The sequence below is a fragment of the Schistocerca nitens genome, chromosome 1, assembly GCF_023898315.1.
Source record: "Schistocerca nitens isolate TAMUIC-IGC-003100 chromosome 1, iqSchNite1.1, whole genome shotgun sequence".
Taxonomy (NCBI): domain Eukaryota; kingdom Metazoa; phylum Arthropoda; class Insecta; order Orthoptera; family Acrididae; genus Schistocerca; species Schistocerca nitens.
Window position 1 is genome coordinate 1,177,476,282 of NC_064614.1, and position 1,153,433 is coordinate 1,178,629,714.

A 1,153,433-nucleotide genomic window follows, 5' to 3' on the forward strand; every position below is an offset into this window, starting at 1 on the left:
CTGTACAAGCAATGATCACACGCACGGCACAGCGGACACACCAGGAACCGCGGTGTTGGCCGTCGAATGGCGCTAGCTGCGCAGCATTTGTGCACCGCCGCCGTCAGTGTCAGCCAGTTTGCCGTGGCATACGGAGCTCCATCGCAGTCTTTAACACTGGTAGCATGCCGCGACAGCGTGGACGTGAACCGTATGTGCAGTTGACGGACTTTGAGCGAGGGCGTATAGTGGGCATGCGGGAGGCCGGGTGGACGTACCGCCGAATTGCTCAACACGTGGGGCGTGAGGTCTCCACAGTACATCGATGTTGTCGCCAGTGGTCGGCGGAAGGTGCACGTGCCCGTCGACCTGGGACCGGACCGCAGCGACGCACGGATGCACGCCAAGACCGGAGGATCATACGCAGTGCCGTAGGGGACCGCACCGCCACTTCCCAGCAAATTAGGGACACTGTTGCTCCTGGGGTATCGGCGAGGACCATTCGCAACCGTCTCCATGAAGCTGGGCTACGGTCCCGCACACCGTTAGGCCGTCTTCCGCTCACGCCCCAACATCGTGCAGCCCGCCTCCAGTGGTGTCGCGACAGGCGTGAATGGAGGGACGAATGGAGACGTGTCGTCTTCAGCGATGAGAGTCGCTTCTGCCTTGGTGCCAATGATGGTCGTATGCGTGTTTGGCGCCGTGCAGGTGAGCGCCACAATCAGGACTGCATACGACCGAGGCACACAGGGCCAACACCCGGCATCATGGTGTGGGGAGCGATCTCCTACACTGGCCGTACACCACTGGTGATAGTCGAGGGGACACTGAATAGTGCACGGTACATCCAAACCGTCATCGAACCCATTCCTAGACCGGCAAGGGAACTTGCTGTTCCAACAGGACAATGCACGTCCGCATGTATCCCGTGCCACCCAACGTGCTCTAGAAGGTGTAAGTCAACTACCCTGGCCAGCAAGATCTCCGGATCTGTCCCCCATTGAGCATGTTTGGGACTGGATGAAGCGTCGTCTCACGCGGTCTGCACGTCCAGCACGAACGCTGGTCCAACTGAGGCGCCAGGTGGAAATGGCATGGCAAGCCATTCCACAGGACTACATCCAGCATCTCTACGATCGTCTCCATGGGAGAATAGCAGCCTGCATTGCTGCGAAAGGTGGATATACACTGTACCAGTGCCGACATTGTGCATGCTCTGTTGCCTGTGTCTATGTGCCTGTGGTTCTGTCAGTGTGATCATGTGATGTATCTGACCCCAGGAATGTGTCAATAAAGTTTCCCCTTCCTGGGACAATGAATTCACGGTGTTCTTATTTCAATTTCCAGGAGTGTATATAAACGATTTGGGAGACAATCTGAGCAGCCGTCTTCCGTTGTTTGTAGATGACGCTGTCGTTTATCGACTAGTAAAGTCATCAGAAGATGAAAACAAACTGAAAAACGATTTAGAAAAGGTATCTGAATGGTGCGAAAAGTGGCAGTTGACACTAAACAACGAAAAGTGTGAGGTCATCCACATGAGTACTAAAAGGAACTCGTTAAACTTCGGTTACACGATAAATCAGTCTAATCTAAAAGCCGTAAATTCAACTAAATACCTAGGTATTACAATTACTAACAACTTAAATTGGAAAGAACACATAGAAAATGTTGTTGGGAAGGCTAACTAAAGGCTGCGTTTTATTGGCAGGACATTTAGAAAATGTAACAGACCTACTAAGGAGACTGCCTACTCTACGCTTGTCCGTCCTCTTTTAGAATACTGCTGCACGGTGTGGGATCCTTACCAGGTAGGACTGATGGAGTACATCGAAAAAGTTCAAAGAAAGGCAGCACGTTTTGTATTATCGCGAAATATGGGAGAGAGTGTTACAGAAATGATACAGGATTTGGGCCAGAAATCATTAAAAGAAAGGCGTTTTTCGTTGCGACGGAATCTTCTCACGAAATTCCAATAACCAACTTTCTCCTCTAAATGCGTAAATATTTTGTTGATACCGACCTACATAGGGCGAAACGATCACCACGATAAAATAAGGGAAATCAGAGCTCGTACGGAAAGATATAGGTGTTCATTCTTTGTGCGTGCTATACGAGATTGGAATAATAGAGAATTGTGAACGTCGTTCGATGAACCCTCTGCCAGGCACTTAAATGTGATTTGCAGAGTATCCATGTAGATATAGATGTAGATCGTAGGATGTGATGGTAGAATATTGTGTCTTGTTCCTCCAGGATGGTAAAAACCACTACAAAAGAAACCTCATTCTTGGAATGTGCTACAACCCAATGGAGTTGATGCTATTAAGGCAAAGCATCACTCCTGAGAGACTACTTGTAGCACCTGCTACACTTCCATTTTATTAGGGCTACCAAGGCAAGCAGAGCCCTGTGTGAGTGGAGGTTTACTTCTCTAGCACTTGTTGGGAACAAAATGGTTATTACTACTGGAATTCTAAAAGATCTCCCCCCATCCAAAAAGTTTTAGAAGCAATAATTGCTAGTGATTCAAAACAGCACTCTACTCTTTAAGACAGCTACATTACAGTAAGTATCTAAGCTTTTAAGCTCCAAAAATTGTTATCTACACTACAGTTACTGATAGATAACACCTATAACTTTTGCAAATGTGGCGGTTACCTGCCATAATATAGTGTCTAATTATTCCAATGAATCAGAGAAAGAATGGTCAAAATTGAGTGTTACTGACGTGAAGAAGACTGTAAAGAATGTGACTGTGCCAGTAGCAAAAACATCAGAATTTATTTTAATGTTTAACTCTCTGATACTATCTTTGTATGTCATAATTGTGTTTATCTACCTCAAAGTTAGTGAGTCATAAGATGAAAATGTAGCATCTATATTTTTAAATGATAAATAAATTTAAAAGAATGTGAATTCTCTCTGTTAGCAAAGTGTTGCACCATGTGCTCAGATATTGTTTTATTAATTACTGATGTTCATCAATCTTAGAAAAGAAACAAATGATTTTTAGGCGCATATTTACTGCTGATGAGAGAGTATGGGATGGCTAGAGGACAAATGTAAGGATGTAGAGGCTTATCTCACTAGGGGTAAGATAGATACTGCCTACAGGAAAATTAAAGAGACCTTTGGAGATAAGAGAACCACTTGTATGAACATCAAGAGCTCAGATGGAAACCCAGTTCTAAGCAAAGAAGGGAAAGCAGAAAGGTGGAAGGAGTATATAGAGGGTCTATACAAGGGCGATGTACTTGAGGACAATATTATGGAAATGGAAGAGGATGTAGATGAAGATGAAATGGGAGATACGATACTGCGTGAAGAGTTTGACAGAGCACTGAAAGGCCTGAGTCGAAACAAGGCCCCCGGAGTAGACAACATTCCATTGGAACTACTGACGGCCTTGGGAGAGCCAGTCCTGACAAAACTCTACCATCTGGTGAGCAAGATGTATGAAACAGGCGAAATACCCTCAGACTTCAAGAAGAATATAATAATTCCAATCCCAAAGAAATCAGGTGTTGACAGATGTGAGAATTACCGAACAATCAGTTTAATAAGCCACAGCTGCAAAATACTAACACGAATTCTTTACAGACGAATGGAAAAACTAGTAGAAGCCGACGTCGGGGAAGATCAGTTTGGATTCCGTGGAAATACTGGAACACGTGAGGCAATACTGACCTTACGACTTATCTTAGAAGAAAGATTAAGGAAAGGCAAACCTACGTTTCTAGCATTTGTAGACTTAGAGAAAGCTTTTGACAATGTTGACTGGAACACTCTCTTTCAAATTCTAAAGGTGGCAGGGGTAAAATACAGGGAGCGAAAGGCTATTTACAATTTGTACAGAAAGCAGGTGGCAGTTATAAGAGTCGAGGGGTATGTATGAAAGGGAAGCAGTGGTTGGGAAGGGAGTAAGACAGGGTTGTAGCCTCTCCCCGATGTTATTCAATCTGTATATTGAGCAAGCAGTAAAGGAAACAAAAGAAAAATTCGGAGTAGGTATTAAAATCCATGGAGAAGGAATAAAATCTTTGAGGTTCGCCAATGACATTGTAATTCTGTCAGAGACAGCAAAGGACTTGAAAGAGCAGTTGAACGGAATGGATGCTGTCTTGAAGGGAGGATATAAGATGAACATCAACAAAAGCAAAACGAGGATTATGGAATGTAGTCGAATCAAGTCGGGTGATGTTGAGGGTGTTAGATTAGGAAATGAGACACTTAAAGTAGTAAAGGAGTTTTGCTATTTGGGGAGCAAAATAACTGATGATGGTCGAAGTAGAGAGGATATAAAATGTAGACTGGCAATGGCAAGGAAAGCGTTTCTGAAGAAGAGAGATTTGTTAACATCGAGTATAGATTTAAGTGTCAGGAAGTCTTTTCTGAAAGTATTTGTATGGAGTGTAGCCATGTATGGAAGTGAAACATGGACGATACATAGTTTGGACAAGAAGAGAATAGAAGCTTTCGAAATGTGGTTCTACAGAAGAATGCTGAAGATTAGATGGGTAGATCACATAACTAATGAGGAGGTACTGAATAGGATTGGGGAGAAGAGGAGTTTGTGGCACAACTTGACCAGAAGAAGGGATCGGTTGGTAGGACATGTTCTGAGGCATCAAGGGATCACCAATTTAGTATTGGAGGGCAGCGTGGAGGGTAAAAATCGTAGGGGGGGACCAAGAGATGCATACACTATGCAGATTCAGAAGGATGTAGGTTGCAGTAGGTACTGGGAGATGAAGAAGCTTGCACAGGATAGAGTAGCATGGAGAGCTGCATCAAACCAGTCTCAGGACTGAAGACCACAACAACAACAACGAGAGAGTACTGTAAATATCTCAGCATTACATTAACTGATGTCACACATTTCATCTGTTGCAACAGTATTGTAGTCTGCTAAAAACAGCCTCAGCAAAACCATCATGCTCAGTCTGAATGCCAGACAGCTTGGTTATTTTCTTTTCCTTAAATTCATAAGAAATGGCTATGGCCCATATGTGATGATACACATCTAAAATCATAAAAGATTCTCATTTAGGCGTATATTTGATTATCATTTACAATCACATTCCACATGTTAAATATCTGAGGTGAAGCCACAACCCCTTTACATTTGAGATTATTCCTTTTCAATGCAGCAAGCTTTTAACTGGGTTAGTTAACTTGTTCTCAAATACTTGTCGCTAATTCTAATGTAGTTAAAATTCTGTTTCAGATTTTGGGTATAGTAGTCTCTGAAGACAAAAAAAGAGACACATCATGAAGTAATAATCTGAACAGAACAAAAATCGGTAGATGTGATGGGTATGTACTGACATGCAACTGATTACAATTTCAGAAAAACTGGATGATTTATTCAAGAGAAAGAGATTCACAAATTAAGCAAGTCAATAATGCATTGGTCCACCTCTGGCCCTTATGCAACCAGTTATCAGGCTTGACATTGTTTGATGGAGATGTAGGATGTCCTGCGAGGGATATCGTGCTAAAATCTGTTCAATTGGCCTGTTAGAGCATCAAAATCCTGAGCTAGTTAAAGGGCCACGCCTGTAATGCTCCAAGCATTATCAGTTGACCTTGCTGCCCAAGGTAGGGTTTGGCATGCATGAATACAAACAGTAGAAACTCGCGCCATGTGCAGGCGGGCATTATCTTGCTGAAATGTAAGTCTAGGGTGGTTTGCCATGGTAGGCAACAAAATGGGGCATAAAATATCATCAGCTTACTGCTGTGAGTGACAACCAAAGGGGTCCTACTATGAAATGAAATGGCTACCCAGACCATCACTCCTGGTTGTCAGGCTGTACAGTATGTGGTAAGAAGATTAGTATCCTCCCAACAAAAAAATGTTCAAATGTGTGTGAAGTCGTATGGGACTTAACTGCTAAGGTTATCAGTCCCTAAGCTTACACAATACTTAACCTAAATTATACTAAGGACAAACACACACACCTATGACCGAGGGAGGACTCGAACCTCTGCCGGGACCAGCCGCATATCCTACCACCGTCCAGGATGTCTCCAGACATATCTTTGCTGGTCATAAGTGCTTAATTCGAAGAAGGACTCATCACTGAATACAATTCCACTCTAGTAAATGACATTCCAGTCGCTAGCACTGCATGAAGCTGTTATAGCAAACCATTTCAGTAATGCCAGGAAGGTAGAAAAGAAATTCCACTAACTTGAGTAAATTTGAGATTTGCACACGATTCTTGGAGAAATCATTTCAATCCATCTTTGATTTGCAGAGTGTCATTAGCATTAGCTGTCCAGCTGCTGATTTTCTCACTGATAACAAACTGCTTCACACAGACAAGCTGATATAAATCAAATAAATATCTAATTCGGGATAAATCGATTCATAATTGTTAAATCTGGGACAGATTTACAAAAATCGCGACTGTCCCGAAAATAACAGGGCAAATGGTCACCTTATCTCAAGTATGTATGGACAGTTGCCCAAGGGCTGCATGTGGCTCATCATTGATCTGATGGTGATCTTCCACTCACTCTTCATTCTTGCAATTTTGTTTTTTTACTCGTGTTTCATTCCCTCCCGAAATGGAGAGTATGGGCCGTTGTAGAAGCTAGTTCTTTTGAGCCCTTTCTAGCAGGCATTCGGACATGGGGATCCCAATTCGCAATAATAGCGTGCTTCGTTGCACAATGTGTGTGAACTTGCAGCCCTTACATAGTCACAGTAAGGGATTTGTGACCCACAGTACTAGCAAGGGTGAACACACCCTAACTTAGTAGGCCTACCTCTGCCTGATTCGTTATGATTAACTGAAGTTAGGTTTGATTTTGAATTAGCAAACCTATTTCAACATATGTTTGTTTCTACTTACATTTTATTCAGCAATCACTAATATGAACAGACAGAGGGAGTTGCTATTGGGAGCTCATTGTCATCTATTATTGCCAGTTTGTTTGTGGAAAATTTCGAGGGAAGTGCCTTGGAGTCAGCTGCATTGAAGCCTACGTATTTTTTGAGATATTTAGGTGACACTTGATGTTTGGCTGCATGGAAGTGAGACTTTAAATGGCTGTTTAGAACATTGTAACTCAATACAATCCAATATTCGCTTCATGAAGGAGGTGGAAAGGGATGGTGTCTTCCCTTCCTTTATTTATTGATTAGCTGGAAGTTTGGTGGATGTTGGGACATGCTGTTGCACGGTGGTATGATCTATTATGGGGCAGTAGCTTTTTGAGTTTTGGGTGTGTTAAGATTCATATCGCTGCCCCACTTTTCGATTTGCTACTCTGCTCTGAAGATCACACAATACTGGTATCCGAAGTATTTCACGCTTACTTAAACAGGTTCTTTTCTCACTTAGCAGTCGAATTATGGGCAACAATTATTTTATGAACTCGTGAAGGAAATCTCATCTGAGCAATTAAAATGCAATATCTCATTTGCTTAGTTGACTTGGTCACTGAGTCAACCAGAAATCACTACCAAATGCTGCATCTTAAATGCTCAAGTGGGTATACATGATGATCTGCTGCGAAAGGTACTGGTCTAGCGCAACAGCCATCTAGTGGTAGAACGGGCGAAAATTAGCAGACCAATAAGCCGGTATTACACTATCAAATTTCTTTGTCAAAGTTGATATGTAAAATATTTATGTCAAAGAAATTTGTCTCATCTCGTCACTTGGAGTACAAGTATCGCTGCAACATTCTGTCATCCGTAGTGTGTTTATAAACATGGCTGCGAAATTCAATTGGTGTGTACTGCCAACTACAAAATTAATAGAAATGTATGTAGCTGATGAGGTGCTTTACAATGTGACCCACCCTGAGTACAAAAATAGATTAAGAAGATTGGAGAACTACAAAAATATTGCGGAGCTCATTAGCCATGAGATACGGCCGGGTTGCAAGGTGGAAGATATAAAAAAGAAAATTAATGGCCACCGCTCAAGCTACTCCCATGAGAAAGCTCAGCAGCTCGTGACACATCCCTTGGTCATGACAGGATCCATTACAGTATGCTATGGCACCTCACAAGGCGCAACAAAGAAATCCTCCTCACACTTTTTAATGCCATTTGGAGGTCAGGTCACTTTCCTGACTCGTGGCGTGAGGCAGTTTTAATTCCTTTTTTAAAACCTGGGAAAGACCGCACGAGCCCGAGTAGCTACCGTACTGTTGCCCTCACTAGTTGCATGGGAAAGACCTTGTAGCGGATGGTCAGCCGCCGCCTTGTCTCGATGTTAGAATCCCGCCAACTCCTTAGTCGCTCCCAGTGTGGGTTCAGGAGGTTTCGTTCCACCTTCGATAACCTTGCCCTCCTGGAGGCGGCTATACAACAAGCTTTCCTACGCCATCATCACCTTCTAGGTGTATTTTTCGACATCGAGAAGGCCTACGATACCACTTGGAGGCGTCTCATCCTGGAGCAGCTTCACGAATGGGGTTTTCGTGGTTGTCTTCCTCTTTTTATTCAGTCTTTCCTCTCGCCACGATATTTTAGATACCGAATTGGTGACGTCCTGTCTGATCGTTTTGAGCAGGAGGACGGTGTCCCTCAGGGTAGCGTTTTAAGTGTGACTCTCTTTACCATCGCTATTAATAGCATTACCTCCATAGCGAAAAGTCCTGTCCAGTGTTCCTTGTTTGTGGATGATGTCTCTTTGTTTTGCTCTTCTTCAAGCCTTGCAACGACAATGCGTCAGTTGCAACTAACTCTTAGACGTTTGGATGACTGACGCAGAAGAGTGGTTTTAAGTTTTCCACCGAGAAGCCCGTATGTGTTCTTTTTCACGATTCTCGCTCGATTTTAACCTTTCCTGAGTTGAGGATGAGGGACCCTATCCTTACTTTTAAAGACACGGTGAGATTTCTGGGGCTATTTTTGACTCGAAACTTACGTGGTTACCTCATCTTAAAGACCTGAAACGTCGGTCACTTAAGGCTTTAAGTATTTTAAAATGTCTTAGTCACAGTACATGGGGAGCTGACAGGACTTGTCTGCTCCAATTTTACAGGGCGTTTGTGCGATCTTGGCTCGATTATGGGTGCACGGTGTATGGCTCTGCGAGGCCGTCTTACTTAAAGATGTTGGACGTAGTGCACCGTGAAGGGCTTCAGTTGGCCACTGGGGCATTCCGAACTAGCCCTATACCAAGCCTCTGGCTGGTGAACCGCCACTTCATATGCGGCGACGGCTACTTACGGTGCGCCTGGCGTATGAAACTTTGTCCACACCATGGACACCTGCATACCATACCATTGCTCCGCATCCTCTGGCACGGATATTTCATAACCGGCAACGTGCGCCGCAGCCCTATGGGATTCGCGCGCAGGGTTGCCTCACTGCGATGTCTATGGCTGGTCTTCATGTTTTACGTCGCGGTTGGAGCAGATTTCCATCTTGGCTCCTCCGGAGGCCCAAACTTATTTTAGGTTTGCCTAATTTTAAGAAAGACAGCACACCAGATTTTAGATTCCAATCTCTGTTTTTTAACATTTTAGATGTGCATCACGGTTTCACCGCCGTTTACACTGATGGCTCCAAACAGGAGAATTTCCTTGGCTGTTCTGTGGTGTTCCCTAATCATGTTACCCGGCTTCACCTCCCGTTTTCGCAGCGGAGCTCCACATGATCCTGAAGGCACTAGAGCAGATGAATCGTGTTTGGGGCGATCGATTTCTTCTCTGCTCCGATTCTCTTAGTGCTTCACAATCACTGCAGAATCTGTACCCAACTGAGGGGATAGTCCAGCTGATATATGACCAACTGTACTTGCTCCAACGGCGGGGTATGGAGGTGTCCTTCTGCTGGGTGCCTGGTCATGTAGGAATATGGGCCAATGAACAGGCTGATCGGGCTGCCAAGGAGGCCTGCAGAGAGCAGGATGTGGTCGAGTGTCCTATTCCCTTGCTGTCTGTCATCTCTGCACTCCATAGGAAGGGCATGGAGTTGTGGGAGGAAGAATAGCTGGCTGTGACGGCCAATAAACTGCGGTTGGTGAAGTCAACAACTCGGCCGTGGCGTTCCTCCTGCTGGTTGCTCAGGCGGGAAGAAGTGACCCTCACACGTCTTCAGATCCAGCACTGTCCTCTCACACATAGCTTTTTCTTACGGCGGGAGGATCCTCCGTTTTGTGATGCTTGTGTTGTGCACATCTCTGTCTGGCACATTTTAACAGACTGCATTTTAAACCGTGATGCAAGGGCAGAAACACAAGTTGATGGGGATCTGCCTTGTGTTTTAGCTAAAGATGAGACGTGTGTGACTAGGGTTTTAAAGTTTTGTGATGTGTCTGGAGTCTGGCCTAAACTTTTAGGCTGGAGGTTTTAGTGTATTGCAGAGTGGCTGACTCCTCCCTTTTTTCCTTGCAGTCAGCCAGCCACTTCCATCTGCTACAGTGGTTTAGCTCTCTCTACCACTTTCTTCCTGTGTTGTCCATGTTTTACTGCTGACGCCATGCTTCGTCCCACACTTTGGTGTGGGTAGGCACATATTTTTCAAAGCTTGTTACCCGTGTTTTATGTTCTGTTTTATCTCACTGTTCTGAGTATTTTCTTGACACCTGTCTCACTATGTTACCAAGCGGGCGCTGAAGACCTTGCTGCAGTGTGCCCAAAAAACCCTCTACTACTACTACTACTACTACTACAGCTCACAGTATAGGTCACAACCAGTTACAAATACTTTTTAGATCTTTCACCTAGCCCATAAGCAGACCTAATTTTCTAAGTATGTTTCACAAATCCCATATTACAACTGCAGTCTTTTACTACAGAGGCACACTGAATGTTCACTTTAATGAAATCCTCCTGCTTACCAGAGACAGATATTACCTCTTTTCCATGGTAAGTGTAAGATAGACACTCAATTTTAATATGTTTCAACACAATATCCTAATTCTACAAGATGACATCCTGTAATGGAAGTCACTTGATTTCATGTCCTTGGAAGGTGAAAGGCCTGATGGTAAACTCTTCGTATTTATCTACATTATGCTATAAACCAAAATGTATCTACTTTTGCACTGCAGGAAGCAAAAAATTAGGTGAAAAAGTTGTCAAAGTCTTGTCTCCATTTTTTGCTCCAAAATTTCATTGAAAAGCCTAAAACTGCCCTAACACACAATTTTCAGATTTATTTTTCAAATCTTCATGTCTCCTTTGATTAAAATCAAAGGCAAAAATGTAGCCTTTAAGGTCTGCAGTACACCACAGTTGCAATCATGTTGTGCATTGTATTGTTTCATCTAGCTTCTTCTTTTGAAGAAAATCATTTCTCCACATTCTGTTAATTATGGTCTCAGACAGTTTACTACTTTTGGGAGAGTTTTCATGTAAGCAGTTGTTTATCCCTTGTTTCTTAAATTTGTCTACAGTTTTAGGTAAACTGAGTTCGAGCTCCACTGCCACACATTCTATCAAAATTCTTTCAAAAATTAGTTTTCCAAAGTCTTGATAAAACCTAAACCTGCAGGATTATTAGCATCATTTGGATCAGTATCATCATTCTCATCATCACCTACTTCCATAAGATCATTATCATCTGGCAAATTTGTTGGAAGAGCTGCAACAATTCCATCATCAATTAGTGTTGCCATTGCCCAAAAAATGGTCGTTCTCTTTCGGGCTACATTTTAAATAATGAAAACCATGCCAAGAGTAAAAGGAACCTGATACTTGTGCAGCTAGATCGATAAACGAATTAAAAGATAGTGTAAAATATCAGAGAAAGGGGCAACCACGCTTGTGTGGCAGTACATGTAAAATACTCATATAGCCAAAAAGTACTCTAAACTACCACACAGTTTTCGGCTTATTTCCTATACAAAAACTACAGATAATAAAAGAGCTGCACAAGAAGACAATAGGACTAACGTTCACAAATGTATGCTAGTAAACACAAAAATCGCTAACAATTCTGTGACAGCAAACAAAACAAAAATGGCCTCCCAAAGTAAATCTTCAGCCATCACCAAAGATTATATAAACATACTCTTTGACTAGCAAACATGATGTAGAAGGCTGTGAAGTGTTTCCAACTCAACATAAACACCTGAAAGGCTGCAATATTCTCAGCAGTTGGCCAACACTGGAACCAATGCAGAGCCGCACGCCTGGTCCTGATTGCAGAGCCACAATCGGCACTTCACCAAGGGACAGGTTGCCTCTTCCGGTGGCCTGTGGAATGGATGCTGCAGCGGCGTAGTGGACCATTGTGGTAATATGATCCACCCACACCTCAACATTTGCACAATGTTCGAACTGGGACAACTGGCTATAAAGTGTCCAGTTGGCTCCACTGAGCACCCATCTTTGTGGTCTCCTTTTGGAGCCCACGCCATCTGGCAGGTGAATCCTGATTGGGAAATGATCACTGCCATGCAAGTCAGCAACCACTTCATACTGAGCACTGGCGGCAAGAGCTGGAGAGCAAAGCGAGAGATCAATGGCAGAGAACGACCCAGTCGCTGTGCAGAAATGAGTGCTCTGTCCTCCTTTGAGCAAGTAGGCACAGGATGACAGGAGAAGCCTCTCAATTGCTCGATCCCTGGGGCAGGTAATTGCAGAGCCTCAAAGCACATTGTGGGCATTAAAATCACCACAAATAATGAATGGCTAGGGGAGCTGTGTAGGAAGGTCGGTGAGGGCCGCTTCATCAAGTGCATCATGTGGGGGTAAGTAAAGCGAACATACAGTCAATGGATGACACATGTGCACGGACACAGCGACAGCCTGTTGAGTCGTCGTAAGTGAGAGAGGCGAGGAGTGCTACTCTGTCCTGACGAAAATACCTACACCTCCTGTAGCTCTCTCTCCACGCAGGTCGTCCTTTTTGTGGAGCATATAGCTTCGTAGCTCAGGGGAGTATGATGGATGAAAATAAGTCTCTTGAAGACACAGACACAGTGGTCTACCCTGAGAGAGTAGCCGAAGTTCCTCCACATGCGTCCTCAACCCTTGCATGTTCCACTGAAGGATGGGAGCTAACTATGATGGGGCTAGCACCTTTATCCTGTCTCTCTGACGGGGCGGGGAGACTGCAGCAGGTGGAGGGGCAGGCGTGGGGCGAAATGATTGCCCCACACATACGTCGTATTCCATCAACTCTGGGGAAGAGTCAGACGAAGCCTCACATAAAACAACATCCACATGGTCAGACGGTTTACCACGGGATTTGTCCCGCTGTTGCTGCTGTACAGGAGCTTTCTGCGGTTTGGTGGGCTTTAGGGGAGCCGACGTGGGAGTGGTAATGGCTATACTGGGCTTCGGAACAGCCTCAGCTGTTGGAGGCGCCAGGGGCTGGCCCAAGTTCGCCACTGTAGCTTTGTCTGCTGTTCGAGTAGGGGCTACAGGCTCTGAAACACTCGCTGCGTTGCAAGTGCACTGACATCTGCAGTGTTAGTGCCAACACTCACCACCTCTGTATGTGTTGAGGCATCGGTCATTGGAGTAGGCTTCTGAACCATGGATGCAAAAGATGTAGCAAATATGGGAGGTTGCATCGACTTCTAGATCTTTTTGGCCTCACCATAGGGAATACATTTGGTTGTTTTTATTTCCTGGACTTTGCGTTCCTCTATAAATATTCAGTAGTCCCTACTCCAAGCAGGGTGGTTTCCAGATCAATTGATACATTTGGCTAGAGAGGAGCAACCAACTCCTTCATGAGCAGCCTTACCACAGTTGCCACAAGTCGCTTCGCTTTTACATCCTAAGGTGGTATGCCCAAAACGATGGCATTTAAAACAGCGCATCGGGGTCAGGAAATAAGGCCTCACACTAAGGCAAAGGAAGCCAGCTTTAACATGTTCAGGAAGTTTCGTGCTACTGAAGGTCAGAATAAAGGAGTCAGATTTGACACGATTGCCATCAACCCTCTTTATGATATGTTGGACATCAATGATATCTTCTGGAGCCCACTCATGTTGCAGTTCTTCTTTGGGAATGTCAACTAGATCCCGGCATGTCATAACACCTTTGCTATAATTCAAAGTGCTGTGCAGTTCAGTGTCTATGGCATACTCTCCAAGGCATTTAACAGATTGGAGGTCAGTTGCTTGCTGGGAAGTGGAAGTTTCCACTAGCAAGGTCCCATTACGTAAGCACTTCACCGATTTTAAGGAACCACAGATTCCCTCCAAACCCTTTTGTGTATAGAAGGGCAAAGCCTTCTCGATACTATCCTCCTTCCGTTTCACAATGAGAGACACATTCTGATTACCAGAATGCATTATGTTACCAAAGAATGGACTTGTCAGTGGGACTGACTGCATGAGCCCTCTTAGGAGACTGGGTGTTAAAACCTTCCAGCGGCCCACCCTTTCCGCTGGGAGGAAGAATAGAGGATTTCGAAGGATCCATCTCAGTCCCACGAGCAGCTAAGGAACTAGAAGTCCACCTAGACAGAGCCCCATGTGCCTAATTAAGTCTTATACAACTGAGGTGAGGCAGGTTCCCCAGAGGTTCCCTGCTAACGACTGTTCCACCTCAACAGCCATGCATCTCATCAGCGCGCAGCACACCTTGAGATTGAGGGGTTGTTTATAGAGGTTTATTCCATCCTCGCGATCCGGGCGGTCAAGCCAAGATCCCCATTCCCTGAGACACACAACGTTCCACTGCTGCGCCGCACGGTGGTCGCTGAAGTATGCCCAGAGCTTACGGTGAATGGGGAATGGCGGCACTTACCAGTCCCCAGCTCAGGAACCCCGGCGTCGCCAAGCCTGTACTCGGTACCTGAATGCCGAGCCCCTGGGGTCACTGTGAGCTGTGTAGAAGGATTCCACTTCTGGAGTTTAGGAGAATTGTTGATCAGGGATTGATGGGACAGATGAATGCAAAGTATATCAGTCCTAAAGGTACAAGCCAAGTTCAGACAGATATCAATGCATGCAGCAAAAGGAAAAAAAATTAGTTCCAAAGGATGTAAAATTAGGAAAGAAAGGTGTTAATTTTGTTATTGTTGCAACTGTTGCAGTAAATAGAGGAAGATTTGATGTCTATAGTAAAAGAAAGGTTCAATCTGGATCAAACTCAAAATTTTTATTTTGCAGAATATCTCTCTGTTACAATGAAAATAAAAATATTTTTGGTGAACTCCATTTAGTAACTGTGTGAATACCTTCCTAATTTTCACTGATTTGTAGCCTTAGTGCATACTAATATTTTGGATTCGTTACTTAGGAAAAGCGCTGTGCTGAGCCCTATTGTTTGGCAAGCCACTCAAGGGCCAGACGGTACTCAGAAGCACCACCTTCGAAAAACGGTAAAAAAATTAAAATTCTGAAAAAAATTCATTGTTGTTTTGTTACTCTTTACTGCTGCTCTCCATGAAGAACTGGGAAATTTATGTAGTTTTGATATTTCAGGCAACAAAGGTTTAAAGTTTCCTAAAAAAGACTGATTTACAGAACAGTGTCGCTTACTAAAGCGTTCACAGCAATCAGGAATAATTTGCGTACTTTCGCATTTGACACTTAATATGAAAATTAGAGTACGAAAATACGCTTCACGATAAGAATTATTTCCTGAAATGTGTTATGTATAAAATAAATTAAATAATAATAGTAATTGACAAAAGGAAATCTTTTTATATAAAAGACACTAAACCACTTCTTTTTATGGACTACGGGTCGGAAGCGCTGCTTAACACGTCTTTACATGAAGGCAACATAAGAAAACTTGCAGCAGCAAACGAGAATTGTCTTTGGCGGAAACGCTAGGTGCACGACCACAAACAACATTCTATCAGACTCGGTTCCCATTTGTAGTTATCTGCTCAAGGGCTGCTGGTTGTTGGTTTTTCAGTGAACCATCGATGGAAGTTTGCGTATTCTTTGCTTAACACTAGCAGTGCACAAATCTTTTGTCTGCTTTCTTTTCTACTTTTGTTGTTGTTGTTACTGTTAATGACATGAGTTGCATGAACGATGCAGTGGTCTGAAGAGAACGTAATATTGTTGATAAAAGAATATACAAGATATGTTTTTTAGTAAGTATCGTAACAGTAATAAAACAAGCAGGCTCCTCTTAGCAATTTTATTTTTACGTGAAATCCTGTACTTGAACCTTCTTTTCGACATAATGCCCACCAATATTCGGCGTGTTTGCGTTTGATTGTGTGTATTTGAAATGGCTCCTCAGACTGAGCATCCCGCCAACTGTGAACTACGCGCTGTGATTTCTTTTCTTAGCGCTAAATACGAAAAAGTGGCTGAAATTCATTGGCAGATGAATGAAGTGTATGGAGGAAACATTATGAACAATGGGATGGTGCGGAAATGGGAGAGAGCTTTTAAAGAAAGCATGATGAGAAATGAAGTGTGCGACCTTCAGTTATTACTGACCATTTTGTGCAGAAAAATGACGAAAAAGTGAGACAGAAAAGACACTTTACGATTTTGACGTTATATGATGAGTTTCTTTGTGTCAAAAAGTGGGCTTCATGCAGTTGTTGCCTAAGCAGGCGTAGATTTTCATGAGGATGGTATTCAAAAGGTGGTTGTACGATATGATAAGTGCGTTAATACTGGTGGCAATTACATATAAAAGTAGGTTAAGGTACAGGTTTTCCTGCAATAATAAAATTATTAAGAAAAGTCAAATTGTTTACTTTATATTTCAAAAGGTACTTACTTAAAAAGTACATTTTGTAGGTATATGATCCTGAAATCTAAGAGATACACGGCACAAACACCAAAAGAAAAGAAATCTGATTTGCAGAAAACTGCTGAAGCACTCAAAGGTCCTAGTATTGATGTGAGAAAGACTATCATTAGATGTTTGCATCAGATGCGAATCGAGTGAATAAGCACAGCTTCGTAATTCCTTTTAGCAAAAAGGAAAAGTATGATAAATTTTCCTGAAAACAATAGGTTATGCTGGTCACAATTTAAAAAATATATACAATCCTGGAAATTGAAATAAGAACACCGTGAATTCATTGTCCCAGGAAGGGGAAACTTTATTGACACATTCCTGGGGTCAGATACATCACATATCACACTGACAGAACCACAGGCACATAGACACAGGCAACAGAGCATGCACAATGTCGGCACTAGTACAGTGTATATCCACCTTTCGCAGCAATGCAGGCTGCTATTCTCCCATGGAGACGATCGTAGAGATGCTGGATGTAGTCCTGTGGAACGGCTTGCCATGCCATTTCCACCTGGCGCCTCAGTTGGACCAGCGTTCGTGCTGGACGTGCAGACCGCGTGAGACGACGCTTCATCCAGTCCCAAACATGCTCAATGGGGGACAGATCCGGAGATCTTGCTGGCCAGGGTAGTTGACTTACACCTTCTAGAGCACGTTGGGTGGCACGGGATACATGCGGACGTGCATTGTCCTGTTGGAACAGCAAGTTCCCTTGCCGGTCTAGGAATGGGTTCGATGACGGTTTGGATGTACCGTGCACTATTCAGTGTCCCCTCGACTATCACCAGTGGTGTACGGCCAGTGTAGGAGATCGCTCCCCACACCATGATGCTGGGTGTTGGCCCTGTGTGCCTCGGTCGTATGCAGTCCTGATTGTGGCGCTCACCTGCACGGCGCCAAACACGCATACGACCATCATTGGCACCAAGGCAGAAGCGACTCTCATCGCTGAAGACGACACGTCTCCATTCGTCCCTCCATTCACGCCTGTCGCGACACCACTGGAGGCGGGCTGCACGATGTTGGGGCGTGAGCGGAAGACGGCCTAACGGTGTGCGGGACCGTAGCCCAGCTTCATGGAGACGGTTGCGAATGGTCCTCGCCGATACCCCAGGAGCAACAGTGTCCCTAATTTGCTGGGAAGTGGCGGTGCGGTCCCCTACGGCACTGCGTAGGATCCTCCGGTCTTGGCGTGCATCCGTGCGTCGCTGCGGTCCGGTCCCAGGTCGACGGGCACGTGCACCTTCCGCCGACCACTGGCGACAACATCGATGTACTGTGGAGACCTCACGCCCCACGTGTTGAGCAATTCGGCGGTACGTCCACCCGGCCTCCCGCATGCCCACTATACGCCCTCGCTCAAAGTCCGTCAACTGCACATACGGTTCACGTCCACGCTGTCGCGGCATGCTACCAGTGTTAAAGACTGCGATGGAGCTCCGTATGCCACGGCAAACTGGCTGACACTGACGGCGGCGGTGCACAAATGCTGCGCAGCTAGCGCCATTCGACGGCCAACACCGCGGTTCCTGGTGTGTCCGCTGTGCCGTGCGTGTGATCATTGCTTGTACAGCCCTCTCGCAGTGTCCGGAGCAAGTATGGTGGGTCTGACACACCAGTGTCAATGTGTTCTTTTTTCCATTTCCAGGAGTGTATAAAAACCTGTAATTGCCATTGCTTATATTATGGTATCTGAAATTACTTGGCTGAGGCAGCACTGTTATGTCAAAGATTTTTGATGATATATTTGCTGTATAACAAACTATGTAGCAGATTTTATCAAGAAGGCTATGTAACAGGTCGAAGTTATATTTCACATTTCATTGATTACGTTTTATGTATGTTTGTTTGGTTTGTGGGGCGCTCAACTGTGCGGTCATCAACGATCCTTTTATTGACATTATCATCCTTATATATATTTAAAAATCTCTGAGGTGCTTTGGAAGTGTCATGGTGGATATGAGAAACTATCTGATATAAAGCAGCCACTGTAATGTGAAATAATCAATGACATAAACATCTCTGGTTGTTAATAAACAAAGTGTAAATACTGGCCTTTCTTCCAGCTATGTTGGTCATCCGCATTTAGTGTTCTAAATTTAAATTTCCTCCTCGGTTTGTAATCACAAGCAAGTGGAAAGCAACAACTGACACATGTGCAAAGTTTTGGACTAATGTTAGGGAAAGCTGGAGACGTAATTCAGTGTTAAGGGCACTAGATGCATGCATTTCACATTTACATACAGATTAAGACACCTAAATTTTTCCTTTCTTCATCAAGTTGTATGTGTCTGTTCTTCACTAACAAGGGGAGGCCATGAAGTTGGAATCACAGATTTACTTCAAATTTTGTTCCATTCACTCAATTCTTATTTAATACAGAGGGCATATAACCCTCTGACAGAGCACACTGAGCTACTGTGCTTGTACCACTTGATGACAGTGACTCCATACCGCCGGCACCTTCGTACAGATTCATTGGTTGTATAATACATGTGTACAACTTCTCTTGCAATGTTCCCGGATTTTCTGGAATAGTGCACCTTACTGCTTCCACATTACATAGTTTTAATAATCTGCTAAAAGTGTACAAAGTTTGAAGTACAACTACGATACCATTGTCATGGTCTCCCCTTCTAAGTTTATAATGTGCTGTACGGAATATAAGTTAAAAAACTCAATTGCAACAATGGTACTGCTAAAAACAGCACACATACTATACTTTGATGTTTGTTCCCTCATCTTCTCTTCCGTTCAGAAATGCTTATTAACACATACAAGTGTGCACCAGTGAAACTCCAGTGCTTGGATTGTGAATGTGCATTCAGTTCTGTTTGTTTTTGTGTAAATCTTCACTAAGGGAGGATTACATGCCGAAATCCCATCCATAATATGGCAAATATTCGATTAAAGAATGTTAAAAAATAATGTGTTTGTAAGAAAACATACTATGTATCTCACATGCAACAGTTATATGTTACTGGTTTCTGCAATCTTCATTTTTATGGAAGGTGATTTCTTCTGTGTAATATGTAACCACTGTCAGAAGCAGATGTAGAAGCTTATACAGAAAAAGTACAATTTAGTCAGAAGGGAGAAGAATATCTTAACAAATCTGAAAAAATTTCAGCCAGAGATGCAGAGAAAATTTTATTACAGCTAAAAAACAAAAATTTGGCAGATTGGAATGGCATACCTACCAAAGCAGTTAAAGCATTTGATAGGATAACAGTTCATTCCCTTTGCTCAATAATTAGTAAATCACTTACAGAAGGCCACTTTCCAAATGCCTTGTAGTATGCAGAGGTAAAGCTTTTGTTTAAAAAAGACTCAAGAGATGATGTGGGGAACTACTGCCAAATCTGTACTATTCTAATATTTGTCAAAAATATTTGAAAAAGTGATGTTAATGCAAATTTAAAAAAAAATTATAGAAAAATCGAACAGCAGCGAATCAATATGGCTTTCAGAAAGGCAGAAGCACATCAGAGGCCATTCATGAGTTTGCAAAAAACATCTGTTCCCTCTTAGGTCACAAAAAGTTGCAGGATTATTCTGCAACCTCACAAAAACATTTGATTGTGTAAACCATTATTTGCTCCTGTATTAAAATGGGAAGTTACAGTAATGGGAATTGTGGTCCACTGCGATGTAGGTCACATCTCACAACAGAAAACAAAAAGTAGTTACATCATAAAGCAAGGGGAAGTCATTCTCTGAATTGATGATTATTTCATAAGACACTTCACAAGGTTTGGGCGCTAATGACCGTAGCAGTTATGCGCCCTAAAACCATAACAAAAAAAAAAAAAAACTTCACAAGGTCCAATTCTGCTCCAGTTTTATTTCTGTTTCATGTAAACAATTTACCCCTAAATATAAATTCACAAGATGTTTTATTCGCTGATGATACTTCTGACAAAAGCAATGACTCAGAACAATTTCTCTCAACTGTAACAAATGTACCAGTTTTAGAAAACTGGTTCCAACTAAATGGATTAAATTGGATATTGGAAAATCACATTTACTGTAGTTTAAAACTATAAAAGCTAACCTAAATGAAACCTACATTAATCACTAAAACCAAGAACTGAAAGAAGTAGGCTGTATAATTTTTAGGAATGCATCTGGACCAAAATTTATCCTTGTCTTCACACAAAATTACAACTGGATGAACCTAATTTTTTTGTCAATTTTTGAATATTTCCAGTTTCAATTAGAGGCTTATACTGAGGTATGTTATAACACAGTTTTGCTATTACAGTGCACCTGCTATTATACTTAGTTTTTATCTCTGTATAATTTCACATTGTACGAATGCATTACTTCTTACTAAAACCATTTTTTGCTTTCTTCTAACAAATTAATAATTGTCGTTAGTTTAGACTTCTTGAGTGGTAAGAGCCGATCTGTTATAATTACTTGAGAGGAGGTGAATTTCTTACACAAGATCGCTAGTAAACATCCTATAATGTAGATTACCAGTTTTGGTAAGCTTAGTTATCTTCAGAGCTATGAATGCATTCATACAATGTGAAATTATACAGAGATAAAATTAAGGAAAACTGGAGGTGCATTGCTATAGCAAAATGATGTGACACAGATCTCGATAGAAGGTTATTACGTGTTTCCTATACCAGATGTACAGATGTACCAGATGTAAAAATTAAAAAATTACTAGACAAATCGAACCCTCCTGGCTTTTGCTTGTGCAAACTCTTTCACATGATCTGTGTAATTTAAGTCGTCTGGAAGCTCGTGCTCAATCGATATTGTTGCAAGATCATTCAAACGAGTTTGGCCCATCGTTGATCAGAGGTATGTCTTTATCAATTTCAGTTTTGAGAAACTCCTCTCTCCACTTGCAACTGTCACTGGGAGTGTTAGGAGAATTCTCAGAGAAATGTTAACATTAGGGCAAAAATTATATCTTCCTGTTAACTTCAGAGTCTCTTTTGCACCTATTCCAGGTTTCAACAACGTTGAAAGCACTTTTAGTTCTTCCCTCAACTCCAGTGCATCAATGTCGCTTGTGTCATGGTGTTGCAAAAGCGCTGCGAGTTTTCTACACTTTGTGTCCTGGCTGTCAAGAGGTGAATTCTTCATCTCACTGATGTAGAGAAAATCAAAATAATTACAATGAGATTTCAGTTGATTGAATCTCTCATCCAAAGATGTGGTTACTATATCTAAAAGATAATAGTAGAATTCAATCTTGTAACGTTTTGTTGGTTCATCTACTGTCTCATCCCTTCCTTCATAGGTAAAGTGTATTGGCTTCTTACTTCGTCGCCGGGAAACACTTATCCGTGGTAACGTTAGATCTTCTAGCTCTAATTCTGTAGCCAATTCTTTGGAATCCGTCAAGAAAGACACAAACTTTTCTTCTGTTCTGCAGGTCTCAAAATATGCTTTCGTTTTTTCAAGCATTTCCATGGCCTCAGAAACATTTATGTCAATGGTCTGGAGGGCCTTACTGACTACACTGATGTGAAGCAGAACGTCGTACCAGATCACCAGAGAAGTGAGAAAGGTGTAATTTTTTATTTGATTCGCAAGTGACGTTGCTTCGTGAGCGGTCACGTCATCGAATTCTTCTGATATATGAACCTGTGCATCATAAACTCCTCCAATATGAAACCTCATGGGAGTAAGTGCATCGATGCGACTTTCCCACCTAGTATCGCTCAGTGGCTTGAGCGACAGGTTAGGCAGATACTTCTCCAAGACATCCCAACGTCGAACGGAGGACGAGAAGAAGTCATACAAGCTTTCCACTGTCGAAAACATGGAAACAGCATATTTAGAAGACATAGCGGCATCGCTTACAACAAGATTCAATGAGTGACTGCTACATGGTACATAAAATGCTCTCTTGTTCATATCTGAAATTATTTTCTGGAGACCAGACTTCTTTCCTTTCATGTTTGCTCCATTGTCGTACCCTTGCCCTCTCATATTACACAAAAGGATTTTTTATCTTCCAAGAACTTGAGTACGACCTGCGTCAAAGTGGACCTTGAAGAATCGGCCACAGGAAGAAATACCAAGAAATGCTCCAGAATCCGGACATCGTATATCCTGTCGAGTCTTGTCTCCTGGACGAAACGTACCACAACTGTCATCTGCTCATCTTTTGAAATATCTGGTGTGCAGTACACAATTATACTGTAATACTTTGCAGATTTCATCATTAATAGAATGTTGTTAGTTATAGATGATCCAATAAGATGAATTATTTCATTCTGTGTTTCTTTTCCAAGGTAATGATGACCCTTTTTCTCACCTTGCTTTGTTCTGTGCAGGTGCTCCATCATCACAGTGTCGAACTTTCCGAATAATTCAACGAGTTTCAAGAAGTTTCCGTTGTCAGGCTGAAAGAGTGTATCTGTACTTCCTCTCAAAGGCAGACATGGCCGACCCAGGAAAAGAATTATTGCTATCAAACGCTGAAGAATATTTTACCAATGTTCGCTTTCAGTATTCATAATCCTTTGATGATGGGCGTCGACAGTTCGTGACTTTTTCAGTCCCTCGGAAAACACGAAGCACTTTTCATGTGAATGCAAATCCTCGGTAGACTTCCCGTGACTTTCGAGATACGAAGCAAGGTGCCGCCAGTCGCTTATATCGTTCTTTGCAAGTTTTACTGTAGATGACGAAAAAAGTTTGCAACAAAAGCAGAACACAGCATCCTTGCTCTTTGAGTACACCAACCAATGTCTGTCTCCTTCTTATAACGTCTTCAAAGAATAGCTGTAGTGCACAGGGCTGAAACGCCGGTTGTCTACGTTTTTAGGACATTCTTCACCTTGCTTAATGCGCTCGGGAGGACCTCGCATGACCAAATGTCGTTCGAATGCAGTCGGTAATAATTTCCGGCCATCTTCCGGGATCTGAGTCAATTGTGTCCTCCAGTTTAGGCTCGCCTTCAATCCCTTCTCCGGTGGTGAGTACCTCGGCTGATGTTCCTCCGGTATTTTCCGAATCGGGTCGCCTAATTTCAGTTCTGCCTGATGTTTCAATCTCAGAGGTTTCGTCACAAAGCAGGTATTGAGTCCTGACGAGGTCTGTTCAACATATTGTGGATGACCCACCGTCAGCATTGTTACTGTGTGCGGTGGTCGCAGTACTGTGTTCGTCAACTTTCTGGTCATGTCCTGAAGATAAAGATGTAGCTGCAGTAGCTCCACTAGTTTCTGTACTTTCAGGATCTATTTTTCCACCCTCGCTGCTGCTAGGTCGTACTCTCTTTGGCTTGAAATATCTTTGTAGTGCATCCTTTTGCTTCTTATCGTCATCTTCCTTCAGCGCCCGTCTTTTCCTATATTCACTGACAGACAGTATTTTTCTATTGTCGGACATATTTCGATCAAGCCTGTAAAGAACGATTACGTGAAACTAACTGTTGATGTCACTGTATTAACTTTATTTGCAACACACTTCGCAGACAGTGTCCTGATATTCCACTGCACGTAAACGGAAAATTATATTACTGTAGGATACATTGTTCAGGAGATGAAGTCATAAGAATTGAGCCGCATGAAATTGAATTTCAGGTCGAATTTCACTACAGACGCAGGTGAAACGGTCAAAGAGTGGGGTGGAAGACAATGGAGAGAGGAAGAATAACGAGAGGGAGTAACATAACAATGCAAAAAATACACACCTGGGCATGGACAGGTACTAATGCTAGTCGAAATATATTAACTTACTGCACTGCGGTTGTTCATTTCAAAGAACTGACATTCGACATCTGTCGTAATTTTCATGTGTCACTTCTTTCGTCTCTGATTAGGGAATAAGAGGTAAGAAATTATTCATCGCCGTATCACTTCACTTTTCTTCGCTTTATTTTCATTCTAGCTATTGGGACGACGCGTGCTTCTTTGCCGACTTGCCATTTTTTGCAGATCATAGATCATAAGAAAAATCAATTTTCCTATTCTGCAATCTTGAAGGAGAAAAATTCTAACTTACGAGTAACGTGCATGCGCAATACTATATAAAAAGCATCTACCTATTACATCCCAAGCTGCAAGAAATTGGAACGCACCAATCCTTCTGTTCTTATGAAACGCAATGAAAGTGCTTTTGACCAATCTTGACTCCCTCGGCCAACTACCGAAATGAATTCTGTAGTTTTCGTTGTAGAGAACGCAACACTACCAATTGCCTGGAAAGGCGAAGTGGTGACGCGGCACTGCCAGGAACTAGGTCACGTGACGAGGTACAGCGAGGCTACGGTTAAACTAGCACCCAAGAAGAAGAAGAAGCAAGAAGCTCACAATTAGTATGTAACCGATGATATGGATAAATGTATTATCAGGCAGCAATTTCTATGGCATTTCGAACAATAGAAGGAAATACGAACTTTGCGAAAACTGCACAACTTTTGTCAGACAGAAATGTGCTTCAAAGCTAGCAAGGAAACCCTTAGAAGCAATGTTGTATCTATGGATTTTCGCTTTAGAAGGTGCCAAAATTAACTTTTTGTTTTGTGCGGACGAGAGGGCATTGTTTCCAAAAGACCATACTTTCTCAGGTATTCATCAGAATCAAAGCGACCAGTAGTTTACTAAGATGAAACATGGATTCACACGCATTATACAGTAAATAAATGTTGGCACACTGATTGTGTGCGAGTAGTACTGTCAAACAAAAGTGCCGGTCAGAGTTTAATTGTTGTTCATGCAGGCGGAGACAGATGTTTCATGGCTCAAAAACCAAAACGTCTGACTATCACTCAGAAAGGGATAGCAAAAATTTTCAAAAATACGTCGAAACCCCTCCCCATGAACCATGGACCTTGCCGTTGGTGGGGTGGCTTGCGTGCCTGAGCGATACAGATGGCCATACCATAGGTCCAACCACAACGGAGGGGTATCTGTTGAGCGGCCAGACAAACGTGTGGTTCCTGAAGAGGGGCAGCAGCCTTTCAGTAGTTGTAGGGGCAACAGTCTGGATGATTGACTGATCTGGCTTTGTAACACTAACCAAAACGGCCTTGCTGTGCTGGTACTGCGAACAGCTGAAAGCAAGGGGAAACTACAGCTGTAATTTTTCCCGAGGGCATGCAGCTTTACTGTATGGTTAAATGATGGTGGCATACTCTTGGGTAAAATATTCCAGAGGTAAAGTAGTCCCACATTTGGATCTCCGGACGGGGACTACCCAAGAGGACGTCGTTATCAGGAGAAAGAAAACTGGCGTTCTACAGATTGGAGTGTGGGATGTCAGATCCCTTAATTGGGTAGGTAGGTTAGAAAATTTAAAAAGGAAAGTGGGTAGGTTAACGTTAGATATTGTGGGAATTAGTGAAGTTCGGTGGCAGCCTATATAAGCGAGAAACCGTAGCAGCCCCGACAGTCAATGAGCTCCTGACGACGATGCCGGAGATGGTTATCAAAATCTCGAGGATTTTATTCGAACTGACGTAGCTTGTAAACTGAGAACGTTTTATTCATGTATGCCATCACAAAAGACTCTGGGGCACAAGAAGTACATGAACACACCAGCAACATCTCTCAGAACCAATTGTCAATTTTCTGACCGGTACTGGCCGCCACATGACAGTCTTGCAGTGACATGGCTGCAGTGAAGGACACAGTAGTGAGTGTTATCAAACATGAGAATTTGGCGAATCCTTATGTATATTTTGGCTTTAACCTTGACATGCCGATGCATCATCATCTCATCCCTCACATACCTGGCAATGTTTTAGAACACAATGAAAGCTTTCCACTGTCAAGGCCTTCGTCAACAATAGACGACAGACACACACACACACACACACATGCGCAAGCGCGCGCGCGCAAACGCAACTCGCATGCACAACTGCAGTCTCAGGCAGCTTGTTTCAGTACCCTGAGATTGCTGTTGTGTGTGCTAGTTGCGTATGCGCTCGCGCGCGTGCGTTTGTGTGTGTATGTGTGTCTGTTGCCTATTGTTGACGAAGGCCATAATGGCCGAAAGCTTTAATTCTGAGAGTCTTTTTTTTGTGCCTATCTGCAACTCAGCACCTCCACTACATGGTGAGTAGCAACTTTCCTTTCCATAAGTGTTACATTCCATTCTGTATTTTCCATTGTTTAATGTCTCTGTATGTATGTATTTTTGCTAGCAGATATATGTCGATGTTTTGAAATGATGTTTCAGTTCCCAGTACTTTATCTCACAAAACTGATATGCAGGGTGCATCGATTCATGAGGTTGTCTCCATACCCATACACATCCATTCACTCGATGCAATTTGAAACGAGACTCGTCCTACCAGGAAACATGTTTCCAGTCATCAACTGTCCAATGGCGGTGTTGATGGTCCCAGGTGAGGTGTAAAGCTATGTGTCGTGAAGTCATCAAAGGTACACGAGCTCTGAAAGCCCATATCGATGATGTTTCATTGAATGGTTGGCAGGCTGACACTTGTTGATGGCCCAGCACCGAAATCTGCAGCAATTTGTGGAAGGGTTGCATTTCTGTCAAGTTGAACGATTCTCTTCAGTTGTCGTTCGTCCCGTTCTTGCAGGATCTTTTTCCAGCCACATCGATGTTGAAGATTTGATGTTTTACTGGATTCCTGATATTCATGGTACACTCTTGAAACAGTCTTATGGGAAAATCCCACTTCATCGCTACCTCGGAGATGCTGTGTCCCATCACTCATGCGCTGACCATAACACCACATTCAAACTCACTTAAATCTTGATAAGCTGCCATTATAATAGGAGTCACCGATTTAACAACTACGCCAGTCACTTGTTGTCTTAGATAGACGTTGCTGACTGCAGCACCGTATTCTGGCTGTCCACATATCTCTGTATTTGAATATGCATGCCTATACAAGTTTCTTTGGCGCTTCAATGAATTTGTATCACAGCTGGTATCTCATAACCTCACTTTCATTGTTCAGTATGAAGGATACCCGTCCTATTCGCAATGAGGGTTTCAAGAAGTATAAAGGAAGTTGCGAATTTGATAAATATAGTCAACATTTGTAGTATTGCTGTAACCATATTCTTTGTAAGTCTTTTCTTGAGACCACATATGTTGGTCAGAGGGGTTGTTTCTTCTGAAGAGAGTAGCAGCCTGTGTTAGACAATCTGGCTTTGTACCTGGTTACAAAAGGATAGAAGCTGGCCTGCCGTGTAGTGGAGGCAACATTATTTAAAAAAGGATTTTGGAGGAAATGGGATGATACGAATGCAAGAATGACAAAAGCCAATTTTTGGAGGTAATCCAACCTCTTTATATTTGTTCAAATGGCTCTGAGCACTATAGGACTAAACATCTGAGGTCATCAGCCCCCTATAACTTAGAACTACTTAAACCTAACTAATCTAAGGACATCACATACATCCATACCCGAGGCAGGATTCGAACCTGCGACTGTAGCGGTCGCGTGGTTCCAGACTGAAGCACCTAGAACTGCTCGGCAACATCGGCCGGCTTTATATTTGCAATTGTGTAGTTTTTTATTGTTAGATCATTGTATACAGTTAGGAAGTTTGCTGTAGAAATTTTACAGTGAAGCACATCAATTTGTCTGGTAGTTGAAACAAGTGTCAAGGAAGGTAACAGTACACAAGACAGTTATTAGGAATTATTTTTGTTAACATGTCTAGGTGTGAAACTTTATGAAAAACTGTACTGTTGTTAAGGCCTAATGAAGCATAGTTATACTTGGAATCTTGGTTCTCATTTTTCAGTCATTATGTTAAGTCCCTCATTTTTCATTCCTTACTTTCATGACTGTGTTTCCATACTCGCATTGCACATCGTGAGTTTTATATTCAAAAGCATTTTTATGGAAATTGGTAAGATTCTGTCATGTATTGCACATCACAAGCACAAAAAATGAAATTTGATTTTTGACAGTCTCATTATTATCTTCATAGTGGCAGGTTACAGTGCAAGCAAGCCATCTGTGCAAACAGATATGCTAATAAATGTAATTATCATCAAAGCTCATGTCCAAGGTACAGGGATTGTCAAAGTGTTTTTGGGAAAATATCAGTATCGTTTCTAAGTAGTAATACCAGTAAAAAAACTTCATTAAAGTACTATTTTACGAATTTTCAAGTAGTTTGATCAGAAAGTCAGATGTATTAATTTTTATATTCATTTTTGTGTAATTATAATGACAGTTCTAGTGTAGTTATTGTTTACAACAATAAGATAAAAATTAGCTATATTCTGGGCCAACATTTTAAGTGAGTGATTTGTTTTGCAGTCAGATAGCATATGTAAAGTTAATTGAAAACCGATTGTGCTCTCACACACGAAGTATCTGATGTATTGACTAGTCTGGATTTCGTATCATATAGTGTGAGCTCAAGATATTTCCATTCAAAATAAAATTTTAACACAGTTCTGTTCCATACAATGATATTTACATGTATTGATATCAGAATATGTTTTATATATTTTTCAGATACCAACGAGACACTTACAAACATGAGTATGAATATGTCGCTTGAGGCTTTCCTGACGGACTTGTTGTATATATGGTTCTCGGGCGAGACGTCGGATGTCATAGTGAAAACTCCACAATATTTCGTCAGCGCAACTGGCCGACATCTTCAGGTGTGACGAACACACTGGTAAGGCAGGACCAGGGCCCCCTATTTATGCCAGTTTTAGGCAGGAAGTGCGCATGCGTGGAGGCGCCAAATTCGATGGCCAATAGCGACGATATCAACTGATAGCTGGAAGGACAGTAACGCCACCTACAGGATGAAGAACCAAATACTTCGGCGCACACGCGGAGGCTCCCGCGCTGCTCTGCGCTGCCATCGGCCGTCTCAGCGACCTCTGTCGGAAGCCGCAAGCGCGGAGGCTGCCGCTGTTACTCTGCGCCGCCATCGGCCGCCCCAGCGACCTCTTTAGAAGACGCAAGCAAAAATGCGCGTCCACGTAGGCGCCTTGATTGTCCTCCCGTTGTCAACAGAATATTTATGTTGCTGGCGAATCGTTGTCCGTCTTATGACCAATAGTACTCCTCTCTGCTCGAAGCGACTTCAATATGACCAGTGCTGGATACCAAGCTGTACTAAGCTGCAAGCCCGTGTCTCTGTTTACAAGATTCGTCGAGCTACGTATTTCCACTGCTTCCTTAATAACACTGTCCCGGTACGAACTCGTTGATGCGAGAATTTTTGTATGTTGATAATTCATAGAATGGCCTGTACTGAGACAATGCTCGGCCACCGCAGATTTTTCTGGTTGCTCCAGACGAGTGTAGTGTCGGTGTTCAGTGCATCTCTCTTCTACAGTGCGACAAGTTTGTCTGATGTACGACATGCTGCAGCCACAAGGAATCTCGTAAACACCGGGTCTTCTTAGGCCAAGGCTGTCCTTAGATGAGCTACTCCATCTGCGTACCATTTTCCAACAAAATGGATACTCCGAACGGGAGATTCGCGGTGCCTTACAACCGAAGCAGGTTACCCAACGTGAGGAAGTGGAAGAAGGCGAAGAACAAAGGGGAATGGTCATCTTGCCATACATCGGCGGTGTCTCTTCAAAAATAGGAAGATTATTGAAGAGGCATAAAGTTAAATGTGTTTTTCGTCCGCCAGCAAAACTAAGAGCTCTCTTGGGCTCGTCTAAGGACAGCCTTGGCCTAAGAAGACCCGGTGTTTACGAGATTAGCACTCTTAAAGTTGCAACACTTTAACCAGACAGCCGTTGGTGTATCTTCCAGTGGCCAGCTGCAGGTTTGTTATACACTCAGTGGCAAAGGTATTTCCACAGCTGGGAACATCTGACACCCACATTTTCCAGCCTCCTTATACCCTCATTCAGTCTGTAACAAGTTTGCTAAATGATTTACATCAAGAAATAAGACAGTCTATTCATACACCTTTGATCTATTTATTCTTATAAACTAACTGTTGATCGATGCATAACGCAACACACTTTTATTTCACTTGTGATCACTGCCATGTAACTTTTGGCATTTTACAGGCTGTAGGCCAATTCACATTAGCTGTAATCTCACATCACATGAGAATATTCCACAGAGCATTTCAAATGGCGGCATTCACACAGGCCATAATGTCACATCATCTGAAGGTTTCTTGGGAAGAAAATTTTGTCTGTGGCGTCGACTGCTAACATCAGAAGTTAAACTATTTTTAAAACACTCACACATTTCATATTACTGGATTTTGTCCTTTTGTTTCTTATTAATCTCTATTTTATTATTGTGCTTTGCTTTTGTGATAAATTTCGGATGTTCCATGACGACTTTGATATTTTCTTCATTGAGTGTTCTTCCACCAGTAAGATCAGATATCTGAAAGCGAAATTTTATTTTAGGTTTTATAGTAATATAACGCAGTGACGCCCACACTGTATATGAATAGGAACATAAATTGATGCTGCAATTTTAGTTAAATAACACTTTCACAGAAAACATCAGCTCTTATGAAGAAGAAATATACAGTTGGGTTGGGTTGGTCTGTTTGGGGGAGGAGACCAGATATGAGGTCATCGGTCGCATTGGATTAGGGAAAGATGGGGAAGGTAGTCAGCCGTGCCCTTTCAAAGGAACCATCCCAGCATTTACCTAGAGCGATTTAGGGAAATCACCAAAAACCTAAATCAGGATGGCCGGACATGGAATTGAACCATCATCCTCCCGAATGCGAGTCCAGTGTGCTAGCCACTGCACCACCTTGCTTTGTAGTATATAGTTGTTTATGATGTTATTAGTTATGTAAAAAAAATAATTGATAAGGTAAGCAAGCTCTAGTAATTCTCCTGTAAATATTGTTTGGTGTGTATACATATTTGCTAACAAATAAACGTCTTTGTTTTAAAATACAATATTATTTCTCTCCTCAGCAGTTTTCCATACAAAATTTATCAAGAACATCCATTATGAAGTTTCTCATTAATAAAGTTTTTTATCTTTGTCATTTCCTGAAGTCCTTTTTGTGTAATGGACAGTAAGTCATAACGTAACTTTCATCATTTGGTGTTGTAAATTGACATGACGTGACCTGACATCCATTGTGTATACAACCTGATGCGATGACATGATGTGACATGATGGCCAGTCTGAACTGGCATTCTGACTTGGTCTTATGACACATAGCGCCTGTGGTGAGGTTCTTGTTGCAAAAAATCACAATGTTGTTGTTAGTGTTCCATGTGGTGTTATAGCTTTCCTCATGGCTGTGTCCTGCTTTTTAATCAAAGACATAATAAGAGACATAAAATTTAAATATATTTCTTTATTCATTCTGAGTTAATTATGCCAACGATAAGGATATATCTTCAGTTCACTGAGTAAGTACTGTGGAACAAGATTTTCCTTCCTCTACCCACTCTTTCACCCAAAATCAAATTTTATGTTTTTTTTCTTTTTCTTTTGTAATACAAGTAAATAGGCTGCCAAAGCAGTGCATCGTCATGTGAGCTCAACATTTCCAGTGAGAAGGGAAAACGTTGGAAGATAGGCAGAGATATCATTTTGCATAATATCAGATTGAGGTTACTCGCTGAATTTCAGCTTCATGTTTGTTAAAACTTATGACATAATTTCTACCCACTACAGAAGGCAGAAAACATACAGGATGTTCAAATGAGTTATGCTATTTGTGCACCAAAATAGCTCATGATAGTTGAAGTAAAGAGGACTGACAACAGCAAGAACAATGTTTCAGAAGAACACAAGTTTCTTAACATAAATTATACATTTCAGTGTGAAAGGATTATTCTACAGTGTATGGAACTGAAATGTGGAGAATAGTAGCTCTTGAAATACAGTGATACAGAAAAATGGTGAAGATTAGGTCTGTAGATAGAATAACCAAATAGGACAGGAAATAGAACTGTTGGGAATAGAAACTTTGGCACAATTTGTGTAAAAGAAGGAATACATGAATGGGATATGTCCTGAGGCATGAAGAAATAGTTAATTACTTACCGAAGGGAAGTGTGAGAGGTTAAAATTGTACAAGGAGACCAATACATAACTACAGCAAACAGTTTCATGTGGATGTAGACTATGGATAGAATAGAAGTTTAATGTCTGATAACATATAGTGTCAAGTCATTGTCTTCATGTGCAGTGGACTCACCAAAATAAAAAAGAAATTATTTACAGTTTTTCTAAAGATGTATTTAATAAAATATGTTGCAATGAATACATAATTGAGACACAACTGATTATTTAAAAAAAAATAACGAACTGTAACATACTATTCTGCTCAAATTATCAGATCATCCTTCATGAATGCTTCAGTTCTTCATGGTTCCTATGAAGATATTAACAGGTATCCACAAGGATAGGCTAGTTAGAGATTAGATTAGATTAATACTTATTCCATAGATCATGAATACGACACTTCGTAATGATGTGGAACGTGTCAGGTTAATAAAAGATGCCTGTACAAGATATTACATTACACAAAATATTGCAGGACACTAATGTTTAAGTTGGTTTTTTCCCCTCCCTTAATTTATATCTAAAAATTCAGCCAATGAGTAGAAGGAGTTATCATCTAGAAATTCTTTTAATTTATTTTTAAATGTTGGTTGGCTATGTCAGGCTTTTGATGCTGTTTGGCAGGTGACCAAAGACTTTTGTGGCAGCATAATTTACCCCTTTCTGTGCCAAAGTCAGATTTAACCCTGTGTGGTGAAGATCATCCTTTCTCCTGGTGTTATAGCTATGCACACTGCTATTACTTTTGAACTGCGTTGGATTATTGACAACAAATTTCATAAGTGAATATATATACTGTGAGGTTACTGTGAGGATCCCTAGATCCTTAAATAGATGTCTGCAGGATGACCATGGGTGGGCACCAGCAATTATTCTGATTACACGTTCTTGAGCAATGAATACTTTTCTACTCAACGATGAATTACCCCAGAATATGATGCCATACGAAAGCAGTAAATGAAAGTAGGCATAGTAAGCTAATTTACTGAGATTCTTATCATTAAAATTTGCAATAACCCTAATAGCATACGTAGCTGAAGTCAGACGTTTCAGCAGACCATCAATGTGTTGCTTCCAGTTTAACCTCTCATCAATGGACACACCTAAACATTTTGAAAATTCTACCTTAGCTACAGACTTCTGTTCAAAGTCTATATTTATTAATGGAGTTGTGCCATTTACTGTACGGAACTGTATATACTGTGTTTTATCAAAATTTAAAGAGAGTCCATTTGCTGAGAACCACTTAATAATTTTGTGAAAAACATCATTTACAATTACATCACTTAGTTCTTGGTTTTTCGATGTTATACTATACTTGTATCATCAGCAAAATAACTAACTTTGCATCTCCATCAATGTAGAATGGTAAGTCATTAATGTATATCAAGAACAGTAAAGGACCTAAGACCGAACCCTGTGGGACCCCGTACCTGATAGCCCCCCAAGTTTGAGGAAGCAGCTGTTGTTTTAACATTACATGAACCACCTATTTCAACTTTCTGCATTCTTCCAGTTAAGTATGAATTAAACCATTTGTGCACTGTCCCCCTCAAACCATAATGATTTAGCTTATCTAAAAGAATTCCATGATTTACACAATCAAAGGCCTTTGAGAGATCACAAAAAATACCAATGGGTGATGTCCGGTTATTCAGAGCATTTAATATTTGATCAGTGAAAGCGTATAGAGCATTTTCTGTTGAAAAGCCTTTCTGAAAACCAAACTGACATTTTGTTAGTACTTTATTTTTACGAATATGGGAGGCTACTCTTGAATACATTACTTTCTCAAAAATTTTTGATAGAGCTGTCAGAAGAGAGATTGGGCGGTATTTGTTGACATCCGACATATCCCCCTTTTCATGCAATGGTTTTACAATGGCATATTTCAGTCTATCAGGGAACACACCCTGCTCCAAAGAGGTATTACATACGTGGCTGAGAATCCTACTTATCTGTGGGGAACAAGCTTTAAGTACCTTGCTGGAAATGCCATCAATTCCGAAGAGCTTTTACTTTTCAGTGAGTTTATTATTTTACTGATTTCAGAGGGAGTGTTTGGTGGAAATACAGTTGTTTCAAACTGCACAGGTATGGCCTCTTCTATTAGTAGCCTTGCCTCTTCTAGTGAAATCTAGATCCTATTTTCTCCACAACATTTAAAAAATGATTATTGAAAATATTTTCAATTTCTGATTGTTTGTTAGTACAGTTGTCATTCAGTTTTATGGCACTAAAGTCTTCCTGTGCTCTTGGTTGCCCTGTTTCCCTTTCAATAATATTCCAAATTGTTTTAATTTTATTATCAGAGTGACTGATCTCAGACATGATACACATGCTTCTGGACTTTTTAATAACTTTTCTTAGTACTGCACAATAATTTTTAATATATTGAACAATTTCAGGGTCAGTACTCCCTCTTGCTGTTAGATACAGTTCTCTTTTACGGTTGCAAGATATTCTTATTCCTTTAGTTAGCCAAGGTTTTTTTATATGTTTTCTTGGAATTATGTTTAACTATTTTCTTGGGAAAACAATTTTCAAATACCCTTAAAATGTATCATGAAATAAGTTATATTTCAAGTTTGCTTTGGGTTCCTTGTACACTTCATCCCAGTCTAGCTGCTGTAGGCTTTCCCTAAAGTTTGCAATATTTACATTGTTAATTGAACGCACTGCTTTGAAATTCTGATTTGATATACTGCATGGAGCTATGTCATGTACTGTAACTAGCTGTGCACCATGATCTGAAAGACCATTCTCAAGTGGATAAGCATGTCTTGCTGTTCTTTGTTATTCGAGTAGGAAAATCAATGACGGAGCTCAAATTGAAAGAACTGAGTAATACTACAAAGTCATTCTTCCTATTACACTCTTTCAGGGAATCAACATTGAAATCCCCACAAATGATAATTTGCTTCCCCCTGTCTGACAGATAGCACAACAAAGCATCCAAGTTTTCTAGAAATAGCTGGAAATTCTCTGAGGGGGACCTATACACTGTTACAATTATGAAAGTGCCATCATTTTGTTTTAGTTCAGTGGCACATGCTCCCATATGTTGCTCTACACAAAATTTTTTAGCTTCTAAATTTTTTACACTGTGGAAGCTTTTGACATATATGGCAACTCCTCCTCTCATCATATTATCTCTACTTACATGTGCAGCTAATTTTTACCCATTGATGCTAACCTTTTGCATATCAGTGACAATGTGATGCTCAGACAGGCATAGTACATCTATTACATTCTCAGTTTGTATATCTTCTAAACAAAGCAGAAGCTTATCAATTTTATTCTGCAATCCCCCAATATTTTGATGAAATATACTAACATTATTTTTCACTTTACTTTTGGGAGTATCTTGCCTGGCTGAGTTTCCCACTGGACACTGATCTTACACTAAAAAAGAGTTTCCACCATGAGATGTAGTTCCTCCCCCCTTTAAATATCCTGCTATCAGCCCAGCCAATTTACCCTTCCCTTCCTTGTTGAGGTGTAGACCATGTCTAGTATAGTCCCACCTACAGAGTGAATCAACAGGAACCAAACCAATGTGTGACCCTGCACCAGATCCAAGTAGCTGTTCAAACTCCAAATTAACTCTCCTGACAGAAGAGCTCAAATGAGGTCGGTTGTGGCGCTCCAGAACCGACACAATCCCAACACTGGTATGACTTGATGACTAGTGTAGAAAGATGTCCTCCATTTGCAAGAACGATTTTAGGACAGATGTGCATAATTATTGGCCTGTATCATTGATGTCAATGTGTTGTAGAAATATGAAACATTTTTTATGCTCACGAATTACTACGTTTTTGGAGATGAATACCTGCTCTATAAAAACCAACATGGATTCTGCAAACAGAGATCTTGCAAAATTCAGCATGTCTTGTTCCTCCATGAGATACATCGTGCTATACGCAACAGTACTCAGTATTCCTTGACTTTAGAAAGACTATTGATATTGTCCCACACAGTTAGTTAGTGAAAAAAATACATGCTTACCGAGTATCAGGCCAGATTTATGACTGGAGTGAAGACTTCCTTACTAGCGGAACACAACACTTACCTCTTAATAGAACAGTATCGACAGATGTAAAGATTATTTCCAGAGAACCCCAATGAAATTTGAAAGGATCATTAATATTTACAATATAGGCCCTTTATAATTGATCTAGTAGAAAGCGTTGGAAGATTCTTAAAAATGTTCCTGGATGAGATGGTTATCTATAAGGAAGCAGCAACGTCAGAAAACAGTATCGATTTGCAGATCGACCTACAGAGGATTGATGAATGGTGCGGGCTCTGGTAGTTGATCTTGAACGTGATCAAATGTTACATATTGCACGTATTCAGAGAAAGAAACCCTCTACTATACAACTACACTATTGGTAACAGATTGCTGAAAACAGTATCTACCGTAAAATATCTAGAAGTAACTATCCAATGTGACATTAAGTGGAATAACCACATGAAAGAAATGGTAGGAAAAGCAGATGCCAGAGTGAGAATGATAGGTGGAACCTTAAGGATATGTAGCTCTCGACGAAGGAAAGGTTACAAGGGGTTTGTTCGAATGATGTTTCAGTTTTGTTCATTAATCTGGAATCCTTAGCAGGTAAGACTGGAAGAAAAGATAGAGAAGATCTAACTAAGAGCATTGTGTTTTATGAAGGGATCGCTTTCTCGGCGCCAGAGCGTGACAGAATTGTTCAACAAACTCCAAAGGCAGACGCTTCAAAAGAGAGGTTGTGCGTCATGCAGAGGTTTACTATCGAAATTTCGAGAGAGCACTTTCCAGGAATAGTGTGACAACATACATCTCATGAAATGACCACTAAGGGAAGACTCGAGAAATTAGATCTAATAGAGAGGGTTGCTGACAGTTATTCTTCACACGCCTTTTCGAGAATGTAATTGGGAAGGGGGATCAGTTTGGGGTAACGGAAGTACCCTCCGCTACAAACTGATAGGTTGCTAGCGAGTATGATAGAGATGTAGAATTCTCTTAGGACTGACGACCACAACAACAACATGTAATATAAATACTACGCAATCTTAAACTATAGTATATTTACTGTTTGAACTATTTTATTTAGCGTATGGCTAGTTAGTTGATATGACATTGCCAGGAGATACTGCGGAAAGGGTGTCTGCCTGTAATCACTGTTGCTCAATTAGCTCCACCCAGGAGGCAGATGTAGGGTATTTTAAAGTTATACCTATGGACATGAGCACTGATTGCAATAAAAGATGATGATGTTGATGATGTGTTCTGTTACCAAAACTGTGTCCAAAATCTAAATATCTAGATGTTTGAATACTTTCTCAAATTCACTGTGAATAAAACTTGTGATACCTTCTTTACACTCATACTGACATTTCAGATAATTGTAAGAGATCAGAATTTGGTCCGTACGCTTCCCGTTACTAAGTTTTCCATTTCAGTCTCTCAGTATTGACAGTTATATGTTGTTAATATATCAAATCACAAGCTTTTGATATGGCGTTATGTACGTGTGCTTTGTTTCGCTTCTGCTATAGCATAAATGAATATCTCTTTCAAAGGGAGATTAGCTTTGATTATATTTGCGTTTGTGTGATGTCTTTAACTGCGGTATTGGTTAATCTTTGCTACCGGTAACATTTGTAAAACAAAAATGGCGCTATGTTGTGCGAGTAAGTGGTTGTGTATACTAAGTTCACTTCGTTATTTCTTTGTGACGTTTATTGAATAACCAGTCGCGGTTGTAGGAACGTGATTTTGTAAAATGTGTGCAATATCTGCCATATATTGTCGCTGTTGGAAGGTCAACCGTTTTCGTTTTCTAATTCCAGTGTTGTTATGCCATGCAGAAGGTTACCAAGTGTATCTGGGTGTAAACTACAAAAACGTTTAGTGCTTTGTTTGCGTTAAACGTACGAAATTCTGATGATGTTTGTACTGTTGTATGCGTAAATTTTGAAAGCGTTGTGTACTATGTTTACTCTTTGACCGGGTGGTTCCGTACGATGTTTTGAGTAAATGAAATTTGAGTTAGACAAACAAGATAACTGTTCGGAATTTGCTCTATATGACAAGAACCACTGCATGGTTAGAAGTGAATAGACATATTCCTTGAGCACTGTGTAATCGGTCAGGAAAAGTAGCGTTCTATGCGGTCATTCGGGTTACGATATCTGGAAACAGTTACTGCCCTCTGCTCGATGTACTCGTAGCCCTTGCCTGTTCCTTTGCACTCGGTGTCGTGTACCACATATTGTGTTAATGAGTGTTACATGGTAGCGATATGTTTGCATTTTACTTTAAGGATGGAAGATAATTTGTAGGTGTTTTTAAAAGGAAAGTTGAGAATTATTTTCAGTGTCCAGAGGTTTTTGAATTGTTTATTTCTTTGTAGTTTAATAGCTCTTAGGTTGGTGGTTCGTTAGTAAGTCGCTGTACTAGTTTTGCTGCTAATTCTACAATTTCTCTAAATAGGCCCACTTACGTTTACATTACAGTTTCAAATGAAGTTCCAGAACATCCTGTCATATCTCCAGTATCTGGAGCTATATTTGAAAGGCGACTGATAGAAAAGTATGTAGTAGAAAATGGGGTGGATCCAATATCAGGGAAGGAGCTTACGGTTGACATGCTTATTGAGGTGAAAAGTAAGTATATATGCATACTACTGGTGAAACTATTTATGAAATATATGCTGTTACATAGTTATTGTTGACATTTCAGCAACACCAATTGTTAAACCAAAGCCCCCATCCGCTACAAGCATTCCAGCTATCTTAAAGACCTTACAAGATGAATGGGATGCTGTCATGCTTCATAGTTTTACCCAGAGGCAGCAGTTGCAGACAGCTCGACAAGAACTCAGGTATTTATCTCGGTCATTCAGTACAGAAATATTTCTCTTACTGATCATTTCTGAAAGCAGTAGGTTGTGTACCGCTCACACTTCAAGTAGGCCTACATGTTGTCAGTTACCTTTGGTGTTATTAAGATTGTGTTGACTTATTGCTGATAAATAAGGTTTTTTTTTCCCACTAATGTGACTTTTTTGTAGTAAGGGCTGTGACCAACTAGGCATTCTGGCTGCATCAGTATATAAAACAGTGGGTGATTCATTACAGCCTGCACACTAGGTAGCTATGATTTCCACACTGTGGCAGGCATGGGTACACATTGGATTGCACAACAGCCAACTGGCTCTATGCAACCAGTTGTGAGCAGAGTGCTGCGTAGAGAATGTATTTGGCTGCCGTCAGTCTCTGCACACATGTCGAAGCAACCAGACCATGTCTGCATCTTGAAATAAAATTTGTGATGGCTCGCGACTTCTTGTTAGATCTCGGTGAATTTCCTTTTTTGGAGGGACGTACAGTGTGTCTTCGAAAACTAAACATATCTTTCCCACACAAACAGCACACTTCTATCATGGTAATTGCAAATTATTTTAGAACATCCATTGGGTGATGAAAAATTCTCGGTTTAATTACCAGGATGCCAAAAATGCATTGTATATACCGCCTACTCCGAGACACTGGGCTTTAAAAATTCTTTTGTTCATTTGTTAAACTTCTGTCTCCATACGGACACATTAAATTGTCATACATATCAAGTGCAACGTCTCAGACAATGATGTACAGGATTAGTACTCCATTGTTTCATAAGGAGCATCTCTGTCATTCATAAATTTTTATGGGTGAGTTCTCATGCACAATTGATAGCTAAAAATAGACATGTTACTACATCTTCTGTTGTTGTTGTTGTTGTTGTGGTCTTCAGTCCTGAGACTGGTTTGATGCAGCTCTCCATGCTACTCTATGCTGTGCAAGCTTCATCTCCCAGTACCTACTGCAACCTACATCCTTCTGAATCTGCTTGGTGTATTCATCTCTTGGTCTCCCCCTACGATTTTTACCCTCCACACTGCCCTCCAATGCTACATTGGTGATCCCTTGATGCCTCAGAACATGTCCTACCAATCGATCCCTTCTTCTAGTCAAGTTGTGCCACAAACTTCTCTTCTCCCCAATCCTATTCAGTACCTCCTCATTAGTTATGTGATCTACCCATCTAATCTTCAGCATTCTTCTGTAGCACCACATTTCGAAAGCATCTATTCTCTTCTTGTTTAAACTACTTATTGTCCACGTTTCACTTCCATACATGGCTACAATCCATACAAATACTTTCAGAAACGACTTCCTGACACTTAAATCTATACTCGATGTTAACAAATTTCTCTTCTTCAGAAACGCTTTCCTTGCCATTGCCAGTCTACATTTTATATCCTCTCTACTTCGACCAACATCAGTTATTTTGCTGCTCAAATAGCAAAACTCCTTTACTACTTTAAGTGTCTCATTTCCTAATCTAATACTCTCAGCATCTCCCGACTTAATTTGACTACATTCCATTATCCTCGTTTTGCTTTTGTTGATGTTCATCTTATATCCTCCTTTCAAGATGCTATCCCTTCTGTTCAACTGCTCTTCCAAGTCCTTTGCTGTCTCTGACAGAATTACAATGTCATCGGCGAACCTCAAGGTTTTTATTTCTTCTCCATGGATTTTAATACCTACTCCGAATTTTTCTTTCGTTTTCTTCACTGCTTGCTCAATATACAGATTGAATAACATTATTAGAATTGTTATGACACAGTGAATTCCAATGTGAAACAGCAAAATGTGTTAATGTAAAAGAATACACTTGGATTATTATTCCTGAGTACTGGGCATGTCTAAGCATATTCAGTTGCCAATATATCATTCTCTGTTCAAAATTAGATGACGTTAGTTTCTTGTCCACATTTATTATATTGATATTCAGTCCAAAGTCTGATTTACGGCTCTGTGCATGTGTGCACAGTAAGAAGCTTTCCATAGCCAATGTCGAACAAATATTTCTTTACTATCAACAATCAATTTTGACAGACTATGCTATCATCTTCTGGTCTTCAAAAATTTCTTTTGCAAAATATGTTAATTGTGAATTGGAACCTCATACCAGGTTGTCATATTAGTGGATAAAATGCACCACATTATACAAAGGTTTGTCAGAGGTAAATCATGTACAATAAAAAAAACACCTTGTGCTCACGACTGTGGCTATATACATGACACTCATAGGTGATTTTTTACTTCTGAGCATAAGAAAATGCAAACAAGTCTGTTTGTCTTTGTGACTATATGGCTACCTATGTTTAGTTTGAACCAGTTTACTAAAGTCAAGCCTTGGTCCCCCCGTCTACACCCCCCCCCCTCCACTCCAAACATCCAACCATTACAAAATGAATGTTCTTTGGTGTGTTAAGGTGTTTCCCATCAGCATTGTCCTGCTAGTAGATACCATTGCACCGAGAGAAAACTAACTGCATGTAGGGGTGGACATGGTCCTCAATGATAGATGCATACTTGGGTTGATCCATTTTGCCTTTCATAATGATGGATTCAACCAGGGAGTGCTACAAAGACATTCCCCAGGCCATAACACCTCCTCTTACTGCCTGGACTCTTCCAATGATTGTTGCAGAGTGTTTGCTCTAAGATGTACTTGCCAACAGGTTCAATTCAGGGAAGATGATTGAAAAGCTGGTGTAAATAGCCTGTTAGGTTGTAACATCCAGGTAATTTTGCAGTGTTGGAGTTAATCTCTAATGTTTTAGTCGTAATACGTTCTTGAGATATGCAATCTGTCCGGAAGAAAACCTGTGGCAATGAGAGTGTCTCCAACCCACTGGTCTACAAGGCATATGCTGCTGGACCCTCATAGCACATTCACAAGATGTACATCTTTTTGACTCAACGGGTGACATGTGTCACTAAAGCACGAGGTTCAGTGCTTGCTAGTGAGTTCACCTGCTGCTCTCCGTCTTTCAGCTGCTGTCCAGTGAGAAGGGAAGGGGGTCCTTCAACTATAGTGATCACTTCCCCATCTGGCTGCTCCTCCTTGAAATAGCTGTATCCAAAAGGTGACTGTCAAAAAACACTCAGTGGGCGAAACTGCCTGTATTTGAGCACCAATACGTGAAGACTGGATGCAACACAAAGCCACAAAGATGGGCATATTGAAATCTTCAATGCACATTTGAAGAAAACCTGTCCATTGGCAATTGAGAAGTGTTGCTGGGCGACACTGCAAAGATTGAACAACCCAAAGAGAACATGGTGGACTTTGTTTACCAGGGTTAAAGAGCAAAAAGCGGTTACAAAACCCATTAAACACTGGACTGCAAGCACAAGAATGTATGAGTCAGTAGAGAAATTTCAGGCAGAGGTATGGGTGAAACTTCCTGTCTGATAAAAACTGTGTGCCAGACTAGGACTCAAACCATGGACCTTTTCCTTTCACAGTGGTATAATGATTGAGCAACCAAGCACAACTTACGACCCTCTCTTCGCTGCCAACATCTCATCTCCTACCTCCCAAACTTAATAGAAGTTCTCCTTCATATATTGCAGGATGAAAGGAAATAGTGAAGAAATGGCGTGGCCACAGCCTAGAGAATTGTTTGAATTTTAATTTTCACTCTACAATACAGTGGGCTCCGACTTGAAACTTTGTAGCAGATCCAGGATTCAAACCGGGATCCTTTGACATTTGTGGGCAAGTGCTCCACTGACTGAGCTGTGTAAATCAACAACAATTATTAAATAAAAAAAATGCATAGGCTGTATTAAATTTTAACAATATTATGAGGAGGATAGTTCCTACTCACCATATAGCGGAGATCGGAGACACTGAGTTGCAGATAGGAACAACAAAAAGACTGTCAGATGGCCAACAAGATCTTCATCCTTCATAAAAAATAGACAAAACATGCATGCGCCCCCCCCCCCCCCCCACACACACACACAGTCACAGTCATGCAAACGCAACTCGCACACACTTGCTGTTGAAACCAGATTTGCTTCGGCTGTCAGACCGTGGTCATGCACGTGTAAGTTGTGTGTGTATTTATTTCCAACAAAGGCCCTGTTGGCTGAAGGCTCACTTTTTAGTCTTTTTGTTGTATCTATCTGTGACTCGATGTCTCCGCCATATGCTGAGTCGGAACTACCCTTTTTGTAACATTAAGCAATGGAAAAGCCAGGATGGAATGTAACAATATTATGAGAGGAAAGTTAGCATTCACCATATAGCGGAGATGCTGAGTCACAGATAGGCACAACAAAACAATTTTCATACTTAAAGTTTTCGGCCAGTGGCCTTTTTCAACAAGACACACACTCATGCAAACACAGCTCACTCACACGACTACAGTCTCAGGCACTGTGGTATCAGTTGACTGCCCCCAGTTGTGTGTGTGCATGTATGTGTGTGTATTGTTGAAAAAGGCCATTGGCCGAAAGCTTTAAGTGTGAAAATCGTTTTGTTGTGCCTATCTGTGACTCAGCATCTCCGCTATATGGTGAGTGGCAACTTTCCTCTCATAATATTGTTACTTTTCATAATATTATCTGTTGCATTAAATTTTACAAATTCTTCCTCTGTTGTTCAACTATTTTTAAAGATTCTGTCTACGAATGGAGTCAGTTGTATGCATTCCTGAAGTCCACAAATATTACTACTATCTTTTTGTTCTAAAGCTCTATATTCATATTTTTGTTTTGGGTTAAAGATTTGTTCTATGCATCCTCTGCCTTCCTGAAGCTTGCTTGATATCTCCACCTGTAATCTAGATCTATTCTTGTACTCTCTTCAGTTCGAGTTTCAACAGCACCTTGTATCCATTCTCTAGAAGCAATATTACTCTTTAGTTATTCGTATCCCTCTTGTCCCCTTTCATGCATACTGCTGCTACCATCACATTCGTCCATCCTTTTGGTTACTTCTTTGGCCTCCAAATTTGACATGATCTTGCTCATTTCAGCTGCTATCCCATCTTCGGTAGGTATCATATTGTCTGTGCAGTCTCATTCCTGGTTCTTTGTTCTGCTTGAATTCCAGTTTTCTTTGGGTGGTTCAAAGGTCAGCAGGTTGTTTAAGAATTCGGCAATCACACCATTGGACAATTCCCTTTCTTAACAGTTCTCTGCCCCTGCCTCCTGTTAGACATTTTTGAATTTCCTGAGGTCTCAACTGCAGTTTTGATAGGTTTTTGTTGTGTGTTGAAGTTAGCAGTTCATTGACATTAGTCATAACCAGTTGGGTGATAAGGATACGGAAGCAGTGAGAATCGCTGAATGTGATAATTTATTTTGGCAAAAGATATGAATTGGTAACATTTGTTTTCTGTGTGGAGAGCACCAGAATAACTTTTCTCGATCTGCTTATTTTGAATTTTAAGTTTGGTGACCGATTTTCATATTTCTTTGGTGACTGGAGAGAAATAGATGTGCTGACAGACGTGTAGAGCCAGAGGCCTAGGTTAAGTCGGAGTGTGACAATTTTAATGTATGTTGGTGACGCCATTAAATGTGAATGGTGGAAAAAAAATAGGTGTGCTGGCAGATTGATGTGTAGCATAGCCCAAGGTCTAGGCTTGGTTGGAATGTAACAATTTGGTAGTGAGTTGGCAAAACCAACAAATGTGAATGAAAGAAAACTAGATGTGCTGACAGACTGACTGGTATATAGCCTGAGTATTAGGTTAGGTTGGAATGTGATAACTTGCTTGTGGGTGAAGCCAATGAACCTCAACACAAAAAAGCGATTGCCATAATAAAAAAATCTACACTCCAAGTGGCAGCAGGGGAACACATACACAAAAGGATTTAAGTTTTACAAGCTTTCATAGCCAGTGGCTCCTCCCCCTGGCAGAAGAATTGAAGGGGAAGGAAGAGGGATGAGGGAAAAGGACTGGACAGGTTTAGGGAAAGGAATACAGTTTAGTAAAGTCACTCAGAACCCCTGGTCAAGGGAGACTTACTGGACGGGATGAGAAGGAAAGGTGGGAGGGGCGACAGCGAAAAATGTAGGAAAGGTGTAGGAAACTAAAATAGAGTAAAGAAAGGAGTAGTTACTGTGAAGAAATGTTGAGACAGGAGGAATAAATGTAAATTAAGGCCAGCATATATAATTTCTAGGGGCAGATGTGGACTCTGACCACAGTTTATTGGTTATGCACTGTAGATTAAAGCTGAAGAAACTGTAAAAATGTAGGAATTTAAGGAGATGGGACTTGGATAAACTGAAAGAACCAGAAGTTGTAGAGAGTGTCAGAGAGCATTAGTGAGTGATTGACAGGTTCAGGGGAAAAAATGCAGTAGAAGAAAAATGGGTAGCTTTGAGAGATGAAATAGTGAAGGTCGCAGAGGATCAAATAGGGAAAAAGATGAGGGCTAGTAGAAATCCTTGGGTAACAAAAGAGACACTGAATTTAATTGATGAAAGGAGAAAATATAAAAATGCAGTAAATTAAGCAGGTAAAAAGGAATACAAATGTCTCAAAAATGAGGTCGAGGGGGAAGTGCAAAATGGCTAAGCAGGGATGGCTAGAGGACAAATGTAAGGATGTAGATGCATATATCACTAGGGGTAAGATAGATACTGCCTGCAGAAAAATTAAAGAGATCTCTGGAGAAAAGAGAACTACGTATATGAATATCAAGTTCTCAGATGGAAAACCAGTCCTAAGCAAAGAAGGGAAAGCAGAAAGGTGGAAAGGAGTATATAGAGGATCTGTAAAAGGGTGATGTAATTGAGGGCAATATTATGGAAATGGAAGAGGACATAGATGAAGATGAAATGGAAGATACAATAGTACATGAAGAATTTGCCAGAGTACTGAAAGACCTAAGTCAAAACAAGGCCCCGGGAGTAGACAGCACTAGAAAGATGTGGAGTAGGAATTAAAATCCATGGAGAAGAAATTAAAACTTTGAGGTTTGCCTATGACATTGTAATTCTATCAGAAACAGCAAAGGACCTGGAAGAGCAGTTGAATGGAATGAACAGTGTCATGAAAGGAGGGTATAAGAAGGACATCAACAAAAGCAAACCAAGGGTAATGGAATGTAGTCAAACTAAATCAGGTGATACTGATGGAATTAGTTGAGAAATGAGACAATTAAAGTAGAACACGAGTTTTGCTATTTGGGGAGCAAAAGAACTGGTGATGGTTGAAGTAGAGAGGATATCAAATGTAGACTGGCAATGGCAAGGATAGTGTTTCTGAAGAAGAGAAATTTATTAACATCAGGTATAGATTTAAGTGTCAGGAAGTCTTTTTCTGAAAACATTTGTATGGTGTTTAGCCATGTATGGAAGTGAAACATGGACAATAAATAGTTTAGACAAGAAAAGAATAGAAGCTTTCAAAATGTGGTGCTGCAGAAGAATGCAGAAAATTAGATAGGTAGCTCACGTATCTAATGAGGAGGCACTGAATAGAATTAGGGAGAAGAGGAATTGGTGGCACATCTTGACTAGAAGCAGGGGGCAGTTGGTAGGACACATTCTGAGGCATCAAAGGATCACCAGTTTAGTGGTAGAGGGAAGTGTGGAGGGTAAAAATCATAGAGGGAGACGAAGAGATGAATACACTAAGAAGATTCAGAAGGATGTAGGTTTCAGTAGTTACTCGGAGGTGAAGAAGCTTGCACGGGATAAAGTAGCATGGAGAGCTGCATCAAACCAGTCTCTGGACTGAAGACAACAACAACAACAACAAGGCCAGGTGAGTGGCAAGAACCAAGGACATGTTGTAGTGCTAGTTCCCAGTTGCAGAGTTTTGAGAAACTGTTGTCTGGGGGTAAAATTCAGACGACTTTTCTAAGCTGTATCCCTTTCTCTAAACCTCTCCAGTCCTTTTCCTTTACCTCTCTTCCTTCTCCTTCAACTCTTCTGCCAGTACAAGGAGCCACTGGCTCTGAAAGCTTGTAATAAACGAGCATTCTGACTGGCTACTAACAACAGACTCATAATTCATCATACTCATTTGTAACACAATACATGAGTTGGTAACGACATTGGCCTGCAATGCAACAGCTGCCAACACATTGTGTTCACTATTACTGTGGTTATTCCTAAAAGTATCCTCAAACTTGTCCAGGTCCTGTTTTATCCTCTTGTCTTCTCGTCCACTTTATTGTTTTGCCACTGCCTTCCTCATTATTATGAAAACCTCCTATTTTTCTGTGTTGTTCTTGTCACTCCAGTCTCTTCAGACTTTTGCACAGTTCGCTACTATTTCTTCACAGTTCTTGTTCAACCATCTGTGTTGCTTTTTTCTTGTTTTCTTTTCCTCACTGTTCAGCTTTGTGTCTTCCCATTCATTGTTCACTATGATCAAGAGTATACGGACACCCCCAGAAACATACTTTTTCATATTAGGTGCTTTGTGCTGCCTCCTACAGCCAGGTACTCCATATCAGCAACCTCAGTAGCCATTAGACATCGTGATAGAGTAGAATGAGGTGTTCCGCGGAACTCACAGACTTAAATGTGGTCAGGTGATTGGATGTCACTTGTGTCGTACATCTGTACGCGAGATTTCCACATTCCTAAACATCCCTGGTCCACTGTTTCCGATGTGATAGTGAAGTGGAAATGTGAAGGGATACGTACAGCACAAAAGTGTACAAGCTGACTGTGGTGTCACCGCTAGACACCACACTTGCTAGGTGGTAACTTAAATCGGCCGCGGTCCTGTAGTACATGTCGGACCCGCGTGTCGCCACTGTGTAATCGCAATCCTAGCGCCACCACATGGCAGGTCACAAGACACGGACTAGACCTCGCCCCAGTTGTACGGACGACATAGCTTGCGACCAGACGTACGAAGCTTTCCTCTCATTTGCCGAGAGACAGATAGAATAGCCTTCAGCTTAGTCCATAGCTACTACCTAGCAAGGCGCCATTTGTATCAGTGCTTATAGCGTACTAATATTCAAGAGAGATGTATTCCAGCAAGAGAATAAAAGTTAAGTAACATCTACGTACTTTTCTTCTAATTCATTAATAAGTCTCATGTTCCAGAACTTCAAGCCCGTCTGCGTTAGTTTAGCGTGCACCTAGCTACCTCATTGTGTCTAGGCTGTATGGTCTAGACACAACACTGACCTTGTCTGTTGACTGACAGAGACTACCGACAGTTGAAGAGGGTTGCAATGTGTAATAGGCAGACATCTGTCCAGACCATCACACAGGAATTCCAAACTGCATCAGGATCCACTGCAAGTGCTATGACATTTAAGCAGGAGGTGAGAAAACTTGGATTTCATGGTCAAGCAGCTGCTCATAAGTCACACATCACACTGGTAAATGCCTCGCTTTGTGTAAGGAGAGGAAACATTGGACGGTTGAACAGTGGAAAAATGTTGTGTGGAGTGACGATACACAATGTGGCGATCCGATGGCAGGGTGTGGGGATGGTGAATGCCCAGTGAACGTCATCTGCCAGCGTGTGTAGCGCCAACAGTAAAATTCGGAGGCGGTGGTGTTATGGTGTTGTCGTGATTCTCATGGAGGGGGCTTGCACACCTTGTTGTTTTGTGTGGTACTATCACAGCACAGGCCTACATTGATGTTCTAAGCACCTACTTGCGTCCCACTGTTGAAGAGCAATTTGGGGATGGCAGTTGCATGTTTCAACATGATCGGGCACCTGTTCATAATGTATGGCCTGTGGCGGAGTGGTTACATGACAATAACGTACCTGTAATGGACTGGCCTGCACAGAGTCCTGACCTGAATCCTATAGACATTGATACCTCTCCTCAGTGCAGCACTCTTTGAAGAATGGGCTGCCACTCCCCGAGATACCTTTTAGCACCTGACTGAACGTATGCCTGCGAGAGTGGAAGCTGTCATCAACGCTAAGGGTGAGCGAACGCAATACTGAATTGCAGCATTACCAACCGAGGGCACCACAAACTTGTGTCATTTCCAGCCAGGTGTCTGGATACTTTTGATCACATAGTGTATGTTTTGATTCCATCTGTGTACTTTTCTTATTTATGTCTTAATTTCTCTCTGTCTATCTTGATGTTTCTAGTTGCTTTATTTGTCTGTGGCTGTACCCTGTTCTGTATCCAATGACACTTGACATCTGTGAGGTAATGATCAGATTCTACTGTTCTTCCTGGCCTTGATTTTCATGACGTCTTTAATGTTTTTCTGACTGCTACGTGGTAAACCTGGAATTCCCAACTGTTGGAGAATGGGCTTGCCCATTTCTATTTCTCACTTGGCTTGATCCAGAAATATGTTATCATTAATCTCATTTTATGTTCTCAGCACATTACAGTTAACTTTTCCTTGTTTTGTTTGCCCTCCAGGATGCTGAGTACTCCCATACTATTCCCTTATGTTGGTTCTCTTGCAGTTTATGGATTATAATCACCTGTGACGTGAAACTTTGCTTGTCTGTGTGACAGTGTGCTTTTCACAGTGTCATCTAGCTCCTACCAGAAACCGTGGTGATATGTAGTATGTTGTGGGAAGATTTCAGTGGAAAGTATTCTGTGACAGTTGTGAAAATTATGACTTACCAGAAATACAGACTTATTTTGCCTAACAAATAAGTATTTATCAGAATTGCTGCAATTTTCAATGGAGGATCAGTGCTGTTCAACAACACTGAGTGATAGTACCTGCGACTAGTGTCACCTGTGATGAAATTTGCATCTTCCCAAAATAGGATGTGCTCATTATGAGAGATTCACTACAGCATGTGACATCAGGGACCATCCCAACAATATACACTTCGTTCTTTTTTTGCCAGTATTTCTTGTTAGTCTTCTCTGTTTCAACCATTTTGTTGTATTACAAGTGACCAACATCCACACTTCTCTTTTCGTCATACCACTTGATACCAAGCATCTTTTCAGTTGTCTTAAAATCCTTCTCCTCATTTCAATTTCATCTGCAGTTTTGGCATGTTGCACCTATTCTTTCAAACTGTGCCACGTGTGGTTGTCTATGATTTTGTATCCAGAGAAACAGGTCTGGGCTGGAATACCAATTGTCAACATACAGAGTATGTCCCTGTTACAGGTAATGTTCTATTAAACATTGGCACAGGTTTAATTTGTTTATTTTGGGTTTACTCCATCTTCTGTAATATATTCTTCATGGTTGCCTATTTCATAAAATTAACTACTATCCAGACCAACTTGTAAAATCCGGATAAATGTACAACTTCTCCTTTGCAGTGTTTTCAGTGCTAAAGTCTGAAAGAAACTGGAATCCTTCTCAGTTTTATGTATTGACCAACAATATTTCTTCTTTAAACACCACTCTAAGCCTATTTACACATTGAGCTAATTGTCATCAGATAAGTATATTACAATCTTATCACAAATGTTTGAATACAGTTATCTTGTTCAGTGAGAATAACATTTTTTGTGAAGCCAAATGACCAAGAAAGTAAGGCAGACTGACAGTTTTTTAAAAATTCTTTTTTGTCTTCTGTGATGTCACTATTGATGTGAGTGGTGTTCTTCCGTGGTTGCAACACACCTTCAAGCTGTGACATCTAACAACAAGTGGCACACAGCAGGTGAACACAAAAAACTCATTGTCTACCTCTCTCACATGCTGCACCCTTGTACCTTGCATTGCCCGCAAATAATAATAAACCAATTCCTTATTAATATGCTGTCCAAAATGTAACTGCTGATAAAAGTGTTTCTTAAATGTCGCAACATCTTTCATCGCTTAGAAAGACCGAGAGTGTTACCAATCATTTTCTATAAAGTGATATCTTACACCTCAAGTCACATAGTACAAATGTCGTTGTCTCAAATCTGCTGATGGAATAAGTTGTTAAAAGATAATAGACTGTGAAAAACAAGATGCTGATAGGCAATGAAAACCTTGTAACTACATTTTCCTAAATTTTACAGGAGAAGCAAAAATGGTTTCTTAAAAAAAAAATTGTAAAATGATACAGATAATGTTGCTGCTTGTGTAACTATATAGTAGAAGCCTAGTTATTAACAGGTTAGGGAAATCCATGTGCTTTCAAATCTCTCTTTGGTTATGAAGTTAGTGGTACTGGAATCGTGAGGTTTGCACCGATAGACGGAGTTATGAGATTTTCATTGCCTGCCATCGAAGAGACTTCCATCGGTGTAAAGCTTCTGATGCGGATTAAGTGTACTGTGAAATGTCTCACGAATTTTATCAGCAGTATTCCTAATTTCAAACAAACAGTTGCCTTCAGTACTCGCAGACTTATCACTGAAGTGTAGCATTCTCAACAGTAAAATAAAACTCCCTCCAAACATAATACCACTGAAAACTGGAGTGTTCAACAGTATATTTCTGTACTGATCGTCACATATTTTCAACTTTTTTATTAGTGCCTTTAGAAGACAAATAGCAACAAAACAATAAAGTTCCTTAAATCCAGTATCTTTCCACTTTGATTGTCAAGAATGCACAGGTTGTGAAGTATTTTTCCCGCTGTACACACAAAAGTGATTTGTTTCATCTGCATGAACTGGAACATCTTCTAACAGAAATATCATTAAAAAAATGACAGATGATGCAGCCATAACTGTGAACAGCTGTTGGAAGAATGGTGCGGAATTACAGTTCTGCATGTATACATATCTGGAGCATGTAGGTACTTGTGACTCCACCACATAAACTTTTCCTCAGCGGCATAAGATGTTTAACCTTTTGCACACCGCCCGCATCTCGTGGTCGTGCGGTAGCGTTCTCGCTTCCCACGCCCGGGTTCCCGGGTTCGATTCCCGGCGGGGTCAGGGATTTTCTCTGCCTCGTGATGGCTGGGTGTTGTGTGCTGTCCTTAGGTTAGTTAGGTTTAAGTAGTTCTAAGTTCTAGGGGACTTATGACCACAGCAGTTGAGTCCCATAGTGCTCAGAGCCAGCCTTTTGCACACCAAACTAAAAAAAATAACATGGTATACCAAGGGGGCTACCAGAGTACCCCAAAGCAGTATGTATTGTTAGACATGGTAATGTCAAGAATTACAAAAACAAATGTAATCACACACAATATCACAGCAATCAAAAAAGAATAATCCTTTACCATAACGGTGTGATGGGAGAAAAAATTACTTCAGGCATGTTGATAACAAATTATGTAAATTATTAAAATGTTTTTATTCTCTTTTTTCCCCTTTTTTCTTTTTAAAAATGTAGTGTCTGTTGGTAATTACACACTTGCAGTTCGAATCAATAAAATTTTTGCATACTCTTCCATTTTCATATCTGCCTGTTTATTACATATGAAAGAATAGGACTAGCCTCATTTTGTTTTACACTTCCAGTCTTTTTTCCTCAGAAAAAGTTTACAGCATCCAACACTGGCAGTCCCTTGCAGACGTTCCATTGAGTTTGATTGACGTGTCACTGGGCGTGCATCTTCACCAGACAGCAATTACTTCAGTGCTGTTCCCACGTTTGTGGACATTCTGTTCAACTTTACGTGAGGCTTTATAAGTTCTTGTCTTAGATCTAACAAAAAATTTCTTCCTCTGTCATGTGCAAGAGCCTTCCAGTCAGGATTTTTTGTCTTCAAAAATCTATGCCTGTCACTTGGTAGGTAGTCTTTGCAAACATACATGAAAATTGTGCTCTCAGTGGCATTGGTTGAAGGTCAGGTGGGATTTTGGGTTTGTTTTTTCTAAGAGTACTAGTCTAAGATAGCTCTTGTTTCAAGAGCTCCTGTTTAAGCTGAACACTCGTTAAAGAGTTGTCCATTGTAATAATGTATCCAGTTCCTACAGGAGACACAGCTCTTCGTACCTTGATTCTTTTCTGTAGATTCTTCTTTCCCTGTGCATTGCCTTCAGGTTGAAAGCATACGAAGATCCAGTATCGCAGAGGTCCCCAATTTTTATGCCGTATCTAGATGGTTTGGACTTAATGAAAACCTAAATGGGCATTTCCCATGAAAAGCTACCAATTTATCATCCACTGTCAAATGACTACTTGGATGGCAGTGTACACAAGATTCCTGTGCAAAACTTGTAAATAGTTTTGTAAAAGGACGAAATTCTCTCTAGTTGTCACTTCATTGATTCTGCTGTCAGTAAGAAGTTCAGAAAACCTATTTCTCAAGAATGAAACTGGGAATATTTTCCTTTGGTACATGCAGTCTGTGGACCATAAAATAGAAAGTGATTTTCTTTTTAGATTTTAGTACTTCCATAGTTACAAGGTATTCTATGAAACCAAAACATTTCTGTTGTACTTGTTGGGATCCACTTACATTTGTTAGAAGGATGAGTCGCATTCCATAAATTACAAACTGTCTCTGCTTTTTGGGTTGTTATTTTACAGTTTTGTCCACTATTTTATGCAAAAAAACCATATGAAAGTCTCCATAATGAAAGTCACATTCTGGAAATCATTGTGAGAGTGCTAATTTATACAAAGTATCCTTCTGGCACTTGCTTGGTTGGTCTTACATTGATTATACCAATTTTGCTGGTGTATGTAGGTCTCTGCAGCATTTGTATCTCATCAATCACTTTCTCATTGTCTCTCTTTCAAATTGTTTCATCGACATCCATTTCTTCCACATTGTCCTCTGTGTCTATACACACACCTTGCACATCACTATCTTCTGTTTCCGATTCTGCTTCTATTATTTGCATTACTTACTCTAGGTCTCATTCATTGCATAAATCAGATTTCTTCTGTAACTTTAGTTTTTCCTACATGTTTCACAATGCAAAATGCTATAGCAACAGAATTGAAGGAAATGACTAATGGAGAAAAATACTTGATTGAACATTATTACACACAACAGAACATTAAAATTTAAAACATTCATTTCACACTTGTACCAATGTAAGTTTCCACAGTGTGCTTTTATAAGTGTGTATGTATGTGTGTGTGCGTGTTTTTGTTTTTCCCCCACATGGAATCCCAAGTGGGGTACCAAAAGGCTGCAGTAAACATTTCCATTATTATTTACTACAAGGTGTATAACTTTGTTTCTGGCGTTTTCCCCCCAACATTTGAGGCTTTAATGAAACAAATTGGTTACACGTGTACCATTCAAAGTATTTTCCATCGCTGGCCACTACTTTCTCCCATCTTTCGGGCAGTGAGTGTACGAATCCTGCGTCGAAAAAATTGTTCATCTTTTGAAGCGATTAACGAATCTATTCAATTTGTGACTTCTTCATGAGATCGGAACTATTGGTCAGCCAGGCCATGCGTCATTGATCTAAACAGGTGATAGTCAGGGGGAGCAATGCCTGGAGAATATGACGAGTGGGCTAGGGCTTCCCATCCTAATGTTTCCAAGTACGTTTTGACCTCTTTTGCAACATTGGGTCGACCATTGTTATGCTGCAAAATCACTTAATCGTGCCTCTTGCTGTATTGTGGCCATTTGTCTTTTAATGCTCTGCTCAAATGCTTTAATTGCATTCGATAATGAGCAACTGTGATTGTTTCACTTGGGTTTTAACACGCCGAGCAGGTCCCACAAAATGCAGGGCATGATCCTAAGGAGCTGTGAATATTTGCTTAGGCCGTTGACATGGAAGCATGGCCGGGATATCCCCATGATTTTTTTGCGTTTTGGGTTATTATAATGAACCAATTTTTCATCCCCAGTCACAATGCGATGCAGAAAACCCTTCGATTTTTGCCTCTGAAGCAACTGTTCACAAACACACAAATGCCGTTCAACATCTCTTGGTTTCAGCTCACACGGGACCCAAGTTCCTTCTTTCTGAATCATGCCCATAGCCTTGAGACATTTTGAAATGGCTTGCTGTGTCACTCCCACTAATCATTCCATTTCTGCTTGAGTTTGACACGCGACTTCACTCAGCAATGTCTCCAATTCTGCATTTTCGAAAACATTCTCTCTTCCACCATGAAACCACTCACTACACATTCTTCCACTAATAGCGTCCTTACCATAAGTACTTGAGAGCATTATTCCTTACCATAAGTACTTGAGAGCATCATGAGACTCAACCACTGTTTTCTTCATATTGAAACAAAACAGTTAACACCTCCTGCAAATGATGAGAATTAGGCTCGTAAACTGACATTTTCGATCAAGAACTTTTTGATGCAGACATAAATCGACTATTGTTTGAATGAGGTTATGTTGACCGAGGTCCAAGCTAACTACCTGACGTCTGTGATCTAGAATGAAATTTTCACTCTACAGCGGAGTGTGCACTGATAATGAAACTTCCTGGCAGATTAAAACTGTGTGCCGGACCGAGACTCGAACTCGGGACCTTTGCCTTTCGCGGGCAAGTGCTCTACCAACTGAGCTACTCAAGCACGACTCATGCCCTGTCTTCACAGCAGGTACTGGCAGAAGTAAAGCTGTGAGGACGGGGCGTGAGTAGTGCTTGGGTAGCTCAGTTGGTAGAGCACTTGCCCGCGAAAGGCAAATGTCCCGAGTTCGAGTCTTGGTCCAGCACACAGTTTTAATCTGCCAGGAAGTTTCATATCAGTGCACACTCTGCTGCAGAGTGAAAATTTCACTCTGGAAACATCGCCAGGCTGTGGCTAAGCCATGTCTCCACAATATCCTTTCTTTCAGGAGTGCTAGTTCTGCAAGGTTAGCAGGAGAGCTTCTGTAAAGTTTGGAAGGTAGGAGACAAGGTACTGGCAGAAGTAAAGCTGTGAGGACGGGGCATCAGTCGTGCTTGGGTAGCTCAGATGGTAGAGCACTTGCCCGCGAAAGGCAAAGGTCCCGAGTTCGAATCTCGGTCCGGCACACAGTTTTAATCTGCCAGGAAGTTTCAGTGAAATTTTTGCCTGCAAGTTTCCCTGTCTCACACATACCAAATCGGAGTAAATGATTGTTTAGACTGATCTGTTTATCTTGTTCAAATAATTTTTTGATACTGGTATTTAAATTGTTCAGTGTTAGTGCACTTTCATGTTCTCTAGCCGTCAGTTCTTTGTTCTCCATTTGTGTCGCATCTGAAGCTGCTATATTCCATTTTGAAGATGTGTATTATCTTAGAATACTGAAAAGATGAGAAATGGTCACAAGGAGAGAGCTCTTACCCGCTACAATTCTTTAAGCACCCAATATGAGTAACCAGTAGAGAACCTGACAGGAATATGCTGGAAACGAGGAAGGGATTTTGCGCGTGTGTGTGTGTGTGTGTGTGTGTGTGTGTGTGTGTTTTAAGAAGTCAGCCTCTAGCTGTAGCCAAGCCATTCTCCTGTGTGTTCATCTATAGGAGAACCTTTGTGTGGAAGAAGTTGTAGGAAGTTAGCTTTACATCAGTGCTTACTTAATAAACATTGCCTGAAAAAAAGCCAAAAATAGGTTCAAGTTCCGTACAAGTTTACAGCTTTAAGGGGAGCCGGAGGTGGTCAAATCCAAAAAATTACGATTTTTTTTTTTTTGCTACCAAAAATTAATTGGAACATTCCTCTTTAATGTAAACTTTGAATTATTGTTCTACTCGCCCTAAAAGTGGAGTTATTACCATTTTCCCCCACGCCTGCAGAGGAAATGGGCGGCCGCTGAATGCATCTAACACCCTCTCGTGTCTTCCTGGCGAACTGCTTGGGATTTTCTCGGCCTGTTACGCATACAGCGCCTTATGTTACGCGTACAGCGAGTTTGCAAGGGTTGGCTACATTGTTTTCTGTGACAAATATTACCCGTATTTCCTTACAGCTTACTCCTGTTTTCCTCAGAATTTCGAACATCTTGCTCCATTTAATATTGTCGTACACTTTTGTTCTGGTTACGATGCCATGTTTTAGTAACCGTGTTTATAAGAAGAGGAAGCACGTAGGGAAAAGAAAATTAACACTAATACCAAGTTGCGATACTACAATGAATAAGAGCGCGGAACATCGTCTCTTTGCTGTTTACCGTTTCTAATTAGTTCAGTGTTGCGCCTGTTGTTGGTAGTATTATACTTCTTGTGTAAAGCGGGTAATATGCAGTATGTACAAGAATCAGGAGGGAACAATAAAACCAATTTTTCATGACTTAGCACAGCCAGAATTGTTACACAAATGTCTACACGGAAAGACGCAGAATACTAATGAGAGTGTAAACAATTTGATTTGGAAAGTGATTCCTAAAAGGGTGTTTGTAAGCATAAAAACACTGCACTTTGGCATTTATGATGCAATAGCAACCTACAACCAAGGGAACAGTGTGAAGTGTGAAGTTCTGAAGGCATTAGGATTTACAGCTGGGGTGAACACTGTATGAGCACTAAGAAATATTGACAGAGAAAGGATAAGAGGAGCAGAAAGAAGAGAAAGGCATATGAAGTATGATGGAACAACAGGCCAGAAAAGAAGACAGAAGAGGAAGCTTTTGGAGGATGAAGAAGAAGACCCTGATAATCCATCCTATAGTGCAGGAATGTATTGAGAAACTTTGATAGCCATTTCCCGTAAATTAGAATTTTTCGAATATAAGGAACATTTTCTCAAAATCCACTCAAGCTAGAGAGATGAAATTTTTATACAGCACTCCTAGTGGTCAAACTTACATTGTAACACAGCCATTTGGCAATATGTTCAGTAGTTTCATTTCAGTTTAATTATAAAGCAATTATTTGTAAAAAAAAATTGGGTCATTAATAAAAAAAATAATTGGAAGGAAACTAGAAAAGATACTCCAAAATCCCTCTGTCATAACTGCAATACTAAACCACTCTATATGTAAAAAAAATTCAAATTTTTCTATTTGGTAGTTTATTCATAAATGTTCCTCAAACTTAGTGATTTTAACATGGGCAGCATAGGCACCTGCAGCATGGGCAGCATAATGCTCTTTAAATGTCCACTTCAGCATACAGTAATCAGCAGAGTGGTAGTTTCATTGTGGAAGCATGCACACAGTGTGTACTCATTCATGGTGTCTGGCAAGAGATGTCAGTCATTTTTTTTCTATAGAATACAACATAGTATGGACAGCATTAACAAAGAAACATTTTTGAACAATAGTGTCAAGTAACACCAGTTTTATTCTTGTCTTTAGTTGGTAATACAATTGTTGCATTTGTATATCACCTCACATCCATCTCAACATGTTGCAAGGTATATCTAAGTGAATGACAAAGTTAACATGTTAATTGTTTTTGTCAGTTCAGTTAACTGAACATTTTTTTTCCCCTCTAGCAATCAATTACGTGTGTATATTTATTTTCTAGTTATTTCACTTGCATTTTACACTCATCTCACTTATGTTTCAAACACATGTTAATTCATTGTTGAGTTCCCTGGCCTGAAGTTGAATAGCTGTCATATAAATGTCAAGCCATAACAGTTAATTCATATACAATTAAAACCACACCAAAGGAGAGCTAGAAATGAAACGACTGAACTTATTAATCAATTTCTTGCTGCAGCTACACTGACTTATTCTGTTTTACAAACAGGAGAGCAGATCATTTATTGAGCATGTTTGCTTGTAATCTCAGGTCTTTTTATCCACTTCATACAAACAGTAATATTCTGCCTCATTGTTTTATAGTTTTCTCATGTGAATTGTTCTTTTGAAACATTGTCATGCACTCTGATTTTCTTGTTGCAGCCATGCGTTATACCAACATGATGCTGCATGCCGTGTTATAGCGAGACTCACAAAGGAGGTTACTGCTGCTAGAGAGGCTTTGGCAACTTTGAAACCTCAGGCCGGAATCACCACAAATCCAGCAGGCATACCACAACCTGTTAGTATTAGTGTCACTCACATTGAAATTTGTAGATCACTGTCATGAATATTACTATTCAACATTTTTATCTTTTTTGATTGAGAAATAATTTACATTCCAATTTTTGGTTAATTGTGCATAATTGTTTTCCATCTGAATTCCTATATTTCATTGAACAGTATAGAAATTCTGTGTTTAATCGTTTCTCACTGAAGACAAAGCTAGATTGTATTACCATTGTGCCATTGTCAGACACATTTTGTTCTTCACACATCACAAATACTATCAGCATTGTACTTCGTTAAATTTATTCTTCATTTGTTACAGGCCATTGCTGTTGAAGCTGGTGGTGTTGCAAATCAACCAACAGAACAAGCTGGAATGACAGCAGAAGTAATACAGAAACTACAGGATAAGGCAACAGTTCTAACACAGGAACGTAAAAGACGTGGAAGAACAGTTCCTGAGGAACTTGTGTCTCATGATTCTATTCGCACGTTCCATACATTAGCTTCTCATCCAGTAAGAAAATATGTTCATCTTACATTGTACATGCCTGAAACATTCATCAGACATATTTGTTTATTTTTTACATAAATTTTACAATTGCATTCATAGATAACATGATATAGACATAGCAGTGCAGTATAAGTGGTATTGACGTATTATTAAATATATTTGTTTCATAAAAAAATAATATTTCAGACAAATACATTGTCTTCAGAAAAGATGGTGTAAGTGCACTATGTCTAAAATACTTTCCCATTCGTCGGATGGGCAATGAAGTCCCATTCTTTCAAATTTATCACTGATAAATTTATTTCAGTTGTTTTAACTTTTTCTTTTTTATTCAGTTACTATCAACAAACTGCAAGTGGTCTTTCATAATGCTGTATAACCTTTGTCGTGAATCTTTTGTTTTGCTAAATTATGTTTCCTCTTTCAGGGTCTTCATAGTGCTAGCATACCAGGTATACTTTCGCTGGACATTCATAGTGCTGATACTAGTAAAATTTTAACAGGCGGTAATGATCGGAATGCAACCGTTTTTAACAAAGACACCGAACAGGTTGTTGCTATCCTCAAAGGACACACAAAGAAAGTTACAAGAGTTATATATCATCCAGAAGAGGTTAGTTTTTAATACCATAATACTTCCTTTTTGTGCATTTTATTGTGGAACTTTTTCTCATTCACCAGATTCATGATAAATGTTACAATGAAATCATAATTTCTGAGCCAATTTTGGGAGTACAATAGATATGGAATGGAACTTGATGAAGCAGTGGGGGGAAAGCAAAAGACATGACTGATGTCTACCCCTATGAGCCATGACATTTGTAAAAGAAATTGTATAAAGAAATGGGTTAGGTTCACCCAACAACAAGGTCTTCCATTAACATAGTGATTCCAACCTTGTTGTGGTAGATAGTACAGTATAAAGCCATAAAAACATTCAGAAAACACTGTCCTTTTGAGTAATACAACAGAATAATAATGTACCAGTCCTTTTAGAAATACATGGTATGATGGAAGTACTCAGAAGACGGAAGAAAAAATTGTAGAAAATGACACAAATAGTTTAGACGATATAATAGAGATACTAATAGTAGTGTCGAAAGTTATGAAGAATTGGAAAGTTACAGTTTTAGGTGGTATTAATGCAAAATCAATTGAATATGGGGAAAAACATGTATCAGAGTGATTTACATTCACAGTATGTAACAGAAATTGAAAATTTCATCAAAAATTGGAGAAAGCCAAAATAATTACAGAGGTGTAAGTTTTGCTCGTGTGCTCGTACAAGTTATGTATCAGAATTCTTAACACCATAGTGAGAGCAATACCACAGAATATACACACACATAGCTACAAATAGGATTTAGAAAGATCCATCCACTATTCATACAATATTTGTTTTACAGAAGCTCATTGAAAAGCAAAGGGAATTTATTCAGGAAATGCTCTTAGCTTTCAAAGACATTAACACACTGGAAAATGCTTAACAGCAAGTGCCTGCTAGTTAAAGCCAATTTCGGCTTTGTGGTGTATTCATTTCATTGTTCCGTAAAAAATTATAGAAAAATAAGAGATGATAACCAGTCACTCAGTTTACATGGGCAGTATTTCATTCATTTTTTTGCCATTTTATAGCACAGTACTGTAATTGAGACATACTTTGTGTTTGTTGCCTTGTGGGCTATAACAAATTCCCAGTATATGCTTACCAGTTGCATTGAGTTTAGTTCTAACTACCCTGTTAGGAATGTATGTATGAGGAAAGATTTACAATTTAATTATATTTTAATATTGTTTCCAATGATGCTTTTATCTATAAGCTTATTTTGAGTGATTTTATTGTTGGAACAAAACAGATGATAGATAACAAATTGACTCCCACAGGTAGTTAGCAGAGTATTTAAAATCATTTATAAAAAATGTGTTTTCAGAATTGCGGAACAGTTGGCAAAACATAGTTGTGATATTTGCAAATCTTTCCATTGTGTTAGTATTTAGGTACTTTATCTGGCTTAGGGGTCTGCCCTGAGTTCGTTTTTTAATATATATGAATTCATCCAGTTTCAAATCTTTTTTGAAACTTTTTACAAAAAGTTCAAAAAATATATTTTCTTATTTATCAGGACTTGGTGATCACTGCTTCACCTGACACTACAATTAGAGTATGGAATGTACCAACATCACAGACTACTCAGATGCTGAGAGCGCATGATGGGCCAGTAACAGGTCTTTCCCTCCATCCCACTGGAGATTATGTGCTTTCAACTTCTACTGATCAGCACTGGGCATTTTCAGATATTCGATCAGGAAGATTGCTTACAAAAGTAAGTTTTGTTTATTAGAGTACTATCTTGTTATGTTTTGTTGTAGCATAATTAGATATTTGTAAGTGGTTACAAAGCAATCAATTTCTTTTTAATTTTCAAATAATTTAAGATTAATTAAACAATAGTATCATTTCTAACTAATTTCTTAGCAATCTATTTCCTTTACTATACTGTCCATTTTCATACTTTCCTTACACAGTTTGATTTTAGTGTTATTAAGATATGCAAAAACTTTTTGCAAATGACATGATATTGCACTAAAATATATGATGTTTTTCAGGTTGCTGACCAAGGGTCATCAGGTATAGCGCTGACAACAGCACAGTTTCATCCTGATGGTCTTATATTTGGAACAGGAACATCGGATTCACAAGTTAAAATTTGGGACTTGAAAGAACAATCTAATGTGGCAAACTTTCCAGGTAGGGTGTCATTATTTTTACTAGATTGAGAAATTAACATTAGGGTTCGATTTCATGTTTCATGGTATTCATAACTAAAGGTAAATAATGAAGTCTTAACAAGGAAAAAGTTAAGACTTTTTGCTATGAAGACAAGAATGTTTTGTACATTCAAAACACATCATACTTCATGAATGTCAGTTTTGTGTTGCAGGTCATTCTGGACCAATAACAGCTATATCATTCTCGGAAAATGGTTATTACTTAGCTACAGCTGCAGATGATGCTTGTGTAAAACTGTGGGATTTGCGAAAATTGAAGAACTTCAAAACGCTGCAGATGGATGAAGGTTATGAAATACGTGACCTATGCTTTGACCAGAGTGGAACTTATCTTGCTGTTGCAGGAACTGATGTCAGGTATGTGTACTTGACATGTTCAGTAATGTGGGCTGATGTGTATCTAGAGAAGCGATGGGCTGAACACAAAGTGCCAATACAAGAGTAAACTTGAATTTAATCACTGCGTCAGTCATCATCTGGGAATCATTTCAGAAAGGTGACCAGGACTTTGGTGGCCAATATGCCTCCATCTGTTCCTCTAATTACAAACTTAATCTCTTTTTAAATCGTGCAGTGTTCTTCATTATTTATCTTTTTAAATCGTGCAGTGTTCTTCATTATTTATTTGATCTAGCCATCTTCTGGGACATCCAGCAGGTCTTTGATGTACTGTCATTTCCAAGTAATGGCTGGGGTTCTAGTTTCTTGCATCCTTAGCACATGTCCAAACCATTTCAACTCCACAGCATGTATCTTTCCTCCATTGTGCAGGTCAGTTGCATGTCATTCCTAATGCACTCCTCTCTAATTCCGTCTTGTCTTGTCTTTTGCGGAGTGAATCACAAAAATTTCATTTCGCAAGCTTGTATTTCACTGAAGTCTCTTTTTTTTGATAACATACAGGTCTTTGAGCTATATGTCATGGTTGGCAGAAGGTATGATTTGAACATTGTTTGTTTGACTTTTATGGGAACTCTAGATTTTGTATATGGTACAACAATATGGAATCTTTTGATGCTTTGTTTTGGACTTCTAACCTAGCACATTTGTGGTTTGATATAGTTGTTTGAAGATAATGGAACATTTCCACACATTCGTTTCTTTCTCTATGAAGTTTGAGGTTACATTGGCTGGAAGTTCTGCTCAATTTCATTGGTGCCATTTTATTCTTAATCACAGTTAACATAGTGTCAGAACCGAATAAAAGATTTTTGATAATGAATATTTAGAGAGATTGTTTTGGAAGATTGGAGCATTTTGTTTGTGCGTGTATATGTAATATCTATAAACTGTAACAGATAATATTTTTCCTTGTGTTCCAGAGTGTATCTTTGCAAGCAGTGGCAAGAGTTAAAAGTGTTCAATGACCACACAGCTATGGCTACAGGTGTTCGCTTTGGCCGTCACTCGCAGTACATTGCATCTACTAGCATGGACAGAACTCTGAAACTCTATGGGATGTAACTGAAATAAATCAGTAATAACTGGTGAGTTTATATAAGCTTATTTTCCTAATGGAATCCAGTCTCAAGAATTCCTTTCATGCGTAAGCGTATTGCATCTGTAGTCTATTTAAAATTACTTGATATTTCATGCATTGGAGTTGGTTTCCTCCATTCAGAGTGCTGTCATGCCCAAACCATTCTCCATTGCATACTGCTACAATAATTGGTAGTGCATTTATAATTCCTTGCTGGCATTCTTTCTTGATGTGTCTGGATCTCAAATCATGGGTCTAGCACTTTTATTTTGTATTTCATCATACATGATAACCACACACACACATACACACCAGTGCTAATTAAATACACACGTTTCATACAGAGCACTAAGTACTACTGGATACTTCTGCACCAGATGCAATTCATTGTCACATATGCGGTTATCAAAATCTCAGAGATCACCTTAAACATTAGATAACCTTTGCACAACATTGTGTGAAACCCAGTTTTTGAAGGTTGCAATTCATCATTTTGACTGGGTGATCACAGTCAAACATACAACAACATGCCTCAGTGTTTACTTTAGTGCAGTGATTAGCGAATTAACCTACCGTATTGAAGGTTGTAGGTTTGAAGCTCGTGTAATGTCATACTTTTTTTTCATTTGTTTCTGAATCTAATCAAAAGAATTTGACTGTCATTTTTATCCAATTAATTGGTTTAAATATATATTTTTATTTCTAATTCATTGCTATGTCATCTTCATCATCATATTGACTTTTTTGTTTGCTCTTATTTTTCTTCCTATCATTCTTTTTTCATCTGGAATCTGCCTTTGCTATAAACTGCAACCAAGTGTCAGTGAGGACTGCTCATCGGTTGGTAATGTGGCAGCTCGTGTAGCCAGTGAGAGGATAGTTTTAGGTAGCAAATTATAGGAATTACAGTTTGATTCTGGCGCTGAAACTGAACTAACAGTTTCAGCGCTACATTTTACTGATAGAGGTTAGCCTTAAACATGGTGAAAAAAAAAAAAAAAAAGATCATGACTTTAATTCTGCTGTAGATTGTTGGCTGCCATTTTCTTGGATATATTGCACATATGAGGTCATGGATAGGCAAGGACATGATTTTAAATGCAGCGCTACAGAACGCATCTCCTGCTGCAGTTCAGTCATTGTCCACTTAAGGGGAGCCGAAACGATCCATCTCCTCCATGTTAATTTTAGCAAATAGAAGGAACATCTTTTCTAAAACCTTAAAAATATTGCTCTTAAATTTGTACTACATGTTCAGTGACTATTTTTCTACAAAGTTATAATGCCATGTTAAGAAATATTTATTGGTTTTTGTTTTACAATTTTTTTAAACGGATGCTTATTTTTTTCCTCTAAAATTTTGCACTTTTTCTTCTATAACTCTCGAATTATACAATATTTTTACAATTTGTTATAAAAATGAAGGAAAAGAAGTAAACAATATTGTGTATAAATTCCATTTATATACTATCATCAGTTTTTGAGAAAATGTTCCTCAAAGATGAAAATTTTAAAGTTACGGGAAATGGCTTCTAAAGTTCTTTAATACGAGGGCGGTTCAGAAAGTAACCTCCGATTGGTCACAGTGCGGGTTGTGGGGGGAGTAGCGACGCCATCTGTGCGTTCACGCACTCAACAGGTCAGTCGGCATCAAGCCGTGGTCGAGTGAACGTCGTACCTGCGCTAGTTTAGTTTTTGTGGCAGTTTGAAATGTGTCCTGCAATAGAAAACCCCGCCAAATGTGAAGTGCGTGCTGTCATAAGGTTTTTTACAGCCAAAGGATATTCTGCAGCAGCTATTCATCATGAGCTTTGTGCCTTGTACGGACCAAGAGTTATGAGTGAAGGAGTTGTCCGTGAATGGGTACGTTTATTTAAAAGTGGACGAGAAAACGTTCATGATGAAGAGAGGAGTGGTAGACCATCATTGGTGACTGACGAACTCGTTCAGACAGTTGATGCAAAAGTTCGTGAAAATCGACGTTTCTCAATGTCGGAGTTGTCTACTGGTTTTCCACAGATTTCTAAGACTCTCTTGTACGAGATAGTGACAGCAAGATTGGGTTACCGTAAGTTCTGTGCACGATGGGTGCCCAAAATTCTTACCGACCACCACAAAACTCAAAGAATGGCCTCTGCATTAGACTTTCTGTCACGTTATGAGGACGAAGGAGAACCATTGTTAAACAGAATCGTGACCGGTGACGAAACCTGGATTAAGTACGTGAACCCTGAGACAAAAGAACAATCAAAGATGTGGGCACATTCAAATTCGCCTACCAAACCAAGAAAAGCCTCGCAAGATTTTTCTGCCGGAAAACTGATGGCAACGGTGTTTTGGGATGCCAAAGGGGTGTTGTTGGTTGAATTCATGGAACGTGGTATGACCATTAATCAAGACGTGTACTTTGAAACAATAAAAAAGTTACGACGGGCTATACAGAACAAACGCCGTGGTATGCTGACTTCCGGTATCGTTTTTTTGCACGATAACGCCCGTCCTCACTCTGCTCGCAGAACAACGGCCCTTCTTGAGTCCTTCAAGTGGGACGTTATCAACCATCCACCTTACAGCCCAGACCTGGCGCCAAGTGATTATCACCTCTTCATGCATTTGAAGAAATGGCTCGGGTCACAGCAATTTGATGACGACGAAGAGCTCAAAGATGCGGTCACAGGCTGGCTCCAGGCACAAGCGGGTGATTTTTATGCAGAAGGAATTTCAAAGCTTGTGAAGAGATACGATAAGTGCCTCAATCGCTATGGAGACTATGTAGAAAAATAGTGCAAAGATGTAGTTGTAAGATGTATATATTAAAATATTTTTATTTAACTTGGTGTATTTTTTTAAATCAACCGGAGGTTACTTTCTGAACGGCCCTCGTACATTCCTGCCCCATATGATGGATTATCAGCATCCTCTTTTTCCAGAGTTAGTTTCCTTTTCACTGGTCTTTTCTTCCCTTTTGCTGCATGTTGTAGGCTTCTGTCTCTTCTTCCTGCACCTCTTAGTCTTTTTTCATAAATTAGGTGCATTGTGGAAATGGTGGTGTGTCCTGGTTAGAAACCTAAATGCTTCAGCACATCACATTTGATAATGTTTCTTTCGTTGTATGTTGCCATTGTATCATACACTCCAAAATGCAATGTTTTTATCTGTACAAACACTCTTTTTGGGAATCCTAATCCAAATTAAATTATTTACACTTTCATTTGGTTTTTGTGTTTTTCCATGTAAACACTTTTCCAAAAAAACTTGGCTGTGATAAATCTCTGGATATGAGCTTAATTACATCAATTACAGTATTGGGCAAACTGTTTTTATGGGCATATTCCTTTCCTGATTGGTACTTACACCATGAGTCATCACCTGTGGGGTGCAGTGCATGTTGTGGGTGCTCATTTGTTGATGCAGTATGAAAAAAATAATGCCCATATTGCTCTCCTCATATGTGTAATGCTTCTTGTATTTTGCCTAATTGCACACCCATAATACCTCTGCAATCTATCAATTGCTTCATTTAATCTTCCTCTTCCTCCAAGGGTCTTAACCATCACTAAGCTTCTGGGATCCTGTTGGTACACACACCCTTTGGGGTACCAAAGTCGAACTCCATGGATGATAACATTTTCAAGGAAATGTTCCTAGCATGCTGAATTGAACTTACTTGGATACATTCTAAAGTTCCTGCACCCATATGAGACATCCAGCCCCAGCATTTCGCACTTATGTGTCTGTTTCTAGTGCTTGTGGCCACGAAGCGCACGTCAGGTTGTTGCACATCTGTGCAGTAAACAAGGGCAGGATCTTTGCTCGTGGACTCAGTTGCGCACTTGTCATGAAAATGACTTTCCTCCAATCAACATCTGCCCAGGGAACCCACAATTGCTAGTGTATCCATGGCTTGTTCATCAGAAGAGACCTCATTCCGTGGTCCTTTAATCTTATGAGAGCTGTTCTCAGTGAGCCCAGGAAACATGAAGCTCCCCTTAGTTCCCAGATGAGTGACAAAGGAGCATTCTGAGCTGCTCTGACCAATTCTTCATTTTGCAACCGTGTAGAGATTCGTGGTCTTCCAGATAATGGACATCTTGCTACTCATCATTACCTGTACATTGTCTAATTCATCTGCTTGCTGTGGAAGCATCAACACCATAAAGATGTCCTGCCTCAGATCCACTAACACTATTTTCAAAGAGAGCAATTATGTGCTCGTGAACATTCACATGAGCCATTTGGAAGCAGACCTATGACGTATGTCAATCAACTGATACGTCTCTCTTAGCTAAAAACTATAGACACACCAGGTGGTGGTCGAAGTAATTACAAATAAATACATCCATTTTCAATATTTTTACTATGATCATTTATCTGTTTAAAGACTAGACTGTTATAAAATTGAATCTTATGAAAGAATGTGGAACCCAGAAAAGCCTGCAATTGCACAATTTGTAGGGAATTAAGGTTTAAAACTATTACCTGCACATGTCTAAATTTAAAAAAAATTATGGCAATTGTCTCCAGTTAAGATACAAATGCTCGTCCTTTATGTTCTTAAACTGGAGCCTCCTCTCATTGTACATAATGAAAGGACCAGGAAAGTTGAGTGATTTGTGTAGTGGTAATTTGAAAATGACATATTCACAAAAACGAAACCAGCAACATAAAATCACTTTGCGGTTTGATTTGGTTGCAAGACAAAGTAAATTATGAAGTATTGAATAGATAGCTATAAAGTGTACTAACTTTTAACGAAGCCATTTGTAGGGTAGATACCAAATTTCAAAATATACAGGGCATTTGTAATTAAAGCTACAGATTAAAAGTGGTGTAGAAAAAGAACCAGTGCGCGGAACGATGTCAAATTTGAGCAGTACGTTATTGCCACAGAGAAAATGTCATGAGGGGAAAAAAAATTAACGAAAAATTTTACTAGTAGATGGTGCTGTAAGTATCAACACAAATCGTGTCAGCTACAAACAATAGATGAATCGCAATACGACTACTATGGTTTCAGTTGCACATTACACCGTCCATACTGTTCAATGTGCTTGACTGCACAAGTTCGGCAGCCAGCAGTTGTGGCACTGTTAGTTAGGTAAGCCCATCCGCCACGGCAAGGTTGTACCACATCAGATGGGAAAAATTGGTTTTTCATTGTCCTGAGACCAAAAACCACATAAAAAGCAAACTGACATCAGTTCATAATTGTCAAAAGCAAAACCACATCTTTTTCTAGATGTTGCGAGACTGACTCAACAGTTCAATTTGTGGTTCATCGTTTTCTGCCACAAGCTGAAATCCAGAAACAGCACTCTTCCACAACAGATTAGTGTGTCTTGAGGATCACATTCAGAATGTGTTGCACAATGCTTGCCTTCAGTTCAGCTACATTAGAAATTAGAGCACTGAATACAACATCTTTCAGATAACCACCGAGCCAGGAGTCACACAGATTAAGATCAGGTGATATGGATGGCCAGGCTGTAAGGAAATGATGGCTAGTAATTGTAACATGTTTGAAATGCTTCAGCAGCAGCTGCTTCACAGGCTGTGCAGATGGTCCTACCCACACATTCCCGCTGTTGAAGGGTTGGAATGAAGTTGTGCACAAAAGACTCTCATAGTGTTTGTCAGTGACAATACAAGTAAACAACCTGCAGCACTCTTCCCCTCAAACAAAGACATACAATAACAGTACACCACTATTGCAAAATGAAGTGGTACCAGTTGATGTGTATGCGAATTTTCCATTGCTCATACTCAGCAATTCTATGTATCAATATGTCTTTGGAGGTGGAAATAGGCTCCGTCTGTCCATGGAATGGTCCATGGCCATTCATTGACCAATTCCATGTAAGCAAGAATTTCAAGAGTGAACTTGTCTTCGTGGCACATTAACTGGAAGTAACTTCAGAACATGGGTGATTTTGTACGAATAGCAATGCAGGATGTTTAGAAGGATTTTATGTACTGTGCTCACAGGCATGTCCAACATTCAGGCAATTCCTAGTGCAGTGCATGTCTGCATGCCATTGCTTTATTTATTTATTTATTTATTTACATGTCAAGTTCCATAGTACCAAATTGAGGAGCAAATCTCCAAGGTCATGGAATGTGTCAGTACATGAAATTACAAGATAAAAATAATAACAAATAAAAATAAATGTTTATGAACCTGAAAAAGCCAGTCCATATGTTTAAGTAAATGCAATGAAAAAAGACAACAAAAAAATCAGCTTAATTTCTCAAGGAACTCCTTTACAGAATAGGAGTGCCCATGAGGAAACTCTTCAGTTTCGATTTCAAGGTGCGTGGATTACTGCTAAGATTTATTAATTTGAGTTGTAGCTTATTGAAAATGGATGCAGCAGTATGCTGCACACCTTTCTGCACAGGAGTTAAGGAAGTCCGATCCAAAAGCAGGTTTGATTTCTGCTGAGTATTAACTGAGTGAAAGCTGCTTATTTTTGGGAAGAAGCTAATATTGTTAACAAGAAATGACAGTAAACAATATATATATTGAGGGGCCAGTGTCAAAATACCCAGACTAGTGAACACGGGTCAACAAGAGGTTCGTGAACTTAGACCACTTATTGCCCGAACCGCCTGTTTCTGAGCCAAAAATATCCTTTTAGAATGGGGAGAGTTGCACCAAAATATAATACTGAACAACATAAGTGAATGAAAATAAGCAAAGTAGACTAATTTTCATGTCGAACGGTCACTCACTTCAGATACCGTTCGAATACTAAAAATGACCGCATTAAGTCTTTGAACAAGATCCTGAATGTGGGCTTTCCACGGCAGCTTACTATCTATCGGAACACATAGAAATTTGAACTGTTCAGTTTCACTAATCGTATGCCCTTTCTGTGAAATTAAAACGTCAGGTTTTGTTGAATTGTGTGTTGGAAACTGTAAAAACTGAGTCTTCCTGTGATTTAGTGTTATTTTCTACAAGCCATGAACTTATGTTATGAACTGCACTGTTTGAAACTGAGCCAATGTTGCACACAACATCCTTTACTACCAAGCTAGTGTCATCAGCAAACAGAAATATTTGAGAGCTACCCGTAATACTAGAGGGCATATCATTTATATAAATAAGAAACACGGATCCCTGGACCCCCCCTCCCTTCCTCCCCCCCCCTCCCCCCAATTGATTGTACTCCACTCGGACTCCACATCAATCACAGCCATTATCAACATTGTGAATAATGACCTTTTGCTGCCTGTTGCTAAAGTAAGAGGTGAACCAATTGTGAGCTACTCTCCATATTCCGTAATGGTCCAACTTCTGGAGTAATATTTTGTGACCAACACAATCAAATGCCTTCGTTAAATCAAAAAAATATGCCAAGTGTTTGAAACCTTCTGTTTAACACATCCAGAACCTCACAGAGAAAAGAGAATATAGCATTATCAGTTGTTAAACGACTTCTAAAGCTGAACTGTACATTTGATAGCAAATTGTGTGATATAAAATGATCAATTGTCCTTACATACACAGCTTTTCCAGTAACTTTTGCAAACACTGATGAGCTGAAATGCTCTGAAGTTAGAGTTAGGGGACCTATAAACAACAACAATTAGAAGTTTAGTTTCACTAAATTCAACTGTCTCTGCACAACATTCAAATATCTCCAGAATGAGATTTTCACTCTGCAGCGGAGTGTGCGCTGATATGAAACTTCCTGGCAGATTAAAACTGTGTGCCCGACCGAGTCTCGAACTCGGGACCTTTGCCTTTCGCGGGCAAGTGCTCTACCATCTGAGCTACCGAAGCACGACTCACGCCCGGTACTCACAGCTTTACTTCTGCCAGTATCTCGTCTCCTACCTTCCAGACTTTACAGAAGCTCTCCTGCGAACCTTGCAGAACTAGCACTCCTGAAAGAAAGGATACAGCGGAGACATGGCTTAGCCACAGCCTGGGGGATGTTTCCAGAATGAGATTTTCACTCTGCAGCGGAGTGTGCGCTGATATGAAACTTGTGAGTACCGGGCGTGAGTCGTGCTTCGGTAGCTCAGATGGTAGAGCACTTGCCCGCGAAAGGCAAATGTCCCGAGTTCGAGTCTCGGTCGGGCACACAGTTTTAATCTGCCAGGAAGTTTCATATCAGCGCACACTCCGCCGCAGAGTGAAAATCTCATTCTGGAAACATCCCCCAGGCTGTGGCTAAGCCATGTCTCCGCTGTATCCTTTCTTTCAGGAGTGCTAGTTCTGCAAGGTTCGGAGGAGAGCTTCTGTAAAGTTTGGAAGGTAGGAGACGAGATACTGGCAGAAGTAAAGCTGTGAGTACCGGGCGTGAGTCGTGCTTCGGTAGCTCAGATGGTAGAGCACTTGCCCGCGAAAGGCAAAGGTCCCGAGTTCGAGTCTCGGTCGGGCACACAGTTTTAATCTGCCAGGAAGTTTCATTCAAATATCTGTTCAGTACAGTGCCATGATATGTCTATGGACTCAAATGGAGTACTGTTTTCTACGTACATAGCCACTCCCCCACCCCGCAAGGAACGCTTTAAAAAATATCCAGCTAATCTGTATCCAGGTAAAGGAAGCCTCTGAATTGTCAAATTATTTTATTGGTGCTCTGATATACCAATGATTTCAGAGTCAACATCTATAAGCAGTTCACTAACTTTATCTCTAACTCTTATATTTTGATGAAATATGCTAATTCCTGCTCTACTTGGAAACATTACATCCTCAGAAAGTGAGCCCTTAGTTAGAGCGACTTCCTTTAAGCAGGTATACCTCTCAACTGAATTCAGTTTTAAAAAAGGTGCCACTATAACACCAACTACTACAGAAATTTTTCCATGAGTGATCACCACCACCACCCACTACACTGTCACCTATAAGCTTTGCCAGCCTTCCCTTCCCATACCTATTGAGGTGTAGGCCATGCCTAGTGAATCCTGATCGACTGATAGACCCTACTGGCACCACTGAAATGTGGTCATCAGCACCTTCCCCAGTCCCTAAGAGCCGCATCAAGACGAGGCCAATCATGACAGTTGCACGAAATGCACATTAGCGCCACCAGTTTGAGTAGCTATCTTTACCAGGTCATCACCTATATCATATTCCCCGTCCCTATCAAGACTGTTCCCTTCTCCATCCACTATCACTACCTGATACTCCTTTGTAAAATTCCTATGTAACTCCCCTATGCTGTCAGTCACTTGAGCCAACCCTGTACTAGGCTACACAATGCTGGTGACCTGGTACTCACTCCCCAACACTTTCTCCAACTGCTGGCCCACACCTCTACTGTGCAAACTACCTAGCAGCAGAACCTTCTTCTTCCTGTTAGACTTTGCCACTGCCCTAGTCCTCCTAACTGCTGAGGATTGCTGCATGATCTCTACATCTACAGATACACAAGGCTCCTCTCCACTCAACTCTGACAGTTGGTCAAATCTGTTGCATACACTCTAAGTATAAGTGTCTGAATACCTCCTCTTCCTAGCTGCCTTCTTGCCAACTGCCAATTCCCATTCCGTCCTGCAATGCTGTTTCCACATCTTAGACAGATGTTGGATCAAGTGCTTCCCTCTCTCTGCCATATTGCACTTCAAAAGAATCTGTCTTTTCGAATTGTATAGTATTTTCTTGGACCCATAGCAGACATCGGACCACTGCATTTTTTCATACCTTTTAAGTGTCCAGAACCTTTGCAGGGTTGCCGATGCACAGTCAGTGTTCTTGTAAAAGAGCTTTACCAGCAGCTTGTGACCCTTCATGGAGACAGTCATGTTGGATGTCTCATATGCAAACTGAGGAGCAGCCATGTGCCATGTTCTGTTGGTGTGCATATTCTGACACTTACATTGGTCATTGTGTTTATTTTATATTTTTCTGTCAGTAATATGCTGTCCAAATTTGACATCATTCTGAGCAGCATTTTAAAACTGGGACTTTCATTATGTGCACAGTGTATTTTGCTTTAAATATCAAAAAGATGTCATTAACATTTGGAGATTGATAACCCAACTTGGCTTCTGCATAGTTACTATAGCCTCATTAAATTTACTTGTTGCCTGTCACAAATGTCTATAACTTTGCCAGAATTACAGTCAGCTGCCTAATACATTGTTGCATGCTGCGGACAGTGAAATGAGAATGTAGGCAAGATACAGTAATTGAACAATTTGTACAACACTCTACTCGAACACTGCAAGTGTAGTGCCACATAATTATGCTGCACTGGCTGTGGTGGAGAGTTTGTGTGTGATGTTTAGAACTTTGATGAAGAACTTAGTTTCAAAGTGAGAGGTACAAACTATCAAGCAGTTTTAATAAGGTTTGACTGATATGTGTGTAGTAAAAGAGCTAACAATGGGAGGGAGTGTACATGGTATACAGCCCCCATAAAAAGCTTCTAAAGAAATGGCAGCTATTACAGATTAGGTGTACACAGAACATAGAAATACTAAACAGAGAAATGCTAGATTTAGCATCTAGGCCGTCAAAAGAGCAATGTATGAAACTGTCAATGACTATCTTAGCAGAATATTATTGAAAAACCTCTCACAAAATCTGAAGAATTTATCATCATGTGTAAAGGCTGTCAGTGGCATGAAAGCTAATACCCAACCACTTACGAATGACATACCGTAATTGAGCATAGCAAAGCAAAAGCAGAAACGTTGAATTCTGTTTTTAATTATTCCTGAACAAAGGAAGACTCGAGTACTACCACAGTTTAATTATAGGTAGTGTCAGTGAAATTGAAAAAATCTAAAGTTGCCGAAATTAAACAATGCTACTGGACCCAGTAGAGCCCTGTGAGATTCTGTACAGGATTTGAAGACAAGTTTGCTCTGATTTAACCACAGGACACCATAGATCCTTCAAATAAAAAACTGTGCTTAGTCTTAGGAAGGAAACATGAGATCTCATCTGTCGGGGCAGCAGAAATAATTAACAAAACTGCTGTCCAATATCATTGACATCCACCTGTTGTAGAATCGTAGAGCATATTCAGAAGTCAAAAGTAATGAGGTATATTGAATAGAACGACCTCCTCCATGCCACCCAGCGGGAATTCCAAAAACAACTGTCATGTAAAACCTGACTCTCACCGTCTTTCTCGTGGCATTCTCAAAACTATGTATCAAGGCAGTGAGATGGATACAGTGCTTCCTGACTTTTGAAGAACCGTGACTTAGTATCACACCAGTGGTAATCAATAAAAGTGTGGTCCTATGAGAGACGAAATGAAATTTGTTACAGGATTGAGAATTTCTTCGTAGGGAGGAAGGCGCATGTTATCGTGGATGGAGAGTCATTGGCATACATAGAAGTAACATAAGGTGTGCCCAGGGAAGTGTACTAGAGGACCCTTGCTGTTCATGTGGCGTGCAACATGAAACCTCAGATTTTTCAAAGATGATGCTGTTATCTATAGCGCAGTAATGATTTAAAAAATCTGCAAAAATATGCAGTCAGATTTTGAGTTTCAAAGTGGCACAAAGATTGCTAACTTACTTTAATGTTCAGAAATGTTAAATTGTGCTCTCCACAACGTGGAAATAAGGAGTAGCAACCTATGACTACAGTATCAATGAATCACAGTCGGAATCAGCTCCTCCAAGTACATGGGTCTAACAATTTTTGGTGATATGAAAGGAGCAATTACATACACTTTGTTGTAGGTACAGCAGGTGGTAGATTTTGGTTAATAGATAAAATGCTGGAAAAGAACAGTTGGTCTGTATAGGAGACTACTAATGAAATACTCCATTTGTCAGAAAAGTTCCAGGACAGGTCTTTTTAAAAAATAGAAAATTGCACGTAACAACTAATGATCCTAGCTCCTATCGAAGTAGTCCCCTTGGCTATCTATACACAGTTTCCAACATTTCTGGAGTTCCTGGAAGCAAGCACGAAATTTTCAACTGCAATGCTTGTAAGCTCATTTGTGACTGCCTATTTGATGTCTGCAGTATCTTGATGAAGTTTTCCTTTCACTTGCCTTTTCACTCGCAGAAACGAGACAAAATCGCGAGGCAAGAGGTCAGGCTAACATGTTGGATGTGGGATGGCAACAACAGAATGTCTGGCTAGATACTCGGAGACTATAAAGCAGTATGGGGTCTTGCCTTACATTGTCATGCAGTCAGAACCAACCCTGAGAATGCCACAAATCATGGCATGCTTGTCGCAAATGTTTCAAGACTTTGATGTAAAGAGTTTCGTTCACTGTTTGACCTGGAGGAACACTTATGGTGAACTAATCCCATACTTTGAAAAAATGTGATCAAAACTATCTTTGTTCTTGATGATTGTCGTTTCACTTTTTTCAAGCTGGTGATCCAGGACTCTGCCATTCAGCACTTTGATGCTTCGTGTGAGGGTCATACTGATAGCACCAACTTTCATGCCCAGCAGTAATCTTAGACAGAAATGTGGGATCACTTCTTGCTCCATCCAGTAGTTCCACAGAAATTCTTTGTCTTTCCTCTTCTGTTGATGGGTTAGAATGTGATTGGATGAGTTTTGCATTAAGTTTCCATTTCCCTAAATCTTTGTGTAAAATTTTATGATGCACACCACAATTCAAATTAAATTCTCTGATATTGCACACAGTTACATGACAGCCTTTTTGCAATAATTGCCTTACATGCTACACGTTTGCATTGGTATGTGCAGTAGACGGGCAACCAGCTCTGGGATCACCTTGCACCGAATCTCTGCCTTTATGGAACCTTTTGTGCACTCGAAAACACGACTTCTTGAAAGTGTTTCGCCTGTATATGCTTGCTTAATCATTGCACATGTTTCACTAAGTGTTTTCTGGCCCTTGACACAGAACGTAATGTTCACCCTTTGTTCACAATCAGCATCCATTGTGTCACCGTAAGTAAAGCACCAAGAACCCAAACAGTGTGTTGCTAAGCACAGCCCTGCCACATAGCGAGTTTATGCAGACACATGGCCAATGTCACACTAACGACACACATATAGCAGGTAATGTAATAACAGTATTTGTGCCTTTTTAGTATTGCAAACTAAGAAATAAAAAAATACTGTCCTGGAACTTTTCTGGCTAAGGGAGTATGTACATTTCCCATCTTAGAATACTGCTGAAGTGTGTGGAACCCATACCAATAGACAACAGGGAATATTTAATGTAAACAAGTAAGGGTGGCGTGTTTGATCTCAGGTTTGTGTGACCCATAGGAGAGTTCTCAGAAATGCTGAAGCACCTGAATTGGCAGACCCTTCTTCAACTATCCTGCAATAGCATATTTACAAAGTTTCAAGCACCAGTATTAAGTCAGGAAGGGAGTAATATACCGCAGGCCTGTGCATTTTGCTTCCATAAGAACAAGCTTAGACTAATTCCAGCATGCAGAACACTTTTAAACAGTCATTCTTAGTGTACTACATACCTGAAAGGAACTGGCATATATATACACATCTATGAATTTAAATAAATAAAAAATACGAGGGGCGTTCAGTAAGTAATGCACCACTTCTTTCCTTGGTCAGTTTCAGTTAAAAAAATGTAAAATTTGCTGTGGGACATTATGATGGAACATTCCTGCTTCAACCCCTATAGTTTCATGAAGTTCCACTGTGTGGTGGCATGATACTTAGCCTTCCAAATGGTGTCTGTAACAGAGATGCATTCCAAGGATTGAGCCGTCATTGAGTTTCCTTTAGCAGAAAACTGTAGCATCAGAGATATTCATAGGCAATTGCAGAATATCTATGGAGACTTGGCAGTGAACAAAAGCATGGTGTGCCGTTGGGCAAGGTGTCCTCATTGCAAGTATGTTGCACAAACTTGTCCGGTCCTCCATGAGCTGGCCAGCCACACACAGCTGTGACTCCTGCACTATTGGGACATGCAGACACTCTCATTTGAGATGACTGTAACAGTTCATCACCACAAAAGTGCGAATGAACTACTACTACTCCATGACAACACAAGGTCTCACAATAGTATGTGCACCTGAGAGCAGCTCAAAAAACTTCATAGGACTTTTCTTTCTCATCCACCCTACAGCCCAGATCTTGCACCTTCAGACTTTCATCTGTTTGGCCTATTGGAGGACACACTGCATCAGAAGTGATGCATGGATGATGGGGAGTTTATTGATGCAGCAAGAAATTGGCTCTGACATCGACCAGTAGAGTGATACCTACCATTGATACCATGTCAGCGTACAGGCCCTCCCAGTAAAGGTGGTGTAAAGCCGTCATGTTTAACAGAGATTATGTTGAAAAATATGGTTTGTAGCCAAAAGAGTTGGGAATAATGCAGTGTATTGGAATCCCAAATAAAACCAACCTGCTTACAGAAAAAAAATGTGTTGCATTACTTCAGTAAAAGAAAATCATTCGGCCCTGGAAAAATCAGATGATGTTAAAATATTGAGAGGAAAAGTGTGTGTAGAAGAGATTGTAGATTTGTTATTACCAGTGCTTTTTCTTGAACATGGAAATTTCAGCTTGAAATATCAACAATGTAGGAGAAAGATAGTTTGCTACTTGCCATAAAGGTGGCACATTAAGTTGCAGACACGCACACCTAAAGGCACTTACACATTAATCAGCTTTTGGCCACAGCCTTCTTCGGAAACACACACACACACACACACACACACACACACACACACACACACACACGATCACCATCTCTAGGAGCTCAGACCAGAATGCAACTGTCACATACAATGAAAGCAGCACTCTGGGGGTGGCAGGGATGTGGAAGGGATAGCAGTGTATGGTTGGTTGGAGGGGGGGGGGGTGAGAAGAGCACTGTCTGGCAGAGAGTGCAGGGACTAGGTTGCCAAAAGTGCGACGTTAAGAGGCTGTGGGGCACGGTTTGCCAACAGTTCGACGTTAAGAGGCTGGGGGGCACAGAGGTGGCAAGAAGGGTTTGGGGGGGGGGGGGGCAAAAAAGGAGAAGAGTGGTGAAAGATGGGTGGGTGCTTTGGCAGAGGGTGGCACACAAGGGAGATAAGAATAGGGCTGTGGTGACAAGAGAGGGGGTTAAAACTATGGGGTAGAGGGTGTGGGGACAGTATGTTACCATAGTTTGAGGCCAGGATAAGCAGAGAATGCACTGTAAGGTTATCTCCCATATGCACAGTTCAGAAAAGCTGGTTATGGAGGGGGGGGGGGATCCAAATGGCTCAGGTAGTGAAGCAGACATTGAAATCAAGCACATTATGTTCAGCTTTGAGTGTTGGTCCACAGGGCAGTCTATTTTGCTCTTGGCAACAGTTGGCGGGGTCATTCATCCTGGTGGACAGGTAGCTGGTACTCGTACCAATATAAAAGGCTATGCAATTATTGCAGCAGAGCTGGTAGATGTTATGGCTGCTTTCACAGATTGCCTCTGATGGGGTAGGACAACTCTGTTGCAGGACTGGGTGGGTGGATTAGGGATGGTAGTGAACCCAGCACTTCCTGTTCCTTCATGTAACAAGCTTATCTTACCCTACCAGAAGCCGAGCCACATGTGAAAACAACCAAGTCATATACCAGGCCTGCTGCAATCATTGCACAGCTTTTTACATTTGTATGATTACCAACCAGGATGAATGGCCACCGCCAAACTGTGGCCAAGAGCAAGACTACCTTAAGGCACAAAATGCAGCTGAACATAACATGCCTGATTTCAATGACTGCTTCACACCCTAAGCCATTTGGATCCTCCCTCCACTACCAACTTTTCTGAACTATGCAGATAGAAGTTATTGTTACAATGCATTTTCTGCTCCTGAAATTATCCCAACTTCAGTGTACGGTAACATACTGTTTCATAGATTCCACGCTCTCTATGTTGTCACCTCAATCTCTTCTCATCTCTCACCCTCTTTGTGCACTGTCCTCTGCCAACGTACCCACCTATCTTTCCCTAATGTTCTCCTTTTTTGCTGCTCCCCCCTCCCCCCCCCCTCTCCCCACCTGCCCACCTCACAGCCTCCTAACGCTGCAACAGTTGGCGAACTAGTCCCTGCACACTCTGCCAGTCATTGATCTTCTCTTCTCCCAACCTGTACACTGCTATCCCTTCCCCTTCCCTGCCTCCTCCAGACTGCTGCTTCCATTCTACATGGCAGTTGCGTTCAAGTCCAAGCTGCCAGTCATGGCGATCATCTCTCTCTCTCTCTGTGTGTGTGTGTGTGTGTGTGTGTGTGTGTGTGTGTGTGTGTGTGTGTGTGTGTGTGTGCACATGTGCTTGTTAATTTGAATGAATATGTGTACTTCTTTTTCTGACGAAGGCTGTGACCAAGAGCTAATGTCTGAGTGTCTTTTAGTTTGTCTGTCTGCAACGTCACATGTTATCTTTATGTTAACTAGCAATCTATCTTTTCCTTGCACTATTAATGTTTTTCTCAGTTATTTTACATTGATATTGTATTATTCTAATATTTATAATTGATACATTTGTACATAAGGAATTACTGTTTAGTGTGTTACAGGTGTACCTGTGTGGATATTCACTTCAACATTTGGAAGCATGACGCTGCAAGTTTGGATATCCTTAGCAATTAAGGACACTTAACATGCTTCCATCATAGAGAAAGTGAGAGAGATTCTGTAGCATATCATGGAAGCACAGAATTTTACAAGCGCATGCCTGCGCTCTTTGTGTGTGTGTGTGTGTGTGTGTGTGTGTGTGTGTGTGTGTGTGTGTGAGAGAGAGAGAGAGAGAGAGAGAGAGAGAGAGATAATGTTGCTTCTTAAGAAATGATCATCCTACTCTTAAAAATCATGACTGTATTATTTGCTATAATAAATAGACTTTTAGCCAACATGTTATATCCAGTACTTCATTGTCCAACATTACATTAAGGACCTTGTAACTCTTACCTGGACATAGTTACAGATAAATAATTGATTTAATATTAGTCAACTTTTTCACAGATAAGGAAACATGAAAAAGACAGCAGGACAATAAAGTCTCACAAATTTTGCTCATAGTGAATGTTGTATATTCACTGGTCATCATGTCTGACAAAGCAACACACCATTATAGTTAAAAGTTTTTCTCCCTGTCACTAACTTTTTTTTTAACTTGACTGATTTATACAATTATGTATGTCTTAGGGCATCTTGCCATAGAATGTCAGTGGAAGGATAAAAGCATGACAAATAAAACCTGTTGCCAGATGAACAGAAAATTTGTGGCTCTCTACAGAAGTAAACAGCATATAACAAAAGTTATTTAAGAGCTACAGTGGTGAGACAGTAGTAAGATGGGCAGCAAAATGTTTGTTAAATATTACATTCCTGTGGCCACTGTTAATGCTTTGGACACAAAAAGTTAAACATTTCTAAATAGAAAAAATTTCGTTTTTATTGTAGCTTCACCATTTTTGTTTCCAAAAACTGAGCATTTTGAAGGATTTTATTTCAAAACCATTTTGTTTTGATGGTTATGAGTGGTAATGTCTCTGTTGTTGAATTTTCTACATAGAGTACTATCTTGAATATTACCACACAATGTTTCCTGGTTAACTTAAAAATAAATACAACTATTGGTTTCTGTAATACAGAAAACCTGACTAATTTTTGTAGTAAGGGGAAGCCTCTTTGTGATCAACCTAACTCAGCCCTCTAACAAACAAGGTAGTACAATGATAAGAGACACAGGAAACCCACTTCAAATTCCTATCTGGTCGGTCTCATTTATATTTTCTATGTTTTTTTTTTTTTCAAATAACTAAAGGAAAATGCTAGGATGGCTCATTTGAAATGGACATGGCTGAACTACTTCCCATTCCTTCCTCCAGTTCAAGCTTGATATGAGGTATGATGAATCATTTATTAAAACATGGTTTTTTCAAATAACTAAAGGAAAATGCTGGGATGGCTCATTTGAAATGGACATGGCTGAACTACTTCCCATTCCTTCCTCCAGTTCAAGCTTGATATCAGGTGTGATGAATCATTTATTAAAACGGTTAACTCTATTATTAGAAATGCAATTGTCACATAAAGGCTCCAGGATTACACATAAACTGGAAATGTTAGATCCAGCTATCTTCGCCAGAGAAAACCAAGCATAAAAAGACAGTAGTATGACAGTCACATATATTTTGCACGTAGTGAAAGGCTGTCGTATCCAAATCTGAGAGGCTTCTACAAACACTTTTAGCCAGTTTGTGTACTGAACTGAAAAAGTCTCTGTTTCAAATGATGATGGCAAAGGGAATTGTATGTAATGATTAGTTTCCAAAAAGTATTGTGTCTGTCTAGAAATTAAGGAAGTATGTGAACTCAGTCTGTAAGAGAAGATTCCTTTGTGTAACACGAATGTTATCTTCTCATGATTATATGGTCTGCTAGGAAATGAACAGTTGATTATGTTAGTTGTTCCTCTTTCAACAGATTGACAACTAAATACTAATATTGATTCCACTAATGACTCAAAATTGTGTACATTAATTGTGGACATATTACAAAATAAATTGTTATGAATGATTTTGCTGTATAGAAAGTTATATTAACTTGAAGATCTTTAATTTGTTTACACTATGATGTAGTTTGTAATAAGATTGTAATGTACTCAGATATATAATGTACATAATTATCATGCCCTAATAAGAAAGTGAATAGTTCTTTGCTGCTTTCTTTGTGATGGACAGGCTAACCATGTGCAGTAGGTTAATGTGGACTACTTTAGAACACATCCTGTACTCGAGGATCATTTCTTGGCATAAATCTGTAGTGGGAACACTACTTGTTGCTAGGGACCTGAAATTTAGAAGTTATTTTTGACAAAATTATCTGTTTTTGGAAAATTTTGAAATGTTTGTAGATGATTATGTGTACAAATATAAAATATTGCCACGCTATGTGCCTGAAGACGAAGCCTTAGTGTGTTGAAACTGAAACTGACTGTTAAAAAATTGTGGTTTGGGAAGCTTTTTAAGGGACATTTGCTTTTGCAAAAACTTCAATAGTGATGAATCTTTTCACTCATTTCAAAATAAGAAATGAAAGCAACAAGCATGCACAACAAAAAGCATTCAATAACAGCTACCCTGCAACTGCCTGCTTAGGTTGGGAGTGTGTAAACAAGATAGTTCGGCACAGACCCCTACCAGTATTTGATGCCACCATAGTTCAAAACACCTGTTATGTTAAAGTGTCCCCATTGTACCAAATTTTGAACTTTAGCAAGCAGACAAAAGTATTTGTTTCTTTGTTTTAAGATGCTAGGTCCCACAGCCAAGACCTAGGTTGCATTATGTCACGTGTATCTTATGCAGACCATTTAACCGCCCACCATTGATGCATCATCTATATATATTGGGCTTTGGTAGATGATGTGCAGTACCAATAAGCAAAAATTGGTTATGTTTTCCATATTTATTTGCATAAAATAAAGCTATAATTCCCTGATAAAATGGCTCATCCTGGTACAGTTAACTAGTAGATGCTATTTCATACCAAATTTTACATTTTGAGGCAGAATTCACATACATATTCTCATTTATTGCAGATGCGAAGTTTTCAGGTCCCCACTTACTGCAGAGAACATTAGAGCTACACCCTGATTAAATCTACAAAATTACTTATTTGTTGTGAATTTCCACATTGTCTACATAACATTTTAATGTGCTCTGGCTGGTTGCTGGATGTACGTATATCTATGATCTGATTCCTTTATGTTCTAATATTAACCTCTTGAAGTCATTGTAGAGGTTATTTTTGTCCCAGTATTGTATTCATGGGTTTTATTATTTTTTGAGGAAAGAAAAATATTGGAAATGATAAAGGAGGTTAATGAATATATGGGGTTGTTCATAAACACCAGAATACTGCACGAAAACTGCAAGGCGTACGGAAAAATGACACACAGCAGTAAATAAAGTGTCTCTCCAAGTTTCTGTTCATATCATGCACCCTGGAGTTATTGCAGAATGCATCACTAGGGGCAGGCACTTCAGAACTTAGTTCCCCACTGTTGCATCAGATTAGTGCGAACCTATAGATAGGCAGTCCAATTAATAGATTTGTAAAGCAGGCTGCTTTTGTTGAGACTTCATTGAACTGCATGTACATGTTGACATTCCATGCACATGTTGATATTCCATCACAATTATTGCCCATATTGAGAACCAATAATGTGAGTTTTAAAAGTTTGGAGAGATGTTCATCGACTGGTATGTGTTTATTTCCTGTGTATCTTGTAGTTTTTGTGCAGTCACCATCTGAATCTCCTGAGGTACTTACAAATAACCCTGTAAATAATATGAAGCAGTTGTTGAAATATGTAGTTTTTTTGAAGAGGTCTTTGCAGATTGTCACAGAATTAACACCATATATGGTTCTTATAACACACTTCTGTATTCTAAAGGTATTGGCTTCTGAGTTGTTTTTACCCAAAACATGATGCCATAACTCATTACTGAGTAGAAACATGCAGAATAAACTAGTTTCTTCATTTTTAACTGTAGCACAGGGTTGCAACTATGGTGACGAGAGCTCTGGGGCAAGTGTCTGTAGTGAAGCCTCCTCCCCTTCACATGCACTCTTTGCCATGAATATGTTTGCTGTCTTCTCATCTGTCACAGTGTGGATAAGAGGTCACATGCATATGCAGAGGCAACATCCATATTCTCAAATTACGGAGTCTTAGATGCAATATTTACTTTGTAGTGCTTAAATGATAACTAAAAGTGTAACAATGATGTTGTATTCACTTCTCTTTTTAAGAGCCTGTAACACCCCTTTATCTTTCCACATGTAGACCACATCCAGAGAGCACTACAGCAAGATGATTTGTAGTATCTCTCACTTCAGTTTTGAGGACTCATCTATTCATTAACAACAGAAGTACACAATGCAACTTGACTTGTATTTTTTACTAGTGCTTATTTGTCACAAAGTGCCATAACATGTCCCACTAAACAAGTGTTTAGAAGTAATGTTTTTAAAAGTATTCACAGTGCACTAGGGACAGTGATTGTTACATTAAAAACAAAAGTGTACCTAACTAAAATAATCGTCTGCAAAAATTCACACAATAGTACTGGAATAGAAGTGACACTGACAGGTACTGCCAGTGGGGATTATTGACACAGCTATAGTTACTTCCTCCCATGCTGACACAAATGAATATGTTCTTCTGTACAGTATGCATCTTGCATCTCTCCAAAGCAGAAATTTTAATATTTTGAAATAGTTTTTTTGGTGTAAAAGGTATATTAAAAAACGTAAAATATGCTGAAATTGCAGAATAGTTAATCACATAATTTCTGAATATTCGGGAGTATTGGTAAATTGTTCCCAAAATCTCAGGAGAGATTGCTATTGAAGTGTTATCCTACTCTCAAACAGTACACAATTCAGATTTTATCTTTTGTATTATACTCAACATTGAATAAGACCCAATGAAGTCTCTCATAGGTGAAAAGTAAAGCATCCGAATTTTTAATGTGAAAACACTCAAAGCTTATTAAATAAAGCCAATGTTATTGATACTCTGTCTTTATTCTTCATGTCTACATATTTATTTCTCGACATAGTCACCTTGGTAATGAATACATTTCTCCCAGTGAGAGACTAGTTTGTTGATATTGTCACTGTAGTATGTTTGACTTTCTTGACAGAGCCACAACCTCACCTTTGCTTGTACACTTCATCACTCTCAAGGTGAAGTCCTCAAAGGTCTTCTTTAAGTTTCTGAAACAGATGAAAATTAAATTGGGGCCAAGACAGGACTGTACGGATGATGCCAGTGGACCCAAGGCAATGGAATGTTAACAAATGTTGCAGCGCTCGTGTGTGGTCTTAAATTCCTGCAGGAGAGGGGAACTCTGTGAATTCGAAACTCGATTACAGCACACTGTTTCTTGTGCACCAATGTCATTATGTTACACATGACCATATAACATGCTACAATAAAGAGCCTTCTGGTGGCAGAGGGCTGCAAATATGTAGATGTGAAGATTGAAGATGTAGAGTGTTAATAATGTTTTTTTTATTCAAAAAGCTTTTAAGAGTTTTCACATAAAAAAGTTCAGAGGCGATACTTTTCAGCACACACCCTTGTATTTTATTGAAGAATTAATACTTAACTTACTCAGCTGGAGGTGCCAATTGTTGATGATCAATTTAACACATTGTATTCCTTTACTGCAGGCAATATGGAGCAAATCTTATGGAGTTGTGTTGCATTCTTAACACTTAATAAATGAATTTCCAACAACCATTACTCTTTTGGAAATGTGTGATTTATTTGTAACTTTATAATTTTTCATTAAGAAAACTTGACTGCAAATGAACTCACTGGGAAATGAAACTGATCTGTTCTGAAACAGTCCTTGTAAAACTAACTAGTGGGGACAATGCCACAGTCCCGTAACCCTGTAGTGGGCTCATGCATTCTTCTTACGTTAGTCGGCATGTGGCGTACGTTGTACGCCGTACCAATCTATCACATAATCTTATCACTTCAATGGATCCATATTTAAGGAGCACCTCATTTATTGCTATATTACTATTATTATTATTTGTTTAACTGACAATCTTTGCTACAAATGCCGTACTTCTAGTAGAATTATGTATAGGGGTCTATAATAATATAAAACTGTGGTAACATATATTGCATATATGTTTTATTGTTTAAATTAAATGGTTTCTTTTGTTAAGATTCACAATTTCCAACTTTATTATATTAAACAACAATGTTGTCATGATATTTTCGTGCTTTGTTTACCTTTTACCAACATTGCAGATTTTTCCCAGTTACTCTGCCTGTCTCCTATGAAAAACGTCTCATTTGCAAGCCCACTGTTACCTTCATTACAGTCATCTTCAGGATCTTATTCCTGCTCACTATGTGCATCATGCTCACTACAGTCAACGGCTTCATCTTGTTCATCAGAACTGCCATCATCATCTAAATACTCTTATTTCAGCATCAGAATCCATATTGGATAACTCATAAAGTTTGTCAGTTCTGACATTTTATATGTCTTTGTACTTTATAGACCACATACATAAAACCCAGACACGAGACAGTAGCTATATTAGTGAATATAGGGAAACTAAACAGAAGAAATTTTCCAGACCGAGATTTTCACTCTGTAGTAGAGTGTGCACTGATATGAAACTTCCTGGCAGGTTAAAACTGTGTACCGTCCCAAGACTTGAACTCAAGACTTTTGCCTTTCGCAGGCAAGTGCTCTATCAACTGAGCTACCCAAGCACAACTAATGGCCTGCCCTCATAGCTTCAATTCTGCCAGTACTTCATCTCCTACCTTCCAAACTTAACAGAAGCTCTCCTGCGAGTTCGCAGTCGCTTTAAGATCTATTCTTGGAATAGAGCGGAAAAGCCTCGTACGAACACGTAATAACACCTAACCGGAGAATATACGTGCTATAACTGAACCAGTGATTCTGACAGGGTTAGTGAAGAGAATAACTTTGACAATGGCAGGAATAGTTACAGAATTAGTGTCAACGATATTGTTTGTTAGAACGATGAAGGAGAAGAAAAGGGGACATCACAGATTATATGGAAGAAAATGATGATTCCAAATTCGTATAGAAATTTTGCACTACTAATTTTTCATCTCATGCTTGAGAAACTGGAGCAAGTGAATTAATTGTGAAACTATTTCCTAACATAAAACTATTTACTTGCACTAGGCCTAACAGGCATTTGATGTTGGTACTTTGTAAATTATGTTCTGTCATGTTATTTATATAAATGACGTACATAAAAATGACCATTTGTGCCAAAACAGTCTCACTTATTTGGCGTGTGTTACCACTGCTGCAATATTAGAAAGGCCTATTTCATTTTATCTAACAGACAGTGAGGCCAGTGGTCTTGCCGTAGTGGTAACACCGGTTCCCGTAAGATCACCGAAGTTAATGCGCTGTCGGGCTGGGCTAGCACTCGGATGGTGACCATCCAGTCTGCCGAGTGCTGTTGGCACGTGGGGTACACGCAGATCTTGTGAGGCAAACTGAGGAGCTATTCGACTGAGAAGTAGCGGCTCCAGTCTCATAAATTGACATACGGCTGGGGGAGCAGTGTGCTGACCACATTCCCCTCCATATCTGCATCCAGTGACGCCTGTGGGCTGAGGATGACATGGCGGACGCTCAGTACCGTTGGGCCTTCCAAGGCCTGTTTGGACAGAGTTTAGTTTAGTTTAACACACAGTGACAAGATAGACATAATCAAATAATAAACCAAACCAGTTTTGGGTACTGTTTCTTATTAGCAGTTTTTTTCAGTATTAGACAATATTTTGATTTTTCATGCAGTAAAACATTTGCCGAACTTTGGTGAATTAATAGGTTCTTTCGCAGAATGGAAAGCACGCCATGTAAAGCTGTAGCAAGATCAGAGACAACTCATTTATTAAGAACTACATCGAGGAAACATTATTCAAATTGTTAGGAGTAAATCCCAAGTACTTTAATAAGATTTCATTTGCCACTGACAAGGCGCTAATGTATGGAAAGCACTGCAATCCTGTCAGCATTATGGACTCATTACACATGTTTTGAACACGGTCCTGAAACACATGTTGGATGACGATTATTTGATAAATGGACTTTGAGTGGTTTATTCCACGGCTTATGATGCTAAAGATACCGTCCATTTCATGAAGAAAACTGGTGACGTGGGTTCGATACAGAAAAGCCTGAAGCAAGAAACGGAGGGTAAGTAGAACAACTTGCTTAGAATGCTACAGTGTGTAGTAAGACAATACGACAAAATCGTGGAACTTTTTCTGGAGAGAGGCGTCTCTGAAAAACGTACTAGTTACGACAACACTGCAAAAGAGCTCGTGACTTAGAGCCATTCAAAGAAGCAATAAGTATGTGGCAAGGCGACAAGTTTCCAACAATTCAGTTTGTTTTGTTATGGGTGCACAAAACGAAAAGTCATTGCAATGCAGGGCCAGAAGATACGAGGTACATAGGTTTAACCCGGGATTGCTCGCGGCTATTGCTGTCGCGCCAAATCTCCCATGTTAGATTTTTTCTAAAAAAAATATTTCTTTACATTTTTTACTGTTGGTTCCATACAGTCACACAATTAGTAAGTAAATTACTTTTTTATTATTACCAAAACATTATAATTACATATAAACATGATGAAACATATATCTTGCTTTAGTTTTAAAAATTCAATATGCAGTGGTTACACACAGTTATCACAACATTTCTCCCAACAGTGTTTCGAAATAACTGTAAGTAAACGTCAAAGATTACCATCACACCCGTGTTACTAATGTGAGTCAGTTCCTGATTCTTGTGACGAAAACACATGGCAAGTAAGAACGCTCGTTGCTGTATGTTCTTTACTAATATAACTGGAAGAAAGAGGGCAACAATGCTGGGTATTTGTATTTCTCTCTCTCTCTCTCTCTCTCTCTCTCTCGCTCTCTCTCTCTCTCTCTCTCTCTCGTTTTTTCTCTTGACCCACTTCTGCTGTAGGCAGGCTGTGAATACCTACAACGCCTTTTATTTTCTCCTTCAAGTGGTGTGTGATGTTAGGAATTTGCGTATGTTTGATCATATGTGCTTTTGTATGCACCATAGGGCCTACTCATTTCTGTTAGGACTCTTCTCCTTAGCATTAAGTCATTCGTATTCATCTTGTATATTATTTGAGCTTTTATCACCCCGATGTTCAGCAAGGTGAAAAACAGCATGAAGGGCCAGCAGTTGCTTATACTTGAAACAGAATTTCCAATTGCAGATGGTCGACAACATCTACGCCACCTTCTGTAAGATTGTAGAATGTAATCACCTCAGATTTATTTGATTCGCCACTGTTAGTAGAATGTATTTTGTTTCTTGTTCGGAAATGTAGTGGACTGACAGGGCAGCCAGTCCACAGTGACGGGTAGCCGAAAGGCACACGTACACACACGCCGACTGGCGTGAAGTCTGAAACAGGATACGTGATGAAAGCTATAAAGAAAAGAACGGAGCTTCTTGTATACTTAACTTTAATTTCTTGTGGTACATTTCTCTTGATAATACAAGTGAGACTCTCTCCAGATAGGGTTAATGGCGCCTTGCTAGGTCGTAGCCATGGACTTAGCTGAAGGCTATTCTAACTGTCTCTCGGCAAATGAGAGAAAGGCTTCGTACGTGTAGTCGCTAGCAATGTCGTCCGTACAACTGGGGCGAGTGCCAGTACGTCTCTTGAGACCTGCCGTGTGGTGGCGCTCGGTCTGCGATCACTGCCAGTGGCGACATGCGGGTCCGACATGTACTAATGGACCGCGGCCGATTTAAAGCTACCACCTAGCAAGTGTGGTGTCTAGCGGTGACACCACAGGAACATATGAACAAAGGAGACAATTGTTACCTGGCTTCTCTCCAGACTCAAAAATGCCGCTGTTCATTGACCTCTTTACAGACAGCAGCTCTGGTGGAATTTCTCTTTTGTCAGTCCATAGAGTACCTACTATTGTGAGTCGATGATTAGTGTACAGTTCGCGAGCGACTGGTATCTATGTAAAATAACTGTCCATCATGTTCCTGCCTCTGTTTTCAGTGGGTAGAAATAGTCGTAACACCACATTCCTTGCACCATTAGGTTCTTGACATGGACCAGCAGGCTGTTTGCCTGCATGTATTTCCATATTCAACATGTAAAAAAATTCTGGCATCACAGAGTGCATATGCTTTTATTCTGTATTTTGGCGGCTTATTGGGAAGGTACTGCATTAATTTGCAACATCCACGGAAAGCTTCCAGCATCTCGTCTATTGTTGTCAACGCTCCTACACTGTAATTCTTGCAGACGTTCACAAACCCGTCGAATATTTCCCTGATCGGTGCCAGATTTTCTGTTTCCTTCCTCTGCGCCCTCGTAGACTTGTCATAAAAAGGAACAGCTTGTAGAAGAGTGTGGAGTCTTCTTCCGCTCATCAATGCAAAAAAAAAAAAAAAGGTGCGGTTTCATCAGTGGACCATACTTCATTGGTTTGCCATTTCACTCCGGCGAGATAGAAAACACCGAGGAAACCAGATAATTCTTCAAAATTTGTCTGTGGGGAGTCTCGAGTACTCGGTGAATAACCTGCTGCCTTTCTGTCTGGCTCTTGGTTTGTGTATTTTACAATGCGGTCAGTTACACTGTCTGGGAAAAAAAAAATTACTTTCCAGCGGTCGAGAACAGTTTTCCAATATTTTGCCTGCCGCTTTACACCTGGAAGCCGTGTCACAATATTCTGACGAGCAGTTTTTGATGGAGGGGCTTTGTTTGAATCATTTTGTTTTCCCATCCTTATCTTGATTACATATCACAATTTGCAGATGTTGGGGCTACTGTAGACACAGTTTCAGAATCACTGTCAGACTGCTCTGTCGCTGTGCAGACAGCACGGTCCGGCGTGCTCGCTGCGTTGCTGTTGCGACCGTTTCAGTAGCAGCTGTGTGTGTTAGTAGGCTGGTGTGTCTTATGACATTCTCGCACTGGCCAATGGAACTCCACTCGCACCACTTTAGTTGTGCTGTACACTGAAGAGCCAAAGAAACTGGTACTTCTGCCTAATGTCGTGTAGGTAGGATGACCAGATGCACTTGTTTAAAAAGGAGGACAAACAGCTTCAAAAAGGAGGACAAAGGAATAAAAAGACACATCAAACGAGTCAACTGCAGATGAGGATACCACCCGTCAACTTTGGACAAGTCACGTGACTGCCGGGAATAACCGGTAAAACTAGTAGTTAATTGTTACTGGTGGTCAGGTGGTGATACCCAGAGCAATATTTTTTTTAATTTTAAATTAAAAACACTGATTGTGGTGACAGTGTGGCATCAATTGTTTTTTTATATTTACGCGTAGTTTTAAGATTTAACAAAAACGGCTGCCTAAATGCCACTCCTGATTGGCTACTTACATCTGACTTGTCCAAAGCTGACGGGTGGTATCCTCATCTGAAGTATTACCCATCAAACATATGTTCAATTTTAATAAATGAGTTTATTATTTATAGACATAACATACATACATTCCTTAACGATTATTGATACTTCTCGGAGGAACCAATTTTTTTGCAGAAGTTTAGGCTTACTTAAGAGATAATTGTAAAATGACACATGAAAATTCTTTTAAATTATATTGGACCATCAACAGACCTTTCACTGATTCAAGGTTTAATCTACTCCTCTCATCAGTCCACTGTGTGGTAATGAGAGAGAATATTCTTTCGGCACTAGCATTATGCCCTGAAGTACTGAAAAAGTATTCAGCAACTGTGAGTGACAGTCATGGTCACAAAAAAACTTTGCCCATTTTTTACTACAAGATAAAGTCCTAAATTCTGGATCATCATTATTCCTTTTTAGAAATTGCCTGAATTGCAGAACTGATCAAAACATTTTGCATTTTCAATTTCAAAGGCTTTACAGTTCTGCAAATACACAAGGCTTTTCTCAGCATCACTGTAGCTAAAAACATTTTTAAGTGACATCCATCTAAAACATGGGAAGTCCTCAAACATACAGAGCCACCGTTTCAAATATTCATGGCATGATTGATAATGTAAAATAGCTTCCTCCGTAAAAAGTTTGACTTCTTTCTCGAAGCCTTTCTCTGTTGCAATTTTCAGGATCTGCTTGACCTTAAGACAAACGAATTTTTCACTTAATCGGTCTTCAAGTGCCTTACATACTGACTCTAAAATGTCACTGACATCAACCACAGAGTTGTCCTTTTCTAATTCCAGAATACTTGTACTGAACAAAGACATCAATGAATGCAAATACCATAAGTAAGCTTCACTCAGCCTGTTCTCAAAAATTGAAACAAAACCTTTGGTGGTTTGCTTTCAGAGAGAAAGTAAGCTTTAAGAGCAGCATACATTTCCAGTAACCTTTCAATGGCCGGAAAAAGAGATACCCACCTAGTCTTCACATGAGACAGGACTTGTTTGTAATTAACTTCAACAAATTCACAGAAAGATTGCAACTGTTGTGTTCTGTATAAATAGAAAAATAATTATGTATTTTTACAATAATACACTCTAAATCAATAGAAAGTCAATCAACTCCATGCTGAATTGTATTGTGTAAAATGTGAGCTGGACATCCCACTCCAATCAAATGCTCATTTTTCAGAGATGTCTTTAATCTGCTGTATGTATTATTGCCTTCCTTGCGGTTAATACCACCAAAGTTTGTGTTTGCATTACCCACCAGTTAATGACACACACTTATTAACAATACCCAAATGCTGTAAAGTTTCTGTAATGTACTCTGCAACTGTCCCAGATGTTTCATTTAGAGTAGATTTTGGCTCCATTACTGTTGTTTTTAAACCATCCTGTTTGTAGTCAAAATATTGTATAACAATCGGAAACATTTTTATATTGCCATGGTTACTTCCATCAGTAGAGACACCAAAACAAGATATGCCACTCAAATCTTCCATTGTTACAGTCAAGGCATGTGGAGAGTAGTCACATTATTTGTAAATAATGTTTGTTGAGTTTTTGTTCTGGCTGAAAAAAACTTTTTAGCATCATCCGAGTCAAAATAAATTGCTTCATTTAATTTTGGCCTACAATCCACTGATCTGTAGCCAAAATGATGCCTAACATTATCTAATCCTAATGCTCTTTCTCCAACAACAACTCTGTGGCTTATAGCTGAAGCAGATTGTTGTTTCTGAAATAATGTCTCTAACCTAGACATTGAACTGGAAGCCTGAAGGTTTTTTTTTTTAATGCTTCTGAGTGGCTATGTGATTTTCAAGATCTTCGCCACCTGTGCAAGAGATTTAACATTTCAGTGACAAAGCAACATGCATTTCGTTTTATAGCGTTCAGGCAACCAATAAGATTGCGTGTTTCTGCCGGTAATTAAAACTAGTTGTCAGTTGTTACTGATGGTCAGGTGGTGGTTAACTGAGCAATATAAAAAAAAATTAAAAACATTGATTGTGGTTTCATTGTGGCGTCAATTGTTTTGGTATGTCAACAACACGGAATTGTTTACGAAGTGAAAAACGTAAGACCATTCACCTCCCTTCACTCGACGCACCACTACCAACATCTACAATTCAAGCAGCAGCTGACGACATGTAAACTGCACTTTAACCTTCCTAATACAAATAAATTGAATGATTATGAAACAATGAAATAAAACCATGACAGTAAATCTGTCGAGTTATTTCTTATCTTTATCGGCCACTGAGACGTACATTCCAGCTCCACATATTTTACATTCCGCTTTGAATTCATTTCTCCCTTTCTTGAAAGCGGGATATTTTCAGGAAAGGACATCAGAAAATGTGCACTTTTGTTTAGGTATAGCCAAATATTTTACATAACTCAATCGGTTAAAAATTACACTCACAAATCACACGAGCACTACAGGAAGCCAAGCCAATACAAAGCAAAGATACGAAACGAAAATTTTAAATAATCCATATTTGCATTTGCTTATAGGTCGATCAACGATATCATCCACGATCCTGGTACCACCTACTAACACCACCTTCGTGCGTGTTTATCACGAAGCCTGTGCCAATAGTTAAAGTATTTTTAAAAAGAGCAATAGAACGGGACGAATTGTAAATTTCACTGTATTACGCTCAACTTTGCGAAAAAGCCGGACACTGTAAAAATCCGCCCAGACCCCGGACAAAGAGCTAAAAAGGAGGACATGTCTAGATGAATCCGGACGTCTGGTCACCCTATGTGTAGGGCTCCATGAGCACGCATAGTGCCGCAGCACGGCGTGGCATGGACTCGACTAGCGTCTGAAGTAGTGCTGGAGGGAATTGACACCATGAATCCTGTAGGGCTGTTCATAAATCCTTAAGATGACATCTACATCTACGTCCGTACTCCGCAAGCCACCTGAGGGTGTGTGGCGGAGGGTACCCTGAGTACCTCTATCGGTTCTCCCTTCTATTCCAGTCTCGTATTGTTCGTGGAAAGAAGGATTGTCGGTATGCATCTGTGTGGGCTCTAATCTCTCTGATTTTATCCTCATGGTCTCTTCGCGAGATATACGTAGGAGGGAGCAATATACTGCTTGACTCTTCAGTGAAGGTATGTTCTCGAAACTTTAACAAAAGCCCGTACCGAGCTACTGAGCGTGTCTCCTGCAGAGTCTTCCACTGGAGTTTATCTATCATCTCCGTAACGCTTTCGCGATTACTAAATGATCCTGTAACGAAGCGCGCTGCTCTCCGTTGGATCTTCTCTATCTCTTCTATCAACCCTATCTGGTACGGATCTCACACTGCTGAGCAGTATTCAAGCAGTGGGCGAACAAGCGTACTGTAACCTACTTCCTTTGTTTTCGGATTGCACTTCCTTAGGATTCTTCCAATGAATCTCAGTCTGGCATCTGCTTTACCGACGATCAACTTTATATGATCATTCCATTTTAAATCACTCCTAATGCGTACTCCCAGATAATTTATGGAATTAACTGCTTCCAGTTGCTGCTATATGGTAGCTAAATGATAAAGGATCTTTCTTTCTATGTATTCGCAGCACATTACACTTGTCTACATTGAGATTCAATTGCCATTCCCTGCACCGTGCGTCAATTCGTTGCAGATCCTCCTGCATTTCAGTACCATTTTCCATTGTTACAACCTCTCGATATACTACAGCATCATCCGCAAAAAGCCTCAGTGAACTTCCGATGTTATCCACAAGGTCATTTATATATATTGTGAACAGCAACGGTCTTACGACACTCCTCTGCGGCACACCTGAAATCACTCGTACTTCGGAAGACTTCTCTCCATTGAGAATGACAAGCTGCGTTCTGTTATCTAGGAACTCTTCAATCCAATCACACAATTGGTCTGATAGTCCATATGCTCTTACTTTGTTCATTAAACGACCGTGGGGAACTGTATCAAACGCCTTGCGGAAGTCAAGAAACACGGCATCTACCTGGAAACCCGTGTCTATGGCCCTCTGAGTCTCGTGGACGAATAGCGCGAGCTGGGTTTCACACGATCGTCTTTTTCGAAACCCATGTTGATCCCTACAGAGTAGATTTCTAGTCTCCAGAAAAGTCATTATACTCGAACATAATACGTGTTCCAATATTCTACAACTGATCGACGCTAGAGATTCTATAGCTCTACACATCTGTTCGACGTCCCTTCTTGAAAACGGGGATGTCCTGTGCCCTTTTCCAATCTTTTGGAACGCTACACTCTTCCAGAGACCTACGGTACACCGCTGCAAGAAGGGGGGCAAGTTCGTTCGCGTACTTTGTGTAAAAGCCCATATCGATGATGTTTCGTTGAATGGTTCGCACGCTGACACTTGCTGTTGGTCCATCATTGTAATCTGCAGGAATTTGCGGAAGGGTTGCACTTCTGTCATGTTGAACGATTCTCTTCAGTCGTTGTTGGTCCCTTTCTTGCAGGATCTTTTTCCGATCGCAGCAATGTTGGAGATTCGATGTTTTACCGGGTTCCTGATATTCACGGTACACTTGTGAAATGATCGTACGGGAAAATCCCCACTTCACCGTTATCTCGGAGATGCTGTGTCCCATCGCTCGTGCGCCGTCTATAACACCACTCTTGATAACCTCTCATTCTAGCAGCAGTAACCGATCTAACAATTACATCAGACTCCTGTTGTCTTGTTGTCGACTGCAGCGCCGCATTCTGGATGTTTACATATCTCTATATTTGAATACGCATGGCTACATCAGTTACTTTCGCGCTTCAGTGGAAAAGTGATGACAATGCAGATTACTTCATCGATGTGAAAAGAGAATATTACGAGAGTTTAGCGGGATCACTCAGCACCAGTCCCGAAAGTGAGTGAACTATGACAAGGTGCCAAACATTGTCAGTATTATTCCCAAGTTTCAGTTGTACTAGCAATGTGAAGAACTCCATGAACAGCTGACAATGTCCTCACTGCTAGCTACAGCTTGCTCCAACCAGCCCTCAGTGGAGCTGCACTTACAGATGTCGATCTAAGAGATGGCGTCAGACCGAAAACAGTTTACTCCATTGAGAAATACAAATGAGTTTCACACTTATCCTGTTCGGCTTGCATTGAAAGTTTATTTTTAAAAAATAAAAAATGTGTGCAAAACAACCTTGTCCAAAATATCAACAGACAGTACGATATTACGCAATGTTGGTCTCAAATGTATCTATATACGGTCGTGTGTCATACACAACTAGAATAGCAAGAATACCACAAAAATGTGGAGATATTACGGCTATTTGAGTAATACGTCGACGCCGTGGAGTAATAAATCAGAATGAAGTTTCACAAGAAATAATTGAATGAAAAACTGTTGAAGCAAGAACAAAACAGAAGAAATGTCGTACAGACAGTGCTGTGTGAGCAAGGACATTATCATGATTGAAACACCAGTCACGGACTGCGATAAATCAAGCCGCTTCTGCCGCAAACTGTTGCGCAGTATTTTCAAAACTTCCAAGTAGAAATCCTGCTTAACAGTTTGACCCTGAATCCTCACGCCCCCTTCTCTCCCGACCGTGCACCGTGTGACATGAAAGGAAAGCATTTTGCTGATGTTGCTGAGATGATGAAAGAAACGACGGAGATGATGTCAAGCAACACAAAAGATGAATTTAAATAATGTTTTGAAAAATGGAATAAAAGATTAGACTGCTTTATTAGAGCAAGTGGAGAGTACTTTGAAAGATATTGCTTAAAATGTGAATAAATAAGTTGAAACAAATAAGTTCAGTTTGTTTATCCCCTCGTTTGCTCATAAATAGAAAGGTAATAAATTGTAGTCGGATTATGTCAGATGATGCAAAGGGAGTTTTGTAGGCGTTACGGAGATTCTACCAGTGATGTTTCGTCTATTTTGCCGGTGTGGAAGCAAGAATGTGTCTCAGTACCGGTAGCTATTCGTCGAAGTGTGCATCAAAGTAAGACCTATCAAGCAAGACTGTGTCCCGGTACCGGTAGCTATTCGCCGGAGTATGTATCAGTCAAAGTAAGACCTATCATACACCTTTGTTCAGCGGTGATTCACATTCACATTCCGCTAAAACGGTGATACAGCAACGCGGCCATACTGCCGAAGTTATACGTCGTGACTACTGTTGACTGTTCCTATCAGACGCATTAGTATTCTCTTCCGTTTCTTCCGCAGCGTGCTGTTGGATTCATTTCAGTGTTAATATTCATCCCAATGTATTAGAGATGAATTTTATTGTCTTGTGGTTGAGTCCTGGGTTTGTTTGAATCGATAACCAGGACGTCCCATACCACTCACGACGCACGTCAAGCAACCAAGATAAATGCGTTTGTGTAACTTGTTTATCCAGTTTTCTGTAAGATTTTAGTTAATTAGTTAAATAACTATTTTATACTTTAAATTATGTAAAACTTGTCCCGCCCGTGAAATGGGGTTTTGACATGCGATTTTTTTTTTTTTTTTGGAGGGGGGGGGGTTCTGGTCAATTAATGAGTTTAATACTTTGTGGAGGTCAATCTCACCCTTTCTTTGCCTGCCTCAGCTTTAGGGAGGGATTTAATTCCTCAAGCTAGCTTTAGGCCAGCGCTGGTCCGTTAGGATACCTTTGATTTGGTTGGTTGGTTGGTTTCGGGGAAGGAGACCAGACAGTGAGGTCATCGGTCTCATCGGATTAGGGAAGGAATTCGGCCGTGCCCTTTCAGAGGAACCATCCCGGCATTTGCCTGGAGTGATTTAGGGAAATCACGGAAAACCTAAATCAGGATGGCCGGACGCGGGACTGAACCGTCGTCCTCCCGAATGCGAGGATACCTTTGATCTTATATACAGTTTTATACAGGGTGTTACAAAAAGGTACGGCCAAACTTTCAGGAAACATTCCTCACGCACGTAGAAAGAAAATATGTTATGTGGGCATGTATCCGGAAACACTTACTTTCCATGTTAGAGCTCATTTTATTACTTCTCTTCAAATCACATTAATCATGGAATGGAAACACACAGCAACAGAACGTACAGCACTTTGTTACAGGAAATGTTCAAAATGTCTTCCGTTAGCGAGGATACATGCATCCACCCTCCTCCGTCGCATGGAATCCCTGATGTGCTGATGCAGCCCTGGAGAATGGCGTATTGTATCACAGCCGTCCACAATACGAGCACGAAGAGTCTCTACATTTGGTACCGGGGTTACGTAGACAAGAGCTTTCGAATGCCCCCATAAATGAAAGTCAAGAGGGTTGAGGTCAGGGGAGCGTGGAGGCAATGGAATTGGTCCGCCTCAACCAATCCATCGGTCACCGAATCTGTTGTTGAGAAGCGTACGAACACTTCGACTGAAATGTGCAGGAGTTCCATCGTGCATGAACAACATGTTGTGTTGTACTTGTAGAGGCACATGTTCTAGCAGCACAGGTTGAGTATCCTGTATGAAATAATGATAACGTGCTTCATTGAGCGTAGGTGGAAGAACATGGGGCCCAATCAAGACATCACCAATAATGCCTGCCCAAACGTTCACAGAAAATCTGTTTTGATGACGTGATTGCACAATTGCGTGCGGGTTCTCGTCAGCCCACACATGTTGATTGTGAAAATTTACAATTTGATCGCGTTGGAATGAAGCCTCATTCGTAAAGGGAACATCTGCACTAAAATGAGAATTGGCATATTGTTGGATGAACCATTCGCAGAAGTGTACCCGTGGACGCCAATCAGCTGCTGATAGTGCCTGCACACGCTGTACATGGTACGGAAACAACTGGTTCTCCCGTAGCACACTCCATACAGTGACGTGGTCAACGTTACCATGTACAGCAGCAACTTCTCTGACGCTGACATTAGGGTTATCGTCAACTGCACGAAGAATTGCCTCGTCCATTGCAGGTGTTCTCGTCGTTCTAGGTCTTCCCCAGTCGCGAGTCGTAGGTTGGACTGTTCCGTGCTCCCTAAGACGCCGATCAATTGCTTCGAACGTCTTCCTGTCGGGACACCTTCGTTCTGGAAATCTGTCTCGATACAAATGTACCGCTACGGTCGCAGGTTCGAATCCTGCCTCGGGCATGGATGTTTGTGATGTCCTTAGGTTAGTTAGGTTTAACTAGTTCTAAGTTCTAGGGGACTAATGACCTCAGCAGTTGAGTCCCATAGTGCTCAGAGCCATTTGAACCATACAAATGTGCCGCGCCACGGCTATTGCCCCGTGCTAATCCATACATCAAATGGGCATCTGCCAACTCCGCATTTCTAAACATTGCACTGACTGCAAAACCACGTTCGTGATGAACACTAAACTGTTGATGCTAAATACTGATGTGCTTGATGCTAGTACTGTAGAGCAATGAATCACATGTCAACACAAGCACCGAAGTCAACATTACCTTCCTTCAATTGGGCCAACTGGCGGTGAATCGAGGAAGTACAGTACATACTGACGAAACTAAAATGAGCTCTAACATGGAAATTAAGCGTTTCCAGACACATGTCCACATAACATCTTTTCTTTATTTGTGTGTGAGGAATGTTTTCTGAAAGTTTGGCCGTACTTTTTTGTAACACCCTGTATAGCTTAGAGAGTAACTTATTGTGGTCGAGTTTATTAAGTGGGCTTCACACGGCCAATGTGATCCCAAAGTGATGGTTTTGAACAGCCATTTGTAACCCCTTGTATATGCTTAATTGTTCAGGGTGAAACAGAGTTGTGTTAGAAGCCTGTTTATATATATTTATGATATTTTTTAATTCATTGTGCTATTTCCTTGATTTAATGTATATGCCCCTTTAAATGGGTGTTCCCCCCCATGAACCATGGACCTTGCCGTTGGTGGGGAGGCTTGCGTGCCTCAGCGATACAGATGGCCGTACCGTAGGTGCAACCACAACGGAGGGGTATCTGTTGAGAGGCCAGACAAGCATGTGGTTCCCGAAGAGGGGCAGCAGCCTTTTCAGTGGTTGCAGGGGCAACATCTGGATGATTGACTGATCTGGCCTTGTAACATTAACCAAAACGGCCTTGCTGTGCTGGTACTGCGAACGGCTGAAAGCAAGGGGAAACTACAGCCGTAACTTTTCCCGAGGACATGCAGCTTTACTGTATGATTAAATGATGATGGCGTCCTCTTGGGTAAAATATTCCGGAGGTAAAATAGTCCCCCATTCGGAACTCCGGGCGGGGACTACTCAAGAGGACGTCGTTATCAGGAGAAAGAAAACTGGCGTTCTACGGATCGGAGCGTGGAATGTCAGATCCCTTAATCGGGCAGGTAGGTTAGAAAATTTTAAAAAGGGAAATGGATAGGTTAAAGTTAGATATAGTGGGAATTAGTGAAGTTCGGTGGCAGGAGGAACAAGACTTTTGGTCAGGTGAATACAGGGTTATAAATACAAAATCAAATAGGGGTAATGCAGGAGTAGGTATAATAATGAATAAAAAAATAGGAGTGCGGGTTAGCTACTACAAACAGCATAGTGAACGCATTATTGTGGCCAAGATAGACACAAAGCCCATGCCTACTACAGTAGTACAAATTTATATGCCAACTAGCTCTGCAGATGATGAACAATTGACAGGAATGGGGGAAAGAAACACAGTAGAAGAAGAATGGGTAGCTCTGAGGGATGAAGTAGTGAAGGCAGCAGAGGATCAAGTAGGTAAAAAGACGAGGGCTAATAGAAATCCTTGGGTAACAGAAGAAATATTGAATTTAATTGATGAAAGGAGAAAATATAAAAATCCAGTAAATGAAGCAGGCAAAAAGGAATACAAACGTCTCAAAAATGAGATCGACAGGAAGTGCAAAATGGCTAAGCAGGGATGGCTAGAGGACAAATGTAAGGATGTAGAGGCTTGTCTCACTAGGGGTAAGATAGATACTGCCTACAGGAAAATTAAAGAGACCTTTGGAGAGAAGAGAACCACTTGTATAAATATCAAGAGCTCAGATGGCAACCAGTTCTTAGCAAAGAAGGGAAAGCAGAAAGGTGGAAGGAGTATATAGAGGGTTTATACAAGGGCAATGTACTTGAGGACAATATTATGGAAATGGAAGAGGATGTAGATGAAGATGAAATGGGAGATAAGATACTGCGTGAAGAGTTTGACAGAGCACTGAAAGATCTGAGTCGAAACAAGGCCCCGGGAGTAGACAACATTCCATTAGAACTACTGATGGCCTTGGGAGAGCCAGTCATGACAAAACTCCACCATCTGGTGAGCAAGATGTATGAGACAGGCGAAATACCCTCAGACTTCAAGAAGAATATAATAATTCCAATCCCAAAGAAAGCAGGTGTTGACAGATGAGAAAATTACCGAACTATCAGTTTAATAAGTCACAGCTGGAAAATACTAACGCGAATTCTTTACAGACGAATGGAAAAACTGGTAGAAGCGGATCTCGGGGAAGATCAGTTTGGATTCCGTAGAAATGTTGGAACACGTGAGGCAATACTAACCTTACGACTTATCTTAGAAGAAAGATTAAGGAAAGGCAAACCTACGTTTCTAGCATTTGTAGACTTAGAGAAAGCTTTTGACAACGTTAACTGGAATACTCTCTTTCAAATTCTGAAGGTGGCAGGGGTAAAACACAAGAAGTGAAAGGCTATTTAGAATTGGTACAGAAACCAGATGGCAGTTATAAGAGTCGAGGGGCATGAAAGGGAAGCAGCGGTTGAGGTGTGAGTGAGACAGGGTTGTAGCCTATCGCCGATGTTATTCAGTGTGTATATTGAGCAAGCAGTAAAGGAAACAAAAGAATAATTCGGAGTCGGAATTATAACACTGCTCAACACTCATTTTCTTGCCAAGGATATTTGTGTGGCTTTAGGATGGGTTAGTGGTGCTGAGGACGAATATAGCAACCATTTATGCAGTTTGGCTCTAGTTTTTGAGATAATGCATGATTTATTCAAAAAATTAGAAAAAATTGCTAATACTGAACTCGAGCGCCACAAACTTCAATGAAAAAAGAAAATAATCTTTATAAATAGCTTCTATGAAAACCTGATAGGCATTTGTCCACGTATAAAACATAATTGAAAAGTTTCTCTATAAGTATATCCTTTTCCGTCCATGACGAACCGCTTCCTGCACGCTTTCCTTTTATAGGTCTCTTCAGAACAGTCACGTTGCAGATTCCAGCAATAATCTGCCATCATATGCCTGTCCCACCTTCCTTTATATCTTTCCTCTATTCCTTTCATATCTTGATGGAACCGCTCTCCTTGTTCCTCACTGAAATCACCTAGATTACGAGGAAATCGATCCAAGTGGCTGCGAAGGAAGTGCAATTTTATGCTCATGTTAGCTCCTAAGTTTTGAAAGTTAGTGAGCATGTTTTTGACCAGTTCCTCGTAATTGGGAGCTTTATGATTGCCCAAAAAGCATTTTACAACAGCGACAAAACTGTTCCAGGCCGATGCTTCAGTGACAGTCATGACACTTGTAAAATTGGTATCGTTGATGAGCCTGCGAATTTGAGGACCATCAAATATTCCTGCCTTAAGTTTTTCACTACTGAGTCCAGGGAACGTATTGCAGATGTATGTGAAGCAATTACCATTTCTGTCTAAAGCTTTGGTGAATTGCTTCATTAGTCCTAACTTAATATGTAATGGTGGAAGAACAATCTTGTCCCTACTAATCAGAGGTTCATTAATGATGTTTGCTTCACCAACAGCCATATGTTCCCTTGGAGGCCATTGTAATCTCCCCACGGAAAATTACCCTACTATCCCACATGCAGATAAAACATGGGTGCTTTGTGTATCCACTTTGTCGTCCAAGCAAGAAGTTCACCATTTTCAAATCAACACAAATCAACCACTGGTGCTGCATATACTGAATTTTCTGCAGAACCATCTTGATGTTAGCATATGCTTCACAAAGTTTTGTTGAGTGGGCAATTGGAATAGATGGGTAACGATTGCCATTGTGTAGGAGAACACATTTTAAACTTCTAGTGGAACTGTCTATGAAGAGACGCCAGTCCTCTGGTCTATATTCCGGCAGCCCCAATTCAAGTAAAAGTCCAGGTATATTGCCGCAATACACTATAACCTCTTCTTGGTTGAAGTATGGAAGAAGGTTTTCTTCTCTCGTCCGGTAAGCTGTTATTTTAACACTTGGATGAAGACAGTTCTTTTCCTTAAGCCTGGATGCTAAGAGTTCTAATGCTTGCTTTGAAAGATTGAGTTCTCGTATCAAGTCACTGAGCTCCTTCTGGTCGAACTGCTGGGGTTGTGTCTCACGTCCTTCGTATTCCGAACCACTACTTGTACATTCCTCGCCGTGCACATCGTCATCTGATGATGTTAGCGTGGGTAATGTTGTGAAGGTTGGTACAGGAACATCGTTGCTGTGCACCACCGGTCTTCTTGCTGACACCAAATCGGGATATTCCCACTTTCGTTTTTTGAACCTATTAAAACCTTTCACATTAACAATGCAAAAATAGCAATCATCTGTATGGTTCTTCTGCTCTCGCCATACCATAGGCACTCCGAAGTTTAAGCTTTTCCTTTTTCGTTTTGTCCACTGCCGTAAGCACTCCACACAGCATTTACAAACTTTATGGGGTTCCCACGCCTTGTCTTGATCTCCAAGTTTAATTCCGAAATATGCCAGATACGCTTCCTTCACAAAAGGAGTGATATTCTTCCTGTTCTTTTGAAGAACGTATTCACCACAAATGTAGCAGAACTCATCTGGATGGTTCACGCAAAGACAGCGTGAAGACTTCATGTTTTCCTAAAACAAAATTGCACAAATACTACATATTATGCAGAACTTTCTTGTATTTGCATGTCAATCACATCCAACAAACATCATTAATTGTATTGTGTGAAATGAATACTCACCTCTTATTTGCTACGTCACGATGAAAAGGTTCTATCTCCTTGAAGCTGCACTGCACATGTGTGTGACTTTCGACCATCGCCATTTTTCTTGTTTACACTGAACGCTACCTATCGGCTGTTGCGGGGATTACCTCGGCCAACAAATGAATGTCGAGTACCGCCGAATTCAAATCTGCACAACCCTCCATATCTTCAACACACGCACTGCACAACAGGACTGAACACATGCTGACAGTGTGATGTTTGCATGATGTAATCCTCAACCACACAGATGCACTTCCTGAGCACAATTGTTTAATAAAGATAGCACAATATCACTAATTAAAAAACAGGTAGCAAATACATTACACCATATATGGACCCTGCAGTCGATATTATCCACATGAAACTCTCATTTCCACAAATAACCTATATCTCAAAAACCAGAGCCAATTTGGAAAAAGTACAAATATACTCGGAATGAGTATCATAACAATATCCCATTTTCGTTCAAACTTCCCTGGCAACGAAAAAAAAAATTATTTTGTAGAGCTGTGTAATCCATGGAGAAGAAATAAAAACTTTGAGGTTTGTCGATGACATTGTAATGCCGTCATAAACAGCAAATGACCTGGAAGAGCAGTTGAACGGAATGGACAGTGTTTTGAAAGGCCGATGTAAGAGGAACATCAACATAAGCAAAACCAGGATAATGGAATGTAGCCTAATTAAATCAGGTGATGTTAAGGGAATCAGATTAGGAAATGAGACACTTAAAGTAGGAAAGGAGTTTTGCTATTTAGGGAGTAAAATAACTGATGATGGTCGAAGTAGAGAGGATATAAAATGTAGACTGGCAATGGCAAGGAAAGCGTTTCTGAAGAAGAGAAATTTGTTAACACCGAGTATAGATCTAAGTGTCAGGAAGTCGTTTCTGAAAGTATTTGTATGGAGTGTAGCCATGTATGGAAGTGAAACATGGACGATAAATAGTTTGGACAAGAAGAGAATAGAAGCTTTCGAAATGTGGTGCTACAGAAGAATGCTGAAGATAAGGTGGGTAGATCACGTAACTAATGAGGAGGTATTGAATAGGATTGGGGAGAAGAGAAGTTTGTGGCACAACTTGACTAGAAGAAGGGATCGGTTGGTAGGACATGTTTTGAGGCATCAAGGGATCACAAATTTAGCATTGGAGGGCAGCGTGGAGGGTAAAAATCGTAGAGGGAGACCAAGAGATGAATACACTAAGCAGATCAGGAGGATGTAGGTACTGGGAGATGAAGAAGCTTGCACAGGATAGAGTAGCATGGAGAGCTGCATCAAACCAGTCTCGGGACTGAGGACCACAACAACAACAATAAATGGGTGTTAGATTTATACTGTCCCATTTAGTGTTCAAGTAAGCCCACTGAAATATCTCAAATTAAACTAACCGATCCGGCTTCCTGTAACACGTGAATTTGCTTAGTTATCCGTGTTCTACGATTTGTCTCGTCGAAAAGTGTTTCAGTGCTATAATGTATACCAGTCAAATCTGAACCACGCTGTTCTCCAGTTTAACTGTTTATTCCCTAATTTTCGTGGAATTTAAATTTTCTAAATTTGCATGCCTTAATCTGTTTTCTGTAAATTGTAATTCTGTAAATTGTGCCCTACCTAATCAACTGCAACACGTGCTTTAACTGACTGTGTTGCAATAAATGCAAACTTAAAGTGAAGTTTGTGGGTGATTCATATTCCCCGGTTCCTCATCCTCAATAATGCTAGAATTGATTTTTTAAATTTAAGCTGTGTTAAGGTTTTCCGGTGAGTTACTGGGAGAAAAGAAAAGGAGGTGCTGTAGTATGCATTTTAGAGCCCATGTTCAATGAACAGTTTTTTCTTGTTTTGGTCCACACTACCTCCTTCCAAAATATGAAAGCAAAGAGCTCGCGGTAAAAAAGCTGTGATTCACAGTATGGAGGATGAACAGGTGTTCATAACTCTTAAGGTATGTATTTTAGAGTGCACCTTTACTGGACGTTTTCCTTGTATTGGTGTAAGGAACTTGTCCTCAAAGCTTTAAAACATCCTATATATATAGAAACGTTTTATTTCTTATAATGTTTTTTATTTAAAGAGCCATAAATTCTAAATCTCAAAAAATGGTTCAAATGGCTCTGAGCACTATGGGACTTAACACCTCAGGTCACCAGTGCCCTAGAACTTAGAACTACTTAAACCCAACTAACCTAAGGACATCACACACATCCATGCCCGAGGCAGGATTCGAACCTGCGACCGTAGCGGTCGTGCGGTTCCAGACTGAAGCGCCTAGAACCGCTTTTTTTTTTTTTTTTAATTTTGTTCGTTATTGGTCGTTGTGTTTGGTCGTTGCGGACGTCGCAAGACATCCTGCTCAAGTTCGGTGGTTGATCCTTCCACTCAGTTTTTTATTACAGAGGCCAACCGGCTCTCTGACCGAACACGCTGAGCTACCGTGCTGGCTAACCGCTCGCCCACCAGCGGGCGGCTCTAAATCTCGCAAGCGGAATTCATTTGCCGAGAACATCGCGATAACTTTTCTGCAGTTTGCTGTCGTAATTTACACAACAAAAACTTTGCAACTGTGGTGTTGCCTGTGCAAACATGGCATGTGGAGGTTAGTGGATCGCAATTCCTTGATACATCACTTCGTTGTCTGTGCTGAATACTAACTCATATTATTGCTCACATAAAATCACACAACAAACTTGTGGATACGCAATAGTGAAGTGACTGCACTTAAAATTAATGTGTACTCGATTTTAACAAGTTTCATAGGTAAATTAAGCGAAAAGTTAACTCCCACCCATACAAGTGACACGTTGTGAAAAAGAGAACTGGGACAAATGCCTGCAATACGTCTACAAAGGTTAGCACACACTCAAAACTAACGGACTCTGAAATAGAACATGTAATGAAGTTGAAGGTATCTTCCACATAGTCAGAGCGGCAAAATGGTATGCAGCAATACAATATAAAACATTTCACAACATAAAAACACCCATTCAAAAATACTGAAGTTCAAACATTACCTTGAGGCTGCTGCTGGACTATAGTAACGTCTGACGAAGAGCTTCTGTGGAAATGTGCAAAAATTACCGCAGTACAAATTTGTTTTCTTTTAGTGTAAATTCTGCTAGCCGGGAGACACAGTAATGCCTTCGCACATCACTGCACCAAAACCATACCGAAGTGAACTTGTGCCCCTGGTAGAACTGCCCCCCCCCCCTCCCTCCATCCCCCAAAGAAAAAATATCTTTCTGCACATATGTACGAAATTTTGTCAATTGTAAGGTGTGTGTAATAAAAATGAAGCCTTATTGAGAAACCAGGTGATCAAAAAGTCAGTATAAATTTGAAAACTGAATAAATCGCGGAATAGTGTAGATAGAGAGGTACAAATTGACACACATGCTTGGAATGACATGGGGTTTTATTAGAACAAAAAATAAAAATAAAAATAAAAAAAATAAAAATACAAAAGTGAAAAAAATGTCCGACAGATGGCGCTTCATCTGATCAGAATAGCAACAATTAGCATAGCAAAGTAAGACGAAGCAAAGATGATGTTCTTTACAGGAAATGCTCAATATGTCCACCATCAATCCTCAACAGTAGCTGTAGTCGAGGAATAATGTTGTGAACAGCACTGTAAAGCATGTACGGAGCTATGGTGAGGCATTGGCGTCGGATGTTGTCTTTCAGCATCCCTAGAGATGTCGTCGATCACGATACACATGCGACTTCAGGTAACCCCAAAGCCAATAATCGCACGGAGTGAGGTCTGGGGACCTGGGAGGCCAAGCATGACGAAAGTGGCGGCTGAGCACAGGATCATCACCAAACGACGCGCACAAGAGATCTTTCACGTGTCTAGCAATATGGGGTGGAGCGCCATCCTGCATAAACATCGTACGTTCCAGCGGGTGTTTATCAGCCAGGCTGGGGATGATGCGATTCTGTAACATATCGGCGTACCTCTCAGACGTCACGGTAGCAGTTACAAAACCAGAATCACGCATTTCTTCGAAGAAGAAAGGCCCTATAACGGTAGTTGTGGTAAATCCAACCCATACCGTGACTTTCTCGTCGTGCAATGGAGTTTCCACGACAGTTCTAGGATTTTCGGTAGCCCAAATTCTGCAGTTGTGGGCGTTGACAGACCCTCGGAGCGTGAAATGAGCTTCGTCGGTCCACAACACGTTACTCAATCAATCGTCATCTTCCACCATCTTTTGAAACGCTCACACCGCAAATGCCCTCCGCTTCACTAAATAGCCAGGTAACAGTTCATGATGCCTATGGATTTTGTACGGATAGCATCGGAGGGTACGCCTCAGTGCCAACGAAACAGTAGTGTATGGAATGCCGGTGCGACGTGCGACTGCACGAGCGCTGACTTCCCCGTGCATAGACGAGCCCGCTACAGTCTTCATTTCTTCCTGAACTGTCTCAGCAGCATTACGCCTTGTGCTCGGTCGGCCACTACGGGGTCTATCGTCTAAACAACCCCTGGCTTCGAGCTTCGAAATCATTCTCGCCACAGCTGCATCTGTCAACGGACCTTTACCCGTTGGAATCCCCTTCCTATGGCGATAGGATCGTAACGCTGAACCAGCACATTCCCGATTCTGATTATACAGCTTCACTAAAAGCGCCTTTTCAGGTAACGTCAACATGCTGCGACTGCTGGCGCATCTGATTCTCTCTCTTTTTTTTTTTTCTTTATTGTAATTTTAATCACCTCATACAAGGCGGGCTGGCAGCAGCTTAATACGCTGCTCTTCAGCCTTATGGGGTACAATAATATGATATAGGTGACACAGACAATACAAAAAATGGCGGGCAAAGAAAGTAGTTACAAAAAACAAAAAACAAGAAGCCGTTCACGTTGGACGATAAAAACACTAACACTTGTTGACACGGCGCACAAAACACGGAGAACGGCGACGGCACATGTGAACAGTTGAGTTGTAACTGCACGAAACACAAAACGAAGCACACACACTAGACACTGATGGCGATGATCTCCGGCGCGCGAATGTTCACTATGCGTGTGCGAGTCCGGACACCACCTCCTCTCTTGGCAGGTCCCCGGACTCGCACACGCATAGTGAACATGCGCGCGCCGGAGATCATCGCTATCAGTGTCTAGTGTGTGTGCTTCGTTTTGTGTTTCGTGCAGTTACAACTCAACTGTTCACATATGCCGTCGCCGTTCTCCGTGTTTTGTGCGCCGTGTCAACAAGTGTTAGTGTTTTTATCGTCCAACGTGAACGGCTTCTTGTTTTTTGTTTTTTGTAACTACTTTCTTTGCCCGCCATTTTTTGTATTGTCTGTGTCACCTATATCATATTATTGTACCCCATAAGGCTGAAGAGCAGCGTATTAAGCTGCTGCCAGCCCGCCTTGTATGAGGTGATTAAAATTACAATAAAGAAAAAAAAATTCACAAAATGTCCGACAGATGGCGCTGGACAGCAAAACGCCAGTGACTGCGCATGACAATCGTGTATAAAAGGAGCTGTAATGAGAGATTCTCTCTCTCATTACAGCTCCTTTTATACACGATTGTCATGCGCAGTCAATGGCGTTTTGCTGTCCAGCGCCATCTGTCGGACATTTTGTGAATTTTTTTTTTTTTTGTTCTGATAAAACCCCATGTCATTCCAGGCATGTGTGTCAATTTTTACCTCTCTATCTACATTATTCCGTGGTTTATTAAGTTTTAAAGTTTATACTGACGTTTTGATCACCCGGTGTATTACTTAAATGAGCTCTGTAGATGAAAAATATTGCACACAACAATTTTAATGTACGAGGGCGGATCAAAAATAAACGGGATTTTATTTTTTATTTAAATTCATTTATTGAAAAACTCAAGGCAATTATAATGTATTTTTCCGCATAGTCTCCTGCTTTGGAAATGCATTTGTCCCAGCGTATGGACAGCTTTTTAGATGCCCTCGTCATAAAATGAACTGGGTCGTATCGCCAGCAAGTTGGACACGAAGTCTTCCACACTCTAGTCAACTTTAAATCGTCACTCTCCTAGAGCTTCTTTAAGCGGTCCGAATAAATGGAAATCGCAGGGCGATGAGTCCGGGCTGTAAGGACGATGATCAAATGTAGTCCAGTGCATTTCCTGTAGCTTGGAGACAGAGCTGCAGTATCGGGTCGCGCATTGTCGTGGAGGAGGATGGATGACCAGTCGAGTCGATTGGTCTTGTCTTTCGCGGCGATATGCGACTCACGACTTGTTCAACAGTTCGCAGTAGTAAGCAGCATTGATTGTGCGTCGCTCATACAAATAATCAATCAGCGAAATGCCTCGCTGATATATACAGGGTGTTTCAAAAATGACCGGTATATTTGAAACGGCAATAGAACCTAAACGAGCAGCGATAGAAATACACCGTTTGTTGCAATATGCTTGGGACAACAGTACATTTTCAGGCGGACAAACTTTCGAAATTACAGTAGTTACAATTTTCAACAACAGATGGCGCTGCAAGTGATGTGAAAGATATAGAAGACAACGCAGTCTGTGGGTGCGCCATTCTGTACGTCGTCTTTCTGCTGTAAGCGTGTGCTTTTCACAACGTGCACGTGTGCTGTAGACAACATGGTTTATTCCTTAGAACAGAGGATTTTTCTGGTGCTGGAATTCCACCGCCTAGAATACAGTGTTGTTGCAACAAGACGAAGTTTTCAACGGAGGTTTAATGTAACCAAAGGACCGAAAAGCGATACAATAAAGGATCTGTTTGAAAAATTTCAACGGACTGGGAACGTGACAGATGAACGTGCTGGAAAGGTAGGGCGACCGCGTACGGCAACCACAGAGGGCAACGCGCAGCTAGTGCAGCAGGTGATCCAACAGCGGCCTCGGGTTTCCGTTCGCCGTGTTGCAGCTGCGGTCCAAATGACGCCAACGTCCACGTATCGTCTCATGCGCCAGAGTTTACACCTCTATCCATACAAAATTCAAACGCGGCAACCCCTCAGCACCGCTACCATTGCTGCACGAGAGACATTCGCTAACGATATAGTGCACAGGATTGATGACGGCGATATGCATGTGGGCAGCATTTGATTTACTGACGAAGCTTATTTTTACCTGGACGGCTTCGTCAATAAACAGAACTGGCGCATATGGGGAACCGAAAAGCCCCATGTTGCAGTCCCATCGTCCCTGCATCCTCAAAAAGTACTGGTCTGGGCCGCCATTTCTTCCAAAGGAATCATTGGCCCATTTTTCAGATCCGAAACGATTACTGCCTCACGCTATCTGGACATTCTTCGTGAATTTGTGGCGGTACAAACTGCCTTAGACGACACTGCGAACACCTCGTGGTTTATGCAAGATGGTGCCTGGCCACATCGCACGGCCGGCGTCTTTCATTTCCTGAATGAATATTTCGATGATCGTGTGATTGCTTTGGGCTATCCGAAACATACAGGAGGCGGCGTGGATTGGCCTCCCTATTCGCCAGACATGAACCCCTGTGACTTCTTTCTGTGGGGACACTTGAAAGACCAGGTGTACCGCCAGAATCCAGAAACAATTGAACAGCTGAAGCAGTACATCTCATCCGCATGTGAAGCCATTCCGCCAGACACGTTGTCAAATGTTTCGGGTAATTTCATTCAGAGACTACGCCATATTATTGCTACGCATGGTGGATATGTGGAAAATATCGTACTATAGAGATTCCCAGACCGCAGCGCCATCTGTTGTTGAAAATTGTAACTACTGTAATTTCGAAAGTTTGTCTGCCTGAAAATGTACTGTTGTCCCAAGCATATTGCAACAAACGGTGTATTTCTATCGCTGCTCGTTTAGTTTTTATTGCCGTTTCAAATATACCGGTCATTTTTGAAACACCCTGTATATGTATATAAACCGATTGAATGAACCATGCCAGCTGAGAGTCGGGTCTTGGCTTTCACTGGTGCTGACTCCCCTTTCCTCCGCCATTCCTTACTGGCTTGTTTGGATTCTGGCGTGTAGTGGTGAACCCATGTTTCGTCGCAGTTGACGATCAGACTCAAAAATGCGCCACCTTCTTCCGCAAACCTTGCTGTAAGCCTCTAACAGACCTCCAAACGTCTCAACTTCAGATTTTCGGTCAAAAGTTTAGGGACCCATCAGGAACACACTTTACGGAACTGTAGGTCGTTTGTGATGATTTTTGACAGCTCCCATAACTGATTCCAACTTTTTCTGCAATTTCTGATACTATCAACCGTCGATCGTCGTCAATAACGTCTTTAACCTCACGACTGTTTGTGTCTGTAATGCTTGTCCGAGGACGGCGTTCGTGTTTGCTGATTTTCCACACGTTCTTGTCCTTCCTTGAACTTGTCATGCCAGGCAAACACACGCGTCCTTGATAATGTCTTATCACAGATTGTGTAGTCAATTTCTGGCAAATTTCCGCCGCTGTGACTCTTTCACGAGCAAGAAATTTGGTAATTATACGTTGCGCAATGGAGGTCAGCACCTGTTGTTCAGACATCCTGAGCGTTACTGACGAAACGGCGGGAAATATCTAACAACACGCTCTTCTCACTTCTATCGGTCCCGCCTAAGCATAGTAGAAGCGCGAGGCCAGTCTCACCAACTGTTGATATTCAGGAACAAAAATCCCGTTTGTATTTTATCCCCCCCCCCTCCTCTCGAATAATTGCAGTAAATAAATTAGAATCTGCATGAACTTTCTAAAAAATTTGAAAGTAAAACAAAATTTATGTCTTATTGCTTGTGGCATGTACTTTACATTATGTTTATAATGGTGAGTAATGAAGAACATATTTTATTCCTTTTTCGTAAAGTATTACAGTGCATAGATTAATAATTTGAAGTAGAAGGAAAGGGGCTATAATAATATTGAAAAAACATTCGTTTCCAAGAACTTTGTTTTCATTATAGTTTTAGTTTCCACTATCTTTCTTTGAGCAAAGCAAACTTATTGATTCTGTCATTGACGTCAGGTTTTGCAGCATTGTCTTATTCTATCGACAAAATATCTGTAGTATCCGACAATCAGCTTCACCTACACTCAACCTTCAGTAGTTTACCATCTTTAATTTGCTGAAACTGTTTTGACAAGTTGTTGCAGCCACCGTAATTCTCAAAAATATCCTCCAAGTTTCTATAAGTGTCTAGTAACACATACTCTGAACAAAAAAGAAAAAAAAAAGCTTTGAAGTAGCCAAAAGTGAATCAGTACAGCGCTTTTCACCAGCTCTTTCTACTGGAATTTGAAAGCTGGTATTTCGTCAGCTATAGTCTGTCCAAAATTACTTCAGGACTGACACTTCGGCATGAGCACGTGGAGGCTTGGAACAGAATTGCAATGTCCCGCACGGAACACACGCGTAATCTTACATTTCATTCATCTAGCTCAGACGGGCAAACTATTCGCTTTATAAACATGGTAATTGCATCAGTATGTTCTGAAAGAGCTACACTTCGTTTTCATTTTAGTTTCATCTGCGGCAGCAAATTATTAAGACGATATTAGGACAGTTAACGAAAGTGCGTTTTCTCATAACGTCACCGAATTTTCGACATGCGGGAAACTTTTTTGTTATTGAAGTAAGGTGAATACATTATGTGAATGAAATATTAAGAATACATCATATTCTCATACGTTCGAAACTAAAACTATAACACGAGATAATTTGAGTTAATACGACGTACAATGGTCCGCTCCCGCGTCAACTACTGATCTGGCGCCCGAACAGTTTCAGAACGAGAAACAGGCCTTATAGGCTTGTGATGAGACTGTTATTAATTTTTCTGGTCCACCTACTTAATTCTAACGCAACCAAAGATAAGATTGAACGTGGTTACCACGATGGGAAAACGTATCTTAAAAACGCCAACCTCTATCGTTTGGAAAGAGCAAAAGCTATACAAAAACAGGGCCTCTGTATTACAGCAGTTATATTGTAAACAGTAATATTTATTTGTGTCATACATACTGAATTCCTGAGATGATCTTCCTGTGAAATTAGCTGCTATTAAGGCCTTTCTATTGAAATTCCAAATCTTACGGCGATATGATTTTGTAGTGTAGGTACTTACAGATGTGAACTGCGCACACCAAACACGTATCGGGATCTGCCTGTGCTCCATGTCTACGTATATAATGGATTAACACTAATGTCGCACTCGTCACTGTGACGGATTCTTAAAGTGTCATTGTCACTTCATTTAATGAAATTCTCATCTCCTCCGCTGCATTTTCCAAAGAGCTTCATTCTGCCTCCCTCACCCTTTCCATGATGTGCTGCGTATGTCTGACGCCTTTCTTCCAATCTTCAGTGGTGGAATTCCTGACAGCTTCTCTTGTGATTGCGTCAACTACAGAGAGTGTAAATCTATGATTATTCCTAGCAACGTAACCCTTAATTTGGGCTCATATTATTTCTGTTGGGTTGAAATGGCAGTGGTAAGGGGACAGCGGCGGCCTTTGTGGCCGAGCGGTTCTAGGCGCTTCAGTCTGGAACCGCGCGACCGCTACGGTCGCAGGTTCGAATCCTGCCTCGGGCATGGATGTGTGTGTTGTCCTTAGGTTAGTTAGGTTTAAGTAGCTCTAAGTTCTAGGGGACTGATGACCTCAGATGTTAAGTCCCATAGTGCTCAGAGCCATTTGAACCATTTTGAAGGGGACAGCCTAATAACTGTATGCTCACGTTTTTTGCCAGTTCGCCTATTTCGTACAGGGGAACTGTGGCTTATGGAGATACATTTTGTTTCCATAAGCTCCACCTTTTTAAGCTCATCACTTACATCGACGTTGTGACGCCGAAGCTAATCAATCATTTCCTCCTTTCGGTTTGCCATGGTAGATGCCTTGTCAACAACTGAATAGCAAGGAGCATTATCTAGTACAATTGTTGACTGTTTTCCAAGATTTGCTGTTAGTGAATATTCGAACAACTTTGTAAATGTGACGTGGTTCATTTCTTCGTGATAATCTCCTGTTTTCTTTGGTTTAAAAAGCAGGAGACTGTTTGGGAGAAATCCCTTCGAGATGCCTGCATGAAAAATAATAGGTCTGCCACCTTTACCAGAAGGTATTGCCGCTGTTGCCTGTAGCTGTGTCGTCTGTCGAGCCCTGCTTGACAACATGAGCAGAACTAACCCATGTTTCGTCAAGCCACACCACTTCGTCGCTATGCTACGGATGTTTCTTACAAATCAGCATCGCCAGGCAGCTATATCCTCCCTCTCCGTCAACAGCTTACAGCCATAGAAATGTCCATAGTGAAAGCCAAGGTTGTGTAAAACTATGGACAAGGATGTCCGACTGCCTTGAAAAGGTCCTGATTCTATAAGTGTGAATAGTAACTCCCTGAGTGTCGGATGTTACTTCCTGAGATAATAATCATAAATATGACGTCGAATCGCATACTCTGCGCACAAATCGATATGGTAATCCGCTTATCGATACGACGGTTTTTTTTTTTTTCGGGGGCGTTAAGTTTCAATTATCCTTCAGTTTTCTTTTCTTTGTCGAACATGTTATTTCCAATCTTCACAACAGTATTTTTGTTTGTATTCAAAGCTGCAGCAGCTCTGTCGATCACTTTGGTAACGGAGAGCAGCGGGCCACTGTTAACTTTTTCATTCTCAAAGTAGACACGAACGCACAAATCATTTTTCTTGACTGCCGTCGAATGGCAATTCTCTGGTCAAGAGAACGACATCGAACTTTTCCACTTACAACTTTTGACGAACCCCGCTGACATCGTTGAGTACCATACAACTAATAACGGATTCAACAAATAACTGTTACAAAGAATAACGGTAACAACAAGTAACGTACAACCGTAAAATGAACTCATAGAAAGTCACAGGACGCTACGACCACACAGGTCAGCAAGCTGACCGCAGCTGAAGCCCATTGCAAGCAGGAAGTGTCGTTTGGGGTAAAGGTTTGGCAACTTCGGGGATTTGCTGCAGGCTGCAAGTAGCGTGGTATTGGCGGAAAGCGGCACGCGCCTGGCGCATGGATTGCCCCCTCTCCCCACTTCTGACGCTTTCACCCTCGCTGTCAATCCACAAGTAATTTTGGACACGCTGTAGCTCAGCTGTATCGATATTTCTGCTATGTATTTGGCACCAAAATTGGTTGCATATTTTTCACAATACGACATAGAGCTTTCATTTAAGGCGTTCCTGGAAGGAAATCAAAGTGAGATGAAATTGTGTGTCATAGGCCCCCTGTGAAATCTGTTTCCCATTTCACTTATTATTCTATCAAATACTGGGACTTTGAAGTACTCTAGCTAAACAGTTCACTCCAGTCCGCAGTTGGCATAAATCAGCGAAAATCGGAACCGTTCCGTCAAATAGTGTATTTGCTTCAGCACCTGTTCACCAACCAATGAGAGTAGGCCTATGAGGTCCTACAACACTGTAGCAAATTAGATGCAAAACTTTATTGTTGAACACGAGTTAGCTGTGAAGGTGGTTGCTGAATAAATCGCAGCTCACCGGTGACATATGGTCATTGTGACGCCTGTTCGATAGGTAGTAGTAATGTCTGTATGACGCTACTTGGACGGGACGGCACTGTGAAAACAGCGTGCGTTTACAATCCCGAATGGGGGGAAAAGCTTCACGAAGGTAGAATATAGGAACACACGAGTCAGGATAATTGATGTACCTGTCGCGGCTAGTTGTTAAATTGCCTTTCTTGTTCTCTTTTTTCTGTCAGTTTGTTCTGCCCATCTTTGCGACCTTGTAGGGAGCCTTCACGCCAAGGCCTCGGTACAGCCGTAAAGCCGAGCGAACGGCCAGAATCGGTTTGCTTAATACCTGTAGGTCTATCACTGTCTCGTGTACTGAGTTTATCGAAAGACAATTATAGCGCGTCACCTGCTCTTGATGCTTTGCGTCATCACTCGCCACATGCATTCCTTTGTGATGTCTATCTTCCTGAATGGATAACATGAGCAAATGATTGTTGATGCCAAGCGTGAATTGCACTTAGCGCGGAATGCGGCCTTCAAAATGCATGCAATGAATCAAAGGCCTTTTCTAGTCGCTTCTCTCCGCAATTACAGAAAGTAAGAAATAAAAGGTGTTTTTTTTTTTTGCCGCATCTATCAGTCTCACGTCAAAGTACAAGTAAACAGCATATCTAACTTGGGAAACAATTTTATCTACCGTACAAATAAAGCCGTTGAGCGTGCTTAGTGGGGACGTTGGCATTAGTAAAGCGTGCATCATAGTAGCACTGTCAGTGATATATTCCGTGTCATCAGAAATTTACGGTACCGTATTTACTGTTACTGCTAACCAGGTGTTACAGAAACAGTACTCACGTGTATCATACTTACCGACAAATTAAGACAGATCTGTTGTTTTTTGTCGATTCCATAAGACACCGGCGCTACTGTTTACAGTTGATCGATTTTTGCACACTTTCGAGCATCTGTAGTGCGTATACACGCTTATTAAAATGTATAACTTTTGGGATACAAGTTCCACATTACCTGTGAAATTTGGTAAACACGTTTCCTGCTAATTTTGTTCTGCTTTCAGGTCCAGATGAGTGCCTTTGATGCATTGTTGCAATACTATCTGCTGAATTATGCTATGCCAGTTGCTATCTTGTTCACCTTGTTCTTCTTCTTACTAAAGAACAAGACCATAAGGAATAAAATTATTTCTATGTTGGCGAATCAGAAGCAAATAAGGTGGTATCTAAAGAAGCGCAAATGTGCATAACACTGCTGTGGATTGACTTGAAAGTTAATAAATAAGACAGAATTGTGGACAAGATGTAACTATTCCTTAAAGCGTTTATTAATGGTTCTGTCAACAGTTGCAGTTATTTATTAGGCGATTAGTTTCGAACCCTTATAGGTTCATTTTCAAGCCTGGCCCACTGAGGCTCCACTGACAGTGCCTGATATTAATAATAGACATTGAGTGGCAACACATACTCTATAAATGTTAGCAGGACGGATGCCACAATCCACAAATCCCTGTTACCCAGTCAAAGTCAAACTGATTTTGACTTAGTAACAGGCGTGTTTGGATTGTTGCACTCACCCAGCTAGAGCATGTGTTGCCACTTAATGCATATTATTAAGATCAAGAGCTGTCAGTGCAGCTTCAGTGAGCTAGGCTTGAAAATGAACCTGTAAGAGTTTGAAGCTAATAAATAAATAATTACAACTGTTGACAGAACCATTAATAAATGCTTTAAGGAATCTAAATGAAGTTGCTGCTCCTTGTTGAAACTGAAGAAACATGTAACTGTGTGGCAGACCTACCTTTGATTTTACTGTGATTCATCTGCAGCTATTTTTAATATAATGATATTTGTACTATGCTAAATAACTGAGAATAGCTACTATATATAATTCTTACATTCACCAACTGTTGTGAAGAATAATGCATCAGTGATTCTCGTTGTTTAGCACAGGAAGTTAAAAAAAATGAGTATGCAGGCTACCTGCTCAGTATCTGACAGAGCATTCTAAAATTGTTAGTTTACTGAAATTTAACACCAGCTGTGCATGTGACTGAAAACTTGATTTTAGTTTAAAGACCTCATGGTTTTGTATATATCTGTCAGTGATACACAATAATGCTGATTCTATTTTTCTGTGAAAGAGTGGTGATCACTGTTTCATCATGGGAATATTTATTTACTAAATTTGTTACATAACTTTTGCTGCTGTGTATTTATTGTCTTTCACATTGTATTATAGTAAATTTTCTTGTTTGTCATCTCGTAACTGATGTTCGAAGGAATTTGAGTCAGTTGTGCATTGTGAAATCTTCTCATTTATGACGGTGTTACCATAATAATTTCTCAGGGCTTGTTAAATCTCAGTGTCCAAATAAACCTTAGAACAGTTTTGTTTCAAGGGATTGCTAAGTATGGTGCCAACAGAGGTATAACCCTCATGGTGGTATGGAGAGAATCTGAATTTCCATTACGTAATTTTCCAAATACACGATGTTGTATAACATAACAGTTCTGTTTATTATTCTTTAGATGATCTGCAAATCACAGCTGGGCATATAAGAATCATAATTTTGTGTGTCGCACTGGCCTGTTCCACGTCTTTCTATTGGACACCCTTTGGTGACTTACATGTCCCTAACCTACCCTAGTTATCCAACCAGGGAAAGGGCACCTACAGTTTAACATGAAATCCTAACCACATGCTGTTTCTGGTAACTCCTCACATCAGTGAGAGGTGAAGATTAGGTTAAAAAGCAGACTGAAAAATAAAAAGACCAACCGGGATTCAATCCCATGATTTGTTTGTTTCCAGTTACCACAAGAACACCAGGCCCAATTACTTGGGAATAATTTGCTCTGGTTAATAATTCGATACTTGATGTAAAAAGATTTCTACCTACAAGGTTCCACTTCCATCATCAGTTGTTGTGTAATGCCCACTGTTTATGCTATTACTAAGTTTTGGTAGTTTTTTTAATACCTTTACGGTCTTTTATTTCTGTTTTGTAACTTTGTTTCGTACAACACAATATCATACTGGAATAAAACTAAAATAAATTGTTGATGGTGAATGTCAGCAGTGATAATAATAATAATAATTATTATTATTATTATTATTATTATACGGAGACTCACTGACTTTTTATATGGCAATGTAAATTATCTCTTACCACTTTACTTAAAACTTACTGTTTCATTTTTTCAAAATACTCTCTTTGAGGTGTGTGCACTGTTACCTCCCTGATAATGGGATGATTTGTAAGCAGAGAAATGAAGTCCTAAGAAAAAAATGCACCTTTATGACTTTGTTTGCTGTTGGGGAAATAAATAAACCGCATGAAAGTATATCTGTGGTAAATGATATTATCATAAATATCTGGTTTCTGAACTTGTTAGAAAGTGCTGTTGGTCTGGATGCTCTGTGTGCAGGAGCACACAACAAGATCGAATGTTTGTCATTTCTTACTGATACTCTCCACAAACTTGTGAAGCTACATCCTAGCAAATCAGTCAGGGAGTACTGTTTACATTCTTGAAGAGTGACTGTAATGTAACATCCACTTGTCAAGAATGAAGGAAATTTCATTATTTTTACTCATACTAGAAAATCTTCAATTCAGTTCAGTCTCTTTATTCACTCATTAACAATATAAATTGTATGAATGTAGTCCACACATAGACAGGACGAGTTGTGATAAAATTTTGTAGGCCTATATTTAACTTGTTTATGAACTTACATGTAAATACAATCATCATACATCAGTAATGTAAATAATTTTACATTTTCTTATTCAGATATTCTCCAATGCTATACAAGTTGAGTGTTATTAAAAATTGTTTTAGCTGTGCTTTCAATTTACGGAATTCTTTAATCTTCTTTATTGTAGTAGGCAATGCACAAAGGTACTTTGGGTCGATAATGTAGTACACTTTTTTTGGTAAAAGGCTTTTTTGTGGGTGTGTGTAAAAATCATCTCTGTTTCTTGTTGCATAGTTATCAACGTGATTGGTCAATGTTGACAATTCCTAATGAGTTTCCAGAAAGCTCACACATTCATAAATGTATAAGCTAGTGAGTGTCATTATTTTAATTTTCCAACATGGCCCTGCCCAGGGAACTCTCATCATTACTCTAATAGTAGTTTTTTGAAGTTTGTTTTGCCGTACTTGTATTTTCCCATAAGATGCACCATATCCAAGCAAACTGTTCATATAAGCATAATAGGCAAAGAACAGTGATTCAATGCTGCAACAGTTCTGAAGCATTCTTAACAAACAACAGCATTTACATACTTTTTTATTCAAAACTTCTACTTATGTCAAGTGCTCATCCACCCATACACCTAGAAATTTTGTGCATGGAGCTTGCACAGTAACATAGTTCCCTGACTCACCTGCTACATGGTTTCTCTTATTTATAGGATATATATATATTTCAGTCCATAATGTTTTTTATGGCTGATTATAAATGCCATAGAAACTGTGTTTTACACAACATGAAAAAAAATTAGTTTCCATGTAGATCTTGACTCCTTATATTGCGCTTAGAGTGAGGTTCTGCACATCACTGCTGAGGCATCGAAGAAGCAACTGTCAGACTCTGAGTAGGAAACTGCAGTAGAAACATACACTATTTGTCATTACTTGCACAAATTATTTGAGTTGTTTCTTGTTGTGAACATGCATTTGCTCTTATGGCTTGTGGACAGCTGTTGTTGTTTGATAATTATTAGAGGAATCAGGTGAAGAAAATATGGCTGTTTATTGATAATGGTAGAAGTATAAGTTACTTCTTTCAATATATTTGATGAATTATGCAGTCAACTAACACACAAACAAGACTGAAAACATTTTGAGCTTTTCGATAATTCCCTCTGTGAAGCTAATTAATACAAACACACATCCACAGCTTTGACCCCTTTTCTTCTATCTGTATTAATTTACTCTCCTCAGACCTGTGTGTCATCTTGTGGACACTGACCTCCACCTCTCTGATGATGCCATAAAAACCTGTGTCCACATCGCACATTAACCACCAATTGTAATTTCATTTTCATAGCTGGCACCCATTCCACACTAAAAAGGGCTCTTCCATGCAGTCTGGCATCTGGTGCAAATATTTACATGTACATTAAGGTAGATAAATAGGAAGTAGAGTCATATCCCAAGGGAGAATTTTAAACAATTAGCTCTGGGCATTAGCACATAGAAGAACTGTAGATGAAGTTTAGAAGAATAATTGGTGAAGCGCTGGATAGGACTGTTGTAGGTCTCTTGTCAAGAAACTTCTAATGAAGCAGCAACTGCTGTGGAATATGTGTAAAACAAAGTGTAGGACTATAGATTACAGTGTCCCAGGAGGAATGGTCAGATCCAGGGATATATTAGGAGCAGTGATTTGAAGTAAAAATAGTCTCGTACACATGGGCTCAAAAATGCGTACTTCATGAGTCATGGCACTTCTTCTTCTTCGATACTGTGACACAAATCTCTCCTACTGCAAGTCTTTGCTTTCCATATTTTGACAGGTGTTAGTATGGACGAAAACAAGAAAAAATGATCAGTAAACATGGACTCTAAAGAGCGTAGCATAAGAACTATGAGCAATTGTTCATCTTGGCTACTGTGAAACACTTCTCTTCTACTGAACGAGTCCTATGTTTACTTGATAGTTTTTCTTGTTTTGGTCCATAGTACCCTCTCCAAAAATATGGAAAGCAAAGAGCTTGCAGTGGAAGAGATTTGTTTCACAGTACCTGAGATGAAAAAGTGCTCATAGTTCTTAAGCTAGGAATTTTTTGCCCTCATTTACTAGACCTATTTGCAGTTAATTATCATACCTGCTATATCCCCGAATATTTCCACTCCTCAGGGAACACCCTATAGAGATGTTAAATGATTACTTTCAACACTCAAAATGCATTCAGTGGCAGTGATGTACTCAAAACACTGTGGTCTGTTTGATCTCACAATGATGTATAAGAATGGAAGGCAGTATTTTTGCCTACCAGTGACTGTCAAAATCAAACAAAAGATGGATCATGGGTCTGTAGAGTTTGGAAGTGCAATTTAGTGTAATATGCCTGTTGTCACTGGTAACATGGTTTGCAATAGAATTTCTGAAAATAATTGTAGAAAAGAAGCAAGTTTGTTGATGGTGAGATCACTGGAGATGGAGCATAAGCTCAGATTGGGGAAGCAAATTGGCACTGTCCATTTTAAAGAACTGTCTCAGCCTTTTGCCTTCAGCAATTTAGAGAATCCACAGCAAATCTAAATATGGATAGCTGTTTGGGGATTTGAAACATGATCCTCCTCAATGAGTTCATAACTCAGTACAAGCAATGTCACTATAAAGTGACAGTTTTTTTCAAATTGAAGCATATTTTGGTCTGTCATTGTATGACAACTGTATTACTGCTTGAAAAACACTGGTGAGCTTGAAAATCCAGACATCATTTCACAGTTTTATGTCTTTCTATTACTCACTGGAAACATGGAACATTATCATCAATGAAACAGTGAATTGGGAAGAGTCTGTAGTAAGCAGTAACAATTTAAATCATTAGTATGTTGGGTTATTTGTGAACAACATTGATGCGCACACCAACATCAATAGGATATGTGCATGACTATGTTCTGACAGGTACAGTAGATGGTTAAAAAGTTTTTGTACAGTCCACTGAACATATTCTATGTGATGTCAGATTATGATTTCATTGTATGTCAGTAATAGTACAATCCATCATGTTTTCTTTCATAATGTGTCAACAGAGAGAATTGAGAGAGTTTGAGCAGTGTGTGATTTTAGGGGCTGGAAAGTTTCAGCATTCTGTGGCAGATTTCATAGGAGTTGTTGTGGTGAAACTCTTAGGAGCAAAGAAATTCACACAGCAAAAGAAACACCAAGGTCTGATTTATTTACTTTAACAGTTACATGTACCCAATTCTGCTATTAGTGATTTTACTGTGGAGTGGAAATTTATTGGAGCCACTGCATCTTCCTTTATACCAGGCAAATGAGTTTAGTGTGTTGTGGAGTGTATATCTGGTATCATTATCATTTCCCTTTTTGTCATTCTATAGATGAATATTGCACTGCAGGAATGAGTATTGGTAAGCCCCTTCATGAACTCTAGTTTCTTGTGATGTCATTTTGTGAAGTGTATATGGGAGGAATTAATATATTGCCTGGATATATGGGGAAGTTAAGCTCTCAGAATTTCAACAGTAAACAACACCACAAGCACAAAACTCCCTTTATAGATTGGCCACTGGAGTTGATGCTTTTGCACTTACTGGATGAACTCATGACAAAACATGCTGTTCTTTGGAAAATATCTATAAACCTCCTGGTAAGAGTCCCAGATGAATGAAAAATACTAAAAAATCGGGTGAACAAGGGTTTTGTAATCTACCTTTTTGGGAGTTAATTAGATTTACTTAGGAGTCTTCCAATTAAGTTCAGTCTGACATCTGCTTTTCCCTACTAAATTTATGTGGTTGTTCTATTTTAGGTCACTCTGGGTGCATACAACTAGGTATTTTACAGTTGTTACTGTTCCCCATGGTTAACTACAAATCATGTAACTGATCAGTAACATGTCTTTCCACTTTACATTTATTTATGTTTAATGTCTATTGCCATTTCCTCTAGCAACAGTCAGTCCTCTGCAGGTCTTCCAGCATTTTGCTGGTTTTGTGGCAGTGGGTCTTTCTTGGAAGCAAGTGTTATCTACACACAGTCTCATGAAGCTTCTGGCATTATCTGCTGGAACCACAAATCCCTGTAATCCCTTAATGAAGTGATGAGTCACAGCACATGATGTTCCACTTGGATGGCTGTGTATGGACCTGGTGAGTGCTCATAAATGATATTTATATGAATGTCTTATGATGACAGTGACGTTTGGTGGAGGTGATATGACTGGAACTGTTTCTCCTGGTTTGGGCTCAGTTTTAGTGTTGGTTGCACACCACATCAGTTCATTCACTGCATAAAATAAAACTATGGATTAATCTGGCATGACTAACATGGAGGGTATGTAGGGTGGTGGATTCCTTACAGAAGTAATGGAAGGAGGAGCACCTTGCAGCAGTAATCTCCTTGATAATGCAGAGTTTGTTAGAGGGCTCAGTAGCCCATCAGTTGGTGTTCCATGTCCAATTGAAGAGAGCTCTTATTTGCACCCACAAATCCCACTTTGGATCATTAAAGAGAATACTGGGTGAATAACTGCTTCTCTGACTAAATGGTTGACCAGTTCATTTCCTGGGATACACACATGACTTAGAACCCAGAGAAAGACAGCTGAGCACACAGTATGTCTAAGGTCAACAAAAAAGTCATGACTAATAGATATCACAAGCTGATAATAGTATATTGACCAATAGCCTGATACTGCTCAGTACGTCATTGCAAATTAAAATACTATCTCCACTTCAGCGAGGAGGGTGTCTACAGGATTAGTCCAGAAGGCACCGATGGTTAGTCTTACCCCATGATGCTGTACTGAATCCAACAACTTCATAGCAAAAGTTGCCACTGGGTTATAAGCCAGTCAACTGTAGTCCAGACAGAATGAGACCAGGGTTTGGTACATTTGGAGAGTAGCATGATCCACACCTCAAGAGGTATGGGCAAGGAAGCATTAACTTTTGAATGCAATTAGTCTTTAGTTGATGAACGTGGGGCAGCCATGTCAGTTTTTTATCAACAATAAATCCCAAAAATTGGGAGTATGAAACAATGTCCAAGTACTGGGACCCAAGCAGATTTCTGGGCCAGGGAGGAACATGGTATGATGATGGAAATGCATGACTCACATTTTCAGGGAGAGAATTGGAAGCCATGGGAAAGGGTCCAAGCTGATGCCCTTTGGATGATGCATTGAAGCTGGCATTCAGCCAAGGCTACAGGTTTGGAGCTGTCAAATGAAAAAGTCATCAATATACTGCACGGGGGTGACTGGTGGTTCGACAAAAGTCGCTAGCCCATCGATGGTGTCGAGGAAGAGCGTAATGCTCATCACAGAGCCCTGTGGGATGCTATTCTCTTGGATCCATAAGGAACTGAGCTAGCTGGGCAGAGTGGCCGAGTGGTTCTAGGCACTTCAGTCTGGAACCACGCAACCGCTACTGTTGCAGGTTCGAATCCTGCCTCGGGCATGGATGTGTGTGACGTTCTTAGGTTAGTTAGGTTTAAGTAGTTCTAAGTTCTAGGTGACTGATGACCTCAGATGTTAAGTCCCATAGTGCTCAGAGCCATTTGAACTGAGCTATGCACCAACTCTAACCCAAAACAATAGATGGGATAAAAATTGATGAATAATAATGGGAAGGGAGCATCGAAAACCCAGCCAAGGAGGGTAAGTGATATGTGATGGTTCCAAGCACTGTCACATGCGTTATTTAGGTTGGGGCTGCCAGTGATAAGTCATTTGTGCATGAGATGTGTGTTTTCTTTGCTTAAGAAGGCTTTGGTTGAAAGCTCCTGTCAGCAACTCAATATGTCATCCGCATGGTGAGTGACAATCTATCCCTTTCCTAATATTGTTGATATTCTAGCCTGTAGTTTCCATTGTATTATTAGGTCAAAAAAGACTACAGTGAAGTTTTGGAATTTAGGGAAAGCCTATCATATAGCTGATTCCAACCTAACCAGATGTTCAGTTGTGGACTGCTCCTTCCAGAAACCACACCGATAAGTGGGAGATAATGCCCTGTGATTTGGAAACTGTGTAATTATTTTGCTACCATCCTTCAAGCAATTTGAAGAGTACATTGGCGAGGCTACTTTGTCAGCAGTGAGGCTAATTTGTCAGTAGTTGTCAATGGACATTAGGATTTTGCCTGGTTTAGGACTGGAACAATTGTACTATCTCACCATGAAGGGAAAACAGCTTCTAGCCCAATATACACTGACTGAAAAAACTAGTACACCCATTTAGAGGTTCAAAATTAACTGGAGGTTTATTGTTGTAACAGTGCATATGGAGTCAATGGAATGATTACATTTACAGATCATTAGTACAAGTGGTTCTGAGGTACCTGGTATCGACCCATGCTGAAACATATACATTGGTACACGGTGTAGCCTCCACCAGCAGCAATGCAGGCACTGACTATGGCATCCACTCAATCATACAGATGATGAATACTGTCCTGGGATATGTTATTCTGTGCCTGCTTGACCTGTCCACAGAGTTCCGTAAGACTTGTTGGTTGATGATTTGCATGAGTGACTTCTCATTCCATCATTTACCACACATGCACGTGGACATATGTCTGGATATTGTGCTGGACAGGGAAGTTGCTGCACATCTTGCAGAGCACGTTGAGTTCAGGGGCAGTGTGTGCATGGCAAGCATTATCCTGCTGGAACAACACATCACCTTCCTTCTGCAAGAACACAAAAGTACAGGTATAACAACATTCTGCACATACTGAGTGCTGGTTAGTATCCCCTCCAGAAACATTTGACATCACCAAATGAGAGGGGCACATTAATGCTGTGCTGTGAGTGGAAGATGGGCTGTATGATCTGCCACTGCTGCCCTTACAATACAGTGATCCTGATGGGCATCTGTGTTGAATAGGTGACCAGAACCTCATCTATGGGGTGTGAGAATGTTCACGTGATCACTGATAGCAGTATCATTGCACAACAGATGCAACATATCCAACTCATGTGGCAGTTCTCAAAAAGGACAATCCTGCCACTCAGAAGGCCACATTTTGACCCTTTCATAGTCATTAATTTGGGTGTAGAAAGCACAAGTGCATCTCCATGGCATGGTTAACCGCTTGCTGAACATGTTGCACCACACTGAGCCTTCTGGCTGTGAGCTTTCTGTATTAAATGATAGACACAGATGGTGCTCTGGTAGCTATGTCACTATGCAGTATGTTGGTGAATGAGGTCAAAACCATTATCAGTACATCCACTATCATGAAGGTAGCATATGTCATCATCGGATCAAAATCAATGTTGTTTTTCTGGGCGTATGAATATTTTTTTCTGGCAATGTAGTTGGAAACCCAGAGTAGATGGAATCTTTGACTAACATTCAGATGTTGGGTCATCTGATTATGAATCAATTCAGGGCCTGGGGGCTGTATTATGAGCCAAGTCAAGAGCCTGAAGCAGCTCCCAAACAGTGAAATGTTCATTATGTAATTTGGGGCGACAAGGGGCGAAGGATAGGGAGATATCTTCAACTTATCATTTGTGTGTTCCAAAGGTAGCCAGATAAGAAGAGGACACTAACACTGTAACAAAGTGGATCATGAGGTGTTCGGCAATAACTGACACATCAGTACAAATAGCACTTTGTAGGAAGATGTCCAGAACAGTGGTTGATCTTTGGTGACCCAAAGACTACATAGTTTGATCTGTTGTATAATGTAAACTTTCACAGTAGGAAATGTCATATACCTTAAAATATTCTGGGTTATCAGAAGAATTTCTTCTTGAAACCTGAAGTTTCAACCCTGTCTGTGGAGCACATCTTTAAATGGGTTTTAGCTTTTTTGAAGGTTTGATGCACACCCTGGCTTGCTACAGACTGAAATAAAATTCCATTTCTACAAGCTCCACATAGAAGCATGATGTCACACATTCTGGAAATCTGAGGGCATTTGGCCATTGTCAGATGTTTTCATCCACTATTGCCATCACGTCATCTACATCTACATTTATACTCCACAAGCCACCCAATGGTGTGTGGCGGAGGGAGACTGGTACAAATCTTCCTCAGCACCGGAAATCAGATACCATTTATGCTGCAGATACCATTTATACTCCAGACCTGAACATCAGTCATGGCTCAGCACATCACAACACGCCATTTAAAGTTGCTGCAAGATGGTTGCCATGACAGCCCACTCCAGAACTGAAAGAGCAACACATCACCATCTTTGTATATTTTTTGCAGCACTTTGAAGCACAAAGTGATGGCTTCTTCAGGAGAATCGGTAACAGGAGATAAAAGTAGAGTATGCTATCATCAACCCTAAACAAAGAGAGCAAGCAAGGAATGGCACCACTCCTCATCACCAAAACCCAGGAAATCTGGGTGCAGCCATCTCCAGTGAAGATTTTGCTGACTCTCTTTTGGAGTGAATGAGGCAGTTTCTTGGAACACTACATTGCTAGGGAAAACGCCATTACCAGTGTCATACTCCAATATGTTAAAAAATCAGTTTCAGCATGCAATAAGATGAAAGTGATGTGAACGTCTGACCACAGATGTCATTTTGCAAGATGACAGGTCAGCCTCATACTGCTTGTACAACATTAGCAACCATAGCTGACCTGCACTGAGATACTCTGTCACACTCACCAGACCTTGGACTGAGTGGTTACCATATGTTTGGATCACTCAAAGGGGAGATGGGGGGCAAGAAATTTCATTCCAATGAAGATATGCAACAGGCAATGCACAGGTTTCACATCCTCCTCCTTCTAATTAAAATAAATACATCTATATATTTAAGGTTTTCATTTGACTATATCATTTGCAACCTTATGAAAGACATGCACGGACATTGGTTTCAGTTGGACAAGGAAGTGCAAAGTGGGTGCCGTTGTCAATCAGTCAGCAGGCAACCATGTTGTACCGAACAGGAACTGATCATTCGTGCCCAGTGGCATAAATGTCTTACGGGTGAGGTGATTACTTTTGAATGGAACCATTCCACTGTCCTATTGTGGTGGATGTTCTGTTGTCATTTGACTGCCCCTGATAGATATGAAAAAGAAATGAGATCTGTCCATAGTCTTCTCCTCATTCTGGCTGTCTGAGGACCACATTAAATCATATCAGCTTCCTTGCTTCAAGTATTTATCCTTGTCCAATATTCTTTCAGTCTCACACTTGATAACCTATTTCACTCTTCTGTGTATGATGATTTTAACTTTGGGTTTAATTCTCTCATGGAGATCTGTGAGAGCCTGAATTTTTTATTTAAAAGTCACCCTGTTGCAATTCTCTGTTTCCTCTATTCTCATTCACCTTTTGGATCTAGCATACTCTGGTTCTCTTGTTCATAATATACACTAGACTCTTGCTAAACCAGCCATTCCTCCCACATTTGGGTGCCAGATTAGCAGGAGTGCTGGACGGTTGAGAGTGTCTAAAATTTAGTATAAACACATAGGGATTGCACTTTATCAAATCAAAAGATACATTCCTTCTTACGGAAAACTTAGTCCTTGAGTGTGTACATGCATATTGGTATCACTTGACATTCAGTATGAAACATGTCCCAAAGTTTTAGTTGTCTCCATGACGATATGTGACGGTAGTATGCTTTATCATACAATGGCTCTACAAGCATTTCATAGGTCCTGCCAAGTTCCTAATTGTTGCATAATGTACTCCAGGAAGACATCTCCAGCTTCAGCAGCAGTTTGAGATATCCTCATATTCTCTCCTCCTATGTCCGCTTCTTTATCAGTTTCATTGTAACTTTCTTGTGAGCTTATGATTACCTCTTTTCTGCTGAAGTTGGGTCATAAATAACTGCCCGTTCGACACTGTTGCCAGCAACAATGGTTTATATCTAATTTCGAATTTCTGCTTGAGGTCCAGCGTAACGTGTTTCCCTTTAGAAGCCATCATAATGATCTGTAAGGAAAGCCACAATTTAAAAGTGTACAGGAATGTTGAACATTATAATTAACTAACAACATTGTTGCAGACAAAATTTCATGGTTTTGCTTAATGAGATGTTGGAACAGCTGAATGACATTTATGTTTATAATATTACAGAACAGTTTAAATATTGTTTCATGACCACATACTTCAAATGGAATGATGAGTGTTTTGGAGAGACTTATGGAATGGCTATTGGGCCCCATAAGCCTGATTTTTTTAATGAAAAAATCTGAAGAACAAGCATTATGAACTGCCAACAAAAAACTGAATATATGATTCTATTATATGGATGATATATCTGTGTTATGGAGAAGTGGCAGAGCGAAATTAGGTCTCTCCCATGAACATGAGAATGAAATTAACCCAAAAATTCAGTTCACTATGGAGGAGGAGGTAGACATCAGATTACATTTATTGATGTGCTAGTCTTCCAAAAAGAAGATAGTAGCTTGGGCCACAGGGTGTAATGAAGACCCATGTACACAGACTGTTACTTAAACTGACGTTAAAATCACCACCCATGACAAAAGCGGGCTTTTATAAAAATGTGGGCTGGTAAAGTGAGAAACATCTGTGAACTAGAGCTGCTTGATGGCAAATTAAAATACTTCACCAGTGCTTTGCTGAAGAATGGAGATTTATCTGCTGAGATAGAGAAGGTGTTAAGACAGACACAAAAAGATCATAGCAGTGTACAGGTATCTGCAGAATCCAAGGTTTCCCCACCATTATGGATAATGATGCTTGCAAACTGCTGGAAAAATCAGGATTTTACAAGATACCGTGTATTTATGGAGCTGTGTACATGGGCACTACAACATGAATAGTTCAAAAACAACTAGAAGAACACAAGGGCAACTGTAGAAGGAGATAAACTGAAGATCAGCTGTTGCAGAACATACATTGCAGCCAAGAGGCCACCAGATTCAAACTGGTAATATGCAGTTAACTGACAGCCATCAGCAGAGACTGTTAAAGGCTACACAGAAAGACCATTGAGACTATTAAATCGCCAAATAATTTAAATTGTAAGGAGGAGGGTGTGAAACCAAGTGATATTTGATTTCGAGTGCTGAAGAAGACATGTACTGGTCTTCACCATGGGCTGAGAGCAATTGCAGATGATAGCAAGCAAAAATGACCAAATACACTTGAGTTTTCAAAACTTGTGATGCCATGCCTCTGCATGGAAGCATATAGAAATGGAATTTTACTTCAGTTAGTAGCAAGCCTGGATGTGCAAAAGATCTTTGAAAATGCTACAAACCCCCCCTGAAGAAGTATACAAATGCCAATTGACTCTTTGATGAGTCCACCAAGGTAACTGGTCCTTCCAGGTAGTGACTAGATCACCAGAAAGTGGTCACTGTCACAAAGATCAACATACAGTGACCATTGTAGCAAAGCCATGAGACTGGGCAAAGAGGTCATAAGATCGATAGCAGAAAAGGTACCAAGAGCAGTGGTAAAGTGTATAGAGTACCATTATGAGGAGGTACACATCAAAATTGGAAACAAGCTGGTCATTCAGAAGCCCCCTACCAGATGAAATGGTACTTCTTCACAGAGGGTGGTGAGCTTTGAAATCCCCAAGTACTCTAACTTGTTATAAATGGTGATTGCTGTGGTCATTTTCACTTGCACTGCTGTTGCCTACAGCATGGTATGGAGAGAATTGCTCACTGAAGACACCTGTGTGAATTACAGACTTCCCCCAACGCTCTTCTAGGGCCATTATGGTTCTTACAGAATGTACAATAACCTTGAAGACTTGGGGAATGATTATTACTGAAGTGCGTTTCTTGGAGAGCAACACAGATTGTAGAGAAGGGAAGTTCCATCAGGTGACAGTAATACCCATTGCAGTTCCATTGGATCATTGTGATGGGTGTGTCCTGATTAGATGTGAAGTGGTCAAGAGGCCACCTTGCACCCTAGTACCACTATCTGTCATTGTTGAGGTGGAGCAACATCAACAAACATTGGTTTGGAATCTGTAGGTGTTGTGGGTGTTGGGGGATGTGGACCTCTGGGGTCACCAGAGTAGCCTTTTTTGGAAATTTCTTCTTCTTTTCTTTCACAGCTTTTGGCAGTCGAGCTTCTTGTGAGGGCTTATCTGCTGTGAGTGTAGAAATGGAAGAAGAGTGGACAGCCCTGGGGCCAAACAGTTTGTGGTTCCTTCAGTCTCTAGCTGGTGTCAGGTCTCTGAACTGTGGATTTACAATGAGAGGGTTCCTGAGAGGGAACCCTGTCATTGGTAGATGCCGGAGGAGGATACTGTTTGTTTAGCTAGGTTTGGGGAGTGTTTCCCGAAGATGGTGCACCACTGAATCCATGAGAAGGGAGGGTCTTCTCCTCCATTGTCAGATTTATTTGGGCAACTACCAGATATTGATTTCAAGGTAGTAAATACAGCAGGTATTGCTGATAACCTGACCACAATAGTGGCAAAAATCAATAACATTGGAACTGGTTACAAATGATCATATTTTTTTTTTTAAGTTTTAAAATAAGAAGATAACCTGTGAGCTTCAGTTCCTGGATTTTGTATTCCCTCAATAAATTAGCACACCTCTGGGATCAGGGAGGGTGGTTGCCCCCACAACTGACACAGACAGATTGTTGTGCACATGGTGAATTTTTGTGGAGCACGTGGCAGTATTCTCCACAAATTGGGTTGTATTTACACCAGGAAGGCATATGCTTGAAGCACTGGCATTTAAAATACTGCATCAGGATTGAGAAATAAAGTTTCACATCAAAGAGGTGATACCTAATTTTGACCGTTTCTGGAAGTGAGTCCTCTTCAGAAGTGAGTACGAATGTGCCAGTGTCTACCTTGTTGTCTGGTGGGCCCCAAAGTACATGACGTACAGAGTGGATCCTTCACATCTCCAAGTGTTTGTAGTACTTCATCCATCTGCAGCATTAGATCCCTGTGAAAACTTAATATCTGTCCCATGTTGATGTTCTTACGGGGCATGATGGTAACAGATACATCACCCAAGTTCTTTACAATAGAGTTACGTCTGGGGCTGGATAGGATTTGCCATCTTATTTAGTATGGAACCACTTCATAGTTTGCTAAGGGAAGAAAGTTCCCCAGATGCATTTTAAATAATCTCCACAGAAAACATTGGTTTAGTAAAGAGGAAAGATTCTCCATCTTTTTCGATGCACTCTAGGAACTGAAAGCAGTTGTCAATAAACGGCCCTTTTAAGGGCCACAAATACTACAAACTTTGATCTTGCCAAAAGCCGAGAAGCGATTCTTCTTAGTGTTGTAGCTCTCTGGGGCACTCTGGGATGCTCTCTGGGTCACCCTGGGAAGCTCAATAGATGTCGAGCACAGTCTGTGATTGGTTGTTGTGTTTTTGGCGCGCGATTCAAATTGCGTTGGAGCAAGTTATCTGGTTTTGTTTCCTTCCCATGGTGTAACCAAGGAAGGAAAGTTCCTAGGGCCTTAATGATTTGCACTGAATTGCAGTCTGTCTGAAGAGACTGCTCAGGCCTCATGGCTGCCAGTTGATAACTTTCGTTGTTTTATGATGTGTAGTATCCACCATGATGCCACCCACTCTGAATGAGGTCTCTTTCCACTTTTGCCACCCAGCCATAATAAAGGCCACCTGGCATGGTGGTCAGTGCATGGAGTTGTAGTGCCCCCAGATGGACAAGTGCCAAGTCCTAGACATTACAGGGAGATGACAGCTCAGGCATCAATAATGCAATCCCATTGTGGACAAGAGGCCACTACTGTACAGGTACCTGACAATTCCCAGCATGGACTGGGAAACACACTGGATATTGGGCACCCTTCCCTACACATCTGCACAATCTGTACAAAATTTTGATAATGTGGAAGTCAAGCCCAAATGTGGGAACTAAATATATGTTAACCAAAATGTGTAGGGTAAAATAAGGGACCCCCCCCCCATAAGCCATGGACCTTGCTGTGGGTGGGGAGGCTTGCGTGCCTCAACGATACAGATAGCCGTAATGAAGGTGCAACCACAACGGAGGGGTATCTGTTGAGAGGCCAGACAAATGTGTGGTTCCTGAAGAGGGGCAGCAGCCTTTTCAGTAGTTGCAGGGGCAACAGTCTGGATGATTGACTGATCTGACCCTGTAACAATAACCAAAACGGCCTTGCTGTTGTGGTACTGCGAACGGCTGAAAGCAAGGGCAAACTACAGCCGTAATTTTTCCTGAGGGCATGCATCTTTACTGTATGATTAAATGATGATGGCGTCCCATTGGGTAAAATATTCCGGAGGTAAAATAGTCCCCCATTCGGATCTCCTTGTGGGGACTACTCAAGAGGACGTCGTTACCAGGAGAAAGAAAACTGGCGTTCTACGGATCGGAGTGTGGAATGTCAGATCCCTTAATCGGGGAGGGAGGTTAGAAAATTTAAAAAGGGGAATGGATAGGTTAAAGTTAGATATAGTGGGAATTAATGAAGTTTGGTGGCAGGAGGAACAAGACTTTTGGGAAGGTGAATACAGGGTTATAAATACAAAATCAAATAGGGGTAATGCAGGAATAGGTTTAATAATGAATTTAAAAAATAGGAATGCGGGTAAGCTATTACAAACAGCATAGTGAATGAATTATTGTGGCCAAGATAGACACGAAGCCCACGCCTACTACAGTAGTGCAAGTTTATATGCCAACTAGCTCTGCAGATGATGAAGAAATTGATGAAATGTATGATGAGATAAAAGAAATTATTCAGGTAGTGAAGGGAGACAAAAATTTAATAGTCATGGGTGACTGGAATTCGACAGCAGGAAAAGGAAGAGAAGGAAACGTAGTAGGTGAATATGGATTGGAGGTAAGAAATGAAAGAGGAAGCCCCCTGGTAGAATTTTACACAGAGCATAACTTAATCATAGCTAACACTTGGTTCAAGAATCATGAAAGAAGGTTGTATACATGGAGGAACCCTGGAGGTAATAGAAGGTTTCAGATAGATTATATAATGGTAAGACAGAGATTTAGGAACCAGATTTTAAATTGTAAGACATTTCCAGGGGAAGATGTGGACTCTGACCACAATCTATTGGTTATGAACTGTAGATTAAAACCGAAGAAACTGCAAAAAGGTGGGAATTTAAGGGGATGGGACCTGGATAAACTGAAAGAACTGGAGGTTGTACAGAGTTTCAGGGAGAGCATAAGGGAACAATTGACAGGAATGGGGGAACGAAATACAGTAGAAGAAGAATGGGTAGCTTTGAGGAATGAAATAGTGAAGGCAGCAGAGGATCAAGTAGGTAAAAAGACGAGGGCTAGTAGAAATCCTTGAGGAACAGAAGAGATACTGAATTTAATTGATGAAAAGAGAAAATACAAAAATGCAGTAAGTGAAATAGGCAAAAAGGAATACAAACGTATAAAAAATGAGATCGACAGGAAGTGCAAAATGGCTAAGCAGGGATAGCTAGAGGACAAATGTAAGGATGTAGAGGCTTATCTCACTAGGGGTAAGATAGATACTGCCTACAGGAAAATTAAAGAGACTTTTGGAGAAAAGAGAACCACTTGTATGAATATCAAGAGCTCAGATGGAAACCCAGTTCTAAACAAAGAAGGGAAAGCAGAAAGGTGGTAGGAGTATGTAGAGGGTCTATACAGGGGCGATGTTCTTGAGGAGAATATTATGGAAATGGAAGAGGAGGTAGATGAAGATGAAATGGGAGATACGATACGGCGTGAAGAGTTTGACAGAGCACTGAAAGACCTAAGTCGAAACAAGGCCCTGGGAGTAGACAACATTCCATTAGAACTACTGACAGCTTTGGGAGAGCCAGTCCTGACTAAACTCTACCATCTGGTGAGCAAGATGTATGAGACAGGGGAAATACCCTCAGACTTCAACAAGAATATAATAATTCCAATCCCAAAGAAAGCAGGTGTTGACAGATGTGAAAATTACTGAACTATCAGTTTAATAAGTCACAGCTGCAAAATACTAATGCGAATTCTTTACAGATGAATGGAAAAACTGGTAGAAGCCAACCTCAGGGAAGATCAGTCTGGATTCCGTAGAAATGTTGGAACACGTGAGGCAATACTGACCCTACGACTTATCTTGGAAGAGAGATTAAGGAAAGGCATACCTACGTTTCTAGCATTTGTAGACTTAGAGAAAGCTTTTGACAATATTGACTGGAATACTCTCTTTCAAATTCTGAAGGTGGCAGGGGTAAAATACAGCTAGCGAAAGGCTATTTACAATTTGTACAGAAACCAGATGGCAGTTATAAGAATTGAGGGGCATGATAGGGAAGCAGTGGTTGGGAAGGGAGTGAGACAGGGTTGTAGCCTCTCCCCGATGCTATTCAATCTGTATATTGAGCAAGCAGTAAAGGAAACAAAAGAAAAATTCGGAGTAGGTATTAAAATCCATGGAGAAGAAATAAAAACTTTGAGGTTCGCCGATGACATTGTAATTCTGTCAGAGTCGGCAAAGGACTTGGAAGAGCAGTTGAACAGAATGGACAGTGTCTTGAAAGGAGGGTATAAGAAGAACATCAACAAAAGCAAAACGAGGATAATGGAGTGTAGTCGAATTAAGTTGGGTGATGCTGAGGGAATTATATTAGGAAATGAGACACTTAAAGTAGTAAAGGAGTTCTGATATTTGGGGAGCAAAATAACTGATGATAGTCGAAGTAGAGAGGATATAAAATGTAGACTGGCAATGGCAAGGAAAGCGTTTCTGAAAAAGAGAAATTTGTTAACATCGAGTATTGATTTAAGTCTCAGGAAGTCGTTTCTGAAAGTATTTGTATGGAGTGTAGCCATGTATGGAAGTGAAACGTGGACGATAAATAGTTTAGACAAGAGCTTTCAAAATGTGGTGCTGCAGAAGAATGCTGAAGGTTAGATGGGTAGATCACATAACTAATGAGGAGGTATTGAATAGAATTGGGGAGAAGAGGAGTTTGTGGCACAACTTGACTAGAAGAAGGGATCGGTTGGTAGGACATGTTCTGAGGCACCAAGGGATCACCAATTTGGTACTGGAGGGCAGAGTGGCGGGTAAACATCGTAGAGGGAGACCAAGAAATGAATACACTAAGCAGATTCAGAAGGATGTAGGCTGCAGTAGGTACTGGGAGATGAAGAAGCTGGCACAGGATAGAGTAGCATGGAGAGCTGCATCAAACCATTCTCAGGACTGAGGACCACAACAACAAAATAAGGGAACAAAGTGGAAAAATTTCAAATAACTTCCGGGAATTCAGCCAGGTAACACTTTCAGCGACCGCCAATATTTCGGCGGGAGAACACCCCGCCATTTTCAAGGCAAACTGCAACGGACAGTCGGCGTACATGCAAATTTAATACCTCGGTTCTCCGACAGAAGCAGGAAAGATAACACACACACACTAAACACTAGTGCCACCAAAGATGACCAAAGTCAGAGCTATCGATAGTGAGACTATGAATTCGCAGGTGAGGCAGCATTGACTCTGTTCCTCTGTTTTTTGACAAGGGAGAGAGCCGGATTCCAAACAGAGTTTAAACAGAAACCTCCATCCCCGTTAACGAGGTTGCTCGCTAATTTAATCTCAACTGCCTCCCTAATGACACTGTCCTAATAGCTGGACGTGCATGCCAATATCTCGGTGTTATTATATAACATGGGGTGACCAGTATCCAAGCAATGTTCGGCAATTGCAGATCTATTTGGCTGCTGTAATCGTGTGTGCCGTTTATGCTCAGTACATCTGTCCTCCACGGTCCTGATAGTTTGACCAATATATGCCATGCCGCAGCTACAGGGAATACGATATACACCCGCCTTACGCAGTCCAAGATCATCCTTAACGGAACTCAAAAGTGCTCTAATTTTAGATGGAGGTCGGAAAACACATTTCACATCGTATTTCCATAAAATACGACCGATCTTATTGGACGTGTTTCCTACGTAAGGCAAAAAGGCAGTAGACTTAGGTGTTGACGCAGAATTATCATCAATCACCCGATGTACAGTTGGTCGATAGCGCAACGCACGTTCAATCTATCACTATAACCATTTTGACGAAATGTAACTTCAAGATGGGACAGCTCAGCTGGCAAAGTCTCAGCGTCAGAAACGACATGTGCCCTGTGTACCAAGGTACGAAGTACCCCTTCACGCTGAGCCGAATGGTGACAACTATTAGCTTGTAAGTACAAGTCGGTGTGAGTACGTTTCCTGTAGACTGCATGTCCCAATGATCCATCATCCTTCCTCCTAACCAACACGTCGAGAAAGGGAAGGCAACCATCCTTTTCCACCTCCATGGTAAAACGAATGTTCGGGTGGATCGAGTTCAGATGTTCTAGAAAGACATTCAAATTCTCCCTACCGTGAGGCCAAACAACGAAGGTATCGTCAATGTATCTAAAGAAACAGGCGGGTTTTAAAGGCGCCGACTCCAATGCACGTTCCTCGAAGTCTTCCATAAATAAATTTGCGATCACAGGAGACAACGGACTACCCATCGCAACTCCATCTGTCTGCTCGTAATACTGGTCATTAAATAAAAAGTAAGTGGATGTCAACACATGCCTAAAGAGATTAGTTAAATCAGCAGCAAACCTGGCTTCAATTAACCGCTACGAATCAGACAGAGGAAAATGAGTGAAGAGAGAGACCACATCGAAACTCACTAAAATATCAGAGTCATTCAGCCTCAGTCCCTCCAAACGACGTAAAAAATCAGCTGAGTTCCTGATATGATGTTCACACCGTCCTACTTGTGGACTCAACAGAAAAGCAAGATGCTTGGATACATGATATGTCGGAGCGCCGATGTTACTCACTATATGATGGAAAGGAACCCCTTCCTTATGAACCTTTGGACGGCCATATAACCTAGGGGGAACGGCACTATAGGTGTTATGCCTCTTGATTGTGTCCTGCGACAAACCACTTTTCTTCAGGAGGCTGTTGGTCTTTCTCTCAACACTTTTCGTGGGGTCAGCATCGATTCTGCGATACGCTGAATCAGATAGTAAACGTTGCATCTTTTGTACATAATCATATTTATTTAAAACAACGGTGGCATTGCCCTTGTCAGCAGGTAAAATAACAATACTGGGATCAACTTTGAGAGAGGGTAAAGCAGCCCTCTCTGCTGCTGTTACATTACTCTTGGGTGGACGAGCCCTAGTCAAAACACGGCATGCCTCCCTCCTAACTTCCTCTGCAGCGTCAGGAGGTAGTTTGCAAACTGCCTGTTCAATTGAACTAATAAAATCAACTACCGGCAAATTCTTCGGAGTGGGTGCAAAATTTAAACCCTTCCCTAGCACGGATAAGGTTGCGTCGTCAAAAGATTTCTCTGTGAGATTTATCACAGAACGTCGAGATATAACATCCGACTCCGCGCAATGAAAACGTTAAAACTTTGCCAAATGCCGGGCAGTAACGGAGTTGTACTCCCAGTCAGCTTGGGTCCATGAGGCACCGTCCAACCAATCCCAAGTGAAATCAGACACTTCAGATGCAACCATTAAATGAAAACGATACAATTCTTTGGAAACAGAATCCAAACGTCGACGAGTAAAACGAATCCTTTCGCGAACAAGAGCCAAGCCAGCACATTGCTTGATACGATTGGCGGCAGGAGAATTAATATGGTGCACAACCTTAGCAAATGTTGGGACATTATTTTCATCACGATCCCTCAATAAAAACGACAAAGCACATTGCAGTCTAACTCGACAGCTACGAAGTTTATCCAACTTACGTAAACACCGATACATTTCCTCCCCGTAGAGGTAAACAATGTGAGACCTGAGTTTCTCCTGGCGTATACAACTTTCAAATAACTTCCGGGAATTCAGCCAGGTAACACTTTCAGCGACCGCCAATATTTCGGCTGGAGAACACCCCACCATTTTCAAGGCAAACTGCAACGGATAGGCGGCGTACATGCAAATTTAATACCTCGGTTCTCCGACAGAAGCAGGAAAGATAACACACACACACTAAACACTAGTGCCACCAAAGATGACCAAAGTCAGAGCTATCGATAGTGAGACTATGAATTCGCAGGTGAGGCAGCATTGACTCTGTTCCTCTGTTTTTTGACAAGGGAGAGAGCCGGATTCCAAACAGAGTTTAAACAGAAACCTCCATCCCTGTTAACGAGGTTGCTCGCTAATTTAATCTCAACTGCCTCCCTAATGACACTGTCCCAATAGCTGGACGTGCATGCCAATATCTCGGTGTTATTATATAACATGGGGTGACCAGTATCCAAGCAATGTTCGGCAATTGCAGATCTATTTGGCTGCTGTAATCGTGTGTGCCGTTTATGCTCAGTACATCTGTCCTCCACGGTCCTGATAGTTTGACCAATATATGCCATGCCACAGCTACAGGGAATACGATATACACCCGCCTTATGCAGTCCAAGATCATCCTTAACGGAACTCAAAAGTGCTCTAATTTTAGATGGAGGTCGGAAAACATATTTCACACCGTATTTCCGTAAAATACGACCGATCTTATTGGACGTGTTTCCTACGTAAGGCAAAAAGGCAGTAGACTTAGGTGTTGACTCAGAATTATCATCAATGACCCGATGTACAGTTGGTCGATAGCACAACGCACGTTCAATCTGTCTATCGCAGCTAGTTGCGGCATGGCATATATTGGTCAAACTATCACGACCGTGGAGGACAGATGTACTGAGCATAAACGGCATACACAATTACAGCAGCCAAATAGATCTGCAATTGCCGAACATTGCTTGGATACTGGTCACCCCATGTTATATAATAACACCGAGATATTGGCATGCACGTCCAGCTATTGGGACAGTGTCATTAGGGAGGCAGTTGAGATTAAATTAGCGAGCAACCTCGTTAACAGGGATGGGGATTTCTGTTTAAACTCTGTTTGGAATCCGGCTCTCTCCCTTGTCAAAAAACAGAGGAACAGAGTCAATGCTACCTCACCTGCGAATTCATAGTCTCACTATCGATAGCTCTGACTTTGGTCATCTTTGGTGGCAGTAGTGTTTAGTGTGTGTGTGTTATCTTTCCTGCTTCTGTCGGAGAACCGAGGTATTAAATTTGCATGTACGCCGCCTGTCCGTTGCAGTTTGCCTTGAAAATGGTGGGGTGTTCTCCCGCCGAAATATCGGCGGTTGCTGAAAGTGTTACCTGGCTGAATTCCCGGAAGTTATTTGAAAGTTGTATACGCCAGGAGAAACTCAGGTCTCAAAGTGGAAAAAGTCAGAATTGATGTCCTATGAGTGAGCTAAATTTTCAGCAGGGAATCTGTCCTAAAGAATAAGTCAGAGAAAAGATATAGCTGGAGAGTAAAATTGCAGCACAGAAAAGGAGTAGTTTGGGATTCCAGACTCATCACGTATGTACTCACAAAAGAGTTGTGAACGCCATGGCAGTTCAATGTGTTGATTGGATAATTCTACCTATGATCAAGTGCTGAAATAAAAACACAGGGAGTTACATGTCTGGCACCTTTGTAATAAGCAGCAGAGAGTGTCAAAATATTGTTGAGCCATAATGTACATTCATAGAATGCTCCACTTTATGAAACAGTGCTTATAAATAAAGCCAAACTAGCACAGTCAACTACTACAAGCTATAAATTAATTTGAGTACTCAGCAATGCAGTTTGGTTATTTGCATGTAATATCATTATTACAGGTTTCCAGTGTTACATCCAATTTAGAGTATTGGAGTGGTGAATAAGAGAGACATCAGCTATCCATAGTGATTGTCTTCATATTTCCTTCAGCTTGACTTTACTGTAACATTACCTACATCAATTTGCAATTAGAATTTCATATACAAAGTGCATTCCATTAAAAAAAAGCTCATGAGAAAAGGTTTTTATTGACAGTAATATTTTACTACATTTCTACTTCATTTCCCTATATAATCACCATTCACATCTGTACACTTTCTATGATGCTGCATGAGCATCACTTTCTATGATGCTGCATGAGCATCACTTTCTATGATGCTGCATGAGCATCTTTACCTTTTGCATTGAGATCTACTGACTGGGAACTGAACCAGTTGGTAATGCCAGTCTTGAGTTCATCATCATTTTGAAGTCATTGCCCACCCAGCCACCCTTTCAAATGCAACAAGAGGAAATAGTTGCTTGGTACAGGGTTGGAACTGTCTGGAGTGTGATCAAAAATTGCCCAACAAAAATCCTGAATCTTGGTTTTTGCATCCGTTTGAAGGCATGCATTGTCTTGGGGGAGGATTGTGCCAGATAACAGTTCCCTTGGTGTCAATTTTGGATTGCGTGTCTCAGTTTGGTTATCATTTTACTGCATACATCGGCTGTATTTGTTGACCCATGGCCCATGAAATCAATGAGAAGGACCCCCTTTTCACCCCAAAAAATGGTAGCCATCATTTTTCAATTCGGGAGCAGAGATTGCTTAAATGGCACCACTGCATAGACTGTTGTTTTGATTCAGTGTTGCTGTAAGGTATCCATGTCTTGTCACCTGTATCACTGTGGGCATAAAAGCTATTTTGCAGTATGCATTCTTTGCTCTTTGTACTGACCAGTGAGCATTTTTGGAAGCCACTTTGCACACAGGTTATGATATCCAAGTCATACAGTGACAGTGTTGTAAATTGAGATTCGAGCAACATTTTGGAATTCTATAGCCAGACCTCCAATCATCAGTCACTGATCACTTCAAAATTTTTGGTTCGCTTGATCAACTTAATGGGAAATAACTATAGGAAAACTTGGAGCAGAAGGCAGATCCCAGAACTACAATGAGATGCAGCCAGACAGCAGATGTTGGTAAGTTTCTGTGTCGTCAGACCACAAGTGCAGAAATCAGGTCACAACCAACGGATATCAGCCACAGCTGGCCATCACTCCTGCTTGATCAGCACCACTCAGCAGCAGCAAGACTTCTGTGACACTGTTGTGTGTATCAATGCCATGGGCCAGCCTTCGAGAAGCTGCTCCAGCTCAATTGACTTCTGCACCATCAACAATTACATCAGACCTTGGTCATTGCCCTGTTACAGATTGTTTGCAATGGTCCACAAATGCAGCCTGTCCATGAATTCAGTGCTGGGAACGAGCAGGGCTATACCAGGTGCCTGCCATATGTCAGTTGGGAAGACTCTCTGTGAACTCTCCTGCCACTGGACCATGAAGGAGGGACCTCTGCCTGTCTGTCCAGCCTGGGCAGGCAACACCATACCATCCACCCACCCCTGCTCCTCACCATTGGTCGAGACTTTGAATCTGTGCAACACCATCACCATGCCACTGAAATGACACAGCCTCATGCATTAGAGAGGTCCTGGTGGCTACCCGTGACCACAGTGCGGTCACATCCTGCCATCTCAGCTTGCCTTACATACCAGAGACATCAGCACAGTGCTCTCTCCCAAGCAACACGTGCACACCGCCTGCCATATGTCAACATCTGCAGCTACAATGCCAGAATATTATGAGAGAGCTCCAGACCACACCAGGCAATAGAGCCAATCAGAAGAATGTCTGAACTGTATGAATTAGTAAAGAACTAATAAAGAGTTGTATTTTTACCAGGACCTGTCTCTGCTGCTGTTCACACCCCCATCTTGACAGAGAACCCAGCCAACACCCAGACAAACTACATCTCTCACCTTTACACAACAATGCCATCCATCTTAAACTGGGCCTGCCACTCCAATGTTCATCATGAACATTTGTGCAGCCATTTTTAAATTCTCAACATCATTTTTGAATTTGCTTGTCACTCATTATTCCAGGTCCATACACTAGACATAACACAATGGATTTCAGCAGCTGAAGATCCTTTTGCCAGCAGGATATACATTTGTCTCGGCCATTGCGATCTGCTCTCGCTGACTGGCAAACAACTACTGAGTCAAACCAATACCGTACAGTAGTTTTCTAGCTTCAGTAGACAGCACTGCATGCACAAAACTTCATTCACGCCTACCATCAATTAAATATTGGCCACCGGATCTTAATTTTGGGACACACCTCATGTTTGGATAAATTTTAGTAACAGTGAAAGTATGCCAATTTTTGAAAATGAAATACAATTACATCTACAGCTAAATGTATACTCCACAAGCCACCTTACGACGTATGGCAGAGAGTACTTTGGATATCACTGTCACTTGCCACCTTCCCTGTGCCAGTCAAGAATGATGTTTGGGAAGAATGACTGTTGGTAAACCTCCATATGAATTCAACCTGATTTTACTTTCTTGACCTTTTTGCAAGATATACGTGTGGAGAATATGTTGTTTGAGTCTTCTTGGAATTTACACTCTCAGATTTTTTGTACTAAACCACACTGTGATGAACATCATCTCTCTTGTAGCATCTGTCATTAAAAAAATCCTTTGACGAAACACACTTGTATTGCACTGCTGGGAAAAGATGCAACACCCTCAAGGACTGCAATCAGTAATACCAGAGTATAATATGTGTACTAAGGGGTCGCAGTGTTAGTGACTCTTTTGACATTGTCATCAGCAATCAGATGGCACTCAGAAAGACTGTTTGTGAATCCTCTGTTTTGGCGTTTCAGGCAGTAACTGTGCTGAATTTAGAGGTGAACAGTGTTTGCAACATTCATTCTGATTCCAGGTTACACCATTGTTCAACCAATGAATATGTACTCCTGTTGAACAGCGTCAGCCATTTGAAAGTGGTCACATTGTGGGCCTGTGGGAAGGTGGATGGACATATCAAAAGATTGCTGTAGATGTTGGGCAAATCGTTTGTGATGTGTATCATTTCTTTCAACAGTGGCCTGTGGAACATTCCCACCCCTGCAGACCAAGTTCTGGACACCTGCTTGGTACAGACATGTGTCAAGCTTGACGCATTGCATGAGCAGTGGTGGCTGACAGAACATCGTCCACGAATGAAATCTGGGCACAACCTGCTACGTCATCAAGGACTATTGGAAACTCTACTTGCAGCAGGATTATGATCGTGTGTGCAGCTGAGCAGGTTTCCACTGAGAACACAACATTGTTAAGCATGGTTACTCTGGTGTCATGCAAGAGTTGACTGCAGAGTGGAACAGCACTCTGTTGTCTTCAGTGATGAGAATAGGTTTCGTCTGTATGTGAATGATGGATGTGCATGTGTTTGGTACAGTCCTGGTGAGCTGCCTATTTCAGTATACATTTGTCCGTGACACATGACACACAGGTCACATCCAAGGCTTCAGGGTGTGTGGAGCCTTTAGTTACAATTTTGTCACATTTGGTGTTTATGCAGGGCAAAGTAACCAGTGCCCACTACACTGCACAGGCTGTTATTCCTGTGCCACTGCTGACCGAGCGAGGTGGCGCAGTGGTTAGACACTGGACTCGCATTCGGGAGGACGACGGTTCAATCCCGCGTCCGGCCATCCTGATTTAGGTTTTCCGTGATTTCCCTAAATCACTCCAGGCAAATGCCGTGATGGTTCCTTTGAAAGGGCACGGCCGAATTCCTTCCCTAATCCGATGAGACCGATGACCTCGCTGTCTGGTCTCCTTCCCCGAAACCAACCAACCAATCCTGTGCCACTGCTATTTCTTTGACAGGAAGGTGATGTACTTTTTCAACAGGACAATACTTTTTCACACACTGCTGTTGCAACACAACGTGGTCTGCATAGTATATGACAACTGTGCTGGTTAACATGATCATTGGATCTCTCACCAATTGAACATGGATGGGACATGATGTTCTCCAGGGCCTGCTGGAACCAATGTTGAATTGCAGCAAAAGGCACAAGATTCTTGGGACACTCTATCGCAGGATGCTATTTGCCAACTTTATGATCATTTGCAAGTGAGAATACATGCAGTGTTACCAACAGAGGGGCCATACACTGTGTATTAATGAGACTGTTTGGGCACCCTTTTTGCTACAAGTGAGTTTCATTTGGTCTGAATTCATTACAATATACTCCTCATATAAAGATGTGAAACAAATACTAACAAAGAGATAGAGGGGCTGGCCAATACTTACCTCAGCTCAGTACAGCCGATAGATACTTTTTGTGTATCTATCGGCTGTACTGAGCTGAGGTAAGTACTGGCCAGCCCCTCTATCTCTTTGTTAGTATTTGTTACCATATACTCCTACAGTGATGAACTACCTGTCACCCTGCTTGTCAGTAAAATGACCTCATCCTTGAAGGTGCTGCATTAATTTTTTCCAACAGTGTATTTGAATCCTGCTCTCTGCTATGTGGCAAGGGCTTCAGACAGAGGAGCAATATTCAAGCATTTGTCAAACAATGGTTGTACAAGAGCCTTCTGTATGGATGGACTACACTTGCTAGAGATTCTTACAATGAATTTTAATCTGGCATCAGCCTTTTTTACCAATACCAGAATGAATATGTCACTATGCTTTTTGGGGTGTATCTGGTTTGAAAGTTCCTGGAAAGTTAAAAAGTGTGCTGAACTGAGAGTCAAACCTGGAACCTTGTCTTTCATTGGCAATGCTCTTATCTGTGAAACTGAGCCTTTATTTGTGCCCGAACAGCTCATGAAACAGAAGTTTTCATGTTTGATTCTTGGTCCAGAATACTGTTTTAATCTCCTAGGAAGCTTCAAAATAGCACACAATCTGCTCCAGAGTGAAAGATACATTCTGGGAACAATCCTCTAGGTTGTGGCTGTCATTTCTCCACAATATTCTTTCCTCCAGGAATGCTAGTCCAACACAGTATGCAGGTGAGATTCTATGATGTTTGGAAAGTAGGAGAGAGCTACTGGCACAAGCGAAGCTGTGAGGGTGGGTCATGCATCATGCCTATATACAATATATCAGGTGTCAGAGCACTGTCAGCAAAAGGAAAGCTTCCAGGTCCAACTGCTGGTCTGGCACATTGTTTTAATCTACAGGAACTTTGCTATGATTCATTTCACATGGGTGTTGCCCTTTAAACGACTCCACATGCATACTGCCAGATTTTTTAATGGTTGTAAATGTTCCCATCAGTTGTTTGCCGATTGTGTAACAAAATAACATTGAGTCATTCAGCTGATTTATCCACAGTGCATTGCATTTATTTGCATCAAATGTCAATTTTCAATCCCTAATCCAGGTTTGTTACTTAAAATCCATCTTGATTGCAAATTTTTTTATTCATATGACCAGTTTCGGTTCATTCAGAACCATCTTCAGATCTGTGAAAATAATGATACTAATTTACTGTTTCACGGAAGCAAATCTTTTTCATCCTATCTAATCAACATCAAATGTACCAGACCGTACCTGATATTTTAGCTACAGGAGTAACCTGTCCAAATCCAGCAACTTTCACATGCTACGTCACATAAAATTGGTTGGCAGACTGCACTTCATTTATATTAATTATAACACTATTACCGACAGGTGACGTCTGGTACATTTGTTACATTCCATTTGCACATACTGTATTCAGTAGATCTTTTTTTATATTAAAAATACTTAATTAAAATATGTAGATGTCAAGGTTAAAATCTGTACTTGTAAAAATTAAAAAACAGTAAAATTATCATTTTTATACGATCTAAAAAGCATAGGGTGATTTATATATCTATGGAGCTGGTGTGAACTTGTTTTCCTCTACGGTCTGCTTCCGTGGTTCCTGCCATTTTGGTGTTGTGCCGCGGTCTGCTCAGTTGTCTGCTGTCCATCGCCGCGGGCAAGAGGGCCGCACAGGAGGGCCCCGTCAACGACGCCAGGCGCTGCACGTGTCTTCCGGCTTCTCCACTGCGCACCATCTCTCATCCCTCGGCCTGGATCTCCACACGCAACAGTTGTCATCTTAGTAGGTCGTCATAAATGCTAAAATAGGCGTTATGATTGAATTCGCTTTGCTCGTTGAGGATTAAATCTGGATCTTTATTTTTGTGGGTGTATATTTCAATCTCATCCAAAATGTTAAGAAACCGTCCCTTATGAGCTCTATGCAGGATGTCTAAATTGTGTTCAATGTTCGTGACTGAGTGCTTTGTCGCAGCCATATGCGCCCCAAAAGCTGTTTTGTTTTGAGAGTAGGTGTGCTCCCTGAATCTGGTTTCAAAGTTCCTACCAGTCTGCCCTATATATTGTTTACAGCAGTCATTACATTTGATCTGATGTACACCTGAATCCTGAAATTTATTCCTACTATTACATATTCTATGCCGGAGCTTCAATTTTAATGTGTTATTTGTTCGGAACCCTATTTTAACGTCGGATTTACGAAAGCATCTTTCAATTTTGTCTGTAATTCTTCCATTGTAAGTGAGAGCTACATATTTTTTCTTGTTGTTCCTCTTAACTGTACTTGACTTCCTTCTATTTGTTCCATTTGCCTCTTCTTTATCTTTATCCGCGGCGCAACACCAAAATGGCGGGAACCACGGAAGCAGACCGTAGAGGAAAACAAGTTCACACCAGCTCCATAGATATATAAATCGCCCTATGCTTTTTAGATCGTATAAAAATGATAATTTTACTGTTTTTTAATTTTTACAAGTACAGATTTTGACATCTACATATTTTAATTAAGTATTTTTAATATAAAAAAAGATCTACTGAATACAGTATGTGCAAATGGAATGTAACAAATGTACCAGACGTCACCTGTCGGTAATAGTGTTATAATTAATATAAATGAAGTGCAGTCTGCCAACCAATTTTATGTGACGTAGCATGTGAAAGTTGCTGGATTTGGACAGGTTACTCCTGTAGCTAAAATATCAGGTACGGTCTGGTACATTTGATGTTGATTAGATAGGATGAAAAAGATTTGCTTCCGTGAAATAGTAAATTAGTATCATTATTTTCACAGATCTGAAGATGGTTCTGAATGAACCGAAACTGGTCATATGAATAAAAAAAATTGCAATCAAGATGGATTTCAAGTAACATTATAAAATCACTGATTGCTGTTATCCCATAAGACATTATGTCTGTTTTTGCAAATGCCTAATCCAGGTATTGATCCTTTGTAGGTCTTGTTGATTTTCACTACAAATGTCTAGTGTTGTGACTTTTCAGTATATGTCAGCCTCATCTGTGAACACTTAAAGGACCTTTCACCATATCCTCTTGCTCATTTATATATTTTGTGAACAGTAATCGACATATTGGGGTAGATGCAAAACATATACATGAAGATTTTTCTCTTTTAAAAATTCAGTGTTACGTTATATTTGCTGTGCATGCTTCAGTCCAATCACAGAGCTAGTCTGCTATTACGTATGCTCATAAATTGTTTATTGTGTGACAGTGGGAAACTATTGAATGCCTTCTATAATGTGCCATCAACTTGGGTGCTGCTATTGACTACCTTTTGGGACATGTATGCAAACAAATTGGGCTGTATTTAACAAGGAGGTGAGAAGATCAGAATTTAATGTCATCAGAGGCAAAGTTCAGTCTGGAATTGAGGAAGGAAATTGTCCCTTTCAAAGAACTGTTCCAGCATATGCAGTTTAGAAAAATAAAGAAAACCTAAATCTGGTTGGCTAGATGGAGATTTGAACCACATCATCCTGAATATGGGGACATATAGTTGTGTGTATAGTTTCGATGATCTGCCAAGAAACAAAACTAATAAATGCATTTTACAAGTCACTTGAAATGTTGTGTCCTCCAACAACCTGTGATAGACTGCTGCTAGAGGATGTCAAGTTCTTTCATATACTTGTCACATATATTTATTCCACCTATACATTTGTCTTTCCTCTGAAGAGCAATTTTAGTTCATTTTCTAATTTCATGATCACTCTAGTATTCTGTGAGATTGAAACTGTAATATGATCATCCTCATTCAAAAAATGGAATTTAGTATTTACCTTCCTCTCTATTACACTCCAGTTCAGAGTTAAGATGATAACTGAGTGATTGACACATATGGTTTTGATCTGTTTAAATAAGACCAGAATTTATTGAGATTTTGTTTCAGATTGATAGATAGAATTTTAGTTTTGAATTCTTTAAAGCTTCATGTGGGGCTCTGATTACTTTTGTTTTGGCTTAATTCAGTTTTTATTTGTCAACAACACGTTGATTACCAGTACATTTAAATCTGTGATGAAGTTCTGTTTGCTTTGAAAGCAATTTTCCAAAATGACTGTTGAACCATGACAGTCTTACCCATTCTCCACAACTCTGCTAATCAGAACTTTGTCCATTTATAGGCATTTAAAGCAATATCACATAAATCCATGTCCCTACCACTTATCCTAATCACTTAAGCCTCCCACTCTACGGATGGCAATTGGAAGAGTCTGCCAGTCTATAGATGGTAATTGGGAATTTGTCCCTAATACTATGACACGATCAGGAACTTTGCACTCAATCTCCTCAAAGTATTCCTAGAAATGTTCCATTATTATGGATCTTGAGGCAGGGGGTCAATAGAAGCACCGAATTACCATGTAAGATCTACCTTTAACACTTACATTCACCTAAATTATTTTGCATTCCAAATTTATAGTAATCTCTCTAGATGTATTATTTATTGCTATAAACGTGCCTTCACCACTAGCATTCAACCTATGTTTGCTACATGAATTCCAAATGGAATTTAAAATTTTGTTCTTGTTTTTCACTTCTGTTTTCAACCAGATTTCAGTTATTAGTATGATATTGGCATTGTTACTGTCTATAAGTGAGACTAACCACAGATACTCTTGCAGTTAACTTATGCAATATTATTTTTTTCTCATTTGAAATGGTGACTCCTATTTACTGCAATTAATGAGGCTTGTAGTCTTACCCACCTGAAAGCAGTTTAAAATCTACATGTGTATGCTGTATATAACCTTACTACACTAGTAGCTGCTCCCTGAGTGTAGTCCTACAATACTCCACTTGATAGCAAATGTCACAGAACTTTCTGGTCCTCCACTCAGCTCCAGACATCATTTTCAGGAATAATGCCACAGGATACTAGCTGATCTTACAACCCACATACGATGTTATCCATCTTCGCCAATTCAGCGAGCCAGTTGTAGGAATCAAGGATGGCTTGTGAACCCAGATGGCAGGTGTCATTTGCAACAACATGAGTTACAATTTTCAGCCAGCTGCACCTAGAGAACTCAGTAATGACATGCAGAGCCACCTCCTCTTCTCAAATGCATCTGCTTGGCAGACATATTGAGTGGATATTGGACTTCCTTGCAGAGCTGGCTGCTGTTTCCCTGAAGAGCTCCATTATCTGCCTAACACTGGAGCTTTCAGTTACCAGCAAACGCACATCCTGTGATCGTTCTTACCTCTCAGATAGATCGACCACAGTCCCAGCATACGAGGTGTGGCTAGAAAAAAACCGGACTAGTACTGGTGAAACAATAAAACGAATGCAATAAGGCTGAAAGTCGCGTGGCTTGTCACGTGACTCTCGCTCCGCCTACTGCTCGAGTTTCATCTGCCTCCTGCACTCAGTCTGCCCGTGGCGTCTGTTTTAAGTAGTTGACGTTTTGTCTGTGCGTCGGAAAATGTTGAGTGTACAGAAAGAACAGCGTGTTAACATCAAATTTTGTTTCAAACTAGGAAAATCTGCAAGTGAAACGTTTGTAATGTTACAACAAGTGTACGGCGATGATTGTTTATCGCGAACACAAGTGTTTGAGTGGTTTAAACGATTTAAAGATGGCTGCGAAGACACCAGTGATGACACTCGCACTGGCAGACCATTGTCAGCAAAAACTGATGCAAACATTGAAAAAATCGGTAAACTTGTTCGACAAGATCGCCGTTTAACAATCAGAGCAGTGTCTGAGTTAACAGGAGTTGACAAGGAAAGTGTTAGGCAGATTCTTCATGAAAGTTTCAACATGAACAAAGTGTGTTCAAAAATGGTTCCAAAGTGTCTCACAATTGAACAGAAGGAACGCCGAAGAATGATTTGTTCTGACATCCTGGAAAACATTGAAAGTGATCCCACCTTCTTACAAAATGTTATTACTTGCGATGAATCATGGTTTTTTACTTACGATCCCGAAACTAAACGCCAATCGATGCATTGGAAAACTCCTGGTTCTCCACGACAAAAAAAGCACGAATGTCAAAATCGAAATTCAAGGCAATGATGATTGTTTTTTTTTTTTAAATCAAAGGGATTGTGCACATTGATTGGGTACCAGAGGGACAAACAGTGAATCAGCATTACTACATTAGCGTCCTGGCTACCCTACGTGAGCGAGTACGGAGAAAACGGAACGATTTGTGGAGAAAAAAGTCATGGATCCTTCACCAAGACAATGCCCCAGCTCACAGTGCGTTGTCAGTGAAGACGTTTTTGGCAAAACACAACATTCCCATCTTAGATCATCCACCCTACTCACCTGATTTGGCCCCCTGTGACTTTTTCTTTTCCCTAAAGTCAACTCAGCTTTGAAAGGAACTAGATTTGAGACTGTTGAAGCAGTAAAAGAAAAAGCGACGGAAGTAATGTATGGACTTACCGAAAATGATCTGCAGCATTGTTATGAACAGTGGAAAATTCGTATGGAGCGGTGTAGAGACCGAGGAGGAGAGTACATTGAAGGAGATAATATGAAATTGTAAATAATTGTAAATAAATCTTTTTTCCAGCATCAGTCCGGTTTTTTTCTAGCCGCACCTCGTATAAGGCATCCCAGCTGCATCAAATTTTCCGTCAGCAAAGGGCAAGATATCACACCTGATTTTAAGGCTTAAGGCAACATTCATGCAGCCAGAACCAACTCTTGCCTTCCGCACGGCGAATTTTGACCTGTCACTGTTCTTCATTCAAACTTAGGTAAATGTGAGCTGTCCAGGTCAGGTGTATTGGAAGGTGCTGCCACATGAGGAATCCCAGGCAATACTAGAGATGCCAAAAGTGCCGGTGCTTTTGATACTGATATCTCAGTGTCTCTACAGACCAGGACAACAGTCTGACACCTCCTGCCCATGGTTGATGCAGATTCGAGCAGTTCCTGGACAGTGATCAAAACCTCCTACATCTTTATACAGTAGGTGCACTCCCTATCACCACTTGCCTGTGTTCCAGTAAACATTAGGAAATACTCTACTAACATAATAAGCAGTCTCTAGATAAGTATAGCTTCTATGCTGCTCCTGACTACTACTCATTTGTGAAGAACTGAAGCACTACTGACTATTTTTAGTGGCTGATAACTCAAACTGGATCAGGAGACAATGGTGTTTAGCACTGGGAAACTACAAGAGTTGTACCAAAGTAAAGTTCCCATGTTTTTTACAAATAGAAAACATTGTTTAATGTTATTAATTTATACATCGTTGACTATTTTTCAAAAGTCTCCATTTTTTTTCGACATACTTATGAAGATGGTGCTCCAGCTTTTGTATTCCAAAGGCGAAGAAATCACCCAACTCATTGAGGAAGCGTGAGACCTCTGCTCAGACTTCATCATCGCTCTTGAAGCATTTCCACGTAAGTGTTCCTTTAGTATGGGGAAGAGGTGAGAATCGCTAGGGGCTAAGTCCGGGCTGTACGGGGAATGGGGCATAAGAGTCCACCCAAATTTCTTCACAAGCTCTTGTGTTTGACAAGCGATGCGGGGTCAAGTGTTGTCATGAAGAAGCGCTACTCCTTCCTTCAGTTGTTCTCTCTGGCAATTCTGAATTGCTCGCCGGAGTTTGGTCAATGTTTCACAATATCTGTCTAAGTTTGTCACCCCAGGTTGCATGAAATCGGTGAGGAGTGCCCCTTTCTGATCACAAAACACAGTTGCCATAACCTTTCCTGCCAACTGCAATTATTTGAACTTCTTTGGTGACGGTGAACCGGAGTGACGCCACTGACGAGATTGTTGTTTTGTTTTGGGGGTGCAATGAAACACCCACATTTCATCTCCTGTGATGATAGAGTCAGACAGCTCCTCCTTGCTGCCTCTCCCCCTCACACTGTTGAAGAAACTTGCGAGCACAGTCAAGGCACTGCTCCTTGTGTCCATCAGTCAGCATCTGGGGAAGCCAGCAAGCACAGACCTTGCGATAACCCAGCGCTTCTGTTAAAGTTCTTTCAATTGTGCCGTGGGAAGCTTCAGGAATGTGTTTGACAAGTTTACGGAGAGTGACCCTCCGATCTTTGAGCAGCTCACTGTTGATCAAATGGGCAATCACATCCAAAACCAGCGGTCTTCCACTCCATTCTTCATCGTGAACTTCTGTGTGACCTTCAGCAAAAGCTCTGCACCATTTGCGGACATGCTAAATGGATATGCACTCTTCACCATAAACATCAGTCAGTTGCCAATGAATCTCCATGGGTGTAACTTCCTTGCATGGAGAAACTGGATTACTGCTCGAACGTCACACTTGATGGGAGCAGTGATTAACACTTCCATCTCTATTGATTGGCGACTCCATGGAGTGTCCTGTGCACCACGACCAGATAATGGATATACTTAGAAGGAGAGACAGCATTGGTCGTATTTTTTTGTTTTATTAACCGCAAAATCGATTTTCGGTCACTTAGTGACCATCCTCAGTGCTGTAATATACAATTTAAATTGGTAGGCACTGATGTCAACAAGCTTAGAGTGATCACATCAGTTTATGCTGTCTCTCCTTCTAAGTACTTCCATCTCTGATGGCTGCCAAGCCAACACTGAGCAATGCAGGGAATTGCAGATAGGTGGGCTCAAGAGTGGGGAACCACTGCGCACAGCACCATCGGATTTAACCTGACACCTTCCCTTGATGGTGTAGCTTATTGGGACCAGGAGGTTTATTTCAGAATTGCATGTAAGTCTCCTTTACTTTAAACCAGTGTTTTACTCTTACTCCTATGCTGGACAGACTTTGACAGATTTTTGCCATTTGGCACTACTAATACTCAGGGAATTCTTCAGAGGCAGTAGACAATAGGTCTTAATAGTAAAAATAAATAACTGCCTAAGACTATAATAGGTTTTTGAAGACACAAAATATCATCATGAAGGGTTCTCTTTCGTTTGTTGCTATTCTATTTTGGGTTTTAAAATCTTTTGTGACAATATTATGAGAAGGAAAGTTGCTACTCATCATATAGCGGAGATACTGAGTCTCAATAGGCACAACAAAAAGACTCACAATTATAGCTTTCGGCTATTAAGCCCTTCGTCAACAATAGACATACACACACATGCACACACACACACACACACACACACACACACACACACAACTCACACACATGACTGCAGTCTCAGGCAACTGAAACCATGCAGCAGGCAGTGCGTGTATGTGTTTGTATGTATGTTTATTGCTGATGAAGGCCTTAATGGCCGAAAGCTATAATTGTGAGAGTCTTTTTTGTTGTGCCTATCACGACTCAGCATCTCTGCCATATGGTGAGTAGCAACTTTCCTTCTCATAATATTGTTACATTCCATCCTGAATTTTCCATTGTTTAAAATATTTTGTTAATGTTACAATAAGTGAGGGACAGAATGGACTGATGTAGAGTGGAATGTCATGAAATTTCTGGATTGAAGCAACATTTACAGCAAGTTACTAGCAAAATAGATTTATGGGAGGAAATGATGAAGAAAATCCCTATAAACAACGACATGGTTGAAAACAAAACTTTGATTATCTGTGATTATTTGGATGCCATGCATGGCCAAAATTTAAAAAAAACTAATGTGGTAAATTTGAACCAAAAGGATAACCTCATGTAACGGTTGTACTTTCAGAAACCATGACGGAGTGTGGCATTCGGAACCAGAGGCATTTTAATTGATGAAAATATCTTTCCTGAAAGTTGAACAAAGAGGTACTAAAGCAATTGATCTGAAGACCACTAACATCACAGATGGCACAGGAGCATTACAGAATGTATATGTTATGGAGACAGGAGAATGCCTGACATTGAACAGTGTGAATATTTGGAAACACGTGTGTTGATGCTGCTTAATTGTTTAAGGAGACCAAACAACTATGGTCATCAGTCTCCTATTGAATCCTCCTGATCTGCCCCCCCCCACACCCCCCCAAACAGAACAAGTGTACCCAAACTGTCTGCATATAGAATAAAAAAATTCTGTGTGCAACTGTGAGGAAGTGTTATAAATGTTTGCATAGTGGGTATCAGAGACGGTACATGGGAACCATCCTGGTGTTAACCTAGTGGGATGTGGAAAACTGCCTAAGAACTAAGTCCAGGCTGGGCAGCACACTGAGTCCTTGTCATCAATCTGCTAGACAGGTTTCATTTGGGGCCAGCGTACCTCCCTGTCCCAGATGTGACTGTGTTAACACACACAGCTCTCCGGGTGGGTAACATGTGTGCCTTCTGAAAACTTCAGTGTTAAAACATATGACAATAACCATGAACTACAAAAGCTTGCAATAAATTAAAGCTATGGAACATGTTCTGCCGGCCGGGGTCGCCGTGCGGCTCTAGGCTCTACAGTCTGGAACCGCAGGATCGCTACGGTCGCGGGTTCGAATCCTGCCTCGGGCATGGATGTGTGTGGTGTCCTTAGGTTAGTTAGGTTTAACTAGTTCTTAGGGGACTGATGACCTCAGAAGTTAAGTCCCATAGTGCTCAGAGCCATTTTTAAACATGTTCCAGGTACAAGTCATACCACTGAAATGGTTGAAGGACTACCCTAGAATATAAAAGAAGGCTTGTGCAGTTGAAAAGGAGAGTATACCAAGAGAAAAAGAGCCAAGAAGTGTATAGGAAGCCCTGTCAGCTAATGATGAAAGCAAATGGCAAGAAGCGATTTCAGAAGAACTGGAAACATAATGCAAAACCGAACATGGACATTTGTATCCAAGACTAACAACACAGAGACAATATGAACAAAATCAGTTTTCAGACATAAATATGATAAGGATGGATGAATTTACAGACACCGAACATTAGTCATGGCTTTAGATAGCGAGGAAAGACTAGGAACTTATTTTGACAGCTGTCAAAGTTCAGTTGTAAAAATGAAAACTATGCATCTACCTATGGCAATAGCAATTAAAGATTTGTAAATTCATCATTTAGATACTGTTGCGGCATATTTGATGACTGATATAAAAGATGAAGTCTATGTGGAACTACGCATGGGTTTCCCAGATACCAGTGACAAACTATAAAGAAAACTGTATGGCATACCAGACCAGGAGGAATGGTACAATGATGTGTGTATCCACAGGCTTGAAATGTGCATCTGCAGGTTTCATAAGTTTGGCAGAAGACACTCAACAAGATCCTGCACAAACAAGTGACTCTGAGATCTGTAGCTGACCCGTGTGCTTACTCTGATCTACAGTGTGAACTCATAGTAACTAGACGTGTGAATGATATAATGTTTTATGGAGAGAGAAATGAAATAAAGAAATGAAAAATATCTTAAGCATTGAATTGGAATTAATGGACCTTGGAATAACACAACATGTACTGTCAAAGTGAGTTATGAGGAAAGATGGAACACTGATTTTAGACTAAACATCACACACAAAAGAAATTTTAAAGGAATTCCAAATGGAAAACTGAAAACCTGTGAAAAAACTTCTCATCGTGAATGTTAAGTTAAAAATGCAACAGATGTAGACAAGCTAAGCAAACAGAATGCATTAAAATACTGAACTGCTATTGACGGTGATTGCAGTGTGGTTCAAGCTGGATTAGCAGAAAATGATGAACAGTTGCACTAAGCACTTCTGAAGCAGAATTAGTTGCACAGGATGAATCCACAAGGGAAATGAAATGGTTGAACACTTTTCTCAGTGAGACTGGTCAAGATTGTTTTCAGTCCAATCACATGAAGGTTTTATCGATAATCAAGGCATCAAGAAACTTGTTGAAAATTGTGAGGTTCAGGAAATAATGGCACATGGATCTAGAGATTTTCTTTGTGCAATAGGAGATGGAACCCAACAACATAAGTTTAGAATATACTGCAAGTGAGGAGAATGTTGCTGACTGTCTGGCAAAAGCAATTGACAACCTGAGGTTGAAAACTCTTTGGGTGTTAATGGGGATCAAGGACCAGAGGATGTGTCATTGATGCATGGATTACCTTTCTTGTGATATCTGAAGTATTCTTGTTATGATATACTATAAAAGGCAGGAACTGTGCATTTGTTTGTGTTCTCTGCTATTTTCATCAGAAGATTAGCAGGCTACACAGCAGAAAAATGCTTCAATAGAACATTAATGCATACTGTAAAATTGCAGTTGCTACAAGCAAGTTACCAAAGATTTCTTGTGTTGAGTGTACACACATAAGTAATCATGTTACAAATAGCCACAACAATAAAAAAGCCACTGATTCATGGATGGGTAGAAAGCTTAGTGTATGACATTTATGGGTGATAGGATGCAAAGCTTTTGTTCTCATGTCCAAACAAAGATGTCCTTCTAAACTATCAACAAGGGCAGATGAAGGCATTGTTATTGGGTACACTCTATATAGCTGTGGATACAAGATCTGGATGTTATAAACAAAACTGGTTGTGGAATGTAGGGACAGTAGTGCAAGGTATTTTTGAACAGAAAATACTCAAATGAAAATAAAGAATAGAAAGAGTTTACTGAACTGTATATGAAGGAGCATTACCATTTCCAAGTATTATGATGAAATCCAAAGTGAAAGAGAAGATCTGAGCACTAAAGGGGAATTTCGTGGTTTCTCAGATCAAGAGGAAAATTTGAAAGAAATGATTTTATTAATTGAAGGCAATTAGGAAAAACTTCACAAAAACAATGCAGGCCAAGAAAGGATATAATAAAAGAAAAAATGGGTTTAAGCAAATGTCATCCAATGACACTTCATTCCAAAGAGAAAGCTTGTATTGAAGAAGCACAAACAAACGTTGTGCAAGAAAGGAACTTTTAACAAAGTCACTGAATCTGAATACTCCTGAATGGCATTATAATAAAATGTTACATAATGGGAATAATTCAAAATGATATTGTGACTGGATCATTTTGACAGGGGAGGATTGTTGAGAGTTAAATTTAAGCAAGTGGATAACAGCTCCTTTATTTATTCCATTTGTGACTGGATTGTGGATTGTCTTGAGAAGACAACGAAGAGTGAAAAATATTTTGTTCTGTTTAAAAGTGTAGTTAGTTTCTCTGCTTTAATTGTGGACATTGTTTTTCTTTCAGTAAATATTAATGTGTGTAGTATGACACTCTATGCTTCTCTGCCAATAGGTTTTAATCAAAAATTTAGGTAACTATTTTTAATTGCACTCTGTTAAATATCCACTACCTGTACAGCTCTGGAGATGGAGTGCCACATGTTACAACACACTTGATCTGGCCAAATCAAATATGGTGAGATTTTATGTCAAAATCTTTTGCACTACTGTGACTCAGACTGCCACCATAAGATCTTACAACAGTTCTGAATGTGCCATGCTGAATTATTTCATTTACAAAAATGAAAGGAATGTTTTTTTTCCCTTCATTGCCTCTAACTCTAATTCGCTTGCTCTCACTGAAAATAACTTATACTCAGGTTTACTTTGTATTGTTCACATGAATGAAACAGACATATTTTTCTTACTGTTTAAATTTTCAAATAACAAATGCTTTTCAAGATATCTACATGAAGAATGAGAGCTTGCACATATATTATAACATGTACCTATTGAAAAAAATCAGCAGTTGTTCCAACAACAGTAGGATAGATGCTACTCAGCACACAGAGGAGGCATTGAGGGGCAGACAGGCACACACAAAGTTTGTTTAAAAGTAGACAAAGCTATTACACTGAACCCTCCCTCAAACACACACACACACACACACACACACACACACACACACTTATAACCACCATTATTCCTGAACACTGAGGTCTGAATGTGCTGAGCAGAGATCTTGGCTCTGGTTGGTAATGTGGGTATAGAAGAGATGTGGGGTGGAGAGGCTTAGGGATTGCTGAGTAATGTTGGGGAAAGCTGCTGTAGTGCTGCCAGTGTGAATGTGGCAGTGACAGGATGGTGGGCTGTTAGGTGCAGCATTGGGTAGTTGAGCTTGGGGGGGGGGGGGATGATGAGAGAAGCAGACTATGCTGGTACAATGGAAGGGATAGCGGGAATGTTTCAAGATGAAGCAGGAGCAGGGAAGGGAATAGATGTAGTCTGCGAAAGGGACTACCATATGTGATACCCCACCCTTCAGAAAAGCTAGTGTTGGTGGGAAGAACTGACTCTAGGTTTATGTAGTGATGCTCACTAATGTATACATGTTTGAAGAAGTACACCATTTAATTCGTTTCAACAAAATTACAGTATAATTTGGTTTTGTGTAACACAGCACTACAAACAAATGCATCCATTGTTTGGTTATGTTGGTTTTTATAATTCTTGCCCTGAGAAAATTCTAGGAAGTTCTTTCACTGTAAAGACATCTTTTGATAGAAAGAGAGTGTAATTTCTGACAGGAACACATAGTTGCATGTATTGCAAATATAATGAATGATAAATGTCTTTTCTATTAATGTTTTTCATATTATGTGAGAATAAAAAAAAAAATTACGGAGAATTTAATAAATACTCATGGCAGGCTATTTCATGGCAATACAGATATTCAAAAATAATGTCGCTGTGGTTGCAGATATACCCACTCAGCAGAATTCACTGTTTCAGGCTTAAAGTAGAATAAAGGGGTTTTGTCAGTGGCTCCAGGTAGTATACAATGGCAAAATCTCACTGGCTAGAGATTGTGATGCTGAGAGTTCTAGAAAATGAATTGAGTGGCAGGTTATCATCCAGGCTACAGATCAGTAAAATGATTGTTAGCCAAGAGAGCAGTGATGACTGACCTGATAATAGTAGTGGTAGACTGGAGACTGAAAGTATGCTGAACTGGGAAAGAATACTACAAATAATAAAGGGTGTCAACTGAAGCAGTGAGAAACATTGAGCATGGATGTGTCATTAAAGACTGTGATCAATCTAGAACAGTAATGAATGAAGGGCAGTTCATGCAAAGAAAATAGAAATCAGAAACAACAACTTTGGTTTAGATTGCTAACATGGTGTACTTCTAAGCTATATAGTTAGTTATTCAAATATTATCTTTGTATTTTCTGGTGACTCAGAATCCAAAGAGGATAACAAAATTTCAGCACCACAAAACTTCAGGTTATAACATGAGTTGTTTATCATAATGAAAAAGAAATTAAGGTTTGTAGCCCAATATTTATAAATAACTTTATTTAAAAGATAAATATAAAATTCCTTAAAGGATTGTATTTTACAATATCCCTTCAAGGTTTATGGTGTATAATGAATTACCCTGAATTACACAACTCCACACATGCTTAATAAATAAACTTACTTTAAAATCAAAGCACATTTCTTTTCATTCAGTTACATTCACTTCGGTAATGTATATAATAACAACATGATACAACAACACAATTTACAAACAATGTCTTACATTTATATAGACAGACTGAGAGGCTTATCCTGAATACAAAACTTCATATTTCAGTAGCCATGTTTCTGTAAGTGTAAAACAAAAGACATACACAAATGGCTTTTAATCTATCTATCCTTGGTATTGATACCTACACTATATATTTCTTTTCAAGAAATTTCACACATACATATTTATGCACACAACTGGCAGTTCTTGAATTGATTTTTTTCTTTTCTGTATTATGAGTGAGATCATGAAACAATACAAGTTGTTTTGTTAAGAACACTAATTCACTAACAAACACACACATGTACTACAAAGTAAAGTTTATGATAAAGACATGCATACACAAACTGTGTAAACACACAACTGTATACAAGTTTCCATTGTTTTATGAGCCAGTAGTAGCTAAGCAAATGTATTCTCATAGGAATGTCACTGAATAAGTGCAAATACAACTCATTTCTATATTCCTTAGCAGATACTGCCACGTAGTACACAGCTAATGAATGTATAACTTAGCAGAGTACTGTCATCATTCCTTTGCTTGACTTTGCAAGTATGAGAATAATATAAAATTTTGCAAACTAACTTACAGATAATACACTAACAAATATGACTAAACAACGGCTTTGACTTCTTGTATGTAAGTTATCATTAATTGACTAGAAAATATTGTAAGAAAATAATGTAAAATGGTTGTGTTTTCATTTTCTGAGAATCGACACCACTGCTGCAAAAAATTTGACTATTTTAATTAAAACCATTTCTTTATACAGATCGCAGCTGTAGTTCATTTACTTGACATACTTTCCGGAATTGCACTTTCACAAGGTTGAAACTATCTTCAAGACGCAGCACTTTAGAAATGCAATTGTTAGTGCATCGTTTCTTGAGTTTCTTTTCACGCCGACTGAATTTATTGAGGTGCTCTGTAAAACGTTAAAAATACTTTTAAATATTAATAAATGTATTTCATGGTACAATACATTAAAAAGCATATGGTAAATGTGGAGACAATGTGGCTATCATGACAGAAATAAAATGTATTTCACTATACATTCATTTCTCTTGTTCACAATATATAGAAGCGGATGACTGGATTCAGCTGTTGAATAACCACCTTCATATCTGTGAGTTTCCATTTGTTATTTAAACAAATCACTTGTTGTACAAATGTAAAATAATGCAAACGGACTATTAAAAAAAACTGTGGACATAGTTCTGTGTTCCTGTCTTCATCTGCCTCCTTGACTATATGACAGCCTTTGACTGTGTTGTTTGGAAAAAGTTGTGGCAGGTGCTTGCAGAATTCAGTGTCCCACAACATTTGACAGCACTAACCAGAAGTCTATACATTAATCACACAGCCGTGAAGACAAGTGTTGGCATGTCTGTTTTCTTCAGTGTTTCAAAAGGTGTCAGAAGGGTTGTGTTCTATCCCCTCAACTATACAACATCTATGCAGAACATGTCATTAGAAATTCCACTAGACAAAGCAGAAAAGAGCAATAACCAACACCAACACTCATATTTTCCATTTTCTTTTATGATTGTGAAACATGGACCCTTAGAGCCAAAGAGTGCATCAGTGCATTTGAGCAACTAAATGTTTTCATGTGCCTTTCTTCTTGTGTCAACCAAAGAATTCTCCAGTTCTTTGGCCATGTTGTGAGAAGAGATACAAAAATCTGGAGAAAATAATCTTGGAAGGGAAGACTGAGGGCAAGAGATCAAGCGGAAGAACAGCGAATAGGTGGATTGATAAAATCAAGAAAATCTTGGACCTACCTCTTCAGCAGCTTCTAAGAGAAGCTGCAGGATGGAGGTGCTCAGTTCTTGGGTCTAGATGCTCAGCAATGAGCACAATGACATGATGTGATGAGACAGATAAAGTAGACTTCAAGCATTATGGAGGAGAAAATGCTTGTAACTGTGGACTACACTATACAAGCTACTGACTTAGACACTCACAGCTTATAAAATATGTATCTAATATAGCAAATGTTTTTTTGTTTAGTTTAATACAATGAAGAAAAGTACAGCACAAGGGCAGAGAGAGGTTTTTCAAAGACTGTTAACAGTCAAAAAATTATTTAATTATTTCATGAAGTAACATGTTTTAAGGTGTGAACCTCACCTTCAGGCTGCAATGACAATACAAGAACATGTAACAAAAGTACACATAGATGTTTCAGTTGTTCTGAACAGTCTTAGCATGGCTGTAGTCATCTTTGTTCTCAAGAAATTGTTTTCTTCTTGTAGTGTGCTGAGTTATCTCCAGTCCTATGGCTCCCTGAATCTTATTTAATCACTGCTTATATACTTGCAAAGAATGTTTAACACATGACATCAGTCAACTCTCCTATGCAGCAGAAACAAGATAACGGTTAAAACAAAGGTTAGCATTAGTACCTCGAGAGAGTGGCTATGTGTGTGCATGTTGTACCTGTGTGAGGAAAGATGTTTCTATATATAACAACAAAAACAATGAGTTATTGATGATATAATGTAAATGGATAGATAAAAGATGTGCTCACCTTGTTGCAGCAGGGGGAACACACACACACACACACACACAAACAAAAATATTTAACTTTTACAATTTTTCGTAGCCAGTGGCTCGTTCTTCTGGCAGAAGTTTTGAAGGGGAAGGAATACAGGTGAAGGAAAAGAACTGGAGAGGTTTAGGGGAACGGATACCTTCTCAACCTGCCCAGTAAGTCTCCCCTGACCTTTGGCTCTGAGTGACTTTTCTAAATGATAGCCCTTTCCCTAAACCTACCAGTCCTTTTCCTTTACCCTCTTTCTTCCCCTTGAGGTCCTCTGCCAGAAGAAAGGGCCACTGGCTCCGAAAGCTTGTAAAAGTTAAATTTTTTTGTGTGTGTGTTTCCCTGCCACCACTTGGTGAGTAGAATTTTTGTCTAGCCATTTACATTATATTCCAGCACATATAAAAAGAGATGAGCCTGTAACAGTGACAGGGGAATATCATTATTCAGCTCTGGATACAAAATACTTACAAACATAATTTTGTCAAGCCTACAACAATATCTGGAAGAAATTATTGATGAGACACAAGCTGGTTTTGAAAGAAATAGTTCAAAAGTGGATAATATTTTCATTTCACAGGTCCTACTTGACAATAAATTTAATTATTCTTATACTTGACAATAAATTTAAATATTCTAAGGATGTGCACATGCTTTTGATAGATTTTAAGAAGGCATTTAACAATATTGACAGAAACTATGTATGGATGCAACAGAATGTGAAATTCCAGACAAATTAATACAGCTGGTGCAAATGTGCATTCAAAATTCAAATTTTAAGTCCAAAACAGTCCACATTACTTCCAGAGTCAAACAGTGGAGATGCTTTGACACCGCCACTTTTCAACCTCATTATGGAGCAGATCATCAGGAAAATAAGGTCATCACAAATTGGAACAAAACTAGAGCGCAGTTTTAACATAGCAGCATATGCAGATGACAGTGTAATCTTTGGGGGAAATGTAGAAGAAATTAATTCATCCACCTCAATATTATACAACAGTTTTCTTGGAACAGCACTATAAACTAATACTAGTAAAACCACACACTTCATTGTCTCACAGCATATTAAAACAAATCATACCTTTAAAACTGTTGCAGAGAAAATCAAAACAGTAACTAAGTTCACTTGTCTTAAAACCTTGCTAACCACAGACAACAATGTCAAAGAAGAAATAAATATTAGAATACAAAAAGCCAATAGATGCTATTTTGCATTACTGCAGATAAGAAAAAGTAAACTTATTTCAAGAAATACAAGAATTCACATATGTAAAACTTTTATCACACCTGTTCAAACATATGCTTGTGACACAAACTGTGACATTGTCACAGATTACAAAAGTGATTTAAGAAGTGTAGAATAAATTTGTTTCATTTCCATAAATTATCACAAAACTTTGACTACCGGTTTTGCTCAGCAATAACCATTTTCAGATCTGTTTTACAACTTGTACTAATATAATGCAGTGATAGTCCATAGTCACAAAATATACACAAAATCAGATTGATATCATCACAGTTGTACATGTGCAATGCTGCTAAGCTGATTTTGTGTATATATTGTGATGATGTCCCTATGGCTGCATTATATTAAGACATGTTATAAAATAGACCTTATGATGGTCATTGCTGACAAACTAGTACCTAGTCTAAGTTTGGTGATCATTGATAGAAAAAAAAGAGATTTCGTTCTGTATGTTTGTGAGACATGGACATTAATAAAATCAGAAGAAGGAATATTAAGACTCTTTGAAAGGAAAGTTTTGAGTAAGATTTTTGGTGGATTGAAGGAAGATCACAATGGAATGGAGAATATTAACAAACAAAGAAGTATATGATAACATGGAGAACCAAAATTAAAGCTTTGTTGAACATGCACTTCAAGCTCCAGAAGAAAGGAAAATCTTATGTACAGGACATCCTCAGGGAAGAAGACGTCTTCAAAGACCAAGACTATGCTACTTCAACAACGTTAAAGAAGCTGTGAAGGTCTTACATATGATGAATTGCAAAATTAAATGCCAAGACAGAACTACTTGGAAAAGCATTGTGAAGTCAGCAGTGAAAAGCTTATGAGTATCTGAAGTGATCACCATGATATTGTGGTGATCACCAGGGTATCTTCTGTCTCTTGCACGTGAATTTATTTTTCAAGGGGGGGGGGGGCGGCTGTCAGTTAGGTTGTTGAAGTGCTTGTCTTGTTGGTAAATGCTGTTTCACATGTCTGATGATTTTGCAGTTGATGACATGACAGAACAACTTCATTTTTCATCAAAAATAGTTACTGGTCATGAGATGTGGTGTTATGGTTATGATCCAGAAACCCAGTGATAATCAAGCTTGTACAATATTGCTTCATGATCAAAAACAAAGAAAGCAAAACTGGTGAGAAACAATACAAAAAACCTTTACTCACTCACTCACTCACTCTCTCTCTCTCTCTCTCTCTGTGTGTGTGTGTGTATGTGTGTGTGTGTGTGTGTGTGTGTGTGTGTGTGTGTGCGTGTGTGTGTGGTTTTTAGTAAAATTGCACAAAATGTACTCACTATATTTGGCCAATAGAGTCATTTTCCTGTACACTAGAATGAAAAGAGAAGCATTCTGGAACCATAGAAGAGGTGAAACAAAACTTGCCAAATATGTGAAAAAGTGTGCAACTGATGTATCTTGCAGAACAATGTGTCAGTACCACACCTATGTTTACAGTAAAGGAACTGTTACTTTTTGGTCTTCTCTCAGGTATCCTGATGCATCATGCATACTTCAAGACTCATCCTCATGTAGAGATTTGAAGAAGATTGTGAATAAATGATTTGAAGAATCCACATGTAGAGCTTTACTACATTTCTGCAAACCAATATGAGATATGCTAAAACTGATCTTCATGTACTTACTTATAGTTGTTGCTCCCAAAGGAATAAACTTGAGTTTTTGTCTCATCTTGGTAAATTCACCACCAGAAACAGTCTGAGTTTCAAAGCTTTCTGCTGCACCATTTCTGACAACCCAGGAATGCAGCTGCACTTCACATTTACTTGGCTCAAGACCTTGAAATGCATACTGAAATATGGAAAAAGTTAATTTTATTCTTGACACATAACACCTGGTTCAACATTTCCTTCACAAGATCAAAATGTCAGTATAGACACAAATGCTTATTTATTTCATTCGTAAGTGGCTTTTATTGCTGTCTTCCTGCCTTTTCCTGAGTATTTTTGCTTTTTGCCTTTGTCTGGCACTTGGAAAAGTATTTCTTTCGTTGCTCACACTTTCTTCATAATTACCTTCCTTGTAATTATATTCATCTGCCCAATTTCTGTGACTGACTTTTTTTTTAGAGATGTCAAAAAGTTGCTATTGTTTGTATTGATTTTATAGAAAATATGACAGAAAATCATGATATATTTTCTGTGTTTCCCCCTTTTTTGGCTACAATGTGTATCAGTTTGAAGAAAAACTTAAATTTAGTCAGCTTATTGAAAGTATTATCTTCCTGAAAATGTTGCACAAGTAGCACAGGTTCTTGTTCACTGCTGTTACATACAAGGTATTTTCTGAATTCTTCCATAATTATGCATACATCAGAGTGAGTTAAATGTACTTAAATGCTGAAATACTTGACCTTAATGTCTATGACTAGGTTGTTTTGGAAATATATCAGGTTTATTTTATTGCAGCCATTCATGGTTTTATTATTTATTTTTGAATTAATACATTTTTCTTTAAATATTTTAATACATTGTGCTTAGGTGTGCTTACCATTATAGGTGTATACATATTGAAAGTTATATTGCTTGTGAAAACAATAAATCCAAATTTCAACTGTGACCTGCTCCAGTACGATACAAGGCAAAAGTTCAGATACCATGTAAATAGTGACAGAACAGCTTTATATGAAAAAAAATGCACTTCATGCTGGGCTTAAGCTAGCCAACACCCTACCAAAAAGTCTCACAACCCTTCCTACTAACAAATTAAAAGATTAGCTAAAAAGAATTCTAATTGAAAACCCTTTTTATTCCATAGACGAGTATTTTACCTGTATGAAAAGTGCTTCATAAGTATGTCAAGCTCATAGTTTTAAGTAACCTACAACTAACATACTGTTGATAAAAACAATATTTGTAATATTGTGATTGTATACTACCAAATGTACGATGCATCAAAATGTAAAATTTATTAATACAAACAAATCTTTAGTTTGTAATTTATAAACTGACGTATTCAGAAGAATAATCTATATGATGTCCTGAAACTGTTTTATTTCTAGGGATTGTATTTGATTATTCGATGTTGAATAAATATTATTATTGTTATTATTATTATTATTAAAACATACATTATGTTTCCATTTTATAGTCTTTTATTTTTTCCATGTCTTAGGCTCTGCATCATAAAACACAATACAACCATTTGGAGAAAAGTCATTCTACCACTTCAGTACTCTTAAAAGAAATAAAAAGGCCTACTAATTTAAAATTTGGTTTAATCACCACAGTACTTTATTAGTTGCAGTCCCTTTTAGGAATTGGTACATTATACAGGGTGAACATTAATAAAAATGACAAGCTGCAGGGACAGATTCCTGACTGGAAATAGAGGAAGAAAGATCCAAAGAACATGTGTCTGGGAATGTGCTGTTGCTACAGTAGATGGCATTGACGAATGATATTTCCTCTGATGACATGCTGTGTGTTCCTTGCGTGTTGCAGGTTGTGTGATTGACACAGTGTACTGTATTCGTGTCAGCAATAAGCCAAGATGGTGTTTGTGTATAGCCAAGCAGGTGGAAACGGTCATTTCTGTCTGTTTGGCTGTATACAAACACCACTTCAGCTTGTTCCTGACATGAATATTAGACCATTCTACTGTTTAAAGTAAACTACATCAATCGTACAGCCTGCAACACACAAGGAACACACACGGAAAGTGGTCGGAGGAACTTTCATTCATCAGCGCCATCTACTGCGGTAACAATGCATTTCTGGACACATGTTCATTGGACCTTTTTTCCTCCAATTCCAATCAGGAATCTCTCCCTGAATTTTGTCAGTTTTATTAATGTTCACCCTGTATAGCTCTCTGACATGTGAGCCAATTTATACAGAGGATATATAGCTTAGAACAGAAAATGGAATATTGTGCCATTGGTCTTTTCATACACCAAGCACTGACAGTTTGCGGGTGATGCTACATCCAAGAAAAAGGTCTACAGCCAAACTGAGATTCAATGCAGACCCATTTGACTGACTTTGACAAAAGTGCTACCAAGCCATACTACATCTCAGTATCTTTTTAATGATAAATAAATCATACTTCTAAATGCAATGATTCTTATTAGAAATGGAGATTTTTCTATGATTCAAAATTACCTGAATAAAATTTGAAAGATTCTTGGTTCCCTGTACCCTGTAGACAGCCAACTCACTTCCCTTTGGCAGGCACTGAGCTGAGCCCACTTCTGAGACATCACCTTGCCGTAATACTGACATTGCTGCAACAGAAATTAATAGGCATTTATTTTATACTTCTACCTCTGCCTGGAAAAGTATTTTACTTATGGACCCTATGTACCAGTTAACAGAAATAAACACATAACATGAAATAATTTCAAGATTGATTCTTATGTTATTATCCAATCTGAGCTACTGTTATGTATACGATTTGTATCATTTTGTTTTTTTCCTTAGTTTTCATTGTTGTTATTATTCATTGGAATCTAAGTTACATTACCAATTTATCAATAATTAATGAATAGCAACTCTCAAAAACAATAAAACTGCATCAGGTTAGTGAAATACATTGCTTCCACTGCAGCCTCTTTTTTTATGATAAATAAATAATACTAAGAAATGCAATAACTGTTATTAGAAATGGAGATTTTCCTGTGACTTAAAATTAGTAACAGGAGGAAGGGCTAGAGAACAGTGACTGATCTTGAGAGGGAATTCAGTAGCTTTTTATTATTCATTATTTTGACTTGGGCTCCACAATTCCTCTGCAAATCAATATACTCTCACTGTGAAAAATCTGACAAATTCATGGCAAACAATGGAAGATCCAGGATGGAATAATGACAGTGATATGAAGAGAATAGACTGTTACTGACCATATAGTGGAGATGCTGAATCACAGACAGGCACAACAAAAAGACTACTAAACAAGTAAGCTTTCAGCCAAAAGGCCTTCTGTTGATGCAGCAACACACACATTCACATAAACACAACTCACACACACATGACCACTGTCTCTGGATGCCAAGGCCAGACTCCAGTGGTGTGTGTGTGTGTGTGTGTGTGTGTGTGTGTGTGTGTGTGTGTGTGTGTGTGTGCGTGTGTGTGAGAGTGAGTGAGTGAGTGAGTGAGTGAGAGAGAGAGAGAGAGAGAGAGAGAGAGAGAGTACTGTAGTGTCATGTTTGTGTTGATAAGAGGAGGAGGAGAGTGAAACCACCCTGTTCCAGCACATAACCTACTCCTCTCAAAGAGCCCCAAGGATGCTGCCAAGCTCAATGCCCTATCTGATGGATGGATCACTGTCAACAGTGTTGCATGTCCTCACTTCATGAAACACTATGGATGAGACTTTAATCCAGGAGAAAAGCATGAAGACTGATGATCAGGGACTTTATACCACCAACCTCTCTGTGCTGTAAAGGCAAACGGAAAATTGTAAATAGTACAGTCACCCATCCAAGTAGTGGCCAAGCCCAATGGTGCTTAACTTTAGTGATCTGACGGAAACCGGTATATCCAGTTGACAACCTGCAACTTTGTGGCACATTAAATACTTCGCATTGTATTGAGTTTTGGATCCTAACCCTTGCCTTTTTTAGACAATCCTCAATGCCTCAAACATATTTCACAGGCTGCCCAAAGCTGAAATGAGTCAGTACGACTCTCCTACATTCCAGACTCCACATGGGTTATTCTGCATATTCTTGTTCAGGAGAACAGATACAGAACAGCCACAGTCTGTAAGTACATTCTGCAAAGAACCTTCCAAATCTCAGTGGAGTGTAAGCTATAATGAAACTTATGGACAGATTAGAAGTGTATATAACCAACTCCTGATTATTGTCTTTCATAATCAATGCTATTATATCTATTGAGCTACCTGAGCTGAGATATCAAAGTTTACCCTGGACTTTTGTGAATAAAGATACTTAAAATGATTGTACTTATGTTTCTCAGACATCTTGTGTCACTGAACATGCAGCTATTTTGTGTGTAACATGCTTGCAAATTCTGATGTCAAGATAAAAAACTGAAAATAAAAGTATCCAATTTTTCTGATGCACCTATCTTACCTGGGACAGGACATGATGCACAGCATTGTCCAAATTGCTTCACAGGCTTTTCACAGGGCAGTTCTTCTCTGGACGGACACTTGAAGCGGCTACACTCAATACTACCAGAGAGGCAATGGCATCGAACACAATCCATTGGACCAAAAGGACCAATTACGGGATGCCAAGAGGAACCATCCACATAATACCTGTAAAATAATATGTCATAATTCCTGTTACATTTAAAATATAAAGCAGATAATAGTGATAAAACAGTTTCATAAGCAGAACCCATGATTTATACCCAAAACATCCTACATGCACCTGGAAATAGCACGTAGTTAATAAAATAAGTATATTCCAGTTCGAGCTGCGGTCGTGTGTGTGAGGTGTGCTTGTGTGAATCAATGTGTGTATGTTCCCTTTTCTGAAGAAGGCTTTGGCTGAAAGCTAAATGTGCAACAGTCTTTTCATTGTGCCTGTCTGCAACTCAACCTGTTATCTTTATGGTGAGTACCAAACTATCTTATTCCTTATATTGTAAATGGGTATATAAGCATTAATTGCTATAATTTGCTAGCAAATAATTCAAATGCTGTTATAATAGTAGTTTCCCTCTACTGTGATGGTTCTTGATTAATTACATTTTGTAAACAATTCTCTTTGCTGAGAATGTACCATATTTTCCCAAGATTGTTATTTAAGTGCAGAATTGGTTTTCAGTGCAAATGTTCATGCTTGCACAGAGTAAGTGTTTATGAATAATGAGAAAGAAAACATTATTGTGTTTCCTTTGTGAATATCAAAGGAAGGAAACAATAATATATTAGTCTAGTGCTTTGGACTTTCTACACACACTGTCTGGTGAAGGCTTTGTACAGCAAATCAAGTCTTTTGTGAATATTTTAAGACTTGGAGGAAGGGGGGTTTGAGCCATGAATTTTTCTTGTTAGGCAAGGGACACTGCACACTCTAGGAGTCTCTTAATATTACCACTATTCATGCAACTGAACAGCTGTGAACTGTTAAGTGCCTTAGCTTGAATAGAAACAGAAAATGATGAGCAGTTAATGTCAACTTGTCTATTGCAAAGGCACTTGTGTCACAATACAGAGAAAGTGCAAAATAAACAACTGACAAGCTTTGAAAGCACTAAGACTGTTGGTGTGTGACTGAATAGTTTATTCTTGTGGCATATTACATGGAATAATAAAATTATAGTTAAACAGGTGTGGAACCATTAGTTAGCTGACAGTTTGGACATCCCAAAATTCCAAGCTCACATCTGAAATTCATTCATGTATCACATTTTGCATATTGTATCAAGAAGGTGAATATTCATTTCTATGGACCAAGTCAAGGTGTACATTAACAAAAGGCAAGCAAATCACAAAAGCTTAATATGCACACTGTATTAACAATAAACAATTGCTGTATTGCTTAATATTATGTATTCATGCTTATGCCAGCTGTCTTTAATCAAGTAAATTAGACAGAAAAGGTGTTACTTTGAATAAAACTTGCTCCCTCCTCAGTAACAGAAAATCTCATATTGTTAGCTCAATATTTACTTGATATGTAAATACCGAGCCCCATTTAAACTTCATTACTACTTGTCATGCTGATTTATAACAAACATTCCTACTTGCCATATATCTAATATAATTTTTCAAGCCTTGCATCTAAATATTAATGGAATATTTGTGTTAAATATAAATACACTTTGTAGAAAGAGTTACTAATTTCCTTTTCAACATATTTAGTTTCCCAGTTTCTTAACTTATGTTATATGGAAGCTTGTTGAATAGCTTTGGACTATAGTATATCACATCATTCAGAACCCTAAACAAGAAGACAAAGTCCTCATTAAAGTTATTTTTGTGTCTTGCATTCCAATTGTGCACATCACAGTTCAGATGACATCTCAGTAAAAAAAAAAATGATTAAGGAGTGAGGGTAAGAATTCCAAAATGAATGGGGCAATAGTACCTGAACAGTATTGTGAAAAGGATAGACTGCTACACACCATACAGAGGAGATGTTGAGTTGCAGATGGACACAACAAAAAGACTACTAAACATGTGGACTTTTGGCCAAAGGCATTCTTCTACAGTAGACAACACACACATTCATGCCAACATAACTCAAACACACATAACTCCTGACTCTGGCCACCAACAACACACACATTCACACAAACATAACTCAGGCACACATGATCACTGTCCCTGGCCACTGAAGCTACTATGAGATGAGTAGCAATCTATCCTTTTCATAATACTGTCATTATTCTGTCCTGGATTTTCCACTGTTAGATCATTCAGTAGGATGTAAGTGGAATAGTGGAATATTTTTGGGTAACAGTGGTTTTAGTCTTCAGTTTATTGAAACACAATGATCACATATATGTACCAGAAGCGTGAGATGAATTATGCAAATGCATCTAGAAATATAATGTTAAGTTTACAGTGACATCACTGACTGTATCCTTCGGTGGCTTTTGCCATTCTGCCTCATATGCATTGTTGTGTCTCTCACTAGTTGATGGGATGTCACGGATCTTGTTCCGATGAAGGTAGTGCCTGCTTACAGAGTGGTCTTGGCACAATATATGAACAGGAAAAAACTTGGCCCCACGTTTCTAAAACAATTTAAGAGATGTACTGTTTTTTCGAACTTCACATTTTCCTGGTACATCACCAATTAAATGAGTACAAGTTGCCATCATCACCCTCTACAAACAAGCTATTGGTTTCATGGAAATGCATCTTCTAACAGCATGTTTCTAATGTGTGGTGGGTATGACAACACATTAAGTAGATCCTGGCTGGCTGCAAAATTATACACTGGCGTGCAGAACTTAAGGACAAAAGTAACTATTGAGTAATGTGTGGCAGCCAAGTAACATAGCTCGATGAAACTTGGACCATACATACAACCAACCATTACAATTCAGTACCAAAGGTAACTGAAAGAAATAAACAATGAGACAAACAGAAATGACACTTTTATTCATCTGTTTCCAAACCTTCGAGGATTTCACTTTGACACTGATGAAACAGTGGAAGGCAGAGGTGAGGTTGTGGCTCCACAAATAAAGTCAGTCATTTTACAGTGATGGTATTGACAAACTGGTCTCTCGTTGTGAGAAATGTGTTCGTCGCCAGGTATGTAGGGATGAAGAATAGAGATGTAGAGTGTTGACAAAGGTTGTTTTATTTAAAAAGGTTTAATAGTTTTCAAAGAAAAAATTCAGAGGTATTACTTTTCTGAACGCCATCGTAAAATGGAAATATGAGCATAGCATTTCATCAGGGCGACATATATAACTGCTGTCAGAAATCACTAGCACTGAAGGATCATCCAACAAACTGTTTACGCAATTTTCAATATGTGTGAATTATGAGCTATTGAGTGTAAATTACCCACCAAATAAATTAAAGCAATAGAGAATCACTTCAGCGAATGGCTGACGGAGCCCATAAATGAACGTAAAGAAACACTTTTTATCCAGTGATTGACTTTTTTTGTACCTCAATATTGTAGTGGTCTCTGAAAAATGCACCCATGCTACACTGTATGTGTGTGCATTTATACACAATCTTGGGAGCTAAATATATTAGCCAAAAGAAGATAATACCATTTTCTGCAAAGAGGTAAGGAAATAAAGAGTGAAATTTAAAGATCACAAAGTTGACCTCTCCAGGCATTAGGATCTAAAACTCTGTGGGGTGTAACAGAGCACCAAATGGAGTCATACAGCTATGAAACCTGTAGTACATCTACATCTGCATACATACTCCACAAGGCACCATACTGTGCTTGATGAAGGGTACCTTATACCACTACTAGTCATTTCTCTTCCTAATCCACTCGCAATCAGAGTGGCAGAAAAACGATTGTCTGTAAGCCTCCATAAGAAACCTAATTTCTCGCACCTTATGTTCATAGTCCTTACGTGAAATGTTAGTTGGCAGCAGTAGGATCATTCTACAGTCAACTTAAATGCTGGTTCCCTAAATTTTCTCAATAGTGTTCCTTGGAAAGAATATGGCCATCCCTCCAGGAATTCCTGTTTGGGTTCCCTAAGCATCTCCGAAATACTTGCATGCTGATAAAACCTATCGGTAACAAATCTAGCAGCCCACCTCTAAATTGCTTCATAGTCTTTCTTTAATCCGACCTAGAATGGATCCAAAACACTCGAGCAGTACTCAAGAATGTGTGGCACTAGTGCTCTAAATGTGGTCTCTCTTACAAATGATTCACACAAATGCTTCCTAAAATTTTCCCAAGAAACTGAAATCAACCATTCATCTTCCTCTCTACAGTTCTTACAGTTGATCTGGCTACATCATAATAGGCTGTTAAAAGCTGATTCTACCAGCCAGATGTGGTTGGTTTTGAGATACTTTCCACATTCATCCAAGCAAACCCTGGAATAAGATAGCAGATGCTCTAGAAAACTCTTCATTTGGCCTATTCATAACTCTCAAACATATGAGGGCCATGTTGAAAATTGTAAAGCAGTCAATTATAATGAATAAGCCACTTTTTGTCTATTTTGGACACAGCACCATTCCACGTGAACACTTAGCCACCCTATTCAGTCTTTGGAGATACCTGCAATAGAAGTTAGATAACAAGCCTTGGCTAAGATCTTCTAACTAACTATTGTTAGATACAGCAGTCTTTTCATTCTAATGGAAGTGCTCCTCTAGATCTTTCTTAGGTTTTTGAGAGCATGAAGAAGTCTCATGCTGGCAGGTAAACTGAACTGGTGGGATGAAACAACAACTGCACCTGTTGTTTGCAAAAATTTAACAGTTGTAGTTGCCGAGAGATGTGGTCTTGTACATTGTCATGGCACAAAATGATCCAGTGTTTGGAAGCTTTAGAGTCCAAGAGGCCTCGACCTGAGATGCAATGCTCCACACGCCATTTCGCTGCAGACAGTCAAGAGGATAGGTAGTCAGATGTCATATCTGGTCATTGTACAAAATTGTGTGACCAGTTTCTTCTCACTGAGGACGCACATTTTCTTCTCTTGTCAGGAGTCCTATATTGGGAAACAATATATTCAATCCAGGTATTTGTGAGATAGAGATTACTTCCCATTGGTTTGAAACATAATATTTGATCAGAAATTCACTGTTTACAATTTGGTTCCTTTAATCCGTTATAGAAAAAAATCGTATGAATAACTGGATGCCTGTCTTCTATTCATTGTTGCCAACTATATCCCAGCACTTGTCTAAAGTGAATTAGGACAACCGTGGTAAACAAATTAAGTTGTCTGTATGAATATCTGGATGTGACTCCTCCAAAATGTGAATTCACTGCCATAATTAATTCACTACTCACTAAAAGACATTTTGTTTGTGGTTCTGAGACACCAACCACCAATCAAGTGCTTCTTCTCGATCCAAAGAGATGGAAACCAGTTGCATGTCAGACTGGGCTGCTGCAAATAGTGTGCTTAAGTTATAGTGGTATATTGTTCCATTCTCCCACTAGGCTCAGTCTGGAATCTAGAAGTTTCCATCTCGGTGGCACATTTGAAATGTAAATAATTTTAAATAAAATGGATGTCCAGCACACTGTGACAGATGCATGACACAAATTGCTTTTACACAGACATTATTATCCCATGACTATGGCGAAAATAATGAGTTTTAATGTATACTGACAGTGTATCACTATTACTAATTCTAAAATAAAGGTTATTCATGAGTTCTTTGTTAGTCTAATACTATGATTCCCTGAAAAGTGTACAAGTAAAGTTGCTAGGCGTGAGATATGTGGTCTCACACTTTTTAAAATGGTGCTGGTATGCTTTAATGCATGTTGTAATGCTCTAGCATAACAGCACAATATTCTTCCAATATTGCTCATTGTGCAATGATTTGTCATGTGTAGGATTTTAACAGCTGTTGAATGTCAACCATAGGAGATTAGCCTTCACAGTACCTACTTGCAGTTGTTTGTCAATATAAAGAAACAAGTTTGGCCATACATGAAAGGATAACAGCAGCATCCTTAGGGATGTTGTATTTTGTTTCTGTCTGCCAGTCTGTGTGGCCAGATGATACTTGTGTGGAATCCTTGCAAATGCCGCAGTTATCTGGAAGAGTGCACACAAGCACTTAGCAGCTTAAGATATGTTTTTTTATGATGACTCATTTCCGTCACAAGAGGACTCAGATAATGCTGTCATGATAATACCACCATGTTGAATAATTCTGTGGTGAAAATTAAGGGCTATGGCTCAGTGGACCTTGAATCTCACCAGTTATTGTAATTATTACTTCAGTAAAGCCTAGATTATACATTGAAGAGACATCGAAATTGGTACACCTGCCCAATATCATGCATGGCCCCTGTGAGCAAGCAGAAGTGCTGCAACACGATGTGGCACGGACTTGAATAATGTCTGAAGTGCGGTAGTGCTGGAGGGAACCGAGACCACGAATCCTGCAGAGCTGTCCATAAATCTGTAAGACTACGACGGGATAGAGATCTCTTCTGAACAGCACGTTGCAAGGCATCCTAGATACGCTCAATAATGTTCCTGTCTGGGGAGTCTGCTGGCCAGTGGAAGAGTTTAAACTCGGAAGAGTGTTCCTGGAGCCATTCTGTAGCAATTGTGGACGTGTGGGCGTCGAATTGGTCCTGCTGGAATTGCCCAAGTCCATCGGAATCCACAATGGACATGAATGGATGCAAGTGCTAAGACAGGATGCTTATGTATGTGTCACATGTTAGAGTCGTATCTAGACGTATCAGGGGTCCCATATCACTCCAGATGCACGTGCCCCACACCATCACACAACCTACACTAGCTTGAACAGCCCCCTGCTGACATGCAGGGTACATGGATTCATGAGGTTGTCTCCATAAGTGTACACGTCCATCCACTCGATACAATTTGAAATGAGACTCGTCTGACTAGGCAACTTGTTTCAAGTCATCAACAGTCCAATGTCGGTGTTGACGGGTCCAAGTGATGTGTAAAGCTTTGTGTCACGCAGTCATCAAGGGCACACGAGTGGGCCTTCAGTTCTGAAAGCCCATACCGATGATGTTTTGTTGAGTGGTTCGCATGCTGACACTTGTTGATGGCTCTGTCATGTCCTGATCACTCGTCTAAAATAGGGTGCCTAGGAAGCTGTTTTTTTGGTTAGCCAGACAACATTTAAGCAAATCTTATTAATGGAGTTTATTACAGTCAATTAAATTGATAATACTTAACTTTGCGTATTTACAAAGATGGGTCCCAAGCAAATGGCAAATAATCACTGTCCTTCGATATATACAATTTCCATGCAAGAAAATGATACTGTTCACAAGTCACAGCTAATGCGTTTATATCATGGTTCCCAGTGCAGCCACGGCTATGCGGAGTGGCGCTTATATTCTCTACATATAGGAGCCACTCCTGTCGTGGTGTTCTAGTCAGTGTACAATTGGCTGGCGTCGTCTCGCAGCCCTCTCTACTGTATTGTTCTAGGTCAGCGTGCCGGCGCTTGATGTTACGCCAGAACAGGCCCAACATTGAAATCTGCAGCAATTTGTGGAAGGGTTGCATTTCTGTCGTGGTGAACGATTCTCTTCAGTCGTCATCGGTCCTGTTCTTACAGGATCTTTTTCCGGCCGGAGCAACGTCGGAGATTTGATGTTTTGCTCAAGTAATACATTAAGTCTGGACGTACATAGAAAGAACTGCTATAGTATAGTACAGAAGATAACTAGAGACATATCAAATGAGGTGGACAGATGTGACAGTTTTATTCAAAGACAACAACTCCACTGAATTCAGAGCGATTCATGACGGGCCCACGGACATTAAAAAAAGGTGGGACATGGTTCTTAATGGAGTATGTGGTCACCATGCATGGCAATTAATGCCCTTCAAACATGCTCCCATGTAGGCTAAAAGGTTGGTAAAGAGTTTTTGTGGTACGGCATTCAGTTCCTGCTGTGCAGCTGACAACTGCTCCTTGATGTATATGAACATGCAGAAATTCGTCTTCGTAGTGGATACAACACATGTCTGATAGGATATAAGTCTTATTTGATATTATTTTCAGCACACTGTTTCACACCGGCATAGTTACATCACACGCACCGCCATGTTGCCTGCTACACTTGGTAGGCATGTAGTGGCAGAGGACTGCAAATACGTATCCATAAAGAATAAAGATGCAGAATGTTAATAAAGTTCGCATTATTTAAAAATCATTGTGAATTTTTACATAAAAATTCGGAGCCATTATTTTTCAGCACACCCTTGTAATTTTTAATTCGTTTTCCTATTTTTTTAGCCGGCCTCTGTGGCCGAGCGGTTCTAGGCGCTTCAGTCTGGAACCGCGCTGCTACTACGGTCGCAGGTTCGAATCCTGCCTCGGGCATGGATGTGTGTGATGTCCATAAGTTAGTTTGGTTTAAGTACTTCTAGGGGACTGAAGACCTCAGATGTTAAGTCCCATAGTGCTTAGAGCCATTTCCTATTTTTGTCTTTGTTGGGACACCTTATCTTTGGGGGCATTGCACCGGTCCTCCCAGTATTGTTAAGCACCTGTTGTTGTCGATGGGTGGTTTCCTTAATTATCAGCGATTCTGTTCCGTGTATCCTCTTACAGTAAACAACATATCGAGATGTGCCGCAGATCTCAACAACAGAAGGGTTTGAGCAGAGGCTCAGGCTCCTGCTTTGCATGCTTGAGCTGCAACTGGCGAGAAACATGAAAAAAAGTGAAATTTAGTAAAAGAGCACAGCACAGCAACGACACCAGTCAGAAAGTAAGCCATCAACAATCATCTGGGTTCTACCAATCCGCAGCAACCAAAACGAAGGTGCGAAATCAACTTCCTGTGGGCGCATTCGGGAGGGCACCTGTTCAAATTCCTGCCCGGTCCTCTAGATTTAGCTATTCCGTGATTTCCCTAATTTGCTTAAGGCAAACACCGACATGGTTCCTCTGAAAGAGCACAGCCAATTTCCATCCTTCTCTAATCGGAGTTTGTGCTCGATGTTGATGGGACATAATACACCAATCTTCTTACCTTTCCATTGTATTTTTGAAGTACACGTTTTCCAAGCACATACTGTCAAAAATAATACACTTTTACAAGAATATCTAACTTATTATGGCCGAATTTCTAAGCTTTGGATGCATTTTCCTCATGAAAATAATTTGCCTTTTAAATCAGCGGTGTCTTATACACGGAATAAATGACGATATGAAACTGCTGCTTCAGTGTACGTTAAAATTTTACAATTTTTCACAAAAGTAACCTGTATTATCATAGCAAGCCAAGAAGAAATTGGCAAAAAGTAAACACTCAATTATTTTAAGCAGATGGTTTCACTTTGGAATATAATTTTAAAATTTATCACAGCATTACCCTTTTTTACCATGGTAACCAACGAATACAAGAAGAAATTAGCGAAACGTAAACAATCGTTTATTGTAAGGTAACTTCACTTTGGAAAACAGTCCAAATAACGAGCAAAAATGGGCCTAGAAATCAATAAATTTTATATGAAACCTACAAGGTCCAATCACATTAATGTGACCACCTGTGAAAAGCCAGAATAACCACCTTTTTACTGTGCGGAACGCCACGACACGTGCGGGAAGAGAATAAGTGAGGCTTTGGAAGGCACCGACAAGGATGTGGAGTGCCGTGGCGAGCTACGTTGGGTTTCTCTCTTGAGGAGCCGGCCGAAGTGGCCGTGCGGTTAAAGGCGCTGCAGTCTGGAACCGCAAGACCGCTACGGTCGCAGGTTCGAATCCTGCCTCGGGCATGGATGTTTGTGATGTCCTTAGGTTAGTTAGGTTTAACTAGTTCTAAGTTCTAGGGGACTAATGACCTCAGCAGTTGAGTCCCATAGTGCTCAGAGCCATTTCTCTTGAGGATACGTGGCGTGAACAGCCCGGTCGAGGAGGTCCCACAGATACTCGATTGCGTTTAAATCTTGGGAGTGTGGTGGCCAGGGGAGTACGATAAACTCGTTTTGGGGCTCTTCAAACCAAGCACGCACGCTGCGAGCCGTGCCACACGTTGCATTGTCTTGCTGGTAGATGCCATCATACCGAGGAAAAACAAACAGCATGTAGGGATAGAAAGGATCCCAACGATAGTTGCGTACTTATGTTGATCTATTGTCGCTTCCGGTATGACGAGATCACCCAAAGAATGCTGCGAAAACATCCCCCCAGACCGTAACGCCCCCTCCTCCACTTGTTTTCAGATGTTTCACGCTGTATACGCCAAACTCCATCAGTCCGATGGAGCATAAAACGTGATTCATCTGGAAAAGCTACCTGTTGCCCCTCAGTGGACGTCCCGTGCGGTACTGGCCTGCAAATTCGAGTCTTCGTCGCCGATAAACTCAGCCAGCATGGGTGCATGAACCACGCAACTACTACGGAGGCCCATACGCAGCAACGTTCGCTGAAAGGTCAATGAGGAGACACTCTTGGTAGCCCCTTGGTTTATCTGGGCAGTCGTCATTCACCCTTGTCATCACGGTGCACTACATTTGCCTCAATGCCAGTTTTGGATTGCGCCATTTTGCCATGCACGGTATACTTTAGCCGCAGCGGCACGGGAACAGTTTACAAACCTAGCCGTTAGAAATACTTCCGCACTTGGCTTGAAAGCCAACGCTCATGCCCTTTCGAACGTCAGATAAATATCTCCGTTTCCGCATTACGACAATGACTGCACTGTTTTCCGCATCCTCCCGACACATTTTATATACTCTCTCTGTGAGTGGTTGCTGCATGTTGACATCAAACATCGGCGATGGTCACATTGATGTGACTCGACCGTGTACATACTGCCCTAGTGGTTTCATTTCGAAGCCACTCATAAAAGCAGTAGTACAAACTCAAATTTACGTTACAATAACTTTAGATATACTTACTTTAATTGTCAATGATCTCCTCTATATGGCTAATATAAAAAAAGACCGCATGTCATAATATCCTGCAATCACGTAGCACAATCTCCGCACCAACTGTCGCTTTGAACGCTATAACTGACTGCTACAATAACGAAATTTCTAGAAGTACGTCAGTGTACCATCAGATGCTCAGTCCTGCAACAGGATAGGTGGTTTCACGCTGAAGGCACTAGTACTTCAAAACAAAATTAATAAAATAGTGGCCGGCCGATGTGGCCGAGCGGTTCTAGGCGCTTCAGTCTGGAACCGCGCGACCGCTACGGTCGCAGGTTCGAATCCTGCCTCGGGCATGGATGTGTGTGATGTCCTTAGGTTAGTTAGGTTTAAGTAGTTCTAAGTTCTAAGGGACTGATGACCTCAGTTGTTAAGTCCCATAGTGCTCAGAGCCATTTGAACCATTTGAGCTAGAGACTGCTGGAATACGAGCTGCTAATATGAAGATTTTTCTCACTGCCAATTCTGATGATCAAATGATACTTGCGCACAAAAGACCTAACACTGGAGCCGTCACTAATCAATGTTGTGCTTCATTTCAGTGTTAAATAATTTATACACACATTATAAATGTTTTGCATCACCTCGGTTCCGAGAGTTCCGGAACCTATACAGAAAATTAGAACAGAGATCAACATAAACATCATTTCCGCTCTTTTATTGCTCATGAAAACCACGCACTGCATGTTGTACCACTATACAGTGATGGTCCAGACTGCTGTACACACTGGTACCTCTAATACCCAGTGGCACGCCCTCTTGCACTGATGCATTCCTGTATTCGTCGTGGCATACTAACAAGGCACTGCTGGTCCCGATTGTCCCACTCCTCAACGGCGATTCGGCGTGGATCCCTCAGAGTGGTTGGTGGATCACGTCGTCCATAAACAGCCTTTTTCAATCTATCCCAGGCATGTTCGATAGGGTTCATGTCTGGAGAACATGCTGGCCACTCTAGTCGAGCGAGTTATCCTGAAGGTTCACAAGATGTGCACGATGGGGGCACGAATTGTCGTCCATGAAGACGAATGCCTCGCCTATATGCTGCCGATACGGTTGCACTATCGGTCGGAGGATGGCATTCACTTATCGTACAGCCGCTACGGCTCCTTCCATGACCACCACCGGCGCACATCGGCCCCACATAACGCCACTCTAAAACGTCAGGGAACCTCCACGTTGCTGCATTCGCTGGACAGTGTGTCTAAGGCGTTCAAACTGACCGGGTTGCCTCCACGTCTCCCACGATTGTGGGCTTGAAGGCATATGCGACACTCATCGGTGAAGATAACGTGATGCCAATCCTAAGCGGACCATTCGGGATGTTGTTGGGTTCATCTGTACCACACTGCATGGTGTCGTGGTTGCAAAGTTGGACTTCGCCATGGACGTCGGGAGTGAAGTTGCGCATCATGCAGCCTATTGCACACAGTTTGAGTCTTAACACGACATCCTGTGGCTGCACGAAAAGCATTGTTCAACATGGTGGCGTTGCTGTCAGGGTTCCTCCGAGACATTTTCTTAGGTAGCGGTCATCCACTACAAAAGTAGCCCCTGAGCGGCCTGAGCGAGGCATGTCATCGACGGTTCCTGTCTCTCTGTATCTCCTCCATGTCCGAACAACATCGCTATGGTTCACTCCGAGACGCCTGGATACTTCCCTTGTTGAGAGCCCTTCCTGGCACAGAGTAACAACCCGGACGCGATCGAACCGCCGTATTGACAGTCTACGTATGGTTGAACTACAGACAACATTCCTGGTGGAATGATTGGAACTGATCAGCTGTCGGACCCCCTCCGTCTAATAGGCCCTGCTCATGCATGGTTCTTTACATCTTTGGGCGGGTTTAGTGACACCTCTGAACAGTCAAAGGGACTGTGTCTGTGACACAATGTCCACAGTCAACGTTTCTCTTCAGGAGTTCTGGGAACCGGGGTGATGCAAAACATTTTTTTTAATGTGTATAGCAGTAAGTGTCATTTGTACATGACCTCTCACGCTACGGTGTATCCCTCGATCTGACACAATACGTATTAATCTTTCTCTCTATGACTCTCAGCGCCGTGGCCGACCAACTCCAGCTTTTCATACTGTGAGGAAAGAATGTCTTGATGGAAAGTATCAAAAAATATAAATAATTTAACACATAACATTCCTGCATCTCTAACTCCTCTTTTTCTAGCTCTACTGTCGTTTACGATTACACAGATGCACTGAACTCAGTGTCGTCTGCTAGCTACAAATCACTAAATAATTCGCATTTCTTTGCGTCAGAATGGTTTCGAAAACCAGCTTTATTGATCAGTTTAACAACTTTTTCCGAGTTTTTCTTTCGTTTCTTTTTTCCGGGCATCAGTGCTCCACTTACCCCATCGTAGTTACGATCCTGGTTTGTTGATTTGTAACCACAAAGTTTCAATAGTTTCGAGTTTCATTTTATAAGAAATTGGGTTTTGTTTGCTCTACCCCTCTTACTACGAAAGTAATACGAGTCGCGCGTCCCTTCCGACGCAACTCTAGTTTATATCGTTACTCCTCTGTTAACCAAATATGCGACCGCAAACAGAGAAATGTTGCTTTATCTCCCTGTTTGAATTTCGATGATGGTTCGTGAAAAGATGTGGTGGCAGCTCTGGTACGTTTTTAGAAACATTTTAAAACGGTCGGTCCTAATTCGTTTCACGTGCGCTATTTCCTCACAAAGTTAGTGCTTGCAGTTGCCGTGCCAATCGGAAACACGTTCGAAGAAGAAATTTTCCAGCAGACTCTCTCGAGTTTATTTGCCCGTGTATCCCTCCCTAGTTCTAGGACGATGTTTGCCTGACCTACACTTTTCAGCAGTATTAGATTACTGCTGCCAGCTACAGGTACTACGTCAGACACGGTATACATACAGCGGAGCGTCTAAACATTTGCCAAAACAAACTTTCGCCATGAGGAAAAAGTGACGTTGATACTCGTCCAGAAACACTTTCCTCTCTGATTTTTCTCTTTTCTGCACCAGTTGACTCAAAAGCTGCAGTGCTAATACCACTCTGAAAGTAGAGTGATTTATGAAATAGATTTGTAGCTGGGAGTTGATATACAGAAGAGTAAAAAGACAGACTAAACGAAACGGAAAGGAAGAAAGACTATGTTTTAACATCCCGTAAACAATACGGTTGACAGGGACGGAGTAAAGGCTCAGATTGGGGAAGGGAATCGGCTGTCCCCTTTTAAAGGAGTCATCCTGGCATTTGCGTAACCAAATTTAGCAAAATCACAGGGAGTCTAAATTCGATGGCCTGACGGGGATTTGAACAGCCGTCCTCTGGAATACGAGACCGGTGTCTTACCATTAAGCCATCTCGCAAAGTGGGAAAGCATCGACAATGGAACAGGTTCACTTCATTAAATGCCGAAAAAACCATTGACTTTTCACTTTTCCACAACAGCTACACATAGAGAGAAACACAAAGCTTACATATTTTTGACTGGGGCAGTGTTAGCCTAGAAACAAATTTAAAAATTTCTTATCCCCTTATATAAGCAAGTTTTGTTTGATGTTTCTCTTGGTTGTAAGGCAAAAGAAGAAGTGGGAATCCCCTTTGAACTGGGAACTTCTTGTCCCGATCCTATTTTGCTGGTGGCCGGTTGACGAGATCCGTGCTTTACAAGCTGAGCCCACTTCCATTCGTCAGCGCCATCTACCGTGGCAACGATTCATTCCCAGACACAAGTTCACTGGACCTTCATCCCTCCATTCCCAGTCGGGCATCCGTACCTGCAGTTTGCTGGTTTTATTAATGGTCGTATTCTGCCTGAAACCACAGTTTTTTAATTTGCTTTTGAAGTGCCAGTGCCTTTAGAAAGAAATCAGCTAACGCTGAATCATGGCAGAGACATCTAGTGGTACACTGACGTACTTCTACGAGTACGAATGTAGGATATTGTAGTAGTATCAGCGCTCAAAGCAACATTCAGCGCTGAGGTTGGCTAAGTGATTGTAGGAGATGGTGACATGGCTACCTTTTTTAGAGCATTGATAGTCCAATTAAGTGTACGTATCTAAATTTATTGTAACGTAAACTTGAGTTTGAGCTACCGCTTTTATGTGTGATTTCGAAATGAGAACAATGGGGCGGTATGTAGTTATGATATTAAATTTATTAAATGTTAGACTCATTTTTGCTTGTTATTTAGGACTATAGTTTGTTTTAGGCATGATGCATTCACGGACGTTTCAAGATGTGGGACTGTGTCTAAGAAAAATGCGAATTTACTTTCACGTATATCACATGAAATAATGAGTGGTTGAGAACTGTATGTCTTAATGTTTCCTCCTTAAACAACTGATTGTTTAGTTTTTCTCAATGTCTTTTTGTATTCGTTGCTTACTATGATAATAAAGGTTCATTTTGCAAAAAGCTTTAAAATTATATTACAGAGTGAAGTCACTTGGTTAAAACAATTAAATGCTTACTTTTTACCAATTTCCTCTTGTACTTGTTGCTTACTATGATACTGAAGTTTGCTTTTGTGAAAAATTTTAAAATTATATTTTTTCATGTTGTTGGGACTCTAAGGGTTAACCTAGAATCAAAAAAGTCTATGGTTCAAGCAAAAGTAGATCCTAGGATTTGTTTCTGCAGCTTATTGCGTCTTTCATCTCTGGTAACGATATCTGTGCATAAGAAAGGCCAAGTTTTAGCTAGGTTCGGGGTCCACGTTAGACTGTAGCGCCCTCTATAAATGGCTGGGTAAGTCAAATCAAAGGTTAGAGGAAAACAAAGGGACACCACCTCCAGCAGGACCATGGATTTAGTGGAGTCGGCAAAAGAAGATACCTGACAGCTGCAGCATGGAGTCTTCGCACGACTACCTCGAGCAATCGTATAACGCGATTTTGTATACATCTCTATGGTTGTGGCTCATTGTTGTCGCAGCTCTACAAAGGGTGTCTCACAACTCATGTTCCACTCTTCTAGAGGTTATAGAGGGGGGGACCATGTCCGGAAAAGATGCAAATACTTCATTCCTATTTAATGTGATTACAACAGCTGTTCGATACGACGACATCAAGTTCGGTGCACACAGTGTATCTGCGCATTAAGTTCGCATAAACTCTGTCCAAAATGCGTGGATACTTCAGTTTAAATAGTATTTTCTTGAAAAATAATAACTCGTTCTCTGCAAATAGACTGTCATTGAATTTAGATAAAACGTTATATGTATTAATCAGTACTGTACTATGCCTGACTACAGCAGTGGAAATAATTAAGGCATGAGGGTAAATCAATAAATGAAACAGATTAACATAAATTCTCAGGTATTTATATTGATAAGAACCTGAACTACAGCTCAAGTGTTACAGACCTTCTGAAATGTCCACACTCGCAACATTTGCGTTATAGTTAATATCAGCTTTTCGTGATGAAAATGCCAAAACCTTTATTTCTTCTGCTTTCATTCCCTGGTGTTTCATGGCACCATCTTCTGCGGTAGTTCGTCAGTGGTGAAAAAAGTCTTTGTTGCATATAGGTGTGTAACAAGGATAATTCGTGGTGTCCTCCAGTCTGGTCCCTCTTGTACACGGCCCATTAAACAGTTGGACATGCTGACAACAGCCTCGCAGCGCATTTACTCCCTTATGAAGTTTGTTGTCAACAATCAGCCACAGTTTGAAAACAAGAGTACCAGTCATAAATACAGTACTAGCAGCAACAAACGGTTTGCACAATCCATCACAGCCTTAGTGTGACACCGAAGGGTGTCAGCTATACACTGACGTGACAATAGTCACGGGGCACCTCCTAATATCGAGTCAGACCTCATGTTGCCGGCTTAGTGTAGCATCTCTACGTGTCATGGACTCAACAAATCGTTGGGAGTCCGCTGCAGAAATATTGAGCCATGCTGCCTCTACAGCCGTCCATAATTGCGAAATTGTCGCCAGTGCATGACTTTGTTCACAAACTGACCTCTCGAATATGCCTCATAAATTTTCGATGGGATTCATGTGGTGCGACCTGGGTCCCCAAATCACTCGCTCGAATTGTCCAGAATGTTCTTCGAACTAATCGTGGACAACGGTGGTCTGGCGACACGACATAGTTGTTTGGGAATATGAATGCACTCCAAGTAACCGAACATAAACATTTCAGGTCAGTGATCGGTTTAGTTGGACGAGAGGACCCAGTCCATTCCATGGAAACTCAGCTCACAGCATTATGGAGCCACCAGCAGCTTGCACAGAGCCTTGTTGACAACGTTGATCCGTGGCTTCTTGGGATCTGTACCACAGTCGAATCTACCATCAGCTCTTACCAACTGAAATCTGCAGTCATCTGACCAGGCCACATAGCTTTCCAGGCTCGAGTCGGTACGGTTACGAGCCCTGGAGAAGCGCTGCCGGCGATTTCGTGCTGTTAGCAAAGGCAGTAGCATCGGTCGTCTGCTGCCACAGCCCATTAACGCCAAATTTCGCCGCACTGTCCCAAGAGATTGTCTCACGCCCCACTTTGATTTCTGCCGTTATTTCACACAGTGTTGCTTGTCTGTTAGCGCTGACAACTCCACTCAAACGTCCCGGTTCTCGGTCGTTAAGTGAAGGCCGTCGACCACTGCGTTGTCCGTGGAGAGAGGCAATGCCTTAAATTTGGTATCCTACGCACACTTTTGACACTATGGATGTCGGAATATTGAAATCCGTAACGATTTTCGAAACGAAATGTCCCATGCGCTTATCTCCAACTACAATTCCGCGCTGAAAGTGGGGTAGTTCCCATTGTGCGCCCATAATCACGTCGGCAATGTTAGCACTTGAATCACCTGAGCACAAATGACTGCTTCGTCAGTGCACCGCTCTTTTATATCCTGTGCACGCGACGCTACCCCCATTTGCGTACATGTATATTGCTATCCCATGAGTTTTGTCAAAAATGGCTCTAAGCACTATGGGACTTAACATGTGAGGTCATCAGTCCCCTAGACTTAGAACTACGTAAACCTAACTAACCTAAGGACATCATACACATCCATGCCCGAGGCAGGATTCGAACCTACGACCGTAGCAGCAGCGCGGTTCCGGACTGAAGCGCCTAGAACCGCCCGGCCACAGCGGCTGGCTGAGATTTGTCAACTCAGTGTGAATATCTTTTGATCACTTTCCCAAAAATGCGAAGAATTTAACACGTAATAAAATCCTACCCTGCTTGACAACTCTTTTTACTCCACAGAAGAATTTCCAAAAAGGTAATAGTATAACAGGGCGCGCGCGCGTGTGTTTGTCTGTGTGTGTGTGTGTGTGTGTGTGTGTGTGTGTTTAAGAGAGAGACACAGAGAACGTAAGTATAAATGACTGGATGAAAAAATAAAAAAAAAGACCATGTAAACTGTCAATATGTTGCCATGTTTTCATTAGCTATAGTTGTAAAAGTGAATTGTTCCACATTATAGAGGGAGGCCGCAATACTATTCATAGGGCACACACATAACTATCATTACTGACTTTCTCCAAATTTATGGAGTACGCAGGACTTGATCAGAAATGAAAGTGGTAGTTGCGGGAGCTTCAGGTGGCCAAAAGTGTACAGTAAGTAGCATTTGACTTCCGGAAAGCGTTTGACTCGGTGCCCCACTGCAGACTCCTAACTAAGGTACGAGCATATGGGATTGGTTCCCAAATATGTGAGTGGCTCGAAGACTTCTTAAGTAATAGAACCCAGTACGTTGTCCTCGATGATGAGTGTTCATCGGAGGTGAGGGTATGATCTGGAGTGTCGGGGTGTAACCTATTCAAATCTTCATTCGGTCATTCCCCTAAAAAGCAGACTGGTTCCTTCGGAAATGCCATGTCCGGTTGCCTGCCCCACGCTTCTCCAACATAACTGAAGCTCGTGTTTCGTCTCTAATGACCCCGTCGACGACGGGCCAATAATCCCCAGTCTTCCTTTCTTCTTCATTCTCATTTTCTTAAGGGCTATCGTAATTATCGTTGTGAATAGAGACCTGCATCTGCAGTCGGTTTGAGCAGCACTCGCTAATGGTGAGGTACTTGATCCTGACGTCACCAGTTCGAATCTTGGCGATGGAAGAAGCAGGATTTGCCTGGGAAGGGAAGACAGTTGGTCACGTCAAGATCTGGAGCATCAGGTTATGGATAAAAGTCCTAGGGTAAACGCCAGTCCACTGTGTCTCACGAAGTGATTTGCTCATGACTTTGGTGATCCATCTGCAGCACTGAGACAAAGTCGTCAGTCCTTCGGGCCGCTCAACATCCTTCCAACCTTAACAGTTAGCTCCACAGGTGCACCTAAGTCACGAAACCCAGATGGTATACCAATCAGGTTCCTCTCAGAGTATGCACACACAATAGCGCCTTTCTCAGCAGTCATATACAACTGCTCACTAGACGAAAGGTCTGTTCCTAAAGACTGGAAAGTAGCACAAGTCACACCAATATTCAAGAAAGGAAATAGGAGTAGCCCATTGAACTACACAAGCCGGCCGGAGTGGCCGAGCGGTTCTAGGCGCTACAGTCTGGAACCGCCCGACCGCTACGGTCGCAGGTTCGAATCCTGCCTCGGACATGGATGTGTGTGATGTCCTTAGGCTAGTTAGGTTTAAGTAGTTCTAAGTTCTAGGGGACTGATGACCTCAGATGTTAAGTCCCATAGTGCTCAGAGCCATTTTTGAACCATTGAACTACAGACCCATATCACTGACCTCAATTTTGCATTACGATTTTGAAACATATACTGTACTCGAACATTATGAGTCACGTTGAAGAAAATGACTTTTTGATACATAACCCACACGGATTCAGAAAATATCGTTCTAGTGCAACACAGTTAGATCTTTATTCCCATGAAGTAATGAGTGCTGTCAACAAGGGATCCCAGATCGATTCCATATTCTTAGATTTCCAGAAGGAATTTGATACTGTTCCTCACAAGCGACTATTAATCAAATTGCGTGCGTATGGAGTATCGTCCCAGTTGTGTGACTGGATTCGTGATTTACTCTCAGAGATGTCACAGTTCGTAATGATAGACGGTAAATCATCGAGTAGAACAGAAGTGATATCTGGCGTTCCGCAAGGTAGTGTCATAGGCCCTCTGCTGTTCCTGATTTACATAAATGATCTAGGTGATAATCTGAGCAGCCCCGTCAGATTGTTTGCAGATGACGCTGTAATTTACCGTCTAGTAAAATCATCAGACGATCAATTCCAATTACAAAATGATCTAGAGAGAATTTCTATATGGTGCGAAAAGTGGCAATTGGCACTAAACAAAGAAAAGTGCGAGGTCATCCATATGGGTACTAAAATAAATGCGATAAATTTTGGATATACGATAAATAACACAAATCTAAGGGCCGCCAATTCGACTAAATATCTGGGAATTACAATTACGAGCAACTTAAATTGGAAAGACCACATAGATAATATTGTGGGGAAGGCAAAACAAAGACTGCGCTTTGTTGGCAGAACACTTAGAAGATGCGAGAAACCCACTAAAGAGACAGCCTACATTATACTTGTCCGTCCTCTGCTGGAATATTGTTGCGCAGTATGGGATCCTTACCAACTAGGATTGACGGAGGACATCGAAAAAGTGCAAAGAAGGGCAGCTCGTTTCGTGTCACCGCGCAATAGGTGTGAGAGTGTCACTGGTATGATACGAGAGTTGGGGTGGCAGTCACTGAAACAAGAGCGGTTTTCTTTGCGGCGAGATCTATTTACGAAATTTCAATCACCAACTTTCTCTTTAGAATGCGAAAATATTTTGTTGACACCCACCTACGTAGGAAGAAATGACATCATTAATCCTGTTTTTTTATTTTTTTTATTGTTCAGTAACAATAGTCTTGAGCTATTTTGGCAGACTGCATTTAAGTGACTGAGTTATATATCGCAAAAAATCACGGTGTTTCAGGATTCTTAATCTTACGACATCAATTTATAAGGGATGCGTTTCGACAGGGCATCAAAGCCTACAAATCACTTAAATGTTATTTACGCCAGTAATACTATTAATCATTTATCACTTGGTTGATAATTTACCAGGGTTTTTATGAGTTTCAGAACATATACCTACCTACATAAAAAGAGAAAAACATGTACGGTGTATTTCTTGACAAAACTTGCTATAAAGTAAATGTTTTTGGTGATACTAAGCTGCTGACACTGCATGTGCGTCCATTGATTGCTGCGGTGGTCGAGTATCTGACCTATTTTTTGCAGCAGTTCTCCGCACCATTTCAAGCCAGTTTTGCTTTTGACAGTATTTTTAAAGTGATGCTAACGCAGGACAGTGTAGTGATACATAATAACCCGATGTATATGGGCTCCTTATGGAACATTAGTACATTATAGTTGCACAAGTCGAAACAATGTAAATGCAACATCGAAGTAGAAGGCGACGAGAATGTCATGATGGTGCATCCACGGGCACAGAGGCTCCACGCGGTACAACAGTGTCTGCGGGGTTGCCTGCGCTACAGGCGCGGCCCGGCGTACAGACGGTGACGCCATTGACGCACTATTTTGCTGCGTCGTGTCGGTCCGACGAGCGGAATTACAGCTTTGCACAGTATTCACCCGCCCGCCGTGTATTTAAGGGGCTGCTTTGACCGACGGAGAGCGAAGTGCAGAGTCGACTTGGAAAGGCAGCGGGTCCACTTCCGGTGCCACGTCCTGCCGGATAGTACAATTAGTGCCAACCGCCCACCTCATCTATCGCTCAGCTAGTGGACTTAGAATTTCTTTGAAGTGTAATTTAACCTGATTAAGACTTTAACACAAGTGACAGCTAACTAAATGCAGTGATGGACGTCGGTGCTCTTCAGAACAGTTTAGCATTTGATACCATGGGAACTGACCACAAATTTCAATTTTTTTCTGAACTTTGACTCAGATTTGATAAACACTTACTGCATGCTCAATACAGCACATAAGATTAATAATAATCTTTAATCATAATAAATGACTCCTTTATGTAGATAAAGTTTTCTTAAATCGGTCTGCAGATCTGTTTAATGACTTCACCACTCAATCTGCTATGCAGTTCATCCGCAAATGCTAATCATTCTTGTTGGAAAATTCTCCCTCAGGTTTGTATAACTGCATCAAAATTCTTATATTCTATTAATTTATCCATTTTATAATGAAGTTTTCAATGCTGCAGTTAAAGGTCAATAGCAAAATTCTAGCTCTTAATGCGACTCATGTTTTAACCTCAAGTTCTGAAGAGATTTCACTTCTCAGCTATACTCCCGAGTAGCTATCCTTCATTTTTTCCTATATTAATTAAGTCTAGTTCTTTGGCGGTTTTCATTAACATGTTCCTAGTAACTCGGTCATATATCTTTTTCGTAAAGTTGTTGATTCGGTTCTTCTTTAAGAACATGAGATTACTGCAGTTATAAATGAGCCACCCTTAGGTCTTCTATAATTCACTGAAAATATTCTGTCGTTAAGGTTAATAACTGGAGAGGTACTTACTTGCCAGTGGAGATGCAGTTTCTGTCTTTGCGTCCACTGGGTGCCGATGGATCACTAAATGTGATGGACGATGACTGCTGGTTATAGCTGAGGGGACCTGCACAAAGTGAAACAATAATCATGTACAGTCGCACTTTCTGTATTCATAATAGTCCACCGAATTTTCTAGGGTGTGGACTCACTTATTAGCCACAGAAAAGTAATTTTACGCAACTTTTCAGCGTCTGCATTCCATGTCTTTCAAAAACACATTCGGTGTATGAGGCAAGCGTAGCTGCCCTATTAAACAGTTCGCTTACGATGTCTACAAGATATCGCCATTGGGCACTCGCAAGGAAATATGGAAAGATTTGGACAAACTTTGAATGGCTACGCTTTTACAACGTGGATACAATCACGATAATGCTTATAACTAAGAGAAATAGTTCCACAGCGTACAAGATAAGAGGTAGACATCTAGAGCACGTCACACTGTTTGAATACTAATCGGTACTATTGTAAAAAGCGATATGAAATCAGACGTATACGTAAAATTAGTAATAGAGGAAACGATAGAAATGAGATTTGCCATTAATTGACAATAAACATACATGGGCATGATGTAAATGCATCCATTATTTCTTATAAATGGATCGAGACACTATAACCACCTTGTATTAGGCACCCCTGCCGTTTTGTGCCTCTGGATCACAGGGTCCCGGGTTCGATGCCCGACCGGATTGGGGATTTTCTCTGCCCGGGGACTGGGTGTTTGTGTTGTCCTCGCCATTTCATCATCATTATCATCATTCGTGGCAGTGGCTGGATTGGATTGTGTAAAAATTGGACTGTGTAAAAATTTGGACGTTGTACGGGCGCTGATGACCGCGCAGTTGAGCGCCCCCACAAACCAAACATCATCATTTTCCTGTCGCTTTGGAGCGCTATAGGCGGTGTGTAGCTGCTATGGCTATCGTGTGGCCCCCTACGGCTGACGTAAGGCATGACAGCAAAGTGGTGTGTATGTGCCAGTCGATTGTATGGAATCAGAGCAGCAAGATGGATCGACGTATAGATATGACAGGATGGCAAGAAGCTTGTGTGCTTGGCCGTGCCCATGACAACTCTGTGAATGAACTTGCCAGATCTGTAGGTGTTTCAGCACGGAGTGCCCAACGTGTCTACAAAGAACTGTGTACAATTTCAAGTCATGCAGCACGGCGTAAGAGCAGTGGTAGTAAAAAGATCTTACCCGACAGGGACTGGGGGCGAGTGTGACGTCTTGTCAATACAGTCGGTTTCTAACCTGACAGGAAACAATAAATGTACGAGGCGTGTGACAAAAGTAACGAGACTGACAACACCGTGAGTGATCTGACAAGCCTGTGTTGTTCTACTTCTAGATGCTCAGTCCGAGTTTCAACTCTGTACATTTCTGAGAGCGCCATCAGTGATGTTTTGTTTTTGTTGTGTGCTAAGAAAATGAAACAGTGTAATTTAGAGCAAGTTACGCCATCAAGTTTTGTATTGAACTTGGAGAATACGCGAATGTGGCCTTTGAAAAGTTGAAGCAGGCCTATGGGGAACTTTCCTTATGAAGAGCACAAGTTTTTCTGTGACACAAATCGATTTTGGAAGACCGAGAACACGTTGAAAGTGAACCTCGCTCAGGCAAACTTTTAACTTCAAAAATCGACAAAAACATCGAACGCATGCGCGCTCTTGTGAGATCACACCAAAGTTTAACAGTAAGAATGATGAGCGGCCTGTTAAACGCCTTCACCATACATCAAATTTTGAGCGAATATTTGCACATGTGAAAGGTTTGTGTCAAAGTAGTGCCGAAAAACCTCACAACTGAGCAGAAGGACAGTCGAAGAAACGTGTGCATTATTCTTCTTAAGAAGACTGCCGGTGACCACGAATAGTTCAGTCGTGTGATCACGGGTGATGAAACCCAGAAGTTTTAATACGATCCTGAGACAGAGCGCCAGAGTGAGGAGTGGCACACTTGAGACATCTCCTCGACCGAAAAAAGCTCGAATGAGCAAGTCAAGGATCAAAACAATGCTGTTTTGGTTTTTTTACACTAGGGGCATCATGCGTAAAGAATTTGTTCCTCCAGGACAGACTATCAGCCAAGTACTTTACAAAGATGTCGTTGAAAGGTTCAGGAAAAAGGTGAATCGAGTGAGATTGAATATTGCAGAGAAGTGGATGCTGCACCATGACAACACCCCATGCACACGGCCACTTCCATCACGGAGTTTCTGACTTCAAAAGTCATTTCTCTAGTTTCAAGGTCCCCATATTCACCTGATCTGGGTCGTTGTGACTTGTTTCTTTTACAGAAATTGAAAGAGGTCTTAAGAGGACGTCATTTTGGGACGCTGGGGAACGCCCAAAAGAATGTGACCGACTTGTTAAAATGTCGTACCAGTTGAAACTTCCAGCACTGCTACCGAGACTGGGAACAACGTCTCCACCGGTATATACATGCGGAAGGAAACTACCTTGAAAGAGGACGATACTGTTGTTTGAAAAAAAATCAGTCTCCTTACTTTTCTCTGCTGGTTTCCGAGAGAACATTATGAAGACAACTGCGTGGAATGCACATTTCAGGACGGGTAACTCTATGTGACGTATAAACAATGGTCTTTTGCGAGGTTGTTGTTGTTGTGACAACAACAACAACAACCTCGCAAAAGACCATTGTTCATACGTCACATAGAGTGGAACGTCTTCAGTGTAACGAATAACACATAATCTGGAGAATAGCGGACTGGAGGAGTGTAATTTAGTCCGAATGCTGGCAATTTTGCCTCTTCTTAAATGATGGAAGGCCTTGAGTGCAACGCCGACCCAATGAGGTGTTTAACGCAAAATGTATGGAGGGTGTAGGTCACGTGGCTCTTTGTTGTTTTGCGTATGCTTTCCGTAGCATGACATTGGCCCAGTAATTTAGGTTACCGTGAACGTGAACGAAGTACTTCGTCTCAAGATGACGTAAGAAACTCGTCGAAACTTTGCGACAACACGACGCCACGACTCGGCTGACAAACCGAGAAGACTTCATCAATAAAATTCGGCCGGAAAGTTTGTATTGTCGTATGTACCAGAATGATTATTTCAAGAATCTTAGTGAGCAAGTGTTGCCCTTTCTCGTATTTATTCATGATGAGTATATTCTGCACACTCCCGTCTTCCAAGATGACAACAATAGCGTTTACGGGCCTTCACGAATACGTTCCAGATTTGACAACCACTGAGATACCCTATCTCTCTTCGACTGGCGCACATAATCACCCACTCTTAATCCCACAGAAAGTGCCAGGGACTATTTGGAGCAGCAGGTAAGTGTTATCAATAAACGTTCCGCAATTTGGTAATTCTACTGGATATAATCATCAATGACAAGCTTCAGCTGGATATGGCATATCTGTAGAAATTAGTGGACCCTCTTCCTCGCCGAATACGAGGGGCGTTTGAAAAGTCCGTGCAAAGTCCGAGAGATGGCACCACTGGTGCGTATCGAGGTCATGTTTAGTTAGTAGTATCTTTGGAAAGAACGCGCACCAATTTTCACCCTTATTGGTCATGTGAATCAAGGAAGGCGACTGATTGTCAAAAAATGGACTAAAAATAATTTCGTGTGGTGATTAAACATTACTTTATGAAAGGCAAAACGCCTCAGGAAACTAAAGAAAAGCTTGATAAAAATTACGGTGACTCTGCACCTTCGATTAGAACAGTTTATAAGTGGTTTCAAAATTTTCGGAGTGGCCATATGGGCACAAGTGATGCTGAACGTTCTGGAGGTTACGACTCCAGAAACCATTGATAAAATCCATGATATGGTGATGGATGACAGAAGAGTTAAGGTGCGTGAGATTGCTAGTGCTGTGGGCATCTCGAATGAACGGGTACATAATATTTTGCATAAACGTTTGGACATGAGAAAGCTATCCACAAGATGGGTTCCGCAATTGCTCACGCTTCACCAAAAACGGAATCGTGTGAGGTGCTGAAAGGATTGTTTGCAGCTGTTCAGGAAGAATTCGCAGGACTTCAAGCGTCGTTTCGTCACTGTGGATGAAACATGGATATATTACTATACCCCTGAGACAAAACAACAATCTAAACAATGGGTTACCAAGGGAGAACTAGCACCAAAAAAGGCGAAGACCATTCCTTCGGCCGGAAAGGTTACGGCGACAGTCTTTTGGGATTCGTAAGGGATAATCTTCATCGACTATCTGGAAAAGTATAAAACTATTAGAGGTGCACATTATTCATCGCTATTGGACCGTTTGAAAACCGAGCAGAAAGAAAAACGCCGGCGATTGGACAGCAAAAAAGTCATTTTCCATCACGACAATGCACCAGCACACACCTCAGCAGTTGTGGTAGCCAAATTAATGGTAATAGGATTCCAACTCGTTTCACATCCCCCCCCCCCATTCTCCAGACTTGGCTCTCTCGGACTACTATTTGTTCCCCAATTGGCAGAAATGGCTGGCGGGACAAAGATTTTATTCAAACGTGGAGTCGATTGCAGCAACTAATAGCTATTTTGCAGACTTGGACAATACCTATTATTCGGAAGGGACCGTCAAATTAGAACAGCGGTGGACGAAGTGTATAAGTCTAAAAGGAGACTATGTCGAAAAATAAAAAAGGTTTACCCCAAACACGTAAGTAGTTTTTATTTTTGCACGGACTTTTCAAACGCCCCTCGTACCCATGTTACAGGCGGTGTTACACAGCGGAAGCGTCATGTCTCCTGGGAGTGACTAATTTTTTGTCCAGTGTGTTAGCCTGACTGGAGCGTAAGGTGGAGGCAGAGGAGGCCTACTCACCGGGACAGACGGGGCAGCAGTGGCTGGCCGTGCTGACGGGGCTGCTGCAGTCCAGCGGCGGACACGTCTGCGTCTCGCAGATCACCACTCCCTCCTGGAACACACCAACAGGCCACTAGTCGACTACAGGCTGCGGCATATTTCCAGTTTGTAATGCTCTAAACGAGTGCGGCACATCGAGCAGAGGGCTTACAGCGTATTAACAGAGGGCTTACAGCGTATTCAACATACACACCCGTCAGGTCTCACCACGTGTCATGAAGCCGTGGGCCATGGCTGGATAAAATAGTGAAGCCTAGCCACAAATGGACACCCTCAAAATTTTACAACGCCTTACAAGCCCGTACAGCGCTACGAATACGCCCCGACTTCCTTACTTTTCTTTCCTATGTGCGCCCTTCGCCATTTGATGAAATTCCCTCCTCTCCTCAAATTCATGGAACATCTTTACTAATCCTATGTATCTCATAACTACGAAGATAAACAAGCCATTTATCCCTCAATCCTCTCCAGTCCCATACTGCTGTTGTTTCTACTGGGTGGTCAGAAAATGTATGAAATGCTTGTAGGGATGTTACAGGGCAGGTTGTACTGAGGTATAAATGTTAAGAAAAAATTCGATACGTTGCGCCGTTTCCGAGTTATTTAGCATTGAAGTTAGCCAATCAGATCATCGCGCGCGTAAATTCAAGTTTCAGCTAACGAGACAAAGCACTCTTTGGGCAACACCGCCCCTGGCAGGCCGCTTGAGTGCGAGCGCGCGACGCCCCGATTGGCTAAATTCTACGCTAAATAACTCGGAAACGGAGCAACATATCGCATTTTTTTCTTAACATTTATGCCTCAGTACAACCTGCCCTGTAACATCCCTACAAGCATTTCACACATTTTCTAACCACCCTGTATACGAACATACGAGGTGCGACAACAAAGTAGTGAGATTTATGTGAAAAAAAAATATTGCTTACCGTTTCAATCAAGTTTAGTGTTGTCTCCTTGAAAGTAGTTCCCTTCTGATTGCATACACTTTTTCCAGAGCTTCTGCCATTGATGGTAACATCTCTAGAACCCATCTTCTGTAATATCCTCCAAGACCCTCGTCACAGCTTTTTGGACATCTTGTCTTGTTTGAAAATGGTGTTCCTTGACCGCCGTTTTGACTCTTGCAAATAGAAAAAAGTAGCACGGAGCGATATCTGGTGAATAAGGAGGGAAATTTGCTTTGAGGTTAAAAATTGCTGTACTGGCAGAGCAGTAGGGGATGGCGCATTATCGTGATGCAGAATCCAATTATCAGCAATGTTGCCACGGACACGAAGAACTCTTTTACGAAGTCTTTCTACAATTTCTTTGTAGTAATATTGGTTAACTGTTTGTCCAGGAGGCACCCACCCTTTATGAACAATTCCCTTGTAATCAAAGAAGCACACAAGCATGCATTTCACTTCCTGGCAGATTAAAACTGTGTGCCGGACCGAGACTCGAACTCGGGACCTTTGCCTTTCGCGGGCAAGTGCTCCACCAACTGAGCTACCCAAGCACGACTCACGCCCCGTCCTCACAGCTCTACTTCTGCCAGTACCTCGCCTCCTACCTTCCAAACTTTACAGAAGCTCTCCTGCGAACCTTGCAGAACTAGCACTCCTTTCCTTCAGGTTGGTGGAAGTGAACCCAGGTTTCGTCCCCAGTAACGATTCTTGCAAGGAAGCCATCACATTATCGTCCAAAGCGCCGAAGAAGTTCTTCACGAGCATCAACACGTCGTTCTTTGATTTCAGGAGTCAGCTGCCGCGGCACCAATCTTGCAGACACTTTGTGAAACTGGAGCACATCATGCACAGTGTGGTGTGCTGACCCATGACTAATCTGTAAACATGGTGCAATGTCATTCAATGTCACTCGCCGGTTTTTCTTCACTATGGCTTCAATTGCTGCAATGTTCTGTGGAGTCACAACTCGTTGTGCCTGACCTGGACGAGGAGCATCTTCCACTGAAGTCACACCGTTTGCGAACTTCCTACTCCATTCGTAGACTTGCTGCTGTGACAAACATGCATCACTGTACTGAACCTTCATTCGTCGATGAATTTCAATAGTTTTCACACCTTCACCTTCACTACGCAAAAACCGAATAACAGAACGCTGTTCTTCCCTGGTGCAAGTCGCAAGTGGGACGGTCATCTTTATACGGATACTGCGACGGTATGTGTGCATCAGCACTATGCTGCCACCTACAGGCCATTCTGCACGCTGTTTGTAGCAGACTTACCAACTTACAGGATAACGGTACGAAATTTCGATTTGTTATTACAAATTTAAGGTTTTCATTTGACTCATCGTCGTCCCTATTCAGAAAAGTTGCCAATACATTCTCCCCAAAATGCAAATTAATGTTCCTTGCATATTAACCTACCTTGTACGTAGTTTTGGTATTGTGGACTTTTTTTCTGGGACACACTTCACATCTCCCAGTAGAAAACCTAGCTTTCTTCAGTTTTGCCTCTTCCAGTGTAGTGGCGGACCTCTCAGCAGATTTGATGAGTGAAGGCAAGGCTTCTGGTGGCGCAGTTTTTTTCCGCAGAGTGCCATCCTTTCCTTCATAGCTTGGTTGAAATATTGGAACCACGTCTGCTGGCTCATCACTGTCTACCTCTTGCCTTGTATCTCTATTACGATCACTCTCTGAAATGTGGTTATTTTCCCTCTCAGACTCTTCTCGTATTTGTTTGCAGAATGTTCTACATGGGATGCCGTGTCTTTACCATATTCAAATCTGCAATTTATTCCCGCAGTTCAGTGGCTAGGGTGCGTACGTTATCAGACGCGCAGGTTGTTTTTTATCGAGGTACTAGAAGACACACTTCTACTCAAAAAGACAATGCATGAAAGTGGAGAACTTATACACGGCGGTGCGTTTGGTTCAAAATTATAAGAGATATCACAGTTGTAGAATTTATTTAACAATGCTAACGCCCTATGTACGTATTATTATACTGGGCGCATTTTGCACCATTAATAGTGTACAAAACAATACATAAACCTACAATGCATACAACGACTATTACATTTCTACATTCCTAGCTTTTATCAATTCTATTAGAAAAGTTATCATTCATTGAACCACTGTAGTTATACACTCACGCTCATAAATTAAGGATAATTGCAGTATGTGGTGCCACACAACGTGGCACTACACAAAACTGGCGCTAATAGCATAGGCACATAGGGCACACACACGACACAGATCCGTAAGTCCACGGTATTGGTGATAAGTTGAGAAAACCGTCCCGAAACACATGTGCTACAAAACGCCACTGTCTCCTGCGCATGTACCCCGACATCAATATGGGATATGACATGCACACGTACACAGGCCGCACAACGGGTTGGCATACTCTGGATCAGGTGCTCGAGCAGCTGCTGGGATATAGCCTCTCATTCTTGTACCAGTGCGTGTCGGAGCTCCTGAAGTGTCGTAGGGGTTTGAAACGTGCAGCAATACGTCGACCGAGAGCAGCCCAGACGTGCTCGATGGGGTTTAGGTCTGGAGAACAGGCAGGCCACTCCATTCGCCTGATATTTTCTGTTTCAAGTTACTCCTCCACGATGGCAGCTCTGTGGGGCTGTGCATCATCATCCACCAGGAGGAAGGTGGGATCCACTGCACCCCTGAAGAGGCAGACATACTGGTGCAAAATGACGTCCCGATACACCTGACCTGTTACACTTCCTCTGTGAAAGATATGCAGGGGTGTACGTGCACCAATCATAATCGCACCCCACACCATCAAATCACGACCTCCATACAGGTCCCTTTAAAGGGCATTAAGGGGTTGGTATCTGGTTCACGCCAGATGAAAACCCGGCGAGAATCACTGTTCAGACTATACCTGGACTCGTCCGTGAACTTAACCTGGGACCACTGTTCCAACGACCATGTACTGTGTTGTTGACACCAGGCTTTACGGGCCCTCCTGCGACCAGGGGTCAGTGGAATGCGCCTTGCAGGTCTCCAGGCGAATAAAGCATGTCTGTTCAGTCGTCTGTAGACTGTGTCTCTGGAGACAACTGTTCCAATGGCTGCGGTAAGGTCTCGAGCAAGGCTACCTGCAGTACTCCGTGGCCGTCTGAGGGCACTGATGGTGAGACATCGGTCTTCTTGTGGTGTTGTACACAGGGAACGTCTGTAGCGCCTGGACACGTTTCCACTCTGCTGGAATCGTTGCCATAATCTTGTCAATATGTGTTCTTTGAGCCATTTTCAACACACGTCTGGAAACATCTGCACACTTACTCTCTGCACCGTACTCTGACATACACCAAGACACCTCTGCCTATGTGGACTGCTGCCAGCGCCACCGTGCGACGACCGTAGGTCAAATGCACCGCATGGTCATACCCCGAGGTGATTTAAACCCGCAAACCGCCCACTACAGCGTTGGTTCACCATGTATCAGCATTATCCTTAATTTATGTGCATGAGTGTAGAATAGGAAATGCAATGCTGATGGCAGTTCCCAAATATGAGCAGCAGATTGAAAGTCAGATGGTATAGAACATAGCATAAGCAGAGCTACTGCACGAATGTGGGCTGCTTGTGTACTATATAAGGTGCACATGCACTCAAGAGGAATGGACATACACTGATGGCCATTTAATATACAACATCATGAAGGCGACCTGTATCAAACATCAAATTCTCGTAAGGTTTATTTCATTCTTGTTTGTGTGCTAACGATTAGCGTTTCAGCACAAAGAAAGGCAAGAGTAATGCCACCTGTAGTGTGTCTGTAAGGAAAGATTACACGGCGGATTTAATCATTCAGAAATCGCATTTGAACGTTGGTTGCTCTTGAGAAGATACCGTTAGGCTTCGCGGAAGAAGTAAAACGTCCACTAGCACGGGTCGTAATTCGGCAACGGAAGGACAGTGCCGTATTGATGATGCAATTTAACGTTCCGCGATACTGCTGCCTGCGTTGGTCGGTATACCATGACCGTTATGTGAATATCGAATTGATAGGTTCAGGAGGGCCATACTCAACGACGTGCAGGATATACGACACTACGTGACTAGCGCCCGAGAGGAGAGATACATTCTGTGCTCGACAATGCGGGATCGTAGAGCCGCAGCGTGTGTCTGCAGTCAGGGATCAGACTTGTTTGTAGCAACGCTGGTAGGAGTCTACAGTGACGTCTGGAGTGCGACGGACTGTCATCACGGTGACTAATATTGCGGATTTCCTTGTTGTAGCAAAGAAAGGTGCGCAGACAGCCGAGCGACAATACCACATCCCCTATACAGACGATTCCCCGTTCTGCGTACAACATCATGGTGGACGCGTCCATATATGGGGACTCCGAGGAGAACGTATGTTGCAAATTGCATTTGTCATCGTTAAAATGGCCCGTCACGTGGCGTCACGATTTGGGATTCCCATGCTAAATTAACGTGATCCATTCCCCCTTTCTGTGTACGTAAGGGACTGATGTGAGTGAGTTTGTGTATGTTTTTCCTTCTGTATATGTTAAAGAACTTTATTATAAACCATCAGTTTTCTGAATGCAGCCACCTTGTCATTCAAGACTGTCCAGTAGCCATTCCCTCAGTGCCGGCCGAAGTGGCCGTGCGGTTAAAGGCGCTGCAGCCTGGAACCGCAAGACCGCTACGGTCGCAGGTTCGAATCCTGCCTCGGGCATGGATGTTTGTGATGTCCTTAGGTTAGTTAGGTTTAACTAGTTCTAAGTTCTAGGGGACTAATGACCTCAGCAGTTGAGTCCCATAGTGCTCAGAGCCATTCCCTCATAAAGTTCTGACAGATGATCCGAGAAACCGTTAAAGATAAAAGACAATTAATGCAAGTAAATATTTCGTCACTGTATGGTCGTGGCGGATCTTAGCGTTTCCATGGCGTTATTTAGCTGTTTTATGCTACGTTGGCTTCAATAAATTAATGAATGTAGGGCCTTGATGTGTTACCTGAAAAGATCAGGATCCTGGAAGACCCTTGCACACGCAGTGAACGACTTACCGCCCACGATGCACTTTTCCCTTTCTTGGTAGCGAGTCTACTCGGATTTGTAAATCGAAGTATACAGAAGAAGCATAGGTCAATTAAATGTCCCACCCTCCTCCTCTCAACTTGTCTTGATTTTTCTTAAGCACTGCTGCCAATATCTCGGGCAACGTCAGAACTGTCTCTCTTGTTCCTTTAAAAACTGATTGTTGTCTAATTAGACTTGTGCTCTACGGTTTGGTGGTTTTGTTACAGCACACGAATCACGCAATAAATGGTAGGATTACCGAGCGCTGCTAGCACAGGTACGGAAATAAACATAAATTAATATGTAAGAGAGAAACTGGGAGCTGACAACGTCTCTTAATTTTTTGTTTGTCTAGAACCGCACATCATCCACTGTTAGTCCAGTGTGTGTTTTATATCCTTACAGAATATAAATTGCATTTCATAAATAATAAAAATTCTTTGATCGCGTAAGTTCTGCGCTTTCATGTAACCAAATTAATCACTCGATGCAACTACAGTTTACATGGAAAAACATAAAAAAATCCATATAATTAGTGTTATTTTGTATTCAGTAGAACGTTCTTCATTATGATCAAAGGCAAGAGTTTACTGTTATTATTGATAAATGTGAAAGTTGTTTATGAATAACAGAAACATGTTTTATGTAAATTCGACGAAGTATTGAAACGAAGTTTGGCATATTTTTGTTTTACGTTTTTTCCAATTTGCCTTTTTTGAGGAAATTGCGTTTTCTAGCACAATATGATAAACTTGTACTGTTTTCTTTACTTTTGCTACAACATCGCTCTGTTTCATGCTATAAATCAACTATTTTTCGAACAAAACATGATTTAAGCATTGACAGTTTCAGTTTCGCTACAAATGCTGTTTACTTTTAAGTAACAGACAGGAGGATAACTACGTACAATGAAAATGTTCCGTATGTTAGGTAGCTCTTTATATATATCCTCACTCAGTTTCTAGACGGTTCACCGCTTCCAGTTTCTAGGGGAATCTAATAAGACACTGATCGCATATGTAAAGAAACCGATCGTTATGAGGTAACGCCTGATAATTATGCAACACACCTAACGTATAGGTAATGCGGGTACGACCTTAGGAAAATTACTGTAGTCTATGCTTACTTACAATAGCCTACGGTACCCGCCGGTAGTTTCACAACTCGACATTTAACAGCTCCGCAAGAAGATAAGAAGAAGTAATGGCAGCAGGCGCTCTTTAAGTGGGCGAACGAGGCAGCGAGGAGTGCAGAGCAGGCGCGGGTACTCACGGTGCACTTGCACTGGACGCACTGGTTGGGCTGGTCGACGCGCAGCCCCGTGCTGTTGGAGGGGAAGCTCTCGCCGTTGCGGTAGGCGCGCTTGTTGTGCACGCAGCCGCCGTCGCCGTCGCGGCCCACGATGGTGCTGGGCGCCGCCGCCATCTCGCCCTCCTCCGCCCCCGCCGGCCGCTGCTGCTCACCCTCCGCCCCCAGGGCCGGCTGCGGCGGCGCGGGCTCCGTCTGCGGCTCGTGTTCTGCCGGGAGATAAAGAGCACAGTGGTAGGGATGGGAGAAAGGTATCGATACTTCGAAATATCGATATACGAGGGGCATTTGAAAAGTCCGCGCAAAGTCCGAGAGATGGCACGACCGGCGCGTATCGAGGTCATATTTAGTTAGTTAGTAGCATCTTTGGAAAGAACGCACACCAAGACACATTGGTCCATGTGTTTGGCACTCGTGCGAATCAAGGAAGTCGAGTGATTGTCAAAAAATGGGCGAAAAAGAATTTCCTGTGGTGATTAAACATTACTTTATTAAAGGCAAAACGCCTCAAGAACTAAAGAGGAGCTTGATAAACATTACGGTGACTCTGCACCTCCGATTAGAACAGTTAATAAGTAGCTACAAAATTTTCGGAGTGGCCATGTGGGCACAAGTGATGCTGAACGATCTGGACGCCCTGTGGAGGTTATGACTCCAGAAATCATTGATAAAATCCATGATACGGTGATGGATGACAGAAGAGTTAAGGTGCGTGAGATTGCTAGTGCTGTGGGCATCTCGAATGAACGGATACATAATAGTTTGCATAAACATTTGGGCATGAGAAAGCTATCCGCAAGATCGGTTGCGCGATTGCTCACGCTTGACCAAAAATGGAATCGTGTGAAGTGTTCCAAGGATGGTTTGCAGCTGTTCAGAAAGAATCTGCAGGACTTTAAGCGTCGTTCCGCCATTGTGGATGAAACATGGATACATTACTATACTCCTGAGACCAAATAACAATGTAAACATTGTGTGACCAAGGGAGAATCTGCACCAAAAAAGGCGAAGACCATTCCTTCGGCTGGAAAGGTTATGGCGACTGTCTTTTGGGATCCGCAGGTGATAACCCTCATCGACTATCTGGAAAAGGGTAAAACTATTACAGGTGCATATTATCCATCGTTAGTGGACCGTTCTAAATCAGAGCTGCAAGAAAAACGCCGACAATTGGACAACAAAAATGTCCTTTTCCATCACGACAATGCAACAGCACACACCTCAGAAGTTGTGGTCGCAAAATTAATGGAAATAGGATTCCAACTCGTTTCACATCCCCCCTACTCTCCAGACTTGGCTCCCTCGGACTACTACTTGTTCCCCAATTTGAAGATAAGGCTGGAGGGACGAAGATTTTATTCAAACGACGAGGTGATTGCAGCAACTACTAGCTATTTTGCACACTTGCACAATTCCTATTATTCGGAAGGGATCAACAAATTAGAACAGCGTTGGACGAAGTGTATAAGTCTAAAAGGAGACTACGTCGTAAAATAAAAATTGTTTACCCGAAACACGTAAGTAGTTTTTATTTTTGCACTGACTGCAGTACCTCGTGTAATCGCAATGGTATCGGTAGATAATCCCAGTACCTATAGTATCTCTGCATCGATTAATCGATATTAGTCACAGAGTATCGAAAATGATACTTTTTATTGTCTGTTTTTCCTTGACTCATAAGCGGTATACGATGTCTGTTAAAAAAATTCCGGAACTTTGTCCACAAAATTTTTCTGCGCTTACCTAAGTTATACACAGCTCCCAACGTCGTTTCCATTTCCGGAAGCGTCTTGGTAGGCCTCTTACTGGATTGCGCGAAGCGCTGTCTGCGAATTTTCTTCTATCTTGTCTATCGTTGCAAATTTTCGCCCTTTCAAAGGGGTTTTCAACTTTGAAAATAAAATGTCCGCAGTGGCCAGCTCTGGAGAGTACGGAGAATGAGGCACCACAGCAATTTCGTTTATTTGTGCAATAGTCACGCACCAACAGGGATGAATGTAAGGGTGCGTTAACGTTATGCAGGAGCCATGAATTGTCTCGCCGCATTTCAGGCCGTTTCTTTCTCACATTTTCTCGCAGGCGTCGCAGCTCGTCCCGATAGTACCATCGATTAACAGTTTGCCCCTGTGGCACGAATTCATGATGAACTGATCCTTCAAAGTCAAACAAAACTATCAGCATGGCTTTGACATTTGACCTGACCTGACGAGCATTTTTTGTTCTGGGAGAACCTTTCCCGACACACTCTGAAAATTGAACCTTGGTCTCAACATCATAACCGTAGACGCACGTCTGATCAGCAGTTACGATTCTCTTAAGGAACATCTCGGTCTCTTTAGCGCGATCCAAAAACTCTTCCCAGATTGCGAGACGAAAGTCTTTCTATATTGAAAATGAAGAAATTCCTCCAGCTGTATTTAAGGTGTCGTTTTTATATTGGAAACTAGTTTCAACGTTGTAACAACGTCATCTTCAGGCCCTATAAAATATACCATATGACGTTGTTACAACGTTGAAACTAGTTGTCAAAATAAAATCGACACCTTAAATACAGATGGAGGAATTTCTTCATTTTTAATATAAACTTATACCAGCTGACGTCCCACTGTTCTCCATTTCAACTATGGATGTACGAAGATTAAAAGTCTTTCTGGTCTTGCCTTATGAGCAGCGGGACGAACTTGGGAGGCAACACGATGCATTCCAAGATGCTGTGTCAGGATTCTATGACATGATCCAACTGAAATGTTAAATTCTTCTGTATTCTCTCGGACAGTCAGTCTTCAAATGACACGCACATAACACCGAGTATGGCTTAACATCTCATCACCGTAGGCTTCCTGCATCGTTTAGTGTGTCTCTGTGAAGGTTTTCTTGAGTTTCACGCAAAATTTAATGCAGACGCGTTGCTTCTCTACCTCTGCCGTCTCGAAATCCGCAAACTATGCGACACAACGTTGTACTCAATACAGCACTTAAAAACAACTGTCAAACGTATAGCAATGAAACTTCAGGCAGTTACACATTAAATACAGGCAAGTACAGGGATGCCAACTACATTTCGCTCAAACGCACCATTGGCACGAAATTACGAATGTTCCGGAATTTTTTGAACAAGCCTCGTAGTTCTCATCGGCAGAATTTTTGCCCATTCCAGCTAGTACCAATATTTTCAATCTAACAGTAAATGTCTTACAATAGGCTTAATTCAATACCATATCCAGTACTGCAAATGAGTACCAGATTTGAACATGAATGTAGCTATACTGCATATTCATGAAAGCTTGTTACTTACGTGTATCATTTCTACCACCGCAAATGATAGGTATGAGGTGCAAAACGTACACATTTGGTGCCAGCACTGTATGGGAATGATGAAAATTGCCACTCCCGGCTCCCAACTATGGGGCAAAACGAGCGCCCTCCTTACCCCCCCCCCCCCCCCTGAATGCCTAGATCAAGAAAAGATATAGACGCACTGTAAAAGTAACGTCGACTCGGAACAAAAGTCACACACAATACTGAGTCTGATATTTAATGAAAAATGGACTATCGTTGTCTGAAATATTTATGGTAAGTACAATATTTCATGCGAAGAACACATAAGAGAAGTGTTTCACTCCCGAGTCTTATCTCGCACAGGGATGGGTCAATAATATCGATGATTCAGGTTATTGATATTTTCTCCTCATAATATCGATGTCTTTTATGAACATCCATACATCAAATGTCAATATATTTAAAAATCTGCCCGTCCGAACTCAGCGGAGGCCGCCAATTCTGCACCACTACCTTACCAACTGTTACCACGTACACGATTACTGACTGTTACTACGAACACGATAAACAGGACAACGGTAGCTGTTCGTGTCTTTACATGGGTGTGCAACAAAAAGATACGGGCGAGAGAATGCTAACTTAGAGTAAGGGTAGAATAGTCTGCCACCACTAAGCGACTGAACTCACGATAATTACAATAACTGCAATTATTACGAAGACCGATGTTGAAAAAAGGAAGGTTCAGGACGAAACGATATGAATGAGAAGGTTCACTGATGACATTGATGTCCTCAGTGAAACGAATGGAATGAACAATCTAATCGGCGGCCGCTGTGGCCGAGCGGTTCTAGGCGCTTCAGTCCGGAACCGCGCAACTGCTACGGTCGCAGGTTCGAATCCTACCACGGGCATGGATGTGTGTGATGTCCTTAAGTTAGTTAGGTTTAAGTAGTTCTAAGTTGTAGGGGACTGATGACCTCAGATGTTAAGTCCCATAGTGTTCAGAGCCATTTGAACCATTTTGAACAAGTACAGAAGACAGAGTGAGGATAAAACAAAGACGTGTGATGCCGTCCGTGGAACGAGATCGCATAGCACGGTTGGCACGTCCCGACGGAACCGCAAGTAAGCATAGTCATTGCCAGACGCAACGACGAAGGAGAGTTGTTGGCGTAGACATGCCTTCGAGAGTATCTGCACGCCACCGCTAGAGGCTTAAAGTCAGAGCGGTGTCGCTCAGCCCCAGTCTACAGTCATCACCGAAGACAACAGCATCGTCTCTCGGTGGAAGGGACTGGGTTCTTTTTTTAGGTTAGAGGGTCTCAGGAAACCACAGAAAGAGCGTCCGTCTAAAAGGGGGCAGGTAAAACACAGTAAGGTAGTTGTAGCAAAAATCGTTATTGTACCCGTAAGTTGTCGTTGCTGTGTTGGGAAAGAACCAGAGCTCCAAGCCATAACAAATGGTTCAAATGGCTCTGAGCACTATGGGACTTAACTTCTGAGGTCATCAGTCCCCTAGAACCTAGAACTACTTAAACCTAAATAACCTAAGGACAGCACACACATCCATGCCCGAGGCAGGATTCGAACCTGAGACCGTAGAGGTCGCGCGGTTCCAGACTGTAGCGCCTAGAACCGCTCGCCCACTCCGGCCGGCCAAGCCATAACAGAAAGCACGTAAGCTCAACCAGTTGTAGGTACGGAATGCTGGCTAAAGCTGGAAATAAGTTCATCAGAATTTTTTTCAAACGACCTAACAGTGTTCAGAAGCAACGAAAAGAACATGCCAAATTTTAAAGAACACAAAATCCCCAAGATTGGCAAAGTTTTCCAGAAGTTCGAAATATAGCGCGTGCTTCAATGCGAGATGCTTTTAATAATTTTCACAACGCAACTCTGTGTCGGAATCTGGCAGAAAACCCAAAGAGATTTTGATCATACATAAAACATACCAGAGGCAAGACGCAATCAATATCTTCACTGCGCGGTAACAGCGATGAAGTCGCTGATGTCAATGCTACTAAAGCAGAGTTATTAAACACGGTTTTCCGAAACTCCTTCACCAAAGAAGACTAAGTGAATACTCTTGAATTCCAGTCAAGAACAACTGCCAAGATGAAATGAAATGTCGTGTGACGAGGGCCTCCCGTCGGGTAGACCGCTCGCCAGGTGCAAGTCTTTCGATTTGACGCCACTTCGGCGACTTGCGCGTCGATGGGGATGAAATGATGATGATTAGGACAACACAACACCCAGTCCCTGAGCGGAGAAAATCTCCGACCCAGCCGGGAATCGAACCCGGGCCCTTTGGATTGACAGTCTGTCGCGCTGACCACTTTTTTATTTTTATTTTTTTTTAATTTTTAATTTTTTTTTTACAGTAAGGAACTGAAAACTAGTAAGTGCACTCGTTGCGTCGAGTTGGGGACGCACATAACTAAAACCATGCTAATAGTTGTAGAAAAAGGCATAAAGAAAGAGAGCAAAGTGCGGGGCGAAGGAAGCCATAAAACAAAACTGAAGGGTGGAATCCATACCACCATTAACCAGTGCTACATCTTGCACCGGATGGGAAAACTAAAACCGCGAAGACTTTTTCGCACCGGGGACAAAAAGAGGAAATGGGGCAAATACTGCTACAGAGTGTGAGGGTTCACAACGAAACTCTCCATCTGCTGTATCATCCAGGTATGACTTCTCGTAATGATGAAAGTAGATCCCACGTTGTACCGTGTAGTGTTCTATCATCGTATTGTAATTTTAGCTTCTCTTACCCGTGATGTTCCAGCTACGTGGAGGGTCGTGGAACGCACTCCACAAAAAAATTGGAAAAATATTGTCGATACTTTGGGTTACGGAGGATCTTGCAATGTCGTTCCTGCAAATAGTTCCAAAAGTCTAAAGTGTCCTTAGTGCCGTCTTGAAACAAATAATGCACTGCATGTTCACGAAGCCACATCATTGCATTAGTTTTAGTGCGTGGGTAATACGTTTCATCCGGGAATAAGATAGTCTTGGGGTCGATATGATTCGGCGTTACCCGAAGGAAGTATGCTGACATTTGCCTCACTAAGTGCCACACTGCCGTAGACTCGCCACAGCTAAGACGGTGTTCGTCGTTGTCTTGAACGCCACAGCTCGTGCACGTGGATGAGTCTACCATGTGGATCGCATGTAGCCTTGATCTGGTCACCTGTTTACCGTTGACAGTGATATACCACATTGCCGTGACGTCAGTGTCCAGTGTTACGTGGTGAATTGTCCTCCACACTACTCGCCAGTTGACGTTCGGGTGCTTCCTCTCCACGACGTTATCGGGTCGTCCACGTTGCAGGACTCTATAAACCGTCTTTGCCGTCGCCAGTTGAGTCGCTGGTATGGCAAGTCGAACGTAACTGAGTTCGAGGTAAAAGACACCGATGTAGAAGAGCGAAGAGGGGACGTGGTGTATCGGCACAGGCGGCAACAGGGAGGGCGGTGCTAGTTCTTCTATTAACAAACTGGTCAGACTGTCCGGACGGCGGTGCCATAGTTTGACTAATGTGCTCACAAATAGGGCGACCGCTCTGTCATAAACGTGATAAAGGCCAAGCCCTCCCCGATCCGGGGGAAGGGTGAGAGTCTCATATTTGATCTTGAAAAGCATTCCTGAACTCACGAAGGACCCAAAAAGCCGCAAGTATACGGCGAGCTAACATCACCGGTATAGGTAACATCTGGGCGATGTGCGGAATGCGTGACGCTAAATGTGTGTTAACATACTGGGTCCGTTGGGCGATGTCCAGGGCTCGTAGGCGGTTGTTGGCAATTCCAGTCCGAACATTTCGTAAAAGCCGTCGAAAGTTGTGAGCAGCGGTGCGTTGTATATCGTCTGTAAAATCAATAACGAGACATTTCAAACTATCTCTGAGCTGTAAGGGGGTGACACTGTTCTCAGACAATCCGACCCCGATGTTCATCGCCACCGATTTTGCGACGTTGATACGACTACCAGTGGCCATGCTATATTTCGCTATCCAATTCAGTGCGCTAGCGGTGTCGTCACCGTTGCGGATGACAATCACCAGGTCTCAGCGTACGCTTTACATCGGAAAGTGTGGCCTCGTAACGTCATACCCGTTAGTCGTTGGCGCAGGCCGCAGAGGAGAGGTTCCATGGCCACAGCGTAAAGGAAAGTGGACAGAGGGCAGCCTTGGCGTATTGATCGAGAAATGGTGAGGGGCTGCGAAGGTCGGCCGTTGACGATCACCTTGGACGTCGCGCCACGGAGTAGTCGCATGACGACAGTGACGAATGGCTGTGGGTACCGCATATGTTGGAGGACCGCTTCCAAATAGTTGTGGTCCACTCAGTCGAAAGCTTGACTAAAATCGTTTGCCGCCAGTGCACCCTTCAGACGACATGCCCTCGCCAGTGAGATCAAGTCACGATATTCACTGAGTGCTGTTTGAATATTATTGTCGCCTCATAATGACGTTTGATCGGGTGAGATAACATTTCGTAGGGTCTGGCGTATCCGCGCCGCCAACAGTCGAGAAAAGATCTTAAAGTCGCAGTTCAATAGCGTCAACGGGCGGTAGTCCTGCAGTCGTGAGCCACCGGACGGTTTGTGAATAGGAATAATCATCCCTTCCACAAGGGCCGCAGGGAGCGGCACGTCCGGGGATAGTAGTTCGCGACAGATGTCCGTCCATCGGGAGGCTAATAAATATTGAAAAGTCCGGTAAAATTCCAAGGGGAGGCCATCAGGACCCGGAGACTTGTTGACAGCTCCTTTTCTAATGGCGTCGATCACTTCTTCTTCTGTAATTTCTTCCATCAAGGCCGCTTCCATTGCCGGGGTGACGGTGCCATAAATCGTCTGAGAGACGTCCTCCAGTGCTGTCGGATCAGGGGTCTGAGCGGAATAGAGCTGGGAATAATGATTGTAGAACGCTGTGTTTATGTCTTGTTGCGTGGTGAGGCGATGACCGTCCTCCGTGTCGATGAAGCGTATCAGCGCTCGTTGGCGTCGTTTACGTTCACGAAGGACGTGGAACATTGACGGGCGTTCGCTAGGTATCCGGTCCTGCGTCCTCGAGCGGATGACTACCCCCTCTAGGTTGCGTCGCATATGAGCGAGGATCTGAGCCTTAGCACGGTGGACCGCCGTTTGTCGTTCCGGAGACGGCGCCATAGCATCGCAGTCGCGCAGGACCCGGAAGTGAAAGTCGAGTGTATGTCTTCGCCAAGTAGCGTGGTCGCGACCGTAGGTTATCAACGTTCGCCTCAGTGCCAGTTTGGCGCACTCCAACCACCAGCAGATCGTTGTGGGATATGCACGGAGGCGATTTTCACACGAATGCCACGTATCCTCAACGGCTTGGCGGCAATCCGGGTACGAAAGGTGAGCGATGTTTAATTTCCACAGGCTGCGGCTTCTCCACACTTGTTGCTGCTGCGGCACTCGGCGCTGACTCCATCGGCTCTGCTGGCTGGGAATCGGCAGCGGCTGTCTGCTTGTGATCCTGTTGTTCTGTGGGGTCGGAGGGGCTGAAGCCGTCACCACGGCGATCTGTTGAGTTTGAAGTTACAGCGGCCTCTGTACCGCCGGTACCGTCGTCGGAATTTCCACAGTCCATGTCAGACGATCGCTGCAAACACTCGTCCGATGGAGCACGTCGCCGTCTTTTGTGTTTTCGCGGGGAACGCTGTTTACGGACGTGTGTTTCAGTATCTGAATGTGGGTGGATTTCTTCAGCTGCTCCGGTGTCTGGAAGAAAAGCCGCTGTCGGCACAACCCGTGGGTCAATGTCCATCCTGGCATCCACGCCCTCTTGCAAGGTCGGTCGGTGATTATATTCAGGTGGGGGCGCCGTTGTAGAGGCCGGATCCTGTACTGCAGAAGCCATTATGGTCTCGCCATCGGGGGCGGCTATCGGACTAATGTCGTCAGCATCGGAAAAGGTTGCTGCCCGTGTAACTTCGGCGTAATTGAGAGGAAGGGTCGTTACCGTAGAAGGAGTCATAGATTCACCTGTCGGGATTTGAGTAAGCCGTCGTCGGAGACAATCCGACCGGACGTGCCCTACTTGGCCACAACCAGAGCAAATGCGTGGCTGACCGCCATACATAATGATCGCCCTACATCCGCCGATGACAAGATATGACGGAACATGTTTGGTCAGTTCAATTTTAATCTGTCGTACCCCGTTAAGAACGGGGTACGTTGTAAAGGTGGTCCATTTTTCGGCCATATGGCTGATCACTCTGCCGTAGGGCTGGAAAGCCGCGGTGACTACGTCCGGTGGTACTTCGAAAGGGAGTTCGAAGACGCGTATCGTACGGAGGCCAAGCCCCGCGTGATCGATAGAGACCGCCCCAATATGGCCATCAGAATGTTTGAATTTAAGATCGTTCGCATGTGCGCTCACGATTCTGTTGCACACCTCGTCACTTACTAGCGTGACGTAGACAACACTGCTCGTGATAGAGAGATGGATACCAATTATGTCTCACGGGACAATTTTAACGTCGTCACGTAGAAAACGTTCCACTTCAAAAGCTCGCGGTCGTGCATGGTCGGGTTGAAAACTGATCTTGATGGTGGTTTGTCTGTATGAATGTGCCATGTTGCGTCGGTAGTGATGGACTCTAAACTAGCGTCAACGCAGTAGTAAACAACTACGGGCACTCGCGACCGCGCGGACGGGACGTAAACAAGACGTCCTCGCCGCAGCGCTGCGGAAAGCAGACTACCACTCAGCTACTGGGGGTGGACAACTGCCAAGATGAGAAACATAGAAGTAGATATCCTCGGTGTACCAAAGCAGCTTAAATCACTTAATAAAGGCAAGGCCTCTAGTCCAGATTGTATACCAGTCAGGTTCCTTTCATAGTATGCTTATACAGTAGCTCCATGCTTAGCAATTATATACAACCACTCGCTCATAGAAAGATCCGTACCAACGATTGGAAAATTGCTCAAGTGACACCAATACCCAAAAAGGGAATTAGGAGTAATCCGCTGAATTACAGGCCCATATCACTAACGTCGATTTGCAGTAGGGTTTTAGAACATATACTGTATTCGAACATTATGCAGTACCTCGAAGAAAACGATTTATTGATAGATAGCCAGCACGGATTCAGAAAACATCGTTCTTGCGAAACACAACTAGCTCTTTATTCTCATGAAGTAATGAGTGCTATCAACAGAGGATGTCAAATTGATTCCACATTTTTCGATTTCCAGAAGGCTTTCGACACACTTATGTCTCTTTAATAATATTAACTTCTCGCTTACAACTTTTTCTCGTATGATTTGTCGTTTTCGAGATATTTAGTTGTCTCAAGTTAAAGCAAACACCGTGTATATTTCAAGCATTATTTCAGTTAGTAATAACATGAAGTTGAAATTTCGGTGACAGTGGGTTGCTAATGCGACAGAGATTGAAAACCTTAATAAAAGATTGGGAATGTACAAAGTATCTATGCGATATTTTTCCTCTATCAGAAGCGAAACTATTACAAGCCATGTCTGATATGACATTCAAACAATGGTTATCGATACCAACTTTGAATAAAATAAATAAAAAATACTATGAGTCGAAGGGAGGTTTGAATTTACTACGAGCAGAAGTAGATTTTTAATGCAATAAAAATTTTACCATAATTATAAATAAAAATCTCAATACTGTGTATGCTCTACAGTATTCATTTACTTTGTTAACCGGTTTCCGACTTAACAAGGCTGTTACACCTACCTGGCAGTCGATTCCTCCGCACATCACGCACGCCGTGCGGGTAGCCGACCCGTCAGGAGTACGTGGGTAAGCTGCTCTCATCAGAGCAGAGATACGAGGGATGTCCAGAAAGTAAGTTCCGATTTGTCGCGAAACGGAAACCAGAGTGAAAACCAGAAACGTTTTATTTGCAACAGTTAGGTACACTTCCAGCTACTTCTCTAAATAGTCGCCGCTCCAACTTCGAGTTTTGTCGTAGTGTTGTATTAACTTTCCTCGTCATATAAAGCAGCCGCCTGTGCTTTCGTCCAGTTATCTGTACTGGTCTGCAGCTCGTCGCCTGTGGAAAAATTTTGTCTTCCTAGCCAGCGGTTCTTGTGAACAGAGATGAGACTCAGGGGGAGCCAATTACGGGCTGTATTGTGGGTGATCAAACACTTCCCATTGGAAACGCTGCAGGAGCGCCTTCGTTGGCCCTGCAGTTTGCGGCCAAGAGTTGGCATGAAGAAGGAACTGCTCTAGTTGTGTTATGTCGGCTGCATGACGCAGGCGAAATCTCTAAGCAGACCCTCATACTTCGCGGGAGACGCTATTCCCTAAGCATCTTTACGTGCTCACTGTTCATTCAAAATAGAAAAGAGCGAAGCGATACGATCGACGGGCATACTAGAGACACTGCCCAACACATCTGTGCAAAGCTTTAGCAGATTTTCCTGGTGCTTTCCATTTCGCGACCGATCGGAACTTACTTTCTGGACAACCCTCGTATTTTCCTTGTACGGCCTGGGCTGGTTTGCATGGAGTTGCACGCCACCTCCACAGCTTCTGGGGACGCCAACATCGCCGATAGGAAGCATGCACATCGCAGCAGAGTGCTCTGTCGGCAAGGCACTATTTTGCTACGCCACTTCGCGTACCCTCGCATATCCATTCGTTATCGACTATTTAGGCCACCGTCGGACAGTACAAAGTTAGTTACGCCAAACACCTCAAGTCGGCAGTACCAGCAGCTCAGTTCCAGTGCTACAAACTGGCAGTATCGTCTCAGCACTCAGGGCCGGCATACAAAAGTTCGTTGCGGTCTTCATTAGCCAGCACGCCAGCCGTCACTTGCCGGCAGCACCGGTCCAGTAACGTCCCAGGTCTCCGTGCTGCTGTTTACCACGTATCTAGGGTTCGTCGTGTAAGAACATGACAGACAACGTCACAAGAGAGCTATTTTTGTTTTATGTAGTTCTGTCGGTATTCGTCTCAGGACATTTTAATTGAGTTTCGTTTTGTTAATAAAGTTATTCTTTTAAAAGTGTACGAGGGCACTTCAAAAGCCATCATCAGACCTTGTCTATCATCGTCGATAGTCGACCGGTACAATACTCGTGAAGGCGCTTAAGTTAAACAGTGAATAAGTATTAAGGGGAACGAACCAGAAAAACATCAAAACTAAACGGCAAAAAACCAGTGCCTACATAGCAATTCAGATTAAGTTGACAATAACATATATTAATTATATTGGACGAGAGAGGTCAAGAACGGTTTGAAGAGGTATTACATACGAAAGACGATACAGAAACAAAGTAGTAGATATAACTGACAACTGTATCAGGCCCCACATGAGTGGACTCCTCCCCTCCCTCTCCATGTTTAACTACTTCCTTCCCTGTCCACACGGTGGCCTACCGCGTACTCTCGTCCCTCACTTCTGTCTGTCACCATTCAGGTCTCCCTCCTCCATCCTAGCACCATCTCCACTTTAAACTGGCCTGACCCTTTTATTTACCCCCACGATCTTCCTTACCTGGCCTAGAGAATTTCCCTAAGCACGCCCGACGATACCTGAATGACACCGTTCCAGAACGTTGGACTGGAAGAGAAGCAGTAGAAGATGAACTTCATCGCCGGTGGCCTCCCAGTTCTACACAGTTCACAGCTTGTGACTTATCTATGGTGTTACGTAAAATACCGTGTTTTTATCCCCCCCCCCCCTCATCTACATCTACATTTACATGGTTACTCTGCAATTCACACTTATGTGCCTGGAAGAGGGTTCATCGAACCATTTTCATACCACTTCCCTATCATTCCACTCTCGAATGGCGCGTGGGAAAAAGGAACACCTGAATCTTTCCGTTCGAGCTCTGATTTCTCTTATTTCATCATGATGATCATTTCTCCCTACGTAGGTGGGTGTCAACAAAACCTTTTCGCATTCGGAGGAGAAAGTTGGTGATTGAAATTTCGTACATCTCGCCGCAAAGAAAACCGTCTTTGTTTCAGTGACTGCCACCCCAACTCGCGTATCATATCAGTGACACTCTCACCCCTATTACGCGGTAACACGAAACGAGCTGCCCTTCTTTCCACTTTTTCGATGTCCTCCGTCAATCCTAGTTGGTAAGGATCCCATACCACGCAGCAATATTCCAGCAGAGGACGGACAAGTGTAATGTAGGCTGTCTCTTTAGTGGGTTTGTCGCATCTTCTAAGTGTTCTGCCAACAAAGCGCAGTCTTTATTTCGCCTACCCCACAATATTATCTATGTGGTCTTTCCTATTTAAGTTTTCGTAATTGTAATTCCTAGGTATTTAGTCGAATTGACAGCCCTTATATTTGTGCTATTTATCGTATACCCAAAATTTATCGGATTTCTTTCAGTATCCATGTGGATAACCTCGTACTTTTCTTTGTTTAGTGCCAATTGCCACTTTTTGCACCATACAGAAATTCTCTCTAGATCATTTTGTAATTGGAATTGATCGTCTGACGATTTTACTAGACGGTAAATTACAGCGTCATCTGCAAACAATCTAAGGGGGCTGCTCAGATTATCACCTAGATCATTTATGTAAATCAGGAACAGCAGACGGCCTATGACACTACCTTGCGGAACGCCAGATATCACTTCTGTTCTGCTCGATGATTTACCGTCTGTCACTACGAACTGTGACCTTTCTGAGAGGAAATCACGAATCCAGTCACAAAACTAAGACGACACTCCATACGCACGCAATTTGATTAATAGTCGCTTGTGAGGAACGGTATCAAATTCCTTCTGGAAATCTAGGAATCTGGAATCGATCTGAGATCCCTTGTCGACAGCACTCATTAGTTCATGGGAATAAAGAGCTAGCTGTGTTGCACAAGAACGATATTTTCTGAATCCGTATTCGTTATGTGTCAATAAGTCATTTTCTTCAAGGTGATTCATAATGTTCGAGTACAGTATATGCTCCAAAATCCTCCTGCGAATTGAGGTCAGTGATATGGGTCTGTAATTCAATGGGTTACTCCCTGTGAATGACACTCTTGAAAGACTGCGACATCGCATTGTTGAAGCTGTGAAATCGATGGCGTGAGACAAGCTGCTTCGTGTGTGGCAGGAAATGAACCACTGTTTTGATATTTGTCGTGTAACACATGGTGTTCACTGAATACATAAAAATATGAACTTTTCTCGTTCCAGAAACGTTGGAATTGTGTTTCTATCTTTTGTAGTCTGGAAGCAATAAATGTTTGAAATCCGTTCCTTCTTTTTGAACTGCCTTGCATTTCATTAACTAGATAATCTTGTTAATTGGTTGGTACGGTGTTTTTTCATTCTTTCCTTGCAACGGCGTGTCGCAAGGTACGAGAGGCCCTCTGGCGGTTAAGTTCCTCTGACCACCTCTCGCCTATGCGGTGTTCTGGCGGATAATCCAACAGAGGGCACTGATTACTTACTACTGTCTGTTTTCATTTATTTGACTTCTTTCCGTATTTGTGTTATTTTCATATACCTCTTTGAACTCTATAAGCTTGTCCTTATGTATATCACTACCCTTTTATCTACAATTCGCCACAAGAGCGTGTCTGAATTGCTGTTACTTACCTATTTTCCTTTAAACAATCTAACTTTAGTCGTGTTTTAATTTATTGCATTTTATTACTGTTATGTCTTATACACCTGATAAGACTAATACAGACTTTACTGATTGTATTCTTCTTTTTATTGATTGAAGAATACGTTTACGCCGACAGTAGTGACATCTGGCGATCTAGTGACACAAACATTTTGTGACTACTGTACTACTGTTTGTTTTGAACAGCAGCGATCTGCGTATAAACACCGCGTCGTGGTCAAGTGCCGGCACGGTAGCTCAGCGTGTTCGGTCAGAGGGGTAGCTGCCCTCTGTAATAAGAAAACTGAGTTAATAGATCAACGACGAACTGAAAACGGATGTCTTTAGCCGGCACGGTAGCTCAGCGTGTTTGGTCAGAGGGTTAGCAGCCCTCTGTAATAAAAAAAACTGAGTTAACCGATCAAAGGCGAACTTAAACGGATGTCTTACGACGTCCGCCCCGAGCACATACAACGAACGAAAACGAACAAAAATGAGAATTAAAAAAAAAGTGGTTACGGTGTTAAACTACGAAGGGAGAGACCCGTGTTCAAACCTCACTCGTGTCCTAGTTTTTTTTTTCAACAAAATTAAGAACTTTCCGTGCAGTCATTGATGTGTCTGGTCGCTGTATGCAGATTTGTGTTTGTGTCGTTGTGTAACGTCCGTTCGAAACAGCAAAATTTAAGGAACGTATCTGTAGACGTACGTACCTTCTATTTGCTCTACACAAGTACCACATGTTACGACTCTTGCGTTCCATTTTGGAAGTTTTGAATCTTGATTTCCTTTGTTATAACGTAGTTCACACCCGTTTATTTATTGTATTCTTTTTCTGTAAAAGGCCTATGCGGCGTCTCGTCTGCTCTCGCTATTCATCAGATGTACTTCTTACCACAGGATTCATATTCTATAACGATTGTATAGTATGACAATTGCCGAGACTACGGAAAGAACAGACAAGCCAGTCCTTAGCAACGTGTGCAACTGCTTTGTTGATGCGACCGTGCAATTGCTGCAGGGCCTGCGCCTTGGTCTGGTAGACAGCATCCTTCACAATGCCGCAAGGAAAGAAATCTAATGGGATTATGTATGAAGACCTTCGAGGGCAAGAGAGTGGATCCTCCTATTCAGCGAACGGGAAATGTGTCTTCCGAAGACTTCCTAAGCGCCGAGACCGTCGACCTGTGGAAATGCACAGTTCCAAAGCGTCCAAATACACAGTCGCGATCAAAAAATGGTTCAATTGACTCTAGGCACTATTGGACTTAACATCTGAGGTCATCAGTCCCATAGACTTAGAACTACTTAAACCTAACTAACCTAAGGACATCACACACATCCATGCCCGAGGCAGGATTTGAACCTGCGACCGCAGCAGCAGCGCGGTTCCGGAATGAAACGCCTAGAAACGCTCGTCCACAGCGGCCGGCAAACAGTCGAGATCAATGACGCCTCGAAACGGCGAGTGTGAGGAAAGTAATGTGACTGACAACACAGTGAGCGACCTGTTGTTTTACTTGTGTAGACCAGTGTGTTCGTCCTTTCCAGAAGCTCACTCCGAGTTTCCGTACAGCCATCACGCGATTTTTGAGAGTGAACAGCGGAATTTAGAGCAACTTTATGCCATCAAGATTTGTGTAAACTCGGGGAATCTATGAGTGTGACCTTTGAAAAGTCAAAACAGGGCTGTGGGGAACATTCCTTATGACGCACAGTGTCACAAATCAGTTTTGGAAGGTCGAGAGCACGCTGAAGATGAACCTTGCTATGATGAGCGTATCAAAGATCAAAACAATGCTGATTTGCTTTTTCCACCTAAACTCGAACAGCATGTCCGCGGTCGCGTTCTCGCTTTCCGAGCACGGGGTCAGGGATTTTAACCTGCCTCGAGATGACTGGGTGTTTGCGTTGTCCTCATTCTTTCATCATCATTCCTGAAAATGGCGAGATTGGGCTGAGCCAAGGTTGGGAATTTGTACGGGTGCTGATAACCGCGCAGTTGAGCGCCCTCAAACAAAACATCATCATCATTATCATCGAACAGCATTAAGAGGCTCTCAGCCTATATTGAAACAGCACCAGAGCATCGAACGAAAGTGGAGATCTTGCCTGAAAGCCCGGTGTAGGTTCTTTAATCAAATGAGCAGATCACCCGGGTTCGAATCCTGGGTTTGGCACAAATTTTCATTCGTCGCTTGAGTCTGCATATACAGGGTGTTACAAAAAGGTACGGCCAAACTTACAGGAAACATTCCTCACACACAAAGAAAGAAAATCTGTTATGTGGACATGTGTCCGGAAACGCTTAATGTCCATTTTAGAGCTCATTTTATTACATCTCTTCAAATCACATTAATCATGGAATGGAAACACACAGCAACAGAACGCACCAGCGTGACTTCAAACGCTTTGTTACAGGAAATGTTCAAAATGTCCTCCGTTAGCGAGGATACATGCATCCACCCTTCGTCGCATGGAATCCCTGATGCGCTGATGCAGCCCTGGAGAATGGCGTATTGTATCACAGCCGTCCACAATACGAGCACGAAGAGTCTCTACATTTGGTACCGGGCTTGCGTAGACAAGAGCTTTCAAATGCCCCCAGAAATGAAAGTCAAGAGGGTTGAGGTCCAGAGAGCGTGGAGGCCATGGAATTGGTCCGTCTCTACGAATCCATCGGTCACCGAATCTGTTGTTGAGAAGCGTACGAACACTTCGACTGAAATGTGCAGGAGCTACATTGTGCATGAACCACACGGTGTGTCGTACTTGTAAAGGCACATGTTCTAGCAGCACAGGTTGAGTATCCCGTATGAAATCATGATAACGTGCTCCATTGAGCGTAGGTGGAAGAACATGGGGCATAATCAAGACATCACCAACAATGCCTGCCCAAACGTTCACAGAAAATCTGTGTTGATGACGTGATTACACAATTGCGTGCGGATTCTCGTCAGCCCACACATGTTGATTGTGAAAATTTACAATTTGATCACGTTGGAATGAAGCCTCATCCGTAAAGAGAACATTTGCACTGAAATGAGGATTGACACATTGTTGGATGAACCATTCGCAGAAGTGTACCCGTGGAGGCCAATCAGCTGCTGATAGTGCCTGCACACGCTGTACATGGTACGGAAACAACTGGTTCTGCCGTAGCACTCTCCATACAGTGACGTGGTCAACGTTACCTTGTACAGCAGCAACTTCTCTGACGCTGACATTAGGGTTATCGTCAACTGCACGAAGAATTGCCTCGTCCATTGCAGGTGTCCTCGTCGTTCTAGGTCTTCCCCAGTCGCGAGTCATAGGCTGGGATGTTCCGTGCTCCCTAAGACGCCGATCAATTGCTTCGAACGTCTTCCTGTTGGGACACCTTCGTTCTGGACATCTGTCTCGATACAAACGTACTGCGCCACGGCTATTGCCCCGTGATAATCCATACATCAAATGGGCATCCGCCAACTCCGCATTTGTAAACATTGCACAGACTGCAAAACCACGTTCGTGATGAACACTAACCTGTTGATGCTACGTACTGATGTGCTTGATGCTAGTACTGTAGAGCAATGAGTCGCATGTCAACACAAGCATCGAAGTCAACATTACCTTCATTCAATTGGGTCAACTGGAGGTGAATCGAGGAAGCACAGTACATACTTCAAATGCTTCAAATGGCTCTGAGCACTATGGGACTTAACATCTGAGGTCATCAGTCCCCTACAACTTAGAACTACTTAAACCTAACTAACCTAAGGACATCACACACATCCATGCCCAAGGCAGGATTCGAACCTGCGACCGTAGCTGTCGCGCGGTTCCGGACTGTAGCGCCTAGAACCGCTCGGCCACCATGGCCGGCCCACACAGTGCTCAGAGCCATTTGAACCATTTGGAATCGGGAGTATTGTGTTGTCAGTATAGAAGCAGTAGCGGCGGAGTGGATCGATCAGGAGAGCTCAGGGACTTCGAACGTGGGCTAGTCACTGGAAGTCGCCTGAGTAACAAATACATCGGGAACATTTCAACCTGCCCAAGCTACCCAAGTCGGCTGCTCCTGATGCGAGTGTGAAATGTAAATGTGAAGCTAAACCATGTACATGCAGAAGTCGTATACTGACGGACAGGGACCCTCGAACATTGTGCGGAGTGGTTGTACGAGGGTGAGTCAAACGAAAAGCTTAAATATTTTTTAAATATTATTTATTGTGCAGAAGTGGTACAAAGCTGTATCACTTTTCAACATAATCTCCCCCACGTACAATGCAAGTCCTCCAGTGCTTACGAAGTGCATAAATTCATGTAGAAAAAATTCTTTTGGTGGTCCGCGCAACCACTCTTGCACCGAGTGGCGTACCTCTTCATCAGAACGAAACTTCTGTCCTCCCACTGCGTCTTTGAGTGGTCCAAACGTATGGAAATCACTTGGGGCAAGGTCTGGTGAGCATGGTGGATGAGGAAGACACTCAAAATGCAGGTCTGTGGTTGTTCCAACTGTTGTACGGGCAGTGTGGGGCCTTGCATTGTCATGTTGCAAAAGGACACCTGCTGACAGCAATTCACGTCGCTTTATTTGATTGCCTTCTGCAGACGATTTTTTAGGAGATCTGTGTATGATGCACTGGTGACAGTGGTCCCCCCCCCCCCCCCCCCTAGGCATGTAATGCTCCAAAATGACGCCTTTTTCGTCCCAAAAGAGAGTCGGCATAACCTTCCCGCTGACGGTTCTGTTCGAAACTTCTTTGGTTTTGGTGTCGAGGAATGGCGCCATTCCTTGCTCGCTCTCTAAGTTTCCGGTTGGTGGAAGTGAACCCAGGTTTCGTCCCCAGTAACGATTCTTGCAAAGAAGCCATTCCCGTCCAAAGCGCCGAAGAAGTTCTTCACAAGCATCAACACGTCGTTCTCTCATTTCAGGGGTCAGCTGCCGTGGCACCCATCTTGCAGACACTTTGTGAAACTGGAGCACATCATGCACAATGTGCTGTGCTGACCCAAGACTAATCTGTTAACATGCTGTCATTTCATTCAGTGTCGCTCGGCGATTTTCCTTCTCTATGGCTTCAACTGCTGCAATGTTCTGTGGAGTCACAACTCGTTGTGCCTGACCTGGACGAGGAGCACCTTCCACTGAAGTCACATCATTTGCGAACTTCCTACTCCATTTGTAGACTTGCTGCTGTAACAAACATACATCACCGTACTGAACCTTCATTCGTTGATGAATTTCAATAGCTTTCACACCTTCACTAAGCAAAAACCGAATAACAGAACGCTGTTCTTATCTGGTGCAAGTCGCAACTATGGTGGCCATCTTTATACTGATACTGCGACGGTATGTGGGCATCTGCACTATGCTGCCACCTACTGGCCATTCTGCACGCTGTTTGTAGCACGCTTGCCAATTTACAGGATAACGGCGCGAAATTTCGATTTGTTATTACAAATTTAAGATTTTCGTTTGACTCACCATCGTAAAAATCGCATGAAATCAACGGAAGGGATCACTCGTGAGCTGCAAAGTGCTACCAGCAGTACTGTCAGCACAACGTCTTTGCGTAGGGAGTTCAAAAGAATGGTCAAGCAGTCCTCACAAGCCACGCATTTCTCTAGTTAATGCTAAGCTGCGTCTGTGACGGAGTAAACATCGACGCCACTGGATTGTGGATGATTGGAAACGAGTGAGATGGAGTGACGAATCATTCTGTACCCTGAGGCACAGTGATGGAAGGGTTTTGGTTCGATGCGTACCTGGAGAACGTTGCCTGCCAACACGTGCAGTGTTAACAGTGGAGTGAGGAGGAGCTAGTGTTATGGAATGAGGGTGCTTTCCGTGGTTAGTTTGTGATCCTCTTATTGTGCTAAAGAAAATGCTAAATGCCGAAGGATATGAACAGATTTAAAGCACTGTTTACAGTGTAAATTAGAGGAAAAGTTGGGAGACTAACAGACGTTGGTTGTTTGTAACATGGCAGAGCACCCTGCCATAAACCAGGCAATGGTTTGTGGACGGAAATATTCCTGAAATGGACTGGCCTACCCATAGATCCGACTGATCCCTACGGAACAACTCTGGGATGAGTTAGGACACCGCTCCGGACCCCAGCGTACAACGTCACTACCTTCTCTGGACTCGCGCCTTGCCATTCCTCCTCCAACATTCAGACACTCCACTGAAAGTGTAACCAGCACAGTGCAAGCTGTCGAAAAGACGAAGGGTGTATGCTCCCGTCATTAATAGCTACTAACACATCTCTGGATACTTTGATCAGATAATGTACAACTAGCGTTGAGGATGTCAAACGCAGAGTTACTGGAAATGTTCTGATCACATAATCCACAGAGGAAAGAGTTCGCTTTCAAGATCAATTCTTGAGTACTGTTCGTCTGTTGGGAACGCCTATCAAGTTGGATTAACCAGAGACACAGCGAAGATACAGAGGAATCTGCACCATCTGCCATAGGTTTCTTTGGTCGGTGTTGGGGCGTCACCGAAATACTCAACAGACTGCAGTGGAAGACATTACAAGGGACTCTAAGTGCACCGCAGAAAGCCTTATTCACAACATTCCGATGGCTGACGCTCCAAAACGAGTCACGAAACATACGAGGGGTGTTTAATAAATAATGCAACTTTTTTCCAGACAGTTTCCGTTGATAAATAAACAATGTGGAATTTTTGTGGGACATCGTGGAATATTCTCGCCTCTGTCCCTACAGTTTCATGAAGTTCCGATAGGTGGCGGGGTGTTCGTCACCACAAAAATGCTAACGAACTTCTCCTTCTCCATGACAACGCAAGGCCTCAGAAAAAGTCGGCGTGCCTAACAGAAGCTTACAAAACTTCATTGGATTCTTCTTCCTGATCCACGCAACAGCACGGATCTTTCACCTTCCGACTTCCATCTGTTTGCCCCAATGAAGGATGCACTCCTCGGGAAGCGGTAAGTGGATGGTGGGGAGGTTACCGACATTGACTCCGACGTCGACCAACAGAATGGTACCATGCAGGCCCTTCCAGTAAGGTGGCGTAACGCCGTCTCATTGAACGAAGATTATATTGAGGAATAGGGTCCTGTTGTCAGAAGAAAATAGTTCAAATGACTCTAAGCACTATGGAACGTAACATCCTAGGTCATCAGTCCCCTAGACTTAGAACTACGTAAACCTAACTAACCTAAGGACATCACACACATCCATGTCCGAGGCAGGATTCGACCGTAGCAGCCGCGTGGTTCCGAACTGAAGCGCATAGAACCGGTCGGCGACAGTTGCCAGAAAAGTGAGGAATAATATGATGTATTGGGATCCTGAATAGAACCAACCTGCATTATTCAGAAAAAAATGTGTTGCAGTACTTACTGAACGCCCCTGAACTTCCTCGATCATACGTCTCGCATAATGAACACGACGGCCTTTCTCCCCGCCTATCGTCCGCGAATGCACTAGGAGGCAATGTACCCTCCGCCACACACCGCACAGTAGCTTTCGGAGTGCAGATGTAGGAGGAGATTTTGGTGAGTCACAAGATTATGTTATCACGCTCCCTGACAGCGAGAGAGGTGACATAGTGGCAGCCCACTGGAATCGTATTCGGGAAAGTTACTGTTTAATTCGTGGTCGGGCCATGCAAATTCGGCTTTACCGTGATTCCGCTATATGTCTGAGGACAAATACCAAGAGGGTTTCTTCGAAAGGGCACGGCCGATTTCCTTTCTTCTATATGTGCACACATACGCCGAAAGGAACGGTACATGTGTGGCGGAGGGTATCCTATATCACTACAAGTCATTTCCTTTCCTGTTTCATTCGCAAATACAGCGAGGGAAAAACGACTGTCTATACGCCTGCGGGGAACCCTAATCTCTCTAACCGTATCCTCGTGGTCCTAGCGCGAAATTTACGTTCACCGTAGTAGATTCGTTCTGTATTAGAATCGTTCTGAAGTCAGCCTCAAATGCCGGTGCTCTTAGTTATGTCAGTAGAGCTTCTCGAAAAGAACATTGCCTCCGTCCACTGATTCCCGTTTGAGTTCCCGAGGCAGAGACAAGGATATCACCAGAGAAGCGTGATAGGACCGCTATCAACGTCTAAATACATAAATGATCTGGTCGACAGGGTAAGCAGAATGAGATTTTCACTCTGCAGAGGAGTGTGCGCTGAATGAAACTCCCTGGCAGATTAAAACTGTGTGCCGGACCGAGACTGGAACTCAGGACCTTTGCCTTTCGCAGGCAAGTGCTCTACCAACTAAGCTACCGAAGCACGACTCACGCCCCGTCCTCACAGCTTCACTTCTGCCAGTATCTCGTCTCCTACCTTCCAAACTTTAGAAAAGCTCTTCTGCGAACCTACGCACACTCCGCTGCAGAGTGAAAATCTCATTATGGAAACATCCCCAGACTGTGGCTAAGCCATGTCTCCGCAATATCCTTTCTTTCAGGAGTGCTAGTCCTGAATGGTTCGCAGTAGAGCTTCTGTAAAGTTTGGATGGTATGAGACGAGATACTGGCAGAAGTGAAGCTGTGAGGAGGGGGCGTGAGTCGTGCTTGGGTAGCCCAGTTGGTAGAGCACTTGTCCACCCGCGAAAGGCAAAGGTCCCGAGTTCGAGTCTCGGTCCGGCATACAATCTGCCAGGAAGTTTCAGGCAAGCAGAAGTCTGCAATTGTTACCTGAAGATGCTGTGGTGTAAGCGAAGGTGTCGGCGTTGAGTAATTGTAGAGAGTAGAAGAAGACAGATCTAACTACCCGTCCCTGAACTGCTTCGGTGTCTTCCTTTAATCTTATCTCGTGCGGACCCCGAACACTCGAACAATACCCAGCAATGGATCGCACTAGCGTCCCATATTCGGTCTCCTTTACAGATGAACCACGCTTCCGTAAAATTCTCGAAGTCGACCACTCGTCTAGCTACTACAATCCTCACATGCTCATTCTCTTTTATACTGTTATGCAACGTTACGCCTAGATATTTAATCGACGTGAGTGTGTCAGACACGTCGCTACCAATGGTTCTGACTCATCTGCATTAATTTACATTTTTCTACATTTAGAGCTAGCAGACATTCAACACAGCAACTACAAATTTTGTCCTCTTGTATCCCCCTACAGTTAACTCAATGCCTACACCCTCGTGTTCACCACAGCATCATCAAGCGCAGATTTCTGCTCACCTTGTCGGCCAGATCAGTTATGTATACAGAGAACAAAAGCGGCCCTATCACTCTTCCTTGACGATCTCCTTGTCTCTCCTGGGCACCCGCCGTCGAGGACAATATATTGCTTTTTTCCATTTTTTCACAATGTGGGGCCACAGTCATAATATATTTCTGTAAAGTCAGTATCGCCATTAGACTGTTTTCTTATTTGCAGTGTTACATTTACACGATCATGATTTCGGCTTCAAAGTGCCATTATCAAGTGTTTTAATGTTATACACTGCCTAAGATGGCATTCTGTTGTATTTAAAGTATTAGACACATTGTCCAAGGATCAATATTTCTGGTAAAAGCCTATTGCTTTCTTTTATCACTGAGTATACCATCTTGACTGAATGACAATTGGCTAAGTGTAAAATTTTAAATACAACAGTATGCTATCTTAGGCACTGTATAACATTAAAACACCTGATAATGGCACTTTGAAGCCGAAATCATGATCATGTAAATGTGACACTGCAAATAAGAAAATAGTCTAATGGCGGTACTGACTTTAAAGACAATATCTTGGGTTCTGTTACTTAAGAAGTCTTCGGGCCACTCACATATCTCTGAACCTATTCCGTATGCTTGTGTCTTCATAAACAGCCTGCAATGGAGCACTGTGTAAAATGCTTTCCGGAAATCTAGAAATATGGAATCTGCCTGTTGTCCTTCATCCATAGTTCGCACAATATCAAGTGAGAAAAGCGTAAGTTGAGTTTCGCGAGAGCGATGCTTTCTAAAACGGTGCTAATTTGTGGACAGAAATTTTCCCCTCTCAAGGAAAATTATTATATTCGAACTGCGAACAAGTTCAAGGACTGCGATTCATTGGCAGAACACTTAGAAGATGCAACAGGTCTACTAAAGAGACTGATAACACCAGGCTCGTCTGCCCTATTCTGGAATATTGCTGATCGGTGTGGGATCCGCATCAAGTCGGACTGACGGATGACATCGAAAAAGTAAAAAGAAGGGCAGCTCGATTTGTATTATCGCAAAATAGGGGAGATAGTGTCACAGACACGTTACGTGAATTGGAGTGGCAATCATTAAAACAAAGGCGTTTTTCGTTGCGACGCGATCTTCTCATGAAATTTCAATCACCAGTTTTTTCCTCCGATTGCGAAAACATTCTGTTGGCACCCACCTACATAGGGAGAAATGATCATCACCATAAAATAAGAGAAATCAGGGCTCGCACAGAAAAATTTAAGTGCTCGTTTTTCCCGCGCGCCGTTCGAGAGTGGAACGGTAGAGAGACAAAAAATGTTCAAATGTGTGTGAAATCTTATGGGACTTAACTGCTAAGGTCATCAGTCCCGAAGCTTACACACTACTTAACGTAAATTATCCTAAGGACAAAAACACACACCCATGCCCTAGGGAGGACTCGAACCTCCGCCGGGTAGAGAGACAGCTTCATTGATCCCTCTGCCAGGCACTTTATTGTGAATAGCAGAGTAATCACGTAGATGTAGATGTAGATGTAGATTCTGCAGCAAACCGATGTTAAGGATAATGGTCTGTAATTCTGCGGGTCCATTTTTTTGTGTACAGTAGTCATCTGCGCTTTTTTCCAGTCGCTTGGGACTTTACACAGGGCGAGAAATACGAATTAAATGCAAGCTAAGTAAGAGGCCAATGCTGTAGAGTACTCTTCGTAAAACTAAACTCCATCAGGATCTGGTGTCTTATTCCTTACCCAGTGTGAAGTTGTTATCCAGCCCTGATGAACTCGCCGTCGACGGGATGTTAAATCCTAGTTTCCTTTCATCCTCCCTTTCGGATCTCTACGTCTTCGATGATACGACAGGTGTAGCTTTACATGCGAGTAAAACAGTGACTTTTTTATCTTTCCCAGTGAGTATTCCCAGTTGTCTGTGTATAGCGTCGATCGCCCACTATCCCGGAACGACGTTCTGCGCACCGCCCCTGTGAACATCGTTTCAGGGGGCGGAAGCGGCTGCCACGTGTTTGGCCCCCGATGAAAATTTGTGTCAACAGCCTTCTTCGGGCCCCATTTCGGCGGCCGACCGCAGACTTACACGTGCTGGGCACCGAAACAAATTGTAGATTAATCCGAGCCGTCAGTATTTGACAGGCCCCGGAAGGGTCTTCATCGGCGCGAGTGCGTTTGTTTTAATTCGTTATCGCAGTCTGGCAATCACGTTTTTCATTAGCGGCGCGTTAATAATGGAATGAGGGGGCGTATCTGGGCGGGAAGCGGGCGCGTGTGTACTCGGGGCTCGACCGCTGCGTTTAGCATAGCAGCACGTGCCGACCACGCTGCCCGCGACACGTGGCAGCGGCCGCAAACCACCACAGCACGGTGCCACCTGTCGGCCGCGTCGCCCCAGGCCTTTCAGAGGTCCACCCTGTTGTTGTAGTTGTTGTGGTCTTCAGTCCAGAGACTGGTTTGGTACAGCTCTCCATGCTACTCTATCCTGTGCAAGCTTCTTCATCTCCCAGTACCTACTGCATCCTCCATCCTTCTGAATCTGCTTAGTGTATTCATCTCTTGGTCTCCCTCTACGATTTTTACCTTCCACGATGCCCTCCAATACTAATCTGGTGATCCCTTGATGCATCAGAACATGTCCTACCAACCGATCCCTTCTGCTAGTCAAGTTGTGCTACAAACCTGATTTAACGAAGGCTTTTGACTGTGTTGACCACAAAATATTACTGCAGAAGTTGGACCATTATGGAGTAAGTGGAGTAGCTTACAATTGGTTCGTCCCTTACTTTAAGAACAGAAAGCAGAAGGTAATTCTCCGCAATATTGAGAGTGGTAGTGATGTTCAGTCCCAATGGGGCACTGTTAAGTGGGGCGTTCACCAAGTGTCGGTGCTGGGGCCACTGCTGTTTCTTATTTATATAAATGATATGCTTTCTAGGATTACAGGTGATTCAAAAATATTTCTGTTTGTTGATGACACCAGCTTGGTAGTGAAGGATATTGTGTGTAACATTGAAACAGTATCAAATAATGTAGTTGATGAAATTAAGTTCGTGGCTTGTGGAAGATAATTTGATGGTAAATCACAGTAAGACTCAGTTTTTACAGTTTCTAACTCACAATTCAACAAGAACCGATATTTTGATCAGACAGAATGGGTACATTATAAGCGAGACGGAACAGTTCAAGTTCCTAGGCGTTCGGATAGATAGTAAGCTGTTGTGGAAAGCCCAAGTTCAGGATCTTGTTCAGAAACTAAATGCTGTTTTATTTACCATTAGAACAGTATCTGAAATAAGTGACAATTCAACACGAAAATTAGTCTACTTCGCATTTTTTCATACGCTTATGTCGTATGGTATTATTTTTTGGGGCAATTCTTCTGATTCAAAAAGGGTATTTTTGGCTCAAAAACGAGCTGTTCGATCTATATGTGGTGTAAATTCAAGAACCTCTTGTCGACCCCTATTCAATAGTCTGGGAATTCTGACATTGCCCTCACAGTATATATTTTCTTGAATGTCGTTTGTTGTTAGCAATATTAGCTTATTCCCCAGAGTTAGCAGTTTTCACTCAGTTAATACTAGGCAGAAATCAAATCTGCATGTGGAATGCTCTTCCTTGACTCTTGTGCAGAAAGGAGTGCCGTATTCTGCTGCATCCGTTTTCAAGAAGCTACCACAAGAACTCAAAAATCTTAGCAGTAGCCCAAACACTTTTAATTCCAAACTGAAGAGTTTCCTCATGGCTCACTCCTTCTATTCTATTGAGGAGCTCCTGGAAGAGCTGAAAAATTAAGCAAATTAAAGTGTTACATCGTTGATTTTCTTTATTTAAACTTACGACTTGTCGCCTGAATATGTTTCTTATATTTCATTTTATCTGTTTCTACTATAGTGTTATAATTTCATGTACTGACTCGTTCCATGACCATGGAGACTTCTCCTTAATTTGGTCCCACGGAAGAACAAATAAATAATTAAAACTCCTCTTCTCCCCAATTATATTCAATACCTCCTCATTAGTTATGTAATCTACCCATCTAATCTTCAGCATTCTTCTGTAGCACCACATTTCGAAACCTTCTCTTCTTTTCCAGACTATTTATCGTCCATGCTTCACTCCCATACATGGCTACACTCCATACAAATACATTCAGAAACGACTTCCTGACACTTAAATCTATACACGATGTTAAGAAATTTCTCTTCTTCAGAAACGCTTTCCTCGTCATTGCCAGTCTACATTTTATATCCTCTTTACTTCGACCATCATCAGTTATTTTGCTCCCAAAATAGCAAAACTCCTTTACTACTTTAAGTGTCTCATTTCCTAATCTAATTCCCTCAGCATCACCCGACTTAATTCGACTACATTCCATTATCCTCGTTCTTCTTTTGTTGATGTTCATCTTATATCCTCCTTTCAAGACACTGTTCATTCCGTTCAACTGCTATCCAAGTCCTTTGCTGCCTATGACAGAATTACACTGTCATCGGCGAAGCTCAAAATTTTTATTTCTTCTCCATGGATTTTAATACCTACACCGATTTTTTCTTTTGTTTACTGCTTGCCCAATATACATCGGGGAGAGGCTACAACCCTGTCTCACTCCCTTCCCAACCACTGCCTCCCTTTCATGTCCCTCGACTCTTATAACTGCCATCTGGTTTCTGTAGAAATTATACACTCCTGGAAATTGAAATAAGAACACCGTGAATTCATTGTCCCAGGAAGGGGAAACTTTATTGACACATTCCTGGGGTCAGATACATCACATTATCACACTGACAGAACCACAGGCACATAGACACAGGCAACAGAGCATGCACAATGTCGGCACTAGTAAAGTGTACATCCACCTTTCGCAGCAATGCAGGCTGCTATTCTCCCATGGAGACGATCGTAGGGATGCTGGATGTAGTCCTGTGGAACGGCTTGCCATGCCATTTCCACCTGGCGCCTCAGCTGGACCAGCGTTCGTGCTGGACGTGCAGACCGCGTGAGACGACGCTTCATCCAGTCCCAAACATGCTCAATGGGGGACAGATCCGGAGATCTTGCTGGCCAGGGTAGTTGACTTACACCTTCTAGAGCACGTTGGGTGGCACGGGATACATGCGGACGTGCATTGTCCTGTTGGAACAGCAAGTTCCCTTGCCGGTCTAGGAATGGTAGAACGATGGGTTCGATGACGGTTTGGATGTACCGTGCACTATTCAGTGTCCCCTCGACGATCACCAGTGGTGTACGGCCAGTGTAGGAGATCGCTCCCCACACCATGATGCCGGGTGTTGGCCCTGTGTGCCTCGGTCGTATGCAGTCCTGATTGTGGCGCTCACCTGCACGGCGCCAAACACGCATACGACCATCATTGGCACCAAGGCAGAAGCGACTCTCATCGCTGAAGACGACACGTCTCCATTCGTCCCTCCATTCACGCCTGTCGCGACACCACTGGAGGCGGGCTGCACGATGTTGGGGCGTGAGCGGAAGACGGCCTAACGGTGTGCGGGACCGTAGCCCAGCTTCATGGAGACGGTTGCGAATGGTCCTCGCCGATACCCCAGGAGCAACAGTGTCCCTAATTTGCTGGGAAGTGGCGGTGCGGTCCCCTACGGCACTGCGTAGGATCCTACGGTCTTGGCGTGCATCCGTGCGTCGCTGCGGTCCGGTCCCAGGTCGACGTCGACGGGCACGTGCACCTTCCGCCGACCACTGGCGACAACATCGATGTACTGTGGAGACCTCACGCCCCACGTGTTGAGCAATTCGGCGGTACGTCCACCCGGCCTTCCGCATGCCCACTATACGCCCTCGCTCAAAGTCCGTCAACTGCACATACGGTTCACGTCCACGCTGTCGCGGCATGCTACCAGTGTTAAATACTGCGATGGAGCTCCGTATGCCACGGCAAAGTGGCTGACACTGACGGCGGCGGTGCACAAATGCTGCGCAGCTAGCGCCATTCGACGGCCAACACCGCGGTTCCTGGTGTGTCCGCTGTGCCGTGCGTGTGATCATTGCTTGTACAGCCCTCTCGCAGTGTCCGGAGCAAGTATGGTGGGTCTGACACACCGGTGTCAATGTGTTCTTTTTTCCATTTCCAGGAGTGTAAATAGCCTTTCGCTCCCTGTATTTTACCCCTGCCACCTTCGGAATTTGAAAAAGAGTATTCCAGTCAACATTATCAATCACTGTCTCTAATTAAATACCACTGCACACTGGGAAACACCGGAAGGCAATGTGCAAATGGTGGAAAAATTTAAATACCTGGGAGAATTTATAACAGGAAGGAACAGGAGCAGGGAGGGAATAATTGAGAGGATAAAGAAGATGTGGTCAGCCTTTTGCATGACGAGAGAGATATACAATAAAAAGAATATATCCACAGAGGCAAAGATAAGCCACTACAAGGCAACGGTGAAGAATGCAGAATTATATACTGCTGAGACGATGACACTAGGAAGAAATAGGGCAGAACAACTAGAGAAAGAACCGAGAAAAATAGTGAGAAAAATACTAGGTCCCAAAAGAGGTGGAGAGATATGGATGCGAAGACCTAGGGAGGAATTGTACCGGTACATGAGAACAATATCTGGGGAAATCAGACTCAAAAGTGCAAGGTTTGCTGGATATGTATTTAGGATGAGTATGGACAGAATGACGAAGAGAGTGTGGGAAACAACAGGGGGGACGAGGGGAAAGACAGGAACCAGGTGGGTTGTTGAACTTCGGAAGGACTGCTTGGAATTGGGGATCAAGGTCGAAGGAAAGGAAAATTGGAGGAACAAGTATACACCGACCAATATGCCGGAGACGCAGCTGGTGCCCGATTTGTGTTGCATTGGGTACAGATCAGGCCAGGACACCAACATGGGATCACTTTAATGCCTCTCAAACCACTGTAGCACGATTCTGACCTTGCAATATGGACAGTTATCCTACTGGAAGCGAGACTTCAAGCATGAAGCGGTACAGGTAATTCGAAGTAACGTTCACGCAGTTCACTGCTGTCATGGTACCTTCGATTACCACCACAGATCGCATGAAAGCCCAACTCGGCGTACCCCACAGCATAATTCTGTCTTCACCGCTATACATCTGTGGCGTGGTCCGTGTTTCGTGCAGCCATTCGCCTGTATAACGCCCTGTAAGGGCCCAACCATCGATCTGGTGTAAAAAGGATTAGATTCATTCGACAGGCGACACGTTTCTGTTGATCAGCGAAGAAAACTCAACGATGCTGTGCAATCATAAATGACGATGCCGTTGGATCAACACATGAAGTAGGGATCGTGTGTTGTGGAGCTCCATGTTCAAAATGGTCTTTGAATGTTGTGCTCCGAAACACTTGTGCCTGCATTGTACGCTGTCGTCATATCTGCTACAGATCGCTACCTGTCCTGGGGGATCCTCCGACGTCTAGGCTGCATGATGAGACGTGGTCGTCCAATAGCATACGGTCCACTCGTTATTTCACCGTCCCCCAACCACTCTCCATAGGTGCTCACGTCAATCTTACGCCAACAGGCGACGAGCTTCGCCGTTTCAGAGATTATTATTTCCAGCCGCTCCGCCACAACAGCTTACATCAGTGGATTTCCGCATTTGCGGCCCGTGTCTTCGTTAAAATGACTGTCTATTCGTCTCTCAAATGGTTCAAATGGCTCTGAGCACTATGGGACTTAACATCTGAGGTCATCAGTCCCCTAAAACTAACAACCACTTAAACCTAACTATCCTAAGGACATCACACACATCTATGCCCGAGGCAGGATTCGAATCTGCGACCGTAGCGGTCGCGTGGTTCCAGGCTGAAGCGCCTAGAACCGCGCGGCCACAGCTGCCGGCTATTCGTCTCTCTTCCGCTTACATTCTTTCCTCAGGCATTCAACCTCGCGTTGAACAATGGTCATAGTGTTTTGGCTCATCGATGTAGAATATCAGTGGCGTCTGTTGCAGGATTTTAGTGCGAGTCATTTATAAGATGTCGTAGACTGAAAAGTTCCAACACCACGACTTGTACAATGCCTGTGGTAGCGCATACTAAAAGAGCAAGTCATACACTAGTTATGAGGATTCTGACCAGTAACGAGACAACTGATCATCACAAGTTGTGTTCAAAATCATCACTGGCAGCGGTAGTACGCGCTCCCCGTCTGATACGAAACGACTGCTGCACACGTGCTAGCATTTCAGCGGAGAGGTACGGGCAGGATGCAGTAATAGGTCGTTGCGTATCATTGGGTGTAGTTCGCATGTCCTGTCAACAGCGTCTTTCACCTTTCCCCAAAGAAAAAAATATACAGCTGTCAAATACTGAGAACGGACCGACGAAGATATTGGTCCTCTGTGTCCAATCCAACGATTTAGAAACAATTCGTGAAGGCATGCTGGAGTACTACTTGCTGAACAGCCATCATGTTGGTACCACAGTTTTCCCCAGGCTGCAGAGGAACGTCATCTAGCATGCGTGGAAGATAGTCTGTCAGGAGGCTGTGATACATGCGCGCCTTCAGTGTCCCGTCTATGAAACTCGAGCCTATGAGCTGATAGTTTACTATCCCACACCACACTTTTATAACCCATGGACGATGCCGTGCCATCTGATCAACCCAACGGGGATTGTCAACAGTCCAATAGTGCATGTTTCGGCGGTTTACCTGGTCATAACTGGGAAACGTGGCTTCATCACTAAACAAGACACATGATACACCTGGAGTATCCTGTCTAAATGCCCATGTACAGAAGTTAACAAGATTCTCATATAGGTTCGGTGCAGCTCTTGACGGAGAGAGATGTGATAAGGACGGAACCTGTGTCGATGTACAATGCATAGGACGCTTGCCTGACTCATGCAACTTCCTCGAGCGATTGCGCGAGAGCTAACGTGCGGGTCAACCGGAACAGCAGCAAGGACATTAATTTTCTCCCTCACTTGCTTCCTTCTGTTACTTTGTCTAGTTGTTAGACTACCACTTTCACGTAACTGGTTGAATAGGTTGACAAATAGTTGCCGCGGTGGTTGACACTTCTCCGCATACGCCGTACAAGAACGCACACATCCATGCCCGAGGCAAGATTCGAACCTGCGACCGTAGCGGTCGCGCGGTTCCAGACTGAAGCGCCTAGAACCGCTCGGCCACCGCGGCCGGCTCAAAGAAGGCTTTGACTCATTGCATCCCATATGCTCCAGATGACGTAGTGCTGCTTTTATTCGTAGTTCAAGATTAATATCTGGACGTAAATTGTAGATGACTGTAAGATTTGTAACTGAAACAGCAACCAGCTACAAGTATCGTTTAACAAGGTTTCTTTGGATCGGATCATGACCGGTTTCGGATTGTTTTACAAATCGATCTTGACGTTTCATTTCGTTTTCTTGCTGGGCTCTCGTTTTGATTCCGTTACTGGTTTGCTGCGCTAGGATAGACAGAAGGTTTTCGTCCACTATTTTTTAAAGTTTACGAAGAGTTTACTTCTTATCACCCCTGTCAATACTTTGTGAATAGGTTTTAAAGTTATTAAAACGAGAAATGTGGTGAAAAGTTACATTTTAATAACTTTAAAACCTTTTCATAAATGCTTCGATAGAGGTCATAAAAAATAAATTTATCGTAAACGTTACCAAATACAGAACAAAAAACTTTATCTATCCTAGTGCAGCCAACCAGTAACGGAATCAAAACGAAGCCCCAGCAAGAAAACAAAACGAAACCTGTAACAATTATCTGATGATCGAGTTTTAAAAAGTCCTAAACCTGTCACTGTATAATCCAAATGATCTTTGTTAAACCAAACGTGTGGCTGATTGCTGTTTTAATTATAAATCTTATAATATTACAGCCACGGTACTCAGCATGTCAATTTTCGACAAAACAGCTTGTTTGGACAAAACAGCCAACACGTCTTAAAGAAATTGTTTTATTCAGTACTCTCTCCAAGTATTACTAGAAAATGTGTTCTTGCAAATAAGAAGTAATTTGCTGTTTGCGCCTGATAGGGCTCCAGTAGATTTTAGTCTCATTGTTCGAGGTGCACTGAATTATGTCTATTACGACAAACTGATAAGTAGAGGTGGGTCAGTTCCATGGCTTGTACATTCTCTTGACCTCAGGCCTTTGGACTTTTATCTCTGGTGACATCTTACGCAGGAAACGAGCTGGCTGCAGACTCTTTTCGTCTACATGTCATGAAAGCCTTGCGAAGCCATTCGACACCGTCATGGAGTATTTGAAATGATGAGATAGTCCAAGGTTTGACGAGTGTATGCGTGTGTGCAAGCAAAAGACGTTCTTACACTCTCCATACACCATAAGAATGTCGACTGTTTCTGCATTAGTAAATCCCATCGTCCATTCCCGACCTAATCCTTGGACTGACACACACTAACTGACTAGCAAGTTGCAGTGTACTCAAGCACACTGTAAGCAAACATAACAACATTGCACCTTTCAGCTGCATAGGTTGAATGCCATAAACAAGTACCTCTGTGAAAAGTATTCAAAATACGATATCTCGCACTACATCTTGCAACAAACACCACTGACATTCTAATTTACCCCACTTTCAGTCTTTTAAAGTTGATGGGCATTGTTCTATTTAAAAAGTGTATGTTTGCATAAAAAATACACTTTCTAAGTATTATTACAACCTGTTTACTGACTAACAATATGAACCCCTGACTACCAATCCATTCTGTGGAAACCACGCATCTTCGATGCAGGTCTTAACGCATCCGTCCTGGGAGTTGAGCATCTCAACGATTTTTCCCTGTTTTCGATATAGATACCGGCAAGATATCGGTTCCAGGAATTCAAAGACCGTATCACAATCGCTACAGTAGTTCGTCGCACCAGCCCGGACATGCAAAAAGAAGCTAGCAGGGCATCTAAGTTTATATACACACATCAAAAAAAGTTTTGCATCACCTCTGTTCCAAGAGTTTCCGAACCTGTACAGAAAATTGGTGCGGTAGCGTTCTCGCTTCCCACGCCCGGGTTCCCGGGTTCGATTCCCGGCGGGGTCAGGGATTTTCTCTGCCTCGTGATGGCTGGGTGTTGTGTGCTGTCCTTAGGTTAGGTTTAAGTAGTTCTAAGTTCTAGGGGACTGATGACCATAGATGTTAAGTCCCATAGTGCTCAGAGCCATTTGAACCATTTGAGCCAGAAATTGGAATAGAGATCAAAGTAAACATCATTTCCGCCTTTTTTTAATGCTCATGAAAACCACACATTGCATGTTGTACCACCATACAGCAAGACCTTCTGAGTTGGTGGTCCAGACTGTTGTAGATACCGGTACCTCTAATACCCAATGGCACGTCCTCTTGCATTGATGCATGCCTATATTCGTCGTGGCATACTATCCACAGGTTCATCAATGCTCTGTTGGTCCAGATTGTCCCACTCCTCAACGCCGATTCGGCGTAGATCCCTCAGAGCGGTTGGGTGTCACGTCGTCCCTAAACAGCCCTTTTCAATCTATCGCAGGCATTTTCTGCAGTCAAGTCGAGCGATGTGGTTATCTTGAAGGAAGTCATTCACAAGATGTGCACGATGGGGGCGCGAATTGTCGTCCATGTAGACGAAAGCCTCGCCAATATGCTGCCGATGTGGTTGCACTATCGGTCGGAGGATGGCATTCACGTATCGTACAGCCGCTACGGCTCCTTCCATGACCACCACCGGCGTACGTTGGCCCCACATAATGCCACCCCAAAACAGCAGGGAACATCGCCATGGACTTCGGGAGGGAGGTTGCTCATCATGCAGCCTATTGCGCACAGTTTGAGTCGTAACACAATGTCCTGTGGCTGCACGAAAAGCATTATTCAACATGGTGGAGTTGCTGCCAGGGTTCCTTCGAGCCATAATCCGTAGATAGCGGTCATCCACTGCACTAGTATCCCTTTGGCGGCCTGAAAGAGGCATGTCATCGACAGTTCCTGTCTCTCTGTATCTCCTCCATGTCCGAACAACATCACCTTGGTTCACTCCGGGACGCCTGGACACTTCCTATGTTGAGAGCCCTTCCTGGCACAAAGTAACAATGCGGACGCGGCAGAACCGCGGTATTGACGTCTAGGCGTGGTTGAACTACAAACACGAGCCTTGTACCTCCTTCCTGGTGGAATGACTGGAACTGATCGGCTGTCGGATCCCCTCCGTCTAATAGGCGCTGCTCATGCATGGTTGTTCACATCTTTGGGCGGCTTTAGTGACATCTCTGAACCGTCAAAGGGACTGTGTCTGTGATACAACATCCGCAGTCAACGTATATCTTCAGATGTTCTGGGAACCGGCGTGATGCAAAAATTTTTTTGATGTGTGTATGTACATATAGAAGATTTAATACGATATTTTTATTTACTAACTAAAACATGACTGCAACTTACATTTTATATTCGTTTATTATGCTTTTGACGGATGATGAATTCAATGTGTGCTCTAATGGCAAAAATATATTTTTTATGAAATATAATCACAATTCAACCATTTCAAATTCTTTTACTTTACTTACACTATAAAACCTTGCTTCTTGCCGAATTTCATGATTCTAGGTCTACGGGAAATACCCTATAGGTTTCGATGAGTATGTTTGCGAGTGTCAAAATAAGTGACATAAATGGCCGAATCTTTTGACTGTACAGATTTAGAAGCTTACATTTTTTTACAGTGCCAAGGGACCATAGACCTTAATATGTGACACAAATTTGAACTTTCTACATTTACCTCTTCCTGAGAAAAAGGATTATTAACAGTCAGACAGACAGACAGCTAGACGGAGGGACGGACAAGAAAGCGATTCTATAAGGATTCCGTTTTGCAGATTGAGGCATGGAACCCTAAAAACTACCATACATGGGCACTGGCGATTTGCGACACCGTGCAAAGCATGTGCGGATTTTTTCCAAACGATTCCTTTCGGTTTGTTTCAGGTGCTAAATAATTACCAGAAGTGAGAACGCAATTTGTGGTGTGGTTTGCGGAAACGAAATCACCCACTGCTGCCCAAAGAAATTTCCGATGTGAATTTCAGAGGGAACTACCACATGTTAAAATGATTACGGGTTGGTAAAATTTGGAAATTTGTGATAAGGCCTTATGAGGCCAGACTGCTGCGGTCATCGGTCCCTAAGCTTACACACTGCTTAATCTAACTTAAAATAAATTAAGGACGACACACACACCCATACGGGCTCGTATGGCAACTTGCTAGCCACTGGAAATGTATACAGTCAGGAAAACGCACATATTAGACAAGATTAGAGACACCTTTCAAAGAAGCGCATCAAAGTCAGTTCGCCGAGCATCACGTGAGCTAGACATTACTCTCTCGACAATTCACAAGTTGTTGCATAGGCTACTTCTCTTGTACACCTGCAAAGTTCCAACTTTACAACCGCTGAAGCGAAACAACTTGCACAAATATTGAGATATTAGAGAGGACGAGGAAAAGCTCTATCTAGGAAATGTTTTCTCTGATGAAAAACCTCCCACGCATGTGGGAAATTTATCGGCACAGTAGTCGTATCTGGGGTTCGGAAAATCCCCACAGTTTTCGGGAACATGTCAGAGACAGCAAGAAGGTGAATGTGTGGTGCACAATGATGAAAGACAGCGAACGTGAACTACTTTCCTTCATTGGGAAAACAGTAACGAGAGCAGTTTTATGTAGACACGCCTTCAGTGAAATGTGATCTTCTAGCAGGTTGGTGCACCTTGCACTGCAGTTTACATAATCGTGACTTCCTAGGCTGCACATTTCCACTGCGATGGATACGACGTGGTGGACCAACAGGACATACATAACCCCTATGAATTTCTTACTCTGTGGTTAGGTGAAACACACTGTGTTTGCCTCGCCTGTAAGTGAACTTGGCGATCATCGTGGATGAAATGTTAATGCAACTGTCTCCATCACCCTACACATGATTGTGCATACATGGGTTGAGATAGTGTATCATCTAGCCTTCTGTGGGAGTCCATGTAGAAATGTGTTCACTCTTGTACAAAAATTTGTCAATAAATTCCTTTTTCCTAGGCAAGAAGTCATATGTAACTCAAACTTATCTAAAGAAGCAAAGCAATTTCGTTAAGTTTTTTAACACACAAACATGGGTTGAGATAGTGTATCATCTAGCCTTTCATGGGAGTCCATGTAGAAATGTATTCATTTTTTGTACAAAACTTTGTCAATAAATTCCTTTTTCCTAGGCAAGAAGTCAAATATAAATCAAACTTATTTAAAGAAGCAAAGAAATTTCGTTAAGTTTTTAACACACAAAGCGAAGTCAGTAAATCCGTATATCCTAGGTAAGTAAATTTAGTGTACGTATTCGCAAAGATAAGATTGCGGCACTTAAATCTGTCACGGACGACAACATACGAAAATACGGGCAGCTATTGGGTCCTAATAAACTAACAGCGCCATCTATTGGTTCTTTGATGTACTATGCCGTCGCTGAGATACACATCCGAACTACTAAACCGAACGGACTCCTAAAACTCTGAATTACGATATAAATTTTCGTGATCGGATTTTGATAAAATAAAACTCATGTGTGTTTCCAAGCTACACTCAAGTTACCTGTGAAAACTCCGTGAAAATTCGTTTAGTAGTTTTGGAAATCAGTATGTACAGACAGACAGACAGACATAAAAGTTTTAGATAAAGCTTCAAATCACGATATTAGCTTTTTTTTTTTCATGAGCACCTTCCACACCAACGGGCTAGGCTACTGTCTGCCAATAGTGCTACTTCGCTTGTTGCTGCATAGATGGGTAGGGGTATTACCCAATGCTTTGCGTCCGTATCTCTTCGCTTGTGTAATTTACTTGTGTCGTCGGGATTTTCTTCCGTGTGTGCGCGTGTGTGTTCATCATCGTCTCCTAGTGTATCATTGCCGTTGCCGTCGCCTTCGTCTTGGTGCACAGTCGCCGCCGCTATAGTCGCTCCACCGCCGTCGCAGCCGCCGCCTCTACATTCGCCATCCCGCCCCTGTCTTCGCCGTCTCTGCCGCCTCCTCATCTGCTGTCATCACCACACCACACCGGTCGTCGATGCTGTTGTCCCCGACGCCCAGTCACCAGCAAGCTCCATCAACCGTCAGTTCCTTGTCTCCCTGTCCCACAATGGACACTCCAGCCACCTCCATAACTGATATACCTCCTCTTCCCCTGCTCCAACTGCCACAACATGGAGCACTTCCTCTGGTCCACCACCCTATGTCCATCCTCCCCTTCCAAGAGTCTCGTTCCCATCTGCAGTCGCTTCCTTCGCCTACGCTACCCAAGACCTCTTCCACATCTTCTACCACATTCTTTGCCTATCCACGAGTCCCAACTTTTCCGACTACTTCCTCTGCAGTTCCAGTTAAAATAACGAGTCACTGAGCTGCTACAGCAATGCCTGAAATTACATTACAATCAACACGTAACCGAACCTACTTGAGCCGACTGGAAAGACGTGCACCACGCCATATCCCACCGTCTCCAGTTCACCAACCCACACTACAACCCAATGTCTTCAAAAAAACCTCCAAAGCACTGACTCTGAGCACTGTAACCCAAAAAGCTAAACAAATCTCGAACCTACTGAACACATGGACACTACTCTCCCTATGCACCTTCTTCCCTTAAATGTTCACACCTTCATTCTGTCCCACCCTGACCCCAATTTCCTAAATGTAAAATACACTCCTGGAAATTGAAATAAGAACACCGTGAATTCATTGTCCCAGGAAGGGGAAACTTTATTGACACATTCCTGGGGTCAGATACATCACATGATCACACTGACAGAACCACAGGCACATAGACACAGGCAACAGAGCATGCACAATGACGGCACTAGTACAGTGTATATCCACCTTTCGCAGCAATGCAGGCTGCTATTCTCCCATGGAGACGATCGTAGAGATGCTGGATGTAGTCCTGTGGAACGGCTTGCCATGCCGTTTCCACCTGGCGCCTCAGTTGGACCAGCGTTCGTGCTGGACGTGCAGACCGCGTGAGACGACGCTTCATCCAGTCCCAAACATGCTCAATGGGGGACAGATCCGGAGATCTTGCTGGCCAGGGTAGTTGACTTACACCTTCTAGAGCACGTTGGGTGGCACGGGATACATGCGGACGTGCATTGTCCTGTTGGAACAGCAAGTTCCCTTGCCGGTCTAGGAATGGAAGAACGATGGGTTCGATGACGGTTTGGATGTACCGTGCACTATTCAGTGTCCCCTCGACGATCACCAGTGGTGTACGGCCAGTGTAGGAGATCGCTCCCCACACCATGATGCCGGGTGTTGGCCCTGTGTGCCTCGGTCGTATGCAGTCCTGATTGTGGCGCTCACCTGTACGGCGCCAAACACGCATACGACCATCATTGGCACCAAGGCAGAAGCGACTCTCATCGCTGAAGACGACACGTCTCCATTCGTCCCTCCATTCACGCCTGTCGCGACACCACTGGAGGCGGGCTGCACGATGTTGGGGCGTGAGCGGAAGACGGCCTAACGGTGTGCGGGACCGTAGCCCAGCTTCATGGAGACGGTTGCGAATGGTCCTCGCCGATACCCCAGGAGCAACAGTGTCCCTAATTTGCTGGGAAGTGGCGGTGCGGTCCCCTACGGCACTGCGTAGGATCCTACGGTCTTGGCGTGCATCCGTACGTCGCTGCGGTCCGGTCCCAGGTCGACGGGCACGTGCACCTTCCGCCGACCACTGGCGACAACATCGATGTACTGTGGAGACCTCACGCCCCACGTGTTGAGCAATTCGGCGGTACGTCCACCCGGCCTCCCGCATGCCCACTATACGCCCTCGCTCAAAGTCCGTCAACTGCGCATACGGTTCACGTCCACGCTGTCGCGGCATGCTACCGGTGTTAAAGACTGCGATGGAGCTCCGTATGCCACGACAAACTGGCTGACACTGACGGCGGCGGTGCACAAATGCTGCGCAGCTAGCGCCATTCGACGGCCAACACCGCGGTTCCTGGTGTGTCCGCTGTGCCGTGCGTGTGATCATTGCTTGTACAGCCCTCTCGCAGTGTCCGGAGCAAGTATGGTGGGTCTGACACACCGGTGTCAATGTGTTCTTTTTTCCATTTCCAGGAGTGTACCTCACCACTGAAATCAGAAACTACATCCCTTAGATTACCATCACTTAAATCATTGCACACGAAGGTTCTGTCCTCATCAAATCCACGAATCCCAACTTCCACTCAGACCTCTTCCTAAAAATTTCACACATTACTTTGGCACTTATGCCTCCCTCACACCTTTCAACACTGGCTCTCCATACAAACGACTCCAACCTCCTCGACATCCCCCCCACTCTCACTGGCATCACAACGAAGGTGGATCGTGAGATCACGGCAGAGGAGAGGGTCTCCAAACTGAATTCCAGTCCTGCTTAGAAATACATGCAGACTGCAGCATCTACAGCGACTGAGGCCCTATCTTCCTTCTGTGAGTCTTCACAGAGTTTTTACCCTCCGTCAATCACCTCCTCACAGGGGGGAGCTTTGATTTACAACTGCCTTCCTACATTTGAACCACACAAATACCTCCGCCAGACCTACTGATAACAAAAAACGCCTTGTTGATAACGATCACCTCACTCATGATTGTAAAAATCCACCCAACTATCATCACTATAATGCCTTCCACTTCCTCAAATAATGTCCAGACTTTGCCTACCCTCCCATTTGCAATACTTGGAATGATACCCACTAGACCTTCTCTGCCAAATGCAAAACCAAACCCCGACCTGTCAAAGCAGAATTATCTGAGCTATCCACGCACGACACACACCCCGTTCTCACAGCTTCACTTCTGCCTGTACCTCGTCCCCTACCTTCCAAACTTTACAGAAGCTCTCCTGCTCGCAGGGGAGCGTGTTTTAATCTGCCAGGAAGTTTCATGTACGTATATTGTTTGTAAATTGCTGTCTATCGGCTATATATGTATGTTATGTTCTGGACACGAGTAAATAAATAAAAAATACGCGAAATTTCGCCGCACTATCCTAACGGTCACTAAGTGAAGGCAATCGTCCACTGCGTAGCCTGTGGTGAGTGGTAATGCCTGAAATGTGGCATTCTCAGAACACTCTTGACACTGTGGATCGGGAATACTGAATTCCCTGACGATTTCCGAAACGGAATGTTCTACGTGTCTAGCTTCAACTACCGTTCCGCGTTCAAAGTCCGTTATATGTCATCGTTCAGCCACAATCGCCCGAGTACAAATGACAGCTCCGCCAATGCCCTGCACTTTTTATACCTTATGTACGCTGTACTACCGACATCTGTAAATGTATGTCGGTGTCCCACGACTTTTGTCACCTCAGTGTGTATTACAGTAACACTAGTGAAGAAGTGCAACTTTCATTCTTGTAACTTGTGTGTGGTGCGATGAGTTGTCTGATTACTACTAATCAAACTGCAACACGTCTAGGGGCAACATGTCTTATGTGTGCTGTGTCAGGTACACCGAAGTAAACGTGCCGTGATAAAAGACATCGTGGAATAAGCAAAAAGTGCATAACAGTTCCTCACTTCTTAACTACTGGCCATTAAAATTGCTACACCAAGAAGAAATGCAGGTGATAAACGGGTATTGATTGGACAAAAATATCACACTAGAACTGACATGTGATTACATTTTCAAGCAATTTCGGTGCATAGATCCTGAGAAATCAATACCCAGAGCAACCACCTCTGGCCGTAATGACGGCCTTGATACGCCTGGGCATTGAGTCAAACAGTGCTTGGATGGTGTGTACAGGTACAGCCGCCCATGCAGCTTCAACACGGTACCACAGTTCATCAAGAGTAGTGACTGGCGTACTGTGACGAGCCAGTTGCTCGGCCACCATTGACCAGACGTTTTCAGTTGGTCAGAGGTCTGGAGAATGTGCTGGCGAGGGCAGCATTCGAACATTTTCTGTATCCAGAAAGGCCCGTACAGGACCTACAACATGCAGTCGTGCATTATCCTGCTGAAATGTAGAGTTTCGCAGGGGTCGAATGAATGGTAGTCGTAACACATCTGAAATGTAACGTCCACTGTTCAAAGTGCCGTCAATGTGAACAAGAGGTGACAGAGACGTGTAATCAATGGCACCCCATACCATCACGCCGGGTGATACGCCAATATGGAGAAGACGAATACACGATTCCAATGTGCGTTCACCGCGATGTCGCCAAACACGGATGCGACCATCATGATGCTGTAAACAGAACCTGAATTCATCCGAAAAAATGATGTTTTGCCATTCGTGCACCCAGGTTCGTCGTTGAGTATACCATCGCAGGCGCTCCTGTCTGTGATGCAGCGTCAAGGGTAACCGCAGCCATGGTCTCCGAGCTGGTAGTCCATGCTGCTGCAAACGTCGTCGAACTGCTCGTGCAGATGGTTGTTGTCTTGAAAACGCCCCCAACTGTTGACTCAGGGATCGAGACGTGGTTGCACGATCCGTTACAGCCATGCGGATAAGATGCCTATCATCTCGGCTGCTAGTGATACGAGGCCGTTGGGATCCAGCACGGTGTTCCGTATTACCCTACTGAACCCACCGATTCCATATTCTGCTAAGAGTCATTGGATCTCGACCAACGCGAGCAGCAATGTCACGATACGGTAAACCGCAATCGCGATAGGCTACAATGCGACCTTTACCAAAGTCGGAAACGTGATGGTAAGCATTTCTCCTCCTTACACGAGGCATCACAACAACGTTTCACCAGGCAACACCGGTGAACTGCTGTTTGTGTATGAGAAATCGGTTGGAAACTTTCCTCATGTCAGCACGTTGTAGGTGTCGCGAACGGCGCCAGCCTTGTGTGAATGCTCTGAAAAGGTAATCATTTGCATATCTCAGCATCTTCTTCCTGTCGGTTAAATTTCGCGTCTGTAGCACGTCATCTTCGTGGTGTAGCAATTTTAATGGCCAGTAGTGTACTATTCAACTGCAACACATCTAGGAACATGTCTTATGTGAGCTATGTCAAGTACACCGAAGTAAACGCTCCGTGATAAAACACATCGTGGAATAGCAAAACGTGCATAACAGTTCCTCACTTCTTATTTCAGCTACAGTACCGTATGTGCAGCACAAGGCCCGCTGGCTGACACGGTGCTGGCGTTAGCTGTAGCACTATCGTGCCGATGCTGCAGAAGTAATGCACTTTCGACATTTCCTCGCTCGCATTTCGTCTTCCCATTTTTAGCGCCCTGCTCCCGGCTTAATATCCACTGCGCGAATTAAATGCGTCCAGCGACTGGATCAGAAATGCCTGCGGCGCAATCGGAATGTTTGCGCACGGCATTCGCGCCTCGTCGGCGCCCTCTGTGGCACGGATAAGTGCTGCGGGTGCATTGTCGCGCCCACGCACTGCATTCTTCTCCTCCCTCCCGCTCCTCCTCCCATTCCTTCTCCCCGCCTCCCTCCGCCCCTCTCAACCTCTCCCCCCCACCCCCCCCCCCCACCCCCCACCACCACGACCACCGCCAAACTCGTACCACCACCTACCACTGCTTCTTAAGCCCGCCAAGTTTAAGTAATTCACGGTCCTACTCGTGAACAAGGCAACAAAAATTTCGTGAACATTGTCCGGGGCTCGCTGGCGAAGCTGCCATTAACAAGATGGGCTCCCCGTTGCGGTCCACGCACTCTGCGACTGACAGGAACGGGGCTAAGAACAAGAGGAGAGGAAATAAGAGGGGGTTGGGAAGGAGAGGGGAGGGGAGTGCCGAGATTTATGAAGGGCGCGCGCCGCGTATCACGGTGCAGTTTGTGAATTACTGCCCCGCGGAAAGGCCGGAGGTATCTGTCTGTCTGCAGCAATTTGGACGAGTCTTATCGCGCAGGGGCTGGAGGCAGGGCGCTCTCGCAGCCCGCGCGGTTCGCCCTGGAGACAGCAACTGGCTGAGATAGCCTCGACTGCTTGCTAACGCCGGAAAGGCCTCTGGAGGCGCTTCTAGCATCTCTCGGACATATCAATATTTCCAGCACTACTACTGAATTCGTCAGTGTTCATCTTACGTGCGCAGGTATCGAGTAAAAGCTTCTCTTAGTATTCCAACCACCTGCAATTTCATTTCCGCGGTGAGAACTGTACAAGGACTGAAAAATTATTTTAAAATACGTAAATCTGTGTGTTCCAACACCCTTCAGTTCTTATCGGTAAAACACAGCATGTTTTTGTTCACAGTCGATGTTCGAAGGTTAACTGATCTAAAGACTACAGGAGCACGGGTCGCTCAAGAAAGAGTAACGGGTAACACGCATTTATGACCAGCAGACGTACAAAAGAGGTATCATTTGGCAAAAAAACATTTGCCTCAAATAATACACCGGATGGTTATACACTACTGGCCATTAAAATTGCTACACCACGAAGATGACGTGCTACAGACGCGAAATTTAACCGACAGGAAGAAGGTGCTGTGATATGCAAATGATTAGCTTTTCAGAGCATTCACACAAGGTTGGCGCCGGTGGCGACACCTACGACATGAGGAAAGTTTCCATCCGATTTCTCATACACAAACAGCAGTTCACCCGCGTTGCCTGGTGAAACGTTGTTGTGATGCCTCGTGTAAGGAGGAGAAATGCGTACCATCACGTTTCCGACTTTGATAAAGGTCGGATTGTAGCCTATCGCGATTGCCGTTTATCGTATCGCGACATTGCTGCTCGCGTTGGTCGAGATCCAATGACTGTTAGCAGAATATGGAAACGGTGGGTTCACGAGGGCAATACGGAACGCCGTGCTGGATCCCAACGGCCTCATATCACTAGCAGTCGAGATGACAGGCATCTTATCCGCATGGCTGTAACGGATCGTGCAGCCACGTCTCGATCCCTGAGTCAACAGTTGGGGGCGTTTTCAAGACAACAACCATCTGCACGAGCAGTTCGACGACGTTTGCAGCAGCGTGGACTATCAGCTCGGAGACCATGGCTGCGGTTACCCTTGACGCTGCATCACAGACAGGAGCGCCTGCGATGGTATACTCAACGACGAACCTGGGTGCACGAATGGCAAAACATCATTTTTTCGGATGAATTCAGGTTCTGTTTACAGCATCATGATGGTCGCATCCGTGTTTGGCGACATCGCGGTGAACGCACATTGGAATCGTGTATTCGTCTTCTCCATATTGGCGTATCACCCGGCGTGATGGTATGGGGTGCCATTGATTACACGTCTCGGTCACCTCTTGTTCACATTGACGGCACTTTGAACAGTGGACGTTACATTTCAGATGTGCTACGACTACCATTCATTCGATCCCTGCGAAACTCTACATTTCAGCAGGATAATGCACGACTGCGTGTTGTAGGTCCTGTACGGGCCTTTCTGGATACAGAAAATGTTCGAATGCTGCCCTCGCCAGCACATTCTCCAGACCTCTGACCAACTGAAAACGTCTGGTCAATGGTTGCCGAGCAACTGGCTCGTCACAATACGCCAGTCACTACTCTTGATGAACTGTGGTACCGTGTTGAAGCTGCATGGGCGGCTGTACCTGTACACACCATCCAAGCACTGTTTGACTCAATGCCCAGGCGTATCAAGGCCGTCATTACGGCCAGAGGTGGTTGTTCTGGGTATTGATTTCTCAGGATCTATGCACCGAAATTGCTTGAAAATGTAATCACATGTCAGTTCTAGTGTGATATTTTTGTGCAATCAATACCCGTTTATCACCTGCATTTCTTCTTGGTGTAGCAATTTTAATGGCCAGTAGTTAAGAAGTGAGGAACTGTTATGCACTTTTTGCTTATTCCACGATGTCTTTTATCACGGCACGTTTACTTCGGTGTACTTGACACAGCACCTCATTTTTTTTCGGGTTAATCCAGGTTCTGTTAACAGCATCATGTTTGGCGACATCGCGGAGAACGCACATTGGAAGCGTCTATTCGTCATCGCCATACTGGCGTATCACCCGGCGTGATGGTATGGGTGCCATTGGTTACATGTCTCGGTCACCTCTTGTTCACATTGACGGCACTTTGCACATTTCAGATGTGTCACGACCCGTGGTTCTACCATTCATTCGATCCCTGTGAAACACTAAATTTCAGCAGGATAATGCACGAATCATGGACCTTGCCGTTGGTGGGGAGGCTTGCGTGCCTCAGCGATACAGATGGCCGTACCGTAGGTGCAACCACAACGGAGGGGTATCTGTTGAGAGGCCAGACAAACATGTGGTTCCTGAAGAGGGGCAGCAGCCTTTTCAGTAGTTGCAGGGGCAACAGTCTGGATGATTGACTGATCTGGCCTTGTAACATTAACCAAAATGGCCTTGCTGTGCTGGTACTGCGAACGGCTGAAAGCAAGGGGAAACTACAGCCGTAATTTTTCCCGATGACATGCAGCTTTACTGTATGATTAAATGACGATGGCGTCCTCTTGGGTAAAATATTCCGGAGGTAAAATAGTCCCCCATTCGGATCTCCGGGCGGGGACTACTCAAGAGGACGTCGTTATCAAGAGAAAGAAAACTGGCATTCTACGGATCGGAGCGTGGAATGTCAGATCCCTTAATCGGGCAGGTAGGTTAGAAAATTTAAAAAGGGAAATGGATAGGTTAAAGTTAGATATAGTGGGAATTAGTGAAGTTCGGTGGCAGGAGGAACAAGACTTTTGGTCAGGTGATTACAGGGTTATAAAATACAAAATCAAATAGGGGTAATGCAGGAGTAGGTTTAATAATGAATAAGAAAATAGGAGTGCGGGTTAGCTACTACAAACAGCATAGTGAACGCATTATTGTGGCCAAGATAGACACAAAGCCCATGCCTACTACAGTAGTACAAGTTTATATGCCAACTAGCTCTGCAGATGATAAAGAAATTGATGAAATGGATGACGAGATAAAATAAATTATTCAGGTAGTGAAGGGAGACGAAAATTTAATAGTCATGGGTGACTGGAATTCGTCAGTAGGAAAAGGGAGAGAAGGAAACATAGTAGGTGAATATGGATTGGGGGGAAGAAATGAAAGAGGAAGCCGCCTCGTAGAATTTTGCACAAGAGCATAACTTAATCATAGCTAACACTTGGTTTAAGAATCATGATAGAAGGTTGTATACATGGAAGAACCCTGGAGATACTAAAAGGTATCAGATAGATTATATAATGGTAAGACAGAGATTTAGGAACCAGGTTTTAAATTGTAAGACATTTGCAGGGGCAGATGTGGATACTGACCACAATCTATTGGTTATGACCTGCAGATTGAAACTGAAGAAACTGCAAAAAGGTGGGAATTTAAGGAGATGGGACCTGGATAAACTGAAAAAACCAGAGGTTGTAGAGAGTTTCAGGGAGAGCATAAGGGAACAATTGACAGGAATGAGGGAAATAAATACAGTAGAAGAAGAATGGGTAGCTCTGAGGGATGAAGTAGTGAAGGCAGCAGAGGATCAAGTAGTTAAAAAGACGAGGGCTAATAGAAATACTTGGGTAACAGAAGAAATATTGAATTTAATTGACGAAAGGAGAAAATATAAAAATGCAGTAAATGAACAGGCAACAAGGAATACAAACGTCTCAAAAATGAGATCGACAGGAAGCGCAAAATGGCTAAGCAGGGATAGCTAGAGGACAAATGTAAGGATGTAGAGGCTTGTCTCACTAGGGGTAAGATAGATACTGCCTATAGGAAAGTTAAAGAGACCTTTGGAGAGAAGAGAACCACTTGTATGAATATCAAGAGCTCAGATGGCAACCCAGTTCTAAGCAAAGAAGGGAAGGCAGAAAGGTGGAAGGAGTATATAGAGGGTTTATACAAGGGCGATGTACTTGAGGACAATATTATGGAAATGGAAGAGGATGTAGATGAAGATGAAATGGGAGATAAGATACTGCGTGAAGAGTTTGACAGAGCACTGAAAGACCTGAGTCGAAACAAGGCCCTGGGAGTAGACAACATTCCATTAGAACTACTGATGGCCTTGGGAGAGCCAGTCCTGACAAAACTCTACCATCTGGTGAGCAAGATGTATGAGACAGGCGAAATACCCACAGACTTCAAGAAGAATATAATAATTCCAATCCCAAAGAAAGCAGGTGTTGACAGATGTGAAAATTACCGAACTATCAGTTTAATAAGTCACAGCTGCAAAATACTAACGCGAATTCTGTACAGACGAATGGAAAAACTGGTAGAAGCGGACCTCGGGGAAGATCAGTTTGGATTCCGTAGAAATGTTGGAACACGTGAGGCAATACTAACCTTACGACTTATCTTAGAAGAAAGATTAAGACTTAGAGAAAGCTTTTGACAACGTTAACTGGAATACTCTCTTTCAAATTCTGAAGGTGGCAGGGGTAAAATACAAGGAGCGAAAGGCTATTTACAATTTGTACAGAAACCAGATGGCAGATATAAGAGTCGAGGGGCATGAAAGGGAAGTAGTGGTTGGGAAAGGAGTGAGACAGGGTTGTAGCCTCTCTCCGATGTTATTCAATCTGTATATTGAGCAAGCAGTAAAGGAAACAAAAGAAAAATTCGGAGTAGGTATTAAAATTCATGGAGAAGAAGTAAAAACTTTGAGGTTCGCCGATGACATTGTAATTCTGTCAGAGACAGCAAAGGACTTGGTAGAGCAGTTGAACGGAATGGACAGTGTCTTGAAAGGAGGATATAAGATGAACATCAACAAAAGCAAAACGAGGATAATGGAATGTAGTCAAATTAAATCGGGTGATCCTGAGGGGATTAGATTAGGAAATGAGACACTTAAAGTAGTAAAGGAGTTTTGCTATTTAGGGAGTAAAATAACTGATGATGGTCGAAGTAGAGAGGATATAAAATGTAGACTGGCAATGGCAAGGAAATCGTTTCTGAAGAAGAGAAATTTGTTAACATCTAGTATAGATTTAAGTGTCAGGAAGTCGTTTCTGAAAGTATTTGTATGGAGTGTAGCCATGTATGGAAGTGAAACATGGACGATAACCAGTTTGGACAAGAAGAGAATAGAAGCTTTCGAAATGTGGTGCTACAAAAAAATGCTGAAGATAAGTTGGGTAGATCACGTAACTAATGAGGAGGTATTGAATAGGATTGGAGAGAAGAGAAGTTTGTGGCACAACTTGACTAAAAGAAGGGATCGGTTAGTAGGACATGTTTTGAGGCAGGGGTCATAATGTTTTGGCTCATCATTGTATGTGGCCGCACGGTTCATGCCACGATTGGTCTGCTAATCCATCATAGGCATCTCCACATCTGAACAGTGATTCAGTAATGAAAATGCAGGGGAAAAATAAAAACTGATTTGCAAATATCACCCGATCACGACGATTGTTATTGCAGACATATGAAAATGGCCACAGGTCGAAACAGGCCAGTAATGTGCTGTAAAAACGTGGTGCACCAAAAGGTCATCTTGCAGAAAGAATTCGACAGCTTACGGCGGATCATATTTCAAAAATTACGTCGAGGCTGTCGCCCCCCACATGAAGAAACTACGGGATCTTTCTTCCACTCAATTGAGAATGTCCTTTAGAATACGAGGTCTTTTCGAAAAGTTCCTGAACACTCGTAATTTCGCGCCAGTGGTGTGTTGGAGCGTAATGTGATTAGAATCCCTGCACACGCTTGTGTTTAATGTGTAACCGGTGGAAGTTTCATTATTGTATGTCTGTTAGTTATTGTTCAGTGATGTATTGAGTAGAAGTTCGCAAATTTCGAGATGGCAGAGTTAGAGGAGCAAAGAGACAGCATTAAATTTTGCGTGAAACTCAAGAAAAACTTTACAGCTGAAGAGTCTCTGCATGAGCCTCTCCATGATTTTGCCATACCACACAGCTTCATCTGTTTGCCTCTGGCACCTCAATTGTTGGTGTAAATGGTCCACTACCCTACATGTGAAGAAGAAAAGCGGAAAGACTGAGCAGTTGAGTGTGTTTGTGGTGGCCACAGTATATATTTAGTTTTAACATTTCATTATGTTATTGGTACTTGTCGGAGCCCCACACGCAAGTTTGATACATCTAAGTGCCATACTTCAATGTATCTTTTCTTTCCTCTTCTTGTCCGATCAGTTGAATGTATGAATGAGAGTGTGCAAGGATTTCAGTGTGTAGATCTCTGGAATGTAGTAGTCTGCCCCTGTGTCAGAACAGCCAACTGTAGGAAACACGTACCAGGTAGCAAAGAGGTTTCTGTTTTGTACGAACCTTTTGTATAGGCTGGCACCACAAGAGGGGTTCTTCTCGCCGCTTCCATACGTAGGAGAGCGAATGCTCGTGGAGTATTCCGTGGGACGCGAGACGTGTGAGATCTACTATCGGTAAGTGTGTATTTCCGGTGAGAAGTTAATGTAGTGTTTTACGTAAGTTTTTCAAAGCTAGTCAAAGTAAATGATTCCTTTCATCGTTCATAGTTTATTATCGGGTGTGGCAAATTTTATTTGCTAATTCGCGAATGTTAAATGCGTTAAAATCCAGGGAGGGTGTAGGCTAAAGTTCAGTTGAACTGTTAATCAAACACGTGGAGCCGTGTTGAGTTTATTGTGATTCAGTTCATTTTGTTTAGTGTCCCTTTCGCGGCAGGATGTATACTGCGTATGATTTCATGACTGAATTTTGTGCAATTCGTCTCACTTGATAACTTTCTTTGTGCACACTTTTGTTTGTGGTGGTCGTGATCTAATGAGAAAGTTTACAGTGCTAAGGCCACAGTGATCTTCCGCTGTAGAATATCTGAATTAATTGTGGTTCTTAATCATGCTTCATTTTTATAGCAATTCATTTTGACAGAAATGTTATTCATTTATCCCGCATGTTAAAATCAAGGGAACAACCCCTCTTGCTACTCACCTGCGCTGTGATGAAGGTTTTTGGTTCTTTTTCTTCCTGTTAGTCTCTCAAGTGCGTGTGAATGCAAGTCTTCGTGATTAAACCATCCTTTGATCATTCCTCTTCCATAGATCATAGACCTTGCAGGGGATGGCTCTCAGCACTATGGAACTTAACATCTTAGATCATCAGTCCCCTAGATTTAGAACTACTTAAACCTCACTAACCTAAGGACATCACACACATCCATGCCCGAGGCAGGATTCGAACCTGCGACCGTAGCAGCAGCGCGGTTCCGGACTGAAGCGCCTAGAACCGCTCGGTCACAGCGGCCGGCACCCTTCCAGGGGACACCAAAGTAAAGCTCTAGGGTTAATTAATATGCGACGTAATAGATTGCAGGCTACAGCAACCATCCTATTACTCGCTATACACGTTCATGTGTGCAATTAAATTTACCGATCTAATAAATGTTCTTTTGCCAGAATTTTTGTTTACGCTATCACTGCTAAAAATTCCACTCCAGCTCTGATGTACGGCACATCCTACTGGACTCCGTTTGCGCGACTGTTGTGTTGAGGCCACACTTTACCCCCCCCCCCCAATTTTCCAGATAAATTGTAAAGATACCCCTTAATTGCAAAGATACCTTTCACAGAGACACACCAAATGATGCAGGAAGCTTGCGGTGATGAGTTCGCTGTTATGAATGATTCACACGGTTTAAAGGTGGCCCGGCGGAAGTTAAAGATGACGCTCGCTCAGGACGCCCTTCGATACCTATCGGCGATGGTCATGTCTCAGTTCATAATGAATTCGTGCCACAGGGACAAACTGTTAATCGATGGTAGTATCGTGACGCGTTGCGACGCCTGCGAGAAAATCCGAGACGGAAACTGCCTGAAACGTGGCGAGACAATTGATGGTTCCCAAAACGGCCTGAAATGTGACGAGACAATTGATGTACATCTACATCTACATGGATACTCTGCAATTCACATTTAAGTGCCTGGCAGAGGGTTGATCGAATCACCTTCACAATTCTCTATTATTCCAATCTCGAATAGCGCGTAAAGAATGAATGAACACCTATATCTTTCCGTACGAGCTCTGATTTCCCTTATTTTATCGTGGTGATCGCTCCGCCCTATGTAGGACGGTGTCAACAAAATATTTTCGCGTTCGGAGGAGAAAGTTGGTGACTGGAATTTCGTAAGAAGATTCCGTCGCAACGAAAAAACGCCTTTCTTTTAATGATTTCCAGTCCAAATCCTGTATCATTTCTGTGACACTCTCTCCCATATTTCGCGATAATACAAAACGTGCTGCCTTTCTTTGAACTTTTTCGATGTACTCCGTCAGTATTACCTGGTAAGGATCCCACACCGCGCAGCAGTATTCTAAAAGAGGACGGACAAGCGTAGTGTAGGCAGTCTCCTTAGTAGGTCTGTTACATTTTCTAAGTGTCCTGCCAATAAAACGCAGTCTTTGGTTAGCCTTCCCCACAACATTTTCTATGTGTTCTTTCCAATTTAAGTTGCTCGTAATTGTAATATCTAGGTATTTAGTTGAATTTACGGCTTTTAGATTAGACTGATTTATCGTGTAACCGAAGTTTAACGAGTTCCGTTTAGTACTCATGTGGATGAGTTCTTGCATGGCGACAACGCACCCCCACATTCATCCCTGTTGGTGTGTGACTGTTGCACAAGAACCGAAGTCACTGGGCTGCCTCACCCTCCGTACTCTCCAGATCTGACCCCTGCGAACTTCCTTTTACGAGGGCTATCCACAAAGTACATTACGTTTTGGAATTAAAAATAAATAAAGTATTGGAATTTTTTTTTGTTATATACAGATGAAAGCCACACTTAAATACTACTTTTCTACATAGTTGTCATTTAAATTAAGGCACTTATCGTAGCGATGGACGAGCTAGGAAATTCCTTCGTCGTAAAATTCGGCCGCCTGTGCCTTCAACCACGTGGTTAATCAGTAACCCGGTAGAAATACGATTTTTGTGGATTTCCTGGAAAGAGGCACTACAATAAACTCTCAAAGGTATTGCCAAACTCTGCACAACCTCAGAAGAACAAGAGCAGGGGAAAGTTGGGCTCAAAGATCTTGCTGATTCACGACAACGCCCGGGCCCACACGGAAAATGCCACTCGTGAACTCGAATCTTTTAAGTGGGAGTTGTTTCCTCATCCGCCGTACAGTCCCGACCTGGCACCGAGCGACTTCCACTTATTCCCAGCAATTGTAATGTCCCCACGGAAAATTACCCTCTACCAAGCAATAATTAATAATTATCAATCAAATCATCCACATTTATTCACTTTTGGAAAGTATCTGATCGGATTTTCTAGTAATATATGCGCCGACAGCTCGTCGACGCCAAGGTATTTTTCTAGTACGTTTATTCTTTGGAAGAATAGAGATACATATATGTATTCTCCATGGTTGTTAGGGAGGAATAACGAGAACAGCTTCGGAAGTATCTGTTGGAAGATTGTCGGGCTGCTAAAAGAAACATATTTGCTCTTCTTCTCGCTAAAGCGAGCTATTAACGTTTGTGCCACTAGCGGGTTATTTGGAGAGAGAGAAAACATGTAAACGCAAATTAAGTAAGACTTGGAATCAACAGAAAACGGAACATGTACTGGAAATGGATTGAATATACAATTTTTCCTCAGAAATAAGGTTTGTGACCCTTTTATTCTAGAGTGAATGACGAATGAGTTCTCTGTCTGAATCATTGATGATTGTCTTGGCCCTGTAATTAGTGGGGAAGTTTCAGTTGTGACGAAGAGAGCCTGCAATCACCGCTATTTTATAAAATCGTCCAAAAAGGCTTCGGACACATCTGAAATTCTAAATCTGTCGTAAAATGAACGAATTGTTCAAACGATCGATTTTCCCAACTGAATGCAGCGCTTAACAATAATAATAGATATAAAGATCTTTTACAGCAAGCCAGCCGCTGAATATTAAGACGAAGGGCTCCACCAGAGATTCTATTGGGCTGAGTTCACGTAATTAAATAATATATTTAAAACTGTATATAGATAAAGGACAGAGAGAGAGAGCGAATGAAATTAGAGAAAATACGCAGAATCCTCCATTAGTATAATTGTTTGTCTGTCTTATCACGGATCAGCCCAAAGATAAAACAGGAGGCCCTTACTTTACTGTACAGGTTTATGTGTGAGAGACATTACACCAAGTTAGCGGCAAGCTGCATTCACATACTTTCATCATTTACAGTATAAATCCAATTATACATTGAAGAAGTGGTTGGCTATGCAGCATTTTGGTGACGACGCACAGCTTCAAGAAGTAACCACATGGTTGAAGGCGCAGGCGGCCGAATTTTACGACGAAGGAATTTCCAAGCTCGTCCATCGCTACGATAAGTGCCTTAATTTAAATGGCAACTACGTAGAAAAGTAGTATTGAAGTGTGGCTTTCATCTGTATATAATAAAAAAATTTCCAATAATTTATTTATTTTTAATTCCAAAACGTAATGTACTTTGTGGATAGCCCTCGTATTTTCAAAGTTCAGAACGCCGTTGAAAGGACGAAGATTTGTAACGATAAACGAGATACTTCGAGTAAAACAGAAGTAATATCCGGCGTCCCCCAAGGAACTGTTATAGGCCCTCTATTGTTCCTGATCTATATTAACGACAAAGGAGACAATCTGAGTAGCTGTCTCAGATTGTTTGCAGATGATGCTGTCATTGACCGTCTTGTAAAGTCATCAGATGATCAAAACGACTTGCAAAATGATTTAGATAAGATATCTGTATGGTGCGAAAAGTGGCAATTGACCCTGAATAAAGAAAAGTGCGAAGTTATTCACATGAGTACTAAAAGAAATCAGCTAAATTTCGATTAAGCGATAAGTCACACAAATCTGAGGGCTGTAAATTCAACTAAATACTTACGGATTACAATTACAAATAAACCTAAATTGGAACGATCACATAGATAATATTGTGGGTAGAGCAAACCAAAGACTGCGATTCATTGGCAGAACACTTAGAAGGTGCAACAGGTCTACCAAAGAGACTGCTTACACTACGCTTGTCCGCCCTATTCTGGAGTGCTGCTGTGCGGTGTGGGATCCGCATCAGGTGGGACTGACGGCTGACATCGAAAAAGTGCAAAGAAGGGAAGCTCGTTTTGTATTATCGCAAAATAGGGGAGATAGTGTCACAGACATGATACGTAAATTGGAGTGGCAATCATTAAAACAAAGGCGTTTTTTGTTGCGACGGGATCTTCTCATGAAATTTCAATCACCATTTTCTCCTCCGGTTGCGAAAATATTCTGTTGGCACCCACGTACATAGGGAGAAATGATCAACACGATAAAATAAGAGAAATCAGGGCTCGCACGGAAAAATTTAAGTGTTCGTTTTTCCCGCGTGCCGTTCGAGAGTGGAACGGTAGAGAGACAGCTTCAAGGTGGTTCACTGAACCCTCTGCCAGGTACTTTATTGTGAATAGCAGAGTAATCACGTAGATGTAGATGCAGATGTAGAAAAGAAAATTCGTAGATGGCGCTTCGTGCGATGCAGCGAGAAGTGTAGCGAGACTGTTTCCGGAAGTGGAAAGCCGTCGGGAGGGAGTATCAATTGTGGAGGGGAGTATTTCGATGTACAGTTACAGCTTGATCCATAGAAGAAAATAATGAAAAGGTATGGATTAAAAATAAATAAAGATAGGAGTGAAGTAATGGTATTTGGAAGAGAGAAAGGGATCAACGGAAATATTACCTGGAATGGAGAACCCCTCCAAGTGGTAGAAAGTTTCACTTATTTAGGGAGTGAAATATCTAGGGATGGAAGAATAAGTAACGAAATTAATAGGAGGTTACAGAAGGGAGGCATTTTCTACCAAACAATAAAACATATGATTTGGAATACGGAAGTTTCAGAAAAAGCAAAACTCTTATGTATAGGAATTATTACTTCCCTATTGCCACCTATGATGGAGAAACATGAAGTATGACAGAAAGGGACTGGAGCAGACTGCAAGCAGGGGAAACGAATTTTCTCAGAGCAGTTACGGGAAAAACAAGAATGGACAGAGTAAGGAATGTAGAGATTAGAAAGGACCTTAAACAAGAAAGTAAGAGAGAAGAAATTGAAAAAAAAGAGATTAAGATGGTATGGACATGTTAAAAGGATGCATGGGCAGAGACTCCCCAAAATTATGAAAGAACTAAAGATGGATGGGAAAAGACCTAAAGGGCGCCCAAGAACACGGTGGAAAATGGGAGTGAGAATATACAGGGTGTTACAAAAAGATACTGCCAAACTTTCAGGAAACATTCCTCACACACAAAGAAAGAAAATATGTTATGTGGACATGTGTCCGGAAACGCTTACTTTCCATGTTAGAGCTCATTTTATTACTTCTCTTCAAATCACATTAATCATGGAATGGAAACACACAGCAACAGAACGTACCAGCGTGACTTCAAACACTTTGTTACAGGAAATGTTCAAAATGTCCTCCGTTAGCGAGGATACATGCATCCACCCTCCGTCGCATGGAATCCCTGATGCGCTGATGCAGCCCTGGAGAATGGCGTATTGTATCACAGCCGTCCACAATACGAGCACGAAGAGTCTCTACTTTGGTACCGGGGCTGCGTAGACAAGAGCTTTCAAATGCCCCCATAAATGAAAGTCAAGAGGGTTGAGGTCAGGAGAGCGTGGAGGCCATGGAATTGGTCCGCCTCTACCAATCCATCGGTCACCGAATCTGTTGTTGAGAAGCGTACGAACACTTCGACTGAAACGTGCAGGAGCTCCATCGTGCATGAACCACATGTTGTGTCGTACTTGTAAAGGCACATGTTCTAGCAGCACAGGTAGAGTATCCCGTATGAATGGCTCTGAGCACTATGGGACTCAACTGCTGTGGTCATAAGTCCCCTAGAACTTAGAACTACTTAAACCTAACTAACCTAAGGACAGTACACAACATCCAGCCATCACGAGGCAGAGAAAATCCCTGACCCCGCCGGGAATCGAACCCGGGAACCCGGGCGTGGGAAGCGAGAACGCTACCACACGACCACGAGATGCGGGCTATCCCGTATGAAATCATGATAACGTGCTCCATTGAGCGTAGGTGGAAGAACATGGGGCCCAATCAAGACATCACCAACAATGCCTGCCCAAACGTTCACAGAAAATCTGTGTTGATGACGTGATTGCACAATTGCGTGTGGATTCTCGTCAGCCCACACATGTTGATTGTGAAAATTTACAATTTGATCACGTTGGAATGAAGCCTCATCCGTAAAGAGAACATTTGCACCGAAATGACGATTGACACATTGTTGGATGAACCATTCGCAGAAGTGTACCCGTGGAGGCCAATCAGCTGCTGATAGTGCCTGCACACGCTGTACATGGTACGGAAACAACTGGCTCTGCCGTAGCACTCTCCATACAGTGACGTGGTCAACGTTATCCTGTACAGCAGCAACTTCTCTGACGCTGACATTTGGGTTATCGTCAACTGCACGAAGAATTGCCTCGTCCATTGCAGGTGTCCTCGTCGTTCTAGGTCCTCCCCAGTCGCGAGTCATAGGCTGGGATGTTCCGTGCTCCCTAAGACGCCGATCAATTGCTTCGAACGTCTTCGTGTCGGGACACCTTCGTTCTGGAAATCTGTCTCGATACAAACGTACCGCGCCACAGCTATTGCCCCGTGCTAATCCATACATCAAATGGGCATCTGCCAACTCCGCATTTGTAAACATTGCACTGACTGCAAAACCACGTTCGTGATGAACACTAACCTGTTGATGCTACGTACTGATGTGCTTGATGCTAGTACTGTAGAGCAATGGGTCGCATGTCAACACAAGCACCGAAGTCAACATTACCTTCCTTCAATTGGGCCAACTGGCGGTGAATCGAGGAAGAACAGTACATACAGACGAAACTAAAATGAGCTCTAACATGGAAATTAAGCGTTTCCGGACGCATGTCCACATAACATCTTTTCTTTATTTGTGTGTGAGGAATGTTTCCTGAACGTTTGGCCGTACCTTTTTGTAACACCTTGTATGTGGAAAGAAGAGGTGTGACCTGGCAGCAAGTGGAGGACGAAAAGTGGTGGGAGGACCGTGCCAAATGGAGAGGACTCGTCAGCACCCAGACCCGGCAGTAGCTGGAGCAGGATTCGGATATAGATAGATAGTATTTCGAGGCAGACCATGCACGATAAGTAAAAGGTACGCGTAGAATAATTTTGTGGACAAAGCTCCGGAATTTTCTGGAGCGACCTCGTATTGGTCTGTAGCTGCCCTCATGTGCGTGAAGGAAACCCTTTGGAGATGTCCAGGGAAGGTGCGGTGAGGGACGACCTGTGGCGGAGCGGCCCACCCGTCTTGCTGGGAGTGCAAGCGGCTCGGGCGAGTCCTCGGCACGTGCCGTCCGCGCGGCCGTGTCGCCTCTCCACGTGGCCGGGCAAATATTTGCCCTACCTGCGGCACACAAGGTCGCGCCGGCGAAATGGCCCGCCGTAACTGCCAGCCCCTCTGCCCGCTGCGAGAACAACCCAACAGCACTTTCCTTCTTCTGCACGGCATCGGCGCTGCCCCACGTGCCGTTCAGTGAAGTACTGACAAGGGAACCTCCCCATCGCAGCCCCCCTCAGATTTAGTTATAGGTTGGCACATTCGATAGGCCTTGACAAACTAAACACAGATCAATCGAGAACTATGAAAAAATAAGCAAAATATACAAACTGAGTAGTCCATGTGCAAGATAAGCAACATCAAGGATAGCGCGAGCTCAGGAGCTCGTGGTTAGCCTGAGCAGTTGCGGAATGAGAGGTCCATGGTTCAAGTCTTTCCTCGGGTGAAAATTTTTACTTACTTTATTTTCGCAAAATTATGATCTGTCCGTTCGTTCAGTGTCGTCTCTGTTCACTGTAATAAGTTTAGTGTCTGTGTTTTGCGACCGCACCGCAAAACAGTGCGATTATTAGACGAAAGGACGTGCCTCTCCAATGGGAACCGAAAACATTTGATCGCAAGGTCATAGGTCAACCGATTCCTCCACAGGAAAACACGTCCGATATATTTTATACGACACTGGCGACGGCATGTGCGTCATATGACAAGAATATGTTGTCGACTCACCTAACTTGTACACTTGGCGAATGGGTAAAAAGATTCTTCTACCTTGCCCGATTTAGGTTTTCTTGTGGATGTGATAATCACTCCCAAAAAAGTGATGAAAACATAAGCGTTTGTCACATGATGAAAACATAAGCGTTTGTCACATAAACTGAAAATTAAAAAGTTAAACTTTTCACCCTACGGAAGTCTTGAACCAAGGACCTCTCGTTCCGCAGCTGCTCACGCTAACCACGAGACCACGGCACCCCTGAGCTTGTTCATTCCTTTTTATTGCCTATCTTGCACATGGACTACTCAGTTTGTATATTTTGCTTATTTTTTCATAGTTCCACACAACTTCTTACTGTTTTCTCGATTGATCTGTGTTTAGTTAGTCAAGGCCTATCGAATGTGCCAACCTATAACTAAATCTGAGGGGGGTGCGATGCGGAGGTTCCCTTGTGAGAACCGCACCGATAAGCAGTCTGCGGCCGTGGTACGCGGTATGCGCAACCTCGATGCAGGACGCGACTACCCGCTCCCGTAAAAGCCGTCCTCACACGGGACGAGGCGGCAAACATGGACGCGCACGGGACGTCGGATCTTACGAGGGACACACGGGTCGAGCTAGTTAACATTATCTGCGCTCTTAGCCTTCTCCAGTGGCCGTTGTCTGCTATATTTGGCTCTCAAAGCACATAGTTTCCTTCCGAAAATGTCCGCCCCCGGTAGCTGTGTAGTCAGTACGACAGAATGTCAATCCTAAGAGCCCGGGTTTGATTCCTGGCTGGGTCGGAGATTTTCTCCGCTCAGGGACTGGGTGTCGTGTTCTCCTAATCCTCATCATTTAATCCCCATCGACGCGCAAGTCGCCGAAGTAGCGTCAAATCGAAAGTCTTGCACGCGGCGAACGGTGTACCCGACGGGAGGCCCTATACACATGATATTTACTTACGAAAATGAACGCAAGTAAGATGGATGCATTAACCCCGTAAGCGACTGTCGAAGAAGATCGAAGAAAATCGCGGAGCAGATTCTGGACTCGTCGATATCATTAACAGCTGACACAGGAACGTTGCATAATGTTGTAGAACGATCTGAGATACATCCTACGTACAATCCGATTAAAATTACTCTACTGTTGACACCTCACGCATTGGAGCTGGATTCCTCCAATCAGAGCGGTCAACCTCACGCCCGAACAATTCCCCGTTGCCAAACTGCCGCAACAATTGGTCAGTTCCCTTCAAATGTCTTGTGTTTGGATCCAGAATCAAGGGTCTGGCACTTCTATTTCGTATTTCATCACACATGATAACTACACCCAAAAAGAACACACACTCACACACACACAACGATGCTAATGAAATACGTATACACGTTTCACACACTCTACTAATCAAACATGACTGGATATTTCCACATAAGACACGATTCAACGACACATGTCCAGTTACTATAATCATAGAGACCAGCTTACATTAGATGAGCTTTGTACTGCATAGCGCGAAGCCGAATTTTTTTTAAGTCGTTGCGACTGGGTCACCAAAGTTATAAATATAAATACTCCACACAGCGATCTACATCTACATCTACATTTATACTCCGCAAGCCACGCAACGGTGTGTGGCGGAGGGCACTGTCATTACCTCCCTTTCCTGTTCCAGTCGCGTATGGTTCGCGGGAAGAACGACTGCCGGAAAGCCTCCGTGCGCTCTCGAATCACTCTAATTTTACATTCATGATCTCCTCCGGACGTATAAGAAGGGGAAAGCAATATATTCGATACCTCATCCAGAAACGCACCCTCTCGAAACCTGGACAGCAAGCTACACCGCGATGCAGAGCGCCTCTGTTGCACAGTCTGCCACTTGAGTTTGCTAAACATCTTCGTAACGCCATCTCGCTTACCAAATAAGTGACGAAACGCGCCGCTATTCTTTGGATCTTCTCTATCTCCTCTATCAACCCGACCTGGTACGGATCCCACACTGATGAGCACTAACCACGTATAGGTCGAACGAGTGTTTTGTAAGCCACCTCCTTTGCTGATGGACTACATTTTCTAAGGACTCTCCCAATGAATCTCAACCTAGCTCCCGCCTTACCAACTATTAATTTTATATGATTATTCCACTTCAAATCGTTCCGCACGCACACTCCCAGATATTTTACAGAAGTGACTGCTACCAGTGTTTGTTCCGCTATCATATAATCATACAATATAGGATCCTTATTTCTATGTATTCGCAATACATTACATTTGTCTATGTTAAGGGTCAGTTGCCACTCCCTGCACCAAGTGCCTATCCGCTGCAGATCTTCCTGCATTTCGCAACAATTTTCTAATGCTGCAACTTCTCTGTATACTACAGCATCATCCGCGAAAAGCCGCATGGAACTTCCGACACTATCCACTAGGTCATTTATATATATTGTGAAAAGCAATGGTCCCATAACACTCCCCTTTGGAATGCCATAGGTTACTTTAACATTTGTAGGCGTCTCTCCATTGAGAACAACATGCTGTGTTCTGTTTGCTAAAAACTCTTCAATCCAGCCACACAGCTGGTCTGATATTCCGTAGGGCCTTACTTTGTTTATCAGGCGACAGTGCGGAACTGTATCGAACGCCTTCCGGAAGTCAAAGAAAATGGCATCTACCTGGGAGCCTGTACCTAATATTTTCTGGGTCTCATGAACAAATAAAGCGACTTGGGTCTCACACGATCGCTGTTTCCGGAATCCATGTTGATTCCTACAGAGTAGATTCTGGATTTCCAGAAATGACATGATACGCGAGCAAAATACATGTTCTAAAATTCTACAACAGATCGACGTCAGAGATATAGGCCTATAGTTTTGCGCATCTGCTCGACGACCCTTCTTGAAAACTGGGACTAGCTGTGCTCTTTTCCAATCATTCGGAACCTTTCGTTCCTCTAGAGACTAGCGGTACACGGCTGTTAGAAGGGGGGCAAGTTCTTTCGCGTACTCTGTGTAGAATCGAATTGGTATCCCGTCAGGTCCAGTGGACTTTCCTCTGTTGAGTGATTTCAGTTGCTTTTCTATTCCTTGAACACTTATTTCGATGTCAGCCATTTTTTCGTTCGTGCGAGGATTTAGAGAAGGAACTGCAGAGCCGTCTTCCTCTGTGAAACAGCTTTGGAAAAAGGTTTTTAGTATTTCAGCTTTACGCGTGTCATCCACTGTTTCAATGCCATTCTGGATATGCTGTTTCGATCCACTTACTGATTTAACGTAAGACCAGAACTTCCTAGGATTTTCTGTCAAGTCGGTACAAAGAATGGTGTAGCGCAGTGGTTAGTGTATCAGTGTGGTACGAGGGTTGCCCAGAAAGTAATGCACCGCAGTTTTTTCTTCAACAATTCTTTATTGAGCACAGTGAGAATTACACATACGATAGAATGGTGTTTTATCTATACATCCTATTTTTCCACGTAATCTCCATCCGGTTCTATGGCCTTCCTTCAGTGCGAAAAAAGGGCGTGTATGCTCTGTCGGCAGCAATCCTTGTTGTGGTGGCGGAGCCAGTGCTTCACTGTGTGAATCACCTCCTCATCGTCCACCAATGAGTCTGTCCGCGCAAATGACAAAATCAGCTTGCTGCAACATATCAGATGTGACAGCCGTGGATGGTCTCCCCGACCGCTGCAAATCGTGGAGCTCCGCCGAACCGCCTTCTGATGACCTCACCTTCCGTGCCCAGTGACTAACTGTACTTCTGTCGACAGCAGATGCTCCATAGACTTTGCGCAAGCGTATGTAGATATTCCCCACAGTTTTCTTCTCTGCAGTGAGAAATTCAATGGCGGCACGTTGCTTGTAACGTACATCACCTACAGACACCATTTTAAAACTGTCCTGCAGCTACGCTATCTGTCGTAAGTGACGGAAACTTGGCGTGCTCATTTAGGAGACTTCAAAAAATACGTACATAACGTTTCTCATTCCTAGCATTGTTCTTGGCTGAGAAAAAAAATTCGGTGCATTACTTTCTGGGCAACCTTCGTACATAGAAAATCGTCGGTTCGAATCTCATCAATTACAACGGATATTTTTTGTTTCTAAATCTAACCAAAACAGTTTGATTATATTATTTTTATTCAATTAATTCATGTGATAGGTTGTACATCGTATATATGAATATATAAAGGAGACTGACATTGTCACGTACGTCTTGTAAATAATTGTTAACGCTTATTGCATGAAAGGTGACGGAGTGTCTTTATTATAAAAACGGCGCAATGAATGATTGCCTATACTAGTAGAGGTTGGAATGCCAGTGGAAATGAAACGGCTGGCGGAACTGAAGCCCTGGGTGGAAGGCCCACACAGGTGTGTTGGTCTTGCTTAAACACAGGAAGTAACAAGGCGGACGTCGTAGCACCTAAGCGATGATTCTAATACTGGATCCCCTACCTCTTCTAAATCCTATTTCTTCTCCTGTCACATCAAAAAAATCTTCCCCCTCATAGAGGCCCTCTCCGCCTATCCGCTCTTTCCTCTGCATTTAACAGTATTTGCAGTGTGGCCCCTAAAAAAATTCGAAAGTTAACATTAAAATGTGAATTCATTCTTGAAATTTTCGATCAATTTTAATTCTGTTTCTGATGTCTGGTCGTTTAAGAAAATGAGGCATGGAAGAGGATTAATGACTAAAAGGTTTGATTCTAAATTTTTGAGAAAAATAGGAGACTCCTCCTTTTCAGGACATCACTTATTGTATTTTCTGCTTGGCTATTAATATATTTCGTGTTATTTCACTTTCATATGTTGGAAAACACATGTCGCTAGTCGAGGTCAATAAAAAATTCATAAATTTCGATAATATTGTATAAATCAATAGAAAACTTCCGCAGTATGACATGCATAACGATACCTGTTACATTACAAAATCGTATGATACCAGTTAAGGGTTCAAGGATTAAAGTGGCCTTCATACGCTCAATACTTATTGCGCAATAATACTGTGGCAATTTATTGTGCGAAAGTGGGAGGCCAGGAATATTTGTGGCCGGGATGAGTCACTTAGAGCTCAGCGTTCGTAGCGAACATGTTGGCGCTCGATAATACAGAACTCGCTGGCACTGCGACTGTAAAATGGTTCAAATGGCTCTGAGCGCTATGGGACGTAACATCTATGGCCATCAGTCCCCTACAACTTGGAACTACTTAAACCTAACTAACCTAAGGACATCACACAACACCCAGTCATCACGAGGCAGAGAAAATCGCTGACCCCGCCGGGAATTGAACCCGGGAACCCGGGCGTGGGAAGCGAGAACGCTACCGCACGACCACGAGCTGCGGACACTGCGACTGTAATCGCTGTGCTAGAAAAAGAAAGATAACAAAATTTGCAGCATTGCCGTATGACCATAGGATTTTTTAAGGATGAACGAGGAATCTTTCAACGAAACGGTGAACTTCGTTACCCTTATGCACACAGAAATAGTATATCATATACTCGCCCGATTTCACTTCCTACAGTGCTGGAAGCGATCTACAAACCTGAAAAGAGCAAGAAACAATATTGTAGAGAACTGGGTAAACAGCCTTGTTATATATTTCTGCAATTCAAAACTAAAGCTTCTAAAACGAACAAATAAGCAACTGCAGTGTTATTTCCCTGGACTTAAATATTTTTGTCGAATGCTTCTATAGCTAATTACTGAGTAAGTATTAAATATGCAACAGAATTCTCCCCTGAATGCATTTCCACAGAAGTTCCTTTTCATCTGCCTTTCCTGATGTACTCATATTAATGTGGCGTCACCATATCAGTTGTTTGCATTTCCGCAAATCACGAAATCCTGACAGCAACTGCCGTGTGTTGCACATTATATCGCGCAATATATTGAACAAACGTCAATATTTTTCAAGTTCTATTGTCTCCTTCAATAGATTGTGCAAACCGTCAACGCCGCTCTCTGAATATCAATATTATTGTGCACAGTATTGCGCAATAAATATTGAGCGTGTTAGGGCCACTACAGTCTGGTATTACGAGACGCAGTTTTTCCAACTGGATATTCATAGCCAAGATTTGTCTGTTCAGCAATTCACGTTTTTCTTTTACATGACGTGAGTATTTGCGTGACTGTGTGTTGACTTATTTTTCCATTAATCACAATACGTTGCAGTTTACTATTCATTTAAAGCTTGATACTGTATGCATACTCGGGAGAACTGTTTATTCCTTAGAACTGTTGTTCTCTCGGAGCGCCGGAAGTTTGATTATTGTAGGAATTACGTGAGAATAGGAGGTCACATGCAGAATTAGGACTCCCAGTAAGACTTTATCTGCTGCATCCGTTGCTATAATCGGGGATTTATACGTTAGGCCCCTATCTATGTACAGTTCACCCAAGTTAGAATAGCAGAACTGGTTCAAAATGGTTCAAATGGCTCTGAGCACTATGGGACTTAACATCTCAGGTCATCAGTCCCCTAGAACTTAGAACTACTTAAACCTAACTAACCTAAGGACATCACACACATCCATGCCCGAGGCAGGATTCGAAGCTGCGATCGTAGCAGTCCCGCGGTTCCGGACTGCAGCGCCCAGAACCGCACGGCCACCGCGGCCGGCAGCAGAACTGGTATCATACAGGGTGTGAGCGCTCGTCAATGCATCATCGGATATTTATAAGTCAAACTCAATCTTCTGGGACATTAAATTCAAGAACCACCACAAGATCTATACGGTAGATGAATTCCACTTGTCATTTCACGAAATTTCTGTTGAATACATAGACAATACAGCGATTTTTTATCGCCGCGGAAAGCGGGGCACTGCAGACAGTACAGTACGTGACGCTGCTTCGGACTTTAAACGCCAGAAGCCAACCAATTTTAATTAGACTTGAACGAATATATCAGAAATACCGAGTAAGCTGTTTAGAGAACGTACCTGAACAGATGCGACAGCAGTCGGCATTCTCTTCCTTGGAACAGTTTACGGGGCACGCTCGGCTTGAACAGTTCATACGTCCGCCCTGTGAACAGAATAAACATTCATTACAAAGAGGGACAGGTGGCAGACCAAATTAAACACTGTCGAAACATGCTTAATACTCTCCTAGTCTAGAAGTGCTTTGGAATCTGTTTGTAAGGCAAGGCCCACTCTATGGTGGTTCAAATGGCTCTAAGCACTATGGGACTTAACATCTGCGGTCATCAGTCCCCTAGACTTAGAACTACTTAAACCTAACTAACCTAAGGACATCACACACATCCATGCCCGAGGCAGGATTCGAGCCTGTGACCGTAGCAGTAGCGCGGTACCGGACTGAAGCGCCTAGAACCAAAGGACAGAAAGACACAATATGTATAATTTACTATGAATGTGTTTAGCGAGGCCAAACCATCACCATTTGAGTAAAAGCACACTCTCGTATACAATGGAGCAGATGATCTCGTTAATGACGTTACTTGCAAAGCACTATCGTAGAGTATTGAACTCCAGTTTACTGAATTTAATTGTTTAAAGGGAGAAAACGGTTTTCGAGTGCCAAGAAGAATGGAACCTTACATCTTCTTTCGAGGGAAGCCATTACACAGAATCCCATCATACACTCCTGGAAATTGAAATAAGAACACCGTGAATTCATTGTCCCAGGAAGGGGAAACTTTATTGACACATTCCTGGGGTCAGATACATCACATGATCACACTGACAGAACCACAGGCACATAGACACAGGCAACAGAGCATGCACAATGTCGGCACTAGTACAGTGTATATCCACCTTTCGCAGCAATGCAGGCTGCTATTCTCCCATGGAGACGATCGTAGAGATGCTGGATGTAGTCCTGTGGAACGGCTTGCCATGCCATTTCCACCTGGCGCCTCAGTTGGACCAGCGTTCGTGCTGGACGTGCAGACCGCGTGAGACGACGCTTCATCCAGTCCCAAACATGCTCAATGGGGGACAGATCCGGAGATCTTGCTGGCCAGGGTAGTTGACTTACACCTTCTAGAGCACGTTGGGTTTCACGGGATACATGCGGACGTGCATTGTCCTGTTGGAACAGCAAGTTCCCTTGCCGGTCTAGGAATGGTAGAACGATGGGTTCGATGACGGTTTGGATGTACCGTGCACTATTCAGTGTCCCCTCGACGATCACCAGTGGTGTACGGCCAGTGTAGGAGATCGCTCCCCACACCATGATGCCGGGTGTTGGCCCTGTGTGCCTCGGTCGTATGCAGTCCTGATTGTGGCGCTCACCTGCACGGCGCCAAACACGCATACGACCATCACTGGCACCAAGGCAGAAGCGACTCTCATCGCTGAAGACGACACGTCTCCATTCGTCCCTCCATTCACGCCTGTCGCGACACCACTGGAGGCGGGCTGCACGATGTTGGGGCGTGAGCGGAAGACGGCCTAACGGTGTGCGGGACCGTAGCCCAGCTTCATGGAGACGGTTGCGAATGGTCCTCGCCGATACCCCAGGAGCAACAGTGTCCCTAATTTGCTGGGAAGTGGCGGTGCGGTCCCCTACGGCACTGCGTAGGATCCTACGGTCTTGGCGTGCATCCGTGCGTCGCTGCGGTCCGGTCCCAGGTCGACGGGCACGTGCACCTTCCGCCGACCACTGGCGACAACATCGATGTACTGTGGAAACCTCACGCCCCACGTGTTGAGCAATTCGGCGGTACGTCCACCCGGCCTCCCGCATGCCCACTATACGCCCTCGCTCAAAGTCCGTCAACTGCACATACGGTTCATGTCCACGCTGTCGCGGCATGCTACCAGTGTTAAAGACTGCGATGGAGCTCCGTATGCCACGGCAAACTGGCTGACACTGACGGCGGCGGTGCACAAATGCTGCGCAGCTAGCGCCATTCGACGGCCAACACCGCGGTTCCTTGTGTGTCCGCTGTGCCGTGCGTGTGATCATTGCTTGTACAGCCCTCTCGCAGTGTCCGGAGCAAGTATGGTGGGTCTGACACACCGGTGTCAATGTGTTCTTTTTTCCATTTCCAGGAGTGTAGTTATAGGACGCTTCCTCTAACTTCTACAGAAAGGCAATATAGCTGTTATTAGGATAAGATCTGACCATAGTAGTTTTCCAACTCAGAATTTATTTATTATATTCTGCCAGCTGTGACTGTGACAGTAATTCACCTGGAGATATTGATCATATTATTTTCGCTTGCTAGAAGTACAACCGACTAAGCGAAGCATTTCTACGTAAACTGAAGAAGACTGACGGCCCTCAACCAGCTCCCATCAAGTATCTCTTATTTACCAACAATAAAAATTACGCCTTGTCCTATTGAATATATTTTGATAGTGAACATTCAATTGCGAGTGTATACTGTTAATGTGCGCCGGCCGGGGTGGCAGAGCGGTACTAGGACTAAAGTCTGGAACCGCGCGACCGCGACGGTCGCAGGTTCGAATCCTGCCTCGGGCATGGATGTGTATGCTGTCCTTAGATTAGCTAGGTTTAAGTATTGCTATGTTCTAGGGGACTCATGACCTCAGAAGTTAAGTCCCATAGTGCTCAGAGCCATTTGAACCATTTGAGCCATTTATTAATGTGTATTGTTTTCATTTCTTTGTGAAGAGCTGCAAACTTTCAATTGTGACAATAGCATGTTAATGTGTACACTGCATGTATGTTATGTTTTAGGTGGAATTTTAGCTGAAATTTACGGTACAAATGGCTCTGAGCACTATGCAACTTAAATTCTGAGGTCATCAGTCGCCTAGAACCTAGAACTAATTAAACCTAACTAACCTAAGGACATCACACACATCCATGCCCGAGGCAGGATTCGAATCTGCGGCCGTAGCGGTCGCTCGACTCCAGACTGTAGCGCCTAGAACCGCACGGCCACTCCGGCCGGCTTTACGGTACATTATATGTACATAATTTGTGGCTTTGTTGGATTGTCGCTCAAGACCACACAATATTTTTAAAACAATGTTGGCTCACTGCAATGATGTCGACTATACTAAAAGCGAAGAACCAAAATTTCATTGGCAGTTACAGGCATGGCTTCCGCATAGAGATAACACGAAACTTAGCTCTCTCGGTTCGTCATGGGATGCACAACGCCAAAGACAACGGCGCCCAGGTACGAACTGGGCACATGAAAAAGTAGCTCCTACACCAATGACAAGTCTAACGCATGCCGAGGAAATAAAAATTACGATGAAAACTTCATAAAGTAATATAAACCGTAAACAGCAGATTTCGGAACTCCTAAAACCACTTAGTTGAGCCACATTTATACTTAGAATCACTGCAAATCTTGGGGAGAGGCAAATCATTAAGTTGAACTATTTTGCACGTTTTCATTCGATAATGTCACGTGGAATATTGTTCTGGGTTTACTCATCTTTAAGAAACAAAGTTTTCATTACTAAAAAACGTGCTGTAAGAATACCATGTGGTGCTCACGCACCCTCACCTTGTAGAGATCTTTTAACCCTTTTAGCTCCTGTGGTTTCTGCCACAGTTTTATTCACTTTTTAAAGCAACTGAATGTCTAGTTTTTGCAAATTTACTCTTGTATTCCAGAGCAAAACAGTGTCGATAAAATAATTGAATATTTACTTCTTTCCAATTACTTCTTCTGTTCGTTGCTTACTATGATAACGAAGATTAATTTTGTCAAAAATTTTAAAATCACGCTACTGCCAATTAAAATTGCTACACCAAGAAGAAATGCAGATGATAAACGGGTATTCATTGGACAAATATACTAGAACTGACATGTGATTACATTTTCAAGCAATTTGGGTGCATAGATCTTGAGAAATCAGTACTCAGAACAACCACCTCTGGCCGTAATAACGGCCTTGATACGCCTGGGCATTGAGTCAACAGAGCTTGGATGGCGTGTGCCCATGCAGCTTCAACGCGATACCACAGTTCATCAAGAGTAGTGACTGGTGTATTGTGACGAGCCAGTTGCTCGGCCACCATTGACGAGACGTTTTCAATTGGTGAGAGATCTGGAGAATGTGCTGGCCAGGGCAGCAGTCGAACATTTTCTGTATCCAGAAAGGCTCGTACAGGACCTGCAACATGCGGTCGTGCATTATCTTGCTGAAATGTAGGGTTTCGCAGGGATCGAATGAGGGGTAGAGCCACGGGTCGTAACACACCTGAAATGTAACGTCCACTGTCGAAAGTGCCGTCAATGAGGTGACCGAGACGTGTAACCAATGGCACCCCATGCCATCACGCCGGGAGATGCGCCAGTATGGCGATGACGAATACAGTAAAAACTCGATTAACCGTCACTTTTTAAACCGTCAGTTTCTGTTAACCGTCACTGCTGTAACAGCATAATAATACTGTAATAACAGAATGCTCTAAGGTGCAGTGACGCGTTCGCTTTGTTTATTTACTCTATTTTAGTGGGAAGTGAATGTACCCGCCCACCGTAGAATGGTACATAAAATATGACCTTCAGTTGACGTGCTAACACATCTCCCCCTTTTTTTGTCTTTGTCTCACTTGTGAGTCAACAATCACCACCGGATCGGTTCCCAGTTGTGGCGAGAAGACTGTAATTATCGAAGTGTATCTAGCGGGCTGTGCCCTGTTACGTGTTTTCCACTTGAATAAGCTTTATTGACTAATATTTTACACTACCGTATTTAGTGCAGGTGTGTGTGATACAATGACTTGATAAAATGTCTGAAAAACGTAAACGTGTTGTTTTAGGACTTAACCAAAAACTTGAAATTATAAAACGCTTAAGAAAGGGCGAAACTGCAAGTGTAGCGCTGATTTATGGTATTGGGAGAACAACAGTTAACGATATAAAACGTGATGCTGATATGATAGAACAACATGTGTCAACAATGCAGAGCATGGATGGAGATGTGTGAACAAGAAAGACAATGAAACCTGGAAAATATGATGAATTTGACACTGCAATGTACCGATGGTTTATACAAGCAAGAAGTCAGGGGATTCCACTTTCAGGGCCTATAATAATGGCCAAGGCTGTTGAAATGAACAACAAATTTGATGGTGACTCGTCTTTTAAAGCAAGTATCGGATGGCTCGACAAGTTTAAATTTCGTCATGGCATTCGCCAACTTGATGTCAGTGGAGAAAAACTCAGCGCGGATAGCTCTGTAATTGCTGAGTTCCGGGAACAATTTAAAGAAAAAATGGCTGAATTGAATCTTGTTAGGGAGCAAGTTTACAATTGTGATGAAACTGGGCTTCATTGGAAGGCTTTACCACAAAAGACATTAGCATCACTCTCTGAAAAAGCTGCTCTAGGTTTCAAAGTACAAAAAGATCGCATCACTGCTATGGTTTGCGTAAATGCGACCGGCAATCATAGGCTACCCCTACTTGTGATTGGTAAATCAATAAAACCTCGTGCATTCAAGAATTTGAATTTGAATGCTCTCCCTGCACAATATTACGCCCAGAAGAGTGCTTGGATGGATCAATCAATTTTTTCTGACTGGTTTCACAAACAATTTGTCCCTCAAGTTAGAGCACATTTGGCTGAAAAAAAGTTGCCACAGAAAGCGCTATTGCTATCAGACAATGCCCCAACGCACCCTACTTGTGAAATGAAAAGTGATGACGGCAGCATAACATGTCTCTTCCTTCCAGCAAACACAACTTCACTTATACAGCCTTTGGATCAGGGAATCGTCGAAAACATGAAACGTCCTTATAGAAAAATATTTATCGAAAGTTTGCTCTCATCTGATGAATCAACATCTGTAAAACAGTTCTGGAGGTCTTACAGTATTAAAAGATGCCATTTTCAATGTTGCCAGTGCATGGAGTGATTTGTCAGTGTCAAAACTCAAGAACGGCTGGAATAAACTTTGGCCTCAACCTAGAGGTGAAGAATCGGAGGAACCTGTGTGTGTGACAGTTGACGAGATGGTCAATTTGTGCAATAATTTACAAATCAGCACAAATTTAACGTCAGAAGAAGTATCAGAGTGGTTAGAGTGTGACAAAGTGGACCGGGGTTTTCAAATTTTGAGTGATGACGAAATTGTTGCCAGTGTAAGTGCCACCAAAGAAGAAGAAGAAGGGGCTGATGAAGACGAGTGTTCAAACCATGAAGAAAAACAAACTATTAGCCATTCAGAGGCCGAAACAATGCTGTCCAAGTGTATAGAATGGTATGAAAGTCAAGAAGAGGCTAATGCAACGCAGGCACTACTGCTCCGAAAAATACGAAATATTTCCGCGGTGAAAGCTCGAACATCAAAAAGGCAGAAGAAATTAACTGACTATTTCCAAGCTAGATAAACTATTTCACCTGTAAGTTTATAGTACAGTACAGTACTGTACATTATTTTGCAACTTTTGTAGCTACTGTATGGATGTTTTTATCATGTAATGCATAGTTTTATTTGCTATTACAATGCTGTTTAATTTGTTTTCGCTCCGAAATATTATTATACTTCTGTGAGAGTGATATGTGTCTATACATAAAATATTTGATTGAGGTTATGTTTTGGAGGAATACAGTGTTTCTGTTATCTGTCTATTCGCTCAACCGTCACGACCACGGTCCCGAAGATGACGGTTAATCGAGTTTCCACTGTACACGCTTCCAGTGTGCGTTCACCGCGATGTCGCCAAACACGGATGCGACCATCATGATGCTGTAAACAGAACCTGGATTCATCCGAAAAAATGACGTTTTGCCCTTCGAGCACCCTGGTTCGGGCCGGCCGAAGTGGCCGTGCGGTTAAAGGCGCTGCAGTCTGGAACCGCAAGACCGCTACGGTCGCAGGTTCGAATCCTGCCTCGGGCATGGATGTTTGTGATGTCCTTAGGTTAGTTAGGTTTAACTAGTTCTAAGTTCTAGGGGACTAATGACCTCAGCAGTTGAGTCCCATAGTGCTCAGAGCCATTTGAACCATTTTTGAACCCTGGTTCGTCGTTGAGTACACCATCGCAGGCGCTCCTTTCTGTGATGCAGCGTCAAGGGTAACTACAGCCATGGTCTCCGAGCTGATAGTCCATGCTGCTGCAAACGCCGTCGAATTGTTCGTGCAGATAGTTGTTGTCTTGGAAACGTCCCCATCTGCTGCCTCAGGGATCGAGACGTTACAGCCACGCGGATAAGATGCCTGTCATCTCGACTGCTAGTGATACGAGGCCGTTGGGATCCAGCACGGCGTTCCGTATTACCCTACTGAACCCACCGATTCCATATCCTGCTAACAGTCACTGGATCTCGACCAACGCGAGCAGCAATGTCGCGATACGATAAACCGCAATCGCGATAGGCTACAATCCGACCTTTATCAAAGTCGGAAACGTGATGGTACGCATTTCTCCTCCTTACACGGGGCATCACAACAACGTTTCACCAGGCAACGCCGGTGATCTGCTGTTTGTGTATGAGAAATCGGTTGGAAACTTTCCTCATGTCAGCGCGTTGTAGGTGTCGCCACCGGCGCCAACCCTGTGTGAATGCTCTGAAAAGCTAATCATTTGCATATCAGAGCAACCTCTTCCTGTCGGTTAAATTTCGCTTCTGTAGCGCGTCATCTTCGTGGTGTAGCAATTTTAATGGCCAGTAGTGTATATTTTTTCATATTGTTAGGACTCAAAGGATTAAGGAGTTGGGAACTTTCGCTACTGGTTACACACTATATTTACTCCCTCGTGATATTTGCCGTAAATAATCCACTGCAGCTGAAAAGAAACAATGATATACGTTAATTGCAATACCAGAAAAAAATTACACTCATTAGTCCACATTAAGGCACTCTTTAGCACACTAAGGATTGCACAATGCAACGAAACTTTTTAATACTTACGCAATGATGCACAGTCCAGTGATCACCTGTCAAAAGCCTGAACAACCAATTTTTGCAGCGCAAGACGTGCAGGAAGAGAGTGAAAGAGGATAGTGGAAGGTACCGAAGGGGATGTGGAGCCATACTGACTCCAGTGTCTGTCCAGCTGTGCTAGGTTTCTCGGTTGAGGACACATGGCGCGAACAACCCGATCGAGGTGGTCCCACAGATTCCAGATAGTGGATTTAAATACGCGGTTTAGCGGCCAGGGGAGTACAGTGAACTAATCCTGGTGCTCTTCGAACCATTGCGAGCTGTGTGACACGTTGCATGTAGGGCTGGACATGGTCCCCAACGATAGATACATACTTGTGTTGGTCCATTGTGCCTTCCAGAATGAGGAGATCACACAGGGAATACCACGAAAACATTGCCCAGACCTCACGCCCCATCCTCCGACCTGGACATTTCTGACGATTGTTGCAGGGCCGTACAAGCCAACGGCCATGTGTCCGGTGGAACATGAAACATGGTTCATCTGAAAAGGACACCTGTCGCTACTCAGTGGACGCCCAATTGCGAAACTGGTGTGCAAATTCCAGATTTCTTCGCAAAATGGTTCAAATGGCTCTGAGCACTATGGGACTTAACTTCTAAGGTAATCAGTCCCCTAGAACTTAGAACTACTTAAACCTAACTAACCTAAGGACATCGCACACATCCATGCCCGAGGCAGGATTCGAACCTGCAACCGTAGCAGTCTCGCGGTTCCGGACTGAAGCACCTAGAACCGCACGGTCCCGACGGCCGGCGGTGCTCTGATGGTGAGTGTCTCCGTAAGCAACGTAGCCGAAGTGTTTGCTATTCCAAGCGGCGCCGTACCGAAGATTACACCTCATCCAGGAAGAAACATCATCCACCAAGTAACAAATGGTTTAAAATGGCTCTGAGCACTATGCGACTTAACATCAGAGGTCATCAGTCCCCTACAACTTAGAACTACTTAAACCTAACTAACCTAAGGACATCACACACATCCATGCCCGAGGCAGGATTCGAACCTGCGACCGTAGCAGTCGCGCGGTTCCGGACTGAAGCGCCTAGAACCGCTCAGCCAACGCGGCCGGCTACCAAGTAACACACATATGCTGAATGATAGTGACAGATAGTCACCGCAGAGGATTATTGCGAAGAAAGAGGTGATAACAGCTACAAAAGTCACTGGAGAACTGAATGCCGCGGTCCGCGGACAGTTTACTAACTTAGGAGTTTCGCAAATGCTTCCACTCCTGGCACAGAAGTCAATGGCCGTTCTCTTTTGGACGTCATATATTTCACTCCGTTTCCGCATTTGAACTACAACTGCACTGTTTTCTGCCTCCTCCCTACACACTCTATACATCCTTCACAGCTAGTACTGCCGCCTGTGAGTAGTTACTGGACGCTAAGAGTCGAACATAAGTGGTGGTCACATTAATGTGACTGGACTGCGCATAAAATGTGTGAAGGGCAGTAAAGTACAATCTGAAAACGATCTAAAAAAAGTTTCCTCTTGGGTTGGATTTCTATTATTGTAATGTTTAAAAGGTGGCTGGCAGAAATTACGAACACACATCTGTTTACTTACTTTTAAAAAAAATCTCTTGTACTGGTCAACATGTAGCCAAATTCAGAAAAAAAATTTGTGATGTCAACATGCGAGAGCGTGTTGAAAAGCAATGCATCCGACTTTACATCTTTATTCTTCGTGCGTACATCTTTGCAGTTCTCTAGCGGATAATATTATCCGAAAAAGTATTTTTAGGAAAAATGTCGAAGCTAGTTGTGTTGTCAAATAACTTAAACATCAAATCAAGAAAATTGAGTTCTCTCTCATCGTTTTGCGTCTCTTTTGTGAAATTCATTTTCTCGCGCATAACACTAGTGCCCTCTCTCGTTAGACGTGTTCCTTAGCGCAAGCTTCAGCAGCTTGACACTAGGATACAGGCAAATTGGTGTTCATATTTTATATTGTATGTAGGTGTTTAGAATGGTTCTGATAGGTTTAATTTCTTAAGACAGAGGGTTTGAACTAGCACAACCCTTAAAATTTTGATACGCATGAGTATGTATCCCTGGGCTTTAATGTGCGCGAGTGTCTCGCGCATAGCACAAGTGCTCTCTCTCGGTGAAACTGTCTGCCCTAGTGCTTCCACACCCTTTTCACGCTAGTTCACATGCTAAGTACTTTTAATACGCCGTGTTCGCATCGACCATCTCCTCATAAGTATGCTGTACAGATGGAGGTGATATTTTAACTACTGACGACGCCTTTGGCACGATTGTTTTATGTATCTCCACTGAAGGACGTGATTTTAGTAAGTGACTAAGAGTTTTTGTGTTTGTAATACTTTGGTAATTTTCATGGTTACTTAAAGCTATAAGTGCTTTTTTCCTTCTATCTCGGTTATGGTGCTAAGTTTTTGCTAATGAAGGTGTCTTCCTGTTCAGGTGTATTTTGCATCTGATGATGGGATATTTAGATATACCGAAACCGTGGTCAAGGATTTCAATAAATCTTTATCCTGTGCAACTGTTTTGCTGTTATTATTTACCGTAGTCGCTGTATTACTCCCCCATCTCTAACCATTACTACTGGAACACCATTTGTTGGCGCCTTGCCTTCGTATATCGTGTAGAGTCTAATATAAGGGGCAATCAGATGCCACTGAGAGACAAGACAGTAACGCCTTCATGAAGCCGGCCGAGGTGGCTGAGCGGTTCTAGGCGCTTCAGTCTGGAACCGCGCGACCGCTACGGTTGCAGGTTCGAATCCTGCCTCGGGCATGGATGTGTGTGATGTCCTTACGTTATTTAGGTTTAAGTAGTTCTAGGGGACTGATGACCTTAGATGTTAAGTCCCATAGTGCTCAGAGCCATTTGAACTAATTGAACCTTCATGAAAAAATGTTTGCTGTTGCCTACGAAACCATGACTGTATCCATGGAAACTGCATGGGGAGAGACCGGGACTGTATGGAAGATGTGTGACGACTTCCCCACGAAACCTCTGTAACTTAGTCAAAACAACCGTGATATCATGTGGGCGTGCCCAGGAATACTGCCACGGTTGTTTCGAATATGCTACAGAAGTTTCTCTGGAAGCCGTTACGCAGCTTCCATATAGTCCCGATTTCTCTCCATGGAACGCTGAAGAAAGACATTCTTGGTCTTCAATTTGCTTCGAACGAAGAGATGGACGCCTGGCTACAGTCATGGTTCCGTAGGTAACCGCAAACAGTTTTTCACGGAAGCATTTCTCGTAGTAGAATAAATGTATTTACAGCTATGGCGATTACTTTTGAAATAATAAACAGTCCACTTACTTTTTACTACCTGTCTCGTTTTCGTTTGACTGCCCCGGAGATGATTGTTATACTGCCACAGATATGATTGTAATCTGTGAGGAAGATTCACGAGTAGTAATGGAACAGTATTCTGGAGGGCCAGACTTGGAATCCCCGACCAACTATTATGTTTTCAGTTGTTTCTCTAAAAGATATAGGGCGAATGCCAAGTGACAGGCCAAGGGGGAATTTCTTCTCGTTTGAATTTAGCGCCAAAGAAACGTTAAACTGCTTCTACTCCTGCCAACAATAAACAGTTGAGTCATTTCTGCCTATTCTTGAATATACAAATTTACTTCCGTGGAGTATAGAGTGGTTCGCTACTTGAGAAGGCCCCATTAAAAACGAGAGATCGTAGGACAATGAAACGTTGTGGAAACACTTGTAAAGACATGCAAATGATAAATAACGAATACACGATTAAAAGGAACACATTTTAATTTCCACATAAGAGGCTAACGTTTGTTAGTTGCGTACTATGTTTACATTTCAGATTAGAAACGATGCTCAGTGTGGCGACCATCTGTATGCACAACAGCCTGGAACCCCACTAGAGTTTGCTCTACAAATGCCCGAAATATCTAAAATGAGATGTTGGCTTCATCCATCACTACGCTCTTTTTCAGTGTCCCATTGATAAACTTTGTCGTTCAGGTAAGTCTGCAGCCAGAAATCACACGGGTTCAAATCTGGTGATCTCGATGGCCACACAGTTTGGAACGGTCGACCAATGATTCTGTTTTATCCAAATGCGTCGCGGAGTAACCGAGTGGTGTTACAAGCAATGTAAATTCGAGATCCATCGTGCAACAAAACAGTTGAGCCCAAAGCACCTCTCTCCCTTATAGGAGGGATAGCAAGTTCGCAAAACAGATCCCGGTTACGTGCGCCGTTCACGCTTCGTGTCCCCGGCCCTTGGGATCCGTGTTCCGTACCAGTATCGGCGCCTAACGCAAGTCATGACGGTACTAACAACGCAAATCCTGCAGCGCACTGTCTGAACATCGTTCCTATGTTGTTGGGTACGAATACGCTAAATCGTTTTCGATCTACAGTGGTTCGAGTAGCGCAAGTGTAATTATAACAACCTTGTACATCATTCAAACGATGAATATGTGTCGTCCTAGAAACCTCGACATACATTTCATCTCGTTGTTGAAGGTGGCATAACATGTCCAGATGTCGATCTGTAACCGAGTGACCTAGTTGTCGAAGCAGTGTGCATAAAAATGGAATCGTCAATTCGGATGGACACCCGAAAATATACCGTCAATCTATCTCGCCGGAAAAATCTTAGGGATCACAGACGGATTTACTCCTCGCCACGAAAGAAGAATGGAAATGAAATGAAACCAAACAGTTGGTAGCGTAATATAAATTATTCCCTGCGGAAGCTGTGCGGTACCCTATGAGTGTCATATTGATGCAACAAAGGTGTTTGTAAGAGGAACGTTGGTTCGTTGCATTTTCTTTACCAGCGATAAACGTTGCTTGAGAAACTTTCGTGCAGCGTAAAATGCGATGAAAAATACTTCACGAAGTGTTAACAGGTATCATCTGTAACGGATGTGGTTGGCATCAGATCTGTTCGGTTACAAAGAAGCGTTCAGTCGGTGCTTTTAGTGACTTTCATAGCCACCGTCGCAGGGATAAAATTGTAGCACCAATTTACGGCCTCACCTACATACGAGAGTGAAAGATTTTGAATGTTGGCGACGTGAGTTTGATAATTTGAGTAAGTGAGGAAACTAGTGTCACATCTACCATCGGACCAATCAAAGAGGGTCGACATGAGTGACTCCCTCCACCCTTCTACTGATGCTATTTACGGCCAATAAAGTTCCACGTCGAGTGTCAGACACCATGCAGCGCCAGTCCAGTAAGTGATTTCTCCCCTCCCACCCACAATTAAAGCTGTTCCCGCCAAGTTAAAAAGGACGGAAAATTAGGATTTAATGTCCTGTAGACGACGCGTCATTGAAGACGGAACACAAGTTCGGATTGCGGAAGGAAACTGGCCACGCCATCTTCAAAGGAAGCCTTCCGGCATTTATCTTAAGCGATTTAGGGAATCTTGGTTAAAGATAAGCCTGGATAGGTCTCATGGGAATGTGAACCGCCGCCTATTTGAATGCGTCGTAAGTACCGCTGTGTCACCTCGCTCTGTCATTAAGATAAAACATTTTTTACTAATTTTTCTCCTTTATCCGCCATAATACCGAAAGGCCTCTATTCCACCCACTACGCATACCGTGCGGAAATTATATCTATGAGAAGCAGCTGCTACAATTGCATTTTCTCCTGCTTATATGTCCTAGTATTCGCCAAGAAGATTAAAACAATTATATACTACAATTTTATTATACGATCTTGGTTGTAAGAGGCAATGAGCATGTTTAATTAGTATAATGTGCTGCTCAAATACTTCAAGGTATTTTATATTTTCCTTTTTAACGGGAATTATATCTATGAGAAGCAGCTGCTAAAATTACATTTTCCCCTGCCTATATGTCCTAGTATTCGCCAAGAAGATTAAAACAGCTCATGAATATCAGAGGTGCTGCCCATCGGTCATACAAACCACACCTAGGCATGAAAATCACATTGCTTAGAAGTAGAAAGTGGAACAGAGGTATTCAAACGGTGAGAAATGCCAAACTCAGGCATGCCCATACATTATCTACAACTACAAATGGGCCCCAAAAGAAGCAGAGACTCAACTGACTTCGTGAGGGTAAAAAACTGCAGCCAAGGAAAATTCTGACTAAAGCATGTCCCTTGCAGTATCGTCAAAAAAGGCCATCATGCATATCAGATCAGCACGTTCTGCATCACTGTCCTAACGGTGAAACTTATTATTGACCCACTTCTGCCCCTACAAGAGATATTTTCAACCGCTCTTTAACAACAAGTGTTTTGCTGAGGCTTGAAAAACAGGGACAAGTTTATCCACTACCTAAAAAGGACGTTGTCACAGCACCCTCTGACTACCGATCTATTTGCTTTCTTCCTGCACTTTCCAAGGCCTTAGAATATGTAGTCCATGACCAGCTAACAAACTGCCTAACTACTAACAACCTACTAGACCATTACCAATCAGGTTCCCGCAAACATCACAGCACAACATCTGCCTTAATAAAAGTAACAGATGACCTGAAGCTTGCCATGGTTACAAAGAGGCGAATATCGTGTCGTTCTCAGGTTTCACGAAAGCCTTTGACACTGTCGACTTCGACATTTTTCTTGCCAAACTTAAAAGTGTAAATTTCTCGTCAAGTGTAGTGCAATGGTTTCGCCCAGACATGGCGTCTCGCCAGCAATACGCCATGCCCGGCACTATGAAGTCACAATGAAGGCAGGTAGTATCAGTCGTCCTTCTGGGATCGGCATTAGATCCTATACTCTTTTCATAGAATGTCAATAGCGCGTCATGTTTTGTCCTACTGCAAACACCACACGTAAACTGATGACCTCCAGTTGCATTCCAAGTGCAAAACCAATAAACCTGAAGACAGATGTCGAGACTATCAATATCGTCCTGCGTGCACTATCAAAATGGACGCAGAATATAGGGCTGAAGTTCAACCCGTCCAAAACCCAGGATGTACTGGTTGGACTTTCTAGACTCATTAGCCGAAAATACCGGGAATTCCTACCACCTTTAACACCAAATGAGACAAATATCAACTTCTCTCCCTCAGCAAAGGGTCTAGGAGAAGTAATAGATGAAATATTAAATTGGACTGAGCATGTAACTGCAATTTGCAAGAAGGCGTCAGCTTCTCTCCATACCCTACAACAATATAAAAAGCTATTCCCTCTTGACCTGAAAAAGAAACTTGTACAAATGCTTATACTTCCAATTATTGATTACAGCGATGTTATCCTGCAAGGTCTTTTCTAGGAAAGCTCATGGCGCCTGGAACTGGTTATGAGTGCCCATGTTCGGTATATCTGTGATGTTCGACTCTTCGATCACATTTCACCACCATATGAACAGCTATACTGGTTGTGTTCAGACAAGTGCACAATTTCCATACCTCCGTCATTATATTAGAGACCTGAATCATCTCCAACTTCAGAAGCCAGTTAATGATGTATCTACTAAAGCAACAATCATGATTACCATTTTCCTTGTATATACACATGACCGCTGCACATCCTTCTTTGCAACCAGATCTTCCTCATTTCCAAGTCTTCTTAGGCGGTTCAATTTCCTTAAACTTTCTTTCCTTAGAACTCGCTATATCAGAAAACATCTATTTTGTACACCTATAAATTCACTATCATTATTGTTATTATTGTCATCTTATTATTATTATTATTATTACCATTATCATTATTAGTGACAGCAGCAGTGGTAGACGTTAAGTCCAGTATTAACTTTGTCAGTTTGTAGTCAGCATTATTTACTCACATCGTCTCAATAGACATTCAGATAATTCCAATACTATTTGTCATATTAAAATTGTTACTTCTTAGGTAAGTATAATGTAAAAAAGTTACTGAATGCTTCGAAGCCTGTTGTGATGTCGTTAGATCAGGTTAAATAAATAAAAGAATGCTCAGTAAATGTAGACCATCAACAAAGGATGTTGCTTAAAAACCCATGTTCGATTAACATTTGAGAAGTTGTCGCCAGTATGGGGTCCGTATGAGATACGACTGGATAGATGAAATAGAGAAGACCCAAAGAAGAGCAGCACGTTTCGTCACACGTTCACATAGCACGCAGGTTCATTTGGTAAGAGTAACGGAGATGATCACCTAACCCCATTGGCAGACACTGCATGCGAGGCGTTCTGCATAACGGTGTGGTTTACAGTTAAATTTCCGAGAGATAGAGTTCCTAGAAGAGTCGACAATTATACTTCTTCCTCCAACGAATTTATCGGGAAAAGACCATGAATATAAAATTAGAGAGATACGACCCCACACGGAGGCTTACCGACAATCATAAACATCCGTGAATGGAATGGGAAAGGGGGAAACTGATAGCAGTACACGAAGTACCCTCCGCCACACACCGCTATGTGGGTTGTGGATTACAGATGTAGACGTGAAACTCAGATACATACTTACAGAGCAACCACAGCGGAACTGCTCCAGTTGACGGCAACGTCTGTCACTGCGTCTCTGGCGAGCAGATGTCCCTAAACTACACTCATGCTCATAAATTAAGGATAATTGCAGAATGTGGTGCCACACAACGTGGCACTACACAAAACTGGCGCTAATAGCATTGGCACATAGGGAACACACACGACACAGATCTATAAGTCCACGGTATTGGTGATAAGTTGAGAAAATCATCCCGAAACACATGTGCTACAAAACGCCATTTTCTGCGCATGTACCCCGACATCAATGTGGGATATGATCTGCATGCACGCGTACACAGGCCGCACAACGGGTTGGCATACTCTAGATCAGGTGGTCGAGCAGCTGCTGGGGTATAGCCTCCCATTCTTGCACCAGTGCCTGTCGGATCCCCTGAAGTCTCCTAGGGGTTTGAAGACGTGTACCGATACGTCAACCGCGAGTATCCCAGACGTGCTCGATGGGGTTTACGTCTGCAGAACAGTCAGGCCACTTCCTTCGCCTGATATGTTTTGTTTCAAGGTACTCCTGCATGATGGCAGCTCGGTGGGGCCGTGTGTTATCATCCATCAGGAGGAAGGTGGGACCCACTGCACCCCTGAAAAGGCGGACATACTAGTGCAAAATGACGTCCCGATACACCTGACCTGGTACAGTTCCTCTGTCAAAGACATGCAGGGGTGTACGTGCACCAATCATAATCTCACCCCACACCATCAAACCACGACCTCCATACAGGTCGCTTTCAAGGACATTAAGAAGTTGGTATCTGGTTCCTGGTTCACGCCAGATGAAAACACGGCGAGAATCACTGTTCAGACTATACCTGGACTCGTTCGTGAACATAACCTGGGAACACTGATAATGACCATGTTCTGTGTTCTTGAGACCAGGCTTTATGGGCTCTCCTGTGACCAGGGGTCAGTGGAATGCACCTTGCAGGTCTCTGGGCGAATAAACCACGTCTGTTCAGTCGTCTGTAGACTGTATGTCTGGAGACAACTGTTCCAGTGGCTCCGGTAAGGTCCCGAGCAGGGCTACCTGCAGTACTCCGTGGCCGTCTGAGGGCACTGATGGTGAGATATCGGTCTTCATGTGGTGTTGTACACTGTGGATTTCCCGTAATGTAGCGCTTGGACACGTCTCCTGTCTGTTGGAATCGTTGCCGTAATCTTGAGATCACACTTTGTGGCACACGGAGGGCCCATGCTACGACCTGCTGTGTTTGACCAGCCTCCAGTCGCCTTCTTATTGTACCCCTCATAACGTCATGAATATGTGTTCTTTGAGCCATTTTCAACACACAGTCACCATTAGCAAGTTTGAAAACGTCTTCACACTTACTCGCTGCACCGTACTCTGACATGAAACAACGCATTTCTGCGTACGTGGACTGCTGCCAGCGCCACCGTGCGACGACCGCAGGTCAGATGCACCGCATGGTCATACCCCGAGGTAATTTGAGACCGCAGCGTTGTTTCACCATGTATCAGCATTATCCTTAATTTATGAGCATGTGTGTACATTAACCATTTATACGAATTCGTTGTACTCGTATCTGTTCTTCTGGACATGTCCGAAAGAACAGACACCACGCATTCACATAACTGATTCGCCACGATGGGCAATGAATCCACAACGTTCAGTGCAGAAGTATATTTACGTTCGATCTCCAGCGGGAAACTAAAATTAGCGATCATCGAGGGCATGGACGGAGACTGCGGGCAGGTATCGCTACGTAGGAATGTGAATCGGGCGGGGAGCGCGCCGATAGAGTCCGCGCATTTGCACTGACCACTGGTTCCGTGTGGCACACTGGATAACACAACTGCCTGTTAAGCAGGAGATTTCGTGTTGGATCCCACTCCGGCGCACATCTTCACTCATCGCCACTGATTCCGCATAAAGTCCCGATGCAGCTGATATCGTCATTTGTTCCTTTCCTTACTCCCTCCCCCCCCCCCTCCCATCCTTCAATTTACATAATTCATTCAACAAAATTAGCCTGTCTCCAGCACACGCTTCACTACTGTGCGCAATCAGTAAGGTCCACTCTTCATGCAGTTACCGCCCTTGTCGTTCGTGTGCCGCCGAACGTTCAGCCACAGTTCGCTCGGTTTGGACAACACAGCTAACGGTGCATTCCCGCTGGATTTGGTGTACTCCAGTGAGGTGCTACAGATCCCGTCTGAAGGTCATACTTGTTCTTTCATTCAGCTGTCTTCCGAGTAGACGCCCTGGCTACCAGTGACTGGACGCTGAGGTCGCATACAGAACGCCTGCTGGCCACGCCTAGAGAGTACCTGTTGGTTTGCGTTCAAACTGAAAGACTTCCTTCCTGGCCAACACAGCTAATGCACAGGACGAAGTGAACGCTTGCTGCATTGTTAATAGTAGTAGTATGGTATTCTGCCTTACAGCAGGTCTTGTCACGGGTTAAGCCTCTTCCACTTTTGTCTGTCCATAGCCAGTCTTTTCATTTCTGAATATTTGTCTCCTTTTATATTGTACAACATTTGATATCTTCTTTTTCCTCTTCCCTTTTTCACTCCACCATTCCTTCTATTCCTTCCGTCAATAAACAGTCCCTCCTCAATGTCCAATCCAGTTCCGTTTTCTCTTTCTGATAACCTTCAACATGTTTCTTTCTTCTCCAACTGTTCTTAATACTTCTTCCTTACTCGGTCTTCCCATTTCACTTTTTCCATTATTTTCCATATCCATATCTGTAGTGCCTCCAGTCTTCTTTCATCTTCCTTCCTCAATGTCCAGGTCTCAGCACCATATAACGCAACGCTCCATATGTAACATTTGGCAAGTCTTTCCTCAGATCTTTGTTTAGTGGTTCACAAAGTAATTTCTGTTTCCTCTTGAATCTTTCTTTTGCCATTGCAATTCTTTTCCTAATTTCTGTTGAGCAATACGTATCATCCATTATTACACTTCCCACATAATTGAAGTTACTCACTTGCTCTATTTCCTCTCCCCCTATTTTCATACGGCGTTTTCTCCCCTTTCCTCCAATTACCATGCTTTTCGTTTTCTTCTTGTTAATCTTCATTCCATATTCTCCCAATTTTGTGTTTAGATCATTTAACAATTGTTCCATCTCTCTTGCACTCTGCCATCACAACCACGTCGTCTGAAAATCTTATACACTCCACTCTCCGACCCCCTACAAGCTCCTCTCCTTCCATGAAAACTTTCACTAATAATTTCCTCCAGATATACATTGAACAGTGTTGGTGATAAACAACAACCTTGCCTTACACCTCTTCCCACTTCTATTTCTTCACTCATCACACCTCCTATTCTTACTCCTGCTCTCTGGTTCAAATACAAATTTCTAATTAGCCGTCTATCCCTCCAGTCAACTCCATGTTTCCTTAGGATTTCCATCAGTTTGTCCCATCTGACACAGTCGAAAGCCTTTTCAAGATCAATGAATACAACATACACCTTCCTTTTCTTCTCCATCTATCACTCTCAGTAGCCCAATGGCAACTCTAGTTCCCACTTCTCGCTTGAAACCACATTGTTCATCTCCTATCACGCAATTCAGCTTTCCATATAGCCTTCTGTTGAGCGTCCTCAGCAAGACTTTGGCTGCATGCGATATCAGGCTCACCTATGTTCCTCACACTTTTTGCTATTCTTTTTCTTTTCTATAGGCATTAAGATACTTTCTGTTAAGTTCTTTGGTCATCTTCCTGTCATGTATATTTGATTACACAATTCAGTCAACTAGCTTTTCCCTTCTTTCTCCAATGACTAACAGTTCCGCAGGAATCTCATCAATTCCCATTGTCGTCCCATTTTTCATCTCCTTCATAGATTCTTCAATCTCACTAGTTAGTATTGCATTTCCTTTGTCATCGTCTGTTATTGCGTCAAAATGAATCACAGGGTTTACGAACAGTATGTTGTAACAGATACAATTTGTACTGCCGAAAATTACTTACTGCTCGTGACACTGCTCTCTTGTATCTAAATATTTATATTTTAATACATTTACTGTTGTGTCTAGAAATCCTGCCTACTCAGTTCGCTAGACAAGCAATCAAACAACTCGTATTAATGAGTTTTATTACAAATAGATATAACATTTAACTTTTGCAATTACACAGATGTGTCGCAAGCGTAGGTCGTCATACGAATTAATCAGTCTTTGCAGTGACCGCTGATCTCTAACTGACAAAAGTCTGTCCTGAACTGCTATCGAAGTGGCTAACGCAAAAGCTGCTACCCAAGTGGGCCGCCACCAGTCGGGCTCGGCGCTTACGTTGTCGTCACGTAGGGGCAGCTGCTGTCGCGTTGTCGTGCTGGAAGGGAGGTCGGTCGGCGTGCGACTGGCTGACCTCTTCTCACAGCCTTCTCCTCTTTGTCGCTCCCGACTGGAGTGCCGGCGCTTCACTATACGCCGTAACATTTACGATATTTGTACTTTAATACATTCACGCAAGCCCAATTTTTTCTTTGTCTCAAGTGCAGCTGATAGAAATCGTGAAAATGTAATCACATGTCACTTCTAGTATAATATATTTGTCCAATGAATACCCGTTTATAATCTGTATTTCTTTCTGGTGTCGCAATTTTAATGGCCATTAGTGTATTTACTGCATGTTCAGCAACTCGGTCTTTGACCTGTCATTTCCCTGTTTACTTTGTGTCACAGTTGTGTCAAACGTTTTCAAGAATTGTCACTGCCTAAGACTTGACAGCAGTAACATACATGACGACGTGCGTACTATGTTATAGGTTAGATTCCTGATCCTATCATATTAATTATCACGTACATCACTGCAGTGGTGGTACATAATATGCCACTGATGAAGGGATATAAAATTGAAGACATGTTATGGCAAATAAACATTTCTAGTGCAGCTCAGCTCAGGGTATACAGATGATATCTTTGAAATAAATCTGAAAGTTGCGGAACACCAAGGACTCAAGATTTAGAATGACAGCTGACATAACAAAATACATGGCAAACCAGCAGTGAGACAAATCGACATTGTTTTCTTGAACAAAACGACGACAGTTCCAATGCTGACAGTAATGTTGCGTATGATGCAGACATAATGGTAGCTGAATCTTGCAGAGCGAAAGGCTGCTAGCTCTACGAACAGACTTTTGGGGAAGAAGTTGGGGCATTTCGAAGATGGACTAGGTGAAGAATAATACAATAAGAAGTATCTTGGGAGCCAGCAAGACGATAATCAATGCAACAGAAACGAAACAGCTACTGTGCGTCGGCCGTATAGGAAGGATTGATAACGACAGGTCGCCAAAACGAATTTGCAAATGGACTCCACACGGATGAAGGAAGGAAGTGAACGCGCTAAGCAAGGACGTGGAAGGAAGGAAGACGTCTGTGGGGCAATGGCGGCCAGAGGTTTACAGAAAGAGGATTAGGCGAAGAGAACTTGGTGGATGATGGGAAACTGGAAGCGACGACTGCTATAATACTCGCGATGTGACAATGAAGCAGTCGCTACAAAAAGCAGTTCCTTGCCACGCAACGGACAGGGTGTTGATGTTGACGAAAAAAAACAAGTGAGTTTTCCTAAGGAAGCGGATAAATGAATGACACAGACTGATTATAGAAACTTGTATTTATCTGGCGGCCCATTCTGTGCGATCAAGATGAAACACTGGCGGTACCACTCCCCCTATAACACGTAATTCTCCAAAACACAAATAATTAAAAGTATAATGAGAACCGACACCGAGTGGTAACTGCTGACTGGTCCCCAGAAGTGCCATCGTTACCGCAATCAATCAACAACTCACGCCAGTCTCGACCCGACACACTCACGTATTATCACGATCTTACCAGGGCAATGACGGTCCGCTTCTTGTAATCTTGCATGTACTCCAGGTTTAGAATAACAATTCGCACATCATTTCACGTTATATACGTCAATCCGTTTGCTCTAACGATCGCTTGTCATTGTGGCATTGCAAATAAACAAGAGTTTTCCTGAGATACGTAACTAAAGGGGAAACGTTCATCAAACTGACACACTTTTAAGAAATGCACGAAATCCACAATTTTAAAGACACGGCAATGAAACTTTCTACTATTCTTTACATGAAATAACACATTACTTGGATTGTACATTTATTTAACTTTTGGAATCGATTTTAAAAATTTTACTTTCAAAAAATAATTTATGCACATTTTTCTCAGGAACTACTCAAGAGATTTCTACAAAATTTTCATTGCTCAATCTCTTTGCGTATAGTAAATTTTAAATATGTGGAGTAGGAGAATTTTAATAATTTTTAATTATAATTCTGCAAGTATAATATAAAATTCATGCAAAATTGCAAGCATTTTGCCCCATATCTCAACTTACACTCAGAACTTCAGAAGTTACTCTTCAGGGAACATTTATAGGGTTTATAGAAATTTAGTGTACAAAATGTACAAAATTTTGTAATTCTAGTCTTCGTTGGTTCTGAGAAAAACGTGCCCAAACCTTAAAAAACATAATTTTCAGGAAATGTTATTTAAAGTTGAACCTAACGTTTCTTCTTATGTCACCTTTTCAGGACGCCACAGATACGTAGCCAAGGTCATCTTTCCATTCAAGACTTTTCTTCTGGTTTCTTGTTTTCAGCCTTCTACCCTTTACCAGGTATTTTCAGCTGTAGAAAGGCGCTGTAAATCTATTTTTCTCAAGTTGTCTTGAGTGGAATTTCCTACCTTAAAGCCAATTCTCTCTAATAGCTTCATCCTCCCTGCGTCCCCATCATTAATTACAAGAACTGTATCATACGTTGCAATTCTGACAACTGTAGCAGATGAAAATGTGATTTTAGGAGATCGATCCATATGAGTGAAATTAGATACTCGTTTGGATTCTCTGTTGTGCCGTGAACACACTTTTATAGAAGTATTTATCTGCATCACAGCCTTCTAGAAGTATTTTCTGCAAGTTTGCTTGAAAGTAATCCACGGAATCGCTGTTCACCGAACAAGTATTTAAGTGCTGCTTCAACAAGTGGGCGTGGCAGGAGAGTCGCGTTACACATGTAATTATTTTTCTGGCACTTAGGATGCGACATCAACATTGAAACGTTGGAAACTTGTTGCCCACGAGTTCTACTAATACATAAAGAATAAACTGAACATTGAAATTTTCGGACAATTTCATGAACGTCCCAGCTTATAAGTTACCAGCTTTTGTTGCTGATTAATAATGAGTTTCATCGCTTCGGCAACTACATCTTTGTCCCTTTCCCGCCGCTGAGAAGTCAACACTCCACTGCCAGCTAGCCACCTGTAGCTGAAGATCCGTCTTACTAGCGTTCTTTAATAACACATCATCAACGGCGATTGACGTCTGTATCTTCTTGTGATTTCTGATAGAATATACAGAATGGAATGAAGATTAGAAAATATGTTAGTTCTGTAACGGGTATGTCACAACGCGTTTCCCCAAACATGTAGAGTACCGTAAACCGGGTATATGTTGACCGCCGCGGCTACTAAGACCACTCATGCAGCAAACGTTCTACAGCTCTCTGCCAGCTCTCAGTTGGGTGTTTAGTATACACTGTTTGGTGGTAAAGTTCCATCAACATACGCTAAATAGCGCCATGTAGTGCCGAATTTCATGCGCAGTAGTTAGCGAACCTGTTGCGACTTATAATTGTATACGAAAAAGTGTGTTAAAATCAGGTTACGCAAAATCCATCGATATCATTTAATTGAAAAGCGATCAGTGTTTTAACCTAAATCATGCATGTTACTCAGTTAATTCTCAAAACAGATATTTTTTGATCACGTATATATATCTGTCACTATATTACGATTTCAGAGGTCATGTGCAAGATACCCTCTTTCGAGGTTACTTTGACCACTGGTCATTGTTGCCCCAGGATTACGGATATACAGTTTATTAAACAGTATTGATGCCAATGACACTGTGGAACTAAGGAATACATACGTTAACCATGGGTATATAGAAGATTGCTCATTAGTAATTGTTAACACGCCTACAACTACAAAAAAGAAATGACGGTCACATATTGTTCAAATTGCAAGACGTTGTGGTTCAGGCAGTGATTCAGGTACAACATATAATGTCAAATATCTCCGGAAACAAGGAATGAAGTTTGTTTCGCCCAGTCTCGATAAATGAAGAACTGATAACCTGAATTCTAACAGCAATGGATGTTTCAAGCGAGGATTTAGGTCTAAAATGGATGGAATGGAAGGTATTATGCTCAGCTAATTTTGGATCTATGTATGGGGTATGGCATACTCCACCTTAGTACCATTCATTATACACACATTAAAAAAAAATGGTTCAAATGGCCCAGAGCACTATGGGACTTAACTGCTGTGGGCATCAGTCCCCTAGAACTTAGAACTACTTAAACCTAACTAACCTAAGGACAGCACACAACAAGGGAAGTGCTAAGGCGTCTCAGAGTGAACCAAAACGATGTTGATCGGACATGGAGGAGATACAGAGAGACAGGAATTGTCGATGACATGCCTCATTCAGGCCACCCAATGGCTACTACTGGAGTGGATGACCGCTATCTACGCATTATGGCTCGGAGTGACCCTGACAGCAACGACAGCTTGTTGAATGATGCTTTTCGTGCAGCCACAGGACGTCGTGTTAAGATTCAAACTCTGCGCAATAGGCTGCATGATGCGCAACTTCACTCCCGACGTCCATGGCGAGGTCCATCTTTGCAACCAAGACACCATGCAGCGCGGTACAGATGGGCCCAACAACATGCCACATGGACCGCTCAGGATTGGCATCACATTCTCTTCACCGATGAGTGTCGCATATGCCTTCAACGAGACAATCGTCGGAGACGTGTTTGGAGGCAACCCGGTCAGGCTGAACGCCTTAGACACATATTCCAGCCAGTGCAGCAAGGTGGAGGTTCCCTGCTGTTTTGGGGTGGCATTATGTGGGGCCGACGTACGCCGCTGGTGGTCATGGAAGGCGTCGTCATACGTGAATGCAATCCTCCGACCGATAGTGGAACCATATCGGCAGCGCGCCCCTATCGAGCAGATCTTGTGAATGACTTCCTTCAGGATAACTACACCTCTCGACTGGAGTGGCCAGCATGTTCTCCAGACATGAACCCTATCGAACATGCCTGGGATATATTGAAAAGGGCTGTTTATGGACGACGTGACCCACCAACCACTCTGAGGGATCTACGTGCGTCGAATCGCCGTTAAGGAGTGGGACAATCTGGACCAACAGTGCCTTGATGAACTTGTGGATAGTATGCCACGACGAATACAGGCATGCATCAAAGCAAGAGGACGTGCTACTGGGAATTAGAGGTACTGGTGTGTACAGCAATCTAGACCATCACCTCTGAAGGTCTCGCTGTATGGTGGTACAACATGCTATGTGTGAGGTTTTCATGAGCAATAAAAAGGACGGAAATGATGTTTAGGTTGATATCTATTCTAATTTTCTGTACAGGCTCCGGAACTCTCGGAAAAGAGGTGATGCAAAAGTTTTTTTGATGTGTGTGTGTTTATAATTTTGATGATGGATCGGACTTTGATTTATGTATCATATTAGGATTTTTTTTCTTTTATGAGGCTTCATGAAGCACTTAAGAAAACTTCAGACCTCTGTATTTATTTCTGGGTGGTCAGAGTTTCACTGCGTTTTTGAAATACTGTCAACAAATGCAAGCCGCGCGGGGTAGTCGCGCGGTCTTGAGCGCCTTGCACGGTCCGCGCGGCTCCCCCCGTCGGAGGTTCGAGTCCTCCCTCGGGCATGGCTGTGTGTGTTGTCCATAGCGTAAGTTAGATTAAATTAGATTACGTAATGCGTAAGCTTGGAGATCGGTGGCCTCAGCAGTTCGATCCCATAAGAGCTTACCACAAATTTCCAACAAATGCAATGTGGTAGCTGACACTTGTGGTGGAGGTATAGGCCGGTCAGTGTATCCCCAAGTCCACGCTAATTTTGACCACCTACTTCTGTTTTCCATTACTTTCTCTGCATTGTAGAAAATGAATTGTAGTAATTAGTACGTGATCCTTTCATACGAGACCCTGTGTCCAAAACACAAATATCACAGAAGTTACAAAACGGTCATGACAATCACTTTTAAATCTGAAAATCGGTCAAATTATACCTGGTTTATGATATATTGTCGGTCAGTAAGCTGATCGTCATAATTCCCTAGGAGGGCTCGTTCACAAACTGTACAGAGGGAGATCCCTCTGGACTACATCTACGTTTATACTCCGCAAGCCACCCAACGGTTTGCGGCGGAGGGCACCTTACGTGCCACTGTCATTACCTCCCAGTCGCGTACGGTTCGCGGGAAGAACGACTGTCGGAAAGCCTCCGTGCGCGCTCGAATCTCTCTAATTTTACATTCGTGATCTCCTCGGGAAGTATAAGTAGGGGGAAGCAATATATTCGATACCTCATCCAGAAACGCACCCTCTCGAAACCTGGACAGCAAGCTACACCGCGATGCAGAGCGCCTCTCTTGCAGAGTCTGCCATTTGAGTTTTCTAAACATCTCCGTAACGCTATCACGCTTACCAAATAACCCGGTGACGAAACGCGCCCCTCTTCTTTGGATCTTCTCTATCTCCTCTATCAACCCGATCTGGTACGGATCCCACACCGATGACCAATACTCAAGCATAGGTCGAACGTTTTGTAAGCCACCTCCTTTGTTGATGGACTACATTGTCTAAGGACTCTCCCAATGAATCTCAACCTGGCTCCCGCCTTACCAACAATTAATTTTTTATGATCATTCCACTTCAAATCGTTCCGTACGCATACTCCCAGATATTTTACAGAAGTAACTGCTACGAGTGTTTGTTCCGCTATCATATAATCATACAATAAAGGATCGTGCTTTCTATGTATTCGCAATACATTACATTTGTCTATGTTAACGGTCAGTTGCCACTCCCTGCACCAAGTGCCTATCCGCTGCAGATCTTCCTGCATTTCGGTGCAATTTTCTAATGCTGCAACTTCTCTGTATACTACAGCATCATCCGCGAAAAGCCGCATAGAACTTCCGACACTATCTACTAGGTCATTTATATATATTGTGAAAAGCAATGGTCCCATAACACTCCCCTGTGGAATGCCATAGGTTACTTTAACATTTGTAGGCGTCTCTCCATTGAGAACAACATGCTGTGTTCTGTTTACTAAAAACTCTTCAATTCAGCCACACAGCTGGTCTGATATTCCGTAAGGCCTTACTTTGTTTACCAGGCGACAGTGCGGAACTGTATCGAACGCCTTCCGGAAGTCAAGGAAAATGGCATCTACCTGGGAGCCTGTATCTAATACACTCCTGGAAATTGAAATAAGAACACCGTGAATTCATTGTCCCAGGAAGGGGAAACTTTATTGACACATTCCTGGGGTCAGATACATCACATGATCACACTGACAGAACCACAGGCACATAGACACAGGCAACAGAGCATGCACAATGTCGGCACTAGTACAGTGTATATCCACCTTTCGCAGCAATGCAGGCTGCTATTCTCCCATGGAGACGATCGTAGAGATGCTGGATGTAGTCCTGTGGAACGGCTTGCCATGCCATTTCCACCTGGCGCCTCAGTTGGACCAGCGTTCGTGCTGGACGTGCAAACCGCGTGAGACGACGCTTCATCCAGTCCCAAACATGCTCAATGGGGGACAGATCCGGAGATCTTGCTGGCCAGGGTAGTTGACTTACACCTTCTAGAGCACGTTGGGTGGCACGGGATACATGCGGACGTGCATTGTCCTGTTGGAACAGCAAGTTCCCTTGCCGGTCTAGGAATGGTAGAACGATGGGTTCGCTGACGGTTTGGATGCACCGTGCACTATTCAGTGTCCCCTCGACGATCACCAGTGGTGTACGGCCAGTGTAGGAGATCGCTCCCCACACCATGATGCCGGGTGTTGGCCCTGTGTGCCTCGGTCGTATGCTGTCCTGATTGTGGCGCTCACCTGCACGGCGCCAAACACGCATACGACCATCATTGGCACCAAGGCAGCAGCGACTCTCATCGCTGAAGACGACACGTCTCCATTCGTCCCTCCATTCACGCCTGTCGCAACACCACTGCAGGCGGGCTGCACGATGTTGGGGCGTGAGCGGAAGACGGCCTAACGGTGTGCGGGACCGTAGCCCAGCTTCATGGAGACGGTTGCGAATGGTCCTCGCCGATACCCCAGGAGCAACAGTGTCCCTAATTTGCTGGGAAGTGGCGGTGCGGTCCCCTACGGCACTGCGTAGGATCCTACGGTCTTGGCGTGCATCCGTGCGTCGCTGCGGTCCGGTCCCAGGTCGACGGGCACGTGCACCTTCCGCCGACCACTGGCGACAACATCGATGTACTGTGGAGACCTCACGCCCCACGTGTTGAGCAATTCGGCGGTACGTCCACCCGGCCTCCCGCATGCCCACTATACGCCCTCGCTCAAAGTCCGTCAACTGCACATACGGTTCACGTCCACGCTGTCGCGGCATGCTACCAGTGTTAAAGACTGCGATGGAGCTCCGTATGCCACGGCAAACTGGCTGGCACTGACGGCGGCGGTGCACAAATGCTGCGCAGCTAGCGCCATTCGACGGCCAACACCGCGGTTCCTGGTGTGTCCGCTGTGCCGTGCGTGTGATGATTGCTTGTACAGCCCTCTCGCAGTGTCCGGAGCAAGTATGGTGGGTCTGACACACCGGTGTCAATGTGTTCTTTTTTCCATTTCCAGGAGTGTATTTTCTGGGTCTCATGAACAAATAAAGCTAGTTAGGTCTCACACGATCGCTATTTCTGGAATCCATGTTGATTCCTACAGAGTAGATTCTGGGTTTCCAGAAACGACATGATACGCGAGCAAAAAACATTGTTCTAAAATTCTACAACAGATCGATGACAGAGATATAGGCCTATAGTTTTTCGCATCTGCTCGACGACCCTTCTTGAAAACTGGAACTACCTGTGCTCTTTTCCAATCATACACTGGTACCCAGGTGCTCTTTGATTCCGTAGTACGACGTGTACAGGCCGTGAAGCCGGAATGCTGAGATTTGAAGGATTCTGTATCATACCATCTCAAACTCATATGTGATGAACAATTCTGAAATCCCAGTCACTTAATTTGTGGTACCGGTTAATTTCAGTCTTGCGATTACAGTTTGCACATACGTCAGCGTATGTTATGTGTGCCCAAGGGGCCGATAGCGAAGCTTTCAATTTGGTACAAGAATATCTCCCCTCGGAGAAACAGTGTGAAGAAAGACGGTTGACTACAAAGGTCAATCCGTCCACTTTGTATACACTGGCAGAAGGCAAAATCAAAAGCGCCTTCTCCTTATCTGCTAATGTTTAGCTTCCGCTGTAGGTCCATTTGGGCGGCCAGATGATACTGTTGAAAATATAAGCTCGCGCGCGGCTCGGCGCGGCCGGCTGTAAATGCGATTACGGCAGTTGTGGGCGGCGGAAAATCTAATTCCGGCTCTCGCCGCCGAGGGCGCTCTCTGCTGCGGGCTTAATTGGATGGAGATCCGCGCTAAGAACCAAGGTGCGCCGCGCCTCCTCTTCTGCCTCGTTCCCCGTCTCTGCGCGCGCACCAAGCGACAGACCAGTTGCGCATGCGCACGCCGCGCACTCGCGACAATGTTACGCGACTTGCGTTATACAGGGTCGTATATTGATAGTGACCGGGCCAAATATCTCAGTAAATAAACATCAAACGAAAAAACTATAAAGAACGAAACTCGTCTAGCTTGAAGGGGGAAACCAGATGGCGCTATGGTTGGCTCTCTAGATGGCGCTGCCCTAGGTCAGACGGATATGAACTGCGTCTTTTAAAATAGGAACCCCCATTTTTATTACATATTCGTGTAGTACGTAAAGAAATATGAATGTTTTAGTTGGACCACTTTTTTCGCTTTGTGATGGATGGCGCTGTAATACTCACACACGTATAAGTATGTAGTATCACGTAACATTCCACCAGTGCGGACGGTATTTGCTTCGTGATACATTACCCGCGTTAAAATGGACCGTTTACCAATTGCGGAAAAGGTCGATATCGTGTTGATGTATGGCTCCTGTGATCAAAATGCCCAACGGGCGTGTGCTATGTATGCTGCTCGGTATCCTGGACGACATCATCCAAGTGTCCGGACCTTTCACCGGATAGCTACGTTATTTAAGGAAACAGGAAGTGTTCACCCACGTGTGAAACGTCAACCACGACCTGCAACAAATGATGATGCCCAAGAAGGTATTTTAGCTGCTGTCACGACTAATCCGCATATCAGTATCAGACAAATTGCGCGAGAATCGGGAATCTCAAAAACGTCGGTGTTGAAAATGCTACGTCAACATCGATTGCACCCCACCAAAGTTCTGTGCACCAGGAATTGCATGGCGTCGACTTTGAACGTCGTGTACACTGGGCACAAGAGAAATTACTTGCACGCGTTCTATTTAGCGACGAAGCGTCATTCACCAACAGCGGTAACGTAAACCGGCATAATATGCACTATTGGGCAACGGAAAATCCACGATGGCTACGACAAGTGGAACATCAGCGACCTTGGCGGGTTAATGTATATGGTGCGGCATTATGGGACGAAGGATAATTGGCCCCCATTTTGTCGACCGCAATCTAAATGGTGCAATGTATGCTGATTTCGTACGTAATGTTCTACCGATGTTACTACAAGATGTTTCACTGCATGACAGAATGGCGATATACTTCCAACATGATGGATGTCCACCACATAGCTCGCGTGCGGTTGAAGCGAAATTGAATGGCATATTTCATGACAGGTGGATTCGTCGTCGAAGCACGTTCACGGGATCTGAAGTCCCCGTATTTCTCTCTGTGGGGTATTGCCAAATGCACTGAGGTTGACGGACATAATTTTGGCTATTTGTTGCATTAATGTGGTATTTACAGGCAATCACGCTGTAACAGCATGCGTTCTCAGAAATGATAAGTTCACAATGTATCAATTGGAACAACCGAAATAAAATGTTCAAACGTACCTACGTTTTGTATTTTAATTTAATAAAACCTATCTGTTACCAACTGTTCGTCTAAAATTGTGAGCCATATGTTTGTGACTATTACAGCGCCATCTATCACAAAGCGAAATAAGTGGTCCAACTAAAACATTCATATTTCTTTACGTACTACACGAATATGTAATAAAAATGGGGGTTCCTATTTTAAAAAACGCAGTTGATGTCCGTTTGACCTATGGCAGCGCCATATAGCGGGCCAACCATAGCGCCATCTTGTTTCCCCCTTCAAGCTAGACAAGTTTCGTTCTTTGTAGTTTTTTCGTTTGACGCTTATTTCGTGAGGTATTTGGCCCGGTCACGATCAATGGACCACCCTGTATACTTTTGACTCCACTGAAGACTACGCGCTCACTGCACTACAACACGTTCGGCACAAAAGAGACATTAGAGTATAACGACTATCTTATTGAAGACGGAGCAAAAGCTCTTACAATGGAGAGACATGTAAGGAAATTTTCGAAGGAACGTTGCTCCTATTTGCCTTAAGCGACTTAGAGAAATCCTAAAAAACCCAAATCTAGATGGCACGCCGGCATTTGAACAAACATCCTCCTTAAAGCAAGTCCCGGGTCTTACCATAGTACAATCTCAGTCTTCGATTTATAGTCAGACCAGAGTGTTCATAAACTGGTAAACTGGTGGTATAACTTTTGAATAATTTCTCACGTCTCTCTGAGGGCTACTCATTCAATGAATGGCTCCCCATGAAGAAGCTTTCCTCCTTATACTTCTACTGAAAAAGGTCACCGAAGGGCGAGGGAAAAGTGAGAACATCCTGTGTACATTATTCAATTGAGGTCTATGTCTGTGTGTGTTTGGGTCGTATGGGCACCCAAAGGCGAGGTCATCAGCGCAGGTCTATGTCACATGCGCTTAATTATATACTAGCACACAATAGTAAATTTTTCAGCTGTCTTCGGATGTCAACATCGTCATTTTACGAGTTGCTTGGCTACGTATACGGTGAGGTAGGAACTTTACATCTAAACCTACTTTGCCTTTTCACCTGAGACTGCAAGGAAAAGGTAACCCTTTTCTTGGATTAATTTTGCGAATCAACGTGTCTTGTGTAGATCTCTTGTTGATGTCCCTGGCAACGAACACATTAGCGCCTCTGGAAATGTTCTGACCTGGGAAAGTTCTACTTGTGTGGCTACAGATGGATGTGTGGGTAGCAAATCTATGTTAAATAATACTTTGGAATGCCGTTACAGAGCATTTATTTATCAACACAGTAAAATAATATACAACTGCGTAACACACAGAGGCAGCTCGTGCAAAATTTTACCACGTGGTCGCCTGTAGTCTTCTGACTTACAGGAGTAGTAATCATAACTAAATTGAATGCATTAATTTTACATACATATTTATCGTTTAACATTGCGAGGAATAAAATGGAGCCCGCATCCCGTGGTCGTGCGGTAGCGTTCTCGCTTCCCACGCACGGGTTCCCGGGTTCGATTCCCGGCGGGGTCAGGGATTTTCTCTGCCTCGTGATGGCTGGGTGTTGTGTGCTGTCCTTAGGTTAGTTAGGTTTAAGTAGTTCTAAGTTCTAGGGGACTTATGACCACAGCAGTTGAGTCCCATAGTGCTCAGAGCCATTTGAACCATTTTTGAATAAAATGGAAAAATACAGTACCAGCAGGAATCGCAGCTGAATGAGAAATTGCCAGTAAGCGCTCTTGACCATTCGGCTACCATGCCAATACTATACACGTAAATCTTTAGAGTGCGTTTTAACTTTTACTACGGCCGACTAAGGCGGAATATTCTAGGAACTTGAAACTGCCATCTATCTGTTTTTATTCACACAGTCTGGGCCAAATCGGTCATCCCACGGCCTCCTGTTGTTAAGTTTACATTTGGAGCAGATCTAACTAACTCTTTAAATCTCACTTTCTACTCCAAAGATCTGCTGGAAAACAGCCATTTTAGCAGATCATGCTAAATTTCCTTCTATACTCGCTTTTTCTACAGCCGTCTACAGCCTTTTGACTTACAAGTGTAGTAATCGAAACCAAACCGAATGTATTAATCATTTAAATTTATAATTAACAGTTGAACACTGCGTGGAATAAAATACAATGAAAAAAACTATGGTATCAGCAGGAATCGGAATTGAGCGAGCGAATTTCCAGTCTGTGTACCTGACCACTCGGTGAGAGCGCTGTTAGGTTGACTGGCCCTCAGATATCCCTCATACTCTACACTTGCAAAATACGTTGCATGCACTTTCAAAGAAAAATACTGGCCTCGTGCTGTGAGCAATGCCGCACCCTTACTGCCGGAAGGGATGACGTCACATCAGAGCATATGCAGTCGTAAATAGCAACAGCCTTTCCCTGAATAGATTGTATCACGGCTGGCCATTATTTCAGCACTCCACACAGGTTTCTAGACTCATGCTCATAAATTAAGGATAATGCTGACAGATGGTGAAACAACGCTCTGGTGGGTGGTTTGCTGGTTTAAATCACCTCGGGTATGACCATGCGGTGCATTTGACCTGCGGTCGTCGCACGGTGGCGCTGGCAGCAGTGCACATACACAGAGGTGTGTTGGTGCATGTCAAGAGTACAGTGCAGCGAGTAAGTGTGGAGAGTTGTCAGACGTGCTAATGGTGACTGTGTGTTGAAAATGGCTCAAAGAACACATATTGATGACGGTATGAGGGGTACTGGATGCTGGTCAAACACAGCAGGTCGTAGCACGGGCTCTCCATGTGTCACAAAGTGTGATCTCAATATTATGGCAACGATTCCAGCAGACAGGAAACGTGTCCAGGCGCTACAGTACGGGACGCCCACACTGTACAACACAACAAGAAGACCGATATCTCACCATCAGTGCCCACAGACGGCCACGGAGTAATGCATGTAGCCTTGCTCGGGACCTTACCGCAGACACTGGAACAGTTGTCTCCACACAGTCTACAGACGACTGAACACACATGATTTATTCGCCCGGAGACCTGCAAGGTGCATTCCACTGACTCCTGGTCACAGAACGCAGTACATGGTCATTGGAACAGTGGTCCCACGTTATGTTCATGGACGAGTCCAGGTATAGTCTGAACAGTGATTCTCGCCGTGTTTTCATCTGGCGTGAATCAGGAACGAGATACCAACCCCTTAATGTCCTTGAAAGGGACCTGTATGGAGGTCGTGGTTTGATGGTGTGGGGTGGGATTATGATTGGTGCACGTACACCCCTGCATGTTTTTGACAGAGGAACTGTAACATGACAGGTGTATCGGGACGTCATTTTGCATCAGTATTTCTGCCTTTTCAGAGGTGCAGTGGGTCTCACCTTCCTCGTGATGGATGATAACGCACGGCCCCACCGAGATGCCATCGTGCAGGAGTACCTTGAAACAGAAGGTATCAGGCGAATGGAGTAGCCTGCCTGTTCGCCAGACCTAAATCCCCTTCGACCTCGTCTGGCATGCTCTCGGTCGACGTATCGCTGCACGCCCTCAAACCCCTAGGACACTTCAGGAGCTCCGACAGGCACTGGTGCTGAAATAGGAGGCTATACCCCAGCAGCTGCTCGACCACCTGATCTAGAGTATGTCAACCCGTTGTGCGGCCTGTGTACGTGTGCATGATGATCATATCCCACATTGATGTCGGGGCACATGAGCAGGAAACAGTGGCGTTTTGTAGCACATGTGTTTCGGGACGGTTTTCTCAACTTATTAGCAGTACCGTGGGCTTACAGATCTGTGTCGTGTGTGTTCCCTATGTGCCTATGCTATTAGCGCCAGTTTTGTGTAGTGCCACGTTGTATGGCACCACATTCTGCAATTATCCTTAATTTATGAGCATGAGTGTAGTTGTCGTGGAGAGAGCGCTACGAAACATTTTTTTTTTCGTTTTATTTTCATATCAGCACGCATTTGAAGATAAATGACTGAGTTTTAGTATGATTTCCGTCTCGCATTCGAAGGGAAATGGTGTAATTTTAGTGCGACTAGCAGATTGCAATCGAAAAGGTATAATTTTAGTGCGACATTTACTGTGCGCTGTAGCACATTAGCACATGATAACTGGCCGCCACTGGTAATACATGTAATTATGTATAATCCTGACAACTGAGGGCGTGACTGACACAGACTTCGATTTGATATTGCGATGCCTGTGTTATTCTGATAAGAATTACACAGGCATTGCAATATCGTATTTATCCTCTGAGACTGGGCAAGCGAGTTTTAAGTAAAGTGTCTCACCTGGACGGGAATATACATAACGAGCACGGGTTGTAGACGCTTGGCTGACGGCATATGGAAGTTCTGGTCTGGCCGTGAGTTGTGCATGGTTAGCCAACTGGTAAGGCGACCACCCGTGATAAAAAACGGGAATCTTGGTCCGACTCTCATTCCAGCACAAATTATGATTGGCGGCATTCCATTCTACACCTGATGGTTGTTCTCATTCGCAGTTGCAAATACATTTAATGACACAGACTTCATGTCCAGGAATGCGTCCTAATGCTGACTGTCTAACTTGGCGCCAACAAGCACCACAAGTAAATTTCGTTCGACATCGGAAGGATCCGTATTTTGTTGTTAGCGTCTCCACTGGGATTTGTTTCTTTTTCCGCTTACTGCACAGCATAATGTAATGATACCAAATGTACTTTAAGACTCATAGATTATCCACAGAATTTAGTATGTTAACCGTGGATTCTAGTAATTAATACGTCTACATCGACATCGTACTCCGCAAGCCAACTAAAGGTGTGTGGCGGAGGGTATTTCTGGTACCACAAACTGATCCCCCCTTCCCTGTCCCACTCACGAATGACGCATGGGACGAATGACTGTCGGTAAGGCTCAGTATTAGCTGTAATTTCTCGAATTTTCTCATCGTGGTCATTTCGCTAGAGGTATGCCGGAGGCAGGAATTAATATATTGTCCAGCTCTTCCCGGAAAGTGCTCTCTTGAAATTCCAGTGGTATATTTCTCCGTGACGCACGACGCCTCTCTTTTAACCTCCGCCACTGGAGGTGGTGCATCTCTACAACGCTCTCATGCGAAGTGAATGATCCAGTGACGAAACGCACCGCGCTTTGTTGTATCTTCTCTGTCTCTTCTGTCAGTCCTACCTGGTAAGATCCCTCATTGATGAATAATACTCAAGGAACAGTCGAACAAACGCGTTGTAAGTCACTTGCTTTGTGGATGAGGTTCCTTTTTTTTTTTGCATAAATTTTAGTCCATATCTACGTATCTACGTGAGGCGAGCATCTCCCGAAGAGCCACATCACGTGACTTCATTTAAATCTCGTGTTAATACACAACATATAGCTTACACCACAGCATTAGAGTTAGTGTATTTATTTTTGCAGTAGCTTTTGTGTACGCAGAGTTTCTAATAAAAGGTAACTGGTGATACATTGCTTGTCAGTAGACAAATTTGTTACCGTTTCAAGAGCTAGCGAATCTTGCAGTATTAGGCTGAAGTGAGTACTTTGTGAGCCGTATCAGCTCCTTTTGCGAGGTGTTATAATCTTTGCTTACTGGCGCAATTCGTTTTTCTGTCACGCCACCGTGTGGCGCTTCGGTCTTCTTGTACGTACTTGGCTCTTTGGTTAGAGGGAGTTAGACGGAGTTTGTTGACGGACGGTGTAGTGAGAGAGAGGAACGCGTGGCGAACAGTGATCGTGTGATTACGGGGCCGTTGGCGGTTGCTCGTCCAAGTGGGTGGTTACTTGTACGGGGTCGCGTTGGTTCAAAAATGGCTCTAAGCACTATGGGACTTAACATCTGAGGTCGCAGTCCCGTAGACTTAGAACTACTTAAACCTAACTAACCTAGGGACATCACACACATCCATGCCCGAGGCAGGATTCGAACCCGCGACCGTAGCAGCAGCGCGGTTCCGGACTGAAGCGCCTAGAACCGCTCGGCCACAACGGCCGGCGGCCGTGTTGGTGTGGAGAGTTGGGATCTACGCTGTTCCGCCCGACTGACTATCTGGATTTGAGAGTGACCGTCTGCTGATATGGGCGTCGTGATCACGTTGATTTTCTCTAGTAACTACCTTATTTCTGAGTAAGGTACATCCATCCTGAGGCTACTAAATTCGCCCCCCTCTCTGCATGAACTACCTTTCTGGATTATATATTTGAGTGCATTCAAACTTTTTCCTATCTGTTGCAATTTGTTCAGCATTTCGGTGATCTTTGTCATTATTGCTTGCGTGTGAAATTAATTTGGCTGTAATATGTTCTAGGGTATCACATATATTAGTGACCACTGAGGTCGAGTATCGAACCGCACCTTCAAGGTGGCAAGTTCCCGTTTGCCCGACTTACTACATCGGGCATGGTCATGATAAGCAAACGCCAGCGGCTCCATGAATATTTGGTCGTTTTTTGTACTCTCGCTGGAAGGCCTTTATGAGATCAAGTTCTTTAAAAAAAAAGAATTTATTGTTAAGTGTTGTATATTTTGTTACTACTGTGATCTCGTGCTAAGGTATTAGCGGTCAAGCGTTTGTTACCACTTCTTAAATTTACTTAAATAAATTTGTTTTTAGGGGTGTTGTTAACAATTGGCTGTTTAACCAAATTAATTATGGCTGAAATGGCTCTGAGCACTATGGGACGTAACATCTGAGGTCATCAGTCTCCTAGAACTTAGAACTAATTAAACCAAACTAACCTAAGGACAGCACACACATCCATGCCCGAGGCAGGATTCGAACCTGCGACCGTAGCAGTCGCGCGGTTCCGGACTGAAGCGCCTAGAACCGCTTGGCCACAAGAGGCCGGCCAAATTAATTATGTTTGGTCATTAGTGTTAAACGATTAATCGCTTAATCACCTTTGTTGTAATTACGTATTCGTTGTAACACTCAAATTTTGGTCAGTGTCTAGGGGCGGGGTTTGCATTTGGTATTCTTGTGCCGGGCCTTGAGAATTTACTTATTTTTTATGCTCAGTCTTGCATGAATTATACGCCTGTTTGTTTGCCCTCGGCTTCCCGAGGTGTTCGTGGCGTTGGAGCCGTTGGTCCCGGCGTGTTATTCCCTACCCGCCGACTCACCTGGCGCGGCTAGTCCACGTCGGCTGTGTTCGTGTGTGCGGCGTGGTGTTGCGCCCCCTGTCTTGCGGTAACCACTGCCTCAGTGGCACGACCTCCTCTCTTGCCACGGTATCTCTCTATAAGTTAAGTTGTTAATCTTTATGGCACTCGCTCTTAAGTTTAAATAAAAGTGTCCGCCACCCTAAACCATCCTAGCCAAGCTTTTCCTCCGCTACCCTGGCCTCGACTTCTTACTGCTTTGATTTGAAGATATTTAAATCCTTTAATTGTAGATCGCTGAGACTGTAAATTTGAAAATCGTTGTTACCTTCCTGTTCCAAAACTGTTAGTTCCCAAACAGCACTCCAAATCTTTTATCGTAACCCTAGACCTATAAATTATAAAATATTGTTGCCTTTCCTGCTTGAAAAATTGCTTACGGCAAAGAGACTCTCCAGATTGGCGAAATACTGAACATGTACATCTCAAAAATTTTGTTACCGTTCCTGTTTGAGAATGTGCTAATGCCTAAGGGGTTTCAGATTGTCAAATGCTGAACTTGTAAAATTTTAAATATTGTTGCCTTCCTGTTTGAAAAGTTGCTAATGTCAAAAAACTCTCCAGTTTTGTGAAATGCTAAACCTCAAAATTTTAAAAAAAGGCGGGATTATCCTTCGGTTTGTAAACTGCTAGCGCCAAAAATGCCCTCAAGTCATTTTAATCGTCATCCTGAACTAGTAAAATTTTTCAAAATAAGGGTCACTTCCCTTGATTCAGTTTACTGTCTAATGAAAATGGTCCTGAGCAGTATGGGCCTTAACATCTGAGGTCATCAGTCCCCTAGAACTTAGAACTACTTAAACCTAACTAACCTAAGGATATCACACACATCCATGCCCGAGGCAGGATTCGAACCTCCGACAGTAACAATCACGCGGTTCTAGACTGAAGCGCCTAGAACCACACGGCCACTCTGGCCGGCACTGTCTAATGAATGGTTCTGAAACTGTTATGGTAATGCTCTCTATTTAATTGTAGAGAAGTCACATTTGCTTGGCTGAAATTTTGCGAGTGCCTAAAGGGCTCTCGAGTTTTATTTTTACGAACGTTGAACTTGTTATCTTACAAAGACATTATTCGCCTTGCAAAAAAAAAAAAATTAAAACTGCTTAAAGGGGTATTTAAACCCCCTTATGTAACTTGTGTTAACTTGCCTTAAACTTCCTGTTCTCTCAGGGCTACTTTACTGTAAGTTTGGTCTTTCTGGTTTGCCGCCCTAAAATCAATGTCAAGGTGTTACTATTGATTTGTGTGTTATTGGTGTTTTAAGTATATCTTGTTGAATAAAGGATTACTAACTACTGTGGAGCAACAAATGGCTTTCCGTAAACACAGCGTGCACTTTCCTCCCGCCCGTTAAGTTGTTGTCGTATGCTGGGGAGTCCAATGAGATCTCACTTCTTTAGCAGATTTCAGTGTTTGCTTATTCTCCTTGTTCATATTTTGCATGCATTCCAAACTCAGAACACTACAGTCAGGACCGGCGGCTGTGGCCGAGCGGTTCGAGGCGCTTCAGTCCGGAACCGTGCTGCTGCCGCTACGGTCGCAGGTTCGAATCCTGCCTCGGGCATGGATGTGTGTGATGTCCTTAGGTTAGTTAGGTTTAAGTAGTTCTAAGTCTAAGGGACTGATGACCTCAGGTGTTAAGTCCCATAGTGCTTAGAGCCATTTGAACCATTTTTTAACCACAGTCAGGTAATTTTCTCTTTTGTACTTTCTCAGTTACTACTCATTGCCTTGTTTGTATTTTTGCCACGTAATTCAGTGTTTTTACACTGCATGATATGGATGGGGACCGTGCTCGTTGCGAGTGGACACAATGGGAATTGGCTGCGTTCTGTAAACGTCTGAAGGCTATGATGGCCAGGGTCGAAATGCCTCTGGCTACTGCTCCAAGCAACGGCGGCATCAGAGCACAGGTGACGACAACTGCGACACCCTCAGTGTTGTTGGAATCCCCTGATGACCAGATTGTCGCTGTGTCTGCCGATATACAACACCTGACGGGTTTTTCATCACTCGAGTGTGAATGGCGGACAGTGGTGGGTTCGCGTCTCACAGGACCAAAGGTGAAAGAGGTAAAGGCCACACGACTAGCTCCATACGCCTTAACAACATGTACGAGGTAATACCCAGTGTTGATAATACCTCTCAGCCAGCATGGGATGCCTCTCTTGTGGAACCAGCGGCCGATTTCCCCGCTCAGTCTGAACAAGTGCAGAGGACGGGTATGTTAGTCATTGGGACTTCCAACATTAGGCGGATAATTGAGCCCCTCTGAGAAACAGCATGCATGGCGAGAAAGAATGACAGTGTGCACTCGTTACGTTTGCTGCTGCGTCTCGTCTCTGATGTGGAGGCGGCTCTGCCAGCGGCTATCTGACGCATTGAGTGCAACCGGCTGCAAATTGTGGCACATCTCGGCACGAATGACGCCTGCCACCTGGGTTCTGAGGCCATGCTCGGTTCCTTTCGGCGGATGGCTGATTTGGTGAAGACAACTAGCATCACACGCAAGGTGCCGGCTAAGCTGACCATTTGTAGCATCGCACCCAGGGTCGATCGCGCTCCTCTGGTTTGGAGACTTGGAGATTCTGCGATGGTACTGGTGCCGAATTTCTCAATCTCCGCTATCGAGTAGAGAATTGTAGGGTTCCCTTTAACAGAGCAGGCGTGCGCTACATGCCGAAAGCTGCTGCTAGGATAGTGGAGTGTTTTTAGGTTAGAGAACCATCCTTTCCTCCCTCCTCAGCCCTTGGGATCAAAGACAAATTGCTTGCCAGAATCAGTTACATCGGCCATAGTGTTTTCAGAGCGTGCTTGTCCTCGTATATTGGGTATAAAAAAGGTTCATGTGACATTAGTGAACTGCAGGAGCAGCCAAGGAAAGATCACAAAATTAGCAGCGCTTGTTGAACGTTATAATGCCCAGATAATATTAGGGACAGATAGTTGGTGGAAACCGGAAGTGAACAGCAACGAAATCCTAAGGTTAGGTTGCAGTATTTATCGTAACTTTTTTTATGTGTGTAGAACCAGATTAACGACTGGATTCCAGACTTCCTTGCAGACAGAACTCAACACGTCGCTCTTAACGGAACAAAATCGACAAATGTAAAGGTAATATCCGGATTATACCAAGGAATATCTCCTGCGCGTGCAGTTTGAGCTGACTGAACGGATGTCACGTAGTATCCAACACACAGTAGAATGAGCAACAGCGGAATCTGGTGCGATAAAACTACGACTTATAAACACTGTGAATAAATAAGTGAACTCTAATAATATTTTATTAGCGTCGAAGACACTTCACAGATACTCATTAGCTATCCTAACACGTGTCACCACTCAGCCGTCTGTAATACTTTCTGCTTGTTTACAGACTAGAATGCATGGAACACTATTTGCAAAATTTGGTTATCTCATGTTAGACACCACTGTACACTATCCTTTTTTTTTTTCGAAGCAAAATAAGTGCGCCGACTTGTTTCCGCCAGCGCGACATGCACATAACTCTTGAGGGACGTGGGAGGGGGCCATAGGGCTGGCTGAGAGGCTAGGGAGGGGCAGGGTACCCATGCCTTCGGTCTAGGTAAACCCTCAGTGAACCGGGTGAGCCCGGAAATTTCCGATAACCGTGAAACTTTCTGTCCGCATATTTCCAGACACCGACTTCGTCGGTCTGTACGTGTGGACAGTTGTCTTGCTGCACACAAGCCTATTTCCTGACACGGGGTGACGCGGCTGTACTACAGTGGTTGGACAAAACTACTGAAATACGGCGAGAATGAAGACTTGGACAGCCAAGCGTGCAGGTTGCGCTGTTGCATTTGGCCACGAACAGCACCTGTACAGCGTCGGCAAGACGTTCCAAGCGTCAGCCGTGGTCAGACCAGTGTTCTGTGTAGTTGTGAGTACATCATGTCGGAGCTAAGTGGATTCGAACTGGGGCAAACTGTTGGAGCTCGTATGATGGGTGGCAGCCGAAGAGTTCAGTGTTTAAAGAGGCATCATATGGAAGATTAACCCTTTCGGTAGCCCGCCCGGTTAGCCGAGCGGTCTAACGCACGGCTTTCCGGAGTGGGAAGGAGCGCCTGGTCCCCGGCACGAATCCGCCCCGGCGGATTTGTGTCGAGGTCCGGTGAGCCGGCCAGTCTCTGGATGGTTTTTAGGCGGTTTTCCATTTGCCTCGGCGAATGCGGACTGGTTACCCTTATTCCGCCCCAGCTGCACTATGTCGGCGATTGCTGCGCAAACAAGTTCTTCACATACGCGTACACCACCATTACTCTACCATGCAATAAAGGGGTTACACTCGTCTGGTGAGAGACGTTCCCTGGGGGGGGGGGGGGGTTCCGCCGGGGACCGAACCGCACAATAACCCTGGGTTCGGTGTGGGGCGGCGGAGGGATGACGTGGACTTCAGTAGTCGTCGTTGGGTTGTGGACCACTGCGGCTGCGGTGGGGGCGGAGCCTCTCCGTCGTTTCTAGGTCCCCGGTTAACATACAACACAATACAACCCTTTCGGCGACGAATTTTTTTTCATGAAAGAAAAAAAAAACCATGGCTTTGCAATCCAGTTCTTCGAATTAAATTATGATTTTTCAGATGTATAAAATATTCCGAGATGTCCCCCGAGGGGGGATACATCACCATCATCAGTTATCTGCTATATTAGCAGGTCCTTCGCCTCTCCATTTTGTGCGATCCATTGCTTCCTTCTTAAGGCTGTATGTCGTATCGTCCATCATGTCAACCAGCATCTGGAATCTCTTCCTTCCTCGCTTCCTTTTCCTTTCTACATAACCTTCTAAAACTGTTTTTATCAGTCCGTCATTCTTTCTTAATATATGCCCAATCCAATTTCTTTTTCTTCTCTTTATTACATCTAGTAACTGTCTTTTCTCTTCCACTCTTCTCAGTACCTCTTCATTTTTTACTCTGTCCATCCAACTTATTCTTTCCATCCTCCGCCATGTCCAGATCTCAAAAGCCTCCAGCCTTTCTCTGTATTTCTTCCTCATAGTCCATGTTTCAGCGCCATATAGAAGAACACTCCATACAAGACATTTTATGAGTCTCTTCCTGAGTTCTCTGTCCAGACCGCTGCAGAAAATTCTCCTTTTCTTATAAAATGCCTCTTTTGCCGTTGCTATCCTTGTTTTAATTTCTGTGGTGCACTTCCAGTCGGTGTCTATCCTGCTTCCAACATAAACAACGTGTCCCCAAATGAGGACATTGTGTTCAAGTGGGTGCAGTATAAGTTGAAAACTTAAAGAATTTAATTTGATTTTAATTCATCAAAATACATAAATTACACAAAGCTTACTTGATGATTATATACATAAACTATGTTTTTATCCTTTTGAAGAATGATAACCCAAGAATTTTTTTTTTCTATCCAGACATAAGTGAATGTTACATTTTACACAATAAAATTTGGTTTTGCCTTTGCAAACCGGTTAGTTGCATCTGTCAAATGATTTGTTGTCACTGGCCACTGGAAGATGCCCAACGTTGTCCAAACGAACATCAGCTTCTGTACCTGGAGACAGTACTGGACTCTCACTAGTGGGACGCTCCCTTTTCCTGGCAGCTGGCTTGTCTATTTTTGTCAGTACTTGGACAACACTTGCCCTAGAGTGAAGCAAATCAAGTGCCTTGTTTTTAGGAACATCTAATTCTGACGCGTTTTTCTTGTACTCATTTACACATGCAATATCAATTGCATGAACAAACATGGCTGTCGAAAATCGTGCTCTGTTTCAAGAGCAGCAAACTGCATGTTGTCTTCGGGTGAAAAGCCCGCTAAATGCCCAACAGGCGTGGCTGCCGTGTCCGGACGCAAAGCACGTGAACAGACATCAATCTGGACATTCAAAGCTACTTTTCACTATGTTACGATTAGAATGGGCATTTTTCTTATTCAGCTTTGGACTGGCTGCGCTGTAACAAATTCGTACGCAACAATAACATTCTCGCTGTCAATGCAATGTCGTTTGTATGGGAAGAGTGTTCGTGATTATCTCACTGTCACTTATGCAGTTAGCGGGCTTTGCGTCTAGGCTACGCAGCTTACAGTATACCGTATGGTATAAAACGTCTAACATTACTTCCATCATTGTCCTCTTGTTCAAAATTATCGACAGGATCATTAGATAGATCGTCAGTTTTAGATGAATTAAGGAGCTCTATAACTTCGTCTATCTTAGACTCGGGGCACTGTGAAATCACCGTAAGATGACTAACATGACAGCGAAATAATGTCCTAAATTTCTATGCTATTATAACCTTTCAATCGCAATTTCCTCATTTGGAGACAAGTACAAAGTTATAAATATGTCACTCACTTTTCGTTCTGAAAGACAACTTTAGTTTTCACCTTCAAGAATTCACCTTACTACGCACAAATAATTTTTTTTTTACCAAAATTCAGAAGATATTAACCGGCTGATGGAAGGTACAAAGATTACTAGGAAGCATCAATGTGACTGTGCGCATCTAGTTTTGTTTTGTGGTACCACAATTTGACAGGAGACGTCGACACCGTTCTCAAATAAACTCTCTGCTTGTGACAATACGAGGACAACAATCACAAGTGGTAAAATTTAACTTATTTTAATATACTAAGCATTTATTATGTACTTTTATGAGAACGCCATGTCCGAAAGGGTTAATACAACATGCCTGGAAAGCGGAAAAACTTCATCCGTCAGATCGCAACGTGGACGAAAGCGTGCGTTGAGTGGTCGTGGTGGACGATCTTCGAAGAGGTTTGTGAAGAAAAACAAGAGGACGAAAGCTGCAGAAGTCACTGAAGAACTGAATGTCTCGCTCACGAAACCTGTCAGATCAAAACAGCTGGAAGAGAGCTCCGTCAGCTGGGAATTGCAGGAACTGGAGTTCCAAAGCCACGTATCAATTATGTAAATGTCCGTAACAGGATAACGTGGTCCCGAAGTTAAAAACCTAGACTATGAAATAATAGAAGAAGGTAATTTGGTCGAATGAGTCTTGTTCCACACTATTTCCAACTTCTGGTCGACTTTACGTCCGAAGGGTGGAACATGGTGAGTGTTCGGTGATGATTTGAACAGTCATATATTGGTATTCAATAGGCCCCGTGTTTACTCTGCAAGATCGCATTGTTGCCAACAATTGTGTGATAGTTTTGGTGATCATGGTAGAATCATAGAATGAAGGCTTTCACGACCGGATGACATAGCTGCTGTATACCTTCCGGGATGTGAGATCGTGGTCCAAGAAACTCTTCTGTTCCTGAGGTTTCGTCCAGGACTGCGCTGGGCATCCTCAGACGCGCTCGCCCGCTGAGTCTTGCCAACTGACTGGTCGGACGTCCGAAAGCGACATATATACTGTAGGAAAAGCGGCGTGGTCCAAGTCGCACGTGATGAACAGAGATAATCCTTGTCAAAGATAAAAAGTAACATCGATTGTCTTGTCGAAGATAAAATTGTCTAGCGATTCTTCAGAGCTACTGTCCATATGTAGCTTTCATTGCCTCCTCTTTCCTACTAATTGAAATTTATAAGCATCAGGGTAGTTTTAATAGGAAAGAGGAGGCAATGAAACTTAGCGACGTACGGACAGTAGCTCTGCAGAATCGCTAGACCATTTTATCTTTGTCAAGACGACAATCGATAGTTAAGATTTATCTTTTACAAGGATTATCTCAGCTAATCACCTGTTACTTCGACTACGCCCCCTTTTCTACGGTATACGTATAGGTTTACCAGCAGTCATGGTAGAATGTTTGTTTCCCAATGGTGCTGCTGTGTTCCAAGACGACAGCGCTTCCTGTTCACACAAATCACGTCGTCCAAGATTGGTTTTTGTTAGCGTGAGAATGAATTGTAGTATCTCTCATGGCCACCACACTCACCAGATTTCAACATTATTAGTCTTTGTGGTCTACTTGTGAGAGAAGGGTGCTTGCCACTTTTTTGAAGGAACAACGGTATAAAATTCCCTTGAAAACAGGACCTCTACTTATTCATTCCGAGAAAACTAGAAGCTGTTTCGAATGTCAATGGTTCCCTCCACGTTAGTAGGCATGGTTATGTTTTGTGGTTTTGGTGTTTACGTATCTTTGTTCATCCACTGTATGTTACAGGGCCGATCGCACAATATGTCTGTCCCCGTAGGTGCTGTCAGAGTGGAATAGTGGACAATGTACAAGTTGTTGAGTATGACCCTCCTGAATCCATCGATTCCATATTGACACAACAGTCGTGCGATCCCAACCTACCAAGCAGCAGCATCATGGGAAGATAAACCGCTGTCTCGATAGACCCCAATCTTTGTCGGTATCCGATATGTGCTAGTACACATTTTTCATTCTTACACGAGGTGTAGCAAGATCCTCTTAGAAACAACGAACATTTGACTGTAGTTTCTGGATATCCAGGCCTGTAGTATCTGCTTCTTGTAGAGCTGTAAAACTACTGTAGGCTATTATCGTAAGTAACTGTAGAGTACGGTAGTGTTTCTACTAGCCTTGGTCACTTAAGATCGTAACTCAATTACCTGTATGTTAGGTGCGTTCGATACCTATCACGCGTTACCTCATTTCGACTGCTTTGTTTGCGTATGCGGTCAGTGCCTTACTAGATTTTGCTAGAAACCAGAAGTGGTGCCGGCCGCTGTGGCCGAGCGGTTCTAAGCGCTTCAGTCCGGAACCGCGTGACTGCTACGGTGGCAGGTTAGAATCCTGCCTCGGGCATGGGTGTGTGTGATGTCCTTAGATTAGTTAGGTTTAAGTAGTTCTAAGTCTAGAGGACTGATAACCTCAGATGTTAAGTCCCATAGTGCTTAGAGCCATTTGAACCATTTTTTGACCCAGAAGTAGTGAACTATGTAGAAACTGAGGATATATAAAGGATCACATGACTTCGGGAAATTTTTTTACATAGTTATCTTCCCATCTGTTTCTTACATAAAATAAGCACTATCGATAGCAAAATTGAAACTGCCATTGTTTAATTGAAGTTTTAATCGAAAACTGTTGATTCGTCACGTAAAACAAGACGGGTGTTATAATAAACTAAAAGGAAATTGAAATATTCATATAGCGTTAAAATACCCGTTCCTAAAGAAAAATAAAATAACAAGGCCGGAAATCTCTTCAATACATCATTGAGCTTATATGAAACATATTTCTGTTGTTCGTGAACAAGTACACATTTTTCAATAGTTACAGGAAACTCTTGCCTTTGATCATAACTAAAAACGTTCTGTTGAGCACGAAATAATACTAATTATATAGACTCTTATATTTTTAACTGTACTTGTGTCAGAAATAATTGGTTTCATTACATTGAAGGTCAGAAGTTGTTTTGGTTGGTAGGAGAGCCAACACCGTGTTACTAGAAGGAGGCCGAAAGGCACGCGTTTTAGCTCACGCAGGCTGGCGTGAGGTCTGGAACAGGACAAGGAAATTAGAATTTAGAAAAAAGGACGTAGCTGGTGGAATACTTAACTTTAATCCATTAATGGTGAACGTCGGTCTTGACGGTACATGAATCAATATCAATAGTAACTGATAATGGCGCCTTGCTAGTTCATAGCAAATGACGTAGCTGAAGGCTATGCTAAACTATCGTCTCGGCAAATGAGAGCGTATTCTGTCAGTGAACCATCGCTAGCAAAGTCGGTTGTACAACTGGGGCTCGTGCTAGGAAGTCTCTCTAGACCTGCCGTGTGGCGGCGTTCGGTCTGCAATCACTGATAGTGGCGACACGCGGGTCCAACGTATACTAACGGACCGCGGCCGATTTAAAGGCTACCACCTAGCAAGTGTGGTGTCTGGCGATGACACCACAGAAGACTCGCGATCAACGAATTTTTTATTACTAATAAAATGCTATTTATATTTTCTGAGGATATAAAATACACAGCAGAGTAACAATGAACGATATGTGGTTCTCATTATGTGCAAATCAAACAAAAACAAAGAGAAGCCTTCCGTTCCCAGTCTCTGTCCCACAAATTCAATTATGTTTCTTTCCCTACCAATGCTACCAGTTCTACAGCAGGTGACCCTGCGATTTAGTAAGTCATTTATGTACTGTACCAAAACTACCGAAGTGCAGTTTCGGTAGAGCGCAACTCAAGCTACGTTCCACTTGCCACTTCGACGTCTGTTGCATGCGACCTTCGTGATGCTTCCGTTTTACGGCGTGCAGTGTATGTTGGCCCCCGTGCTGCCGGCGAGTCGTTGATTGCACCGTAGCGCGTACTAGCAACACCGAGTCAAAGGAAGGCCTCGGCGCTTGTTCGTGACGTCACGTCACGCCAGGTCTGTTGCAGGCATACTGGTAATGGTGGTGTCTCCCTCCCTGACACAGGAAAATGTGAAACTATTGGCGGTAGTTGATCAACACACATTGTTCTGAGAGATTTCTGCAATCAATTAATTGTGCAATTCATTACACTTCTTACCAAATGGTGTACTCCTGAACTTAAATTTCCACCTGTTTTAATGATTGACATACAAAAACAACTTCATGGTCCAGCAGCAACAGAATTCGTGCTTCTTTACCTTATTTGTAAATCTGAGGAAGTTATGTTTGTACTGGGTTGCTTTTACAAGAAACTGTGAACATATTGGTGCTCTTCTTTAGGTATCTTGGTTGGCTATGGGGTGAGGAGCACTGAATGTTAATGAAATATCTTGCGATTGTACACGTTGGGGGAGGGGGTGGGGGACAGAAGAAGAGGCAAGAGAGAGATATTTGTTTTATCAAATAATTTTTTTTTATCTTATAAAGTTTCTCCTTTCAGTTGCAAGAGGGGGAATATTTATCTTTTCTAATGTGCATGTTTAAAAAAGTTTAAGCTCAGCAGTATTTTCGATGTATGAAGCTATTTTGTTTCCTGTTTAGAATTCCTTTCGTTGAAAACGACTGTAATCTAATGACTGGGAACAGTTGGACATTTACACGTGAAAGTTAGTTCACATTTCCAGTGACAATGTCAAACGAAAATAAATAAATAAATAAAAGAAACTAGTTCATTGCAAGGGGGTTGGGGTAAGTTTCGATAACAAAATGGATCAAGTAAATATAGTTACTTGAATGTAAAATTTCCGAAGTTTGCAATGGGGCAAAGCGTCTTCTCATATTGATCTACGTTTGTTTCGTCAGGATTCAGTAATACAGAACTATGATCCTCATTTGTAGCTTTACGATAGTAAGAAAATCTTTCATCTAAATGAAACTGCAGAACCCAAAACAATACCAAACATTTTGTCCAAAAATAAGACATTTATAGTGATAAGCACGCCCAGGCCTTTCTGCCTGCAACAGACCTGGCGTTCGCCGTGCCTAGCTGACGTGACGTCACCAACAAGCGCCGAGGCCTTCCTTTGAGTCGGTGTCTGTACTAGCCGGCGCACTGCACCTGCGGCCGCAGCGGCGGCCACCTGTGGTGCACCGCGACCTGCGCCAGGCGGAGCTGGCGTCGCCCGGTCCCGGCAGGGCGCGGCTGCCGGCGCAGCTGCAGCCAGACAGACTCAGGCGCAGGGACAGCCGGCGACAGACAGAGACAGCAGCCAGACGTGCGCAGGTCAGCGCCGGCTTAGCGCGGCGCGCCATGCGGTGCGCGGAAAGTGAAAGCGGCCTCCGCCGCCGCCGGCGATCATTCGGGCTAATTACGGCACTCACCCTGATGAGGTGCGGCTTTCATCAGCGCGCCGCATAATTACCGGAAGCTGCCGCAGCCGCCGCCGCCGCCGCCGCCGAAATAAACCGACAGCCGGCACCGGCGCGTTTTTTCCTTCCCTTTTTTTGCAGTGCGTTCGCTGCTGCTGCGGCCACTCCTAGGAAGCAAAGGGCGGCTGCAGAGGGCAGGTGGCACTGTTTCACTCTGAGTAATGCTTTGGCCTGGCCTGCCCTCCTCCCACGCAGTCTCTGCGCAGTTCTCGCACTCGCTGCCGCTTCCGTGACGTCGGGGCAATGACACCGGCCTCGTGCGGGGAAGGGGTGACGTTACCCTGGTGTCACTGGCGCACAGCCCACAGCTGCGAGTAAGTCACTTGGGTCTGCACACGCTGTTACTAATGCGTCCCCGTGTTACGCGAATGTGGTTTCAACCGATCCCAGCACCTTCTCTTGTGTGTAAGGTGCCAGGACATGGGCACTTACACGTGAGCTTACCAACATTAGTATTAATAATAAAGCGACTGGCGAGGGCATCATCTACATCTACATCTACATTTATACTCCGCAAGCCACCCAACGGTGTGTGGCGGAGGGCACTTTATGTGCCACTGTCATTACCTCCCATTTCTGTTCCAGTTGCGTATGGTTCGCGGGAAGAACGACTGTCGGAAAGCCTCCGTGAGCGCTCCTCTCTAATTTTACATTCGTGATCTCCTCGGGAGGTATAAGTAGGGGGAAGCAATATATTCGATACCTCATGCAGGCCGGCCGGAGTGGCCGAGCGGTTCTAGGCGCTTCAGTCTGGAACCGCGCGACCGCTACGGTCGCAGGTTCGAATCCTGCCTCGGGCATGGATGTGTGTGTTGTCCTCAGGTTAGTTAGGTTTAAGTAGTTCTAAGTTCTAGGGGACTGATGACCTCAGATGTTAAGTCCCATAGTGCTCAGAGCTATCTGAACCATTTGAACCTCATCCACAAACGCACCCTCTCGAAACCTGGACAGCAAGCTACACCGCGATGCTGAGCGCCTCTCTTGCAGAGTCTGCCACTTGACTTAGCTAAACATCTCCGTAACGCTGTCACGCTTACCAAATAACCCTGTGACGAAACGCGCCGCTTTTCTTTGGATCTTCTCAATCTCCTCCGTCAACCCGATCTGGTACGGATCCCACACTGATGAGCAATACTCAAGTACAGGTCGAACGAGTGTTTTGTAAGCCACCTCCTCTGTTGATGGACTACATTTTCTAAGGACTCTCCCAATGAATCTCAACCTGGTACCCGCTACCAGTGTTTGTTCCGCTATCATATAATCATACAATAAAGGATCATTCTTTCTATGTATTCGCAATACATTACATCAGATCATGACTCTATTGAATTATGATAAATATGAGGCACTCTCGAGCAGTACTCCCTGCATGTCTGCAGGATTGAGCCACTAGCTTAAAGCGTTGGTGAAAAGCGTCGGAAGTTGAGAATTGTGGAATATGAAGTCTGCAGATGGCCGTAGCTCGCCGGGCCGCCGTGGGCGGCAGGTAGCGGTCACCAGAAAAGTGGGACAATACGGCGCTTTTGGGGGTAGCCCGGCATCCGGAGCCACCTGTGCTTGGCAACACGTGGCGAAGACGGGAATTTCATTTGCCTAGGGGCGTTATGACCTACTCGATCATTGGGTAGCTCTCAGAAATGCCGTTGGAGGGATTTCGACGGTGATAGAGCGTTCGACCTTGGCCGAAACAGAGTATTCTTCCGCCGCGTTTTCGTACGTGGGGGGAGACGGGAGACTTGTTGAAAAGTGGATTTCGCTTTCAGCCATCGAGCGGTGCGGACTTGGAGACGGTGTCTTGGCCATCGTCTTCGAAGGGAGATATACGGTCTGTATCGCAGCACTGCACCAACGTGTGTTCCGTGCAGAATTCTGCGGTTAGAGCTCTTTGTGTGCTCAGAAGTGAGATTTTTACCAACGCTTAACCTCTTCCAACAACGTACTTAATATTATTGATCTGGTAGTTATCCTTGTGAGGTGCCGAGTATTTACCAACGCAGCTGCCGGTAATAGGGGGCGTAATTGCAAATTGTTAATGTGCCATTCTCAGGAGTGTGTGGGTGGACAAAGAGATTCACATTTCTTTTTCTTTTTTTTTTGTAAATTTTGGCAGTTGTGGGGAATATCAAATTAAAATTCCCATATTGCAATCGAATTATCGCTTCATTGTAGCATTTACCCTGTCCCAGTAAGCCTTGCACGTACTCTAGTCACTGCACAGCTTGTCCAGACGGGAAGGAAAGAAGGTTTGGAGTCTTCTACGTCAGCGACGAACAAATAAGCTTACATGTGTGTTTGTGTGTGTGTGTGTGGGTGGGAGGGGGGGTAACTGAGAGAGAGGGAGAGAAAAATATTGAAGTTTGGGAGTTTGAGAGTGTTAATTGGAGGATGTGAACCACAGAAATGATTGGGGAACCATAACAGACAAACTTCCGAACACCTTACATTGGGTGATTTTTTTCTTTTCACCATCTACAAACTCTAGAAATTGATCGATGAGAGGATACAGAACAAAAAAGGTCTACTGATCTTACGTCCGGAAACACATGGTTTTCATGCTAGAGACCATTTATCCAATCACATATTTTTATAGAGACTGCGGTCTAATAAGCGCTGTACCGTGCAGTCAGAGTTACAGCATGTGTAGTAAATTGTTTCCATGAGCCTCAAGGCATGCGTGTAGGCGCCGTAGCATGTTCTGTCTCACACGTTCATACCGGCCAGGCTGCATCCGAAGTGTCAAAGGCAGCATGAACACGCTGTTCCATTATCTCCACATCTGGAATGGGCTCTGCATACACGATAATTTGAGATGGCCCCATAACCAGAAATCGCATAGGTTGAGATTCAGTGAGCGAGCAGGCCATGCAGCTGGACCCCACTTGTCCGATCCAAGGACCATTGAAGACACGATTGAGACACGTCCGGACGTTAACGGCGAAGTGGGCTGGAGCTCCATCATGTAGCAGCCACATAACCCTTCGAATCATCATTGGCACTTCTTCCAGCAGGGTAGGCACTGTCACCCGCAAGAAACGCCGATAGCTTCGGCCTGTTAGGCGGCGTGGAAAGAAGACTGGTCCCAAAATACGGTCGCCAATTATCCCGATCCACACATTCTGGCTGCACCGATGCTGATGATTCACTGTCACCATACCATGACTGTTCTGCGTACTATCCCACAGATACTGTTTTGAAAGTTCAAGATATCACACCACGTAGTGGCGACCTCATCTGTGAATAGGATAGGTGATAGAAATCCCGGAATCCTGGCTGCCTGGTGAAGAAACCAGTGCCAAACCTGCTCCCGATGTGAAAGTCTGTCACTAGTAATCCCTGCACACGCTGTAAGTGATAACAGTACTAACTATTGTCATGGAGAATGTTCAACACGGTCGTCTGGCGTACCATGTACTGGAGGGCCAACTGCCTGGTACTGACACAGCGTTCGCCTTCCAAAGTGTTAATCACATTTTCCTTCAAGTCTGGTGTCCGGACATTTCGGGTACGTCCTTCGAGATTCCTGCTTCCTGAAAAGACCGCGTCTCCGACAAACGGCGAAACACTATTCCAAACATAGAATGCTGTGGTTGATGTCGGCGAGCATACAGCAAGGTTGTATAAGGAGACGTATCTCCTGATACAACCTTGCTGTACGCCCCATTGCCATTTGCCTTTCCGTAAGTAACCACCACGTCGGAAAGCTCTCGATTCGAATACAGAATCTTTGTGTACAACGCTGCATCACATCCACAACAAGGTGAATCAGCAAGGAAGTGAATCGGACACACCATTCGCAATTACTATGGCTGGAGAGGACGCTAAGGCATGACGTATGAGAAACAGTACCACCCTCTAGGAGGAAACCATGCAAAATGTAACTGTGGCTGCATGTTACAGCGCGTATTAGAACGCAGTCTCTGTAACAATATAGGGTTGAATAAATGGTCTCTGGCATGGAAATCATGCTTTCCCGGACGTAAGTTCAATAGACCTTTTTTGTTCCGTATGCTGTCTCACAGATACTGTTACGAAAGTTGAAGACATCACACCGCTTAATGATGACCTCGTCTGTGAATAGGCCGACGCGCAGATACATGTGCCTTAATGACTTCCCATAAAGAATTCTCAGCTGTGGTGCGGTCAGGATTTCTTGGTGGCCATTTCAAGGGAGCTGGTGTTGCTGATGAACCACGACCCGTCCTGGGATGCATTCATTTACGAACTCGCGCACTGCAAGAGCGTAGTGAGCAGAAACTCCGTCTTGCAGCAACCATATGCGTTCTGTGAGACCGCTTTCTTCAAGCTGAGGTAGTAACCATGTTTTAACACGTGTAAATAATTTGCACCATTCGCAGTTCCTTTCAAAAAAGTACATGCAGACGTTGAGATGTCATAAATCACTCACTGATCAGTCTGGCCTGGCAACGGAAGACAGCAAAACGAAAGCTGAAATTTTAAATTTAGCATTAGAGAAATCTTTCACGCAGGAGGATCGTACAAACATACCGCCGTTTGAGTCTCGTACAGATTTCCGTATGGAGGACATAGTGATAGACATCCCTGGGGTTGTGAAGCAGCTGATTGGGTTGAAAATAAATAAATCGCCAGGTCCTGATGGGATTCCAATTCGGTTTTACAGAGAGTACTCTACTGAATTGGCTCCTTACTTAGCTTGCATTTTCGCGAATCTCTTGCCCAGCGTAAAGTCCTGAGCGACTGGAAAAAAGCGCAGGTGACGCCTGTATATAAGAAGGGTAGAAGAACGGATCCTCAAAATTACAGACCAATATCCTTAACATCAGTTTGTTGCAGGATTCTCGAACATATTCTCAGTTCGAATATAATGAATTTCCTTGAGACAGAGAAGTTGATGTCCATGGATCAGCACGGCTTTAGAAAGCATCGCTCCTGCGAAACGCAACTCGTCCTTTTTTCACATGATATCTTGCGAACCATTAATGAAGGGTATCAGACGGATGCCATATTCCTTGACTTCCGGAATGCGTTTGACTCGGTGCCCCACTGCAGACTCCTAACTAAGGTACGAGCATATGGGATTGTTTCCCAAGTATGTGAGTGGCTCGAAGACTTCTTAAGTAATAGAACCCAGTACGTTGTCCTCGATGGTGAGTGTTCATCGGAGGTGAGGGTATCATCTGTGTAGTGGACTGACAAGGCAGCCAGTCCACAGTGACGGGTAGCCGAAAGGGCACACGTACACACACGCCGACTGGCGCGAAGTCTGGAACAGGATTCGTAATGAATGTGATAAAGAAAAGAACGTAGCTACTAGAACACTTAACTTTTATATCGTCCTTTGGTATACAGCATTCTTGATGATACAAGTGAGACTATCTTGAGATACATGCAATGGTACAAATGGCGCCTTGCTAGGTTGTAGCCATTAACTTAGCTGAAGGCTATTCTAACTGTCTCTCGGCAAATGAGAGAAAGGCTTCGTCAGTGTAGTCGCTAGCAACGTCGTCGTACAACTGGGGCGAGTGCTAGTACGTCTCTCGAGACCTGCCTTGTGGTGGCGCTCGGTCTGCGATCCTGACAGTGGCGACACGCGGGTCCGACATGTACTAATGGACCGCGGCCGATTTAAGCTACCACCTAGCAAGTGTGGTGTCTGGTGGTGACACCACAATCTGGAGTGCCCCAGGGAAGTGTGGTAGGTCCGCTGTTGTTTTCTATCTGCATAAGTGATCTTTTGGACAGGGTGTATAGCAATGTGCGGCTGTTTGCTGATGATGCTGTGGTGTACGGCATGGTGTCGTCGTTGAGTGACTGTAGGAGGATACGAGATGACTTGGACAGGATTTGTGATTGATGTAAAGAATGGCAGCTAACTCTAAATATAGATAAATGTAAATTAATGCAGATGAATAGGAAAAAGAATCCTGTAATGTTTGAATACTCCATTAGTAGTGTAGCGCTTGACACAGTCACGTCAATTAAATATTTGGGCGTAACACTGCAGAGCGATATGAAGTGGGACAAGCATGTACTGGCAGTTGTGGGGAAGGCGGATAGTCGTCTTCGGTTCATTGGTAGAATTTTGGGACGATGTGGTTCATCTGTAAAGAAGACCGCTTATAAAACACTAATACGACCTATTCTTGAGTTCTGTTCGAGCGTTTGGGATCCCTATCAGGTCGGATTGAGGGAGGTCATAGAAGCAATTCAGAGGCGGGCTGCTAGATTTGTTACTGGTAGGTTTGATCATCACCGGAGTGTTACGGAAATGCTTCAGGAACTCGGGTGGGAGTCTCTAAAGGAAAGGAGGCGTTCTTTTCGTGAATCGATACTGAGGAAATTCAGAGAACCAGCATTTGAGGCTGACTGCAGTACACTTTTACTGCCACCAACTTACATTTCACGGAAAGACCACAAAGCTAAGAGAGATTAGGGCTCGTACAGAGGCATATAGGCAGTCATTTTTCCCTCGTTCTGTTTGGGAGTGGACCAGGGAGAGAAGATGCTAGTTGTGGTACGAGGTACCCTCCGCCACGCACCGTATGCTGGAGTAGATGTAGATTATATGACACTGGTTTCTTCATAACTCGTGTGTGTAATGAGGGTTCTCTTTGGCCCAAGCGACAGAATTTCTAGCTCGTGAGCTGCGATAAATGACACGTTCATCTGAATACATAACCTTGTCATAGTTCACTGTATTTGCAAATTGAGTTAACAAATCACAGAATGCGCAAAACGCGCTCATTCTGGTCAATTCGTTTACGAACGTCGTTCGGAAAGCTCTGACCTTCAGGTCTTCTTCCACGTGATCTTGCGTTGTTGTCCTCGGTATACTGAGTTCTGAAGCATGTTTACGTGTCAGCTGTATAGAAGAGTGTTCAGTCGAAGCAGAGACTCCGGCACATGTTTCTTCTCGTACCTTCTTCCTTCCATTCTGCGGCCTGTCTTTAACAGTGCCAAAAGCGAAAGCACGTCTTTCCTAATCCAGAAGTGGAGCTTTATTAAATCTTTCCTGGAAGGCTTCCATAATCTTTCTCATTGTCTGCCCCGAGTGTTGTCGTTCATGCATCCGCACACTTGTCACCAAGCGCTCCTCAGTTGTGTAACTATGACCGCTCGCATCTGCCACGGCAAAAAAACTAAAACTCGACGTCAACTGCGACTGCGAAACATGTAAACATGAATTCCAACAACTGAAAAAAAGTAACATAGCAACCAACCTGCATAATAACTTCTAGCCCACCCTGTATATGTGTGTCTGTATGTGTATGGGGGGATGGCTAGTAGATGGATCAAAGAAGGTATTTGCAGTATTTCGAGCGTTAAGAGGAGACCTAGAATAAGATCCAAAGGAAGGTGCTTGGATAACATTAGAAAGCACATGAAAGGTACTCATAAAACTTTATCGCCTGGAAAAAATAAAATGACATGTCTGTACTCCTAGTACATATTGAAAACCATGCACCACAAAACCGTAGGACGCCGTTACGGGCGCCAAGACAAAGTGGCGTAGCCAACTGATAAAGTGGAGTATCATATAACAACTATTTCTATGCCATTGAATGGGAAAACGCTGCAGGAAATCATGGTGAAAACAACTCTGCAAAAACGGAAGCTTATCCACCCAGACTATATGGACTCCCAAAGGTACATAAACCACAGGTCCCGTTGAGACCGATTGTGAGTGCCATAGGACCTCCAACACAAGAGGTGGCCAGATATCTCGCCTGCTTTCTGCAACCATATATTGGCAGAACGGACAGTTACATTAAAAACTCGGCGCATTTTCTTGAAACTCTGAGGGAGATTAACGTCAGCTCAAGTGACATTCTTGTGAGCTTCGACGTAGTGTCATTGTTTACCATGGTGCCTGTAAACGAAGCATCTTTATATATAGCAGATATTTTTCCGACTGACATAGTGGCTTTATTTAAACACTGCCTGACGACGACTTATTTCCAGTACAACAACGAGTTTGACGAACACATCGACGGGGTGGCGATGGGAAGCCCTCTCAGCTCAGCTGTTGCCAATTTATTTATGGAGATCTTCGAACGGCGAGCGCTGCAGACTGCCAGTAAGAAGCCAGCTAAATGGTACCGCTATGTTGATGACACATTCGTAGTGTGGACTCAAGGTGGAGAAGAGCTGGACGTCTTCTTGGTGCATCTGAACAGTATTAACCCGAAGACACAGTTTACGATGCTGAAAGAGAGCAACGTTCAACTCAATTTCCTGGATGCGTCGGTAATTAAACGGGTAGATGGGACTCTGGGCCACAAGGTACATAGAAAGAACACTCATACGGATCGATACCTCCACAAGGAATCAAACCATCATCCTAGACAAAAAAGAGGTGTCATGAAAACCTTGGTGGACAGAGCCAACAAAATCTGCGAGCCGACTTACTTACAAGATGAACTAAATCACTTACGGTCAGCCTTCATGAAAAACGGATATACCAGCAAGGAAATTGATCGAGCCCTCCTTCAAAGAAGAAAAGAAGCCAGAAGTCGAGAGCAACAACGGTCACCTACTGGAAAAGTTTTCCTACCGTTCATTAATAAAGTCACGGACCGTATCGGGAAAGTTCTGGCCAAGTATGGGATCGAAACAATCTTCAGACCCACCAAGAAGATTAAGGAATATTTAAGAACTGCAAAAGACGCCCGACACTCCCTAGCAACACCTGGGGTATACAAAATTCCATGCAGTTGTGGACAAGTATATATTGTAACAACAAAAATAAATGTAAACAATCGCTTAGCCGAACATAAAAGGAATTGAAACTTCCTGGCAGATTAAAACTGTGTGCCCGACCGAGACTCGAACTCGGGACCTCTGCCTTTCGCGGGCAAGTGCTCTACCAACTGAGCCACCGAAGCACGACTCACGCCCGGTACTCACAGCTTTACTTCTGCCAGTACCTCGTCTCCTACCTTCCAAACTTTACAGAAGCTCTCCTGCGAACCTTGCAGTTTTAATCTGCCAGGAAGTTTCATATCAGCGCACACTCCGCTGCAGAGTGAAATTCTCATTCTGGAAATAAAAGGAATTGTCGCTTAGGACACATCGAAAAATCGGTCGTAGCTGAGCACGTTTCTCGAGATGGGAACCACGAAATTAAATTTAATGAGACAAGCGTTCTAGCACGAACATCCCATTATCATGTGCGCATGTATAGAGAAGCAATAGAGATTCACAAACACCATAACAATTTTAAATGCCGGCCGAAGTGGCCGCGCGGTTCTGGCGCTGCAGTCTGGAGCCGCGAGACCGCTACGGTTGCAGGTTCGAATCCTGCCTAGGGCATGGATGTGTGTGATGTCCTTAGGTTAGTTAGGTTTAACTAGTTCTAAGTTCTAGGGGACTCATGACCTCAGCAGTTGAGTCCCATAGTGCTCAGAGCCATTTGAACCATTTGAACAATTTTAATAGAAAAGAGGAAGTTTTAAAGTTGGACAAAATAAAGATGTCGACGTTGCGCCAGCAGAATGACAATCGATTACTCTTAATCGAGAATGATGACGCCTTCCAAAGATAGGCATACCGTCGGCATCACGTGACGAATGGTGGTGCCCTCTATGCGCTCTATAAATGGGAAAGTACCTGGAGCCTCAGTGGCAGTAGCCGGACGACCTCAGAAATGTCTCCCGCAGATGGAGACGAAACGTTAGGTGGAAGTTTTATACATCGACCACGGCCTCTCAGCCCGGAAGTTTCAACGGAAGAATCCATGGTGAGTTGGTATACGGGTATGGCAACAATGCACCATTGTAGGGCACACTTACAGTGTCGTCGACCATCGATATCGGCGCTCCAGCCACCGACCACCGCAAAGACGCTGCACGTCCGCACAGTATCGCATGGCGCCTGTCAGGAAGAGGGAATAGCCACGCCCCCAGAGAGTTGCGAGGCGCCACTACCGCCACATGGTACAAGGACAACCTATTTTGACCACCACCACGACAGATCTACGTCCGCCTCCCGTCGTTGTAACCTCGCGCCATCGCACTCTTATCAGTCCTTGTTATAGGGTGTGTTATTTGGCATCAATGGCCATGGGTTCATAGTAACTGAAGTAGACAGTCAGAGTTCATTTTTCTACAGATTTTTCGGCTGCTTCTTGTATTTGGAACTCAAGACATTGAATTGCATATATAATTCCACGTGAAAATATTCAGTCAATGTCGTGGAGAGCGAGAAAACAAAGTGTATTATTTTTTGCTTCAAATAAAGCGTTCTACATTTGGACTTATCCTTTTACTGACTGTTCTCTTTGACCATCTCCGTGTTTGAAAGCAGTTGTCTTGTGACAGCCAGAGCGAGAGGACCAGCAGCAGCGAGTACTGTTTGTATAAAGCGTTTATTTTGCATTTTGTTTACGACCTTCCACTAAGGAAGGGATTCTATTAGTGTTTATCTGCTCTGCATAGTAACTAACAGTTCTTGATAAAACTTTACGTAGTTTTCGTGTTAGATTTCTTAGTGTTTTCTTGATCGTTTAGAACAGAAAGCGCCCTAAAACCGTCTTTTGTTTGTTTCGCGGCCGTTAGCCACTAGTCACTTGAATCAGCAGTTGTCTTGTGACAGCCAGAGCGAGAGCACCAGCAGCAGCGAGTACTGTTTGTATAAAGCGTTTATTTTGCATTTTGTATACGACCTTCCACTAAGGAAGGGATTCTATTTGTGTTTATCTGCTCTGCATAGAAACTAACAGTTCTTGATCGTTAGGAGAGAAATTTATTTTGTACTTATTTGCTGCGCTTAGCTTTTAAATAGTTTTTCTGGGAAAACCTAGCGTAGTTTTCGCGTCTCGTATTTCAGTGAGTGTTTCTTGATTATCAGAGTAGCTCATCAGAAGATTATCTTGGGAATTTGTCACCGTATAGGGTAGGGTAAACATAGTCATGTGTAGGGACTGTGGTTGTTGTGAGCGGACGCAAGGAGAATTGGCCACTCTTCGGGGGCAGGTGGAGGCTTTGTCTGTTAGGCTCATCGAGCTCGAGGCGCAGGCGTCGGCTCGTAGTGGCGTTGGGGCAACTGTGGTGAGACCTATGCCTACTTCGGTGGCCTTGGAATCACATGGAACCCCTGATGTCGCTGCGTCTTCCGGCAGTGAGCATCTTACCGGTCAGCCATCACTCCAGGGTGAATGGCGGACAGTGGTGGGCTCGCGCGTGCCTGGCCGAAAGGCGAAGGTGGGATCTGGCCGCGTGGCAGCTGCCTTACCCCTTTCCAACAGGTACGGGGTGCTTCCTAGTGGTGATGACATCGTTTCCGAGCCACCACAGGATGCCTCGCCTGTTGGGCCAGTGGCCGATTCTCCGGCAAGGTCCCGACAGTCACAGAGGGCGGGCCTATTAGTTATAGGGAGCTCCAACGTTAGGCGGGTTATGGAGCCCCTCAGGAAAATAGCGGGTAGGTCGGGGAAGAATGCCAGTGTGCACTCGGTGTGCTTGCCGGGGGGTCTCGTCCGTAATGTGGAGGAGGCCCTTCCGGCAGCTATTGAACGCACTGGGTGTGACCGGCTGCAGATAGTAGCACATGTCGGAACGAATGACGCCTGCCGCTTGGGTTCTGAGGCCATCCTTGGTTCCTTCCGGCGGCTGGCTGATTTGGTGAAGACAACCAGCATCGCACTCGGAGTGCAAGCTGAGCTTAATATCTGCAGCATAGTGCCCAGAGTCGATCGCGGTCCTCTGGTTTGGAGCCGTGTGGAGGGTCTAAACCAGAGGCTCAGACGACTCTGCGACTATAATGGTTGCAAATTCATCGACCTCCGTTATTGGGTGGAGAACTGTAGGGCCCCCCTAGACAGGTCAGGCGTGCACTACACACCGGAAGCAGCTACTAGGGTAGCAGAGTACGTGTGGCGTGCACACGGGGGTTTTTTAGGTTAGAGGGACCCCCCCCCCCCCCTGGGCGAAACGATAAAATACCTGACGGCTTACCAGAGAGAACATCAGCATCGTTGATAAAGAACGTCCGTCCTCAGAGACCAAAAACAGGAAAAGTTAACGTAATATTGGTAAACTGCAGGAGTATCCAGGGCAAGGTTCCTGAATTAGTATCGCTTATTGAAGGAAATAGTGCGCATATAGTATTAGGAACGGAAAGTTGGTTAAAACCGGAAGTGAACAGTAACGAAATCCTAGACACAGAATGGAATATATACCGCAAGGATAGGATAAACGCCAATGGTGGAGGAGTATTTATAGCAGTAAAGAATTCAATAATATCCAGTGAAGTTATTAGCGAATGCGAATGTGAAATAATCTGGGTTAAGTTAAGTATCAAAGGTGGGTCAGATATGATAGTCGGATGCTTCTATAGACCACCTGCATCAGCAACCGTAGTAGTTGAGCGCCTCAGAGAGAACCTGCAGAACGTCGTGAAGAAGTTTCGTGATCATACTATTGTAATAGGGGGAGACTTCAATCTACCAGGTATAGAATGGGATAGTCACACAATCAGAACTGGAGCCAGGGACAGAGACTCTTGTGACATTATCCTGACTGCCTTGTCCGAGAATTACTTCGAGCAGATAGTTAGAGAACCAACTCGTGAAGCTAACGTTTTAGACCTCATAGCAACAAATAGACCGGAACTTTTCGACTCCGTGAATGTAGAAGAGGGTATCAGTGATCATAAGTCAGTGGTTGCATCAATGACTACAAGTGTAATAAGAAATGCCAAGAAAGGAAGGAAAATATATTTGCTTAACAAGAGTGATAGGGCACAAATCGCAGAATATCTGAGTGACCACCATCAAACGTTCATTTCTGAGGAAGAGGATGTGGAACAAAAATGGAAAAAATTCAGAAACATCGTCCAGTACGCCTTAGATAAGTTCGTACCGACTAAGGTCCAAAGCGAGGGGAAAGATCCACCGTGGTATAACAATCATGTACGAAAGGTACTACGGAAACAAAGAAAGCTTCATCATAGGTTTAAGAGTAGTCGAATCATAGCTGATAAGGAAAAGCTGAACGAAGCGAAAAAGAGCGTAAAGAGAGCAATGAGAGAAGCATTCAACGAATTCGAACATAAAACATTGGCAAACAATCTAAACAAGAACCCTAAAAAGTTTTGGTCATATGTAAAATCGGTAAGCGGATCTAAATCCCCTATTCAGTCACTCGTTGACCACGATGGCACCGAAACAGAGGACGACCGAAGAAAGGCAGAAATACTGAATTCAGTGTTCCGAAACTGTTTCACTGCGGAAAATCGTAACACGGTCCCTGACTTCAGCCGTCGCACGGACGCCAAAATGGAAAATATTGAAATAAACGATATCGGAATTGAAAAACAACTGCTATCACTTAGTAGCGGAAAAGCATCCGGACCAGACGAGATACCCGTAAGATTCTACAGTGATTATGCTAAAGAACTTGCCCCCTTTCTATCAGCAATTTATCGTAGATCTCTGGAAGAACGTAAAGTACCTAGCGACTGGAAGAAAGCGCAGGTCGTTCCCATTTTCAAGAAGGGTCATAAATCAGATGCGAATAATTATAGGCCTATTTCGCTTACGTCAATCTGTTGTAGAATAATGGAACATGTTTTATGTTCTCGTATTATGACGTTCTTAGATAATACAAATCTCCTTCATCATAACCAACATGGATTCCGCAAACAGAGATCATGTGAAACTCAGCTCGCCCTATTTGTCCAAGAAATTCACAGTGCCGTAGACACTGGCGAGCAGATTGATGCCGTATTCCTGGACTTCAGGAAGGCATTTGATACGGTTCCGCACTTACGTTTAGTGAAAAAAATACGAGCTTACGGAATATCGGACCAGGTTTGTGATTGGATTCAGGATTTCCTAGAAGAAAGAACACAACATGTCATTCTTAACGGTTCAAAATCTGCAGATGTAGAGGTAATTTCGGGAGTACCGCAAGGAAGCGTGATAGGACCTTTATTGTTTACAATATACATAAATGACTTAGTTGACAACATCGGTAGCTCCGTGAGGCTATTTGCAGATGACACGGTTGTCTACAAGAAAGTAGCAACATCAGAAGACTCGTACGTACTCCAGGAAGACCTGCAGAGGATTAATGAATGGTGCGACAGCTGGCAGCTTTCCCTAAACGTAGATAAATGTAATATAATGCGCATACATAGGGGCAGAAATCCATTCCAGTACGATTATGCCATAGGTGGTAAATCATTGGAAGCGGTAACGACCGTAAAATACTTAGGAGTTACTATCCGGAGCGATCTGAAGTGGAATGATCACATAAAACAAATAGTGGGAAAAGCAGGCGCCAGGTTGAGATTCATAGGAAGAATTCTAAGAAAATGTGACTCATCGACGAAAGAAGTAGCTTACAAAACGCTTGTTCGTCCGATTCTTGAGTATTGCTCATCAGTATGGGACCCTTACCAGGTTGGATTAATAGAAGAGATAGACATGATCCAGCGAAAAGCAGCGCGATTCGTCATGGGGACATTTAGTCAGCGCGAGAGCGTTACGGAGATGCTGAACAAGCTCCAGTGGCGGACACTTCAAGAAAGGCGTTACGCAATACGGAGAGGTTTATTATCGAAATTACGAGAGAGCACATTCCGGGAAGAGATGGGCAACATATTACTACCGCCCACATATATCTCGCGTAATGATCACAACGAAAAGATCCGAGAAATTAGAGCAAATACGGAGACTTACAAGCAGTCGTTCTTCCCACGCACAATTCGTGAATGGAACAGGGAAGGGGGGATCAGATAGTGGTACAATAAGTACCCTCCGCCACACACCGTAAGGTGGCTCGCGGAGTATAGATGTAGATGTAGATGTAGATCAGCTGTTGAGGAAAATGTATTTCAGCCAGGAGTCCACCGGATTCGACATATCACTCAGGTGCTGGTAGCCACAAGCGAATTCTACGAAAGGCTTACACAGGTGCCACAGAGATCAGTAAACAAGGGTGATACTGTAAAACTGAATGGTATCGAGATTCCGGTACCGAAAAAGATGTGTAGTGTAAATGGATTCACGAACGAAGATGATGCAGGTAGAGGCATGCACACGGATTGTGGGGGTGGTGATGCCAATGTTTTCTCTTTAAAAGAAACCATGTATCCTGTAAATTATGTCTCTCACTTGTTTACGTTGCTAACTACCATCAGCAGCCATGACATCTCGCAACAAATGAAATACAAATTCACTAAATAACTCGCTACGATCACAACACAGCACTCAAACTACTGAACGCTCATTGGCTGTCAGAGAACGCGTGACGTCAGATGCGCAGACCGAGCCTAAACTCGACCACCATCGTTCGTCACTCCACCACGGTGATGGCAACAGTGAACGACGGCAACCGACAACAGGCATTTGCTAGGGATGGCTGTTATAACTGAAACAACATATTTTCGGTTATATCGTTTTTTCATCTCTAGTTTAACATGACTGTTGAAACCGCTCAGAATAATCAGTTTCCGAAGTAACAGATTTTCGTTTTTTTTAGTGCTATTATTTCCAGTAATAAACACAGACATCGAAGAAACATTTAAAAATTCTAAGACTTCCTCAGACTTTTGCATTATAAACACATATCAAAAAAGTGCTTCATCATTGCGGTTCTAGGAGTTGCTGACCCTTTACATAAAAGTGGAATAGAGATATATAAAAACAACATTTCAGCTGTCTTTATTTCTCGTAATAACAAAAACTGCAAGTTGTACAATATAGCAATCTAGACTTTCTGAGTGCAGCATACATCAATACCTCTAATACCTAGTTACAAATCCTCTAGCTCTGATGCATGGGCAGTGTTAGTCCAGACTGACCCACTCCTCAACAGCGATTCGGCGTAGATCTCTCAGATTGGCTGGTGGGTCATCAAGTACAAAAACAGCCCTTTTCAATGTATCCCTGGCATGTTCGACAGGATTCATGTATGGAGTACATGCTGACCATTCGAATCTAGTGATTTCGTTATCATGAACGAACACATTCACAAGATGTGCACAATAAGCGCGAGAATTGTCGTCCATTAAGACGAATCCCTCTCCGAAATGCTACCGGTATGGTTGCACTGTATGTCGGAGTTTGTTATCCCTGTATCGTAGAGCCGTCTCACTGCCAGCAATGACCACCAGTGGCGGACAATGGTCCCACATGAAACGACCCCAAAACATCAGAGAACCACACCACCTTGCTGCACTCGCTGGACAGTGTGTCTTAGACGTTCAGGCTGACCAAAAATATTTACGACGATTGTCTGGTTGAATGCACATGCAAGTCTCGTCTGTGAACAGAACTTGATGCCAATTCTGACGACTACATTCAGCATGTTGTTGGGCCCATCTGTAACGCACTGCATGGAGTCTAGGTGTCAGAGTTTGACCTCGCCAAGGACGTCGGGGGTGAAGTTGCACAACATTCAGCCTTTTTCGCACAGTTCGAGTCGAAACGCGATGTCCCGTGGCAGCACGAGAATCATTATTCAGCATGGTGGCGTTCCTTTCAGGGTTCCTCCGAGCTGAAATTCGCAAGCAGTCGTCATCAGCTGCAGTAGTAGCCTCTAGGCGGCCCGAGCGAGGCCAGTCATCGACAGTTCCTGTATCTCTGAACCTCATCCATGTCCGAACAACATCGCCTTGGTTCAGAGATATCTGTAAACGTTCCTTGATGAGTGGCCTTCCTGACGCAACGTAACAATGCGGATATGACCAAACTTCGGAATCGACCTTCTAGGCATGGCGGAACTGCAAACACACAAGTAGCGTACTTGCTTCCTGGTGTTACGACTGGAACTGATAGGCTGTCTTACCCACTCAGTCGCAAAGGCACTGTGCATGCATGGTTGTTTAGATCTATGTGCCGGGTGAGTGACATCAACGAACAATCTAAGAGACCGTTATTGATGCAATATATACATCAAATGGTTCAAATGGCTCTGAGCACTATGGGACTTAACATCTATGGTCATCAGTCCCCTAGAACTTAGAACTACTTAAACCTAACTAACCTAAGGACATCACACAACACCCAGTCATCACGAGGCAGAGAAAATCCCTGACCACGCCGGGAATCAATATATACACCCATCGTCAGTGTTCAGGGGAATTTAGAACCGAGATGATGCAACACTTTTTTTGATGTGTGTATCTTTCAAGACACCTCGAATCAGAATATCAAATAAAATAGGCAAATAAATGAAGCAACAGCCTTCGGAATGGAAGGTAACCAAATGAAGACTTAGTCCGTATACTATTCTCTGCTTTCCTCAAAAAGTTTTGGTGCGTTGAACACTACGAAAAAAAAAATCGCCAGTATTCCCCTATTGATTCTAATTCTTTGAAACTCTACCCATCATAAAGTCAGTGCTAAAGGGTGAAGTCGACGGTTACAGAAATGTTTTTCGTATTATGTTGTCTGTTTCCAAGGCATACCATGTAGACACATGCAGCAGATCACCCTCTTTCTAATTTTGTTATAAATAATGAATGAATTGTAAAGCTTTTAATTTATTACTGTTGCCACAATTTCCTTTCTCTTTTATTATTTCATAAAAGTGACAGACAAATAATAAGCTTTTCTATGAAATTTGTAACGTTTGTTCTTTTAATTACTTCGAATGAAAAACCCGTTTTGTAGCCAAATATATTTATTCATTTTTATCAGAAATATGAATATAATAGATTTTTATGACAAAACTAAAAATACTCTTTCAAAAAATTTAAATGAAGAATTTAGATACTAGGCAAAGTAGAACATTTACCAACAACAATTACTTGACAATAATTAAAATTTCAGTAATGAATTAATCCATTTGCCACTATGTACTGTCCAATGTGCTCATAAATACTCTTTCTATAATGTATTGACCTGTATGCCGACTCCTTTAATCAGAAACTATATCACTGAAAGACGATACCAATCCTTAAGAAGCCACAAAACTTCCTACCAACGATAAACATTTTTGGGCTACAAATGACAAGCCTGGTATACACCTTCTACTCTGCTCTCAAAAACGAAAATATCACGGCTTCTTGGTAGCAAAGGACAATACATACGTTACTGTCTTTCACTTTTCATGCGTTTGTTGCCCGTTTCTAACTGTTGTCTTTGTTATTAACTTTTCGGTGGCCGCGCCTGTGAAACTCGCACGAGCGGGCGCGCGCAGCGGTGACTGCTGCCTCCAGAAAATCAGCTTTTCCGCTCATGTAGCGACCCTGTTCTCGATGTAAGGTAGGTAAAATCATTAAAAACGAATCGCGATATCGAACTGAGTTATAAATTTGGTTCTTTGGCATATTACAGCAAAAATGGTTCAAATGGCTCTGAGCACTATGCGACTTAACTTCTGAGGTCATCAGTCGCCTAGAACTTAGAACTAATTAAACCTAACTAACCTAAGGACATCACACACATCCATGCCCGAGGCAGGATTCGAACCTGCGACCGTAGCGGTCGTGCGGTTCCAGACTGAAACGCCTAGAACGGCTCGGCCACCCCGGCCGGCTAAAGCAGAAAACAACTGACGTCTAGTGGCTATTAATATAAACTAGACTATGTGTTCGTTTCTTCAATAGCCGAGCCGAGGCGCAGCGATCGATAGTTTGGACAAAATAATAGTTTGTAATACGTATATTCTTTTTGAAACCCTTTGTATTTTCATAAAATATTTCGAAAAATCCCTTCTTGGAGGATGTCTACAGTATAAAATCAAAACCCACTCCGTATTTCAAGTTTCTATCAGAGATTTGCGCTGGCGATGATGAGTCAGTCAGTGAGGACATTGCCTTTCATATACAGGTTGGTCCATTGATCGTCACTTGGCCAAATATCTCACGAAATAAGCGTCAAACGAAAAAACTACAAAGAACGAAACTTGTCTAGCTTGAAGGGGGAAACCAGATGGCGCTATGGTTGGCCTGGTAGATGGCGCTGCCATAGGTCAAAAGGATATCAACTGCGGGTTTTTAAATAGGAACCCCCATTTTTTATTACATATTCGTGTAGTACATAAAGAAATATGAATATTTTAGTTGGACCACTTTTTTCGCTTTGCGATGGATGGCGCTGTAATAATCACAAATATATGGCTCACACTTTTAGACGAACAGTTGGTAACAGGTAGGTTTTTTAAATTAAAATACAGAACGTAGATACGTTTAAATATTTTATTTCGGTTGTTCCAATGTGATACATGTACCTTTGTGAGCTTATCATTTCTGAGAACGCATGCTGTTACAGCGTGATTACCTGTAAATACCACATTAACGCAATAAACGCTCAAAATGATGTCCGTCAACCTCAGTGCATTTGGTAATATGTGTAACGACATTCCTCTCAACAGCGAGTAGTTCGCCTTCCGTAATGTTCGCACATGCACTGACAATGCCCTGACGCATGTTGTCGGGCGTTGTCAGTGGATCGCGATAGCAAATATCCTTCAACTTTCCCCACAAAAAGACATCCGGGGACGTCAGAACCGATGAACGTGCGGGCCATCGTATGATGCTTCGACGACCAATCGACCTGTCATGAAATATGCCATTTAATACCGCATCAACCGCACGCGTGCTATGTGTCGGACATCCAATGTTGGAAGTATATCGCCATTCTGTCATGCGGTGAAACATCTTGTAGTAACATCGGTAGAACATTACGTAGGAAATCAGCATACATTGCAACATTTAGATTGCCATCGATAAAATGGGGGCCAATTATCCTTCCTCCCATAATGCCGCACCATACATTAAACCGCCAAGGTCGCTGATGTTCTACTTGTCGCAGCCACCGTGGATTTTCCGTTGCCCAATAGTGCATATTATGCCAGTTTACGTTACCGCAGTTGGTGAATGACGCTTCGTCGCTAAATAGAACGCGTGCAAAAATCTGTCATCGTCCCGTAATTTCTCTTGTGCCCAGTGGCAGAACTGCACACGACGTTCAAAGTCGTCACCGTGCAATTCCTGGTGCATAGAAATGTGGTACGGGTGCAATCGATGTTGATGTAGCATTCTCAACACCGACGTTTTTGAGATTCCCGATTCTCGCGCAATTTGTCTGATACTGATATGTGGATTAGTCGTGACAGCAGCTAAAACACCTTCCTGGGCATCATCATTTGTTGCAGGTCGTGGTTGACGTTTCACACGTGGGTGAACACTTCCTGTTTCCTTAAATAACGTAACTATCCGGTGAAAGGTCCGGACACTTGGATGATGTCGTCCAGGATACCGAGCTGCATACATAGCACACGCCCGTTGGGCATTTTGATCACAGGAGCCATACAGCAACATGATATCGACCTTTTCCGCAAATGGTAAACGGTCCATTTTAACATGGGTACAGTATCAGGAAGCAAATACCGTCCGCACTGGCGGAATTTTAGGTGATACCACGTACTTACACGTTTGTGACTATTACAGCGCCATCTATCACAAAGCGAAGAAAGTGGTCCAACTAAAATATAAATATTTGTTTCTGTACTACACGAATATATAATAAAAAATGGTGATTCGTATTCAAAAAAACGCAGCTGATATCCGTTTGACCTATGGCAGCGCCATCTAGCGAGCCAACGATAGCGCCATCTGGTTTCCCCCTTGAAGCTAGACAAGTTTCGTTGTTTGTAGTTTATTCGTTTGATGCTTATTTCGTGAGATATTTGGCCTGGTCACTATCAATGGACCACCCTATATAGATTATATTTTCACGTCTAAATTAAGACGATAGAACACCCAGTTCCGTAACAGACTATTTCAGACACTGCTGGTGTCCTCCCGAACTCACTCTGAGCCTGCGAACGAATCCAGAGCAAGACGGCACGAGCGACAGTAGCTGGGGTCGATGCCGCCGTTAAGTGAGTGCATGCCGCATGCCGGCTGTCGAACAGCTGCGGCGGTATTGCAGCCAGAGAGCGGGTGCGGCGCGGATAAATCGCGCGCCTTATATTGGACTGCCCGCAGTGAGCCAGACGGATCGCAGTCGCGACGCGCCGCGCTGGCCGCAATAGAGCGCTCTGTGCCAAGGTCGGCCGGCGCCTGCCCGCCACATCCTTCAGAGCGCGCGTCTCGCTGCCAGCGCGGAAGAAAGTTCCCGATCTGGCACACAGACGACGTCGACAGCGGTCAAATTTTGTTTCCGTCACTTACCAGGCGTACCGGTATTAAATGAGCGTTAAAATACAAATGTGTCGATAGGGAACATTTGTTGTGAACAAGTCTTAATTTTTTTTTTTTGTTTGGTTGGTATGACATTGTGAAAGATATTTAGTATACATCAAGTCATGGAACAAACAACATCATATGTTTTCATCGTGTTAACAATGTCGAATTTTGTACCAGAAAGTGATGATTTGCGGAAAGCATTAATTTTTTGAAACCTTTTGGCAGATTAAAACTGTGTGCTAGGCCGAGACTCGCACTCGGGACTCGCAGGAGAGCTTCTCTAAAGTTTGGAAGGTAGGAGACGAGGTACTGGCAGAAGTACAGCTGTGAAGACGGGGCGTGAGTCGCGCTTGGGTAGCTCAGTTGGTAGAGGACTTGCCCGCGAAAGGCAGAGGTCCCGAGTTCGAGTCTCGGCCTGGCACACATTTTTAATCTGCCAAAAAGTTTCATATCAGCGCACACTCCGCTGCAGAGTGAAAATCTCATTCTGGCATTTACTTTTTGTTTCAATTTGAAACAAAGTGCTGCAGAGTCGCATCGAATGCTTGTCGAGGCAAATGGTGATCATGCTCTATCAGAAGCAAGATGCAAAAGATGGTTTCAACGGTTCAGAAATAATGATTTTGATGTAAGAAATGAAGAACATGGAAGACCACCAAAAAAGCTCGAAGACGCCGAATTGCAAGCAATATTGGATGAAGATGATACTTTGAGTCAGAAGCAAATGGCAGCAATGCTAAATGTTGCACAACCAACAATTTCTCACCGTTTGAAAGCTATATGAAAGATCCAAAAGTGTGGAAAATGGGTGCCACATGAATTGAATGAAAGACAGATGGAAAACCGAAAAACCATTTGTCAAATTTTGCTTCAAAGACATGAAAGAAAATCAATTTTCCATCGAATTGTTACTGGCGATGAAAAATGGATTTATTGTAAGAATCTTAACGGGAAAAATCATGGGTTAATCCTGGACAACCATCAACATCGACTACAAAACCAGATCGATTCGGCAAGAACACAATGCTCTCTGTTTGGTGAGATCAGAAAGCTGTGGTGTATCATGAGCTTCTAAAACTCGGTGAAACTGTGAATATTAATCGCTACAGATCGAAAAAAGACCAGAATGGGTCAGAAGACATGGCAAAGTAATTTTTTTGACACGACAATGCACCTGCACACAAAGGATACAATCAAAACACTTGGCTGGGAGCTGCTACCCTACCCGCCGTATTCACCAGACTTGGCCCCTTCCGATTACCATTTGTTTTCATCAATGGGAACACTTCGATTCCTACCAAGAAGTTGAAAATTGGGTGTCTGATTGGTCTGCTTCACAAGACGAACATTTCTATTGGCGTGGCGTCCACAAATTGCCAGAAAGGTGGTCAAAATGTATAGAAAGCAATGATCAGTACTTTGAATAAAATGTTTTTACTTATCAATTCAAATTTAGTGTTTCATTTTCACAAAAAAACGCTCATTTCACACCGGTACACCTGGTACATGTACACGAGGGCAGCCACATCGTGCCGACGGCTCGCGAGCCGAGTGTGTGTCCAGTGCGAGCTGAGGCTTCGCTCGGACTTCTCATAAGTACTCGGTACAAGCGCCACATTTCGCTTAGTACTGCGGTGTGGCATTTTTCCCTTGGCACAACTCTCTTCAGTTCGGCAGAATCGTGCTGTCAGCGTTGTTTACCCTTCGGTATTTGTCCGTGGTATGAAGGAAGAAATTCATGGTGAAACGATTTGCTGATGAAAACTGCTATCTTCAGTGAAACTTGGGAAGAATAAGAAGATCTGCTGAATGGAATAAACAGTCTGATGAGTATACAGAACATACATTAAAGCCACGGCCGCAAAATACTAACGCGAATTCTTTACAGACGAATGGAAAATCTGGTAGATGCCGACCTCGGGGGAGATCAGTTTGGATTCCGTAGAAATATTGAAACACGTGAGGCAATACTGTCCCTTCGACTTATCTTAGAAGCTAGATTAAGAAAAGGCAAACCTACGTTTCTAGCATTTCTAGACTTAGAGAAAGCTTTTGACCATGTTTACTGGAATACTCTCTTTCAAATTCTGAAGGTGGCAGGGGTAAAATATAGGGAGCGAAAGGCTATTTACAATTTGTACAGAAACCGATGGCAGTTATAAGAGTCGAGGGACATGAAAGGGTAGCAGTGGTTGGGAAGGGAGTGAGACAGGTTTGTAGACTCTCCCAATGTTATTCAATCTGTATACTGAGCAAGCAATAAAGGAAACAAAAGAAAAATTCGGAGTAGGTATTAAAATCCATGGAGAAGAAATAAAAACTTTGAGGTTCGCCGATGACATTGTAATTCTGTCAGAGACAGCAAAGGACTTGGAAGAGCAGTTGAACGGAATGGACAGTGTCTTGAAAGGAGGATATAAGATGAACATCAACAAAAGCAAAACGAGGATAATGGAAGAGTTAACTCGGGTGATGCTGAGGGAATTAGATTAGGGAATGAGACACTTAAAGTAGTAAAGGAGGTTTGCTATTTGGGGAGCAAAATAACTGATGATGGTCGAAGTAGAGAGGATATACAATGTAAACTGAAACAATGGCGACGAAAGCGTTTCTGAAGAAGAGAAATTTGTTAACATCGAGTATAGATTTAAGTGTCAGGAAGTCGTTTCTGAGTGTATTTGTACCGAGTGTAGCCATGTATGGAAGTGAAACATGGACAATAAATAGTTTGGACAAAAAGAGAATAGAAGCTTTCGAAATGTCGTGCTACAGAAGAATGCTGAAGATTAGATGGGTAGATCAGATAACTAATGAGGAGGTATTGAATAGGATTGTAGAGAAGAGAAGTTTGTGGCACAACTTGGCTAGAAGAAGGGATCGATTGGTAGGACATGTTCTGAGGCATCAAGGGATCACCAATTTAGTATTGGAGGGTAGCGTGGAGGGTAAAAATCGTAGAGGGAGACCAAGAGATGAATAAACTAAGCAGATTCAGAAGGATGTAGGCTGCAGTAGGTACTGGGAGATGAAGCAGCTTGCACAGGATAGAGTAGCACGGAGAGCTGCATCAAACCAGTCTCAGGACTGAAGACCACAACAACAACAACATTGACAGAACAACGAAAGACGAAAATAGCAGAAATGAGAACAGCGCGAAAGTTAACAGCAGAATTGGGGACCACGGAATTTAAGGAATTCAGCTACCTAGGCAGCAAAATAAACCATGAGGGACGGTTCATAGAGGGCATAAAAAGCATATTAGCACTGGCAAAAATGGTGTTCCTGGCCAGGAGAAGTCTACTACTATCAAAAAATAAGCCTTAATCTGAAGAACAAAATTCTAAGAATGTATGTTTGAAGCCCAGCATTGTATGGTAGTGAAACATGGAAACCTGAACAGAAAAGAATCGAAGCGTTTGAGATGTGGTGCTACAGACAAATATTCAAAATTATGTGGTCTGACAGGTTAAGGAAAGAGGAGGTTCTCTGCAGAATCGGAGAGGAAAGGAATATGTAGAAAACGCTAACAAGAAGAACGGACAGGATGATAGTACGCCGGCCGAAGTGGCCGTGCGGTTAAAGGCGCTGCAGTCTGGAACCGCAAGACCGCTACGGTCGCAGGTTCGAATCCTGCCTAGGGCATGGATGTTTGTGATGTCCTTAGGTTAGTTAGGTTTAACTAGTTCTAAGTTCTAGGGGACTAATGACCACAGCAGTTGAGTCCCATAGTGCTCAGAGCCATTTGAACCATTTTTGATGATAGTACATCTGATACGACATCTGGGAACAACTTGCGTCGTACTAGAGGGAGCTGTAGAGGGTAGAAACTGTAAAGGAAGAGAGAGACTGGGACACATCCAGTAAGGAACTGAGAACGTACATTGCAGTCACTACGCTGAGATGAAAAGGTAGGCACAGGAGATTGAGGAATAAAAAATGAAAAATAAATAAATAAATAAATAAAAGGACATTCAGAGGCCCAGTGGTTGTTTCCTCAAAAAGAGGCAGTCTAGTGCTCTATTGTTACAATGGGAATGACAGAAGAAAGGAAAGAGAATTATCAATATCTGTTATGCAGTCACATAATCCATAATTTGCTATGAAACGAAATTATAATATCATGCAGTAAGAATTAAAGCCTTTAGTTGACAATGAAAGAGCAAGGAATTACAACAACCGACATCAAGAAGACCCTTGCACTAAATTTTCAGGCACAGAGCACATGCAGAAATTGGTGGTACGAATAGCAAAATTTCTGAAGTAGCACGAATTATTCCGCTGTCAGTTGCAAGAGTTTTCAATGGAACTGAGGGATGAGGAGACTCTCTATACATTATCTATACATTACTGCAAAGTACGTTGGTTAAGTCGAGGGGTATTTCTGGAACGATTTTTCAATTTAAAATCAGATATTGTTGAACTTACGAAGAAAAAAAGGAGTGCAGGAACGAAAATTAGAGCATCCATAATGGATTGCACACCTCGCATTTTAAGTGGACTTGACTGCACGCTGCCCACAGTAAAGACACTGCATACTGAGAAACAACTAATTTCTCATTTGATGGGGATGCAATTAAAATGAAAACCGCATTATAGAACGGACAAATTCTGAAAAACACATTGTCTATTTTCTTAAGCTCTCTGGCGTTAAATAAACGCGAGGTCTGATGTATTCATTGTGACCTTGAATTACAAGGATAATTTCCTATGAGGTGTGACGACACTGCCAGTCCTACATCTGCCTGTTCTTGGACTGTTTTCAAGACCGTTTGCCATTTCAGTTGAAAGCGTCCCCGTGCGTGTGCAGATGTAACTGGCTGATTTGCAATATAATTCCAATTTTAAACTCAAATCCTTTTACATTAAAATTGCCCAAGACACCTATACTGTTTTCTTCAGGTAGAGTTTGCACATCTCCGTAATGAGTAGTGGCAGTGTCGTCCTAACCGCCGTCTGCTTCACGTCTGCTGTGCAGCGAGCTACCTTAATTTAAGTATTAACTGTATTTTTCGTACTTGTCACTTCTTCTTCCGTGTGTTTTTGCTTTTAGGAAGCTTTATTTGTCGAGTGATATTAATAGTGTGCCATAGATTTCGTGTTTGTTTTCAGTCAGAGTCCCTTTAGTCAACCATAGTGCCAGTAGTGCTAGTGTTTGTTTTCAATACAGTCCAGAGACAGGTAGTGCTATTTTCTTTGTTTTCTACAAGAAGTGGCTAGCAATCACAGTTTAGTCAATAGTCAGCCGCCTTTAGTGAATTAGCAGTCTAACTAGACTCTCTTAACTCTCTTCAGTAAGTTGATTCCTTAGGATGGATAGGATGTGTGACTGCTGTGTACGGACGCAAGAGGAGCTGGCCACTGTTCGCGAATTAGCAGTCTAAATAGACTCTCTTAACTCTCTTCAGTAAGTTGATTCCTTAGGATGGATAGGATGTGTGACTGCTATGTACGGACGCAGGAGGAGCTGGCCACTGTTCGCGAACAGCTGAACGTGCTGATGGCCGCGGTCAGCCGTCTTTTCAGGCTGCTGCCTCGGAGTGTAGCGGCAGTGGGGAGTCTGGTGCGTCGCAAGGTACACCCCAGGTGTTACATGCTTCACCCACTGTCCCTGCTGTCGAGACATCTTCGCGGGTACCGGGCGCGGTTGGGCCACCCTCTCCCCTAGGGGAGTGGCGGGTTCAGCGGTGTTCGCGGCGCACGAGGCGGAGGGTAAATGTGGAGGCTGGCCGTGTGGCATCGCCCGCTCTGCCTGTGAGTGGACATGTGGCTGCTCCTTCGGCAAAGTCCGAGCAGGCACACGGGGGGAGGGGTTATTCGTTATTGGGAGCTCCAACGTTAGGCGGGTGATGGAGCTCCTTAGGGAAATAGCGAAAAGGTCGGGGAAGAAGGCCAGTGTTCACTCTGTCTGCTTGCCGGGGGGTCTCATCCGAGATGTGGAGGAGGCCCTACCGGCGGCGATAGAGAGCACTGGGTGCACCCGACTGCAAATTGTTGCTCATGTTGGCACCAATGACTCCTGCCGTCTGGGTTCAGAGGTCATCCTCAGTTCATACAGGCGGTTGGCGGAATTGGTGAAGGCGGAAAGCCTCGCTCGCGGGGTGGAATCAGAGCTATTTGTAGTATCGTTCCCAGAACCGATCGCGGTCCTCTGGTTTGGAGCCGAGTGGAAGGCTTAAACCAGAGGCTCATACGATTCTGCGGAGATCTGGGGTGCAAATTTCTCGACCTCCGCTATCGGGTGGAGAAATGTAGGGTCCCCCTGAATAGGTCAGGCGTGCACTACACGCCGGAAGCGGCTACATGGGTAGCGGAGTATGTGTGGAGTGCTCATGGGTTTTTTTTTAGGTTAGATAATTCCCTCCCTAGGCCCGACAAGACGTCTCCTGAGACGCGGCAAGGTAGGAGTAGGCAAAATGCAACAGGGAATAACAATATTAATGTGCTAATAGTAAACTGCAGGAGCGTCTATAGAAAAGTCCCAGAACTGCTCTCATTAATAAACGGTCACAACGCCCATATAGTACTAGGGACAGAAAGTTAGCTGAAACCAGATGTAAACAGTAATGAAATCCTAAACTCAGATTGGAATGTATACCGCAGAGACAGGCTGGACAGTGAAGGGGGAGGCGTTCAAAAATGGCTCTGAGCACTATGGGACTCAACTGCTGAGGTCATTAGTCCCCTAGGACTTAGAACTAGTTAAACCTAACTAACCTAAGGGCATCACAAACATCCATGCCCGAGGCAGGACTCGAACCTGCGACCGTAGCGGTCTTGCGGTTCCAGACTGCAGCGCCTTTAACCGCACGGCCACTTCGGCCGGCAGGGGGGGGGGGCGTGTTTATAGCGATAAGAAGTGCAATAGTATCGAAGGAAATTGACGGAGATCCGAAATGTGAAATGATTTGGGTGAAGGTCACGATTAAAGCAGGCTCAGACATGGTAATTGGAAGTCTTTATAGGCCCCCTGGCTCAGCAGCTGTTGTGGCTGAGCACCTGAAGGATAATTTGGAAAATATTTCGAGTAGATTTCCCCACCATGTTATAGTTCTGGGTGGAGATTTTAATTTGCCGGATATAGACTGGGAGACTCAAACGTTCATAACGGGTGGCAGGGACAAAGAATCCAGTGAAATTTTTTAAAGTGCTTTATCTGAAAACTACCTTGAGCAGTTAAACAGAGAACCGACTCGTGGCGATAACATATTAGACCTTCTGGTGACAAACAGACCCGAACTTTTTGAAACAGTTAACGCAGAACAGGGAATCAGCGATCATAAAGCGGTTACGGCGTCGATGATTTCAGCCGTAAATAGAAATATTAAAAAAGGTAGGAAGATTTTTCTGTTTAGCAAAAGTGACAAAAAGCAGATTACAGAGTACCTGACGGCTCAACACAAAAGTTTTGTCTCAAGTACAGATAGTGTTGAGGATCAGTGGACAAAGTTCAAAACCATTGTACAATATGCGTTAGATGAGTATGTGCCAAGTAAGATCGTAAGAGATGGAAATGAGCCACCGTGGTACAACAACCGAGTTAGAAAACTGCTGCGGAAGCAAAGGGAACTTCACAGCAAACATAAACATAGCCAAAGCCTTGCAGACAAACAAAAATTACGCGAAGCGAAATGTAGTGTGAGGAGGGCTATGCGAGAGGCGTTCAATGAATTCGAAAGTAAAGTTCTATGTACTGACTTGGCAGAAAATCCTAAGAAATTCTGGTCTTATGTCAAAGCGGTAGGTGGATCAAAACAAAATGTCCAGACACTCTGTGACCAAAATGGTACTAAAACAGAGGATGACAGACTAAAGGCCGAAATACTAAATGTATTTTTCCAAAGCTGTTTCACAGAGGAAGACTGCACTGTAGTTCCTTCTCTAGATTGTCGCACAGATGACAAAATGGTAGATATCGAAATAGACGACAGAGGGATAGAGAAACAATTAAAATCGCTCAAAAGTGGAAAGGCCGCTGGACCTGATGGGATACCAGTTCTATTTTACACAGAGTACGCGAAGGAACTTGCCCCCCTCCTTGCAGCGTGTACCGTAGGTCTCTAGAAGAGCGTAGCGTTCCAAAGGATTGGAAAAAGGCACAGGTCATCCCCGTTTTCAAGAAGGGACGTCGAACAGATGTGCAGAACTATAGACCTATATCTCTAACGTCGATCAGTTGTAGAATTTTGGAACACGTATTATGTTCGAGTATAATGACTTTCCTGGAGACTAGAAATCTACTCTGTATTAATCAGCATGGGTATCGAAAAAGACGGTCGTGTGAAACCCAGCTCGCGCTATTCGTCCACGAGACTCAGAGGGCCATAGACACGGGTTCACAGGTAGATGCCGTGTTTCTTGACTTTCGCAAGGCGTTCGAAACAGTTCCCAACAGTCGTTTAATGAACAAAGTAAGAGCATATGGACTATCAGACCAATTGTGTGATTGGATTGAGGAGTTCCTAGATAACAGAATGCAGCACGTCATTCTCAATAGACAGAAGTCTTCCGAAGTAAGAGTGATGTCAGGTGTGCCACAGGGGAGTGTCATGGGACCGTTGCTGTTCACAATATACATAAATGACCTGGTGGATGACATCGGAAGTTCACTGAGGCTTTTGCAGATGATGCTGTGGTGTATCGAGAGGTTGTAACAATGGAAAATTGTACTGAAATGCAGGAGGATCTGCAGCGAATTGACGCATGGTGCAGGGAATGGCAATTCAATCTCAATGTAGACAAGTGTAATGTGCTGCGAATACATAGAAAGATAGATCCCTTATCATTTAGCTACAAAATAGCAGGTCAGCAACTGGAAGCAGTTAATTCCATAAATTATCTGGGAGTACGCATTAGGAGTGATTTAAAATGGAATGATCATATAAAGTTGATCGTCGGTAAAGCAGATGCCAGACTGAGATTCATTGGAAGAATCCTAAGGAAATGCAATCCGAAAACAAAGGAAGTAGGTTACAGTACGCTTGTTCGCCCGCTGCTGGAATACTGCTCAGCGGTGTGGGATCCGTACCAGATAGGGTTGATAGAAGAGATATAGAAGATCCAACGGAGAGCAGCGCGCTTCGTTACAGGATCATTTAGTAATCGCGAAAGCGTTACGGAGATGATAGATAAACTCCAGTGGAAGACTCTGCAGGAGAGACGCTCAGTAGCTCGGTACGGGTTTTTGTTAAAGTTTCGAGAACATACCTTCACAGAAGAGTCCAGCAGTAAATTTCTCCCTCCTACGTATATCTCGCGAAGAGACCATGAGCATAAAATCAGAGAGATTAGAGCCCACACAGAAGCATACAGACAATCCTTCTTTCCACGAACAATACGAGACTGGAATAGAAGGGAGAACCGATAGAGGTACTCAGGGTACCCTCCGCCACACACCGTCAGGTGGCTTGCAGAATATGGATGTAGATGTAGATGTAGAGGTTACAACAGTGCTACAATATTCCCACCTACACTTGTTTTCGATTATTAGACTACATAATTGACGATTGCGTGGCAACTGGAGTGCGCAAATCTGTAAAATTGTCCGCGTCTGTCCGTATGCCGACATATCGTACCACAGAAAAATTATGTCTTCAACATGGCAACAACAGTTGAACAATACTGAAAAGTTGTTTTGTTGTTGAGGTATGTGAAACCAAGTCGTATGCAGTGCGCCTGAATTGCCATTTAAATGCAGCGCGTTCGGTGCTCCCTCTCTTCAAGCTCAGATAGCAGATCGTTGCAGTGGGGGAAGTGTGCAGCTAGGCTGAGCGCTATGGCTATGTGCCAGGACTCAGCTAACGAGCTGGATTCTTCGCTGCCCTCTATGTATACTCTGCAACCCACATTGTGGTGTGTGGTGCAGAGTACTTCTGGTACAACTGTCACTCTCCCTTTTTCCCGTGCCATTCATGTACGGTGCGTGGGAACAATGACTCTCGGCAAGATCCCATACAGGTGGCTGATCGATAGTAACGAATATGGGGCAGTAGCAGCACAGTAGTGCATAGTAGAAGCGGTAGGTACTCACTTTAAGCTCCCTCGATACTCGCCACTATTGCAGCTGCTCCGGAATCAGACGGCGAGTAACTCGTAGCTAGAATACAACAGTTCATAAGTGAGGGTGACTTGTACTCGTAGTGGAAAGGAAACTGGCGACATGCGATGATACTGCACATGTGATACGTACATGTTTAATGAGCACATTAACTCATCATCACACCATTCTGGCCTTTGCCGTTTTCTTACCCTCTTGCTTACAAACACTGTAGAATAAGAAAATAGACACACTTTTCGTTCACTGAGCATATGCCCAGAAGCAAAATATTTTTGCGCTATAGTCACACTCAGTTTATGAAATTATTTCGTGACTGTTCAGCTATTAAAAAAAAAGGCAAAGACGAAAATACAATGCTGATTATTCCCAAAATAGCTGAAACAAGATGGGTAGTTCGCCTGGTCAATAACAAACAATTATTGAACTTTTTCGGTTTACTCGAGGGAATGCTTTTCTAATTCTGTTATTAAAATTTGTTTTATGTGGCATTTTCCGTTTTAATTTGTTTTTCAACGCGAAATCTGCGATATTTCCGATCCTTCGTCTGTAATTGAGCTTTTTAGCTTTATATCGAATTGAGATAACTTAAATAAGGCGAGGAGCGAAAGAACCACATAAGTTTCTGTAATTTTATCACGCCACTATTCAGAAGCTATAAGAGTTTTGAAAACAAACTTAGACACTCCCATTACAAATGGCTGGACAGTGAAGAACGAGAACTTTAGATAAATCTGGTAACACTGAGCTGGGCACCTCGTTCACCTGAACTTAAATGTCACAAATTGCTAATAAAAACTGACAACTAGTAGCTTGAAATTATTCCAGCGCGAACCATGCCGGCTTATTCCGTATCCAGTAGAACATTCTGACCACCTACCTAAGAACCGGTATGTCCAGCTTTACCACGGATTACAGCGGCGACACATTCTGGCATGGAAGTAATGAGGCCTTGGTAGGTCGCTGGAGGGGGTTGGCAGCACATCTACACACACAGGTCATTTAATTCCCGTAAATTCCGGGGAGGAGGCGATAAGCTCTGACGCCACGTTCAATCACGTCCCAGATGCTTTCGATCGGGTTCAGATCTGGCGAGTTGGGGGGGGGGGGGGGGCAGCAAATCAACTGAAACTCTTCCCTGTGTTCCTCGAACACTCCATCAGACTCCTGGCTTTGCCCAAAAATGTCCTTGCCGTCGGGAAACATGGTCGTCATGAAGAAGTGTGCGTGGTATGCAGTGAGTGTACGGTACTCTTTGGCCGTCATGATGCGCCCATGAATACCCACGTGAATGTTTCTCAGAGCATAATGGAGCCGCCGCCAGCTTGTCTCTGTCCTGGAGCACAGTTGTCAAGGAGATCTTCCCCTGGAATACGACGGAATCGCCCCCCCCCCCCCCCCCATCGGCAGTAACGGGATTCATCAGATCATGCCACTGTGCCAACGTTTAGTGCCGAAGGTCACAGTCGTAGTTGCCGATGTTATGGTGCTAACACAGGCACAAGCATGGGATGTCAGCTGCTGAGACCCATCGTTCGGAGTGTAGGGTGCACTGGTTGTTCAGAGACACTTGTACTCCGCCCAGCATCGAAGTCTGATGTTAGTCCCGCCACGGTTAGACCCTGTCCTGTTTTACGCCCAACGTCTGTAATTAGGGGTGACCGCCCAACACCATGACGTCTGGGTGTGGTTTCACCTTGGTTTCGCCATGTGTCGAAGACAGCACCCAGCAAGTCGTGCATTTTCCGAAATGCTCATGCCGAGCCTCCAGGCCATCACAATCTACCCTCGGTCAGATTCAGATACACCATGTGATCAAAAGTATCCGACACCTGACTGAAAATGACTTACAAGTTCGTGGCGCCCTCCATCGGTAATGCTGGAATTCAATATGGCGTTGGCCCACCCTTACCCTTGATGACAGCTTCCACTCCCGAATGGCCTACATTCAATCTGGTGCTGAAAAGTTTCTTGGGGAATGACGGCCCATTCTTCACATAGTGCTGCACTGAGGAGAGGCATCGATGTCGGTAGGTGAGGCCTGGCACGAAGTCGGCGTTCCAAAACATCCCAAAGGTGTTCTATAGGATTCAGGTCAGGACTCTGTGCAGGCCAGTCCATTACAAGAATGTTATTGTCGTTTAACCACTCCGCCACGGACCGTGCATTATGAACAGGTGTTCGACCGTGTTGAAAGATGTAATCGCCATTCCCGAATTGATCTTCAACAGTGGGAAACAAGAAGGTGCCTAAAAGATCAATATAGGCTTGTGATATGGTAGTGCGTAACACAACACGGGGTGCAAGCCCCCTTCATGAAATCACGACCACACCATAACACCACCGATTCTGAATTTTACTGTTGGCAATAAACATGCTGGCAGATGACGTTCACTGGGCATTCCCCATACCCACACCCTGCCATCGGATCGCCAGTTTGTGTCACTCCACACAACGTTTTTCCACTGTTTAATCGTTCAATGTTTACGCTCCTTACACCAAGCGAGGCGTCGTTTGGCATTTACCGGCGTGATGCGTGGCTTATGAGCAGCCGCTCCAAGTTTTCTCACCTGTCGCCTAACTGTCATAGTACTTACAGTGGATCCTCTCGCTCTTGTTTCCATTCCGGTGTGATGGTCTGGATAGATGTCTGCGTATTACACATTGCAACCCTCTTCAGCTGTCGGCGGTCTCTGTCAATCAACAGACGAGGTCGGCCTGTACGCTTTTGTGCTGTACGTGTCCCTTCACGTTTCCACTTCATTATCAACATCGGAAACAGTGGGGCTAGGGATGTTAAGGATTTTGGAAATGTCGTGTACAGACGTGTGACTCAAGTGACACCCAATCACCTGACCACTTTCTAAGTCCGTGAATTCCACGGAGCGCCCCATTCTGCCCTCTCACGATGTCTAATGACTACTGAGGGCGCTGATATGGAGTACCTGGCAGTAGGTGGCAGCACAATGCACCTAATCTGAAAAAACGTATGTTTTGAGGCTGTCCGGATACTTTTGATCACATAGTGTAAATAACGCGCTTTCCCTATTGTACACGAGCACAGCATGCTCATTCAACTGCGTGCACCGTGCGTGTGTCTGACTAGCAGTCATTCCTCGACAGGCGACGCTACTATCGCCTGGACAGGTTTATATCGATAGTAGGTCGGTAGCCATAATTTCCTAGCTGACCAGTGTATTTCCCGCTTGTTACTATTCGTAGAACGGCATGCTCCTTCGTCATAGCACTGTCAAACGCCAGTCACTCGAGTGTCGAGTATACACAGCGAAAACCCACTGCGCCACGACGTATGTCACCGGCTCCCGCTCCACTGAACCTCGCTGCAGCATGTAAGCGATGTGGCGGCAAGGAGCTCACGAACAATTCCGAATGCTGGAATGCCTGGCACTTGTGTACAGTGTTCTGCCAGACGCTTAGGAAACATGCGAAAATGAGTAACCTTATTCCTCCCGCATTCTGACGGGACATGGACATCATCCCAATTTTCTCCATAGATTCAATACCGGAAGATGAAACAGAAATCCTGGATGGCGAGAAGTATGCTACAATTCAGTTTTGTTATGGGTGCATAAACTGAAAATTCATTGTAACGCGTGACCTGAAGATACAGAGGTTGTAAGGTGCCTCTTACGTGAAGAAGACATTTTTACCACTTTTAATAAATCATTGTCTCTTATTGATGTATTCACGATAGTTAGGAAGTGCTGTAGTCCGTAGCCGGCCATGAGTCGGAGAGCATTTCCCACACTGGCTGGCTAGGTGACGAACCGACCATATGTCGCGCGTAGTAGGGTGTAGAGTTGTGGCGATTCGTGAATGAGTCGTTCATTTGAACGACTCTAAATAAAGAATCGTAAGAATCGAATCGTGATACGGACGAATCGTCGTTCAAAAGAGTCGTAAGAACGATTGCGTGGTTCCGAGTCGTGACGATTCCAAGTTCCAACGATTCGTCGATTCTTAGTACGCTATGCTTCGAAAGCAACTTCCGAATCATGCCGAGTCGTACCGAATGATTACGACCGCCAGGTGGCAGTCAAGTGGCCTAGTGGAGGATGCGTGTGAGCAAAGGAAGCTCGGAACGAACAAACGAAGTTCGTGGGCTGTAATATTACTCGTGAAAACCAGGCTGACACTTGGCGGTGGCTGACGGGAACGAGCGTAAAGGCATTTCCCATTTACTATCCCTATATAGTGCACATGCGCGGATTCGTATCATCCTACCTATTTTTTCCGTGCTCTTTCCAATTCCACAGCACCTTATATTTCACAATAAAGCAACTGTCAGCCCTCACACACTGCAAATTTAGCTTAACTTTTGTTTCGTCGAAATACAAAGCATAGGAATTTTGCTTTTAATTTGTCTGAGAAATTGCTTCTGCCACTACTATTTATGTGAGAAGACGACATTCTTCTAAAGTGTAGGATACAATCGTATACAGCGACATTACTTCACTGCTAATTTGATAATTCTGTTAGTTCCACCAGTGCCGCCACTAAATGGCTGTCGCACTAGACCAATATTACAGAGCCTATATAGAGAGAATGTAGGCTCTCTCTAACCAATACCTTTCTTGGCAGTGTAATACCGTCTTTAAACAAAAGCTTTTTAATTAATTAATAATTTCAAGTTCGAGTATTCGAATGTTATCGTGTTCAGATCTATATTAAATTTTAGTGAAGTAATGTCGCTGTATACGATTGAATCCTATTGTTTAGAAGTATGTCGTCTTCTCACGTAAATAGTAGTGACAGCGTCAAGTTCTCAGACAAATTAAAAGCAAAATACCTGTGCTTTGTATTTAGAAGAAATGTGCTGTGTGGGAGGGCTGTCAGCTGCGTTATGAATTACAAGGGTGATGTGGACTTGGAAAGACATCTTAGCACAGAAAAACTTAGGATGATACGAGCCAAACCACGTCTGCCTCATTGCTAGATTTTGTTACTATAAAACAGACGTCTGTAGTTAGATACGTTCAAGCCACACAACCAAACTGGCATACCACGTAATTTTGCACCACCTTCCGCATAAATCGACTCCTCTTTCCTAGCATACTGAAATAAAACAATAGATGCAATCAAATCAAACGTGACCTTTCAACAATTAAGGCATTAGACGTATAAAACGAGAATCACACTTGTAACGTCATATGCACCTCATAAATAAACTATTTCTGGCAGTTCGATTCTAACTCCATTGACAATGTGCTGCCATCTGTGAGTACGATGTAGAACTTTTTGCATTCCGTAAGAATCGTGCCATCACAGACTAGAATGAATCGTGAACGGATCGTAGGAATCGATTCGCAATGTGAGATTGAATCGTAGGAATCGAATCGGGAAAAAGAATCGTGTTGCCCAACTCTAGTAGGGTGGGGCTCGGCGCTGGACCGTAACAACAAACGTCAGCATGGTAAATATACATGAAGGGAAGTACCGCCATCTGGCGCCAAAGTCACCGATTTTGTTTATTTATATTTAATAATTAAAGTCATTTACAACAACACGAATACTAGGAGGAGCCTCTGGATATTTAAAACTATTTATCATATCTTTGCCTCGTTAAAATTCACACCCTTTCATTAAAAAACGCGTATCTTAGTAAGTACGAACCTGATCGGAAATCCACGAACTGTGACGAAACTAGTAAGAGATACGGACTGCGCGCCAAAGTCGGCAGTCGGCGTTAAGAGCTCTTCCTGTCTTGTTCGATGGTAGCCATGCTCTCGGTTACGAGTAGTTTTTGACATGAGTGTTTTATTATTGATCTAATAATTAGCTTCCACCGACAGAGACATCCAATGCGCCAATGAAGAATCTGCACGAGACGACATTTACGAGAGCTGCACCGCGCACAGGTAGGAGGAAATCCGACGACACGACCCACCAGGGCGGATCAAGGAAGGTCCGACTTACACTCGCAAATTCCGGGTGGAAATGCTGACCAGTCATACTGTACGTCACATATACCACCCTCTACAGACTCGCGGCTAAGCTGAGTAATGACAGTATCAGTTTAGAAGCGAGGGGATCTTGCAAGATACAATTTACTGTTTAATACACGCGCTGCGTGTCCAACAAATGAAAATCGTACTTATCTGTAGAATGAAATTTTCAGTATTAAGTTATTCATATTTTGGCAGTACAGAACTACTATTGTATTATCGTCAACGGACCCTAGATACTATGAGCGCTGAAAGAGTGCCGTGTCGTAGACGTGATAATCGAAATTTGGACGTTGTGCGGAGTAGCAACATTTCTGTGGCGCCCTTCCGGTTATTAAAAAGCATGCCCGTTTCTGATAGAGATGAGTAATTAAATACTGTGCATCAAACTTGTGATGATGTATCACGTGCAGGTAAGCTAGAACAAAGTTTTAACGCGATATCTTACTCTGGTTTTGTGATCTCTGTATTAAAAAAAAAAAATGTAGTCTCCGTTTTCGGAATGAACAGGCTGTGGGCCAAGTCATACTCAATTTACCGACGAGATGGGCTTGTATTGAATCTAAATGGCCAGCGCTGAAATTTTAACGCGATATTGGCTTGGGGTCCTGTTTTCGTGCGTCCCGGGTAAAACATGTGTTTACATGGCGAGTGGCAACAGCTGCGGGAGCACGTTTCCAGACTGAATTTTTTAACCGGAAAAGCTTGGCAAGCATAATTACTTTAAATCTGTGTACACGACAAAATCTACTGATGTTTTCATCAGCGTCCACTTCAATTTCTGCACATTTTGTAACTGGTAAAACATTTAGAGTTATTGATTCTGTCAGTTCCTAATCATCCGGTATATACTGAAAATACTTCCATTTATTTTACCACATTAATACCATAGATGTACAGTTTGTGTATTAGCGGATTTGCTTTATTTCGACGTCTTAGAAACATTCTGGTTGCTCTCTCAGCAGCTTTTTCACTCTCTGGAATCTTTTCCTCGCCCGAAAAAGTATTTTCCTCGTAGGCGTAGTTCTTAAGCTCTGGGAAAAAAGCGAAAGTCGCTTTTTGCAAGACCAGGCCTCGTCTGTGCGATGAACGACTCACAACTTGCCGCAAGGGCGTCGAAAACGGTTGCTGTATGCCGCGCAGAACGAGCGTTCTCGTGTAGTAAACAAATTCGCTGTTTGTTTTGAACAAGCCGACGCAGTTTTGTCACCTCGCAGCAGACGTAAGACTTGATAGTGTACCCTCGAGTCAAAAATACGACAAACTGTGGACATTTCCCGCATCAAAAAGTTGTAGACATGATACTTCGTCGTGAAGTTGGAGTTCTGAAATATTTCCTCGGCGAAATATGAGTGAGGTGTGCCTTCTATATGTTGTCGTTTGTTTTCTTCTGCGTTTGGTCAACTGCCAAAGTTTGTAATTCTTCGAAATGTCACCTCTCATACCGCGCCCGGGTTCCCGGGTTCGATTCCCGGCGGGGTCAGGGATTTTCTCTGCCTCGTGATGACTGGGTGTTGTGTGCTGTTCTTAGGTTAGTTAGGTTTAAGTAGTTCTAAGTTCTAGGGGACTGATGACCATAGATGTTAAGTCCCATAGTGCTCAGAGCCATTTGAACCATTTGAACCATCACCTCTCATAAATTATCTCGTGTTTCGTGAGGCGCAGTAGTGAGCTATTCCGGAGCCAATCGAATTCATCCGCTTTCTTCAGATAGCATTTACGGCAATGTGCGTATCCGATAAACTGTACTCCCTTTAATAGTTCGTTGAAGATCAGTTCTTAACCATTTCGAGAGTGCTCCTGTACTTCAGTGACGGTAAAACTGCTATCGATCGTGATATTTCTTTCCTTCAGTCTTCTAGATGGTTTTATAAGCGAATATGGATGAATTAAGTAATATGCGTTCCACCAAGAATCGTATCATGTGTTAAACACATGTTTTCAGACTGAATTTTATAAACTGAATGGCTGGCAAGCATAAAGACTTTAAATTTGTGTACACATCGAAATGCCTTCTTCCCAGCCACAAACTTTAGATAAATTAGGAAAACCCAAGGTTCAAATGGTTCAAATGGCTCTCAGCACTATGCCACTTAACTTCTGAGGTCATCAGTCGCCTAGAACTTAGAACTAATTAAACCTAACTAACCTAAGGACATCACACACATCTATGCCCGAGGCAGGATTCGAACCTGTGACCGTAGCGGTCGCTCGGTTCCAGACTGTAGCGCCTAGAACCGCACGGCCACTCCGGCCGGCAAAACCTGAGGAATCGGTTTCTCATTATAGTGTTGAAAATGCCAATTTCCTACACCTTCCACTTGTTACGTTTTACGCTTTGTGGTACATCGTTTACATGAGATTCGTTTCGCCACGTATTTGAAGGTTTCACATTTACAGTTCAAACAGTTTTCACTATGATCCCTCCAAGATCCATACACAAGCATTTTCACATGGAGCTCGATCTTCAAACGGTTTACACTGACAGTGAGCCCTACCTAAGAACTAATACCTCAGAGATATGCTCATGGTAATGCTGGTGGTAGAAAAATGGAAACTAATGAGTCACTTAATATAATATTAATTACTGTAATTTGCAGTCTTTTAAGGTACTCATACTTTTAAGATGATCCTGAACTTACTGTTCTACAACAAATATTTTTGTTTGATTTTTCGTATATTATAATTTGTCTAATCCAATCATTGTAATATCTTGCCTGTTATTCAGTATTTCAGTATAATAATTTCAGACCCTCTAACGAAATGTCTGACGTTACGAAACAGATTAATCCGTTCCAACTGATTACAAAACAATGAAAATATTTAGAATGTTATTCTTTTATAAAGGATAAATTTGTTCAAATTTTCGTACAGGACAAGATAATTTCATTTAACTGTGCTTGAAATACAATACAAGACCTAAGTCTTGTGTATAGCGTGACTCAACTGCCACAACCGCTAGGTTTTATGCAACTGGGAATGCCTTCAAATACAGGGTGTTTAAAAAAAGAACTCCCTAGTTTTAAGTATAAATTTAATGGGGAAATTAATGAACAATTACAATAATGAGCACATATTATGAAAGAGAATTCCTTCAAGTTTGGTTTAATGTTAGTAGACGTCAACGTGGGATCCATTTGTTGCCATGCACACGTCGAGACGGTATTCCACTTCTCGCCACATACTCACCAACATTTCAGGTGTAACTGTCAAACGCCATGACGATTCTTTCCTGTAAGTGATTATTGTCTCTGATCTTTTCACTGTTTACAACATTTTTTTATGTGAGACATAAATTTTGAGAGAGTCACGTTGATGCTGAATAACTTCATGTGGATGTTCTACTCCCCCCCCCCCCCCCCCCCCAAATTCTGCAGTTATGACGTTTTAACTGCTCCACTGACATGAAATGTAGCATCATCAGAAAAGAGACTCTTTTTTTTAAAAAATTGACATCATCAATTCTGTGTAGAATGTCAACGGCAAACTCACACCTTTCGATTTTATCAGTAGGTTTTATTTCATGTAAAAGTTGCAATTTGTAGGCACGCAACTTGAGTTTTTTACGCACATAATACACAGTACTTTTAGGCACTCCTAATTGTAGACTACGTCTGGCCAATGACTTCTTGGGGCGCCGAAAGCACGAAACACGGATCTGTTCAACAACATCTTGAGAAGTTCTCGGTCTACCTGGTGATTTTACTTTTAAAACACTACCGGTTTCCTAGAAAGATCTTAGCCAATGATGAATAGTATTTGCTGTAGGTGGTTAACCACCATACTGACGTTGCACTGTTATAACTGGCTCAGTTTTCACAAGCCAAATAATACAGTGCCCTTTCTGTTGCGAAGTGCACGTTGTTGGTGAGTTGGTCTGCACTGCACTGCACTGCACGCACGCATGGCTGGACTGAACTGAGGGACCAGAGGAAAAAAAAAAAAAAAAAAAAAAAAAAAAACAGCATTGGTACCATCTCAAGACCTGCCAACTGCGGGGGAGCCAAACTTGGAGAATTGATGAATCAAACACCACAGAATAGAATAGTGTATGTCACTTTGTACAGATTCTGGGACACATTAAAACTAGGAGGTTATTTTTCAAACACACCGTACTGCAGGCAAGATTTTTATATACTCTCGCTTGTTACGTGCAGACTATTGGTCCTACAGAAAAAATGAATGGGACCTTTTTGTGGCAAATTGCAGTGAAATTTTGTACTAGGGTACGTTTTCGCTAGAGGTTATTGTTTCCGAATTATTCAAGAAAAAGTAACAAAAGAGGCCGCCGAACGAGTTTTTCTTGAATAATTCAAAAACCATGGCACCCAGCAGAATACGTATCCCAGTACAAGATTTAGCTACGTTAACTTTCTTACAAAACGGTCCTGTTTATCTTTTCTGTAGGACTAACACACTATACGTAGCAAGCGAGAGAATATGCAGATATCGCATGTGGTTTTTAAGATGTTGCAGGTTGCATAAAACCCAGTTGTAGGGGGCAGCTGTATCATCTTGTATACAAGGGTCAGTCACATGAAAACAAGACAAATGGAAAATAAAGTAATTAAACAGTTTATTATTTCAAAACTAATCCCCATAACTATTAATATATTTATCCCACTGCAAGACACGACGGTAAATGCCCTCATGGAATAATGCTTGCGACTGCCTACGGAACCGTGACTGTATCCAGGTTCAAATCGCTCTGAGCACTATGGGACTTAACATCTATGGTCATCAGTCCCCTAGAACTTAGAATTACGTAAACCTAACTAACCTAAGGACATCACACAACACCCAGTCATCACGAGGCAGAGGAAATCCCTGACCCCGCCGGGAATCGAACCCGGGAACTCGGGCGCGGGAAGAGAGAACGCTACCGCACGACCACGAGCTGCGGACACTGTATCCAGGACTGCGCCTCTTCGCCCATAGCTAATCGACGGCTACGAATGTCTTCCTTCAGTGCTCAAAAGCATACGGAAATCACATGGAGAGAGGTCGGGACTGTATAGAGTGTAAGGGGTTCCCAGAGAATCTTCAGCAGAGTAGTCGGAACAACCTTGGTAACACGTGGGCAGATATTAGCCTGCAACAGAATGATGCCGTCCATCAACATTCCTGGGTGTTTGGATTTTATGGCGCGCTTCTGTTTTTGCAAAGTGTCCACATACCGCTGCGCTTTAACTGTGGCGCCATGTTCCAATGAGCTGCAACACCCTTTCAGCCAAAGGAAATGATCATCGTAACTTTCCGGAGCTCGCGTCCACGGCTTCCGATTTTTTTGATGGGCTGAATCCATGTGCTTCCATTGTTGGCTTCGATGCTCGCTCTTCAGCTCAAAGTGCTGACATCATTTTTCGTCTCCCGCGACGATCTGGGGCGAGAAACGATATTCTTCATTGTGATACGATTCCAGATGCTGCAGTACATGATCCGCGGTACTTTCGGAACTCCGTGAGAACTGACGTGGATTGTTTTGAGAAGCTGCTGTCGATGATACTGAAAGGAATTCGCACAAGTGGCACAGAACGTGGGAACCAGTTTCACTTTAATTTATGTTCAAACATGCATGTCTTGCTGTGTTTCCATATTTTTCTCCAACTTCTGTAATTCCGTGATAGCAATATAAGAAAACAACAATTACGAGGGGTGTTCAATTAAGTAACGCAACACATTTTCTATCGGCCAATTTTGATTGAAGAAAATGTGGGATTTATTGTGAATGGATGTCTCTGTTGGCAGTGTTGACACACACTGGTCCCCCAGATGGGGCACTCAAGGTTGTGTGAAGGCTGGGTTTCAGCCGCGTAACAGAAGGCCAAAAAGAGCAACGAAGGACCATTTGTGCGGAACTGCTTGCGTCGATGAAATATGGTTTCATCACTTCGAACCGGAAACGAAAACGGCAATATATGGAGCGGCTCCAAACATCCTATCCTCCGAAGAAAATGTTCAATGGCACAATCTCAGCCGGTAAAGTTATGGCGACGATCTTCTAGGACTCTGAAGCGGTAATTCTGTTTGATGTCCTTCCTCTGCTGCAACGATCAACTCTCAAGTGTGTCGTGCTATCTTCAGGAAATTGAAGAAACGACTTCAGCGTGTTCGTTGCCACAAAGGTGCAAATGAACTTCTTTTTCTCCACGACAACGCAATGCCTCACACGAAGCTGCGCACGCGAAAGGAGCACACAAATTTCATTGGACTGTTCGTCCTAATACATCCTACATCCAGGATCTCGGAGCTTCGGACTTCCGTATCTGTTTGGCCCAATGAAGAATGCACTCCGCGGGAGGCAGTACGTGGATGATGCGGAGGTTATTGATACTAAAATGTAGACTTTCACGGCCGGAAATGTCATGTCCATTATAATTATCCGGGCTGTTATGCCGTGGTCGGTTGATGAATTCTGTGTCAATTCCCAACGTTTCGTCCCCGTCTGCGGAGGACATCTTCACGGGGATCTGTAGCTCGATGGAAGGTCAAACACATCCACTGGCTCGCTACTCAGCCAGTAGATGTCCTCCGCAGACGGGGACGAAACATTGGGAATTGACACAGAATTCATCAACCGACCACGGCATAACAGCCCGGATAATTGTAACGGACATGAGGTTATTGATGCAGAACGACGTTGGTTTCGACAACCATCAGCACAGCGGTACCACGCGGGCATACAAGCCTTCCAATGATGTGGCGTAAGGTCGTCGCCTTCAACGGAGATTATGCAGAAAAACAGGGTTTTCAAGCCAAAAGAGTGGGGAATAATATGGTGTATTGTAGCCCCGAGTCAGCCCAACCCACGTCCATAGGGGAAAAAAAGTGCTGAAATAGTTAATGAACGTCCCAAGTAATAAATAAACTCGATCTCTCTCAGACTCTTAAAGGATTAAACAATGACTTATCCTTGCCGTTCGAGTTTTTGCGTCATGAGTATCCCGCTAGTAATCTGAGGAGGTGAACCGATCCGCAGTCCCAGACATGTAAGCTAGGGGCGCTGCAGAAGAGGCGTACGCCTTGTTAGGTGCGTCGTGTAGCACGGGCCAGAAGCACAGCCACTCACCTCGTAGCAGCCGCAGGTGACGCAGAAGACGGTGCCCTGCGACTCCAGCCGCGGGAACCAGCGCTCGCCCAGCTCGTACTCCGCCAGCCCGAACTTGCAGCGCCCGTCTGCAACAGGGAGGGGCGTCACGTAAGGTGAGCAGCGACACAACATGTCAGTCACACAGCAGCAAACTTTCATCTCGCCACAGGCTCGAGCGATGGCGATAGACTGTGGCCGCCTGTTTGGTGTATGGTAACTCAACAGACTGTAATCCGCAGGTTTTGTAGTACAGGGACGAAGTAGTGCCGGAGTACATTTTGTGGCCAGCAAACTAAGCATCAGTGTCTCAGGAGCGTGGGAACACAGAGGCGCGTTTTCTCTGGTGTTTCAGCAGATATTTCCAGTTCCGTTTTACCAACACATAGCTGAATTCAGGCCAAATAAATACTGCCCATCGCCACTTTCCTGCGATGTCTAGTATCGACAGAAAGTGTTGGTTTGTTTCTTGTTACCGGTAACACAACAGCAGAATTTTACGTGCCCATTCGAAATAGCGGTACCAAGTCAGTCTAGTGCGATATTCCTTTTAATCGGCGTACTGGGTGGCCTAGATATGTTGTGAGAGACTTTGAGGGGCTTAGAGAATCTTGAGGAACAACGTCATTATACGCTACTGACCATTAAAACTGCTATACCAAGAAGAAATGCATATCATAAATGGGTATTCATTAGACAAATATATTATACTAGAACTGACATATGATTACATTTTCACGCAATTTGGGTGCATAGATCCTGAGATACCAGTACCCAGAACAACCTCTGGCCGTAATAACGGCCTTGATACTCCTGGGCATTGAGTCAAACAGAGCTTGGATGGCGTGTACAGGTACAGTTACCCATGCAGCTCCAACACGATACCACAGTTCATCAACAGCAGTGACTGGCGTATTGTGACGAGCCAGTTGCCCGGCCACCATTGACCAGACTTTTCAATTGGTGACAGATCTGGAGAATGTGCTGGCCAGGGCAGCAGTCGAACATTTTCTGTATCCAGATAGGCCCGTACAGGACCTGCAACATGCGGTCGTGCATTATCCTGCTGAAATGTAGGGTTTCGCAGGGATCGAATGAGGGGTAGAGCCACGGGTCGTAACACATCTGAAATCTAACGTTCACTGTTCAAAGTGCCGTCAATGCGAACAAGAGGTGACCGAGACGTGTAACCGATGGCACCCCATACCATCACGCCGGGTGATACGCCAGTATGGCGATGACGAATACACGCTTCCAATGTGCGTTCACCGCCGCAATGTCGCCAAACACGGATGCGACCATCATGATGCTGTAAACGGAACCTGGATTCATCCGAAAAAATGACGTTTTGCCATTCGTGCCCCCAGGTTCGTTGTTGAGTACATCATCGCAGGCGCTCCTGTCTGTGATGCAGCGTCGAGGGTAACCGCAGCCACGGTCTCCGAGCTGATAGTCCATGCTGCTGCAAACGTCGTCGAACTGTTCGTGCAGATGGTTGTTGTCTTGCAAATGCCCCCAACTGTTGACTCAGGGATCGAGACGTGGTTGCACGATCCGTTACAGCCATGCGGATAAGATGCCTATCATCTCGACTGCTAGTGATACGAGGCCGTTGGGATCCAGCACGGCGTTCCGTATTACCCTCCTGAACCCACCGATGCCATATCCTGCTAACAGTCATTGGATCTTGACCAACGCAAGCGTCAATGTCGCGATACGATAAACCGCAATCGCGATAGGCTACAATCCGGCCTTTATCAAAGTCGGAAACGTGATGGTATGCATTTCTCGTCCTTACACGAGGCATCACGACAACGTTGCACCAGGCAACGCCGGTCAACTTCCGATTGTGTATGAGAAATCGATTGGAAACTTTGCTCATGTCAGCACGTTGTAGGTGTCGCCACCGGCGCCAACTTTGTGTGAATGCTGTGAAAAGTTAATCATTTGCATATCACAGCATCTTCTTCCGGTCGGTTAAATTTAGCGTCTGTATCACGTCATCTTCGTGGTGTAGCAGTTTTAATGGCCAGTAGTGTAGGTGCCAGTTCCTGCCGCTAGGACCGCCACTTCCGCAGCAAGCGTACTGTAGGCGGAACGTCTCGCAATGTTGTTTGTTATTCAGTGACTGTGACTGATTGCCACGATCGTCAGTGGAGAAGATGGAGCTAGCTGCTGAATAGGAAGGCCTTGTCTCCTATGAATGCCATGCTCTGTTACCTCTGTAGACAACAGTTTCGGACACGAGTTTTCATCCGCAGTTTATGTTTCACTTGTATATCAAGGAAGATTGGTAGTTTTAGAGGGTTCCAGTTTGTCTGAAACCATCGTCCGCAGGGACAACACAGCGTCGCATTCACAGGAGACAAGGCCTTTCTACGCAACAGCTTGCTCCATACTTCCACTGGCGATCGTGGCAGTCAGTCGCGATCACTGAATAAGAAACAATACTGCGAGACGTCTCGCCTACGGTTCGTCAGCGTGCCGAAAGAGCGGCCTAGTCACAGGCGTCGGCGCCTATAACTACCACGTTCTGAGGCGTTGTTGGAAGACGTTTTCGGAAACGGGTTCCTATCCTCGATTTCTTCCTTAAGACACCCTCTACAACCCCCCAAAGTTCCTCACGACATTTCTGGGACAGCCTGTATATTAACAGGCACACTAAAACAGGAAGAATAACCAGTATCCCAGCAGATACACTATGTGATCAGAAGTATCCGGACATCTGGCTGAAAATGACTTACAAGTTCGTAGCGCCCTCCATCGGTAATGCAGGAATTCAATATGGTGTTGGCCCACCTTTAGCCTTGATGACAGCTTCCACTCTCGCCGGCGTACGTTCAGTCAGCTGCTGCCAGGTTTCTTGGGAAATGGCAGCCTATTCTTGACAGTGCTGCACTGAGGAGAGGTATCAATGTCGGTCGGTGATGCTTGGCACTAAGTCTGCGTTCCAAAACATCCGAAAGGTGTTCTATAGGATTCAGGTCAGGACTCTGTGCATGCCAGTCCTTTACAGGAATGTTATTGTCGTTTAACCACTCCGCCACAGGCCGTGCATCATGAACAGGTGTTCGATCGTGATGAAAGATGCAATCACCATCCCCGAATTGCTCTTCAACAGTGGGAAGCAAGAAGGTGCTTAAAACATCAATGCAGACCTGTGCTGCGATAGTACCACGTAACACAACAAGATGTGCAAGCCCCCTGCATGAAAAACATGACCACACCATAACACCAAAGCGTCCGAATTTTACTGTTGGCACTACACACGCTGATAGATGACGTTCACCGGACATTCGCCATACCCACACCCTGCCATCGGATCGCCACATTGTCTACCGTGATTCGTCACTCCACACAACGTTTTACCACTGTTCAATCGTCCAATGCTTACGCTACTTACACCAAGCGAGACGTCGTTTGGCATATACCAGCGTGACGTGTGGCTTATGAGCAGCCGCCCGACCATGAAATCCAAGTTTTCTCACCTCCCACCTGTCATAGTACTTGCAGTGGATCCTGATGCAGTTTGCAATTCCTATGTGATTGTCTGGATAGATGTCTGCCTATTATACATTACGACCCTCTTCAGCTGTCGGCGGTCTCTGCCAGTCAACAGACGGGGTTGCCATATACGCTTTTGTGTTGTACGTGTCCCTTCACGTTTCCACTTCACTATTACATCGGAAACAGTGGACCTAGGGATGTTTAGGAGTGTGGAAATTTCGCGTACAGACGTATGACTCAAGTGACACCCAATCACCTGACCATGTTCGAAGTCTGTGAGTTCCGCGGAGTAGCCCATTCTGCCCTCTCACGATGTCTAATGACTACTGAGGTCGCTGGTATGGAGTACCTGGCAGCAGGTGGCAGCACAATGCGCCTAATATGAGAAACATGTTTTGGAGGGTGTCCGGATACTTTTGATCACATAGTGTACTAGACAGCAGTGCTGCAAGACGGTCTCAGTGCAGGCCAGGAGGGGCACGAGTCGCCACTGGAGTTCAGTTTGCTCTTCGTCTTTTGCTTTCCCTGCTAATTATACAAGGAAAAACGAATATCGCACAGACTAATTCGGAACCGCTCTATCGAATGAGCACGTAAAATTCTGTTTTAACACGACAGTGTGAAAGATCCAGGCTGTACGGAGGATGTTGCAGGGTTTCAAAATCAAATCGTCCGATTGGCAGTGAGATAGTGGGCGTTACCGTGCAACAGGATGATTCGGGCGACTTGACTTTATGGCGCGTCGCAGTTTCTGCGCATTCCCTTCATAGTGCTGCGCACTGATTGTGGTTCCACGTTCGAGGAACTCGACAAGCAGAAGGACCCTGCTGTCCAAGAAGAAGGTCGTCAAGACCTTACCGGAACTTGTGTGAACACCTTTGAAATTCTTTGGCGGGGGAGATGTGGGGTGTCCCCACTGCTGGCTGGCTCTGCCGTTTGCCCTCGGCTGTCGGAACGCTGTGGGACAGAATAATCCTTTTTCACGATAACGCCCATCCCCACACTGTCAAACGGACGAAGACTAGGCGTCAGTAACCTGGTTGGGAAACACTGCAACACCCTCCGTACAGCCCGGATCTTTTACCCTGTGATTTTCACACCCCTAGTGACCTGAAGGAAGACATGAGTGGACATCGGTTTCACTCGAGCGAGGAAGTGCAAGACTGGTTGCGGTTGTGGATCCGCCAGCCGCCCGTAGCCTTCTACAAAACAGGAATTCATCGTCTCGTCTCCCAGTGAGATAAATGTTGTAACGCGTGTGCTGATTACTTTTGATTGAAAGCGTTCCGTTGTCCCGTCGTGGAGGGGGTTCGGTTTTCATTTGATTGCCCCTCATACGAAATTAGTGCTGAACATCTTGTGCGGGTCACATCGTGTAAACATTCAGGAGTAATACTAAGAAGATAATGGAATGGGACGATCACATGAAATCGACATTAGAGAAGGTGAATGGAAGACTTGGATTTGCTGGAGGAATTGTAACAAATCAAACTTGTGGTCAAGACGAGCCCAAGCCTCTGCAATTGCAGTTGTGTTTGACAGCATGCAAACAGCACGCTGAACCTTTGCAAGATCACCACCAGGTACCACAGTAGGAGGTTGGTAATTTATTCCCACCTTGAAGCCAGTTGGACACCAATCCACAAACTGGATGGTTCGCTTTGTCTTAATTGTTGCAATGGCAGCATTTACATCCTTCGGCACAACATCTCCTCTGTACAGCATACAACATGCCATGTACTTTCCATACCTTGGATCACATTTCACCATCTGGTTGGCAGGTTCGAAACAAGCATTGGTTATTTCTGCCACAGAAAGTTGCTCATGGTAAGCCCTTTCTGCAGAGATTACTGGAGCATAGGTAACAAGTGGGAAATGGATACGAGGGTAGGGAACCAAGTTGGTCTGGAATTCTGTCAAGTCCACATTAAGAGCTCCATCAAAGCGAAGAGGTGCCGTGATTGAGGATACAATCTGGCCAATCAGCCTGTTCAGATTGGTGTAAGTCGGCCGTTGAATGTCCAAGTTTCGGCGGCAAATGTCATAGATAGCTTCATTATCACACATGAAAGCACACAGTCTGCACGGGGATGTTAAATGGGAATCATTGGAATAATAACGACGTAATTGTCGAAAAACTCTTTTGAGTAAATTTAGAGAACCTGTTTTTTTTTTAAGAATACTGTGCGACACTGGGGTATTTGTTTTCTGGGAATTGTCTTAAATATTTAAATTGTCATTTTATGCTCTTAACGTGCGTTTTTCTCATAAATTTCCTTGTTTTTAAAAGAAAAACGGAATTGAAATTCAAATAATTTGAAAGCCTTCTACAGCGCTCCATTTGAGTCACGTGATGCCTGTGACGCCACTGGCTAGCACCAGCTCCTCCTGTCGCAGAGCTCATTCGCAGTGATGCCTTGTTTTGGAATTTACGTTTCGGAGTATTGGTTAGAAACTGTGTTTAGTAGTACACTGTACAAATATATGAATGAAAACTCCTAAATATTGTTTTAAATATTCCGAAGAATATAAGAAGATGTGTAAAATGTGGTTGCAACTCGCTCTTATAGATTACAAATGAGGCAGTGGTCACTAGGTGTGTTTCATTCTTGCGAGGATCATTTTGAGGTAAGTACACACTCCTCATAAACACGTTGTCGCTTGTAGCGTAATAGTGTAAGTAGACTGTTTAGGTTTTTATGTTGGTAACGCCACGTAGCGCTCTGTATGAAAATCACTGACTGTGCTGTGTGCAGTCTGTGGCTGGTTGGCATTGTTGCAATATTCGCTATTGTAGTGTTGGGCAGTTGGATGTGAACAGCGCGTAGCGTTTTGCAGTTGGAGGTGAGCCGCCAGCAGTGGTGGATGTGGGAAAGAGAATTTTGAGAGTTCATGACATCCAGTCTTACAAATTTCGTTTTTCTGACGGACACACGTCCAGATCGTCCGCTCTCAAAATTCTGCCATCTCTTTCCCACATCCACCACTGCTGGCGGATGACTTTTGGACACTATTAAGGTAAATACGTTGTTTGATCTCTATGAAAATCTTTCATTTGCTAACTGTACCTATCAGTAGTTAGTGCCTTCAGTAGTTAGAATCTTTTATTTAGCTGGCAGTATTAGCGCTCGCTGTATTGCAGTAGTTCGAGTAACGAAGATTTTTGTGAGGTAAGTGATTCATGAAAGGTATAGATTATTGTTAGTCAGGGTCATTCTTTTGTAGGGATTATTGAAAGTTAGATTGCGTTGCGCTAAAAAAATATTGTGTGTCAGTTTAGTGATGATCAGAGTAAGTAAAGAGAAAAAGGTCTTGAGTACGTTCAGTTTTGCTCAGCTGTTTGAAAATCAAATAACGTAATAGGTTTTCCAGCACTGTCATTTATAGATTTTGGTAAGGGGATGTTTCTATAGGTACCGTGATAAATTTCTAACGTAATGCCCACATGATACGATCCTTATTTGGAGCGAGTGCTTTTTTTCCGCCTTCACATTCTCTTCTCGTGATACCTTATTATCTACCCTTATCTCTATCATATTACAGGTTAATGTATATTTACATTTATTAGCTCCTTTTTACACCCGATCAATTTCGGATGAATCAGTTTAGGGAACTGTATTTCATGCCTCGGTGCAGCTGTTATTCTGAAGAATCTGAGAAACCATTTAACGATTTCCGACCACATTATTCTTCCACAAACAATTCGTTGAAGACAACAAATTACCATTTCTAAATGTCTCCATTGAGCCAGTTGTAAAGCTGTATGATTTTGACAAACAGAAAAATTAATATTGTTTGGAACCCACGTGGAGATGTAATAAGACCAAGGCAAAGTTGGTTCTGCTTAAGCACCTACTTTCAGCAGCAGTTAAGTATTTAGTAGAACATATCCTGCGTTAACTGCATGTTTTATAGACGTAGGGCCCGCATCTCGTGGTCGTGCGGTAGCGTTCTCGCTTCCCACGCCCGGGTTCCCGGGTTCGATTCCCGGCGGGGTCAGGGATTTTCTCTGCCTCGTGATGGCTGGGTGTTGTGTGATGTCCTTAGGTTAGTTAGGTTTAAGTAGTTCTAAGTTCTAGGGGACTGATGACCATAGATGTTAAGTCCCATAGTGCTCAGAGCCCTTTTTTATATAGACGTAGGTTTCCGGTGCTTTACATTAATGACCTGGAGGAACAAAAAACTGCATTGTGTAAAGCTTTTGAAGACAAACACGGAAATGCTTTGTAGTTTCCCCACCAGCGTTATTACGTTGTCTGAAAGTGTGAAAATTGAGAAAAGAGGTACCTAGGAAAATAGTTCTGGGAACAACCACAGCACTTAATCAAAATTATCTTCTGAATGAAAAAGTTTCCATTTTGTTTGACTGTGATCGCTTTCACAAGAAAGCCTTGAAATGACCAGTGATGAATACTGGAACAATGTAAAAGAAGTCATCATCACAGCTGCAAATAATAACCTGCAGAGAGCTAAGAAAGGCAGGAAGAAATACATAATAGTTGGTGAACACAAATTCGAGCGTGTTGAATAGTTAAAATTTCTGGGATCAGTGACAGATGAACAAAATCAGAGACAGGTAGAAATAAAAGCGAGATTGCAAAATGCTAACCGAGCCTATTATGCAAAACAAAATCTCTTAGGGTCCAAACTAAACTAAAATAAAGTTATATAATACAATCATCAGACCAGTTCTAATATATGGGGCAGAAACATGGAGCCTAACGAAAACAGAACACCACCATTTACAAGCGCCTAAGAATAAGCTTTATAGAAAAAAACTTTGGTCCATATTATGACAATGAATCACAATGCTGGAAAAGATGACACAACATAGAAATCCACGAGCTATCACAACAACCAACGATAGTAAACGTAATAAATGCTAGAAGACTGCAATGGGCTGGACATCTGATGAGAAAGTAAGAAGACCAAATTGTGTTAAGAATATTCAGGGAGAATCCATATGGCAAAAGACCAAGGAGGAGACTCAGGAGTACTTGACGCAATGAAATTGACTGCATATGCGAAAGACTGGGAATAAATAACTGGCAAGAGGCAGCACAAGACAGGACCAGCTGGAGAAACCATCGGCACGGGAGCCTCGAGTCCCTTAGAAGCCCACTACTACTAATACTACTACTACTACTACTTTCACAAGTTGTCCTGGAAAACGTTTCCAGCATAGTCCCAGCAAATAATCCAGTCCCAGAGATTACCTCAGTTGTAAGATAATTCTAAGACTTATTGCTGCGTCACAGTGCTTCCGTCCCAGTCGCCATGCAGTACAGTTTTTGCATTTATTATTTCCGGAACGTAAAAATCTGGGTTGTTTTTGAAGAACGAAGAGACCATAAACGCATCGGAAAGTTCCCACTATCAGCGTTTTCAAAATTCGTTTCTACTTGTTACCTAAAAGTTGCAAATGCGTTTTCCGTTACTAACTAAACTGATAGCAGAAAAAGTACGGAAAAAGACAAGCAACTTCAGCTATAATGCACACAGAGCTTCATCTTCCTCGTACGTGTGACGTCGCGAGAGATTCAGCCAATAACAAAACGTTTTCGACCACGTGCCCAAATCTTGACATTTAATGATTTTTTTTAGCATTAATTACATAAAAATAACACATTTTGTGAGAATATTGCCCGAAAATGTTATTTGAATATTATAATCATCCAAAATAACAACATAGGAAAATAGCCTATTACGCTGCTACCATCGTATGGTTTAGGGATCATTAGAATAAGACAAGAGAGATTAGGCCGCTTATAGAGCCATACAGACAGCCGTTCTAATCTCTTTCTATATGCGAATGCATGAGGACACGTCCACTGTACATTGGCCTGTGGACTGTATAAGTAGATGTACAGACGTCCTAGAGGAGGAAACCGCGGATGTTGGTGCAGGGATAAAAATATTCACTTAAGTGTTCGGAAGTGCGCACTGCGGCACAGCAAGCTCCAGCGTTGCACATTGCGAGATGACTAGGCTACGTGGCAGGAAGAATACGGCAGAATGAAGTTCATTACGAAAGCGCTGTGCGGGCAGGGACTTTTTACTTGCCTTTGTGCGGTCGATTTACCCAACTGTAAGGATGAGGGAGTGGGGCCGCCAACAACTTCATTCTCAATTACTAGTGAGCGAGCTACACAAAAGTAGCTGCTAGGCGCTCGTAATGATATTACGCAAGTGAGTTATTTTTGCTACGCTATAGACAGTGCCACGAAGTCGCGCAGACTCCTCGCCTTGATGTAGTTTCTCGTCGACCGAGGCAGTGCAGCGGTTCCATGCATCGGGCTTGCAGTCACCCAAGTCACAGTCCTGTCCTTGCCCTATCCATGCCTGTGTTCCATCTCTGACGGTCTTGTCGTCGACAGGGCTTTAAACCTTAATCTTTCTTCCTTTGGAACTCGATGACCCTGTTTTGCAGGACTTTTTCATATTACCGAGACGGTACAATGTGTCTAATGCGAAAGCAGCACCGCTCCGTAAGCAACACGTTGAGATCTTACTGTTTCCAGCTCGCCCGTCCTTCCCACCAAGTGACGACCGTGGTTAATTTTTTCCGTTTCAGTAGTTGCTTCTTTCTTTTTCTTCTGGCCTGCACCACGTATCTTCACGTGGTCGCCATGTTCACCCTTGCAATACCGTGCATTAATGTCTTCCCCACAAAAAGTTTAAAATACCTAAATTGGTTAACTGTTGTTGACATATTAACAACACACTTCTTACAGAGTTATTGATGTGTTAGTAGGGTCCAGAACATGATAATATCTTTTAGCACATACTTAGCAACATCAAACATTTTCAGCACATACTTAGCAACATCATGGGTGGAGGGCGGTACTTTATGCCCACACCAGAAAAAGTTTAAGAAAATGCAAATTTCGTTAATTGTTGTTGATTTTTTTGAAGAGATATTGATGTAATTAATGTCTTGAATACGAAAATTTAAAATATGACTTTCACTGGGGGAAGTGTTATCTAGTACCGAGTCTTAAATTTTTGGGTTAAGTTTAACTGAAAATTTGAAACATTTATGGAATCACATAGAAGAAATCATTAGAAACAATAATTGTTTTTTTTTTCAAAAGTTTAAAAAGGGGAAAATGGAATTGACTGTTGTCGTCGTCGTGGCCTTCAGTCCAAAGACTGGTTTGATGCGGTTCTCCATGCTACTGTATCCCGTGCAAGCCTCCGAGTAACTACTGCAACCTACATCCTTCTGAATCTGCTTACTGAATTCATCTCTTGGTTTCCCTCTACGATTTTTACCCCTACGCTTCCCTCCAGTACTAAAACGGTGATCCCTTGATGCCTCAGAATGTGTCCTACCAACCGATCCCAGATCTAGTCAGGTTGTGCCAAAAAATTCTTTTCTCCCCAATTCTGTTCAGTGCCTCAGCATTAGTTGCGTGATCCACCCACCTAATGTTCAGAAATCATCTGTAGCACCACTTTCAAAAGCTTCTATTCTCTTTTTGTCTAAACTGTTTATTGTCCATGTTTCACTTCCATACATGGCCGCACTCCATACAAATACCTTCAGAAAAGACCTCCTACCACTTAAATCTACATTCAATGTTAAATAATTTCTCTTCTCCAGAAACGTTTTTCTTACCATTGCCAGTCTAGATTTTATATGCTCTCTACTTCAACCATCATCATTTGGTTTGCTGCCCAAACAGCAAAACTCATCTACTACTTTACATAATCCTCGTTTTGCTTTTGTTGACGTTTATCTTATATCCTCCTTTCAAGACACTGCCCATTCCGTTCAGCTGTCCTTTGTTGTCTCTAACAGAATTACAATGTCATCGGGATGTGGTTAAAAAATGGTTCAAATGGCTCTGAGCACTGGGATTTAACTTCTGAGGTCATCAGTCCCCTAGAACTTAGAACTACTTAAGCCTAACTAACCTAAGGACATCTCACATATCCATGCCCGATTCAGGATTGGAACCTGCGACCGTAGCGGTCGCGCGGTTCCAGACTGTAGCACCTAGAACCGCTCGGCCACCCTGGCCGGCTCATCGGGAAATCTCGAAGTTTTTATTTCTTCTCTCTGGACTTTAATTCCTACGCCAAATTTGTCTTTTGTTTCCTTTACTGCTTGCTCAATATACAGATTGAATAGCATCGGAGATAGGCTACATCTCTGTCCCACTCCCTTCTCAACTGCTCCTTCCCTTACATGACCCTCGACTCTCATAACTGGTTCCTGTACAAATTATAAGTAAGCTTTCGCTCCATATATCTTACTCCGGCCATCTTTAGAATTTGTATTCCAGCCAACATTGTCAAATGCTTTCTCTAACTCTATAAGTGCTATAAGCGTAGGTTTGCCTTTCCTCAACCCATTTTCTATGAGCAGTCGTAGTATTGCGTCGGGTGTTCCTATATTGAATCCAAACTGATCTTCCTCGACGTCGGCTTCTATCAGGTTTTCCATTTTTACGTAAACAATTAGTGACTAGTTTACAATATTTTCCAAAGGTGGACACAAAGTACACCCCCCCCCTCCTTGGTATTGCGAGGGTTAATTATTGGCTCCGGCAATGTTAGTGGTAGAGGGAGGCCGAGTGCCCTTCCTGTTGTCCCTCCCCCCCCCCCCCCTCCTCCCCCGCACTCTTGGGATGGAATTTGTGTACTTCAACTGTCTACGTCTAGTGTTGGCCCTTGTGAAAATATGCCCGTAACTGAAGCGGGATATCGGTATCAACCCGGTATGAACCAAGTCATATGTGGAAACCGCCTAAAAAACCATATCCAGGCTGGTCGCAACACCGGCTCCCGTAGTTAATTATCGCTACGCGGATTCTTTACGGGGACAGAACGCCTAATTCCAGAACCGTCGTGCTAACGCGCGCGGCTAACACTACAATGTGGGATACTCACACACACGTAGGACCAACGACCGAAATCGAAGACATAGGGCACGTTTTCAGAGAGCCAGATAAATGGTGCACACTTAAGCGCATCACTGATGAAATATCAAGAGCCCTTCCCAAGACTTATAAGCACGAGAGCGACAATACACAAGATCACGACCAAATACATAACCTACGCCACAATACGATACATGGGACAACACACATTCAAACACTGAGTTGAAACAGATGAACATACAAAAACACGTGCTGACATGAACGCACCAGTATCACCAGACACCGAGACAAAGTGTATTCCGTCATCCCCATCTCCATCTACAGGCGGTGGGGCCTGGTTGGGATGAGCAGGCCCCAAAATAATAACGTAAACACAGTTAACTCCAGTCTAAAAGCCATAATAAAACTATGTACCCTGCAGGAAATTTTATATGGAACGCATGCCGACATTGTGTAAGTTCCTCGCTATGTCGTCGTTTTTATCTGTTTTCCGTCTTTCCCTTAGTTGCTCTGAATTCCTGGAGATATGTGCCGTCTATGCAACTAAATGAAGACAGTTTGTTTGTTACGATACGCGTTTCGCTTCATTTATTTGGGAAGAATCAGGTCACTGATGACGCTCCCCGCGATGTGTTTCTGTATGAAATCTAGCCCATATTCACATCCCATTCCACAAAAAGTCTATGTATTACAAACACTGTGAATCCACTAACAGTTATCCAACTTAAACTCGTATGCTAATCTAATTTGAATTGAACTGCAACTAGTCAAATATAACTTGTCTTTATATTAAATGCGCAACTGAAGTAAAACAGCCAGCCGGTGTGGCCGTGCGGTTCTAGGCGCTACAGTCTGGAACCGCGCGACCGCTACGGTCACAGGCTCGAATCCTGCCTCGGACATGGATGTGTGTGATGTCCTTAGGTTAGTTAGGTTTAATTGGTTCTAAGTTCTAGGGGACTGATGACCCCAGAAGTCAAGTCCCATAGTGCTCAGAGCCATTTGAACCATTTTGAAGTAAAACCATTATCTGGCCCTAAACAAAATGCCACTTATTTCGCGTCTTAACACTGTTGCTGATTTCTCGGAAGCACGACAGTAAACAGTAAACACGCAGCGTCTAAGCTACATTTCAGTTCTTTAAATAAAGTTTCTAAACAATATCCAAACCGTTGCATAGCACATGTGCAAGATGGTAATGCGCACTGATAAACCTTCTTCAAGCAGTGGGATGGGGACAGTAACTATTCCTACGAAATGATATTCCAAGACAACGATTTTTGAATGATATACTTGTATGGATATGGTGTCTGTTCTTTCGGACATGTCCGAAAGATCAGAGACCATTGATGACCTGCAGCGGTCTAGAACGAAATTAGAATTATATATTAATACCTTCAGCTGCTGACGGGCGTTGATATATATCAACGATGACAGATGAAAATGTGTGCCCCGACCGGGACTCGAACCCGGGATCTCCTGCTTACATGGCAGACGCTTTATCCATCTGAGCCACCGAGGGAACAGAGGATAGTCCGACTGCAGGGACTATCTCTCGCACGCCTCCCGCGAGACGCATATTCTCACCTTATATATCCACACACTACATTCGTAGTGTCCCTACCCAACACACTCATTACTCGTGGAAGATATTCTTACCAAGTCCCGTAAGAGTTCGGGTAATATGTGTGCATCCGCACAGAAGAAGAAGGTCATGGGCGGTATCGCCAGAACTACGAGGGGCGTTCATAAAGTAAGCTCCGATCGGTCGCGAAATGGAAACGACTATGAAAATCCGATAAAGCTTTGCACAGATGTGTTGGGTAGTGTCTCTAGTACAACCCCAGTTACCATCACGTCGCTCTTCTCATTTCTGAGCTCGCAGTGAGTGCGTAAAGATGTCTAGAAAATAGTGTCTGCCGCCAAGTACGAGGGCCTGGTGAGAAATTTCGCCTGAAGCTATGCAGCTAACATTACATAACTGTCGTGCTGTTTCTTCTTCAAGACAATTCTCAGCCGCATTCTGCAGGGGCAATGAAGATGCTCCTGCATCGTTTTCAAATGGAAATGTGAGATTACCCACAATACAGTCCGCAATTGTCTCCCCCTGAGTTTCATCTCTGGTCACATGAACCGCTGTCTTTGAAGACAACATTTTGACACAGACAACGAGGTGTAGGCCAGCGTGGAGAATTGGCGGAAAGCACTGGCGGCTGCCTTCTATGATGAGGCTATTGAAAAGTTGGTACAACGCTATGACAAAAGTCTAAGTCAGAACGGCGACTAAGTAGAGAAGTAGCTGAAAGGTGTAGCTAATTGTTACAAGTAAAACATTTCTGATGTTCACTGTGGTTTCAATTTGGCAATCAATCGGAGCTTACTTTCTGAACAGGCCTCGTATATACTTATATGGGTATGGTGTCTGTTCTTTCTGACATGTCCGGTGCAGATCCTTCCCGCACCACCCCTGTAGTTGCCAGCATTCAGAGAGCCTGCTGCTGATTTGTCATGAGGCATAAAATCTTCAACGTCGGCTTTGATACGCTGGTCTTGTCATATACAAATTGAGTCCCAATTTACTTGATGCAAGAACGCAAAGTACGGTCCTCTTAATCAGTCGCTTCAGAAAGTCAATTGAGACCCAGGAAGGCAACACTCTGACTTTCGGAAAAACATCATCCACACAGTTACGAAGACTGCAAGAGCCGACAAGTGCGAGAATTATGCACAATCAGCCTAGCGGCTCATGCACCCAAGTTGCTGACAAGGCTAGTATATAGAAGAACGGAAAAGAGAATTGTGGATGTGTTAGGTGACGATCAATTTGGCATTAGGAAAGGTAAAGGCACCAGAAAGACAATTCTGACGTTGGGTTGACAATGGAAGCAAGACTGAAGAAAAATCAAGGTATTTTCATAGGATTTGTCAACCCGGAAAAAGTGTTCGCCAATGTAAAATGGCGCAAGATGAAAACAGGGTTAAGCTATAAGGAAAGACGGGTAATGTACAAGATGTTCAAGAAACAGGAGGGAATAATAAGAGTGGAAGACCAAGTACGAAGGGGTCGGATTAAAAACGTTATAAGACGGGGATGTAGTCTTTCGCAGCTACTGTTCAACCTATACACCGAAGAAACAATGAAAGAAATAAAATAAAGATTCAAGAGCGGAATTAAAATTCAGGGCGAAAGCATATTAATCATAGGATTAGCTGGTGACATTGCTATCCTCATTTAAAGTGAAGAAGAATTACAGGATCTGTCGAATGGAATGAACAGTCTAATGAGTACAGAATATGGATTGAGAGTAAACCGAAGAAAGACGGAAGTAATGAGAAGTAGCAGAAATGAGAAGAGAAACTAAACATCACAACTGAGGGTCACGAAGCAGATGAAGCTAAGGAATTCTGCAACCTAGGTAACAAAATAACCCATGACGGACGGAGGAAGGGGGACATCAAAACAGACTGCATGGGCAAAAAGGGCATTCCCGGCTAGGAGAAGCCTACTAGTACCAAACATAGGCCTTAATTTGAGGAATAAATTTCTGAGAACGCAGGTCTGGAGCACAGCATTGTATGGTAGTGAGACAAGGCTTGTGAGAAAACCGTAATAGAAGATAATGGAAGCATTTGAGATGTGGTGTTACAGACGAATGTTGAAAATTAGGTGGACTAATAAGTTAGGGAATAAGGAAGTTCTCCGCAGAATCGGTGAGGAAAGGAAAGGAATATATGGAAAATACTAACAAGGAGAAGAAACAGGAGGGTAGGTCATCAGTTAAGACGTTAGGGAATAACTTCCATGGTACTAGAGGGAGCCGTAGAGGGTGAAAATCGTAGAAGAAGACAGAAATTGGAATGTATCCAGCAAATAATTGGGGACGTAGATTGCAAGTGCTACTCCGCGATGAAGAGGTTGGCACAGGAGAGAAATTCGTGACAGGCCGCATCAAACCAGTCAGTCAGGATCTTATTACACACAAGGGGCCATGTCTGCTTGAACCTCCTATTGATGTATCAACGATTCCTCGAGTGTAGTGTTTAGAGTTCATTTGCATCTACAAAGACCATCCTTCCCATTCACGTTCCGCCAGTCTGACAAACAAGGTAATTTATGACTTCCTCACAAAAAACTACCAGAAGAAACCCAGTTGAACATAAATTGCCGCATTACAATTAGAACATTTTTTGGAGCAATCGTCAGTGACTTCCTGCCTAGTGCTGTCCAATCTACCTGGTACATGGCGGCCAATGACAAGATACCTACTAACGAGAAGCTGCACGAAACTCATCTGGTGACTTCTCCTACCTGAACTACCTGTCAATTTGTAGACACTTCACCGACTCATCTGTGGAACTGCTAAACAAATTACTGATCTTTTATCCAGAAGATTGGCAATCATCGATCGCTCCAATGAGAGGCACACTGACGAGACAGAACTTCTCTGGCCACAGAAGTTAGGCTACCCCCAAAGAAACATCAACGTTGCGACCTGTATGCTAGACCACACCACTGATTACATCATACAGAATCGAACAGCGACTTTCACGAACTACTACTCTTATACTGGATATGAAAATTTCAAAATCAAATCTCACCTGTATTACCCTTCGAAGTATGGGAATGTCAGACATTATGACAGCAAACTGTTGAACTAAGTACTGAGTCGTAAAAGAACTCGAGTAAGCTACGAACAAACGGAGATCGAGAAGAATCTCCTTCATTTCATGGAGTAGCATGAAGCCTTTGGTTTTTAACTGTTTCTTATATACACCGAGAGTACTGTAACGCGCGATTACTGTCGTTTATATTGATTTGTAACATAGGTTTTACAACTTAGAGCATATGGAGAGTCACAAAAATCGGCAATAATTAAAAAAAATGACACCACATTTGTCAATCAATTGTTTCCTGAGGACCCTGGGAGGTATGAAATTGTAGATTGCAGGGCAGTTTCTTTACGATTCTTTTATAACGTACGGATACTTACTGAAGAATGTCTTTTTTTTTCATAACAAAAAACTGCCAGTAGACATCAAAAGACCTTTTTGCAGAAGAAAGTGATATATCTACCCAAAAACGCAAACTTTTGTTCGCTACACTTCCAGTCATATCAGTGAATGTGGAACATAGGAAACCGGTGTGAAATGTAATACCTACATTGTTAAAGTACCAAATTAGCCACCGCACATGTACCTTAAGGGAATACCGCACAGACGTCAACATAAAACGTGAAAAAGCAATAAAACTGTTTCGCAGCTGGGAAAAAGTCAATTCCACAATTGTTGCTACATCTGAGCCGCAAACGACAAGAATCTTAAATACATCCGCATCTGAACCAGAAGTAATTAATTACATGTACAAAAATATTCGTTTATCAGAAACTCGAACCAAGTCTAAGAATGGGCGAATCATCAGACTCCATAAAAAAAGGTTTTACATGTCAAAGGAAGAGCCTATAATAATAAGAATAGGCAATAACAGAAATATATGCTTCTTGTATTTTTCTGGTAGGAGTGAAATATGGGGAGCGAAAGGATATTTCCAATTTGTACAGAAACCAGATGGCGGTTATAAGAGTCGAGGGGCATGAAAGGGAAGCAGTGGTTGGGAAGGGAGTGAGACATGGTTGTAGCCTATCCCCGATGTTATTCAATCTGTATACTGAGCAAGAAGTAAAGGAAACAAAAGAAAAATTTGTTGTAGGAATTAAAGTCCAGGGAGAAGAAATAAAAAATTGATGTTTAATGATGGCGTTATTCTGTCAGAGACAGCGAAGGATCTGACAGAGGAGTTGAACGGAATGGATATTATCTTGAAAGGAGGATATAATAAGATGTACATCAAGGAAAGCGAAACGAGGATAATGGAATGTAGTCGAATTAAATTAGGCGATGTTGAAGGAATTAGATTAGGAAATGAGACACACTTTTGGGAAGCAAAATAACTGATGATGGATGATCGAAGTAGTGTGTGTGTGTGTGTGTGTGTGTGTGTGTGAATTCCTAAGGGACCAAACTGCTGATGTCATCGGCCCCTAGACATACACACTACTTTAACTTATGCTAAGAACCATTCGGAGTTGGAATTAAAATCCATGGAGATGAAATGAAAACTTGGAGATTCGGCGATGACATTGTAATTCTGTCAGAGACAGCAAAGGACCTGGAAGAACAGCTGAACGGGATGGGCAGTGTCTTGAAAGGAGGATATAAGATGAACATCAACAAAAGAAAAACGAGAATAATGGAATGTAGTCGCATTAAATCGGGTGATGCTGCGGAAATTAGGAAATGAGACGCTTAAAGTAGTAAATGAGTTTTGCTATTTGGGGAGCAAAATAACTGATGGTGGTCGAAGTACAGAGTATATAAAACGTAGACTGGCAATGGCAAGGAAAGCGTTTCTGAGGAAGAGAAATTTATTAACATCGAGTATTGATTTAAGTGTCAGGAAGTCGTTTCTGAAAGTATTTGTATGGAGTGTAGCCATGTATGGAAGTGAAACATGGACAATAAATAGTTTGGACAAAAAGAGAATAGAAGCTTTCGAAATGTCGTGCTACAGAAGAATGCTGAAGATTAGATGGGTAGATCAGATAACTAATGAGGAGGTATTGAATAGGATTGTAGAGAAGAGAAGTTTGTGGCACAACTTGACTAGAAGAAGGGATCGATTGGTAGGACATGTTCTGAGGCATCAAGAAATCACCAATTTAGTGCTGGAGGGCAGCGTGGAGGGTAAAAATCGTTGAGGGAGACCAAGAGATGAATACACTAAACAGATTCAGAAGGACGTAGGTTGCAGTAGGTACTTTGACAGGATACAGTTGCATGGAGAGCTGCATCAAACCAGTCTCTGGACTGAAGACCACAACAACAACAACAAAAACAACAAGAACAACACACACACCCATGCCCGAGGGAGGACTCGAACCTCCGGCGGGAGGGGAAATGAAGTAGGGAGGATATAAAATATAGACTGGCAATAACAAGAAAAGCATTTCTGAAGAAGATAAATTTTTTAACGTCGATTATAGATTTAAGTGTCATGAAGTCCTTTCTGAAAGTATTTGTATGGAGTGTAGCCATGTATGGAAGTGAAACATGGATGATAAACAGTTTAGACAAGAAGAGAATAGACGCTTTCGAAATGTGGTGCTACACAAGAACGCTGAAGATTAGATGGATAGATCACGTAACTAATGAGGAGGTACTGAACAGAATTGGGGAGAAGAGAAAGTTATGGTGCAACCTGCCAAAAGAAGGGATCGGTTGGTAGGACACATTCTGAGTCATCAGGGGATCACCAGTTTAGTACTGAAGGGAAACAGGAGGGGGGGGGGGGTAAAATAGAAGAGGGAGACCAAGAGATGAATACAGTAAGCAGATTCAGAGGGATGTAGTCTGCAGGATTTACTCGGAGGTAAAGAGGTTCGCACAGGATAAAGTAGCATGGAAAGGTGTACCAAAATGGTTCAAATGGCTCTGAGCACTATGGGACTTAACTGCTGAGGTCATCATTCCCCTAGAACTTAGAACTACTTAAACCTAACTAACCTAAGGATAACACACACAATCACGCCCTAGGCAGGATTCGAACCCGCGATCGTAGCGGTCGCGCGGCTCCAGACTGTAGCGCCTAGAACCGCTCGGTCACTCCGGCCGGCAGAGGTGTATCAAACCAGTCTTTGGACCGAACAACAACAACATGCCTCTTGCGTATTAAATATGTATTTGTATTCTCTTATTATCAATGGAAATTCGAAGGTATTTCTTTATGAATAAGTTGTAGCTTATGTCACTGAATCAATAAAATTCGGCAGATTTTAGATTTATTTTACGATAATTCATGTCCCTTGGTAATTTAGTGGCGTGCTGCGCTACGTAATCTCTCAGTAACGTCAACCACGTCTAGCCACCAACAGCAAGCGTTTTCGTCGGAGCAGGGTGCGATTTGTGCTTCTAGCAGTGGGAGGGATGTCTTAGGGGGTTAGTAGAATTATATATGTTACTAGCTTGGACCGTGGTGTTACGCATGGTTAAACAGCTATTTATAAATAGATGTTAATGCCGAAACTCACTATTGACACGTATGCGTTATCAGAAAAGCCATCGCTTGTTATATCTTTAAAAGGACATTATAGGTAAAGCTTATTTACAAAATCATCTACATGCGGGTACAGATATACGAGGGGAATTCAAAACGTAGAAGCAGATTTGTGAACAGTTGTACTTATTCTGATGATAGAAAACTGAAACATATTAATAGTGTTAATAGTAAGACTTATTAAAAACTTTCAGTGTTCGGCTCCACAAATTTAAATTATATGTACAGTTTTACTCTAGTGCGTGGGGAATAAACATCCCAGGTTGGGATACATAAACTGAAACCAGAGGAGGGGATGGTCTGATGCAGAGGGGGGGAAATCCCCCCCATCCCCCCCTGCAAATCGCACACTGCGTCGGAGTGGGCCCCACTCCGTCAGGCGGGCGGAGTCGGCTGGCCGGCCGCCACAAAGGTGAAGAGCGGTGCGTTGGTCAGTGACTCAGCTGCAGCGCGGCGCCACATGTGCCGAGCCCGCCACACGCGCACTTCCCGCGGAAATAGCCACGAGGCCGCCCAGACGGCGGCGCGCGCAAACACACACACACAAGCACACCCACGTGCCGCCTGGCTGCACACGTGGCCGCGACTCCTCCGCTGCACTCCTTGCAACCACGGCCGACTTACTACCCGCTGCGCCGGCGCGCCGTTTAAAAACGTAGAGCGCCGTAAAAAGACGGGCGCGGCCCTTGCAGCCTCGGCCCCGGGACGTAAAATGTGGTGCCGTGATGGCTGTGCGCCGCAACCGATTTACTGCCCCCCACCCCCTCCCACCACACCCTTCACCTCCACCCCCGCCCCCATCTCACACCACGTGACGGCCGGTAACGAAGGACACGGCGTCGGAGCGTGCCGTAAAAACTAGAGTGGCGCGTTCGCGACGCTTATTACTTCCCGGCGCTGGCAGCTCTTCGCGTCTGCGGCAAGAATGAACTCGGCTGGCCGTTGCGCTGTCCTATGATTGGCTCCCGCCGTAAAAGCGGTGCCACGGGTTTTACGGAACTGGGGTATATCCGCTCTCACCGCGCACGTGCCGACGGTTATCGGGCTCTCGGGCAGCAGTGAGATTCCTCGGTGAAGCTGCAGAGTACTCGGCAGCGTAGCCAAGGTCGCTCATGCGCGACGGCCATACAGAGCTAACCGTCGGAACTCTTCGCACTGCCGTATCCTCTACGGCAGTGGTTGCCAACCGGGCGGTAATTACCCACTGAGCGATAAAATGTACACTACTGGCCATTAAAAGAAGAGATGCAGATGATAAACGGGTATTCATTGGACAAATATTGCCGCGCGGGATTAGCCGAGCGGTCTCAGGCGCTGCAGTCATGGACTGTGCGGCTGGTCCCGGCGGAGGTTCGAGTCCTCCCTCGGGCATGGGTGTGTGTGTGTTTGTCTTTAGGATAATTTAGGTTAAGTAGTGTGTAACTTTAGGGACTGATGACCTTAGCAGTTAAGTCACATAAGATTTCACACACATTTGATCATTTTTTTGGACAAATATATTATACTAGAACTCACATGTGATTACATTTTCACGCAATTTGGGTGCATAGACCCTTAGAAATCAGTACCCAGAACAACCACCTCTGGCCGTAATAACGGCCTTGATACGCCTCAGTCAAACAGAGCTTGGATGGCGTGTACAGGTACAGCTGCCCATGCAGCTTCAACACGATAAAACAGTTCATCAAGAGTAGTGACTGACGTATTGTGACGAGCCAGTTCCTCGGCCACCATTGACCAGACGAATTCAGTTGGTGAGAGATCTGGAGAATGCGCTGGCCAGGGCAGCAGTCGAACATTTTCTGTATCCAGAAACCCCGTACAGGACCTGCAACATGCGGTCGTGCATTATCCTGCTGAAATGTAGGGTTTCGCTGGAATCAAATGAAGGGTAGAGCCACGGGTCGTAACACATTTGAAATGTAACGTCCACTGTTCAAAGTGCCGTCAGTGCGAACAAAAGGTGACCGAGACGTGTAACCAATGGCACCCCATACCATCACGCCAGGTGATACGCCAGTATGGCGATGCCTAATACACGCTTCCAATGTGCGTTCACCGCGACGTCGCCAAACAATTATGCGACCATCATGATGCTGTAAACAGAACCTGGATTCATCCGAAAAAGTGACGTTATGCCATTTGTGCACCCAGGTTCGTCGTTGAGTACACCATCGCAGGCGCTCCTGTCTGTGATGCAGCGTCAAGGGTAACCGCAGCCATGTCTCCGAGCTGACAGTCCATGCTGCTGCAAACGTGGTCGAACTGTTTGTACAGATGGTTGTTGTCTTGCAAACGTCCCCATGTGTTGACTCAGGGATCGAGACGTGGTTGCACGATTCTTTACAGCCTTGCGGATAAGATACCTGTCATCTCGACTGCTATTGATACGAGGCCGTTGGGATCCAGCATGGCGTTCCGTATCACCCTCCTGAACCCACCGATTCCATATTCTGCTAACAGTCACTGGATCTCGACCAACGCGAGCAGCAATGTCGCGATACGATAAACCGCAATCGCGATAGGCTACAACCCGACTTTTATCAAAGTCGGAAACGTGATGGTACGCATTTCTCCTCCTTACAGCAGGCATCACAACAACGTTTCACCAGGCAACGCCGGTCAACTGCTGTTTGTGTACGAGAAATCGGTTGGGAACTTTCCTCATGTCAGCACGTTGTAGGTGTCGCCACCGGCGCCAACCTTGTGTGAATGCTCTGACAAGCTAATCATTTGCATATCGCAGCATCTTCTTCCTGACAGTTAAATTTCACGTCTGTAGCACATCATCTACGTGGTGTAGCAATTTTAATGGCCAGTACTGTATTTTCCTGAGGGGTAATAACAAAATATTTCAATAACGCTTCGGTCACGAATCTAAATTGTTTTTAAAAGGTCATTACTACTATCACTATTTCGTAAGACAGTAATACTGATTACGTAGGTTAACTTCTTCCTAAACTCAGACTGAACAGGCCTTAGGAGGCTCGGCGGTGCCGACCGACCACCGTGTCATCTTCTGCGGATAAGAGTCATCGGATGCGGATATGGAGGGTCACGTGGTCAGCACACCGCTCTATCGACCGTTGTCAGGTCTCGTGACCGGAACCGCTACTTTTTAGTCAGGTAGCTTCTCAAATGGCCTCACAAGGACTGAGTAGCCCCCGTTTGCCAACAGCGCTCGGCAGACTCGAGTGGTCACCCATCCAAGTGTTAACCAAGCCCAACACTCGGTGATCTGACGAGAACAGATGTTACCAGTGCAGCCTGGCCGTTGCCTTTGATGAAGTAAGTTACCAATAATTAAAACATTTTTTCGAATACCTACAAGCATTAACGCGTGACACAGTGTGTTGGAGTTTACAACTTGTGGGACGAATATATGAACAGCACCTTCCCTATATAGTGGGCCCGATACAGACATACGGGGTGTTCAAAAAGTCTCTCCGCGCGTTTCGTATGCCGCAGTGAATATACCGAAATGAAACTCTGTGAAATACAAGTTATTAATTTATTGAATATTCATTTTTTACTTACAAATTTTCACATTAAATGTTCAAAGTGTCCCCCCTGTTGTGAATACACAATTCAATTCTTCTAATCATGTTTCCAAACACAAGCTGTAACATTTCTTCTGTAACAGAAGCAGTGAAAGTGGATATCGCAATTTTCAATTCATCGATGGATTTCGACGGTTTTTATAGACAGTTGCTTTCGCTGCACCCCAGAAGAAAAAGTCAGGTGGTGTTAGGTCAGGCGATCGTGGAGGTTAAAGTCCCTGTGACATTATGCAATCACCAAAAACATCAGCGAGCAGTGACATTGAAAAGCGAGCTGTATGCGCGGTTGCACCATCTTGAAAATAACCGTTCAGTATTTTCACTTAACACAAGTTCTTCTATGAATGGGTACAGAATATCACTGCAGTATCGTTGTGCGTTTACTGTTTCGTTCAAAAATATGGGACCCACAATCCGACGCCTAGAAATTGCAATACAAACTCCTACTTTTCACAGAATGAAGTGGTTCCTCATGAATACACAATGGATTCGCAGTACTCCACATACGAGAATTTTGCGAGTTCAGGTACCCGGATAAATGAAACCACGCCTCATCACTGAAAAACGTTTCATTAAGAATATCCCTTCCATTTTGTTGAACGAAATTTTTGAACCATTGACAATAATGCAGGCTCTTGGCATGATCAGTATTTTTCAGTTCTTGCACGACTGTCACTTTGTATGGGAGAAGTTATAATTTTTTCCCTTATAGCTGACCGAGCGAGGTGGCGCAGTGGTTAGCACACTGGACTCGCATTCGGGAGGACGACGGTTCAATCCCGTCTCCCGCCATCCTGATTTAGGTTTTCCGTGATTTCCCTCAATCGTTTCAGGCAAATACCGGGATGGTTCCTTTGAAAGGGCACGGCCGATTTCCTTCCCAATCCTTCCCTAACCCGAGCTTGCGCTCCGTCTCTAATGACCTCGTTGTCGACGGGACGTTAAACACTAACCACCACCACCACCACCCTTATAGCTGTGTGGGCCGTTCCGACACTAACATCGATTTCCTGGGCGTGTTTTCTTACTGACTCGTTCGGACTCATGGACATTTTATCGGAAATATCGAGTAATTTATCCTCAGACAAAAAACTGAGACGACCATTTCTCGGTGCATCTGTCACTGAACCCGTACTTCGAAATTTGTTAATCAAATCTCGCGCAGTACCGCGATACGGGATTGTTGTCTCCGGGAAAACTGAATTACATGTTTGGCGAACTGAAACTGTGTACATACCGCCAGCTTTGAATACTTGTTCGACTGCCGGCCGCGGTGGCCGTGCGATTCTGGCGCTGCAGTCCGGAACCGCGGGGCTGTTACGGTCGCAGGTTCGAATCCTGCCTCGGACATGGGTGTGTGTGATGTCCTTAGGTTAGTTAGGTTTAAGTAGTTCTAAGTTCTAGGGGACTGATGAAGTTAAGTCCCATAGTGCTCAGAGCCATTTGAACCATTTGAGCCATTTATTAATGTGTATGGCTCTATAAGCGGCCTAACCTCTCTTGTCTTATTCTAATGATCCCTAAACCATACGATGGTAGCAGCGTAATAGGCTATTTTCCTATGTGATGACTGGGTGTTGTGTGATGTCCTTAGGTTAGTTAGGTTTACGTAGTTCTAAGTTCTAGGGGACTGATGACCTAAGATGTTGAGTCCCATAGTGCTCAGAGCCATTTGAACTTGTTCGACTAAAAATAAACGTTCTTCAATGGTTAACATTTTAACAGTGACAAACGAACAAAAGGAACAAATCTTAAACGTCCACGTCAACACGTAACGACACACACCAACGATACTACTGACACTGGCTGAGATAAACGAAACAGTTGAATGTTGGGAGAGTCGACTTGAAGGGAAGTAACCCAGGCAGGCGAACAATCATAAGGCACGCGCGGCTAACAGTCATACGGCACTGCGGAGAGACTTTTTGAACACCCCGTAGTTTGTAGTAACACTTACGGTAAAATTGAGACATATTCACTACATATGCTTAACTGTCTGATGAAGACGTCTTCTCGGAGTTGTAGTAATTTCCGCAAAAGACCATAAATTGCTGCATTATTCGCTTGACAACAGGAAACTAATTGACACCACAGCATAACAGTAACTACATAATGGCTACTGCAGGGCTTACACTGTATTATTATTACACGTATTATTAGTGGCTGTGGCCAGGCACAAAGCATGAGCTGCCTGAACTCTTGTGCCAGTTCAGAAGTAAAGAGATGCGAACAGTGCGCCGAAGTATGGAGCACACATTTTAATTTGATTGATTTTAAATGGGGGTTTAGGGTGTGGGCGTAGCAAGTGTCGTTAGGGAGAGGAGTTTTGTAACGAGCGTCTGCCATCAATGTGGAGAATTAGCTTTCTTTTCTGAGGAACAGTTTGTCAGTGGCCTTCGCGATGCACTGAGAATTGATTTATCATTCTTTAAAAAAGGTTGTTGGCAATAAGCAGCACTAGTAGTCTCAATGAGTCGTTATTAGTTATCACTTTAATGAAACTCCTACAAAAGCTAAATGTCATTTATAATTTGTTATTTTAAAAATGAAAGTATTCAAAGAAAATTCTTTTTCATCCAAAGGTTTACTTAGGCGCTGACGATGATGGTCGGAGTGGCAGAGGGGGTTACCAGCTACTATTTGATTGCATTCGGTGGTAATGGTCTCAGAAAGGTTGGGAAACAGTGCTCTACAGCAGACATCGGCAACTGTTGTCGAACCGCAGGCCTGATTCACATACCTTCTTAGGATGCGTTCGCAGTAGCACCGAGAACGCTCGTCAGACGCTGCCGCCAGAGGTCGCCCAATAACATCGGCCGACAGCTTGGTCACGATGCATCCGACCTCATTCGTTAGTTTTTTGCGGCGTAGAAGACATAAGGTTAGGTTAGAAACTGTTCTATGTATGAAGTAGTTATATTTTAAGCTCCAGAGGTGGAATGGATACCACGACGCGTCTCTGTGATTGGAAACGAGTGCAGCAATAAGGTGTTTGCTACTAGAAAGACGCCGAATGCATGTAAATCAGCTTCACCTGTCCCGAATAGAGCGTGGCGAGTAGTGTACACACTGTCCTCAGTTACTGGAATTACCAGACAAGTCTTACAAATATATATGTGATGGATGGAAAAACGCTATGCCACAAAGATAAAAACGCTTAACTTTCCTTCTACCACCTGCCATTAGCGTCAGAGGGGGCCGCCACGTTTGACGCTAACATGTCATAATTGATTTTTTTCATATTCTGGAAGTATGAATTAAAAGACGCTGTCAGTCACAAACTTTTTTGTGTTTCATTAAATACAGGATGCATTTCGGACCCTCTGGGTCGATCATCAGGTGTAACTTAATACATGATTTATTTTTGCTCCTGAATGAGGTGAAATGCGTATTCCTGTCATGAAACTGATATTAGATACGAATTTCGTAAGTCAAATGCGGAAAATATGTGCGAAATAGTAGAAAAAAATGAACAGCGTAAACTTACCACATAATCTAAGAAGAGCGTTTTTAACTTTTTAAGATCATCACATATTCTTTTCTACATCTTGTTCATGCATATCACTTCACTCAAGAGGCTCATTTGCTTACACATTTTTATAAATACTTTATAGATGCTGTTGTACATAGCGTGATCAAAGAAGAATTTATTCGTAGTGCAAAAGGTCTTTGATCACACCAAGTACAACAACATCTGTGAAGTGTTTACAAACATGTGCATGCAAATGTGCCTCTTGAGTGAAGTGATGTACAGGAACAGGGTGGAGAAAATAATGTATGATGGTGTTCAAAAGTTAAATCGCTCTTCTTAGATTATGTGGCAGGTTAACACTGTTCATTTTTTCCACCGTTTCGCACATATTTTCCGCATTTGACTTACGAAATTCATAACCTAACATCAAATATTTTCATGGCAGCAATAGGCATTTCACCTCATTCACGAGAAAAATAAATCATGTATTAAGGCAAGTTACACCTAATGATGGACCCACAGGGTCCGAAATGCATCGTGTATTTAACAAAACGCGAAGATTTGTGATGAAGGTGACTCTTAATTCATACTTCCAGTTTGAAGCTGCAAAATGTGGATAAATTGACTTTTCCATATGATTTATAGGCATGTATTACGAAAATAAATAGTTTCGATGATACACCACAGCAAGGATCTCTACAGAAGACGTCGTTGCGAGTGCTGTTTATGCTGTTTATTATGCTACAGTGGTAGCATGAAGGACTTCGCTGTATAAAGATTTTGCCAAAGATGTTATGAGCACATAATGGTTAATTTACGTGATGAAAGTAGATGATATTTGCATTACCTGATGCATGGATAAAATTTGTGTGTCAGTAAGCAAGCACTATTTCATTACTGAAAGGTAGACTTGTGGTTTCACAGCAGATCACTTTACTCTAAAATTGGTGAAAATTAATGCAATACTAGTCAGAAAATTACATTCTTGTAGTAGAAGCTTCAATGCTCTTTAAACAATAACCCGATCGCTTTGAGAAAGGAAGTAACAAGGTTTCGTATTTCGTAGTATTTGTGGTGTAAGAGTAAAAATTAGTCTTCACGGCATCGTAAATAACGTCCAACATTTCACACAAAAACATTGACACTGTACTTTTTAGAACGTGATACAAGCATAATATTGGAAAGATGTAATCGCCAGATGTCAAATATCGAAGTGTCTCCTCTAGCTTTACTTGAGTTAGAACTGCATGTTTAATGTATCGGAATTTTTTTAATAGAGCTGGAAGTACAACTCTACAAGTACTTGAAATAAGCTTTCGTTATCCAAAAATGTTTCGCATATGAGTCTTCGGCTTTACATACTCGAGGTGATTCATGGTGACCTTGAAAAGTAAGATTACAAACATTCTGTTTTGCTGAATTTATTTGAAGATGTGCGGCACCCTCAGCAGACTGGCGTCGGCGAACTGGACACGACAGAAGGAACCTCAGGGTGACGCGGTGTTAGGCCTGGCGCAGTAGTAACTCTACAGCCGCCAGATAACAGGAAGAGAAGCGAACTTTGGCATTCTCTGCGTTTCTTTTAAAGTTTAAACGTATTAAAGAACTGATTTTTTTGCATGTTGTGCTCAGATGCATTTTTATGTATGAAATATATTAATCCATAAAGGACACTGTTGAAAATATAAGGGGGAGAAAATATTGAAACATACCCTTAGAAAAATTTATGAATTACTGTGCTTATAAACCTCTTACATTATTTGATTTTTAAACAGCTGAGAAGAACTGAACGTACTCAGACATTTCTCTCTTTACTTATTCTGATCAACACTAAACTGACATACAATATTTTTAGCACAACGCAATCTGACTTTCAAAAATCCCTACAAAAGAATGGCCCTGACTAACAATAACCTAAACCTTTCATGAATCACTTATCTCACAAAAATCTTCGTTACTCGAATTACTGCAATACAGCGAGCGCCAATACTGCCAGGTAAATAAAAGATTCTAACTACTGAAGGCACTAACTACTGAGAGGTATAGTTATCAAATGAAAGATTTTGATAGAGAACAAACAATGTATTTACTTTAACAGTGTTCAAAAGTCATAATATATATCAGTTAATGACATCCATTCCTACAAATGTACTGTCTCTGATGGACACACGTCCAGATCATCCGCTCTCAAAACTCCGCCATCTCTCTCCCCACATCCACCACTGCTGGCGGCTCACCTCCAACTGCGCAACGCTACGCGCTGTTCACAGTTGACTTGGCCACTGTTTCTATATTTCGATAGTGTACCCATACGTGGAACTGTTTCAGTGTTTCGGAACGGCTGCGGTTCACTGTTTCGAAACAGTGGTGTTTCATTCCGCCCCTGTCTCGGATAACCGGACCAGATTCGATCTCGAGCCAGACACAGAAACTGTATCGTTGTTTCAAAATAAGGCTGTTTCAGTCCACCTGTGCTTGGAACGGACTAATAGTATCGAAACAGTGAAGTTTCATTCCGCTCTGTGTCGGACGAGATTCGGGCTCGACACAGGTACTGAAACACAACATACCACTCCGTGAAACACTTTCAAGAGAGTCGAAATCGTTTTGACAAGCAATAGCATGAAGCTTAAGATATCCGAAAATAAAGCTTCGTTTCTAGATGACTGACCGATTCCGAAATGGCGTAACATTTGCTTTATAAACATTAACCAAACAATAAAACAACGCATACTATTCACATTCAAAATAATAAATATGTGAAAATCATTCAGTTAAATTACTTTTTTTTATAACATACGTTTCTCTGGTCATGTACAATAATCAATTTAAGAAACGCAAGTGAGCCTACAACATTTTGAATAAAAAAAAGCGTAAAGTGACAGTTATTAGACATATACATAAATTTGATGTAGGTATAACGGCAAGCAATCTGTTTGACATTTCATTGATAGTGTAATGGTGAACGGGAAGCGCTGGGAAGCATAGTGAATTTATAGTAACGATTCGATACACCTGAAAGACAAATTTTATTTCTGTTATATTTTGTTATTTATTCGAATTATTTGGCATTATTTGTGAGTCTATAGTCACTGTGCCTATTACCCACAATGATTCCCTTTGTGTGCATGGAAATTATCAAGATGGGTGTATTACCCATACTAACGGAATGTGGGAATCCCAGTGGCATATCCGTGGTTTCTGCAGTTTGCTCCCACCTCCAGTTCCGTTCGTGGTGGTTCTTCTGTCTTCAGCTATGGCTGTCCTCAGCCAATTGAAAAGTATGAAAGTCACACGAAACGAAAGCAGCGCATTTGTTTCAGGAAATACGAAACTGCCAAGACGCCTAAGTGATAGTTTCATACTTTCTGCAATGTGATTAGCGCTCTCGCACCTCATTTATGTTTAGATGGACATACTTATACAGTAAACATTCAACATGATAAAATGTGTAGGTTTATTAGATTACAAAACACAAACTGTTTCACTGTTTCGAAACATCGTTTTGCACTGTTACATTTGTTTCGAAACAGTTACGTGTTTCAGTTTGCCCATCTCTAGTTAACAGCCAACTGCCCAACACTACAATAGCAAATTCCAACAATGCAAACCAGCCAGAGACTGCACACAGCACAGCTAGTGATTTTCTATAGAGCGCTACGTGGCGTTACCAGCATAAAAACCTAAACAGCCTACCTACACAAGGTAGGCGCCGGTGGCGACACCTACAACGTGCTGACACGAGGAAAGTTTCCAACCGATTTCTCATATACAAACAGCAGTTGACCGGCGTTGCCTGGTGAAACGTTGTTGTGATGCCTCGTGCAAGGAGGAGAAATGCGTACCATCACGTTTCCGACTTTGATAAAGGTCGGATTGTAGCCTGTCGCGATTGCGCTTTATCGTTTCGCGACATTGCTGCTCGCGTTGGTCGAGATCCAATTACTGTTAGCAGAATATGGAATCGGTGGCTTCAGAAGGGTAATATGGAACGCCGTGCTGGATCCCAACGGCCTCGTATCACTAGCAGTCGAGATGACAGGCATCTTATCCGCATGGCTGTAACGGATCGTGCAGCCACATCTCGATCCCTGGGTCAACAGATGGGGACGTTTGCAAGACAACAACCATCTGCACGAACAGTTCAACGACGTTTGCAGCAGCGTGGACTATCAGCTCGGAGACCATGGCTGCGGTTACCCTTGACGCTGCATCACAGACAGGAGCGCCTGCGATGGTGTACTCAACGACGAACCTGGGTGCACGAACGGCAACATGTCTTTTTTTTCTGATGGATCAAGGTTCTGTTTACAGCATCATGATGGTTGCATCCGTATTTGGCGACATCGCGGTGAACGCACATTGGAAGCGTGTATTCGTCGTCGCCATACTGGCGTATCACCCGGTGTGATGGTATGGGGTGCTATTGGTTACACGCCTCGGTCACCTCTTGTTCGCATTGACTGCACTTTGAACAGTGGACGTTACATTTCAGATGTGTTACGACCCCGTGGCTGTACCCTTCATTCAATCCCTGTGAAACCCTACATTTCAGCAGGATAATGCACGACCGCATGTTGCAGGTCCTGTACGGGCCTTTCTGGATACAGAAAATGTTCGACTGGCCAGCACATTCCCTAGATCTCTCACCAACTGAAAATGGTGGCCGAGCAACTGGCTGGTCACAATACGCCAGTCACTACTCTTGATAAACTGTGGTATCGTGTTGAAGCTGCATGGACAGCTGTACCTGTACACGCCATCCAAGCTCTGTTTGACTCAATGCCCAGGCGTATCAAGGCCGTTATTACGGCCACAGGTGGTTGCTGTGGGTACTGATTTCTCAGGATTTATGCACCCAAATTGCGTGAAAATGTAATCACATGTCAGTTCTAGTATAATATATTTGTCCAATGAATACCCGTTTATCATCTGCATTTCTTCTTGGTGTAGCAATTTTAATGGCCAGTAGTGTAACATAGTAAGGATGGCTGTGAGTGTTTCATTTCCTTACAATTAGTGAACAGTCGTGGTCCCCCAGACCTCCAGTCAAAAGGATGGACATACAAAAACAAAATTTAATGTTATGCATCTTGTGGAACAACGACTTTATTATTTACTACGAATTGTTTCCCCAAGGTGTAACCGTCACAGCTGACATTTATTGTCAAGAACTGAGAAGTGTTACAGGCGCAATCTAAGAGCAACGACCAGGCAGGCAGTGTGAAGTGATACTGTTCCACGATAACGCCCACCCGCATTCTGCTGGACTGACGGAAAACTCTATACAGGAGTCGGGTTAGGAAGTCATTCCGCGCCAGCTTTATTCACTCGCGCCTGCAGGTTTTTACCTTTTCCGCTCTATCGAACAACTTTCACGAAACTTCCTATCCGGATGAAAATGCGCTCCAAACATGGCTCCACGGAGCTCTTCACCTCAAAACCTCTTGACTTCACAGTCGCGGAATTGAAAAGCTACACCAGCATTGGCAGACTGTTGTCAATAGTGAAGGAAGACACATTACTGATGGCTAAACTCTCGGTTACATGTATCTGTTGTGTTTGTGACGCTACGAACTTATACACCAACGTTATAACTAATTTCTTAAGAATCTTGAAGCTTTCTGAACATAAATTTTGAGCCATTTGTAATTTGCACCAATCTTAATTATAAAATAATTTTTTGAAGTAGGTCTGACGATAGGCAGCTGACCAGAATCCGTTTATATGGAAATAAAGAGAGCGATCTGGAGACTGAATTTGGACACTTTTTTATTTTTGCCCTCCGTCAATAAACGAACAAAACAGAACAGAAAATCGCTAACATTGGCACGAAGTAGTTCTCGCCGCGCCCTGTGGAGTGGCATGAGGAGTAAATTTAGACTAAATCCAGATCCTGGATACCAGCAGCGTATGGAGATAGCAGTCGCAGTCGATGTTCCACGCTGCATAACGAAAGCGGGAGACGGGGGGCGCACGCATACAGCCGTGAGATCACATCCGAGCTACTCACAACAGAAGAAACAAGATGGCTTGACAGCCTTCAACAGTTGCTGCGAAAGAAGCTGTAAGCGATAGCGAGATGTCGGCTGCAGTGCGTAAATAATGAACAAAGTTGTTTCGTTCCCTCTGCTATACACGGACAGCGAGGTCACGCCTCATCACGCCGCTTGCGTGAGAGGCGAATCAGTTGCGATCCGCCTACGCAATTCCCCCCACCACGCAGCACTCCCAACCCTTCCCCCCTCCCAGCCCCCTGCCGCCCACAGTGGAAGACCACAGAGTATCTCGCCGCCCCCTATGCGAAGCGGGCACCCCTGCGCCTACAACTCCGCAACTTCCCGAAGAATGTTCCGGCCAAATGAAACTGAAATTGCCTCTCTCAAGAGATATTAACGATCTCAGGCGGACCCGCAGGCCTAAAAACTTGCTCACGGTATTGACAGTAGGATATCACGCGACAAGGCGAAATGAGCGGGCCCATCTCGAAACGGTCGGAGTTCGCCGATTGAAACAGTGCCTTTGAGCTTTGCCAGTACATCAGTCTGAATACCTCTCGCTGAGATTTCTTCACAAGAGAAAGACAGGAAGACGACGGGTAGGTGTTTGCGTTCATTGATAGAGGGCTTTTGACCAGTCATCCGGACGCCATATAATGGAAATGTCGAAGGCTTAATTAGACTTTATAGATGGATCGAAAAGAAGACTACGACTTAAGATTTGTTCCATAGCGTAGAGCAATGGTTCCCAGTCTTTCTGAGACTATTATTTCTGGATGCAATCAGATATTAGTTGGAACACCCCAACATCAACATTAGCTTCTAACTAAACGTTAGAATGAAAAATAATTTTCTTTGGGAAAAGGATAAATGGTTACTCACTGTAAAGTTGACCTGCTGAGTTGCAGACAGGCACAACGAAAAGACTGTTACACATTATAACATTCGGCCAACGGCTTTTTCAGCAAGGAAATCGGCTTCTCTGCTGCAGAAGGCTGTCGCCGTAATCTGTAACGTGTAACGGTCTTTTCGTTGTGGCTATTTGCTAGTCTTCGAATCATTTTTACAAGTAGCAATCCGTCGTTTTCCTAACATTGTTGATATTCCAACCTGGAGTTTCCAAAGAACTTTCTTTCATACATTCATGTTTAAAATGACGAAAGATAGCCGACATTTAGTTTTTGTTGGTGAGAGTATTGGTACTACTTACATTTAAAAAAATGATGAAGTAATTCTCACTGCGCTGCAAGTGTCACACACAACTCTTCAACTCTTTCCCAGTAAACGAAGCTAACTATCCACTCTGAGGGCACACATTTGATACGAAACAAGCTTTCTCCGCAACCACTCGTCTCCTTAGCGACACTTGTTCACCCACACACTGTTCTTCCATTTCCAGTCAACCAAATTAAAATGTACGGACTGTACTTAAGCTTGCTGTCTGCAGAAATTGGAAGGCTTCACGCTGCCTATGCTTCGCGCCTAAGCACTGACACTAATAATAATAATAATAATAATACAGTGTAAGCGCTACAGCAGTGTAGTAGCCTTTACATACACTACTGGCCATTAAAATTGCCACGAATGTGACGTGCTACAGACGCGAAATTTAACCGACAGGAAGAAGATGCTGTGATATGCAAATGATTAGCTTTTCAGAGCATTCACACAAGGTTGGCGCCGGTGGTGACACCTGCAACGTGCTGACATGAGGAAAGTTTCCAACCAATTACTCACACACAAACTCTAGTTGACCAGCGTTGCCTGGTGAAAAGTTGTTGTGATGCCTCGTGTAAGGAGGAGAAATGCGTACCATCACGTTTCCGACTTTGTTAATGGTCGGATTGTAGCCTGTTGCGATTGCGGTTTATCGTATCGCGACATTGCTGCTCCCATTGATCGAGATCCTATTACTGTTAGCAGAATATGGAATCGGTGGGTTCAGGAGGGTAATACGGAACGCCGTGCTGGATCCCAACGGCCTCGTACCAGTAGCAGTCGAGATGACGGGCATCTTATCCGCATGGCTGTAACGGATCGTGCAGCCACATCTCCATCCCTGAGTCAACAGATGGGGACGTTTGCAAGACAACAACCATCTGCAGGAACAGTTCGACTACGTTTGCAGCAGCATGGACTATCATCTCGGAGACCATGGCTGCGGTTACCCTTGACGCTGCATCACAGACAGGAGCGCCTGCGATGGTGTACTCAACGACGAGCGAGGGTGCACGAATGGCAAAACGTCATTTTTTCGGATGAATCCAGGTTCTATTTACAGCATCATGATGGTCGCATCCGTGTTTGGCGACATCGCGGTGAACGCATATCGGAAGCGTGTATTCGTCATCGCCATACTGGCGTATCACCCGGCCTGATGGTATTGGGTGCGATTGGTTACACGTCTCGGTCACCTCTTGTTCGCATTGACGGCACTTTGAACAGTGAACGTTACATTTCACGTTGCAGGTGCCGTACGGACCTTTGTGGATACAGACAATGTTCGACTGCTACCCTGGCCAGCACATTCTCCAGATCTCTCACCAATTGAAAACGTCTGGTCAATGGTGGCCGAGCAACTGGCTCGTCACAATACGCCAGTCACTACTCTTGATGAACTGTGGTATCGTGTTGAAGCTGCATGGACAGCTGTACCTGTACACGCCATCCAAGCTCTGTATGAGCCAATGGCCAGGCGTATCAAGGCCGTTATTACGGCCAGAGGTGGTTTTCTGGGTACTGATTTCTCGGGATCTATGCACCCAAATTGCGTGAAAATGGAATCACATGTCAATTCTAGTATAATATATTTGTCCAATGAAAACCCGTTTATCATCTGCATTTCTTCTTGGTGTAGCAATTTTATTGTCAGTTAGACCGTCAGCGAGAGCGCATCGCTAGCTCCTGCTACTACTAAGGCGAGTACACCGTTTGCTTCTTACATATTTTACAAACAGCAGCGACTTATTTTCAGTTATCTGTGTAATTACTAGTTTATTTTTGTAATTTCTTGCGTGTTCGAGTGCTTACTAGGTAGAACCTTTTATTTCAATAAGTGTTTTTGTACTTATTTGCTGCGCTTAGCTTTTAAATAGTTTTTCTGGGAAAACCTAGCGTAGTTTTCGCGTCTCGTATTTCAGTGAGTGTTTCTTGATTATCAGAGTAGCTCATCAGAAGATTATCTTGGGAATTTGTCACCGTATAGAGTAGGGTAAACATAGTCATGTGTAGGGACTGTGGTTGTTGTGAGCGGACGCAAGGAGAATTGGCCACTCTTCGGGGACAGGTGGAGGCTTTGTCTGTTAGGCTCATCGAGCTCGAGGCGCAGGCGTCGGCTCGTAGTGGCGTTGGGGCAACTGTGGTGAGACCTATGCCTACTTCGGTGGCCTTGGAATCACATGGAACCCCTGATGTCGCTGCGTCTTCCGGCAGTGAGCATCTTACCGGTCAGCCATCACTCCAGGGTGAATGGCGGACAGTGGTGGGCTCGCGCGTGCCTGGCCGAAAGGCGAAGGTGGGATCTGGCCGCGTGGCGGCTGCCTTACCCCTTTCCAACAGGTACGGGGTGCTTCCTAGTGGTGATGACATCGTTTCCGAGCCACCACAGGATGCCTCGCCTGTTGGGCCAGTGGCCGATTCTCCGGCAAGGTCCCGACAGTCACAGAGGGCGGGCCTATTAGTTATAGGGAGCTCCAACGTTAGGCGGGTTATGGAGCCCCTCAGGAAAATAGCGGGTAGGTCGGGGAAGAATGCCAGTGTGCACTCGGTGTGCTTGCCGGGGGGTCTCGTCCGTAATGTGGAGGAGGCCCTTCCGGCAGCTATTGAACGCACTGGGTGTGACCGGCTGCAGATAGTAGCACATGTCGGAACGAATGACGCCTGCCGCTTGGGTTCTGAGGCCATCCTTGGTTCCTTCCGGCGGCTGGCTGATTTGGTGAAGACAACCAGCATCGCACGCGGAGTGCAAGCTGAGCTTAATATCTGCAGCATAGTGCCCAGAGTCGATCGCGGTCCTCTGGTTTGGAGCCGTGTGGAGGGTCTAAACCAGAGGCTCAGACGACTCTGCGACTATAATGGTTGCAAATTCATCGACCTCCGTTATTGGGTGGAGAACTGTAGGGCCCCCCTAGACAGGTCAGGCGTGCACTACACACCGGAAGCAGCTACTAGGGTAGCAGAGTACGTGTGGCGTGCACACGGGGGTTTTTTAGGTTAGAGGGACCCCCCCTTGGGCGAAACGATAAAATACCTGACGGCTTACCAGAGAGAACATTATCATCGTTGATAAAGAACGTCCGTCCTCAGAGACCAAAAACAGGAAAAGTTAACGTAATATTGGTAAACTGCAGGAGTATCCAGGGCAAGGTTCCTGAATTAGTATCTCTTATTGAAGGAAATAGTGCGCATATAGTATTAGGAACGGAAAGTTGGTTAAAACCGGAAGTGAACAGTAACGAAATCCTAGACACAGAATGGAATATATACCGCAAGGATAGGATAAACGCCAATGGTGGAGGAGTATTTATAGCAGTAAAGAATTCAATAATATCCAGTGAAGTTATTAGCGAATGCGAATGTGAAATAATCTGGGTTAAGTTAAGTATCAAAGGTGGGTCAGATATGATAGTCGGATGCTTCTATAGGCCACCTGCATCAGCAACCGTAGTAGTTGAGCGCCTCAGAGAGAACCTGCAGAACGTCGTGAAGAAGTTTCGTGATCATACTATTGTAATAGGGGGAGACTTCAATCTACCAGGTATAGAATGGGATAGTCACACAATCAGAACTGGAGCCAGGGACAGAGACTCTTGTGACATTATCCTGACTGCCTTGTCCGAGAATTACTTCGAGCAGATAGTTAGAGAACCAACTCGTGAAGCTAACGTTTTAGACCTCATAGCAACAAATAGACCGGAACTTTTCGACTCCGTGAATGTAGAAGAGGGTATCAGTGATCATAAGTCAGTGGTTGCATCAATGACTACAAGTGTAATAAGAAATGCCAAGAAAGGAAGGAAAATCTATTTGCTTAACAAGAGTGATAGGGCACAAATCGCAGAATATCTGAGTGACCACCATCAAACGTTCATTTCTGAGGAAGAGGATGTGGAACAAAAATGGAAAAAATTCAGAAACATCGTCCAGTACGCCTTAGATAAGTTCGTACCGACTAAGGTCCAAAGCGAGGGGAAAGATCCACCGTGGTATAACAATCATGTACGAAAGGTACTACGGAAACAAAGAAAGCTTCACCATAGGTTTAAGAGTAGTCGAATCATAGCTGATAAGGAAAAGCTGAACGAAGCGAAAAAGAGCGTAAAGAGAGCAATGAGAGAAGCATTCAACGAATTCGAACATAAAACATTGGCAAACAATCTAAACAAGAACCCTAAAAAGTTTTGGTCATATGTAAAATCGGTAAGCGGATCTAAATCCCCTATTCAGTCACTCGTTGACCACGATGGCACCGAAACAGAGGACGACCGAAGAAAGGCAGAAATACTGAATTCAGTGTTCCGAAACTGTTTCACTGCGGAAAATCGTAACACGGTCCCTGACTTCAGCCGTCGCACGGACGCCAAAATGGAAAATATTGAAATAAACGATATCGGAATTGAAAAACAACTGCTATCACTTAGTAGCGGAAAAGCATCCGGACCAGACGAGATACCCTTAAGATTCTACAGTGATTATGCTAAAGAACTTGCCCCCTTGCTATCAGCAATTTATCGTAGATCGCTGGAAGAACGTAAAGTACCTAGCGACTGGAAGAAAGCGCAGGTCGTTCCCATTTTCAAGAGGGGTCATAAATCAGATGCGAATAATTATAGGCCTATTTCGCTTACGTCAATCTGTTGTAGAATAATGGAACATGTTTTGTGTTCTCGTATTATGACGTTCTTAGATAATACAAATCTCCTTCATCATAACCAACATGGATTCCGCAAACAGCGATCATGTGAAACCCAGCTCGCCCTATTTGCCCAAGAAATTCACAGTGCCGTAGACACTGGCGAGCAGATTGATGCCGTATTCCTGGACTTCAGGAAGGCATTTGATACGGTTCCGCACTTACGTTTAGTGAAAAAAATACGTGCTTACGGAATATCGGACCAGGTTTGTGATTGGATTCAGGATTTCCTAGAAGAAAGAACACAACATGTCATTCTTAACGGTTCAAAATCTGCAGATGTAGAGGTAATTTCGGGAGTACCGCAAGGAAGCGTGATAGGACCTTTATTGTTTACAATATACATAAATGACTTAGTTGACAACATCGGTAGCTCCGTGAGGCTATTTGCAGATGACACGGTTGTCTACAAGAAAGTAGCAACATCAGAAGACTCGTACGTACTCCAGGAAGACCTGCAGAGGATTAATGAATGGTGCGACAGCTGGCAGCTTTCCCTAAATGTAGATAAATGTAATATAATGCGCATACATAGGGGCAGAAATCCATTCCAGTACGATTATGCCATAGGTGGTAAATCATTGGAAGCGGTAACGACCGTAAAATACTTAGGAGTTACTATCCGGAGCGATCTGAAGTGGAATGATCACATAAAACAAATAGTGGGAAAAGCAGGCGCCAGGTTGAGATTCATAGGAAGAATTCTAAGAAAATGTGACTCATCGACGAAAGAAGTAGCTTACAAAACGCTTGTTCGTCCGATTCTTGAGTATTGCTCATCAGTATGGGACCCTTACCAGGTTGGATTAATAGAAGAGATAGACATGATCCAGCGAAAAGCAGCGCGATTCGTCATGGGGACATTTAGTCAGCGCGAGAGCGTTACGGAGATGCTGAACAAGCTCCAGTGGCAGACACTTCAAGAAAGGCGTTACGCAATACGGAGAGGTTTATTATCGAAATTACGAGAGAGCACATTCCGGGAAGAGATGGGCAACATATTACTACCGCCCACATATATCTCGCGTAATGATCACAACGAAAAGATCCGAGAAATTAGAGCAAATACGGAGACTTACAAGCAGTCGTTCTTCCCACGCACAATTCGTGAATGGAACAGGGAAGGGGGGATCAGATAGTGGTACAATAAGTACCCTCCGCCACACACCGTAAGGTGGCTCGCGGAGTATAGATGTAGATGTAGATGTAGATGTAGTGTAATTTTCTTTGGGAAAATGATAAATGGCTACTCACTGTTAAGTTGACCTGCTGAATTGCAGACAGGCGTAACGAAAAGACTGATACACATTATAACATTCGGCCAACGGCTTCTTCAGCAAGGAAAACGGCTTCTTTTCTGCACAAGGCTTTCGTCGTAATCTGTAACGTGTAACGGTCTTTTCGTTGTGGATATTTGCTACTCTTCGGGTCATTTTTAAGTAGCAATCCGTCGTTTTCCTAATATTGTTGATATTCCAACCTGGAGTTTCCAAAGAACTTTCTTTCACACTTTCATTTTTAAAATGACGAAAGATAGCTGACATTTAGTTTTTGTTGGTGTTTTCTTAAATGACGAACTAATAATGAGTCAGTGAGACCATTGGTACTAATTACTTGTAACAAGCTTTTTTTAAAAAATAATGAAGTAATTCTCAGTACACTGCAAGTGTCACACACAACTCTTCAACTTGGCCGCGCGGTTTGAGGCGTCATGTCATGAACTGCGCGGCCCCTCCCGCCGGATGGAGTCCTCCCTCGGGCATGGGTGTGTGTGTTGTTCTTAGCATAAGTTAGTTAAAGTAGTGTGTAAGTCTAGGGACCGATGACTAAGCAGTTGGTTCCTTCGGACTTCACACATTTGAACATTTTTGAACTCTTCAACTCTTTCCCAGAAAACAATGCTAATTATCCACTCTGAGGGCACACATTTGATACGAAACAAGCTTTCTCCGCATTGCTCGTCTCCCTAGCGACACGTGATTCACCCACACTCTGTTCTTCCATTTCAAGTCAACCAAATTAAAATGTATGGACTGTACTTAAGCCTGCTAAATGCAGAAATTGGAAGGCTTCAGGCTGCCTATGCTTCACGCCTAAGCACTGACACTAATAATAATAATAATAATAATAATAATAATAATAATACAATGTAAGCGCTACAGCAGTGTAGTAGCCTTTACACAGTTACTGTGAATTACACTCTCATAACAAAGGCCATGCGATACCTCCTAATATCATGTCAGACCACCTCCTGCCCAGTGTAGGGCAGAAACTCGACTTGGTATGGATTCAACAAGTCGCTGAAAGTCCCCTGCAGAAATCTTGAGCCAAGCTGCCTCTAATCCTGCCGTAATTACGAAGGTATTGCCAGTGTAGGATTTTGTGCACGAACTGACCTCTCGGTTAAGTCCCATAAAAGTTCGATGGGATTCATGTCTGGCGATCTGGCTGGCCAAATCATTCTATCAAATTGTCCAGAATGAGCTTCAAAACAGTTGCGAATAATTGTGAACCGAAGATGACTGCAGTGGGAGGAGATGCTAAATGATAGGCCGTGGAAGAAAATAAAAGCTTGGAAGAGGACCCGCGAACGACCTGCATAAGCAGAAACGTTTCAGGAAGAAGAAGATAAGTATTAAAGTTAGAAATTGTGCATACGTCTCGGGGCAGCAGAACTCGTGATGCACAAATGACCCAGACTACATTCAGCCAGTGTTTGAGAATGAGAGCTCTTATTGACCTCCAACAAACTGTACGCCGTAATTTCAAATATTCACGAAACTTTTTGGCGGTTATCCCTATAGAAGAGTGAAAGGAAAAACAGTTTACCACGTACTACATTTTCAATGTTCATGCAGTAAAACTTCAGTTTCAGCCATGACGTTGACCTTAGTCTCTGGCGTGATGTACACGTAACTTACGCAAATGTTTTATTCTATGACTCCTGTAACAATTTTACGTTGACAAGTGCCCCTACATGGGGGGCATTCACTAGTGAGCATTTATTCTGAACTACGATATATGTAATCTGGTGGCTATCTAAAGCCATGGCTTGGGATAATACTTGCTTTGTCAATTTTATATATGATAAGAGCCGCTCGGCTACATCTAATCTAACGTACCATCGTGTGATGTAGCAAGGCCCACTCCTTCCTATGAATATATTTTTAGAAATATCGAAACCTAGGTCAAGGGCTAATAAACCTTTGCTTGCAACTGGTTGGCTGATTTTTCAAAAATTTTCAAATTAAGGGACCAAACTGCAGAGGTCATCGGTCTCTAGGCTTACACACTACTTGAGCCAACTTATGCTAAGAACAACACACACACACCCATGCCCGAAGGAGGACTCGAGCCTCCGGCGGGAGTGGTCGCGCAGTCCGTTCATGGCGCCTATAACCGCGCGGCCACGCTGCACGGCGCTGATTTTTCAACCTCTTTTAATTTATTACTTTTTTACTTCTAACTCCATTCGCAACACATTTTACACACAGTATCGGCATAAACCATTGAATGTATCCGAAAATTACATCACTGTACGACATATAGGTGAACAGATAAGACGGCTTAAATATTGACATGCCTGAAAAACTAGCTTTTGCTTGGATCGGAGCGCGTATTACCGAGACTATACTCATCCAGTGTTTGATAACACTAGCCGGTCACTTGTGGTGACTAGTTGTCAAAGTGAAAATGAATTATCTATATCTCGTACATATTAACTAACATATTAACTTCAACAAAATACTTAGACATTACAATTAGAAATAACCTAAATTGGAACGATCACATAGATAATGTTGTGGGTAGAGCAAATCAAAGACCGCGATTCGTTGGCAGAGCACTTAGAAAGTGCAACAGTTCTACTAAAGAGTCTGCTTACACCACGCTTGTCCGCCCTATTCTGGAGTATTGCTGTGCGGTGTGGTTTCCGCATCAGGTGGGACTGACGGATGACGTCGAAAAAGTACAAAGAAGGGCAGCTCGTTTTGTATTATCGCGAAATAGAGGAGATAGTGCCACAGACATGATACGTGAATTGGAGTGGCAATCATTAAAACAAAGACGTTTTCCGTTGCGACGGGATCTTATCATGAAATCTGGCTCACCAGTTTTCTCCTCCGATTGCGAAAACATTCTTTTGGCACCCACCGGTACGTAGGGAGAAATGATCATCACGATAAAATACACTCCTGGAAATGGAAAAAAGAACACATTGACACCGGTGTGTCAGACCCACCATACATGCTCCGGACACTGCGAGAGGGCTGTACAAGCAATGATCACACGCACGGCACAGCGGACACACCAGGAACCGCGGTGTTGGCCGTCGAATGGCGCTAGCTGCGCAGCATTTGTGCACCGCCGCCGTCAGTGTCAGCCAGTTTGCCGTGGCATACGGAGCTCCATCGCAGTCTTTAACACTGGTAGCATGCCGCGACAGCGTGGACGTGAACCGTATGTGAAGTTGACGGACTTTGAGCGAGGGCGTATAGTGGGCATGCGGGAGGCCGGGTGGACGTACCGCCGAATTGCTCAACACGTGGGGCGTGAGGTCTCCACAGTACATCGATGTTGTCGCCAGTGGTCGGCGGAAGGTGCACGTGCCCGTCGACCTGGGACCGGACCGCAGCGACGCACGGATGCACGCCAAGACCGTAGGATCCTACGCAGTGCCGTAGGGGACCGCACCGCCACTTCCCAGCAAATTAGGGACACTGTTGCTCCTGGGGTATCGGCGAGGACCATTCGCAACCGTCTCCATGAAGCTGGGCTACGGTCCCGCCCACCGTTAGGCCGTCGAGCGCTCACGCCCCAACATCGTGCAGCCCGCCTCCAGTGGTGTCGCGACAGGCGTGAATGGAGGGACGAATGGAGACGTGTCGTCTTCAGCGATGAGAGTCGCTTCTGCCTTGGTGCCAATGATGGTCGTATGCGTGTTTGGCGCCGTGCAGGTGAGAGCCACAATCAGGACTGCATACGACCGAGGCACACAGGGCCAACACCCTGCATCATGGTGTGGGGAGCGATCTCCTACACTGGCCGTACACCACTGGTGATCGTCGAGGGGACACTGAATGGTGCACGGTACATCCAAACCGTCATCGAACCCATCGTTCTACCATTCCTAGACCGGCAAGGGAACTTGCTGTTCCAACAGGACAATGCACGTCCGCATGTATCCCGTGCCACCCAACGTGCTCTAGAAGGTGTAAGTCAACTACCCTGGCCAGCAAGATCTCCGGATCTGTCCCCCATTGAGCATGTTTGGGACTGGATGAAGCGTCGTCTCACGCGGTCTGCACGTCCAGCACGAACGCTGGTCCAACTGAGGCGCCAGGTGGAAATGGCATGGCAAGCCGTTCCACAGGACTACATCCAGCATCTCTACGATCGTCTCCATGGGAGAATAGCAGCCTGCATTGCTGCGAAAGGTGGATATACACTGTACTAGTGCCGACATTGTGCATGCTCTGTTGCCTGTGTCTATGTCCCTGTGGTTCTGTCAGTGTGATCATGTGATGTATCTGACCCCAAGAATGTGTCAATAAAGTTTCCCCTTCCTGGGACAATGAATTCACGGTGTTCTTATTTCAATTTCCAGGAGTGTAAGAGAAATCAGGTCTCGCACAGAAAAAGTTAAGTGCTCGTTTTTCTCGCGTGCCGTTCGAGTGTGGAGCGGTAGAGAGACAGCTTGAAGGTGGTTCACTGAACACTCTGGCAGGCACTTTACTGTGAATAACAGAGTAATCATGTAGATGTAGATGTAGATTATAAATGAGGCACTGAGCTCACTGTGTGTGCTACGTCGATCCCAGAACACGGAGGCCAGCTGTTGCAAATATCACCTCATCATTCATCCATAGGGCTCAAAAAAACGCCGCGAAACGTCGACCACCGAAAAAACTGCTCAGTGTCCATCGCCTTAGGGATGCGTCAAGTTACACAGCAGCTCGGATTCTACGAGGTGCTTTAAATACGAAATGCAACACTTTCTTTCTGAGAGCAGGCGGTTTTATTCAGGATTCCAATATACCATATTATTCCGCACTCTTTTGGCTACAAAACCCTATTTTTGAACATAATCTCCGTTCAACGGGACGGTCTTACGCCACCTTACTCAGACCGCCTGTGTGTTCTCACGTACCACTCCACTGGTCGACGTCGGGAGCCAAAGTCGTGCTCCATCAATAACCTCCCATCATCCGCTACCCGGGGAGTGCATCAAACAGTGGGCCACACGGATGGGAGTCGGAAGATACTGGAGCCGGGCTGTAGGGTGGTTGAAGAAGAACAGTTGAGTGAAGTTTCGGGTGAGCTCCTCTCGGATGCGCAGTCTTGTGTGAGGCCTTGCATTGTGACGGAGAAGTTCGTCCGCATATTTGTGGCAAACGAACACGCGGGAAATCGGACAGGTTTGCGCAACCTCGTTGCGATGGCGACAGACGCCACGCCCAACAACTCACCGTGTTTTTGTTCTCTGCCAGGTATTCGTACACATTCTGCAAGCGCCTATGAATATCTGCTGTGCTCTGGTTTTCCGCCAAAAGAAACTGATTGACACGCCTCTGCTTCGAATGCATCTTCGTTGCGTACGCTTTTTGAAGGCTAGGCGTCACCACCTGTCAGAATCTCATGAAAGTATAGGGGATGAAACGGGAATATCCCACGATGCCCCACAACAAATTCCGCATCTTCTCAACCGAAATTGGCCAAGAGAAAAAAGATATATTATTGACTGACTGAACGCCCCTCGTAAAATTAGTAGCAGGGGAGCCCAACTGTAAAATACAAATTCACTGAAAGAATTATGAGAAAGTGCAGTGCAGCGGTATGTGACAGCGCGCACACGATATTAATGCGAGCAGTTTTACGGCGCAAGAAAAGTCAGATATTATGGAATAGCCGGGCAAATGTTATTTCTCAAGCATCGAGCGGTTGTTCCAAGCAAGAGATGCATGATCTGGTTCAAAATATTCCTGTGATGCCGTGAAGCGTGTAAGGTGGCTATAATTTCACACCTTACAAGCGCTCGCCGGCCGAAGTGGCCGTGCGGTTAAAGGCGCTGCAGTCTGGAACCGCAAGACCGCTACGGTCGCAGGTTCGAATCCTGCCTCGGGCATGGATGTTTGTGATGTCCTTAGGTTAGTTAGGTTTAACTAGTTCTAAGTTCTAGGGGACTAATGACCTCAGCAGTTGAGTCCCATAGTGCTCAGAGCCATTTTTCTTACAAGCGCTCATTCACATACTTCGCCGTAAACTACAACCACAATTAGATACCATTTGATAGGTTGTACATCGTATATATGAATATTTAAAGGGGACTGACATTGTCACATACACCTTGTAAATAATTGTTGACGCTTATTGCATGAAAAGTGACGGAGTGTCTTTATTATAAAAATGGCATAATGAATGAGTGCCTATACTAGTAGAGGTTGGAACGCCAGTGGAAATGAAACAGCAGGCGGAACTCATGCTCTGGGTGGAAGGCCGACACATGTTTTGGTCCTGCTTAAACACAGGAAATGGCAAGCCGGACGTCGTAGCACCTAAGTGCTGGAGCACAACAGAGTCGCGATCGGTCGGTTTGCAGCCGAACCGAAAGGATTATACTTCGGAAACTACGAAAATCTTGGACGCAGATGAGAGGAACGAAGAAGCGGCACATCAGAAACCACGCAGGCTGGGTTACTTCCAAGGATTTTTACTCAGAAGCGTACCATTGTACGGGTATAGGTTTTTCCTCGCAAACTTTCCGCGCTGGACAACAAAAGACTAAAATATGTTTCGTCGGCGTTCGGAAGAATCTGTAGAGAGGGAGAATATTCCGTGGTTTTGGGAATATGATTCGTTTCCGGAATTACGATGGTGGGGAGCCGAGCCTTGCTGGGAGGCCAGCGGTGGAGAGGTCTTCCGTTGTGAGCACCCGTGTGTGACAGTCGCTTGATATCAGCTTTGTTGGTAAAGACGGACTTGTTGTCTTTGCTCTCAGAAAAGTTTATAGTTAGAACAGTTAGGAACTGTAGTGTTGCGAACCTATAAGATTCTGGACTTCACCTCCGGGATGAAAGTCGTCATTGACTACGCAGCGTTCAGTAATTGAGAGCACTTCATCTGCCTATACTTACGTTGAGACGTTATCTGAACTCCGTCTTTGCGGCTGGGAGTTGGCGTTTCTCGTCTGTAGAACACAGAGAGGAGAAGACAGTATTAGAGTATATTAGTCAGAGGACCGCCTTTTGCCGTCCTAGTGTTTGAAAGAGTTTATTTGTGTTTGGAGTTCTTCTATCGTTGCAGACGCGTAGGAGAACCATCACTTCGACACAGCGGACGCAGTACATACGGTGATATCGCAAATTGCTTCGGCTTATTAGGACTATAAAAGCTAAGCAGCTGTGATCACGTTAGTTTATTTCCACTGAGGTCCCGCACCACCGTAGATCATCTTTGAAAGTAGTGTCTTTTAGTGTTTGGTACGTAGATGATGTCAGTCAATTAGCGTTATTGATAATAGACCACGCAGTCGTAATAAGGGGCAGAGTTGGGCAATTGATTAGTAATTTTACTTAGGAAATGTAAACTTTGTAATATAAAGGTTTTTTAATCTACAATAAATATATAAGCAGGAACAAAGTTTTGCCTTCATCATTCATTTATGTTTAGATTGTAATTAAGAGATCCTAAGATCTGCTTCAGGGGTAGTCAGACAAGGTCAAATCTTCATTTTAGCGTTTATTATTCTCCGTTGCGCACATTCATTTTACACTCGCTGGGAGTAGCATCTTGGAAGAGAGTCAGTTCGTCTTCAGACATCGTATGTGTTACATCACAGACAAATCGTTTTTGTAGTTTGACAGAACTTTTGCAGGCAAGTATTCAAAAATACGCAACAATTATTGAAAATTTACACTAACGATTAAAACCACGTAATTTATGAAGTAAAAGGGTACGGATACAGTTAGTTCTGTTGTGGAGCCCAAGACGACATGTCGGGCAATTTGGAATACTTGGTATTCCATAAAAACCACCTTCAGTGCGCCTGTGCTCAGGACCAAGATTAGTTTTGCGACTTGTAAAAGTAGGTGGATGTAAAACGAACCACTTCAACCACATAAACAAACAACTGTTTCGTAACTTTGTTTTCAAGTTCATGATCATCACAGGTTTGTTATCGAATCAAAATTTTTTTCTCTTACTGATAAGTACTTCGTTTAAGGTTTTAAATTAAGAGCAATCTCAGAATTTTATTTTCTTTACACAGAATGTATTTTCTCCCAAATTTACATGATTATCTGCATTCTTTACAACCGTGTTCCAAATTTTTCCGATTACTCCATCTTAGTTCGAAATAGATTCGCTGACTGTGAATATACTGGCATCAGCTGTACAGATATAAAAAACTACCCATTAGTGACATGAAAATTTGTGTCAGCCCAGTACTAGATCCCGGATTTCCTGCTTATTAATGCGAGTCCTCGAATCGCTATCCGTGCAACCTCCCCGGACTGATTCAAACTACCATGTGACACTGTCGACATCCGTATGTCTCAGTCCACTAAATTCATCCATTGATGCTCGCGACAGTAGTTGGATTGTCGCAACAGGGAGAGTGAGACTGCGAGGTATCGAGACCACTGTTGTTGTCGTCGAGTAACAGCCCAGGCTTTTTTATATAGAAAAGGAATTCTTTATTTCTTAATCTTTTATTATAGATAATAACCCACTACCTAATATAATTAATGGGTCCTCAAAAATTACAATGAGTTTTTTGCAGCTAGTTTACAACGAACTACGAGTAGTGTTGGTACTAAGCTTGTATTGCTTACATGCATGTCTGAAAGAACAGACAATGCAGGCAGCGAATTTATTTCGAAGTATTTCGTACAGCGGCGGCTCGTCAGAAATGTCAGTTCTTCTAGCCGGCCGGAGTGGCCGAGCGGTTCTAGGCGCTTCAGTCTGGAACCGCGCGACCGCTACGGCCGCAGGTTCGAATCCTGCCTCGGGCAGGATGTGTGTGATGTCCTTAGGTTAGTTAGGTTTAAGTAGTTCTAAGTTCTAGGGGACTGATGACCTGAGTTGTTAAGTCCCATAGTGCTCAGAGCCATTTGAACCATTTTTTTGGTCCCGGCGGGGTTCGAGTCCTCCCTCGGGCATGGGTGTGTGTGTTTGTCCTTAGGATAATTTAGGTTAAGTAGTGTGTAAGCTTAGGGACTGATGACCTTAGCAGTTAAGTCCCATAAGATTTCACACACATCTGCTCTGTGATATAGAAACGACAAGGTCACTGATACCAAATGAAATGGTTTCCAGTTTGCAGCATAGCAAGGGTACGCCGCCTTCAACACGGCTGCGACTAGTACAGTACTATGGTGTTGAAACTGAGATAGCGACTGCTTTCGTTTAGTGCATGGTATTCCGAAGAGGACTACGAACCTGTTACAGTTTCCATTGGATTAAGCCTTGGCGAATAAAGTTGTGACATAATTCCTTGAGAGCCATGCTGCCATCATAAAAATCGACAGCAGTTCCTACGTCAATGCTGAATGATTCGTTTGAAATGAGCAAGTGATCCGTACATTCCAAGCGACCCATTCAGCAGAATGAGTAGGACGTTCTGTCGATATACACGGCGACTGTGTGAATTGGGGCGCCAGGCGGAGTGTGAAGATGTTGATATCCCTCAGTCGTGTGAACACGCTTTCTGCCAGAATGGTCAACTTTAGCCTGTTTTGACTTGAAGCTAAATTAGTAGAATCGAATTTGATCTGGAGGATGGTTGAAATTAAACTTTCGCTGCTTGAGAGGATCCCATGAAAAACGAATGATTGTAGGACAACGAAACTTTGTGGAAACATTTGTAAGGATATTCGGAAGAGAAATAACGAATAAACAGTTGAAAGAAACATATTTTGATTTGCATAACATGAGAGGCAACATTTATTAACTGCGTACATTGTTTATGTTCCAGATATCAAACGTTGCTGAATGTGACACCCATCTGCATCTACAACCTGGAACAGCACTAGAGATACCATATCACAACTGTTCGTAGCACTTTTAGAACGGTGGACCATGGAATGTTCAACTCTCGTGACACAATTCGTGCACTGCTTGAAGATCACAAATTGCGTCCAGAATTCTCAGCCATGGCTAGAGTAACTTCGTCAATGATTTGTGGTAAACTGGCCCGGGAGCAATTCCCTAATCGCCAATTAATTCGAACTTCCAAATCTTATTCTCAACCACGCTGCGAAAGAAGACCTCTTCGCATTTATTTAATGCGTCGAAATTCGAGAAGAGCAGCAGTAGTATTGCAATTCTTTACGAGTAAAGCCTTGCCCACTCCTTCCAGACCCATGTAGACTGTCTACAACTGTAATGCACAGTGATGCTTGTGTTTCAGACCTACGTCGCCGTACCAGTTGCCAATACCGGTCTAGGCGCTACAGTCTGGAGCCGAGCGACCGCTACGGTCGCAGGTTCGAATCCTTCCTCGGACATGATGTGTGTGATGTCCTTAGGTTAGTTAGGTTTAATTAGTTCTAAGTTCTAGGCGACTGATGACCTCAGAAGTTAAGTCGCATAGTGCTCAGAACCATTTGAACCATTTTTGCCAATACCGGCGTCTAACGGCAAGTCATAATACTAATACGAGGGTCACTCCAAAAGAAATGCACACTATTTTTTTTTAAATCCATCTTTTGTTCTGCATGCTTGAAATTTTACGGTGTGTAGATACATCCTTTAGGAACAACATTTTCATTTCTCCACATAATTTCCATCCCTCTCAACTGCCTTACGCCATCTTGGAACCAGCGCCTGTAAACCCACACGGTAAAATTCTTGAACCCTCCTGCTGGAGTCACTGTTTGGCAGCGTGCACAAGGGAGTCATCATCTTCAAATCTTGTTCCACGAAAAAAGTCTTTCAGTTTCCCAAAGAGATGATAGCCACATGGAGCCAGGTCAGGACTGTAAGGCGGGTGTTTCAGTGTTGTCCATCCGGGTTTTGTGACCGCTTCCATGGTTTTTTGACTGACATGTGGCCGTGCATTTTCGTGCAACAGCAAAACATCCTGCTTTTGCCGATGTGGTCGAACACGACTCAGTCGAACTTGAAGTTCCTTCAGTGTTGCCATACATGCATCACAATTTATGGTCGTTCCACTTGGCATGATGTCCACAAGCAAGAGTCCTTCGGAATCGAAAAACACCGTAGCCATAACTTTTCCAGCAGAAGGTGTGGTTTTAAATTTTATTTTTTTTTTCTTGGGTGAATTTGCATGATGCCACTCCATTGATTGCCTCTTCGCCCCTGGTGAAAAATGATGGAGCCATGATTCATCACCTGTCACAATTCTTCCAAGAAATTCATATCCATCATTCTCGTAATGTTCCAAAAGTTCGCTGCATACCGCTTTTCTTGTTTCTTTGTGAGCCACTGTCAACATCCTGGGAACCCACCTGGCAAAAACCTTTTTAACGCCAACACTTTCAGTATTCTGCAAACACTTCCTTCCCCTATCCCAACGTAGCATGACAATTCGTTCACTGTGGTGCGTCTGTCAGCAGTCGCCAATTCGTTAACTCTCTGCACATTGTCTGGAGTGTGTGCAGTATGAGGCATGCCGCTGCGAGGACAGTCCTCAATATTGCCGTGCCCGCTTTCATCACGTAGGCTGCTTGCCAACCGACTAACTGTACTGCGATCGACAGCAGCATCTCCATACACCTTTTTCAACATATTGTGGATGTTTCCCACTGTCTCGTTTTCACAGCACATGAATTCTATGGCAGCACTTTGTTTCTGACGAACGTCAAGTATAGCAGCCATCTTGAAGACATGCTGTGACGGCGCCACTCACGGGAACAGGTTGAACTAAGTTTGAAAACAAGCGGGAAGGATGTATCTACACACTGTAAAACTTTCACACATGCAGAATGAAAACTGTATTTTTACAAAAATAGTGTGCATTTCTTTTGGAGTGAACCTCGTAATAACGCGAACTCTGCGGCGTATAATCATCCCTATAAAGTTTTCCGCCTACACTGGCTCAAGTAGCGAAAATTTTATTATAACCCCCTGTACTTGAGTTTACTTTCCCACAAACGGTCAGCTATAGCAATACTCCTGTCCGCCTCCCAATTTAACCTTTTTTTCCACAGGAAGGAGGCGTCTGGAGCATTGAAAGCTGCTACCGATAAATAAAGACAGAAGAAGCAAGAACGATGGAATCGACATAACACTAACGGGCTAGTAAACGAAAGCAGTACGAGGAAGTTTCGCTATTCGTCTACACTATACTGAAAACCCAAGAAGTGGAAGTTACTCATCGGCAAACGGATCGCGCGGAAACTTCCACGGAGTGTAGAAAACAGGTCACTTGCGGACCTGGTCGAAAGTTTTCAGCGATTTATCTAGAGTTCGTAACTGTTGGAGGCAAGATGTTGCACGTTAGTGAAATATGAAGCCTATATCTCAGGGGTTAGTCAACCGATGAAGGGAGATGCTGGGCCATCCCAACTCCACACAGTTACATTCAGTGGGCCGGAAACGCAAGACCAGTTCAGTCTTGCGTGGATATCATCTCTCCGTAGCGGCCTATCTCAGGCGATCGTAAATATCGACATACACTCACGCGACACTATTTGGTTACCATTACTCTCACTCAATTTATTCCGTTACATTTATGCAGCATGCAACACAAAATAAAGCAGTGTGATCTCACAGCTACGGATATCGAGAGGCACGTCTTCAAGATCTGACGGTCCATATCTGTATCATTAACCAGGTGTACTTGAACGTGCGAAGTAGCAGTCGCGGAATAGCATAAAATCAATATGAAACAAAACAACAGGGCATGAAATACAACAAAATACAGATATAATATCAGAAACAACCAGGAAAAGCACACATACACCACTGGCCATTAAAATTGCTACACCATGAAGATGACGTGCCACAGACGCGAAATTTAACCGACAGGAAGAAGATGCTGTGATATGCAAATGATTAGCTTTTCAGAGCATTCACACAAGGTTGGCGCCGGTGGCAACACCTACAACGTGTTGACATGAGGAAAGTATCCAACCGATTTCTCATACTCAAACAGCAGCTGACCGGCGTTGCCTGGTGAAACGTTGTTGTGATGCCTCATGTAAGGAGGAGAAATGCGTACCATCACGTTTCCGACTTTGATAAAGGTCGGATTGTAGCCTATCGCGATTGCGGTTTATCGTATCACGACATTGCAGCTCGCGTTGGTCGAGATCCAATGACTGTTAGCAGAATATGGAATCGATGGCTTCAGGAGGGTAATACGGAACGCCGTGCTAGATCCCAACGGCCTCGTATCACTAGCAGTCGAGATGACAGGCATCTTCTCCGCATGGCTGTAACGGATCGTGCAGCCGCGTCTCGATCCCTGAGTCAACAGATGGGGACGTTTGCAAGAGAACAACCATCTGCACGAACAGTTCGACGACATTTGCAGCAGCATCGACCATCAGCTCGGAGACCATGGCTGCGGTTACACTTGACGCTGCATCACAGACAGGAGCGCCTGCAATGGTGTACTCAACGACGAACCTGGGTGCATGAATGGCAAAACGTCATTTTTTTCGGATGAATCCAGGTTATGTTTACAGCATCATGATGGTCGCACCCGTGTTTGGCGACATCGCGGTGAACGCACATTGGAAGCGTGTACTCGTCATCGCCATACTGGCGTATCAAAAAAAAAATGTTGTGTGTTTGAAAAACTTATAGGACTTAATTACTAAGGTCATCAGTCCCTAAGCTTACACACTACTTAACCTAAATTATCCTAAGCACAAACATATACACCCATGCCGGAGGGAGGACTCGAACCTCCGCCGAGACCAGCCGCACAGTCCATGACTGCAGCGCCTTACACCGCTCGGCTAATCCCGCGCGGCACTGGCGTATCACCCGGCGTGATGGTATGGGGTGCCATTGGTTACACGTCACGGCCACCACTTGTTCGCATTGACGGCACTTTAAACAGTGGACGTTACATTTAAGATGTATTACGACCCGTGGCTCTACCCTTCATTCGATCCCTGCGAAACCCTAAATTTCAGCAGGATAATGTACGACCGCATGTTGCAGGTCCTGTACGGACCTTTCTGGATACAGAAAATGTTCGACTGCACAGGGCCAGCACATTATCCAGATCTCTCACCAATTGAAAACGTCTGGTCAAGTCAATGGTGGCCGAGCAACTGGCTCGTCACAATACGCCAGTCACTACTCTTGATGAACTGTGGTATCGTGTTGAAGATGCATGGGCAGCTGTGTCACGAGCTCCCGCCACCAACGGCTCTTGTGTTACATGTATACATTGTGTTAGACTAGAGATAATTTATATGGCAAAACAACGTTTGCCGGGTGAGCTATAACATATAAAGATTTTCAGAGGCGGAACGCGCAGTTCGCCGGGTATAGTTAGTAAACTGTATAGGGAGTGAGAAAAGGCTTTGGGGGAAGTCCGGCAGTATCGACCACTATTAGTTCCAGCGTTTCCACGGTAGATCGCGCGGATTTAACAATTGAACCGATACACGGCTCTTCCATGAGCATACAAACATAGCGGCAATTTCGTGTCGAAACGTGTTCGCCAGCATTATGAATAAGGCCAAGCGCACACGCATCGATTTTTATCGTACGTAAAAATATTGTACGATTAAATTGTTTTAGAGGAACAAAGGAGAGCATAGGAACTTCTTTGTTTCACTAAAAGAATTTCATCGTACGATATATTTCCGTACGATAAAAATCGATGCGTGTGCGCTAGGCCTAAATGTCGGTTTGGCGAATTACACGTGCTACGTAGTTAAACTTCTCGGTCCATTGACGTCGATTCAAAGAGGGATATTAGAGTCGTTGCTTTTGATACGTTTTCTTCAATTACCTATTTATCGAATAGTGAAAGGCTATCACCGGTAGACACCTGACGGGGATAACTGATCAAGTGATAATTGATCAATTATCGACTGGGGTTGAAAATTATTAAATTACTAAAATCGCTATTAAAAAATAGGGGTTGGTGGTAGAAGGGTGAAAATTTAGGGTTGCGTGTATTTTGTAATGCCACATCATAAAAAAATAAAGATAAAAAGTTCTTTCCAAAAAATACGAAAAACTTTTTTGGGGTGGACTACCCTTATAACTTAGGGGTATGATAAATAAGTTACTACCGACTCTCAGACCTACCGAATATGCATGTAAAATTTCAACAGAATCGATCGAGCCGTTTCGGGGAAGTATGGCAACTAACACTGTGACACGAGAATTTTATATATTAAGAAAGAAGATAAGATTTCTTGCAACAGCATCCATTTCATTGCCATGTAAGCGATATTTCCGATATTGTTTTCAGGATATCTAACTTTATTGCTGCCTAAGGAGGAAGCATTGTCTCAGAGATGAAAATGATTTTCAAAGGTTCAAATGGCTCTGAGCACTATGGGACTTAACATCTGTGGTCATCAGTCCCCTAGAACTTAGAAATACTTAAATCTAACTAACATAAGGACAGCACACAACACCCAATCATCACGAGGCAGAGAAAATCCCTGACCCCACCGGGAATCGAACCCGGGAACCCGAGCGTGGGAAGCGAGAACGCTACCGCACGACCACGAGCTGAAAATGCTTTTCATACACTTCTCACGAAGTCCTTCCTTAACAATGGTTCATCTGACAATGTCTGGTGCGTTAGAAACCTACAATTAGCTATCAGCAAATGTTTAATGTACAGAAACTGGCACTGTACCCAATTTTTAACATTTGTAAGCTTTGTGGATATCGTAAACTTTCAGTAGAAGCAACTGAAAGTTATCATCTCAGAAAACCCACGCGCAGCGTTATTGACGAGCCTTCTGATACACTGCATCGGAAAACTGTCGCTGCAGCTTACATGTTATCAGGAAAAAGTGCAAGAATATTCTTGCCCGTCATCAGCCGAAATATACATTACATCAAGTGGCCTTCCGCCAGAAATTAATGAAGAAAGTTCTCATCTCTTAAGAAAACTCCCAAGACCGAAAAAAACATCTGCGGACTTGGTGTCTGCTACGCGGCTGACAGCGAAACATTTTGTGTCGTATTTTATAAATAATGAATTCCGCCAACAAAACATGGCTTTATTTTAGACGAAGCGCCTTTAGGGGCGCTTTTTCATGAGCAGGCTTCACGCTTTTCCAGTGGAAGACGCTTACTGTGATGACACTGCGCTGCAGCACAGGGATACAACAAGATGTTGATACGCAGAGGCTGCGGACTGCTGTATAATTATGAGAAAACGCCTCACAAGCCCGTGCTTTCTGTTTTCGTGTGCTGTGCAGCTGAAACAAGGTAACCAAAATCTTTGGAGTCGCGTCGTACACAATCTTGAATACTTTTCGGTACAGAAGAGAATATTTAGCTTCCACGCACTGCGAATCCAGTAGCTCAGTTACAGTTGTTAATACGCATTCTTGATGACTGCGTCCTAGTAGCTTGGAAGTGTGAACTTGTTATGGACTGTGATATATTTCACATGACAATTAATTTTTGTTTATGACGCCATCTTGAAGACCTGAATACAACCAATTTTCCAATCACATCGAGACAACATAGTCATGTAACCATGGTACAGACTGTTGGCTCGATGTGACTTTTTAAGTTGGTCATCATAGACTGAAATTAATTACCTGGCGTAGAATACGGTAGACCGTAAATGGAATAAATATAAAAATTCCTAAATCATTGCGAATTTTGCTGCAACTATGCCTGAACTCTTGATAAAAGAATCAAAGTCTTGTGTTTATTCGCTAGGCTATGTTCAGTAACAGCAAATGTTTCTAGATTTCTGTACAGTGTTCGGCATAGAGCATCAAAGCACAGTGAGTGCATGACATTAATAGTAGAGGAAAAAGTGGCCTTTATCACCCACTATTAAAGCTTTCAGTAGCTCATAAACTTTTTGAATACACCGAATACGAGAATTTTGATAACTTTGTCATCATAATTCTGTAAGTAAAATATAAAGTTCTTGCAGAATTTCAGGCACTTCGCCTCATATCTCAGCTTACACTCAAAATTTCAAAATTTGTTCTTGAGATAACTTTTATTGGGCTTATAGAAATTTCATTATTATATCCTTCATAGAGTCTGAGAAAAAGGTACATAAACTTAAAAAAACTTAATTTTCAGGAAATGAAATTTTGAAGTTCAACCCAACGTTTTCCCTTATGTCACCTCTCCAGATGGCCCCATATTTGTACTCAGGATCCTCTTCCGCTTTGCTTCTCTTCTGGTATCTTGTTTTCTGCCTTCTTTCCTTTACCAGGTCGTCTTCTGATTTTTCGACTGCAGATAGCCTATTCTCTCTAATACCTTCGTCCTCACTACGTTCCTATAATCAAGTACAAGAAATACGTTATTAATTGTAATTCTGCCAACTGTAGCAGATGAAAATATGATTTTGCGGCACCGTTTCCATACGAGTGAATTTAGAGACTCACTTGGATTCCGAATTTTGCCATGAACACTCTTTTTGTTAGAAGTTCAGGATCGGCCGTTGTGAATTTAGGGGTGATGTCCTGAGCCTGTAGATAGACAGGCTAACGTGGCACAGATGATGTGGGAATCTGTAGCCCATACTGCACTTTGTGACCGTGGCATTACTGAATGATGAAAGTATCTAACACTTGCGTAGATCTTCGTCAGTAGCACAAGGAAAGATAATTGTTTCTTTATAAACAAGGCAGCAGATTTGTTATTGTTTCTGAAGTCCCCATATACGATCAAACTTAACTATGCTAGCCAAATAGTTGATCGTGTACGGCGCTGGTTTACGTGTTTCTCAAGCATAGATCGTGTTTGACTTGAGTGCCAGAAATTTTGATTGACGAAAAGTTTGACAAGATGGCGGACGTTATTCGTGACACTATGTCGCCGCAAATGTTTAGTGGAAAACTGTTTTATTACAATTTATCTCGTTATATCGTGAGTTTCCACAGCCATGGAAACTGCGGTCAAGTATAAAAACAAAATAGCACAGATAATTACCAAAATGGTAGAGGTATGGCATCTTTCCGAGCCATATATTACTCCTGAAAAGGTTATGAACAAAATCAGTATTTTACGCATTCATTCAGTCTCAAACAAGCGGAAATGGAATGAAACAAAAGAAATCGAAGTTCTCCGGTTCTTCCACAGACAATGTGGACTATATTTTCCTACCTTGTGATATTTTAATGTACTATGTTAGAGGAATAAGAAGAAGAGAATAAATTTTCGACTAACTCTGTCTTCTTTTTCAATATGAGGGTGAAGGAACGCTAAACAAGGTGTTTGACGTTTCACTGCCCATCCGTAGAAAGTTGATGTAATCATCAGGTTCTGAATGTAACATTTCCATTAATACGTTACCAGTTGTATATTTCTCTCTCATTTTAAATCATTCCCTGTACCAGCGTCTTGTTCCTTCTTCTTTAAACACAGTGCCAGAGTAAGTGTTGTTGTTTTTGCGGTCTTCAGTACGAAGAGTGGTTTGACACAGCTCTCCATGCTACTACAAACACTTTATCTGCATTTGTAGCCATTCCCACTAGTGCCAAATTACAACATACACGAAAAGCTTCTGCTTCAAAAGCAAGGCTAAATTTACAAGCTTTCTTGGTAGGTGTACGGGCTTGATTGCCACATCCGTTACTATATACGAGTGAACTTGAAAGACAAGTTTGCTCCTTTTGGAGGGCCTAACTGAGTTTTAAAAAATTTCATTACGCATTCGAAGAAAGTTGATGTAATCACGGGATTATGACGGTAATATTTCCTACATGGGCAAATCTCTCATTTTAATCCATTCCCTGAACCAGAGTCTTGTTTTTTCTTCTTCTTCTTCTTCTTCGACACATTGCCAAAGTCAATGCCAGGACTGGTTTGTGTGCATTTGTGGCCGTTCTCACTACTGTCATAATACTTACGAAGACGGACAGCTTCTGCTTCAAAGTGAGGTTAAACTGACAAACGTTGTTTGAACGTGTATGGACTTGCTTGGAAAATCCGTGGCTACATAAGAGCAGTTTTGTCAAACACGTTTCATCGTTAACGGGGGACTTAACATATGGAACAGAGTCAGAGATGATCTATAAAACCAAGGAGTATACAGGGTGGTCCATTGATAGTGACCGGGCCAAATATCTCACGAAATAAGCGCCAAACGAAAAAACATTAGGGAACGAAACTCGTCTAGCTTGAAGGGGGAAACCATATGGCGCTATGGTTGGCCGGATAGATGGCGCTGCCATAGGTCAAACGGATATCAACTGCGTTTTTTAAAATAGGAACCCCCATTTTTATTACATATTCGTGTAATACGTAAAGAAACATGAATGTTTTAGTTCGACCACTTTTTTCGCTTTGTGAAAGATGGCGCTGTAACAGTCACAAACATATAGCTCACATTGAAGTGCTCAGGAAAATCTACGAGAATTCTTCAGCTTATGTTAACATCGGCGAATCAACTCAAGAATTCCGCATCATGAGGGGTGTCAAGCAAGGCGATCCCATCTCCCAAAACTGTTCTCTGCTGTATTGGAAATGGCTATGTCAAAACTGAGCTGGGGAGGTAAGGGAATTAGAATTAATGGAAGAAGGCTTACCAACTTGAGATTTGCTGATGATATTGCCTTACTGGCCAAAGACTTCGCAGAGCTCCAAAACTTAGTTACAGATCTTGCATCGGCATGTCAGCTGGTTGGCTTGAACATGAACCTTTCCAAAACAAAAGTAATATCCAACAAATGGGTCCCAGCTGGAGATGTGAAAGTCAAAGACAGTCTACTAGAAGAGGTCAGTGAATATGTCTACCTTGGCCAGATTATAAATATGAAGGGAGACATAAGGCCAGAAATCTATCGACGCATCAAGCTTGGCTGGCAAGCATTTGGGAAGAATTCAAAAGTATTCAGATCAAAAATGCCAGTAAATCTGAAGAAAGCAGTATTTGATCAATGCGTTCTTCCTGTGATGACGTACGGCTACGAGACATGGACACTGAACTCATTTACAAAAGGGAAACTTAGGACAGCACAGAGAGCCATGGAGAGGTCAATGCTGGGCTATACAAGAAAGGACAGGAAAAGAGCAGATGATATCCGGTCTACGACGAAGGTTAAGGACATCTTAGAGAAAGTAGGTTCCTTGAAATGGCAGTGGGCTGGCCACGTTGCAAGAAGAAAAGAAAACAGATGGACGAAGCTAGGAGTGGAGTCCGAGAGAGCACCGGAGGCCTAGCGGAAGACCACCAGACAGATGGGGCCAAGACATTTAGGAGATCGCTGTAACACCTGGCAGAGAACTGCGCAAGACCGTCCCACTTGGAGAAGACTTCTGAAAGCCTACCTGAATCCACGACTCGAAGAGGCCACATCATCTAATGATTAAATTGGCTGATGATGATGATGATGATGATGATGATGATATGGCTCACAATTTTAGACGAAAAGTTGGTAACAGGTAGGTTTTTTAAATTAAAATACAGAACGTAATACGTTTGAACATTTTATTTCGGTTGTTCCAATGTGATACATGAATATTTGTGAACTATCATTTCTTAGAACGCATGCTGTTACAGCGTGATTACTTGTAAATATCACATTAATGCAATAAATGCTCAAAATGATGTCCGTCAACCTCAATGCATTTCGCAGTAGGTGTTACGACATTCCTCTCAACAGCGAGTAGTTCGCCTTCCGTAATGTTCGCACGTGCATTGACAATGCGCTGACGCATGTTGTCAGGCGTTGTCGGTGGATCACTATAGCAAATATCCTTCAACTTTCCACACAGAAAGAAATCCGGGGACGTCAGATCCGGTGAACGTGCGGGCCATGGTATGGTGCTTCGACGACCAATCCACCTGTCATGAAATATGCTATTCAATACCGCTTCAACCGCACGCGAGCTATGTGCCGGACATCCATCATGTAGGAGGTAGATCGCCATTCTGTCATGCAGTGAAACGTATTGTAGTAACATCGGTAGAACATTAGGTAGGAAATCAGCATGCATTGCACCATTTAGATTGCCACCGATAAAATGGGGGCCAGTTATCCTTCCTCCCGTAATTCCGCACCATACATTAACCCGCCAAGGTCGCTGATGTTCCACTTGTCGCAGCCATCGTGGATTTTCCGTTGCCCAATAGTGCATATTATGCCGGTTTACGTTACCGCTGTTGCTGAATGACGCTTCGTCGCTAAATAGAACACGTGCAAAAAATCTGTCATCGTCCCGTAATTTCTCTTGTGCACAGTGGCAGAACTGTACACGACGATCAATGTCGTCGCTATGCAATTCCTGGTGCATAGAAATATGGTACGGGTGCAATCGATGTTGATGTAGCATTCTCAACACCGACGTTTTTGAGATTCCCGATTCTCACGCAATTTGTCTGCTACTGATGTGCGGATTAGCCGAAAACACCTACTTGGGCATCATCATTTGTAGCAGGTCGTGGTTGACGTTTTACGTGTGTCTGAACACTTCTTGTTTCCTTAAATAACGTTACTATCCGGCGAACGGTCCGGACGCTTGGATGATGTCGTCCAGGATACCGAGCGGCATACATAGCACACGCCCGTTGGGCATTTTGATCGCAATAGCCGTACATCAACACGATATCCACCTTTTCCGCAATTGTTAAACGGTCCATTTTAACACAGGTAATGTATAACGAAGCAAATACCGTCCGCACTGACGGAATGTTACGTGATTCTACGTACTTATACGTTTGTGACTATTACAGCGCCATCTATCACAGAGCGAAAAAAGTGGTCCAACCAAAACACATTTCTTTACGTAACACAAATATGTAATAAAAAACGAGGGGTTCATATTAAAAAAAAAAATACGCAGTTGATATCTAGCGGGCCAAACATAGCGCCATCTGGTTTCCCCCTTTAAGCTAGACGGGTTTCGTTCTCTGTAGTTTTTTTCGTTTGATGCTTATTTCGTGAGATATTTGTCCCGGTCACTATCAATGGGCCACCCTGTATACCACAGCCTTCTAGATGCACCCTGTGTAAGTTTGCATGAAAGTAATCCACGTAATCGTTGTTCAGCGAGCTAGTATTGGAGTATTGCTTCAAAAGTGGACCTGGCAGGAAACATTAGGAACTTACTGTTAATGAGTTCTACTAACAAATAAAAAGCAAATTGAAAATTAACATCTTCGGTGAGTTTCATGAACGCAACCCCGTAAGTACGTCGGCAAGGCGTTAAAGCGGCTGGAGCCGCAAGGACACGCATCTCATCATAGGTGTGGCTGCCGGGCCGGGGCGCCAGCGCGGCGCGGTTACGCGTCCGCCCGCCGCTGCCTACTGTATAGAGAGTGTATCCGGGCGCCGGCCTGGCCCCACTTCACTGTGCGCCGGCACCACACAACAGGTCCGCCGCTCTCTCGCGTTACCGCCCCGCCCCGGCCGGCTATCGAACGGCCATGTTTGTTCAAGAAAGCCGCGCGCAACTTTTAAGTGGTTCGGCCTCACTTTCCGAATTTCTGCATGTCTCGGAGGCGCGTCGTTGCTTGGAATTCAAGGTAAATAGCCACCAGTTACAAAACAGCTCTCTCTCTGGTGCGTTCCACACACAGACCGAGTTGCCTCGGTCCATTATGAGCCGTCGATGTCGTAGAATACTACGATTCTGCGTGGAGGAAACCGTTATTTCGCTTCAGTTCGCCGCTGGTAATATTTCGGAAGGCGACATAGTATTTGCTTCTTTGCTGAAATGGAGAATGTGAGGGCGTTTTGAACGAGGGGGAAGTGTTACATTTTCCAGAAAGGGAAAGTGGAGAATGGCACAGAATTTTACATTAGGTAGATTTGTATGTTTTCACTTTCGACTATGCTTGCGGGGACACTTTTCTTTTTCCGAGAGACGTTACAATCACGGAGAAAGTACGGGAAGAATTTTGACACGCTTAGCTACAGTGCAGAAAGAAATGACAGACGGTTACAGCAACGATACGATACAGACATGAGGCATGAAACTGAAAGTCTCCCGAGATTCCAAAAACAAAATAAAATGAATACCACGTCAGCTAAACCTTCTATAATTTATCAGAATATTCTGCAGAAAGGCATGTCAATTCTGCAAAAATCTGACGTTCGTATCAAAGTGGTTTAGGTTTTATAAGAATGGAGGCAGGAGAAACAAGACTTCTGGTCAGGTGAATACACGGTTATAAATACAGAATCAAATAGAGGAAATGCTGCAGCATGTTCAGTAATGAATAAAAAATAGGAGTTCGGGTAAGCTACTACAAACAGCATAGTGAACGCATTATTGTGACCAATATAGACACGAAGCCCACGCCTACTAGGGCTAGTAGAAATCCTTGAGTAACAGAAGAAATATTGAATTTGATTGATGAAAGGAGAAAATATAAAAATGCACTAAATGAAGCAGGCAAAAAGGAATACAAACGTCTCAAAAAATGAGATCGACAGGAAGTGCAAAATCGCTAAGCGGGGATGGCTGGAGGACAAATGTAAGGATGTAGAGGCATATATCACTAGGGATAAGATAGATACTGCCTACAGGAAAATTAGAGACCTTTGGAGAAAAGAGGACCACTTGTATGAATATCAAGGACAAACCCAGTTCTAAGCAAAGAAGGGAAAGCAGAAAGGTGGAAGGAATATATAGAGGGTCTATACAAGGGTGATGTACTTGAGGACAATATTATGGAAATGGAAGACGATGTAGATGAAGATGAAATGGGAGATACGATACTGCGTGAAGAGTTTGACAGACCACTGAAAGACCTGAGTCGAAACAAGGCCCCTGGAGTAGACAACATTCCATTGCAACTACTGACGGCCTTGGGAGAGCCAGTCCTGACAAAACTCAACCATCTGGTGAGCAAGATGTATGATACAGGCGAAATACCCTCAGACTTCAAGAAGAATATAATAATTCCAATCCCAAATAAAGCAGGTGTTGACAAATGTGAAAATTACCGAACTCTCATTTTAATAAGCCATGGCTGCAAAATACTAACGCGAATTCTCTACAGACGAATGGAAAAACGGGTAGAAGTCGACCTCGGGGAAGATCAGTTTGGATTCCGTAGAAACGTTGGAACTCCTGAGAAAATACTAACACCATCTTAGAAGACAAATTAAGGGAAGGCAATCCTACGTTTCTAGCATTTGTAGACTTAGAGAAAGCTTTTGATAATGTTGACCGGAATACTCTTTCAAATTCTGAAGGTGGCTGGGGTAAAATACAGAAAGCGAAAGGCTATTTACAATTTGTACAGAAACCAAATGGCAGTTATAAGAGTCGGTTATTCAATCTGTATAGTAAGCAAGCAGTAAATGAAACAAAAGAAAAATTTGGAGTAGGAACTAAAAGCTATGGAGAAGAAATAAAAACTCTGAGGTTCGCCGATGACATTGTAATTCTATCAGAGACAGCAAAGGACCTGGAAGAGCAGTTGAACGGAATGGACAGTGTCTTGAAAGGAGGATATAAGATGAACATCAACAGAAGCAAAACGAGGATAATGGAATGTAGTCGAATTAAGTCGGGTGATGCTGAGGGAATTAGATTAGGAAATGAGACACTTAAAGTGGGAAAGGAGTTTTGCTGTTTGGGCAGCAAAATAACTGATGATGGTCGAAGTAGAGAGGATATAAAATGTAGACTGGCAATGGCAAGGAAAGCGTTTCTGAAGAAGAGAAAATTGTTAACATCGAGTATAGATTTAAGTGTCAGGAAGTCGTTTCTGAGTGTATTTGTACGGAGTGTAGCCATGTATGGAAGTGAAACATGGACGACAAATCGTTTGGACAAGAAGAGAATAGAAGCTTTCGAAATGTGGTGCTACAGAAGAATGCTGAAGATTAGATGGGTAGATCATATAATGAGGAGGTATTGAATAGGATTATGGAGAAGTCTATGGCACAACCTGACTAGAAGAAGGGATCGGTTGGTAGGACATGTTCTGAGGCATCAGGGGATCACCAACTTAGTATTGGAGGGCAGCGTGGAGGGTAAAAATCGTAGAGGGAGACCAAGAGATGAATACACTAAACAGATACAGATGGATGTAGGTTGCAGTAGGTACTGGGAGATGAAGAAGCTTGCACATGATAGAGTAGCATGGAGAGCTGCATCAAACCAGTCTCAGGACTGAAGACCACAACAACAACAACAACCAGTAAAGGCTTGTCCACCTTGTCCAGACCCATATTGACTGTCTGCAACTGTATTGCACACTGATCCTTGTTACAGACCTACGTTCTACCCGGGGACCAGGTGATTGTATCGTCCTAATCATTTCATCATCATCATCAATCGTGACGTGGGCTAGATTGGACTATGTAAAAAAAATGGACTGTGTAAAAATTGAGACTTTGTACGGGCGCTGATGACCGCGCATTTGAGCGTCCCACAAACCAAACATCGCCATCACCACAATCACCATGAGACCTACGTCGCCGTACCAGCACCGCGGCCTAAGGCAAGTAATGACACTAGCACTACTAGGAACGCAAATCCTGCAGCGCACAGTCTGAACATCATTCCAGAAAGTTGGGTACCCATACGGTAAATATAGTTTTCCGTGCGCACTGGCTCAAGCAGTGATAGTATAATTATAACAAACTTGTACTAAACAAAATAGCGGTAGAGTGTTGAACGAGGAAGTGCCTTATTCTCACCATTACACTGCTGCAGACAGAAAGTAAGCCCTAACCGAGTGGTACACCGAGCCGGATGGGCGAGCGGTAACGCTCGGACTTGGCATTGGGAACGACCTGGGTTCAATTCCCAGTCCGGCAGTCTCGACAGAGGTTTCCGTAGTTACACCAGCAAATGCCGGGACTGTACCCTTTCGATGGCCACAGCCAACATTCTCGATCAATCCTTTCCCTCCCAAAAAATACCGGCACGGTAACTCAGCGTGTTCGGCCAGAGGGTTATCTGCCCTGTTGAAAGGTCTCTGTTGGATTCCTTTCATGCTAATTTCTTAAATCTGTTGTCATTTACGGCATAAATTCCTCTTCTAAATTTACTGTGGCGTTTCTGACTGTCTGAGAGGAGACTGAGCAGTGGAACGTGTTATTTTTACACATAAACAAGAACGATCTGTCACACTACTACACTTGAAAGCACAGTTTATATGTAATTCTTATATGTAATTCATGTCACACAGTCTCATACGGAACCTACATCCGCTTTCTTTTATATACTGTCATCCCTCTTCCCTTCTGTGTGAGAGGATAAATGAGCAAATGTGTTTCTAGTTGCATGCTTGAGGGTAGCAGACAAGCCTGTCTGCTAGAGAACAGTAGGACCAACGTCGGAACAGGTAGCTACGCTTTCTAAAAGCAGAGAGGTTTCTATGCTTAGTATGGTCCTGTCTGTCCCTTGTCATGTTGGTATAGGAAGCTGCCTCTCTGGTCACTTCCGTTGGTATTTGGGAAGCACGCTCGGTAGGAGCGCAGGTCAGTCTGTCCGGGGCGAGCGTCTGAAGTGGTAAGATCTCCGGCTAAGCGCGTGTCTGCTAAGTCCGCAGGACAATGGATTTCTTAAGTTCAGCCTAACTGAAAATTAAACCACCTTTATTTCAGGTTTATCTCTAAAATATCTAATGTTATCGTAAATTGCAACGCAGTGTAATTCGCGTGTGAAGTTCAGAATATCTTCTGGTAGTTGCTTTGTCACTACTTTGTGAGTAAAGTGGAACCACGTGTTGATCAGTAACTCTAACTAAGATCATCAATCTTAAATGCGAATGCTTGTGTGATTATAACGTCTCGTCTTGACAATATTTTTCCACCAGTGTGTGGTAATTCATGACGGACAGGATTGTGCTATGAACATAATTTCTATGGGTGAAAATTGAATCGGTTGGTTGTGGTTAATTTGCTCTTGCATATGTTTCAACGTTCTTCGTGTGTTATTTTATGAACGCAGTGTTGAATGCAGTCTCCCAATCTTGGCTCCATATTTGATGTGTTCCGTAAGATTACAATCACACATTTTCACAATCCTAAATACGGCACCAGCTTAGTTATGAATCGAGTTTAATATCCTGAAATTTCAATGATCAATGTTAAAATACATTTCCAAATATAAACTGATTTATTTCTTTTTATTTAAATTATCTTTTTTATATACATTGTGAGGTGCCGGGGCTAGCAGTGTATTTAACACTAAATTCTTCTAGAATCTACATATGTAAATGATGCTCTAAGCCCCCACTATTCTAACTCCGACTTTTGCTGTTGCACAAGCATTAAAAAAATACGCGAACTGACTCTAATCAACCCTGCCAGTGGAGTAGAAGAGAGTTTGGCACCTGCAATAATTTAATTTGATAAATAAGTTAAATAAACGAAGGTTTCATTGACATAGTGAGGAATGATAGGGTTGCTCTACCGATTAACAGAATGAAAGTTCTGTCCAAAATAACAATACGATTTATTAAGACTAAACACAAAATAATAAACAAAAACACATGAAACATTTACAATACATCAAATTGGCTCAAATTGGATACTCAAACAAACGCTGTGAATGTGAAGTTGTCCCTAAACTAAATTTTGAGGATTATGACGAAGTGGTATGTGGAGCCAATTCCTTGCAACTCAAATCTTAAGAGAAAACACATAGCCAACCCAACATTAATTGCTGCTACCCAAGACAGAACAAAGTTAGAAAAAGACGAACAGGCGCGCTCTGCTGAGCTCTGATTATCACCTAGGAAAATCCCTGTCTGCCGGTGCTGCGGACATACATTACCAATCTGTCTTCTTAACTGCAAGAACACAATTTGGCGTACCGGAGGCGATGGCTGGTTGCTTCGACGTCCTCGACCGAAAGGCGAGAGCCGACTGCCTAGAGCACCCGTACAGGTCGAACACACAACCTTCCCGCCCCCACGACAGTGGCCGTGGTTAAACGTTCCAATCAGCAACTCGAAAACCGGCGGAAAATTCCACTCCATTGCTGGAGCACTACCATTCCACCAATGGAGATTCTTGGCGCCAATTTCTGCGCTGATTTTGCTACGTCACGGAGCTATGCCCTGAGCAAGCCAATCACAGTTACTATTTTGCAGAAAGCGCGGGAATTTTCCCGCCACAACTGCCTGGGTACACAAGTCATTCCCACGCCTCGCTGGTAGCCCGCCAGAAAGTGTTTTCGCTAAGATTCTGCGAAGTAACGGAACCTCTAGCCCAGCCGCTACTTCAGACCCCTCCGGGCGTGTCTTTTGACAATGTCGGCGTCTGCAAAGCATTCACTCGACTTCCTCACACCCGTCGGCTTAACCCTTTCCAGATCAGCGGAGCACGCCTGTCACCGGACCACCCAGGTGACGAGAGACGCTGCGTGGGAAGTCCGCGTGTGAAGGAATAGCAACTTTTCACCGCATACAATTAGAGACGAATATCGTAAGATAGAAATATGAGAGGGGGCTCATGCCACCTCTCAACATATCACCGGTTGTCGTATGACTATTAAAAGATTATAATTAATGTTAGTCTGGTTGGGAATTTGGTAAGCTAGACTGGATACCTGGTGAAACAGTTGCTCAGTAATGCAAGGTTAACTTCCCCAGACAGCTCACAGCTTTAACCTGCTTTTATTGTCTATCAGTACCGCTTTCATAGCAAATTAAAGTAACAGCGTTACACATGGCGACCCTGTTCTGTGATTCCGCTAGACTCTGGAATCTCTGAAACGTTAGATTGCGAGCGTTGTATAATCTTAATTTTTTTCCCTGCAGCACTCAAACAACTTCTGCGTTGTTTCTGAGGAGACTTTCAAAAGATTCACGGCGTTGTGTTGTTTGTCTTGTTTTGTTTTCCATATTTGTGTGTTTTATATGTATGTGTTTTTTTTCTCGCTTGTAAATTGCACTGAGTTCCATCAAAGATATAAATTTGTTTTGCGTGTGAAAAAGTGCGTACTAGGTTGGGTACCTTTCGTGTGACTGTCGTAATTTTTGGTGGATATATTTATTGTGATTAGTGTGTTGCGTACCGGGTATAAATTGAACTAATGCAGACACGTAACCAAGCTAAAAGTAGGCGGTCCAACAACTTAAGCAACATGGACCAAGGGGATAATTTGATTTCGAATATTAACGCGTCGGTCGGTTTCGAAAATGTAATGGGGAATACTTCAGACGAAATGCAAAACGGGACGAATGGGCTCACAGCAGAGCCAGGAATTAATTTGCCCCCTACTAACCAAATTTATTTGGCAGAACTCATGAAAGCCTTATTGCAACAAAATAAAGAAAACGCAGAGAAATCTGAAAAATCGATCCGCGAGCTAGGGGAACAAATGACGCAGAAATCTGAAAAATCGATCCGAGAGCTAGGCGATCAAATGACGCAGAAATCAGAAAAATCGTTCCAAGAACAAAAAGAATCATCCGAAAAATCGATCCGAGAGCTAGGTGAATGACGCAGAAATCTGAAAAATCGTTCCGAGAACAAAAAGAACCATCCGAAAAATCGATCCGAGAGCTAGGCGAACAAATAGACGAAAAACTAATCCAGCAGACAAATAAAGTCGACAAGTCGATGCAGAGAGTGTCCGATGATATCTCACAAAGAATAAACAATCTGGCAAGTGAAATAAAAAGTGATATTATGAAAGAATTAGGCTGTACATTTGAACAAATCGATGATCGTCTGCAAGCCTTAGAACAGGGCAAGCGGAGTCGCGATGCAGAATCGAAAGAGCGCGAAGAACAGCTACTTAGGAATTTCCAAGCGCTGAGAGAAGAATGCCAAAGCGAACACCAGCAGTTACTTTCCAGGGTCCAGGAGGCGGAAACGCATTGTCCCGCGTCCATTAGCAACACAGTAGTGGACAACGGTCGAGCGATTCACGCACTCGAACAGCAAGTAGAACAATTGAAGCAGACTGGGGCGGAGGACAACAGACAAATACATGATAAGATTGCGGCATTAGTGGACATCATAGGCACGATGAAGGTGACGGAAAGCGAGAACAATACTACACCGGTAGCGGCCGCAGAGACCGAAGAAGTGCGTTCGCTTCTTAGATTTCAGAAGGGACAGTTCGAAGTGAACAGGCGGCACAAAGCTGTAACAGGCGAATTACAAGAACGCGTGGCGCATCTGGAAAACCGCATGGCGTGTGATTCCGAACTCGCCAATAGCATTAAAAAGAGCCGTACGAACAGTGCAGAGAGGGACTCCGGCCACGAGGGAGATTGTGACGACAGGGAAGAATGTATTTTAAGGGGCAGACATGAGAAAAATAGAAACATTCAAGGGCCTCGCCGGGAGGAAATGCGGGGATTTGATTTCAAACATTTCCTTACGGTGAGAAAGTTTGAGATATTTCGAAATTCGCAAAAAGGAATACATCCACGAGCATGGCTCGAGCAATTTGAGTTTTGTCTTCCCCCTGACTGGGCAAGTTCACATAAGATAGAATATATGTGTGGCTATTTGGAAGGCGAACCGGCGATTCGCATGAGGTCGGCAGCGCGTCACTGCAACTCCACTCGGGAGTTTCGACAAGCCTTTCTCTCCGCCTGTTGGTCGGAAGCGGCACAAGATAGGGTCAAGCATGGCATAATTATGCTGCCAAATTTGAACCAGTCTGGTTTCGGCAGCCCAGCACGCCTATTCGACCACATGCTGCAGGCGAATCAATTTCTATACGATCCATACGGACCTGCGGAACTAATTAGGATATGCATCACCAAATTACCGATGCACTTGCGCCATGTCATTCTTGCGGGACGATGCAAAGAGGACGTGGAAACGTTTAAGACACTTCTCCAAGAGTTGGAATACAATACAGGAGAATGTCCGCCTAATCAGGCACAAAGTTATTACGGGGCACAGCAGCGCGATCGCAGTCGTGGCCGTAGTACTAATCAACGGCGTGACTGGTCGTCGCGACGCGAACGGAACAATAATCGGGACAGGCCGTATAGAAACTGGGGTAACAGTCGCGAACACAGGTGGAACAACGGAAATGATCGAGGACGTGGACAAGACCGTGAACGCAACAGGTACGACAACCAGAATCGATACTACGATGAACACGGTGGGAATAGGACTATAGGCGGAGCACCTCATGATGTTGAAATTCGGCCGGCTAACCCTAGACATAATCCAGCAAATGGAAATGAACAAAACCGGCAATGACAAACGATCAGCGCAGAAGGCGCCCAATCGGAACAGATGAGCGACATGGCAAATGAGTAGAAAGGACAGTGAGGAGTAGAGAGGACGGTGAAGAGAAACAATTGATTAGTTTACATTTGTGATAAATGCATTTTGAATAATATGTTGGTAAAAATAATGATAAAGATGTTTCTATGTGATTGATTGAAGTGATGTTTGTAGTTTTTTTTCTTTCCTTGTGCAATTAGGATTTAGGTTGGTTCAAAGGTGAAGATAAAAGGTTTCTTTGTGAACGAGTGAAATGCTGTTCATGTTTTTTTTGTGTAAATTGAAAAGAGTCGCTCCTGAGGGAAGCAAGATCTGTGTTGAATTAATGCAAAACTCAGGGGAATATCCGATCTGTGGGTATTATGAGTCTGGCAAACCCAGGTCCCCAGCTGTTAGTAGCCTTGTTTCGATTTTCTGCTTTCAGTGCTACTATCTATCTATTACTATTCTATATCTGTCAGTATAAATGAGGATCTCTTACTATAGTATGGGTGCTGTATGAATATTTTAAGACAGGAGAACTCTGAGAAAGGAATGAGTAAGTTTGGAATCTTGAAAACAGGATGCGATAATACGATTGTTTAGCCATTGGCTTCCCAATATGCGATGATATGTTAATATTGATAATATATGTCTTTTTTGTTCTTTATAGATGAGTATGTAAAGTGCTGTCTGTGGAATTCGTCAGTATATTGATTCCCTTCAAGGTGAAAGAAGAATTGTGGTTTGTGTAATTTACGTGGCCCTGAAATATTATTGTGGTAGTCAAATACGAGCAGTTTTTTCAGCAAATGGAGAATGGAACAGAAATATGGATCCTTTCGGTAGTCTTGATTGATGTTGAGCCAAAGCCTGAAAAATTATTCTGCGTTATACTTGTCCTAGAAAAGTGACGTTTATGTGTTTTGCTGATGCTGTGAGCATTACAGCTTACTGTTTTCGCTGGTGCGGGATGCACTGCAGCCTATATGATTTGTACTGAGGAAATTTTCCCTCTTGAAGGTAGAGGAAGATTAAATAATTTTGATTATGGGACCGAAGGAAAGCTTGGTTTAAGGTAATAAGGATGAAGCAAAACATTTGTCATTTAAACTACAGGAGGATTCGGGTCTTTTGTGTCTGTTGTAAGTTCAATATGTTAAGATGAAACTGTTTTACAGAATAGAGGAGACCACAATTTTGCCATTCATGAGAAATGAATCCAGAATAACCACGACAGGCGAAATAACTGATTTGGAAGCGAAAGGTAACTTAAAGAAGGAACGAAATCGCAGCAAAATGGGTAAGAAAATGTAGTATAACCTGTATGATGCAGATATTTTTACCGTTCTCAGAGTCACCTGCGTGATTGATTCTTGTGATAACGTAATTTTAGATGAAATTATCTTACTGTTTTATGTATAAACATATGAGTATGATTAATGTATAATTGCGAGTCTTTTATCAGGTGTGTGAACTGGTATAAATGTTTTGATTTGCAAATAACCATTGTTCTTTCTACTACGTATGTTTAAGGAACGTTTCTCCATGTTTATCATGTGACAAGACGTATGCGGCGAGCGTCAGGAAGAGGACGAATTAGAACAATGTTGTAGTGGTGTAAACACTTTGTTGAAGTAGCAATGAAGTGGCTTGTTGGATTAACTAGTAGTGGATAGATGTATAATTTTGAGTAATACATGTTTATGGGTAGTTAGTTTGTAGTATAGACAACAGGTGTGCTTGTGTGTGTGTGTGTGTGTAAATAACATGTGAACCCTATGCTGCCCTGACCTATTGACCTATACTTGCATAAGGCATAATCCTATTCATTTTAGTGAATTAATAAGTAGCATTTGATTTATTAAAACACAAGTGAACCACATTAGTGATGTGGATTTAGTTATTATATTGCCAGTTCATTTAATTTTCATTTTTACTGTCAAGTCATTTCACTTTTATTTTTTTTTTATATTGTCAAGTAATTTAACTTTTATTTTTATATTGTCATTCATCTAACTATTTTATTAAAAAAAATTAAGTCTCACTTTTGTTCTTAAAAATTGTGAAAGACAATACTAAGTGGTATTATGTATGACATTTTGTAATCACATAACTATGATGAACAATTTCTGTGAATGCAGTTGAGAACGTGAAAGCGAACTGGCTAAACTCTTACGAGACAGCGGGAGCAGCGAGGAGGACTAGTTGTAAACAGGCGGGTTTCCCAGCAGGACACACTGTCAACCGGGCCACTTCGGGAGCGCGGTCACAACAAAAGAAGGGTACGGGACAAACACTTTCCCTTGCACCCGGAGCTAATGGCCGGCCGCACCAGTGGACCCTTCGTGGGGGCGATGACCTGAGATGGGCGAGCGGTCCACCGCACGGAAATCCATCTGCTGGCAACGCACCACACGCACGCGACCATGACGAGACGGCCGCGGTGAAACGACAGAAGACAGGGGATAAAGGGGCGTGGAGCCCTTTGACGGGTACTGTCCAGAGAAACTTGCAGACGTCAACGACAACTATCAACATTTCTTGGCGGAAGCCCATTGTCAAGCGACAATGTCATGGTTCGGTATTCTCTGGTTGCTAAGGGTGGCACAAAGAAGAGCCATTAAGTGTCATCCTTGCCCAGGAATATCAAACCGGCGAGCCAATTGAGTATAACTCAAGAATGTAACAAGGGGTGTGGAGCCTTTTGACACGTACTGTCCAGAGAAATTGGCAGACTTCAACGACGCCTATCAACATTTCCTGACGGATGCCCACTGTCAAGCGACAGTAAATCATGGTTCGATGTTCTCTGGTCGCTAAGGGTGGCACAAAGAAGAGCCATTAAGTGTCATCCTTGCCCAGGAATATCAAACCGGCGAGCCAATTGAGGATAACTCAAGAATGGAACAGCACAAGGGGCATGGAGCCTTTTGACACATACTGTCCAGAAACTGGCAGACTTCAACGACGCCTATCAACATTTCCTGGCGGATGCCCACTGTCAAGCGACAGTAAATCATAGTTCGATGTTCTCTGGTAGCTAAGGGTGGCACAAAGAAGGGCCATTAAGTGTCATCCTTGCCCAGGAATATCAACCTAGCGTGTCAAACGAGGATACCACACGAATTTGACAACACAAACAGGGAACCAAATCGAGATGTACGTGACACGGGCCACCAAGAGAAACTTCATGAGAGGGCAGAGACGGCGGGATTGCACGCAACAGATGGACAAAAATCCCTACTGACAGCTGCGGCGACGAACCCCCCCCCCCCCCCTCCTATATTGTGCCTCGGAACAGTGGAACTACTGAGTGTGCCAGTGAACAGTGATTATATGGTTCTTAGTCCAATGCATATACGTATGTTGCTGTCAGAGAAACTCTGACTCGTGTGTTTTGCGGGAGTTCGATTTATTGGTGTTTATTAGACTGACTCTTGTATTTTGCAGGTGTTCTATTTATTGTTTTTTTAGAATTTGACTCTTGTATTTTGCAGGTGTTTTATTTATAGGTGTTTTTTTTAGACGTGACTATTGAACTTTCAGAGCTGTTTTATTTATCAATGTTTGTTTTTGTGTGATGTATTAGATTTGTGATATTTTGTTTCGTAAATTCATTCCTGTGGCATTGCTTCGTTTATCAGTCAGATAGCTATTCATTCTCATTGGACTGTGATCGATTAGCCTTTGCATGGGGCATATTTATAGTGAGGAACCCCATAAGGGTAACAATCACATAATTAATTGTATTTTCAGTATAATGACACAGTGCTCATTGTTTGCTAACTAACTGAAATATAGTAGAGTGATTAAATTAGTGACACAAGTTATTTTAATTCTACAAATTATTAGTTTTATAAGATATACAATTTTTTGCGATAATCACTTTGTAAAACATGTTTCCTCTCTTATCTTTTTTTTGCTTTTGCGGATTGTGCATTGTAATGTTCTGTTTTTTAATACTGATGTTATTTTCATGTTATTTTTTTAATTGCTGTGGCACCTTTGCTATTTTCATAAATTTTACTTGTTAATAAACAGTCATAACTTTTCCTTTGATCAGTTGGCTCTTGCAATGAGCAAATACTGGTGAACTCCGTAAGGGTAACAACCAGAAATTGTTTTCATATTAATGACACAGGGACCATTGTTTTTACTTGCTGACCGAATTAGGTCTACACTATCTTTTAAATAGGTGTCACAGATTGTTTTTTTTTTCTCTTTGAAATTGGTAGATTCTAAAAATGTTTGAAATTATTGTGTTTTAGCAAGTAGCTGGTGACGTTTTGCCTTTTCTTTACATTTTTGGTTTAAGTAGGGTGTGAGAAACCTGCTTGGGAATGTCCTAGTATGGCCAGAAAATTCCCTGCACAGTCTTTTCCCGGAGCGTTGGGGTTATGAAAGGTCTCTGTTGGAATCCTTTCATGTTAATTTCTTAAATCTGTTGTCATTTACGGCATAAATTCCTCTTCTAAATTTACTGTGGCGTTTCTGACTGTCTAGGAGGAGACTGAGCAGTGGAACGTGTTATTTTTACACATAAACAAGAACGATCTGTCACACTACTACACTTGAAAGCACAGTTTATATGTAATTCTTATATGTAATTCATGTCACACAGTCTCATACGGAACCTACATCCGCTTTCTTTTATATACTGTCATCCCCCTTCCCTTCTGTGTGAGAGGATGAATGAGCAAATGTGTTTCTAGTTGCATGCTTGAGGGTAGCAGACAAGCCTGTCTGGTAGAGAACAGTAGGACCAACGTCGGAACAGGTAGCTAAGCTTTCTAAAAGCAGAGAGGTTTCTATGCTTAGTATGGTCCTGTCTGTCCCTTGTCATGTTGGTATAGGAAGCTGCCTCTCTGGTCACTTCCGTTGGTATTTGGGAAGCACGCTCGGTAGGAGCGCAGGTCAGTCTGTCCGGGGCGAGCGTCTGAAGTGGTAAGATCTCCGGCTAAGCGCGTGTCTGCTAAGTCCGCAGGACAATGGATTTCTTAAGTTCAGCCTAACTGAAAATTAAACCACCTTCATTTCAGGTTTATCTCTAAAATATCTAATGTTATCGTAAATTGCAACGCAGTGTAATTCGCGTGTGAAGTTCAGAATATCTTCTGGTAGTTGCTTTGTCACTACTTTGTGAGTAAAGTGGAACCACGTGTTGATCAGTAACTCTAACTAAGATCATCAATCTTAATGCGAATGCTTGTGTGATTATAACGTCTCGTCTTGACAATATTTTTCAATATAGCAACTTTTCTTAATGTTCAACCCACGTGGGGTGTACTTTGCGAGACCAATACCACGTGCTTATATAACTGTTTGACCCATCAGGTTAATAGTAAGACGATAGTAACCAGTTCCAGGTTTTTCTTTTGTAAACTGCTTTTCGATCTAATTCATTTTAATTATCAAAATTATTGTGGAGTTACACTCTTTGTGTAAACCAAGTTGACCACGTGAAGCATGTGGTGTAATCATCAAAGTAGCCCTCAGCTATTCTTTTCGGGAAGATTTCACAGAGAGTTAGTATGAATTTAGTATACCAGTGTGTGGTAATTACATGACGGACAGGATTGTGCTACGAACGTAATTTCTTTGGGTGAAAATTGAATCGGTTTGTTGTGGTTAATTTGCTCTTGCATATGTTTCAACGTTCTTCGTGTGTTATTTTATGAATGCAGTGTTGTATGCAGTCTCCCAATCTTGGCTCCATATTTGATGTGTTCCGTAAGATAACAATCTCACATTTTCACAATCCTAAATACGGCACCAGCTTAGTTATGAATCGAGTTTAATATCCTGAAATTTCAATGATCAATGTTAAAATAAATTTCCAAATATAAACTGATTTATTTCTTTTTATTTAAATTCTCTTTTTATATACATATCACCGGTTGTCGTATGACTATTAAAAGATTATAATTAATGTTAGTCTGGTTGGGAATTTGGTAAGCTAGACTGGATACCTGGTGAAACAGTTGCTCAGTAATGCAAGGTTAACTTCCCCAGACAGCTCACAGCTTTAACCTGCTTTTATTGTCTATCAGTACCGCTTTCATAGCAAATTAAAATAACAACATTACACTGTGTAATAAAAAAAAACTGAGTTAATCGATCAACACCGAACTTAAACTGATGTCTTACGACGTCCGCCCCGAGCAGATGCAACGAATAAAAGGGAAAAAAATGAGATTAAAAAAAGTGGTTAGGGCAGATGACTGCCATACAGAGAACCCAGGTTCGATTACCGATACTTTGAAAGATTTTTTCTCCGGCTGAAAGACTGGCACGGGGTGCACTGTGTCTCTTGATGCCAACTGGGGACCTACCTGATTGATAAGAGCCCTTAACGAAGATTTTGTGCATATAAAGTAATGTAGAAGTAATTCGCATTGTTGTCAGCGAAAGTAAAATAGTAGTGATTACGATCTGTTGCTAGTAGTGGCCGAGCGGTTCTAGGCGTTTCAGTCTGGAACCGCGCGACCGCAATGGTCGCAGGTTCGAATTCTGCCTCGGGCATGGATGTGTGTGATGATATCCTTAGGTTAGTTAGGTTTAAGTAGTTCTAAGTTCTAGGGGACTGATGACCTCAGCAGTTAAGTCCCATAGTGCTCAGAGCCATTTTGTTGCTAGTATACTTACCAAAATAGCCTGCAGTGGATGCTGCTGCCAGTTAGTTGCTCGTATGCTCGTCCCATACTCTTGAAGAGTATCCTTCATGATGTAAAAATGTATAGCATTGTTGGTTGGGATATCCGACGAGTGGTTTCAGCCGCCTGTCGGGAAGTCTAGCCTTCCTTTGCACACACTGGCCCCTTTCCGTGCCAATATACGAGGTGCGGCTAGAAAAAAACCGGACTGATGCTGGAAAAAACATTTATTTACAATTATTTACAATTTCATGTTATCTCCTTCAATGTACTCTCCTCCTCGGTCTCTACAACGCTCCATACGAATTTTCCACTGTTCTTAGCAATGCTGCAGATCATTTTCGGAAAGTCCATACATTACTTCCGTCGCTTTTTCTTTTACTGCTTCAACAGTCTCAAATCTAGTTCCTTTCAAAGCTGACTTGACTTTAGGGAAAAGAAAAAAGTCACAGGGGGCCAAATCAGGTGAATAGGGTGGATGATCTAAGATGGGAATGTTGTGTTTTGCAAAAACGTCTTCACTGACAACGCACTGTGTGCTGGGGCATTGTCTTGGTGAAGGATCCATGACTTTTTTCTCCACAAATCGTTCCGTTTTCTCCGTACTCGCTCACGTAGGGTAGCCAGGACGCTAATGTAGTAATGCTGATTCACTGTTTGTCCCTCTGGTACCCAATCAATGTGCACAATCCCTTTGATGTCAGTTTTTGCTGACAATGGTCTGCCAGTGCGAGTGTCATCACTGGTGTCTTCGCGGCCATCTTTAAATCGTTTAAACCACTCAAACACTTGTGTTCGCGATAAACAATCATCGCCGTACACTTGTTGTAACATTACAAACGTTTCACTTGCAGATTTTCCTAGTTTGAAACAAAATTTGATGTTAACACGCTGTTCTTTCAGTACACTCAACATTTTCCGACGCACAGACAAAACGTCAACTACTTAAAACAGACGCCACGGACAGACTGAGTGCAGGAGGCAGATGAAACTCGAGCAGTAGGCGGAGCGAGAGTCACGTGACAGGCCACGCGACTTTCAGCCTTATTGCATTCGTTTTATTGTTTCACCAGTACTAGTCCGGTTTTTTTCTAGCCACACCTCGTAAAGGAGTTATGTCATAGGTGCAGTTGTAGAATGGACGTGGGTGTAACGAATAGTGTATAATGTGGTGTTACGTTTGTGTTGTGTGGTGTGGTGATGATGATGATGAGAGAAGGGGGAGGGTGAAACCTAATATGGCACACAGCCTATTCCTTTCCAACAGCACCAAGGAGGGCGCCGAACTTAACGTCCCCGTCCGACGGACGGAAACTGGGCAGTGTGCGCAATTGAAAATTACAAATGGCACAAGGTGCTGGAATTACAAGTCGTATGACATTGATGGCTGGAAGATCCCTGAAAGTAGGTTTGGCCGCCTTAATGAAAAGATTTTCTCTACGTGTTGAACGGTGTTGGTATGTGTGCTGGCGAAAGCTGTCGCCAGTACACTGATCGACAAAGAGGTTGTGAAAAGATCGATAACAGGCGCTGAATCAAGCGCGCCTATCAGGAGAGAGGCCAAAGACACTCTGGAGCAAAGCGCCACCGCCGCCAACGCCCTCTCGACCGCCAGTATTTAGATCGCCGCCGCGACTGGAGGGTCCCCGTCAGTCAGTCATCCAGCAGACACAGTCAGTCATATCCTCGTTGGCGCCAGTCAGTTTACATTACTGGCTACGAGACTGTAGCGTTTACAGCGAGACTTGTACTTCACCAGCAATGAGGCTAACGGAGGCTATTACGGAAGAGCTTGCACCACAACAACATGCTTAAAGATAAGTAGCTTCTTGTTCTTATAAATAAAGAAACCTGTTAATACATGGGTTCAGTTGTGTTGTAGAATGAGGATACCGGCCACCAAACAACATCCTTTCCATTCTTCCCCTGGTACAAGACTCTACAGTGTCAACGGCGACACAAAAGTATGCATGCAACAGGATGCGCTACGTGTTCCAAAACGCCGCGGATGAAAATGGGATTTTTCCGAGAAATACGTTGGGTTTTACTGGTGGTAAAGCGGTAGTCAAGTGTTCTGGACAGACCTAGGACTAGGGGCCATGTGTATACCCAACAGAAAGATCGGCTTAGTGTCACTAACCAACACTACATTGTCAATTTTTTAATATTACAACCGGTCGCGGTGGCAGAGCGGTTCTAGGCGCTTCAGTCTGGAACCGCGCGACTGCTACATCGCAGGTTCGAATCCTGCCTCGGGTATGGATGTGTGTGATGTCCTTACGTTCGTTAGGTTTGAGTAGTTCTAAGTTCTAGGGGACTGATGGTAAGTCCCATAGTGCTCAGAGCCATTTGAACCATTTGAATATTACACACTTTCTCCAGCTTAGGAAAATGGAGCAAATCGGTTGATTCTTTTTGCATTAGATTTAGTCTACGGTGTGCCTTAAGAGGCTTATGGAAGCACCATTTTGTTCACAGGCGGTTCCTGAAAAAACTCGAAAAGAGCGTTTCTCGCCATTTTTTTCGCCGTCAGCAGCAGTTATCTAAATAACTAACACCATCAAGTAGCTCAAATTTTAGCGATGTATTATCTAGGCATTTATCTAGAATTGACATCTTCCCTCTTCCATGAATGTTTATCCGTTACCGAGAAATATCCTACAAACATGGTCTTTGGGTATCAAAACCGAGTAGCTTATTCCAACATGGCGATGTACAGCAAATGGCTGTAATTTTTACTATCTATTCCTAAGATTACGGCCGGCCGGTGTGGCCGAGCGGTTCTAGGTGCTTCAGTCTGGAACCGCGCGACCGCTACGGCCAAAGGCTCGAATCCTGCCTCGGGCACGGATGTGTGTGATTTCCTTAGGTTAGTTAGGTTTAAGTAGTTCTAAGTTCTAGGGGACTAATGACCTTAGAAGTTAAGTCCCATAGTGCTCAGAGCCATTTGAGCCATTTGAACCTAAGATTACGATCTCGAAAAAACTTGAAAATTTTCTTGATATCGTTATGCGTTTCCCAGATATAGAGGTTCAAAGTTACCCTACTTGTACAGGTAAAGCACGCAAGTAAAATTCGGTTTGAGGCGAAAACGTAGTTTATAAAGTAACGTAGCGTGGAGAAATATGCTATAGAGTGTCTCAGTTTTCGTCAGAAAGGTTCTGGGTACCCCACGTTGTAGTAATGAAGCACATGCAGAGTTTTTGTGCACATAAAATCTGGTCTGATGTGTGAAATTAGTTCTGTGTTATTTTAGTTTCACATAAGCAAACTTTCAAAATTTTACTGAGCCATGAAGTTACAATCCCTGCTCTAGCGGAAAAATGCTCCCATCGGAGCACAAAAAAGGCGAATATGTTCCTGGTTAAGACACCATCTGCCTCAGCCTTTCTTCCTCGTCCTCTTTTTGAAGTTTTTACCGAAAATATTGGCATGCGAACACATTCGCGCTTTTTTTTTAATGCTACGAGAGGAGGAGACAGTGGGAGTAGGGAAAGAGTAGGAAAAGTAATAAACACTGGGAGATAGTAGAAGTGGCTGTGGTATAGAAAGAACAAAGGAGACAATGGCAGTGTGAGAGAGAAACAGGGACGCAGTGGCAATGGAACACAGATGAGAGCAGTAGAATAGCGATAGGAAAAAAGTGGAGTAGACAGTGCAGAGGGCGAGGAATAAAGAGACAGAGAAAGTGGATTGGGTGACAGTCAGTGATAGCGAAAGCAGAGTCTATAACATAATGAGGAAGAGAGAGAGATACTGGTAGTGAGAAGAGACAGTTCCAATGGGAAGGTATGAATGAGTTAGTAGCAGTACGAGAGAGCAAGAGGAAGACAGTGACAATGAAACAAGGTAGTAGTAATAGTTGAACAAAAAATGGTTCAAATGGTTCTGAGCACTATGGGACTTAACATCTGTGGTCATCAGTCCCCTAGAACTTAGAACTACTTAAACCTAACTAACCTAAGGACATCACACACATCCATGCCCGAGGCAGGATTCGAACCTGCGACCGTAGCAGGCGCGCGGTTCCGGACTTCGCGCCTAGAACCGCTAGACCACCGCGGCCGGCAATAGTTGAACAGAACGAAGGAGAGTGAGGCTGTGAGATAGGAGACAGTGACAGACAGACACAAAGAGATAATGACAAGGAGTTGGGATAGTAAGTGAGTGAGAATGGGCAAGTGGATGTGGATGGGGATGAGCGACCCGGAGCGACAGACCGGTGGGTGTGAGTTAAGGGAGCTTGTGGAGGTGAGGCGAGTTGCGTGTTAAAAAGAACGCGAATATCTTCGCATGCCAAAATTTCTAAAGGTGCTGAGGAAGGTAGGAGGAGGCAATTGGAATCCCACTTTTCAGAAGTGTCTTTTAAACAGGAGCAGATTCGTTTTTTTCGTGCTTCGATAGGAGCATTTTTCCACTGGTCTTTCCTTCGTGAAGTCTGTGAGTTGTATCTTTACGTGTTTCTGTCGAGTGTAGATAATTTGGTAAGTGTAGTGTAGTGTTTGCGCCGTTGTTGATTTTGGCAGAAAAGAGAGAAAGTGAAAACCGGTGCCAGCTCACAGCCTACTCCGTTCACCGCGGGGGTCGCCGAGCTTAACGTCGTCATCTCACGGACGCACTGCCACCAACAGTTTCGCATAATCTTACTCCTTGAAAACCAGTACAGAGGTTTGGCATTTAACTCATGACACTGTCGCCAAGTCCAGTCATCACATATTCTGGTGATGAAAATGGCATCTACCAACATGGTTCGTACCTCGGAAGGTGAACTGTTTGATGTGTGTTTTCCCGAAACTGAGGCTCTCTCGAATCGCAAACTCACTATTTAACAGTTAACAACCTGATATTTAATTACTTAGTCAACTGTAGTCTTCAGTTGCAACAATCAGGGTGCTGGTACGTACCCACTGTGAGCTCCTCCCCTGGCCTGTTCAGCTGATGAGTGAAAATATAACGTATTCCAGTGCGTATATTTGTGTATAGAAAGTGCGTTTTGTATTTTGTTTTCCTCATTTTCTTTGTTTTTTTTTTAAACAGAACATTTGACGATGAGTTACTAAGACGTCGAAGCCAGCAAAAATACTATCTGAGTGATCCGAGGCTGAAAAATGCAACAACAGAATTATATTTACCAGACGGATATTATGATTCCCCTAGGTGGTATTCGTAGTCTGTGTATGACACAATAATGCAGTGGGCGGCCATTAAAGCGGACAATTACACAAATCTCGAATGAAGAATCCTGCGGAAAATCTATGGCCCTGTGAAAGAGCTATAGCGTTGGAGAGTAAGATATAACCATGAATTACACCAATTTACACAAGGAAAGATATGGTCAGAGAATACACTGGTAGGATATGTTGAGAAAATGGCAAATGGAGGAAAGGCCGACCAACATGGATAAATAATATGTTGGCCAATTTTACCAAAATGAGGATCGAAGCATGAAGGAGAAAAGCAGAGATCTATTGAAGCAGGTTGTTGCAGGGGCGAGGCTAAGGCGTATCAAGAAAAGGAAGAAGATGAAGAGTAACAAAATCGTCAGTAAGTGTATGAAGTTCTGGTGGACAGAGGTCATAATGCTATACAGAACACAATGGAAAACTTAGGGTGCGTAACATGTGTGAAATTGGTATGTATATAGTTAAGACTCGATTTGAGAGAGATAATGGCACATTGCTCTAACCTAATTGAAACTTTCATAACTAATAATGGTACTCCTTCTATCCGAAATAATACGTGGATGTATCACAATGATCCGGAAACAAAGTATTGGTACATGGAGTGACGTGAAACCTGTTTCCCAAGGCCCAAGAAAGTGGGTACAGAATGTCCTAGAACAAACAGATGTTTGTAGGGGGAGACCGCAGTAGAATATGAAAGCAATACAATTTCCTAACAGCAAAGCGCGACCGCACATCGCTTTGGCAACACATCAGGTGATTGGCAAATTGGATTCGCGTCGTTCTGTATGCACGGCGGGGGACCCTCCTATCACCATTTATTTGGTCAAACGAAGAATACAGTATTATTATGCACCTTAGATGAATGTGCTGTGTAGAGGTAGCTATGAAAATCCACGTCGATGGTAGGCAATGAAAACTTCGTATCTACATCTGTCTTGAAAACTCGTAATTTCCTAATCAGTAACTCCATAAGCAAACACAAATTTGAAAGTGCACCGTTTTCTCTAATCTGTCAATAACTGGGCTTCTACCATGCGTACAGTTAAACACATGTAGCAACTTTCTGTACTACTTTACATTATTTAAGAAACTGGTTTTGCTTCACTTGCAAAGTTTAACAAAATAGATTTACGAGGTTTTCATTGCCTACCATCGAAATATGCTTAGTTCAAAGAGTATTCCAGAATTGGATACAAAGATGGCACAGACACATCGTTTTCGATATATACTTCGCTGAATAGTAACTTTCTCTAGAGTGTTAAAACGAAACCTGTCCCATATTCTTACTGGAGATAGTAATGATCATACAAACGCTTGCTCAGTGTCTTAATGTACAGACTGAGTAACATCGAAGACAGGTTTTAACCTCGTTTCCCTCTTTTCTCCAATACCTACAGCAGCGTTTCTCAACCTTTCAAAGGTGCAGTTTCCAGTTCTGACACAGTCCTGTGCATAATTGCGTTATATCAATGTAAACGCGAGTTTTAATTTTTTATGTCGGAATGTATTTTTATTTTGTCTTCTTTCTGTAACTTAATCAGTGTTTTCATTCATATTTTTTTCTTTTCAAAAAGTTCGCGCCTCTCAGTTAGCGTTCTGTTGTGGCGTCGCATTGGAAGCGGGGGGGGGGGGGGGGGCGCTCCACTGGTTGAGAATCGGACTATGCAGGGATAACATTCTCCAAAGCACGGCTAATTACTCGTACAAGAATTGGCGATACATAGCCCTTGTTAATCTATGCGGTAAAGTGTACGGCACTCTTATCTTTCACTCACAATTCCTCCTCACACAATGACTGGAACTAAACGAAACGTCATGCTTTGTTTGCACGACTGCTCGATGATTTGCATCTCCCTGCAGAGCCAATAAGAAATGAGCAATGAACGCCAACCGTAAATACTTGTCTACGCCACTGGGTACTCACTGTTCTCGCCACAGAAAGGATCCCGTATCTCAGCAACAATTTATTTCCTGACATATGTTTACACGAATTTCTTTATAGTTTTGACCTGCAAAGATGCAATTTAATTCCAGTGCTTCTTTAAATTTCTACATTAGTCGATAAAGAAGCAATGACAATTTTTGTACTCCTTCCCGTACAACTAAATGACATTATTAAATATCCTTTAACTTGAAACCTAAATAGCTTTAGAAGAGCTAACTTTCAACCTTAACAATAGCTTAAACTTTGAGTGAAACACGGTGGCGGTTACCTGTGCCTGACATTTGCAGCCATATTTTTGTTTAGGATAAATGCCAGGTCGCTTCCGTGACGAACTTTGGATTTCCGTGTTGGATGGCCTTTGATCATCTATTTCGGAAATATCAAAGTAACATTTCCCATACACTTCTCTGTTGACGTGTGAGGGACATTGTGGTATCGGAGACGTGTCGTCGTATCACTTCTAATATGCGTGCTCGACGTACAGTGTGTAACCTTGGTCGAAACTGGGTACTTTGGTAAGAATAACGAACTGGCAGTCGAAAAAATTGGGCATACAATACGCCGCTGATGTCGATCCGCTGTTACTCGCGCAGTAGTGCGCCGATAGCAATGTCGTGTGGTTTCATACTCGCAAACAACGATTCAGTGGTGCCTTTTATATCTTCAACCGTACTAATATCTCTCTCCTCTGCAGTAAGGGATATTACGGAGAAACTATCTTAGTCACAGCCTAGGGTTAGTTTGCAGAATAAAACTTTACCTCTGTTGCAGATTTCGCTATTGTGAAAGGTGAGTGACAGACGTCCGCTGTCATCATGTCCATTCTTCTGGTCAGTGCATCCAAATATTACTTTCCTCGTCGATGATGAAGAAAGCCTTCTCATTTCTTACTTTACCAGTCCACTTAATTTTAGGTAACACCACACCCAATACGTTTCGATTACCTCTTTTTCAGATTTTCTCTCAGTCGCTGATTCCTTTGCATTCAAGGCTGTGCTCCAGACGTATACTATCACAAATATCTTTCTTAAATTATAAACTATGTTTGATACTAGTAGGTTTTTAGAGACGAATGCTGTCTTTGTGCTAGTCTACTTCGTCCGACATACGTTACATTGATCCAAAGTAGAATAATTCCTTTATTTCGACTATTAAGTGATCGTCAGTTCTGATGTTAAGTTTATCGCTAATCTCGTTTCTCCTGCTCCTTACTTTCACCTATATTTGGTGTGCTTTCAGATCATATTGTGAGCTCCGTAGATTGTTCATTACATTGCATAAGTCTTTAAATCACCAAATGTTCAAATGTGTGTCAACTCTTATGGGACTTAACTGCTAAGGTCATCAGTCCTTAAGCTTACACACTACTTAACCTAAATTACCCTAAGGACAAACACACACACCCATGCCCGTGGGAGGACTCGAACCTCCGCCGGGGACAAGCCGCGCAGTCTATGACTGCAGCGCCTAGGCCGCTCGGCTAATCCCGCGCGGCTCTAAGTCATCCTCAGTTGGGCTAATGATAGCAGTGTCATCAGCTGATCTTATCACTGACATACGTCCACCGGCGTTGTTTCTTCCGATGTACAGATAGAACATTAAAGAAGAAACACTGCATCCCTGCCATGCGTCATTTTTATCCAAGCGTTGTTCTCTTGCTCACCCTTTCCTATTGTTCTCGGTTAGTCTTCCCATATGGCGTTACGTATTTTTCTGAGAATTACAATCAAGTTGCACTGTTTTATCCTGTCGAACCCTTTTTCTAAGTCGACAAATCCGATGAATGTGTAATTAACTATTTTTTTGTTTAGTCTAGCTTCCACTATCAAGCGCAACGTGAAAGCTGCCACTGAGGTTCCACCGCATTTCCTAAAGCGAAACTGTCCGTTATCTGCCATATCCTCAATTTCGTTTCACTTCTCCATAGTGTTCGCTTGTACCACCATTTCCTGTGGTATGTTTGCAAAATGACCAGTCAAGTGTGTGCCGACCACAACTGGTCACGAGAAGCGTTTGTAGCCGCTTGAAGAGCTACATTACACTGCGGACTGATGGAGGAGAGTTTTCATCGTAGACGACTGCGCTTTATTATTATTTGGCAACACGCCGGAGCGCGTTCGATTATGCTATTTCTGGAAACAGTAATAACTGGAGGTTACCGCAATATCCGAAATGACCAAATAAAGTTAGTAAAAGGAGATGCCACTCTGAGATTCACTAGAGGATTTGTAAGGAAATGTAATTCACTTACAAAGGAATGTCTTACGAAACAGTCGTTCGGACGATTATACAGCACTGTCCGGGAATCTGTGATCGGTACCAGGTTGGGTTACTAGAAGAGACGGAATATCCAAAGAAGGTCTGTACGTTTCGTCACGGGGTCGTTATGTAAGCGTGAGACGGCTACGGAGACGAACGTTAAACTTGGAACGGTCCTCTTCGGCGTGTCTACAGAGCTTGCGAAGCGTTGGGCCTATCGACTCTCACTCGCGACCGCGTCGTGCGATGTGCAATGCAAATTGCGCTACATGTTGCACCACAGACTTCTTTCGAAATGGTTTTTGGCGTGCCCGTATGATTTCTATGCAGTGCTGAACGCATACCATCATGGTAAATAAGGGACACCAGCGTTGCTCTGATCCAGGAGACATGAATAAAATAGAGAATTCTTCTGTACCCCTAATCAAGTCTGCAGAAATACACTTACTTTTTTAAAAATTTTGTACATCTACGAACGACTAAAGTGGTTCCCACGCGCATTAGGGATGTTACAGCGACAGGTGTGCAATGTTCCTCACAAGGCACCTGATAGCTATATAGAAAATGTTAGCCTGATATTTCCTAAATAGATGGTCAAAAGATGTAGGGCGTAGCAAACGCACGTCGCTCAGCATTATTCTGTCTGTGTGTGAAGCCTAACCTCAGGAATTACGGTAGGGATAGGTACAAGAGATTGGTTTTCACTAAGGTCGACGAAGGTTGGTGTATACAATTTGTTACCACTACGTTAGAAAAATCGTCCGGCAGTAAATGCAATGTGCAGTGCGACTAATGGTCATCACCGATTTCGTCAAAATTTATGGTAAATGCTGGACTCGCTCAGAAATGAAAGGGGAGCTCCAGATGCCCAAGCGTTTAGAAAAACTAGCATTTTTGACGCAGGTCTGAAGAAGCATGAGCAATTTTCGTTCGCATAGCTTGCAGGCAGTGGTCGACACAGTAGAAGGAGCACAGAACGCTAATCCGAAGGTCGTGGCATGGGAGAACTTTATTTTTACCTTTTTATTTTCAATTTTTATGTTACGTACACTGATAATAAAATGCTATAACGATCAATTTATTGTATTTATTAACATTTTCATAACAGCAATGAGAAGGAAAGGCGAATGGAAAAACTGGGATTGCAAATAAATTATAAACGCCACATTTTTAATTGTACGATTTAATTACTCTCTTTTCTAGGATAGTTATTTGCAACTTCCCTTGGACGCTATAAGTAAATTCTTTCTTGGAAATTCATTAGCAGTTCCAAATTTTCCTTTACCTTTCCTTTTCCTTTTCAAGCCTTTTATGAAAATATTAATAAATCAACATATTGAACATTATACCGGTTTATTCATAGTATAAGTACCATAAAAATTGAAAATAAAAATAAATATCCCAAGACCCACTGCTAACCGCTGCCTGCAAACTACACTACCAGAAATGGCTCATGCCTCCCCCGACTTGCACCAAAAATGCTGTTGCTTCTAGACACTTGGCCAGCTGGAACTCCCACTCCTATCATTTCTGGCCAAGTCATGCGTATATCATAAACGCGAATCGATGATGACGAGTAGGCGCAGTCCCCTTGTTAGTGCAATCCTTGCGAAGCGTTCAACACACGAGAGTTGGCGCTCGAGGTAGATTGTGGCGAACAGATATATTGGAATCAACATAAAAAAATTAAATTCCTCCTCCTGTGGAGTGCAATACAAGACAGATTTGTAACTCTTCAGGCTTTCCCGGCGATCTAATGACATCTTGGGTTGTCGGGTGTTCTGCCGGATATCAGCGTCGTACTTGCACGATATTTCGGTCACGTAGCTCGTAACCTTCATCAGGTTGGGATCCGGCTCTGGAATTGTTAAAGGAGCAACGGGGCCAGCTGCAACACTACACAAACAGAAGAACCAGAGACATGGAGATGTAAAACGAGCCCCTGACGGACTGCCAGGCGCACCAGACCGAAGATGGAACACCCAGAAGTGGGACTGGTGGGCGCGGACCGCAGAGGGAACATCCGGAGCCGCAGCGGACGAAAAACGGAGCGGCAACGCTCCAATAGGTCGTGGTGAGCGGGCGCGGACCGCAGGGGGAACGCTTGGTACCCCAGACCGTAGATGAAACCCCCAGGAGCGGGTTTGGTGGGCGCGGACCGCAGAAGGAACACCTAGAACCGCAGCGGACCGAAAACGGAGCAGCAGTGCTCCAGCAGGTCGCAGGGAATGGGCGCGGACCACAGAGGAAGCGCCTGCAGCCGTTGGTGGAGGGGGAAGGCCATAGGCATCCAGGTCCACTCGAGGAGCAGTCTCAGGTCGCACCTGATGAAGGTTACGAGCTACGTGACCGAAATATCGTGCAAGTACGACGCTGATATCCGGCAGAACACCCGACAACCCAAGATGTCAAGACAGATTTAATTGTGAATCACCTCTGAAATGGAAAGAAACGTAAGTCCGGTTTTTTTCAGCCAGGGAAGACTATCGTAAATATGCAGTAATTGTCTCAGATTGCACGAACACTACGACGCGCCATGATACCAGAGTTCTGGAAGATCACGCTGTAGAGGCCAAGTCTCCGTGCAGCACGGCGAGGATTGCTCACAGCTCCACGTAGCGTTGAAGGCGAGGACCTAAGATCGGTAGACTGGCTAACGTCGGAGAGCAGGCCGCTGAAGGTTTCAGGAGAGACTGATGACGCGCGGAGCCGTCGGCGTAATTGCCCAGCGAACTCGTCCGTGGACAGTTAGATATGAACTGCCTTTCAGTAACTCCATTGGCCAGCTTTCCTTGCTCGGCATGGCGAGCAGTGTAAGCATAAAAAATCCTGTTCCTGTGGGTAAGAAAAAAAAGGGCCTTATCTATACGCATTGTCCTTGGGTGATGTGGTGCTGATGTCCTGTGTCTGCTGCGAGAAAATTATTCTCGCAGCAGGTCAGGCCAACGACGTGTTATTGGTCTCTGGTGTGGTTGGTGGCCCAAGCCACGGACGAGCCGGCTGCGGGATCGCCATGATCTTTTTATCTGTCCTGCAGGAGCGGGATGCCTGTGTGCTCGTGAAGCAGGCGAAGACGTAGAGCGGTCTTCGGAGCTCAGTTCTGGATCCTTTGCAGCATTGCGACGAGCGAATCCGCGGCCTTTCTCCACGCCAGAGCAGGGTATACCAACACTGCACGCACCAGTGTTAGGCCGGTATTACACTATCAAATTTCTTTGTCAAAGATTTGATCAAAGATGTGATCAAATATTCCGTCCAATACATTTGACAAAGATCTTTGACGTAGCGCTAGAAGGGGTATTACACTGTCATCATATTTTTCGTCAAAGTTCAAGATGGCTGACAACAACTTGTTATTAACCGCAGCAGTTGCACGTACCGCAATTGCATTGTGTGCACATGCGGAAAAGAAATGGGGGAAAAACAGGAACCATACATACGAGGTTGACAGTCTTAAATTCCTGGGATTACAACTTGATAATAAATTCTGTTGGGAGGAGCACACCACAGAAGTGCAGAAAGGGCCTTAACAAATCTGTATTTGCAATTCGAGTGTTAGCAGACATAGGCAACATAAAAATGAAAAAGCTTGCATACTTTGCCTACTTTCATTCCATAATGTCATATGGGATAATATTTTGGGGTAAATCTTCAAGTCAAACAGAAGTTTTCAGAGTCCAAAAGCGTGTAATACGTATTATTTGTGGAGTAAATTCACGGACGTCCTGCAGAAACCTCTTCAAAGAACTGGGTATACTAACTACTGCCTCTCAGTATATTTACTTCTTAATGAAATTTGTCGTAAATAATATATCTCTTTTTCCAACAAACAACTCAGTTCATACATAGAATACCAGGAACAAAAATGATCTGCACAAGGACTTAAAAGCACTTACTTTAGTTCAAAAAGGGGTCCACTACTCAGGAACACTCATCTTCAATAATTTGCCAGCAAACATAAAAAATTTAGTTAGAAATAAAGATAAGTTTAAAAGGAGCCTGTAAGACTTACTACTGGCCAACTCCTTCTACTCCATTGGCGAAATTTTTTAATAGAAACAAATGATGTATTTATTCATACTATTAGTATTGTTATTTCAGCTTAAAAAAATCGACATTTTCCACATCCACGAGGATCTCCTCAGCACGGATCTATGGAACGAAAAACTAATCTAATCTGGGTGAAGCCGTGGGTTTTACGACGACACGATAAAAGCATTCAACAAAACTTGTTACGTGAGCTTACAGTGGAAGACGTCAAGTCGTACATCAATTACTTAAGAATGGATGAGCATACATTTCTGTATGTGCTCAATGAAGTGTATCCTCATATCACAAAGCACAATATTCACTTAAGAAATGCTACATCTTCAGAAGACAGGCTCACTGTAACACTCCGATTCCTTGCTACAGGAGAGGGTTATGTTAGGTTAGGTTAGGTCAGGTCTCCAATCTTCTTAATCTATTTTTGTATTCAGGGTGCCTCACGTTGTAAAGCGCCTCATTAGCTTCATACATCTCTATTAATTTTGTAGTTGTCGGCACACACCAATTGTATTTACCGGCAATGGTTATAAAAACACTACAGACGACAGAACGCTGCAGCGATGCTAGCGCTCCATGTGGTAACATGTCACATTGCAATGAACAGAAGACAAGCGATTTCTTTGATCAAATATACAGCGAGGTCCTAGATTTGATCAAATATTGGACGACATTTGACAAAGTCCCTATTACACTATCAAATATCTTTGACAAAGATATTGGACGAAGATATTGGCCAAAGAAATTTGATAGTGTAATACCGGCCTTAGGTACAGCGTGAAGCCGTTCGTGTTGCGGCGGCAGTCTCGACTGTGGATTCAGCAGCGGGTAAAGAGCGCGAAGGCGCCCTGTCGCTCTGTTTCAGAAGTCTCGGATATGAGGCGCCCAAGAGACTCTTTGGCCTAGGTTGACATCCAGGTACTTCGTCGTCTTCCTGTTTGGGATAGGTACTCCCAGGATTTTGACGGGCGCGAGATCTGGCGGCTGCCTGCTCTTCGCTGCGTTGAATTTCAGCCGCCATTTCGTAGACCGCGAATTCAGAGTGCCGCACCCGAGTTCGAGACGACAGTGCATGCTGTATACAGCAGCGCTGTGTCATCGGCGTAGAGTGCCAATACGACGCGCGCCATCCGCGGTACATCGGCAGTATACAGTGAGTACAGCAGCGGCCGAGAAACGACCCCTGTGGCACCCCCGCTCTTATCTGTCGGTGTGTGGACGTACTATCGCATGACTGACGCAATCGAATGCTCTGGACATATTGAGGAACACTACTAGAAGGTATTCTCTTGTTTCCAGTGTTCTCACCGCCGGCTCTACCAGTCTCAGAAGCTGGTGAGAGGTAGAATGACGGCTACGAAACCCACACTGCTCATCTGGATTAACGCCTTCCTGGGTGACGTGTTCTATCGGCCTTTTCGCTTACAGCGTCTCGAAAAGTATCGAGAGGGGCTGGAGCATGCTGATTGGTCAGTAGCTGGAGACCTGGCGTGGATCTTTGCCGGTCTTCGGGCTGGCCACAAGTTCAGCCTGTTTCCGTAATGCCAGGTAGCTGCCTGTGACTGCCGTTCAGTGGTGCATAAATACTGTGGCAGCTCACGGACACGGGACCTGCTTGCGAGCACGTGACAACGCGGAGGTGAAGTAGTGGACGCGAGAGAAGCGGCGCGGTCATGCACGCGCCTGCTGTTGTCATCAATGAGGGCGCCTCTTGTGGCGGCCCTGGCAAATACTCTGTGGACAACAAACAACCTGTTTGGTTGCTGCCCGGAACACCGACATACATTCGCAGCGAGCGCGGATCAGAGCTTGGCGTGCAGCCGCAACTGCTGGTTGCGGCAGATGACGCCTGAAACTGGGCCACCTGCGAGACATGGGTGTGTGACTGGTTGGCTAGCAGCCGAGGCGTAGCATCATCGGTGAACATTTTAGCGCCATTTAACTGGGTCAAAACCGAAAAAAAAAACTTCGAGTCGAAAACTTTATGGCCTAAGTTTTCTGAGACATAGGGGCGTTCTTTCCGTCGATTGCATGAAACGTGGGTCAAAAATTACAGCCGACACACTGAGGAACGCTCACCAAACTGTGATGTGCTACGGGAAATCGACGGCGAGGGTATCACCTGTCGCTTCACCACTAACGTCCGCATACCACCGCCCATATCAAGGATAACATTCAGCATTTCCGTTGGGAAACCCCACAGGATAAGCCTTGCACCCAGCCATGCCTGCCATTGTTATCTGGTTCATGCACTGTGCCGCAGAGGTCCAACGCAGGGGGGATGAAGAAGTTAGGGCAACGTCACGAAAAGTATTTAGAAGTGGATGGATTTAACGTGAGTTCGATTTGTTGCTCCTATCACCCGTGGTCGCACAGCTCTATAGTAAATATTTTAAGTATGATCAGTAGTAACTATACGACCATTATAACGGTGCACCAGTTAACAGTATCTTTCAGTTAAATCTACTAAAACTCGTACACTTGAAGCCATCTTAATATAAACTCCCAACGAAGATTAAATCATTATAAAAATACTTCTGACTTATACCACTCCTGCTCCAACGGAATGACGAGCGTCGCACTGAAAACCCCACATCGCCGTTCCGCGACTACAAAGCCGAAAGGCGCATATCCCGTGCAGCAGCACAAAAAATGATCATGATATTGTGTCGTAAGAAAATGTAAAAACAGAAGAATGTAATTAAAGATTATCACCTGAACAAGAACTCACAGTCTTGGCTAAGCATGAAAATACGCGGTTCAACCTCGTAATTGGTTCAACAACCATTGAGAACAAACGTACAGCACTTCAGCTTTTGAAACACATACTCCTATTCGTGACAGGTCGAACTCGCAACAACGACTTACTTGGTAGAGTTTCTGCCCCAATTCCACGGAGAATGGCTGTTCTAAAGCCCCCTTTACGACGAAGCGAACGCAAACGAATGTGCAGCAGCGAACTAAAATTCTGCCTGGTGTAAACTCAAATCGTGCTTGCACAAAACCCACTCTGTGCTGCGCGGTTCTCACTCGCAGTTATTCGTTTGTGTCATGCTGATTGTCTTTTCAGTGACCCATCAAAGGCAGTTCGCGTGCCGCTCGCTTCGACGGTAGCTTTGGTGATAAAAGCGATGGAGTGGCTGGAAGATATATCGTTCTGCTGTTGACAGGACAGTACAGACGCCACAGGTACAGTACAGATCAACAGATTAAAGTGCATATACAAATTGACAAAGTGGTAAAATGCCAGTACAGGAACCGAAGAAGAAAATACACTCCCTACTATTTTCCTTTAGGTGAGAAAGGCATAAGGAACGTACAACCTCGGGGAGGAATGTAGTGGGGCTGACACAGCTTGTTGATGATCTGTGTATTCCTTTGAGGCCTTTGGTTCAATTGCAACTGGAAGACGGCGAAAACCGTCTACCTCGCCATACAAAGTTGTACGTTTTGTGCTCCATTTTGCTGTAAGGAATACGAGTTAGGAACTTTACCGCGACAACATTAGCACCAAAAAATAATATACAGCGTGTGCTTCGATATTATTTCTAACACTCTTCCATTTGCTCTAGTGGAAATGCTTATTAGTAGATAGAAGTTAAGGATGGTACGCACGAGCGAACATGCTGCACATTGTCCGCGAATGCACATTCGATTGTGATCGCTTCAGTGTTAAGGGACTCCACGTTTAGGAAACCTGTCATATGAGATGGGAGCAATAGAGTCAACACTGTTGTGTGGAATTAGTAATCTGTAGTCACCTACAGTCGAAAACGAAGGGCGTTGTGCTCTGAAGCGTCCGAGCTACCGGAGGACTTAGCCTGGAGTCAGCAGAGTTGAGAAATGCGCCATAGACGTCATTTTCAAACTCGCCATATATGGCTTGGTTATAATTAAAGTGCAGCTACTCACAGACATCCATTGTGGGCTGTAATTATCGTACGGCGGCGTGGCAGCGAAACTTGGTAGGTATTCTACTGCTTGAATGCGTTCCAGCTCTGGCCACCAGGCGCAAATCTGGCGCTGTGCATGCAAGAAACACATATAGAAATGTTTCCATATGCAGTGCATTAGGAATGCACGTGGTTTCCAAGAAGCCAAGCAAGTGAGAAAGGTATAATACTGATTTTATTATAAACTGCCACTTACACGATTTGTTCAAAATGAGCACAAGAAACGTCCAGGAGACGCCGCATCTATAAAGCGAAGTCACCAACAGTTTGCTCGCATGATTTCCGGTGGAATCTGAGCAACGTGTTACTCGTCCTCAGATCAGGTAGAAGCTGAAGTGTCGCTCCTAAACGCCTGCTTTTAGATATCCGCAAAGACAAAGGTCACATATAGATTCACGTCAGGTGATCTTGCAGGCCATGCATCTAGAAAACCTTTGGAGATAATACGTCCGTGGAAGGCTGCATCACGCAGATCTTTCACTGGGCGAGCGACATGAGGTGCCCCCATCTTGCATGGAACCAGTGATTTCCACACTGTTGCTCTCTTCCTAAGCAGGAACGATTTGCTGCACAAGGAGGTCTCGATAACGTGCAGACACCTGACAGGCCCTCTCGGTGTGCTCTCTTCAAAGAAGAACGGACCGAGAATAAAGCTGCTTCTGAATCCATACCACACAGCTCATACGGCGAGTGCAATGACTCTTCGTGCTGAACACGCGGTTTAACAAAAGTCGGCAGTTCTGCGTGTTCACTGCATCCTGTAGGGTAAAAAGTGCCTCATCACACCATAAAATATTGCCCGACCACATGTCGTCAACTTCGATCAGTGCCAGAAACCGAACAGCAAATTCAGAAAGTTACTGGGGAACATAAGGTTCTAGTTGCCTGGATCTTGTACGAGTAGCAGTATAAAGCAGACCCCATCCATGCTGTTGACCATGGGATGGACAATTCTCGTGACACTGCACGTGCACTAGCACTACCCGGGACACGTGCTGCATGGTCAGTTACAGCAACAACAACCTCGTCGATAACTTCCACAAGGATAGAACGCCTTCAAATGGTTCAAATGGCTCTGAGCACTATGGGACTCAACTGCTGAGGTCATTAGTCCCCTAGAACTTAGAACTAGTTAAACCTAACTAACCTAAGGACATCACAAACATCCATGCCCGAGGCAGGATTCGAACCTGCGACCGTAGCGGTCTTGCGGTTCCAGACTGCAGCGCCTTTAACCGCACGGAGAACGCCTTCCTCTTCCAGGCGACACACCTATCTCATCCATGTTTTCTAATTTCATTATCTTCTTTAAACCATTTAATGACATTGGGTCTCTCCTCAGACCATTCTGCCAGCGATAGTCTCTCAGTGCAGCACTAATTGCTGCCGTTCACATAAAAGTTTCACTACCAGCGCACTGTCTCTCTTCTCGGGAGTCATACTTTTCACTCAAGTTACGGCTCGTCAAATGACAGTGTGGACGTCATACTATCATACCAATAGTGTACAGCGCCAGATCTGAACCTGGTGGCCAAAACTGGAACTAATTTTTTTCCAGCGTTAATTGGTTGCGCTTTAACTTGTTAGCATATCTGCCAACTTTCGTTGGGGTACGATAATTACAGCCAACACCGCACCTCCGTGAGCAGTTAACCACTACCACATAATGTCTAAAAATTATGTTGACATGTATGATCTTTCGACACGTTATCGAGTATGTGACAACAGCACAGGAAAACATGACACGTGGTAGCAGCAAATAATTTTCTTTGCATTTAAGCAGTGATCTCCATTAATATCAACATGTACAAGAATGTATAAACACCCCAGGATGGGCACAAGCTCGAAACCGGTCGTGTGACGAATCAATAACCTTTTGTTGTGACTGATAGCGGAAATTTTTCTACACGGTATTTCTTTACCTTAACCTTCTGTGCTATACTGTAACAGTTCTTTCTATGTATGGTCCCAGTTTCATCGACTTAACGTTACTTCATAGCGACAAATTACGCAAAAGTTAATTTCGTCCTTAAGTTTCGCACAACGATGTATTTAGATGTAGATGCAGAGTCTGACACAATGTGACTACCAAGGCCTCAGATTCAGTTGTAAACGAATATTATCTATAACTGTTTTCTAGAGCGCTGCAAACGCATGCTCGATCTGGTGGTGTGTGAGAGGAAGGGCGAAATTGGAGGCAACAGCTCAAGATGACCAACTGTACCTCAACCCAATGACACAGCCGATTGCGCGGCGCAGCCACGGTATCTCGCACTGCTGACGTGGGTGCGCATAGGCCGCGAGTTAAAGGTGTGCGCAGTCTCGATGCTCTTCCGTAGGCCTCGAGTCGCTTTTTGGCGTAGTTAGCAAATTATATGAATGCGTGCTCTGTTCTTTCGGACAGTACACATTCATATACACTCCTGGAAATGGAAAAAAGAACACATTGACACCGGTGTGTCAGACCCACCATACTAGCTCCGGACACTGCGAGAGGGCTGTACAAGCAATGATTACACGCACGGCATAGCGGACACACCAGGAACCGCGGTGTTGGCCGTCGAATGGCGCTAGCTGCGCAGCATTTGTGCACCGCCGCCGTCAGTGTCAGCCAGTTTGCCGTGGCATACGGAGCTCCATCGCAGTCTTTAACACTGGTAGCATGCCGCGACAGCGTGGACGTGAACCGTATGTGCAGTTGACAGACTTTGAGCGAGGGCGTATAGTGGGCATGCGGGAGGCCGGGTGGACGTACCGCCGAATTGCTCAACACGTGGGGCGTGAGGTCTCCACAGTACATCGATGTTGTCGCCAGTGGTCGGCGGAAGGTGCACGTGCCCGTCGACCTGGGACCGGACCGCAGCGGCGCACGGATGCACGCCAAGACAGTAGGATCCTACGCAGTGCCGTAGGGGACCGCACCGCCACTTCCCAGCAAATTAGGGACACTGCTGCTCCTGGGGTATCGGCGAGGACCATTCGCAACCGTCTCCATGAAGCTGGGCTACGGTCCCGCACACCGTTAGGCCGTCTTCCGCTCACGCCCCAACATCGTGCAGCCCGCCTCCAGTGGTGTCGCGACAGGCGTGAATGGAGGGACGAATGGAGACGTGTCGTCTTCAGCGATGAGAGTCGCTTCTGTCTTGGTGCCAATGATGGTCGTATGCGTGTTTGGCGCCGTGCAGGTGAGCGCCACAATCAGGACTGCATACGACCGAGGCACACAGGGCCAACACCCGGCATCATGGTGTGGGGAGCGATCTCCTACACTGGCCGTACACCACTGGTGATCGTCGAGGGGACACTGAATAGTGCACGGTACATCCAAACCGTCATCGAACCCATCGTTCTACCATACCTAGACCGGCAAGGGAACTTGCTGTTCCAACAGGACAATGCACGTCCGCATGTATCGCGTGCCACCCAACGTGCTCTAGAAGGTGTAAGTCAACTACCCTGGCCAGCAAGATCTCCGGATCTGTCCCCCATTGAGCATGTTTGGGACTGGATGAAGCGTCGTCTCACGCGGTCTGCACGTCCAGCACGAACGCTGGTCCAACTGAGGCGCCAGGTGGAAATGGCATGGCAAGCCGTTCCACAGGACTACATCCAGCATCTCTACGATCGTCTCCATGGGAGAATAGCAGCCTGCATTGCTGCGAAAGGTGGATATACACTGTACTAGTGCCGACATTGTGCATGCTCTGTTGCCTGTGTCTATGTGCCTGTGGTTCTGTCAGTGTGATCATGTGATGTATCTGACCCCAGGAATGTGTCAATAAAGTTTCCCCTTCCTGGGACAATGAATTCACGGTGTTCTTATTTCAATTTCCAGGAGTGTAATTTGACAGGCCTAGCTGGGCAATGGATCCACCTTCTTTAGTGCGGCTGCACAAATATGTGCAACATCCTGCGGGAATCTCAGAGAGCGATAATGGAGGAAATAGACAGGGACTCCGGATAGGTGGCGCTCGATGGGAGTGTGGCTCGGCCGTAAGGCGTGCCGAGGTAGTCCGTGCGGTTGCCATACCGCTGTGTCCCGGGTGGCGCAGCGGTCAACACATCTGCCAAGAAATCAGCAGATCCTGGGTTTGACTACCGGTCCAGTACACATTTTCAGTCGTCGCCGCTGATACCGTGTAACGTACCGATGCAGCTGACAGCAGTGATGCCCTCTGTGGTATCGATAGCTACGATGCCACGGCGTAGGTGCAAGTTCTTAGGTTGGCACTACGACACCTACATCGACGACAGCGCCCTCTAGCCGGCGCTGTGCACCTCTACGAGCGCCGCTCCAGATTCAGCCCAGCTGATTCCGGGGAGACGACCAAGCAACATTGTTTTTATTCCATAGTGGCGAGCCACTACAGGTTTTGACTTTGTACCTTCTAGGCGAAGTTTGATTGATGAACGGCTTCGCACCTACGTGCTCATCTGTACGCAAAGTACAAGAGTTATAACCTAATTGCAGTACCAAGTGTCCTACCTCACCTGCTCCTCCTCGCTTCCTACATTCGGCCTACCAGGCGGGATACAAAACCCTCCCTTTCCTTTCTTCCTCTCTCTACCTTCAGTTTACATATTACATAGCTAGCAGCCATTTTCCTGTAGCCATGTGGAGGGTGCCACGCCCTTGTTAGGTTGCACTCGACGAGCGAGCGGGTCTCTGCACCGCATTGGTAGAGAATAGGTAACGCGTGCCGATCACAAGGCTCCGTCACATAGATGCAGTGCTCTACCATTCTTTCTTGCTTTTAATAGCCATTCAATAAGCATCGATTCCCGGGCTAATGAAGTCTGCATAGAACGCAAAGGATGTCGCTACTCGGTATTACACTGCCCGAAAAGAAAATTAGTACGCCCTTTTAGAAGTTTCCAATTCACTCAGGATCTATTGTTACAACAGTACTTACGGAGTACACGAAAAATTTCATTTACAGATCAACAGCATAACCGGTTCTGAGCTACCACGTAATCGACCCATCCTGAAGCATCCATGTCAGTACGTGGTTTAACTTCCACGGGGTACTGTCAAGGCGCTGACTCCGGCATCCAGTCGATCGTACAGATGACGAATACTGTCCCGGGATACGTCACGCCACGTCTGCTCGAACTGTCCACCTAGTTCTATACGAGTTGTTGATTGGCGAGTCACTCAAAAAAAATGTTCAAATGTGTGTGAAATATTATGGGACTTAACTGCTAATGTCATCAGTCACTAAGCTTATACACTACTTAAACTAAATTATCCTAAGGACAAACACACACACACACACACACACACACACACACACACACACACACACACACACACACACACACACATGCCCGAGGGAAGGCTCGAACCTCCGCCGAGACCAGCCGCACAGGACGAGTCATTCACATCATATTCCACACATGCTCGACTGGAGACAAGTCTGATGATCATGCTGGCCAGGGAAGTTCACGTCTCGCAGGCCGCATGAGTTTCATGAGCAGTATCAGGGTTGCCACAAGTTTCCTAAAGTGAAACGCCCTAATATTTCCCTGATTTCCAGAAAATTTATAGCAGTTCTCCCTGACAAATTTTGAGATCTCAAGGGTGACTTGAATTGGCAAAAAAGTTGGGAAGTTTTGTATTTCTAAACAAGTGAGCGAAAATCTTAAGTACTAACAGCAACATCTTTTATAATGAACTGTTTTTAGGTGGAGAAAGCAAGCCAAATGATATGTGTTTCATTAAGATCAGTGATTTTTATTTCAATGAAACGAAACACATTTAGTGACAAAACTGCGCATTTCCTTGGAGTCGCAAGACAGATTTAAAATACCTTCACTGATTTCAGAAATAACCTCAGAAAAAAGTAGGCCTCTTGAAAGAAAGGTAAAAGGCGGAGAACAGTTGTCTAAACCAACATTATAGTTGACGCGCCAATAAAGTGTTGGTTCTACTATGTACATTTTTGTCAGTTATTATCCACTGTGTTACGTCTGTTATTTTACAAGTATTCTGTGCCCATCTGCTAAGCTGAGTGGTAACCTCTTTACCTACCATGCACCGGGCCCTGGTTCGATTCCCAGCCAGGTTGGAGATTTTCTCCGCCCGCCAACTGGGTGTTCTGTTATCCTCATCATTTCATGATCACTGACAGGAAAGTCGCCCAATGTGGCGTCACCTGCTCGAAGACTTGCAACCTGGCGGCCAGTCGGGGCACACATTTTCAGCTGTCCCTATCGAGGTATATCAACAACACCTGTCGGCAGCTGATGTTTCAATTAATTATCACTTATTGTAGAGAAGCTGCATGGTCATCAATGGAATCTGCTCTTTCGAGAACAGTTACTATCTTCAGATATAGAAACAAGGTGAAAGAGAGTCTTAGCTTTTCGCACCCCACATCACAAGGCCTGGGTTGGAGCCAGTGTGTCTTGGACGAACGCCTTCTTCGAGACAGCGCTCACCAGGTCTATGCTGCAAGCGCAAACGACAATCACTTGCATGCGGGCAGGACGTGCTTTCATCGCTGAAGACCATAGCGCGTCATTCCATTTTCCAAGTGATCCTCTTACAGTACCAGTCGAGCCGTGCACGCTGATGTTTTGTCGTAAGTAGAAGACAGGCTGGAGGGGTGTGTGTATGCCAGCAGTCTCACTGCTAATGACCAGTCCTCAACAGTTGGTGTTGACACATCTGGGCTCACAAGCATTCTCGTCTGTGCAGTGGTAGCTGTACCATCTGCCGCTACTGACCTTACCAATACGACGATCCTGCCAGGCGTCTGTGCTGTGTGGACGTTCGGAATCTCATCTACATGTGTGAGGGTGGTCACGTGAGCACTGATATCAATGTCGTTGCACAACTGATGCAACACGTCCAACTTGTGTGCCGGTTCTCCGAAAGGGCCATCCTGACACTCGGAAGGCCGCAGTTTGATACCTTTCGAACTCGCTCAGTTGATTATAGGAAGCGCGAGTGTGTCTCCGTGGCTTGGTTGCCTGCTTGCTTCACACGTTTGTACCACAATGATCTCTCTAACTGTGAGCATTCCCTGTTAAAGCGTAGACACAGATGGCGTTTTGGTAACTATGCCTGACCCGTGCGTGGCTCGTGTTCATGCCGTTTCTTGCTTGACAGCTTCTCTTTACAGAACTGTCGCCTCGTTTCTTATTCAATTTACTGGCGTCACTAAGTTGCTGGCTTGCCCACCCGTGAGTGACAGCAGCAGCGCGTATCGATAAGCGCACTGTCGTACTATCCATGGAGCGACCGCTAGTATCTCCGGGTCGTCTGAGACCAGTCGGGACGCAGCGCCAGTGAGGTCCGGACAGCCAGTACTCGCCGACCGCTGGCGACACACTTGCACTGTCCAACGGAAGGAGACTGGAACGGGAACGGCCGTTGGTTGGTCGTTCGGTCGGTCGTCTCATCGGGCGAAGTGTATTTGGTCTTATGACCGTTTCTGGGCCTCGTCAGTTGGTCATCTTGCCGGACGTGGGTCGGTTCCTTCCTCGCGCAGAGATGCCGGGTCCCCAATTGGCAAGTGTTCCCTCTGCATGGTTGGGTCGGAGCCGGTGTGTCCGGGTCGCCGTGTCTCCGAGTTCAGAACGGACATCAAGGTAGTCGGGTTGGAGCTGCAGTGAGGTCCGGACAGCCATGACTCGCCCGACCGTTGCCGACACACATAACTTGAGTGGGGACGACCTTGGTTGGTCGTTCCGTCGGTCGTCTCATAGGACGACGAGTATTTGGTCGCCGACCGATTATGGAAACTCTGTGTGTGTCGACTTCTCATTTCTCCTTGTTGTTGCACAGTGACTGGTTTTAGGATTGTCGGAGTTCTCGGTGCAAGTGTTTACGTGCACTGTGTGTAGCTTCGATGCTTTCTACGGAGCAGTTATGAATGCTGTCTGGGGACTGGAGTAGGCAGTCGGTCGGTTGGGACAGAGCAGCGAGTGTGTGTTTCCTCGCCGTGTTGATGCTGTCCGGCACGGCGTGTAGTTCGACAGCCTTTGGTGTTGTTTATATTTTTGAGTGGTTATTGTCCCTTGGCTGTATTTAGACGTAGTGCTGCTGGATCTTCGTCCTCGGCTGATATTTTCCGTTTTCGTGCCGTTCGTCGGTGGAAGGGAACTGATTAGGTTGTTGGTCGGTCTTTCAGCCGTCGCTGGGTCGGGTTGCCATCTGATTACTTATTCTTATTCTTGGCTGCCTATCTCACTCAACCTTACGTTAGAGTTACCTCCTCAGACCGACCCTTGGAACACTTCTGAGCACCATTGTTCTGTTGTTTTTAGATTGTGATTTTTGTCTCAAGTACTGTGCGAGGCCTTCAGCCACCTATTAATTTAGTTTTAATTTTCAAATAAGGCCTTCAGCCGTCTTTAGTTAAAACCTTGAAGATTCTTGTTTGAACTAATTTTTTTTGTAAAAAAAGGGGAATTCTGCTCTATTGCAAATCCTTGTTATCCAGGCCTTAAGCCTTGAGTTGTTCTATGTTCAGTATGTGGCCTTCAGCCGAGCTTTCATGTCACATATTTTTAAGATAAGGCCTTTAGCCGTTTTAAATTCTCTTGTTTAGAACCTTTTTAAATTTTCTTCTCTATTGGAATTTCTTGTTATCCAGGCCTTAAGCCTCAGTTCTTCTGTCTAGTGTGTGGCCTTCAGCCGAGTATTTATCTAAATTTTTTATTAAGTATGGCCTTCAGCCGCATGTATTCCTTCAAGCAAATTTAATAACTTGTGTTCGGGCTTTCAGTCGAATTGTTTTTGAATCCTTTTAAGGGCATGTGTGATTAAGAGTTTTTAGGAAAATAAATTTTGTGTATGTTGTGCAACTAACAGCAACTGATTTGGGCCCCTTGCCACAACCTGATCCGCTCTATCCTGCGAAACCAGATTTCAATGTCACTACGGTATATGTTGGCGGACAACGTTGAAACCATTATCAGTACATCAGCTATCACTCAGGTGGCATACACCATTAGCGTATCAAAATCCATGTCGTCTTTCCAGGTGTACTTTTTTTTCGGCAGTGCAGTTGCCGAAAGCTAGTCATTGTATTCCGCAATCTCGCAGCCTGTGGTTGCTTGTGAAAGGGGCCGCAGAGGCTGCCGAGGAACCGCGTTGTGGAGTCTGTGCCGGTCACTTGTTCTTCTTGCGGCGGACAAGGTCGCGTTCATAAACACAGCACAACAGTGGCGCCCCTCCCACGCTGGGCGGCGAGTTATGGAAGCGCCAGCCAGCCGAGACCTCTCGTAATGGCAGCGGCGTTAATTTGCCGGCGTGGGCCGCGTCGCCCTTAGATCAGCCTGTTATTGCAGCCAGCTAACTGCTTCTCTCTCTCTCTCTCCTCATCCCCGCTCCTTTCCTCGCCTCGCAGTTTTTTTTTTTTCCTCTTTCTCCACCGAGACCGCGGCTCGGATGTCGTGGCCACGTTTTCGAGGCCGTTAAAAAGCGGCTCGGTAGGCATAGCATATCGTTCCCACTTCTCGAACACGTCGCTCGTTTGCTTCGGCCGGACAGCAACCTTAATGAAGGGAGGAGGACGTGGCGCGCCAGTTTAGCAGCGTGCCTAAGTGAGTGGAAAAGCTGCGCGCGGGCCGAGTTACGGCCGCTCTGTGCTCCTGGAGTTTTGTTTCGCTTTCCCGTTCCCCGCTGTGTGATCTGTGGATCCGCCGTAAGTGCCCGGTCACGAGTATCTCCACCAGTAAGGGGTGTGCAAGACATTACGGCGAGCAACCGATGCCAGCACCTTTCTGCATAAGTACCGTTCCGTAGTAAACTCACGAATCACGCTTAAAAAGGAAACTCGCTCACGGATCATGGAATCCTGCGAATATTAAGAAAATCTAGACTGTGTTGGGCCTAACTGTGGTATCAGAGATCGATACCACCCTCACCGGTGTCTCAAGTTGGCAACGGAAACGCACGTTTCCGACAGACGCCGATAGCCGTCCCGCAGGGACCCGGCGGATCCAATAGGGCGCCGCCGCTGCGCTACCCCTTCGGCAATTCAGACTACGAGCGCCCTCTGTTGCTGCGATATAGGATGCCCAGCGATATAGGCAGCTACAAGTGCCATATTCAGTCCCAACCTTCCACAGTCTAGTCTTCGTCATTGTCAGTTCTACTGTGCGTTAGAAGCAAAAGCTTCACACTGCACGATGCTCCTTAGTTTGCTTCTAGTAATACCTAGATTTCATTGCTGTTTCTTACGAGGGGCGTTTGAAAAGTCCGTGCAAAAATAAAAACCACTTACGTGTTTGAGGTAAACCTTTTTCATTCTTCGACATAGTCTCCTTTTAGGCTTATACTCTTCACCCAACGCTGTTCTAATTTGTTCATCCCTTCCGAATAATAGGAATTGTCCAAGTCTGCAAAATAGCTATTAGTTCCTGCAATCACCTCCTCGTTTGAATAAAATCTTTGTCCTGCCAGCCATTTCTTCAAATTCGGGAACAAATAGTAGTTCGAAGGAGCCAAGTCTGGAGAATAGGGCGGATGTGAGACGAGTTGGAATCCTATTTCCAATAATTTTGCGACCACAACTGCTGACGTGCGTGCTGGTGCATTGTCGTGATGGAAAAGGGCTTTTTTGCGGTCGAATCGCCGGCGTTTTTCTTGCAGCTCGGTTTTAAAACGGTCCAGTAACGATGAATAATATGCACCTGTAACAGTTTTAACCTTTTCCAGATAGTCGATGAGGATTATACCTTGCGAATCCCAAAAGACACTCCCCATAACCTTTCCGGCCGAAGGAATGGTCGCCTTTTTTGGTGCAGATTCTCCCGTGGTAACCCACTGTTTAGATTGTTGTTTGGTCTCAGAAGTATAGTAATGTATCTATGTTTCATCCACAGTGGCGAAACGACGCATAAAGCCCTGCGGATTCTTCCTGAACAGCTGCAAACCATCCTTGCAACATTTCACACGATTCCGTTTTTGGTCAAGCGTGAGCAAGCGCGGAGCCCTTCTTGCGGATAGCTTTCTCATGTCCAAATGTTTATGCAAAATATTATGTACCTGTCCATTCGAGATGCCCACAGCACTAGCAATCTCACGCACCTTAACTATTGTCATCCGTCACCATATCATGGATTTTATCAATGATTTCTGGAGTCGTAACCTCCACAGGGAGTCCAGAAAGTTCAGCATCACTTGTGGCCATATGGCCACTCCGAAAATTTTGAAACCACTTATAAACTGTTCTAATCGAAGGTACAGAGTCACCGTAATGTTTATCAAGCTTCTCTTTAGTCTCCTGAGGCCTTTTGCCTTTCATAAAGTAATGTTTAATCACCACACGAAATTCGTTTTCGTTCATTTTTTGACAATCACTCGACTTCCTTGATTCACACGATTGCCAAACACATTGACCAATATGGCTGAAACTTGGTGTGCTTTCTTTCCAAAGATGCTACTAACTAAACATGACTTCGATACGAGCCGGTGGTGCCATCTCTCAGAATTTGCATGGACTTTTCAAACGCTCCTCGTATTTTCTCAAGTTTCTTCGCAACACTTGGAGAAAGCCATAAGTTAAGTAAAATTTCTGTTCAATGTAGTTGTCTGCTAATCCCTTCTGCTCCTGTCCAGCTTTCCTCTGACGACAGCGGCTGCACCACTCAGCAGCCCATCTTCCTTACCACTGCGTATGAAGTAGTACACAACATTAACAGCAACGAGTTACTTTCCTGTTCACTCACAAACTCATGTAAGAATTCAGTGCTTGATTCACGCCCGTAAGTACGATAGAGTACGATGTTTCCGAAGCTGCACGGAAGGGGATGGCTTTCTTTGGGTTCCACTCATTGCAAGAGCTGGTGGGCACCTTACGTGTACCGCCACACACACAGGTCATCATTTCTTGTACAGTCGCCATCTGGAGTGCTAGTGGGCAAGTTAGTCTACTTAATAGCCCTTACTGCAACACTTTTTACTCCTTGGGAAGATAATGAAATATATGGTATTATTTTAAATAAAATATAATTCATTATGAACATGGAAAAAACTGTGGAGTGTACGTGCCTACCAATTACAACCACAAGTATTTTATTCTCAATGCGGACTGTACGATTTTTCTCTTCCCACAGTATGAATTGACCTATGTTTGCAAATGTGATGACAAAACATTTTAGTAACTATCTCTCTCTGTCTCCCTAACTTTAAAAAAAAAATATCAGTTAACATCCTACCAGGGGGTTACAGGTATTGCCTTGGAAGCTGACCCCAGTGTGAGTCCAAGCATCTGCCGAGCACTTATCTGTCCCTAACTGGACTATGCATGCATCTGCTAAGGCTCTGGACGCACGTCCGCCCTATTTAAAAAGGAAAAATACAATATGAAGTGGTACGCATATGTGTAGGTGTGGTGGAGTTGTTACGAACAAATTCACTGATAAGCGAGAATCAGAAGCAACACTACACCTCCAAAGTCGTTATCTTGCACAGAAGTTCATGCTAAAACATAGTGTTATAACTAAAAAAACAACAATTTTCGGATTTTTTCCTTTGGTTTCACTGTGAAATCTTGCTTCTATATGATGGGTGAGTTTGTGAGTATCAAAATATGTGACATGAATGGCCGCATTTCTGATTACATTGACGTCGAACCTAACGTTTATTATAACGCCAAGGGACCATAGACCTTAATATGACATACATTCCTGTTTAATATGTCTACCCGTTCCTGAAAAGAGGGTTTCCAACAGTCGGACAGAGAGACAAGAAAGTCATCCAGTAAGGGTTCCCTTTTTAACGACTGAGATACGGAGCCGTAAAAACCAACACTAATTAAACTGAAAAAGGAAAATCAGACCCGGAAGAAGCGTCAAGAAGCAAAAGACAGATCAGCATAAGTCATTTTTTTTAATTTGTAGAGTTACAAATAGTTTCTGAAATTTTGAAAAGACCCAAAAAAACATCATTAGAGAATGCAAGTGTACCTGCTTATGCTAGTACGTATCCTGTGGATCCTATTCAGCACAGGATAGCCTGGACCTTATCCTACAATCCCGTTACTAAGACTTCACAGGTCGTCACCTATTGTTCCTGGTTCCTACAGCTTTTTACACTACATAGTATTATTAATACTATTATTATTATTATTAATATTATTATAATATTATAATTACTATTATTAACGTTATTAATAGGACTACATAGTATTATTAAAGTTCTTTGAAACAGGAGTAAAAGTTCCGCAAAATTACAATGTTTCTTTTTTCACTGACCTCTGACTGCCAAAATTTGTTAGGGCTGGACACATTCTCTGAAGGATTTGTCTGTTTCGGCATTATAGATAGTAAAAAATTTGCATACTTATCCTAAAATAGTTGAAAAATGTTCCCTAAAAGTAAAAAGAATGTCCCCACATTGTCTGTTGTCATATTGATTGGATGAAACCACCGTACCGTGTTTTTCCTTCTTGTCTACAAGCGACTAAGCAACACCATCCACACAAATAGTTTATTGCGATACATCAGCTTAATTCTTTTTCAAAATTTAGGGACGTGTATACAAGAAGTGTAAACGAGTTACGTGCTGCAGTCGCTACATTCTGTCAGGTACTGTCAGCGCTATACGTGAGTCGGTGTAAGTTGATCCCTGACGCTTGCAGTGGGCTGGGCGCGGCAGCGGCACGAGCCTACCTCAACCAATAACGTAACACGATTTTGTAAACATTCCTATGGCAATGCCTCAGAGTTGTCACAGCTCTTAGACGGCTACTAGTTTCACCTGTAGCCGCTTCGCAGTTGAAATCTGGCAACAGCGCTGCCAGCCTGTTGGGGGGGCCTGTAATGCCATCTCAACTATAGCTTACCGCGCCGACTACACAACTGTGTTGATGTGAGAAGCGCCTACCCGATAGCCGTGCACACAAAAGTGTGAAACGATCCTAAAAGTTAAGTTTTCTTATTTACGAGTCTTTTAACGATCGCACCTCGTCCAAAATGGATCCTCTGCCATGACATTTCACCACGAGTTTTTCGAAACTTAAGTGTGGTGATCTAAGCCCCTTCACTGACGAGGAGAACACGGCATGCTATAACCCGTTATAGCAGAAACTTCGCTCTGAAACAGGAACCGAAATAAGTTCTGCAGATACTCGACCGTTTCTGAGAAAACAACCGTCTGGTTTTCGACATTTAGATACCTCTTAGCGCACATTAGGGGACACAAGGGCGTCGAATTAATTGTAAAATTACATCTGTGTTTCACAAAAAGTGGCATAAATTTACTATACATTAAATGTGTATATGGTATTTTCAGGGATTACAAACCTCATGTTCTCATATCTCATTCTCATATCAATTCTTAATTCTTACATTTATTCTTCTGCTTATTTTTCTGGAAGATTTGGTACATTCCCTTGGATTACAGCGATCGTAGAAACATTCGAAACATAGAAATTCCAGGCATCACGAACATCGCGCGAAGGCAAGTTTGCAACAGTAAAATTTCTTCGTATGAATCTTACTCGGGAAAGAAACGTCGTTCTCGCGGCTGAAGGTTTAATTCGTTGCCAATCATTTCGCGGCAAACAACACGAAACGGATCACTTTTGCGAAAACTGGCACTTGCAGTTGATTATGAATCAAGTACACTGCAGGAATTTCACCGAAAACAATTTAAAATAACCTATCCATTCACCTTTTTATTTTAAAAAAATTCATTCAGCAGACCTACAATGAGTAGAACCGTAAGGACAATGTTATTTCAACTTACATTCCGACCAAGCGACGTGGTGCAGTGGCTAGCACACTGGACTCGCATTCGGGAGGACGACGGTTCAAACGCGCGTCCTTCCATCCTGGTTTAGGTTTCCCGTGATGTCCCTAAATCTATTCAGGCAAATGCCGGGATGGTTCCTTTGCACGGGCACGGCCGATTTCCTTCCCCATGCTTCCCTAATCCGGGCTTGCGCTCATTCTCTAATGACCTCATTGTCGACGTGGCGTTAAACACTCCTCCATACATTCGGAAACAATCGTATAGTAATCTTCTACCGACATGGGTGCATAAACAGGAAAAATAAAAATAAAAGTCATAATAGAGTTTCGAACACGGGGCGAAAAAGTGTAAAGTCGGGATGCTAGCCACTAAGCCGCCACTTCAGTTCAACTACACTCATGCTCATCAATCAAGGATAATTGCAGAATGTGGTGCCACACAACGTGGCACTACATAAAACTGGCGCTAATAGCATAGGCACATAGGGAACACACACGACACAGATCTGTGATAAGTTGAGAAAACCGTCCCGCAATCACATGTGCTACAAAACGCCACTGTTTCCTGCGCATATACCCGCGACATCAATGTGGGATATGATCACCATGCACACGTACACACGCCGTACAACTGGTTGACATACTCTGGATCAGGTGTGCGAGCAGCTGCTGGGCTATAGCCTCCCATTCTTGCACCAGTGCCTGTCGGAACTCCTGAAGTGTCGCAGGGGTTTGAAGACGTGCAGCAATACGTTGACCGAGAGCATCCCAGACATGTTCGATGGGGTTTAGGTCTGGAGAACAGGCAGGCCACTCCATTCGCCTGATACCTTCTGTTCAAGGTACTCCTCAACGATGGCAGCTCGGTGGGGCCGTGTGTTATCACTCATCAGGACGAAGGTGGGATCCACTGCACCTCTGAAAAGGTGGACATATTGGTGCAAAATGACGTCCCGATACAGCTGACCTGTTACAGTTCCTCTGTTAAAGACATGTAGGGGTGTACGTGCACCAATGATAATCCCACCCCACACTATCAAACCACGACCTCCATACAGGTCCCTTTCAAGAACATTATGGGGTTGGTATCTGGTTCCTGATTCACGCCAGATGAAAACCCGGCGAGAATCACCGTTAAGACGATACCTGGACTCGACCAGGAACATAACCTGGGATCACTGTTCCAATGCCAATGTACTGTGTTCTTGACACCAGGCTTTACGGGCTCTCCTGTGACCAGCGGTCAGTGGAATGTACTTTGCAGGTCTCCAGGCGAATAAAGCATGTCTATTCAGTCGACTGTAGACTGTGTGTCTGGAGACAACTGTTCCAGTGGCTGCGGTAAGGTCCCGAGCAAGGCTACCTGCAGTACTCCGTCTGCGGGCACTGATTGTGAGATATCAGTCTTCTTGTGGTGTTGTACACTGTGGACGTCCCGTACTGTAGCGCCTGGACACGTTTCCTGTCTGCTGGAATCGTTGCCATAATCTTGAGATCACATTTTGTAGCACACGGAGGGCCTGTGCTACGACCTGCTGTGTTTGACCAGCCTCCAGTCCCCCTAGTATCCTATCCCTCATAACATCATCAATATGTGTTCTTTGAGCCATTTTCAACACAGTCACCATTAGCCCATCTGAAAACGTCTGCACACTAACTCGCTGCACCTTACTCTGACATGCACCAACACACCTCTGCGTATGTGGACTGCTGCCAGCGCCACCGCGCGACAGCAGGTCAATTCCACCGCATAGTCGTACCTCAAGGTGATATAAGCCCACAAACCGCCCACTAGAGCGTTGTTTCACCATGTATCAGCATTATCCTTAATTTATGAGCATGAGTGTACTTACTGGCTCAAGAGGCACACTTTGACTGTCGTTTTCTCGGAAACGGTCGAATATCTACAGATAAGCCGAGACACGAGTTCGGTTATTTTGACCATTGTTCCACTTGGCGAAGTTCCTGGAAAATTGGGTTATAGCACTTGGCGTGTTTTCATCAGTTACTTTCGAAGTGGCAAACGACTAATTTGCCAAAGTGCGTCGAAATGGTAGGAAGGCAGGGTGCAGTCTTTACTCGCGAGCTCCACGTGGCCCTGGTCATATTCCACAGTGCAAATCTAAGGCTGGATGGTGCCACCTGCACGGTACCGGCGGAAAACTCGGAGAGAGGCACACGGAGCAGCTCGACGCGAGTTTTCAGTCAATCAGGCGTGCCGGTGTCCGGTGACGCTAAAAGCTGTCGCGAGGCACGTGCTGTGCCGCTGCGGCTGACGTCACAATCCCTCTTGAAAGTCGGCCGTCTTCCCCGACGGCGTCGTCCCGCCGACAAGAACGTGCTTTCACTGCCGCCCCAATGGCGCGACGCTGCGGCGCAGGGAGGGCGCGGAAAGCGAAAGGGGTGGATGCGGCAACACGCTTCATTTCCCTCCTGCTCTACTTCCACGTTCAGCGGCGGGGGTTTCGTCTCGATAAAATCTGTTTCAAAACTGCTAGTAATCATCATACCATGTGTACCAATATCTTGCAAATTTATGCCATGTGCTTGGCAAAACCACTGTTAGATATTTTTTTTTTCGACTGACAAACAACTTCTTCTAACTGGTTCGATGTAGCCCCCCACGACTTCCTCCCTGTGCCAATTTCATAGTACCACTTGCACCCAATATTCTCTATTTGTTGCATATACTCCAGTCTCTGTCTTGCCCTGTAGTTTTTACCCTCTACAGCTTGCTCTAGTTATTCCCTGATGTCTTAACACGTCCTACCTCCCTGTCCCATTGCTGATTCCGCAGAGTACCTCTTGATTTCTTATCTTAGTAGTCCACATAATTTTCAACTTGTCCGCGCTCGTGGTCTTGTGGTAGCGTTCTCGCTTCCCGCGCACGGGGTCCCGGGTTTGATCCCCGGCGGGGTGAGGGATTTTCTCCGCCTCGAGATGACTGGATGTTGTGTGTCTTTCATCATCATTTCATTCACTCGCAAGTCGCCGTAGTGGCGTTAAAGAACTTGTGGAGCGGCGGCCGAACCGCCCCGCGAGGGGTCCCGCGGCCACCAATGCCATACGCTCATTATTATTATTTTCAACTTCCTTTTACAGTACCATATCTCAAACGTTTCACTTCTCTTCTTTCCGGTTTTCCACAGTCCGCGTGTCATGTGTTGACGACTTATTGACTTATCCATTATTAAGCTGAGGCTTTTGGAAGCCACATAGAGCACTCCCAAGACAGGAAACCAGAGACAAAATGTAGGTGGCAGGCGCAATTGGTAGCTTTTATGTTGTTGTTGTTGTTGTTGTTGTTGTTGTGCTCTTCAGTCCAGAGACTGGTTTGATGCAGCTCTCCATGCTACTCTATCCTGTGCAAGCTTCTTCATCTCCCAGTTCCTACTGCAACCTACATACTTCTGAATCTGCTTAGTGTATTCATCTCTTGGTCTCCCTCTACGATTTTTACCCTCCACGCTGCCCTCTAATACTAAATTGGTGATCCCTTGATGCTTCAGAACATGCCCTCCAAACGATCCTTTCTTCTAGTCAAGCGGTGCCACAAACTACTCTTCTGCCCAGTTCTGTTCAATATCTCCGCATTAGTTATGTGATCTACCCATCTAATCTTCAGCATTCTTCTGTAGCACCACATTTCGAAAGCATCTATTCTCTTCTTGTTTAAACTACTTATTGTCCACGTTTCACTTACATACATGGCTACAATCCATAAAAATACTTTCAGAAACGACTTCCTGACACTTAAATCTATACTCGATGTTAACAAATTTCTCTTCTTCAGAAACGCTTTCCTTGCCATTGCCAGTCTACATTCTATATTCACTCTACTTCGACCATCATTAGTTATTTTGCTCTCCAAATAGATAAACTCCTTTCCTACTTCAAGTGTCTCATTTCCTAATCTAATTCCCTTAGCATCACCTGATTTAATTAGGCTACATTCCATTATCCTGGTTTTGCTTTTGTTGATGTTCCTCTTACATCTGCCTTTCAAGATACTGTCCATTCCGTTCAACTGCTCTTCCAGGTCCTTTGCTGTTTCTGACGGCATTACAATGTCATCGACAAACCTCAAAGTTTTTATTTCTTCTCCATGGATTATAATTTCGACTCCGAATTTTTCTTTTGTTTCCTTTACTGCTTGCTCAATATACAGACTGAATAACATCGGCGATAGGCTACAACCCTGTCTCACTCCCACCTCAACCGCTGCTTCCCTTTCATGCCCCTCGACTCTTATAACTGCCATCTGGTTTCTGTACCAATTCTAAATAGCCTTTCACTTCCTCTGTTTTACCCCTGCCACCTTCAGAATTTGAAAGAGAGTATTCCAGGCAACCTTGTCAAAATGCTAGAAACGTAGGTTTGCCTTTCCTTAACCTATCTTCTAAGGTACGTCGTAGGGTCAGTATTGCCTCACGTGTTCCAAAATTTCCACGGAATCAAAGAATTCGCGTACTGATTTTGCAGCTTATTAAACTGATAGTTTGGTAATTTTGACATCTGTCAACACCTGCTTTCTTTGGGATTGGAATTATTATATTCTTCTTGAAGTCTTGAGGGTATTTCGCCTGTCTGATACATCTTGCTTACCAGATAGTAGAGTTTTGTCATAGCTGGCCCTCCCAAGGCTATCAGCAGTTCTAATGGAATGTTGTCTACTCCCGGGACCTTTATGTTACAAGAGATAAAAAGTAACGAAAGAATCATGCGAAATGCAGATGCTCCGGGCAGCTGTCCCACGGCAGAAGTTCCAGTTCAGAAAATTAACTGGGAACTACACACTCCGTATAGACGCTGCTGTAAAGTGCCACAGTAGACGGCAGTCGTAAACAGACACGTCTCAGCGTATTCAGGAAGCATGAATATAGCTCCTGGGAATGGCACATGAGTAAAATTAGTGAAATAGGGGCCTCCAGCCGTTAGATGAAAAGTACCTACCCTCAGGGCAGAGCAAAGTGACTAAAAACACTGTGGCTGTTTTCAATACTAGGAAGAACAGTGACGTTTAGCTTTCAACTGAATAAATTTCCTTTAATTTACGTCTATGGTCACAAACTTTTTGTTCAAAGATTACCGGTTTCGGTCTATAATGACCATCTTCAGATCCGTGTTTTATAAAAAGTGTCCTAATGTACTGCAGCCATAGAGGCATCGTCAAATGTTAAATGCAAAATCAGCACCAGCATTGTCAAATATATATAAATAAAAGGAACACCTAAATCTTTCCGTTCGAGCTCTGATTTCTCTTATTTTATTATGATGATCATTTCTCCCTATGTAGGTGGGTGTCAACAAAATATTTTCGCAATCGTATGAGAAAGTTGGTGATTGAAATTTCGTAAATAGATCTCGCTGCAAAGGAAACCGCCTTTGTTTCAGTGACTGCCACTCCAACTCGCGTATCATATCAGTGACACTCTCACGCCTATTGCGCGATAACACGAAACGGGCTGCCCTTCTTTGCATTTTTGCGATGTCCTCCGTCAATCCTACCTGGTAAGGATCCCACGCCGCGCGGAAATATTCCAGCAGAGGATGGATAAGTGTAATGCAGGCTGTCTCTTTAGTGGGTTTGTCGCATATTCTAAGTGTTCTGCCAACAAAACGCAGTCTTTGTTTCGTCGTCCCCACAATATTATGTATGTGGTCTTTCCAATTTAAGTTGCTCGTAATTGTAGTTCCAAGGTATTTAGTCGAATTGACAGCCCTTAGATTTGTTCGATTTGCCGTTTACCCAAAATTTATCGGATTTCTTTTAGTACCCATGTGGATGACCTCGCACTTTTCTTTGTTTTGTGCCAATTGCCACTTTTCGCACCATACAGAAATTCTCTCTAGATCATTTTGTAACTGGAATTGATCGTCTGATGATTTTACAGCGTCATCTGCAAACAATCTAAGGGGGCTGCTCAGATTATCACCTAGACCATTTATGTAAATCAGGAACAGCAGAGGGCCTATGACACTACCTTGCGGAACGCCAAATATCACTTCTGTTCTACTCAATGATTTACCGTCTACCACAACGAACTCTCTCTGAGAGGAAATCAAGAATCTAGTCACATAACTGGGACGAGACTCCATATGCACGCAATTTGATTAATAGTCACTTGTGAAGAACGGTATCAAAAGCCGTCTGGAAATCTAGGAATATGGAATCGATCTGAGATCCCTTGTCGACAGCACTCATTACTTCATGGGAATACAGAGCTAGCTGTGTTGCACAAGAACGATATTTTCTGAATTCGTGTTGGTTATGTATCAATAAGTCAGTTTCTTGAAGGTGATTCATAATGTTATTGGAAGACAATAATTACAGTAATGTCATACGCGATTTATGATGAAAAGGGGAACATGGCTCTAAGAGCGTGTGGTCACAGCGATGCATGCTTTGCGAAGTGCTCCCACCCCGGCCACAAAGCTGGTGACGAGTCCTTGTGATGTTACGTTCCATTTGTGTATGAACATGGTTGACAAATGCTGGAGGGTCGTCAGTGCGTGTGGACTTGCTGCAATGTGTCTCCCCAACGCATCCCACACGTGCTCGATCGGATTTAAGTCGAGGGAACGGCCAGGTAAGTCAATTCGCCATATATACTCTCCTTCAACAAGCTCCTCGACCTGGACTGTTCTATGCGGTTGCGCATCGTCATCCATAAAATGAAGTCGGGGCCGAATGTACCTGTGAAAAGACGCAAACTGGGAAGTAGCACAGTGTCACAATTACTTTGACCAATGAGTGTCCGTGTTCAAAGATATGGAGGTCAGCACGCCCATACATCATGCCTCTCCACAAAGCAGAACCTCGACCACCAAAACGTCAGAGGTGGCATGAGCCCCCTCTCACATTTCTACCTTACTCTGAGTAATTCGATTTGGGGAAGTATAGTCGAGTATGGTAATTACAAGACTAGTATTGAGAACTCAGAAGATATGAATATTTTCCTCTCTAATTGCATGCAGTGAAAAGTTGCTATTTCTTCACATGCGGACTTCCCACGCAGCGTCTCTCGTCACCCGGGTGGTCCGGTGACGGGCGGGTTCTGCTGATCTTGAAAGGGTTATGCTGAGGGGTGTGAGGGAGTCGAGTGGATGCTGTCCAGACGCCGACGACATTGTCATAAGAGTGGGGGCGACACGCCCACACGGGCCTGAAGGAGCGGCTGGGGCTAGAGGTTCCGTTACTTCGCAGAAACTTAGTGAAAACACTTTCTGGCGGGCTACCAGCGAGACGTGGGAATGACTTGTGTTCCCAGGCAGTCTTGGCGGGCAAATTCCCGCGTTTTCTGCAAAATCATAACTGTGATTGGCTTGCTTAGGGGATAGCTCCGTGACGTAGCAAAGTCGGCGCAGAAATTGGCGCCAAGTATCTCCACTGGTGGAATAGTAGTGCTTCGGCAATAGAGTGGAATTTTCCGCCGGTTTTCGAGTTGCTGATTGGCACGTTTAACCACGGCCACTGTCGTGGGGGCTGTAATGTTCTGTGTTCGGCTTGTATGGGTGCTCTAGAGAGAGTCGGCCCTCGCTTTTCGGTCAGAGTAGGATACAAGATTGAGCTCTCGCTGCTCTCGACAGCCTGCCTTCTGTTGGCTGTCTAATATGCTGTCATTTAATTGTAACTGTTTGACGAAGTTGCTGAAGTTTCAACTTCAGCCTAACTTTCCGAGTACAGTTGGCAATTGAGCGTTCTGCGTACAAGCGGCCTATGTTGTCCGTCTTGAGCAGTTTTGGCTAAAGTTGACTGTATCGGAGTTACTGTGTGACTTCGCTTGTTAAAATCAATCACTGTACCGTCAGTGATTGAGTGGCGAGCCTTCTTCGTCTCCCTCAGAGGCGCATTTGTATTGATAGGAAGTCTTCAGTCTGGAACAACCAGACCAGTATAATTTGTTTCGGGCTATACTCGCGACATTATCATCACCACGACTGGACGTCGAAGCAACCAGCCATCGCTTCCGGTACGCCAGATCGTGTCCCTTCAGTTAAGTAAGCTTGGTAATGTATGTCCGCAGCACCGGCAGATTAGGGAATTTTGCTCTGTGATAATCAGAGCTCAGCAGAGCGTGCCTGTTCCCGTCTTTTCTTACGTGGTTCTGTCTTGGGTTTTCGTTGTCTGAGTTCTCATTACTGTAACAGCAATTAATGTTGGGTTGGCTGGGCGTTTCTCTTAAGATTTGAGTTGCAAGGAATTGGCCCCACATACCACTTGGTCACAAACATCACAAGCTAGTGTACGGACAACTTCACCTTCACACTATTTATTTGAGTATCCAATTTGACGTATTGTAAATGTTTCATGTGTTGTGTTTGTTATTTTGAGTTTAGTCATAATAAATCAAATTGTTATTTTGGACAGAACTTTCATTCTGTAGATCGGTAGAGCAACCCTTTCATTTCTCACAACGTTAATGAAACTTATTTATCAAATTAGTTTCTATCAAATTAAATTATTGCAGGTGCCAAACTGTTTTCTACTCCACTTACAGGGTCGATTAGAGCCAGTTTGCGTTTCTTCTTAATCCAAGTGCAACAGCAAAAGTCGGAGTTAGCAAAGAGGGGCTTAGAGTATCATTTCTATATGAAGATTCTAGAAGAATTTAGTGTTAAATACACTGCTAGCCTCGGCACCTCGCAAACGATCATGCATGCATTGTGTGTTCCTAGCCTCCACCATATAAGAACTGTCCAGCAGGCAATGTTCTTACCGACTCAACTATCCTGGGGCTCACAGGTTTACTTCTGCCAGATCCGTCCCATACTTTTCAAACTTCACAAAAGTTCTCCAGCATAGACTTGGGGGGGGGGGGGTGGAGAATTCGCAGAATGATTCACTCTGCGCAAGTTTGGGGGTTTGAGTCCCCGTTTTAATCTGTCAGGAAGTTTCATGACAGCGCACACTCCGTTGCAGAGTGAAAGATTCACTCTGGAAACAATCCCACGGCCAGGGGAGAAGCTATTTCTCCGCAATATCCTTTCTTTTGTGTCCCGCCCAGGCAAACAGCTTTCATACTCAATACTCAATAAATGTGGAATTGTTACAATCACCACAATGAATAGGCGCGTAGAGGTAATGGCGTTTCGTCTGAATCAATTTTAATATCACGATTTATAAAGCGACTCTCTGAGGACCTGGGTTCGTTTCCCAGTATGACCAGGGCGTTTTTCTCGGTGGGATAGCTGGAGCTATGTGCGGTAAGACTCACGATGCAAGTCGAGGATCTACTTGAGTGAGAAATAGCGGCTCCACTGTGAAGAAACAGAAAACTTCCGGGTGAGTGGTGTGCCGAGCCCATGGCTACCACTTCCGAATGACGTCTCTGGCAGATGATGGCACGGCGGTCGGACGGCCCCAATTAGCCCGTTTGAAACAGATTACGGACTTTTGTTTTTTTTATTGATCAATAAACTGTTAACAAACCTGAAGTTGGCAGGCAGCGATGGGAGCTGGCATCGGGAGTCAAGGAATCACAAGAATTAGGTTCGACGATAGCTTCCAGATGGAGCGGAATAGCCGTAAATGGCAGTTCACTGTGTCTGCTGTGTCCTTCGTTCATCTTGCGACAGGAAAGCCAATAGCTGGCAGCCAGCCACAAGCGTTGGCGCACAGAGCTGCTCTGGGTTCGCAAGTAGCACAGGGCGCTGCTAGACAAGTGACTTCATACCTCATTCATTTCTTATGCCTACTGGGACTGATTTTGACACAACATAAACTCCATGTAATCAAACGTCCGAGAAAGGAACGATTTTTGTGTTTTTAATGAAAGAAAATGTTAGACATCTCTAGAGTCACAAGCTAATAGTAAACGTCCAAAATGTACACCGTATTCTTCGACATTTTCTGGAACTGCACATAAAAAGTCGATGTCACCATACGTTCGAAAAACATACAATTTTCAGTTACTAACGAAAGGTTCAATATTCATGTCTCGGTCTTGCTCACAGCTTTAATATACCAGGGAGTGTCATACGTTTCTTTACTGATTAAGACAGAAATTCTTTCCAACTCGGCGTAGGACATTGTTAAAGCGAAGATACGAGGGCTATTCGGAAAGTAAGGAATGATCGGTCGCGAAATGGAAACCAACGGGTAATTACACCTTCCAGTTACTTGCCTACATTTGCAGCTGCGACTTAGACATCTCTCGTAACGTTTTACCAGCTTTCCAATACCCTCGACATAAACGGCAGCCTTCTGTGCTTTCCGACAGTTTTCCACGCTGGGCTACAGTTCACTGTCTATCCCAGAATGTTGTCTCCAAAGGCAATGGTTCATGTAAGCAGAGATGAAAAATCAGAGGGAGCCAAGTCCAGGCTGTATGGTGGGTGATCAAACACTACCCTCATTACCCCTGCAGTATGCGGCTGAAAACTGTGACGAAGAAGGAATTGCACGACAGTTACTTTATGTGGGGTTTCATGAAATCAAGCGAAATCTCTCGGCAAGTACCCGTACTTGGCGGGAGACAATTTTGTAAGCATCTTTACGCCCCCACTGTGCGCTCAGAACTGAGAAGAGCGACTTGACGGTATATGTGGGCACGCTAGGGATACTGCCCAACACATTCATTCCGAACAGCCCTCGTATATTCTTAAGCTAAATTTCGTACCCACAAACCACTGGAAGCAATGTAGCATTGAGCAAAATTAAGATACAAGCAACGACTGGAGGAAGCAATATGAGATCTGGATGATCATTTCATGCAAAGCTGTTTGTTAGTACAAAAGCTAGTTTCGGCGATAAGTTCTCTATCATCAGGATGGTTTTTCATTCTTTTACATTTTCTTGTCTGTACATATCACCAAACTGTTCCATTGTGTATCTTACCACACCCCGCACCATTTGATTGCTCCCAATACGTTTCGTTGTTGCTTTGCAATCATTCTCTTATGAATGACAACATAGTTAATGAGACTGTCTGCTATCGGCTTCAGCCTAGTATCAGGGACGCACGATATTTCACTGACTACTATATCGCTGTTGCAATAAAACTGTATGTTACTGTTCAGAATGGTACCTACTGGAGAACCACTACAAGCCTTCAAAGAGTGCAAAAGAATATCGAAAAGTCGTGCACGTATGAACCACTGGGAAAACTGCTCGTGAGGTACACCTTTCGTTTTTAATTCTAATGAGCGAAACTAGAAATTACACGATAACCTGAAACTCGAGAGGAGTAGAAATTTAGTCCTCTCGAAAGTTACCGATACCGAGTCGCCCTAACTCATGTCTTAAAGATATCAGCAAAGAAAGAGTCAACCCCTATCCCCTATTCCTCTCCCCCCTCCCCGCCCCAGCCCAACACAGACAATAGAGGAAAACTTTAATTTGTGTCAACTGTTACGAGTTACACAAGACGTTTATGAATTTTCAAGGTTTATAGGATTGAACGAATCTCTGAATGCCGATTGTGACAAAACTTTTTATTTGTGAGTTGTGATTCATCTCACCTGATGTACAGAGACACGGAGTTGTGATTCATCTCACCTGATGTACAGAGACACTTAGAACAATTCCGCGAAAAATCTTTAAAAATAAACAGTGCTCTAATGAAAACTGTACACCACAGGTGTTGGAAGCAAATAAATTTGCCGCATCTGTTTGCTTCCACTAAGGGTATGCTGATAAAATAGCTCCATATTTAGCAATTATATAGAACCATTCGCTCACAGAAAGATCCGTACCTAAAGACTGGAAAATTGCTCAAGTCACACCAATACCCAAAAAAGGGAAGTAGGAGTAATCCGCTGAATTACAGGCCTATATCACTAACGTCGATTTGCAGTATGGTTTTGGAACACATACTGTATTCGAACATTATGAAGTACCTCGAAGAAAACGATTTATTGACACACAGTTATCACGGCTTCAGAAAATATCGTTCTTGTGAAACACAACTAGCTCTTTATACTCATGAAGTAATAAGTGCTAGCGACAGGGGATGTCAAATTGATTCCATATTTTTAGATTTCCAGAAGGCTTTCGACAGCGTTCCTCACAAGCGTCTACTAACCAAACTGCGTGCCTATTGAGTATCGCCTCAGTTGTGCGACTGGATTCGTGATTTCCTGTCAGAAAGGTCACAGTTCGTAGTAATAGACGGAAAGTCGTCGAGTAAAACAGAAGTTATATCCGGCGTTCCCCAAGGAAGTGTTATAGGCCCTCTATTGTTCCTGATCTATATTAACGACATAGGAGACAATCTGAGTAGCCGTCTTAGATTGTTTGCAGATGATGCTGCATTTACCGTCTTGTAAAGTCATCAGATGATCAAAACGACTTGCAAAATGATTTAGATAAGATATCTGTATGTTGTGAAAAGTGGCAATTGACACTGAATAAGGAAAAGTGTGAAGTTATTCTCATGGGTGCTAAAAGAAATCAGCTAAATTTCGATTACGCGATAAGTCACACAAATCTGAAGGTTGTAATTTCAACTAAATACTTAGAAATAACTAAATTGGAACGATCACATAGATAATATTGTGGGTAGAGCAAACCAAAGACTGCGATTCATTGGCAGAACACTTAGAAGGTGCAACAGGTCTACTAAGGGACTGCATACACCACGCTTGTCCGCCCTATTCTGAAGTATTTCTGTGCGGTGTGGGATCCTCATCCGGTGGGACTGACGGATGACATCGAAAAAGTACAAAGAAGGGCAGCTCGTTTTGTATTATCGCGAAATAGGGGAGATAGTGCCACAGACGTGATACGTGAATTGGAGTGGCAATCATTAAAACAAAGGCGTTTTTCGTTGCGACGGGACCTTCTCATGAAATTTCAATCAGCAGTTTCGTGTTTACGAAAACATTCTGTTGGCACCTACCTACATGGGGAGAAATGATCATCACGATAAAATGAGAGAAATCAGGGATCGCATAGAAAAAACTAAGTGCTCGTTTTTCCCGCATGCCGTTCGAGAGTGGAACGGTAGAGAGACAGCTTGAAGGCGGTTCATTGAACTCTCTGCCAGGCACTTTATTGTGAATAGCAGAGTAATCACGTAGATATAGTTGTAGATGTAGGGCAGTTGTTGCATACTGGTGGCCAGGACTCTAAACGGCACCACTTTCTGATTGTTCTATACTGCAAATCTTTGGCAGGTATATGAAACTTCTCTTGTCCTTACTGTTAGTTCAAAATAAATTCACAGTAATACTCGGAAAGCAGAATCCTAAGCTACGTTTAGGAACACTTCTATAGTCAGCCACGTCTTCAGGTTACATGTGATAGGGGCCATCTTGCTTAAGTGGTATACATTATTTAAGCATTGCAATGTTCCCTAAGGACATCAAATGCAGTTTCGTATTCGATATGCCTCCCGTTCCGAGCACTGAGAACAGAAGCACCATATGGGGGCGCAAAGTTGCAAGCATCAGCCTCATCACTAGACGCTATACGAGTATGAGTTGACCAAGCACCTTGACAAAAGAGCTGTCAAGAAGAGGCCCTTGAGCTTTTCAGGGGCTGGAACTGGCTTGTGGGCAGGGCTAGGAAGACCAAAGGCCTCTAGAAAAAGAAAGTTCCACTCACCAGATTATTCGAAATTTCATCAGATTCCTACGATCATCTCCTTGTGGACAGCGATAATGACTCTGATATCAACGCTGAAAGGCAACCTAAGCCTTTCTAGATGAAAAGTCCATCCAAGACACGTGCGGGGATGCGTGGGTTGAATGTGTCATACACCATATGTGAGACACACTTACAATGCGCCGGGGCTTAAGGAGCCATTTAAGTTTGCGATTTGTATAAATATATTTTGATTCGATTTTCATGTAAAATGTTTAAATAAACAAGCTGCTGCCTGTAGACTAATATACTGCTTTATAATATTTTACCCAGCTTTATTACAACATTTGAAAAGATTTTTGTGACTGATGTGGGTAGTATCCATATTTGCACACCATTTTCGTGCTATTTTACAAGTTTTTTTTGTGAATATTCGTGCTCGAACAGAAATAACTGACATTAATCACTGTTTTGCTATCACTTAATAAGCTTGTTATGAGTGAAATAATTTACAGCTTTTTCTCTACAAAACACGACTTCGAAGTACGACGTCAGTGGGTTACCATGATGGCGTAATATTTTGGATTACGAAAAAGGTCTAAAAGTAAAATTTTTCTGTGTTTAAAAGTAGCGGCAAGGTGACAAACGAAGTTAAAGATCACATGCTGTATGCCGAAGAAACGGCAACAAAACGCAGAAAATATGCCGGAAACAGCGGCAACGAATGTAAAAACTAAATTGCAACGTAAAGTAAATGGGAATAAAGAACCTAGTTTGGGAATAAAATATAAGAAACAAAAGTTTTGCATCAAGGCGAGCCCACAGTTCCATATTGTGGAGTTACGATGTGATCAGAAATTTCAGCTAATCACGTTTCTTTCCCCTGTTATCGACAATGGAAAGTTTTCCTACCCCAGGCATACTAACAAGCAACGCAAATTTCGACCACATATGCGCCAAACAGTAACTGAAGGACCAATGTTATAAAGGTGAGTTTGGGTACAAATACCACAGGAATGGTAACAAGCAACACGAATTTCGACCGCCAAGGCGTAAAATAGCAACTGAATGATTAATGTTATAAAAGGCGAGTTTAGGTAGAACTTTCAATCAGAAATTAAACCATAAGTATTAGTACCGTTACAATGCGTGGCAGATCCTGCAGGGGGTGCTGTAGAAACGAACCTGTCTCCATGCTTTTCTTTGCGCACTCTCGCGTGAGGGCAAGTTCTTTCAACGATACTTACGCCATCAGAAAATACCGAGAATTCCTTGAACAGTGTTATTTTCATTGGAGAAATTTCGGTTTACGTGGCCGATTCCTCTTTATGAAGGACTCGCGTATTTTTAGAACAGAAATCAGTTCTGAGAAGCTTTTCCCGTACAAAGAACTCGACATGAACGCTGTTAAAGTGTCTGTAAGGAAACTGAGGAAAGACCAGTGATGAAAGCAATGGCCATGTGCAGTCCATTAGTTCTTCGAGAAGGAAATTATGTGGAAGCCCAGTCTGGGAAGTGGGACAGAAGCCTAGCAGAGTTCTTTCCATCTGTCTGCTTGACTTTCGACGACCCTCCCAGTCGCCTTCTTCATGTGCTGCGACCTGTGATAGATATTACGTGTACTTACCGCCTGGAATCCAGCCAGATCTCGAAGTTCTGTAAATGAGGGCGCGACCCCAATAGTACTTCCTAACCTGGTTGTAATCCCGAGTACGCATAACAAACAGAACTCTGAAAAGAGACGGCTTGGTCGTCGTAGAAATATCATGCAGAAAATGGAATCAACAACTCAACTGATCACCTGAAAGCACACTATTTATCCGAATTATTGTCCGCGTGGCACTCACAGACGCTGACTAATCAACTACTGTGATGGAGGACAGGGGAACTACACTGCTATGCATAACTGAAGGATAAGATCGATAAGGTAACATAACAAACTAACAATTCGGTGGGACTCGATAAGGTGACAAAGCGCATCGCCAGAGTTCTCCCAGTCGCGCACAGAAAGCTTTAGGTCACATGGGCCTGGCCCCGCTCCATGAGGCAGTTAGAGGAACGGCAAAAAAGAAAGTGTGTCAATCGGTGAGCAGTTTCAGTGCACTATGCTGATATTCTTCATTACAATACGGCCAGGCATTCAAGGTCACCCAGGGGAACCCCTGTACAACCCATGCACATTTTGGCATGACGTAATACAATTACCAAGATTTTGCCATGATGTCATTATTTCTAACAACACACTCGTTGTAACAGATACACTACGATAGCACACACATGCACTAGTAATGTAGAGATGGTGTAATTAGATATTATCTACCATCTTGTGGTATTTAATATATAATTCTGTAAAACACCATATTTGTTGTTAAATATTTCGCTGCAGTAATTTGTAATAGGAACATACAGGGAAGTAAATCGAATGATTGTCTCCTGACAAGACTGAAGACTGCAGTGTTATGACTGATGGGGGAAAAGTTGCGAAAGTGTCCCAAATTTTTGGATAATGTAGTAACAGTGGACGAAACATGGGTTTCTGAATACGGCCCTGAATCAAAAGGAGAAAATGCAGAGTGGCATATGAAGGTTTTCCCTGAGCCAAAAAAGGCAAGGATGACGAAATACCAGGTGTAGGCGATGCTCATCGTCTTTTTTTTTTTTATTCCAGACGCAATGTCTACTCAGGGACAAATTGTCAGCAGCCAATTTTAGCTGACAGTCCTTGAAAGGCTCTGAAACCAGATACTTCACGTCAGGAAGGAGATCAGTGAAAACTGCCATCTCCATCACGACGACTGTCTTCATTGCTTGCAAGTTCCTGGCAAGGCACGGTGTGACAACGATTCCCCCAGCCATCATGCAGTCCTGATCTAGCACCAGCAGACTTCCATTTGTTTCCTTGAATAAAGAGAAGCTGAAAGGGCCATCATTTCTGGGTGGTAGACGCCATGAAAACCACCGCGACGAGGTGTCTCAAGGAGGTTCCTATCAACGTGTTCCTGGGAGCCTATCGACGCCGGTAGACTCACTGGTGTATTGACGCCCAAGGATGCTATTTTGAAGAATAATACACATTTGTACTTTTATTTTCAATGAATTGTTCTTTACGGATTTATTCAACTTATTTTCTGGGTATACCCTGTACAATTCTTGTACATTTACAAATGAACAATGGAAAATTCGAAAAATGTGGTAAAATATGGTAAGTTAGCGTACTTACATACATATGTCTTCATACATCTCGAATAACGAAATTTGTTTATTTGTAATAATATTAAATTTAATTAATATTTGCACACTGGTCCTCTCCCTAGACCTTACGTAACTGTAACAAATTTAATTTACTATTACTTATAACAAACCCTGAGCCCACATAAATCTGATGGTCCCCTTGCTATGGTGCATTGCTAAAGAACGGAGCCACCCACTCGGGAGCTTTGATCCTATTGGTCTCGGGGAGCTGGGAGTGGTTAGGGGGGGAGAGGATGGGTGGGGGTTATCCCGGAAGAGCTTATCCGTGTAACCCTCTCAAGTTCATTTGTACCTTGTACCAGGAGTATCTTAGGTGCGTGGAGGGAGGGGGGGAGGGAGAGGGGGAGGGGTTTGTGGACAGGGTACCCAGGCTCAAGGCCATTTAGTAAGCCCAATTACCTCATGTGTAACCTAATACCTCCCCTCAAGATCAACTGTAACCTGAAACTGTCAGTGACCTTGAATCTGTGCTCTTATCCCAAAGTGTGTAGGTTGGCCTGGGGTTGGGCAGGTGGAGGATTTAACTTCGCCCAGTTGTCACAGCTGTAACAAGATACCGGAAGTCTTTATCAATGGAATAAACTGGATAAACCATTTCTATGCTCGTACCATGAGTAACCCAAGTTTATTGGCAAGGCCTGGGGGAGGAGGTGGCCTTGAATTTATTACATGATAAGTGTAATTGTTGTCTTCAAAGAGAAGTTCCATTTCTGTTCGTCTCACTGCGTATTTCTTTTAGTTACGTTGTGTACTGCACTGTACTATGGTATAGCAGCTCTTTCTATGTATGGCCCAAGTTTCATCGACTTTTGTTCGCATCAATGTATTACAAACGATACATTTGTTTATTGCGTGCATATATATGCTTGTTTCACGCACCATTTTTTTTTTGATCATCTCATTCCCTCCATTAGTCTCACTGAGAAAATCTGAGAGCTGAAAACAATTCGAATATCGAACATGCCAGCATTTGACCCAGAGAAATTGTAGCCTCACGCGAACAGCTGAGGAGCTGAAACTTCCTGGCAGATTAAAACTGTGTGCCGGACTCGAACTTGGGACCTTTGCCTTTCGCGGGCTACCCAAGCACGACTCACGCCCCGTCCTCACAGCTTTATTTCTGCCAGTACTTCGTCTCCTACCTTCCAAACTTCGCAGAAGAGGTTCTGTAAAGCGTGGAAGGTAGTGGACGAGCGAAGGGCTTCTGTAAAGTTTGGAAGGTAGGAGACGAGCGTAGAGCTTCTGTAAAGTTTGGAAGGTAGGAGACGAGCGAAGAGCTTCTGTAAAGTTTGGAAGGTAGGAGACGAGCGTAGAGTTTCTGTAAATTTTGGAAGGTAGGAGACGAGCGTAGAGCTTCTGTAAAGTTTGGAAGGTAGGAGACGAGTGTAGAGCTTCTGTAAAGTTTGGAAGGTAGGAGACGAGCATAGAGCTTCTGTAAAGTTTGGAAGGTAGGAGACGAGCGAAGAGCTCCTGTAAAGTTTGGAAGGTAGGAGACGAGCGTAGAGCTTCCGTAAAGTTTGGATAGTAGGAGACGAGTGTAGAGCTTCTGTAAAGTTTGCAAGGTAGGAGACGAGCGAAGAGCTTCTGTAAAGTTTGGAAGGTAGGAGACGAGCGTAGAGTTTCTGTAAATTTTGGAAGGTAGGAGACGAGCGTAGAGCTTCTGTAAAGTTTGGAAGGTAGGAGACGAGGTACTGGCAAAAGTAAAGCTGTGAGGACGGGGCATGATTCGTGCGTGGGTAGCTAAGATGGTAGAGCACTTGCCCGCGAAAGGCAAAGGTCCCGAGTTCGAGTCTCGGTCCGGCACACAGTTTTAATCTGCCAGGAAGTTTCATATCAGCGCACACTCCGCTGCAGAGTGAAAATCTCATTCTGGAACTGAGGAGCTATGAAAAAAGTAGCGGCTCGGTTCAAAAGCCAACCAGGAGAGCAGTGGCTTGGATAGTACAGGCCGACTCAGTGACCAGTGGATGTATCTCCACACAGTTATCAGCCATGGGGTTGCTGCTGTTGTACTGTGCCACACGATTGTCCTGTCCACAAGCGCCCACACGTCTGCAAATACACTCTGTGGAGCAGTGCTACTAACGGATTAATCTCCGTTCAGTTAGCTCACGTCTTGATTTGACGAGACACCATCGAAAATGAAACTGATAAAGGTTGAAGTACTACATTTACTGTCCTGAAATTGCTTCTCCGATAAGCATCACAGTCGAGTTACAGCTCTTAGCCTCCACACAGATGTGAAAATGACAAACATACACTTACAGCTAGATCATTATGACCACCTACGTAATTGCCAGTACGTCCACCTTTGGCACGGATAACAGCGGCCATGCGTCGTGGCATGGAACCAATGACGCCTTGGTAGGTCGCTGGAGGGAGTTGGCATCACATCTGCACACACAAGTCACTTAATTCTTGTAAATTCCGTTGGGGGGGGGGGGGGGGCGGCGTGGAGTTCTGACGCCACGTACGATAACATCACAGATGTGTTCGATCAAGTTCAGATCTGGCGAGTTGGGAGGTTACGAACCACAAACACAACCTCACCTCTGCTTGCACCGCTTCATCACTACCAAAGTAATGTCCTTGAAAGTGTTCTTTAAGTGTAGGAAACAGATGAAAATCGGATGGGTGCAAGTCGGGACTGTATGGAGGATGATCGATGATAGTGAAACCAAGGTGTCGGATTGTTGCAGATGTCGCAGCACTCGTGTGTGGTCGGGCATTGTCACGTTGAAGGAGAGAGTGGTCCATGCGTGGATGAACTCTTTGAATTCGGGCTTCGAGATTTCTGAGCGTCTCGCAGTACCTTGCAGAGATCATGGTGGTGCCTTTAGGTACGAATTCCAAATGCACCACACATTGAGCATCCCAAAACACTCTGAGCATGACTTTGCCTGCTGACGGCGTGGTCTTGAATTTTTTTGGCGTCGGTGATCCTTTGTGGGGGAACAAGACATGCTCTGTTGCTTTTGGGGCCAAAATGGTGAACCCAGCTTTCATCACCTCTCACGCTGTTGTGAAGGAAGCCATTACCCGCACATTCAAAACGCAAAAAAATTGCTGACATATGTCCAATCTCCTTAATTTCGTGTAATTGGGCGCTAATGACCTCAGCAGTTGAGCGCCCTTAAACCCAAACAAAAAAAAAAATTTCGTGTAAGAAGTGAACATTAGAGGCACCCACGGGGTACACAGTTTTCTGTACCAGAGTTCTGCCATGATGGCCTGTACGCTCACTCGTGATATGCGGCTGTGTTTTTGGATGATTGTCTCCGATGAGTTCATCAACCCGATTTCGATAGTCTCGTCGGTTGCTGCACGCGGTCGCTCATTCCGAGCTCTATCACACACGTTCGGGTTAGCACCATCGTTTCCTTCATTACGAGCACAAACAACCCAAAGTCGCACATTCTTCCTTGGATTTCAATTGGAATCACGTTTCCTGCAGATAGAAATTCGTCTACAGGACGCTGTTCCTCAAACACGTTGTCGCCGAGCGGTTGTAGACGCTTCAGTCCGGAACCGCGCTGCTGCTCGGACATGGTTGTGAGTGATGTCCTTAGGTTAGTTAGGTTTAAGTAGTTCTAAGTCTAGGGGACTGATGACCTCAGATGTCAAGTCCCATAGTGCTTAGAGCCATTTGAACCATTTTTCTCACACACGGACGTAGTTACGTTACAGACTGCCATGTTAAACGCTAAACGTTGGAGCCCTCTAGCAGCATAGGATTCCAGTTTACTTCAGCGAAGTGGGGAAGTCGACCGAGTAACATGCATGACATGCAATACCTCAACCGATAGTGAGGGCAGAATAAAAAAAATCGGAGGCATTAGTTTTCAGCGCGCCTTCGTAATTGACACTATTTAGCCAAGGCCTGTTTAATTAAACACAGTGTACGAGATGCGCTCAGATCAATGAGTGACTGCTACTTATCAGCCGATCTTTTCACACCGCGGGGCAAATGCTGGGGAAGAAAGTCGACGTAGTTCCAATACACATCGTTACGTTTACGAACTGGTAGGTCTATTGCAACGTAGTGCACAAGAGCTTCGTAAGGCACGCCTATGTTGTGGCGTTCGACTCTGACGTAGCCGTTACGAATAATAATTGCCCCTAAGAAGTCATCGCCAGTAGTGTTCATTCCAATCCTCTACAGCTACACAGTGTGTCGAGGATTCAGAACGTGTCACACGGTTGTTGGCCGTCTGTCCGCCTAAGGGGGACCTAAAAACAATCGATCCGCTTCGCACTATAATAGGCAACGACATGTCTCGATCCCTTCTCTTTGTCATCCGCAACATAAACATGACATCACGTCGTGCACACGTCCATTACAGTGACCTACACTCAACCGACACACCGAAGACAACACCTAGCAAACAGAACACAGTACGTCGTTCTTAACGGAGAGAAATCTTCAAACATAAAAGTAACTTCCGACGTACCTCAAGCTGGTGTTATAAGGCACTGCATTTCACAATGAATGTACATTATTAGGAATGGTGTCTTCTTTCGGACATGTCCAAAGCATTTGATTGTGTGAATCATGACATTATGTTACAGAAATTACAATTCCTACAGAAGAGGAACCAAAATGTTTCCTTATATGGGTCAAGTGATTTAAATAAGTTTGCCGCTTCATCTAACTGGGGTGAAATTACATTAGGTGTTCCACAGGGTTCAATCAAGGGTCCACCTTCCTGGCTGAACCAGGAAGCTGAACTGACACTGTTTGCTGATGATACAAGCATCCACTAAAAGAAAGTCCAATTGAAAATGATACAAATAAGGTCTTTGGAAAAGTCATTAATTGGTTTTCTGCAAATGGGCTTGCTCTAAACTTTGAAAAAACACAGTACATCCAATTATCTGCTGCAAAAAGTATAGTTCCTTCAATAAATATAACCCATCAACAGAAATCAGTAGACAGGGTAGGGCATACTAAGTTTTTGGGTGTACATATAGATGAGAATCTCAATTGGAAAATTCATATTTTGGATCTTCTAAAGCGACTAGGTTCAGCAACTTTTGCAATCAGAATAACAGCCAATTTTGAGAACATAGAAATTAGTAAGCTAACATACTTTGCATACTTTCAATCTCTGATGTCATACGGAATAATATTTTGGGGTAACTCAACACTTAGACAAAAAGTATTCACTGTTCAAAAGAAAGTGGTTAGAATAATGTGTGGGGTTCATAGTCGCACATCCTGTAGGCATCTTTTTAAAAGATGGGAATTCTTACAACAGCCTCACAGTACATTTACTCACTAATGAAATTTGTTCTCAACAACATGGACCAGTTCAAAAACAACAGTGACATTCATGATTATAATACCAGAAAAAAGAAAGACTTACACTACCCTTTACTCAACCAATCTTTGGTGCAGGAAGGGGTAAAATATGATGCTATAAAAATTTTCGAGAAATTACCAGTAATAGTTTCAAACATAAACTGAAACCATATCTCTCTGACAACTCATTCTATACCATAGATCAGTTCTTGAATAGGAATAAATAAATTTATAAATATGGTATATGCATTTTGTGCCATTTAAGGGAATGGGGTAAATAATAGAAATATTAATCTTAACCTCTGTATTATATATTAAAAAGTCTTGTTTCATATGTGCATTTCTTGTGCACTTGATACGTTCCACATCGTAACGGCTACCGTACCGTGCGACTGATCAACGGAACACGCAACTAACTAACTAACTAACATGTATACGCCAGACGGCGGTACGATGTTTCTGTGCGGATGCACAACAGTGTCCGAACCCTTGCAGGAACACAGTCAGGGTCGAGCAAGTGAAGTAATGGATAGGGGGCATTGCTACCGTATGTAGCGTGCTACATACAGGGATCTGGGTCGACGGAGGACGTGCTCGGATGGCGTTGCGGTAAAAGTTGCTTTTACATTGGCACTGGGAACAGTTGCTAGACGCCGTCCCAGAGGTCCTCCGATAACATCGGCGGATACCCTGGTAACAGTACGTCGCATCCCATTCGTCAGGTTTTTTTTCTTTTAGGGGGGTGGTCAAGTAGGTTAGGTTAACATAGGATAAATTCTAAAATGAATTAGGTTTAACAGAGGGGGAGATCGATGCCATGACGTCTCTGTGCTTGGAGGCGAGTGCTGCATTGCGGCTTTAGCTACTGAAAAGACGCCGAATGCATCTGAGTGAGCTACAACTGTCTCGAAAACTACGTGGCAACCCCCGTACACGCTGTCCTCAGTTATCAAAAAGACCAGACAAGTTTTCCGAATATGTGAGAATAGGGGAGAAACGTTCTGTTACACACTCGAGATGATTGATGATGTTCTCGAGAAGTAAGATTACGATCACTCTGTTTTTTCTGTATTTATTTGAAGTTGTGCAGAGATACGTCAATTAACTTCAATGACGCCATTCAGAAACGTGACAAGCATATAGTTTAGAATAAGAACTCAACTTCTAAAGCACTGAAAAGTGGAAACACAAACACCACATTTGCAAACTACCTCACATAACAGTCACCACCCTAGTGGCATAAACAACAAGACGCAGGAGTCATAATTTGTAGATCGCTGTTGCACACCTACCACAACCCAAAAAAGATCTCCTACAGTAACTACACACTGAATTGGCAAATTGTCATTGGGTATCTCCTAATATTGTGTCGGACTATTTTTGCCGGGAGTAGTGCAGCGACTCCACGTGGCATGGAGTCATGCTGCCTCAATAACCGTCCATAAGGCAAGAAAAGGGCACAGGTCATCCCCGTTTTCAAGAAGGGACGTCGAACAGATGTGCGGAACTATAGACCTATATCTCTAACGTCGATCAGTTGTAGAATTTTGGAACACCTATTATGTTCGAGTATAATGACTTTTCTGGAGACTAGAAATCAACTCTGTAGGAATCAGCATGGGTTTCGAAAAAGACGGTCGTGTGAAACCCAGCTCGCGCTATTCGTCCACGAGACTCAGAGGGCCATAGACACGGGTTCACAGGTAGATGCCGTGTTTCTTGACTTCCGCAAGGCGTTCGATACAGTTCCCCACAGTCGTTTAATGAACAAAGTAAGAGCATATGGACTATCAGACCAATTGTGTGATTGCATTGAGGAGTTCCTAGATAACAGAACGCATCATGTCATTCTCAATGGAGAGAAGTCTTCCGAAGTAAGAGTGATTTCAGGTGTGCCGCAGGGGAGTCTCGTAGGACCGTTGCTATTCACAATATACATAAAAGACCTGGTGCATGACATCGGAAGTTCACTGAGGCTTTTTGCAGATGATGCTGTGGTGTATCGAGAGGTTGTAACAATGGAAAATTGTACTGAAATGCAGGAGGATCTGCAGCGAATTGACGCATGGCGCAGGGAATGGCAATTGAATCTCAATGTAGACAGGTGTAATGTGCTGCGAATACACAGAAAGATAGATCCCTTATCATTTAGCTACAAAATAGCAGGTCAGCAACTGGAAGCAGTTAATTCCATAAATTATCTGGGAGTATGCATTAGGAGTGATTTAAAATGGAATGATCATATAAAGTTGATCGTCGGTAAAGCAGATGCCAGACTGAGATTCATTGGAAGAATCCTAAGGAAATGCAATCCGAAAACAAAGGAAGTGGGTTACAGTACGCTTGTTCGCCCACTGCTTGAATACTGCTCAGCAGTGTGGGATCCGTACCAGATAGGGTTGATAGAAGAGATAGAGAAGATCCAACGGAGAGCAGCGCGCTTCGTTACAGGATCATTTAGTAATCGCGAAAGCGTTACGGAGATGATAGATAAACTCCAGTGGAAGACTCTGCAGGAGAGACGCTCAGTAGCTCGGTACGGGCTTTTGTTAAAGTTTCGAGAACATACCTTCACCGAAGAGTCAAGCAGTATATTGCTCCCTCCTACGTATATCTCGCGAAGAGACCATGAGGATAAGATCAGAGAGATTAGAGCCCACACAGAAGCATACCGACAATCCTCCTTTCCACGAACAATACGAGACTGGAATAGAAGGAAGAACCGATAGAGGTACTCAGGGTACCCTCCGCCACACACCGTCAGGTGGCTTGCGGAGTATGGATGTATCCATACCATTCGCTCCAACTGTCCAGAATGTCCATCAAACCAATCGCGATAGTGGCCCGGTAACATGGCGCATTGTCAGCCGCAAAATTCCACGTTTGAAACTTCCTGGCAGATTAAAACTGTCTGCCGGACCGAGACTCGAACTCAGGACTTTTGCCTTTCCGGGGCAAGTGCTCTACCATCCTTTGTTCGCTTTCGGTCGTTGCATCTGCTCGGGCCGGACGTCGTAAGACACCCGTTTTAAGTTCGTCGTTGATCGGTTAACTCACAAGGGAACCTCCCCATCGCACCCCCCTCTGATTTAGTTATAAGTTGGCACAGTGGATAGGCCTTGAAAAACTGAACACAGATCAATCGAGAAAACAGGAAGAAGTTGTGCGGAACTATGAAAAAAATAAGCAAAATATACAAACTGAGTAGTCCGTGCGTAGGATAGGCAACATCAAGGAGAATATGAGCTCAGGAGCACAGTGGTCCCGTGGTTAGTGTGAGTAGCTGCAGAACGAGAGGTCTTTGGTTCAAGTCTTCCCTCCACTGAAAATTTTACTTTCTTTATTTTCGCAAAGTTTTGATCTGTCCATTCGTTCATTGACGTCTCTGTTCACTGTAATAAGTTTAGTGTCTGTGTTTTGCGACCGCACCGCAAAACCGTGCGTTTAGTAGACGAAAGGACGTGCCTGTCCAATGGGAACCGAAAACATTTGATCGCAAGGTCATAGGTCAACCGATTCCTCCACAGGAAAACACGTCTGATATATTCTACACGACACTGGTGACGGCATGTGCGTCACATGACAGGAATATGTTGTCGACCCACCTAACTTGTACACTTAGCGAATGGGTAAAAAAGATTCTTCTACCTTGCCCGATTTAGGTTTTCTTGTGGAAGTGATAATCACTCCCAGAAAAGTGATGAAAACATAAGAGTTTGTCACATAAGCTGAAAATAAAAAATTTAACTTTTCACTCGAGGGAAGACTTGAACCTAGGACCTCTCGTTCCGTAGCAGCTCTCGTTATCCACGGGACCACGGCGCTCCTTAACTCTAATTGTCCTTGATATTGCCTATCTTCGCATGGACTACGCAGTTTGTATATTTTGCTTATTTTTTTTCATAGTTCCACACAACTTCTTCCTGTTTTCTCGATTGATCTGTGTTCAGTTTTTCAAGTTTTTCACTGTGCCAACTTATAACTAAATCTGAGGGGGTGCGATGGGGAGGTTTCCTTGTCATTTTGTTTTATTACAGAGGGCAGCTAACCCCCTGACCGAACACGCTACCATGCCGGCTGTCTGAGCTACCCGAGCACGACTCATGCCCCGTCCTCCCAGCTTTACTTCTGCCAGTACCTCGTCTCCCACTTTCCAAACTTCACAGAAGCTCTCCTGCGAAAATAATTCCATCTTTGTTTGGGAACATGAAGTCCATTAACGGCGGCAAATGGTCTCCAAGCAGTCGAACACAACCTTTTCCTGTCAATGATCGGTCCACGTGGACCAGAGGACCCAGTGCACTCCATGTAAACACAACCCTCACTATTATGGAGTCACCACCAGCTTGCACCGTGCCCTGTTGACTTGGGTCCTTGGTTTCGTGGGATCTGCGCCAGAATCGAAACCTACCATCAGTTCTTACCAACTGAAATCGGGACTCATGTGATCAGGCCATGGTTTTCCAGTCGTCTAGGTTCCAACCGATATGGTGAAGAGCCCAGGAGAGATGCTACAAGCGCTGTCGTGCTGTTAGGAGAGGCAGTCATGTCGGTCATCTACAGTCAACTCATAAACGTCAGATTTCGCCGCACTTACCTAACGGATACGTTCTTCGAACGTCCCAAATTGATTTCTGCGGTTATGTCAAGCAGTGTTGCTTGTTTGTGAGCACAGACATCTCGAAGCAAACGCCGCTGTTTTAGGTCGTTAAGTGAAGGCCGTCTGCCACTGCGATGTCCGTGGTGAGGGGTGCTGCCTGAAATGTGGTATTCTCGGTATACTGTTGGCACTGTGGATCTCGGAATATTGAATTCTCTATTTCTGAAATGTAATGTCCCATTACTGATTTTTTGAGGTTACAATTTATGCCTAAAATATCCAATATAGATTCTGTGTTCTTGTGATGTCCACTAAACCTGCGATTTCAGTCCACAGGTTCTCAACTACATTCTGTTTGTGATATTTTTCATTCTCCGGGTGCCACAAACTCACTCTTTCTTGGAATGAACTTTTCAGCTTCTGACGATATTTCGTGTGTAAAAACGTCGTTCGATCTGACCGAAGTAAACAAACTGATCCGAATTTCACCGAGTGTAGACCGAAGTCTCTACGATCGGACAATGAGATACGCCGCAGTGTGACCGTACATGTGGCGAACTGATTTGAAAAGATCGGCCGTCTTAGGCTGATGTCGGTCATCGGCAGAATCCACCGATATATGGATATGGTGTCTGTTCTTTCGGACATGTCCGACACCATTCCTTTCCTTCTTTCTTTCTTTGTCTGTGCCGCAGTTACTCAGGGTCGGCCATGGTTAATCGGATGTGGCGTGGTAAGTTTAAAGGGTGGCCGGATGCCCTTCCTGCCGACACCCCGTACCCCTCAGGAAGGAATTAGTGTACCCCAGTTGTCTGTGTCTAATGTAAGCCATGGAATAGTGCGAATGTGTTGCAAATGTCTGCGATTCGTGTAACTGATGCGAAACTTGGGGACCAGCCCGGTATGCACCTAGGGGAATGTGGAAAACCGCCTAAAAACCACATCCAGGCTGGCCGGCACATCGACCCGCCGGCCGGATTCGATCCGGGGCCGGCGCGCCTACCCGAGTCCAGTAAGCAGCGCGTTAACGCTTTTTTTCCGCTTTTGTTCGTTGCATCTGTTCGGAGCGGACGTCGTGAGGCATCCATTTAAGTTCGTTGTTGGTCTGTTAACTCAGTTTTTTTTATTACAGAGGGCACGTAACCCTCTGACCGAACACGCTGAGCTACCGTGCCGGCACGCTCTCGGCTACCCTGGCGGGTATGTCCGACACCATATCCATATAAGTATATAGTTCTGGCACTACCGGCTATGATCTTCTTCTTCTGTGCGGATGCACACATATTACCCGACCTCTTACGGGACTTGGTAAGAATGTCTTTCACGACTAATGAGTGTGTTGGGTAGGAACACTACGAATGTAGTGTGTGGACATTTAAGGTGAGAATATGGGTCTCGCGGGAGGCGTGCGCGAGATAGTCTCTGCAGTCGCACTATACTCTGTGCCCTCGGTGGCTCAGATGGACAGAGCGTCTGCCATATAAGCAGGAGATCCCGGGTTCGAGTCCCGGTCGGCGCACACATTTTCACCTGTGCTCGTTGATATATATCAACGCCTGTCAGCAGCTGAAGGTATTAATACACAATTCTAATTCCACCGATATCGGTGCCACTGTGACTGTAGCCTGTGACCGCAGCCTGTAACTGCTGGCGTAAAGCGGGAAATCCGGGTTCGACTGCCCGTCCGGCGCAAATTTTCATCTATCGCTGTCGAATTCGTTCATTGCCACACTGCAGCTAAATGTAAGATTTATTTTCTCATAAATATAAATGCTGGAAGGCTTTTCACGGATGATGCTTTCGTATATACAGGGACGCCGCAACGCTAGAAAAATTTTAGTACTGCTAGCTAGTCTGCGATCCGAATCAGACAGGATTGACAGAGGAAATAGACTATCCAAAGAACAGCAGCACGTTCCGTTACAGGGTCATTTAGCGCATGCGAAGATGGTCAGTCAACATCAGTAGCGGACATTACGAGAGAAGCTTTCTGTATCAAGGTTTGGTTTACTTTTAAAATTTCGACAGCGTACGTTCCCAGAAGACTAAAGCAATATATTGCTTCCTCTTACTCACGTTATCTGGCGAAAATATCATGGGGATACAATAGAGACACGCTAACTCACACAGAGGTTTATCATCAATTGAGGAGTTGAGATAAAAAATAGGGCTTATCATTTTTGGGGTATATGAGTTGTTATTTTCACGCGATTCCGCATTTGTTGGTCCTAAATGGGACGTGTTCAGGGATTTCCCTCCTGTCTAAACCAGTCCTGAAATTTCGTTTCGTGCAGAAAGATGACTTTGCACAGTCTCCATATTGCACGAAAGTACTTGAGAGGTGATGACGGCACTCTAGCGGGATGCAGTTAACACCTGAGAGATTTCAAAATGGCTTTGTAAATCGTCTCTGGAATCATCTGAAGGTTCCATGAATTCGAAAGGAAGAAACGACGCATTGAACTGTGGAATAGAAATGTGATTACACAAAGAAAGTCATGGATTTAGAGCATATCAACTAGAAAGAAAATATTGTTGCTAAAATGGAAACAAATGCATATTACAGGTAAATTGTCATACAATGTTCATTGTTTGTATGCTCTGTGCATATTATAATAGTAGAAGCAAGTTGTGTAGAAACATTATACTGAAATGTGATTATAAATTGGACTGTTACATAACACAAAATGTCTGAGGACACTGTTCAGTGATGATGCATCTCTCTTTCACCCAATAGCAGTGAAATTGTGAAATAAGAATTTCCTCTGGTTAAGACTGGGATAGTCCCTCAATTTCATAATGTGCCGAGGTCGTAAATAGACGTCATTCCTTTGAAACATGAGAAACTATAGGATGTTTCATGCGTGCCTGACATTTTCCCTTTGCAGTTTCGTGAGTATTTTGATAAAGTGACTGGTGGAGAGGAATTCGGAATTGAAATTATGGATAGTGATAGAGAGTGATAAGTTTAGGAACATGCGTGTCTGTCAAAATAAACAGGTTTGTTTAATAAGTTAAAAAAAATGTGGACTTAGCTCCCCCATGTTATAATCCAAGGCATTAAAAAGAGAAGTGACTTCCATTGTATACAGAGGGGTCCAAATAAATGTATCCACTATTTAAAAGTCCATAACTTGCAAACTAATTGACGGAGTTTTCTCAATTTTGGTGAAAGTGTAGCTTAAAGTCCAAATTAAAGATATCACTGTAGGTGTTCGAAATGGTCACCATTAACATTCACACACAAACGATGCCGCCGAACTGCAGCACGAACTACTGACTGCAACGTGTTCAGTTGGATATTTGCACATGAATGTACGATGGATTCTCGAAGTTCATCCAATGTGTGTGCCTTTTGTCGATAAATGACGTCCTTTAGTGTTCCCCACAGGTAAAAGTCCAGAGGAGTTGGGTCTCGGGAACGTGGTGGAAACTCCACAGCACCTCTACGGCCTATGCATCTTCCTGGTACATTTTCTTCGAGATACGCTCTAACACGATTTTGATAATGGGCTGGGGCACCATCTTGTTGAAAGTAAACTGTTCCGTCTCCATACAAGTCTCGGATGGCAGGTAAAATGGATGTCTGAAGCTTCTGAAGGTACACTTCACCGGTAACTGTGCCATCAAAGAAGAATGGCCCAATCAAGCTCCGGCAAGACAACCCACACCACACATTTACTCCTGGCAAATTCAAGGCTTGGTCTACATGGACGTTCGGATTTTCGGCGGCCCAGTAGATGCAATTGTGGCGATTTACTGTACCACTGAGTTTGACCTGTGCCTCATCAGACCACACAATCATCTCTGCAAACTCTTCATCGTTGCGCACCATGTTAGTAAACCACTCGCAGTACTCCATTCTACGACCTGGGTCGTCCTCGTTCATTGCGTGTAGCAATCGTAGGATGTAGCACTTCCACTTTGCTATCTTCAAAATTCGCCGAACACTTGAGCGACTCACTCCAGTTTCACGGGCACACTGTCTTACAGACGTCTGTGGTGAGCGAGTGAATTGTTTTAACACATGACGGGGGTTAGCTGGACTTGTTACAGGTCGTCCAGATCGTTGTTTGTGTACGCCTTTAACACAACCTTCGGCTTCAAATTTCTCGAATGCGACGAATCGTTAAATGTGTTGGTGGCTCTGTTTGATACTCATTTCGCCATTGCCGTTGAACCTCATTAATGTTTTCGTACTTAAAATACCACTTCAAAACTGACTTCCTTTCATCGAATGTAAGCCTTGCGCCAGCCATGTTTACTCGAGTAACTAGGTGCAACTAAGAACAAAACACTCACTATATGGCGACTGTCATCTGACAAAACAAAACAACGCAATACAACGCTTGTGTGGCGATTGCCGGAACTACAAACTATTACACCACCAAAGATGAGACAACTCCGTCAATTAGTTTGCAGTTATGGACTTTTAAACAGTGGATACATTTTTTGGACCGCTCTGTATATATTGTTTAATTACGAATGGTACAGATAATAGGAATGTGTGTGAACATATTGAAATGATTAAAATGAATATTTTTCTTGAAAATATGCAATTTTTTTAGATACACGATATTTATGATAAAATGAGAGTTGTTTCAATCAAAAAGGGGCTATGCCAGTCATTTTCTACTACCATTTTCTGTTATTTGTCGTTATTGTATTGCTACAGATATTGATATAAGATTGTCTTCTTGCTGCTGAGCATGTGGGAGTACCTATAAAATTTAAGAGTAATATTATTCAAGTTTTTTTCAATGTATCTAAATATTACCGTTGAGTTTTGATCCCAACGCCTCAGTTGTTATTCCCGGGTAGCGTTGGCGACTGCAACAGGCAAGAAGGTGAGTGACGGTGGTATACACCCATCACGTGGCTTGCGAAACCGAGATGTAGAAAGGTGTAATCGCGCGCTAAGGAAGTCAACCTCACAAGTAGGCAGCTGAATCTAACTTTCGTGGTCCCGCAGTCGACGGTACCATAAGTATGCATACGTAGATTTGTAGTTAAGCTGACGAGGTCGCACGAAAAGTCATACACCAGGTAAAGAATAATTTCATTATTTGTGAAGAATAACTGCAGATCTATGTATACTCAATAGAATGGTCGCTAATCTCCTACGTGGCTTTATGTCACACCTTTAATACAATAAGTTTCTTATTTTCTTCTGCTTATGGGGCGAATGCCCACACATGGTATCGGATAATGCTGTATGTTTCGGCAGAGGTCTGACACAACAGCCCAGATCAGCCTGAAAGTGGGATACGCATATTCCTCTATCAGTTGAGGTAGTGAAAATATTTTAGTTACGGAAGAGGCGACAATATATTGATGATTCAGAAAAAAATTACCAGAGAAGTGAACTGATTAAGGCAAGCAAGAATAGATTATAGAGCTCTTTAAGAAGTAAGGGCATACGTTACTGTCAGAGAAAGATTAGGATACGTAAAACAACTGGTCTAGGACTTCCTGAGGTTTAAACACATGTGCTTGATACAATACGAACAATATGAGATGGAGAACGGCCCCACAACCATCTGAAGTTTGATGCATTATAGGGGGAAAATGGGTTACTGAAGATGTAATATACATTTACTAAGGATCTTGTGCCGATGGAGGACCGAATATAAAAAAGGCCCTAGCAGCTTGGCCGTGACCTCCGTAACGCATACACGTGTAACCTTTTGACTGGAAACACGTGCGTGACCCCGAATATGGGGAGAATTAGGTCAATGTACACGATTTACAGCCTGCTCTAAATTTCGTGCAGGGCCAACCAAGCTATTAGCTACTAACATTTTAATAGGACGCAAAAAGGTCACGTCTATTTCGTTTGCATTAATTTACATGCCAGATATTCGGCGAGATGTTACTGAAACATGATCGAAAAAAAAAAAGCCTAACGCACTAGAAATGCTAACTGCTGTTGCTTGTTGAATAACGACCCCCATCATGAACTAAAAAACTGCTTTAAGATTTCATACTAGCCGACATAACGTTTTGAGAGTTTTTTGGGAGAAACGCAGCCCCTTCGTGTCTCAGAGTCAAATTTAGGAAATTTAGCACGGTACTAGGAGGGCTGTCCAGAAAGAAGATTCCGATCAGTCGCGAAATAGATACCACTGTGAAATCAGAAATGTTTTATTTCCAGCAGCTAGCTACACCTTCCAGCTACTTCTCTACATAGTCGCCGCTGCGACTTAAGACATTAGTCGTTGCGCTGTACCAAACATTCCAGTACCCACGTCGTAAAAGGCAGCTGCCCCTTTCTACGCTGGTCTGCAGCTCGTTGTCTGCGCCATATTGTTGTCTTCGTAGCCAACGGTTTATGTGTGCGGAGATGCAAATCAAAGGTAGCCAAGTCCGGGCTGTACGATGGGTGATCAAACACTTCCCATACAATACGCTGCAGGAGCGTCTTCATTGCCCGCATTAAGAAGGAAATGCGTGACAGTTACGTTATGTGGGGTTGCACGAAATCAGGCATATTTGAGGCACTGCGCAACACATCTGCAAAAAGCATCGGATTTTCACTACGGTTTCCATTTGGAGACCGATCAGAACTTACTATCTCGACAGTTCTCGTAGAAGAAATCTATTACCATAAAATTACCGAACGTCGAGATATACGTCAATGCTCTACTATAAATTTCATTTTTAACATACTACGGAATGTGATATGCGATGTGTCAGAAAGAACGTCCTTTTCAACCGTATGTTCCAAAGTTTGTGTTTCTTTTTCTTCCGCCTTTTATTTCTGCATTTCTTTAAACAACGTAAACAGACTGCTACACTTGACACGCACTTGTCACAGCTGGAGACTGTAGGCATGTTGCAAAAAGGAAATACAAACTCAAACGTCGAGACGACGGCCACAATTCCTGAAAGCTCACTGGTAAAAAAGAAATATTAGTCACCACCTTAAAATAGCAAATAGGCAACCACAGCTGTGAATAATGATCTTGGCGATGAAGCGGCTTCTTAACGCCAACGTGACCTTAAAATAAGTCACCCGGCGCTTAGGAGCGCTATCGATATTGTGAAACAGGTATCAGTCGGTTATGTGGTGTTTCTTGATGACGCATGTCCGGTCGATTGTACTATATGCAGAGTTGCGCTATACCAAAACTATAGTTCGGTAGCTGTGGTACACTACATAAATGACTGGTAGTGTTGGTTGGAAAATAAACATAAATGAATGTGTAAGAGAGAAAGTGAGAGCCAACAACTTCTCTTTGTATTTTTATTGTTTTGTTTTGCCCATAATTAGAGCCGCATATCATCCATTGTTAATTCATTGTGTATTTTACACACCTATAGAACATGAACTGCATTTTTATAAGTAATAAAAATTAATTGATTCTGTGGTTTCTGCGCTTTTATGTAACCAAAGCAGCTACTTTTGCTGTAAGTATAGTGCAGATGCACAAACATAAAAACTTATGTACAGATAATTATTATTATTATTTTGTACTCAACAGATGTTCATTGCCATGATCCAAGGGAACGGATTCCTGTTACTACTGATAAACACAATAGCTGTTTATGAATAACAGAGACGTGTTTTGTTTAAGATCGACGAGATGTCTGATGTATTTTTGTTTTGTGTTTTACCTTTTTGTTGATGGAACGGTATCTTCTAGCACTATATGATAATATTATTATTGTTATTTTGTACTCAACAGAAGTTCTACATCATGGTCAAAGGGAAGGTTTTTCTGTTATTATTGATAAATGCGATAGCTGTTTATGAATAACAGACATGTTTTATATAACATCGACAGGATGTTTAATATACTTTTGTTTTCCGTTGTTTCTATTTATTTTACCTTTTTCTTGAGGAAATGGTGTTTTCTAGCGCTGCATTGATTTCTTTATTTCCACTAAAAATCCCTTTGTTTCACTTTGCAAATCAACAATTTTCGAATAAAGCCCGAATTCAACATTGACAATTTCACTTTTGCTATAAATAGTGTTTACTTTTAAGTAACAGGCAGGAGAAGAACAATGTAGAATAAAAATGTTCCGTAGGTTACCTCACTCAGTTTCTACACCGTTCACCACTTCCGGTTTTCTAGGGAATTTAGTACTACACTGATCACAAATACCTTGCTACGAATGCGTACGAAAATTGTTCAACTCCTTCTCACTTGTATCACACAGGGCTCAAAGATAATCATTTCTGCGACGGTCAGAAGAAATAAATTGATATAAACCACTTTCTGTTTTCCTGCAGTTACTTCGAGGCACAGCAAAACGGATAACTTCAAAAACTTCTGAAACTGAAGGTGTCCCCTTCCAAGAAGTGCTCCTGGTTTCTTTACGTTATGACGATTCTCAAATAAAAAATCCGTTCTAGTTATCTATGACATTGCAACGTCTATATACGACATTTTTTGTTCTGTCTTGGGTTGGATACGCACTGTTATCTTCCGATGAATAATACCTAATCTCTGTTGAGTTCCTTTTATTTTCTATTTTGTCGGTCAAGTTTCCTTAACTATATGTAATGCATCTGTATCGGAACATTGTAAAATAATTTTAAATTAGCTTCCAAACCTTTTATATTGGATTTCTCTGTATGTATCAAGCTGTAGGCAGTATGGTCCAAGAAATCCTAGCCAAATAATAAAAAAAAAAGTTTTTTGTAACACGTCGTGACATGACATTATCAATTGAATCTCAAAGTTAGCTGCTAGTAGTTTTATTACATTTCGTACTATAGGGTTATTTCTGCTGTATTGCCATAGTCAATAACACCTGAGAATATTACAGTTCGTAAATTTTGTTTTTTTCCGATATTTGTATGTGGAGTTAACTGTATACTTACGTCTAGCCTGGCGAGACGTACATATTGTATCGATGATGAATCATTTTGTCCATTGTCACTGTTTTTATGCTGGTGAAATAAAGGCACGTGGTAATTTCAAATGTTTTTTATTCCAGTCTCTGATCACAATATCAGTTCTTTAGACGATGACCGGTTTCAGTCCGTAATGGCCATCCTCAGATCTTTTTTACACCATGTTCTAAAGTGATAAGGCCATAATGGCATCGTCAAAACGTATAAATATAATCAGCACAGCATCGTCACGTAGATCTAAAATAAGGTGTAGAATAGGCCACATCGTCCACATAGTGATTATTGCAACTGGCTACTCCAAAGGATTGATATTGTGATCAGAGACTGGAATAAAAAACATTTGACAGTGTTGGATCACTGTTTGTGTACGCGATTATGTCCCAGTTGGTGAAACGTGGTGATTTGATTAGTTCAAAGTTCTCAAGAATGTGTGTGTACGTTTTCAGGTACTCAGCGGTATTGTTTGAGTTACAGATAATTTAGTTGTTTATGATCTTTGGTTGTTTATTTTTTTTATTTTTCTACGAAATATTTATGTTTCAAGTCTGTCCGTTTAATACGTCGTGTGGATAACTTTTCATGTTTATATAAATTTCCAATTCTTCCAGTACGTTCATGGCGTGTCCTTTTGGTATTATCTGTAGGATTAAGTGCCATTTCGATTTTGCCGACTCTATAATTTTGGTTTTTCAAATGCATGAAGGGACTCGACTGATTGCCGTCTTTGTATCAGCATGCATCCAAAAAGCCAAAACGATAAACCCGACAAAATCGAAACCGCACTTCAAATCTTCCAGATAATACCAAAAGGTCTTGCCTTGAACACCATGGATGAATTGGAAATTTATGCAAAGATGAAAAGTTATCCACACGACATATTAAACCAACAGACCGACTTCAAAGATAAATATTACCCACAAAATTTTACTGACATTTTGGGACATGAGAACGGGTAAAAAATAATCAACCAAAGATTAATAAAGGACTGAATTATCTTTAATTCAAACAATACCGCTGACTACGCTACAACCACTTTGTACACATACGGTATCATTGAGAACTGTCACCTAGCTGTCAAATTACTAAGTGACTCTTTTACCATTACTAAAACAGCGACATTCATGAATGATGCGATAGGTACGACTCATCGCCGGCCGAAGTGGCCGTGCGGTTAAAGGCGCTGCAGTCTGGAACCGCAAGACCGCTACGGTCGCAGGTTCGAATCCTGCCTCGGGCATGGATGTTTGTGATGTCCTTAGGTTAGTTAGGTTTAACTAGTTCTAAGTTCTAGGGGACTAATGACCTCAGCAGTTGAGTCCCATAGTGCTCAGAGCCATTTGACTCATCACACCAGATGTAAGTATACATGTACATTTAACTCCACGTACAAATATTGAAAAAGTAATTGAAATTTACATACTGTAATATTCGCAAATGTATTTGACAGTGGCAGTACCGCCGAAATAGGAGGAGACTAGTGTCTAACGTCCCGTCAAAAACGAGATCACTAGAGAAGGAGAACAAGCTCGGATTAGGGAAGAATGGATAAGAATGCGGCCGTGTCCTTTCGAAGGAATCTTGCTGGCATTTGCCTTATACGAAAAACCTAAATCAGGATGGCCGGACGCGGGTTTGAACCGTCGTCCTCCCGAATGCGTGACCAGTGTACTAACCACTGTGATACCCCACTCGGTATATTAGGCGTAATACGAGGGGAAGTCGAAAAGTAATGGGACTTTTGAGAAAAGGAATATTTATTCTAATGATAGAACCCTGCACCTCAATGCACAAGTTTCACAAGTTTTTTGATTCCGTCGGAAAAAAAGTTTTTTCGTTGCACCTGTAACCAATTTTGCACTGCATCAATGACTTCTGCAAAGATTGCAAATCTTCTTCCTGTAAAACTCTTGGAGTCAAGTCTGGACTGTATGCCGGGTATTCCAGCAATTGTTTCGGGCGTCCTTTTGGCAGAACGTGGCCGAGCGTTGGCTTGCTGCAGGGTGACACGTTTTCGCAGTTTTCCGCGACGTTTGGATCTGATTGCAGGTTTCAGTCTGGTTCGCGACACATCACAATAGTTCTCACTGTTCACAGCTTCAGGTCTCGGGCTGAAATGAACGGCTACCACACCTTCAATGTTCCGAAATAGTGTTAGCGTAACCTTATCAGCTGATGGCTGACGTTTAAATTTCGTAACTTCTGGTGATGACCATGCTCGTTGACTTAACTTTCCGGTACGTGATGATGCATCCACGTTTCGTCTACAGAAACGATCTGTTGTAACAATCCACTTCCTTCGAGCTGATAACGGGCCAAATGTTTGCGAGAATAAGAGAGGTCCACCCTTCGCACCTTACGCTGCGCTGACAGCTCTTTCCGTACCCGCCTCGCACACACTTTCCAAAAATTCATCCTGTCCTCTAAGATGGAGTACACTGAACCATGACCGATGTGTAAAGTATTGGCAATTTCGTCCAATGTGATACGTCTGTTTTCCACCACCATATCCCCAAACGACTTCCAAATTGTCCCCAGCTGTTGAAGTAAATGGCCTACCCGATCTCTCGTCGTCACATAAAGTTCTTCCCTAGTTGAAGCACTCTATCCATTCGTGGATCTTTATTGGAGATAAAACAGCTGTCACCATACTGCTGTTCCATTCGACGTATAATTACCTCAAGTTTCAACATCTTCTGCAAACAAGAAGCGAATCACGGCCTTCGTTTCCTTCTTGGTACGGGTCGATAATGGAGCTGCCATGTTTCACGATCTGCTACAATTCAACATCTAACGGGGGAATAAGAGCGAAACGTTGTACAGAACTGTTGCAGACGACAATACTTCAGCCCTGGATACTAGCAATGTTACCAAGCCCTACGGCAGTGGTTCCCAATCTTTCTTAGGCTATTATCCCTGCGTGCATTCACACATTAGCTAGTACCCCCGCCATCTGTGGCTCACCGTCCCCCACATTATCACCAACTTTAAGACGTAACTAAATTGTTGAATGAAAGACGTTTCTTGGAATACTTTTATTTTTAAAATGATGAAAGATGAATGATATTTAGTTTACGTGTGTGTGTATATGCATGTGTGTGTGTGTGTGTGTGTGTGTGTGTGTGTGTGTGTGTGTGTGAAAAGAAAGCTAACTATCCACAGTGAGCGTACACACTTGTTACAAAATATGCTAACCCTGTGTTACTCCTGTCCACTGCGGCACTTGCTTGACCTGCACGCTGCAACCCCATTTAAAATCTAACAAGTTCCTTACTTTTGAACTAGCAGAAACTGGACGACTTCAGGATGTTAATGCTTTGTGCCGTACCACCCAAATAATAATAATCATAATAATAATAATAAAACAGTGTATAGAACTATAGTAGCTCTCATGTAGTTACTGCTGTGTAGTGCTGTCAATTAATTCATTTATCTGTTTCGAACCGAGAGATGAAACAATTTCTGAACTACGGCAGGTACTATATACAACTTGGAGAGGACATTCTCGTGAGATATTTAGTATTTGTTACGAACATGTCTCACTTCTAAATTTAGTTTTGTGACTGAAACAGAATCGAATCGTTTAGTTTTCACCCCCCCAGATAATTTCATTTCACCTCTTAGGGGATAATTATCCCCAGGTTGGGAACCGCTGCCCTACATTGAGAAATCGCAGAAGTCACTTTACTTTTTTACTTCCCCTCGTACAATAAAACTAACAGCTCGCCGGCCGTTGTGGCCAAGCGGTTCTAGACGCTTCAGTCCGGAACCGCGCTGCTGCTTCGGTCGCAGGTTCGAATCCTGCCTCGGGCATGGATGTGTGTGATGTCCTTAGGTTGGTTAAGTTTAAGTACTTCTAAGTCTAGGGGACTGATGACCTCAGATATTAAATCCCATAGTGCTCAGAGCCATCTGAACCATTTGATCTGCCGGCCGGTGTGGCCGAGCGGTTCTAGGCAATTCAGTCTGGAATCGCGCGACCGCTACGGTCGCAGGTTTGAATCCTGCCTCTGCTTGGAGGCAGAGCCACCATTTGAACTAATAGCTCTAACTTGAAATACTCAATTCAAAATTTAAACAAAAGTGAAGTTCACAGAACCCCGGAACGTGGTGGATGTTTATCAACATTAGAACACGGCGTAGAACGGATCTGAAGATATGTTAAAAAATGACGAGATTCCTCCAGCTGTACTAAGGTGTTGGTTTTATTGGCAACGGGTTTCGATGTTGTTACATCATCATCTTCAGGCCCATACTTGTTGACAGCAACCGTATGTGTCTAACACTAGTACTCAGTTACACACATACAGTTGCTGTCAACAAGTATTGGCTTGATGATGATGATGTAACAACATCGAAACCAGTTGCCAATAAAACCAACATCTTAGTACAGCTGGAGGAATCTCGTCATTTTTTACAATGAAATGAAAACCCTTAGCTGCTTACAGGCGTTGACATACGTCAACGGGGACAGATGTCAACGCCTGTAAGCAGCTAAGGGTTTTCATTTCATTGTAATTTCATTCTAACGAGCTGCCTGGTCACCGATGGAATCTGTTCTTTCGGACATGTCCGAAAGAACAGATACCATCTTAGTATATATATAGTTAAGGCTCACCGGCCACTTGCCCCTTCTTCTTCTGTGCGAATGCACAAACAGTGCCCGAACTCTTACGGGAATCGGAAACGCGCAGCGAGTAATGAGTATTACGAATGTAGTGCGGGACAATACGTTGAGAATGTGGGTTTCGCGGGATGGGTGGGTTTCGCGGGATGGGTGGGTTTCGCGGGATGGGTGCCAGAGATAAGTCCCTGCAGTCGCACTATTCTCTGTGTCCTCGGTGGCTCAGATGGAGCAGTCGGCTCGCAGCCGTGCTAGCGTGCGGAGCTGCTCCGCGCGCCGTCCGACGCTCCGCTCTCGGCGGTGTTCATTTCCGCGTCGCGGTGTTTGTGTCTATAGAGTCCAGTACTAACGTACACCATGGCGCACTCGTACCGCCGTGCAACGATCAAAGTAACGTTTCAGGCCGAACATCCATGACCCAGAGCTTTCGAAGTCGAACAGTTCATACGTGAGGATCTACGTTTGAACCCCCAGGACGTAATCGGCATACATTTCTCCATCACTGGAAGTGTTGTCTACATCAAGATGTCGACGGAGGAAATTTGCAATGACATAATTCGCCGTCATGCCACTGGACTCAAATTTAAACACTCTGATGGACATATGGGTGCTGTGACAGTCGCCCATGCTGGATTCGGTCTCCGGACATTGCGGGTGTTTGAGCTCCCGTTCGAGGTGCCTCAGGATGTGGTCATTGCCGCTTTCCAAACATATGGCACCGTCTTGGGTCACGTCGCGGAGAAGTGGCAAACATTTACGACCTACCCCCTATTAAATGGCGTCCGGCAAATAAAAATTGAGCTGACGAAACATGTCCCATCGTACCTGCTGATTGGCGGTGTGAGGGCCATCGTCATGTACGATGGACAGCCACGAACGTGCGCAGGATGTGGCCAGGAGGGACATGTACGTTCCGAATGCTTACACCGCCGTTTAATACAGACGCCGTTACGTGAAGAGACCCAGGCTTCGACGGTCACGTCCTTACCCATCACCTACGCCAAGGTTGCACAGGACCCCGTCGTATCAAACTCGATTGCGCCAGCAGCATCGTCAACGCCACCCGCCGCAGCACAACGCGCCGACGACACAAGCAGGGCGTCGCCTACAGTGCTCGCTTCAGGACCGTCCGGGTTGCAGACCGAAACCGATGTTCCTGTTGGAACCATGGACGTCGACCTCGGTGTCTTGCCGACGTCTGCCTTTGTCCAGACGGGTTCGGCGTCAGACGACGGGCGACCACATTCTGATTCAGAAGGCCACATCAGAAAACAGCGGTCGCCTCGCAAACACAGGAAACGACGACGAACGCCTTCCGATGACGCCCTTTCTCAGACGGCCCCGCGAGATGTCGACCTATTGTCTGACGGTGATCCCCAACATTGCGTCCAGTCACGCGATGCAGCAGCAACGCGATGCAGCAGCAACAGCCCCCCCCCCCCCCCCCCCTGTGACGCCTCGACTCCCGGTTCGGGACGTGTCCTCGCCGTTGTCAACGAATGATGACGGCGGTCCCCCTGCCACTCATGTTGCGGAATCCACAACACCCGTTCCGGAAGTACGTGACCGTCACATGTCCACGTCGTCAGCTTCCTGGGCCGATGACGTTGAAGAAGAAGCGGAACAGACTGCCAGCGTGTCTTCACAGGAGTCCACCTCGGCGACACTGGGGCTGGCGCCCCGCCAGTAATTATCACCACTGCGGGACCACCGGCGGGTCTCCACCCGCACGTTCTGCAAATACTGAGGATGGTCGTACACAGCACCGCCACGATGACTCTTGCCACCATTCGTGCCCCCCATAAACTGGCCATGTTCAGAGACACTATTTACTCTGCTGATGTGGATATAGCACTCTTACAAGAGGTGTTTGTGGCTGACTTCCTAGTTCCCACCGGATACAACGCCCATGTTTCCCCCGCATCCGACACCGGTAGCGGCGTCGCCATCCTGCTACGCGACGGACTCCCTGCAGAGGACGTCATCTACCTCCCCACTGCGCGAGGTATGGCCCTCACACTGTTCGGCGTGCGTATTATTAATATCTACGCTCCGTCCGGCACTGGTCGCCGTCATGACCGACAAACTTTTTTTGCCGAAAGCGTCACACCCCTCTTCACCGGTCCGCAGGACGATTTGGTACTCGGTGGGGAATTTAACTCGACACAAGAGCCCGCGGACCAACTCCCACGACATTCCCCTTGTGCATCTCTCTCAGTGGTCATCGACCGTCTACAACTTGTTAACACATGGAAGAAGCTCCAAGGAATTCAACCGGGTTATACATTCTACACCTCTCACTCGTCAAGCCGCATAGATCGCATCTACGTTACCCGCTCCCTTGCTGATGGCACACGTCATGCGGAAGTCTGGCCCTTGGCCTTTTCAGACCATGATGCGTACCTCTGTGACGTCACTCTCGCCCGACAGCTAGTGTGGTATAGTCATGGTCTGTGGAAACTCAATGTCGCTCACCTGACCTCCTCAGACTGTCGCCGTATGGTCGAAGAAGCGTGGGCACGCTGCCACCATCGTCGAGAAGCCTATGACTCCACCTTATCATGGTGGCTCTCCTGTGCAAAGCCGACCCTCAGGAAGACTCTGATGAGTTATGGGAAGGAATTAAAGGCGTGGCAAACTCATACCCTGCACTTCTACTACACCATACTACGTGACTGTACGACGATGCCTTTCTCGCCAGCCCGGCAGTCGATGGTCCATCGCACGAAGGCGCAGATCTCCTTGATCATGCGGCGTCACTTGGAAGGCACTGTAGTCCGTTCTCGAGCTTCTAATCGAATCCCTCAAGAACGTCCGTCGAAGTACCACCTCCTTCAGGAAAGACAGCGACGACGACGAGATCTGATCCAAGACCTCACTGATGTGGAAGGGCGCCGGCACGACACCCAACAAAGCATCGGTCGCACTCTCCATGCTCATTTTTCCGGGCTATACGCAGCCGTACCGCATTCTGCAGCACTGATCACAGAATTCGCTCAGCTTACACTCTTCCGTAGGATGCAGTGCATGGCCTCCAAGACGACGTAACCACAGATGAAGTGGTAGATGCTATCAAGGCGGGTTCCGATAACAGATCACCTGGACCTGACGGTATACCCATCGAATTTTATAAAAGTTTTCACTATTTGTTGGCTTCCACGTGGACGGCAATCGCACAAGAGCTGATGTCACCGATGACAGTGGTCCCAAGCGCCTTTCTAGAAGGCATTATTATCCCCGTACATAAACCGCGCGGGTTATCGAGGGTCCAGGACTATCGACCAATTACTTTGCTCAACAGCGACATGAAAATATTCACACGGCTACTGGCATCGCGACTCAAGAAGGTCGCACGTTACGTCACATCCTGCGACCAGACTTCCCTAGGAGGCGACAACAACATCCGTACGGCCCTTTGCCGTTACAGAGACATGATAGCATTAGCGCATTATCGGCGTCTCCCTGGCGCCTTGGCTTCACTGGACTTTAGCCAGGCTTTCGACCGTGTTGACCACTTCTATTTACGGACAGTTCTTCAGCATATGGGTTTCCTGGCGGTATTGTCACAGTGGTTATGCGCCTGTTGAGTAGTGCAACCTCTAAAATCATGTACAGTGGTCGCCTAACACCGCCCCTGGTCATCGCACGATCTGTGCGGCAAGGCTGCCCTCTTTCCACGATTTTGTATGCTTTCGCCTTGGAACCCCTGTTCCAGGGCATGCGCCAACGTTTGGAAGGCACGGCTGTGCACGGCCACGGTTTTTGTTGTACAGCCTACGCAGACGACATAGTACTATATCTGCGCAGTGAAGATGAAGTACGAGCACCACTGACATGGGTGGCGACTTACGGCAAAGCGTCGGGGAGCTGCCTCAACGTGTCAAAATCCAAGGTCCTGCTCATTGGTGAGGGCTTGCCGGAGAGATGCGCTGCCCCCCTTAGTGTCGCCGCCACCATACGGTGTCTTGGACATGATTTCACAGCAGACCTGCGCCGCTCAGCGACTATCAATGGTAGACGCTTGCTACAGACAATCAGAGCAAATGTCGCAGATCACCGGCTACGAGCTCTCGACGTTATCCAATGCGCGCAATACGTGAACATATATCATGCTTCCCGTATACCACACGTGGCTCAAGTACTACCAGTCCCAAATCTCCTGGCGCGACGACTGTTGATGGCTTTCGGCTCCTTCGTCAGCACGGGGATGTTATTCAAGGTGCAGTATGAATCCCTTGCACTGCCACGAGATGGTGGCGGGGTGGGACTCATCCACGTGCCGACTCGTGTCAAGGCCCTATACGTCAGCTCCCAACTAAAACTTTGGCATCGTTGCCCGCAGAGCCTTACTAGCCTCCTGCTTCACAACTTTGCACCGGCCTCCTTGTCCACCCCAGTACTGGTATCGACCATTCCAACTCCCTTTTATTACATCCAACGATTTTTCCTGGAGTTCAGTTATATCTACCGGTCCTTACCACTTACACGTTTGTACCTCACGAAAACAGTCTCCGAATTGTTACAACAGTGCCGCCCGTCCAACCCCATCGAAGTATCCACAGTACGTGTGGCGACACATATGGAAGGCGATCCATGCGCGTTTTCTTGAATCAGACGTTCAATCAGCGTGGTACATCACCGTGAATGGCAAACAAGTTAACCGAGATCGTCTGCACCGCATCCATCTCGCCGATTCATCCCTCTGCACCCACTGTGGAGTGGATGACACGGATGTCCACCGGTTCCACTGTGGCACAGCGTTCGACGTCTGGACACTTGCGCAGCGAATTTTGGCGTTTCTTACTCGCCAGACACCGGCTCAAATCGACGTCCACATGCTTTTGTACCCCGATGAGACTTTCTACCCCTCCGCCAAAACTCACTCTGTGAACTGGATCTGTGGCCACACGATCCGCTATCTTTTTACTTCTGGCGACAAGTCGACGCTAGGATATTGGACTTATCTCAACGAACAACACTGCGTCCTGATACGCAACCCACGCTATAAGCAATATTTTTCCAATTTCTTACGGAGCACTTTCGATGACCCACCAAGTAGCTGGAACGTCCAAGCCCTGAGAAGCTTAAAACTGTATAAACCGAACCGAACTGAATAGATCTGCTACCCAGAACCCACGCCTACGCCATGAGAAGAAACGTTTGGACGAGCTGGCATGCTGTAGGCGGAGACACTTCAGGAGCTCCTGTAAGAACTGACCTTTAACTACAAGTCGCACGACGACTTTAATTAAAAAAAAAAGAAAGAAAAAGAAAAAAAAGAAAAAAAAGGAACTTTTCCTTATTTATTCCTCATAATTTGTTCTTAAAGGGAAAAAAAAGAACTAAAAAAAAGATGGATAGAACGTCTGCCATGTAAGCAGAGGATCCCGGGTTCGAGTCCTGATCGGGGCACACATTTTCATCTGTTCCCATTGACGTATGTCAACGCCTGTAAGGAGCCAAAGGTTTTCATTTCTTTGTAATTTCATTCTAACGAGCTGCCTGGTCACATGTCCGAAAGAACAGATACCATCTTAGTATATATATCGTCATTTTTTGACATATATTATACGATCTGACGTCCCAAGTCGTCCGTTTCAATTATGGATATACGAAGACCTGAAAATGGTCATTACTGACTGAAAGTGGTCAACGTCGAAGGACATAAAATTGTATCAAAGACTGGGATAAAAAACATTTGGCTGGATGTTTATCTCTGGAAGGCAAATATTAGGCATCATCGTAATTATCGCTATCGTCGAAGGCTGTCCGTCTGCAACAAATAAAACTAAGTCTTTCGGCCAGTTAGTTTCCAACTCTCCTGTTTACGGCGTGCGGTGCTGCATGACAACTGAGTCGTTGCGCGCGAGGATAATTCGCTAATGAGGAACCGAACAGACCGCTCTGCCTTGTGTCCTTGTGTGTGTGTGTGTGTGTGTGTGTGTGTGTGTGACGTGCGCCGGCGACGTCTGGGCGCGGGCGGCTCCGCGACCTGCCTCAATTGCGGCGTCGTTGTGGCGCGGCGGAGGCGCACGTGGGTCGCATGCTGCGGCCGCGCCTCAGGGTCGCCGACCGCTGCCAGACGGCGTCGCCCCCACCCCCGCACCCGCGCCGCGACGCGCGCGAGTCTAAGCGAGCAAAAAGCACCAGCCCTGACGAGCCTGCTGCGACTAGACGGCTCCGCCTCCCCCACTCACCCAGCGGCGATAGAACTCGGCAGGCAATTGTCCGGCGGAGCGCGCGACGGTGGCGCCGCGCCGGCCGCGGCCGCGTTGATAGTTTTCCCTCCGCTGCGCCGCTTGATGAAGAGGTCTCTGCGATAAGGTCGCGCGGCCGTGACTCGCCTGCCGACAAAGCCGACCGAGGCCCCCTGACCTACGCGCCACCTTCGCTTCGCTTCCCTGCCGCCCTTCTCTTATTGCTAACCTCCTTCCGCAGTCGCGGAGACGGCCGCAGATAAAATCCGCTCCGTGCGCTGGCTGCACTTTATCATCCTGATAAGCATTTCTGTTGCTGAGATGAGCACCGAACTGTCGCGTTAAAGTCCTGGCCGACGCCCAAATCTACAAACGACTCGTGTTTTCAACGTCGCAAAGCTACACAGTTTTAGTGCGTTAGGCCGTCGGGACGTTTTTCTCATTGCGAAGCAAGCCAGAAGCGGTATGCGTCGTGGTTGCTGCACGCTCTGAAACGACCAGCTACACCTCACGGAACATAACGTGTTCCCCATAGCGATTTGAGACCGCAGGGCTTTCCAGAGGATTCTGTCGCCTGCATCTGAATGCAAATTGTGGTGTCACCGCCGGACACCACACTTGCTAGGTGGTAGCCTTTAAATTGGCCGCGGTCCGTTAGTACAAGGTGCATTCAAGTTCTAAGGCCTCCGATTTTTTTTCTAATTAACCACTCACCCGAAATCGATGAAACTGGCGTTACTTCTCGACGTAATCGCCCTGCAGACGTACACATTTTTCACAACGCTGACGCCTTGATTCCATGGCAGCGGCGAAGGCTTCTTTAGGAGTCTGTTTTGACCACTGGAAAATCGCTGAGGCAATAGCAGCACGGCTGGTGAATGTGCGACCACGGAGAGTGTCTTTCATTGTTGGAAAAAGCCAAAAGTCACTAGGAGCCAGGTCAGGTGAGTAGGGAGCATGAGGAATCACTTCAAAGTTGTTATCACGAAGAAACTGTTGCTTAACGTTAGCTCGATGTGCCGGTGCGTTTTTTTGGTGAAACAGCACACGTGCAGCCCTTCCCGGACGTTTTTGTTGCAGTGCAGGAAGGAATTTGTTCTTCAAAACATTTTCGTAGGATGCACCTGTTACCGTAGTGCCCTTTGGAACGCAATGGGTAAGGATTACGCCCTCGCTGTCCCAGAACATGGACACCATCATTTTTTCAGCACTGGCGGTTACCCAAAATTTTTTTGGTGGCGGTGAATCTGTGTGCTTCCATTGAGCTGACTGGCGCTTTGTTTCTGGATTCAAACATGGCATCCACGTCTCATCCATTGTCACAACCGACGAAAAGAAAGTCCCATTCATGCTGTCGTTGCGCGTCAACATTGCTTGGCAATATGCCACACGAGCAGCCATGTGGTCGTCCGTCAGCATTAGTGGCACCCACCTGGATGACACTTTTCGCATTTTCAGGTCATCATGCGGGACTGTGTGCACAGAACCCACAGAAAGGCCAACTCTGGAGGCGATCTGTTCAACAGTCATTCGGCGATCCCCCAAAACAATTCTCTCCACTTTCTCGATCATGTCGTCAGACCGGCTTGTGCGAGCCTGAGGTTGTTTCGGTTTGTTGTCACACGATGTTCTGCCTTCATTAAACTGTCGCACCCACGAACGCACTTTCGACACATCCATAACTCCATCACCACATGTCTCCTTCAACTGTCGATGAATTTCAATTGGTTTCATACCACGCAAATTCAGAAAACGAATGATTGCACGCTGTTCAAGTAAGGAAAACGTCGCCATTTTAAGTATTTACAACAGTTCTCATTCTAGCCGCTGGCGGTAAAATTCCATCTGCCGTACGGTGCTGCCATCTCTGGGACGTATTGACAATGAACGCGGCCTCATTTTAAAACAATGCGCATGTTTCTATCTCTTTCCAGTCCGGAGAAAAAAAATCGGAGGCCTTAGAACTTGAATGCACCCCGTATATGTCGGACCCGCATGTCGCCACTATCAGTGATTGCAGACCGAGCGCCGCCACACGGCAGGTCTAGTCTAGAGAGACTCCCTAGCTCTCGCCCCAGTTGGACAGCCGACTTTGCTAGCGATGGTTCACTGTCTACATACGCTCTCATTTGCCGAGACGACAGTTTAGCATAGCCTTTAGCTACGTCAATTGCTACGACCTAGCAAGGCGCCATATTCAGTTACTATTGATATTGATATTGTGAATCATGTACCGTCAAGAGCGATGTGCATCATTAGTGGATTAAAGTTAACTACAAACTAATTACGTCCGCTTTCTGAATTCTAATTCCTTGTCATGTTCCAGACATCACGTCAGTATAGTTCTTCCCTCCTCACGCCAACCTGCATGAGCTAAAACGCGTGAATTTCGGCCTCCTCTAGTAACTCGGTGTTGGCACTTCTGCCAACACTACACAAATCATACAGTTTATGAAAGTGAACGCACATAAAATAACTGTCATAATTCTGTTAGCGATCGTCGAAGAAGAGCGGATAAAAAACCGAAGCAGTTTCTGGACTCGTCGATGGGTTGAACAGACAATTGCTGGTGGAGGAACAATGATTAACAAAATGTACTACAAAGCACTTCTGACAACAATGATAGAGGATGCAGCAGAGAAAAAGCATGTTTAAAACCCTTGTGTCCTGTGACGAGTGGAGGTATTCACCTTGAGCGACCGTTGGCAGACGGCTCAGACAATGTAGTTTCTGTCGCTAGGGAGCGTTGGACCGTACAGCATCGTGTGTTCACAGTCGAGCAGTCATTCAGAAACAATGATTCTATAATCATGGTTCAACGTTCTTTCCGTCGGGATGCAGTCCCAAATCGGAACACTACATTCCGACAGTTTGCAGCGTTTAAAGAACTGGTTCCGTGGCGAAAAAGAAACCACCTGGTGTTTCCCGTTCAGTTCGAACTCCGGAAAACGTAGACAGTCAGAACGGCAGTTTTTGCTAGTCCGAAACGATTCGCTAGGCGACCGGCTGTATCGATGTGCATATGACGACGTTCACTTTATCGCATCTTACATGATATCTCAAATTTCACGCATACCAAAACAATGATTCTCCAGTAGCTAGGTGGTTGGTCGATTCGGGGGTCCCATAGGATTAGGGAAGGATGGGGAAGAAAGTCGACTGTGCCTTTTCACAGGGACCATTCCAGCATTTACCTGAAGCGAATTAGGGCAATCACGGAAAACCTAGGCAACATCACGGGTTTGAACCGTCGTCCTCCCAAATGCGAGTCCAGTGTGCTAGTCACTGCGCAGCTAATCGGATTGAATTTTATGCAGCGCACAGTATTTTGTGGCTCAATGGACGCTATTCCTAGGGAAGATGCAGATGTCGCAATATCCATGAGTGATGAAGCCCATTTTCATCTGGACGGTTATGTTCATGAACAGAACTGATGGTATTGTGCATCCACCTGAACTACACCGAAAACTTCTCCACAGCCCAAAAGTGACGAAATGACGATTTTCCTTGATCAACTCTGCTGCGATATATCAAAGATAGGGATTGTGTTGTACTGTATGGAACTGGGGACCTAGAAGCGACAGAGAGGCTTCGTCCCCGCCGTAGTTCTCAGTGGTTCACTACCCCACAACAGGCTACAGCAGTCCACTCACCCCACCGCCGCCCCACACCGAACCCAGGGTTTTTGTGCGGTTCAGCCCCCCCCCCCCCCCCCACCACCACTACCACCGGGAACGTGTCACACCAGACGAACGTAACCCTAATATTTGCGTAGTAGAGTAATTATGGTGTACGCGTACGTGGAGAAAGTGTTTGCGCAGCAACCGCCGAGGCGGAATAAGGGGAACCAGCCCGCATTCGCCGAGGCAGATGGAAAACCACCATAAAAACCATCCACAAATTGGCCGACACTCCGGACCTCGACACTAATCCGCCGGGCGGAATCGTGGGGCTCGGCACACCTTCCCGTCCGGAAAGCAGTGCGTTAGACCTCGCGTCTAACCAGGCGGGCAAGTTAGGGATTGTTGAATCTTACTTTTTTGAAGAGGGGGGGGGGGGCGGCAGTTACTGTGACACCATCGCGCTACATCTAAACGTTAAACAACTTTCTTTGGCTGTGATTTGAAAGGCGTCGAGTGATCAAGAGAGAAATGTGGTTCCAAAGGATGGTGCCCCAGCTTACACGGGGAGAGAATCCATGGAAGTGGTACGACAAACGTTCCTGGGTCATGTCATTCCACGATATGGCGATGTTCCTTGGCCACCATGCCCACCCGATCTATATATACGTACACTGCTAACGAAAATGTGGAAATGGACGTACGTTACGTTTGCAACCTGTACCTCACTTGAACTACGTGAAGAGGCAATAAGACGACACGTATACAATCTGTATCCCGTACTTCACTATGGGGTACAATTTTTTTTTGTATTTTTTTCGCCTTCGATGCTAATAGTATCGACTGAAAGTTATAGTTTTAATCACAGCAGTGACAATAGTATCCCATTCTTTAGTTGAGCTGTATAGCTATACAGGACATTTGAATCCTGCTCTCCAGTTCACATTTATAGGGAAATCTCATCAATGTTAGATATGTCGTTCTTTTCGAATAGGTCAAATTAAGGACGGGATACAAATTTTAGTTGTGTCGGGTGTTTCGCCTTTAATATTGCTAGTACAGATTCGAAAAAATCGTACTGATACTAGTGCTGGGAAACGAAAGAAGAACGACAGCTGCGAAATTTCTATTACGTACGGTACTGGAGTTCACGAAAACATACGTAATGAACATTTAAACGAACAATATTATTTGGGGAATACTACGCTTCCATGAATATTTGTCTAAGTGACTTTGAAGTGTGGAAATCCGGCGTTTCCCCTTCCCTACAAGAGATTTCACACCTGACCAATAAACCCTCTATGCTATTTGTGCAAGCCCCTGTGGATAATGATCTGAACTCAGTATTGTGATTAACTACGAGATGCTGATAACCCCTTTCCCCTAAATCCCTATATGAAGAAAAACCATATGAAACTACAATAGAACCCTCTGCAACGTGATCTTCAATTAAGCTGACCGAAACCTCCTTCCTTCCTTCGACTGGGTACTACTTTAAACATTACTGGTCACACTCTTGTCCTGAAACTACAGCCCCCCAAACCCATAATCCCACCGGAGGTTCCCCCCTGTTGTACTTCCTTTTGCCCAAATGCGACTCGTCAATTCAGACCATAACACCCGCCCCCCACGGCCCCCTATATTTCATGTATTCCCCACAAACTTCCCTACAAAAAGGGTACCAATCCACAACTGTATGCTTACTCACACGACATTCATTGACACACAGCCACACAGGATATCTCAAACACCAACATTACGTGATTTTCATAATGCCTTTCAAGGCGAGCTTAGATTTTTCGAACCACGTCCCTCGTCTAACGGACCGCCACAACCGATCTTTGCTGCAGCGCCATACGAGTAAGTCGTGAGTACGGCGACGAGATACACTTGTGAGGCGCTCATGTTCGCCGCACTCACGACATCGAACATACTCGGCAACGAGACCACACATTTGTAAAAAACAAATCGTGGCCAACTTGTCTACACCCATAGCCTTTCTCAAATCATCCAGGTTCATCGGAACAGACAAATCCATACCTACAAACGAAAATGAGATACTAAAAATTGTCCTAAAATAAGAAACTAATAGTCCAAATTACCTCAATATCACTAAGAATGAAATTAAGTACCCAATGAAATGCAAACAACCAATTATTTAAATAAATGCACACAAAGAATATTTTGAGCAATATGTAGCGATCTATTTTAAAATCAGATTCAATTATTTTAATGTACAATGATAGCGCTTATCAGGAACACAGAATTGTTTTATTATCTATGGATGAAAGTGAAGAGATTATTATCTACGAGTAATGTATGACGTCATTGGTCAAAGCCGACGGGTTCTATCGCATGCTTCCCTAGACCCGGGTTTCCCAATCAAGTCACAAACAATTAGGGCGGGAATGTAATGTAGGCGATCTAAAGGAACGACGGAAAACAGATAAAAATGACGATCACAAATAATAGATCATAACGCCTGCCACGAGGCTCACATGATTGATTTACTATCGCACGTTCGATGTATCGTTTGGACCCCGAGACTACGATAGGCAATCATTCTTGGAAATTACCTCTAAGCCTTACGTAGCGAATCGCCGTCAGAGTGGCTGCACTGCGTCTACAACATTGCTACTCAGCGAACTGACAAGGGATATCTCGCGGTTCAAGCAGGAATTTCTGTTTAAAATTGTATATACAGACCCATCTCACATTTCTACCCACGCCTGCGACGGCGCGTGGTTGTGTTGTTCTTGATTTGTACACGACAGCGCTTGCCGTCGTGGAGAAACGGGATGGGTGTTAATACGCCTGACAATCAGTTGTTTAGTATACGTGTACCAGTATTGTCATACGTCTGGGGCAAAAATGAAACCATTAAATTTGGAACGTTTTGAATATTGTGGCACTGAGGTTAAGAAGGCGTTATGCAGTGGAAGACGGTTTAGGACAAGATGATTAATGTTTTTGGTGGATCTGATTACTTAGATACGTGAAAATTATTTAACTGCTTCATTGAAGTTATATTGGTTACTGTAGTGGCTGAAGAAAACAACGTTATAGACGATAAGACGTTTATTAGTGTTCAAAAATGGTTCAAATGGCTCTGAGCACTATGGCACTTAACATCTGAGGTCATCAGTCCCCTAGAACTTAGAACTACTTAAACCTAAATAACCTAAGGACATCACACACATCCATGCCCGAGGCTGGATTCGAACCTGCGACCATAGCAGTCGCGCGGTTCCAGACTGAAACGTCTAGAACCGCTCGGCCACCGCGGCATGCCGTGAAGTTGTAATAGTTCCCACTAAGGGCTTCTTCTGCCGCTGTTTCGCTGAACAGTTTCATACCCATAAATTAAAACACAAACTGTTAGGTTGTTGTGTAAGTTCGTAGCGTTTTTGTTTTGCATGTTGCTGACCCAGCTCTTATGGGTTTATTTATTGATTGTCTTTTTTATTTGTTGTTCACTGTGGCTATTTGAGTTTACACACTGTCATCTCGTCATTAGGAGATAGTAAGTAGACTTTTGGACGATAGGAAATGGAGTCGCAAGTAGAGAAATCGCAACATTTCCGACATATTCTTCTGTCTGAGTTCAGTAGAGATGTAACTGTAGCGGAGGCAGCCACAAACATTTGCGCCGTGTTTGGGGATAATGCCACTGTACAGGTTTTCTCGCGTTACGGAGGACAGTCTTGACATTAGCGACTCTCCACGTACAGGAAAGCCTTCGGGGTTTGATACAGATCATTTATATGCATCAATCCACAATGATCCTCATCAGTGTGCTTGAGAACTGGCAAATACGGTGAACTGTGATCATTCCAACGTCGTGCGACATTTACATGCAATGTTGAAGGTTCAAAAATCGGGTGTATGGCTACCACATGTTCTAAGCGAAAGTCACAAAATTCAGCAGGTAGCCATATGTATATCTCTGCTTGTTCGTCACCTATTGGCGCGTGAACAATGCCGACCGTTCCCGTCCTGTATCCTTAGTGGTGACGAGAAATGGTGACTTGATGCTAACATAAGGAGAAGAAAGGAATGGTTGAGCCTCAACAAAGCGGTGACTTCCCGTAAAAGACCTGGGTGCAGGCACAATGGGATACCGGCAATGTGGTCTGCTACGAATTGCTTCCCCGTGGAGTAACCATCACTGCTGAAATTTGTTGTCAACAACTGAAACGTCTTGCAATTCAAGGACGACGATTAGGAAGACTGCGTGAAGTGATGGTACTCCACGATAACGCCCGCCCGCATTCTGTTAGACTGACAGAAAACAATATACAGGAGATGGTTGGTAAGTCATTCCACATCCAGCTTATTCACTTGATTTTGCGCCCTCAGATTATCACTTTTTCCGCTCCCTGTCGAACAACCTTGAAAGACCTTCCTTTCCGGATCAAAATGCAGCCGGCCGCTATGGTCGAGCGGTTCTAGGAGCTTCAGTCCGGAACTGCGCTGCTGCTACGGTCGTAGGTTCGAATCCTGACTCGGGCATGGATGTGTGTGATGTCCTTAGGTTAGTTAGGTTTAAGTAGTTCTCAGTCTAGGGGACTGATGACTTCAGATGTTGAGTTCCATAGTGGTTGGAGCCATTTGAACCATTTGATGAAAATGCGCGCCGAACATGGCTCGACGTGTTCTTCGCCTCAAAACCACGCGATTTCTACCGCGGAATCGAAAAGTTACCCCAGCGTCGGTAGAATGTCGTAAATAGTGGTGGACACTGTATTACACTAGCCGACAGTGAAAACTGGGGTGGAATACACTACGTTTTTCATATTAGGTGCATTGTGATGCCAGCTACTCCATATCAGCGACCACTGTAGTCATTATACATCGTGAGATACTAGAATGGGGCGTTCTGCGGAATTCACGGACTTCGAACGTGGTCAGGTGATTGGATGTCATTTGTGTCATACGTCTGTACACGAGATCTCCACACTCCTATACATCCCTAGGTCCACTGTTTTCGCTGTGAGAGTGTAGTGGAAACGTGAAGGGACACGTACAGCACAAAAGCCTATAGGCTAGCCTCGTCTGTTGACTGACAGAGACCGCCGACAGTTGAAAAGGCTCGTAATGTGTAATAGGCAGATTTCTCTCCAGACGAAAACAGGAATTTCAAACTTCATCAGGATCCACTGCAAGTACTATGACAGTTAGGCGGGAGATGAGAAAACTTGGATTTCATGGTGTAGTGGCTGTTCAAAGCCACATATCATGCCGGTTAATGCCAAACGACGCCTCGCTTGGTGTAAGGAGCGTAAACATTGGACGATTGAACAATGGAAAAACATTCTGTGGAGTGACGAATCACGGTACACAATGTGGCGATCCGATGACAGGGTGTGGGTATGGCGAATGCCCGGCGAAGGTCATCTGCCAGCGTGTGTAGTGCCAACAGTAAAATTCCGAGGCGGTGGTGTTACGGTGTGATCATGTTTTTCATGGAGGGGGCTTGCACCCCTTGCTGTTTTGCGTAGCACTATCACAGCACAGGACTACATTGATGTTTTAAGCACCTTCTTGCTTCCCACAGTTGAAGATTAATTCGGCGATGGCGATTGCATCTTTCAACACGATCGAGCACCTGTTCATAATGCACGACCCTTGGCGGGATGTTTTGGAACGCCGACTTCGTGCTAGGCCTCACCAACCGACAACGATACCTCTCTTCAGCGCCCCACTCCGTGAAAAATGGGCTGCCATTCCCCAGGAACCCTTCCAGTACCTGACTAAACGTATGGTTGCGAGAGTGGAAGCTGTCATCAATGCCAAGGGTGGGCGAACAGCACATTAAATTCCAGCGTTACCGATGGAATGCGCCACGAACCTGTAAGTCATATTCAGCCTGGTGTCTGGATACTGTTGATCACATAGTGTAAATGTGTAGTAACTGTATCGTCCACGGTGATGTCGACAACGTCAATAAAAATCTCTAATTAGCTCTCGTTTCCAAGTTAAACGGTTGTACATTTAATTTTAATTATACTTCATTGGAATTCATCGTCATTCCCTTCCCATATAGGCTTCGAAATCCCTCTGATGGTAGACAGAGTGATGAAGTTTCAGACAATAGCTGTGGGAATTTTGTCGCTATTTTTAACCCGGGCCCGCGGCAACAAGAGGAAGGGGAAGAGCAAGGAAGGAGCAGAACATCTTTCATTGAAGTGTAGTTTCAGTCTGTTGCGAACCCTATTCTGTTTGTGTGCTGGAAGAACGTGTTAGAGCGTGTGCTCATTATAATTCCTGTGATTCAATTTGCCTCGCAAATGTGTCAACAGTGTTGACAATTTTTGCTACACTTGCGGACAGGCTACACTGAAAGCGCAAGGGAGACCAATAGCGCTATACTGTGTATTAAAAAGGCGTGTACTTTGCTGTGAAATCAGGAAGCGGGCCAAGCGCTGGGCTCCTGATGTATGTTGCACATCTTGTATCTCTTCATTCGTGACTGAATCGTGAAAGATCTTCCTTGGACTTTACTGTACTCATGATCTGGTGAGAGCCGTCAAACCGTGTAAATGACTTACTTTTGTATGACAACCGCCGGCCGGTGTGGCCGAGCTGTTCTAGGCGCTTCAGTCTGGAACCGCGCGACCGCTACGGTCGCAGGTTCGAATCCTGCCTCGGGCATGGATGTGTGTGATGTCCTTAGGTTAGTTAGGTTTAAGTAGTTCTAAGTTCTAGGGGACCGATGACCTCACGTGTTAAGTCCCATAGTGCTCAGAGCCATTTTTTTGTATGACAACTCCATTAACATCTGGTATTTCCAAGAAGAAAAATCTTCCTTGACACATCATAACACACCGTCGGCCATGCAACCAGCGCTTCACGGAGACGGACTGTCTGTTCCTTTCCCATCTGATTGTTATGATGACGAGGGCGGTAGTGAAACCTAGTTCTTCGAAATATCCCGGTTTTGTGTAACGGTGAGGGTACAGAGATTCACAAAATAACACTGTGTGAACTTAATGACCTGGCGAGTGATCAGGAATTGCCGAAAGGTAAAGTCGAAGTCTTGGCGTCGAAACTACAACAGCGGAATTGTCTTGATAAGACGGTAAATGTGATCGCCTTCCGTAGCCGCGCCGGCCGCGGTGGTCTAGCTGTTCTAGGCGCGCAGTCCGGAACCGCGCGACTGCTACGGTCGCAGGTTCGAATCCTGCCTCGGGCATGGATGTGTGTGATGTCCTTAGGTTAGTTAGGTTTAAGTAGTTCTAAGTTCTAGGGGACCGATGACCACAGATGTTAAGTCCCATAGTGCTCAGAACCATTTGAACCATTTTTGAACTTCCGTAGCCGCCATATGCCACATTTTTCGAAAGAACTTGGTATTTTTTAGGTATGTACAGGGTCTAATGGCAACTAATGACATAATTATACAAGTGATCAGTGCAGATTGTTCGTAGACTCCTCCAGTATAAGTCTCAAGTGTGTACTACTGCATAATGGTTACCATCGATTCCGATTGGGTATGAAAGAAACTTATGATAAAACGAAACCACTGTTATTGCGATTGAACTATAACAAGTTTAAATGGCAGGTTTCCGGGGATGTGAAAGTCATAGGCATGTTACTCGGGCTACAACACGGCTCCACCAATTCTGTTGCTCCTTGTGCCTCTGAGCACTTCATTATAAAAAGATTGGCCTAAGCGTCGATCACTTTAACAAGGATCTCACAATGTTAAGCACGAAGCGCTTATCGAATCCAAGAACATAATTCTCCCTGCTCTTCATACAACACTGGATCTAATGAAAAGCTTGGTCAAGGCCATGGGCAAAACTGGGGTAGGATTTCTCTGTTTGCGCGAGAAATTTCCACTTCTTTGTGAGGCGGAAATGACAGAGGGGATTTTCGCACGTCCGTAAGATACGCAAACTGTACGAAGATGAGTATTTCCACACCATCCTGACAGGTGACGCACAGTTAGCATGGGATGTCCTTGTTCAAGAGTGAACGAACTTTCTTGTAAATAAGAGGGCATAAAACTATAAGGATCTTGTGACAAATCTGCACTGCTACAACAAACTGGGGTTGCATCATGACCTGAAAGTTTCGTTTCCTAGAGGCCTACTTGGATTTGTTTCCTGATAACTGTGGTGCAATAGCCAACGAACACGGAGAACGTTCCACCAGCAAATTTCAGAAATGAGATGAGAGACCAAAGAACGTGGAGGGCATCTATGTTAGCTGATTACTGCTGGACACTAATCATGGAATCAACAGCAGAAAACTACAAATGCCAGTTAAACGGCTGCGCCTTCTATGACCTTCCGAGGGATAGCACTAAGGTAAATACATGCATAAGCTGGTATAGGCAATAACGTAAAGTTATCATAACTTCAAAACGTGAGCTAATTTTGCGTTTTCATTAACATTTTAGTTACCAGCACACCCGAAAACATAAAGATCCGCTGTTTTCATGCCAGTAACAGAAAAAAAGTAAAATTTTGTTGGAGCGAGTTATTGATGACCAAAACCTCTTCTACGTGCATATGTGTTATTTATTAAACTTAGGGAAGAACGCTACGAGCTTACGCGCCATCCTAATATTTAGATTTCCAGTTCGCAGTTTGATTAATATCAGAAATTTGTCACACTGATATTCGAGGATTTTGAAAGATTGCTTCCCGTCGAGCTTTGGGAAACTTTGCTATTATCTTAGTTCACTGTTTAGAAGGTACATGTTTTGAAAGCGTCACCGCCACAAAGGTCGTCTTAACAAACGCATCTTCATAATTTCCGCTCATAAACTCAGACTTTCTCAACTCCACGATAGATGCGGTGCGGTAGAACAATTTGAAAGTTTTCCCTGTTCACATTAAAACGTTAATCACTCTGTTGTACTCACTTCCGAGGACGCGCACGCTGCACATTTTCGTAATGGGGAAGTCAGTGTGTGTGTGTGTGTGTGTGTGTGTGTGTGTGTGTGTGTGTGAGTTCTTAAGGGACCAAACTGCAGAGGTCATCGGTCCCTAGACTTACACACTACTTAAACTAACTTAAACTAACGTATGCTAAGAACAACACACACACCCATGCCCGAGGGAGGACTCGAACCCCCGGCGGGAGGGGCCACGCAGTCAGTGACATGGCGCCTCTAACCACGCGGCCACACCGCGCGGCGGAAGTCAGTCAGAGCCGGTTGTACCTAGTGAATAGTGTCTATGATCTGCCTTAACTTCGGCGTTCTTACAGAAAAATGTAAATATTACATAATAGTTACTTCCCAGTAGATCAGCCAACGGTGCAATGGCGAAGGTGGCAACATTACAAGATGTTTATAATTACACGGGCAAGCGATGCAAAGTTTTTTTTAATGAAAGTAGGTTTCCTTTTGGTTTTTAGTGTTCTGAATCGTCTTATGGTAGCAGACAAGCCGTATCACTGACCATGTTTTGCCTGGACGGAAGAAAGTTTAGTGCAAAAAACTTGTAAATCCAAAAGAAATTTTATTACCATCCCAACACATTCAGTGTATGTGGAACCAGTATGTAGTAATTACAGAATCAGGTACTCTGAACATTTAAGAGCATTAAAAAAGCGGCAGCACACATTCCATATTTGCAGACCACCTCACTCCAAACAACCACCACCATAGTGAAATAGAAACAGACCTCCAGATCTTAAAACATAGTAACCATCTGTTTCACTTATTAACAATAGAAGAAAATTACCACATCCAAAAAGCTATCACGCAGGACAAAAAAAATCATCAGTGATCAAACAGTACAACAAAACTCTCTCTCTCTCTCTCTCTCTCTCTCTCTCTCTCTCTCTCTCTCACACACACACACACACACACACACACACACACACACACATCGGAACAAATTCTAACTTCGTGACCGCCAATGGAAAACAAGATAGTGGAAGAAATGACTGTCAAGAGTATATCTGAAACATAAATGTGTAGTGAACAACTACGCGTCAGTAAGGCATAGCTGCATAATTCACCAGCGAGCGAGAGAAAACTTAAGTAAACGCTGTTCAGAATACGCAACACAGCCTATAAGTAACAAATAATATCATCAGTTTTCGAAACCAAAGCCTCACGAAATTTTACCTATGTTTACAAGTCACTGTAAACATACAAATAACAAAAAAAAAACACATTTACCAGGCAAATAAAAACAAAGTGCATCTCAAGACAGGTCAACTAAAGAAATAATAAGTGGCAAAAACGGACAGCCGGCCGAAGTGGCCGTGCGGTTAAAGGCGCTGCAGTCTGGAACCGCAAGACCGCTACGGTCGCAGGTTCGAATCCTGCCTCGGGCATGGATGTTTGTGATGTCCTTAGGTTAGTTAGGTTTAACTAGTTCTAAGTTCTAGGGGACTAATGACCTCAGCAGTTGAGTCCCATAGTGCTCAGAGCCATTTGAACCAAAAACGGACATACATTACTAATTTATCGGAATATGTAATTTACTGGCTATATTCTAAACGGAAATACAATCAAGACGTGCCTGTGTTTCAAATTACATGCGGTATTAATTTATACTTATGGCAAATTTTATTAGCAGCCACAGAGAAGACATCATGTAAAAAAAATGGGATGTACAAATAATCTAAATAACAAAATTTAATGAAATTCAGACATCCAAGGTTTCAAATGACTCATCTCAATGCTCTTCCACTTGTGAGACGATGCTTCAGAAATTAATTACAGTATTTCGTTGTTTTCTTTAGTCTATGAAACTGGTGTAAAGCACACGGTCTGTTGAATTGGATTTGTCCATGCAGCATGTTATCCTGTGTTGATAGTTTGATAATTGTAGCGAATGTGAGTGCAGTTGGGATTTTACGAATTTATTACCCTCCTCCCTATGTGTTCAATATATCTCTCCACCTACCGCCACAAGTATTCACCTCGTTCTCATAACGTACCCTTTTCATTTTACTTGCTGCGGCGAAGCAACCTTTATTAAGCAATGTTCACACGTGTAGGATGTAAAAGTTTTCAGTGTTTTAAAAGGCTACTTCGCTTGGTTTACTTTATTCAACAGGCACGAAAACTGCAAGAAATTCGAGTTTTGTCGATACCTAGACGAGGGTGTAGCTAGCCGAGCACTTAGAGTAATTGTCAGAGTCCTCAAGTAAGTAAAGTTTCTTGCAACTGACTTCAAAGTTCTCGGAGGACTACGTGTCAGCAACTGTGCTAATTGCAGTCTCTCTCCAACTTCGGCGGCACGTGGCAACACACCGACCCGGAAATGTCGTCAAGAACTAGGATCTTAAAATGTCTCGTACTGATTACAATAACTAAAATATAACACTGTACACATTATAATTCTTTATATGCGTGAGACTGCGAAACTGAGAGCATAATACATTTGTTCTTACTGACTCATTCACGAACTGAACAATGAAAAATATATTATCCAGTATCACATAAACGCTATTGTTGACTGCACGTCTCTTTCCTGCCTCAACGGTGGGTCAATAAAGTAAAATTGCCTGAAAAACCAAACGGCCAGATTTCTGCATATTTGTACTGAAAGATAAAAAAAGTTGGGGGATTTAGCTGAGCATATTATGGCTCAGCGTTGTAGATCGTGAAAAAAATTTTCATTGCCCCAATGAAGTAGTGTTTATATTCCAGAAGTAAATGAAATTAATATAAAAAAATATCGCTATCCAATAATGGAGGAAAACACTAATTCTTGCCGACTCTTTGGGGTAATTAGAGCTAAGGCTGCTTTCACAACTGCGAGAAACCCGCTGGCATTTCGCGACTGCCCGTGGTTGGACCGCCATGGGACGGGATTGACAGCGCGGCTGAATCGGTGCTTGTGGGCGAGCCAGTTGCGAAATTAATTCTGACGAGGAAATGTCGCTTTCTGCTATGTTGACGCAAAACAAACTGAGATGTCAATGGAAGTATTGTTTCGTCCGATGACAACACCCCGTTAAAAAGTATGTAAAGTGTTTATAAGAAATTAATAGAAAACAATGAAACATGATAAACTTACTTTGCCTCTGATGTCTTATGATGGGTTATGTGTTGCACTAAGGCCACATTTAACAGAGGAAGACACCCAACTGAAGAGTATATATCACAAGAAGAAATCTAACGATTACGCTATGCTAACTGTAAGTAAAACGCTTATTTGTGTATACAGTATCTTAGTAGCGGCCGCTGCTTCGCACACGTAGACTTTATGGTCTGAATAGATTTGTCTCTCTTTTATCTGCCTTTTATGTTGTTCTAAACTTTTCACGTTAACTGAGGCCGTAGAAGCATACGTACTTCTGACAAAACCGATACTCGTAGCTGGAGTCCAAGGTTTTCGTTAATCATTCCTTTTGCGTACTTGTAGTGATGTTTCCATAGAAACTTTCATCTTCTAACTAACACATATTTTTATATCTATCTGAAAAGTGAAATACCAATTTTCATGGATTTAGCTTTTTTTAATATTTTCTTAAAAATTTTCATCCCCTATTTCACCCCTTGGGGACAGAATTACCAAAAACAGTATGTTTTTTAATTTCTAACTGAGAACTACCAATTTTCATAGAAGTGGCTTTAAAATTCATTAGTAGGTCATTAACAATGGAGTTCAAAAAAGATTTTCATCCATAATTTCACTCCCATACTGGTTAAATTATTAAAACTCCTGAAACATGTATTTCTTTATTTCTGACCGAGGAACCAAATACTAGTTTCTGTAGTTCTAGCTCCGAAATAGCCTCAATAGTGATATATTTTCAAAATACCTTTCATCCCCAATTTCACTCCCTTAGAACCATAATTTCGAAAAATGCCTTCTTAAACGACGCCTACGGTATAAGCTCAACACCCTCGCCACATTTCAAGTTTCTATCCTTAGCGGTTTGGGCTGGATGGCGATGAGTGAGTCAGTATTTTGTATATGTCAGTATTTTGTATATGTATATATAGATTTACTAGCTTAGTCTCCGCTGCTTCGCTCGCGTTTGCATACTAATGACATCAAAAATAATTTTATAAACTTATATTAGACCTACAGAAAAATTAATTTATTAATGAGCGGTTTCTATTTCTATGCAATTCTGACAAACCCAATTTGTTGTAGTGACTGTTAAATAGCTTTCTCTGATTTAGTTCACAAATTGCAACACCTTCTAAATATTACATGCTAATTAAAGCTTCTCAACCACGGCCTTATCCGAACGTACTTCTGGGAAAAGAGCTATTCTGGTAACTGGAGGCCAAGGTTTTTCTTAATCTTGCCTTTTACGTTTTTGTGGTGGTATTTCCAGAGAAACTTTGATGTTCTAACACATATTTCTTTGTATCTAACCGAAAGGGGGATATTAATTTTCATAGATTTAGCGTTTTTTCTAATATAAAGAAATACACTCATGCTCATAAATTAAGGATAATGCTGATACATGGTGAAACAACGCTCTGGTGGGCGGTTTGCGAGTTTAAATCACCCCGGGGTATGACCATGCGATGCATTTGACATACGGTTGTCGCATGGTGGCGCTGGCAGCAGTCCACATACGCAGAGGTGTGTTGGTGCATGTCAGAGTACGGTGCAGCGAGTAAGTGTGCAGACGTTTTCAGACGTACTAATGGTGACGGTGTGTTGGAAATGGCTCAAAGAAAACATATTGATGACGTTATGAGGGGTAGAATACTAGAGCGACTGGAGGCTCCTCAAACACAGCAGGGCCCTGCGTGTGCCACAAAGTGTGATCTCAGGATTATGGCAACGATTCCAGCAGACAGGAAACGTGTCCAGACGCTAAAGTACGGAACGTCCATAGTGTACAACACCACAAGAAGACCGATATATCACCATCAGTGACCGCACGCGGCCACAGAGTACTGCAGGTAGCCTGGCTCGGAACCTTACTGCAGCCACCGGAACAGTTGTCTCCAGACACACAGTCTACAGTCGACTGAACAGACATGGTTTATTCGCCCAGAGACCTGCAAGGTGCATTCCACTGACCCATGGTCACAGGAGAGCCCGTAAAGCCTGGTGTCAAGAACACAGTACATGGTCATTGGAACAGTGGTCCCAGGTTATGCTCACAGACAAGTCCAGGTATAGTCTGAACAGTGATTCTTGGCGGGTTTTCATCTGGTGTGAACCAGGAACCAGATACCATCCCCTTAATGTCCTTGAAAGGGACCTGTATGGAGGTCGTGTTTTGATGGTGTGGGGTGGGATCATGATTGGTGCTCGTACACCCCTGCAAGTCTTTGACAGAGGAACTGTAACAGGTCAGCTGTATCGGGATGTCATTTTGTACCAGTATGTCGGTCTTCTCAGGAGAGCAGTGGGTCCCACCTTCCTCCTGATGGATGATAATACACGGCCCCACCGAGCTGCCGTCATGGAGGAGTACCTTGAAACAGAAAATATCAGGCAAATGGAGTGGCCTGCCTGTTCTCCAGACCTAAACCCCATCGAGCACGTCTGGGATGCTCTCGGTGTCGAGGTATCGCTGCACGTCTTCAAACCCCTACGACACTTCAGGAGCTCCGACAGACACTGGTGCAAGAATGGGAGGCTATACCTCAGCAGCTGCTCGACCACCTGATCCAGAGTAGCCAACCCGTTGTGCGTCCTGTGTACGGGTGCATGGTGGTCATATTCCATATTGATGTCGGGGTACATGCGCAGGAAACAGTGGCGTTTTGTAGCACATGTGTTTTGGGACTGTTTTCCCAACTTACCACCAATACCGTGGACTTACAGATCTGTGTCGTGTGTGTTCCCTATGTGCCTATGCTATTAGCGCCAGTTTCGTGTAGTGCCACTTTTCGTGGCACCACATTCTGCAGTTATCCTTAATTTATGAGCGTGAATGTATTTTCTTAAAAATTTTCATCCCCTGTTTCACCCTGGGGAGGGGGGGGGGTTAATTTTCAAAATCACTGAAACACGTGATTTTTATTTCCTATGGAGAAGTCAAATACCAATTTTCATAGATACATCTTCAAAAATACCTTGGTTGTTCTTTAGTAATGATATATTTAAAAAATTTCACTCTCTTTCAAAAGTTTTGAAACATGTATTTCTTTATTCCTGACCGAGAAACTAAATACAAAGTTTCGTAGACCTAACTTTTCGAAAAACATTTCACGTTCTATTTCACCCCCTTAGCGGTGGAATATTTTTTAAAAAAGTCGTTTCTCAAACGGCGCCTACAATATAAGATCAACACCATCTGCAAATTTCAAGTTTCTATCATTAGCCGTTTGAGCTGGGCGATGATGACTCAGAAAGTGAGTTAGGCAGTCGGAACATGGATGCACGCCTATCTTTGTATTGGGAGTTGCTGCTTTGTTTAGGCTCAACGATTCCTTTCTTTTCCTTAGGCTAGCATAAAGGAATCATTTCTTGTCACCACTAATGATACAGGACAGGGATCTTTGGTGTTGTTTACGAGTGAAGAGATGCACACATCGCAACCGCTGATTTTCTGTGATTTTGGCTTAGAGCATGTGGTACCCATGCATCCTATTTTTGAACCTTCCCCCTTGCATGCAAATGTCGCACTATTGTGGAATTTGCAACTTCTCGAGTACACCGACGTGGATCATTAAGCATTAATGGCAAGAGAAGCAACTTTCAACATGGTAACAAGAGCAATGTAGGTTTTACTCAAAATTCACCATTCGTGACGCTTCTCTGAAAGTTACAAATGGTTAATAAGGGAGGCAAAATCAATCGCTGCTTTTGTTACATGTGGAATTCTTTTTAGATCCTCACCAAAGCAGATGTGACAGTAGACCTTTCTTATGGCCACCATGCAAATGTGAGTGTGGGCGGCTCCACAAATAAAGGGTGTAGGCCTGATTTTAAAACGGCACTTCTCATGCGCTCGGCATTTCTCCTACAGCAGCCCGCTCACAGCCGCCACCACTACCGCTCTCCCCACGCTTGGCCTGCCGACTGCCCATCTATAGTCTGTAAAGTCAAGAGTGAGCAGCGATTTTGGTGGGGGAAGTGGCCTTTCCCGGAAGAACCCTGCCACTGGCCTACAGGGCCACCCAACATCTGTTGCCTGTTACCTGTGTAGCGGTGTAGTTCGGCGTGCAGTGATGTACGTCGTTCCTGTTCGTTGGATCTTAGTTGCCAGTATCAGTCAGTTGATTTTGTGTACTCACTGATATACTTCAGTATCCGGATGTGTGGATAATCGCCCTGCACTGCAAGAAAATGTGCAGAATACGAAGAAGAGGTATTTGCGGAGTAACGAGCGTTCGATCGTGTGTTAAGGAGGCGACACGAAAAGAACTGTTGGCTAATATTACCAGTCCCAATCAAAGGACTGCAGTTTATGCAAACGTCAGCCTCGCCACAGTAGGACGCATAAGGAAGGAACGCGAAAACAAGGCGCACGGTTTACTGGAATCGCCGCGAAGGAAAACTAATTTAGGGAGGAAACCCATCGTTACAGACGGTTTCACAAAATCGGTCATTCGACAAACGACGGAGGACTTTTACATAAACCAAAGAATAGTGCCCACATTACGGAAATTACTTACTGCCGTGAAACAAAAAATACATTGCGTGAAATGGGATTCGCCTGGAAATACTTTTCAGACATGTTTACGTAGACAGTGACAAAAAAAAAAACAGTGCGAATCGAACTAATACAACACAGGAAATTATAAATTTCTGGTTACTTCTTAAACACTCTTCGTGTTGCAAGAATTGTTAAGTTTCAATGCAGCCCTTCAAAGAAAACTTTTACCTTTTAGTAGAAACACACAGTAAGAACAAGCCTTAAATTCTACAGATTGATTGCACTTTATCTGGTTCGTCTTACGAATAGAGGAACATACATTCACATGAATAGGCATTCGGTTCTATGTTTGTAGTAGAATCCTGACTTCCGTTAATATTATTATATGTTAATCTTATTTACTCTATAATGTTTCGTTTCGAAGAAGCTATCGTCTTTTTATTCCTTATATTCTTAACGCATTTCTCTAAAAATAAACGGCGTCGCCTCAGATTTAAAGCGCGCGCTGCGGCAGGGACTGCACTACGTTGTGAAACAGCCTGTAGAAGCGCCCTCTGACGTAGCAGGGTAGGCAGAGTGGGGACTCGCTCGCTCGCTCTTCAGTTTGCCGACAGACTATACTGGTCACGTTATTCTGCGCGCTCTCTACTCCGTGTCACTGTCGACTCGGGACACTGAGAATACCAAATTGGGTAAATTCGGAAACTAGTGTGCTCCAGCAGATCACCCATTATTTCAACGATAAAAGGTAGACGACAATCTGACTTCGTAACGCAGAGATGTAACCTCAGGTGTGGTCGGACAGAACGTAGTTTCGCGGTGTGGCTCCGGCCGCGGCGGATGATCGCGGGAAAGGCAGGAGCAGCTGGCCGTGGCGACTGCCATTGCCGAGTCAGCTGTCACACTGTAGACGCGACCGAAAGCGCACCGCAGTTGAGTCGGCGTCGAACGCTGTTACCAGCTCTCATCTATGAAGTGCACACGGTTGCAGGCGAAAACAACAGCCGTCTACAGAGCTCCACCAACACCGAGGCGTTGGTACAGAGACGGTTACAAATTCGGTTAGCGCGATTTGTAGCAGTTGTAAAGTATCTATGTAGAACTGTAAATAGATCCTAGCCAAGGCTCGACATACGTTACGTACCAAGAATAAGGGAGATGTAACCCTTGTCCGCAATTTCTGGCTAAGCCACCTCACAAGGAGAATTATAAATTTAAAAATTACATGGTCGCCACCGACCCAAGCCCTTCCTAACAATTAAGAAAAGACCAAACCGGAAATTATCAGTTTAATTAAATTAAGAATTTAATTATAAGAATGCAATTTTTTAAAAGAAACTAACAAGATAAACTGCGTTGTATGTCGTATATCAATGAGCTTAATTAAATGTGATAATTTCTTAATTTTGAGACAGTACACCGTTCACCTTGATTTTTTTCCATTTTTGTTCATCACAAGCAAGCATATTAACTTAAAAAACCAGGGAATAGAGAATTAATTTGAAAACTGGCATCAATGAGAAAGATAAAGGACGCAATCTTTTACGTAGCACATTTATTTCATTACTGAATTTGATGCACATCCTATGAATACATATGGCTGGTGCCTCCGTAAAAAAGTTTAGCTAAATAATTCGCAAAAAAATTTATAGAATCGCGCAATTAAAAAGGAAAAACATACAAAAGGAAAGTGGAACGCAATAATTCAATCATTCCATCTACATACCAACGACTGTCCGAAAGTAGCAAAGTAACTTCCACATTTTTAATTTCAACCACCATCATCGCCGATTTTTAACAAAATAATTATGCCACATTCCGAAAATACATAACTACACACGCTTCAGTGAAGCTGAAGTACTTAAATATGCCATGAATTTAACTTAGGGGAAGTTCTACTTTGACCTACTTCCTATCAGCAGAAACCCTCTCTAGGAGCTACGAACTGTACTCACCAAGCGCTAGCTGCAGAATGTCCTTTCTCCACCGAGCTTCGCGGAACTACCAGTGCAACGGAAACTACCAGAGGGGCAGGCTTCCGCCACTAACCTGAGAGACAAACCAACCTCAATCTAAAAGGGGTAAACCTTTCTGTCCACGAACTGGGATCCTAAGTTGGTCATCCTGTGCCACCCTCTAAACGAGAAGGAAACATCACCTGCTCCTAGCAGACGACAACCAACTCAGCGTCCTCAACAAAAGAAACCCGTAACCACTCATAAAAACACTCATTCAGTCACATTTACGCACGCATAGGGTAGGGTGAAGGGAAGAACGTAATAAATACAGGTCATGATTTCATAATGAACACACAAAAAAAAAATCAAATATATTTATTAAGGCTTACTTTGATTGCTCAGTCTTTCTGGGAGAGTTAATAAATTAAACCGCAATCAGGCGGTGGACAGAATAAGATGTACAGTACCCAGTGAGATAAGCGTCTTATGAAACAACTCCACAGAGACGTTTCACAGTAGACGCGTGGAACGGCTGCACTCAACCCACTGCAACTGTTAAGGATCTTCTTACAGCGACTAGATTTATAGCAGTTTGCATGTGGAGCGCGATAATTATGGCGATAATTATGTATATTTGATGAGATTCATGTCGGGCTATCAGGGTTGCCAAGACATTCGCTGGAACTGTTCAGAATGTTCTTCAAACCAGTCGCGAACAATTGTGGCCAAGTGACATGGCGCACTGTCATCCATAAAAATTCCATCGTTGTTTGGGAATATTAACTCCATTAATAGCTGCAGATGGTCTCCAAATAGCCGATCCCCTCACCAAAATCAACCAACCAATTGGCCGATCATAACCATTTCCAGTCAATGATCGGTTCAGTTGGACCAGAGGACCGTGTAAAAACGGCCCACACCATGGTGTGGAGCCACCACCAGCTTGAGTACGTAGTGCTGGTTGACAATTTGTACCTATGGCTTCTTGGGGATTGCGCCATACTCGAACTCTTATCATCAGCTCTTATCAACTGAAATCGTGAGTCATCTGTCTAGACCACACTTTCCCATCATCTACTGTCTAACCGATATGGTCCCGAGCCTAGGAGTGGTGCTGCAGGCAATGTCGTACTGTTAGCAAAGGCACTCGCTTCGGTCGTCTGCTGCCATAGCCCATTAATGTCAAATTTCACCGCACTGTCCTAACTGATACGTCCCATTGATTTCTGCGTTTATTTCAGGCAGTGTTTGTGTTTTAGCACTCACAAATCGACACAAACGCCGCAGCACTCGTTCGCTAAATGAAGGCGTTGTCCATGGTGATACGTAATGTCTGAAATATGGTATTCTCCACACACTCGTGACACTGTGGCTCTCGGAATATGGAATTCCCTAACGATTTCCGAGATGAAATTACCGATACGTCTAGCTCCAACTACCGCATTCAAAGTCTGTTAATTCCCTTCGTGCGGCTATAATCACATCGAAAACCTTTTCACATGAATCACCTGGGTACAAATGACAGCTCCTCCAATACCTTTCACCTCGATCTGTATATTGTTCTTCGTAGTCTGGTGGCGCTGGCAGGGTAGCTCAGCGTGTTCGGTCAGAGGGTTAGCTACCCTCTGTAATAAAAAAAACTGAGTGAATGGATCAACAAAGAACCTGAACGGGTGTCATCGGACGTGCGCCACGAACTAATTCATAGGCCAATATAGAGCAAAATGAGAAGCGGGCTAGCGTTGCTGCCTCTGGTTCACGGGGTCTCGGGTTCGATTCCCGACCGGGCTGGGGATTTTCTCCGCCCGGGGACTGGGTGTTTTTATTGTCCTCATCATTTCATCAATATTCATGAGAGTGGCGAGATTCGACTGAGTAAATATTGGGACTTTGTACGGGTGCTAATAACCCCTCAGTTAAGTGGCCCACAAACCAAACGTCATCATCACATATATAACGTTCTACGCTTCACAGAGATAAGGAGTCAAGAGTTTTGGATAATCCTTGGCCTAACGATCATTGGGATACATATGGCGTACTGTAGCTATCATACATTACAGGGCCCAACTTAAAATAGTACACACTTCCTCCAGCCCTGACAAGCTGAGTAAATCTGTCCGTTCATTTATATTAGGCGTCGTCTGGGGTGGGACACAGACGGCTTACAGAAACACAATTTGTTGCTGAGAAAACCCCGAAAGAGTTCTGAAGTTACCAAATTATTTTTTTTAATCAGCATTTTTTCACCAGTAAAACTTTATGACGTACTGTCTCTGTATAATGGGCACTTCACATCTATACAAATAGGCCCACGGCCGTATGCTGTTACAAAAAATGGGGTAAAAAGGGTCTTAACATGCCTCTTGCCCTGTGTGCTACTACAGCTTTGCCTGAATCACATTTTTTTTCATGTTCGCGATATTTCAGGGCCATGAAATCTTGTTCACACTGTTCGATACAAGTGAACTTTAGCGGAAAAGTTACTATTGACTGTAATGGGAGCTTGATTGCACAAACAACAAAGACTCTTTTGCCATTAAAAAAATACATTTTCGAATCCCAAGTTCGAGCAACCGCCACATCAGCTACAGTACACTGGTGTGTACATTCACCGCCAGGCGGCATCCGGTTCGAGTTTCATCAGAGTTCCGCTGGTTGCCGCCAAGCGGCGTTGTAGTTGCGGCCGCCAGTGTGTCTCGTTACAAGCAATTGTTGTGACATCGCTGCTTCGCTTTTCAAAGTTGGCTTTCCGTAATCCTTAACGAGCTCTTGTTTCTGATTGAAAAGAAAAAGACACCGCCAGCCAGCCTGCGGTAGACGGGTGTGCCAGACACGTGTCTGTCTATTGAAGTAATGTTGTTTTGACGCTTTTGCTGTAAAAGCGGGATTAACGATAACCACGCTCTGAAGTAGTTGCTTAGAATCTGAACGTTCAGAGAAGGAACGCAAGTTATTGTTCAAACATTCATTTTTTTTTCTTTCTACATGTGAATGAACGAATGACAAAGTGATCTGTGCTGATTGCTAAACGTTCTATTACATGGACAATATTTCACAAGCTGCAACCTTACATCAACAGACAGTAATTCATGATTATGTTAGTAACATACTGTCAGAATAAGCGGTATCCAGTATTAAAAACTGGCAAGGAACTACTGAAAATGTGTTAAATTTCTATAGGAAGTTTTACGTCATCGTCATTCACTAAACACGCCTTGATGTAGCATCCTCTGTCCCCAGCCAACTTCACTACAATATTATTATTGCATTTAATACCAATTAACAAAAAGTTGCAGCATTGATATATGAGGGACTACTTCTATTCTTTTTTTTTCCTTTTCTGTCTCTCGAAATAAACTATGTATTCTACTCTACAAGTGGCGGAGGCAGACAGTCGCACGTATCTCGACATAAACAGAGCTGAGATCAGATGGTAGAGCACTTGCCCGCGAAAGGCAAAGGTCCCGAGTTCGAGTCTCGGTCCGGCACACAGTTTTAATCTGCCAGGAAGTTTCACATCAGCGCACACTCCGCTGCAGAGTGAAAATCTCACTCTGGAAACATCCCCCAGGCTGTGGCTAAGCCATGTCTCTGCAATATCCTTTCTTCCACGAGTGCTAGTACCGCAAGGTTCGCAGGAGAGCTTCTGTGAAGTCTGGAAGGTAGGAGACGACGTACTGGCGGAAATACAGCTGTGAGGACGGTGCGTGAGTCGTGCTTGGGTAGCTCAGATGGTAGAGCACTTGCCCGCGAAAGGCGAAGGTCCCGTGTTCGAGTCCCGCCGGCACGGTAACTCAGCGTGTTAGGTCAGGGGGTTCGCTGCCCTCTGTAATAAAAAAAACTGAGTTAATGGATCAACGACAAACTGAAACGGGTGTCTCGCGACGTCGACCCCGAGCAGATACTACGAACAAAAAACGAACAAAATGAGATTTTAAAAAAAGTCTCGGTTCGGCGCACAGTTTTAATCTGCCAGGAAGTTTCAATATCAGAATTGTGCTTAGCAGATATTTTGTGCCAGAAGTCGGAAGTGTTTCCTAGCAAATATCTAAAATATAATTTGTCAAATGTGAAACAGAAGATTGTATGAAGTGTCTCTTCTTCCGATAGAAAATCAGTGAAATAAATTGTTTTTTTAAACTTTCAATAGTATTTAGTTTGCCTAGTTATACTTCGACCACCTTATATTGAGAGAATAAATACCCCATGTTTCTAATTATTTACTTAACAAAATGTACGGCAACTAACGACTAGATGGTAAAATTCTGGGTAGATCAACTTAAAACGGCCGTATTGCCTTATATGGAAAAGTAAAATGTTATTCAGCTATAAATCAAATAAGTATTTACAAATAAGTGCACTACTGGCCATTAAAATTGCTACACCACGAAGATGACGTGCTACAGACGTGAAATTTAACTGACAGGAAGAAGATGCTGTGATATGCAAATGATTAGCTTTTCAGAGCATTCACACAAGGTTGGCGCCGGTGGCGACACCTACAACGTGTTGACATGAGGAAAGTTCCCAACCGATTTCTCATACACAAACAGCAGTTGATTTGCCTGGTGAAACGTTGTTGTGATGCCTATTGTAAGGAGAAGAAATGCGTACCGTCACGTTTCCGATTTTGATAAAAGTCGGATTGTAACCTATCGCGATTGCTGTTTATCGTATCGCGACATTGCTGCTCGCGTTGGCCGACATCCAATGACTGTTAGCAGAATATGGAATCGGTGGGTTCTGGAGGGTAATACGGAACGCCGTGCTGGATCCCAACAGCCTCGTACCACTATCAGTCGAGATGACATTCATCTTATCAGCATGGCTGTAGCGGATCGCCGGTGTGGCCAAGCGACCACTACGATCGCAGGTTCGAATCCTGACTCAGGCATGGATGTGTGTGATGTCCTTAGGTTAGTTAGGTTTACGTAGTTCTAAGTTCTAGGGGACTGATGACCTCAGATTTAAGTCCCATAGTACTCACAAGGGAACCTCCCCATCGCACCCCCCTCAGATTTAGTTATAAGTTGGCACAGTGGATAGGCCTTGAAAAACTGAACACAGATCAATCAAGAAAACAGGAAGAAGTTGTGTGTAAGTATGAAAAAATAATCAAAATATACAAACTGAGTAGTCTATGTGCAAGATAGGCAACATCAAGGACAGTGTGAGGTCAGGAGCGCCGTGGTCTCGTGATTAGCGTGAGCAGCTGTGGAACGAGAGGTCCTTGGTTCAAGTCCTCCATCGAGTGAAACGTTAAATTAAATTTTCGCAGTTATGATCTTTCCGTTCGTTCATTGACGTCTCTGTTCACTGTAATAAGTTTAGTATCTGTGTTTTGCGACCGCACCGCAAAACCGTGCGATTAGTAGACGAAAGGACGTGCCTCTCCAATGGGAACCGCAAACATTTGATCGCAAGGTCATAGGTCAACCGATTCCTCCACAGGAAAACACGTCTGATATATTCTATACGACACTGGTGACGGCATGTGCGTCACATGACAGGAATATGTCGTCGACCCACCTAACTTGTACACTTGGCGAATGGGTAAAAAGATTCTTCTACCTTGCCCGATTTAGGTTTTCTTGTGGATGTGATAATCACTCCCAAAAAAGTGATGAAAACATAAGAGTTTGTCACATAAACTGCAACAAATGAATGCAATAGTTTCACAGTCGCTCAGTTTTCCCTGTGCTCTGTCAAAACATACGTTTTTAACGTTTTCAAATTTTACGGTGTGTAGACCGTCAGTCCGCAGCTCGTGGTCTCGCGGTAGCGTTCTCGCTTCCCGAGCACGGGGTCCCGGGTTCGATTCCCGGCGGGGTCAGGGATTTTCTCTGCCTCGTGATGACTGGGTGTTGTGTGTTGTCCTTAGGTTAGTTAGGTTTAAGTAGTTCTAAGTTCTAGGGGACTGATGACCATCGCTGTTAAGTCCCATAGTGCTCAGAGCCATTTGAACCATTTGTAGACCGTCAAATCCTGCATATGTCCAAGCAAATCTGAACATGTCCTGGAATTTTGGAGAGCGAAGTTGATTGTGTGTGTGTGCCTGAACTTTGATAATTGTCTGAAAATAAAAATGTTCAGTCGAGGGAAGATTCCAACCAAGCACCTCTCGCACCACAGCTGCTCATGCTAACCACAAGACCACGGCGCTACTGAGCCAGTGCTCTCCATAAGGTGGCATATCTTCAGCATGGACTACTCAGTTTGTATATTTTGCTTATTTTTTTCATGGTTCCACACAACTTCTTCCTGTTTTCTCTTTTGATCTGTGTTCAGTTTTTCAAGGCCTATCCACTGTGCCAACTTATAACTAAATCTGAGGGGGGTGCGATGGGGAGGTTCCCTTGTCAGAGCCATTTGAACCAGCCATTTTGTAACGGATCGTGCTGCCACGTCTCGATCCCTGAGTCAACAGATGGGGACGTTTGCAAAACAACAACCATCTGCACGAACAGTTCGACGACGTTGGCAGCAGCATGGACTATCAGCTCGGAGACCATGGCTGCGGTTACCCTTGATGCTGCATCACAGACAGAAGCGCCTGCGATGGTGTACTCAGCGACGAACCTGGGTGCACGAAGGGCAAAACGTCATTTTTTCGAATGAATCCGGGTTCTGTTTACAGCATCATGATGGTCGCATCCGTGTTTGGCGACATCGCGGTGAACGCACATTGGAAGCATGCATTCGTCATCGCCATACTGGCGTATTCAGCCGACGTGATGGTATGGGGTACCATTGGTTGCACGTCCCGGTCACCTCTTGTACGCACTGACGTCACTTTGAACAGTGGACGTTACATTTCAGATGTGTTACGACCCGTGGCTCTACCCTTCATTCGATCCCTGCAAAACCCTACATTTCAGCAGGATAATGCACGACCGCATGTTGCAGGTCCTATACGGGCCGTCCTGGATACAGAAAATGTTCGACTGCTGCCCTGGCCAGCACATTCTCCAGATCTCTCACCAACTGAAAAGTCTGGTCTCGTCACAATACGCCAGTCACTACTCTTGATGAACTGTGGTATCGTGTTGAAGCTGCATGGGCAGCTGTACATATACACGCCATCCAAGCTCTGTTTGGCTCAATGCCCAGGTGTATCAAGGCTGTTATTACGGCCAGAGGTGGTTGTTCTGGGTACTGATTTCTCAGGATCTGTGACCCAAATTTCGTGAAAATGTAATCACATGTCAGTTCTAGTATAATATATTTGTCCAAAGAATACCCATTTATCATCTGCATATCGTCTTGGTGTAGCAATTTTAATGGCCAGTAGTGTATTTACTTTGCTTAGTAGGTAGTACTTAAGAATGTATTTTTTTCTGTATCGCTAATGCTCTCAAAATCTGGGTTGAGTGCTGAACGTACATCTCCCCAGGCTTTTCTTCTTGCGTTTCTATCCTTATAAATATCTAAAGTCTTGTCCCATAATACAGGTTTTGATTCAACTAGCGACATCGAAATTTCAGCGTCAATTCTTTCCATAATGTGAAAATAAGCCAGCGACACACATAAACTGAAAACACGGAAAATCGCAACCTGAACCAAAATGAACGCAGTAGAAATAACACTGGGGACAGCTCCCGTACGATTGAAATCGTGTAGTGTGAAAGCGTGCACTTGGTCACGTGGACCACTAAGCCGAGAGTACGGCACGGCTGGCCGCGGTGGCCGAGCGGTTCTAGGCGCTTCATTCTGGAACTGAGCGACCGCTACGTCGCAGGTTGGAATCCTGCCTCGGGCATGGATGTGCGTGATGTCCTTAGGTTAGTTAGGTTTAAGTAGGTCTAAGTTCTAGGGGACTGATGACCTCAGATGTTAAGTCCCATAGTGCTTGGAGCCATTTGAACCATTTAGTACAGCACGGCGCCGTGTGGCGGCAGTGGCACTGGATGGCTGCAACACGACTAAAAATCGTACTCGTGCTGCAACCGTACAGGCTCATGCTCTCCAACAGTCTACTAAGAAAATTTGCCCGTATGGTATTTTTCCGTACGGGAGAAATCGTTTAATGTGCAAGCTGCCTCACCAACTGAAATAGGGACTCATCTGACCTCACCACCGTTCTCCAGTCGTCTAGGGTCCAACCGATACGGACACGAGCCCAAGAGAGGCGCTGCAGGCGATGTCGTGCTGTTATCAAGGGCTCTCACCTCGGTCATCTGCTGCCATAGCCCATTAATAACAAATTACGCCGCACTGTCTTAACGGATACGTTCCTCGTACGTCCCACATTGATTTCGTCGATTATTTCACGCAGTGTTGCTTGTCTGCTAGCACTGTGAACTCTACGTTAACCCCGCTGCTCCTTGTCCGTGGTAAGAGGTAATACCTGAAATGTGGTTCAAATGGCTCTGAGCACTATGGGACTTAACATCTATGGTCGTCAGTCCCCTAGAACTTAGAACTACTTAAATCTAACTAACCTAAGGATAGCACACAACACCCAGTCATCACGAGGCAGAGAAAATCGCTGACCCCGCCGGGAATCGAACCAGGGAACCCGGGTGAAATGTGTCTAGCTCCAATTACGAGGCGTCTTTTTTGAGTAAGTACCGTTTTGAAATAAAAAAAAGACGTGCTAAGATATTTCAATAATTTTATTTTTACATGAAAGCCTGTACCTTGATCTACGCACTGACGCCATTACAGTCTGGTTCTTCCTTGTTTACGCTGTGTACTGTATATGATGCCTCCGATAATAGTGAGTCCCGTGTGAAGTACGGGCTGTTATAAGATTTCTTAGTGCTAACGGCCTGAAAGCGATCGATATTCATCGTCAGATCTGTGCAGTTTACGGAGAAAACATGGAATGGTAAGAAAGTGGGTGAGAGCATTTAAAGATGGCCGCACAAATGTGCACAATGAAGAACGGATTGGGCGTCCTTCGGTCATTAAGTTTGGTGCAGGAAATGGACAATAAGGCGTGAGACAACAGACGCTTTACGATTTCCTCCTTGCGGGATGACTTTCCTAATGTTTGTCGTAGTGTTTTGTATGGCATTGTGACCGAGCACTTGAATTACCAAAAATTGTGCGCACGTTGGGTACCGAAAATGTTGACGGATGTGCACAAAACCAAACGTTTAGATAGTATATTGACTTTCCTTGAGCGGTACCACAACGACGGTGATGATTTCTTAAGCTAAACTGTTACGGGCGATGAAATATGGGTAGCCTACGTCACACCAGAATCAAAGCAGCAGTCCATGGAAGTTGAGCAAGGGCATCGTTTTGCTGTAATACAATGCCCGTCCGCATGTGGCGAATCAGACCAAAGATCTGATCACATCTTCTCGATGGGAAACTCTAGATCATCCTCCATACAGCCCCGATCTTGCGCCCAGTGACTACCATCTGTTCCTGCACATGAAGAAACACCTGGGCGGTCAGCGTCTTCAAGACGATGACGAAGTCAAAACAGTGGAACAGTGGTGATGCAGAGGTTAACTAGTCAGGCGGTAGACTTCTATGAGAAGGGTATTCAAACAATGGTACAACGTTATGACAAGTCCCTGAATATTGACGGAAATTATGTGGAAAAGTAGATTAAGGTACAGGCTTTCATGTAAAAATAAGATGATTGAGATATCTTAGCACATCTTTTTTAATTTTTTAATACTTACTTAAAAAACACGCCTCGTACCATTCCGTGTTCAAAGTCTGTTAACTCCGGTCGTGTGGGAATAATCACGTCGGAAATCTTTTCCCATGAATCACCTCCGTACAAATAGCGGCTCCGCCAATGTACTGCCTTTTTATATGTTGTGTGTACGTGCATATCGCTACCACTCACCTCTGTCTTTATGCTGTGACGTCACCAGCTCCTCGTCAATGTGCGTTTTCACGTCCCATGAGAGGACTGTTTAAGGAGCTGATCGGGCAACTTGAAAGTTAACACATTGTAGACCAGATATCCAAGCGGTTTAGAGCCACTGTTTCCACCTGGGGCGACAGCTCTGTGTCCAGATTTGACACCCTGCATACGCCGGAAATCACTTAAGAATTTAGTCATGTGGTTCATACTGTATGTACTAGATACACAAAAGTAGAATTTACTCTCCTTCCTGGTGTTGCAATTTTAATGACTAGCGGCGCAGAACTGTATTTTACGAACACGGGAGTAAACAGGACAACCATCTCAATGGAAAATCTCTCGATTTCTTCTTTTGCAGCAAAAATGCTGCAGAAGAATCCAGCGAGGGTGGTAGGCCAACACGGAGTCTTTTCTGCGGGTCTGTGCGTGCGATAACTCAGCAGCGCGGCCCGGCCCGGCCCCCGGCCGCTCGCAGCTCGCCGAACGCACTCAGCTTCGCAGGTGCCTCTCCGCTGACCGGGCCCTGCTTCCTCGCCAGATTTATGGCCAACTCTTCCTCCCCCTTGCCGGGAAACTGCTTAAGTCCGGCCGAAAAAAGTTCACCTCTTCTCGCGTCCATAAATATGTCCATCGGGCGCGCCGGCCCGTCGAGGAGTTGTGCCGCTCTCGGAAGCGTTTAACCAACTTGGGCCACGTGCCGCAGATAAATCTATCTGCTTTGTTCGATAAGATGTCGGCTCGGGGGTCGAACACTCGCCTCTCTGGCGTACGAGGCCGTCCCTCGCAACACGCTGAAAACAGCCGGCTCGCAGCTATCAAAGATTTACTGGACCACAGTGGCAAACAGTTTGCCTCTTCCTCGACGTCTGTAGTAACCGCACGAAACCATTCTACGCCAGCGCCCAAAGGCACCGGAAGAGTTACAGAACTAGATAAACTTTATTCATAAGATATTTATCAAATGAAATAACAACTTTACTGTTACCAGCCACTTTTCATTTATTTCCACAACGCGTTTCGAAGACTGAAACCACGGATACTAGAATACATGCGCAGGCGGGCTGTGACGTCACTGTGAACCCTCTCGCCACCACCCTCTGCATTGAAGCTTATAGGCACACGACGTACACATGTTTAACTCATACGCATGTATGAATGTAATAGAGATCTTCAAAGTTTTAGGGTATTATTACTATTATTATTATCATTAAGCTTTATATTAGTTAACTATTTTTTTCTATGGTCGGTGAAATACTAGCGTAAGGCCTCCAAACTACACTATGTGATCAAAAGTATCCGACAAGCTGGTTGCAAATGACTTAAAAGTTCGTGGCGCTCTCCATCGGTAATGCTGGAATTCAATATGGTGTTGGCCCGCCCTTGTGCTTGATGATAGCTTCCACTCTCGCAGGCATACGTTCAATCAGGTGCTGGAAGGTGTCTTGGGGAATCACAGCCCCATTCTTCACGGAGTGCTGCACTGTCGGTCGGTGCGGTCTGGCATGAAGTCGCCGTTCCAAAACATCCCAAAGGTGTGCTATAGGGGTCAGGTCAGGACTCTGTGCAGGCCAGTCCATTACAGGGATGTTGTGTAACATTACAGGGATGTTATTGTTGTGTAACCACTCCGCCGCAGGCTGTGCATTATGAACAGGTGCTCGGCCGTGTTGAAAGATCCAATCGCCAGGTGCTTAAAACATCAATGTAGGCCTGTGCTGTGATACTGCCATGTAACACAACAAGGGATGCAAGCTCCCTCCATGAAAAACACGACCACACCATAACACCACCGCGTCCGAATTTTACCGTTGGCACTACACACACTGGTAGACGACGTTCACAGGGCATTCGCCATACCCACACCCTGTCATCGGATCGCCACATTGTGTACCGTGATTCGTCACTCCATACAACGTTTTTCCACTGTTCAATCGTCCAATATTTACGCTCCTTACACCAAGCGAGGCGTCGTTTGGCATTTACCGGCGTGATGTGTGGCTTATGAGCAGCTGCTCGACCATGAAATCCAAGTTTTCTCACCTCCCACCTAACTGTCATAGTACTTGCAGTGGATTCTGATGCAGTTTGGGATTCCTGTGTGTTGGTCTGCATATATGTCTGCCTATTACACATTACGAGCTTCTTCAACTGTCGCCGGTCTCTTTCAGTCAACACACGAGGTCGACCAGTATGCTTTTGTGCTGTACGTGTCTCTTCACTTTTCCACATCACTATCTCAGCGGAAACAGTGGACCTAGAGATGTTTAGGAGTGTGTAAATCTCGCGTACAGACGTATGACACAAGTGACACTCAATCACTTGACCACGTTCGAAGTCCTTGAGTTCCGCGGAGCGCCCCATTCTGCTCTCTCACGATGTCTAATGACTACTGAGGTCGCTGATATGGAGTACCTGGCAGTAGGTGGCAGCACAATGCACCTAATATGATGGGATGTCCCGATACTTTTGATAATATACTGTACGTCTTTTCCAAATTTTGTTAATAACTTTGATGACGTAAAGCCCACGGCTTCACGCAGGTGTGTTTACTTTTTTCCTACCGCTTCTGTTCCAATGCAGTTGAGGTACAAGCAACTGCAGGGAATAGTACCAAGTTGTTGTCCGCCATCTTGAACTTTGACGAAATATATGACGACAGTGGAATACCCCTTCTTAGCGCCACTTCAAAATTCTTTGTTAAAGAAATTTGACGAATATTTTATCACATTTCTTTGTCAAAGAAATATGATAAGTGTAATACCGGCCTTATCAACTCAATCGAGTTGTTTTGGGCCGCTACATGTGCGGAGGGCCGAACAGAGGAGTACTGGCGTGAGAGCAATTCATCAGCTCACGCGGTACAGTGTTACGATTATCTGCTCATCAGGTTTTATATACAATAGTCTGTACGAAAGAGTTCTTGCCGTGGCGTTGAATGAAATAAAAGCCATCCAATGTAAATACGTTTAATAGCAAAAGCCATGACTAGAGCGCATGCGCGCCACACGAGATTTTCAATATCCTCACGCTCTCTCACGCCCCGGACTTACAAGGGGAGGCCGCCAATTGTGAAATTCGGATTCGATTCATACTGCGCATAATAAAAGCTCATGGCCAGAGGTGTAATGTGGCAAAGCACCAAGATGCACCTCTCAGCCGTTGTCGAGAAAATCGACAGTTAAACGAAACCGTTGCGGTGAAGTACTCTCTACGATTAATAATTTTCTACAGCGTCGTGGCGCAGCGGTAAGCGCTCGGGTTCGTAATCGGAAGGACGCCGGATCGAATCTCGCGCCATATAACTTTTTTTATTATTTGTTTTTTGTAATTCAAATATATATATATATATATATATATAAAATTCCCGGCAATCAGTTGCAACGATTATGCATATAATAAGTTGTTGAAAGTCGTTTGTCGTGGAAAAACTGGCGACTTCGAACATCATTGTTTTCCGCAAACAAAGTTGTATTTCACAAATGTTATTCATTGTCTTCATAATGTTTACCACGTATAGTTAACGGAAGACGTAGAAACGATATTCCGAAACGAATACGTATAGTGTAAGTCAAACGTTCGAATTAGAAGAGAGACCCCACGAACACAAATTTGCTGTGGCAAGTATGAAATATAAACTCCGTTACTCGCTCGTTACACTTGAAGGACAGATGTTGAATGGGCCGAAACGAGCCGCCGCGAAACAGCGTAGTTGCCTGCTAACTTCGAAAGAAGGTAGATGCGGTCCCTAGCGCAACTTATAACATCGTCGAAAATCAATGCGGACGGGAGAGCTTTGGTACACCCAGTTAAACAAATGGAAACATGAAGGCGGTACAATTGGAGAGCGATCCGGGTCCTTCGCATGAAAGTGCTGTGATCGAAGAAGATTCTATACACCGTGAAGTGGCGAAACAACAATTGAAAGATGCGTTGGTGTATTTTGAAAGCCTCCTTCGTAACAGTAATCGCAACAGAACCGTCATCATCATATATATATATATATATATATATATATATATATATATATATATATTGTATATGTATACATTTGAATTACGAAAAACAAATAATAAAAAACAAGTTACATGGCGCGAGATTCGATCCGGCGACCTTCGGATTACGAACCAAAGCGCTTACCGCTGCGCCACGACGCTGTAGAAAATTATGAATCGTAGAGAGTATTTCAACGCAGCGATTTCTTTTAACTGCCGATTTTCTCGACAACGGCTGAGAAGTGCATCTTGGTGCTTTGCCACATTACACCTCTGGCCATGAGCTTTTATTATGCGCAGTATGAATCGAATCTGAATTTCACAATTGGCGGCCTCCCCTTGTTAGTTGGATATTTCTTTAACATTACCATGCTGAATTTTCCCGTTTCTACATCTGAAGTGCGTGATATCTATCAAATTTCGCGCCATTTGCGTAAGAGTTCCGCTAGTGGCGCCACTATGAGGATGCAAATCAAGTTTGCTTTTAATACATGCTGCAACGGTCGTGAGAGTTTGTTACCTTTGAGTTTGGAGGTGATGACTTGGTGTTAGTCAAGAATTCCTTTAAGGTGACAAAGATGCCATTATCAAAATTCTCACTGAGTTTGAACGACGTCGTGTAATAGCGCTACGAGAAACTGGATGTTCCTTCTGCGATACTGCAGAAAGATTTGGCAGGAACGTAGTCATTGTACATGATTGCTGGTAGCGTAGCACTGCCGAGAGGGAAGACCATCGTGTTCGGCTTATGGCTCTGGCGCATCATACTGCATCTGCAGAACAATTTGAACAGCAGTTGGCACCTCAATGACACAACAAACTGCCCTTACAAATCGGTTACTTCAAGGACAGCTCCGCGCATTTCATTGACACGAAACCACAGCCATTTGCGGTCAGTGGTGTCAAACGAGAGCTCATTGGAGCGCAGGGTAGGGATGTACTGAGTTTATGATGAAAGCTGGATCTGCCTTGGTGGCCGTAATGGTCGTGCGGTGGTTACCTGGAGGCCAGGTCTTGAAATTATATACACTCCTGGAAATGGAAAAAAGAACACATTGACACCGGTGTGTCAGACCCACCATACTTGCTCCGGACACTGCGAGAGGGCTGTACAAGCAATGATCACACGCACGGCACAGCGGACACACCAGGAACCGCGGTGTTGGCCGTCGAATGGCGCTAGCTGCGCAGCATTTGTGCACCGCCGCCGTCAGTGGCAGCCAGTTTGCCGTGGCATACGGAGCTCCATCGCAGTCTTTAACACTGGTAGCATGCCGCGACAGCGTGGACGTGAACCGTATGTGCAGTTGACGGACTTTGAGCGAGGGCGTATAGTGGGCATGCGGGAGGCCGGGTGGACGTACCGCCGAATTGCTCAACACGTGGGGCGTGAGGTCTCCACAGTACATCGATGTTGTCGCCAGTGGTCGGCGGAAGGTGCACGTGCCCGTCGACCTGGGACCGGACCGCAGCGACGCACGGATGCACGCCAAGACCGTAGGATCCTACGCAGTGCCGTAGGGGACCGCACCGCCACTTCCCAGCAAATTAGGGACACTGTTGCTCCTGGGGTATCGGCGAGGACCATTCGCAACCGTCTCCATGAAGCTGGGCTACGGTCCCGCACACCGTTAGGCCGTCTTCCGCTCACGCCCCAACATCGTGCAGCTCGCCTCCAGTGGTGTCGCGACAGGCGTGAATGGAGGGACGAATGGAGACGTGTCGTCTTCAGCGATGAGAGTCGCTTCTGCCTTGGTGCCAATGATGGTCGTATGCGTGTTTGGCGCCGTGCAGGTGAGCGCCACAATCAGGACTGCATACGACCGAGGCACACAGGGCCAACACCCGGCATCATGGTGTGGGGAGCGATCTCCTACACTGGCCGTACATCACTGGTGATCGTCGAGGGGACACTGAATAGTGCACGGTACATCCAAACCGTCATCGAACCCATCGTTCTACCATTCCTAGACCGGCAAGGGAACTTGCTGTTCCAACAGGACAATGCACGTCCGCATGTATCCCGTGCCACCCAACGTGCTCTAGAAGGTGTAAGTCAACTACCCTGGCCAGCAAGATCTCCGGATCTGTCCCCCATTGAGCATGTTTGGGACTGGATGAAGCGTCGTCTCACGCGGTCTGCACGTCCAGCACGAACGCTGGTCCAACTGAGGCGCCAGGTGGAAATGGCATGGCAAGCCGTTCCACAGGACTACATCCAGCATCTCTACGATCGTCTCCATGGGAGAAAAGCAGCCTGCATTGCTGCGAAAGGTGGATATACACTGTACTAGTGCCGACATTGTGCATGCTCTGTTGCCTGTGTCTATGTGCCTGTGTGATCATGTGATGTATCTGACCCCAGGAATGTGTCAATAAAGTTTCCCCTTCCTGGGACAATGAATTCACGGTGTTCTTATTTCAATTTCCATATATATATATATATATATATATATATATAACATCGAGTGACAGGCAAAAAATAAACTTGTTTCACAAAAATTGAACAATATCTGCAAGGCTTACACGTGCCTTCGGACTTGCATGTTCCTGACAGCATATCAGAGGCACGAGCAGTGGCTTGCATGCCAAGCGTCTGGCAATGTATGTTCCACTTACGGCAAAGCAGAGACTGAGCCGTTTATCGAGCAGCCAGCAACAAGTGCATTATTCAGATATGCTCGTCCTTATCGAGATGCTAGAGGAGATGGATTTCTCTCAGACAGGGATGCCATCTGTCCCGATAAATCGGGACCGTCACAGTTATGGATCTTCTTGTCCAGACATTCCGACATGACCCAGTTTTGTCACGATTTGGCAAAATACTGTTACGAGCAGGAGTAACTGCACCTATTGGTGAAACACGTAAATGCAGCCTCCGTCAGTTTTATTTATGTTGACTAGGTCGCCTCACTGATGGCGTTGCATGTTGGATATCCTGTATGGACGGTGCAAGCATCCAGTACATCTAGCGCAATCATTCGAGAAAATACCAGACTTCTCCAGTAGTACGGTGCTGGAACTATTTAAGCATTGCCACGCGGAAGAATAGAGCTGTTCCAACTTGGATAGGGATCTGGTGATGCTTTCTAAACGTAATACGAACAACGAGTGCTGGTCATTCAGCAACATTTTTACGAGAGCTGCAAGTAATAAAAAGTACGAAACTAATGAAGCACCTTTTAACTCGTTGCATCCAGAGTTCAAAAATAGACAAAGTAGACTGGAGATCTAAGTATTTTTATTTTATTTTAGAGTGTTTTCTTCTCCTCTGTACCAGCTTGTTGTAAAGCAGCATGGGTGTTTCCAGATGTAAGGGGTGGATGGCTGTAGCTGTGATTTTGGATATGAAGTCAACTACAGCATATCCCACCTGCCCATCAGCACACGATTAATAGCATGCGTTGAACCCCTTTCTCACACCCCACCCCAGTCAAACCAACTAAAACTTGCAGTCATGTTTACAAACACGCTACAGACGTTAAATACCTGTAGCGATGCCAGCGCTACAAGCTGTTACATTTCATATTGCAATGAACAGAAGACGAACGACTTTAATGATCAAATCTACGGTGATGTCCTAGATCTGATCATATTTCTTTGACGAAAGACGAGATACAACAAAGTTCCCTATTACACTATCACATTTCTTTGACATAAATATTTGACATATCAACATTGACAAAGAAATATGATAGTGTAATAATAAAGCCGGCCGATGTGGCCGAGCGGTTCTAGGCGCTTCAGTCTGGAACCGCGCGACCGCTACGGTCGCAGGTTCGAATCCTGCCTCGGGAATGGGTGTGTGTGATGTCCTTAGGTTACTTAGGTTTAAGTAGTTCTAAGTTCTAGGGGACTGATAACCTCAGATGTTAAGTCCCATAGTGCTCAGAGCCATTTGAATAGCGGTCTAACGGGACGGTAGTGAATCGCTTCCTGTTTAGTAGTTAAGTAGGTCTACGTGGACGACGCGACTGCAGAGTGACACCAGACAAGCGTTTGCAATGCGTCTCCAACCAGTTGCCAGAGACTCGGCGCCCACGTTACCATGTGATCTGACTTGCGTCGTATCCTCGAATACGGCTCTGTACTGGTTTAATTGGAAAATGAACGAGGAGTTTGTGAACATTACTTTTCTATGATAAGCCAAAAAAATATCAAAAATGGTTCAAATGGGTCTAAGCACTTTGAGATTAACATCTGAGGTCATCAATCCCAAGGACATCACACACATCCATGCCCGAGGCAGGATTCGAACCTGCGACCGTAGCAGCAGCGCGGTTCCGGACTGAAGCGCTTAGAACCGCTCGGCCACATCGGCCGGCCAAAAAATATCCTGTTTTATAAAACTACATGTTTCCAGGCTACTGTAGGAGAGATTTGACAGAGAAAGAGGGGTGTGAAGTGGGAATACAATTTCATATTACATGTGTCAAGTGGAAACGAACACTGAAAATCCACAAATGGCTCAAATTGCTCTGAGCACTATAGGACTTAAGTTTTCTAAGGTCATCAGTCCCCTAGAACTTAGAACTACTTAAACCTAACTAACCTAAGGATTGTGGTTTCACCGCCAGACACCACACTTGCTAGGTGGTAGCCTTTAAATCGGCCGCGGTCCATTAGTATGCGTCGGACCCGCGTGTCGCCACTGTCAGTGATTGCAGACCGAGCGCCGCCACACAGCAGGTCTAGAGAGACGTCCTAGCACTCGCCCCAGTTGTACAGCAGACTTTGCTAGCGATGATATACTGACAAATACGCTCTCATTTGCCGAGACGATAGTTAGCATAGCCTTCAGCTACGTCATTTGCTACGACCTAGCAAGGCGCCATTACCAGTTTATATTGAGATTATAATTCATGTATCAACAAGAGCGATGTTCTCCAATTGTGGATTAAAGTTAAGTACTTTATTTATTAGACTCAACTCCTTTAATTGTTCCAGACCTCACGCCAGTCTGCGTGAGCTTAAACGCGTGCATTTCGGCCTCCTCTAGCAACACTGTGTTGGCTCTTCTGCCAACACATCAAGGATATCACACATATCCAAGCCCGAGGCAGTATTCGAACTTGCGACCGTAGCGGTCTCGAGGTTCCAGACTGAAGCGCCTAGAACCGCTCGGCCACAACGGCTGGCTAATCCACAAATCTCCGATACATGCAAATGCAGTGGTGTTTACATACAAATGATTTAACGACCCCAAACCACCATCATCACAATTCCGTGTATATGAATCTCAAGGTATTTGGGTTTTCAAAATAAAAGTAACGACGTGTTATGGTGGAGGAAGTCAACTGCGCTGAATCATTGTAGCACTGTTTAGTCGTTCTATAAAAATCTATGAATTTCGATTCTGACTATTGCAGCTCGTTGGCTACCCCGTACATCCTGCATTTTATACATACTACTTCAGATGTACTGATGAATCTAGAACTTCCTTTGCATTCTCATTCGTGTGTAATAACAATAGAGGGCCACATCTTACCCTGAGCTTGAATCTGTGCTCGACATGCCGAGTGTAACAAAAAGACTCGGATGCGACAAACAATACCCCTTCTCCTCTAGCTAGTCGGCAACCTGTTGTCGATGTAGATCGCCTGCCAGTTGCGTTCCATTTCATTCCCTCTGTATGCGGACGACCTTTACTCTCCATGTGGGTTTAGCACTTCTGGAAGAAAGAAATCGGACCACACTGCGATGCAGAGTGAAAATTCGTTCTGGAAATAATCCGTTTGGCTGTGTTTACGTCATTTCTCCGCTATATCCTGAAAGTCCCGATAGGTGTGCAGCAGAACTTGTGTGCGGTTTGAAAGGTAGAAGGGAGGTACTGGCGGCATTAAGGCTGTGACGACCGATCGGGAGTGGGTAGCTCAGTCGGTAAGAGCACCTGCCCTCGAAACGCAAAAGTTACAGGTTAGAGTCCCAGTCTGGTGTAATAGGTTTAATCTGCCACGAACTTTCAAAGATTTAATTTTTATAACATTTTTCAGATTTTTGTTATATTTCAATCACGTCTCTATTTTTAACCATGTGTCTTGTTTTATCTTGGGCATATTTCATTCCTGGGTGGCTTACTGCCTCAATAGATAAAAAAGCAGCCAAGTGCCACACTCCAAATTCAAAAATCTGTGCTTCAGCCCCCAGAAAGTCCCATGATTTTTTCCACCTATCACTCCTTTCATCAGTGACAAAGATTTCTTAATGCGAAAAGTAGCTTACTCCTCTCTAATAGCACAAGGTCGGCATCCGACTGACGGACCGCCAGGAATCACGTACTCGCCTTCGTTCTACGAAGCACTGTCGGTGATCCTGAGATTTAATACAGAGTATTGGCCCAATATGCAGGCGTCCGGAAGGAGGAGGGGCAGAAGAGACCGTTTACCCTCCTACCGCTCCACCGGAATCTGGAGTACCAGAATTCTTCCACGACTTCAAGAAGCGAATGGATAATCATCATTTTCTTTGATATACAGTACCAGGAACGTTCAATAAGTAATGCAACACATTTTTTGAAAGCAGATTGATTTTATTCAGCATTCCAACACACCATATTCTCCCCACTCTATTGGCTTCAAAACGTTGTTTTTCAACATAAACTCCGTTCAATGCGACGGGCTTAGCCACCTTACTGGGACGGCCTGTATGCCGCGTGCTACCAATCTGCTAAGAGACACAGAAGCCAACGTCATGCTGCATCAATAAGCTCCCGATCATCCACACTGCTTTCCGTGGAGTGCATCGTTCATTCGACCAAACAGATGGAAGTCAGAAGGTGCGAGATCCGGGATGCAGGGTGTATGAAGAACAACAGTCCAATGCAGTTTCGTGGGCTCCTATCGGTTGCGCGGACTTGTCATAGAGAACGAGAAGTTCGTTTGCGTTTTTGTGGCAACGAACACGCTGAAGTAGATTCTTCAATTTCCTGAAAGTAGCACAACACACTTCAGAGTTGATCGTTGCATCATGAACGAGGACATCAAACAAAATAACCCATACACAGTCCCAGAAGACAGTCGCCATGACTTTACTGGCTGAGAGCGCAACTTCGAAGTTTTTCTTCGGAGGAGAGGTCGTGTGACGCCACCCCATGGATTGGCGTTTTGTTTCTGGCTCGAAATGATGAACCCATGTTTCATCGCTGTGACGATGTTCGACAAGAAATTGTTTCGATCAGTCTCTAAACGCGGAAGCAATTCTCCACATGCTCCTTATTTCCTGTTAATGATCTTCTGTTAGGCCGTGAGGAACGCAGCTGGTACACAACATTGAGTACCCCAACAAATCGACGAATGCAGCGTGGTATTTGATTGCGCGACCTTGTTGCGATGATGACAGACGCCTCACCCAACGACTCACAGTGCTTTTGTTCACTGCCAAGACTCCCTGCACATTCTGCAAGCGCCTATGTATATCTACGATGTTCTGGTTTTCCACAGAAAGAAACTCAATGACAGCTCTCTGCTTGAAATGAACTTCCGCTACAAACGCGCCGGCCGAGCGGTTGCCGAGCGGTTCTAGGCGCTTCAGTCCGGAACCGCGCTGCTGCTACGGTCGCAGGTTCGAATCCTGCCTCGGGCATGGTTGTGTGTGGTGTCCTTAGGTTAGTTAGGTTTAAGTAGTTCTAAGTTCTAGGCGACTGATGACCTCCGATGTTAAGTCCCAGAGTGCTTAGAGCCATTTGAGCCATTTTTGTGCTACAATCGCCATATTGAAGGTTACGTATATGCTGCCACAGACTGGAACTTCATGAAACTATAAAAGCTGGAATATTTCACGACGTCCCACAACATATTCCGCATTTTTTCAACCGAGAAAAAAGTTTTTTTAATCACTTCTAAAATTCTTGTGAAATACACATCTCGAAACTTATCAACCAATTTATATCAACAGTGGGAAAATTGCTGTCAACAACCATACCACTATGCGATGATCAGGAACTATTGGTAGATACCCATCTTTCCATATCTAGAGAAAATGTACTTGACGAAATTTTTTTCTATCAACCGGCCAAACAGGTTAGCTGGTGTTAACGATCTCAACTAAATGCGCGCATGTATTTAATGAGACTGATGTTTAGATGCGTGGCTTGTATGAATACAAGCTGGTTGGTTGTTTTGGGGGAGGGGCTCAAACAGCGAGGTCATCGGTCCCATCGGCTTACAGAAGGCTGGGGAAGGAAGTCGACCGTGCCCATTCAAAGGAACGATCCCGGAATTTGCCTGAAGCGACTTAGGAAAATCACTGAAAACCTAAATCAGGAAGGCCGAACGCGGGTTTGAACCGTTGTCCTCCCGAATGCGATTCTAGTGTGCTAACTTCTGCGCCACCTGGCTGGTCTGCAAAGCAGAGGATATGTCAGCGATTCACAACGTTCGGACTAAATCATTGTGTCTATTCTTTACTACGGATGTTGCAATCCTTAACGTGGAACATATAGCCGGCCGAAGTGGCCGCGGGGTTCTGGCGCTGCAGTCTGGAACCGCGAGACCGCTACGGTCGCAGGTTCGAATCCTGCCTCGGGCATGGATGTGTGTGATGTCCTTAGGTTAGTTAGGTTTAACTAGTTCTAAGTTCTAGGGGACTACTGACCTCAGCAGTTGAGCCCCATAGTGCTCAGAGCCATTTGAACCAGTTTTTGGGGAACATATATTTAAAAATATTGTTAATCATTGGCACTAAGATTTAACGTCATTAGAAGCACAACAACAGATTTTACTAACGGACAGTAGAACATATGGTGTCGTTTTGAACAACGTCTGACGACGGTGAAGAAAGAGACAAGTCCGGAAAGAATAAAAAAAAGTGTGTGAAATCTTATGGGACTTAACTGCTAAGGTCATCAGTCCCTAAGCTTGCACACTACTTAACCTAAATTATCCTAAGGACAAACACACACACCCGTGCCCGAGGGAAGACTCGAACCTCCGCCGGGACCAGCTGCACAGTCCAGGACCGCAGCGCCTTAGACCGCTCGCCGGAAAGAATCAAACGTGCTTGAGAAATTTATGTGCCTTCGTTGATAGAATACATTTTCCATTGTTATCGTGTTCTAGACATAAAAGTGTGGCGTTACTGCATATCCAAACGTTTGAACCCCTAAGTTGAGTTACCATCTCCAGAGTTAGGACAAGTGCGGAGAATTTCTCCGAACGGGATTAATAGGCCGAGAAGTGATCGTAATTGTTATTCCTACGCAGAACGGAGCAGGCTCTAGCGTTTCGGGTCAGCGGAGACTTTTCACAGTCGGTGCGCCCGCAACTATGCGTGGATCTCGCCGTTCGGAGAAAACTGCGTCGCTCGCCGGCTGCAAGAACGCGTTGAATAAACATCGCTGCGGCGCGGCGTGCGGCCGCAGTGCGTGGCACAGGTAGGGAACGGCATACATTAACTCGCGCTGCGAAGGGAGCACCTGGCTGGCAGTAACCGTTTTTTATGCGCGCCGCGGTTAGCAAAATACAAGTACTGGAAGTAACATGTGAGAATATCGTGAAACATGCAGTCAGTTGCTGCCTAGATCGCGATTCTCAACTGTTCTCTTCTGAAATCTGTTTTTACTTCAAGTAACGACTCTTCAGCGCTGCTGGTGGAGTTACTGCTGAGACGGCAGAGCGCCCTTGTTAGTAGCAACTAGTGACCCGCCCCGGTTTTGCAAGGATAGGAGTAAGTATTCACGGCCGGATGCCTTGTCTGGCATAGTGGTAATCTGTACTTCTGTACACAGACACAACCTGGTTTAACGTTGTTATCAAAAATCTCGAAAAGTTCTTGCCTAGTTTACTCTAGGTTTTTACACGATACTCTAATAAACGTTCGGCCGGACAGAGGCTACACATTTCTTTGATATATATCGTATATAAATACGTATGTCCATCCTATTGTATAAAGACAAGTCGTTGTTTAACGTTGTTACCAAATATAATAATAATAATAATAAATAATATATAATTAATAAGTTAGTTATTTTTTTCTGGAATGTGTAATCAATAGCCGGCCGGAGTGGCCAAGCGGTTCTAGGCGCTACAGTCTGGAACCGCGTGACCGCTGCGGTCGCAGGTTCGAATCCTGCCTCGGGCATGGATGTGTGTGATGTCCTTAGGTTAATTAGGTTTAAGTAGTTCTAAGTTCCAGGGGGCTGATGACCTCAGAAGTTAAGTCCCATAGTGCTCAGAGCCATTTGAACAATTTTTTTGTAATCAGTAATTGATAGGAGGAAAGCTAATAAATGAAAAGTAAAATGAATTTAAATATCTCATTCGCACACACAAATCACTTTCTTAATCTTTTTTACCTTTTTTGTTGATTGAAGTGAAGATCAGTAAACTCTTAACGTGCTGGAAAAACGTTTAGTTTGCGATCTTAAAATCTCAGGGGAACGGAAAATTGTCTTCTCGCCTCGTGAGAAAATTCAGATCAGTTCTAAATTAATTTCGTGGGTATCGCGTTGACAACGTAAGAAAAAATGCAGTAAAGCAAAACCTGTAACATTTTATAAATTGAGGATTGGCAGCCGTTACTATGCAATGAAAGCGGAGATGCCAAATTAAGCAATTATTATTTCACAAAGTACGTTTTTTGTACAGGCATCTGACATCTCGAACAATAATCTCACAGTTTTGAACAAAATAAAGAATTGTGCCGTATTTCTATGAGACACGTAGAAATTACAGTAATCTCAGAAATATATTCCTAGTAAAGTCATTTCGGTAATCGCAATTGCCGATAATAATGACACAACTAAACAAATTCCTAACAGGAATACAGTTTCAGTACATTCGAAACAAAATGGAAGAATATAGGAGTTTGATAGCGTATAATGCTGTCGGAAAGGCGCGCAACTAAAGAGAGTGAAAGAAAAGACTAGCGCGCATTCTTATATAGGACAAAATACAGATGATAATGCTACGCCGTTCTCATTATCCTGGGAGTACATATTCGCTGACTTGCAGCGAAATTAATTGGCACAAAGATTAAATTATATCTTTAACTTTTGATATTTCGACAGGAAAGGAAAATAGTACATTATTACTGGCGGACATAAATATATAAGTAACGATATTATATATATATATATATATATATATATATATATATATATATATATATATATATATATATATATACGTAAGAAAAAGCTGCCAGCAAAAATCTCTAAAAGTTCTTGATTAAGTCAAAATTTTACACGAAATGCCAATAAACCGTCGTATGGACATAGGTAGGAGTAGATGGTGGGCAGAGAGTGGGGGAGGAGGTGATAGAGAGAGAGAGAGAGAGGGGGGGGGGAGGACATTGGACGTATATCCGACTCTCATGCGTATTTAGCAATTGCGAAGTATTTCCGGGTCCGCTAATATTAGGGGAAAGGTTGTTGGCAAAAATCTCGAAATGTTTTTGACCGAACAGTTTGACTTTCACACAGTACTGTAACATACATCGTCGTTTAACTTTTTACACGTTACTCTAGTAAACGTGAAACCGGAAATAGACTACACATTTCCGATTGCCGTCAAATCATCGAAGTTAAGCGCCGTCGGTCTTGGCTTGATCTTGAAGGGTGTTCCCCCCCCCCCCCTCCCCCCATATCTGCATCCAGTGTCGCCTATCGGCTGAGAATGACACGGTGGTCGGTAGGTACCACTGGACCTTCCGAGGCTTGTTCATATAAATATAAGGGAACGGTTATTAGTAAAAATATCGAAGAGATCGTGACCGATTTACTTCATCCGGCGAACTTCGTTACGCCTCAGAAATTCTTTATATGTTATAGCTGACCCGGCAAACGTTGTTTTGCCATATAAATTATCTCTAGTCTATAAGAATAATGTATACGTGTAACACAATTTATACGAGTAACACAATAGACGTTATTGGTGGGAGCTCGTGACACAAACAATAATGATGGCCGAAAACTGTGTGGGGAGTGAGAAAAAGCTTAGGGGGAAGTCTGGCAGTATCGGCCACTATTAGTTCTAGCGTTTCTACGGTAGATCGCGCGGATTTAACAATTGCAGCCGATACACGGCTCGTCCATGAGCATACAAACATAGCGGCAATTTCATGTCGAAATGTGTTCGCCAGCATTATGAATAAGGCCAAGCGCACACGCATCGATTTTTATCGTACGTAAAAATATTGTACGATTAAATTGTTTTAGAGGAACTGAGGAGAGCATGCGAACTCTGTTCCACGAAAAGAACTTGATCGTACGATATAATCTGTACGATAAAAATCGACGCTTGTGCGCTAGGCCTAAATGTTGTTTTGGCGAATGACGCGTGCTACCTAGTTAAACATCTCGGTCTAGTTACGTCGATTCAAAGAGGGATATTCGAGTCGTTGCTTTTGGTACGTTTTCTTCAATTGCACCTGTCGGGGATAACTGATCAAGTGATAACTGATCAGTTATCCACTGGGATTGAAAATTATTAAATAACTAAAATCGCTATTAAAAATAGGGGTTGATGGTAGAAGGGTGAAAATTTATGGTTGCGTTTATTTTGTAATGCCACATCATAAAAAAATTAAAATAAAAAGTTCTGTCCAAAAAATAAGAAAATTTTTTGGGGTGGACCACCCTTACCACTTAGGGGTATGAAAAATAGATTTCGACCGATTCTCAGGCGTACCGAATATGCATGTAAAATTTCATCAGAATCGATCGAGCCATTTCGGAGGAGTATAGCAACTAACACTGTGGCACGAGAATTTTATATATAAGAAAGGTTATGGAAGAAGTACGAAACCCAGTTACAAGCTTATGCACTGTCCAGTCACATCAATGTGAACTCCTGTCAAAGGCCTGAATAACTCCCTTTTGCAGGGCCAGACGTGCAGCAAGAGTCAATAAGGTTCTGGACGGTACCGACAGAGATGTAGAGCCATGACGGCTCCAGTGGCGTGGCCAGCTGCGCTAGGCTTCTAGACCGAGAATCCACGGCGCGAACAGCACGACCAAAATTGGTCCCACAGATTATCGGTTAGGTTTAAATCCGGGAAGTCTGGTTGCATTGTCCTGCTGGTACGATTAAATTGTGCCGAGGAAAAAGAAACTTAATGTAGGAGTAGATATGATCCCCGAGGATTGATGGTTCAAATGGCTCTGAGCACTATGGGACTTAACATCTATGGTCATCAGTCCCCTAGAACTTAGAACTACTTAAACCTAACTAACCTAAGGATATCACACACAACCATGCCCGAGGCAGGATTCGAACCTGCGGCCGTAGCAGCAGCGCGGTTCCGGACTGAAGGATTGATGCGTACTTGTATTGGTCCACTGTGCCTTCCAGAATGACGAGGTAACACAGGAAATGCCACGAAAACATTTCCCGCAGCATAACGCTCCCTCCTAGTTGCAAGCTGTTCGCTTTCAGACGTTCCACGCCATACACGCAAACGGCCATCCGTCCGATGGAGCAAAACACGTGATTCATCTGAAACGGCCACCTGTCGCCACTCAGTGCACATCCGATTGCGGTTGTTGTTGTTGTGGTCTTCAGTCCTGAGACTGGTTTGATGCACTCTCCATGCTACTCTATCCTGTGCAAGCTTCTTCATCTCCCAGTACCTACTGCAACCTACATCCTTCTGAATCTGCTTGGTGTATTCATCTCTTGGTCTCCCTCTACGATTTTTACCCTCCACGCTGCCCTCCAATACTAAATTGGTGATCCCTTGATGCCTCAGAACATGTCCTACCAACCGATCCCTTCTTCTAGTCAAGTTGTGCCACAAACTTCTCTTCTCCCCAATCCTATTCAACACCTCCTCATTAGTTATGTGATCTATCCATCTAATCTTCAGCATTCTTCTGTAGCACCACATTTTGAAAGCTTCTATTCTCTTCTTGTCTAAACTATTTATCGTCCATGTTTCACTTCCATACATGGCTACACTCCATACAAATACTTTCAGAAACGACTTCCTAACACTTAAATCAGTACTAGATGTTAACAGATTTCTCTTCTTCAGAAACGCTTTCCTTCCCATTCCCAGTCTACATTTTATATCCTCTCTACTTCGACCATCATCAGTTATTTTGCTCCCTAAATAGCAAAACTCCTTTACTATTTTAAGCGTCTCATTTCCTAATCTAATTCCCGCAGCATCACCCGACTTAATTCCACTACATTCCATTATCCTCGTTTTACTTTTGTTGATGTTCATCTTATATCCTCCTTTCAAGACACTGTCCATTCCGTTCAACTGCTCTTCCAAGTCCTTTGCTGTCTCTGACAGAATTACAATGTCATCGGCGAACCTCAAAGTTTTTATTTCTTCTCCATGAATTTAAATACCTACTCCGAATTTTTCTTTTGTTTCCTTTACTTCTTGCTCAATATACAGATTGAATAACGTCGGGGAGAGGCTACAACCCTGTCTCAGTCCCTTCCCAACCACTGCTTCCCTTTCATATCCCTCGACTCTTATAACTGCCACCTGGTTTCTGTACAAATTGTAAATAGCCTTACGCTCCCTGTAATTTACCCCTGCCACCTTCAGAATTTGAAAGAGAGTATTCCAGTCAACATTGTCAAAAGCTTTCTCTAAGTCTACAAATGCTAGAAACGTAGGTTTGCCTTTCCTTAATCTAGCTTCTAAGATAAGTCGTAGTGTCAGTATTGCCTCACGTGTTCCAATATTTCTACAGAATCCAAACTGATCTTCCCCTAGGTCGGCTTCTACCAGTTTTTCCATTCGTCTGTAAAGAATTCGCGTTAATATTTTGCAGCTGTGACTTATTAAACCGATAGTTCGGTAATTTTCACATCTGTCAACACCTGCTTTTTTGGGATTGGAATTATTATATTCTTCTTGAAGTCTGAGGGTATTTCGCCTGTCTCAAACATGTTGCTCACCAGATGGTAGAGTTTTGTCAGGACTGGCTCTCCCAAGGCCGTCAGTAGTTCTAATGGAATGTTGTCAACTCCGGGGGCCTTGTTTCGACCGGTTGCGGTATAAAAGTGCGAATTCCAGACGTCGTCGCCGATGAACAGTAGTCAGCATAGGTGAATGAACCAAGAGCCTGCTGCGGCGGTCCGGACATGCCGCTACGTTCCCTGAATGGATGAGTCACCTGGGCGGCCAGTTGCTCCACAGTTGCACGTCTGTTGGCCCGCACACATCTCTGGAGCCGTCGTTCATTCCAGTAGTCTATGGCCCGCGGTTCACCACAGCTGCCTCGGCGCCGGTTTTAGATAGCGCCGTTCTACTATTCACGCTATACCCTAACCATTGTGGCGCGCGAACAGTGTACAGACAGCCGTTTCGGAAATACTTCCATTCTTGGCCCAAAAGCCAATGATCATGCCCTTTGCCGGCTGGAGTGGCCGAGCGGTTCTAGGCGCTACAGCCTGGAACCGCGCGACCGCTGCGGTCGCAGGTTCGAATCCTGCCTCGGGCATGGATGTGTGTAATGTCCTTAGGTTAGTTAGGTTTAAGTAGTTCTAAGTTCTAGGGCACTGATGACCTCAGAAGTTAAGTCCCATAGTGCTCGGAGCCATCATGCCCTTTTGGATGTCAGGTAAATCGCCCCGTCTCCGCATTGCGACAACTATTGCAGTGTTTTCCGCTCGCCCCCCCTCCCCCCCTCAAATGGTTCAAATGGCTCTGAGCACTATGCGACTTAACTTCTGAGGTCATCAGTCGCCTAGAACTTAGAACTACTTAAACCTAACTAACCTAAGGACATCACACACATCCATGCCCAAGGCAGGATTCTAACCTGCGAACGTAGCGGTCGTTCGGCTCCAGACTGAAGCGCCTAGAACCGCACAACCACTCCGGCCGGCGCCCACCCCCACCCCTACCCTCCGCCACTATATATACTCTCCATTGCTAGTGCGCGTTGTCGTCGATGGTGGGCAGTGGTCACATTATTTGACTGGACTGTGCAAATATATCTTTCATATAAACCCAGATTGCTTTATAAAATCTCTGAGTGTCTCAAGATTCCTCTACCCAGCCCTCAAAACCCCCTGTCCATTAGTCTGGTTCCAAACCTGAGGACAAAAAAAGGAACAAGATATTTTAAATCGTGCTTTTAAATGTTTATTTACCCAGAACGACGCTCTTTGCTACTACCATTTCATCGCCGCACGAACTCACAACAATAAACTGAATATTTCTGGTATTCTGATAAAGGCAGAACTGCTGGAAAAGAACGTATAACCGCGCTCTGATAGTATCTGTACTGTGTTTTACGTGGAATCGTCCTCTTTCTTAGCTTGTGTTTATCACGAATGCGCAGTGCTCGGTTAGACGAACAGTCGTACCAGTTTATAAGAATGGGATAACGACGTTTGTAGAAGGTTACACACGTAAACAATTTAAGCTTGAAAATGATGACGATCTATAAGGTTCTATACAAAGTTTAGCACGAATCTAGGAAGCACAGTTCAAAAACCACAGCATGTTCTCCTTGCACACGCACATGTATGCGAACAGATAGATGCCATCAGGCCGAACGAGAGATGGTAAGGGAGGAAGAGGAGGAGGAGAGGGAGAGGGAGGGGTGGAGGAGGGGGAACGGAAAGGGAAGGTGGAAAGGAGGGGGGGGGGGAGTCCTCTGGGTGCAGGCCTCATCTACATCTCCATGGCCGCTCTGCAAATCACACTTATGTGCCTGGCAGAGGGTTCATCGAACCACCTTCATACTAAATCTACACTCGAACAGCGCACAGAAAAAACGAACACCTATATATTTCTGTAAGAGCTCTGATTTCCTTTATTTTATTATGATGATCGTTTTTTGTCGGTGTCAACAAAATAGTTTCGCATTCGGAGGAGAAAGTTGATGACTGAAGTTTCGTGAGAAGATCCCTCCGCAACGAGAAACGCCTTGATCTTAATGATGTCCACCCCAAATGCTATATCAAGTCCGCGACGCTCTATCCTCTATTTTCGACAGTACAAAACGTGCTGCTCTTCTTTGAACTTTCTCGATGTGGTCTGTTAATCCTCTCTGGCAAGAATCCAACACGCGCAGTTGTACTCAAAATGAGAACGGACAAGCGTAGTGTAGGCAGACTGTTTAGTAGATCTGCTGCATCTTCTAAGTGTTCTGCCAATAAATCACAGACTTTAGTCCACTTTCATCACAACATTTTCTGCGTGTTCTTTCCAATATAAGGTGTTCGTAATTGTAATTCCCAGGTATTTAGTTGAATTTATGGTCTTTAGATTTGACCGATTTATCGTGTAACCGACCTTTAACGGATACCTTTTAGCACTCTTGTAGATGACCTCACACTAATCAAAATTTAGGATCAGTTGCCAATTTTTGCACCACATAGATATCTTTTCTAAACCTTTTTGCAATTGGTTTTGATCATTTGATGACTTTACTAGACGACAAACGACAGCATCGTCTGCAAATAAACTAAGGCGGCTGCACAGATTGTCTCCTAAATAGTTTGTATAGATGAGGAACAGCAGAGGCCCAACAATACTACCTTGGGGAACACTAGAAATCATTTTTGTTTTACTCGATGACCTTCCGTCAGGAAGTCTCTGACAGGAAATCATAAATCTAGTCGCATACTAAGACGATATTTCAGAAGCACGTAATTTGATTACAAGCCGCTTGTGAGGTACGGTGTGAAAAGCCTTCTGAAAGTCTAGAAATACGGAATCAGTTTGAAGTCCATTGTAGATTGCATGAAACACTTCGTTTGAGTAAAGAGCTAGTTGTGTTTCACAAGAACGCCCGCATCTCGTGGTCGTGCGGTAGCGTTCTCGCTTCCTACGCCCAGGTTCCCGGGTTCGATTCCCGGCGGGGTCAGAGATTTTCTCTGCCTCGTGATGGCTGGGTGTTGTGTGCTGTCCTTAGGTTAGTTAGGTTTAAGTAGTTCTAAGTTCTAAGGGACTGATGACCATAGATGTTAAGTCCCATAGTGCTCAGAGCCATTTGAACCACAAGAACGATGTTTTCTAATCAGTGTTGACTATGTGTCAATAGACCGTTCTCTTCGAGGTAATTCATAATGTTCGAGCACAATGTGAGTTCTAAAAACCCGCTGCATATCGACGTGAATGGTAGAGCCTGTAAGTTAGTGGATTACTCCTATTGGGTTTCTTGAATACTGGTGTGACCTGTGCAACTTTCCAGTCTGTGGGTACGGATCTTTCGACGAGCGAGCGGTTGTAAATGATTGTGGAGCCATTGCATACTCTGAAAAGATCCTAATTGGTATACAATCTGGACCGGAAGACTTCCTTTAATTATGCAGTAAAATGGAGTACCTGCAGCAGCCCTTACGATGTTATTTATTATATGGCTACCAGTTTGGGTGCTTCAGTACACCATCTTCAGGTCTTAACTGACGCTGAAGAGGTTAACTCCAATCGTATACACGAGTCATCAGTGGCCAACATCTCTGAATTGGTTTTCGGAGACTCCCTGTATTAACGATGCTGTGTCTCCAACCATCAACTGGCAACACATAATCGTTGTTACAGGGAGTCTGCGAAAGCCAGTTCGTAGATGTTGGCCACTGATGAATTGTATATGCGACTGGAGTTAACCCCTTCAGCGTCAGTTAAGACCTGAAGATACCGTACTGAAGCATTGAAGCTGGAAGCCATATAATAGCCATATAATAAATAACATTGGAAGGACAGCTGTAGGTGTTCCATTTCATTACATAAGTGAACGGCCGAAGTCCCTCAAACCTCCAATCAGGAGGTTGGACATATATTCCTTTTATTAAGTGATTTAAGTTGCTTCGCTATTCCGAGGATATGTACACTTCTAAGTTACTCATGGGGTGCCCAAACCTCTAGAGGTTCGCTGATTTCGCGAATATCAAATCGCCACAGTAAAACAAATTTTGTATCATACCATAAATAAAAGAACATTACCTCTGAACCAGCATAACCAGTCTAGCTCTTCCTTTCCACTTCAGTTCCCCAGTTTTGTGACTCATTAAGGCCAGTTGCATACAATTCAGTTTCGTGTTTAATTTTGAATGCATCTTTTTTAGACATCGTGCACTAAAACCACCTTGTGGGGGGAATTGGAAGTGCGCTTTCTTAAATGTTGTTGGAAATCCTATCAAAACATTTCCCCAACAAATACACATGGCAACACGTGCGAACCATCGTTATAATCTGGTAGGTTTGCCAACAACATTCAAAGAAAAGGGGCTTCTGATTCATTCATAAGGTGATTTTACACGGCTAACGAGTATGCATAAAATATTTTGCAGTCAAGAGTAAACATAAAATAAAATATTTCTATTTGTATACAGTTGGCGGTGCACTAAAAGACCACTAAAGTCGAAACAAGGCCCCGGGAGTAGACGAAATTCCGTCAGAACTACTGGTAGCCTTGGGAGAGGCAGTCATGACAAAATTATTCCATCTGGTGTGCAAGATGTATGAGAAAGGCGTAACACCCACAGCCTTCTAGAAGAATGTAATAATTCCACAATTCCACAGAAATCAGGCGCTGACAGGTGTGGAAATTACAGAGTTACCAGTTTAATATGTCGTAGTTGCAAAACATTGATACCCATTTGTTGCAGAAGATTGGAAAAACTAGTAGAAGCCGATCTCAGGGAAGATCAGTTCCCATTTTGGAGATATGGAGGAACACGCCTTACTTTAGAGGATAGCATTTGTAGACTTGGAGAAAGATTTTGACAATGCTCACTGGAATAATGTATTTAAAATTCTCAAGATAGATGGGGTAAAATATAGGGAACTTATACAGAAACCAGACGGCAATTATAAGAATCGACGGGCATGAAAGGGAAGCAGTGGTTGAGAAGGGAGTGAGAAAGGGTTGTAGCCTATCCCCGATGTTATTCAATCTGTACACCGAGTTAGCAGTAAAGAAAATCAAAGAAAAATTTGGAGTAGAAATTAAAGTTCAGCTAAAGAAATAAAAACTTTGAGGTTTCCCGATGAGATTGCAATTCCCCACAGAGAAGGTAAATGACTTGGAAGAGCAATTAAACGGAATGGCCAATGTCTGGAAAGGAGGGTATACGATAAACACCAACAAAAGCAAGACAAGGATAATGGAATGTAGTCGAATTAAACAAGGTGATTCGGAGGAAAGTAGATTAGGAAACGAGACACTTAAAGTAGTCGATGAGTTTTGCTATTTGGGCAGCAGAATAACTGATGATGGCCGAAGTAGAGAGGATATAAATTGCACACTGGCAATAGCAAGAAAAAGCGTTTCTGAATAAGAAAATGGTTCAAATCGATCTGAGGCTCATGGGACTTAACATCTGAGGTCATCAGTCCCTTAGAACTTAGAACTAATGAAACTTAACTAACCTAAGGACATCACACACATCCATCCCCGAGGCAGGATTCGAACCTGCGACCGTAGCAGTCGCGCGGTTCCAGACTGAAGCGCCTAGAACCGCTCGGTCACCAAGGCCGGCTCTGAATAAGAGAAATCTGTTACAATGAGTATAGATTTAAGTGATTGGAAGTTTTTTCTGAAGGTATTTGCTTGGTGTGGTAAAACGTGGGCGATAAATTGTTTAGACAAGAAGGGAACAGAGCCTTTTGTAATATGATGCTACAGAATAATGCTGAAGATTAGATCGGTAGATCACGAAACTAATGAAGCGGATCAGAAGAAAGGATCGGGTGGTAGGACACATTCCGAGTCATCAAGGAATCACAAATTTTGCACTGGAGGGAAGTGTGGGGGAAAAATCGTATAAGCAGACTAAGAAATAAATACAGCAAGTAAATTTAGAAGGAAGTAAATTGCAGTAATTATTCGGAGATGAAGAGGCTTGCACAGGATAGAGTAGCATGGAGAACTGCATTGAACCAGTCTTCGGACTGAAGGCCACAACAACAAGAACACACAGTTGGCTGGAATAAGCGTGAAAATGAGGAAATGATATGCAGGCGGTATATTGGCCGTGCTGATGCTCGGAAGAACAGAGGTAATCTTTTTTGTTTGTTTGTCAGCGGAGCAGCCAACTCACATGGGAACTGTCGTGTTACTCGGTGTGGCATTACGTCTTGGTCAAAGAGACTTGGCCTTCAGAGGTTCCGCACAGAAAATAGGAGATAGAAGTAATGGAAATTTCCTCGGAATATTTGAGCTCTTGAGTCACTCTGATCCACTTCTTGCAAAACACATTAGCGATGTCAGAAACAGACATGAAAACATTTATAAGTGCATTATCTGTCAAATGATTTTCATAATGCCAAAATTTTTAGCGAGGAAGGCGGATTGAGGATTGAGACAGTTGGTTCCCCACTTTTGTGTCACGGTCTCTTAAAGGCGAACATATTCGCCTTTTTGTGCTCCAACAGGAGCGTTTTTCCGCTGCTTCCCTTCTTTTCCCTGCGACAACAGCATATCCAGCTTATACAAAACGAATCCTATAGTTAAGTAAAGTTCTGACAGCTTATTTATGTACTTCGCCACATTTATATACTACGACAGATATAAACAACAAACTAGTACGCATAATATAATATTAACAGAACATTTGCTTTACGTCTTTTCTTAATACTCTGCTCATCGATCGCAGTTCATCGTAAACACCCAGCTTACGATTTGTGTCATGAAAGATTAAAAACGTCATTTAAAACATAGCTTGGTGACCTTAGAACTCTTGCAATGACCCTAGAATCCTTGCCATATGTTTACAACGTCAGCTAAAACTACATTTACGCCTAGGGCTGGATATTACGCGCACATTTTATTGCATTATTACGACAGCTTTGAGCCTTTGTGTTATGATACCGAAAAAAGTTACAGACGTGGCCATCCCCACAACTGGTACTTTTCGTGGGTTTTGGTGATTTTTCTCAGGAACCGCTCAAGAACAAATCATGCTTGTATGTTGTTGTTGTGGTCTTCAGTCCTGAGACTAGTTTGATGCAGCTCTCCATGCTACTCTATCCTGTGCAAGCTTCTTCATCTCCCAGTACCTACTGCAACCTACATCCTTCTGAATCTGCTTAGTGTATTGATCTCTTGGTCTCCCTCTACGATTTTTACCCTCCACGCTGCCCTCCAATGCTAAATTAGTGATCCCTTGATGCCTCAAAACATGCCCTACCAACCGCTCCCTTCTTCTAGTCAAGTTGTGCCACAAACTTCTCTTCTCCCCAATCCTATTCAATACCTCCTCATTAGTTACGTGATCTACCCACCTTATCTTCAGCATTCTTCTGTAGCACCACATTTCGAAAGCTTCTATTCTCTTCTTGTCCAAACTGGTTATCGTCCATGTTTCACTTCCATACATGGCTACACTCCATACAAATACTTTCAGAAACGACTTCCTGACACTTAAATCTATACTCGATGTTAACAAATTTCTCTTCTTGAGAAACGCTTTCCTTGCCATTGCCAGTCTACATTTTATATCCTCTCTACTTCGACCATCATCAGTTATTTTACTCCCTAACTAGCTTTACTACTTTAAGTGTCTCATTTCCTAATCTAATCCCCTCAGCATCACCCGATTTAATTTGACTACATTCCATTATCCTAGTTTTGCTTATGTTGATGTTCATCTTATATCCTCCTTTCAAGACACTGTCCATTCCGTTCAACTGCTCTTCCAAGTCCTTTGCTGTCTCTGACAGAATTACAATGTCATCGGCGAACCTCAAAGTTTTTACTACTTCTCCATGAATTTTAATACCTACTCCGAATTTTTCTTTTGTTTCCTTTACTGCTTGCTCAATATACAGATTGAATAACATCGGGGAGAGGCTACAACCCTGTCTCACTCCTTTCCCAACCACTGCTTCCCTTTCATGCCCCTCGACTCTTATAACTGCCATCTGGTTTCTGTACAAATTGTAAACAGCCTTTCGCTCCTTGTATTTTACCCCTGCCACCTTCAGAATTTGAAAGAGAGTATTCCAGTTAACGTTGTGAAAAGCTTTCTCTAAGTCTACAAATGCTAGAAACGTAGGTTTGCCTTTTCTTAATCTTTCTTCTAAGATAAGTCGTAAGGTTAGTATTGCCTCGCGTGTTACAACATTTCTACGGAATCCAAACTGATCTTCCCCGAGGTCCGCTTCTACCAGTTTTTCCATTCGTCTGTAAAGAATTCGCGTTAGTATTTTGCAGCTGTGACTTATTAAACTGATAGTTCGGTAATTTTCACATCTGTCAACACCTGCTTTCTTTGGGATTGGAATTATTATATTATTATTGAAGTCTGTGGGTATTTCGCCTGTCTCATACATCTTGCTCACCAGATGGTAGAGTTTTGTCATGACTGGCTCTCCCAAGGCCATCAGTAGTTCTAATGGAATATTGTCTACTCCCGGGGCCTTGTTTCGACTCAGGTCTTTCAGTGCTCTGTCGAACTCTTCACGCAGTATCTTATCTCCCATTTCATCTTCATCTACATCCTCTTCCATTTCCATAATATTGTCCTCAAGTACATCGCCCTTGTATAAACCCTCTATATACTCCTTCCACCTTTCTGCCTTCCCTTCTTTGCTTAGAACTGGGTTGCCATCTGAGCTCTTGATATTCATACAAGTGGTTCTCTTCTCTCCAAAGGTCTCTTTAATTTTCCTGTAGGCAGTATCTATCTTACCCCTAGTGAGACAAGCCTCTACATCCTTACATTTGTCCTCTAGCCATCCCTGCTTAGCCATTTTGCACTTCCTGTCGATCTCATTTTTGAGACGTTTGTATTCCTTTTTGCCTGCTTCATTTACTGCATTTTTATATTTTCTCCTTTCATCAATTAAATTCAATATTTCTTCTGTTACCCAAGGATTTCTATTAGCCCTCGTCTTTTTACCTACTTGATCCTCTCCTGCCTTCACTACTTCATCCCTCAAAGCTACCCATTCTTCTTCTACTGTATTTCTTTCCCCCATTCCTGACAATTGTTCCCTTATGCTCTCCCTGAAACTCTCTACAACCTCTGGTTCTTTGAGTTTATCCAGGTCCCATCTCCTTAAATTCCCACCTTTTTGCAGTTTCTTCAGTTTCAATCTGCAGTTCATAACCAATAGATTGTGGTCAGAATCCACATCTGCCCCTGGAAATGTCTTACAATTTAAAACCTGGTTCCTAAATCTCTGTCTTACCATTATATAATCTATCTGATACCTTTTAGTATCTCCAGGATTCTTCCATGTATACAACCTTCTTTTATGATTCTTGAACCAAGTGTTAGCTATGATTAAGTTATGCTCTGTGCAAAATTCTACAAGGCGGCTTTTTCATTTCTTCCCCCCAAATCCATATTCACCTACTATGTTTCCTTCTCTCCCTTTTCCTACTACCGAATTCCAGTCACCCATGACTATTAAATTTTCGTCTCCCTTCACTACCTGAATAATTTCTTTTATCTCGTCATACATTTCATCTATTTCTTCATCATCTGCAGAGCTAGTTGGCATATAAACTTGTACTACTGTAGTAGGCATGGGCTTTGTGTCTATCTTGGCCACAATAATGCGTTCACTATGCTGTTTGTAGTAGCTAACCCGCACTCCTATTTTTTTATTCATTATTAAACCTACTCCTGCATTACCCCTATTTGATTTTGTATTTATAACCCGGTAATCACCAAACCAAAAGTCTTGTTCCTCCTGCCACCGAACTTCACTAATTCCCACTATATCTGACTTTAACCTATCCATTTCCCTTTTTAAATTTTCTAACCTACCTGCCCGATTAAGGGATCTGACATTCCACGCTCCGATCCGTAGAATGCCAGTTTTCTTTCTCCTGATAACGACGTCCTCTTGAGTAGTCCCCGCCCGGAGATCCGAATGGGGGACTATTTTACCTCCGGAATATTTTACTCAAGAGGACGCCATCATCATTTAATCATACAGTAAAGCTGCATGTCCTCGGGAAAAGTTACGGCTGTAGTTTCCCCTTGCTTTCAGCCGTTCGCAGTACCAGCACAGCAAGGCCGTTTTGGTTAATGTTACAAGGCCAGATCAGTCAACCATCCAGACTGTTGCCCTTGCAACTACTGATAAGGCTGCAGCCCCTCGTCAGGAACCACATGTTTGTCTGGCCTCTCAACAGATACCCCTCCGTTGTGGTTGCACCTACGGTACGGCCATCTGTATCGCTGAGGCACGCAAGCCTCCCCACCAACTGCAAGGTCCATGGTTGCTTGTATAAAGTGCTTAAAGTCCGCCCTAGACCACATCTAACGCAAAACAACAAATCGGTTTGTTTAACTTGCCTGGGATGGAGAAAGTGTGTAATTTTAAATTTCGGTACTGTATTTTAGGATACCTACAGTGTGCCTGTTCTTTCGACTGGTCACTAGACCGAGGGATATACAAAATACATTACCCTTCTCTCTGTGACCAACATAACCCGAGGTATTAGCCCCTGAAAAATCGCATTTTCGCGGCGTTTTCGAACTTATTGGTACCGCGCAACGTCGTGCATGGACCAATTACGTTATTGTGAACACATGTTTAATGTTTAATAAGAAATTATATTTATTAAAGTATCATCGTAATGAGTTTTTTTATGTATGTTCAATATTTCTCGAAATTCGTAATTTTTAAATTATGTGAAACCTTTAAAATAACGATAAAATTGCTATATTTGGAGAGGGGGTTTAATCACACACCTTACCCAGGGTCGATTCCTGGCTCTCAGCCGGCCCTGTCACCATTTTAATTTTCGATTGGTGTTTGATAACGTATCCCATTTGCAGCTGACAATATGGATCCAGCCCTACGTATCCAAAATGTCACGTATGTAATTAGCTCGATAAGTATTAAGCTGACAGCATGCCATTAGTTATCGTGTAGTGGTGATGTTCAGTAAGAAGATAGTAATTTCGCCGCAAGGAGTTGATCGGCGAGTAACAGCACGGAAAAGGTATCACTTTACACTGGCAACAATAAATTGGATAAATAATCGAGCCGATTTGCTTGAAACATTTTTGTTTCTCCCCACACACAGTCACCTCTTGTTAAGTGACTGGCGTATTACAAAGAAATAAAACGAACACGTAATATCAGATGTAGGAGGAGTAAATATAGAATGCTGACTTGTTTGAGGAATTATTGGAAGGTTATGAAGAAAAGTGTAGAAGCAATGGGATACGAATAAGTAGTAGGATGGGTGCAGTGGCAAAACAACTCTGCACCCGACCGAGCTGTACTGTATGTGCGACTGCGTCAGTTACAAAGCTAAGACGTCTCCTTGAGAAGTTCGGAGAGGTCTTTTTAAAGAAAGGAGTCAGTAGTATGCGCACATAAATCATTGCAGGGCGACGGTCGAGAGGGAAAGTGCAGCCTGTTGTAAGGCGCTAAGCCATTAACGGAAGAAGTGCCCCGCTGTCTACGTCGGAGACTAATGACATCGCGTTTGGTGCTTGGCTGGGGGCGAAAAGCGCTACGCACAGGCGTGGGCTTCGTAAACAAAAGAAGAAGGGGGGAGGGGGGTGTCTACGTTGCGACCAGACAGCTCTCAGACGTTTTGGACTCGCTCACTGTTCGAGGTTAAGCTAACGGAGTTACTTCGCATCAACACTCTCCTGTTCATGTTAACAATTTTATGTCATCATTTTGTTGCATTAATTTTTTTTTCATACATTCTTTACTAAGTTTTACCACACATTCGTTTAACAAGAAAAAAAAATGTACGCCCCCGGGTGGGCTCGAACCACCAACCTTTCTGTTAACAGCCGAACGCGCTAGCCGATTGCGCCACGGAGGCTGACAGTTGAAATTGTCCCGAACATAAGGTCATAAGGAGACAGCAGACATTAAGGTTAAAAGCTATTCTTGGTTACAGCTTATCCTTTTCTTGAGTTCCTAGTTCCAAATCAACTTGTACTTATACGTTCAATGACTAATTAAACTTGAAACCTATAATCTTATAGCACCTAAAACACTATTTTGACGATGAAGCCTATTTTTACCTATTCTCGCTTTAATATTCTAAAAGGTACCCCCTTCTTCAATGTAACATGGAATTATTATACTATTTTCAAATGATTAGAATTGGTTACAGGAATCAGAGGCGATATTTGAAACAAGAAATCTGTAGCGCATAAAATCCTGGCGAACGGCTTGTTTCCGAAGGGGCTTGAACGGACCTCATATGAAAAAAAGTTGCTATATCCAAACTGGCGTGGATGAAAACACGGCGCTTCTGGCCTTCACAAATGCCGCAACATATCTGGTTGCTGCGTTACAATTGCTTAAAGTATTATACTCTTCGATGTTGCGTTTAACTTAGTAGCACGTGGTATCAAACGCAGAGCAGAGCACGTTAGGGGTAGATTTAGGTAAGGCAAATAAATTAATGTCCACAGTAAAGAAAATTTTGTTAACGCACCATCAAGGATACAGGCATTCAAAGAACAATTTCCAGATGTCGCCTTGCCACCGAACCTATTGTTATTCACTGAGACACGTGGCTAGCATCAGCAGAATACTACAGCAAGCATCTCCCAGCAGTCCAGACCAGAAGACAGCAGAAAATCTACCGGAGCGCCGCCTCTATAACTTTAGCAAAGCAAATAAAGATCCTTCAGTTCAACAGAGGCAGTTACACATTTATAACAAGAATCATTTCCGGAATGGAAGGATCAGGGATACCTATCTACGATAATATTTCTTCACTAGAGGAAGTTAACATGAAAGAAAGTGGTGGGTGAAACGGAAGAGAAAGTACGGACAGAAACAAAAAATGCAAAAGTTTTGCAAAAGTACACCGGCCTAAAGAGCTGCGCGCAGTGGAATACATACTGGTGAAAATCCAGTTCCCCTGAACGCAACAATCCTGGCCAACGTGTGCCCACACACACACACACACACACAAAGGTAAAATGCAAACGAAATTCAATTTTGGCGTCGAGCTCTCTGGTGAACAAATGAACACTGACTGGGCTGGGACACATAACAAACTACAATCACATTGTGTTCTGGTGTAGTGAAAAGTGTTTCACTACGTTATTTGTGGAAAATACTCGTTATAGTTAAGTATGCATCACGACATCTCAGCATGATGCGGAGAATGGAAGTGCTTGCCACACGAAAGCCTAAGTAAATACGAAAATAGGCGCGAAAACATCACGAAAAACTATATTACATTCTAGAAGATACGTTAACTCCCAGCAAAAAACTTTCTCATCAACAATGTTTGGTTGCAGATGACAAGCTACCTGTAGTAATTAACACAAAAGTGATGCAGAAAATTCATACACACCAAATGTAAAGGTATTTACAAAAAGAAACCATCTGTTGTTTGAATTAAAATAGACATAATTTTATAATCATTTAACAAAAATGTTCACATTGCAGACTAAATAAAAAAGAAAACCCACTGATGATGGCACAGCGGTGCCGAAATATGTTTGGGTACTGAAAAAAACGGTGTTTTGCACAACTGGCGGACCTCACATCCAAAATTTGAACTAGCCCCTTTCACACTCGTTGATGTTGAACGTTCTTTCGGCAAATTAATACTGACTCACAAACGCCGCAGGGCAGGTTTAGTTATTTACTGTGAAGCCAACTAAGGTCCCAATGTTTGAAACCACTGGTTTATCTGGCAACTAAGAAATTACAAATTATACGTATTTCAGCATATGGCTGATCTTTTTTATACCGCATTTTTATCGAGAAATATTAGTTTGAGATTAGTTTAAACATTACAGTAGTATGTTTGCTGTGATGTGCAGCTGTCGATATTTTCATTTTCCTTGTTTTTAATTAATAACAGTATGCTCATATGTGACCAATGTGTATTTTGCATTACGTTTAGTTTTACTTTATTGCTTAAATAAGTGGAGGTTACCGCAGTAGACTGGCAATGGCAAGGAAAGCATTTCTGAGGAAGAGAAATTTGTTAACCTCGAGTATAGGTTTAAGTGTCAGGAAGTCGTTTCTGAAAGTATTTGTATGGAGTGTAGCCATGTATGGAAGTGAAACATGGACGATAAATAGTTTGGACAAGAAGAGAATAGAAGCTTTCGAAATGTGGTGTTACAGAAGAATGCTGAAGATTAGATGGGTAGATCACATAACTAATGAGGAGGTATTGAATAGGATTGGGGAGAAGAGAAGTTTGTGGCACAACTTGACTAGAAGAAGGGATCGGTTGGTAGGACATGTTCTGAGGCATCAAGGGATCACAAATTTAGTACTGGAGGGCAGCGTGGAGGGTAAAAATCGTAGAGGGAGACCAAGAGATGAATAAGCAGATTCAGAAGGATGTAGGCTGCAGTAGGTACTGGGAGATGAAGAAGCTTTCACAGGATAGAGTAGCATGGAGAGCTGCATCAAACCAGTCTTAGGACTGAAGACCACAACAACATGTCTCTACTTTAAAAAAAAAAAGAAAAAAACACGCCAGCTGTTTCAGCGTTATAAATCTATTTGTGAACTTTGCTTCAACTCTGTTGCTATTCCTTTACATCAGGGATATAAGCGAAGTTGTGACAAACGAACTGATATGAATAAAAATTTTTAGCAGAGCGTGGTTTCGATCCACGGACCTCTGGGTTATGGGCCCAGCACGCTTCCACTGCGCCACTCTGCTTCTTGCCCATATGCGTCCATATCATTGTATTAGAGGTGCTCACCTGTTAGTTTATTTTCATTTAATTTCTCTTTTATCAGCTAATGAACATAACAATAATATACAAGCTGTAGCAACGAAGCATGTATGATTTAGTCTCAAAATTTGTAACAGCATTATATTTAGTGTTAAATAGAACGAAGTATACAGTAATAGGCGACGCAACGTTAATAAGCTGGACGTTTTCAACAGGAACGTTTAACGTTATGTGTTAAGGAATTCAGAAATAAGTACCACGATTCATGTGGAGATCACATAGTTCGATAGTAGTTGATGTTTCAACGCCACATTCTCCATCTTAACTCGTGAAGTTGACGAAAATCCACTAATTTCCTTGTGTCGCGACTTTGCACATGGCGTAGTTTTCAAGCAAATTTTATTTACGATGTTCCCCTGCGCTATTTATTCACACGAGTTTTGTCGTTAAGTCGTATGTGATTTTATCCTTGTTTCAGACCGGATAAAAAAGCTATGCGCGTCGCAAGAAGAAGGCACAAATAAATACGGCGAATATAACGCAGCACTGGATAAACCCTACCCTTCGTTTCATTCCACCAACGTTTTAAAGGGATGAGAAAGTAGTTGGTGTTATACAAGCAAGCTGACATCCGTGTGCACTACTGGCCCTCAAAAAACGTTATACAGAAAATGCACTGTTCATTTTCCTAATCTTTCTGGCACTCATACAGCATGCGACGAGCATTTACCACATAGTTATGAATAATGTAGAACAAAAGCTGTGCTATTTTTAATATGGTACATTTCTCCTTGGATACAAATAAAAAACGGGGTCTGTGTAACTGTGCATATTTTATGAAGACGGCCCATAATTTGTTTCGAAATTCTTATTTCCACCTACCCAACATTCGTAAAATATGTTCGAACTGTGTAGCATTTCACATAAACAATTACGTACAGATACTGTGAAACATCAGTACATCACAATTCCACGAACTCCAGATTAGAATAGATATCGCGAGAAAACTTAAAAAACAGTTCCGCACAGCAACTGAAGTGCAGTTTGAGATGTTTTCAGTGGTTAATTTCAGGATAAGACAAGAGAAAGATAGTATCGTACACTACGAAGACATTCGTACTTTGGGCGTTCAAATCGCTATTAACGAGGGTACTGCTACACCATAATGAAGCCACATACCACCTATTCACAAGTTGTGCAGCAAAGCGTTACAAAAGGCCTTTTTAACAGATACTACAAGCAAATAAGTCAACTCACGTCCATAGGTTTTATTTGTTGGTACAGACGAGATCAATAAACATAGTCTAGCATAGAATAGGCAACAATATACTTAAGGAGCAATAACTGCAAAAAAAGCACTGAAAAATAAATTCCTTGTAGAAACCATACCTTATTTAGTGTGTAACATAATCTACAAACTGCATGTAGTGGCAGTGAAGTAGTGTAGTGCAGTTGTTCCTTCAACATGACACTTACAATTGTAAGTCTTTGAGCCGCTGGTGGTTTTTCTGTGGCCGCTGCCAACTTATGAAATATTAAGGAGCAGTAGAACTGATATATATTTTGATATACCGTTGTTGAACACGTTAATGTATATAGTAACGTACTTTGGACTACACCAAAAATTTAATCCACGTTACCTCTTTGTGTCACTATTGTCAAATATTTCAGACGTGTATGAGGCAAATCACAGGCGGTTTATCCACAAGTCACATATATACTACAGTCCCGAGCTGCCTGGGACCCTGAATGCAACGCTTATATTGTTTCGCGAGAAAATTAACCGTTAAAAATTTCGAACTGAAAGTAATAATGCTATTTAGAATTATGTGCATATAGTGTGCAGTATTTTTAACCTCCACCGGTAGTGCCGTTGTATTATGTACACCTGGCTTACCACTGTTCAGGGAAAGATAGAGAAAGATAGTATTCCCTCGTAAAATAAGAAGTCGAATGTACCTTGTACGTTCAAATCGCTATTAACGAGGGGACTGCTACACCATAATGAAGCCACATACCACCTATTGACAAGTTGTGCAGCAAAGTGTTATGAAAAAAGGCATTTTTAACAGATACTGTAGGGGAATAAGTCAACTCACCCTCCATCGAGCATCTCGGAATATCGGCCCAGCTATTCCTGGAGACAATAATCTTCTTAACGTTTGCACCTATCCACTCCTTTTTTGCGGCTACTTTTCTTCCCAATGCAATTTAGTAATCAATTGTCTGGCTGGCGTACAGAATATAACGCGCGAGCGCACTAGTTCAGATCTGTTATTGTCACGTTTAGTCTTCCTTAAGCTTTTTTGTTTCTCTTATTTCTGGGGTCCCCCCCATGAACCATGGACCTTGCCGTTGGTGGGGAGGCTTGCGTGCCTCAGCGATACAGATGGCCGTACCGTAGGTGCAACCACAACGGAGCGGTATCTGTTGAGAGGCCAGACAAACATGTGGTTCCTGACGAGGGGCAGCAGCCATTTCAGTAGTTGCAGGGGCAACAGTCTGGATGATTGACTGATCTGGCCTTGTAACATTAACCAAAACGGCCTTGCTGTGCTGGTACTGCGAACGGCTGAAAGCAAGGGGAAACTACAGCCGTAATTTTTCCCGAGGACATGCAGCTCTACTGTATGATTAAATGATGATGGCGTCCTCTTGGGTAAAATATTCCGGAGGTAAAATAGTCCCCCATTCGGATCTCCGGGCGGGGACTACTCAAGAGGACGTCGTTATCAGGAGAAAGAAAACTGGCGTTCTACGGATCGGAGCGTGGAATGTCAGATCACTTAATCGGGCAGGTAGGTTAGAAAATTTAAAAAGGGAAATGGATAGGTTAAAGTCAGATATAGTGGGAATTAGTGAAGTTCGGTGGCAGGAGGAACAAGACTTTTGGTCAGGTGATTACAGGGTTATAAATACAAAATCAAATAGGGGTAATGCAGGAGTAGGTTTAATAATGAATAAAAAAATAGGAGTGCGGGTTAGCTACTACAAACAGCATAGTGAACGCATTATTGTGGCCAAGATAGACACAAAGCCCATGCCTACTACACTAGTACAAGTTTATATGCCAACTAGCTCTGCAGATGATGAAGAAATAGATGAAATGTATGACGAGATAAAAGAAATTATTCAGGTAGTGAAGGGAGACGAAAATTTAATAGTCATGGGTGACTGGAATTCGTCAGTAGGAAAAGGGAGAGAAGGAAACATAGTAGGTGAATATGGATTGGGGTGGAGGAATGAAAGAGGAAGCCGCCTTGTAGAATTTTGCACAGAGAATAACTTAATCATAGCTAACACTTGGTTCAAGAATCATGAAAGGAGGCTGTATACATGGAAGAAGCCAGGAGATACTGACAGGTTTCAGATAGATTATATAATGGTAAGACAGAGATTTAGGAACCAGGTTTTAAATTGTAAGACATTTCCTGGGGCAGATGTGGATTCTGACCACAATCTATTGGTTATGAACTGCAGATTGAAACTGAAGAAACTGCAAAAAGGTGGGAATTTAAGGAGATGGGACCTGGATAAACTGAAAGAACCAGAGGTTGTAGAGAGTTTCAGGGAGAGCATAAGGGAACAATTGACAGGAATGGGGGAAAGAAATACAGTAGAAGAAGAATGGGTAGCTCTGAGGGATGAAGTGGTGAAGGCAGCAGACGATCAAGTAGGTAAAAAGACGAGGGCTAGTAGAAATCCTTGGGTAACAGAAGAAATATTGAATTTAATTGATGAAAGGAGAAAATATAAAAATGCAGTAAATGAAGCAGGCAAAAAGGAATACAAACGTCTCAAAAATGAGATCGACAGGAAGTGCAAAATGGCTAAGCAGGGATGGCTAGAGGACAAATGTAAGGATGTAGAGGCTTGTCTCACTAGGGGTAAGATAGATACTGCCTACAGGAAAATTAAAGAGACCTTTGGAGAGAAGAGAACCACTTCTATGAATATCAAGAGCTCAGATGGCAACCCAGTTCTAAGCAAAGAAGGGAAGGTAGAAAGGTGGAAGGAGTATATAGAGGGTTTATACAAGGGAGATGTACTTGAGGACAATATTATGGAAATGGAAGAGGATGTAGATGAAGACAAAATGGGAGATAAGATACTGCGTGCAGAGTTTGACAGAGCACTGAAAGACCTGAGTCGAAACAAGGCCCCGGGAGTAGACAACATTCCACTAGAACTACTGATGGCCTCGGGAGAGCCAGTCATGACAAAACTCTACCATCTGGTGAGCACGATGTATGAGACAGGCGAAATACCCTCAGACTTCAAGAAGAATATAATAATTCCAATCCCAAAGAAAGCAGGTGTTGACAGATGTGAAAATTACCGAACTATCAGTTTAATAAGTCACAGCTGCAAAATACTAACGCGAATTCTTTACAGACGAATGGTAAAACTGGTAGAAGCTGACCTCGGGGAAGATCAGTTTGGATTCCGTAGGAATGTTGGAACACGAGAGGCAATACTGACCTTACGACTTATCTTGGAAGAAAGATTAAGAAAAGGCAAACCTACGTTTCTAGCATATGTAGACTTAGAGAAAGCTTTTGACAATGTTGACTGGAATACTCTCTTTCAAATTCTGAAGGTGGCAGGGGTAAAATACAGGGAGCGAAAGGCTATTTACAATTTGTACAGAAACCAGATGGCAGTTATAAGAGTCGAGGGCCATGAAAGGGAAGCAGTGGTTGGGAAAGGAGTGAGACAGGGTTGTAGCCTCTCCCCGATGTTATTCAATCTGTATATTGAGCAAGCAGTAAAGGAAACAAAAGAAAAATTCGGAGTAGGTATTAAAATTCATGGAGAAGAAGTAAAAACTTTGAGGTTCGCCGATGACATTGTAATTCTGTCAGAGACAGCAAAGGACTTGGAAGAGCAGTTGAACGGAATGGACAGTGTATTGACAGGAGGATATAAGATGAACATCAACAAAAGCAAAACGAGGATAATGGAATGTAGTCAAATTAAGTCGGGTGATGCTGAGGGAATTAGATTAGGAAATGAGACACTTAAAGTAGTAAAGGAGTTTTGCTATTTAGGGAGTAAAATAACCGATGATGGTCGAAGTAGAGAGGATATAAAATGTAGACTGGCAATGGCAAGGAAAGCGTTTCTCAAGAAGAGAAATTTGTTAACATCGAGTATAGATTTAGGTGTCAGGAAGTCGTTTCTGAAAGTATTTGTATGGAGTGTAGCCATGTATGGAAGTGAGACATGGACGATAACTAGTTTGGACAAGAAGAGAATAGAAGCTTTCGAAATGTGGTGCTACAGAAGAATGCTGAAGATAAGGTGGGTAGATCACGTAACTAATGAGGAGGTATTGAATAGGATTGGAGAGAAGAGAAGTTTGTGGCACAACTTGACTAGAAGAAGGGATCGGTTGGTAGGACATGTTTTGAGGCATCAAGGGATCACAAATTTAGCATTGGAGGGCAGCGTGGAGGGTAAAAATCGTAGAGGGAGACCAAGAGATCAATACACTAAGCAGATTCAGAAGGATGTAGGTTACAGTAGGTACTGGGAGATGAAGAAGCTTGCACAGGATAGAGTAGCATGGAGAGCTGCATCAAACCAGTCTCAGGACTGAAGACCACAACAACAACAACATTTCTGGGGTTAATTAGTAGAATAGTACACATTCGGAATATTTTTATTAGAATGAGCCCGATGAAACTTGAAGATATTACTACTATTCTGCAAGAATCAGCAGAAGAAGAGAATGACGTAAAAGCTCAAAGTCAGTCAACTCGCAATATTGAGGAAAGCGATTCCGACTTGAGCGAGGAAGAAGTAATAAACGCTGACCACGATTCTGAAACTGAAGTTGTGGGTAGTGGTGAAGAGGACGAAGATGAAACAAGCGCTGGAGATTTTTATGTTGGAAGGGATGAAGTTATAAAATGGTAAAAGTCAAGTTTATAAAAATCTTTTGAAATTAAGGAAAAAAGTAATAAGAATGTTATCTTATCCAAGAAGGATATATCTCCAACTGACATATTTTCGAAAATTTTAAATGTAAAGATGATTCTTGCAATTCAGAGTCAAACTAATTTTAAAATCGAAAAATTATGCCCATGTACGCACGGCTCCAAACTTGTACTGATTTAAGCAGAGAAGTATTGGCCACTACTGGTATCTTATTCAAACCATCTTGAAATACAAACGAATGGCAAATGTGAAAGAGGTATGGGTAAACGATAGGACGGGAATGACATTTTTGAGTGTGGCCACAAGTGCTCAAAGGTTTTTATTAACTTTGAGAATTCTTCGATTTGATGAAAGCACCAACCCGACAGGAAAGAAGGAAGCTTGATAAACTTGCTGCCATGAGATATATTTTTGACAGATTTGTTCAAAATGGAAGACAATCTTACAGCATGAGTAATCTGTTACTGATAATAAAATGTTTCATTCGTATCATGGACGCTGTTCGTTTATTCAATACAGTCCATCGAAACCTGTTACATAAGGCGTCAAAACGTATGCTGTGGCAGACGCTAAGGCATTTTATTGTGGAAATTGACCACTAGGCCCATACCCTGTTTCGAATTCGGAAGAAATTGTAAAATATCTTGTTGAGGACATACTCAATACAAACAGAAATTTAACTACTGATGGTCGGTATACTTCGAGCCCCCCCCCCCCCCTCCCCCACTGACCACATACCTTATATCAGAGAGTATTATAATATGTGGCAGTTTATGCACAAACTGTCACATAACCTTTTTTTGTAATTTAATATGCAGATCTCAATAGTCCGTAGTCAAATCGCTTAGGCTTCGTGAAGACTGTAAGCAGTAGTCATTACTGCCCAATGATTGCACGGCTAATTGGTTAATGGTTCAAATGGCTCTGGCAACTATGGGACGTAACATCTGAGGTCATCAGTCCCCTATAACTGAGAACTACTTAAACCTAACTAACCTAAGGACATCACATACATCTTAGACACTGGACTCGCATTCGGGAGGACGACGGTTCAATCCCGCGTCCGGCCATCCTGATTTAGGTTTTCCGTGATTTCCCTAAATCGCTCCAGGCAAATGCCGGGATGGTTCCTTTCAAAGGGCACGGCCGACTTCCTTCCCTAATCCGATGAGACCGATGACCTCGCTGTCTAGTCTCCTTCCCCAAACCAACCAACCAACCAACATCACTTACATCCATGCTCGAGGCAGGATTCGAACCTGCGACCGCAGCGGTCGCGCGCTTCCAGACTGAAGTGCCTAGAACTGCTCGGCCACTCTGGTCGGCCGCACTGCTAATTATTCCATTTCTCCTCTCCTACTGATACGATGAACTTGTTATTTCAGCAGCACTGCATGATCTTTTAGCTGGCTTCCAGAGGGAAAGTGAACAGAAGAGTCATAAAGTTGTTCGGCACTGAAACCCGTTCTTCGTAAAGGAACAGGGTACGGGAAGAAGTCGGCCCTATCCATGCGGATGGAGCATTCGAAAGGCCGAATGGCTCTCCATAGAAGTCGCACTGTACGAGAAGCTGAAAGGAATCCATTTTAGCTAGATAAGAATCCGAAGGTCAGTTGAAAACATGAGTTTTCAAAGTGCACCATAGAGCTCTGAAGTGCCTTGCAGTAATGTTTCTTCAAATTCTACTAAAGTATTTTGTGAGCGGTTCATAGTACTATTTCAGTACAAAGGGCAAGTTCCTTGGATGCAGATATGCAGGGCTTTTGGTTGGTCATAACTGAAAATCTGTCACGTGGTGTGAGAGAATTTCTGTCTGCTTCTCTGTTTCATACCTTACTGGAACAGCGAAGCGTGGCGTTTTTGCAGGGTAGACTGAGAATTACGAATTCCGAAAAACGTAAAAAAATCTTGAAACAGAAACTTGCAAAATAGAAACACTGAAAAAGTAATTCAGTTACATATTTCTTCTAAGATTGAAACTACTACAGAAATTGTTATAAATAAATGCATAAAAATGTTGAACGCCTACACATTAATAAAAATATAACACGTAGTAACTCACCGTTACATCTTTTTATTAATTAGTTCTATGCTTCCTTCCTTTTTCTGGGTGGTTGTTATTACAGGTAATGTAATTCAGCGATCAGGACTACATGACTTTCTCTGCCATTTGGCGTTGTATAGAGACGGTATGGAGGGACATGGGGACAGCACAGTACATTCCCAACTTTCCAAACACTGTAATCGCTGCTCCCCATTCAAGTAGCTCCTCAACTGGCATCTCGAGAGTGAGTGCAGCCCGTTCCAGTCTCCCCACCAAGGAAAAATCCCTGGCAGTACCAGGAACTGAACTCGTGTCCTCCGCACGGCATCATGCACCCAGACCGCTTGGCTATGGAGGTAGACTGGTTGTTACTACAAATACAATGTACTACTCCTTTTTAGCATGCCTTTCAGTATAATATTCTACTTTATGTAACAAATGAACAATACAGTGACTTAGTAAGGGATAGCAGGCACAAAATGGAAATAAATACAGATTGGAGATCCGAGAACACTGATGTCGTTTTGTTACTGGAAATGAATACAACTCCCAGAACTTAAAAAGCGAGAACTACGAATCGAGAACTGAGAAGCAATGAAGCGAGAGTCCAGTCAACGAATGAAACTTAGTGGAAAAAAAAAATTGTGTAGTTGCAAATTTTTGTGTAGTGTTAAGAGCGAGTGTAATGAACTTTGTCAACCAGGGCAACGTGGCCACTTTTTGAAAAAAGATTATATCTTGCACCCTATCAAGCTCCATAAATCACCGGCAGAGGCGCCAATACTTTCATTGCAAAGGGCAAACAATGAACGACAGATTTGGCGCACACTGTAGTTTTGTTGTTGTTGTTTCCTTGTCTTCGTGAGTACCTTTTCACTGATTACATCGTAATGGCAGCGAAAACTCCGCCTATGTTTTGAGTAATCGAAAAACTGCATTGCCACTCGAACACAGGCAAAGAAGTAAGCCTATTTACTTCGCCAACAACACAGGAAAACATACCACAACTTCAAAGTTATGACAAGTTGTATATTGTGTAGCAGAACAGCTGCCAAAACAAGTGGACTATAACATCATGTAAGTTAAAAATAAAAATAGAACCCACTGACGATAGCACAAAAGTGCTGAAACATGTATGGGTGAAACAAAAGAAAAAAGGTGTCTTGCATAAGGCGGAACTTCTCATCCCATTTTCTTAGCAGCACAATCTAATAATGTATAACATTTTGTGGACTTACCTCAGCGTCAAATATAATTTTTCTTCTGCACTTATTACGTTTCTTAGGCATTGTGGCATTATGTCATCTTTAATAAAACTTGAGCACGAAATTAAACTGTCTTTTATTTATACGACAGTAGCTCCTGAAGATATTTTCATCACCTAACAAATGTCTTTTTATCAGTGCTGTGTAACTACCTTCTGCTGTTCTACTTTTATATAAAGGCATTACCAGCTTTCGTCTTTTCCTGGAATGCAACAATAAAATGTCATCGTCTTCCAACAACAGCGCAATAACAGCGGTGGTGTTAACACACATCTCGCATCGCGCAGTTGTTCCCGGCAACTGCATAGCTTGTCTGTCGCGGCGTTGCGCAACGCACCGACTGCAGACGGCAGCGTTGCCATCTGTCTTCTGCAGCCGCGGTCGGTCGCTGTCGCCGTGTACGGACTCGCACCTTTATTGGGGAGAGGCGTCTGCCATCGTTGCAACAAAGTCACGCAAAACTGTCCCATCTCCCGCGTGCCGGCCGGCCACACGCAGCTGTGACTCCTGCAATGTTGGAACGTGCGGACACTCTCATTCGAGGTGATTCACGGATCACAATCAAACACCCTTCTACACAATTGGACGGCTCTGTTGGTAGTGCTAACACACTAGTCCACCTGTTGGGGTACTCAAAGATGTGTACCCTATGGGTTTCTCGCCACCTATCAGAAGAACTTAAAAGAGCAACGAAGAACCATCTGTGCGGAACTGCTTGAGCCTTACGAGGCTGAGCGTTATAGTTTTTTGTCGAACATCGTCACAGGCGATGAAGCTCGGGTTCATCACTTCTAACCGGAATCAAAACGGCAATCCATGAGGTGGCGCCACACCACCACTCCTCCGACGAAAATGTTCAAGGCCGCACCATCAGCCGGTAAAGTCATGGCGATGGTCTTCTTGGACTCTGAAGAGCTTATTCTCTTTGATGTCCTCCTTCAAGGTGCACCGACCATCTGGGATGTGCACTGTGCTAGCCACAGGAAACTGGAGAATCGACTTCAGCTTGTTCGTCGCCACAAAATGCAAACGAACTTCTCCTTCTTCATGACAAGGCTACCGACAAGCCTGCACACTCGAGAAGAGGTCACAAAACTTCACTGGGCTGTTCTTCCTCATCCTGCCCACAGCTCGGATCTCGCAACGTCCGACTTCCATCAGAGTGGCACAATGAAGGAAGCACTCCGCCGGAGGCAGTATGTGGATGGTGGGAGGGTTACTGATGCAGCCAAACTTTGGCTCCGGCGACGACCAGTAGAGTGAGACCATATGATACCATATTGGCATACACGTCTTCATGGTAAAAAGGGAAACGAGTGTTCGGTGTCATTGGCCGGGAGGCCCCTTACGGGGCAGGTCCGGCCGCCTTGGTGCAGGTCTTATTACATTCGACGCCACATTGGGCGACCTGCGCGCTGTATGGGGATGATATGATGACGAAGACAACACGACACCCAGTCCCTGAGCGGAGAAAATCCTCGGGAATCGAACCCGGGCCCCTTAGGACGGCAGTCCGTCACGCTGACCATTTTTTTAAAATCTCATTTTGTTCGCTTTTGTTCGTTGCATCTGTCGTAAGACATCCGTTTAAGTTCGTTGTTAATCGATTAACTCAGTTTTTTATTACAGAGGGCAGTTAAACCCTCCGAACGAACACGCTGAGCTACCGTGCCGGCGTCATTCAGCTATCGGGGCGGACGTCTTCCCAGTAAGGTGGTATAACACCGTCGCAATGAACGAAGATTCTGTTTAAAAACAGGGTATTGTAACCAAAAGAGTTGGGAATCTATGGTGTATTGGAATCCTGAATAAAACCAACGTGTTTTCTGGAAAAAAAATGTGTTGGATTACTTGTTGAACGATCCTCGTATCACTCTTATGGTCAAGATTTTTTGTGATAAATAAAAATGGTTTAACCTTTAACAGACTACACAGTAGACTTTATCAAGTAGCCTGTTTAATAGGTCATACGTATATTTCGCATTTCATTAATCTATTTTATTGACGTTGTCTTCCTTGTACGTACTTTAATAAAATCCGTCAAGTGCTTCGCATGTCACTGCAGGCATCAGAAACTATCTGAGGTACAGGAGCTACTGAAATACAAAAGTCACTAACGTAAATGCGTTTGCTTGCTAATAACTGCAGTGTACATGCTAGTCTTTCTTTAGGTTACGTTGGTCTTCGGTAATTATGAAAGGCGTCTGTCATTCCGCCTCTCATATAATTTTGGTGGCTTTGTCTTGTCGAGGTCGGCAGCGTACTTTTTTTCTCTGCCTGCGTTTGCGAGCATTTTGCACACTCATATTTTCCGTGCCAGGGAGGAAGATCGCGTTGGGAACCTGAATTTGTGTGTCTTTATTCTCACTTTAATTACAGCTGACAGTCAGTACAAGATGTAGTTTTTACCACCTTTCCCAAACATGGGCGTTCGTTTACTTTGAATGACTCTGGGGGGTAGTAACAAATACGTGCCCCTATGCAAATTGAGGTTTAACATTGCAGTACCAGCCTGGCAAGGCAGATGAAGTTATTTTCTAAGCCAGTTCCGGTGCCCTAGAATCGGCAGGACTCTGTTTCGTCAGACCCGATCTCGCGTCCGCAGGCGTGGGGCCACGTGGCTGGCAGATGCAGTCTGGCGGGGGCTTGGTCAATATGGCCCACCAAGTACTGTCGCACTGAGTATGCTGCAGAGGCGAGGAAGTTTAAAGTTTAGAGAGAATTTACCGGTACGTGGACGTGAGTAGTAACTACTGAGTTTTTTATGCGAATTAGATCAATTTCGTGTTAGATTTCTCCGTGACGATGCAGCTCCATCGTTAGGAGCAGTGCGGAATTCTCGCTACTGACGATTTCAGAATCGTTTTTACGTAAGTTCAGATGGAACCTAAATCGCTGTTCGATCCGTTACGAAGCACTTCATGCAACGTGCGTCCAGTTGATTACCACGGTTCTATCCACTGTGTGTCACGATGTGGCTTTGATTGTTCAGTTGGTAATTGAAAGTGGTAAATTCTGCTTTCGAATCTTTGTGTTAGAGAAATTGCGCGCCCATGTTGCGCTCCCTTATCACACTTGTCCTTCCGCTGACAAATGATCTGTACGTTAATATTATCTGACCGTGCGGAACCATAACTTTAGAAATTTACCTATGTGCCATAAAAATGTAGTTTCACGAGTACGCTCCATGTTGTTGTTGTTGTTGTTGTTGTTGTTGTTGTGGTCTTCAGTCCTGAGACTGGTTTCATACAGCTCTCCATGCTACTCTATCCTGTGCAAGCTTCTTCATCTCCCAGTACCTACTGTAACCTACATCCTTCTGAATCTGCTTAGTGTATTCATCTCTTGGTCTCCCTCTACGATTTTTACCCTCCACGCTGCCCTCCAATACTAAATTGGTGATCCCTTGATGCCTCAGAACATGTCCTACCAACCGATCCCTTCTTCTCGTCAAGTTGTGCCACAAACTTCTCTTCTCCCCAATCCTATTCAATACTTCCCCGTTAGTTATGTGGTCTACCCATCTAATCTTCAGCATTCTTCTGTAGCACCACATTTCGAAAGCTTCTATTCTCTTCTTGTCTAAACTATTTATCGTCCATGTTTCACTTCCATACATGGCTACACTCGATACAAATACTTTCAGAAACGACTTCCTAACACTTAAATCAGTACTAGATGTTAACAGATTTCTCTTCTTCAGAAACGCTTTCCTTCCCATTGCCAGTCTACATTTATATCCTCTCTACTTCGACCATCATCAGTTATTTTGCTCCCCAAATAGCAAAACTCCTTTACTACTTTAAGTGTCTCATTTCCTAATCTAATACCCTCAACATCAACCGACTTAATTCGACTACATTCCATTACCCTCGTTTTGCTTTTGTTGATGTTCATCTTATATCCTCCCTTCAAGACACCATCCATTCCGTTCAACTGCTCTTCCAAGTCCTTTGCTGTCTCTGACAGAATTACAATGTCATCGGCGAACCTCAAAGTTTTTATTTCTTCTCCATGGATTTTAATACCTACTCCGAATTTTTCTTTTGTTTCCTTCACTGCTTGCTCAATATACAGATTGAATAACATCGGGGAGAGGCTACAACCCTGTCTTACTCCCTTCCCAACCACTGCTTCACTTTCATGCCCCTCAACTCTTATAACTGCCATTTGGTTTCTATACATATTGTAAGCAGCCTTTCGCTCCCTGTAATTTACCCCTGCCACCTTCAGAATTTGAAAGAGAGTATTGCAGTCAACATTGTCAAAAGCTTTCTCTAAGTCTACAAATGGTAGAAACATAGGTTTGCCTTTCCTTAATCTAGCTTCTAAGATAAGCCGTAGGGTCAGTAATGCCTCACGTGTTCCAATATTTCTACGGAATCCAAACTGATCTTCCCCAAGGTTGGCTTCTACCAGTTTTTCCATTCGTCTGTAAAGAATTCGCGTTAGTATTTTGCAGCCGTGATTTATTAAACTGATAGTTCGGTAATTTTCACATCTGTCAACACCTGCTTTCTTTGGGATTGGAATTATTATATTCTTCTCGAAGTCTGTGGGTATTTCGCCTGTCTCATACATGTTGCTCACCAGATGGTAGAGTTTTGTCAGGACTGGCTCTCCCAAGGCCGTCAGTAGTTCTAATGGAATGTTGTCTACTCCCGGGGCCTTTTTTCGACTCAGGTCTTTCAGTGCTCTGTCGAACTCTTCACGCAGTATCATATCTCCCATTTGTGAAATAAATGTTTGTAACGCAGCTACGTTATTCGTTGAAATTCTTATCAAAGTGCACGCCAGCTCATATCTCCGCGTCCTGCACTTAGTCTTTAACATCCTGTACACTGTGGAAAAGATTACTTAATATGGTATCAATGTGTGATCCCTGATACGTCATTTCGGAGTTTAAAAATTAAAATTCGCTGCGCAGTTCGCTGTTTCGGATGGAGAGTAGGGCTTAAAATCAATTAAAAATTTCATAGAACTTCAGGCGGCGTGGCACTCACGGCCAGATAAATAATGTTAATTACAATGTTTGTGCACAGTTAGCTCTCAGCTACCCAAAGCCTTTGTTATAAGGCAAACTGAACCACTTTTACCAGAAGCGCGAGCCACTTTTAATTAGTGTTTTGCCTTCACATTTTCTCCTCATTTCAAATGAGAAGCCAGCGAAAAGCGTCAACCGACTTACTTCAAAGTCATAGAATAATGCCAAGGAAAGTGTGTGTGCACTCCACTGCACGCCTTTAACGGTTACGTATAAATTCAGATATCTACCCGCCATTTTGCCTACTTCGTCATAAACTGTGCGCTAGCAATGCTAAACAACCTTCTCTGAACATCAAAATTTTGCATCTTGGCTATATGTATGCTTACAGGGTGAATCACCTAAAATTTGCACGAAAACATGGCGAAGATGGGAAGTACTATTGATGAAGGGTTTTCAGAGAGTCTGACAATAGTCAAGGGCTCGAATTTTTAGCCAATAAGCAGATTGTTATACTACTTAGAAAGTGCATTTTTTTTGCAAACATACACTTTTTTAAGTGGAAAAGTGCCCACTGACATCAACAAACTAAAAGTAGGGTAAGTTACAGTAGAATGTCAGCGATGTTCGTTGCAGGATTCCATTTCAAGTCATTTACGAGATTTCGTATTTCGAAAAGTTTCCACATCGAGTACCGTTTGTGTGAATCAACTTGCGTAGTTGCTACGTACGATGTTGTTATGTTTATTTGCAGTGTGCCTGTGTGCTCCTTGAACTTAGAACTGCTTAAGCCTAACTAACCTAAGGACATCACACAACACCCAGTCATCACGAGGCAGAGAAAAATCCCTGACCCCGACGGGAATCGAATCCGGGAACCCGGGCGCGGGAAGTGAGAACGCTACCGCACGACCACGAGCTGCGGACACTTGTCAGTCAGTGTGTGACAGTCCAAGTAGTAGGTCGTGAATGGACGACGGGATTTACGAATGCAGAAAAAATCGACATAGTCGTGGTGTATGGAGAGTGTAGGAAGAATGCAGCCTCTTCTTGTACGGTCTATGCGGCTAGATAGCCCAATAGATCTCAAACATCTCGGCAACGACTTATCGACCTCTTCAACCAGTTGGGTGAAAGTGGTAGTGTAAGCCCACGACTACCTGACAGAAAGAAACAAGTGACGACAGAAGATGGGGAAACTAATGTTCTTTCTGCTGCTGCTGCTGCAGTTGATCCACACGTTAGCTCCCGCACAAACGCTCGAGGAAGCAGCACGAGTCAGGAAAGTGTCTTACGCATTCTCCATCGACGTAGGTTCCATCCCTACCACATCTCTCTCCACCAAGAGCTGGAGAATTATATGTAAACTGAAGGTGGGGGGGGGGGGGGGAGAAAGGAATGGAAGGGGAAGGGAAAGGATTACCAACGTCAGTTGCATCGGGATATTACGTTGTTTTAGTGGAGACGAGTGAAATTATGTACCGGACCGGGATTTGAACCAGGGGTCTCCTGCGCGGTTTGTCTCGGCACGCTTCACAGCCGACCCACATTTCCAACGAGCGCCACCTACCCGCAATCTGTTTCCTCCTATCTACAGTCCCAGTGCAGTCCCTTTCCTTTCTCCCTTCCCCTTCACCTTCAATTCACATATAATGTCCGGGCGCAACCCCGGATCCTCCCGCGGTCAGAAAAGTGGTACCGAATCCTCCCAAGCCCGCTAGGGTCTGAAAAACGATGGGACCGAATCCTCCCGTTTGAAGCAGGTAGCAGTTCCAAACGTTATGAATACTCCAAGCACGCAAAGGAAAGCATATGAAGTTACAGTAGAAGATGTAAAATTTTTTTGCGTGTGTTGTATGTTTAAAAGTTTTATCATTTATCTTATTTAGATATTTATTTCTAGAAACTGGAATCATTTATAGCCTTGATTTCTTCATAAATAAATTATTAAAATAGCAAATCATGATTTCGCAACAAATTCTATCTCAGTGTTCATTTTATGAATTATGGTTACATTTCCAGCAAATCTATCAATCAATCACTCCGTCTTCAGGCCACAGGCGGCCCATCGGGACCATCCGACCGCCGTGTCATCCTCATAAGGACGCGGATAGGAGGGGCGTGTGGTCAGCACACCGCTCTCCCGGTCGTTACGGTGGTTTTCTTTGACCGGAGCCGCTACTATTCGGTCGAGTAGCTCCTCAATTGGCATCACGAGGCTGAGTGCACCCCGAAAAATGGCCCGGATGGTCACCCATCCAAGCAGCAAATTTACGCATATAACAAATTGATAAGCGTCCGATGTCTGAATATAGGAGATGGTTAAGAAAACTTAATTTGAATGGTCTATAGAAACGCAATAGACGGCAAAAAATATTTTTATAATTTCTTCTGCGTGCCTGTTTGTACCTGCATTATGCAAAAGGTAGTGCACGAAGTTGGATGCTCTTTCGACACTTGTATTGTTGCGGGTCTAATGTAAAATCTGGTACATATTTCTTCTTTATAAGCAGCCTAGAAGCAGAGTTATAACAGCTTTACCATAAGATCGTGCGCGGATGCCAGTGTCGTAGCTAGAAGTTGGATAGAGGGTCGGCACTTGGCACCCGCAGACAGCACACCGTTGGGGCACAGGCACAAAATTATTGTGGATTGAACACGATATTGCAAAAAGCAGTTTTTGAAAACCGAAGGTGTTACCTTTCAGAACCAACATATTCCTTCCCTTCCTAATTACTGAAACTGTAAGCTCGCCTGTGGACATGTTCACTCTACTATGGTCTGCCGCGAACTGCCAAGTGGCCGCAGGCAGCTGTGGTCATTAGCGCACACAATGCTCTGTCGCATTGTGCCAGTTTGGGAGGATTCTGTCCAGTTACCTGCTTACCTACCTGGTTTCGGGAGGACTCGGGGCTGCGCCCGCGGTTCCCGCGTGGTGTCCGAAAGAACAGACGCCACGCATTCACTTATGATTTTGAGAATCGAGTTAACTTGCACTAAATGTGCACTAAATCAGGGTACTCCAGATGTATCTTGTTTAGTGATGAAGCCACATTTACCAGTCATGGTCAGGTAAACTGATGAAACAAGCATTATTGGTCTGTTGACAGTTCCCGTTGGCTTCCTCGGGTGGAACATCAGTGTCCATGGAATGTAAACGTGTGGTGTGGGACAGTGAACCATCAGCTCATAGGCTCGTAGTTCACAGACCGAACACTGAACGCACACAAGGTAGCAGCCTCCTAACAGACCATCTTCCACAGACGCTAGAAGACGGTCATCTGTAGACTAAAAGGAACCTGTTTTATCACCATCATGGCTGTCAAGCCCACAATGGCCGGCCCGTTCCCCAGATTTGACGTCTGTAGACTGTTTTATGTGGGGAAAGCTCAAAGACGCTGTTTACAGGGACATACCAGCTATACCCGATGGTGTGCAATGACGTATTACTGCAGCCTGCTCGAACATCACCGCTGAAATGCTAGCACGTGTACAGGAGTCGTTCTATAGCAAACTAGGAGCGTGTATTGCCACTGCTAGTGCCTATTTTGAACACAACCTATGATGGTCAATTGTCTCGTTAGTGGTCACAATCCAATCAACTAGTGGTATGCATTTGTGTTGTTGTTTAGTGTGTGCTAAAGCAGGTGTCGAACAAGTGTCGGTACGATATCTCGTATTGGGGTCCTACAACAGCCGCGCGGAGTGGCCGCGCGGTTTGAGACGCCATGTCACGGATTGCGCGGCTCCTCCCGCCGGAGGTTCGAGTACTCCCTCCTCATAACTTAGTTTAAGTAGTGTGTGAGTCTAGGGACCGATGACCTCAGCAGTTTGCTCCCTTAGGGATTCACACACATTTGAACATTTTGATCCTGCAATAAACACCACTGACACAATTTATACTAGCGTGTTAATGTCACTAGGCATTGTTCCATTTACATAAGTTTATGTTTTCACAAAAATATACTTTCTAAGTATTATTTGAATCAGTTTACTGGCTAACAATATGAGCGTCTTGCTACCAATCCATTCGATGAGAACCGTATATCAATAGCACCTTCCGTTTCTGCAATAGCTGCAGTGCAAGTTTTTGGACATTCTTTGTCCCTAACTTTGTATCCCGCCTGGACAGGCGGTGCGTGGGTCTGCTCCTGTAAACTACTTCTGTAATATAGGCCGAGAGTGAAGGAAGCGAGTAGGAGCAGGAGAGGTGAAGCACCTCGGTACTACATGTAACTTTAATTTTTAATAGAGTCAAAAACACAAGTAAATATCAAATGCATAAATAACTTTGGCTAGTATGAACACGTAGGTGTGAAGCCGTAGTCCATGTATAATCCTGTGAAGTCAGGATGACTGATCTGTATAATCTCAAAACTAACAAATACTCGTTGCTGTCCAAACTTTAACTGAACGTAACTAATACAAAGTCTCAATAGCAAGCTAGCCCACTCGGAAGTAGAAGCGATATTCCCAGGCCGTCGGCTCTTCAAGAAATGGGCCGAAATCAAGACGGCACTCCCTGAGCTCGTCGGCCAGAGGGCGCTGTGGTCGGTGTAGTTAGTCTTCTGTCGTTGTGCCAACTTACGAGAGCGTGCACCTACGTTGTGGCATAGTAACTGTCGACGCCACACTTAGGTAGACCTTCTACACTCCATTCCAACCGTTGTCAACAAATGGCAGAAGTGTCTTCATACGGCAAAACATTCTGGACGGGAGTGAACGCTGTGTGCGGAGCAGGCTGTTTATTGTTTGTTGTGTCGGGGGAATTACATCGTTTACTGTGCTGATACTGTAATACAATTTCATTTAAGTAAGCTGTTCAAGTTATTAGACAGACACTTATGTATTACCAATCGAATATACTTTTAATCGTAGTCATCATAGTTGGATTTTAATGCCTTATCATTCGCTTACGAAAACGACAACAGCTCTTAAGTTCTGTGTCCTTTTTCAGAAACAATGGCTCCATCTAAGCAAATGTGCCTAGAAGGACAAGCCGAAAACGGGTCATGGGAGCGAGCGAAGAAAATCCTAATCGACTGATGACCTTCGTGGAGCACTTCAGGGGGTATTGGAGAAAAAGCAGTCGATACGAAGCTGATAAGATTTCTCCATTCTGAGGAGTATTTTAGAAGACTCTGTAGACCGCAGTGACGATGACAAATACAATATGACCATTTGCAAAATGTGTAGACCGGTTTTACCTTACGATTGTCCGCAGCTCGTGGTCGTGCGGTAGCGTTCTCGCTTCCCGCGACCGGGTTCCCGGGTTCGATTCCCGGCGGGGTCAGGGATTTTCTCTGCCTCGTGATGACTGGGTGTTGTGTGCTGTCCTTAGGTTAGTTAGGTTTAAGTAGTTCTAAGTTCTAGGGGACTGATGACCATAGATGTTAAGTCCCATAGTGCTCAGAGCCATTTGAACCTTACGATTGAACTGGAACTTAAGTTACTTAATTTCGTAATGCAAATGCAGGCAATGGGGTTCGGCCCGAACATTAACGGAGCAATTCACTAACCTCTGTCGCACAATGAAATCAGTGTTTAAGGGAAAATAGACGTCAAGGAACTAAAAGAATAATGACATTTGCGCCACTTTTACAGCTGTCGAAAAAGAATAAAAGTATTTGCGTTCAGTGTTGCATTTGTCTGCGGTGGTTCCGTGAAAGCTGTGAGCCCATCAATTCGCCCGCTGCTGGGATATTTATGTGTAATATGTGCGGAAATGTTAACGACACTGACACTGTTGTCAATGAATGAAAAGAAGTTTAGAGAACTTTAACTATGCAAAAGAAAATTATTACAGAATTGGGTGCATTATCACGAAGTTAAATACTTAGTGTCAGAGAATTAGATATGCAATAATGAAATTAGGCAGCGTGCCCACTTTATTTACTGCATTTTATAACTTCAACAGTTTATCATTTCTTAAATGTTCTTTATAATGTGTGAGTAGAGCAATGTGTTGGTCTCTTACATGTGAAATATTCTATGTCTAGAACGAATACTTGGTTTGCTTTTCCATTTACAAGCCTTAATATCACGAAGCTGGGTATATCCTGAACTCCCCCCCCCCACCCCCTCTCTATGCCAATCGCCTCCTCCCTCCTCTCTTTGTTCTTTGTCCATCTCTTCCTCCTCTTCTCCCTCTTTCTGTGCGTCATCTCCTCCTCCCTCTCTCTATCTCCTTCTCCCCCTTTCTATGTTCTTTTCCTCCGTCCACCCTGTCCCATTACCCATCTCTCTGGTCTTGAAACTTGTTCATTGCTATTGCGAAGGGAACCTTCATTAGGAAATAAAGCCGCTTAAAATGAACGGGTAAAATGCTTGGGATCATTGGCACAAGCGGTATGAGAGACACAACTCTAGCTGCTGGATTTGTGAGGATAGTTGCTTCAGTGAAAGTATTTCACACAGATTAAATCTGCGAATGGGTATGATTACAATGTTTCAAACGATTAAAGCTCCTCTTGTAAGCCGCGCGGGGTTGCCGCGTGGTCTGGGGCGCCTTGTCACGGTTCGTGCGGCTCCTCCCCGTCGGAGTTTCGAGTGCTTCCTCGGGCACGGATGTGTGTGTGTGTGTGTGTGTTGTCTTTCACGTAAGTTAGATTAAGTAGTGTGTAAACCTAGGGACCGATGACCTTAGCAGTTTGGTCCCATAGGAACTTACCACCATCAAATTTCCTCTTATAGAAATAGTAGACAGCCAATCAGTTGCAGACTGGAAGGTTTATTAAAAGTCCTTTACTATGGTTTCAACGTTTATAAGAAACGTCTTCTTCAGAAGGAAATATGGATAACTGGATTACATGTTGTGGCAGAGGTCCGTTAGAATATAGACATGTAGTCCTGTTGTCCATATTTCCCTCTGAACAAAACGTTTTTATAGTAGTTGAAACTGTGGTAAAGGGGATTTAATAAAACTTCCAATTTGCAACTGATTGGCTGTTTACTATATCTATTATAAGCTTTCATTCTTTGGTTGCTGCTCCAGCCATGTACTCGTACAAAATTTATAGTATTACTGCAGTCATAAGACGATAAGCCATAAACAGACCTTCCCTGTTTACTGTTCAACCGATGGTAAGGAAGAAAACAAAACGTCACATTGTTGGGCACGCAATTTTTGTCTGAAAAGTGAGAAACAATTTGTCTAATGGTTAACATGCCATGCTATCGTAGTTGAATGCGTTGTAGTAATAGCAGAGACATCCCTGCAGCGCCTCTCCTGGGGTCATGACCACATCGGTTGGAGCCCACACGACTGGTAGACCGTGATCTGGTCAGATGGGTCCTGATTTCGTTTGGTAAGAACTGACAGCAGGATTAGAGTGTGGCGCAGACCCACGAAGTCATGGACCTAAGTTGTTAACAAGGCACTGTGCAAGCTGGTGGTGGCTCCATAATGCTGTGGGCTATATTGACATGGAATTGACTGGATTTCCTGGTTCAACTGAAGCAACCGTTGACTAGAAATGGTTATTGTCCATTAAATTTCGGGCATACAGGCGTGCAAACAGAATTTCTTTCACTGATATTTCGACCGCGTGTCGTCCGGTTATCCTCAGAGTGAGTCACAAGACTGACGACAAGATGCCAAACGCGGCCTTATATGCTCCACTGCGGCGGTACTGCGCTTGTGGGTCACAGATGCTGGTCGGCGGCAGAGAAATACGCTTACACATGCGCCGCCTGTGGCGAAGGCGTACAGACATTCGAGTTGCTTATCGATGTATGTTCGTCCGCGGTGATACCACGACGATTTCTCTGCAATTTAATTACACCAAGAGGCGGATTCCATGCTTTGCCCAAATTAATACCATTATCTCCATTTATTAAATTATTAGCTAATCTAATCTCTATAGCTTCCTTGAAGGCAGATTCCCAAAAGGAAGAGGTGGATGTTAAAATACTGGATTTGATGGAATGCCCTGAATCAATACCATATTCGGCCACAGCTGACTTGTCTGGCTGTGATAAGCGTGTGTATCTTCGATGCTCCACACATCTCTCATGAACGGTGCGTGTTGTTTGACGTATGTCTGACTTCTCACAATTTCCGCAAGGAATCTGAAACACACCATCTTTACGAAGGAGCAAAGCGTCCTTTACAGAGCCGAGTAAAGCTGCAGTCTTCTTGGGGGACCGGAAGATAACCTTAACACAATGTTTCTGAAGGATACGATCTATCTTCGAGGAAATAGCACCCACATAGGGCAAAAACGCACTTGATCTGAAAGAAATGGTTATGGTCGGTTACTTGGAGACCATTTTGAGCCATTCATGGACTTCATGTTCCCAAACAATGATGGAATTTTTATGGATGACAATGCACCATGCCACCAGGCCACGATTGTACGCGATCGGTTTGAAGAACATTCCGGACAATTGCAGCGAATGATTTGGCCATCCAGATCACCCGACATGAATTCCATCGAACATTTGTGTGGGTCATAATCGAGGGGTCAGTTCGTGCACAACATCCTGCAACGGCAAGACTTCCGCAGTATTACGGAGGACTATGGAGGCAGTATGGCTCAGTATTTCTGCTCGGGGCTTCCAACGACGTGTTGAGTCCATCCCACGTCGAGCTGTTGCACCAGGCCAGCCAAAAGGAGGTCCGACACGGTATTAGGAGTATCCCATAAAACTTCCTGGCAGATTAAAACTGTGTGCCCGACCGAGACTCGAACACGGGACCTTTGCCTTTCGCGGGCAAGTGCTCTGCCATCTGAGCTACCGAAGCACGACTCACGCCCGGTACTCACAGCTTTACTTCTGCCAGTATCTCGTCTCCTGCCTTCCAAACTATACTGGCAGAAGTAGAGCTGTGAGTACCGGGCGTGAGTCGTGCTTCGGTAGCTCAGATGGTAGAGCACTTGCCCGCGAAAGGCAAAGGTCCCGAGTTCGAGTCTCGGTCGAGCACACAATCTGCTAGGAAGGCTCTGAGCACTATGGGACTTAACTTCTGAGGTCATCAGGCCCCTAGAACTTAGAACTACTTAAACCTAACCAACCTAAGGACACCACACACATCCATGCCCGAGGCAGGATTCGAACCTGCGACCGTAGCGGTCACGCGGTTCCAGACTATAGCGTCTAGAACCGCTCGGCCACCCTGGCCGGCAATCTGCCAGGAAGTTTCATATCAGCGCACACTCCGCTGCAGAGTGAAAATCTCATTCTGGAAGTATCCCATAAGTCACCACAGTTTTCCGTCTGCCAAAACACAGTAACGTGGCGTTCGTAGACTATGCTCACTGTTCCTGCTGTATTTGATTTCCTGTAGTGTAAACGCTTGTTCACAGATACAGGCGAATGGTAGAGAAGTGAACTGCCTGCGAATGCTTCCCTTCGCTCCTCTATAAACCAGTCCTTGCGTAGACCCGCGACCGCTTTCAGAGCTGCATTGCGTGGTGTGATGGACGGGACCGACCTTGGGTCTGTAACTCGCAGCTGCCGTGTTGACGAGTTAACGAGCAGAGTGCGGTCAGCTTAGCTTATCAGTCAGGGAGCTCCGCTACGTCACGGGATACACGCGCTGTCGCATTATCGCCGCGATACCAGCCCACACGCATCCTCCGTCTCCGGCGCGCGTTTCCTCCGCTCTTCGCTGCCCCGCGTTGTATGCTAGCCGGGCGGCAAGCAGAACTTCCAACTCCGAAAAAAAAAAAAAATAATCTTAGAATGATACGTAGAAGGGGAAGATGGACAGAGGAGGCAACAAGTCAGTGCAAATGACCTTCAGAATTTTCCCATGTATCGGAACTGTTTTATCAGTATAGCAAACATGCAGTCACTGTTTGTATAGGAAGAAAATGCGAACTAAAAAAAGTGCATTAAATTTGTTTCTGGATAGGTTACGCCTTGTGCAAAAACAAATTTCCTTCTTTTTTTAACCAGACATGTTTCGCCACGAAGTTATAGCATCTTCAACGTGTTTTTACTGGTAGGTTTCCGTAACTCAGCCGGTAAAAGCAGAACCCTTATACACTGAAGAGCCAAAGAAACTGTTACGCCCGCCTAATATCAAAAAAATGGTTCAAATGACTCTGAGCACTATGGGACTTAACTTCTAAGGTCATTAGTCCCCTAGAACTTAGAACTACTTAAACCGAACTAACCTAAGGACATCACACACATCCATGCCCGAGGCAGGATTCGAACCTGCGGCCGTAGCAGTCGCGCGGCTCCAGACTGTAGCGCCTTTAACCGCTTGGCCACTCCGGCCGGCCAACCCGCCTAATGTCGTGTAGGGCCTCCTCGAGCACGCAAAAGTGCCGCAACACGACGTGGCTCGCACTCGACTAATGTCTGGAGTACTGCTGCAGGGAACTGACACCATGAATCCTGCGGGGCTGTCCATAAATCCGTGAGAGTACGGAGTACGGGGAGGGGGGGGGGGGGAGGCAGGAGATCTCTTCTGAACAGCACGATGCAACGATGCAAGGCATCCCAGATATGCTCGATAATGTTCATGTGTGAGGAGTTTGGTGGCCGACATGAGTGTTTAAACTCAGAAGAGTGTTTCTGGAGCCACTGTGTAGCAGTTGTCGATGTGTGGGGTATCCAGTTGTCCTGCTGGAATTGCCCAAGTCCGTCGGAATGCACAATGGCCGTGAATGGATGCCGGTGATCAGACAGGATGCTTACGTACGTGTCACCTGTCAGAGTCGTGTCTTTGCGTATCGGGGTTCATGTATCAATCCAACTGCACACGCCCCGCCCCACATCAATACAGAGCCTCCACCTGCTTGAACAGTCCCCTGCTGACATGCAGGGCCCATGGATTGACGAGGTTGTCTCCATACCCGTACTCGTCCATCCGCTCAATACACTTTGAAACGAGACTCGTCCGACCAGGCAACGTGTTTCCAGTCATCAACAGTACAATGTCAGTGTCGACGGGCCCAGGCGAGGCGTAAAGCTTTGTGAAGTGCAGTCATCAAGAGTACACGAGTGGGTCTTCGGCTCCAAAAGCCCATATCGATGATGTTTCGTTGAATGGTTCGCAACCTGGCGCTTTTTGATGGACCAGCATTGAAATCTACAGCAACTGGCGGAAGGGTTGCACTTCTGTGACGTTGAACGATTCTCTTCAGTCGTCGTTGGTCCCGTTCTTGCAGGATCTTTCCCGGTCGCAGCGATGTCGTAGATTATTTTTACTGGATTCCTGATATTCACGGTACTCTCGTGAAATGGTCGTACTGGAAAATCCCTTCATCGCTATCTCAGACAGGCTGTGTCCCATCGCTCGTGCGCCGGCTATAATACCACGTTCAAACTCACTGAAACCCTGATAACACGCCATTGTACCAGCAGTAACCGATCTAACAGCTGCCCCAGACACTTGATATCTTACATAGGCATTGCCGATCGCAGCGCCTTATTCTGCCTGTTTATATACAATCCTGGAAATGGAAAAAAGAACACATTGACACCGGTGTGTCAGACCCACCGTACTTGCTGCGGACACTGCGAGAGGGCTGTACAAGCAATGATCACACGCACGGCACAGCGGACACACCAGGAACCGCGGTGTTGGCCGTCGAATGGCGCTAGCTGCGCAGCATTTGTGCACCGCCGCCGTCAGTGTCAGCCAGTTTGCCGTGGCATACGGAGCTCCATCGCAGTCTTTAACACTGGTAGCATGCCGCGACAGCGTGGACGTGAACCGTATCTGCAGTTGACGGACTTTGAGCGAGGGCGTATAGTGGGCATGCGGGAGGCCGGGTGGACGTACCGCCGAATTGCTCAACACGTGGGGCGTGAGGTCTCCACAGTACATCGATGTTGTCGCCAGTGGTCGGCGGAAGGTGCACGTGCCCGTCGACCTGGGACCGGACCGCAGCGACGCACGGATGCACGCCAAGACCGTAGGATCCTACGCAGTGCCGTAGGGGACCGCACCGCCACTTCCCAGCAAATTAGGGACACTGTTGCTCCTGGGGTATCGGCGAGGACCATTCGCAACCGTCTCCATGAAGCTGGGCTACGGTCCCGCACACCGTTAGGCCGTCTTCCGCTCACGCCCCAACATCGTGCAGCCCGCCTCCAGTGGTGTCGCGACAGGCGTGAATGGAGGGACGAATGGAGACGTGTCGTCTTCAGCGATGAGAGTCGCTTCTGCCTTGGTGCCAATGATGGTCGTATGCGTGTTTGGCGCCGTGCAGGTGAGCGCCACAATCAGGACTGCATACGACCGAGGCACACAGGGCCAACACCCGGCATCATGGTGTGGGGAGCGATCTCCTACACTGGCCGTACACCACTGGTGATCGTCGAGGGGACACTGAATAGTGCACGGTACATCCAAACCGTCATCGAACCCATCGTTCTACCATTCCTAGACCGGCAAGGGAACTTGCTGTTCCAACAGGACAATGCACGTCCGCATGTATCCCGTGCTACCCAACGTGCTCTAGAAGGTGTAAGTCAACTACCCTGGCCAGCAAGATCTCCGGATCTGTCCCCCATTGAGCATGTTTGGGACTGGATGAAGCGTCGTCTCACGCGGTCTGCACGTCCAGCACGAACGCTGGTCCAACTGAGGCGCCAGGTGGAAATGGCATGGCAAGCCGTTCCACAGGACTACATCCAGCATCTCTACGATCGTCTCCATGGGAGAATAGCAGCCTGCATTGCTGCGAAAGGTGGATACACACTGTACTAGTGCCGACATTGTGCATGCTCTGTTGCCTGTGTCTATGTGCCTGTGGTTCTGTCAGTGTGATCATGTGATGTATCTGACCCCAGGAATGTGTCAATAAAGTTTCCCCTTCCTGGGACAATGAATTCACGTTGTTCTTATTTCAATTTCCAGGAGTGTATATCAACGTGAGTCTATAAAAATCTTTCATTTGCTAACGATGCCTATCAGTTGTTAGTGCCTTCAGTAGTTAGAATCTTTTATTTAGTCGGCAGTATTGGCGCTCGCTGTATTGCAGTAGTTCGAATAACGAATTACTTCAGTGGACTTTTTCTTGGTGAGTTCGCGCAAGAGGCAAGTCACCACTTAGTTGGCCACACCAACCGAAGCTAATTCATTCCTTCACACACCAGCGTCTTCCACTGCCCTCTGTTGCTGTCCTCGTCCTAGTACGCTCCCACGGACTACAGGTCTCCCTTGACTCACTCCATCCTGCCCCATTTTGGTCTACCAGGGAGTCTCGTCCATTGTGACTTCCCTTCAAGCACTTCCTTCGTCATCCTTTCTCCTCTTCTCAGTACATGTGTAAGTAGGCTGTTAAGGTATTTATGTTGGTACCGCCACGTAGCGCTCTGCATTAAAATCACTGACTGCGCTGAGTGCAGTCTGTGGCTGGTTGGACTCATTGTTGGAATATTCGCTGGTGTAGTGTTGGGCAGTTGGATGTGAACAGCGCGTAGCGTTGGGCAGTTGGAGGTGAGCCACCAGCAGTGGTGGATGTGGAGAGAGAGATGCCAGAGTTTTGAGAGGTTACTATAAGCGGACGATCTGGACGTGTGACTGCCAGGAAAGGAAATTTGTAAAGATGGATGTCATGAATTGATAGATATATATATATGATGACTTTTGAACACTATTAAGGTAAATACGAGGCCTGTTCAGAAAGTAAGCTCCGATTGATTGCCAAATTGAAACCACAGTGAACATCAGAAATGTTTTACTTGTAACAATTAGCTACACCTTTCAGCTACTTCTCTACGTAGTCGCCGTTCTGACTTAGACTTTTGTCATAGCGTTGTACCAACTTTTCAATAGCCTCATCAAAGACAGCGGTTCATGTGACCAGAGATGAAACTCAGGGGGAGACAATTGCGGACTGTATTGTGGGTAATCTCACATTTCCATTTGAAAACGATGCAGGAGCATCTTCATTGCCCCTGCAGAATGCGGCTGAGAATTGTCTTGAAGAAGAAACAGCACGACAGTTATGTAATGTTAGCTGCATAGCTTCAGGTGAAATTGCTCACCAGGCCCTCGTACTTGGCGGCAGACACTATTTTCTAGACATCTTTACGCACTCACTGCGAGCTCAGAAATGAGAAGAGCGACGTGATGCTAACTGGGGTTATACTAGAGACACTACCCAACACATCTGTGCAAAGCTTTATCGGATTTTCATAGTCGTTTCCATTTCGCGACCGATCGGAGCTTACTTTCTGAACGCCCCTCGTACATTGTTTGTTCTCTATTAAAATCTTCTATTTGGTAACTATGCCTATCAGTAGTTAGTGCCTTAAGTAGTTAGAATCTTTTATTTAGCTGGCAGTATTGGCGCTCGCTGTATTGCAGTAGTTCGAGTAACGAAGATTTTTGTGAGGCAAGTGATTCATGAAAGATATAGGTTATTGTTAGTCAGGGCCATTCTTCTGTAGGGATTATTGAAAGTCAGATTGCGTTGCGCTAAAAAATATTGTGTGTCGGTTTAGTGATGATCAGAATAAGTAAAGAGAGAACTGTCTGAGTACATACAATTGTACTCAGCTGTCTTTCTATCAAATAACATAGAAGTTTACTAGCACAGTCATTCTTAATTTTTCTGAGGGCATGTCACACATATCCCAACCATTAAGTTCTTCTGCTCTTTATTACAGGTGTCACATCGGGTTCGTTAAAATAGCAGATGGACTTTTGTGTTTCTCCTTCCTCTGAAAATTCCGTTTTCTGACGCAGATCGGAAAATTTTTCTTAATACCCTATTTCCGAAGATCCTAATTTGTCTAAAATCTCGTTTCTACTGTCCGTGAATTCGCAATGTATACTTTGCCATCAGAAGAACGTTCATTTCATTCAATAGGTTAGGCAGTCTCACAGAGTATAGGAATGATATCAGCGGACGTTATTAATGTCGTTTCATCCCAAATTTTAATCCCAGTTTTGAAGCTTCCATTAATTTTATTCACTAATGCTTCGATAAACAGATAAAACAGTAGAGGAGAAAGATTGCGTCCTGCTTTATGCTCTTTTAAATCCACCCATTCACTCCTGGCCCAATATTCTTACACCACTTGACGCTGTCGCACGTATTTTCTAGGTCCTATCAAAGCGTTTATATTTTTCTAAAGTCTTGCTTTCGGTATCAGCAGCAATGCCAGGGCTGCCTTTCTGTGCTTTTAGCACCATTGAAGCCAAACTGATCGTTATCTAACCGGTTTTCAAGTTTCTCTTTTATATTATTCTAGTCTATGACTTTGATGCGTGAGCAGTCAAGCCGGCTGCTCAATAGTTCTCCTATTTTTCTTCCCTCTTCATCTTCAGGATACTGTGATGATAATCTTTTAGTATAATAAATAAAATCGGCATCTTGTGGAACCAAACTGGCCGAACTCTTTGAAGATTACGTTGGGAAATAAGTTTTTCTTTATTGCAAGACTATTTTACGAGGGCTGGAACTTTAACAGTGGCAACTACTTATTTACAACTCGTACAAAATAGATACGTGTTTCAAAGTTTTACTGATCTTCAAAGTAGTCTCCAGCATTGTGTATAACCCGTTGCCAGCGATGTGGAAGTCGTAGGATACTCTTAGCAGTGCCAGTTGTGTTGACAGTTCGAGTGGTCTATTGCCGGACGAATATGTAGCAGTTCTGATGCGAATGCCGTGCAGTGTTTCCTTCAGCTTAGAAATAGAGTTGAACTCACGAGGGCTTAAGTCAGGGGAGTGCAGTAGGTGGTATAGCACTTAGCAGCCCCACCAGTCAAACAAATCAGTAAAAGCTTGCACTGTACGTGCTTGAGCATTGTCCTGCAAAATGATGGTTAGGTCGTGCAGAAAGTCATCACTTCAGTCTCTAAGCTGGTCGTAGGCTGTGTTCCAAAAATGAACAGCATAGAGACAGAAGCGATGACACTTTCTGCAGGACCTGGCCATCATTTTGCAGGACAATGCTCAAGCACGTACAGTGCAAGCTTTTACTGATTTGTTTGACTGGTGGGGCTGCTAAGTGCTATACCACCTACTGCACTCCCCTGACTTAAGCCCTCGTAAGTTCAACTCGATTTCTAAACTGAAGGAAACACTTCACGGCATTCGCTTCAGAAGTGCTACAAATTCGTGGGGCAATAGACCGCGCCGCTCGAACTGTCAACACAACTGGCACTGCTAAGAGTATCCTACGACTTCCACATCGCTGGCAAAGGGTTATAGACAATGCTGGTGACTACTTTGAAGATCAGTAAAACTTTGAAACGGCATCTTTTTACGGGCTGTAAATAAATAGTTGCCACTATTAAACTTCCAACCCTCGTATTAACTACATTTTACGAGTGTACAGCTGATACTGGGTAACTATTTAAGAAGACCAAACAGCTAAGGTCATTAGTGTCCTATTCACCCTCCCCCTCCCTCCGCCCAGCAGTGTACCCAATCTATCTGAGTATAGAGTAAATTCTGTGTGCAAGTGTGAGAACGTATTCTAAATATTTGCGTAGCGTGTATCTAAGGCGGACATGGGAACCAGTCCGGCATTCATGTGGTGGGATATGAGAAACCGCCTGAAAACAACATCCAGGCTGGCCAGCACACCGAGTTCTTGTCAATAATACGCTGGACGGATTCGATCTCCCGCCAGAACACCTTCCCATCGCGGAAACGATCGAGTTAAGACGCTCGGCTACCCGAAAAGATGTAAGAATAGTGAACTTACTATTAGACCCTTTTAATTATTCCATTGTTCCTTGTAACATTCAGTTTCCTGCTATTTTCTGTTTACCGGCTGAGCGTTGTGCTGTAATGGTTTATACCATGCAACAGCATTGCTTGTAGGCTTTTAACAGCGCTCCATCGCTCTACTCTTGTACGATCAACGTGGAGATAAGCGCAATGCGTGGGTGGACCGCGTGCTTTGGGTATTTCGCTGTCAATTAACGACACCCACACGCCGGTCCTTTCTTATCTGCCCTGATTGACGTCAGCATTTGTCGGTAATGTTTGACGACTGCCTAACGCTCGGTGACGTTAATACGAAAGTCCACACACGAAACAAAACTGTTAAGTGCCTGATAAAGGAGGCCCTCTGACAGTGGTCCGCTGTACTGTTGGGCTTTACACGTTACGTGTACATGAGTGGTATCAGACACAATGAGATATACTTCATGTTGATTGTAATGTAATAACATCGACAATATTTGAAGGATACTAAGCCATGTCTAAACCCACTTCGCGAGCCACCTAACATTTTGTGGCGGAGTGTACTTCTGGCGCCTCTGTGAATCTCGCTGTTTCCTGTTCCACTGCAAAATGGTGCGTATGAGCTCTAGTTTTAACGACCGTTGTTAGCTTTCGAGATGTTGGTAGCAGGAAGTACTACATCGTGCAGTCACATTAATGTGATCACCACCTATGTCCGATGTCAAGGTACTGTTACCACTGACACGGTATGACGATAGGTGGCACCACTAACAGTGGAGGGGGGGGGGGGGGCAGGGGACGCGGAAGACAGTGCAGTCGTTGCGAAAACGGAGCGATTTATCTGTCGTCCAAAAGAGCATGATCATTGGTTTTTGAGCATACGGTGGACCAGACACAGCTCAACACTTACCCTCTCCTAAACTTCACATAATCATCTCTGTTGTTCATTACTTCCCACACTGTCTGTTCCTACATATTCCCATTTTCCTGTGTTCCTTACGTTCTTTTATTTTATTGAAATTGCCTGTGTAATCCATATAGACTGTAGTTTCAGTTGTTAAGGCTTTCTTTTAACCGTACTACTTTCCATGTTTAATATCTCTCGTAGTTGTCTTATCAAATATTGTTTTTATTTTACTTGGTTCATTTATTAATGCAAACTGTTACATAGTTCTGAGTGTACTGTTAATGGTTTTCCTGTTTACTCCTTTTGTATTCGTGTATTGTTCAATCTTTTTTACCTCTTAAAATGCAGCATCACCACACTCTCAAAGATTGCATTTAGTGTATGTTGCCACACACTCCTCCATTTTCCTGCATTTATTCATTTCTGTTTATCTTATTCATATTGCTTAAGTTCCTTATATATTCTGTAGTTACACTGATAATTCTTTCTTCTTGTAATTGGTTTTTGTATCACTCTCTATGTTTTACACCACCTGAAGTAGCCTTGTCAAGAAATTTATGTAGCCATGGTTTTCCTATTTTGTGTTAAAGTTTTTTCCGCCCTACTCCGTTTTTATTTATTTTCTGTCCAATTTTTTACTTTTTACATTGCATTACCACCCACTGTCAAAGACATTATTTACTGTATTGGTTGAAAACAGTCTTGGTGGCAATTTTAGTTTTTTATTTTTCAACTATGTGTTTCGCCTTATTTAGGCATCTTCAGGTTGATCTTAATTTGGTATTTCTTGGAACGATCCTTTAGACAGTGTAGCTAAGGGAATACATCAGGCCAACATCGCCTTCGTTAAACTCAGTAAAAACTAGAAATATAGAACAGTAAAAACAGCTTTTCTAGATGGACGCGAGTGACTCCAAGACCTGCATAACGCGTTCCCGTTCACAGGAGCGAGTAACAGAATAAGATGGGGCTCAGGTAGTAAGCATTACTACCTGATCATTAAGATCAACCTGAAGATGCCCAAATAAGGCGAAACGCGTAGCTGAAAAATAAAAAACTAAAATTACAACCAAGACTGTTTTTAACCAATACTGTTAAGCACTGGTTTACTGTATGCCATATATGGATAGGAAGAATTTCTACATTATTTACTGTATGTTTCTGCTTCAGTCTAGACGTGTACCTTCTCTTCCAGTGTTGTTTACAAACATTGTAATTTCTTTGGTGACAATACTCAGTAAATGTCCGAAGATGGCCTTGTAAGCCGAAAACCTGTTAAGGAGTACAACTTTGGTTCCGCCGTTTCTTCCCCAACATTTGAGGCTTTAATGAAACGAATTGGTTACACATTTATCATTCAAAGTATTTTCCATCGCTGGCCACTACTTTCTCCCATCTTTCGGACAGTGTACGAATCCCGCGTCGAAAAAATTTTGATCTTTTGAAGCAATCCACGAATCGGTCCAATTTGTGATTTCTTCATGAGATCGAAAGTGTTGGTCAGCCAGGCCATGGTCCATTGATCTAAACAGGTGATAGGGGGAGCAATGTCTGGAGAATATGGAGGGTGGGGTAGGACTTCCCATTTTTAACGTTTCCATGTACGTTTTGACCTCTTTTGCAACGTGGGGTCGAGCGTTGTCATGCTACAAAATCACTTTATCGTGCCTCTCGCTGTATTGTGGCCGTTTTCCTTTTAATGCTCTGCTCAAACGCATTAATTGCGTTCGATAACAAGCACCTGTGATTGTTTTACTTGTTTTTAACACCTCATAGTACACGACGCCAAGCTGGTCCCACGAAATGCAGAGATGATCTTGGAGCCGTGACTATTAGGTTTGGCAGTGGACGTCGAAGCATGGCCGGGATATCCCCATGATTTTTTGCGTTTAGGGTTATCGTAATTAACCCATGTTTCGTCCCCGGTCACAATGCGGTGCAGAAATCCCCTCCGTTTTTGCCTCTGAAGCAACTGTTCACAAACACAGAAACGCCGTTCAGCGTCTCTTGGCTTCAGCTCACACGGGACCATGTTCCTTCTTTCTTAATCATGCCCATAGACTTGAGACATTTTGAAATGGTTTGCTGTGTCACTCCCACTAATCGAGCCAATTCTTCTTGAGTTTTACGCGAGTCTTCACTCATCAACGTCTCCCAATTGTGCATCTTCGAGAACATTCTCTCTTCCACCACTATGCCGTCTATGACGTTAAAATCACCGTTCTTGAAGCGTTGAAACCACTCACGACACATTCTTTCACTAATATCGTACTTACTATACGTACCTGAGAGCATTCGATGAGACTCAGCCTCTGTTTCCTTCACATTGAAACAAAACAGTAACACCTCCCTCAAATGACGAGAGTTAGGCTCGTAAACTGACATTTTCAATCAAGTACAACTTTATGATGCAGACACAAATCGACTGTTGTTTGAATGAGGTTATGTTGACCGAGGTCCAAGCTAACTGCCTGGCCTCTGCGATCTGTTTTTTTCGACCGCTACTTACCGTCTTCTTCGTTGATCCATTATGGGCCGTGGGACAACGGTTGACAAGTATTTCTTGATGCAATAATTTACCGACAGCCGTATGTATTGTAGAAATTTATTTTATGCACCTCTTATGTGCTACCAGATTCGGAATTACATTAATGCCATCTTCATGTTTGCAAACCGCCTCAGTCTGTGTCGCCTGGCCACCAAGAGCTGTTGCATAACGATTTGATTCACGGATCCAGTTGTATGGCTCCTTCCGTGTATAGCGTTTTTGCGACTATGACGTGTGGGGCCTGAAGAGGGCATCATTGTAATTCCGAAACTAGTAGCACATAAGAGGTTCATAAAATAAATTTCTACAATATCCATCAAGAGCTACTTACCATTTTCGCCACCTATCGGCAAACGGCGGAAGCAAAGTTGTACACCTTTTAATACAGGAGAATAAAAGCATTTATTTCAGAACCAGCTAAGTTTACAAACTGTTCGCGTGTCGCAGTGGCTAAACCACGATGGGAAAATGGCATTATCCAAAACCAGCACCGAGGCAACTATGGATGCCCCCCGGGCCATAGAGAACCGAGCGAGGTGGCGCAGTGGTTAGACACTGGACTCGCCTTCGGGAGGACGACGGTTCAATCCCGCGTCCGGCCATCCTGATTTAGGTTTTCCGTGATTTCCCTAAATCGCTCCAGGCAAATGCCGGGATGGTTCCTTTCAAAGGGCACGGCCGACTTCCTTCCCCGTCCTTCGCTAATCCGATGAGACCGATGACCTCGCTGTCTGGTCTCCTTCCCTGAAACAACCAACCGGGCCATAGATGACAAACATGAGCGATGACTGCTGAGATGTGTATGAGCGAATAGATGTGCAAATGTTGCGGAGATGACCGTCCAGATGAACCAAGGGACTGTCAACAGTGTCTCCTCAACGACCATTCAGCGAACATTGCTTGTAAGGGCCTCTGCAGCTACACTCATGCTCATAAATTAAGGATAATGCCGATACAAAGTAAAACAACGGTCTGGTTGGCGGTTTGCGGGTTTAAGTCACCTCGGGGTATGACCATGCGGTACATTTGACATGCGGTTGTCGCACGGTGCCGCTGGCAGCAGTCGACATACGCCGAGGTGTATTGGTGCATGTCAGAGTACGGTGCAGCGAGTACGTGTGCAGACGTTTTTAGACGTGCTAATGGAGACTGTGTATTGAAAATGGCTCAAAGAACACATATTGATGACGTTATGAGCGGTAGAATACTAGGGCGACTGGAGGCTGGTCAAACACAGCAGGTCGTAACACGGGCCCTCCGTGTGTCACAAAGTGTGATCTCAAGATTATGGCAACGATTCCAGCAGACAGGAGACATGTCCAGGCGCTACAGTACGGGACGTCCACAGTGTACAACACAACAAGAACACCGATATTTCACCATCAGAGCCCGCAGACGGCCACGGAGTACTGCAGGTAGCGTTGCTCGGGACCTTACCGCAGCCACTGGAACAGTTGTCTCTAGACGCCCAATCTACAGACGACTGAACAGACATGATTTATTTGCCCAGAGACCTGCAAGGTACATTCCACTGAACCCTGGACACAGGAGTGCACGTAAAGCCTGGTGTCAAGAACACAGTACATGGTCATTGGAACAGTGGTCCCAGATTATGTTCACGAACGAGTCCAGGTGTAGTCTGAACAGTGATTCTCGCCGGGTTTTCATCTGGCCAGATAAGAACCCCTTAATGTCCTTGAAAGGGACCTGTAAGGAGGTCGTGGGTTGATGGTGTGGGGTGGGATTATGCTTGGTGCACGTACACCCCTGCATGTCTTCCACAGAGGAACTGTAAGAGGTCTGGTGTATCGGGAGGTCATTTTGCACCAGTATGTCCGCCTTTTCAGGGGTGCAGTGGGTCCCACCTTCCTACTGATGGATGATAACTCACGGCCACACCGAGCTGCCATCGTGGAGAAGTTCCTTGAAACAGAAGATATCAGACGAATGGCCTGCCTGTTCTCCATACCTAAAAACCATCTAGCACGTCAGGTGTAACACCAAAAATGCAGGATGCATGACACCTGCTACCGATATATATATATATATATATATATATATATATATATATATATATAATTGTATGTAAATATTTGTATTTTAAAAGCTTTCTGTTTAATAAGTAAGGACATTGCTTCACTGTATGTGTACATTTAGGTAGAAGTCTGTTGACGTTTTATTGTATTTATCTGTGTTTTACTGTGAAACTTATAAGCTCTGGGAAGAAGCCAAAGAAATTGTTATTTGCATCGACTAGCAACGATAATAGCAGTGCTTGTGCGTTGTAAAATCTTTGGGTCGTTGCATAGAGCGCGCGCGACCGGTTCCAGCGATTGTAGTGTGCAGAAGGGTGGTGTTAACGCTCTCGCAGTAGAGAGTACCATTTCGCCGGCATCATGTACACGCGCCGGCCAGATGACTAGAAGCAGGAGGAAGGACAGTGGACGGGCAGAAGATGCTGTATTAATTACGATTGCCCGTCCCCGTAATTAGCCGTGGCCCCACAAGATGCTACTGTCTTCAACAACAGCAGCAGTTCCAGCAACACAGATTCGTCGTCGGCTCCGAGTTTCGACGCACGCACAGCACTGAAGTGAGACTGTTCATTGGTAGAAAGTGTTAACGGCTAACCGAGCAGCACAACTGAATGTCATTTGATTAATGAACTTTATTTAAATAATAATCAGTTAAATTCAGGGCGACTGTGTCCTCATTGCCCCCAGACATTATTACCCAAGCAGTGTCCTTGTTCCCTTTCTTCCTTATATGCTACCCGAAGTTTGAGAATCTATCACTGGAAAAAATCCAAATGTAAATAAAATGCACAAATTGAGAGTGGGGCAGTTATATTTATTTTACATGTAGCTTGGAGCGCATGGCTGTTTGGTTTGGTACGTATTCTAGTATTTAATTCTGTTCAAGTCAGTAAAAAAAGGCTCAGTTGTTCAAACAATAATATGAAATCCAACTTGAACATGGCTGTTTGGTTTGGTACGTATTCTAGTATTTAATTCTGTTGAAGTCAGTAAAAAAGGCTCAGTTGTTCAAACAATAATATGAAATGCAACTTGAAAATTAAGCAACTGCATAGTAAAAAGTGCTTGCCTTTCTCTAAATTTCTTTGATGACGTTATGTTGAGGTCTCTGAAAGTCATTGTTCACGTAACGAAGTTCAATACTAACATACAGTTTAAGTGGATATTTTTCAAATCATTACTCGATTGCCTTTTTCAAAATTTAATGAAAAACTTAACGTAAAAGTGACTTCTCAGTTTACATTATCATTACATACTCACTTAAAATTAGTGTCAAAAAACGTGACAACCTTCAGTTGCCACGCCAGTGTTTAATAATAAATGTTTTTCTTTCCCATCATCTTGTAGAGGATTTTGGATGTAAATCGCCTTAGTGGGCTGGCGACCGTAATTATTTCCTTTTCGTTCATTAGTGTAACTTTTGGATTCATGATCAGTGGTACCCCTTTTCTGTACAGTGTAGTTAGTGAGTGAATGCACAAAATAACTTTCATTTTTCTAAATTGTAGCCCTGTTCGGTTTTACTTTTTTAATTTTAGTAGACTTTTCTATCAGAAAGATCGGCTGTACACTTTCCCCCTACTTATCGGTATTACTTCTTCGGGAAAGAAAGCCTTATCCAATTAGTAAAATTCCATTAGGTATACATGCGATCAATGGTCATATTTTATATCGCAAGCAGGATAGGTCGATTAGTAAGGGGGAGGTTACACTGGGATGCTCTCGGTCGACGTATCGCTGCAAGTCTTCAAACCCCAAGGACACTTCAAGGAGCTCCTACAGGCACTGGTGCAAGAATTGGAGGCTATACCCCAGCAGCTGGTCGACCACCTGATCCAGAGTACTCCAACCCGTTGTGCGGCCTGTATACGTGTGCATGGTAGTCATATCCCATATTGATGTCGGGGTACAAGCGCAGGAAACAGTGGCGTTTTGTGACACATGTGTTTCGGGATAGATTTCTCAAGTTATTACCAACACCGTGGACTTACAGATCTGCGTCGTGTGTGTTCCCTATGTGCCTATGCTATTAGCGCCAGTTTTGTGTAGTGTCACGTTGTGTGGCACCACATTCGGCAGTTATCCTTAATTTATGAGCACGAGTGTATATAGTGTCTGGTTCATGCACCCATGCTGACCGCTGTTCATCGGCTCGAATTTGCACGCCAATGTCGCAACTGGACGCCCACTGAGTGTTTTATGCTCCGCTAGACAGATAAGTGTTGGCGTGATTGGCGTGGAACGTCTGAAAGCAAAGGGTCCAGGCCGGAGAAGTGAGCGTTATGTTCTGGGGGATGTTTTCGAGTCATTCCCTGGGCGGTCTCGTCAGTCTGGAACGCACTTTGTGCTTTTCCTGAGCACGATGGCGTGCAGCAGCAGGACAGTGTAACGTCTCACACAGCGTGCATGCTGGTTTCAAGAGTACCACGATGAGTTTGCCATACTTTCCTGGCCACCAAACTACCCGGATTCAAATCCAATCGAGAATCTTTGGGACCAACTCCTTCGAGCTGTTCGCGTCATGGATTCTCGACCAAGAAAGGTAGCCTAGCTGGCCACGGCACTAGAGCCGGTATGGCCCCAAATCCTTACCTGTACCTTCCAGAACCTCATTGTCTCTCTTCCTGCACGTCCGCGCTGCGAAATGTGGCTACTCGGGCTTTTCATAGGCGCTCACATCAATGGATCTGGACAGTGAATGTTGTCTGAGTGTTCTTGCAAAGCAAGCTCTAGGGACACTTAGAGCAAACCTTTCCGTGGTGGTTGACGCCAACCTTGCAGCACCTGCCACTAGCGTTCAACGATTACCGCCGTTACGCTCCAGAGTTTGTTGTCCACAAGGGATCTCAGATCGATTCCATATTCCTTGATTTCCTCACAAGCGACTATTAATCAAATTGCTTGCATATGGAGTATCGTCTCAGTTGTGTGACTGGATTCGTGATTTCCTCTCAGTGAGGTCACAGTTCGTAGTGATAGACGGATGATGCTGTAGTATATCGAGAGATTGTAACAATGGAAAACGGACGGCGTGGCCGAGCGGTTCTAGGCGCTACAGTCTGGAACCGCACGACCGCTATGGTCGCAAGTTCGAATCCTGCCTCGGGCATAGATGTGTGTGATGTCCTTAAGTTCGTTACGTTTAAATAGTTCTAAGTTCTAGGGGACTCATGACCTCAGAAGTTAAAGTCCCGTAGTGCTCAGAGACATTTGAACCATTTGAACAATGGAAAATTGTACTGAAACGCAGGAGGATCTGCAACGAACTGACGCATGGTGCAGGGAATGGCAACTGAATCTCAATGTAGACAAGTGTAATGTGCTGCGAATACATAGAAAGATCCTTTATCATTTAGCTACAATATACACTCCTGGAAATTGAAATAAGAACACCGTGAATTCATTGCCCCAGGAAGGGGAAACTTCATTGACACATTCCTGGGGTCAGATACATCACATGATCACACTGACAGAACCACAGGCACATAGACACAGGCAACAGAGCATGCACAATGTCGGCACTAGTACAGTGTATATCCACCTTTCGCAGCAATGCAGGCTGCTATTCTCCCATGGAGACGATCGTAGAGATGCTGGATGTAGTCCTGTGGAACGGCTTGCCATGCCATTTCCACCTGGCGCCTCAGTTGGACCAGCGTTCGTGCTGGACGTGCAGACCGCGTGAGACGACGCTTCATCCAGTCCCAAACATGCTCAATGGGGGACAGATCCGGAGATCTTGCTGGCCAGGGTAGTTGACTTACACCTTCTAGAGCACGTTGGGTGGCACGGGATACATGCGGACGTGCATTGTCCTGTTGGAACAGCAAGTTCCCTTGCCGGTCTAGGAATGGTAGAACGATGGGTCCGATGACGGTTTGGATGTACCGTGCACTATTCAGTGTCCCCTCGACGATCACCAGTGGTGTACGGCCAGTGTAGGAGATCGCTCCCCACACCATGATGCCGGGTGTTGGCCCTGTGTGCCTCGGTCGTATGCAGTCCTGATTGTGGCGCTCACCTGCACGGCGCCAAACACGCATACGACCATCATTGGCACCAAGGCAGAAGCGACTCTCATCGCTGAAGACGACACGTCTCCATTCGTCCCTCCATTCACGCCTGTCGCCACACCACTGGAGGCGGGCTGCACGATGTTGGGGCGTGAGCGGAAGACGGCCTAACGGTGTGCGGGACCGTAGCCCAGCTTCATGGAGACGGTTGCGAATGGTCCTCGCCGATACCCCAGGAGCAACAGTGTCCCTAATTTGCTGGGAAGTTGCGGTGCGGTCCCCTACGGCACTGCGTAGGATCCTACGGTCTTGGCGTGCATCCGTGCGTCGCTGCGGTCCGGTCCCAGGTCGACGGGCACGTGCACCTTCCGCCGACCACTGGCGACAACATCGATGTACTGTGGAGACCTCACGCCCCACGTGTTGAGCAATTCGGCGGTACGTCCACCGGCCTCCCGCATGCCCACTATACGCCCTCGCTCAAAGTCCGTCAACTGCACATACGGTTCACGTCCACGCTGTCGCGGCATGCTACCAGTGTTAAAGACTGCGATGGAGCTCCGTATGCCACGGCAAACTGGCTGACACTGACGGCGGCGGTGCACAAATGCTGCGCAGCTAGCGCCATTCGACGGCCAACACCGCGGTTCCTGGTGTGTCCGCTGTGCCGTGCGTGTGATCATTGCTTGTACAGCCCTCTCGCAGTGTCCGGAGCAAGTATGGTGGGTCTGACACACCGGTGTCAATGTGTTCTTTTTTCCATTTCCAGGAGTGTAGAAAGTCAGCAACTGGAAGCAGTAAATTCCATAAATTATCTGAGAGTAGGCATTAGGAGTGATTTAAAATGGAATGACCATATAAAATTATTCGTCGGTAAAGCAGATGCCAGTCTGAGATTCTTTGGAAAAATCCTAAGCAAATGCAGTCCGAAAACAAAGGAACTAGGTTACAGTACACTTTTTCGCCCACTGCTTGAATACTGCTCACCGGTGTGGGATGCGTGCCAGAAGCAGTTAATAGAAGAGATAGAGCAGCGCGCTTCGTTACAGGATCATTTAGTAATCGCGAAAGCGTTACGAAGATGATACATAAACTCCAGTGGAAGACTCTGCAAGAGAGACGCTCAGTAGCTCGGTACGGGCTTTTGCTGAAGTTTCGAGAACATTCCATAACCGAGGAGTCAAGCAGTATATTGCTCCCCCCTACGTATATCTTGCGAAGAGATCATCAGGATAACATCAGAGAGATTAGAGCCTACTCAGAGGCATGCCGACAATCTTTCTTTCCGCGAACATTACGAGACTGGAATAGAAGGCAGAACCGATAGAGGTACTCAAGGTACCCTCCGCCACACACCGTCAGGTGGCTTGCGGAGTATGGATGCAGATGTAGATGTAAATCATCGAAGTGATATTGTAAGTAGGCTGTTTATGTTTTCTTATTGGCAACGTTACGTAGCGCTCTGTATGAAAATCACTGGCTGTGCTGTGTGCATTCTGTGGCTAGTTTGCATTGTTGTCTGCCATTGTAGTGTTGGGCAGCGGGAGCTGGATGTGAACAGCGCGTAGCGTTGCGCAGTTGGAGGTGAGCCGCCAGCAGTGGTGGATGTGGGGAGAGAGATGGCGGAGTTTTGAAATTTGTAAGACTGGATGTCATGAACTGCTGTATATATTATGAGTTTTGATGATATTAAGGTAAATACATTGTTTGTTCTCTATTAAAATCTTTAATTTGCTAACTATCCCTATCAGTAGTTAGTGCCTTCCGTAGTTTGAATCTTTTATTTAGCTGGCAGTAGTGGCGCTCGCTGTATTGCAGTAGTTCGAGTAACCAAGATTTTTGTGAGGTAAGCGATTTGTGAAACGTATAGGTTAATGTTAGTCAGGGCCATTTTTTTGTAGGGATTTTTGAAAGTCAGATTGCGTTGCGCTAAAAATATTGTGTGTCAGTTTAAGCACAGTCTTGTATAATTCTTCTAAGGGGACGTTTCATATGTCGACCCTTAGCCGAGGGTACCTCACTGGAATCTGCTGATTTTTTCTTGTAGTTTGTGTAATTAGTGTAGCTTTTGTTTATTGCTAGCGCGTAATTGTAGAGAGAATCTCCTTGGTAGTTGTAGTTTTTCATTGTTGTACAGTAAAACAGTTGTGGCATGCATGTAGATTTGCAGCAAGTATTTCGCAGCTGCGCTTGCAATTAGCGAGATATTATTTTCAGTGCTACGTTAATGTGTTCTCTTATTTTTGCTCTTCAAATTGTGCTTTTCTGTGTTATCGTGTGAAATATTGTGACAATAATGGCGTGTGAAAAACGTAATACTAGGCTCCGAGGTAAACTGAGAAACCACAGTGAAGACGAAAGCAGTGTGTTAGCGCCACCGAGTAATGAATTAACTAATGTTCAACGTAGTAATTTTGTAATTGTACATAGGGAAATGGAGCGGGCTGCAAACAGTGGTGTAGACAGTGAAACAATTAGTGAACAGGGAAGCATTATCGATCGATCGGTCGGCAACAGCTTGCCTCAGGAATCCGAAATGACAGGACACAATCTTGCAAATACTGTAGATTCAGGTTTTGCGTCCTCACCGTTTTCTCAAATAAGTCAAGACACATTTTCTGCTTTGCAAACTGCGAATATTGTGGTATAGCTACAATGAGACAGCCTTTTCCGTAGCACAGCAATACGTTACAGCACAGTACTTCCTTCATCACGGCAATAAGCGTAATAACTAAGATACCCAAAGCAATCCACTGCGTTTATTACGAGGTAAGTACATTGACTTCAGCAGAACTTTGCTTACAAAGGACGGTAACTACGACACTTCCACACAATTATCTTACAAGACGCACATTTAGCGCTACAGGACACGCATTTGAGTGATTAATTTTGTACTTGGACCATTTATTTTTCAAGATTTTTGAATTACAAAGGTTTTCCATGATACATTTCATTCCATTGCTGTAATCTGTAACACCTGAGGGTATAATTACATTAATCCTCAGGGGGGTACACGCTTACTTTGTGTACCATGTGTTTGGCAAGCACAAGGAGCCCTAGCTAATATGGTATTTGCTTATACAACTTTACACATCGGTACCATATTTTTCTAACACACAAATTACACAGCTATCTGATCATTTAACTGAGAGAGACAAACATTTATTTTACTATATCAGTGACAGATGTTTACGTAATTACACAGTTGGATAAATTCACACTTATGAAATTGTGTTTTGTCTGTACTTTGTGAACTGTTCATATTTTTTCGGAACCATTGTGATGCTATGAGAGCTTTGAATGATGTATTTGGTATAGGATCATGATTTTTAAAGTACGTTTGAGGTAGACGACACTATTGAAATGAGCAGAGAATTTTATTTAGGTTTTGAAATTATTGCAGAAAGCTACGACGTTTTTGAGATTTGACTGAGGTGTTATGATGTTATTTTTACGACGACGATGTGTATTATGCTGCTGAGGTATGTTTATGATCAATAAGATGATAATACCATATATGAGGAATTTGATTATGCTATGTATTTCTCATGATGAAATATTGAAGAAGTGTCGACGAATATGTATATGTATAATGAGGTAAGGAATAATGAGTAGTGGTTAGGGACTCTGATTTGTGGAAAAGGATGTTGGAAACCAAGAATCGTACTTTAGAATTATGAAATGTGTGTACATGTGTGAATGTATCACAATGCCACTGAAAATTTTTTGACACTGTTATATTCATAAGATTTTGTTTCTACACATTTGCAATGCAAATTCTCGACCCGTGAAATTTTGTATATGAGACTGCCACTGTAGTGCAAACTGCTGTTGTAAATATTTCAGTAAGAAAGTTAAGTGACCTTCACGTAATGCATTGTGGGCAGCTGCGCGACAGTCGCCTAGAAAAAAGCCATTAGTGTGTGCCTTTCAGAGGCACAGGTAGAAGAAAAAAGGAGGCCATTATCCTCACTATTGACATTTCTTTGTAGAAAGCATCGCAAATACGACACGCTCAAACTTGAAAACATATGATTACACTGTGGAGCTCGTAATTTATGATGTTTACTAAAATGCCTAATGAAATGATGAGAAACATTTCACATCTATTGCCTTGCTAGTTGAAAGATTGTTTACTGCATTATGAAATGCCATATGGCTAGTGAATGACGTTTCACGCCTTGCTTTGCCTATTTTGTTTAATATCTAGTTTCTAGCTGCACTGCAGCATTGGTTAAAATAAAATTTAATATATGTACTAATATAGATATTTTATGCCTACAGATCCTGTAAAAAATAATTTTATTATCTACTTCCAAGAAAACGAGGGAACATAAATAGACATTTCCCTTCACAGGAATTGCATAAATAATTTTTTTTACGATTTGGTAACTTATCTGCTAGTGTAAGTTCTCTTGATGCATCACTCTAGTGTTAAGATGTGACATAGGTATTACACATGGCCATTTTTACTGTAATATTGTTTCTGCTTGAGCTTTGTCACGTTTAGATATAAGTTATTGCATTTGCTGTTGCCTGCTTTGCCAATTTCTATTTTTTTTGTCATTGCTGTTTGTTTTAATTGTTTTGTGTTGCTGCATTGCCTCGTCCCTTAGTTTAGCATCTGAGCTCAGTAGATTTAAGTTAGCTTAAGAGGGTGTAGACTATAAAAGAGAATGAGTTGTGATGAATTGGAAGAAATGCATTGAGAAGCTATAAGAATATGGTTTGGCCAAAAGAGTATTTTGAAAGAGGATATGAACAAAAAAGTAGGGTTTAGAGACAACAAGTTTAGGTAGGATTTTCTTGGAAATAAATGATTTAAGATAATGGAAAATAAATAATGAGATAAGAAATATGTGAACATATAAATACAGAAAGCATGCTTGGATAGGACGTTTTGGTCAAAACAAATGTTGAAATAAGACGAAAGATCTATGGAATGAAGTTTTGGGTTGGACTGCAGTACCAAATGTTACACTGAAAACGAACCCTGTCCTTTCCATTGTGTTATCCCCGTATGTGTTTGTGTACTCTTGTATATGTGTTTTTCGTGTCTTTATGCGATTAGCTAATAAAAGTTATGTTGTAGAATTTTTCTAATAATATGTTATTTACTTTGTAAAGATGTTTAGACATTATTTATTCTGTTTTGTTTTAATGCTCATGTGTGAAGTTGATGTTTCAAAAGTTATTCTGATCTTTTAGGTATGTACTCATGTCATAATTCCTGTAACAGTGATGTATATTTTATTTCTATTCTTTTGTAAAGCCTGCATTACCACAAATGTTATCTGTATTGTTATGTTCTTTAATGATGTATTTTGCACCTTCGTTATTGTATTCTTATGTTATAAAATTGTAATTGACACCAGTTCATCAAATTAAGTAACTTGTAAGGTACATTTCACTGCACACGTTTCTGTTGGTCATAGTATATGGACAATATGTGAGAAGTAGGGACTGATAGTGTTTGCACATGTGTTAATAATTCAGCAAGGGACTGGATAACAGCATTGCTGGTTCTAAGGACATTTCAAAAAAATTTTTTTTGTGAGTGCACGAGTGGTGGTTCATGGACTTGCTATATTATCCGCAAGACTCTTCAATGGTGATTGTGCACCTGCACAGTCACAACAGATGGCTGCTGGCCATCTCTACAAGGATTACAGTGGGTCTGCATCTTTGATGACCCGCCAATACCATTATTTCTACAAGGACTACAGTGGGTCTACACCTTTGTTGACTCACCAGTACCATTATTTCTACAAGGACTGCAGTGGGTCTGCACCTCTGGTGGCCCACCAATACCGTAATCTCTACCAGGACTACAGTGGGTCTACTCGGTGATGACCTACCTACCAATATTCTTCAAAACGTCGAATGACTCTGCTGTGGGTTTCCTCTGTTGTGGCCCATTACCTGTCTGCATGTCGAGAGTCAGCACTGTCTTTCCGTTGGAAGGACAACACTACTTCTTCAAGACTGCATGGAAATCCACTCCTTCCGTGTGCATTTTCTTTTACTGCTCAGACTTTGAGAAAAACTCTGCAATTTTACTGTCATGAATGATCAGGACTGTCTTTATGGACTGTGATAAAATTTTAGCTTTTGACCAACATTGTATCAACAAGTGTGTGCATTTGATATCTTTGTTATTGTAATTATGAAAAATTTTATCAAATCATTATTGGCCACTGCCCAAAACAATTTGTAAAATTTTTTGTGGGGAGCATGGGGGCTATGTAAGTAGGCTGTTTATGTTTTCTTATTGGCAACGTTACGTAGTACTCTGTATGAAAATCACTGGCTGTGCTGTGTGCAGTCTGTGGCTAGTTTGCATTGTTGTCTGCAATTGTAGTGTTGGGCAGCGGCAGCTGGATGTGAACAGCGCGTAGCGTTGCACAGTTGGAGGTGAGCCGCCAGCAGTGGTGGATGTGGGGAGAGAGATGGCGGAGTTTTGAAATTTGTAAGACTGGATGTCATGAACTGCTATATATATTATGACTATTAAGTGTTGGGCAGCGGCAGCTGGATGTGAATAGCGCGTAGCGTTGCGCAGTTGGAGGTGAGCCGCCAGCAGTGGTGGATGTGGGGAAAGAAATGGCGGAGTTTTGAAATTTGTAAGACTGGATATCATGAACTGCTATATATATTATGAGTTTTGATGATATTAAGGTAAATACATTGTTTGTTCTCTATTAAAATCTTTAATTTGCTAACTATCCCTATCAGTAGTTAGTGCCTTCCGTAGTTTGAATCTTTTATTTAGCTGGCAGTAGTGGCGCTCGCTGTATTGCAGTAGTTCGAGTAACCAAGATTTTTGTGAGGTAAGTGACTTGTGAAACGTGTAGGTTAATGTAAGTCAGGGCCATTTTTTTATAGGGATTTTTGAAAGTCAGATTGCGTTGCGCTAAAAATATTGTGTGTCAGTTTAAGCACAGTCTTGTATAATTCTTCTAAGGGGACATTTCAATATCTGGCGTTCCTCAAGTAGTGTCATAGACCCTCTGCTGTTCCTGATTTACATAAATGATCTAGGTGATAATCTGAGCAGCTCCCTTAGATTGTTTGCAGATGACGCTGTAATTTGCCGTCTAGTCAGATCACCAGACGATCAGTTCCAATTACAAAATGATGTAGAGAGAATTTCTGTATGGTGCGAAAAGTGGCAATTGGCACTAAACAAACAAAAGTGCGAGGTCATCCGCGTGGGTACTAAAAGAAATCCGATCAATTTAATCTAAGGGCTGTCAATTCGACTAGATACCTAGGAACTACAATTGCGAGGAGCTTAAATTGGAAAAACCAGATAGATGATATTATGGGGAAGGCGAAACAAAGACTGCTTAGAAGACGCGATAAACCCAGTAAAGAGACAGCCTACATTCCTCTGCTGGAATATTGCTGTGCGATGTGGGATCTTTACCAGGTAGGATTGACGGAGGACATCGAAAAAGTGCAAAGAAGGGCAGCCCGTTTCGTGTTATCGCGGAATGGGGGTGAGAGTGTCAGTGATATGATACCCGAGTTGGGGTGGCAGTCACCGAAACAAAGGCTGTTTTCTTTGCGGCGAGATCTATTTACCAAATTTCAATCACCAACTTTCTCTTGCGAATGCGAAAATATTTTGTTGTCACCCACCTACGTAGGGAGAAATGATCATCATAATAAAATAAGAGAAATCAGAGCTTGAACGGAAAGATTTAGGTGTTCCTTTTTCCCACGCGGCATTCGAGAGTGGAATGGTAGAGAAGTACTATCAAAATAGTTCGATGAACCCCCTGCCAGGCCCTTAAGTGTGAATTGCAGAGTAACCATGTAGATGTAGATGTAGAAACGAAGACGGCCTGTGTGGCCGAGCGGTTCTAGGTGCTGCAGTTTGGAACCGCGCGACCGCTACGGTCGCAGGTTCGAATCCTGCCTCAGGCATGGATGGGTGTGATGTCCTTAGGTTAGTTAGGTTCGAGTAGTTCTAAGTTCTACGAGACTGATGACCTCAGATGTTAAGTCCCATAGTGCTCAGAGCCATTTGAACCATTTGTAGAAACGAACATTTGCCGGAACTGTGTTTTGGACCTTCTCTACTACCTCTGTTAATGCTGCCTGATGAGGGTCCCACTTTGACGAGCAGTACCTAGAATCAATCTAAAGAGTGTTTTGTGAGCGCCTTATTTCATGGATAAATTACGTTTCCTCACGATACATCTAATGAATCTCAGCCAAGTATCTGGTTATTCCGTTTATGATGCAGCGGACTGTTATTCCCAGATATTTTGGTGTGGATACCGTTTTCAGTGACTTATCTGCAATATTATAAACGCACCGGAATGGGCGTTTCAGGCTGTTTGTGCTTAATCTGTTTGCGGCGCAAAACCCGTGACCGAGCAACTTAGCCCAGCCAACGATGACCAAAAAGTGTCGAATAGCGGGAAAAAATTAGCGCAGTCCGAAATTTTTGAACAGTCGTAGGAGGGCGTGCCGTGAAAAACAAACTAAAAATCCCGACCGGAGGGATGTGAGTGTGGGGACAGGGGACAGTTTCACGGTTATTTCTTCATTTTTTTGTTGAATAACTGCTGATTCTATCGAAGATGTTTCCCAGTACAAAATTAAACTACATTAAATTTCCTACAACAAAAATCCTATTCATTTTTTTCTTGGACTAACAACTGCTGTGATGCTGGGGCTAGGAAAATCGTAAACTGTAAAAAATACTAGTTTAATAGTATGAAATTAATGTTTATTGTAAAATGAAGTAGGTTAGGAACAAATAACAAATGTTTATGCAGTAGAGCCTTATTACGAGGCAAATTATGTTCTGGCGATGGAGATAAGGAAATTGACATTGTGGAATACATATTGACAGCATGTTACACTTGGTACTGGCTGTTCACTGTGGCAGACAGTTAACAGATCCAGCTGTTGAGCTTATTTATGTGCAGCTCACTCTAAAACTGCAATTAGCTACTCACTTAATAAAGTGAAAATAGCTCCACTTTATAAACATGAGCTCGGTGAAGTTTCTTTGTCCACGCACTTAAGAGAACTGGACAGGATATTCTGGGGAGACATAGTCTGTCTGTAAACTGAAAATGGAGCAGAGTCATGGTGAGGGAAATTGCTTTTACCGGAAGAACGCTACAGTTGCCGCACGGTTAGACCGAGTATCAATTTCCGGTCTAGCAGTTCAGTATGCAGAGATTTACTTAGATTCTGTCCTTCGAAGTTTCTTGTGGTACTACAAGGCGAGCCAAAAAGGACTTTACGACTTCGGAATGATATAGAAATGTACTGAGATAACGTACAGAGTCGATAGATGTGTCATTTTGTAGCAAACAGCCTCAGGTTTGATTCACGTAGTCCATCAGTACCCCATTCCACCTCCAGGAGCGTCAGCGTAGTGCACACTTAAAAATGACTACTTTCACTGGTGCTCGCTGATCGTTTTGGTTTCATGAAGCGAACTCTGCAACAACTGTTCGGCGTTAATTTCGCACCAAATACGTGAAAGGATCCCCAAGCAGGCCTACAATTTGCTCTTGGCACAAGAACTTTGTTGAGACGGGTTGTTTGCTGTGACATGATAAATTATCAGGTCGGCCGCGTGTTGATGATTATGTCGGACAGGTTAGGGAGAGCTTTGGTCGCAGTCCACAAAAATCAACGCGGCGTGTGTCTCTAGAAACTGCCATTCCACAAAAGACTGTTTGGCGAATACTGTGTAGACGTTTACACTTGAAACCATACAGATTCGCAATGGCACGGTAGATTAGTGATGCAAATAAGTCCGGCCGAGGGGAATCGTGTGCGGAAATGTGGCATCGGATAGAGGACGACGACGCATTCCTGAACACAATCAGCGATCATTTAATACCAGTGGCATGGTGAACACGCCCACGACAGCACAATATGGGCAGCGAACATCCACGTGCAGCCCTGGAACACATTCATGACAGCACCAAAGTTAATGTGTTTTGTGTCCTCAGCAAATTGAAACGGTACGGCCCTTTCTTCTTCATGCAGAATATTGTCAATGGTATTGTATATCTGGAAATGAAAACTTTTTAATTCCACAGGTCGATGAAGATGACCGAGATGGGATAGTTTATTGCCAGCAAGATGATGCGCCACCTCATTTCTTCACGGAAGTGCGAGGTTTCCTCTATGAGATGCTTCCCAGATCGGTAGGTTGGTCGTGAAGGGCAGTTGCACGGTCACCAGACTTGACGCCATTGGATTTCTTTCTCTGGCGTTTCATTACAGACCGTGTGTATCTACCTCTCCTACCTACACAATAACCAAACTGTTCAAAAAACAGACATCAGGATCACCTTTGCCACCAACAACAACTTAAAAAAGAAACTGATACATGACATGTCACATCCCACAGAGAAACTTAACAAAGCAGGAATTTATAAAATTGCATGCCGTCATTGTGTGGTGTCACCGCCAGACACCACACTTGCTAGGTGGTAGGCTTTAAATCGGCCGCGGTCCGTTAGTATACGTCGGACCCGCGTGTCGCCACTATCAGTGATTGCAGACCGAGCGTCGCCACACGGCAGGTCTAGTCTAGAGAGACTCCCCGACTTCACTAGCGATGGTTCAGTGTCTACATACGCTCTCATTTGCAGAGACGACAGTTTAGTATAGCCTTCAGCTACGTCATTTGCTACGACCTAGCACGACGCCATATTCAGTTATTATAATTACTTCAAGAAAGTATTTTGAACAGATAATATTTTGAATCATGTACCGCCAAGAGCGACGTTCATCATTAATGGATTAAAGTTAAGTATCAAACTAATTACGTCTGCTTTCTGAATTCTCATTCCTTGTCATGTTCCAGACCTCACGTCAGTATAGTCCTTTCCTCCTCACGCCAGCCTGCGTGAGCTAAAACGCGTGCATTTCGGCCTCCACTCGTAACACGGTGTTGGCTCTTCTGCCAACACAAAACATTGCAACAAATATTACATTGGCCAAACGGGAATAAATTTTAAAACCCGCTTTAAAGAACACATTGACTGTTTCAGACTTGGCAGACCGATTAAATCAGCTATAGAGAAACATATAAATGAAACAGGACACAGTGTTACAATAGACAACGGTCTCAAAGTACTACGTAAAAATGGACATCTTGGAAGAAATGGAAATACTCATCCATGGCCACATGGGGAATAACGAGATCCTGGAATGAAATGACAGACTTCAAAAATTGAAATTTCTTTTCCAATTTCACTACTCTTAGAATAAAAAATACATAACATGACAGCCGTTTGGTTCTAGCGCCAGCAATAGCTTAGAAATATGTAAAATAAATAGTTTATATCATGATGTGAGCAATAATATTGTAACAGGTGCCCAATTTGTAATGTATTTCGACAACCTACATCTGGAATACGATAACAAGACATGCAGACGACATGTAAACATCTGACACCACATAGATCGACATATCGATAGTCAAATCGAAACCAGCTGTATTTCGACCGCCATCTTGTCCACTGCACTACAGAACTGTTTGTGATCGTGTTTCCAAGTTACTGCTGTTAGTGACAATTTGTGAACAGTAACCAAGAGAGCCACGGAAACGGAAACACCGCAACACATCACAACGAGACTGCCACGTGAGAAGAAGAAAGTGAGTGACCGTTACAAAATATTTTCGTGCAAACATCAAATGGTTCAAATGGCTCTGAGCACTATGGGACTTAACAGCTTTGGTCATCAGTCCCCTAGAACTTAGAACTACTTAAACCTAACTAACCTAAGGACATCACACACATCCATGCCCGAGGCAGGATTCGAACCTGCGACCGTAGCAGTCGCGCGGTTCCGGACTGAGCGCCTAGAACAGCTAGATAACCGCGGCCGGCTGCAAACATCAGTCCAGCTTCCAAAGTGACATCGCCTCTTACTAAGTTTTCCCTTCTTCCACGGGATGACCACAGCATTTACAAAAAGACTATGTAATATCAGTATGGCCTTATTGTAAAGTTGTTTTTGTAATGCAATTTAGCCTGAAGACGAGGTTTAACTCTCGAAACATGTCGCTAAATAAATAAGTAATACAATAGATGACAAAGTTTGTGACTGGTAGCGCCAAAACCTTTACATATTTCTTGAGACAGTCACGGCCGAAAAATAGTCAAAATGACTTCAAAATAACGGGTTAACATAGGGAAGGCCAGGAGATACACAGTCAAGGGCAAACCGAAGTGATAGATCTTAGGCTTCCGCGTCTAATGCCCTCAAATGATACTCCAAACAAAGCACGTGTGGCATTCCCTTATGTTTTCAGGACGTAGTTCGCGACGTGTTTCGTTTGAGACGCCTATAATCGTTCCTGCTGCAGATAGCGTGAGGTCAGATCAGTGATTTCCTTTCAATTAATCACCATTTGACCTGCAAAATATCTCTGTTGCTTGACCACTACCCCTAGGTGCAATCAGACATCAGCTACTACCCCCCCCCCCCTTTCCCTTGCCTCCACCCCACCGTCTGTTACCCCTCCCCACGTTATCAACAAACTGTAGAATAAAAGGCTTTCATTGGCATACTTTTATTTTTAAAATTATGAAAGACGAATGGAATTTAGTTTGTGTGTGTGTGTGTGTGTGTGTGCGTGTTAGAATGAATGACGAAGGAATTCGTGGTGCATAGCAGCAAGTGCTACCCACAACTCCTTCTCAGCTACGAAAGCTAACTATCCACTGTGAGGGCAGCCACTCGTTACAAAACATACTTACCCTGCATTACTCCTCTCCATTGCGCACTAGCTTGACCTGCACACTGCAACCCCATCTCAGATCAATCAAGTTAAAATGTGTGCACTATACTTACTGTTCATAAATCACTTGATTGGTGCACTCCTTACTTCTGAACTGGCAGGAACTGGAGTCCGACCACAGCCACTAATAGTAACAGTAATAATAATGATAATAATAATACTGCGTGCAGCACTATAGTAGCCCTTATGTAGTTACTGCTGTGTCACGCTGTCAATTAATTCATTTATCTCTTCCGAAGCGAGTAATGAACCAATTTCTGGACTACTGAGGTACTATCTATAACTTGGAGAAGACATTTTATTGAGATTTTAGCATTTGTTATGTATATATCTCACTTTTATCATCGGCTATAAACAGGAAAAAGCGCAACATATGTGTATAGTAAGTGGATTACGTGAAGAACTTGTAACCTCCATAGCATTAATGCCACTAATTCAGAAAAAGTAATTACTGATAAGTTACACAAGCGGTATTAGAGTCTTATAAACTTGTGAAAATAATTTAGTTTAGCAACTTAAACAGAATCGAATCGTTTAGTGTTTACGCCTCCGAAAATTTCATTTTACCTCTCAGGGGGTAATTACTCCCAGATTGAGAACCACTGAGTTAGTTGTGATGTTACTGTACAACGAACGAAGCAAAGTAGATCCAAACTGTGAGATAGAACACCACCTTGCATTTATTACAATTTCCAGATGCCTGCTCAGTCAAGTTTTCACCTGTTCAGTTCTCCTATTGTTACATTACTCGACTAATTGAGTTCTGTAACAAGTTTCAGCTAGTAATAGCGAATACCCTGTTCAAGAATCACAAGAGGAGGAGGTATACTTGGAAAAGGCCGGGAGATACGGGAAGATTTCAATTAGATTACATCATGGTCAGACAGAGATTCCGAAATCAGATACTGGGTTGTAAGGCGTACCCAGGAGCAGATATAGACTCAGATCACAATATAGTAGTGATGAAGAGTAGGCTGAAGTTCAAGACATTAGTCAGGAAGAATCAATACGCAAAGAAGTGGGATACGGAAGTACTAAGGAATGACAAGATACGTTTGAAGTTCTCTAACGCTATAGATACAGCAATAAGGAATAGCGCAATAGGCAGTACAGTTGAAGAGGAATGGATATCTCTAAAAAGGGCCATCACAGAAGTTGGGAAGGAAAACATAGGAACAAAGAAGGTAGCTGCGAATAAACCATGGGTAACAGAAGAAATACTTCAGTTGATTGATGAAAGGAGGAAGTACTAACATGTTCCGGGAAAATCAGGAATACAGAAATACAAGTCGCTGAGGAATGAAATAAATAGGAAGTGCAGGGAAGCTAAGACGAAATGGCTGCAGGAAAAATGTGAAGACATCAAAAAAGAGATGATTGTCGGAAGGACAGACTCAGCATACAGGAAAGTCAAAACAACCTTTGGTGACATTAAAAGCAACGGTGGTAACATTAAGAGTGCAACGGGAATTCCACTGTTAAATGCAGAGGAGAGAGCAGACAGGTGGAAAGAATACATTGAAAGCCTCTATGAGGGTGAAGATTTGTCTGATGTGATAGAAGAAGAAACAGGAGTCGATTTAGAAGAGATAGGGGATCCAGTATTAGAATCGGAATTTAAAAGAGCTTTGGAAGACTTACGGTCAAATAAGGCAGAAGATATAGATAACATTCCATCAGAATTTCTAAAATCATTGGGGGAAGTGGCAACAAAACGACTATTCACGTTGGTGTGTAGAATATATGAGTCTGGTGACATACCATCTGACTTCCGGAAAAGCATGATCCACACAATTCCGAAGACGGAAGAGCTGACAAGTGCAAGAATTATCGCACAATCAGCTTAACAGCTCATGCATCGAAGCTGCTTACAAGAATAATATACAGAAGAATGGAAAAGAAAATTGAGAATGCGCTAGGTGACGATCAGTTTGGCTTTAGGAAAAGTAAAGGGACGAGAGAGGCAATTCTGATGTTACGGCTAATAATGGAAGCAAGGCTAAAGAAAAATCAAGACACTTTCATAGGATTTGTCGACCTGGAAAAAGTGTTCGACAATGTAAAATGGTGCAAGCTGTTCGAGATTCTGAAAAAAAGTAGGGGTAAGCTATAGGGAGAGACGGGTCATATACAATATGTACAACGACCAAGAGGGAATAATAAGAGTGGACGATCAAGAACGAAGTGCTCGTATTAAGAAGGGTGTAAGACCAGGCTGTAGCCTTTCGCCCCTACTCTTCAATCTGTACATCGAGGAAGCAATGATGGAAATAAAAGAAAGGTTCAGGAGTGGAATTAAAATACAAGGTGAAAGGATATCAATGATACGATTCGCTGATGACGTTGCTATCCTGAGTGAAAGTGAAGAAGAATTAAATGATCTTCTGAACGGAATGAACAGTCTAATGAGTACACAGTATGGTTTGAGAGTAAATTGGAGAAAGACGAAGGTAATGAGAAGTAGTAGAAATGAGAACAGCGAGAAACTTAACATCAGGATTGATGGTCACGAAGTCAATGAAGTTAAGGAATTCTGCTACCTAGGCAGTAAAATAACCAATGACGGACGGAGCAAGGAGGACATCAAAAGCAGACTCGCTATGGCAAAAAAGGCATTTCTGGCCAAGAGAAGTCTACTAATATCAAATACCGGCCTTAATTTGAGGAAGAAATTTCTGAGGATGTACGTCTGGAGTACAGCATTGTATGGTAGTGAAACATGGACTGTGGGAAAACCTGAACAGAAGAGAATCGAAGCATTTGAGATGTGGTGCTATAGACGAATGTTGAAAATTAGGTGGACTGATAAGGTAAGGAATGAGGAGGTTCTACGCAGAATCGGAGAGGAAAGGAATATGTGGAAAACACTGATAAGGAGAAGGGACAGGATGATAGGACATCTGCTAAGACATGAGGGAATGACTTCCATGGTACTAGAGGGAGCTGTAGAGAGCAAAAACTGTAGAGGAAGACAGAGATTGGAATACGTCAAGCAAATAATTGAGGACGTAGGTTGCAAGTGCTACTCTGAGATGAAGAGGAAAAAAAAACACATATTTCTCGTGTATTTTTGCTGCTGAGAGCTGCTGTACTCACCAACACTGGCAAGGCTGCAGGCGAGGAAAACTGTGAGGAGAAGTCGGCACAAGCTCACGACCATCGTGCTCCCTGCGAACACAAACACAAACACCCCGCCCATTAGTCAGGCTGTCATTTCTTACCCCTTCAGCAAAAATAATTTTATTATGTAGAAGGCTGTTTCATATGAGAAATGAGACATTTGGCCTACTCGTACAGCTTAATGCGCAGTGAACTCATTTGCGGGCCAGGGAGGTAGGCTAGATAGGGATCGAAACGGCATGTTTAATTAAAGACCAGCCAGATTGTGTTTTCTGTGCGATTTTACACATTTCTCTAAGTAAATGCCAGGACGTTTTCCCACCCCGAAGGTGATTATTATTAACGTTTAAAAACCTCCAAAGCGACGTAGATGATGCTGAGGTATGTAATTTAATACAAGACAATATTCCAGTATTCAAATCAAGAATAGCTGCCAACATGAGTAACGTAGAAGTAAATATCGTCGGAGTAGCGAAGCAACTTAAATCACTTAATAGAAGCAAGTCTTCTGGTCCAGACTATATACCAATTAGCTTCCTTTCGGAGTATGCTGATACATTAGCTCCATACTTAAACAATCATATACAACCGTTCGCTCGACGAAAGATCCGTGCCCAAAGACTGGAAAGTTGCACAGGCCACACCAATATTCAAGAAAGGTAGTATGAGTAATTCACTTAATTACAGGCCCATATCGTTAACGTCGATATGCAGCACGATTTTAGAACATATATTGTGTTCGAACATTATGAATTACCTCGAAGAAAACTGTCTATTGACACACAGTCAGCATGGGTATAGAAAACATTGTTCCTGTGAAACACAACTAGCTCTTTATTCACATGAAGTGTTGAGTGCTATTGACAAGGGATTTCAGATCGATTCCGTATTTCTGGTTTTGCGGAAGGCTTTTGATTGACACTGTACCACACAAGCGGCTCGTATTGAAATTGCGTGCTTATGGAATATCGTCTCAGTTATGTGACTGGATTTGTGATTTCCTGTCAGAGAGGTCACAGTAATTGACGGAAAGTCATCGAGTAAAACAGAAGTGATTTTTGGCGTTCACCAAGGTAGTGTTATAAGCCCTTTGCTGTTCCGTATCTGTATTAACGATTTGGGAGACAATCTGAGCAGCCGTCTTCGGTTGTTTGCAGATGACGCTGTCGTTTATCGACTAATAGTCATCAGAAGATCAAAAGAAGCTGCAAAACGATTTAGAAAAAATATCTGAATGGTGCGAAAAGTGGCAGTTTACCCTGAATAACGAAAAGTGTGAGGTCACCTACATGAGTGCTAAAAGGAACTCGTTAAACTTTGGTTACACGATAAATCAGTCTAATCTAAAAGCCATAAATTCAACTAAATACCTAGGTATTACAATTACGAACAACTTAAGTTGGAAGGAACACATTAAAATGTTGTGGGGAAGGCTAACCAAAGACTGCGTTTTATTGGCAGGACACTTAGAAAATGCAACAGACCTACTAAGGAGACTGCCTACACTACGCTTGTCCGTCCTCTTTTAGATTACTGCTGCGCGGTGTGGGATCCTTACCAGATAGGACTGACGGAGTACTTCGAAAAAGTTCAAAGAAAGGCAGCACATTTTGTATTATCGCGAAATATGGGAGAGAGTGTCACAGAAATGATATAAGGTTTGGGCTGGACATCATTAAAAGAAACGCGTTTTTCGTTGCGACGGAATCTCCTCACGAAATCCCAATCACCAACTTTTTCCTCCGAATGGGAAAATATTTTGTTGACACCGACCTACATAGGCAGGAACAATCACCACCATAAAATAAGGGAAATCAGAGCTCGTACGGAAAGATATGTGTGTTCATTCTTTCCGCGCGCTATGCGAGATCAGAATAATAGAGAATTGTGAAGGTGGTTCGATGAACCCTCTGCCAGGCACTTAAAAGTGATTTGCAGCGTATCCAAGTAGATGTAGACGAAGACACATGGGGCCGCAAATGTCGGGAAATACTCCAAAAATGGATGACAATTGTTGAACGTGTGATGTCACCAGATGACGTACGGGGCCAAAGAGATTCCGGGCCTTGCAACGACTTGTAATGTCACACTAGGAGGCTTCTCCGCCACACTTCGGGAACGTTCAGCTCCGGGCAGTCCACGGGAAATAAATATTTAATGGGAAAGGTACACACTTTAGGTCTTAATTTTGTCATGCGCTATTCCGGACTTGCACGTATTTGAGCGGGCAGCCAGGAATTACTAAATCGTCTGAAATAGTCACTCGCTTCCCGCTGGAGATGGATGCAGGCGCTTGTAAGACATGCGGTGTCACGTGCTGTGACGTAGCCCCACGGCCAGTCACGTGGGTCTCGATGACGTATCTCGCCGCACGTGCAGCTACTGGGCTTGTCCATCCCACTCTGGCCGGTAGTGGGCAGTGCTATGCAGCACTCCGCTAGTCTGCTCTGTTTTCGAACACGTCTTGTAAACGTGATTTGTTATAAAAGTAAAAGTTACAAAATTATTGCTCTCGTTGCAACCAAGCAAAGCTGTTCTTATTTTGTATTTCTTTCCTTTTGTCCCTTCTTTTTACCTACTTTATTTATTAAAGAACACGTATCTCTCTTATTGGTGGCGTTGCTATTGCTTATACTTATTTACTTGTAGCACAATACGAAAAGTCTTTGTTGTACTGTAGATTGCGATAAACCAGTGGCAAATGGAGATTATGTTGAAAAACACGATTTCCTAGGAAAAAGAGTGGAGAATAAAATGGAGCATTGGAATCTTGCATAAAATTAACCCGTTTTTAGGAAGGAAATTACGATTTAGAATAGATATCTCTATGGTGCGAAAATTGGCAACTAACCCTAAATAATGAGAAGTGTGAGGTCATCCACATGCTAAAAGGAATCCGTTAAACTTCGGTTACACGATAAATAAGTCAGATCTAAAGGCCGTTAATTCAACTAAATACCTAGGAATTAAAATTACGAACGAGTTAAATTGGAAAGAACACACAGAAAATGTTATGGAGAAGGCAAACCAAAGACTGCATTTTATTGGCAGGACACTTACGAAATGTAACAGATCTACTAAAGAGACTGCCTTCACTACTCTTGTCCGTCCTCGTTTAGAATACTGCTGCGCGGTCTAGGAACCTTACCAGATAGGATTAACGGAATACATCGAGAAAGCTCATAGAAGAGGAGCACCTTTTGTATTATCGCGAAATAGGGCAGAGAGTGTCACTGACATGATACGGAATTTCGCCGGCCGGAGTGGCCGACCGGTTCTAGCCGCTTCAGTTTGGAACCGCGCGACCGCTACGGTCGCAGGTTCGAATCCTGCCTCGGGCATGGATGTGTGTGATGCCCTTAGGTTAGTTAGGTTTAAGTAGTTCTAAGTTCTAGGGGACTGATGACCTTAGAAGTTAAGTCCATAGTGCTCAGAGCCATTTTAACCGGGATTTCGGTCGGAGATCATTAAAACAAAGGCGTATTTCGTGGTGGCGGAATCTTCTCAAGAATTTCAATCACCAGCTTTCTCCTCCGAATGCGAAAATATTTTTTTGACACCGACCTTCATAGGGAGAAACGACCACCATGATAAAATAAGGGAAATGAGAGCTCTCACGGAAAGATATAGGTGTTCGTTTTTTTCCGCACACTGTTCGAGAGTGGAATAACAGAGACTTACTGTGAAGATGGTTCGATGAATCCTCCACCAGGCACTTAAGTATGATCTGCGGAATAGCCATGTAGATGACACCCCTTGTATATCTTGAGTGACATATGGGATGGACACAGTAAGTCTCAGACACTTCCTTTTTTTTAAGTTGTCGATCGAGCTATCCTGAAAACAGTGCCTTTCATTCCATGAGACGGCCTAAGTCCATCAGACTCTCGCATTGACTGAACCAGCCGGATATAACTCTTCCCTTAACGTAGCTTGCTGGGGGATCGCGGATACTGTAGCCGTGCCAGAAACAGATCCTTGTATGCGTTGACATGCGTCGAGACGTGGACCGCCGTGCTCCGTCAGATATCGCGGAACGCAGGCCGTGTGGTATCGATAGCAACGATGCCACGACATAGTTTCGAAGGTTGGCACTACCACGAGACACCGACGACAGCGCCCTCTAACTGGTGCTGTGCAGCTCTACGAGCATCGGTACAGATTCTCCGCAATTCATAAAGTGCAGACAAAAAATGGTTCAAATTGCTCTGAGCACTATGGGACTCAACATCTTAGGTCATCAGTCCCCTAGAACTTAGAACTAACCTAAGGACATCACACACACCCATGCCCGAGGCAGGATTCGAACCTGCGACCGCAGCAGTCCCGCGGTTCCGGACTGCAGCGCCAGAACCACACAAGTGCAGACAACCAGGACACTTCGCTTCAGCTTTGCTCTACGTACGACGGGTCTAAGACTTCGCATCTGTGCAAAGTTACGTATTCTTTCTTGCACCTGTAAACCAACTTTACTCACTGCAGTACCGACTTAATTTTCCTGCTCCTGCTCCTACCCACGCGCCGCATTCCAGGCGGGATACAAAAGGCCGCGCAAGAGCGGCCGAGGTCCGACTGCTGAGGATCGCGCGAGGGCAAAGGCGTCCTAGCAACTCGGAAGCGGTGCAGCGTGTCATCCGAGAAAGAGTACGAAAGTAACGGCTCGCGATGATCGCAAAATGTGCGTGCAATGTCAGACTTTGGATTTGGTAAGTATAAAATTCTGTCTTAAACAACACAATTTCTTCTTTTTTCAGCCATACATGTGTCGGTGATGCTTTCCCATTTTCAGTGGACTGCCTTTGTTTTTCTGTCGAACAACAAGTAAAACGTTAGTAAGAATATCTGTAGGCTATTTTTTGGAATCGTGGTTATAAGGCCCTATATTCGAAACGTTTTAACAAATTACTTTTGAATGCATTACGGGAACAGCAGTGATCAATGTCTTATAAAGTGATTCTCCAACAGAAAGAGGTTCCTACTCAATGGTCTGAAGATGACCACAGTAGTGGTCGAAACCGGTCACCTTGTTAAAAAGTCGTGATCAAGACTGTTTTTAATAGTAATTATGTTTTAACAAATATACACTGAAGACCTAAAGAAACCGGTACACGTGCCCAATATCGTGTAGGGCCCCCGCGAGCATGCAGAAGTGCCTCACCACGACGTGGTATGGGCTCGACAAATGTTGGAGGGAACTGACACCATGAAACCTGCAGTGTTGTCCATAAACCCGTAAGAGTACGAGGGGGTGAAGATCTCTTCTCCACAGCACGTTCCAAGGCATCCCGGATATGCTCAATAACGTTCATGTCTGGAGAGTTTGTTGGCCAGCGGAAGTGTTTAAACTCAGAAGAGTGTTTATGGAGCCACTCTGTAGCAATTCTGCACGTGTGTGGAGTCGCATTGTCCTGCTGGAATTGACCAAGTCCGTTGGAATGTACAACGGACATCAACGGATGCAGCTGATCAGACAGGATGCTTACGTACGTGTCTCGACGTATCAGGGGTCCCATATCACTCCAACTGCACATGTCCCACACCATTACAAGGCCTTCAACACGTTGAACCGTCTCCTGCTGACATGCAGGGACCACGGATTCATGAGGTTGTGTCCATACCCGTACACGTCCATCCGCTCGATACACTTTGAAACGAGACTCGTCCGACCGGGCAACGTGTTTCCAGTCATGAACAGTCCAATCTCGGTGCTGACGGGCCCGGCCGAGGCGTGAAGCTTTGTGTCGCGCCGTCACCAGGGGTACACGACTGTGCCTTCGGCTCCGACAGCCCATATCGATGATGTTTCGATGAAGGATTCGCACGCACACACTTGTTGATTGCCCAGCACTGAAAACTGCAGCAATTTGCGGAAGGGTCGCACTTCTGTCACGTTGAAATATTCTCTTCAGTCATTGTTGGTCCTGTTCTTGCAGAATCTTTTTCCGGCCGCAGCGATGTTGGAGATTTGATGTTTTACCAGATTCCACATAATCACGGTACACTCGTTAAATGGTTGTACGGGAAAATACCAACTTCATTGCTACCTTGGAGATACTGTGTCCCATCGCTCGTGCGCCGACTGTAACACCACGTCAAACTCACTTAAATCTTGATAACCTGCCATTTGTAGCAGCAGTAACCGATCTAACAACTGCGCCAGACACTCGTTGCCTTACATAGGCGTTGCCGACCGCAGCGCCGTATTCTGCCTGATTACTTATGTCTGTATTTGAATACGCATGCCTATATCAGTTTCTTTGGCGCTTCAGTGCATGTACTTTTATAGGAGACGCTGTTTACGTCACATTCTGTCTACGGCATATATTTTAATGTATTTTGCATTTATTTGCAGTTTTGAGTACTGCGTCCGGTAGGATATTTCCAGATGTTGTTTTTAACGTTGCCAGCCTTGTGCTTTTCCTTATTGTTATAGACGATTTGCACTGGTGTTCAAAATTAAAGCAACAAACCGAAATTTTGCAAAGTTGCCACGGTATAATCAGGTGATAGTAAAGCTACAGTCGCAGGTTCGAATCCTGCCTCGGGCATGGACGTGGGTGATGTCCTTATGTTAGTTAGGTTTAAGTAGTTCTAAGTCTAGGGGACTGATGACCTCAGATGTTAAGTCCCATAGTGCTCAGAGCCAATACAGAATGTAAGCAACTGCAACCTGCATAACGGTAGACAAAAATGTTCTTCGTTTTCTCCAACTTAACAGATATACACACACATTCCGACACCTGGTTAATGGGCATAGTATGGCGTGTGACCACCTCTGGCAGCATACAGGCCTGACAAGGGACAGGGCGTGCTGTGAACGATGTCATCAACCTCATGCTGAGGCAATAAAGCCCGTTCTTCCTGCAGCGCTGCTCGCAAACTTGGAGAATAGTTGGTGATGCAAGCCGTCTCCATAGTGCATTCCATACGTGCTCTATGAGATTCAAATCCAGAAAGCGAGCAGGCCACGCTGGGTGTGTAATATCTTCCGTTTCCGAGAAAACATCAACCACGTGTGCTCTGTGAGGTCGAGCATTATCGTTCGGCAATACGAAGCCTGGGACCACAGCATTACGTTTCAACCGCACATAAGGTCCCAAGATCTCGTCACGATAACTGAAAGCAGTTGAACCTTGCCGAGTTAACCGTACAATTCCCTAAAGAGGTGTTCGAGTGGTCAACGTAATCCCTGTCCTCACCATTAGGGATCATCCTCGATAACAGCTCTTTCCACAATGGTTAGGTCCCGAAATCATGTTCCACGTTCCCTCCAGGTGCGAATCCGTCGAGAATCACTGTCCAGACCAAACTGGGACTCATCTGCGAAAAGAACATTGGCCCACTGTTCGACCAACCAGGTGGCATGGTGACGGCTCCATCCTAGACGTTTCCTCCTCTCAAGACGCATCAGAGGTACACATACAGCGAGTCTCCGACAGTGAAGACCACTCTGCACACATTTTGTGTCGCTACAACACGTACAGTGGATGCTGTGAGGTCAGATGCCACTGAGGTGGCATTGTCGTGCCTTGCGGCCAAATAACGGTTCTCTCTTTCTGATGTTACACGTGGTCGGCCCCGCCCTGGTCTTTGGGATACGTTTTCGATCTGTATAAAATGTCGTCGCATCCGAAAAGTAACAGAACGATTCACGTCAAGCCATCGGACCACAACAGTTTGCGACTGTCCTGATTCCATTCTTCCTATGGCCTGGCAGGCGTCTTCTCTGTGCCATACTGCACCGTCTGTGACTGTGTACACAGCGATTGTGGATGTGGGACTACAAGGCAACGTTGTCATGGTTATCCGTTGACCGGAATGCCATGTTCCGTGCACGACGCGATCGCATGGCCATCTGTTGACAGTTTGTGTGATTGTATCATGAATTAGATACAGGGCGGGGAAATAGCAGTTTGTTCTTTTAATTTTGGACTCTAGTGTATTTTGGGTAGGAGTGTGGGAGTGTGAGCATTAGATATACTGAACACATAAGATCTGTAAAATGTCACCTACTAATGCACATTTGCAGTGTATTTTATGGCGATGGACCACAGCCAATAACAGCTCTCCACACGAGCTAATAATTGAAAAAAATTGTCACGTTGAGAAAAACGTAGGAGAAAGCAAAGAAAAAGAACCGAGCTCTATTTTCTGTTGGTAAAGCACCGTCCAGAGATCCAATTTCTATTAACACAAAACAAAACTGAAACGACTGAGCTATCCAAGCACGACTCACGATCCACCCTCACATTCGCCCAGGTTTTGGCTAATCCGCGACTAGTAGTATGCTTTCTTCCAGGAGTGACACTCAGTAAATTCTGGAGGCTGGGAGACGAGGCACTGGCGGGACTGAGAGCGGGCCAGGAGTCGTGCTTGGATAGCTCTTTACGACATTTGCCAGCGAAAGGCAAAGGTCCCAGGTTCGAGTTCAAATTACCCGTCTGGCACACACCAAACAAGGCGGCGTTTCGTAAACTTTGTAGCATTGTGAACTTGTCAGAGACTTGACGACTTGAAAACGACAACAATATTTTTTAAAAAAAGAAAAAGAACACATTAGAGAAACATTTCACGAGTCTTTGTATGATGCTCGAAATCATCTGCAGAAGCTGTGATAGTCAACGTTAGTCGTGTAAGGGGGATACCGCGTGATATTCCATCAAAAAAATACTCTCTAGCGCTCTTTAGAATTTGTCGATTCTAAATGAAACATAGAGTTTCAAATTCGGCTTCGGCATCTCATTTGCACGTGATTTCGAGCCTCATACAACCGCTCATCAACTGTTTCTCTAATCTTTTACACAAATCATTTCACAAAACTTTTAACTACTTTTTTCCAAATTATTTTTTATTTTCAGGTTTTCCCCAGAAAGTATGAAATATATTTAAATATCAATCGGTATTCTGTTGTTATTAAGAGTGCGGTAAGGGCGGCTGTAGTGGCTAAAATGGCCTCTTCATCTCTTCATTTTATTTTGTTACTGAGTTGTGCAGCGCAGTAGCGAAAATTTAAAACTTTTCGTGACGATGATTTTGTTTATCTCTACGTCTGATGAAAGACATATCACTTGTCTTGCTTCAGACGTAGAGATAAAATCATCGTCACGAAAGGATATACTGTATATATATACAGGGTGTTACAAAAAGGTACGGCCAAACTTCCAGGAAACATTCCTCACACACAAATAAAGAAAATATGTTATGTGACTTGTGTCCCGAAACGTTTACTTTCCATGTTAGAGCTCATTTTATTACTTCTCTTCAAATCACATTAATCATGGAATAGAAACACACAGCAGCAGAACGTACCAGCGTGACTTCAAACTCTTTGTTACAGGAAATGTTCAAAATGTCCTCCGTTAGCGAGGATACATGCATCCACCCTCCGTCGCATGGAATCCCTGATGCGCTGATGCAACCCTGGAGAATGGCGTATTGCATCACAGCCGTCCACAATACGAGCACCAAGAGTGTCTACATTTGGTACCGGGGTTGCGTAGACAAGAGCTTTCAAATGCCCCCATAAATGAGAGTCAAGAGGGTTGAGGTCAGGAGAGCGTGGAGGCCATGGAATTGGTCCGCCTCTACCAATCCATCGGTCACCGAATCTGTTGTTGAGAAGCGTACGAACACTTCGACTGAAATGTACAGGAGCTCCATCGTGCATGAACCACATGTTGTGTCGTACTTGTAAAGGCACATGTTCTAGCAGCAAAGGTAGAGTATCCCACATGAAATCACGGCGGTGAATCGAAGAAGTACAGCACATACTGACGAAACTAAAATGAGCTCTAACATGGAAATTAAGCGTTTCCGGACAGATGTCCACATAACATCTTTTCTTTATTTGTGTGTGAGGAATGTTTCCTGAAAGTTTGGCCGTACCTTTTTGTAACAATCTATATATATATATATATATATATATATATATATATATATATATATATATGATTGTCTAGATTATGTAATGTCGTATTCAGACTGATGTGTCGGCAGCTGGGCCAACACCTTGTAGATCGAAGTGGCTGAAAGTGCACGCTAAACTAACGCAGACGGGCGTGAAGTACTGGAACATGAGACTTATTAATGAATAAGAAGAACAGTACGTAGCTGGAATAATATACTTAACTTTATTCTCTTGTTGGAATACATCTCTTGAATAGTAGTAAGCTATAAGCACTGATACACATGGCGCCTTGCTAGGTAGTAGCTATGGAATAAGCTGAAGGCTATTCTATCAGTCTCTCGGCAAATGAGAGGAAGACTTGGTAGGTCTGGTCGCAAGCTATGTCGTCCGTACAACTCGGGCGAGGTCATGTCCGTGTCTTGTGACCTGCCATGTGGTGGCGCTAGGATTGCGATTACACAGTGGCGACACGCGGGTCCGACATGTACTACAGGACCGCGGCCGATTTAAGTTACCACCTAGCAAGTGTGGTGTCTAGCGGTGACACCACACAGACAACACAACACTTGGAGTAATGGCGTCCAGTCGGGCATTGTGAGCAGTCGCTTGGCCATATATTTTTATAATGTATTTACTTTGTTTCATCACAATTGAATTGCAAATAAGAGAAGAGTGTTTCATAAAATAAGGTTACTAAGGCATTCGTGTATTAACAGCTTGGTAATAGCTATGTTCTCTTATTACAGCTGTATGTTAAGATGTTGTCGAATTATTGAGGAAATCACTACGACAATCATGCGATTATTAAGCTATGCAACAGGCATTGCATGCTGTAAGAAAGGAAAAGATGCCGTTCGCTACAGCAGCCAAACTATTCAGTGTCTGAGGAGACGCGCTCAAGAGAAGAGTTTAAAATAAAAAAAAGAATACCATAATGCTGTTGAAGACAAAAATATTCTTAGTAACTTCAGGTGAGCATTCAACCCTATTTTTGACATGGAAAAAAATGTTATGGGATGTCATAAGTGATTTACGCTTCTTGGAATTTCAGTTTACTGAGCGGAATATTCACCACACAAAGAGAAACAGATCGCAGGCAGAAACTGGGTGACACGGTTTAAGAAGAGACATTCAAGCATTAGCCTCTGAAAATGCGATTACACTTTCCTTTCCTCTGTGTCTCGCCACTTCGCCCTACCTACCGGACAATGATTCCGTTTTACAGACTTAAGCTAATTTTAGTTACTACATAAGGAGAATTGAAATATTAATACAATTATTTTATGGTTATAGAATGTAACAGTTTATACAGATATGTTTTATGTGCGTGTCTGTGACATGATCTCAGATAAAAACGTTTTGCTGAGTCTGGCCAGATTACCCAACTTCTCTATATACAAAGAGAACTCACGGATGTTTCAATTTATGCTGTGAATTGATATTTCAATTTTCCCTTAAATCACGAATTACGTTTTTCTTCATTATCCTGATTACTTCAAAGGCATTACACTTTTTTTCCATACTACACCTCACTATCGTGACTTTGATTTACGTTTGTTCATTTCCTACTCTTCGTTTGATTGTGAAAACTCGGACAACAATTTTCCCTCAAATCACTAATTAATTTTTTCTTAATTAATCTGATTAGTTTCAAACAGTTAAACCTTTTTCCGCAAATCTAAACATCATGCTGGTCTATTTGATAGCTGATTGCACCTTGTTCGTTTGACTAGGGAGATTGCAACGTGAAATCTATTGCGTAATTTTCCCTCAAATCACTAATTTTTTTGTAGTTTTGCTGATTACTTTCAAGGAATTGCTTCTTTTTGTACAAAATTGGACCTCACGATAGTTAGTTTGATGCTACACTTGTCCATTTCCATCTCTTCGTTTGGCTACGAAAGTTCGAACAAAAAGCCGTGGGACTGCTACGGTCGCAGGTTCGAATCCTGCCTCGGGCATGGGCGTGTGTGATGTCCTTAGGTTAGTTAGGTTTAAGTAGTTCTAAGTTCTAGGGGACTTATGACCTAAGATGTTGAGTCCCATAGTGCTCAGAGCCATTTGAACCAAAAAGCCGTGGTTTATTTTCTAGCAAGTCTTGTTTTTGCCCCACTCAAACATTTGACCAAAAAAGTAAGTGGATGCATCTCACCGACATCTCCCATACAATATTTTCGTAATTAACAAAGTAATGTGGACAGCAGAAATTAACAAATAAAGAGCAGCAGTAAAATAAATGACATTAAAGCGCGAAATAACCGAAACACTAACAATTTCATTTTGGTCCCAGTAATTTTTCATTCAATATAAAATACAGTACTTTAGAGAAATCTTTATTAGTTAAAATATCTGCTGTATTGTACTGCCAGAACGTGACGCGGATCACAGCATAAGCAGCTATAAAGGTAAATATTTTTATAAAAACGCTTTGAATATAAAGACTGTCATGTAAGATTTTACTAGTGGTTCGACAGAAAGAAACCCACTGATACCGATGAAACATCACCAAAACATACGTGTGTGAAGAAAGAAAGAAACTGTGTTCTCGACAAGACGGAATATTTTAAACAATATATTTATTGTTGGAACAAATGCGGACACTCGCGGAAAGCGAGTTTTGAAAAAGAAAAATCATCTCAAGTATTAAAAAAAACAATTGAAGAACAGGTTTCCGGCCAGTGTCAATTTGAATAAGTACTTTAGGACTTAGGCCTCGATAAGTAAGATATGTTGATGGCCAAGAAGAATTCCGTAGAAACTCTTCATGCTGCAGACGTTTACGAATTTCGATGTGAATACAGCGACGTCCACATTTGCGAAATATCCATTCTCTCTGTTCAGACTAGCAGCTCCTCGAGAGCCGGGATCATCTGTTTAAACAAAAAGTGCTACTCCGAAGTGGCGAGAGTGGCACAGTTCAGGAATGGCGGGGCGCATCAAATCAGTCGGAAGACTGACGAAACAAAAGAGACATTGTACCCTACATAGCAGAGACCAGAAACGGGGGGAGTACGAGTCTAATGGTGAGTGTTGCTTACACTAGAAATAAAGGCGGCGCTGTTATCGCTGATGCAGTGGCTTCTTTCGTTCCCTCTGTAATCCTGCGAGTATGATGACGTTGGTAACTTATTGAAGCGTGCTTGGGCGAGGCAAGTCGTGACTTGGAACGAACTAGAGTGCACGATCATTCTGTTGTAAAGTCGACTGACGGGGCGAAATAACCGATTGGCGAGATCAGATGGCCTCCAACGAACCTATGTTTTATGGGACTGTCGAAGGTGTAAGACGAGTATTAAGCGTTGCAGTGTATACAGTTGAAAAGGTGCTCCATTTAGAGGAAGAGTGGTCCGAAAAAGTCGATGCTATATTCCATGCTTCAGACAATAAACATATCTGTTCATCAAATGCAAAGAAAATAGTTGTATTCTTGTTTACTGCACCTCCACCATGAGAAAACATATGCACTCCATCAAACTAAAAGCGGGCTCACAATAAGGTCACTGCACTGATCAGCCAGAACATCGAAATGGTTCAAATGGCTCTGAGGTCATCAGTCTCCTAGAACTTAAAACTACTTAAACCTAACTAACCTAAGTACATCACACACATCCATGCCCGAGGCAGGATTCGAACCTGCGACCGTAGCGGTTGCGCGGTTCCGAATTGAAGCGCCTAGAACCGCTCGGCCACCGAGGCCGGCTGACTGATCATTATGACTATCGGCCTACAATCGATATAAATCCCTCCAGGCGATAGCAGGGTCACATGATGAGGAATGATTGCTTGTCGGACACAAGCACGGTGCATGTTGTATCACTGAGCTTGGGGTCTGTGTGTAGACTGGGGAAGGCGCGCGATCTATCTAAATTTGACCGAGCGCGGATTGTGATGGTCGGGAGGTTTGGCGCGAGCATTTCGGGAATTCCACGACTTGTCGGATGTTTGAAGGGTGCTATGGTGAGTGTCTTCGTGGCGAAACACAGGTGAGACCATGTTCAGACGTTCGTGGTGTTTGGCGGCCAGCCCTCATTACATACACTCCTGGAAATTGAAATAAGAACACCGTGAATTCATTGTCGCAGGAAGGGGAAACTTTATTGACACATTCCTGGGGTCAGATACATCACATGATCACACTGACAGAACCACAGGCACATAGACACAGGCAACAGAGCATGCACAATGTCGGCACTAGTACAGTGTATATCCACCTTTCGCAGCAATGCAGGCTGCTATTCTCCCATGGAGACGATCGTAGAGATGCTTGATGTAGTCCTGTGGAACGGCTTGCCATGCCATTTCCACCTGGCGCCGCAGTTGGACCAGCGTTCGTGCTGGACGTGCAGACCGCGTGAGACGACGCTTCATCCAGTCCCAAACATGCTCAATGGGGGACAGATCCGGAGATCTTGCAGGCCAGGGTAGTTGACTTACACCTTCTAGAGCACGTTGGGTGGCACGGGATACATGCGGACGTGCATTGTCCTGTTGGAACAGCAAGTTCCCTTGCCGGTCTAGGAATGGTAGAACAATGGGTTCGATGACGGTTTGGATGTACCGTGCACTATTCAGTGTCCCCTCGACGATCACCAGTGGTGTAGAGCCAGTGTAGGACATCGCTCCCCACACCATGATGCCGGGTGTTGGCCCTGTGTGCCTCGGTCGTATGCAGTCCTGATTGTGGCGCTCACCTGCACGGCGCCAAACACGCATACGACCATCATTGGCACCAAGGCAGAAGCGACTCTCATCGCTGAAGACGACACGTCTCCATTCGTCCCTCCATTCACGCCTGTCGCGACACCACTGGAGGCGGGCTGCACGATGTTGGGGCGTGAGCGGAAGACGGCCTAACGGTGTGCGGGACCGTAGCCCAGCTTCATGGAGACGGTTGCGAATGGTCCTCGCCGATACCCCAGGAGCAACAGTGTCCCTAATTTGCTGGGAAGTGGCGGTGCGGTCCCCTACGGCACTGCGTAGGATCCTACGGTCTTGGCGTGCATCCGTGCGTCGCTGCGGTCCGGTCCCAGGTCGACGGGCACGTGCACCTTCCGCCGACCACTGGCGACAACATCGATGTACTGTGGAGACCTCACGCCCCACGTGTTGAGCAATTCGGCGGTACGTCCACCCGGCCTTCCGCATGCCCACTATACGCCCTCGCTCAAAGTCCGTCAACTGCACATACGGTTCACGTCCACGCTGTCGCGCCATGCTACCAGTGTTAAAGACTGCGATGGAGCTCCGTATGCCACGGCAAACTGGCTGACACTGACGGCGGCGGTGCGCAAATGCTGCGCAGCTAGCGCCATTCGACGGCCAACTCCGCGGTTCCTGGTGTGTCCGCTGTGCCGTGCGTGTGATCATTGCTTGTACAGCCCTCTCGCAGTGTCCGGAGCAAGTATGGTGGGTCTGACACACCGGTGTCAATGTGTTCTTTTTTCCATTTCCAGGAGTGTATATCGGACATCGTAGGCTAGGCAGATTCGTAAAACAGGACAGGCGGTGAATTGTGGCGCAGTTAACATCAGACTTTAATGCTGGGCAGAATACAAGCGTGCCTGAACACACAGTGCGGGAAGACGGGCCGCCGCTGCCGACGATCCATACATATGCCAACGTTAACACCACGGCATCGGCTGAAATGGGCACCTGACCATCGGCACTGGGTATTAGCGGATTGGTAGAGTGTTGCATGGTGTGTTTAACCCTCCCCCCCCCCTTCCCCGATGCCTCCTTCATCATGACGATGGGAGGGCGGGAATGCATCCTCTTCCACGGAAACAACTCCTTGACATCAGTATTGCAGGACGGAGACAAGCTGGCGACGGCTCCATTATGCTCCGGAGAACATTCACGGCCGGCCGTTGTGGCCGATCGGTTCTAGGCGCTTCAGTCCGGAACCGCCCTGCTGCTACGGTCGCAGGTTCGAATCCAGCCTCCGACATGGATGTGTGTGATATCCTTAGATTAATTAGGTTTAAGCAGTCCCATAGTGCTCAGAGCCATTTGAACCAATTTGAACATTCACGTGGGCTTCCATGGCTCCATTGGAGGTCGTCCAAGGCACCATGAAGGCCAAGCAGTGTTGTACAATGGTTGCGCACCACGTATACCCCTTAATAACGATCGTGTTTCGCGATGGCAGTGGCATTTTTCAACAAGATAATGGGCTGTGTCACAAGGCGAGTAGTGTGACGGAGTGGTTCGAGAAGCACGGTGGCGAGTTCCAATTGGTGTGCTGGCCCCCAGATCGCCAGATCTGAACCCGGTCGAACACATGCGAGATGTGATTGAACTTGGCGTCAGAGCTGATCGCTGCCCTCCCTGGAATTAGGTGAATTGTGTGTGATAGCTCCCATGCCACGGTGCGTCACCACTGTCATCCATGCCAAAGTTGGACAAACCGGCGGTTATGTAGGTGGACATAATGCCCTGCCTGATCAGTGTATTATGTCACTGCGACCAAAAGGCGCACAATTTCTGCACTCTTTTGATCATGGCAGTTTGTTTTTATGGGCCAACAGCGGATTTTGTGTATCATTCCTTTTGTAAATTTATTTAATAATTGAAACTTCCTGCCAGATTAAAACTGTGTGCCCGACCGAGACTCGAACTCGGGACCTTTGCCTTTCGTGGGCAAGTGCTCTACCAACTGAGCTACCGAAGCACGACTCACGCCCGGTACTCACAGCTTTATTTCTGCCAGGTTCGCAGGAGAGCTTCTGTAAAGTTTGGAAGGTAGGAGACGAGGTACTGGCAGAAGTACAGCTGTGAGTACCGGGCGTGAGTCGTGCTTCGGTAGCTCAGTTGGTAGAGCACTTGCCCGCGAAAGGCAAAGGTCCCGAGTTCGAGTCTCGGTCGGGCACACGGTTTTAATCTGCCAGGAAGTTTCATATCAGCGCACACTCCGCTGCAGAGTGAAAATCTCATTCTGGAAATATTTTAATAATTAATCACAATTTAGTGAATGTTCTCTAGTACTATCTTCACAGACATGGTGTGTGTCGAAAGTGTGCATATGTCAAGATACTTATTAGACATTCTGTGAAGACATGTCAAATATTAAAATAAGTTAACAAGTCTTCGAAAATTTTTATGCTTATACAGGATGCCCCAGAAATGTTGAGGATATAGAGAGTGTCTTGACCAACAAATCGAGGATATGAACCAGTTTACGGAAATGTCATCCAGTAACGTCAAAGTTGGGACAAAAATGGTCATAGGTCGACGCTAAAACTTATCTCACGGTATAAAGAATTGTTCGAGAGACTAACAGCAGCGTGGGTGGAACGAGCAAACCGTATGAGATAGAAGGAGGCGAGGCCCGTGAGAAAGACAGGCCGCGGCGCGTACGTCACAGCACATGACACTGCAGGTCCGACGAGTGCCAGCAGCCATCTCGGGCGGGGAGCGAGTGACTATTTCAGACGAGTTTAATGATTCTTAACTGCGCATTTAAATGGGACCTCTGATATTAAGTCCCATAGTGCTCAGAGCCATTTTGTTAATGTTGCATTTTCACTTCTGATCTCTTCAAGGTTGACATTCTTGTATGATCTTAAAATGACACGTCACTTCCCGCGTAACGAACTTTGATGTGAAGACTTAATTAGCACCGAAATTGACAAAAAAACAACAACACTGAATTTTTTCAATGGGCATCATATTCGGCATTGACTGTAGAAATTATTTATTTCACTACTGATGTTCTACATCTACATCTACATTTATACTCCGCAAGCCACCCAACGGTGTGTGGCGGAGGGCACTTTACGTGCCACTGTCATTACCTGCCTTTTCTGTTCCAGTCGCGTATGGTTCGCGGGAAGAACGACTGTCGGAAAGCCTCCGTGCGCGCTCGAATCTCTCTAATTTTACATTCGTGATCTCCTCGGGAGGTATAAGTAGGGGGAAGCAATATATTCGATACCTTATCCAATAACGCACCCTCTCGAAACCTGGCGAGCAAGCTACACCGCGATGCAGAGCGCCTCTCTTACAGAGTCTGCCATTTGAGTTTGCTAAACATCTCCGTAACGCTATCACGGTTACCAAATAACCCTGTGATGAAACGCGCTGCTCTTCTTTGGATCTTCTCTATCTCCTCTGTCAACCCAACCTGGTACAGATCCCACACAGATGAACAATACTCAAGTATAGGACGAACGAGCGTTTTGTAAGAGACCTAGTTTGTCGATGGACTACATTTTCTAAGGACCTGGTACCCGCCTTACCAACTATTAATTTTATTTGATCATTCCACTTCAAATCGTTCCGTACGCGTACTCCCAGATATTTTACAGAAGTAACTGCTACCAGTATTTGTTCCGCTATCATATAATCATACAATAAAGGGTCCTTCTTTCTATGTATTCGCAAGACATTACATTTGTCTATGTTAAGGGTCAGTTGCCATTCCCTGCACCAAGTGCCTATCTGCTGCAGATCTTCCTGCATTTCGCTACAATTTTCTAATGCTGCAACTTCTCTGTATACTACAGCATCATCCGCGAAAAGCCGCATGGAACTTCCGACACTATCTACTAGGTCATTTATATATATTGTGAAAAGCAATGGTCCCATAACACTCCCCTGCGGCACGCCAGACGTTACTTTAACGTCTGTCCATTGAGAACAACATGCTGTGTTCTGTTTGCTAAAAACTCTTCAATCCAGCCACACAGCTGGTCTGATATTCCGTAGGCTCTTACTCTGTTTATCAGGCGACAGTGCGGAACTGTATCGAACGCCTTCCGGAAGTCAAGGAAAATAGCATCTACGTGGGAGCCTGTATCTAATATTTTCCGGGTCTCATGAACAAATAATGCGAGTTGGGTCTCACACGATCGCTGTTTCCGGAATCCATGTTGACTCCTACAGAGTAGACTCTGGGTTTCCAAAAACGACATGATACGCGAGCAAAAAACATGTTCTAAAATTCTACAACAGATCGACGTCAGAGATATAGGTCTATAGTTTTGCGCATCTGCTCGACGACCCTTCTTGAAGACTGGGACTGCCTGTGCTCTTTTTCAATCATCTGGAACCTTCCGTTCCTCTAGAGACTTGCGGTACACGACTGTTAGAAGGGGGCAAGTTCTTTCGCGTACTCTGTGTAGAATCGAATTGGTATCCCGTCAGGTCCAGTGGACTTTCCTCTGTTGAGCGATTCCAGTTGCTTTTCTATTCCTTGGACACTTATTTCGATGTCAGCCATTTTTTCGTTTGTGCGAGGATTTAGAGAAGGAACTGCAGTGCGGTCTTCCTCTGTGAAACAGCTTTGGAAAAAGGTGTTTAGTATTTCAGCTTTACGCGTGTCATCCTCTGTTTCAATGCCAGAACTTTCTGGGATTTTCTGTCAAGTCGGTACATAGAATTTTACTTTCAAATTCACTGAACGCTTCACGCACAGCCCTCCTTGCGCTAACTTTGACATCGTTTAGCTTCTGTTTGTCTGAGAGGTTTTGGCTGCGTTTAAACGTGAAGTTCTCTTTGCTTTCGCAGTAGTTTCCTAACTTTGTACCACGGTGGGTTTTTCCCGTCCATCACAGTTTTACTCGGCACGTACCTGTCTAAAACGCATTTTACGATTGCCTTGAACTTTTTCCATAAACACTCAACATTGTCAGTGTCGGAACAGAAAATTTCGTTTTGATCTGCTAGGTAGTCTGAAATCTGCCTTCTATTACTCTTGCTAAACAGATAAACCTTCCTCCCTTTTTTTATATTCCTATTAACTTCCATATTCAGGGATGCTGCAACGGCCTTATGATCACTGATTCCCTGTTTTGCACTTACAGAGTCGAAAAGTTCGGGTCTGTTTGTTATCAGTAGGTCCAAGATATTATCTCCACGAGTCGGTTCTCTGTTTAATTGCTCGAGGTAATTTTCGGATAGTGCACTCAGTATAATGTCACTCGATGCCGTGTCCCTACCACCCGTCCTAAACATCTGAGTGTCCCAGTCAATGTCTGGTAAATTGAAATCTCCACCTAAGACTATAACATGCTGAGAAAATTTATGTGAAATGTATTCCAAATTTTCTCTCAGTTGTTCTGCCACTAATGCTGCTGAGACGGGAGGTCGGTAAAAGGAGCCAGTTATTAACCTAGCTCGGTTGTTGAGTGTAACCTCCACCCATAATAAATCACAGTAACTATCCACTTCTACTTGACTACAGGATAAACTACTACTAACAGCGACAAACACGCCACCACCGGTTGCATGCAATCTCTCCTTTCTAAACACCGTCTGTGCCTTTGTAAAAATTTCGGCTGAATTTATCTCTGGCTTCAGCCAGTTTTCTGTACCTATAACGATTTCAGCTTCGGTGCTTTCTATCAGCGCTTGAAGTTCCGGTACTTTACCAATGCAGCTTCGACAGTTTACAATTACAATACCGATTGCTGCTTGGTCCCCGCATGTCCTGACTTTGCCCCGCACTCTTTGAGGCTGTTGCCGTTTCTGTACTTGCCCGAGGCCATCTAACCTAAAAAAACCGCCCAGTCCACGCCACACAACCCCTGCTACCCGTGTAGCCGCTTGCTGCGTGTAGTGGACCTATCCAGCGGAACCCGAAACCCCACCACCCTATGGCGCAAGTCGAGGAATCTGCAGCCCACACGGTCGCAGAACCGTCTCAGCCTCTGATTCAGACCCTCCACTCGGCTCTGTACCAAAGGTCCGCAGTCAGTCCTGTCGACGATGCTGCAGATGGTGAGCTCTGCTTTCATCCCCCTAGCGAGACTGGCAGTCTTCACCAAATCAGATAGCCGCCGGAAGCCAGAGAGGATTTCCTCCGATCCATAGCGACACACATCATTGGTGCCGACATGAGCGACAACCTGCAGATGGGTGCACCCTGTACCCTTCATGGCATCCGGAAGGATGGGTCATTTCGAGTGATATTGCAAAAGATTTTGCTTCAATAGATGTGTACTTTAAACTCCTCCGACATGTATACCTGTCATCGTCCAAACTAGGCCTTTTTAGCTGTAGAAATATTTTGTAGTACGACCTGAAAACGGCCCAGAGGCCGAAACTGCAACTGTGAAATATATTATTTCTACAGTCAACGGCGAATGTAATGTCCTTCAAAAAATTCCACATGACTGAATCAGGCAAAAAACAACATCGAATCTGGCAAATAACACCGAATCCGACAAACAACACCGAATTTGGCAAAAGACAGAGAATTTGACAAGAAAGCAGCAGCGAATTTGACAACAATATCGATTTTGGCAAAAAGTAACACCGAAATTAGTAAATTGGAAACAAAATCGAATTCGGCAAGAAAAATCTCTGAATTTGAGAAAACAGCACCGAATTTGACAGAAGCAAGATAGAATTTGGTAAAAACTACACTCAATTCGGTAAAATAAAATATCTAATTTGGTAAAAGACACACAATTTTGTAAAAAGAACACTGAATTTAGCAAAAAAATATCAAATTTTGAAAAGCCCGCCGATTGTGGCAAAAAGGTCACAACGAATTTGACAAAAATAAGAACTAATTTTGCAAAAATAACAATGAAGCTAACAAAAAAATAAACACTCACTTCGGCAAAAAAGTAACACCGAATTTGACAAAAAATTACACCGAATTTGGCCGTGAAATGCAACGAGTTTTCCTGTCCATAGCTATGATCAATAGTAAAATGCATTGATGTAGTTCAGTTAAATTACTTCTCCGTCCGGACAGGTCTCGGGAGGCCAAACGGTACCGACTGAGCGCCATGTTATCATCACCCGACAGGCATCATTCGAAAGAGATACGGAGGGGCATGTGGTTTGCTCACCGCTCTCCCGACCGTTGGCAGTTTTCGCGACCACTATCGCTCAACGAAGTAGCTCTTCAATTGGAATTACAAGGGCTGAGTGCACCTGTCTTGCCTATAGCGCTCAGATGACCCGGACGGTCACCCATCCAAGTGCTAGCCAAGCCCGAAGTGATCTGACGGGAACATGTGTTACCACCGCGTCAGAGCCGTTGGCAGTTAAATTAGTAGATCGACTGCAAATAATTTTACGGTGTCTGAAAGGAATCAGGTGATCAGAACAGGTAGCTAATGAAGCACTTGGAGGTCCTAAAACTTGACAATAGCGCTCAGAAGACCAGGACGATCACCCATCCAAGTGCTAGCCAAGCCCGACAGTGATCTGACGGGATCAGATGTTACCATTGCGGCAGAGCCATTGGCAGGTAAATTGGTAGATTGACTGCAAATACACTACTGGCCATTAAAATTGCTACACCACGAACATGACGTGCTACAGACGCGAAATTTAACCGACAGGAAGAAGATTCTGTGATATGCAAATGATTAGCTTTTCAGAGCATTCACACAAGGTTGGCGCCGGTGGCGACGCCTACAACGTGCTGACATGAGGAAAGTTACCAGCCGATTTCTCATACACAAACAGCAGTTGACCGGCGTTGCCTGGTAAACGTTGTTGTGATGCCTCGTGTACGGAGGAGAAATGCGTACCATCACGTTTCCGACTTTGATAGAGGTCGGAGTGTAGCCTGTCGCGATTGTGGTTTATCGTATCGCGACATTGCTGCTCGCGTTGGTCGATATCCAATGACTGTTAGTAGAATATGGAATCGATGGGTTCAGGAGGGTAATACGGAACGCCGTGCTGGATCCCAACGGCCTCGTATCGCTAGCAGTCGAGATGACAGACATCTTATCCGCATGGCTGTAACGGATCGTGAGTCGACAGATGGGGACGTTTGCAAGACAACAACCATCTGCACGAACAGTTCGACGACGTTTGCAGCAGCATGGACTATCAGCTTGGAGACCATGGCTGCGGTTACCCTTGACGCTGCATCACAGACAGGAGCGCCTGCGGTGGTGTGCACACCGGCGAACCTGGTGCACGAATGGCAAAACGTCATTTTCCCGGATGAATCCAGGTTCTGTTTACAGCATCATGATGGTCGCATCCGTGTTTGGCGACATCACGCTCAATGCACATTGGAAGCGTGTATTCGTCATCGCCATACTGGCGCATCACCCGGCGTGATGGTATGGGGTGCCATGTCTAGATCACCTCTTGTTCGCATTGACGGCACTTTGAACAGTGGACGTTACATTTCGGTTGTGTTACGACCCGTGGCTCTACCCTTCATTCGATCCCTGCGAAACCCTACATTTCAGCTGGATAATGCACGACCGCCTGTTGCAGGTCCTGTACTGGCCTTTCTGGATACAGAAAATCTTCGACTGCTGCCCTGACCAGCACATTCTCCAGATCTCTCACCAATTGAAAACGTCTGTTCAATGGTGGCCGAGCAACTGCCTCGTCACAATACGCAGTCACAACTCTTGATGAACTGTGGTATCGTGTTGGATCTGCATAGGCAGCTGTACCTGTACATGCAATCCAAGCTCTGTTTGACTCAATGCCCAGGCGTATCAAGGCCGTTATTACGGCCAGAGTTGGTTGTTCTGGGTCCTGATTTCTCAGGATCTATGCACCCAAATTGCGTGAAAATGTAATCACATGTCAGTTCTAGTATAATATATTTGTCCAATGAATACCCGTTTATCATCTGCATTTCTTCTCGGTGTAGCAATTTTAATGGCCAGTAGTGTAATTTTACGGTATCTGAAAGGTATAGCCGTGATCAGAACCGGCAGTTAATGAAGATTTACTTATCAGCAGCATTTGGAGGACCTAAAATTTGACTTTTTCAGAAGATTTTTTTGATGTGACGCGTTATGAGAAATTACTTTCCCTGACAGTAGGGCTGGCGTCGGAGAGAGGCGTCTGGACGAGCGGCCGGACTCGGGCGCCGGGACCATTGGCCGCAGGCAGTAAGGGCCTGATTCGGCAATAAACTGACCGCTGGTCGCGAATAAAGTATTGGAGCGCGCGCCGGAATCGATACCCGCAGAGAGATGAGGCCGCATTCCCCCGGCTCAAGGACACCGTCACAGACACACTCCTCGCTAGCCATGCCGACACACACACACACACACACACACACACACACACACACTGTCTGTCTGTCTTGTAAGGAGACCACACGGCACTTTTGTATTTTTTCATATGTGTGATATGTGAAGTTCAGAACTAAATACGCTACTGGCCATTAAAATTGCTACACCAAGAAGAAATGCAGATGATAAACGGGTATTCATTGGACAAATATATTATACTAGAACTGACATGTGATTACATTTTCACGCAATTTGGGTGCATAGATCCTGAGAAATCAGCACTCAGAACAACCACCTCTGGCCGTAATAACGGCCTGGATACTCCTGGGCATTGAGTCAAAGAGAGCTTGGATGGCGTGTACACGTTTTCAATTGGTGAGAGATCTGGAGAATGTGCTGGGCAGAGCAGCAGTCGAACATTTTCTGTATCCAGAAAGGCCCGTACAGGACCTGCAACATGCGGTCGTGCATTATCGTGCTGAAATGTAGAGTTTCGCAGGGATCGAATGAAGGGTAGAGCCACGGGTCGTAACACATCTGAAATGTAACGTCCACTATTCAAAGTGCCGTAATTGCGAACAAGCGGTGACTGAGACGTGTAACCAATGGCACCCCATACCATCACGCCGGGTGATATGCCAGTATGGCGATGACGAATACACGCTTACATTGTGCGTTCACTGCGATGTCGCCAAACACGGATGCGACCATTATGATGCTGTAAACAGGACCTGGTTTCATCGGAAAAAATGACGTTTTGCCATTCGTGCACCCAGGTTCGTCGTTGAGTATACCATCGCAGGCGCTCCTGTATGTGATGCAGCGTCAAGGGTAACCGCAGCCACTGTTCGTGCAGATGGTTGTCGTCTAGCAAACGTCCCGATCTGTTGACTCGGGGATCGAGACGTGGCTGCACGATCCGTTATAGCCATGTCATCTCGACTGCTAGTGATACGAGGCCGTTGGGATCCAGCACGGCGTTCCGTATTACCCTCCAGAACCCACCGATTCCATATTCTGCTAACAGTGATTGGATCTCGACCAACGCGAGCAGCAGTGTCGCGATACGATAAACCGCAAGCGCGATAGGCTACAATCCGACCTTTAAAGTCGGAAACGTGATGGTACGCATTTCTCCTCCTTACACGAGGCAACACAACAACGTTTCAGCAGGCAACGCCGGTCAACTGCTGTTTGTGTATGAGAAATCGGTTGGAAACTTTCCTCATGTCAGCACGTTGTAGTTGTCGCCACCGCTCTGAAAAGCTAATCATTTGCATATCACAGCATCTTCTTCCTGTCGGTTAAATCTGGCGTCTGTTGCACGTAATCTTCGTGGTGTAGCAGTTTTAATGGCCAGTAGTGTATCAATCTACACTGAGGTGACGAAAGTCATCGGAGAGCTCTATGCACATATCGCGTACACGAGGTGTAGAAGGTCACTGCATTGAAGAGCTGTAATTGGTACTCAGGTGAGTCACGTGAAAAGGTTCTCGAAGTGATTATGGTCGCACGACAATGCACACGGAATGAGGCAGCTAAACGCGTGCGACATTCTCTTTCGGAAATTGTTAGCGAATTCAATATTTCGAGATACGCACTGTGTAAACTGCCAGGAATACCAAAATTCAGGCAGGGCCTCTCACCATGGACAAAGCAGTGGCCGACGGCCTTCACTTAACGACCGAGAAGAGCTGCGTGTACTGTCTGTGCCCACAGACAAGCAACACTGCGTGTAATAACCGCAGAAATCAATGTGGGACGTACGACGAAGGTATCCATTGGGACAGCGCGGCGAAATTTGGCGTTAATGGGCTGTGGCAGCAGACGACCGGCGTGAGTGCCTTCGCTAACAGCACGACATCGCCTGCAGCGGTTCTCCTGGGCTGGAAACCTCGTCTGTTGGATCTAGACGACAGGAAAACCTTGGCCGGTTCATAGTACTCGTCACTGAATAAAAAGTAAGTGGAAGTGAAAGGTTCGTTAATTCGACACCAAAAATAACGAATCAAAGGAACGCGAGTGAAGAGAGTGGCCACATCAAAACTCCTTAAAATATCAGAGTCATTCCAACGTATACTCTCTAATCGACTTAAGATTTTTTTTTTCCTTTATTGAATTTCAATTCCCCCCGAAGGGGGCGGGCTGGCAGCAGCTTAGTATGCCGCTCTTCAGCCGACAGATTTTGTGACAAAGATCAAGAGAACAAATAATAAAAAACAGGCGATAAAATCGGAGACTTAGAGAGTAACAAGGCGAAAAGAAATCGTGGAACTTAAAACAACAACAGAGGGATGATGATGCTAAGAAAAATACATACGAAGCAGACAGGGAAAACAATAAACAATTAAAAAACACGGCGACAGTCTGGATTCTGTTCGCAAAAGACATAAAATTCACACCGAGCGACAGCATGGTGTCTGTTCGCAACACGAGAAAGACAAACAACACTGAATAGTCACGGGAACACTGCACGAAAAAGTTGACAAATGGAACACCACAGTCGAGAGCAGGTGGGGGGAGACGGGACAGAAGATGGGAAAAAAAGGGGGAAAAGGAGAGTAAAAGCGAAGGGGGGGAACCGGGAAAGGAGCTGATGGAGGATGAGGACCCAGAAGAGAGGTGGAGGGCAGACGTGACAGGGAGTGGGGGAGGCAGAGGAGGGGAATACAAAAGGACTGGGGGGGGAGAAGGGAGGTAGGGAGAGGTGTAGTGGGGAGAAAACAGGATGGAAGGGGGGGGGGAAGAGGGAGCCCAGGGAAAGGACAGAGGAAAGGAGGGGGAGTGAGGATCAGAGTTGATAGGAAGGATAAATGGAGGGAGAGAGGGCATCATCCGGGAGGGGGAATTGACGGAAGCCACCTTGGGAAAGGAGATGGAGGGTGTAGAGATGGAGGGTAGGGGGGACACAACGGTGAAGACGTGGCAGGGGGCGGGGATGGGAGAGGAGAGGAGCAACCAGGGGGTGAGGGGGTTCAAGACGGCAGGAGGTGTAGAGGATGCGGATATGTTCGAGGAATAGGAGCAGATGGGGGAAAGGAATGAGATCATAGAGCATCTGCGTGGGGGACGGGAGGCGGATATGGAAGGCGAGGCGGAGTGCATGACGCTCAAGGATCTGGAGGGACTGATAGAATTTGGGGGGGGCAGATATCCAGGCAGGACTGGCATAACAGAGGATGGGACGGATTAAGGATTTGTAGGTGTGGAGGATGGTAGAGGGGTGCAACCCCCATGTCCGGCCAGAGAGGAGTTTGAGGAGTCGGAGGCGGTTGTGGGCTTTGGATTGGATGGAGCGGAGATGAGGTATCCAGGTGAGGTGACGGTCAATGGTGAGGCCAAGGTAGGTGAGGGTGGGGGTGAGGCGGAATCGACTTAAGAGATCCGACGCGTCCTTAATGCTATGCACATGCCGACCAACTAGTGAGATTAAGAGGGTTCAATGTGTTTCACGACACAGTTATGTATGGGCACCAGTATTATTCGCAATAGTCCTGAGAGGGACCTGTAACATCATAGATTAAGGGTCGACCTGCGACAGCAATCGCACAACCTACGTACGGGCCGCTAGACGTCGCCGCCAGCGCTAAGAGTGCATTGCGATCGCAGGCGCGCGTGTTGCGTACGGGCCGCGAGATGCCGCCACGAGCGGAACCGTATGTAAGTGCCGACGGAGTTCGGCCTGCTCTCATTTTGTCGGCATCTCATTTTTGCCTATTCTCTTATTTGCTTAGTTGCATAGCTCTTATTCGTTTATGGCTCATGTTACTGTCCTCTCTTTCAGCCATTCTGATTGTTTTCATTTACTCCCAATTGAGAAGTGCTCATTTTGGCATTTCACTTTTGCATATTTCTTATTTTGCTAATAGTATGCTTTTCACAGTTGAATTAATTAACATAGTCTCATGTACTGTTTGTTCATTTCAGGCTGTTCATATTTTGATGTACTTTAAATACTGTAATAATTATCGGAAGCATTTCTTCCCTTAAACTTGGGTACAGTATTCTCGATGTAGGATTTGTTCTGACACAGGTGTAAGGTTTTGAATATAAATGATATACGAAACTGTGCTTTAAAAGGAATTCATTTTTTCAGTATGTACTACATCAGACGACAATTTTGTGATATGAGGGAGAAAATTGAGGGGCGAACCCATGGAAATTTGTGAGACACTGAAAGACATGACACTGTAGGCACCAAAAATTTATATAAATATAAAAATAATACGTCACAGACCCTATCATTGTGGATCTTTGGAATGCTATATAACCTACGCAAATAGCACAACAAGAATTAAGACTTTCGATAGCCTCTTCCGACAAAGTTTTTTTCGATACGTTGTTAGTCTTCCATAGCCGGCCGAAGTGGCCGTGCGGTTAAAGGCGCTGCAGTCTAGAACCGCAAGACCGCTACGGTCGCAGGTTCGAATCCTGCCTCGGGCATGGATGTTTGTGATGTCTTTAGGTTAGTTAGGTTTAACTAGTTCTAAGTTCTAGGGGACTAATGACCTCAGCAGTTGAGTCCCATAGTGCTCAGAGCCATTTGATTTGTTAGTCTTCCTCTCAGAGCTTTTTATCGGGTCAGGGATGATCCGAGATACTAAGGTGAAGTTATATTTGATAGTTGTATTTGTTGTCTTGCATGGCAGTAAAGCCTACTTTATGAAGAAAAGAGATTTTAGCCGTCTTTAGGCGGCGGAAATGAAATTTTTACGTGGAGGTGGAGTTTACACTAAGTCGAACAGGATTCCTACTGAAAATATTAGACAAGGACGGAATATTTTCCCAGTAGACGAGACATTAGTAGAACATAGACAAAACTGGAAGGAATCTACGTCTACATCTACATGGATACTGAGCAAATCACATTTAAGTGCTCGGCGGAGGGTTCATCGAACCACCTCCACAATTCTCTATTATTCCAATCTCGTACAGGGCGCGGAAACAACGAACATCTATATCTTTCCGTACGAGCTCTGATTTCCGTTATTTTATTGTGGTGATCGTTTCTCCCTATGTAAGTAAGGTGTCAACAAAATATTTTCGCGTTCGGAGAAGAAAGGAATTTCGTGAGAAAACTTCGCCGTAACGAAAAACGCCTTTCTTTTAATGATGTCCAGCCCAAGTTCTGCGCAATTTCTGAGACACTCTCTCCCATATTTCGCGATAATACAAAATGTGCTGCCATTTTTCGATGTACTCCGTCAGTCCTATCTGGTAAGGTCCTACACCGCACAGCAGTATTCTAAAAGAGGACGGACAAGCGTAGTGTAGGCAGGAGATTTATTACATTTTCTGAGTGTCCTGCCAATAAAACGCAGTCTTTGGTTAGCCTTCCCCACAACATTTTCTGTGTGTTCCTTCCAATTTAAGTTGTTCGTAATTGTAATACCTAGGTATTTAGTTGTATTTACGGCTTTTAGATTACCGAAGTTTAACAAATTCCTTTTAGCACTCATGTGGATGACCTCACACTTTTCGTTATTTAGGGTCAACTGCCAATTTTCGCACCATTCCGATATGTTTTCTAAATCGTTTTGATCTTCTGATGACTTTATTAGACGATAAACGACAGCGTCATCTGCAAACAACCTAAGACGGCTACTCAGATTGTCTCCCAAATCGTTTATATACATAGGTAACAGCAAAGGGCCTATAACACTACCTTTGGGAACGCCAGAAATCACTTCTGTTTTACTCGATGACTTTCCGTCAGTTACTAAGGACTGTGACCTCTCTGAAAGGAAATCACAAATCCAGTCACATAACTGAGGCGATACTCCACAAGCACTCAATTTCACTACAAGCCGCTTGTGTGGTACAGTGTCAAAAGCCTTCCGGAAAACCATACGGAATCGATCTGAAATCCTTTGTCAATAGCACTCAACACTTCATGTGAAAAAGAGCTAGTTGTGTTTCACAGGAACAATGTTTTCTATACCCATGCTGACTGTGTGTCAATAGACAGTTTCCTTCGAGGTAATTAATAATGTTTGAACAGAATATATGTTCCACAACCCTGGTGCATATCGACGTTAACGATATGGGCAGGAATATCTTGAAGGAAAGGAAGAAACAAGTTTTTCAAAGATGGCATTAAAACACGAACCCTAAGGGAGGAGAGACGTACGAGGGGGTATAAATAACCGGAATTATTTTTTTGCATTTTAATGCGCCCGCGCTTGAGATGTGTTGGCAGTACCCGTGAGAGCTGACCTTGAGTGACGTGTTAACATACGCGCCAGTGGCGTGGGGGTACGCAGTTGGAGGGAAGGAGGGAAGCAGGGAGCAGGGAAAGTGTACTGGCGTTTTTGCTATACCATGAGATTTCACGTTCTTCTAGACAAAACTCCATCACAAACATTGGAAATGTTGCGGTAAGCTTACAAAGAGCAAGCCATGGGGAAAAAACAAGTTCTTGAGTGTCATAAACGATTTAAGGAGGGTGAAGATGACCTTGCGGATGCTCCACGCCCCGTAAGGTCCTCAACTTAGAAAAGTGAAACCAGTGTCACCACAACTGATGCCCTGTTGCTTGACACCGTTGTTTATATCGTTAACAAAGACTGCAGAGATTATCAATGTATCCTACGGATCAGCTGAAGACATTGCACGAAATGTTCTAAGATTTCAGCCTCGTTTGTTCAGTGACGAACAGGAGGCTCATCGTGTGATGGCGAGTCAACAACGAAAGGGAAGGCTTCAGCGAGAACCAGATTTTTTGGACAAAGTCATCAGATGCGACGAATCCTGGTTTCGTCATTATGACCCAGAGACAGAACAGTGCCCAATGGAAACATCTTTCAAGTCCAAGACCGAAAAAGGCCAAAGTGCAGCCAAGGGCAGGAAAAGTCATACAGCTGGTCCTCTTAGACAAGCGACGCATTGTGTAAGATTACGTGGTGGATGAGCAACGTACTGTTATTAACGTGACGTATTAAAGGGGCCGCTACGTAGGAAAATTTCAACAAAATGTGTGGTATCGACAACTACGATGCCACAGCGTAGGTGCAACTTCTTAAGTTGGCACTACGACAGACACCGACGACAGCGCACTCTAGCCAGAGCGGGAGATATCTACGAGCTCCGCTCCAGATTCTGCCCATTTCATCAATAGCAGACGGCCTGGTAACATCGCTTCAACCTCAGCTTGTTATTGAGACTATATACTACTTACGACGGGTCGAAGGTCTCGCACCTCAGTGCAAAGTTATGTATTCAGTTAATATTGTGATATACCAAAACCATTTCTAAGAGCAGTACCGAGAGATTTTCACCTTTTCCTGCTCCTACTTACTTCCTACATTCGGCCTACCCTTGAGTTTACAGGAGCAGACGCACGCGCCGCCTTCCAGGCGGGATAAAAAAAAAACCACATCTTGCTCAAACGGGATGGATCCTTCATCTGGATAATGCTCCGGCTCACTATCGCCATCAAGACTCATGAAACTAACACTGAATTAGGCACTGTGATAGTGCCACATCCACCTCATTCACTGGACCTAGAGCCATGTGATTTCCACCTCTTTCCTGCAGTGAAAAAAAAACGAGCTTCACGGTCCTTATTTTCAGAGTGATCGACCGCTAAACAATCAAATTACGGGTGTACTCAGCAGTAATTTCCATTAACTAAATATTTCCGGTAATTTTTTGACACCCTCTTGTAGGGTGGTCAGTTAAAAAATATAACCGAGACCAGAAGAGGTCGCCGGCCACGGTGGCCGAGCGGTTCTAGGCGCTTCAGTCCGGAACCACGCGGCTGATACGGTCGCAGGTTCGAATGCTGCCTCGGGCATGGATGTGTGTGCTGTCCTTAGGTTAGGTTTAAGTAGTTCTAAGTTCTAGGGGATTGATGACCTCAGAAATTAAGTCCTATAGTGCTCAGAGCCATTTGAACCATTTGAACCAAAAACGCCAAAGTGCAGCCAAGTGCAGGAAAAGCCATGCATCTGGTCCTCCCCAACAAGCGACGCATTGTGTAAGATTACGTGGTGGATGAGCAACGTACTGTTATTATTGTGACGTATTCAAGGGGCCGTTAACGAGGAAAATTTCAACAAAAACCACATCTTGCTCAAATGGGATGGATCCTTCATCAGGATAATGCCCCGACTTATCGCACTATCAAGACTCAAGAAACTAACACTGAATTAGGCACTGTGATAGTGCGACTTTCACCTCATTCACCGTATCTAGCGCCATGTGGTTTTCACCTATCTCCTGCAGTGAAAAAACGAGCTTCGGGGTCCTTATTTTCAGAGTGATCGAGCGCTAAACAATCACACTACCGGTGTACTCAATAGTATTTTCCACTAAATAAATATTTACGGTTATTTTTTGACATCCTCTTGAAGGGTGGTCAGTTAAAAAACGTAACCGAGACCAGAGGGTCTTCGTTGATCCATTATGGATCGTGGGACGACGGCTGGCATGAACTTCTTGATGCAATAATTTACCAACAGCCGTGTGTATTGTAGACATTTATTTTATTTTATGAACTTCTATGTGCTACCAGTTTCGGCGTTACATTGATGCCATCTTCAGGCCCCACTCGTCATAGTCGTAAAATCGCTATACACGGAAGGAGCCATATAACTGAACCCGTGAATCAACTGTCTGTGTCGCCTGACCACCAAGAGCTGTTGCAGGGCGATTTGATTCACGGATCCAGTTATATGGCTCCTTCCGTGTATAGCGATTTTACGACTATGACGAGTGGGACCTGAAGATGGCATCAATGTAATGGCGAAACTGGTAGCACATAGAAGTTAATAAAATAAAATAAATCTCTGCAATACATACGGCTGTTGGTAAATTATTGCATCAAGGAGACCAGAGGAGGTTGATAGACATAATCTGTGAGAGGCAGAAGAAGTATTTTGATGGTAGTTATTGACTTAGTCTCGTATGTATCGATGTTTATGAAGCAAACGAAACATCGCTCCGCCTCACATCGAGGCTGTCGTCATGCCCTCATCTAGGCGGGGGCGGCTGTACGCTCGCCGGGTAGCCTGGGGCAGCAGGCTGGCTGCTCCTCGCTCCTGACATTCACCCGATCCAGGGATCGATTTGTACGACACGCGGTACACAATCAGACCACTCGTACGGCTTCCCGCATTCACTGCTCGTCTCTACCCTTTTTGCCGCGTGCTCGCACGTTATTTTTATACGGGGGCCCGGCGGCGCCCGCGCGCCCGCTTCCCGTACGTTTCTTGTTCCGCGACGCGTGTCGTCATCAGGAGGTCAAAATGTTTGGTGCCACAGCGCACGAATTAGAATGGAAGTTTTACAGCAATCGGCCGGCGTCACAACGGGGTTATAACAACGATTCGGACACAGTGGCCAGCATTTCCGGGAGAGGCGGGCATTTCGAGGAAAGGGAATTTAAATTCAGATCCAGCAGCACTGATTCTTCCTCTTATACTTCCTCATTGTTCAAGCAAGAGGTTGGTTTGCAGCCGTGTGCCGTTTCTCTTCACCCGGCCTACGTAGGACTCCCTACGTCACAGATAATCTGCTTCCTGTATGACATACCTAGTCGTACCCGGTGATTCCTTAATGGCTTCCTCTGCTATTGTTCTGATGATGTTACTGCGTGTCTAAATATGTTATTGTGTCGTAAAATATGTCCCACTTAGTCTCTTCTTTGGATGTGAATCCAAAGAGATGTTGTTTCCTGTATTTTTCTCCCATTCCATGGTAACTCTGTCGCCAAAGCTGTACATCCATCTGTAGCACCAATTCGCCAGCGATTCTAACCGTCTTCTTTTATATTTTCCTGTTGTCCAAGTTTCACAAACCTAAACTTTCATGATCTGTTTCCTTACTTCCAGACTGGTCTTCTTCCTGGTGAATAATTCAAATAGTAAATGGATCCGATTAAGAAACAGAACATTGTTAACGGACGAATCTTTACGCTATACAACAAAATACAGTGTACAGTTCTCTTCGAAATTAATACTGGTATTGTCTCCACATCTACACTTATGCTCATAAATTAAGGATAATTCTGATAAATGGTGAAACAACACTCTGGTGAGCGGTTTGCGGGTTTAAATGACCTCGGGGTAAGGCAATGCGGTGCATTTGACCTGCGGTCGTCGTACGGTGGCGCTGGCAGCAGTCCACATACGCAGAGGTGTGTTGGTGCATGTCAGAGTACGGTGCAGCGAGTAAGTGTGCAGACGTTTTCAGACGTGCTAATGGTGACTGTGTGTTGAAAATGACTCAAAGAACTCACATTTATGACGTTATGAGGGGTAGAATGCTAGGGCGACTGGAGGCTGGTCAAACACAGCAGGTCGTAACACGGGCCATCCGTGTTCCACAAAGTGTGATCTCGAGATTATGACAATGATTCCAGCAGACAGGCAACGTGCCCAGGCGCTATAGTACGGGACGTCCACAGTGTACAACACCACAAGAAGACCGATATCTCACCATCAGTGCCCGCAGCCGGTCACGGAGTACTGCAGGTAACCCTACCGCAGCCACTGAAACAGTTGTTTCCAGACACACAGACGACTGAACAGACATGGTTTATTCGCCCCGAGACCTTCAAGGTGCATTCCACTGATCCCTGGTCACAGGAGAGCCAGTAAAGCCTGGTGTCAAGAACACAGTACATCGTGACTGGAACAGTGGTCCCAGGTTATGTTCACGGACAAGTCTAGGTATAGTCTGAACAGTGATTCTCGCCGGGTTTTCATCTGGCGTGAACCAGCAACCAGATACCAACCCCTTAATGTCCTTGAAAGGGACCTATATGGAGGTCGTGGTTTGATGGTGTGCGGTGGGATTATGATTGGTGCACGTACACCCCTGCATGTCTTTTACAGAGGAACTGTAACAGGTCAGGTGTATTGGGACGTCATTTTGCACCATTATGTCCGCCTTTTCAGGGGTGCAGTGGGTCCCAATTACTTGCTGATGGATGATAACGCACGGCCCCACCGAGCTCGCATCGTGGAGGAGTACCTTGAAACAGAAGATATCAGGCGAATGGAGTGGCCTGCCTGTTCTCCAGACCTAAACCCTATCGAGCACGTCTGAGATGCTCTCGGTTGACGTATCGCTGCACGTCTTCAAGCCCCTAGGACACTTCAGGAGCTCCAACAGGCACTGGTGCAAGAATGGGAGGCTATACCGCAGCAGCTGTTCGACCACCTGATTCAGAGTGTGCCAACCCGTTGTACGGCCTTTGTACGTGTGCATGGTGATCATATCCCATATTCATACCAGGTTACATGCACAGGAAACAGTGGCGTTTTGTAGCACATGTGTTTCGGGATGGTTTTCTCAACTTATCACCAATACTGTGGAAGTACATATCTGTGTCGTGTGTGTTCCCCATTTCCCTATGCTATTAGCGCCAGTTTTATGTAGTGCCACGTTGTGTAGCACCACATTCTGAGCGTGAGTGTAGATATTAAAGAGCATCATCGGTTCCTTGTTTCCGGCGTCTGCAGAAAATCGACATTTTCGGCTGCAGTGATACCTAGTGAGTCTTGCCACCAGAGAGCTGATGACGAAAGCACTTTCCGATGCCTATTGCACATGGCTGAAAGTCTACCCACGTATGGACAAACGCACAGCAATGAGAATAAACAGGAAGTTAGGGACTGCGAGTAGCTTCAGGGAGGACAGTGCAATGAGAGTGGAAAAAAAGGAAGAAAACACAGATCAGTCACGTGTTGAGTAACCACCCGGAGCGACCTTAACTGACATGACCACGTAAAAGAAATATCAGGAAAAGAGACGCCAGCTCGAGGTTCATTGGCAGAACCTTAATGAAATGTAATTCAACCACAAAATGTGTAGTTTACAAAATACTCGTTCGACCGAGTGTTGAGCATTACTAATCAATGAAAGAGATGGAAAAGATCCAACGCCGAGCGACGCGTTTCGTCATGGGATCGTTCGTTCGGCGCGAGAGAGTTACGGAGGTGCTCAGCAAAATCCAGTAGAAGGTTTACTGTGAAATGTCGAGAGCAAGCGTCACGAAAAGATTTGGGCAACATATGAATTCCTCCCACATACGTGTCGCATCGAAACAAGTGTTCAGTTCATAGTGTTGTGAAACGTGGGAAGAAAATCGCAAATTGGCATTTACAAGTAGTGTTGTTGTTGTAGTCTTCAGTCCTGAGACTGGTTTGATGCAGCTCTCCATGCTACTCTATCCTGTGCAAGCTTCTTCATCTCCCAGTACCTACTGCAACCTACATCCTTCTGAATCTGCTTAGTGTATTGATCTCTTGGTCTCCCTCTACGATTTTTACCCTCCACGCTGCCCTCCAATGCTAAATTTGTGATCCCTTGATGCCTCAAAACATGTCCTACCAACGGATCCCTTCTTCTAGTCAAGTTGTACCACAAACTTCTCTTCTCCCCAATCCTATTCAATACCTCCTCATTAGTTACGTGATCTACCCACCTTATCTTCAGCATTCTTCTGTAGCACCACATTTCGAAAGCTTCTATTCTCTTCTTGTCCAAACTGGTTATCGTCCATGTTTCACTTCCATACATGGCTACACTCCATACAAATACTTTCAGAAACGACTTCCTGACACTTAAATCTATACTCGATGTTAACAAATTTCTCTTCTTCAGAAACGATTTCCTTGCCATTGCCAGTCTACATTTTATATCCTCTCTACTTCGACCATCATCAGTTATTTTACTCCCTAAATAGCAAAACTCCTTTACTACTTTAAGTGTCTCACTTCCTAATCTAATCCCCTCAGCGTCACCCGATTTAATTAGACTACATTCCATTATCCTCGTTTTGCTTTTGTTGATGTTCATCTTATATCCTCCTTTCAAGACACTGTCCATTCCGTTCAACTGCTCTTCCAAGTCCTTTGCTGTCTCTGACAGAATTACAATGTCATCGGCGAACCTCAAAGTTTTTACTTCTTCTCCATGAATTTTAATACCTACTCCGAATTTTTCTTTTGTTTCCTTTACTGCTTGCTCAATATACAGATTGAATAACATCGGGGAGAGGCTACAACCCTGTCTCACTCCTTTCCCAACTACAGCTTCCCTTTCATGCCCCTCGACTCTTATAACTGCCATCTGGTTTCTGTACAAATTGTAAATAGCCTTTCGCTCCCTGTATTTTACCCCTGCCACCTTCAGAATTTGAAAGAGAGTATTCCAGTTAACGTTGTCAAAAGCTTTCTCTAAGTCTACAAATGCTAGAAACGTAGGTTTGCCTTTTCTTAATCTTTCTTCTAAGATAAGTCGTAAGGTTAGTATTGCCTCACGTGTTCCAACATTTCTACGGAATCCAAACTGATCTTCCCCGAGGTCCGCTTCTACCAGTTTTTCAATTCGTCTGTAAAGAATTCGCGTTAGTATTTTGCAGCTGTGACTTATTAAACTGATAGTTCGGTAATTTTCACATCTGTCAACACCTGCTTTCTTTGGTATTGGAATTATTATATTCTTCTTGAAGTCTGTGGGTATTTCGCCTGTCTCATACATCTTGCTCACCAGATGGTAGAGTTTTGTCAGGACTGGCTCTCCCAAGGCCATCAGTAGTTCTAATGGAATGTTGTCTATTCCCGGGGCCTTAGTTCGACTCAGGTCTTTCAGTGCTCTGTCAAACTCTTCACGCAGTATCTTATCTCCCATTTCATCTTCATCTACATCCTCTTCCATTTCCATAATATTGTCCTCAAGTATATCGCCCTTATATAAACCCTCTATATACTCCTTCCACCTTTCTGCCTTCCCTTCTTTGCTTAGAACTGGGTTGCCATCTGAGCTCTTGATATTCATACAAGTGGTTCTCTTCTCTCCAAAGGTCTCTTTAATTTTCCTGTAGGCAGTATCTATCTTACCCCTAGTGAGACAAGCCTCTACATCCTTACATTTGTCCTCTAGCCATCCCTGCTTAGCCATTTTGCACTTTCTGTCGATCTCATTTTTGAGACGTTTGTATTCCTTTTTGCCTGCTTCATTTACTGCATTTTTATATTTTCTCCTTTCATCAATTAAATTCAATATTTCTTCTGTTACCCAAGGATTTCTATTAGCCCTCTTCTTTTTACCTACTTGATCCTCTGCTGCCTTCACTACTTCATCCCTCAGAGCTACCCATTCTTCTTCTACTGTATTTCTTTCCTCCATTCCTGTCAATTGTTCCCTTATGCTCTCCCTGAAACTCTCTACAACCTCTGGTTCTTTCAGTTTATCCAGGTCCCATCTCCTTAAATTCCCACCTTTTTGCAGTTTCTTCAGTTTCAATCTGCAGTTCATAACCAATAGATTGTGGTCAGAATCCACATCTGCCCCTGGAAATGTCTTACAATTTAAAACCTGGTTCCTAAATCTCTGTCTTACCATTATATAATCTATCTGATACCTATTAGTATCTTCAGGATTCTTCCAGGTATACAACCTTCTTTTATGATTCTTGAACCAAGTGTTAGCTATGATTAAGTTATGCTCTGTGCAAAATTCTACAAGGCGGATTCCTCTTTCATTTCTTCCCCCGAATCCATATTCACCTACTATGTTTCCTTCTCTCCCTTTTCCTACTGACGAATTCCAGTCACCCATGACTATTAAATTTTCGTCTCCCTTCACTACCTGAATAATTTCTTTTATCTCTTCATACATTTCATCAATTTCTTCATCATCTGCAGAGCTAGTTGGCATATAAACTTGTACTACTGTAGTAGGCATGGGCTTTGTGTCTATCTTGGCCACAATAATTCGTTCACTATGCTGTTTGTAGTAGCTAACCCGCACTCCTATTTTTTTATTCATTATTAAACCTACTCCTGCATTACCCCTATTTGATTTTGTATTTATAACCCTGTAATCACCTGACCAAAAGTCTTGTTCCTCCTGCCACCGAACTTCACTAATTCCCAATATATCTAACTTTAACCTATCCATTTCCCTTTTTAAATTTTCTAACCTACCTGCCCGATTAAGGGATCTGACATTCCACGCTCCGATCCGTAGAATGCCAGTTTTCTTTCTCCTGATAACGACGTCCTCTTGAGTAGTCCCCGCCCGGAGATCCGAATGGGGGACTACTTTACCTCCGGAATATTTTACCCAAGAGGACGCCATCATCATTTAATCATACAGTAAAGCTGCATGTCCTCGGGAAAAATTACGGCTGTAGTTTCCCCTTGCTTTCAGCCGTTCGCAGTACCAGCACAGCAAGGCCGTTTTGGTTAATGTTACAAGGCCAGATCAGTCAATCATCCAGACTGTTGCCCCTGCAACTACTGAAAAGGCTGCTGCCCCTCTTCAGGAACCACATGTTTGTCTGGCCTCTCAACAGATACCCCTCCGTTGTGGTTGCACCTACGGTACGGCCATCTGTATCGCTGAGGCACGCAAGCCTCCCCACCAACGGCAAGGTCCATGGTTCATGGGGGAAGTTACAAGTAGAACAACACCAAAAATGCAACAGGAGCGTAATATGCAGGAAATCGTCCACGCAGCCTGCCACTGATGATCCCTTGCAGAAAATAAAGCGAAACGCATATGGCACTAAAATTGTGTTTTATTCAGTTTCTGTCAGACGGTCCGTAAGTAAAAATTATCAGTATACCGCAGTGATTTTAGTAACTATCATAGATAGCAGCCAAGACAGAATTCGATAAAATAGATAGTTAACTTTAACTTTCAAAAAATGGTTCAAATGGCTCTGAGCACTATGGGACTCAACTGCTGAGGTCATTAGTCCCCTAGAACTTAGAACTAGTTAAACCTAACTAACCTAAGGACATCACACACATCCATGCCCGAGGCAGGATTCGAACCTGCGACCGTAGCAGTCTCGCGGTTCCAGACTGCAGCGCCAGAACCGCGCGGCCACTTCGGCCGGCCCTTTAACTTTCAATGTGTTAGGTTAGTTGCAGGACAGGACTTGAATTCCAGTGCTACGCATGTCGCCGCGCTCTAAGTTGAGTATTATGTATGCATTCTTTCAGTAAAGGCTTATTATACGTGTCACGTTGTATTGCTCACATTAGTTGTTTTAGAGATCGCACCCTGTGGGCACATGCATTGCAGGTGGGCAAGCCAGCTACCTTCTACAGCAATGATTATTCTGTCGTAGGGGGTTATCTTCCTCCTACCTTGGATGCTGGACGCTATTTCATGTGGACCACTTGGTAGACAGCCGTGATAATAAACATATGAAACGTAGGTGAGTTACGTGCTAGCACACATTTGGTGTAATAGGGCAGACGTTCTTGTAACCTCTTCTCCTGATGGCTGAACTGTGGTTTGTGGCGCTTTTATGTTGATACTATTTGATCAAGACCTATTCATGTTCTGTCGTTGGAGCTCCCTTAGAAGATTCTTTCTACTCCTACAGAAAAAAATGTACAGTTCCATTAGAAAAAAAAAAAACAAAGTGTCGTAATTCGGCGAGTACGAGGTGCGACAATAAAGTAATGAGACTGTTTTCCTTTGCAAGATGTGGCATTCCTGCAGGCTTGAGTAGGCACAATATCTTTGACCTTGGTCTATAAGCTGCTTCTAGTCCAAGTGGCACATCGATGCAACTGCTCAGTCGTGTAATAAGTTAACACGTATTTGTGTCTCTCGTCCCGGAAATGGAACCGCATAATATTGCGCAATGGAATGCCATTTCTTTTTGCGTTAAATTCGGTGAAAACGCGACGACAACTTACGGTAAATTTCAGGAGGATTTTGGAGAGGAGGTTATTTCAAAAGCTCAAGTTTTGCGTTGGAATAAAGTGTTTAGTGAGGGCAGAACGAATTTTGAAGATGAAGACCGCAGTGGACGACCATCAGCCTCACGGACGGATGTCAACTTGGCCAGTGTGCATGAACTCGTACAATCTAAATGGTACGTCTAATAATAACTGAAGATCTTGGTATGAGAAAAATTTGTGCAAAAATGGTCCCCAAAAATCTCACTACACAACAGCGAGAAACACGGAAAAATGTGGCAGCTGATCTGTTAGAGCAAACGGAAATCAATCCAGAATTGTTGAGCCATGTGATGAAAGTTGTTTTTTTCAATACGATCCAGAGACAAAACGCCAAAATCAAAAGTGAAATGCATGCTTGTGTGCTTCTTTGATTCCAAGGGAATTGTTCATAAAGAGTGGGCGCCTCCTGGACAAACAGTTAACCAACATTACTACAAAGAAATTTTAGGAAAACTTCGTGAAAGAGTTCTTTGTATCCATACCAACATTGCTGATAATTGGATTCTGCATCACGATAATGCGCCATCCCATACTGTTCTGTCTGTACAGCAAATTTTAACCTCAAAACAAATTTCAGTACTACCAAAGCCACGTTATTCACCAGGTAACCCTTCGTGCGACTTTTTTCTACTTCCAAGAGTCAAAACGGCGGTCAAGGGAACCATTTCCAAACAACACAAGATGTCCAAAAAGCTGTGACGAGGTTCTTGGAGGATATTACAGAAGATGATTTCCAGAAATGCTACCATCAATGGCAGAAGCGCTAGAAAAAGTGTGTGCAATCAGAAGGGAGCTACTTTGAAGGAGACAACACTAAACTTGACTAAAATTGTAAGCAACATTTTTTTCACATCAGTCTCATTACTTTATTGTCGCACTTCGTATATACGAGGAAAAATACTAACGCACGTCAGAAAATTCGCCATATTTTCCGGTGAAAACCGCACGTCGATATATTTATTCAGTCTGGGTGTACTTGAGGTAGACTGTCTTAGCTGGCTCACTCTGTGTGTGTCTAACGAAATAAATAATGAGTTGAAAGCGACACAGTCTGGCTGAAGAAAAGCACCGACTGCGAGCTTAAACCAGCAACTGAATGCTCTATCATCTACCCGCATCAGGGTATCGACTGGTGGACGGCTTCAGAGTGTACAGAGCAGTACCAGCAATGATGACGACTCCTAGGCGTCATGTGCGAAGAGCACATGCATGAATGATTCTCTTCCACCAGGCAGCCTACAAAACCCACGTACGGTAACTTAAGATGCTTATTTTTCCTATTTGTTGTCTGGCTATGCTGAGTAGATTTATATTGGACATGCACAATATTTCGTCTCCATTCTTCAAAAATGTGCATCGGGCTGCCAGTTGACGACCACTGGGCCTCTTGTTCAAATATTATGCGTTTTTGGCTCGACAATACGAGTTTTCGTGCGAAATTTTCGTATAGAGGATGTCTCACCTAAGAGTCGTCAGGCACATTTTCTCTGTTGATTTGGCAGATATTTGCAATTTCGCCGTTTTGCAATGCGGTCAGTTCAAGCAAATACTGCTCATCACATCTTCCGCGCGACGTCAAGTGTCGACCTAAAGCATCGGTTTGTTTCCCGTTTGAAAAAACAAAATAATTTTTAAAACGAAATTTTACGTACCCATTCCATAGAGCGGTCACACATTAGTTTAGCGCGATACTTGTTTTGTGGATACGTATTAACAGGCACAGTAAAACACGAAGAATAATCAGTACACTAGCAGCGACTGAGCAGCGCTGCCACTGCATGGCGAAAGCAGACAGCGCGGACCAGGGCAGTGCTCTATAGGTTATTCTTCGACTTTAATATCCCTGTGTAAATAAATATCGATAAATATAGTGCTAGACTAATCTGGGGCCGCTCTGCTTAAAAAGTCATTTTGTTTGTAACGGGAAACTAACCGACACTTTAGATCAACAGTGGATGTTGCATGAGAGACGTGATGACCACTATTTGTCTGGGATGATTACTTATGAAGAGATCATCACGATCGCCAAATATCATTGATTTAGCACGTTGCCAGCTCCAGCAATTGGGTAAAACACCACGCCTTTCAGTTTAATCTTTGTACAATTTATGCGAGACTGGTCTCCCTACGCGCTTTTATGGTATACAGGGTGTTACAAAAAGGTACGGCCAAACTTTCAGGAAACATTCCTCACATACAAAGAAAGGAAATATGTTATGTGGACATGTGTCCGGAAACGCTTACTTTCCATGTTAGAGCTCATTTTAGTTTCGTCAGTATGTACTGTACTTCCTCGATTCACCGCCAGTTGGCCCAATTGAAGGAAGGTAATGTTGACTTCGGTGCTTGTGTTGACATGCGACTCATTGCTCTACAGTACTAGCATCAAGCACATCAGTACGTAGCATCAACAGGTTAGTGTTCATCACGAACGTGGTTTTGCAGTCAGTGCAATGTTTTCAAATGCGGAGTTGGCAGATGCCCATTTGATGTATGGATTATCACGGGGCAATAGCCGTGGCGCGGTACGTTTGTATCGAGACAGATTTCCAGAACGAAGGTGTCCAGAGAGGAAGACGTTCGAAGCAATTGATCGGCGTCTTAGGGAGCACGGAACATCCCAGCCTATGACTCGCGACTGGGGAAGACCTAGAACGACGAGGACACCTGCAATGGACGAGGCAATTCTTCGTGCAGTTGACGATAACACTGATGTCAGCGTCAGTGAATTATGACATGTTGTACGCAGATTAGAATTTGTGGTGACCTCCAGCGAGAACACATTGCTTCTCTTACGGGTAATCGAACTTCATTTTCAGACAGGGCTCAAAGTTACGTTTATTCCATTACACTGTTTATCAGTCGGTATAGTAAGAAGCATACGAAAGTCACAAGGTTATTTTTCTGTTGTAAAAGCAGACACACATTAATATCTAAATTGATAAAGTTATTAGCCATTACTACCCTACAGTTCGAGAAACGATGATATCCATTAAGAGCAGAGAATTGTATACGGGGAAACTGGGTCCAAAAGAAGAGTCATTAGCTGGTAAAAAAGACGTGTTACCCAATGATGTGACTGATATTTCTTCCTTCCCTCGTCTTGCCATCTATTCTGAGCGCTGACTGAGAATTAGACCTTAAGTGAAACTGTTTCGGGAAGACAAACAGCTGTGAATACGTGTGCAGTGATTATGTTGGTAGTTATGAAAGCAGAATGTGCAACCGGCTGACGAAATGTACGATAAATCCGGGATGGATGGCCATGATATTTTCAGAATCCAGTTTCACAGCCTAATACATAAGATCAGCGCGAACCTTTTCGGAAATTACATTTTCAATTCATACAAATTTAAAGGTCGACTTAATTTAAAAAGATATAGCAAATTTCGTACTAGCTCAAACTTCTTACAAAATATGTATCACTCAGTCATCTTACTCAAGTATCAGATGTAGATGGCCAGACATGCAAGGGATAGAGGGCCATCGGACAAAACGCTTTCAAATCAAAGAGAAAATTATTAAAAAACTTTTGACGCTTTAAACATGTTTTATTGAATCTCTTGATGTAAACCATATCTTATAACGAGATGAACTGAAGGTAAATTATAATTTAAACAGAACCTCATTTGTAAAAGGCATTTTACAATTCTTGAATTTTTTAAACTTTTTATTAACTCGTTGGAACACACTAGTTTTATATATAAAATAATGAGAAATTATCTCAGTTATGCAGTTAGTTGAATATAGAACCAATCCCAATTTGTTGTTTACTTTATTAATACTATTTTTAAGGTCTTGTTTTCATGATCCCGAGAAGAGCCGGCCTTTCGAACGTACTTATTTGGATTCTGTTAAAAAATAACGATGCCAGCAATTTTCAATATGTAACACGTTTATGAATGGCCATGTACCCCAATGATGGAATGGCCAGGAGAGACAGCCATAGCGCATCATCAAACATAGTGGACGCAAACTCAAAGAAACCCTACGTACCCGTACGCAGTTAGACGTAACAACTTTAAAACTAAAGTTTTCGTCTCTATTCACAGCCTAAGTTACGTTCAAATCCACAGGTTATGACAATACACATAATTTCATGGTATAGTAAAAATGAAATCATAGAAATTACTTACTTTTAGTTGAAATCATCCGGAGCAGCCACAGTAATTCGCTTTGCTGACTACCAATTGACCGGCAGCGCTGTACAGCGGATTGTGGAATAACTACAGGCGTTGGCATCTCTATCGTATGGCCGTCTATCACGGGTTTATCCTATACTGTCTGATGAAAATTATCCGGACATGTATTTGTGGGCAGTGATATGGGCTGTGTCTACCGGACGCCTATAACCCGGCTTTAGATGTGCTGGAACAGTTTCAGTGAGGTGTCTGCGGGGTGTGAAGGAATGGCAGTCCACTATTACTCAAGAGCGAAGAACTGAGAAGGTAACGATGTTGCATGCTAGGCTCTGGGGCAAAGTAGAGATGCTGTTACATCGCGTGGAGGTCGGAATCCTGGCCAGGGCAGTCCATTTCAGAATCGTAACTGACCTCAGACCGTTGCATCACAGACGATGCCTTACGATAGGGTGCAATGTCACACTGATGCAATCAGTCATCGACTTCGAGCTGTTCCTCTACTGTACACAGTGCACAGTGTGTTCGTATCCTTCAACATCAGCGTTTTCCTAAGCGCAGCGAGGGGACCACAGCGTAACCACGAAACACGCTGTGACGTCTCATGGAAAGCCCTGTAAAAATTAAACTAAACCTATACCAGATGTGAAGTCTAAAGAAAATACAAAACTGAGTGTATTTCTGTCAATGGAAACCGGAGCTAATACGACAGATAATTATAAAACCTACAACTCAGTTAATTATAGAACCTACAACTTTTTAATATTATATTTTTTGAGTTAAAATGTTTATCAACATGTATTTTATTACCAAAGAATAACTATACAACATAAAGACATTCTTTGTAACGGTGCAGTCCGCAGCTCGTGGTCGTGCGGTAGCGTTCTCGCTTCCCACGCCCGGGTTCCCGGGTTCGATTCCCGGCGGGGTCAGGGATTTTCTCTGCCTCGTGATGACTGGGTGTTGTGTGATGTCCTTAGGTTAGTTAGGTTCAAGTAGTTCTAAGTTCTAGGGAACTGATGACCATAGTTAAGTCCCATAGTGCTCAGAGCCATTAAACCATTTTGTAACGGTGCAAATCCTATCTCATTCATGTCAAAAAGACTTGATTCACAGATCTAATCCTATTTTGTCGCTACTGCTGAAGAATTAAGTCGCTCAGCAGCTCTGACGCATCAAGTGTTTGATGTAAGTATTTGCTGTAACAATATGTGCTAAAAAATGAATTTCTCCTCTACTTATTCAAACCCCCCCCCCTTCCTGTGCAAATATTTAAGCGAAAATAATTATTTAGAGTGCGTTTTGTAGAAGATTGTCCATCTGGTTTTCTTTAGTCGTAATGGCGCACAGGCGACCATTACGTGGAATTTAATTATAGTATTAAATATTGTGCTTCACCCTCAAGTTAACATAATAAACAGTTTCAGTATTGATAATAATATTCAAGCATTAATACTTGCAAAAATTATTTTATTGGAAGTTTAACTGCACTAGGCAACAATGCTTAGATTTGCTTCACGATTTTTTTGAGTTTACAATTAAATTTATTTCTCTCAAGTAAATACTTAACCAAACTGAAGCCAGTGTGATAAAAATGAAATTGTTTATCGTGGGTGCAAATCCTTATGCTGCGTAGGTGGTTATATCACCTATCTTTTCGCAACAATTAATTTATCACGAGGTAACAGTAATAATTTCATGCTACTTCTGATTATCTCTGAGCTATCCGCGAGTTTGGATAGCGTACTTAAACCACTGCAAGCAGACCTTTCCCATTTTCACTAATATTTTTGTCTGCGTAGAAAATTTCGCTATCGTCAGCGTATATGTAAGTCGCATTCAAGAGCGTGCAGAATATGCGCGACGCCGGAAACATATGAAAGCCAAGATCGTTTCATTTTAAGACCTCTATTCCAATTAGTAATTTCTACAGAATCTTGCTGTCATCTTCAGATTGGCATTTCACTTTGCGTACACGTTGGCGTACGACTTTTTGACAACAAACTATAAATACACTAAAAAACTCGACATGGTTTGTCATTTATAAAACCGAATGCTTCCAGATGGGTCGTCAAATGAATAAAAAATAAGTGTTCTGGATGTTGTACTTTTACCTTTCATTCATTTGACAACCAATGTGGGAGCATTCTGCTTTATAAATGACGAACCATGTCGAGTTTTTTTAATGTATTTACACTTAGTTCTCAAAAAGTTAACGAAACGTGCATGTGAACATATATGCAAACTGTAATGCCAATCTGAAGATGACAGCACGATTTTGTCGAAACTAGTAATTGTGATAGAGGTCTTAAAATCAAGCGATCTTGGCTATGAACAGCCAAAGAAACTGGTATAAGCATGCGTATTCAAATACAGAGATACGTAAGCGTGCAGAATACGGTGCTGCGGTCACAAAACCTATATAACACATGTTTCTGGTCCAGTTGTTAGATCCGTAACTTCTCTTACAATGGCAAGTTATCGAGATTTTAATGAGTTTGAACGTGGTGTTATAGTCGGCCTAAGAGCGATAAGACACAGCATCTCCGAGGTAGCGATGAAGTGGGGATTTTCTCATACGACCGTATCACGAGTGAACCGTGAATATCAGGAATACGGTAAAACAACACATCTCCGACATTGCTGTGCAAGAACTGGACCAACGACGACTGAAGAGAATCGTTCAACGTCACAAAAGTGCAACCCTTGCTGCAGATTTCAATGGTGGGCCAGCAACAAGTGTCAGCGTGCGAACCATTCAACGAAGCATCATCGTTATGAGCTTTCGGAGCCGAAGGCCCACTCGTGTACCCTTGACGATTGCACGACACAAACCTTTACTCCTTGCTTGGTCCCGTCAACACCGACATTGGACTGTTGATGCCTGGAAACATGTTGACATGTTGCCTGGTCGTATCGAGCGGATGGACGTGTACGGGTATGGAGACAACCTCATGACCCCATGCACCCTGCATGTCACCAGGGGACTGTTCAGGCTCAGCAATGATGTAGGGCGTGTGCAGTTTTAGTGATATGTGGCTCAAACGGCTCTGAGCACTATGGGACTCAACTGCTGTGGTCATCAGTCCCCTGGAACTTAGAACTACTTAAACCTAACTAACCTAAGGACATCACACACACCCATGCCCGAGGCAGGATTCGAACCTGCGACCGTAGCAGCAGCAGCGGCTCCGGACTGGAGCGCCTAGAACCGCTCTGCCACTCCGGCCGGCTTTAGTGATATATCTAGATACGACTGTGACAGGTGACACGTACGTAGGCATCCTGTCCGATCACCTGCATACAGTCCTGTCCATTGTGCATTCCGACTGACTTGGGCAATTACAGCAGGAAAATACAACTCACCACACACCCAGAATTGCTATAGAGTGGCTCCCTATACACTCTTCTGAGTTTAATCACTTCCGCTGACCACCAGACTCCCCAGACATGAACATTATTGAACATATTTGGAATGCCTTGCAACGTGCTGTTCAGAAGAGATGTCCACCCTCTCGTACTCTTACGGATTTATGGACAGCCCCGCAGGATTCATGGTGTCAGTTCCCTCCAGCACTACTTCAGACTACGAGTCAATACCACGTCGTGTTGTGGCACTTCTGCGTGCTCGTGGGGGCCCTACCAGTGTCTTTGGCTCTACAATGTGTGTGTGTGTGTGCGTGTATACTCCAGAGTAGCATCAAATGAACGCCTAGCACTACACCGCCATCCAAGATGCCAGTAAACCATGAAACTGTCACGTGACCGCCGGCCGAAGTGGCCGCGCGGTTCTGGCGCTGCAGTCTGGAACCGCGAGACCGCTACGGTCGCAGGTTCGAATCCTGCCTCGGACATGGATGTGTGTGATGTCCTTAGGTTAGTTAGGTTTAACTAGTTCTAAGTTCTAGGGGACTAATGACCTCAGCAGTTGAGTCCCATAGTGCTCAGAGCCATTTTTGTCACGTGACCTCCCACCACGAGAAACCGCAGGGGGGGGGGGGGGGGGGGTCCGAATTTGTTAGTCCAGGACACAGCGAATAGAAAGCGTACATCATCTGTGTACCATTTGGCGGCCAAATACAGTAAACACGTCTGCGCTGTGGCACAAGGCTGCCGGCAGGGCTTCGACGCTCGTCTGGCATTAGCCCACACAGCACTGCACCTTGCACCATGTGTGTTTTGGATAGCTGGCTGTCGCGCGCCCCGTCTGCTGTTTATCTAACGACGTTGCAGTGCTTCGACACGGCACGCGCCTCGCTGCACTGACGGAGAGCGAGGAAAGAGAAGCATAACTAATTGTGCAGTGAACACATGGTGTGTCGTGTAGCGATCACTCTGTTTTTAAAATAATTGAAAAGCCACGATCGCTTCAATCGTTTATTAGATGACCGGTTTCAGCACTCTGAAGGTGCCATCATCAGATCTGTGAAGGTATAACGTAACAGGTTTGAGGGAGGGCTTACATAACTATATACATTACAATTATTACAGAACGACATACCTGAAACGTGGATTAACATTTATAAAACCATATGGACATCATGGCATATGAGGCAAACCATCTGATAAAATCAGGAGATCCCGGGTTCGAGTCCCGGTCGGGGCACACATTTTCAACTGTCCCCGTTGACTTATATCAACGCCTGTATGCAGCTAGGGGTATTCATTTCATTGTAATTACAAAGACTTACACCAAATGACCGCCTACCCAAGAGGAGGTTCTAGCCACAAGCAATTGCATTTACAGACGGAGCAAAATTCGGAAGAGATGACACAATAAATTACCACAATTCGCGCATGTGGGCACTTCAAATCCTCGAGCAATCGTAGCGGTAAAGTATCAGGATCAATGTATGGGCAGAAATTCTTGGTGACGTACTGACAAGACCATACACTTTACCAAAGAGACTAACAGGTGGTGTGTATTACCAATTTCTGTGCGTTCAATTGGGAGCGCTAGTGGGTTCAAATGGTTCAAATGGCTCTGAGCACTATCGGAGTCAACATCTTAGGTCATAAGTCCCCTAGAACTTAGAACTACTTAAACCTAACTAACCTAAGGACATCACACACACCCATGCCCGAGGCAGGATTCGAACCTGTGACCGTAGCAGTCCTGCGGTTCCGGACTGCAGCGCCAGAACCGCTAGACCACCGCGGCCGGCGAGCGCTAGTGGGAACATTATTAATGCAGGGAACGACTATAGATTATGACGACAAGGCACCATCTCGTTTTCTAGGAATCGTGCGACAATACCTTATCGCAAACCTTTCACGGGCGGTGGGTTGGTCGAAGAGGTGCGCCAGCGGACCTTAATCCTTGGGAAGTCTGGTTATAGGGCATATGAAGTCAGTGCCGTACGCCCAACGCCTCCACAATGTACAGACGTCACAGTGGAGAGTGACCAATGCATGTAATCCAATCCAAATGTAGAAAGGTGTATCTGAAAGAGTGCTTGATTCACTGCGGAGAAAGGCTGAAGGATGTGTCAGGATGCGTGGTAACCACACGCTCAGTGCTTATAGCGTCTACTTTTGCGTAACAGACATTATAATGAGTGGCCCTTATCTCATCAGGTTATGGTTCCTGGGCGCGTCATTACAGGAAATTTTTTCTAGTTTCAGTACTACCTCCTGTAATGATTTGTGATATTTTATTTTTAACACCCTTGTAAGTCCATGTCTGTGAAGTCGAGAGTTGTCGCAGATCGACGACAACGACCTGATACGCTGTATGCATCGAATACGTCTAAGACTTTATTGTACACAGACATAAAGAAATATACTTTTATATACACTTTTTTGTGTGCGATATATTGTCCCGGAATTAAATTACGAGTAGACCGCATCTCCCGATTCAGATCCAGGTTTAGAGACATATCATTTGCTTTTAAGGAAAATTCTGGAAATGTAAATCCATCCCTGAACATTTCCAGCTGTGATTCCCACGGTCCCAGTGCCAGGTCGTCTGATTTTTGGTTTAAAAGACCATAAATATCCCATGGGCGGGAACAGCACGCTGTACTTAGAGAATGAAAATAAAAAATAAATAAATGAGAAAATAAACAACATACATTGAGCATACTTACCGTTTTTACGATAAGACACATGAAAAAAGTTATCATAACTATAATGAACATTAAAATAATTATGAAAACTGTATAAATTTTCAGCTGCCGAGATCGCTGAAATGATTTGTTCATGTAGATGACCAGTTTCGGCAATTCTCTGTTGCCATCTTCGGCTCTGTTGTATTATGAACACTGTGTAAATTTCCAGCTGCCAAGATCGCAACAAAGAATTGATGAAACACGTCATCTATATGGATAAATGATTTTAGCGATCTTGGCAGTTGAACATTTATTCATTGTTCATAATACTACAGATAGCTCCCAAGCTGATAATGTCAAAGTGTATTAAATTAATTGACTGTCTCGACTAAAAGATAAAAATAGTTTCAACGCGATAACTTAACCAAACAAAATAGTAGTAGCTCCACTAAAAATGCACACTGGTCACTGTGAAGCGCTGTCGATGTTGCAGAACTGATACCAATCCGTTATATAGAGCAGTAATATCAGTCAACCTGTAGGCAAGACAGAAAGTCAGAAGTGAGCTGTTGTGTTTGCACATGCCCAAAACCACACAGAGAATGAAGGTTCCCGATTTGCTGGTGTATCAACCTTGACCGTCCAAGCCGGCCCGTGTGGCCGAGCGGTTCTAGGCGCTTCAGTCGGGAACCGCGCTGCTGCTACGGTCGCAGGTTCGAATCCTGCCTCGGGCATGGTTGTTTGTGATGTCCTTAGGTCGGTTAGGTTTAAGTAGTTCTAAGTCTAGGGGACTGATGACCTCAGATGTTAAGTCCCACAGTGCTTAGAGCCATTTGAACCAATTATCTGTCCAACGTCTACCACAGGTGGTCATATAACACCTGTTAAGAACAGCAGTAGTGAAGAGATGCTACTGACCGGGACTCATGACGAGTGTCTCGCCTGTTTCAAGCGAACATTGCGAGGGAAGCTGCATGTGGTGGTATTTGGAGTTGGGCATCACGCAGAAGGCAATATTGCTCACATTAATTTGAATCTCATATGCTAGTTGGCGTGTTCTTCATGATAAACACCTATGTGTTCAAAAATGGCTCTGAGCACTATGGGACTTAACATCTGAGGTCATCAGTCCCCTAGAACTTAGAACTGCTTAAACCTAACTAACCTAAAGACATCACATACATCCATGCCCGAGGCAGGATTCGAACCTGCGACGGTAGCGGTCGCGTGGTTCCAGACTGAAGCGTCTAGAACCGCTCGGCCACACAGGCCGGCTAAACACCTATATGTGAATTGTGTGCAATTATATTAGTCCATAGGACGTAGTCTTGCACTGAAGAAGATCACCCTGTGATTGATATCGATATGTAATAATTAAAAAAAAGGTTTCAAATTTGTAGACAAATGCAGGAGTTTCCCTTGTTTGCAACAATTGCTCACAGTGTCAGCATGTCTTCATTAGGCCAAATAGTAGAGAAAGTGGAAGGTAACTAATGCAGGTATCTAGAGTTCCAACAATTACCAATTTTGCCTTTATTCAAGATTGCACCAAGTTGCCGATGAGACGTTTAGCCTACCGAGTGTGGAGGGTATAATTGAGGCTGGAGGTGGTACTATGATTTTTCCAATTTTTTTTACCATGATTTGAGCTCAGACTTACAGGTTGTTTTGAACATGAACCAAGATGTTTATTTCGACAACAGCTGTTCCCCATGGCTATGCTCACATAGCATTTATTTTGTTACGAGTAGTGAATATGTCAGCTGTTGCACGTGCAATAACGTCAGGTGCCTTAATGTGTCTGCCTGCTCATGTAAGCATAGTTTGTGACCTGCGCCCCGCCCTCCCCCCTTCCAACTGACCCAACCCACGATGCGGTGCGGCACCCATTGAGTCGCTGTCGAGCAATGCGCACAGACGAGTACGGCCAGGGGTGCTCATCTATTATTGTAATTGTTACTTTATGAAGTGGTCAGTTTTCTTCCTCTTGGTTCAAGCTATCTCCATACAAATTTTCATCGAAACCGGATCAGCGGTTTAGTAGTGAAAACATGACAGAAATAGTTAGATACTTTCTCATTAATACACTGAAGCGCCAAAGAAACTCGTATAGGCACGTGTATTCAAATACATAAATACGTAAACAGGTAGAATACGGCGCTGCGGTCGGCAACGCCCATATAAGTATCTGGCGCAGTTGTTAGATCGGTTACTGCTGCTACAATGGCAGGTTATCAAGATTTAAGTGAGTTTGAAGGTGGTGTTACACACGGCACACGACTGATGGGACACAGCATCTCCGAGGTAGCGATGAAGTGGGGATTTTCGCGTACGACCTTTTACCGTGAATATCAGGAATACGGTAAAACGTCCGCAGCTCGTGGTCGTGCGGTAGCGTTCTCGTTTCCCGCGCCCGTGTTCCCGGGTTCGATTCCCGGCGGGGTCAAGGGTTTTCTCTGCCTCGTGATGACTGGGTGTTGTGTGATGTCCTTAGGTTAGTTAGGTTTAAGTATTTCTAAGTTCTAGGGGACTGATGACCATAGATGTTAAGTCCCATAGTGCTCAGAGCCATTTGAATACGGTAAAACATCAAATCTGCGACATCACTGCGGTTGTAAAAAGATCCTGCGAGAACAGGACCAAAGACGACTGAATAAAAATGGTTCAAATGGCTCTGAGCACTATGGGACTTAACTTCTAAGGTCATCAGTCCCCTACAACTTAGAACTACTTAAACCTAACTAATCTAAGGACATCAAACACATCCATGCCCGAGGCAGGATTCGAACCTGCGACCGTAGCGGTCGCGCGGTTCCAGACTGTAGCGCCTAGAACCGCTCGGCCAACCCGGCCGGCAGACGACTGAATAGAATCTTTCATTGTGACAGAAGTGCAACCCTTCCGCGAATTGCTGCAGATTTCAATGCTGGGCTATCAACAAGTGTCAGCGTGCGAACCATTCAACATCATCAATATGGGCTTTTGGAGCTGAGCATGTTGCCTGATCGGACGAGTCTCATTTCAAATAGTATCGAGCGTATGGAGATGTACAGGTATGGAGACGACCTCATGGACCCTGCATGTCAGCAGGGTACTGTTCAAGCTGGCGGAGGCTCTGTAACAGTGTGGCGTGTGCATTTGGAGTGATATGAGACCCCTGATACGTCTAGATACGACTCTGACAGGTGACTCGCACGAAAACATTCTGTCTGATCACCTGCATCCATTCATCTCCACTTTGCACTCCGATGGACTTGGGCAATTCCAGCAGGAAAATGCGACACCCCACACGTCCAGAATTGCTACAGAGTGGCTCCAGGAAGACTCTTCTGAGTTTAAACATTCCCGCTGGTTACCGAACTCTCCAGACATCAATGTTATTGAGCATATCTAGGATGTCTTGAAACATGCTGTTCAGAAGAGATCTCCATTCCTTCGTACCTTAACGGATTTATGGACAGCCCTGCCGGATTCCTGGTGTCAATGCCCCCAGCACTACTTCAGACATTAGTCGAGTCCATGCCACGACGTGTTGCAGCACTTCTGCGTGCTCGTTGGGGCCCTACATGATATTAGTCAGGCGTACCAATTTCTTTGGCTCTTCAGTGCAATATTAGTATGGATAAAATTTTAAATTATAGCATCTTTTTCCCACGGATCCTATTTTTATGAACTAAAGCCCATACATTGCCCTGAGTTATGCTCAAGTTGGCTATAAATTCGTCTTGCAGTTTTGCATATAAGCCTGTTCAAACATACAGACAATTTTATTATTTGTATATGTACATACAGCAGACCAGTCATGTTAGTGGCTGAGCGAGATGGCGCAGTGGTTAGCACACTGGACTCGCATTGGGGAGGACGATGGTTCAATTCCGCGTCCGACCATCCTGAATTAGGTTTCCCGTGATTTGCCTAAATCGCTCCAGGCAAATGTCGGGATGCTTCCTTTGAAAGGGCATGGCCGACTTCCTTCCCCGTCCTTCCCTAATCCGACGAGACCGATGACCTCGCTGTTTGGTCTCTTGCCTCAAACAACCCAACTCATGTTAGTGTGACAACCGCCTGTGTTCGACGTCAACTTACAACAGAGACTCACAGAAGGAGGCTGCAGCACTAGCAGTGTGGGGTATATAAAGTGTGTCGGGGGGACGCGGAAATAGTGCAGCCGTTGTCGTAATGCGGAAACGGAACGATTTATCTGACATCAGAAAGCGCATGGTCGTTGGCCATCGGACCAAGGGTGGAAGCATTTCCGGAACAGCGAAGTTAGCAAACTGTGGGCGTGCCGCCGTGGTTGAAGTATGCTGCGCATCGCGAAATGGCGCTATCCAAAACCAGCGACGAGACAACTGTGATTCACCATGGGCCATAAAAGACAGGGGTGAACGACGGCAGCAGGTATGTATATGGGGGAATAGAGGTGCAACTGTTGAGCAACTGACCGGCCGGGGTGGTCGAGCGGTTCTAGGCGCTACAGTCTTGAACCGCGCGACCGCTACGGTCGTAGGTTCGCATCCTGTCTCGTGCATGGATGTGTGTGATGTCCTTAGGTTAGTTAGGTTTAAGTAGTTCTAAGTTCTAGGGGACTGATGACAGAAGTCAAGTCCCATAGTGCTCACAGCCATTTGAACCATTTTAGAGCAACTGACCGGCCAGATGAACTGTGAAGATGACGTGGAGAAAATCTTTGCCAATAGGCCGAACACAGTGGCCAGACTTTTTAAATTTAAATCTTTAGTTTTTGTAATTTTATTTTTTATTTTCACGCTGAGTACGTGTAGGTTTTCACATATAGGCTACACGTAATAAATAGCCTTTGGGAATTTTTAATCATTGTATTAGCATCGCAAAATAGTGTATGATCATCTCACAGCGAACAAATAACTAATGCTGCGCACTATATGACGCGTAGCACAATGCTTTGTACGAGAGCGCTTTGTTGTGGATATCATAGCACTTGAATGTAATCCGTAATTAGATATGCAGGTAATGCGTAGGCTCTCACAGCACTTACTACTATAATTAGAATAGCATGTCTAGCTAGTAAATTTGTCAGATCATGGCGTTTGAATCTGACGGGTCCCGCAATTCATGGAGGCACTACATGATAAAGCCTGTCCATAAGGCATGTATGACCAGTAGAAATGTTTCAAATTTTGTAAAATACATGCGGATCCGTATTTCAGTATTCCTCCTCTGTAATTTACCGGGGTAAGTATTCCACGATAGGATATGCACTATGATCACAGGACTATAGACCTATATCTCTAACGTCGATCAGTTGTAGAATCTTGGAACACGTATTATGTTCGAGTATAATGACTTTTATGGAGACCAGAAATCTACTCTGTAGGAATCAGCATGCGTTTCGAAAAAGACGGTCGTGTGAAACCCAGCTCGCGCTATTCGTCCGCGAGACTCAGAGGGCCATAGACACGGGTTCCCAGGTAGATGCCGTGTTTCTTGACTTTCGCAAGGCGCTTGATACAGTTCCCCGCAGTCGCTTAATGAACCAAGTAAGAGCATATGGACTATCAGACCAATTGTGTGATTGGATTGAACAGTTCCTAGATAACAGAACGCAGCATGTCATTCTCAATGGAGAGAAGTCTTCCGAAGTAAGAGTGATTTCAGCTGTGCTGCAAGGGAGTGTCATGGGACCGTTGCTGTTCACAATATACATAAATGACCTGGTGGATGACATCGGGAGTTCACTGAGGCTTTTTGCAGATGATGCTGTAGTATATCGAGAGGTTGTAACAATGGAAAATTGTACTGAAATGCAGGAGGATCTGCAACGAATTGACGCATGGTGCAGGGAATGGCAATTCAATCTCAATGTAGACAAGTGTAATGTGCTGCGAATACATAGAAAGATCCTTTATCGTTTAGCTACAATATAGCAGGTCAGCAACTGGAAGCAGTTAATTCCATAAATTATATGGGCGTAGGCATTAGGTGCGACTTAAAATGGAATGACCATTTAAAATTAATCGTCGGTAAAACAGGTGCCAGACTGAGATTAATTGGAAGAATCCTAAGGAAATGCAGTCCGAAAACAAAGGAAGTAGGTTGCAGTACACTTGTTCGCCCACTGCTTGAATACTGCTCACCGGTGTGGGATCCGTACCAGATGGAGTTGATAGAAGAGATAGAGAAGATCCAACGGGGAGCAGCGCGCTTCGTTACAGGATCATTTAGTAATCACGAAAGCATTACGGATATGATAGATAAACTCCAGTGGAAGACTCCACAAGAGAGACGCTCAGTAGCTCAGTACGGGCTTTTGTTAAAGTTTCGAGAACATACCTTCACCGAGGAATCAAGCATTATATTGCTCCCTCCTACGTATATCTCGCGAAGAGACCATAAGGATAAAGTCAGAGAGATTAGAGCCCACACAGAGGCTTACCGACAATCTTTCTTTCCACGAACAATACGAGACTGGAATAGAAGGGAGAACCTGTAAAGGTACTGAAGGTACCCTCCGCCACACACCGTCAGGTGGCTTGCGGAGTATGGATGTAGATGTAGACTAGTGATCGCAATGCGGTCGCGTATGACGAGGTGTCTTAACGATTCTGCGCCTTGAGACGCAGTTCTAGTAGGAGTATGTAAATGTTTTTATACGAAACTTATTGGCTAAACGAACAATATGTATTGTTTGTAAATGTTTTACCCATGTAGACCATTTATATATGTAAACTGTAAACTGTTGGATGAGAAACATCTGTTGGTAGGACGCAAAATTTGTAATGGGGCAACAAATGTGATTTCACTTATTTCTTCATGTTTATTGTATTTGATATTGATTGTGACTGGTTGATAAAGGCGCTCTTACCTATTTCGATGTGTCCATTTGCTGCGGACACTCACCTGAACATGAAACACTTGTCTTATGTTCAAATATGTAAATAGTACGCACGATCCTAGTATTTGTTATTGTCATTCACTACCTGGTGTCACAATTAATAAAGGTGATCCGAAGCGTCTATATTTAAAACGAGACACGCCCATTGGCTGCGGACGCGCGCTCGTACTTGAGCCGGAACACTAGCGCTATCGAAAGTTTCCTGGTGCTTTTGGATGTGTTGTTGACCTCCAGTTTCATTCTGACTTTCAAAATAGGCACATGTTGATTGTGACAGCCACTTGCGAATATTTTATAAAACATATATTGCCATTTTGATGTTTGTTATTAAGAACACGCACTTTCAGTGTAGGTATATCTGAATTTAAAATAATTAATTTCTATTACGTTTGAATTATTCACTGTGATTCCACATTTGTATTCACTATTCACTGACAACTATACTGTTTTTTGTGGCTTCAGTAGGCCAGTCTTGAGAATGAACCAGTTGGTTGGAAACTAGTCGCCAACATATGTACTGCAACTGTATTAGTTAACAAAAGATTTATGAAATAGTTAATTGAGGTTGCTGGTCCTGTGTCAACAAAATGTTGAAACTGAAAAACTTCCTCACTTTAATTGTGGACAACAGCGTTAAGCGAATATTGTCGTCGATATTTGTTCATCCTGAATATTCCATCTTCGATGTGTTGGTTGAATAATAAGAGTATAAGCCAGCTTTCCAGAACTACCTTTGATCTTCTTTTATAATTTTTTCCTTTTGTATATGTTGTATAGTGTTTATTGTCCCATTTCCATATATATATATATATATATATATATATATATATATATATATATATATATATATATATATATATTTCTGGAGGATTTCGAGCCTCTTACAGTTTTCGTTGAGCTAGAAATAACAACTTGAATATTCCTTTTTTTTTTTTTGTTAGAAATATTGTATGACACATCACACGGCCCGTCGCTTGATGCCTTGAGGTATGATTAGAAAGGACATCATCTATCCTGAATTCTTTGATTATGGGGAAAACAAATTTCCTCGATGAGTCGAAGCTTTTATTTGACCGTGAGAGATAGTATCGCTGTATTTCAGTGTAGGTTTCAGAGAGATGTTGATACTCAGGTATGGCATTGACCAGTGAGAGGGGAGTAGAGGTGGTGGTGGTCGTGCTGTTATCAATCGTGATACGTTTGGAAAAAAGAATGCCAGCCGTTGTGGCCGAGCGGTTCTAGGCGCTTCAGTCCGGAACCGCGCTGCTGCTACGGTCGCAAGTTCGATTCCTGCCTCGTGCATGGATGTGTGTGGTGTCCTTAGGTTAGTTAGATTTAAGTAGTTCTAAGTCTAGGGGACTGATGACTGCAGATGTTAAGTCCAATAGTGCTTAGCGCTATTTGAACCGTTTGAAAAAAGAATCCCCTTCACACACTTATTTGAACTGCATTTATGCCATGCCACAGTAAAAATTGCCTAGCACTAAACCTGACAAAGGGAATATTATTTCACCACCTGGGAGACATATCTCTGCTAAACAGGGCTTTGGCTGCTACAGGTGCCTTGACACAGTTGCCAGGCCTTAAGATAGCCGCTGGACCGTGACTCAGCCCAACAGGTGTACACAGGACTCACTTTTAGTGCCTCCGGAAGGACTGTCTGGCGGATGTAAGCGAGCGAATCGCTTGTGAAGAGGCGCTACCAAAGCGATTGGCATGATTAAACTGTAAACCGAAAATAAATAACTTCGTTTCATTATAATTGTTCAATACATACTTTTATTAATTTTAATTGTGAGGTGTGTACACAATTACAGAATATCAGTACGAGAACTTTGCTAAAATAATATTGAACGTATACACTACTGGCCATTAAAACTGCTACACCAAGAAGATATGCAGATGATAAACGGGTATTTATTGGACCAATATATTATATTAGAACTGACATGTGATTACATTTTCACGCAATTTGGGTGCATAGATCCTAAGAAATCAGTACCCAGAACAATCACCTCTGGCCGTAATAACGGCCTTGATACGCCTGGGCATTGAGTCAAACAGAGCTTGGATGGCGTGTACAGGTACAGCTGCCCATGCAGCTTCAACACGATACCACAGTTTATCATGAGTAGTGACTGGCGTATTGTGACGAGCCAGTTGCTCGGCCACCTTTGACCAGACGTTTTCAATTGGTGAGAGATCTGGAGAATGTGCTGGCCAGGGCAGCAGTCGAACATTTTCTGTATCCAGAAAGGCTCGTACAGGACCTGCAACATGCGGTCGTGCATTATCCTACTGAAATGTAGGGTTTCACAGGGATCGAATGAAGAGTAGAACCACGGGTCGTAATACATCTGAAATGTAGCGTCCACTGTTCAAAGTGCCGTCAATGCGAACAAGAGGTGACCGAGACGTGTAACCAGTGGCACCCCATACCATCACGCCGGGTGATACGCCAGTATGGCGATGACGAATACACGCTTCCAATGTGCGTCCACCGCGATGTCGCCAAACACGGATGCGACCATCATGATGCTGTAAACGGAACCTGGATTCGTCCGAAAAAATTACGTTTTGCCATTCGTGCACCCAGGTTCGTCGTTGAGTACACCAACGCAGACGCTCCTGTCTGTGATGCAGCGTCAAGGGTAACCGCAGCCATGGTCTCCGAGCTGGTAGTCTATGCTGCTGCAAACGTCGTCGAACTGTTCGTGTTGATGTTTGTTGTCTTGCAAACGTCCCCATCTGTTGACTCAGGGATCGAGACGTGGCTGCACGATCCGTTACAGCCATGCGGATAAGATGCCTGTCATCTCGACTGCTAGTTATACGAGGCTGTTGGGATCCAGCACGGCGTTCCGTATTACCCTCCTGAACCCACCGATTCCATATTGTGCTAACAGCCATTGGATCTCGACCAACGCGAGCAGCAATGACGCGATACGATAAACCGCAATCGCGATAGGCTACAATCCGACCTTTATCAAAGTCGGAAACGTGATGGTACGCATTTCTCCTCCGTACACGAGGCATCACGACAACGTTTCACCAGGCAACGCCGGTCAACTGCTCTTTGTGTATGAGAAATGGGTTGGAAACTTTCCTCATGTCAGCACGTTGTAGGTGTCGCCACCATCGCGAATCTTGTGTGAATGCTCTGAAAAGCTAATTGTGGTATCACCGCCAGACACCACACTTGCTAGGTGGTAGCCTTTAAATAGTATACGTCGGACCCGCGTGTCGCCACTATCAGAGATTGCAGACCGAGCGCCGCGACACGGCAGGTCTAGAGAGACTTCCTAGCACTCGCCCCAGTTGTACAACCGACTTTGCTAGCGATGGTTCACTGACAAAATACGTTCTCACTTGCCGAGACGATAGTTAGCATAGCCTTCAGCTACGTCATTTGCTAGGACCTAGCAAGGCGCCATGTCCGGTTACTATTGATATTGTAAATAATGTACAGACAAGAGCTACGTTCAACATTAATGGAATACAGTTAAGTATTCCACCAGCTACATCCTTTTTTTCTACTCTAAATTCCTTGTCCTGTTCCAGACCTCACGCCAGCCTGCGTGAGCTAAAACGCGTGCCTTTCGGCTTCCTCTAGAATTCCCGGGTTGGCTCTTCTGCCAATCCACAACACTAATCATTTGCATATCACAGGATCTTCTTCCTGTCGGTTAAATTTGGCGTCTGTAGCACGTCATCTTCGTGGTGTAGCAATTTTAATCGCCAGTAGTGTATTTTGCGAGGTATTTTTTTTTTCTCCTTCAAATATGAGGTCGAGTTGGTGATGCTTCCTTGTGAGTGCGAACCGAGCGTGCTTTCTAGGGGCGCTTAGCGCTACTCGCGCGGCTCACACGTGCGCCTGACGTGCTGGCAGTGTGTGGTTGCGTGTCGGCGGCACTTGGCGAGCTGGTGGAGTGGTGCGGGAGGCGTGAAACGGGCCGCTTGTGGCCGCCGCTGGCCCTGCGGCGCCTCGGCCCGCACCGACGCAGCTCACGTACACCGCGGTAGTACGGCGGGCGGTACGCGGCCGGCACTTGTGCGTGGCGCGCGCCCTCCGCTCCTCCGCAATTGGGACGCAGCCCGGGGGCCCGCGCCGCCTTAAAGCGGATGACGCTGCAGCCAGTCACCGCTCACGCGTCTGCAGCGCTCGCCCACGTACGTGTCCGCGCCGTCTACGTCCCGGATTCTAAAGTGCTTCGCAATGAGACTGCGTTCAGAGAACTCGGATCGAAGAAGGGGGCAGGGGTCACAAAACAGTGTATCTTGGTCGCCGATACAAGTTCCAATTCACGCCTCAGCCCCCTTCTAAACATGCATCACTATTGCAGAGGCTCTCCGATATCGGAATAGCTCCTTAACACTGCCTGTAGCTCAGGGCTACGTGATACACTCTACAGGCCATCAAAATTGCTACACCACGAAGATGACGTGCTGGACAGGTAGAAGATGCTGTGATATGCAAATGATTAGCTTTTCAGAGCATTCACACAATGTTGGCGCCGGTGGCGACACCTACAACGTGCTGACATGAGGAAAGTTTCCAACCGGTTTCTCATACACAAACAGTAGTTGTCCGGCGTTGCCTGCTGAAACGTTGTTGTGATGCCTCGTGTAAGGAGGAGAAATGCGTACCATCACGTTTCCGATTTTGATAAAGGTCGGGATGTAGCCTATCGCGATTGCGGTTTATCGTATCGCGTCATTGCTCCTCGCGTTGGTTGAGATCCAATGACTGTTAGCACAATATGGAATCGGTGGGTTCAGGAGGGTAATACGGAACGCCGTGCTGGATCCCAACAGCCTCGTATAACTAGCAGTCGAGATGACAGGCATCTTATCCGCATGGCTGTAACGGATCGTGCAGCCACGTCTCGATCCCTGAGTCAACAGATGGGGACGTTTGCAAGACAACCATCTGCACGAACAGTTCGACGACGTTTGCAGCAGCATGGACTATCAGCTCGGAGACCATGGCTGCTGTTACCCTTGACGCTGCATCACAGACGGGAGCGCCTGCGATGGTGTACTCAACGATTAACCTGGGTGCACGAATGGCAAAACGCCTTTTTTCGGACGAATCCAGGTTCCGTTTACAGCATCATGATGGTCGCATCCGTGTTTGGCGACAATGCGGTGAACGCACATTGGAAGCGTGCATTCGTCATCGCCATACTGGCGTATCACCCGGCGTGATGGTATAGGGTGCCATTGGTTACACGTCTCGGTCACCTCCTGTTCGCATTGACGGCACTTTGAACAGTGGACGTTACATTTCAGATGTGTTACGACCCGTGGCTCCACCCTCATTCGATCCATACGAAACCCTACATTTCACCAGGATAATGCACGACCGCATATTGCAGGTCCTGTAGGGGCCTTTCTGGATACATAAAATGTTCGACTGCTGCCCTGGCCAGCACATTCTCCAGATCTCTTAGCAATTGAAAACGTCTGGTCAATGGTGGCCGAGCAACTGGCTCGTCACAATACGCCAGTCACTACTCTTGATGAACTGTGGTATCGTGTTGAAGCTGCATGGGCAGCTGTACCTGTACACGCCATCCGAGCTCTGTTTGACTCAATGCCCAGGCGTATCAAGGCCCATTATTACGACCAGAGGTGGTTGTTCTGGGTACTGATTTCTCAGGATCTATTCACCCAAACTGCGTGAAAATGTAATCACATGTCAGTTCTAGTATAATATATTTGTCCAATGAATACCCGTTTATGATCTGCATTTCTTCTTGTTGTAGCAATTTTAATGGCCAGTAGTGCATTAATCATACACAGGCGATGTTAATGAGGTGTATTGCGTCTCACCTATATCTACGATAATAATGTAGGCCAAAGCAATGAATTTAAATTTGTACCAGCAATGGGATTCTGACCCAGGTCGCCTACTTGCCACATAGATGCGCTATCCATTGCACAACACGTGTACTGAAGCCGTACAGCTGCACAGAATACCCTAGTACCTCTCCCTCGCCGACACGAAGTCCAATTCACGCCTGGTAAGCACGTGACCCATGTTCAAATCAGGTGCTAGTACAAGTTTTAATTGATTGCTTCAGTCTAATCATTATTATAGACACAGGTGAGACTCAATATGTCTCAGGAATATCAACTGTGTGCCATTAATATATCACCCATGCCTGAGATCCAAGGAGTATTAATCCATTTCACCCATTACTAAGGTGCTATTACGATATTAGAGCGCCTCTGCAATACTGATGGGAGTTTACAGGAGGAATAGCAATGGGCTCTGGTGTGAACTGGATTTTGTATCGACAAGGGAGATGTACACCGGTGTCCAAAATTAAAGCAAAAAATGGAAATTTTGCAAGGTTGCGTTTGTTTTGCAGCAAAATAGTATAAACAGGTGATAGTAAAGTAGAAACGATATAGAGAGTTCAGACCGTAAACAACTCCAACGTACATAATGGTAGACGTAAACGTTCTTCGTTTTTTTTTTCCAGCTTAACGGATTTACACACACATGGCAATTGGTTAATGTGCTGAGTATGGGGTGTGACCACCTCTGGCAGCAATACAGGCCTGACAACGACGGGGCATGCTGTGAATGATGTCATCAATCTCATGTTGAGACAATAACGCCCATTCTTCCTGCAGCGCTGCTCGCAAGTCTCCGAGAGTGGTTGGTGGATGCTAACGTGATGCAACGCTTGTCCTTAGTCCATCCCTGATGTGCTCTATGGGATTCAAATCGGGAGAGCGAGCAGGCCACGCCATGCATGCAATATCTCCCGTTTCCAAGAAAACATCAGTCACGCGTGCTCTATAAGGTCGAGCATTATCGTCCAGCAATAAGAAGTCTGGGCCCATAGCAGCTCGCAACAACAGCACATGAGGTCCCAAGATCTGGTCACGATACCTGACAGCGGTTAAACCTTGCCGATTGAACCATACAGTTTCATGAAGAGATGTTCGAATGGTCGATATAGTCCCTGTCCACACCATTAGGGATCATCGTCGATATCAGTCTCTTTATACAATGATTAGATCCCGAAATCGTGTTCCACGTTCCCTCCAGATGCGAATGCGTCGAAAATCGTTCTGCAGGGTAAATCTGGACTCTTCTGTGAAAGCAAAATTGCCCCACTGTTCGACCATCCAGGTGGCATTTTGATCACTAGGCGTTCCCTTTGTGAATACACGTCAGAGGTAGATATACAGGGTGATTCAAAAAGAATACCACAACTTTAAAAATGTGTATTTAATGAAAGAAACATAATATAACCTTCTGTTATACATCATTACAAAGAGTATTTAAAAAGGTTTTTTTTCACTCAAAAACAAGTTCAGAGATGTTCAATATGGCCCCCTCCAGACACTCGAGCAATATCAACCCGATACTCCAACTCGTTCCACACTCTCTGTAGCATATCAGGCGTAACAGTTTGGATAGCTGCTGTTATTTCTCGTTTCAAATCATCAATGGTGGCTGGGAGAGGTGGCCGAAACACCATATCCTTAACATACCCCCATAAGAAAAAATCGCAGGGGGTAAGATCAGGGCTTCTTGGAGGCCAGTGATGAAGTGCTCTGTCACGGGCTGCCTGGCGGCCGATCCATCGCCTCGGGTAGTTGACGTTCAGGTAGTTACGGACAGATAAGTGCCAATGTGGTGGCGCTCCATCCTGCTGAAATATGAATTGTTGTGCTTCTTGTTCGAGCTCAGGGAACAGCCAATTCTCTAACATCTCCAGATACTGTAGTCCAGTTACAGCAGCACCTTTGAAGAAGGCCGTCCAGAACTTTTTCCTTTGCAAAAACACCCATTCTATGTAAACTGTTTATACCAACGTTTAATACACCACCTATCAGGAGGTTTAACACCATACTTCGTTCGAAATGCACGCTGAACAACTGTCGTCGATTCACTTCTGTCGTACTCAATAACACAAAAAGCTTTCTGTTGAGCGGTCGCCATCTTAGCATCAACTGACGCTGACGCCTAGTCAACAGCGCCTCAAGCGAACAAATGTACAACTAAATGAAACTTTATAGCTCCCTTAATTCGCCGACAGATAGTGCTTAGCTCTGCCTTTTGTCGTTGCAGAGTTTTAAATTCTTAAAGTTGTGGTATTCTTTTTGAATCACCCTGTACAACAGGTCTTCGACAATAAAGGCCAGCCTTCTGCACACCATTTGCCTCGATACAATACGTTTCCAGTGGATGATGCGAGCTCACATGCCAGTTACTGTGCAGTACTAAGCCGGTACTGTCGTGCTCCTACACCAAAATGACGGTCCTCTCTTCTGAAGTTACACGTGGTCGGCTCCTGCCCTGATCTTTGGGGTACAGTTTCGGTCTCTATAAACCACTGCGAGAAACAACACAAAACGACTCACATTAAGCCATCGGGCCACATCAGTTTACAACTGTCCTGCTTCCATTCCTCCAATGGGCCTCCACCGCAGAGTGTCTGGTGGCATACTGCATCGTCTACGACTGTGTACACAGCTATTCTGGATGAGGGGTTCCGCAACCATCACTACCTCATTTCATAGGTGTCCTAACGTCATCATTGGAATCGATGTCCGTTGACCGGAATGCCATCTTCCGTGCAGGACGCGATTGTAAGGACGTGTGGTTGACAGTTCGTATGATTATATCGTGAGTTAGTCACACGACGGGGAAACAGCGGTTTGTTGCTTTAATTTTGGACACCAGTGTACCTGCGTATTCCGTGCAGCTGTGGTAACGTCGTGCCAGTGTGGGGCAGCAATAGCGCATCTGCCTGTTACGCAGGAGAACATAACAAATTTACAAAACAAAAACCACTTTACAATTGTGTTTTTACCATGCTAGAGCTCCCCAGAATAACAAAATCTGCAACAATAGAGCCACAGTACACTCTTATTATCTACACAAACCAGGCAGTCTGGTATCAACTACACTCCCTAAAAAGTATCAGGACACCTATTAGTGGACATTAATATGAGGTGTGTCCACCCTTCGATTTTATGACGGCTTGAATTCTGCTGGGGACAGTTCAACAGTGAGGTGTCTCTATGTCTGCGGAGGAATGACAGCCTCTTCTTCCTTAAGAGCCGAGAGCAGAGACAATAGTGATTTGGGACGCTGGGACTTGAACTCTGTAGTCTAAGTAAGCATAAAATATTGTAGTTTTGGTAGTGGCTTTGGTCACTTATGGTAGCACCTGTGTTACGTGTAAGCTAGATCAGTTGCATACCTATCAGTCGTTACCTCATAATGATAATTTTCTTTACATTTGTGAACAATGTCTTACTAGATTCCGCTAAAAACTGAGTGAGGATATATAAAGGGCTGGGTAACCTACAGAACATTTTTGTTCTACATAGTTATCCTCCTGTCTGTTACTTAAAAGTGAACAGTATTTGTAGCAAAATTGAAATTATCAATCTTTAATTCAGGTTTTATTCGAAAATCATTGATTTGTAATGTGAAACAGAGGGATGTTCCAGTAAAAATAAAGGAAACAATACAGATTCGAGATACAGCGCTAGAAAAAGCAATTACCTCAGCAGAAAGATAAAATGAAAAACATGCTGAACAAAAACATATCAAACAACGCTTCAATACTTCGCCGAATTTATATAAAACAAGTTTCTGCTGTTCATAAACAACTTTCGCGTTTATCAATAATAATAGAGAACTCTTGCCATTGATTGAGACGAAGAACATTCTATTGAGTACAAAAAATCAATAATTATATATGTACATATAATTTTTTATGTGTGTGCATGTAAACTGGACTTGCATCAGAAGTAATTGCTTTGGTTACATGAAAGCGTAGAACTTACGCGATCAACTAACTTCTATTACTTATAAAATGCAATTTATGTGCTGTAAGGGTATAAAATACACAATGGACCACCACTCATTGGTGGGCGGTTCTAATTACGTACAAAACAGACAACCAAACAAACAAAGAAACAATGAGAAGTCATCAGCGCCCAGTTTATTTCTTACATATTCGTTTATGTTTCTTTCCCTACCAGTGTTCCCAGTAATCCTACTATTTACTATGTCATTGACTTAGCGTACCAAAACTACCAAACCGTACTTTTGGTAGAATGCAACTTTAGTTTTGAGCAAAGTTGACGTTTTGACCAATTTCAATGGGTGTTCCATTTGGTTCTGGTCGCAAATCTGGGCAGGCCAATCCATTTCACGCATGCTGTTGTCCACTATCCATCGTTCCACAGGTACTGCTTTATGACACGGTACATTGCCTTGCTGATACAATCAGTTACCGTCTCAGACGTGTTCTTCTACTGTATGCAGTACACAACGATACAAAATACACACATCAAAAAAGGTTTTGCATCACCCCGGTTCCCAGAACTTTGGATATTTTATCACAGACACAGTCCGTTTGACTGTTCAGAGATATCACTAAACCCGCCAAAAGATGTAAACAACCATGCGTGAGCAGCGCCTATTAGACGGAGGAGGTCCGACAGCCGATCAGTTCTAGTCATTCCACCAGGAAGGAGGTACACGTGTCGTGTTGTTTGTAGTTCAACTATGCCTAGACGGTCAATACCGCGGTTCGATCGCGTCCGGAGGAGGAGGAGGAGATTAGTGTTTTACGTCCCGTCGACAACGAGGTCATTAGAGACGGAGCGCAAGCTCGGGTGAGGGAAGGATGGGGAAGGAAATCGGCCGTGCCCTTTCAAAGGAACCATCCCGGCATTTGCCTGAAGCGATTTAGGGAAATCACGGAAAACCTAAATCAGGATGGCCGGAGACGGGATTGAACCGTCGTCCTCCCGAATGCGAGATCGCGTCCGCATTGTTACTTTGTGCCAGGAAGGGCTCTCAACAAGGGAAGTGTCCAGTTGTCTCGGAGTGAACCAAAGCGATGGTGTTCGAATATGGAGGAGATACAGACAGACAGAAACACTGAATGACAGTAGCAGTCCAAGGGCTACTACTGCAGTGGATGACAGCTACCTAAGGATTATGGCTTGGAGGAACCCTGACAGCAACGCCGCCATGTTGAATACTGCTTTTCGTGCAGCCACAGGACGTCGTGTCACGACTCACACTGTGCTCAATAGGCTGCATGAGGCGCAACTTCACTCCAAACGTCCATGGCGAGGTCCATCTTTACAACCACGACATCATGCAGCGCGGTACAGATGGGCCCAACAGAATGGACTGCACAGGATTGTCATCACGTTCTCTTCACCGATGGGTGTCGCATATGCCTTCAACCATACAAGCGTCAGAGCCGTGTTTGGAGGCAACGCGGTCAGGGTGAACGCCTTAGGCACACTGTCCAGCGAGTGGAGCACGGTGGAGGCTCCCTGCTGTTTTGTGGTGGCATTATGTGGGGCCGACGTACGCCGCTGGTGGTCAAGGAAGGCGCTGTAACGGTTGTACGATACGTGAATGCCATCCTCCGACCGATAGTGCATATATTGGCGAGGCATTCGTCTTCATGGATGACAATTCCCGCCCCCGTCGTGCACATCTTGTGAATGACTTCCTTCAGGATAACGACATCTCTCGACTAGGGTGGCCAGCATGTTCTCCATAGATTGAAAAGGCCTGTTTATGGACGAAGTGACCCGCCAACCACTGAGGAATCTACGCCGAATCACCGTTGATGAATGGGGCAATCTGGACCAACAGTGCCTTGATGGACATGTGGATAGTATGCCATGACAAATACAGGCATGCATCAATACAAGAGGTACCGGTGTGTACAGCAATCTGAACTACACCCTCTGAAGATCTCGCTGTATGTTGGTACAACGTGCAATGTGTGATTTTCATGAGAAATAAAAATGACGGAAATGATGTTTATGTTGATATCTATTCCAAATTTTTGTAGAGATTCCGGAACTCTCGGAACCGAGGTGATGCAAAACTTCTTTTGATGTGTGTAGTTCTTATCCTTGCACGTTTAGCGTTTTCTTAAGCGCAATAAATTGATGACACCATATCCAACAGAAAAGTCATTCATACCGTAACACGACCTCTTCCGTACGTCGCTGTTAGCATCACATATGATGGTAGGTAATATTCTCTGCGCATTTGTCTAATCCAAGTCCTTCTATCGTACTGCCACAGAGGGTAGCGTGGTTCATCACTCCAAATCACTCGCTTCCATTCATCCACTGTCAATACCGACGCTCTTTACACGACCAACCTCGCTTAGTACTGATTACAGAAATGTGTGGCTTATGAGGAGCTGATCGATCACTGTGCCCCGCTATTTTTAACTCACTAGCCACAACCATCGTGCTAGTTGGACTGCTGGTGGTACTTTGTAACTCACGAGTGATTCCTTCCTCTGATGACATGCGATTTTTTACAACCACGCTCCGCAGGGCTCGACCCTACACGCCAGTCAGTACATGAGTCCGCCTCTTCCTTCTCGTCTCCACTTCACAGTCACACCGCCAGCAGACGAATAGGGCAAGTTTAGAAAGTTTGTAATGTCTCTGATGGATTTGTTACTTAGGTGACATCGGATGACTAGTCAGCTTTCGAAGTCACTGAGCTGTGCTGATCGACTCATTCTGCTATTACCGCTTCAGCTTTACATACGGATGGCTGGATTCTTTTAATCAGATACTGTAAGCGCTTGTAACTCTCCTCCCGGAGTTACGGTTGTTGCTCTGCACAATTATACAGGTAGCGTCTTTGACTACTAATCGGAACGTCTAGTCAATGTTTATATTTTAAATAGGAATCGAGTGCAATGAGTTGCGAAAACTCCTGCTATACAGGGTGGTCCATTGACAGTGACCGGGCCAAATATCTCACGAAATAAGCATCAAACGAAAAAACTACAATGAGCGAAACTCGTATAGCTTGAAGGGGGAAACCAGATGGCGCTATGGTTGGCCCGCTAGATGGCGCTGCCACAGGTCAAACGGATATCAACTGCGTTTTTTTTGTTTTTTGTTTTTTTTTTAAATAGGAACCCCCATTTTTTATTACATATTCGTGTATGCCCGTTGGGCATTTTGATCACAATAGCCATACATCAACACGCTATCGACATTTTCCGCAATTGGTAAACGGTCCATTTTAACACGGGTAATGTATCACGAAACAAATACCGTCCGCACTTGCGGAATGTTAAGTGATACCACGTACTTATACGTTTGTGACTGTTACAGCGCCATCTATCACAAAGCGAAAAATGTGGTCCAACTAAAACATTCATATTTCTTTACGTACTACACGAATATGTAATAAAAATGGGGGTTCCTATTTTAGAAAACGCAGTTGATATCCGTTTGACCTATGGCAGCGCCATCTAGCGGGCCAACCATAGCACCATCTGGTTTCCCCCTTCAAGCTAGACAAGTTTCGTTCTTTGTAGATTTTTCGTCTGACGCTTATTCTTTGGCACGGTCACGATCAATGGACCACCCTGTATATAGTCACCCTCTTTCCGGCAACAGATTTCCGAAAGAGGGTGGAGGAGTGAATAGTATTTATGGTACCAACTTGGACTGCGCTTGGGAAACTGCCCTTATTGCAGCGTAAAAAGGTTTAAAAATGTAGGATTCGTTATTTGTAGGAACGTAAGATGAAGAGTGAGTGACTGTGTAGAGTTCAGTGACAGGCTTATTCTCATCACAACCGACCAGTGCCAACAACAAAATCTCAGGCATACATATTCAAGTCACTGGCAGAGGATGAAAAGGTGCAGAGGGTAAACCATAGCTTTGGATTAGTAGTTATGTAGGTAAAGGAAGATTAAAGTCTTATAATAACGGGGTTGAAAACGCCATAGTAGAAGAAGAAGAAGTAGTAGATAGTTATACGAGAATAGGGGCTGTGTTGTAATATGGAGAGAGGAGAAAGACTCCTTGAGGTTTCCAATAATTTTCAGCAATTAGTAGCAAATATGCTGCTAAACAATCACAAGAGGAGTTAGGATACCTGGGCAGAAGACACGAAAGATACCACTTGGATAACAATATGATGAAACAAAGATTCCAAAATCAGATGCTGGATTGGAGGGCGTACCGAGGACAAGGCAGAGACACAGATCACAATTTAGTAATCATGAAGAGTAGACAGAAGTTTAAGAGAATCATCGGGAAGACTCAGCATGTACATAAATAAATGTAACACGGAAGCATTATAAGGCTGTAGATACTGTTATAATGAATACCACAGCAGGCGATTCAGTTGAATGGGCAGCTATAAAAAGAGCAATCAGATAAATTCGACCTGCTGGACATTGTTGGTCCACTTTTCAAACTTAACACGACAGCTGTTCTGTGTGACATCTATTTTGGAAGTCCACGGTAGGTTTCCGGTGGTGTGTGGTACTAGATGTCCACGCACAAATGACGCAGTCTTTACACATACAAGGCAATATCCTGACTGACTCATCTTCGCCCAGCCAAAGCCGCTAAGGACAGAAACTTAAAGTTTGGAGCATGTATGGATCTTGTACTGTAGGCGTCGTTTAAGAAGGGATTTTTCGAAATTCAAACCCTAAGGGGGTGGAATGGGGGATGAAGGACTTTTTTGAAAAAAATGTCGCTGTTTAGACAGTTTTGAAGCTAGACCTACGAAAATTCGTACCTGGTTTCTCGGTCAGAAATTAAGAAATTCGTGTTCCAGCATTTTTGGAAATTTAATCCTATGGAGGTGGAACGTCAGTGGAAGCATTTTTTGAAAACATATCATTATTAAAGAGCTGCTATAGCATTTCAAAGGTGCAATCTATGAACATTTGATTTCTCGGTTACAAATTTAAAAAAAAATGTGTTTCAGAGTTTTTACAAATTGAACGCCTAAGGGAGTGACTAGGGGATGAGATTTCCTATGAAAATATTTTATTATGAAATCTTTCTTAAAGACACATCTATGAAAATTTAAATTTGGCTTCTCAGTTAGATATAAAAAATTTGTGTTTCATTGGTTTTGGAAATTCAACCCCTATGGGAGCGAAACGGGGGTTGAAAGTTTTTATGGAAGTATTTCATTGCGCAAACATTTTTGAAGCCAAATCCATGAAAATTTGTATTTGGTTTTTCTGTCACAAATGAAACATACGCATATTACTGTTTTTTGAACTTCAATCCCTAACGGACTGAAGCAGGGGGTAAAACGTTTTCTGAAAATATTTCATTGCGAAAGAACTTTTAAAGCTAAATCTTTGAAAATTGGTGTCTGGGTTCTCGGTTAGAAATGAAAAAATACGTGTTTCACTGTTTTCGGAAATTCAGTCCCTAATGGGGTGAAAAAGGGTCAGACTGATTCACTGACACGTCATCGCCCAGCCCAAACCGCTAAGGCTAGAAACTTGAAGTTTGGAATGGGTGTGGGTCTTATACTACAGGCATCGTTTAGTAAGGAATTGTCCGAAATTGCTCTCCAAAGGGGGGTGAAATAGGAGACGAAAAGCTTTTTGAAAGTAGGTCGCCTTTAAGGGAAATTTGAAGCTAGAACCACGAAAACTGGTATTTGGTTTCTCAGAAAATAAAAAATACGTGATTCAGCACTTTTGGAAAGGGGTAAAATAGTGGGTGAAAGTATTTTTGGGAAATAAGTAATTACGTAAGAACTGCTAACGGATTTTGAGGCTACAGCTATGCCAATTAGTATTTGACTTGTCGTTTAGAAGAAAAAAAATCGTGTTTCAGTGTGTCCGGTAATTCAACCTCTAAGGGACTGCAATTGGAGATGAATAATTTGTAAGGAAATATTTGGTTACATTAAAAAAATTTGAAAGCTATATTTTTGAAAATTGGTTGGATGTTTTTCTTGTCATACACAAAGAAATATTTGTTAGGGGGTTAAAGTTGCTGTGGAAATATCTCCACATGAACGCGAACGCCACGATAAACAAAAATCACTTTTTGGTCAGTATTACATTCGAAAAAGACCATGTTTACATGGCCTTAATTAGCGTGAAAACCTCAGAACGTGTCGCAATTTGTGAACAACGTAAAAATAATATTAAATAAAAACAAAAAAGTCTTTTCAGGCCACACAGTCTACGGGTGCGAAGCAGTGGGCGGTAAGTTAGTTCCTGAATGGTATGGGTGGTTTGTGGGCGCGCAGGTGGCACCCGATGACCTCGTAGATGTGTTCTTCGGGTCCATTTCAGCGAATCTGGTGGCCACATTCACTCGTGTTTCCACCGATAGTCCGTCACGTTCCACAGATGCTCGCGACACTAGAATCCGAACGGGTCGACCACGTTCGCCGTTTCCGAAATGGTCGTTTCCAGGCGCCAGGCCACGACAAGCTGCCCTTTGTCAAAGGCCCACCTGTAAGTGGATTTCTCCCATCTGCGGCTCGTATCGCGCCTACAATAATTCCTCACTACTACTACTCGCAGCTCCTCTCACATACAGAGTGGGCCAAATAAGAGTGAAGTGGAGAGCGGAGTTCCAGGGTACAAAAAAACAGCAGAGGCAAGGGAACACAGTAGCAACCTATAGCAGGTGTTGAAAGTGACTTTTATTCATCCTTCGGCACTTTTCGACCTTGTCAGCAAGCTGCTGACTGCTGGAAGTCTGCAGTCTCATCCGAAATGTTCTGCTGCAGTGCTTGAATACTACAAGGGTTGTTGTGATACATCTTAGACTTGAGGACTCCCCATGCAAAAGTAATCGCACACTGGCAGATAATGTAATCTGGGTGGCCAGCTAGGGTCGCGAGCAGACTGAAGGTCCAGATGGAAAACTCGTCAGCATGATCGATGTGATATGCCGATCTATTGTGACAGGCGTCTGGTTTATTTAGTAGGACAACTTTTGCTGGTCAACTGCAGCCACGTTCTCTGGTGTGTGGACACGTTTCGGATTGTTTTTTTGACTTGTTCAAAACAGATCGTGTTGACGGACTAAGCTTTGCATTCACTTTGTCGCTATTAAACTCCTAAGCAAATAACTGACCGCACCGTTTCCAAGACTTTGTTGTCACACAACCTTCCACAATGAACACCCGCTGCTCCACTGTGAGAACCATTGTCCCCTTTCCACTGCTCCACTCACACTGACAGAGCCTGCGCTACGCTCTGAAGCGGTGTGGATCACGTGGTGGGCGTACATGTGCTGTGTTCGTCACGGGTTGTGTTTATGTGCTTACATTCACGTCCAACCGTATCCACTCGTCTGGGTCACTCTTTACTTTCCTTGCCGTCTCAAGTGACGGCATTCATCCTAGCATTGCAGTGGTCATAATGTTTCGGCTGATCGGTGTAAGCCACTTAGGAAAGGAATCGACGTAAGTGAGCCGTTCACGGTTCGTGTTCAGGCCATTTATTGTTTGTCATTTTGTAGTACTATACTGCCGCTTCGTTTTCTTATTCCATTTACTGGCGTCACTAACTTCCTGCCTTACTTGCCCGTGAGCGGCAGCAGCAGTGCATATCGATAAGTGCACTGTCGTACCTTCTCTGGAGCGACCAATAGTATTTCCGGGTCGTCGTGTGTCTGGCAGTCAGTTCGGGACGGACCAGCAGTGCAGTCGGGACGCAGCAGCAGTGAAGTCGGGGACGGAGCGCCGGTGAGGCGCCGACAGCCAGTGCTCGCCGACCGCTGGCGACACACATGAACTGTCCGACGGAGGGAGATTGGAGCGGGACGACTGTTGGTCGGTCTTTCGGTCGGTCGTCTCATCGGCCGACGTATATTTGGTCCTTTCACCGTTTGTGGGCCTAGGCAGTTGGTCGGTTGGCGTGGAGCAGCGAGGAAATTCCGCGGCGCTGGCGGCCTCCATATGGTGTCGGAGTGTGCGATGCTGTTCCCATTGCTACGGGCCCGTGGCTCACCGATCTCGGACACGAAAGTTGAGTCTTTACTTAATCTACCAACCAGCCCCAACTGTTCACATTGTGTCGTTTGAATTTTGATGTGGGGACATCCTGTCGCTTGGTCTGTTGACTGTCTGTCGGGTGGGTTGTCGTCAGATCGACAATGGTTGGGCCAACTGCCTGTCTCACCTAAGCGAACGTTAGTGGTTGAATTCAAGGCCGACCCTCGAACATCTGAGCGCCCTTGGGTGTACTGCCTTTTCTTATTTGTTCTTGTTTGTACTTGTATTGCTTCTAGCCGATTCTTTTTAAAATTAAGGTTGTCTTGCACTTTAGGCCTTGAGCCTAATTTAAAACCGAGCGAGGTGGCGCAGTGGTTTGCACACTGGACTCGCATTCGGGAGGACGACGGTTCAATCCCGTCTCCAACCATCCTGATTTAGGTTTTCCGTGATTTCCCAAAATCGTTTCAGGCAAATGCCGGGATGGTTCCTTTGAAAGGGCACGGCCGATTTCCTTCCCAATCCTTCCCTAACCCGAGCTTGCGCTCCGTCTCTAATGATCTCGTTGTCGACGGGACGCTAAACACTAACCACCACCACCACCACCTAATTTAAAGAACTATTTCACATAGGAACTTTGGCATTTTAAAGGTTTTAATGTTGAATTTTAAGTGTTGGGCCTACAGCCGATTTTGAGTTTGAGTTGTTTTGCTCTTAAGGCCTTCATCCTAGCTCAAAGAATTGTTCCACGTAAGGCCTTTGGTATTAAAAAAAATAATATTATGGCGTTTTAAGTGTTAGACCTTCAGACAATTTGAATTTAACTTGTTTGCTCTTCAAGTGTCTGATTCTTTGGGCCTTCAGCCTAACTAATGAACTGTTTTAAGAGAAGGCTTTGCCTTTTCAATTTCTGTTTCGGTTCAGTTTTGCCTAATTAAGAACTGTTTTATTGGTGGCCTTGTTTTTTTTTAATTTAATGTTGTTTAGCCTTAAGTGATGGGCTTTCAGCCGATTTTGAACTCAAATTGTTTGCTCTGAAAATCTCAGCCAAAATAACGAAATGTTGTAAGATAAGCTTGCCTTTTAAATTTATGATTATGCTTGTGTTTTAAGTTTTTGGCCTTCAGCCGTTTTTAAGTTAAAGTGACTTTCAGCTGGTAATTAAGTCTCCTTGTGTGTTTAAAATAAATTATTTTTGAGCTCTTGTAATGTTTGATCAAATAGTAAAAGTTGTATGTTCGAGTGTAACTGGCAGCCCCTTATTTTGGCCCCTTTCCACTATTTAAACTACCTGTCCTGTCCTTCTGGTTAGTCAGGGCGTTACAGTAAGGTGCAAGGAAGATGAAGAGAATAGCGTGCAGGAAAAATATGAATAATTCGAAATCTAAATTGTTGTCAGAAGGTAAAATTCAGCAAACATAAGTCAAAATAACTCCGAGTAGAATTGAAAGCACACGCATCAACGGTTTTTCACCATGGCAGCGGTATTTTCAAGATATTTTTACTTACTGTACTTATTATGAGTGTTTCAGCTCTGAGCACCGTGTTAGCTTGTTTGTTGTTCAGATGGAATGTACATACGTTAGTTTTACGTGTACTGTGTTTAAGGCGCCTCTTTCTGAAATAGGAGCCCATAACGAAAACATCTTCTTTGAGAATTGCCTCTGCTTGTCCGAGATCTTTGACTCTACAAGAAAGAGTGATATCGTCCGCGTAGCAGAAATTTATTGACCTGGTATTGGGGAGGCCGGAGATATACAGGTTGAATAACAGATGACTAAGACGGAGCCCTGTCGTAGACCATTACTTAATTTCCTCTCCTTGCTCACATTTTCTCCCAAATAAACGCGGAAACATCTATCATTTATCATGGCGTTGATGGGAGTTACAGTTTTTCCGCATAAAAACAATCCGAAGCCGAAAAACTGTATCTCTCATCATCTCGGACAAGCGGAGACAATTCTCATAGAAAATATATAGTCGTTATGGGCTTCCATTTTAGAAAGTGATGACTTAAACCCAGTACAAGTAAAACTGGCGTACGTGCATTCCATCTGAACAACAAACAAGTAGCCTAAGCAGCTTGGTGTCACCATTGACCTCACCCTTTCACACAGAAAAGTCTTGAAAATACCGCTGCCAAGATAAAAATTGTGTGGAATGAGATGGGGGGTCTCAACAGATACCTTGCGCACATCATCCATTCCGCTGGTCTTCTCAGCAGCCGAGTACTGCGACCAGGTGTGGCTAAACAGCTGCCACACCAACTTGATCGACGTCCAGTGGTTAATAACGGGGATAATCCGAACAACACCCATTTATTGGCTTACTCTGCTGAACAACATCTATCCACCCGCAATCCGTAGAATCGAGACCTTGGTTAGGGAATACCGCAAGCTACAGGAAAACGTGGAATTACCCATACAGGAATTACCCATCGAGGACGCATGTTGCTCCGTGACACCGACGATGTTACATCTCGTCCGCAGACCCTTTAGAAGGCGCATTGCAGTGTGGATTCAGGAACATGGACACACATTTGAACATCTCATTTAAATCAACTTCCGACCGCCAGAACATCCATCTCCCACCACACAGCCATGTATTATGGTTCAAATGGCTCTGAGCACTATGGAACTTAACATCTGAGGTCATCAGTCCCCTAGAACTTAGAACTACTTCAACCTAACTAATCTAGGGACATCACACACATCCATGCCCGAGGCAGGATTCGAACCTGCAACCGTAGCGGTCACGCGGTTCCAGACTGAAGCACCTAGAACCGCACGGCCACAGCGGACGGCTGCCATGTATTATGTACAGCGTGTGGTATCTGCACCTGAAACTTTGAACGGTTGTAGCTCCCAAACTAAAAGTGATACGAATGTAATTTAAATTGATGTATTCACAGTTGGTGCTACTGATTCCAGTGCATGATAGAGACAACTATTGTTCCATTTGAAAAAAATGCATCTTTTTGCTGTAACTCTTTCGATAATAACACAATAAACTATGTTCATAGCTCCGCAGACAGTGTAACGTTTCTTATGGTGACCTACCGCAATAAATATTTCCGTCGCCTATTACTTCGTAACTTACAGAGGCAAACACTTTTATTGAAACACCCTGTATATGACATTCCTGTGGCCATGGATTGTTTCAAAGTTAAATATTTCGTCTCGCTCAAATTATAATAAAGTGATCCAATATTTTGTATGTACACTCCTGGAAATGGAAAAAAGAACACATTGACACCGGTGTGTCAGACCCACCATACTTGCTCCGGACACTGCGAGAGGGCTGTACAAGCAATGATCACACGCACGGCACAGCGGACACACCAGGAACCGCGGTGTTGGCCGTCGAATGGCGCTAGCTGCGCAGCATTTGTGCACCGCCGCCGTCAGTGTCAGCCAGTTTGCCGTGGCATACGGAGCTCCATCGCAGTCTTTAACACTGGTAGCATGCCGCGACAGCGTGGACGTGAACCGTATGTGCAGTTGACGGACTTTGAGCGAGGGAGTATAGTGGGCATGCGGGAGGCCGGGTGGACGTACCGCCGAATTGCTCAACACGTGGGGCGTGAGGTCTCCACAGTACATCGATGTTGTCGCCAGTGGTCGGCGGAAGGTGCACGTGCCCGTCGACCTGGGACCGGACCGCAGCGACGCACGGATGCACGCCAAGACCGTAGGATCCTACGCAGTGCCGTAGGGGACCGCACCGCCACTTCCCAGCAAATTAGGGACACTGTTGCTCCTGGGGTATCGGCGAGGACCATTCGCAACCGTCTCCATGAAGCTGGGCTACGGTCCCGCACACCGTTAGGCCGTCTTCCGCTCACGCCCCAACATCGTGCAGCCCGCCTCCAGTGGTGTCGCGACAGGCGTGAATGGAGGGACGAATGGAGACGTGTCGTCTTCAGCGATGAGAGTCGCTTCTGCCTTGGTGCCAATGATGGTCGTATGCGTGTTTGGCGCCGTGCAGGTGAGCGCCACAATCAGGACTGCATACGACCGAGGCACACAGGGCCAACACCCGGCATCATGGTGTGGGGAGCGATCTCCTACACTGGCCGTACACCACTGGTGATCGTCGAGGGGACACTGAATAGTGCACGGTACATCCAAACCGTCATCGAACCCATCGTTCTACCATTCCTAGACCGGCAAGGGAACTTGCTGTTCCAACAGGACAATGCACGTCCGCATGTATCCCGTGCCACCCAACGTGCTCTAGAAGGTGTAAGTCAACTACCCTGGCCAGCAAGATCTCCGTATCTGTCCCCCATTGAGCATGTTTGGGACTGGATGAAGCGTCGTCTCACGCGGTCTGCACGTCCAGCACGAACGCTGGTCCAACTGAGGCGCCAGGTGGAAATGGCATGGCAAGCCGTTCCACAGGACTACATCCAGCATCTCTACGATCGTCTCCATGGGAGAATAGCAGCCTGCATTGCTGCGAAAGGTGGATATACACTGTACTAGTGCCGACATTGTGCATGCTCTGTTGCCTGTGTCTACGTGCCTGTGGTTCTGTCAGTGTGATCATGTGATGTATCTGACCCCAGGAATGTGTCAATAAAGTTTCCCCTTCCTGGGACAATGAATTCACGGTGTTCTTATTTCAATTTCCAGGAGTGTATTATAGTATCCAATCGGCCTCCTACAGAAGTCAATCTAAGAACCCACCACTGTGCCGATGAGTGTTGTTTCGTCCGGCGCAGTGGTTCGCATTCACTTAGCCGCGACATAAAGTACTCACAACTACACAGGACACTGTTCTGACCACGGCCGGCACTTGCGACGTACTGAGGACACTGCTCAAATGCTGTTCGTGGTCAGATACAACAGCGCAACCTGCAGGCGTGACTAACATTTGCATTTTTGTTCAAACATGTATTTCTCGTAGTCTTTCCATATTTTTGTCCAATCGCTGGACGTCAGTGGATTTTCCAATTTGCGGCCCGTATCGTCACTAGGAGCATTCCCCACTCACCTTACAACTTACTTCAGCTATATGATATGTGCGATAGGCAATAATGTCTCTATCATAAAAAGCCTCAAGTCCTTCAACTTTAGACACGTTGTCTGCTGGGTACCGTACAATTGCTATGGTCACCCATCCGTTGCCAGCTCTATTCCGGTCATTATTCTGTAGAGTAAAATTAAAAACTGCACGAGCAACATTTGTCACAAGACGGCGTCAGTCGCCGAGCAGCCGCGCGAGCAGCAGCACGTATACACAGAGGTGCCGCGCTGCTACATCTACATCTCCATCTACATCCATACTCCGCAAGCCACCTGACGGTGTGTGGCGGAGGGTACCCTGAGTACCTCTATCGGTTCTCCCTTCTATTCCAGTCTCGTATTGTTCGTGGAAAGAAGGATTGTCGGTATGCTTCTGTGTGGGCTCCAATCTCTCTGATTTTATCCTCATGGTCTCTTCGCGAGATATACGTAGGAGGGAGCAATGTACTGAAGCTATGTTCTCGAAACTTTAACAAAAGCCCGTACCGAGCTACTGAGCGTCTTTCCTGCAGAGTCTTCCACTGGAGTTTATCATCTCCGTAACGCTTTCGCGATTACTAAATGATCCTGTAACGAAGCGCGCTGCTCCCCGTTGGATCTTCTCTATCTCTTCTATCAACCCTATCTGGTACGGATCCCACACTGCTGAGCAGTATTCAAGCAGTGGGCGAACAAGCGTACTGTAACCTACTTCCTTTGTTTTCGGATTGCATTTCCTTAGGATTCTTCCAATGAATCTCAGTCTGGCATCTGCTTTACCGACGATCAACTTTATATGATCATTCCATTTTAAATCACTCCTAATGCGTACTCCCAGATAATTTATGGAATTAACTGCTTCCAGTTGCTGACCTGCTATTTTGTAGCTAAATGTATGGATCTATCTTTCTGTGTATTCGCAGTACATTACACTTGTCTACATTGAGATTGAATTGCCATTCCCTGCACCGTGCGTCAATTCGCTGCAGATCCTCCTGCATTTCAGTACAATTTTCCATTGTTACAACCTCTCGATACACCACAGCATCATCTGCAAAAAGCCTCAGTGAACTTCCGATGTCATCCACAAGGTCATTTATGTATATTGTGAATAGCAACGGTCCTATGACACTCCCCTGTGGCACACCTGAAATCACTCTTACTTCGGATGACTTCTCTCCATTGAGAATGACATGCTGCGTTCTGTTATCTAGGAACTCTTCAGTCCAATCACACAATTTGTGGTGATAGTCCATATGCTCTTACTTTGTTCATTAAACGACTGTGGGGAACTGTATCGAACGCCTTGCGGAAGTCAAGAAACACGGCATCTACCTGGGAACCCGTGTCTATGGCCCTCTGAGTCTCGTGGACGAATAGCGCGAGCTGGGTTTCACACGACCGTCTTTTTCGAAACCCATGCTGATTCCTACGGTGTAGATTTCTAGTCTCCATAAAAGTGATTATACTCGAACATAATACGTGTTCCAAGATTCTACTACGTGAGGAGGAGGCGCTCACGCCAGACAGTTTATAAGGCTATAGACAACATTGAATAGCGTCAATGGGCAGGTGTTTTTGCATGGTCCCTCTGTTTTTTGAGGAGGAGTTTTTAATTTTACTCTACAGAATAATGATGAGAATAGAGCTGGCAACGGATGGGTGACCGTAGCAATTGTACGGTACCCACGTCACGTGCCCGCAAAGCTGCCAGGCGTCATACCGTTTCACGGTGGGCAGCGGTCGTTACATTTAGCTCATTACTGTATGTCGTACGTAGATGCGGATCTTGCTTCCCCGTGTGTGGGTAAGGTTCACAGTCACGTTTCGAGTGGTGAGGGTGGAGTGGAGGCGACACGAAACGCGGCCGGGGGCGAGCTGTTTGTGTGAGTCAGGGGGCGGTATCGGCGTTTCCCGGAACTGGCCCGCCGCATTCCTCGCCTCTGACAAGTGGGCGCTCAAGCTCACGCGCTCCGGCCGGAACGTTGTGCGGCTCTAAAGCAATCGTTTATCTCGTCAGATACGTTTTAGCGCCGGCCCACAGTCGTGTTTTTCGGAAGACGAACCCGACTGAAAGAGACGAAGCGTTTGCCGCCAGTCGATTAAATTCGCCCTCCAAAGGGTCCCCTATTACGTTCTGTCATGAGTCTCCCGTAAATAAGTACAATATACAGTGATATATAAAGGGTTTCCCATTTATCTTGATCACCCTAAATAACTGTTTGTCCAAATGCAAATTACAAAATGTTTCAAGCAAATGTTCTTTAGCCGTCAGGGAGACATCAATCAGCATGATTGCCTTCGTTGTAGCTTTCTTTTCTACTAAGATACGAACAGCGGTATGACTTTTTTATTCAGTAATTCATTTCCTCTCCTAAAGACCTATTCAAAAATGTATCACAGTGTAACATTCACTGAAACACAACGTTATTAATTACATAAGACATCATCGACTTTGAGCCCGGGATCACAAACTCGTCCACTTGCTGGAATTGTCAGAAAACAAATGAAAACCAAGTAGAAACATAACACAAAATTGACGTTGACTCTCCTGTACCATTGCCCAGGAGTACAACATTCAAAGGTGCTCAAAGTGGTGACCCTGGACCAGGGGCGGATCTAGGATTTCGGTCAGGGGGGCGGGAGGCAAATTTTTTGGTACCTGCCTTCCAAAAAATTAATTCCAAATAAAACCATTAATACTCTATACGCTCGCGCGCACACACACACACACACACATAGTTTAATTGTGTATCGATATGTGTTAAGTGTGTTTAATGAAATAACTTACTACATTACCTAAAAAATATTCTTCAAATACGACACGTGCACTTGAAAAACTCTGTGTTTGTCTGCTAATGTAAAATAATCTATAAAAATGCTTAAATCTTCGAAATTAGTTCACCAATTGCTTTCATTTATATTCTTACCGTATGAGAGAATGGATTGTGAATTAATCCACAGACGTAATTTTCGTGTACATTATTACGTTTGGCTAATTAATGTTTGTTCACATTCCGCATCAAAAGTGAGAAGAAAGCCAAAATGGGGGAGAAGCGTTCATCCAGATCGAAAACGTGCAATTGCAGAATAAAAGGGACTGTCTTAGGGTTCTCACTATTTGCAACTAACGAGAATATTTTCAAGTATTCCTTCGTTGTTCATCGATTAATTATCAACACCATCTCTTTGCAAATTGCCACTAGAAACAAAATCTTACATACGCACTGCAGGGAAAGTGCTAAAAAAAGGGACACAGATCATTCATGCCTCAGCGAATATTATCATTTTATTCGTAAGTATAGTTGTTTCTTCTGTAGTTTATTCGCTAAATGGAAGAGGCTTCAAGGTCTCTTTATGAATTGTTACATCAAACTGCGTGCCATTGTTTACATCATCGACTTCAAGTAAACCATACTAGATAGGCCGACGTAATCAGCCCCTAAAGCAGTCGGAAAAAAATGGTCGGTCACGTACCAGGGGTGATGGGGGGGCAATTGCCACCATTGTTCCCTCCCCCCCCCCCCTGGATCCGCCCCTGCCCTTGACACCGATACACTGGCGCACTCGTTGAATGAAAGAATTATTTACCGCTTCCAGTGTTGCCTGCTGAAGAGAATTACAAGCAAGCACGATACGTTCTTCCATGTCCTCTGGAGTTGTTGGAATATCGCGATAGACAACGTGTTTAACGCATGCCCAAAGAAAAAAGTCCAGAGGATTTAAATCAGGAGACCTAGCAGGCCAAATAACTGTTCCTCCTCGACCAATCCATCGGGCAGGATACCTTCGGTTCAGAACACAACGTGGGCGCAAGGTATTATGTGCTGGACATCCATCGTGCTGATACCACATAAGCATTCTGGTTCTAGGTTCAAATGGCTCTGAGCACTATGGGACTTAACATCTGTGGTCATCAGTCCCCTTGAACTTGGAACTACTTAAACCTAACTGACCTAAGGACATCACACACATCCATACCCGAGGCAGAATTCGAACCTGCGACCGTAGCGGTCACGCGGTTCCAGACTGAAGCGCCTAGACCGCTCGGCCACATCGGCCGGCCAGGTTCTAGACGCTACAGTCTGGAACTGCGTGACCACTACTGTCGCAGGTTCGAATCCTGCCTCGGACATGGATGTGTGTGATGTCCTTAGGTTAGTTAGGTTTAAGTAGTTCTACGTTCTAGGGGACTGATGACCTCAGAAGTTAAGTCCCATAGTGCTCAGAACCATTCTGATTCTCAGCGGCACTTCATCCAGAAGAGGAGGAAGAATTCGTCTGTGGAAGTTGGCGTACACTGTGCTGTTGAGACTACCATTGATGAAATAAGGGCCAATAATTTAGTACCAACCAACCCACACCAGACGTTAATTCTCCACTGACGCTGATGTTCCACCTGTCTAAGCCATAATGCATCTTCCTTGTATTTACCTGACCTTTGTTTGAGAAGGAACATTCATCGGTAGATAGAACATTGGAGAAGAAGTTCAGGTTGGCGAGGATTTGCTGCTGTGCCCACTGACAAAACTGTACACGATTCTGGAAATCATTCGCATGCAATTACACTGTGATACATTCTTGAATAGGTCTTTAGGAGGGGAAATGAATTACTGAATCAAAAAGTCATACCGCTGTTCATATCTTAGTAAAAAACAAAGCTACAACGAAGGGAGTCATGCTGATTGATATCCCCCTGACGGCCAAAGAACATTTGCTTGAAACATTTTGTAATTTGCATCTGGACAAACAGTTATTTAGGGTAGTCAAGATAAAGGGGACACCCTGTATATGTGTGTGTCTGTTCTTTAGGGCAAGTCCGAAAGAATTTTTGTTGAAGTGTGTGTAAATACTTCAACAAAAGTTGGGAATATCATAGAGTTTACTGCAAGACTTCTTAAAGTACACCCATTAAGGTCTCACAGTACCTTATTAACAATATAAACATAATTCCTTCTGAAAAAAAGAAGGATTTTGGCTGGTTACAAAAAATCGTCACGAAACAAAGCAGGCTCTCTCCTAACTGTACATCTTGAAAAACAAAAGCAGTGAAAATCTTTATCTCCTGATGATGATTATCAACCTTTAGTAGCGAGTATGTCCTCCAGTAAACGAGTGAGTTCTTACACTCTGTTAGGCGTGCTCTAGATGAGACTGTCAAGTTTATCTTCCGGTATGAGATCCCAACAGCTTCAGTGAGGTCCTGAAGATTGTCAGTTGGATTCGGATTCGGACGCTGTCCAATGGCCGTCTTCAACAGGTCCCGCGCACGCTGCGGACTGTGCTGAACAACGCATTTGGTTGATGTTGCATCTTTGAAGATACTGAGACACTGCTAGAGTAAGGTGCGGTCTTGCGTTGTCATCGACAGGGATGAAGTTGTCACCGACTTCACGTCTGTAGGTTACAATCGTTTATAGCATCTTTTGGAGGTATCGGGGACCAATCAAATTGCCATAGATGGGAGTTAGAGGGATCTGCCGTCCCATCGTCATTGCCTACCGGAACATTACACGTCCACTTGCAAACGGATGGACTTCCTGAACGTATCGGCTTTCCTGGTATTGTCTTGCGTTTCTCCAAACCCTGCTACGTCTAGTGTGAAGTTACAAACCAAATCAGGTCGCGTCAGAAAACATGACTTTACTCCATTCTGGAGTGTCTAATGTTGATACGCAAGAGTCCATGTCCCCAGCTTGGGTCGGTTCCGTGCAAAACTTCTCATTGGTCTTCTGGAACGAAGACCACCCTGGTGCGATCTTCTACGCATTGTTTGGTCTGAGATACGCAACCCTTTTAGCCGGGCGAAGTCAATTTCAACATTTCTGGCAGCTGATGTTGGGCGCGCGCGAGTAGGAGGAAACGATCCAGCATTGGTGGTGTCTTAAGGGGCGACCTCTGCGAGGTCTATCGTTCACATTTCCTGTCTGTCTGTACAGAAATGCCCTGCTTAACCCGCAGGACAGGACAGATAGAATAAATTGTGGAGAGGGGCCAAAGTAAGGGGCTGTCAGTTACACTCTAACATACAATTTTATTATTTGATCAAACATTACAAGAGCCCAAAAATTTTTTTAAACACAGAGCTTTAATCTTTGGGACTTAGCCACTTTAATTTAAAATCGGCTGAAGGCCAATGACTTAAAACGCAAGCATAATCAGAAATCTAAAAGGCAAGCGTAATCTTAAAACAGTTCTTTAGTTAGGCTGAAGTAAACAAGTTAAATTCAAATCGGCTGAAGGCCGAACACTTAAAACTCCAAAACATTAAACTTTAAAAAAACCAAAGTCCTTACTTGAAACAGTTCCTTAATTTAGGCTGAACGCCTTGAGAACAAACAACTGAAACTCAAACCGGCTGAAGGCCGAAGACTTAAAAATTCAATTTTTTTTTAAAATGCCAAATGGCTTACGTGAAACAGTACTTTAAACTAGGCTGAAGGCCTTAAGAATAAAACAACTTTAATTTAAAATACAAAACCGGCTAGAAGCCATACGAGTACCAACAACAAGAACAAATTTTAAAAAAAAGGCAGTACACACAAGGGCGCTCAGATGTTCGAGGTTCGGCCTGTAATTCAAACACTAACGCTCGCTTCGGTGAGACAGACAGTCGGGCCAACCATTCACGATCCGACGACAACCCAACCGACCGACAGTCAGCGGACCCACGACAAGATAACTTCCACTTCACAGAACCAGGGCACAGCAGGGAGTTCAAAGGAACAACACAGAATATATTGGCGCCCACAACCAATCATACACGGAGGTGTCAAACTACACACCGTGCTGGATAGCAAAAACACGACGAGGAAACTACACTGCCAGAAATTTACGTCAACGGTCAGGGCAGGTAACCGGAACGTTAACAGCCACAAGACAGAAGATTCCGTTGGTGCACCAATTCAAATAACCAAATGGAGTGAAACTCCACCGAAGGGTGTCTAGAATTTTCCAACTTGAAAACCACGTTGTCGCTCGCGGGTATATCCCAACAGCCGACAGCGAACTCCAAACGACACAATGTGAACAGTCTTGGCTTGCTGATAGGTTAAATCAGAACTCAACTTTCGTGTCCAGGGTCGGTGAGCCACGGACCTTGTAGCAATGGGAACAGCGCTACACACTCCGACGCCGCGTAGAGACCGCCAGCGGGCCCCGGCCAAAATACGCCCGGCCGAGAATTCCTCACTGCTCCACGCCAACCGACCGACTCCTCAGAGCCAGTACGCCGACAACATTTAAAATAACTTGTCAGTCAAAATCACACAAACTACACACAGTTTCACGAACACTTGCACCAAGAAGTAGACAATGGTAACGGCAGTGACTACAGTAACAGGGACGAATCACGAGTCGGCACACAGAGCCAACCCATAAGTGTTCGCCGGCCCTGTACACGTCGCCGGCAAGAAGGCCGACCGACGACCAACCAAAGTCGTCGCCACTCCAATCATGTGTGTGTCGGCAACCGTCGGGCAAGTCACGGCAGTTCGGACCTCACTGCTGCCGCGCCCCGACTCAACTTGTGCCGTGTGGTAGCTCAAACACTGCCGGGCCCGAACTAACTGCTGGCGCGTTCCGACTGACTGGTCGACACACGACGACCGGGAAGTAGTAGCAGTCGAGCGAAGATAATACGGCAGGCCTTATATCGATAAGCGCTGCTGCTGCCGCTCACGGGCAGACAAAGCAGCATCTCAGTGACACAAGTAACTGAAACTAACATAACGAGGTGGCAGTACGGCAAAAACAGGATGTAAAATAAGAGATGCCACGAACACGAGCCACGCACGGCTCATGTACTTTCTCCGTACCGTAGACGTACCACTTACAAGGGAACCTCCCCATCGCACCCCCCACAGTGGATAGGCCTTGAAAAACTGAACACAGATAAATCGACAAAACAGGAAGACGTTGTGTGGAACCATGAAAAAAATAAGCAAAATATACAAACTGAGTAGTCCATGCTCAAGATATGCAACATTAAGGAGAGTACTGGCTCACTAACTCCGTGGTCCTGTGGTTAGCGTGAGCATCTGTGGTGCGAGAGGTGGTTGGTTCGAATCTTCCCTCGACTGAAAATTTTTATTTTTTATTTTCAGACAATTATCAAAGTTCAGACACACACACACAATCAACTTCGCTCTCCAAAATTCCAGGACATGTTCAGATTTGCTTGGACATATGCAGGATTTGGCGGTCTACACACGGAAAAATTTGAAAACGTTAAAAACGTATGTTTTGACAGAACACAGGGAAAACTGAGCGACTGTGAAACTGTTGCATTCATTTGTTGCAGTTTATGTGACAAACTCTTATGTTTTCATCACTTTTTTTGGAGTGATTATCACATTCACAAGAAAACCTAAATCGGGCAAGGTAGAAGAATCTTTTTACCCATTCGCCAAGTGTACAAGTTAGGTGGGTCTACAACATATTGCTGTCATGTGACGCACATGCCGTCACCAGTGTCGTATACAATATATCAGACGTGTTTTCCTATGGAGGAATCGGTTGACCTATGACCTTGCGATCAAATGTTTGCGGTTCCTATTGGAGAGGCACGTCCTTTCGTCTACTAATCGCACGGTTTTGCGGTGCGGTCGCAAAACACAGATACTAAACTTATTACAGTGAACAGAGACGTCAATGAACGAACGGACAGAACTGCGAAAATAAAGAAATTTAACTTTTCACTCGAGGGAGGACTTGAACCAAGGACTTCTCGTTCCACAGCTGCTCACGCTAACCACGAGACCACGGCGCTCCTGATCTCACACTGTCCTTGATGTTGCCTATCTTGCACATGGACTACTCAGTTTGTATATTTTGCTTATTTTTTCATAGTTCCACACAACTTCTTCCTGTTTTCTTGATTGATCTGTGTTCAGTTTTTCAAGGCCTATCCACTGTGCCAACTTATAACTAAATCTGAGGGCGGTGCGATGGGGAGGTTCCCTTGTTAGAGTAACATGTAACCCGATTGGCAACATCTTGCTGTGTATGACCTGCTGAGAGTCAAGCCACTATCCTAACTCTATGAAAGTGTTCTATGCCTCTTCGTGGCTCGTTACTGCACTGCTGAACACAGACTGAAGGTAGCTGTTGTTGATACCGGACTGATTGCGGTGTGCCGTTACGTCAGCGGTATGTTTACATGGCCGGGAAACGGCCACAATGCATGCCAGTAGTAAACACCGTCCTGTTTATGGCCTCTAACTGGATCATACATTAAGTGCCTAGGTCAATGACACGTCTAGCCTCGTGGATTACGTTTTCCGATAGAACTCCAAATTTTTGTTGAGATATAAATTAAGACAATGAATGCCAATGATCCCTTCAGCGCAGATGCACGCCAAGCACTATTATGGGAATCGGTGAGATGCGGCGAACAACGAGGTTAATGAACAGGGGTGCAACATCAGTAGTGTGTGGTATAAGCTGAGAACCTGGATCTGACGGGGTGTGTGCTAGGATAGTCCCTGCTGCTTTAGTGGCCACAGTGTCCGGATGGCGTAGTGTTCAGCGCTTCTGCCTAGTAAGGAGGAGATCCAGGTTTGAATCCCAGCCTGACAGAAATTTTCAACGTTTCTTATTGACATACACTCATGCTAATAAATTAAGGATAATGCTGATACATGTGAACCAACGCTCTGGTTGGCGGTTTGCTGGTTTAAATTACCTTGGGGTACGACCATGCGTTGCATTTGACCTGCCGTCGTCGCACGGTGGCGCTGGCAGCAGTCCACATATGCAGAGGTGTGTTGATGCATGTCAGAGTACGGTGCAGCGAGTAAGTGTGCAGACGTTTTCAGACGTGCTAATGGTGACTGCGTGTTGAAAATGGCTCAAAGAACATATATTGATGACGTTATGAGGGGTAGAATACTAGGGCGACTGGAGGCTGGTTGAACACAGCAGGTCGTAACACGGGCCCTCCGTGTGCCACAAAGTGTGATCTCAGGATTATGGCAACGATTCCAGCAGACAGGAAACGTGTCCAGGCGCTACAGTAGGGGACGTCCACTGTGTACAACAGTACAAGAAGACCGATATCTCACCATCAGTGCACGCAGGCGGCCACGAAGTATTGCAGGTGGCCTTGCTCGGGACCTTATCGCAGCCATTGGAACAGTTGTCTCCAGACACACAGTCTACAGACGACTGAACATACATGCTTTATTCGCCTGCAAGATGCATTCCACTGACCCCTGGTCACTGGAGAGCTCGTAAAGCCTGGTGTCAAGAACACAGTACATGGTCATTGGAACAGTAGTCCCAGGTTATGTTCACGTACGAGTCCAGTATAGTCTGAACATTGATTCTCGCCGGGTTTTCATCTGGCATGAACCAGGAACCAGATACCAACTCCTTGATGTCCTTGAAAGGGACCTGAATGGAGGTCGTAGTTTGATGGTGTGGGGTGGGATTATGATTGGTGCACGTACAGCCCTGCAAGTCTTTGACAGAGGAACTGTAAGATGCATCGGGACATCATTTTGCACCAGTATGTCCTCCTGTACAGGGGTGCAGTGGGTCCCACCTTCCTCCTGATGGATGATAACGCACGGCCCCACCGAGCTTCCATCGCGGAGGAGTACCTTGAAACAGAAGATATCAAGCGAATGGAGTGGCCTGCCAGTTCTCCAGACCTAAACCCCATCGAGCACGTCTGGGATACTCTCGGTCGACGTATCGCTGCACGTCTTCAAACCGCTAGGACAATTTAGGAGCTCCGAGAGGCAGTGGTGCAAGAATGAGAGGCTATACCCCAGCAGCTGCTCGACCACCTGATCCTGAGTATGTCAACCTGTTGTGCTGCCTGTGTACGTGTGCATGGTGATCATATCCCATATTGATGTCGGAGTACATGCGCAGGAAACAGCGGCGTTTTGTAGTACATGTGTTTCGGGACGGTTTTCTCAACTTATCACCAATACCGTGGACTTACAGATCTGTGTCGTGTGTGTTCCCTATGTGCCTATGCTATTAGCGCCAGTTTTGTGTAGTGCCACAATGTGTGGCACCGCATTCTGCAATTATCCTTAATTTATGAGCATGAATGTAGATTTTAGAGCCTATGGTTACTAGACAATTATGTCTTGTTTTGGTGCGCACTACCCAGTTCCAAAATATGTAAAGCAAAGAGCTTGCAGTAGAAGAGATTTATTTCACAGTGTCGAAGATGAAGTAGTGCTCGTAGCTCTGAAGATACACATTTTAGAGCCCATCTTTACTAGACGTTTTGCTTCGAATGACCGTTCCTTTCACATCCCTCAATTTTGACCGTTCATCGTGGGACATTCTGCGTGTTTGTTAACTTTTCTAGAAAGATATGCTCGCGTCATGATGTACAGCGCCTCTTTTGCAGCGTGTCTCCATGTAGGTTAGGGTTCAAAAATGGTTCAAATGGCTCTGAGCACTATGGGACTCAACTGCTGAGGTCATTAGTCCCCTAGAACTTAGAACTAGTTAAACCTACCTAACCTAAGGACATCACAAACATCCATGCCCGAGGCAGGATTCGAACCTGCGACCGTAGCGGTCTTGCGGTTCCAGACTGCAGCGGTAGGTTAGGGGTTTCGTCCATAGGCGGCTGCATGAAAACCTTCGAAGAGTTACATAATGATGCACGGTGTTATGGAGCAGACTGGAGTAAAGCTCTGCTGTAGGATATTCTGCACTAAAAATATCTGTAGTGACGTTTTCGTCGAAACATCAGCGGTTAGAGACCTACATTACTAAGGCCAATCAAACAATGAGAACATTTCCCTAAGATTTTATGTTCAGTATTCAGCGCTCACCGGAAAAAAAAAATTAGCCAACCCTAGAGATGATGATGTCGTGTGACTAGGGCCTCCCGTCGGGGGAACCGTTCGCCGGGTGCAAGTCTTTCTATTAGACGCCACTTCGGCGACTTGCGCGTCGATGGCGATGAAATGATGATGATTAGGACAACACAACACCCAGTCCCTGAGCGGAGAAAATCGCCGACCCAGCCGGGAATCGAACCCGGGCCCTTAGGATTGACAGTCTGTCGCGCTGACCACTTTTTTTTTTTAAATCTCACTTTGTTCGTTTTCGTTCATTGTATCTACTCTGGGCGGACGTCGAAAGACACCCGTTTCAGTTCGTCATTGATCTATTAACTCAGTTTTTTATTACAGAGGGCAGCTATCCCTCTGACCGAACACGCTGAGCTACCGTGCCGGCACCACTCAGCTACCAGGGGCGGACCCCTAGAGAAGCCGTTATAAGCGTCATTTAATACCGCCCCTGGACTGGGTTCGTTTAGAAAGTGAGACCACAAGTTTGTATAGATGTGTATTGTGTATTGTGCTGAGGACCTAGAAACGACGGAGAGGCTTCGTCCCGCCGTAGGTCACAGCAGTCCATTCACCCCACGTGCGGTTTGGCCCCCAGTGGACCTCACCGGGAACGTCTCATACCAGACGAGTGTAACCTCTAGCACACTGGACTCGCATTCGGGAGGACGACGGTTCAGTCCCGCGTTCCGTGATTTCCCTAAATCGCTCCAGGCAAATGCCGGGATGGTTCCTTTGAAAGAGCACGGCCGACTTCCTTCCCAGTTCTTCCCTAATCCGATGAGACCGATGACCTCGCTGTCTGATCTCCTCCCCCAAGCAACAACAACAACAACAACGGGTGTAACCCCAAATCTTTGCGTGGTACAGTAATTATGGTGCACGCGTACGTGGAGACAGTGTTTTCCCAGCATTTGCAGACATAGTGTTAGGGGAACCAGACCGCATTAGCCGAGGCAGATGGAAAATCGCCTTAAAAACCATCCACAGGCTGGCTGGCACACCGGACCTCGGCACTAATCAAAAAAATGGTTCAAATGGCTCTGAGCACTATGGGACTTAACATCTATAGTCATCAGTCCCCTAGAACTTAGAACTACTTAAACCTAACTAACCTAAAGACAGCACACAACACCCAGCCATCACGAGGCAGACAAAATCCCTGACCCCGCCGGGAATCGAACCCGGGAACCCGGGCGTGGGAAGCGAGAACGCTACCGCACGACCACGAGATGCGGGCTCGGCACTAATCCGCCGGGAGGATTCCCCCCTCGGGGAGCAACACGTTAGACCGCGCGGCTAGCCCGGCGGACTAGTTTGTGTAGGTACGTCGCATCCAGGTTAAGCCACTCGCTGAGGATTTCATAGATCAGTTCCACCAAACTGCGGGGACGCTGATGTCGGAGTTTCTCCCGCTGTTCTGACATGTCCCTCAGATTTTCTATGGGGTTCAAGTTAGGTGATTTTGCAGGTCAGTCACCTCACACATTCTTCCAGTCGGATGAACTTTATTGCTGTCGTCTTACTGTGCTTGTGTGAGCAATGGTGCCTCGTGAGGTGAGCATCTCCAAATGTTCATTGCAGGCAGTTCTCATCACAGTGTTCTCTCGCTAACTCGTAGGGATGAACCTTCATTCACAGCCTGCAGCAATTCCTGTCGATTTTGGATGCGATTTTGATTGACAAGCCGTGAAACGCGCCTCCGGACTCTCTCAACCAGAATCTTTTCCCGATCATAATTCTGACGTCGTGTTTTATGGTCAGTGTGTTACAGCACTGATTGTAGACACGATGAACAGTCCGCTGGTAGACACCAACAAATCCAGCAACTTCACACACCGTATGGCCTTGGACACGGCCAAACACGACTGCCACTTTTTGGCACGTCCTTACATTTACCCATGTTTACATACAATGTCCGCTTGTAGCATGCATGTAAATGTCTCACTGGCCGCTATTGCCTTAGGCCAGTATTACACTATCAAATTTATTTGTCAAAGTTGATATGTCAAAGAAGTTTGATGGTGTAATAGGGCACTTTGTCAAATCTCGTCTGTTGTCAAATAAATTTGATGAAATCTAGGGCCTCGCCGTAGATTTGATCATAAAAGTCGCTTGTCTTCTTTTCACTGCAGTGTGACATGGTACCACGTGGAGCGCTAGCATCGCTGCAGCGTTCTGTAATCTGTAGTCTGTTTATAAACATGGCCTGTAAATACAATTGATTTGTACCGTCAACTACAAAATTAATAGAGATATATGAAGCTGATGAGGCGCTTTACAGCGTGAGGCATCCTGAATACAAAAACAGATTACGAAGATTGGAGAGCTATAAAAATATTGCGAGTGTCATTAGCCGTGAGACACGGTTTTCGGACACAAAATTTGATTTATTTCTTCAGTTAAAACTTCCGGGCTGAGAGGCCGTGGTCGATGTATAAAATTTCCACTTGACATCGTCTCCATCTGCGGGAGACATCATCTGTAGCCGGACGACCTCAGAAGATGTCTCGCGCAGATGGAGACGAAACGTCAGGTGGAAATTTTATACATCGACCACGGCCTCTCAGCCCGGACATTTTAACTGAAGACAAAACCGGCCGTGAAAGCCTACATTGTTTGACTGATTTGTTTATAAAATAGTTCTTAATGCACATAAAGTGTATTGAACATTTATTTACCTTCAGACATTGTTCTTTTAGTGGTTTATAAATTGTTGCACGTATTTCAGGCATTATTTTCGTTAATATGCACTGTGGTATTCTAGTGCTGTACTGTAAGCTAGAGTAACTCTCTCCTGTAAGTCTGTGGGACCGATGACCTCAGATATTAAGTACCATAGTGCTTAGAGCCATTTAACTCTCTCCTGTAGCAAGGAATCGGAGTGTCACAATTAGCCTGTCTTCTGCAGATATAGCAGTTCTTAAGTGAGTATTGTGCTTCGTGATATGAGGATACACTTCACTGAGCACATACTGAAATGTATGCTCATCTATTCTTAAGTAATTTACGTACGACTTGACGTCCACCGCTACAAGCTCACGTAACAAGTTTTGTTGAATGCTTTTGTCATCTCGTCGTAAAACCCACGACTTCACCCAGGAACATTTCCTTCCCCCCCTCCCCCCCCCCGCTTCTCTTTCACATGAGCACACAGTGCAATTGTGGTACACGCAACTGCTGCGATTAATAACAAGTAGCTGTTGTCAGCCATCTTGAACTTTGACGAAAAATATGATGACAGTGAAATACCCCTTTTTTAGCGCCACGTCAAAGATCTTTGTGAAATAAATTTGACGAATATGTGATCATATCTTTGATCAAATCTTTGACAAAGAAATTTGATAGTGTAATACCAGCCTTACGCTCACGTAGAGGTAGCGCCCGTGCGATTGAGCGCGTCTCTCGACCGCTGCGCCATTTGTAAAGGTGTAACTATTCGTCTCTGGGTGGCCAGTTACCTTAGCTTCCGTTTTGTGTGTGTTTGTTCGTTATTCCTTCGTCTGTAATGCAACGTGAGGCTTCAGAAAACTGAGGCTGTTTGTTAAGTGTGGCATAATCGAGTATAATTTTTAGTTCGTTAAACGTTAATTAGTGTTAGGGTTGAATACTTTCGTGCTTCTACTATTTCAGTAAAAAATATAACGATTAGGAAGAAAAAAGCCCAGAGAAACAAGAAGTAGTGAGAATAGAGAACCGTGCAGATAAATACGAAGATTTTTTTAGAAAAGCAAAAAGTTGCAGAAGTAATCTAAAAGGTTCATTTAAGCGATGTGAGGATCCCTGAGTAACAATCAGCGAAATGTGGGAAGGCCTGAACAGAATCGGAGTTTGGTGCAAGAGTAGGCAGTTGATCCTCAATACAAAAAATTTCAACGTACTGCGCATAGCCGTTACTGTATGACTGCCGCGCCGGCCGCAGTGGCCGAGTGGTTCTAGGCGCTTCAGCCTGGAACTGCGCCACTGCTACGGTCGCAGGTTCGAATTCTGCCTCGGGAATGAATGTGTGTGATGTCCTTAGGTTAGTTAGGTTTAAGTAGTTCTAAGTTCTAGGGGACTGATGACCTCAGATGTTAAGTCCCATAGTGCTCAGAGCCATTTGAACCATTTGACTGCCGCGATTGCTGAACAACCACTGACAACAGTTGCATCCAATAAATACGTAGGAACGTTGGTACTGAGCTACTTAAGCTGGAATGACTGTATAAAACTAACAGCAGGAAAGGAAAATACCAGACAGACTTATTGGAAGGCTCCCATCTACGATGCAGGTAACTTACGAAACTCTCGTTCGACCGATACTAGCATATTGCCCGTTAGTTAGGGACCTGTAACAGTCTAACAGATAGCACAGGTAGAAGAAACAGAGACGACTGCAAGAGAAGCAGAGCGTGTCACCACAGATTCGTTTGGCAAGATCAAAACTGTAATATGAGTGAGGTTTTCCATTTACCTTCGAGATGCGCACATAAATAAAAATAATTACAGTTGCGAGCCTTATATTCAGTTGTAACAAAAGAGATGCCAGGAAATAGTCCTATTCGTATTCACCTACACTTATCGGTGCTGTAATCCGCTGCAAGCGCATGAATTGGCAAATTGTTACGCAAAACACACACACGTTTTTACTACGACTATATTGTGTTTCAGCCCTCGTTTCGTTTGCCATGATTTACGACGTCTGCACACGCATTACAAAATTTGATGCTGCCCGGAACACTTCTGTTAATGACTGGCGTAATGGTATGAAGTTAATTACTATGCGTTAAATCGCGGAATTATTGATGCATTATTTGCGGTTCATCATAAAACAGCTGGTACCTCCCCCGTACACACATTCGAGAAACGAATGAAATTAAAAAAAAAAAAAAGTGTGTGTGTAACCGGAAGTGCAACAGTAGCGAGGGAGGTGCTCCGTGAGTAATTAATGTACGCAAAATAGGACATCGTTCCCAATTTACCTCGTGCGCTGTGGATTTATTGAGAGCTCCTCCGTAATTCATTCAAAATTTAGGCGGTCCCCGGGCGGCGGCGGTGGCTGCACGTGCGCTGGTCCGCCAGCCAATCATCGCTGGGGTAGCGCCGCCAGCCACTGTTGCCAACATGACTGCACGCCCGCCGACCTCTGCCAACCCTCCACGCCAAAAACTCTTCCCGTGTCAGTTTCCTCTATCACGCGCCACGCGCAAATTTTATTTCCCCTCCCTTCATCCCTCTTTTTTTTGTGATCGTTTTATTTTCGTCCCGTCACGGTTGCCGGTACGAACGCGTTGGCTACGCACAGTAATTAATTCGCAGACAACAGTAACGCAAACATTGCTCAACGATGATAATAATAATAATAATATTAGGTGAAAGTGTTTCAGCAGCAAATTTACATAAACATAACAGAAGGGGTGAGCGTAATGGGCGTGGGTATAAAAAAAAAATCTCTGCCCGCGAGGACATTTCCGTGCACTGCCCTCTCGCACGTAAACAGAGGGCTCGCTTCTCTCTCTCTCTCTCTCTCTCTCTCTCTCTCTCTCTCACACACACACACGAGCGCGCCCGCGTGCGTGCAGCCTACGCATTGTGTGACCAGTGAAGTGGGGTCACATATTCGCACACGCACACACACACTCACTCACACACTCGCACACACGCACACACACAGTTGATGCTGCCAGCGTCGGAGGCCGTAATATCGTACGTAAATATGCGGGCATGGGAACGCGCAATGCAAAACAGTTACAGAGCGGCTCGGTGTTTCTAAACTCCACACGGCGAGCCGACAGTGGGGAGCAACATAAACAAGCTCTCAGAAGTGGCTGTGTATCTGCTGGAGGGTAATGTGCATGCGGTGGCGCCTGGTCAGGGGAGAATCTGCAAACTGTATTTTCGGAAGGAAATACTAATCTCCGGCCGTTATGCTTCCTAGATGGCGGACCGGACTCGATTGTATCAGATTGCCTCACCGGCTTCGTTCCGGCTTCTGTGGGCAACGTATGCCAAAAATGTGCCAGATAGGGAGTCCCTTTGAAATGGTGGATCTCACTGAGGCTGAACGCGTGTTTGTCTCGGCTTACCAGCCACGGGCGGTAGGACTCTATAAAGTCTAAACCCACTGTACATCGTTTTTCACAAATTTCACCAGATGGTAGGAGAATCGCCTTACAGCACTGTTGTAGTATATTTACAAAGTGAGCTGATATTTTACAATCAGATATCGTCGTTCTATGTCACGCGTTTCTTTCTCAAGTTCTTCATTCACCACATTTTTTGGCAAGTAATTATTTAGTAGTAGCAATATTTTTTTGTTCAAGTAGAATTTTTTATACATCCCAGATGCTTTGCTAAGTGGTTGGCAGTGTTCACCACAGCCCGTCTGTTGTGTACAATCTGTCGAGTCGAAAAAAGAATAACGTAAGAAGAATCTTACGGAATATTACTTCATGAAATCCCTGGTGATTAAAAATGGTATTCAGAGTGACATCAGTGGCTCGACTTTCGCCAACAATAGAGCAAATTCTAACTTGCAGTTGTAGAGCGGAAGTGATTCGGAGGATATTGTGGCTGATTCGGAGGTCCGATTATGATACAGAAAAAGCAAGAAATGGCGGAGAGGTTGTGTTTTTCCACTATCCTGTGTCAGAAATGCGGTCATCATCCACAAAGAACTTCGAATGGAGCAGCTCACCAACGAAGACTACTCGAGAGGTCTACGGTACACAATTTTTTTTAGCTCTAAGAAATATCCTCACTACTGATTCATACCTCGTCTGCAAACATGATGTACCATTTAAAACCATGTCACGTAAACCGTATCTAGACGAAACTATTCGTAACGAAAGCAGTAAAAACCGCCCCATTCTGTCAATATAGCGAATATTTGCTTTATGCAGTTCAAGAAAAACCGAAGCCCAAATAGTGTGCAAGGACCATTTTAAATGTTAGCATTATAAACTACACGGTCCAGTCACATTAATGCGAGCACTGGCCATGTTCGACGTCAACGTTTAGTAACCACTCACAGATTGCAGGTGGCAGCACTAGCATTGGAGGGGATTTTTTTTTTTTTTGGTCATCAGTCTACTGACTGGTTTGATGCGGCCCCCCACGAATTCCTTTCCTGTGCTAACCTCTTCATCTCAGAATAGCACTTGCAACCTACGTCCACAATTATTTGCTTGACGTATTCCAATCTCTGTCTTCCTCTACAGTTTTTGCCCTCTACAGCTCCCTCTAGTACCATGGAAGTCATTCCCTCATGTCTTATAAGATGTCCTATCATCCTGTTCCTTCTCCTTTGTTTTCCACATATTCCTTTCCTCTCCGATTCTGCGTAGAACCTTCCCATTCCTTACCTTATCAGTCCACCTAATTTTCAACATTCGTCTATAGCACCACATCTCAAATGCTTCGATTTTCTTCTGTTCCGGTTTTCCCACAGTCCATGTTTCACTACCATACAATGCTGTACTCCAGACGTACATCCTCAGAAATTTCTTCCTCAAATTAAGGCCGGTATTTGATATTAGTAGACTTCTCTTGGCCAGAAATGCCTTTTTTTGCCATAGCGAGTCTGCTTTTGATGTCCTCCTTGCTCCGTCCGTCATTGGTTATTTTACTGCCTAGGTAGCAGAATTCCTTAACATCATTGACTTCGTGACAATCAATACTGATGCTAAGTTTCTCGCTGTTCTCATTTCTACTACTTCTCATTACCTTCGTCTTTCTCCGATTTACTCTCAAACCATACTGTGTACTCATTAGACTGTTCATTCCGTTCAGAAGATCATTTAATTCTTCTTCACTTTCACTCAGGATAGCAATGTCATCAGCGAATCGTATCATTGATATCCTTTCACTTTGTATTTTAATTCCACTCCTGAACCTTCCTTTTATTTCCATCATTGCTTCCTCGATGTACAGATTGAAGAGCAGGGGAGAAAGGCTACAGCCTTGTCTTACACCCTTCTTAATACGAGCACTTCGTTCTTGATCGTCCACTCTTATTATTCCCTCTTGGTTGTTGTACATATTGTATATGACCCGTCTCTCCCTATAGCTTACCCCTACTTTTTTTCAGAATCTCGAACAGCTTGCACCATTTTACATTGTCGAACACTTTTTCCAGGTCGACAAATCCTATGAAAGTGTCTTGATTTTTCTTTAGCCTTGCTTCCATTACTAGCCGTAACATCAGAACTGCCTCTCTCGTCCCTTTACTTTTCCTAAAGCCAAACTGATCGTCACCTAGCGCATTCTCAATTTTCTTTTCCATTCTTCTGTATATTATTCTTGTAAGCAGCTTCGATGCATGAGCTGTTAAGCTGATTGTGCGATAATTCTCGCGCTTGTCAGCTCTTCCGTCTTCGGAATTGTGTGGATCATACTTTTCCGGAAGTCAGATGGTATGTCGCCAGACTCATATATTCTACACACCAACGTGAATAGTCGTTTTGCTGCCACTTCCCCCAATTATTTTAGAAATTCTGATGGAATGTTATCTATCCCTTCTGCCTTATTTGACCGTAAGTCTTCCAAAGCTCTTTTAAATTCCGATTCTAATACTGGATCCCCTATCTCTTCTAAATCGACTCCTGTTTCTCCTTCTATCACATCAGACAAATCTTCACCCTCATAGAGGCTTTCAATGTATTCTTTCCACCTATCTGTCTCTCCTCTGCATTTAACAGTGGAATTCCCGTTGCACTCTTAATGTTACCACCGTTACATTTAATGTCACCAAAGGTTGTTTTGACTTTCCTGTATGCTGAGTCTGTCCTTCCGACAATCATCTCTTTTTCGACGTCTTCACATTTTTCCTGCAGCCATTTCGTCTTAGCTTCCCTGCACTTCCTACTTATTTCATTCCTCAGCGACTTGTATTTCTGTATTCCTGATTTTCCCGGAACATGTTTGTACTTCCTCCTTTCATCAATCAACTGAAGCATTTCTTCTGTTGCCCAAGGTTTCTTCGCAGCTACCTTCTTTGTACCTATGTTTTCCTTCACAACTTCTGTGATGGCCCTTTTTAGAGATGTCCATTCCTCTTCAACTGTACTGCCTACTGCGCTATTCCTTATTGCTGTATCTATAGCGTTAGAGAACTTCAAACGTATCTTGTCATTCCTTAGTACTTCCGTATCCCACTTCTTTGCGTATTGATTCTTCCTGACTAATGTCTTGATCTTCAGCCTACTCTTCATCACTACTATATTGTGATCTGAGTCTATATCTGCTCCTGGGTACGCCTTACAATCCAGTATCTGATTTCGGAATCTCTGTCTGACCATGATGTAATCTAATTGAAATCTTCCCGTATCTCCCGGCCTTTTCCAAGTATACCTCCTCCTCTTGTGATTCTTGAACAGGGTATTCGCTATTACTAGCTGAAACTTGTTACAGAATTCAATTGGTCTTTCTCCTCTGTCATTCCTTGTCCCAAGCCCATATTCTCCTGTAACCTTTTCTTCTACTCCTTCCCCTACAACTGCATTCCAGTCGCCCATGACTATTAGATTTTCGTCCCCCTTTACATACTGCATTACCCTTTCAATATCCTCATACACCTTCTCTATCTGTTCATCTTCAGCTTGCGACGTCGGCATGTATACCTGAACTATTGTTGTCGGTGTTGGTCTGCTGTCGATTCTGATTAGAACAACCCGATCACTGAACTGTTCACAGTAACACACCCTCTGCCCTACCTTCCTATTCATAACGAATCCTACACCTGTTATACCATTTTCTGCTGCTGTTGATATTACCCGATACTCACCTGACCAGAAATCCTTGTCTTCCTTCCACTTCACTTCACTGACCCCTACTATATCTAGATTGAGCCTTTGCATTTCCCTTTTCAGATTTTCTAGTTTCCCTACTACGTTCAAACTTCTGACATTCCACGCCCCGACTCGTAGAAAGTTATCCTTTCGTTGATTATTCAATCTTTTTCTCATGGTAACCTCCCCCTTGGCAGTCCCCTCCCGGAGATCCGAATGGGGGACGATTCCGGAATCTTTTGCCAATGGAGAGATCATCATGACACTTCTTCAATTACAGGCCACATGTCCTGTGGATACACGTTACGTGTCTTGAATGCAGTGGTTTCCATTGCCTTCTGCATCCTCATGTCGTTGATCATCGCTGATTCTTCCGCCTTTAGGGGAAATTTCCCACCCCTAGGACAAGAGAGTGCCCTGAACCTCTATCCGCTCCTCCGCCCTCTTTGACAAGGCCGTTGGCAGAATGAGGCTGACTTCTTATGCCGGAAGTCTTCGGCCGCCAATGCTGATTATTTATCAAAATTTAGGCAGTGGCGGGGATCGAACCCGGGACCGAAGACGTTTTGTTTAGGAATCAAAGACGCTACCCCCCCCTTTTTTTTTTTTTTTTTAAATCTCATTTTGTTCGTTTCCGTTCGTTGTGTCTGCTCGGGGCGGACGTCGTAAGACATCCGTTTAAGTTCGTTGATGATCGATTAACTCAGTTTTTTTATTACAGAGGGCGCATAACCCTCTCACCGAACACGCTGAGCTACCGTGTCGGCTATTTTTCGCTCGAGGGAGACTTGAACCAAGGACCTCTCGTTCCGCAGTTGACCCCTAGACCATGGGTAGTCCAGTGGGATATACACATAAAAAAAAGCTTTGCATCACCCTGGTTCCAAGAACTCCTGAAGATAGACGTTGACTGTGGATACAGTATCACAGACAGTTCCCTTGACTGTTGAGAGGAACCGTGACAGCAACGCCACCATGTTGAATAATGCTTATCGTGGAGCCACAGAACGTCGTGTCACGATTCAAACTGTGCTCAATAGGCTGCATGAGGCGCAACTTCACTCCATTCATGGCGAGGTCCATCTTTGCAATCACGACACGATGCAGCGCGATTCAGATGGGTCCACCAACATGCCGTATGGACCGCCCAGGACGGGCATCACGTTCTCGTCAGTGTGGCATATGCCGTCAACCAGACAATCGTCGGAGACGCATCTGGAGGCAAGCCGGTCAGGCTGAACGCCATAGACACACTGTCCAGCGAGTGCAGCAAGATGGAGGTTCTCTGTTGTTTTGGGATGGCATTACGTGGGGCCGAAGTACGCCGCTGGTGGTCATGGAAGGTGGCGTAACGGCTGTACGATACGTGAATGCCATCCTCCGACAGATAGTGCAACCATATCGGCAGCATATTGGCGAGGCATTCGTCTTCATGGACGACAATTCGCGCCTTCATCGTGCACATCTTGTGGATTTCCGTGAGGATGAGACTAGAGTAGCCAGCATGTTCCCTATCGAACATGCCTGGGATGGACTGAAAAGGGCTGTTTGTGGGCGACGTGAACTACCAGCCACTCTGAGATTCTACGCCGAATCGCCGTTGAGGGGTGGGACAATCTGGACCAACACTGCCTTGATGAACTTGTGGATAGTATGCCACGACGAATACAGGCATGCATCAATGCAAGAGGACGTGCAACTGGGTATTAGAGGTATTGGTGTGTACAGCAATCTGGAGCACCACCTCTGAAGGTCTCGCTGTATGTTAGTACAACATGCAATGTGTGGTTTTCATGGGCAATAAAAAGGGCGAAAATAATGTTTATGTTGATCTCTATTCCAATTTTCTGTACAGGTTCCGCAACTCTCGGAACAGTGGTGATGCAAAACCTTTTTTGATGTGCGTATAAAGCATGTCGGGGGACGCGGAAAACAGTGTGAAACGGAGCGATTTATCGACTTCCATAAGGGCATGATCGTTGGCTTTCGGACGAAGGCTGGAAGTATTTACGAAATAGCTAAGTCTGTGAACTGTTGGCCTCCCGCCGTGGTTAAAACATACTGTGCATGGCAAAATGACGCTATCCAAAACGGGCGCCGAATCAAATGTATTGCACCGCTGGCTATAAATGACAGGGATGAACGACGGCTGTGTAGATGTCACGGGAGAGCAGACGTACAACTGTTGCGTAATTGAGCGCCCAGATGAACTAGGGGATACTAACAGTGTCTCGTCAGCAAACGTTCAGCGAACGTTGCTGCGTACGGGCCCCCGAAGCATTCGCCTGGTTCATGCCGCGATGACAGCTGTTCATCGGCGACGAACGCTCGAATCTGCCCGACAATATCGTACTGGACGCCCGCTGTGTGGCGACAGTTGGCCTTTTCAGATGAGAGATGGCAGATGGCGGGTCCGGCGCAAAACGCCTGAAAGCAAACACCTGCAACAATCGTCGGACGGGTCCAGGACGGAGGAGGGAGGGCTATGCTCTGGGGAATGTTTTCGCGGCATTCCCTGGGTGATTACGTCATTATGAAAGGCACGGTGGGGCAACACAATTACGCGTCTATACATAGCGCACATGATGAATACCAGGTGTAGAAGTATGAAGCCGGAATTTGGTTGCAATAATTACACGGCTGTTGTTTGAAGCTGATAAACAATATTTTATTCAAAGTAATCTCCATTGCTATTTACACATTTCACCCACCTCTCCAGCAGGCTATGAATGCCACGCCAAAAAATACAGCTCTTATTTTGAAGCGAACTAGTTAGCGAGCCATTTTCGTACATTTTCATACCCACTTAAGCGTTGTTCAGCGAGAGCGTGTCCCAGTGATGTAAATGTCTTGTGACTAGAGCGTCCCGTCGGGTAGACCGTTCGTCGGGTGCAAGTTTTTCGATTTGACTCCCCTTCGGTGACTTGCGCGTCGATGGGGATGAAATGATGATTATTAGGACAACACAACACCCAGTCCCTGAGCGGAGAAAATCTCCGACCCAGCCGGGAATCGAACCCGGACCTTTAGGATTGACATTCTATCGCGCTGACCACTCCGCTATCGGGAGCGGACTGTCCCAGTGATGCAAATAGATAATAACCTGACAGAGCTAAGTCTGGAGAATAAGCCGCATGCCCTAGTATTTCCCAACTGAACGCCTCGATCGCTTCCCTGACCACTTTTGGTGTATGTGATGGGGCATTATCATGGATCAATATGACCTCGTGTTGCCTTTTCTCATATTTCGGTCGTTTTCCACGTAATGCTCGATTTAAATCGATCATTTGCTGTTGGTAGTAATCAGTGTTAACGGTTTCACCAGGTTTTAGCAGCTCATTATAGATGACACCCTTCTGATCCCACCAAACACAGAGTATTGTCTTCTTTCCAAAGCGATTTGGTCTTGTAGTGGATGTCGATGGTTTCTCCGGATTCACCCATGATTTGCGACGCTTAGGATCCATTTTTTATCTCCTGTCACTACTCGATAGAGAAACTACTTTCTCTTGTATCTGGCCAGCAGCATTTCACAAGTGGTCTTTCGATATGCTTTCTGTCTTTCATTCAGTCCACGCCGAACACATTTTTCCACTTTCTGCACCTTTCCCATAGTTTCCAACCGAAAGAGAAACGACTTTCTGTGTCACATTCAATTGTTCCCTGAGTTCCTGTTGAGTTTGAGCACCATCTTCATCCAATGAGGCCTGCAATTCGTTGTCTTCGAACTTTTTCGGTGATTTCCCGCGCTCGTCTCTTCTCGCGTCAAAATCACAAAAAAAAAAAAAAAATGGCTCTGAGCACTATGGGACTCAACTGCTGAGGTCATAAGTCCCCTAGAACTTAGAACTACTTAAACCTAACTAACCTAACGACAACACACACATCCATGCCCCAGGCAGGATTCGAACCTGCTGCCGTAGCGGTCGCGCGGTCCCAGACTGTAGCGCCTAGAAACGCTCGGCCACCAGCGGCCGGCACAAAATCACCACTTTTAAATTTTTCGAACCACTCGAAAAACCGTGTTTTCCCAAGAGCATGTTAGCCGAAAGCTTCGACACGCATGCGATGCTATTCTGCAGCCGTTGCCTTCAAATGATAACAGGAAACCAACGCTGTCCGCAAATCGTAGTTCTTAGGCACGGGTTTGAAACCCCGATACCGATGTATGGAATTCGGGTTACTGTGTGTTGACATTCGTCGTCACGCATTACAGGAAGCAGATGGCGCTGCAGACGCTGTCTCACGGATCCTACACTGACGGCTAGAACTATTTATAGCGAAGTCCCGGTTTCATACACAACTGGCCATTAAAATTGTACACCACGAAGATGACGTGCTTCAGGTGCGAAATTTAACCGACAGGAAGGAGATGCTGTGGTATGCAAATGATTAGTTTTTCAGAGCATTCACACAAGGTTGGCGCCGGTGGTGACACCTACAACGTTTTGACATGAGCAAAGTTTCCAACCGATTTCTCATACACAAACAGCAGCTGACCGGCGTTGCCTGGTGAAACGTTGTTGAGATGCCTCGTGTAAGGAGGAGAAATGCGTACCATCACGTTTCCGACTTTGATAAAGGTCCGATTGTAGCCTTTCGCGATTGCGGTTTATCGTATCGCGACATTGCTGCTCGCGTTGGTCGAGATCCAATGACTCTTAGCAGAATATGGAATCGGTGGGTTCAGGAGGGTAATACGGAACGCCGTGCTGGATCCCAACGGCCTCTTATCACTAGCAGTCGAGATGACAGGCGTCTTATCCGCATGGCTGTAACGGATCGTGCAGCCACGTCTCGATCCCTGAATCAACAGATGGGGACATTTGCAAGACAACAATCATCTGCACGAACAGTTCGACGACGTTTGCAGCAGCATGGACTATCAGCTCGGAGACCATGGCTGCGGTTACCCTCGACGCTGCATCACAGAGAGGAGCGCCTGCGGTGATGTACACACCGGCGAACCTGGTGCACGAATGGCAAAACGTCATTTTCCCGGATGAATCCAGGTTCTGTTTACAGCATCATGATGGTCGCATCCGTGTTTGACGACATCGCGGTGAACGCTCATTGGAAGCGTGTATTCGTCACCCGGCGTGATGTATGGTGTGCCACTGGTTACGCGTCTCGGTCACCTCTTGTTCGCATTGACGGCACTTTGAACAGTGGACGTTACATTTCAGATGTGTTACTACCCGTGGCTCTACCCTTCATTCTATCCCTGCGAAACCCTACATTTCAGAAGGATAATGCACGACCGCATGTTGCATGTCCTGTACGGGGCTTTCTGGATACGGAAAAAAACGTTCGTCTGCTGCCCTGGCCAGCACATTCTACAGATCTCTCACCAACTGAAAACGTTTGGTTCAATGGTGGCCGAGCAACTGGCTCGTCACAATACGCCAGTCACTACTCTTGATGAACTGTGGTATCGTGTTGAAGCTGCATGGGCACGCCATCCAAGCTCTGTTTGACTCAATACCCAGGCTTATCAAGGCCGTTATTACGGCCAGAGGTGGTTGTTCTGGGTACTGATTTCTCAGGATCTATGCACCCAAATTGCGTTTAAATATATTCACATGTCAGTACTAGTATAATATATAGGTCCAATGAATACTCGTTTATCATCTGCATTTCTTCTTGGTTTAGGAATTTTAATGGCCAGTAGTGTACTTCTACACCTGGTATATAGTGGCACATGGGCTAGCCTTCACCACGCAACGGGAGGTCGTTTGCACAGCACGAGGGCGGGCTGAAAAGTAATGCCACCGGATTTTTTATTCTGTCCTCAATGTCGGTCGGGGTATTACATGTCGTGCATATTATTCGGCAGACTTTCCCTTTTCGCTGACACAACTTTCAACCCTCTGCAGCTAGAGGGCTCCAAATTGTAGCGCGTAACATGGCTCCGTCTCATTCAGTATGACACCGCCAGACCACACACGAGACCTGCGACATCAGCAACAATCTGACGCCTCTGGTTCACTGTCATAGATCATCATACAGTCCCGACTTGCCCCACCCGATTTTCATCTGTTTCCGTAAATTAAAGAACACCCGTGTGGACTTCACTTCGATAGTGGTGAAGCAGTGCAAGGAGATCAGATGTTGCGGCTCCATCAACAAAGTCAACCTTTCTACAGCAATTGCGCACGATGATCAAGTCATCAATCATTTATTAAACTGTTCTGATCCTCAGCGCTTCCCTCCCACTCAACACTTTTCTGACCAAACAGTTAGCTTCGCTGCAGAAGCGGAGATCATAAGCCTGATTTCGAAAAGAAAGTTTGGTTAGAGTGTGTCCAGTCCACAGTGGGCTCTCAACAGACGGAGAGTGAGCTCTTATTGTACTGGTTTTAAATTCACAGTTCTTCCACTTTGGCACACCGGACTGGATCCTACGTGGGGAATGCAGTGCGACATACTTCTTCAGCACTTGTAGAAATTGTCTGTAACGTATTTTGTGGTAATTAGCAGAGGCAGCCGATTGAAAGGAACCTCAGCAAACTTAAAGCGGAGGTACCACTTCTGCACAATCGAGCTCTCATTGTGAACTGGTAGTTCTAAAAACTCGTTCTAAACGATCACAAAATAATCCATAATGTCATCAAATATGGTGTGAAGATTACCGTAAAAAGAAGGCAATTAAATAGAGTACCGATATTCTGCTGGGTAGCGTCGTCGACATCTGGGATATTTCGATTGGCGAACATGACCTTGGGACTGTCTAGGTAAATCCACCAGAAACATTCTACGCAACGAGAATGAAGTTGTCCATGGAGTGCACACAACAAGAAATTACCAGAGACTACTGTTATGTTTCACACAAGAGAGTAGGCTGAAATAATTCTGCAAATATACAAACAACGTAGAGAATAAAAGGTTTTGAAACGTGGTGCTACGGAAGAATGCTGAAGATTAGATGGGCAGATCGAGTAACTCCTGAGGAGGTACTGGATCGAATGGAAGAAAAGGACTAAAATAAGGGATCGTTTGACACGACGTGTTTGATAGTCGATGGAAGAGGAGAGGAAGTGGGGGAGCGGGAATTGTAGATGGAGACCATGAAATGAACACAGTAAGCAAGTTCAAGTGGATGTGGACGGCAGTAGATATTCGACCGTGAAGGATAGATTGCCGTGGAAAGCTGAACCAGACTGTTGTAGCGTAGTAAGACAACCACGCCACTTGGAAGTAGCCGAAAGGCACGCGTTAACTCACGCAGGCTAGTAGATAGGTCTGAAACAGGATACGTAATGAATGCTATAAAGAAAAGTACGTAGCTCCTGGAATACTTAACTTTAATCCATCCTTGTGGTACATCGTTCTTGATGATACAAGTGAGACTCTTTAGATACAAGCTATGTAATGCTAATGGCGCCTTGCTAGGTCGTAGCCATGGACTTAGCTGAAGGCTATTCTAACTATCTGCTCGGCAAAGGAGCACGGCTTCGTCAGTGTAGTCGCTAGCAAAGTCGTCCGTACAACTGGGGCGAGTGCTCGTCCGTCTCTCGAGACCTGCCGTGTGGTGGCGCTCGGTCTGCGATCACTGACAGTGGCGACACGCGGGTCCGACATGTACTAATGGACCGCGGCCGATTTAAAGCTACCACCTAGCAAGTGTGGTGTCTGGCGGTGACACCACACAGACCACTCTATGGACTAACGATCGCAACCCAATGGATATACTGCAACACCAGCGGTACACATTTCATAATTGTTGGGCAATATTTTTAATGTCAGTCGTACAGCTGAAGCAAAATCCCAGATGATACAAAAAGCACGTATTCTCATCTAGTTTAAGCTGCTCTCCGTGGAAGTACCTGTCATTCTGGAGGAACTGGATTCAAATCTGTGTCAGACCATCCAGATTCAAGGTCTCGGTCGTTTCCCTATTTCTCCCAAAGCGGAGTCCGCCCCCGGTAGCTGAGTGGTCAGCGCGACAGACTGTCAATCCAAAGGGCCCGGGATCGATTCCCGGCTGGGTCGGAGATTTTCTCCGCTCAGGGACTGGGTGTCGTCCTAATCATCATCATTTCATCCCCATCGACGCGCAAGTCGCCGAAGTGGCGTCAAATCGAAAGACTTGCACCAGGCGAACGGTCTACCCGACGGGAGGCCCTCGTCACACGACATTTCCATTTCCTAAAGCGGACACTGGCGTGACTCCTTGGGAAAGAGAGCAGTCGAGTTCTTGCGTGTATTCGTCAAGCCTAACACTGAACTCCGTTTGTAATGATCTAATCGTCGACGGAACAATGAACCATAACCTTCGTTATTTATCTATGTTATACTGTTATTCGTCGCGTTATACTGGGTGTATCAAAAACAATCATCCGTTATAGTATATCTGTATTTCGGAAACTAATAAACGTGTACAAAGAATTTTGTTTTTTGATGAGCGGGAAACAAAAAATTTTTTTCATGTCTTTTAACATATGTTAAATATGCCCTCCTTGAGATGCACGGCATATGTCAATGCGGTATTCAAATTGTTCCCCTCTGCAGCGAGCACATCTTGAGTTACAGCTTCTACAGCTGATGTTATGCAATGTCTCAGTTCATTCGTGTCGGTTATGAAGGTACATAAACATAGTCTTTTACAAACCCCCACAACAAAACGTCACATACAGTCAGGTCTGGTGACCGTGGATGGCAGTAATGTAAGGCTGAATCATTTGGTCCAATGCGACCGATCCATCGTTCAGTAATCCTTTGATTTAAAAATTGCTGCACTTCCAGATGCCAGTGCGACGGTGCCCCATCCTGTTGGTAAATGAAGTCATTAGAATCAATCTCCAAGTGTGGGAAAAGAAAGTTTTCATGCGTATCAAGATATGTGCTTCGTGTAACTGTTCTCGGCAAAGAAAAATCGACCATACACCTTTTGAAACTTAGCCAACTGTCATTCAGTCGAGATGGTGTACTCAATAATGAAACAAAACAGTAGGCTCCGCCAGAAATATCGACTCATAGACAATGCGTCTAATACTGTATTTTAATACGACATTATGTCGTCTTAGGCAATTTATAACGCTTGAAACACTTGATAATGGCACTTTGAAGCCGAAATCACGATTGTGTAAATGTAAATGTAACAGCCGGCCGGAGTGGCCGTGCGGTTCTAGGCGCTGCAGTCTGGAACCGAGCGACCGCTAGGGTCGCAGGTTCGAATCCTGCCTCGGGCATGGATGTGTGTGATGTCCTTAGGTTAGTTAAGTTTAATTAGTTCTAAGTTCTAGGCGGCTGATGACCTCAGCAGTTAAGTCGCATAGTGCTCAGAGCCATTTGAACCATTTAAATGTAACACTGTAAATAAACAACAGTGTAATGGCGGTACTGACTTTAAAGAAACATGTTTTGTGGCAAAATACTTTGAAAACCAGAAGATGAGAGTAAAGCCTGTCGAAACAGGTTGTTGAAAATAAAGAATTTATGCGATTTTGGCTACAGAAATTTTTAACGAAGGAACAGCGGGGGGAAAAGTTCGTGTAGTCGCAAATTTTGTACAGTGATAGGGGGGGGGGGGTGCAATGAATGAAATAATAAAAATCGTGACCGGTAGGGAATGAGTTTGGAGGAGGGGAGGGTGTGTTTTAACGTCAATTTTTAGGATCTTCCTGACACTCTGGAAAAAAGCTGTTTCTGGCGAAAATGATTCCCGGTACAGAATCGGACAACATTAAATTTTGTATAGAGAAAGGTTCCACAGTATTTGTTTTTGCTCTACGGTTCATAGTTTCTGCGTCGCAGCGGATGAAAATTTCGCAGATTATTATAAATAGTGGGTTACTAGAATAAAATTAATGTATATTGTTAAACAACTGAATTGTTATACCACATCTACGTGCAGTAGAACCATACTAGGGGTGCACTGAATTCTGGGAATGTGACAGAGTGGAAAAGGGATGGTGGATGTGAAACGCTTGAGAGAAAGTAGGTCGCTGGATTGTGTTCATGCACTTGCCTCTTTCATAGGTCTCCAAAACGAAGAGCTAGCAGACAGATAGCCATTCTCTCTACCGCACAACACTACGTCACGAAAAGCAGCTACAAGGTATTTCATAGAATTACACCGACCCTTCCGCAGCTCGCTTCGTGAATCACTGGCAACACAGTGTGAAGACACTGCTGTAGGATGGGGAGAGATTGTTCGTTTTCCACGGTGTGTTAACACTACATTGATTACAGATACGAGCTGCGAAAAAGACAAACACAAGAAAAGCATATGGAACTTTTCTGCGTAAATCTCCACAAACTGTTCTACACTATTACCGAGGAGATGGATGCTTAGTCAGCGTTGTACCGAGAAAGGCAACCCCTCTCCCCCCCCCCCCCCCACCCTAGAGTGATGCTCGGTTTTCAGTTTCAAAACAGACTGTACCTCTGCAGCATTTCCTATCACGTTCTGTCACGTCAGTAGGTAACTTGACTGCTGGTAGGTGTCATCGTGCCGAGAAAAGACAAACCGAATGTAGGGGTACACAACAGTAAAATGCATGCAGCAAAATGACATGGTCATGTGGTTCCTCTTGTGCAGGCACTATGAACCATATGACCATGGAATTTTGCTGTATGCATCTTATTTTTGACGCTCGCAAATAACGCGATAGGTAGAACCTTTTGAAGAAGGGCATTAAGTGCCTGAAACCGGTAAAGAAATCAAATTTCTTTTATGCAACTGGTTGCTTATTACTTCGTTACATACGAGGGGAGTTTGAAAAGTCCGTGCAAAGTCCGATAGATGGCACCACCGGCGCGTATCGAGGTCTTGTTTAGTTAGTAGCATCTTTGGAAAGAACGCACACCAAGTTTCAGCCATATTGGTCTATTTCTTTGTGTTTGGCATAAGTGTGAATCAAGGAAGTCGAGTGATTGTCAAAAAATAGATGAAGAAGAATTTCGTGCGGTGATTAACCATTAATTTATGAAAGGCAAAACGCCTCGGGAGACTAAAGAGAAGCTTGATAAACATTACAGTCGCTCTGCATCTTCGATTAGAACAGTTTATAACTGGTTCCAAAATTTTCGGAGTGGCCATATGGGCACAAGTGATGCTGAACGTTCTGAACGCCCTGTGGAGGTTACGAATCCAGAAATCATTGATAAAATCCATAATATGGTGACAGAAGAGTTAAGATGCGTGAGATTGCTGGTGCTGTGGGCAACTCGAGGAGGAGAGTAGTGTTTAACGTCCCGTCGACAACGAGGTCATTAGAGACGGAGCGCAAGCTCGGGTTAGGGGAGGACGGGGAAGGAAATCGGCCGTGCCCTTTGAAAGGAACCATCCCGGCATTTGCCTGAAAGGATTTAGGAAAATCACGGAAAACCTAAATCAGGATGGCCGGAGACGGGATTGAACCGTCATCCTCCCGAATGCGAGTCCAGTGTGCTAACCACTGCACCACCTCGCTCGGTGGGCAACTCGAATAAACGGGTACACTATATTTTGCATAAACATTTGGACATGAGAAAGCTATCCGCAAGATAGATTCCGCGATTGCTCAAGCTTGACCAAAAACAGAATCGTGTGAAGTGTTGCAAGGATAGTTTTGCAGCTGTTCAGGAAGAATTCGCAGGACTTTAAGCGTTGTTTCGTCATTGTGGATGAAATATGGATACATTACTATACTCCTGAGACCAAATAACAATATAAACAATAGGTTACCAATGGAAAATCTGTACCAAAAAAGGCGAAGACCATTCCTTCGACCGGAAAGGTTATGGCGACTGTCTTTCGGCATTCGCAAGGGATAATCTTCATCGACTATCTGGAAAAGGGTAAAACTATTACAGGTGCATATTATTGATCGTTACTGGACTGTTTGAAAATCGAGCTGCAAGAAAAACGCCGGCGATTGGACCGCAAAAAAGTCCTTTTCCATCACGACAATGCACTAGCACACACCTCAGCAGTTGTGGTCGCAAAATTAATGGAAATACCAGGTGTACCGGTATGAAATGAGCGTTAAGATACAAATGTGTCGATAGGGAACATTTGTTGTGAACGAACCTTAATTGTTTTGTTTGGTTGGTATGACATCTGTCAAAGATATTTAATATACATCAAGTCATGGAACAAACAACATCATATGTTTTCATCGTGTTAACAATGTCGAATTTTGTACCAGAAAGTGATAATTTGCAGAAAGCGTTAATTTTTTTATTTTTCATTTGAAAAAAAGTGCTGCAGAGTCGCATCGAATGCTTGTCGAGGCATATGGTGATCATGCTCTATCAGAAGCAACATGCAAAAGATGGATTCAACGGTTCAGAAATAATGATTTTGATGTAAGAAATGAAGAACGTGGAAGACCACCAAAAAAGTTCGAAGACGCCGAATTGCAAGCAATATTGGGTGAAGATGATACTTTGAGTCAGAAACAAATGACAGCAATGCTAAATGTTGCACAACAAACAATTTCTGACCGTTTGAAAACTATGGGAAAGATCCGAAAGTGTAGAAAATGGGTGCCACATGAATTGAATGAAAGACAGATGGAAAACCGAAAAACCGTTTGTCAAATTTTGCTTCAAAGACATGAAAGAAAATCAATTTTGCATCGAATTGCTACTGGCGATGAAAATTGGATATATTTTAAGAATCCTAAACGGGAAAAATCATGGGTTAATCCGGGACAACCATCAACATCGACTGCAAAACCAGATCGATTCGGCAAGAAGTCAATGCTCTGTGTTTGGTGGGATCAGAAAGGTGTGGTGTATCATGAGCTTCTAAAACCCGGTGGAACTGTGAATACCAATCGCTACAGACAACAAATGATCAATTTGAACTATGCATTGATCGAAAAAAAGACCAGAATGGGCCAGAAGACATGGCAAAGTAATTTTTTTACAAGACAATGCACCTGCTGGTTCAGGATACAATCAAAACACTTGGATGGGAGCTGCTACCCCACCTGCCATATTCACCAAACTTGGCCCCTTCCGACTACCATTTGTTTTCATCAATGGGACACGCCTTGCCTGAGGAACACTTCGATTACTACGAAGAAGTCGTAAATTGGGTGTCTGATTGGTTTGCTTCAAAAGACGAACATTTCAATTGGCGTGGTGTCCACAAATTGCCAGAATGGTGGTCAAAATGAATAGAAAGCAATGGTCAGTACTATGAATAAAATGTTTCTACTTTTCAAATCAAAATTAGTGTTTCATTTTCACACAAAAACGCTCATTTCATACCGGTACACCTGATAGGATTCCAACTCGTTTCACATCCCCCCTATTCTCCAGACTTGGTTCCCTCGGACTACTGTTTGTTCCCCAATTTGAAGAAATGGCTGGCAGTACAAAGATTTTATTCAAACGAGGAGGTGATTGCAGGAACTAATAGCTATTTTGCAGATTTGGAAAGTTCCCATTATTTGGATCAACAAATTAGAACAGCGTTGGACGAAGTGTGTAAGTCTAAAAGGAGACTGTGTCGAAAAATAAAAAAAGGTTTACCCCAAACACGTAAGTAGTTTTTATTTTTGCACAGACTTTTCAAACGCCCCTCGTACGACTACAGTTGCTAAGGATGGATAAAATACTCAAAATATTTGATCTTAGTGCGTTAGATAAAGCTAATATTGCAACAATGTTAAGCTGCCCTTGTCATGACGATATAGCGAAATACAATCTGTTTAATTTTGTAATGTTGTAGCACATTGGCAAAATTTTACGCAAGCTGCCACTGAAGATGGAGAAAGTAACTGGCGAGACCATATCAAGATGATGTACTGGCGACTACGAGTGGCTAATGCCAGTTGGTGAGGAACAGCGGCTGGTCGCTTGTGGTGAGGTATAGTCACGTCAGGTCGATCCTGCAGGGTCGCTTGAAAGAGAGAGACAAGGGACAATTGTACGATGGGCAGTCAGAATGTAATGTCTCCTATTTTTTCTGCTGCATTAAGCTGGCAACGTAGTAATGGTGAATTTGGCGCCCTTCAGCAAACCACCTTCTGCATCCCTCTGCAGTAACAGCTTTCTCTACCAACAGATGGCAGCACTGCGTAAGTTTAGAAAATGGCGGACAATGACATACGTATAAGGTGCAGCGTATTGTGATTGAATTCCTTACTGCACAACGTAAAACGCCCAGCCGTTTTTATGAAGGCTGAATATGGTGTATGGTGGTACGGTGGACATCAGCGCCTTTAGACGGTAGGTTCGTCGCTATAGATAAACAAAGGGCGAAAACAGTGTGCCGAAGCAACACGCAGTTGCCAGCCAGCGACTGCAGCGACTTTACACAACATTTAGTATGTCGACCAAATCATTCGTGACGACCGCCGGGTAACAACTCAGAACTGTGTCGGCATTTGTACATCGGTAAAGGAAGTGTGATGGCCAGTACTTCAGATCATTTGTGTGCGCTGGTACTGAAAATGCATCCAATCTGCTGCTTCGCTTCGTTGCGGTGGGGGATGAAGTTTTTGGCCAGAACTGTGACTGGAGGCAAGACTTGGGTTATATTTTTGAACCTTTGTGCAAGAGGCAGTCGATCGAATGGCATCGCACAACATTGCCGACAAGGAAAGAATTTGATTCACTACGTTTTGATGTGAAGGTTACGGTATCAGTCTTTTGGGGGCGCAAAGGGTCGGTTGTTGGAAACAGGATGACTCTGTCTAATCTTCAAGAAGTTGAAGACGTGGTTTCAGCGAGTTCGTCTACCAAAAATTGCAGCGGATGTTCTTCTTTTTCACCAAAATATAAGACCACACACCCGTCATTTCGCCACTAGCGAAATTGCAAAAAATTGAGTGGTATGTCTTGCCCTATCCACCACACAGCCCTGACCTTGCACAATCATGCTTCCATCGTACGGCCCACACAAAGAAGATCATCGGGCGCATCACTTCGAAGATGAGAAAACCTTAAAAAATTGTGTGCGCCAGTGGCTGTAGAATCAGGACCATGACTTTTACTGCACGGGTTTAGACGCACTTGTTCCAAGATGGAAAAAAAATCTGTGGACAAAGATGGTGAATATATTGAAAAGTGACAACTTAAGCTGGTATCATGCATTTAAGCCATTTACTTTTAAAATAAAAATAAAATTTTAGAAGGCATAGCTTTCTGCCTGACTTGATCCCCTATACACTGAGATTAAATGTGCTTAGTCGGCTTCAATCGTTTCCATAGGGACCAGAGTCGGGCATTGTTCAAAGTAATGGTAAAAGACCAGTGCTGTTGAACACATGTGTAGAAGGACTGTCGCACAACGTCTGTAGCTCTAACAGGCTACTTGCAGTTGTGTTCCGGGATGCTGTGTCGTCAGAAAATTAACATCCAGTGCACAGAGATCTGCCAGACATCAGCAGTGCCGGTATGAAGACTCTGGCCACAGACATATGTGTGCCCCTGCTTTACAGCTGAGGTAACATCTTGTTTTGTGGCATGATGCTTGATTGTAGTTACAGGCTGTCATACATTTGATTATGTTGTCACAATATCCATGAAGATAGTTATGAGTGGAACTGTGTAATAGATTAAGAATACAAGTATGCGTCAAACCATTACTTTTCAAAATAAAAAAAAAGTTCTAGAAGCTGTAAGGCACCGCCTCGTATGAATAATGCGAGGGCGTTTGAAAAGTGCGTGCAAAAATAAAAACTACTTACGTGTTTGGGGAAAACCTTTTTTTTATTTTTCGACATAGTCTGCTTTCAGCCTTATACACTTCGTCTAACGCTGTTCTAGAGATCCCTTCCGAATAATAGGAATTGTACAAGTCTGCAAAATAGCTATTAGTTGCTGCAATCACCTCCTCGTTTGAATAAAATATTTGTACCACCAGCCATTTCTTCACATTGGGGAACAAACAGTAGTCCGAGGGAGCCAAGTCTGTAGAATAGGGGGAATTTGAAACGAGTTTGAATCCTATTTCCATTAATTTTGGGACCACAACTGCTGAGGTGTGTGCTGGTGCATTGTCGTGATGGAAAAGGACAGTTTTGCTGTCCAATCGCCGGCATTTTTCTTGCAACTCGGTTTTCAAACAGTCCAATAATGATGCATAATATGCACCTTTAATAGTTTTACCCTTTTCCAGATAGTCGATGAGGATTATCCCGTGTGAATCCCAAAAGACAGTCGCCATAACTTTTCCGGCCGAAGGACTGGTCTTCGCCTTTTTTGGTACAGATTCTCCCTTGGTAACCCATTGTTTAGATTGTTGATTGGTCTCAGGCGTATAGTAACGTATCCATGTTTCATCCACAGTGACGAAACGACGCTCTAAGTCCTGCGGATTCTTCAGGACTTTGCATCGACTTTTCAAACGTCCCTCGTTTGTCCACTCTAAAGGAGGGAAAAAAAAACCCGACGCGTCACGAGGGAATTACCCGACTGGGACGTACATCGGTAGATGTGTGATGTACATATTGACAGACAAGCAAATTATTACAGTTCCAGAAAAATTGGATGATTTTTTTAAGCGAAGGAGCTTGAAAAACTGAGCAAGTCAATAACATGTTGGTCGACCTCTGACCCTTATGCAAGCAGTTATTTGGCTTGGCACTGATTGACAAGAGTTTTGGATGTCCTCCTGCGGGATGTCGTATCAAATTATGTCCAATTGACTCGTTAGATGGTCAAAATCCTGAGATGGCTGGAGGGCTCTGCCCATAATGTTACTAACGTTCTCAACTGGAGAGAGATTCGGTGACCCTTCTGGCTAAGGTGGGGTTTGGCAAGCACGAAGGCAAGCAGTAGAAACTCTCGTCGTGTGCGGGCGGGCATTATCCTGCTGAAATATGAGCCCGGGGTGGCATTCCACGAAGGGCAACAGAACGGGGCGTAGAATATAGTCGCTGTGCTGTAAGCGTGCCGCGGATCAAAACCAAAGGAGTCCTGCTACGAAAAGAAATGGCGCCCGAGATGATCACTCTTGGATGTCGGGCCGTGTGGCGGGCTATAGTCAAGTTGGTTTTCCACCGCTGTATGGGGCGCTTCGAGACACGTCTTCGCTGGCTACATGGCCTCGTCTTCAAGTGGGACTCATCACTGAAGACATTTGTATTCAGGTCATTGATATTCGAGGCTGAAGACATGTCTGGAGACGCACCAGACAGCGGCTAGGAGGAACCAGTCTGACCATCACCCACCATACGGCCTGACAACCAGGAGTGATGGGATGCCATTTCATTCCATAGCAGGTCTTCTTTGGTTTTCAACCACGGCATCCTTACAGTGCAGCAGTACGTCTACGGTATTCTACGCCGCATTTTGTTTCCCTTCATGGCAAGCCACCCCAGACTTACATTTCAGCAAGATAACGCCCGCCCGCAACACGGCGAGAGTTTCTATTTCTTGTCTTCGTGCCTGCCGAACCCTAGCCTGCTCAGCAAGCTCGCCGGATCTCTCCCCAGTTGAGAACGTTGGGAGCATTAGCGACAGGGACCTCCAAACAACTTGGCGTTTTGACGGTCCAACGCGCCAGTTGGACAGAATTTGGGGCGATATCCCTCAGGAGGACATCTAGAAACTCTGTCAATCAATGCCAAGCCGAATAACTGCTTGTATAAGGGCCAGAGGCGACCAACGCATTAATGACTTGTTCAGTTTGTGAAGGTCTTTCTCTTGAATAAATCTTTCAATTTTTCTGAAATTGTAATCATTTGTTTGTATATATACATCACATCCACCGATTTTCGTAGTACTCGAATAATTCCTTCATGGTGCGTCTTTTCTTTTTATCTTAGAATGTATTCCTGGCATGCATATTTAATTTACAGTAGTAACTACACTCGTGCTCGTAAATTAAGGCTAATGCTGATACATGGTGAAACAACGCTCTGGTGGGCGGTTTGCGGATTTAAATCACCTCGGATTATGACCATGCGGTGCATTTGTCCTGGGGTCGTCGCACGGTGGCGCTGGCAACAGTCCACATACACAGAAGTGTGTTGGTGCATGTCAGAGTACGGTGCAGCGAGTAAGTGTGCAGACGTTTTCAGACGTGCTAATGGTGACTGTGTGTTGAAAATGGCTCAAAGAACATATATTAATGACGTTATGTGGGGTAGAATACTTGGGCGACCGGAGGCTGGTCAAACACAGCAGGTCGTAGCACGGGCCCTCCGTGTGCCACAGACTGTGATCTGAAGATTATGGCAACGATTCCAGCATAAAGGAAACGTGTCCAGGCGCTACAGTACGGGACGTCCACAGTGTACAACACCACAAGAAGTCCGGTATCTCACTATCAGTGTCCGCAGACGGCCACGGAGTACTGCAGGTAGCCTTGCTCGGGACCTTACTGCAGTGACTGGAACAGTTGTCTCCAGACACACAGTCTACAGACGACTGAACAGACATGGTTTATTCGCCCGGAGACCTGCAAGGCACATTCCACTGACTCCTGGTCACAGGCGAGCTCGTAAACCGCGGTATCAAGAACACAGTACATGGTCATTGGAACAGTGGTCCCAGGTTATGTTTACTGATGAGTCCAGGTACAGTCTGAACAGTGATTCTCGCCGGGTTTTCATATGGCGTGAACCAGGAACCAGATACCAATCCCTTAATGTCCTTGAAAGGGACCGTTATGGAGGTCGTGGTTTGATGGTGTGGGGTGGGATTATGACTGGTACATGTACACCCATACATGTTTTTGACAGAGGAACTGTAACAGGTCAGGTTTATCGGGACGTCATTTTGCGCCAATATGTCCGCCCTTTCAGGGTACAGTGGGTCACACCTTCCTACTGATGGATGATAACGCACGGCCACACCGATCTTCCATCGTGGAGGGGTACCTTGAAACAGAAGATATCAGGCGAATGGAGTGGCCTGCCAGTTCTCCAGACCTAAACCCCATCGAGCACGTCTGGGATACTCTCGGTCGACGTATCGCTGCATGTCTTCAAACCCCTAGGACACTTCAGGAGCTCCGACAGGCACTGGTGCAAGAATGGGAGGCTATACTCCAGCAGCTGCTCGACCACCCGATCCAGAGTATGCCAACCCGTTGTGCGGCCTGTGTACGGGTGCATGGTGGTCATATCCCATATTGATGTCGGGGTACATGCGCAGGAAACAGTGGCGTTTTGTAGCACATGTGTTTTGGGACTGTTTTCTCAACTTATCACCAATACCGTGGACTTACAGATCTGTGTCGTGTGTGTGTTCTCTATGTGCCTATGCTATTAGCGCCAGTTCTGTGTAGTGCCACGTTGTGTGGCACCACATTCTGCAATTATTCTTAATTTATGAGCATGAGTGTAGAACATCCTATTACAAATGAAATAAGTTATCAGAAGCAAGGTATTTTGACCTCATGCTCCTATTGAAATACATCAGTTGGTTGAGTAGGTTTTTCCAAACAAGTTTGTCAAAAATTAAGATGTTCAGTGTTCTTATATGACACTTTTCAGGTCTGGCTGATGGGAGCCATCCCCCATAAAAGCTACTGTGTCACTGAAAATAAGAAGTGATTCTGCCTCCAAATACTAGTAAAGCTGTGGATAATTTCTAAAAGATAAACCAAATAATGAACTTCAACCACATGAAGAAATCTGATAAAGTAAATATAAGTAAAAGGATCAGTACGAAAAGGGGAGGATAATTTCAAGCAATTTTGTATAGTAGATGGAAATGTTTTGTCATCGGAGACAAATTTTCTTATGTAGAATTTAGGTTCTGGCGAACAAAGCAGTATTCATCTGAAGCGGTCGATATGGAAGAGGTCGCTTCGTCGTAATCGATCATGGACCTGCGAAAAGTGCGGTGAGTTGAATTGAATTAAATCACAACAACTAATGGAGCGTATAGTTCGTCGATGAAGGAGCTCGGGTAAAAATGCTTCTTCGATTAGCTCTTGAGAATTGTTTCGCTGTCTGCGGTTCTGAACCAAATTACAGTAATTGAAGAGAGGAACACTTCGCTCAAGAGTTGCGTGATTCGTAGAGGTTTGCCTTGCCTTGCCAGAGTGAGAATGTCGCTGAAGTGCGCAGCACACAGCAGCAGGAGGAGGCAGAGGCAACTTGAAAGATGGTGTCCATTGCCAGAGAAAATTAGGTTCCAATACGGGTCAAAATGACTCCTGCCTAACGACCGCGACGGTTAAATTATTGAAATTCGAAATTGCGCAGAGGAGTTGCGACAGTTTTTCTTCCCGCATAACATATGCGAATGTTTCCGGTAGACTATAAAGACAAAGCCGCGGCGGAATGCTACTGACAGACTACACAGAGGAAGCCGTGGCGGGCCTGATCGAATCTGTCAAAGGACTGATGACGATAAGAAAACTTGTACTAACGCTTCCACTCCACGACAAAACGTGCAAAGGCTTACAGAATACAGATGTGAAAAAAAGTGGTTAAAAACTGTCCAAAACGTCTCGCTGTCTCCGAAGAGAGTTCCGCAGCTCTCGTAAGGCTTGTGCAGAGTGTGTGTGTGGGGGGGGAGGAGGGGAGGAGGTGGGGGGGGGGGGGGGAAGGGCGTTACCCAGGAGTGAACTAAAGCGCTCTTCGGGTGCTCTGTACGATTAGTACCCCGCTTGCCTGTCACCCCCACCAATCTTTAAAGAGCCGAATATTCGTGCCAGTTTTTTACTCGTCTCAATGTCCATGACATATGAAGTGCGACACTAAAGTAATGAGACTGGTTTTCTATGCAAGATGTGGCAAGGCTACAGGCTTGCGTAGGCACAATATCTTTGACCTTGGTCTATAAGCTGCTTCTAGTCCAAGCAGCACATCGATGCAGCTGCTCAGTAGTGGGTTGTGCTGTAATAAGTTAACACGTGTTTGTGTCTCTCGTCATAGAAATGGAACCGTATAATACTGCGCAATGGTATGGCATTTCTTTTTGAGTTAAATTAGGTGAAACGCGACGACAACTTACGGTAAGCTTCAGAAGGCTTTTGAAGAGGAGGTTATGTCAAGTTTTTCATTGGCATAAAATGTTTAATGAAGGCAGAACGAATGTTGAAGATGAAGACTGCAGTGGACGACCATTAACCTCACCGACGGATGTCAACTTGGCTAGGGTGCGTGAACTCGTACGATCTGATCGAAGATTATGCGTGAAAATGATTGCAGAAGAACTAAACATCAAGAATTGGGCTGCCGCATTTAAAACAGGGCGTTTCAGCATTAAAGGCGACCTGGAAGAGAATCTCAACTCATAGTTCTGGAAGCCATGGATGCTGTTCATTCCATGATCCTAAAAAGATAGCAGAGATCCTGGCCATGTCCCGAGGACGTGTGAGTCATATTATTCAGGAGATTTTGGACATGAGAGAGCTCTAAGCCAAATGACTTCTGTAATGTCTCATTGTAAACTAAAAGCATGAACCCGAGGTTGCTTCACACTCCATTTTGATCGCCTAGAGCCTTGTGGATTTTGACACAGTGATCCTCCACGTGCAAAGAAGTTCATATCAGAAAGATGGCTACGCGAGTTGCTCGTACGTCTTTTGGGGTAAATGTGGAATCCCACTTACTGGTTGTTCGCAACATTGTAAAACCATCACGAAAAAGTTCTATACAGAACTTCTCGACAAACTGTAGCAACAAATCCTCTCCAAATGTCGAGGAAAGCTGAGAAACGGAAACTTATTTCTACAATGCCCCTCCTCACAAGATGGCCATCACGCAGCAAACATTGTCAGATCTTCCCTTTGAACTCCTCAGACATCCATCGTATTCCCCTGACTAAGCCCACTCAGATTATTGCCTGTTCCAAAACCTCAAGAAATATGTCGAGGGAAACCGATTTTTGAACTGTGGGGGTGCCAGAAAGACTGCGGGTGAGTGGTTTTCAGCACAATCGACATCTTTTTGTTTTAGACGCTTAAAGAAGCTGGCACAAATATGCCATAAATGTGTTGAGCTCAAGGGGGAATATGTAGAATAAATACATTTTTTAAATCCTATAACAGAATTTTTTTTATAAAGCCAAGAACTTGCCAGCATCACGTCAGATACATGCTATGAATGGTTATGATTCTACAAAATTCCATTGGAGTATGCCCAAAGCCACAGTAGAACTCCCATTATACGAACTCCCTAAATAAATGTCGTGTGACTAGGGCCTCCCGTCGGGTAGACCGTTCGCCGGGTGCTAGTCTTTTGAGTTGACGCCACTGCGGCGACTTGCCCGTGGATGGGGATGAAATGCTGATGATTAAGACAACACAACATCCAGTCCTTGAGCGGAGAAAATCTCCGACCCAGCCGGGAATCGAACCCGGGCCCTTAGGATTGACATTCTGTCGCGCTGACCACTCAGCTACCGGGGGCGGACTCCAACTGTCCTGATCACCAGTGATCTGAATCGCTTAGAGAAAAACGAAATTTGTACCGTATGACTAAAACAGTTGTTTTTGTTCGATAGCCGTTACAATATAAAGTACACTGTACGTTTTTTTATCATTCTAAAATCAGTTCGAACCCCGAATGTACTAAAAGACAAGATCTTCCAGTGAAAAACGAATACAGTATGCGCACTGTTGTACACCCATTGTTGTGTTTGTCGAGCCCGTCATTCAGTGTGACCTAGGTTCCGTCTTCCAAGACTTTTGTTTGCTTTTGTGCGTGTGTTTTAAATTATTTTGTGGTATACGTCTTCTGAAAGGAAACACCTTGCCTTATTGTTGGCCACATAAAACAAAAGTCCTTGAACAATTAGCCAAAGGCATGAGTGACAAGCAGGCAGCTGAGATGTTAAGCTGCCAACATCAAAGATTTCAGACACGAAAAAAATAAGTCCTCAGTTTTAAACTTCGTGTCTGTCCTTGAGAAGGAAAATACGACTTCGCCGAGAAAAGTGATGAAAACAACAGAAAACAAAGAGCTTGAAGGGGCCGTACTGCAGTGGTTTTTGCAGCGGTGAGCATTCGGAAACCGTCTTTCAGGCCGAATTTTACCCTAGAAAATCTACAGTTTGTCTTCATTTAAAGCAAAGAAATTTCTGGTCGAGGAATTTAGGGGAAAGTCACGGTATTGGTGAGTTGGATTTAAGTGGTGAAAAATTATCAGCAAGCCCGAAAGTAGCAGAAAATGTTATTGAAAAATTCAAAATTGAAGCAGAATCTTGTGACCCTGAAATTTTATACAACGAAGAAGAGAAAGACATTATTTGGAAGGCTCTGTCTGTAACAACGTTAGCTTCTAAAAAGGAAAGTGCCCGCATCTCGTGGTCGTGCGGTAGCGTTCTCGCTTCCCACGCCCGGGTTCCCGGGTTCGATTCCCGGCGGGGTCAGGGATTTTCTCTGCCTCGTGATGGCTGGGTGTTGTGTGTGATGTCCTTAGGTTAGTTAGGTTTAAGTAGTTCTAAGTTCTAGGGGACTGATGACCATAGATGTTAAGTCCCATAGTGCTCAGAGCCATTTGAACCATTTGAAAAAGGAAAGTAATGCTCTTGGCCATAAGGTTAGTAAAGACCCTGTTACTGTGCTGAACTGTGCTGTAGCGGAAACCACAAAATATATGTTCTGCTGATAGGAAATTCGAAAAACCTCCGGGCTTTGAAAAATGTTAACAAACTTCCCATCTTTTACTAGAATTAACCAAAGGCCTGGATGACTGCTACTGTTCTGGTACGATTCAATTTTCATACATGAAGTAAAAAAACATCAAAAGGCCATAGGGTAAGAAGGTAGTAGTGTGATGTCAATACTGAACAGTGCAACCACCCACCTTACAAAAATGGTTCAAATGGCTCTGAGCACTATGGGACTTAACATCTGAGGTCATCAGTCCCCTAGAACTTAGAACTACTTAAACCTAGTAACCTAAGGACATCATACACATCCCTGCCCGAGGCAGGATTCGAACCTGCGACCGTAGCAGCAGCGCGGCTCCGGACTGGAGCGCCTAGAACCGCACGGCCACCGCGGCCGACCCCCCCCCCCCCTTACAGAAAGCCTTCTTGATAGGGAATATGAACGTTTCTGCCACCAGAAGTAACGAGTTCGCGGCAGCCAGTGAACCGACTGGTTGTCGGAACTGCGAAGCAGCAATATAAAAGACAACTGTTGAGGAATATTTTGAGAGAAGATGGAAAGGAAGAAGGCATTGTGATTCATCACCGAAAACTGAATTTAAAAGGTTGATCTTACATGATGGCATGAAATTTAGTGAAGGCAATTACATTAAAAAGTGCTTGGAATAAACCGAAAGGCATTTCAACCAAGGACGAAGCACAGAAAGATGAAGATGAAAAGAAGAAGCGTCAAAAGGAAAAGGAAGAAAGAGTAGCGACAGGTGACGAAATATCACTCGACAACATTAGAAAGATCATTTTGAAGATTTCTGGATGTTCCGATAGCAGTATATAACATATAGGAGTATGGATTGCTTGTGATTTTTCAGACCAAAAATGGGTCAAATGGCTCTGAGCGCTATGTGACTTAACTTCTGAGGTCATCAGTCGCCTAGAACTTAGAACTACTTAAACCTAACTAACCTAAGGACATCAACACACCCATGCCCGAGGCAGGATTCGAACCTGCGACCGTAGTGGTCGTTTGGTTCCAGACTAGCGCCTAGAACCGCACGGGCAGACCGGCCGGCCTTTTTTTTTCGGAACCTTGATTCCAAATTCTCAGTGACAATGAAATCATTCAAAGTGTGAGAGAATAAAATGATGGTCAGGAGGATGATATTGCCACTGAACATCTGCAACGAACCATACAAATGTCGTCTTGGTTCCTGCTTTCATGCGCTATGGCCGGCCCCAATTGAACAGCTCTCTCAGGAGGATCAGTATGGAGCTAGATCAACTGCTTCGGGCGGCTACTTGGTCAGGCATACGTTTGGTTCCTGTTGATGGTATTGGTAGGTGGGACTTCATAAGACATGGTCTGCATCTCAATAGGAAAGGGAAGGTTAAACTGGCTGGGATGATAGGAAAATCTTTAGGGGGGGGGGGGGCACTGAAACTCATGGGAGTACTTTTTTTAGGCTAAGTTCAGTGTGTGATTATCCTACATTGATTGAAATTAAGCTTAATGGAAAGTTCAGACAGGCAGGTACTAGAGATGTGAAAATATCAAATGATTCTCATAACAGTACAGTGAAAAGTAATGTTAGTATGTCATAAGATTCAAATAAAAACATAGTGAAAAATAATGTTAATATATTGCATCAGAATATCAGGGGATAAAAAAACAAACTAGATGAGCTTCTTGTTTGTTTAGAAGATTTAGTAACTGAGGATGGAATAGATGTACTATGCATGTCTGAACATTATATAGTCACAGGTATGGAAAGGGTAAATGTAGTTGGATGGCTGTGTGTAGGTCCCCATAGGGAAATTTTCAACTATTTTTGAAAAACTTGGAAGTCTTTGTTGTGCTACCTGTCAGACTAAGGAAAGCAAATTATTGTTTGTGGGGACTGAAAGAGTCCGATAGAAAACTTGACCTTGATTATTACTTGTTTTTTTTCAATTTGACATCAGCTATTGGTTTTCCTACTTAGATGGCACAGGAAAGGAGCACACTGACAGATAACGTTTTCATAGACCAAGATTAAATTTAATCAAATAAAAACTTTTCCTATTAAGAATGGTCTGTCTGATCATGATGCACAGCTAGTTACAGTCCTCCAAAATAGTACATTCCATGAACGATTTAACAATTCAATATTTTAGGGAAAGCGAGCAACAGTTACACTGGGATGAGGTGTACAGGGAACATTATGCTAATTTAAAATTTAACCTATTTCATGATACCTTTGTGAGTATATTTGAAAACAGTTTCCTTAAGAAAACAGTGAAATATAATTGTAAGAAACTGTGTAAAAAGCTGGATGACAATATCTTGTAAACAGAAAAGGGAATTGTATCTCGTAGCTAGGAGGAGTAATGATCCCAAAACAGTGAAACATTATAAAAACTACCGCACTGTATTAAGAAAAGCTATCAAAAAGTCCAGAAGTATGTGCATTATGTCTGAGATTAGCGCATCTGATAATAAAATTAAAACAATTTGGAATATTGTGAAAAGGGAAACAGAGAACCAAGAGCCCAGGAAGACTGTATTTCTATCAAACACAATTAAAAGTTTGTTAACAAGAAGTCAGTAGTGGAAAACATTTTTAATAATCATTTTTTAAGTGTTGTAGAGAAAATAGGATCCAGCTATTCATTAGAAAATGCAAGACAGTATATGGAAGAGCAGTACCTATGCAATTTGATAAAAGTGAAGTTTAACCTGCATATCCTACTGATATTAGGAAAATAAAAAATTCACTCAAAAGTACAAGCTCACATGGAATTTTTTTGAAAGACATCGTGTTTACGCCAGTGACTGTTAAACTTTTTATTTCCACTATCGCAATTTCGGCCTTAGGCCGTTATCAGGTGCAGATATTTTGGCTTTAAGCCAAATCAACTTCATACTGTATATTAAGTTGACATGACTTAAAGCCAAAACACCTGCATCCCAGTTATGAAAAGTCACATGGAATTGATGGCATTTCCAACAGGGTACTAAAAGCTTGTTCCCAACAAATAAATAGGAATCTCAGCCACATATGTAGTAGCTCACTGAAACATGGCATTTTTCCAGATAGACTTCAATATGCTATTGTTAAACCATTGCATAAAAAAGGGGATAGATCTGATGCTAACAACTACCATCCAATCTCACTTCTGACAGCTTTATCCAAAATTCTTGAAAAATTAATGTATTCAAGAGTAGCATCACGTATTTGTAAAGATTAAGTACTAACAAAATGTCAATTTGGTTTTCAGAAAGGCTTTTCAACAGAAAATGCTACATATGCTTTCACTGATCAAATATTGAATGCACTGAATAACCGAACAGCACCTATTGGGATATTTTGTGATCTCTCAAAGGCATTTGATTGTGTGAATCGTGAAATTCTTCTAGATAAGCTTAAGTATTGTGGTATGAGTGGGACAGGCAAGAAATCGTTTAATTCATAATTAACTAGAACAATGCAAAAGATTGAAATTAATAGTATAGATAGTCTGCAAAACAAGCAGAGTCCTCTAACTGGTGAGGTATCAAGAATGGTGTCCAACAGGGTTCAGTCTTGGGTCCCTTATTTTTTTAAATGTATATTAACGATTTGCCAATCTTTGTCCATGAAGATGCAAAGTTAGATCTTTTTGCTGATGATACAGGTATAGTAATCACACCCAATAAGCAAGAATCAGCTGGGAAATTGGAAATAATGTCTTTCAGAAAATTATTAAGTGGTTGTCTGCCAATGGACTCTCACGAAAGTTTGAGAAAACACAGTTTATACAGTTCTGTAGAGTAAATGGCATAACACCATTGATAAATATAGTTATGAACGGAAGTCTGTTGCTAAGGTAGAATATTCAAAAATTCTGTGTGTGTGCATTGTTGAGAAACTGAATTGGAAGAAACATATCTATGATCTGCTGAAACGGATAGGTTCAGCTACTTACACTATTAGGGTTATTGCAAATTTTGGTGATAAACATATCAGTAAATTAGCCTACTATGCCAATTTTCATTCACTGCTTTCATGTTGTTGTTGTTGTGGTCTTCAGTCCTGAGACTGGTTTGATGCAGCTCTCCATGCTACCCTATCCTGTGCAAGCTTCTTCATCTCCCAGTACCTACTGCAACCTACATCCTTCTGAATCTGCTTAGTGTATTCATCTCTTGGTCTCCCTCTACGATTTTTACCCTCCACGCTGCCCTCCAATGCTAAATTTGTGATCCCTTGATGCCTTAAAACATGTCCTACCAACCGATCCCTTCTTCTAGTCAAGTTGTGCCACAAACGTCTCTTCTCCCCAATCCTATTCAATACCTCCTCATTAGTTACGTGATCTACCCACCTTATCTTCAGCATTCTTCTGTAGCACCACATTTCGAAAGCTTCTATTCTCTTCTTGTCCAAACTGGTTATCGTCCATGTTTCACTTCCATACATGGCTACACTCCATACTGCTTTCATATGGCATCATATGTTGGGGCAATTCGTGGTTAAGAGAGAAATTATTTATTGCACAAAGGCGTGTAATCAGAATAATAGCTGGAGCCCATACAAGATCACCTCACAGACATTTATTTAAGGAACTCGGGATATTCACAGTACCTTCACAGTACATATATTCACGTATGAAATTTGTCATTAAAAACCCATCCCAGTTCAAAAATAACAGTGAAGTGCATAGCTACAACACTAGAAGAAAAGATGATATTCACTATTCTGGATTAAATCTCACTTTGGCACAGAAAGGGGTGAATTATGCTGCCACAAAAATCTTTGGTCATTTGCCAAATAGTATTAAAAGTCTGACAGATAGCCAGCCAACATTTAAAAGCAAATTAAAAGAATTTCTGAATGACAACTCCTTCTACTCAATAGATGAAATCTTAGATGTGAAGTAGTAACTGCAAATAAAAATAAAAATAAAAATTAGTTAATTAATTATTTTGTGTAAAGAAAACTTATGTTAAAGTGACATGTTTCACATCATTACAGAATGTCGTATACATGATCTATGAAACAAAGATTAATGTATGTATGTATGTGGGACCATCAGCTGGTGAGGCGTTTGGGTGTTTTTGACATTGCGCTAACAAGGATGGAGCGGGACCATTTACAAGTGGTCACCTTCAAGCGGATGCGAGACCTTGCTTCACGAAATCGCTTGAAGACACCTAAACAACGGACTCTTACCGATATATTTAAGAACTAACACTGTGTGTAAGTGGAATACTGTACAAAATCTAAACAATATTATTTTGTAGTAATTAAATTAATATTACAGTAGCAGATGTGATATCCTGTAAGTTCCTATCGCTTTAAAATTGTGTGGCTGTGGACGTCAGTAAATGAGAACTTGGGTTAAATGGCGTTATGAATAACTCGCTATCCTTAATTAATCAGAATTTGATACTTGTGGAGTGTGTGAATATATGAGGAGAAATGTTAAACTAATTAGCTGATTCAATATCTTGCATTCTGCTCTACTCGCTATCTGTTTGTAATACCGTCATTATCACAAACGCTTCTGTTACCACTAACAAGAACAACACTGAAACTTACTGGCTGATTAAAACTGTGCGCTGGACTGGGACACAAACCTTTGTCCTCTGCCTTTCTCGGGAAAGTGCTTTACCGATTGAGCTATCCAGGCACGCTTCTTAAATTCCCCCGTGTTGTGGATAATTCATGTCTCCACAGGGTCCTTTCTTCCAGGAGTGCTAGTCTTTCAAGTTATGGAGGAAAACTTCTTTAAAGTTTGGAAGGTAGGGGATGAAGTACTGGTTGTAGTGAAGCTGTGAGGGGTGGAGGTTAGTGAGTGGTGCTGGGATACCTCAGTTGGTAGAGCTCCGGAAGGCAAAGGATATAGGTACGGGTCCTGGTCTGGCACACAGTCTGAATCTGGCAGGAAGTTTCAGTTCAGCGCACACACCCCGCTGCAGAGTAAAAATTCATACTGGAAGGAACGACACTGATGAAGCATCCTGCCTTGGGAAAATGCTAGTAAATGTTGCTATCCTTCACATATACTCGACAAGCTACTCTACAGTATATGGTGGAGGGTACTTTGTACCACTGCTAGTAGTTACTCTCTGGTGCAAAGGTGGGAAAACAACGTCTGAGTGCCTCTGTACGAAGCCTAATATCTCTTCTTTTGCAATGGCAGTCATTATGCTGGACCAAAGTTAGTAAACCCTTTTTGCCTACCTTTCACTTTTGCATCTCTGTTTGCAGTAACATTTTCTGACCGTTCACTGGTTCCACAGCAACGGTGATTTATGAAGTAGGAGAGTAACTTTACAGCATCAAGTTAAAGCATATAATAGTAATTTCATACCGAATACTTTATGTCAAAATTTTATGAAAACCTAATGAAAACTTTTTTAAAACCACTGACGCCTATCGCCCTTTATTGCGAAAAGGTCACCTTTTGAGCTCAAGGATTTCTTTTTGAGCTCATGAAGAATTACTGTGACGCTCTCACAACGACTGAACTGATGTGTAATGAACCTAGCAACACGCTTCTGAGTTGCATATGTACCTTTAATTCAACCTACTGAGGATCCTAAACAGTTGAAAAGTTCTCAAGAAGCGACCGTTCGCGAATTCCTCTTTATTTGCCATACTTTCCCATAACTCCCCCAATAAATTGCATTGTCCATTCGCCTTCCTTATGACGAACCTTATGTGCTCCAGATATCGGATCATCGTGACTGGGTCAAGCAGCATTCCATTTACAGTTTATCTGGACCTAACATCAGTGTTTCTCCTACCTACCCGCATAAAGATAGATCTATCAACATTTAAAGCAAGCTGTTTTCATCACTCTGTCACTCTCCTGACCCCACAAACTGCAGCCGGTTTTTGGCCTCGTGAGGTAGCCTCATCCACAGCGTTCTGTCCTTCGCATTTTTTCCCCGTCCTCCAAGTACGTGAAGCTCCTTGACCACGTGGCCTCTCCAACTTATTTTCGGTTTGCCTAAAGGTGTGTGTTTTGGTCCCTCCACTATCTGTAGATGTTCCTGGTTCATGTCAGCCTCCTTGTCTTGGCTTCTGCAAGAAGATGTATATATTTATATATCTCCCTGGGTCCCTGTTATTCCTCCTTCTCCATTATCCTCCCAAACAATTGGTCTAAATATCTTTAGCAGGATTTTTTATTAAAAAATTATCGTTTTCTCTCTCTATATGCTTATCTTTGTATCATATTTCTGCCCCATGTAGTAATATACGTGTGTTGGTTGTTCTTTCGGACATGTCTCAAAGGACACATACCATTTTGATCCAGCACCCATTATGAACTAAGACACAAAGGAATTACAGACATTGGCTGCGAGTGGGCATCGATTTAAATCAATGGGAGAAGTTGAAAATTTGTGCGAGACAGGGATTCGAAGTCGGGTCTCCCTCTTACTGGGTAGATGCTCTAACCACTTTAAAAAAAATTATTAATACGATAGAGAATACCAGGAAACCGGTGTTGCGAGAAGGAGGGAGCGGTAAGTTGCCAGATTCTGTAGGGCTATCAACGCATAGTTTTGCGGAGAAGAACATTCCGATGAACAGAGAATAACCGGTTTTAAGAGAGGAAAAGCCTTGGCTCAACTCCTCATTGCAGTAACACGTCGACACTGGGGTGGATTAAGAGAGACACTAGAAAGGGAACTGGAGAAAAATTGTCTGTATTGGAGATTGCGTACAGCTGCACAATGGCTTCACAGCGTTCGTCTTGGCTTGCGGAAAGTATCCCGCGTCCGGAAAGAGGAACAGGTGAGTGGATATGTGATGAGGATATATGGGTAATTAGGGCCACCATCTGATCACTTAGCCATTCGGATACAGTGATCACTGCAGCTGTATGCCCTACCTTGGTACGCTTCTTGTCATATCCAAATTCTCAACTTATCCACACATAACTAATGTAATGCCCCTTGCCCATTGCCCTCATTATTCGCGGCATTTCGTCGATGCCCGTAAGAGTTAGAGCCCGGTGTGCATCCGCACTGAAGAGATCATTGGCCATCCTTGCTTTAATTATATACAAGGTGTTCGGAAATTCCTGTTAAAAACTTCTAGAGCTTGTGGAGGTGAATGAGTACATAATATTCGGAATGTGCGGAAACGTACCGATTACGTTCTACGACAGTTTGAATCCAAATGTTTAACTGACCTACCTCTGCTGGAGGAATTGAATCAGGCGTGACGCAGTAGAATTAGTAGGTAACAATTCGAAAGGGAACGTAACAAAACATCCGCACATTCACTTAAGCACATGCGTTTGTATTAACTTTTAAAAATTACGTTCTTTACGAAAAGTATGCTGGGTTACTACAAATAAATGTGCTTAAGTAATAAATGGACGTTTCGTTATGTTTCTTTTGAAATTATTACCTAATAATGGTGCTCTGTCACCCCTAATTTTTCAAGCAGAGGTGTATAAGTAAGCACCTGAATTGAAACCGTCGTAGAACGGAAACGGTACATTATCGGACATTGGTTTCTATTCAAAATATTATGTACTAAGTCCTCTCTGCAAGCCTTAGAAGTTTGTGACAGAAATTTCTGAACACCCTGTATATATGTGGTGTCTGTTCTTTCAGACATGCTCGAAGAAACAGACACCACATACATACAGGGTGTTCATAAATGAATATCGGGGTTTTAACGCTTTATAATATCTGTTACATTAAACTTAACAGTGATAAATGATATGTCAAATGAAAGAGCTACTCCAACAGTTGTATTTGGCACCAGTGCGCATGCGCAGCGCGGAATGTTTCCGCCGCAATCCGCTAGACAGCGGTAGTAGCGAAGATGGCGACTAGTGAACAGAAAGCGTTTTGTGTTTTGCAGTTTGCAAAAACCGATTCTGTAGTTACTGTGCAACGTGCGTTCTGGCTGAAGTTCGGTTGTGATTCTCCAAGTGATAATAACATTTGTAGATGGTATCATCAATTTGTAGATACTGGCTACCTTTGTAAAGGGAAGAGCAAGAGTTAGTGAAGAGACTGTTGAACGGGTGAGAGAATCGTTCACTCGTAACCCAAAGAAATCAGTCCAGAAGGCTAGTCGTGAATTACAAGTTCCCATGTCGACTGTTTGGAAAGATTTAAGAAAATGCGTACAACTATGTCCTTACTGTTTACAGTTATTACAGGCTCTAAAGCCGACAGACCATGGATTAGTGCCAACTTCGCAAACGAAATGTTGTTTCATGATAATGAAGATTTTCTGGATCATGTTGTCTTCAGTGATGAATCAACTTTTCACAATAGTGGACATGTTAACACTCACTATGTGCGCATCTGGGGCTCAGAAAATCCTCACGAGGTGGTACAAATGCAACGAGATTCCCCTAAAGTGACTGTTTTTTGTACCGTATTCCGGCAGAAAGTTTATGGGCCTTTCTTTTTCGGTGAAACTACTGTAACTGGCACTTCTTACCCTGATACACTACATATGGCTCCTCCCTCATTTGGAAGAATATGGGCCCGGAGAACTTCATTTTCCAGCAAGATGATGCGCCACCTCACTGGCATAGCGAAGTACACGACTGGTTGAACTTCAGTGTATCCAAGTGCCGGATAGGCCGCAAGGGGCCCAATGACAGGGCTTGTTTTGCATGGCCTCCACGTTCACCTGACGTAACGCAATGCTTCATTAAGGATCGTGTGTATGTGCCTTCGCTACCAGCAGACCTCTCTGAATTAAGAAACCAGATTGAAGGAGCTCTTGCTACAATCACTGAAGACACACTTATCAACATTCGGGAAGAACTCGGGTATAGACTTGATGTGTGCTGTGAGACAAATGGTGCTCACATTGAACATTTACAAGGTTCTTGGTAAAACTGTTTGAGTTGCTCTTTCATTTGACGTATCATTTATAACTGTAAGCTTAATATAATAAATATTATAAAGTGTTAAAACCTCGATATTCATTTATAAACACCCTGTACAATTAGGTCTGCGAAATATCTCTTCATTTGGATGCACACCAGGCCAGAACTCTTACAGGAAGCGACGAAATGCCGCGAGTAACGAGGACAATGGGCAAGGGGTTCTACAGTAGTAGCGTGTGGATACGTTGAGAATTTGGGTCTGACGGGAGGCGCGCTAGGGAAGTTAGTGCAGTTGCGATGACCACTGTGCCCGGATGCCTTAGCAGTCAGAGGATCGGCCTAGTAGATAGGAGACCTGGACCCGAATCCCGGTGCGACACAAATTTTCAACTTTCCCCATTGATTTAAATCAATGCCCACTTGCAGCCAACGTCTGTAATTCCTTTGGGTTCTACACAGTAATACGGGTCCGATTATACCAGTAGTTTTATATATCCATAATTCGGTTTCTCTTTAAAAAATTTTTGGTGATCGTAATTTGTTAAGTGAATATGGTGCTCTAGATTCCGCTTTGTTCCTCGCTGCTGTTTCTAGTTTCTCATCTTTTTTGTTGCTTACTATCACCCCAAGATAATTAAACTGGTCTGATGCTTCACACACGTGGCTGTCAACCTGCTGGGTTTCCCTGCCTTTTCTCTTTTAATTTCTTTCTACCCTCATGAATTTTGTTTTCTCGTCATTTATCTCTAAACAAACTTCCTTGAATTTTTTGAATAGCCTTCTTGGCAGCATTTATATGTCTCTATATTTTCAGCAATTAATGCCAGCATATTCACTTCATTCCTACGCTAATTCTCTCTTCTGGATTGCTTGCTGCGTCCAGTGCTTCCTGTGTTATTATGTTGAGTAACAGTGATGTTATTTCATTGTCTCCCCTGTCTCCCGTTTTTATGTGGAAAGCCATGGAATATTCTCTGTCCAAGCCTTCCAGGTTTTACAATATTTGTCATCGTCTTTCGTTTTCCAAACTTTTGTATTTTCTTCCACAATTTTTCTCTGTTTATACTATTGCTGGATTTCTTAAAATCAACAAGCAATGTTGCCACTGTTTTGTTGTATTCCCAGAATTCTAATATGGCTTCTTTTAGTACAAATATCTGATCAGTAGTGGTTCGATTCTTCATAAATCCAGCTTGTTTCTCTTCTGTTACCTCTCCTAAGTACAGGTCCAACGTTTTCTGGAGAATCTCTGAGAAAACACTTTGTAGGCTGTCCCAATTAAGGAGATGCCTCTATAATTTCAGCATTCTTGCTTATCAGCCTTATTGTGAACTGGTAGTATCATTGCTTCTGTCAACTCAATCTGGCATTATTTCTTCATGCTGAATGTCGGTCACGAGTTTGTGTAATTGCTTCGCAATAACTCTGTCGGACCGTGCGTTCAGTGCACAGCACAGCGTGTAGTGCTGTTGTGTTAGAATGAATCGGGAAATAAGATTACTGGCAAAAATGACAAACGATGTAAGAACTAAAAGTTTGGTACACCAGTGGACGATCTCGAAACAGTCGGAATGTTCACTGCTTCACTTACAAAATAAGATATTCGTATATACATATGTCTCTTAAGGAAATGTTTCTCATTTATTTTTTTGAGCATAATTGAAGCTGCCCATTTTGCTACGTCGGGATCAAATGAAACAAGAGCTTTCATGGTTATTGTAATTTTAACACATTTCTTACATTATTGAATACCCATACATGACAACCGGCAGGCGACAATACACGAAGAGACAGTATTTCATACAGCTCTTCTGCTTTTATGATATCGACATGGAGTAAATTAATCCAGTTTTCCTCCCTAGTGCATATTAAGCAATTACAGTGAATCCTAGTCCAGTATGTGAGTAAAGAAATGTGCGGAAGAGCTTACCACACAAGTTGAGCCATGGACGCTATTAATCTCCAATGCTTTCAGAGCGCTTTTAAGTAATCGATACAAAAGTTTCGACAAATGGTTGGAGTTGTTTGGCCATTGCTCATGTCGTTTCCATCGACCCAAATTTTCAAGCCACTGTATCGGTTTTAAAGGTTGGTGTAACAAAATTCTAACGATCTTGCTTGGAAAATAATGTGTAGAATACCTAATGTTTACGTGGCAAAGGAGGTCAAACTGACAAGGGAACCTCCCCATCGCACCCCCCTCAGATTTAGTTATAAGTTGGCACAGTGGATAGGCCTTGAAAAACTGAACACAGATCAATTTAGAAAACAGGAAGAAGTTGTGTGGAACTATGAAAAAATAAGCAAAATATACTAAGTAGTCCATGCGCGACATACGTAACATCAAGGACAATAAGAGCTGCGGAGTGCCGTGGTCCCGTGGTTAACGTGAGCAGCTGCGGACTGAGAGGTCCTTTGTTCAAGTCTTCCCTCGAGTGAAAAGTTTAATTATTTTATTTTCAGTTTATGTGACAAACTCCTAGGTTTTCATCACTTTTTTGGGAGTGATTATCACATCCACAAGGAAACCTAAATCGGGCGAGGTAGAAGAATCTTTTTACCCATTCGCCAAGTGTACAAGTTAGGTGGGTCGACAATATATTCCCGTCATGTGACGCACATGCCGTCACCAGTGTCGTATAGAATATAACAGACGTGTTTTCCTGTGGAGGAATCGGTTGACCTATGACCTTGCCATCAAATGTTTTCGGTTCCCATTGGAGAGGCACGTCCTTTCGTCCACTAATCGCACGGTTTTGCGGTGCGATCGCAAATCACAGACACTAAACTTATTACAGTGAACAGAGACGTCAGTGAACGAACGGACAGATCATAAATTTGCGAAAATAAAGAAAGTAAACTTTTCAGTCGAGGGAAGACTTGAACCAAGGACCTCTCGTTCCACAGCTGCTCACCCTAACCACTTTTCTTTCTTTCTTTCTTTCTTTCTATCTTTTTTTTCCCGCTAACTACGGGACCATGGCGCTTCTGAGCTCACACTATCCTTGATGTTGGCTATCTTGCGCATGGACTACTCAGTTTGTATTTTTGCTTACTTCTTCCTGTTTTCTCGATTGATCTGTGTTCAGTTTGTCAAGGCCTATCCACTGTGCCAACTTATAACTAAATCTGAGGGGGGTGCGATGGGGAGGTTCCCTTGTGAGCTGCGCCGGTGGTCCTGATTTTTCACCTATAGCGCATTTCGAGTCTAGTTTTGTGAACTCTTAAAAGTGCAAAAAAAAAAAAAAAAAAAAAAAAAAAAAAAAAAAAAAAAAAAAAAAAAAAAAAAACAGGAATTTCCCGAATGCCATTACGACGAACTTTCGTTTAAAGAAACCACAATTTTTTCAGTTATCTATATATAAACAACTTACAGCCGCTTACAATACCTATTGTTACCCTTAGGTATGTATGCAGACTTCTGCCGTTTTAGAAAGCTACAAAGAAATTCCACTGGGTGTGTGATAGCGTCAGGTAACGTAAACGAAATTTTGATCCAAATGCAGTAGTGGGGAAAACTGGATTAATAAGCAGAAGAGCTTTTTGTAATCCTCAACCTTCGTATATTGTCGCTTTCCGGTAATCACGTATGGATATTTTGGATAATCGAAGAAGTACACTAGATTAATAGCTTCGCTGGATTAACTGGTATAGTAATCTCTTTCGAGTATTTTACATCTCGTTAATCTACGTAGTAAATTTGCCCTTACTGCAATTACTTAATCTGAAAGTTTCAGACGCTATAAATATGGTAATTATGTTTCATCTTTATGATACAGGGATATTATCACGTATCGGAAGTATTGCTTCGATACCACTGTTTATGTTTATGCTGACATCGTCATTGTGCTGAAGTGCACAGTTCAGGTTAAAATACGAAAAAAACACTGATGAGCGATATTATTATTTTAAAACAGTACGTATATTCGAGAAGCTAGTATTTGTTTTATGTTGGTTGCTTGCCTGTCCATTACCCTGGACTTGCCTGTGCTTTATTTTGGACTGGAGCCGTATTCTACCGACAAGTAATGAACGATGAAGTGAATGTTGAGACACTCGAACTGAACGGTACACAAGCTAAGACAATGCTCTTGCATAGACGCTCTCTGTTCTGAATGAAAGTACACGGCGCTAAGGTGCCCCGCGCCGCGAAGGGGGGGGGGGGGGGGGCAGCTGTACGCTCACCAACAGCCACAGTACCTGTTTCATCTACGGATGTATTACAGCAACTACAATTTATAAACAAGGGAAAATCTGCGGCTATAATAACGGAAAGCTCTTGGAGGAAATAATATTGTAATTTGCCGCATGTGACGGTTTGTAGTAAAAATGTTTGCAAGAACAGGCGGGACGTGCGCTAAAATTTAGGACATATCTGCCACCAATGCGTAGATTCGACCCTGTTAAGCGACGTTTACATGCGAAAGCCGATGACTGGCAGGTTGCGGTGGCCGTCCTACCATTCAAATTTAACACATGTCCCGCCTATTACATGCAACGTTTCGCAGCAAATCATAAAAAGCGTGATGTCACAATCCTAGCTAATATATACAAGAACATAGTTCATTTCAGTCAATATCCGCATCGTTTACTGGCAATAGCGATTTCTAGAGACGAGCCGTTGTCAATAGCCCATAAACATTTATTGTCCGAGATGGCTGTGTCAAAACAAAGTCAACATTTCATTGGCGCTTCGTCTAGAGGACTGTTCTGTACTCAGGATGACGAAATCTGAGCTTGGACGGGGATCGTGTTAGTTTCGCGCTGTGAATGACTAAAGGATTCACTACGTCTGGTAAATATCTATTACCTGTTTTCGCATTCTTCGTTGATACTGAATTGCTGCGTCTCTCTGTTTTCCGGATGCAAAATGCAGTTAGTTAGGGGACGATTCTTTTGTGTGTTGGTTGGAGTGATGGGGGGGCTGAGTGCGGGGGCGAGGTGTCAGGTGTCCCTCCCTGACCCTTGCAGGATTTTCATTACGTACCACATAGGGATATTATCACGTATCGGAAGTATTGCTTCGATACCACTGTTTATGTATATGCTGACATCGTCATTGTGCTGAAGTGCACACAATATTGTCAGTCATACAAAAAAATTTGTCAGGATCGGAAAGTATTTTTATTAACACATAACCGACTTCAGTCCCTTATCCACCATGAGCAACACAAAATTCTTGGCTACCAATATCACGTAAATATGAATAGCTGAGTATCGTAAGCCGCATAGCGCTGCTTACAACGATGTGCTACTCGTAGCGAAGCATTTTATACCGAAATGGCTAATGCTTCTGCTTCACAACGGCCGTACGATTTATCTGGGGCTGGCCGTTGTGGCTGAGCGGTTCTAGGCGCTTCAGTATGGAACCGCGCGACCGCTACGGTCGCAGGTTCGAATCCTGCCTCGGGCATGGATGTGCGTGATGTCCTTAGGTTAGTTAGGTGTAAGTAGTTCTAAGTTCTAGGGGACTGATGACCTCAGATGTTGTGTCCCATAGTACTCAGAGCCATTTGAACCATTTGGTTTATCTGGCGTAGCGGAAATAAATTACATTCACAAATTTTCCTCGTTAATCAGTCTATCTGTTACGGAAAACAGTATCAAAATCCCTACAGTTGCTCGTAAGATTAGCCTTCGCATGCAGCCGTAAAAACGCGGAGGGGACTCAGACATTTATATGTATAGATGACAGTGCATAAGGTGCTGATAACGATAATATCTTAATAAAATGCTCAGCAGTCGAGACAGATATTTACTTATGTATTACAGTCTCTGTCAGTAGTTCTGGAGTGTACAGTCACTTGCAAGAGATTTAAGGAATGTGCTACGGACGATAAAATGAATGGTGAGTGAGTTGAGCAGGAGAGTCTACGAGTCAGGGAGAGTCGCTAGTGCTTTGTTTCCGAAGCGCGCAGCGCCAGATCTGAACGGCGCGCCCCCGCTCAGCGCAGACGCGACGCGCTCGAGCGACGTCGCCGCGGCCGGTGACGTCGGCGCGCGCGGCTGCCGGTGACGTAACTACCTGTCGCTGACGTCACTGCTGCGCGGCTGCGGCGGCGGGGCGGCGAGGCGTCTCGGCGGCGGCGTCGCTGTCGGCGTCGGTGCGGCACTCGGCGCGAGCTGCCCGGAGGCGTCGGTGCGGTGTGGTGTCGCGCCGCGGTCTGAGTGGCGGCGACGCCGCGGCGCCCGCTATATACGCGGCCTGCGACCTGTTGCTGGCCGGGGGCGCATGCGCGCGCCGCACCCCCACCCCCCTCCCTCTGCCCCTCCCCCACCCTCCCCGCCCGGCGACGCCGCCGCTCCAGCGGAGCGCGGGGGTGGCCGTCGAATCTGTGTCACGCGCCCGTCAGTCGCCGCCAGTCGCGCGTCTAATCACCGACGAGTCGGTCGGCGGCACTGCCCAGGCAGCTTCCCACGACACAACGCTTTATCCCGATGAGCCGACTTCGTCAAATAACAATTTTCACCAGTAATCAAGACGATTCTCGGAGTAGCATATGTCTTATACGTTCCATTATTACTGTGTCACCCAACTGCATCGGTTTCCCAAGATCATTCTTTCACGACAAATTACAAAAACACAGCAACAGATTTATTCTCTCAGATGTACTACGAATCGAATGTAATGATGTAGTACTAGTAGTAGTACTAGTAGTGGGACTTATATTCATGTGTTGCCCACTTTTACGAGTATATTGAAATCAAATGATTCAAATGGCTCTGAGCACTATGGGAGTTAACATCTGAGGTCATCAGTCCCCTAGAACTTAGAACTACTTAAACCTAACTAACCTAAGGACATCACACACATCCATGCCCGAGGCAGGATTCGAACCTGCGACCGTAGCGGTAGCGCGGTTCCAGACTGAAGCGCCTAGAGCCGCTCGGCCACACCGGCCGGCGAGTATATTGACATTCTGCGTATTACAATTTAAGAGCAACAAAAATAACCTAATTCTTATCTACATTCATTCACTCATACGTTCTTATAGTTCTAATTTGACAAGAATGGGCTAGTTAGTTGGTCGTGGCCTAATAGCAACAATTTACCTGAATTTAGGGAAAACAGTTCGTCTGTATGGTTAAATGATAATGGAGTTAAAATAGTCCCCGTTCGGATCTCTGGGCGGTCTCTACTCCGGAGGACATCGTAGCAAAGGAAACAAAACTGGCGTTCTAGGGGTCGGAGGATGGAATGTTACAGCCCTCACTCGGGCAGGTAGCTTAGAAAATTGAAAACAGGGAAATGGACAGGCTGATATAGTGTGACTTGCTGAAGTTCCGCAGCTGCAGGAACAGGACTTCTGCTCAGGTGAATACAAGGCCATAAATACAAAATCAAATAGACGTAATGCAGGAATAGATTTCATAATGAGTAAGAAAATAGGAATGTGGGTAAGCTACACCGATTGGATTATTGTAGCCACAATACACACGAAGCCCACATCCACCACAGCAGTCAAGGTTATATGCCAACTACCTCAGTAGATCGTAAAATGTAAATGTCGTGTGATTAGGGCCTTCTGTCGGGTGGACAGTTCGCCAGGTGCAACTGTTTCGATATGACGCCACTTCGGCGACTTGCGCGTCAATGGGGATGAAATGATGATGATGATTAGGACAACACAACACCCAGTCCCTGACCGGAGAAAATCTGCGACACAGCCAGGGCCCTTCGGATTGCCATTCTGTCGCGCTGACCACTCAGATACCCGGGGCGGACAGTAGATGGTGGAAAAGCTGAATAAATATATGAGGAGATAAAAGAAATTATTCACATAGTTAAGTGGGACGAAAATTTAATTGTGATGGGTGACTGGAATTCGATAGTAGGAAAAGGAAGAGAAGGCAAAAAGTAGGTGAATATGGATTGAAAGGAAAGAAAGAGGAAGCTGGCTGGTAGAATTTCGAATAGACCGCAATTTAATCATAGTCAACACTTCGTTTAAGAATCATTAAAGAAGTTTGTGTACATGGAAGAGATCTGTAGACCCAGGAAGGTGTCATACTGATTACCATATACAGTGGTAAGGCAGACATCTCGGAATCAGATTTCAAACTGTCAAACATTTCCAGGGACAGAAATGGTTACTGGTTACGAACTGTAGATTAAAACTGAAGAAATTTCAAAAAGGCAGGAAACTAAGGAGGTGGGACATGGATAAGTTGGATGAATCAGAGGTTGCTCAGAGTTTTAGAGGGAGCATTACCCAACGATTGACGAGAACAGGGAGAGGAATGCAGTATAAGAGATGTGCAGCTTTGAGAGAAGAAATAGTGGAGGCAGCAGAGGATCAAGTAAGTAAAAAGAAAAGACCTACTAGAAATCCCTGAATATCACAGGAGATATTAAACTTAAATTGATGAAAGTAGAAAATATAAAAAAAAGCCAAAAAATAGAAGCAGACGAAACTGAATACAAAAGTTTAAAAATTGAGATTGACAGGAAGTCCAATACGTCTAAGGAGGAATGGCTATATGACAAATGTAAGGATTTGGAAGAATATACCACTAGGGGCAAGATAGATAACGTCTGCAGGAAAAATGGTGGTGGTGGTAGTTGTTGGGATTTTTAAGGGGGACTAAACAGCTAAGGTCATCAGTCCCCGTAGGAAAAATAAAGACACTTTTGGAGAAAACAGTAGCAGCTGTATGAATATCAAGAGCTCAGATGGAAATCCAGTATCAAGCAAAGAAGGGAAACCTGAAAGGTGCAACGAATATACAGACTATCTGTAGAAGGAAGATGAACTTGAAGGCGATATTGTACAAAGGGAAGAGGACATAAATAAAGCTGAGATGGGAAATACGATACTGCGAGAAGAATTTGACAGAACATTCAGAGACCTAAGTCGAAACAAGGATGCTGGAGTAGACGACATTCTGTCAGACCTTCTGATAGCCTTGAGTGAGCCAGTTGTTCAAAAAAATGTGTGTAAAATCTTACGGGACGTAACTGCTAAGATCATCAGTCCCTAAGCTTACACACTACTTAACCTAAATTATCCTAAGGACAAACAAATGGCTGTGAGCATTATGCGACCTAACTTCTGAGGTCATCAGTCGTCTAGAACTTAGAACTAATTAAACCTAACTAACCTAAGGACATCACACACACCCATGCCCGAGAGAGGATTCGAACCTCCGCCGGGACCAGCCGCACAGTCCATGACTGCAGCGCCTTAGACCACTCGGAGAGCCAGTTGTGACAAAACTCTTCCATCTGGTGTACAAGATGTATCAGACACGCCAAACGCCCTCAGACTTCAAGAAGAATGTAATAATTCCAATTCCAAAGAAAGCAGGTGCTGAGAAGTGTGAATGTTACTGAACTATCAGTTTAATAAGTCATGGCTGAAAAATTAGGATAGGAATTCATTACCCGAAGAATGGAAAAATTGGTAGAAGCCAACCTCTGGGAAGATCAGTTTGGATTCCAAAGAAATGTAGGAACATGCGAGGCAATACTGCCACTACGAATCCTCTTCGAAAATAGGTTAAGGACCGGCAAACCTACGTTTATAACATTTGTCGACTTAGGGAAAGCATTTGACAATATTGACTGGAATACTCTCTTTGAAATTCTCAAAGTATTGGAGATAAAATATAGGGAGTGAAAGGTTATTTACAACTTATACAGATACCAGACGGCTTTTATAATAGTCAAGGGGCATGGAAAGGAAGCAGTGGTTGAGAAGGGAGTGGGGCAGGCTTATAGCAGTAAAGGAAATCGCTAGAGACAGCAAAGGACTTAGAAGTGCAGTTGAAAGAAATTGACGGTGTCTTGAGAGGAGGATAACAGATGAATAGGAATAGAAGCAAAACAAGGATAATGTAATGACTTAGAATTAAATTGAGATAATGGCAAAGTTCGATTAGAACACGAGACACTTAAAGTAGCAGATGAATTCTGCTTTTTGGGCAGCAAAATAACTGATGATGGTCGCAGTAGAGAGGATATATAATGTAGACTGGCATTGGCAAGAAAAGCGGTTCTGATGAAGAAACATCGAACACAGATTTAAGTGTCAGGAAGTCTTTTCTGAAGGTATTTGTATGGAGTGTAGGCATATATGAAAGTGGAACATAGAGGATAAACAGTTTAGACAAGAAGACAATAGAAGCTTTTGAAATATCATAACTAATGCGGAGATACTGAACAGAATTGGGGAAAAAAGAAATTTGTGGCACAACTTCAATAAAAGAAGGGATTGGTTGTCACAGCACATACTAAGACATCAAAGGATCACTAGTTTACTACTGGAGGGAAGTTTGGTGTGTGAAATCGTAGAGGGGGATGAATGTAATAAGCAGATTCGGAAGGATGTAGGTTGCAGTAGCTTTTCCAAGATGAAAAGGCTTGCACAGGATAGAGTAGCATGTCGAGCTGCATCAAACCAGCCTTCGGACTAAAGACCACAACAACAATTTAGAGACACCACGAAAAACCTAAATTAGGATGACGGGCGAAGACTGGAGCCTGCGCGCTCCCGAAAACAACGTCAGTCTATTTAAAACAGAAATAACTCATCCCTGGTTTATAATACTGTTTCACAAAGAAGTTCTTTTAACAATGCAAAAGGCTGGTGCTGAACAGTTCATTAATTGCTCACTCCAGTGCACGCACCACACACTGTACTCACATTTCTTTCGTAACGTTACACTACAAACACTATCAGCTGATATCAGGACCGTAGTGACGATGACTGATTTCAGTTTTTGTCTACCTAGGCTGAAAAACTGAGTCACAGTTCCTTTATAACGAGTACGATGCTGAGCTCAGAAACAGGAAAAAATGTTAGTATTACACAATGCATACCTTTAGGAGTAAGTTTCTCAAGAAAAGGAAAAAAAGAAGGAAAAAATCATGGAGTGAAAGTTTTGTAAAATGATATGTGTTTTATTATCGTTTTTATTATTTATTTGTATTACTTTTTACCAAACCCCTACTCTCTGTTATCTACGTAATTCTTCAATCTATGGAATGTATTGCTTAACAGTTACTGTATACTTTAACTGGCGTTTAAAGTACGTATGTTTTAGCAATGACTGTAATCTCCTTGTTCAATTTATTTTACAGTTTTATTCCTCTCTAGAAATTGGTATTTTGAGTTTTATGTTTATTCTTTCTTGAGAATGTGAGGTCAGTCTAGATCTTGCTCGTGGACTGAAGTGTTTGTGGAGTAATCATCAGTGTTTTATTTTTGATGTGCTTAGCTAATTACTAAATGCACCCATATTGTGTGATTCAGAATCCACAGTGTTTTGAAGAAATGTTAACAAGGAGCTCGACCAATATTTTTGGTTATTATTCTTACGGCTCTCGTCTGTAGTTCTGTGCATCTATTTCCCAGACAGGAATTCCATAGTAAAGAAATGGATGTACATATGAGTAGTATGTAGCTAAAAAACACTGTTACAGACTGATGATAGGACTCTAAGGGCATAACATGCTGATGCATTCTGTTTTTGCAAGTATTTTTATCTGTCCACACCACTTCGACTAACAACAAATGTTCATTCCTAGAAATTTTATGTTTTTCATATAGCCTTTAGAGGTGTCACCTACATTTAATTTAACAGCACGTTTTCCCTCTTCAGACTGAAATTCATGTCATCCGTTTGCTTTATATTCAGTATCACTTTAATGCATATTGACCAACTGTAAACTTATTTGTAGCTTCCTCTACAACGTGTTCTCTTGTTCTCCTCAGTGAAAGTGAATGAATATATGGACTTTTTAATTGGTTTACTTTCCCCTGCATAGATCCATTATCGTCTCATCAAAGTACCACTCCCCTCGCTCCCTTCTGTACATCCCACACTATCCTCAAACTCAGGTTCAACTTTCCTATCATTTCCACCCTAATTTACAATCTTCGTACACTACCATATATTTATCGACACAGTCCACTAACCTTACCTCGACACTCAGTCGAAGTTTCAATTGCCGTCTCTCCCAGACACTGTAATCCACCCCAGCCTATCAACTTTCCACACCTACGACACTCAATATCAGGGAGCTCATTCCCCCTTTCCTCTCCATTTTTCCTTTCCACTTTCCTTTTCATATCTCCTGCCCACATTCTAATCTCCTACTCCGTTTCCCACTATCTACCCATCCCCCTACACTCATCTCATGGATGCAACCGAACAGACCAATACGCTGGTTACTCTCACTCTACAGTTCTGTTCGCTAAGATATGTCTGAGTAACTAGTTCTGTCAAATATTTTGAAAATATTGCACAATCTTCTGCAAAAGCCAAGCAGTTTTCGTTAGTTCCATTTGTTTTCCTTCCCAAAATTGTTGGTTCAGTTACGTGATTTTTTTCAGCTCCAAAATGCAGATCCTTACAGTTTTTCATAAAACGCAGTTAACCAGTAAAAATGATAAATCGTCCTCTCATCGAAGACCAGTTTTCATTCAAAATGGCTGGGATATTTCTTCTATAAGTTTAACTTTAGACAGTGTATTTGTTGTAATTCCACAAACGATATTTGCTAACTTTATTTTATCATGTAATTCTCATAATTTTATGCATTGTTTCTTTGTTATAGAATAAAATGTTGCTTTTAGATCAATAAATGATACTACCATAGGTTTGCTGGTTAAAATTCTGTGACGCATTAACATGTTGAAGTTAAAAAAAACTATTCGAAAACGACTCTGAAGCTCTCAATTCCTTTTTATTATTTATATATTACATTTGCTTCTTTTTTAACTTTCTCTGAAAACGAAGACAAGGAAAAATTAGATTTTATATAAATATCAACCATGAAAGTTATATTTTTTATAGTTTTTAAAAACGTTTGTAAATGTCTCTCCTTTTAACTATGTTGCTTCGCCTTTAAGTCCATTACAAAACTTAGGCTGAAGAGCCGGATGTTTTATCGCTGGCAGCCCATCTCCCCACCAATAAGGGACGAGGGGGACGAAAGAACAGTGGACAAGGAAAAAGGATCTTAACGCCGTCTGGTAGGCCGCGTATTTGAGATAACGCATTGTCACGAAATGAAGCTCGTAGTGAAAAATTGCGAGATTATCGAGTATCTGACAAGGGAACCTCCCCATCGCACCCCCCTCAGATTTAGTTATAGGTTGGCACATTCGATAGGCCTTGAAAAACTAAACACAGATCAATCGAGAAAACAGGAAGAAGTTGTGTGGAACTATGAAAAAATAAGCAAAATATACAAACTGACAGTCCATGCGCAAAATAAGCAACATCAAGGATAGCACGAACTCAGGAGCGCCGTGGTCTCGTGGTTGGCGTGAGCAGCTGCGGAATGAGAGGTCCATGGTTCAAGTCTTTCCTCGGGTGAAAATTTTTACTTTATTTTCGCAAAGTTATGATCTGTCCGTTCGTTCATTGACGTCTCTGTTCACTGTAATAAGTTAGTGTCTGTGTTTTGACCGCACCGCAAAACAGTGCGATTAGTAGACGAAAGGACGTGCCTCTCCAATGGGAACCGAAAACATTTGATCGCAAGGTCATAGGTCAACCGATTCCTCCACAGGAAAACACGTCTGATATATTCTATACGACACTGGCGACGGCATGTACGTCACATGACAAGAATATGTTGTCGACTCACCTAACTTGTACACTTGGAGAATGGGTAAAAAGATTCTTCTACCTTGCCCGATTTAGGTTTTCTTGTGGATGTGATAATCACTCCCAAAAAAAGTGATGAAAACATAAGCGTATCTCACATGATGAAAACATAAGCGTTTGTCACATAAACTGAAAATTAAAAAGTTAAACTTCTCACCCTAGGGTAGTCTTGAACCAAGGACCTCTGTAAGAAAGTAGTAATGTAAGAAGACAGTATTGATTTTCAGAATGACCTACGTTGCAGTCTCTGGCCGTTGACCATGAACGTACACAAATGTAACATACTGCGTCTACATAGGCAAAAGAAATCAACTACTCTACGACTACACTATTGACGACAAATTGCTGGGAATAGTATCTACCGTAAAATACGCTACTGACCATTAAAATTGCTACACCAAGAAGAAATGCAGATGATAAACGGGTATTCGTTGGACAAATATATTATACTAGTACTGACATGTGATTACATTTTCACGCAATTTGGGTGCATAGATCCTGAGAAATCAGTACCCAGAACAACCACCTCAGGCCGTAATAACGACCTTGATACGCCTGGGCATTGAGTCAAACAGAGCTTGGATGGCGTGTACAGGTACAGCTGCCCATGCAGCTTCAACACTATACCACATATCATCAAGGGTAGTGACTGGCGTATTGTGACGAGCCAGTTGCTCGGCCACCATTGACCAGACGTTTTCAATTGGTGAGAGATCTCGAGAATGTGCTGGCCAGGGCAGCAGTCGAACATTTTCTTTATCCATCAAGGCCCGTACAGGACCTGCAACATGAGGTCGGGCATTATACTGCTGAAATGTAGAGTTTCGCAGGGATCGAATGAATGGTAGTCGTAACACATCTGAAATGTAACGTCCACTGTTCAAAGTGCCGTCAATGCGAACAAGAGGTGACCGAGATGTGTAACCAATGGCACTCCATACCATCAGGCCGGGTGATACGCCAGTATAGCGATGATGAATACATGCTTCCAATGTGCGTTCACTGCGATGTCACTAAACAAGGATGCGACCATCATGATGCTGTAAACGGAACCTGGATTCGTCCGAAAAAATGTTTTGCCATTCGTGCACCCAGGTTTGTCATTGAGTACACCATCGCAGGCGCTCCTATCTGTGATGCAGCTTCAAGTGTAACCGCAGCCATGGTCTCCGAGCTGATAGACCATTCTGCTGCAAACGTCGTCGAACTGTTCGTGCAGATGATTGTTGTCTTGCAAACGTCCGCATCTGTTGACTCGGGGATCGAGACGTGCCTGCACGATCCGTTACAGCCATGCGGATAAGATGCCTGTCATCTCGACTGGTAGTGATACGAGGCCGTTGTAATCCAGCACGGCGTTCCGTATTATCCTCCTGAACCCACCGATTCCATATTCTGCTAACAGACCAACGCGAGCAGCAATGTCGCGAAACGATAAACCGCAATCGCGATAGGCTACAATCCGACCTTTGTCAAAGATGGAAACGTGATGGTCCGCATTTCTCCTCCTTATACGAGGCATCACAACAACGTTTCACCAGGCAACGCCGGTCAACTGCTGTTTGTGTATGAGAAATCGGTTGGAAACTTTCCTCGTGTCAGCACGTTGTAGATGTCGCCACCGGCGCCAACCTTATGTGAATGTTTTGAAAAGCTAATCATTTGCATATGATAGCATCTTCTTCCTGTCGGTTAAATTTCTCGTCTGTAGCACGTCATCTTCGTGGTGTAGCAATTGTAATGGCTAGTAGTGTATATAGGAGTCACTATCCAGAGCGACCGTAAGTGAAATGATCACGTAAAACAAGTAGGAATGGCGGAAGACAGACTGAGATTCATAGGAAGAGCCTTAAGGAAGGAAGCGGCTTACAAGGCGTTTGGTCGACCGATTCTTGAATAGTGTTCACCATCCTGGGATCCTTACCAGACACGACTGATAGAAGAGACAAAGAAGATCCAACGAAGAGCGGCGCGTTTCGTCACGGGATCGTTCAGTTGGCGCGAGAGTGTTACAGAGATACTGAACAAACTCCTGCAGCAGGCATTACGAGAGAGGCGTTGCGCATCACGGAGAGTTTACCATCGAAACTTCGAGAGAACACTTTGCGGGAAGAGTCGGACAACATATTACTGTCTCCCACGAGAAAATTAGAGGTAATACGGAGGATTACCGACGTCATTCTTCCCACGTACCGTTTGCCAATGGAACAGGGAAGGTGAGATAAGTTAGCGGTACGAGAACTAGCCTCCGCCTCACACCGTTAGGTGGATTACGGAAAATGATGTACAGTGGCCGAATCTGACTTTCTCCGGAGCTTCCAACAGATCTGATTCAAATACGGTGACAGCTTGCACGGGGACGTCCGTCTTCGTAGCTCAGTGGTCAGCACGGTTGGCTGCTATGCGAAGAACTCATGTTCCCTTCCCAGTATCGCGAGGGGTTTTTCTCTTGATGGGAGGACTGGAACTGGGTGCACTCCAGTCTCGTGATCCCAACTGACGAACTACTTGAGGGAGAAATAGCTGCTCCAACTTCAAAGAAGCCGACAGCGGCCAGGAGAGCGGTATGCAGAACCAGCACCTTTCTGCATCCAGTTACTCCGTCGGTAGAAGATGACACTGCGGTCGGTCGGTTCCGACTGGCCTATCAGAGCGAAAACGCGGAGCTTTGTTGCTTGTTTTAGATAAGGACACTATTATTATCATGTTGAGTGTCTTAATATCATCCGAAGGTGCGAGTTGGTCGTCGGCTGTGGAAGCCCATGCCGTGCATTTTCTTCTGTGCAGTCCTGACAAAAACTGGTTCTTGACACCCCACACCAAGTAAGTGGAGATCTTACTTATAGTAGGCCGTCGAACACCACCTACTTTTATCCGTTTGTCAGTCATTTGTGGTACTCCTATGCAGAAATTTACCCATGTGGTTCAAAATGGCTCTAAGCACTATGGGACTTAACATCTGAGGTCATCAGTCCCCTAGACTTAGAACTACTTAAACGTAACTAACCTAAGGACAGGATTCAGGAAGCAGGATTCGAACCTGTGACCTTAGCAGCAGGGCGGTTACCCATGTAAAAATATTATTGTTATGATATTGAGCAACCACTGTAACACTTTTGGACTTGCAAACCTGAGTTATTGCGTAACGTCCGATACTCCATGATACATGTGTCTTAAGCTATCATCCCAAGTTCTGTGGAATTACGTATCGATACTACACCACAGGCGTCGCGAAGTTCGCAATGCAATTGCAGTTTTCCGTCTGACAGCATTACCAATTGCGCAGGATCTGGCGGACCCAATGGAGCACGCCCACTGCACTACTAGCGTCCTTGGCACCGAAATACAGGATGGTCGTTGGCACGACTCAGCCCCACTTGCAGTTGGAGACTCTTTGCTACAACAGCATTGTGTTTTGTACAGTGAGCTTCATCCTAGTTGCTACTGTATGAGCTGGACTCTAATTCTTGCTACGTTATTTGTAATGAGTCTTCGTATGCTTGGAGAAACCATCATCATCATTATTGTTAAGGTGTTGTGCCTGTGGGCAAGTTCCTGATGGTTGGTTCAAATGGCTCTGAGGACTATGCGACTTAACTGCTGAGGTCAGCAGTCGCTTAGAACTTAGAACTTATTAAACCTAACTAACCTAAGGACATCACACACATCCATGCCCGAGGCAGGATTCGAACCTGCGACCGTAGCGGTCGCTCGGCTCCAGACTGTAGCGCCTAGAACCGCACGGCCACTCCGGCAGGCGCAAGTTCCTGATACTGTCATTGACTCTGCCTGATTCTGTTCCGAGCCAACTGCTTCATTGCTATCTTCCTCTATTCACTTCATCCACCACTTACACTCTAATTTTTTCCTTTTCTGTTCCGGGCCGAGCGGTTCTAGGCGCTACAGTCTGGAACCGCGCGACCGCTACGGTCGCAGGTTCGAATCCTGCCTCGGGCATGGATGTGTGTGATGTCCTTAGGTTAGTTATGTTTCAGTAGTTCTAAGTTCTATGGGACTGATGACCTTAGAAGTTAAGTCCCGTAGTGCTCAGAGCCATTTGAACCATTTTTTTCTGTTCCGGTCTTCCACTGTACTTTCGATAGCGGTTGTCACAATCCCTTTTCCTCGTAGTATATGTCACCCAGTTTGCTTTCATTTTTAACCAAATTCCTTTACGCTTTCCTGTAATTCAGTGTCCTTCACTTCATCTACTCATTTGATTTGCTCGATTCTCTTCCAGTCCCTTATCCCGAATGCTTTAGTTTTTTTTTCTTCTCTAGCTTTCACAGCTGTACAGAGAAACACGACACACGAAGAACTTAACCAAACTTTCTTTTAACCTCAGCTCCTGTTTTCTGCCTGGTAAGCGTTTATTATCCAGGAAAGCCTGCTTTTCCACTGTTACTCCACTCACCCAGTTATCAGTTAGCACGTCAGTAGAGTTCTCTTGGTGGGATGACTGGAACTGGGTGTACTCAGTACCGTTATCCCAAGTGAAGAGCTACTTGAGGGAGAAGTAACGGCTCCAACTCTTTACTCTGGGTCAGTAGCGTTCTGGAACCAGTACTGGAACATAAAGATTTTATCTCAAGGCGATAACCCAGAACATGTCAGGTTCACACATGTACCTCTGCAGCAATTGAGAGGCGGGAAATGTGGCGGAGAAAATGAAAGTCATCTTTTCACTTCGAAAGTTGTAGCCCAGGTAAGGAAATACACCAGTTGCATGTGTCAAAAAGATGTGAAACCCTGCCTCCCTTTTCCTCTCTAACTCAACGAGAATAAAGCTTTCTCTCCCTCTTTTATTATAAAACCAACTGCAAGAGCCTCATCATCCTTGTTCTGAATGCAGTAGTGAAAGGATCACCATGAAGTGCTAGCAGAGAACAGCCGCTGCCACTGCTTAGAAGAAGACTGTCACATTTGAATATAAGTAAACTATGTGATCAAAAGTATCCGGACACCTGGCTGAAAATGACTTACAAGTTCGTGGCGCCCTCCATCGGTAAAGCTGGAATTCAAAATGGTGTTGGCACTCCTTTAGCCTTGGTGACAGCTTCCACTCTCGGAGGCATACGTTCAATCAGGTGCTGGAAGGTTTCTTGGGGAATGGTAGCTCATTCTTCACGGAGTGGTGCACTGAGGAGAGGTAGCGATGTCGGTCGGTGAGGCCTGGCAAGAAGTCGGCGTTCCAAAACATCCCAAAGGTGTTCTATAGGATTCAGATCAGGACTCTGCGCAGGCCAGTCCATTACGGGGATGTTATTGTCGCGTAACCACTCCGCCACAGGCCATGCATTACGAACAGGTGCTCGATCGTGTTGAAAGAAACAATCGCCATCCCCGAATTGCTCTTCAACAGTGGGAAGCAAGAAGGTGCTTAAAAGGTCAATGTAGACCGGTGCTGTGATAGTGCGACTCAAAACAACAAGTGGTGCAAGCCCTCTCCATAACAGCACCGCCTCCGAATTTTACTGTTGCCACTATACACGCTGGCAGATGACGTTCACCGCGTATTCGTCATACCCATACCCTGCCGTCGGATCGCCACACTGTGTACCGTGATTCGTCACTCCACACAACGTTTTTCCACTGTTCAATCGTCTAATGTTTACGCTCCTTACACCAAGCGCGGTGTCGTTTGGCATTTACCGGCGTGATGTGTGGCTTATGAGCAGCCGCTCGACCATAAAAATCCGGTTTCTCACCTCCCACTAACTGTCATAGTACTTGCAGTCTATCCTGATTCAGTTTGGAATTCCTGTGCGATGGTCTGGATAGATGTCTGCCTATTTCACATTACGACCCTCTTCAACTGCCGGCGGACTCTCTGAGTCAACAGACGAGGTCGGCCTGTACACTTTTGTGCTGTACGTGTCCCTTCACGTTTCCACTTCACTATCACGTCGGAAACAGTGGATCTAGGGATGTTTAGGAGAGTGGAAATCTCGCGTACAGACGTATGACACGAGTGACACTCAATCCCCTGACCACGTTCTGCTCTCTCACGATGTCTAATGGCTACTGAGGTCGCTGATATGGAGTACCTGGCAGTAGGTGGCAGCACAATGCGCCTAATATGAACAGTCCACAGTCAGTCTTCCAGATTTATCAGCGATGGCTGTCAATGCTTCTTTAACCAGATGAGCCTCAGTTAAGTGGTTTCAGAATACAGCAATTAACCAATACCTATAATTTGACTGCCTGTGGCTCTAAAACATGTGAATGTAGTCCTGGCACCTGATAGCGACTTTTACGGAATAACTGAAGCAGGGAATGTGCAACATCTTGGCACTAGAATACCGTATACGTGATACAAGTGGAACTACCTGTGCATTATGATGGACTTCATGGTGAGTGACTGTGACCCCATCAATACTCCTATTAATGTCCTTGTGTTTGGATGGAAGGTGTCCATAATAAGTATGTACGAAGAAGCAGTGCTGGAATTTTCTTCTGCATTTACATTAGACATTCAAGTGTCGTTAATTTACGTGACCCATAGTGTGCTTTAGTGATCATGACACACAGATTGAGCAGCTGGTGTCCATATGTTAGAGCTGCATGCTATGACGTTATAGGCTATTTATGCAAGCATTGTGTAATTACGACTCGTTTATAAGTGTTTATAAATTCCTGTACTCGTCCAGTGCCAAAGAACGCCAATGTTAATCCAACAGGTGCTGAAGTTATGAACGAAATAATCCTATATGTTATTGCTTCTGTAGGGTTGAATGCTATCCAGACCGAATTTGAGGCGCGTAGGAACTAATTCCTCTTCTTATTATTTGCAAAATTTCACAGAACAGAATGAATGTAAATTTTTCACAATGTACAAATACATATGTGTAAATGAATAACAATATTTCCCACATAATTTCTTCAAGATGTGTAGCCACAGCCCATTGAAGGGAGGAAGAGAAACAACAGAACTTCTATTACAATGGTAACGATTTTTGCAAATACCCACTTGAAAAATACACCTTAAACACTTATCACACTGCAGAAAATACGTACTAAGTCTAGCTGTCACACACTACGGTGTCAATGCCGTCGCTATTGCCGCCACTGCCACCGCCAGTGAAAAATGTTCACCCAAAACTATGCAGTATACATCTGTAATTTACTGCAGTATTACTCTGGTGACGATTCTAATATCTATATATCGGGACTGTACGGAGAAATAAGATTCTTAACATCCGAATATAACCTTATGGTGTGTGGCGAAGAGTACTTTTAAAAGCCATTCTGCACCATTCATGTGAGAAGAATAGCTGTTGGTAAACATCTATAGTTCCTCGCTTTGACCATTTCAGGAGACGTGTGCGAGGAAGTAACATATCAGCGCAACATAGCCTTCTGTGTTTTTTCTCTACTCTAAACCACTCCATACACACAATGTCTCTAATGCAACGGCTGGGGCCTAGGGAGAAAAGTTGGAGGTATTAAAGCGACGACTATATCACAGCTTGACAGGTAAGTTGTATCCTCGCGCGGTAGCGTGGTACAGACTGAAAAACGCAGATGTATCAGGAAAGCTTTCGATGATTGTAATCCACACAGGAATCATTAACTAATTGGCGAAGTGTTTCAATGGCTACTTAGAGAAGCATACTTCCACATAATCTAAGCTTCACAAACACCAATTTCAGCTAGTTGTTTTAATCGCTCGTTCGATCTCCCTGCTACACTCTTTCGCTTGCTGTACATAAGTTAGAAGGTAGCAATATTCGATATTGTTGCCCGTGTCGTCATTTAATGTGAAGGTTCCTTTTCTATATACTTTCTGGATACCAGGTTTCACAAAGTTTTCCCTCCAATGAACAATGGCATGAAACAGATGTTTCAAGCTGATCCACAACTGATAATGTCCATCAGACTCTAACTTTACCTACAGCACAATTTGATTTCCACATATTCTCTAGCAATTTGTTTTTGGATGAGATATATATTTTACTTTAATGATTACGGCGGGGTTGTTGGAGAAACTGATAGAGATGCTGTGAGCGTAAATGCTGCTACTGCCAAAACATACATATAGAGTGCACATGTAATATCAAGTCGTTGAACCACATGTTTCATGTACAGACCTCCAATTATGTGGACCAGAGAAGGGTATGGCACCTTTTAGATCTATCGCCCTTAAAATGTAATTTTGCTATATTACATCTCGGTATAATTTTTCGATGTGTGTTGTATCATTTTAACAATGTCCTGTATTAAGAACAGAATATGTTTTTCCAGTTTTAATATAATATTTATGTCATCTTTGTTGGAGCCTGTATTAATAAACAGCTTTTACGCTACCTCTGTCAGTATCCTTTTTTGAGTAGAGTAATGCTGTGTGTGTGTGTGGGGGGGGGGGGGGGGTACTGCCTCCCAACATTATTGAATGCTCCATTAAAACTATAGTGTACACCCACACGACCACCATTGCTGAATTCCCCAATAAAACTATAGCATATATACACACTATACTGATTCTGATACGGAGTTTGCACACAACAAATAACCATTAAGTCCAGCAGAGTAATAGAAACAGATTTGTAACAATGATTACCAACAAGAGATAGTTTACAATACTGCTGTCAGTCCTCTGTTCTTAAGTAGGGTACTGACGTGTGTGGTACTGCATCCCGTCACTATGGAATCTTCTACTAAAACTGAAGCATATACACATCATTCCGATTTTGAAATACAGTTTGCTTACGATTAGTCGCCAGTACTCCAGCTGAGCAATGGAGTCAGATTTGTAAGAAAGATCATCACCTAAAGGTAGCTTAGAGTAAGCCCTTCATTATCGGTGTTTGGTACTGCTTCCCACCATTACCAAATATTGCATTTAAACTACTCTCTTCCATGGCAGGCATGCCCCCTCAACTCTTCCTCCACTCCCCCTCTCCCGTCGCCCTCTCCATCCACAGCCATCTCTCTCTCTCTCTCCAGCCAGTAAGAACCCGAGGGGCTGAATCAACCCAGTTGGGCTAGTGGGAATTTTACAAAACATGCAAGAAATAGGCTGTTGTGCTTTGTCCCCCTTTGTCAACCCTTGCCCACCCCTTCCCTCCCTTCTCCTCTCCTTCGCTCCAGCCAAATGCAGCCTAGTTTATTTGGAACCATTAAGCATTCACACACACACACACATACACACACGACATTTTCATTTCTGTTTCATGTTCAAAAGTATCCCACTATACTACTGTAGTTGCAGAAATGGCTCTGAGCACTATGGGACTTGACATCTGAGGTCATCAGTGCCCTAGAACTTAGAACTACTTAAACCTAATTAACCTAAGGACATCACACACATCACACACATCCATGCCCGAGGCAGGATTCGAACCTGCGACCGTAACAGTCGCGCGGTTCCAGACTGTAGCGCCTAGAACCGCTAGGCCACCCCGGCCGGCTGTAGAAGCTTCTTCTGGCGCCATGTTGGAAAGTATTCCATCTTTTTAACAAAGAATAACTTGAAGGGTGTAACTTGCAATATTTGGTAGTAATTTCTGGGAGTTTAAAGGTATTCTATCACTCTGACTTTTTTACGCAATATTCATGCAAAAAATTATGTAAAGGGTTTAACTAACAGTATTTCAAAGTACTTTACAGTAGGCTCAAAAGTCTCTGAACATGCTAAATTTTTTGTGGCATAGTCCACCAAAAGTTTTCCTAAAGGGTGTAAATTGCAGTATTCCAAAGTATGTAACAGAATGCTCAAAAGTTTGAATTTTTTCCTTAAATTCAAAAATATTTATCCAAACAATTATGTAAAGGGCATACACTTCTGGGGTAAGCTGATATATTTTTACAGCAAGTTGATACATTTTTGGGTGATTGAGTGACTAATTCATATAGTGCAACAGGTGTTTCAATACAGGTGTTAAAACTATTAAAATATAGAACTGAATGAAAAGTCCAGATTTAGAAATGCAATTGTACTACGAATAAACATTAGAGCAATGGATTTGGATACATAACAGAGTTCCGCCAGGAGATAGTCTACCTTATGACTGTTAGTCGATTGATTAAAGTGAATAGCTTGTACTCTAGCAGAGCAGTGTTATAATAAATGTAACATTGATCTGTATCTATCCTTTTCTCAGTCCTGATTGTCTAGGTGTGTGTAGTCTAGCAATTGTATCTATATGAAAAAATTATAGACTGAATACACTTATTCTCAGCAAACAGTTCAGTAAAGCGTATAATAGGAAATTGTACACATGTTGTAAATTTTAAAACAATAATAATAATAATACGTTATTACATTATTTCATGTTTACAAACTTTTAATAAATTCTCACTTTTCTTCCGCTTTATCGAAACCATTTGTCATATGACAATATTAGTTCAAATAATTGTCTTTATGCACGTAAAAAATTCTACATGCGTTTAATCTCACTAATGTGCAGCTACGCAGTCATCCAACAGGGAACCTACACACACGCGGTATTACATTACATTTCTCACACAGTCACTCAATACATTTTTCATATATTCACTTACTTGATACATTCCGGCAACAGCAAAACAGATAAAACCGCATAATTTCCAATGTTTGTGACACTTTGTTGTTTTAACAATACACAAAGTGTCGTCTCCTGATCCAATAGCTTAACTGCTGTGCCACTAAACATATTTGCTGTTGAAGTGATAGGATGGCTGTGGCTGTTGCTACCACTGCTGTTGACAGTGTTGAGTACGTTGCTGCTGTAGAAATCACTGATGTTGATTTGATATAGCTTGTACTCTATGGTTAATTGATTCTAATTGTATGATAGTGTGTTACACAGGTGCTTCCACATTATTTAACCGAGCAGAATCTTCCTACACTGCAATACGTTCTCTTTCTCAAAGACCACTTCAAACTCAGCATCTGCTGAAATTCAAACCCTGACATTTTGTGGCCCAAGATCTGTCAAATAAAACGTACTTATGAAGAGGAATATTGCACTGGCGACCAGGTGAAATTGTAGGTTTATAAACACATAGTCCCTCCCTATCCCATCTGCTGTCTACAAATCATGGTAGCCCTTGTCATGTGGTGGTGGGGAGGATATGGAGTTGAAATCTGTTTTAATGCTCAGAAACACATTTTAACGTCGCCAAATCCACTTTATATAAAGTTCTCTTTATTTGCTCGAAATGATTTCCAGCGCTTCGCTGTTAAACGTTTTTCCCGACGTGTCTGTTGCTTATGCAGTATAAGCCATATGTAGGGGAGTTTGGCGGTTTCCTATTGATATCGCGTCCCTAGAATGTCTCATATCTCCATTATTAGAGCATATGTAAGTGGTGCCACCCATCTTCTACAGTCTCTACCTACGTTACGATTACTCCCTCTGTATAATACTTTTCCTTTTATTCCTAAATGTATCTGTTGTGTAATCCATCGCCTATCTATCGAGTGTGCCTTTGCCAAAGATTTCTATTACTCCCTAGATATAAACACAGATATCCTGCTACCCATTCGGTACCCAGATTTTACCCATATTTTTCCATATTTTATGTGTTTTCGTATCTTACCCTTTTTTCCATATACTGAGCGTCAATGTACAATAATATCTGTCCTCTAATTGCTTACCCATCTAAGTTTCTTCAACATTCGACAAGACTTTGATTTTCCCCACCAAGCCAGAGAGAATCTACAAAGTCTCTGCGAGACCACTAATTCCTCCTCCTCCAAATGCCAACACAGAAAAAAAGTCTCCATCAACACAATGTTAAGTGCCAAAGTTAACCCATACATACACGAAAAAAGACATACATGTTGGGCTCACTTTAGCTAACTTAAATACAGATTTATGCCTACTGATCCTTACGGAATACCACTCCACGACCACCTAACAACGACGAAACCCATTTGTTCTTCCTCATATGTTAGTAATGCATAGTACGGTCCAGCTATGGCTGTCAAAGCTTGCCGGCCGGTGTGGCCGAGCGGTTCTAGGCACTTCAGTCTGGAACCGCGCGATAGCTACGGTCACAGGTTCGAATCCTGCCTCGGGCATGGACGTGTGATGTCCTTAGGTTAGTTAGGTTTAAGTAGTTCTAGGGGAGTGATGACCTCAGATGTTAAGTCCCATAGTGCTCAGAGCCATTTGCACCATTTGTCAAAGCTTCATACATACTCTAAAGAAACAACATGGAAATAATATTTGGAATACTGCTCAACTGGAGCTTGGATTACGTGGGGGTATGCAGCCATTGGAAAACTTCGCCATTTAGTCAATAATTCCTGTGTGGAATCACATGTGTCGAAAGTATTGCAGATAAATTTGCGTTCTGCTGTGCGTATCGCTATATTGCGTAAAGATGGAATGTACCTGTAAAACGTTACTTTATTAACTTTGCCCTGTCGGATCTGGTCATTGCATTATGGCGTTGTGTGTAATGGAAAGCTTTACTGTTGAGAAAAGATCCAGAAGAGTGTGTTTCGGTGATATGTTACTGCCTCGCACACATAACTCCCAAAATGGTCACAACAGGGAATTATAGTTGTTTACTGACAGCTATTCTTTCCATGCGAGTGTAGCAGGATGGGTGTTAAAGTACTCAACACCACGCCCATTAAGGTAGCGTGCGGATGTTTTGGATCTTATTTCTCTGTACTGTCCCCATGTATACACACTATAATTGTCGCCAGAGTAATCCGTAATATTACTGTAATTTATTATTGTATTTAGAAACATAGTCATTCTTCCGTATTAGTCGAGAATATTTTTTTTCTCTGGGTAAGTGCTAAAAACAATAGGTTACGATAAATTTTGAGAAAGTAAGAGCACTCAAGATGACTGAAAATAATACCACCCAACTGGAGTTGTAGACTTACGAACATATGTATGGATCAGATACACTATGTGATCAAAAGTATACGGACAGCAGGCTGAGAATGACTTATATGTTCGTGGTGTCCTCCACCGGTGGCCCATCCTTAGCCTTGATGACAGCATCCACTCTCGCAGTCATACGTTCAATCGGGTGCTGGAAGGTTTCTTGGGCAATGGCAGCCCGTTCTTCACGGAGTGCTGCACTGAGGAGAGGTGTAGCTGTCGGTCGGTGAGGCCTGGCACGCAGTCGGCATTCCAAAACATCCAAAGGTGTTCTATAGGATTCAGGTCGGGACTCTGTGCAGGCCGTCCGTTACACGGACGTTATTGTCGTGTAAGCACTCCGCCACACACCGTACATTATGCAATCGACATCCCCGAATTGATCTTCAACGGTGGGAAGCAAGAAGGTGTTTAAAACATCAATGTAGACCTCTGCTGTGATAGTGCCACTCGAAAAAACAAGGGGTGCAAGCCCCCTCCATGGAAAAGACGACCACACCATAACACCACCACCTCAGAATTTTACTGTTGGCACTACACACGTTGGCAGATGACGCTCACCGGGCACTCGCCATACTCACACCCTGCCATCGGATCGCAACATTGTGTACCGCGATTCGTCACTCCACACAACGTTTCTCCACTGTTCAATCGTCCAATGTTGACGCTCCTTACACCAAGCAAGGCGTCGTTTGCCATTTACTGGCGTGATGTATGGCTTATGAGCAGCTGCTCGACCATGAAATCCAAGTTTTCTCACCTCCCGCCTAACTGTCATAGTGCTTTCAGTGGATCCTGATACAGTTTGGAATTCCTGTGTGATGATTGTGGACAGGTGTCATCCTATTACACGTTACGACCATATTCAACTGTCGGCGGTCTCTGTCAGGCAACAGACGAGGTCGGCCTGTACGCTTTTGTGCTGTACGTGTCCCTTCACGATTCCACTTCACTATCACATCGGAAACAGTGGACCGAGGGATGCTTAGGAGTGTGGAAATCTCACGTACAGACGTATGACACAAGCGACACCCAATCACCTGATCACGTTCGAAGTCCGTGAGTTTCGCGAAGCGCCCCATTCTGCTATCTCACGATGTCTAATGACTACTGAGGTCGCTGATATGGAGTACCTGGCAGTAGGTGGCAGCACAATGCACCTAATATGAGAAACATATGATTTTGGTGGATGTCCGGATACTTTTGATCACATAGTGCATTTCTCGCTCCCATTTGAAACCCTCTCTACCCAACTCGTCTAGAGTTGTTTGTAATGGAGGGGTTCCACTACGGATCACCCTGTCGCATATGAAATGAAAAATGAGAAAAAAGTCACAGGACCAGTAAAATTGTATTACTTATTTGTGCTTTTGTAGGGATCAGCATAAGAGATGCTTACGACACGATAATACCCTATAAAGCGATTGTGTTTTGCTGCTATACAGGGTGAAGCGAAATTCGCGAACTCGGGCTTCGCAGCGCGACCCCTTATATACCAGCGATAAAAAAAAATGTCTCTCACAAAATTTCGTTTAGTGAGTACATCCGGCAGAAAAAGGACGTTAAAGAGTGGCAATCTGGCAACACTGTATCCACATTTAACGTAACTGCCTCTGACAGCATAATTTACTGTTGATGTACTGTTGGTACAGTGGCTAGAGTTTTGGGTTACCATGCAGAGGTCAATGGTTCGATCCTTGGTTGAGGCATATGTTTTTCATTTGGTAAATGTAGTCCAGGTGGTATGGTACCTGGCATCTTAATCATCAACAGAAATTGCAGCTGGTCCTCTAGAAAACGTTTTTACTTACATACTACAATCGTAGGAATGGAAGATTGGTCAGCTTTGAAAGAAGCTCTTTCCACGTCGTGGGCGTGAATTTATTCACACCACTTCATGTACTAGATGCGAAACCTGTTTTCTTTGTACTCTCCTCCAGTGCTCCCTTAGATTAGTACCAACTATTATTCTTGCCTCGTTCAGGTCCATTACATTTCGTTAGGGCCTTACGTTACCAGCAGGATTAGCAACGTGATTTGCAAATAAAAATTCCGTTACTATTTGTATGTGTTATCACCATGGTCCCTCTAATTGTGGGTATCAACATTGGTAGCTACAGGCTGTTTAGTATTTACCTTAATGTATTATTATTGTTATTCTATAGATGGTACTGTGGAAATATCACGTCTATTACCATTAGGGAAACAGTGTAATTCGAAACTGAACATTTCACAGTTAGCGGTCCCGCAATGAATCATGCAGAACAATATCTGTCAGAGGGGTAACACGTGTTAAGTGGAACACCATGCACGACTGATGGCGTGTTTATACTGTATGCGCCGTCCACCAGACAGGGACTAGTTGCGAGCGTAACGCGCCCGTGACAGGCTCCAATGTACATGCGTACATGTATCAAATTTTCTCATTGTTAACCTCTAAACCGGTGTGGCAGACGTATGGCACACAAAAACGATGAATATGTGTATATGGTTCTGGCCCTTGGTGCATCTGATAACAAGGCTGGTGTTGCCACTCCTGAATATAGTGGTAGATATCCTCGTCGACGCCATCCAGATAAAAATGTGTCTCATCTGGAGCTGCGCCTTCGGGAGTCAGGTTCTCTCCGTCCACCATCGTGTGAGAGAGGTCATCCTCGGACTCGCCATACTCCAGCTACTGAGGAAGCTATTCTGGAGGTCATACACAGAGAACCTCAGCGAAGTGCACGTAGCACAGCAAGGCAGCTGCGTGTCTCGCAATGCACGGTCGTTAACGCGCTACACGAGCATGGGCTGCACCCCTATCATGATGCTTTCATGCAACACCTGCATCCTGCAGATCGCCAACAATGGAAGCAATTCTGTGAATGGATCCAACAACAACAGGAAGCCAAAAATGACTTCGTGAACACCGTAATATGGGTGGATGAAGCAGCATTCACTGATGAGAGTGTCTTCAACATGCATAATGCCCACCATTGGTACGAGGTTAACCTGCACGTCACCCGCGACCGTGGATATCAAGTTCGTTTTGGTATGAACATCTGGGCCGGAATATTGGGCGACAGGTGTTTGGGCCCTACATGTTGTCTGACTGGTTGACTGCACGCAGGTATCATGCTTTCCTCTCAAACTATCTGTCTGATGCACTGCGAGATGTTACAGAGGGTATGGTGCAAGCTCCACACTCTGTAATTAATGTGCGACAGTATTTGGACGGAACATTTTTAGGGAAATGGCTCAGACTTGGAGGTCCAGTTGTATGGCCATCACGTTCACCTAACCTAAATCCCCTGGATTTCTTTCTGTAGGTTCAAATGGCTTTGAGCACTATGAGACTTAACATCTGAGGTCATCAGTCTCCTAGAACTTAGAACTACTTAAACCTAACTAATCTAAGGACATCACACACATCCATGCGCGAGGCAGGATTCGAACCTGCGACCGTAGCGGTCGTGCGGTTCCAGACTGAAGCGCCTACAACTGCCCGGCCACTGTGGCCGGCTCTTCCTGTAGGAACACATGTACGGGCACGTGTACTCTATTCCGCCTAAGAATGTGGAAGAATTGGTAGGACGTGTTCATGCTGCTCTTGTTACTGTGGACGCAGCTTTGCTGCAGAGATGAATGATCCGAAGGGTTGCGCAATGTTTGGACGTGCAGGGAGGTCACTTTGGGCGTCTGTAGTTCTGAGGACAACGTGTTCTGTTGTCAAGGTCATGCAGTCATTAATATGGACATTATTATTGCCACTGGTTGCGAAAGTACGACATCTGAGCGCTCATATTACGTTTAGTATAAATGACAAGTAAATGCTGTGTTACTGTATTGTGCTATCATCTTTAGCATCTCGAAAGTGATATTGATTTTATAGTTATTCTGTCCTATAACAAGTCATTTGTTTCAATTGTCTATTTCTTATTTGTCCAACAACGTATTTGTTATGTTCAGCGTTACATTTAGGATGTGACCTAAGGAAACGGTGTACATTACAGCAGGAAATGTCAGAATGAAATTAGCAAAAAAAAAAAAAAGGGGGGGGGGCGCCCCAACACGGGATCGAAGCCTCGAGCTCCTGCACACTAACCCAAAACTCGTTCCACTGCACCAACTGTACAGTACAAGTAAAATGTGCCGACAGAGACACTTACCGTACACGTGGTTACAGTGTTGCCAGAATGCCACTCTTTAACGTCCTTTTTTCTGCCGGATGTACTAAAAAAAAGCACTCTGTCTTCAGGCCACGGGTGGCCTACCGGGACCATCCGACCGCCGTGTCATCCTCGGTGGAGGATGCGGCTAGGAGGGGCGTGGGGTCAGCATACCGCTCTCCCGGTCGTAAGATGGTATTCTTGACCGAAGTAGCTCCTCAATTGGCATCACGAGACTGAGTGCACCCCGAAAAATGGCGTATGGCGGACTGGATGGTCACCCATCCAAGTGCCGACCACGCCCGACAGCGCTTAACTGCGGTGATCTCTGGGAACCGGTGTAGCCAGATGTACTAATAGCCGGCACGATAGCTCAGCGTGTTCGGTCAGAGAGCTGGTTGGCCTCTGTAATAAAAAAAAACTTAGTGCGCGTATTTCGCTTCACGTTGTATACATAAACAATACAAATGAGGCAGACGCAGCTCGAACCCGTGGCTGCTGCTGGCGGCACCCATTCGTCTCACCGTCCGGTGTAGCTCTGACGTCACGGTGGTGCTGCTGGTCTCCAGCGATGAGAAGTGATCCCTGTGTCACAGTCAAGCATTATTTATATGCCCATGGCTGGTCGTTTTTGAAGAATCACCTGCGGCCAGCTTTGCGAAAGAAGCGGCGACACTTTCTGCGCAACCAATCCATCATTTGGAACGACAATGCGCGGGCGCATACAGCGCAAGCTGTGTCTGCTCTGTTCGGTCGATAGGACTGGGAAGTACTGTACCATTCACCATACTCCCTGGATTTAAGTCCTTGTGACTCTGATTTGATTCCGAAGATGAAGGAACCACTTCGTGGTATTCGCTTCAGAACTGTTCCAGTGATTCGACAGGCAGTAGACCGCTCCATTCGCACCACCAAAAAAAAAAGGTTCTGCTAACACTATACTACGCCTTCCACATCGCTGGCAACAGGTTCTACACAACGCTGGTGACTACTTTGAAGGACAGCAACAGATGCAAATATGTTACTCTTTTGTATGGGATGTGAATAAATTAGTTGCCACTATTTAAGTTCCAACCCTCGTATCTCATGAAAATGCCTTGTGCGAGTTGTAGGCAGTTCTCGTAATATACGAAAAACTGGTTCATTAATCACTTCGTAGCAATAAACGAACTAGCTGACAGTACAACACAACAACAACTTTGAAATGGCTATTACACTGATGTATTATTATTAGTTTCAGTAATCTGATACAAAGCATTGGCAGTGAGCAGTCTTCCAACTTTTGCCATTTCAGAACTAAGGAGTACAACAGTCAAGTGAATTACAAATGATAAGATTAGTGCAGACATTTTAGCTTGGTTGATTTTGGATGGGATGTATGTTAAGGGTGAAGCAAATGTCATTAGGGAGAGAAGTGGACAGAGGAAGCATGTTTTCTAATAAGTTTCTTCTTTTCTGAGAAGGAGCTGTAGGTTGCAGTGAGAGCTGCTTCATCATTCGATAAAAAAAGGCTGTTAGAAATAAGCGGTACCAATTATTTTTCGTCCTTTTAAAAATAAAAGTATTCAGAGAAAATTATTTTTCATTCTAAAATTTAGTTAGCACTAATGTTAGTGACGGTGTGTGTGTGTGTGGGTGGGTGGGGGGTTACGAGCTAATATCTGATGGCACTCAGATGATCCAAGAAAGATTGGACGCAGTCTCTGGTAATCCGTCAAGTGGGACGACAAAACCAGCGACTGTATTTCAATCTAACGTAGTTTATTCTTTTTAAAACATGCTACCAGTTTCGACACCAAATGGTGTCATCTTCAGGTCCCGAACGTAACCTGCCATTCACAACCGCTTTCGTATGCGGAGAACAGAACCGTATGCAGTGGGCCAAAATTAACTGGAATCCATACCTTCCGTGGCAATAACGATCCCATCATGGTCAGACGACAACGATTTAGCGCCTCCAGACTTTCATCTCTTTGGGCCTCCGAAAGATGGATTACGTGGCGAACATTTTCAAGACTCGGATGCTGTTGTCAAAGCTGTAAGGAAGTGGTTAGCCTCAGATAATTCCGATTTTTACAAGCGAGGCATGCAGCATCTGATTCATTGTTAGCAAAAGTGTATAACGAACAGTGGTGACTATGTGGAAAAATGACAGTCTGTAGCTGAAATATTGCTCTATTTAGCTGTACTGTTGTGATTTATTTATTTACAGTAGTTTTCATGAAAAAAATAGGAGGTATTACTTGCGGAACGACCCTAGTACTGCATTAAGTTCAGGTTCCAGATAGGAGTCAAATTTTATTCTAAAGGAGCGATAGTTAAACTTTTTTCACCTACGGCCCGCTTTTGTATCTCTGTTAGTAGTAAAATTTTCTAACTGCCCACCGGTTCCACAGTAATGGAGATGTATAAAATAGGGAAGTAACATGGACTTTGTTAGTGGGGAGGCTTGCGTGCCTCAGCGATACAGATAGCCGTACTGTAGGTGCAACCACAACGGAGGGGTATCTGTTGAGACGCCAGACAAACGTGTGGTTTCTGAAGAGGGGCAGCAGTTAAGGGAGACGAAAATTTAATACTCATGGGGGACTGGAATTCGATAGTAAGAAAAGGAACAGAAGGGAAAGTAGTAGGTGAATATGGACTGGAGGGAACGAATGAAAGAGGAAGCCGCCTGATAGAATTTTGCACAGAGCAAAACTTAACCATAGCTAATACTTGGCTTAAGAATCATGAAAGAAGGTTGTATACGTGGAAGAGGCCGGGAGACACTGGAAAGTTTCAGATTAATTATATAATGGTAAGACAGATTTAGGAACCAGGTATTAAATTGTAAAACATTTCCAGGGGCAGATGTGGACTCTAACCACAATCTATTGGTTATGAACTGTAGATTGAAACTGAAGAAACTACAAAAAGGTACAAATATAAGGAGATGGGACCTGGATAAATTGAAAGAACCAGAGGTTGGAGAGAGTTTCAGAGGGAGCATTAGGGAACGATTGACAAGAACAGGCGAAAGAAATACAGTAGAAGAAGAATGGGTAGCTTTGAGAGATGAAATAGTGAAGGCAGCAGAGAATCAAGTAGATAAAAAGACGGGGGCTAGTAGAAATACTGGGTAACGGAAGAGATATTCAATTCAACTGATGAAAGGAGAAAATATAAAAATGCAGTTAATGAAGCAGGCAAAAAGGAATGCAAACGTCCCAAAAATGAGACCAACTGGAAGTGCAAAATGGCTAAGCAGGGATGGCTAGAGGACAAATATAAGGATGTAGAGGCATATATCACTAGGGCCAAGATGGATGCTGCCTACAGGAAAATTAAAGACATCTTTGGAGAAAAGAGAACCACTTGTATGAATATCAAGAGCTCAGATGGCCAGTCATAAGCAAAGAAGGGAAAGCAGACATGTGGAAGGAGTGCGTAGAGGGTCTACACCAAGGGGAATGCACTTGAGGGCAATATTATGGAAATGGAAGAGGATGTGGTTGAAGATGAAATGGGAGATATGATACTGTGTGAAGAATTTGACAGAGCACTGAGACCTAAGTAGAAACAAGGCCTCAGGAGTAGACAAAATTCTATTAGAACTAGTGATAGCCTTGGGAGAGCCTGCCATGACATAATTCTTCCATATGGTGAACAACATGTATGAGACAGGCGAAATATCTTCACATGTCAAGAAGAATATAATAATTCCAATCCCAAATAAGCAGGTGTTAGCAGATGTGAAAATTACCGAACTATCGATTTAATAAGTCATGGGTGCAAAATACTGACACAAGTTCTTTACAAACGAATGGAAAAACTGGTAGAAGCCGACCTCGTGGAAGATCAGTTTGAATTCCGTAGAAATGTTGGAACACGCGAGGCAATACTGACACTACGACTTATCTTAGAAGGTAGATGAAGGAAGGACAAACCTACTTTTCTAGAATTTGTAGACTTATAGAAAGCTTTTGACATTGTTGACTGGAATATTCTCTTTCAAATTCAGGAAGTGGCAGGAGGAAAATACAGGGAGCGAAAGGTTATTTACAATTTATACAGAAACCAGACGGCAGTTATAAGAGTCGAGGGGTATGAAAGGGAAGCAGTGGTTGAGAGAGGAGTGAGACAGGGTTGTAGCTTACCCCCGATGTTATTCAATCTTTATATTGAGCAAGCAGTAAAGGAAACAAAAGAAAAATCTGGAGTAGGAATTGAAATCCAAGGAGAGAAATAAAAACCTTGAAGTTTGCCGATGACATCGTAATTCTGTCAGAGACAGCAAAGGACCTGGAAGAGCAGTTGAACGGAATAGACAGTGTCTTGAAAGTAGGATATAAAGTGAACATCAACAAAAGCAAAACAAGGATAATGGAATGTTGTTGTTGTTGTTGTGGTCTTCAGTCCTGAGACTGGTTTGATGCAGCTCTCCATGCTACTCTATCCTGTGCAAGCCTCTTCATCTCCCAGTACCTACTGCAACCTACATCCTTCTGAATCTGCTTAGTGTATTCATCTCTTGGTCTCCCTCTACGATTTTTACCCTCCACGCTGCCCTCCAATGCTAAATTTGTGATCCCTTGATGCCTCAAAACATGTCCTACCAACCGATCCCTTCTTCTAGTCAAGTTGTGCCACAAACTTCTCTTCTCCCCAATCCTATTCAATACCTCCTCATTAGTTACGTGATCTACCCACCTTATCTTCAGCATTCTTCTGTAGCACCACATTTCGAAAGCTTCTATTCTCTTCTTGTCCAAACTAGTTATCGTCCATGTTTCACTTCCATACATGGCTACACTCCATACAAATACTTTCAGAAACGACTTCCTGACACTTAAATCTATACTCGATGTTAACAAATTTATCTTCTTCAGAAACGATTTCCTTGCCATTGCCAGTCTACATTTTATATCCTCTCTACTTCGACCACCGTCAGTTATTTTACTCCCTAAATAGCAAAACTCCTTTACTACTTTAAGTGTCTCATTTCCTAATCTAATCCCCTCAGCATCACCCGATTTAATTTGACTACATTCCATTATCGTCGTTTTGCTTTTGTTGATGTTCATCTTATATCCTCCTTTCAAGACACTGTCCATTCCGTTCAACTGGTCTTCCAAGTCCTTTGCTGTCTCTGACAGAATTACAATGTCATCGGCGAACCTCAAAGTTTTTACTTCTTCTCCATGAATTTTAATACCTACTCCGAATTTTTCTTTTGTTTCCTTTACTGCTTGCTCAATATACAGATTGAATAACATCGGGGAGAGGTTACAACCCTGCCTCACTCCTTTCCCAACCACTGCTTCCCTTTCATGCCCCTCGACTCTTATAACTGCCATCTGGTTTCTGTACAAATTGTAAATAGCCTTTCGCTCCTTGTATTTTACCCCTGCCACCTTCAGAATTTGAAAGAGGGTATTCCAGTTAACGTTGTCAAAAGCTTTCTCTAAGTCTACAAATGCTAGAAACGTAGGTTTGCCTTTTCTTAATCTTTCTTCTAAGATAAGTCGTAAGGTTAGTATTGCCTCACGTGTTCCAGCATTTCTATGGAATCCAAACTGATCTTCCCCGAGGTCCGCTTCTAGCAGTTTTTCCATTCGTCTGTAAAGAATTCGCGTTAGTATTTCTTCTTGAAGTCTGTGGGTATTTCGCCTATCTCATACATCTTGCTCACCAGATGGTAGAGTTTTGTCAGGACTGGCTCTCCCAAGGCCGTCAGTAGTTCCAATGGAATGTTGTCTACTCCGGGGGCCTTGTTTCGACTCAGGTCTTTCAGTGCTCTGTCAAACTCTTCACGCAGTATCTTATCTCCCATTTCGTCTTCATCTACATCCGCTTCCATTTCCATAATATTGTCCTCAAGTGCATCGCCCTTGTATAAACCCTCTATATACTCCTTCCACCTTTCTGCCTTCCCTTCTTTGCTTAGAACTGGGTTGCCATCTGAGCTCTTGATATTCATACAAGTGGTTCTCTTCTCTCCAAACGTCTCTTTAATTTTCCTGTAGGCAGTATGTATCTTACCCCTAGTGAGACAAGCCTCTACATCCTTACATTTGTCCTCTAGCCATCCCTGCTTAGCCATTTTGCACTTTCTGTCGATCTCATTTTTGAGACGTTTGTATTCCTTTTTGCCTGCTTCATTTACTGCATTTTTATATTTTCTCCTCCATCAATTAAATTAAATATTTCTTCTGTTACCCAAGGATTTCTATTAGCCCTCGTCTTTTGACCTACTTGATCGTCTGCTGCCTTCACTACTTCATCCCTCAGAGCTACACATTCTTCTCCTACTGTATTTCTTTCCCCCATTCCTGTCAATTGTTCCCTTATGCTCTCCCTGAAACTCTCTACAACCTCTGGTTCTTTCAGTTTATCCAGGTCCCAACTCCTTAAATTCCCACCTTTTTGCAGTTTCTTCAGTTTCAATCTGCAGTTCATAACCAATAGATTGTGGTCAGAATCCACATCTGCTCCTGGAAATGCCTTACAATTTAAAACCTTGTTCCTAAATCTCTGTCTTACCATTATATAATCTATCTGATACCTTTTAGTATCTCCAGGATTCTTCCAGGTATACAACCTTCTTTTATGATTCTTGAACCAAGTGTTAGCTATGATTAAGTTGTGCTCTGTGCAAAATTCTACAAGGCGGCTTCCTCTTTCATTTCTTCCCCCCAACCCATATTCTCCTACTATGTTTCCTTCTCTCCCTTTTCCTACTGACGAATTCCAGTCACCCATGACTATTAAATTTTCGTCTCCCTTCACTACCTGAATAATTTCTTTTATCTCGTCATACATTTCATCTATTTCTCCATCATCTGCAGAGCTAGTTGGCATATAAACTTGTACTACTGTAGTAGGCATGGGCTTTGTGTCTATCTTGGCCACAATAATGCGTTCACTATGCTGTTTGTAGTAGCTAACCCGCACTCCTATTTTTTTATTCATTATTAAACCTACTCCTGCATTACCCCTATTTGATTTTGTATTTATAACCCTGTAATCACCTGACCAAAAGTCTTGTTCCTCCTGCCACCGAACTTCACTAATTCCCACTATATCTAACTTTAACCTATCCATTTCCCTTTTTAAATTTTCTAACCTACCTGCCCGATTAAGGGATCTGACATTCCGCGCTCCGATCCGTAGAATGCCAGTTTTCTTTCTCCTGATAACGACGTCCTCTTGAGTAGTCCCCGCCCGGAGATCCGAATGGGGGACTATTTTACCTCCGGAATATTTTACCCAAGAGGACGCCATCATCATTTAATCATACAGTAAAGATGCATGTCCTCGGGAAAAATGTAGTAGAACTAAATCAGGTGATGCTGAGGGAATTAGATTAGGAAATGAGACACTTAAGGTAGTAGATGAGTTTTACTATTTGGGGTGCAAAATAACTGATGATGGTCGAAGTAGAGAGGATATAAAATGGAGACTGGCAATGGCAAGGAAACCGTTTCTGAAGAAGAGAAATTTGTTAACATCGAGAATAGATTTAAGTATCAGGAAGTCTTTTTTGAAAGTATTTGTATGGAGTGTAGCCATGTATGGAAGCGAAAAATGGACGATAAATAGTTTAGACCAGAAGAGAATGGAAGCTTTTGAGATATGGTGCTCCAGAAGAATGCTGAAGATTAGATGGGTAGATCACGTAACTAATTAGGAAATACTGAATAGAATTGGGGAGAAGAGGAATTTGTGGCACAACTTGACTAGAAGAAGGGATCGGTTGGCAGGACACGTTCTGAGTCATAAAAAAAATGGCTCTGAGCGCTATGGGACTCAACTTCTGAGGTCATCAGTCCCCTAGAATTTAGAACTACTTAAACCTAACTAACCTAAGGACATAACACACCTCCACGCCCGAGGCAGGATTCGCACCTGCGACCGTAGCGGTCGCGCGGTTCCAGACTGTAGCGCCTAGAACCGTTCAGCCACTCCAGCCGGCTCTGAGTCATCAAGGGATCACCAATTTAGTATTGGAGGGAAGCGTGTGGGGATACAATGAGACCAAGAGATGAATACAGTAAGCAGATAGAGGAAAATGTATGTTGCAGCAGTTACTCGGAGATGAAGGGGCTTGCACAGGATAGAGTACCATGGAGAGCTGCGTCAAATCAATCAATGGACTGAAGACCACAACAACAACAACGAACAACAACAACAACAACAACAACGAACAATAACAACAACAACGAACACCATTTTTTCATAAAATTTATAACGCAAGTTACAGCAAGTTGAAGATGTAACAATAACTAATTTCACAGTGCTTTATGACAAAATCTTTTGAAGACTACCTACTGCCCACCATGAAAGCTGGAGTTCCCAGTAGTGGGCGGTGGCGACCAGGTTGTCTACCACGGTTCTGAAGTGCCTTGGTACTCCAGCTCGTCGTATTCCCGACTGCACACGCCTCACGTTCATTGTTCTTCTTTCATTTTGTTGTTTGTCGCCGGCCAGTGTGGCCGAGCAGTTCTAGGCGCTACAGTCTGGAACCGCGCGACCGCTACGGTCGCAGGTTCGAATCCTGCCTCGAGGATGGATGTGTGTGGTGTCCTTAGGTTAGTTAGGTTTAAGTAGTTCTAAGTTCTAGGGGACTGATGACCTCAGCAGTTAAGTCCCATCGTGCTCAGAGCCATTTGAACCATTTGTTGTTTGTCTGGGCCATTTAACAATGCTCAGATGTTATCACAGTTCGTGTGTTCTATGAATTTTAACTCAGGATGGGAAATAATTTAATTAAGAGAGGCTACGAAAGTGGATTACTATAGTAAGAAAATGTTCTTCGTATCAAGTGGTATGGGTGTATTGCGACCCGCGGAACAAAATAGGAGGGTGGGGGGGGGGGAGGGAGTGGGGGGAGGGGGACAGTCTCCCGCATTCCCCATCCAACAGGGACCTGAGCTGAGCAACGGACGTTTTGAGGTATCAAGCTCCAAATGTCCATTGCATGCAGCTGCCTACGCAACGTACGTTCAGAAACTGGTTGAGATAGGACTGAATTCCCGGATTGCAGCAATTCCTGTCGGGTTTGAAACCAATCGTCACTGACAATTGTAACATTTGTCTCCAATTCTTGTTGGTTACGACCATTGTACTTACCCCATACTACACTGCAGCGAAAGGTACACCGTTCCTTGTGGGACATTTAACACATTCTGCACTGATATACCAACAAATCCACCAACGTCACTCACAGTCTGAACGTGGGTACATTGGAACACAATAGCTCGTTTTTGCCATTCTGTCACGTATCCCGTAGATATCGTAATATCCGCACTGATTCCATACAACCGACATACATACACTGCTTCACTGCTGTGGCTTATGGGAGTGGTGGACTGTCAGATTACTGCGTGGTACCAGTTCTGTGCTAATCTATAGAGTCCGCAGCTCGTGGCCGTGCGGTAGCGTTCTCGCTTCCCGCGCCGGAGTTCGCGGGTTCGATTCCCGGCGGGGTTAGGGATTTTCTCTGCCTCGTGATGACTGGGTGTTGTGTGATGTCCTTAGGTTAGTTAGGTTTAAGTAGTTCTAAGTTCTAGGGGACTGATGACCATAGATGTTAAGTCCCATAGCGCTCAGAGCCATTTGAACCTAATCTATAGAGATATACAAGGAGGTGACAAAAACTCGTGGGATAGCAAAATACCCTTACGGAGATGGTAGTGTCACGTACACAAGGCATAAAAGGGCAGTGCATGGCGGGGTTGTCATTTGTACTCATGTGATTCATGTGAAAAGGCTCATGGCCACACGATAGGAGTAAACACACTTTGAATGCGGAATGATGGTCGGAGGTACACTCATGGGACGTGCTATTACGGAAATCGTTAGGAAATTAAATATTGCGAGCTTCACAATGTCAAGAGTGTGCCGAGAATATTAAAGTTCAGGCATTACCTCTCACCACGGAAAACGCAATGGCCGAAGGCCTTCACTTAGTGACCGAGAGCAGCAGTGTTTGTGTAGAGTTGTCAGTGCTAACAGACATGCAACACTGAATGAAATAACAGCAGAAATCAATGTGGGACCTACGAAGAACGTATCGTTTTGGATAAGGCAGGAAAATTTGGCAGCAGACGACCAACGCCATTGTCTTTTCTAACAGCATGACATTTTCTGCAGCGCCTCTGCTGGGCTCGTGGCCATGTCAGGACTCTAGACGACTGGCCTGGTCACAGGAGTCCCGATTTCAGTTGGTAATTGGTTATGATAAGGTTCAAGTGTGACACAGACGCCCATGGAGCCATGGACCCAAGTTATCAAGAAGGCACTGAGCAACCTGGTGGTGTGAGCTGTGTTTACATGGATTGGTCTCTGTACTATGGTAGAACTGAGCCGAACATTGACTGTAAATGTTTATGACTGGCTCTCTGGAGACAATATGCATTCATGTACTTCATCTTCCCAAACAAGGATGGAGTTTTTGTGGATGACAATGCGCCATGTCACCGGCAACAATTCTTTGAAGTTGGCTTTCCTTTTAATAATTTTGTATGGTTAATGGTATTCGTCTTTTATATTATCACAATTGGTTTCTATAATAGATATCAAAATTTAAAAGTCTGCTACATGTATTTTACCTAATGTGTTTTTATCAGGTTATGGTTCTTATATAAATGAAGAATATATATAAGCCCACAGTAGCGACATCTATTAAGCATGTAGGCAAATAGATTTCTAGTAGCTACTGCAATTCAGTAGTTTTGTACAGTAACGTCAGTTGCGACATGACTGTGTGGACGATGTAGCCTATTTTACACACTATTTTAGTTCTATGTGACGATGCTTTGCTGAGTGTGAAACGTCCCCTTTTGAACAATTATATACGACTGTGCTTAAACTGACACACAATATTTTTAGCGCAACGCAGTCTGACTTTCAAAAATCCCTACAAAAGAATGGCCCTGACTAACATTAACCTATACGTTTCACCAATCACTTACCTCACAAAAATCTTGGTTACTCGAACTACTGCAATACAGCAAGCGCCACTACTGCCAGCTAAATAAAAGATTCAAACTACGGAAGGCACTAACTACTGATAGGCATAGTTAGCAAATGAAAGATTTTAATAGAGAACAAACAATGTATTTACCTTAATAGTCATAATATATATCGCACTTCATGATATCCAGTATTACAAATTTCAAAACTCCGCCATCTCTCTCCCCACATCCACCACAGCTGGCGGCTCACCTCCAACTGCGCAACGCTACGCGCTGTTCACATCCAGCTGCCCAACACTACAATGGCTGGCAGACAACAATGCAAACTAGCCGCAGACTGCACACAGCACAGCCAGTGATTTTCATACAGAGCGCTACGTAACGTTGCCAATAAGAAAACATAAACTGCCTACTTACAAGTGTATAAATGTTTTGACGATGCCATTACGGCTTTATCACATTAGGATATGGTGTAGAACAGGTACACTTTACCTTATTTTATCTATACATTTCCAGTTTGTATGAGAGTATATTGTGATATGAAATGCTACACTCCTGGAAATGGAAAAAAGAACACATTGACACCGGTGTGTCAGACCCACCATACTTGCTCCGGACACTGCGAGAGGGCTGTACAAGCAATGATCACATGCACGGCACAGCAGACACACCAGGAACCGCGGTGTTGGCCGTCGAATGGCGCTAGCTGCGCAGCATTTGTGCACCGCCGCCGTCAGTGTCAGCCAGTTTGCCGTTGTATACGGACCTCCATCGCAGTCTTTAACACTGGTAGCATGCCGCGACAGCGTGGACGTGAACCGTATGTGCAGTTGACGGACTTTTGGCGAAGGCGTATAGTGAGCATGCGGGAGGCTGGGTGGACGTACCGCCGAATTGCTCAACACGTGGGGCGTGAGGTCTCCACAGTACATCGATGTTGTCGCCAGTGGTCGGCGGAAGGTGCACGTGCCCGTCGACCTGGGACCGGACCGCAGCGACGCACGGATGCACGCCAAGACCGTAGGATCCTACGCAGTGCCGTAGGGGACCGCACCGCCACTTCCCAGCAAATTAGGGACACTGTTGCTCCTGGGGTATCGGCGAGGACCATTCGCAACCGTCTCCATGAAGCTGGGCTACGGTCCCGCACACCGTTAGGCCGTCTTCCGCTCACGCCCCAACATCGTGCAGCCCGCCTCCAGTGGTGTCGCGACAGGCGTGAATGGAGGGACGAATGGAGACGTGTCGTCTTCAGCGATGAGAGTCGCTTCTGCCTTGGTGCCAATGATGGTCGTATGCGTGTTTGGCGCCGTGCAGGTGAGCGCCACAATCAGGACTGCATACGACCGAGGCACACAGGGCCAACACCCGGCATCATGGTGTGGGGAGCGATCTCCTACACTGGCCGTACACCACTGGTGATCGTCGAGGGGACACTGAATAGTGCACGGTACATCCAAACCGTCATCGAACCCATCGTTCTACCATTCCTAGACCGGCAAGGGAACTTGCTGTTCCAACAGGACAATGCACGTCCGCATGTATCCCGTGCCACCCAACGTGCTCTAGAAGGTGTAAGTCAACTACCCTGGCCAGCAAGATCTCCGGATCTGTCCCCCATTGAGCATGTTTGGGACTGGATGAAGCGTCGTCTCACGCGGTCTGCACGTCCAGCACGAACGCTGGTCCAACTGAGGCGCCAGGTGGAAATGGCATGGCAAGCCGTTCCACAGGACTACATCCAGCATCTCTACGATCGTCTCCATGGGAGAATAGCAGCCTGCATTGCTGCGAAAGGTGGATATACACTGTACTAGTGCCGACATTGTGCATGCTCTGTTGCCTGTGTCTATGTGCCTGTGGTTCTGTCGGTGTGATCATGTGATGTATCTGACCCCAGGAATGTGTCAATAAAGTTTCCCCTTCCTGGGACAATGAATTCACGGTGTTCTTATTTCAATTTCCAGGAGTGTATATTGCTTCTAGAGATAGACTGCCCAACAGGTGTAAAAAAAGTTATATTGTAGATCTGAAGATGGTCATTACTCACTGAAACCGATCATCGTCAAAGGAATTTATATTATGATCAAAGACTGGAATAATAAAACATTTGACAGTATTGGATCACTGTTCATATTCTCGACTATGTCGCAGCTGGTGCCCTAGCTCAATATGTCTGCACAAAGGGAAGAAAAATTTTAGTGTCTGATTCCACAGATAATATCACACAACCGAAAATACATACATTTTAAAACTATGTCGTGACTCCTGTACATTCATAAGAAACATTCATTATTTTACTCTTACGTTAAGAAACAAATACTCCTTTGTGCTTCTCACAACTGATAGGCACATACTTTTAACATCTCGATACAGCTGATACCTGACGCATCGATTTTCAAATCGTTTGCTTAATAAAAGAAAATATAAATCTTTTACCAAATTTGCGTTGTATTGTTACAGTAGAATTTCTTCAGTAATAAAAATAAGCTAAAGTGGCTTCGGAATCTTTAGCATCGTCACCTGTCTTGCGCCATCAGTGCGTTTGGTTCAGCTGATCCCATGCCTAACGAGTAGCCAGGATTCAACATCCGAAGTTATCCTTTGCGCGCAATTCTGTTAAAATTTATTAAGTATTAGGGCCAGTCTTTCTTAGTGGAACATCATCGGATCAGCTGGGCATGACGACTGGTGAAGTAAAATCCGTTAGCCACAACGTAATTGTAACACAACGAAGTAGGCTAATACTGAGCAAGAAGTAGGGCTTTTTTATTTATGTGCATGCTAAGATCTTTACTTGGCTCATCCTTAGAGGTTAATCAAAACCTCCTTTTCAAAGAAGTCGGTCAGCATTGTCTACATGTTTAAAAATTACGTATATAAAATTTTATTAATCACAGAAATCATACCATCCCTTTTCAACTTGAAAATGAATGTAGCGGTTATAAGCGACTGTAACCGTTTAATGCATACCGGTACATCTATAAGAATTTCAGACAATATGAAAGAATGTTGAAATAATACGGGTTCTCTATGAATAGCCTCGATCACACAGACGCCATCTAATGATAATCGATTTCACGCCAGCCGGTACTTCTCCGTCTGTTTTTCAAACTGCCGATGCCATCTTCAAGCTGTCTTAATTCTGTCTCTGACGATACATTCTCTGCATTGTCATGACAGAACGACGATTGTTTATTTATAACACCTGTAAGTTGGTTTTCGCTTATAACACCACTGGCATTCGCTCCCGACTAACCCCGCTTGTGCAACGATCGGAATTTTGGAGTTTATTATACATTTTCTGTTATTCTTACCGATATACCGCCATGCACTGAATAGTTACAACAGTTTTTCGATGCTATATCCATTTACAACTAGCGTATCTGAATCTCCATAAATTTGTGAAGAATACGCGGTGGTCCATTGATCGTGACCGGGCCAAATATCTCACGAAATAAGCGTCAAACGAAACAACTACAAAGAACGAAACTTGTCTAGCTTGAAGGGGGAAACCAGATGGCGCTATGCTTGGCCCGCTAGATGGCGCTGCTATAGGTCAAACAGATATCAACTGCGTTTTTTTAAAAATAGGAATCCCCATTTTTATTACATATTCGTGTAGTACGTAAAGAAATATGAATGTTTTAGTGGGACCACTTTTTTCGCTTTGTGATAGATGGCGCTGTAATAGTCACAAACATATGGCTCACACTTTTAGACGAACAGTTGGTAACAGGTTTTTAAAATTAAAATACGTTTGAACATTTTATTTCGGTTGTTCCAATGTGATACATGTACCTTTGTGAGCTTATCATTTCTGAGAACGCATGCTGTTACAGCGTGATTACCTGTAAATACCACATTAACGCAATAAATGCTCAAAATGATGTCCGTCAACCTCAGTGCATTTGGCAATATGTGTAACGACATTCCTCTAAACAGCGAGTAGTTCGCCTTCCGTAATGTTCGCACATGCATTGGCAATGCGCTGACGAATGTTGTCAGGCGTTGTCGGTCGATAGCAAATATCCTTCAACTTTCCCCACAGAAAGAAATCCGGGGACGTCAGAATCGGTGAACGTGCTTCAACGACCAATCCACCTGTCATGAAACATGCTATTCAATATCACTTCAACCGCACGCGAGCTATGTGCCGGACATCCATCATGTTGGAAGTACATCGCCATTCTGTCATGCAGTGAAACATCTTGTAGTAACATCGGTAGAACATTACGTACGAAATCAGCATACATTATTGCACCATATAGATTGCCATCGATAAAATGGGGGCCAATTATCCTTCCTCCCATAATGCCGCACCATACATTAACCCGCCAAGGTCGCTGATGTTCCATTTGTCGCAGCCATCGTGCATTTTCCGTTGACCAATAGTGCATATAATGCCGGTTTAAGTTACCGCTGTTGGTGAATGATGCTTCGTCGTTAAATAGAACGCGTACAAAAAATCTGTCATCATCCCGTAATTTCTCTTGTGCCCAGTGGCAGAACTGTACACGACGTTCAAAGTCGTCGCCATACAGTTCCTGGTGCATATGGTACGGGTGCAGTCGATGTTGATGTAGCATTCTCAACACCGACGTTTTTGAGATTCCCGATTCTCGCGCAATTGGTCTGCTACTGATGTGCAGATTACACGCGATAGCAGCTAAAACAAGTACTTGGGAATCATCATTTGTTGCAGGTCGTGGTTGACGATTCACATGTGGCTCAACACTTGCTATTTCCTTAAATAACGTTTTAACTATCCGGCGAACGGTCGGGACACTTGGATGATGTCGTCCAGGATAACGAGCAGCATACATAGCACACGCCCGTTGGGCATTTGGATCACAACAGCCATACATCAACACGATGTCGACCTTTTCCGCAATTGGTAAACGGGTAATGTATCACGAATCAAATACCGTCCGCACTTGTGAAATGTTACGTGATGCCTCGTACTAATACGTTGTGACTATTACAGCGCCATCTATCACAAAGCGAAAAAGTGGTCCAACTAAAACATTCATATTTCTTCAGATACTACACGAATATGTAATAAAAATGGGGGTTCCTACTTTTTAAAAAACGCAGTTGATGACCGTTTGACCTATGGCAGCGCCATCTAGCGGGCCAACCATAGCGCCATCTGGTTTCCCCCTTCAAGCTAGACGAGTTGCCTTCTTTGTAGTTTTTTCGCTTGATGCTTTTTTCGTGAGATATTTGGCCCGGTCACTATCAATGAATTACCCTGTATAATTGTAGAAAACACAGGGTGCCCACAATTAAAGTAGAGAGAGATTGACATCTCAAAATTTGAACCGCATGTTATTGACGCAGGGGGAAAACGTTCGAAACAAAACAAAATTAACGAAAATTTGACCAGTGGGTGGCGCTGTAAGTGTTAAGCGTCAGAATATGCACGCCAACAGACGCGCGGCACATGGCTGTCCCTCAGTTTGCGTGCGAGACACCGAACATGATTGCCTCCATGAAGGATCGCGCGCTGCTGGTAAAGCTGTTTAACAAAAACGGTGACTGTGCGCCGTAAGTTCTGCAGAGGTTCCGGACACCGAAGGCTGTGAGCAAAGGCATTTGTCCGATGTCTGCCAAGAGTCTGGAGAAAATGACTACAAAATTCGAGAAGACAAGATTTTTTCAACTGTATTGTGGTAGACTGAGGAAAGCAGCTGATCCGACGCCAGTCGAAGATATGGCCACAGCATTACACGAGGGGTCGAGCGGTGGTGTGAAGACATGCAGTGCGTGGGGAATTGCCCGAACATCGGACATGCACAGGGCATAAAACCCTAAAAACATACCGCACCGCTATTCATACAAAACCAGCAATCTTCAGGAATTGCTTTCTGGTGACCTGTTTGAAAGACAAACGCTCCCTCTGGAATTTCTTGATAGCGTGGAAGTGAACTATGAACGACATAGAAAATTCTGTGGAGAGACTAAGCCCATTTCCATCTCCCATGACACGCCAATACACAGAATTGCAAAATATCGGCAACGTAAAATTCGTACACTCATCAACCGGTACCACTTGATTCTGCAAAGGTGACTGTGTTCCGGGTTTATCGTAGGGCTGTATTTTTCCGAGAAAATAAGTCCTGCGGGTCCTGTTACCTGTACCATCACTGGTAAACGTAAAGAAAGTCTTTTGTGCACCAACGTCATTCCCACCAGCAATGGGGATGTGTGGGTAGGATCCCTTTTATGCAAGGTGGTGCTCCTCCTCACTTTGCACAGGAGTGAAGCGGCTACTGCAGAGGCATTTCGGAAATCCTAGAATTATCAGGAACGATTGACAAGAGTAGTGGCAAGAAATGCAGTAGAAGAAGAGTGGGTAGCTTTGAGAGATGAAATAGTGAAGGCAGCAGAGGGTCAAGTAGGTAAAAAGACGAGGGATAATAGAATCCTTGGGTAACAGAAGAGATACTGAATTTAATTGATGAAAGGAGAAAATGCAAAACTGCAGTAAATGAAGCAGACAAAAAGGAATACAAACGTCTCAAAAATGAGATCGACAGGAAGTGCAAAATGGCTAAGCAGGGATGGCTAGAGGACAAATGTAAGGATGTAGAGGCGTATATCACTACTGCCTAAAGGAAAATTAAAGAGACCTTTGGAGAAAAGAGAACCACATGCATGAATATCAAGAGCTCAGATGGAAACCCAGTTCTAAGCAAAGAAGGGAAAGTAGAAAGGTGGAGGGGGTGTATAGAGGGTCTATACTAGGGCGATGTTCTTGAGGACACTATTATGGAAATGGAAGAGGATGTAGATGAAGATGAAATGGGAGATATGATACTGCGTGAAGAGTTTGACAGAGCACTGAAAGACCTGGGTCGCAACAAAGCTCCGGGAGTAGACAACATTCCATTAGAACTCCTGATAGCCTTGGGAGAGCTAGTCCTGACAAAACTCTGCCATCTGGTGAGCAAGATGTATGAGACAGGCGAAATACCTTCAGACTTCAAGAAGAATATAATAATTCCAATCACAAAGAAAGCAAGTGTTGACAGATGTGAAAATTACAGAACTATCAGTTTAATAAACCACGGCTGGAAAATACAAACACGAATTATTTGCAGACAAATGGAAAAACTGGTAGAAGCCGACCTCGGGGAAGATCAGTTTGGATTCCATAGAATTGTTGGAACACGTGAGGCAATACTGACCCTCGACTTATCTTAGAAAATAGATTAAGGAAAGGTAAACCTACGTTTCTAGCATTTGTAGACTTAGAGATAGCTTTTGACAATGTTGACTGGAATACTCTTTTTCAAATTCTGAAGGTGGCAGGGGTAAAATACAGGGAGCGAAAGGCTATTTACAATTGGTACAGAAACCAGATGGCAGTTATAAGAGTCGAGTGGTATGAAAGGGTAGCAGTGTTTGGGAAGGGAGTGAGACAGGGTTGTAGCCTATCCCTGATCGTACTCAATCTGTTTATTTAGCAAACAATAAAGGAAACAAAAGAAAAATTCGGAGTAGGAATTAAAATCCATGGAGAAGAAATAAAACCTTTGAGGTTCGCCGATGACATTGTAATTCTGTCAGAGACAGCAAAGGACCTGGAAGAGCAGCTGAATGGAATGGACAGTGTCTTGAAAGGAGGATATAAGATGAACATCAACAAAAAAAAACGAGGATAATGGAATGTAGTCGAATTAAATAGGGTGATGCTGAGGGTATTAGATTATGAAATGAGACGCTTAAAGTAGTAAATGAGTTTTGCTATTTGGAAGCAAAATAACTGATGATGGTCGAAGTAGAGAGGATATAAAGTAGACTGGCAATGGCAAGGAAAGAGTGTCTGAAGATGAGTATAGATTTGTCAGGAAGTCTTTTCGGGAAGTATTTGTATGGAGTGTATCCATGTATGGGAGTAAAACGTGGACGATAAATAGTTTAGACAAAAAGAGAACAGAAGCTTTCGAAATGTGGTGCTACAGAAGAATGCTGAAGATTAGATGGGTAGATCACATCACTAATGAGGAGGTATTGAATAGAATTGGGGAGGAGAGAAATTTGTGGCACAACTTGATTAGAAGAAGGGGTCGGTTTGTAGGACATATTCTGAGGCATCAAGGGAATACCAATTTAGTATTGGAGGGCAGTGCGGAGTGTAAAAATCATAGAGGGGGACCCAGAGATGAATACACTAAACGGTTTCAGAAGGATGTAGGTTGCAGCAGGTACTAGGAGATGAAGAAGCTTGCACAGGATAGAGTAGCATGGAGAGCTGCATCAAACCAGTCTCTGGACTGAAGACCACAACAACAACAACAACAACAGTATTATCAGCCCTCATTTCCTTACAGCGTTTATGTCCATGTCACCTGATCTTAATCCGTCTGACTTCGGGCTGTAGGGTTATCTGGTAAATGTTGTTTTCAGTGCTCCAATTACGAGCGTTGCTCAATTGAAAGCACGCATTGCGCAACGCTTGCTGACCCTCGAGATAGTACGATCTGTTATGGAACTTGCTGTTTCTCGATTTCAACTTGTTGCGGAAAATGGTGTACCCCATACTGAACATGTCCTGCGCCAGCCTCACGACAGTTAGAAACCGATGTCATTTTGCATTTTATGCAGTTTTTGGCCCTAAGACAATTAAAAACCGATGGTATTTTGCTTTTCATGCTGTTTTTTCTTTTTTTTTCTTTTATTGATTTTCAATTCCCCCCGAATGGGGCGGGCTGGCAGCAGCTTAGTTCGTTGCTCTACAGCCTACAGACTTTTATCTTAAAAAACGGAAGAAGAAAAGAAACAAGAAAAACAGGCAATAAAACGGTGATGCAAGTGTAAAATGGCGGAAAAATGCGGAAAGTTAAAACAGAAAGCAAAAGGGGTTGGCAACGTTAATAAAAGACACAGGAATCAGACAAGAAACATAGCACACACATAATTAAAAAAAAACACACGGCGACAGTGTGGTTTCTGTTCGCAAGAGATAAAAAGGCACACTCAGCGACAGTATGATGGCCGTTCGCAACACTTCCCAAAAAACACAACACGGAACACCCACTGTAAGACACTCACTGTAGAACACTCAATGTAGAACACTGCACGAAAGTGGCGGCAAAAGATGTCACTCCTGAGCCAAAGGCAGATTGGGGGGGGGGGGGGGACCTGGAGCAGGGGGAAGAACAAGGAGGGAGGAAGGAAAAAAACGAAAAAGGGGGGGGGGGAACCAAGGAGGGAGAGGACTAATAAAGGGGGAGAAGGGCAGACGCGAGAGGGAATGAGAGGAGGCAGAGGAGGGAAATGTAAAAGGACTCGGGGGAGAGAAGGGGGCAAAGAGAGGGGAGGTGGGGAAGAAAGAGGATGGAAGGGGGGGAGAGGGAGCCCGGGAAAAGGACAGAGGAAAGGAGGGGGAGTGAGGATCAGAGTTGATAGGAGAGATAAATGGAGGGAGAGAGGGCATGCTGTTTTTGGCCTCAGGACAAATAAAAACCGATTTTTCCCATCCGATTTAATAGGACCTTGTCGTGGTGGATGCACTTACCTGATTAACAGTGCCACAAGAGTTGGGTGCCGGACTTGTACAGTCATGAACATTGAACAGTAGAGATGGTGTAATGTGCAACTGAAACCATAGCTGCAGATTTGCGATTCAGCTGTCATTTCTAGCCGACACCATTTACGTTAAGGCGCTTACAACGCCATCTACTGCTAAAATTTTCTTTAAATTTAATTTTTGTTCCATAACGTTTCCCCCTACATCAATAACATGTTGAAGTTTTAAGTAATTCTGAGCAGTGGTTCTCGTTCTACAGCATTTCGAACCTGGAACTAATTATGTGTATCCTACCCACAAAGGGCCCAATTATGACAAGGTGCGCCACAGCCTCTCCACGAACTTGCTCTGGCATTATGGAAGTTATCAATAACCTCCCCGCGTAGCCGTGCGGTCTGGGGGGCATTGCCACGGCTCGCGCGGCTCCTCCCGTTGGAGGTTCGAGTCCTCCCTCGGGCATGGGTGTGTGTGTTGTCCTTAGCGTAAGTTAGGTTAAGTTAAATTAAGTAGTGTGTAACCCTAGGGATCGATGACCTCAGCAGTTTGGTCCCATAGGAACTTTCCACAAATTTCCAATTTTCCAATAACTTCCCCATACTATCACACAGTTCTTGAACATTTTGGATGCAATGAATGCGTTATCACATCTATGAGTGGTTAATTTGCGGACTTTCCAAATCATACTTCATTATATCATTCCACAGTCCGCCCCAGGCAGATGAGTGGACAGCGCGACAGAATGTCAATCATAAGGGCCCGGCTTCGATTCCCGGCTGGATCGGAGATTTTCTCTGCTCAGGGACTGGCTGTTGTCTTGTCCTAATCATCATCATTTCATCCCCATCGACGCACATATCGCCGAAGTGGCGTCAAATCGAAAGACTTGCACCCGGCGGACGGTCTACACGACGGGAGGCCCTAGTCACACGACGTTTACATATCATTTCACTGGAAAGCCTGTTGATACAAAAGATTAAAAATGAAATGCAGATTCTCCCTACTGACTACTGTGCTGCTCTATCGCGCTGAGAAGGCTTCATTTTGTTGCACAAAAGTACGTGCAAACCAAGCCAGCACTCCGTAGTTCATGATTGTATGTTGGATAACATAGTGTGAATCGATACTATACTGAGATATGGACAGCCGTTGTTCCATAGCACTGCTTCACCGAAACTGATTCGGCTTAGACCGGCCGTGTGGTTGCAGACGCAGTCGAGCAGCGAAGTCTCATTTGCTGCCAGAAAAAGACGAGCGACGCAGCTTCGGCCGGTAGATGCATTGTGAGCTGTTGAAACCCACAGTTGGCTGGAAGCACAGGCACTGAGCAACGCAGGCAGCATAGGCTCTGTATGACGATAAGCGTAGGGAAGTCTTACCGCAGGATGACTAAACCACAGATGGTGCGGCGGCTCTCGTCCGGACCACAGCCGTGTTCCGTTTCGCTGTCTGAGTGACCAGCTGCCAACACTCACTCCTCACAGAAAAGTTATTTGTTCGATACATGCGTTCCATTTCTGGATCTATTATCGTATGACGCATTTTAGCTCCTGCATGTGCTGAATATCGCCCTGAAATACTGTCGTGTATTTTTGGAATACACTGCACAAATAACATCGAATATTGCTGAACATATTCGTATTGATCTTCACAACTGCAAGGGTGGAGAGGTACTTTATGATCACCTTTTGAAAGTAAGGTAATCTAGTCACTTACTTTGTAGTATAAATACTGAAAAAATCTTACAATTTTAAATATGTCTGTGAGCCAGCAACCGTACAAGAATGCAGCCACCTGGTTGCAACAAGGTTTAACTTGTATGGGTGCCTTCAACAGAAAAACCAAAAACAATTTCCTATAAAATATAAGAAAACCATTAACATAAAGGAAAACCAAGAATAGATGGTTATTATACCGAATCAATTTATGAGATGCCTGTACTCACATGTGGTGACAGTCAAAACAGATTTACGAGCATAATGTTCTCGTCATATAAAATAACTTATAAAAATCTTACTTAAAACCATATAAAAATCACAGACGTTGGAACTGACATAACAATAGTACTTGTCAGTAAAAAATTATAGCGACGTTACGTAGAACAGTGTACGCTGCTAAGTGCGGTACGAGAAAACACTCACTGGAGGTGGCATCAGACTAAGAGGCTTACAGGCGAAAGTTACCCTAATGTGGACACGAAACGAGTCTTGCCATCTACTGACAATCGGAGAAATCAAAAGCTCACATTAATAGAAATATTTTAAGTAGCAGATGAGGACCAATCTCGGAGGTCAACAGCCAATATTATACAAAATAAAAACGTATACAAGACACTGCAATAGAAAATATATATATTTTGTGTGAAAACAAACTACGAGTACAATGTAATAAATGAAAAGGAGACAGAAAGACTGTAATATCCTCGTCACCAGTGTATAGTGTGGCCAGTATCCTCTATCAACAACACAAATGCACCTGTGGATTAATATGCTTCTTTACTTACTTGTACAGGAAACATGTACTAAACTGGAATAGAGTCCATGTGTTGTGGTACAAGCTCATCAGTTATAGCCCTCTTGCAGACAATATCGGTAATCTCGCTATTACAAACTTAAGTCTCTCTGCTAGCCCCACTACAGGCACTAATCTAGTCGCGATGTACTGCCGTAACCTGTGACTGTATTGACAGTCTCCACACTGGATGAGTGAGTCACTGAGTCCTCCGGTCAGCGGCGGCGTCCTAAATACTCTGCTGTCGAGAGGGCGTTGGTGGCATGTTGCTTGTCGGTGTGTCTTTGGCCTCTCTCTGGATAGGTGCACTTGATCCAGCGCCTTATATCGATCTTCGCTCTACATCTTTGCCCACCGGTGTGCTGGCGACAACTTACACCAGCACGAAGATATTTCAGAACTACTCTGAGAAAACTGAGGAGTCAATTTTGGACGTTTCTAAGTAGGGGCTTTCAACCACTGAAGAAATTCTAATTACATAGTTGTGTTGTAACCTCCGCCTTACTAATCAGGCTATCGATATAAAATATGACCGTGGATTGCGTGTATGCCTAATGGATTTTTTATAATTGGATAAGGCTATCTTTCCCGAAGAAGTAATACCGTTAAGTAGGAGGAAAGTGTACAACCGACCCTTCTGATGGAAAGTCTACTAAAAATAAAATTAATTAAACCGAACAGGGCTATGATTTCGAAAATGAAAGTTATTTTGCGCATTCACTCACAAACAACACTGGACAGAAAGGGGCATCACTGATCATGAATCGAGAAGTTACAGTAATGAACGAAAAGGAAGTAATTAACGGTCACCAGCCCACTAGGGCTGATGATGGGAAAGAAAAACATGTAATTTTAAACACTGACGTGGCAACTAAAGGTTGACATTACTTTTAATTTGACATTAATTTTAAGTGAGTACGTAATGATAAAGAAGACTGAGAAGTCACTCTTACGTTATGTTTGGTATTAAATTTTCAAAAAGGCAATCGAGTAATGATTTGAAAATATGCAATTAAACTGTATGTTAGTACTGAACTTCGTTATGTGAACAATGACTTTCAGTGACCTCAGCATAACGCCATCAAAGAAATTTAGAAAAAAAAAACAAGCACTTTTTACTTTGCTGTTATTTATTTTGCAAATTGGATTTCATATTATTGTCTGAACAACTGAGCCTTTTTTACTGACTTGAACAGAATTAAATACTAGAATACATACCAAACCAAACAGCCATGTGCTTCAACCTATATATAAATTAAATAAATCTTCTGCACTCTTAATTTGTGCATTTCTTTAGATTGGAATTTTTTCCAGTGATTTATTCTCAAACTTAAAAAAGGAAATTGCTTCTCTTTAGCCATATACTGAAGCCTCTGTTGTACAACAGTTAATTGAAAGTAGACTGGGGCTAAAATTCTTAAAAGAGAAATTATTCATTAATAAACGGGCTATAACTATTCAATTTGTTTCTTATGACACTCAGTTAGCATATTAGGGAAAAAGGAACAAGAATCCTGCTTGGTAACAATGTCTGGGGGCAATGAGGACACAATCACCCTGAGTTAACTGATTATTATTTAAGTAAATCGTGTCAACCAAATCACATTCAGTTGTGCTGCTGGGTTAGCCGTTAATACTTTCTTCCAATGAACAGTCTTACTTCAATGCTATGCATATGACGAAATTTGGAGCCGACGACGAAACTGTGTTGCTGGAACTGCTGCTGTTGTTGACGACGGTAGCATCTTGTGGAGCCACGGCTAATTATAGGAATGGGCTATCGTAATTAATACAGCCTCTTCCGCCCGTCCACTGTCGATACTCCTGCTCTAGACATATGGCCGGCGAGCGTACATGATGCCGCCGAAATTGGTACTCTCTACTGCGAGAGCGTTAGCACCACACTTCAGCACACTACAAGCTCTGGAACCCGTCTCTCCTCTCTCTGCGCGCTCCCCGCAACAACTGATTTTACTACGCACAAGCATTGCTATTATCGTTGCTAGTCGATGCAAATAACAATTCCTTTTGTTTTTTCACAGAGCTTATAAGTTTGACAGTAAAACACAGATAAATACAACGAAATGTCAACAGACTTCTACCTAAGTGTACACATAAGCTGAAGCAATGCCCTTACTTATTAAAAGAAAGCATTTAAATTACAAATATTTACATACAATTTTTAAAAAAATTATATGTCGGTAGCAGGTGCCATGCATCCTGCATTTTCGGTGTTACAATGTGAAAATTAATTACAATGTCATAAATGAGAAGAAGGGAGGAAGCGATATTTTAGAACTACACTGAGGAAAATGAAGTCAATTTTAGGCATTTCTAAGCAGGGGCTTTAAACCGTTGAAGAAATTTTTATTAAATAGTTGCAACCGTTCATTCACAGCGAAACCACAACTAACAGAAAGGCATTTGAAAATTTTTAATTTTCTAAGAATATGAAGTCTGAAGCCTTTCTTTTCTGTGGGTAAGGTACTGATGTCACAAACTTCTTTAGGCTTACGACCTGTAATTAATAAATGATCGGCAAAGGATGAGTTATATATATTTGTACCTTTTTTTCAAAAATGGCTCTGAGCACTATGGGACTTAACTTCTGAGGTCATCAGTCCCCTAGAACTTACAACTACTTAAACCTAACTAACCTAAGGACATCACACACATCCATGCCCGAGGCAGGATTCGAGCCTGCGACCGCAGTGGTCTCGCGGTTCCAGACTGAAGCGCCTAGAACCGCTCGGCCACACCGGCCGGCGTGTACCTGTTTTACTAAGAGATGTTTTCTAACTCTAACATCAATTGCTCATCATGCCTGTGCTATGTAATAGGCTGGATATGTGCCAGAGCTAATTTTATAGACACCTGAGTTTTGTAAGGGAGAATATGCTGGTTTCCACTTAAGAATAAGTTATTTTTCAAACTGTTGTTAGTGGAAAATGCTACTTTGCAGTCCTATTTGTTGTGGAGGAAACGCAGAATCCTATAAGATACGGGCCCTAAAGATGGTATAGAATTTTTCTTTTCTTTTCATTACGTTCATTATTAGGAGAAGCGCTTAGAGTGGTGATATTACTATTGGTTTTATTTTTGAAAATATTGTCGACTATGGTTGGTTTGTATCCATTAGTGACCAATATAGTTTCAATCAAGCATCGAGGTTTTCGTCAGATAAAGGTCTGGAAGCACTTCTATGGATGGCAGGACGAAAAAAGACTTTTTGTTGTGAGCATGAAGGTGGCTCCAACAGTATAGTAGGCTGCTATTTGATTTTTCTGAAAAATATTGAAAGAATATAAACTTTTGTCAATGTTAAGTCTAAATAATTAATTTTTTCGTGAAACTCGTTACAGATTTTTCAGAGGTGATTAATGCATATTAGACCATCTGCAAATAATCAAAATATCATTCACATGTATGGAGTATGAAAGAAAACCTGTAGTGCCAACTAAAATTTTGTGAAACATTTTTCTTCTAAGGAATTCATGAAAATGTCTGAAAGAATACCAGCTAAGTATTTTGTTGTAAATCTGTTTTCATCTGTCACTACATGTGGGCATAGTCACATCATAAATTTGTTCGGTATAATAATATTGTATTCGTGGTTTTCCTCTACATTAATGGTTTTGCAATCTTTTCTAGGTAATTTTTTGGTTTATCTAATGAAGATACCCACAGTGGGTGTCAAAACAAGGTCAAGTCAAATTCTCTTGCAACCGGCTGGCTGTGTTACAAAAACCATACCGAAAAAAATATTTCTTGTTTTTAATGAATTCTTCTATCACATTTCATAAATATTTTAATTTTTGTGCTTAAACGTAACGCTTCGTAGTACGTCAATTTCCCCAATGAATGTCATATTCAATATTTTGAGATTCAAAAGCACTCCGTCTTCAGGCCACAAGTGGCCCATCGGGACCATCCGACAACCGTATCATCCTCAGTTGAGGATGCGGATAGGAGTGGCGTGTGGTCAGCACACCGCACTCCTGGTCGTTATGATGGTTTTGTTTGACCGGAGCCGCTACTATTCGGTCGAGTAGCTCCTCAATTGGCATCACGAGGCTGAGTGCACCCCGAAAAATGGCAACAGCACATGGCGGCTGGATGGTTACCCATCCAGGTGCCGACCACGCCCGACAGCGCTTATCTTCGGTGATCTCACGGGAACCGGTGTATCCACTGCGGCAAGGCCGTTGCCATATTTTGAGATTCAGGGCCTTACTTATACATTGATGTCTCTTTAAAAGGTATGTTGTGGGTAAAAGTTAACAATTAACGAAATTTCCATTTTTTACATTCCTTTTTATATTGGGCATAAAGTAGACCCATGTTGAAAGTGGCCTGATATTGCTAAGAGATATTTTCAAGTTCTGCACACTGCTTACACATCAGTATCTCTATAAAAGGTAAGTTTGTTGCATACATCAGCAACAATTAACGAATTTGCTTTTTTTAAACTTCATTTAGTGTGGACGTACAGTGTAACCCCCACCAATACGCCCTCGACAGTAAGTGTTATGGGATGTGTATTGATGTTGCCAGAGATAAAAAGAAAGTCCCAGAATCTGTTGGAAACGCAAAAGTGAAGAAGAAAGCTTAGCATGAAGCAGGACGCGAACCCACTTCCTTCGTGTTTCCAACAACGTGACCACAGTAAATATGTGCAACTCTTACCACTAATATCATTCATCTTGGATCATCTGAAGGCTTTTGCCACTGATGTTTCATTAACCGACATCCAATTACAACAAATCGTACAAAGAGTGACATTATTGCGATTAATATTCAGTACGCTATTGCCTTAAAACGGCAAACTGTCACAACACATAACTTACAATACAAACACTGTCAAATACGAGAAATCTAAAATGGCGTCTCCAAGCTTCTTCATTTGTCGACTGCTATATCGAGTTTCGTTTAGGCATTGAGTCGCGCATCATTGACATCTATTCCTGGCAAGCTGAGAGTGACAAGAACGAGACTGAGAGAGTACTTACATGTCTGATAAGCGCAGAAAAATTCTTGTACATGGGTTTGGGTGTGACAGCAAGGGAAATCCGAGGAAACAAAATCGAAATGGAACCCAGCGAAACAATAATGTGATCGTGGGCAACGATTGTTGTTGTTGTTGTTGTTGTTGTTGTTTGTGTGTGTGTGTGTGCGCGCGCGCGCGCGCGTGCGCGGAGGAGTTAGTTCAGCATGTCCACCAGAACTATGGAAAACGTATTTCGGCGCCCTCCATTAGGCAAACGAAGAGATAAAACCTCTGTAGTAGACAGAATTTCCTCAGAAGTTCTGATATCCCTGGGAGAACCAGAAGTGGCAAAACCATTCCTCCTTGTCTACAAGATAGATTAGAAAAGCGAAGTACCTGCAGCCTTCAGGAAGAATGTAATAATTTCTGTTGCAAAGATGGCAGGTACTGATGGACTCGAATATTACCGAACCGTCAATTTAAAGTCATGGCTACAACATACGGATAGGCACTATTTACAAAAGAATGAAAAAACTGTTATAAATCGATTTTGGAGAAGGTCAGAAAAATTAGCAACACACAAGGCCTCATTACTCTCTTGCTGCACCTCTCAAGCTGCAAAAGGTGGTTATTAAGGGTTTTGACAGGTGATCACATTAATGTGATTGAACGGTGTAGATTCCAAGATTCCTTACATTGCCCCACAACTTTTCAATGATAAGACGATCCACTAATAACAAATAAAACCTGGTGCACACCTACGCTTGTTGTTTTCACAGTGACAGCTTTACCTTTGTGCACAGTGGCCAAACTCAACGATCAGATTCCAGGGAATAGAATTGCCATTGCTCTCGCTCGTCTTGTATGGTCAAAGATTTGCTTTATAATGAGCAAATGGGCCCCAACTTTCAAAATATTCTATTTTATTGTCACTGCTTACCTTAGCAAAAAGTTCACGCAAAGCCCTTGAAATGGCGCGATTGCGCTGTGCGTCATCTAAACGAGTCAGGATGCTCTACCTCGGTGGCGGAGGTGTTCGTTCAATATGTCACTGTCTGGCAACATCTACCCGTATGCATAATTGTCCGCGCATGGGAACACCGAATTCGATATGAAGTACAAAAGGATGGTTTTTGATACGTACTTAAAACAAACCTAATGGCTTCTATCCGTGGGTTGGCAAAGGTACTGGAGAGAGAAAGTGCGCAAAGTACTCAGGGGTGATGACAGGAGGAAGTGAGAGGGGGTAAAGAAAGATAAAGAGGAAAAGGGACAGAAAGCGACAGCGAGAGAACTAGATTAATAGAAAATAGAGATGATCATATATAAAGAGTCCTTTGATCAAATCAATGTAACGAGAAACTGTTTGAGTGCTGATGCTGAAGTGAAAAGTAACGGAAAAACCCATATTTAATGAGGGATACGATTTGTCGCCATTGTCCTCTGGCTACGCAAATGCAGCGTTGATGTGTTTGGAGATAATTACTAATTAGTATGACCGTCATAAATGTCAGAGATGTCATTTCTGTCACCATTCATAGATGGCACATGTATCTGTTACCTTTCTCTGACGCAATGCCGTAAATGATTTACCAAAATTGGCTGTACCTAAGCTCATATCTCCGGCCTTGATTTGACATCATTGTACGGGAATTGTGACATTATTAGGATCCACAACTAATATAATACCTAACATCTCATTGATAAAAATGTGAATTTACTAGAAGATAAGGAATTAAGATATTTAAACTTCAGTGTCACATTGCGAGACATAACAATGTAGGAAATATGTGAGTGCTCTAGTATCATTAATGGAGTGAATGAGTGACATTTTAGTCTTTTTGAAATTTATTTCGGGGCACCTTACCTGGTGAATATAAAAATTATAGCATGGGCTCCTTTTAAAAAATTATTATTATTCAGATATGAAACGATACGCCGTTTCAAAATCTGCTGAAGTGTAAAAGAATTTGTCGCTGTTCGTGACAACAGGTAATATTGCGAACAGTTCATCAGACAGGGGTGTAAATTATCTCCTTGTTTTCTCCTCTGCAGCAACAGCTGATCCTTGTAAATAATCTGAAATTCTTCCGATCTGCAGACTTTACGTGTGATGAGTCTAATAATCAAGTTTACAGACGCACCATTTTAAATAATCATGTTTGTTACAACATTGTCAGGACCGACGACAAACGTAGATTCCACCTCAAAATCTGACGAAAGATTGACCTGATGGGTACAAAAATCCGAAACAATTTAAAGTAAATATTGCAATTGTTTAATTTTTATAAACAGATTTTAAGTGAATTATAATTAAAAGTTTTGCATTAAGTTGACAGTTCGGATGGAAAATAATTCTAATTTACAGGTACAAGTTTTTAATTACAAAGGTAACAGTAATTTTTATGTTTACGTAGCGATTTACGACATGTTCAACTTAACAACAATTCAATTACTTCTTTCTTTATTTACAGCTAAACTAATTAATGAAAAGAGTTCCTACCGTATATTGAGAGATAAAATTAAAAATAGAATTTCGTGATATGGGCAAAGCTAATGCGTGTGGCTTGGTTATCAGAAAGTTCGATTTGCTTACATTTCCTAATAATATGCTCACCATGAATTGTATAGTTTTCACATATTAACTTGTTTTTGTAGCTTTGGACACACGAAAAGTTTAAGAACATTTAATAAAAATACATTTGGAGTAATATTACACTGAAACATGACGGTAGTAATGTCTGATAAATTACATTGCGTCACTCATTGTTTGTGTGATTACGTTTTCGCGAATTACAAAAGAGTCAGATAATCTTATTCATTCCTACGACTGTCAGCAATACATTTCAATACGTAGAACATTATTACATAGTCATGATTTCCACAATATTTCCCTAAGATGATTTCTACTCATGTTTGGCTGTTTTGTATTATTACTGTCTTTTGGTATTATTTGCATCTACTGTTACATGTCTTTCTATCAGTATCTAGACATCAGTATTCGGATATGTCTGAAACCAGTTCTTACGTCCCGTCGGAAGTTCGAGCCCTCCCTCGGGCATCAGTGTGTGTGTTGTTCTTAGCATAAGTTACTTTAAGTAGTGTGTAATTCTAGGGACCGATGACCTCAGCAGTTTGGTCCCTTAGAAATTCACACACACAGTTGTTACGCTTCAGACAGTAAGCTATATTTTTCTGATTCCTATCATGTAGTTATTTTTGCACACAGACTTATATTTTACGATGGATCTTGACGTTTACAATTTCGTATTCGTATGTGGTGTAAAAAATTCGACCCCAGTGGTAATATTTTGCTGAAATATTGTGCTACATTGATTTAAAGTAGGGGAGTGCGTTTTACCTTGTTACACTTTTCATAGTTCCGTTTTTAGGTGTTTAATATATTTTCTGATTCAATTTTGGCATGATACCATTCACTTTTTATGTGCTGTAGTTGTTCTGAAATTAAAATAATTACTCCGTAAAATTAAGTTGTTTTTTTTTTTTTTTTTTTTCAAGTGTGAAAATATGTTCCAAGGTGCAACATGCTCATGTTCGTATTAACAAGTGTTCGACAATCGAGAAAATTTTGTTAATACTGTAAACCTATCTGTTACATTATTCCTCTACTACACACACATAACCGGTAAGCGAAATCAAATAGAGCAGAAGTTTTTTTTAAAAAACAGGTTACAAATTAAAAACATTTTGAAACAGAAGCTACTGGAAAGTAACACAAATTTCCATTTTCCAGACAGGTAACATTATTAACAAATTTAACTTGCAAGTACCACATGTTCCATGATAAAAGCACCTTCTTCTGTTGCACTGTACAAGATGGTTCACGAACGACGAAGTATGGCATAACTGTTCACACGTTGTATCAATAGTTTTAAGAATATATACCCCCTTCCTCGCTGTGAAATTATGTACGAGGGTGAGTCAAATGAAAACCTTAAATATTTTTTAAAAATATTATTTATTGTGTAGAAGTGGTACAAATCTGTATTACTTTTCAACATAATCTCCCCCACGCTCAATGCAAGTCCTCCAGCGCTTACAAAGTGCATAAATTCCTTTAGAAAAAAATTCTTTTGGTAGTCCGCTCAACAACTCATGCACCGCGTGGCGTACCTCTTCATCAGAACGGAACTTCTTCCCTCACATTACGTCTTTGAGTGGTCCAGACATATGGAAATCACTTGGGGCAAGGTCTGGCGAGTATGGTGGATGACGAAGACACTCAAAATGCAGGTCTGTGATTGTTGCAACTGTTGTACGGGCAGTGTGGGGCCTTGCATTGTCATGTTGCAAAAGGACACCTGCTGACAGCAATCCACGTCGCTTTGATATGATTGCAGGCCGCAGATGATTTTTTAGCAAATCTTTGTATGATGCACTGGTGTCAGTGGTCCCTCTAGGCATGTAATGCTCCAAAATGACGCGTTTATCGTCCCAAAAGAGAGTCAGCATAACTTTCCCTGCTGATGGTTCTGTTCGAAACTTCTTTGGTTTTGGTGATGAGGAATGGCGCCATTCCTTGCTCGCTCTCTTCGTTTCCGGTTGGTAGAAGTGAACCCAGGTTTCGTCCCCAGTAACGATTCTTGTAAGGAAGCCATCACCTTCTCGTTCAAAGCGCTGAAGAAGTTTTTCACAAGCATCAACACGTCGTTCTCTCATTTCAGGAGTCAGCTGCCGTGGCACCCATCTTGCAGACACTTTGTTTAAATGGAGCACATCATGCACAATGTGGTGTGCTGACCCATGACTAATCTGTAAACACGCTGCATTGTCATTCAGTGTCACTCGGCGGTTTTCCTTCACTATGGCTACAACTGCTGCAATGTTCTGTGGAGTTACAACTCATTGTGCCTGCCCTTCACGAGGAGAATCTTCCACTGAAGTCACACCATTTGCGAACTTCCTACTCCATTCGTAGACTTGCTGCTGTGACAAACATGCATCACCATACTGAACCTTCATTCGTCGATGAATTTCAATAGGTTTCACACCTTCACTACGCAAAAACCAAATAACAGAACGCTGTTCTTCCCTGGTGCAAGTGGGACGGCCATCTTTATACTGATACTGCGACGGTATGTGTGCATCTGCAGTATGCTGCCACCTACAGGCCATTCTGCACGCTGCTTGTAGCACGCTTACCAACTTACAGGATAACGGCGCGAAATTTCGATTTGTTATTACAGATTTAAGGTTTTCATTTGACTCACCCTCGTACCTGAAGAAATAACAATACTTTCCAAATAGCTTAATTATATTATACAGCACTTAAATGTGTAGAATGGAACAGGAGGCCGCGAAACAGAAGGGCTGAAAAAGCATAAATATATATTGCATCACGTTCAGATTTCGTCGAATGGTTTCAAACAGTATCCAGTGGTTCCACCCAGTACACCAGAGGAAATACTGTGGTCGCGATACACCCAAAGGGGTGCGATAACGTTTGATGGAGATCCAGTAGGTCCACCGTATCCTCTTAGAGAAAGGGTGAATCGTCCAGATGGGGGCGGGGGGGGGGGCAGAGGGGTGGTGGGGGGGCTGGAGAGGGGGGCTGTCAGCCTGTCAGCAGTGTCAAAGAATTGTCAAGGAGGTAATCCTGTTGGTCCGGATTGTCGTTTTGGACCGCGAAGTGTTTGGGACCCAACGGGGTGGTGTCAATAGGCGCCCTTTATGTCATCCCATGAGGCCTTTCGTGTTAATACCGAGCGGCAGGTCTGAATTGTTTTCCTCGGCCACACATAACAAAATCGCGCGATTTCAACGCTGGGCTTCGCGGTTCTGAGTTTCATCACAACGCCTTCGAGAGGAGGGGTGAAATGTGGGTAAGAAGGTGTGTGACGGCCTTCCCGCACAAGAGACGTCTTTGTTGGTATTGGGTGGAATTTTGGTGAAAATTCGTGGCAGTGTGACATCACACTTGTATATGACATCCAAGATCAGTTGCACCTAGCCGGCCAGTGTGGCCGTGTGGTTCTAGGCGCTTCAGTCTGGAACCGCGCGACCGCTACGGTCGCAGGTTCGAATCCTGCCTCGGGCATGGATGTGTGTGATGTCCTTAGGTTAGTTAGGTTTAAGTAGTTCTAAGTTCTAGGGGACTGATGACCTTAGATGTTAAGTCCCATAGTGCTCAGAGCCATTTGAACCATTTGAACCAGTTGCACCTATCGCTCTGGCGGCTCTGTGCAATAAATTTTTCGCCCTATATACCTCCAAATCACCTACCATACTGACTGCTACTGTGCGGTATATCAGTAATGATTATAAAAGTTCCTTTATCAAATTATGCAATAAATTGCAAGAAACCGTCGAAATTGCAATATTAACTTCCTTTATTGATGACTAGTTTCGACCATTCTCAAATGATCCACTGAACTATGCAATGCCATCCATTGCAACAGCCATATGACTGTGTATTTTAGTTAAACATGTCATTACGAAGTAGTGGGGTACTGACTTGAATGAAGTTCACTTCTGCACTACATCAGTGTAGAATAGTACAGGAGGTGAATGAAGTCCAGTCCTGCACTACTTTACAACGATGTATTTAACTAAAATAAACAGTCTTGTCGCTGTCCTAATGTCTTCTACTACATAGCTTAGTGGATAATTTGATAATGAGCTTAGGACTCGAAACTAGTCATCAATAAAGAAAATTAATATTGAAACTTCGACGATTTTTTTGCAACTTACTTCAAAATTTTCTAAACTATCCATTTACTGACGTCATGCCTTTGAGAATCCTGGAAATCAGTAAAACTATCCCTGCGCTAGACGAGTTGACTGCCGAAGTGCTCCCCAGTGCACGGTAGTTTTTCTGCATGGCTCAACGGTAATGATGGTTGCAGTCTACCAGCCACTGAGCCACGAAGACACAGTCACTCACTCATTCATTCACACATACACACACACACACACACACACATACACACAGAAAGAAAGAGGGGGAGAGAGAGAGAGACAGAGAAAGAGAGAGAGAGAGAGAGAGAGAGATAAACAAGTTGAGGGGTGGCAGGGCGGGGGAGGGGGGTGTGGAGTAAAAGAATTGTTTTATATTAGATGTGTGAATGTTTGTAATGAGAATTGGATGCGAGAGGGTTGTCTACACTCAGCAATTACGAATCTGGCAGCGTATTATGGTAATCGAATTTTGCTGAGCCATGTGTGTTGTAGTGAAACGGTGTAATAGATGATTTAGCTGGCTCTACCGATCCTTTTTATACAACGCAGAACGTATTCAGATAGCATGCACAAATTTCTTAGTCTCTCGCTCACTACATGCAAAGTATCAGTAATACAGAAAGAATGAACAACACCTAAATTAATAAATTAAAATTTTGTAGTGGGATACGTTTTCGCTAGAGGCCATAGTTTGCGAATTATTGAAGGAAAACGTATAAGGATGAATTTCAAACGCGTTTTTCTTGAATAACTCGAAAACCGAGACCCCCAGAGAATTTTTATCCCATTACAAAATGTAACTACATTAAATTTGCTACAAAAGGTGTCGTGCTCATTTTTTCTGTGAGACTAATAGTTTGCACATAGCAAGAGAGAGAATACGAAAAACTTGCTAGTGATTTTTGAAGGCATTGCGGGTTGCATAAAACTCATTGGTAGGGGCAGTTGAATCCCATATAAGTTACTGCAAGCACACATAATTTTCAAATATTTATCATCGCATAAGCCTATGAGCGACGCAGACTTGGGCTCTGGTACCCCTCTTCAAAGGCAACCAGAATCCGACATCTCCTACCATTGATGATCTGTGGCACAAACTTTATATGGCGTAGAATGACGTACTTGTAGGTGACATCCGAGACCCGTTGGACCTAATGCTTAGCCGGAGGTGGCGGCTCTGAGCAATAATTTTTTCACCATGTATACCCCCAAAATTACCTACAAATTTAATCATGCCTTCTTCTTATTGTACTGTATATACACAATAAGTAAAATTTTATTGTTTAACATCCTTAACATTGTTGGAATTTTAAAAGACATTAGTGTGATTACACGAAATTGAAATGATGATAATGAAAACTAGGCCTAGAAGAATGTTTAAACCTGATAACACAATTTTTTTGTAGATAGCTCAATATCGTAGTGGTAGACAGAAGTTAAACAACAATGGCAGTCATTACATTTTGAATTTATTTTACGCCTGAAGCATTAGTGCAAGTGTTACGGCAGATTTCCACCTTCAGCAGAGAATTCAGCTGTTGAGAAGGTTCTGTCGGATTTGACAGAAGCTTTTTTTTCTAACAGTTTGCAAGACCTCCATTGTGTACGTAAAAATCGATCTTCGTGTGCTTCTTCTGTCAGATCTGATGGGTCTGATTCCATTAGCGGATCTCTCCTCTGGTTGCACTGTTAATTAGTGAAGTTATCCAACGGAATTTGGATAATGCAATTTTGTGTAAGGGACCTAAATACTATATTCCGAGTAGTGTCTTTTTGAAGCCTCCTTCTTTACTCTGACATGAGACTTACTACCTATGAAAGCAAACTCGTAAATTACAAGATATGGAATTTATTTTACGAACAACGTTGGAGTTTCGAAGGACTGAACATTTATGATTAACAATCTCATCTCTGAAACTTCCTGGCAGATTAAAACTGTGTGCCGGACCGAGACTCGAACTCGGGACCTTTGCCTTTCGCCGCCAAGTGTTCTACTGGCAGAAGTAAAGCTGTGAGGACGGGGCGTGAGTCGTGCTTGGGTAGCTCAGTTAGTAGCCGGCACGGTAGCTCATCGTGTTCGGTCAGAGGGTTAGCTGCCCTCTGTAATAAAAAACTGAGTTAATAGAGCAACAACGAACATAAACGGGTGTCTCGCGACGTCCGCACCGAGCAAATACAACGAACGAAAACGAAGAAAATGAGGTTAAAAAAAAAAAAGTTAGTAGAGCACTTGCTCGCGAAAAGCAAAAGTCCCGAGTTCGAGTCTCGCTCAGGCACACAGTTTTAATCTTCCAGGAAGTTTCATATCAGAGCACACTCCGCTGCAGAGTGAAAATCTCATTCTGGAATCTCATCTCTATTAATATGTGGCAGAGTACAGGGCAGTTGAGAGGGCGCTGTAGAAAATTTCATGGGCATTTCTGTAAATTTTGATGTCATGAACGCGTAAGCGTCTTTTTACTGTTTGAAATTATAAGCCCGCAGTGTCATCAAAGATACTGTGTCACCTGGAGGCTTGCTCGGACCATCTCTGCTTCGCAAGATGCGCGGGAGATGATGCGCACTGTTAATCGTGAGATGAGGAGATTCAATAGTCGGCAGTGAAGTTTTATTGGTAGTAGTACGGCATAGGCCGAGCGGTACGGTTGCAGTTATATTCTGAGGAAATGTAACATGTTGATTCACTGATTTCTTATTTGAGATGACGAAAGAGACTGAAGTATTTTGAGAATAATATTTTATTATGATTATTTTGATGAGTACTAAAGAAGATTTATTTTAAGGGTATTGACTTCAGATTTTGTACTTTATTGCAGCAGATTGTAGTTACAAGATATTGGTTCAGGCATCCAGAGCCTTGTGCATAGGGAGAGATAAACGGCCACAGACAATTTTTAATTTGAATTTGAGAGTAGGAATTACTGTGGAACATTTTATGTCATGCTTACGATTTGCATTTTTCAAAAGATCTCATTTAATGTTGAAGACTACTTACGTTTGTTCATTCAAGAACTGTAATTTTTTGTGTATTAATGTTTCATAAGCAAAAAAAAAAGAGAGAGTATATCAATATAGAACTTCTCTAATCAGAAAAGTACTATTTACATTTGATGTTATAATTCATCCCAAGTTATTGTCCGCATCCAAAGTCCATACCAAAATCTGAATTCTCATTTTTGCTTATTCAGGATTGTTACGAACCAAGGATGCTTTGCCTTTTTTTTAAAAAAAAAAAAAAAAAAAAAAGGGAGCGCCTTGTACCAGGCGCATCTCAGTCGTTAGTTGCAGCCCACTAAATGCGACGCGCTTTCAAGATAACATCAGTATCACGGTGTTTCCATTGAGCAACACGTAAACCAAAATTAAACAATAAAAAAGGATCATTGAGTTTTTTTCAGGGCCACTAAATCAGTTTAAAAGTTTAATGATTCACAGTGTTGAATTCGGACAGTATTCATGCTATTACGGATGTTTTAAAGTGACAGGGATCCAGACGGGTACTTTCAAATTAGTTTCTCGCAGTCAGATTTTGCACCCCATTCTCGCAGTCGAAATCTTATTTTCAGAGCTTACGAAGTCTTATGTTGCAAGTTTATAGCTTATATTGTCACAAAAAAAAAAAATCTTTTAATACACGACAACGACCACATTAGTTATGAGGATAATTTTCAGTAGCACTCTAGGCGGCCTGTCACTGCCAATCGTCTGTGTCCCATTTTATATTCTCACCCAAAAGCCTCCCGTCTTCCGTGTACCACAGCCTGTGCGAATCTCACTCCGCTCTCTTTTGTGAGCTCTCTCCGAATCTTACCGTCCTCCGCTTTACTCTGAATCCCCCATCCGCAACTGAGTCCCTATAAATCGCAGACTCCTCCATACTGGTCTACAGCTATTTGCCCTTACGCAAATATTCTATCGAGTCTCTCGCTTTTTTGCGTACATTGGCCAGTTCGTAAAAACTTCTCGCCCAATCCCCTTCAAGAAGTGGAACAGGTCGTCCATATATGACAATGTGCGTCCCCGTCAGCGCATTCTCACCACCGTGAGAAAACAGAGAGGACATAACAGGTTCTGCTCTTTTATCATCGGCTAAGAGAGTCACCCGCGCTGCTACAACGACACAGATGTGAAGTGATTTCGTCAGCTTTCTACAGACATTATCCACGTCTCGAGCCCGTACTCCTGCACGCCGGGAACAACGTTTCTCCGAATTCCCTCCCGCCGCCTGCGTGTTCTTCTGGTACACCTGTGGATGGTCTACGCTTTCCGCAGGCTGGACCGGCAGAAACAGAGGTGGGTTTGCGTTTTTACCTCCAAAGCTTCGTCCGACCGCATTCTCCTATGCACTCGGCGGCCGGGGCCCAGGGACTGGCCATCCACTCGTACAAAAGTCCGTCCTGCCGCTATCTCCCTGCTGTGAGTTCACGAACCGGCCCTGAGAGGACAATGCCTGTGTGCGTCTAAAAGCAGTCACCGTTGCTGTGGTCCTTCGCTGCCTTGCCCTTACCTGCCCTAAACGGCCCAGCGTCCGTCTTTTACTCATGTAGTTATCGAATCCCAATAAAAAACGAGCAATCTTATAGACACTCATATCCAGAAAACACAGAACATCATGAACGATTAGAGATAGGACGTCAGAGACGCCCTGCTAAACCCGCAGGACAGGGCAGGTAGTTTAAATTGTGGAAAGGGCCCAAAATAAGCGGCTCTCACTTACACTCGAACATACATCTTTATTTATTTGACCAAACATTACAAGAGCCAAGAAAATTTTCAAAAAAAAAAAAAACACAGCATTAATTTTTGGAACTTAATTACCGGCTGAATGCGCCATAGAATCTCATGCCTTAAGGGCAAGACCACTTTAATTTAAAATCGGCTGAAAGCCAATTACTTAAAACTCAAAACCAAAATCAGAAATATAAAAGGCAAGAAGGTCTTATCTTAAATCAGTTCTTTCAATTAGACTGAAGGCCCAAACAATCTTACGTCTTAAGGGCAAAACAACCTTAATTTAAAAATCGGCTAGGAGCCATACAATTCAATCAACAAGAACAGTTAAGAAAAGGCAGTACATTCAACGGCACTCAGAAGTTTCCAAGGGTCGGCCTGGAATTCAAACACTAACGCTCGCTTAGGTGAGACAGGCAGTCGGCCCGCCGGCCGCAGTGGCCGAGCGGTTCTAGGCGCTTCAGTCCGGAACCGCGTGACCGCTACGGTCGCAGGTTCGAATCCTGCCTCGGGCACGGATGTGTGTGATGTCCTTAGGTTAGTTAGGTTTAAGTAGTTCTAAGTTCTAGGGGGACTCATGACCTAAGATGTTGAGTCCCATAGTGCTCAGAGCCATTTTTGCAGTCGGCCCAACCATTCTCGATCCGACGACAACCCAACCGACAGACAGTCAACGGACCCACCGACAAGATAACTTCCGCTCCAACCGACCAGCACACCACAGGGAGTTCAATGGAACAACGCAGAAGGTATTGGCGCCCACAATCAATTATACATTGAGCTGTCAAACTACACACCGTGCTGGACAGCGACAACACGATGAGGAAAATACACTGCCTGAATTTAAGTCAACGGCCAGGTAACCGGAACATTAACGGCCACAAGGCAAAAGATGCCGCGGTGCTCTTCAGTTCAAAATAACCAAGTACAGTTAACCTCCACCGGAGGGTGGCTAAAATTTGCCAACTTGAAAACACACGTCGTTGCTCGCGGGAATGTCTCAACAGTCGACAACGAAATCCAAACGACACAATGTGAACAGTCGTGACTTGCTGGTAGATTAAGTCAAAACTCAACTTTCGTTTCCAGGATCGGTGAGCCACGACCTCTTAGCAATGAGAACAGCACCACACACTCCGAGCCGGCCGCCGTGGCCGAAAGGTTCTAGGCGCTTCAGTCCGGAACCGCGCGACTGCTACGGTCGCTGGTTCGTGCATGGATGTGTGTGATGTCCTTAGGAGTTAGGTTTAAGTAGTTTTAAGTTCTAGGGGACTTATGACCTCAGATGTTAAGTCCCATAGTGCTCAGCGCCATTTTAACCATTCGAACCACATACTCCGACCGCGAGTGGACGGCGCCAGCGGCTTCTGCCAAACTACGGGCCGTGGCGATTTCCTCGCTGCTCCACGCCAACCGGCCAACTACTCGCACACAGCACAGCCGGAAACTATAAGCGCCAGGCCAAAGATAGTACAAGGTGTCAATGTCGATACACACCGCTGCTGCCACTCGCGGAGGTAGAGGATAACAGCATAATCGCGATAACCGCGGGAGACTAAACACAGAATAGCAATCAAGGTTTAATCCAACGCATAACATGAGCCAGTCACGGCTCAACGTCCATATTCACGGGACATGTACCTTAGTATGTTGTGCAGAAATGTCGACCCTGGTTCAAGGTCATCTGTAAGGATTTACCTTACTGGTAAAATGTGCGTGAGGCTCTCGTTATCGCTGTATATCTAACGTAATGGATCAGTGTGACTTGTGCAGATGTGCCAAATGCCTCGCAGACGTATGCGCGCACTGTACTCCCAAAGCAGTGATTTTGGCGCATTATTGTTATGAGAGAATGTGATGCATCCATCCCAGAAATTGCACCTCGTGTTGGACCGAGTGTTTCGGCAGTGCAGTGCTTGTGTGCAGGAAGGCCGTAAAACACGATGAGGTGGGCCAGGCCGCATCACCCAGATCCCCTCCCCCCGAGAATATCGACCCCTCATCCGAATGCCATTACAGGACAGATCTGCGTCCTCCTCGGCTCTGGCACAACAGTGGAATTGTGTAACTCATCATATACTATCACGGTTGACAGTCCATATCCTTTTATTTCGCCACGGGTTACGTGTGTGTCGTCCAGTTCTCCGCCTACCTTTGACGAATGTGTAGGAACGTGCTAGACGCAATGGTGTATAGAACGATGCCACTCTGGACAGAAATGGGATCGGATATTGTTTTCGGACGAATGCAGGTTCGGTTTGTTTGAAAACGATGGTCGCTTTTTGATTCGCCGCAGACAAGGGGAGAGGCACCACAGTGACTGCATTTTCACAAGACGTACAGCGTCAACGCAAGGCTTTCAGGTGAGCACAACCAAAAATCACAGTTAATGCGCATCCAGGGCTCTATGACCACTGTGACCTACAATCCGTACAGCTGAATCGGACTTTTCCTGCCGATCTTGCAGAACTGTTTAAATACTGCCTCACAACCACGTATTTCAAATGGAACAAAGAGTTCTATGAAGAGACGCATCATGTCGCTATTGGGAGCCCCTTAAGCCCCGTTATAGCGAACCTTTTTATGGAAAAATTCGAGGAGCAGGCATTGGAAACTGCGGATAAGAAACCGAATACCTGGTTCCGTTACGTAGGCGGTGCGTTTGTCCTGTGGCGGCATGGCAGGGAGGTACTGGATCGTTTTCACAAACATCTGAACGAGATCAAACGGAAAATTCAGTTTAGAAACGAGGAGGAGGCAGGCGGAAGATTACATTTTCCTGATGTGCTAGTTTTCAAGAAAGATGGTAGCTGGGTCACACGGTTTACCGAAAACCCACGCACACAAACCGTTAACTACACCGGGATTCGAACCACCACCCACCACAAAAGTGAGGCATCATAAACACATTGGCGGATAGAGCAAGGAAAATCTGTGAAACAGCTGCTTGACGCAGAATTAAAACATCTCACCAATGCATTGCTTGAGGATGGTTCACTGAGGTGAAAAGAGCGTTAAGACCACCGCGTATAAATTACGCTACTGGCCATTAAAATTGCTACACCAAGAAGAAATTGGACAAATATATTATACTAGAACTGACATGTGATTACATTTTCACGCAACTTGGGTGCATAGATCCTGGGAAATCAGTACCCAGAACAACCACCTCTGGCCGTAATAACAGCCTTGTTACGCTTGGGTATTGAGTCAAACAGAGCTTGGATGGCGTCTACAAGCAAAGCTGCCCATGCAGCTTCAACACGATACCACAGTTGATCAAGAGTAGTAACTGGCGTATTGTGACGAGCCAGTTCCTCGGCCACCACTGACCAGACGTTTTCAATTGATGAGAGATCTGGAGAATGTACTGGCCAGGGCAGCAGTCGAACATTTTCTGTATCCAGAAAGGCCCGTACAGGACTTGCAACATGCGGTCGTGCATTATCCGGCTGAAATGTAGGGTTTCGCAGGGATCGAATAGAGGGTAGAGCCATGGGTCGTAACACATCTGAAATGTAACGTCCACTGTTCAAAGTGACGTCAATGCGAATAATAGGTGACCGAGACGTGCAGCCAATGGCACCCCATACCATCACGCCGGGTGATATGCCAGTATGGCGATGACGAATACGCGCTTCCAATCTGCGTTCACCTCGATGTCGCCAAACACGGATGCGACCATCTTGATGCTGTAAACAGAACCTGGATTCATACGAAAAAATGACGTTTCGCCATTCGTGCACCTAGGTTCGTCGTTGAGTACACCATCGCAGGCGCTCCTGTCTGTGATGCAGCGTCAAAGGAAACCGCAGCCATGGTCTCCGAGGTGATGCAAACGTAGTCGAACTGTTCGTGCAGATGATTGTTGTATTGCAAACGTCCCCATCTGTTGACTCAGGGATCGAGACGTGGCTGCAGGATCCCTTACAGCCATGCGGATAAGATGCCTGTCATCTCGTCTGCTAGTGATATGAGGCCGTTGGGATCCACCACGGACTTCCGTATTACCTTCCTGACCCCACCGATTCCGTATTCTGCTAACAGTCATTGGATCTCGACCAACGCGAGCAGCAATGTCGCGATACGATAAACCGCAATCGCTATAGGCTACAATCCGACCTTTATCAACGTCGGAAACGCGATGGTACGCATTTCTCCTCCTTCCACGAGGCATCACAACAACGTTTCACCAGGCAACGCCGCTCAACTGTTATTTGTGTGTGAGAAATCGGTTGGAAACTTTCCTCACGTCAGCACGTTGTAGGTGTCGCCACCGGCGCCAGCCTTGTGTGAATGCTCTGAAAAGCTAATCATTTGCATATCACAGCATCTTCTTCCTGTCGGTTAAATGTCGCGTTGTAGCACGTCACCTTCGGTGTGTAGCAATTTTAGTGGCCAGTAGTGTATATCGATGCTCAAGCGCCGGTGAAATCGAAAGTTTGCCTGCCATTCATTAAAGACATGACTTACCACTCAGGAAAAATCCTGAAAAAGCTGAACATCGCTTTTATCTGCATATCTACACGGAAGATACAAGATTACCTAAGACTGGCCAAGGATGCTCGCCAACTGCTGGAAAAAGCTGGACTTTACAGGATTCCTTGTAGATGTGGGGAGGTTAAGTGGGTACTACACAAAGAACTGTCAAAAAACGACTCGAAGAGCACAAGGGCAATTGCAGAAGAGGGGGAGACTGACAGATCAGTTGTTGCAGAACATGCCTTATAGCCGGGAGACCACTACATTCATTTTGATAGGACTCGAGTAGCGGCAGCAACAAGCGGATACTATGAAAAACTATACAGAGAGGCCATAGAGGTTGCAAAACATCCCAGGAATTTCAAAAGGAAGGAGGAGGGCGTGAAAATGAATGACATTTGGAGTCCGGTACTGAAGTAGGTGTGTACCAGTCGTTCATCATGGGATGATACCAACGGTGGACGACGGCAGTTGACAACGGCCAATTGCGGTCGCGTATTCAAAACATGTGATGTCACGCCACTGCGCGGAAGCTCGCGGAAGCGGAATTTTTTTGTAGTCAGTAGCGAGCCACGGTCTGAATCGGACATTTAACAAAGCTACGATCGTCCTTGAAAATGTCTTCCGCAGATGGGGACGAAAGGTCGGGTTTTAAAGTGAAATCCATTTGACCACATCGTAACAGCCCAGAACATTTTATTAATTGTGACATTTCCGGCCGAGAAATTTTACATTTTACCGTGTGACCTACGTGAATGACATCCTACGACCCATAGCCATACCCTTTCTTCACGTCACGGCAGACTCCATTTTTCAGCAAGATAACCCACGACCACATGTTGCTGCACGAACCCGTGGTGTCACAGGATGTCAGCCTTTCGCCCTGGGCCGCCAGGTCACCAGACTTGTCAATCGAAAATGTATGGGATATGGTGAAATGACGGGTGCAGTGCTGTGACCCAGTGACAACCACCACAGATGAACTTTGGAACCAGGTGAATTCAGCATGGATGGCTGTACCACAGGACGCCATTCGATGCCATCACGCATGGAACAAGTTATCAGGTCCCATCTCGGACACTGTGCCTACTACTCAACAGGACACATGCTGAACCGAGGTTGCTGAAATGCTAATCGTTTCTGTAGAACATACTAAAGTACACGACCTGTGAATACGAACGTCCTATCTTTAGTCGTTCAAGATGTTCTGTTTTCTCTGAACAGGTGTGTAGTTAGTACTGGCTTTGCAGTTATTGCCACATCTGACAAAATCTGTATACAAATCTTACCTGCTGACCTCACAACTTTACTTTTCATCTGCAGAGGCAGCTGGATGTGTCTCCATTCCATAGAAACTCTCTTTGTTTCAGGTGTGAAATTGTGGACCTATGGCTCATTGGCCGTATTGATGTGGTTTAGGAAATGATTGTGAAGTCCTCAGTTTTACATTTCCGATCATTTGAAGCTAGTTAACAATATTTGCGCCGCTTTCAAATCTTATCAAGAACTGAATGGATGTTTGTGCAGATTTTTATGGAGAGGAAATATGGGACAACAAAACAAAACGAGACCGACGAAAAAAGTAAGTAAACTGTTCATTACCAAAAGTAACCACCTTAACTGTTAATACATTTATCCCACTGTGAGACAAGGTACTCGATGGTTTCATGGAAAAATGTTTACTGTTGCCTATGGAATCGAGACTGTGGACATGGGTGCCCTCTTCGTCCGAAGCAAATCAACAACCACAAATGTCATTCTTCAGGGCTACAAAATTTGGAAACCCCATGGGTAGAGATGGGGACAATATGGAGAATGTGTAACAGCTTCCCTTCCCAGCAGGCCCACATGCAGCATACTCGAAACAACCTTGGCAACATGTGGAGTCGCCCAGATGTTGCGAAGGTTGTTTCAAGTACGCTGCAGAACTTTTGCTGGGAAACGCTTGAACATCCTGTATGCAGACCGCAGATCTCCTCATCCAGTTTCCATATGGAGCCCTGCAGAAAGACAATGCTGGCCGTCGATCTGTTTCGGACGACGAGGTGTACTCCTGGGCACAATCACGCTTCCGTAGGCAACTGGAAACGTTTCTTCACGACGGCACTGACCATCCTGTCTCACAATGGGATAAATGTTTTAACAGTTACAGCGATAACGCTTGAAATAATACACAATTTACTTACTTTTTTTCCATCTGTTTTGTTCTCATTTGCCTGTGTGATCTGGAAAACGTCTGATGTTACTATTAACTTACAAGTTAATTTGTCCATGTATACCCAAACATTGTGCCCACTGCCTGCCGTGATGTTGGATGTCGCCTGGTGGCGTTGCGGGCATGTGCCGCAGTAAGAAAAGTATATAAGCAGAGCAGACACGGACGGGGGATCACGCTAGAGAAGACACGGGCTGCAAATGAGGAAATCCGTTGAGATAAGCGGCTTTGACTAAGGGTAGATTATTATTACGCGAAGCCTGTGAAAGAGTAAATTTGGAAATTTGTTGTAAGGTCTTGTGGGACCAAACTGTTGAGGTCATCGGTCCCTGAGCTTAAGCACCACGTAATCTAACTTAAACTAACTTATTATTTTTTTTTTCATAATGCGGGGCTACAGTCATAATATATAATATAATTCCTTAAAGTCAGTACCGCCATTAGAATATTTTTTATTTGCAGTGTTACATTTACACGATCAAGATTTCGGCTTCAAAGTGCCATTATCAAGTGTTTTCTGAAATCATATTAGACAATAACAGTGAAATATATAACAAGTGATATAACCATAAGAATCCATATTTACAATGCTTACTCACAAGTGGTATACAGTGCCTAAGATGGTATACTGTCGTGTTTAGAATACACTATTAGACAAATTGTCTAAGGGTCGATATTCCTGGTAAATCCTACTGCTTCGTTTTATCACTGAGTATACCATCTTGACTGAATGACAGTTGGCTAAGTGTCAAATTGTCTTGGTCAAAGAAATTCCTATTAGAAGCAGGTTGTAACCTCCCCACAGTAAAATAATATGAATAAAATTCTAATTTAGTGTAACCTCAAAACAGAAAAATTCCTAAACCTCTCAACAGTAAAAAATATAATTATGTCGTTCACATTCAGTATAACCTACCAACAGAAAAATTGCGTAACCTATCAATAATAAAATGTGACTAATCTCTCAATAATAAAAAATGTGACTCACTTATAACCTTTCAATAATCGACTGTCAATTTAACCTGGTAAATTTTGGACGTCAGCAGTGCTGCGTCATGGCCCTGAAAGATCATACTCAATAAACTGAAAATTCTTACCTCAGTCTAGTCGCCGGATAACGCATATATATCTGCTCCTATAAGAAAATTTTCTGGCGCAGCTCACTGCAATGCTGGCCGATAGATTTGTCTTATATAAAAGGAAACAACTGATTTTTCTTTTCAATAATCGGGATGACCAAGGATTGGAGAAATTAGTAAATTCTTTAAATTGAAATGAATGATTGTCGAAAGTTACTTTTTATGAGAAAGATTGTTATTAAGCGATTTTTTTAAACATTTACATGGGACTTAATATAACAATACTACATATGCGCGAGGCTGCTTTTACCTTATCCTACAACGCTCAGGCTCCGCCATCGCTCCACACGACCGGTCCAGCCAACACTGCTCGCTAGCAACTACTTACTCCAACTACCACAGGCAGCGCGTGAGCAATCCACCGAAATTACATCTGCTCGAGTGCGCTAACAACAAATTCCTTAATCATGGACCTCTTACAAGGTGACTTTTTCTTTTAATCTGTGGACTCAGTGTCTGGTAGGTTAGGAAAGATTAGGAGCAATTTATTTTCTTTGGTAGTTGTTATATCTTTGCAGTAGCTGTTTATCTTAGTAGACAATAAAGTTGTCTGCTCATAAACATGAATGAAATGTCGTGTGACGAGGGCCTCCCGTCGGGTAGACCGCTCGCCTGGTGCAAGTCTTTCGATTTGACGCCACTGCGGCGACTTGCGCGTCGATGGGGATGAAATGACGATGATTAGGACAACACAACACCCAGTCCCTGAGCGGAGAAAGTCTCAGCCCAGTCGGGAATCGAACCCGGGCCCTTTGGATTGACAGTCTGCCGCGCTGGCCACTCAGCTACCGGGGGCGGATGTCATAAATATAAACAGTAACAAACCTCTCGATAATATTCGCTGCATCCATAAATTTATGAGCAGACAACTTTATTGTATACTAAGATAAACAGCTACTGCAAAGATATAACAACTACCAAAGAAAATAAATTGCTCCTAACCTTTCCTATCCTATCAGACACTGAGTCCAAAGATTAAAAGAAAAAGTCACCTGCTTCTAATAGGAATTTCTTTGACCAAGACAATTTGACCCTTAGCCAACTGTCATTCAGTCAAGATGGTATACTCAGTGATAGAACAAAGTAGTAGGCTTTACCAGAAATATCGACCCTTAGACAATGTGTATAATAGTGTATTTTAAACACGACAGTATGCCATCTTAGGCACTGTATAACGCTTGTAAGTCAGCATTATAAATGTGGATTCTTATGGTTATATCACTTGTTATGTATTTCACTGTTATTGTCTAACATGCTTTCAGAAAACACTTGATAATGCCACTTTGAAGCCGAAATCATGATCGTGTAAATGTAACACTGGAAATAAAGAACAGTCTAAAAGCGGTACTGACTTTAAATAAATAAACTAACTTACGCTAAGGACGACACACACACCCATGCCCGAGGGAGGACTCGAACCTCCGAGGGGGGGGTAACGGCTCTGACAGCGACAAGACGCCCCAGACCACGCGGCTACACCGCGCAGCTGTGAAAGGGTATCTCGGATATGGCGAAGCTGGTCGAATGTTCACGCGCTATTGTCGTGACCATTTAAGGGAAAAGGAAGAGGGACTGTGAACCTACCACTAGGCGCTAAGTGGTTGGTCATCCACGACTCTTCGCAGAACGTCAGGTTCAGAGGCTTGTGTGCTCTGTACAGTAGTGAGCCGTGCACGGTTCTTGTTCATGCCATTTATTTTTTGTCATCTTCTATTACGGTACTGACGCCTCGTTTTCTTATTCCATTTACTGGCGTCACTAACTTCCTGCCTCACTTGCCGACGAGGGGCAGCAGCGCGTATCGGTAAGTGCACTGTCGTACCACCTCTGGAGCGATCGATGGTATTTCTGGGTCGTCGTGTGTCTGGCAGTCAGTTGGAGACGGACCAGCAGTGTAGCCGGGACGCAGCAGCAGCGAAGTCGGAGCGCCGGTGAGGCGCCGACAGCCAGAGCTCGCCGACCGCTGGCGACACACATGAGCTGTCCGACGGAGGGAGATTGGAGCGGGACGACCGTTGGTTGGTCGTACGGTTGGACGTCTCATCGGCCGATGTGTATTTGGTCCTTTCACCATTTCTGGGCCTGGGCGGTTGGTCGTTGGCGTGGAGCGAGTGCGTGATGCTGTTCCCATTGCTACGACGTCCATGGCTCAGTGATTCTGGACACGAAAGTTGAGTTTTGATTTAATCTACCAGCAAGTCGTGACTGTTCACATTGTGTCGTTTGGATTTCGTTGTCGGCTGTTGGGATATTCCCGCGAGCGACAACCTATGTTTTCAAGTTGGCAAATTTTAGCCACCCTCCAGTGGAGTTTAACATTTTAGAATTGAAGTGCACCATCGGAATCTTCTGCCTTGTGGCCTTAACGTTCCGGTTACCTACCCTGGCCATTGACGTAAATTCAGGCAGTGTATTTTCCTCATCGCGTTGTCGCCGTCCAGCACGGTGTGTAGTTTGACAGCTCATTGTATAATTGGTTGTGGGTGCCAATACCTTCTACGCTGTTCCATTGAACGCCCTGTGGTGTGTTGGTCGAGTGGAGCGGAAGTTATCTTGTCGGTGGGTCCGTTAACTGTCTGTCGATTGGGTTGTCATTGGATCGAGAATGGTTGGGCCGACTGCCTGTCTCACTTAAGTGAGCGTTAGTGTTTGAATTCCAGGCTGACCCTCAGAGACTTCTGAGCGCCGTTGGGTGTACTGCCTTTTCTTATTTGTTCTTGTTGTCTGTATTTGTATGGCGTGTGGCCGATTTTTAAATTAATGTTGTTTTGCTCTTAAGGCGTAAGATGGTTTGGGCCTTCAGCCTAATTAGAGAACTGTTTTAAGATAAGGCCTTCTGCTTTTAAAATAATTCTGATTTTGGTTTGAGTCTTAAGTTATTGGCTTTTAGCCGATTTTAAATTAAGGTGGTCTTGCCCTTAAGGCATGAGATGTATGGCGTATACAGCCAGCTACACTCCTGGAAATTGAAATAAGAACACCGTGAATTCATTGTCCCAGGAAGGGGAAACTTTATTGACACATTCCTGGGGTCAGATACATCACATGATCACACTGACAGAACCACAGGCACATAGACACAGGCAACAGAGCATGCACAATGTCGGCACTAGTACAGTGTATATCCACCTTTCGCAGCAATGCAGGCTGCTATTCTCCCATGGAGACGATCGTAGAGATGCTGGATGTAGTCCTGTGGAACGGCTTGCCATGCCATTTCCACCTGGCGCCTCAGTTGGACCAGCGTTCGTGCTGGACGTGCAGACCGCGTGAGACGACGCTTCATCCAGTCCCAAACATGCTCAATGGGGGACAGATCCGGAGATCTTGCTGGCCAGGGTAGTTGACTTACACCTTCTAGAGCACGTTGGGTGGCACGGGATACATGCGGACGTGCATTGTCCTGTTGGAACAGCAAGTTCCCTTGCCGGTCTAGGAATGGTAGAACGATGGGTTCGATGACGGTTTGGATGTACCGTGCACTATTCAGTGTCCCCTCGACGATCACCAGTGGTGTACGGCCAGTGTAGGAGATCGCTCCCCACACCATGATGCCGGGTGTTGGCCCTGTGTGCCTCGGTCGTATGCAGTCCTGATTGTGGCGCTCACCTGCACGGCGCCAAACACGCATACGACCATCATTGGCACCAAGGCAGAAGCGACTCTCATCGCTGAAGACGACACGTCTCCATTCGTCCCTCCATTCACGCCTGTCGCGACACCACTGGAGGCTGGCTGCACGATGTTGGGGCGTGAGCGGAAGACGGCCTAACGGTGTGCGGGACCGTAGCCCAGCTTCATGGAGACGGTTGCGAATGGTCCTCGCCGATACCCCAGGAGCAACAGTGTCCCTAATTTGCTGGGAAGTGGCGGTGCGGTCCCCTACGGCACTGCGTAGGATCCTACGGTCTTGGCGTGCATCCGTGCGTCGCTGCGGTCCGGTCCCAGGTCGACGGGCACGTGCACCTTCCGCCGACCACTGGCGACAACATCGATGTACTGTGGAGACCTCACGCCCCACGTGTTGAGCAATTCGGCGGTACGTCCACCCGGCCTCCCGCATGCCCACTATACGCCCTCGCTCAAAGTCCGTCAACTGCACATACGGTTCACGTCCACGCTGTCGCGGCATGCTACCAGTGTTAAAGACTGCGATGGAGCTCCGTATGCCACGGCAAACTGGCGGACACTGACGGCGGCGGTGCACAAATGCTGCGCAGCTAGCGCCATTCGACGGCCAACACCGCGGTTCCTGGTGTGTCCGCTGTGCCGTGCGTGTGATCATTGCTTGTACAGCCCTCTCGCAGTGTCCGGAGCAAGTATGGTGGGTCTGAGACACCGGTGTCAATGTGTCCTTTTTTCCATTTCCAGGAGTGTATTACGTTCCAAAAGTTAATGCTGTGTTTCTTTAATTTTCTTGGCTCTTGTCATGTTTCGTCAAATAAATAAGACTGTATGTTCGAGTGTAATTGACAGCCGCTTATTTTGGCCCCTTTCCACAGTTTAAACTACCTCTCCTGTCGCCGGCCTGAGTAGTCGTGCGGTTCTAGGCGCTAGAGTCTGGAGCCGAGCGACCGCTACGGTCGCAGGTTCGAACCCTGCCTCGGGCATGGATGTGTGTGATGTCCTTAGGTTAGTGAGGTTTAATTAGTTCTAAGTTTTAGGCGACTGATGACCTCAGAAGTTAAGTCGCATAGTGCTCAGAGCCATTTGAACCTCTCCTGTCCTGTGGGTTTAGCGGGGCGTCTCAAGTAGTATAGATGATCTGTGGCATCTCTGCCGAAAGAGCGCAATGCTGATGCACGCACATGTGTTTCGGAGCACATCGTTCATGGTATAGTGTCGAACATGGGGCTCTGCAGCAGACCATCCCGAATGTTCACATGTTGACCCAAAGACAGTGGGCATGCGACCATCGGGATTCAACCGTCGATCAATGGAGACGTGTCGACTCTTCGGGTGATCACGTTCTTGCTACACTTGGTCGACGATCGTCACGACCAACGCCGTCATCGAGGTTGACAGCGGCTCGAAAAGTGCAACGCGCCACGGACGCAGCATTAATCTATGGGAGACATTCCCCTGCCTTACATGGGACCTATGGTAGTGATCGGAGACACGCTGACAGCTACGAACCACCTGAATCCCTTCATGCTTGATGTCTTCCCGACAGCGATGTCATGTTTCAGCAGTATAATTGTCCGAGTCTAGGAGCCACAACCGTGCTGCAGTGGTTTGAGGTGCATTATAGTGAACTCACGTTGATATCGCGGCCACCAAATTCGTCTTATGTAAAACCTATGGAACCCATCTGGGTCGCTACCGGGCGAAATCACCGCATACGCAAATCAATGGGCAGATATTTCCGCGAATTACGTCTAGCGCCACATACCTCCACAAACCTACCAAAAAACTATCCCTGATACGCAGAATCAGTAATGTAGTTCGTTCAAAAATTGAACAACCATGTTATTAAGGAGGAGGTCATAATGTTTTGGCTCATCAGTGTGAAATTATGCATTAGCGTTGGCACAAGTCAGTACGTGGTTGTCTTGGAGGATATTCATTCTTAGTAAAAGCGAATCCAACATCCCGTACAATTCGAGGGTGCTCTCTTCCGTCTACAGAGCGACAGCGCGGAGAATAGCCGGTCTGTCAGCTCTTCGCAGAAACCGAGGACGAGCGCTAGCGAGAAAGCAAGCGAGGCGCAGTTTGGGGGGTCCAGCGCGTGTGTGTGTAGCCCACGCGCCCTGCGGGTCTGCTGCCGCTATTATCCTGTTCTGCAAATGGGAGCCCGCTTTTTGCTGCTGGCAACGTCATCGCCAATTGGCGCTGTAGCAGTTTGCCAGAGAAAGACCTAAAGTGTGTTTATCACCAGTTTTTAAGCACAGGTTTATTTGCTTTTTTACTGGCCTTCAGTATATACTAAACTCACCGGGCGAAATATTAGTTATCCTGCTAAGGCGCATACACACTAGATCAATGGAGGGCAACAAACGAGGGAGACTGGATTAGGCCGACCATTCGGCTTCTCATCCACACCAAACGAACGGCTAGGGGCCAAGGGATACGACCATGTGGAATCACAGTTGCCTCTGATAACTTGCCGACGTTGCTCTCGTTTTGTTATCGGTATAAAGTAGCGTTTTAATTATAATTCCTCCCGCACGGGATTAGCCGAGCGGTCTCAGGCGCTGCAGACTGTGCGGCTGGCCCCGGCGGAGGTTCGACTCCTCCCTCGGGCATGGGTGTGTGCGTTTGACCTTAGGATAATTTAGGTTAAGTAGTGTGTAAGCTTAGGGACTGATGACCTTAGCAGTTAAGTCGCATAAGATTTCACACACACACACACACACACAATTATAATTCCACGGTCCGATATTATGACGGAAGAAGAGGATTTAGCACTTGTCATATGAGCAGAATTTATTTCGCTGCAAGGGGCTGATCATCAGAAAATGAAGAAGAAGAAGAAACGACGCTGGTGGTAGACCTCTACATCTACAACTATATCTACATCCACACTCCGCAAGCCACCCGACAGTGTGTGGCGGAGGGTACCTTTAGTACCTCTATCGATTCTCCCTTCTATTCCAGTCTCGTATTGTTCGTGGAAAGATTGTCGGTATGCCTCTGTGTGGGCTCTAATCTCTCTGATTTTGTCCTCATGGTCTCTTCACGAGATATACGCAGGAGGGAGCAATATACTGCTTGAGTACTCGGTGAAGGTATGTTCTCGAAACTTCAACAAAAGCCCGTACCGAGCTACTGAGCGTCTCTCTTGCAGCGTCTTCCACTGGAGTTATCTATCATCTCCGTAACGCTTTCGCGATTACTAAATGACCTTGCAACGAATCGCGCTGCTCTCCGTTGGATCTTCTCTATCTCTTCTATCAACTCTATCTAGTACGGATCCCACACCGGTGAGCAGTATTCAAACACTGAGCGAACAAGTGTACTGTAACATACCTCGTTTGTTTTCGGACAGCATTTCCTTAGGATTCTTCCAATGAATCTCAGTCTGGCATCTGCTTTACCGACGATTAATTTTATTTGGTCATTCCATTTCAAATCACTCCTAATGCCTACTCCCAGATAATTTATGGAATTAACTGCTTCCAGTTGCTGACCTGCTATATTGTAGCTAAATGATAAAGGACCATTCTTTCTATGTATTCGCAGCACATTACACTTGTCTACATTGAGATTGAATTGCCATTCCCTGCACCATGCGTCAATTCGTTGCAGATCCTCCTGCATTTCAGTACAATTTTCCATTGTTACAACCTCTCGATATACTACAGCATAAATCAGCAAAAAGCCTCAGTGAAATGCCGATGTTATCCACAAGGTCATTTATATATATATATTGTGAATAGGAACGGTCCTACGACACTCCCCTGCGGCACACCTGAAATCACTCTTACTTCGGAATTCTCTCCATTGAGAATGACATGCTGCTTTCTGTTATCTAGGAACTCTTCAATCCGATCACACAATTGGTCTGATAGTCCATATGCTCTTACTTTCTTCATTAAACGACTGTGGGGAACTGTATCGAACACTTTGCGGAAGTTAAGAAACACGGCATCTACCTGGGAACCCGTGTCTATGGCCCTCTGAGTCTCGTGGACGAATAGCGCGATCTGGGTTTCACACGATCGTCTTTTTCTGAACCCGTGCTGATTCCTACAGAGTAGATTTCTAGTCTCCAGAAAAGTCATTATACTCGAACATACTACGTGTTCCAAAATTCTACAACTGATCGACGTTAGAGATATAGCTCTATAGTTCTGCACATCTGTTCGATGTCCCTTCTTGAAAACGGAGATGACCTGTGCCCTTTTCCAATCTTTTCTAACGCTACGCTCTTCTAGAGACCTACGGTACACCACTGCAAGAAGGGGGACAAGTTCCTTCGCGTACTCTTTGTAAAATCGAACTGGTATTCCATCAGGTCCAGCGGCCTTTCCTCTTTTGCGCGATTTTAATTGTTTTTCTATCCATCTGTCATCTATTTCGATGTCCACCGTTTTGTCATCTGTACGACATTCTAGAGAAGGAACTACATTCCTGTAAAATACGGGGGGCAGTGTGGTGGGGCAAAATTAATATCTAACTTAAAGCTGAAATGGAATATGGGCTATTTCATAAATTTTTTGCTGATGCAAGTTACATATTTCGAAATAATACAGGAAAATGTAGGCCCTAAAATTTACGAAAATAACACCTCTTTTAGTAGAGACAGCGGAAAGCTAAGAGTCACTCCCAGTTTTGTTTATTTCTCTTTGTCGTTCACGGCGAAAAAATATCTATTTCACACGGTGCATATCACTTTCTAACAGGTGAGTTAGTTCCCTTCAAGCGTCTAGTCTTTCCAGTTCGTTTTTACAATTCCAGTTCGAAGGGGCCCATAAACATCCCCATTCACGACAGAAATCTTTCAACTTTAACGCTCTCACCAAATTCCCGTATTTTTAAACACCATAAATGCAGACCCTTAGCGAGAGCAGGCATTGCCTGCAGAGGAAACAGCAACTGTTGAAATTAAGTTTATTAGTACAGCTCTCTAATTCGACAACTAACTACTGTACTTTCAACTGCAAATTTCAGAGTTTCTGGTGTTGCTCTTGTTAAATTAAAGAGCGAAGCCCGTCAATAGAACTTTCTAAGTGTGACTTGGGGCTGCTTTGAAAAACTTAAATATTCACCCGTTCTGGAGACACAACAAATCGCTACTGCACCAAAGAACATTCGACCAGGTGTCCGCAGTAGGAGAGGGGTCCCATCGCCAACGCTTTGATGTTACCGGCAGCAGGCAGAACCGCAACCAAGGCCAACCGTTTCGTTGGCTCCGATTTGCCGCCCGTACACACTAGGTAAATTTCGCTCAACGAAGCATTGACTTTCGTTGTGCTTCTTTGCCCTAGTATGTACTCGCCTTTACAACAGCACACCGATCGCTTTGGAGCGCTGTAACTGGTGTTAGACTGGTACCAGGCGGTCATGTAGCTTCCATCGATGAAGTAAGAAATGACAGTTTTATTGAATCTGTTTTACAGGGAACTTAGTGCAGTTGTAGATCACGATACTTATTATGGTTGGCGAAATTTGCGATTCTATTTTTTTTCCAGCTATGTTTTAGAAAAAATTGCAAATCTAGTGTTCTAATACAGCCTTTGGAATAGATGTGTTGTATGGAGTTGGGTTGTTTCGGGGAGGAGAACAAACAGCGAGGTCATCAGTCTCATCGGATTAGGGAAGGACAGGAGAGGAAGTCGGCCGTGCCCTATCAAAGGAACCATCCCGGCATTTGCCTGGAGCGATTTAGGGAAATCACGGAAAACCTAAATCAGGATGGCCGGACGCAGGATTGAGCCGTCGTCGATGTGTGATATGGGAAATTTTATTTACTTTTCTTGCTTTTCACTTTTTCTGTAACATTTTGGAACACCATTTTTATCTCAGGATTTAAAGAAGTTAATTGACCTATAAACTGCACACGATGGATCTCAGGCAAGGAGATGGTTTATCTCCTACCTTGTTCAGTTTTGTGCTTGAGAAGATCGTACGTGAGACTTTTAAAAAGAACTTTGAAGGGGTCCAGGTCGAGAGGAAGAACCTGGCATATCTAGCCTATGTAGACATATCTGCTTAATCAACAGCTCTGACGAGGATTTGAAAAACATGAGGACGGCACTGATGAGGACTGCCAGCAAATTTGAGCTCATAAACGAAGCCAAGACGGATTATCTCGTTATGACTCGTCGACAAAGTGAGGACACTGAGAACTGCAATCCTTCGCCCTATTCTGGAGTATTGCTGTGCGGTGTGGGATCCGCATCACGTGGGACTTACGGATGACATCGAAAAACTACAAAGAAGGGCAGCTCGTTTTGTATAACGCGAAATAGGGAAGATAGTGTCACAGATATGAAACGTGAATTGGAGTGGCAATCATTAAAACAAAGGTGATTTTCGTTGTGACGGGATCTTCACATGAAATTTCAATCACCAGTTTTCTCCTCCGATTGCGAAAACATTCTGTTGGCACCCACCTACATAGGGAGAAATGATCATCACGATAAAATAAGAGAAATCAGGGCTCGCACAGAAAAATTGAAGTGCTCGTTTTTCCTGCGTGCCGTTCGAGAGTGGAACGGTAGAGAGACAACATGAAGGTGGTTCATTGAACCCTCTGCCAGGCACTTTATTGTGGATAGCAGAGTAATCACGTAGATGGAGATGTAGATATGAAGTACCTGGGAGCGCTTTTCACGGAGAACTCGTCATACGAAGTAGAGATCAACGCCAGGATACAGGCATGAAACCGACCCCTCTGAAGCTTAACACAACTTTCTCGGTCCAGGTGACTCTCGAGACAGTTCAATATTTGTGTACATAAAACCGTAAACGAACCGGTGGTACTTCATGGCTGTGAGACGTGGAGTATCCGAAAGCAGGACTTTTATAAACTTTTCGTATGTCAGAGGAGACTGCTGCGGATGATCTTTGGTTCGGTGTCGGACCCAAACATTGGTGAATGGGGGATCAGACAACCATGAGCTAGATGAACTGCACCGAGATGCAAACATAACAGGAACCATCAGGAGAATGCGATTACAGTGTGCGGGACATGTGATTCGGTCGGAAGACGACAGTTGGGCGCGGAAACTCCTGGATTTCATTCTCACCGCTAGGAGACTCCCGAATAGATCCATGAAGAGGCCGGGGAATGGACTCCATGAACACCTGCAAAATTCTGTGACACATGTGGACGGAAGGCGGATGGCAGCGATGGGTAGAAGACGATGGAGAAGGAAACTTGTAACACGACGCGGTCCGTTGGGCCTGATGGCGTAAAAGAAGTAAAAGAAAGAAATTGGTACCTGGTGGTAGTCAAGGGAAGGCAGGATTCGGTTAAGATTGTGAACGGGGCCGTAATCAGTTACTGTTGGTTGCCTTTTACAGTTACACACAATTTATTTTAAACCAGTAATTCCAGGATCAAAAATAAATTAAAAATACCACACGTTATTAATGAAGGAACAAACAACAGTGTAAATAATAGTTTTAAGTGAGTTACAATTTAGCAAATCACCATTAAATACAGGTACAACAGTTAATGTTTTAAAGGCAAGCTACTGTGATTTGGGCAGAAGGCCTTACGCGCCAGGAACGGCAACGCTATGAAAATTTTTTGAAACCTGCTGTAAAACAGCAAATACAATAGCAAAAGTTAGTTAAAAAGACAAGCAACTGAGCCAGACGGTGCTCCAGGAATCGACCTCTGAGTAGGTCCGGCAACAAACACTTTCGCGAGTGATGAGACAGGCAGCTAAGAGTTGCATTCACTTCACAAGATGGTAACACAGACTAGTGACAGTCTAACGAATGACTAAGGATAATCTTGCTGAAGCTACCTGACGTCCCATAAACCAAATGCAACGATAAAACGATACGCCAAAGCCGGAACCGGCGGTCTGCACTACGTCCCCAGATCCCCAGAGTAAGAAAAATTACCTCTGGTTGAACTCAACGAATTGTAACAAGTTGAACGCAGTAAATAGTAATAAGAAGTCGAGGAAATCTAATGAGATCCGCCTTCCCCAAGCACTTCACTCGCTGCTCTTCGCCTCGACAACACTACGAGCAGCAACACGAACCCAAGTCACTGGAGAATCGCGAGATGTCACAATGGTGGAGGTTTCTCTACTACAATTGAAATACAGTCATCTTAAGCTTGCTGGATCCGGTTTACGACGAGGTCGTGCACTCTCGTGACGACAGCCCTTCCATCCGGCAGTCCATGCGTGCCACCAGCGGACCCGGCATGTTCTGGCACTGTGTGGACCTGGCTCCTCCTGAGTCCCCAACCGAACAGGCCCACTCACACGACCTGGAAAAACGACTTCGCCCCAAATACAGGGCAACAGTTACTACATATCGATAACCGCCGCTGGTGTCACTAGCAGACAGGCAACGCTTGCGAAACCAAGTGGCGCCGGTCAACACGAGAAGAAGACAAACAACCGCAACCATGACAACTAAACGATACGGTCTGGCATCCAACAGAGGGCGGAAACCTACAAACAGCACCACAGCGAGCCGCAGCACGGCTCAGAAGTACACTACTGGCCATTAAAACTGCTACACCAAGAAGAAATGCAGATGATAAACGGGTATTCATTGGACAAATATATTATACTAGAACTGACATGTAATTACATTTTCACGCAATTTGGGTGCATAGATCCTGAGAAATCAGTACCCAAAACAACCACCTCTGGCCGTAATAACGGTCTTGATACGCCTGGGCATTGAGTCAAACAGAGCTTGGATGGCGTGTACAGGTACAGCTGCCCATGGTGCTTCAACACGATATCACAGTTCATGAAGAGTAGTGACTGGCGTATTGTGACGAGCCAGTTGCTCGGCCACCATTGACCAGACGTTTTCAATTGGTGAGAGATCTGGAGTATGTGCTGGCCAGGGCAGCAGTCGAACATTTTCTGTATCCAGGAAGGCCCGTACAGGACCTGCAACATGCGATCGTGCATTATCCTGCTGAAATGTAGGGTTTCGCAGGGATCGAATGAAGGGTAGAGCCACGGAATCGTAACACATCTGAAATGTGACGTCCACTGTTCAAAGTTCCGTCAATCCGAACAAGAGGTGACCCAGACGTGTAACCAATGGCAACCCATACCATCACGCCGGGTGGTACGCCAGTATGGCGATGACGAATACACGCTTCCAATGCGTTCACCGTGATGTCGCCAAACACGGATGCGACCATCATGATGCTGTAAACAGAACCTGGATTCATCCGAAAAAATGGCGTTTTGCCATTCGTGCACCCAGGTTCGTCGTTGAGTACACCATCGCAGGCGCTCCTGTCTGTGATGCAGCGTCAATAGTAACCGCAGCCACCGTCTCCGAGCTGATAGTCCATGCTGCTGCAAACGTCGTCGAACTGTTCGTGCAGATGGTTGTTGTCTTGCAAACGTCCCCATCTGTTGACTCAGGGATCGAGACGTGGCTGCACGATCCGTTACAGCCATGCGGATAAGATGCCTGTCATCTCGACTGCTAGTGATACGAGGCCGTTGGGATCCAGTACGACGTTTCGTATTACCTTCCTGAACCCACCGATTCCATATTCTGCTAACAGTCATTAGATCTCGACCAACGCGAGCAGCAATGTCGCGATACGATGAACCATAATCTCGATAGGCTACAATCCGACATTTATCAAAGTCGGAAACGTGATGGTACGCATTTCTCGCCGGTCCACTGCTCTTTGTGTATAAGAAATCGGTTGGAAACTTTCCTCGTGTCAGCACATTGTGGGTGTCGCCGCCGGCGCCAACCTTGTGCGAATGCTCTGAGAAGCTAATCATTTGCATGTCACAGCATCTTCTTCCTGTTGGTAAATTTCGCGTCTGTAGCACGTCATGTTCGTGGTGTAGCAATTTTAATGGCCAGTAGTGTATTTGTAACAACGCAATGTGCATATTTGGGGCTAAAAGTTTCTAATAACATTACACCATCATAAACAATCCTGTTGGGAGAACGTCAGCAACTTAGAATTATAGCAGAGGTTGAAAATGCCGCTTCAGTTGTAAGGTTATTTTTATTTTTCAGTAGTTAAAACACGAGGGGTTTCGGGCTCTTACATGCCCGTCATCAGGTGTTATAACTTTGTGCTCTGACCCCGAGCGCCGCGGTGAACGAGTACACGACGCATTATATCACCACCGAGCGCACAGCATATGCTACGCGTTATCAGGACGACGGTAGAAGTTGCAGATATTACGAGAAAGCAGGATGAGTTTCAAACATTTTTTTCTACTCATTGTAAACAAAAATTATTGAACCGGTATTGTGCACTGCAGTTTCCCGATTCATTCAACAAAGCGTTTGTATATCAAATGGTTCAAATGGCTCTGACTACTATGGGACTTAACTGCTGAGGTCATCAGTCCCCTAGAAGTTATAACTACTTAAACCTAACTAACCTAAGGACATCACACACATCCATACCCGAGGCAGGATTTGAACCTGTGACCGCTGCGGTGGCGCAATTCCAGACTGTAGCGCCTAGAACCGCTCGGCCACCCCGGCCGGCGTTTGTATGTCAGTTTGTTCTGATGAAGAAATGCGATTACATTATCCAAAATTTCGATTATACCGTCACAGGTTTGACTTCGTTGATTGAGCCACAACCTCGCCTCTGCTTGCGCCTCTTAGACGTCATGCTTTCAATTGACTGAGCTTCTTCCAGTATCGTGCTGAGTTTATGGTGATGCATTTAGGTATGGAGTATGTATGAGTAGACTAGAGAACACCAGTACATCTTGAGCGTGGCTTTGCCTGCCGATGGTATGATCTTGAACTTTTTTGGCGTCGGTGGCGTCCTCTTGCTGTAGAGGTCAAAACTATGAAGCCAACTTTCATCACGTCTCGCAATATTGTTAGGGAACCCATCACCGTCACGCTCAAAAGACAAAAGAAATTTTTCACAGATGTCCAGTCTACTCTCTCTCTCACGTCATGAGTTGGCAATCGAGGCACGCTTTGTGCACAAAGTTTTCTGCATCGCAGTTTTGCAATGATGGCCTGTACACGCCCTCTAGATAACTCACATATACCTGAGAGAGCTGTGTTATGGTATTCGATGATTTTCCCTGGCGAGTTCATCAACCCGATTCCGATGAGACTCGTCGATTACCGTACGCAACCGACCACTTCCAGCTCTGTCACAGTAGTCACATCATTAATAACAAGTGTATTACTGGCATGCTGAATTCATTCTAAGTGGCCAAAGTAGTTGATTCGAAATTACCCAAATGCATTTTAGCAAACACGAAGTTCGTTTCCCAAAATGTGATAATCGAAAAAGTACATATCTGAAGCTGTTCTTTTATATTAAGCTATCTTCGCAGTACGTTTCATACCGCCAGAACGTGGTTTTTAATATCCCCTGAGCCATATATTTTTTTTCTATTTCAATGTTCGTTCTAACTTTAGAAGGCATATATACAGTTAAATGGCCTCAAGTCCTTGGCATAAATTGCCACACACTCATAACGCACTAAGTCCTTCTTCTCTTTCAAAATGTTTATGAAGTGAAGACAACAGCTGGTCAAATTTACAAACATGTCATAACATACTCGATGTTTCCGAATGAGTCTTTAGTAACTTTTTCCGCAATTTGCATTGCGAGACAGCTCCAATTTTTTTTTTTGAAGTTGCCTCATAAACACACGAAAAATTTTCCTCTCCTGAACTTGAGCTCGTTTTTGTGACAAGTAAACATTCCCCAATTCTCAGTTTCTCCTCAACCTCCTTTAAGTTTGGCTTGTTGATTTTGCCGCTCCCAGCGTTACGATAAATGAGCTGCAGTGAAATTACCTACGTGAACGTATATTCGGCTGTTCTGTAGTGACGTAGGATTGATAACGCAACCTGTTGGCAATGCAGCTGGCTGAATTGGCCTCGTGCATCTGGCCAGGTGGAAACCGAAGGTGGCCTACTTTGAGCACTGTGTTTCAATAAAAGTTTATTTTTCTGTCACATGACCGGTTTCGGACTTGCGCCCATCCTCAGGTATTTAAACATTCATGTACATGTTTATATTGCTGGAGATCACTGTTTCTGGTCACTAAACAGGTTCAAGTTGGACAATTGTAAGTGGTTAGGCAGCATTTGCCGAAAATATTATAGTTACGCTGCGGTGACAGTTTTTCTATTAGTTACACACTTGTTATCATTTTCACGTCCATATTTCAGTTTTATAAAGTTTAGCTGCTTATTTCACTATTACGATGTGCACTAGTTAGTTCTAATTGTCCCACTTGTGTCTGTTTAGTCACCAGCAAATAATTTTTTTGTATTTATACAGTGATCTTCTAACATTCTGCGTGGTGTCTGTTTGTTCTAAGTTGTGTCTCCCTACCACTCGCGCAACGACGCTCTGAGCGTGTTTTTTAGGGAATTCACTAGTTTGAACCTGGGACCTGTTGCTGGTAAGGAGACGCCAGACCACACATGACATGTAGAGTTCAGAAGAGTTCAGTGAGACTAGCGATGATATAATCAAATACTTAATGATTTCAGCGTCAGCTCCACAGCACTAGTTGTAAAAGAATCTTAATACTAACTAAATTTAGTGGAAGGGGTTCAAGGCTTTCCTATTTTTAGTTAGCTCGTCAAATAACCTCGAAAAAGCAGTTAAGTTTACCATTGCAAATTTTATTCTACTCACAAAACATTGTTTATAAATTGCACTATTGATAAAAGGAAATGTTTTAATACAGGATGATAAAAACCAACTGCGTTCAACAAAAATGTGAACGAATATTCCCTGAATGGATTTCCAAGTTCTACAATGGATCGAAGGATGACCTATGCCATATCACATCTCTAATCTAGGTTTAAATTAAGTTTCACAAAAGAGAAAACTATCAAAATGGTCTACAGTGACCCTCAATTATCTTTAATTACTTATCTAACTTGTCGGAAATTACAGTGGCTGATGTGACTTCTCAATAACTATCTAACAGAAAAATCATCGCGTTTCAGGTTTTAACTTCAAGTAGCAAATGTGAATACTACGAAGTTTAATTTACGATCGACACTAGTATTACGTAAAAAGGGGATGTAACAGATGAGATTTCTGCAGTTCTGAGTGAAGCCTTATGCGCTGTTATGCGGCATCGCGTGCATTCATTATCTTGTTGGTGGTTAGGCAGCATCAGGGGCGGCTGGCGGCGCAGCTCCACACACCTCGCCATCTCGGTAGCAACTCTCTTGAACTTATCCTTACTACTGTTTACCGAAGTTGGTTTAAGAAAAAGGTATCTGGCTGTGTTTTCAACTGACCAATAAGTGTCTCAATGTTAACCTTAAGCTCCGCCTATCCAATGGGAAACGTTATACTTTTTGTGGTGGGGCAATGTTTTTAATGTTTGCTACGTAACAGAGACGCATATAGTCTCACACTAAAAATTGCAGCTGGTGCGGCCATTTTAGTGTTATTGTAAGATCTATACTGTTCTTCTGGAGGGCTCTATTTTTTATCATGGGCTGGGGGATGGACCTCTTGGCGGTCGGCCGGCGATGCGGGTGTCCCATTGTCCCGCTCTTATCGTAGGGCCTTCTAGCCTACACAGCTCTGTTCTTGGCTTCTGTTCTCATTTCTCCCATCGGAACTGCGTCTGTTTCACGGTGGGAAGGTATGACATGCATTTAGGCGTTCTTGTGGTAGTCTGTGGTATTCCATTTGCTCACTCGTTGATCGTATTAATTTGGTTAATTTAATGTCAGTATTTACTCGTAGCTATGTGACATATTGCTGGATTTGCTATCCTGTCAGGGTTTTCATGGAAGGTGTTGGATTTGCCTGAGACTTTACAATCTCCATCAATATAAACATGTACATGAATGTATAAACACCTGAGGACGGGGGCAAGTCCAAAACCGGTCGTGTGACAAAGAAATAACCTTTTATTGTGACTGGTAGCGGAAATTTTTCTACAACATATAAAGGAACAGTCATGGAGTTCAACAGCAAGCACTATGGATAAAATTCATTTACTGTGTTTCAGTCCACATGTAATCTTGTGGTTCCACTGCGACAGGTTGAGCTGTTTCAATGGTTTCGGCGAAGATAGCGGCAGGAAGGCGGGAACGAGGCTTTCTACACCTATGCATTTTACGCGCTACAATCCGGAGCCCTCTAGCGGCAGAGGGCTTCCAACTCGCGTTAGCGAAGCGGGAGTCAACCCAACAATATGCATTACATTGCAATACCTCAGTCGATACTGAGTAAAGAATAAGCAAATCGGAGGCGTTACTTTCCAACACGCTCACGTACATCTTCCTGACGTGCATGCAGGGGACATTTCCCTGTTGAGGGGTGACAACGGCAGTGTTGTCACGGTTGTTCGCATACATTGCTGGTTTGACGAATACTGAACAGGGCCTGCTCAGTGACCCGATCTTAATCTGGCTGCAGACATTCGGAACAGCGGCGATCAGCATTCCCATAGTTCGGTAGCCCTGTGGGATCTAGTCGCCAAATTTGTGGCTCCAGTTGGGTATTGATTACCTGAAGAGACTTGTGGGCGCTCTAAGTCACCATAAAGTTACATTTTTTGAAAAAGCATGAATGAATTTTCGTTATGTTACTTTACAAAATCTTGAGTATTTACGTTGTGTACAATAATTGATAAGACAGTTGTAACATTCGGGAGGACGACGGTTCAATCCCGTCTCCGGCCATCCTGATTTAGGTTTTCCGTGATTTCCCTAAATCGTTTCAGGCAAATGCCGGGATTGTTCCTTTGAAAGGGCACGGCCGATTTCCTTCCCAATCCTTCCCTAACCCGAGCTTGCGCTCCGTCTCTAATGACCTCGTTGTCGAAGGGACGTTAAACACTAACCACCACCACCACCACCACCACCACCACAGTTGTAAACGACTTTTTTCTCTTTTTCTTGGTAGTACGACCTCATTCTTTACGAAAAAATGGCATTCTGTGGTGCTGTCTCTGTAAAAAGCGGGAGAGGCGCCTGACGGCTACCAGGCAGAATTATAGTTACGAAATTTGTCACTAGAGGGAATAAAATGCCATAAGTGGGCGATTTAATAACAAAAATTTAAGAGCATAATATACGATCCAGCCACATGTACGTGGCCACCTGTCAAAAGCCTAAATAGCCAACTTTTGCAGCGCGACAAGTGCTGGAAGAGTGCCACTGAGACTGTGGAAGGTACAGACAAGGATGTGGAGCCAGGACGACTCTAGTGCCGCAGGCAGCTGCGCTAGGTTTCTCTCTCGGTAGAGGATCAATGGCGCGAATAGCCCTAGTGGGGTGGTCGCACAGATTCTCGACTGGGTTTTAATCCGGGGGTACGGTGGCCAGCAGAGCACCGTACGCTCATTCTGGTGCTCTTCGAACCACGCACGTACACCGCGAGCTGAGTGACACGTTGCATTATGCTCCTGGTAGATGGCATTGTGTCGAGGAAAAACAAACTGCTTGTAGATGGTCCCCAAAGAAGGTCCCCAAGGATGGTCGCCAAGGAGTAGTAGTAGTAGTATGGTATTCTGCATTACCGCCTTTTCCTCTTTTGTCTGTCTTTTCACTTCTGAATATTTGCCTCCTTTGATATTGTCCAGCATTTGATATCTTTTTTTTTTTCTCTTCCCCTTTTTCCAGCCAGCCGGCCGCGGTTCTGGGCGCTTCAGTCCGGAACCACGCTGCTGCTACGGTCACAGGTTCGAATCCTACCTCGGGCATGGATGTGTGTGATATCCTTAGGTTAGCTAGGATTAAGTAGTTCTAAGTCTAGGGGACTGATGACCTCAGATGTTAAGTCCCATAGTGCGTAGAGCCATTTGAACCGTCTGATTTTTTCCCGCCACCATTCCTTCTATTACCTCCTTCAATAAACAGTCCCTCCTCAACAATGTCCAATCCAGTTCTGTTTTCTCTTTCTGATGACTTTCAGCATGTTTCTTTCTTCTCAAGTGCCGGCCAGGGTGGCCGAGCGGTTCTAGGTATTAATAGTTATGGCGTTTACATTTCAAATAATAAACAGTTGACTTACTTTCCACCTGTTTCGTTACTTACTGATTACTCTTCGACTTATCCTTTGTCGCCGACTCATGCTTCGTTCCTGGAACTGTGCAATTGGCGGTGCACTCGCCACAGCCTGTGCTGTTCTTGGGAGGTTGTTACAGTGTGTTCGATGGTCCATACTTAATTGGATCGAGTATTATGCTGCCATTTGTCTTCCCATTTCTTCATTATGTGGCGTCAAATGTGTTTCCTTAAGTCAGGGAGTGGAATATCTCATCGGAACGTTTCCATCCTCGTTGCTTCTTTCGCTAGTTTGTCAAGTAACTCATTACGTGGAATGCTCATGTGCCTTAGCGTCCAAAGAAAACTAGTGGATATCCCTGTGCTGTGGAGGGCATAATTTGGTAGTGGATGGTAGAGACCAGTCGATGCTTTACCTAGCACCTGTGTGTTTGTAAAACACTCAAACGTTTGCTGCATGTAATGAAATTCCATCGAAGGAAAGTCATTATGTTTTGCAGTGCTCTATGGATGGCGGTTAACTTAAATGGTTTAAATGGCTCTGAGCAGTATGGTACTTAACATCTCAGGTCATCAGTCCCCTAGAATTTAGAACTACTTAAACGTAACTTACCTAAGGACACCACACACATCCATGCCCGAGGCAGGACTCGAATCTGCGACCGTAGCGGTCGCGCGGTTCTGGACTGAAGCGCCTGCAGTACAAATATTGCATTACATACGCATAACCAACTCGTTTATTATCTCTATATCCGTCGGTGTAAAGGAAATTCAAATACGGATATTCTCGGATGACTAAATAAAATTCACAGCTATAAAGTGTTGGGAGCTACATTGTATTGCCGGCCGGTGTGGCCGAGCGGTTCTAGGCGTTTCAGTCTGGAACCGTACGACCACTACGGTCGCAGGTTCGTATCCTGCCTCGGGCATGGATGTGTGTGATGTCCTTAGGTTAGTTAGCTTTAAGTAGTTCTAAGTTCTAGGGGACTGATGACCTCAGAAGTTAAGTCCCATAGTGCTCAGAGCCATTTGAACCATTTTTTTCTTCTCAAGCTCTTCTTAATATTTCTTCATTCCTTACTCGGTCTTCCCATTTCACTTTTTCCATTCTTCTCCAATCTTCTTTCATCTTCCTTCCTCAATCTCCAGGCCTCCGCACCATATAGTGCAACGCTCCAGATGTAACATTTTGTAAGTCTTTTCCTCAGATCCTTGTTTAGTGGTCCACAAAGTAATTTCTGTTTCATCTCGAATCCTTCTTTTTCCATTGTTCTTTTCCCAATTTCTGTTGTGCAATACATATCATCCATTATTACACTTCCCAAGTAATTGAAGTTATTCATTAGCTCTATTTCCTCTCCCCCTATTTTCAAACTGCATTTTCTCCCCTTTCCTCCAATTACCATGTTTTTCGTTTTCTTCTTGCTAATCTTCATTCCATATTCTTCTAATTTTGTGTTTACATCATCTAACATTTGTTCCATCTCTTGCACTCTCTGCCATCACAACCATGTCGTCTGCAAATCTTGTTCACTCTACTCTCCGACTCCTATACAAACTCCTCTCCTTCCATCAAAACTTCCACTAATAATTTCCTCCAGATATATATTGAACAGTGTTGGTGATAAACAACAACCTTGTCTTACACCTCTTCCCAGTTCAGTTTCTTCACTCGTCTTCCCCAGGGATAGATGCATATTTGTGTTGACCTAGTGTGCCTTACAGAATGACGAGGTCACCCAGTAAATGTCAGGAAAACTTTCCCCAGACCAAAACGCTCTCATCTCCGTTTTGGACCCAGCCGACGACTGCTGCAGGGCAGTACAAGCGAACGGCAGTCTGTTTCCAGGAGCATTAAAAGTGATTCCTCTGAAAAGGCCTCCTGCCGCCATTGAATGGACGCCAAGTTGCTGTACTTGCTTGTGAATTTCAGCCTTCGTCGCCGATGAACTGCATTCGCCTTGGGTGCGTGGACCAGGCGCCTGCTGCTGAGGCCCATACGCAGCGACCTCTGCTGTACGGTAGTGGAGGAGACACTGTTGGTAGCCCCTTCGTTCATTTGCGTGGTCAGCTTCACAGCAGTTGCACGTTTATTCACCTGAACTCATCTCCGCAGCCGTCGTTCCCCTTGTCACCTGTGGCCTCGGTTCCGGTTTTGGATAACGCCATTTTGTCGTGCACGATATTCTTTAAGCATGGCGGCACGCGAACAATTTACAAATTTGTTAGCCGTTTCGGAAATAGTTCCACTTTTGACCCAATAGCTAATGTTCCTGCCATTTTCGACATGAGATAAATAGCTCCGTTTCTGCATTACGACGAACTACTGCTCTGTGTGAATTTTCCTGACAGATTAAAACTGTATGCCGGACCGAGACTCGAAACCGGAACCTTTCGCCTTTCGCGGGCAAGTGCTATGCCGACTCAGCTATCCAAGCACGACTCACGACCCGTCCTCACAGCTGTACTTCCGCCAGTACCTCGTCTCGGACATTCGAAACGTCACGGAAGCTCTCCTGCCAAACTTGTAGAACTACCAATCCTAGAAGAAAGGTTTCCCCTGGCTGTGGCTAAGCAATGTCCCCGCAGTATCCTTTCTTCCAGGAGTGGTAATTCTACATGTTTCGTAGGAGAGCTCCCGTAAAGTTTGGAAGGGAGGAGACGAGGTACTGGCGGAAGTAAAGCTGTGAGGACGGGTCGTCAGTTGTGCTTCGTTAGCTCAGATGGTAGAGCACTAGCCCGCGAAAGGCAAAGGTCCCCAGTTCGAGTCTCGGTCGGGCACACAGTTTTAATCTGCCAGGAAGTTTCATATCAGCGCACACTCCGCTGTAGCGTGAAAATTTCATTCTAGAAACATCCCCCAGGCTGTGGCTAAGCCATGTCTCCGCAATATCCTTTCTTCCAGGAGTGCTAGTTCTGCAAGGTTCGCAGGAGAGCTTCTGTAAAGTTTGGAAGGTAGGAGACGAGGTACTGGCGCAAGTATAGCTACGAGGACGGGTCGTGAGTTGCGCTCGGGTAGCTCAGTTGGTGGAGCACTTGCCAGCGAGAGGCAAAGGTCCCGAGTTCGAGTCTCGGTCCGGCACACAGTCTGCCAGGAAGCTTCATACCAGCGCACACTCCGCTGCAGAGTGAAAATTTCATACTGCACTGTTTTTCCGCGTACCCCCGACACGCTTTGTATACCGTATTCTGTTAAAGCTGCTGCCGGTCACGTGTGCGTGGTTATTAAACTTTGACGTCGAACGTGGGCGGCGGTCACATTCATGTGGGTGAACTGCGTATAATACAAATAAAGCATCTGTAGCGCTCGACACACTAGCGCGTGATCGCTGGCGATATCGCCTGCAAGTGACCGCTCGCTTCGACCCCGCCGCACACGAGTGACTTACCAAGCAATTTCAAACACTGCTGCGAATGCCACTTTGTGAAAAAGTTCTGCTGTGGAAAGTGGACTGGTATGTTTAATGTCATTGGCAATTAGTCTCTGCATCTCCAGTGATCTTCCTAAATCGCTCCAGGCAAATGCGGGGATGGTTCCTTTGAAAAGGGCACGGCAGATTTCCTTCCCAGTCCTTTCGGAATCCGAGCTTGCGCTCCGTCTCTAATGACCGCGCTGTCGACAGGACGTTAAACTCTGATTTTCCTACCCAATTCCCACCAACCCCTGAAAAGAAAAGCGAACTCAAATGTTCAAATGTATTAAAGATGTTTAGAGACATAGAGACACTATTATTGTGTGCTGTACTTTTTTTTTTTTTGAGACATCAGTCTTATGACTGGCTTGACAAGGCCCTCTACGAATTCCTCTCCTGTGTCAACCTCTTCATCTCAGCGTAACACTTGCAACCTACTTCCTCAGTTATTTGCTGGATGTATTCCAATCTCTGTCTTCCTCTACAGTTTTTGCCCTCTACAGCTACTTCCAGTACCATGGAACTCATTCCCTGATGTCTTAGCAGATGCCCTGTAATACTTTCCTCTCCGATTCTGCTTAGAACCGCCTCATTTCTTATCTTTTCAGTCCATCTAATTTTCAACAGTCCTCTGTAACAGCACATCTCAAATGCTTCGATTCTCTTCTTTTCCGGGTTTCCCACAGTCCATACCTCATGTGTTGAAACACTCATTGTGTCCGAACTCTTTTTCCACTGTACGCAGTACAGAATGCCATATCCTTCTTCATTTAGGGTTTCTTAAGCGCAATAAGGGGACCACATCATAATCACGAGGAACACCCCCGTTCCTCCTCTGTATCTCACTGGCATGACGTCATTCGACAAACCCAGACCTTTGCGAGAGATGGCCACAAGGCATTGCGTGATTCAATACTTCAGATGACTGATTTCCAGCCACCCACCAGCCAATGGCGTCGCTCTTCACACCACATCAAGCATCGACTAGCATTCAGAAACGCGTAGCTTATGAGAAGCTGCTTCACCATTGTACCCCTTTCTTTTTAACTCCCAACGAACAGTCATGGAGCTCATTGGACTGCTGGCAACACTTTTCATCCACGAATGACTTCTTCCGCTGGCTTAATGCGACTTTTTACAAAGACTCTCCACAGTGCTCGACGATTCCTTTCAACTTTTTTTTTTTTTTGTGAAATCTTATGGGACTTAACTGCGAAGGTCATTAGTCCCTAAGCTTACACACTACTTAATCTAAATTATCCTAAGGACAAACACACACACCCGTGCCTGAGGGAGGACTCGAACCTCCGCCGGGACTAGCCACACAGTCCATGACTGCAGCGTCCTAGACCGCTCGGCTAACCCCGCACGGCCCCTGTCTGCTCATGAGGTCTGGTTGGTGATGGTTTAACTGTGGCTGCTTCTTCGCATTTCCACTTAACAGTCACATGACCAAGAGTCGAATTCATGGATTTGTTACTGGGGTGACACCCAGTGACTATTCCTCGGTCGAATTCGTTGAGCTCTGCTGGCCGATTCTGCCGTTACTGGTCCTCTGCAGAAAACATCGTATGGCCAGCAGTAGAACTAGGGAGCAATGCATGGGGGTCAGACGTGCTGACCACTCAGCTAAAGGGGTGGACCTCTGCTTCTCTACTGGCAACTCACTACTTCTCGCCTCCTTTTATATTGGCGTGTCCGCTTCTTCTGACGTCTAGTGGTCAATTGCGCATTACACAGGGTAGCCGAATACTGTAGATTAGATCAGCTAGAACATTATGACCACCTGCCTAGTAGGCGGTGTGTCCACCTTTGGCACAGATAACAACGGCGACTCGTCGTGGCATGGAAGCAGTGACGGTAGGTCGCCAGAGGGACTCAAAAGTCACCTAATTCCCGTAAATTCCCGGGGATGGAAGTGATGAGCTCTGACGCCACGTTGAATCACATCCCAGATGTCTTCCATCGGTTTCAGATTAGCGAATTGGAGTGGGGGGGGTCATCACATCAATTAACTCGCCACTGTGTTCCTCGAATCACTCCATCACACTCTTGGCCCTTGTGACATGGCGCATGATCTTGTTGAAGTACGCCACTGCTGTCAGGAAACATGATCGACATGAAGGGGTGTACGTGGTCTGCAACTAGTGTACGCTACTCCTCGGCCATCATGGAACATCGTCCGCAGCTCGTGGTCGTGCGGTAGCATTCTCGCTTCCCGCGCCCGGGTTCCCGGGTTCGATTCCCGGCGGGATCAGGGATTTTCTCTGCCTCGTGATGACTGGGTGTTGTGTGATGTCCTTATGTTAGTTAGGTTTAAGTAGTTCTAAGTTCTAGGGGACTGATGACCACAGATGTTAAGTCCCATAGTGCTCAGAGCCATTTGAACCATTTGAACCATGGGACCTTGTACGAGCTCCACTGGACTCTTGGATACCCACGTGAATGTTGACCAGACCATAATGGAGTCTCCGCCAGCTAGTCACTGTCCCAGAGCACAGGTGTCAAGGAGCCGCTCCCCTGGTAGACGACGGATTCGCGTCCTCCCATCGGCATGATGGAGTATCAGCATTCATCAGATCAGGCAGCGCTCTGCCACTGCAACAACGTCCGTTGCCAATAGTCACATGCCCATTTCAGTTGAGGCTGCTGATGTCATGGTGTTAACATTGGCACGTGCGCGAGTCATCAGCTGTGGAGGCCAATCGTTAAGAGTGTTCGGTGCATTGTGTATTCAGACACACTTGTATTCTGCCTAGAGTTAAAATCTGATGTTATTTCCCTATAGAGTTCGCCGCCTGTCCTGTTTTACCAGCCCGCCAGCCTACAACGTTCGATATGTGTAACGAGGGGTGGCCGCCCTACCCCACGACCTCTGGAGTGGTTTCGCTTTGTTTTCGCTTCGTGTTGAAGGCGCTCACCACAGCACTCCTCGAACAATCAATTATTCAAAAACAGTCTTAATCGCATTTATTATTATTATACCGCCGACCGATTTCAACCCGACGTAGGGGTCATCTTCTGGGCGTTTACACCATTGGTCGACTGCTGGTGGTGTCACTCCTGTCTACATAACGGCAGGAAACTGCGTCGGGTTGAAACCGGTTGGCGGCATAATAATAACAAATGCTATTAAGACTGTTTTTGAATAATTGATTAATCATACTAATCGCTGCTTCATCTCCACAACCATGTTTTCCAAAAAAAACTCCTGGAACACTCCACAAGTCGAGCAGTTTCCGAAATGCTCGTGCCGAGCCTCTGGCCCACCACAATCTGCCCTCGGTCAAACTCCGATAGCGCATCACTGATACTACATGCACCGTTCGTACGTCCGACTAACAGTCATTCCTCGCCTGATGACGCTACTATTGCCTGGACGGGTTTACATCGACTGTAGGTGGGTGGTCACAATGTCCTGGCTGACCAGCGTAGATGCAGCTACTAAATATCTCGCCTCTCGACTAAGTTGGTGCCCTAGTGTGAAGGATCGCCGAGGCGCGACAACTTCGAAGTGCAGCGCTGGCCTAGCGAAGCAGCCATCCCAGGGTCCACTTGCACGCGGCGCGTAGCCAGAAAATAGACTAATGGCGGCTGTTGAGAGGGGAATCAATCAAGTCGGCTTCGTCGATGGCGCGACGAAACGGAAAGTGAGTCCGGCGCGCCGCGGGGGCGGTGGGGGCGCCGTGGGGGCGGCGTCTTCTCGCGACGCCCACGCCTTCAGGCAAGCCGTTGCGTCCGCGCCGCTATCCGGCGTCCCATTTTACGACGGTATGTGCGTGTGTCTATATGTGTGTGTGCGTGTGTGTGGAGCGGTATGTGAGACCTTTCGATTCCGCACGACGCAGGAATGAGGCGTCGGGACGCAGCCTGCGGTCTCACGCCCACACAAAATATCCCGCCGTGGCGCGCCTCTACGACAGGGTGAACGGCAGCGACGAGGGGGGGAGCAGTGGTCGGTCCTGCGTGGGAGGCGCGCCTCTTTCATTTGTTATTACGCACTCACCGGCTTTTGTTTTCGCCGTCCGGTCCGCTGCTTGATGGCGCTATGAAGATCTGCGCGAGCATTTCGAAAACAATAGATCCACAAACTCGCTAACCTCTTACTGAGTGTCAAGCCCCCAGAGATTAACCGACACGAGGAAAAGCTTGTAGTAGCTCCGGTTATTTATGCCTGAAAGATTGCGTATCATTTCAATAGTTCTTACCTTCAGTTCCCAGCAGTAGCCTTATGTGTAGTATCAGTTCTACTGATCTTGCTCGGGTTAACCGCGCATAAGAAGCAGCCTATCATAAAAATGCCTGATTGTAGCAACGGATCCGGTACATGAAGTCCTACTGGAGCCATAAATTTGCGATGTGACTGTGTATTCTGACCACTCACTACGATAATAAAAGTTCTGTTCCCAGAACAAAATGAGGCAAAGTATAACCAGTAAGGGAAATGAATAACATAGTTGCTCATGAAGGCTGTGTACACTGGTTCAGTTCAGTATGATAAAGTGCCACATGACGACCTGCTACACACCACCTCTCTTGAGCCGTAATTCATCTGACTGGTTTGATGCGGCCCGTCACGAATTGCTATCCTGTGCTAACCTCTTCGTATTAGAGCAGCGCTTTTGAGCGCAGGTTGTTTTGACTTTTTTTATACGCTGAGTGTCTTTCCAGTGACCATTTCATTTTCGATTTCTGCACATCTTTCCTGGAGCCATTTCGCCTTGGTTGCCCTGCACTTCCTATTTCTTTCAGACCTAAGTGATTTATATTGTGCTATTCCTGTTTTTTCCTGCAATTTTTGTACTTCCATTTTTCTTCCATCAACTGAAGTATTTCATCTGTTACCCAATGTTTCTTCGCTGTTACCTACCTTATACCAATGTTTGCCTCTCCAACATATTCGATTGCCCTTTTTAGAGATGTCCACTGCCCTTCAAATGAACCACTTACTCTGGTGTTCCTTATGGCAGTAGCAACATCCTAATCGAACTTCAATCGCTTCTCGTGATTCCTCAGTAACTTACCATCTCACTTCCTTCCACACTGATACTTTCGTGGCCGGCCGCGGTGGTCTCGCGGTTCTAGGCGCGCAGTCCGGAACCGTGCGACTGCTACGGTCGCAGGTTCGAATCCTGCCTCGGGCATGGCTGTGTGTGATGTCCTTAGGTTAGTTAGGTTTAAGTAGTTCTAAGTTCTAGGGGACTGATGACCACAGCAGTTGAGTCCCATAGTGCTCAGAGCCATTTGAACCATTTGATACTTTCGTACTATCGAACGCTTCTTTTAAACTTCTCCCGACTCTTCATCAGTACTAAATTGTCATCCGAGTCTATATCTGCACCTGGGTACGCCTTGCAATCCAACTTCTGATATCGGAATCTCTGTCTGGCCATGATGTAATTTATCTGGAACCTTCCGTCTTGCCATGGAATTTTCCCGTGTCTCGCGGTCTTTTCCCAGTGGACCTGCTCCACTTGTGATTTCTGAACAGAGTATTCGCTATTAGCATCTGAAATTTATTGCAGAACTCAATTAATCTCTCCTTCCTACTGCTAAGCCCATGTACTCCCGTAACCATTTCTTCTATTCCTTCCCCTACAGCTGCGTTCCAGTCCCTATTATTATCATATTTGCATCTCCCTTTACATACTGAATTATCCGTTCAGTATCCTTATGCACTGGGTGGTTATAACTCAACTTTCTCTATTTAACACGTTATGTCACGGAAAGGAATTACCATACAAGTACCGAACTTGGTGGCATTCATGTCGAGAGTATGGGGTACATAATTCCCACGCGTCACAGTGCCATCGTCCAGTTCCAACTATGGCCACCACGTGCCGCCATGAATCACCGTGATTCATGGCCTCACACACCTCAACAGTCGCAGTGCACTTGCTGACGTGTCAACGCGAGCTCGGTCAAAAGGAGCAGAGCATTATTGGTGAAGCTCTGTTGTCAAAACAACAGTAATGCTGCACCTGCACTTCGAGAATATCACCAGCTGAAAGGATTACGAAAAGGTGTACATCTACGAACATACTCCGCAATCCACCATACGGTGCGTGGCGGAGGGTACCTCGTACCACAACTAGCATCTTCTCTCCCTGTTCCACACCCAAACAGAACGAGGGAAAAATGACTGCCTATATGCCTCTGTACGAGCCCTAATCTCTCTTATCTTTGTGGTCTTTCCTCGAAATGTAAGTTGGCGACAGTAAAATTGTACTGCAGTCAGCCTCAAATGCTGGTTCTCTAAATTTCCTCAGTAGCGATTCACGAAAAGAACGCCTCCTTTCCTCTAGAGATTCCTACCCGAGTTCCTGAAACATTTCTGTAACACTTGCGTGATGATCAAACCTACCAGTAACAAATCTAGCAGCCCGCCTCTGAATTGCTTCTATGTCCTCCCTCCATCCGACCTGATAGGGAACCCAAACGCTCGAGCAGTACTCAAGAATAGGTCGTATTAGTGTTTTATAAGCGGTCTTCTTTACAGATGAACCACATCTTCCCAAAATTCTACCAATGAACCGAAGACGACTATCCGCCTTCCCCGAAACTTCCATTACATGCTTGTCTCACTTCATATCACTCTGCAATGTTACGCCCAAATATTTAATCGACGTGACTGTGTCAAGCGCTACACTACAGATGGAGTATTCAAACATTACAGGATTCTTTTTTCTATTCATCTGCATTAATTTAAGCCGGCCGCGGTGGTCTCGCGGTTCTAGGCGCGCAGTCCGGAACCGTGCGACTGCTACGGTCGCAGGTTCGAATCCTGCCTCGGGCATGGATGTGTGTGATGTCATTAGGTTAGTTAGGTTTAAGTAGTTCTAAGTTCTAGGGGACTGATGACCACAGCAGTTGAGACCCATAGTGCTCAGAGCCATTTGAAGCCATTTTGCATTAATTTACATTTATCTATATTTAGAGTTAGCTGCCATTCTTTACACCAATCACAAATCCTGTCCAAGTCATCTTGTATCCTCCTACAGTCACTCGACGACACCTTCCCGTGCATCACAACATCATCAGCAAACAGCCGCACATTGCTATCCACCCTATCCAAAAGATCATTTATGTAGATAGAAAACAACAGCGGACCTACCACACTTCCCTGGGGCACTCCAGATGATACCCTCACCTCCGATGAAAACTTACCATCGAGGACAACGTACCGGGGTCTATTACTTAAGAAGTCTTCGAGCCATTCACATACTTAGGAACCAATCCCATATGCTCGTATCTTAGGTAGGAGTCTGAAGTGGGGCACCAAGTCAAACGCTTTCCGGAAGTCAAGGAATATGGCATCCGTCAGATACACTTCATCCATGGTTCGCAAGATATCATGTGAAAAAAGGGCGAGTTGCGTTTCGCAGGAGCGATACTTTCTAAAGTCGTGCTGATGCATGGACAGCAACTTCTCTGTCTCAAGGAAATTCATTATATTCAAACTGAGAATATGTTAGACAATCCTGCAACAAACCGATGTTAAGGATATTGGTCTGTAATTTTGAGGATCCTTCCTTCTACCCTTCTTATATGCAGGCGTCACCTGCGCTTTTTCCAGTCGCTCGGGACTTTAAGTTGGGCAAGAGATTCGTGATAAATGCAAGCTAAGTAAGGAGCCAATGCAGTAGAGTACTATCTGTAAAACCGAATTGGAATCCCATCAGGACCTGCCGATTTATTTATTTTCAACCCATTCAGCTGCTTCACAACCCCAGGGATGTCTATCACTATGTCCTCCATACGGGAATCTGTACAAGACTCAAACGGCGGTATGTTTGCACGATCCTCCTGTGTGAAAGATTTCTCAAATGCTAAATTTAAAATTTCAGCTTCCGTTTTGCTGTCTTCCGTTGCCAGGCCAGACTGATCAGTGAGTGACTGGATGGAAGCCTTCGACCCGCTTACCGATTTTACGTAAGACCAGAATTTCCTTGGGTTTTCAGCAAGATCTTTTGCTAAGGTATGACGGTGGTAGTGGTTGACTGCTTCGCGCATCGCTCTTTTTACAGCAGCACGAATCTCTACTAACTTTTGCTTGTCCTCATTCTCCCGATCTTTCTTGTACCGTGAGTGCAACTGCCTTTGCTTCCTGAGCATTCTCCGAATTGCGCTGTTAAACCACGGTGGGTCTTTTCCGTCGATAACCCACTTTTTCGGCACATACTTGTCTAATGCGTGATTTACAATGTGTTTAAAATTTGCCCATAATTCTTCCACGTCCATCGTACCGGAAGTAAATGAAGTCGATTCATTTACTAAGTGTGACGCTAACAACTGCTTATCTGCTCTTTCTAGTAAGAATACTCTCTTAGTCTTCTTGACCGACTTTTTAATTTTCGTAACCATAGTCGTAATGACAACATCATGATCACTAATCCCTGTCTCAACACTGACACAGTCGATGAGGTCTGGTGTGGTCTGTTCGTGGCTACCAAGTCTGAAATATTTCCATTACGCGTTGGCTGTCGATTTAGCTGTTCAAGACAGTTTGCCGATAATGCGTTCAAAAGTAATTCACACGACGACTTGTCCGTACCACCTGTAATGAATCCATATACATCCCAGTCTATACTAGGTAGGTTGAAGTCGCCTCCGACTAATATAGCATGATCCGGGTACTTCTGCGATACAGAATGTAGACTCCCTCTGAATGATTCTAGAACTGTCACGGTGGAACCTGGTGGCCGGTAATAACACCCCACAATTAACTTTATTTCCCCTAGCTCTGTTGAACGTGTCCAGATAACTTCACGATCACACTCTACTTCGACCTCAGTAGACACAATATTTTTGTCAACTGCAATGAAGACACCACCTCCTACGGTGGCTAATCTGTCTTTCCGATACACGTTCCAACCATCACTAAATATTTCAGAACTTCCTATCTCAGGGTTCAGCCAGATCTCAATCCCGAGAATAATTTGCGCGCCACACGCTTCCTGGAGGGCAGTAAATTCAGGAACTTTATTCCGAACACTCGGAAAATTTACTGCTAATATCTTGATAGCTGAAGTGCCTTTACTCTTTCTCCACCAGCTGTGCGGAGTATGACGAAGAAGTTCGAATAAACTGGAGAACTGGGCGTCGTTCCGAGGTGGTTGACGAAATCGCTGTTGCTATGACAGACGACGCTGTGCGCATTTCCCCGATCCTCACAGCCTTACTTCCGCCAGTACCTCACGTATTACCTTCTAAATGTCACAGAAGTTATCCTGCGAAACTTTCAGCACTAAGACTCCTGGAAGAAAGGATTTTTCGGAGACACGGTTAACCACAGCCTCGGGGATGTCTCCAGAATGAGGTTTCTGTCAGTTTCTGCGACCCCTACGCGCCTGCGTCTCTGGTGTGAGCCCACCCCGCCACCACGTCGGAACGGGCCTGGCCCTGGTGGAGAGACGTGAGCCACGCCCCTAAACCGCCCGCGGCTGGCCACAAAGCGGTCGGGTCGCTGTCTGCCGGGTTAAAAGCGCCACTGTGTCCTCTCATCTCACCCGCTGCCGACTTATTCTGAACGCGAATTTTTCTAGCCCCTCGCTCCTAGATTTAGTGCGTCCTACGGCAGTGTGCAAATATAGGGCGTCTGACTCACTGCGCGGCTACAGCGTGTCGTGCGTGCACGCACTGCCCGGTCCTTACCAGTCCTTCGGCGAGGAAATGCTACTGCCCCGCAGTCGATACACTCCTCGCTACACGCGGAAACAAACGCGCTGCTTCGAGGCGTGCTGCTTCGGGTGGCAGGTCCACAAGTGTTATAGTATTGAGGTTATATGATAATTCTTTACCTTGTCCATCTCAGTTGCTGCATTGGGTACAAGTTTCGGGCTGACACGCCCATTCTCAAGCCATACAACTAAAAACTACGAGGCGTGTTTTTTTTAGTAAGTACCGTTTTGAAATTAAAAAAAGACGTGCTAAGAAATCTCAATAATTTTATTTTTACATGAAAGCCTGTACCTTAATCTACTTTTGTACATAATTTCCGTCAGTATTGAGGCACTTGTCATAACGTTGTACCAGTTTTTGAATACCCTCCTCATAGACGTCTGCCGCCTGACTTGTTAACCACTGCATCCCCACTGTTTTGACTTCGTCATCGTCTTGAAGACGCTGACCGCCCAGGTGTTTCTTCAAGTGCAGGAACAGATGGTCGTCACTGGGCGCAAGATCCGGGCTGTACGGAGAATAATCTAGAGTTTCCCATCGAAAAGATGTGATGAGATCTTTGGTCTGATTCTCCACATGCGGACGGGCATTGTCTTGCAGCGAAACGATGCCCTTGCTCAACTTCCATGGACTGTTGCTTCGATTCTGGTGTGACGGAGGCTACCCATGTTTCATCGCCCGTAACAATTTGGCTTAAGAAATCATCACCGTCGTTGTAGTACCGCTCAAGGAAAGTCAATGCACTGTCTAAACGTTTGGTTTTGCGCACATCCGTCAACATTTTCGGTACCTAACGTGCGCACAATTTTCGGTAATTCAAGTGCTCGGTTACAATGGCATACAAAACACTACGAGAAACATTAGGAAAGTCATGCCGCAAGGAGTAAATCGTAAAGCGTCTGTTTTCTCTTACCTTATTGTCCACTCCTGCACCAAACTTTCATTAATGACAGAAAGACGCCCACTCCGTTGTTCATCATGCACATTTGTGCGGCCATCTTTAATGCTCTCACCCACTTTCTTACCATTCCATCACTCATAATGTATTCACCGTTAACTGCACAGATCTCACGATGAATATCGATCGCTTTTAGGTCTTTAGCACTAAGAAATCTTATAACAGGCCCTAATTCACAGTCGGCGGGACTCACGATTATCGGAGGCATCTTAAACACTCAGTACACAACGTAAACAAGGAAGAATCAGACTGTAATGGCGTCAGTGCGTAGATTAAGGTACAGGATTTCATGTAGAAATAAAATTATTAGATATCTTAGCACGTCTTTTTTTTAATTTCAAAACGGCACTTACTTAAAAAACACGCCTCGAGTATATCATGCAACAGTGTTTACACATAGCACGCATGCGCATATTTCAGCTACACTACTTCTACACTTAAAGACACACGTTATTATTAACCATAACTGGTTACACAATATGGTGCAAAAGACACGAATACATTCTGTACAGAAAGTCAAATTTCGAGCAACTCGTACTCTCATTCATAAGTTCAGCTGTGTGTCTACTGTTGCGCCAGAGCGACTCAGCCAAACTGACAAATATAACCTTAAGTAGTCAACAAGACACCGTGGTGAGTGTCGCACTCGTACATACGCGCATGCCCAAATGGCTCCCCATTACTTTGCTACGGTGCTGCCGCGTCCTCTGACATTTATTGACGACATTTTTAAAAAGTAGGAAAATATTAATATTATAATGAATGTAGCAACCACTCGCGGAAACATAATTTATTTATCTTGTTGTAAATCGATTTCTACTCATATCAGTCATCATCGGTGCTAAAATAAGTACAAGAGACAGGACATAAACAACTGCTTTAACAAACGAAAAAATTGACAATAAAACATACACTCCTGGAAATTGAAATAAGAACACCGTGAATTCATTGTCCCAGGAAGGGGAAACTTTATTGACACATCCCTGGGGTCAGATACATCACATGATCACACTGTCAGAACCACAGGCACATAGACACAGGCAACAGAGCATGCACAATGTCGGCACTAGTACAGTGTCTATCCACCTTTCGCAGCAATGCAGGCTGCTATTCTCCCATGGAGACGATCGTAGGGATGCTGGATGTAGTCCTGTGGAACGGCTTGCCATGCCATTTCCACCTGGCGCCTCAGTTGGACCAGCGTTCGTGCTGGACGTGCAGACCGCGTGAGACGACGCTTCATCCAGTCCCAAACATGCTCAATGGGGGACAGATCCGGAGATCTTGCTGGCCAGGGTAGTTGACTTACACCTTCTAGAGCACGTTGGGTGGCACGGGATACATGCGGACGTGCATTGTCCTGTTGGAACAGCAAGTTCCCTTGCCGGTCTAGGAATGGTAGAACGATGGGTTCGATGACGGTTTGGATGTACCGTGCACTATTCAGTGTCCCCTCGACGATCACCAGTGGTGTACGGCGAGTGTAGGAGATCGCTCCCCACACCATGATGCCGGGTGTTGGCCCTGTGTGCCTCGGTCGTATGCAGTCCTGATTGTGGCGCTCACCTGCACGGCGCCAAACACGCATACGACCATCATTGGCACCAAGGCAGAAGCGACTCTCATCGCTGAAGACGACACGTCTCCATTCGTCCCTCCATTCACGCCTGTCGCGACACCACTGGAGGCGGGCTGCACGATGTTGCGGCGTGAGCGGAAGACGGCCTAACGGTGTGCGGGACCGTAGCCCAGCTTCATGGAGACGGTTGCGAATGGTCCTCGCCGATACCGCAGGAGCAACAGTGTCCCTAATTTGCTGGGAAGTGGCGGTGCGGTCCCCTACGGCACTGCGTAGGATCCTACGATCTTGGCGTGCATCCGTGCGTCGCTGCGGTCCGGTCCCAGGTCGACGGGCACGTGCACCTTCCGCCGACCACTGGTGACAACATCGATGTACTGTGGAGACCTCACGCCCCACGTGTTGAGCAATTCGGCGGTACGTCCACCCGGCCTCCCGCATGCCCACTATACGCCCTCGCTCAAAGTCCGTCAACTGCACATACGGTTCACGTCCACGCTGTCGCGGCATGCTACCAATGTTAAAGACTGCGATGGAGCTCCGTATGCCACGGCAAACTGGCTGACACTGACGGCGGCGGTGCACAAATGCTGCGCAGCTAGCGCCATTCGACGGCGAACACCGCGGTTCCTGGTGTGTCCGCTGTGCCGTGCGTGTGGTCATTGCTTGTACAGCCCTCTCGCAGTGTCCGGAGCAAGTATGGTGGGTCTGACACACCGGTGTCAATGTGTTCTTTTTTCCATTTCCAGGAGTGTAGTTACATGAATTACAACATATACAGATGTCTGAAATTAAAATTCAAAGTCATTACATACCATTTTTCTAATCGGTACATGTCATAAGTAGAAATACTGTACTTGGCAGATTTCTATCCTGACACATTTCTTTTGTATTTTGCATAGAGGCCGTTTATTGCAACGTGGCGCCACCTCATGTCGTCTTTTTGTAGTGTTGACCTATGACGTTTCACTTCATGATAAAAATCTGCCAAGGACAATATTTCTACTTATGGCATGTATCGGTTAGAAAAATGGTATGTTATGTCTTTGAATTTTAATTTCAGACATCTGTATATGTTGTAATTGATGTAACTAAGTTTTATTCTCAATTCTTTCGTTTGTTAAAGCAGTTGTTGTTTATGCCTTGTCTCTTGTATTTGTTTTAGCACCGATGATGACTGATATCAGTCGAAACCGATTTGCAACAAGATAAATAAATTATGTTTCCGCGACTGGTTGCTACATTCTTTACAATTTTAAATTCCACGGTCGTTGCACAGAAAGGGAAGCTTATGGAGCCCAACATTCACAAAAATATTAGTTTTACATTACAGGAAATTTTAACAGTTTAGTTTTACAAAATAGCCTAGCATCGAAATAAAAATGTCAATCTTACATCACTAGGGTACACTACCAAAACTTAATACATTCCATCCAGGGAGGAGCCAATGCTAAAATATAAAATATGCATTATTTCCTTTATTGTATGCTATCCATATACCGTATAAAGAAATAAAACAATGTGACAGAATAAGAGAGTTACATCGTTTTCAAATTACGTTTTTTAGGTAACCTTCGGTAACAAATCCCCAGTTACACAATACTTACACAGCACCATTAAAAACATAATATGAAGAGATCATCATCCATGGCGTGGAGGCCGCATTCAAAACCAAAACCTTATTTGTACATTGATCGTACTTGCGTAAAGCCGTAGGTAAAGAAATATATAAAAATTCCGTTGATACATCATTACATAGGACTACATTACAAAGGGCCTGTTACAAATAATACGCGACGTCTCGAAGGGTGCAGGTAAATGGTCACATACCTCCGAATAAGTGTATCAAACGATCATCCATGCGCGCAACCTACGCACGCTAGTAATACAACAATGTATGCCTTCCACTTACAAACGGAATAAGTACCGCTGTCACATACAGCACAGCACCGGGCGAGGTGGCGCCGTGGTTAGCACACAGAACTCGCGGTCGAGAGGACGACGGTTCAAATCCGCGTACGGCGATCCTGATTTATATTTTCCGTGATTTCCCTAAATCGCTTCAGGCAAATGCCGGGATGATTGTACATCTACATCTACATTTATACTCCGCCAGCCACCCAACGGTGTGTGGCGGAGGGCACTTAACGTGCCACTGTCATTACCTCCCTTTCCTGTTCCAGTCACGTATGGTTCGCGGGAAGAACGACTGCCGGAAAGCCTCCGTGACCCAGAACTGTACATTCGTGATCTCCTCGGGAGGTATAAGTAGGGGGAAGCAATATATTCCATACTTCATCCAGAAACGCACCCTCTGGATACCTGGACAGCAGGTTACACCGCGATGCAGAGCGCCTGTCTTGCAGAGTCTGCCACTTGAGAATGCGAAACATCTCCGTAACGCTATCACGCTTACCAAATAACCCTGTGACGAAACGCGCCGGTCTTCTTTGGATCTTCTCTATCTCCTACGTCAACCCGACCTGGTACGGATCCCACACTGATGAGCAATACTCAAGTATAGGTCGAACGAGTGTTTTGTAAGCCGCCTCCTTTGTTGATGGACTACATTTTCTAAGGACTCTCCCAATGAATCTCAACCTGGCACCCGCCTTACCAACAATTAATTTTATATGATCATTCCACTTCAAATCGTTCCGTACGCACTCCCAGATATTTTACAGAAGTAACTGCTACCAGTGTTTGTTCCTTTATCATATAATCATACAATAAAAGATCTTTCTTTCTATGTATTCGCGATACATTAGTCTATGTTAAGGGCCAGTTGCCACTTCCTGCACCAATGGTCCCACAACACTCCCCTGTGGCACGCCAGAGGTTACTTTAACGTCTGTAGACGTCTCTCCATTGAGAACAACATGCTGTGTTCTGTTTGCTAAAAACTCTTCACTCCAGCCACACAGCTGGTCTGATATTCCGTAGGCTCTTACTTTGTTTATCAGGCAACAGTGCGAAACTGTATCGAACGCCTTCCGGAAGTCACGGAAAATGGCATCTACCTGGGAGCCTGTATCTAATATTTTCTGGGTCTCATGAACAAATAAGGCGAGTTGGGTATCACACGATCGCTGTTTCCGGAATCCATGTTGATTTCTACAGAGTAGATTCTGGGTTTCCATAAATGACATGATACGCGAGCAAAAAACATGTTCTAAAATTCTACAACAGATCGATGTCAGAGATGTAGGCCTATAGTTTTGCGCATCTGCTCGACGACCCTTCTTGAAAACTGGGACTACCTGTGCTCTTTTCGAATCATTTGGAACCTTCAGTTCCTCTAGAGACTTGCGGTACACGGCTGTTAGACGTGGGGCAAGTTCTTTCGCGTACCCTGTGTAGAATCGAATTGGTATCCCCTCAGGTCCAGTGGACTTACCTCTGTTGAATGATTTCAGTTGCTTTTCTATTCCTTGGACACTTATTTCGATGTCAGTCCTTTGAAAGGGCTCGGCCGACTTCCTTCCCTAATCCGATGGGACCGGTGAGCTCGCCGCTTGGTCCCCTCCGCCAAAAGAATCAACCAACCACACAGGAGGGCACATTACTCTGACCAGTGCGTACCGTATCATATGATGCCTGGCTTGTGGAATGGAACCTTTATCATCTTTCATACCGTGCGCAACTTTTTTTTATTAAAACAAAATATCCAGGTACATACAAGGTGTTGCGAATAAAACATAAACGTGTTATAAAAAATTTTTAGGTAGGTGTCACATGTGATGACATTTGTTGGCATAACTGCATGTATACATAAATTATATTTTAAAGAATTATCAAACTTCCTCAAGAAATAAACATTTTCCGTGGTCGACGTCTCGGTTTCACATAACTGAAACAACTGCGAAAAACAAGAAAAAAAAACCACTCGTGTGAAGCGCAACTTGCGTTACTCGCGCACTACTCGTTTATTCTACAGACGGCAGCTGCAGTATGTAATCACACTATGTCTGCCGAGGTCAAGTTCGTTGGTAACATGGCAGACAGTGACTGGACATTGTAGGGCTAAGAATGCGAAGTTTTAATTCGAGATCCTGCGTGTACCGTGCAGTCAGTCCTTTCGGCAGAGTGAAGGAAGTCGTGATTCTGAGGAAAGACGGCGGATGTGAGATTCACGTGGACCACGAGTAAAGCAGAGGAAATGAAACGGAGAATTTCAGTTAGCGCTGTGGGTGAAGTGATTTGCGATGAGGAGTTGTTAAAAAAGTAGTTTTTTGCTGAAGAGTGGTTCAAGTGGTTAAAGTAACAAACGCATGTGAATAACAAGAAATAGTTAATGGCGAGCTTCTGGGTGTTCTGCAGAGCTGTTGTTTAAATTTACTGCACAATCATCTTCTTCAGGTGCTGCGAGTTCCGCTATTATGTGTTCTCGCTGCTTGGATCCAACCAGCAGATTGTTACACTTAAGCGGCTTACTCATGCTGAACTAATATGAGAAGAGGAGGAGTTGTTACATATACATGGTGTGTCACTAACTATTGCCACAAAGAATAACTCCGAAAGCATGAAAGGAATTCAAAAGTTTGTGGGACAAAAGTTGCATGGGACAACGGAGTTTGTTGGTTTTTTGTTGCTAGGTGGGGTCGCTTCCGAGATATGAAGGTCAACTTTGTATTTTTTTTTTAAATGGGATGCTATCGTTTGGTACTTATGTTCTGACAGCGGCTAGCGAGACGAATCCAATGATGTGTAACAGAAAGGTCTTTGAAGGTGAACGAGGGTCATAATGGTGGCATGAACGTCCATTTACAGGTGATCGAAGTGATGACCATTGGTACCAATGCAGTGCTACAATCTTGGTATCGCGGACGATGGGTATTCCTTACCACATCGGCACTTATCGAAGCACATACTTTGAAAATTCTCTCTCGCATATCTTCAGGTGTAGTTCGAAGTTCTTTATAAACAATGTCTAGCGATCGAGCCAGCTACGGCACATCTCCTCCGCATCCAACCCAACAATTTGGGAATTGTCTCTGCAACTCGTTTCTAGTCTTTAGCGAAAAATGAGCCGGAGACCTATTGTGTTGATACCACATTCTGGCTGGCTCTGAGCACTATGGGACTTAACATCTGAGGTCATCAGTCCCCTAGAACTTAGAACTACTTAAAGCTAACTAACGTAAGGACATGACACACATCCATGCCCGAGGCAGGATTCGAACCTGCGACCGTAACAGTCGCGCGGTTCCAGTCTGAAGCACCTAGAACCGCTCGGCCACCGTGGTCAGCGATACCACATTCTGTTCCTTGTTCCTAAAGGTATTTCTTCAAATAACAGACCTAATGTTTCTTGCTGGAATGTGGTGTACTTCGTACCATTAACATTTCTTTCGATGAAATAGAGGCCTGTAATTCTCCAGAATCCCACTCCATATTTCATCGATCACGGTTTTTGGTGTGCAACTTGCCGCAACCAACATGGAGTTTCAATTGCCCAGTAATGAATGGTATGTAAATTAACATTTCCATGGTTTGTGAATGTAGCCTTGTCAGTAAGTAAAATCAAATAAATAAATGTGTCATCTCTCTGAATCTGAAGTTGAGCCCATCGGCAGAATTCAGTGCGACGCATACAGTCCATACCAGTTAATTCTTGGTGGGGACTGAGATGGTAAGGATGATATTTTTGGCGATGCAGAACACGAATAACACTACACTGGCTCAAGGCAGATTCTCTTGCGATTTGACGCAAACTAAAACAAGGATCTCGAACCACAGTGGCAAGAGTACCAATATCCGTTTCCTCGTTAGTAACATTCCTTTGTCGGATATGTTTCCAGTGCGTTAAAGATCCAGTTGTTCTCAATTTATCATACACATAATTAAATCTACGACATGTAGGGTGAGTACGTTGTGGATATCTTTGAGCGTATAAATCTCTAGCTCTCACTGAATTTCGTTGGCATTCTCCGTAAATAAGAAGCATATCGACTTGTTCTTCGAAGGAATACATCATTCACATTCGCTTGCCGGCCGGTGTGTCTGAGCGGTTCTAGGGGCTTCAGTCTGGAACCGCTCGACCGCTACGGTCGCAGGTTTGAATCCTGCCTCGGGCATGGATGTGTGTGATGTCCTTAGGTTAGTTAGGTTTAAGTAGTTCTAAGTTCTAGGGGACTGATGACCATAGATGTTAAGTCCCATAGTCCTCAGAGCCATTTGAACCATATTCGCTTGATTCGACGATACTAGTCTTACCGTTCCTGTTAGTGATGTATTGCGAAACCGTCGAATGGTGTTTACATGTCAATGGCACGTTAGATGGATACGCCGTATTCAGCGAATATTTACTATTTGCACGATATACGAGAGAGAATTGTTAGAGCATGTGCTTCGATAAGTGCCGATGTGCCGAGGAATACCACTCAATCCTTGATAAGAAGATTGCAGCACTGCATTGATATCAGTGGTCATCACCTTCTGTAAACAGACGTTCATGCCACCTTTGTGACCTTCGTTGACCTTCAAAGACTTTACTGTTACACGTCGGATACGTCTCGACAGCCGCTATCAGAAAATAAGTACCAAACGATAGAATCCCACTAAAAAAAAAAAAAAAAAAGAAACGTTGACCATATCCCTGACGCGGCCCCACCTAGCAACAAAAATCCGACGTCTTATTATGGACCCCGTTGTCCCATGCAGCTTTTGTCCCACAAACTTGTCAGTTCCTTTCATGCTTTCGGAGTTATTCTTTGTGGCAATAGTTAGTGACTCACCCTGTATTACGAAAGAACACAAGTTCAAGAACATTGAGACAAGTAGACACTTTACAGTAACCCGACTACGGACAAGAAATTTAGATTGAAAGGTTCGACTAATGAAAAACGCAATCCTAATGGAGCGCACCGACACGTCACCAAATCAATCGTTTCCGAACATTATTCAAAACTGAAACAGACCAAGTCTCTGCACATATCATTAGTAAAAGGATTTTTTACCAGAGCACTTACGAAATAAAAATGGAAATGAATTTAAATATTATCATTATTATTCGTAAAAATATAATTAACAAAGAAATGCGTCATTGTATGAAGACGGACGGAAGAACAAAAGTGACAGAGAGAAGGCTGTACGTGCCTCAGGTATTTTTGAGCTGAATAACGAAATTACAGACGGAGTGAAAGGGATACAAGGTATGACTGGATCTTTGGCTGATCACAACAGATTTATTTATTACACAACCAAACCGCCTTCTTCCGGTGCTGCGAGCTTTGCTTACCTGCACTCGCTGTCTGGACTCCATTCAGACTGTGAGCTATTGTTTGTCTCCCGCCGCTGTTTTTTAGCGGAGTTCGATTCTCGACACCCACTACGCCGTTTGATACTACTTTGTTTCTCAGATCCCTCACTGACGTTCGGTGAAACGCAAATTCTCTCAACGTTTCCCAGCTCTGGTGGATGCAATGATCCCGCGAGATCTTAACAAATTGAGTACCTGACTCTAAACCTTGTTTAAACTGAATGCGCCGTCCCTGTTTATTAGGTTTTCTGGCATCTTTGTATCGATAATCGTCTTCGTGTCTTTCCAGCAAGCCGGCTAGGGCTCTCCTCCATTTTGCTGTATTTTGGTATATTTTATGTCTTGATACTTTTTTCCAGTTTTCTCTTCTAGTCTTCAAATCTTCCTTAATCTGATACAGCCATGTTTTTCTAGGTCTCTTCCCATGCACATTTTCATCCAACTATTGTTTTGGCAGGCTGTTATACTTCAACCTCTTCACATATTCATACTACTTGAGCCGTACAGTATTCACAAGAAGAGCACACTCAGTTGGATTTTTGTTATTTTTTATATTTATGATACGTGAAGTTCAGAGCCCAAATATCAATTGCACGGAATTGTTACATGCAACTCTAAAAAATTATCGAGTAAATCGACTTTGAAATTTACCAAGTGCCTTTAATGCCGTGTGCCTTTTATTCAACAGGCGTTGTGACCCCGCAGTACAATGCTTGCCTGCCAAGTGAACAGTTTGGGTTCGATTCATAGCCAATGTAAAGTTTTAAACAAAGATCCACGTTCTACAAACATTTCCGCGAAGCGTAAAATACACAGAGGTCGAAAAAAGCAGGTAAAAAACTGGTAAAAGACTGGTAACCGTTGGTTCGAGTCCCGTTTTCGTCAATCTTAATTTCGTGTTTTTCCATTCGGTTCGTAGAACAACATTTACAAATGAAATTCATCAAACATCTGCTAATTAACACACATGTAACTGAAGTTTTAATGAAACGTGCACGTCTTATCGTTTCTAATTACATATTACACACAAAAATCCAGTTTTCATTGCAAATATAAATTGTCAATTTAACGATCTTTTTGTAAAAGATTGTTAAAGGAGATGGTTTGCATTTAAAAATCATGATCATCATCATTTAAGACGGATTATGCCTTTCAGCGTTCAGTCTGGAGCATAGTCCCCCTTATAAAATTCCTCCATAATCCCCTATTCAGTGCTAACATTGGTGCCTCTTCTGATTTTAAGCCTATTACTTCAAAATCATTCTTAACCGAATCCAGGTACCTTCTCCTTGGTCTGCCTGACTCCTCCTACCCTCTACTGCTGAACCCATGAGTCTCTTGGGTAACCTTGCTTCTCCCATGCGTGTAACATGACCCCACCATCTAAGCCTTTTCGCCCTGATCGCTACATTCCCAGTTTTTCTTTGATTTCCTCATTGTGGACACCCTCCTGCCATTGTTCCCATCTACTAGTACCTGCAATCATCCTAGCTACTTTCATATCCGTAACCTCAACCTTGTTGATAAGGTAACCTGAATCCACCCTGCTTTCGCTCCCATACAGCAAAGTTGGTCGAAAGATTGAACGGTGCACAGATAGTCTTGGTACTGACTTCCTTCTTGCAGAAAAGAGTAGATCGTAGCTGAGCGCTCACTGCATTAGCTTTGCTACACCTCGCTTCCAGTTCTTTCACTATGTTGCCATCCTGTGAAAATACGCATCCTAAGTACTTGAAACCATCCACCTGTTCTTTGTTCCTCCTATTTGGCACTCAATCCGTTTATATCTCTTTCCCACTGACATTACTTTCGTTTTGGAGATGCTAATCTTCATACCATAGTCCTTACATTTCTGATCTAGCTCTGAAATATTACTTTGCAAACTTTCAATCGAATCTGCCATCACAACTAAGTCATCAGCATATGCAAGACTGCTTATTTTCTGTTCACATATCTTAATCTCACCCAGCCAATCTATTGTTTTCAACATATGATCCATAAATAATATGAATAACAGTGGAGACAGGTTACAGCCTTATCTTACCCCTGAAACTACTCTGAACCATGAACTCAATTTACCGTCAACTCTAACTGCTGCCTGACTATCCATGTAAAGACCTTTAATTGCTTGCAAAAGTTTGCCTCCTATTCCATAATCTCGTAGAACAGACAATAGCTTCCTCCTAGGAACCCGGTCATATGCCTTTTCTAGATCTATAAAGCATAGATACAATTCCCTGTTCCACTCATAACACTTCTCCATTATTTGCCGTAAGCTAAAGATCTTGTTCTGACAACCTCTAAGAGGCCTAAACCTACACTGATTTTCATCCAATTGGTCCTCAACTAATACTCGCACTTTCCTTTCAACAATACCTGAGAAGATTTTGCCCACAACGCTGATTAAAGAGATACCTCTGTAGTTGTTACAATCTTTTTTGTTTCCATGTTTAAAGATTGGTGTGATTACTGCTTTTGTCCAGTCTAATGGAACCTGTCCCGACACCCAGGCCATTTCAATTATCCTGTGTAGCCATTTACGACCTGACATTCCACTGTATTTGATGAGTTCCGACTTAATTTCATCCACCCCAGCTGCTTTATTGCACTGCAATCTATTGACCATTTTCTCCACTTCCTCAAATGTGATCCTATTTCCATCATCATTCCTATCCCATTGTACCTCGAAATCTGAAATATTACTGATCGTGTTTTCACCTACGTTGAGCAACTCTTCAAAATATTCTCTCCATCTGACCAAGGAATCCACAGGATTCACCAGCAGTTTTCCTGACCTGTCCAAAATACTTGTCATTCCCTTCTTACCTCCCTTTCGAAGACTGCTAATTACACTCCAGCATGGTTTTCCAGCAGCTTGACCCAAAGTCTCCAACCTGTTTCCAAAGTCTTCCCAAGATTTCTTCTTGGATGCTGCAATTAACTGTTTCGCTTTGTTTCTTTCTTCAACATAACTTTCTCTGTCTACCTGAGTTCTAGTATGTAGCCATTTTTGATACGCCTTCTTTTTCCTTTTACAGGCTGCCTTGACTGTGTCATTCCACCGAGCTGGTTTGCTTCATCCTACCTTTACTCACTACTGTTCCAAGACATTCTTCAGCCACTTCGAGTACTGTGTCCCTGTACCTTGTCCATCCCTTTTCCAATGACTGTAATTGACTACATTCAACTAACTGGTACCTTTCTGAGATCATGTTATCTACTTGTGCCTGATTTCCTTATCCTGAAGTTTCTCCACTCTTATCCTCCTACATGTGGACCTGACCTCCTGCACTTTCGGCCTCACAATCCCAATTTCACTGCAGATTAAATAATGATCAGTGTCATCAAAGAGTCCCCTGAATACACGTGTGTCCCTCACAGCCTTCCTGATCTATTATTATATAGTCAATGACAGATCTGGTTCCCCTGCGTTCCGAAGTATACCGGTGAATGTTTGAAAAAGGAGTTTGTGATTACTAAGCCCATACTGGCACAGAAATCCAAGAGTTGTTCCCCGTTCCTGTTGGCCTCCATATACTCTCCAAATTTACCCATAACCTTTTCATAGCCTTCTGTTCGATTTCCAATCCTGGAATTAAAATCACCCATGAGCAGAACAATGTCATTGTCCTTTAACAACTACATCACTGAGTGCCCCATAAAAACTATCCATCTGATCTTGATCTGTCCCTTCACAATGCGAATATACTGACACAATCCTAATTTTCTTGCTAGGCACTGTCAAATCTATCCACATCAGTCGTTCGTTTACATACCTTATTGCAACTACGCTGGGTTCCATTTCTTTCCTGATGTAAAGCTCTACACCCCATTGTGCTATTCCTGCTTTGACTCCTGACAGGTAGACCTTGTATTCTCCCACTTCCTCTTCTTTCTCACCCCTTACCCGAATGTCACTAACAGCTAAAACGTCCAGCCCCATCTTACTTGCAGCCTCTTCCAGCTCTACCTTTTTCCCAGAGTAGCCCCCATTGATATTAATAGCTCCCCATCTCATTACGTTTGCCAAGTCGTATCTTAGGAGTCCCTGGTTTGTCAGTTAGAGGTGGGACAGCGTCACCTCCAAAGGTCCGAGGCATTTTGCTCTGATTGTTGCCAGCATCATATTTAAAGTACCAGGGAAGCAGGTTGCTAGCCTTACTTGTCCCGAGTCCCATTGAGTGTTACCCCTAACGGTTGAGGGACTAACCGGTGGATTTGGTAGTCTTTGCCGTATGAGCACAAAGGTGACCACGACTCAGAATATGTCCGAGATGTCCAGCCTTATTCCAAAGTAACTGGTATCCCGACTGTCGGGACCACTTACTTGGCCACACATACGTTGCCCGTGGTTCATGAACTAGGACATGACTACAGGAACCCACACCATGAACCACCATGAACCATCATTTAAAAAATGATAAATTAAATATTTTTCATATTTATGTATCTTATTCTTCACGGAAATGATAGCAGAGCATGCATCTTTGTTTAATAATTTTCATCAGCCACCAACCGTACCCAGGGCGCCCACGTGGCAGGCAAGAATTCTACCGTAGAACTACACTGCCTGCCGGAAAACTGACCTTACTTTACGCTCGCAGATTTTAAAAGTCAGTTTTCTCGAGAGTTACAGCTATTTGATTTGTGGAACTGATATTTCAGTTCGCATAAATATCAAAAATTACAAAGACTCAATTGCGGTGTGGTCTTTTTGTCATTCTCTCAGTCATTGACGGATCCACTTGCATCTCTTCTCTGATACCTTCATTCCCAATTTTATCTCTTCTGGTCTTTTTAAGGCAGGTCGATATAAGTTCATTTTGCGTGCTTGTAACTTGCTGAACTAGTGTCTTGTTAATTACATAGCATTCCAAGCTGTGTATCATAATCGGCAGGAGACACATTTTAAACATGTTCTGTTTGGTTCTCATTGGAACTTCCTTGTCCCAGACAACGTTCTACACTTAATGAAAAAAAATTAGATCCCTTTGTTCCCCTGTTGTGTACTTCTTCTTTGGAGTTCCATTCCTTAATATTGTTCTTTCTGGGAACTGAAAGCTTCCACATATTGAGTTTTCTCTCTATCTAGCTTAAGGTTGCCCTGGGCAGGTGTCCCTTTCGTAATCGTTGCTACAATTCTGCTCTTGCTTACTGTCAGCCGGTACTCTAAACTTGGAGTTCCATTCATCTACTCTTGGCTTTTCCTCTAGTTCAATTACTCCCCAAAGAGCTACATCGTCAGCAAAGACTAACACATTGAGATCATCATTTCATATTCTCCTTGATTTCCTTTATAATAATAATAATAATAATAATAACCATGAGTGTAGAACATGTAATGAGGAAAGTGCACTAACCTACTGTAGTCCTCTATCCGTCCTGAACGTCTGATCCACCATTATTCATTTGTACACAACTTTTACAGCATTCATATAGCATTTGCACTTTTCTCATTAGAGAGTTTGAAACAATTAGTGTGTCTAAACACTCTCAAATTTTACCCATTGGTACACCACCATATGCCTTCTCCAAATCCAGGAATACATTTATGAGATCTTTATCCTATTCCCAATACTTTTTCATTCACTGCCTTAGTGCAAATAAGAGCTCTGTTTTTTCTCTGCTGCTTCTGAATCCATGTTGTTCCTCTTAAAACTCGTTTTCTGACAATGATCTTTATATTTTCTCAGTAACCTTTTCCAATATCTTAAGACAGTGTAATTAGAACAGTTTCCCCTGAGTCCTTTCTTGAACAGTGGTATTATAAACACCTTATTCAAGTCATCTGGTACTTTATTTGTTTTCCAAATGAGTCCCAGTGTTCAATGTAGCCATTGTGATTCTTGGATGCCTGCTACCTTGACCATGTCTGCTCTCAACTGATCCGGCCCGGCTGACCTGCCTGCTTTTTTCATCTGCTTTAAGACATCCTCAGTCTCTGTGTAGGTAATAGTTGGTTGTTCCATTTCAGGTTCTGATAAACTGTTTATTTCCTGTCCCTGCTATATTATCTCGTTGCCATTCAGTAATGTTTTGAAGTATTTCTTTTCTAATCCCTTATGAATTCCGGGCTGCATGCCCATTTTTTCTCTCTATTGCTTTTATGTCCTCACTAATCTGATCTTTTGATTTTTACCAATCCGTATAGCCCTTTCTTGTTTCCAATGCTGACCTCCTCTAATCTTTGGGTGAATATTTCTCAACTTCTTTCCTTTTTTAACTCTAAGTTTCTTGTCCGTATATGCCTCTACCACTGCGGATAATTTCTGAACATCTACTCGTTTGATCCCATGGGTTTGTTTTTGTTTCCCTTCATCTTTGTTTTTCTTTGCTATGTTCCGTTCTTTAAGCTGCCCGCTGTCGCCGAGCGGTTCTAGGCGCTTCAGTCTGGAACCACGATGCTGATACGGTCGCAGGTTCGAATCCTGCCTCGGGCATGGATGTGTGTGATGTCCTTAATTAGGTTTAAGTAGTTCTAAGTCTAGGGGACTGATGACCCCGGATGTCAAGTCCCATAGTGGTTACAGCCATTTTGTGTACTGTTCTTTAATTTAGTTTCCTTTACCCGGTAGGTTTACTTGTGTAGTACTTTACCGTTCATTTTACCACAGACTTGTACAGCTTAGTTTACTAATATGGTTTTACAAGTCTCCAACTCTTCATTTGCATTACTTGTCTCAGTAGTTGATAACTTTGCAGTTATCAGACTTTGATACACGTTCTCATTTTCTGATTGCCTTATTCTCCATTCTTTGATCTTAGGCATCTTTCATGAACAGGCTGTGATACTCATTTTCTCTTTCATAACATCTATATGCAGTGTACGATCACTGTCCAATGATTTTGTTGGTATGATTTTTACACCTCTTGGCCGGCCGGAGTGGCCGAGCTGTTCTAGGCGCTTCAGTCTGGAACCGCGCGACCGCTACTGCCGCAGGTTCGAATCCTGCCTCGGACATGGATGTTTGTGATGTCCTTAGGTTAGTTACGTTTAAGTAGTTCTACGTTGTAGGGGACTGATGATCTTAGAAGTTAAGTCCCATAGTGCTCAGAGCCATTTGAACCTTTACACCTCTTGCTCTTCCTCCAGTGTGTTTGTAGGTTATCACATAAACATTAAATGATTTGTTTCTTCCATCCCAGCCATATATGGTGGTTTTATGGATGGCTCTGTTCCCGAAATAAGTGTTATGTACGTACAGCTTATTTCTTACACAGTCTAATAGATGTTCTCTACCAGTATTTCTTCCTCCGTACCAAAGAGCACGCAGCACCTCTTCATATCCATATCTGTCTACTCTAATCAGGGCATGAAAATCATCTATTTTTCCGTATTTGACCTTCCAGTGGGGCACACATCTGTACAATTCTGAAATTAGTGTTACCAATATTTATTCTGGCTTTAATGATTCTGTCAGTGATGTAGGTGACGTCAGTATCCCTATGACGCGCCGGAAGCTCTCCCCCTTTTGCCGTGTTTTGCCATCCGTGCTAGTACAACATATAGCTTGCCTCCCATCCGAATGGCGTGGAAATGGGTAGTTGTGATGTACAGGGTGTTTCAAAAATGACCGGTATATTTGAAACGGCAATAAAAACTAAACGAGCAGCGATAGAAATACACCGTTTGTTGCAATATGCTTGGGACAACAGTACATTTTCAGGCGGACAAACTTTCTAAATTACAGTAGTTACAATTTTCAACAACAGATGGCGCTGCAAGTGATGTGAAAGATATAGAAGACAACGCAGTCTGTGGGTGCGCCATTCTGTACGTCGTCTTTCTGCTGTAAGCGTGTGCTGTTCACAACGTGCACGTGTGCTGTAGACAACATGGTTTATTCCTTAGAACAGAGGATTTTTCTGGTGTTGGAATTCCACCGCCTAGAACACAGTGTTGTTGCAACAATACGAAGTTTTCAACGGAGGTTTAATGTAACCAAAGGACCGAAAAGCGATACAATAAAGGATCTGTTTGAAAAATTTCAACGGACTGGGAACGTGACGGATGAACGTGCTGGAAAGGTAGGGCGACCGCGTACGGCAACCACAGAGGGCAACGCGCAGCTAGTGCAGCAGGTGATCCAACAGCGGCCTCGGGTTTCCGTTCGCCGTGTTGCAGCTGCGGTCCAAATGACGCCAACGTCCACGTATCGTCTCATGCGCCAGAGTTTACACCTCTATCCATACAAAATTCAAACGCGGCAACCCCTCAGCGCCGCTACCATTGCTGCACGAGACACATTCGCTAACGATATAGTGCACAGGATTGATGACGGCGATATGCATGTGGGCAGCATTTGGTTTACTGACGAAGCTTATTTTTACCTGGACGGCTTCGTCAATAAACAGAACTGGCGCATATGGGGAACCGAAAAGCCCCATGTTGCAGTCCCATCGTCCCTGCATCCTCAAAAAGTACTGGTCTGGGCCGCCATTTCTTCCAAAGGAGTCATTGGCCCATTTTTCAGATCCGAAACGATTACTGCATCACGCTATCTGGACATTCTTCGTGAATTTGTGGCGGTACAAACTGCCTTAGACGACACTGCGAACACCTCGTGGGTTATGCAAGATGGTGCGCGGCCACATCGCACGGTCGACGTCTTTAATTTCCTGAATGAATATTTCGATGATCGTGTGATTGCTTTGGGCTATCCGAAACATACAGGAGGCGGCGTGGATTGGCCTCCCTATTCGCCAGACATGAACCCCTGTGACTTCTTTCTGTGGGGACACTTGAAAGACCAGGTGTACCGCCAGAATCCAGAAACAATTGAACAGCTGAAGCAGTACATCTCATCTGCATGTGAAGCCATTCCGCCAGACACGTTGTCAAAGGTTTCGGGTAATTTCATTCAGAGACTACGCCATATTATTGCTACGCATGGTGGATATGTGGAAAATATCGTACTACAGTGTTTCCCAGACCGCAGCGCCATCTGTTGTTGAAAATTGTAACTACTGTAATTTCGAAAGTTTGTCTGCCTGAAAATGTACTGTTGTCCCAAGCATATTGCAACAAACGGTGTATTTCTATCGCTGCTCGTTTAGTTTTTATTGCCGTTTCAAATATACCGGTCATTTTTGAAACACCCTGTATGTGTACAGATAAATATATGATTACAATTTCAGAAGAATTGGATGATTTATTCAAGAGAAAGAGCTTCACAAATTGAACAAGTCAATGACGGGTTGGTCTACCTCTCGGCCTAATGCAAGCAGTTATTCGTCTTGACTTTGATTACAGAATATCGTCTACGTACCGCCCCAGACCACCATTCCTGGTTGTCCAGCCGTATGGAGGGCGACAGTCGGGTTGGTATCCCACCGCTGTCTGGGGCGTTTCCAGACACGTCTTTGGCCTGGAATCTCATCCAATGGAGCAGAATTGTCTTCAGTGATGAGTCCCGCTTCGAAGTCGGCCTCGATGACCAGCGAAGACGTGTCTGGATTTGCCCCGAAAGACAGTGGGATATCAGCCTCACTGTCGCACGCCTACTAGGAGTGGTGGTTTCTACTGCTTATCTTCATGTTTGCTAAACCCTATCTTTGCGAGCAGGGCTGTCGGATCTCTCCCCAGTTGAGAATATTTGGAGCACTACGGGCAGGGGCTTCCAACCAGCTTGGGATATCCGTCCCTTTTGGAGTATTTACTCACTTAGCCTTTGAAGATCCACTTTCTCTAGAAGGCAGTGATATCCTCTTCTGATTAACCCAGGGATGATGAGTTGCCACACTCGCCGTCTCTGCCATTCCGAAGGTCTCCTTTTCTGCTAAAGGTGTCGGTGCGATCTTCGCTCATAACCCTGGGCTTGGGTTCCACTTTATACGCCCTGAAGCTGGGTCCCTGTCTGTATTTAGTCATCCTTTCACACCCTTCTTCTGGCGTGGAGGATGACCACCCCCGCATCCTGACGCTCCAGACAGGAATTGCTCAGGTGGAGGATAAGTAAGGTGGCTCTATCATCCCCGAGCCACGTTAATGGTTGCGTATGATGCCACAGCCACATTTCGATGGACTCCATAATCATGCTTTCCGAGAAACATGGTGTTTGCACCACGATACTGATCTTGTCGTATTTCGTTTCGTGATTATAATCGAGCCAGTGGCTGGCGACAGCTGATCTGCTTTGTTATTGTAGTCGGGTGTGTCGCTGAAGTTCCTTGCCTCTCTCCTGAACTGTGCTGATAGTCTACCCTACTTAAGATATAGTACATTCACACGGAATGAGATACACAATCGGCTTTCGGAGACCTAGATCCTCTTTAACATTACAGAGAACACATGGCCGGACGAAGTGGCCGAGCGGTTCTAGGCGCTTCAGTCTGGAACCGCGCGACCGCTACGGTCGCAGGTTCGAATCCTGCCTCGGGCATGGATGTGTGTGCTGTCCTTAGGTTAGTTAGGTTTAAGTAGTTCTAAGTTCTAGGGGACTGATGATCTCAGATGTTAAGTGCCATAGTGCTCAGAGCCATTTGAACCAAGAGAACACATTTTATCTTTGTTTGCACACTATGACCTTGGTTTCGAGTGCCATGAAGCACGCTCCTTTATACAGAGTGTTATGGATATAAGTGCAGACATTGTGGTCATTGGTACCTTAGTACGTACCCACTTCAGTGTGTCAGTTATTTTTTTCTCTGCGTCTGACTGTCTTCTTGCAAACACGTCACATAATTTACTACTTGATGTTCCCTGAACAGTCATAACGGCACCTCTAAGTAGACTACGCCTGGCAGTATAGATTAACCGTTTTGCGTCCATGCAGCCACACTTCAACACCCGATCTGTTACCCAGGGGAAAATAAGCATTAATGGCTTGCTCTTACCACATGTACTGGAAGTACTAACCAACCTGAAAACATACTACTCCCAATAGCTATAATTATTAGTCTACAAATAAAGTAAATTCTGATGTAATGTTATCAGTACACTGCCATCAGTCATCAGTAGAAATATCGGAATTGATATTAATTTAGAAACTTCGTGTGGCAGCGACTGTGTTAAATTTTTGCCTAGAGAATGAAGCCATGCAAGAACCAAAAATGTCAACTTGACTATAGGCGACCAGAGCGTTCTCGCCTCGTCCAAGAACAGACTTCTAAAGCTCTGTTCGCTGGCCCATCGCCACTAAATTTACCTCTTGTGAACTGCAATCCTATATGCAGAACTCAGTCTACTTCCTTCTGAAAAAGCGAAGTTGACACCGATTTCTTTGTAAGATAGCTACGTTTGGTTAGGCCTTTTTCACAGATCATCTGGGTGAAAACGGTACCTGAAATATCAGAAGTGGACAGCTTAACTGAATGCCGCTGTGTACATTCTTTGTGTGATATTGGTAGGGGCTTTGTCATTGGATTCTGACAACATAACACGTGTGGAACTTTATTAAACAGTAACAAGGTAACAACACCGAAAACAGCTGTCCTACTGCCCCCTGCACCAAATGTAAGAAAACAATGATGCTGAAAGAAATACACAGTTACATTCGAAAGGAAAGTCGCTGTCATTATTCAGCAGCTATAAATGTAAAAATTACTTAAGTTTGCCTCAAAATCGCCCGTTCGTCCACGGTTAAATACGTTTTGGAAGAGGCTTCTTCCTTGAGTAAACAAAATTTTATTCTTTTTCACCCATACATGTTTCGGTGAAGATTCACCAAACTCATTCTGTTCATTTTATTTTCTATCAAGTAACAGACAAAACTTTGTATTATAATGTATACAGATTTGGGATAGTGGTCGCTACCTCTGTGGCACAAAATTGTATACATTAACATACAAATATTTACCTAAGATTCGACAAAAAATAAAATGAACCAAGTGACGATGATGAAACTATACTGAAAAATACGTGGGCGAAAATCAAGAAAATCGTGTTGGTTCAAGGCAGAAACCTCTTCCAAAAGATGTCTATATGAAATCAAAAGTGAACTAAAGTGAGCATTACCCTGAAGATTAATATTATCCGTTGTTATGGAGCGAAAACCACGCATCGATGTCTCCACTAGTACTGGACACCTTTGTGGTGACCTGTCTTACATGCTTAGCCCTGTTTACATTCCACAATTATACAATAAACTGATGCCAGTGCAAAGGTCGGCAGTTTTGCGTCACCATCTTGAGGCCCTCCTTATAGCTTGTAACGACTTTGTTGTTTTGTTTATTCGGGCCCATGGTTCCAGTGACCTATGGCGAACACGTATTGGATAGCTCCTCAGTATGTTTAATGTAAAATGTAATGGGTACCCCACTAGGCCGTATTCCCTGTCCTCTATGGAGGGAGCATTCCTTGCATTATGAATTCATCCACACCACAGGTAACAGCTGGGTCTAAAATCCACGTAATGATTCACCTGCTACGACCTACTGTAATTTCTCAAAGTAGCCCAACTTCCAAAATCACCAAGAAACTGAATGAGATTCTCAGCAGCATATACTAATTTCTAGATGCATGGAATGGAAATGAAGTCCCATGCTTACTGAGTACAAAGTATGTATGAACCAATTAACTGTATAAAGAACATTTAGGTTCTTAAGACAGCCAAGTTCACATAATTTAAAATCACTAACCCCTGCACAAATTTACCTGTCAAGGAAACAATAGAAATAATTGAAAATAATCTGATTATGCACAAGAAGTTGACTTTACCGAAAATATGCAATTTCACTGAATGTCGAAACTAATATTATCCGATAACTACTTTTCTTTTAATAACTAAATGTACCAGCAGAGGGGTGGCTTACCTGTGAGCAGCTGCCTCACCATTTTGCTTAGAATCTAAAATTTATAGATGAAACAGTCAGGTGGTCAACATAGTATAAGTAATACATTATTTGACAGCACAAGAGAAGAAATGAGGACCTTGCAAGAGAAATAAGTAAAATGCATCAGTATATCATCTTCGCTCGAAGGTTTAAATTTCCTGGATCTCTCCACAAGCAGCTTTAGCATCACAAAATTTTAGGTTATACGGGAACCCTAAAAAAGCAGATATCACTATCAAAATACCTCATATCACCCTGACAAGCATAAAAAGGCTTCATGCAGAGCAAAACTCATAAGATTGCTAAAGTTACCAATAGCAACAGCTGACGAAACTGAAGAACTAAACACCATTAAAATAATTGCTAATAGCGACGGCTACAGTCCAGAATTAGTAGATGAGCTAAATATTAAAATAAATTTCCACATAACCGATCACAAAGAGAAACCAACACTAAATTACACCATACAACAGCTAGCAGCAAAATATGTGAGTATGCCATTTTCAGGAAAACTACCGCTTAAAGCAGAATCACAATCAGCTTTAACACAAATAACAAAATAAAGACCAAAATGAACCGTGACATTAAAAATAACAACAAGCTGTAGAATCGGTCCAGAATACACAAACTTAATTGCAATTCATGTTCGAAGATGGCAAACAGGAAGAACTTTCAATATACGATTTCGTCAACACATGCATGCCATTCGTTTAAGAAACCTGAAGCATATAGCTGAAGATGAACATTAGGTGATAGACATAGCACACCACCTAAAAATCTCAGTATGAGAGGTGAAAGGAGGAACCTACGCGTAGAAAGTGAAATTTATTCTCACAAAATTTATGTTGCCAAATGACATTCTAACTGACGCAACAGAGTTACCCAACAAAATTTTTGTAATAAACTTCCATAAGTTACTTATACAACCAATATGCCTCATACTCGTACAATCCTGAAAGGACATAATACAGATAATAATAATAAAAAAAAACATACGTTTCTGTTCTCCTGTGCAGTGTAAGCTTTCCCAATGCAAGTAGTAACTCTGTGTAATGCAAATCATTTACTCTGCCTTTATTCATTCTAAATGTCAGCACAGTATTTCTGTTTCCTAACTGCTCGTTAAATACGTAATATTAATTTTTTGCATAAAATGTGCTATATTACTTTTGTAGTATTCAGTATGATTTAGCCAACTGGTCACTACTGGACGTCTAAGAGAACAGTGCATATCTGTTGCTAAAGTAAAATAACCTTCACTGTTTCATTACCTTGCACTGTAAGGTAATTCAATTTTTTCGTCGAACAGAAGCTCAAACGAAATTTTAAGAATAGCAGTTTTTTAATGTGCACACCCAAATGACTTCAGCTGTACTTACAGGACAGTGTAGCTTTGATTTTCTACGTAATTTTCGATGCAAAGAAATACGTCAGACGGCAACACATCAAATGTGCGCTGCTTTTGTGCATCAGACAAAGAAAAGTGGCCGCACCACATTTAAATGCGGGAAATAGGAGGAACAACAAGCAGAATAGAAAGTAAGTGCATGCAACGATTCGTATATTGTAAATACAGAGGGGTCAAAAAAAATGTATCCACCGTTTAAAAGTCCATAACTGGCAAACTAATTGACGGAGTTGTTTCATCTTTGGTAGTGTAATAGTTTGTAGTTCCGGCAATCGACACACAAGCGTTGTATTGCGTTGTTTTGTTTATCAGATGACAGTCGCCAGATAGTCAGTGTTTTGTTCTTAGTTGCACCTAGTTACTCAAGTAAACATGGCTGGCGCAAGGCTACATTCGATGAAAGGAAGTCAGTTTTGAAGTGGTATTTTAAATACGAAAACATTAATGAGGTTCAACGTCAATGGCGAAATGAGTATCAAACAGAGCCACCGACACGTTTAACGATTCGTCGCATTCGAGACAAATTTGAAGCAGAAGGCTGTGTAAAACAACAATCTGGACGACGTGTAACAGTAACAAGTCTAGCTAACTCCAATCGTGTGTTACAACAATTCACTTGCTCACCGCAGAAGTCTGTGAGACAGTGTGCCCGTGAAACTGGAGTGAGTCGCTCAAGTGTTCGGCGAATTTTGAAGACAGAAAAGTGGAAGTGCTACATCCCACGATTGCTACACGCAATGAACGAGGACGACCCAGATCGTAGAATGGAGTACTGCGAGTGGTTTACTAACATGCTGCACAACGATGATGAGTTTGCAGAGATGATTATGTGGTCTGATGAGGCACAGTTCAAACTCAATGGTACAGTAAATCGCCACAGTTGCATCTACTGGGCCGCCGAAAATCCGAACGTCCATGTAGACAAAGCCGTGAATTTGCCACGAGTATATGAGTGATGTGGGTTGTCTTGCCGGAGCTTGATTGAGCCATTCTTCTTTGACGGCAGAGTTACCGGTGAGGTGTACCTTCAGAAGCTTCAGACATCCATTTTACCTGCCATCCGAGACTTGTAAGGAGACGGAAGCGTTTACTTTCAACAAGGTGGTGCCCCAGCCCACTACCAAAATCGTGTTAGGGCGTATCTCGACGAAAATCTACCAGGAAGATGGATAGGCCATAGCGGTGCTGTGGAGTATCCACCACGTTCCCCAGACCTAACTCCTCTGGACTTTGACCCGTGGGGAACACTAAAGGACGTCGTTTATCGACAAAACCCACGCACTGGATGAACTTCGAGAATCCATCGTACATTCATGTGCAAATATCCAACTGAACACGTTACAGTCAGTAGTTCGTGCTGCAGTTCGGCGGCATCGTTTGTGTGTGGATGTTAATGGTGACCATTTTAAACACCTACAGTATATCTTTAAGTTGGACTGTAAGCTACACTTTCACCAAAAATGAGACAACTCCGTCAATTAGTTTGCAAGTTATGGACTTTTAAACAGTGGGTACATTTTTGGGACCCCTCTGTATAAAACTCGTGAAGTGTAGTAGCTAAACAAATTGTTATTACGAACAAGGCAGCTGCAGCATCCAAAATGCAGTCGACGTGTTAATGTTGTGCTAATGAAGATTTAAATCCGTATTACGCACACTGAAGCTTGGCGAAAAGCCCGGAACGCAAATAGGGTTTCAGAAAAATATCGATGTACAAAAAGTGGCCTGTTGCTGTGTTTCTCAATAAAAATAAATTCCTTGTGGCTTTATTTTCGTGGCTGGCCAGCAGCAGTGTGCGATTTGTGCTTTTACCAGTGGGGGGGGGGGGGGAGGGATGTCATAGGGGGTCAGTATAATTACATATGTTACCCATGGTTAAACAGTTATTTATTTATATATAGATGTTAATGCCGAAACTCACTATTCACGCGTATGCACTATCAGAAAAGCCATCCCTTGTTAATATCTTTAAAAGTACATTATAGGTATAGCTTATTTACAAAATCATCTACATATAGGTATACGACGGGAATTCAAAAAGTAAAGGCACATTCGTGAAAAGCTGCACTTATTCTGATGATAGAAAACTGAAAGATGCGTTATTTTTCTACGTAACCTCCCTGGACTTCAATGCAGTTTTCCAGAATTTTTACGAGTTTTTTTTTATTTCATCAGAAAATACGTTTTTCGGTTGCATCTGTAACCAATTTTGCACCGCAGCAATGACGTCTTCATCACTTTCCAATCTTTTTCCCTGTAGTGCTTCCGTTAAGGGTCCAAACATGTGAAAATCGCTTGGAGCCAGGTCTGTACTGTATGGTGGATGCTCCAGCACCTCGAATCTCAACTCCTTTATTGCATCGGCTGTCCGTTTGGCAGAATGTGGGCGAGCGTTATCTTGCTGCAGGATGACACCTCGTCACAGTTTTCCACGACGTTTGGATCTGATTGTAGGTTTTAGTTTCGTACGCAACACATCACATCCACCATACAATACAGACCTGGCTCTAAAGCCTCGTTTACGCTGGGGCGACGTTTAGCAACATTGTGGCATGCTACGGAAATATAGCGTGCGTCGTCTTGTAGTATGCTACAACAGGCAACATCTTGCGGCGTATGTTGCATGCAGCAGGTTAATTTATACCAAAGCAACAGAGTTTGTGCCACACGTGTGTCGGTCTTGCAGTATAAAGGATGATAAAGTATCGCAGCGGCGGCCTACTTGGAACTTGCACATGCAGCTAACAAGGGAAATGAAAACCAAAGGAAAAGGAAACGATGGTGGAAGAGAAGAGTATTTAAAGAAGGTCCACGAAATAGTATCCTAGGAACTAGAAGCAGATGATGGTGCGTTATTTAGTAATGTGTGCTTTCGTCCCAGGCGCGTTAGTCCGCGCCATACCGTTGCCAAAAGGTGGCCTAACGGTAAATTTTCGCACAGGTACCGGGCCGGTCACCACCCTGTGTCAGGGCCCGGGGTGGGGCCGCCAGCTCACCCAACTCTGCGGTACGACTGCTGCGGTATGACTGCCACACTACTTCCCTCGCAAGCTCGCAAGTAAACGGATGACGCACCTTAGACTAAAGCAACAATGACAACACGAGAATGATGATTTAGTTCTCAATGTTTTGAAATGCTTAACTACTACATAACACTTTTTCAAAATTAATAAGCAAACATATTAATAGTATTAATAGTAAGACTGTATTAAAAACTTTCAGTGTTCGGCTCCACAAATTAAAATTATCTGTAAAGTTTACTCCAGTGCTTGGGAAATAAAGATCCCAGGTTGGGATGCATAAACTAAAGCCAGAGGAGGGGATGGTCTGATGCAGAGGGGGGAAATTCCCCCATCCCCCCCCCCCCCCCTGCAAATCGCACACTGGCCAGCAGAGAGCAGTACGCTTGATATGGTCCCACAGGTCTTCCTCTCCATTCCTACAGCTGATCGAGAGGCAGAGGGCGGGGGACTCCCAAGGGCTGCGCGCGTCGAGCACTACCGCCCCATCCTTTCCCCACCTGTTGTACGGCCCCCCGTGGCTGTCACCCCGCGGGGGGCCTCCAGATCGCTCGACCGGCAAAGCCCCGCTCCCATCACTCCGGCCTCCCCCGAGGATCAAGTGCGTGCCACATGGCCACAATACTCATTGCTTCATTGCCGGTTTAAGTGGTTACGCTTACCAAATTGATAAGGGCATAAATCAGTGAATAAAAAGTTAATAAATTATGTTAACGTGATAGCTAGGTTGTATCGTAAATGTAGAAATAATTACTGCTTGAGGTACACTCATAGGTAATTGACTTAGGTACATCCGCATCGTCGGAGAGAGCACTCCTGCCCCATGGTAACTGTAAAAGTTTCGCAAGTAGTACCCCTGGAAGTATTCGTTTCTGCTACACATTTGAGGACAATACGTTAGTTATTACTACTACTGACACAAAAAAAGAACAGAGAAACAATGAAAGAAATGTCAGACAGAACAATGCAGTGACGAGAGTTGACAAATTGTGCCGGAATGCGACTCGAACCCGAATTTACTGCTTCCTAGAAGGGGTTGTCTCAACCGCTCCAGCCATCCGGACATGGTCCGTGACCGACGTATGACGCGCTGGACGAGTCAGTCAGCGACCATGTCCGGATGGTGAAACACGGATGTTGTGTGGCGGCGATGGCGAGGCATTGCAGAGTCTCTGACCAGAGAGCTATTTGTCGTTCCTAGTCTGCGCTTGACTGCGCGAGAGTGCAGTTCAGTTGCGATGCAGTTGTGGTCGAGTCGCAGTAGTGGCAGTTGCGGTCTAGTTGTGAGAGAGTTCAGTTGCATGTAGGGAGTCGGCAGTTGTGTGTGAGGAGTCGGCGGGCGTCGACATGGCACTCTGGTCAAGATTCAGGACGAGGTATAATTTTTAAATAAGGTAATGAAGCAGCATTGCGCTCATCTGATAATGTAATGTAAATTAACTGTAACTAATTTGTTCAAGAATTGCCCCAATAATAATTCTGTTTTTTAAAGCAACCATTTTTAACAAAGAATCCTTTTTTGAAAAAAAAAAACATTTCCCTTACATTTCCTTAAAGAAAAAATTTACTTAAATTCAAAGAATATTTGCGACGCATTTCCTCCAAGCTATGGCGAAAATAAGAGCAGATGCAGTTTTACTGAGGTAAGAATCTGAGTTTAATTACTGCACAGGGCCTAAGATCGACATTTCGGTCTATTTGCATTTTTATTGTGACTGAGATTTCATTATCATTGAATTGACTTTCATTTTGTGGGGAGCTTACACTTGGGTCAGATTGCTATTAATTTTCATTTAATTGTCATTGTCAATAAATTATTTTATTTGCTGCGAGGTTACACTAAGCTCTATTCCCATTAACATTCAATTATTGTCTTTTTCCAAATTTCTGTGGGGAGGTTACACTTAGCACGATCATTAATTGTCATTTCAAATTATTGTCATCAGAAGAAAAATACCCGGGGAGGTTACAATGGCTAGAGTGGTTTAGGCGACCCCTCCTACGAAACAGTAAATCCGGGTTCGAGTACCGGTCTGGCACAATTTTTCAACTTTCACCATTGCATTACCACAATCTCCTGTGCAGCTGGAAGCCACAAATTCCCACCCATCACTTCCCTTTCTTTCTCCATTTTCTATTTCGTAACCATGAAAGAAAACAACAATTTTGTATGAGTATACATCTACTGTTGACCTCTTAACCAGTTACCCAGCTTCTAGTGCTATTGTGACTACCTAGACTTCCCCGGTTTATTGACTGATGAGATTCTTGTCGGGTCTGCTGCCAGATCATACGATTATCCAGACACAATATTGCAGCGGTCCATCTGGCCACCATCTTCAGGTGAGAATATCGTTTGCTAATCTCGCCCGAACGCTGACCATGTCACAAGCCGCAGAAGAGCAACAGTAGATACCCCAGATATTTCGGTGCTCGTCCTAACGCGAGTGAATGTATAGCCTTCCCCCCTTCCAGTGGTGAAAACTGTTAATGTATATGATGTACGATGAGACAATCAGTTACCCCTGCGTGTCTCATAGAACTGTGTCGGAAACGTTTGAGCACCGACGGTTTCTACCTAAAACCCACATTTCATTATTTTTTTCTTGAAGTACCAGTGCCTTTATGAAACCACGTATGCTATTGTAAGACTGAGACATCTAGTGGTACAATGACGTACTTCTTCGAATGTAGTGAATTGTAGCAGTCACTGAAGAGCATTCAAAGCAACAGTCAGTTCGGAGATTGTGGTACGTGATTCTAGGATTTTTTTTATATAATGGTCATATTGAGGAATTCACTGACTGTGAAAGTAAGTGTATCTAAAGTTATTGTAACTACTACTTTTTTATGAGGGTTTCCGAAATAAAAATACTGGAACATAATGTACTTTTGATACTAATTTACTGAAATGTTACATTGTTGTTTGTTATGTTGGACTATAATTTGGTTTAGGCATTCTGAGTTCATGGAAGTTTCAAGATGTGGGATTGTAACTAGAAAAAAGGCGAAATTGCTTTCGAATATACGTCATGAAATGATGGGTGGTTGAAAACTTTATGCCTTAGTGATTCTAAAGGGAAATCGTCTCCTTAAAACAATTGACTGTATACTTTTCCCCAATTTCTTCTTGTACTCGTTGCTTACTGTGACGATAAAGGATAATTTTGTGAAAAATTTCAAAATTACGAGCATAATACCAAAAGTAAGGTCTCCTATTTTTTATAAGTACAGAACTCTGTTTGTGTGGCAGTTGGTCACACTGTTATGAAGAGTGCTTCACGCGCTGTGTGTAAACATGCGCACGCCGCGCTGTGGCGTTCAATCTCGGCTTAGCAGCCGTTGAGAATGCAGCTCCCGTTGGATGTTACCGCCAAGTGCGAATTGCGCGCAGTTATTCGGTTTTTGAAAGCAAAGGGAACTGCGCAGATTGAAATCCATCGCCAGTTGACGGAAGCGTGTGGCGAGCCGTACATGGATGTCAAAAATCTTTGTATGTGGTGTAGAGAGTTTGCAGCGGGTCGGACCGAAATTCACGACGAACAAAGGAGCGGGAGAACGTCAATTTCTGAGAAGACAGTGTTGAAGGTTGAGCAAAGCATGCGTGAAGATCGGCGGATCGCCCTGGATGATCTCTGCACGTTGGTTCCTGAGGTTTCCCGAAGCACCGCCCACAGAATTTTAACGGAAACATTGAACTACCGGAAGGTGTGCGCAAGATGGGTGCCACGCATGCTGAAAGACTGAGGACCACATGCCGCAACGAGTTGATGCTTCCCGGGCATTTCTTCACCGCCTTGCAACCGAACAGGACAACTTCCTGGACTCAATTGTCACGGGTGACGAAACCTTGGCATACTACTTTACACCTGAGACCAAGCAACAATCACGCCAATGGCGGCGTCCTTCCACGCCAAAGCCGCGGAAATTCAGTCTGCCGGTGAAGTCATGATAACCGTTTTTTGGGTCAGAAAGGGGTACTGTTGGTCAACTTTATGCCTACTGGGACCACAATTAACGTTCACAAGTGCTGTGAGACTCTGAAGAAACTCAAACGGGCAGTTCAGAACCGGAGAAGAGGAATGTTGGGCAAGGGCGTACACACTCTCCATGACAACGCTCGCCCACATATCGCTCGGCAAACCGTTGCTGTCCTGCAACAGGTTCAGTGGAACATAATCACCCACCCACGCTATAGTCCTGACTTGGCGCCCAGTAACTACCACCTGTTCCCTAGGTTAAAAGAACATTTGACCGGAAAACTATTCAGCTCCGACGACGAGGTGAAAGAAGAGTTTCATAACTTTCTGAACGGCTTGGCGGCGTGCTGGTATGACATGGCCATACAAAAACTGCCACAGTGTCTACAAAAATTAATCGACAGAAATGGTGATTATGTCGAAAAATAGCTAAATGTTCAAGCTGTAAACTGATGTCAACCATTGTAGAAATAAACAGGTCTATTAACTTATAAAAAAATAGGTGACCTTACTTTTGGGATTACCCTCGTATATTGCAAAGTGAAATCACTTCCTTAAAATGATTGATTGTTTGCTTTTTTCCAATCTCTTCTTGTATCCTTTGCTTACTATGACGATAAAGGTCAATTTTGTGAAAAATTTTAAAATTATTTTTCTTTTATTATTGAGACTCAAAGTGTTAAAGGAATCAATCGAAGTTAGACTGGTAGACAAGGTTACAGAATTATCTGATATGAAAGAAACAACTATATTTGAATCGGCTGCCAAAGGCATTGACAGAGACACTCGACAGCGATGTACCGTTTCTATTAGTTTTCACCCCTAGGGGTCTGTACCCTCACCTGCTTTAGGGGACCGCAGCGCAGGATTATGGTGCACGAGCTGTCGGTTTTCTGCGGCGCGTAAGTGCTGGCGACCAGAGAATGAATCAGTTCTCGCGAGATTAGCAAACGACGAACTCACCTGAAGCTGGCAGCCATATGGACCGCTGAAACATTATTTCTACGTAATCGTATGATGCGGCAACAGACGCGACAAGAATATCATTTTCTAGTACTATTGCACCTATCCACTATTACTCGCACTTCTGTTATTTCTATCAGTATACTTCTCTCGTGGTGCACCGCCAAAACCGAGGTCCCCAATCCAAGCCTGTGTGATAGGGTTAGAGCAACAGGTACTCGTTTCGATTCCTGGGGGTCTAGGAAATACTCATCGCTAGTATTTGGTCTGCAAAGGTTGGAGAGGTGGTACCGTACAGTTTCTCAACACCATACTTCGCCTCAATATCCCGAATTATATTCCCGACTTCTCCATACTCATAGAGTGAAGACATGTTACACTTAAGAACACATGGTACTACTGAATGATCGAAAAATCGATTTTTTATATAAATTCATTAAATTCCATTGTTATGTAGTAAATTTTAGAATTAAGTCTTGTACGTTGCTATGCCCTCATGATTTCAACTATGGAAAACCATTAGTACTTCGCAAAACAATTGGAAAACATTTGCTCCCAGCGATTCTGATTGGGACATATTTTATATGTTGGTAACAGAGCACGCTTCCAGTACATGTAAATGACATCTTTGCTACTGTTTAGCTTTGCTTTGATGAAGTGTTTTGTTTATGTCATATGGAAAGCTGTTGCCTAACTGCAACAGATATTTGAAGGGATACGGAAAAAAACAAGTAAGTCACTTTCTTTTCGAAACTGAGTTCGGTTAACACTGATCATAGGCATCTGCTGCAAGACTGAAATTGAAAAAAGAAAAACAGGCGAGTCCGGAGACTTAAGCATTCGAAGTTCTGCTGAACCAGGTAAGTCAATTTTTCTGCAAAAAACAAAGCAGGCAACTCAATGGTGATTCAACTGGCCACGAGAGGGCGGAGCAGACAGAATGTTGATGCAATGCCTCACTCAGGTAAATCGAAGTCACGCAAAACCAAAAAAGAAGGTGGGTATCTGCATAGACTTCACGAGAAATGTACTCCTGCAGATGTAACGTCGTTAGCTTTACGCAGCAACTCCCGGTATGTACTTTCAATATCTATCTTCTTGCAACAGGTGAATCTTTTTTTTATTATTATCCCGAACCCATTGCGTAAAAGGTCGCAGTTGAAGTGACATAATTCCTTTTTCACATCGTCACTCATGCGTTGGATGAGGACTATAATGAGCTCCGTTCATCGTGTCCCAGGAGAGTCGGTCAGTATTTTAGGACATGACAGAAAAGATTATTCAAAGCAAAAACGTCTAGTAGACATGGACTCTAAGAGTTATGAGCTCTTGTTCAGAAGGAGAGATGTGTTTCCCATAGCTGAGGTGAACAAGTGCTCGTGGCTCTTAAAGTACGTATTTTAGAGCCCATGTTTCCCGGAACATCACAAATATTTTTTGGTTCATCTGGTGGTCAAAATAAAAACTTCATTGTCTCCCCTTTCATTCATTACGTAACTCTCACCCCCAATTAGAGGCTTGAAGAAAATAAAAGCTACATTCTTTGTGCGTAGCCTTTCGTAATTAAAGTGCGATAAAAATGTTGGATTATGGATCGCAAAGGCACTGATGGAAACACTTGAAGATTTCAAGGAATAATCGAAGCATCCAGATGAAAGCCGTCTTTGTTGATTGTGGTTTGTATTAATCTAGAAATGTAAAAGACTGTTGGGCTCACAATACGCAGCAAAACGTCCTCCCAAATCTCAGCCAATTAAGGTAATATTATCTGAAAGCAGCCACTACAGTATGCTGAAAACTCAAATGACTTATCACGGAGGAATGCAAACTGGCATCATAACGATACCACGGCAATGTCAGCCAATGGATGGGCCCATATCTGCTTGTAATCGAATGTTTATCTTCGGGCTTCCCTACCTAGTGCACGATAGCAAATGGTGCAAATGGCTCTGAGCACTATGGGACTTAACTTCTGAGGTCATCAGTCCCCTAGAACTTAGAACTACTTAAACCTAACTAACCTAAGGACATTACACACATCCATGCCCCAGGCAGGATTCGAACCTGCGACCGTAGCAGTCGCACGGTTCCAGACTGAAGCGCCTAGAACCGCTCGGCCACTCCGGCCGACTGCACGATAGCTTTACAGTTATCTTTTGTTCGCTGTTCCGCTTAATGTCCCGCTGTAGCTGACAGCAGTGATACACTTTCAATTTACATATTACGGAAAAAATTGTTTTGAACATGATGGCCCTGATGAAACATGATACATGGACTGACCACCTAGTAATATATTTAATTAGTGCCCAAGAGTATAGTACTTATCAAATGAATCAGGTTTCCAAATCAAATTAATTTATTAAAAACTGCAGTGAGACAACATTCACATGAACTGTGTCTCAAGATCTGATTGAAGATCAGAATTGGGAAGCATACAAGACGAATAACTGTTTAGCATCAAAGGCAAAGACCGTCGTAAAAGGAAGATGAGTGACTTTACCATCTCGTAAAACATCTTTAGAAATATGAATTTGCGGAATCTGTTCAGTCGAAAAGGTGGTTATCTACATAAAGAAATAAACTGAACGTGCTCACAAAGGCTACACGAAATAATAAGATCGAAACTATTGCTCATTCATAACATCGCGCCGGCCGGATTGGCCGAGCGGCTATAGGCGCTGCAGTCTGGAACCGCGCGACCGCTACGGTCGCAGGTTCGAATCCTGTCTCGGGCATGGATGTGTGTGATGTCTTTAGGTTAGTTAGGTTTAAGTAGTTCTAAGTTCTAGGGGCTGATGACCACATCAGTTAAGTCCCATGTGGTCAAAGCCATTTGAACCATTTGATAACATCGCACCTGCCAATAACTTACGAGTCTCTTCACTCTTTTCCAAAGCTCGTATCATCTTATCAGACTCATCATGTCGTCAGAAGTCACGATATGTTGTTAAGTGTTGCTGGTGGGGAAGTCGGTGCCGCTGAGGGGTGATGCCTGCTGGAGACGAATTCTGTTCTGTCCTGGCACCCGGAGAAATGGTGTGTTCTGTACGGCTCCCGAAGAAAAGGTGTATTCTACACGTTCTCGAGTATAAATCGGTGCGCCAATCAGATCATTTTATAAAATTCTGCCCAATGGCATGGTCATAAATACGAGGGGCGTTCAATAGGTGATGCAGCCCATTTTTTCTCGGCCTATTTCGGATGGAAAAATGCATAATTCGTATTCAGACATCGTGGAACAGTCCCGCTTCAGTTCCTTAGTTTTATGAAGATCCGATACGTTGCCTCCAAAATGGTGACCGTAACGGAGGTGCGCACCAAGCACAGAGCTGTCAGTGAGTTTCTTTTGGCAGAGAATAAGAGCATCATAGATATTCATGAAAGCTTGGAAGATGTCTGCGGAGACTTGAAAGTGAACAAAAGCACGGTGAGTCGTTGGACAGGGATCTGCCATCATTGCAACAAGGTCGCGCAAACCTATCCCATCTCCTGCGTGCCGCCCAGCCGCACACAACTGTGACTTTTGCAATGTTGGAACGTGCGGGTATTCACATTCGGGGTGATCGACGGATCGCAAACCAAACATCTCGTTGCCCAACTGGTCGCCTCCGTTGGTAGTGCTGAAACACTCATCCACCATTTGGGGCACTCAATGGTGTGTGCCCCACGATTCCTTGCCTCTTAACAGAAAACAATAAAGAGTAACGAAGGACAATGTGTGCGGAATTGCTTGCACGTTACGAGACTAATCGCGACAATTTTTTGTCGAACATCGTCATAGGCTGTGAAATATGGGTTCATCACTATGAACCGGAAGCAAAACGGCTATCCATTGAGTAGCGGCACACCACCTCTCCTCCGAAGAAAAAGTTCAAAGCCGCATAAAGTCATGGCAACGGTCTTCTGGGACTCTGAAAGGGTTATTCTGATTGATCACTCATGGTGTAACGATCAACTCTGAAGTCCATTGTGGTACCCTCAGGAAACTGAAGAAACGACTTCAACGTGTTCGTTGCCACAAAAATGCAAACGAACTTCTCTTTCTCCATGACAAAGCAAGGCCTCACACAAGTTTGCGCACCCGAGGGAAGCTAACAAAGCTTCATTGGACTGTTCTTCCTCATCCACCCTACATTCCGGATCTCGAACCCTCCATTTGTTTGGCCCAATGAAGGATGCAATCCGCGGGAAGCAGTCACTGTCACGTTACTTTTAGAACACACGTAGTAGATAAAAGATTTCCTTGTGTGCGATGTTAACCCATGCAAGGGCTGAGAACTCAACAAGTCCTGCTATCGAGTTGCCTCTCTACCCAGTCTGCTGGCTCGACGTTTTGGACTTTCTGGAAGCGAGCAGTCGACTGCTTCGTTCGCCCAAATTATTACTGTTGGCCAGTAGGGAGTCTCGTTCTAAATTTTCAACAGACTGCCTGGGCTGTCCAGTGTGAAGACATGGGCCTCGCTGTTTCTCAAGGTTCTGCGAGGTGCCTCCTAAACTTACACCACTCGATTCTAGGAAGGGCTTTCCAACATCGAAACAAACTTCCGCGCTAGATCAATAAGCTCGACGAGTCTGCCAAACTCAAGTGTTCTGCCGTTCTGGTACCTGGTTTCCTGGGGAGTCTCCCGGACCACACCCAGTGCGAAATACGGTCCGGTGACCGAACGCTGCGCGTGGCGGACTCACTCGGCCGCACCAGACACTGCGGTGCCTTACACTTAAGCTGAAACCGTGTTGTTCGCTCCTGAGGGCTGTGCTGTGTAACACTGCCATTTTTTTCTGGACCTGTCCACTAACGTATTTCAGAGTATGATATGCAAATTCCCTTGATTAAGAAGTCGTTCAGTTATACTGTCCGGTAATTGCAGGTCTGGGTTAGCGTCGGAAGTGGCTCTTTCCATTCCACTGTTTCATTTCTTTATCTGTGCTCTGTAGAACGGTGGAGGTTTCTAAGAGCAGAAAGCTTACAAGCTGGCCGCACGCACTAAGTATCCCTAGAGGAGTTGGCCGTCATAAAAGAGCCTAAGCTAGAGTCGCAGCTTCATGCAGACAGATCGGCATTTGCATCCACTCTCTTCTCGTAGCTCACTCTCCAAGTGGGACCGGGACGCCCGTTTTTTCTTTCGGTAGAAACATAGGATTCTTTGCGGAAGGCTTTTAGAAAGATAAGAAATTTCAAGCCAGTTGTGGCTTCCTAGCGGCCGTGTGGTTTTTCGTTATGAGACTTCGGAATAACGTTTGGTTTAAACTTTCGCAATCCAATTTTCTGATTGGGTCATACTGTTATTTTCTGGAGAGTCCACGCTCTTTTGCTGTGTCTCTGAGTCCCTTTTCATAATTGTGCCATGGAGAGGGAGAGACTTTCTGCCTTCCTGCACACCTAAGAGCGCTGTTGGTTCAACACTGCAAACATCCACAAGAGTAGGAGACCGTTCAACATCTTAACCGAGTGTTACTGGCCGGCGTTCGCGATCTTTGCCGCCATTGGCCAGCGAGTTCCTGCTACGACGAAAAAACAACGGAATTCCAGAGCCGCCAGCAGCAGAACACCTCGCCTTAGGGTTTTTGCAGAGTTAACATTTCTGTTTAGACTTTTCAGAATAAACGTTTATTACTAGGCTTTTGCAGAGTGAAGACTTCAGGTTAGGACAGAAAATAACAGTATGACAGATGAGATGGTGAAAGGTCTCTGTTGGATTCCTTTCATGCTTAATTTCTCAAATTTGTTGTCTTTTATGGAATAAATTCCTCTCCTAAATTTACTGTGGCGTTTCTATCTGGGAGGAGACTGAGTAGTGGAACGTGTTACTTTTACACGTAAACAAGAACGATCTGTCACACTACTACACTTTAAAGCACAGTTTATATGTAATTCTTATATGTAATTCACGTCACACAGTCTCATACGGAACCTACATCCGCTTTCTTTTATATACTGTGTATGATAAGATACTGTCATCCCCCTTCGCTTCTGTGTGAGAGGATGAATGATCAAATGTGTTTGTAGTTGCATGCTTGAGGGTAGCAGACAAGGCTGTCTGCTAGAGAACAGTAGGACCAACGTTGGAACAGGTAGCTACGGTTCCTAAAAGCAAAGAGGTTTCTATTCTTAGTATGGTCCGGTCCGTCCCTTGTCATGTTGGTATAGGAAGCTGCCCCTCTGGCCCCTTCCGTTTTGTCTTTGTGAGCCACCCTCAGAGGAGCACGCTGGGCAGTGGCAGTTGCAGTCCAGTAGTAGCGCAGGGCAGTTGCGGTCTGGCGGTGCGAGCGTCTGAAATGGTAAGATCTCCGGCTAAGCGCGTGTCTGCTAAGTCCGTAGGACAATGGATTTGTTAAGTTCAGCCTAACTGAGGATTTAATCACTTTTATTTCGGGTTTAGCTTTAAAATATCTAAGGTTATCTTTAATTGCAGCGGAGTGTACTTCTCGTGTCCAGTTCAGATTATTTTGCGGTAGTTGCTTAGTTACTACTTTGTGAGTAAAGTGGAACCACGTGTTGATCAGTAACTCTAAGTAAGATCAATCTTAAACGCAAATGCTTGTGTGATTATAACGTGTCGTCTTGACAATATTTTGAATATAGCAACTTTTCTTTATGTTCAACCCACGTGGCGTGTACTTTGTGAGACCAGTACCACGTGCTTATATAACTGTTTGACCCGTCAGGTTAACAGTAAGACGTTAGTAACCAGTTCAAGGTTTTTCTTTTGTCAATTGCTTTTCGATCGAATTTATTTTATTATCAAAATTACTGTGCAGTTATACGCTTTGTGTAAACCAAGTTGATCACGTGAAGCACGTGGTGTAATTCAAAGTAGCCCTCAGCTATTCTTCTTGGGAAGATTTCACAAAGAGTTAATATGAATTTAGTATACCAGTGTGTGGTAATTACATGACGGACAGGATTGTGCTACGAACTTAATTTCTTTGAGCGAAAACTGAATCTGTTGGTTGTGGTTAATTTCTTCTTGTTTATGTTTCAATGTCTTTGTGTGTTGTTTTATGAATCCAGTGTTGTATCCAGTCTCCCAATCTTGGCTCCATATTTTATGTGTTCTGTAAGATTCCAATCTCACATTTTCACAATCGTAAATAAGGCACCAGCTCAGTATAACTCAAGTATAATATGCTGAAATTTCAATGAACAATCTTAAAATAAATTGGCAAATATAAACTGAATTCTTTCTTTTTATTTAAATTCTCCCTTTTATAAATATATATTACCGGTTGTTGTATGACTGTAAAAGATTATAATCAATGTTAGTCTGATTGGTAATGTGGTAAACCCAGACGACATACCCAGTCGTGAAACAGTTGCCCAGTAAACGCACGGTTAACTTCTCCCCAGACAGCTCACAGCTTGTAACCCGCTTTTATTCTACTATTAGCATCCGATCTCAGCATACCAAATTCATAAAGCAATATTACAATGATTCTAGCTGCCTCCACAGTGAAGCATGTACTTGACCAATAAGTACAAAGAGGTGGCTGAATCTGGAACTACAGTCGCTGCTGGTGCCGCCCGATTTAATCGCTCGCTGTGCGACTGGTCAGATGTCTCCGTAGCACGCATGGTGACCGTTTGGATGACAGGACGCGAAGTTGAGGGGGGAATGACAGGGTGACACACGAAAATATTGCTCAAATTCAGGATTTTTTTTCTCCGTATTGGGGTATAGTAGATAAATGTGGTTTCTTGCAATGAATAAAGCATACACTGAAATTTTTATTGAATAAATATTAATATCTTCACTGTGTAATTGGGATTTTCCCGAGGCAACTCTCAAAGGAGGTACATCGACGGTTGTCGCTATAACTCCGGTTTTGGTTATCTGAAACATGAAATTAGAATATCACCCTGATCCTTACAGATTCAATTGTAGTTCATCGTAGGGATTTGAATGAAAAAAATTTTGTGGCGAAATTCTAGATATTTGAAAAAAGTGGCCACTTCTGGATCCTTCTTTAATGGCCGAAAAAATTCTAAATATCAACATAAAAAAAGGCTACGATAAACTGAAGAGAATTCATTTTGAAACTTCCTGGCAGAATAAAATTGTGTGCCCGACCGAGACTCGAACTCAGGACCTTTGCCTTTCGCGGGCAAGTGCTCTACCAACTGAGCTACCGAAGCACGACTCACGCCCGGTACTCACAGCTTTACTTCTGCCAGTATCTCGTCTCCTACCTTCCAAAAACTTTACAGAAGCTCTTCTGCGAACCTTGCAGAACTAGCACTCCTGAAAGAAAAGGATACTACGGAGACATGGCTTAGCCACAGCCTGGGGGATGTTTCCAGAATGAGATTTTCACTCTGCAGCGGAGTGTGCGCTGATATGAAACTTCCTGGCAGATTAAAACTGTGTGCCATCTCATTCTGGAAACATCCCCCAGGCTGTGGCTAAGCCATGTCTCCGTAGTATCCTTTTCTTTCAGTAGTGCTAGTTCTGCAAGGTTCGCAGGAGAGCTTCTGTAAAGTTTGGAAGGTAGGAGACGAGATACTGGCAGAAGTAAAGCTGTGAGTACCGGGCGTGAGCCGTGCTTCGGTAGCCCAGTTGGTAGAGCACTTGCCCGCGAAAGGCAAAGGTCCCGAGTTCGAGTCTCGGTCGGACTCTCAGTTTTAATCTGCCAGGAAGTTTCATATCAGCGCACACTCCGCTGCAGAGTGAAAATCTCATACTAGAGAATTCATTTTGTTTCAAGGTAGACCAAAAATCATTAAAGTCGGATGAAAATTGTTTCGTGGGTTACGACAACCATACCGAAAAACATGGTTTTCAGAAAATCGCGTTTGTAGTTTGACAAGTACGAGGGTTGGATCTTTAATAGTGGCAACTATTTATTTACAGCTCGTACAAAATAGATACGTGTTTTACCGACCTTCAAAGTGTTCACCAACATTGTTTATAACCCGTTGCCAGCGATGTGGAAGTCGTAGGATACTCTTAGCAGTGCCAGTTGTGTTGACAGTTCGAGCGGCGCGGTCTATTTCCTGGCGAATTTGTAACAGCTCTGAAGCGAATGCCGTGAAGTGTTTCTTTCAGTTTAGAAATCGAGTTGAACTTAGAGGGCTTACGTCAGGGGAGTGCAGTAGATGGTACAGCACTTAGCAGCCCCATCAGTCAAACAAATCAGTAACAGCTTGCACTGTACGTACTTGAGCACTGCCCTGCAAAATGATGGTCAGGTCCTGCAGAAAGTGTCATCACTTCTGTCTCTAAGTTGGTCGTAGGCTGTGTTCCAAAAATGAAGAGCATAGAGACAGACGTGATGACACTTTCTACAGGACCTGACCATCAGGTTGCAGGGCAGTGCTCAAGCACGTACAGTGCAACCTGTTAATGATTTGCTTGACTGATGGAGCTACTAGGTGCTATAACACACACTGCACACCCCTGACCTAAGCCCTCGTAAGTTCAACTCGATTTCTAAAATGAAGGAAACACTTCACGGCATTCGCTTCAGGACTGATACAAATTCGTCTCCGGCCGCTGTGGCCGAGCGGTTCTAGGCGCTTCCATCCGGAACCGCGCTCCTGATACGGTCGCAGGTTCGAACCCTGTCTCGGGCATGGATGTGTCTGATGTCCTTAGGTTAGTTAGGTTTACGTAGTTCTAAGTCTAGGCGACTGATGACCTCAGATGTTAAGTCCCATAGTGCTTAGAGCCATGAGCCATTTGAACAAATGGTTCAAATGGCTCTGAGCACTATGGGACTCAACTGCTGAGGTCATAAGTCCCCTAGAACTTAGAACTACTTAAACCTAACTAACCTAAGGACAACACACACATCCATGCCCGAGGCAGGATTCGAACCTGCGACCGTAGCGGTCGCGCGGCTCCAGACTGTAGCGCCAGAACCGCTCGGCCACCAGCGGCCGGCCCATTTGAACAAATTCGTCGGGAAATAGACCTCGCCGATCGAACTGTCAACACTACTGGCACTGCTAAGAGTATCCTACGACTTACACATATCTGGCAACGAGTTATACACAATTCTGGTGACTACTTTGAAGTTCAGTAGAACTTTGAAACACGTATCTATTTTGTACGAGCTGTAAACAAATAGTTGCCACTATTAAAGTATTTATCATATAAAAAAGGGACAACGCTTGTAACTTACGGGATATCATCGATGCCTGGTCCAGAATAATAAAAAATGTTCAAATGTGTGTGAAATCTTATGGGACTTAACTGCTATGGTCATCAGTCACTTAATCTGAATTATCCTAAGAACAAACACACACACCCATGCCCGAGGGAGGACTCGAACCTCCGCCGGGACCAGCCGTACGTACTGAAAGAAAGAAGGAAACAATAACAAAAAAAAAAAAAAAATTTAAAAAAAAGTAACTATTTAATTTTTTTAAAAATTTAATTTAATTTCATTAAATTGGCGCCCAACGTGGGGCTCGAATATGCAGTGGCCACAAAATACCCATGACATAACTAGGGAATTATTGAGTCGAACTTTGTTGGAGAACAATTAATATTTTTTCATGTATTGTATGTATTGCCTAACCAATATTGTGTGGTAATACCTGTATATGATTTTTTGCATGAGAACACTATATACCCAGAGGCAAGCTGAAGAAGAGAGCTCATTATATCAAAAAATTAATTACCTACACAATACCAGGGGGCAGCTGCACCCAAGATAGATCACCAAAAGGTAAAGCTACAGTGTAGTTGTCCTGTGGGTAGTAAAGTAGCCTCAGTGCAGTGTTCTCGGATCATTAGTGGTGTGCTTGTTGTTAGTGTTCTTTTTTAAAAAAAATAACAGGACATTTGAATAGTTAGTCATTGTAGTATATAATAAGTGTGTTTCAACAAATGACCATTTCTTGTGTGATTATGTCAGTGAAACCTGAGTGTTAGGATATTTAGTTCAGATTTTGTTTCTTTTGTTGACTATGGTTAGATTGCGTAGTCAGAAAGATATAAACATGGATAATGAACAACAGTTAGCAAGCAGTGATACCGAGTTAGAAAGTGGGGCACAAAGTATTGTTAGTGGCGTAGTTCAGGAAGTACAATGTGAGAATCTGGGGCAGAAGGGCAAGAAATGTTGCCACTGCCAGCCAGTGATTCAGTTGATAGTAGAAATACTGTACCACCCACAAGCACTAGACACGGACAAGAGAGTGGTGAGGTGTCAGAAGTGCAGTCATTAAGGGTTATGTTCGAGCGCATGCTCAATTTCCAAGCTGAATTTGCACGTATGCAAGCAGAACGCGATAGAGAACGTGATGTTAAACAAGCAGAGCGTGATCGACGCCAGCATGAGAGAGACTTGCATTTAATGCAATCTTTGGAAGCTATGCAAAGTGAGATTGTTAGTTTGAGACAAAACTATTAAACCATACCAAAAGCGGTGCAAGAACTGAGCGAAAGAGTAGATAATATCCAAGTGGCTAACGCCAGTATCGTGGGTGAAATTAGTGTACTGGCTAACAGGATGGAACAATTAGAAATTGACACAAGTCAAGTGATTTATCAGAAAATGCCCGAACAAGTGCACAAAATTGAAAACGAATTTATAAAAAAAAATAGACGAGAAGGTGCACGCCGCGATTGAAGCCAAAGGCGTGGGCTCCAATGCGGAAGTGCAGGACCTAAAAAAGGCAGTGCACACTAACCGTCGTCTTGCGGAGCTGGAAAGCAGCTTACTGCACGGCGACGCACAGGCGCGAGTCACGCCAGCCAGGTCCAACAATGATAGGCGTATAAATACAGCAGTGAAAAATTGCGACTGCGAGACAGAACAGGCAACCAATGTTAGCGAAACAAACAAATGTCACTCCAAAATAGTGATTGAAGAAAGCCTGATTAGAAACCGACAGTTTCAGATCTTTACAACGGAGAAGAAATCTGTTCACCCTGTAGTGTTTATCAAGGAATTTAGAAACATTTTGCCAAGCGTTTGGAGTCATACACAGAAAATACAGTTCGTTATGTCTTACATACAAGGAGATGCTGCATTATGGGCAACCGAAGCAGCTGACAGTTGCGACACATACGAGCAATTTGAAAAGGCATTCTTGGCCAAATATTGGTCAACATGTATTCAGGAGAGATTACGGAAAGAGGTATATAATCCAGAGCCGTATTCTCCACGATTAGGCAATTTGCGAAAATATTTTGAGAAATACATTAATAAGACCCGTTACTGGGACGAGCAGATTTCATCCCGGGATTTGATCAGACTTTTGAAATCACACTTGCCGATACACATAAAGGAAAAACTTATACACGTACCGGAGAACGACATGGAACATTTCTTGTCTGTTCTGGACTCAATTGACCTGATTCAGGAGGATGTTAAGGCAGCCTCTGAACAGGCTAGAAGTAACGGAAACGGTTACAGAAATTGTCGAAATAACACGCCTCCACCAAATAATGGAAACGGCGGAGGTAACAATAGGAGACAAGATTATGTACAAAACGGGAATAGAGGTAGAGACCGGAACGGCAATAGTCCGCCGGTGAATAATGACCGGAAAAGGAGGTCAGAGGACCGATATGAAACAGGCCCACCAAGCAATAGGAGATGGAAAAATGCCAGGGGGCCGTGGAACACTAATACCTATAACGATGCAAACCGAACTTGGCCACAGAACCAGAGGCCCAGTCCGGACCGGCAAAACAGTGAAAGATATGATAATAACCGACCGCCACCACAAAATGCGCCAATTGCGCAACCGTGGCGGCCGACGCAACACAACTTACACATAGTGGAGGTCAGCGACACAGAGCAGCCACACCCAACCACCAGTAATAATCCAACAAACTAGATTCAGCCGAGATACGCTCTCCATCGTCGGCTGAGGTTTGGAGTGAGAGCAGCCCGACACAGAACAAAATATCGAGAATCTGTATCCTCAGGTATAATGACGGGATACAGATGGGACATGAATTAATAACTGAACCACCCACGTGCATAAAGGAGCACAAAGACAAAGTACAAGCGATAATAGAGATCAAAATTAACAATATTGATGTGCAAGCAATCGTAGATACAGGTGCTACTGTCAGTGTCATGGGTATGGACTTATTCAGAGTACTGGGGAAAGAAAAGCGTATGCTGACTTTTCCTGTGAACAATTGCAAAGTCACTGGAGCCATCAGTGCACAGCGACAAATAATTAAACTCCAAGTGCGGGTAGAGAAGCCATAGCGTGCTCATTCCTGGTAGTAAAGGGTTTAAAGGTAGCCTGCATTTTGGGGGTAGATTTTTTGAGAGAAAGGGACGCAGTAATCGACCTTTCTCGGGGAAAATTAAGTTTGATGAACGCGGGTAGGAGGATAGAATTGTCCATGCTCAGATCTGAAGAGGTACCTGTGCCTAATTGTAATGTTATTAATGTAAAATGTAGGAATCAGTGGATACTACATTTAGACAATCATTCTCTAGGACAAAATCTCTATTATCCAGACGTACAAAGTGATCAATTAAAAGCAAATGTGGACGCACTTGTGAACAAAGTATCACAGTCCGAAAATTTGAACTCAATGCAACAGCAGGATTTGGTACAGTTATTATCTAACTATGCAAATGTATTTTCAGAACGAACAGGAATTGTTAACGGATATCAATACAATATTGAGGTGAAGCCTCACAAAACCTACTGTCGAGCCTCATACTCCATTCCTTAGTCCAAGAAGGAAATAGTAGCTATCTCTTAGCAGATACCCAATCAGGGAGAGTACGGGGACTGTATCCGCGTAAGGATGTGAAAATATTCCTACAGTAAATGACTAATAGTCCTATGTGTTATGTGTAAAAAGGTACGCCATTCTTTTGAAAATGAATTAACGTTAATGATGTGTGATCTGTAGAGATAATGTACTAGTGTAGAAGTATTTAGTTATAAGAATATGATTGACATTCTCTTTTGTTTATGAATATTTGTGTTATGTCTTCTTTTAATTAGTGTTAGCTTAAACATGCTCTAAATGTCTGGACAGATAACCTGATTAGTGCAATTATTTGTAGTGTTAAATTGTGACAGAGATCAGTCAGGAGGAACATTTTAGTAGTGATTAGTTTGTGTACCGCATAATATTCTATATGTGTGTCAAACTTGAAATATTTCTTGGTACAATCTTTTCTATATATATATATATATATATATATATATATATATATATATATATATATATATATATATATATGTGTGTGTGTGTGTGTGTGTGTGTGTGTGTGTGTGTAGCTGTCAGATTGACAGATTCGAACCCAGAATAATATCAATAATATGAGACCCTGAGAACTTTATTTTCAAACCAGTGTTATCAAAGAGAATAATGCACCCAGTAGTGACCCGAGGGCACCATGGGAGGCAAACTTATTGCAAATTTAAGTAGCGCAAGGTTACGCACAAAGAAGCTTCAATTGAAGCATGTGCAGATCCAATCAGTAAAAAGGAGCTAACCTGATACAGTCCAAGTTAATTTTAGCCTACAGAGACTACACTGTAGTTACGTAGGACCTTGCAAGTAAAGTGAGACATAATTTCAAAGGAGTTATTGAACAATATGCCTGAATCCGGCTGGAATGCACAAATAAAATCTACTCGAACATAAATATAGATGATTTTTGGGCAAACTAATACGAAATTTTAATATTTGTTACCATGTACGCAAATATCACACACCTTGGTAAAGAGCGAACAAAGAAGTTACGAATGTACTGTTACAAAAATTGCACAACGAACATTGTAAATGAAAAAACTTAAACAAAAGTGCAGTATTGTGTGGCAGAGACAGACAGTGACTGTTAAACCTGCAGCAATATGTCACGAGGTTGTTTTGAGCAAGCAATAAGAAACTGTATCATCGCCGTGTGTGCAAGTGGACAAGGAGCCGATAACGGACGGTGGACCAAGTTAGTGTCAAACTATAACTCTTTGTGTGTCAAGGGACGCTAGGAAAGCGCATTGACTACAGAGATACATTTTGTCCTAAGGTGAAAACTTGCGTGTGACTAATGACAAGTCATGACATGGTGAAAAATATTGTGTGCCCATAAAACGTGTTACTGTGACAATGAAACATTGTGCAAACCAGACTAGTGAAGGCCAACTGAATAATAACTGCTAATAACTGTGTGCGTTTTTTCCCACAGCAGGAAAAATGCCCATAAGGATAGTACACTGTTTGTGAACTTGTTGCATGTTTGCTGGAGCACTGCAAGAAGATGTCACACGGGCGAGCTGATATACAACGCGCATCCGGCTACCTCAGCCATGCAGCGGCCGCAGCAGCCCGTAGCAGACCAGACAGCCACACGCCTCTCCGCGCCGTAGCTATCAACACCGGGGGCGGTGACCTACACGGAGCAGACGCGCCGCGCCGAGCGCCGCTCAACAATCACTCCGCACCGCTCACCAACTTCAGCATTATTGACATATTCCAAAATATTTACACAAACTGCATAACATGTCAATGAACTCCATTTTTGATAAACATTGAACATTTATTATGTATACCCGTAAATTGACAAGAGAAAATGAACACTAACAAGTGTAGGAGATAGATTTGTAACACGTAGGTAGTGGGAACATTATGTGCTAAATGATTTCAAAAAACTAAGTGATATATCCTAGGACAAGTGACCTTGCAGTATATCGCAAAATTAATAATAACGAGTTGTTAATCACACACAAAAAACTTTCGTTGAACTGTATGTGACTGTGATATTATGTAACCGTTGATGACAAACTGCTAAATCAATTCAAAAGAATGACTGTTAAAGAGACAAGATTAATCATGAACCAACTGGGATGGCTGGTCGCCCAAATGGGGGAGCCATGAACATATATAACCCTGGGACTAATTAAAAGAGCCATTCCATAAAAAAATACAGAATTGTAAAGAACATTACTGGCACCATTGTGTCAAAGTATAGAAACTCTTTGCCAAATGCTGCCAGGGGGCAATGTAACGTTCCCTGGCAACACTCACACTATTAATAAACTAAAATTTAATTGTGCTATATACGCCGCTATGAAGCAATTTGTATATACTGTAATTATTTAACAAAAAATATTATTTAATTTTGTGTAAAGGACACTCCTTATTATTGTAATATTTTCTGTAGTAATATTCTCTATGTATTTATGATTGTAATATTTCTATACTCATAATGTAATTGCGAAATGTGTCAATATCTGCGATAACAAAAATGTAAAATTCAGCCACAGAGGAAAATAATGTTGTAAGATTACAAAGAGATGTTAATGGTCAGCAGTAGTATAAAAAGCACCACGTAGTGTGTATTCTTTGTCGTCTTCCTGGAAAGCTGAAAGTGAGAGGAACCTGTGACGTTGCATTTTATGAATGGCTAGACTTTTTTTGTCTGTAGCTAGAGTTAGCCGCCATTAGAGGAGAAATTCAAACTAATGTAAGTTGAATTATTGTTGTGGTCTAAATACATTATAATTTATCAAAAGTGTGTATTATTAATGTAAGCCCGCATCTCGTGGTCGTGCGGTAGCGTTCTCGCTTCCCACGCCCGGGTTCCCGTGTTCGATTCCCGGCGGGGTCAGGGATTTTCTCTGCCTCGTGATGGCTGGGTGTTGTGTGCTGTCCTTAGGTTAGTTAGGTTTAAGTAGTTCTAAGTTCTAGGGGACTGATGACCATAGATGTTAAGTCCCATAGTGCTCAGAGCCATTTAGCCATATTAATGTAAATTAGCTTGCCCATGTCATCTATAATATTTCTTTAAAGGATTTTCAGCATTTTTAGCAATGATCGCTGGTGTTGCTGGGCTGTGCCGCGACCGAACGATTTGCAGCGGCGGCACATTTAAAAAATTGTTCCGCTAAGAAAAATTAACCAAACCCGTAAATCGGGAGCAGATAAAAATTAGCAGTGAATTAAGAAAATGTTTTTCTTTTACAGCGATCCTGAGACTGACGGAATTTATTACTAGTTTCACATTTGAGCATTCATAGACGGATAGTTAACGTTGAAATTTAACAATTTGTTGGTTCTTTCAAATAACTTAAATATATAGTGAAGTGTGTTTTATCAATGATAATTAAACGTCGGCTTGGCAATATTTAACCATTTTCTGCTAATAGAGACAGTCTTGTGTTCCATAGCTAACGCCGGAAAACATTCAGTAAATAAATATTAAAAAAAAACCACTGCATTTAGAAAATGTGTGCCAAGGCCGAATTATGTAAAGGATTTAATTCTCAACTAAATGTTCTTAATCAGTTAATATGAATTCACATAATTTTAAATGCACTTAATTCTGTCTAAATGAATTTTTATTACCACACGTAAATAAGAGGTTCTACAACAAAGTTCGTACTGACTGAAAGAAAGATAAAATAATAAAAAACAATTTTTTTAAAAAAAAGGTAACTATTTATTTTTTTAAATTTTTTTCTAATTTCGTTAAAGACTGTATTTTATTTTTGGAGAGTATCTTCAAAAGAGGCTATTGAAACTTTCGTTCACATTTTGCGTAAAAGCGCCCAAACAACGCTTCAGCAAATCAGCTTGACTCATATCGGTATCAACAGGGAGCGTGAGCGCGGAACCCATTCTCTATCGCCGAGGCGTGCCGTGCACGCTCAGCTTCAAACGCTCACAGAATCGTTAAGTTTTGCAGCTCGTGCATAATGTTTTGGGGAATAATTCTTCAATGTATATACATTCGAATTTCGCAAAAAAATTCGAGATTTTTCGACCGTCACCCTGTCGTTCCCGCTTAAGTTACGCCCTTTAGGAGCCGAGCACACGATTTTAAAGTCACGCATCTAACATGTTGCTTACAGTACGCAATTTGGCTGTTCGCTCCTGTCTTTCCTTGTGATTTCAGTATTTAGCTAACAACTTAAGCAGGCACAGACAGCATCTACGAATTATTAATGTAGCTGTGTTTCATCCTTCCTATCTACCTGTGCCATGGTTACACTCTGGAGTTATAACCCCTTGTCCGTTTCTCAGTGGTTGGTTTTAGCACATCAGTGGGCAATTTTCACGTTTAAAGACAATAAATCTAACTGTTATAGTGACCATTTGTTTTCATTCAAAGCTATAAATTCCCTCATCCCTTCAATACATTTACGTTGTAAGGTGCTAATATTTTTTGTTTACTTATTCTATGATTGAAGACAACTGTATAAGTTGAAACGACATGGTTAATGTCACAATGTTAGTACAAAATTACACGCTTTTTTTTAGCATTTGTAGACTTAGAGAAAGCTTTTGACAACGTTAACTGGAATACACTCTTTCAAATTCTGAAGGTGGCAGGGGTAAAATACAGGGAGCGAAAGGCTATTTACAATTTGTACAGAAACCAGATGGCAGTTATAAGAGTCGAGGGGCATGAAAGGGAAGCAGTGGTTGGGAAAGGAGTGAGACAGGGTTGTAGCCTCTCCCCGATGTTATTCAATCTGTATATTGAGCAAGCAGTAAAGGAAACAAAAGAAAAATTCGGAGTAGGTATTAAAATTCATGGAGAAGAAGTAAAAACTTTGAGGTTCGCCGATGACATTGTAATTCTGTCAGAGACAGCAAAGGACTTGGAAGAGCAGTTGAACGGAATGGACAGTGTCTTGAAAGGAGGATATAAGATGAACACCAATAAAAGCAAAACGAGGATAATGGAATGTAGTCAAATTAAATCGGGTGATGCTGAGGGGATTAGATTAGGAAATGAGACACTTAAAGTAGTAAAGGAGTTTTGCTATTTAGGGAGTAAAATAACTGATGATGGTCGAAGTAGAGAGGATATAAAATGTAGACTGGCAATGGCAAGGAAATCGTTTCTGAAGAAGAGAAATTTGTTAACATCGAGTATAGATTTAAGTGTCAGGAAGTCGTTTCTGAAAGTATTTGTATGGAGTGTAGCCATGTATGGAAGTGAAACGTGGACGATAACCAGTTTGGACAAGAAGAGAATAGAAGCTTTCGAAATGTGGTGCTACAGAAGAATGCTGACGATAAGGTGGGTAGATCACGTAACTAATGAGGAGGTATTGAATAGGATTGGGGAGAAGAGAAGTTTGTGGCACAACTTGACTAGAAGAAGGGATCGGTTGGTAGGACTTGTTTTGAGGCATCAAGGGATCACAAATTTAGCATTGGAGGGCAGCGTGGAGGGTAAAAATCGTAGAGGGAGACCAACAGATCAATACACTAAGCAGATTCAGAAGGATGTAGGTTGCAGTAGGTACTGGGAGATGAAGAAGCTTGCACAGGATAGAGTAGCATGGAGAGCTGCATCAAACCAGTCTCAGGACTGAAGACCACAACAACAACAACACAATTTTTAATGTGACATCGAAAAACAGTTGTCAGGGTTACGCATCTCGTCAACATCAATAAGTGAAATAATCCTAAACACAACAGTATTAAATATTAATTCTCAGAAGGTTACATTTTCCTAAAAATGACAATATTAAAGTTTAACCAGAAGTTTCTTTACAAAATTGTTCCTACACTTACGTTATGATGTTGGTCAGTACTACGAAAATCGTCCGATTCCGGTTCAAAGTTCGGTACTATTTTAGGATGACAATCAAGTCTACGGTGGCTGGTTACTTATGTGACAAATTGAGCAAAAGATAACCCAAGGTCGCTCGAGTTTACAGTGGACGCAAGCTGGTGAACCAACAAGTTTACACCTCTGCACGCAGTATTTACCTTAAGCTGCGATGAGCTGTCGTCAGCTAGGCCGCTCTCTTCCACTGAAATTCCTATAAAACTAATTACAGCTTTGCTGAATTTTCCAGCAGAAACTTTCCCTACGTTTCTTGTTATGCGAGAGAATGTGGCGATGTACACGCGCATGACTGGAACAGCGTGCATACTATAATGCCCTCTCAGTTCTCGCAAGAACAATTAACTAATTGGCTGGTTCGTTTCTCCACAGTTGGAGCTACATGATGCTACAGCTAATTTCTAGCTGGATATCAGCCGCTGTAAACGCAGTGTTCACACAAATCGTACAGAGCGTTATGCACTCCGTTCTGCAATTGACGCCAGTTCAAAGAGGAGTCCCCGAAAATTTTCGTCTTGTCTTACTCATAGCCGAACTGTCTCCCCACCTAGGTTCTTTCGCTCTTCACGTCTCGGCTTTTTTCGACCAATAGGAGCATTCCTCTTATTTTGTAGAAACTCTACCAATCGCAAGGTCCCTACCATTAAATTGCGTCGAAACTTTGGCTCTTTTCTCCTTCCTAGCGCGTTTCCGCCAATCGGACGTTTTGTGCCCGTTCCAGACTCCTAAGTGCGTACATTGACTCTCTCACGTGTTTTCCACTCGCTGGACATGTGATCGTAAATGCGTCACTGGTGTTGTTTCGTATCCATTTGGAATTCCGAAACGCAGTTTTCTAAAAGCTTTCTTTCCTGTCCTCCCTCAGATGGGCCGTTATACTCACTCTCCCCGTCTGAGTCACCTTCTCGGTAGTTGACTTTCCACCTGGAACCCCTTTTAAGTGGTTTCTGTGGTACCCCCTGTAGCTCAGCCTTGCTTCTGCATCGTCCCTCTGAATTCCAAACTAAAACGCCTCTCACTGCTTCTTTCACCTTCCTCTCAAACATGCTCTATAGGAATGGCGTATTAATTACCATCGATTGAATGTCATCTCTTTTTGCATTACATACTGCTAGGCAAATTTGCTCATTACCGCCGAATTAAGTTAGGTGCCATATTCACCTTCCCATTGCGATGTATAAAGCTCTCCCGTAAGGTGCGAATCTGACCATTTATTCAGCCACCTTACAACGTGAGTTGTGTGGCACCCATTTGTTTCACACTTGAGGGGACCACCTCTATTAATATTCATTTAAGTAAGAAAACATTTCCATTGTGTGACAGCACAATGGTTTTCAATTAATTTGCATGACCATTTCGAGTGGTTACTCGCTCTGTTGGCCGCCAAAGTTTGATCCTGTGCCTTATAGGGGTATGCATCCAAGCTATAACCGATGTTCCACAACGGGTCTTCGCTTCGCAGTCCAGAGCAAGATTCACAGGCGGTTTCTCGGTCTGGGACACATCATTCATGAAAGCTTCAGCAACACTGACGTGCAAATACCAGTTTATAGAGAGAGAAGTACGACATTAACTGACTTGCTAATCTCTGCAGTCACTGAATGTGAACATACGTCAAGTAGCTTCAATTGAACCCAAACTAAATAAATTACTGTACATTATGACAATGAAACAAGAGACTTCTGTACATTATGACAATAAAACAAGAGACTTGTCAGTCGAGCAATAAACTGTATAAAATAAATAAAATAAATAAATAAAATATTAATTGTTGTATATTAGTAATAGTGATTGGTTGTAATTAATATTTGCTTATCTGGAACGTGGACGTTTAATTATTTGGTATCAGACGCTTGACAATGGCTTTTTCGTAAATGCAATGTTATTCGTAGTTGACCGTGAAATGTGATTCAAATAATCGGACTTCGTATTTAAATCGTTTCCAAAGACTGCTGCGGTAGGTGCGGACTCAAAATCTAAATCTCAATATTAGAATAATTTGCCAGCCATGTCAATACGTCGTACAGAGGTGACTGTCTACTAAACATAAAAAAGTTTACACAGTTAGTTAAATCAGATATATTCAACGAATAAGCCTACAGTTAAATAATTCTACTTACTTTCATAAATATAAATTCTTTACAGAATCGAGTGCCTAGTAAGATTGCAACTCGCAGTGTTCTTATATAACATCAAATATGGCGGTGTGCCAGTTAATAAAATATACGTGCTTCAGCCTCAGCTATTCTACAAAACCTGTCCCTTCTTAATCAAACATAAGAGTGTCTTAATTGTATTTTGTTTTATCAGCGGCTTAGCGCTGCAGTTCTGTGCCATAGGCTTTATTTATTTGTCAGGGATTAATTATTTAATTAAGATTTCGCGTTTCCGAGGAAACTCACGCACGGCATACAAATGTGCCTTTATAACTGCCATGTGTCAGTATTCTGCATTAACTGTGATAAAATACAAAACAATAAAAGGTATACAAAAGAAATAGGCGAGTAAGAAACACGTGCGAATTTTGACATAATGTCGAGATAAAAAGTATCCTGTGTCCTTAATGGTGACCCGACCATCGGACGGGGGCATCAGGCTCAACGGCCCCTTAGTGCTATTCAGGAGGTGTAGGCTGTGTGCTGATATCGTGTTTCACTCTCTTCCTTCTCTCATTCTCATCCTCCTCCTCCTCATCATCATCATCCGACATAAACATGACACAGCACTATACACTCATTAGTCACCTACACTCAACAGTATCACTTAAGACTTTAAGCGCAAAGACTCCTTACAATCTGCCAACCACCCATGCCTTTCGACTTCGCTTCTCTCAGTGGTCCCTTCATTAGGGTCACCGTTTCCTTGAGGAATTATTGTGGTTAAACTACGGAGGATTTTCTCCGCTACATCTACATCCATACTCTGCAAGTCTCCTGACGGTGTGTGGTGGAGGGTACCTTGAGTACCTCTATCGGTTTTCCCTTCTATTCCAGTCTCGTATTGTTCGGGGAAAGAAGGATTGTCGGTATGCCTCTGTGTGGGCTCTAATCTGATTTTATTCTCAAGGTCTCTTCGAGAGATATACGTAGGAGGGAGCAATATAGTGCTTACCTCCTCGGTGAAGGTATGTTCTCGAAACTTCAACAAAAGCCCGTACCGAGCTACCGAGCGTCTGTCTTGCAGAGTCTTCCACTGGCATTTATTTATCATCTCCGTAACGCTTTCGCGATTACTAAATGATCCTGTAACAAAGCGCGCTGCTCTCCGTTGGATCTTCTCTATCTCTTCTATCAACCCTATCTGGTAGGGATCCCACACCGGTGAGCAGTATTCAAGCAGTGGGCGAACAAGTGTACTGTAACCTACTTCCTTTGTTTTCGAACTGCATTTCCTTAGGATTCTTCCTATGAATCTGTCTGGCATCTGCTTTACCGACGATTAATTTTATATGGCCATTCCATTTTAAATCGCTTCTAATGCCTACTCCCAGATAATTTATGGAATTAACTGCTTCCAGTTGCTGACCTGCTAAATTGTAGCTAAATGATAAGGGATCTTTCTTTCTGTGTATTCGCAGCACATTACGCTTGTCTACATTGAGATTGAATTGCCATTCCCTGCACCATGCGTCAATTCGTTGCAGATCCTCCTGCATTTCCGCACAATTTTCCATTGTTACAACCGCTAGATATACTACAGCATCATCCGCAAAAAGCCTCAGTGAACTTCCGATGTTATCTATAAGGTCATTTATATACGAGGGGCGTTCAGAAAGTAAGCTCCGATCGGTCGCGAAATGGAAACGATATGAAAATCCGATAAAGCTTTGCACAGATGTGTTGGGTAGTGTCTCTAGTATAAACCCAGTTAGCATCACGTCGCTCTTCTCATTTCTGAGCTCGCAGTGAGTGCGTAAAGATGTCTAGAAAATAGTGTCTGCCGCCAAGTACGAGGGCCTGGTGAGAAATTTCGCCTGAAGCTATGCAGCTAACATTACATAACTGTCGTGCTGTTTCTTCTTCAAGACAATTCTCAGCCGCATTCTGCAGGGGCAATGAAGATGCTCCTGCATCGTTTTCAAATGGAAATGTGAGATTACCCACAATACAGTCCGCAATTGTCTCCCCCTGAGTTTCATCTCTGGTCACATGAACCGCTGTCTTTGAAGACAACATTTTGACACAGACAACGAGGTGTAGGCCAGCGTGGAGAATTGGCGGAAAGCACTGGCGGCTGCCTTCTATGATGAGGCTATTGAAAAGTTGGTACAACGCTATGACAAAAGTCTAAGTCAGAACGGCGACTACGTAGAGAAGTAGCTGAAAGGTGTAGCTAATTGTTACAAGTAAAACATTTCTGATGTTCACTGTGGTTTCAATTTGGCAATCAATCGGAGCTTACTTTCTGAACAGGCCTCGTATATTGAGAATAGCAACGGTCCTACGACACTCCCTTGCGGCACACCTGAAATCACTCTTACTTCGGAAGACTTTTCTCCATTGAGAATGACATGCAGCATTCTGTTACCTAGGAAATCTTCAATCCAATCATACAATTGATCTGATAGTCCATATGCTCTTACTTTGTTCATTAAACGACTGTGGTGAACTGTATCAACCGCTTTGCGGAAGTCAAGAAACACGGCATCTAGCTGGAAACCCCTGTTTATGGCCCTCTGAGTCCCGTGGACGAATAGCGCGAGCTGGGTTTCACACGATCGTCTTTTTCGAAACCCATGCTGATTCCTACAGAGTAGATTTCTAGTCTCCAGAAAAGTCATTATACTCGAACATAATATGTGTTCCAAAATTCTACAATTGATCGACGTTAGAGATATAGGTCTATAGTTCTGCACATCTGTTCGACGTCCCTTCTTGAAAACGGGGATGACCTGTGCCGTTTTCCAATCCATTGGAACGCTACGCTCTTCTAGAGACCTATGGTACACCGCTGCAAGAAGGGGGACAAGTTCCTTCGCGTACTCTGTGTAAAATCGAAATGGTATCCCATCCCAGCGGCCTTTCCTCTTTTGAGCGATTGTATTTGTTTTTCTATCCCTCTGTCATGTATTTCGATATCTAACATTTTGTCATATGTGCGACAATCTAGAGAAGGAACTACAGTGCAGTTTTCCTATGTGAAACAGCTTTGGAAAAAGACATTTAGTATTTCGGCCTTTAGTCTGTCATCGTCTGTTTCAGTACCACTTTGGTTACAGAGTGTCTCGACATTTTGTTTTGATCCACATGCCGCTTAACATAAGACCAAAATTTCTTAGGATTTTCTGCCAAGTCAGTACATAGAACTTTACTTTCGAATTCGTTGAACGCCTCTCGCATAGCCCTCCCCACACTCCATTTCGCTTCCCGAAACTCTCTGGTCAACAGCACATGGATGTCGTCAGAGATAATACCAGCAGTCGATGTGGAAGAATACATTGTTACTTATTTATTTAATAATGTCTTTCAAAAATTTAAATTACAGAATCTACCTCATTTTTAAAAGCAGTTTGGTGCTAAAACACATGCCTCAGTGTACTGTGGATTAGCAAAACATAATCGCAGATCAAAAGCTGTTAATCAGACTTGATAAAACAAAATTAAATACTATATGAAGACAAAAAAATCTGCCCCCAACTGTGCTCTCGAGATAGATTGAATAATCTGAGGTACCGATTCGCAACTTGCAATTACGTTACTGGTGTAGGAGAGGTTGTCAGCAGTTACTGATGTGTGGTATTCAGGTGAACCGGATGCCAGACTTTACTCCCAGGATTATAGCTCGTGGTTCTGTTTGCAAATTGAAGTTTGGAATCATCTAAGATCAGGCTGTGTCAAATCTCTGCGAAAATAATGCAAACGATGACTCTTCTGATAATATTTATAGCCCATTGTTGAAAACCTAGCGATTAGGCCTAATGTTCCTCACTGCATTATTTATCTACGTCTACATAAGACTCAGCAAGTCACTTGAAGGTATGTCGCGGAGGGCACTTCCGTTAACTGGTCCCGCCTTCCCTATTCCATTCGCGAATGGTGCGTGGGAAGAATGACTGTCGATAAGCCTCTGCATTAACTCTAATTTCTCGAATTTTCTCGTTGTGGTCATTTCGCAAGACGTACTGCGAGGGAGTAATAGGTCGTCCGACTTTTCCCGGAAGTGTTCAGTCGGAACTTCAGCAGTAAACATCTCCATGACACACAACGCTTCTCTTCTAGCGTCTGCCAACGGAGTTTATTGTTTGTCTTTGTAACGCTCCTAAGCCGACAAAACGATCCCGTGACGAGTCGCATCGCTCTTCGTTGTATCTCCTCTTTGTATCGGTATCCACACACCTGAAGATAGGATTTTAAAATCCCGAAACCGGCCATGGTTTAAATAAATATTAGTGCAACTGAAGCAGATTTCCCTAAATTAGTCATCTTCTTTCAGTCCTAGATGAACAATAAGAATCCGTCGACCAAGCACCTTGTATGCCACTACTTTAATTGATGAATTACATTTTCTTTAAGATAAGATGGAAATGGCAGAAATGAGAATGTTAGGGTGGATGAGTGGGGTGACACGAAAGGATAGACTAAGGAATTAGTACATCAGGGGAACAGTGAAAGTGGGGCCCATAGGGAAGAAGATACAAGAAACTAGTCTAAGATGGCATGGACGTGTGCAGAGAAGAGGGGAGTACTACGTGGGGAGATGAGTTGAAGACCTAGAAATCGAAGGATCAAAGAGAAGAGGGAGACCGAAACTGAGGTGGAAAGACAAGGTAGCAGGAGAGAAAGGATGACTCAGAGAAGAAACACTGGATAGGAATATACGGAAGATAAGGATCCAGCAACGCAAAACTGACCCCACATGACGTGAGAAAAGGCTGAGAAGATGATGATGATTTCCTTAAGATCCTTCCTTCGAATCTCAGTCAGGCATCTGTTTTCCTACTATTTGTTTTATGTAATCATTTAGATCTTCCTGTGCTTGGTCTTCCGACTAGCGAAGTGGATCGATGCGGACGTCATCTAATACTGAATAACACCGAATAGACCTGGACACACAACTTGAGATCCAATACACAAATAATATAAAGCAAAGGGCTCAGTATTGTTCCTTCTATAACGAGGACCCATAACTGTATCTTGATACTCAAAAACTTTACTCTGTGTCAGCAAAGGATATAGACTTCGTACGGATATTTTAGGCATTCGAAATGCTTCGACTGCTCTGCCAGTACATCCACTTGTACATTGTCACAAGATCCGTCAGTATTCCGAAAGGCAGCCGCAACAACGTGGTTCCTTTGGAAGACTTGCTGTCGCTAATATGTGTATGGTTTCCCTGTCTTTCCGAAAAACATATTGTGTTTTTGTAAGCGTTTTGTGTGTTTCAAGTCCCCATTTCAGTCTCCATTTTACTAACCTCTTCCATGCATTTCCAACAAAGGGGCTAAAATGCAATAGGACGATAATCACTGGCTTTAGATACATCTTTTCCTGGTTTGGGTTATAAGCCTGATACTCCTTTCAGAACTATACTTGAGTGTCCACAAAAGGTTGTGAATCCGGTTTATGCCCTGAAATATACCGCCGGACACAGAATTAATAGTGCAATCTGACTTCGAAATTTAAGTTTGGATGTGGAAAATCTTACGCCAAGCGCAAGGAAGCGGAGAGAAAGGTGAAGGTTGCTCGGAACTATAGCACTCAAAACAAGCTTGGCAACACGTGATCGCGCGCCCAAAGCTGAGTGCACCTTCCATCACTAGGATGATTACCACTTAGTACTCAAAGCTAATGTATTATAAGAGGCGATCAAAAAGTTTCCGTTCGAAGGCTACACTAACCTCTAGCCGACATGTCGGTGCTCTAACACTCATATCGGCGTCGCGCTCGCTTGCCCATACACCCTCAACACCCTCAAATGGAAACTTTTTGATCGCCCAAGACACTAATTTTATTGTGCATATAAACGACCAACATGTCCATTACCGTATGACAGGCTTGTCATTCACACACTTAACTGGGCTGTACTGTAAGTTGAACTGAAATTAGTGACACTGTCAAGCATGTTCTCAACACTTAAATCCAGAAAGTAGATTTTCCTTACACAGGGTCTATCATAATTAATAGTGTAAATGCATATATTTGAAAATACACGTTACTAGAAACAGAAAAAGGCCTCAAACATTGGACCTAAAACGCTTATATTAAGAGCTGTGAGCACTTCATCATCTTCAATACTATCAAACAAATTTCTTCTTCTGCAAGCTCTTTGCTTTCCATGTTTTGAGAGGAGGTAATACAGACCGAAACAGGAAAAAGTCCAGTAAACATGGGATACAATATGCATGCCTTGAGCTATGAGCAATTGTTCAATCGAAGGGACGTGTTTCACGGTATCGAAGAAGAGTAAGTGCTCACAGCTCTTAAGCTATGCATTTTAGAGACCTTTTTGCTTAGAATGATGGTTCTTGAAGAATGAGATTTTCACTTTGCAGCGGAGTGTGCGCTGATATGAAACTTCCTGGCAGATTAAAACTGTGTGCCCGACCGAGACTCGAACTCGGGACCTTTGCCTTTCGCGGGCAAAGGCAAAGGTCCCGAGTTCGAGTCTCGGTCGGACACACAGTTTTAATCTGCCAGGAAGTTTCAATGATGGTTCTTGTCATTTGCCCGAATACTGACCGTACCTCCTGGAACAACTTGTGCTTTTGTTATTTTAAGAAATGAAGGCTCATTATATGTTTTCATTTTCTGCACATTAAAGAGAGACAAGTCTAGACTGCATGCTTTTGTGGTAATAGCTAATAAAACAAAATTAATATACTGGGACAGGATTAGCTTGTCAAGCCAATCTTATCAGCTAGAGGAGGCAAAGTAATGCCGGCACCCCAAGGATGGGTAGTGTAGGCTCGTCTCTGACAGCAGCACTGTCACTAGGCGAAGTGTCGCCGTGCCTGAAGCAGGCGGCTCGGTCCCTTCTCATTTGATCATCAAATCACGCAACACCTGCTGCTAGATTTCCCTCCATCAGTAGGTGTTGAGCGGGTCAGCCTACACCACTGGCGGAGCGAGTCCGCTAGCGGCCCCTATTGTAGTCGCCAGCAGAGTTTCCCGTCAAGCATCAAGTGGTATAAATAGTGCGGAGCTTACAAGGGGCAACATGACAAAGAAAATTTTGTATTTTTTTATATTTATGGTAAGTCAATTTCAGAACCAAATTGTCAATGAACAAAAGCAGTTCTATGCAACTCTAAAAAGTTCTCGAGAAAATAGACTTTGAAGTTTTCCGATCGTCTTCAAAATGCTAATGCAAGATCAATTTTTTTTTCGCAAGATGTGGTAGATTGCTGGCCCAACAAGTGTGTGGCACTGGTTCTATTCCCAGTCCTGCAAAAATTTTAAAGAAAGGTGCACGTTCCATGAACATTTCCATGAAGTTTAAAATACAGGGCGCATCAAAGAGAACCATCGTATTTCGCAAGTTTATATTTCTGAAACTAATAAACATATACAATGAATTTTGTTTTTTGATAAACGGGAAACAGAAAAAGTTTTTTTCATGCCTTTTCATAGGTGTTCATTATGCCCCCCTTGAGATGCACGGCATATGTCAGTGCAGTATTCAGATTGTTCCCACACTGCGAGCACGTCTTGATTTGCAGCTTCCGTAGCTGCTGTTGTGCGATGTCTCAGGTCATTCGTCGTTGTTCGTAACAGACGCACATAAAGGAGGCTTTTAAAACCCCAACAAGAAATAATCACATAGAGTCAGGTCCGGTGACCTTGGAGGCTAGTAATGAAGGGCTGGATCGATTGGTCCAGTGCGACCGATCCACCGTTCAGTAATTCTTCGATTTAAAAATTCCCGTTTTCCAGATGCTAGTGTGGCGGTGCCCCATCCAATTGATAAGTGAAGTCGTTCGAATCAGTCTCCAATCAGCCTCCAACTGTGGGAAAAGAAACTTCGCAAGCATGTGGAGATACGTGCTTTCATTCCATCGGGTCGTAATTATGGTCCTTACGGCATTTTGCCTTTACACAAACAACCCTTTCCTCGGAATTGTTCTTGCTATCGTGTAATGCTCTCTGCTGTAGGACGATCCACACCATACCTAGTACGATAGTCACGCTGAACAGTTATAACTGACCCGCACTGCGCAAAACGAAGAACACAAAACGCTTTCTGTTGTCCCGACACCATTTTTACTAGAACTGAAGTGGGCGCACACTGCTGCTACCTATCAGGAACCTGTAAAACTCGAGAGTTCGCTCTTTCTAACAGTACGTTGTTCATGCACATATCTCAAATACCATAATAGTTATGATTTTTTAAATCGGTTGATTCTTTTTGATACACCCTGTGCATAAGGATGAAACAGATTCTAACTTGTAATTTTTTTTTAAATTTAAACAATCTTCTGGAAAAGATCAGTGATTAAGAATGTATATTCGCAATGAAAGTGATTTCTTGTATGCAATGTGTAATTACAAATAAGAAGTACACTTTTCATAAAAATAAAACTTAGATATCTGTTATTTAAAGCGCTTATTAACGATTCTGTCAACAGTTGCAGTATATTGACTTGGTAAGAGATATGTTTGAATTGTGGCGTTCATTCTGCCAACATTTATAAAGTATGTGTTACCATTTTGATGGCCGCGCGGTCTGGGGCGCCATGTCACGGATTGCGCGGCCTGGGCGCCATGTCACGGATTACGCGGCCCCTCCGCCGGAGGTTCGAGTCCTCCCTCGGTCATGGGTGATAAGTTAGTTTAAGCAGTGTGTGAGTCTAGGGACCGATGACCTCAGCAGTTTGGTGCCTTAGGAATTCATACATTCACACACACGCCACTTTGATGTTTATTATTAAGATCAGGCACTGTCAGTGCAACCAACCTCAGCAAGTCAGGTTTGAAAATGAACCTGTACGGTTTGCAACTAGTCGCCTAATATACTGCAAATGTTGACAGACTCGTCAATAATCGCCTTAAGGAAATTAATTAAGTTGCTTGTTCCCTGTCAACAAAACGTTGCAACTGGAGAAATGAAGGCATATGTGTTAGTTAGCATATATTCGACGTATTTTATATTTAAATGACGTATGTATTTGAACTGAACGGAAAGAAACGAATAAATGATGCCCACAATGAGACTCGAACCAGAGATTACCAGTCTCGAGTGACAGTGATTTTTTACCATGTTTATGTATTTCAGACTTCACAGATTTGCTAGTAGTAGCTGGACCTATGTTTAAAATTTTGCATCAACCGGGAATCGGACATAAAACTCCTACGTGGCAGGAGAGCATTCTACCATACAGCCACACAGTCGATTTTCTCAAGAGATTCAAGGAAATATTTTGGGAGATTAATATCTGAGTTCTGAACTCCACGTACCGGAAATATAAACAACTGCGAAACACACACTGCCGTGGGGGGCCCTTGTTAATATCACTGCCCACTAGGATGTAAGCCGCGCTCCGTGACTTAACCTGTAGAGTTCCAGAGAGAGCCACTCAGAGTTCCCGTTCCAGTTCCAGTTCCAGTTGCAGCCGCAGTTATCGCAACTCAGCTGTCCGTAGAAGGAACCACCACTCATTTAATACGCACGACACGGCTAAGCAGTGTCTTCGCTGCGGCAGTGTTACCTGAGGATGGATGTGGGGAGATGTTTGTATGGACGCACGACAGCAAGGTCTTCAGCGCCCGCGCGAAAACAATCCTGTCGCTAAAATACACAAAACAGGAAGATAAAACAGCACGGAAAACAAAGGTAACAAAAATTGGCAAACTATGTGCATAACCGCACAAAAGCACGGAACGACGTATTGCGCCAATATTAAAACATTAACTACACAGGATGAAAGTGCTATAAGGAGCTAAAACAATAGAGCAGATGGAAAGGTGTCATGTATAATTTTGATATCTGAATCGATTGTGAGTGAGCAGCGATGTTGTAAAGCTGTATCGCGGAAGTTCAGTTAGCATCTCTGGCGTGTGCGGAGGCGCAGGAGCAGACAATGTTAAGCCGTGTTAGAGTGAGGAAGCAATGGAAATGTTATGTATATAAACGTAAAGTCTCAATGTATCAAGTGTGTTCGGACATGATTATATCAAGTTTGTAACGGAAACTGATTTGTGAAGGACGAAGTCTAATGGAATGTCAGAGGTAAATATTGTAATGGTTCAAATGGCTCTGAGTACTATGGGACTTAACTTCTAAGGTCATCAGTTCCCTAGAACTTGGAACTAATTAAACCTAACTAACCTAAGGACATCACACACATCCATGCCCGAGGCAGGATTCGAACCTGCGACCGTTGCGGTCGCGCGGTTCCAGACTGTAGCGCCTAGAACCGCTCGGCCTCCCCGGCCGGCAAATATTATAATGATGTTACTTTGTTTTCGCTGTTGCTGCGCCATTTGACTAACTTGTTTAATCTACTGAGAGTTGCTAGATTTGAGAGATAGGAAAATCTAGTGTTTGTATGTTAACAGGTTCATTAAATTTAAAATCAACCAAGTGATCTTTTTCACGGCATAAAAAAAAGACAAAAAAAACCTTTGTGTTGCCATTTATGAGCATATTTCAATTTTTACCAACTTTTCTCTTACAATTTTTAATTAATCATGGAACCAAGTGTGTTCGGTAAATACTTCGATTTGCAGCTAAAAGAGTATTCATTGCACCTCTTGAGTGTCTCTTTGTATATACAGTGGTTTGTAATTTTTAACATCGTGCAGCCCCGTCAGAAACTGTGATAATTAAACTTATAACACGTCAGCCTCAGTTGCAAATAGAAACCAATCTTTACCAAGGTCTCAGCCAAAGTAATATGGCCTTCTTCAGAAGCAAATTTGGAGCCTTAATGTAGCGGCGCGCAAGACAGAACAGTACTGCAACGCGTTATCCATATTTGCGCAGAACAGCGATAAGGGCTAAATATTTTTATTTTTTTAATTTATTTAATCAGGGCCAACTTATGTCATTCAGAGACAGTTTTTGTGACCAGTTTTTCAAAACTAATTTCGCTCAGGAGTGCTAGTTCTGCAAGGTTCGCAGGAGAGCTTCTGTAAAGTTTGGAAGGTAGGAGACGAGATACTGGCGGAAGTAAAGCTGTGAGGACAGGCCGTCAGTCGTGCTTCGGTAGATCAGATGGTAGAGCATTTGCCCGCGAAAGGCAAAGGTCCCGAGTTCGAGTCTCGGTCGGGCACAGAGTTTTAATCTGCCAGGAAGTTTCATATCAGCGCACACTCCGCTGCAGAATGAAAATCTCATTCTGGAAACATCCCCAAGGCTGTGGCTAAGCCATGTCTCCGCAGTATCCTTTCTTTCAGGAGTGCTAGTTCTGCAAGGTTCACAGGAGAGCTTCTGTAAAGTTTGGAAGGTAGGAGACGAGATACTGGCAGATGTAAAGCTGTGAGTACCGGGCGTGAGTCGTGCTTCGGTAGCTCAGATGGTAGAGCACTTGCCCGCGAAAGGCAAAGGTCCCGAGTTCGAGTCTCGGTCGGGCACACAGTTTTAATCTGCCAGGAAGTTTCATATCAGCGCACACTCCGCTGCAGAGTGAAAATCTCATTCTGCTAATTATTATAGATTATATTAGGTCCCGAGTTCGAGTCTCGGTCGGGCACACAGTTTTAATCTGCCAGGAAGTATTATATCAGCGCACACTCCGCTGCAGAGTGAAAATCTCATTCTGCTAATTATTATAGGTTATATTAGCCGACCGGTCTGAGGCATTGCAGTCATGGACTGTGCGGCTGGTCCCGGCGGAGGTTCGAGTCCTCTCTCGGGCATGAGTGTGTGTGTTTGTCCTTAGGTTAATTGAGGTTAAGTAGTGTGTAAGCTTAGGGACTGATGACCTTAGCAGTTATGTGCATGTCAGGATGTGGCTAAGGTGCAAGTGGGATCTAAAAAAGAACAAGTGTTAATTTTTCAACTCCGGTCGGCAAACTGCCTCCCGTTTATTGAGAAAACATTTGCTGATTGACCTAGCCGGGGTACATTATGTGAGTTTAGCGGCCCTAAGGCGCAAACAGATTGAGCCGGGGCTCGAAAAGTGCACGGAGGCAACCGGCCAATGCGTCTGATCTCGTCGGGGGCCTGACAGTAAAAGAGGGCGATCCACACGCCTCGTCCGCGCTGCTCGGCGCGGTGGGCGCTCACACGTGACCTCCTGGACCTTTCTGATTGGCTGCTGTAGGAGCTCTGCCTAGGCAAGCGACGCTTCCCTAAGCGTCACCCCGTCAGCAGAAAGGTTGTTTGTTCATCGAGCACGTGAACAAGACGTGGGATAGCGGCACATACTGGAAAAATCTGATGTGTCGCCAACCCAGGGCCCGTGCGCGGCTTTGTGAAGATCCACTGCCATCCATCGCTCACGCATTTTAAAAAAATTCCCCTTTTCTTTTATTGAAAATAAAGGACTTCCGTGCTCAATCTGTCAGCACCTGTACAGTTAAGTCCCATAAGATTTCACACACATTTGGACATTTCGAAATACTTCCCTTTTCATTATGACAGTTATTATTACAGTGCAGCTTTGGTATCACATAACAACAGTACAAGTTTCATTACGACAGTCCATTTATTATTACAGCTCAGAGCTTACAATCAGTACTTTAGTCATATTTTTTATTATTTAAAGAGAACTTTCACTATTTTTATTTATTTAGAGAACTGTCAAGATGTATATGGCTGGCTGACTGCAAGAAGAAAAGAGGAGGAGCCAGCCACTATGCAACACACTAAAACCTCCGGCCTAAAAGTTTAGGCCAGTGTCCAGACACATTACAAAATTTTTTAATCTTAATCACACTAGTCTTACTATCAGCTTAAACTTCAGGGCAGATTCCCACCGATATTTGCTTCTGCCCTTGCATCACGGTATAAAATGTACTCTGTTAAAATATGGCGGATAGCGATGTGCACGCCACAAGCATCACAAAACGGTGGATCCCCTTGCCAGAGTAAAAAACTATCTTTGAGAGGGCATTACACGATTCTAGGACGTGTGAATCCCACTTCATCCCGCCTTAACGACCGACCGGAGGAACGTCACGGCCGGGTTGTTGACTTCGCCAACCGCAGCTTATTGGCCTTCACAGTCAGCCGTTCCTCCTTCCACAACTGCATGCACTTCCTGTGTAGTGCAGAAACGACAGCCAGCAAGGGAAGAGGACGCAGTGCCACATCCTGTCCTCTGCAGGCCTCCCTGGCAGTCCGATCGGCCTGTTCATTGCCCCATATCCCTACATGACCTGGCGCCCAGCTCGCGGTCTGGTGGCTAGCGTTGCTACCTTTGGATCACGGGGTCCTGGGTTTGATTCCCTCCCGGGTTGGGGATTTTCTCTGTCCGGGACTGGGTGTTTGTGTTGTCCTCGTCATTTCATCATCATGATCATCATTCGTGACAGAGGCTAAATTGGACTCTGAAAAAAATTGCACTGTGAAAAAATTGGGACTTTGTACGGGCGCTGATGACCACGCAGTTGAGCGCCCCACAAACCAAACATCATCATGATCACTCAGCAGAATGACACCTGCTTACCCCACCATTCGAGCAAGTACAGTTGGTCATATAGCAGCCGGACCAACTCCTCAGCTGGGTACAGGTTCTGTAACGATTGTAAGGCACTAAGAGAATCGGAGCAGACAGAAACCGTTTGCCCCGAATACGACGCATCTGCTCCAGTGCCTTCAGGATCGCGTGCAGCTCCGCTCCGAAAACGGTATAATCGTCAGGAAGGCGAATCCTGGTGACATGGTCAGCGAACACTAAAGAGCAGCCAAGGGAATTCCCTTGTTTGGAGCCATCAGTGTAAACGACTGTGAAACCGTAATGAATATCTAAAATGTTAAAAAGCAGATTGGAATGTAAAATCTTGCGTACTATCTTTCTTCAGATTAGTCATGTCTAAAATAAGTCTGGGTCCGCTGGAGGAGTCGAGGTGGAAATCTGCTCCACCTCGACGTAAAACATTAAGACCAGCCACATTCATCTCTAAAAGGCAATCCTGTGCGAAAATCCCATACGACCTCGTTGCTCGTTGCTGGCTATGAAAATGCTGCGCCAGTGGAAGCCGAACAATAGTATGGTATGCGGGTGTGTATGGTGTGGACAGTGTTTTATATACCTGGCGCACAGTAAGTAGCCGTCGCCTGATGTGACGTGGTGGTTCACCAGCCTCTGCACAGAGACTTGCTACTGGCTTTGTCCTGAATACCTCAGTGGCCAGACGAATCCCGTCACGGTGCACAACGTCCAACATCTTTAAGTAAGAAGGCCTCGCAGACCCATACACCGTGCACACATAATCGAGCCGAGATCCCACAAACGCCCTGTAAAACTGGAACAGACAAGTCCTGTCAGCTCCCCATGTACTGTGGCTAAGACATTTTAAAATATTGAGAGCCTTAAGTGGCCGTTTCTTCTGGTCCTTAAGATGTGGCAACCATGTAAGTTTACAGTCAAATATGAAGCCCAGAAACCTCATTGTGTCTTTAAAATTAAGAACAATGCCCCCCCCCCCCCTCCTCAAATCAGGAAGGTTTAAAATGGACGTGGTGTTTCCTGTCTAGACTTAATGTTAGAACAGGACAGGTATACAGTGGTACTATTGTACAATCGTCTCATGATGTGGAGTATTTGAGTTATTGAATAAATGAATGTTTTGGAATTAAAACTTGTAATCATTTCAGTAGCTGTGCTTTATATTTATCCGTGCCGGAAACAGTCTGTTAGGAGTAGCGGCCTGTTCACACAGTCGTATCAGTGACACGTGCAAGAAAAGTTCCAAAATCTAATTTTTGGCAACATGGATATATGGACTACAAAACGGACTTAGTGCAGTTAGACCAGTCTGTGAAATTATCAAGGACTCAGTGATTTAGGACGCCATAGTATCGGGAATATTTAGCTTAACGGATACTTTTAAACAAGTTGCACTTAATTTCCAAACTTTTATGCCCAACCAATTTTTTTCCAGGAAGAAGAAGTTAAAGAAGAGCAATCTGCGATGTGTATATTTTCAAATGGCACACAAAATTGTCGTGGTGATACAAATACTACTAGTTCTCAAAAATGGCTCTGAGCACTATGGGACTCAACTTCTGAGGTCATTAGTCCCCTAGAACTTAGAACTAGTTAAACCTAACTAACCTACGGACATCACAAACATCCATGCCCGAGGCAGGATTCGAACCTGCGACCGTAGCGGTCTTGCGGTTCCAGACTGCAGCGCCTTTAACCGCACGGCCACTTCGGCCGGCACTACTAGTTCTGCAGCCCATCTGTAACAAGGGGAAAAATAACATGAGCAAGAGGAAATCAGGATAGGCTTGCCGACATTCCATTCGTTTGACCAGAAGAAGGAAAAATAGGCGAATTACATCGCACGGATGGAGCAGCATGTTGTGGCTCACAGAAAAACAGATGAAGTAACGCAAAGAGCTGTTTTTTTTCGACTATCTAATCGCTATGCTCCAGGGTCTTACAAAAGACTGTAAATTTGAATGTGAAAACCTTATGTGTCATTTAAAACTTCCTGCGAGATGAAAACAGAGAGAGGGGGAGGTAAAGACGGATAGGGAGAAGGGGACAGAAGGAAATGGAAAGAAAGGTGCGAGCAGGAGGAGATGGACAGAGGAGGGGAAGTGGAGATGGACAGATAGATAAGAGGAAGGCGGACAGAGAGAGAGAGAGGGGGGGGGGGAGAGTGGGTGGACAAAGAGAGAGAAGAGGAGTTGGGGACAGAGGTGGGAGAAGGAGATAGGCAGACAGGGGGAGGAGGGAGAGATGCAGGAGCCCTGTGGAACGTAAAAGGGGGAGTGGGCTGGTGGAAAAGGAAGAGAGGTGGTGATAATATAGAAAGAGGGAGGGGGAGGATGAGATGGATAGAGAGAGGGGAGGAGGACATGGACATAATGGACATGTAGGTGTGGCAGGGTGATATGGTCAGAGAGACACGGTGTGTGTGTGTGTGTGAGTGGGGGGAGGGAGGCAAGAGGTGGACACAGAAAGTCAGGTGCAGCAGATGTATGCGAGCAAAGTCACGGGGAAGAAGGTTGTAGTCAAAATAAACTAAAATCATGTGGCGAGTGTTTCATTGCGCACGATAGGAAAATATCATGTTACAAAGACAGCAAATGTTTACACTGTAATGAAAAGGGGCACAAGGCAGAAACATGCCTACTGTGACCGGGTGTCGGGATGACCTGGAGTGGGCGAGTGATAGTCCAGTGGTCATGGTTTGGGCGTAGCAAAAGAATACAGCCCGTGAAAGTAATTGCTCTTATTGTTTATTATTTATAGTCAATCAGTCTTCTTGGCCACGGGTTATGATCTCTGGGATGTTGGTCAGTACCGCACATACACTGCCACAGAGTGTCTCGGCACTTCGTCCTCGCAGCGCCGTCCTTGCGACGTCTCTTGTCACAGAGCTAGACCTCTGTTTCCGCTCTGGAGCGTGGGAAGATCGAAGGATCCCAGAAATGCAGGGTATCGACGCTTGGTGCAAATAGTGGCATCACGAGGCAGAGAAAATCCCTGACCCCGCCGGGAATCGAACCCGGGAACCCGGGCGTGGGAAGCGAGAACGCTACCGCACGACCACGAGATGCGGGCCGTACTCTCTGGACCCTGCCTTTTATTACACGGCACCTGGGTTGTCCTGGGACGCAATGCTCAAGAAAACAAGGCGCAGCATCGAACTTTTGACTGATGCGGAAATGCTTCTTTTCTTTCACCGCGGGATCCTTGGAGGACTTTGCCAGTGTGTCCATAGACACGCCAAGGCAAATAATCTACGTATGGGTGCGGAGTTTGACGCATCTCTCTATTCAAGTTATATTCGATATTTGGATGTGAGTAACTTATACAGGCACGCCATGATGTACCCACTGCCGGTTGGTGGTTTTCAGTTGGTGCCCGAAAAGAATTAGAGGGATTAGGTGGAAAAATATTGGGTCTGGTGGCTGATTCTGATGTAGGGTATGTGGTGGAGGCAGACCTCATACACCCTGTTAGTTAGCATGAAATGACAAGCTACTTGCCGTTGTGTCCAGAGCAACAAGTTCCGCGAGGAAGCACTATCCCTAAACTGATGACCACTGTTGGACACAAGCAGAGATATGTAATTCATCATTGAATTCTCAAGCAGCGTCTCAGCTTGAGGATGGAGCTAGGTAGAATCACTAAGGCTATTTCCTTCAGTCAGTCCTCCTGCTTGAAAGAGTATATTGAATTAAATACCGAAAAGAGGGCGGTCACGGTAAGTGATTTCGAAAAAGACTTTTACAAATTAATGAGTAATTCCATTTTCGGTAAAACCATGCAGTGAAGGGTGTGTGGACTACAGAAAAGTGGCAGCGGTGAATCAGTTACAAGCTACTAGAGACCTGAGGGTGGTATTAGTCTCTTGGAGCTACATTGGCAGGGAGCCTTTAGTATGCAGTCGCGAAGCAATTTCTGTGTTGCATCGCCAGTTTGAGGGTACGGGGACTACAGAATGTAAGAAACGAACGCGATATTTTGATTAGGACCGATTGAGATGGGCGCTGGGGCATAAGGAACTGCATCGCCAGACCAAATTTTAAGCGGGTCACAATTTTCAATGAGAACCTTGTTGCTGTGGAGATGTCGAAGGTTTCAGTAGGTTTACGAAACCAATCTATTTGCGTATGTGTATACTGGACATCTCCAAACCCCACATGTACAGATTCCTCTATGAGTTTGCTAAAACTCATTTCGTGCAGCCAAAGTTACTTTATTTGGATACAGATAGCTTCGTCTACTGAGTGAAGAACTGCGATCCATATGAAGTAATTAGGTGTCATCGTATAGAGGGTTTATACAAGGGCGATGCACTTGAGGACAATATTATGGAAATGGAAGAGGATGTAGATGAAGATGAAATGGGAGATAAGATACTACGTGAAGAGTTTGACAGAGCACTGAAAGACCCGAGTCGAAACAAGGCCCCGGGAGTAGACAACATTCCATTAGATCTACTGATGGCCTTGGGAGAGCCAGTCATGACAAAACTCTACCATCTGGTGAGCAAGATGTATGAGACAGGCGAAATACCCACAGACTTCAAGAAGAATATAATAATTCCAATCCCAAAGAAAGCAGGTGTTGACAGATGTGAAAATTACCGAACTATCAGTTTAATAAGTCACAGCTGCAAAATACTAACGCGAATTCTTTACAGACGAATGGAAAAACTGGTAGAAGCGGACCTCGGGGAAGATCAGTTTGGATTCCGTAGAAATGTTTGAACACGTGAGGCAATACTAACCTTACGACTTATCTTAGAAGAAAGATTAAGAAAAGGCAAACCTAGTTTCTAGCATTTGTAGACTTAGAGAAAGCTTTTGACAACGTTAACCGGAATACCCTCTTTCAAATTCTGAAGGTGGCAGGGGTAAAATACAAGGAGCGAAAGGCTATTTACAATTTGTACAGAAACCAGATGGCAGTTATAAGAGTCGAGGGGCATGAAAGGGAAGCAGTGGTTGGGAAAGAAGTGAGACAGGGTTGTAGCCTCTCCCCGATGTTATTCAGTCTGTATATTGAGCAAGCAGTAAAGGAAACAAAAGAAAAATCCGGAGTAGGTATTAAAATTCATGGAGAAGAAGTAAAAACTTTGAGGTTCGCCGATGACATTGTAATTCTGTCAGAGACAGCAAAGGACTTGGAAGAGCAGTTGAACGGAATGGACAGTGTCTTGAAAGGAGGATATAAGATGAACATCAACAAAAGCAAAACGAGGATAATGGAATGTAGTCAAATTAAATCGGGTGATGCTGAGGGGATTAGATTAGGAAATGAGACACTTAAAGTAGTAAAGGAGTTTTGCTATTTAGGGAGTACAAGAACTGATGATGGTCGAAGTAGAGAGGATATAAAATGTAGACTGGCAATGGCAAGGAAATCGTTTCTGAAGAAGAGAAATTTGTTAACATCGAGTATAGATTTAAGTGTCAGGAAGTCGTTTCTGAAAGTATTTGTATGGAGTGTAGCCATGTATGGAAGTGAAACATGGACGATAAATAGTTTGGACAAGAAGAGAATAGAAGCTTTCGAAATGTGGTGCTACAGAAGAATGCTGAAGATAAGGTGGGTAGATCACGTAACTAATGAGGAGGTATTGAATAGGATTGGGGAGAAGAGACGTTTGTGGCACAACTTGACTAGAAGAAGGGATCGGTTGGTAGGACATGTTTTGAGGCATCAAGGGATCACAAATTTAGCATTGGAGGGCAGCGTGGAGGGTAAAAATCGCAGAGGGAGACCAAGAGATGAATACACTAAGCAGATTCAGAAGGATGTAGGTTGCAGTAGGTACTGGGAGATGAAGAAGCTTGCACAGGATAGAGTGGCATGGAGAGCTGCATCAAACCAGTCTCAGGACTGAAGACCACAACAACAACAACAACAGGTGTCATCGTAATTAATTCGACACACTGAGATACGCAGAAAAAGAAGGTTATTGGCTCAATGAAATATGAGATGGGTGGATTGCCGATTGTGGAGTTTGTGTGTCTAAGATCCAAAATGTATGCATATCGTACAATAGATGGGGCCATCCAGAGGTGGGCTAAGTTGTTCGACGTGCGGCATCCCGTGTCCTCACAGTCGAAGACTGCTTGCAGTGCCCGTATGGTGGAGTTCGCAGTACTCCACCACAACCTCCACATTTGGTACAGAAAATTAGTATTCTATCGTGAAGTCGCGAGATGTACTCTGTGATGCAATCTAAAGTCGAATTGTCACCTCATGCCGATAAAAGAGCCATTTGTGGTAATGGGATCGAAACCCTCCCGTACCCACACTATTTACTTGAAACGCAAGAGGGGCTGGGGGACTTTGACGATGCGACACTGGCTGAGAGAGAGCTTGTACCTAATAATATGGCTCTTTTATCATAGTTTAAATATTGTATGTGTGATGTATGGCGTGCCTGAATGTGTGAGTGTGGGTGTCTGTGTAAATATATATGCCTGTGTGTGAATGTCTCTCTCTCTCTCTCTCTCTCTCTCTCTCTCTCTCTCTCTCTATATATATATATATATATATATATATATATATATATATATATATATATTCTAAATGACTATATAAACAGAATGTGCTGGGAAAAAATATAAAAAAATTAAAAGTGTGTAATGTACATAAGAGATTTAAGAAATTGAACCAAAATCATCAAAAAAGTTAAAAAATGTAAATGAAGGAAGGAAAATAGTTTACCATATTATTTCTCACTTTTGAACTTAATGTGCCTGTGTGAGTGGATAAGTGCATGTGTATATAGATCAGTTTTTAAGTTTCACCTACCGCTAGCTATCCAAGTCATACTACTTTTAACTGTGAGTTCCACTCAGTTCATTTTAGTGCAGCTATTTGGGATGAACATTTTAGGGCGATCCGTTTCATTGTATTATTAAATTATTTCAGCTGCTTGAGATGTAAAATGTTTAGAGCCACCCAGTTCAAAGTATAAATTAAGTCTTCTGTTTGGGTGGAATTCCACTAGTAATAGTATTAGTGTAAGTGAAACTAGACCTCTGCAATAGCCGTAACCAGTACTGCAATGTAAAGTACAAAAATGTTTCAGTCAGTACCATTATTTTTAAAAATTATGAACTTTAAATTAAAAAAAATTAACAATTACAAGAACTGTGAATTTAAAAGCAGCATTACTTCGTGTACTGTAAAAACAACAAGATTTGTGGATGTAAAGATGTATTACTACTGTGAGTGTTTATGAAACTTCCTGGCACATTAAAACTGTGTACCGGACCGAGACTCGAACTCTGGACCTTTGCCTTTCGCGGGCAAGTGCTCTACCAACTGAGCCACCCAAACACGACTCACGCCCCGTCCTCACAGCTTTACTTCTGCCAGTATCTCGTCTCCTACCTTCCAAACTTTACAGAAGCTCTCCTGCGAACCCTGCAGAACTAGCACTCCCCCAGGCTGTGGCTAAGCCATGTCTCCGCAATATCCTTTCTTTCAGGAGAAACTTGAATGTCGACAACGACGTTCCCACTGCAAGTTGCCATTGTGAAATGGTCTCGGCATGTCACAGCACTTGGTCATTAATACAGCACGCTGCACAACACCCGTAAGTGGGCAATAGTTAATCACACGGTCATGTAGAACCAGAGGATACGCTGCAGTGTGTTCTGGGAAATTTGATGGAGATTCAGATTCGGTAAGTACATCTATCGGTCCTGATTTAATTATCTCATTCTGCTTAGAACAGTCTATCACGATGTTTGGTGCCAGCTCCCTGAATTTCTGTGGACTAAGTAGGCATCCTTCCTCTTCAGTATCTTCATTGTAAGAAGCACGGAATCTTGCATACATGTCAAATGTTACACGGTATACATTCCGATCTCACTGTAGCAGTAAATTGTCATACGAATAGAATTCGGAATTCAAGTAGACTCTGGCATTAATTAAATTACAGTTGTCAAATATTGGAAATCATTTGTTAAATTCCACCTACTCTTGGTCTGGAATGCAAGTATGATGAATCTTGGTGTTTCCAGCTGCACTGAGGTTTTAATAGCCCATGTTTGTCTGCTCACTGTCGGTAGCACCGGATACCGAAAAATCTCCCATGAGCGGAAAGTTAATGGCAGATATGTACCGGTATTCAGAACTTTTAAAAGCTTCAAGCGCTCCTCGTCTGCTACAGTGATGTACGGCATTTTCCATATAATTTTATTAATGATCTGGTTCTCCTCTTGAGCTCCTTGAATGTATGAGTTGCTATCTGTCGTGCTCCGTACCAGAATAATCTCCTGTTTAGCATTCATAATAATTCGCTGCATGTCGTCAAAGTATCCCATTAGCATTTTTAGGGGTATGCATGCAGTAAATCGGCGGTACTCTTCTGCTGTTCTGCACACAAGCTCATCTACGAACCATCCTGCATTTTCTACGGCATTCAAATCTGAGTGTGATGCTGAGACATAAGTTTTGAAGGGTTGATGGTATGCCAACATTACGTGTACGATCAATCTCTATCCCATTAAGTTCATAACGTATTTGCTGGAACAGGAATGGCAAAGCATTACGTGTGAGCCTTTATCCCACTGTGTGACTGCCATCCTTTTTCTTAAAGGATCCATCCAGATAGATGAAACTCTTGCATGGAAGAGTTAAAGCATCTTGATGCTGGATGACAATCCTGATTTCATCGTTCTTCTTAAATGTCGTTGAAGCATAAGGTTTATGCGAAAAGTGTTCCTGGAGTATGATTCGCTCATCATATTCCACTGGGTGAGATATACTGAGCGACGACGTCATTGCGAGGTTTCAATCCTACTGATTTAAGATACTTTTAGTTCACAAGTGTTATCACCTTGCGGTTCTCCTGCGAAGTGCTATGCTGTGCGCTGCGTGCTCTGGTTTTATACCTTACGCCCATCTTGTCGTAGATGTAGTCGTACAATGATTTCCTCACCACGAATGTCAACAAGTTGGTTATTCTGATCCACAATACGCAGCTCCAGACAGTCCAATGTCTGAACTGTCACTGGAAGGTATATAGCGGTGATAAGAGTCTCAACAATCTTATACCCTGTTCCAAATGATGGGAAGAATCCGTAAATTGAATGAACCAATCTATCGTTGAGATATGAGTTCGTTGTAATGTTACACTCAACGCGGATTTTACTGACATGGAGAATATCCACTGTCAGATCAGATTTGTAAAATTTACTGGGATCCGTCTTCAAAACCTGTCCCTTTGTGAAACCCAGTAGTGGACCAAATGAACCTTCCTGCTTAAAGTCAATCGAAGCATTCATCGTCCTTATTTCAGATTTAAGTGTACTGATGTTTGTACGGAGCTCAATCTCTTTTTCAGACTGCTTTAAGACTTAGTTTAAAACGTCAATTCTTTCAATTTCAGAGTGTACGACATTGCATGTAAACGTCGACTGGTGAATGGATGCTTAATACCCAGCCTTATATATCATTCGTCAAAGTCAGAAGGAACATGATGCATATATGACCACACAGGAATGATACAAATTCTTGGTAGCGCCGAAAATTGTAGAACACATGTCTTCTGCCTGTGAAGCATCGTTGTAATTCTTTGGGGGGTTGCACGTCGAGTCGAAATGGTAGACATTATTAGTATTTATTTTTTTAACATATGCTATTCTTCATCTACTTCGCAATCATCAATCCTGATGCTAAATTTCTCAATCTTCTCATTTCCGCTAATTTTCATTACCGTCGCCTTTCTTCGATTTACTCTCAATTTACATTCAGTAGTCAAAATGTTCAAATGGCTCTGAGTACTATGGGACTTCTGAGGTCATCAGTCACCTAGAACTTAGAACTACTTAAACCTAACTAACCTAAGGACATCACACACAACCATGCCCGAGGCAGGATTCGAACCTGCGACCATAGCGGTCGCGCGGTTCCAGACTGTAGCGCCTAGAACCGCTCGGCCACCCCGGCCGGCTTCAGTACTCATTCCTTTCAGCAGATCCTGTAATTCTGCTTCACTTTCACTGAGGATAGGAATATCATCAGCGAGTCTTATAACTGATATGCTTTGACCTTGGATTTTAATTCCACTTTTGAACCTTTCCTACATTTCCGTCATTGCTTCTTCGACGTACAGATTGAAGAGTAGGGGCGAAAGACTGCACTGCTGTCTTACACCCTTTTTAATCCGAGAACTTCGTTCTTGGTCTTCCACTCTTATTATTCCCTGGTACATGTATATTACACATCTCTCTCTATACCTTTCCCTATTTTTCTCAGGATTTTGAACATCTTGCGTCATTTTACGTTGTCGAATGCTTTTTATAGGTTGACAAAGCCTGTGAACGTATTCTGAGTTTCCTGCTTCCATTATCAAACGCAACGTCGAACTGACTCTCCGGTGCCTTTATCTGCCCTAAACCCAAACTGATCGTCATCTAACACGTCCTCCATTTTCTTTTCCGTTCTTCTGTATATTAATCTTGTCAGCAACTTGGCTGCACAGGCTGTTAAGCTGATTGTGCGATAATTCTCGCACTTGGGAGCTGTTGCAGTCTTCTGCATTGTGTGGATGGTATTTTACCGAAAGTTGATAGTACATCGCCAGACACACACATTCTACATACAAAGTGATTAATCATTTTGAATAGTTATTTGATTTTAGAAGTTCTGATGGAATGTCATCTATCCCGTCTGACTTATTTTATTTTAAGTCATCCAAAGCTCTTTTAAATTCTGATTCTAAAACTGGATCCCCCATCTCTTCAGCATCGACTTCTGTTTCTTCTTCTAATACATCAGAGAAATCTTCACCTCCATAGAGGCTTTCAATGTACCCTTTCCATCTATCCGCTCTCTCCTCTGCATTTAAAAGTGGAATTCTCATTGCACTCTCAATATTATCACCATCGTTATCAATGTCACCAAATGTTTCTTCGACTTTTCTGAGTTTTGAGTCAATCTTTCCGACAATCGTTTCGTTTTCGGTTTCATCACATTTTTCATACAGCCATTTCGTCTTAACTTGCTTGCATTTCCTATTTACTTCATTCCTCAGCGACTCCATGAATTTCCCTGAACATTTTTGTACTTCCTTCTTTCATCGCTCAACTGAAGTATTTCTTGTGTTACCTATGGTTTCTTCGCAGTTACCTTCGTTGTACCTATGTCCTTCTTTCGAACTTCTGTCATTGCCCTTTTTAAAGATGTCCATCCCTCCCTAATCGAGTTGCCTATTGAGTTATTCTGTATCGCAGTATCTAAAGCACCAAAGAACTTCATTCCTTAGTACTTCCGTATCCTACTTCTTTGCACATTGGTTCTTCCTGGCTAGCCTCCTGAACTTTGACCTACTCTTCATCATTACTAAATCTGTATCTGCTCCTGGGTACGCCTTACAGTCCAGTATCTGATTTCGGAATCTCTGACTGACCCTGATGTAATCTAACTGAAATCATCCAGTATCTCCCGGGCTTTTCCAAGTACAACTCCAACTCTTGTGGTTCTTGAACAGAGTACTCACTTTTAGTAGCTAAAATTTATTGCAGATCTCAATCAGTCTGTCTCCTCTCTCATTCCTACAACCAAGCCCATATTCTCCCGTAACCTTTTCTTCCAGTGCTTACTCTACAACCGCATTGCAGGCTCCCATGACTATTAGATTTTTATTTCGCTTTACGTACTTAATAATCCTTTCAATATCCTCATATACTTTATCTCTTTATCTTCACCTTGCGACGTCGGCATGTATACCTGAACTATTGTTGTTGGTACTGGTATGCTGTCGATTCCGACCAGAATAACCCTGTCACTGAACTGTTTACAGAAACACACTCTCTGCCCTACCTTCCTATTCATAACGAATCCTACTTCCTTATACCATTCTCTGCTGCTGTTGATATTACCCTACACTCCTTGCCTTTGTTCCATTTCACTTCACTGTGCCCCACTATATTTATATTGACACTTTGCACTTACATTTTCAGATTCTCTAGCTTCTCTACCAAGTTCGAAGTTCTGACATTCAACGCCCTGACGTTATACTTTCGTTGGTTATTCAATCTTGTTCTCATGGTCACCTCCCTCTTGGCAGCCCCTTCATGGAGATCTGAATGTGGAATCTTTTGCCAATGGAGAAATCATCATGACACTTTTTCAACTACAGGTCACATGTCTTTAACAGTGTCTTTAATGCAATGCACTCTCTTACCTGTCAGGGTAGCCGAGAGCGCTACTGTACTGCTTCCTGGACTCAGGTAGGCGAGCCAGCCCCAGATTGAATCCGCCCAGAGGATTAACGACGACAGCCTGGATGTGGTTTTTAGGCGGTTTTCCACATCTCGCTAGGTGAATACTGGGATGGTCCCCATGTTACGCCTCAGTTACACGATTCACAGACACTATCCCAGGGCTTCCACTAGACGCAGACAGCTGGGGTACACTAATTCCGTCCTGGGGGGTTCGGGGTGGCGGAAGGAAGGGCAACCGGCCACCCTCTGCAAGTAACACTGCCAAGTCAATAGTAACATGGCCGACACCGCGTAACGCGACAGAGGCCCCAAGCAAGAAAGAAAGAGATGCAGTAGATTCTATTCCCGTCTTTATCCCCATGCCGTTGATCGTTGGTGATTCTTCGGCCTTTAGGGGCAGTTCACCACCCCAAGGGCAAGAGAGTGCCTTGATCCTCTGTGTGATGCTTCGCCCTCTTTGACAGAGTCGTTGGCATAGTAAGGGTGACTTCTTACGCCGGAAGACTTCGGCCGCCAATGCTGATGATTTTTATTCAGTGGTGGCGGGTTCGAACCCGGGACCGACAACGTTTTTGGTTTACTAATCAAAGATGTTACCGCCTTTTTTTGTACAGAAACCAGATGGCAGTTATAAGAGTCGAGGGGCATGAAAGGGAAGCAGTGGTTGGGAATGGAGTGAGACAGGGTTGTAGCCTCTCCCCGATGTTATTCAGTCTGTATATTGAACAAGCAGTAAAGGAAACAAAAGAAAAATTCGGAGTAGGTATTAAAATTCATGGAGAAGAAGTAAAAACTTTGAGGTTTGCCGATGACATTGTAATTCTGTCAGAGACAGCAAAGGACTTGGAAGAGCAGTTGAACGGAATGGACAGTGTCTTGAAAGAAGGATATAAGATGAACATCAACAAAAGCAAAACGAGGATAATGGAATGTAGTCAAATTAAATCGGGTGATTCTGAGGGAATTAGATTAGGAAATGAGACACTTAAAGTAGTAAAGGAGTTTTGCTATTTAGGGAGTAAAATAACTGATGATGGTCGAAGTAGAGAGGATATAAAATGTAGACTGGCAATGGCAAGGAAATCGTTCTGAAGAAGAGAAATTTGTTAACATCGGGTATAGATTTAAGTGTCAGGAAGTCGTTTCTGAAAGTATTTGTATGGAGTGTAGCCATGTATGGAAGTGAATCATGGACGATAACTAGTTTGGGCAAGAAGAGAATAGAAGCTTTCGAAATGTGGTGCTACAGAAGAATGCTGAAGATAAGGTGGGTAGATCACGTAACTAATGAGGAGGTATTGAATAGGATTGGGGAGAAGAGAAGTTTGTGGCACAACTTGACTAGAAGAAGGGATCGGTTGGTAGGACATGTTTTGAGGCATCAAGGGATCACAAATTTAGCATTGGAGGGCAGTGTGGAGGGTAAAAATCGTAGAGGTAGACCAAGAGATGAATACACTAAGCAGATTCAGAAGGACGTAGGCTGCAGTAGGTACTGGGAGATGAAGAAGATTGCACAGGATAGAGAAGCATGGAGAGCTGCATCACACCAGTCTCAGGACTGAAGACCACAACAACAACCGCCTTTTTTATCTATTTTTGTTCGTTACTGGTCGTTGTATTTGTTCAGGGCAGACGTCTCATGGCAGCTGTCCAAGTTCATCATTGATGCACTCACTCAGCTTTTTAGTACAGAGGGCAGCTAACCCTATGACCGAAAACGCTGAGCTACCGTGCGTGCATCCTTAGACCACGGGTGCTGTTACAAATCGGTTACTTCAAGGACAGCTCCGAGTCAGATGCCCTGTAGTGTGCATTCCACTGACCCCAAACTATCGCCCTTTGTGATTGCAGTGTGTCATGTGAGAGTCCTTGAGGGCAGGTTGGAGGTCTCTTATGTTTTCTTATAAAAGCTGGTTCCACCTCAATGCCAGTGATCACCGCGTGTTGGTTACAAAGAGGGCAGTTGAGGACCTGCAGCAAACCTGTCTGCGTGCTAGACACACTGAACCTACACCTGGAGTTATGGTGTGAGGTGCGATTTCTTATGACAACAGGAGCACTCCCGTGGTTATGCCAAGCATCGTGACTGTAAAGTTGTACGCCAGGCGGTGATTCGACCTGTTGTGGTGCCATTCATGAATAGCATTTCAGCGGGTGTTTTCCATCAGTATTAAGCTTGCCCACACACCGCTCTTGTAACGCAACACGATCTACAGAGTGTCGAAATGTTACCTTGGCTCGCTCCATCACCAGATCTGTCTCCAATCGAGCATATAAGGTGCGAGCTAACACCCTAAAGACGTTCGGACTCACATGCGTTTCCTCTTCGCCGAAATGTCTTGGCTCAAACTCGTCTAGGGGTTGAACCGCACGTGTCGCATTACACGCTCAAAATTAGACACTTGTGACCCTTCAATTAAATTGTCTGGCTGATGGAAAGTTTGCGAAATACAAAATTAATATAACATATAATAACAGTAATAATAATATGGGGAACTAAATTAACGACCCATAAAGGATGTAGGCCACACACTTGCCATTTGGTTAGAATAATGTTTATTCAAAAAGCAAACTAATAGCGGGAGTGGTCGTATTTAGAGTTACTGTTACACTCGAACGCATATCCATATGACACAGTTCGATCATTCACAATCTCATCGCGAAACACAAGGCTGATACTCCACCTCGTCATTTACACGAAAAGTTAGAATTGACACCAGGCGTGCGGCTGCTCACCGCTCAGAGACTAAGTCCCGCGACACCACACAACGCGGAATTTTCTAAGTCGTTTCACTTCCTAGCTGCCTAAAGACCGACTGTCCACTTTCACATCTCAATCCGAACTGTCCACTTTGGGCCGGCCGTGGTGGCCGAGTGGTTCTAGGCGCTTCAGTCTGGAACCGCGCGAACGCTACGGTCACAGGTTCGAATCCTGCCTCGGGCATGGACGTGTGTGATGTCCTTAGGTTAGTTAGGTTTAAGTAGTTCTAAGTTCTAGGGGACTGATGTCCTCAGATGTTAAGTCCCATAGTGCTCAGAGCCATTTGAACCATTTTTTTCTCCACTTTGGTGTCTCCAGCCGGACTGTACTTTGGTGTCTATACCAGAACTGTACTCTCTGCCCGCCCCCGGCCGCTTTTCCCGCGCGCCGAACCTCCTCGCTCAACTGACTAGGGCAGATCCCTTTCCTGAAGCCGTCCATCTGATTCGCTACAGCTTATTCTACATTATTTTACATTTTAACATATTTAAATAAAGCTTGACCACTTTCACGTTCTAAATAATGTAACAATAATATCCATTACATAATACGAGGGTAATCCCAAAAGTAAGGTCTCTTATTTTTTATAAGTACCTGGACCTGTTTATTTCTACAGTGGCTTACATCAGTTTACAGCTTGAACATTTAGCTGTTTTTCGACATAATCACCATTTCTGTCGATGCATTTTTGTAGACGCTGTGGCAGTTTTTGTATGCCATATTATACCATCTCGCCAGCAGGTGATAGTCACTGGGCGCCAAGTCAGGACTATAGGGCTGGTGAGTGATTATGTTCCACTGAAACTGTTGCAGGAGAGCAACGGTTTGCCGAGCGATGTGTGGGCGAGCGTTGTCATGCAGAATGTGTACGCCCTTGCTCAACATTCCTCATCTCCGCTTCTGAATTGCCCGTTTGAGTTTTTTCAGAATCTCACAGTACCTGCCAGCGTTAATTGTGGTCCCAGCGATTCAGCTCCGACGAAGAGGTGAGAGAAGAGATTTATAACTTTCTGAACAGCATGGCGGCATGGGCATACAAAAACTGCCACAGCGTTTACAAAAATGCATCGACAGAAATGGTGATTGTGTCCAAAAATAGCTAAATGTTCAAGCTACAGACTGATGTAAACCATTGTAGAAACAAACAGGTCTATGTACTTATAAAAAATAGGAGACCTTACTTTTGGGATTATCTTCGTAAACGTTAAATTCTTTTACATAAAACCAATACAATATCCTTCTTAACTTTGAATGTCACTACCAGTAGCCTTGCACCAGTGTGCTTTCTGATAAATAAATAAAGAACAGAAATAACTATTATGCACTAAACTTTACAATAAATATTCTATTACCTAATAATTCAATAACGTGTCATGCTGTCATCGTTCAATGTGTTTTGTGTGGAGGAAATGATGATCTGATGCTTAACTGAAAAAACGGATAATTTAAATTTACTATATCTTTTAAACAAATAAAGTTACAACGTTTGTAATTTTAATGATGTTCTTCTATATGAAATGTCGATCGTTAAGATTGATCAAAGCGTTCAGATTTTAGCATTGAGGTCTTTGTTAATTTCACTTTAACAGTAAATCCTAAACTATTATAGATGTGATCAACATTAAAGTTTTATTGAGATCACCAAGAAAATTTATGGAGGATTGCAGATTAAAGTTACTGTGGCTTGATTGCCTGCATTACTATAGTATTAAATAGTTTTCATAAATGTTTCCCTTTATGGCCTATCTTAGGTCAGGCACATTTAACTCCTTGGCCACAAAAGCCTTCTACTGGGTTTTCCTTTGGATAGGTTCTCGTCTGTCTCACTCGCACACTACAGCACTTAGGCGTCAATAGGCCTGTGAGTTTCCCCATCTCGTGGTGAATCTGCGCCCTTTGTAGCACGCGGTCCTGGACGACAGGGTTCGTTTCACTTCCTATAGACTGACTCTTTCGGCCATATACTTAAATGAGAGCGAAATACTGGTTAACTCACAATGGAACAACATCGGACGACAACTCCAGCGTCATGCACAATCGGCATGAACCGTTCATGTATTGATTGGCCAATAGGCATGGAATTCTATCCCACAAACGACATCCTACACTTTGAAACCTTCCCGTCTCCTCTATATCTCTTTTGTAGCGCAACCTTTTCTTCTAAAATAACCCATGAAACCTTTCCTTAGGATTTCTATCTCTTGCTTAATAATAACAAATTAAATCTTCCCTTTGAAATTAATTCTCTTTCTCAGTCTTCGAATACAAATTTAAATGCTGCTTATTAAAAGTGATTTTCTGATCGTGGCCCTCAATCGTTACCTGCAATAACCCAAAACTGTTCCTTACCTTTTTTACTGTTACTGGATCGCCATCTGACTGCTACATCGAACTGCGACATGAATATACTTACTCTGTTTTACTATACTTTATTAGCTGCTGGTGGGCTGTCATAATAGGTGGCTGTATTTATTACCAAAGCTGACGTTATTCTTTAATAGCAAAGCTGACGTTATTCTTTAATTAATTTTACTAACGTTACGTATTTCATAGTTAAACTTTTTCTTGACAACAATAAAATTTTACAAAGTTTTACGTTGATGGTTTTTGGGATGGAATATAATCAGTAATGCAATACTGCTGGCAAAAATTAATTATATTCTGAATGAAATGATTTTACAAACGTTCAAATGGGACTTACTTTTTACAATAATCTTACAACTAGCATTGCGCAAACATACCTTCAGTTGTCCTGAGTTTCTCAAAAAAATAATTCAATAATATTAGTTCCTCTTATGATAATAGTTAGATGATGTCTCTTATAAATCATAGCTGGTGGCTGGCAGGCACACCTCTCCTCTCAACCTCTCGCTTCAGACCTGCTGCCGACTCGCTTCACATCTCGCCTACTACTGACTTCTTACGAACGCAATAATGCTTTCTGGTGCTGACAATCCCTGCTACCATTACAAAATGTATCAATGCGCGGTCTTTCCCGATCTTTTCTTAAAATGTATCCATACGCGGTCTCTCCCGCCCTTTTTAAAATTATATCAATGTGCGGTCTCTCCTGCCAACAATACTTTGGTGCAGACATTCCTAGCTACCACAATTATTTCCAACATGACAAATATTAACTATTCCTACTTAATCCTATTAATAAAATATAAACATCTTTCATAAATTGTGGTTTGACAATAGACAACAGAAATATAGACGCCTTACAACTTGTACAACACAATGCATGTACGTCTACGCGCTAACATTCAACAATGTGGCGATTACCCTGGTTATTAATGTATCATCATTTCACATTTTGAATGGATTATCTTGCAGTTTTATTAACGTGTAATCGTGCAGTGTTAATCACTTGCCGGTGAGGGTGGCCGAGCGGTTCTAGGCGCTACAGTCTGGAACCACGCGACCGCTACGGGTGCAAGTTCGAATCCTGCCTCGGGCATGGATGTGTGTGATGTCCTTAGCTTAGGTAGGTTTAAGTAGATCTAAGTTGTAGGGGACTGATGACCTCAGGAGTTAAGTCCCATAGTGCTCAGAGCCATTTGAACCATTTTTGTTAATCACTTAAGTATGTTACCCAGACAAATGTAATCCCGAAATTTCGTTATTCTACATTAATTATATTTTGTTGTTGCGATTTTTTTTCGTCATTGTTGATATAAATATGACTTGGCAATTTCATATCAGAGTGAAGACCTTTCTGAATGTGAAGAACACCTAACGAACAGCCTTACTAAACTTTATGAGTATTTTGAGACATGGCGACTGAGACCAAATGTTTCTAAAACCGAGGTAAGCCTGTTCCACCTCTCTAATCGCCTTTCATCAGCAAAGATTAGTCCACGGTTCGGCCCTCTTGGCACACTCAGATACAATGAAAGCCCAAAATACCTAGGAGTCACTCTGGACAGAACTTTAACATGCCAAAAGCACCTTTCCAACTTGGCCAAGCAGATACAGACACGAGTGAACCTTCTGAGAAAGATGGCAGGCAGTACATGGGGAGCAACCACATTAGTCCTCCGAGGAGCATCCCTTGCTCTGGTATACTCTGCAGCAGAATACTGTGCACCAGTTTGGCTCCGAAGCGCCTACGTAGCGAAAGTAGACGTCCAACTGAACTCAGTTATGAGAATAATTAGTGGTACAGTCCGGTCTACATCTACTTGCTGTCTACCAGTGCTTTCAGGCATCAGTCCACCAGACCTCCGTCGAAAGGCAGCTCTTTACAACCTCTGTCAGCAAGTTCCTGAAAACAACTCGATCCCTCTTCATGACGATTTGCTATCACTGCTCAGGAAAACTTGTAGACAATCCAACAGTTCCAGTTTCAGGCTTCCACCAACCAAGGGAGGTGTGGGTACAGTTAAACAGATATCAGACCGAAGAGGGTAGGTGCAAATACAACATGCACAAGTGGGGCTTTTCAAGCGACAGTGTGTGTGACTGGTGACACCCAAACAATGAGTCACATTGTGAATGACTGTCCAATCAGACGCTTCCCTGGTGGCATTGAGAAGTTCCATCAAGCACCCAACGAGACACTCCGCTGGATCGAGTCCATCAACATCCAAGTGTAGTCAGAGCCGTTCTAAAACTTGTGTACTATATATAATCTCACATGTTCATTTTTGTATACAGGGTGTTACAAATAGGTACGGCCAAACTTTCAGGAAACATTCCTCACACACAAAGAAAGAAAATATGTCATGTGGACATGTGTCCGGAAACGCTTACTTTCCATGTTAGAGCACATTTTATTACTTCTCTTCAAATCACACTAATCATGGAATGGAAACACACAGCAACAGAACGTACCAGCGTGATTTCAAACACTTTGTTACAGGAAATGTTCAAAATGTCCTCCGTTAGCGAGGATACATGCATCCACCCTCCGTCGCATGGAATCCCTGATGCGCTGATGCAACCCTGGAGAATGGTGTATTGTATCACAGCCGTCCACAATAAGAGCACGAAGAGTCTCTACATTTGGTACCGGGATTGCGTAGACAAGAGCTTTCAAATGCCCCATAAATGAAAGTCAAGAGGGTTGAGGTCAGGAGAGCGTGGAGGCCATGGAATTGGTCCGCCTCTACCAATCCATCGGTCAGCGAATCTGTTGTTGAGAAGCGTACGAACACTTCGACTAAAATGTGCAGGAGCTCCATCGTGCATGAACCACATGTTGTGTCGTACTTGTAAAGGCACATATTCTAGCAGCACAGGTAGAGTATCCTGTATGAAATCATGATAACGTGCTCCATTGAGCGTAGGTGGAAGAACATTGGGCCCAATCAAGACATCACCAACAATGCCTGCCCAAACGTTCACAGAAAATCTGTGTTGATGACGTGATTGCACAATTGCGTGCGGATTCTCGTCAGCCCACATATGTTGATTGTGAAAATTTACAATTTGATCACGTAGGAATGAAGCCTCATCCGTAAATAGAACATATGCACTGAAATGAGGATTGACACATTGTTGGATGAACCATTCGCAGAAGTGTACCCGTGGAGGCCAATCAGCTGCTGACAGTGCCTGCACACGCTGTACATAGTACGGAAACAACTGGTTCTGCCGTAGCACTCTCCATACAGTGACGTGGTCAACGTTACCTTGTACAGCAGCAACTTCTCTGACGCTGACATTAGGGTTATCGTCAACTGCACGAAGAATTGCGTCGTCCATTGCAGGTGTCCTCGTCGTTCTAGGTCTTCCCCAGTCGCGAGTCATAGGCTGGGATGTTCCGTGCTCCCTAAGACGCCGATCAATTGCTTCGAACGTCTTCCTGTCGGGACACCTTCGTTCTGGAAATCTGTCTCGATACAAACGTACCGCGCCACGGCTATTGCCCCGTGATAATCCATACATCAAATGGGCATCTGCCAACTCCGCAGTTGTAAACATTGCACTGACTGCAAAACCACGTTCGTGATGAACACTAACCTGTTGATGCTACGTACTGATGTGCTTGATGCTAGTACTGTAGAGGAATGAGTCGCATGTCAACACAAGCACCGAAGTCAACATTACCTTCCTTCAATTGGGCCAACTGGCGGTGAATCGAGGAAGTACAGTACATACTGACGAAACTAAAATGAGCTCTAACATGGAAATTAAGCGTTTCCGGACACATTTCCACATAACATCTGTTCTTTATTTGTGTGTGAGGAATGTTTCCTGAAAGTTTGGCCGTACCTTTTTGTAACACCCTGTATATTTCTTTGTTTTGCTAAATGTGTATTACTGTATTTGATGCATACGATAAAAATAATAATATAAATATTTTCGTAATTTAGCTACAAACCATCGTTTTCCTTGTGTGTCGTTATGAACAGCAGTTTCCGCGTAGTTCGCCGTCTAGTGGTCTAAACGAGACTTGCGTGTTCTTCGTCACGGGCGTCGGTGGCGGGTCTGCCGTTAGCTCGGCGGCCGGTGTGGCAGGGGCGACCGCGGCGGCGTTTTACGATTGGAAAGCCGGCGTCCACGTGGCGCTCATTAGGCACTTATTTAATAATGGAGCAGGGCGCGGGGCGCAGCGCATATTAAGCCTGCCGGAAGCTGGCTGGCTGGCGGGCGGCGCGTCGTAAAGGCGCTGCCGCAGCGGCGCTGCCGCAGCGGCGCCGCTTCGTGCCGCTGCATTCCCGTGCAAGGGCGCCACTGCACGTGCACCCGTCATGTACGAGGGCCGCACACCGTCCTGCCGAATTCACCGTCGTGTCCACGCGCCGACGGGGCCGAATCAACTCTGGCTATGAAAACCAGCTGCCACCCCCGTCTCGTGTCAGTTGAATAATACGCGACCCGTAATGTTTCCTACGGTTGCGGGGTTATTCTATAGCCAACACGAGGCGTTTATCAAATAAAGTTTGATGTTGTATTCGTCACGTGCACTTGGCATCAAACATACGCTACTTGACAAGAAAATACGGAGCACCCACAACGGAAGGAGGTAACGAAATGGAACCACGGTTTGAGGGAGTATGTGATGCTATCTCAGTCGTTACACAGTCGAGCCAAAATTACAAAGAACTTGGCAGGATGAGCCTACTTATGCCGGCCGCGGTGGCCGTGCGGTTCTAGGTGCTTTAGTCCAAAACCGCGGGACTGCTACGGTCGCAGGTTCGAATTCTGCTTCGGGCTTGGATGTGTGTGATGTCCTTAGGTTAGTTATGTTTAAGTAGTTCTAAGTTCTAGGGGACTTATGACCTAAGCTGTTGAGTCCCATAGTGCTCAGAGCCATTTGAACCATTTTTTTTTTTTTGAGCCTACTTATCAGTAAGACGTTGCACCCGCTCTGGTATGGATGAACGCGGTGATTCAGTTGATAGTGCTGTCACGAAGTGGTTGTATGCTCTTTCAAGCAATTTCAGCCACAACTATTGCAACTGATCCTTGATACCCTCGACATTGGTACTGGAACGGAGTAAGCATCAGAGCTGGTCCCACACATGTAGTACAGCCCACACAGAATACGGTGGCCGATCCGCAGTGACCATATTTGGTCCAAAGCGCTGGGAGTGAACAATCCTTATGAAGATGGTGTCTGTTCTTTCGGAAATGTTCGAAAGAACAGATACCATCTTCATATAGTTAAGGTAAACTGGCCATTGACCTTCTTCTTCTGTGCTGGATGCACACGCATTGCCCGAACTCTTACGGGCATCGATAAGATTGTCTGCCGCGGGTAATGAGTGTAATGGGCAGGGGCACTACGAATGTAGTGTGTGGACGTTAAGTTGGGAATGTGGGTCTCACGGGGAGCGTGCAAAGGATAAATCCCTGCAGTCGAACTATCTACTGTGCCCTTGGTGGCTCAGATGGATGGAGCGTCTGCCATGTAAGCAAGATATCCCGGATTGGCGTCCCAGTCGGGGCACACATTTTCAGCTGTCCCCATTGATGTACAGGGTGATTCAAAAAGAATACAACAACAGTAGCACCTTCGAAGAAAAAGGGACCAAAAACTTTATTGGCTGAAATGGCACAGAAAACGTTCACCTTAGGCGAGTCACGTTCATACTGAGTTGTTTCCCGAGGATTCTCAGTGCCCCATATACAGACATTGTGACGGTTGACTTTCCCGTTAGTGTGGAAAGTTGCTTCATCACTAAACACAATCTTTGAAACGAAAGATTCATCTGTTTCCATTTGAGCAAGGATAAAATCACAGAAATCGATTCTTTTAATCTTATCAGCTGCAGACAGTGCTTGAACCAATTTCAGACGATAAGGTTTCATAACTAACCTTTTTCGTAGGACTCTCCATACAGTTGATTGTGGAATTTGCAGCTCTCTGCTAGCTCTGTGAGTCGATTTTCCTGGGCTGCGAACAAATGCTTGCTGGATGCGTGATACATTTTCATCACTCGTTCTCGGCCGTCCAGAACTTTTCCCTTTACACAAACACCCATTCTCTGTAAACTGTTTATACCAACGTTTAATACACCACCTATCAGGAGGTTTAACACCATACTTCGTTCGAAATGCATGCTGAACAACTGTCGTCGATTCACTTCTGCCGTACTCAAAAACACAAAAACTTTCTGTTGAGCGGTCGCCATCTTAGCATCAACTGACGCTGACGCCTAGTCAACAGCGCCTCAAGCGAACAAATGTACAACTAAATGAAACTTTATAGCTCCCTTAATTCGCCGACAGATAGTGCTTAGCTCTGCCTTTTGTCGTTGCAGAGTTTTAAATTCCTAAAGTTGTGGTATTCTTTTTGAATCGCCCTGTATATCAACGCCTGTCGACAGCGTAGGTTCTTGGTTTCTTTATCATTTCACTTCAATCGTTTGTTCGGAATGGAAGGCCGTCACTGTCCGCCATTTCTTGGCCGGTCGACAATGGCAGAATCGAGGCGCACGCGTTGCAATCGTTCTCAGATTCGGTAAAAAAAAATCATTTTTGCTTTACTTGTAGCTTTATATATCAGCTTCATCATGATGTCCAATTGTTATAGCCCTAGACCTGTCCTAATCGACAACATACTCAGCAGAAAGAAGAGACTGACGATAACGGCAGTGCTTTATCCACCTCAGATAGCACACTGATAACAAATGGGCCCCCGTGCTATATTTTGGTAGGATTTCACAGGTTCTTGCCAGGAAACTAAAATCCAGGAAATGTACTCCAGCTTTTTACACTAGGAATACTGTAGTCCATCTTCTGTTCAACAGTAAAGATAAGGCTCCACCTTTAGAACAGACTGGAATTTATAGAATTTCCTACATTCTCTATGGGATAAAGGAGCTGCAGCCATAAAAGAAAGATTCCGCTGTGCTCTAAATGACTGCCATTCATTTGATATGAAATGTAACCATCATGAACTATGGATGAAGCCCGACCAACAGGCATTATATACATTGATCAAAAATGATAGTGCATTGAGAATGGCTATTTTCTAGCTGAAATCAAGAACTGCCAATAAAATTTAAAAAGAACGACTGATAGCTGAAATCTATTATTTACAAATGAAATGTGATGTTGTCAGTAGAGGAACTAAAAGCAGAAAACTAACATTACTCGAAATTCTGGCCATTAATAAACACCAAGCAAACAATCCTGACCTAGTGCTTAATGACCACACACAGTTCCATTACTCACCCTTACTGAAGTAGCAGCAGGCAGTTATTATTACTCTCACCATTAGATAATAAGCTTACTATAACTCTTCCACATCGATGTTCCATAAACTTCTTTCTCCACTTCCCCTCTTCGCTCCTACTATTCGGCCTGTTCATCTCATTCACCAGTTTGTCCCTATGACATAGTAGCCAGTGCCATTACTCACCTGTGCAACTTATGCTTTCTTGTAGTCTTAATTTTTGAATAGACCGTAACGTAAGATTTGTTTGTTCAGAGTCTCTTTGGATATTACGTTATACTTGTGTTTTGTATCTATATAATCATAAAATGTCGCATATCTTTGTACAACAATTTTTGTACAGCTATGAATTTTCCATTAAGTTGTGAGGACTATTCGTTTAGTATTAAGTTATCTGACGTTGGCATAAGGAGCCGAAAGCCGGTTCATAACTAATTCTGAAACAAATATTATTGTGGAACATTAAGACTAGGTATTCAGTTTTTTAAAACTATTAAAATTCTTCGTCACTTCCCTTGTAATGGTGTCTTCCTTAATAAGTGCATCACGTCATTTGTGCAGCGAAAAAAATAAACCGAAATAAATCGGCGTGTGCAGTCCGTAAGTAGCGCGACTGAACACTTCGTGTGCGACAGGAAGAAATCAAAGAGACACCAATGCTGATCAAAGATTATGTACACCCCTACAGAAATGCTCTGGAGTTCGAATCTCTACACACACAGAATGACAACAGTACTACTATTATTAAAGTGCGTAAATAAAGACTAGTACTGGAACAGGTGTCCATCTTTTTGTTTGAAAAAAAAAAGTTCTTTGCGTCTCCTTTAATCTGTTAATCTGTTTGTTTAAGAAGTTTTCATTTTCCACGCTATGCGGTTCCACTAAATCCACCTTTCTACCCTTATTCTGTGTGCAGGTACTGAGTTCCCCTTCAATTCTCAACAAAGGTTGTACGTTGCTCTCAATATTTTGTTTATTTCTGAAATTTAGCCCAACTTTACAGAACCTAATATCAATTGTAACTGATCTGATTGCAGCTTGACTTTGTATTAAATGCGCGATGGAAGTAAAGTGGTTTCCTGGCCCTAATTAAAATTTCCACTTACTTCGCGTCTTGATAATAATGTTGCAGATTTCTCGAAAGCACAACAGCAAACATATTAGTCACAAACGTATGGCTCACAATTTTAGACGAACAGTTGGTAACAGGTAGGTTTTTTAAATTAAAATACAGAACGTAGGTACGTTTGAACATTTTATGTCGGTTGTTCCAATGTGATACATGTACCTTTGTGAATTTATCATTTCTGAGAACTCATGCTGTTAATTAATGCAATAAATGCTCAAAATGATGTCCGTCAACCTCAGTGCATTTGGCAATATGTGTAACGACATTCCTCTCAACAGCGAGTAGTTCGCCTTCCGTAATGTTCCCACATGCATAGGCAATGCGCTGACGCATGTTTTCAGGCGTTGTCGGTGGATCACGATAGCAAATATCCTTCAACTTTCCCCACAGAAAGAACTCCGGGGACGTCAGATCCGGTGAACGTGCGGGCCATGGTATGGTACTTCGACGACCAATCCATCTGTCACGAAATATGCAATTCAATACCGCTTCAACCACACGCGAGCTATGTGCCGGACATCCATCATGTTGGAAGTACATCGCCATTCTGTCATGCAGTGAAACATTTTGTAGTAACATCGGTAGAACATTACGTAGGAAATCAGCATACATTGTACGATTTTGATTACCATCGATAAAATGGGGGCCAATTATCCTTCCTCTCATAATGCCGCACCATACATTAACCCGCCAAGGTCGCTGATGTTCCACTTGTCGCAGCCATCGTGGATTTTCCGTTGCCCAATAGTGCATATTATGCCGTTTTACGTTACCGCTGTTGGTCAATAACGCTTCGTCGCTAAATGGAATGCGTGCAAAAAATCTGTCATCGTCCCATAATTTCTCTTGTGACCAGTGGCAGAACTGTACACGACGTTCAAAGTGGTCTCCATGCAATTCCTGGTGCACAGAAATATGGTACGGGTGCAATCGTGGTTGTAGCGTTCTCAATACCGACGTTTTTGATATTCCCGATTCTCGCGCAGTTTGTCTGCTATTGATGAGCGGATTAGGCTCGACAGCAGCTAAAACAGCTGCCTGGGCATCATCATTTGTTGCAGGTCGTGGTTGACGTTTCACATGTGGTTGAACACTTCCAGGTTTCTTAAATAACGTAACTATCCGGCGAACGGTCCGGACACTTGGATGATGTCGTCCAGGATACCGAGCAGCATACATAGCACACGCCCGTTGGGCATTTTGATCACAATAGCCATACATCAACATGATATCGACCTTTTCCACGATTGGTAAACGGTCCATTTTAACACGGGTAATGTATCACGAAGCATATACCGTCTGCACTGGCGGAATGTTACGTGATACCACGTACCTATAAGTTTGTGACTATGAGCGGAATAGGCTCGACAGCAGCTAAAACAGCTGCCTGGGCTGCCTGTGACTATTACAGCGCCATCTATCACAAAGCGAAAAAAGTGGTCCAACTAAAACATTCATATTTCTTTACGTACTACAGGAATATGTAATAAAAAATGGGGGTTCCTATTTTAAAAAAACGCAGTTGATATCCGTTTGACCTATGACAGCGCCATCTAGCGGGGCAACCATAGCGCCATTTGGTTTTCCCCTTCAAGCTAGACGAGTTTCGTTGTTTGTAGTTTCTTCGTTTGATGCTTATTTCGTGAGATATTTGGCCCGGTCACTATCAATGGACCACTCTGTATATTTCTTTCACCTTTCAATATACCCATCATACTCATCCTTGCTGTCCATTCTGCATCTAACAGCCACTAACACAAATCCACACAGTACTACTAAATACGTCCATCATCTACCACACTTCAACTAAGAATGTACCTCACTGTGCAGGGGCAAAGACTGGCATGATAAGACCAAAGATTGTTTAACAGTAACGTAACTTGTTCGCTCTCTCTGACGTGCACATGGATAATATATCAAACCAAACGACATGACCACATTACAAGGTGGCTAGTTTCATAGATGTGCATGGATACGGCCGACTTTTCGTAATTATTAAGCCGAAAATCGTTCCTGCGTTCCTTGTACCTCAGCTTGAAGGTAACTGGTATGTCTTTGATTTCTTGTTGACGCACACGAAGTGGTCAGGCGTGCTACTTACATGTTTGCTATGTCGGGTGCGTCTTTCCTGGAGGTATACGGACCGTGCACGCCAACAGCTGTTGCTGGATCACCGTCGATAATCACGTCTTGCATACGCCGTTTCATTTCATTTTATTTTATCAGCTGCATTAATGATGTTGAAACAGATGTTAGGATTACACGGTTACAAGGGAAGTGACCAATAATATTTAATAGTTTTATTTACATTTTTGTGTTTATCGCCTTTGTAAAACTATTGTAGAATGATTCTGGCGACGATGGGTTACTCCTTTCTCGTTGTGAAAAGTTGCTGGTCCTGCAATTTAACATCGATTTTAAGTACCACGACTTCATCTCTGTTATGGATAAAATCAGCCGAATAATTTGATTACCTATGTTTTCGAGGCGCTAATATAAGTTTTACGACGTTGCATTTCAACGAAAACACAGTTTTTTTAGGGAAGTTACATTGTGCAATATTCTCATGCTAAGTGGCGGAGTATATTTGTAGTACAACCTATCAGTTTCCTGATTCATTCGCGAAAGGGGGGCGGAGGAGAAGACCTTTAGTATTTCCAAGTACGAGTTGGAATTAGTTTTTGTCAGATGTAATAGAAGCAGTAGCATTGACTAACGAAAGTTACATGTGTTTTCATGGTAAAGCAGCATCTGTCGCTACCTCCATACATAAACCAAACAGCCTTACCATATTTATTGTCGGTTGCATAGTTAGCAACACATCTGTAAAAAGTATTTAAAACAGTAGATAAATATGATTTAGAAAAGTAGGCGTCAATTGTGATATGACTGTATGGAGATATGAAACTATCTTAGTTTCTCCAAACAGCCGAGCACTACCTCCTAACACAAATGCAATAAGAAAGGCGCAAAACATTTGTCAGACGCACTGCATTTATCCGGAGCGATTTGAGGTTAATCAAAGCCATAATTGTACTTAGGGGCAACGCAAGTGGCGAACTAAGATGTGTCGGGACAATCCTACGGAAGTCCACTACGCCAACTAAGCTCACAAAAGGCTCTTTTGACCTGTTCTTGACCATTATTTGTCTTATTTCTATGATAGATGCTTTCATTGACATTTTTCCAGAAATACAAGGAAGGTACGTCCAAAAAGAAAATTCGTTATTATTCTTATTGTGAATTCTTACTGTATCCTCACAGACATTCCGCTGCATCTCCCACGCAGATGTTGAACTTTCCTGGAAAGTTCCGCGCAATATCGCTGCACCGTAATGCTGGATGAAATGAAGAGGCAAGATGCGCGTAGTACAGGAATTATTCCTCGGTCTTCCTGGAAGCGAATGACGGGGCTAAGTGTTCCTCCCAGTGTGACGCATACGCAAGAGCACTTCCTGCTGCAGTAGTGCATAGTTTCTGCAGATGGCAATAAGCCTGCATTCCTTTCGGAATATCTCCCACATATAGCAGGACACTGAAAGTGTAGTATGTGGTGCACAGGACGGAATGTATTTTGAGGCACGTGGTGTAGAGGAATAAGACAGCATCATTCCTAACAAACGATGATCTGAGAGTAAAAGAACTATGTATTTTATGAAAAGTAGGTATTATGCCCACCGTTACACTATATTTGCTTAGATTATTGTCATTTTAACCACTGTTAGAGGTTGACGCCAAAGAGGTTAACGCATTTGCACAAGCAATAAGCGGCATCCACCGAAAAATAACTTTTAGTATGGAAGTAGAAAAAGAGAAAGCCATTAACTGTCTTGACCTTGCTGTTAAGAAAGTTGATAGTAAACATAAATTTTCGATTTTCAGGAAACCTACATGTACAGATATTATCACCAATACCGTTTCATGCTATCCACCACGATATGAAAAATGATTCACTGGCTCTTTCGTCTGACATTGGCCGACATGAAATACTTAAAGAACTCATTATTTTTAAGCAAATGCAATAGTCAATGGTTTTTCTGTAAATGATGTCATCTGTCCTTGCGATAGGCTAAAGAAACAAAACATAAATCGTAGCAAATGCATCCTTACCCAGACAACACAACAAATAAAGAGAGAATGAAAACCATACCAGCGAAATTTCATGGCAATATGTCCCAGCAAACAGAAAAACGTTTCAGAAAACATAATTTCAGGTGTAATTTTGAAGTTGACAACAGTTTAAAACTGCAAAACGTAAGCTGAAAATGTGCGTATGACACATTTAATATCTCTGGAGTACACTGGATTGATTGTAATAACTTTGGTAAATATTGTATCTGCCAAACCGGCCGCTCTTGTACCGAAAGGTGGTAACATTCTTTAAAAATTAGTTCTATGGTTACGTTGACTGAATGATCTGTGGAATGAGTACTGAAGTCTAATTGTTGTGTTGCGTGTTGTAAGTGCAACTGGTGTGCTTACTCTGTGTTATTGTTAGCAAAACTTTACACGAATTGATTGTGCAATGCAACTCCCAATACCAATGAAGAAACACAATCACTGCAAAATACATTCAACCCCTTAGGCACTGAATCATCTGGTCCTGTTCAAAACTGATAACTTTGCTCCCTGTGCACATAACGAAAAAGTTGTCTTACCTATGGAGCAGCATCGGTGGAACGCAATGTATTCTGGTCTCTCACAAAAATATAAATATGCTAGCTACAGGCTCAGTAGTGTGTAATGTTGGCCATGATACTTTGTAATGCACACGAAATTCTTTTGGCCGATACGCCAACATTTAAGAAAATCTTTAAAAAATATATGACCTGGACAGGGAGGAGGTACTGATTGTGGTGAATTACTAACACAGATTTTTTTTTTTTTTTTTTTTTTTTGGCGGGTGGGGGGGGAAATTATATTGCAAGTTAAGTTTGTCTTTTCAGAAACATCTGACAACTGAAGTTACATTACTCACAACTGATTCACAAACAATGAGATTTAAACAGCAAGTATTACCTAATTTCGTTAATCCAACATAAGTGCAAATCATCAAATTAAATATAGCTCTGTTAACGAATCTTAGAAACATTACAAAGTGAAATATCTAACTAGACTTTTTATCAAAACGGTTTACGTACATTCTGGGGTTATTCAACAATTACAAATTATCAGCCAACTCATCTATACTAACGCGCTGGCAAAAACAGAAATCATAATTATTTAACATCTTTACCTTGCTTGCATGAAGACTTCTGTTTCCAAGTTCAACAATATTGACATACCTAAATTAATCTAACACTTGGTGGCTTCACACAGCACACCACAAAAACTGCCTACTCCATCGTCTTTCCCTCACAGATCTATAACTGTGCGCCCAGCGCTCACTTACTAAAACACTAGAAGTATCTCTGGCTCTGCGATCTTACACAGTCAGCGATTTGAAGCCTATCAAAGACATACATTGTTTATAAAATAATATCCGGGTGCCACATACAAATGTGCCCCAGTAGACTCCTGTCAAGGTTTAAGGAGTATTCACAGCCACGTAATACAACTGCCTTGGGGTTGCATTTATGGTATGTGTATTCTCCACAGGGCTCAAAAAGGCCATGGTGTCAACCTATTGGGAACGCTTCAGGTTTATAAAGGCAAAAAACAAGCCAGAGAGAGTACCTAATACCAGTTTTTCTTTTAACTGCCATTGTTCTGTATTAATGTCAGAATGCCTCTCTTTCGTACGACTTCCCTTGTCGTTATCTAGTACTTACCGCGTCACATATTTGCTTCTTTTATTACGTTCATTGTACTGTTTTCGCGTTTAATTGTCTCTTCTTTGTTTGTGTAATATATTTCATATACAAGATAATCTTATCAAGTGTCTGGTACAACGTTTTATTAATCTTTCCTTGGAACAGCGCATTTCAATGGACGAAACGCCATCTGTCGGTTAACTTCCACCGTCTTTTCCCCTATGCTGCATTCTGGCGGCTATGCCAAGAGAGGACGCCGATAAATCACTTCATTGGTTGCTTTCATCCATTTGGCTTCTTTCTCTTGTTGTTTTATCAATTTTGTATCATATTGCTAACACCGTGAGCTTCTTCTAGTGTATGTTATTATTTTGTCTTGAAATGACAAGAGCGTACCAGAATAACATACTTTCACTTAACCATTTTATTTTTAATTATTTTACATTTAACTTTATTCCTGTTTTTAATTTATTACATTTTATCAATAACTTATACACTTGTTAAGTCCACCACTTATCTAGCGTATTCTTCATCTTATTGCATTCTGCACAATTTTATAATTGACGAATATGTATAGACTTACAGCAGCAACACCAAACGAGCTTACAGCACAAACATAAGTTGTGGCTACTGTCCTGCTGTTTGTTAGGAACAGTAGCGCTATTAATGGAGTGATACCGCCGGCACTGTGGCCTAGATTACCCCATATTATAAATATGTACAACGATGTTAACTTCATCTTTTGTGTATTTTTTGACGATGCCTCAATGGCTTCATTATATTAAGACATGTTTTAAACATGTGTGCTCTCACCTCTCTTCGCCCACATCTAACACCTCCGCAACTCCCATACTATTTGCAAACTAGATTCCAATAATCCCATTGTCTCCCTCTGACCACCAATCCTCGTATGCTGCTGTGCCCTTACATCCCTCAATCGCTCACCTACACACATCCTATCTCAACGAACTTCAACCAACTCCCTCTTCCAGACAATGAGATCCGCCCCCATGTTCACACCTTTTACCAACTTTAACTCTTCCTCTTCACTTAAGGGCTTCTCTTTTCTTTCCCCTCTCCATCCATCCCTATCCATTTCCTCTTGTAAGCACTATCCTCTCCACATACTCTACTCCTCATCATCTGTCTATCCCACTGTGTGTCTTCCCACTTTTCGCCTCACCTCCTACCTATCATCTCCATAGTTTCCCTACCAAACAGTCTCTGCGCCTTACAAACTCCCCAATCCTATGGAACATATTCTCTATCACAATGATACTTCTCAGCCAGTGCAGGTCTTCCAGATTTCAAGTGGAAGTGCAGTGCTTCAGTGTTTTTTATGATAAGAATTTCACTTTCTTTGGATGTGTTTTTAAAATGTATGTATTTCCTTTTTTTAGCTATCAACGTTAGATATTTTATGTAAAATATAAAAACGAGCCCCAAGTTTTGTTTCTCATTCTACAAAAAAAAAAAAATTCGTTTGGTTAAAGAGCGTAATGTTGTCTGGCTGAGAGCCCACCTATAATTATGTATTTATGTTCATTATCAACTGACAGTCCTTGCAATAATCGTTAATTTTCGACAGATCTGCGTTGTAATTAAGTTAAAATATCAGTAAATCGGTTTTTGAATCAATGGGAAATACATTCCAGCAACTTCTGACAATACCTTCATTGCTATATGGATGCCTCCTGCAACATGCACATGTCCAGATCGTAGTAATTTGGCACGGTAATATATAGCAACAGTTCCAGTCTTTTCAACTGCAGTCCAGAACTGGCCTATTGGAGAATCTGTTTCAGACGTTCTTCGTCAACACCTTGTTGACTCATAGTGAGACTGTGTTTAGTCCAGTTTCTGTTTTTGTTTGTACTTCCATACTAAAGGAGTAGGTTAGATATATGTTAACCAATTTTCTTTGCAGCTGTGGCCCACCAATCATTTACTCAAAATGTCGGAGCTCGTCATATTGTAGTTGCAGCGTATGGTAGATCTACTAATTAGATGTGGGACACAGTTGGTAATAGGGACTGTTATCTGACAGTTTCGTCTTTGACAGTATTTCGTGTCCATTGCAATTGTCACATATTCCACCCGGCATACGCCCCAATCCTTCTCCACCTTTCAACTACACTTCGACGGATGAACTGATTTTCAGATAGACGAAAGGCAAAGATCTTCTTGGCCCTGTCGAAAATTTCTTACTACAGTAGTGTAGTTATATCAGGGGACTAGGAAGCTCGTCATTAACTGCCTGTGAGTGAATGCGTAACAAACACTATTCAGCTCCTTTCTATTTATGTTGAATAGACATAGAGGATAATCCTCTTTGCGACTGTTGGAAGAAAGAAGGCCGAAATGTCAATCACATGCTGTTTTCCTGCACTCTCTTCGAAACACTCTAAAACCGCTTACTGCAAAACCCTGTGAAATGGAAGGTGTCCTTTCCAACAAGCACTCCTGCTTTTTTATATCACGAAGGTCATCAAATGTGCAAGACCGATTTTTGTTCTCTATCAGTTTATAACTTGTAGAAATGATCCTCTTTTCTCTGAGGTGGTATTAGCACTAGTTTACAGCTGTGTGAACTACAACCTCTGTTGAGCTCTCGTTTTTGTATTCTAGAAGCTGTGCACCCAGCTTAGCCCAAGTATGTATAAGTATTTATCCCAATCTTCTTTTACTACGACTTCTTGCTTCTCACCATTTCCTCAATACACTTTTCTCTTCACATCTCCTCCATGCACCTCTCTCTGTCCATCTCCTCCATGTGCCTCTCTCTGTCCATCTCGTCCATGCCCCTCTCTCAGTTCATCTCCCCAATGCAACTCTCTCTCTGTCCATCTCCCCCCCACCCCATGCGCCTCTCTCTGTCCATCTCCTCCATGCCCCTCCTTCTGTCCATCTCCCACATGCCCTTCTCTGTCCATCTCCCCCATGCGCCTCTGTCCATCTCCTCCATGCCCCTCTCTCAGTTCATCTCCCCAATGCAAATCTTTCTCTCCATCTCCACCATGCACCTCTGTCTGTCCATCTCCTCCATGCCTCTCTCTCATTTCATCTCCCCAATGCAACTCTCTCCGTCCATGTCCCTCATGCGCCTCTGTCCATCTCCTCCATATGCCTCTCTGTCCATCTCCTCCATGTGCCTCTCTCCGTCCATTTCCTCCATGCCCCTCTCTCTATCCACTTTCCCCATGCGCCTCACTCAGTCCATCTCCCCAATGCACCTACCTCTGTCCATTTCCCCCATGGCCCACTCTCTGTCCATCTCCCCCATGCACCTCTCTCTGTCCATCTCCATGCGCTTGTCCCTGTCCATCTTCTCCATGCCCATCTCCTCAATGCCCCTCTCTCTCTCTCTCCATCTCCTCCATGCACCGCTCTCTGTCCATCTCCTCCATGCCACTTTCTCTGCCCATCTCCCCCATGCGCCTCTCTCTGTCCATTTCCTCCATGCCCCTCCTCCTGTCCATCTCCCCCATGCCCTCTCTCTGTCCATCTCCTCCATGCCCCTCCTTCTGTCCACCTCCCCCATGCCCCTCTCTCTCCCCATCTCCCCCATTCGACTCTGTCATTCCATCTCCTCCATGCCCCCTCTCTCAGTTCATCTCCCCCATGCGACTCTCTGTCCATCTCCCCCATGTGCCTCTCTCTGTCCATCTCCTCCATGTGCCTCTCACTGTCCATCTTCTCCATGCACCTCTCTCTGTCCATCTCCTCCATGCCCCTTCCTCTGTCCATCTCCCCCATGTCCCTCACTCTGTCCACCTCCCCCATCCGATTCTGTCTGTCCATCTACTCCATGCCCCTCTCTCTGTCCATCTCCCCCATGCGCCTCACTCTGTCTATCTCCCCCATGCACCTCACTCTGTCCATCTCTCCCATGCACCTCTCTCTGTCCATCTCCTCCATGCCCCTCTCTCTGTCCATCTCCCCTATGCGCCTCTCTTTGTCCATCTCCCCCATGTGCCTCTCTCTGTCCATTTCCTCCAAGCACCCCTCTATATCCTCCATGCCCCTCTCTCCATCTCCCCCATGCACCACTTCCATCTCGTCCATGCGCCTCTGTCTCCATCTCCCCTATGTGCCTCTCTCTGTCCATCTCCCCCATGGGCCTCTTTCTGTCCATCTCCTCCATGTGCCTCTCTGTCCATCTCCTCCACGCCCCTCTCTGTCCATCTCCTCCATGCCCCGCTCTCAGTCCATCTCCCCCATGCTCCTGTCTGTCCATCTGCTCCATGCCCATCTCTCTGTCCATCTCCTACATGGGCCTCTCTCTGTCCGTCTCCTCTATGCCCCTCACTCTGTCCATCTCCCCCATGCGCCTCTTTCCATCCATCTGCTCCATGTGTCTCTCTCTGTCCATCTCCTCCACACCCCTTTCTCTGTCCTTCTCCTCCATGCCCCGCTCTCAGTCCATCTCCCCCATGCTCCTCTCTCAGTCCATCTCCTCCATGCCCCTCTCTCTATCCATCTCCAATATGGGCCTCTTTCTGTCCATCTCCCCTATGCCCCTCACTCTGTCCATATCCCCCATGCACCTCTGTCTGTCCATCTCCGCCATGCACCTGTCTCTGTCCATCACCTCCTTCACCTCTCTCTGTCCATCTCCTGCATGCCCCTCAATCTGTACATCCTCCCAATGCGCCTATCTCTGTCCATCTCCCCCATGCGTCACTGTCTGTCCATCTCCTCCATGTGCCTCTCTGTCCATCTCCTCCACGCCCCTCTCTCTGTCCATCTCCTCCATGCCCCGCTCTCAGTCCATCTCCCCCATGCTCCTGTCTGTCCATCTGCTCCATGCCCATCTCTCTGTCCATCTCCTACATGGGCCTCTCTCTGTCCGTCTCCTCTATGCCCCTCACTCTGTCCATCTCCCCCATGCGCCTCTTTCCATCCATCTGCTCCATGTGTCTCTCTCTGTCCATCTCCTCCACACCCCTTTCTCTGTCCTTCTCCTCCATGCCCCGCTCTCAGTCCATCTCCCCCATGCTCCTCTCTCAGTCCATCTCCTCCATGCCCCTCTCTCTATCCATCTCCAATATGGGCCTCTTTCTGTCCATCTCCCCTATGCCCCTCACTCTGTCCATATCCCCCATGCACCTCTGTCTGTCCATCTCCGCCATGCACCTGTCTCTGTCCATCACCTCCTTCACCTCTCTCTGTCCATCTCCTGCATGCCCCTCAATCTGTACATCCTCCCAATGCGCCTATCTCTGTCCATCTCCCCCATGCGTCTCTGTCTGTCCATCTCCTCCATGCCCCTCTCTCTGTCTATCTCCCCCATGCGCCTCTCTCTGTCCATCTCCCCCATGTGCCTCTGTCTGTCCATCTCCTCCATGCCCTTCTCTCTGTCCATCTCCCCTCTGCACCTCTCTTTGTCCATCTCCCCCATGCACCTCTCTCTGTCCATCTGCTCCATCCACCTCTCTATATACTCAATGTCCCTCTGTCCATCTCCCCCATGCACCTCTCTCTGTCCATCTCCTCCATGCACCTCTTTCTACCCCATGTGCCTCTCTCTGTCCATCTCCCCCATGCGCATCTTTCAGTCCATCTTCTCTATTCCTCTCTCTCTGTCCATCTCTCCCTTGTGCCTCTCTCTGTTCATCTCCTCCATGCACCTCTCTGTGTCCATCTCCTTCATGTGCCTCTCTCTGTCCATCTCCCCCTTGTGCCAGTCTCTGTCCATCTCCCCCATGCACCTCTGTCCATCTTCTCCATGCACCTCTCTGTCCATCTCCCCCATGCACCTCTCTCTGTCCATCTTCTCCCTGCCCCTCTCGCTGTCCATCTCCTCCATGCCCCTCTCTCTGTCCATCTTCCCCATGCGCCTCTGTCCATCTCCTTCAAGCGCCTCTCTCTGTCTTTCTCCTCGAAGCCCCTCTCCCTGTCTATCTTCTCTGTGCTCCTCTCTCTGTCCATCTTCTACTCTCATTTTTCCCATCCCCTTCTGCTCGCTCTCTATGAGTTCCCTCCTGCCTTTCTTTCTCTCTCCCTCTCTCTCTCTCTCTCTCTCTCTCTCTCTCTCTCTCTTTCTCTGTCAATTTCCTCTTTGTCAATCTGAAGCTTCTATCTGTCAATCTGCGCCTACCCCTCTGTCCATTAGCTCCTTGGTCCATCTACTCCTTCCCATTCCTCCTTTGTCCAACTCCTCCTTCCCCTTTGTGTATCTGCTCCTTCCCTCTTTCCTTCTGCTTCTTTCCCCTATGTCTATCTTCTCCTTTCACCCCTCTCTCTGCTCATTTCCCACTCTCTGTCTTTCCTTCAATCCCTCTCTGCCTGTTTCTTTCTTCACTCTACCTCTGTTTCCTCCTTCACCCCCTCTGTCATCGTCTCTTGTACCCCCTCTGTGTTCAACTTATCGTCACCCCCCAACTCTCTATCTCTTCATGCTCCTCTGTCAGTCTCCTGATGCCCCTTCCTCTATCAATGACTTCATGCACCTCTATCAATCTCTACCTCTTTCAGTCAATCTCTTCATACCTCTCTGTCTGTCAATCTCCACTTCTGCCTCTGTCCATCTACTACACCCCCTGCTTTCTATCTGCTCCTCCTCTTCTGTCCATCTGGCCCTTCCCCTTCTCTGTATCCAATTCCTCCTCCTCCTTTCCATCTCCTCCTCCCTCTCTCTGCATTTATCTTCTTCACTTCCCTTTCTCCGTCCATCATATCCTTCCCCACTCTCTGCCTCCCCTGTCTCTGTGCATCTCCTCTTTCCTTTCTCTATACATCTCCTTCACTCCCCTCCTCTCTGTCCATTTCCCCATATCCCCTATCTGTCCATTTTCTCCCCCTCTCTGGGCCCAATTCCTCCTTTCCCTTAGTGTGTGTCCATCACCTTCTCTTCCTGTCTCTCTTCATGTTGTTACGCTCCAACCTAATAGGAGGCTGGTGTTTCTTACCCTTACAGTACTTCTTTCCAGACTGTAAATAATATTTGTGCCAAAACTGGTTCAAATAGTTCCACAGGTTTAGGATGAGCTTTTTAGCTGTTTACAGACATGTCAAATATATTTCATATATATTTAGCATATATCACATGCATTTGTACATGTATTTCATCTGTATCTCTAGCGAATTTTGCCCTGCAGTTCTGTTTTCACGTAGCTTAATGTTTCTGACATTATATGTCCTGAACTGCTGTACAATAATGTAATTTAGCAGGTACATCCAGTGATATGTGTGACTACTGTCTATGAAATATGCTGTGAATAGAGTTAGTAGTAAAGAAATAGTAAATTAAGAGTCATGCTTCATGTGGCAGTTTTCCCGCACGAACAGTGAGAATGTTATAAGGGATAAACTTTTTCCGTTCGTTATTTTGTAGAGGTCATCAGCACGGAAAAGTTTCTTATAGGTTTAAAATTATGTGTAAAGTTTGCTGCAAGCCTCTAAGGGCTATAATGCTCAAATATCTAATGATTGAATTATGGGTAGTCACGCGTCGTAGGCTACACGCTTTTTCATCCCCACCCTCACCAATTTGATAGGTAGTTGGTTGTCAAAACAACATGGAGAGAGACGGGAAGAGAAGGTGATGCACACACGGAGGGAAAGGAGGAATTGGGCATAAACAGGGGGAGGAGATGATGGACAGAGGGAGAGTACGGGGAAATGTACAGCGATGATTTCCAGACCTGTATACCTGTATCAAGTTCAGTTGAAATCAGTCAAGCGGTTTAGGAGGAGGTGGAACGTACGTACATACACACAAACATACGTACTTAAATTATTAAAATATGTGTGCATTTTGTCTATAGCTGATTTGCCAAAATTCCTTAGCTAAATGTATGGGACATATGGGGAAACTGTAAAATAATTTCAAATCATTGATCAAACTATTTGTATTGTGATTTCTCTGTGTATATGATTTTATATCTGTTGGCAGTGCGGGTCAGTAAGTGGAAGTCAAATAATAAAAAGAAATTAGCCGGTTACGTTTCAATTTTCGTTATTCTCAGTAACCCTGTATTTCCTTTCTCCAGTCTGCCTGTATTTAACACTGAGGAGCTTGGGGTATTCAATAAACGCACAGAGGTGATTTACAAAGGTTGCTCTGTTTGGTCTAATCGAAAAATGACAGCACCTGGCTTTGCTTTCTGATACTGATAATTAATTAAATAGTCACAGACAACAATATTAACTTCTCTGAATGAGTAGAGATTCTTCGACAGCATTCCCATCGTAATTTGGACAGGAACTGAAATTTTATTCACTTACTTTTTTTTCCTTCTCAGAACAGCTGATATACACTTTACGTGGTGGGAGTTTGTTCAAGTGGAAATTAATGTAAAAAATTAAAGCCGTTTTCCCTTTCAACAATATTTTGATAAATGAAACTGTTTTCACCTCATGAGGTGGTTTTCCTCCATGTAGGCGTTTCTGTTGACTTCAAACTTACTGCCTGTATTATAAATTTAGTTACTACTTCGTACTTATCATTTTTTAGTGGTGATTTGCACCCTTATGACTGGTTTGGCGCCCATAGGTAATCGTTCCGTAAAACTCTGTCCGTGGTTTCTATTCTGGTACTTAACATAATTTTCCATACATCACAGAAATACACTCCTGGAAATGGAAAAAAGAACACATTGACACCGGTGTGTCAGACCCACCATACTTGCTCCGGACACTGCGAGAGGGCAGTACAAGCAATGATCACACGCACGGCACAGCGGACACACCAGGAACCGCGGTGTTGGCCGTCGAATGGCGCTAGCTGCGCAGCATTTGTGCACCGCCGCCGTCAGTGTCAGCCAGTTTGCCGTGGCATACGGAGCTCCATCTGGTAGCATGCCGCGACAGCGTGGACGTGAACCGTATGTGCAGTTGACGGACTTTGAGCGAGGGCGTATAGTGGGCATGCGGGAGGCCGGGTGGACGTACCGCCGAATTGCTCAACACGTGGGGCGTGAGGTCTCCACAGTACATCGATGTTGTCGCCAGTGGTCGGCGGAAGGTGCACGTGCCCGTCGACCTGGGACCGGACCGCAGCGACGCACGGATGCACGCCAAGACCGTAGGATCCTACGCAGTGCCGTAGGGGACCGCACCGCCACTTCCCAGCAAATTAGGGACACTGTTGCTCCTGGGGTATCGGCGAGGACCATTCGCAACCGTCTCCATGAAGCTGGGCTACGGTCCCGCACACCGTTAGGCCGTCTTCCGCTCACGCCCCAACATCGTGCAGCCCGCCTCCAGTGGTGTCGCGACAGGCGTGAATGGAGGGACGAATGGAGACGTGTCGTCTTCAGCGATGAGAGTCGCTTCTGCCTTGGTGCCAATGATGGTCGTATGCATGTTTGGCGCCGTGCAGGTGAGCGCCACAATCAGGACTGCATACGACCGAGGCACACAGGGCCAACACCCGGCATCATGGTGTGGGGAGCGATCTCCTACACTGGCCGTACACCACTGGTGATCGTCGAGGGGACACTGAATAGTGCACGGTACATCCAAACCGTCATCGAACCCATCGTTCTACCATTCCTAGACCGGCAAGGGAACTTGCTGTTCCAACAGGACAATGCACGTCCGCATGTATCCCGTGCCACCCAACGTGCTCTAGAAGGTGTAAGTCAACTACCCTGGCCAGCAAGATCTCCGGATCTGTCCCCCATTGAGCATGTTTGGGACTGGATGAAGCGTCGTCTCACGCGGTCTGCACGTCCAGCACGAACGCTGGTCCAACTGAGGCGCCAGGTGGAAATGGCATGGCAAGCCGTTCCACAGGACTACATCCAGCATCTCTACGATCGTCTCCATGGGAGAATAGCAGCCTGCATTGCTGCGAAAGGTGGATATACACTGTACTAGTGCCGACATTGTGCATGCTCTGTTGCCTGTGTCTATGTGCCTGTGGTTCTGTCAGTGTGATCATGTGATGTATCTGACCCCAGGAATGTGTCAATAAAGTTTCCCCTTCCTGGGACAATGAATTCACGGTGTTCTTATTTCAATTTCCAGGAGTGTATATCAGTTATACTTCATGCATAAATCGCTGTAATAAAATGTCGCTGGGTAATTTAGTACATGTTTTATTTGTTGAAACTCCAGTGTACTGTCGGTGAGGCATGCTTTTACACATCAACGATACCACTGCGAAATCTCATCTGAGAAATTTGCTTCCCGTCATTTGTATTTTGCTGACCGCCTGCTTAGCTGAGTGGTAACGTGCTTGCCTTCCATACAACGAGTTCGATTCCCAGCCGGATTAGGGATTTTCTCCGCCCGTGGACTGGGTGTTGTGTTGTTATCATCATCGATGTGTAAGTCGCCTGATATGGCGTCACATGAAGACTTGCAACACGGTGGCCGAACTTCACCGGACGGGGCCTCCTGGCCAACAATGCCATATGATCTTTTCATTTTTTTTAAAATTTTGCTTTAGCCCTTAATGCTCCAAAAATTACTGTTACGCTTTCATGTTACAATCTGACTAGGTTGATTTTAAAGCAAACCTACTTATGGGAAACCTTCCATTGCATCGTACAATAGTAGCGTTTAATAATCTATTATTTGGTGCTTCTGCGTTTGATTTAAAAATAAAACTTGTTTCAGGAAAGATAATTAGTTTGATCTTTTCTTTCAGCAGAAATTGCAAGACTAATAAGAAGAGCAAAGAACGCAAGGAAATGCCTTTCACGTACTCTCCCTATATACGAAGCGTACTGTTTCTAAATCTGTGCGTTGTTGTTTTTACAACAGAGCTTCACCAAAGGTATTTCGTACTTCTAATGAGATTCCTTTATGTTGTGGAACTATATGGTTATTATTTTTTTATAAAGGTAGACTGTAACCGTAACAGTAACTGTATTCAGATTCACTGTACCAAGGGTATATGCTAAGAAAAAAGAGAAAAAACGGAACATGAGTGAAAGCGGCCGGTAGTACCTTTACAGCCACGTCTAAAATTACATTTTTACACGTCATCATGTATTGCAGCGTACTGATTAAGAGCACTGTAAGCCACAGAACTGAATCATTATGGAAGTTGTGAGTACATCGTAGTGGACCAGCTACTACGTTTCATACCAAGAATTGCAATTTTTAGATAACAATCGAACTGCACCATGGAGCAAATTTCAAACTGTAGACCGTTCACAAGTCTAAGAAGGGGAGTATATACTCATACTATTATAAATGGAGGCAGCGCTTTCAAAAATGGAAAGATTTGTATATGGCGAGGCAGCTGCGGTAGACCACTCAAAATACATGAATATATAATAACGGTGTGACGTAAAGTCACGTGCTCCGCCTCGGTAGCTACACGATCAGGGCGGCAGATTGCTAGCCGAAGGTGCCCGGCTTCGATTTCAGGCAGAATTGGAGTTTTTCTCGGCTCAGGTATTGCGTATTGTGTCGTATTTTCGTCCATGTCGTCATATTTGACAATGCCATGTTGAGATGACTGTATGGCCACGTACCGAAAGCCAATAAATTTAAAAAAAAGTCACGTTGGAGGCTAGCGACCATTCTAGAAAATATGCATAAATACATAGCCATGCTGACTATGTCGCATAAAAAGTCATGCAACAAGTGAAGACTGACTTTGTTGATCACAAAGTACGCATGACACAAGAACAAGAGTGTTATCAGTTGTGTACGTAACATGTCACCTACGTTACGTACACAAATGGTAATATTTTTGTTCTTCTGCTACCTTTACACTTGGATTTCTGAAGATGGAAATAATTCCGAAACGTGTCATGCATATTTTGTAAAAAAAAGGTCATACTTCAGATGCTGGATGATTTTTATGCGATCTAGCCAGCTTAACTACAAATCTACGCTTATTTACAGGGATAAATGTCAGACACATACGTAAACACTCCTAACGGTACCTGTTTTATGTGTTTCCTAACGTTTGGGACCAAAAAGGCAGGCCTTTCGCCGATATTTTTTCCTGGACGTGGGACCTGTTTGCGGGGCTGTTGTCTTGTTAATAACTGATCTAGTTCTACACGTGTCACTGTAAGAGCCTGTTTGTATGTTGGCAGCGCTATAGACTGTGTTAATATCGGTGACAGCGCTCTGAACCCTCGGCAGGAGATTCCGTGGTTGGACGGCCTAGCAGTTAGCGAGTGGTTAGAGAAGTGTATGGACATGTTTTTCTTAGTGGAGACTCTGTGTTGGTAGGAGATGCATTCTAAGCAGAGACGCAAGGAAATGTATGATGATGGATGTTGTTGATGGTATTTGGGTAGTGGAATTATTGACAAATATATAACTTTTGGAACTGGATGTGACATGAATAAGGTAAAATTTTCTAAATATATTGTTTGCTCTTCAACAAAATCATTCTTTTGCTAACCATATGCCTCCTAGCAGTTAGGGTCTACAATAGTTAGAATCTTTTTATTTAGCTAGCTGTAGTTGCTGCTTGCTGTAGTTCGTGTTATGAAGATTTTCTGTGAGGTAAGTGACTTATAAAAAAATTATTGAAATGAGTTTAGGCAATTAACAGAGTTGGAGGTAGTTTCATATTTCTTTAATTTCGTATTTTTTGGATTTTTATTATTGTTAGGATTTCTTGCAATTCATGCCCATTCAGTTGTGTATTTATTGGAAGTCATGTTGTCACTGTATAGCAGTCAGATTGCGTTGGACTTTTATATTGTGGGTAATAAATGAATAGGTTAAGTTTGAGTTTGTCAGGAAAAATTCTGTAGGTCAGTGTTTAAAACGATAAATATAATTAAAGACATAGTTTCAACTGAAGTCCTTTTCGAAGGATGTTTCCAAGGTCATAGAACAAAAGTACATAGTACCAGTCAAAAGCCAAAAAATTCGACATACTGAAGGCTACAACTTAGTGAGAAACGCACGTCGATAAAGTTCTGATAGATTTGCGGTAGAATGTCTTAGCTACCTCATCCTCTATATGTAATTTCATTTTTGAGACAGCATCTTCTTTTCGTAACTTTAAGAACGTCTGAGGAGAAAGTAAAGTTCCGTTATACCTTTTACACATCGGCACACATTTTGTAATTTAATTATCTTCCTTTTTCTATCAAACATGGTTTTTCAAAGGAAGTGTTAAACACTTTCGAAAACAGCCAAGTGTAGAATTATTAATTAATACACTGATGTGCAGAACTTAGGGGCGAAAGCAACAATGGCAATATGTATCGCTGGCAATTAACATGGCTCGATGAAACCTGGACCATACATAGAAGGAACGGCTATAAAACAGTACACAAGTAACTGAAAGAAATACGCAACGAGACGAGGTCCCCTGGACATTACAAAAGACACGACATGGTTCTTAGTTTTGTGTGTGATCATCACGGACAGCACTGCAGGCTGTGGAATATACTCCCATGCTGGGTCAAAAGGCTGGTAAGGAGTTATTGTGGTAGGGTATTCCATTCCTCCACAAAATCAAATTACAGAACCACTTTCAGACAAGTCCTCCACCTTTCCACTCTCGAGCAGCACGTGGGGGTAATGAACACCTGAATCTAATCAACCGCACTGCCGCGTAGTATGACGATTGGAAACTCTACCACCTGTCCTATCCTTGTTGGTGGAACGTTGGCCACGAAACTTTTACTGATAGGATTCCAGTCAAGAAGGTCCGAGTAGAGTGCTACCACACAAGCACGTGTTTTGTTTAATAGTACAGATTGTATGTCTTCAACCATGCTAATTTTGCAAAGGTAGTACGGTATTTACTGATAGGTTCTGTTCCTTGTGAAGGAAGTACACTGGTTCCCAACTGTAGAGTACCGGATCCGAGACTGCTTACTCATGCTTTCGAGAAACATCTTTTCCAGTATGCACATTTCTTCTGAATCTGCAGCTGAACAAAATTTGGTGAAGTAGAAGCCATTCGTCAGTCCGTAGCAGGTAGCCTTACAGTAAACCTGCGAATATTTCCAACAGGTATTGTTGTTAAATATACAGAATCATGACGGGGTAACACGGCAGACATTACATCAAAGCGATTTATACAGTTTCTTCCATCAGTGGACGCAACAGTGTCACGCAACTCGGTAATGCAGTTGAAACCGTTCACTTGTGAAGCTACATTTACGGAAGACGGTAGGTCTCGCATGTTTGCAGCGACGGAATTCACGCACCACCGTGGAAACTTATTTTCAGCGTCGGTTCTGGACAGTCGATTAATTGGACGATCTACGCTACCGACACACATATCAGAGCTTACGTATGAAGATATCCTGCAAAAAGGGCTGTTGCTGTCATTGAGTTATGTCATGCTGTCAGTGACTGATTTTGTCGCGCTTTGACATCTGGTCCCAGGACGTGACGTCAGACGCAGGAAGTGGGCCATTGATTCAGTAAATGATAGATATCCACGCTCACTCTGTATTCACCTATGCCCCATATGCTAAGGACTGCTTACTTTACAACGTTTGTGGCGGACCTGACGGAATGTTCGAATCGCAGCGACAGCACCTGGATGCCAATATACAGCGCAGAGTCTATAAAACGTCTAACAATGTGCTTATAAGGGCTCACTATCTACCATTCTGGCTGAATAAGAATGGAGGACCAATTTTACTAACAAGTTTGCTTTTATTTTCTGAAGCTGCTCATAGTGTCTTTTGCAACTTGAAATTATGACTTCGCACGTTTTGAAACGAAGATTTATCTCACAAAATTACCTTCTACGATTTTATGGGGTCATGTGTTCAAAGAGCCTATTGTCACCTCAGTTCCTCGATCGAAATGGGTAGAAGACTGGAATGGTAACCTGAACGTGCTCAGTTCAGAGCTACATGTTTCCATTCTTTTTATCATTTACGCGACTTCACTAGAAGGAAAACTACGTGATATTTCTGACAATGCTTACCCAAATTATGAAATCGAGTTTGAGAGCGTTTACTGCACGTCGGTATCGCTAGAATTCACGTAGTTTTCTTCAAGTAGCTAAAATAGCCAAAGGTGTGGTGTCTTATGGCAGAAAAAATGTACAACCACCAAAGCAACACTTGCAGAGCTGTACTTGTGGAACATGAAACCATTAACTATTGAGGATAAGATATGTTGTAAATTAGTACAGCAACACCTAATACATTGAGATGACAAGTCGTTGTATGCCTCCTAATATCCAGTCAGAGCTCTTTTTGCCCGGAGTAGTGCAGCAACTCTACGTGGCATGGACTCAACAAGTCGTTGTAAGTTCCCTGCAGAAATATTGAGCCATGCTGCCTCTACAGCTATTCATAATTGCGAAAGAGTTCCCACTGCAGGATTTTGTGCACAAACTGACCTCTCAGTTATGGCCTGTAAATGTTCGATGGGCGATCTGGGTGCCAAATCATTCCCTCGAATTGTCCAGAATGTTCTTCAAGCCAGTCGTGAAAGTTGTGGCAAGGTAATATGGGGTACTGTGATCCATAAAAATTTCGTCGTTTCTGAGGAACATGAATGGCTGCAAAAGATCTCCAAGTAGCTGAACATGACCATTTACAATCTATGATCAGTTAGACCAGAGGTCCCAGTCCACTCCATGACAACACAGCTCACACCGCTATAGAGCCACCACCAGCTTGCATTGTGCCTTGTTGACAACTTGAGCTCGTGGTTTCATGGGGCTCTGTACCACACTCCACCGCTATCATCAGCTCTTACCAAAAGAAATCAGGACTCAACTGACCAGGCCAGTCGTCTAGGGTAAACCGGTTTGGTCACGAGTCCAGGAGAGGCGTTGCAGGTGGTGTGCTCCTAGCTAGAGATGGGCGAACTCGTTCATCCTTGGGAACTACACTCCTGGAAATTGAAATAAGAACACCGTGAATTCATTGTCCCAGGAAGGGGAAACTTTATTGACACATTCCTGGGGTCAGATACATCACATGATCACACTGACAGAACCACAGGAACATAGACACAGGCAACAGAGCATGCACAATGTCGGCACTAGTACAGTGTATATCCACCTTTCGCAGCAATGCAGGCTGCTATTCTCCCATGGAGACGATCGTAGAGATGCTGGATGTAGTCCTGTGGAACGGCTTGCCATGCCATTTCCACCTGGCGCCTCAGTTGGACCAGCGTTCGTGCTGGACGTGCAGACCGCGTGAGACGACGCTTCATCCAGTCCCAAACATGCTCAATGGGGGACAGATCCGGAGATCTTGCTGGCCAGGGTAGTTGACTTACACCTTCTAGAGCACGTTGGGTGGCACGGGATACATGCGGACGTGCATTGTCCTGTTGGAACAGCAAGTTCCCTTGCCGGTCTAGGAATGGTAGAACGATGGGTTCGATGACGGTTTGGATGTACCGTGCACTATTCAGTGTCCCCTCGACGATCACCAGTGGTGTACGGCCAGTGTAGGAGATCGCTCCCCACACCACGATGCCGGGTGTTGGCCCTGTGTGCCTCGGTCGTATGCAGTCCTGATTGTGGCGCTCACCTGCACGGCGCCAAACACGCATACGACCATCATTGGCACCAAGGCAGAAGCGACTCTCATCGCTGAAGACGACACGTCTCCATTCGTCCCTCCATTCACGCCTGTCGCGACACCACTGGAGGCGGGCTGCACGATGTTGGGGCGTGAGCGGAAGACGGCCTAACGGTGTGCGGGACCGTAGCCCAGCTTCATGGAGACGGTTGCGAATGGTCCTCGCCGATACCCCAGGAGCAACAGTGTCCCTAATTTGCTGGGAAGTGGCGGTGCGGTCCCCTACGGCACTGCGTAGGATCCTACGGTCTTGGCGTGCATCCGTGCGTCGCTGCGGTCCGGTCCCAGGTCGACGGGCACGTGCACCTTCCGCCGACCACTGGCGACAACATCGATGTACTGTGGAGACCTCACGCCCCACGTGTTGAGCAATTCGGCGGTACGTCCACCCGGCCTCCCGCATGCCCACTATACGCCCTCGCTCAAAGTCCGTCAACTGCACATACGGTTCACGTCCACGCTGTCGCGGCATGCTACCAGTGTTAAAGACTGCGATGGAGCTCCGTATGCCACGGCAAACTGGCTGACACTGACGGCGGCGGTGCACAAATGCTGCGCAGCTAGCGCCATTCGACGGCCAACACCGCGGTTCCTGGTGTGTCCGCTGTGCCGTGCGTGTGATCATTGCTTGTACAGCCCTCCCGCAGTGTCCGGAGCAAGTATGGTGGGTCTGACACACCGGTGTCAATGTGTTCTTTTTTCCATTTCCAGGAGTGTACTTCACGTTGTCTCTGAGTTCGTAGGCGAAGTAAACTTTATGGAAGCATAAAATAAAATGTGGTTTTCTCATCATACTTGTGTGACACGCTTAGTAAAAATTAGGTTTTTATGTCGCATTATTAAAGTTAATGCAGCAATAATAATAATAATAATAAAGTTCGCAGTAATAAAGTTTTTGGTTTGAAAGATCCTTCTGAACAAATGTTTTTGAGATAATAAGAAAATACGATTTTATGGCAATTTATCTCTTTTCAAATGGAGAGGCACCGCTTTTGCTACTGAGCCAAAATGACCCACAACCCAATTTTTTTTTTTTTCAAAGAAACCAAACTAGCAGGTAATGCAAATTGGAAACAACCAAACTTAAAAATAATTAGAGCCTTCCTAAATGTAATGTTTTGTATATGAAAGATACACGAAAATCGATTTATATGAATTTTCTTACACTAAAAATTAAGCAAATTATTGAAAGTTAGCTGCTAAATCAAGTCGATGAAACCAAAAAACATATGAATAACAAAAAAAAACTTGCCTTGTTATGTCTTCTGCTGTTCATCGATATAATGAAGTGAGCTGATATGCCCTTTTGTTACCTGAAAAGACGTACCTATTACATACAACGTAATTGTTATGTAATTTACGTAACTATAAAATACTTTTTGATTACCGGTCGTGGACGCTGAATAGCCAGAACGAAGTGCAAGAACAGTTTGGAACACATGTAAAATAGGCGAGCCTAGTGAACGAAACGAACAACTGGGTACTGAACGAACTAGGAGCAGTCGGCAGTGGAACTGAGGCTGGTGGTCGTGCGAAGAAAGACGAGTGCGGCCGAGGGAGACCGCGACTGATACGAGCACGCGACCGAGGCTGGAACGAGAACTGCCCAAGTGACCGCCGCGACCGAATTGAACTAGTGAGCTATGAACCGATCGTTCCTTGGAATTCGGTCCTCGGTCCTTTCGTTCATCTTGGTGAACCGCTGCTTTGCACCCGTTCTTTCGCGAACTACCCATCTCTACTCCTAGCAAAGGCACTCGCGTCGGTTGTCTGCTGCCATTGAGCATTATCGCCAAATTTCGCCGCACTCTCCTAACTGATATGTTCTTCGTACGTCGCACATAGAATTCTCCCGTTGTTTCACGCAGTGCTGCTTGGCTGTTAGCACTGACAACTCTTCGCAAAGGTAGCTGCTCTCGGCCGTTAAGTGAAGGCGTTGTCCGTGGTGAGAGGTTGTAACGTTCTCTTAAAAGTTTTGTGTTTTTGTTTCCCAGTGAATATGAAAAGTGTAATGTTTGTGTCAGGCAGATTTACTGTGTGACGTGTTGTTGAGCAAATGACTTAATCTGCAAAACCGATACGCAGTTTTCATAATGAAATCAATCCCTCCGAAATTTACCCAGTCTCGCGAGAACCGAGTTCTGTGGCCCTGTGCAATAAACTGATAACATTTCCTATGCAAATAAACAATGGAATAAATTTTCTTTAGCTCTAGAGTTGCAACGGATGTAATCTTGGTATTCTGTTCTCTCAACAGTAGGCATAGAAAACATTCAATCACGGTACAGCAACGTGCAATGCCGGCCGTAAAATAGCTTCATACAAATAATGTCAGTAGATTGGTTGATAAATGAATATCCTTTCAAATGTTCAGTGAAAATGCTGGATACTGGCTCAGCGCTGTGCAATTCTGTCCGTGTTGAAGTTGTTACAAACATTAACACTTTCTGCTACATTAATATTTTTCTGATTTGATTTAAAAATCATTTGTTTTAAAAAATATTCCTTGGGTTCAAACAAACACGACATGGAAGAGAATGAGGTACTGATAAGGGTCTATCCTCAGACTTCAGATTGAAAATTGTATTCAAAATAAAGTTTATCCTTCACAAAAGTTTATCCTCCCAACTGTTCTAAAATTCTCACTTACTGTCGTAATCAAACACACTTGGATTGATTCATGACAAAAAGTCGAACATCGTTTGACGAAATAGATTCCAAAATTTAACTACTCTGTATCAGCATTACACACACAAAATATTACAAATCGGGTACAGCTAATGAATCTATACATTAAATCCGATGGTAAACATTTGGTTACTACATTCAAAGGTCAGCACTGCAAAAATTAGCGAAAGCCACATTGCGTTGCTGCATACTTAAAACTAAATATATAAAATTTCATTGCCTTACAAATCTATTCCAGTTGCTTTCCCTTTGAATTACAATATCGTTCATCACTTCATTTTATATAAAAAAAAGCTGTTTTATGCTGCGTCCATTGACCAACAACTAAATTCTCACAGCCGGTCACTAGTTTTAAGCCTTACATCCTACCTTTAACAGAGTACAATGACAACTGCTACTGCACTCCGCGCGCCCCTCCTTGCACTCGGTTCTGTCACTCAGGCATCTTTGGTTCAGTGGCGTCAAATGTACAGTCTCTTCTACATATGACAATCGTTCCAGGTCATTTTTCAAGATTTATATTACAAAATCGGGCTTCACGTACAAGTGGACCCCTCACAAGGTAATGCCCGAATTTTGGTATTCTCGGCATACTCTCGATACTGTGTGTCTCGGAATATTCAATTGCCTAACGATTTCCGAATTGTAATTCCCCATGTGTCCAGGTCCAACTACAACTCGCGTTAAAAGTCTTTTAATTCCCGTTGTGCGGCCACAATCATGTCTTGACATGACTCACCTGAGAACAAATGAGACAATTTTACTGGTTCACCTAATTTTCAGAAAATATTAACTGTAATCGATTAAGTCTGTTACTGACTACTAGAAAAAAAATATGCTCACAACTAAAAGCTTTCAGAGACGTTTGAACTCAGATTTTCGCATCTCGAGTAGTGACGTAAATTCAATTAATGGGTTTTACGCTGGTAATAGTTCGTTGAACACAACCCAAACATCGGTAAATACTTGTGATTCGCTTTATCTTCCAATCGCTGACCTAGTTAAGCAGAATATTATATCACAATGCTCGATTATATACCAACAAATTTCATCCGTCACATGTGCCGAACTATTATTTCACTTTGCATGACCATGCTTGTGTAAGAGCCAGTACAATGTCGATGCTGTGAAATGCTGTTCACAAATATTTCTATGGTAAAAAGGCTCCAATTTCTTCACAGGTTTCACAGTGTTACTAGGGTTTTCGTCGTACCCAGTCTATGTCTTGGACGCGAAGTCTGGGATACTGCATATCGCGTGGATGACTCTGCGATTATTTACAAACAAATTAACAACTAAATGCCCCAAAGAAGAAACAACGAGAAGGGGAAGACGAAGGCAAGATGAGCTTCAATCTTGTGATGGACACTCACTACAAAAATTGTAAGGGGTACAGAGAAGTGGAAGAAGTCGTGAGAGGCCTTTGAACAATAGCAGAACTCTTAATTGCTAGTAACAAACATAACAAATAAACAATGATAAACAAACTAATACAACACTTGGTGCCATTACTCGTGCCCCGGTGATCACCTCGAACCGTTGACATCTGCATACGAGGAATATGCTCGTGGTGCTGATTGTGGATGGATGGCTATAACTGGGACGTTGTCAAAGGTGTTTATGACTTATGTCAGATATAGCAATTCATCCAAGATTGATTTTTATCTCTTGTCATGCCGATGATGCCGAAGGCATTTGAAGAAATTTTCTTCGACCACACGGCCTGTCCTCCAATATAAGCGTAGCTGCAGCTGCACGGGATTCAGCAAACATCTGCGATATATAGATGAATTGAGTTACCATCCACGCGTGTCACGTATCTGGCAAATTCAGGAGCCTTTAGGTATCCTGCATTCACACGATAAGGATGAAGCCGTAGTAACATGTATAGTTAAAGCTATACAAATTCATCTCAAGTATGACTATAGGAATGGAAACTGCCTGTGAAGTGAGAACTGTGGATTAAGCATTAACCCGTATGATAGATGGAACCTCGGAATCCCAAACGTCTATCCCTATACTCGATCTCTGAACTCAATAAATGCATGGTATCCAGCACAGACTAACAACAGCTTGATATACATTACATATATGCCTGATGTAGCTATTTCCAGTATACCTGATTCTTTTTCCTTTTGCTTAAGAATTCGAGGTAGGATACACGTGTTTCAATGGTTCAGCCTTGGACGAAATTCGAACTGGTGACCTCAGTCTTTCCGCCTTAGTTCCGTCTGGAAGAGGTCGCCCAGACAAACTTTTCCCCGTTTATATACGAGTACATAAAAAATGAAATGATCGTTTGGCATTGTTGGCCGGGATGCCCCATTCGAGAGAGTTCGGCTGCCGTATTGCAAGTCCACCGACGTGGTGACCTGCGAGTCAATGATGATGAAAGACACACAACACCCAATCCCCTGCCGGGAATGGAACCCGGGCCCCCTGTGTGGTAAGCGGTAACGCTACCACTACGCTATGGCGGTTGACCACGAGTACATAGAAAACGTCAGACTCGGACATATGTCTGCTATAGCCGCTAATTAATGGCATTTATCAACTGTACAGCACACTTATCAATTATTTGTTCGAATACAAGCAAGTTTCTTACGAACTAGTTCACAAATTTTTACTCCTGGACAAACACAGGCACTCACAGACGAACATAAACTCAAAATCGTCCATGTAAGGGGTCGGATTAGAACCCATGGCTCCTGAAAAAGCATCTCTGTCTTGGCCTACGCGGCCTCTACACGCTGGAGTCACATAGCTTTTGTTGTTGTTGTGGTCCTCAGTCCTGAGACTGGTTTGATGCAGCTCTCCATGCTACTCTATCCTGTGCAAGCTTCTTCATCTCCCAGTATCTACTGCAACTTACATCCTTCTGAATCTGCTTAGTGTATTGATCTCTTGGTCTCCCTCTACGATTTTTACCCTCCACGCTGCCCTCCAATGCTAAATTTGTTATCCCTTAATGCCTCAAAACATGTCCTACCAACCGATCCCTTCTTCTAGTCAAGTTGTGCCACAAACTCCTCTTCTCCCCAATCCCACTCAATACCTCCTCATTAGTTACGTGATCTACCCACCTTATCTTCAGCATTCTTCTGTAGCACCACATTTCGAAAGCTTCTATTCTCTTCTTGTCCAAACTGGTTATCGTCCATGTTTCACTTCCATACATGGCTACACTCCATACAAATACTTTCAGAAACGACTTCCTGACACTTAAATCTATACTCGATGTTAACAAATTTCTCTTCTTCAGAAAAGATCCTCCATCATGAACCATGGACCTTGCCGTTGGTGGGGAGGCTTGCGTGCCTCAGCGATACAGATGGCCGTACCGTAGGTGCAACCACAACGGAGGGGTATCTGTTGAGAGGCCAGACAAACATGTGATTCCTGAAGAGGGGCAGCAGCCTTTTCAGTAGTTGCAGGGGCAACAGTCTGGATGATTGACTGATCTGGCCTTGTAACATTAACCAAAACGGCCTTGCTGTGCTGGTACTGCGAACGGCTGAAAGCAAGGGGAAACTACAGCTGTAATTTTTCCCGAGGACATGCAGCTTTACTGTATGATTAAATGATGATGGCGTCCTCTTGGGTAAAATATTCCGGAGGTAAAATAGTCCCCCATTCGGATCTCCGGGCGGGGACTACTCAAGAGGACGTCGTTATCAGGAGAAAGAAAACTGGCATTCTACGGATCGGAGCGTGGAATGTCAGATCCCTTAATCGGGCAGGTAGGTTAGAAAATTTAAAAAGGGAAATGGATAGGTTAAAGTTAGATATAGTGGGAATTAGTGAAGTTCGGTGGCAGGAGGAACAAGACTTTTGGTCAGGTGATTACAGGGTTATAAATACAAAATCAAATAGGGGTAATGCAGGAGTAGGTTTAATAATGAATAAAAAAATAGGAGTGCGGGTTAGCTACTACAAACAGCATAGTGAACGCATTATTGTGGCCAAGATAGACACGAAGCCCATGCCTACTACAGTAGTACAAGTTTATATGCCAACTAGCTCTGCAGATGATGAAGAAATTGATGAAATGTATGACGAGATAAAAGAAGTTATTCAGGTAGTGAAGGGAGACGAAAATTTAATAGTCATGGGTGACTGGAATTCGTCAGTAGGAAAAGGGAGAGAAGGAAACATAGTAGGTGAATATGGATTGGGGGGAAGAAATGAAAGAGGAAGCCGCCTTGTAAAATTTTGCACAGAGCATAACTTAATCATAGCTAACACTTGGTTCAAGAATCATAAAAGAAGGTTGTATACCTGGAAGAATCCTGGAGATACTAATAGGTATCAGATAGATTATATAATGGTAAGACAGAGATTTAGGAACCAGGTTTTAAATTGTAAGACATTTCCAGGGGCAGATGTGGATTCTGACCACAATCTATTGGTTATGAACTGCAGATTGAAACTGAAGAAACTGCAAAAAGGTGGGAATTTAAGGAGATGGGACCTGGATAAACTGAAAGAACCAGAGTTTGTACAGAGTTTCAGGGAGAGCATAAGGGAACAATTGACAGGAATGGGGGAAAGAAATACAGTAGAAGAAGAATGGGTAGCTTTGAGGGATGAAGTAGTGAAGGCAGCAGAGGATCAAGTAGGTAAAAAGACGAGGGCTAGTAGAAATCCTTGGGTAACAGAAGAAATATTGAATTTAATTGATGAAAGGAGAAAATATAAAAATGCAGTAAATGAAGCAGGCAAAAGGGAATACAAACGTCTCAAAAATGAGATTGACAGAAAGTGCAAAATGAATAAGCAGGGATGGCTAGAGGACAAATGTAAGGATGTAGAGGCTTGTCTCACTAGGGGTAAGATAGATACTGCCTACAGGAAAATTAAAGAGACCTTTGGAGAGAAGAGAACCACTTGTATGAATATCAAGAGCTCAGATGGCAACCCAGTTCTAAGCAAAGAAGGGAAGGCAGAAAGGTGGAAGGAGTATATAGAGGGTCTATACAAGGGCGATGTACTTGAGGACAGTATTATGGAAATGGAAGAGGATGTAGATGAAGATGACATGGGAGATAAGATACTGCGTGAAGAGTTTGACAGAGCACTGAAAGACCTGAGTCGAAACAAGGCCCCGGGAGTAGACAACATTCCATTAGAACTACTGATGGCCTTGGGAGAGCCAGTCATGACAAAACTCTACCATCTGGTGAGCAAGATGTATGAGACAGGCGAAATACCCACAGACTTCAAGAAGAATATAATAATTCCAATCCCAAAGAAAGCAGGTGTTGACAAATGTGAAAATTACCGAACTATCAGTTTAATAAGTCACAGCTGCAAAATACTAACGCGAATTCTTTACAGACGAATGGAAAAACTGGTAGAAGCGAACCTCGGGGAAGATCAGTTTGGATTCCGTAGAAATGTTGGAACTCGTGAGGCAATACTAACCTTACGACTTATCTTAGAAGAAAGATTAAGAAAAGGCAAACCTACGTTTCTTGCATTTGTCGACTTAGAGAAAGCTTTTGACAACGTTAACTGGAATACTCTCTTTCAAATTCTGAAGGTGGCAGGGGTAAAATACAGGGAGCGAAAGGCTATTTACAATTTGTACAGAAACCAGATGGCAGTTATAAGGGTCGAGGGGCATGAAAGGGAAGCAGGGGTTGGGAAAGGAGTGAGACAGGGTTGTAGCCTCTCCCCGATGTTATTCAATCTGTATATTGAGCAAGCAGTAAAGGAAACAAAAGAAAAATTCGGAGTAGGTATCAAAATTCATGGAGAAGAAGTAAAAACTTTGAGGTTCGCCGATGACATTGTAATTCTGTCAGAGACAGCAAAGGACTTGGAAGAGCAGTTGAACGGAATGGACAGTGTCTTGAAAGGAGGATATAAGATGAACATCAACAAAAGCAAAACGAGGATAATGGAATGTAGTCAAATTAAATCGGGGGATGCTGAGGGGATTAGATTAGGAAATGAGACACTTAAAGTAGTAAAGGAGTTTTGCTATTTGGGGAGCAAAATAACTGATGATGGTCGAAGTAGAGAGGATATAAAATGTAGACTGGCAATGGCAAGGAAAGCGTTTCTGAAGAAGAGAAATTTGTTAACATCGAGTATAGATTTAAGTGTCAGGAAGTCGTTTCTGAAAGTATTTGTATGGAGTGTAGCCATGTATGGAAGTGAAACATGGACGATAACTAGTTTGGACAAGAAGAGAATAGAAGCTTTCGAAATGTGGTGCTATAGAAGAATGCTGAAGATAAGGTGGGTAGATCACGTAACTAATGAGGAGGTATTGAATAGGATTGGGGAGAAGAGAAGTTTGTGGCACAACTTGACCAGAAGAAGGGATCGGTTCGTAGGACATGTTTTGAGGCATCAAGGGATCACAAATTTAGCATTGGAGGGCAGCGTGGAGGGTAAAAATCGTAGAGGGAGACTAAGAGATCAATACACTAAGCAGATTCAGAAGGATGTAGGTTGCAGTAGGTACTGGGAGATGAAGAAGCTTGCACAGGATAGAGTAGCATGGAGAGCTGCATCAAACCAGTCTCAGGACTGAAGACCACAACAACAACAACAACAACAACAGAAAAGATTTCCTTGCCATTGCCAGTCTACATTTTATATCCTCTCTACTTCGACCATCATCAGTTATTTTACTCCCTAAATAGCAAAACTCCTTTACTACTTTAAGTGTCTCATTTCCTAATCTAATCCCCTCAGCATCACCCGATTTAATTTGACTACATTCCATTATCCTCGTTTTGCTTTTGTTGATGTTCATCTTATATCCTCCTTTCAAGACACTGTCCATTCCGTTCAACTGCTCTTCCAAGTCCTTTGCTGTCTCTGACAGAATTACAATGTCATCGGCGAACCTCAAAGTTTTTACTTCTTCTCCATGAATTTTAATACATACTCCGAATTTTTCTTTCTTTCCTTTACTGCTTGCTCAATATACAGATTGAATAACATCTGGGAGAGGCTACAACCCTGTCTCACTCCTTTCCCAACCACTGCTTCCCTTCCATGCCCCTCGACTCTTATAACTGCCATCTGGTTTCTGTGCAAATTGTAAATACCCTTTCGCTCCTTGTATTTTACCCCTGCCTCCTTCAGAATTTGAAAGAGAGTATTCCAGTTAACGTTGTCAAAAGCTTTCTCTAAATCTACAAATGCTAGAAACGTAGGTTTGCCTTTTCTTAATCTTTCTTCTAAGATAAGTCGTAAGGTTAGTATTGCCTCACGTGTTACAACATTTCTACGGAATCCAAACTGATCTTCCCCGAGGTCCGCTTCTACCAGTTTTTCCATTCGTCTGTAAAGAATTCGCGTTAGTATTTTGCAGCTGTGACTTATTAAACTGATAGTTCGGTAATTTTCACATCTGTCAATACCTGCTTTCTTTGGGATTGGAATTATTATATTCTTCTTGAAGTCTGTGGGTATTTCGCCTGTCTCATACATCTTGCTCACCAGATGGTAGAGTTTTGTCATGAATGGCTCTCCCAAGGCCACCAGTAGTTCTAATGGAATGTTGTCTACTCCCGGGGCCTTGTTTCGACTCAGGTCTTTCAGTGCTCTGTCAAACTCTTCATGCAGTATCTTATCTCCCATTTCATCTTCATCTACATCTTCTTCCATTTCCATAATATTGTCCTCAAGTACATCGCTCTTGTATAAACCCTCTATATACTCCTTCCACCTTTCTGCCTTCCCTTCTTTGCTTAGAACTGGGTTGCCATCTGAGCTCTTGATATTCATACAAGTGGTTCTCTTCTCTCCAAAGGTCTCTTTAATTTTCCTGTAGGCAGTATCTATCTTACCCCTAGTGAGACAAGCCTCTACATCCTTACATTTGTCCTCTAGCCATCCCTGCTTAGCCATTTTGCACTTCCTGTCAATCTCATTTTTGAGACGTTTGTATTTCTTTTTGCCTGCTTCATTTACTGCATTTTTATATTTTCTCCTTTCATCAATTAAATTCAATATTTCTTCTGTTACTCAAGGATTTCTATTAGCCCTCGTCTTTTTACCTACTTGATCCTCTGCTGCCTTCACTACTTCATCCCTCAGAGCTACCCATTCTTCTTCTACTGTATTTCTTTCCCCCACTCCTGTCAATTGTTCCCTTATGCTCTCCCTGAAACTCTCTACAATGGTTCTTTCAGTTTATCCAGGTCCCATCTCCTTAAATTCCCACCTTTTTGCAGTTTCTTCAGTTTCAATCTGCAGTTCATAACCAATAGATTGTGGTCAGAATCCACATCTGCCCCTGGAAATGTCTTACAATTTAAAACCTGGTTCCTAAATCTCTGTCTTACCATTATATAATCTATCTGATACCTATTAGTATCTCCAGGATTCTTCCAGGTATACAACCTTCTTTTATGATTCTTGAACCAAGTGTTAGCTATGATTAAGTTATGCTCTGTGCAAAATTTTACAAGGCGGCTTCCTCTTTCATTTCTTCCCCCCAATCCATATTCACCTACTATGTTTCCTTCTCTCCCTTTTCCTACTGACGAATTCCAGTCACCCATGACTATTAAATTTTCGTCTCCCTTCACTACCTGAATAACTTCTTTTATCTCGTCATACATTTCATCAATTTCTTCATCATCTGCAGAGCTAGTTGGCATATAAACTTGTACTACTGTAGTAGGCATGGGCTTCGTGTCTATCTTGGCCACAATAATGCGTTCACTATGCTGTTTGTAGTAGCTAACCCGCACTCCTATTTTTTTATTCATTATTAAACCTACTCCTGCATTACCCCTATTTGATTTTGTATTTATAACCCTGTAATCACCTGACCAAAAGTCTTGTTCCTCCTGCCACCGAACTTCACTAATTCCCACTATATCTAACTTTAACCTATCCATTTCCCTTTTTAAATTTTCTAACCTACCTGCCCGATTAAGGGATCTGACATTCCACGCTCCGATCCGTAGAATGCCAGTTTTCTTTCTCCTGATAACGACGTCCTCTTGAGTAGTCCCCGCCCGGAGATCCGAATGGGGGACTATTTTACCTCCGGAATATTTTACCCAAGAGGACGCCATCATCATTTAATCATACAGTAAAGCTGCAGGTCCTCGGGAAAAATTACGGCTGTAGTTTCCCCTTGCTTTCAGCCGTTCGCAGTACCAGCACAGCAAGGCCGTTTTGGTTAATGTTACAAGGCCAGACCAGTCAATCATCCAGACTGTTGCCCCTGCAACTACTGAAAAGGCTGCTGCCCCCCTTCAGGAACCACATGTTTGTCTGGCCTCTCAACAGATACCCCTCCGTTGTGGTTGCACCTACGGTACGGCCATCTGTATCGCTGAGGCACGCAAGCCTCCCCACCAACGGCAAGGTCAATGGTTCATAGCTTTACGGGCAGATTAAAGCGGCTAGTCTGAAATAACATCGCGGGCAGTCAGTTGCAGTGGCTCACTGGGAGCGTTCAGTTAGAGTCATCGCTCTGATTGAACAAGGCAAGATTTCGTTTAGAGATGTAGGCAGGAGACACGGCGTGCCACCCACTATTGCAAAGAGACGGCGGAAGATTTATGCTGAAAGAGGCACTATCAGCAGAATTCCTGGCTCAGGCAGGATTGCACAAAGCGGGAAGACAGAGATTGTGCGTAAGAGCCGATAGTTCTCCTTCCCAAACGCGATGCAGTTGCGACGAGAGACAAACTTTCCCGTTTCCAGTGACACAGTTCTCCGAAGGCTGAGGGAAGTTGTACTGCATTCACGAAGATCCACTGTAAAACAGAAACTCAGCGAAGAAAATGTATTATACCTGTTGGCATTTGCAGAGCTCCATCTGATTGCGGCGCGGTAAATCGTAATTTTCACGGATGAGGAGGTGTTTTTCACGTGCAACGACGGCCAAAGATTAGTTCCAATATTGAAAACGAGCACTGCCCTACCCAACGACTCTACCTTATTATCACCCACTCGTCGCAATCTATAACCTGAGGAACCCAGTCTCGTCATGCCTAGGAGGTTCAGAGGGACGACTGACTTTGAAACTTCTTTATTAAAATTCTTTTCTGCTTCTATTGCTGAATGAAATAGGAAGTTAAAGCTTCCACGTTATTTAATTCTGAAAGAGCTGAGTAAAACTGAGCGTACTAAGCCTACTTTCTCTTTACTTATTCTTATCAAGTCCACACTGACCCACAGTATTCTAGCGCAACGCAGTCTGACTGCTCAAAAAAAATTACAGTCTGACTTCAAATAATTAATTCAAAAGAGTGGCCCTGACTGAAAAGAAATATTAACAATAACTTATACATTTCATTAAGCAATTATCTCACAAAAATCTTCATTACACGAACTACTGCAAGGTAGCGAGCGCCAGTACTGCCAGCTGAATATAAGATTCTAACTACTGAAGACACGAACTTCTAATGAGGATATGGTTATCAAAGGAAATATTTTTTTGCGGAGCAAACGATGTATTTACCTTAATAATGTGGCAACCAGTTCAAAAATCATATAATACAGGGCTATTACAAATGATTGAAGCGATTTCATAAATTCACTGTAGCTCCATTTATTGACATATGGTCACGACACACTACAGATACGTAGAAAAACTCATAAAAGTTTTGTTCGGCTGAAGCCGCACTTCAGGTTTCTGCTGCCAGAGCGCTCGAGAGCGCAGTGAGACAAAATGGCGACAGGAGCCGAGAAAGCGTATGTCGTGCTTGAAATGCACTCACATCAGTCAGTCATAACAGTGCAACGACACTTCAGGACGAAGTTCAACAAAGATCCAACAACTGCTAACTCCATTCGGCGATGGTATGCGCAGTTTAAAGCTTCTGGATGCCTCTGTAAGGGGAAATCAACGGGTCGGCCTGCAGTGAGCGAAGAAACGGTTGAACGCGTGCGGGCAAGTTTCACGCGTAGCCCGCGGAAGTCGACGAATAAAGCAAGCAGGGAGCTAAACGTACCACAGGATCATGCTCGACCGCACTTCCATCATGATGTTCGGCATTTCTTAAACAGGAGATTGGAAAACCGATGGATCGGTCGTGGTGGAGATCATGATCAGCAATTCATGTCATGGCCTCCACACTCTCCCGACTTAACCCCATGCAATTTCTTTCTGTGGGGTTATGTGAAAGATTCAGTGTTTAAACCTCCTCTACCAAGAAACGTGCCAGAACTGCGAGCTCGCATCAACGATGCTTTCGAACTCATTGATGGGGACATGCTGCGCCGAGTGTGGGAGGAACTTGATTATCGGCTTGATGTCTGCCGAATCACTAAAGGGGCACATATCGAACATTTGTGAATGCCTAAAAAAACTTTTTGAGTTTTTGTACGTGTGTGCAAAGCATTGCAGAGCTGTGAAATCGCTTCAATCATTTGTAATAACCCTGTATATAAACGTCCGTGACATCCAATTCCAAAAGATTATATAATCATCGACAAATTACATTTCCAGGATTGACACACGTCCAGATCGTGCGCTCGAGCTAACACTTCAAACCTCTAACCTCCATCACTTCTGGCTATTCTCTCCCACATCCATCACTGCTGGCTGTTCACCCCCAACTGCCCAACAGTACTTCCATCGCTGCTGGCGACTAACTTCCAAATGCCCAACATTACTGGCGATTAACTGCTTACAACGAGTCTAACCAGCCACAGAGTCTCTTACTAAGAAAGCGCAGTCAGAGATCCAATGCAAAGCGCTACACAGCGCTGCCAACACAGAATGCAGCCCACTTACAACATGTGCGCATCTGTGTCCATCAAAAATTTAAGTTCCTTGCCTTTTACACAACCCGACAAGCAGCATATCGTCTGCGCTTATATTTCAGCAATGTTACGTCCTATTGGGAATGCTTTCCGACGGACGTAGGACTCCCGTTTGTGTTTAGCGGCTGCTTCTGTTGCCGTTTCTTCCCTTTTCCGAAATTTCGACGATGCTGAAACTGCTTCTGTACGTGACCTTTACGTCCGGATTTATAATAGTTTGCTTTCGTAGAAAAAATATAGTGGTCCATACATTCTTCGGTCGTAATGTCGATTTCCTCTAGCCGCATTACGACCACAAGAGCCTCTTCCAAATCCTCTAGATATACCATTCTCACTGTAAATGACATCTCTGCGGAGGTACCAGGTAAGAGAAACTGAAAAGCCCAGAAATCTTACAAAACTTAAAACGAACGGGCCTAAATACGTTTTCCTAACATTCCCTTTAAACAGTGACAAATCAGCAGAGTCATCTGGTTTAACAAATGACACTTTCAGTGTGCTACTGATCTCCCTTCGAATTGGCATGGCCCACAGTAACACAAACACACTCCAAAGGAGGCCTTTAACGAAGAGTTGTAACGTCCGCTTAGAAAAACTATGAATGACTGTGCTAGTAAACCTCTACGTTATTTGATAGAAAGACAGCTGAGTAAAACTGAACGTACTCAGACAGTTCTCTCTTTACTTATTCTGATCATCACTAAACTGACACACAATATTTTTTAGCGCAACGCAATCTGACTTTCAAAAATCCCTACAAAAGAATGGCCCTGACTAACGATAACCCATACCTTTCATGAATCACTTACCTCACAAAAATCTTCGTTACTCGAACTACTGCAATACAGCGAGCGCCAATATTGCCAGCTAAATAAAAGATTCTAACTGCTGAAGGCACTAACTACTGATAGGCATAGTTAGCAAATGAAAGAGAACAGACAATGTATTTACTTTAATAGTGTTCAAAAGTCATCATATATATATATATATATATATATATATATATATATATATATATATATATATATATATTGGTCTTTAAATATGTCTGCTTGTGTCTGTATGTGTGGATGGATATATGTGTGTGTGCGAGTGTATACCTGTCCTTTTTTCCCCCTAAGGTAAATCTTTCCGCTCCCGGGATTGGAATGACTCCTTACCCTCTCCCTTAAAACCCACATCCTTTCGTCTTTCCCTCTCCTTCCCTCTTTCCTGATGAGGCAACAGTTTGTTGCGAAAGCTTGAATTTTGTGTGTATATTTGTGTTTGTTTGTGTGTCTATCGACCTGCCAGCGCTTTTGTTTGGTAAGTCTCATCATCTTTCTTTTTAGATATATTTTTTCCACGTGGAATGTTTCCCTCTGTTACATATATATATATATATATATATATATATATATATATATATATATATATATATATGAGGTGTGGCTAGAAAAAAAGCGGACTAGTACTGGTGAAACAATAAAACGAATGCAATAAGGCTGAAAGTCGTGTGGCCTGTCACGTGACTCTCGCTCCGCCTACTGCTCGAGTTTCATCTGCCTCCTGCACTCAGTCTGCCCGTGGCGTCTGTTTTAAGTAGTTGACGTTTTGTCTGTGCGTCGGAAAATGTTGAGTGTACAGAAAGAACAGCGTGTTAACATCAAATTTTGTTTCAAACTAGGAAAATCTGCAAGTGAAACGTTTGTAATGTTACAAAAAGTGTACGGCGATGATTGTTTATCGCGAACACAAGTGTTTGAGTGGTTTAAACGATTTAAAGATGGCCGCGAAGACACCAGTGATGACACTCGCACTGGCAGACCACTGTCAGCAAAAACTGATGCAAACATTGAAAAAATCGGTAAACTTGTTCGACAAGATCGCCGTTTAACAATCAGAGCAGTGTCTGAGTTAACAGGAGTTGACAAGGAAAGTGTCGAACAAGTTTACCGATTTTTTCAATGTTTGCATCAGTTTTTGCTGACAATGGTCTGCCAGTGCGAGTGTCATCACTGGCGTCTTCGCGGCCATCTTTAAATCGTTTAAACCACTCAAACACTTGTGTTCGCGATAAACAATCATCGCCGTACACTTGTTGTAACATTACAAACGTTTCACTTGCAGATTTTCATAGTTTGAAACAAAATTTGATGTTAACACGCTGTTCTTTCTGTACACTCAACATTTTCCGACGCACAGACAAAACGTCAACTACTTAAAACAGACGCCACGGGCAGACTGAGTGCAGGAGGCAGATGAAACTCGAGCAGTAGGCGGAGCGAGAGTCACGTGACAGGCCACGCGACTTTCAGCCTTATTGCATTCGTTTTATTGTTTCACCAGTACTAGTCCGGTTTTTTTCTAGCCACACCTCGTATATTCATGACATCCATCTTTACAAATTTCTTATTCTGGCGGACACACGTCCAGATCGTCCGCTTATAGTAATCTCTCAAACTCCGCCATCTCTCTCCCCACATCCATCACTGCTGGCGGCTCACCTCCAACTGCCCAGCGCTACACGCTGTTCCATCCAACTGCCCAACACTACACAAGCGAATATTCCAACAATGAGTCCAACCAGCCACAGACTGCACACAGCGCAGTCAGCGATTTTCATACAGAGCGCAACGTGGCGTTACGAACATAAAAACCTAAACAGCCCACTTACAGAGATCACTCAACACAAATTTTGTGATGCTGTAGACGTAGCTTCACTGCCACCGACGTCTTGAAGTGACAGACACTCTGACACAAATGTTACGTGGCAGAACCACTTCCTGACGCCAATGTCACGACCCCGGCCTTTGGGTCGCATTGCAGTCAGGAAGTCGAGTGATACGTGAGGGTGAGCGGTCCAGTGTACTCCCGGAAGCGTCAGTGATACAGCGTTATCTGTAAATACATTTATTGGTTGAGCACGAGTTGCAAAGGTTAAGCTTCGTCAAAGCCGCAGGCAGCAGGGGTCGGGTACGGGGTACACGTGACACGGGGGAATGCTGATGCCTCGTCAGCACATCATGACGTCACTGCCGCGTCACTGCCTCGACTGAGTGGAGAGCTGGAGACAGTGGTGGGTGACGTAGGCACAGCCTGCCCAACATACTACACTGATCCAGATTAGGTACCATCTTAGCAATCTCAATGATCGCACAGCTGGGGTTGCGTCAGATTTGACTGTCTTGCTGTTGACGTCAGCAAGCAGGCAGCAGGTTGGTCATTATCGAACAGCTTGTAGTGGTTTCACTGCAACTTATTGGACTGTCACTCTCTCTGGATCTTCTACACGGACTGAATGGCCAGGTGTCTTGTGCTCTGAAAGCTGTGTTATTTATAGGAGCCGAGCTCCCACCTGTGACGCGGTGGTTCTGAGTACATGGGCGTATTTGTGGTCACTTTTCAGAACTACCTTACCTTGCCTCACTGTGGTAATTTCAATAATGTCTCTAGGACAAGGTTTGACTTTGTAGCGATGCCTGGACGCAGAGTTACGTCACAATGCCTTGCTAACTAGTCCAGGGGTGTTTGCATCTCTCCTGATTTCGATGTCTGTTGCATTGGCGGTACGTCATGTTGACACAGCGAGTGGCACAGCAGCTCCAAACTACTCCATTCTGAGCTCGCCTGATGAAACTTTAATAAAAATTTTAGACCTGCACAATAAAATTATTCTGCTGTATATCAGTGCTCTCTTCTTCCTAACATTAGTGTCATTTATAACATTCCTAACTACAGACAGAGTCTGCTGAACATATCCTCGATTCTAGATGCTATCGATGGCAATACGGCTATGAGGGAGTGGACTGACAGCTACTGCTAAGATCCAGCAGAATGACCCATTTTTGATCCCATAAACAGCTGTGAGGTCTTTCTCCAATGTGTGTTCGCCGGGATGGCGCGAGCTTTCGAGAGGCAGATATTTGAATAGTAGTACGTCGTTTTTCCTCTACCACAATGACAACTTTGAGACACTTAAAAATGAACATGAGCAGTCATAACAGCAAGAAACTTCTTTTCCTATGATGTTCTGGTTACGGTCTGTTTTAGACCATCTTCAGACCTCACACCAAGATGGTAGACGTTGGCCGGCCGCGGTGGTCTAGCGGTTCTGGCGCTGCAGTCCGGAACCGCGGGACTGCTACGGTCGCAGGTTCGAATCCTGCCTCGGGCATGGGTGTGTGTGCTGTCCTTAGGTTAGTTAGGTTTAAGTATTTCTAAGTTCTAGGGGACTTATGACCACAGCAGTTGAGTCCCATAGTGCTCAGAGCCATTTGAACCATGGTAGACGTTGGCGGCATGAGGAGCAAGCGCCAGGTCTCCGCGAACGCAAAGAACTGACTGTTTCGTGGACTTGTAGCGGCTGCTTCTTTCACCGCCACCGTCTACCATTATGGCGCTAGGTCTGGAGATGGTCTAAATCAGACCGAAACCGGTAACATCATAGAAAAAGAAGTTTCTTGCGTTTATAGCTGTTCATGTTAATTTTTAAGCAATAAAAGAAACCGCTGTTCTCCAAGAGAAATGTTCTCAAAAATTACATTTTAGACACTTGCATGCGTCGCTTTGAGATTTGGTTTTTGTGTCTATGTGCACTCGACAATGAGACTGTGATTAGAGAGACGAAGGACGATTACCATCTGGAAGCACTGCTAAGAGACAGTATACCAATTGATAACGAGATGAAGTCCCTGTGCTTCAAAGGTACAGACGCCAATGATTTTCTACGTAAGTTCTAGAAATTATTATAGATTTTCCACATGCCACTTGTGTTTTCCTTCGGAATTGTTACACGCCACTCTAATCAATGTCGTTTAGTTTTCCTTATTTGCACGAGTATTGGAACCATCCAGAGGCAGGTTTGCCGGAACCATCGAAGGATGTGTTTGTTGTCCCTCTCAAGACCGCGCGTGGGCCGATCAATACTGTTCACTGCTTTCGCTCCAGCCTAGCTCACCGACAATGCATTCGCCGCTCCCTGGTACATCTCGACATTGGTCATCACCTCGACATTAGCCATCACTTCTTCCTGGAACTAGCAGCAGCCCCCCAATCCCTTCTGTTAATAAGAGCACCAGGTTGGACGCACGCCAGCTTTGAGCTACTATGTGATTACAGGTGCTGTTGGGAACCGGATGTTGCATGTCCGCAAAGATACCTCTAATGCAGGCTAACGAGACCTTAACACATTCCTTAACTCATGTCAACCAATTTTGCAAACGGAGCTTCCCAAAATCGTCCTATCAAGTGCACAGGTGCTCTTTGTTGTGAGCTCAGACACTCCTCAGAAGAATGTAATGACGCAGAACAAAACACCATTGTCTATGGAGTGATATTGCGGGTAAAAGCAAATGGAGATTGGTTCTTTTTTGAGTGTTATCTGGGCCATTTTTCCAAGATGCAGGAAAAGGAGCCTATCTAACTAACCATCCCTGTTGGGTAAATGAAATTTTATTTGTCGCATATGATTAGTGAAAAAAGAATAGAAGCTAGAATTATCTTAATGACGAGAATGTATTTTATTTGTATCAGCAGAATCTCTCATGCTTGTCAGCTACTAATAAAGTAATACATGGCGGTGGAAAGTAATGTAAGTATTTCAGCGCTAATATTAGCATAGACGAGTGATACTTTTGTAAATGGATCAGACTTCGAAAACCAAATCCTGCAGAAACGCAGTCCTTTTATTGATCATGCAGTATGCATTTAAGACCAGAGCAGTGGCTGTCGATCAATAGCAGAACTGTATTAATAACACCAACGTCCTTTCGCCCAGGATTACAGCTCTGAAAAATAAATTAAAAAATCAGGTTAGGACAAAAAATTTTAGTAACATTACGCCTCGTTAAATGATTTTTAAATAAAATTTGATTAGTGTAAGTTATGCAAGAGCATCACCTTCTGACACCCGTGCAAACAGGTAAGGTGATAAGAGACAACTGATACATGAGGAAGTACCTCGGGAGTATCAAAAGTTTTCAGACAAAAAACATAACGAAAACATTGCAGAGAATACAGTGTCGTATTATCTGACACTCTGGAAAGCTGTCGATTTATTTTTCTGTGTTTAATGTCCTATTAGATAGACCCCTCGAATGGTGTTAGCACAGTTTGTTGTAGTTGACTTAACGACGTCATTCAGCTGATCACAGCGGTACGGCACTTACCTAGAGAAGTTCATTACTTTACATGGTCTATTACCATCACAGTTGATCTGTAGTCATAAACAGTGTCGATCAATACACATTGTTGTTGTTGTTGTTGTGGTCTTCAGTCCTGAGACTGGTTTGATGCAGCTCTCCATGCTACTCTGTCCTGTGCAAGCTTCTTCCTCTCCCAGTACCTACGGCAACCTACATCCTTCTGAATCTGCTTAGTGTATTCATCTCTTGGTCTCCTTCTACGGTTTTTACCCTCCACGCTGCCCTCCAATGCTAAATTTGTGATCCCTTGATGCCTCAATACATGTACTACCAACCGATCCCTTCTTCTAGTCAAGTTGTGCCACAAACTTCTCTTCTCCCCAATCCTATTCAATACCTCCTCATTAGTTACGTGATCTACCCACCTTAACTTTCACTATTCTTCTGTAGCACCACATTTCGAAAGCTCCTATTCTCTTCTTGTCTAAACTATTTATCGTCCATGTTTCACTTCCATACAAATACTTTCAGAAACGACTTCCTGACATTTAAATCTATACTCGATGTTAACAAATTTCTCTTCTTCAGAAACGATTTCCTTGCCATTGCCAGTCTACATTTTATATCCTTTCTACTTCGACCATCATCAGTTATTTTACTCCCTAAATAGCAAAACTCCTTTACTACTTTAAGTGTCTCATTTCCTAATCTAATTCCCTCAGCATCATCCGATTTAATTTGACTACATTCCATTATCCTCGTTTTGCTTTTGTTGATGTTCATCTTATATCCTCCTTTCAAGACACTGTCCATTCGGGTCAACTGCTCTTCCAAGTCCTTTGCTGTCTCTGACAGAATTACGTCATCGGCGAACCTCAAAGTTTTTACTTCTTCTCCATGAATTTTAATACCTACTCGGACTTTTTCTTTTGTTTCCTTTACTGCTTGCTCAATATACAGATTGAATAACATCGGGGAGAGGCTACAACCCTGTCTCACTCCCTTCCCAACTACTGCTTCCCTTTCATGTCCCTCGACTCTTATAACTGCCATCTGGTTTCTGTACAAATTGTAAATAGCCTTTCGCTCCTTGTATTTTACCCCTGCCACCTTTAGAATGTGAAAGAGAGTATTCCAGCCAACATTCAAATGGCTCTGAGCACTATGGGACTCAACTGCTGTGGTCATAAGTCCCCTAGAACTTAGAACTACTTAAACCTAACTAACCTAAGGACAGCACACAACACCCAGCCATCACGAGGCAGAGAAAATCCCTGACCCCGCCGGGAATCGAACCCGGGAACCCGGGCGTGGGAAGCGAGAACGCTACCGCACGACCACGAGATGCGGGCCCAGCCAACATTGTCAAAAGCTTTCTCTAAGTCTACAAATGCTAGAAACGTAGGTTTGCCTTTTCTTAATCTTTCTTCTAAGATAAGTCGTAAGGTTAGTATTGCCTCACGTGTTCCAACATTTCTGCGGAATCCAAATTGATCTTCCCCGAGGTCCGCTTCTACCAGTTTTTCCATTCGTCTGTAAAGAATTCGCGTTAGTATTTTGCAGCTGTGACTTATTAAACTGATAGTTCGGTAATTTTCACATCTGTCAACACCTGCTTTCTTTGGTATTGGAATTATTATATTCTTCTTGAAGTCTGAGGGTATTTCGCCTGTATCATACATTTTGCTCACCAGATGGTATAATTTTGTCAGGACTGGCTCTCCCAAGGCTGTCAGTAGTTCTAATGGAATGTTGTCTACTCCCAGGGCCTTGTTTCGACTTAGGTCTTTCAGTGCTCTGTCAAACTGTTCACGCAGTATCTTATCTCCCATTTCGTCTTCATCTACATCCTCTTCCATTTCCATAATATTGTCCTCAAGTACATCGCCCTTGTATAAACCCTCTATATACTCCTTCCACCTTTCTGCCTTCCCTTCATTACATTTCATATATACACGCATACTGACGTCCTTAAAAGAATTTTTTCTTTTCGTAGTTCAAAAATTCGTGACTCTTTTTTATTTTTTATTTTTTACTTCGAGCGTAGTGTTTCTACAGCAGATACACATTAAAAACTGTTTGATTATCACTTTGAAGAAGTCTAAAAATTGTTGTCGCTAAGCAGTTACAAAGAATTTAAAACAGTTCAGATGATACGATTTCAACACTCGTCGAAATGAACACGGGACAGGGCACAGATGGCGTCAATGGCTGTCGCACGTCGCCAGTCGGATGGGGTGGACCCAGGCGACGAGTTGCAAGGTCGGACTGGAATGTGGCGTCACGAACCAACCGAGTTGTTGTCGCTCGTACAGGCATCGGCTGTCCAGCACGGAGCAGGTTCCATCTAAAAAATGTTCAAATGTGTGTGAAATCTTATGGGACTTAACTGCGAAGGTCATGAGTCCCTATGCTTACACACTACTTAACCTAAATTATCCTAAGGACAAACACACACACACCCATGCCCGAGGGAGAACTCGAACCTCCGCCGGGACCAGCCGCACAGTCCAGGACTGCAGTGCCTGAGACGCTCGGCGGTTCCATCTAACAATCATATAGTGGAATCAGAAACGTCTTTGCACAGCTCGTAACGGTTGTGCGGAAATACTGTAGAAGATATCTTTACACAACACAAGGTTTTCCCTCCAAGTCATATAGTATTTTACAGGCTATAACACGCTACTGAATATAAGACCCGATTTAATTTTTAAACAGTTTTTTAAAAATCACATTTTTACCATTTTTATTGTTTGATTTCAAAGCAAGACTGGAAAAGAATTCTTACTTTATAAAACCGAACTGACCTTTAAAATTCCTGAAAATCGTCATCTGAAATTTCTTCTTCTTCCTCTTCGTCGTCAGCGTTGTCCTCTTTATACGTAAGATGATCTTCACTGCCGTCGAGAGCGTTATTTATGGGTCGCTTCTTGAAAGCTTTAATAATGTGTTCTCTCACTCACGACCACGACTGTTTTATCCACTGACACACTTGTTTGATTGTAGGTCGTTTTAAAGCTGCATTCGGCGTGGATTCTTGTCGGGTTTCAGCCATCATTCATTTGTTCCATTCCTCTGCTGTATACACTTTAAATGATTTATTTATCGAGACATCAAGAGCTTGCAATTGTGAAGCAAGTCCTCCCGGATAAAAAGCAAGCTCTGTATTTCTCTGTCTCAGTTTCTCTTTCACAGAGTTTTTCGAATGATTGCTGAGCTGATCTAGTACAAGAAGAGAACTCTTCTTCAATAACGTACCTTTCCTTCTCTCCCACAATCTGTTAATTCATTATTTGATATTAGCCTCGTCGATCCAACTCTTGTCATGCACGTGAACAACAATACCTGGTGGTAATTCAGAAGGTTTTGGCATTGTTTTGCGCATGGAAATGATCACTGGAGTAAGTTTAGTGCCGTCAGCACAACATGAATGGACAACAGTGTAGTGCATTTTTTCATGTCCACTTCGTTTTGTACAGTTTTGGCACCTTTCATGGACACAGTTCTGTCACTCGGCACATCAAGTGTCAGAAGCGTCCCTCCCATATTCTCTATTTCGCTTAGTTTCACACTGGCTTTCTTTCGATATTGAATAACAAAGCGATGGAAAGATAAGATTTTCTCTTCACACTCTTGTGGCATTTTCTGAGATATTTTGATTTTGGTTCGCGTACTAAATCCATAACGCTTCATAAACCTGTAGCACCAACCAACTCTACCCTTAAAGTCTGTTATGATCCACTGTAGCGCTAGCTTACGAGTGTGCATTTGAATCATTTTTGTATTAATTCCAATGTTATTTTGAAGGTGTCCTTGAATCCATTTCAATACGTTATCTTCTGGTTTTGACCATTTTGTATTCAGTCGTCTATTTGCATATTTAATCTTCCTCATTCTTTTCAGATCTTCTTCTACTAGCCACCCATCGCGAATGGTATTTTCTGTTTGTGGAGGGCATTTATGTTACACAAATACGCTTCAAACAAGTCACCGCAGATCGCATTACTTTTACTGCCACTAAAATTTTTTTTCATTATTCTTACATGAGGGAAATTATTCCCACGTCTGTCATTACATTCTCTTGTCGTTATTTACAACAGTATTTACACTATAAAAAGCACCCTTCTGTTTCGATGAGCTACGGATTTGATTGAGCTGATTTGTTTTCGAAGATTTACCACTATACGGACTCATCACGATTTAAACTTTGATCAACAGATCATGAGTTATTCTCGAACGTGGCTCATCTGCTCAAACCAGCAAAGCAGATTAGTTACCTTTGGCATGCGAAAACTAGACGCAAATCCAATTAAAATTCCCAAGTTATGCTCAATCATAGGATCATCATATTTTTATGATGCTCAGCTTCCGCACTAAAATATTCGTTCAACACTCAACTACATCTTCTTATCTTTTTACAGTTAATGAACTAGAGTGAGCTTCATTCAGGATCATGGATGTTCATTTTACAAATTCAAAATATTAGAGAATAGTAGCAAACCATTAATTATATCATAAATATTCACATTTTGTGCTCTCCTTCAGAGGTCATACTATCTTCATTTGCTCTGTTGTCCTGGTCCAACAACTATTGATTACTCATAAAACATCTTAACCACTCATGTATATTACTAGCGTAGAAGACCGGTACTTCTTTAAATGTATTAACAGATATAACCTATACATATATGGCTATTAGGAAAGTAATGACCACTTTCAAAACCTATTTCTTTAGTTTACAGCAACGAAGATAAGTCTCTTTTCAGACTTATTCTAGTTTTGCATTATTGTGCTTCTTTATCTTGTGCAGTTTTCTTCATTCTGTTTATCTGGTTACATAGAAAAACATTTTTTGCAAATTTGAGGCAAAGGAGTTCAGAATTCTGTATAGCATTCGCTCTATGTGAATTGGTACACACAGTGAAACTATTCAAACACGAAATTGCTCAGAACAGATTTTTTACTTACAAGGGGAGGCCGCCAATTGTGAAATTCAGATTCGATTCATACTGCGCATAATAAAAGCTCATGGCCAGAGGTGTAATGTGGCAAAGCACCAAGATGCACTTCTCAGCCGTTGTCGAGAAAATCGACAGTTAAAAGAAACCGTTGCCGTGAAATATTCTCTACGATTAACAAATTTCTACAGCGTCGTGGTGTAGCGGTAAGCGCTCGGGTTCGTAATCCGAAGGTCGCCGGATCGAATCTCAGGCCATGCGACTTTTTTTTAGTATTTGTTTTTTGTAATTTATATATATATATATATATATATATATATATATATATATATATATATATATATAATTCCGGCAATCAGTTGCAACAATTATGCATATAATAAGTTGTTGAAAGTCGTTTGTTATGGAAAAACTGGTGACTTCGAACATCATTATGTTTTCCGCAAACAAAGTTGTATTTCACAAATGTTATTAATTGTCTTCATAATGTTAACCACGTATAGTTAACGGAAGACGTAGAAACGATATTCCGAAACGAATACGTATAGCGTAAGTCAAACGTTCGAATTAGAATAGAGACCCCACGAACACAAATTTGCTGTGGCAGGTATGAAATATAAACTCCGTTACTCGCTCGTTACACTTGAAGGACAGATGTTGAATGGGCCGAAACGAGCCGCCGCAATAACATCGTAGAAAATCAGTGCGGACGGGAGAGCTTTGGTACACCCTGTTAAACAAACGGAAAAATGGAGGCGGTACAATTGGAGAGCGATCCGCCTTCACCAACATGCATAAGCAATTCATTAATATATATATAATAAATATATATATATATATAATAAAAAAAGTTGCATTGCGCGGGATTCGATCCGGCGACCTTCGGATTACGAACCCGAGCGCTTACCACTGCGCCACGATACTATACAAAATTATTAGTCGTAGAAGGTATTTCACGGCAACGGTTTCTTTTAACTGTCGATTTTCTCGACAACGGCTGAGAAGTGCATCTTGGTGCTTTGCTACATTACACCTCTGGCCATGAACTTTTATTATGCGCAGTATGAATCGAATCTGAATTTCGAAATTGGCGACCTCCCCTTGTTAGTAATTAAAGATGCATACCTTTTACACTGCCTCAATCAAAGGAATGTAATCATCACTACTACTCGTGCAGATACATTTTCAAATCTTGCTGACTGTACAGTCCTTTAAATTTGCTTGTTTTCGAAATAGCCTAAGGGTAGCTCCCTGGATGCGGGATCCGAATGAACTTATGTGGTCCCCTGTACAGGAGTTGCCATTTACTATTCTGTAGGGGTGAAGATTTTGGAAGTGATTGCAACAACCCGTTTCTCCAGCTGAATATTCTTGTACACTCCGTAACTTTTTGTCGTAGGCCTTCTGTCGAATTCTATCCTGTTCAGAGTGTGCAGTAAGTGTATTCTTTACCTCTTCTAACAGCGTTAATTGTTTTTTCAGCAGACATGGCAGTGGGCTTACGCAAACAGTAACGTGTTTACTGGTCATTAAGAGATCTGAGGATATAGACGTGGTAGTGTAGACTGGTATGTTGTTTGCTATTTGCTCAAATGGTTCAGTGAATTCAACCAACGTGTATGTTGTGTACTTGCATATGTTCGTACAAAATGACTAAATTCTCTGAAGATAGGTCCAGTCGTGTTACTTCGCAGATGAAATCTTCGTATCAGAATCTGTTTGATGTTACTTGTGGTAGGGAATCTTTCAGTTTTTTTTCATTAAGACAGTTCAGTAATCAGTAATTTGTGCTGCTTAGTTGACGAAATCACTCAGACCTTCGAATATCTTTCGGTTACGATCAAAGTGTAGTATTTGCTTGTTATTATCAGCTTAATATGTGATATGTCCTGCGTAGATAACGGAGTGTTAGGGGCTTGCCCCACCTCTGCCTCGGCTTGAAACATGCTATGTGTCCAAAGGACATTACATGAAATTGTAGCTTCCACTAGTATGAACATAAACCGTATATTTTCTAGATTCTTTAGACAATAAGACTTGCTACTATGAAGACCTGTGATCGATGCTAGTTAAAAATTGCACACCACAGAATTTCTGTAACAATTATTCTAAATTTTCAAGCGATTTGTGAACTGGCATAATTATTTAATTAATTTTACCGTTTTGAACATAGCTGTTATTCAGCAACCGTATATTAGTTACAGTATAAGATTAAACAGCTGGCTGGTTGCACATAAACATTAGGTACATTGACCTTGGTTTCGACATCTATTAGCGGTGTCTTCACCAGAATGAACAGTTGCTAAAACGTAAAATTACATTGCTAAAAATCAATGTTCAAAATTTTGAGCAGCTATGCACAAGTCAAAAGTAAAACGAAAGGTTGTAGCTTTGCCACGTGTACCCAGCTGGGAACAACATGAGACGTTAATTTTCTTAATAGCATCCAGGAGTAAATGAATCTGGCCATCAGGTTTATCTCTTACTAACGGCGGATTACTGTTTGGGGAATGAAATGGTTCAATGACATTTAATGAAGCATTAATTTTATTTTTCCAGCATTAGCCTCTCGCTTTACCCATAGGCTACAGAAAGATTTTGGCAAAGTGTTTCATGTGACATCACGTCCACATGGTATACATACGGATTTATTACACTTGATTTACCGTCAAATAATGTGAACACTTATTAAGTATATTTCTTAACTTACTTTGTTGTTGTTGTGAACTGAGATAGGTATATCCCTTTATTTTATCATTGATGTAAGCTTTTTATTTTTATTTTTTCTACAGAGACTCGAAGAACTACAGACAGATGCACTCTTTGTCTTCAAGAATTTTACCTTAACACCCTTGTAATAGTCGTCATGTGCTACTGGGGTTTGCATTAAATCAACTACTATACCTTTGCCTTCGCTGCAGAAATAACAATTGCCCAAAGAAAAGCCTAATTTTATGTCCTTTTCTCGGAAAATCTCTATGCCAAGTGAGCATTCAACTACATGATTCTTCAAAATAAACAGTGGGCATTACCATAACTCGATTTCCTACCACGACATCTGCTTGTGTCTACCACTTGACAGATTCCGATTTTATATATGTAAAGCTCAAGTTATACAACAATTTTGTACAAAGTGAACAGAGGCAGCCATGTCTAGAACAATTGAAGTAGGAATTTTCCCAACTATGGCCTTGACTGAAGATTGGATTGTGCCTGTGAGGTATTAGAACATGTGTCTTGATCCACAGTTCATTTATCTGTCGTACCAGTTCTTTCATTGTAGCTTAACAGGTTGCCTTGAGTGCCCCCAATCCTTGAAACGACCATCATCGGAGAGCTTTATGAGGTGGGAAATAGTTTGAAGAGACTCAGCTGTGGATCACTGGCAACTTCATTGTTATTTACCAACCTATCCTGATTCTGATAACTGTTATCAGGTGGACCATTGCACATCAGATTATATGGTGGGTGAGTATTACTTATAGTTCCTCAGCTCTGATTCACATTACGCGAATTCCAGTAACCGTTGCCGTTATTCCTAACAAAACTGTAACCAGGGAGACACCGATTATTGTATTTTCTCCTTTCTTTATTATTCAGATTCGGCGTACTTCATGTAGGGAGCGTGATTGTCACTGAGCTGAAGCAAACTGCAGCTGATTTGGCGGTGCTGCGATATTGTGGCCGTTGCTGCTACCAAGATTTCCCCTCTTGTCCGCTCATACTAGGTCTATTGAACATGGTATTGACGTAAAATGTTCTTAGTCCTCATCTGGTACACGTACTAGTTTCTCACAAGTATCTAAAGGCAACTTTGCCTTCAAAACCTAGAAAGTATCTCTATGAGAAATAGACTCATCTAACTTACGTGTTCTGTTTAAATATTTATCAAAATATTTGTGTACCCTGTTCAGTATGGAAAGGCTCCGTATTGAATAACTCTTTTATAAGGGTTTCCCGATGGTGTCTTGACCAGCACTTAGATAGAAATGCTCTTTAAAACTAAGTTTGACAGAATTCTACCATATCCATTGTCCAAAGGGCTCCATCATCTTATGCGTATCCTGTGGTGAAACGGATATTACGTTTTTCAGTCCAGAACAGGGGTTTCACACCGTTGAAAGCCTTTATGAACACAGTACGATGCAAGCCAAACTTCATGCGTATCACTGCTGTGGTCTGACGTTGCTACCTACTGGGCCATCGCAGATGAGAAGACTGTTGAACAGTCAACCCTCCTCCCTCATTTGGTCATTGTGGATGATCTACAAGCTGCCACCCACTCACGGACCAGTCAATGCACGTCTGCACAGCTCCTGTCTGATTCATGAACATTTGTTGCTGTCGGATCCAGGGCCTCCCTGCACGACAGCTGGCATCCTGGACTATAGTTGGCAGACCCCGCCTGAACGTATGATGGGGTGACCATTGAGAATGCTGAGGTGGTAGCAAATCTGGGTCACCATAGTACGTCCGGCAGGCCCCACCTGCCTCGCCTGCATCCATCTCGAGCTCTGCACGCAGCTGAGGCACTGACCTGTGCCAATGGTGGCATGATGTACTGAAGAGGCGTCCTTTCCTCCATGGTATGAGCTACCCACTCCGGTCACAGCCTGCAGCTTTGAAGAAACTTCATCTTTGTAATCTTTCCTTGACCAGTAGATATATTTACATGTAACGCTATCACTAACGTCTTTGGGCGTGCACTAGACCACTCCCCCTCACATGTCGCTCTACTTCCTGATTACAATGCAGCACCAGGCCTGGGTCGTAATATTGACATCTGGGAGTGATGCTGCAACATAACAGTACTACTGCTTGGAAGCAGTCATGACATAGATGTAGTAGATCCTCAATTACAGGAACAGGACATACAGTATAGGTGCTCACCTGAGTATTAGATTTCCTAATGGTTGAGCATGGTACAGTTATACCAGTGGCATGATCGGCATCAACTTGGCAGTTCGGTAAAACGTGTCAGTATGGAGCTGGAGATGACAATGATGACTGCTGGCTGGACGCACTGTTGCCTCTGATGACTATTGAGAAACGGGAGTACATTAGGCGTGGTCAGCACATCAACAGATCTTGGAGGTCGGTGGAATTCGTTAGTTAGGTTATAATGGGTGAGTGTGGGACCATACATGGTCAAATAGCCAATGTCATGGGTAGGAAAACAGGGTCTTTTTATGGTATGACAACAGCTCCTCTCTCTTAGAAGTACCTCCACCAGCTTAGAGGCTTCTGCGTCATGTTTGTGGCAAATAGAATGTAGCACGCTGGAGTGCACAAAAACACGGTATCATCTGTTGTAAAAATAAACCATCGTATGTCCACTGCAGAGACCCCCACACGGAGGACATGAAAGACATGATATAGAGACACAACTGGAACAGTTGGAAACAAATTAGCCGCCATTTCTAGTCATCCATTGCCCAGTGGCATCGATCTTCACAGCATCTTCAGTGTCACTTAGCATGAAATACAGAAATGTGTGGCTTATGGGGCGCTGATCCACCATTGTACCTCTTTCTTTTCAATTTCCCACACACAGTCATTGTGTTGGCTTTACTGATGGTAGCACTTTGGAAACCCATGAGAGATTCTCTCCGCTTATTTCGCGCGGTTTTTACAAAGTTTTTCAGTCTCTGTGAGTCTGTACAGAGGTCTACCTGGTCTCAGCTTAGCTGTCGTTGTTAGTGTTTCCTTTTCATAATCACGACGCCAACAGTGACTTGGCCAACTAGAGAATGGTTGAAATGCCCCTAATGCATACGTTACTTAGATGACAGCCAATGACTAGTCCATGTTCGAAATCACTCAGCTCTCCTTAACGATCCATTCTGCTGTCACTGCTTCTCTACAGACAACTATCTCTGCCTCCTTTTATAATGACTGATGCGCCTGTCGTGGCATCTAGCGATCTGTTCCGAATTACATAGGGATGCCTGGATGCTTCTGTTCAGGTAGTGTACACTGCGGTCACAAAAGTCATCCCATACCTCCTGACATCGTGTCGGACCTCCTTTTGCACCGTGTAGTCCATCAGCTGTTTGTGGAATGGTCTCAACAAGTCATTGGAAGTCCCCTGCAGAAAAACTGAGCCATGCTGACTCTATAGCCGTCCATAATTGCGAAAGTGGTTCCGGAGTGGGATTTTGTGCACGAACTGACCTCCCGATTATGTCCCACAAATGTTCGATGTGATTCATGTCGGGCGATCTGGGTGGCCAGATCATCCACTCGTACTGTCCAGAATGTTCTTCAAACTGTGACCCAACGACATGGCACATTGTCATCCATAAAAATTCCATCGTTGTTTGGGAACATGAAGTCCATGAATGGCTGTAAATGGTCTCCAAGTAACCGAACACGACTGTTTCCAGCGAATGATCTGTTCAATAGGACCGGAGAATCCATTCCATTCCATGTAAACACAGCCCACACCATTAGGGATTGCACATTGCCTTGTTGACAGCTTGGGTTCATGGCTTCGTGGGGTCTGCGCCACACTCGAGCCCTACCACAATCTCTTACCGACTGAAATCCAGTCGTCTAGGGTATAACAGGTACAGTCATGAGCCCAGGAGAGGCGCTGCAGGCGATGTCGTGCTTTAGCAAAGGCACTCCAGTCGGTCGTATGGTGCCACAGCCCGTTAACGCCACATTTCGCCGCACTCATCTAACGGACATGTTCGACATGCATCCCACATTCATTCTTGGGGTTATTTTCGGTACTGTTGCATATCTGTTAGCACTGACAATCTACTGAGGCCCCGCTGCTCTCGGTCGTTTAGTGAAGGCCGTCAGCCACAGAATTGCTTATCTGGGATTCTAAATCAGTTCAGATCCTTAGACGGCATGAAGGCATCTGGCCCAGACGGTATACCCATAAGATCATATGTTGACTATGCTACAAATATAGCACCATTCTTATCCATCATCTATCAGAGATCATTGGGACAGCGGAAAGTTCCACGGGACTGGAAGAAGGTCCAGCTCATAGCACTCTACAAAAACGGTAGAAAATCGGATGCACATAATTACCGGCCAATTTCACTGACAACGATTTGTTGTAGAGTCATGGAGCACATTTTGTGTTCAGACACGATGACCTTTCTAGACCCTAAGAGGCTCATCTGCAGAAACCAGCACGGTTTTAGGAAACAGCGGTCATGCGAGACACAGCTGGCCCTCTTTGTGCATGTTAAACAACAGTCTCTAGATACCGGCTCCCAGGTTGATGCCAGATTTCTCAACTTTCGAAAGGCGTTCGACTCAGTCCCGCACTGTCGCTTGCTCCAAAAAGCGCGCGCTTACGGTCTATCCGATGACATATCCGGTTGGATAGAAAGTTTTATAACAGACAGAGAGCAGTATGCCGCCCTGAATGGGGTGACGTCAACAGAAACAAGCGTAACTTCAGGTGTGCCCCAGGGCAGCATAGTAGGTCCGCTGCTTTTTACGATTTACATAAACGATCTAGTTGATGGTATTGACAGCGGCATTAGACTGTTGGCCGATGATGCTGTAGTCTACAGGAAAGTAGTATCACACGACAGTTGTGAACAAATCAATGAGTATTTGCAGAAAATAAATGCGTGGTGTAATAAAAAATGTAAATGACGTGTCACTAGGGCCTCCCGTCGGGCCGGCCACTGTGGCCGAACGGTTCTAGGCGCTTCAATCCGGAACCGCGCGACTACTACGGTCGCAAGTTCGAATCCTGCCTCGGGCATGGATGTGTGTGATGTCCTTAGGTTAGTTAGGTTTAATTAGTTCTAACTTCTAGGGCACTGATGACCTCAGATGTTAAGTCTACCCGTCGGGCAGAGCGTTCGCCGTCTGCAAGTCTTTCGATTTGACGCCACTTCGAAGGGGATGAAATGATGATGATTAGGACAACACAACACCCAGTCCCTGAGCGGAGAAAATCTCTGACTCGGTCGGGAATCGAACCCGGGCGCTTAGGATTGACATTCTGTCGCGCGGACCACTCAGCTACCGGGGACGGACCGTGGTGTAATGACTGGCAGTTATCTCTCAATATTAGTAAGTGTAACCTACTGCGTATAACAAGTCGAAAATCCCCATTAATGTACGAGTACAAAATAAATGTCCAGTCTTTGGAAGCGGTAACATCCGTCAAGTATCTGGGTGTGACTATTCGAAATGATCTCAGATGGAATGATCAGATTACACAAGTAACGGGCAAGGCGCACTCTAGACTGCGGTGCGATGCAGTCCCTCAACAAAGGAAATTGCTTACAATACGTTAGTTCGTCCAGTCTTAGAGTATTGTTCTTACCAGTTGGATCTGATTCAAGAGACTGAGAAGGTCCTAAGAAGAGCGGCAAGATTCGTGACTGGTGGACATAGCCATGGCGAGAGCGTTACAAATCTTATAGAAAGTTTGAAGTGGAACACACTTGCAAACAGAGGACGCGCTAAACGGAAGGGGCCGCTCACTAAATTCCGAAATCCGATTTTCGCCGAGGATGTAGAGCATACATTATTACCACCAACTTTCAAATCGCGCAATGATCACCATTCAAAGATAAGGGAAATTAGAGCTCGTACTGAGGCGTTCAGCAGTCGTTTTTCCCTCGCGCTATCCGCGAGTGGAACAGAAAAGGGGGGGTGGGGTGGGAATATGACTTTGGCGCGCATTGTGCTGTCTGGCACACACCACCTGGTGGCTAGCGGAGTGTATATGTAGATATGTAGATGCAGATGTCTGTCGCGTGAGGTAGTGCCTTGGAGTTGTTATTCTCGGCACACTCTTCACATTGTGGATTTCGGATTGGTACATTTAGGCATAGCGAGAGCGTTAAAAATCTCATAGAAAGTTTGAGGTGGGACACATTTGCAGATAGACGAAGCGCTAAACGGAAGATGCTGCTCAGTAAATTTCGAAATCCGATCTCCGCCGAGGATGTAGACTATATTCAGGAAGGTGGTGTCCCACGCGTGTAGCTCAAACTATCATCGCCGGCCGAAGTGGCCGCGCGGTTCTGGCGCTGCAGTCTGGAACCGCGAGACCGTTACGGTCGCAAGTTCGAATCCTGCCTCGGGCATGGATGTGTGTGATGTCCTTACGTTAGTTAGGTTTAACTAGTTCTAAGTTCTAGGGGACTAATGACCTCAGCAGTTGAGTCCCATAGTGCTCAGAGCCATTTTTTTCAAACTATCATAACGCGTTCGAAGTCTGTTAATCCCGTCGTGCGGCCACAACACGTCGGACATCTTTTTATTTAAATCATCTGAGCACAAATGACAGCTGTATCAATGCACTGCCCTTTTGTACCTGGTGCACGCAATAGTACCGCGATCTGTACAAGTACATATCGCTATCCCATGACTCTTGTCAGCTTATTGTAAGTTGAAACATTACTATTCTGCTGGAGTATGACGTAAACAGCATTATGGATAGTCGCGATAAACTTGTACACTGCATCGCTCTGGGCAGTTGTCACAGGGGAGAAGTTTCACTTCCATCAACCGCCTAGGCGCTGTTGCATGGCGTCACAGTAGAAGGCCACGAAAAGGAACGTCTTGGCAGAGGCAGCAAGCTCGATACTTGCTCCTGAAAACTGAACGCCAGTGGGTTTACACGGGTGAGAGTCCTGCTACAGCACGAGACGGCAGAATGGTTGCCGATGTATCCTTTCGGGGAAGCAGTGTCGAGGCGTGGGCAGCACTCTACTTTCGCCGGTGTGCGCATTTCGGATCCGTGCTCAATGTGGCGTGCGAGCGGAACGTGCCGAGCCGGTGTCGGGCGGGCCCCCGCTGGACTCATCTGTTTCTACGCCCCCACCCCCACCCCCTCCCCCACCCGCTGCGCGGCGCCCTGCCGCCGCGGTGACAGATGAGTGCGTATCTGATGAGTCGTGATTTATCGGCAGTCAGCCCACTTGCGCCGGATACCTCCCCCACGCGTCTTCCTGCACTACATCATACGCACCCCTCGCTTCGGCCTGCCGAAATACGCCGTCTGCTCTCCGCCGAACGCCGATTTGCGTGCGCCATCGCCGAGCGGCGATTCGCAACAAAACAACGAAATGATTTCGACTCCATTGTTGTAGCAGTAGTTGTGTTCTTCTGGCCGAAGACTGGTCTGACGCACCTCTCCGCCCTAGTCTGTCATGCTGTCGTACATTGACGACATAATGACTTGTACGTTGTTACGCTCAAGGCTGTTGGGAGCTATCGAGGGCGCTCCAAGATAGGAAATCAGAGACACGATGCAGAGAGCAGTCAAAAGTGGTAGCGTTTAGGTTAGTGGAGGTAAATAAAAACACTAGAGCTCTGCAAACTGCAGATGTTCTGGGCAGCTGTCCCAGGGGAGAAGTTTCACTTCAGAGAATTAAATGGTTAATTCCATCTGCCTCCTAGACGCTGTTGTAAGGCGTCACAGTAGAAGATGGCCACTGAAAAGCACGTCATAGCAGAAGCAGCAAGTTTGATACTGCAACGTCAGTGGGTTTACACTGGTTAGAGTGCTACTACAGCACCCCTCTCTCACAAAAGGAAACACTGTTGTTGCTGTCCATAGTACGAGTGACAAGGACGCTTAGCTTTCAGCTGAACGCTGTATATACCAAACTTGGAGTTTGTTAATGTAAAGTCCAGAAGTATTCCTACGTACCGAGCAGGAGTGGGGAGGAACGTAACTGTTTACATCTACATTTACATTTATACTCCGCAAGCCACCCAACGGTGTGTGGCGGAGGGCACTTTACGTGCCACTGTCATTACCTACCTTTCCTGTTCCAGTCGTGTATGGTTCCCGGGGAGAACGACTGTCTGAAAGCCTCCGTGCGCGCTCGAATCTCTCTAATTTTACATTCGTGATCTCCTCGGGAGGTATAAGTAGAGGGAATCAATATATTCGATACCTCATCCAGAAACCCACCCTCTCGAAACCTGGACAGCAAGCTACACCTCGATGCACAGCGCATCTCTTGCAGAGTCTGCCACTTGAGTTTGCTAAACATCTCCGTAACGCTATCACGGTTACCAAATAACCCTGTGACGAAACGCGCCGCTCTTCTTTGGATCTTCTCTATCTCCTCTGTCAACCCGACCTGGTACGGATCCCACACTGATGAGCAATACTCAAGTATAGGTCGAACGAGTGTTTTGTAAGCCACCTCCCTTGTTGATGGACTACATTTTCTAAGGACTCTCGCAATGAATCTCAACGTGGCACCCGCCTTACCAACAATTAATTTTGTATGATCATTCCACTTCAAATCGTTCCGCACGCATACTCCCAGATATTTTACAGAAGTAACTGCTACCAGTGTTTGTTCTGCTATCATATAATCATACAATAAAGGATCCTTCTTCCTATGTATTCGCAATACATTACATTTGTCTATGTTAAGGGTCAGTGCAACTTCCTACACCAAGTGCCTATCCGCTGCAGATCTTCCTGCATTTTGCTGCAATTTTCTAATGCTGCAATTTCTCTGTATACTACAGCATCATCCGCAAAAAGCTGCATGGAACTTCCGACACTATCTACTAGGTCATTTATATATATTGTGAAAAGCAATGGTCCCATAACACTCCCCTGTGGCACGCCAGAGGTTACTTTAACATCTGTAGACGGCTCTCCATTGAGAACAACATGCTATGTTCTGTTTGCTAAAAACTCTTCAATCCAGCCACACAGCTGGTCTGATATTCTGTAGGCTCTTACTTTGTTTATCAGGCGACAGTGTGGAACTGTATCGAACGTCTTCCGGAAGTCAAGGAAAATGGCATCTACCTGGGAGCCTGTATCTAATATTTTCTGGGTCTCATGAACAAATAAAGTGAGTTAGGTCTCACACGATCGCTGTTTCCGGAATCCATGTTGATTCCTACAGAATACATTCTGGGTTTCCAGAAATGACCTGATACGCGAGCAAAAAACATGTTCTAAAATTCTACAACAGATAGATGTCAGAGATATAGGCCTATAGATTTGCGCATCTGCTCGACAACCCTTCTTGAAAACTGGAACTACCTGTGCTCTTTTCCAATCATTTGGAACCTTCCGTTCCTCTAGAGACTTGCGGTACACGGCTGTTAGAAGGGGGCAAGTTCTTTCGCGTACTCTGTGTAGAATCGAATTGGTACCCCGTCAGGTCCAGTGGACTTTCCTCTGTTGAGTGATTTCAGTTGCTATTCTATTCCTTGGACACTTATTTCAATGTCAGCCATTTTTTCGTTCGTGCGAGGATTTAGAGAAGGAGCTGCAGTGCGGTCTTCGTCTGTGAAACAGCTTTGGAAAAAGGTGTTTAGTACTTCAGCTTTACGCGTGTCATCCTGTTCCAATGCCATTGTCATCCCAGAGTGTCTGGATACGCTGTTTCGATCCACTTACTGATTTAACGTAAGACCAGAACTTCCTAGGATTTTCTGTCTAGTCAGTACTTAGAATTTTACTTTCGAATTCAATGAACGCTTTATGTATAGCCCTCCTTACGCTAACTTTGACATCGTTTAGCTTCTGTTTGTCAGAGAGGTTTTGGCTGCGCTTAAATTTGCAGTGAAACTCTCTTTGCTTTCGCAGTAGGTTCCTAACTTTGTTGTCGAACCAAGGTGGGTTTTTCCCGTCCCTCACAGTTTTACTCGGCACGTACCTGTCTAAAACGTATTTTACGATTGCCTTGAACTTTTTCCATAAAGCCAGCCGTTGTGGCGAGCTGTTCTAGACGCTTCAGTCCGGAACCGCGCTGCTGCTACGGTCGCAGGTTCGAATCCTGCCTCGGGCATGGATGTGGGTGATGTCCTTAGGTTAGTTAGCTTTAAGTATTTCTAAGTCTAGGGGACTGATGACCTCAGATGTTAAGTCGCATAGTGCTCACAGCCACTTTTTCCATAAACACTGGCCCGCAGCTCGTGGTCGTGCGGTAGCGTTCTCGCTTCCCACGCCCGGGTTCCCGGGTTCGATTCCCAGTGGGGTCAGGGATTTTCTCTGCCTCGTGATGGCTGGGTCTTATGTGCTGTCCTTAGGTTAGTTAGGTTTAAGTAGTTCTAAGTTCTAGGGGACTGATGACCATAGATGTTAAGTCCCATAGTGCTCAGAGCCAGCCATAAACACTCAACTGTGGTTGGTCAGGGGCGCCCTGCAGGTGCAGGGCGATTCGCCAGGTTGGCTGAAGCTTGTTATGTGCCGGTGGATTGGTGGGTCGACTATAGGAGGGGAGAAATAGTTCGCCGACACGATTCTTTAAATAAACATGTTTTTGTATTTAGAGGCAGTTCTCAGTCAGATCGCTGGGTCGCCGATTCCGTGTCGGTAAGCTCCGACATGTCTGTTTTTCCTAGCTTGGACTGCTGCTCTCAAGTTTGCACTCAAAGTACTGCTAGTGTTCGTTACTTTTGTTAGCACCCAACCCCGAGGCTTCAGACACTGACTTCTGTTGTGAAAACATTTGCCCCTTTGCTCTTCCTAATGCTCAGAATTGCCCTTCAGTGTAGGTAGTTAGTGTGATCGCAAATAAACATAGTGTTAATCAGGCCCCTGAATTCCTTGACTCTCCTGCTACAAGCGTCCTGTCGAGTCCCAGAATCCGCGCCTCTCATAGGTGTCCTGTGACAGTGTTTGGCGCTGATGCAAGTGATCAGTCATCCTTCATGGGAATTTGTCTTTCTGCATTTTCTTGAAAATTGCAGACTGACCTCAAACCCCATGTCTTCCCTCTCTCCTGCACTGGAATTCGAGTGCATTTGAAGCTGTTGAATGTAGTAAAGCCTTGATGTCCTTCTACAATATTTTTACCCGCCACTCTTCCTTCCATACCAATTCGTACCGAAGTCTTCCTGCGCTAGGGATGGCGGTTATCACTTAAACAACCGGCTTTCGATTACACTTTTCATCTCCAGTTTAGCCCGAATGTTAAAATCGCTCATAATAACCGGTTTCTGAAATAACCGATTTTCGCTTTCTTTTATTGCTGTTACTTCCAGTAATAATCATAGACTTCGAAAAAAGAATGCAAAATTGTAATGAAAGTGAAGCGAATACGAAATCACAATCGAAATCGGGTTGAGGTTGCGACAGAATTCATTGTGACTGACGCCGGCAAAGATTGCAAAGGTTAAGGAGACGGGCGCGGCGACAACGAGAGCGAAAGGTCACAAGTTGATGTTCCGAGCATCATCAAAGTTGGATGTCACCAATTTTTTACCCTAAAGAAAAAACAACATTAAGGGTTCAGTTATTTTCCCAAATTTATAGCACGTCAACAAAATTATAGGTACACTAAACTCTCTGTAGTAAGCCCTCAGTAGTCTGGCCTTCCAGTAATCAAATGGTTCAAATGGCTCTAAGCACTATGGGACTTAACTTCTGAGGTCATCAGTCCCCTAGACTTAGAAATACTTAAAGCTAACTAACCTAAGGACATCACACACATCCATGCCCGAGGCAGGATTCAAATCTGCGACCGTAGCACCCGCGTGGTTCCGGACTGAAGCGTCTGGAACCGCTCCACCACAGCGGCTGGTTTCCAGTAATTCCGCCCACACCCAGTCGCTCCAGTCGCTCTAGTGGCTCTCTCATAAATTGTGCGTACAAGAATAAATTATTGTGTGCAACAATGTACTTACTTAATTACAATATTAAATAATGCTGTACGAGTTTGAAATAGTAGCTTTGTTCACAGTTCACAATCACGGCTTCTAAAAGGAAACACGTTATTTTAGACCTCAAGCAGAAGTTCGAAATTAGAGATGAACTGAGGTTGTTCGTAGAAAGCCATGGTTGCTGTGTACAGTGTTGGAAGAGTAACTATTCGAACTTAAACAGCCGAAGAGAAAATCAAATGGACATAGGAAAATTATGATGAAAGTGATGTAGAAATTGACATAGAAGAAGAGAACATGAAGATAGCCCGCACTGCCCTGGTGTTGGGGCGGCATACATCTTCCTGTAGTCAATACGCAACAATCAGAAACGCCTACTATCGATGTAATGCTTGTAAAGCCGTCGCGTGATAAAGCATACCGTCGTCTTGTATTACCATAGCGACAGCTAAAAATATTGGATATGTTTCATAGTGAATGTTACTACTGCATACCTACACACTATGGGACAACGTTTTCTATGTAAATGAATGTATCTGGATTTAATAAAATATGATACCTGTGTGTTTACATTAAATTTAAGACACTCTCAATAATCCGGCACCTCCGCATATCCGGCACCCATATGTGCAAGGAATGACTGATTTAACAAGCGTCTAGTATATACAGTGTGTTTGAAAAAGAACTCCCTGTTTTAAATGTGTCCTAGAATCTGTACAAAGTGACATACATTATTCTATGTTGTGATGTTTCATTCATCAACTCTCCAAGTTTGGCTCCCTTGCAGTTGGCAGGTCTGCTTGACCTTCAGACGATACCAGTGCTGTTTCTTTCCTCTCTTCCCTCAGTTCATTCAGTTCAGGTATGTGTGCAGGGTAGTGCAGAGCAACTCAGCAAACATGTGTACCCCGCAACAGAAAGTGCAGTGTGTTATTTGGCTTGTGAAAACTGAGTCAGTTATAACAATACAATCTGATTTTAGACGTCAGTATAATGGCGAACTACTAACAGCGCCAACTATCCGTCACTGGCTATAGTCTTTCAAGGAAACTCGTAGTGTTTTAAAAGCAAAATCACCAGGTAGACAGAACTTCTGACGATGTTGAAAGATCCGTTTTTAGGAGCCCAAAGAAGTCATTGGCCAGACGTAGTCTACAATTAGGAGTGCCTAATGGTACTGTGGATGATGTTGTGCGTAAAAGACTTAAGTTGCGCGCCTACAAATTGCAACTGCTGCATGAAATAAAACCTACTGATAAAATCGAAACGTATGAGTTTCCTGTTGACTTTCTAAATAGAACTGATGATGCGCTACGGTCGCAGGTTCGAATCCTGCCTCGGGCATGGATGTGTACGAGGTGTGGCTAGAAAAAAACCGGACTAGTACTGGTGAAACAATAAAACGAATGCAATAAGGCTGAAAGTCGCGTGGCCTGTCACGTGACTCTCGCTCCGCCTACTGCTCGAGTTTCATCTGCCTCCTGCACTCAGTCTGCCCGTGGCGTCTGTTTTAAGTAGTTGACGTTTTGTCTGTGCGTCGGAAAATGTTGAGTGTACAGAAAGAACAGCGTGTTAACATCAAATTTTGTTTCAAACTAGGAAAATCTGCAAGTGAAACGTTTGTAATGTTACAACAAGTGTACGGCGATGATTGTTTATCGCGAACACAAGTGTTTGAGTGGTTTAAACGATTTAAAGATGGCCGCGAAGACACCAGTGATGACACTCGCACTGGCAGACCATTGTCAGCAAAAACTGATGCAAACATTGAAAAAATCGGTAAACTTGTTCGACAAGATCGCCGTTTAACAATCAGAGCAGTGTCTGAGTTAACAGGAGTTGACAAGGAAAGTGTCGAACAAGTTTACCGATTTTTTCAATGTTTGCATCAGTTTTTGCTGACAATGGTCCGCCAGTGCGAGTGTCATCACTGGTGTCTTCGCGGCCATCTTTAAATCGTTTAAACCACTCAAACACTTGTGTTCGCGATAAACAATCATCGCCGTACACTTGTTGTAACATTACAAACGTTTCACTTGCAGATTTTCCTAGTTTGAAACAAAATTTGATGTTAACACGCTGTTGTTTCTGTACACTCAACATTTTCCGACGCACAGACAAAACGTCAACTACTTAAAACAGACGCCACGGGCAGACTGAGTGCAGGAGGCAGATGAAACTCGAGCAGTAGGCGGAGCGAGAGTCACGTGACAGGCCACGCGACTTGCAGCCTTATTGCATTCGTTTTATTGTTTCACCAGTACTAGTCCGGTTTTTTTCTAGCCACACCTCGTATGATGCCCTTGGGTTAGGTTTAATTAGCTCTAAGTTCTAGGCGACTGATGACCTTAGAAGTTAAGTCCCATAGTGCTCAGAGCCATTTGAACCATTTTTAGAACTGATGATGTCAGCTTTTTTAAAAAATATTCTCTTTTCTATTGAGGCAACATTTAATGCCAGTGGAACAGTTAATCGTCCTAACTGCAGGATTTAGGGGGCAGAGCATCCACATGAAGTTATTCAGCATCTACGAGACTCTCCCAAAGTTAATGTCTGGTGCAGTTTAATGGAAGATCGTGTGACTGGTCCTTTCATTTTTGTAGAAAAAACAATAAACGGGGACGTTTACTATGACATGTTGACAGAGCACCTCTTTCCCCAAATGGACGATACTGAGGCGGAAAAGGGGCTTGTGTTTTTCCAACAAGATGGCGTCCCACCTCATTACAGTAACCAAGTGCGTGCAGCTCTTGACACTTGCTTTCCAGGAAGATGGATGGGCAGGGCTGGCCCAATACCTTGACTACCACGAACCCCACTGAACATTTTCTTTTGGGACCACATAAAAAATATTGTGTACTGTGAAAAGATCAGAGACATCAGTCATTTACAGGAAAGAACCATTGTGGTGTTTGACATTTACACCTGAAATGTTGGTGAACGTGTGGTGAGAAATAGAATATCGTCTCGACGTGTGCATGGCAACAACTGGATCCCACGTTGACGTCTACTAACATTAAACCAAACTTGAAGGAATTCTCTTTCATGATACGTACTCATTGATGTAATTTTTCATTAATTTTCCCATTAAATTTATACTTCAAACTAGGGAGTTCTTTTTCAAACACCCTGTTTTAATCAAATTTACCTTACCTCCCAAGAAGGAACATCGTGAATATTTTTTTCTCCTTATATGATGTTGCAATTTTGTTGAGCCTCCTCCTGTTCGCAATCTTTTAAAGCAAATGGACCGTTGTACTTGTACACTTAGTAAAATACTTCCGAACTAGTGGTGGTACCATTCCAAGATACAACTGATGTGCGGGGACGACAGCGAGACACGATTTTACAGACTTGATCGGAGCAAACCTTGCACACTGCACATCCGCGCGTACCATGTAATAGGCGACGCAACACGGCAACAGGCACATTATTGTCTCTGCAGTGCTGTACCGATTCTTACGTCATGCATTTGTTGCTAGTTTCTAATTGTTTGCCTTGTTATTAAAATAGTGATGATCGCTTTTCCCTGTTTCTAAAATAATCCAAAAATTCTAACCAATGGAATTTTTACGAGTAAATATTACTAGTTTTTTAAAAAGTTTTGTTTAGAAAAAAAAACATTTTAGCACCCTTGCTGTGGCAAATTGATGTGTCAGAATTTTTAACCAGTTATCAGTAAAACCCCCCCCCCCAAAAAAAAAAAGAAAAGCATGTTATAACCGTGACCAAACTAATACCGCAGTTACCGGTTACTCAGAAGCAAAATGCTGATATCGGTTTTTCCCATTCCTATCTTGTCTCCCTGACAGAACTGCCGAAGCTATATACTCCTGTCCCGTAAGAATTATTTCTTGTACACAGATTTAACGACTTTTTAAATATTTTTAAGCGGATTTAATAAAAATGAAAAATCGTCCAATAAGTTAGTTAAATGAATTATTTTGATAGATATATCGATAAAAATCCATAACTTCTAGTTTAAGGCAGATGCTCTACATTGGTTTTAGTATGATGCATAATAAAGAAAGATTTTATTTGCACTCAATAATTTTTAAATTAATAACTAGAAATAAGAGAAAAAAGCTATACTCAATAGTTGAGAGAATATCCTTTTCCAGGAACTTTGTTATTATAACTTTACATTTAATTTCTTTGAACGAAGGAAACTCATTGATTATATCACTGAAGTCAAATTTAGCAGTAGTGTCGTGTACTACCGACGAGATCTAACATTCTGCGTTCACCCATACTCAACCTAAAGTAACTTGTAAAACAATAAACTGGTAGCCAAGATCGCAGGAATTCTTTTTAGTCCATGATTACCGGTTTCGGCGAACTAAAGCCGCCATCATCGGATCTTACGACACACACAGGTTACAACATCAAGGCAAACAATGGTGATGTTAATAGTAGCATTTAGTTCGCCGGAACTGGTAATCATGGAATAAAAAGAATTCCTGCGATCTTGGCTACCAGTTTATTGTTTGACAAGCATCTAGATCGCTCCCACAAGAGCACAATGTGCTCCCTACAAAACTTAAGTAACTTGTATCATTTTTAATTGAAACTGCGTTCACAACATATACACAGTGTCGTTGTCATAAATAATGACAACGCTATTTCGTTGTATGGACAAGTAACTTTTAACCCACACAGCACTTTGAAAGTAAAAAAAAAAAGAAATCGAAATGTCCAGATGGATCGATGTCAGTGAGCTCTTTCACTTTGTACTTGAAACGAGCTGTTTCGTTAAATACAAGACGTAATGCAACAAAGTGTTTTTCTCGGCTAATTTCTGTTACAGAAAGGCGTAATTTGTTGTGGAACATCGTGGAACAGTTCTGGTTCAGCCCCTATAGTTTCAGGAAGCTCCGACACGCTATACGTAGCCTTCAAAATGGAATCTGTAACGGCGATGCATTCCGACCAGAGATATGTGATTGAGGGCTTTTTTTGGCAGAAACCAGAGCATTACAAATACTCAGAGGCGCTTGCAGAATGTCTACAGGTTGAGTCTTTGGGCGAGGCGGTGGTCATCATTGCAACAAGGTCGCGACAACCTGTCCGACGTCACGCTTAACGGCCGGCCACACACATCTGCGATTCCTGCAGTGCTGGAGTCTTCGTGTTCGTCGCCATAAAAATGCAAACGAACTTCTCCTTCTCCGTGACAAAAGGCCCCGCACCCGAGAGGAGCTCACAAAGCCTCGCTGGAATGTTCTTCCTCAACCACCCGACAGCCCGAATCTCGCACCTTCCGACTTCAACCTACACTCCTGGAAATGGAAAAAAGAACACATTGACACCGGTGTGTCAGACCCACCATACTTGCTCCGGACGCTGCGAGAGGGCTGTACAAGCAATGATCACACGCACGGCACAGCGGACACACCAGGAACCGCGGTGTTGGCCGTCGAATGGCGCTAGCTGCGCAGCATTTGTGCACCGCCGCCGTCAGTGTCAGCCAGTTTGCCGTGGCATACGGAGCTCCATCGCAGTCTTTAACACTGGTAGCATGCCGCGACAGCGTGGACGTGAACCGTATGTGCAGCTGACGGACTTTGAGCGAGGGCGTATAGTGGGCATGCGGGAGGCCGGGTGGACGTACCGCCGAATTGCTCAACACGTGGGGCGTGAGGTCTCCACAGTACATCGATGTTGTCGCCAGTGGTCGGCGGAAGGTGCACGTGCCCGTCGACCTGGGACCGGACCGCAGCGACGCACGGATGCACGCCAAGACCGTAGGATCCTACGCAGTGCCGTAGGGGACCGCACCGCCACTTCCCAGCAAATTAGGGACACTGTTGCTCCTGGGGTATCGGCGAGGACCATTCGCAACCGTCTCCATGAAGCTGGGCTACGGTCCCGCACACCGTTACGCCGTCTTCCGCTCACGCCCCAACATCGTGCAGCCCGCCTCCAGTGGTGTCGCGACAGGCGTGAATGGAGGGACGAATGGAGACGTGTCGTCTTCAGCGATGAGAGTCGCTTCTGCCTTGGTGCCAATGATGGTCGTATGCGTGTTTGGCGCCGTGCAGGTGAGCGCCACAATCAGGACTGCATACGACCGAGGCACACAGGGCCAACACCCGGCATCATGGTGTGGGGAGCGATCTCCTACACTGGCCGTACACCACTGGTGATCGTCGAGGGGACACTGAATAGTGCACGGTACATCCAAACCGTCATCGAACCCATCGTTCTACCATTCCTAGACCGGCAAGGGAACTTGCTGTTCCAACAGGACAATGCACGTCCGCATGTATCCCGTGCCACCCAACGTGCTCTAGAAGGTGTAAGTCAACTACCCTGGCCAGCAAGATCTCCGGATCTGTCCCCCATTGAGCATGTTTGGGACTGGATGAAGCGTCGTCTCACGCGGTCTGCACGTCCAGCACGAACGCTGGTCCAACTGAGGCGCCAGGTGGAAATGGCATGGCAAGCCGTTCCACAGGACTACATCCAGCATCTCTACGATCGTCTCCATGGGAGAATAGCAGCCTGCATTGCTGCGAAAGGTGGATATACACTGTACTAGTGCCGACATTGTGCATGCTCTGTTGCCTGTGTCTATGTGCCTGTGGTTCTGTCAGTGTGATCATGTGATGTATCTGACCCCAGGAATGTGTCAATAAAGTTTCCCCTTCCTGGGACAATGAATTCACGGTGTTCTTATTTCAATTTCCAGGAGTGTATTTCGTGCAAAGGAAGATGCTCTCTGCAGGAAGCAGTGCGTGGGTGATGGCAGGTTGCTGACGCAGCAAAGTGTTGGCTCCGATGTCGACCAGTAGAGTGGTACCATGAGGGCATACAGACCTACCAGTTGTTGTTGTTGTTGTTGTGATCTTCAGTCCAGAGACTGGTTTGATGCAGCTCTCCATGCTACTCTATCCTGTGCAAGCTTCTTCATCTCCCAGTGCCTACTGCAACCTACATCCTTCTGAATCTGCTTAGTGTATTCATCTCTTGGTCTCCCTCTTCAAATTTTACCTTCCACGCTGTCCTCCACTACTAAATTGGTGATCCCTTGATGCCTCAGAACATGTCCTACCAACCGATCCCTTCTTCTAGTCAAGTTCCGCCACAAACTCCTCTTCTCCCCAATTCTATTCAATACCTCCTCATTAGTTATGTGATCTACCCACCTTATCTTCAGCATTCTTCTGTAGCACCACATTTCGAAAGCTTCTATTCTCTTCTTATCTAAACTATTTATCGTCCATGTTTCACTTCCATACATGGCTACACTCCATACAAATACTTTCAGAAACGACTTCCTGACACTTACATCAATACTCGATGTTAACAAGTTTCTCTTCTTCATAAACGCTTTCCTTGCCATTGCCAGTCTACATTTTATATCCTCCCCAAATAGTAAAACTCCTTTACTACTTTAGGTGTCTCATTTCCTAATCTAATGCCCTCAGTATCACCCGACTTAATTCGACTAGATCTCTGAAAAACAGTTGCCCTGGCTGCAGCGAACTTAACAGTATTTTCGCAATATTTTTAGAGACGGGGAGTAGGATTTCCTTTTCCACGACAGTGGAGTCTTACGGGGTTCAGGAGACTGCACAAGAACGGGTGTCCAAAATTCCAAAATACACGAGTCGACGCGTTCGAAGTAGTTTTATTAACCCCCCACCACCATCACACCCTGATTACAAGCGTTGTATAAATGAGAGAACTGGTTGCTGGTGGAAGATTATTCGACAGCAAAGTTTTTGAGTCTATGAATCGCTGCAAAACCTCGCGCTACTACTTCGATGATATGACAGTAAACAAATGTTACTGTCACAACAGCGTGTAATGATTGTAAAGAATCCGCCTTCGATTGCAAATAGAAACCGGACGCTGACCTAGGTTTCGGCGCGGGTAACCACGCCTTCTTCGGAACACACTAAAATTACAAACTGCCTAAAGAGGCATGGTCCAACATTAACACAGAACGCATGTATATTAACCCCCTTACATTATTTGACCTTTCACGTCCACAGCTATTAGAACATAAAGGTAGTTTGTCTGTTACACGCTATATGCGTTCACAGACCTCACTTGATTAAGCTTTATAGATCAGTACCTCAAGTACCTGATTTTAAGAAACTAGTTTAGCGTTTGTTTCTTTACACTATTTTGGTACATATCCGATATCACTATTCAAAATGACCTCTGTCGGTCATTAGATATTAAGGGCGATGAAGGCGACGTTGTACGTCCTTTCACGCAATTACATTAAGCCTGTCACTAATTTGACCCTTTTCTGGTCAATAACGCTTAGAATTTAATGTAGAAACTGTACACGCTTATGCAAGCGTAGTCATCAACCACTGTCACCAAACCCAAGTAATTGAAAAATGGGTTATTGGTTGGTTCAAATGGCTCTGAGCACTATGGGACTCAACTGCTGTGGTCATCAGTCCCCTAGAACTTAGAACTACTTAAACCTAACTAACGTAAGGACATCACACACATCCATGCCCGAGGCAGGATTCGAACCTGCGACCGTAGCAGTCGCACGGTTCCGGACTGCGCGCCTAGAACCGCGAGACCACCGCGGCCGGCAAAAATGGGTTATTCATCACCCATATTTTTAGCCTGCTTCTAGCTGATGGTATTTTGTCTGTCCTGCGTGCATGCTTTTTGACCATCCGTGGTATTTGACATCCCACATACATGGTTTCAGCCTATCCACGTTCTATAGCTCTATAAAATCGTCCTCGAGCTAGGATATTATACATACACACGCATTAACTTCCTGCGCCTCTGACCCGGTCATCGGATCACTTTCGTAACACATTTTATGCCAATCGCATGGATGAAGACGATTTCTCAATTTGCGCATTCGCGTTCCTTTCTGACGTTCTCACAGCCTAGCTGCAGGCGCCACCTCAGTTTACCTGAGAGCCAGCGGCCCACCGAACGTTGGCTGGGGTGAGGAAGCACGCTTCTGACGTTTGAGCTAAGTACAGCTATTGACATGGTACATACGTACCGTTTATTTTATATTTTATGCGAGTCTTTTGCCCATCAGGGCGTTCTGTGTTAATGTTGTACCATACCTCTTTAGGCAGTTTGTAGTTTAAGTGTGCTCCGAGGAAGACGTGGTTACCCACGCCGAAACCTAGGACAACATCCGGTTTCTATTTGCAATCGAGGCGGATTCTTTATAATCATTGAATTATTCACGATTGCTGACGCGCTGCGATGTTAAAAGTTCACAACAGCGTGTGTTTGCAGTTGCGGACAGAGGGAAAGGCTTCTTTTCCTAAACAGAAGATACGAACACGCGGAGTAGGAGAACTCACCGACCCCCCCCCCCCCCCCCCTCTCCCTGTTGTACGTTAAATCGTCTTTCTTATTCTTACTCTTATGTTTTGTCGGTTTTTGCGCCCCCTTTGTGCCTGCGCCGTAGGCGGAGGCTTATCTCGCCAGGCCCTCGGTAAGGCCTCGGCTACATGACGAATTTGACGTTTTCTTGAGGATTTCTATTAGTGTCATTATTCTGTTTTCTCCACAATTCAATTTAGAACCTCCTCATTAGTTATACAGGATGATTCCGTAATGATGTTACAAACTTTCAGGATCAATTTGAGGTAAGGGATCCTGGTTCGGAAACGACTGAGTCTAAAGTTATTGATCAAAAATCGTTCTTATACCTCTGACAGTGGAATACATGTACCGGTACTGTTGTTGCTAAGATTGTTGTATAAGCAGCTTTCAGAGGCCTATAGACGATTTGATTTGTTCAGGTCAGACGCGTTGCCAGGGGCGTGTGCAGCTGCGTCGGCTGGCAGACCTCTTGCCATGTCCATGACAGGAGCCCACGCCAACCACAGTCTGACCGCGTTTGACTGTCTGTAGCGCTGTCTTAAGCCGTCGGCACACGGACCGTGCATCCGAACGTTGAGCGTTGAGCGTGCCGACTTTCTGACGTCATAGCGTGGAATAGCACGTTCGGGAGTCTTTCCGAACGTGCAGAGCAATATCTGACATGAGCGTTGACCAATGAGATGGCACAACGCCACCTACGTCACACGCACGCCGTCTCCCTTCAGTACAGAGTTGTGAGGCGCCATATTGGCATTCATTTCAAGCCTATATGTATATATGCGGTTTCTGAGGACCAGAAAATTGAGAATCACTGGAAAACCCGTCGTTAACTGTGTGATTCGTTCCAATAAAATAATGAGAAATATCACATTCGTGGCAAAAGAATTATTGTAACTTGGGTATTATGAGAGTAGGCTATTTGAAGGCAGCGAGCGACACACCGAAGATCCACCCAAAACAAATTGATCTTGGTACAATGTGTTGTAATTAAATTTCAATTAGTAAGTTATCTACGATTAACGATTTTAGTACGGCGTAACACAATTTGGCGAACTACAAACAGTTTGTTGTTCGTTTAGCGTAATGAATACCGTCTCTACTCGGAAATAAGTTTTTGTTGGGGCGGTGGTTCGCGTCTGAATACTTCCAATTTTTTTTCCCTAACATTCGCGCTTTTATTAGGTTCTGATACTTTATTACTAGTTTAATATAAGCATATGCTATAATCTTTGATGTTATGTAAATATAAGCTCACCTTTTTTTGAGGGTGACTTCGTTCGATTGGCTTCATCTACAGGACAGCTTGCGCTACGTGTGTAAAGATATTTTGCTCCTTTTTCTTTTACGCTTCGTAGTTCACATGTTGCAAAGATTCTGCTATTGGATAGGAACAATGATCAAGTAAGACTGACCTTGCGGTTTTACTAAAATGTGGGAATGATGAAATAATGTTTATCTTATGCGGAGAAGTATTCCAAATTTGTACGGCAATATTTTTAATGGAAGTTTTATAAGCCTATGTCCTTATTGATTGGACATGGTACGTTCCTTTTCGTGGACGATGAAGGAAATGTGCATTTTAATAGGGCTAACGTGAGAATTTTACACGCGCCCATTGCGTAAACAGTGTGATTTACGAACTAGAAACATCCCTCAACTGCCGCAGGAGTGCGTTGCTATCGCGCATACCACGTTGGGGCCCACGTACCGTATGCACAAGTCGCATCGTTCCTGAGCGTTCAGCAGCACGTTGAACTCGGCACACTCAACGTTGACGTTCGACAGCACGGTGCGTGTGCCGACGGCTTTACGCTCGTAAATTGTTCTTTGGACTTCACCGCGAGGTCGTGCGCACGTGCGTCACAATGCTAACTGTTGCCATTTGGCGACAGTCATTATGGAGTTCCTAGAACTCCATAAGGACATGAATTGTTGTGGGGAAACCTCTTAGGAGCAGTATTGCAGGAAGGACGTCAGAAGTCATGGACTACAAATCGTTGCAGAGGAACTAAAACCAGCTGCAGATATCTTGAAACATATCAAGAAAACACGTCACCCTACATGCAGGAAAAGTCGTACCAATGGTATAAGAATACCGGAAAGGTTACTCGATATGGCACGACCATTTCTTTCATCCGAAAACAAAAAACAGCTAAGATATATGTGCGGGCTATTTATTGGCCTACATCTAAGAGAACTGAATGATGTTGAGCGAAGCATTATACAAAAATTAACATCTGAAGTTATTGTTTATGGAAAATTAGGAAAGCTCACTGTACAGTTATCTATAGCGACCCTGCCAGTGCCTTCATTGTCGTCAGTACAAAGAAAAACCAATCCAAAGTTGCAAATTTTACTTTTTTTGTATTCAGTCGATGACTAGTTTGGGGCAGAGACCCATTTTCAAACGATCGTGACGTAGTGATTCGAAAATAGTCATCGAGTGAATATAAAAAAAGTTAAATTTGCAACTTGGGACTGGTTTTTCGTCGTGCTAACCCACAGCTACTCCAGCGCGCTGGAAGTTCGTTCTCCGTCATCATCACACAAGTACAGATTCAGTTGTTCGAGCAGTGCGTGCCGTTAACGATTTCTGCCAATTATTTCAAATTTACGCAGTTCTGCTGTACAACGTGAAGCAGAATAAGAAGGATCCGAAAACAGCTCTTCGACTGTGAATCAGTTCCTTGTACTTACCAATACTGGCACACAATACAACGTCTTTTCACGTTAAATAAATTCTAAATAAGTGATTTAGATCCTCAGAAAGTGTTTTCTTTACGTGTATGTTCAAACATGGTTCAAATGGCTGTGAGCACATTGGGACTTAACTTCTGAGGTCATCAGTGCCCTAGAACGAAGAACTACTTAAAGCTAACTAAGGACATCACACACATCCATGCCCGAGGCAGGATCCGAACCTGTGACCGTAGCGGTCGCGCTGTTCCAGACTGTAGCGCCTAGAACCGCTCGGCCACTCAGGCCGGCCACGTGTATGTAATTCCTCATAACACTGCGTATTGATTCGAACGATTCAGGGATTATTTCCGAACGTAACTCTTCAGAGAATGCAGTACTGTGTTTAAAACCTATGTAGTCTCTTCCAGCAGCCAAAAACCTTAAAGTGCCAAACGGTCTTTCTTCAGTAGTAACTGCTTCTCTCATGACACTGTTCTGCTTCGAAACCAACAGAATCGTTAAGAAGGCAGTGTAACGAAACTGACGTAGTCTGTTCTCAGATAGTTGCGAAACTCCTTACTATCCACTTCTCTCATTAACGTCAAGAAACCGTGTTTTTTACCCCCATCGTTCTCTTTCTTACGCGAGGTGTTTCTAGCAGCGCTAGGGGAGCAATGCCAACGTTCTTTTCTTTCCATAGAATAAGAGGCATGGCGCACGCGGACGCGTAATGCCGCAACTGAGTTCGTTGGCTCCGCTGTCCGGGCGACAGATCAGCTCGCTGTAGCCGCCTTGAGGCCAGGTTCTCATTGAAATGAGCAAAAAATAGATAAAGTTAGGAAATTTTTGAGACAGCGCGAAGATATACTAAGGATCTTTTTGGGCGTTATATGATCGATCACACATGCAACTTTGTTTCAGGATTTCAATACAAAAAATGGCGTCCGTAATTATAGTTTACTCAAAGGCCTACGAGTTTGAAGTACGCCGACTGCGTGCAGCGTAGACCCCCAGGAGTCCTCTGAAGTCAAAAATAGATAACATCAGCCGATATTACATTAAATTTTTGGGAGCTTATACCTAACCCCAATGATATAACCTTAAATTTAACGATAGGGTACTAACTCGAACTTTCAGTTAGATTTTTTGTGGTTTTTGTTACTCTTTATGGCAGTAACAAATTTCGTTTATTAAAAGGTATAAGCTCCCAAGAAAAGTGTTACTTTCACGAGGGGGGGGGGGGGGGTCAGATGTAGAAGTTAATAGGTTGAACCGTTTTTATTTTATGCTGCACGCAGTTTTGAAAAAGTGTTTGTTGAGAAAAGCCTGCTTAAAGTTTAGAGAAGAGTTTTGTATGTTTTGTTAGTGAATCTATATAACTATACGTTAGATTTTCACAATGCAAAATGATTAATTCAATATGGAGGGGGGGGGGGGCAAAAATTATCTGTTAAGCAATTTTGACCAGAATTTGACCAAAGAAAAAGCGTTTCCTTTTAGTCTGCAATCCCCAGAACGTTTATAACCTTTTCTGTAACTCAAATTGCTCCTGGAGAGCAATTCCTTCGTTCTTCTTAGCGAGAAAAGCCTATCTGCCTGAGCTAGGTATGCTGCTTTCGGCATCCTACACATATTGTTCATCAGCTTTATCGGCGAATGTTTGCATGCATACTGCAATTTAAATCATTTTGTGAGCGTGCGTCACGGCACGACAAGTTTTCTATCTCAGCAGTACGTCTCCGGCTGAGAGCCTCCCACGGCGGCCATGACACTGCTGCGATCAATGTTCTGTACAGACTTTAGTAACGCCCAGATTAAAAAACCTTTTCGTTCCAACATTCTAGACACACACAAACCTTTCAAAGAATGCAATGAAAAATCGAATTTACGACCATTTTGAATGAGAACCTGTCCTTAAGATTGTAGGGTATTCGACTTTCAGATGTAGTGTTATGGACCAAAACAAGAAAAATATGTCTAGTAGGTATGGGCTCTCAAACACCTTTTTAAGAGCTATGGGCACTTGTTCAGAAGGACTGCTCATAGCTCTTAAATTCTGCATTTTTGAGCCAGTGTTTAATAGAATTTTTTTCTCGTTTTGGTCGATAGCGGAACCTCTGAATGTCGCCTACCCTACACTCTCATGTATCGGTACATGTATTGCACTGACAGACGTGATGAAACTTCTTCATTTTAATGAGTGTGTCTGTACTTAAATTGCTGAATGACTGAGAATATGAAACTTCTAAGCTATTTGATCCTGATACAGCTGAAAAAAACTAAACGTACTGAGTCTAATTTCACTTCAATTTTTCTTATCATGCCAACACTGACCCACAATATTCTAGCGCAACGCAACCTGGCTGTTCAAAAAAATTACAACCTGGCTTCAAATGATTAGTTCAAAAGAATAGCCCTGACTAAACAGAAATCCTAACAACAACCTATTCATTTCATTAAGCACTTACCTCAGAAAAATCTTCATTACACGAACTACTGCAATACAGCGAGCGTCAAAACTGCCAGCTAAATAAAAGATTCTAACTACTAAAACCACCAAATACTAATAGGCATATGGTTAGCAAAGGAAAGATTTTGTTGCAAACCAAATAATATATTTTTTTACCTTAATAATGTTACATCCAGTTCAGACACAAGTGTAAATCGTCATTGACATTTAGTACAAAGGTACATAATAACGAATAATATTCAACCACCAGGTCGAACATATATAGATCGTTAGCCTAGGCTAACACTTCAGACCTGTACCCTCCATCAATGCTAACGTCTCACATCTGACATCCATCACTGCTGGCTGTTCACTTACAACTGCCCAACAGTACTGGCGGTTAACTTCCAACGAGTCTGATCAGCCACAGAGTCTCTTACAAAGAAAGAGCAGTCAGAGATCCAATGCAAAGCGCTACACAGCTCTGCCAACACAGAAGCAGCCCAGTTACAGTATTAGAAGGATTTTTGTTTACGACTTTCGACTTTCGACCAGGGGCCCTGACCTCAATACGATACATTTACTCGTCATCCCTGAAACTTTGTAAGATCATCACGGAGGCACCTTGTACAATCCATCCATCTCACCTTCAACAGTCTTCTTTAGATTTCGAGATTTTCTATTCCCATCTTTTCTGAATGGATTATCATTGACGTTTCACTTTCGCACAAGGCTACTCTCCAGAAAAATACGCACTGCTACAGTCTCACTTTCTAAAAAAAATTACTAAAAATTGATTTAACTTGACCACATTCCATTACTTTTGTTTTACTTGTGTTGATATTCGTCTTTTAACGTTTTTTTCACGATAGTATACGGTTCTTTAAGCCGATCTTCCAAGTCGTTTGTCGTCTCTGACGGAATTACAGTTCTCCAAGTTTTTATTTTTTCTCTCTGGACTTCTTTTTCGAAATTTAGTCTCTGTTCTCTTTACTGTTTGTTCAGTTATTGATAATATCCGCGATAGGTTACTAAGTTTTCTCGCTCCCTTCGAAACTACTGTTACCTCTTCATGTGATACGACTGTAGTCTGGTTTCAGTACAAGTTTTTGTTAACCGTTCGGTGCCTCTGACTTATCCCACCTTCCTTCTGAATTTCAAACAGTGTGTTCCCATTGTCATACGCTTTCACTAAATCTACAACTGCCACAAATGTGTATTTGTCTTTCTTCAGTCGAGCTTCGAAGATAAGTCGTCAAGTCAGTACTGTCTCACCTGTTCTTACACTTCGAGACTGCGTCATCGCGTCAGTAAAGGGTGAGTAGAAAACGATCGAAGATTAGTGTTCAACATTCCGTCGACGACGAGGTCCTTAGGGATGGAGCAGAAGCCATGACTGGGTAAGGAGATCGGTCATACCGTTGCAAATGAACTAAACCGGAAGTAACCCTGAGGGTTTTAGGCAAATCATGGAAAGCTAAATGTAGGCGATCGGACGGGGATGTGATCCGCTGTTCTCTCGAATACGAGTCCAGCGTCTTACTAGTATGCCACTAGTATGCCACTACGCTCTGTAGGGTGAGTCGCTGGAAACAGCAGTCATCGCATCCTCGGTCAAGAACAGCTCTTTAATTATTTAGGCAGACTTCTAATTTTCATTTAACCGTTTTATCTCCTCCCAGCGAAAGTTACCATCGGTGGTTATACACACAAATGTTTAAATTCTCCAACGTAAATTTCTTGAATAAACGATAATGCTGATAGTATCTTTGAGAAAGCAGGAGATCCCGGGTTCGAGTCCCGGTCGGGGCACACATTTTCAATATGTCCCCAATGAAGTACATCACCGCCTGTTTGCAGCTAGGGTGTCTATTTAATTATCATTTCATTTCTAGCAAAGCTAGATACTACCGTCATATATAGAAACGAATACTTTGAGTACTGTACTGGTAGCAGAGAAACGAATACTTAGAACACTTCACTTGTCGTGTCGCCTACTGTGGGAGTTGACGCCGACACAATCAAACAAGGAGAAAAGTTGCTACGGCCGGTGTCACAAATCCAAAATGATACGTACATACACTTTAAAATCAATAGCACACTTTATTTTTTAAAAAAAAGGAACATTTTTTATGAGGTGGCTTCCCGTGCCTCCCAACTGCAATTACTTTGACACACTATTATTACTCGCAGAACACAGGCTAAATATCGTCTTTCTATTACTCAGTATCGATGCTCTCGAAGTATGAGACCGAACTGTAAGTCGACCAGCGATGGGCGGCTGGTCAAGTCAGCGTTGACAGAAGACGTTGAACTGCATCTTTCTGGACATGTGGCGGTGCCCGTTCTCTGCACTGCCTTCTTGATGCCGTTTCGCGGCGCTGCGCCGGTCGGCGTGCCGTCGTTGCTTTAGGACTTCAGATTACTGGAAGCGACAGCAATAACATCTGATGAACTCTCTTTCATCCGCGCAAGTAAATGGTTTGCAAATGGTCTTCGGAAGAAAAGTGAAATATAATAAAGAGACACAGGGTGACAATTATTGAATTATATGAAATAAAATCGTCATAGCTCTTGAACGGGTTGCGTCAGGACGTTCAAACTGCGCGGTTGGCCGCGGCGCATGGCGGGAATTGGTGTGGGCATGCACGGTTCGGTTTAGCGACGAAGCCCACTTTCATTTGGATCGGTTCGTCAATAAGAAAAAAATTGGCGCTTTTGGGGGACTGAGAATCCGCATGTGACGATCGAGAAGTCTCTTCAAGCTCAACGGGTGCCTGCGTGGAGTGCAGTGTCCAGTCACGGAATAATCGGTGCGATATTCCTTGATGACACAGTAACCACCGAACGGTATGTGAAGGTTCTGGAAGGCGATTTCATTCCCACTATCCAAAGCGACCCTGATTTCAACAAGATATGGTTCGTGCAAGACGGATCTGGACCCCATCGAAGCAGGAGATGTCCTGATGTCCTGATGTCCTGGTGGAGCACTCTGGGGACCGCATTCCTGCTCTGGAACACCCAGAGGCCAGTGGCATGGGCCCCGATTGGCCGCCATATTCTCCGGATCTGAACACATGCGACTCCTTTCTGCGGGCTATATTAAAGACAAGGCGTACAGCAATAACCCCAAAACCGATTCTGAGCTGAAAACAGCCATTTAGCATATCATCGACACACAGGGAGGCAGCTTTTCTCAGGCTGAGGTATTAAACGTGTTTGCAATATGTGTAAATAAATTGCGACATTCATAGTCCTTTCAATAAAATACGGTCCAAGCAGATGTGATGTCATCGCTGCCCATATCATTACATGAGGTTTGTTCCTCTCCAACTCAACTAATGAAGATTCTCTTTGGCCCAAACGAGAATATTTCTAGCACTTGAACTGCGATAAATGGCGCATTAAACTGAAAACATAGCCTTGGCACTGTTCACGGCATTTAGAAACTGAGTTAACAAAGCACGGAATGCTAAAACGCGCTCATACCGGTCTGTAGCCGATAACTCGTTTACGAACGTCGGTCGGAAAGGTCTGAACTTAAGGTCTTTTTTCGTGTGATCTCACACTGTTGTACTCGAGTTCCGAGGCGCGTTTACGTGTCTACTTCATAGAAGATTGTTCAGTCGAGGCAGAGGCTCTGGCACATGTTTCCTCCCGCGTCTTCTTCCGTCCACTCCGCGGTTTGTCGGTAACACTGCCAAAAGCAAAAGCACGTCGTTCTCAATCCAGAAGTGTTGCCTTTCGCGGTGGAGTCTTATTAAATCTTTTCTTCAATGCTTCCATAATTTGACTTATTGTCTGCCATGTGTGTGGTTCAATGAGGGAGGAAACCAAACAGAGAAGTCATCAGTCCCATCGGATTAGGGAAGCGTGGAGAAGGAAGTCGGCCACGCCATTTCGAGGAATATTCCCGGCAATTGCCTGAAGCGATTTAGAGAAATCACGAAAAACCTAAATCGGGGTGGCCACACGCGGGTTTGAACTGTCATCCTCCCGAATGCGAGTCCAGTGTGGTAACCACTGCGCTTCCTCGCTCTGTGCCATGTGCGTTGTTCCTGCACGCACGCACTTGTCATTAAGCGCTCCTCCGTAGTGTAACTATGACAGTTTGTATTGGCCCTAGCTACAAATTAAAATTCGACTGCTACAGCGACTCTAAAAACATCTAAGTATGAATTCCAATAGTTGATTCCAACAACGATAAGACATAACGTAGCTACCAATCTGCACAATAATATTTGATACTAATCAGGGGGTGCAGGCGACCACTGTGACCGAGCGGTTCTAGGCGCTTCAGTCCGGAACCGCGCTGCTGCTACGATCGCAGGTTCGAATCCTGCCTCGGGTATCGATGTGTGTGATCTCCTTAGGGTAGTTATGTTTAAGTAGGTCTATGTCTAGGGTACTGATGACCTCAGATGTTAAGTCCCATAGTGCTCAGAGCCATTTGAACCATTTGAAAGGGGTGAGGGGTGGGGGACTTCTCGCCATCGTGTAGGTTAACGACCCATTTCCTACTACGTCATTACAGACGGAACGTAATATCGAATAAGGGAAGCCAAGGATACGAAATAAGTTGTGTTTTTTGAGAAGGAACCATCCCAGTATTTACCTCAAGTCGTTTACAGAAATTACGATAAACATAAATGTGGATAGCCGAAGTAGGTCTGTCGATATTTTTGAAAATATAAGGAATCCGGTATATCGATATTTAAAACATCATTATCGGCCACCGGTATACCGAAAAAAAGTATCTACGTCGATGGAAAAATTATCGACGTACCTACCTAATAAAATATCGACTGCATGGTGTACATATATCGCCGGTTTTAGATCTGTATATTTAAGTATTGAAAAGAAAACGATGCACGTTAAAGCTTCGTGATAACCGCTTTGCTAACAATGGTAACCTTATGTGGGTGGCACAATGTCCAATGGATCCGTCGTTCGGTTTCGTCACACGACTTCCCTATTTTTTCATTTCTTCCAACGCCAATGACCTAGCAGCTGTAGTGTCAAAATTGCACGGTGAAGCTAAACGTTGCAATTTCTGTTGGTAGCGCCGAACGCCGATTACGTAAGCATTTCCCCAGACACGTCTCCGCTCACGGCAAAGACCAAGCTTGTGATTTACATTTCCGTTCATCATTTTCAGCAACTGTTTTTGAAGAATGTCGATGCGAAGAAATAGCACACTAGTTGCGTTAAAAACTGTTTTCGAACGCCACTTGGTTCAAATGGCTCTGAGCACTATGGGACCTAATATCTGAGGTTATCAGTCCCCTAGAACTTAGAACTACTTAAACCTAACTAACCTTAGGACATCACACACATCCATGCCCGAGGCAGGATTCGAACCTGCGACCGTAGCAGTCGCGCGGTTCCAGATTGAAGCGCCTAGAACTGCTCGGCCACACAGGCCGGCTCGAACGCCACTGGCACGCTATTTCTTCACGTAGGAAACCCATTCACACCGCCAACCACCAGTGCAATCGGATTTATTCTTTCGTGCCACATATACTTTCTCTCCAGAGAGAAAGACTGAACGCGATGAAAGCTCAAAAAGCAGTAAGACTCATTCGCGCAGAGAAAGTAAAATTGTTCTACTACAATTACAAAAGAACAGCTTCAAATACGAGGTTTGGAACGTTAATAGTGGCAACTATTTATTTACAGCTGGAACAACACAGATACGTGTTTCAAAGTTGTACTGACCTTCAAAGTAGTCACCAGCATTGTGTGTATACCATTGCCAGCGATGGGGAAGTCGTAGGATACTCTTAGCAGTGCCAGTTGTGTTGACAGTTTGAGCGGTGCAGCCTATTGCCCGACGAATTTGTAGCAGTTCTGAAGCGAATGCCGCGAAGTGTTTCCTTCAGCTTAGAAATAGATTTGAACTCAAGGGGGCTTAAGTCAGGGGAGTATAGCACTTAGCAGCCTCATCAGTCAAACAAATTAGTAATAGCTTGTACTGTACGTGCTTTAGAGTTGTCCTGCTAAATGATGGTCAGGTCCTGCAGAAAGTGTCATCACTTCCGTCTCTAAGCTGGTCGTAGGTTGTGTTCCAAAAATGAACAGCTTAGAGACAGAAGTGATGACACTTTCTGCAGGACCTGACCATCATTTTGCAGGACAGTGCTCAAGCACGTACAGGTCAAGCTGTTACTGATTGTTTGACTGATGGGGCTGCTAAGTGCTATGCCACCTACTGCACTCCCCTGACTTAAGCCCTCGTAAGTTCGATTTCTAAACTGAAGGAAACACTTCACGGCATTCGCTTCAGAACTGCTACAAATTCGTCGGGCAATAGACCGCGCGCCGGCCGAAGTGGCCGTGCGGTTAAAGGCGCTGCAGTCTGGAGCCGCAAGACCGCTACGGTCGCAGGTTCGAATCCTGCCTCGGGCATGGATGTTTGTGATGTCCTTAGGTTAGTTAGGTTTAACTAGTTCTAAGTTCTAGGGGACTAATGACCTCAGAAGTTGAGTCCCATAGTGCTCAGAGCCAGCCAATAGACCGCGCGCTACAATCTGGAACCGCGCGACCGCTACGGTCGCAGGTTCGAATCTTGCCTCGGGCATGGATGTGTTTGCTGTCCTTAGTTTCGTTAGATTTAAGTAGTTCTTAGTTCTAGGGGACTGATGACCTCAGACGTTAAGTCCCATAGTGCTCAGAGCCATTTGAACCATTTGAATATCCCGCGCCGCTCGAGCTGTCAACACAACTGGCACTGCTAAGAGTATCCTACGACTTCCCCATCGCTGGCAACGGTATACACACAATGCTGGTGACTACTTTGAAGGTCAGTAAAACTTTGAAACACGTATCTATTTTGTACGAGCCGTAAATAAATAGTTGCCAATATTAAAAGTTCCAACCCTCGTATTTACAGAAGATTGTGAAGAAAATATGACATAAAATAAAAATATTGGCACCTGACAATGCACTTTTATATCGATATAACGACGGTAGAAATGCCGCCGATAATTATAGTTTATTCTTGGAAAAAATCGATACATCGATATTTTAACAACTGCCCCTATTTGAAGCGCCGCGCTCCCGAGTGCGAGTCCAGTGACTCACAACTGCTCCCCATGCCCGGCGAACCCCGGGGTGTGGCTGTTCTCACGCCAGCACCTTAGGCAGACGAGGTGAATGCCGGTGGCTGCTGCCGCCCGCTGCTGGCGGACCGCGAGGCCTGCACCGCGCCCGTCGCCTCGGGGGGCGTCGGCGGTCGGTCGTCGGCGGTCGTTCGCCGCGCGAGAACATGGCCACGTGTCCGACTCCTCCATCTCCCGGGACTCAGCCAGTGCACAGCCTAATATTGGATTGGCACAGTTTTACAAGCGAATCAATAAACCATCGCCGCCGGAAATAGTCACACGCGGCTGCGGCCGGCGATTTCCCTGGTCCCTTGCGACACGCATGTGGCAACTCCTGCGCACGACCGTGCACCGGCTTTGTTTTGATCCGTACTGCGAAAGCCCCTGCTTGCAGTAACGCGGTGTTCCACGGTCGATGACAACATTTAATCAACGCAGACTGCTCGCACTGTACACGTGTTTGATGTGAAGCCCTTATTCTACTAACTCCCACTTGTCAAGTGGAAAGCTGACCACATCAGAAGTTCAGGAATATTGAGGAAGCAGTATCTATTGTCCAGTGATCTGATATTTACAGTATTATCAGCTGTATGTTGATCAAACAGGTAAGGATGTATTATGTAGAGTGATGCACAGTTAGATCAGTTCCCGCGCATAATCGTATGCAGACGTAACGTAGCAGGCACTAAGTGCAGTGTGTTGTGCCATCTACAGTAAGCACACAGAGAAAATTGAATCTACTGAAAGCACTACAGTGTGACCAACATTAATCACAAAGCACCCACCTGGTTCTAAATAATCACACTATTTTAAAACACACAGTAAATTCAATACATTAGCAAACAACTTTATTTTTCTGTCTTTTCGCTCTATATTTATTAAATAATTTACTTTAAAGCATTTCAGTATTTGCACTGATGTTTTATTAAAGTTACAACAATTCGCACTTGTTAGTCGCGTTTGCAACTATTTCAAATTTTGTGTCGTCAGCGTAGAGATATAATTCTTTATTACTTCTCAGCGATATATTTATGTGAAAATAATTGAATGCGCAATGTAAAAAGCCGGCCGCAGTGGCCGAGGGGTTCTAGGCGCTTCAGTCTGGAACCCCGCGACGTCTACGGTCGCAGGTTCGAATCCTGCCTCGGGCATCGATGTGTGTGATGTCCTTAGATTAGTTAGGTTTAATTAGTTCTAAGTTCTAGGGGACTGATGACCTCAAATGTTAAGTCCCATAGTGCTCAGAGCCATTTGAACCATTTGCAATGTAAAAGATTTTTTTTTTCTTTTGCTTGAGCCTTAGTTCCGCAGGTTTCGCAAGGTCGTCATGGTTACAATCGGATTTGACAGGTTTAATTTGAAGGGGTGGCCGGATGACCTTCCTGCCGCCACCCTGTACCCCTTGGGATAGAAGCAGTGTACGCCAGCTGTCTGCGTCTAGTGTAAATCATGATAGAGTGCGAATATGTTTCAAATGTCAGCGAGTCGTGTAACTGAGGTGGGACGTGGGGACCAGCCCGGTATGCACCTAGAGGGATGTGGAAAACCGTCTAAAAACCACATCCGGGCTGGCCGGCACACCGGCCCTCGTCGTTAATCCGCCGGGCGGATTCGATCCGGGGCCGGCGCGCCTACCCGAGTCCAGGAAACAGCGCGTTAGAGCGCTCGGCTGACCTGGCGGGTGTTATAAAAGATAATATTGATTTATAAACAACTGGCTTAAAAAACCTGGTCTTACCTAGATATTTACTTTTTCTTACTTATCAGTCCGTCTCCTCTCTCACTTCTCCCCGCCGCGCTGGATTAGCCGAGCGGTCCTAGGCGCTGGATTAGCCGAGCGGTCTTAGGCGCTGCAGTCATGGACTGTGCGGCTGGTCCCGGCGGAGGTTCGAGTCCTCCCTCGGGCATGGGTGTGTGTGTTTGTCCTTAGGATAATTTAGGTTAAATAGTGTGTAAGCTTAGGGACTGATGACCTTAGCAGTTAAGTCCCATTGGGTTTCACACACATTTGAACATTTTTGATGGTCACGGCCCGACGACCAGCTTGGGATTTTTGACGATCCAACTCTCCAATCGGACAGAATTTGGCACGATATCCGTCAGGAGGACATTTAATACCTCTATCAATCAAAGCAAAGTCGAACAACCGCTTGAATAGGGACCGGAGGAGGACCAACGCTTTATTGGCTTGCTGAATTTCTGAAGCTCTTTTTCTTGAATTAATCGTATCATTTTTCTGAAATTGTAATCATTTGTTTGTCTGTACATGTACATCACACCTAACGATTTCCGTCGCATTCGGATAGTTCCTTCGTGGCAGGTCTTTTTTTTTTTTTGTCTTAGAGTGTATATTGCAAACGTATATGTCTGACTCTCTGTTGTTTTACGTCATAATCCAGAGAGGATACAAAATTTATCTGTGGTGTTTAGCAGTGTGGCTTTGTCTCAGGTTCCGAAACACGTTGGCAAAATTACTGGCTCGCAGAAGTGCTCGTTGTCGCGACCTGGTTGACACACTGAACGGCACAAACAAGGGACAAATTGCACTTCACGCTTTTAAAAGAATTCAAAGTCAACTGAATACGGGGAATAAGTAACAACTTGTTGTTTTCCAACTTTTTTACGTCCACGTTTCTCATCCACACTGTAGTGTCCTGCGGTAGGCAGGAAAACGAACTAACAGTCAATTTGAACACACTTTAATATGGTTAAAGTAAAAACGCCTTCTTGGCATACACTGAGTTTTAAACGCAAGAACAACAAGAAAACCCACAACTCTTGTGGTCGCAAACCAGATAAGTAAAAAAGACAATGAAAGAAAATACTGATCAAAATGTACTCTACAAAATTCGAAATACAACGTGCTGCTACAATGCTACGGCAAATGAATACAGTGCTGGGGCCGGCGTAAGTACTGACCCGAGCTGTCCCCAGCGGTTGGTAATCGCTGCCGGTCTGACGGTGTAGGCGTACTTATAAAGCCAGGTCGGCGGAGTGCTACATGATGCATATGAGTTCCGATTGGTGGATCACTGTCAGATTTTGTCTGACGAAGTAGTTCCGTGTTTATTTGGAAATCATGTTATTCTTTCTGTCCGCTGACGATGTTTCTCCGCGCCCTCATGAAAGGGAATCGGCAACCCATCTTGCGTATCGGTTGTGCGGACCCTCTAACAGTAAGAGGCCGCTGCGACACATACACCCCCACCGCTAGTGGTAGTGGGGTATCTTACTCCCAAAGTATTTTTATACAAATAATAAGTCCAGCACGTAGCAGATTTGGCTGACATTGCTCTAGATGTTACTAGGTTATGCTTCGGTGTCAACCCTTTTCATTCCCACACCTCCAGGTGGTTCTTATCCACACAATGCTTCCTTCCAGCTAGTAAAGCCATAGTTCTTTAAATGATTTATTTTCTAATTGCTTTATAAATGAGTTAACCTGTTCAATATTGAACGTTAATCACGCAAGCGAGAGAATAGGAAACGCTTGAAATTATGTTTAAAGTTGATAAGTGCTCTCTTTATCAAACACTGGGTGAGCATATTATAGCAAATATGAGCTTCGTTTTAAGCAGAAGCTGGTTTTTCGTGCATCTCTACGTCTATGAGGTCGTGTCTCTTGGTTATGTGACCCCCTGCGGGTTCGGGGGTAAGAATAGGCCCGCGGTATTCCTGGCTGTCGTAAGAGGCGACTAAAATGAGTCTCAACTGTTTCAGCCTTTAATGTGATGGTCCCCTGAGGGGTTTGACCACTCTATTTCCAAATTTTTCCGTTAGTGCGTACCATTTGGGGAAGGACACCTTACGTGGTGCATCTTAAATCCATCTTGCCCTAAGATCTGGCACACCTGATATTTTCATGGAGTTGGACTTACATCGAGCTTCCGGCCACATCTGCTGCAGTGTGTTCCGGATAGCATCCCTTCCCTCCATTGTGCACTTCCATCTTTGCCCTCGTGATGTACATGGATATTTCGACACCCGACATCCAGCACGGTAGCCAGTCCGTTGTGGTGGGGTCGTCATGTACCCTCTTGGTGGTAGCCCCCTGACTACATAGGGATCGCACTGCTGATGCCTGAGCTGCTACCTCCCCACGTATGCCGAGGATTAGATGCCTATCCCTTTGGGGCATCGGGACTCCCAGCAAAGGCCATCCTGCCAGGTGGTCTTTGCTGCGGCTGGGTGGCGCCCGTGGGGAGAGCCCCTGGTCGGAGTGGATGGCATCAGGGTGGATGACCTGCAATGAAGCGTGGTACATCATCTCTCGCTGGTGGGCCTCCACCAGCAGTCTCTAAGCGATCGAGGTCTAACCTCAATGGAAAGAAATTTGATCAGAGATCATTTCCCTCCCTGGCCACTCCATGGGAAGAACGTTTGTCCAAAGAAGGCAGTGGAGATCATTCACCCCGGTACCTCGTGTGTACGCGAGTAGATGGGGAATCATTTATGTCGACCAAGCCCCAGTTTTTTGTGGAGCATTTAGAGGACAAGTTCGGGGAGGTGGAGGGCTTGTCCAAAATGCGCTCTGGGTCAGTTCTCATCAAAACAGCATCCTCTGCCCAGTCATGGAGGTTGCTCACTTGCGACAGGTTGGGGGATGTTTCCATCAATCTCCATAAGAGTTTAAACATGGTCCAGGGTATTATATTCCACAGGGATCTTATTCTGCAGTCCGACGATGAACTACGCGCCAATCTAGAACGATGAGGTGTTCACTTCGTCTGGCGCGTCCATCGGGGTCCGAGGGATAATCAGGTAGCCACCGGTGCCTTCATCTTGGCCTTCGAAGGTGATGTGTTACCCGAAAAGGTCAAGGTGATGCTTTACCGCTGTGATGTGAAGCCATATATCCCTCCTCCGATGCGGTGTTTTAAATGCTGGAAGTTCGGGCACATGTCATCTCGCTGTACTTCACATGTCGAGATTGTGGACGTCCTTCGCATCCCAATACTCCAGGTGCTCCGCCTCCCATCTATGTTAACTGCGGAGAACACCATTCCCCCTGATCGCCGGACTGTAGGATATTCCAGAAGGAACGAAAGATAATGGAATAAAGGACCCTGGACCACCGGACCTACACTGAGGCTAAACGGAAGTATGAGCAGCTCCATCCTGTCGCAAAGACGTCGACCTACGCCGCTGCTGCAACAACGGTTCTCCCATCGTCACTTATCGTTGGCTCTAAGATCTGTCAGAATCCACCGGCTCCCTTGGTTGTGGGGGGCACTTCACTCCCTGCTGCTCCTGCTCCATCTTCTTCAGGAGCAACACCCCCCCCCCCAACCATCGGGGACATCAGTTCCCCCTTCCCAGCCGGAGAAGAGTAAGACTTCTTCGGCTACTCTCGCCAGGAAGGGGTCCCTTGGGGACCTACCTTCGCAAGTTCCGACCAGTGGAAAAGCGGACACCCGCAAGTGGCTGAAACAACCACCAGTCCCTGGTCGTAGGGCCTCACGGTCGTCGCCCGTCCCTGAGACTGACCCAGTGAAGCCCTCCAAGCCTGAACCACCGAAGGCACAGCGAGAGAAACAGAAGAAGAAGAAAGTCCCCAAGGCTAATGACATGGCACCCATCCCACCGCTTCCTACAAGCACTGCGTCTGAGGACGAGGTGGAGATTCTGGCGTCCGCTGAGGACCTCTATCTCACCGGTCCCTCAGACGCCATGGAAAGCACTAGGACAGGTGCTCATTCAGAGGCAGCAGGTGACCCAGCGGCGTAATCTGCCTTCTCAGTCCCGTCACGCATTTCTCAGACATGGACAATACCATCCTCCAGTGGAACTGCAGTGGTTTCTTCCACCACCTAGCTGAGCTCTGCCAACGTATCAGCCTTCACCCTTTCTTATGCATTGCACTTCAGGAAACTTGGTTTCCAGCAATGCGAACCCCCGCCCTCCGTGGCTATCGGGGTTATTATAAGAACCGGGCAGTTTATGAAAGGGTGTCTGGTGGTGTCTGCATATATGTCCTTAAGTCTCTTCACAGCGAGTCTGTCCCTCTACATACAGCTTTAGAGGCTGTCGCTGTTCGGGTGTGGACGCCACAGGCTGTTACTGTCTGCAGTCTTTACCTTCCACCGGATGGTGATGTCGCGCAGCATGTCCTGGCTGCGCTGATAGCCCAATTGCCGCCACCGTTCCTGTTACTGGGCGACTTTAACGCCCATAACCCTCTGTGGGGTGGGTCAGTGGCAACATGTCGAGGCGCCACCGTTGAGCATTTATTGGCGCAGCTCGATCTCTCGATTTTAAATGATGGTGCCTCCACACACTTCAGTGTGGCGCATGGCACATACTCCGCCATTGACCTATCGATCTGTAGCCCTAGCCTCTTACCGTCTGTCCAATGGAGTGTGCATGACGACCTGTGTGGTAGTGACCATTTTCCAATCTTTCTGTCACTGCCAAGGCGTCAATCTTCTGGGCGCCCCAGCAGATGGGCTATGAATAAGGCTGACTGGGACTTGTTCTCCTCCATTGCCGCTATTGAGCCTCTCTCTAGTGATGACATTGATGCGGTGGTTCAATCGGTCAGCATCAGCATCGTTACTGCCGCAGAATCTGCCATTTCCAGTTCTTCTGGGTCCCCTCGGCCGCGGACTGTGCCTTGGTGGTCGCCTGAGATCGCTGAGGCGATTAAAGATCGCCGGCGGGCGCTACAGCGTCACAAGCGACATCCCTGCATTGAACACCTCATCACCTTCAAATGGCTGCGTGCGCAGGCCCGCCGCCTTATCCGCAAAAGCAAGCAGGAGTGCTGGGAGCGGTATGTGTCCACAATTGGCCTCCATCGCAGGTCTGGGCCAAGATCCGATGCCTCTATGGCTATCGGACCCCTGTCAGCGTCCCTGTGCTCTCACTGAATGGAGCAGTTTGTACAGACTCTGACGAAATTGCCAACAGCTTGGCAGAGCATTTTGCACTTAGTTCCGCTTCTTCCAATTACCCACTGGCCTTCCGCTCCATTAAAGAGCGGATGGAACGTTGGAGCCTTTCTTTTAGCACCCACCATTCTGAATCCTACAATGCTCCATTCAGTGAGTGGGAATTTCACAGCGCCCTTGCCACTTGCCCTGATACAGCTCCTGGGCCAGATCGCATTCACTGTCAGATGCTGAAACACCTTTCAGTGGACTGCAAGCGACGCCTCCTCGACCTTTACAACCGTCTCTGGGTCGAGGGTGAGTTTCCGTCGCAATGGCGGGAAAGCATTGTCATCCCCATTTTGAAACCGGGCAAGAGCCCTTTGGAGGTGGACAGCTACCGCCCCATTAGCCTCACCAACGTTCTTTGCAAGCTTCTCGAACGGATGGTGAGCCGGCGCTTGAATTGGGTACTGGAGTCTTCGGGCTTTCTGGCTCCGTCTGAGGGTGGATTCCGTAAAGGCCGCTCCGCCACCGACAATCTGCTGAGTCTGGAGTCGGCCATCCGTACTGCCTTTGCCCGCCGTCAGCACCTGGTCGCTGTCTTTTTCGACATGCGGAAGGCGTACGATACGACATGGTGTCATCACATACTTTCTACGCTTCATGGATGGGGTCTTTGGGGCCCTCTGCCGCTCTTTATCCGAAATTTTCTGTCGTGTCGTACCTTCTGCGTGCAAGTCGCGGCCTCTCATAGTTCCTGTTTTTAATTGCAATAAACGGGCTCGCTGCAGCAGTGGGAAATTCTGTCTCCGCTTCCCTGTATGCTGACGACTTCTGCCTTTACTACAGCTCTACTGGCATTGCAGCTGTTGAACGTCAGCTATAGGGCGCTATCCGCAAGGTGCAGTCTTGGGCTGTAGCGCATCGTTTTCAGTTTTCGGCTGCCAAGACCCGCGTTTGCATTTCTGCCGGCGCCGAACGGTCCATCCTGAGCAGCGGCTTTATCTTGCCGACGAACTCCTTGCTGTGGTGGAGACCCACAGGTTTTTGGGTGTAGTTTTTGATGCCCAGCTGACTTGGCTGCCTCATATTCGGCAGCTTAAACAGGCATGTTGGCGGCATCTAAATGCTCTGAGATGCTTGAGCCACACCTGCTGGGGCGCCGACCGATCTACCCTGTTACGGCTCTACCAGGCGTTAATCCAGTCCCCTCTGGATTATGGGAGCCTGGCTTATGGCTCAGCATCCCCATCTGCGTTGCAGGTGCTGGACCCAATCCTCCACAGCAGGATACATCTTGCCACTGGTGCTTTCCGTACCAGCCCTGTGAACATCATACTAGTGGAGGCAGGTGTCCCTCCACTGCGGTTACAGCGCCAACGTTTGCTGGCCGCTTATGCTGCCCATGTTTTCAGCTTGCCCGGGCATCCTAACTATCGGCTACTATTCCCAGAGTCGCACGTCCATCTTCTAGAACGTCGACCCAGGGCTGGCAGTAAGATTGCAGTCCGAGTCCGAGAGCTTCTCTCCGGGCTTGGGGTCTTACTTCTTCTGCCTCCTTTCAGGACACCTCTGCGTACACCCCCATGGTGTGTGCCTCGCCCTCGCCTTCAGGTGGAATTGGCACAGGGCCCGAAGGACTCAGTCCCTCCGGAGGCCTTCCGCCACCGCTTTCTTTCCCTCCTTGCAATGTATCAGGGCTCTAGCATTGCGTACACTGACGGCTCGATGGTTGCTGGTTGTGCCGGTTATGCGCTTACTCTAGGGGACCATTCCGAACAACGTTCATTGCCGGCTGGCTGCAGCGTTTACACTGCTGAGCTGGTCGCCATCTTTCGTGCCCTAGAGTATATCCGCTCCTGCTCAGGTGAGTCCTTCGTGATCTGTAGCGATTCCCTGAGCGGTTTACGAGCTCTCGACCAGTGTTTCCCTCGTTCTCGTCTGGTGATGGCTATCCAGGAGTCCCTGCATACTCTTGCCCGTTGCGGCCGCTCTGTGGTCTTTGTGTGGACCCCCGGTCATGTCGGTATCCCGAGCAATGAATATGTTGACTGCCTGGCGAAAGAGGCCATCAGTAAACCATCTATGGACATTGGCCTCCCAGAGACTGATTTGTGAGCAGTCCTCCGCCGAAAAGTTTTTGCGCTTTGGGACGCTGAATGGCGCAATCGGATCACGCCCAGTAAACTCCGTGCCATTAAGGAGACAACGACTGTGTGGCGGTCATCCATGCGAGCCAACCACAGGGACTCAGTCGTCCTTTGTTGGCTCCGCATTGGCCACTCTTGGCTCACACACAGTTACTTACTGCGTCGGGAGGACCCTCCTCTGTGTCGCTGCGGTGCGGCTTTGACAGTGGCCCACATTTTTTTGGCCTGCCCCCTTTTAGCTATGGTCAGGCAGACATTTGCGCTGCCTGATACGCTCCCTGCCCTTTTAACTGATGACCCTGCTATGGCTGGCTTAGTTTTAAGTTTTATTCGGGCAGAGGGTTTTTATCATTGAATTTGAGTGTTTATGTTTTATTTTATTGTTTTGTGTTGATTCTGGCCTTTGGCCTACGGTTTTAAACTGAGTTTTTAATGTGTTCTCGGTGGTTGGCTTTTCCTTTTTTATTCTATGGTCGGCCAATTACCGCCACACTTCGTGTGATTTTAATTTGTTATGTCTGTTCTTTGTCTGAGTTTTTCTTGTACTGTGTTGTCTGTTGTCTCTATTATCCGTTTTTTTACTCTGTGTGGTAGTTTTTAAGTTTTGGAACAAGGGACCGATGACCGTTGCAGTCTGGTCCCTTTAATCCCACAAACCAACCAACCAATCTTGGTTATGTGTCGTACAACAGTATACCATTGTTTTTCAGGTAGGTTTACTGGTTTCTACGTATTAATACTGTCTGTGTTGTGAATAGAGTAAGTAGCTAAGAAGTAATTAATCTAAACGTCGTGCCTGACGCGGGAGTTTTACTGTGCAAACAGCGAAAACGTAGTAATTATACGAGGCGTTTTTTTAAGTAAGTGCAGTTTTGAAATTAAAAAAAAGACTTGCTAAGATATGTCAATAATTTTATTTTTACATGAAAGCCTGTACCTTAAGCTACTTTTCTACATAATTTCCGTCAATATTAAGGCATTTGTCATAACGTTGTACCAGTTTTTGAACACCCTCCTCATAGAAGTCTGCCGCCTGACTTGTTAACCACTGCATCACCACTGTTTTGACTTCGTCATCGTCTTGAAGACGCTGACCGCCCAGGTGTTTCTTCAAGTGCAGTAACAGATGGTAGTCACTGGGTGCAAGATCGGGGCTGTACGGAGGATGACCTAGAGTCTCCCATCGTAAAGATGTGATCAGATCTTTGGTCTGATTTGCCACATGAGGACGGGCATTGTCTTGCAGCAAAACGATCCCCTTGCTCAACTTGCCACGTCTTTTGTTCTGAATTAAACGTCGCAGATTGTGCAGTGTCTTACAGTAAGCTGCTGCATTGATTGTCTCATTACGAGGCAGAAATTCCTCAAGCAATACTCCTTTTCTGTCCCAGAAAACTGTGCACATGATTTTCCGGGCAGAAATTGTTTGCTTAAACTTCACTTTTCTGGGTGAATCTGAATGCCGCCATTCCATGGACTGTTGCTTTGATTCTGGTGTGACGTAGGCCACCCATGTTTCATCTCCCATAACAGTTTGGCTTAAGAAATAATCACTGTCGTTGTGGTACCGCTCAAGGAATGTCAATTCAATGTCTAAACGTTTGGTTTTGTGCACATCCGTCAACATTTTCGGTACCCAACGTGCGCACAATTTTCGGAAATTCAAATGCTCGGTCACAATGCTATACAAAACACTACGTGAAACATTATGAAAGTCATCCCACAAGGAGGAAATCGTAAAGCGTCTGTTTTCTCTCACCTTATTGTCCACTTCCTGCACCAAACTTTCATTAACGAATTAACGACCGAAGGACGCCCAGTCCGTCCTTCATCATGCACATTTGCGCGGCCATCTTTAAATGCTCTCACCCACTTTCTTACCATTCCATCACTCATAATGTTTTCTCCGTAAACCGCACAGGTCTCACGATGAATATCGATCGCTTTTGGGCCTTTAGCACTAAGAAATCTTATAACAGCCCGTACTTCACAGTCGGCGGGACTCACGATTATCGGAGGCATCTTAAACACTCAGTACAGAACGTAAACAAGGAAGAATCAGACTGTAATGGCGTCAGTGCGCAGACAACAGATGCGCATGCTCAGAACGCCGACCGCAGCGCTGCGGACGCGGTGTGGCAAAACGGTACTTACTTAAAAAACACGCCTCGTATATAAACTGAAAGTAGAGGGGGAGAATTGAAAGGAAAGGGAAGAGATTATCGATGTCAGCTGCATCGGGACGTTACACGGAATCAGCGGCGACGAGCAAAAACGTGTGTGGCAACCGCGATTCGAACCCAGTGTCTCCTGCTAGCTAGACAGTTGCGTTAGCCACTGCGCCACCCGTATACAGTGTTCATCGTCAGAGCGCCGACTATCTCTCGGCCGATTCCCCCCCCCCCTCCCCCCTCCCATCTAGTGCCACCTGTCCGCAGTCCCTGTACATTCGTCATACTTTCTACTCGGAGGTCCCCACAGGAATGTCCGAAAAAACAGGCACCAATCTTTCATAAAAATGTACTAAGCTTTTTCCTTTCACCAGTTTCTGGTTAGTGTTACCGAGGAATAGTTTCATAAAGGTTTGAAATTATGTGTTAAGAGTGTTGTCGCTAACACTGTGGAATGTAGTCTTGGTAGTTGCGCGCTGTGTTATACTTCTTTATCACCTTCACCTCCACACCCCTCTCACAGAAATTCTTTGCAGATAACAAGTGATATGCGTACCAAGTTTGCCTATAATCGACCCAGTAGTTCAGGAGCAGATGTTGAGCGCTAGACTTTTATTAGATACAGTGATTTTGTTAACATATGAGAGACAGACCGCGAGAGACAGAGAGAGAGAGAGAGAGAGAGAGAGAGAGAAAAGAAGAGGTGCACTACGTAGATCAGAGATTTCTTTGTTGCTGAACAAGGAGAGGAACAGTGACTGTTTTGAGTCAGATAGCAATTCACGGTTTTCAGCAGGAAAGGTGAAGAGTTTATAAAATCCGACGGCCGCATTACAATCTTTACACATCACCCTCATACCTTCAAAGATACACACATGTCCATCTGAATTCTCTAAGATGATAAACCCTTACTGCAATTTATTGAACACTCATGCTTAGAATAACGGTTATTCACAAAATATTTTGTCCTGTAAATTTGGTGCTGCTTGTAATCTTTCGCCAAACGAAGTAAAAGAATCTTTACTTTACAAATTAGTATCCTCCGTTCCATACGCAGGAAATAAATAAATTTTATACTCGTTCTAAAGAAATGCACGTCACGTCACGTCACTAAAGCCTTTCGATTTGACTCCGTCTCAACCGCTCGCGTATCAGTATCACTTTTCTCATCTGTTCAAGCTGCTCCTCGTTCGCCTGACCCGCTCCACACCTCATCACGACAGAACAATTTAAGGTGGTTCCGGACATGGAACCCGAGGCATCCATATAACAGCGAGTTACGCTAAGCCGTAGACTAGGTTCTCTTCTTCTGTTCTTCCTTTTTTATTTTTCCCGACTTCCTTTTCCGTCCTCCGCGTCCTGCTATTTTCTAGCGAAAACCAATCACCTTTACCATCGCAGTTTTACAGTTCTGTCAGAATTATATTAACATGAAGTTTTTGCACAGTCAAAGATTTGTTGTTGCTGAAGTGAGAAAAATAAAGCAGTACTAATGTCAAGCTTCCTCTTCTTTTGAGAGGAAAATTTAGAAAACTTTTGTTTGTATAAAATTTCCCAAGGGCAAATAAAAGATGATGCACATTGTACGATTTAAAAAAGAAACCCCTTCTTCGTAAAAGAAATACAAATTTACTCGGGGAGAAATCCCACAAGTAAGGGAAATATACACACTACTGGCCATTAAAATTGCTACACCACGAAGATGACGGGCTACAGACGCGAAATTTAACCGACAGGATCAAGATGCTGTGATATGCAAATGATTAGCTTTTCAGAGCATTCACACGCGACACCTACAACGTGCTGACATGACGAAAGTTTCCAACCCATTTCTCATACACAAACAGCAGTTGACCGGCGTTGCCTGGTGAAACGTTGTTGTGATGCCTCGTGTAAGGAGCAGAAATGCGTACCATCACGTTTCCCACTTTGATAAAGGTCGGATTGTAGCCTATCGCGATTGCTGTTTATCGTATCGCGACATTGCTGCTCGCGTTGCTCGAGATCCAATGACTGTTAGCAGAATATGGAATCGGTGGGTTCAGGAGGGTCATACGGAACGCCGTGCTGGATCCCAACGGCCTCGTATCACTAGGTCGAGATGACAGGCATCTTATCTGCATGGCTGTAATAGATCGTGCAGCCACGTCTCGATCCCTGAGTCAACAGATGGGGACGTCTGCAAGACAACAACCATCTGCACGAACAGTTCGACGACGTTTGCAGCAGCATGGACTATCAGCTCGTAGACCGTGGCTGCGGTTACCCTTGACGCTACATCACACACAGGAGCGCCTGCGATGGTGTACTCAACGACGAACCTGGATGCACGAATGGCAAAACGTCATTTTTTCGGATGAATCCAGGTTCCACTTACAGTATTTGATGGTCGCATCGGTGTTTGGTGACATCGCGGTGAACGCACATTGGAAGCGTGTATTCGTCATCGTCATACTGGCGTATCACCCCGCGTGATGGTATGGGGTGCCATTGGTTACACGTCTCGGTCACCTCTTGTTCGCATTGACGGCACTTTGAACAGTGGACGCTACATTTCAGATGTGTTACGACCCGTGACTCTACCCTTCATTCGATCCCTACGAAAGCCTACATTTCAGCAGGATAATGCACGACCACATGTTGCAGGTCCTGTACGGGCCTTTCTGGATACAGAAAATGTTCGACTGCTGCCATGGCCAGCACATTCTCCAGATGTCTCACCAATTGAAAACGACAATGGTGGCCGAGCAAGTGGCTCGTCACAATACCCCAGTCACAACTCTTGGTGAACTGTGGTATCGTGTTGAAGCTTCATGGAAAGCTGTACCTGTACACGCCATCCAAGCTCTGTTGGACTCAAAGCCCAGGCGTGTCAAGGCCGTTATTACGGCGGGAGGTGGTTGTTCTGTGTACTGATTTCTCAGGATCTATGCACCCAAATTGCGTGAAAATGTAATCACATGTCAGTTCTAGTATAATACATTTGTCGAATGAATACCCGTTTATCATCTGCATTTCTACTTGGTGTAGCAATTTTAATGGCCAATAGCGTAAAATTCCCTCGTCCAGTGTGCGGACCATGTGAACTCATTTAGTGGCTAAAGCGATACCACGGGTTTGTTGGTATTTGCAGCCCATCTTGGATTGTATTGCGTTACATGGTTGAGTGGACCATAATGAACTCAACTTTGGGTGCTACAGATGTCACAATATACTGAACTGCGTGGTCCACCAGCCACAGATATTATTCTCCGATGGAGTGTAGGGGAGCCTGTAATGTGTGACACCATTCCAGAGATAAATAATATCATACGATTTGTATGTCTGGGGAAAAGTTTATATTTATAAGGATACTTTAAAAACGTCGTGTTGTGTGTCTTTCCTTCAAAATGGTAAAGTATAATGCACAGCTTCCTTAAAATGTTCATTCAGGGCCATCCATCACCTATAAAAATTCATGCAAAGCTGGTGAAGCTTTATACACGGTCCAGTCTTATTAATGTGATCACCGGCTAAGTTCGAGGTCAAAGTGGAATGACCACTCACATACGTCAGGAAGCGACCAGGACGAAGGGTATTCCCTGGGTAATCTCGTCATTGCGGAAGGCACAACGCATCGACACAAGTATGTATCTATCTCTCCTTGGGAACCATGTCCACCACTACACGCAGTTTGTTTTCCCTCGGCCTGATGGCATCAACCATCAGGACAATGCAACATGCCACGTAGCTCACAGTGTACGTGCGTGTTTCGAAGAGCACGAGGATGAGTTTATCGCACTCCCCAGGCCACCAAACGCTCCGGATTTAAAACCAATCAAGAATCTAAGGGACCAGCTCGATCAGGCTCTTCATGCCATAGATCCTCAGACGATAAAACTAGCGGAACTGCCCCTGGCAAAGGGTTCCAACATGGCTCCACATATCTGTTGGTACCTACCAGAACCTTGTCGACTCTCTTCCTGCCCACCTTGCAACGGTCCGTGCTGCAAAAGCTCGACAGGACGCGTAACAATTCTGCTCCTTGACTCTCAACATCTAGGAAATCGACAGCTTGAATGGACAATGTCTGTTTTAACTATGCAAAAGCCCTTGTTAAGTTTAACGTGGAAATGTAGTATCGACTAGAGGTCGAACTCTGGTGGTGCGATACTCGCTCACTTTCTTCATAATACCTATATCAACAAGTTCAAATATATGTATTTGGAACAAGTTTTTAGTCTTTAACATTAACTGAATTTTCCTCGGTGCTTGAGATGACATGATGCTAATATAAAATAGGAAACACTTCTTGTCTTTCGGCTTCTTAGGTCATGTCGCTGTCTTACCCGAAAAATTTAGCGACCAAACCGTTAAACTCTACCAAGCGCAGTGTAGGTTACACAGATGTGGTTGTGAAGGAAGCAGATTAATTAATTTGTTAGACAAATACCAGACAGCCGAAGGCAGTGATGACAATGACATTAGAGCAGAATTACAAACAGCACTATAAAGCAACATTATGACAAACATCTTTCTTTTTTTTTTGCTTGTGCCTTTTTCCCCGCAATGATGCAGGGCCGACATGGTTAATCGGATTTGGCAAGATTAACTTAAGGGCTGGTTCCTGCTGCCCCCCCCTGTACCCCCCAGGACGGAATTAGTGTACCCCAACTGTCTGTGTGTAGTGTAATCAATGGAAGAGCGCGAATGTGTTCAGATGTCTGCGAGCCATGTAACTGTGGCGGGACGTGGGGACCAGCCCGGTATTCACCTAGTGGGATGTGGAAAACCGCCTAAAAACCACATCCAGGCTGGCCGGCACACCTCCGTCGTTAAGCCGCCGGGCGGATTCGATCCGGGGCCGGCGCGCCTACCCGAGTCCAGGAAGCAGCGCATTAGCGCTCTCAGCTAACCTGGCGGGTCAACATTATGACAAACATATATATGCTATTATACACTGAAGTGCCAAAGAAACTGGTATAAGTATGCGTATTCAAATACAAAGATGAACAGGCTGAATACGGCGCTGCGGTCGGCAAAGCCTATATAAGACAAGTGCCTGGCTCAGTTGTTAAATCCGTTACTGCTGCTACAATGGCAGGTTATCAAGATTCAAGTAAATTTGAACATGGTGTTATAGTCGGGGCTCGAGCGATGGGACACAGCAACTCCGAGGCAGGGATGAAGTGGGGATTTTCCCGTACGGCCATTTCACGAGTGTTCCGTGAATAACAGGAATCCGGTACATACACACTATTTTAATTTACACAGCACAGAAAACATGTATTAGAAAAATTGGCAAGAAAATATTAGGTTTAAACAATGCATAACAATGAAAGAAAAGCTGTCAAACTTGCTAAAATACAGCGGACATTTTATCCCTACTTTTTAGATGACAAAAACTCAGCCGTTATCTTTGGCGTAATGGAGACAGTCTGTTGCGCCATCGCCTAGTAAACATCAAATCATCAGGTGCAGCAGTCGGCTGTTGCTCCAAATAACGAAGCGCGAGGTCCAGGGCTTCTGCTGCGTCACTGTGTGGCACCAGCTCTCCTTTGTCGCTTTCAGGCTCATTGTCACTTCCGTCACAGCAGTCCACTTCTTCCTGGTCCTGGGTCACAGCAGCAACTAAATCAGCGTCAGTAAGGTTCCCCACACATGCCCCATCCGCTGCCATTCACTAATCTACGTCTCCTTCACTAGCTTCTTCACATCCAGGGATTATCTGTATCATTTGCAGAAGATTTTCCTCTTCTTTTTCAACTAGGTTCTCACGAAATTCAAGAGATGTCCACAGTTTTGCCCACGATTTTCTCAGAGTATTTTCTGAAATATTCTGCAATGCCTCAGCGACCCAATAAACAACATCCTTCTCATTGGTCTTTTTTATTTTGTTCACTAAAGGTATGCTATCATCTTGGATCAGCATTCTTAAAAATTGTTTTCTGTAAATCAGTTTCAATGTTTGCAGTACGCCCTGGTCCATCGGCTGCAGAAGTTGTGTAACATTCGGCGGCAAAAACTTCGCCACAATTTCTCCATCACATAATTCCTCAGTGCTGGTGTGAGGTGGCGCGTCATCAATCAAAAGGATTGCACGGGGAGACAAATGATTTTCCTTAGATAACCGTCGAACAGAGGGAACAAACTGGCCGTGAAACCATTCTTTGAACAGCTTACCATCCATCCATGCTTTTTATGGTTGCGATAATATACGAGCAGGGACTCCATGTTACAGTTTTTAAAAGCTCTGGGCCTAGCAGATTTGCCGATCAGCATGAAAGGCAGCTTGTGGTTACCAGTAGCGTTGCTGCACGCTAATAAAGTCACACGATCTTTACATATTTTAAAACCAGGAGCATGGTCTTCTGCTTTTGATGCCAGGCTTTTTGTTGGCATTGCCGTAAAATGAAAGCCAGTCTCGTCAGCGTTATAAATTTGTTGGGGAGAATACTGCCTCTCTCTTAGTTTTTCAAACTCACCCAAGTATTCATTCGCTGCATTACGGTCAGAAGAAACCGTCTCTCCAGTAACTGTTAGCTGACGGATTCCATGACGTTTTTTGAATCTGTCCAACCAACCCATACTCGCACTAAAAGACTCATCACCATTCATTACCTTGATCAGGTAAACAGCCTTCTCCTGAACCAGTGCTCCACTCAAAGGAGTTCCCGTTTCTCTTTCCTACGTAAACCAAAGGAAAAGAGCTTCATCCACTTTATCGTACTGGGACTGTTTCAAAGTCTGCCGAATTTCGAGTGTTTTTCCCGAAGACATTGCACAAGACTGTTCAAGCTTCACTCGGTTCTTCTTCCGATCACAAATGGTTGCTTTACCATACCCAGTTCCGTTGCCAGTTTAGACACATTCTCACCATTGTCTATCCGCGTTCAGTTTTTCTGTGAGAGTTAACGTTGTATGTTTCCATTTACTCATGACAAAAATACATACACCACTACACCCGAACGAATACAATAGAACTGTTACGCGTGCCAGCGATCGATAACTAACATAACCAAGCTCTTTGCGAGCCAACTGGCAGTGCACTGACCTCACACACTACAAAGGTCTCAACAATGCACAACAACAAGGGCAGGGAGTGAGCGTGAGCCATTGTTCCCACACTTGTTCCCATTTGTTACCATAGCGTACCTACTTACCTGCTTGGTATACCTCATTCTAGAAACTCGTCACAGTAGAGTCCAATTAATCCGAACAAATCGGTAATCCGAACAAGGTCCGGTCCCAATTAGTTCGGATTAATTGGACTCTACTGTAATATTTAAAGACCACAGTAATAAAGGGAATGGCTCATCGGTAGTGGCGAAGCACCACATGAATGAATGGCATTCGTTGGGTAACAGATAGCACGAGGTATTGCGCTATGAGGACAAAGGGTAGCTGAGCCGTGCGTGGCTCATGTTCCTGCCATCATGTAGTTTCTTTGCTCGACTGCTATTACTTCCCGGTCGTTGTCTGACCGTAAGGAGTTCGGGTTGCGAGTTCAGGCTTCCAAGTCAGTTGGAATGCGACTGGAGTGCAGTCCGGACCTGCCAGTCAGGGAGTTGCAATGCGGCGCTGGTGCAGTCGGGTTGGAGCAGCAGTCAGGTCTGCGTCGACATGGGTCGCCCGACCACTGCCGCCACGCATCACTTGAGCCGGGCCACGGTCTTGGTGGATCCTCGGTCGGTCGTCCTACCGGACGACGCGTTTTCGCTCGCCGATCGTTCATGAGTCGGCTGTGTGTGTGTGTGTGTGTGTGTGTGTGTGTGTGCATCGACTCCCGATTTGTCCTCGTTCATACTTAGTTACTGTTGGGTATCGTTCAGATCTTCGTGCAAGTGTTTGTCAGGCTGTGTGTGTAGTTGGGGTTATTTCCACTGACGACTATTTTAGATGTTGTCGGCATTCTGAGGGTAGTCGGTCGGTTGGTGCGGACCAGGGAGGATATCTCCGTGCGGCTGGGTCCGCTGGCTGTTCCTGCGCAGTGTCGGAGCGTGTGTGGAGCTGTCTGATCGCTACGAGCTTCATGGCTCACCGACCCAGGAGGTCAAAGATGAGTGGTGTCTTAAGTACCCAAGCCACGTCCGTTCGTGGTATGTCGTTCGTTTCAGTGGTTCGCTTTGCCTGTGAGCAACACCGAGCGTTTGTAGTGGTGAAATCGAGCTGCCGTGCGGTGGAATTAACTACAGGGTGGTCCATTGATAGTGACCGGGCCAAATATCTCACGAAATTAGCATGAAACGAAAAAACTACAAAGAACGAAACTCGTCTAGCTTGAAGGGGGAAACCGGATGGCGCTATGGTTGGCGCTGCCATAGGTCAAACGGATATCAACTTTTTTAAAAAATAGGAACCCCCATTTTTTATTACACATTCGTGTAGTACGTAAAGGAATACGAATATATTAGTTAGACCACTTTTTTCGCTTTGTGATAGATGGTGCTGTAATGGTCACAAACGTATAAGTACGTGGTATCACGTAACATTCCGCCAGTGCCGACGGTATTTGCTTCGTGATACATTACCCGTGTCAAAATGAACCGTTTACCAATTGCGGAAAAGGTCGATATCGTCTTGATGTATGGCTATTGTGATCAAAATGCCCAGCGGGCGTGTGCTATGTATGCTGCTCGGTATCCTGGACGACATCATCCAAGTGTCCGGACCGTTCGCTGGATAGTTACGTTACTTAAGGAAACATGAAATGTTCAGCCACATGTGAAACGTCAACCACGACCTGAAACAAATGATGATGCCCAAGTACGTGTTTTAACTGCTGTCGCGGCAAATCCGCACATCGGTAGCAGACAAATCGGGAATATCAAAAACGTCGATGTTGAGAATGCTACATCAACATCGATTGCACCAGTACCATATTTCTATGCAACAGGAATTGCATGGCGACGACTTTGAACGTCGTGTACAGTGCTACCACTGGGCACAAGAGAAATTACGGGACAATGGCCGATTTTTTGCACGCGTTCTATTTAGCGACGAAGCGTCATTCACCAACAGCGGTACCGTAAACAGGCATAATATGCACTATTGGGCAACGGAAAATCCACGATGGCTGCGACAAGTGGAACATCAGCGACCTTGGCGGGTTAATGTATGGTGCGGCATTATGGGAGGAAGGATAATTGGCCCCCATTTTATCGATGGCAATCTAAATGGTGCAATGTATGCTGATTTCCTACGTAATGTTCTATCGATGATGTTTCACTGCATGACAAAATGGCGATGTACTTCCAACATGATGGATGTCCGCCACATAGCTCGCGTGCGGTTGAAGCGGCATTGAATAGCATATTTCATGACAGGTGGGTTAGTCGTCGAAGCACCATACCATGGCCCGCACGTTCCCCGGATCTGACGTCCACGGATTTCTTTCTGTGGGGAAAGTTGAAGGATATTTGCTATCGTGATCCACCGACAACGCCTGACGACATGCGTCAGCGCATTGTCGATGCATGTGCGAACATTACGGTAGGCGAACTACTCGCTGTTGAGAGGAATGTCGTTACACGAATTGCCAAATGCATTGAGGCTGACGAACATCATTTTGAGAATTTATTGCATTCATGTGGTATTTACAGGTAATCACGCCGTAACAGCATGCGTTCTCAGTAATGATAAGTTCACAAAGGTACATGTATCACATTGGAACAACCGAAATAAAATGTTCAAACGTACCTACGTTCTGTATTTTAATTTAAAAAAACCTACCTGTTACCAACTGTTCGTCTAAAATTGTGAGCCATATGTTTATTACAGAGCCATCTATCACAAAGCGAAAAAAGTGGTGCAACTAAAGCATTCATATTTGTTTACATACTACACGAATATGTAAAAAAAAAAAAAAAAGGGGGTGGGAGTTCCTACTTAAAAAAAACGCAGTTGATATCCGTTTAATCTATGGTAGCGCCATCTAGCGGGCCAACCAAAGCGCCATCTGGTTCCCCCCTTCAAGCTAGGCAAGTCTCGTTCTTTGTAATTTTTTAGTTTGATGCTTATTTCGTGAGATATTTGGCCCCGTCACGATCAATGGAGCACCCTGTACATTGGTTGACTACAATTCAAGTGCACCAGCGGAATTTTCTGCCTTGTGACCGTTAGTGTTCCAGCTACCTGCCCTGGACACTGATGTAATTTCAGGCAGTGTCCTTTCCTCACCTGTTGTCGGTGTCCAACACGGTGTGTTTCGAGGCAGCACCCCCTCCCCCCCCACCCCCCCTGAGGCGTCTGAGTGACATTGCCTATCTGTACTTTTCATGGTCTGTTGGTAATCTATTATACCGAATGCTTTAAAATAAAAAAAAATGTGTTTTTGTAATTCAAGGTCCTCCAGCCCGTATAAGTGAGTTTGAATCCTGGCAAGTGAATATTTTACTGAAAGTTACTATTGTGCTATCTTTTCATTTAGTGCGCTGTCAGCCACTTAAAACTGAACGATTTAAGGTATTTAAAGGATTTTGAATTTTTGGAAAATAAATTGCAGGCCTTGAGCCACTTAAAACGATATTCTTAAATTTAGTTATTGTCGTTGCGTTGCTTTTCATTTAGTGTGCTTTTGGCCACTTAAAACTTAAAGGTTAAGGTATTTTTGAATTTTTGGAAAATCAACTGTGGGCCTTCAGCAGCTTAAAGCCTTATTCTCAAAATTTCCCCTTTAACGGAAACATTGCGGCCTTCTGCCTTAAAAGATTATGGTAATTTATTTTAAATTTTCGAAATATAATTGTGGCCTTAAGCCGTTTGCATTGCACTTTCTATATGTTTGTTTTATCCACCTCTTGCCTTGAGGTTTTCAGCCTAGCTGTGATATATATTATTTTATTTGCAATATTAACTGCGTGTCTTCAGTCACTTGAAATTTATCCTGTTGATCTTTAAGATTTCTTGTTTGGAGGCCTTCACCCTTGAAAGAATTGGATTTTAAAACTCGTAGTTGTAAAGGTTCATCTATGTGCCGATTTCGTTTAAATGTGTTATTAAAGTTCAATAAATTACAGTTTTGAAGTGAAACTGACCGCCATCTTATTTGGCCCTTTCCACAATCGTAATAACCTGTTCTGCCCAGCGGGTTTAGCGGGCGTTTCAGTAGCTGTTGTCAGATTTAGAGGAAGTGGAGATTTTCTGCGCTCTGAGAAAGGAATGCGTCAGCGTGTTAAATGAGGACAGAAGTGTCCAAGGGGCATTTCAGGGCCCGTGTTAGCGATGTCCTCCTCGGGAAGTGACCATCAACATAAGCGAATTAGCGGTGTTAGGTTTGATGTTTTCTGTCGGTCATTCAATATGGACCCACAAGTTGCAACATAGAGATGGTATTGTTTTTTAGAATATACCAGCACGTGACATAAAATGTCCATAGATTTTGTGATCGTTGTGGACTGAGATGCGTTGGGAAAAAAAAAAAAAAAAACGCAACACAAAGATGGGGCGGAAATCGGTAGGTTATCGGTAGAAATAGATGATTACAATTACAGAAAAATTCGATGATTTATTCAAGAGAAACAGCTTCACGAACTGAACAATAACGCGTTGGTCCATCTCTGGCCGTTTCTCAAGCAGTTACTTAACATGGCTTGATTGAGAGAGCTCTTGGATGGCCTCCTGCGTTATTTCCTCCCAGATTTGTCCAATCGGAGCGTTAGATCAGCCAAGTCCCGAGGTGGTTGGAGGGACCTGCCCATAGTGCTCCAAACGTTCTCAATTGGGGAGACATCTGGCGACGGTGCTGCCCAAGGTAGGATTTGGCAAGCACGAAGACAACAGATGCAACATGTGCAGGCGGGCATTATCTTGCTGAAATACAAGCCCAGGATGGCCTGCTATGAAGGGGAATTAGACGGGGCGGAGAATACTGTAGATGTACCGCCGTGGTGTTAGGGTGATGCAGATGAGAACCAAAGTGGTTCTGCCATGAAATGAAATGATACCTCAGATCATCACTCCTGGCTGTCAGGCCGTATGGCGGGAGACAATCAGGTTGGTACCCCACTGCTTTTTGGGGCGTCTCCAGGCCCTTCTTCGCTGGTAAAATCTTCAGTGACGAGTCCCGCTTCGAATTGAACCTGAAGAACTGACACGTGTCTGGTGAGGCCCCAGACAGTGGTGGGATGCCAGTCAGCCGCCGGACGGCCAGACAACCAAGACTGACGGTCTCAGGTGCCACTCATGCTACCACTGTACGGGGCGTCTTGAGGTACGTTTTCGCTATTCATAGGGTCTCAGTTTGAAGCGGGACTCATCACCGAAGCCAACTGTACTCCAGTGAATGAGATTCCAGGCTGAAGACATGTCTGGAGACGCCCCAGACAGCAGTGGGATACCAACCCGACCATCATCCGCCATACGGGCTGACAACAAGGAGTGATGGTCATGTGCCATTTCTTTTCATATACGGGCTGACAACAAGGAGTGATGGTCATGTGCCATTTCTTTTCATATACGGGCTGACAACAAGGAGTGATGGTCATGTGCCATTTCTTTTCATACACTACTGGCCATTAAAATTGCTACACCACGAAGATGACATGCTACAGACGCGAAATTTAACCGACAGGAAGAAGATCCTGTGATATGCAAATGATTAGCTTTTCAGAGCATTCACACAAGGTTGGCAACGGTGGCGACACCTACAACGTGCTGACATGAGGAAAGTTTCCAACCGATTTCTCATACACAAGCAGCAGTTGATCGGCGTAGCCTGGTGAAGCGTTGTTGTGATGCCTCGTTAAGGACGAGAAATGCGTACCATCACGTTTCCGACTTTGATAAAGGTCGGATTGTAGCCTATCGCGATTGTGGTTTATCGTATCACGGCATTGCTGCCCGCGTTGATCGAGATCCAATGACTGTTAGCAGAATATGGAATCGGTGGGTTCAGGAGGGTAATAAGGAACGCCGTGCTGGATCCCAACGGCCTCGTATCACTAGCAGTCGAGATGACAGGCATCTTATCCGCATGGCTGTAACGGATCGTGCAACCACGTCTCGATCCCTGAATCAACAGATGGGGACGTTTGCGAGACAACAACCATCTGCACGAACAGTTCGACGACGTTTGCAGTAGCACGGACTATCAACTCGGAGACCATGGCTGCGGTTACCCTTGACGCTGCATCACAGACAGGAGCGCCTGCGATGGTGTACTCAACGACTAACCTGGGTGCACGAATGGCAAAACGTCATTTTTTCGGATGAATCCAGGTTCTGTTTACAGCATCATGATGATCGCATTCGTGTTTGGCGACATCGCGGTGAACGCACATTGGAAGCGTGTATTTGTCACCGCCATACTGGCGTATCACCCGGCGTGATGGTATGGGGTGCCATTGGTTACACGTCTCGGCTACCTCATTCGCATTGACGGCACTTTGAACAGTGGACGTTACATTTCAGACGTGTTACGACCAGTGGCTCTACCCTTCATTCGATCCCTACGAAAGCCTACATTTGAGCAGGATAATGGACGACCGCATGTTGCAGGCCCTGCACGGGCCTTTCTGGATACAGAAAATGTTAGACTGCTGCCCTGACCAGCACATTCTGCAGATATCTCACGAATTGAAAACGTCTGGTCAATGGTGGCCGAGCAACTGGCTCGTCACAATACGCCAGTGCCTACTCTTGATGAACTGGGGTATCGTGTTGAAATTGCATGGGCAGCTGTACGTGTACACGCCATCCAAGCTCTGTTTGACTCTGTTTGACATATTGATATGCTTAGGCATATCAAGGCCGTTATTACAACCAGAGGTGGTTGTTCTGTGTACTGATTTCTCAGGATCTAAGCACCCAAATTGTGTGAAAATGTAATCACATGTCAGTTCTAGCATAATATATTTGTCCAGTGAATACCCGTTTGTCATCTGCATTTCTTCTTGGTGTAGCAATTTTAATGGCCAGTAGTGCAGAAGAACGGCTTTGGCTGCCATCCGCGACGGCCTTCCAGCACAACGGTACGTCGACGATATTCTACACCCCGTTTTGTTGAACGTCGTGGCAACCCATCCTGAATTATGTTTGAGGAAGGTAATGCCCACCTGTACATGGCGAGAGTTTCTAATGTTTGTCTTCGTCCTTCCCAAACCCTATCTTGGCCAGCTAGGTCGCCGGATGACTCCACAATTGGGAACGTTTGGAGCATTATGGACAGGCCTGTCCAACCAGCTCGGGATTTTGACGATCTAACGCTTCGACTGGACAGAATCTGGCACGATATCACGCAGAAGGACATCCAACAACTCTGTCAATCAATGCCGAGCCAAACAAAAGTTCCTTGTATAAGGGCCAGAGGTGGAGAAACGAGTTATTGATTTACTGCATTTGTGAAGCTCTTTCTCTTGAATAAATCGTCCAGTTTTTGTAAATTTGTAGTGATTTGAGAATGAGATTTTCACTCTCCAGCGGAGTGTGCGCTGATGTGAAACTTTCTGGCGGATTAAAACTGTGTGCCGGACCGAGACTCGAACTCGGGACCTTTGCCTTTCGCGGGCAAGTGCTCTACCATCTGAGCTACCCAAGCACGACTCACGCCCCGTCCTCACAGCTTCAATCCTGCCAGTACCTCGTCTCCTACATTCCAAACTTTACAGAAGCTCTCCTGTGAACCTTTCAGAACTAGCACTCCTGAGAGAAAGGATATTGCGGAGACATGGCTTAGCCATAGCCTGGGGGATGTCTCGAGAAGAGCTTCTGTAAAGTTTGGAAGGTAGGAGACGAGGTACTGGCAGAAGTAAAACTGTGAGGGCGGGGCGTGAGTCGTGCTTGGGTAGCTCAGATGTTGGAGCACTTGCCCGCGAAAGGCAAAGGTCTCGAGTTCGAGTCTCTATCCGGCACACAGTATTAATCTGCCAGGAATTTTTGTAATGATTTGTTTGTCTGCGCATGTTCGTCACATCTACTGATTTCCATCCTGGTAGGATAATTCTTCGTGGTGCGTTTTTTTTTTCTTGGAATGTATTTTGTGTGTTACCCATGCCAAACCGGGGCGGCTCGCTAGACATTTCATAAATATGAACTGAAACAATGAGTCGCCTAGAAAATTGTTTGTACAATTTTCTGAAACATTTGGTCCTGCGAAAGGGATTCAGTGAGGCGCTGCAGCGGACCAGCCCACGTTCGGCTCTGCCCTTCTTGAATTAACACCGCGATTGAGGCAGAAATGACGCCAGTTCCACACCGGCGCCTTATTACAAGTTATGGTAATGACATCGACGCAGACCGACTCGTGTTCAGTCCAGCAATTAGCGGCTGCCGCGGCGGTAAACTTGGATTACCGGCGGGGGTAAGAGGGAGCCGCGGCGGCGCCGTGCCGGCCCACGCTGGTGCGTGACGCGCACACGCAACGCCGTGCGTTACCCGCGGCCGTTTCGGGAGGCCCTAAACTGTTATTGCTCCCGGAAGCGGGACGCCGTCTCGCCTTATTGATGAGCGACGCCACGAAAAATTGTCGGCGCAGCACGTAGGCCGGCGCCGACGAGACCGCTGTCAATATCGCCGCTCCTCGCTCTCGAGATCTGCACCTATACTGCCCGAGCCGCCTTACCGTGTGTGGGGAACGGTACCTTGTGTACAACTGTAACTTCTCTCCTTTCCTGTGAGGGATGGGAAAAACCCACCGGCTGGAACCGATACCGGTTGTTCAGTTCCGAATAATCGGTGTTTTTCGGTATTTCTCTGGTTTCTGTTATAATAAGTGTTTTTTTTATATTTTACTAAAACCGAGTAAAATATTGAAATACACTACTGGCCATTAAAATTGCTACACCAAGAAGAAACGGGTATTCATTGATGATAAACGGGTATTCATTGGACAAATATATTATACTAGAACTGACATGTGATTACATTTTCACGCAATTTGGGTGCATAGATCCTGAGAAATGAGTGCCCAGAACAACAACCTCTGGCCGTAATAACGGCGTTGACACGCCTGGGCATTGAGTCAGCGCTTGGATGGCGTGTACAGGTACAGCTGCCCATGCAGCTTCAACACGATACCACAGTTCATCAAGAGTAGTGACTGGCGTATTGTGACGAGCCAGTTGCTTGGCCACCATTGACCAGACGTTTTCAATTGGTGAGAGATCTGGAGAATGTGCTGCCCAGGGCAGCAGTCGAACATTTTCTGTATCCAGAAAGGCCCGTACAGGACCTGCACCATGCGGTCGTGCATCCCGCTGAAATGTACGGTTTCGCAGGGATCGAATGAAGGGTAGAGCCACCGGTCGTAACACATCTGAAATGTAACGTCGACTGTTCCAAGTGCCGTCAATGCCAACAAGAGGTGACCGAGACGTGTTATGAAACGTCCCCTTTTGAAAAATTATATACGTCTGTGCTTAAACTGACACACAATATTTTTAGCGCAACGCAATCTGACTTTCAAAAATCCCTACAAAAGAATGGCCCTGGCTAACATTAACCTGTACCTTTCACAAATCACTTACCTCACCAAAAATCTTCGTTACTCGAACTACTGCAATACAGCGAGCGCCACTACTGCCAGCTAAATAAAAGATTCAAACTACTGAAGGCACTAACTACTGATAGGCATAGTTAGCAAATGAAAGATTTTGATAGAGAACAAACAATGTATTTACCTTAATAGTCATAATATATATAGCACTTCATGATATCCAGTATTACAAATTTCAAAACTCCGCCACCTCATGAGGCATTTCATTCAGCACGTTTTGAAATAAGTGTAAATATCTGTCCCAATGCTGATGGTTTCTGTGACAATAAAGTCTGCAAAGCTTATTGATTTCTTTCTTAATCCGTTCGGAGGGGTTACAATGTGGTGAGTACAATGAAATAAAAACAGGTTTGATTTTATGATTCCGAAGCATGCGTGACCAAACAGTAGATCTGAATTGCGGTCCGTTATCTGAAATGGATTTACTAACGTGTCCAACTTCACGTAAGAAATTTTTAAGAAAGGCGTTGGATACAGACCGTCCAGTGGCTTTACGTAACGGTGTGAAAGAAACAAATTTTGAAGTAAGTTCAACAGCGACTAGAACGTACGAGAATCCATTAGATGTTCTGACAAGCGGTCCCAAGAGATCAACAGCAGCAAATTCTTTTAATTTAGAAGGAATGATAGGAAACAGCGGAGCACGATGGGAGATAGTAGATGGTTTCGCCTTTTGACAAAGTTTACAAATAGACAAGACTCTTCGAATTCTCTTTTCCATATTGTTAAAATAACAAGTCGTTCGAAGAATATGATAACATTTTCGTGGGCCAAAATGTGCATAGCTGAAATGAATGTACCAAATGAGCTTATTAACAAAATCGTCAGGAATGCAATGTACCCATAGCTTGTCATCAACAGTGCAGCGTTTGAACAGTATGTTGTTTCTAACCAGATAATAATGCCGAATCTGTGTGTGTGTGTCTTTTCATGCCATTTGCTCTTGATGTCTTTCCAAATCGGATCTTTATCTTGTTCATGAGCAATGTCCTTTAAAGATGTGGTGATGAAGTTTTCAAAGGCGACTTTCTGAATGTAAAGAATACTGAAATTTTTCTCGAGGTTGCCTTCTGTGTTACTTTTCTCAAGCCCAGCCGGTGCGCGTGACAGTGCGTCCGCAACAATGTTCTCCTTGCCGGGAATGTAGACTATTGTGAAGTGGAATTCTTGCAGAAACAATGCCCAACGTCTTAACCTGTCATGATTTAATTTTGAAGACATAAGAAATTGTAATGCACGATGATCACTGTATACTTTTACGTGCTTACCAGAAAGAAAAAAACGGAATTTGTTAAATGCCCAAACGATAGCTAAAGCTTCTAATTCAGTAACGGAATAATTTTTTTCAGATTTTGTTAGCACGGCTAGCAAAAGCAATGGTTTTCTGAATGGTAGTGTCATTTTCTATGGCTTCTTGAAATAAATGGGCACCAAGACCGACTTTAGAAGAATCCGTGCTAAGGCAGAAATTTTGTGACAGATCTGGATGAGCTAGTATTGGCGCGTTAAGTAGCGATTCTTTCAAAGAATTGAATTCCAACTGTGCTTGTTCGTCCAAGTTCCAAATAGTATTTTTTCCAGTGAGAGAACAAAGTTTTGGTGTAACAAGAATTTGCATATTCAGAAAACGACGGTAAAAATTTACGAGACCTAGAAAACTGCGGACTTGTTTTTTTGTGGATGGAACGGGAATGGCTCTGATTGCTTCTAACTTTTCAGGATCTGGCTGAATGCCTTCAGAACAAATAATATGTCCCAAAAACCTCACCTTTGACCTACCGAATTCAGACTTTTCCAAGTTAACTGTAATTCCAGATTCTGCAAAAATACGTAACAGACTATTGAGGATGCGATTATGTTGTTCTCATGAAGCTTCTGCTATTAGAATATCGTCCACATATAAGGTGATGTGACGTTTTAAGAACTCAGGTAATATGGAATTTAGCCCGCGAATGAATGCTGCTGAAGAAATGTTCAAACCAAAAGGAAGTTTCCGAAACTGATAACAAACGCCGAAACAAAGGAAAGCTGTGTATTTTCTACATTCTGGATGAAGTTCGATCTGATAAAAGCTGGATCTGAGATCAATGGAAGACAACACTTTTACACCATTAAAGTTTTGAAGTTCTTCCAACGTTTGCGGCCTGTCTGTTTCAGGAATAATGATAGTATTGATTTGTCTCGAATCTAAGACAAGCCTGATCGATCCATTTTTCTTCTCAACAACATTTAATGGATTGTTGTATGAGCTTACTGCAGGCTCAATAATGCCCTCGTCAAGCATAGATTGTATTTCTGTTCTAACACGGTCCCTATAATGTGCTGGAATTACGTATGGTCTAACACAAAACTTAGTATGCTCACGAACACGAAATTGGTATTGAAATCCCTTGATTGCTCCTGTTTTGTGATTAAAAACTGTGGAATGTGCTTGTAAAATCTCAAAAAGGTCCTGCCTATCAGTGTCATTACAATTCTCAATTCTTTGAATTTTATTCTGAATTAACTCATTAATTTCAAATATGCCGTCGATATCATCCCTGTCAGTACTTGCAGAGTGATTGTTAGTGTCTAGTTCCGTAGAAAATTCCGAACTGTTGTCTAACAGAAGGTAAAGCCGATTAATTTCCTCGTCATGGTTTGAGAGCCAATCTTCAAATTTCAAAGCTATTGACTTAACTTCCTTCTCTAAACTTATTTCAGCATCGTGAAAGTTTAAGATTGTTTTGTATTCATTGAAAAAGTCTACTCCCAATATAATTTCCGTCGACAATAATGGAACAATAAGAAAGTTCATAGAGAAGCTGTGGCTTTGGCAAAAGAATTCTAAATTGGTTTGTTGGCGTACATCTACACTATTTCCAAAGATTGCACCTTGTAATTTAATCTTACGTAACGGAAGTGTGGGGCCTATCGTTCGATTTGTTGCATTTGCTAAAAGCTGTTTCACTAATTACTGAAATGGGACTGCCAGAGTCAAGTACTGCCGTAAATTTTACGTCATTTACAGTAATGTGAATCACAGGATATGCAATGTTGTTATGTTTTACGTCGTGTTCCTGGAGTAAGATGTCCCTAATGTCTTCCATTTTTACGTAATTACTAGCTACGGCAGCTGCGTCGTCAGTTTCATAAGTACGTTTTGTGGCTGCCAGCGGTATGAGTCATTGCCTATTGTGTCTTTGTTGGCGCGCGTCGTTATTGGGATTTGGAGACCTAACTTCTACAAATTCACCTTGTCGAGAGGGCCCTGCTCTGTTCGAATCCCGCCAGTTCTGATGCAATTCAGGTCTGTCGTTACGATCATATCGTCTATCGTCATGTCGGTAGATTCCATAGTTTCTTTCTTGTCGGTCACGTGGTGGAGAATTTCTCCCTGAATCGTAACTGCGCGCTGGACCATTGCATCTGAAGTTATTCTGTCTCCCTTGATAATAATTATTTTGGTTCCCGTATTGTCTGTTTCTCTGATTGTCTCTGTGATAGTCATTACCGCGGAGAGGTGATCTTTCTCTGTAATTATTACTACTCTGCCAACGGTTGTCATACAGGTGGTGTCTGTTTTGGTCACGATTTACGTTGAAAGAATAGCCTTGTCGTGTATTATTTCTGTCATCGCGGAATTGTGACGGATGTGATCTGTAATTTTTGTGCTCCTGTTTTCGCGTTCCGCGATTGTCAGTGTCAATTTCCAGTTCTTGTAATAGTCCCTGAAAAGCTTCAATGTCTTCTTTGCAACGTCCTGCTAAAATAATATGTCGTAAATGTTCAGGCAGTTTGATTAAGCAAATGCGGATGAGTTCTGAGGGGCTGTATGGGTTTGACAGGTATTGATTCTTGTGCAACATGTCTTCAAAATATTTCACAAGACTGGAAAATTCAGATTGTTCGAAATGTTTCATCATTATGATGCTATGTTTTACTCGGTCTTGTGTAGCTTGAGACCGATATGCTGAGAGGGAGGCATGATAAAAATCTCCTTCACTGTGACAATCGTGAATGACCGATCGCATTCTTACAGCTGGTTCATTCTCCAAGTAGCCACACACAAATTCTAACCTGTGCTCCAATGACCAGTTGGGAGGAAAACAATGAGAGAATTGATGGAGCCACGCTTGTGGATGAATGTCGTTGGCAGAATTCTTAAACGTTTTGAATTTACATGTAGTAATGAACAGCTAATAGTCAAAATCATCGTGTCGTCGAGTTGCATATCGGTCATTGTTACGTCGTGTCGGCGGTTCCATCTCAAAATTCGGTGCACCTTGCCAATTTCTTTCATAATTTCCGAAATGCCCTGTGTTATTATTTTGTGGCTTTTCCGTATTTCTAAGTTCCTCTTCCCGTGTTGGAGCGCGAGTGTCCTCTGAAATATAAAATTTTTGTTTTACTTGTGCCAACTGACCTTGTACTTCCCGGATTTCTCTTTTGTATTGCGTATTAATTTGATTCTGATTTTGTTTGAATTTCTTAATTTGTTCATACTCTTCTGTGTCAGTGATGGCTACAGGTCTTGTGTCATTCAGATCATCATCTACCTTTGCAGATAAGTTAGTGAACTGATCCGAAAGTTCGGCTACTTTCTCCGATAGTGTACTTATTTCCTCAGTGTGTTTTTCTGAACCAAGTTTCAGAGTGTCCATTTGTGTTGAAATCGTATCTACTGTGTCCTTTAAGTTTTCTTGAGTTTTTGCAAGTTGCGTAACCGAATCGATAGATGCAACTGAGTCAATTTTAGCTTGCAAGGTGTCGTGATTTTCATGAACAATAGTTTGCAGTTCTTTTATGGCTGCTTCGTGATTCTGTAATGCATTTTCATGACGCGAAAAAATAGGTTGGAAATGCTCACAAATTTGTGTTTTTACGTCATTACAGACTTTTTGACATTTCGATTCGATGTTATGTAACTCAGTAGTTAAATCTTCACGTGTTTGTTCAAGCGTGGTGTCTAACTTTTGAAGGTTTTGTTCCATTGTGTCTAACTTTTTAAGATTTTGTTCCACTGTGTCTAACTTTTTAAGATTTTGTTCCACTGTGTCTAACTTTTTAAGATTTTGTTCCACTGTGTCTAACTTTTGAAGATTTTGTTCCATTGTGTCTATCTGTTGTTGTGTTTGTCTCTGGTGTTGTTCCATTGTGTCTAACTTTTGAAGCCTTTGTCCCATTTGTTGCATTAACTGTAATAACAGTGCACTGGTGTCTGAAACATGTTCCTCTGTGCTTTTCGGCAGTGAATTTGCACCGGCAACATTCACATTTTGACAAGCAGAAAATGTGTCTTGACTTATTTGAGAAAACGGTGAGGATCCAAAACCTGAATCTACAGTATTTGCGAAATTGTGTCCTGTCCTTTCGGATTCCTGAGGCGAGCTGTCGCCGACCGATCGATCGATAATGCTTCCCTGTTCACTAATTGTTTCACTGCCTACACCATTATTTGCAGCCCGCTCCATTTCCCTATGCACAATTACCAAATTACTACTTTGAACAGTAGTTATTACACGGTGGCGCTAACACACTGCTTTCGTCTTCACTGTCATTTCTCAGTTTACTTTGGAGCCTAGTATTACGTTTTTCACACGCCATTATTGTCACAATATTTCACACTACAACACAGAAAAACACAATTTGAAGAGCAAAAATAAGAGAACACATTAACATAGCACTGAAAATAATATCTAGTTAATTGCAAGCGCAGCTGCGAAATACATGGTGCAAATCTACATGCATGCCACAACAACAATGAAAGACTGCAACTACAAAGGAGATTCTCTCTACAATTACGAGCTAGCAATAAACAAAATCTACACTAATTACACAAACTACAAGAAAAAATCAGAAGATTCCAGTGAGGTATCCTCGGCTAAGGGTCGACATATGAAACGTCACCTTTGAACAATTATATACGACTGTGCTTAAACTGACACACAATATTTTTAGCGCAACGCAATCTGACTTTCAAAAATCCCTACAAAAGAATGGCCCTGACTAACATTAACCTATACCTTTCACAAATCACTTACCTCACCAAAAATCTTCGTTACTCGAACTACTGCAATACAGCGAGCGCCAATACTGCCAGCTAAATAAAAGATTCAAACTACTGAAGGCACTAACTACTGATAGGCATAGTTAGCAAATGAAAGATTTTGATAGAGAACAAACAATGTATTTACCTTAATAGTCATAATATATATAGCACTGCATGATATCCAGTATTACAAATTTGAAAACTCCGCCAGCTCTCTCCCCACATCCACCACTGCTGGCGGCTCACCTCCAACTTAGATCAGTCCCCTAGAACTTAGAACTACTTAAACCTAACTAACCTAAGGACATCACACACATCCATGCCCGAGGCAGGATTCGAACCTGCGACCGTAGCAGCAGCGCGGTTCCGGTCTGAAGCGCCTATAACCCCTCGACCACCACGGCCGGCACACAGCACAGGTACAGAAATGTTTACAGGTGGCAAAAGTATAGACTGAACATACTACCCACTCGTGGTATAAACATAGACTGTTTCCGCTACAACTACATTACAAAGAAACCAGTCTCTTGTTATCGTAACGAATTTTTTGGATCACAACGTTCAGTATTAAAGTTTCAGCAATATGCAAAATTTATTTTGAGCAGTCATTGTTATATGTCTTTGCACTGAGGTAATGCGGGGCAACTGTCAATCGCGTGTTGATCCTCTGATCTCTTCCTGCAACTCGCTAAAGACTTCTGGCGTTGCAACTTCTCTATAAAAAATGGTTCAAATGGCTGTAAGCAGTATGGGACGTAACATCTGAGGTCATCAGTCCCCTAGACTTAGAAATACTTAAACCTAACTAACTAAAGGACATCACACACATCCATGCCCGAGGCAGGATTGAAACCTGCGACCGTAGCAGCAGCGCGGTTCGGGACTGAAGCGCGTAGAACCGCTCGCCCACAGCTTCCGGCCAACTTCTCTATATACGAGAGAATCATTCACTGTTCAATAAACTCAGGAAGTTACGACTGACTACACCAAGCGAGTACTGGTACTGACGTTAGTTGGTAGTGTGTGTAGTGCTACATTATGAAACAATATTTGTATAGGGTATGTAGCATATTCTTTTATCGGTGTTAAGAAAAGAATCAAGCTGTAGCGTTGCCTTTTTTTTTTTACATTATTGTGTAATACAAAATCGACACAGTACTGTGCACTAGAGATAAACGTAATGCGGCTGCGCACATTTAAGCACGCTGACTTTGTATTCAAGAGACTGGAAGCTGCTATCGACGTCCTGCCATCCTACTTTAGGTTTCCGTGTTCTTCCTAAGTTAGTTCAAGAAAATGTTGGAATGGTTCCTACTAAACGGCTTGGATAACAATAAAAGCGGTCCTGCTATGAAAAGAAATGGCACCCCAGATTATCACCCCTGGCTGTTGGTATCCTACGACACAGTTTGGGGCGCCATTGCTGGTCATAGGGGTGTGGAATATCATTGACTGGAGTAAAACTGTCTTCAGTGATGAGTCCCGCTTCGGACTGAGCGCCAGTGACCGAAGACGTGTCTGATGACGCCCCAGACAACGATGAGATACCAACCTGTCACCCGCCATATGGCCCGACAACAAAGACGGACGGTCTGAGGTTACATTTCATTTCAAAGCAGAATTCCTTTGGTTGTCATCCGCGGCAAACTTACAACACAGCGCTACATGGACGATATTTTGCGCCCCATTTTGTTGCCCTTCATTGCAAGTCATCCTTGTCTTACACTGCAGCAAGATAACGCCCGCCCGCACACGGCGAGAGTTTCTACTGCTTGTACTTGTACTCCTACCTCGACCAGAAAGGTGACCAAATCTCTCCCCAACTGAGAACGTTTGGAGCATTATGGGTATGGCTACCCAACCATCTCGGGATTTTGACGATCTCAGGCCACAATCTGTCAGAATTTAGCATTATATCGCTTGGAAGGACATCCAACAATCAATGCCAAGCCGAATAACTGCTTGCATAAGGGCCAGAGGTGGACCAACGTGTTATTGATTTGCTCAGTTGCTGAACTTCTTTGCCTTGAATAAATCATCCAAACCTTCTGAAATGGTAATCATTTGTTTGTCTGTACATGTACATCACAGCTACTGATATCCGTCCTGAGACGCCCTGCTAAAACTGCAGGACAGGACAGATAATATAAATTGTGGAAAGGGGCCAAAATAAGGGGCTATCAGTTACACTCGAACATACAACTTTATTATTGGATCAAGCATTACAAGATCCCAAAAAAATTTTTTTGTAAACACAGAGCTTTAAACTTTGGGACTTAATTACTGGCTAAAAGCCACTTTAATTTATAAACGGTTGAAGGCCAGTAACTTAAAATGCAAGCATAATCAGAAATTTAAAAGACAAGCCTTATCTTAAAACAGTTCTTTAGTTAGGCTGCAGAAGGCCTACACTTAAAACTCCATAACATTAATTTTTTTTAAATATCAAAGGCCGTACGTGTAACAGTTCTTTAATTTCGGCTGAAGGCCTTAGAAACAACTCTAACTCAAAATCGGCTGAAAGCCCAAGCCTTAAAATTTCAACAACATTAAATTTTTTAAAATGCCAAGGTCTTACGTGCAACCGTTCTTTAAACTAGGCCGAAGGCCCTAAGAGTAAAACAACGCTAATTAAAAAGCTTCTGCTAGAAGCCATACAAGTACAAACAACAAGAAACAATTAAAAAAAAGGCGTGAGGGGGGGGGGGGGGGGCAGTACACCCAAAGGGGCTCAGACGTTCGAGGGTCAGCGTGGAAGTCAAACACTAAAGCTCGCTTAGGTGAGACGGGCAGTCGGGCCAACCACTGACAATCCGACGAGAACCCAACCGACAGACAGTCAACAGACCAATGATCAAGATCAGTTCCACTCCACACTTGCACCAAAACTCAAACGGTGCTAACAGCGGAGACAAGGACAAGGACGAATCACGAGTCGGCACACACAGCCAACCCATAAGCGATCGCCGGCCAAATGTACGTCGTCCGACAAGACGACCGACCGACGATCAACCAAGGTCGTCCCCACTCAAATCCTGTGTGCCGGCAATCATCGGCGAGTGAAGGCTATCCGCGCCTCCCTGGCGCTGCATGCCCCACTGGTGCTAAGACGCTATTGCGCCAACACGGAGACAGCACTAAAATAACTGTGCAGTGAACATCACAGGCCACACACAATTTTACAAACACTTGGACGAAGAACGTGACCAAACCTAAAAGCAGTGACTGTGCAATCACCAGGACGAACCACGAGTTGAGACACACACCGCCAACCCATAAGCGACCGGCGAGCAAATACACGTCGACCAACCGACGATCAACCAAGCCGTCCCCAGCCATGTGTGCTGGCAACGGTCGGGCGAGTCGTGGCTATCCGAACTTCACTGCCACTCCAACCCGACCGAACTTCTGCTGTATCCCAACTGTCCGACTGCCAGGTCCGAAGTCCACTGCTGGCGCGTTACAACTGACTTCATTGTCCGGTCCGAACTGCATTGCTGGCGCGTTCCAACCTGTTGGACGGCAAACAACGACCCGGGAGTAATAGCAGTCCAGCAAAGATAATACGGCAGGGCCTATATCGATAAGCGCTGCTGCTGCCGCTCACGGGCAGGCAAGGCAGCAACTAAGGGACAGCAGTAATTTAAAATTAACATAACGGTAAAAACAGGGTGTTAAATGAGAGATGGCACGAACACGAGCCACGCACGGCTCGCGTCCAATTCGAATTCCTTCGTGGTGCGTCGTTTTCTTTATTTATTTACTCTATTTTTGCAGTGTGTTAAATTGTCACTGGTTCCTGATTAGGCTTCAACAAACATATAACGTGTCGATGAGAATATAAGGTGAAGAGTAAAGAAAGTTGGTTGTCACTGGTCCCTGATCAAGACTTCAATAAACGTATAATGTGACGATGAGAATATAATGCGAAGAGTAAAGAAACTTGGTTTCGGGTGCTTCTAAGGCGTGGTAAGTCAGTTAAGTAGGTGAATATGGAAAGGTTATGGCTTCAGCAGACGCAAAAGGCATCGACACATGGGCCGTAACGTGTGCGTGTACTGCTGAGAATTATAAATGATATCTCTATATACAGGAATGGTAGGTTAATAAAGGCGGTGAATTCAAAGCAACAAGTGCAGAGTAGGGAATGAAGAAACGGAAGAGATGAGCATTCGAAGCGGTGTAAGGAATGGATGCTTACTGTCACCGAAGTACTTCAACATAAATCGAGAAGAGCTGGTAGATAACGCCATAGAGGACGTAAGACCCATTGATCTGGAGGACAAAGGATGAAGGCTATAAAATATGCGAATGATTAAGCAGTGCTGGAGGAGCTATAGCAAAACTTAAAGTATTGAAAGAAGGTGCGAGAAGTGTAGGATGAAAATAAATGTATGAAAGACTAACATGATAGGAATAAGCAAGAAGGAAGCACCAGTAAAAGTATTCTTAGACAGACAAAAAGAACAAGTAATATATTTTCTGTGCCTGGGAAGTTTAATGACATGGCACGGAAGCTGTACAGAACTAATAAGGAAAATGACATCTATGAAAAAGCGAACATTGAAAAAGGTGAAGCAGTTACTAACAGCGAGAAGAATTCCAATACAGCGGAGGAAAAGATTTGTTATTCTATTTAGTGCGTTGTGTTATACAGCAGTGAATCATGGACAGTTAAAAAGAAGGAAAAAAGATAGAAACTTTTGAAACTTTGTTGGGAGAACAATGCTTAAGATGAAGTGCTCAGACAGACTTTCGAATGAAGAAATAATGGAGAAAACATGGAAACAAAGAAGATTATTGCAAGATATCGGAAAGAGGAGGAAATCTTGGCTGCGTAGGAATTGTCTGCAACAGATAATTATCGAGGAAAGCGACAAAAGAATAAGAGCAAGAGGTAAGAAGATAATTCTAACGATTGATGGTATTGGAAATGGCCGAAAATACAGACTAAGGACGTTGATCAGAAAAGAATGGAGCCTGCAGTTGAAATCTCTCTTAAGACAGACTAAGCAAGAAGATGTACTGATGCTCGCTAAAAGTAATGATTCGTTAGAAGCAACGTCTTCACTGCCGATCATGAGCCAGTTACAACGATGTGTGGGTGAAGTACCAGAGCTAGCTTAAGATCTCATGCAGCTTATCGACATATTAATGCAAAGTATAGGCTTGCAGTAGTATTACGGTGACCGGAAAGTAATGTCGTTTTTTTACATTAAATTCAAACTGATAAATTGATAGCAAGTTCCTATTTTTAATCGATGATGTAATGTCCCTTGTTATCAGCAACCTTTTGTCATCTACTTTCAATGATACATCGATAAAAATTGTTTTTTGAGTAAAACCTCTGCAGATAGCATTTTGGTCGTCATCTACATTTTCAAAGCAGATGGCCATTGACATATATGGCTCTGCAACAACCGTCGGAAAGGTCCAGGCCGAAGGAGGGAGCATTAAGGTCTGGGGACTGCTCTACTGTCGTTCCCTGGCTGACTGTTCTCGTGTCGTTCCCTGGCTGATCTCGTCATTCTGGAAAGCACAGTGGATTAACACAAGTACAAATCTATCATTGTGGACCATATCCGCTCCTACAAGCAATCTGTTTCTCCTAGGCACGGTGGTATCTACCAGCTGGACAATGCAACGTGTCCCACAGTTCACAGCGTTCGTGCATCGTTCGAAGAACACATGATTACTTTACGGTACTCCCCTGGCCTCCAAATTTGGATTCAAACCCAATCGAGGATCTGTGAAACCACCTCGATCGGGCTGTTCGCTCCATGGATCCTCAAGTAAGAATCATAGGGCAGTCAGCGTGGCTGCATATCCCCGTCGGCTCCTTCCAGAACCTTACTGATTCTCCTCCTGCACGTCCGCTTTGACAGGTGGTCATATTAATGTCACTGGGCTGAGTATTTGCAAAATTGAACTATATAATATTTAATATATATTTAGCCAGTGAAACTATGATAGGATTCAGAATTAGTAAATAAGAGACAGTTAACAAATTAAATTGTGGTTTAAAGTTCAAAACAGTTTGCAAATAGGTAGGCTACGCAAGTTCTGGCACCAAAGGCATTTTTGCCAGATTCCCCCTTCTCCCTATGATATAAATGACATCAGATATAGTTGCAAGGTTCTGCCCCTCCACCATTCCCGGTGTCGTAGGCCAATTGCCCTTTGTATAAAATGTTGGGAAATTCAAAATCGCCCAAATGTGCTACAGGTTTGACTCCACTCCTGTGGCGTCGCTGTAGAAGCAGAGCAGTTGCCATAAGTACAAATTGGCAGGAAATCCAAGATGGTGCATTGCTCTGTTGACTGAAGTAAGTCATTAATGCTAAATACAGAATCCCAGATGGCAGACCTAGGACACTACTACTAGGTCTATGGCATCAGAATCCCAGATGGCTGACCTGGGATACTGGCACAGGCTCTATGGCTGCTGACATGAGAAATCTTTTAAGATGTTTTCCAGCAGCTATTATTCACTCAGACACGTAGAGACCTGCAGGGCTATCTTTATAGCAGTCAGGTCACTTGCTCTGACTTATAAGTGTGGATTTCAAGTTGGGCACTGGGTTTCTGCCCCTGATGTCACACATACTATTTGTCCTAAGATAAAGTCCAAGTCCCCTCTGACATCACCCTAAGTCTGGATCTGTCCTCATGTGCTATCCTGGGAAAAGCGAATGATGTTTAATGTTTAAGTCTTTATTTTGAAGAAACAGCAGGCTGAGGAGGGAGTTTTTGATGGTATCTCATCGCCAAATCTACTAGCAGCTACTCGTAGGCAGGACAGCGTGCTGTGGCAAGTCTCATCTGCTGCACTGCGAAAGACTGCAGGAGATATACGAGTCTGACACAACATCAGTCAGGTCACCATTCATCTATATCAAGATATAGAGACGCTACAGGTCACCATCCATCTATAACAAGATTTAGAGACGCTACACTCATTCTACCCATTAAATAGCCTAAAGCAAAGTGGAGGGTAGGAGTTCCGACTCCCACTCATAGTATGCTATTGTGATGTCGCTGCATCCACTCCCACAACCACTGTCACAGCCCGCACAACATGAGTTAAAAATTCAGGAAACACGGAATGTGGAAGAAGCGCTCTGCCACTTTCATCCACATTCAAAAAATGGGGGGAAATTCAATTTGAACAATAACCCTTACGTACATCCTACAGGAAAACAAAAAATTGTAACGTACACACTTGTCCTCCTGGTGGGGAAAATGTGTGCAGTGGCTCACAAGATAAAAATAAAAAAAGGAAGTGATACACTGATAAAACTCACCACACACAAAATTAATGTGTGGGAGGGTGAGAGCTTTTATACAAGCAGTAACTTGCATAGTTGAAAGGTAACAAAGCCAGATACTCCAACATCATTTGAAATTATATACACGTATGATGTATCAGAAATATTTAAGGATGAAACATGTTTATACTTATTTACAGGTCGAATAGCAACAATCAAAAAACGTGGCGAACACAGTTGCTAAAAGAATGCACAAAGGGTTTTGGTTTGTACCATTCTTATGCATAGCATTTCAACTCAAGCAAACTGTGCTATCACCAACGGCAGGCTGTGGCCCTATACTGAATGTTGAACAAAGTGGTCCAGAGCCTACACACAGTCCACAACAATGGCTGTATTTAAACAAATTCTGATGGCTGGGGTGTTACTCATGTGGCATGGCAATCTGTCCCATGTGAATGTATATATTCCTTAAGACGCCCTGATATGATGTTGCTCTTAATAGTGACGTAGGAGAATATAGTAGCCATAACCCTAGTAAAATTTCAGTCCTTCATCCACAGTAGCTGTTAGAGTCGATTTCTAGGGCACTTCCTAGTGTTATATCTATAGTTTGCACTCACCTGCCTTCTTATCCTTTGTAGCCCGGTAGGGGTATTCCCCTGTGCTTCACATCCATACCTGTTGTGTGTGTCTATTTCGTATTTTCTCGTCTTCTGTTTGTAGTCATCGTCATCATCATTATCATTATCGTCCTCCTCCTCTCCCCCCCCCCCCCCCATCTGCACTGTGGATCATCTCTCTCACCACTGCTGCCACAGTCGGCTCACTGTCTTCGTCTTTCGCCACTGCCGCCACTTACATCTTCTGTCTTCATTACAACATCACTCTGAACGCCGCTACTGTCGTCCCACGCCATCTCAGGAACACTTCATCGCAAGTAATATCAAGTGCTAACTGTTAGCTGTTCTCTTATTCCACTATGGGCTCTCCTACTATCCCACTCTTTATACCAGACCTTCCCCTGCTTCATCTGTCACTACATGGAGTACTTCCTCCAATCCATCACCCTATGTTCGTCTTCTGCTTATATCTGTTTTGTCCCCATCTGCAATATCTCCTTTAGAATATCTAACCTTTATCATGACCTATTTCGAACTTCTTGCCACATCCTTTGCCTGTCCCCATTTCCAGCTTATCCCCCATTGGACACACCCCTTGCTTCAACACCCACATAAATCAAATGTCGCTGTGCTACTGTGAAATTGCCAGTAGCCACAAAACCTGCTACCAAGTCAACAAGCAGATCAAAAAACTCAAGCCAAATGGATGGATTTGCACCACAACATGTCCCACCTTCTCCAATTTCTCAATTTCCACTCCCCCCCAGGGGGTCCACAACTCTTTTGTGGATACGTGCGTGGCGAGCACGGGGCCCCGAGCCATTGCAGCCTTCTTTCTCTCCCGGGCTGCATTTCCTTTTCCTTCCCCTCCTTTCCCCTCCATGCTCCTTTCCCCTCGCCCTCTCCTCTCCCACTATTGGTGTCCTTGCTTATGTTGGCCCCGCTATCCTCCTGGTTCTGTTGGTTTTACTCTCTGGCTTTGTTGCGTACTTATCTCCTCTTTTTGGCATTCCTTGGTCCCCCTCTGGGGTTTGACCTCCATTCCAAAATTTCTCTTCCGTAGTGTGAGCCATTTGGGGAAGAGCACCTTACCTAGTGTCTCCGACGTGCGCCCTCCTAGTACATTCCACCTTTTCTTTCACGTCGTGGTCTGATGCTAGGGTGCATAGCCAGCACGGTAGCCTGCCCGTGTGGTGGGGTCGCTATGTACCCTTTTGGTTGAGCCCCCTGAACACACAGGGATCACACTTCTGATACCTGAGCTGTGACCTCCTCATGCATGCCTTGGAGTGGTTGCTCGTCATCCTGGAGCATCGGAACTCCCGGCAATGGCCGCCGTGCCAGACGGCCCTTGCTGTGGCTGGGTGGCGCCCGTGAGGAGAGCCCCTGATCGGAGTGGGTGGTATCAGGGCGGACGCTATGCAGATGAAACGCATAAGGGTCCAAAACTCTGGCCGTTCTGCGGCCGTCTCTCTGCGTGGTACTGATTCCTCAAGTGCTGCTTCTCTTGCCCCTTCGGCCTTCCCTTCCATGGCTACCCCCTGGGAAGAGGGTCAGGCCCGTCGTCTAGGGGCAAAACCTTTCCCCCGTTATCTCGTTTGCACCAGGACTGATGGAGATACTTTCACCAGTGTCAAGCCTTTATTCTTTGTGGAACACATTGAAGACAAGTTTGGCGAAGTGGACTCCCTGAGCAAGATGCAGTCGGGTTCGTTGCTGATTAAAACTACTTCAGCTGCCCAATCTGCGGCCCTTCGTGCCTGTACCCATCTTGGCACAATTCCTGTGTCTATTACCCCTCACCAGTCTCTAAATATGGTACAAGGTGTGATTTTCCACAGGGACCTCATCCTTCAAACTGATGAGGAACTTCGGGACAATCTCGCACGGCGGGGTGTTCACTTTGTTCGGCGTGTTCAGAAGGGTCCTAAAGATAACCGTATTGATACTGGTGCCTTTATCCTGGCCTTTGAAGGGGATACCCTTCCTGAGAAAGTTAAGATTATGGTCTATCGCTGTGATGTGAAGCCGTACATCCCACCTCCTATGCGGTGTTTTAAGTGCTTGCGTTTTGGCCACATGTCTTCTCGCTGTTCCCAGGACCCTCTCTGTGGTGACTGTGGACGTCCACTCCATGAGGGGAGTCCCTGTGTTCCCCCTCCTGTATGTGTAAATTGTCGTGGTAGTCATTCTCCACGTTCACCAGATTGCCCAGTTTATAAGAAAGAAAAAAAGATCCAAGAGTATAAGTCCCTCGATCGTTTAAGCTACACAGAGGCCCGTAAGAAATATGCACGACTGCACCCTGTGTCTCTGACATCAAGTTACGCCTTGGTTACATCTTCCCCCCTTCCTTACCCCCATCCCGGACCCCACTCCTCCCCCCCTCCCCTGCGGCTCCCACACCTTCTCCTCTGGGTGCTGCTCCCCCTCCCCAGCCGGAGAAGTGTCCCACTCCTTCGGCGTCTGCCGGTCGAGGGCGCCTCTCCCGGGATGCCCCTTCCCGGCACCTTCCAGGTCAAAGGTCTGCTGCCGCGCGGCGACCGCGAGAGCCGCGGTCTGTCGGCCCCCAGGTCGCCCGGTCTCTTTCTGTTCCTGATCTTGCTGCAGCTGGCTCCTTTATGCCACACAGCCCTCCTCGATCTCAGCCTGAAAAGAAGAAGAAAAAAGATAAGTCCCGGGACAAAGAGCCTCTGGTGTCACCGGAGGTCCCTTCCCCGACTTCACAACTGGATTCTGACCTGTCGTTTATGGATGTCGCCCCCTCCTTGTCTGTGACGGGTGGGGACCCGGCAGTATGACTGGATTTAGCGTGTTCAGCCCTCATTTAAACCATCGTTCTGTGGTTCTCCAATGGAATTGTAATGGCTACTATCGACACCTTCCGGAATTGAAATCCCTTCTTTCGTCCTACTCTGCAGCTTGTGTGGTTCTCCAGGAATCACATTTTACTGATGCTCACTCACCGACCCTCCGTGGGTTCCGTGTTTTCTGTCGCAATCGGGTCGGACCCTTGCGGGCTTCTGGTGGCGTTTGTACGTTGGTCCGTACCGACATTGCTTGCACGTGGATTCCTCTCCAAACTACATTGGAAGCGGTTGCTGTTAGGGTCCACTTAGACTCTGCAGTCACCGTTTGCAATCTTTATCTCCCTCCTGACAGGGCTCTTACACCTGCTGCCTTAACCACCCTTCTTCAGCAACTTCCTCCTCCCTTCCTCCTCCTTGGGGATTTTAATGCTCATCATCCTTTGTGGGGCAGTGCCTTTCCATCTAGACGAGGTCTTCTTATAGACCAATTTATTGCAGACCACGACCTGTGCCTTCTTAATGATGGCTCCCCTACTCATTTCAGTGCTGGTCATGGTACCTTTTCTGCCATTGATCTTTCTCTTTCTTCTCCCTCTCTCCTCCCTTCATTACACTGGTCGCCACACGACGACCTTTGTGATAGTGACCATTTCCCGTTGATTATCACGCTCCCTTCGCGCTCCCCGATGGACAGGTTACCTCGTTGGTCTTTCCACCGCGCCGATTGGCCTCTATACACTGCACAGGTCGAGTTTTCTCCCTCTTTGTCGGGTTGTATTGATGACGTCCTACGTGACGTGTCTGACGCGATTGTTCGCGCTGCTAACGTTGCTGTCCCGCGCTCATCTGGACTATTTCGTCACCGGCAAGTCCCGTGGTGGAGTCCGGCCATTGCCATTGCCATCCGTGATCGCCGTCGAGCTTTGCAACACTTCAAGAGGCACCCATCCGTAGCCAGCCTTACTACTTTTAAACGCCTTCGCGCTAAAGCCCGTTATTTAATCAAACAGAGCAAGCGGATATGTTGGGAACGATTCGTTTCTTCCCTTGGTTCCACTGTCCCTCTGTCACGGGTATGGGCTACACTTCGTTCTCTCCAAGGTTGACATCGGCAGTCCACCCTACCAGGCCTTCACCTCCCAGATGGCATTTGTACGGACCCATTAGTTATCGCCGAACATCTTGCGACCCATTTTGCAGTGGCATCGGCGTCAGCCTCCTATCCCGCTGCTTTCCTTCATCACAAACAGCAGGCTGAAGCTCTCACCTTATGTTTCACCACTTGTGAGTCAGAATCTTATAACGAACCTTTTACTGAATGGGAATTTCTTTCTGCTCTATCTTCTTCTCATGATACGGCCCCTGGCCCAGATTCCATTCATAACCAACTGCTTCAACATCTCAGTGCTCCACAACGGCAACATCTTCTTCGGGTGTTGAACCGTATCTGGCTCCAGGGTGACTTCCCTTCTCAGTGGAGGGATAGCATTGTGGTTCCTGTCCTTAAGCCTGGTAAGAACCCCCTATCTGTTGACAGCTATCGGCCAATTAGTTTGACCAATGTTGTTTGTAAGTTACTTGAACGGATGGTAGCCCGTCGGCTCACTTGGGTCCTCGAATCTCGGGATCTATTGTCCCCTTACCAGTGTGGCTTTCGAGAGGGACGATCTCCAATCGATCATTTACTTCGCTTGGAATCCGCAGTTCGGCAGGCTTTTTCCCAGCGCCGCCATTTGGTTGCAGTGTTTTTTGACCTTCGCAAGGCCTATGACACGGCCTGGCGCTATCACATCTTACTAACCCTTCATCAGTGGGGTCTTCGGGGCCCACTCCCGAATTTTATCCGCCAGTTCCTGATCCATCGGTCATTCAGAGTTAGAGTTGGTACTGCTTTTAGTTCTCTGCGGACCCAGGAGACGGGCATCCCACAGGGTTCTGTCTTGAGTGTCCTTCTTTTCCTCATTGCTATCAATGGACTTGTGGCCTCTGTCGGTCCCTTGGTCGCCCCTGCCCTGTATGTGGATGATTTCTGCATTTGGGTTAGTTCCTCCTCGATGGCATCTGCAGAACGGCAGCTTCAGGTGGCTATACGGCGTGCCTCTGCATGGACCCTCTCACACGGGTTTCAATTCTCTCCTTTAAAATCGCGGGTGGTCCACTTCTGTCGCCGTACTACGGTCCACCCTGATCCAGAGCTCTATCTCGCTGCACAACGATTGCCTGTGGTTTCACAGTTTCGTTTCCTGGGTCTTCTTTTCGACAACAAGCTCACTTGGTTGCCCCATATCAGACTCCTGAAGGTAGGATGTTTACGTAAACTCAATGTCCTTCGCTTCCTTGCCCACTCCTCTTGGGGTGCGGACCGTTCTCTCCTCCTCCGTCTTTATCGTGCTCTAGTTCTGTCTCGTTTGGACTATGGTTGTCAAGTTTATGGTTCAGCTGCTCCTTCCACACTGCACGTGCTGGATCCAGTCCACCATCGTGGTATCCGTTTGGCCACCGGTGCCTTCCCTACTAGCCCTGTTGATAGTCTCCTGGTTGAAGCTGGGATCCCACCCCTTTCTGTTCGGCGGTCCCAGCTTCTGGTGTCTTATGCCCTCACTATCCGTTCTTCTCCCTCTCATCCTTCCTATTCTATCCTGTTCCCAGACCATGGACGTCGCCCACCCGACTCCCGCCCTCGGGCGGGTTTACCGGTTGGGCTGCGCCTTGCGTCTCTTTACCGTGATTTTCAACTTCCTTCTTTGTCCTGTCTTCCTCGCTCCCTCCCCTCCACCCCTCCTTGGTTAGTTCCTCGGCCTCGAATTCGGATGGATCTCCGCCGCGGTCCGAAAGATTCCATCCCCCCGGTGGTGTTTCGTTCCTTTTTCCGCAAAATTTTATGGGAGTTTCGGGATGCTGTTGTTTTTTACACTGATGGCTCTAAATCTGCTGATCATGTTGGGTATGCCTTCACGTCCTCTGTTGGAACGGAAAATCATCTGCTGCCACCTACATGTGGGGTGTTTACTGCGGAATTGATGGCAATTTCCCGGGCCCTTACCTTTATTAAACAATCCCAACACAACCGCGTTTTGTTATGTACGGACTCGATGAGTGGCCTTCTTGCTATTGACCGGTGTTTTTCGCGCCATCCCTTGGTCTCTGCCATCCATGACCATCTCGCTGATATTCACCGTGCTGCTTGTTCCATTGACTTCCTATGGGTCCCTGGCCATGTGGGTATCCCGGGAAATGAGCTCGCTGATCGTTTGGCTGGGGGAGCAGTTACTTACCCCCCGTTTCCTGTAACCCCTCCTGCAGCGGATTTACGGCTTCACATCAAATCCCACTTCGCGCAGTCATGGGCCAATTCTTGGGAGGCTACTCCACTGTCTAATAAACTTCGTGCAATTAAGGTGACACCAGGCCCATGGCGTTCTTCCTTTCGCCTCTCCCGAAAGGACTCGACCACACTGTGTCGTCTCCGCATTGGTCATACCAGGCTGACCCATGGTTTTCTTTTGCGTGATGAGCCACCCCCGCTATGTGGTTGTGGAGCCTTCCAGTCAGTGGCCCACATTTTGGTTGAATGCCCCCTTCTTTTGGCTCTGCGTACTAAGTACAGACTCCCCCACACTTTACCTTTGATGTTGGCTGACGATTCCCGGATGGTCTCTCTGGTTCTCGGTTTCCTCCGGGAGAGTGGTTTTTATTCTCAGTTTTAAGGTTTTTAATCTCTCTGGTGTTGGGGCAGGGCGGTGAGTGTTTGGGTGTCTCCCACTGTAGGCAGTGTTTAGAGATTCCCGATTCACCTCCCTGACCGGAATCCTCTTTTCTTCCCCTTTTACTCTTTTTACCCTTTTTTAAGGCTTGGTTAGTCTTTTTATTCCCATACGTATTTTCTGCATTATAGCAGTTGTACCTTTTAAGTCACAGGTGGTCTTGCCTATGCTGCTTCAGCATAGTGTTGGGTTCGTTCTCTTGCCGACTTCCCTCATTTGTTTTTACCAATGACAACGTGACTGCCCTTTACGTTTTTTCCCTTTTTCCGTTTTATTGTTCTGACTTTTCTGAGATGTCCCGTTAGCAGAGTGGAGTATATTTGAAACAAGGGACTGATGACCTCGCTGTTTGGTCCCTTAAACCTCAAACAACCAACCAACCAACCAATCAATTTCCACTCCATCCTACTACCTCTAAAAAACTACAAAAGTGCCCTAACGTAGACCCTAATACAACCACCATAACAAAAAACCCCAAACAAATCCCAATCTCACTGAATACATGGACACCATACCCTCCCTGCATCTTCTTCCCCAACTGTTCATACCTTTATTCTATCCCATACTGATCACAAATCCCTTACTCTTGAAATCAGGAAGTACCATCCACACATCCCCATTGCTCAGACAATACTCTAAAAACACTGTGTTCTTATAAAATGCGCGAATGCTAACCTACACTCCACCCACCACTTTGGACCCTCATGCCTCCCTCGTCCCCTTCAACGGAGCTATCATTTTTACTCGGGTGATTCATGTGGAAAGATATGGCATGATTAAGGCCGAACGACGTCAATTAACAGACTTTGAACGTAGGATGGTAGTTGGAGCTAGATGCAAGGGACATTCCGATTCGGAAATCGTTAGGGAATTCATTATTCCAAGATCCATAGTGTCAAGAGTGTGCCGAGAATACCAACTTTGAGATATTACCTCTCACCTCGGGGACAACACAGCGGCTGGCGGCCTTCACTTAACGACAGAGAGCAGTGGTGTTTGCGTAGTATTGTCAGTGCTAACAGACAAGCAATACTGAGTGAAATAACCATACCTATCAATGCGGGAAGTACGACGAACCTATCCGTTAGGGTAGTGCAGCAATTTTTGTGTTAATGGGTTATGGCAGCAGACAACAGATGCGAGCCCTCTCCTGGGCTCCTCACCATATCGGTTGGACCATAGACAGCTGGAGAACCGTGGCCTCGTCAGGTGAGTCCAGAGTTCAGATGATGAGAGCTGATGGTAGGGCTCGAGTGTGGTGCAGACGCTACGAAGCAATGGATCTATGTAATCTATAAGGCACTGGGCAAGTTGGTTGTGGCTCTGTAATGGTGTGAGCCGTGTTTACAAGTAATGTGGTGAGTCCTCTGCTCGAACTGAACGGATCACTGACTGGAAATGATTATGTTTGGCTACGTGGAGCACATTTGCAGCCGTCTTAGTCTTCATATTCCCAAACAACGATGCTCCATGTCACTGGGCCACAATTTTTTTGCGAGTGGTTTGAAGAATATTGTGGACAGTTCGAGTGAATATTTTGGCTACCAACTCGCCCTACGTGAATCTCATCGAACATTTATAGGACGTAATCGAGAGGTCATTTATTGAATACATACCTACATCGGCAACATTTCGCAGTTACGGTCGACTACAGAGGTAGCATGTCTCAGTATTACTGCAGGGGACTTCCAGCGACCTCTTAAGTCCATGCCACGTCGAGTTGCTGCACTATGCCGGTGAAAAAGAGGTCCGACACAATATTAGGAGGGATCTCATGACAGTGTACATGTAAGTTTCGAGTGTTTGGGAAGCTGATCTTTTGCTTGTGTGTGAGTGTCTCGGCGTGTTTATTTCAAAATCTGTGTTCCATAATGTTGCGTCTGTATTGAATAAGTTCCCACTTTAGCGTTCGCAGTTATCTTGGCCGCCTTCGGCCACTCAGGAGGCAATAGTGTGTACCTCGTTGATGGAACGGATGTTTGAATTTGATGTCTCCGTGGTGACAGAGTTTGTTTACATTTTGGAGTTACCATTTACTAGTGCATGAAATGTATTCGCAGATCTGAATATGGACAACCGTCAGCTGTAAAATGGAATGAAACAAAGAAAATTTGTATCCGATCGGGACTCGAACCCGATATTCCCGCTTATCGGGAGCAGTCGCCTAGCTTTACACTATTTGAGCACGCTTCACGGACTGACCCAAAATCCCATGAGTCATCAACCATGTGTCTTCAAACTATACACGTACGTCCATTATGTTTCTTCCTGTACAGGGGAGACATTTTAATTGAATGAAATTACAATTAAATAAATATCGTTAGCTGCTGACGGGCGTTGATATACATCAACGGGGACAGAAGAAGGTCATCAGCCGGTTAGCCTTAAACGATATGAAGATGGCATCTGTTCTTTCGGACAGCTAACCGGTTGATGACCTTCTTCTACATCTACATCTACATTTATACTCCGCAAGTCACCCAACGGTGTGTGGCGGAGGGCACTTTACGTGCCACTGTCATTACCTCCCATTCCTGTTCCAGTCGCGTATGGTTCGCGGGAAGAACGACTGTCTGAAAGCCTCCGTGCGCGCTCTAATCTCTCTAATTTTACATTCGTGATCTCCTCGGGAGGTATAAGTAGGGGGAAGCAATATATTCGATACCTCATCCAGAAACGCACCCTCTCGAAACCTGGCGAGCAAGCTACACCGCGATGCAGAGCCCCCAGGGGATCCACAACTCTTTTGTGGATACGTGCGTAGCGAGCACGGGACCCCGAGCTGATGTGGCCTTCCTTCCTTTCCGGGCTGCATACCTTCCCTTTCCGCATCCTTCCCCATTCCCCATCTTCGCCACCCCCCCCCCCCCCCTCCCTTCACCTCTGTCTCTTTCTTTCCCTTTCTGTGGGGTTATGGTTTGTGCCTACGTCCGGAGACGGACGCTTGTACATATACTACATTCTTCGCCTTCATTCCTTGCTTGTCAGTCTTCATCCTTCCTTTGTCCTTCTCTTTTCCTTACCTCTTCTCTCTACCTTCTCCGCTGCGGCGTTTGAGTCCTCTCTTCTTTCCTTTCCCTTTCTCTTTCTTCCTCCCTGTGTGTGTCTGAAGGCCAACCCACGCACTTCCATGCGTAGCCGGTGACGGGGTAACGCGTAATTCCCCGCCCCGGGTAGACAGGTAGGACACGTACGTACCCCCTGGTAACGGCCAGGCCCAGGGAGGGGTGATTACCCGAGCTGATACCTTCCGAAAGTCGTTTGTCGGGAGGTGTGACCTGAGGTGTGAACAATCACCTAAGGCGGGAGTGCCCTCAGAGAGGGCCCCCACAAGGGAGGAGCGCGCCATCGGAGACGCCGGTAATCATGGGGGATTCTTCCGCAATGGTTTCCTCACCTTCCACTATGTCTGCTCACAAACGTAAGTTCACTGAGTCTCAACCTCAGTCAGTTCTTCCATCGTTGCCACAGTTCCTTGTTGTTTCTCGGTCTGACGAAGGTCACGACTTCTCCACGGTCAACCCTTTCATTATTCAGAAAGGTGTCGACGCAATTGCAGGTCCTGTAAAGTCTTGTTCCAGATTACGGAATGGCACCCTGTTGTTAGAAACAGTCAGTGCCCTCCAGGCACAAAAATTGCTGCGTACGTCACTACTACACACCTTCCCTGTTCGGGTGGAACCGCACCGTACCTTAAATTCCTCGCGTGGAGTCGTTTATACACGCTCCCTCGATGGACTGTCTGACGAAGAAATTCAGCACTACCTGTCTGACCAGGGCGTAACGGCTGTACATAGGGTTATGAAAAGGGTTGACACGAACATCATTCCAACCAGCACTGTCTTCTTGACATTTGACAAAGTTCAACTACCATCGAAAATCAAAGCTGGCTATGAGATAATTTCCATTCGCCCTTACGTCCCAAACCCTACGCGTTGCTATCGGTGCCAGCGGTTCAATCACACCAGCCAGTCCTGTTCCAATCCGGCCAAATGTGTTACGTGTGGCAGGGATGCCCATGAGGGTGCTTGTCCACCTCCATCCGCTCGCTGCATCAACTGTATGGGTGACCACGCCGCTTCCTCTCGAGATTGCCCCGTTTTTAAGGACGAAAAACTCATCCAGGAAATTAGGGTGAAGGAAAAGGTGTCGACCTTTGCTGCTCGAAAATTATTCGCCAGTCGACAGCCCACCGTGCCTCAGAAAGGAAACTACAGCACTGTCCTTGCTTCTCCTCGGCCAACAAAGGAGGCGGCCACGCAGACTTGCGACCTCACCTTTAGTGCCACGGTCGTCAGATCGGCCAGCGCAAAGATCGCCCGTTCAACCTCACCACTTTCGCCTGCCCACTCTCTGGCTCACCCTTTGTCGAGTTCTGCTAAATCTCGAGCCCAAAAGTCAGACACCAAGACTTCGAAAAAAGAGCATACTCGTGAAGAGTTTTTACGTACGGCAACTTCCCAACCATCGGTTCCTCCTTCCTCTAAACATCATACTTCCAAGAAGGCTACAAAGAAACCCAGTTCCTCTCCTTCTCCGCCAAGGCGTGTCCCATCTACAGCACCACCTGGCGGAAGTCGCCCTCGGCCGTCTTCTGTGTCGCCGAGGCGCACTGCTGGCGGCCGATCAACCGGCCGGTCGCTGGTGGCAGGAGCTGCTCCTGACCAACCTATGGATCAGGATCTTCTGCCTTCGGCTGAATGCCATTCCATGCTGTCGGTCGCAAGCTCAGAACAGTCGTTGAGTTGACAGCGACCTTGGTCGCATTCCTCCATTTTCTGTTCACCCTATGTCCATTATCCACTGGAATATCCGCGGTATTCGAGCCAATCGGGATGAATTGTCGATCCTCTTACAATCCTACTCGCTGGTCATCTTCTGTCTTCAGGAAACAAAGCTGCGTCCCCATGACCGCTTTGTTCTCCCTCATTTTCAGTCCGTCCGATATGATCTCCCCTCTGTTGAAGGCACTCCAGCACACGGAGGACTCATGATTCTTCTCCATGAAACTGTCCATTATCACCCAATCCATTTAAACACTTCCTTCCAAGCTGTCGCCGTCCGTCTTTCCCTTTCCGGATACACGTTCTTTCTTTGTACTGTATACATTCCATCGTCCACACCAATGGCACGAGCTGATCTCCTTCATCTTCTTGGTCAGCTTCCACCCCCATATTTGCTGGTTGGGGACTTCAATGCCCACCACCCGCTTTGGGGATCTCCACATCCTTGTCCACGTGGCTCACTATTGCTAGACGTCTTCCACCAAGCAGATCTAGTTTGCCTCAACACTGGGGTCCCTACGTTTTTGTCTGCCTCCACGGCAAATTTATCTCATTTGGACCTTGCGGTCGGTACTGTTCCGCTAGCTCGGCGCTTCGAATGGTTCGCCCTTGATGATACACACTCCAGTGACCATTTTCCATGTGTCCTTAGACTGCAGCCTCAACGGCCATATATGCGCCTGCGACGCTGGAAGTTTGCTCAAGCCGATTGGACACTTTTTTCGTCTCTAGCGACATTCGATGACCGTCACTTTCCCAGCGTCGACGATGAGGTCACACATATTACCGACGTTATTCTTACAGCTGCGGAACATTCAATACCACGCACCTCCGAATTGCCCCGGCGCCCCCCAGTTCCTTGGTGGAACGAGGCATGCCGTGATGCACTACGTGAGCGGCGACGTGCTCTCCGCGTTTTCCGCCACCATCCTACTTTGGCCAACTGTATCCGCTATAAGCAGCTACGAGCGCGATGCCGTCGTGTCATCCGCGATAGCAAGAAGGCAAGCTGGAATTTCTTTATTAGCTCATTTAACACCTTCACTCCCGCCTCGGAAGTTTGGAGTCTGCTTCGACGGTTCTCAGGCGCGCCTAGTTTCTCCCCGGTCTCTGGGCTCACTGTCGCGCATGACACATTAGTGGACCCCGTCGCAATTTCTAACTCGTTGGGTCAGCACTTTGCCGAGATTTCGAGCTCTTCAAATTACCCGCCAGCGTTTCTCCCGAAGAAACGTGTAGCGGAAGTGCGACCTCTTGCTTTCTCCTCTCAAAATCGCGAAAGCTACAATACTGTTTTCTCCTTGCGGGAACTCCAACATGCACTCTCTTCTTCTCGCTCCTCCGCCCCAGGACCAGATGGTATCCACGTCCAAATGTTGCTGCATTTATCAACCCATAGTCTGCGTTACCTCCTTCGCCTTTATAATCGAATTTGGACCGACAGTACTTTTCCCAGACGATGGCGGGAAGCTATCGTCGTTCCTGTTCCGAAACCTGGAAAGGACAAACATCTCCCCTCTAGCTATCGCCCCATTTCTCTCACGAGTAGTGTCTGTAAGGTTTTGGAGCGTATGGTGAATTACCGTTTAGCGTGGTGGCTGGAATCCCGCAGTCTTTTAACACCTGCCCAATGCGGATTCCGAAAGCATCGTTCTGCAGTTGACCATCTTGTTGCTCTCTCCACTTATATCATGAACAATTTTCTCCGGAAACGCCAAACGGTAGCAATATTTTTTGATCTGGAGCGAGCATACGATACCTGTTGGAGGACAGGCATCCTCCGCACATTGTTCTCTTGGGGCTTTCGAGGCCGGCTGCCCCTTTTTCTTCGCGAATTTATGGCAGAGCACACATTTAGGGTGCGGGTGAACACTACTCTCTCCCGCACTTTCTCCCCAGAAAACGGGGTACCCCAGGGTTCCGTGCTGAGTGTTGTACTGTTTGCCATCGCTATAAATCCAATTATGGATTGTCTCCTTCCCGATGTCTCGGGCTCCCTCTTTGTGGATGATTTTGCGATCTACTACAGCTCTCAACGGACCAGCGTTCTTGAACGACGTCTTCAAGGATGTCTCGATCGCCTCCACTCTTGGAGCATTGAAACAGGCTTCCGTTTCTCTCCCAGTAAGACCGTTTGTGTTAATTTTTGGCGACGTAAGGAGTTTCTTCCGCCCTCCTTACATCTAGGACCTGTCAACCTTCCGTTTTCAGACGTCGCTAAATTCTTGGGTCTTACGTTTGACAGAAAACTGTGCTGGTCCTCCCACGTTTCCTATCTTTCGGCTCGCTGTCTGCGATCGCTTAACACCCTCCGTGTCCTGAATGGTACCTCCTGGGGAGCGTACCGAGTGGTCCTTCTCCGCCTCTATCGCGCCTTAGTGCGCTCGAAATTGGATTATGGAAGCATAGTCTACTCCTCTGCTCGGCCGTCTATTCTTCGGCGTCTCGACTCTATCCACCACCGTGGATTACGTTTAGTGTCTGGAGCTTTTTACACTAGCCCTGTGGAAAGCCTTTATGCTGAGACTGCTGAACCTCCGTTGTCCAATCGGCGAGCGGTCCTTCTAAGTCGTTACGCTAGCCATCTGTCTTCCATGCCTGCTAATCCAGCCCATGCCCTTTTTTTCGACGCATTTGATGTAGGGTATGCTGGCCGCTCCTCCTCCCTACTACCCCCGGGAGTCCGCTTCCGTCAACTGCTCCATTCTCTTTCCTTCCGCTTTCCTAAAACCTTTTTGACAACTTCGGGTACAGCACCGCCTTGGCTCCGTCCGCGGATCTGCCTGCTCCGTGACCTTTGTCGATTTCCCAAGGATGGTACCCCTACACTTGTTTATCGTCGGGCATTTGCTGCTCTACGTGCACAAATGACGGACGCCACATTTATTTACACCGACGGCTCGAAAACATCGTTAGGTGTAGGGAGTGCCTATATTGTTGGCGACACCCCAAATCAATTTCGGCTTCCCGACCAGTGTTCGGTGTATACTGCGGAGCTTTACGCTGTTCTCCAGGCTGTCCACTACATCCGCCGCCATCGGCGGATACAGTACGTTATCTGCTCAGATTCTCTCAGCTCTCTCCTCAGTCTCCAAGCTCTTTACCCTGTGCACCCTCTGGTCCACCGGATTCAGGACTGTCTGCGCTTGCTCCATCTGGGGGGCGTCTCGGTGGCGTTCCTCTGGCTCCCGGGACACGCTGGTATATGTGGGAATGAGGCGGCCGATATAGCGGCCAAGGCTGCAGTCTCTCTTCCTCGGCCAGCTATTCAATCGCTTCCCTTCACCGATCTACGGAGCGGTTTATGTCGCAAAGTTGCTCATTTATGGCATGCGCATTGGTTAACACTTCCCAATAATAAATTGCGGGAAGTGAAAGCTCTTCCTTGCGCTTGGACTTCTTCCTCCCGAACGCGTCGTCGGGAGGAGGTAATTTTAACTAGACTCCGGATAGGGCACTGTCTTTTTAGCCATCGACATCTTTTAAGCGGCGATCCTCCCCCACTCTGTCCCCACTGCTCTCAGCTGTGGACGGTAAGACACCTTTTAATTGAATGCCCCTATTTTAATCCGTTACGCGCCCGTCTACAGCTATCGCCTGATCTATCGTCGATTTTAGCAGATGACACGCGCTCAGCCGACCGCGTTCTCCAGTTTATTAGTGCTAGTGAAATGACGTCAGTCATTTGAAGCTTTTTTTGGGGACAACCAACCCCTTTCTGTAGTGGATTTTTAAGCCTTCCTTCTGCTTTTAGTTTCTCCAATTTTATGACTTTGTTCCCATTGCTGCTGATTTTCAGTTTCGGTTTTTTTACTATTTCCTAAGTCACAGGCTGGGCGCTAATGACCATAGCAGTTTTGCGCCCTAAAACCAAACCAAAAAAAAAAAACCGCGATGCAGAGCGCCTCTCTTGCAGAGTCTGCCACTTGAGTTTATTAAACATCTCCGTAACGCTATCACGGTTACCAAATAACTCTGTGACGAAACGCGCCGCTCTTCTTTGGATCTTCTCTATCTCCTCCTTCAACCCGATCTGGTACGGATCCCACACTGATGAGCAATACTCAAGTATAGGTCGAACGAGTGTTTTGTAAGCCACCTCCTTTGTTGCTGGACTACATTTTCTAAGCACTCTCGCAATGAATCTCAACCTGGTACCCGCCTTACCAACAATTAATTTTATATGATCATTCCACTTCAAATCGTTCCGCACGCATACTCCCAGATATTTTACAGAAGTAACTGCTACCAGTGTTTGTTCCGCTATCATATAATCATACAATAAAGGATCCTTCTTTCTATATATTCGCAATACATTACTGTTGTGGCGTAACAAGCTAGTCACGCCACACTGAGGAGGAAGCCGAAAGGCACGCGTACACACACGCCGACTGGCGTCAAGTCTGGAACAGGATAAGTTATGACTGCTATAAAGAAAATACGTAGCTTTGGAATATACTTAACTTTTAATGCTTCCTTTGGTACATCTCTCTTGACTATACAAATGAGACTCGTAAGATACATGCACTGTGACAATAGGCGCCTTGCTAAGTCGTAGCCATTAACTTAGCTGAAGGCTATTCTAACTGTCTCTCGGCAAATGAGAGCAAAGGCTTCGTCAGTATAGTCGCTAGCAACGTCGTCGTACAACTGGGGTGAGTTCTCGTACGTCTCTCGAGACCTGCCGTGTGGTGGCGCTCGGTCTGCGATCACACAGTGGCGACACGCGGGTCCGACATGTACTAATGGACCGCGGCCGATTTAAGCTACCACCTAGCAAGTGTGGTGTCTGGCAGTGACACCACAATTACATTTGTCTATGTTAAGGGACAGTTGCCACTCCTTGCACCAAGTGCCTATCCGCTGCAGATCTTCCTGCATTTCGCTACAATTTTCTAATGCTGCAACTTCTCTGTATACTACAGCATCATCCGCGAAAAGCCGCATGGAACTTCCGACACTATCTATTAGGTCATTTATATATATTGTGAAAAGCAATGGTCCCATAACACTCCCCTGTGGCACGCCAGAGGTTACTTTAACGTCTGTAGACGTCTCTCCATTGATAATAACATGCTGTGTTCTGTTTGCTAAAAACTCTTCAATCCAGCCACACAGCTGGTCTGATATTCCGTAGGCTCTTACTTTATCAGGCGACAGTGCGGAACTGTATCGAACGTCTTCCGGAAGTCAAGAAAAATAGCATCTACCTGGGAGCCAGTATCTAATATTTTCTGGGTCTCATGAACAAATAAGGCGAGTTGGGAATCACACGATCGCTGTTTCCGGAATCCATGTTGATTTCTGCAGAGTAGATTCTGGGTTTCCAAAAACGACATGATACTCGAGCAAAAAACATGTTCTAAAATTCTACAACAGATCGACGTCAGAGATATAGGTCTATAGTTTTGCGCATTTGCTCGACGACCCTTCTTGAAGACTGGGACTACCTGTGCTCTTTTCCAATCATTTGGAACCCTCCGTTCCTCTAGGGACTTGCGGTACACGGCTGTTAGAAGGGGGGCAAGTTCTTTCGCGTACTCTGTGTAGAATCGAATTGGTATCGTGTCAGGTCCAGTGGACTTTCCTCTGTTGAGGATGCACACGATTTGCCTGAACTCTTACGGGATTCGGTGGATTGTCTGCCGCGAGTGATGGGTATAATGGCAGGGGCACTTCGAATGTAGCGTGTGGACTATAAGTTGGGAGTGTGGCTCTCACGGGGAGCGTGCAAGGGATAAATCCCTGCAGTCGCGCTGTTCTCTGTATCCTCAGTGGTTCACATGGATAGAGCGTCTGCCATGTAAGCAGGAGATCCCGGGTCCGAGTCCCGGTCGGGGCGCACACTTTCAACTGTCCCCGTTGATGTATATCAACGCCCGTCAGCAGCTAATGCTATTTATTTAATTGTAATTTCATTCTAGAGAGCTGCACGGTCACCAATGGCATCTGTTCTTTCGGACATTACCGAAAGAACAGATGCCATCTTCATATATTTTAATTGAAAGTCGCTTGCCCGGTGTCGGCAGATAAATACTATACTGCAGTTCCTGTGTAATTCAGAAATACGATGCAGCGTTCCTTCGGACACGCATGTATGTCTGAAGGAGCAAGCACTGCGGCAACTACAGCCGTTATGAAATACATGAAATTTCATTCGCAGTCGGCCGGCCGAAGTGGCCGTGCGGTTCTAGGCGATGCAGTCTGGAACCGCGTGACCGCTACGGTCGCAGGTTCGAATCCTGCCTCGGGCATGGATGTGTGTGATGTCTTCAGGTTAGTTAGGTTTAACTAGTTCTAAGTTCTAGGGGACTAATGACCTCAGAAGTTGAGTCCCATAGTGCTCAGAGCCATTTGAACCATCATTCGCAGTTGTGAACTTCTGAACTGCACAGGCACTTCAGTGTCTTATTTGTCTACCGGCACCGGGCAAGCGACTTTCAATTAAAATGTCTCCACTCTACGTAAATATACATAACGGATCTACATATATACTCCACTAGCCACCAAGCTATATGAGGCGGAGGGCACAATTCGTGCCAACGTCATATCCCCCCCCCCCCCCCCCCCCCTGTTCTACTCGCTGATCCCGCGACGGAAAAACGACTGTCTGAACGCCTCAGTACGAGCTCTAACTTTCTTTATCTTTGAATGGTGATCATTGCGCGATTTGAAAGTTGGTGATAATAATATATGCTCTACATCCTCGGCGAAGATCGGATTTCGGAATGTAGTGAGAAGCCCCTTCCGTTCAGCGCGTTGTCTATCTCCAAGTGTATCCTACTTCAACCTTTCTATGAGATTTGTAGCGCTCTCACGATGGCTAAATGTACCAGTCACGACTCTTGCCGCTATTCTTTGGACCTTCTCAATGTCTTGAATCAGACCCAACTGGTAAGGGTTCCGTACAGACGAACAATACTCTGACTGGATGAACAACGTATTGTAAGCAATTTCCTTTGTTGAAGGACCGCATCGCTTCAGGATTCTACCAATCATTTCGAATAGTCACACCCACATACTTGACGGGTGTTACCACTTCCAAAGACTGGGGATTTATTTTGTACTCTTACATTAATGGGGATTTTCGCTTTGTTATAGCAGTAGGTTACACTTACTAATATTCAGAGACAACTGTCACTCATTACACCACGCATTTATTTTCTGCAAATCCTCATTGATTTGTTCACAACTTTCGTGTGATACTACTTTCCTGTAGACTACAGCATCATCGGCAAACAGTCTAATGCCGCTGTCAATACCATCAACCAGATCGTTTATGTAAATCGTAAAAAGCAGATGACCTATTACGCTGCCCTGGAGCACACCTGAGGTTACGCTTGTTTCTGTTGAAGTCACCCCATTCAGGACAACATACTGCTCTCTGTCTGTTAGAAAACTACCTATCCAACAGCATATGTCATCTGATAGACCGTAAGCCCGCGCTTTTTGTAGCTAGCGAAAATGCGGAACTGAGTCGAGCGCCTTCCGAAAGTCGACAAATATGGCATCAACCTGGGATCTGGTATCTAGAGCCTGTTGTATATCATGCACAAAGAGGGCCAGCTGTGTCTCGCACGACCGCTGTTTGCTGAAACCGTGCTGGTTTCTGCAGATGAGCTTCTCAGATTGTAGACACGTGGTTGACAACATATGAGAGTTTGTGTTTGGTCTTGAAGCGAGCTCGGATAGGCTAATGCTAAGGCGATAGCGCGCGATAAGAGGGAAATACCCGACCCGGCACAAATTTTCGTTGTTGTCATACCATTATCCAGCTGATGGTTGTCCCTATTCGCAACTGCGAATAAATTTCATGTATTTTATAACAGCTGTAGTCCCGCAATGCCTCTTTCTTCGGACTTGCATGTATGTCCGAAGGACATTGCATCATACTTCTAAACTACAAAGGCACTGCAATATCGCATTACAAGTGTTTCAGAATGAACCTGTTCGTTGTTTCATATAATATGGGTAGTCATTTCATCATAAGTGGGTAAATTTTACATAAATTATGAAAGAATTTAATTTTCCTAATTTGTATTTTTTGTGTAGTGTCTGACTGGAGTCCATCACTTTTACATAGATAGTAATGATACAGATTTTTCGTTTTAAGAACGGTTGTGTCAATCCTGAAAGTATTTCTACTTTTTTTACACAGTCAAACTATGTCATAAACGTAGCCTAAATAAAGAGAGACTTGATTCCACTACCCCATCACAGGTATTTCCAAAATTTCTATTCAGTTCCGAACACGAGTACTGTAAGTAGGCTGTTTAGGTTTTTATGTTGGAACGCAACGTAGCGCTCTGTATGAAAATCGCTGACTGCGCTGTGTGCAGTCTGTGGCTGGTTGGACTTATTGTTGGAATATTCGCTTGTGTAGTTTTGGCAGTTGGATATGAATAGTGCATAGCGTTGGGCAGTTGGAGGTGAGCCGTCAGCAGTGGTGGATGTGGGGAGAGAGATGCCAGAGTTTTGAGCGGACGATCTGGACGTGTGTCCATCAGAAAAAGGAAATTTGTTTAATTGGATCTCACAAAATATATATTGAAACACGTATGTTGTGCGGCAGCGATGCTGAGACATTGTAGAATCTCTGACCAGAGCAGTTGCGCTCGACTCGCAGTAGCGAGCAGTCAGTCAGTCAGTGTGCAGTAGTCAGTCCTCAGTAGTGCTAGGAGTCTGTGAGTAGTGGTAGCCCAGAGCAGTCGGCGGGCGTCGGCACAGCAATGGTCGAGATTCAGGATGAGGTATAATTTTATTAAATAAGTATTCATGCAGCTTTGCGCTCATCACATAATCTAATCTATATTCGTTGTAATTAATTTTCAAATCGCCCCAATAATAATCTGATTTCAAAGCAATTTTTAACTAAACAATGATTCGAATTCCTTCCATTTCCTTTAAAGAAAATTTTCAGTTAACTTCAAAAAAAAAATTTAATTATTGCGATGCATCTCCTCCTGGCGCAGAATAAGAGCAGATATTTCACATGCAGTTATACTAAGGTAAGAAATTAATTCTGATTTTTGCACAGGGCCAAAGACCGACATTTCGGTTTAAATTGAGTTTTGATTAACACTGTACTTTCATTGTCATGGGATCATGTTTCATTATTTTATGGGAAGTTATACTTGGATCAGATTGCTAATTTTTGTTTAATTGTCTTTGTCATTAATATTTTTGCGGGAAGGTTACGCTTGGTTCCATTTCTATTAAGTATTGTCCTTTTAAAATTTCTGTGGGAAGGTCACACTTAGCTGTGGCTTCATTTCTAATAAATATTATTCTTTTTAAAATTTTTGTGGGGAGGTTACACTTGGCGACACCCAGTCCAGGATCGTATTTCGTAGAGAATCTTTTGAAAACAGTCAGATATCTGCTCTTATTTGCTTAAATATAATTATAATTTGGCGCAACGCTTTTACTAATTTGTGACTTTCTTTCCATAGATCATCGGCAATTCGTTGCTCTGTTGTATTTGTGTGTTGCTTTTGTATTTGTGCTTATTTCTTTTTTGAATAATTGTGACTGTTGTAAAAATGCCGCGAAAGACTGTGAATAGTGTATCGCGAGGTATTTTGAATGAAATTACCGATTTAAACAGCGTGACTGATAGTAATTGTGACACGCAGTGTAATGATGACAATCCTGCGTGCACCGACAATCAATGCTTTTCAACCACTAACGATGATTTTTGTCTTAATGATGAACAAACGAACTCGGTTATGTCCTCTGTTGATTTGACGACAATCGATGACGAGGGACGCTCTGTTGTAATGAGCGCTGCCCAGGTTAACACACCCGGTTTGGAAAATTCAAGTAACGAACAGACAAATTTGTCTAATGAAAATGAGCAGGATACACAAAGTACGACGGATTTATTTAATTCCGAAATAATGTCTGACAGTGTACATCCGACTGACAAACCTTTTTGTGAATCTCAGAGTAACCAAATGGTTACACAAAATGAGACAATTCCAGATCCAGCATTGATTAACACAGAGAACAGAAATGCTAATTTTTTATCGGATCCAATTATGGCATTTTTGCAACAAAACTTCAGACAACTTAGTGAACAGAACAAACAGTTTAAGGAAAAACAAGACAAACTTAGTGAACAGGTCAAACAACAGAATGAAAAACAAGACAGTCTTAAAGAAGATCTCAAACAACAACTTAGTGAACAGAATAGACAGTTAAGTGAACAAATTAGTGCCGTTGCCGCGCAGTGCCATGACACTAAGGAACAGTTACGCGAGGAAATCGAGGCTTGTTCGCGAAAAAGTAGCGAAGAAATTAAGTCTGTTGCTCAGGAATTAAGGGAATTGCAAACAGCTGCAACAGAAACACTCAGAGACGAAATTAGCGGAGTCGCTAAACAATGCTCAGAAAAAGCTACACAATTACGCGACGAGTTTAAAGCAATGACAGCAGAACTTTCGCGAACAGTGGATGAAAAGATTGACGCAAAATTCGAACAACAGAACACTCAAATTAACGAACGTCTTAGTCTTCATATAGAAAACAGTGATACGCGTTTCCGCAAATTTATTGATGATCAAAATAAAGTAAAACGTCAAGTAATGGAAACAATCACTGCTCAGAGACAGGAAGACAAACGTAAAATGTTTGCGAAGGCAAAAACATATGTAGACAATAATATTGCCACAATGTCCGACGAAATTAATACATTCAAACAGTCGAACACAGAATTACGTGACGAAATTTCGGATCTTAAATCAAAAACAGATACACACACAATAGATATTCAAACAGTGACCGACAGACTCGAACAATTAGAACTAACACAGGATTCCGATGTCGTCAAAGCTGACGTTAGAAAACTGAACGAAACTACACGTAGATTGCAAAACCAGATTAATGCCACTGACACTAAAACCGATGATCAGGTAAAAATACTGACTGAAAAATGTGATGAATTGGCCAGTCGTATTGATGTCATCGAAAGCACTAATGACAATAAATCAGACGATACTTCACCGGTTTCATTCAACCAAACACCTGAATTTCAAAATTTACAGCAGACAATTAATGAGATCGATTCGTCTAATAACACCTTGCGTAGAAAATTGTCAAGTTTACAGCAGGAGGTAACAGAGATGAAAAACACTTCAGTTAATAACACAGCACAGCAGACGCCACTTTTCGAACATTTGCCAGACTCGCGCAACGCGTGTAATTTGGGTAATCTACAGAGAGTACGAGACTTAGAGTCCGAACAATCACAGTTCAACAGATTCTCTTACAACCATGAACCTGTTCCATCACACAGAGACGATAATTTCGATTACAAACATTTTCTGTCAGTGAGAAAGTTTAAAGTATTTAAAAACGACAGAACACAGATTCACCCGCTAGATTGGATACAACAGTTTAGCTTTGCTTTTCCACCGACTTGGCCCGTTACGCATAAACTTGAATTTATTTGCAGTTTTTTGGAAGGCGAACCGGCAACTCGTATGAGGCCGATCGCGAGACAATGTTACTCGGTAGAGGAATTTCAGAATGCTTTTCTGTCAGCGTATTGGTCGAAGACGACACAGCGCGGAATTAAAGATCAACTAATTAGTTTGCCAAATTATGAGAACTCAAATTTTCCGAGTGTGACGCAATTTTTTGAGCACATGGTGCAACAAAACCAGTACCTGAGTGAACCTTATAGTGAATCTGCACTTATTCAATTATGTATCTCTAAATTACCACGATCATTAAGAGTGTCACTTCTAACGGGTCAGCAAAAAGAAAACATTTCAGCATTCAGAGATCTATTGCAGCTTTTAGAAGTGCAGCAATCTGATTATTCTTTCGTAAACAAAAATTTTTCGTATAGTAATCAAAGTCAACAAACTTACAGTAATTACGATCAGGGACGTAATTTCAACAGGAAAAGTAACAGACACTTTAGGAACGACAACCACCAGAACTTTAATAACAGGCAAAATTCTCATTATCAATATCATCAAAATATTCAGCAACAGGAACCACCTTTTAGTAACAATAGACGATTTCCACCACAACAGCATGAAAACCAGCCGGTTAGAATACCTAACCAACAATGGAATGCACAAGGTCAACCAGGCTTTAATGTTTCGCCGCGTGCACGTATAGTCCCTGATACAACAAATGGTAACGCACGGCAGCAAAGGAACAACTACGTACAGAAAACACAGTATTTCAATTCCTATCGCAATGCACCGTATAGGAACGACTATTACGACAGACGTAGAAATAATGAGGACAATTTTCAGCGTACATCTAACAACAGTCGGTCCTACCAGCAGCAAAATGATCAGCAACAACATATTCTTGTGAATGAACCCGATAGTAGGTATCATCCAGGGCGTAACACGTCTGGAAGAAGTAATAGAACTGTTCAAATTGTAGAAATGCCACAACATCCTCGTGATGATAATAATAACACGTCAGATAGAATCTGACTAGATACTGTACAGGACGCATCTTCCAATAACACAAGCACTAGTTTTGACACGCAAAATGTTGTTCACGAGAATGTAATTACGTTTGACGACATCAGAGACACTCTTTTGCAGGAAAAACCAGTTGTTCAGAAAACTATTTCACATCCTGTCATCGAAATTAAAATTGGTTCATCGAAATTTTCAGCGGTAATAGATTCCGGATCACCTATGTCAGTTATTAATGAGGAAACTTTTAACGAGTGCAACAAAGAGAATACTTATCCTACATTACCTTTAGGCAAAACGAAAGTGAAAGGAGCAGTATCGAGTAAAGGAGTGGATGTAAAATTACAGACGCATTTATCATTTTGTATTGGAGGTCATACTTTTCATTCAAATTTTTGGATTGTTCCCTTATTGACAACAGACGTTATTTTAGGCATGAACTTTCTCGTACAACACGACGCAGTGGTTGATTTTCAAAATTCTTATTTAATGTTGAAAGACGAAAATGTACAATTAGCTTTAGAGTTTCAGCACTCATTATCGACAGAAGAGGAAACAATTAACCGCACAGAGGTCATTTCAGTATCGCGTAACATAGACTGTAATCCCACATTGTTCACGGATACGTACGTACACAACTATAATACTCCAGACGAAACTGACTACGACGTAATGCAGATGATTTCCGATAAGGTTAAACAAAGCAGTGCAAATACAGACGATGAACGAACGCAATTACACAAAATTCTTTTACAGCAAGCTCCAGTTTTCGACAACATTCCTGGTACTATGTCCGGCTTTATGTATGAATTTCAAGTCAAACAGCACGACACATTTAAAGCAAAGCATTATCCCATTCCATATATCCACAGAGAACAAGTTAAAAAAGAATTGCAGGATATGCTCGATCAAGGAATTATTGAACCAGCAGTTAGCCCGTACATAAACCCGCTACATATTGTTAAGAAAAAAGATGGGTCACTTCGCCTTGTACTTGATTCACGTCACATTAATGACATTATTATTAATGAAACAGATCGACCACAGACATTAGAAGAACTACTACAGAAATTTCACGGTACAGCTATTTATTCTACACTAGATTTAAAATCGGGATTTTGGCAAATTCAACTTCATCCGAATTGCAGAAAGTATACAGCTTTTCTCTGTTTTGGTGACTGTTATCAATTTTGCAAATTACCATTCGGCTTAACTATTTCCTCTGCAGCTTTTATTCGTGGTTTGAACACAATACTTCCGACAGAACTTAAAGACAGAATTACGACGTACGTAGACGACATTCTTATTGCAGAAGCTAACTGGTCTGAACATAATCTGATTTTAGAACGACTATTGCAAACTTTCCATGCACAAGGACTTACAGTGAATCTCAGTAAATCGCATTTTGGTAAAACTTCTATAAAATTTCTTGGACACGTAATTTCAGCAGAAGGCATTGCGCCTGATCCAGAAAAACTCCAAGCTCTACGTGACATTACTGTTCCTACGACGAAGAAGCAATTACGCAGTTTTTTGGGTTTAATTAACTTTTTTCGTAAATTTATTCATCACTCTGCTTTAGACACACCTAGATTATGCCAATTAACAGGTAAAAATACTATTTGGTCATGGGATAAGCAAGCACATTCTGAATTCGTGAACCTGAAACATGCTTTGTTGAATGCTCCACTTTTATCGCACCCAGATCTTACTCGAAATTTTTCTATTGCCACCGACAGTTCTAACACAGCTTTAGGCGTACACATTTTTCAGGAAATTGAAGAAGATGGCTCAACAGTAATTAAAAACATCGCATTTGCAAGCCGCATTTTGTCACCTGCTGAACGAAATTATTCCGTTACTGAACTAGAAACATTATGTGTTGTATGGGCTTTTACGAGATTTAGGCATTTTCTTTATGGAAGACACACGACCGTTTACACAGATCACAGAGCTATTCAATTCTTACTTTCGGCTAAATTCACTCACGACAGGTTAAGTAGATGGAAACTTTATTTGCAGGAATTTAATTTTACGATTGTTCACATTCCCGGCACACAAAATGTTATAGCAGACGCACTTTCTCGTTCTCTCAGCAACAATCAGCAAGACGTAGCAACCAACTTCTGCAAAGCAAATTTCAGCGTCATGTACATTCAGCAAGTTGCATTTGAAAATTTTATTTCATCGTCATTACAAGACATAGCAAAAGAGCAAAGCAAAGACAATGTGTGGAAAGAAATTAAACACCTTTGGCAAGATAAGAATAATGTTACGATTAGGAACCACTACACTGTACGCAATGACATTCTGTTTCGCCGCTCTCATCCAGACAGCAACAATTGGTTATTATGCATTCCTGACGAACTGGTTAACAAATTAATCTGGTACACTCATTTAAGTTACGCACATTACGGAGCCAGAAAATGTTTTCTTATACTGAGACAGAACTGTTATTTTTCAAACATGGAAAAACGTATACGACGAGTTTTAGCGTCATGTAAAATTTGCCAGAAAGCTAAGTCAGACACCACTTCACACATTCCTCCATTATATCCCATTATACCTGTTAAATTAAGACATATGGCCGCAGTAGACATTTTTGGTCCAATTCCGAGAACTAACAGAGGTTTTTGCTACATCTTTGTCGCTGTTGAACTCACTTCAAAATTTGTTACTTTCACTCCGTTACGTAAAGCTACTGCCAAAACTGTTTCGAAAGCATTTGTAAAGCATTTCTTATTTCATGTAGGACATGTGATGAAAGTAATTTCTGACAATGGATCACAATTTCGTTCTACTATATGGACACGCATGTTACGAGCTAGAAACATTTCTCCGATCTATATATCCAAGTACCACGCTTCTTCGAACCCTTGTGAACGATTAATGAAAGAAATTGGTAAACTGTGTAGAATATACTGCCACAAAAGACATGTTAATTGGGACACACACATACACTCATTTCAAGATGTAATTAATTCCATTCCAAATGAATCCACTATGCTACCTCCGTCTGTTATACTGAAAAACGTTGAACCACCAAACAAAATCAAAGAATTAGTAACATTTCCTACATCTCGTCGATTACGACACCACGAAATAATTGACATTGCGCTGAACAACATCAAACGTGCCGCAGAGCGCCGGAGAAGACAGCAAAAACAGGTTTGTAGACGCCGAGACTTTCACGTTGGACAGAAGATATTAGTACGTACACACTATTTATCCAGCAAATTAAAAGGTAAGTGCAGTAAATTTGAACTTCTATACGCAGGTCCATATCGGATTCGCAGCATTCCTCACCCTAATGTTGTACACGTCGAAACTTTGAGAACCAGGAAAAGTAAGGGGAACCATCATGTGTCAAACATTAAACCCTTTATCGAATGAAACCACTTTACGATGTAACATGCTATGAGGCCGTTTACACATTTTATGACCACTTATGCAATTATATTCACATGACTAATTACTGATGATTATCGTATTTTTTCTTGGCAAGTGCCCGGCAAGGTAAGGTTAGCAGGTCGCTCTTCTTGTCGTTACACACTAGACCGTGCATTTTTTCAGATGAACTTACGCATTTTATGAATAATTATGTAATCCTCTGTAATGACGCATTAATTTTATCAAATTCTCTCTCCATTGAAGTCTTCAATTAACAAGCTGAGCACAACGAATATCACATTTTGTCTTTCTTATGTATGTACGATTGTTTTAATGTTTTGTTTGTATGCACTGTGAACTAGTTAAGGTATAACACACACCATTTGACTTTGACTTTTTGCCCTATGATATCTCAACATCGTGACTGTTTTACATTTTCTTTTTTTTTTGCTGCTGCATTGTGATATTCTCTGTACATCTTTTGCCTTTGAACACTGTCTATGCTTTTGACATATTACGTTTTTCTGTCATGTTATGCTGTATGCTTAATTTTGTCACCATTAACCAGTCATTATTTAATGGGTATCTGATTTAAATGCAAGACATTAATCTTTGTTCATCAATTTCAGAAAGAAATGATGCGTAAAGGAAATACATTAAACCGAAATGGGAATTTCACCTACGGAATAAACGAAAGAAGATGCAATAACCTTATGAGGAAGAGTAAATGGATTAGGATTAACAAGCATTAACAAGAATATACTATACACATCGCAGAATAGCAGTCTTAACTAATTTTTTCTTTCAGAATACAAAGCGATTGATGCAAGCTGTCAGACAGAACTACACATTTTAGTTTTAAGTGATGAAATATGCTAGGGATTAGGAATAGTTGTGTGATGAATAATGAAATGATTTTTGCAGATGATAATGAATGCTGATAATGAACAATGATGAAGAATATGGTACTATGAATAATGAAGTTTTTGTTTACAGGTGATGATAATGATGAAATTATGATGATATGAATAATGAAGTTTTTTCTTTACAGATGAGGATAATGTTGAAGTTATGTATTTATGCTATGTAGTTATTTAAGTATTTGTTGCAGTTTACTTTGACAGCAGGTGTTATATTGCGTAGTAGGATGACTGAAGGTTTTGGAAAGGACAGCTATGGAACACATTTTTTATACACATTTCACTACCTGTTAATTCGAAGTTCACTACTTTTCAGCATAGTCTGCGTTTCTTCTTTCAGCTCAATAATCCATTTTGTATTTTTCTTTCAGGAGAAGCTTTTTATGATACTTACTAAACTTGTTACCTATTATACCTGTTCTAGTACTTGCATTTTTTTTACCCACTTGTGTCTATCATTTATAAATGTGATAACCTTGCTACAGCTGACTCATGACGAATGACGTTACACAATCTTTTCATTTATAGGAACAACCTAGAAGCAATTTTTTCTCTTATTTCTTCTTGCTTTCCCTTATAATTACCCAAAGCAATGCATTGCTAGCAGAAAAAACAAAATGTATTAACAGTCCCAGATAATGTCACTAGTTTATGATAATTCTGAATAATACTGATCAGCTCTGAATAGTATGTCACTTGAATAATGACTTCTTAATGATACCAAAACATAATTGCCACTATCTATTGTAATGAGAGTACTTATTATGCCCATGCTTATTAATGCTACTAATGTTTTGTACTATTCAATACTTGCTGGCCACTGAGTGCCCATAATTAATGTAACTTATAATGCCCATTCTTATTAATGCTACTAATGTTTTGTACTATTCAATACTTGCTGGCCACTGAGTGCCCATAATTAATGTAACTTATAATGCCCATGCTTATTAATGCTACTAATGTTTTGTACTATTCAATACTTGCTGGCCACTGAGTGCCCATAATTAATGTAACTTATAATGCCCATGCTTATTAATGCTATGACTGTAATTAACTGATTTTTCTAATAATGATTTCTTAATGATATGAATAATACTGAATGATGAATAATGTTTTATACTATTCAATACTTGCTGGCCACTGAGTGCCCATAATTAATGTAATTACTTATTATGCCCATGATTATTAAGGCTATGACTGTAATTAACTGATTTTTAATAATGATTTCTTAATGATATGAAGAATACTGAATGATGAATAATGTTTTATACTATTCAATACTTGCTGGCCACTGAGTGCCCATAATTAATGTAATTACTTATAATGCCCATGCTTATTCATGCTATGATTGTAATTAACATTTTTCTAATGATGATTTCTTAATGATATGAATAATACTGAATGATGACTAATGTTTTATACTATTCAATACTTGCTGGCCACTGAGTGCCTATAATTAAGACTTTTTATGAACATGTTCTGTAATATTAAAATACATGGTACAGAAATGTTCAATGACTAGAGTATGGATACCGCAAACTACTTATGTAATCACTAATCAAGACTTGTGTGTTAGTTAATGTCCTTCACCTTCTGACCTAACTACCTGAAATTATTGTAACATCCATTTGTCTTGTCCATCCTCATTATCATGGAGCACTATATTTGGTTTTTGCACTAATTCTACGTTGGTGTGCCTCTTAAGAGCGTGGTGTTGACACGACATGCTGTCCACCACTGTAACCGATGAAGACGTTATTATGGTCCCACTGTTTGGTGTACCTGATGTACTGCCAAATGATAGCATGGAATGATACCACGACGTTTCACTGTCTTGATACGCTGATAAATACTTCTGGGAACGGAACTGCAGATTGTATCACTTAGTTGTGATTCTGTGGAAAGATATGGACTTTCAGTGCAGCTATGTGCAAACTAAAGTGCTACAACCATGATGCAATCCTTTCCTTTCCTATCCTAATAGTGAAAATCATTTTTTTACTAACACCATTTATGTTCATGGCCTATACATTTTTTCTCGATTTGTTGAACTCCAGTGCGAGTACACTTGTGTCACTTGTCGACATGATTTTTGCCATTTGTTGTCAAAATACTAAAGACATTTTCGATTTGTTTTGAAGTGCAGTATGTGTGCACTCTTGTCATCTCTATTGTATATACTTTTTGTGATTTGATGATTATTTATCCTTGTGTTTATTTGTTATGAAAATGTTCAAAAGCTTTTCAGTGCATGTGCACTTATGTGAATATGTTTTCAACTGAATTCCAGTGCCTCTGCACTCTTCCCAATTTACGATATGATTTGTGTTCATTCTGTATACCTTTTATGATTTATGTCACTTGTTACTCATTGTATATACATTTCATTTTTTTTTACTGATATGTTCTCCACTGCAGTGCATGTGCACTCATGACACTTGTCAACATGATTTTTTTTGCCTGTTATGAAACTGCTAAAGAATTTTTCAGTGTGTGTGCATTTTATTATCTGTCAAATAATTTGTATATACATTTTTCCTGATTTGTTTTGTACTTATATTTTGTCTTGTCTGTAATGTTTTGTAATTGGTGCATGCGCACAACATTTAATTCATGTATTACATCCAAATATTTTGTAAATGTTCATTAATTAAAGGAAAAATTTGTTACGATGGCAAGTCCAAATGACTCACCATCGATGCCAAATTTTTGCCCCCCCCAGTGGAGGGTTATGAAACACGTATGTTGTGCGGCAGCGATGCTGAGACATTGTAGAATCTCTGACCAGAGCAGTTGCGCTCGACTCGCAGTAGCGAGCAGTCAGTCAGTCAGTGTGCAGTAGTCAGTCCTCAGTAGTGCTAGGAGTCTGTGAGTAGTGGTAGCCCAGAGCAGTCGGCGGGCGTCGGCACAGCAATGGTCGAGATTCAGGATGAGGTATAATTTTATTAAATAAGTATTCATGCAGCTTTGCGCTCATCACATAATCTAATCTATATTCGTTGTAATTAATTTTCAAATCGCCCCAATAATAATCTGATTTCAAAGCAATTTTTAACTAAACAATGATTCGAATTCCTTCCATTTCCTTTAAAGAAAATTTTCAGTTAACTTCAAAAAAAAATTTAATTATTGCGATGCATCTCCTCCTGGCGCAGAATAAGAGCAGATATTTCACATGCAGTTATACTAAGGTAAGAAATTAATTCTGATTTTTGCACAGGGCCAAAGACCGACATTTCGGTTTAAATTGAGTTTTGATTAACACTGTACTTTCATTGTCATGGGATCATGTTTCATTATTTTATGGGAAGTTATACTTGGATCAGATTGCTAATTTTTGTTTAATTGTCTTTGTCATTAATATTTTTGCGGGAAGGTTACGCTTGGTTCCATTTCTATTAAGTATTGTCCTTTTAAAATTTCTGTGGGAAGGTCACACTTAGCTGTGGCTTCATTTCTAATAAATATTATTCTTTTTAAAATTTTTGTGGGGAGGTTACAATATAAAGACTTTTGAACGCTTTTAAGGTAAATACATTGTTTGTTCTCTATCAAAATGTTTCATTTACTAACTATGCCTACCAGTAGTTAGTGCCTTCAGTAGTTTGAATCTTTTATTTAGCTGGCAGTATTGGCGCTCGCTCCATTGCAGTAGTTAGATAACGAAGATTTTTGTGAGGTAAGTGATTCATGAAAGGTATAGGTTATTGTTAGTCAGGGCCATTCTTTTGTAGGGTATATTGAAAGCCAGATTGCGTTGCGCTAAAAAATATTGTGTCAGTTTAGTGATGATCAGAATAAGTAAAGGGAGAACTGTCTGAGTACGTTCAGTTTTACTCAGCTGTCTCTGTACCAAATAACGTAACAGTTTTTCCAGCACTGTCATTCTTAATTTTTCTGAGGACGTTTCAGTACTTTTAGTCAGCAATGTACGCCAGCAAAGTCGATTTTCATACTTATCTTCATTGTAGTCCAACATTCTGATTTGTTTAACATGTAAGTTTCTTCTGTGCTTATTGTTTGGTTTAATTTCATGAAACTCAAAAGGGGAATACGTCTTCCAGATGCGATATTGCTGATCGATTGATAACAGTCTCTGTGTAGTACCTTGATTGCGTGATTCACACGAACGATTTGCTGACGCGCACGATAAGTTTTATAGCGCCACACCCAAATTGTTTGAGTTATTTGTGAGATTTATCGAAACGATGCCGCAATCAGATTAGAGTACTCAGAAATATGTCCACTACCTGCATCAAAGCGTCATACATTACAGTACTGTTGCTAAGAGTGAGCAGGCGCAGCGAATCAGGATGCCGGCAAAACACCACTGCCGGCCGTGGTGGTCTCGCGGTTCTAGGCGCGCAGTCCGGAACCGTGCGACTGCTGCGGTCGCAGGTTCGAATCCTGCCTCGGGCATGGATGTGTGTGATGTCCTTAGGTTAGTGAGGTTTAAGTAGTTCTAAGTTCTAGGGGACTGATGACCACAGCAGTTGAGTCCCATAGTGCTCAGAGCCATTTGAACCAAAACACCACTTCCACGCCAAAAGTCCGCAGAGCGCGAGTGATCTCGTATTGCACACAACACACTGGCTCTGGGGTACGTTTATCTGGAAAGGAATAGGCCCATTGAAGAACCTAAACAACTGCGGGACCTCAAAAAAAATCTTCAGTTGGCACGAAAATATTCCAGTATCTTACTCACTGCCGCTGTTTGTTAGTTACAATGAAAGGTGCTGCGGATACTGAGGAGTTAACAAGAAAATGAAATGCAATCCTCTTTTAGATAGTTACGGTCTGTTTTTGAAGTAGTCATCATAATGAACTAGGCACTTCTGTCAGTACAGAGCAAGAGCCCGTAAGACGTACTCGTAAACCTCTGGAGCAACAAAGGCCTGCTTCCATATTGTCCGAAGGATAAAGTGACTCTCTCGAAATTTTGCCCACATAGTCAGTATTTTCAAAGAAAAGAAGTGCTGGACTTCTGAAGGCGCTATGTTCCCGCTGTTTGATACATACAGAAGAACAGACCAATCAGATCTACCTATCATCTCGATCTACATCTATATTCCCCGAAGCACTATAAACTGTTCGATAAAAAGTAGAAATACCTTTTATTGTACCACGTGAGTCGCTTTCTTTCCATTCCATATGACTCGTATGCCACTGTAATATCTGTTATCTTAGTCTGATTTTATCTTCAAGATCTCTACCCGATCGATTCACAACTTGCTTTTAGAGCGTATTTTTTGAATTTTTTAAGTAGGTTTCGCTTAAAAAGAGTGTCTTTCTCAAAGATTTCTCACTATTTCTGTACACTTAATTCCAGTCAAATAAGCTTACTTTTTCAAACAGATTGGAATCAATGTGATCCCGTTGCGCGCACTGATCGTTGAATATAGACAATGGAGAAAATATCACAAATCGATAGCGAAACTACTCATTTTATTACAGCAGCTCTAGATTTCAACTATTACATAATCATCTTCAGTGTTAAAAACTACAAAACAGGAGAATCGTGATAAATGGAGGATGTTGACACTATATCGTAAGTGAAAACGAAAGTACACAGCGACATGCAGTATTACAGCAGATGAACTTAATCGAAAGCTTCACATAGTAAACAATAACGATGCTGTACACTGAAGCGACAAAAGTTACAGGATAGTGATGCGCACATATATAGATGGCGGTAGTATCGCGTTGTTGTTGTTGTTGTTGTCGTCTTCAATCCTGAGACTGGTTTGATACAGCTCTCCATGCTACTCTATCCTGTGCAAGCTTCTTCATCTCCCAGTACTTACTGCAACCTACATCCTTCTGAATCTGCGTAGTGTATTCATCTCTTGGTCTCCCTCTACGATTTTTACCCTCCACGCTGCCCTCCAATGCTAAACTTGTGATCCCTTGATGCCTCAGAACATGTCCTACCAACCGATCCCTTCTTCTTGTCAAGTTGTGCCACAAAAATTCCTCTTCTCCCCAATTCTATTCAATACCTCCTCATTACTTACGTGATCTACCCATCTAATCTTCAGCATTCTTCTGTAGCACCACATTTCAAAAGCTTCTATTCTCTTCTTGTCCAAACTATTTATCGTCCATGTTTCACTTTCATACATGGCTACACTCCATAAAAATTCTTTCAGAAACGACTTCCTGACACTTCAATCTATACTCGATGTTAACAAATTTCTCTTCTTCAGAAACGCTTTCCTTGCCATTGCCAGTCTACATTTTATATCCTCTCTACTTCGACCATCATCAGCTATTTTGCTCCCCAAATAGCAAACCACCTTTTCTACTTTAAGTGTCTCATTTCCTAATCTAATTCCCTCAGCATCACCCGACTTAAATCGACTACGTTCCATTACCCTCGTTTTGCTTGTGTTGATGTTCATCTTATATGCTCCTTTCAAGACACTGTCCATTCCGTTCAACAGCTCTTCCAAGTCCTTTGCTGTCTCTGACAGAATTACAATGTCATCGGCGAACCTCAACGTTTGTATTTCTTCTCCATGGATTTTAACACCTACTCCGAATTTTTCTATTGTTTCCTTTACTGCTTGCTCAATATACAGATTGAAAAACATATGGGACGGGCTACAACCCTGTCTCACTCCCTTCCCAACCGCTGCTTCCCTTTCATGCCCCTCGACTCTTATAACTGCCATCAGGTTTCTGCACAAATTGTAAATAGCCTTTCGCTTCCTGTATTTTACCCCTGTCATCTTTAGAATTTGAAAGAGAGTATTCAAGTCAACATTGTCGAAAGCTTTCTCTCAATCAACAAACGCTAGAAACGTAGGTTTGCCATTCCTTAATCTATTTTCTAAGATAAGTCGTAGGGTCAGTATTGCCTCACGTGTTCCAACATTTCTGCGGAATCCAAACTGATCTTCCCCGAGGACGGCTTCTACCAGTCTTACCATTCGTCTGTAAAGAATTCGCGTTAGTATTTTGTAGCTATGACTTATTAAACTGATAGTTCGTAATTTTCACATCTGTCAACGCCTGCTTCCCTTGGGATTGGAATTATTATATTCTTCTTGAAGTCTGAGGGTATTTCACCTGTCTCATACATCTTGCTCACCAGATGGTAGAGTTTTGTCAGGACTGGCTCTCCCAAGGCGGTCAGTAGTTCTAATGGAATGTTGTCTACTCCCGGGGCCTTGTTTCGACTCAGGTCTTTCAGTGCTCTGTCGAACTCTTCACGCAGTATCGTGTCTCCCATTTCATCTTCATCTACATCCTCTTCAATTTCCATAATATTGTCCTCAAGTACATCGCCCTTGTATAGACCCTCCACATACTCCTTCCACCTTTCTGCTTTCCCTTCTTTGCTTAGAACTGTGTTTCCATCTGAGCTCTTGATATTCATACTAGTGGTTCTCTTTTCTCCAAAGGTCTCTTTAATTTTCCTGTAGGCAGTATTTATCTTACCCCTAGTGAGATAAGCCTCTACATCCTTACATTTGTCCTCAGCCATCTCTGCTTAAGCATTTTGCACTTCCTGTCGATCTCACTTTTGAGACGTTTGTATTCCTTTTTGCCTGCTTCATTTACTGCGTTTTTATATTTTCTCCTTTCATCAATTAAATTCAATATTTCTTCTGTTACCCAAGGATTTCTACTAGCCCTTGTCTTTTAACCTACTTGATCCTCTGCCGCCTTCACTACTTCATCCCTCAGAGCTACCAATTCTTCTTCTACTGTATTTATTTCCTCCATTTCTGTCAATTGTTCCCTTGTGCTCTCCCTGAAACTCTGTACAACCTCTGATTTAGTCAGTTTATCCAGGTCCCATCTCCTTAAATTCCCACCTTTTCCAGTTTCTTCAGTTTTAATCTACAGTTCATAACCAATAGATTGTGGTCAGAGTCCACATCTGCCCCTGGAAATGTCTTACAGTTTAAAACCTGGTTCCTAAATCTCTGTCTTACCCTTATATAATCTATTTGATACCTTCTAGTATCTCCAGGATTTTTCCATGTATACAACCTTCTTTTATGATTCTTGAACCAAGTGTTAGCCATGATTAAGTTATCCTCTGTGCAAAATTCTACCAGACGGCTTCCTCTTTCATTTCTTCCCCCAATCCATATTCACCTACTATGTTTCCTTCTCTCCCTTTTCCTACACTCGAATTCCAGTCGCCCATGACTATTAAATTTTCGTCTCCCTTCACTACCTGAATAATTTCTTTTATCTCATCATACATTTCATCAATTTCTTCATCATCCGTGCGGTAGCGTTCTCGCTTCCCACGCCCGGGTTCCCGGGTTCGATTCCCGGCGGGGTCAGGGATTTTCTCTGCCTCGTGATGGCTGGGTGTTGTGTGCTGTCCTTAGGTTAGTTAGGTTTAAGTAATTCTAAGTTCTATGGGACTTATGACCACAGCAGTTGAGTCCCATAGTGCTCAGAGCCATTTGAACCATTTTCTTTATCATCTGCAGATCCAGTTGGCATATAAACTTGTACTACTGTAGTAGGCATGGGCTTCGTGTCTATCTTTGCCACAATAATGCGTTCACTATGCTGTTTGTAGTCGCTTACTCGCACTCCTATTTTTTTATTCATTATTAAACCTACTCCTGCATTACCCCTATTTGATTTTGTATTTATAACCCTGTATTCACCTGACCAAAAGTCTTGTTCCTCCTGCTACCGAACTTCAATAATTCCCACTATATCTAACTTTAACCTATCCTTTTCCCTTTTTAAATTTTCTAACCTACCTGCCCGATTAAGGGATATGACATTCCACGCTCCGATCTGTAGAACGCCAGTTTTCTTTCTCCTGATAACGACGTCCTCTTGAGTAGTCCCCGCCCGGAGATCCGAATGGGGGACTATTTTACCTCCGGAATATTTTACCCAAGAGGACGCCGTCATCATTTAACCACACAGTAAAGTTGCATGCTCTCGGGAAAAATTACGGCTGTAGTTTCCCCTTGCTTTCAGCCATTCGCAGTACCAGCACAGCAAGGCCGTTTTGGTTATTGTTATAAGGCCAGATCAGTCAATCATCCAGACTGTTGCCCCTGCAACTACTGAAAAGGCTGCTGCCCCTCTTCAGGAACCACACGTTTGCTGGCCTCTCAACAGATACCCCTCCGTTGTGGTTGCACCTACGGTACGGCCATCTGTATCGCTGAAGCACGCAAGCGTCCCCACCAACGGCAAGGCCCATATTTCATGGGGGTAGGAGTATCGCGTACACGAGGTATAAAAGGGCAATGCATTAGCGGAGTTGTCATTTGCGCTCAGATGATTTTGTGAAAATGTTTCTGACGTGATTATGACCGCACAACGGTAATTAACAGAATCTTCGGGATTTTAGTTGGAGCTGGACGCAAGGGGCATTACGTTTCGGAAATCGTTCGAAAAAAAGTTCAAATGTCTGTGAAATCTTATGGGACTGCTAAGGTCATCAGTCCCTAAGCTTACACACTACTTAACCTAAATTATCCTAAGGACAAACACACACAACCATACCCGAGGGAGGATTCGAACCTCCGCCGGGACCAGCCGCACAGTCCATGACTGCAGCGCCTAAGACCGCTCGGCTAATCCCGCGCGGCTCGGAAATCGTTAGTGAATTGAGTGCTCCGAGATCCATAGTGTCAAGAATGTGCCGAGAATACTAAATTTGAGGCATTTCCTCTCAGCACGGGCAATACAGTGTCCGGTGACCTGCACTTCACGACCGAGTGCAGTGGCGTTTGCGTAGAGTTGTCAGTACTAAAGGACAAGCAACACTGCGAGAAATAACCGCAGAAATCAATGTGGGACGTACGACGAACGTATCTGTTAGGACAGTGTGGCGAAATTTGTTGTTAATGACAGCAGATAACCGACTCGAGTGGGTTTGCTTACACCGTGACATCGCCTGCAGCTCCAATCCTTGGCTTGTGATCATACAGGTTGGATCTTAGACGACTGAAAACAGTGGCCTGGTGGGATGAGACCGAATTTCAGCTGAGCTAATGGTAGGGCTCGAGTGTGGTTCAGACCCTACGAAGCCATGGACCCACGTTGCCTACAAGGCGCTATGCAAGCTGGTGGTTGCTCCGTAATGATGTGGGCTGTGTTTAGTCCTTTTTTCCAATTGAATCGACCATTGGCTGGAAATGGGTTCGGCTACTTGGTGACAATTTGCAGCCGTTTCGTGGACTTCATTTTACGGATGACAATGCGCCATGTCACCGGGCTACAATTGATCGCGACTGGTTTGAAGAACATTCTAGGCAGTTTCGAGCGAATGATTAGCCACCCTGATCGCCTGACGTGAATCGCTTCGAACATTTATGGGACGTAATCGAGAGCTCACTTTGCGCACATAATATTGCACCGGCAACACTGCGCAATTATGGTCGACTGTAGAGGCAATCAGTACTTCTGCAGGGGACTTCCATATATTTATGAAGTCCATGTCACGTCGACCAGCTGTACAGGGCAACCAAAAGGAGTTCCGACACCATATTGGGAAGTATCCCATGACTTTTGGCAACTCAGTGCAAAGTTTACAGCAGTCTAACATGAACTGAGGTCGTTGCTTATATGGTTGAACAGGAAGGAAACGTGCCATCAGACCCATGTGGTGCCTTCTATTCAGTCTCCGGTGAATAGTCAATATTAGTAAAGGAATTTGAAGCCATTTTGACTATTTTTCGACCGTGACTGTCTCAAGAAATATGTAAATGGACGAATATTTCCATTTCTTCCGAGATGTCCATTTTCCAGCTCTTTTCTAAATTGTGTAGAACTTTGAGTTCGTTGTCTACTGTAACACTGTGTCCTGTTTCATTTATATGTTTCGCTATATGGCCACATAGGGAATAACGAGATCCTGAATGAAATGACAGACTTTAAAAATTCACATTTCTTTTCCAATTTCGCTACAGTACTCTTAAAATAAAAGATACATGACAGTGGTTTTGTGGTGTCACCGCCAGACACCACACTTGCTAGGTGGTAGCCTTTAAATCGGCCGCGGTCCATTAGTATACGCCGGACCCGCGTGTCGCCACTGTCAGTAATTGCAGACCGAGCGCCACCACACGGCAGGTCTAGAGAGACGTCCTGGCACTCGCCCCAGCTGTACAGCCGAATTTGCCTGAGATGGATTACTGACAAATACGCTCTCATTTGCCGAGACGATAGTTAGCATAGCCTTCAGCTAGCTTTGCTACGACCTAGCAAGGCGCCTATTCAATTGATATTGAGATTCTATTAATGTATCATCAAGAGCGATGTTCTACAAATGTGGATTAAAGTTAAGTATTCCAGAAGCTACGTACTTTTCTTTATAGCATTCATTACGTATCCTGTTTCAGACCTCACGCCAGCCTGCGTGAGTTTAAGCGCGTGCCTTTCGGCTTCCTCTCATTGTGTCTAGGCTGTCTTGTCTAGACACAACAGGTTTAACCCTAGCCCCAGCAATAGCTTAGAAATATGTAAAATAAATAGTTTATATCATGATGTGTTCAATAATATTGTAACAGATGCTCAGTTTGTAATGTATTTCGTCAACCTACATCTGTAATACGATAACAAGACGTGCAGAACACATGTAAAGATTTTACACCACATAGATCGACAAATCGATAGTCAAATCGAAACCAGCTGTATTTCGTCCGCCATCTTGTCCACTGCACTACAGATTTGTCTGTGATTATGTTTCCAAGTTACTGTTATGTTAGTGAAAATTTGTGAACAGTGACCAAGAAAGCCAAGTGAGCCACGAAAATGGAAACACCTCAGCGCATCACAACGAGACTGCCACGCCAGAAGAACAAAGTGAGTGACCGTTACAAAACATTTCCGCGCATACATCAGTCCGGCTTCCAAAGTGACATCGCCTCTTACTAAGTTTGCTCTTCTTCCAGAGGATGACCACAGCATTTATAAAAAGACTATGTAACATCAGTATGACCCTATCGTAAAGTTGTTTTCGTATTGCCGTTTAACCTCAAGATGAGGTATTCCATCGAAATATGTCGCTAAATAAATAAGTAATACAATAGTTGACAAAGTTTCTGACTGGTAGCGGTAATTTGAAAAACCTTTACAATAGTAGTAAAGCTGAATAATTTTCAATTTTTTAACGATATGCTGAACAATAAAACCACAAGTAATGGTTAAACATGTATGGAGTCATACGTGTAGCCTACTCAGTGATAATAAGTAGAGGCAGAGAGCACCATATGGCTCTGACGTCACTTTTTCTTCCTGTTCAAGCATGTAAGCAACGGCCTCAGTTGATGTAAGACTCTCCTAAGCTGTACAGCTCCTGTTGCTCTATGTAACTGTGTGGTGCTTATGTTTATACTTACTGTGTAAACATCTTATATTTTTTCCTGGTTCTCTTGTTCTGTAATTTCTAGCACTGAAGGTTGCTGTATAGTGGTTGAAATATGATCTGCTGTAATACAACGTCGGATTTAGCCATCGATTGCTGTTCTTTCCTCTACTGTCTAAGGTTCCTTATTACATTCGCTATACCTTGCTAGTCCAGTCTGAAGCGAATCTTCTTACGCTTTAGAACTATGTTCTAGTTTAGGCCGTACAAATTAGATAAATATGCTTATAGGTAAACGCCCCACCTGTGATTAATTTGGGGTCGACCGAAGCGTCCGATCCCACCCGTCGGCTTTGACCCGTAACGTAAGGCTGTTGTGGTGTGTGACGTCACGACGGCGCGGAATTTAGTTTGTGAGAGTCGCGTTTTTGTAGGTCTCGTTTTGATGCGATCGGTGGTGCTCTCTGGTGGTGTGTTAGGTGATGTTTTTGCTTTAGTTTGCGAGTGTGGCGTCGTGTGTGAATTTTGGGGCATTTCTTTTTTTATTTCTTTGGTAGGTAGGACAGTGCGTTGTCTCTAATAAAATTTCTTCAACTATTCGGGTTTTTTGATGAAGTCGTGAAGTGTTCAGTATGTCGTGAAGAAATGAGGCATACTTAAAGTTCCGGCGTCTCGGGCCAGGGACGGCTGTATGTGGAGATGTCGTAAGGATAACAGGTCAAGGGAAGTGTTCGATCACAATGTGTGGCTGTGAATGTTGGTATTGGTATCGGGAGATGTTTTTGAGCTATATAGGTCGAAGGAAGTGTTAGGTCCTAATTTATATGAGATCGGGAGCTGCTGTTGAGCTATATAGGTCAAGGGAAGTGTCCGATTCCAGATGATACTGTGTTTAGTGGTATTTGGGGAGTTTTGTGATGTCTGTTTTTTTCGTCGTTTTGTATGGGGGTGGGTGTCTAAATTTGTTTCTATTTAGTTAGTCCCTACCCAAAACCCCCCTATTTCCCGCACTTGTCCTGTTAGTGTCATTAGGCTTTTTGTGGAACGTGTGTGTGTTTGTTTTTCGATGTATTTTCGTCCTCATAATGTGTACGTAACGACTTTATATGCGCCATATTGGAATCGTGGTTTATGGTCGTTTCCGCCATATTTGTGACGTCATGGGTCAAAGCAGACGGGCGGGATCGGACGCTTCCGTATTTCCTTAATTTGGCATTGCAAGTAATATAATAAATGATTCATAAATATACATGGTTTTTTCATGATGTTTGAATCAAACGCCTATGGGTCATACATCATGCCATGAGGAACAACTTTTGTTAGAGACAGCATGTTCACTGACACTACTGTGTGACGTTAGAGGTCCTTCTGTCTTAGTTATGCACATGACAGCTGGCAGGGCTAGGCAGACTGTGGAGTGCATATGCCTTTTGTGTTGTCTATGATCCAGACAGCTGCTCCTTATGAAAGGGAGTAGGCCCAGCCAAATTAAAGTTCCTGATCCGCTTTTAAAATATCTTTCTCGGCTTAGAGACCCTAATCTTTAAGATTTTGTTGTTGAAAATCATTCTATCAATTTTCTGATGTAGGTAGTATGCAGCACACGTGGTTAGTAGACCCTGCTAGCCTACTGAAATCTTGTCGTCCCAGAACCAGCAAGTACTAAAGGATGCCTATTGTCACCATGAAGCGTCAGCGAACACTTTTTCTCTGACAGAAACTGCTGCCGAAGACGTGGTCCATCACCTCTAGACATATGATACATAGACTTTGAAACATCCCATATAACATGAATAGGAATGGACACTTCCCTGACACACCCAACATTTTGCTTCAGTACTTGCAGATAACGCTTAACTCAGGATTCAGCCCAGGCAAGAAATTTTCAATACAGTGACCAACCTCATTAAATATCTGACACATACATACATACATACATACAGACTTCCTTCAATAGATGTCTATGCAGCACGTTAGGGATGTAAGTGCAGATATTGGGATCATTAGTACCTTAATATGTACCGATTTCAGTGTCTTATTTGTTTTTTCTCTGTGACGAACAGTCTTACAACAAACACGTCACATTATTTACTACTTGATGTTTTCTGCACAGTTGTAACTGCACCACTTATTGGACTGCACCTGTGAGTACAGACTAACCGTTATGCATCCATGCATCCACACTTCCGCAACTGACCTGTTGCCCAGTGGGAA

General features: G+C 43.7%; 3 protein-coding genes, 4 non-coding genes and 1 pseudogene across 9 annotated transcripts; 3 read left to right on the plus strand and 5 right to left on the minus strand.

Annotated features, from left to right (window-relative positions):
• Positions 1 to 21,453: 21,453 nt before the first annotated feature.
• Positions 21,454 to 22,599, minus strand: LOC126233219 (zinc finger MYM-type protein 1-like). The gene has a single exon (XM_049942851.1). It carries the CDS (start codon positions 22,597 to 22,599, stop codon positions 21,454 to 21,456), a length of 1,146 nt encoding a protein of 381 aa, XP_049798808.1.
• Positions 22,600 to 38,209: 15,610 nt separating this feature from the next.
• LOC126200366 (pre-mRNA-processing factor 19) lies at positions 38,210 to 80,723 on the plus strand. Of its 2 annotated transcripts, none has more exons than XM_049936701.1 (11): positions 38,210 to 38,284; positions 39,110 to 39,259; positions 39,336 to 39,477; positions 59,029 to 59,167; positions 59,477 to 59,671; positions 60,096 to 60,281; positions 61,792 to 61,992; positions 62,276 to 62,417; positions 62,611 to 62,815; positions 63,781 to 63,945; positions 80,381 to 80,723. In XM_049936701.1, exons 1-10 carry the CDS (start codon positions 38,266 to 38,268, stop codon positions 63,920 to 63,922), a joined length of 1,521 nt encoding a protein of 506 aa, XP_049792658.1. In that variant the 5' UTR covers positions 38,210 to 38,265; the 3' UTR covers positions 63,923 to 63,945; positions 80,381 to 80,723. The 2 variants fall into 2 exon arrangements, with proteins under 2 accessions (XP_049792658.1, XP_049792659.1); XM_049936702.1 differs by having other exon boundaries at positions 80,391 to 80,723.
• Positions 80,724 to 162,119: 81,396 nt separating this feature from the next.
• LOC126239060 (chordin-like protein 1) lies at positions 162,120 to 788,108 on the minus strand. 2 transcript variants are annotated; one of them, XM_049947831.1, is made up of 11 exons: positions 788,040 to 788,108; positions 646,668 to 646,739; positions 368,173 to 368,279; positions 273,713 to 273,797; positions 206,708 to 206,952; positions 199,391 to 199,484; positions 194,553 to 194,649; positions 172,116 to 172,303; positions 170,182 to 170,303; positions 167,704 to 167,869; positions 162,120 to 163,186 (listed from the first exon to the last, which is right to left on the minus strand). In XM_049947831.1, exons 2-11 carry the CDS (start codon positions 646,729 to 646,731, stop codon positions 163,026 to 163,028), a joined length of 1,329 nt encoding a protein of 442 aa, XP_049803788.1. In that variant the 5' UTR covers positions 646,732 to 646,739; positions 788,040 to 788,108; the 3' UTR covers positions 162,120 to 163,025. The 2 variants fall into 2 exon arrangements, with proteins under 2 accessions (XP_049803788.1, XP_049803789.1); XM_049947832.1 differs by lacking the exons at positions 646,668 to 646,739; positions 788,040 to 788,108 and adding an exon at positions 591,809 to 591,880.
• On the plus strand, positions 392,975 to 393,047 carry Trnaa-cgc (transfer RNA alanine (anticodon CGC)). The gene has a single exon. It is a non-coding gene; the product is annotated as a tRNA-Ala (tRNA).
• Positions 506,762 to 506,836, plus strand: Trnai-uau (transfer RNA isoleucine (anticodon UAU)). Its single transcript has one exon. It is a non-coding gene; the product is annotated as a tRNA-Ile (tRNA).
• Trnan-guu (transfer RNA asparagine (anticodon GUU)) lies at positions 587,498 to 587,571 on the minus strand. The gene has a single exon. It is a non-coding gene; the product is annotated as a tRNA-Asn (tRNA).
• Trnam-cau (transfer RNA methionine (anticodon CAU)) lies at positions 590,332 to 590,403 on the minus strand. The gene has a single exon. It is a non-coding gene; the product is annotated as a tRNA-Met (tRNA).
• A 51,607-nt stretch (positions 788,109 to 839,715) lies between the features above and the next one.
• On the minus strand, positions 839,716 to 839,832 carry LOC126209407 (5S ribosomal RNA; annotated as a pseudogene).
• Between the last annotated feature and the right edge of the window lie 313,601 nt (positions 839,833 to 1,153,433).

Coding starts and splice junctions, on each gene's coding strand:
- LOC126200366 (XM_049936701.1), top strand. Junction 39,260..39,335: donor CATGCTTATTGAGGTGAAAA/GTAAGTATATAT, acceptor TTGACATTTCAG/CAACACCAATTGTTAAACCA. Junction 59,672..60,095: donor ATACATTAGCTTCTCATCCA/GTAAGAAAATAT, acceptor TTCCTCTTTCAG/GGTCTTCATAGTGCTAGCAT.
- LOC126233219 (XM_049942851.1), bottom strand. CDS start 22,599: ATGAGAGGGCAAGGGTACGACAATGGAGCAAACATGAAAGGAAAGAAG.
- LOC126239060 (XM_049947831.1), bottom strand. CDS start 646,731: ATGGTCGTGAGCTTGTGCCGACTTCTCCTCACAGTTTTCCTCGCCTGC. Junction 170,304..172,115: donor TGCATCATGTCCTGTCCCAG/GTAAGATAGGTG, acceptor TTTCTGTTGCAG/CAATGTCAGTATTACGGCAA. Junction 167,870..170,181: donor ATCTTTCAAATTTTATTCAG/GTAATTTTGAAT, acceptor TCCATATTTCAG/TATGCATTTCAAGGTCTTGA.